At 44.9% G+C, this 1153433-nt stretch overlaps 3 protein-coding genes across 9 annotated transcripts in view; 1 reads left to right on the top strand and 2 right to left on the bottom strand.

The window, feature by feature from the left end:
* Positions 1 to 28841: 28841 nt before the first annotated feature.
* Positions 28842 to 643413, bottom strand: ATP10D (ATPase phospholipid transporting 10D (putative)). Of its 5 annotated transcripts, none has more exons than XM_069201689.1 (23): positions 643352 to 643413; positions 451654 to 451955; positions 445263 to 445457; positions 428701 to 428905; positions 357668 to 357753; positions 340663 to 340769; positions 309339 to 309470; positions 295161 to 295288; positions 294823 to 295075; positions 269814 to 270004; positions 235040 to 235228; positions 233052 to 233673; positions 215228 to 215334; positions 210842 to 210968; positions 167523 to 167707; positions 140802 to 141108; positions 96109 to 96185; positions 81131 to 81256; positions 66872 to 67072; positions 55289 to 55369; positions 50439 to 50543; positions 33184 to 33371; positions 28842 to 32210 (listed from the first exon to the last, which is right to left on the bottom strand). In XM_069201689.1, exons 2-23 carry the CDS (start codon positions 451947 to 451949, stop codon positions 31691 to 31693), a joined length of 4428 nt encoding a protein of 1475 aa, XP_069057790.1. In that variant the 5' UTR covers positions 451950 to 451955; positions 643352 to 643413; the 3' UTR covers positions 28842 to 31690. The 5 variants fall into 5 exon arrangements, with proteins under 5 accessions (XP_069057790.1, XP_069057785.1, XP_069057779.1 ...); XM_069201684.1 differs by lacking the exon at positions 643352 to 643413 and adding an exon at positions 567123 to 567155; XM_069201678.1 differs by lacking the exon at positions 643352 to 643413 and adding an exon at positions 567014 to 567124.
* A 147868-nt stretch (positions 643414 to 791281) lies between these two features.
* COMMD8 (COMM domain containing 8) lies at positions 791282 to 962677 on the top strand. The gene is made up of 5 exons (XM_069201695.1): positions 791282 to 791437; positions 888920 to 889075; positions 940008 to 940160; positions 944926 to 945081; positions 962046 to 962677. Exons 1-5 carry the CDS (start codon positions 791393 to 791395, stop codon positions 962064 to 962066), a joined length of 531 nt encoding a protein of 176 aa, XP_069057796.1. The 5' UTR covers positions 791282 to 791392; the 3' UTR covers positions 962067 to 962677.
* A 131246-nt stretch (positions 962678 to 1093923) lies between these two features.
* The window catches only part of GABRB1 (gamma-aminobutyric acid type A receptor subunit beta1), a 1685242-nt gene continuing 1625732 nt past the window's right edge, over positions 1093924 to 1153433 (bottom strand). The window contains exons 6-12 of one of the 3 annotated variants that reach the window (XM_069234646.1): positions 1108022 to 1108156; positions 1107765 to 1107917; positions 1103079 to 1103329; positions 1099636 to 1099647; positions 1096359 to 1096380; positions 1095547 to 1095557; positions 1093924 to 1094271 (exon numbers count right to left, since the gene is read on the bottom strand). In XM_069234646.1, the coding sequence (XP_069090747.1) occupies positions 1093924 to 1094271; positions 1095547 to 1095557; positions 1096359 to 1096380; positions 1099636 to 1099647; positions 1103079 to 1103329; positions 1107765 to 1107917; positions 1108022 to 1108156 (932 nt within the window). The remainder of the gene's footprint in view (positions 1094272 to 1095546; positions 1095558 to 1096358; positions 1096381 to 1099635; positions 1099648 to 1103078; positions 1103330 to 1107764; positions 1107918 to 1108021; positions 1108157 to 1153433) is intronic. The other 2 variants (XM_069234636.1, XM_069234628.1) reach the window with 2 other exon arrangements.

Here is a 1153433-nt window from a genome sequence, read left to right on the forward strand (position 1 = left end):
CAACCACTTTCCTGGAAGGGCGTGGCTAAACCAGCTTCATGACCGCTTTCAGGAGGGTGGATTGTGAGAAGCTAAACCCAAACTCCAGATTAAAAAGTGAAATGTGTAATTTATTTTTCTTTGTTGACTTTCATTTATTGGACTTCCATCTGTTGGCTGCATGTTGTTTAGAAAGACAGAGTTGCCTAAATTACTTAAAGAATACAAGACTCACTAAGACCTACCGCCGCTGCGTATTCCTGAATGAGAAATAAAAAAAAAAGGGAAGTGAACACTTTACTTAAACAGGGTTAGAAATTATTTTCTATTTTCCAAATAAAACGGCAGAGAGTTCAAAAGGCGAAAGAAACCAGGCCTCAGGGACGAAAACAGGGTTATTAAGGAGAAGGGGAAGTTTTCTGGTTAAAAGGAAGTAAAGAAGAGGGAGAGATCAAACGAAGGTATTTTACACATGAATTTGAACACTTAACCTGTGCACATTGTGTTGTTTGCCTCGAGGTGCTCCGGTCCAAAGTGGAGCAAGCCCGCAAGAAGAAAGGAAAACATCAGCCTGAGGACAGATTCAGAACCTACCACACAAATATAAAAAACCAAGACATTTTGAGATTAACGTTTTGTTTTGAACAAACCACATTATCCCCTATAAACCAAGTCAGTCTGAAATAAAAGGCTGGGTTAAATCTACTCTTATTCTGGAGAAAAAAAACGGAACTACGACCTCAAAACCTTCACAATGGTGACCCTCGCCTAACATGATGATTTAGGAATTTCACATGGAATTTAGCTCCTTACATCTTAAAGATAGGCTCATGAATGAAGGGTAGGGCTGTGCTTGCTTTACCTAAATTCTATATTTAATCACAAGTGAACGCTAGCCCTTTAAAATCTTACCACAGCATTCAAGCCCTAAATCTAAGACCAGGGAGATTTGGGGGAGCCATTCACCCAAACGGTCTGACCAGGCCCCTGCAGATTGTCCCATGGTTACAGCCACGGCCAACAATATCTGCAAATTTTACACTGGTACTTAAATTGAAGTATTATATAGAGGACAGGGAGCTCTATCAAGGCAGCGAAGCGAGGGAGTCTCGTAGCGTCACTGTAGTCCAACACTTATGTTAATGGCCTGACTGCCCACTTTAATAACGTAACAGAGGATCTGCCCGAAAATCATCCAAGTCAAAGTAGCACTATTATTGTAAGCAATCAATCAATCAAATAAATGTATAGAGCACGCTACTCACCCTTGAGGGTCTCAAGGCGCTAGGGCGGGAGTGGGGGTGGAGGCTAGGGGGGTAGGAGGGTTCACTGTTCGAATAGCCATGTCTTGATGTTTTTTCTGAAAAGCAGGAGGTTTCGGGTTTTGTGAAGGTTGGTGGGGAGGGACTTCCAGGTCTTGGGGGCGAGACAGGAGAAGGACCTGCCTCCGGTGGTGGTGCGTTGGATGCGGGGGACTGTGGCTAGTGCGAGGTCGGCGGATCAGAGGTGGCGTGTGGGAGTGTGAAAGTTCACTCTTTCGTTGAGGTAGGCTGGGCCAGTGTTGTGGAGGGATTTGTGCGCGTGGATGAGGATCTTGAACATGATCCTCTTGTCTATGGGGAGCCATTGAAGGGATTTGAGGTGAGGTGTGATGTATTCGTGGTGGGGGAGGTTCAGGATGAGGCGTGCGGCTGTGTTCTGGATTCTCTGGAGTTTGCGTTTGAGTTTGAGTGTGGTGCCAGCGCAGAGGGCGTTACCGTAGTATGGCCTGCTGCTGATGAGTGCGTGGGTGACGGTCTCTGTGGGAATCCATTTGAAGGTTTTTTTTCAGCGTGCGGAGTGTGTGGAAACAGGAGGAGGTGACTGCGTTGATTTGTTGGGTCATGGAGAGGGAGGTGTCTAGGATGATGCTGAGGTTGCGTGCGTGGTTTGCGGGGGTGGGTGCAGGGCCTAGGGTTGTGGGCCACCTTGAGTCGTCCCATATGGTTTTGTTGGGGCCGAAGATGATGATTTCTGTTTTGTTGGTGTTGAGCTTGAGGTGATTTGTTGTCATCCAGGTGGTGGTGTCGAGGAGTGCCGCATGGAGGTAGGTTTTGGCGGTGGTGGGGTTGCGGGTGAGGGAGATAATGAGTTGGGTGTTGTCTGCGTAGGAGAGGATGGTGATTCCGTGCGGTCGGAGGATGTTGGTGAGAGGGGGTCCTGTAAATGTTGAAGAGAGTGGGGCTGTGGGAGGACCCTTGGGGGACTCCGCAGATGATTTTGGTAGCAGTGGAGTGGAAGGGTGGGAGGCAGACTTTTTGGGTTCTATCGGTGAGGAATGAGGTGAGCCAGTCTAGGGCTTTGTGTCAAATTCCTGTGTTGTGGAGGCGTGTGTGGTGGCAGACAGTGTAATAGGCCGCAGAGAGGTCTAGGAGGATGAGTGCGACTGTCTCGCCCTTGTCAATTCTGGTTCTGATGTCATCGGTACATGCGATGGGGGAGGATTGAGACGGGTCGAGTGTGTTGTTTTCCTCAAGGAAGTGGGATAGGCGGGTGTTGACTAGTTTCTCTGCGACCTTGGCGGGGAAGGGAGGAGAGAGATCGTGCAGTAGTTGGAGAGGTCTTCCGGGTCGGCTTTGGGCTTTTTTGGGAGTGCAGTGATTTCTGCATGCTTCCAGAGGTTGGGGAAGGTGGCGGTGTCGAATGAGGTGTTGATTATATCACGGAGTTTGGGCCGATGGTTGGGCTGGCTTTGTTGAAAATGCGATGGGGGCAAGGGTCGGAGGGGGATCCGGAGTGGATGGAATTCATGGTTGTTTCAGTTTCTTCGTCGGTGGTTGGGGCCCAGGTGGTAAGTAGGTTTGGGGGGGTGTGAGCGGGATCTGAGTTGGGTGGGTGAGAGGCGTGTGTGGTGGGTGTAGGTGGTATGAAGCTGTTGTGTACGTCCAGGATTTTGTGGTGGAAGTGGTTGGAGAGGGAGTCGCTGAGGGCTTGTGTGTGTGTGTGTGGGGTCTATGTTGCTGGCTTTGGGTTTGGATAGCTCTTTAATGATGGTGAAGAGTTCTTTGCTGTTTTGGGAGTTGTTGTCAATGAAATCCTTGTAGTGTGCTCTTTTGGTGGTGCGTATGAGTTGGTGGTGGGTACGAATTGAGTTTTTGAGGGTGGAGAAGTTGGTTGTTGAGGGTTCTTGTCACCAGGCTTTCTCCGCCTGGCGGCATTTGCGCTTGGAGTCTTGGAGCTCAGTGGTGAACCATGGGACGTTCTTGATGTTGTGGGCGGTGATGTTTTTTCTGAGGGGGGCTAGTGTGTCTGCGCAGGTCGTGATCCAATTAGAGAGGTTGTGGGCAGCGGTGTTTGGGTCGTCGGTGTGGGGGGGGGTGGGTTATGCGTTAGTTGGGAGTTCAGGCGTTCAGCAGGGATCTTGTCCCACATGCGGTAAGGTGTGGTGTGTTGGTGGTGGTGCGTGGGGGGCTTGGCGAAGGAGAAATGGACACAGTTGTGGTCTGTCCAGTGGAGTTCAGTGGTGTGGGTGTAGGTTATGTGTTGGCTTGAGGTGAAGATTGCGTCAACTGTGTGTTCCACTGTGTGGGTGGGTGCTGTGACCAGTTGTTTGAGTACTAGATTGGCGAGGTTGTCTAGGAGGGAGGAGGAGTTGTGGTCTTGAAGGTTTTCCAGGTGAAAGTTGAAATCACTGAGGAGGATGTAGCTTGTGGAGGTGAGGTGTCACAGAAGGCGGGGCGTGGTCCTGGGGGTCTGTAGATTAGTGTACCTCTGAGGGTGGTGGTGTTGTTGATGTGGATTAAGAAGTGCATGTGTTCTGCGCCGTCGATGGTGTCTTGGGAGTTTGTGGTGACTTTAGTGGTGTCTTTGTGCAGGATGGCAATGCCACCTCCTGGCTTGTTAAGGCGGTCTTTGCGTTGAAGTTTGTATCCCATAAGGGTGGCTGTGGCTATGTCGGGTTCTGAGGAGTGGTTCGTCCAGGTTTCCGTGAGGAAGACGATGTCTGGTGAGTGTGATGTGATGAGATCCCAGAGTTCTATGGCATGCTTGTGTAGGGAGCGGGTGTTTAGGAGAAGGCAGTTGAGATGCTCTTGGTGGGTGTTGTTGTGTTGTAGGATGGTGTTGCTGTGGGTTGTGGTGGTGTTGTTGTTGTGGGGTGCATTCGGTTTGGGAGGTGTTGTGTGGAGGGGTCGATTGGTGGGCGCAGGGGCTGTGCGGGTGTTTATTACTTTGAGGTATTTGTGTTTTCCGAACTGGGGTTGGTGTGGGGTGCGTGGGGTGTATAGCAGGAGAAGTGGCAGGTGTTGCAGGTGAAGGGGCCCTGTGTGTATGGGGCTGGACTGGGTGCAGGTGGGGGGAGGTCCAGGGGTGAGGGGAATAGCATTGTCTGGGTGGTGTTCTTGATTGGGGGACCAGGGGACTGGTGCTGGGCGCGGAACAGGCGAGGACGGGCGCAGACGGGCTTGCCTCTGGTGCGCCAGCGATGCACCCGCTGCGTACGTCAGGAGGGAGGAGCAGCTGGGAGGAGGGAGGGGGCCAATGGGTGTGTGCGGGAGGCGGGGCTGCAGGGGAGGCAGCGGCAGGGGAGAAGGAGATCGCCCAGAGCCGGAGGGCAGAAAAAACGGGTGAGAGAGAAGAGAGAGTGATGCGAGAGGTGAGCACGGGGGGGCAGGGGGGCAGAAAGCACAGAGAGCGGAACGCTCAGAGGAGAGGCAAAAAACGGGCCAAAAAACAGCAGCAAAGAGTAAAAGCTGAAGAGTGAAATATGGCATCTACAGAGAGAGCGACGCGAGAAGTGAGCACGGGTGGGGCGGGGGGGCAGAAAGCGCAGAGAGCTCAGAGGAGAGGCAAAAAACTGGCAAAAAAACTGCAGCAAAGAGTAAAAGCTAAAGAGTGAAATATGGCATCTACAAACACATATGAAAAGGCAAAGACAGGGTACTATGGAGCATAAAAGGCATACAACAGAATGCAAGGAATTTCATTAAAAAAAAAAAAAAAACACACACAATGCTGACTTACACGGTCATCGGAGATCGGAGAAGCCTACCACTAGGCACCAGGGATGAGACACAGGCTGGTGCCTGTGGGTGGAGGATGGCCTCGAACTGCTGTCCAGGTGGTAGTCAGACAGAAGAGGGGGACGGGGCAGGCTGGTGGAGCCAAGTGGACTCCTGGCCAGAACCAGACACATTTGTACTAGCTGTTAAACTCCCAAAACCTTTGTTGAATTGACTTAGAAAGACTGGGGAGTGAAGAAGGAATTTAATTCAAATCAATCCTGCAAAATCAAATGATAGTGTTCAGCCACCATGCCTCGACAGCAAGAAAAAACACACTTCTTTCTTGGAAAGGGCCCTTTGGAGAATTAAACCTCATTTAAATACTTACGAAACTCGATCTCTCCCCAGACCCATGTAGAAATCCAATTTTACCATAGTGGCAAAGAGTGTACTAAGATTCTCGAAGGGCTTTCGATTTGGTCTGCTTATCTACCAGTTACTAGTAAATCGAAAATTGTTTTGAGCCTCTTGTATGTAACCGTGGTGTGAAGGAATTGGTTAGTACTGACACTTCATTCATACCTACCAAGGATTGATCTGTACACGCTACCTGATGTACCCATGTCTGTGACCTAACGACCTCCAATCACTAAACTTTAGTCTGGTGAAACTATAATTTGAGCTGGTGACTCCCTCAGGTAATGGAATATTTTTGCTCTTCTACTCCTTATCCGTAAACATTCCAAGATAGAATTTGAATTCTGTTACAGTCTACCCCCATTCCTAATTCTACCTTCCTCACTTCCTGGGCAGCCCTCAACCAGTGTTGTCCCTCCACAACTTCAGTCACCTCAGGGAGCCATATCCACCATTTCACGTGCCCCTAGCCTAAGCTAGGAAGGCACTGCCGACCCAGCGCTCGCCGCCTCATTGTCTCCCCCATTCCTAATTCTACCTGTACAGTTTGTACTAACCAGCTCACTTTTCTGGAGATTATATGATATTTGAGGACAAGTTATTATTTTATTTTGTCCCATCTATGCTCCGCACCCAGTTCTCCCATTGATGGAGAATCTGGCGGCCAGTTTGCAGCAGGTTGCGGGAGCCCCAAGATGTGAGGGGAACCGCCGCCTGACTGTGAAGATAGCTCAACTACAGGGGAGTTCTACCTGCCAGTGCTTCAGAAGCAGGACATGCTGGTGATGAGTGGAGTGCGGTTTGTCGTAAAAGGTTGTTGGGATGAGATAATGAGGAAGCAAGGGCTGGGTCAGAGCTGCCTCCCTTGCTCAGCCAAGGGGTGCAACAAGCAGGGGATATTGCCCCCTGAGGCAAGTGACATCATGGAGGGAGAACTTTGGTTGAGGGCTGCCCAGGAAGTGAGGAAGGTCCACAGGATCACTTCCAGGGTCGCACTGAGAGGGAAGACTGGAGAGACAGCACCTGCAGGTTGGCTGCAGAGGGTTCTCTTCACCCTGATGAGACGAGGAGCCTGCTCTCCAGAAAGTCTCAGAAAAGAACCACAGATACTGTAACTGCTGCGGTGGAGGAGGAAGGGTGCACAACTTTACCCTGCAAAGAGACGGAAGGTAGGAGGAGTGCTAGGCAGATTGCAGGCTGGCTGATGAAAGGGAGTTCACATAAGACAAATAGATATGCTCTGAGGAATGCATTGGGTACAAGAGGTGAAAGTGACAAAGTCTGGGACAAAGTTCCCATGGCCTAGGTAATCTGGCTATTGAGCCTCTTAAGCTGAAAGTGAAGGAATCTAGGGAGGGGAAGAAGCCCAAAGTTGTGCCTCAGGGAACACCCCTGGTATTACCTGGACAACTAGGTCCAACTCATACAGTGAGCCAAACCCCCTGCCCTAAAGCTTAAGAGGGAGACCTGTAAACATGTCATTTTGTAACCAACACCTTAAAATTACAGCCTCACTTATATACTTTTTCAAAGTGCAAAGTTAGAAGACAGGGGTGTGGAACTTAACATAATATCTACTTGTCCTGTCAGCAAATCCACTTGTCGGCAGGGTCTTTATTTAAGAGCTCTGATAATACCCTCTCAGATTATGACACAGCTAATACTATATTAGGGCTTGAACACTAGCAATTTCCGTATTTTGCCACCTTTCCTGCAGATCTACATACTGGGGCTGGAGGAAGTAGCAAGTAATAGTTTCAGGGTTGGAATGCCTTTGAGATTTTCACCAGCTCTTCACTAATCTTTTCCCATACTGAGAAAGGTTGGAAATGTACTCCTGACAAAGGCAGAAGTGGAAGTTCTTACAGGGTTAGGAAACAATATTTGGAGGGAAAGTGAACGTGTAAACACGATAGATTTTTGCATGAGCAAATCTACACATGCATATTTACTCATGCTAAAAAACAGTTCACAAATATTTTCTAGCAGTACGATTTATAAATTCTTGTGCATCATGAAATCAATTATTCTGCACAAATGCACAGACATATACCATAAGTGCACTTTTGTGACTTTATTTATGAATTAAGCCACTGATTAGGATTGTGTAAACCAAGACATTTTGTTTTTATTAAAATGTAATTTCTCTCTCTACCCACCTATCGGCTGGCTTTACTGTGAGTGATAGCATTCTGCTCTTTCACAAGAAGCATATTGGCACACAAAGTAGTATTGTTCAGTGCCAGGAACTACTGTGGCAATGTGTACTTTTTGAGGCCAAATGTGTTTTTTTTTTTTGCTTTTTGCCAATATTTGTTACAATAGTCAAGGCCTGGCAGCTCCCAAAACAATAATGTTTTATAAAAGCCATGTCAAAATAAGACACACATTGTCAGAACCAAAAGACTGACCACCAATCTTGGATTAGTTGGCTTTGCCAATGCTTGCTTATTTTCATGTTTTCCATAATCTTGTTGAAACTGCTACTGATTTTACATTAAGAATATTTTTGGGGAAATACTAGCATGCATCAATACATTTTACTAATTGATGCTTCCAAGAAATATTACCTAAAATTCCACAGTAATTTAGCAAAACGTTTTTTTCCTACTTACATTTTTATCTGACCATTTTATTTTGAAAGCAAAGAATCATCAGTCTTCTTTACAAGCTTCTGCAAATATTTGCATCTAATCAAAGAGCATTTTTGGAGCATTATATGTAGCCTCATATTATTAAACTTTTCAAACGTGTGTACACATTGATAGAAGTCGGTAGGAGCGTCTGCGCTGCGGGGGCAGATGGGTTCGGGAGGAGACCCTCTAGCTGGGGAGAGGTAAGCGCTGTACAGGTATTATGTTTAGATCAGGCGGATTTTAGACAATACGATAATAGTCCCAGGTGCCATAATAGCATCTCTCCAGTCATCGTCTTCGAGGGAAGGTGATCTAAGTTTCCCGGGGCATTGATGATCAGTGTACAATAAATTTTGAAGACCCCGCCTCTGCCTAGTGCACCCATGAGGAGTTTGGCTCCTAATGGGCTGAATTCAGGGAGCAGGCTGGTTTGAAAGATATGGAATTGAAGGGCATGCCTCCATTGGATGTATTTATAAAATTGTGTTGGAGGGGGCATAAATGGTCTGGAGGTCTTGGAAAGATCACGTGTGTCCCCGCCCTGACATCCCCCAATAGTGAAATGCCGATAAGGTCCCACTTCCCAAAATCTTGCAGTGACCCTGTCTCCTGCAGCCAGGTGCTGTGCCAGAGGGGTGTTTGTTGCTTGAGTGTCATGTTCCAGAGTGAGTGACGTCATGGAGGTATGTTCTGAGGGATCGGGGAGCTGTAGACCCTAGCTAATAATTGGTAGAATCCTAAGAGGGAGAGCTCCAGGCGGTAGGTGGGATCTGACCAGTTCCTGCTGAACCAATCATGGATAGCTAGGTGGTGGGAGGCAAGGGTAGTGGCGATGGAGATTGACCATACACAGACCTACGCCATATGGGGCACATTGACAGTGATCCCTTTGTTTCCATGGTGGCAGAAAAAAATGTAAACCAACAACTCTACATTTATTGAGGCAAGAGACCTCCTTCATAAATCGCAATTGGATTTTCGACCACAACACTGCACTGAGTTAGCACTTTTGCTTGCCTATGAGACCTTTTGTGGAAAGAGGAGACACAACAGCACTGTTGCTGCTGGACCTCAGTGCGGCCTTTGCCATGGGTTTGTGGAACTGTGGAATTGGTGACAAGACTATGCTGTGGTTTGCCACCTTTCTTCAGAACCACACCTTTTAGGTGGCTTAAAGACCTTGTTGCTCTAAGGTTTTTCCACTGCTTCAGGGGGTACCTCAGGACTCTTCTTTGAGCCCTACTGTTTTCTATCTGTATATGCACCCCTTGGCTGATATCATCAAGCATTACGGCTTTAACATCATATTGTACGCTGATGATACGTAGCTGATTATCACCCTTTCTCAGGATGCTGCCAACACAACGGCTCTTTTAAAATCTTGCCTGTCAGATGTTGCTGACTGGGTGAACCTCAGTTGCCTCAAGCTAAACTCTGGGAAAGCTGAGATTCTCATCCTTGGCAAGCAGTCCTCGATTTGGTCCTTGGCCTGGTGGCCTGATTTGCTGGTGCCTTCACATGTATCTAAGCATAAAGTTAAGAACCTAGGTCTGGCTATGTCCTAAGATTCAACAGTTTTGGTCCACAGTAGAGGGAAAACTGACTCAAGTGTGGAGCTTCTCCTTTTTCCTTTGGTGATTTTGCTGGGGATTCCGGACGGCTCAGGGGTTACGAGGGCCACCAGTAATTTTTTTGGCATGGCCCTTATGGTTGCCAAGCGCGACATTGCCACTCACTGGAAAACTTCCACTCCTCCCACTATCTCCCAAAAGTGTGTGGGGGGCGGGGTCTGGTATGCACATCAGGAGAAAACGATTTATGAAGCCCAGGGCTGCCCCCGCAAACCTGGTTGAGTTTGGGGAAAATTGCTTGTCCAGTTAGCCTAAGGTCCCACTTGGGGGTGGAGATGTTGCCACTGTTTTGTGCTATTGCAAACTGTCATTGATTGTCAGTGCTGGGCTTGAACGTTGTCTAATTGTATTCACCATGCTGCTTGTGTCTTGTTGTACTTTTTGTGCAAAAGTCAATAAAACCTGTTTATCTAAAAAAAAAGTTGCCAAATAGAAGCAAGAAAAGAAAGCATACGTCTATTGACAAGCCTAGGTAACCCTTAACAATGTCTTCACAGCCCCTCTAAGCCTCCTTTCCTCACCCAAGGGTTCCATATGTTACCAAATGTCTTTATATTACCAGACCACTCTGCAAACAACTTCTCACGTTCCTGGACCCTGTTCATTTTCTCCCATCAATCAGCAAAAGAGGATATAAGGTCAGAACTCCACCTAGGTCTATGATATTTAACAAAGACTCAGTGACCAAAGCCATCAAGGCCATAAGAGCCAATCGGGCCCCTGGTCCTAGCAGGCTCCCAAATGCCCGCTTTAAGTCTGACACAGACTTCTGGGCTGACTGCCTCACTCCCCTGTATGTGGACTATTTTCAAAATGCAAGTGATTCCCAATCTTGGAAGTGATTTATCCTTCATTCGGTTTCATAAAAAGGGGTGGAATGCCAACCCATGGAACTTCAGGCTAATCACATTGCTGGATGTAAAGACCAAAACATACACCAAAATGTTACTTCATGCACTCAAAGCATGGGTGGCCAAAAGTAACATCATACCCTTCTGCCAAACTGGTTTTAGATTGCAGTCTTCTACCACTGACAACATAGTCGCCTTATCATATCTGGCATACAGTGCTTCCATTCCTTCACTGCTGCTACTGTTTGCATGCTTTGTAGATTATTCTGCTGCTTTTGACAGCGGTGACTGCAATCATCTTTGGGCAAAGCTATCAGATAGGGGCATACCTGCCAGCCTGCTTAGAGCTATTAGTGCATTGTACTCAGACACCTGGGTCTGTGTCAAATCTGGCACAGACAACCCAGCAAATTCGGAACATATGGAGCAAGGGAGTATTCTCGCTCGAATGTTGTTTAGCCTTTAAACTGCAGACATAGGCCACACAATAGCAAGGGTAAAGTCAATTCCACCAAAGATCAGCTCTCTTGGGCTCCCGATGATTCTATACGCAGACAGCCTGCTTATACCAGAACACACATAAATTGGTCTGCAGTGTGCTCTCAACGAGCTTCCCTCTTATAACACTGACAAACTGGTGGCAAACCCAGATAAAAGAAAGGTGATGATTTCCGCCAGGTACAAAAATAGGAGGAACCTAATTTGGGGGCCTGGTAACGAGTGAATTACTCAAACATTCAAATACAACTATCTTGGCGTTTGGTTCAGGACACAGGCAAACCGATCCTACTCCTCAAACATATGAACAGGAAAGCACCCGCAGTCACATATGTGTTATACAGATCATATCAGCTACTATGCTCCCCAACAGCAAAGGCCATAGTGTTTGAGTCATTCAGACGACGTTTCTACTTAACCTCGTATGGTCTACATGCTTACACAGGGTCATTTAGTCCAACACTGGAGAAGGCACAGTGAAAATCTTTCAGGAGGCTGCTTCATCTTCCAAAATATATTCGATGTTCACTAGTTTGCGTGGAGTTTGACCGGTACAGCCAACATTTTTTAATGTAAGGCTGCCTTCCTTAGGTGTTACTATGCAATGCAACTATCCAAACTAGACTCACTAAAAAAGGTTCTCCAAGTGATCAATGTCGCCTCGTCCAATCCATGGTTTTCATACCTTGTAAAGGTGGCTTCTGCTCTAGAGGTCAATATGGAAACATTGACGACACTAAACACTCCCTACTCTAGCATAAAAGTTACTTTGAGGAATTAGGCTGCCCTCCACTCAAAGAAAGCAAACCTGAGAACCGTCCCCTCAATCACCTATGCTGCTCCTATTTTAAAATTATATGAAGAAACGAAACTGCAACCATATTCAAAGTAAGCACTAACCATGGAATCCAGAATTCTCAAAGCACGACCCATGGTTCTACCAATTATTTTAGCCTGTGCCAGCACACTAGGGCCTTGCATTTTCTGCGACTAAAAAAAATAATCCATGATACATCTATTATGTTGCTGTCTTTAATTTTTATTTGCGCCTGACTCTTTACTAAAACCGATGTTCAGGTTAAACGGGGTTTCTACCTGTAAGGGGGCGCTGGAATTTTGCATGACCTCTCTTGATCCTATGCATTTGGCTTGTTTCAGCAAACTTGTCAACAAGATCTTTATTGACCCCCGGGAGCGAAAGATTTAACTGTTCTGGTCAATGTGGAAGCATCAATATCAAAGTCATTTTATTTGGTTTATAATGTGTTCGATTTTATTGTTTGGTTTTAATTTCAGACTTGCTTGACATCTTCATTGTTTTAGTGCAGTTTTATTATCTTCTGCGATTAACTGTATCAATTTTAACTACTTAATTAATTGACACAAAATAAAGTACTATTTTCACCACAGATTAAACGTACCTTCCGAAGTTCATAAAATATCTTCTTGCACCAGGGAGAAATCGTATTTGTTTCTTTAAGGCATAACAAATGAAATTACATAATAGTAGCCTGCTGTCATCATGTACGTGCAGTTAGGGTTCGGTGCAATTACAGAAAAAAAAAAAAGAAAGATGGAAAGAAAAACATTTTCAGTCGGTTTTCAAACGAGTTCACAGCTGAGGACTACAGACCATGTGAAACAGATAAATGAAATAAGTGCACTTTCTAACAAGCCCTCTACTCATGTTACTTGTTTCTTTTTCATGACGAAGGTCTGAATCATTGAGCCTCTGCCGCGTTCAAAGCAACAGGCTGCAGCTGCAGAAAATATAAACTGATTATGGGGGGCCAATTTAGGCGAGTAGAACATTTTAAATTGGCAACAATGGTTCTTAAATTGCACACACAACTCACCTTTATGATGCATGTGGCCTGTCCGAGACTGTGAGCAACAGACTTCTACATCCAACACTGAGGGTGATGTAATGCTCACTGACATCTTAAATACAAATCGGAATTTAACAGGTGTAATAATTATCGCCTATTAAGGGTTTTGTGGCTCAAAATGGGGCATAACATGAAGATACCACATGCGCTAGTATTTTCCTGCATTGACCTGACAAATATGTAACTGAAGGGACTTGATTTTATCCGATGTATTAATTATCCGGAGCAGTAAACTTCAACAAACCTATCATTTCAACCCAGTGCAAAGAGGTGTTTGCGTAGTGGATGTGTTTTTACTGGGCTGCTTGTAATGAGGAGTTATGGGTCTAGAATCTTTTTAGTTTTTATTTATTTAGGTTATTTACAAAGTACCCGAGACTGCCGGAGCTTCTTGGCTCTGAATGCTTTCTAAGCAATATGTTCTCGGGGTGGTTAAGAAAACGTGAATCATAGTTCTGGGCACTTTTTTCAGCACATACAAATGCACGCTCGACATAAGAAACGGACCAAATTCTAGACACCGAAAGAGTTTGCCTTGAGAAGGATGACTGGTAGTGGGAACATGCACTCAACTGTTTTCTTAGCTAACGGAGTAGGGGGAACCATAATGAACAGTCCTGTGAACCATAAGCAAAGACTTAAAAATAATCTTCTGCTTTATTGGGAGCCAATGGAGTCGATTTTAAATAGGTGAAATATGGTCCCTAAAGGGAGCTTTAGTAAAACTAGAAGCTGTGTTTTGAATTAACAAAAATCTAATGGATTTTTTTTTGGTAAAGCCGAATTGCAGGAATTAGCATAACTGGATATAGCTAGTAACTACCTTCTTAGGAAGGGATGAATGGTAGAATTTTCCTCAAAATATTTAATTGCTGGACACATGCTGGTAACTTTATTGATTTTGGGTGTTAAGGTGCAGTTAGCATCTATCAAAACCTCCAGTCTAGAAAGAAAGCATCCATTTCTCTGTGTGGCTTCCTCTAACCAGCACCTCTGTTTGACCAGGATTCACCTTAAGAACGTTATGAGCCATCCAGTGTCTTACAGACAGAGGAGTATTAGGGAGGAGATGTAACCTAGAGGATAGAGCTGCTAACTTTGGAACCTAGGAACCCAGGTTTGAATCCTGGTCTTCGCACTTGAGTCTATGTAGTGCGATTCTGGGCTCTACGTAAATCACTTAATCTCACTGTGTCCAACATGTGATGTAATGTGTGAATTATAAATGTGTAACCCACACTTGATGTACGGAATCCGCTCTAGTAGATTATCTCCCATTCCCTGTTGCTTCCTAGCTAGGTTTGTACTACATAAATACCAATAGCTACCTATGTGACAAAATAAGAGTAGCTTTAAGTAAATATTGAGTATGGTTAATGTACGTATAAAAACGGACTCCATCCCCATTAATGTGAAGGGGGCTACAAAGAGATTATAAAGCAGTGGAGATAGTATGGAATCTTGTGGAACTTCCCCCAATACATAAGAGAAGTTTCACAAAAAGCTGACTGAAAGATAACTATTTCATGCCGGTTGGAAAGAAAAGATACGAGTCAGCTAATGGTTGAGTCTTAGGCTTTGAAGCTGTCTAACAGAACAGAGTGGCAGATGGTGTTGTAGTGCGTGGAGAGGTTCAGTACCGTAAGAGCACCGGTCCACTAAGGTAAAAACACCGACCTCTCCATGTTTGGCCATCATTATTAGCAAGGCAACATCACAAAACAAAATAAAATGATGGATGGCGTGTTGAAACTTTTCAAACACTCAACCCAAGTCACAGATCTGGGTTTGATCCATCGTTAATTTGCTTGCCACGTCACCCCAGTTTGGACCCAGTAACATGCAAATCAGTCTTGACCCTATTGCCCATGGGAACATTCCAGCCTGAGCTGCCAGGCCAGGTCCTCCCTGGACAGGAAACAAGCATCCTGGAACCGGTTTTAGGGTATCACCCTTCATCAGCCAGGCTAGCTTGAATTCAGTGGCGCAGCGAGCAAGGGACCCATGTCTGGACATACCTTAGCCCAACACTTTAACTAAGCTCCAAGTACAACGTTTTTTCCCAAAATCTTCGTCCACAATCATCTCCACAATATCTAGGTTTACTTAGTAGGTGTCCTGTTCCAAATATTTGGCAATTATACCTTTGACTTTCAAACCAGAAAGGTTTTCAGGCCTCATTAACTGGCTGACTTTACAACAGTATAATCTATTACACAACTCTGTAGTAAATCAAATCAGTTTCCTTTTAGTTGCAATTTTTGATGTACATTGCAAATATTTTATTTATTTTACTTGCTTTCATTGCTCGTATTTTTAGTGAGTCTAGATTCATTGCATGTACTACTGAAAGGGTTTTATTAACATCAGTCCAGTATAAAAGATATTCTTGTGGGCTTACTGTCTGAGCCTTCTGAAGCTAAACCTGTTACTGTTCTTAAAACACACCAATTACTGAGCTTTAGTCTGAAGCAGAAAGATAAATAGTCAGAATTTCACACGCAATAAAGGTAGCTAGCCAATCAAACATATCCGTTTCAGGTCTACTCTGAATTTGTAGCCTCCACTTGTACTCTTGTTCATTCAATGTGTCTGTTCCTGTTCTTGTTGTGAAGGACACACAACGCTGTATCTTTATCAAACAGATGGTTTAATAAGCTGGAAAAATGGATGTGACCTCTACCTCAGCCAGCTCATTACAACCTCTGAAGCAGAATGCCACGGCTCCCATGACAACACTCGAAGATTCTTTTAAAAGGCATATCGCATTACAGCATATCCCCTTTCTCTTGTACAATATACATACACAACATTAAAGGAAGAAAATAACTTAATATAAAACAAACAAAAATAAAAACAAGGTATAGATTATAGTTGCACACCGTTTGTAAACATACCTATCTCACAAAATCTCGTAGATATAAGGGAGGACACCTTTGTCTCTGAACCCTTGCTGAACCTAGATCACTACTTCTGTTCCCCACATCTGGAAAGCAACCATCATTTAGACTTTGAGCAGCCTCAGGCATGGGTGGAATGCCCTCAGAATTGAGCTGAACAACCTCAGAATTTTGAGTAGCTAAAACTATACTTTTGTCAGAAGTCTGAGAGGCTGAAACTAAGTCTTCATCTTCAATCATGAACCCACATCTATCTTCCTGTGTACTGGATTTAGAGCCCTGCGTTCCAAATTTTGCTGTTCTCCTATAATCCCATTTTTCGTCATTTTTTTTAATGCAATGTGCCACTTATGAACTTCCTTATCTTGAAAGGGTCCACGAAACTTGTTTAACCCTCCAGTTCTACGTCCAGACTTTATTTTTACCCAATCACCAGGCACAATTTTATTTTTGTGTCTCCCTGTCTCCATTTGACACACCTGTACCCCCCCCCATTCCCTTCTAACAAAGCTTTCAACCAAGACAGTGTCAATTTAGTACTAGGCCTTCGACCACGCATCAACCAAAAAGGTGAAGATAGCGTGTTGCTCTCTGTTGTCCGATACACCAACACCAAATCACTCGCAGCTTTTCTCACACACAGCTTATTCGCCAAAGCTAACGGAATGGCACCCTTAACCATTCTGTTAGCCCTTTCTACAACACCATTCCCTTGGGGATTGTTAAGAGCACTGAATGAATGTTTCACTCCACTTTTGCTTAAAAATTGTCATCTGAGGCGAAGTAAGTTGTGTACCATTGTCAGTCATGAGACATTCTGGAGATCCATCCTCACTTGAGACAAGATCTATATTGTGGATGTGGTCATCACTTCCGCCATAAACTTGACAATCAGCCACTTGGTATTGACATCAACCAAGACAAAAGCAAATCTCTGACTGTAATTAACTCCTGCAATCGGACCAATAAAGTCGCCACAGACCGTGTGCCATGCTTTACCTGGATTCTGTATATTCCCACACAAGGTTTGCTTGCCCACCTTCAACCTTTTCTCACTTTCAATGCAATTGAAACACCTTTCCACCCAGTTCACCACATCATCGTCCATTCTTGGCCACCAAAATTCCGCTCTAAGAGGTTTTTTAGTCATTGTCTGACCTAGATGACCTTCATGAGCAATATGGATTTTTTTTTTTCTGACACCCATCAGTGGTATCAACCTTTCGCCTCGTACCAAAACATTATCACCCAAAGTAGACAATTTATCCAACACCTTCCCAAATGTCCTCAAAGCTTTGGGTGACGTATTCTCCCTCCTTCCTCCTTTCACGATCAATTTGAATACTCCTTTCAACACTTCAGCTTGTGACATGGCATCCTCCCACTCTTCCTTACGCACGGTCCCAAATGTCCACTGTACCAAATCATAAACACTCGCAACTGCTCCTTCACTCTCACACCTTATTACAGCTTTGTCAACTGATTTCCAATCTAAAGGTAGGCGTGATAGACAGTCCACCTGAACAGTCTTCTAACCAGGTATGTATTCCAAAACATAGTTATATTCTTGTAACCAAGCTGCTAACCGAGCTAGTCTTGCTAAACCCTTGCCAGCTCCACCAGAAGATAACATTTTCATCAAAGGTTTGTAGTCAGAACGTAATGTCACCCGAGTTCCCTATATGAATATTTTAAAACATTCCATATCCCATGCTTCTGTGTTCTTCTTCTCGGTTCTTCTCTGTTCTTCTCTGTTCTTCTCTGTTCTTCTCTGTTCTTCTGCTCTTCCGATCTTCTGTGCTTCTGTCTTCTGTTCTTCTGTCTTCTGTTCTCCTGTCTTCGGCTCTTCTACCTCCTCCGTCTTCTTCCCCCGAGCCTGCCCTCCTGCTCCTTCCTCATCCCCCTCCCTCACTCGCCTCCCCCTCTCTCACCCCTAGCTAACCCGTTCGCTATCTACCTCCCTCACTCCTCCTATCTTCCTATCTCTCTAGCTCCCTATCTCACTATCTAACTCCCCCACTCTCCACCTCCTCCTACCTACCTATCTGTCTATCTATCTATTTCCCTATCTATCGACTTCTCTATCTATTTTCTCTATCTATTTCTCTATCTCTCCCCCCCTCCCGCCACCCCCTCTACTACCTATCTCCCTATCCTCTCACTCTACCTCTCTCCCTCACCCACCTCTACAACCCCCCCCCCCTATCTTCACAACCCTACTCCTATCTCTCTCCCTAACCTCCAAACCTCCTAACACTCACCCTCCTCCACCCTAAACCCCCTCCCCCAGCTCCTCTCACTCTACCTGTCCCCCCCCCTCCCTCGCGCTTTCCCGCCGCGACCTCCTGCACGCCCCCGCCCCCCAGCTCCCATTCGCCCCCAGCTGACCCCTCCCCCCCCTCCTACCTCTTATGGCGGCCGCTGCGCGACTGCGCAGCGGGCGCGCGCAGCGGGCACGCCGGAGGCGCGCCAGAGGCAAGCCCGTCTGCGCCCGTCCGCGCCTGGCCCACGCCCAGCGCCACGACCCCTGGTCCACAGCTCCCCCAAGCCCCGCTGATCCGCTACGACCCCACCACCCTCCACGCCCTCAACCCAGGGCGCTCCAAAACCTGCTTCCTAGCTCACCCCAAACGCACCCATGGACCCTTCGCCTGCAACTCCTGCAAACGCATCTTCCACCACGCAACTACCACGACCACAAGCCCACGCGCCATCAACCACCTCAAGTGCATCCTGATCAACGCTCGTTCCGTCCACAAGCACGCCGTTGAACTTTGGGACCTCCTGGACTCCACAGCCCCGGACGTCGCCTTCATCACGGAGACATGGATGAACGCCTCCTCTGCTCCAGACATCGCTACCGCCATCCCCGAAGGCTACAAGATCTCCAGAAAAGACCGCACCAACCAAGTAGGAGGAGGTGTCGCCATCATCTTCAAAGACTCCATCAGCGTCACCACCTCCACCGAAGACCCCCCCCCTCGCCGCTGAACACCTGCATTTTCAGATTCGCACCGACCCAAGGACCACCCTCAGAGGATCCCTCGTCTACCGTCCTCCCGGACCTCGCGCCTCTTTCAGCGACGCCATCGCCGACTTCATCTCCCCGCACGCCCTCGCCTCACCGGACTACATCCTCCTAGGCGACCTCAACTTCCATCTGGAACAAAACAACGACCCCAACACCACCACCCTGCTCGACAACCTCGCCAACCTCGGCCTCAAACAACTGGTGAACACCGCCACCCACATCGCCGGACACACGCTCGACCCTATCTTCTCCGCCAGCAAACACGTCTTCTTCAGCCACACCTCTGCCCTACACTGGACCGACCACAGCTGCGTCCACTTCACATTCCGACGCGAGACCTCCCACCTCCGCACTCAACCCATCCCTCATCGACAGTGGAACAAGATCCCTGAAGAGCAACTCTTCTCCGCTCTCGCCGCCAACCAACCCACCCTCACCACCGACCCCAACGACGCAGCTCTCAACCTCACAAACTGGATCTCCAACTGCGCTGACAACCTTGCTCCCCTCAAACGCACGCATCGACAGACCAACACCAAAAAACCTCTCTGGTTCTCTGACACCCTCAAAGAATCAAAGAAAACTTGTCGTGCCCTTGAGAAGGCCTGGCGCAAGGACCACACCGCTGACAACATGACCGCCCTCAAGAACGCTACACGCGAACACCACCACCTGATCCGCACTGCCAAAAGGAACTTTTTCACCGACAGACTAGACAAAAACAGCCACAACAGCAGAGAACTCTTCAGCATCGTCAAAGAGTTCTCCAACCCCAGCGCCAGCGCCAACGCCGTCACGCCCTCACAGGATTTGTGCGAATCCCTCGCCACTTTCTTCCATCGCAAGATCAGCGACCTCCACGACAGCTTCGGACACCAGACCCAACCATACACCACTGAACCCGCTTCCCCGGACATCACCCTCAACAACTGGACCCACATCAACACGGAAGAAACCAAATCCATCATGAACTCTATCCACTCCGGCGCCCCTTCGGACCCCTGCCCGCACTTCATCTTTAACAAAGCCGACGACATCATCGCCCCGCACCTCCAGACCGTCATCAACTCTTCTTTTTCTTCTGCTACCTTCCCCGAATGCTGGAAGCACGCTGAAGTCAACGCCCTACTAAAGAAACCTACGGCTGACCCAAGCGACCTGAAAAACTTCCGCCCCATCTCTCTTCTACCTTTCCCAGCCAAGGTAATAGAAAAGACCGTCAACAAACAGCTGACCACCTTCCTGGAAGACAACAACCTGCTCGACCCTTCACAAACCGGATTCCGAACCAACCACAGCACGGAAACCGCCCTCATCTCAGTCACAGACGACATCAGAACCCTGATGGACAACGGTGAAACAGTCGCCCTCATTCTCCTCGACCTCTCGGCTGCCTTTGACACCGTCTGTCACCGCACCCTAATCACCCGCCTACGCTCCACCGGGATCCAAGGCCAGGCCCTGGACTGGATCGCCTCCTTCCTCGCTAACCGCTCCCAAAGAGTTTACCTCCCTCCGTTTTGCTCAGAACCCACCAAGATCATCTGCGGCGTACCTCAAGGCTCATCGCTCAGCCCGACACTCTTCAATGTCTACATGAGCCCCCTCGCCGACATCGTACGCAAGCACGACATCATCATCACCTCCTACGCCGACGACACCCAACTTGTACTCTCCCTCACCAAGGACCCCGCCAGCGCCAAGACCAACCTACAAGAGGGTATGAAGGACGTCGCAGATTGGATGAGGCTCAGCCGCCTAAAGCTGAACTCTGAAAAAACGGAAGTCCTCATCCTCGGCAACACCCCGTCCGCCTGGGACCACTCCTGGTGGCCCACGGCCCTCGGCACCGCACCGACCCCCGCAGACCACGCCCGCAACCTCGGCTTCATCTTGGACCCTCTTCTCACCATGACCAAGCAAGTCAACGCCGTGTCCTCCGCCTGCTTCCTCACTCTCCGCATGCTCCGTAAGATCTTCTGCTGGATCCCCGCCGACACCAGAAAAACCGTGACCCACGCCCTCGTCACGAGCCGCCTGGACTACGGCAACACCCTCTACGCCGGGACCACAGCCAAACTCCAAAACCGCCTGCAACGCATCCAAAACGCCTCGGCCCGCCTCATCCTCGACGTACCCCGCAACAGCCACATCTCCGCACACCTGAGACACCTGCATTGGCTCCCAGTCAGCAAAAGGATCACCTTCCGTCTTCTCACCCACGCACACAAAGCCCTCCACAACAAGGGACCGGAATACCTCAACAGACGCCTCAGCTTCTACGTCCCCACCCGCCCCCTCCGCTCCGCTGGCCTCGCACTTGCTGCCGTCCCTCGCACCCGCCGCTCCACGGCGGGTGGGAGATCTTTCTCCTTCCTGGCGGCCAAGACCTGGAACTCCCTCCCCACCAGCCTCAGGACCACCCAGGACCACTCCGCTTTCCGGAGACTCCTAAAGACTTGGCTGTTCGAGCAGCGATAACCCCCCCCTTTCCCCCCTAGCGCCTTGAGACCCGCACGGGTGAGTAGCGCGCTTTATAAATGTTAATGATTTGATTTGATTTGATTCGATGCAGCGGCCAATGCTTCTCTCTCAATGACGGAATAGTTGTGCTCAGTATTTGTCAAGGAACGAGAAGCAAATGCACTGTTTTTTCACCAGTTGAATGAATTTACACAAGAACAGCTCCTATACCACATGCACTTGCATCCACCGTAAGCACAATTTTTTTTCCCTGTATCAAAAGCTGTTAACATGCCAGCATCACACACTTCTTTATTAATGTCCTAAAAACATCTTTGTTGTATACTGGACCACGAGAATTTTATACCTTTTCTTAACAATATCTTGAGATTCTCAGTTTTGGAGGCAAAGTTCTTCACAAATTTAGAATAATACACAATCATTCCTAAAGAGGACCTCAGCTGATCTTTGTCCTGAGGTGGTGGGGCTAACTTTATAGCATCTAACAAGTTATTTTTAGGTTTGATACCTTCCGCTGATAGAGTATGGCCAAGATATTCAATTTCTCTGACTAAAAACACAAATTTCTCTTTTCTCAATGTCAACCCAGCATTTGAAATTCTGTTGAATACTTGTTTCAATGTGAAGTTGTGATTCTCCACTGTATCACCAAAAAGTAAAATGTTGTCTTGGAAATAAATGACATTCTTTAAATCTCGGGAAACATCTGACATTACTCTTTGGAAAACACTTGCAGCTGAACATTAACCAAAAGGCATTCTGGTAAATTGAGACGTACCTTCCATGGCTGTGAGAGGTTTGGAGTCCTCATGCAATTTGATTTGGTGATACGCGTGCTTCAAATCCAACGTAGTGAAAAACTTCCCACCCTTTACCAGAGTCAAAAGCCCATTTATATTGGGGAGTGGAAAATTATCTGTGATCACACATTGATTCAGACTTCTCAAGTCAACACAAAATCTCAACTTGTTATCAGTCTTACGAGTTTTAACTACCGGAGATATCCAATCCGAACTCTCTATTGGTTCTATTACACCACCCTTCAACATCTCTTGTAACAGTTTGTTGACTTTCTCTCTAACCATAATAGGTATTCTTCTAACTCTGTGTTGAATTGGAATCACCCCTTGTTTCAACCTGATTTTCTTAGAGTATTCCTTCAGCTCTCTCATCTCATCATGAAGCATCTTATCTGCACTTCTGATAATGTCCTCCATTGTCACTTCCTGTACTACCATAACAGGATTAGCAGCACGAGGATTTATTACAATATGTAAATCATATTGATGGACCCACCCAAGAATCAATGGACCTGCCTCTGCAACATATATTTTCCCTCTTACCTTCCTTTCTCCAAATTTGATGTCAGCTAACAAATACCATGTGATATCAATTTCCTCACCCTCCCAGGGTTGATATCTTTTGGCAATAACCGGACATCTCGCCAATTAGTTGTAAACAATGTTTTTGGTATAATGGTATATAAAGACCCTGATTCAACTATAAAGTAAATCTTCTTACCCCTTATAAGAAATTCCACTGTTGGTCTTTGCCTCCTGTTCTCCTGATCCTCCACAATTAACACCCTATCTGCACTTAAACTCAACGTTTCATTCAACTCAGACAGAACTGCCACTTTCGTTCTTATCACACCACGACACATCCTTGCAAAATGTCCTTTCTGACCACACTTCCTACACTCCTTTCCACTTGCGAAACAGTTCTTTGCTTCTGTGATATGACTATAACTGCCCCACTTGTTACACATCCTATTCATCTTCATAAACTGACCCATTTTGCACCCTTTGCTCACAACTATTCCACTTTTGTTACACTTGCATTATCTGCATGCTGTTTGACAAACGTCACACCAATCAATCAATCAATCAGTAATTTGTTAAGCGTGCTACTCACCCGGTAGTTTCTCAAGGCACTGGGGGGGGGTTGCTACTGCTCGAAGAGCCAGGTCTTGAGGCGCTTCCTGAAGGTCAGGAGGTCCTGGGTCAGACGTAGGTTGACGGGTAGGGAGTTCCAGGTTTTGGCGGCAAGGTGGGACAAGGATCTGCCGCTGGCTGTGGTATGGTGGACACAGGCAATGGTGGCGAGGGCGAGGTTGGCGGAGCGGGGCTGGCGTGTCGGGATGTGGAAGTTGAGACGCTCATTGAGGTAGGCGGGTCCGGCGTCGTGGAGAGCCTTGTGAGCGTGGATCAGGAGTTTGAAGATGATGCTTTTGTTGACGGGGAGCCAGTGGAGGTCTCTGAGGTGGGCTGAGATGTGTTCCTGACAAGGGTGGTTGAGGATGAGTCGTGCTGAGGCGTCCTGAATGCGTTGAAGTTTTCTCTGGAGCTTGGCAGTTGTTCCCGCGTACAGTGCTTTGCCGTAGTCCAGTCTACTGCCGACGAGGGCGTGGGTGACCGTTCTTCTAGTTTCAATGGGGATCCATCTGAAGGTCTTGCGAAGCATGCGGAGGGTGTTGAAACATGAGGATGTGATGGCGTTGACTTGCTGGGTCATAGTGAGCGATGAGTCCAGTATGAAGCTGAGGTTTGCGTGTGTGAGTGGTGGGCGTTGGGACGGCTCCTAGAGTGGCCGGTCATCAGGAGTTGTCCCATGCTGATTTGTTGGAGCTGAAGATGATGATCTCGGTCTTCTCTGAGTTCAGTTTCAGGCAGTTTGCCTCCATCCAGTTGGCGATGGCGTGAAGTCCAGTGTGAAGGTTGGTCTTGGCGGTTGCGGGGTCCTTCGTGAGAGAGAGGATCAGCTGTGTGTCATCTGCGTAGGAGACTATGTTGAGGCCGTGGGATCGGACAATGTTGGCGAGTGGTGCCATGAAGAGGGTGGGGCTGAAAGACGATCCCTGGGGGACTCCGCAGATGGTCTTGGTGGCTTTTGACAGGAATGAGGGGAGGCGGACTCTTTGGGTTCTGCCGGTGAGGAAGTATGTGAGCCAATCCAGGGCTCTGTGGCAGATTCCAGCGTCGTAGAGGCATGTGCGAAGTGTGCGGTGACAGACGGTGTCGAAGGCTGCAGAAAGGTCAAGGAGGATGAGGGCAACGGTTTCACCTTTGTCGAGCCTGCTTCTGATGTCGTCGGTTTATTTACAAAAACAACAGTGACCCCTGGGAGCAAAAAATATAACTCCAAAGCACTCACTCCTCATACATACAAACACATAAAAGGTATGGTGGTGTTCCGATGATTTGTGATATATTATGATTGAGAAGGGCTATACTTAATGGATTAAACATGACCGAAGGGCCATTGGGCATAATGATTTTGTGTCTAGGGTGTTTTGGAGTTAATATTGATGATGGAAATGAGTTATATGGTAGCTCAGTATAAAACAGAAAGGATATGTTACTGAAGGCTTGAGGAAACATTGATGCTAACAGTGTATTGTAGTGATTGATAGAAATATGGTATTGAAATTTCGAAAACGACAAATAATTTTATTTTGTTTAAGGTTGTGAAATAGAAATAGAAGTGGCATTGATTGGAAGTCTTTGAAGGGCCTGAAATCTGCGTAGTAATGAAATGGTTTTGCTTTATATGAGTCAAGGTGAGAGTGGTTTTGTAGGTTTTTTATATGGTTGTTAGTGGATATTGTGATGTGATATTATATGGAGGTTTTCTGTGTGTTTTAGATGTATGGATTCATTAAGGGCTATGGATGAAGAAGGATATTTAATTTAGTGTGGATTTATATGGGTGAGTATGGAGAGTATGCAGAATGTGGTGTATTACCTAGGAAATTAAGTTGATGATATGTAGGTTGATTTGTTTCATGTGGTTAATTGTAGGTTCCACTGTCTGTCAGTCCTGATGAAGACCCGTGTGGAGCCGATATTTGGCTCAAGAGCGTGAGGGGGTCGAAACGTCATCGATATTGCTCTAGTCTGGATTTGGTTTATTTTTTAAGAGAACCGGAATGGGGGATAAAACTCTGTTTGAAGAAATAATATTGGGATTCTATGTGGTTTAAGGATTACCCACCAGGCTATGTTTTATATGTTCCTTAAGAGGATGTTTTCTGGAATGGTTTGATGGGAAATCTATCACTTCTCATTCTTTTCTAAAACACGAGCACTTTATTTCAATTGCACTTGTTTCTCTTCTACTTTCTCTCTTGTTGTGATATGATGGGGGATGTTATAAATTGTGTATAAAGAAATATATATTTGGTATTTGTAATAAATTATTTTTGTAATAAGTGAAAGGTAATTTTGTGTTTGTATTTATGAGGAGTAAGTGCTTTGGAGTTTTATTTTTTGCTCCCAGGGGTCTCTGTTGTTTTTGTAATTAAGCTTTACCCAGAGTGGGGCAAGGGTGTTGGTGCAGTTGTCCAGCCATTGCTTGAGGTTGAGGGTGGCGGTGTTGGGGTCGCTGGTGTTGGGTGGCGGGGCGAGGGTGGAGATCAGCTGGCCCTTGGAGATCTTGTTCCACTTGCGGTGAGGGGTCCGATGCTGGTGGGCGGTGGGTTTCTAGAAGGAGAAATGGACACAATAGTGGTCTGTCCAGTGGAGTTCGGTGGTGTGGGTGAAATGTATGTGGCTGCTGGTGGAGAAGATGGCGTAGAGAGTGTGGCCGGCTGAGTGGGTGGACGTTGTAACGAGTTGCTTGAGGCCGAGGTTGGCAGGTTGTCTAGTAGGGCTGAGGAGTTGCTGTCGCCGGTGTTCTCCAGGTGGAAATTCAGGTCACCGAGGAGTATGTAATCCGTGGAGGCGAGGACGTGGGTGCTGATTATGTCGGCGATGGCATCACCGAATTGTGGCAGGGGGCCCAGGGGTCTGTAGACAAGGATTACTCTCAGGGTGGTGTTGGCATTGATGTGGATCTGGAAGTGTAGGTGTTCTGTGGCGTCTAGGGCGTCGTGGGTGCTGGTTGAGATCCTGATGGTGCTCCTGTGGATGATGGTGAGTCCTCCTACTGGTTTGTTGGTGCGGTCTCTACGGATGATTTTGCAGCCCTCAGGGATGGCTATGGCGATGTCGGGTTCCGAGGAGGGGTTCGTCCAGGTTTCGGTGAGGAAGGCTATGTCTGGGGAAGTTGATGTGAGCAGGTCCCAGAGTTCGATGGCGTGCTTGTGGACGGAGCGGGTGCTGAGGAGGATGCGGCTTAGGTGGTTGCAGTGGGTGTTGTTGTTGTGGTGGTGCTTGGAGGCCTGAGCGCGGGTGAAGTTGCACATCCGGCACAAGAAGGGTTCATGGGTGTTCCTAGGGGAGGTCTGGACACAGGTGGTGGGGCAGCCAGGGTTGAGTGCGTGAAGTTCCTTGGCGGTGTAGCAGCGTCTGGCAGCGTGGGGGGCACCTGGGATAGGCGGACTGACGCTCGGCGCGGTCCAGGCGCAGACGGGCTTGCCACTGGCATGCCAGCGGCAAGACCGCTGCGCACGGCCATGCAGTGGCCGCCATTAAGAAGGGGAGGTGGGAGCGAGGAGCAGCTGGGAGGCAGGGAGCGGTGACAAATGGGGGTGTGAGGGGGGCGGCGCCACAGGGGACGCAGCGGCGGGAACAGGAAAGAGGGAAAATCAGAGAAGATGGTGAAAAAACAAGAAAGGCACTAAACAGAGTCAAACACAGGAAAGGCAACTAAGACAGAGTCAGAATAACAGCAAAAGGCACAGAATGTAAAACAACGGCACAAGTAACACGAAGACAAATAACAGGACACACAGACAATACTTACGGCAACCACTAGACACCAGGGATGAGGAGCAAGCGGGTGCCTGCAGGTGGAGGAGGGCCTCAAACTCGTAGCAGCAACGAGGGTGGGGTCAGGGGCACAGAGGCAGACAGGTGGAGCTGCGCAGCGTGTTGAGTGAAACCTGGCCTTAAGACAGTTTGGTCGTTTTTTCTTCCCTCTTATCCATTTCCCTCATACCGTATTCAGATTCCTCTACTACTTTGGCAATCTCAATGGCATCTTTCAAAGTGGGATTCTTCGCAGCCCACAATCTCTCTTGTATTTTACGACTTCTACACTGCCCAGTTAGCTGGTCACATATTATCTCATCAATCATAGGACCAAATTGGCATTTCACCAATAATTCTCTCAATCTAGTAACAAAATCATCTATTGTTGTGGCTGGGTATAAAATGTACGACACCTTATCACTTTATCCCGACCCTTTGCAAATCAAATTTCCATTTTTTGCCGAGCTTCCGCATAAACATCCATGTCAGGTTGTCCTTCCTGAATGGGTAATGCAGGTAGGTATTTAAAAATGTGTTGCCCTTCTTTCCCTAATGCATTCAGCAAAATTGCTTTTTTCCGCTTGGGAGAGAAACTATGACCATCTACTGCCTCCAGGTAATTCTTAAACATGTCCAACCATTCCTCCCATTCAACTGACGGCTCACCCGGTTGAGGTAAGAATGGAGGTGGTGCTGTAATAGAATGCAAATCCATCTTATGCCTGGGTCAATGCAATAAAAGCAACTTAAAAATACAAAACAAAGAAACTTCAGTTTTGTTCTTATACACTGACAACACTAGCAAGCCAAAACCACTCACACCACACACCCACACTGAATCTCTCCTCCAAAAGCCGATAGGGAATAACAAGTGTTTGTTAGTCCAAAAACCAGCTCACAGTCCTGATTGACCACTGTATCCTGTTTGCTCCTGCAGCCCACTCCAAAAGGGCCTTTCTTCAAAGCAACGATTGTGCACACGGAAGCGTTTCCTCGTCCTAGTACACAGTTACGATAGCCGATGAGCTCACAGTCCACAGATCATATTTTGTATGCTCCCCATTACACTTCTGAAGGGTCTTTCCTCTAAACGACAACCGTGCACTCGGAAGCCTTTCCTTGCTGGAACATTAAGTTCCGATACCTGAAGAGATCTTTATGTGGAGTTAGACGGTAATGTTCTGTGTTCTCCATGCTTGTATGCAATATTGTATTTGCCCTGGGTTCATTGCAGTGAAGGTACAACATACAAACAGTCCAAAACACACACGTGCTGTTGCTTGCGCTGATCCTATGTTCAAATTTCAAACATAGTGCTCGTGCTTAAGCAAATCTCACACGTGCTACTCACACCCATACTTAGACTCCAGTTTGAATTTCAATTGTAGTGCTCGCGCTGAAACCAAATATCACATGCGCTGCTTGCGCTCACACTTCGATACTAGTATGTGCTCCCAAATTGGTGATGCGATTGAAATGGTGTGTGAAAAAGATCCTGGAATTCACATGCAACGCTTGGCACGCAAAGAACAGTAAACGGCCCATAGTTAAACCACAAGTGCTCGTATACTGAAAGTCAACAATGTCACTGCGCTGGTAGCTTGTCAGTGCTTACCTTTATAAATCCCGTATGGGTTAGCAGCAAATCATCTTGTCAACTCCTCTTCCTTACTTTCTTACATTTGAAGAACCGTCGGTCTGATCTGCTCAACAGTTTCCCGACACAATTCCTCCGATTCTCAGGGTAAAGGTCACATCGCTCCTTCACAATAGAAGCTGGCTTCAACTCGTCGCCAAAGTTATGTTGTGAAGGACACACAGACGCTGTATGTTTATCAAACAGATGGTTTAATAAGCTGGAAAAATGGATGTGACCTCTACCTCAGCCAGCTCCTTACAACCGTCTGAAGTAGAATGCCCCGGCTCCCATGACAACACTTGAAGATTCTTTTAATAAAGACACAATACATTACAACAGTTCCCTTGTTCCTGTCCCGATAGAGAGGGAGATACAAAGCATAATTCAGTCAATTGGCGCACATATAACTATTTATACACTAGTAAGAGCCACTTAGCTACGCTGGTCACTGCTAAAGAAACACTTTTTAACATAGTGTACAGGTTCACGGTATCAGAATATTTAGTGTCACAGAATATTTACTGGGTTGCATTTTTTGAAAGCATCGCTTTTGTCAAATTAGAGCAGGTAGAATGACTTCGCTTCTTTCAAGGGTACAATGTGGGCACGTCAGACGTCCACAGCTTAGGGCATATGCTAGCACTGTGGCCACAGTTAAGACCAGATTCATCAAAATGGTCACATCTGAAAGAACATTATCATGATACCTTACTGGCAAACATTTTTTCTTACAAGTGTGAGGGGAACAGCACAAACAACTCTGGCACGCACACTGGTTCTAGCAAATAAATTGAGCACTAATAATCATTATTCAAATACTGTACTGTTCTTTATTCAGATTTCAAATATATAAAACGAAGCTTAAATTTACATGGCTGTAAAAAAGCCACAAAAATGTTTAAAAAACATGTTGGTTAAGTCAGACTGAGAATTCATGTTTAAAAATATACATTTCATATTTTGTCAAAACAGGGGCGGGACTTTGAATTATAATATAAAGGGCTGACCTTCCTGTAACTTCTAAGTGCTTTTTTCATAGAATGAAATGCAGCAGAAATTAGGGTAACGAGAGCATATCTGCGAAGGTGGAGAGGATAAGGAGCAATATGATGCATGTTTCATGGGAAAGTAGTCACCACTGTTGCAAGGCTTATTCACCAATGCACACTGGTGGACACAGCTCGTACAGATGATAACTTTTCAAGATTTAAGAGTATCAAGTACAAGTGTTGACAAATTGCAGAGGCATTTTTCACATGAATGAGACTTTCATGGAAATAGTTTCTGATCTGATAACACATACGTTCCAGAAAGTCTCTAGTGGTTCCATCGGTTTTGAGAAGTTTAAGAATTTTAAGAGTTTGTTTCTAATGTGGTTTTGTTTAGTAGTTTGTATTACTGCGACTACACATTGATATTTCAAACTCCACAGATAGAGCATAAAAAACATCACAAAAAACCAGGAAGAGGCAAGAACAGATGTATTGCTGTACTCCGGGCAAACACCCTTCTCAAGATCAACAGCTCAGAAATTGCTCTTTACTGAAGATACAGGAGTGTCAGTGGATATTCAGGGAAAAGCCACTCAGTGGTTAAAAAATAGAGACTGGACATGTAATTTGGTAGAGACGTTCCCTCTTCTGGGGAGTAATAGTTAAAGCATACATAGCTGACATACTACTTCAAAAAGAAGTAAGATAGTACAAAATATGGAACAAAACTTGCCCGCTACCTCCGTTTACTCTTGTGCAGCACTCAGTCTGTAGTACAAAAATAATTGCTTTAAACATGATTGGTTTTAAATAGTCTGTGTGTAACTTAATATTAATACCTCACCCTTCTCACTACAGTACTTTGTTTGACATACATGAGGAATTAAACACACTCGAAATGAAGCAACACCTGACTAGTTGCCCCATTCTACCATTTATAATCTACAGTAATACTGCTGAAGGGGGGAAGGGCATGCTTGCTTTGTGATATATTTTTTTCTATGTCAGCAAGACCTTCATTTCACATTGACTAGAGCAATACAAGAAGGGACAATCCCAGGAGAGTATGATTCTCAGTAAAACATACTGACCATTGGACTTTCATCCCAATGGATTGCTTCTTAACACTGTACAGAGTATGAACCACATTGACACCTTTGCTGTATTTCTAGCGCACAGTCCCCCCAGTAACACGTTAATATCATCAAACAGATGTAGCTGAAATTTACTTTTGGCATACTAGCACATCTAAAATCAAAACAATTGACAATATCAGACTAAATGAGATTCCACGTCAACAACATAGGAAGATAAATACAGCAGTATCAATTCAACATCCACCAAATTATTCTTTATGACTTTGGTCAATATTACACATAGACTGACCAAACTGAAGTATTTCTAACAGTGGTGCATTGGCAACAGACAGCAAAATGGAAACCAGCAGTCAAAACACTTTCTGAGCTTTTAAGGAGCATATTTGCATTGATGAGGCAAAGAAAAGAGACAAGAGGCAGAGGTGATACCTATGCAAAGAAAGTGCAGCTTCGGAAAGAAATGACAAACAATGCGACTAATGAAGATGATGACAAAGGACAATTAGCTTCCGTTACTGGCAATCTCGACCTCTTGTTGAATACTAAGCACTTCTAAATTTGTTCTGCAAAATCACCTCACTGAGAACACTGAAGAAAAAAATGTTGACTATGAAAAGAGTGATATTTACATTTTGGGGGAATACGGCAGTGGAATAAACAAGAAACAGTTGCCAATATAAGTACAGTCCTGTTGTCTCAAACAAAATTAGATTAGAAAGGATTCAATAACCACATAAAAAAGAAGTGGCTATTTAAAAATTAGCTATGTAGAGTAGATATGAGGATTCTTTCTCACAGCTGTGTTTGAGTTGTATTGTAAAATTGGAGAATATCAAGTAAACAAACACTTAACAAAACCTTTAAAATAATAAAAGGAATCCTAAAAGGAATTTAAAAGAACTTTACACAAACTCCAGTTTGTACAGAGAAATTCATTTTGTTCATAAATACTAAAAGAGTGTCCTTTGAAGTTAACATATTGGTTTTTCTGAAGGCACTGAAAAGTCCACTCCACTAGAGGCAGAACTCAAATTTTCTTTGTGCACTATAACATTTTCACAGTCTTCGTCGAAGGTAAAGTTCAGAAATGCTGAAGAGGAGGAATGTGAATCTCGACTCATCATCTCATCATGAGATTTGTTTGGTGATGTCAGAAAGGAAGGACTCAACCTTCCCACATCTTCATCTGGATCTTCCACAATTGAAAAAGAAACCTCGTGAACCATATAGTCCTGTGATTTGTGGCCGTCGGCGGCAACAGACATTGGTAAATTGAAAGGGGCACCTGAATTGTCTTCTTGAGTGGGAACCATGTTGTCATTTTCTGAACATGTCAGGTCCTTATTAAAGTGTGTTTCACAGTTCAGAAGTGTATCTTCTTTCCACTTCTTGATAGCCCCCTTCTGTTTATCGAGTGAAAGTTTGCAAAGCTGCTTGGCTTTCATTAATGGAGTTGGAAATATAGTGCTCTGAATAGCTCTTAAGAGAAACCTAGGATAGAACAAATAAGTCATGAGTAATAAAGCTGCCACTTGTAAGCAATCCGAACACACAAAACATAACTTGTAACCCTCTATGTAAGCTAACAAATGTATTATAGCTAATGGTAAAAGCTGTGCTGGTTAAAAAGTGTAAAACATTTTTTTTAAAAAAAGTGATCTGTGAATGCAATCCTCTGTAACTTCATCCAGCCTGTTATGAGCTGCATTTCTGGGGCCCGCTGTGCTTCAGTAACTATCTGCATCAAAGCAGGCAACATTAACAGCAGGTTGTGCATCAAATATGCATCAAAAATCCCCCAGTAAATTAAAAAATACATTATCACAGCAAATTAAATCCAAATATAAGATCAGTCTCATGTTACTGCCTACCATTCCACCTTGGAATGGTAGGGAAATGCTGACCTCGGTCCAGACTTGCACCCAAAAGGGTTGACCCATTTGACCCATCTTTATTCAAACAACAACTAGGATCATTAAGTTTTTTTATGTGAAGGCTCACACGCCTATTCATGTCACTTGCCCTTCTTCTTCTTGGTTCTCAGAGCACTGCCTCATGTTAGCTCAGGTCTTGAAACAGTCCCAAATTTAAGCATTTAAAGCCGAAAAATCATATATGAAAAGCATTTTGCAAACCGAACATCCCCATCCTCAAGTTTAACTGTTTTACACTGCAGATTTCTCTATGATGGACTACACCTTCAAAGGCTTAATGCACTTCAATTACATCATCAAACACAAATTCTTCTCTGAAAAAGGTGAATATTTGACTATGGAAGCTTTATGAGTAGACATGAGAGTGAGAAGGCATAACTAAAGATCACAAACACTCTTCAGAAAAGCATACTGGTATTGGGAAACAACTGCTGCTTGATAGTTCCCTATGCAATGTGCCGGGTTACCATTCCTAGAATATGGTTACAAATAAACACATTGTAAATTGGAATAAAGGGTCTGGGTATTACCTAGGTAGAAGAGCTAGAACAGTAGAAATGATAATGACAAGATAAAACATGGGATCTTGCATATGCTTCTCCATGATCCAGTATGGGTTGGCTGGTGGGTTACAGGTAAGACACGTTGCTCCAAAAGCCAAAGTGAAGACAAAGTACATGCAGACACTTCCACTCATAGTAATCAAATGGATCCAGGTCTGAAATTCAGAGAAGATATACAAAAATGAGGCAGCAAAAAAGTGATGTTGGGTTTCTAGAACATTTTATTTACACAAATAAAGTACGCTCTAATGGTAAAAAGCCAGCCTTCCTTAAAGGCATAAAAAACTGAATGCTCAAAAGCTTTTTTATCCAAATAACAGAAAAAAAGCATATAATGATGCCAAAAAAGAAAGTACATCCTCTTATAATCCTCTGTTTTTACAAATTAGTAATATATATCAACCTAAAAACATAGGTAAAGGCAGTTATAATTACAAATTAAAACGGAAAAACTACTATAGTTCACAAATTATGGTTAGGAGCACAATCCGTACCTCGCACAAAAGCCATGCAAGCCCTAATTCACACATGTACCCTACAGAAACAGATGCAATTACAAACGTTGTTAATCATCTTATGGATGATATTATAGATCACATTACTCTTTCCACTTTGACAGAGACAACTTTACTAGGTGAATTATGTCCTGTTATTCAATTGCAATTCGCTTTTTGGTGTTATTTGTTGGTTTACACATAGTGAGGTCACAAGCATTGCATATGATAGTATTAAGTGGCGTAGCTTGGCCCGAGCGGGTCATAGCAGGAACATCCCTTACAGAACAGATTTTCTTTTTTTATTGAGATGACAGAGGGATCAAAAGTGCAGAAAAATCTGATGTTTTACAGTTTCTACTGAAAAACACATACTCCCTTTGGTGGTGTTTTATCAGTTATACACAGTTTTATTATGTTCTTGTTGCAACCCGCCAGGTTCCTAGACCCCTAAGGACCTATTTCCATTTCGATTTTGGGAGCACAGCTCATATCATATAGCTTCAGCTCACTGTTAACTGCTTGTTGCGCCCGGTGACTGCTAGCTCAAAGCTGAACACAGTGGGTGATGGCCATTTGAGGGAGACTGGGCGTGCAACACTCCTGAGCCGCCACCACCCGCTGTATTGAGCCATGTGCCCCTGGGTAAGCTGCATGTCCTCTCCTCAAACCTTGGCCTGTGCCCAACCTGCCACAGGGATTCGTCACAGTGCTTGCATCCAACTCTACATGGTGGCCCAACACCCGCTGCACATGACCTTTGGCCTACTGCCTGTGGCAAGGCCCAACCCACGGTGGGTAGCCAACCCCCTGCACATGTCCACTCTGTTCCCAACTCTATGCATGCAGTCACACCCTACTGTGCTTGGTATTCAGCCGTGCACTGCCTAGGTTGGCCACAGGGCCTGTCCTTTGGCCAGGCACAGTACCCAACTCTTTGTGGGCACTGCAACACAGCATCCTGCTGCAGGCAGCCAACCCCCACTGTCCAATGCCTTCAATCATGCAGAGGGAGCTTGCCACGTCATGGCCTCCATATTGGTCCTGCAACCCACCATCCATGGGTGGCTAACCCCCAGAATGGTATTTGGCTGTGGCTGAGGTGAGCTGCATAACCTGGCCTCCCACCAAGGCACTACATCCAACCTACCCAAGGCAGCCAAGCCCCATTATACACAGCTACCAGCCATGTGTAGTGTGAATTGACTGCAGGACCTGGCCTCTTGCAATGGGGTTTGGCCACAGGACTTGGTTTCCCAAACCAGAGCTGCTGGTCAATCCTGGCAGTTCATGGCCTTCGGCTATATGCAGCGGGGGTTGGCTGCATAGTCTGTACTGTGACCAGGCCCCTGCTTCCCAACCCATCAAATACGGCTGTTGGCCAAGGGTAATAGTTGGGCACAGAAAACTTCCTCCTTGCCCCCTTTTAAAAGGGATTTGTAGGTGCTGGACTCTCCTAGTGTCCAAAGGACTGAGGGAGGGTCTTGGATCCGTGAATCTAGCGGTACACATTATTATTATTATTATTTTTTTAATTCCCAGAGGGTGAACTTTGCGGACCCCACTGAGGCCTCGGCTGAGGATATGCTAACTCTGTCCCCTTCTGCCCTTTATCCTTTGATTTTTCCCCACAATGAGTTTAATGCACTATAGGTTGGGTAATTGTGACTCAACAGAATAGTTTTTGTGATAGTTGGTCTGTTAGAACATGGCATATTTGTGAAATGGGAGCTGTATTTGTGAATCTGCAATGCATGAAACTGGAAAAAGCTCCTTTTTTTGTCCAACGGTATGCTTTTAAATGTTAACTGGATTTGCAAACCTGTGGACGATCGTCAAATTAACAGTCCAGCTTTGTCAGTTTGGAGTATCTGGTTTTGTGGGAACACATCATGTAGAGATCAAAAGAGATCTGTACTGTTGACAGAAATGAGAACTCCAGCTAATCAGTTTCCCTTGAATGTTCTGTAGGAGCCCTTAGGTACTGAGAGCTGAAACAGTGGAAGGACCCCCCTTTTCACACTGTTCTAGCACACACATATCTGGTTTCATTTACTGTGCACTTATTCCAGTTTTCCTTTAAGGCGAACACCTTTGCAGTGTGTTAATCTTCTCTTGAACATGGCTGATCCCAATGGCGCAAAACGTACCCTTCTGCATCTCACCAAAGATTTGGGCAGTAATAGGTATTGATTGTCTCTTCTGTATTTGGTCACAAAAAGAGAGGGAACTGGGAGATTATTGGTCCAGTGTACATTCTCCCAAATACAATGAATGAAATATACACAGTACACCGTTCCATAAACGAAGAAGCTAGATAAATACAGGGCTGGTGATAGTCAGTGAATTAAGGAGAGCCCTCATACACCCAATAGGATGTTAAGCTTCATCACTGGGCAATCTCCTCATCAGACCGGCGCTGTAATGCCTGACGGGCCACCACTGTTAAGGTGGTGGTACTTAGCCGGAGATCATCTACCAAAATTGGTCAGACCTAGGATGAATACTGGCTATCGGAATGTGTAGGAGAGAAGGAAAAGTAAAAAGTTAAAATTGGCTCAGAACCATAGGCATCACATTTAATAATTCAGGAATAGGTTCAGGCCAAGATTAAAAGTAAAAAGGGGGAGTGCTGATGGAAATAATGTTCCGCTGCAGTCCACTCAAGGGAAATAGGTAGTGCCCCAAATTCAAAAAATTGTCAACATTTTTCACGTCTAAGTGGTCGCTATGATCCCGTGACGCTTCTTCAGGACCGATGCTACTACTTCTCCTATACTAGAGTGAAAAAAATAAGTGCTAAATAGTCATTTACTCCATATGGACTGCCCGTCATAGTCAGTTGGTATGGACTTCATAGGTATGCGCAAGCCTCAAACCAAGGGAGAAATAATATCGTTGTCCCTGGCGTGCGGTGTCGACCTACCCTGGGCCGCGCTCCTGTTAACCTGAGTCTGACTTTAGCAAAGTGGGATACAGCGCAAGAGAAAAGGCCGCGACTCCCTCGTCCCTTGAAGTTTGGAAGAGAGGAATGGATCATTGTATGGGTTGGAAGTGGCGAGGCAAGGGGTTGTCCCCAGAAGCACCCCAAGATGTGTGTGGGCGGATTACCGGTGCACAGAGTTATAACCTGATTGTTCCAGGTATTAAATGGCTTAGGATGAAACCCAACACCCTCTCATTCCAAATGTATGGAATGAGAGGGGGTGGGTGGGTGGTGGATACTGGTTGTTACATGTGAATTTCTTTTATGTTTTACTGATGGATGTCGGGGTGGGGGATATGTGCGTGCAGGTATTTGATTTTTCATTTGAATCATTAGTTGTCATTTCCCTGTTGTGTGTTGTCCTAAAAGGTCTCGTTTTTCATTTAATCTGTAAAACAAATAAAATGTGTTTAAAAAAAAAAAATTCTTCTCTTGAAAACGTTGATGCAAAACACACATTCTTTGATTGAATTTGAGGATACTTCAAACGGCCACACACACACTTAGTGTGTGGACGATTTGCAGATACCTTCCCACTAGAAGAAGGCCCCTTCAAAAACAGTGATGGCATGTTGGTAAACACTTGCTACACAGTCCTCTCTTCGTGATTCAAGCTGTATTCCAAACTCCCGAGGATTTGGAGTGAATATAGAGAGGAAGGCAAAGAGAATGGTGATTAGAACATTCGAACGTTGGCAGCTCCATTGAAAACAATGGAGTGCTGCGGGCTTTTACTGGCCGGTAAAAGCCCCCAGCGCCAACATTCCAATGTTCGCTTTGTTCACAGCAACAGCTGTGAACAAAGCCTCACGGAGCCCGAGGGCATTTTAATCCCCTCGGGCTCCGTGAGCAATTTGTTTTTTTTAATAGAACATTCTGCCCTGAGTGGCAGAATGTTCTAATAGCCTTAGAACCCACCGTAGCGGGCTCTACCGGCTATTAAAGGCCCTTTCCCTTGTTAAATGCCCTCGCCTTCGGCTCGGGCATTTAACGCGGGAGCGGGCCTTTAATAGCCGGTAGAGCCTGCTACAGCGGGTTCTAAGGCTATAGTGAATGAATACAGCAAAAGAAAATCCTCTCTACAAAAAAGGAAGACACAAATCAAGTCAGTGTTCTTAGCTCCTTCTCCCTCGAGCAAGAAAAAAGGAAACTGATGTCTGGCTCTGTAAATTGGCAGTGGCTGGTTTTCATTCTTTTACGGATAAAGCCTACCTGGATTCCTGTCCTTAACTCCTGCAGAATTTGTTCAGTTTCCTTAAGCAGGTGGATTAGATGTTGCTGACATCTAGAGGCACTGGTGTGCAAGTGTCATATACTATCTAAACTTCGTACTATAGGGACTTTTTAAGTTAATCAAATATTTATTGTCTGCCGTCTGTGAATCCAGTAGTGTGTTCCAGCAAAACATAAATGTATCACAGGGAACAAAAGTGCAATATGAAATGGATCTTGAACTGCATGTGGAAAATGCTATGTTATGGGAACAATTTACTTAACTGAAGCTGGTAAAACATGTTTTCAATACAACTATTACTGTGAAATAATGAAATTGTAACGGACCCGCATTTTACCTTGTACGTATTTTTTTTTAATTGTTAACAAAAGTTTAAAATAGCTTTACACTTGATTGTTTTTTTTTTTTTTTAACATTGGCCTGTTAACTTAATAAAAAATAAAATAAAAAAAAACAGTTGGAAATGTTGCCTCTAGTACGCTAGGTATTTGCAGGCATTTAAAAAACGGCAGTGACAATCTCATCTCTATGGCTCGATCAGTCAAGTTCTGTTTTATTTACCATCTTTTTATACTGTCCACAAAAAGTCGAGGTGGAATTACCAGTCACCTATTGGTGCATTGAGTTCAATGCAACAAAAATGTGTGTCATCTTCTGATCATCATCTAGTGTATAGGGTCTCCCCTCATTCCTTTTTTTCTGCATGTTTATTAAGGCTGTTTGCATTCTTTACTCCTGCTAACCAGGGGCAAAGTGGTAGTGATCTCCCTTACAACCTGGTAAAATAGACATATACCTAATTGGCACATTTAATTTACTTATAAGTCCCTAAATATTACTACATGTAGCTAGGATCTGTAAGCTTAGTGCTACATGGAGACTGCAGCACTCATTATACCACCGACTGAGGTAGCACACAGGGATAATGTTTTCCTCGAACCACGTTGCCATTGTTACATTATTATGTAAACGTTTTTATCAAATTATGGTGTTAACATTGTTTTGTTTGTTTTATCGAAGCCTTTTGGAAGAAAATATTTTCTTTAAAAAATGCTATTTTTATTCCGTTTAAAACTATCCCTTTTCAAAATATTTCATACTCGTTGATGTGAGGAGGCAGTTTAGAATGCTGATCTTTTGTAAGATCAACTGTCATTCTAACTGGCAGGCATCAGAGGGCACAGCACCAAAACATTTCTGCTTGCTCCTCAATCAGACAAAAGATAAAGTTAACTATTTGCTGACACAAATCTGCTCTAAGTTTAGTGTTTCTTTTCCTAGCATTAAACGGAACCAGTGACAACAAAGCTGAAAAGAAATTAAAGTAAAATATATTACCTTTTAGCGAGGTAAACTGTTGCTACCCACAGGAAGGTACATCTACAGCACAGAGAAAAGCTACTAAGAGAAAGTTTTCTGGAAATGCACTCAATATCAACATTTAAACTGTCGGGGACATGCCTACACTGTCGGTGAAAATTTCTGTGTCAGAACAGAACCATGCGCCTGATGTAGCAGAGATTGAAGTTAAAAGTACTTTTCAGGAGCTAAAAGAAAAAGCAAGAGCAACAACAGACAGTACATCCTAGATATTGAAGGCTACCTGTTCTAAACTGAATTTCCATGCCTCAGGTGAAATTCCCAAAGAACAATTATTAAAGCATAGAATGTATAGCGTGGGCACTTTCACGTAAAGCTACCCTCAAAATCATAAAAAGTAAAGTGAACTGAATGTACAATAAGCTTTTAAATTTACATTTAAGGGTAACAGGTTTTTCAAACAACTATGAAAATATAGACTTCAGAGTTCTGTCGGACACATCAGATGAAAATCTTAAATACCTGGCACGGAGTAAACGCTGGTTAATGGAAGGCACTTTTCGCAGATTCTTCCCCCCCCCCCAAACAAATGTGTACAGTTCAAGGTGAATTTCAAGGCGACACATTCCCTTACATATAGGCGCTAGAACCCAATACATCTACGAAGCTATACAAGGAATTATTAGACAAAAGTAAAGGTCTAATTAGAGATTAGTACCAGAAACAATCTTTATTGACTTTGAACAAAATATAATAAAGGCACGAAGCAATGTTTTCCCTCAAACTCAAATACATGGCGGTTACTTTTACTTTGCACAAGCAATGTGGAGAAACATTCACCGAGTAATCATTTACAAGTAGAATATTGCAAAAACAGTGAACTTGCTTTCAATTTAACATAATCCTGAGCGTGTGCACTAGCTTTTGTACCAGAAACATTGGTGTCAATGTACTACGACGAGCTTCTCCAAACAACATACTTTAAAGAAAAAAAAATTGCTAACATAAAACCTTAATTATTTTCAAGATGTGTGAATGGGTAGATTAACAGGTCGCAGGGAACCTAAATTCGCTTAATAGATGAAGGACTGTCGCAATATAGAAAGGCCTACACTACATCTAGAAAAGCGTGCCTCTCTACCCACATAAATCCTGCTGGGTTTGATCAGTGTGAAGTATGTGCGATGTAGGTAATTAAATTGACTCAATTTAAATCTTGCAACACCTTGACTAGCCTGCACGCCGCCGTCCAGTCAGGGTCAGTAAGGGGTGTTGTCAGGTCTTCCTCCCATGCCAGTCTAGCAATCAGCTCCTTCCACACACTATCCTTCTGCAGCGTCTTATACAAATATGTCACCATGTGTCTCGCTGCTCCGGCCATTAACACTGATTGCAATGTAGTCATCACCCTCGGTGAATTAGGGAAATCTGTCCAGATTTCTCGCGCAGTATTCATCAGTTTAGCGCACTGAAGGAATTGTACCCTCTCACCCTGATTGCTGCTTGCGCCTCCTCAAACATCAAGAATACCACCCCCGGGTACAAGTCCCCCAGCACTACACAGCCTCCTTCCCTCCATCTAACCATGATCCTGTCCTGATCTATGCGGCGGAACGGGAGCAGCGTCCAGATGTCCAGTTCCCTAGCAAATGTCAGTCTTTTAAACACGCTTGTAGTTCCTCGTTCCCATAACGCTGCGATTTGTTGGATCAAGTATGGGGTATTTGGTGGAACCCGTGCCTCATGCATGAGCAACTCCATCAAGCAGTGTGTACCATGTGTACCCCATAAGAGTTGTGTCTACCCATTTTCGTCCACAAAGGCCCAGTGAGCGATATCTTGCAACTTGAGGGCATAGTAATACAATCCAGGTCTGGGAGACCTAGGCCACACCTTCTGCGATTCCCTAGAGCTGGGAGAGCACAACCCTACTTAATTTCCCAGCCCAAACCAGTAATGTCATAAGACTGTCCAACTTCTGACACAGACTACAGGTCAGGGTAGACAAACGGTCTGGAGGGTATACAGGCATCTGGGGAGAAACAATTTTAGCCACAGCTATTCTCCCCATTGTGGAGAGCGGCAGTGTATTGCAGAATCAAACCGACCTAGTAAGCCCAGTCACCAAGAGGTCTATACAGAATCTATGTTGAGCTCCAAGCTGTGTCCCACCATGATACCAAGGTATCTAAAGGACGTTTCCCAGCGCAGGCCCAGAGGTGCCAACTCCGCCTCTGACACCCTGTCCAGTGCTCCCAAGGGGAATAGGAGCGACTTTTTTCTATTGATACAGAGACATGCTATTTCCTCAAACCTATCCAGGTGCTGTAGTAGTTGCAGTACTGTTTCTGCCAGTTTTTGTGGGTAGAACAGCACATTATTGGCATAAAGGAAAATCAAGTGTGTTACCTCCCCATCCTTAGTCCTGCGTTCCCCATATCCCTTCGGAGTCTAGCTGCCAACAGTCCAATTGCCAGTGCAAATAATAGCAGTAGAGCAGGCAACCTAGCCTTGTGCCTCTCCGTACTCCCCATTCAGCAGACATGATTCCCCCACTGTGCACCCTGGCTGTAGGTGATGCATACTATATCCTAACCCAGTGACAGAACTATGGGCCAAATCACATGTGCTGTAGCACCGATTGTTAGTAGAGCCACTCAATAATGTCAATTACTTTTGTAATATCCACTGATACAAGTGACAGGTCCCTATCACTCCCCCTCTCACAGCATGCAAGATATGCGCAAGCCACTGCAGATTCAGTGCTGTTTTCCACCCAGGTATAAAACCATATTGGTCCTCGTGTATCATTGTCCTTACCACTGCTGTTAGTCGGTCCACCAGGATCTTGCACAGTACCTTCGCATCCACATTAATCATAGTTACGGGTCTGTATGATGATGGATCCATTGCATCACCCCCGAGTTTGGGCACCATAAATACTACTCCTTCCTTTAGAGTCTGGAAGTTCCTCTCACTCTTTTCTCTCTCATTATACACCTCAAGTAGTGGGCCTGCCAGCTGCGCTGCATATGCCTGATAGAACTCTACTAGGAGGCAGTCTCCCACCGGAGTTTTTCCCCTGTTCAGTTTCATTTCCACCTCTCTGACCTCCTCCAGTATAATGTTCCGATCTAATTCTTCTCAGGGAGGGTCACCCTAGGGAGTTTTGCTCCCTCCAAAGATGCTGCAATCTCTGACACCTCTGTCTCCCTGTCCCCTGCATACAATTCCTGCAAATGCTCCCTCAATGTGTTATTGATCAATCGTTGGATGGTGGTGTCCGTCCCACCTAGCCTGCATAGTATGACTATATGGGTTCTGACCATCTCCCGTTTAAGAGGCCATGCTACCATTCTTCTGGCCTTGTCCCCCTCTCTATGTAACCTCTGTCGATAGTTTTGTCATGTAAACTTTCCCAGGTATCCCATTTGTCTTCCAGTCTTCTCTTAATGTGTACCACATTGCCACCCTCCTCAAGTTCCCTCTACCCTCTCCCTTGGGCTTCTGCCAACTCACTTTCCAGATCTCCCATCTCTGTCTGCAATTGCTGTTGCATACCACACACACTCTGCCCATATATCCTCCTATTATGACTGCCTTTAATGCTTCCCTCTCCATACCCCTACTATTCGCCGTTCCCCAGTTGTCCTCCACGTATGCTATGAGTTTCTCATTCAGAGCCTGCCTAAAGGGTACATCCAGCAGCACGTCCATTTGCATGTGCCAGTACCTTCCTCTGTTCCCTACTCAGTTTCCACTCCACTCCAGCATTAAAGGGGAGTGATCTGAGAGATATCTACCCAGGTAACACCACTTGGTGTATTCTTGCCCTCACACTCGCAGTGCCCAGTAACCTACTACAGGTAAAAGTAACCGAATAACAGGAGTACTCTCTGTGCATCGGATAACGTTTTCTCCACACATCCTTGCAACCCACGTTTTGCATCATTTCAGTCAGTGATCCCACCATTATTGGTTTGTTCTTGGGCCGTGGGAGTTGCCTGTCCATACTTGATTCTAACACAGAATTTAAGCCCCCCACCAACAGCAATCTTTCCACCATGTTACCCGTTAGGAGGGATTACATTTTGGAGAAAAATTATCTATCATCCACATTCAGCGCATGTCCATCTAATGTCCCCTGCACTAAGACATACCCCTCTCTGTGTGTGCCTCCACATAAATCATTTGAAACCGGACCCCTGGTGCAACCCACAGAGGCACCCCGCAGGCATAAGAGGAGAAAGTGAAGGTGTACATCTGTGCTCTCCATTTTTTCTTTATTTTTGCTGCCTCTTACTCTCTAAGGCGGGTCTCCTGCAGGTATGCAATCCCACTGCCACAAGTCTCATATAAGAGCGTATCCTGTATCTTTTCACATAGCTGCTAAGACCCCTGACATTGCATTATATAATCTTATAATGTTGTGTCATACAGATGGTCTGTGTCTCATTCCCCCTTCGTGCTCTCTCCTTCCAGGGAGGCAATTTGTTCCCTCCTGTATTCCCATGACCCTGCACTCCTTATTCCAGTGTGATGTGTTTTGTGCTGTATCATTACCAAATACCCAACAACTATAAAGAAAAACATCCCATCCCAACCCAGACAATCATACGAGAACAAAAACTGTAACAGTCATGATCACCCACCAGCCTGGATATTTTATCCTTAAGTTAACCCACCCTTCTCCCAACTGTACTTCACATGAGTGTTTCACTCCTCAACAGTGATCCACTATCACTTCTCCCACCGTGCAGAGTTGAGTGTTGCCAGTGCTTTCCCCACCATGTAAGAGCTAAAGGTATATGCAGGGTCTGACCCCAGCTGCACTAACCAATCCTTAAGATTGTACCCCAGCAGGTGCTAGCAGGGCAGTAACTATTAGTCCTTGATCTGCGTAGCTAATAATCTGATGCATTTAATTGTCCCTAGTCTCTTTTTCTTGAATGCAGTCCCCTTCCCTCTTGGCCCTCATTAACAAATACGTAGGCAAACCATTATCCTCAAGCATTTTGTGACTTCAGTTTCTAGTCTTTAAATCTGTGGTTCAGTGGGGGCGTGTCCTCCACTCCACTGCTGTGATCTTTGTTCAGGTCATACCTCTCTATCTGAAATTCCGTTATCGTATCATCCTCCTGTACTATAGTCCTTGAACTCTCTGAAGCTTCCACCGTGGATTGTCCTGGGGATATGCTGCAAATGGCAGGTCTTTGTCTCCGCACCCTCAGGCCAGTTCTCTGAGAGCCCCATTCCCTCTGAGGCACCTTGTTTCACCTTTCCAGCCATGCTCAGACTTCTTCCAGTCTCTCAAAAAAGTTTGTTCTTCCCTGTGCCACCACTGAGTTGCACCAGAAATAGGAGCATATACAGGAGTCCCATTGTCCTGAGTTTTTGTTTTAACTCAGCAAAGGATTTCCTTTGAGTTTGCACCTGCTGGGTGTAGTCTGGAAAAATTGCTATATTTTGGTTTTCGATGTTCAGGGTCCCCGCTTCTATGGCTGCTTTAAGTATGCAGTCCCTGTCTCAATAGTTGAAGATTCAAGTGGGGGACGCATCATCAAAGCCCTGTGCGCCCTCCCTACCACAAACATAAGTGACAGACCCTCAGGTCGCAAGGTGGTGTTGAATCAGTTCTCCAGAAAGGGTTCCGCCAAGCTCCCCTCTGCCCTTTCCAGGAATCCCACTAGATGCATTTTATTTTGGCAGGACCTGCCCTCGGGTGCCCTCCACCCATTCCTCCAGTGTTTAAGTCATGGCTGTTAATTTTGCGACTTGTTCTTTTAGGGATGCTATTTCCTGGCTTATATCGCCTATCGTCTGTTACCGTTTTTAGTCACCCTGTGGAAATCTGCATGTAGCAACCCCACCTCAATGTTCACAGTGTCTTCCTTGCCCTCAACAGCACTGCGGGTGTCTTGTATCTCTGCCATCAGCTCTGCTCTCAAGAGTTCCATTCTTTGCTTTGACTCCTATACCCCTGTCTGGCTTGTCACACATTGCTGCAAATTCTGTAGTTGTGCATAATGAATGAACATGTTACTTTGTTTACTCTTAATTGCTTTATCCACCCCATTCTTGTGTACTGGGCCCACCACTGTTGTCACTTTCTGTGCCTGTACCAAGGACGTGTGTTTCTCCGATCCTCTCTCTGCAATGATGCCATCCTACTCATGTCCTGCAGACCCACCAGGTCTCTTGCAGCCTTCACCAGAAGCTTCAGTGTCCAAGAGGGTGTCACATCAGCACTTTTCATCCCACCATCATGTGCCTACAGTCCCCCGCCAGTGCCTCTCTAGCCTTATCCGTGTCTCTGTTTATTGCCACATGTCCACCTGCCCTGAGCACTGTTGTCATATGTTGGGGCACTCTGGCTCTCGTGATTCATTTGTGCTGTGTTCTCCGTCTCGTGTGGGGGCTCTACATTTTCACACGGCTCTTCGGGCACTGCTTACTCTCCTATGTTCTTATGTGTATCAAGGGCCCAAGTCAATGCTTTTTGTTTCCTGTGCTGCTCCTTCTATTCAGTTTGAAGTTTCCAGTAGGCGAGATCTTCCTCAAAGGACCCACCTCTACCCAGAGAGGGCTCTTCTTAACATCACTCCCCTTCTGCAGCGGGAGTCAGAGTTACTTCTTTTTATTTGTCCCCAGCTGAAAGGTAGCTTCCACCTCTCTTTCCCTATCAGGATTCTTGTCTCTAGTCTCCTGGCTCTTGGGCCTTTGTAGTTTCCTCCCTGCACCTCACTCCACCCGTCCACTTGTGTGCAGGGCCTCACTATCTCCTCCGGGCACCTTTCCTGCTTCCCCACTGCTTAAATCCATCTGTCCGGCTAAATGCCTCCTTTTTCAGCAAGCGTGTCTTCCGATTCCTCTTCGCTGTCACCTCATCTCTTGCCGCCAACTATTGCGCATCGCAGGAGGCTCACTGATACTATTCACATCCAGGGAAGCACCACGCTCCTTAGTGACCACAGTGGGGAAGGTGCCCTCTCATGCAGCACTCACAGGCTGAAATGCCACCGGCTGCACCTATACCGACTGTGCAGGCCTGTGATAGCACCATGCCCTTTCTACTCTGGTGCGCACACAGTCCAGTGGCTTTCTCCACTTCTGTTTGCTGCCTCCTTTCAACCCACAGTCACAATTGACCCGGGACCATCTCGCTCACCTCACAGCCTCCGTTTGCACTCTGTCATCTCGGGTCCAGCCACACCCTCCTCGGTCACAGTCCTCGAAGCCCAGATTTTTCAATGGGGAACAGCTCAGTTTGTTGTTGTGCAAATCCCGCCTAAATGGGATCATGATGCAGAACTTCCATTTCCATAGTCCAGTGTGCCCGGTCACAGCACTGGTTTGCACTCCTGCTCCTGGGGGGGGACTATTCAGAATTTTTACAAGGGGGGGAGGGGGAAAGCTCAGTTTCAGAGCGTCCGATTGGCTATGCTGCCAGGCCACACCCCTCAAGAAGGTGGTACTTAAACAATTTCTGTAAAATACAGTGAATTATTTTTTCACACTACAATTCAGCCTCTAACTGCTTTGTAAAACATTTAGGAAAAATTTAGAGAACTTCAAAATACTTTTGGTGTGTTTTTATCGTGCCAGTAAAATGGCACCTATATTTGGACTTCATATGAGATGACAATAAACATGTCAACATTTTTTCCTTTGTTGCCGACAGTTCTACTATTATGGAAGACTAATTGACAGTGATTTCACTGATGAATGAGTCTTTGTTGGCGATGAATGTGTCATCTCCAGATTTGGATATCAATGAGTGTCTGCTATATAAATGATTCACTTTGGTGACATGTTTAGTGCATTTATTCAAAATTGCACTCGTCAGTGACAGGTTTGTCAGCAGTGTTTCAGGAGACATTATTATGATAGGCTTTAAAGGATTTGATTTTGAATCTTTCTTGTATTTCTTCTTTGAAGGATAACCTCCAAAGTGGAAGCCTTGTTCTCACCTTGACCTGAAGTCTGGCCACTTAGAGAAGGAGCAAGGGGTCTGTTTTACCAGAGCACTCTGACGAAGCTGCAAAGGTCATGCATTTCAAGAAGGTGCATCCAATTTGCATTTTTATAAAGATAAAAAAATCTATCTGATGAGTCCCCTGGTGACTGTATTTAGGAGGAGTGGCAGTCTATCTTCTCTTTAAGGGTGTTAGTGTTAAAGGATGCACCGAGGTCACAGTCTTTCGGCTTATGGCCTGTATTGTGCAGATAAAAAAATACATTTTTTATGAGCGTCATCAATGTAGACCTTTTTGGCTCTACAAACCTCACACAGTATTAAGGGAGCCCATGTATCATAGGATTCAGCCATCATCCAGAATGAAAATGTCACAAACAAGTTTGTAACTGAGCTCCTGGTAAGGGAAAGCGCCAATCTCTGGAGACTTGAAGTGTAGTTCCAATCAAAGGTGCACTAGGATAGAAATGAGCAGACCTCAGAGGGATTCCCATTTGCCTGACACCAAGCAATGGAAAATCTTGCAGTTGGAACCTCTGAGAAGGGTGGAGCCCTGAACCCCTCCACTTGATTGACTGGAATTCAGGTCATATAATGAGGTGGATGGGCTCTTTAATATCTGTGAAGGTAGTTTCAATACTTTGTAATGCCCGTTGGTGTTTTATTGAAACAATGCTATGATAACATTGACTGCACATGTTTCCCAGCCTGACGTCCAGGAATAATTCACGCATGTAACTGCTGTAGAATTTCTTATATTTACTGTAGATACTGATGTGTGCCTAGTTTGCGGTGGTCTGAAAACATCAGTTTGTGCCATCTTTCATATTTACATAACCTATAAAAGTAACAGTGAGCAATCAAGAATAGAATATAAGGACCAAACCTGAGTGCTCAACAGGTGCAAGAGATGCGACTTTCACTTTCATTGTTCAAATGGCAGCAGCAGATGAAATGGACCAGGGTCTTTCAGGTGCACATACATGGATCAGTCTCAAAATCTAACAAATGTTTAAGGAAAAGGCTTAAATGTAGGGTTGTCACCTTCCGCTTAGGTAAGTTGTGGCATGAGGGTAAGTAAGGAGTGGTATTTAAACAGTTTCTATAAAGTCTACTAAATTATTTTTTCACACTACAGTTCGGTCTCTAGCTGCTTTATAAAACATTTAGAAAGAGTTTAGACAACTCCAGAATATTTTTGGTGTGTCACTGTCTTGCCAGTAAAATGCTGGACTCAGTAATTGCTAAATATCTAAACTGAATCTCAACATTTATTGGTATTGTCAGACCTATTGATTGTTATAGCCGTTAGACTATGTTGCAATACGAAAAATTGTTGTATGTACAACAAAAAGGCATCTCATGCTTAACGTAACAAAAGCAAATTTTCATTCCTAGAAAATATCATTATAAGTAGCAGTGAAGGGCTGACCCGAGAATGGTAAGATAGAAGAAAATGGATTTCAGCTAAGAAATAGACACTATTCTCTACATAGAAAGTAGAGTGGCGCCCCATGACTGTTGTGCACTTCAAGCTCCACGTTATCACCTACTGAATTGCACCAAGGCACAAGGATTTTTATCTTTGCATGACCATTCCCAGATTGAATCACATAGGGACATAGCCCACACTAAGTACTACCATTGGCTATCTTGGTTTTGCACTTCTCACATCTGATACAAGGCAGAATAACTACACTTTTATTAGTGTCCGATAGAGGATATGTTAAACAAGAGGTCTGTACTTCACCCTTACTCTAGCCCAGGTCCTAAACATATACCTTGCCTCAGAAAATGCTGCTCAAGGGCTACAATTGGGACTCCACACAATGACTCCCCGTCCACTATTGCTCATTGATTTGAATTAAGAATAAAACACATCTAGGCATCCTCTATACCAATCTACTGTCATATAAAACACCGTGCAAAAGCAATACTGCAAAGTCAATACACTGGTATGTCACAACATTTGGCTCTGATGGCAACAGGTGTGCAGTCACTTGGTCCCTGGTATCATATGCACCTGTCCGCAGTGGAAATCCGAGGCTGGGTGAAAACCTATACATTCTAAAGAGCAGTTGTGTTAAACCACAATGAAAAGAAAAATGTATATAAGTCCTTAAACAATGATGCACATATCTGAACAGAAGGAATAACATTCTCAAAAAAGCAGAGAGGATCCACTGCTCCAAGTACTGTTTAGTTCATGGAAACAATTCAGATTAGTACAAGGTGTCTGAATGGAGCACAGGTAACAAGGGTGACAGTGTCTGCCTAACAGATGTGCAATTGGTGCATATTAATACATTTAATGCAAATTGGGAATACAAGGGAAGCAGGATGCAATAATTTAACTAAGTTGCTTTCTTCTGGAATTAATCATTTTTTTTAGATTTGTGAGACAAGAGTATTGGCAACAATCAGATATATTATCCCTGTTTTAGACCCTGTTCAAGTTAGCATCAATTTGCAAGCTCTACATATAAAAGCAAGATCAAAAACGTCCTTTTCTCATGAGAGTTACAAATATCTACTGTAGCATTCACTGTACCCGGCTTAGACACACCCACAAGACATTTTGTTCATGTCATGGGTGACATTCTTGAGGCCTCCAAACCATAACCGTCTAGTGACTTACAATAGCACTGAATTAAACACAGTAGGCAAAATTGCAGTCCTTTTCAAACATTGTTAGTTTATTTTTTGTCGAGCGACTTACTTTTCACCATCTGACATTAATACAATAAATATGAGCAATAAGAAGCATGAACTCAGTTGTTTAAATCTGCTGGAAGCATTTATATAGTAATTCACTGGGATAACTAGTCTATCATTAAATCAAATCATTTTCGATGATTGTCTTTGACAATCAGAAACTGCAAATGGGGTACTAATCAAATTCTGTCCTTAATTTACTGTGAGAAGTAGCGCTGCTTATAAAATTAGGGGCTGTAATCCGAATAACAGTTTTGCAAACCAAAAAGCATACTTTGCACGATTAAGATGATGAAAGGTGTCAAAGCAATAATTTTGAAAATGTGTGTTTTGCAACCAAAAAAAAAAAGTAAACTATATGTTTGAAAAGCCCCCGCTCCCCCTCCTCCCCAACAACGAGTGCAAGATTTGGCTCTTGCTATTCATAAACAAAATGATAAAGCAATAACTGAATTTGAGGACATTTGAAATAAAGAATGGGAATAATGATATACTTACAACACTGTTACTTTCGATAACAAGGTGCGCCATCATGATGATTACCGATGCAGTCACAATTGGGTTTCCAAATGAAAAAATGTCTATGTCTGAACCACGGTAAGCCTAAAAAAAATAATGTAAATCAGAATATTTCAAGAAAATGTAGTCGGTGAAGAGTACTGGTCCAAGAAGACTATTCCTTTCTTCATCTGAACTAGGGGACTGTCTTTCAAATAGGACTAGACAGATCCTCATGATGGCACTACATCAACTCCGGTGAATATCAAATCTGCTCTCACGCCATTACAACACTGACATCATGCAGTGGTCACGGCCTTTCCATGCCTCTTCTAATTACACTATTATTAATGTTCCATTATAGAGTATTTTGATGGGATCACAGAGGGAGTTAGGGCCTCCTTACTTCCGATTCTCGGTCACCCCACAGCACTGTCTAAGATCAGAAGGGGGTGTTTCTTGTTCTTTGTAGGCCTGCCAAGAGCACTTATGCAATGTGAAGCAACCCGTACACTAGCATAACTAGAGTTAAACTGAAGGACGGCAGAGGTGCAAGGGTTCAACTCTCTCCTCTAGGCTGAGACACAGTGAGTACATGATGAGATTTAGCTAGGCTGCAGGGGCAAATTTTGTCACCTCTTCCACAGCAATGCTGCACACAGTATCTACCACTGGCAAGTGATCAAGGAAAAGGTATAAAACTAATGAAAATGACACGTTTTATAGTCAAATTTAACAGCACACACTTGTGAAAGATAATTAGAATATTCAGTTGGTATCATCAGTTGAAGTATTTACGTACAAGTCAAAAACAACTGAGCAGAATATACATGTTTGCCAATCCAGGGCACGAATGTTTACGGCTTTCATTAGCAAAGACCATACTCGCTCTCTAGCTTGTTTAAGATGCCTGCCACGTAGGCCCTTCCAATACTCTGACTATGTATCCTTGTTCTGACTGGTGAATGTACAATGCAATGGTTTTAATTAACTCAGCATGAATAGATTTTTGTACCTTTTACTGCACACTGTCCTCTAATTGTAGTATTTACACTTATACATTAGAGGTGTAATTCCTTTTATTAGATGGTAGCAGCATAAATTATACACGTGTCATGTTAAAACATTCCGTCACAATTTAAAATTTAGCAGCTGTCTGAAAGTAGATTTGCTCCCCCCCGCCCCATGTACAGGGCCCTAACATTATTCGTAGTACTCAGTTCATTATCAGCACTGCCTGAAGCGAACAAATACCCATTCGATATACTTTTCAAATAAAATGGCAACATCATACAAAAATCAGTCTTGGTAAACTAGTGCATGCTAATATGGTTTCTTTTGGAATAGAATAAACACCAGAATTTTAATAATGTCAAAATAATGTTAGAACTTCAGCAAACCTCTTCCACCTGTTAAAACCAGTCATATGTTCTATACCCGCGGGTCATCTCAACTATCAATGCATTTATGAAAGCTCCAATTTCGACAGTCACGCTCTGCCTCCCTTGATGAAGGAGGCATCAACTTATTCCTCAGACATTTTTTATGTGCCATGACAACTATATAACTTCAGCCAAGAGTCAACTTTGAGACTTAAAACACTGTCTAAGAAAATAGTGGGTTCCTAGCCATAAGAATATCTAAAGAAGGGTGTTAGTCTTAACTTCCCTTTAAGAATAATTAACTGACAACATTTAAAAAGTGCACACTACCCGATAGTGTCGCTTGGCGCTGATCTTAACTGCCAAACCGAAGCGAGACTTTAATTCCTTTCTGAAATCAAAAAGAATGAGGAAGAGCGCTTTATGTCCAGAGCTAGAGAATCCACCACTTAAGCCTGATTAAGAAAAAGTAACAACCATCTCAAGATTTGGGATTAAACTGCAAGATAATGAGCGATAACAAGTCTCTGCTTCGCAAGTCTTGTAAGGGGAAATGAAAAGAAACTTTTGAGAAGAAGTCATGTGGTGCAATGTGAAGAAGGTACAGGCAAATCGAGCAAAAACATTTAATTTTTAGGATTAGGAACTATCAACCAATAAAAAGATTTATGAGCCGTAGCAACATGATCTCTTTACAAAATTCCAAAACAGACCAGACAACAATCCCGTTGGACCTTTTGTGATTTTACCTAAAGGCAATGAGGGAATCCTGCATATGGTCATTGCAGCAGTCAAGTCAGGCATTCGCAATCACACCTGATAGAGTTCCCCCAGTGGCAAGAAAAAGGAGTGGTGTTTTAAGTTTGTTAATTTGATGAAAGCAACTTGTAACCTATGCATTGAGTTGAGGTGTCAGGGTCCCCACCTCGTCAAAGACAATTCCTAGATCTTTTTCTTTTTTAACAGTGGTATTGTGTAGATCACAAATAATGGGAATATTGTCAGTAAAACTAATCAGTTTATTTAAATTTCTTGCTGGCAAATAATATCAGTTCCATTTAGGCCTGGTTCAACCGAAGGAAGTTAGATGAAATCCAACGTAAAAAGATTTTGGGAAAGGTTTGCACCTAAAAATACATAGCTCTGCAGAACCTCAGGGACCGAATCAGAGACATTACAAAGCACATCAGCGTATTTGCTGTAGTTATCTTGGTGCAATAAGCTGTTCCAATAACAGAATAGAACACTTACCTAAATCCTTCATAACTTCACAGCCTTAGTGTCTGGAAACACCCTATATGGGGCACAGGGTGGCATTACTTTTAAGGTCTCACCTACCAGACAGTGGAAGCTGTCTGGTTGGTAATTACTTTCTGTAGGCTTACCAATAACTTACAGCCCACCCATTAATTATGACTTATTGGTTTTACTGTCACTTTAATTTGCTTGATTCTTATCCAGTGGTTTTCCTTGCCCCAGTTTGTCATCGCTGCCCTGGAGCATAGCCTCTTTACCATCTTTATGACTATCTGACTTGTATCCTTATTCGGCTCACTTTTCGGATTTTTTTTTTTAATTCAAGTAAGCATTCTATGGAAGTGCATATGTTTAGCATCTATCTCCTTCGTGTGCTCCACACATGCTCTTTGTTGCTCTCACGCGTGCTACTCTCTCTCGTGTATCTAATCCTGCTTCATCTGCACTGTACTGCTCACTCACTCACTCACGTGGTGTTCCCGCCGTGCTGCTCTCCTCCATGTTTGCTTCTCTTCCCCCACGTGTTACTATCACTTGTGCTTCTTCCCCAGCGTTTTTCTCTCTCCCCTCCCTGCACGCTGCTTTTACCCTCACCCCCCATTCACTGCCTCCAACTGGTCCTCCACTGCACCCCGCCACCTCTGCGGTCCCTCTTCCTTTTATTTTGCCCTTCTGCCGTAAAAAACGTCTTCATTTTTTAACTTACTGATCTAAGAGGTGCATGGTATCCTGGATTTGTATATAAAAAACAAAAGTAGATGTCGCTGCGTCATCTTGCTGGAGTGCCTGCGCTGTGATGCATGCGTGTGCTTACGTTATCTCACCTTTTTTCTTGCCAGTACAGCACAGCATTCAGAAGAAGTGTTTTACTTTTCCCCCGATGCTGTACAGCATCCCCAAAATGCATTAGCAAAACTAAAGGTCCCAAAGAGGAGATCTAATGGCTTTATTAATGCTTGTCTCATAATGGAATTCAGAAGTGAAAATTGGCGGAGTTTACGTCTGAAGTGTGAAACAGGCTGCCCTCCTCAGCACTCTTAATGACACAAAATAGTCCTTTAGTACTAATCTATTCCTCATTAGTTCGATGGGAATGCAGTTGAATATATTTCTGAACGGACACTAGGGAAAATAAGTCCACCTACTGCTAGGATCTTACTCTTCTCTCAGTCCAGCCAGAAAATTAAGCTATTGAATTAAAGTATTTTCCACTCCATAGCTCACTATTCCCCCAGCTAACTCTGCCCAGTGAGAAACATTATTTCCTAGGTTCTGAAAAAACTGCTCAACTCAAGACTCTGCTATATGCAGTAGAACAGAAGCTGGCCTATTGCAATAAGGAGCTGTGGAATACAATTATAGACATATATTAAGGCTCGCCTGGTGGTTTTATGTTGTAGTGTACCATGATGGACATGAATATCAGCAGGAGTAAACCTAAAGGCACATTTCAGACATGTTCATCAAACCTCATCTGCTCTTTAACCTTACGGGGAAAGAAGCTGAAGCTCTAAAATCTTCAAAGGAAAAGCTGACAAATGGCCAAACTATGCTACTCCACCGCCTCAGCTTTCTTTGTGGCTTCTAGCAGCACAGCCTCTGACGGCAAAACTGACAAGTGGACCACGTAACCTCATACTCGTAAAAAACTCCGCGTGATTCCTACTCAAATTGACATTTGAATACCAGAGATATATTTAAACTGTCGAGGATCACAAGCAGGAAATACAGAACTGAGTAGCCATTGAAAACATGCAAAATAAAGATCCACCGGGGCGAGCAAATGATTTTGGCACTGGCACCTGAGATCATAATGCGGTCCTGCTTCAAATATATAAACTTATGTCCATTACAGATTACCAAACCTGAGAGTTTGTTCATTCCCCTTACATTAAAGCGTTCAGTGCCGGGCACCAGTAAGGCATTTGTTGGAGATCCAAGCCCCTAAAGAGAACCTCATGTTGGCAACTAATGTTTAGTTTGTTATAACTGCACGGCCCTTTGGTAATTCCGTAGGCGCAGCACTCATAGCTCTGAAAAAATTGTAATTGCTTTGCCCTCAGTCGGTACCTCCCTGGGCCATAAAAGCACTTGCCCTTGAATACTTACCTAGAACACTGCATAAGGGTTGAGAACTTTCAAGGATGTATCCACTGAAAGCCAACAAATCAAATGTTACAAAATGCTAAAGAACAAAAGCAACATACTTACACAATAAGGAATTAAGAAGCAGATCAGACTTTGGTAAAAAGCATCCAGTAAGGTGATCCAGAACGTTGAGGGAAGATATGCCTTAGAAGAAGAAAAGACAGCATGAACACTCTCAAACTGCAAGTTACAACAAGCAATTCATACGGTTAACTTGAGAGCTCTCTGGAAATATGTACACACCCTGCACAATGACACAAATGAGAGTGAGCTACATGTGCTGCAACATACCACAATAATTATAAGAAGCGATTGAAGTGGGCACAGAAACTATGATAAAATGGGGAATGCTTCAGTCAGTTCCTGTGACTTGTTACTGCATCGAGGTCACTTCTGTGGTGACAGTGAAGCCAGTAACATTCACTGTATTTCTCAGCCTTCCAGACAGCATAAGTATGAAATGACATAACTAACAAGACTTGCTGATTTCGGACATTATAGAATAAAACGTTTGTCATAATTCTTGCTGACAAAGGATGGGTTATAATACTACAAAAGACAGAAGATTAACAGAGACAACTCAATAATCATGAACACTACACCAGACCATCAGTAAACTTACTAGTAATGCAAGACGTGAGTGCAGGGGCGGCTCCTCCATAAGGGTGGAGGAGCGTACCGCCCCCTCCCCCCCCCCCCCCACCAGCAGCAGAAGCTGCAAACCTGATTTGAGCAGCGTCAGGATTGGCGCAGGGCACGCTGGGAGCCTGTGCCTGCAGCGTCACTAGAAAGGAGTCAGTGGATCAGGTAAGTTTTAAATTATAAAAAAAAAATAAAAAATGTAATGTATCCCATCCCTTGTCCCCCCCATGTCACGCCGCACCCGCCCTGCCCCTTTTAAGCACTGCAAGCCACGACTGAGTGATTGCAAAAGTCATTTAGAATACTGTTGCTGAGGGCTGGCTAGACAAAAACGAATGAGAGGATCCCTGTGTAGCGTCCTTCCACAGCAGACAGACACACTATGGACTTGATGAATATGAAAGAGGATCTTGACTTTTACCTACAGTTAAAACTTCTACTTACTTTGGGCATCAATTCACCTTTCACAAATATACCTTATTTAGAAGCCCTGAATGTTATTCAGGACATCCTAGACCTTTAAGAAAGGTCTGCCCAGATAGTTATCTAGTGGAATATGTTAAAAGAGCTGTAACAAACAACTGTAAGGCTCCTATTAAGTGAAAGGTACTGCATCGGATAATTTTTCATGCCAAATTTCACTTAAAAACGGCTACATAATAGAATTGATCTACACACACTGCACTTTATAGCTCAACTCTCTTTAACCACTAAAACTCAGAGCATGTTGTTTGGTAAAAAGAAATTGGACCTTGCATGGGGTTACTGGGACTAAGCACCAGAGAGCGAATGTTCTGCAAGCACTGAAGTTTCAGGGTCTTTCAGCCAAATCAATGCTAACAGCCTATGTTAAAAACAAAAAGTAGTCTCTACAGTTACGTATGCGGCAGGAAGTTTACTACTTGAAGATTTCATTAATTTTAGATAATTTACAAGTAAACCTCATAAATAAGCACTGGCTAAGTCACTAGGTCTAGTCAGGAAAGCAGGTGTAATGGTTGCATTTTTGTATTGAAAGCGTAAGCTACAATAACAGAAAAAAGGTAGAAAAATATAGAAAATGTGCTTCAAATAAAATGTTATATATTTTTTGTTTTACAAATCACATATCATTTCAATCTAATACTCCAGATGCTTCCTAGCAGGCAGGTGTACATAGCATTGGTATATGTCTGGTTATTCTCAACCTATCAGACACGTAGATGTGTCATATCTTCACAAAGACTGGAGGCACAAGATGAGGATGATCGCTCTGGTGACTTGACAGAAGCTTGGCACAACCTGAGAAAGATCTCATGGACGAATAAAATAAATCCTATCAGCAGACAAACCATTGAACTCACTTGCGATCGCGCAACCCAGGGGATTAAATAGCATTAAAAAAAAATTAATAAAAAATTAAATTGACAGGGAGTCACCCTGAGTAGGGGCTTTTCTGTGGGGGCTTTTCTTTTTTTTTTTTTAACAGCTTTATGGTTTCAGGGAAACCATACAGCTATAAAAAAAAAAATATAGATATATATATATATATATATATATATATATATATATATATATATAGCGAGAGAGAGAGATCACTTGTCAATGCGTGTGTGGTTTCCCCCGGGGGCTGCGATCGGCCCCCAGGAAAACCACACCCACATGTAAAAGTGATCATATATATATATATATATATATATATTTATTTTCACCACCAGTTCTATTGCAGTTGCAGCTTGCGTCTTCAAAGCAATGCACATACTTCAACTGATGCGTTTCAACTGTAGCTTCTAGGCAGCAATAAAAAAGTCAAGTAACTCTTGCGATTATGTTTCTGCTACAAAAGGATCGGACTTTCGTCTAATGGCAGTTTTGATGCCATAAAGTAGCACAGAAGGTTTATATGCCTACTGCAAAGATCAAATCCATATTTTTTGTAAGTAGCTGAGTGGACTAGTAAAACCAGCCATTACCTGTGCTATAATACAAATGAAATGTATGTGCAAAGAGGGGCTATGGAGAGATGAAGGGCAGGAGTGAGGGAATCTGAGGAGGTGTTCATGGGAGTGGGAGCACCAATAATGACTGATGGACTGTGCGCCAGAGGCGCTGAAAACAGTGACGATTGGTATGTGACAAGGTGAAGTAATAGTGCGTCTCTTTTGTTTTTTTAGTGTCTTGACAGAACGTGCTGATTGAGGGAAGAAGTGAAGGTAAGGTGACTGACATTTACTGTTGCACGCATCACACACACACCCACCAGCAATTTTGTGACTGTCTACGTAGGCTAGTTTTTTAAAGGAAGAGTTTAGCCAGTAGCAGAGATGGCGCCTCAGTGGATGACTGCTGCTCAAGCCCTGACCCGAGTTACAGAGGACAGCTCTGACGTAGGATTAGAGACTGAAACAGCATCTGAGGGACAGGACAACGGTGCAGACTCTGGGAGTGATTTTTCCGACAACTCCTTTTCCAGTGATTCTGAGGGAGGTGCTGAGGACAGTCCAGCTGTAACTTCGCAACCACAGTCTGTGCAGCAGGACAATAGCGGGTTAGCCCAACCCACAGAGCAGGTGCATGTGGCGGCAAGCACAGAGAGAGTGCTATCACAAAACAACCTGGTTTTGTAAGGCACGCATCTGTGTTTTTGGTCCCGGGCTCAGCGGCCATATAGGAAAACCTACCAAACCCAGACATTTCTGGAAACTAAACACCCGGGGGAATCGACAGAGATGTGGCTTGTGTTGATTCACCAAAGTTTTCTTACCCAGAATACCCTGCAAAGGTCAAGTGTTGAATAAAAACTTTATTTTCTTTTGCATTTCTGTCACACAAACTACAGGAATATGCTGAGATCCACAAAATTCCTACCACCCAATGTTTCCCCATCTGTCCTGATAAAAACGCTACCCCCACTTGAGTGCCTGTACCTAGTGCCTGCGTCAGGAATGGATCACCCCAGGGTCATCAGTTGCCCTCATGTAAGGACTAACATTGACCGCTGTGTGATCCATTCCTGACACGGGCACTAGGCCTACCCACACAGGTGAGGTACCATTTTTAGCAGGAGACTTGGGGGAAAGCTGGGTGGAAGGAAATGTGTGGCTCCTCTCAGATTCCAGAACTTTCTATCACCTAAATGTGAGGAAAAAGTGTTTTATTTTTGTGTGCAAAATGTAGAGGTTTGCAAAGGATTCGGGGTAACAGAACCTGGTGATAGTGCCACAAGTTACCCCATCCTGTGTTCCCCCAGGTGTCTAGTTTTTAAAAATGCACAGGTTTGGACGGTTTTCCTACATACCGGCTGAGCTAGAGACCAAAATTCACAGCTAGGCACTTTGAAAACTGACCTGTTTTTTGCAATGTAAAAATTGGATGTGTCCATGTTGCGTTTTGGGGCGTCTCCTGTCGCGGGCACTAGGCCTAACAACACAAGTGAGGGACCACTTTTATAGGGAGACTTAGGGGAATGCTGGGCGGAAGGAAATTTGTGGCTCTTCTCAGATTCCAGAACTTTCTATCCCCGAAATTTGAGGAAAAAGTGTTTTTTGCCAAATTTTGAGATTTGCAAAGGATTCTGGGCAACAGAACCTGGAGAGAGCGCCACAAGTTACCCCATCCTGGGTTTCCCTAGGTGTCTAGCTTTCAAAAATGCACAGGTTTGCTAGGTTTCCCTAGGTGCCAGCTGAGCTAGAGGCCAAAATCCACAGCTAGGCACTTTACAAAAAACCCGTCAGATTTCAGTGTAAAAATGTGATGTGTCCATGTTGCATTTCCTGTCGCGAGCACTAGACCTACCCACACAAATGAGGTACCATTTTTATCGGGAGACTTGGGGGAACACAGAATAGAAGAACAAGTGTTATTGCCCTGTTGGAAAATGGGTTATTGGCAAGGGCAGGTAGGTACCTACACTTAGCAATAGGCCACTAACCTCCACTAAGCTCCAGTTAGGTCTCAGTAAATTAAACCCAGCTCAACCCTTGGTAGCTTGGCAACGAGCGTTAAGGCTTAACTTAGGAGACAGAGTGTAAAGCATTCAAATATCACAAAATAGTAATTAAATAAAACACAGGAAACAGTTTAAAAATCCAAAACCAATTTATAAAAATAGGTTATATTTTTATCTTTAAAATGACACCAAAACGAATATAATCGGATAAGGGGAACCGGAGATATGAATTTTTAAAGAATTATTGTTTTTTAGCTACACGATGCTCGAATCCTCAGTGGAGATTTTTACCTTCGGACTTAGTAGTTTTTTCGAGGTGAAAATCCTTCGACCGGTGTAAACCTGGATCTTGATCCGACGTCCATGGAGCCCTCCTCGGATACGCTGGCTGGGAGGTCCCAGTCAACTTTTTACCTTCGGACTTAGTCTCTTTTTCTGAGATTTTCTTTACCGGGACGAACCAGCAAATCAGGCCGGGTCGCGGTTGAGGCAAGCCGGCTAGAGTTGCCGCGGCGGGTCGGTCCCTCTATGGAGCTTTTTTACAAAAGTTGTCCAAACTTCTGGGGCTTCTCCCAGATGTCCTTTTAAGGTTCTTTTGGGGTCCACAGCTCACCCCAAGGGTCCAGAAGTTCTGAGATGGTCCTTGGGGGGTGCGGACTACAACTCCCAGAATGCACCTGGCGCAAACTCCTTTTTGGCCACTGGACAGTGGTCAGCTGGTCGTTTTCTTCAGGAGTTGGTGCAGGGGACTCTGGTTAGCAATTTTTCACCTGTAGCAAACAGGGAGTCCCTCCTTGAACCAGTTGAAGCCAGGCAAAGTCCTTCTTGTGGTGAAGCCCAAGTGTGCAGCTGGTGCAGTCCTTCTGAGTGCAGGCTGCAGGTGCAGGCCAGGGGTTCAGCAGGGCAGTCCTTCTTCTGTTGTTCTTCCTTGTTGGATGTGGTAGGGAACTGAGGTGTGGGTGCAGGTCTGCCAGTTTTATCCTTGCTCCTGGGTGAAAAGCAGGGGGGTCCTGGTTCTCCAATCAGGTGCAGGGTCATTCCCCCTGTGATGACCACTTCCTGGGAAGTGTGGCAAAAATCAATCCCAGGAGGCAACATTCTCTAAAAATCCATCATGGCTGAATCTGATTTTTGGAGGTTACATCTGGCTGAGCCCACCCACTGGTGTGGCTAAAAATCATAAACACAACCCTCTCCTGCCCTCTCCTAATCTAATCAAGGGGGCACCTAGTTGTCTGGGGTTGCAGGATGTGGGGGCGTTGCTGGTTGCTCCAAATGTCCTTCTCTGCCTTTGAAGACTAGTTTGGCAGCCCTCCCCCTTCCTGCCTCACCATCTGCTGAGGGGAGATTCATCAAGGCAGCTTGGCCAAGCTGCTCAGGCTGGCCAATCAGAGCACAGCAGCAAAAACAATGGGGGCTGAAATTGGCAACTTTTCAGTTAAAGTTTAAAACTCTTTACCTGAACAAGTTATATTAAATCCAACAACTGGAAGTTGTGGGATTTATTACAACAATTAATTTGATACCAAACTCTTGGTATGCATCATTTAAGGAGACTTAAAAAAATTAAATAAAGTCTCCCCATTCTAGCCTATGAAGGCCATTTACTACAGTGAGGGAAAAACGAATTTGGCTGTTTTTACCTCACCAGGGCTTATAAAACTATTTTTATAAGGTCCCTGCTTATAGTTACATGGCACCCAGCCCTAGGGGCACATAGGGCACACCTTAGGGGTGACATATGTAAAAATAAGGTAGTTTAAGACTTTGGAACTACTTTTAATTCCAAAGTCGAATTTGCATATAACTTTAATTTAAAAGCAGCCAGCAAGGCAGGCCTGCCTTTAAAATGACACTGGGCACCTCAGCAGTGCACCTATGGGTGCACCACCTATGCTGTGGTCCCTAAACCTACATGCCCTACCATATACTAGGGACTTATAGGTAGGTTAACTTAGCCAATTATAATTAGCCTAATTTTTATATCCATTTTACACAGAGCACAGGCCCTGGGACTGGTTAGCAGTACCCAGGGCACCATCAGAGCCAGGAAAACCCCAGCAAAAAGTGGAAAATGGGGGCAAAAAGTTAGGGGGCCTCTGCAATCAGCCCTGTTTTCTCACATGCCCCTTGTCTTTTGCTACATTTTTTCCTTCCAAATGTAAGAAAGTGTGTAAAAAAAGAAGACTATTTGAGAAATGCCCTGTAATTCACATGCTAGTATGGGGACCCAGGAATTCAGAGAAGTGCAAATAGCCACTTCTTCTCAATACCTTATCTTGTGCCCATTTTAGAAATGCAAAGGTTTCCTTGATACCTATTTTTCATTCTTTATAGTTCACCAAATGAATTGTTGTATACCTGGTATACATTGAATATATCCCCGCAACCAGAAGAGTCCAGCAGATGTAACGGTATATTCCTTTAAAAAATCTGCCATAGCTGGAAAAAGTTATAGAAGAAAACGTGCCCGGAAATGACTTTTTTCACCTAAGTTTCAATATATGTTTATTTTAGCAGTTACTTTTTGTAGGAAAACCTTGAAGGATCTGCCTCCCAGCATGATCCTACTGTAGTAATTAAAAATTCGTCTCTCACTTATTCTTAAGCAAGTGGTGAACCAATGGAACCTACGTCCACAACCCTTACTGACAGTCTGTCAAACAGAGTTACACGCAATACCACAATTGTTCTACATAATGGTCGGATTCCGAATTCAGACCACTATAGAAGAACAAGATGATTGGAGATTTCTTTTTATGTAGAATAAATTGGTTATTGCGCTTGGAGTTTTTTTAGATTGTTTTACATGTTATGTGGCATTATATGAATAATAATTATTTTTTGTACTGTGGTCTACACATGGTTGTATATATATTGTATCCGACTACTAAAATGCAATATTAATTGAAGGAAGAAAAATATATTGAATGTAATGAAGGTGGACAGTATAGTTTCCACTGGAACACGTCAACAAATTTTAGCATCACAATCGCTTTGCACTAATCAATTGCATATGGTAAATGTATTCACAGTTGAACAGTGACGTAATTTGGCTGATATGATATTTTTAAAACTTATGACATGGTCTGTTTTTTTTTTTAATTCGCCCTTGAATATTTGCCATCGATGCATTATAATGTTGGTCAGTATACGTATTATTTTTTTTATTTTTTTTAAACGTTATTTTGGATATATTTTATCATCAAAAAGAAAATACATTCTATATATATATATTTCTATATAAGGAAATAATATAGTCTTTGCACAGGGCTAGATAATTGATGTATGAGGTTGATGATTGACTGACTTATCTGGCACCCGACGGGCTGATGAATTTAAAAACTACCAGGGGAGCACATATGTTTTTTTTATAAGCTTAAAAACAATTGCCCAGCTCCGGCAGGATCTCTGCCAAAATGTAACTAAAATGACAGTGCACCCAACGTCAGATTGGTTGTGCCATCTTGGACACCCGTTTGAAGTATGTTCCTTCCTGTTTTTGAAGGTAAAACACATCAGGGTTGTGCTGTTCATGCATATTGTATTGCAAGACTAGGTGAATTAGAGATATCATCTCAGACCAATAAGCACTGAAAGAGTGGTGCAAGAGTGGTGCCTCGGGCCCACCTTCATCCCGCCCTACAACTACCCTGGTGCCGCTTACGCTGCCTGTCTGGCCGATTCCACTTAACTGCACGGTGACACAGGAAAGCTGAAGCTGTGGTGTGTCCCAAGGCTCAGTGTCTGCTGTGGCTTTACCCAGTGACCATGAGGAAAAAGCATGTGGTAAGACGAGGCGGGGAATTAGTCATCTGGACTTCCTTATCTGGGGTGTCTTAGCACCTGCATCGTAATAGAAGTAGCCCAATTCATTAAACCCCTTCCTGCACAGTGGCATCAGTGGCAGTGACTCAGGAAACATGGTCTTAGCAGCGCCCCTTGCTTTTTCTGGCTGCCCGGACAAATGTATCTGGGTACTAGCAGCAGGTGTGCTAACGGACCTCTGTATGTGTGGTCAGATACATGTTCCCTCCCGTTGAAGAAGGATGGGTTGCAGTGCCTTTGGGCAAGTGTCATTTTTAGACTCCATAAATATTCATAACCCATGGGGCCTCAGTGTTAAAGGGAACCTAGTGGTTGAGCAGTTCCTCTCTGCTCTTCGGCGTGGCATTGGTGCTTGTGTGGTGAGTTGCTCCTTCCTTTGCAGATTTTTTGTGAGCGTTCTAGCTTTTTTCTTTGGCCCCAAATCATGCTGAGAAGTTGACACAAGAGTAGGATCCTTCCATTCTCATTGGGCACAATATCAGGTCAGCCCTGGAACTCTGCTTTTTAGGCAAAAGGGCTGTTTCAGCTTCAACAGAGCCCTTACTTATTGACGTAAAGGGGACAGGCCCAAGTGGTAGTCCCACGGAACCATTGCTTTTCTGGTGTTTCATTTTTTGGCACAAAGATGACGGACCAATAACGCACAGACGAAAAATAAAGGTAAAACTGTATCAGTCATAGTTTCTCCTGTGGCTTAACCATTTGTTGTAGGTACATCTAATTTAAATTAATGAGGCACATTTTTCTGATAAGCAAATTAATTCGTACTGAGGTACTCAAATATTCCACAAGTCTCGCTTAGGAACTGGGTGCAAAACACCTGGGATTTTCAATTACAATATTTGTATAATTGTACTGAAAAACACGCCTTGCCTTTAACGATTTTAAAATGTTCTCCCGGGAAGTAGCATACCTCTCTAAAAGCCTTCTTGGAGAGGGTTGGCTTTGACTGTAGCATGGTGATGGCATATACGGCCATCCACTTAAAAGGTTCACCAGCCGTCAATGCAAAGTACACCACAGATGTCAGGAGGAATGGGGAATAGATGCAACAGAATCAACCAAGGTCAGTGATAACAATGTGGTTGCTCCCTGGAGACTGGAATTTAGAGTCAAAGTCAAAGAAAAGTTTCAAAGAAGAAAAAACATAGGATGAATGTATGCTAAAGGCTTAAACTGGTTCAACAAATGTAATTGCTAATGTGTTTGAATAGAACGCTTCATACTGGATGCATGCCACGCCTAGGAACTGTCATTGATAGATGTTACTGTTCTCTCTAATTTAATTGATCTAACTGCATTTTTGGACCTGGAAGGCGGGCATATTAACATGCTGGGATTCAAACTTTTGACCTTGAGATTTCTACTGATGAGACATCTTGCCGGCTTTAAGGATTTCACACACTAATATTTTAAGTCTTTGCTGTATTTTCTGGTGAGGACTGGAACACAGCGTTCAACCCACACCAACAAAAACACAGTAACAGTCTCCCCAAACCGTCAAGAATTTCAAAACTTGGATCACCTCCTGTGCAAACTCCCTGACCCCCTCAAAAAGAGCAATGAAACCAGATCCTGACCCCAGTACAGTTGGTACCCCGAGGAACTCAGACTGATGAAATGCCATTGCTCACAACAGGAGCATCAATGAAGACTGAATCAGGGTAATGCAGACAGGAGCACGTTCAAATACGACCTGACGCTACCACCAAATGATCTGGACCAGCAACCGTACCACTCTGGTAGACTGTATTGATGCCAGCACCAACAGACTCAAAGAAATGTTCACCATTGTGAAAGACTTCACCTCACCATTGGCAGCCTCCATCTCTATAGCCCCTTTCCAGGACCTCTGCTACAATCTCTCCTTTCTTTAGCAATAAACCACTGGCATGTACAGCAACTTTAGCCAGCAAAAGGACCAGGCAGACCTCGCCAACCACCTCCCTATCATATCCAAAAGAACCAACGCTAGCCACATGACCAGTCAATACCCCAGAAGAAACTGCCGCTACAAAAAAGTCCATCCAGGCAGGAGCCACATCATACCCCACCACGGTTACTCCAAAGGACTGTAACCCATCAGCGCCATGATCACACCCATTCTGAATGACTCCATCTCTTCTGTGACCTTTCCAATTGCTCAGAAACCCGCCATGTGTCCTCCCATTGCTAAATCAACCATCTGCGGATCCTTCAACACTTGCCAACTCCAAACCGATCTACCGGCTACTATTTCTGGACAAAAACTTAAAGAAACTAATTAAGCAACACCTAACTGAACACCTCAACAACCACCTTCTCCTCAACACCACCCAGTCTGGTTTCAGACCCAGCCACTCATCGCTGCCACTGATGACATCCATACGATACTAGCAACCTGTACTATATGGGAACACCCTCTATGCTGGGATCAACAAATACACTCACTAGAAGGCTACAGACTATTCATAACTCAGCAGGCAGAATCACTCTCAACCTCCCACACCACACTTGCATCATACCACATCTGAAGGAGCTACACTGGCTCCCCATTTACAAATGAGCACAATTCAAACTCTTCATCCACACTTTCAAGGCACTACATAACACTGGTTCAGCATACCTCAACAATTGCATCTGATTTCACAAACCTTACAGACACCTCTGTTCACCCACTTCTCACCACTTGATTTCTGCAATAAGCTGAAGACCTAGGTTTTCTAGTAGTTCCACTATGCCCTAGGTGTGACTCTCACCTTCCCATCGCCAAAATACACTCTCGGTTGATAGTGCGCTCTACGAATTTGTATAACATGCCATCAACAGATGGGTCCAGTGACCACCAAAAATGTAATCTGTATGATGTTTTTGTGTTTAATTTAAAGTATGCATCACAAATTGTTGTTATGAAAACGGACATTTTTTAATTAATTTAAAAATAATTTCGTGAGGAATTAGCACCAAAAATAACTTTCCAGATGTGAGATTCGGACACACAGCTCCAACATTCTTATGCAACAAAACAATGCAGTCATATTACAGAGTTTAAAGATTAAACGAATTTGATGAGTAAATACTTCTTTCATTGACTAACGACAAACAAACTGTAGTAGTTTTGTGCAATAGAGAAACACCCACTTCACCATTAGGTGGCACTAGTCCATTACTTACTTTAACACAACCGACCTTCATATATTATGAAGTATTTTCTGCGCAAGGGATACTAAACGAAGAGTAATGTGGTGATGCCATTCAAGTAACTCTACCTCTGATTTCTGGCCTGCTTTGTAAAGTTCTGGTAGCTGCTTCAGTGTCTCCGCAGAAATATCTTTGTCCAGAATGCCGTAGACAACGGGTGGAGCGGAAGTGAAAAGGAGATTGAATAATATCAACATCCAAAAGTCCATCATCGAGGTGCCCGAGAAACCACAGCAAAACAGGTACCAGAAGAGAAGATTCACAAATGACTGCAAGTTCAAAGACAAAATGTCATTGGAATGTGGTTGAAAACATAAAGCAGATACTGGCTTTGAAAAACAGGATCTGATAATACATTGAGAATTACTTCACGTGTACCTCTGTCTAAAACAAATTTTTGTCATGATAATGTTCGGAATCCACCACATAAACAGATTGGAAATCAGTGGAACAGAGCGCAGCTACCTCTTAACATTAAAACGTCCTAATACTGATCCACGGGCGTCAAAATTCTTGGTTAAAAATTCTCACTATAAAAATACTTTCATGGGTCACATGAAATTCAGTTTCTCGACAATCCTGTTTTTTTGTTACAAAAATAGGATTTTTCCTTAATCTCCGACAGTATGGTACTTATGGTTCTACAATGCCAGCGAATGAGAGATCTTACTACTATTCACACCAGTGATCAGGGTTTTCAAAACCTACAATTTATTTTTTTAGTTCTAGAGGCCTAATGCTACAGACATACTGGCCATCAACAAATGGGGCATCTGCCGGGTAGGAAAGCAGCACTAAATACTGGTGGGCTGTCACTGCACGTGGCGACTGCCGTCTCTTCCCTCTAGCAAATCAGGGGATCCCTCAGGAGACCACTACAATACCACAAGGGTGCCGAAAAAATAAGTTTTGCTAAAGTTAACCTGTGGATGACATCTGCTTTAATGCAACCCTACGTAAAACTAATGACCAACCACCCTTAATTCACCATCTGTAGGGTTAGAGAGCTGGCAGCGTGGAGAGACATATGTTGACAAAAAGGTGGACATTTCTCCTAGACGTGTTATAGGAGAACAGATAGATTCTCAAAATTAACAATTTTCATTGTTTGCATAGCTCCACATCTGAGTACCCAGCTATGTATGGGATTCCACTATGTATAATCACCACATTGTACTGCAAAAGTGGAATACACAGTGACCTCAAAATTCCCTTCTATTGGTCTGATACACACTAAAAACGGTGTTTTATTACCATTTCCAATATCATGGACCTTACATGAACGTCCATATATTTGGGCATGGACATTACCAAGGTTAGCCATAAGAAGTTTATATTTTTGAAGTTTTTCCATAACTTAAACTCGGTCCAAAGGCACTGGAGAGCTTTACATGAGCACCAGATTACATTGCAAAGGGTAAGAATATTTTTTGGACAAAGGGAGATTATACAATTTGCCCAGAATCACAGGATGTTGAGCGAACATAGGGACTCAAACCTGGTTACCCAGCTCCTAAGTCTGCAGCTGGGCCAGATATCCACCCAGGTAGGAGAAACAAGATGCGTTGGCTGACCTTTCTATGTGGAACTGGAATGCATAAGTGATTGAATCTATCCAGAACTTACTTGCCCTGGTTCTCTTTGGAGTTGTACTTATTTTATACATTTCGTTTGAAACAATTTGAACAAAAACGTGATATTTGGACATTAAGAGGGCGAATTCCTATTTTCATCTTATATATTGTTCTGCATTCCTAGCAGAAGTGTTCTTTGCAGCTGGACATTGAAGGGATTGTGCCAAAATTCAAAACAAGGAAGTTTATGGGTGTGTAGTATTTGTTAAACTAAAGACTCTTTCGGTAAATATTCAGTACACAGGGAGGTAAATCCATGCTTCACCAACCATCACTACCCAGTTTACATATTTGTTTAATAAAATTCAAATGGGTGAAGAATGGTATATGCTTTGTGTGGATGCTTGGTGGGAATTGTGAAGGACAAAACAAGGACTATTTATCCCAATTTCATAGTAAATGTCACTTTTTGTACTCTTTCTTGCTCCCTCCTACCTTTGCGTCAATTTAAGTGTAGGCGCGTTTTAATTTGCTAGAAAATAATGATAAATTTAGGTGTTTCGTTCTGTATAATTAGGCCGCATTGACAATTATTCATGAAATGCTGCAAAAAAGTGCAGGTATATTTTTGGTGTATGATCTTTCCACCTGCATGTGTCTTTCTTTCAGAAAATCAATGAAAGTGCAGCCTCAGCCATGGTCTCTGTGTGAACAAATGTATAACACTACTTTGTGCTCGCGGTGTGCTTCTGAAATAAGTTGAGGGCCACTTAGCTAACCTCTGCTGGTAGGCTACTGTATGCCTGTGTTTCGTAAATATGTACACTCTTTAACCAACAAGAAGCTTTAGCAAACAGGAGTTTCTAGTGGTGCTGTACCAATAACAGATTTACTGGTTGTCATTAATTAAACATTTTTAATCGTCTAGGTAATGCCATGCTATGAATGCGGGTGCCTTCAGTTCCAGAAATATTATAAAAGACGTGCTTTTGGGGGAATCAGCCATCTTTTGTTAATTCGATTTTAGCAATAGAGCAGCGTCCAGTGACCTTTTGGGCTTTTATTTGGAAACAGACTGATTTATTGACTAGCTACTTTGCTTTACGTAATGATGAACATGTTACTTACCTTCAGTAATGCTTTTTCTGGTAGAGACACTAACAGCTGATTCCTCCCACTGGAATATTCGCAAGGTGGCAGACTGAATCGGAACATATTATGCAGTATCTCTGCATGTAAATTGCACCGTTCAGCTTTGCATCAGTGCCGTCTGCATCAGAAGTGACATCGCACTGCCCATAAAGAGGCACTACATGCCAAAAATGCAGAACCATGTAAAAATTAATGATACTGTTTTGACCAGTGTATAGTGTCTAAAGGGATTGCTTGGGGCAAGAGGCCAGTTAACAGAGTGATAAAGATGGGAGTGTCAGTGAGGAATATGTGATTAGATAGAGTCTACCACAGATAAACAATTACCAAAGGTAACTTTTTTTTCTTCTGATGGAGATTTCTAACCGCAGATGCCTCACCTTAGAACAGACACCCAGGCAATAACCCCTTGGTGGTAGGTCTGCAAATTGGCTTAGGACAAAAAGTCCTGGCAGACCAAGCAGGAGAAATGCCCATCACAATGGACTCGGTAGTAAAAGCAGCAGTGGCTCGTGAACATATAGGGGTACATCCATGTGGCAGGCTGGCAAATGTCCAGGACATGTATCCTGTGCACTGATGCAGGAGTACGCGGCTTTGGCCCTGGTGGAGTTAGCCCAAAGGCCCTCAGGGGGTTGCTTCTTCACCAGTGCGTAGCAGGACTATCTATCTGGAAATGGATCAGTTCTGCATAGTCTTGCTCTTCTTTGCTCTGGAGAACACAATGAAAAGCAGATTGTTCACTTTATCTTTGACGCAATCAAGAGAGAATGACAGCTCACGATGGAAGCCTATCGTCCTCCTTGAACAGATGAGGCAGAGCATAGGACGTTGGCAGAGTGATGATCTGGCCAATGTGAAAGGGGGTGTCCACCTTCGGAATGAAAGAGGCACATTACCAAAGGACCAGTTTCTCAGGGAATAAGCTGGTGTATGGAGGGTGGGCCAACAGAGCCTGAAACTCACTGACCCTTCTGGCCAATGTAATAACCACCAGGAACTCTATTTTCAGAGTCTAAAGCGCAAATGGCAACAGTGCAGGGGCTCAAAGGGAGAACGCATGAGAAAAGTAAGTACCAAACTGAAGTCCCATTGGAGCATCACAAAAGGAGTAGGTGGGAACAAGAGTCGTAAACATTTCAAGAACCTAGTCACAACAGGTGACCAACGGAGAAGGTTGATCTGGCAGATGCAAGAAAGCAAAAATGCCTGATCCTGATAAATAACATTTAGGTGTCCAGAGCAAGACCTTGCAGGGCTAAAAAAACAAAAACAAAAAAAAACACCAGAACTTCTCCAAGAGGTGCAGAAAAAGGGGTCCACTTGGCATGAGGATCACCAAGCCCCAAAGGTTTTCAAACTGCAGACAGACAGCTATAGTGGGAGGATGCCTTGAAACCAAGATAACACATTTCAGGAGGGAAGTCTAAATACCTCACTGTTACTCAATCTCAATACATGAAAGTGGAGCATGCACAGGTTCAGGTGCAGGACCTTCCCCTACTACTGTGACAGGAGATCCCCCCCGAAGGGGCAGCCTGACAGGAGGGCAGATGCTCATGCTCCGGAACTCTGAATTCCATACTCTCATGGACAACCTTGAGTCACTAGGATGACTTGGGTGTAGTCAGTCCTGAGAACTTAGGGCAGGAGAGGTATCAACAAAAAGGCATGTAAGGTCCTGAGTTCCACCCTAAGCAAAATGTTTCTCCAAGCATGAGCAGCTTTGGAAACTCCAGAGTGCAAAAGCGCTGACATTGCATATTGTCAGCGGTGGTGAATAGATCGAAACATGGTTTTCCCCATTCTCAGAAGAGAACGTTCACCACCTCCAGATGTAGATGCCATTTGTGATCTGTGAGGAATCAACAGCTGAGCTTGTATGTCATGGCGTTCAGAGATCCCGCTAGGTGTTGTACGACCAAGAAAAAGTCCTGATGTTTAGCCATGTCAAGAGACACAGAGCCTCCTAGCACAGGGTCCGCAATCCCACCCTGGACGTGGATGTGGAAATATGCATTGTGCTGGTCCAGTGCTACCATCTAGTCTCCAGGATAAACAGAATCTGAGCCAACGTGAGCATCTTGAATTTTTTTTTTTTCCAAGAAGGCATTGAGACGGTGCAGATCTAATATAGGAAGGAGACTTCCACACCGTACTACTGGTGTAGGCACCCTCTCAATGACTCCTATGGCCAAAAGAGCCTGCACTTCCTGACAGAGTAAGGAGCAATGCTCCTCAGTCAGCCATTCTTGGGATGGTGTGAGAGGCTGAGGAGATTCCACAAATGGTAGGGCATATCCCTTCTACACCATATGAAGCACCCTTTTGTCCAATGTAATTGCCGAATATTGGGGCTGGAAGTGCCTGATTCTGTAGCAAACAGGGTGGCTGTGCTGGATGGAGGGTGTGCTCAAGGGGTTTGGAGGCTATGGCAGCCAGAGGGGTGGGGGACTAGGTTGCATGCTGGGACTGGCTCCTGCTTCCTTTTTTGGCTCCAGGGCCCTATCCTGGAAAAGACTGGAAAGGCTGTTGAACTTATTTGGTTGATGTCCAAAGCTGCACCTTCCATGTCCACGTAAGAAGCGAAAGGACTGCTTTTGCGGCCGGGTAAAAAGGGAAAGGCAAATGGATTTGGTAGAGACAGTGCTCTTGCAATAGCGTTCAAGCACCACATTGGCCTTGTCGCCAAATAGCTGAAAGGCACCGAAGGGCATGTCAATCAATAAAGACTGAACATCCCTCGAGAACCCAGTGAACCGTAACCAGGCATGGCAATGCAGCGCCACTGTGGAAGCCATGGCTCTGCCGAGGGAGTCTGTGATGCCCAGGCCACACTGGATGGCAAACTTTGCTGCATCCCTGCTGTCTAACAAAGCCAAGTTGAGGATGGAGCAGCTGTGCAAACGAATCCCACAATGTGTGGCATTATTGGACCAAGATGCATGCAATGTTCACTGACTGCAGGGCAAGGCTGGAGGAAGAAAAGATCCAATTCTCAAGCGTCTGGCCTCTTGGATTTCCTATCTGGTGGTATGGTAGGGAATGTGCATGGTGTCACATTAGATGTTGAGGCCTGCATCACCCAAGTATCGGGGGAGGGGTGCTGGCAGAGGAAGGCTGGGTCTCCCTGCGTGGGACAGGGCAGACTGGTAATCAGTTGGTGCACAGGACCCACTAAACTAGGTTTCTCTCAACTAGGTTTCACCCAGCCCCTAGGAGCACGTCACTGAGGGCTCATTAAAGGGGTTAGTGGGTTCCGACGAGCCTGCCCCATGGTGAAGCACCTCTGTCAAAACACTGGTCTTTACCTCAATGGCCAGGACCTAGAGAAGGAGGACCTCAGCTCCCCTGCACATAATGGTGGCAAAAGAAGCACCTTTCCTCCTGGCCAGGAGAGAAAATAATGCCAGAGTCTGGGGCAGTATCATACCAGTTATCATCAGGGAGCTCCAGGCGACCATACACCTTCTCCTTATTTCCCCCTTCAGGAGGGAAGACCTGTCAAGGGGTGGAAAATCCAGGGGTTGTTGAGGCCAGGATAGCACTGGCATCATCACTGAGTGGCGCCCAGATGGAACCATTGGGGATAATAATTAGCTCGTCATCAAGCAGCACCAGGGATGTGACTGGAAAGGAAGGAACCAGGGCGAGTGGAGGCACCATGGCGGCATTGGACTGAATCCAGTTTCTTCTGGATTCTGAGGATCCGGAGGCTGTTGAGGACAAACCTGCCGATGGTAACCCAGCAGGGGATCTGTGAGCTCCATGGGGCTCAAAGGTGCTCCAGAAGGAGTCAATGGTTCAAAGATGGCGTGCATAGTGTCAAAAGATTATTTGAGTTGGGCGGACATAGTCCAGGGCTGGAACTCAGGGTGCAGCGGAGTGGGCCATGATGCCGGCTTCGCAGGTAGAGTGCCGGAGTGGGACCTGGAAGCGCGATGCTGGGAAACAGAAGCACAAGAGTGCTTCAACAACATGTTCTTGTACTTTTAAAATTTACCTAAAAAAGGTAAATCTAAATCTAAGACGAAAAGGTCTTGGGACAGAAAGACTGTCAATCGTTGGATCAGCTCCGGCCTCAGCCCAGCGATCTTGTGCCAGAGAGAGAATGGGACCAGTGTGGAGCCTTCTTTTACCGTACCACCAGAAGCTTAATTGCCCACTCTTGAATCGTCCTCAAGTGCAATGACTTCTACTTGGCGCAGGCCTTAGGGTCGTGTTCCGACCCCAAACACCAGAGCCAAACCAAGTGGGCATCTGACACAGACATCTTCCTGTGGCAGTCCCCGCAAAGCTTGAACCCTGAAGGTTTTGCAGGGAACATGATGCCCTAGCACACTGTCAGAAAAGCTAAAGAAGGCTGACAAAAAGTTAGTCAAAAAAGGAGCGAGGTAGCTCTCAGAATTTGCTCTGTTGGCATGGAATAAAGGGAACTGATGTTAATGCGCTGTGGTAGCGGCTATATAGACATAGCAATGTCACTTCTGACACAGATGATGGCGACGCAGAGACAAACCGACGCGGAGGCAAACAATGCTACCTATTGGCATGCAGAGGTTCTGCTCAAGATTTTCCGGATTCAGTCTGTCACCTGGGGAAAATTCTAAGTTGAGGAATCTGCGGTTAGACACCTCTATCAGAAACTAAAGCTTTGAATAGTGCCATTATGGCATTATGACTCTATTTTTTAAAACATAAACAGTTATTTGTTTGAAAGGCCAGTAACCGCAAATGTTAGCTTGACGTTATTTTTGGGAGCTATCTAGATGCATGCATGCATGCATATAATGATTTTAGGTACCAGGCTGTTTAGTTCAGCAATGGATTGATGTGTGAAATATCAGCCCCTTAATAGGTGAAAAGCTATGGTAAATAAGAATCATGGGGATATTGTTCTTCAAGAGGACTAAACGCTTCAATAAGCATACCTGACAAAACTAAGACACATCTTGGAATTTAGTAGACCTAATAATAATTAATAAGGCATGGTGCCTTATCAGGTGGGCTAGAGGATATTGTCATACCCTCTAGCCCCCCTTATAAGACAGCATGCCTTTCCAACTTCATGATTTACGCATGTGTCTGAAAGAGAATATTTTTGGTTCCAGATGAACATGCTAATGAGGTTCAACCAAAATTTATCGATCTGGGTTGTACACCCAACCCTGCCTTTTCTGTGAATTATCTACCTCCCTTTTCACCTTGGGTCCTGAAACAGTGCTGAATAGTTTCACATCATCTTTGAGAAGTTTATTTTCCTGAATTTAGTTCTCTTGAGGAAGACCGTGTTTCTGCAGTTCCATTACTCTTTTCAATCATGCCATTAAAGCATTTTCCTTTTTATCTGTGTTATACTTTTTTTTTTTTAACCTTTTAGAACTCCCAGGGTATAAAGGTGATTTACCTTGTCCCGATAATCTTTGTGAAAGCCTTAAGTTTACCTCATTTCAGTTGAAAAACTACAATTACTATGATTCAAACTAAATTACATTTATGCAGTTGATTTTTGTGCAAATGTATTCCCAATTCTATTAAATTATAATTCATCTTGAAAGTATTCAGTAATAAGAAAATCATAAATCATAAAGGAGGAATACTTGCAAATAGTCTAGCCAAAGGTAATCGGTCAGGGTCATGCCAACCCATTGTTTTCAGCTGCTGGACCACTCACCCTATGGAAATCAGTACTGACTCTGCTCCTCATGGAAACAGTCTATCACAAACTGCAGGGGTAGCCCCCCTCAGAAGAGATCATAAGCAACCCCAGGCTGGCTTCGGGCTTTGTTAGGCCTTGTGAGTTTGGTATAGCTTGTATCCTATGGCACTGTGAGACCCACATTTGGCGAACTAAAAAAACAATGATTTGGAATGCAACCCGGAATGATCACCAGAGATTAGAATATTTGCAAGAATTCCTTCTATCACATTTTGAGTGTTTGATTTAATGCCCTAAGTGGCCAAAGATATGGCCACTACTCACTTTGCCACTGGATCTAAGTTGCAAATGACTGAAGAGGGTCAAGTAGGCCGAAAGCAGTATTGTTTTCCGGTTCATAGAGGACCCGGCTTGGCAGTTCAGGTTGGACTATTCTTGCTGGAGCAGCATCAAGGCTTATATCATGGTTGGGTCCATTCTGAAGTAGCATAGCAGGCAAAAATATGATAGGTTGGAATGCTACCCTGAGCAATTGCCCCTGGCTAGATTATCTGCAAGCATTCCTACCACCACTTTTTGAGTGTTTGTTGCAATGCCCTTGTGCGTGTTAAATTAGAAAGTCAGTTAGAGACTTGTTTTAATTTTTTTCTAAAGATGGCAGTGTCTGCATACTTCCTTCTACAGTATAAGTGAAACATTTTAAATAACACAGGTTCATGGTCTGATCAATCTGGGACTACAGAGTAAAAACAACATTTTGCTAACTTATTATAGAATTAAATAAGGTACTCCCTTTCATGTGTGTTGACTTGGGGGAGATTTAGTAATCAAAATCATGGCAGGAATTCCACAGTTCTGCAGCAATTGTGTTATCCTTATCACCAAAGGAGATGTCCTCCAAACATTTATGTGAGTGGGTCAGGGATCAACACAATAATGGTGTTTTCCAACAAACTAAATTAGGAATTTGTGTCCCTTAAAGTAAGGTAGCTCTTCATGTCTGAGTGGGGCTAATATTTATTTTAGGCATAAAATGATCAAAAAAGTAATGTTTTTGGAACTCGCATAGATGCACAGAGATTTGAGCTGAACGTCATGGCAAACTTCACCCTCCAGTTTGCCTACATCTTTAACCATTCTGATGATGTGAGAGTTCAGCAAGCCCTTTATCAAATTTGGGCCCTTTACGAAAACAACATCTATCCTTTCATCCACATTAGCTATTTCAATTACATTTCAAGGGCTTGTGGATAAGAAATTCATCACGGTACTCTCCGGGGCTCTGTATCTTCCCATATATGCTCACATTTGAGGTATATGACTCGAAGTTGTTACAGCAATGTTGTAATTAATGCCATCTCTTCTAGTTTCTTATCACATTTTAAAAACGGCTTGTGCAACAGAAAATTAACCTGTCAGAGAGTGAATTAAGGTTCTGCCATTCCATGTTCTCAGAGAATTAAGTAGACCACCAGTATTGTTCGTACCCCCAGATAGCTCAGTGTTGTGCTACACACTTTCCTTCTGCAGATCACACCTGAGCAATCAATTTAAAAAAAGGCCTCTTTCAATCTTGCCCTCTTTTTCTGGGCTCTACGCAAACACACCACTGTTCTTCAGTCCCATTCCCACTTTTAGCAAGTTGCTATCACGGTAACTCTCTTGTGAGACCAAACACACACACACCCCCTTGTGTTTATTTGCTATTTTAACTCCACATGCTCTTTGATAGTACGGTAGGTTATAAACCAAGGTAATTATAACTGCAATTTTAGTTTTTGGGTACACTCGCTCGAAACTACATAAACACACGCTGAGACCGATCCCCTTACCCCCCCGGCCCTAACAAGCATAGTGTTTGTCTCGGCCTGTCAGGGTTTACCCACGCTATGAGGACCAATCTGGTCCTCACAGATTGGTTTATATACACCTCCCCCATAACCCCCAGCTGAAGATAAGTAGCTGGCCAGGAGGTTCATGATCTAGAACATAGTGCAACCCCTCCCTAAGGATTTTACCTGTTGGGAATTTTATGTTCATATGTATTTTACTAGGTTGCAAACTGTTCAACTCCACTCCTTTGCACTCCCACAGCATACCATGACGAACTTATTTTCACAAAGCCAATTAAATATGCGACAAATAGTTTATTTGTAGCTGCATGAAATAGGTGTTACAAGGAACTGCCAAAAACATTCACCAAGGCCATTTCTACTACGAGAAAAGCATTCTCTTTATCCCAGAATGGACGACTGCAATGGAAAGGAGTTCTGCTCCCTGGGTGCCTCATTAGAAGTTGCCAAGTTGCTCAAGTCCACAGAGGCCAATGGTGTTGCCATCCTTTTAAATCAAGCTCCTCCAGTCAGGCACAGATATATCGCTTATTTAAATAATGGATGTAATCAAGTGGAACAGGAAAACAGACAGATCAGAAGACCTGCATCTGAATGTACAAGCACTGTTACTTTTAACAGGGCATACTACTCTTTGGGTTTATCGATCTTTCAGTATCATGTTAATGAGCTCTTTCAAAGTTATTGTGGGTGTAGAACTACAAAAGGCAAGTCCTTCTCCAGAGATTAATCTCTGTATGATTGTGAACTGTTTACCTGAACTTGTGCCAGTAGGCCCTTAGCAGTGGGGATGCAGCTGTATCATTAGCGCTTGAAATTCACCTTGTGTCACTATCACCTTACTCCCAGTCCAAGACTTGCTCTTCTGTAAATTCCGTCATTAGAAACTGAACCGCAGTAAGTCACACTGTTATGTTCCTGCTTCTCTAGAGCATTGTTCATCTGAATTACACAACAGCAAGACTGCTTTATATGTAGGAATGTTTTACATAGGCAGTGCAGTTATAAAGTACGAGTATATTAGGATTTGATAATGCATTTAATAATTATGGTATCACACCACAGACCAAGTACGAATTGCAGGTATTCAGAAAACCGAAATGCTTGGCATTTAATGAACAAACTTCAAAGTTAAACAATAAAACAAAAACTATCGATACAAAACAACAGCTGAAAACAACTTAGTGCAAGTGACATCCCAAAGCAGGTGTGAGGCCTTATCGAGTCCTGGAGCAGTTGGCGATTACAGGGTAATACTCTTGGTGGGTACTGTCATTTATCACTGGTGTCCGAAGGCCACAAGTGGTGGCACACTCCAATTCATAACCATATTCCTCCTTTGGGGCATTTGAATCTCCAGTGGCAGGAAAGTTAGGCAGTCAAGACTTACTACAGAAAGTAGTATGAGTTAGAGACTACGGTAAAGGCTATCACAGTTAACCCAAATACACTGAATATCTAGCCAGTGCCACAACTATGACTAAATACTTTTCATTCAGATTTAGGTAAAATAGTGCAGTTGACCTGAGACAGAAAGCATTCGTGTTAGGGGCTAGTTTTTCTAGGCCATTTAGACCTATAGTGAATGGTATCCTTTTGCAGGCGCATTTAATGTCTGGATGCTTCTCGGTTCAAAGGATCTTGTAAAGTTTATTGATTTGAAACAGTCAAAAATAACAATAGTGTATCTATTTGAATATCTGACCCCTCTACTGTCTTTGTGAGGCATTGCAAGTCTGGGAATTTCAAGGGTTGGAGAGTCCCTGTTAAGTTGTCCCTAAAATCTAGGAAGCTCTAAAAGCCACCGCTCAAACAAGATCACGAGTCCCACCTATGTTTTTGAAGTTTTTTATATGCTAAAGTTAGCTCAAAGACATGGTGCCCAGTTCTCACATGCTCTCACCACATTCAGTGGGGGGAAGATAATACGAGGGGGCTCATGTAGTGCTAGAAGGTGAGTGCATACATAACAAGGTTTCCTGGGGGAACCAAATGTCAAGGGCCTACATCAATACTAGCTTGTTGTGGCCAAAAGTACCTAGTGGTGGGGAGGAAACGAGGCCCTTGGAGCCTTCAGTCATGACCTTTAGGAAGTGTGAGCTCCAATTTATAGCGTTTGAATAAACTCAATCCAATTACCACTTCAACTGTGCTAATCTCTGGAACAATAGGGCAAAAGGGATGATTTAACGGGTGCAGAATCAAGGAGAGTAGCAAATTAAATACAACTTTAAGACCGGACAGGAACAAGCAAAAACTATATTCCTCTGCAATTGGTTGGAGTCATATCTGGGCTGTCTGGGATTGTGGGTGGATCGAGATGTTGTAGGTTCAGCACAGACATTGTCCTGGAAGCCTCTACTACTCTTCAACCTTTGCAAATGACTACGTATTTCTTGGTAATACTGATACCGAAGGTCGGTGGAAGAAAAAGCCACAAGGTGGAATGAAGACTAGGCAACCTTAGTATTCAGCAACCGCAGAACTGACGTGGCTCCTAAAAAACGCAGGGGCTATATATTTTTATTTTAAACGTTTATGCACTGCAGCCTCGTCACAGTAATTAGCGGACATAATCCAGGCTGCTTGTGCAGGTTTCCCTGAGTGAATTTCACTGGGGCAATAGGGTATTTTATTTGAAGCCAGGGACAGTTATCCTTGCCCACCAACCAATCAGGAGCAGGTTTAATGAGGGCTCCAGAAAAGAGGAAAAAAGGATGGGGAGGATGGCACTTCCACAGAAGATAAACACTACCTGCAATGGATCATCATCTAGTGCAGACTCGCACAGTTCATTCCAACAGGCACCACCCTGGTGCCCCACGTTAAACATGTCACATACCCCACATTATTCACTATACACACACACACACACACACACACACACACACACACACACACACACACACACCAGGGAATGCAGGGTCCAGTTGTGGGGGACTGGGAGGGTTTTTATAAGAAAGGAGCATGCAGTAGGCATTACAGTAGGGTCTGTAAAATATCTACAACCCCTTCGGTAATACATAAGTGCCCTAGATGTGGAGGTAAAAAGTCCTTTAACCTTGAATCAGAACTAGCTGCCACCAACTGCCAGTGACAGGCTAGCTTGCTAAGAGTGGCTGTCAGCATTGATGACTAAGGGCTTGAAGCCTCTTAAGTTTTCCAGGAGTGCACATAGGTAGCTCACCAAGGCCACACTTATAATGTGCATTCTAAGTTGCAACCTCCTAATTTTATACTGGGATAAAAAGGACTACTAATCCCAGACTGCAAAGAAAAAACTGGACTGTATAAGATACTCATACAGGTGAAATTTTAGAACTCTAGGTTTGGGTGTACTCCTGCACAGCACAGACTAAACTGGGCTATTTAAAGTTTTTGTTAAAATGTAGATGACCTCCAGAATCTCCGTAGTTTATAGAGGTCAATGGGAGACAAACACAAGCAAGGCTAAAAAATAAATCTAAACTGGGCAGCACATCTTCAGTCCCTGCATATAGATTTTTAGATTCTCACCAAAAGCCTTACTGGTACATTGATTATTTCTAACGCACTTTAGGTGATTAAAGAACTGGACCGAGTTGTAATGAACACAGATGGACACGTTGCATCTTAGAATGCCTATGGCCAATAAGACATGCAAAACATGCTGCCTTAAGGAGAAGAGAATGAAGAAAACAAACCACGGAATGGTACAAAGGTAAAAAAGACAACACAGAAGTGCACAAAACTATAATTTAAATAGTCCCAAATAAGCTGTATTAAAATAGACTATCATAAATCGGATTTTAAAAAGACGGTTAACCTCCTATGTTGATGAAAAGAAGATAGAAGGCTAAGCAGATACATTTAACCAAGTGTATGGCAGTCAGTACTCTCCTTATAATACGGGAGCACAGCCTGTACTGTTATCCAGTGAAGGTCACAATTCAGTATAATTTCTTCCGTCGTGTATTTTATGGTTGTTTTCCTGTCCTTGCTTATACATACCCAACATTACCCAATACTAAACACATACACATCTAAGTATCGTGAGAAGTTAGTTTCCAACACCCCCTGTGCTACCTGGTATATGTTTGCAGTACATACCACATTTTTGTAGAAAAAATAGAGGGCCATGTTGGCAAGCCTTGTATAACACCAATGGCCATGAACCAGTAGCAGCTTGCTGAGATGTCTGAATTGTGAAACAGCAAAGTCACTTGACAACACAGCCTGAAACAAATAATTAAAAAGTGTGATATAATTATGATATTGCCTTAAGAGAATACTTTTAAAACAGGAATTCTCTTTGAGACTCGTTTGGTACAAATAGGATTTCTTTCGAACTACGTCTAATTATTCTACTTCAATTTGCAGAAAAATCACACATTTTACAGGGCCTCAGTTTATACTAACAGACTTGGACTGTTATATTTTTCGAACAAGTTACTTACCGTCTCTAATGCTCTTTCTTGTGGATAATGGAACCAAAGATTGTTCACCTATAGAATATTCACCAGGTTTCAGACTGTAACTGGCAACTGTTAATAGCAGTGCTCCTAGGCGCCGCTAGGTGGGTCCATGCAGGTCTGTGCGGGCTTCATTTTGCCCCGTAACTGATGGAAGCGGAGCAATATATAAGGGCGGACGTCAGTTTCTTGCTCAACTCCTGCCTGGCCCTCGAAGGCAGAGCACAAAACAACTGTCAGTACCAGGATGCAGATCTCCAATTTGGACCTTTTTAGATGGTAAAGAGAGGCCCCTCTCCAGAACAGGGGGAGGGGGAGGGCAAGCCAGTGCTTAGAATATCCACAAGAGCATTAGCAAAGATAAGTAACTTGTCATTCTGATAGATTATTCACCTTTAGAATAGATGGCAGCTCAGGACATCCTGAAGGCGGAGGGTCTGTGGAGTGGGTTCAGACTAGAAAATCCTGTAGGGAAAAACTGGTGTCCTTTCCATCAGAACTGATGGTCAGGGTAGTAATGTTTACTGAACTTGTGCAGATACCCAGGTCATGGCCTGACAGATGTCGAGGACAGGTACTCTGCAGGCCAACTCATTGGTGGCAGCTTTAACCATGGTGGAATGGGCTCTCAGATCTTACGGAGGCAGCTTTATGGCTAGTGGACAACAGAACTTAATGTACAGGACTATCCACGTCGATAGAGAGCTTTTCTGCACAGCTTATTTGCCTCAGCAAATCCCTAAAAACACTGATCGTGCAACCAATGGTCCTTGGTTCGATCAACAGAAATATTTACTGCTTTTTTGGGCGTCCATCCAAATCAGCCTCTCCTCCTCTTTAAAGGGGTGAGGAGGGGCAGAGAACATTGGAACATAGATAGATTCCCATTATGGAAAGGAGTCACAACTTTTGGAAAGAATGCTGCCAAGTAGGCAGAACCAGTTTACCGGGAAAAAAAGGTGGCGTGCCATAGAGTGGTTATACAGATAGATGCTGAGGTTCACTCATGTGACCAGCTGAATTGTACCTAATGAGGAAGGCAGCCTTTAAGGTCAAAAGGTACAATGGGCTGTGCATCAGCTTGAAGGGAGTACACATGGGAAACATCAAGACTAAGTTAAGGCCCCACTGTGGCTGCGGTTTAGGAGGAAATGTTTTTAAACTTTCAATAAACTGCATCACAACAGGTGATTTAAACAAGGACAGGTATGCCAGTATGCATCTCCTACAGAGTTTTTTATGGGGACTCCAACACACAAGCATTTCAACACTGCACATTTGACAATGGTGAAAAGATGAAAAGATCTAGCAAAAGGTTTCCCCTATCACCTAAAAGTCTACAGATGTCCTGTGTCATCTGAGGATGCAGATGCCATTTGTGATCCACCAGACACTGCCGACCAGACTCCTCTGATTTCTACTACCAACCCAGAAGGGATGCATCAGTCACCACCATCAGCTCTGGAGGTGTAAAGAGAGGGGTCTACAGCTGTTCCAATTGTGCTCATGCAGCAACCATTGCAGATTGCGTGAAGTTACCTCCGAAACCTGATTGGCATCTGACAGGTTGGTAATTTCAGATTCCAATGCAGAGCCTGTATATGCCACCTGGAATAGTCAACAAGCAGGATGCAGGAGGCTAACATGCCAAGAAGCCTCAGAACTCATTTCACCGAGATATCAGACTGAGCTTGAAACATCCAGATCAAAGACTGAATTATGCCCTGGACTCATTGGAATGGAGGGAACGGCCTGGACTGCACTGTGACCAAGACAGCTCCTAGAAAAGGAGCTACTGAGAAGGAATTTGGTGTGACTTAGGATCGTTGATCATGGACCTCACAACGTTAGGTGGTTTTCCATCATCTAGAGGTAGTCTTCAACTGACTGTAGCAAGCCTGCCTTCAACAGCCAGTCAGCAAGGAAGGTGAAAACTGGTATCACTATTCACAGAAGATGGGAGGTGACCATCGCCAGCACTGTCATGAATACCAATGCGGCACTGGTGAGAGATGAAGGGTAGCACAGCAAACTGAAAATGCTCCTGGCTTACCTTGAACTACAGGTAATATGTATAATACTGCAGGACGGGTACATAAAAGTGTGCATCCTGCAGGTCCAATGACACCATCCAATTGACCAGAGCCAGGGCAAACAGAACCTGGGTCAGCATGAGCCTTTCAAGTTGGTCCTTTCATAGGGAAGCATTTAGATGGTGAAGATCCAACATAGGATGAAGTCCTCCATCCTTCAGCCAAGGAAATAGAAATGGGGGCATGTCAGATAGGGCTGGGGTGCGCTGGTGGGGGAGTCATACAGAATGACTCACAGATTGCGTTTTCAAAAGCCCTAAATAATAAAACTGTCTCTGCTCGGGAGGACGTTAATTTGGCCACCGAAGAATTCTCAGAATGGCTTACCATCGCACCTTTCAAGATAAGAGACTGCCCTAAAGAGTCACCCACAGCTCCGTGATTCTCTGAATGACTTAAGTTGCTGAGGCAAGTCTGTTGGAAACAAGAACAGGATTGGCACAGAGAGTATGATGACCGGCAGGAAAAAATTAACTACAGAACTCTGATCAGACAGTATAAACAAGCCATTTTTGCAGAGAAGCCTAAACTCTGCCCCGAGAAAATCAGTAACGCTACAAACCACTCTAGAGAGTTGTTCAAAATCATAAATACCCCGTCCTCTCCAATACTTCAAATCACTCAGAAGGCATGCAGACTTTCTGCGACAATGAAGTCTTGTTCATTCAGTTCAGAATTCTTATCATTCAAAATTAATTTATGAAGAATAGGGATAAAAAGGACTCTCCTGACCTTAGAAGAGCTAGCCTGCATGAGATGTCAGAGTGTACAGTGAAGGATGAGACTGGGGGGAGCTCAACCTTTTTCCTCCCGTTTCCAACCTATGAGGAGAAAACTATAAATGATCTCCTAAACTCTAAATCAAGAACCCTTTTGAGTTCTGCCTGCCAAAATCCTTTCATATGGCTGCACAAACCATTGCTGGGCCTCTAACTTCTATCATCAACCAGCCTATTGCAAATGGGTGCTTTCCAAAACTATGGAAAGAAGCAGCGGTTAGACCACTTCTAAAGAAATCAGCCCATATCCCTTCTTCCAACAGGCAAGTGATGACATTTACTGAGGACCTTGAGCTAATGGACTCTTCACAGTTTGGGTTCCGCAGTGGCCATAGTACAGAAATCAACCTTGTCTCAGGGGCTGACAATATCAGGGCGCTGGTGGACGCTGCTGTAGCACTGATCCTGTTGGATCTGTCTGCGGCTTTTAACACAGTATCTACAGTGCTACTTACATCTCACTTAGCTCAGGATAGATTTAAAGATATGGCATTAGATCTCAATGTCCTTCTTTACGAACAGGAACCACATAGTCAGGTTGTCCCTTGTGGGATCCCTCAAGGCTCTTCACGAAGGGCCACATTACTCAATTTATGCACCTCACCATTAGCCAAACACATTTGATTTTCAGGTCTTTTTCTTACGCTGGCAATACACAGCTTATTGTCTCTATGTGAGATGATGGATCGGCAAAGGAAATCAATGTTAATTGCTGTATGCGAACGATTTTCACCTGGATGAGGGAAAATTGCCGTAAGTTGAACGCTGAAATTATCTATCAAGAAATTGCAAACTGTACAGAATGCAGCAGCAAGGCTTATTTCACACATCCCCTCATGAGTCACTTGCTGCTTGACTTGATAAGCTGCACTGTTTGCCCATCAATATGCAAGTCACCTTTAAAGCCTTGTGCATTGCACACAAGCCATTACCCAGCTAAGGACCTCAGGTTATTACAGACAAATTTTAATGGCATATACCAGTAAAACCACTCTGATCTACTAAGAACAAATTGATGGTTGCACCTAAATTTCGGAATGTGAAATGGGGAGAAAGATCCTTCTTGGTAGCCACGGGCAAACTGTGGGGATAAGCTCCCACCCTATCTAAATGTTATTGATAATTATCTGGCCTTTAGGAAGGCTTTAAAAAACGGGTTCTTTTTTGTAGACTGAATCTGGCTCCTTTAAAAGATTCTAACCCTAGTTTCTAGGTGTTTACAGGGCTCAGTGTGGCTTGGCGCCAATTCGTATTTGAACACTTTACATATTTATTGTCATTTCATCCTGCTGGTGGAAGCTTAGAACACCAGAGACTCTTGGGAGTTGGATGTTGTGTAATGAAATCTGGGTCTCCAGCTCTATGGCGTCTTAATACCAGTCTATTCACTGGTAAGCACAAACACAAATTGAACATTAAGGTGTCAGTAAGTGCTTTAATGAACAGAAGCAAAGGTTCCGATAAGGCTGTCCCAGGATGCAAATTTTTTGTAAAGTCATTTGCCTTGATTTCAACTGAAGGCTGCTGTAGGTCCAGGGCCTCAACCACTTGTTAAATTACCACAGCAAAGGAAGCACTCTCTTCAGTTGGGGGCCTAACAGGCAAATTCAACCTTGAATCAAGTCTAAGTCCATGTAAAACCTGTCATCTTGAAATTGGGGTGGGAGGGTAAATCATTCCCATCATCATGTCAGTGGAGCCTCTGCAGGTGTGGAAGATTAGGATTAAATTCAGGTTTATTGAGTCTGGATGTAATGTAGCTGATTCATAGAACAACCTCTGACTGGGTCGAGCCAGCACCAGTTCAGGGGTGACAGGGTTCTCCTCTGATGTTGATGGTGTCACCACTGGCATCGATGAAGGAGGGACCAAACAGGGTTTTGGAGTCACTGTGGAAGTCTGTATTAGAGTCAGTGCTGAACCAGTGATGAGTTCAGATGGGTGGGTAGGGTAGATAAAGAATCTGCAGCTAGACAGAGTCACTACTAGATAAGGCTTTACCAAAGATAAGCAGCTTGTTCATCTGATGGAAACTTCTAGCCGCAGATTCCTTACCATAGAATAGATACCCAAACAGTACCTCCCTGAAGGTGGGTCTGCGAACTTGATTTAGACTAGAAAGCCCTGTAGGACTGAATGGGCAAAGTTCCTGTCCCGACAGACCTAACTGTCCAGGCGGTAGTACTTGGTGAACATGTGCATCAAGGCTGGCAGAGTAGAAGGTTGGCAAGGCGATGGACTGACCTACATGAAACAGCATAACTACACTTGGCAAGAAGGATGCTCAGGTCTGAAGGACCAGTTTGTCCGGGAAGAAAGACGTATAGAAGCTGAGATGACATGTGCCTGCTGTTCACTGACCCTCCGGATAGATGTAATTGCCTCAATAAAGGCTGTCTCGATGGTGAAAAGCCTAAGAGGGCAGATATGAAGCAGCTCAAAGGGAGCCACATTAGAAAGGCAAGAGGCAAGTTACTGTCCCATTGAGGCACAACAAAGAGAGCGGGAGGAAATAAGTGTTGCAAACCTTTGAGGAATCTAATTACAATAGGGAACTTGAAGAGGGAAGGCAGATCTGGCTGCCGTAGGAAAGCAAAAATGCCAGATAAATAACCCTTCAACGTGCCCAATGCAGAGCCCTACTGGACCAGAGTAAGGATAAACAAAATAATTTTGGAAATGGGTACAAATAAAGGGCCAACCTGTTTGGTTGTATACTAAGGCACAAACTTGCTCCCATGGCCAGCATATACCATCTTGGTGGTGGGATGTCGAACTACCAAGATAACATTACAGACTTCGGGTGGAAGGTCGAAAGTTGTCAACTATCACTGCTCAATCTCCATGTATAAAGGCGGAGAGCTGACAGGTTTGAGCGGGGAATCCTCCCTGCTGCTGAGACAGACGATCCTTCCAAAGGGGTAGCCTGATCGGAGGATCGATGGCCATGCTCAACAGCTCCTGATACCAGACTCTCCGAGCCCAGTCCGGAGCCACAAGGATGACTTGGGCCCAGTCCTTCCTGATGTTCCTTAGAACTCTGAGCAAGAGTGGTATGGGTGGAAAAGCATACAGGGGGCCAGAGCTATGCGCAAGATGAAAAATGTCTCTGAGTCACCTTGGAAACTCCAGCACACAGAACTGCTGACATTGCACATTCTCAGCTGTGGCAAAAAGACCTAACTGAGGTTTCCCCCCCTGCCGAGAGAGACCTTGCACCACCTCTGGTTGGAGATGCCATTTGTGATCCACTAGGCATCTTTGGCCGAGTTCATCCGCTGTGACATTCAGAGAGCCCACCAGGTGCTGAGCCACGAGGGAAATGTCCTGATGTTCCAGCCATGTCCAGAGACGTAGGGCCTCTTGACAAAGGGTCCATAAGCCCAGCCTGCACTGTTAGTTGCAGTTAAAAGGGCGCAGGTCTAGGATAAGATGAAGACTTCAGTCTTTCTTAGTCACCAGAAATCAGCGGGCATAACAACCACAACTTACTTCTGATGCCAGCACCCCCTCTATGGCTTTCTTGGCCAAGAGACCCATCATTCCTAGTGAAGTAAGGAGATGTGGTCCTTTGTCAGCCTGTTGCAAGTGGGTAGCATGGGTGAAGGAGTAGTAATGAAGGGGAAGGATCAGCCCCTTTGGATAATCTGGAGAACCCAGCGGGTGGTTATCAACCTCCAGTTGTAGAGGTGATGATGTATACTGACTCCCGCTGGATGCCCATGATGGTCAGAGGGCAAACTTAAAGAGGCTTGGAGGCTGCAGCTGCCGGGAAGGGGAGGTGGTTGCCTGGCCTGACCTCGGGCTTCATGACTCTCAATGTCTGTGCGTACCACGTCTTCAGACATGCAAGGGCTAGGAAGCCTGCAGGTCTTGGTGGCTGGGCCGGGAGAGGCAGGGCTGGAAGCCCTTTCCGTGGCCACGAGAGGAGCGAAAAGTGGACTGGAGTTGTCAATAGGCCATGGAAAGGGCCAAGGACCTGGCTGTTCTTGAAGCACTCCAGAGCCAAGACCCCCTTGTCTCCAAAGAGATCGGAACCACCAAAGGCCATGTCCATAAGCAATGCCTGGACATCCCCTCAAAAAGCCTGAAGTCCAAAACCAGGCGTGGCACCTAGAGGCCACCAACAATTAAAAAAAGAACTGCCTAGTGAGTTGGTCTTACGACTCAGGCCTCCTCCAAGACCACAGGCAGCACCTGCAAAACCGAGTCGACTAAGCTCTCTGGGATAGGGTGTTGGGTGAGGAAGTTGGTGGTCCCCTGAGAAGGAGCAATGAAGGTGGGCAATTGTCTTATTCACAGGAGGCCCCGTGAAGGGCTTGGACCAGGCACCAAGTAGGATATCTGTGAGGGCATTGTTTAACAGGAGAAGCGGTTTGGTTGGGGTCACTCCAGGTTGAAGCACCTCCATCAAAACATTTTTATTGACCGCCACAGAGGGCAGATGAAGATCAGGACCTCGGCAGCCCTCCTCACCACCAAATGAGGATCCCTCCTCCATAGCCACAGTAGGAGGAGAGACCAAGCCAGTATCTGGGGAGGTGTCCAGACCACTGGCATCCACCAGATCCTCACACCAGGTATTCTCGGTGACATAAAAGGCCTATCATTCATCAGGGTGTAAGGTCCCTCCCAATCAACTGCAATTTCTAGCCCACAGAAATAGGGCATATTGTATGGTCTGGAAGGAATGCCTCCAGTCGGCGCCAGAGTCGGTGTTGCACAATGCCCATCCAGCTCCATGTTGGAGTCAGGGATGAATATGGGGATGGTGCCGCAGGGGACATCCACAATGGAGACATTGATGAGGAAAGCTGAGGTGGTTTGACCAGTATCGGTAGAGATTTATCCATATATCCAAAGGGCCTGTCTGGTGCCAGGGACAATCCCATCAGCAGAAAACCAGTAGGGACCACACTGGACATCCCAGCAGAGATGGGGGCAAAATTGATGTGCATGGCCTCATAAAACTCAGAGTTGGCAGGGGTTGCTCCTGTTCCAGGAAACTCAAGGAAGTACGGATATGGCCCTGGCGCAGGCTCAACAGCAGAGCCATACGTCAACTTGTTGAATGACTTATTAACCGGGCGAAATCAAAGACCTCTCCGAATCCCTGGACAACTGTTTGCAAAGATGAGAAGTTGGAACAGCTTCACAAATGATCCTGGCCCCATCCTCTCGACTGCAGTATAGACTGTCGAGCATCAAAGAGCTTGAGGGACCACTCCCTGAAGGCCTTGGGGTGCATGGCACAACAATCAAAGCAGGTTTTGGTGTTGTGTCACGCACCAAAGGCAGACGAGGTGTGGATACGTCACCAACATTTGCTGGTGACAGGCACCACAGGGCTTGAAATCAGCCATTTTTGCAGACATCTCTGCTCCATCATGAGACAATATTTTAAAAAAAATCTTCCACAAAAGGTCGGAAAAAGGTCAGTCAAAGAGTGACGGGGGAATGGCTCTCCTTCGGATCTACACTGAATGGCGTGGAAAGAGAAGAACTGACATCAGCAAGTTGGGATGTTTCCTATATATGCACCCCACAAGTAATTTCTGGTGTGGACAATGCCACACGGAGTCCAACAATCCAAATACCGGTGCGTAAGGGTACTGCTCACGAAAACAAATCCCAGGTACAGTCTGACACGGGGGAAATATTCCAAGGTAAGGTGCCTGCGGCTAGACGTCTCGATCAAATATAACGTATCCAAGAAGGGACCACAGGTGCATATTTGGGCAAAGCTGGGGTCGGCATCGGGGACAGTAGTGCCAGTGATATGGTTCCAGGGGTTTTCCTTCTGGCCTGGACAACCAACCAGGGACAGCTCCAAAGTGGTTTGGCTTTATCACCTGCCCATGCAGTTCCAGGGAAATCCAAGCAGCAACAAAGGTTAAAGTGCTGGTGTTCCCCACTCAGAACTCTATGTATTGTATCAGCAACAGAAAGTTGGCTTCCTAAGCCTCTTGCATTTCCGAGGTAACCTTGAAAGTTCTACATCAGAATCAGTATGAATCACACTTGAAACAATGTGAATGTCCAGAGATGACAGTACACTGTACATTGATAAGACCCCACAATATCCTAATATGTTTACAGTATAAATTGGAAACAAATGGTAAACTGTACATATAACACAATTTAATGACTAAGGCTATTAAGATTGTTCACAATGAGGGGCAAGTGGTTGTGGCGGAACTAGGTGATGAAGTAATGTCACAAATTTACTGATCATTATAAGATTATTCCCAGGATCCATTATTGGCTTTGAAACAAAAATGGGAGGTGGGTCTGGCCCAATAGATGATGATGCAGAAATGGCAGCCTGAACGCTAGCAATTCCTGCTCATAATTGGTTGGTGCAGTTCACTTTGATTCTACTACCATCCTGAAAGGTTATGGAAGATAGGCAAAATTCCAAATCCTCAGTGCTCTAGATGTAACAATACCAGTGCCTTCTATAATCATGTTATATGGGTCTGCCCGAAAGTAAGTTCCTTTTGGCATCACATCACTCGAATTCTGGGTGAGATGATGGAAAGGGAAGTTCCTTTGGACCGCAAGGTGATACTATTGGGAATGTGGGCTGGGTGGAGTGGTGTGCACTATGAAAACCTGTTTGTGGGTCTAGGCATAATATCGGCCAAGACAGATATTGCAATGTACTAGTGAGCACCAACTGCCCCACCCCTTGTGGAATGGCTGAGAGGGATGGACTACTGAGCAGTAATGGAGGAGCTGGTCTATAGAATCGCCCAAAAAAGCATATTAAGATTTGGGGTAAATGGTGGGATTACTCACAAGCAAATGGTTTGTAACTTTGACTCACTGACATTTTCCTCGTTGTTTACAGAAATATCAAAGGATTGGATTGTACTGAGTAACTTTTGTGTATGGTGTATTTCACTTCACTCTCGTGCAATGTTATTGTTTGTTTTTGGGAAAATCACCCAAAAAAAGACTGTTCACAATCATTTCGAACATAGGCACACAAAACTAAATTAACATATTGAGCAATAATGTTTCCAAATTTACGCTGATCATGATTGCTTACTGATTGCATGGACAATAGTGCTAAATGAAGGCTTGCAATCCTCCAACCAATTTGTAGCAAGCTTGGAAAATGTTACTGAGTTGGTAAACACATAAAATATGTTGAAACAAAGCAAACACATTAGCAATTGACAACGCAGTGTTAGCTTGTAACTTGCAAATGAAGGGACAGAGTCCTGGCATGTGAGAAACTTTGATCAGTAGACAGTTTCATCTTATGTTTAAGGGTCACATGGTGTAGGTCTCATAACCTGTAGCCCCATGAAGCTCTTCTTTTTTTTTTTTTTTTTAGGGGGTAGGATGGGGGGGACAGGGGGTTGGTAAAGGCGACCCCTTGACCCTGATGTCAGGTTGCTCCGCACGCCGCGCAGCTCCACCAGGTAGTGCGCGTGTCCCTCGCTGCTCCTGCGAGTTCGAGTCTGCCTGTAAGTATTCTGTGTCTTCTGTCTTCTTCCTGTTTTTCTGTTTTTGCCTTTTCCCCTTCTTTCTCTGTGCCTCTGTCTCTCTTTCTTGCCTTTTTCCTCCTGTCTTTTGCCAAGTTCCCTCTTCCTACCACTGCATCCTCGCCCCCCCTCGTTCGCTCAATCGTCCCCGCTTCCTGCCTCCCAGCTGCTCCTCCCTCCCACCTCCCCTACCTATAGGCAGCTGCGCCTAAGGCAAGCCCGTCTGCGCTTGTCCGCGCCCAGCACCGGAACCCCTGGTTCTCGTTTCTTCCACCGCTGCAGCGCATGACACCACTACAACGCCATTGCCCTCCACCTACTCCACGCCGGCCATTCATCCATCCCGAGGCTCACCCACAGACCCTTCTTCTGCCGGAGATGCACCTTCACCAGCCTCCATGCCAGCGACCCGCCCGCCAGGGAAGGACGCAACCATCTCATATGCGTCCTACTCAACACCCGCTCTGTCCACAAATACGCCATCGAACTCTGAAACCTACCTGACTCAGCCTCCACGGACGTCGCCTTCCTGACAGAGACCTGGATGAACCCCTCCTCAGCACCCGACATAGATATAACCATCCCGGACGGCTACAAGATCACCATAGGGACCGCACCAACAGACCAGGAGGAGGCATCGCCTTCATCCACAGGAATACCCACAGAATCACGACCACCACCGAAGACACCCTCTGCACCACCGAACACCTACACTTCCAGATCCACACCAAACCAAACACCACCCTTGGAGGGACCCTCATCTACAGACCCCCCCAGACCTCAACCGCAGTTCAGCGACTCCATCACCGACGTCGTCGGCACGCACGCCCTTGCATCCACAGACTACATACTCCTTGGGGATCTGAACTTCCACCTCGAGAGCACCAACGACAACAACTCCACCACCCTGCTCGACAACCTCACCAACCTTGGACTCAAGCAGCCCGTCACAACACCCACCCACTCCGCAGGACACACGCTCGACCCCATCTTCTCCGCCAGCAAACAAGTCTCCTTCAGCCACACCACTGAACTCCACTGGACCGACCACTTCACCTTCAAGAAACCCACAACGCACCTCCACCCACAGCAGATTCCCAGCTGCAGCTGGAACAAGGTCACGAAGACCAGCTGATCACCACCCTCTCCCGGAACCCACCAATCACCACCACCGACACAGCCGCCCGCAACCTCAGGCAATGGATCAACGACACTGCCAACACTTCTCCCCGATCAAGAAACCTTATAAATAGATGCACCAACCGAAAGGCCATCTGGTTCACCGCCGATCTTGAAGAATCCAAGCAAACATGCATAAGACTCAAGAGGAAGTGTCGCCAAGAACAGACACTGGACAACCACACAGCCCTCAAGAATGATATCCGCAAACACTACCAACTCATCTGAACCACCAAAAGAACCTCCTTCAAAGAACGCATCGACAACAACGCACACAGCTGTAAGGAGCTCTTCAACATCGTAAGGGAACTCTCCAACGCTGGTTCCAACGACATCCTGCCATTGCAAGACCTCTGCGACTCCCTAGCCACCTTCTTCTAACAGAAGGTCGTAGACATACATGACAACTTCAAACCCCCCCGTCAACCACCAACACCGCAGACTCACTGTCCCCCAGCCACACCAACCTCCTGCTCTCCTGGACCCAAGTCAACGACGATGACACCATCAAAATCATGACCACCATTCTGGCTCACCATCCGACCCCTCGCCTCACCACATCTTCAACAAAGCAAGCTCCATCATCGCACCCCAACTCCGGAAGATCATAAACAGTTTCTTTAAGACCGCCACCTTCCCGGAGATCTGGAAACACGCCGAGATCAACGCCCTCCTCAAGAAACCCAAGGAGGACCCAAAGGACCTCAGGAACTTCTGGCCATTCTTCCTGCTCCCATTCACAGCAAAAGTCATTGAGAAGATTGTCAACAGACAACTGACCTGCTTCCTCGAGGAGAACAACACTCTGGGCTCGTCCCAATCCAGATTCTGCAGCAACTACAGCACCGATACCGCTCTCAATGCCACCACAGACTACATCAGGACCCTACTTGACAACAGCGAAACCGCAGCCCTCATCCTCCTGGACCTCTCAGCCACCTTCGACACCGTCTGCCACCACACCCTACACACACACACCTCATCAACACAGGGATCGGCAACAGAGCCCTGGACTGGACCACCTCCTTCCTCACCGGCAGAACCCAGAGAATCCACCTCCCTCCATTCTGCTCTGAAGCCACCAAGATCATCTGCGGCGTACCCAAAGGGTCATCCATCAACTCGACCCTCTAACGTCTACATGACACCGCTCGCAAACATCGTCCGATCACACGACCTCAACATCGTCTCATATGCTGATGACACTCAGCTGATCCTCTCCCTCACCAAGGACCCCGCCACCGCCAAAACCAACCTCCACGACGGAATGAAGGCCATTGCCGAATGGATGAAGAACAGCTGCCTGAAACAGAACTCTGACAAGACATAGGTCCTCATCCTCGGCTCCACCCCTTCCGCCTGGGATGACTCCTGGTGGCCTGCTGCACTGGGAACCACACCGACACCCACCGACCATGCACGCAACCTGGGATTCATCCTGAACTCATTGCTATCAATGACCCAGCAAATCAACGCCATCTCTTCCTCCTGCTTCAACACCCTCTGCATGCTTCAAAATATCTACAGATGGATCTCCACCGGAACCAGAAGGACGGTCACCAAAGCCCTCGTAAGCAGCAGACTGGACTACGGCAACAACCTCTACACAGGAACAACAGCCATGCTCCAGAAAAGACAGCAATGCATACAGAACGCCTCTGCATGCCTCATCCTGGACATCCCCCACCACAGCCACATCACAGCCTACCTGAGAGACCTGCACTGGCTCCCTGTCAACAAGAGAATCACGTTCAAGCTCCTCACCCACACTCACAAAGCACTGCACAACACCGGACCAGAATACCTCAACAGACGACTCACCTTCTACGCCCTGACCTGCCAGCTTCGCTCCGCTGACCTTGCCCTCGCCACCGTTCCACATATCCATAGAATGACCGCCGGTGGCTGATCGTTCTCCCACCTCGCTACCAAGATGTGGAACACCCTTCCTATCCACCTGCGACAGACACAGGACCTGCTAACCTTCAGGAGACACCTCAAGACCTGGCTGTTTGAGCAGTAGCAGCACCCCTCCACCCCGCGCCCCGACACTCACCAGTGAGTAGTGCGCTTTACAAATGCTATGACTTGTTTGAACAGTGATGATGGGGGAAAACCTCAGTCTATCCTACAGCAAAGAGTACCAGGCAAGGATCACAAACTGTAGCTACAGACCACACAGTTCTCGCTCAATCCTGCTAGCTAGCAAAGTCTAATGAAGTAAATAACAGAAGCACAGAGAGAGTGTACTAGCAGAGTAGTCACCCTCTGTTCACTGGTTTTTGCACTCTTAAGACAGCCTTCGTCTGGTCTCAGGTGAAAAGGGCTTCAAAAAGCTGTGTCTGCTCATCAGTTAAGACTGTAGGAGCATTAGGGGTGAGTGATTGGCTGATGCCTGGATGAGTCACCCCATCCCATATTTTCTGTTAAAAATTTTTCCCTAGTATTTAGTGTGCTTAGTGCCCCTCCAGGGCACAATTGTGGGGCCTTCACTGTGATAGTCCCAAACAGTATATAGTAGGGCAAATTGTACCATTACACCTACACAATGTAAAAAGATGTACTTTGCACATGTAAGATAATATTAATTGTATGAAAAACTGAAGTTTAAGAGGAGGTGTGGGAGAGACGTTGGACATTTAAGGCCACTGCCCTTCATAAGGGCTTTCTACTCCTACCAAAAAAAAATGTTTATTTAAAAAAAATAGGGTACTACAAAATACTGCACAAAAAAGTTCTGTGGTATCAGCAACACAAACACAAGCTAGTCCTTTATCGTGGCTCAATATATCCAGCAATATCATGCCAAACAAGAATTCTCACAAAAACACAGCACCAGTGGGGATCGTGCTACTTTCTTTTTTTTTGCATACCAAAATATTAATTATATGGACACAAATTATATGTTAGAATAACAAATCATGACAACGTTTCTGCCAGTACCTGACCCCAAATATCCTGGAGTATTACATTAATATGGTATTTTTTATATTTTCTAATAAAAAATTAACATTTTCAATAGTAAAACCTTTAATTGAATTCACATTCCCTCTTGCGGTCTTATAGTACCTGCATGCCTTCTTGACCAGAAATGCCCACTCCTATGTCAGCCACTTGGATCATACTGACATCATTGGCTCCATCACCTTAAAAAAAATTGAAAGTTTATCTCATTAAACATGTTAGTACATTTAATACCTTAATGTTACCCTCGGCTGCGGAGGCTAGTCCATCCTCAGTGAAAAGCACTTTTTTATGTTTAGGGCACTTCACATTTAAGCCTTCACAACTTTTGTTCCAGACATGGTGTCCAGGACAAATTTGCACACTTTTTCCCACAACACGTTTGGGACTGTAAAACCGTCTCCAACCTTTTCTGTAATATAAGCTACTTATGTTTGGTAAAAATTAACCTTAACCTACTAATAGTGTTTTAATAGTGAGTAGGTCATGCAAGATTACATTAGTGGCCACTCCACGCAAGATTACCAGCAGTGATAACCTCGGTGCATTGACAGGGTTGCCAGCAGTAATGTGGAAAGATTATTTCAATTTGGAGTGCCTCTACATATAGGTGACAGCAACAGATGCAATGACCCTGGCACCAACGTACTAATATTAGTAATATTGCATGATTTATCACAAGTGTCAGCTTTAAATGTATTTTCGAACTTCATTTTTTATACAAACATCTTTTGAGTTCTCAAAATACACACATTTTCATCTCAAAATACACACTTTTCAAACTTGGGATGCATATATTAATTCAACCAAACTAAAATTCAAATGTAATACCTTGGAGTGCACACAAAAGAACTACTTCCAGGTAGCTGGTGAGCTATCAGTAGCTCCCAAGCTACTCGTCAGAGAAACCTGCTTTGAAGGTATCCCAGAGTTTGTGAATTACCATCGAGGAACTGAGAAATATATAGCACCATTTTGTTTCCCATGGAAAAACTTGAACAAGGACTATGCAATAAATTGCATGTTTTTTCATCTAATAATGGCCTTAACAATAGCTTAGCTATGCTAAGATAACCTTTCAGCTTTTAGAACAAGCAGAGTTGTGAAGAATAAATCATTTATTTTCAACCACAATTTTTGCAGGTTTAAAGTGTTAGTTGATTTTCCCTACTTTTCTCAATTCAACCTACTCACAGCTTGATGGAAAGAGGTATGGAACGTTGGGTGAACCCAGAACGCTATAAATGTCTGAAAACTAGGCTAACTTTTGAAATCAGCCAGGAGTAATTTGTACAGATTGCTCATCGGTTTCTTCATTCTGGGTACAAAAACAAACTGGGATCCATACAAGCCACACCACCCTGGATGCGTCTGTGTCTATAGGTTTCAGAAATGACCAAGGTTCATAGTGTTCCCGGGTAGCCAGCAGACTCAGAGCCTGACTAGTGTGACCTATCACCATGGGATTTGGCCCCTCTCTGTTAAAACTATGACCAGAAAAATTCAAGTTTTCTCTTGCTTGCCATGGTCATGGATATTCTGTGTGCCCTAGAGAGCAGAAAGACTGTTGCAGCATTAAAGATGAGAGATAGGCCTGATGCCTCAAACTACCCCACCCGTGTTTTTTTGCTAAAAAAAAAAATATGTACGAGTTTGCTTCGTGCCCCTACAGTAGGGCAGTAAGATTGTGGAGTCCTATAGGGATAGGGTACCCTCCCAATGCTTGGGTGCGTCACCCACCCCAATATTTTCTTCTAAAAAAAATATAACCTCTGGTTACTAGTTGAATTCGGCCTCCCCCGTAGGGTGCGCATGTAAATTAGTGGTAAATCAGCCCAATTTGCCTTTCTTGGGGAGCAGAAATGTGTTGGGCTCCTTCCAGGATGCAGGCACACCCATGCCCGGGCTGCCACCTCACCCCTTCATGGAGAATAAGCACAGAAAGTTTTATATGTTGGACCAGTGCTTACTTTGTAAATAAAAACGTGCCGGTGCTTTAAAGCCCTCCTCTTAAACACACGGCTGCTGCAATTAAATGCAGGAACATGGAATACTGAGGCAGCGTAATCCTGAAGCCATCTCGGGCCTCTTCAATCCATATAAAGCCACTCCCTGCCCCTTCAGCTCACTCTTGCAGCTTTCTGCTTTCTCCCTTTATGGCACTTTTTCGTTTTTTTCTTCCTCCGTCTTTCCCATATGTGTCTTTTGCTCGCTGCAAATGCTTAAGGCAGAAGAATAAGCTCCGGCCCTTAAAAATAAGTGCTGGTGCTCAGCACCGGAAACAACAAGCACAAGTTAAGCACTGTGTTGGACACTATGAAGGTACTCTTTAAGGCTAATGTGCAACAAATGGAGGAATTGTGCACGGTGTCAAGCAGAAAATAGAGAGCTCAGATGCAAGATGATAAATCTGCAGATTGCTTGGAAGTGCATGAAAGAGTACAGCACAATAATAGAACATTTCAAAAGTGTGGGCCAAAGTGATGTGCCTAGAAGAAAAGGTGGGAGTGAAGGGAAAAAAGTGAGGCACTCACAGAACCCTTTGGTTCTAAGAAGGCTCGTAAAATACAGAACTAGTACAATCGATCCACCATCCAACAGGAGGAGGTGATCTTGACCAAGGTGAAAAGGCAATGAGGGTGTGATGCTATTAATTGTGTTTGACCAATGACTTTGTGTTTCACCACTGCGCATTTTAGTTGCTCAATGTTCACCAGTAGCACATTACATGTTGTGTTCAGTTTAGCTGCCTATTGGCTTTAACATGGAGTTAGCCATTACATTCTGTATTCAGGTCAGCTGCCTATTGGCTTTAACATGGCATTAGACATTACATTTGGTATTTAGGTTAGCTGCCTATTGGCTTTAACATGGCATTAACCATTCCATTCTGTATTCAGTTTAGATGCCTATTGGCTTTGACATGGCATTAGAAATTACATTTGGTATTTATGTTAGCTGCCTATTGGCTTTAACGTAGAGTCAGACATTGCAGTTGCGACATTGCAGATGAGCTGTGTTTTTCCAAGCTGTGTTTTTCACACCAGACACTAGCTGATAAGAGAGAGTACATTTGGTGTTTTCCTTTCTGCTCAGCCTTGGGAAGAGGAGGGGTCTAGGAGATCTGGCCAGTCTCCAAAGGCTTGCCTTCCTTTCTCGAGTCTGAGAGGAGGGGGCACTTTTTTGGAAGGATGGCTCTGGACAACAGCAGAGTGAGTAAGATTGAAACTATCTTGACTTCAGACAGGAACGGAGATGTCAGTTGCCTGTCCCCGCTTGGGTAGAAAATCTCTTTCTCGCAGTTGAACTGGAGTCATCAACTTGAAGCCCCAGAAAGATGAAGCTGAGTTATAGGCCCTAAAGCCTTGCCCTACAGTAATGCAATTTTGACTTTTATGCTTTGCTTTGAAGTTATGCTATAATATAATCACATGTATTTGCTGTGTACATTGCAACTGAGAAGTACTTTGATATATTTTGCTTTCATTGCTGCGACTACTTTTGAACGTCTGCTTCCAACCTACTAATTTAGTCTTTCAGGAACCTCGTGGTGAAGTAATAAGAACAATAAATGTCTTCTTTAAACTCAGAAGTGCATTCCAGAGAGGTTCTTTAAGTTCGGTCATAAGATAAGAGAAGGAAAGCAGGACAGAGGGTGAAAACAAAGAAGTGAAAGGGTGAATGGGGGAATCAAGGTGTTGTAGAAGTTACAATTATGGAGGAGGATTGTTCCCTGACATTTGCAGAGAGGCCCTTAACAGGAAAACGCAAGAGGTGCGCAGGGGCTTGCTGGCTTTGAGGGCACAGATCATTATCCACCATTCTGCACACTTGACGGCTTTTCATAAGCACAGAACCTTTCTGTTTATAAAACTAGAAGAAGCAATCAGCCATCTAGAGGGACTGAAAGCCAACAAAGAAGTAGGCAAAGACCTTGATTGAGGGGAGAGAGGCACAGCAGTGATCTTGTGAGTTAGTGGACCAATCTTATGAGACACGTAAGTTATGGTTGATGAATAACACCCCATTAGGTACTTGTCAGGTCTGGCATTAGCCAAGACCTTTTGATTTTTCTAAAACTATATGTACAACATATTCATTTAAAGGGGCTTTCAGCCAGCTCTCTTGGTCTGTTGCTGTGCCACTCATATTTTGCTTTTACTCACTACAGCATACAAAATGGGGCACTGGGTCAGCTTACTTAAGACACTGTTCAACTTTACTTTGAATGACTGCATTTTGCTCTCTCACAATTAGCACATCTACACACAAGGTGGTATCCTTCAGTGCTAGTGTTTTTGTTTTTACTCTAATACTTTAGTGTTACCTTTGTGTTTAGAGTAGGATGTGATAGCAGAACACTTTCTACTATCTCTTTATGCACGGAGCACATTTCAGCTTTCTTACTTCCGGACTCCTGCAAATGTTGTTGTAAATTCCTTTTCGAGTATCCTTTTTTTAACTGACTGCCACTTTTTCGCACCATACCATATTGTGCCCATTTGAAACTGTTCTATTGTACTACACCTAAGGAAAAGTTTGTGGAAGACATTTCAAGCAAAAGGGTTAACTAGCATAGTTGATGAGTGGAAAGTCATATTCATTATTACATGTCTGATTAACTGTATTGCAATTGATCCCAGACCATGCTTTAAACTATTATTGTGCTAGTAGTACACTGCATGCTTTTATGTCGTTCTGTAACTATTCTGGCCGTTGGGTTCAGTATCTAGGGTGAAAGGCTGTATTCTCCTGTGTTATTTTAAGTGACAGAATTACTTTTGCGCCTTAATTCACTATATCAGAAGTGATTACAGTCTGCTTATGACCTACCTTTAAGAATGCTGCTAATGTATAACCATCATTGATTGAATATGCATATATATTTCCAAAGTAGACAAAATGTCACACCCTCACTCCAACCTTCATTATCAAAGCATTTAATTTGAGGAGCATTTCAACTCATGCAAGTCCGTGATCAAGACTCGCATGAGTTGAAACACGTTGGCGTTTGTTCCTCAAATTAAATGCTTTGATAATGAAGGTTGGAGTGTAGCTGTGACATTTTGTCTACTTTGGAAAAAATATACTGGGGAGATCGGTCTTTTCCCTCTGCCTGCACTAATAGTGGTCTGCGCCGTGAAAAAAACAGCATTAAGACCGCTTTGTTTTCAATATATATATATGGACATTCAGTAAGGAGCAACACACACACGCCTGATGCAATATGACTGTAATAAAACACTTGCACAAGCAATGATAGTTAAACAGCAGACTACTTGCATGAATAACAATAGTACAAATATATATATATATATATATATATATATATATATATATATATATACACATTAGCAGTGCAACTAGCTCAGCAGAAAAGCAAGAGCAAGGCACCCTCAGTGGTGAACGTAAAGGCGTTGGTGCTCAAAGAGGCTTGGAGTCCCAGTATGTGAAATTGATCAGTTTCTGACAGTGATAAGTGGGACTGGGACAATGAAGGAGAAGTATGTGTGGCAGAATTGGGAGAGGACTTAGCTGAAAGGGGGAGGCTTTTGAAGCTCGCCCCACTGTGCAGAACACGTCAAAAGGACTGGGTGGAGAACAAGTACAAAATACCTGATTGGTGAGTGACTGCACACAAAGTGAGTTATTGGGAATAACACACATGTTTAGGGGGAAGCCTTAAGAGCCACTGTTCAAGTGGCTAGTTCTGTTATGGGACAAAGGGGCAGATGGGATATTCTTATTACCTAATGAACTTTTGAAAAATAGATCAGTTATGGTGCATGCTGTGTTGGGACCACAGTTGCGAGAACCATCTGTGCAGCAAGTATTTTCCTTGGTGGGATAACCACTTACAGCAGAGAGAGTGGGCACATGGTCCCACAAAGGAAGTACGTTTTTTTTGGGTATTATCTGGTCAGGACAGGTGAAGAGCATGCTACAGAAAGTGATTGATATGGTGCAGCAGTTGAAGGCCCCTACAATGAAGGCAGAAGTATAAAGGTTTATTGGGTTGATGGGGTTTTGAAGACAGCACATTATTCACTGAGGATTAATTCTGAGACAATGGTACCAAGTGAGGTGGTGATGCAGGAAGATATGAAAGTGTAGAGCCTGTGGCAAAGGCAGAGAAGGAAGAAGGTTCTACAGTGGTTCTTGGCCAGAAAGCTGACACTCTCTATGAGCAATTACAACCCTCTAGAGAGGGAGTTGGCGGGAGCATATTGGGCACTAGTAGAAACTGAATGCATCACAGCGGACCAGCCAGTCACCATAGGAACACAAGTTCCCTGTCGGGCTAGGTGAGAGAAGGAGGGGCATGTGCTAGAGTAAGTAGAGCACAGGAGGCTACTATTGTAAAATCAAAATGGTACCTGCAGCAAAGAGCAAAGCCCAGGCCCAGAGGTGGGTTTAACCTGCAAGAGGATACGTCGGAGGCTGTGGATTCACAGGCAGTAGCCCCTCAGTCAGAAGCGACTAAAATGGAGCTGGCTCCATTAAAAACTGCGCCACCTTTTGAACAACTCAGTGAAGATGAGCAGCAAAATGCATGGTTCGCTGATGGGACTGCTCAATACCAGCAAAGCAAAAGACAATGACAAGCAGTTGCATTCCAAGCTGCTACAGAGACAGTGCTGCTGAGAGGAGGAGACAATGGTTCGAACAAGTCTGCTGAACTGCCAGGGGTGACAGCAGTGATTGAGAACCCCCCTGTCAGAATAAAGACTTTTGTGTGGACTGACAGTTGGGCCACTCAAGGACTGGTGAGCTGGACACCGATCTGGCACACAAATGGATGGAACATCAAAGGGACCCCTATCTGAGGTGGTGAGCAGTTGTGGAAAGAGATGTGGAAAGGGAAGATGTGTCAAATCTCTGTGGCGCATGTGGATGTCCACTGTCTATCGGTTACCTCCTTTGCATCTCTGTTCAACAATGAAGTGGACTTAGCATACTTGGCTCACACAACTTCAGGGCATCTGCTAGAGAGCGGCACTTATGCATGGGCATAACAACGACAAATCTCAGCCTTCAAGAAGAAGGTGCAACAAGCAGTGCAGGAGCATCCTAAATGTAACCAGACCAGACAAATGCCTTTGCACAAGAGAGAATGCAGATATATCAAAAGGTAAACAGCATCCACCATTGTGCAACAAATGGACTGTATTGGACCCCTGCCGAAGGAAGGGGGCGAAAGCTATGCACTGTCTATGGTGGACACTCATTTTGGCATCATGCTGTGCTTGCCTTGTAAGTCGTGCAGACCACAATTCCACTTTGTGGGGGAATGGATTATCTGATTAGACACACTGGGTGCCTGAAGAAATCCAGAAAGCCAGAGGCTCACATTTTTCAGGGAAAGCTATACAGGACTGGGCTTAGGAACGAAGAGTCCGGTGGGAGTTACAGAGTAGTTATTATCCACAAGCGGCAGGAATGCTTGAGAGATAAAATGATTTGCTAAGTTGAGGAAATTTAGACCCGTAGGACAGCATACTCCATTTATTCAAATGACAGGACAATACACTGCACTTACACTCACTAGGACTATTTTGAACACAGACCCCAAATCCAGATTTCCATTACAAGCCATTCCTGGAAGTATAAGATTAGACCTACTTTCCCCAGAGGAAGGTGAAATTCAGACAGAACAAACAAAGGTGATACCTTTGGGAAGAAGAGTGAAAGTGCAAGTGGGAACATATGGCAGGATTCCCCCACAACCTAGCCTGGCAGCTAAAGGCATATCAGTGTTGGGAGGAGTTATTGATCCAGATCGCCAAGGGGAAAACAAATGATAAGGCTGAACCAGGGAGATACTGTGTCATATCAATCACTGTTTGAAGCGGCACATTCTGGTTGGCTGAGTCGAGGCCCTAGCCAGGTAGAACCCACCACTTCTGTCAGGGGTGGGCGATTACACTGACTGCATAACCTGGGCTCAACCCTTGGGTAGCTTGGCTCTGAGCAGTCAGGCTTATTACAGGGGCAAAGTGTAAAGCATTGGCACAGCACTCCTGCACAATAAATACACTAAGTGTCACAAAAGAGACTTCATAAAAGTTGTATGTAAAGAAAGTTTGTAGTCAACACACACATTAGTTAACATAACACGAACATCATGTCAATCTGGGCATAAATTACATAAAAAAATGTCACTAGCAGTACTAGGCCCAATCATGTTAAAAACAAGATTAGCAATATGTACGCTTGGGAAAAGTCCTATGTTCCCTCACAGCACCTTCATGCAGTGCAAAACATTGTCAGCACGAGACCCACCCAAGCCAGTATCCCATTTCAATATCACACAGTTCTAGGGTGCACAACTTTAGCAGCAATGTGTATGCACAGATAATTCCAGTACTTTTAAATAGCTCCATAGCCTAGGTTGCAATGCTAACATCCAATGTCAATGTGGTAGTCTTTTGGCGAGCAAACAATGTGTACAGCAACACTGCCGTGCAGTGAAGTCAATCAGAGGCAGTCACTCCCACAAACTCTGCACCCCTAAGCAGTGCCATGGATATCAGGCACTTGAACTGCAAGCACTCGCTATCAGCACCCTAATGTGGTGCACTGATATCTGGCAAGCCAGTTGTCACTGTACTCACAGACCCCATGGGCCTAAACCTCCCTCCAATCATTCCCTAATACCCCCCCTTACAAACTGGAGATGAAAGAAACCTTCTCCCGGAAACTAGGCTGGAGTGAAACTTATTCCGGGTCCTGGGGGAAAGTTTGTGGGACGGAATAGATAGCAGGCTGATTAGACAAAATTCTACAAATGGAGTTTTGGCCACCATTTGGAAAGTTCAATCAAAGGTCTCCGCACCATGCCTTCTGGCGCAGGCCCAGGTCTACAAGGCACAGGGGAGAGTCACTGTAGGGCACATGCTGATCACAAGTGTGCCCAACCAGGTGAGGCACTCCATAGACAAATAGTTACCAATTCTGCACCTCCCGGGAATAAGGCACAACATCTGGTGCGTGATGGCTTGAGTTGCACCAGACATTTCTGACTACCTACGAAAAGTGACCAAATGCGTACCTCCCTGGAATGAGGCACAACGTCTAGTGCGCGATGACTTGAGTTGCACCAGACAATTTCAAATACACATGAGGGTTACCAACTTCCATACCTCCCTGGAATGGGGCACAAAATCTGGTGCAGGATGACCTGAGTCGCACCAGACAAATCTGGCCACACACAAAAGACGCAAGTTCAGCAGTGCCACACGAGGTAGAATGCAGCACTGCTCCGGGTATGCCCCCACCTCAGAGGGTCACAACCTGTGAACTGGACACCGCATACAATGAGTGTGCAGTAAGCGTGTTGCACGACAGAAATGTGGCACGATCAACAAAGTAGGCCACAAGGGGTCCCGCAACCAGTGAATCTGCTCACAACAAACCAGATGCTTATGCGTGTCATTCCATCACGATGAAGGGCGACACTCCTTGAATACAGGCAGTAGGCTCTTAGGAGGGCATCACTTTCCAGATAACACAGGTGGAAGGTGTTAGATCCCTCGCAGGAGGTCTTTGATGTCCCTGAAACCTCCACAGAGAACAGGGGCCAAGCCAACAAGCCCTTGGAGTGCACACTTCAGAGTGCCACACAGCAGCAGGCAGTCTTGCCCAGGTCAGCCACGATGCAGGAAGGGTCTGCGCTCTTTTTCCAAGGGCAGTAAATACTCCTGTGCACAACAGATTCCTCTAGCAGTGTGCACCACACGGTCCAGGGTATCCAGTCCCACATCCCTGCAAGTGTATCTCTAATTTGCTGCAGCGGGGCACCAGTAGTTATACTATGTGTCTTTGAGGTTGGTGGTGGTTCAGAAGGTTCCCTTTGAACCACAGATGTCCTTCCCTGAATTTTAGTCCTGTCTGCCATGGGGCTGTGGAATGCAGATCTTAATCTTTAGTGGGGCCATGACTTGTCTCCTAGAGGCCAAGTGTCAAAACCCCTCCCTCCAATCTATCCAGCCAGGCCCCAAATGGCAGAGGTCTGCTGCCCCCCCGTGTGCACAAGGTTTGCTCCCCAGCCTCCAGTGTGAAAAAGAGATGAATTTAAAAAGGCACACAAAGAGTTTAAGTGCAGAGAAATGCCCACTTTCTAGAAGTGGCATTCTCATTGATTATTGACAAAAAACACCTTTTTCATAGGAAAAGAGGGTTGTCAGGGCTATTTCAATGATGGGAAATATTACAAGGCTACTCCACTGCAATCCACTTTTGCAGTTGGGAGTAATGGTAAACTTTCCCCGTGTTCACATATGGGCAAAGCATTCCTCATTGGAAGTTACAACACGCTGGGAACATGTGCCCTGGCACATATACAAGCCTGCATGGGCAGGTTGGACATGGGTTTAACAACACCCAAATGTGCAAGTGCGCCCATACAGGCCTACAGTGGTATGCTCAGTATATAGTAAGACATCATTGCGCAAGTGCACACACAATGGTTATCGACACTTCCTAACATAAGTAAGGAGGGTGCACATGCTTTCCCACTGCACTTAAATGGGGAAAGTGTGAGGGTCCTAAGGCCACTAAAAGAGAATCAGCAAAACCTAAAGGAAAAGACAATAATTTTGGGGAAACGCTACCTTAGAATGTCAGGTGTAACAAACACATAACAGAATAGCAGAACTGATCTATGAGAAAGTGCAAATCCCACACAGAGGAAAGATCTGGACAAACACTACTGCCCAAAGAGGGGAGGGGGTACATCATCCAGGAGAGGAAGCAGAAGCTGGAGATATACTAAGTAAGGGAGTAGGAAGTACATATGCTGTGCTTTTGAAGAATTCTAATGTACCTATATTTTTATCCGCAGTGAGGCTCACTTCGCGATCATGAATTGGGGGGAGGGGGGAAAGGTAAATCAATGCCAACGATGTGGTTACTGTTTGACTTGATGACTGCAGCTGTGGGAGCCATATGGGTACCACCAAATGCATATGAGACTATGGCTAGGAGACAAAAAATACATTTGTTTTTATTTGTTAGAAAACTACGAGGAGATGGCCGCGAGAGCTCCCGTCACGCTCTGCGGCTGAGCTACAGACCGGGAGAGAGCGCGTCAGGATGAGATGCGCTGTGGAGAGCTGAGAGTTCAGAGCCTGGTTGCCAGGGACGCCGAGTGGGGCGCTTCTCTCCGGGCTTCAGGCAAATTTGGTTGGAATGCGGAAGCAGCCCCTCCGAAACGGTTTCTGGTTGCCGGGGACGCTGAGCAACACGCTTTTCCCACTAAGCCTTTGAGTTGACAGAGGAACGCGGAAGCAGTCCTCAAGCCAAGGTGGTTTCTAGGGACGCTTCTTTCTCAAGGGTTGAGACGCGGATATCCAGTGAGCTGAGGCGGTGTCAGGACAGGGAGAAGACCCCACCCAAGTAGTTCTAAGCCTCAGGGCAGGAGTGCGACGATTAAGGATTCCTTTCAAGCGGGCTCTGTGGGGGAAAAGCCATATCTGAGTATTTGAAGAAGGATTCGCTCTGCACATCGGGATTGTGTGCCCCAGATGCCCCAGGTGAGGAAGGAGCCGGCGGTAAGACATTTTTTAAGACTCCTGCTGATCATCCAGCCTTCAGGGCTCGCTCCACCCGGTACATAGGGTTTCAACAGTGACATTTAAAGGGTATTCAAGGAGAAAGGACTGTATTAAGGCAGGTGAAGGACTACTATACTTTTTGAAGGAGGAACGGGGAGGGGGAGGGGGCAGAGTCCCCCCTTTTTTTATTTATTTAAAAAACAGTTAAACAACTCAGTGTATCTTAATTTAATTGCATTTGTAGGGGTTGAGGCCCCCTTTTTTATTTTTTCTCTTCTCCCCTCTACCCCCCTTTTTTCCCCTTTTTTTGGGGGGGGGGGGAAAGATGCAGCGTTCTCCACACTATGCAGGCCGCTCTGCTGCCAGAGTTCCCAGAGCAACACGCACTAGCAAACAGAAGCGACCCGCACCTTCAGATAATCACTTGCACAAGGCTCCGACTTCCGTTCCCACTCTACTTTCCGTTATGGATTTAGCCTCCAACCCTATTTCACCTCTCTCTCTCAATTTACCGCCCTCAGGAGTTATTTTGTCAAGATCCCCTCTCAGCTTGGATTGCCCACCATCCGATTCAAATCCTAGCCCGGGTCATTGAAAGGCTCTCCATTGCTCACTCAGTTGATCCCCAACTGGAACTCTGAGACTGTTTGTGATCAAACAGTGGACATTGGATCTTCATCTAGACCCCTCTATCTCTTGTTTAGGGGTGGGAAGAATGATAAGGAAGATCCCCCTGTGCCAATTGTTAGCTGCACTCCCCCTCCTCAGGTAGATAACTCAGCTTCTCTATTAGCGAAGGAGTCAGTCAGCAGGGGTGGGGCAAGCGCAGCAACTGAATCTTCTGCCCACATCACTGCTTTTACTTCTACTTCTACTGTGTCTTCCGGACCTAATGGGCAAAGTGGAGCTCCTTCTCAGGGTCCGACAGTTATGACAAGTGCTAGTACTCCTCCGGATAACTTACTTTTGCAGATACTAAGCGAGTTAAAAACGCTGAAAGTTTCCCAGCATGACGCAAATCAGAGAACAGAATCACAATTGAACCTGATTTGTAGTAATATCCAGCAACTTAACTCACGAATTACAGTCATCGAACAACGAGTCTCCAATCTCAAGGATATTCAGGCAACAGTAGAACCATCTCTGGCAAAATGCCAAGCTGATCTGCTAGATCTACAGATTCATCTAGACGATGCCGAAAATCGATCACGTAGATCTAATCTGCGATTTACGGGAGTACCTGAAGTGCGCGAAAACGGTCGGACAGTTACAGAATTGATAACAGATCTTATTAAAAGTCATGTTTTAACAGGGCTAGTGGATAAGCATCCAGATCTAACAATTATACGGGACCATCGGGTCCCTGCAGTCCAGCCGCTAAACTCTAAATATCCTCGAACTATTCTAGTGAATTTTGGTGACTTTTGTATCAAGGAACAGATCTTCCAGAAAGCAATTAAAACCAAAATGTTCCAGATTCCCGGGGACTATGCATTCAAGATTTTCTCAAACATGTCGGTGGTGGCAGCGCATCGGAGAAGAGAATTGAAAGAGATGATTCCAGCATTTCAAAAAGCAGGGGCACAGGCTGGCCTTGTGCAACAATCCAAACTTAAAGTGTTTTTTCAGGGTCATTCGAATTTTATCCATACATTTGAAGCTGCTAAATCCTTGTCGCATGCAATTCAGAACTCTGAGCAGTTGGGACGAGTAAGGGGTGGTGGGGCGGGGGCAGAGGGGAGAAGAACCCAATAAAGACTACAAGGTGATATATTGGAGAAATTAGGGTAGTAATACTGTAGGAGAATAGGACTCTCCCCCCACTTTTTTTTTTTTTTTTTCTTTTATGCCACAGCGCATGGTCAGGCTATTCTAATTTTCTCTCTCTAGTCTTTGGCCTAGGGTGCTATGACAAGGCACCACATTAGGGAAGAATTGGGTCAGCGGGTGGGGGAGGGATGTGGCCCTGGGCTGCCCGGGCGGGAGGGCTCCAGGTGTGGGCCGCTGAAGGGGAGGAAGGGGGGGGGCTGGGAGGAGAGGGGGGAGAGGTATGGATATCAGGATCTTTTTTTGTCACTGCAAAGGATTGTTAGGATTGGATAGAGTATCTAACTCCAGATCGGGGGGGGCATAGGCAGACTAACTCAAGGTATAATAAAATGACAAAATCTTTTTTACCATTAAGATTACTATTCTGGAATGTTAATGGATTAAATAATCATAGGAAAAGGTCCGCTATTGAAGAGAGGGTATCTGCTCTTAGTCCCTCAGTTATATTTCTTCAGGAAACCCATATTCCACTTAATAAAGTTTCGGGCTTTCAAATGTTCAAAAAAATAGCTGATTTTAAAGGGGTTGCAGCAGCTTCAGCGGCTCATAGAGGAGTGGCAGTTTTTCTAGCTAAAGCCCTGAATGCACAACCATTGGACTTTCTTTCTGACCCTGAGGGGCGTTGGTGCTGGGTTCAGTGTTTAGTCGCTAAGGAGAGATTTATATTTGTTTGTTTTTATGCTCCTCTGACAGACGATCCAGCCCCTTATATAGGCTTGTTTCACTCCCTTTTGCAATTGACAGGGAAAATTATTATTGGAGGGGACTTCGACTTTCTCCAGGACCCAGTTTTAGACACTACCGTAAAAGGTAAGAGACAGCACAAACCTAAAAGTAGCAAAGATCTTTCGAGATTATGTTAAGGTTTTGGCGCTATGCGATCCCTGGAGGACAAAACACCCCTGATGCGAGGGAATATACTTGCATCTCCTCGCGGTTTAAAAGCTCCTCGCGCATAGATTTTTTATTTATTTCAGAAACATTGTGCTATCGATCTCAATCGGTCCAGCATTCTGGCCTTTCAGACCACGCTCTTTGCTGCTGGAAGTCTCTCTCCATTCTACAGTCTATATACCCCGGACTAGAAGGTGGATTTTTAATTTCTGCCTTTTGTCGGAGAAGGGGTGGATACAGACCTCACAGGCCGAAATAAGGGATTTCTTTCAATGCAATCAGGGGTCCTCAACCCCAGCGATAGTCTGGGATGATTTTAAGGCCTATTTTAGGGGCTGGGTAATTGTCAAAGAGGTAGCTGATAAACGAGTTCTGAAACAACAAACTGCGGCATTTGAAGATGTAGTTCAAAAGTATTTAGTTACCTATTTGTATGCCCCTTCGAATACTAATAGGCAGGCCTTCGAAGCTGCCAAGAAAGCGTTGGCGGGATTTTTTTTTTTTTAAGAAGGTTGATATAGAATATGGGTCCTATAAACAGACGATTTACAAAAAAAGTAATTTTACAGGAAAATTCTTAGCATGGCAAGCTCGAGATCGTACTGCTGGCAATGTCATACATGCTTTAAGATGCCCGGTCACCGGGGTTAGGCATACTGACCCCGGAGACCTTGATAAAATTATGTAGGAACATTATAGACAAATCTATAGTGATGTTTCAGCTATAGATCCCAGGACTATTGAGAAGTTCCTGATGGACCTTGATTTCTCTCGCCTTTCAGATGAAGACTGTGTGGCATTGTCTCAACCATTTACAAAGCCAGAACTTCTAGATGTCGTTAAGAACCTTCACATAGGGAAAACCTGTGGACCAGACGGCTTCCCGGCTGAGTTCTATAAGACCTTTATAAATGCATTCGCTGAGGAGTTCTTGGCCCTATTAAATGGCCTGCTACGGGGCGAACAGATCCCCAAAACCTGGCATTCAGGGAACGTGGTTAGTTTCCGTAAGAAAAATAAAGATAGGGAGGATCCAAATGCATACCGTCCAATTTCATTGTTAAACTCAGACTATAAAATAATGACAAAATTACTGGCTAATAGGCTTAATGGGGTAATCAATAAATTGGTGCATTCCGATCAAAACGGTTTTGTGGCTGGCCGACAACTGGCTACAAACACACACTATTTAGCTGAGGGTCTCAATTATTTCACTACTAATAAAGTCCCTGACATTATTCTTCTGCTGGACGCGGAAAAAGCATTTGATTTGGTTGTTTGGGACACACTTTTCTTAATTTTATCTAGCTATAAGGTACCTACTCAAGTTATTACATTAATTCAAAGGTTGTACTCAAACTCTGAGGCCAATATTATTATAAACTCGAAGTGTGTCGGACAACTTCAAATACAACGTGGGACTAGACAAGGGTGCCCGTTATCCCCTATTTTATTTGCCCTTTTTATTGAACCACTCACCATTAAAATTAGGCAACATAGTCAGATTCAACCCCCATTAAAATCAATGGGAAAGATCAAACTTTATGCAGACGATATCATTTTGTTCTTAGACATAAAACATTCTTCTCAGGAAGCGGCCTTCAATCTATTTAATGAATGTCAGCAAATTGGTGGCTATAAGATTAATAGGAGCAAGACTGACATTATTCTTTGTGGTACCTCTCCTAGTTGTCTTCTTCCTGAATCAAGAGAATGTGTAAATCCCAATCCAAAAAGATATTTGAGGGTTTATTTCTCGTCCAATATAAGAGATCTCTACGAGTTGAATTTTGCTCCTTTACTTCAGAGAACTCAGGCTCTGCTGACTCGTTGGAGGCCTTTCCCTCTCTCTATATTAGGCCGCATTGCGTTAATCAAAATGTCAATTTTACCACTTTTCAATTACTTGTTTGCGGCTATTCTATGTGGTCTAACTAAACTTTTTTTTTTTTTAAATTGAATCCCCATTTCGTTCATTTATTTGGCAGAACCGAAATGCTCGAACCGCTTTAAGTATACTGTACGCCGACAAGGAGAAGGGGGGACTGGCCTTGCCAAATTTCAAAGATTATTATTATGCATTTTTTGCACATTATTATGCTAGTTTTAAATTGGATTACTCCGCGGGCTCCAAGTTTTTTTATTGATTTTCGGGTATTAATATGTAGGGAGCAAAATATCCGGAACTCAGCTCTCTTGACGAAAACGCCTAAAAAAGTTCATTATAAAATTCTTAAATGGTTTTTCAAGAAAAGATTAGATTTTCTTTAGAAAATATTCAATCCCCTCTGTACATTTTGACACTCCACTTTCACAGATTTTTCTACACTCTGGGACTCAGCTTAATGAAGACTTGGTAAAGAGGTGGGAGCTCGCTGGATTTAGTCAAATTTGAGATTTTCGTGTTGAGGACAACTGGGAAGCCCCATTGAATATCCTGATTACTGTCAACAATGATTTTTTGCTGGTCGGATCTTATAATATTTTGTTACGTGTTTTAAGGGATTTAGACGTTAATTCCATCATTAATGCCCAACCATTGGTAACAGAATTAGTTGGACCTTCGCTGATAGGGAATGCAGGGTCATGGAGAAGGCTCTTGGCGGAAAGGGTCTAAGTGGATCTTGGGATAAGAGCTCAGATGAAATGGGCTAGTCAGGAGGGCATAGAGGTCTCAGGTGACTACTGGGAGACTATTAATCGCCTGAATTTCTCCGTGCTACGAGGGGCTAACTGGCATCAAATTATATTTTTTAGTAAATGGTTATTGTATCGAACCCCGCAAGCCCTATCTCGTGTGGGGACTGGCTATCCTAATATATGTTTTTGCTGCAAGGAAGTAGGAGCGACAGGTTGGATCCATACGATTGCGACATGCTGATGTATACAGGGATATTGGGAGGGTGTTTAGCAATTTTAACAACTATTGCGTTGGTATCCATATCTCCCAGCATTCGGTTAATGAGCTTGGGCTACGACCCCGAGGCAAGACTTTCTTCAAGATGGGAGAAGCTCGTATTTATAGCCACTGCGGTTGCTAGGTCACTTTTGCTGAGAAATTGGCGTTCTGAATTGTCTCCTACTAGTCAAGAGTGGTATAATAGGATGGTGCAAGTTAGACTTCAGGAGATGAGATATGCTAGCAGAATAGGTAGTGTTAAAAAGTTCTCTCTGATCTGGGGAAATTATTTCTTAGATAAGTTTGGCAGATTTTTCTTTTTGTTTCATTTTCTGAAAGTGACAATGTAGCTTGTTGGTTATTGATGTTTCCTTTCCTGATAATAAAATAAAAAATAAAAAAAAGAGAGAGACTATGACCGCCATGTCTTTTGAGCACTGCAAGCATCCAAAATCACAGCTAACAAAGGGGTGGTTTCGCTCAGCAACATGCCAGTGCCCAGACGCAAATGGATAGCTGCCAAAATGATGATGTGTGAGGTGACAAGACTACAAATTCACCTACCTTCAGACTAACTGAGCCAAATGAAACACCCGTATGGGTGCAAGCGCTGACAGTTATCATGACCATGTCATGTAAATATTACAATTAATTCTTTACCCTTCCTGCCACCCTCAATGTATCACTGTAAGCAGTATGAGTGCTCAGAGGAGCCGATCAGTCTACCAGGTCACTGAGTAGTAGTCACCATGAAGAAGGGAGCACTGGGGACGCAAGGTTCCAAACCATAGGCCTCCATGTATTATGTAGCCGAGAAGTGCATGGCTATCAACTTAGGCATTTAACATGTAGTCAGATATTGGATAAGATGCAAACAAGCTCTGCATGTAATTATCATTTATCATGGTATATTGCAAATCAGCGTCAAAGGGTAGCAAGTGATATGTGTGAATAACATAACTATTGGAGTGTGAAGTACCATTCGCCATCAAGTTATTTAGATTATAGGGTAGTGGATAGGATATGCAGATTGCTTTTACTAAATTTGACTGAGCTGCTAAGTATACAAGACACAGCTATTCTATATGTAAGTATTAAATGACTATGTTAAAAGAGCGTAATAGAATATTAACTGAATTCCGTAGTGATCTGCCTGTGCGTGCAATCAAACGATTTGGTTTTCGCAAGCATTAACACTAATTCAAAGGGGTGGAGTGTATTTAACACAGGAAAAAGTTTGTGGAAGACATTGTGACGCGAAAGGGTTAACTAGCTTAGGCAGTCTTGATGAGTGGAAATGCATGGAGAAAACCTGTGTACTGTGCAGAGCCCATGATGCTTGCTTTGGACATGGCACAGGTGGTATTCGACATACCACACGTGTTATACCGCTGCTTGGGATACGAATTGTGGGAGAGATGTACAGTTGAGGGTGTACTGACTCTGAGAGGGCTTGGGAGAATGATTGATGGGTCCTAGCCTTAAACACGATTAACAATGCTAGAACCTGAGAGAAGCGTATAGAATGTTGCGTAAGCTTACTTTTATTTTACAAAAAGCACGGGTGCCAGAGCTTCGGGGAAGCTCATTGATGGAGTTGAGCAGAGCTGCCATCGTCCACCACCACTGCCCCTGTCCCACCGTTTCTGAGTTGTTAGAGAGTAGTCGGAGCAGTCTTCCGGTGGTAAGTTAAGTTCCAGGGGAGAAGGGCCAGATTCTCACGCTTCATCTTCATTTATAGAGATGTTACACTGCTTTTGTTTTACTGCATTGTGAATGATTCAGGCCTGTTTCTTTCTCATGCTATCACTGTGTCAGCACTGCGCTATAAATATACATGCCACTGTTCCGCTACTGTTCATCCATTATTGAATCTAGTGTTATTTATGCAACCGCTCTGTTGGTAATTATTAATTTAATGTCATATTCATTATTGCTGAGGACCTACCTCTAACCATGCTGCTAATGTAACCTGCATTAAAACTATATATATATATATATATATATATATATATATATATATTTGTACTAGTGTTGTTCATGCAACTAGTCTGCTGTTTAACTATCACTACTAATATATGTGCTTAAGTCAGCGTTTTATTAAAGTCATAATACATCGTGTGTGTTGTGGTGCTCCTTGTTGAGTGTCCTTAATGATTTGTAACTTATTGACAGCACTTGGGTTAGTTGCCAGCAGCCAGTCCACTATATCTATTTTAAGCTATCCTCTTTTTACTATGCAAGCATAACATGTTCATTCTGGGCTCACTTTCACTAGTGGTTCTTCATTAATCCTTAACCAGGAAGAAAACCGGCCTTTATTGGATGTAATTTGCACCTGCTGAAACACTTTTTTTCTTTCTCGCTTCTTTCTTTATTTCCTTTATCTTTCCTTCTTTTTATCTTTCTTTTCTTTCCTTCTATCTTTCATTTCTTCTTTCTTGCTTTCATTCTCTATTTGCCTTCTTTCTTTACTTCTGTTCATTTCTTTCTCTTAACCTTTCTTTCTTGCCTTTCTCTTTCTTCCTTGTTTGTCCTTTTCTTTCCTTCTTTCTTTGTAGATCCTGCATTCTAACTTTATTGCATCCCTTCGTGTATTCTTTCTTTCCAGCCTTCTTTGTCTTTCTTCCCTTCATTCGATCTTTATTGCCTTCTTTTTTCTTTTTATTTCGCTTTCCTTTTGTCTTCTTTTTTTGCCTTATTTCTCTCCTCTGTATTGCCTTCTTTGTCTTTCCTTTCTTCTTTTTTTCTTTCCTTCTTTCATCCCTTGCTTTTTTTACTTTCTTTTCGCCTTCTTTCTTTCCTTCTTTTTTTCTTTGCTTATTTCTTTATTTTTTTATGAAAGGCAAGAGGCTGGCAGCCAATGGCATAACTACTGGCTTATTTTAAGGTCTATGCTAGCCAAGATTTTCCTTTTTCTTAACTTCAATCTTTGTTGCCATCTTTTTTCTTACTTGCTTTCTTCCTTTCTGTCTCTCATGCCTTCTTTCTTTCTTTCCTCCCCTTTTCCTTTTTTCTATCTTTCTCAAAGACAAAAGGCTAGCAGCTAACGGCATAACAATTAGCTTTTTTAAGTGTGTGTTAGCAAAGACCTTATAATTATACCTAAAATTATGCGTATGACAGTCTGTTGTAGGGGCTTTCAGCCACACTTAATCCTTTCGTCTGTGGTTCTGTAATTTACAGTATTTCTTCCACCCACTCCAGTGTGCATCATGGGGCAACGTGTCAGCCTACTTCAGCTTTGGCTGACTTCACTATGAGTTACGACATGCTGTTCTTTCACAAGGGAAGCACACCATAGCTTATCGACACATACAGAGTAGATCCCTTCAACACCAGGCAATTGTACGTTTCTGTGTGTTTTTTGGAGACCAAAAAACGTTTTTGCCTTTAACCAATGTTTTCTTTAGATTGATGAAGGCCTGACAGCTTCCTGCACAATAATGTTTTGCAAAAAACATTTTTAAAAAACAAAACAAGAATTGCCAAGTCTGGCAGCCAACATCAGATCTATTGGCTTTGCCAATGATTGTTTTCACTCTGTAAGTGGGTGTACTCTCATGGATCTACAATAACTTTTGAAGTTTACAAGTGTTAAAGTTAGACACGCATTCCTCTTATTCCCAACAGTGAATGTTCTAAGAGGCATTAATTAGTATAGGTTTAGTAAATGGAGCTGCTTTAGTTATTTAACATAGAACTTTGAATGTTAAGGGATTCACTACTTACACTATTCTTAATAACTATTTGATGCAGACTATGATTTAAGAAAAGGTAGCAAAACGATTTAAAACACGCACCCATGAATCGTTCTAACTCCCTTTGCCTGTCCTAACTGGACTAACAGATAGGCCACCCATGAAAGTGTGCTGTTTCGCCTCATGTGGAGTCCTAATCCAAGATTACGTATGCTTTACAGTATATAAGCTAAGATATTGGTAATTATAACCCTAAGGATATTGGTTCTTTATAGGCCTGATTAAGGCATTCAACTTTATATGTCAACTATTTTGGAAGTATACATTAGGTATGAAAAAACGTTATCCTCTCTGGATTCATTTATCAGTGACAGAAAAAAATGGAAATCTGGTCTTTTGAAATTATTGTCTACATCCATTTGTGTAAGGTCACTAGCTGAATTATTGAACAATACGCATATTATGTCATGACTTTGAATACACCCAAGTCAACTCATACAAGTCAAACGGCTAAAGCAAAATTTTCTAGCATTGCTTCAGGAGAATATGTATTTACTGGCAGCAAACTCCTGTCGTGAGACCTGTTGAATAGAGTCTGATAAATAGATAAGAGCGCTCACAATGAGGTAAAATATCTGAGGGAAAGATTTTTTCCTTCTGAAGTGTGACTATTATCTATCGAAACTGGTCTCGAAACACATATCCAAACGTAACGTTTCAAACCTGCATGCCTAACGTTCACAACACAAGTTAACTGTTAAGAACGTACTCTAACATTTTGGTAAGGCTTTTACACATGACCTGCCGAAATAAAGAAAAACAGAACATTTCAAAGCAGAGTTTACATTTTGCAAATACTTCTTAAGGAAAATCAAAAATGCCAACTAGAAGAGAAAATCAATGCAGTAAGAACTAGAAAGCTTTTCAGACAACAAGGATTTTTAGAAGAGAGGTAGGCTAGAGCAGATATTTATTTTAGTGGAATAACCCTAAAAAACTAGGTTAGGTACCATCTTGTTTCCAAATTACTGGACGAACAGGTCTAACAGGTCCAAGAGACTATCATTATTTACGGCTACTTACTCTCTAAACTAATCTTGGGGGTGCGTGGTCAAGATGGCGGATAAACAGGACACATTTCCTCGTCCCGCCAACCCCGCCGCTAACAGGGCCCTGTTGTCTGCCCTTCCGGCCACACAGAGTAAGTCATGGGTGTTGTACTCCACTTTAGGACGAACTCCCTGAACACATATAGAGGGTAAGACAGCCAAGGTGAAAGCCATCCTGGGAGCAGGAATATGGCGGAGACTGCGGCAAGAGTAAGCTAGCCACAGCTAGCTCCTTACGGCCTCCAGATTCAGACTCCTGGTGCAAACAGCGGCATAAGCCCAGCATAACTGCACCCGTGATCAGAGGACCTCTGAGGTGATCTTCTTGGCGCAGGTGTTTTAATAAAAATTATTAATGAGTGTTTATGTACTTTGAATAATAAGTTTGTGTAGAAAAATAATAACAGCAAAATAATGCACACATTTGAAAATGTGATTACGAAAGATGGCCACCTATGTTAACAAAATGTACTAATCAATGATTTAGTATTATTAAATACTGAATATGTGTTAGACTAATGCAGTAATATGTCATGTTAAGAACAATGAAGATACTGACTCAAGTAGAAGCTGCAACAATAGTTACCCAACAAGCCAGTTGATGAGGACATCACAAGACGAACCAATCAACAATATGAGAACGGAGAAATATTAAAATTCATAGATTTGGGATTTTAGTTTTATTGGACAGAGTGTGAACATACGATTAACTGACCAATAGGGAATTAGGGGTAGTTTTAACAATTTTGACTTAACGACACTGCACGGTGAGAGGATGGTCACTCATTCTGAGAGAAGACAGCTTACTGCCAATATTTTTCCTGACCAAAAATTATTACTTTCTTATGCGTCTTTACTAGAGACGTGCTTAACTTTAATGCTTAATGACTTTGTCCTTTAAAAATTCTGATGCTGAAGCCTGATGCTTTGCTGATCGACTGATGTCCTGAGGACGAAGACTGATTCTGCTTTGCTGATCCACCCTGAGGCTAGATATATTCCGAATTGTGATTATCATGTATATTTGCTTTTTCTTTCTAGGTACAAACTGCGCTATTTTGATAGAACCATAGTTAGATGTTTTTTCAAATTTGTGTTACTAAATTGTTTTACATGAAGCCCAACATGCTGATGCTAATCTGATGTTAGTTAAGGATTCTCATTAATGATTACGATAACAGGGACTAATGCTTGATTCATTTCTCTGCTGAATTCCATTTATGTAATATTGTTGACACAGTTGACTTTACTATTGATTTGCACCATAACCTTAGAATGTGTTGTAGTTCAAGCTCTGATTAGATTGTGTTTCTTCCGCCGCTTCGGACAACCAGTATTGTTTCTGTATGTATTTCATCTGATTTTGAGATTAATCTACATGATCTTGACATTGCTAATAGAGGGAAATATACATTCTAAACTTTACTAAAGGTGTGGTTATTCATGACTGAAAGGTCATGGTGGGTGATAATTACTGACTCCATTGATTTTATTGATTACTAATGATTGTTGATTACTGTGTATTGATTATGTACTGGCTCTATGGTAAGATCATCTTAATTGCAAGTCAAAAGGTTCATCGACCTATTCGTATCCCCTTGTAAGTTTACTTATTAAGGTCAGGCGTGCTAACAAGTTCTGGTTTTCATTGCACTCCACGCGTTGTGGCCCTGGGGGACGGACTTGCTGCAGTGGTCGGGGCAGGAAATGGCAGCGATGAAGGAGCCATAGGCATGGCAAAGTTTGCGGCTTACACAGACCTGCAGACAGCAACAGTCACGTTTTGAGCCTGAGCGCGGGGCATTGGCGGTGAGCAGTGGGGCTCTCACAAGACTTTTGAATAATTGTAATGTCCCGGCTGCAATAGGAAAGAAGCAACCCCCCTGCCACCAGAGCCCGCACTGGGAGACACATCTACGTCCTGGATTCACCGCCTCTGAGGTCTACACGGGTGGCTGAAAGGACCACAGGGACCCTCCTCTCTGTCTTGACTACGGCCCCTAGGATGCCTGGCCAAAGAGCTCCAATACCTGGCAGTGACTGGCCTCGTGCGCACTGACTTCGACACTAAGGTGGCAGCAGCCTGGTCGGTGGGCGGCCGACTATGACCTGATACAGACGGATTACTGTGGCTGCACTGCTGGGGTGCTCGAGCTACATTAAGGGCCCCTAATCCCAAGTTTCCTGTAGAGCATTACTGGCCATGGCCAGCACCTTCAGTTTTGAAGAGACTATGTTTTTGTTTCTGTTCATTTTTGTGGTTTTTGGAGGTCTGAAGGTCTGCGGTGAACCAGGCAGCATTCTTGTTGATGCGGGTGTTGCTGGTTTTCTTGAGTGGAGAGAGGGTGTTGGTGCAGTCGTCAAGCCATTGTTTGAGGGCGGCGGTGTTGGGGTTGTTGGTTTTGGGTGGTAGGGATTGGGCGAAGCTGGAGATCAGCTGTTCCTTGGAGATCTTGTTCCACTTGCGGTGAGGGATCGGATGCGGTTGGTGGTGGGCTTCAGGAAGTAAAAATTAAGGCAGTAGTGGTCGGTCCAATGGAGTTCGGTGGTGTGAGCGAAGGTGATGTGGCTGCTGGAGGAGAAGATGGCGTTGAGCATGCGCCCAGCTGAGTGGGTGAGCGAGGTGACCAGTTGCTTGAGGCCAAGGTTGTCCAGTAGGGTAGTGGAGTTGCAGTCGCTGGTGTCTCCAGGTGGAAATTTAGGTCGCCGAGGAGCAGGTAGTCCGAGGAGGCGAGGGCGTGGGAGCGGATTGTGTCAGCGATGGCGTCACAGAATTGGGGGCGGGCCTGGTGGTCTGTAGACAAGGGTTCCTCTCAGGGTGGTGTTGGCGTTGATGTGTATCTGAAAGTGTAGGTGCTCTGCGGCATTCAGGGTGTCGGTGGAGATCCTGATGGAACTTCTGTGGATTATGGCGATTCCTCCTCCTGGTTTGTTGATGCGGTCTCTTCGGGTGACCTTGTAGCCCTACGGGATGGCTATGATGATGTCTGGTTCGGATGAGGGGTTCATCCATGTTTCAGTGAGGAAGGCGATGTCAGGGGATGCCGTCGTGAGTAGGTCCCAGAGCTCGATAGCGTGCTTGTGGACGGAGCAGGTGTTGAGGAGGATGCAGCGGAGATGGTTGGGGTGTCTGACGTTGTTGTGGTGCTTGGTGGCTTGATTGCAGGAGAAGCGGCATGAGCTGCAGACAAAGGGTCCGTGGGTGTGCCTGGGGTCAGTCTGGGCACAGGCGATGGGCCGGCCGAGGTTGAGTGTGTGGAGCTCTGCTGTGGTGTAGAGGCATCTTGAGGCGTGCGGCCAGGGGGACGGGTGCTGGGCGCGGTCCAGGCACGGACAGGCGCAGACGGGCTTGCCTCTGGTGCACCCGTGCAGCATTCGCCATTAAGGGGAGGTGGGAGAGAGGAGCAGCTGGGAGGGGGTGACGAATGGGGTACAAGGGGGGTGGGGCTGCAGTAGCGGGGACAGGGAAACCGAGCAGAAACTAGCAAGCAGAAACAGGCAGCAAAAAGGCAGAGACTGCAAGAAAAAGGCAAAAACAGAAAAACAGAACAAAATGGAAAACAGAAAACACAAGATAACAAGACTAACACACAATACTTACACCTACCACTAGACTAGACACCAGGGATGAGGCGCAGGCGGGTGCCTGTGGGTGGTGGAGGGCCTCGAACTCGCGGCAGCAGCGAGGGCGGGGTTAGGAGCACGAGGGCAGTCTGGTGGAGCTGCTCGATCTGTCAGAGTCCTCTGTTGTGGAGGTTGTCTAGGGGGGGGATGCGGTGTTGGGGTCTTGCAGATTTTCGTGGTGGATGTTGAGGTCTCCCAGCAGGGTGTAGTTGGTGGCTGAGATGGCTTGTGCGGAGACGCAGTCCGTGATGGAGTCGGCGAATAGTGTACTTGGTCCAACGGGGCGGCAGATGATGGTTCCCCTGATGGATGTTGGGCTGGTGTGTAGCTTGAAGTGGAGGTGTTCCATCAGGTTTGTGGAGTCTTCGGAGTGTGTGTTCAGGCGGAGGTTGGACCTGTGGACAATGGTGATTCCTCCCCCTCCCCGGCTGGGGCGTTTTTCCGGAGGATGTTGTATCCCTGGGGGATGGCGATGGCGATGTCCGGGCCTGAGGTGGTGCTGGTCCAGCTCTCGGTGAGGAATGCGACGTCCGGGGTGGTACTGTCAAGGAGGTCTTAGATTTCGGGGGCATGTTTGTGGAGGGAGCGGACGTTGAGGAGGATGCATTTCAGGGGTTTCGGGTTCGGAGAGTTTTTGCGGGTAGGTCATGCTGGGTCCCGGGTGTTGGTGGTGGTGCAAGTTTGGCGGCATCTGACAGGGCTGTGTGTGTTGCCTGGAGATGGGTTGGACAGATCATACACCTGATTGACAAGGCCAAAAGTTCCAGGAGGGAAATTATGCTCCTACACATTGAGCTGAGAATGTGTGTGTGTGGGAGCGACTCTCACTTACTTGGGGTTTGAAACAAAATTCTGCACATTGATTCTTAGCAATTAGGACCAAACCAGAGCGATAGTTTGAGTAAATTGTCAGACCTTAGCTCCCTTTCTTATCCACAGAGGAATGTGGCAGGGGTGCCTGCTATCACCCCTGCTGTTTGCTCTCTAAATGGAGCCTTTCGCTCAATACAGATGGGACAATCAGAATATCACTGGGGTCACCTTTGGTGGGGAGGAACACACCGTTAGCCTTTATACAGGCGATATAATATTGGCACTAGATAATCCTCTCGAGGCCCTTCCGGCTTTCCTGGATGAAATAGAGGTCTTTGGTAGAGCTTCAGGATTCCGTATAAATATAAAAAAAATCACAGGCCCTCAGCCTTTCGGTCCCTCTGGCGATGGAGGCGCTGCTCCCCCGTCAATATCTGATGCAGTGGACGACTACCTCCGTCCCCTAATTAGGGGTTTAGTTAGCCCCAAAGTCAAGGCGACTGCGGCCCTCAACAACAAACTGTAGTGGAAACACTATCGTCTATCTTGCTCAGCTGTGTAGCAGCACTAAAGATGACTACCCTCCCGAAAATCCTCTTCCTCTTTCAGACTCTCCCAACTGAACCCCCGAAGGTATGATTCAGTCCCTGCAAAGAGAGACGAGCAGCTTTGTTTTGGCAGATGGGAATCCTCATATGACTCGAGATTAGATCTCATATGAGTCGAGATTAGACCTCATATGAGTCAAGATTAGAGCTACAGGCCTTCAAAAGAAGGGGGATTGGAGATCTCAGACCTAGTACAATACTACAAAATGGTCCGCTCTAGGGAGAAATCCGAGAAATACTGGCTATTTACAGACCAGGGGGTCTTGGGGTCACATTTATGGAAGGTCCAATTTCTGAAATGCCCACAAAGAGCGTGGGATCTCTACTCCTTCCCTGTCACTAAAGCCCCTCTTGAGGTGTGGGATCGAGTGCTGCATGAAAGGGCCTATCATCTTTTCCCTCTCCGCAAACACTGATCGTAAGCAATGCTGCCTTTACCCCAGGATTGGACCAGGCTGTGTTCCAACAATGGCAACATGCAGGATCTACCGGCTTCCATGAAGAGTGCCCTCTCCCCTTTGAACAGTTGCGTGCAGATTACACGCAGCCAGAACAGAGAGAATGCATTACATTCAGGTCTGACATTGACCAACGCATCTGACTGTAGGCACTGGGGCACAAAGCCCCCTTGCCCCATTTGAGAAGTGGTTGGTAACAAAGACCTCAGATAAGCACCTTATCACAGAATTCTACAGTATCTTGCAACAAGCCTTACCACTGACTAAGAACTCACGGCAGAAACGATGGGAACTAGAACTTGGAAGGCAGTTGACACAAAAAGAATGGGAGAAGGTGTATTACAGAGCACGCCGCACAGCGCTTAATACCGCCAGCATAAAGCCTGCTACTAAACTACATACTGGTAGCTCACGCAGGTAGGCCTACACAGGGGTAACCCTGCGTGGAGCGCGGACTGTTGGAGAAACTGTGGGTTCCCCCGGGATGTTACTTCATTTGCAATGGGACTGCCCCAAACGAACACAGTACTGGGACATGGTCCTAGATGACACTGACGTCCACTTTAAAACACATCTACATCGATTCCCTGCATATACTATCTTAGGACTCCCAAATGCTCTCACCTTCCTGCTTAATTCACGTAGAAGGCAACACACTGGCCTTGCATTAAGGGCAGCCGTCGAGACCATCCTTGCACTGTATGGCACTAAGTCCCGACGCAACCGATTTGTATCCACCACTAATGGCACTACAACAGCTCAGAGCAACTCCTACAGGGAGCTTTGACGCTCATACATAGTTCTCCTGTCCATGGAATTTCGATAACCAACATGCGCTAGATATTTACGCTTGCTACGCTTGACAGATGCTGACATCACTGCACGGACTGAGACGGCTGACCAGGGTGAACCCACGAATGCTGGCCGCCACTGGCTGTGTGTATCCCGGGGGAGGAAGATGGGGTAGATTTGTTGGAATTTATGCAATATGATTTCTTTGGTTACACTAAGGAGTGAAGTCACAGCTTTTAGTTTGCTGCTCGGTTTATACTGAAATGCAATACAAAGATTTGAACAATAAAGTAATCGTGGATTCTCCGACAAGAACTACAGTATCTCAGAAGTTGTCACAACAGGCATATTGCTATTCTGATGTGATCACCTGTGTTTACTCTTAAATGTGTATTAATTGTATTTAATTTACATCTATCTATTCATTAATGCTTCATTCATAACTGCACTTGTGACTGCCTGTTTAGTACCATTCAAATCATGACCCTAGTGCCTGTAAGATAACTGCACTTCTGACTGCCTCTTTAATAGTAAAGGACTGCAATATTTCGTGCTTAGAGGAGTTATGACAACTTTTGGCTCCAGTGCCACTGCACCTGCTGCACAATTCAAATCATAACCCTATTGCTGCAAGGTAAATGCACTTGTGACTGACTGTTTAGTAGTAAAACATACCAATATTTTGTGTTTAGAGGGGTTCTTATCCCTTTTCGCCCCATGTCACTGCACCTGCTGTACCACTAATATCCTGAACCTAGTGCCTGCAAGGTAACTGCACTTGTGGCTGCCTATTTAGTAGTAAACTTTAGCAATAATCTGTGTTTAGAGGGGTTCTGACACCCTGTGGCTCCGGTGCCACTGCACCTGCTGCACCATTTAAATTATGCCTGTAAGGTAACTGCACTTGTGACTGCCTGTTTAGTAATAAAATGTAGCAATATCTGGTGTGAAGAGGAGTTCTGACAACTTTTGGTCCTCGTGCCACTGCACCATTCAAATCATGACCCTAGTGTCTGCAAGATAACTGCACTTGTGACTGTGAATAACAACACAAAATAAAATGTCGCCCAATTATGAAAATGACTTTTCTTAAAAAATGAGTGAATGGCAATTTAAGGAACAGACGTATAAATAATTGTAATATTTACAACTGTTATTCATCAGAAATGTAATTATTAAGCAATGAAAAACACCACATAATGAGCCCACTCACTGCTTGCTTTACATCTGCATTTGATACTCCATTGGAAGATGGACGATATGTTTGCACACATTTCAACCCATACTGACTTGCATTCAGTTCATCTTTTCAAGTACAATCACTAACAAGTACCCTATCACCAAAAACCGAAAGATGTATTTTGGCCTTGAGACTGCAAAAGCAGAACACAAAGCAGAACAGAAGCGCAGAAAGTGACATACTAGCCAGCAAAACGCAAGTAAATTCAAGCAACTCTGGAGCAACATTTGCATGAACAAACGGGAAGCTCAGGTAAGTAAGGGACAAAGCAGGGGCGGGTTTGGATCCTTTTAAAAAATATTTTTTAGTAACATAAGACTTTGCAAGTGGTGTGCAGGCGAAACTTAAAAAGAGCCAAAATGTAGCACAAATATCACCCAAATGTGGCCCAGGTATAGCCCAATGACAGAAGTGTGCAGAACAATTAGGGCCAGATGTATCAAGTTTTCCAATAGCGGTTACCAAATTGTGATTTTTGTGAATCGCAATTAAGTAATCGTTATTGGAATTTGTGAAACTCCAGGAGTTTCATATAACGATTCGCAAGGGCTCGCAAATGGACCTACCTCATTAATATTCATGAGGTAGGCTGCAATTTGCGACCCATTGCGAATGGCTACAATCACAGGGATGGGGATGGTAGACTGATGGGCTCAGCAGACAGCCATGTCTATGATTGCTTTTCAATAAAGCAAACTTTTTTTTTTTTAAATGCAGTTCAGGAAAGGAAAATGGGATGCGTTTAAAAAAGAACAATGAAAGGTTTTCATTTTCATTTTTTAAGAGTAGGCAGTGGTCCGTGAGACCACTGCCTGCTCATAAAAAATGGTTTTGCATGCATTCAAAAAGGGGAAGGGTCCCTTGCGGACCCCTTCCCCTTTGCGAATGAGTTACCACCAATTTGAAATTGGTGGTAACTACGATTGTTTTGCGACTGCATTCACTGTCATCAAACAATCCTACATACCTCTGTGATTCGGTATTAGGAAGGGACGCTCTTGACACGCCCTTTCCTAATACCTAATCGGTGTGCAAATACAATGTACGATTCTGTAACAAGTTACCAAACCGCAAATTGGATTTGATACATACCAAAATGCAGTTTTTGCGATTGCCAACGGCGCGTTGGGCCGTTTGTGATCGCAAAACTGTTTGATACATCTGGCCCTTCATTTTTTCTATTTTTGCAATTTTATATAGCACACACTTGACCTGAAGCTATTGGAGTGCTTTACATGAGCATCAGTTACATTACACAACACATTACTTTAGGGCTTTAGGCACGGGGAGATTAAGTGATTTGCCTATAATCACAGGATGTCGAGCTGATGGCGAAACGCAAACCTGGTTCCCCAGTTGCAAAGTCTGCAGCTCTGTTCATAATGCCACATTCTCTACCCTAAGTGCAACACATAATCAAGTGATTAACTAGTTAAAAAACATCAACATAGTAAATAACTTAAGTGATTTGCTGCTATTTGAGAACTCAGAAAATATGTCCTCATTTTAGTTTTCTAGAGCACTAACCATAATTTCTAAGGGAATAAGATCCTCTCATTTTTTATATTTTCTAAAGGAAATGCTTTAGGTATCAGTTTTGATTACATCAAGATCACATCACACATTCCACACTTTCGTAATAAATGCTAGCAAGTTAGTAGTACATTAGATTACCGTGGGGAGGCAGTTTTCAGGGGCACGGACTCAGATAATTGAGGGCATGGAGGAGGGTGCAGAGGCAACAAGTTGATCACTCTGGGCAGGCGGGACAGGCAGTGGCAGGACCACAGACCATGGAGGGCAGGAGAAAGGGGGGCAATGGGCAACAAACCAACCAAGCAAGGCAGGCATGAGAGGCTTTGGCAATAAAAAAAGATCACTGACTGCAGAAGAAAGAGGCAGTGGCAGCACAACCAGACATGACAACAGACCTGCTTCAGGCATGAGACTCCTGATGTTTTAAGCCGAAAAAAAGCATTATTTTATCTGTCCCCTTCCTAAAATCTCCTCTTTTTCAATGTAATTCAATGGGAAATCAATTCCCCAGGTTTGTTTTCAAAATCTCTCACTTACTAAGTTCAACATGTTGGCAAGTATGCTACATTGGATCAATGAGGGCAGGAGGAAAGGGGAAGGAGCATGGACTAGGATTACAGAGGGCAGGAGGGAGATGGGCAGGGGCACCAAACTGACCTTACAGGGCAGGCATCAAGGGTTTTAGCAGCACAATACACCAAAGAGGACAAGCGGGACGGCAGTGCAGGACAACAGACCATGGAAAGGAATACAGGGCCATACACATGGACAACAGAGAGCAGAGGGAAAAAAGGCAAGGCCAGACAAACAGGAGGGACAGTTGCAGCATAAAACACCATGAAAGGCAGGAGGGAGGGGGCAGGGGCAGAAGGAAGATGATGGGGGCCTGCACCTGGAAAATGGAGGAAAGGTGGCAAGGGGGCAGGGCTGGAGCAGCAAGCTGACCATGAGGGGCATGCGGGATGGGCACTGGAAGCACAACACACCACGGAGGGCATTTGTGAGACTATTATGCCATACACACAGACAATGGAGGGACGGGGGAAGGGGTCAGGGCCAGCAAGCTAACCACACAGGGCAGGTGGGAGGGTCGGTGGGGCACAGAAAGCCACGGATGGCAAGGGGAGGGTTAGTGGCAGCATAAGTAGCAGCACAACAGCCATGGGGGAAAGAGGGCAGGGGCATGCACAAAGGACCCTGGAGGACAGAAGAGACAGGCAGGGGCTGGACATAGACAAGAGAGGGCAGGGGAAGAGGCTTCACAGCAGACCAGACTGGACAGGCTGAAGGAGCAGTTGCAGCACAACACAGCATGGAGGCCAGAAGGGAGTGGCAGCAAAGTAGACCACAGAGGACACGAGGGAGGGGATAGGGGCATGGAATTCGCACAGGCAGTGTGGAGGTGGCAGGGGTCGATGGCAATCATCTGATCATGCTAGGCAGGTGGGAGGAGCAGTGGCAGTTCAACAGAACATTCAGAGTAAATAGGATGGACAGTGGCAGGTCCATGGAATGTGTTGGGCAAAAAGGAGGGAGCAGAGGCCTGTACACAGACATTGGAGGACAGGGGCAGCAAGCTAAACACAGAGGCTAAGCAGGAAGGCAGTGGTGGGGCATAAAACTGGACAACGGAAGGCAGGAGGAGTGGGCAGGGACATCAAGCTAAATGGAGGGCAGTGGCAGCAGATCGGACAGTGCAGGGCCCGAAGAAAGGTGCTGGTGCATGGACTCTGAAAACAGAGCGTATGGAGAAGATGGATGGGGCAGCAATCTAACTGTTCAGGGCAGACGGGAAGGGCAGTGGCACAACAACGGCCAAAGGGCTGCAGGGGTATGGACTTGCAATGGATGGCAAGAAGGATGGGGAGGACAGGAGCAGCAAGTTTGGGTGGGGGCAGTTCAATGCCAAACCAGGTCCCGCGTCCCAACCTCCCACCCCCACCCCCACCCCCACTGTGTATTGTGATGGGCATCTTACTTAACGTAAAAAAAAAAAAAAAACCTAGACATTCACTGGAAAAAAACAAAGGTTACAGGGATGTTATAGTTAGGTTCAAAACTTAGAAATTCGGCTTATATAGTTAAGAGTTACTTCAAGTAACTATAAATTGTGCCCTAAGGTATCATTTGCACCCTCACCAAGCACTACTAATTAACTCAGGTATTACATCACTCAAGACATATTCTACGACATCATTGATAATATCACTGTAACTTTTGCAGTAAAATGATTGATGAGAAAAATATGCATGGTGAGGGTACGAGTAATAGTTACTTGAAATAATTCTAAAAGCTGAATTTCCATAGTTTTGTGAGTGCAAAATCTGAACCCAACTATAATGATAGACGGTAGGTAGTTAGGACCAAATTTTACCATAGACTAAGCGTTTTTTGTTTTGCTAGTAACTTTGGCTCTGTTTGATAAATATTCCACAATTGTTTCACACCTGTCTACAAGTTACTTCAGCTGCTGTCTGTAAAGTTTTAAGGTGATTTATCAATCAAGGGCCAAGGGAAAGAAAAGGGGGGATGGTCCCCAAACACTTTTTCCACATGCAATGTCTATGGGGATTTTGCAGTTTTCAGACACAACTACAGCCGAAACCACTAAACAAAATTACACCACATTTTGGTCTAGAAAGAGCTCTTTTTTTAGTAATTTTTTGTAAATCTGTTCAGTAGTTTTGAAGTTATTAAAGGAAAAATATATAAATATCTAGGTACATAGATAATTTGCGGAACCTAGGTTACTCGCTGGGGATCTTGGGGTACCCGGTAATCCGGGACCCTGATTGGCTGTCCGCAAACTAAAAGGGAAGTTGCAGCCACCATTTTGTTTGTTGGTTGGGCTCCCAGGGATAAAACATAAATAAAATATCACATAAGGGGTCAGGATAGATGTTTCCTGACTCTGAGGGACCCCTCACAGGCAACACATTAACCAGTTTCCTTTTCTGGCTAATCCACTGTGGCACACAGCGGTAAACCCCCAGTGTAAATCTGCACTGGATCCAAATCCAAATGGAAAAAAAAAAAAAAACTTTATCCACTCACACACCATGTCCCTGCTGCGGGGGGAGGTGCTCAGCAGTAACATATGTTAATTATATATTACTTTGTGTTTAAAAAGAAATTCACTGAAAAAAATAAAAGGTTACAGGGACATTATAGTTAGGTTGATGTTTTACCCACACAAACCACAGAAATTAAGAAGTTGTAGTTATACACAGTTATACTTATCTGAAGAAACTAACTCATGCCATTAAATAACTTTAGGCCACGAGTTATAGCTTCTTAACATAAGTAGAGCTATAACTGCTGAAATTCAATGGTTTTGTGTCAGTAAAACGTCAATCTAACTAACGTCCCTGTAACCTTTGTTTTTTTTTCCAGTGAAAATTAAATGTCAAACTGCAACCCCTTCTGATTTTTTCTTGGTATTTTACCAACTGGCCTCTCTTAATAGCCTTTCCTCTTAAATCTAAATATAAATATGACGATTAAAAAACAGGAGTTGATTGGTGGACTTTCCAGACTGCTCCTGTAACCAAAGTTTGTCTACATCACCTTATGTTTCGGACACTTATTGTTCTTGCCTTAAACTTCTCACACCAAAATCATACTTTTGTCTATTCCTGATTACACAGTTGCAGTCTGGACTATCTCCTCTTTCTAGTGAAATTCATGTAACGCTTATAGTCAATACAGAATGCGTGTGAGAAGGTAGCCTCTTTCTAGCCTTGTTACCCCCACTTTTGGCCTGTTTGTGAGTGTATGTCAGGGTGTTTTGTCACTGTTTTCACTGTCTCACTGGGATCCTGATAGCCAGGCCTCAGTGCTCATAGTGAAAACACCATGTTTTCAGTATGGTTGTTATGTGTCACTGGGATCCTGCTGGTCAGGACCCCAGTGCTCATAGGTTTGTGGCCTATATGTATGTGTCACTGGGACCCTGTCACACAGGGCCCCAGTGCTCATAGGTGTGCATGTATATGTTCCCTGTGTGGTGCCTAACTGTCTCACTGAGGCTCTGCTAACCAGAACCTCAGTGGTTATGCTCTCTCATTACTTTCAAATTGTCACTGACAGGCTAGTGACCATTTTTACCAATTTACATTGGCTTACTGGAACACCCTTATAATTCCCTAGTATATGGTACTGAGGTACCCAGGGTATTGGGGTTCCAGGAGATCCCTATGGGCTGCAGCATTTCTTTTGCCACCCATAGGGAGCTCTGACAATTCTTACACAGGCCTGCCACTGCAGCCTGAGTGAAATAACGTCCACGTTATTTCACAGCCATTTTACACTGCACTTAAGTAACTTATAAGTCACCTATATGTCTAACCTTTACCTGGTAAAGGTTAGGTGCAAAGTTACTTAGTGTGAGGGCACCCTGGCACTAGCCAAGGTGCCCCCACATTGTTCAGAGCCAATTCACTGAACTTTGTGAGTGCGGGGACACCATTATACGCGTGCACTACATATAGGTCACTACCTATATGTAGCTTCACCATGGTAACTCCGAATATGGCCATGTAACATGTCTATGATCATGGAATTGCCCCCTCTATGCCATCCTGGCATTGTTGGTACAATTCCATGATCCCAGTGGTCTGTAGCACAGACCCTGGTACTGCCAGACTGCCCTTCCTGGGGTTTCACTGCAGCTGCTGCTGCTGCCAACCCCTCAGACAGGCAGCTGCCCTCCTGGGGTCCAGCCAGGCCTGGCCCAGGATGGCAGAACAAAGAACTTCCTCTGAGAGAGGGTGTGACACCCTCTCCCTTTGGAAAATGGTGTGAAGGCAGGGGAGGAGTAGCCTCCCCCAGCCTCTGGAAATGCTTTGTTGGGCACAGATGTGCCCAATTCTGCATAAGCCAGTCTACACCGGTTCAGGGACCCCTTAGCCCCTGCTCTGGCGCGAAACTGGACAAAGGAAAGGGGAGTGACCACTCCCCTGACCTGCACCTCCCCTGGGAGGTGTCCAGAGCTCCTCCAGTGTGCTCCAGACCTCTGCCATCTTGGAAACAGAGGTGCTGCTGGCACACTGGACTGCTCTGAGTGGCCAGTGCCACCAGGTGACGTCAGAGACTCCTGCTGATAGGCTCCTTCAGGTGTTAGTAGCCTTTCCTCTCTCCTAGGTAGCCAAACCCTCTTTTCTGGCTATTTAGGGTCTCTGTCTCTGGGGAAACTTTAGATAACGAATGCATGAGCTCAGCCGAGTTCCTCTGCATCTCCCTCTTCACCTTCTGATAAGGAATCGACCGCTGACCGCGCTGGAAGCCTGCAAACCTGCAACATAGTAGCAAAGACGACTACTGCAACTCTGTAACGCTGATCCTGCCGCCTTCTCGACTGTTTTCCTGCTTGTGCATGCTGTGGGGGTAGCCTGCCTCCTCTCTGCACCAGAAGCTCCGAAGAAATCTCCCGTGGGTCGACGGAATCTTCCCCCTGCAACCGCAGGCACCAAAAAGCTGCATCTCCGGTCCCTTGGGTCTCCTCTCAGCACGACGAGCGAGGTCCCTCGAATCCAGCGACACCGTCCAAGTGACCCCCACAGTCCAGTGACTCTTCAGCCCAAGTTTGGTGGAGGTAAGTCCTTGCCTCACCTCGCTGGGCTGCATTGCTGGGAACCGCGACTTTGCAAGCTTCTCCGGCCCCTGTGCACTTCCGGCGGAAATCCTTCGTGCACAGCCAAGCCGGGGTCCACGGCACTCTAACCTGCATTGCACGACTTTCTAAGTTGGTCTCCGGCGACGTGGGACTCCTTTGTGCAACTTCGGCGAGCACCGTTTCACGCATCCTCGTAGTGCCTGTTTCTGGCACTTCTCCGGGTGCTACCTGCTTCAGTGAGGGCTCCTTGTCTTGCTCGACGTCCCCTCTCTCTGCAGGTCCAATTTGCGACCTTCTGGTCCCTCCTGGGCCCCAGCAGCGTCCAAAAACGCCAAACGCACGATTTGCGTGTAGCAAGGCTTGTTGGCGTCCATTCGGCGGGAAAACACTTCTGCACGACTCTCCAAGGCGTGGGGGATCCATCCTCCAAAGGGGAAGTCTCTAGCCCTTGTCGTTCCTGCAGTATTCACAGTTCTTCAGCCTAGTAAGAGCTTCTTTGCACCAACCGCTGGCATTTCTTGGGCATCTGCCCATCTCCGAGCTGCTTGTGACTTTTGGACTTGGTCCCCTTGTTCCACAGGTACCCTCAGACAGGAATCCATCGTTGTTGCATTGCTGATTTGTGTTTTCCTTGCATTCTCCCTCTAACACGACTATTTTGTCCTTAGGGGAACTTTGGTGCACTTTGCACTCACTTTTCAGGGTCTTGGGGAGGGTTATTTTGCTAACTCTCACTATTTTCTAATAGTCCCAGCGACCCTCTACAAGGTCACATAGGTTTGGGGTCCATTCGTGGTTCGCATTCCGCTTCTGGAGTATATGGTTTGTGTTGCCCCTATCCCTATGTTTCCCCATTGCATCCTATTGTAACTATACATTGTTTGCACTGTTTTCTAAGACTATACTGCATATTTTTGCTATTGTGTATATATATCTTGTGTATATTTCCTATCCTCTCACTGAGGGTACACTCTAAGATACTTTGGCATATTGTCATAAAAATAAAGTACCTTTATTTTTAGTATAACTGTGTATTGTGTTTTCTTATGATATTGTGCATATGACACTAAGTGGTACTGTAGTAGCTTCACACGTCTCCTAGTTCAGCCTGAGCTGCTTTGCTAAGCTACCATTATCTATCAGCCTAAGCTGCTAGACACCCTATACACTAATAAGGGATAACTGGGCCTGGTGCAAGGTGCAAGTACCCCTTGGTACTCACTACAAGCCAGTCCAGCCTCCTACATTGGTTGTGCAGTGGTGGGATAAGTGCTTGAGACTACTTACCACTCTTGTCATTGTACTTTTCATAAGAGAAAAATATACAAAACAAGGTCAGTGTATATACACATAGCCAAAAAGTTTTGCATTTCCTCTTTTCACTCTTTTCTAAGTGCTGAAAAGTACTTCTAAACTTTCAAAAAGTTCTTAAAAGTTTAAAAAGTTTTTTCTGTCTTTCCAAAAAGTTCTGAAAACTTTTTTCTCTTTGTCTATCACTTTAACTCTCTCTAAAAATGTCTGGCACAGGCCAAAAAGTTGAACTGTCCAAACTTGCATATGATCACCTTAGCTGGAAAGGAGCAAGGAGTCTCTGCATAGAGAGAGGTTTGAGTGTAGGGAAGAATCCTTCTTTAGAACTGTTAATTAATATGCTTAGAGTACAGGATAAGGCCATAAGTGCCCAATCTGTAGAAAAAGTAGCTAATGGTTCTCAATCTGATCCAGGGACTCCCCCAGGAAAAGGTTCAGGAAAGAAACTTCTCAGCCTGCCCATTACTAGACAGTCTAGCATAGTTGGTACAGAGGTTGAATCACATCATACTGATGATGTGCTCTCACATTATACTGGTAGCCAAGCTGTTAGGGTGCCCTCTGTAAGGGACAGGTCTCCTTCTGTTCATTCCCATCATACCTCTGTATCTAGAAATGTCCCTCCCACCCACCCTGATGACAGATTGTTGGAAAGGGAGCTCAATAGATTGAGAGTGGAACAAACCAGACTGAAGCTCAAGAAGCAACAGCTGGATTTGGATAGACAGTCTTTAGAAATAGAGAGGGAAAGACAGAAGTTGGGTTTAGATACCCATGGTGGCAGCAGCAGTATTCCCCATAGTCATCCTGCAAAAGAGCATGATTCCAGGAATCTGCACAAGATAGTTCCCCCTTATAAGGAGGGGGATGACATTAACAAGTGGTTTGCTGCACTTGAGAGGGCCTGTGTTGTACAGGATGTCCCTCAAAGGCAGTGGGCTGCTATCCTATGGCTATCATTTAGTGGAAAAGGTAGGGATAGGCTCCTTACTGTGAAAGAAAATGATGCCAATAATTTCCAAGTTCTTAAGAATGCACTCCTGGATGGTTATGGCTTAACCACTGAACAGTACAGGATAAAGTTCAGAGAGACCAAAAAGGAGTCTTCACAAGACTGGGTTGATTTCATTGACCATTCAGTGAAGGCCTTGGAGGGGTGGTTACATGGCAGTAAAGTTACTGATTATGAAAGCCTGTATAACACAATCCTGAGAGAGCATATACTTAATAATTGTGTGTCTGATTTGTTGCACCAGTACCTGGTAGACTCTGATCTGACCTCTCCCCAAGAATTGGGAAAGAAGGCAGACAAATGGGTCAGAACAAGGGTGAACAGAAAAGTTCATACAGGGGGTGACAAAGATGGCAATAAGAAGAAAGATGGTGAAAAATCTCAAGATAAGCATGGGGATAAGGGTAAAACCAAAGATCCCACTTCAAATCTTAAACACTCTTCAGAGGGTGGGGATAAAACAAATTCTTCCTCTTCTTCCCAACCTGCACACATTAAAAAGCCTTGGTGCTTTGTGTGTAAAAACAGAGGCCATAGGCCAGGGGATAAGTCCTGTCCAGGTAAACCCCCTGAGCCTACCACCACTAATACATCAAGCTCTAGTGCCCCTAGCAGTAGTGGTACTAGTGGTGGGACTGCTGGCAACAGTCAAGCAAAGGGTGTAGTTGGGTTCACTTATGGGTCCATAGTGGAAACTGATGTAATCAGTCCCAAGACAGTTTCTGTCACACCTAGTGGCATTGGCCTTGCCACACTGGCTGCTTGTCCCCTTACAATGGATAAGTACAGGCAGACAGTTTCAATAAATGGTGTTGAGGCCTTGGCCTACAGGGACACAGGTGCCAGTTTCACTTTGGTGACTGAAAACCTAGTGCCTCCTGAACAACACATCATTGGACAACAGTATAAAATTATTGATGTCCATAACTCCACTAAGTTTCTTCCCTTAGCTATAATTCAGTTTAGTTGGGGTGGAGTTACTGGCCCTAAGCAGGTGGTGGTATCACCTAGCTTACCTGTAGACTGTCTCTTAGGTAATGACCTAGAGACCTCAGGTTGGGCTGATGTAGAGTTTTATGCCCATGCAGCCATGCTGGGCATCCCTGAGGAATTGTTCCCTCTCATTTCAAGTGAAATGAAAAAGCAAAGGAGAGAAGGCCTGAAAACTCAGGATCCCTCTCCATCAACAGGTAAAAAGGGTATCACAGTATCCCCTAACCACCCTACCATTCAGGATACTATTCCTGTGGTGGGAGAAACCTCTCCTGGGGTGGCACCTGTTCCAAGGGAATCATCAGCTGGCAAAGCTGGACTCCCTGAGGTGGAAGTACCTCTCTGTGGGATAACTAACATTGGTGAGAAAAACAGCACCAGTTTAGTTAACATGGAGCATCCCTCCAACCCTCCCAGAGAAACTTTAGTGCAGAAACCCTGCACTACCTCACAACACTTAGGACAGCATCCCTGCCCTAGTGTGGAGCTCATAGGACAGCATCCCTGCCCTGCTCCAACTCAAGAGAAACAGCATCCCTGTTCTCTCTTCCAGCCAGATGGACAAAGTTTTTGCCCAGCTATGGCTTTTCTGAGACAGCATCCCTGTCTGGCATTTCCATCACTACAAATAGGTTCAGTGGACAATTCCCACTGCTCTAAACTAAAACTTACTGATAGAAACTCTGAAAATACATCTTCACATTGTTGCTTAGCTAAAAAACTTCAAACAGGGTGGTTTACATCCCCACAGGGAAGTAACCATATAGTGGATGATAAAGGGAGTAACCAGTCTATTGCAGAGCTACTCTCTACTTATCACCACTTAGACAATAAAGTCTCAACTGGCCAAGGTTAGCCTTATTGTCCTTCGTTTGGGGGGGGGTTGTGTGAGAAGGTAGCCTCTTTCTAGCCTTGTTACCCCCACTTTTGGCCTGTTTGTGAGTGTATGTCAGGGTGTTTTGTCACTGTTTTCACTGTCTCACTGGGATCCTGATAGCCAGGCCTCAGTGCTCATAGTGAAAACACCATGTTTTCAGTATGGTTGTTATGTGTCACTGGGATCCTGCTGGTCAGGACCCCAGTGCTCATAGGTTTGTGGCCTATATGTATGTGTCACTGGGACCCTGTCACACAGGGCCCCAGTGCTCATAGGTGTGCATGTATATGTTCCCTGTGTGGTGCCTAACTGTCTCACTGAGGCTCTGCTAACCAGAACCTCAGTGGTTATGCTCTCTCATTACTTTCAAATTGTCACTGACAGGCTAGTGACCATTTTTACCAATTTACATTGGCTTACTGGAACACCCTTATAATTCCCTAGTATATGGTACTGAGGTACCCAGGGTATTGGGGTTCCAGGAGATCCCTATGGGCTGCAGCATTTCTTTTGCCACCCATAGGGAGCTCTGACAATTCTTACACAGGCCTGCCACTGCAGCCTGAGTGAAATAACGTCCACGTTATTTCACAGCCATTTTACACTGCACTTAAGTAACTTATAAGTCACCTATATGTCTAACCTTTACCTGGTAAAGGTTAGGTGCAAAGTTACTTAGTGTGAGGGCACCCTGGCACTAGCCAAGGTGCCCCCACATTGTTCAGAGCCAATTCACTGAACTTTGTGAGTGCGGGGACACCATTATACGCGTGCACTACATATAGGTCACTACCTATATGTAGCTTCACCATGGTAACTCCGAATATGGCCATGTAACATGTCTATGATCATGGAATTGCCCCCTCTATGCCATCCTGGCATTGTTGGTACAATTCCATGATCCCAGTGGTCTGTAGCACAGACCCTGGTACTGCCAGACTGCCCTTCCTGGGGTTTCACTGCAGCTGCTGCTGCTGCCAACCCCTCAGACAGGCAGCTGCCCTCCTGGGGTCCAGCCAGGCCTGGCCCAGGATGGCAGAACAAAGAACTTCCTCTGAGAGAGGGTGTGACACCCTCTCCCTTTGGAAAATGGTGTGAAGGCAGGGGAGGAGTAGCCTCCCCCAGCCTCTGGAAATGCTTTGTTGGGCACAGATGTGCCCAATTCTGCATAAGCCAGTCTACACCGGTTCAGGGACCCCTTAGCCCCTGCTCTGGCGCGAAACTGGACAAAGGAAAGGGGAGTGACCACTCCCCTGACCTGCACCTCCCCTGGGAGGTGTCCAGAGCTCCTCCAGTGTGCTCCAGACCTCTGCCATCTTGGAAACAGAGGTGCTGCTGGCACACTGGACTGCTCTGAGTGGCCAGTGCCACCAGGTGACGTCAGAGACTCCTGCTGATAGGCTCCTTCAGGTGTTAGTAGCCTTTCCTCTCTCCTAGGTAGCCAAACCCTCTTTTCTGGCTATTTAGGGTCTCTGTCTCTGGGGAAACTTTAGATAACGAATGCATGAGCTCAGCCGAGTTCCTCTGCATCTCCCTCTTCACCTTCTGATAAGGAATCGACCGCTGACCGCGCTGGAAGCCTGCAAACCTGCAACATAGTAGCAAAGACGACTACTGCAACTCTGTAACGCTGATCCTGCCGCCTTCTCGACTGTTTTCCTGCTTGTGCATGCTGTGGGGGTAGCCTGCCTCCTCTCTGCACCAGAAGCTCCGAAGAAATCTCCCGTGGGTCGACGGAATCTTCCCCCTGCAACCGCAGGCACCAAAAAGCTGCATCTCCGGTCCCTTGGGTCTCCTCTCAGCACGACGAGCGAGGTCCCTCGAATCCAGCGACACCGTCCAAGTGACCCCCACAGTCCAGTGACTCTTCAGCCCAAGTTTGGTGGAGGTAAGTCCTTGCCTCACCTCGCTGGGCTGCATTGCTGGGAACCGCGACTTTGCAAGCTTCTCCGGCCCCTGTGCACTTCCGGCGGAAATCCTTCGTGCACAGCCAAGCCGGGGTCCACGGCACTCTAACCTGCATTGCACGACTTTCTAAGTTGGTCTCCGGCGACGTGGGACTCCTTTGTGCAACTTCGGCGAGCACCGTTTCACGCATCCTCGTAGTGCCTGTTTCTGGCACTTCTCCGGGTGCTACCTGCTTCAGTGAGGGCTCCTTGTCTTGCTCGACGTCCCCTCTCTCTGCAGGTCCAATTTGCGACCTTCTGGTCCCTCCTGGGCCCCAGCAGCGTCCAAAAACGCCAAACGCACGATTTGCGTGTAGCAAGGCTTGTTGGCGTCCATTCGGCGGGAAAACACTTCTGCACGACTCTCCAAGGCGTGGGGGATCCATCCTCCAAAGGGGAAGTCTCTAGCCCTTGTCGTTCCTGCAGTATTCACAGTTCTTCAGCCTAGTAAGAGCTTCTTTGCACCAACCGCTGGCATTTCTTGGGCATCTGCCCATCTCCGAGCTGCTTGTGACTTTTGGACTTGGTCCCCTTGTTCCACAGGTACCCTCAGACAGGAATCCATCGTTGTTGCATTGCTGATTTGTGTTTTCCTTGCATTCTCCCTCTAACACGACTATTTTGTCCTTAGGGGAACTTTGGTGCACTTTGCACTCACTTTTCAGGGTCTTGGGGAGGGTTATTTTGCTAACTCTCACTATTTTCTAATAGTCCCAGCGACCCTCTACAAGGTCACATAGGTTTGGGGTCCATTCGTGGTTCGCATTCCGCTTCTGGAGTATATGGTTTGTGTTGCCCCTATCCCTATGTTTCCCCATTGCATCCTATTGTAACTATACATTGTTTGCACTGTTTTCTAAGACTATACTGCATATTTTTGCTATTGTGTATATATATCTTGTGTATATTTCCTATCCTCTCACTGAGGGTACACTCTAAGATACTTTGGCATATTGTCATAAAAATAAAGTACCTTTATTTTTAGTATAACTGTGTATTGTGTTTTCTTATGATATTGTGCATATGACACTAAGTGGTACTGTAGTAGCTTCACACGTCTCCTAGTTCAGCCTGAGCTGCTTTGCTAAGCTACCATTATCTATCAGCCTAAGCTGCTAGACACCCTATACACTAATAAGGGATAACTGGGCCTGGTGCAAGGTGCAAGTACCCCTTGGTACTCACTACAAGCCAGTCCAGCCTCCTACAATGCGGCAGTCAGCTTGATCTTTGGAATGAGAAACAAATCACTCTGTGTTGGACAAGCATCAGAAAAAGATGAAAGCCTCCTGCGCTCTCTAAAGAATTTAAGGTCGCATATGACTGTTCAACATGAAGAAGCAGTGTGCAGCATTCTTCTTCGAACCTCTCCTGCAATTCTAAGTTTTATTACACACGTTTTCGCTTTATAGGAGGGGCAGAAAAGCTTTCTTAGTTTTAGGCACTCAAAGCTTGACATGCTCTGCGACTGCAAGAAATCTATCTATTCATTTATCCTTATGTCACCGGCACCAAAATGTATTTTTTAAACAGCAGGAGCTGCGGGCTGCCTATTTCTCTGGGGTGATTTACTGTTCTAGGATTCCTTCATTGGCAGTAAGATGACTTCGGACGATGTATGATAGCGCTTTATAAAAATAAACGTGGAATGCTCTACTTCTGCATCTTTGAAAAGGCTCTATTCACTTACCCTTCCACCACCAGCTTAAAAGCGTCTCTGAACAACAAGCTCTCTGAGGGTTAAATGTGCAACCAAGGTCTATTATTGTTCATTTTCATTTTAATTAAGAAAAACCTAACGTTATACTTTACAACTTTCCTCCTGTAGCACACGAGAGGAACTATATAGCATTTAACAATTGTAGGAATTACATTATTTGACAATATGACTCAATTCCAAAATAGTAATGGTGATTTTTTTTAAAGTAATATTATTGGTGTTGTGCATAAGGCAATCAAACACTTGAGGATTACAGCAGGACTTACCAATGGCTAAAGTCATGACCTTTAACTTGTTTCGCACCAATTTGACCACTTCACTCTTCTGCAGTGGTGTCGCTCTACAAACGATGACAGCTCGGCAATGGTTGGTGAGCTGCAGGAATTTACTTTGCAGACTCTCGTGCAATGCAAATTCCAGTGTCTTCCCATCAATTACCAAACCAATGTGCATTTCTGGAGCTAGAGCTGAGGAAGCCTGGTACAGACTCAAAGGTTTTGGATTGAGGCCCTTGAGAGGAACATTTTTTTCGATTTCTTCCGTGATGCTATCCATCAATACTTCACAAGTATTCTATGAAAGGTGGATAGGCAAGAAAAGAGAGTACAGTTAGATAATTTATGAAGATGTGGCATTGCAATATTAACCACAGCATCTTAAATAGCAAACATACAAGAAAGATTCAAAGAACGATTGAATTAGTTCACAATTATCTGGACAGGTGTATCTTGACTATCTTTATATAATCAATAAACTATTAAAGCATAGGGCTTTTAATTAAGAGGCATAATTGCATTATCTAACATATGTATTATGTACACATTTTATTGTCATTTAAAGTGAAATGCACATTAAATAAACATGGAAAAGAATTAAACATTAATTATGCATATCCTGACTTTATTATAATGCAAGATATCTGATGGATACTTTATGAAATTTGATTATTATTTGGAGTTGGTGGTCGCCCACCTCAAGGAATTACAACACTAACTTGTCAGCGTGAGCCCAAAAGTCACTGAATTACCATGAGCTCAATCCCGATAGCGATGGCAGAGAGCAGACAGGCTTCAACTAGGGCAATGTGTAAAATATTTATGCAGTACCAAAATAGTAATAAAGTAAAAACATGAAAAAGAAAAATGTAAAACCAAGTTAGAAAAACAGAGTAAAATACATTAAACATAACAAGCACTGGCAAAGCCAATAGGTCTCGCCTAAGCAAGAGTTATTTGCGTTGCAGATGTGTTTTGTCCACGTTGTACACCAGTGTGGCTGCCGTTCGGGATGGATAGATGTTAGTGGCATAGAGAAGCGTTGTGTGGAGTGTCGAAGAGTGGAATGGTGAAAAGTAAAGCAGAAGTAAAGCAGATTGTTGTACAGTGGAGTGGCGAGAGAGTGTTGAGTATTGGAGCAGCAGTGTGGAGTCATGTAGAGTTGCATAAATTGGAGTAGCATGGAGTAGAGTGGACTGGTATAAAGTGAACTGGCGTAAAGTGTTGCAGAGTATAGTGGCATTGAGTGCAACGTTGTAAAATGCAGTGACACAAAGTGGAGTGGTGCAGAGTAGAGCTGAGTGACAAGGTGCAGTGGCATAGAGTGCAGAGAATAAACGAGCGGCATAGTGCAGTGGCGTAGAGTAGTGCAGAGTGCAGTGGCGCAGAGTGAAGTTGGTACAGTTGAGTGATGCAGTTGGCAGTGACGCAGAGTAGATTCAAGTGGAGTGCACAGAATAGACGAGAAGCAGCGTGCAGTGGTGTAGAGTGAAAGTGGAAGAGTTGAGTGATGCAGAGGGCACTGGCGCAGAGTAGATTCATGTGGCATAGAGTGTAGAGAATAGATGAGTGGCATAGAGTGCAGTGGCGTAGTGCAGAGTGCAGTGGCGCAGAGTGAGGGGGTAGAGTTGAGTGATGCAGAGGGCAGTGGTGCAGAGTAGATTCGAGCGGCAGAGTGCAGTGGCATAGAGTGTAGAGTAGAGTAACAGTGCAGTGGCAGAGAGTGATGCACAGTAGAGTGATGCAAAGCAGAGCATAGTGCGGTACAGTGCAGTGGCATAGAGTGCAGTGGTGTTGAATGCAATGGCATGGAGTAGAGTGGTGAGGACTTCAGTGGCGGAGAGTGCAGTGTTGTAGAGTGTCAGAGTGCAGTGGAGCGGCATAGAGAGCAGTTGCGTAGAGTACAGTGAGGCCGAGTAGACTGCAGTGGCAAATAGGTCACTGCCATGGCGGCATCAGGGAATGCCTGGACATGCTTGAAGTCCTTTCTTGAGGACAGGAGTCAAGAACTATGGCTACCTCCTTACTCATCTGCATGACGTAGGGTTTTAGTGGGGAGTCCTCATGGTTCAGTACTTAGCCCCACAATGTTTAACATCAATATGAACCCCCTTGCTAAGGAGGCGGAATCTTTTGGGACTAATGCTATTCCTTACGTGGATAACACCCACATTTTTTTAATCTTCAGTAAAGGGTTACTCATTGAACAGGATGCCACTCAGCCCTGTCTTTTGGCAGTTTTTAAGTGGATGACCCTTAACTAATTGAAGTGTAACACTGAAAAGACCAAGGTGCTCAATTGTGGACAAAAATGTTGCTCCTAATCTTAATGTCCACTGGCCTTATAAGGTATCTCCACAGGATATCCAAGTTGACTCCATAAAAAAACCTGGGGATTAAATTTGATAATAAAGTGCCCGATTTAGATATTGGCAGATGGGTTACTCAGTCACAACGATGACGAATATCCCATCTGCCGAAATCTAAATCCCATTATTCCTTATGGAATTTAGATTTCGGCGTACGGGATATCCATCACCATTGTTGACAGAGTGACCTGATTATCTAACTCAGGCCCAAAATGTCTTTCCATAACCAAAGTATCTCGGTAGTAGCCATGTGTTTTGGCATCTTACTCATGGCAGCACAAACTAAAAAAATATGCATTTCCTTTCCATTTCAACTGGGATTACAGGGGTACTGGTGTTGATTATGTCCAAGTTGGACTATGCCAATGCACTATATGTGGGTATGCCAAAGTACCTGCTGAGAAGACTTCAAACTGTCAAAAACACAGCAGCCAGGCTGGATCTTGGTGTTCCTAGACAAGAGCACATCACTATGCACTTGCATAAGCTGCATTGGGCCCCTGTGGAAAAACAGATTTTTTTTCTAGTCCTCTCTACTAATACACAAAGCACTCTATCATTCTGGACCTAAATATTTATCTTCCAGGATTGCCTATTACAACCCAATAAGACATTTCTCCGATACTCATATGGCCAGAATTCCAAGAGTTCACCTGCGTAAACCAGGAGGGCATTCTTCCTCTTTTCTAGGCCCGGTTGAGTGGAACAATCTCCCTTTGAACGTGTGACCGATAAATGACGAAGCACAATTTAAGAAAAAACTCAAGACTTGGCTTTTCTCGCAATAATTGTCATTGCCTTCTGTTTTCCTCTGACTACACCGTATAGCACGGGCACTCGAGTAGCCGTACGCTTTAGAAAGTTTCCTACATTGCATCATTACAGTGCAGCTGAGTAGAGTGCATTGGTGTACAGGGCAGTATTTGAGAGTAGAGGGGCACAGAGTGGAAAGGTGCAGAGTAGAGTGGCATAGAGTGCAGTAGCATAGAGTAGATTGTTTCAGAGTAAAGTGAAGTGGCATGGAGTGGTGCAGGGTAAAGTGCGGCTGCGCTGAGGGGCACAGATTGTAATGGCATAAAGTGGTGTAGGGTGCAGTGACAGTGCAATGGTGCAGAGTAGATTAGAGTGGCGTACAGTAGACTGGCACAGAGTGGAGGGGAATAGAGTTGAGTAATACAGAGGTAAGTGAATTAGCATATTGGTATTGAGTGCAGTGGTGCAAAGTGGCATAGAGTACAGTGGTGTTTATTGCGAGGAGTAGCTTGGTGTGGTCTAGAATAGAGTGCAGTGGTGAAGAGTGCAGTGTTGTAGAACAGAGTGGCGAAGAGTCATTGACATGAAGTATAGTGATACAGGGTAGAGTAGAGAGGCATAGGGTGAAATGGCATTAAGTGCAGTGGCGTAGAGAGGAGTGGTACAGAATGCACTGAGTGGTGTAAAGTGGAGTGGTGCACAGCAGAGTGCAGTGGAGTGGCATGCAATGGAGTATGAATTGTATGGTAGCGCCCAGCCATTACAGTCAACACATTTTCAATTGATATGAGCATTACAGTTGCACAGACATACAGTTTTACTAATAAACTATACAGTGCACAAACGAAAATGTGTGGAAACTGCATCACCTGGCGCAATGGTTCCCAACATTTTGACTGCTGCGGACCCCCACTTTATCATTACTGGACCCTGGGGACCCCCACTGAATCATTATTGGAAACCGTGGACCCCCCTCCGTCCTCCACAGTGAGTCATTACTAAAAGCTGGGGCCCTAACCTATTAATATTATTCGAATTTCTAAGCAGTTGCGGACCCCCTGAGGAGACGTCTCAGACCTCCAGGGTCCCTGGACCACAGGTTGGGAGCCACTGACCTAGTGTAATGATTTATTAGCATCATAATAAAGTATTTGTTTCCAACAAACTTAAGAAATAACAAAACAATGTAAATCATTTGTGTTCCTAATTCTGATATATTATGAAATACTTACACAGTTCATTCAAATGTTGTTGTGTGCTAGAAAAAAACTCTTTCCTACTCCCAATATCCAGCAAGATTGTCACATAAATCCTCTCACTTTGAAGCCAGAGAAAGAAAAGTGAACAAGCGCCCTCGGAAAACAGTGCCTGGCGAACAAGTTACTTACCTTCAGTAACGCCTTATTTGGTGAAGACAATATCTAGTTGCAGAGTCCTTACCTTCGAATTACTCCCAGGAGTCAGTCTGGATCCGGAGATTTTTCTTGAACATTACCCCTGTAGGCTGTTTGGTGGTGTCAATTGGCTTTGCGTCTGTCCTTGCCATAGTCCACATTGGAAATTATGTAACGGGTCCTATATAAGCGCCACCCTGGTGAGCGGATGCCAGTTCCTTTTCACGACTTTCCACACCAAAAGCACAGAGCCATGAAGAACACTGACCACTGGTGTGCCAAAACTAAGGCCCTAAAAGAGAGTCCCTTCCCCTAAAAATCAGTTCACAGAGCAGGAAGGATGGGTGGGTCAGTATGGAATCTGCAACTAGATACTGTATCTACCAGATAAGGCGTTTCCAAACGTAAGTAACTTGTTCATCTGATAGTGACTTCTAGGTGCAGATTCCTTACCTTAGAATAGATACCCAAGATCCAGTGGAGGGGCTGCAAACTAAGATCATACTAAAAAGGCCTGCAGGACCAAACAGGCAAAGTGCCAGTCTTTACGGACCTTACTGTCCAGGCAGTAGTGCTTATTAAATTAATGTATGCAGAGATTTCCACGTTGCGGCATCACAGATGTTAAGGACTGGAACTCCGTGTGCTAATGCAGTGGTTGCAGCTGTAGTTCTGGTAGACTGAGCACGGAAACTCTCAGGGGGTTGCATTCTGGTCAGTGCGTAGCAGATCTTGATGCAGAGAATTACCAATTTGGAGATGGTCCGCTTCTGCACTGACCAACCTTTCTTCGCACCCACATAAAGGACACAGAGTTGATCATCCACCTGGAACTCTGTTGTACGATTAAGGTAGAAAGCCAAGGCTCTTTTTGGGTCCAGGCGGTGGAGTCTCTCCCTCTGCCTTAGAAGGACGTGGCGTTATGTAAGTAGTAGGCAAGGTGATGGAATGGTCTACATGAAATGGTGTGACCACCTTTGGCAAACAAGAAGCCCTAGTGCAAAGCACAACTTTGTCAGGGTGGATGGAAGGTAGGGCAGCATAGATGACAATGCCTCGAGCTCACTCACCCTGAGGAAAGGTATAATGGTCACAATGAAGGCTGTTTTCAAAGTGAGAAGCCTGAGGGGACACTTATGGAGAGACAAAAAAAAAAAAAAAAAGAGCGCACATCAGAAACGTCAGAACCAAATTCAAATCCTATTGGGGCATAATGAATGGGGGTGGAGGAAGCATATGTGTAAGACCTTTAAGAAACCTATGTACAATGGGAGACGTAAACAAGAATGATCAGGCAGCCTTAAAAAAGCAGGAATAGCAGACTAATAACCTTTAAAAATGCCCATAGCAGAGCCCTCCTGGGCCAGAGAAAGGATAAACAATGGAACCTCAGAATAAGGGACAGAAAGGGGGTCAACAGACTTGTCTGTGCACCATGCCACAAATTTCTTCCAAAAACAGGCATGTACTGTTTTGGTGGAGGGATGCCTGTCTGCCAAGATTACGTTACAGACTTCTGTAGGAAGGTCAAAGGCTGTTAACTGTTGCAGCCAACACTCCCAGCAAAAAGGCGGAGAGTGGGCAGTTTGGGTGCAGAACCCTCCCCTGCTGCTGTGACAGAAGATCCTCCCAAAGGGACAGTCTTATCGAAGGATTAATGGCCATGCTTAGTAGCTTGGGATACCATACTCTCCGTGCCCAGTCCGGAGCCACAAGGATTACTTGGTCCTGGTCGTTCTTGATCTTATTGAGAATTCTGGCCAGAAGTGGTATGGGTGAAAAGACGTACAAGATGCATGAGTCCGACTCGAGACAAAAAGTGATTCAGAGCGATTGCCGCCTTGGAAACTCCAACATGCAAAACTGCTGATATTGAGTGTTCTCTGTGGAGGCAGACAGATCTAACCAAGGTTCTCCCTACTGCTGAAAAAGGCCTTGCGCGACCTCCAGATGGAGATGCCACTCGTGATTGGCTAAGCATTGTTGGCTGAGTTTTTCCGCTTTAGTTGTCAGAGAACCCACCAGATGTTGAACCACTATGGACATGCCCGTGTAGTTCCAGCCACGTCCAGAGGCGCAGAGCCTCCTGACAAAGGGTCCCACCCCACCCTATATGTTGCAGTACTACATGGCAGTGGTTTTGTCCATAAACACCTGCACTACCTTTCCTTTGAGAGAGGGAAGAAATGCTTTCAATGCCAGATGGATCACATGGACCTCCACAGGCTGATGTGGAGTCTGGAGTCTGCCAGAGACCAGATGCCTCTAATCGCCACCTCTCGCAGATGGCTGCCCCATCCCAGGAGTGGCACATCTGTCACTACTGTCAGATCTGGTTGGGGAAAGGAGCGGGATCTGCCTCTGACCCAATTGTGGTTCATTAACCACTACTGCATATCTTGCGTAGTTCCCTCCGAGATCTGGACCATGTTGGAGGGATTCCCAAGATGTTGCTCCCACTGGAACTTCAGATCCCACTCCATAGCCCACATATGCCATCTGGCATGTGTCACTAGCAGGATGCAGGAGGCCTTGAGGCCCAGCAGCCTCAGTCATTCTCACCAAAATAAAGGACAGAGTGCGAAACATCGGTATCAGTCTGAATATCCTGGACTCTCCGCACGGGAGGTTAAGCCAGAAACTGCACTGTGTTCATAACAGTTATAATGAAAGGGAGCATCTGAGAGGGAGTCAGGTATGTCTTTGGCACATTTATAGTGAACCTCAGCGATTGCAGAAGGCCCGTCATAGTCTGGAGATGGGAGACAATACCCTGGGGACAAGCCTGTCCTCAATAGCCAGTCGTTGAGATAGGGGAAAACTGAAACCCCTGATCTGCGCAGAGGTGATGCGTCCACCGCCATCACATTGGTGAACACCCGAGAGGCCCTGGAAAGGCCAAAGGGGAGCACGGTGAACTGAAAGTGCTCGTGGCCTACTGTGAATCGCAAGTAATGTCTATGGGCAGGCAAGAAGGGACTATGGAAATAAGCGTCCTGCAAGTTCAACACTACCATCCAGGGCAGAGGGCAGATAGAACCTGAGCCAGAGTGAGCATTTTGAATTGCTCCTTTTAGAGGAAGAGACTAAGGAACTGAATGACTAGGCTAAGGCATAGGCCCTTGTCCTTTCTGGGAACCGGAAGTAGACGGAATAGCAACCACAACCTACTTCTGGCCCAGGAACCTTCTCTATGGCTCCCTTGGTCAAAAGAGCTGTAATGTCCTCTTAGGGAAGTGCCAAGTGATCCTCCGACAACCGATCATAGGATGGTGGCATGGATGGAGGGGTAGTCTCGAAGGGGATGGAGTAGCTTCTTCGGACTATCTGCAAAACCCACCTATCTGACGTGAAGGACTGTCAGCTGGGCAGGTGATGGCAAATCTTGCCTCCGACTGGTACCTGTGAGGGGGATTCAGACTAAGAATGTTTGGAGGAAGCTGCGGGGGCTGACTGGTCAAACCACTGGCTCCCTGACGACAAGGTAAATGGATCCCACATCCCTGGCCATGCAGAGGATGGACGGCATGGTGGCTGGTCAGAAATAGACACGGTTGGGCGCTGTAGGAGGCTGGCCTGGTGTGTGGTGGGTACATATGGTACTTATATCTTATACCAGGTCCAGTTATCCCTTATTAGTCTAGTGTAGGCAGTGTCTACAAGCCAGGCTCTCTAGAGGTAGCTGTGGATGAGCAGCCAAGGCTTATCTAGGACACATGCAAAGCTCATGCAATACCACTGAAGTCACACAGTACTCACAAACATGAAAGAAAATACTCAGTGTTACAAAAATAAAGGTACTTTATTTTTTGTGACACAAATACCAAAAATACCATAGAGACTATACTCCCTTAGGAGGTAGGTAATACACAAATAATATACACTAGTATGCAGAAATAGGCATAAAAACTGTTAGAAAACAGTGCAATTAGTAAAAATCACAAAAGTTAAAAATGGGCCTGGGGGAGCACGAACTATATACTAAAAAAGTGGAATGCGAAAGTCTGTCTCCCACCTAGGCAAGTGTAGTGTGTAGAGGGGAGCTATGACTACTTGGAAAGCCTAAAGGGAAGTACCAGAACCCACCCCAGCGACCAGGAAAGCAGGAGTAAATCACAGTAACTTTCCCAGAACACACACAGAAACGAGGAGAAGAATTATGCAAAACCCAGAAGAGACTGCAAGACACCAACAGTGGATTCCTGGACAAGAAGACCTGTGGAAGAAGGGGACCAAGTCCAAGAATCACAGAAGAGTCCAGGAAGAACAGCAGCCCCTGCTAACCTTGATGAAGGTGCAAAAGGAGAATCACCGGTGATGAAGAAAAGTCAGTAATGCACCCAAGACGAAGTCGGGTTCCTGGAGGGTGCAAGTGATGACCCACGCAGGATGGGGGATTGCAGTCAGTTTTGCGTTGTCGGAGTCCTCCAACAAGCCTTGGCACATGCAAAGCTTGCAGTTAGTAGCAAATGCTCCTGTCCAGGACCAGGTGGACTCTACCCAGGAGGGGGACTCAGAGGGGGCTCTCAGCAACTCAGAGAGCCCACGGAGGCCCAGGCAGCACGCACAGGAGTCCCACAGCCCGGGGACAAGAAAGTTGCAGAAGAGGCCCACGAGCACCACGACAAAGGCTCCCACGTCGCCGGACAGCCACTCAGGAAGCTGTGCGTCGCAGGATAGAGCTATAAGATGCACAAAGGACTTGGAGGAAAGAGCCCAACAAGCCTGGAAGCTGCAAAAGACACGGTGCACGGGGTACTGTCTTGCGTGGGGAAGCAAGGTCTTACCTCCACCAAGGTGGGACAGCTGGAAGAGAGGACCATCAGGACCACTTCAGTCCACTACCCATGATGCAGAATCCATGCAGCGCAGCAGGAGAGAGGATCCACGCAGTCGGTCGTCGTTGCAGTTGGTGTCTGCAGAAGCAGGGGAGTGACTTCTTCACCCCAAGGGAGATTCCTTCGCTCTTCTGATGCAGGCTGAAGACGGCCTCTCTCCAGAGGATGCACGACCGCGAAGCAGTTGCAGTTGCTGGCATTAGCTGTAGATACAATGTTGCAGAAAATGTGTCTTGCTTCTTTGTTGCAGCTTGTAGAGTTCCTGGAGGGTCCAGATGCAGTTTCTTCAGTGAGAAGTCGAAGTGGAGGATGCAGAGGATTCCTGACGGAGTCTTGCAATCAGAATCTGAGGAACCACCCAAAGGAGAGACTCTAAATAGCCCTGAAAGAGATGTTGGTCACCTAACCAGGTAAGCACCTATCGGGGAGGGCTACAACGTCACCTGCTGGCACTGGCCACTCAGATGCTCCCAGAGTTACCTGCCAACCTTGAATCTAAGATGGCAAAACCCAGGGGCCCTCCCTGCAGGAACTCTGAGCACCACCCCTGGTGTGGTGATGGACACAGGAGTGGTCACTCCCCTTTCCTTTGTCCAGTTTCACGCCAGTGCAGGGACTGGTGGTCCCTGAACTGGTGTAGACTGGTTTACGGAAGGAGGGCATCAAATGTGCCCTTCAAAGCATTTCCAGTGGCTTGGAGAGGCTGTCCCTCCCAAGCCTGTATAACCGATTTCCAAAGGGAGAGGGTGTAACACTCCTCTCCCAAATGAAACCCTTTGTTCTGTCTTCCTGGGCTCGAGCTTTTCAAGCAACAGGAGGGCAGAAACTTGTCTGTGAGGTGGCAGCAGCTGGGGCTGCCTGGAAAACCTCAGAAAGCTGAAATGGCAATACTGGGGGTCCTCTAAGGAGCCCCCAGGTGCATGGAATCATTCAACCAATGCTTGCAAAAGCCTTGGAATATGATTCCAACATGTTTGATACCAAACATGCCTATGTTCGGAGTTACCATTATGTAGCTGGACATAGGTAGTGTGACCTATGTCCAGTACATGTGTAAAATGGCATCCCCGCACTCACAAAGTCCAAGAAAATGGTCCTGGAGGTCATGGGGGCACCTCTGCTAATGCAAGGGTGCCCTCACACACAGGTACTTTGCACCCTGCCCTCAGGGCTGGAGGGCCTGCTATAGGGGTGACTTATAAGTTACCTGGTGCAGTGAAAATGGCAGTGAAAAGGTGCTTGCACCTTTTCACGCAGGCAGCAATGGCAGTCCTGCAGAAGCCTTTGCTTGAGCTCCCTATGGGTGGTATAATATATGCTGCAGCCCATAGGGATCCCCTGGAACCCCAATGCCCTGGGTACCTAGGTACCATATACTAGGGACATATAAGGGGGCACCAGTATGATAACTGTGGGTGAAATACTTTAACAGTAACCAACAACTAAATTTAGGGGAGAGAGCATAACTACTGGTGTCCTGGTTAGCAGGATCCCAGTAGACACAGACAAACACACTGACAAACAGGCCAAAGTGGGGGTAACCAAGGTAGAAAGAGGCTACTTTCCTACACAACCCTCCCCCCACAACGAAGGACAACAAGGCTAGCCTTGGCCAGTTGAGACTTTATTGTCTAAGTGGTAATAAGTGGAGAGTAGCTCTACAGTAGAGTGGTTACTCCCTTTATCATCCACTACGCGGTTCCTTTCCTGTGGGGAGGTCAACCACCCTGTTTGGTTACTTTTACCTGAAGTAAAGTGAAACTGTGGACCCTGTGGCTCCCTATTTTTAAGAAGTGGAAAAAGTTTTAAAGTAGGGCAGGAAGATTGTCCCTTGGAGCCTATGTAAGGACAGGATTGCTGTCCTAGGGGTTGTAATGCTAGACAGGGGTGCTGTCTTAGCAAGGCTAGAGCAGGGCAAAACGTTTGTCCCAAAGTTTCTAAAGGAGAACAGGGCTGCTGTCCTTCCTGGGATGGAGTAGGACAGGGTTGCTCTGCCAAGGGCTCTACATAAGGACAGGTTTGCTGTCCTATGGTTTTAGAGGTAGTGCAGGGGTGCTGCAGTAAAGTTTCTCTGGGAGTTAAGGAGTGTTGCTCCAAATTGTCTAAAACAGGACTGCTGTTTTGTCTTGGATTTCTCACAGAGAGGCACGTTTACCTCTGGGAGTTCAGCTGTGGTAGTTTTGACTCCCTTGATACAGGCCCCACCCTAGGGGTGGTATCGCCCCCTCAGAGGAATGATGTCCTTAGTGGTAGGGTGGGCAGGCGATACTTTGATATCATGCATGCCTGTGTTTTTAGGAGTGCCATTATTTCAGGCTCCAGAGCTCCTTCCCTTTTTTGCTCTTTAATCTCTCGAGAATAAGGAAAACAATTCTTTGGGAATACCAAGCATGGATGCATGGGTAAGAAACTCTACTTAGACCCAACCTGAGGCCTCTATGTCATTTCCTAAGGGACAATCTACTGGTAAGCTAGGTGAGACTACCACCTGCTTAGGGGCAGTAACTCCACCCCAACTAAGTTATACTACAGCTAAGGGAAGGGACTGAGTGGAGTTGTTAACATCAGTGACTTGATACTTCTGACCAAGTAGGTGTTGTGCAGGTGACACTAGGTTTTCAGTGACTATGGTGATACTGGTACCTGTGTCCCTGTAGGCCTGGGCCTCAACACCATTTATCTAAATGTGCTGCTTGTACTTATTCATATTAAGGGAACAAGCAGCTAAGGTGGCAAGGCCAGTGCCACCCGGTGAGACAAACTGTCTTGGGGGTTTCTACAGCTACCCAAGTTTCTATTATGGACCTGTTAGAAATGGGGTCTTTGGTTGACAGTCAGGTTACCCCCTGTTCATGCAAGGACCCTCACTCTAGTCAGGGTAAAATAGAATCACCCTCAGCTAACCCCTGCTTACCCCCTTGGTAGCTTGGCAGAGCAGTAGGCTTAACTTCAGAATGCTAGGTGTAAAGTATTTGTACCAACACACACAGTAACTTACTAAAAACACTACAAAATGACAACACCAGTTTAGAAAAATAGGAAATATTTATCTAAACAAAACAAGACCAAAACGACAAAAATCCGACATACACAAGTCAAGTTTTGAATTTTTAAAGATTAAACTAAAAAATAGCGCTTAGAAACACAAAATTCTTTGATGAGGTGTTAACACGGTGTCATGACGAAGTCGTTCCAAACACGCCGACACCAGCGGTGCCGGACACGGAGTCACACAGACCCCCAAGTACAGTACCTTTGGTAAAGAGTGAAAACAAGTTGATGCGCGAAGTCTGGGATCACGGCGTCTGTGTGAAACATTGAATCCGCGCACTTCGAGCGGCGTCAGTCACGACATGGTGCGGCGACTTCCACGGAGTCTCGGAATTCAGCGGGGATGCAGCGGCGTTGGGCCTGCGAAGGTCCTTGCGTTCCAGCGAAGATCATGCAGTTGGTTGCAGGCGGCGTCACCGGATTCAGCAGCGGCGTCGGTCCGAAGTCGATTTCCTTGATTTCCACCTGCTTTGCTTTCAAGGGCCAAGGGACTGGATAGGGCAATGCTTGTCAGAGCAGGAGTCTCTCCAGAGACTCTAAGTGCTGGCAGAGAGAAGTCTTTGCTGTCCCTTAGACTTCAAACAGGAGGCAAGCTCTAAATCAAGCCCTTGGAGATTTCTTCACAAGATGGAAGGCACACAAAGTCCAGTCTTTGCCCACTTACTCTGGCAGAAGCAGAAACTGCAGGAAAGCTCCAAAAAGCACAGTCACAGGCAGGGCAGCACTTCAGCTCTTCTCCAGGAAGAGGTTCCTCTTGTTTCCAGAAGTGTTCTAAAGTCTGTGGTTTTGGGTATCCTTCTTATACCCAATTTCTCCTTTGAAGTAGGCCTACTTCCAAAGAAAGTCTCTTTTGAATGTGAAATCCTGCCTTGGCCAGGCCAGGCCCCAGACACTCACCAGGGGGTTGGAGACTGCATTGTATGAGGACAGACACAGCCCTTTCAGGTGTACGTGACCACTCCTCACCTTCCTCCTAGCACAGATGGCTCATCAGGAACTGCAGACTACACCCCAGCTCCTTTTGTGTCACTGTCTAGTGTGAGGTGCAACCAGCCCAACTGTCAAACTGACCCAGACAGGGAATCCACAAACAGGCAGAGTCACAGAAATGGTAAAAGCAAGAAAAAGCTCACTTTCTAAAAGTGGCATTTTCAAACGCACAATCTCAAAATCAACTTTACTAAAAGATGTATTTTTAAATTGTGACCTCAGAGACCCCAAACTCCACATGTCCATCCGCTCCCAAAGGGAATCTACACTTTAATCAGATTTAAAGGTAGCCCCCATGTTAACCTATGAGAGGGACAGGTCTTGAAACAGTGAAAAACGAATTTAGCAATATTTCACTGTCAGGACACATAAAACACATTACTATATGTCCTACCTTAACCATACACTGCACCCTGCCCTTGAGGCTACCTAGGGCCTACCTTAGGGGTGCCTTACATGTGCCTTACATGTAAGAAAAGGGACGGGTTGGGCCTGGCAAGTGGCAAGTCGAATTTACAGTTACAACAGTTACAACTGCACACACAGACACTGCAATGGCAGGTCTGAGACATGATTACAGAGCTACTTATGTGGGTGGCACAACAGTGCTGCAGGCCCACTAGTAGCATTTGATTTACAGGCCTTGGCACCTCTAGTGCACTTTACTAGGGACATACTAGTAAATCAAATATGCCAATCATGGATAAACCAATTACATACAATTTTACACAGAGAGCATATGGTTAGCAGTGGTAAAGTGCTCAGATTTCAAAAGCCAACAGCAACAGGTCAGAAAGAATAGGAGGCAGGAGGGGGATGACCCTGCATAAGCAAAAAAAGTCCAACAGGACCCAAATGTGAACCTTTGTTTTAGCTACTGCCAGAAGTCCCACACTCATAAAATACAAGTTCAATCAATCAGGATTTATTAAGCGTGGCAAATCACATTCATTTGAACAGCCATATCTTAAGTCCTTTTCTGAATTCCCAGAGCGATGCACTGTTCCTGAGGTGCAGGAGAGGGTCATTCCAGGCAGGCACACCAGGTGAGAGATGGAATGTCCTTCGCCATTGGATCAGCAGATCTGGGGGAGTGTCTGGGAGGAAAAGGGAGGCGTATCACAGATGTCTGGCAGTTGGTGGAAGGTTGTTTTTTGTTTATGTATGCTTGTACTTATTGTGCATGGCTTTGCATGCGTAGGTTAGCACTCTGACTGGCATCTCTTCTGGATCAGGAGCCAGTGTAGCTTCTTGAGGTGATGTGAGTTCATCTGGGGAGGTCAAGGATGAGTCTTGCTGTGGAGTTTTGTATTGTCTGTAGTCTCTTCAAGAGGTGTGCAGTGATTCCTATGTAAAGGCTGTTACCGTAGTCCAGCTTGCTGGTGACAAGGGCTTGGATGACAGTCCTTCTGTTGTCAATTGGGAGCCACCTGAAGCTCTAACAAAGCATGAGTAGGGTGTGGAAGCAGGACGACGAGACTGTGTTTACCTGTTGCTGCACAGATAACTTGCTGTCCGAGATGATGCTGAAGTTCCAGGTATAGTCTGTCAGTGCGGGAGAAGGGCCGAGTTCAGCAGGCCACCAAGTGTTGTTCCATGGCCTGGTGGTGTTCCCAAAGATGAGGACTTCCGTCCTGTTCGTGTTGCGCTTGAGACAGTTGTCCTTGAACCAGTTCACCATACATCAGTGGAAGTTGGTTGTGGTGTTGGAGGGGTCTCCTTACAGCGAGAGAATGAGCTGGGTGTCATTGGCATAGGAAAAAATGTTGAGCCCATGCGATCTGATGGTGTTGGCCGGGGGGGACGGGGGCATGTAAGTGTTGAAGAGGATGGATCTGAGGAACGATCCTTGTGGGACACAGCAGATAATCTACTTGGGTTCCAAGGTGAATGGGGGGGAGATTGATTTTCTGGGTACTTCCGGTGAGGTATGAGAAGAACCATTTGAGGATATCTCCCTGGATTCCAATTTGGTGGAGTCTGTTAATCAACATATGGCTGGAGATGGTATCGAAGGCGGTTGACAGGTCCAGGTGGTATGAGGACTGCTGTTTCACCACGGTATGGTGGGGCCATAGTGTCATCAGAGGCTGCGTTCAGGGCTGTCTCAGTGCTGTGGCTGGCTCGGAATCTAGACTGAGAGGGGTTCAGGAGGCTGCAGTGTTCAAAGTGTTTGGTGAGTAGGTCTTTGACTGAATTTTTGAAAACCTTCATCGGAAAGGAGAGCAGGGATATAGGCTGGTAGTTCTTTGGATCTGCTTGATCAGCAGATGGTTTCTTCAGGAGGGGCTTCACTTTAGCTTGTTTCCAGTCTTCAGGGAAGGAGGCAGTGGTGGTGGAGGCATTCAGGACTTTCTTGAGCTTGAGCCACTCGTCTTGCTACTGAGGTTGAAGATGTGGTGGGGCCATAGGTCTGTGGGTTCTTGTGAGTGTCCAGAGTTCATGATGGAGATTGTGGATTGAGTTGTGAAAGGGCTCCAACAGGTAAGCAGGTATTCAGGGCTTGTGTTCGTGGGTGTGAGGAGGCTGATGCTGTAAGCGGTGTGGGTGGTTGGGGGTTTGAGTTTGAAGTTCTTATAAATGGCTGAGATTTTGTTGTGGAGGAAGTCTGCCAGGGTGTCACACAGTTCTTGGGAGGGGGTGATGTTGTTCAGGGGGGGCCTCCTTGCTGTGGTTTGTGCTGGCTTTTATGCGATCGGCTAGAGCGTTCTTCTTTGTTTTTCTCTCAGGAGGTGGTGGTACTGGTTGAGTGCTGTTGTGAAGGAGGTAAGGTCTTCTGTCTTTTCACAAGTAAGCAACTTAATTTCTAGTTGCAAACAGTTGTATTTGGAGGATTTCAGCTTAGTGGTAAACCACCTGGCTCTCATTGCGAAAACTTTGGGATTGGCTGGCTTGGCGGTGGTGCATTCCATGATCCACTGGGAGAAGTTCTTCGCAGCCTGTTCTGGGTCAAGTGATGTGTATGGGAGTTGGGCGTTGAGAGCGTTGTTCCACTGGTCTTCTGATATATTTTTCCAGTTTCTGCATGTGGAGCTGATGGCATGGTGCCACTGTTGGTAGATCCTGAGGTGGTGAAGTGGACGCTATAGTGGTCGGTCCAGGCCAGCTGCAAGACATGGCTGTACTTGACTCAGTTGCTGGAAGTAAAAGTGGGGTCCTTTGATGTGGGTGGGGTCAGTGACAAATTGTTGGAGGTTGATGTTTCTCATGCTTTCTAGGAGGTCAGTTGTGTTGGTGTCACTAGGGTCATCGAGGTGGAAGTTGAAGTCTCCTAGGAAGATGTAGGGCTCGGATTCAATGGCAATTGGGGCGATGAGGTCAGGGTTGGCCTTGCAGAAGCTGGTACGTGGTACCGGTAGTCTGTATGCGAGGGTGACTCTAATGGTGCTTTTTCTGTCTGTGTTAAGTTGGAAATTGAGATGCTCCATTATCGGGGTCGTCTTAGGAGGTTGTGCAGCAGATGGTGTTCTTATAGTTGATGGCAATTCCACCTCTGTGTTTGTTGATTCGGTCCCGGTGTGTTATCTTGTAGACTTCAGATATGGCGATGGCGGTGTCTAGCACGGAGGCAGGTTCAGCCAGGTCTGTGAGGAGGATCGCATCCAGGGTGAGGGATGCGATTGTGTCCCAGATCTCTGTGGCTTATTGGCAAGAGAATGAGTGTTGAGTAGAATGCACTAGAGTTATGCAGTGGAGGTCTCAGCAAGCATAGTTGCACCGTTGTGTTTTGTGGTGTCTCCGGTGTTGTTGGTTGCTTCGGTGTTGCGGGTGAGGTGGCAGTGCAGGAGGGAGAACGGTCCTCTATTGGTGTGTAGAGTTGTGTGCCAGCAGTTGATTTTGTCAATGGACTTGGGGTCCAGATCTCGGAGGTCTGTGGCAGTGTAGGTGCGTAGGCTGGAAGAACCAGGGCTCCCAGTGCAGGGTCTGGTCGAGGCACAGATGGGCACAGACAGGCTTTGCCTTTGGTGGTGCACCCACTGCGCCCTCCATCAAGTAGGTCCTGAGAGGAGGGGTGCTGGGAGCAGGGATAGGTGGGAAAACAGGCAGTAGGCAGGAGCGGCAGATGAGGGGGAAAGAAAATAGAGAGAAGCAGTGAAAAATTAGAAAAAAGCAGGAGAAAACACTCCGAAAATGAAGGAAAGTAAGGAGATACATTTAAAAAATGAGGGAAAAGCAGGAGAAAGCACTCAGAAAATGGGAGGAGCATTAAAAACTAGGGAAATGTTTCCAGCCAGGAGGAAAGCCAGGGTATTGAACAGTCCCTTCTCATGTGCCCACTCGAACAGTTCTCAGGGTAGCTTCTCTCCTACTGTGTTCAGAGCCATCCTGGCTAGTCTGGGCCTTGGGGACAAAGGCTTTCCCTTCTTCCAGTCTCTCTTTACAAAGACTATGAATGGGCAAACTTCACCTCTATCCTATTCAAGTTAATCAAGTTCCTGGGTTCACCTGAACTGTCCTTCCTGGGCTGATAATGATCAAATGCCCCACAGCCAATTCCATCCTGTCACTTGGCCTAAGCCACTGTTCTGCTCTGGGAACACGTTTTACACCTCACTTGCAGGGCAGCTGCTGATAAGGTAATGCAAATTAGTCTCCAGGAACTTCAGGGATGTTTTGGGGTCTAGTCACTGGATGAACATGCTTAAATTGTGCACATTCCACTTTCAAATATCAAGTACCATACCTTGGAGGCAATAAGGTGTACTTAAGAGTCACTTATTTAATGTAAAAAAAAAAAAAGGGTTATCATGACAGATTCTACAGAGCTTTTTAGGCTGTTGTAGTCAGGCTACACATAGCAGGCCCAAAGTCGTGTTTTACAGGTCAACCATGTGGATGATACCACAGGTGCTGCAGTCTACAGGCGGCATTTAATTTCTAGACCCTTGGTACACTTTCTACTGTATATAATAAGGACTTAAGGGCCAGTTTAATATAAGGTATAAGCCAAGTTAGCCATATTTAAAAGGAGAGGAACAGGCACTCTACTCCTCGTTGACAGGGGTAAACTGCATAGAGCTAAAAAAGACTAGCAAAAAATGGTCTAGAAAAAGGTGAAAAATCTGGTGCGACGATGCAGAAAAGGTGGATTTGTTTCTGTAGGGACGAAAACATGCTCTGCATGGTAAGGGACCAGTACCCCTACCTTAGGTGCCCAACTGCACTTATATCTTAATCCCTAATGCTGCTTTTTGTTGTCATAGACAAACACAGATCATGCATGTGAGCTGTGAAAGGGGCCTGTCTTATGGATTGTGGTCTTGTTGGACTCGGAGTGGAGCCCAGAGTGTTACCCTCATGGAGGCGGAAGACTACTGCCTTCACCAGGAGTCAAGGAACATGGGCACAGTGGTGGCAGGATACCATCTACTGATCAACAGGAGTTCCTTCTAAATCTGGGTCACTGGAGTGAGGCTTACAAGCAAACTTACTTTTTAATGTTTTGTTGCTGTGTGCCTATCTTCTGCTTGGCCTACATCAGGTTGTTGTGAAGTGATGCACAACGCACACATGGTGAATCTGCGCTGAGTGTATATGCGTGCCTTGGAAGATACATACAAGAACAGTGCAGTACTGAGCATCACATGCATGGTGTATCCATGTGCTGGAGTTGTGTGCCTGTGAGTGATACAGTATCTGAAAGATTTAGTGCTGTACAGTGTGTGCAGGATAAGTAGAATTACTGGGTGTGTGTATCTGTGAGTGGTACAATAGACGAAGGGTGCAGTGTGTGCAAGATATGTGCATGTGCTGGGAGTATGTGTGCATATGAGTTGTACAATACATAAAGGATACAGTGCTGGGCAGTGTGTGCATGTTGAATGCAAGTGCTGGATATATGTGTGTGTGCGCGCACAGGACTGTACATGGAGGATATAGTACTACACAGTGCATGTATTCTGTATACATGCACTCTGTGCATGTGTGCCTGAGAATAGTACAATCCATGGAGTGCTCTGGGTTCTATTTTGAAAGACCCAGGCCTCCTTGGTGAAACATGGAGAGGAGGTAGAAAGCTTCCCCGGACAGAGTTGTAGATTGCTGCATTCCTGTAAGTTGGATGGGACGCACATTTGGAAGAGGAGAACCAGGCCTCCACTGTACACTTCAAATGGTGGTCTTTGATTAAGAGGTCACTAAGAGGTACCTGGGCACATCTCAGGAAGGAGATGGGGCTGATAAGAGAATGATAAAGAGGAGGGCTGGGAGCCCTGGGCTAACCTTCTGATCCCCATTTCACTGTGGCTGACATCCATGTGTGAAGTCTAGTCACTCCCATATCCTGTGTTGAGGGACTATTAGCTTTGGAGGCATCCCTATGACAGACTGCTTTTCATGAGGAAGAGGAAGTAGAGGAGCATGCACTTCAAAAGTAGTAGAACTCCAACGTAAAATGTCAGACTTGAAACCTAAATCACATTTGGTGTCTGGAAATGGACTAAGAAAATGGGAATCTGAGACACCAAGAATTATCATCTGCCAAGCAGCCAGACAAGCTGTGTGAGGTGGAGAATCTCTACCAGATTTCTACCTGTAACCAGGACTGAGAACCAAGGCCTGCTTGTCTCTGTGCTTGGTGAGGGGACACCAACCAGGCAATCCAAGACCACGTGCCCTGGAACCTAGAGCACCAGCCTGCCTGCTTGCTAAGACCAGTGTGCCCTGTGAGGAAGAGGACAGCAGTGGAGGGAGCATGGTCCATTCGGGAGACCTGTTGAGTGGACTCCCTGTACGAGGTGTGAGCCAGCCACTTTATCGATCAGGTTGTTGCCCATCTGCAGGACTGAGTTGGCAACCCTTGTATGCCAGGAGAGGGCAGCTATGAAGATAGTCATTGGAAAGACTGCCCTTCAGTAAGAACCAAAGTCTTGCAGGGAAGCGGTGCATAGACCCCATATGCCAGGAGGGGCCGCCAAGGTAACAGACAACTCTGAATCCTTAATTGGATTACTTTTCTATGTTGACAAGGATGGAGCCCATGTAGAGTGAGCTGTGTTGGCCCTCTGTATCGGAGTTTGTCACCAGAATCACCAAAGACTGTGACTTGTTCTACCCAGTTACATAATTTAACATGGTTTGTGAGCACTGTAAAGCAAGCATGGGACCAAGAACAGGACTGTCGTAGCCCCACCAATCGTGATCAAGTGGACACTTACCCTTCAGGAGAAGCTGCAGGAAACCTCCAACTGCAATAAAGCAAGACCGTGAGGGAAAGAGTCTTTGTCTGCTGCGTACAGCTGCTGAGTCTACATGTTGCCAACTCGCCTGGCTTTCGCTGGAGCAACTCCAGGACTCATAACACTTCTCTCCTGTCGTTGTGGGTAACACATGTTTTGCGCTTTACGGCCCTGGAGGAACTTGCTGCTAAATCGAGCGTGTGTGCACTAGAACACGATTGACTTTAAATCAGAGTTGTAGAAGATTCTCAAGACTCTGCCTACTAGTGGGGTATACATGTTGGATCTTAATAATAGTGAATTGCTAATGCGAGCATGGAGTGGGACAGGGCATCACCAAAAAGACACTACAGCCCTGACCTCAGAGGAGGACTATATAATGGTGTATGAATGTCTTATTCTTCTTTTGCAGGGCATGCAGTAGAAATAAAATAATTATCTTTTGTTATGAAAGTGAGTATTTGGCTGAACAATAATTTGTTCCTGCGCTTTTTGAGTTGTGAGCCAGTGTTCACTAATCTGCATCCTCTCCTTCCGCTCAAGAAAGCATTGGACTGCTTGGAACATGCAACCCTGAGAGTCGAGTACGAAAGGGGTACTTGGCCCAGTTACTCAGGATCCATAGTAGTTCAGGCCCCGGGACATCATAAGTAAATGGCTGGGGCCAGTAACCTATGTGTGCCCAGTGATCCCCTGAAAGGGGCTCTGGCAGCTAAAGATACTTCTAGCCGCACATTAATCACCTTAAGAATAGCCCCATTTGTTAGAACGGATTCAGAGATTTCTTAAGCAGTCCTCCTGTGCACCAGTAGGTGGTTTTGTTTGATGCAGCAGTGACTCCACACCTGCCCAGAAGTGACAGCACTGCTGCATATAAGTGCCATTCCTGCATGCTGACCAGTCAGTTCCTTTCTTTCTTCACCTTCAGATGCAGATTTGGAGCTCCGCTCTCAACTTCGTCTTTCTTAGCAACAACTACATTTCTTTGACAGCGTGCTAAGGAACGATGTCATGAGTTAAAAACTCTATGTCACTAAACATAAGTGGTTGAGGTTGAAATACAGAAGCTTGCTGATAGTTGTGCAAGACACATGCTTGGTCAAGAACGTCACTCTTTTGAAAGGTCCAGTTTCCAGTGGCAGTCTTAACATAAAGTATAAACATAGGTGTAGGAAGTCCATGAGGGACACTACTCCATCCTGGCACTCAAAGTCTAGCGAGAAGGAATAAGGGCCTCAAGCAAAAGATCGCATTCTTCCAGTGTCACCCGAATTCAGCCCGGTTCCACCATTATTCCTGGTGTGCGACAAACTTTCCAGGCCATCTTGGACTGCACAGCAGATGGTGGCTTTCTAAAAGGCCTAGTAGATCTAGCATAATTTCTGCTACCTCTGATAGGCCCCCAAGCCCCAAAAAACGGCAGAAAACCTCCAGTGAAACTTCCACCACCACATTCAACCATGACACTGTCCCTCTTAGGTCCTACTCCTGGGTCCACTGCAAATCTGGTCCAGATTCTACAATGTTGCCAACGTCTAAATTGGTTCCTTCCACTGAATACAAACCTTGTTAGCTTTAGACCTGTTCTCGCACCTTCAACTCACTTCTGGCCCATGCCATGCAGTGAGATCACAAAGACGGAACCTGTTATGCAACCAGACTAATCCAGGACCTCTACCATACCGCAAGGACTATCAGAGATTTATGATGATGACCAGTAAGGGTTCAACCTACTTTCACCTAGTTTTACTGATGATGCCAGGTACTTTGAAATCCAAAATGCAATTGGACTAGAGACATCTCATGAAACAGAGCTAGGCTTGCAACCTAGACCACCAACTGAATAAAGCACCTTGTGTACAGTGGTGGTTCACAGGGCAGCTGAAGCTTTAGATTTGCAACTGCTCACTATCAAGACAATGAAAACTATATTGACCAAGATTCTACAACCAAGGATGGTTTCATCTGAGCCACTACTGCCCTTCAGTAAAGCCCTTTCTAATACCTTGATGGCAACTTGACGTAAACCATGATCATGCCCTCGTTAGTGGGTTTATGGCTAGGTGGCACAAACCGATTTCCAGCTACCGGTACTTCCTAGCCAAACATCCTACACACTGAAAAGCTTGACAGGCATCACCTAGAAAGATTAATCCAAATTTATTTTCCGACCAGTCCTTCTGAGAATTTAAAAGAACTGATGCCTTAGCAAAGAGAATGTTTTCTTCTGCTGGTTTAGCCCTGAAATCCATAAATGCAGTTTGTCTCCTGGGAGGGTAGACCCCCGAATTAGGGGATATGGCCAGCAAGGTCTTGTTGGCTAGCAGACCACCCTCCTCTCCAAAGCCCCCGCCCCACGAAATCAGAGCATCTTTTGATAAATTGATAAATGATGACCACAATACTGTGAAGTATGCCATTTGATAGTGTCTGACTAGAAAGGTTGGAAAATACCAACTTTGCACAAGAATGCTTTAAAGACAGTTGTGCCACAGCTCATTGCTTTGTACAATTATCATCAGCCAAGCAATTCCCAATCCAATATCAGACGTTTAGGGGCTGCTCCAGGGGGGTTAGCTTACAGACAACAGCGGCTTCCCCAGCTTGTATTACAGCAACCACAGGCCACTGCTTTAATGGCAGAAGATGTGGAAACAGGTAAAACCATTTACGGGGGCAGCAAGTCTCCAATTCTTCCTCCTCTGGTGCAGTGGCTGGCAAGCCACTTTAGTTTGCACTCCACAATCCTGATGTAGAAGTGTTTGTCTATTGTACAAAGGTGTCACTGAGTGGGTGTAGGGCTCTGAGAGGGAAGAAGGGTGCTACTCACACTACTTCCTCTTTCCAGAAAAGGACAGAGGCCTCACACATCTTGGACCACTGTCAGCTAAAGGCCTTTCTGACAAAGGATGTGTTCAAAATGCTCACTCTAGCAAGGATCTCCTTGGATCTGGACCCAGGAGACTGGATAGTGTCTTTGGATTCCGAACTGTATATATGCTAAAGAGGTCAATTCACGCAACTGGGATTAGGGAATGAAGGGTCAGACGTACAAAGCTTTTTAGAGGTCACAAATGGTCTGATTTGGAGAATCTGGCCGTTTGCAAGCACTAAAAGGCATTTCTGTATTTACCAAGGCCAAACTGCGATTCAATAACCTGTTACCGAATCGGAATTTGGCTTTGCGATTTGGTATTAGCAAGGGCCGCGTTTGGGTGCCCCTTTCTAATACCGAATCCCAGTGGTATGCATGTGTTTTGCAACCGAAATGCAGTTGCAAAACGTTTGCAGTTTACCACCAGTTTCAAATAGGTGGTAACCAATTTGCAAATTGGAAGAGGTCTCCAAGGGACTTCATACCCTCTGTGAATGTTTGTAATAGCATTTTGTAACAGCATGCAGTGGGACCACAGCCTTCTCTTTAAAAATGAAAAAAAAAATAGCATTTTCTTTTTTAAACGCATCCCATTTTCCATTAAGGAAAACGGGCCGCATTTAAAAAAAAAAAAAGACTGCTTAATTGAAAGGCAACCACAGACACGTTGGTCTGCTGACACCACCAGGCCACACCATCCCTTTGATTTTTGCGATTCCCAATGGGTTGCAAAGCAAGACCTACCTCGTTGTTATTCATGAGGTATTTTTATTTGCGACCCACTGGTAATCACAAAAGAAACTCAAAAGAGTTTCATACATTTGAAATTGCGATTTTCTAATTGTGATTCACTTGAAATCGCAATTAGACACACTCAATTTCAAACTTTCGTACATGTGGCCTGAAGTATTGAATCTGTAGTTAGATAGAGCATCCACCAGAAAGAGTGTTACTAACGATAAGTAATGTATTCTTCTCAGCTTTTACTGTAAGATACTACCAGGCATCGAAGTTAGGTTTTATAGTCTAATGAGCGAGAACTGAATTAGGAAAAAAAGTGGTGCTGTATAGACAAAACCGCAGCTTGAATGAATAAGTAGAACGTGCTTATATTAAAGGAGAAATACTGGCTTTTGGGCCTATATTCATCATATGTCACTTGAGCAGCCCTGGTGACTTGAGACAGTCTTGCAGTCAAGTATAACAAACTCTTTCCTGCCACATTTTATGCCACTAATAAGCAATTCTGCATTCAACCCAGCCACAGCTGAAGACTCCTTCAAATTAGGGCCAGAACTGGTTACATGAGATTAAGAACCCTGATTGAAGTCAGATGTCAAACCGTGCAAATCGCTTATGAATGAGTTCAACCTGCCAGACACAGAGTTACTGCCCAAGTGCATCACTGGGCTCGCCACACAATGATTAAACCCCAACCCAATATACATTCCATTATAGAAAATAACAGGGTAAAATTGTTTCCATTAAGGCAAGACATCTTTTAACATTCTACTAATGAAAGCTACCGCTCAATTTCTTAAAGTCTGTGAGCGCAGAAATTTAGTACTAATAATTATTTAGCATTTGCTTTGATCATATAAGAGGTATTAACATGGAAATAACTAATAACCTAAAATATGGTTTTCTGATTGGCCACCATCAAGTATGAAAACGTGAAATTATGCTTTGAAAATAATGTACTAATGCTGTATTAAGCAGACTGTCTCTTTAAATGATTAATTAAATGGACAAAATATGAGTATTTCTTGTTTTCTGCTGGTCCTCAAGCAGATGAGGTTTCAGTGAGAAGCTGCTTATCTAACAAATGTATCCATGAAAGAAACATTTAGATGTCCTCATGGCCGTTGTATAACAAACTTCTTTTGTTTAAGTCACAAGTTTGTTCTGTGCATGTACTAATGAAATGTATTCCTCTCGAGGAAATGGGGTGATACGAGGCAGCAGCATATCTTGGAAAGGGACAAACAAAAGGGTCTACTGACAGCAGTTGGAAGGAAGTCTAAGAAGCTACAATTAGTATTGTTTGGAGTTACGTAAATGGAGAGGCATCGAATCAACTATTTTTTATTTTCTAATACATTTCCGATACCTAATGTTTTTGTGATTGGATGTTCTTTCTTCGCCTGATGCTTTTGACCAATAGAAATTATGAATATATTTATTTTAATGAACAGCTCACTAGGAGCTGGACCACTCTTTGTTCTTGAACCTTTCACTGATCGTACTTTTAGGTTCATGGTGATTTGTCACTTTGACAACCCATGCTTTACCAATCACATCTTGGTATTTTATTATTTTCTGAGTTTATTATGCCTCTTCAAATACTGAACTAATGCTCCGATGGCTTAGTGATCTTATAGTCCAAATTCTAGAACGTCACCCTTACCCTGCTCTATCCTGAAGCTTACACTGCTGTCCCCCCGGTGAAGCTCAGCCATACTGCTGACATTCCTTAGGGAAAGGTAATTATGTTTAATCTGTGCATTGTTATTTGTCTTTTGTTTTTCAGGTACTAGCTGCTACTGTTCTAATACTGCTGATTGTTTTGATAGTGCCAGAGTGCCATAGTTAGATGTTTTCCAAATTAGTGTTACTTAAACTTTTGCATGAAGACCAACATGCTAATGCTAATCTGAAGTTAGTGAGGTGTTTCTTTATGCCTATGAACTGGTGATAATTTGCTTGCTGGACAAATGCATTATATATCTCTTACTCAAATATTGCTGCTATTAATGAGTGTTTTCACTGTTGAGATTATCTTTCTTGTTGCCTTGTTCAAGTTAAGATACTTTAGGCGATATGGACAGCCTGTGATGTTTCTTTATTTTTATCATTTGATGTTGAGACTAGTATTCGTGACCTTAGTGTTATGAATATAGGCCAAATTGGCCTAACTGGTCATGGTGTGTTCTTTACGGACTCTCTATTATAATTGAATTGTTTATTCTTGATGTCACAACACTCTACAATATAAATTTAAACGAGTCAAAAGGTTCATCAACCTTAAGCTAGGCCCAATGCTTACTATTTAACACAAAACAGATAAGCCAAGGCCGTGCTAACAAGTCTCTCGCTCAACCAATCACCAACCCCTCAACGACACTTTATGGCCTATTCTCTTTCCTTAAGTCTCATAAAGCATGCCGCGAAAAAAGACACAAGTGACAGTGACTGCACTTAACAAAAAGTAAAGCAGTACAACTTTCCAACAGGGTTTGAGCAAAACGTTCTCTTTGTACTTACTTTGCATTGTGTGTTGAGCAAAAATAGCCTGCCATCTTGTTCCAATAACCTGCATGCATATGCTATATTGACTGCGGTCTCTTGTTTGTCACCAGTCAGCATCCATATTTTTATACCTGCTTTCTGCAGTGCCTCTATTGTGTGAGGCACTCCCTCCTGAAGACGATCTTCTATTCCAGTGGCACCTGCAATATGAGAGTGAAAAATCAACAGGGATCTCCATTGGTGTTTTCCAGCTAAAATATTGTCCTATTTGTGTATTCTTTACAATAATGTGTTATTTCTTCAATACAACACATTTCAAACCAATTAAATGTCAAGCTTATTTGCTCACAGGGCTGTACATCAGATTATCAGTGACATAAATAGTATAGCATAAACATCACTTATAGCAATATCACCACATTTTGTGTAGGTTTTCTAATAATGCCAATGGGAAAACAAAATGTAAACCAATATTTTTGTCAGACTATATTTATATTCTTGTGCCACACCACTCATAAAATGTGTCCCCCGCTAACAATGGACTCAGCAGACATTTTTACATCCACATCAAGTTTGTCTGACCCTGTACTATGGTGGGGGAGGAAACATGCAGCTAAGCCAATCCATTTTAGATTTTCTGAATTTTCACATAAGCTAAATTAAAGTCGAAGGAAACCTGCAATGGTGTCATAATTACTGTGTCTTCTGTGCCCTATACATTCCCCCTGCTTGAGCTACGTTTGCTAAACAACTACTTAAAATTATGGACATGCATGATTCATATGACATGTTTTAGTTTATGTTAGTATGTTCTGATATTCCAGTTTATGTGAATATATCTGCAATGTTTCATCTAAATGCGGACTCATTTTTACGTTAGCATGTTATGAATTTCTACCAGTTTCTAAAAGGTTGATAACTAAATTTCTTACCTTTGTCGATCAGGGGTGTGGAATTTAACAAAATATCTACTTGTCCCTGGGGGACAGGCTGCGTCCTAAATCTATTTGTCCTGTAAAAAAAAATCCACTTGTCCCTTTTGTGCCAATTAGTGCAGCGACAAATTATGGCAGTCATTTAATTATATAACAGCTCTGATAAGGGCTCATACAATAGTACAGTTTAAATGATACTATTTTTTTTTACCACCCTTCCACAGATCACTTACTGGGGCCAGAAGTAGCAGTGAGCAGTAGTTCCAGTGATGGAATGCCCATATGAATCTGAGCAAACCTACTAACTTGCATGTTTTAGGGATTTTTACCAGTTTTTCTTGGGTCTTTTTGCCATACTGAGAAAGGATGGAAATTTACTCCTGACTAGGGCAGAAATAAAACTTCTTCCAGGGTTGGGAACACAAATGGTTGGAGGAAAGTTAACTTGTAAACGTTCAACAGATATTCGCTTGAGCAAATCTACGCACGCATAGTTGCTAGTGCTAAAATGTAGTTCACACATTTTCTAGGAGTACGATTTCCTGGCCTTCTTCTGTAAATTATTGTGCATTCACAAAAAAGTCATAAATCAGGACTAATGCAAGGACATATACCATGGGTGCACTTTTGTAACTTGGACCCTAATTAGGTCTGGTGTAAACAAACACTTTGATTTTATTAAAATTCTCTCTCTCTATCGCTGGCTTCATTGTGAGTGACCGCATTCTGCTTTTTCACAAGGAGCATTTCTGCACACAGAGTAGTTTTGTTCAATGCCAGGGCCTGAGCAATGTGTGCTTTTTGAGACCAAAAAATATTTTTTCTTTTTGCCAATGTTTATTATAAAGGTGCAGGCCCAGCTGCTCCCACAACAATAAGGTTATACAAAAACTATGTCAAAACAAGACCCACATTGGCAAAACCGAAAGGCTGACCACCAATGTCAGACCTAATGGCTTTGTCAATGTTTGTTTACTTTTATGTTTCCCATAATCTTGTTAAATATAATTACACTGATTTTCCATTATGATTTTTTTAGTATGCATCTACACATTTTACTAAAGGATGCTTCAAAGAAATGGCACCTAACATTTCACAGTAGATTAGCAAAGCCCTTTTTCCTAGTCAAATTTTTAGTGAACATTTTATTTTGAAAGTTAAGAATCAGACTTGCTTTCAAGCTTCTTAAAATATTTGCATCTGATCAGAGGGCATTCTGGGAACATTATAGGTTGTTGTACACATTTTTATAATTTAACTTCTCATCAGTGCAGTCTGAGCTTACAACATTTCTTTAAAGCACTCACTCTAATAATAAAGGTTTTGCAAAAATAAACCATAAATACAAGTTCCAACAGCATTAAGATATGGACACAAATATTACTCTAGCTGCAAACAATACCCTTCCCTGATCCGTTATGTGGTATTGTAAAGTGGCAGCCAAATGGTTTGTGCTGCAGGGGGTTGGACTTATTTATCCTAAGGACAAAATAAACAACATGAAAACTTGTAGTCCTCGACCCCAAACAATATGGCCTGGACATCGGGCTATAGGAATTCCACAGGAGTAGAATGAGAATATGTATTGAGTCAGGGTTTAAATCCAGAGTCAGTTTGAGTCGGGACCTGCACAGGAGTAATACTGGATTCAGCTGTACAATGACCTTTATTCACCCTTTGGAAATAAACGTTCAGACTTACTTTCGTTCGTGACCACCACAGTCCAAGCAGTTCACATGCCTAGACCTCGAATCAATCATTCTTGATCAACAATGAGGAAAAATACAAGAAAGCATTTCAGTCCCTCAACAAAATATCAGCATCAGCATGAAGAGCAATGGCTTATAAATGGCTGTAATTCATGAAACCTTCCCCCGGGTATGATATATATAGGTGCCTTCTGGGCACTTGCAAATAAGAGAGCATTGGCAAAGGCAATAAGATCTGGCATTGGCCGCCATTCTTCAGCTTTGTCAGTGACTGTTTTGGCCAAAGTTTATTGTTGGGGAAGTTGCCAGGACTTCATCAATCTTTATTAAAAAAAACACAACAACATTGGATCAATGCAAATATATTTTTGTGTCTCAAAAAGAGCATACACTGGAGAGCGCAAGGCTGATCGCCAGCTAAGATACCAGCCTTAGATTGAGTTCCAATCCCACACATTACAATTCATCTTTTATTTCACATCTGTGCCACCCGCTACTTCTTTGGTCACAAATTACTACGGGCCGCAGAATTCCCTGTATCTGGTTCCAACTGCCATTACGTCTATGATAGAGTCGAAGCACAGTGCTACACCCACTGCCCCTGTAGGGCAGAACTTTGATCCACGAAGGTGCTGTATGGGATATAACTACCCCACCAGCAGTCCACCCTCGTCATTGCTGGACTTGTGAGGATACCCCTGCTTGTCGCCACTTCATCACACAAAATGGAGAGACATGACCCAAAGCAGCCCAAGCATACATTTGATGCCCAGCGAAGCACCAAACAGCATGAGGCATGTGAGCAGGATGAGAGACCATGAGGCATGTGAGCAGGATGAGAGGGCAGTCGGACGCTGTGGACAGGATGCAGGCTTTCCTGCTGCAAACGTGAGTCAACATGCAGCAGAATGACGGCAAATTAAACAATTGCATCGCACTGTCGGACCACATGAAAACACACACTGACAAGACATCAGTCAGAAAAAAGCAGAACACAACACTGTTGAGGAGCAAGCATCCAAAGCCACATCTAACCTACTGTATTTAATGCCCAAAAATGAAGACTTAGAATTGTGCTCTAGGAGCAATAATATCTGAATTGTGGGACTAGTGGAAACAACAAACATTGGCTAAATGAAGACATTTATTGAACTACCCGGGAAGCATATCAATCAAGGAAACTCCTAACAGTGCTTCATGAATAAGCGAGCCCACTGCTCTCTGGGCTCCCCCCCTCCATCCTGTGCACCTTTTTGCGCTATAATTACCCAACTCCTGAATTACTGCAGAAGAGACAGTGCTGTGCCTGACTAAGGAGAAGTGTCACCTCATGCATCAGTTTGCTGACCTGTCTATATGCCCTGACTTCACCCACATGATCCAGGATGCTAGGAGGGCATTCACAAAAGCCAAGAGGCTCCTACAGATCAATTACATACTATATGCTATGCTGTTACAAGCAAATCTACGTTGCAGCTTAGGACTGTTTTCTTCAGCTCTCCTAAGGAGTCGATGCAGCAAGTAAAATCCCAACTTAAGGACCTCAACAAACAACTACGTGAGATCCCAACTTCCTCAGCTGGCCGGATGCTGCCTCCAGGGACCTGTTTGACAACACTGAGTGAACAAGCCAGCTCTCACTGTCATCTGGTGTTCCCCTGGGCTCATTGCTAAAGTACTGTACATATCACTATGTTCTTCATGCAGCTGACTCTGGATGTAATGACATCCATCATGGAGAATTGGAGGTAGCCTGTGCCAGTTTGCAAACTCCTTAAGCGAAGCACGTCTGTTGGTTTCTTTGATGGTGGAATTCTTGGTTAATTCACTTATATTTGTCATTTTGGTGGGGTGGTATGGGACAAAATGGGTTCATTCTGGGCAACTATGGATCTGGTTGGGGACAGTAACATAACTGGTACCAACACACAAATTCTCTTGATTTGCTCCTCTTGACTCACACAATCTGATGCATTACATGGAATGTTGGGGGGTCTTGGAAACCCCAAAAAACACAGGGTGAATCTTGCCTATCTACATAGGCATGATGTGGCATTTCTCCAGGAAACCCACTAGGCCACAGGAACACGGCTGGCTTTGTGATCCAATGGGGGACTGCAACCTATTTTGCTTTTTATAGTTCTTACGCGGCGAGAGAGATTATATTGATATGCAAGTCATTTTGCTTTACTGCTAAGTATACCTACTTAGATTTCTCCGGCAGATACATCTACCTTGCAGGTTTAACTCGTATGCCCCTAACCAAAACTCACTGAAGTTTTTTTTACTTCATTGCACAACACTACCGCAGACGTCACAACACTAATATGTAGGGTGGATATTTTAATCTAGTCCTCAACCAGCGGTTAGACACTACAAACTCATGAAGGACAGACTACCCTGGGCCAACACGCATCTTTGGACAGATTCTTGACTCTAATTGTTTGGTGGACACTTTGAGCACTTGGAAAGGAGACAATTGCCTATTTCTTCCTCTCTTTGGTCCACAATTACTCCTTGAGAATCGACTACTGGTTCCAGTAACCGGAGACAATTCTTTGGGCCCAACCCCTCGCATATCTACCTCACACGTTCTCTGTCCACTCCCCGGTTCTTCTTACCATAGCGCTACTGAATTGGCTATACACTTGCAAGCTGTGGGAATTTCCTTTGGAGGGACTGCAAGACTTTTCAGGGCACCTATGGCCATGGCTATAGCTACTGAGTATTTCAACAATAACATAAGGTCAGTATCTTCCTACCAGATAGTCTAGGAAGCATTTAAGGTTTAGGTACAGGGCATGGCTATTTCTGAACATACAGGAGTACCTAAATCCATACCAACTCGATTCAGACACCCTGAGGGAGAGCCAGACGGAGCAAAACAGCAATATGAGTTGACGCCAAATCTGAATGAACTTGCTGAGCTCCTGACCCAATTCAGGAAAATGGCTGATCTGGAGAAAGCCTACCTTGGTAAACATGTCCAAGCGCAGACATATGGAGAGGGGCAAAGCCCTAGTTATCCCCTAGCCTAGATATCATGCAGCACTTGACCGCAGATGTTGGTACAATCCCTCCACTCAAATTCAGAGGAAGCCATCCTTGGCGAAGTGTTGATACTGCAGAGTTTCTAAAACGTTTACCAATCTCTCTACAGTCCTAGATTGCACCTTTTTCAGGAAGAACTGGACGCCTAGTTAGCGGAGGCAGCACTGGCATGGATGGAGTGTGGTAGACAGGCGTTTCCACCAACCCAAATTACCCTGCAGAAGATATTAATGGGTATATTTAGTTTTGCGAGCAGCAAAGTCCCAGGTCTGGATTGGCTGCCTAGGGAATTCTATAAAGAGTTTTGGCACCTAGGCTACAGGAACTTTACCAGGATGACTATGAGACAGGATCCCTGCCCTCCACAACAATATCTGCTTTAATCATTTACCCTGAAATCAGGAAAGGGCCCTATGGTTGTGGGATACTACAGACCCCTTTCACTCCTTAACTCAGACAATAAGATCCGGGCCAGAGTGCTGGCTAATAGACTGAATTAATTAATGCTAGATTTGGTCCTGCCTGACCAATTTGGCTTATTGAAACTACACTCATAGCGGAGCACACCAAGTACAGCTAGAACACTATTGGCTCTTATTAAATTAAATCTAGGCAAGAAAATATCAATAAATTTCACATTCATAGAAAAATGTATCCAAAGGCAGGATAAGGGTGTTCATTATTCTTTCTATAAACAAACAAACATATGTAATAATATAAGACAAAAAATATTTAATGTAACCATACAAAAAAAATACAATAAATTTATGAACATATAAAACAACATAATACATATACACAATAAGTACAAGACGACATCAACGTATAAATACATCAAACAAACAATTTTCAAATAATCCAAAAATTGCTTTGGACAAAGGCAGAACGATGTACACTTCAACCCCTTTGTAGCACTGCTTCATCCGACATGTGTTTCGTCCATTGACGGACTTTTTCAAGGCTTAGTCTATAAATCAAACCATTCTTTCACAAAGAGTCCACTAAGGAAAAGTAACACCATCCTCTTGATGAGATAAAAATTGTCCATCCTCTCAACCACCCGTTCAAAATATGGTACGGACTTTCGTATGTGGTAAGTTCAGTTGCACCACTCCAGCGCATCCAAGGAATAATCCTTTATGTTTTATATCTGTGTGTGAAAGTATCCGATAAGCGGCATCGCGGACATATGAAAAATCATGCAGAAAAGAAAATTTTGCTTATTCCTGGCAGAGCTACCTCTAACTATCTCAGAACATGCTCTATCCAATGCATTTGACCAGAGTTGCAGGCTGTCTCAGTGCCTCTTGATGCAGAAAAGGTCTTTGATTAACTTGAGGCCATTTATGTTTCAGGTTCTGCACAGTAAGGGCCTATGATGCTATTTTATAGGTATGATCTGATTGTTGAACGTTGGGCCCATAGCCGGAGCCTGAGTGAACAGCTATTTGTCAACAATGTATCCGCATAAACTGTTTGCCATCAGACATTTTTTCCCCAATGGAGGAGACCAAAGGTTTTAAATTAGCGTTTCCACTCCTACGGTGCAACGGAAAAGTCAGATATCGGGGTAAACTGGTGCACAGAGACAAGGAGATACTACTTCATGATAATTATGGACCAATGCTGGACAAAAATGCAGCGCTAATTAAGCAGTCGGTCACATTTCTTAGAGAGCTAAGTAGGGTTGGTCAAGATGTAGTTTCAGAAGAATCAACTTTACTTCTTTGTTAGCATACCCACACAGAGCATTTGTGCTCTCTACTCATACAAATGATCTGGGCAAGAGGGCCCCAATGTGTTTGTTGGGCTAGACTAATGTGACTGTATAGACTAGGAGGATTTAGAGGTACTGGACCCAGACTGATACTACCTAGCATCTCAGGCACATTCTGCTATCTATTTGGTCAATGAACACTTCCTAGTCCTCCTTCTCTGAGACATGCCTATGTGAGTAACCACTCATACTCATTGCACTGATATTTTTCTCAAAGCACCTGTAGATTACAATCGTTGGCAGCCCTTATTGTACCGTTTATCATTCCAACTACTTTTCTCTTTTCCTTTTTTATTATTACTATTTACCCCTGCTCTTGTATGCAGGTTTGTAACCAATTTATAAAAAGATGTAATAATAATACATAAATAAATCAATCAATCAATAAATAGCATGCATTGCCACAGTAATTCTTGGCACTGACGTTTGTGTGTGGATGTGTTCCTTGTGAAGACCGATTGACGTAATTCACAGTGATGTTAGCCAATGGCTTAAGTGAACCGACCCAATGCTCCTTGTTGCATACTTTAGGAAGAGGAAGGAAAATGTGAATGACAATAATGGACTACAAATGAAGAAAGCCTGCTGAAAGCCACCATAAGTATTTATATCAAGTAAAGTCAAAAGATGTTGGCTAACATGAGACATAAAAAGGGCCATATCTAGTAGAGCTGTAGAATGTTTCTGTGATGATATTTCCACACTTTCAAGATGAATGGGTGTCAGCTGAAATAAGATGTGTACTACTCAGAGAGTAATAAGAATCCGGTGATTTCGAAAGAATGCTAATTTTTCTCCACCCTCAGAAAAAGACTTCCTCAGCAGGAACAGCTTCCCACTTCACAGTAACAGTCCCAGTTTCCAACAATGTGGCATAATCCCTAAGCATCCTCTGAAATGGACTGGATGGCGATGCCCATCCAGAGTTTCATATATAGTGTGTTGTCTTTGATCTACCAGGGAGCATTGGTCTAGCAAACAGGCTCTGCTATGGTGTCACCTTCATAGAGAGATTGATAAGGCAATTGACACAGAAAGACTGGTCATGCAAAAGGAAAGGAAGAGTGAGGAGTGTCAAGAGCCCAAAGGATTTGGGCTTGGCCCTATAAATAACAGGAGGCCAGAAACTTAAAGACTGTATAGTTTATTTCTTTTAGCTCCACTAAAATTTGATATGTTTTCAAATACTAAATAGCAGGGGGAAAAACTCTGTACCAAAATTGTGTCTATATTACCCTGTTGTCAGCTGGGTTCATATCCACTTTTCCTAAAGATCCATGTCACCTGTCAGAAGACACAACGAATCACAGTACCCATGAGGTATTAAGCAACCATTTTTAAACTAGTACAATATGAGAAGGCAGATGCTATGTTTGGTCGCCAATGAAGTCCCTTGCCTGTGCTGACATTCACAGCTTCTAGAGGGAGCTACCAGTCTAGTCTGATCTTACCAGTGTTTGTCATTCATAATTTTTGTACTGAACATATTCCTAAAAACAAACATGGCTAAAAAAACTGTAGGTTCAAAAGGCAGATCTGAAGGAGCACTCACAAAATTCCAATTCTTCAGCAGGGCACCTCAGAGCATTGTTTAACATCATTAAGTACTACTGAAGGAGTAAGCCCTCTTGAGCGGAAATGGAAAGCAGTATCAGTACAATAACAGTGTGTGATAAGTATTTTTTGCCAATTGTTTTGCCCTATCTAAGAACCCTTTTATCGCTGGAGCTGTGAAGAGGCGTCTTACTATGTGACCTCTTGTGTATGCCATTATTGCAGCTAACTTTTAATGATGCATATTTTAGTTTTCAGTCTAGTAGGTGCGTTAGATATTTTAACACTGTTGCGTCCTTAGTGTTTTTGCCTAATAAACCATTTTTAAGAAACCAAAGAGTATTTCTTTCATTTTGCAATACAGAACTTCCTTGTGGCTGGCTTTCTTGCTTCTTTAAGAAAGAGCCATTATTGCTCTCAGGTAGTTTTAAATGACCAAATTCTAAGTCATTAGGAGTCAGGCCACCAGGCTCAAAGACTGCTTCTGGGTGCAGCACCCTTCCTTCTTCAACTGACAGCAGGTCTTGATGTGTTGGTAGTCTTAGAATGTTCCTTTCTACTAATTCAGTCAGCTCTGAAAACCATGTCTGCCTCACCCACTGAAGGGCAACTAGTATTAGAGTAATTTTGTTCCTCCTGCACTTGTTGATCACTCTGTTTAACAGTGATATTGGGGGGGAAAGCAAATGCAAATATCCCTGATCAGTATCTCAACAGTGTATTCCCTAGGGACTGGTGGTATGGTTACTGGACGCAAGGTTTTGGTATTTTGGTGTTTCCTAAATCCAGAATATCTTTAGGAGTACTCACTGATTGAGTTCCCATTCATGAGAGCATGATGCTTATCGGCCCAGTCTATCAGATATATTGTCATTTCCTGGCATTACCTCATTCCAGATGTTTTGGTCTAGCTTCAATATAGCAAAGGATTGCGCCCCCCTCCTTACTTGCTGATGTAAAACATTGTAGTTTTTTTGTCTGATTGGATCAATAGTGACTTTCCTAGTAGCTCTTTCTGAAGGGGTGTAATAATAATAATGATAAAATCACTTACAAAGCACAAGGCTTCTTTAAGCCAAAGTTTTCCAGCGCTAAGTAAAGTGACCCAGAACCTGACATAATAACCTATAGATAAAAATGTCCTATTAGGCTAGGAACACTGTCTTTAGTTCTAAAATTCTGATATGCTGTACAGCATCCTGGTCCTTCAAGATTCCTCTTACTTTGAGCTTGCCCATGTGAGCAGCATCTGTTCTAATGGTTCCTGCTGGAGTTGTGTTATATGTGATCTGTTCCAACACACTATCTCCTGTAGCTTTTGTGTGACAACCACTACATCCTCCCAACTCTCTGTGACCATTGGTCCTGTAGCCATTACTGCATTGGTCTCATGTTTAATCACACATATGAATTCAAAGGGATACATGAAGCCATCTTCTTTAACAGCTTCTCTACAGTCCTCGCTGTGAGAGCTTGCCCCTTCTAGTAAATTCTCCTTTTCCTGGTACATGCTTTCCCTTGGATTGAGTTTATCCTTGCTTCAAGAAACATTTTTTTCTTGCTCTGGTGTTGGTGATGACTTCTCTACGTTTATAGTGAAATCCACTTTGAATAGTGTAGTACCCTTTGTATATAATCTTTGCACTTATATGAGTTTGCTCTTACTAACCAGTTGTCCACGTAAGGATAGACAAGGATGCCCTGTCTTCTTAAGTGAGCTGCAACTCCTGCTAGACACTTTGTAAAGACTCTTGGTGTTGATTTTATCCTGAATGCCAGCACTGTGAATTGGTAGAGAATCTTGTTCACCACAAACCAGAAGTATTTTTGTGTTTTGCATTCAACAGGAATGTGCAAGTAGGTGCCCTTTAGATACATTGTTGCCATGTAATCCCCTTTTGGCAAATGAGGGATGAATTCCTGTAAGGTTGTCACCTTGAATCTTTATGTCCTTATTGAACTTGTTTATGAATCGGAGGTCTAGAATAGGAAATATGTTGAGCAATTTCCTTTGTTGATCTTTGTTCCTTATTCTGCATCCCACTGGTGGTGTGTGTGAGAGTCTGTGTGTTTCTAGGAAGTCACCTCCTGTGAGGCTGTGCCCTATGTCATGCTCTTCTTCGAAAGGACTGAGTCCTTGCTGCTAGTGCTGCCAGTGCTGCTGGGGCGCAGAATATAAGCTGCTTCTCTGGAGGGCCCGGTGGTAATGTGCCAGTTTGGATACTATTACCCATAGGTCTGAGCGTTGGGGCTGCCCCACTTCGTATATTCCCTCTAAACTGCCATGCCCCCCCATGGAATTAGCAGTCTCATTGTCCTCCTCAAGTCGGTTCAAGGTTTCGTCAACCATGCTCCTGAACAAATGTTCTCAGTTGAATGGGGTATTTATGATATTTGCTTGGACCTTCGGCTTAAACCCTGAAATTCTCAGCCACGAATGATGGCATGGTATGATACCTGCCATTATGTGCCTACTTGTCATGTCCGCTGCATACAATGCTAATTTCAAGCATGTATTACCAATATTCTTCCCCTCTTCTGCCAGGTGTGCAGTTCTCTTTTTGTATTGCTCTGGCAGGTGTTACTGATGCTCCGCCATTTCCTCAGTGCTGGTATGCATGTCTGTTCAGGATGGCGTGTGAATTTGTGATACACCATTGATTTACTGTGCTGCATTAAAATTTTCTGTCCATGAGCTCCATTCTTTTGCTCTCCTTGTCAGGAGGTGGCGAAGATGTTGATGGGATGTTGTCCCTCTTTCGTGCATTAGAAGTAATATTTGAAGCTGCTGATACTGTATCCTTGATGTAAGCTGGGTATTTTGAAGAATATTTAGATTTCTTCTCCACCCTTGGAGTCACCACTCTACAAGTGGCATGCTCCTTAAAAGCCTCCCTTCCTTGGTCCAGGACACTATACAGCATTGACAGGGACGCACAGCCCAATGTCATCCGCAGATGAAGGCCTTGATGGATAACAGTCGACGCCTTCCTGATGTGAGTCAGTCTCCAAGTCTGAAATTCTGAGCACTCAGACTCTTCAGAGCCCCAAAATATATCCAGTCCTTCCTGCTCCTCTTCCTCCTCATAGAAGAGACATTTTCCCTCCCCCAAAGGCACAGGTGTTAAAGGAGATCGATTTGTTTGATGTCTTTCTTGCCATGATCCTTCGGCGTCAAAGTTTTCAGAGGAATTCTATATTCCCTTAGGGATGTGTTGAAGTCTTATTTCTTTTGGTGCAACGCAGCCATTTGAGCCTCAAGGCACCTCTTGATCTCCACCGACCAATCTTCAGACTCAAATGTCATTGATTTTCTCTTCGATGTCGAGGATTTCTTCGATGATGTATTAGTCGTTGAGTTTCTAGGCTCGTCTCCAGATCCTTGTTGCTTCTAAATCTAAGTGTTTTGATGTTGTCCATCTTCCTACTAGTGTGTTTATTCTGTAGACTTTCTTTGTGCAATGTTCCTTTTGAGGGATTCAAGTGGTTCTTTGTAGCGTGGCCTGCCTTTGGTCGGCGAGTGTTTCAACATAGAGGCTCCCTTTGATGTCCGAGTCTGATTCTCAAGACTCGGACAATTTTATCGGTGTCCATGTGTCTTTTACCTGCAGTCTCTTCTCTTTCTTGGTCGTGAGGGTTTCGACTTCAACTATTCTCAGGTCAACATCAGATGTCTCTGCCTTGGTATCTTCGGTGGTGTTTTCCTCCTCGTCGCTTGAAAGACGCAGGGCTCTCAGGGATGGAGTTGGTTTCTGTCGCTACATGGTGTAGTATGCCTGTCTCTTCTTCTCCCTCTCCTTCTGTGTCTTAGGCTTAAACCCAACACAGGGTAGTTGTTGCTTTGATGATCTAACAGCAAGCAGAGGTTGCAGACCGGGTGTTGATCCTTATGCGCAAATTTGTGGTGGCGATTTGGGCAGAACTGGAATGGTGTCTTTTCCATTACACTGAACAGAGAGCACCCTGCCCCTGCATTCTCAAAATGTATCTGAAAACCTTTTCTGGTACCTCTTCTTTGATGTTATTCACTCCACTTCAACCAATTAATTGACACATTTCTTACAAACTTGTTTCTTCCTCCTGTTAGAGAGCCTTCAGCTAAGCATCCATACCAAAAGGTGGGGAAAAAAGAATCTGAAAATGGCGACCAACCTCAGCAACAACAACAAAACAGGAATAGAAGAACTAGCATACCAGAAGGAAAGTGGAGGAATTCCGGAGCCAACCACTAGATGGCGGCATAATGCACAATAAATGAATCCAGAAAAGATTCAGACTGTGAACCTTGGTGTCAGGGGTACTGCAGCAATGGCTGCTATGTATTATCCATGTAGAAACAATACACACTGACAAAGCATTTTTTCATTACTGGTAGCACCGATGCCTGACGTATTGAAGTCACCACCGCTGGTCGTCTTTGGATATGATGGCTGTTAGAAATTGGGTCTCTAGTTGGCAGAGGTATGCACATTGTCCAAGAGCGGACCACAATCCTGGTAAGGTTAAATCACAACACAACCTAAATTATCCTGTGCTCATCCTCCGGTAGCTTGAAACGGAGCAGGCAGGCTCATCTTAGAAGCCAATTCGTAAAGTATTTGTGCAATAACTCATACAGTAACACAGTGAAAACACCATAAATAGTAAGTCACATCAGTTTAGGGAAATAGATTATAGTTATCTGAATAAAATCATACCAAAACAATAAGAATCCAACATGTACAAGTCAAGATATCACTTTTTAAAGTTTTAGATGAGTCTCAATCCTTAAGAATCAGTGGTTGTATCCTTTTAACACACAGTAACTGGGATGAGTAAAAAAAATACTGACACAGAGGGCCACAGAGAAGATGCATTGGAAAGTAAAGCGATGCAGCGATTTTTCCAGCGTGGCGAAGGTGATGCGTTGTTTTTTTCCATGATGAGTCGAGTTCCAGGAGTGCAGCCTTGGTACCTCACTGCAATGCGGCGATATTTTGACGCCCAGAGAAAATGCATGGAAAATCCAGAATGTGTTGTGAAGAGGGAACAGGTGCTGCGCCAATCCAGCAGGCGATGGGATGGTTCTTCAGCTGCAAGACAGGCACTACCTCAATCCAGCAGGTGTTGTGTAGAATTCTGCAGACATTGCGTTGATTTTCCGATGCGCAGGAATTTATTCTCTTTGGTGAAATCTTTGATGTCCCTGAGACTTCAGAACAGGAGGCAGGCTCAGCCAAAGTTCTTGGAAAGCAGTTGTGGGCGGAAGGCAGAATCCTTCCAGCAGAGTCAGGGGCCAGCAGGCAGCAGGGCAACAAGCAGGACGGCAGTCCTTTGAGCAAACCAGTCCAGATGAGTCCTTTGAGCAGCACGGCAGTCCCTCTGACATAGTCTAGTTGTAGGTCCAGAAGTGTCTGATTTTGTGGGGTCACAAACCCAGTATATATACCTAAAAGTGCCTTTGACGTGGGGGAACTTCAAAGAGTCGTTTGTAAGTGCACAGGTTCCCCTTTTACCCCAGTCCTGTTTGCCAGGAGCCCTGTGGGGGGTTATCAGTCCTTTGTGTGAGGTCAGGTCACTGGCCTTTGAACTGTACGTGGCAGCCCCTCCACCCCAATCAGTATGCAGATGCAGCCGAGTGTACTGTGTTTATGACTGCCTGGGTGGAAGGCACAAGGAGAGCTGTCAACCAGCACATAGCAGACGTGAACTGGAGACAAGCTGTAAGGCACAGAGAGCAGTAAGTGTAGAGAAATGCCTACTTTCTAGAAGTGGCATTTCTAAAATAGTAATGTAAAATCCAACTTCACCAGTAAGTAGGATTTCTCACTACCATTCCAGCTATATCAACTATGACAAGACTACTCCTCTCAGATCAGAAATCACCACTTAAAAGTATATAAGGGAATTTCCAATGTTGGCCTATGAGAGGAGCAGGCTTCAAAGTAGTGAAAAACTACTTTGGGAGTTTGTCACTACCAGGACATGTAAACCTAAAAGTACGTGTCCTGCTTTTTAGTTACATAGCACCCTGTCCTATGGGTTACACAGGGCATACCTAAGTGATGACCAATATGTATAAAATGGTAATTTAAGGCTTAGCAAGTAGTTTTAAATTCTAAGTCATAGTGGCAGTGCAACTGCGTACACAGGCCTTGCAATAGCAGACCTGAGAAATGGTTAAGGGGATATTTATGTGGGTGGCACAATCAGTGCTGCAGGCCCACTAGTAGCATTTAATTTGCAGGCCCTGGGTGCACGTAGTGCACTTTACTAGGGACTTATAAGTTAGTTAAGTATGCCAATTGGGTATGAGCCAGTTACCATTTTATAGGGAGAGAGCACATGCACTTTATCACTGGTTAGTAGTGAAAGTGCCCGTCCTAAAGCCAACAAAAATGAGGTCAGAAAAAGAAGGGGAGGAAGGCAGAAAGTTTGAGGTGACCCTTCAAAAATGGCCATTTTTCAACACAACCCCCCCTTCTAGCCTAAAGCTAGGGTAGACTAATCAATAACTTGATGAACCTCCCTGCTTAGGGTGATAGAATGCGAACAATGGCCCACTACTGCAGGCACACTTGCTAATTTTATGCCTTTCTGATCCTTAGTTGGGTCCCTCAATCTATAATCTCTGAGGGCCACAGAATTGACCATGGGCAATCTATAATCTCTGAGGGCCACAGAACTGACCATGGAGAATCCTTCTCACCTGTGGACCCCATCTGTGAAGCACCTAACCTTAATTTGCTCACAGATGCATCCTAGCTGGCAGTCAGTACCACCATGGCGAACAACATGATGAGACCCATTCCACCCCTTGGGTCTGACTTCTGCACCCCCCAAACCAGAGGAAACTCGGTCCATAAGTACAGCAAACAACAGAGGTCACTGACAGCTGTCAGAGTCAAGAGCCAGGCCTCAAGCCATGCTGGGCTGTCTGACCTCCCACCAGTTCAGGGGTGGTATCCTGCAACTAGTCCTCCAGCATAGGGTCTGTACTCTTGGGCGGAACAAGGAGCAGGGGTGAGTCCTCCATCACCCTGCCCCTACATATGTGATCCCATACCCTCAACTGTGGGCACCCTTAGGGGCCATCCCTCCCATTTATCCTTTCAATGGAGGTAACTCATTGCCTAGAATGCAGTCTATGGGCATCTGGGGACAACTATGACCCTTCCATGGGTCACCTCCCTACCCCACTCCAGGAATACCAGGGCCATGCAGTGGAAAAAAATCTTTCCCTTGGACTGGAGTCACCCTACACACCTGGCTGGTGTACTGCTCTGGAGAAACTAGGCTCTCCACCATCATGGTATGACTAGCCCAGTTGTCCCTCAGAGCAGTGACTGGGATCCCATTCATTCCCACCTGGTATGACTAGCCCAGTTGTTCCCCAGAGCAGTGACTGAGACCCCATTCACTCCCACCTGGTAGAAGTGATGACTTCCACCCTCAAGGATCACCAGTTCATCCTCTGAGTCTATCTCCCAACAGAAGGAGATTATGGCACTGTCTATGAGCTGCCCTGGGGACTACTTGAAGCTAAGGCTCCAGTGGACACCCCTATAGAGGTTCCACCACTGGGTGGTCACTTGTTTCCTAGCAGGGAGCACTCAAAGTAGCGGGGTTGGAAATGGGGTACCGACCACCAGAACTACCACCCTATTTCTCAGGTGGTGTAGGAAAGTTCTCCTTTTGGCATGGTTACCCCTCCTCCCCCACACCTTTTTGCCTGATATTATTGCTGACTTGACTAAGGGTGTACTGGGATCCTGCTGATCAGGCCCCAGCACAATTATTCTTTCCCAAAACTGTGCCACTGCTTCCACAATTGTCACACCCCTAGCACACAGCAAAGTCCCTTGTAAAGGTACGAGTGGTACCAAGGGATCTGTGACCAGGGAGGGTCCCCAAGGGCTGCAGTATGTATTGTGCCACCCTAAGGGACCCCCCCATCAAACACATGCACACTGCCATTGCAGTGGGGAGAAAAAGGTAAAGTCACCATGGCATTCCTCACAGGGTGCCATGCCCACAAACCACTGCCTGTGGCATAGTTAAGTCCCCTTTCTAGCTGGCCTTACCGCCCTGAGGCAGGATGCTCTATACCACAGGTGAGGGCATAGCTGCATGACCAATATACCCCTACAGTGTATAACTTAATTCTTGGACACTGTAAGTGCAGTGTGGCCATAGTGAGTACATGGGCTGGAAGTTTGTCATAATGAACTTCGCAGCTCCATGATGACTCTAATGAAGACTGGGAAGTTTAGTATCAAACTTCTCAGCACAATAAACCCACACTGATTCCAGTGTTTGATTTATTGTAAAATGCACACAGAGGGCATCTTAGAGATGTCCCCTTTATTTTACCCAAACCTTTAGTGCAGGACTGACCAGTCTGTTCCAGCCTGTCACTAACAGACAAGTTCTTCCCCCCATGGGGTGAGAGCCGTTGCGCTCTCTGGGATCAGAAACAAAGCCTGCAATCTCTTTTTTCACCAAGTCCCCCTCAGTCCTCATAGGATTCCACTGCAAACTCAACGCCAACTTTGACCTCTGCACCCAGCCGGCCACGTGTTGCTGGTGGTGCACTTTTGGGGTCAACTTGAACTTTGACCTGTGGACATTCTAACTTCAGAAGACTGGAATCATAAGTCTTGTACTTACCTGTAAATTGCGCTAACACTTTCCTGCCCCCAGAACTCTATGGACTCCTAAAGAAAATTGCACTGTCAACTTTTGAAACTGAAAAGTGTTACGTACTTGTAAACTGCTTTATCTACAAAATGCTTGATACTTACAACTGTACTGCAATAAAATCCTTTGGTTCTAGTAATAAAGTAACAAAATATATTTTTGCTATATAAAAATAATTGGCCTGGAGTTAGTCTGAGTGCGTGTCTCATTAATTGACTCTGTGCACAACAAATGCTTTGCACTACCCTCTGATAAGCCTAACTGCTTGACCACACTACCACAAAAGAAAGCATTAGTATTATCTACTTTAGCCTCTGTTAAGCATTCTGGGGAACCCCTGGACTCTGTACACAGACCTCATTTTGCTAAAGTATTTAAGGAGCCAGCTTCCTAAAGGAGGGTCCTTGAAACACTTTCCTCCTCCCTTTCTCTGGGACTTGTCTGGGTCATCTTTAACCTCCTCCTCACTCTGCTGGGTGGGGAGGGTGGCGGGTTGGGCTATAACCTCCCTTCTTGGGGTCACTCCCAGCTACTTTTTTGTACACACTGGTGCTAGACGATAGGTCAGACTCCTCAGCAAGCTTCCTCAAATCAGTCAGCTTATTATCAACTAGTTGCTGGTGCAACTCTGTAAAACAGATACTGAGCAGGTGCTCTATCATGATTGAATTGTAAAGTCCAACATATTCATTAACTTTGCTGCCCCACACCCACCGATTCAGTGCCTTGCTGGAGTAATCAATAACATTTACGCAGGAGTGGTTGGGGAGCTTGGGACTGTCCCTGAATCTCTGGTGATACTTCTCAGGGGTCAGTTCAAATTTGGCAATCAAAATGGCTTTATTGAGAGTGTACTTGGTCTGGTCTCCAACCTCTGTTAAACATGTGTCCCTCTTAAGTGTTGGGATGTGTTTCCACAACCCGCCTGCAGTGCTCTTCTGGAACCCCGTGTACGCTCAGTGCAACTTCAGAAGCAGAAAACCATTTATTAATGTCATCTCCCACCACATAACTTGTCTCCATCAGGTACTGTATGTATGCTGCCACCATCACTGCCAGAATTCACCTGCCTAGCCCTTGAGTTCCAGCTCTTTTAGACTCAATTCGAGTCAGAAGTAATTCCTAAGGCTCTTTCAGCCTCTCGTTCAAGCTTGTTTGGCTTGCCTCTCAGCCTCTATTTTTAATTGTGCCAACTGCAGCTGCGTTAGACCGGACAGCCTTAGGGTGGTCACCCCTATGTTTTTGCCTGCCTCACCTTACTTTTTAGATACTGTTTTTGCTGGTTTTAAGACTCTGCGCACTTTACCACTGCTAACCAGTGCTAAAGTGCATATGCTCTGTCCCTTTAAACATGGTAACATTGGATCATACCCAATTGGATTATCTAATTTACTAAAGTGCACTATATGTGCCCAGGGCCTGTAGATTAAATGCTACTAGTGGGCCTGCAGCACTGATTGTACCACCCACTTAAGTAGCTCCTTAACTTTGTCTCAGGCCTGCCATTTCAAGGCCTGTGTGTGCAGTTTCACTGCCAAATTCGACATGGCATTTAAATGTATTTGCCAAGCCTAAAACTCCTCTTTTTCTACATATAAGTCACCCCTAAGGTATGCCCTAGGTAACCCATAGGGCAGGGTGCTGTGTAGGCAAAAGGCAGGGCATGTACCTGTGTAGTTCACGTGTCCTGGTAGTTAAAACTCCTAAATTCATTTTAACACTGCAGTAAGGCCTGCTCCTTTCATAGGCTAACATTGGGGCTACTCTCATATACTGTTTGAGTGGTAGCGCTGATCTGAAAGGAGTAGGAAGGTCATATTTAGTATGGCCAGAATGGTGATACAAAATCCTGCTGACTGGTGAAGCTGGTTTTAATATTACTATTTTAGAAACACCACTTTTAGAAAGTGAGCATTTCTCTACACTTAAATCCTTCTGTGCCTTACAATCCACGTCTGGTTGGGTTCAGTTGACAGCTCCCTTGTGCATTCACTCAGACACACCCCAAACACAGGATACTCAGCCTCACTTGCATACATCTGCATTTTGAATGGGTCTTTCTGGGCTGGGAGGGTGGAGGGCCTGACACTTGCATGTCAAAGGACAGTAGCCGGCCCTCACACAAAGGAGTGCCACACCCCCTACTGGGACCATGGCAGACAGGATTGAACTGAAAGGGGACCTTGTGCACTTCTAAGCCACTCTTTGAAGTCTCCCCCACTTCAAAAGCACATTTGGGTATTTAAAAAGGGCCTCTGCCCCTACCAACCCAGACACTTCTGAGATAGACACTCTACCTGACAAGACACGCCTGGAGAAGAGAACCTGAACCAGAACCTGCAACCTGACCAGCAGAACTGCCTGGCTGCCCAAAGGACTCACCTGACTGCTTTCTGTGAAGGACTGCTGCCTTCCTGTTGCCATGCTGCCTTGCTTCTCTCTGGCTGTGCTGATAGGTGCTCTCCAAGGGCTTGGCTAGAGCTTGCCTCCTGTTCCCTGAAGTCTCAGGACCAAAAAGACTATGGGCCTGATTACAACTTTGGAGGACGGTGTTAAACCGTCCCAAAAGTGGTGGATATACCACCTACCGTATTACGAGTTCCATAGGATATAATGGACTCGTAATACGGTAGGTGGTATATCCTCCACTTTTGGGACGGTTTAACACCGTCCTCCAAAGTTGTAATCAGGCCCTAACTCTCCAAGAAGGAATCCTTGTGCGGCGAAAACCAACGCACAGCCTGCCAGAATCAACGTACAGCCTGCATCGCAGTGAAAAATTCACCACACGCCGAACCAGAAGGACGCTGCTCAACTTCGCATTGAGAAGATTGACGCAGCGCCAATGTAGCGTCTGGAAATTCGATGCACAGCCCAGCCGGAACGAGGCAGCCCGACTTCCAGAGAGGAATCGACGCAGCGCCTGCTGTGCGGTAGAAATTTCCACACAAAGCCCACCGGATCAACGCAGCCCCTGTGAGTTTGTCCTGTCAGCGCCAGAAATCTACGCAGCGTCCCAGGGGCCTCTGAAAACCCCGCAACCCGGAGAGGACCCACGGCTGGCGCCGCAAATCAAGGCACAGCCGTCCCTGCGTGAATACTAAACAATGCATCGCCGTGTGCGGCCCGAGAAATCAACACACATCTCCTTGTTTTCCAAGCATCTCCTCCTCTGCGGTTCTTTGCTGAGATTTTGAATGTGAACCAGGTACTTTGTGCTGGAAAGAGACATTTATTGCTTTTAAAAGACTAAAGAAACTTTATATAACTTTTACAGTGATATCTCAACATATACTTATTGCATTTTAATTGTTGTGACCTGCATCTAATCAGTTAAATATTATATATTTTTCTAAACACTGTGTGGTGTATCTTTGTGGTGCTATACCGTGTTATTGCATGATTTATTACACAAATACTTTACACATTGCCTTGTAAGTTAAGCCTGACTGCTCAGTGCCAAGCTACCAGAGGGTGGGCACAGGATAATATGGATTGTGTGTGACTTTGAAGTGCACAGGCTCCCCTTTCAACCCAGTCCTGTCTACCAGGAGCCTTGTGGGGGTTAACACTCCTTTGTGTGAGGGCATGCCACTGGGCTTCGAAGTGTATGTGAGAGCCCCTCCACCCTTCCTGCCCAGGAAGACCCATCAGTATGCAGATGAATGCAGATGCAGCTGAGTGTCCAGTGTTTATGGCTGTCTGGGTAAAATGCACAAGGGGAGCTGTGAACCAGCACAGACCAAACGTGGATTGGAGACAGGCTATAAGGCACAGAGAACAGAAAGTGCAGAGAAAAGCCTACTTTCTAAAAGTGGCATTTCTAAAATAGTAATTTAATTCCAATTTCACCAGTAAGTAGGATTTCTCATTACCATTCCAACCATCCCAAGCATGCCAAGGCTACTCGTCTCAGATCAGAAATAACTACTTGAAAGTATATAAGGGAATTTCCAACGCTGCGAGAGGAGCAGGCTTCAAGGTAGTGAAAAAAATATGGGAGTTGTTCACTACCAGGACATGTAAAACCTATACGTACATGTCCTGCCTTGTACTTGCATAGCACCCTGCCCTATGCGTTACTTAGGGACTACCTTAGGGATGACTTGCATGTAATAAAAGGGGAATTTAAGGCTGGCAAGTAGTTTTAAATGCCAAGTCGAAGTGGCAATGAAACTGCACACGCAGGCCTTGCAATGGGAGACCAGAAACATAGTAAAGGATCTACTTATGTGGGTGGCACAATCAATGCAGCAGGCCCACTAGTAGCATTTAATTTACAGGCCCTGGGCACATGTAGCGCACTCGCACTTTACTAGGCACTTACAAGTAAATTACATATGCCAATTGGGTATAAGCCAGTGTTACCATGTTTAGGGAGAGAGCAAATGCACTTTTTCACTGGTTAGCATAGGTAAAGTGCCCAGAGTCCTAAACCCAACAAAAATGAGGTCAGAAAAAGAAGAGGAGGAAGGAAAAACATTTGGAGTGGCCCTTCAGAGAGGGCGATTTTCCAACAGTGGCCACTAAGGTAATCCTGTCTGATGCAGTTCCAACTCCATCTATCATGATATTAATAGCGCGGGAGGATTGTCACTGAATGTAAGTAGTTCTTATTACAAAAAAGGTTGAAGCCTCTTGCTTTACAGAATACTCTTTTCTTTGAAAGAACAGAAATAGCAGCTAAAGTTTCACTAATCGGAAACCCTTGTATGTCCACAAAATAAAACTACCATTCTATTTACTGACTGAGCATCACAATTCGCAAAAGCATCAAACACAACTGCAAATCAATTAACACTAAGAAATTAGTATGTGCAAACCAATCTATATTGTTTTTCAAGGTTAGGTTATGGAAAAGACTCTTCACAGTATGGCAAAGGAAATCTAACGGTATAGCTGCTGAACTCTGAGAGGAATTCTTTTTGAAGAAGCAAATACAAATGAACAGAGGAAATGCAAATATTACTGATCAATGAAATGTGACTGTTTGAGACCATTCAGACAAGTACTTACAAGCAAATGGGCCTCGCTAGTTTAAAGGAAACAACTACATCCACATTAGTACTGACTTCGGTGTAAATGTAATTTGCCACATTTACGGACTTCATTCACAAAATTAGTAAACCACATGACGCACAGCAGTCATGCTGATGGGTCAGACCTTTCCTGTTACATCCTCAGCGTACATCTGTAGCTTTTTGTCCTGAACACTGCCTCCCAAGGACACCCACAAATGCCAGAAATTAACATAACCAGCACAGGGCTGTAAGCCTTGAAGAAAAAATGTATCTGGGAAACCCACAAATTGGAGGTCAATGTTAGGCAGACAAAATAGGATGTAGTCACAAGGGCGGAGTCATGAAAAGTGAAGTCTGACAGTCAGTATATAATATTTTTTATTAGAGGTCTGCTGCAAAGAAAAATGCAAAAAAGATCAATTAAACAGAAAATCCATCTGGGCTAATTAACTGGCTACAAACAGACCGCATTTTGAAATCTCTTATGCACTAAGGAATCTGCTGCAGAGATCTTTGTGTACCTAGCAAATTTCATGGGGCCATAATAATGGTAAAATAACTCAGGTGGTTAACGCACTTGCTGGAGAGATCTGTTTCGATTAGTCACATTTTTGACTCCGAGTAGCATAGAAAGTTAGTGTGCTTGCTGCAAAGGAGAGTGTAACATACAGATTACTGATTTGTATATCACGTTAAGTAGGCGGGTTACGGTTTTTTATGCAGTTCCTTTTGTTACTTCCAGTGGATAAACTTCAAGTCGGCTATGAACCGGCATCAAGGGGTTGCATGCAAACTGTAAAGTCTTATGATTAAATTTTTTTTTTCTCTCAATTGGTTATTATTCTAACTTTGCAAAGAAGGGTTCCTTTGGTTAGTAATAAGAACTCATTAGTACAGATAACCCAAATCAATGTGTTACATTTTACATCCCGACTTTATGCTTCTTGCCAACATGCACTCTTAACACATGGCTTTAGGTATGGATATGTGACTCCTGCATCTTAAAACCCTTATTGGGATATGTGGCATTTCCTGCTCATTGATTTACACACTTGTATGATTTATTGCTTCTCTGAGTGTGATGTAAAGCACTCTAACACTATAGTGGGATGAGTAGTGCTATAAAAATAACTAATTAAAAAGTAGTGACAAATAGTTAAGAGCCATTTAAATTGTTATTTGTGCAAATACCCATACACACAGACGCATCTGGCATTTTTACACTGCATGCAATCATTTGGTGTGTGTGTGAGTTTGAACAAAGTAAAAAAAAAAACTGCCACCAACTCATAGTTTCTCTGAAGTACTTTGAAAATATAACAATCTGTGTGTCTTTGTTTCCTTCTGTTGCATTTGTGTCTAGGTGTTAGGCTCCAGTTGGCTTCCAACAACAATGAAACTTCAAAAAGAGGAGGGCTGAAAGCCCTTTAATTCAGCCCTTTGTTTTGGGCTCGGCTGGATGTGAAAACAAGAAAGCCCCCTCACAACTTGCAGGTTGATGCTCTGAACAGCAAGCTGACTAAGTGAGGGAGCTGCTGAATAATGTCCTGGTGTCTGAAATGAGTACTCCGAGTAGAATGTGGTCGCTTGGAAGTAACACTGGAGAGAAAGCCAAACCCAAAACAATGTCTTTAAATAAAGTGCTACACTTTAACAGAGCTATAATTAAAAGTAAAAAAAAAAAAAAAAAAAAACATGCACGTGTTGACTTTGGGTTGTACTTACACAGGAAAAACAGTACTGGCAAAGCTGAGATGCATGAACTCTATTGTTAGATTGTTTTCCCACAAGACAGGTGAGGATGAAGTGGAAGCACATCGTAGTGAAGTAAGATGTCCATGCTAAATGAATGTGTGATGACTTATCTAAGCAACTATCACACACACACAGGTGTTCCGGGAGGAGGGTGGGCGCTTGTGAATCTATAGCACTATATGCCACAAACAGATGCTTACTTTTTTTTCCATACAAGGAATGTTTGGCTGTAGATACACATGCTTAGCATAGAATGAAAAGCAGCCCTCCTCAACAAGCAGTGGCTAAACTGTGGGGGTTACAGCTGTGTGAAATAGTGTACGTAGAACTGCTTGGCAAACATTGGCTTGTTGACAGCCAAGCACATTTACACAGTAATGATTGCATGTTTGCTAAGTGTATGTAGCTGCCGCACATACATCAACTATATGTATGTGTCCTAGAGAGGCCATTGAAACTCTTTTTTTTTTTTTTAAACAATTGGACTGAGCTCTAGGAAGGATAGGCAAAGTTCTGTTATCTTTAACATAACATGTTTGAAAGCATTTGACAATCCATAGTGCAATGCCCGATTTAGAAATGGCCTTTCCTTTATGTGGTTTTGAAAAGGCAACAAAGACTTGTGTTTTCCTAACTGACTTGGTTCGTTCAATATAATACATAAGGGCTCATTTTACATCTAGGGCATATAAAGCTGTTTCCGCAACTAAATCAGGATGGGGAAAAAATACTGGCAAGTCTACAGATTAAGGTGGAATTGAGATACTACCTTTGGAAGAAATTTAGGATTGGTTATTTTACCCACCCTGTTGATTTGAAGTTGGAAAAAGGGTTCTTCAAAGGTTAATGACTAAAACTCACCGACACGTCTGAGTGAAGTGATAGCAACTAGAAATTATACTTTCCATTATGAAAACTGGAGGGGGGGGGAAGGGCCCACTAATAGTGTTAGACAAATATTAGGATTCCACGTAGGGGCACGTGGCACCCTAGGAGGAATAACCCTTTAAGGACCTTCTAAGAAGGCTTTAATGCCAGGAATACTGAATAAAGAAGTGTGTTGTCTGTTGCCACTGCTGTAAGGTGTAGTCTTTGGATGTAAAAGCAAGACCAGTGGTATATAAATGTAATAAATAATACCATGTCCTGAATACTGGGTTTTAAAGGATCATTTTGTTTGGAAGTACAGTAGTGTACAAATCTTTTTTCACTTTGCCACATAAACATGAGTAGATGGTCTACGTGCTTCTTTAAGATAGTCCATACAGGGTTGTGGTAGCTTTACATCAGAAAGCTTTAGGACTTCAGAAGCCAGATCGCAAGGCTGGGAAATCTGGGTATCTGATTTCTCCATGGTTCTGGGTGAGACGGTACTGCCTGTTCTGCAGTTCTTTGTGGGGAACTGCTGACAGTTCAAGAAGTGTGATGAACCATGGCTGACGTGCCCATGTGGGAGCCACATGGATGAGCGTGAAAGATGTCTGCCAAAGTTTGTGAACTACAAACAGAAGCAGTGGGAGAGGTGGAAAAGCATAAGCAAATATCTGGCAAACTCATCCATAGTGCATTGACCTTGGACTGTGGGAACCTGAAGGAAGCAGTTTGGGCATTTTGCATTTTCTACGGTGGCGAAAAGGTCTACTTCTGGCAGACCCCAACGCTGGAATTAAGGAAGGAGGACTTACGGGTGGAACCCCCATTTGTACACTTGCTGAAACCTTCTGCTGAGGAGATCTGCAAATTCACTGTCAGCTCCTGGAAGGTACTCCACTAACAGGTGAATGTTATATCAGAGAGCCCATTTCAAATGTTCTGGGCTAGATGAAAGAGCTGAGGGTATCTGATGTTCCCTGCTTTTGGAGATAGTACATGGCAGCCATGTCGCCTGTTTTGATCAGGACTAACTTGCTGATCAGGTGAGGAAGAAGGCATTTAACGCTAGATGAACAGCTAGCAGCTCCAAGTGTCCGATACAGAGATGTTATGGGCTGCGTGTCCAGCATCCCTGAACAGTGAGATCTTGTGAATGCGCTCCCCGGCCAGTGAGGGAGGTATCTGCTATGGTTCACTGCGGAACTGGGTCCAGGAAGGGCCATAATTTTAAGAGTTTGTTGGTGTTGAACCATTGCAGACAGTGGCAAGCCTGATGGCCTACCAACACCAGATCCTCCAGCTGACCCTCCAGCTTGAGACCATTGACATCCTAAGCACGCTTGCAAAGGATACCTATTGAGTCTGGCATTGCATTGGTACTATGGTTATGCATGAAGTTATCATACCAAGGAGGCGCATGGCTGCCCTTACTGTTACTTGCTGATGAGGCTGGAACTGGGGAATTGGCACCCTGAAGGACTGAATCCTGGTGACATTGGGCCAGGCTATCCCTCATTGTGAATTGAGGATGGCTCCTAAGTAGAATTGTACTTGGAGAGGCAGGAGATGGAATTTGACCGCACTGATGGTGAAGCCAAGTTGATGAAGTAAATTCATGGTGGCCTGAGTGTTTGAAGCATTGTTGACGAGCAGCACTTTTGAAGAGCCAAGCTTCTAAATATGCGAAAACATGTATGTTTGCCTGTGCTTGCCTGACCAGGTGGGCCGCTACCACTGCAAAACATTTGGTGAAGACCCTGGAGGTGGTTGTGACCCGAAGGGTAGCACCTAGACTTGGAAATGGTAGTTGTTTATCATGAACCTGAGGTATCGGAGATGCGCCGGGTGAATGGGAATGTGGAAGTAGGCATCTTACAGGCTGGGTGCTGCCATGAAGTCACCTTGTATTAGTGGGATGACATCTTGAGGAATAACAATGTGAAAGTGCTATGAGAGGATAAATTGGTTTAGGGGTCTTTGGTCAAAAATTGGTCTTTCCCGTCCTTTTTGGGAATAAAAATGCATAGTGACTAGACTCCTGTGCTCCCAGTGGTTCTATGGCTTTTTTTATTTATTTTTTTTAAAGTGCCTGAACTTTCTCCTTGAGCAACTGTTGATGTTCTAAGGAGAGTTTGCGTTTGCCAGGTGGAATGTTTGGAGGTGTGGAATAACCATGTTGGATAATTTCCAGCACCCACTGATCGTAGGTGATGTTCCTCCAGGTGGGGTGAAACCCATGTAATCATCCCCTGACAGGTGTCGTGTGATCAGAGCGAATGGTGGTCGTGGTGTTGTTGTGATGGCAGAAGGCTTACTGAAGCTTGTCTTCTTCTCTTCCCTTAGAATTATTGCCCCTATAGGAGCCTCTATAGTAGCCCCTGGTTGAGGAGGTTTGTGTCTGTGGACGTTGGTAGCACATGGCTGTATCTGTGGAGGTGCATTTAACTGCCCCACGGTAGGGAGAGCGGTGGAAGAAGCCCCTTTGGGATGATGTTTGTAGTGCCCCCAGGGTTTTGGCTGTGTCACTGTAATTTTTTTATTTTTTCAAGCAGAGTGTCCTCTTGAGGGCTGAATAAGTGTTCTCCATCAAAGTAAAGTGCCTGTATGTTTCTGTTGCACTTCAAGTTTGAAGCCTGATAACCTGAGCTAGGCATGACATCTTAGAAGCATGCTGGAGTTAATGCCCCTTGCTGTTGTGTTGGTTGCATCTAGAGTGCAGTAGATAGAGGTGTTGGTAATTAATTTGCCCTCTGAGGAAATCTTGTATGCCCTCTTTTTATACTCATCTGAGAAATGCTAGAGGAGCCCCTCCATCTAATCCAAGTGAGCTCTAGCGCAGCGAGATAGGAGACCAACGAACTTGGCAATTTTCCAGTGATTGGCAGACTGGGAAGTGGACCTCTTCCCTAGTGCATCCATCTTCCTACCCTCCTTGTCTAGTGGTGCCACCTTAACAGATGTTAGTGAGATTGCACTTTTTTTCGATATAGCGACCATCAGTGAATCAGGGGGCAGTTGACCTTTAATATATGTTGGATCAGATGGAGATGCCTTGTACTTTTTATCGACCCTTGGAGTTATGACACAGGCCTTGACTGGTTCTTTGAAGATGCTTGGTGTGTGTCTGAGCATACCCTTAAGCATTAGTAGATACTGTGCTGATCGTTGGCTAGAGGAGAGGGTTTCAAATAAACAATCCTACCCTATGGGGAGGGTGTTGAGCTCAACGTTATGGTTTGCAGCTGCTCTACCTATGACGCTGTATGTAGTGGTGTCCTCTGGGGGAGAAGACTTGGCTGGATATCAATTGGGGTGTGTAGGAAAAGGCCCTTCTGCAGGGTCACTTCCAAACTTTTTCCCTTCCTCCTTCTCTTTTTCTAACCTCATTTTTGCTGTCTTTAGGACTCTGCGCTCTTTACCACTGCTAATCAGTGCTAAAGTGCATATGCTCTCCCCTTAAAACATGGTGACAATGGCTCATACCCAATTGGCTTATTTAATTTACTTGTAAGTCCCTAGTCAAGTGCACTACATGTGCCCAGGGCCTGTAAATTAAATGCTACTAGTGGGCTGCAGGACTGGTTGTGCCACCCACATAAGTAGCCCCCTAACTATGTCTCAGGCGTGCCTCTGCAGTGCCTGTATGTGCAGTCTCACTGCCACTTCGACTTGGCATTTAAAAGTATGTGCCAAGCCTTAAACTCCCCTTTTTCTACATATAAGTCACCCCTAAGGTAGGCCCTAGGTAGCCCATAGGGCAGGGTGCTGTGTAGGTAAAAGGTAGGACATGAACATGTGTGTTTTATATGTCCTGGTAGTGTAAAACTCCTAAATTCGTTTTTACACTGCTGTGAGGTCTGCTCCTTTCATAGGATAGCATTGGGGCTACCCTCACATACTGGATGAGTGGTAGATCCTGATCTGAAAGGAGTAGCCAGGTCATATTTAGTATGGCCAGAATGGCAATACAAAATCCTGTTTAATGGTGAAGTTGGATTTTATATCACTATTTTAGAAATGCTACTTTTAGAAATTGAGCATTTCTCTACACTTAAATCCTTCTGTGCCTTCCAATCCACATCTGGCTAGGTTTAGTTGACAGCTCTCTTGTGCATTCACTCAGACACACCCCAAACACAGGATACTCTGCCTCACTTGCATACATCTGCATTTTGAATGGGTCTTCCTGGGCTGGGGGGGGGGGTGGAGGGCTTGACACTTACATGTCAAAGGACAGTAGCCTGCCCTCACACAAAGAACTTCCACACACTCTACTGGGACCCTGGTAGACAGGATGGAACTGTAAGGGGACCTTGTGCACTTCTAAGCCACTCTTTGAAGTCTCCCCCACTTCAAAAGCACATTTGGATATTTAAGCAGGGTCTCTGACCCTGCCAACTCAGACACTTCTGAGGTACACACTCTACCTGACAAGACACTTCCTGGAGAAGAGAACCTGAACCAGAACCAACAAGGGAACCACCTTCAACCTCCTCCCCCACGCTCACAAGGCACTGCATAACACCGGACCAGAATACCTCAACAGACGACTCTCCTACACCATGACCTGGCATCTCCGTGCCGACCTCACCCTCGCAACCGTCCCACGCATCCGCAGAACTACAATCAGCGGGAGATAATTCTCGCACCTCGCCCTCAAAACATGGAAAACTCTTCCCACCCACCTGCGCCAGACCAAAGACTTCCTTACCTTCAGGAAACTTTTCAAGACCTGGCTGTTCGAACAGTAGCAGCACCTCCCCCCAATTTTGTCCCCACTCCCCTCCTCAGCACCTTGAGACCCTCACGGGTGAGTAGTGCGCTTTACAAATTCCTGATTGATTGATTGAACCTGCATCCTGCCAAGAAAACCTGCCTGGCTGCCCAAAGGACTCACCTATCTGCTTTCTGTGAAGGACTGCTGCCTTGCTGCTCTCTGGCTGTAGTGAGAAGTACTCTCCAAGGGACAGAGCTTGCCTCCTGTTCCCTGAAGTCTCAAGACCAAAGACTTAATCTCTGCCAAAAGAACTCCTTGTGCAGCCAAAAAGAATCGATGCACAGCCTGCCAGAAACGACGCACAGCCTGCATCGTGGTGAAAAATTCACCTTACGCCGAACCGGAATGATGCAGCCAGACTTCGCAAGGAGAAGATCGACGCAGCGCCAGCGTAGCGACCGAAAATTCGATGCACAGCCCACTGGAACGATGCACAGCAGAGCCGCAAAAACGCAGCCTGAATTTCCAGAGAGGAATCGACGCAGTGCCTGCCGTGCGGTAGAAATTTCTACGCAACACCCACCGGATCGAAGCAGCCCCTGTGACTTCGTCCTGTCTGTGCCAGAAATCCACACATCGTCACTGGGGCGTCCGAAAGCCCCGCAACCCGAAGAGGATCCAAGACCGAGCGCTGGAAATCAATGTAAAGCCTCCCTTGCATGAAAACTAAACAACGCATCGCCGTGTGCGGCCTGAGAAATGAACACACACCTCCCTGTTTTCCACGCATCTCCTTCTCTGCAGTTCTGTGTGGAGATTTTTAACGCAAACCAGGTACTTTGTGCTTCAAATACATTTATTGCTTTTAAAAGACTAAAGACACTTTATATCACTTTTACAGTGATCTCTCAACATATACTTATTACATTGTAATTGTTTTTGACCTGCATCTTATCAGATAAATATATTTTTCTAAACACTGTGTGGTGTGTTTTTTGTGGTATTCTACTGTGTTATGGTATGATTTCTTGCACAAATACTTTACACATTGCCTTCTAAGTTAAGCCTGACTGCTCAGTGCCAAGCTACCAGACGGTGGGCACAGGATAATTTGGAATGCGTGTGACTTACCCTGGCTAGAGTGAGGGTCCTTGCTTGGACAGGGGGTAACCTGACTGCCAACCAAAGACCCCATTTCTAACAGGGTCTGTATCACATGTTGTGCAGGACACAATAAGTATGACAGACACTCTGAAGATCACTACCCTTTTCAGACCTACTATGGATCCTAAGCAACTGGACCAAGTATCCCTTCTGCACTAGACTCAGTTGTAGCTATGGACTAGCAGCCTGAGGTTACATCTTGGGGTACGAACAATAAATTAATGCCCAGTTCAATGCTTTCTTTTATAATAAGTAACTACACATTCAAAGGAATAATTACATTCATGTGCAATAACATAATCCTCTTCAAGTTGGGGCTCTAGTAGTTGTCAGAGAAATTCCTGTTTCACCCTCTTCCTTATAAAGTGGTTGGGGTTATTCCACTTTCCAGAGTTCCCCTCTGACAATTAATTGCGTCTATGGTGTCGCACCCCAGTTCCAGTCTTACCCACTCCAGCGATATGGAAGGGTCAGTGGTGCAGAGAGTGCCTTCTCTGTGGGCACTCTCAAGTCCTAATCCTGTTTAATGAAGTTGGGCTGCTCACAGTTCATGAAGCAGTGCCCTCCTTCCAAGCAGCGTTGCCAGTTCGTTCCAGCAATCGGAGTTGCTCCAACTCGACAAACACAAGGTATGGCACTCTTCCCATTTGGGGGGGGGTGGGGGGTTGTTTGGAGACCAGTCACAGCCTGAACCTTTCTGTCTAGGCAACAACCCAAACTCTTGCCCACAGAAGTCCTGGAATACTGGTTTACCCCCATTCCACCGACCCAAGTCTCAACATTCTTAACCCAGTAACTTCAACTGAGCCCCTCTCTGTCAAACAGGGTCACTGCAATGAAGCGGTGCGGGCCTGGAACTTCTCGCACGGCACTCCTTACACAGCTGAGATCATGGCGGCCCTCTAGCATATGGGCATCGTTGGACAAATCTTGCACACAGATACCAACGGATCGATGCACAGTCAATCTCCTCACACCTTGCTTAAAGTGTCCTCTCTGTAGGGCTCTCCACTGGACCTCGCTCCCACCAACAATATTCTTCCTCACAAGGAACACTGGTCTCCTCAAGCAGGCAGATCCTGGTGCTCAAGGCTCCAAAGCAGGTGGTCTTGGTTCCTGTAGTGAAGTCTCCTCACTGAGGAGGGAGACTAGCAGGCCTTTGCCCCGAAACCTAGTCAGAGACAGAAGTCTTGCAGAGCTTCCTCTTCTCACACAGCCTGTCTGGCTATTTGGCAGATGACAAACTTTGGGGTCTCAACCTCCCCTTCCTATAGTCCATTTCAGACACCAAAAAAATAATTTAGGGTCTCAGTCTTTCAAATTTTATGTTAGGGTTCGGCTTGTTTTGAACTGTACACTTCTTTTTTTCTTCTTTCCCTCTGAAAGTACGTCTGTCACAGCAGACAAGATGCCAAAGCTGATTAACCCTCAACACAAGGGAATGACCAGACTTCACACCTGGATGTCAGCCACAGTGATATGTACATCAAAAGCTTAAGCCAGGGCTCCGAGCCCTGCTCTTTTTGATTCTCTTATCAGTGCCATCGCCTTCCTGAGATGTGGTAGGCCCCTGCCTTGTGATTCTTCACTGAATCACACAGCAACCTTTTGAAGTGTAAAGAGGGAGGTTCTTCCTCCTTTTATCCAGTACATATTCCACTCAGCTCACAGGAATGATGCAATATGCAAACCCTCCACTGTTCATGCCTTTACCCGTTAGGAGGGGGCTTCCCAAAATGGAACCCAGATTCCTCCATATAATGTACCATTGCAGGTACTAGCACTCAGTGTACTTTTACACCACACATACTTTCCAGTACTGTTACCTCTATGCATTGTGCCACTACAGACACATACAATCAACACACACAATCAGTCTGTGTGCACTGTTCAGTACTGTAGCATTTCTATTTTTTAACAGGGTGTGCTATTTGCAAACATGCACATTGCCGGCACACAAACTCACCATTTTCGTGCTGCACAATCCTTCACATTTCATTTATTGTACTACACACAAGCACACATATACTCAGCACATGCTCATGTACTATATTCTTTGCAGGCATACATTTGTCCAGTACATGCACTAACTATACATATACTGCACAGTACTGCTCTATCCCTATAAGGTACCCTTCCCAGGCATAAATCCAGAGCAGAGTCCCTATTTCTGCACTACGCGACACTCCACATTTATTTCATGTAGACCAAGGGTGTGTTAATCACACAGCAGCAGACATTTTAAAAAGGTGAGTGAACCTGCAGGCATCTCTTTAGTGATACAGAGTAAAATTACCTGTTCATTACTACTGATCACTACACAGTATGCGGTCACCACTGCACCTGTGCTGCTTAAATCTAGGTGAAGGTCTGAAGCGTTTCATCACTGAGAGTAGTGCTCTGGGTGCACCTCCTAGTCCAGTAAGATCACAATCCGTCCCATGCATGATCAGTGTTTACTTATGACAAGACAAAAAAAATAAAAAATCAGCACTAGAGATCTGCACAGTTCGGCACTCGAGCCAAGGGTACACCATTTACTATGCAGAGGACTTTTCAGTCCCAACACAAGTGAAACAACCGTATGAACAAGTTTCTTACCTACGAGAGACTATCTAGCTGCAAAATCCTTACCTTAGGATATTCCCTTGGCATCTATCTGAATCAGATTACTTATCATAGGGTATTCCCCAGTCATCAGACTGGATCCGAAAAATGTTGAAGCAGTCCCCTTGTGTGCTAGTAGTTGGCAGCAGCATCTTCTGCAGCAGAAGTGCCATGCACGGTGCCTCTATAGGTGTTACCCCAGCATTCTGACCTCAGTTTGTGACTATATTCCACAACAGAACACAGAACCTTACTGATGAGTTGTGACCAGAGTGCAAAAGAGATCCTGACAAATGGCTTGTAGGTCAAATGTACAGTTCACAGAAAGGGGAAGATGGGAGGGTCAGTAAGCAATGTGCAGCTTGGTAGAGGCTCTACCTGATAAGGCGATACAGAAGGGAAGTACCTTGTTCATCTGACAGACAGTTCCAGCAGGGGATTCCTTATCTTAAAATAAGTAACAAACAATCTCTCCCCAGAAATGGGTCTGCAAATCTGTTATGACATACCTGAATGTCCAGGCAGTAATGCTTAGCAAATGTGTACAGCGATGCCCACATAGTTGCCTGTCAGATGTCCAGGACTGGGACTCCTCAAGCTAACAGTGGTCGCAGCTTTGGCTTTGTCAGGTGGGCCCACAAGCCCTATTGGTAATTGGTTAGTAGATTTATAGACAGAGGACAATTCATCTGTACGGCCTTTCCTGTCTTTGCACCCACCAATCCAATAAAGAGTTGATTGTCCACCCGAATTCTCTGGTATGACCAATGGTGAACGACAATGCTCTTTTTGGATCGAGGCAGTGGAGTTTCTCCTATTCCTTGGCAAGATGAGGGAGGATGAAGAAAGTGAGTAGCATGATGTTTTTCCAACATGAAAAGGTCTACCTTGGGTAAGAAGGGGGTACAGGCCCAAAGGAGCAGCTTGTCTGGACAAAAGGTAGTATATGGGGCTGGGGGCAGTGGGCGAGAGGGAGTCTGGCACAAACCGGCTGCGATTCGCTAACCCTCTTGGCTGATGTTATGGCCACAAGAAAGACTGTTTTGATGGTAAGCAGTCTCCGAGAGCTGCTTTGCATGGGCTCAAAGGGTGAGCACATTAAGAAAATTAGAACTAAATTAAGATCCTTTTTGGGCATTATGAAAGGTGTAGGGGGGGCGGGGAACATGCTGCAAACCGTTCAGGAAACAAGTCATAACAGGTGACAAACAGAAAGGCTTGACCCGGCAAATGCAAAAATGCCCAGATGGCTGAAAAATACCCTATACCTGTGCCCAAAGCAAGGCCTTGCCTTGCTCAGCAAGAGATTAGGAAAACAAGAGGACTTCAGACAAAGGTGCATACGGAGCATCAGTGGACTTGGCAGCACACCAATCCACAAATCTGTGCTATTTACAGGTGTTTATCATTTACATTGAGGGACGCCTGGCTGTCTATTAGGAGTAAATAGACACAGCTGATAGCTCCTACCATAACCACAGAAGGCGGAATACGACTGTTGTGGGGCCATGGTCAGCCCCAATGACCTAGCAGTGGCCCTACTGTCCTGGAAATATTGAAGCATCAAATCCATCTTGTTACCAAAAAGACAAGTGCCATTGAAGGACACGTCCATAACGGATTCTTGGACATTCTCCGAAAAATCCTCTTTCCAAGGGTATACATCCACTTGGATTTCCTATCTGTGTGTGTGGAATAAAATACACCAGGATTTATTTTTAAAGGTTGAAGCCTGGCGCACTCGGCTCTCAGGGTTAGGATGCTGGTTGAGGGAGGCTGAGTCCCCAGTGGCGGGGCAGTGGTTCTGTGACCAGGGGTGCATGTGCAGGGCTTGGCGCCAAGTAACATCTGTGGGCTGGCCGAACAGGAATATGGAAATATACGTCATGCAAGTCCAACGCAACCATCCACTTTCCCAGGTCCAGGGTAGATAGGACTTGAGGGAGTTTTAGCATTTTGAATTTCTCATTTTGAGGAAGAAATTGAGACAGGGGGGTGTCTAGGATAGGATGAAGGCCTCTGTCCTTCTTGGCACAAGAAAGTAGAAAGTAGTGGGAATAACAAGCACAACCTAGTTCTGGAATCAGCTCCCTCTCTATGGCTCATTTTTCCACGAGAGCCACCACTTCCTGGCAGAGTAAGGACAGATGTTCCTCCATCAGCCTGTCGCAAATGGATGACATGGGTGGACGGGCAGTCATGAAGGGGAGAGAGTAGCCCCTTCATACAATCTGGAAAACTCAGTGATGGTGTATCCTGCCTTCCACTAGTTCCCCAAGATGGCTGGAGGGCAAACTAAAGAGGGTTGGAGGCTGCAGCGGCCACATGAGTTGTGAAGTGGTCCAACCTCTGGCTGCCCAACCCAGGGAGTATGGGGTACTGTGTCTTTAGTCTCACAGGGGCTGGGGAGCTTGTGTGCTGTGGTGGCTGGGTGGGTAAGGATGTGGCTGGAAATTCCTTACGCAGCTAAAAAAGGAGCGAAAGGTGGACCAGGGTTGTCAGGGAGGTCCATGGAAAAGCCCAAGGACCTGGTCTGCGCTCTACTATTCTTGATACATTCCAGTGCTGAGTCCGCCTTGTCTCTGAACAGATGTGAGGCATCTTAGGGCATTTTCATAAGGGAGCCTCTGGAGCGAGATGGCCCAAGAGAAAAAACTCCCTGGGTCACTCAGAGCGCTCTAATTTTTAAAACTTGTTTTGTAGGACTCTCGTGAGAGTCCCTCAAACCCAGCAGTCCAGATATACAAATATTTTTTAACCTTAATTTCTCAAAAACTGAATTGATTTACACCAAATAACAAAAGGCACACTCTGCATACCAAGATCTAGCTTCCTGCCAAATTTGGTGTAATTCCATTCAGCAATTTTGTGGAATCGCTTCTTAAAGATGTGCATGGGATTTTGCTTTTATGGGCCCTCTTTTTTTCTTGACCCCCCACTTGATGGCCGACTTCAAAACATTCCATGCAGAAACTAGGCCAAAAAAAGAGCATTACACACACACTCTTTCCTTCTCTCTGTCTTGTCACTAGGTAGTTACAGCCAGGACCATGTTTCCACAGAAAAAGTGTTTCTTGACTTGTATAAGTCTTTGGCGAGGTTTGACGAATATTCACGAAATTATCCAAGAAAAGTGTTGCAGTGACTCAGGGAGATCCATCAAGCAGGGGCCTAGAAAGAAAAAGGGGTGTCAAAAAAGTTCTATTTCCCAAGGTAAATTTCCATAGGACATGTAGACACAACTACAGCTCAAACCGCTGGTCAGAGTTACACCAAATCTGTCAGAAAGGTAGATTTCTGTACGCAGATTGTTCCTTTGCTTATCTGGTGTATATCCATTAAGTGGATCCACAACACTTTGAAACCAAGTGGGTTGCCCCCTATGTTTGCAGTAGAATGAGCACACTATGCCTTGGTGGCGCCGCCCAGCACTGGTGCTCCGCCAAGGCCCATTATTGCCCACTGAATGAAACTGGCCTGGTGTGTGGTGGACACCTATGGTTTTGGCACCTTATACCAGGTCCACGCAACCCCTATTAGTGAATGAAATTAGTGTTTAGAAAGCCTCTCTAGAGGTAGATGCGGATGAGCAGTCTAGAACTTATCTAGGAGACAAGCAAAGCTTATGCAATACCATAACAGTCACACAATAGCTTTTCACACATGAAAGGAACCACACAGTGTTACAACAATAAAGGTACTTTATTATAGTAACACCACACTAGATTATTTGCACAAAAACAGTTAGGCCCCTACGGGAGGACCAAACCATATACTAAAATAGTGGAATGCAAAGGGAAGTCCCCCACCCACGGATATGGAGCAGTTAGAGGGGAGGGGAGAACTAGGGACCCCAAGAGGTGAGTACCTAAGTGACCCCCAGCAACCAGGAGAGCAGGGTGGGAACACAGGAGTTGAAGGAGGAAACCACAATAGAAGAGCTGGGAACCGTTATCAGGGCAATCAACAGATCTAAAGGCCCAGGGGGTTGTCTTCCTGTAGAGTTTTTCCAGACCTATTCAGCCTTACTCAGGAAGAAACTGCTAGAGGTCTTTCTGAAAGACCGCGATAGAGGGGGCTTGCCCAAGACAATGCGTGAGGGGATTGCATGTTTGATGCTTAAATCCAGGAAGGATTCAATAGACCCCCCTCCTCTTTCCGTCCCCTTACCATGCTCGATTCAGATCTGAAAATCCTGTGCAAACTCTTGGCCTCTAGGCTGCAGAAGGTGGTCTGTGATCGGGTGCATGAGTACCAGTGTGGCTTTATACCGGCACACAGTACCTCCTATAATCTGCGCAGCCTGACATTTCCTCCATGAAACTGAGTACAGCGAGGAGGAGTTCCACTGGTCTCCCTAGATCTAGAAGAAGCATTTGACACAGTAGATTGGGGATACCTACTGGCTCTATTAAAAGGTATGGGTTTGGACATAAACTCTGTGCGTGGATACAACTGTTTTATACTGAACCCATCATATGGGCTAGGGTGGGTGGGGAAACTGTCTGAGCCCTGGGTGGTTGGATGGGAACTTGTCAGGGGTGCCCCCCTCTCAACCCTTCTTTTTGCACTAGCTAATGAGCCCCTTGCTCTACTGCTGCAGAGGGACATGGGCCCCTGCGGAATCCGGATGGGCAAGATCTCACCTATAGTATCATTATATGCCGACGATGTTCTGGTGTATGCCTGATCCCGGGTAGAGGCTGTCCTTCGGCTAATGCAATAACTGACCATGTTTGGATGGTTATATAGCCTCTGTGTCAACGCACGCAAATCACTTCTGTTCCCCTTAGGGGGACTGACAAGGCAACCACAGGCACAATTTCCGCAGGTGGGGCTCCTTTGGGAGATCGAGGGGTTTCAATATCTAGGTATCAGGGCCACGCGCATGGAGGCAGAACACAAGCTCAAGGATGTGAACAGGGTTCTGAAGGGACCGGAGGGCTCCATAGAGTCTTGGAATAGGATCTTGCTGTCAATGGTGGTGTGAGTGGCAATAGCTAAGATGGTCTTTCTCCACAGTGCTTATATCTGGTTCAGAACTCCCTGTTTCCGCTTGAAGCCTGATATTTTTTGACAATTGGTTACTCTGCTGGTGTCCCTGATATGGGCGGGTAAGCACATCAGAGTGTTCTTGGACATCCTTAGAAGAGACCTGGAGGATGGAAGACTGGTCGTGCCCGATACACAATACTACTATAATGCAGCCCATCTGCAACATGCCACTAGGTGGTTTACTGAAAGACAACTGGGAGAAGAGACTTCTGGGAATCCAGCAGGGTGGTGATACTCTGCCCAGAATACTGATGCACGTGGTATATTAGTGCAACCCCTTCCTTACCTGATCAGGAACACAGCTTGTCTCTGGGAGAAGGTAGTGCAGAGGGTTATTTGGGTGGCTCCTTTCGCCAGGGAGCTACGGTTATGGGACCTAGAAGCCTTCAGGGTGATTGACGTCAACATGTCCATGGAATGGTGGCAGGCGAGGGGATGTAGGTCGGTAGGAGACTTGTACCCCAGTGAGCAGTTCATCGCCTTTCAAGGTGATCAGGAGGAGTTCGAGGTGGGCCCCGCCCAGTTTCTCCCATACACTAGGCTCAAGAGAGTGGCAATAGAACTGTGGAGAACCTTTCCTGAAGCCCCCTGGCCCTAAGCAGACCTTAATGGTCTACTGGCATGGGGGGAGGGTAGACAAGTAATTACCTTATTTTACAAGACGCACAGGGAGGACAGGAAGTACAGCCTCTTCCCAGCAAGTGGAGCCAGGGAGAGGCAGCTGGGAGACCCATTCGAGGACACTGATTGGGACCAGGTGGCACGACAGGTGCGCTCCATCTCCTGCACTAACAGATTTAAATTATTGTACTTTAATTTTCTGCACCGCAACTACATAACACCTCAGAAGTTAAATAGAATAGACCCCTCTAGAGACGTTAGATGTACGCTGTGGGGCGCTAAATGCCACATTATTACATTTAGCTTGGGAGCGTGCAGAGGTGCAATCCTAGTGGGGACAGGTGACACCACTTATTTGGGAGGCCACGGGGATAGATGTTCCCTTGTCACTCACAGCCTGTCTATTGGGAATAGTGAGGTAATACAAAGGTCATAAGATACTGCACAAGCTCTCGCTCCTAGCTCTACTCATAGCAAAATGTAGGACTGCATTTAGGTTGATGGGAACAAGGGCCCCTTAAGTAGATCACTGGCTGCGAGACCTTTTAGAATGGGGTGTGGCGGAAGAACACCACATGCGTTTGACCCGAACGGATGAAAAAGCATCAGGTGAAATAATGTTTTGTGCCCACCTACTTGACAAGTTTCACGACTTTGATGATCCATCCACGGATTAGGACGCTGGGGCGGAGGGGTGAGACCTGGTAAAACTCACCTACTGGTCAGTTGACGACCAGGTGGAGGACCACCACTGAGATGATGTACTGGTTCTAGCTATTTCAGCTCATGGACTTGGTGTAACTGCCATTGCTCTTATGTAATACCTCAAGGAACTTACCTCTGATCCATATGTTGTGTGATTATTCCCAACTAAAGCAAATGCTTCAGCATGTTATGACTGATGTGACAGGTGTGGGGTCGAAACTCAAGCACTGGTTCTTTTGACTATGGTTGTGTGTTTTACAATGAACAAAAATGAAACACAAAAAAAAGTTTTTAAAAAAATGTTGTAATTGGCTTTCACCCAATTATAACGTCGTTACTTTAACCTCGGTCTGTTCCAGTATAAGTGTGTGTGTATAAATATATATATATATATATATATATATATATATATATATATATATATATATATAGTCAATGCAGAAAACGTGTTAAAGCTTAGGTATAGTTAGGAAAACTACCCAAATTTTAAAAAGTATAAAGTTATAGGTATAATTTTAACTTACAATTTATTCACCATCATTATACGTAGGGGACCTCGTTAAACACCCTTTTCAGCTCACCAATCAGATGCCGAAATGTGTCATTCTGAGCACAAATAAATTGGTGGCTGGAATTGGCATGGCACTTTTCTGTTTTGCCACAATACCATTGCGACAAACGAAACAATTATTGACATGCACACGCACACACACACATAAAATACACACACACAGCTTATTATACTATGCTTGCATTGTAAAGGCATGCACAGTAAAGGCATTCTGTGCACTGTAAAGGCACTGGGTGGTACTGGCACTGCGTGGTACTGGCACTGCATGGTAATGGCAATACGTGGGGATGGCAATGTGTGATAAAGACATTGCGTGGCTTGGACTGCATGGTAAAGGCGTTCTCCCATGCAAATGTACAACAGTCAATGAATGAAGGTGGCTGACCCAAAGCCTACATTATACTTCTTAGCATTCTTTTTTATATTTATTGAAGAAATTATAGCAAAGGTGTTACAATGTAGTAATTACACGGCAGATGGTGAGAGATGAAACAGGATCTCTTCTTTTATTTAATGCTCCGTGAAACAAGTTAACATCAAGGAAACATCCCAGCCTCCGTCTGCACTCCTCAGCTGCCGCTCGTATCTCGCGACCCTCTCAACTCCACACGTTCAAATAGTAACATTCAATTTCTCTTATGACCTAGTGACATTCTGACTTACACAATATAACACTTCTCCCTCCCCTCCAAACACAAAGAAATTGTTTAGATCATTAAATGTACAATATCGAAAAAAAGAAAACAACAGGATGTAACAGGACATTAAAATGAAATATCACTCTAACTTATAGTCTTTAAGATGTGCAGGTATCTGGATTTTTCTGTTTGACCTCCTCAAATTGGATTTTTCCATGGAATTATTTTCTTCTTCATGCAGATTCCTTGAAGATATGCTTCTTGCAGAACTACTACTTCTTTCAGTTACACTATCCTTAGCACCTTTTACCGTTTGAGTAAATTTGACAACTCTATTTAAATTCCAAACCCTGTAATCTTGGGTCTTAACAGCATTGTTAAAGAGCCTTGTAACTTTTATTGGGGATGAATATCTTCTCTCACTTTTTCTTGTAAAGGGTTATTTAATCATAACCCAATCACCAACCTCAATGAGTGTTTTCTTTACACAGTTTTTTCTATCAAAGTTCTGCTTACTCTTTAGCAATTTTTCATGTTGTTTAATTTTCCAATCACCTTTTTTCTCTTTCCTTCTTTTCCTGTCTAGTAGGTCATTAACCCATTTAGGTTCTAGGATTGTATTTCCACGTCTTCCACAGAAAAAAGAAAAAGGTGTCTGACCAGTAGAGGAGTGAGGGGTGTGGCTTTTCTCAGTACCTCCAGCTTCCAGTCCAGTTGGTTGTCTTTTGCAATGGAGATGGTCTCTTTTATGACCCTATTAAACCTTTCTACCATTCCATTGCATTCTGTATGATATAATGCACAAAGTTTATGTTTAATGCCACACCCACTCAAAAAGTCATTCATTTCTTTGGATATCAACTGCACTCCATTATCAGTGAGAAGATTTGAGGGAATACCCTCCTTGGTTATTAAATCCTTCAGGAATTCAATGACTTTGCCCGTCTCAATGTTCTTTGTGAACCATACTTCTGGCCATCTAGAGTACATGTCCACCACTACAATTATGTAGTCACTAGAATTCTTGCTATAAATGGGTCCCACAATATATAAAGCAATGTCCGTCCGCGGACCTTTTGGGCTTTCTCTAACTACCATCGGTTGTACCCTGGGCTTCATTGCTTTTTCACTTATCGCACACTGTACACACACTCTCACTAAACGCTCTACTTGGGTATCCATACCAGGCCGAGGAGCGTAACCTTTCTTTTGTTTTAGAAATATCCATATGACTGCTATGAGCTTGGTTCATTAGTTGGTCTCTAAGATTAAGTGGAGGTACTAACCTCGTACCTCTGAATAGGTCTTGACACACCGCTAGTTCGTCTTTAATGTTCCAATAACTTTTACTTTCGAAACTTCCCTGATGTATACTTTTCCACCCTTTGCGTAATAACTCTATTATTTCAGTTAGTAACTTGTCAGATAAAGATTCTTCACGCCACCTATTCTCAGAAATTATTTCAAAATCTATCTCACACACATATTCTGAACCCTCCAAGTTGGTGCCTACCGACTCATCATTTTGAAGATGAGAATTGGGTGTAACTAATCTAGACAAAACATCAGCAGGAATGTTATCAGCACCAGGGACATATTGTACAACAAAATCATATTCCTGCAACCCAACAATCCACTTAGTGATCCTCCCCGAGACAGAATCAATACCTTTGGAACAGAAAACCTCACACAGGGGCTTATGATCTGTCCTCACTACAAATGAACCACCCCACAAGAATTTCTTCAATTTCTGACTTACACAATATAACACCAGGCTCACAAAACACACAATTAAAACTAACTGTAGTGAGACCTGAAAATGAAAGAGGTAACAGAATAATTAAAGACTAAAGGCAAGAGGCTAAAATGGGCAAGCGTCAAAGACGTTTGATTTCTACCAACCTAACAATGTCAGTCCCGTTTCCAGTCTCACTGCAGAATCCAACAGTAGCTCTTCTCTATTATCAATACTGGTTTCTGCCAGAAAATGTAACTGGAACCATTCAGCATACTCTGTGTCTGTCATCACCTAAATTAAAAGGCAAGAACAAATATGGTAAAACACACTCATCTAGTAACTTCATTAAAATAACCAACGAAGTGTTATCAGTTGCAGCAACTCTATTACATCCTCAGATTATTAAAAACTCTGTATCCGGCACAATGTAGACGAACTGCAACCTAGTCCAGAATTTTGCTGTACAGAATCCTAACATTATCCGAAATCAACTCATACGGAGGTCGGTCGCACTACTTTAATAACCCATTATATGCACTCAAAAAACATTTGGCGCTCCTTTGTCCTGTTCAACAGCTGTGTAAATAACCTTGAAAAAACAAGTGCTTTCAATTTCAAATAAAGTACTCTCTTTCATACATTAGTCAAAGCAATCTAGGAGTGTTCCCGTTTGGACTGCATCAGGGACAGGCACAATTACAAAATGTAAACTCAGTCATAATGAAAGAATGCTGGCGTGCACGGTATCCAACAAAAGCTATTTGGTTGTTATCTCATCAACAAATATGAAACCGCAAAGGACAACTTTACAAATAAGTATGTTTGAGTTTGACTCGAACTGAGAAGAGAACCGGGAGAAGAATGAAATGTTATGTTGTATGAAAAATAACACAGAATAAGGGAACCCAGAACATGCATTTCAAATAACAATAAAATAAATACAAATAGGCCTTAAAACAAACAAAAAAAAAGCAGCCTAGTGTCCCCATCTACCTAAAGTTGAAGACGGCAAAGGTGGCTCCTTCGCAATGGCGAAGAAGCTTCGCCCCCCTGGTTAAGCCAGGAGATGAAAGATAAAATATAATTTTATTATCGTTTTATCTTTCATCTGCTGGCTCAGCCAGCAGTGTGTTTGGGGCGGGTGGGGCTGAGGGAGGAAGGGAGAATGCACTAAGTGTGCACGTGTGTTTGACTGGCCGCCTGAGGTCGCGCAAACACACAGGTGCGCTTATGTTTTTCCAGCCCAGCTGTAATCACAGCCGGGCTGGAGAAACAGCAAAGATCCCAGGCTTGGGTCTGAGCGGCACTCCGAGCTGCTCAGACCAACCCTGACACTGCTTATATGCTATGTTTAGCATGTAAGCAGCGCCAGGATTGCTGGGGAGCCAGTGGTGGTGTCCCAGCAAAAGCTGGGGCACCACAAGAAGACCAGAGGAGCAATGCGGCAGCGACGACGGGAAAAAGGTACGTTTTTTTAAATAATTATATTTTTGTTATTTATATCACCCCCCGTCCATCCCCCAGATCTGCTTTGGCTGCTGATAAAAGGGGGGGAAGAAGGGGAAGAGGGTAGAGTTACACACATTTTATCTAAAAGAAGGAAGACTAATGAATCATAGGTGTACGCATAAAATGAGTACTGATTCGCTTAGACTTGTGATTTATCAGGGATTCACAGAATTCCCTAAGATTAGTCTTAAACACCTATGAGTCTCTCCAGGCCGACTATAACTTTTAGCTGAAATGTACATTAGCACATTCAACTTTTATTCACTACCAAAATTTATTTTTTCCCACATTCCCATGAATTTTGGGGGTGCTCTATGTACATTATCACCCTGGAAACTCTTACTAAACCACTTCTTGATGACTTGCAAGTGATTCTAAGGTGGAAATTAATGTGCAATATCTTTGGTGATAGCCACAGAGCTCCAATGTTGTGGATGTTAAAGGCAGGCCTGCTTCTTTATTGATTTAACTTTTTGGCCAGTTTTTCAACAGCTTCTAGTCTGGCTGCCTTGTCTCGTAACAGGTCAACTTTACTAGAAACTGCTAGGCGAAGAAAGAATTATAAAAAAAAATGACTGGTCAGCAATTTAACTGTCATGCTCAGAATTTGAGATTTCTGGGAGTTACACAAATAAGGTAATACCCTATACCATACATTAAAAGGTGCATGTTAATGCCAGTTATACCACTGCTAAAGTGCTTGTGCTCACTCCCCTAAACATAGTTTGATTGGCATACACCTGACTGGCATATTTTATTTACATGTAAGCCTAATGTAGAGTGGTATACCATATACTCAGCTAAGAGCCAGCAGGGGAGGCAGGAAACTGTTGAACTTCAAAGAACCCTTCTGGAAACTTCTCACAACTTCTAGGAGCAGGGCCTCGGATCATAAAAATAAGACTCTCAGACCCGCTCTTCAGTTCACTACTGGACCTGCAGAAGGACTCTCAGAGGACTGCCCGCTGCTGTGACCTGCTATGCATTCTACCACAGTACTGTTGTACCTGGAAGGTCTGCTTTGCAGCCTGGACCCTGCCATGAACCTTCAGAGGCCAGCCCTGGTGTGGAGCCCTGCATCTACTTCTGCACCCACAACTCCAGGGATGACTCTAAGCGCTACTTTTGCTGGCCTCTTGCTCGGAGCCACAGGGATAGAAAAGGTTCCCACCATCTTTAACCAGCTACTGGGCCCAGCCTGACTGAGTCCTAAACCCCCAGGAGGTCTCCATCCACTCCTGGACCCCTGGTTGTGGCGCTTAAGTGCCCAGATGGCCAATTTCACATAAAACTTTAAAATATCATAACTCTGGTTCTACTAATTGGATGTTTATGGTTTTGATTTCTAATAATTTATGACAATTGTCCATATTTTTCTAAATTGGTTTGGGATTTTTATTGTGTTGTGTTTTCACTGTATGTACTGCTGTTCATGTACTGCACAAATACGTAACACATTGCCTCTAAATGAAGCCTGACAGTTTTTTGTGCCAAGCTACCCAGGGTTACGCACAGATTTATTTAGTGACTTTGTGACTCACCCTGCAAGGGATTGTGGCTATTGCTAGACCAGGGCTCACAACCCAGTCAACCAGCAACCCAATTTCTCACGCTGTGTCACAAGTGATGCAGGATTAGATTTCCATATTACCTGTTGTAACATACTGGTCTCGAAATTCCACTGGTTAATATTCAGAAACTCAAAAGAAAAGGTATCACATTATTAGATGTAGCCGTAAGACTAATGCTGGGGGACAGAATATACAATACAAAATATACAAAGATGTATTGACAATGCTATTGCAACATAAGACCTTTTTATTACTGCATCTCTTATTCTAATGAATGGTCATGAAAATGATAAACGATGTGTTTCACTCAGTAACATACACCCATTTTCAAGGGACTTTCAGATATTCAAACAGCACAAAACAGCACTTTGTTTTTCGTACACGTTTTTATTTACCCACCCAATCTATACTCTGGATCATCAGTATTTGCATAGGTTTCTAGCTAAATGAGGGAGAAAACCTAATAGTTTAAAGTGTTAACGTATTCAAAAAAACGTATGAACTCCTCTGTTAAAAAAAAAAAACACTAAAAACATGCATATCGTTTGAAAATATGTACAATTGGACAGTAAGGGGGGTGAGGCAGAATCTGAATACTTTTTGTGCTCCTAACAAATACTAGTATAACTCCAAGTAAAAGCAGGTATGTTGTAGTTTAGAATACATTTTTTTCAAAATCAGTTAGAGAAGTAGTTTAAAATCACGACATAATTTGTCATTTAAATGAATGCTTTTTGCAAATGTTCAGCTTGATGCATAAGGTTTACAAGTACAAAATCTATTAGCAACCCATACATATCACTAACATTTATGTCATCCATTATTTAATACAAGTAGTTAGATGACTGGTAAACACATTATCTTAATGGCAGAAAAACTGGAAATTAGACGATCTTCTTCCAGTTACTGTGGGGTTTCAGGAAAGTTAGTGTTTTGATATTTTTTGGTAGCATGTTGACCACATGTATCCGAGATATTGCAGTATTCTCTTTTCATCACTCTGATTTAAGAGTTAGTCGAGTCATTGCAGACACACCCATGTCAATTATATACATTTTGTATTTGTGGGAATGTGATCCAATTAGAAAACCTGATAGCACATGAATGTTATTTCCATGTATTTTTATATCACACAAAATACATTATTACTACTACACCACAAATATCAAACAAGAGTATCAAATTATTTTTGCATGGAAGACAGAACATGTATTGGTTTGAATTGTCGAAGCATTTTGACTGCTTATTACTACCATTGCTGCTTATTGTGAAGAAAGCCTTTTAATCTCATGCTTTGCTCAAATATTAAAAGTAGTATTTTTCTATACGATGGAATAAAGTGAGGTGGTTGTGAAAATAAACGCCTTTGTTAGAATAATGCATTTATGCAACGCTACAACTTTTCTGTGTTCGTAGCAAGAGGCTGCCTTAACAGGAATATGTTAAAATGTTATTTTCCAAAGAGCATACCTTCATGGCTATACACAATGTACGAAGCCCTCCTTTGGCATACTCGTCTAAATGTTTCTGGGTTAGTTCTTTAATCTGCTCCTGGCGCTTTTCCAAAACATTACTATCTGAATAAAAATGATAAAGAAATGATCATGACATATCTGTGCAACTCACGCCATTAGTAACCTATGATAATGTCATGTAGTCATTTAGCAGAACCAAAAGCATTTACTTTCATTGTTCCAGTAGTTTTAGTGGAAGAAAAAGACACAAAATGCTAGAATACAAATATGTTTTGCTCACCCAGGTAAAACATTTCTTTTTTGAAAATGGTATTTAGTAAGTCACTATATTAACTAACAAGCAACAAAAAACTATTGTTTGAATGATATAAAGAAAACTGCAAATATTACTTCGATGCGTTGATATGGCTTTTACTTGCTAGAGCACTTCATACAAATATATTATAGTCTTAAGTCTCAAAAGCCTGGGCTCCAAGCAGAATCTCTGCTGCAATAGTCACCCGGGGATGCACACGTGGACAAACCTGGATCTGTTGTATACACCTACATGCGTTTGTCAAGCCCTGTACCTGGGGAACAGTGTCATGGGAAGGATCTGGGACTGGCCCTGACTGCACACTTATCAGAGGGCCAAGGACCATAAACAAAAATTCACTACTTCAAGAAAACTAGACAAGGGGATGGTCGTCCTTTTCGGGTCCTGTCATAGGACAGCAGAAAACAAGATAGGGTTACCTATTGGTGTAGCAAATACATAGGGAGAGGTGGACAAGGTCATCAAGTTTCCTAGGGTATATACAACAGGCATTGTGAGCCTTTTGACTCCATCTTATTCCTTTTCAAGCAAGGGGGGAAAAGGAAGAAAAAAGGGTCTGGTTCCTAGCGAGAGAAAATTAGATAGAGGTATTTCAGGAAGCCTTCTAACTGCACCCTTACCCTGATAGGGATAAATAAGGGCGCCAAAACCCTACAATGTGTAGAGAGGCTTGAAGTACAAGGAACCTTCCCAAAAAGAGCCTGTTATTGAGGATGTACACCTTAATAACACATACTGGGTAAAGGGAAAACCTCGACTGGAATATCAGACTGTTTATCTGAACATCACAAACAAGGTGAAAGAAAACCTGGAATGGAATGGATGAAAACTGAAGAACTGAACATCATCTTGGCCTTAAAAAAGGCAAATGAGACTCGAAGACTATTGATGAGTAAACCTGACTCTCCTATTTCCAATTATGTAAATAAAGGCATATCTACATTCACAAAAGTATACACACGATGATCACAAAATAAATCACACACAAACGTCATCGTTCCCCTCATGGTCAGTGTAGCATGCTTTCTGAAACTGTCTTCCGATTTTAGTCCGTTTACTATTTTATTATTTTCCCTATGATGGCTGTCATTTCAAATAGCTTAGAAGCATGAAGTGGTCTTGTGTGGCACTCAAGTAGGAGCCACTGTTCAAGGTATTCCAAATCAGCAAGTTCATTCAACTCAATACTTCTAGCTCAGCCAAGTTTTTACAACACCATTTAAATAAATGTCATGTCTTAGACTTCAAATCCAAAGGTATTTTCTCTCTGTGTCAGCATTAATACTAGGCTAAAAGAAAAGTACAAGCTGATTTTAACTCATTTGAGTAGTGAAATCAGGCAGATCCTGCAGGACCTTTTATGTGGTTTTATGAAGGTTTCATGTCACTTGCTCTCATTTGGCTTCACCTCATGTAATCCCAGTGGTATACTACACGTACAGTGACTGAAACACATTTAAGTAATTTTGAATTGAGGTTTTTGACACTCTCTTATGGATACATTTTCTGGATAGACATTCCAGAACACTGCCCAGGATAAACGTTTTAGATCCCCCAGTACAGAACGCTAGCTGGACTGCAACCACCCTACAACCCACTGAGTAATATTTGAGGGGAGATGAGTTTGAGGTGCTGACCAAGCCTGAGATGTAGCACAGGGATGATTAGTGGAATCCAGACCCTTTCGCATCAGGGAAAGGCACACTCAAAAACTCTAGAAACAAGGGCTATATTTTACAGATTTATTTTAAAATCAAAATCCTATCCCAGTGCATACACTACTATTTTTAGCTATCAGAAAATCAGAACAGTAGCCACATCATATACCAGGAGTGTGAACAGTAAAAAATATTATAATGTATTTTTGAATCATCGGGAAACACTTGTTATACAGGAGCAGGAACAAATGCTTCCATCAATTGTAGAACATACTGTTGAAGTCGCCTACAGATGGAGAGCCACTGTCTGAATCATTAAGTGTTTTTCTTCTGCTATTGGCAGATTGGCTACGTCAGGATATAGTGTACACTGAGCCACAACAGGCCAGGCAGCCCGGTCACTGGTCACTGGACCCATTCTGATCTTTTGGGCTACGTGGGGTAGTTGACCACCAAACAAGGCCTGATATTTTGGATAACCTAACAGGACTTCTAAGTTGCAAAGGGGTTTGTAATTAGCAGGGACCACAGCAGCTCTGTGTGTATTACAAAATCCTGTAATGGGACATGCAGCATCAAACTCCACCCATAAGTAAAATAATTCAAATGGGTATGCAGCATGTGCATTTACAACGAAAATTACCCCACACCCCTTGTTAGGGACACTTCTAGCAAGGAACTTTTGTGTGACTGGTCCCCTGAAATTTACCACTATCAGAACAGGGTGTGTCATTATAAAACAAATTTAAAATGTGAGATTCAAAACTGAACCTAAAATGCAGAAAACCCTGTTATAAGTCAAGTGCCTAACAAATACAAACACCACAGTAAGGAAGCACCTATCTGAGCTGGAGAAATGATTCAATATTTCAATGAACATTGCCACTAATTGTACTAACTGGTTTCTTGGCTGTGTTATCCACAACACTCAATGTCGAGAAGAACTTGCCACACAGCAAAAGGTTCTGTGATATATTTTTTGGCCCAACATTCCAGAGCACCACAATGGATAAGATGTCCAGGTCCCCTGGCACTAAGGAATTTGTCAATGTACCAAACTGAGAAGAAAGCCAATTGCAGTGCAAACCACTGAGCATTATTTGAGTGAGATCAGTTTCAAGTAATGCTTAATCCTGAGAGATAGCACAGGGATAATTAGTGGAATCCAAATCCTCTCATCGTAGAAAAGCACACTAAGAAACACAAGGAAACAGGAATATATTTTAAGGATTTATTTGAAAACCAAAATCATATCCTAATACAATCAATATGAATATCACGCCGCCCTAGTGCACGGCTTACGTTGTCGTTCTAGATCAGGTTCAATCACTGCATCTAAATAAAAAGGAATGGCGTCTTGATCTGAAACATAAGATAACTCACTGGTTTAAGACACACTCCGGTAGTCCATGTGATCTGGCGGGGTGAGAAGAGTTCACAAGTAGGCTATGAACCAACATTTACTCCAGATGACTGTGGAGTTGTTAATTTTAGACGACCCATTATGGTGGCAAAATTCCTAGACGTGTTAAAACATCTGGCAGGTGCTCAAGGAAGAATTAGAGCCTTACCTCTGGGTTTTTACTATAAGCCATGCCACTGGCAGGCCAAAGAGCAGGTGGTCAATGGGAATACCCATGTTAATTCATCTAGTTTGGTTCCCATTGTGAGCCCCTCCATTCTCTTAAGTAACCACTTCCCCCACTAAGTAGTCTTCAGGATATTGATAGACTTTTAAAGCTGAATGAACCCCCAATTTTTAATCCCCTCTTCAGACACCTGATATTAACAGCATTGAAGGGATCATGTCTCCATCTATGAACACAGTTGTTTATCAACCGACACTGGGAAGGAGTCCTCAAAACAGTACCCAAATTAAAGAGCACTTCATTTTCTAAACCCCTCAAATTGTTAGCAAGGAATATTGCAGGGATTAATACCAAATGTCCAACGAAAATTGGGTCACCTTTATAAAGGGTTTTGATATAATTTGTCTTCAAAAAGCTTGGGCCACAAAGGACTTTAAATGTGGACAGCATTCAAATCATTTGTAACCCAGCAAGTCCATCCCCCTTTGGAGGGGTAAGTGGTGGGCTCGGTATTTTGATTTAGGATCATTTCTCCTGTTCTAAAGTAGTTATTGTTTTCAACCTCTTGTCCCAAGTACTGTTACTGTCTGGTTTAGTTCCAGTAGGCCTAATGATTAATAACTTATCATAATTTGTTTGACCACCATTCTTCAGAAGTGGTGGACATATTTACCGATTATGTTGCAAATCGTAAGTACAATAGGAGTGCCTGCTGCATGCGATAGATGGTTGATTTTAATGGTACCCGGTGCCCTTTTAATGGGTCTCCAGTTTGCGGTCTGGTTTATCAGCTCAAACAATAAATGGCCCACTTTAAGCACACTGTTTACAGGGATGCTTTGAATAATATGATTTTTAATAATGATCTTATGAGTGTGAGTGAGTGTGGCCCAGCTCCTCGGTATGAGCTCCAGTTTTATTTAACTGTAGTAGAGAACTCTACTTAGATTATATCTAGCCAGGTTACGCATGGGCCATGTACATTTTGGTTCTTGCTTTTCCTCAACAAGGCTCCTGGTTTGAAAGTCTCATTAAGTGCCCTCCTGATAATCTTTCAGTTCAATCTACTGTCCTTTTTATGCTTTTTTGTTCCCTTTATAAAACAGTACGTCCCGGTTTTTAGTACCAGTGTTATGGCCTCTGAATTCTAAATCATACAAATTGGGCTTCCAGTCTCTACAATGGTTAGATTCGGCTGAATTGTGTTGTTCAGTCCCTAACTTTATCAGAGTTGAGTTTAGTATCAGGAATAGACACTCTTGGCTAATTTTTCTTTTATTATGTTTTATAAGTATACATTTTTTTAGTATCTGTGTTATCTTAATAATGTAAGGCCTTTTGTGATATCTTTGATATCTTAAATATGCAGTTTTTATTCTATTTTTTTAATATGATTTTTTTATGTGTCTTTTAACCTTGTTTTTAATTTATTATTGAATTGTATATATGGATATATTTATGATGTACTTTTATGGCATTACATTTGCTAAATAAAGTTTTGATTGATTGAATGGTTACTTTCAGAAAAATCAGCAGACTAATAGCCACAAGGTTTACTAGGAGTATAAACAGTAAAAACTATATTGTAACATATTGGTCAAATAATAAAGCTCTATTTATATCAATACTTAGGTTCACACCCTTATCTCTTTGGGTAATGAAACTAATCTTAACACCAAGAAAGGGCTTAAAAAATTGAGTTTCAAAGATGGATTTCATCCGCATACCTTCTCTGAACAATAATGCCACGGTGCAGTGAAATAGCACCTGGTATTCTAGTCTGCCTTAACAGGCAGGCAGACACACCCACAAAGTGAAGGCTAAATGTGCCGCCACATAGCCTTCAGCAGAGGAAGGTGGTACGATTATGCATCCCTATCTTTATTCTTTGCCACAAAGTTCTCTTGGGTCTATTTATCTTAGCTCTCAGTTTCATAACATTTGATCATTGTCGAATCTTTTAAAATAAAAACATAAGATGAAAGTCCCTTAGCACCCTTTCACTTACTGATATTCTGTAAAACTTTGCTCATTGTTTAAAAACAAACGAGAAGTGAAATTATTGCCTTCCATGAAACCATGCTCATAATTCAAAACAATTTTTGGAACAGAGAAATCTATTCAGACCAATAACAATATATTCAGCCAAATGTGTTTATCAAGTTACAATGAATAAAGACTTGAATAAATGTGCACTTTATATTTGCAAATGCATATCTAAATAACTAACACACGCAATTCAAGAAGGGGAATACCTAAAAAAGAAAAAAATTATAATAATGACATCACCTTTACACTGTTCCCATTGAATTCCCATCAATTGCTACACATGCCATTAGTCAATGATACTGAACATTTAAGGTTAAACACTGGAAACCTGGTCCTAATGGCCATATAAATCTGGTCATGCCTGAAGCACACAATCTGTTAAAGAAGCATCAGTAACCGTGAACAAGCAAGATTCATATTGTATTAGTAAATCTGGAATACCTAAAGTCTTATACACCTTTTCCATTCATATACTGTTTTGCATGTGATAATAATTGTATGCCACATAAATACCTATGAGCACTGTGGGATTCAATTAGAGAGATTTAAAGGAAGAGATGGGAAGTAGAAAGAAAATAAGGGAAGGGACAAAAGGGGGGGAATGAGCGCTGTGTATTATCTAGTGTTCCTCAAAATGTAAACATCACACATTAGAGGTGGCATGATCTACTGGGTTAATGTTAAAAGTAATCCATTCTGAACCCAGAGGCACATACATCCTAGTGGCTGTTTCATGGCTCAGGAATAATCATACTCCTTAACACACTCTGGCCTGGTGTGGACTTTCAGAGCTCCAAACCTCACCCTAGTTTGGATGGTTAGCTGCTCTGAAGAGGCTCCTGAGTTTCAAACGTTCAGTGCCACCTGCAGCTAGAAATCATGTATGGGGCATCTTCATGATAAATTAAGGGTGAAAGTCCAGAAACCTGCCCATTTTGCTTCAGCATTTCACTGGCAACAACACCTACATAAATGTACACTAGCTGGGCCTTGTGACTAGTGAGCTGATGGCATAAAGTGTGACATCCTAGCACTGGAGTAATGTTTCCTTACTATTATTATACTCTCCTGAATTTCAAATAGACTTATTATTAACATGATACCATGGTAACTATAAATGTCACATGTGGATCACGTTAATGTTTAAAGTTAGAACATCAGTGACTCTTGATCTTATTAGCACATAATTTCATATAACGAGCAGGGCTGAGTTGTTATGTTCCTGTATGCTATTTAACTATTTAGTTTTATCGTTTATGATATATATATATATATATATATATATATATATATATATTACCTACTGGTGTTTACCAGTAGGTAGTTACAGTTAGGACAACGTTTCCATAGAAAAAAGCGTTTTTGACTTGCCTATATCTTTGGTACAGTTTGATAAATCTTCACAGAGTTTTCCCTCCAAACAAATGTGCTGCGAATCTTGTTGCACATGGACAGTTTTGAGGTGATCAGTCACGTGGGGACCAAGAAGAAGGGGAAGAAAAAAAAAAAAGTCCCATGGGACCTTTAGACACGACTACAGCCTGAAACGCTGGACACAATTACACCAAATTTGGCAGAAAGATAGCTTTACGTAGACTGTGCTTTCGCTTATTTGGTGCAATTTCGTCCAGTAGTTTTGTAGCTATTAAAAGGAAAATAAACTTGTATTTCTCTGGCCATGATTAAATCGTGAATTTTTTGCAAATGCGCGCACACAAAGAAGTGCTGTAATTTTCTGGCCACCATTTTATCTTATTGGAGAGGGATCCCAGGGCTGAAAATAGTCATAAGTGATATAAGGGGTCAGGGAGGAGGTACCCTGACACAAGGGTGTGATATAGGGGTGTCAGTGTCAAATTATGGGTTTAAAATGATTTTTCTTCAACAAGCACAATACCCTTAAATATTCGAGGATTTGCAAAAAAAGAAAATCACACTCATTCACTTATACATGAATTCAGAGACTCATACGCCCACTCACACTCCCATTTTGATACTCACACACCCACTTTCAGACCCACTCAGAGACTCACGCACTCACTCACAGATCCACTGACAGACAGGCCCTGTGGCCAACCCCCACTGCACACAGCCAAAAGCTGTGCACAGCACAGGCTTATAAGGGTTGGAGGCAGGCCCTGAGGCCAACCCGCCACACACAGCTGAAGGTCGTGCATGGCGGTGGTTGGATTAACATAGTAATTAAAATTGCTTTACATTAAAAACAGAAATTCACTGAAAAAGGCAAAGGTTACAGAGACATTATAGTTAGGTTCTGAATTTACTTGTACGGACCCATGGAATATCAACAACTATAACTTGCACACTAAGGTAAACTATAACTCACGCCTTCACCATGCACAGCTAATTAATTACTCCAGATATTATGTCATCGATGACATCTTCTATGGTATTTTTGATATCATCACTGCACCATTTGCAATAAAGTTATTGGTAAGAAAACTCTGCATGGCAAGGATTTGAGTTATAGTTACTTTAGGGCGCGGGTTATAGTTACTTCAGCTGAGCCCAAAAAAAAAAAAAAATGTCGGCAGGAAATGTTTACTCTATCCCTCTAGCCTTGGTCCTGACACCCTGAGACCACCCCATCCAAGACTAAAAAGCATAAAAATAAATAAATAAAGGAGAAATCTGTGGATGGATCCACGGATTTGTCCGTGCTCAAAAAAACAAAAGTGGTCTCCTGCGTTTGAAAATGCTTTCGCCACGGGGTGGGCCAGGCCTCGGGGGAACTGCGTGAAAAAATAGGAGGTGGGCGCACGGGACTCACCTTCTAGGGCTTATACTACCTTCCTGGGACTGTGCACAATAAATATAGGGGGGTACTGCACAGCACCCCTGCACCCTGGGGACCACCATCTCCCCGGGGCTAAATTAATATTAGTATTAATGGGGGGGGGAGACATGCGGACCCCCGCGCCCCATGGACCATCACCTCCCCCTGGGCAACATATGCATTAAGTAAGAGGGGGGGGTCCTGGAACACCTCTGGCCCTGGGGACTGCCACCTCCCTGGCTATGATTTAGAGAAATGCGGGGGGCAAAGTTGCCCCCCGCAGCGCAATGACCACCACCTCCACAGGGGAACATATGAAAAACCTTCAAAGGGGGGGGGGGGGGCCCTGCGGGCCCCTGAGGACCGCCACCTACATGGGGCTACTGTAACATTAAAAAAGGGATCGGTTGTGGACTGCCGGCCCCAGGGACCACCATCTCCCCAGGGCCAAGTTGAAGAGATTGAGGGGGGCCAGCAGCCCTGCTTGTGATGCAAATATGACCCTGGGGACCGTGAGCCGCTAGGGCCGGCTCCTGCTACAACCCAATGTGCCCACCCTCGGGAGAAAGCTGATCGATTTTTCTTGGCGGCAGCTGACATCGCTCACTAAGCAAAAGCAAACATAAGTCTGCTTTCAGCAAGTGGGAGCTGTTAAACAGCTCCCGCTTATTGAAACTGGAGTTCTTAACTCTTTCCCTGTATGCACGCTATTTAGAGCACCTCCGGGCTTGCGGGAGCAATGCCGGCTCCCACAGGACATGGGCAGCAGGTAGGACAGCAGGGACCTTGAGGCTCCACCCGATGGTCCCCATAAATACAGATCGGCAAGCACCAGGCACACAGACAAAGGGGCTGAGAGGAAGGAGAAAGCAGAGAAAAGAAGGAACAGGCAGGCACACAGACAACAGAACTGAGAAGACAGAGAAGGCGGTGAGAAGGAGAGACAGGGAGGCAACAGGCATGCAGATCACGGGGGGATCCTGGAGAAAGCAGTGAAGAGGGCGAACAGGCAGGAGGCACACAGATCACAGGGCTGAAAGGCAGGAGAAAGTGGTAAGAAGCATGGACAGGTAACAACACGCAGTTCACAGGGCTGAGAAGGAAGAGAAAAAAAATCTGTAAGAATCAGGGAAAGACAGGCAGAAGGTTCGCAGACTATGGTGCTGAAAGGACATAGAAAGCTGTTAGGAGGAGGGACAGGCAGGAAGCAGACATGCAGACCATGGGGTTGAGAGCTCTGAGAAAGTTGTGAGGAGGGACACACAAGCAGCAGGCACAAAGACCATGGGACTGAGAGAGGGCAGGATGTAGTGTTAAGGAGGGACAGGCAGGTATCAGGCATGCACAAATGGGGCCTAGGAAGGAAAGACAGGCAGCAGGCAGGAAAAATACGGGACTGAGGAAGTAGAAAGAGGTAAGAAAGAGGGACAAGCAAGGCAGTAGGCACGCAGACCCCAGGGATGAGGGAAAGGAGAAAGCAATGAGAATGAAGGGACAGGCAGGCAGCATGCACAAGATCCACGTGGCTAAGAGGAAGGAGAAGGCAGTAAGGAGGGACAGGCAGCAGGCACAGAAACGATGGGCTATGGACCTGGAGAAAACGGTGAGAAGGAGGTACAGGCAGGCAGTGGTCATACAGATGACAGGGCTCAGAGGGAGAAAGAAGTGAGGGAGGGACAGGCAGGCAGGCAGCAGACCACAGAGCTGAAAGCCTGGAGTAAGCGGTGATAAAGAGGGACAGGCAGGCAAGCAGGCACACAGACCAGAGGCTGAGAGGGAGGAGAAAAGGGTGTGAAGGAGGGATAGGCAGGCACCCGGGACACAGACAACTGGGCTGAGAGGAAGGAGAAAGCAGTGAGAAGGAGGGAGAGGCAGGCAGCAGGCATGCAGACACTGGGCTAAGAGACAGAAAAAGGTGTTGAGAACAAGGGACAGGCAGGCAGCAGGTATGCATACCATGGGGTTGAGATCAAGGAGAAAGCAGTGAGAAGGAGGGACACGTAGGCAGCAGGACCACAGACAAAGGTGGTGAAACCACAGAGAAATTACTGAGAAGGAGGGACAGGCAGGCAGCGGGCACGCTGACCACAGGGCTGAGAGGACATAGAAAGCAGTGAAAAGGAGGGAGAGACAGGAAGCAGGCAAGCATAAACAACAGGGTTGAGAGGAAGGAGAAAGCGGTGATAGGGAGGGACAGGCAGCAGGCATGCAGACCACAGGGCTGAGAGGACAGACAAAGTAGTGAAAAGGAGGGACATGCAGGAGGAACGCAGAACACATGCTGAGAGGGAGGAGAAAGTGGTAAGAAGGAGGGACAGGCATGCAACAGGCATGCAGATCACGGGGCTGAGACCAGGGAGAAAGCAGTGAGAACGAGAGACAGGCAGGCAGAAGGAACGCAGATCATGGTGCTGGAAGCAGGGAGAAAGCTGTGAGAAGGAGGGACAGGCAGGCAGCAGGCATGCAGACCAGAGGGCAGACAGGAAGGCGAAAGCAGTGAGAAGGAGGGGCAGGCAGATAAGCAAGGAGAAAGTAGTGAGAACAAGCGAAAGGCAAGCAGCAGGCACACCCGTTTTTGTGTGCCTTCTCCCTGCTTTTCCCTCAAAAGCTGTGCACATCGTGTGGTTGGATGCACACACAGGGATTAGAGGCACACAGAGGGCCTGCGGTGTATTAAAAAATGTAGGAACTTCACTGAAAAAAACCCACATGTTAAAGGGCGTTATAGTTAGGAAATAGAATAAAAATCTTTAGAAATTCACTAACAAAACAAAGGTTACAGGGACGTTAAAGTTAGCAAATAGAATGCAAAACAAAACTTGAAAATTCACTGAAAAACAAAGGTTACAGGGACGTTATAGTTAGGTATTGAATTTACTTGCAGAAAACCATAGAAATTCAGCAGTTATAGTTACCAGTCCTAACTATAACGTATGCCCCTGCAATGCGCTGCTTAAGACCTCACATATTACATAACTAATGATATGGTCAATTATATCACTGATGACATCTCAAATGACATTACTGATTACATCATCCACCCAAAGAAGCCCACAGCTCAATCACACACCCATACAAACCTCTCATACACCCACTGACAACCTCACACAACAACCCACATACCCATTCACACACCGATACAACTACACACAAAAACACTCACTCGAAAAATACACTCCCACAGCCATTTGCTTTCTCATATATCCAGTCACACAACCACTCACTTTGCCATGAAATTACTCACACACCATCATATATACCCATAGACCATTCAGACAGTTATGCAGCCACCTACACAGCTAATACAATCTTCACTTATTCTCATATACAGCCCCTGACTGAGCCAATCACATACCCATACACCCACTCATATGCTCACTTACTCAGCAATACAGACCCCAGACACCCAGTCATACAGACATACAGACACCCAGACAGTCACTCAACCATACAACTACTTGTACAACCACTCACTCACCCGCACAACAAATAACACAACTAGCCACTCATGCAATTATTCACACACCCACTCACTTAGTCATATAGATACTAACACATATACTCACTTCCCTATACACTCACTGATACAAGTACACACACACATTCACTAACACTCACTCATGCAGTAAATGATACACCCACTAACTCACACTCATACAGATGCTGAAACAGCATCTAGCTCACTCAAAGAGCCACTCACTCAGCCATTTAAGCACTCACTCACTGACCACTACAACTACAGAGAAAACCACTCACACTTAGAACTACTCCCACATCCACTTGTTTACCCTTACACCTACACAGAAACCTCACTCACTCAGCAAAACAGCTACTAACAGCCAGTCACCCAACTGTACAGCCACTCATACAATCCCTCGCATGCAAGTGCAGACACATCTATATCCACTCAGTTGACATACATTACAAATACTATCACTGATCAGTAGTCCTGGAAGAGTACTAATTTAACGTATGCAATACCTTAGCATGTATCTTTAACTTATGTAAAGATATTTTTTTTTTTTTACACACTTACAAAGCCTGGATGATGTCATCACTGATGTTATGAATGATGTAATAGGTGAGGTCATAAGCAGTGCATTGTGGGGCGTAAGTTATAGTTAGGGATGGTAACTTTGTAGAATTTTATAGCACAAACATCATGCCTGATGGAAGTGGAGTGCTTTACATGAGGACAAGATTATGTTGAACAAGGTCAAGTTCATTTTTGTTTTGCAAGAGGCCATGAAGTGATTTGCCTAGAATCTCACAGGATGTTGAGCAGATGCTGGGACTCTAACATGGTGCCCCAGTTGCCCAGCTGTTGAACCCATAAGAAGGGCAAAATAAGTCCTGGGTTGCTTGTGTTTCAATTCAGGGAGGACCTGTCTTGGCAGTTCAGGCTGGACTGTTCCCTTTGGAGCAGGATCAAGACTGATTTGCATATAGCTGGGTCCAAACTGAGTTGGCATGTTGTGCAAAATAACGATGGATGGACTGGAAAACAGCCCTAAGCAATTACCAGTGGCCGAGATTATTTCAAGCATTCCACCTAGCACTTTGTGTATACTTTGTGTCTCCAGTTCCAAAGTCAACAGCCCTGGTCATGATGCCAAATGTCCTCCTCATATCCAAAGCTGGAAGATGAGTCTGTCCCAATTTGGTTTCCAAACAGCAGTTTTCTCTGAAAGTGTGCTTGCTTCTTCAAGCAGCTGTTCTGAAAATGTCCAAAAGAAGTATCCCAGCATACAAGGAGGAACATCTTGCCCACCTCTAAAGATTGTAAAGGGTGTCACAATCCATCTTATTATCAACTGCTTGGAAAGGGGGTGGTTTGGTCATGACTAGCAAAATATTACTAAACGCTCAGAGATTCTGAAGTCTAATACTTGCTATATAGAACTTCAAACATACCCGAATGTCAAGTAACTGCATTAAGGGCTCCACTGCAGTGGCAACATTTGAGAAAAATTGTCTCAAATTTATCAGTTTATTCAGGAGAAAATCCAATGGAACCTTGGGGATGAACTTTAGATTAGTTTGTAAAATCAGTGTGTTTTTATTAAACTGCAGGAAAGTTTCTTACACAGCAAAGGTTCATACCTTTCCCCGGCTGACATGGGCCCCAAAAACAAAATTACCTTCTCGGACAGATACTAGATGTCTATCAGAGGAAGAGGTTCAAACATGTTTTCCATCAGCGTTTGGCAACAGGGAGGCCATGCCTGCCTTGTAATGAATTCCTTGATGATTCTGTAAGAGAAGAGTGATGTCATCTTGAAGATCTATGGAACCTGATATCGTTGAGTGGTGGAGTCACAACTCCATCTTCTGCCCTATGTGCGGTGTAGCAAGGCTTTTTGGCATGGTTACCACAACTTTTTTCCTGCTATCAGTGTGCTTAGACTGTCTCACTGGGATCCCTAGGACCTTTGTACATTCCACAGTGGGCATACTGGTGTTCCCTTATAAGTCCCTAGTATATGGTATTTAGGGACCCAGGGCACTGGGAAACCAGGGGTCCCCTATTGGCTGCAGCATGGGAGCCCATGCAATATGTGTCTGCACGCCTGCCATTGCAGCCTGTGTTAAAAGGTGCGTGCACCCTTTCACCACAGGTCACTACATCAGGTCACTGTAGGTCACCCCTAGGAGGGCCTACATCCTAGCCCAGAGGGCAGGGTGGACGTCCCTGTGAGTGAGGGCACCCCTGCATGAGCAGAGGTGCCCCTACAAACTTCAGTTCCATTGCATTGGACTTCGTAAGTGTGGGGAAGCCATTTTACCTGTGTACGGGACTCAGGTCACCTGTGTCCAGCTACATAATGGTAATTCTGAACCTGAAACCCCAGACATGAGCAAATGAGCTGTGACCACCGCCATTGCCTTGGTGAACACCTGAAGGGTGCTGGTAAGGCCAAAGGGGAGCACTGTGAATTGAAAAATCTCATGGCCTACCTTGAGCAGCAGGCAGGATGGTGATATGAAAACATGCATCCTGCAAGTCAAACCAACCAGTCTCCTTGGTCCTGGGCAGACAAGTCCTGAGCCAAACTTCTCATGTTTGAGAAAGAGATTGACAGTTCAGAGTCTAAAAAAGGGTTGAAAACCTTGTTTTTCCTTGGCATCAGAAAGTAGCAGGAATAACAACCACTGCCTACTTCTGATATTGGAACCTTCTCTATAGCTCCCTTGGCCAAGAGAGCTTTAACTTTCTCTCAGAGCAAAGACATACGATCCTCCGTCAACCATTCTTGTTTTAGCGGCATTGGGGGAGGGAAAGATTGGAAAGAGAGGGAGTATCCCCTATGAATGATCTGCAAGACCCATTTATCCACTGTGATGGACTGCCAGAGGAGGAGATGATGCTTGATGCTCCCTCCAACTGGGCATCCATGGTCTTGCAGAACCACAATAGGAGGGTTTCGAGGCTGCAGCTGCTGGGGGGGCTGGTGGCGGAAGACCTTTGGCTATCAGACCCAGGGAGTCAGAATGCACACGTCCATGACCTTGCACAACTTGGAGAGTTGCACAGGATGGTGGCTAGCATAGGGCTGGCGCAGTTGCATGTCCCTTCCGTAGCCACAAAGGGAATGAAAGGCAGACTAGGGGAAAGGTGTCACTGAGAGGCCCAAGGACTTGGCCAAAGCCTGCGAGTCCTTGAAATTCTCCAGTGCTGAGCCTGCCTTCTTTACAAAGAGATGAGTCCCGTTGAACGGCATGTCCATTAGGTTTGCCTGGACATCCCCGAAAAAGCCAGATATTCTCAGCCTAGCGTGGCGTCTCAAGGCCACTGTCGAGGAAACTGCTCTGCCCAGCAAGTGTTGTATCCAAACCACACCTAGTGTGAACTTCACTGCATCTCTCCCACCTTTCACTGCTTGGGAGAGGATGGTCTGGGCCTCCTTTGGGACCTGAGGCAGCACTTGCGCAACCATAACCCACAAGGTATGGGAATAATACTGACCACAAAGCTAGGCTGGTGAAAGAAAACATTTTCTTGCCTAAGCTATCCAGCCTCTTGGATTACCTGTCCAGGTGAGCGCCAGGGAACGAACCATGGAAAGTTGAGGCTTGGACTACCAAGCTCTCAGAGGTACGTGTTAGGTGAGGAAACTAAAATCACCTGCGAGGAAGGCGATGGCAGCAGACAATGGCTCTGTTTACAGGAGCCCCTTTGCTGGGCTTGGACCAAGTTCCCAGCAGGACATCAGTTAGTACTTCATTAAAGGGCAATAGGAGGTCTGATGAGGAAGCCCCAGGCTGAAGCACTTCCGTTAAGAGGTTAGTCTTGACCACCACAGAGGGAAGTTAGAGGTAAAAGACCTCTGCAGCCCTCTTCACCACCACTGCGTAAGATACTCCCTCCTACGTAGCCACAGTAGTATCTGGGGATGTCTTCAGTCTACTGGCATATCCTAGTTCCTCATACCAGTAAAATGAATTTGGGGTTCAGTGACCCCCCTCACCCCCCCCCCCACCCATGGCTGGCTGCTTCAGAAAACACTCAGACAATGACTGAGGACCGACAGACCCTGCCAGCGCCTGAATCGGCGTGAATCAATGCCATTCCAACTCAGTTTTGTCGTGGATGAGAATGGGGCTGACCAGCGCTAATCCGGATCGATCCATAAGGCCCCATCAGAGCCGAGGCCAGAGCCATTGGCGCAGAACATGATGGAGCATCCTCTGATCCTGCAGGGCCCAGAGGTGCTCCAGAGGGGTCAGTCCGCTATAATACGAGACGCATGGCCTCATAAAAGTCTTTCAACTGAGCGAGGGTCGCTCCAGCTCCCGGAAAAAGATGAAGGCTCGGAGCCATAACTGGCGACGGCTCCACAGAACTGTGCCTGGAACGCTGATGTTCCTCAATCATCGCGTGTCTGCCGACCGACAAGGCAAAGTTGAAGTCTGTTTAAATTTCTTCTTCTTATGCCTCTCCCCTCAGTGTCCAGAGGACATTGAGTGCGAAGAAGAGGACTTGGGGCTGCTGGAGCGTTCCCGCAACCTTCTTGATCGGAACCAAGACCTCCTAGGAGTTGTGCTAGCTGGCATCGACTGCCAGGCTGCAAGCATCATTAGGGTTCCCTCAAAGCTTTCAGGCAATGGCCCAGCAGTCAGAGCACGACTTCGAATCGTGGTCGCGCTCGAGACACCACAAGCACAGTAAGTGCAGATCCGTTACTGACATGGTGCAGTGATAGGCGCCACACAGCTTGAAATCTGCCTTCCTGAAGGACATCCTCGACACATTATCAAAAATAGTCAACAAAAAGTCAAAAAAGCCTGTCAAAAAGAGACAGAGGGGTAGCTCTTCTCTAGCTCAGTGCTAACTGGCGTGGAGAGAAAAGAACTGACGTCTGTGCGCCTGGGTGTCACCTATAGAGGTGACCACAATGTCACTTCCAGCACCAACGAAGCGAGGAATCTAACTCAATCGTAGTACGTAAGCCACCACTGCCGCCACAAAGCCACCCGACGGCGTGCAGAGGTACTGCTCACACAAACGTTTCCTGATCCAGTCTAACTCCTGGGAAATTCAAAAGGTAAGGAATCTGCAGCTAGAAGTCTCTATCAGAGGCATTAGTTTAACACAAGACAGGAAGGCTAAGGACAAAATATACCAGCCTCGGTCAAGGTAAGCACAACAGTGTTCAAATACCTGACGAATACAATATTGAAGGAGCAGAGAATTCAAATGTTTATTCTAGAATACCGTAATCTCAATAGGGAACAGATTTTATTGTATTGTACAACAAATTGCATTATTAGGCATTTATTGTAAAAGTTTGCAACAGCAAAATTAAACAACCTCATCTAAAGACAACTAAAATAAAACCTGAGTTAAAAAATCAAAAGTGGCGTTCAAACTTCAGTGTGTAGCAGAGGATGCCATTCACTCTTGGGTAGAGCCAATAGTTGGGGCATGTTGTGGCAACCGCTTGCAGTCAGAGGCAGCAGTTTGTTTTTAATCTGTAGCGACTCCAGTGAAAGTCTACCTCTTTCTGATCTGGTTTTGCAGGATTAACACGCAACAGATGGTCTATGCAGGTGGTTCGCAAGAGGCCCCAATGGAACGGCCTCCGTTTGCCACCTCCTCCAATCACAAGCAGCAGCCAGCTTGCTCCCTACAACTACTCCAGTGATCAAAGAACACCACAGGGAGGAACGGAAATCATTTTTTTTTAAGTGGATGAGGAAACATACAGAACTTATACGCCATGCAAAACATAAAAGTTAGATCCAATTAAGAGGAGCAACAAAGGAAAAAGCTGCAAGTTGGAGACGGTATAATGAGCAGAGAGCACTACGAGAGGGATAAGGAGAATGCTAACATTTTATAGAAAAAAAAGAAATTTCGAGATTTTACTTTCGGAAGAGCACATAAAAACAGAAGACAATATACATACCTGTTGAAGTAGTGCTCAATAAATCCATAATAACAGAATCTGCACCTTTTGTGTACACCACTACTCTCTTGGACAGAGGATGCCTAACGACAATCGACATCCTCTTTCGGACAGAGTCGAACGGCAAGATGTGCAAAAGTTGAAATGTTAAAGGTCCCAAGGTGGGTAGTTCCACAGTTATCTGGTCAGGAGTCCTGGACCGTAAGATGCATTCGTATGCCACAGCAGCATGCACCAAAGCAGCTTCGTCTGGGCTCTCAGCTTCATAGCACAGGTCATGTACCGATTGTTCCGAAGGTGATGGCCCTGGATCATAAGTATGGATGTCCACAATATCCACCGGCATGTTCAAACCTAAGGAAAGTTCCTCTTGGGATTCCTGGCTACCACCACACTGGGGCTCATCAGCTGTTTGGGAAAGCCTCTCCTCACAAGGCGAAGCTAGTTTTCCTTTGCTAAAAAAGGGCAGTTTGCTCACAAAATTGCCCACACTGTCGGCTGAACAGTCTTGGGTACTTGTAAGTGATGATGAACTTACTCTTGGCACTGGAAATCTCTGGAAAAGCTGCTTGATTTCTTCCAAGGACTTAAGCGGGGCCCTGTTCCCCGATGGCTGCCTCACCTAAATAAAAAAACAGGAGAATAAAAATATGTATGCAACTGCAGTTCTAATGTGTGCTTACATGACTGCAGATTGAGTTACCAATAAAAACAGGTTTACTGTGTTCAGCAAACAAAGAAGACTTTCTTTTGAAGGAAAAAAAGCATTAGGATTTAATATATTAGCCACGGACAAAATAATATGCTATATTCACATGGTAATCATACTTCACTTCTAAAAGCTGAATGATGCATAGAACAGTTGCATAAAAGAAAAACCTGTTAGGAAACATGATTAAGGCTCTTCTCTGTAGTGTTAACTACTTGTACTATACTTCTAAGCCCTCCTTATATTTTATGTATCCTCCACGGAATATTTTTAAATAGCACACACTGCAGGCTGAATAATGTGTAGACTATAAATCCCTATTCCTAAAGCATCAGCAGGTCTATTTCTGTAGTCTTTGTGCATCTTTATCCTTCACCGACAGACTATTACTTCTAATATTCAGGACCCACAAATAGACATGTAGCAAGTAACACAATAATAAGGCCAATGACACAAGTATGATTTGCACTTCTTCGGCGCCCATCCTGTGTGATCCCTGCAAACCTTTCCCCCACATTACCTTAACTAGCATCGTTCAGTTGAGTGGTATCTCGAAGGCATAATACAGTTTTCACTCTATGTCTGCTAAAATTAGATCAAGAAATTCTCAAGAGGCACAGACCCTCTGGTCCAGCACCGACCGACACCGGGTACATCCCAGCCTCCACCCTCACCCTTCCCCTAAAACTTGCATTCGCAGCCTTCCATACTAATAGTCCGAGCTGCAATAAATAGTTAACTCTCTCTCCCTTCAAGGCTGCTGATACTGCAAGACCTGTGATTTATTCCATTTACATATGATTGCATCAATCGCTGACAAGCTTCGCATCAATGAACAGACTGCTGATCACTTTGACTACGACTATCAGCTCCCAAAATTTTAGACCCCAGGTAAATAAGAACAGAGGTGTTTCCTCCACCCACATAACACAATGCAGTGGCCTGCCTTTAACTAATGACTAATGAACGACACACACAAAGATGACCCAGCTAGCACGAATACATATTCACACAGGTCAATAAGGTGAAAGCACAAGTGACAAATGTAGTGATGTTGTTTCACCATCAGTTGATGCAAGGTCCCAACCTGCATAAGGACATTTCAAATCTCTCAGCTAGCCTAAGAGGCAATTACAGGGCACCTCACCACATTGTGCAGGCTGGCTCTACTGTTTTGCTTTACACTATTGGCATTCGAGGCTGTCTATCCACGTCTCTAACTTGGTGGATGCACTTAACTAGTTCACTCCAAACAACTGCTAAATAAGTGAAAATGTACCTTTTGTCTTGGCTGGTTTGGAGCAGAGACCACTATAGTATTGCAGATTGCCAGTGCAAGGAAGAAGTCAATAATATATGCCATCTCCAAAGACTGTTCGTTAGTCGTGTCTTCCGACTGTGCAAGCGATCGGGGGGAAATCTTTGAAAATATACGCAAGAGGGCTGCATCCGGAACTACATCTTTTTCCTAGTTAAATAAAATAATTGTACAGTAAATTGGTGGATAAAAGCACAAAGTCATTCTTCCAAACGGAATAGTCGCACAAATAATTTCACTGGTAGTTACTGAAAAGTCATTATTATTCTTTTCTGATTATCTTATGAGTGTGTCTATATAGAAGGACTTCCAAACATATGCTTAGTATGTTGAGAGAATGCATCTGCATTGATGTGTTTAATGGCCAATAAAGTCCCTAATTTTTTTAGCAAGACAACATATTATTAGGGATTTCGGTTATTTTTTTAAATTTATTACATTTTTACACTCACATACTATTCATATACAGTCAAAATATAAAAGGTTACATTCTTAATCATCTTCAAATCTAAAATGTGCTTTTCATTTTCCTGCAAAGTACCCCTATGACAGTTGGAATTTATAGAAAAGATTCAGGGAAAACATAATCAAAGTTGTATAGGAAGCGTTCATATATATACACCATTAAAGCCTTCCCATATGATACTTATGTCCAACCTGCAGCATGCCATGTATGTTAGTCTGCCCAAAGTGAACTTCTTAGACAATTCACTTACACAAACATCTATACTTGCAAAGTTATTGTGTTTCCACTGCAACTTTGGTAAGTCAGAATGGAAACTCCATTGGAAAAAATAAAGAGATGAACCTATCAGAGATAGAAATAATCGTACCTGCAATCGGGCTAATTCATTCATGACTGATTTCCAGAAGTAAGGGCCATATGTACGAAGTATTTTTGCTGCTAGAGTAAGAGACTCTGGGCTGGTTACAGATCAACAAATAGGCACACATGCTGGCTGTGCATGGAAAACTACTGCTGTCCAAGTCCTAGTAACTGTGCACCGGTAGCCAGTCGCAGAAGGGACTCTGCAAGTATTGGTACTAACTTGGGGTAGGACTTATTAAAGAAGTGTGTATTCATAGTATAGGTCTGTAGTTTTTACTGGAAAAATCTATGATGCTTCGTTTCATTACAGGAGAAATCTGCCCTAAAGTACAGTTTCCCTCCACTTAGGCCTCCATGGTTCACAAAGGTATCAAACTGCGGTAAAACGAGTACCAAGAGTGTGAATTTTCAGTACCCAATAACTAACATCCACATCTTATGGTACTTCAGGATATGTCATATTTCTAGGGCTCAGCTCATTATCAGTATCCAGGCCTCTGTTCCTCTTACTGGGCTAAGTTAATTACCCTGCTCCCCAGCAGGGGGATCAAATTTCTCCCCACACAAAAGGGAAAAAAAACAGTGCTTGTCCAACTTCCTGAGAAAGGGAATGGGTAAGGATGAAATCTTGTCACACTGCAACCCTGGAATAAAGGAGGAAAGCCAGGACTCTGGAGCCAACACGGGAGGGGCTGGACTTTGACATTTTGGTGGAAAGGCTTTAGTCAGCTGTATCATCAAGGAGCAAAACTTCTATGTCATGATAATCAATCCACGGGTTCCATATCTTATAGAATTTCTGAGGGCACCCTTGGGCTTTGTAGTTGAGCCATATAAAGGTCAATTACCATTTTCCAATCTCCCACGGTAAGTGCTTCCGGGGTGTCCCAATGTTTGGATATGTCTCTCTTGGCCACTATGACGAAGGTTGTAAAAAAGAGGTTTGGTCTGGGTTATGTCTATGTCTGTGGGGATGCCCAACAACACAAAATTAAGGATTCAATTGTGTTATTTTCCCCCATTATTTAATTGAGTTACCCTATTATGGAGGCCCTTTATGATTGTTCACACACTGTGGGAGTACCACATTTTACAAACAAACCTTTGCCAAATTTACAGCACAGACAGTTAGGGGATTCTGTTCTCCTGAATTGGTGTAAGCGCTTCCTTTCGTAGTATGTCCTATGGAGGATCTTAAACTGTATCAGCCTCAGTCTCGATTTGATGGCCACCTCTAGGGTGCATTAGTGCTGCTTCCCAGTCAGTGTCATCTAACTCTCCCACCGTGAGTTCCCACCGGGCTTTCAAGGGTTAGTAGATCAGGTATGTTATTGATTAGTGCCCTATAGGTCCAGGAGATCGCTTTGATCACTATTAAGGTTGATGCTAAGTAATAGGCCCTTACATCTGGATGGGCTATTCCTCCATTGAATTGGTTTTGTTGGAGCGTCTGTAGAGTCACTCATGGGTGTTTCCCATTCCATAGTAACGTTAGGACCTCCCTCTCAATTGTGGTAAAACCCTCTTCTGGGATAGCGTGATAAGAGTTTTGGACAGTGTAGAGAAGTCTGGGTAGTGTGCTCATTTTATACATTGCGTCTCTCTAGTAGTGTCAGGGGTGGGGACCTCCATCTTTCCACCAAATTATGAAGTTCTGTTATTAAGGGTCTAATATTGAGGTTAAGGCTATCATTAAGGTTTGTGGTCACATAAAGGCCCAAGTATTTGAACACCGCCAAGGAGATGTGTAGTTGTCTTGGGATATCGCTTGCATTTAGAAGGCCCTCCACTGGGTATAAATTTGATTTATCCAATTAATTTTATAACTGGTGTGGATCCTATATTGATCGAATGTCTAAAGTATGTTTGGGAGTGTCTTGGTTAGATGGGTTACATATAGAAGGATATCATCGGCGTAGAGCAATATTGTTTTCTCTACTGTACCCTCTGTATCAACCCCAAAACAGGCTACGTCAGCGTGGGCTCAGATTCTGCATTCTAGGGGCTATAGGGCCACGGCTAATAGGAGAGACAGAGGGGCACCTCTGTAGTGTTCCTTGCTCAATGCAGAATTTCACTGATGTTGCTTCATTTGTTCACACCATTGCTACCAGGGTCGTACAGAGCAGGTCTACCAATGCCACAAATTTGGATCCAAATCCGAATTTCTTGAGGGCCCGTAACAGGAAGCGCCAATGGATCACATCAAACTCCTTTTCAGCATCTAGGGATAGGAATATATGGGGGGACTTCCCAGCTCTTAAATGTCCGCAACCAGTTATAGAGAATACGGAGATTAAGTCTAGCGGATCTCTTGGGCCCGCTTGGTCTTTGTGAATGAGGTTGGTTATTACCGCCAGTATTCTCGTGGCCAGAACTGTGATTAGTATTTTAATTTCTTTGTTTAAAAGTGAGATCAAGCAGTACAAGCCACAATCCTCAGCAGGTTTTCTGGCTTTCATGATCACCACTATGGTGGCACTGCAGAGATCAAGAGGGAGAGAACCTTTCGCCTTAGCCTCCTCAAACATATTGAGTAGGTGGGGGTCTATTGTATAGCACTGCTGATCACCCATGGGGGTCTCAGGGTGCTGTGGTAGGGGTGCTGATCAGTCAAAGAGCCAGGTCTTGAGGTCCTTCTTGAAATGATTCAGTGAGGGGGCCGGCCTGAGGTGGATTGGTAGCGAGTTCCTGGTCTGCCCTGCAAGGTAGGAGAAGGATCTGCCTCCCAACGTGCTCTTCCTGATTCTAGGGTTGGCAGCGAGGGCAAGCTGAGAAGATCTGAATTTTCTGTGGGGTGTAGACCGACAGGCGGTGGTTGAGGTAGGCCGGTCCGATATTGTGCAGGGCTTTAAAGGTGCATGTCAGGAGCTTAAAGGTGATATGCTTTTGGATGGGGAGCCTATGCAGGTCTCTAAGATGGGCGGAGATGAGGCTGTGGTGGGGGATATCTAGGATGAGTCTTGCCACTGCATTCTGGATTCTCTGGAGTCTTGCTTAGAGCTTCTTCATGATGCTAGCATGGACAGCATTGCTGTAGTCGAGTTTGCTGCTGACAAGTGCATGGGTGACCGTCCTTACTGCCTCGGTGGGGATCCAGTTACAAAATCTTCCGTAGGAGGCAGAGTGTGTGGAAGCATGACAATGAGATGGCGTTGTTTTGCCGGGTCCTGGACAGTGTAGACTTCAAGATGATGCCCAGGTTGCGTGCATGGTCGGTGAGTAGGGGGGAGCTTCCAAGGGCAGCTGGCCACCAGGAGTCGTTCCAGGCAGATGGAGGGGGGCCCAGGAAGAGGATCTCTGTCTTGTCTAAATGTTGCTTGAGGCAGCTGTTTTTTATCCAGTCGGCGACCGCTTTCATTCTGTTGTGGAAGTTGCTCTCGGTTGTGGATGGTTCGTCAGTGCAGGAGAGAATTAGCTGTGTGTTGTCGGCATAGAAGACTATGTTGAGGCGTTGCTGTCTGACAATTATAGCGAGTGGAGCCATGTAAATATTGTAGAGTTTGGTCTCAGGGAGGAGCCCTGGGGCACTCCACAGCAGGTTTCTGTTGGTTCCAAGATGAACAGCGGGAGTCTGACCCTCTGGGTCCTTCCGGTGAGGAAGGAGCAGATTCATTCCAGGGCCTTGCCGTGGATTCCCGAATTGTGAAGTCTGGTGCATAGGGTGGTGTGCGATATGGGGTCTAAAGCAACGGAGAGGTCGAGAAGGATGAGGACAGCCATGTCACCATGGTCCAGTATGATGCGGATATCATCTGTGGCTGTGAGAAGGACAGTTTTGGTGTTGTGGTTGCTCCTAAAACCAGATTGGGAGGGTTCAATGATGTGGTTTGACTCGAGGAATTCTGTGAGCTGCGCGTTGATGACCTTTTCTGTTATCTTGGCTGGGAAGGGGAGAAGAGAGCTGGATCTGTAGTTTTTCATATCTCTAGGATCGGCAGAGGGTTTCCTTATTAGCGGGTTGATTTCTGCGCACTACATAATTCGGGAAGGTGGAGGTTTGGATGGAGCAGTTGATTGTCTGGCACAGCTCGGTGACGATGGCTCGATTGAAGATATAGTGTGGGCATGGGTCCAAGGGTGCCCCTGAGTGGATAGAGTTCATGAGCTTTCAGGTGTCTTTCGTGGAGATGGGGGTCCATTGGCTCTGAGGGTAGAGTTCGTGGTGGTGCTGGTGGGGGGGTGGAGGTGGGATTTGGCTCTCAAACTCTTCAGATGTATTCTGTATTTTACGGTGGTAAAAAGGTGGCGAGTTTGTCGCAGAGGTCTTGAGAGTGGAGGGATGTCTATGGTGTCCGCGCTGGGGTTTGTAACTTCCTTAACTATGGTAAAAAGCTCCTTGTTGTTATGCGCGCTAGTGCTGATGCATTCCTGGATGGCAGCCTTTCTAGAGGCTCTGATGCGATGGTGGTGCGGGGTGAGTGAGTTTTTGTATGCTGTGTGACCTGCCATGTTTTTTCTCCTCCTCCTTTTTCGTTTGAGTCATCTGCAGGTGCGTTTAGAATCTTGGAGATCGGTTGTAAGCCAGCTGGGTTTCTTGCGGTGCTGTTTCCGGCTGGTTTTCTTAGGGGGGGGTGGCTACAGTGTTTACATAGTCGGCGATCCAGCGGTGGAGATTGCAAGCTGAGTCATTGGCGTCTGTGGACTCCGGTAAAAGGGAGTGGCTGAGTGAGACGGTGACCTGGGCTTCAGTGACCTTGCTCCAGTTTCTGGGCGTACGGTGTTCTTGGTCAATATGAAGTGGATGCAGTGGTGGTCGGTCCAGAGTTGTTCCGAGGTGTGAGAGAGGGAGATGTTGTTTCCTACTGAGAAGACGGGGTCAAGGGTGTGTCCTGCTGGGTGAGTGGGGAGGTTGACCAGTTGCTTGAGCCCGAGGGTTGCAAGTTTGTCCAAGAGGGAGGTGGAGTTTGGGTTGTTGCAGTTTGAGGTGAAAGTTGAGGTTGCTGAAGAGGATGTAGTCAGCAGAGGCGTGGGGGGTGATAAGGGCGGCAATGGCTTTGTGGAACTGGGGGCGGGGTCCAGGAAGTCTGTAGATAAGGTTGCCACAGAGAGAGGTGTTTGGTTCAGTCTGGATTTGGAAGTGTAGCTGTTCAGTGGTTGTTGTCAGGGTCTGGGCCTCGGTGATGGTTGTAAGACCAAATATGTTCCTGTAAACGATGGCGATGCCGCCTCCTGGTTGGTTGACACAGTCTTTGTGGATGATTTTGTAGCCAACTGGGATGGCGGTGATGTCCGGGACTGAGGTGAGGGTTATCAGGTCTCTGTGAGGAAGGTGACATCAGGGGCAATTGAGTCAAGGAGGTCCCAAACGTCTACTGTATGTTTGACGAGGGAGTGGGTGTTGAGAAGTATGCATCTGAGGTCTGTGGATGGGGCAGTGTGGCGTGCAAAGGCAGGTGAAGGTGCAGTTGCAGCAGTAGAAAGGTACCTTGCGTGTCCTTTGGGGAAGCGTGGTGGCATGCAGCGGAGCCTCTAGTGTTGAGGGCGTGCAGGGTGCCGGCGTTGCAATGATGGATGGTGCAGGGACCAGGGTCTGTGGCGCTGGGCGCGGCCCAGATGCAGATGGGCTTGCGTTTGGCATGCCTTCAGCGCACAGAGGCCACTATTAAAAAAGGGGAAGGAGAGGTCAGCCAGCTGGGCGGCGGGAGGGGGAAAGTGTCGCAAGGAGAGGGGTGGGGCCGCAAGTGGCACGGAGAGAATGTGGAAAGCACAAAGGAGCCACGAAGAGGCAAAAAAGAGGAAAAAAAGAAGAAAAGGGAGAAACAAGAGTACACAGAGACAGAAAGGTGACAGAGAAAGTGAGAAGGCCACCACTAGGCCACCAGAGATGAGGAGCAGGCAGGTGCCTACGGGTGGTGGAGGGACTTGAACAAAGAGCCAGGCAGGCTCACAGCACGCAAGCCAGCTGCAGCAACAGGTGGTGTTGCTTGGGGGAGCGACCTAATCACTGGCCAGAGGTCAGCAAAGTCAACCCTTCACTGCACAGCAGCCACCACTGGGGAGGGAAGAGGGTGGGGTCGGTCAGTCAGATGGTGGGAGGACAGGAAAGCGCGTCACAGGGAGGGGACGCGGCCGCAGTAGCGGCATGGAGAGAACAAAGGAACCAGCAAGAAGACAGAAAGCGCAAAGGAGACACAAAGAGACAAAAAAAGTGGAAATAAAGGAGAAGAGTACACAAAGGCAGAAAGACACAGAGAAAGTCCGAAGGCTACCACTAGGTCACCAGAGATGAGGCACAGGCAGGTGCCTGCTGGTGGTGGAGGGTCTTAAGCACAGAGCCAGGCAGGCTCGCAGCACTCAGGGCAGCAGCAGCAACAGGTGGTGCTGCCCGGGGGAATGATGTAATCGCTGACCAGAGGTCAGTAAGATCAGAATTCCACTTAAAGAGCTATGCTGGCGGTCTGTTGGGACCAGGGGTCTTCCCAGACTTTTGTTTACCTATGGCTGTCACTATTTCTGAGAGTGTAATGTCTTTTTCCGGTGTCAGTGTGGAGGGTTGTCACTGTTTCTAGATATTTCGTGATCTGTAGTTCTTCAGCCAACGGGCACGCCAGATAGAAGGCAGCTGTAGTAAGCTGGCTCTGAATATACTGTAACAAAATGAGATATAGTGTGCACAGAGTCCAGTGGTTCCCCAGAGGCTTAACAGAGGCTAAAGTAGGTAATACTAATGCTCTTTTTTGTGGTAGTGTGGTCGAGCAGTTAGACTTATCCAAGGGTAGTACAAAGCCTTTGTTGTACACACACAGCCAATACTGGCATTAGAACTGGGTTATGATTCAGACATGTTTGATACTAAAAAGCGTAGGTTCTGTGTTACCATTACATAGCTGGACCACAGCTAGTGATCTGTGTCCAGTACACAGGTAAAATGGCTTCCCCGCACTTACAAATTCCAGTGCATTGGAACTGGAGTTCAGAGGGGCACCTCTGCTCATGCAGGGGTGCCCTCACACACAGACACCTGTACCTTGCCCTCTGGCCTGAAAGAGCCTTCCATAAGGGTGACTTACAGAGACCTGGTGCAGTGACCAGCAGAGAAAGGGTGCATGCCCTTTTCACACAGGCTGCAAATAGCAGGCCTGCAGACAGTTTGCATGGGCTCACATAGGTGGCATAATACATGTTGCAGCCCATGGTGGACCCCTGGTGTGCCAATGCCCTGGGTACCTTAGTACCCTATACTAGGGACTTACAAGGATACGCCAGTATGCCAATTGATGGGGGTAAAGGGTTCAAAAGCAAACAAATTTAGAGAAGAGAGCATGATCACTGGGGTCCTGGTTAGCAGGATTCAGTGAAAATGGTCAAAGCACACTAATAACTGGCAAAAAGTGGGGGTAACTATGTCAAAAAGAGTGACTTTCCTACATTGTCTCCCTTGTGTCATGGCATCTCTGTGGGAAACTAACCCACCTTGATCCCCCTCCCCACCACTCTTAATCTTCTGTGAGTGTGGCCCCTTAACAACATAACTTTAACTACTTGACAGAAGTATCTGAGAGGTCTGTACCATCCCCCCTCCCCTGACTCCCTTAACTAAATGGGGATTGAATTTTGTATAACCCTATCTCCTCCCTCGTTCAGTCTATACTTCTTCACTGAGTCCACCATGTGTGGTTCAGGGTAGCCAAGTCCGGTACCCCAGCATTGTTGGCATTTCCTTATGTTACAGGATGGCTGTTCCTCTGGTTGCCTGGTCCTCCGAGGGAGCAAGTCCAGAGTTCGGCAGATCGTTCTCAAGACTGGCAATAGCAACTATTAGGGGTGAGGCGTATATGAGTCAGTCTCGAGGTTTAGGACAAGCTCCGTGTCTCCCAGAGCTTCTCTGGTTGTTGTTGCTCTATGTTTTTTGGAGGTCAAGTGTTTTTCCTCTTCCAAGTCTGAAGACTTCACTGCTTACCTGGCCTGTATTGTCTGTCGCCAAGGTGTTCATACTCCCCTTTTTGCCATGGTTGTTCCTGTCTTTTAGGCTTCTGTTTCGCCGAGGGATGTGGCTCCGATTCCTTAATTGACTGGGTTCCTGCTGTCTTTGCTTCAGGCGTCTTCAGTCAGGGACTCTCTTCCAGCCACTCCCATTCCTCATCAGGGGTGTGAAGTAAGTGCGCCTTGCCTTGAAAGATTACTTTCAATTTGGCTGGGAACAGAAGCATGTATTGTAGGTTGCACAATTTTGTTCTGACTGAGTCGAACGTGCCCCGCTGACGGTGTACCTCCTGTGTATAATTCGTGTAAATTTGTATCTTAGAATTCTCGTACCGGGTTTCCCCCAGATTCCTTGCCTCTGTAAGGATCCTGGTAGTTCAAGAAGCATGCGATCACTGTCCTTGAGGGGCTCAGGGTGGCGGGTTAGCGCCCAATGCGCAGTGCACACATTCAATTATGAAGCACAAGGAGAATTTGTCGCATGGTATCCTTCGTGACCGCCAACTTCCCATCAGACTGGAAGCACAAAGAGATCAACCCGCTGCTCAAGAAACCCTCTGCCAATCCAAGGGAGCTGAAATTCTACAGACCCATCTCTCTGCTCCCTTTCCCAGAAACTGTAACTGAAAAGGCTATCAACCAGCACCTCACCAAATTCCTCGAGACACAGCAAACCCCAGACCCACTGCAATCAGGATTCAGAAGCAACCACAGCACCGAAACAGCTCTCCTAGCAGCTACCGACATACACCTCATACTAGACAATAAAGGCACAGCTGCACTCATCTCCCTCGACCTCGCCGCTGGATTTGACACCATTTCCCACTCCACCCTCTGCAGACATATACTCTGCCCTATTCCCAGAGTATACAACTGCAGTACAATCTAAAAGAGCTACTTACGTGGAAGTGAAGAAAGCACTGTGATAGGAAGGGCTCCAATATTCTCTACTATTCTCCGCCAAATTGAAGATCATGTTAGACGGAAAAACCCACTTCTGCAGAGACCCTCAATCAGCATGGACCTGGCTCAAAAACTGTGAAGCGGGAACACTCCCAGCAGAGACATGGCGTGGAAATGGAGAAACCAAGCACATCCCAAGGAAGCGGCCCGCAAGACCAGGAACAAGAGCCTCACTCAAAGACCGTCAGGAGAAGAAACAGGACCGTGCAGCAGCCTTGCGAGCAGCCGCTGACCTAGCAACACAAGTTAACTCCGATTTGGAATCAAAACATGCCTTGGATCCACACTCTGTGGCCTCAGATTCAGAAGACTAAGTCCTGGCTAGGAGAGACCTGCCAGTGGTGACCCCACAGACGGCTGATCATTTTGCCTAACAAGAAGAGCCTCCACCGGACTGCCGCATTGAGGTTTAACAGATGGCCAGGTTAAAGCTTGTGAAATTTAAAATATGCAGAACCCCAGTCTATGATAACACGCATGCCTGACAGACATCAGACGAAGATGCATAACACACTACAGAGCAAAGGGTGACAGCTGGGCCGAGACCTATGTGAATTAGACCCCCTCAAACAGAGACAAAGACGATGGAACAAGATGGTCTTTCGGCAACGCTGCTACCAGGGGCCGGAGTGGATCCTCGTCACCTGTGATATGCTCACCTACACCCCTCCACTTGACCCCCTCCAGCAGACTAGTGGAATACTGACTAGGTTACAAACTGTTGGATGTTTTAAGTTTGGGTGAACGGCCGGTCACTGAGGTGTGGCCCTGGGAATTGAGAGTTGCGTGTTGGGAAGTACACTGTTATTTGCCTCTGCAGGGTCCTTACTGTGAGGACTGGTGGGAGGTGATTCAACTGTCATACTTAAATACACGGATACCTCATATGACTGAAGTAATAGTATGGCTACTAGAGCCACAGAATGTAACTGCATGACCTGGAAAATTCGGGAGATGGAGGTCAGCAGTGAAAAGACACAACGTACACAGATATTTGGACCACAGAGGGGTGCAGATTGCCATGTTACAAGAGACACCCCTCACCGTGGTCAAGTAAAGAGACTTTGCTGTAGATGGCGCAGTCCGCTATATACCACTACCTACTCTGTCTATGCGTGGGGTGAGCTGATATGGATTAGGGCTGGCACCCCCTTTGAGCTCTCACAATCCTAGGTCGACAAAAAAGGATGATATGTTTTAATGAAAGGGAGACTGGCGGGACGGGAAATAACACTGTGTAGCATTTATGCACCTAAGGAAAACCAAGTGACCTTTCTTCAGACAATGTCAACATCCGTGGGACGCCTGGTGGGAGGTGCCCTTCTACTAGCTGGTGACTTCAATTGTGTCACAAACATGCACCTCGACCAGTGTACACCCCCTTTACCGGGGGACGCTTACTAGATGTCTGGTGCAAGCAGCATGGAATAGAACGGGACTACTCATTTTATGCCTATTTGTACTCGCTTCATTCTAGGCTGGACAGGCTTGTATGCTCTAGGAGTCTGTGCCAAAATGTTACCTTTACAGAGTATCTGGGCCAGACGATATCGGACCATAGCCCCCTGCTTCTGGGACTCTGACTCATGGGCAGTAGACCGGCAATTCCCACCTGGCACCTACAGCTGGCAGTGCTAGAGGACCCCTCCTAAAGAGAAACACTACACACAACCATCACTGACTATTTCATGGTGAATCACAACACAGTGTAATCTGTACTTACAGAATGGAAGGCCTTTAAGGTGGTGGTCCGAGGTCAATGCATGGGACAAACCATAGGTATTAGTAAGGAACTGAGGATGGAAATGACCACGTTACAAACCACACTTCATTCACTAGGGCACAGCCTGGGAGCAGACCAGGCCTCACAGACTTTATAGACACGAAAGATCAATGTTAGAAAAAACTAAGATGTCATGAATACAAGACGTCTATAGCCAAAATACATGACATGGAAGGTAAATCAGGGCAGATGCTGGCCTGACTTATATGCCCGGAACTGCGCAGCATTCCAATTGCACACCTAATAACAGCAACATGACAAATTAATGATGAGTTTTACAATTACTACACAATAATATATGACAGCCCAGAAACCTTCCCAGATAGCACACAAGATGAGTTCTTAAACCACCTCACCCTTCCAACAGTGGCGCAAGAGGCACGACGCAATATCAGAGGCCCAGTGACAGTGCAAAAAAAAAAAAATTCAGACAAGCCATTTAAGACGTGGCCACGGGTAAAGCTCCAGGGTCCGATGGACTCCTTGCAGAGTTTTCTAAGAGTTTTTCAGGCCTTCTGGCCCCACAACTGGAGATCCTATATGCTGAATCAATGGAGAAAGGATATCCCCAATATACTAAATGGAGCACTAAGACCACCACTCCAGGTGCATCTATCACAGCGTGCCGCACCAGTCTATGCTCAACACAGACTTCAAGATATTAGCAACCAGAATCCTCCCCTACATGCAGACCCTAGTACACGAAGACCAAAATGGCTCCATACCACAACGTAGCTCATCTCTCAACCTTAGGAGACTCTACCACATTGTCTACCAACCGGACGTCCAGGATGCATCAGATGCAATGCTAACGTCAGTAGACCTTAAAAAGGCTTCTGACTCGCTTAGGTGGGACTTTGTTGAAAGTAATGCATTGAATGGGTATGGAGGAGGATTGGATAAGGTGGGTGGCTCTCCTGTATGCTGAACCAACAGCATGAGTGAAGACTGGCAGTGTCATCTCCACAGCTTATGGAGTGTTTAGGGGTAAGAGACATGGGGGCCCGCTGTCGCCCCTATTGTTTACCCTGGCTATTGAGCCAACGGCTGAACTATTTCGGAGAGGGGGAAGTGAAGATGGGATAACGCTAGAGGGACACACATGTTATTTAATTATACGCAGCTGACCTCCTCCTGTATTTGGCCAAAGGCCCAACTGGGTCTAGAGAGGTGATGCACCAACTAGAAACCTTTGAGGCCCGATACAGCCTAAAGGTTAACTGGACCAAGACATGCCTGTTCCCTTGTGCCCTAGGAGTCCCCAGATCCCCTGATCTCCCTGTGGGGCTAACATGGACACCCAGACATTTTTGGCCTAATACCACATCAGGGACTACTATTGACTAGACTACTACGCCCAGACTTGGCGCTGCAGTAAAGTAAGAACATAGGGAGCGCCACTATATGCACCAAATCTACTGCTGGTGTGATTGCCCCCTGGTATACCGGTAGACTGCTTTACCCCGACTCAACTGAGAAGCTGGACAGAGGCTGGTATAGTAACAGTGGGTGATTGCTTTTCATCAGGAGTCCTTCTGCCACTAGACGAACTGACGGAGCAATATGTTCTGCCCCGTGGCCAATTTTTATGTATGAGACACTGATAAGGAAGTATACAGATCTGTGGGGAAAGTGGACAGAACAGCCCCCACAGAATGCAGTGCTCCAACTACTGCTAACACTAGGCTCAGCAAGGCGGCAGGTGACATGGCTCTAGAGATCTTTATTAGAGATGAGTCAGAAATTACTGACAACACTTAGAAACAGATGGTAAACCCTTCTAAACTGTGAAGTAACTGATGGAAACTGGGACAGGATTCTAGCCTACCCACATAGAAACTCCTGTAATAAGAGACCTAAATACATGCAATTTAACATATTACGTATGACGTATCGCACACCCCATAGGCTGCATGTAATATATGGTGGAGAACTTGGGATATGCCTCAGATGCCACCTGCTAGATGCAGACTTTGGCCACATAATTAGAATGTCCAACCCTACAGTTTTACTGGAATGCAGGGTTGGTCTTGTCTCAGTGAGAAGTGTACCCTAGATATATGCCTAGTTGAAGATTCTCTAGACCCAAGAAGCACTAAATTGGCTTTACATTCTTAGACTCGGGACTTGTCTTGGCTAGGTGTAGAATCGCACTGCACTGGAAACCTGTGACAGACCATCAATGGAAGCCTGGGCTAGAGAGGTCACTCTGTGGTCCAGAGCAAGGAGAGCGTCTTGAGACAAGGAGATGCACATGGACCCAGGAGACACCGCATAGCAGGCCTATGGACTGAGGTGCTAGAGAGCTGGGAGCGCTCAAAGGAGGACACAGGGTCCGAACACAGGAAGTCAGAAAGAGAGAATGTAGATAACTGCACCCAGCACAAGATGAGACATGAAATACTAAAGCGACTAAAACCCCACCTCCATCCTCTGTACAAAAGTAACATCAGGCACATTTACTCATGACAAGGTCAAGCACGCATGAGTAATAGGCACACCCATTCCGATAGAATTATACTTCAAGACATCCTCCAACCGACCTCCTCAAAGACTACCTGTTATATTTTCATTTTTGTTTCCATTTTCTCTTTTTTGTTATTTTCCTCTCCTTCGGGACAGTTACATACTATAGCTATATATGATGGATATCTTGGTTCGAAGAGACCCATTGTTCTGCATGTTAAGGCCTGCACCGACAGAGGCATGCCATGTACCAAACAGGATACATAACCAAGATTCCAGACCACACAACTGGCCCACATATGTAACCATTTGGAATTAACTCTGAAGAAGAAATGTTGGCGGGGGAAACCACACAATGTATACTATGTAACTATTGCCTACTGTCAATGTTCTCACCAGTGGATTGTATAATTATATACTCTAAGACATGATGCAAACAAAAACCACAAAAAAAAACATATTTAAAAGAAAAAAAGTAGCAATGTGAAAAAGGAGGAACATTAGTATGTGTTATATACATATATATATATATAAAATGTATTGGATTTAGAGATGTTGGTCACCTATCCTCCGCAGGTCCTGATGAGGCCTGTAATTCTATAAGACTGAAACGTGTCAACGAACTATCTTTTGCAGGAGCCAACAAAGAAGGAATTTCATTAATTTTCAATGTTTGGAAAGTGAACAACACAAAAAAGGTATATGTTGCTTACCCGGGCTGTCTCCAGGTTGATTAAAGATTCTTTGAAGGACAATTATAACCACCAATTACTATTTTTTTAAAGGCGTGGCTGGGATAGGCAAGCAATGACCATGGAATGTGTTCATTTGTTCGTCATTAAATGTTAATTTGTTTGCACATATTTGTCATGTGTGCTCTGGAATGTATATGTGTAATTTTTTTAAACCTTTTGTTTTCATTACTGTGATTCCCTCAAACACATTTAGAAGAAAAATAAATTGCCCCAACGTTTGCATCCAAAGCTTTATGGTTTCATTGCGCTATTGTAACACAGTTTGCCACGGTTTATTGTTGTGCTGCACAAACAGATATTTGTCATTTGGCATACATTGATCTATGGCATACTTTCTGATCCTGAGCTCCCCACTGTTCCATGGTTATGCTAGACCCAGAGCAGCAGTGGCTTACGGGCAACCTCCCTGTGTGTTTTTTCAATTGCCGGCTCCCAAGCAGCACAGGAGCTGTGCACAGGAAGCTGGCAGGCTCATGGGGGCTTCCCCTCCCCCAAAGCCCTGCAATGAGCCCCTAAATCTTATGGGAGCACCGGGCACCCAAAATTCCCAAGAAAGACCCAAACGATGCATGACACACGGCCGCAATAGAAGAAACCAGCAGAGTGGCTTTCCCATTCATAAAATATTCAGATCTCTGGCAAAGGAACAACTGATAATGCCCTGTGGAGGTCAGGAGCAGAATAGACACAGTTTGCAATTGTAGGGGTGGTGACTGCACAGGGATCAGCTGTCCTCTGAAGTGTTTTTAGTAAACTAGGGGCCTGATTTTGAGTTTGGCGGATGGGGTTACTCCATCACAAACGTGACGGATATCCCATCCACCTATTACTATCTCATTGTATCCTATTGGAATGGTAATATGGCAGATGGCATATCTGTCATGTTTGAGACGCAGTAATCCATTCGCCGAATTATAAATCAGGCCTTACGTATCCTGGGGAGTGAATCTAAGTATAGAGCAAAAAAAAATCACCTGTAGGATGGATATTCCTCAAGTACCATTCCTCAAGTACCATATCACTATAAGTATCAATAACCATATTTTTGTATGTCATAAAAAGCAACAACTCTAGGATGCACGGTTTGGGCTAAACATCAAACTAGATAGCAAGATAAGAGTTCTTTCAACAAAATATAAATTTATTAAATGCATTTACAAAATACTAAAGACATAAAACCTAATACAAAAAGGACAATAGCATTTACCTAACTCAGTCATCCCACATTCACAACAAACTAAAACATTCATGATGAAAAATACAAAAACTACAATTCAAGGACTTTAATAGTTCTAATATAATACAATTTAAACAGTTGCATAAATAAATCCAAAAAGATACATTTTATTACACAGCATAAAAGGATTTTAGTTGATACGAATCTAACAGGGTTAGTATAACAATCTTGCACTCCAATACAAAGAGAATCTATGACCGAGAAAAATGATAATACTATAATCTCAAATGAGACACAGTAGGAATTTATAGCCTACGCGCGTTTCGGTACTCCTCTATTATTGAGGCCACCTTCATCAGGGCAGTTCCCAATGTTGTAGTCCATTGCTTAACACGCACCAATATGAAATAGTCACTTAGAATGTGAGAGGACTGGGTGCACCAAGTAAAAGAGCTCGGGTATATGCACATCTCAGACGCCAGAGAGTACACATCACTATTATACAAGAAACACATCTTCTGGAGTCTGACTTACAGGAGATTCGCGGGAAATGGGGTGAGCAGATAACAGGCACAACATACTCAGCCTTCGCTAGAGGAGTATTGATATGGATAGCAGGGGGCGTCCCAAACCTCGCATAAGATAGACCAGGGGGGCAGATATGTGGTAATAGAGGGGAACTTAGACAGGAGACAATTATCGATAATAGGGATCTATGCTCGGACAACTTCAATAGCATACTGAATGTAGTGTTAGACAGATCAAACCCCCCGCCTCCGAAAGGACTAACAAATACGAATGCCAGGTGCTCCTTGTTGACCTGGGCGGGTGACATGAGGCTCTATGACATATGCCGCATGAAACATCCCCAACAGAGGGAATACTCATTTTACTCAATACCTCATAAAGTGCACACTAGAATAGATATAATATGGGGGACCCCGGACATTTGCACACTGACCAATGGGACAGAATACCTGGCCAAGACACTGTCGGATCATTCGCCGCTTAGACTGACACTAAACTGGGGCAGGAGATGCTTGGTGGTCCCCACTTGGCAACTACAAGTGGGAGCAACCACCACAAGGATCATTACCAAGTAACTTGTTCTTCTGATGGATACTTCTCACAGCAGATAACTCACCTCTGAACTGATATCAAAGCACTACATTCCCAGATGGTGGGTCTGTGCAAGAAGGGGCAGGCCAGTGATGGGACTCCAGAAATTGTGGGCACCCCACTTCTTAGAATACGTGGACAGAAAAAGGCACCCTGGTGCATCAAGTACAGCAAGGGTAGCGACCCGGTTAAAAATGAGGGTGGCATAGATGCCAATATCAACATAGATGTGGGCACCAGCGATTTCTACAGCTACACCAATATGGATAAAATAAGGGTTGGCCCCAAAAGCCCATCAGGGGCTATTTTCCTTTGTGTGGAGACTCTGCATATTTTAGACTGCCAGCCGGGTGGCGGGGTTGCGGTTATCAAGCACTTGTTTTGCAATGCATAAGAAATGTGACAATGTTTGTCCTAGGTAATGGATCAGGGACCCCCGATTATTACTATTATTATGTATTACTTCCTTCTTTAGACTGTTCGGACTTGGCCTCTCAAGTTCTCAGTCTCCGTGTACACGTAATAAACTATGTTGTCTTTACCTCGAGAGCAGGCTGGTCTTTGGCTTTTGGTTCCTGAGCTGAGAATGAGTAGGCTTCAACAGTTCAGACAAGAAAGTCCTGCAGGATCAAATGGTCAAAGTGTCCCTCCTGACAGACCTGGCTATCAAAGTAGAGGTGCTTCATGAATGTGTGTACAGACGACCACACGAAGCCTGATATATGTTAAGGACAGACACGCCATGCACCACTGCCCTGGTGGCAGCCTTAACCCTGCTGGAATAAGCCCTCAGGCACTCTGCTGCTTGCTTCTTAGCCAGTGGGCAGCAGATCTTTATGCAGAAAACTATTCTTCTGGAGATGGCTATTTTCTTTAATATTGCTTTACCATTCTATGCTCCTGCACATTACAAAAAGAGATGATTGTCCACCCAGTGCTCTCATACGATCAACACAAACTTAGGGCACTTTTGGGATACAAATGATTTAACCTCTTCTTTGAATGATGAGGCATAACATAAAAAGTCAGAAGGGTGTTAGATTGTCCAATGTGAAACAGCATCACAACTTTTGGTAGGAATGTCTCCCTGATTCTGAGCACAAGTCTGTTTGGTGAAAAAAGGTGGTAAATGGTTGATGGACAAACAGGGCTTGCAACATTATCGCCATGAGGTAAACTCTCTTCAGGGTTAGGAGAGGCAGAGAGTACCTGTACATCAGCTCAAAATAGGTGCATTTCAAGAATTCTCAGACCAAATTAAGGTGCCATTGCGGCATTACAAAGGGTGTGAACGGAAACGTGTTCGCTCCTTCAAAAAGCGCATCACAATAGTAGAACTAAATAACTATGGTCCATCAGGTAACTACAGAAAATCTGAAAAGGATGGCAAATAACCTTAAACCATAGTCTCATTTGACCTTGGTGTGCTGGAGAAATATCAAACACCACCACATAGGACGGCTGAATCTACAAAGTTCTATGAGCCAAGAAGTACACCAAGCAACACATTTTTGCCAGCATTAAGCATAAATGGTTTTCAGTAGCTGGATGTCTAGCTGCCAAAATTACATCAGTGATCACTGGAGGGAAATCAAAAGCATTCAACTGTCACCGCTCAATTTTCACACATGGAGGTTTAGGTTGCACAGGCCAGAATGCAGGACTCTACCCTGTTGTTGGGACAGACGATCAACACATAGTGGTAGTCAGATTGAAGGACAGATGCTCATGGCCAGAAATTCTAGGTACCACACTCTCCTGGCAGAGTCTGGGCCTCTAAGATGACTTGTCCCAGACCTTCCTGATTTTCTTCATAATTCTGGGAAGGAGGGGTAGAGGCAGGAAGACTTGTTCCAGTCCTGTCAGAAGGCACCTCTGAGGAAGAACTGCCATGGAAACTCCAAAGGGCAAAATCTTGGACACTGCATCTCAGCAGGGGTAAGAAGTTCGACCCCAGGTTCTCCCCACTGCAAGAACACCACCCAAGTCCTCCCGTCACATTCTCTGATCTCTGCCTCTCCCAGGTGGCCACATCAACCTGGCAACGATGCATCAGTCACGACCGTCAGCTCTGGAGGGGAAAGGGAGAGGAGTCCAAGTGCAGTTAGCAACTACCACAGTTGACTTTCTGCAGTCTCTTCTGGCACAAATGGAATCGGGTCAGATTTCCTTGGGGCTCGACCTACAATATTTCAGATCCCACTGCACATCGGGATGTGCCACCTGGCATGGTTCACTAGCAGGTTGCTGGAGCCCAAGAAGTCTCAGAGTCACTTTCACTGAGATCCATGCCAAAGGTGGAAACATCAGAATCATAGCCTGAAAGTCCTGGACTCACTCATGCGGAGGGAAAGACTCAAAACTGAAGCATATTCAGAATGGTTCAGATGAACAGAGCCTCTGAAGAAGTTGATGTGACATTGCCGAGTTGATTTAAAAAAAAAAACTAAAGATTCCATGAGGTTTGCCATCATCTGGATGTGGTCCACCACTGACTGGGGTAGCTTTCAACAGCCACTTATCATGTTATTGGGAGAATGGTTTTTCCAATCTCCAAAGATGTGCAGCAACCACTCTTATCACTTTCGTAAACACCGAGGCACAATGTGAAGCAAAGGAGGAGCACAAAGAAATGAATATGTTAGCGACCCTCCTGCAACTGCAAGTATCGTCTGTGGGGCAGCAAAACAGGGATGTGGAAATAGGGGTCCTACAAATCTAATGCCATCATCCAATCACCAGGATCAATGGCATACAGAACTTTGGCCAAGGTAGGCATCTTGAATTTGTCCTTTCGCAAAAAGGCGTTGAGAGGGCGAAGATCGAAAATAGGACAAAGTCCTCAATTTTTCAGCACTAGAAAATAATGGGAGTAGCATCCGATCCGTATTTCCTATTTCTGACACCTCTCGATGACTCTGTCTAAAAGAGCCAGGACTTCTCTTTGTTGAATGGACCTCGGAAAGTCACTGTAGTGTAGGTGGCATATGTGGATGGGTGGAAAAGAAAGGTAGGGCCAACCCATGCTAGAAAACCAGTCCAAAGCAATGCATTACATCTGGGACCCTAGACATTGTCAGTTGGCTCCCCGAACACTACCTCGAAAGTACCGGAAGGCCTGATGTTGCAGTGGCAGGCCTTGTAGTTGTGTCTTCCGGAAGCCCTTTTCAAAGCCTTGAAATGGGTGATACTGTTGGGGATACTGCTTTACAGGCGCTGAAAGGCGAAGGAAGTGGGCTGTGGCTCTACTTTCTTTGAAGAGCTCCAGGGCTGAATCCGCTCTGTTTCCTAAGAGACAGGTGCCAGCAGACAGCATGTCTGTCAGTGATGCCTGGTTGTCACTTGAGAATGCCCTGGATCAAATCCAGGGTTGGCAGCTAGGCACCACACTGGTAACAACTGCCCTACCAAAGCAATCAGTGGTGTCCAGCCCTGATCTGAATACGGTACTTTGCATCGTCTTTCCCATCTTGGATGACCTGAGCCAAATTGGCATAAAGCTCATCACGGACCAAGCTCACCATGTCTCAAAGTGTGAAGAACATCCTGAGAAGCAACTGGAAATAACTGATCTGAGGTCTAGTCTGCCAGTTGAGAATATTCCCTTTCCAGTCAGGGAGGGTGGATGCAGAATTCCAAAGTTTTGCAATGTCTCTCTTGGCTGGAATAATTCTAATCACCACCAGAGATCGGTTCCAGATGTACTCCCTCATCCTATCCTATACCCACAGGAGGGCTACCCTGGGAGATTGGTTCACAGGCCTCATCAGCACTCACAAAAGTGTGATAAACACCATCCCATAGTACGGCGCGATGCAGGGGCATTCCTAAACCACGTGATGAAAATGGAATTGAGGTTCTTGGCAGCACCAACATGTCGGTGCTACCAATTTGCCAGTGTGCAATAGTCTCAATGGTGTGAAATATTGACTATAAAGGATGTTAATCTGAATGAGCACAAGCCTTGAGGAGATCACCAACACTCTGGAAGACATACATGCACCCCTCCAATTAGAGTTGTCCAGGGGGCGCAGCCACTTCTCTCAAAGAGACTGTAGGAGGGTAAACAAGCTTGTATGTCCGTGAGATGCCTTTCTCCTCAACTGGACCCATTAGAATTTTTGGATTTTAGGGGGCTTAAATCAAAGACAGCGCTAAGATAATCACAATGTTGTTTGTGAGTGTGGTGCTGCTGTATGTATTGGGAAAAACTGGGACATGTTAGGGCACACTTGAATTGTACAGTGTGGACTGATTTAATATGGGATCCTTGCCACATACCCATAGTTGTCCCCTCTCTCAAATGCAGTTGAGGAGGATGAATGATGTAGCCATCGCTTAGCCCACAGTTCCCTCTCAAGCAAGAACTTTTTATCCCACTCAGTCAATTTCAGCACCTAGCACCAAATGAGCAAGACTACCAATATAAACTCAGGGAGTTAAGGGGAATGAGGATCCCGTACAGCATACCTCTATTATTGCTCAGTCCCACAATCACCACTTTCAGGCGACATGCCGGATCTCTCCATACTCCGCTCAGCCATTCATTAAGCATTAGTAGATGGGTTGCCCAAGTGATATAGACGGACATCTGCTATGCCAATCTCTCCATCAAAGTGATCGGTCACATTTAACAAATGCAAGATCAGTGGGGCAACTAAGCCATAGCAAGGAGCACATATTGGCAAGTAAACTGCAAAACCAGGTGTGGTACGGACAAGGGGTAGTTCTGAAGGATATTCAATATCCAGGGCAGCACTATCATTTTAAACAGGGCTATGCAGCCAAGGATATTAACAGGGAGATGTACCCACCTGCCCAGGTCTGTTGGGACGCCTCCCCCGCGACCTGCAAGAGGTTTCAGTTAAGAACTTGGGAGTTACATTTGATGACAAGTTATCTTTTAAGTCTCAAATCGGGTCAGTGGTGGGCACTTGTTTTGGGGTCTGAGAAAACTTCTGCACTTTTTATCTTTTCCAGCTAAAAAACTGTAATTCAGGCCCTAATAATCTCAAGATTAGACATGGCAATGCTTTATATTTTGGATTACCAGAACAATTGGTGGGTAAACTGCAAGTTGTTCATAATGCCCCTGCTTGTTTACATCTAAGCTTACCAATTAGAACGTGGATGTCTTCGCATCTGCAAGATCTCCATTAGTTCCCAATTAAGAAAAGGATTAACTTCAGAGCACTAGTTCTAGTGAATGGGGCTTTATATGAAAGCTAGATTTACAGCCAGGCAGATAGATATACAGCTAGATTGATAGGTAGATAGAAAGTTACAATATAGATAGAAAGACAGACATTCAAATATGTGTTTTCCCCTGCGGGACACATTATGACCCCCCCCCCCCCCCCCAGGGATTTTAAAAGAGTGAGTGTGTGTGACCCCCCCCCCCAGGGATTTTAAAAGAGTGAGTGAGTGAGTGTGTGTGTGTGTGTGTGTGTCACAACATGCCACGAACAGATATGCACTGGGTAAGTGACATTTTCAGTTTGATGGCATGTGTAGCTGCAGATACACATGCTATGCACAGACTACAAAGCAGTTAGTCCTCCTAAAACAGCGGTGGCTAGCCTGGAGGAGTTGAAGTTGTTTGAAATAATGTTCTTAGGACAACTTGTCCTACAGTGGCTGCTTGTTGTGAGAAAACATCAACACAGTAGTGTTTAGTACATGTATGAGGGGTTGACCCTGTAGCTGCTTTACATACATCAGCCTTTGGTATGTTATCTAAAAAAAAGCCATTGTTGCACCTTTCTTTCTTGTAGAATGTGTTTTAGGAGTGACTAAAAGTTGTCTTTTTGCTTCGATTTAACATGTTTGTATAAACCTAACAATCCACATTGCTAAACCTTGTTTTGATATAGGATTGCCTGTATGTGGTTGTTGGAAAGCTACAAAAAGTTGTTTTGTTTTCCTAAACTGTTTAGTTCTGTCTATGGAATGCATTAGAGCTCTTTTGAGATCTAGTGTATGAAGAGCTCTTTCTGCCACAGAATCTGGCTGTGGAAAGAAGACTGGCAATTCCACTGTGTCTGATGTGAAAAGGTGATACTACTTTTGGTAGATATTTTTGATTTGTTCTTAGTACAACCTTATGTTTGTGTACTTGGAAAAAAGGTTCTTCAAGAGTGAAAGCTTGTTTTTCACTTACTCTTCTTAAAGAAGTAATTGCCACAAGGAAGACAACCTTCCATGTGAGAAATTGAATTTGGCAAGAGTGCATGGGTTCATAAGTCCTGTAATTACTATATTTAAATTCCAAGTTGGAACTGATGGTGTTCTTGGTGGAATGATGCGTTTTAACCCTTCCATGAAGGCTTTAATAACAGGAACTCTAAATAAGAAACTATGTTCAATAGTTTGTAAATATGCAGATATTGTAGTAAGATGTATTTTTATGGAGGAAAAAGCCAAATTTGATTTTTGTAAATGAATTAACATACAATGTCTTGTATTGATGCTGTAAGAGCATCAATGGTTTTAGATCGACAATAGTAGACAAATATTTTCCACTTGTTTGCGTAGCAATGTCTAGTAGTGGGTTTTCATGCTTGTTTATTGACTTCCACACATTCGGATGGGAGTTTTAAGTATCCAAATTCTATGATTTCAGGAGCCATATCGCTAGATTGAGGACATTGGGGTCTGGATGTCTGATTTGACCTTTGTTTTGTGTTAACAAATCTGGTCTGTTTGGGAGTTTGGAGTGAGGTGCTACAGATAGAACTAATAGTGTTGTGTACCAAGGCTGACATGCCCATGTTGGTGCTATGAGTATCATGTTGAGTGAAGTTTGATGCAACTTGTTGACTAGAAATGGAAGGAGAGGGAGAAAAGCGTAAGCAAATATCCCTGACCAATTAATCCATACAGCATTGCCCCTGGATAGGGGATGTGGGTGTCTTGATGCAAACTTTTGGCATTTTGTGTTTTCGCTTGTTGCAAATAGATCTAGGTCTGGTGTTCCCCACCTCTGAAAGTACCTTTGAAGTACTTGGGGGTGAATCTCCCATTTGTGTGTTTGTTGGTGATTTCTGCTGAGGACATCTGCCAACTGATTGTCTATCCCTGGAATGTACTGTGCTATTAGGTGAATTTGATTGTGAATTACCCATTTCCAAATTGTTTGGGCTAGAAGGGACAGTTGAGATGAATGTGTCCCTCCCTGTTTGTTGAGATAATACATGGCTGTCATGTTGTCTGTCTTTATAAGAACATTCTTCTGTTTGAGAAGAGGTTGAAATGCTTTTAGGGCAAGGAACACAGCTAATACCTCTAAGTGGTTTATGTGTAGTTCTTTCTGTTTGACATTCCATTGCCCTTGAATATTGTGATTGTTTAGGTGAGCTCCCCAACCAATCATTGATGCATCTGTTGTGATAATGGTCTGAGGCACAGGGTCTTGAAACGACTGCCCATTTATTAAATTGCTGCGATTCCACCATTGAAGGGACATAGGTGTTTGGCGGTTCATCAGCACTAGATCTTGAAGCTGACCGTGTGCCTGTGACCTTTGTTGTGCAAGGCACTGATGTAAGGGCCTCATGTTTAATCTTGCATGTGGGACTATTGCTATGCAAGATACCATCATTCCTAAGATCTTCATGACAAATCTTACAGTGTATTGTTGATTTGGTTGTATAAGTGGAATTAGATTTTGAAAAGCTTGTATCATTTGCGTATTTGGATACGCTAGAGCTAGTTGAGTATTTAGGATAGCACCTAAATACGGTTGTACTTGTGCTGGTTGAAGGTGTGACTATTGGTAGTTTATAGAAAATCCTAGTGTGTGCAGAGTTTCTATCACATAACGTGTATGTTTTTGGCATTGCGTACGATTGTTTGATTTTATTAGCCAATCGTCTAGATATGTAAATACATGGATGTGTTGTCTTCTTAGGTTTGCTGCTACTACGGCTAATCACTTTGTGAACACCATTGGAGCTGTTGTTATGCTGAAAGGTAACACTTTGAACTGGTAGTGTTTTCCTTGTCTGACAAACCTGAGGTATTTTCTGTGAGGTGGGTGAATGGGTATGTGGAAATACGTATCTTTGAGGTCTAGGGCTGTCATAAAATCTTGTTTTTGTAGCAGTGGGATAACATCTTGCAGAGTTACCATGTGAAAATGTTCTGACAGGATGAAAAAATTGAGGGGCCTGAGGTCTAATATTAGCCTAAGGGTGCAATCTTTTTTGGGAATTAGAAAGTATATTGAGTATACTTCTGTTCCCTGTTGAGACTGTGGAACTAATTCTATTGCCTGTTTGAGTAGTAGAGATTGAACCCCTTGTTGTAAAAACTGTATGTTCTGGGGATAACTTGTGATATCTTGGTGGAATATTTGGAGGAGTGTTTATCAGTTCTAGGCATTAGCCATTGCGGATAATTGATAATACCCAGTTGTCTGTGGTGAGATTTTGCCAATGTGAGTGGAACTGCTGTAGTCTTCCCCCCACAGGAGATGTGTGGAGTGGGAGGGAGGAAAGGAAGCCACTGTTTTGGTTGTGTTGCTGGTTGTTTAGAGTTTTGGAATGTACCTCTATTTCTAGAGTATTGGCCTCTGAATGTTCCTCTAAACGAACCTCGCTTGCACTGGGTTGATATTGTTTTGTTTGTGAAGTTGAAGCCTCGGTGGATTGTGCTCTAAAACCTCCTAGAAACTGGGGCTTACGATATGACCCCCTATACGGAGTAGTATACAGAGCACCCATTGCCTTTGCTGTATCAGAGTCTTTTCCCAATTTCTCTGTTGTAGTGTCCACTTCTGGGCCAAAGAGGTGTTTCTTATTAAAAGGCATTTTTAACACAGTCTGTTGGATTTCTGGTTTAAAACCAGAGGAGCGCAGCCATGCGTGTCTTCTGATAGTAATGACTGTGTTCACGCTCCTTGCAGCTGTATCAGCCGTATCAAGGGCAGACCTTATCTGATTGTTACTGATAGCTTGCCCTTCCTGTACTACTTCTTGTGCCTGCTTTTGGTGTTCTTTTGGGAGATGCTGTATGATATCCTGCATCTCATCCTTATGAGCTATATCATAACAACTCTTTTCCCTGCAGCATCATATTTCCTGCTCTCTTTATCAGGAGGGGGTGCATTTCCTGAAGACTGGCTATTTGCCCTCTTTCGTGCAGCACTAACCACCTCTGAATCAAGAGGCATCTGATGGGTAATATAATCTGGGTCAGAGGGTGCAGGCTTATATTTCTTTTCTGTTCTAGGTGTGATTATTCTGGATTTCACAGGCTCATTAAAAATTTGGTCTGCGTGCTTTACCATGCCAGGTAACACTGGGAAGCATTGGTACCTGAATGTGTTGAGGATAATGTGTTAAACAAAAAATCTTCCTACAGTGGTTCAGTGTGCATTGTTACCCCATGGTAAGCTGCAGCCCTGGCTATGACCTGATTGTATACTCTGGTATATTCAGGTGGAGATGGGATCAGGATCATAAAGGTCCCATGGATCTATAATGTCTTCTTGTGAATCAAAAGAATGTGTTGGAGAAGGCATTGGTGGAGGGCTGGTGTGAGGAGAAGTAGACAGGTGTGGAGAAGGAGAAGACTGAGGAAGTACTGGCTTCTCTTTTTGCTTTGGCACTTTAGCTGGTGCTGTGCAGTGTCCAGTTCTTCTTGGAATGCCAGCTTTCGCTTTGTCTTTATAGGAGGTGCTGTAATGATTCTCCTCGTCTCTTTATGGATGTGTATCCTAGATTGTCTCTCATCCATAACTTGGAGAATAGGCTCAATGTCCCACTATTCCTTAGAGGATTTATGGCTTTCTCGTAATTTTTTGGAAAGTCCTTGCTCCTCTGTATAAGATGACTTTTTCGGTTCCGAAGTTTGTTGCTTTTTCAGTATTGAAAATGTTGTCTAAGGTTTCAGCTCCGCAACAGCCTTTAAAAATTTCGACTTCGAAACTTGGTGTTTCTTGCTGGAGTCTGAAATGGAGCTCTTTATAGTTTTTGTCGATTCCGAAGTAGTCGGAGGTGTGGCCTTTTTCGGTGCCGAACCCAGAAGTCGGTCATGGATAGTCTTTTTTCAGGTCGAACCATGGCCTTCCGGCAGTGGTGTACCCAAGGCCTCAATATGTTTCTTGTGTGGGGGTGCAGGGGCAGACGTACTCACATGCTGGCCAGTTGTGATGGGTCTTCGGATTCCTGCTTGGAGTCTGTGTCTTGGATAGAGACTGCTGTGTGCACCTGTTCCTCTTGGTGACGTTGAGATGTTCACTGCTCTTCAATGCCATTTCCAGCCTTCTTGCTCTTCTCGAAACGATAGACAGGCCTCACAGTTTTCCTTCTGATGGTCTGGAGAAAGGTACAGGTTCCAAACCAAATGCTGGTCTGGGTATGGGTACTTGGCGTGACACCGAGGGCAGAATCGGAATGGAGTCCAATCCATCAGGCTCTCCACGCGTCAGCCCGAATAGGCCAGAGTTGGGCGAGCGCCCCGAAAGGCGAGCGCCCCGAAAGGCGAACAAAGTGATTTTCCAACGGTACTCCCGGTTCGATGCTAGATGGAGAACGCGATCGAGACAATACCGACGAAAGGGAAGGTTTTCTAAAGTTTTCCGAATCGAAATCTCGGAGCGAGAGGAAACACGTCTGAGCCCGACGGCAGTAACAAAACAATCTAACAATGGAGTCGATGATCATGCGCAATAGAACCGATAGGAGGAGTCACTCAATCCTGTGTCTCTAAAAGACTTCTTCGAAAAAAAACAACTTGTAACACTCCGAGCCCAACACTGGATGTCGGAATCGATATAGCATGTGTATCTGTAGCTACACACACACACACATAATTAATTAATTATATATATATATATGTATGTATATGTATATATGTATATATGTATATATGTATATATATATATATATATATATATATATATATCTCTCAAGACAAGGCCCTTTCAGGGATAGAGGTAAGTGCCCAGCAGCTCCTCCAACAAAGTTAGAGTAAGCCACATGAAAAGTATGCTGTGATAGTAGGTATATGGCAAGGTGAAGTAATAATGTGTCTATTTTTAGTGTCTACAGAGAACCTGCACATTTAGGAAAAAAGATAAGGTGAGTTCATTTTGTCTTTATTTACTGTTGCACACACACACACACACACACACACACACACACACACCCACTGACTGTTTTAGAACTACAAATCTGCCTTCTTTGTAGGACATTGTTTTAGAAGGCCAGCTTAGCCAGTAGCAGAGATGGCATCTCAATGGATGACTCTTGTCTAGGCCTAACGCTGGTTATGGACGAGTAGCGGGATCAGAGACTAAGACAGCCGATATTGAAACAGCCATTGAGGGAGAGGAAAATGGAGCATAATCTGGAAGGAATTTCTTTAGTCAGAAGAGTTCCAGCAAAAATCATCTTCCAGCGATTCTGAGGTACAGGATAACGGCAGTCATGCTGTCCTTTTGCAAGCACAGTCTGTGCAGTGGGGTGACCGTAGCAGGTTCGACCAACCAAGAGAGCAGGCAAGTGCAGCGGCAAGCACAGACTGAGTGCTCTCTTGGCAGCACCCCAACTTAGTTCAGCCCCAAATTCTGTCTTTCGCTGGCCACACTGGATGTAAAGATGATATGGGCTTTTTTTGCCAATTGACTACATCTATCTCTTTTTTGATGTTGACTTCCTTAAGAAACCTGTGCCAAACAATTTCGGAGGGAGAATGAAGGCATTCTAGTGCACTCCAGTGGACTCCCACTTCACTTGCTGAGTTGAAGATATTTTTGGGCCATATGCTCAAAATGGGAATAGTGCAGAAACTAACTTTGCAGTCCTACTCATCTAATCACACAGTTTAGTTTTTTCTATTGCAGTGTATGCTCCACTTTGATGACAATTCCGTTGCATTGCCCCAGGACCATCCAGATCATGACAAGTTGTTTAAAATTCGTCCTGTTGAGGAACATTTGTCTGCCAGGTTTCCAGAGATTTATACTCTTGGAAAGAATATATCTATCAATATGTCCTTGATCCTTTACAATGGTGGCTGCTGTTCAGGGAGTACACTGCGGGCAAAAGAAATTGCTATGCATTAAGTTGTACGTGGTGTGTGAGAGCTCTACTGGCTATGTGTATAGCTTTAGAGTGAATACAGAGAAGGACTCCACTCTAAACTTTGTAGGTTTCCTTCCCACGTCAGGAGTCACAGAAAAGACTGTATGGGAGCTTGTCCAGCCCCTCCTTCACAAAGGTTCTAACCTTTATGCCTACAATTTCTTTACAGGAGTAGAGCTGTTCAGTGAGCTGTACAAAGCTGGCACTGTAGCACGCAGTGCAATTCAATGTCGCCACAAAGGATTCCCACAAGAGCTTGCTTGTAACAAGCTTCTGAAATATCTGAGCACTGCATTGCGTTCCAACAAACTGCTTGCAGTCAAGTTCTCTGATAAGTGTGATGTGTACGTCCTCACTGCAATACATAATAAGAGCACCTCCCCCATCATGGTTTGGGGACATATGACCAAAGTTCACAAGCTCACCTTTGCAAAAAGTACATGGGCGGAGTGGATAAGAACGGACAGGTTTTTCAGCCACAAAATGAGTCATAAAACCTGCACTTGGTACAAAAACCTGTTACTCACCTCATCCAGATGGCAACATGCAATGCGTATGCAGTTTAACATCAGACAATCACAGCAAGACATGTCTTTCCGTGATTTTCAGTTGTCCTCCATATGTTCTGGAGGATGTGGCAAGGCTGTAGGATCGACATTGCTGATCACATTTTTGAAACAGCTAAAAAGACTCAACCATGTTGTCGCAGAGTCTGCTCTAAGCCTAGAAAGAGGCAGGAGAGTAGTGTTTGCTACCCCCAGTGCCCATCTCAGCCAGTCTGTTTTCCTATTTGCTTTATGTTGTACCATACCAAAAAAGAAGTATTGGGAAATTGACTGAGGTGGAGCTGCTGTTAGGTAAACCTTACAATGGCTGTGCATGGATGCCTACATTCCATGGGCCACTACCTCACTAGGCACACAGATGTACAATTCTGGTTCCTCTACTTGAGGAAATCAAGAACGTCCTTATGGCCTGCTCAACACCTTTACCTACCGTCAGATGTGGAAGGTGTTCTGTTCGACTACTGATTTATAGCTCCCATACTGCACATATTGGTAGACAGAACATAAGCCACACTGTCACAGAGTACCATGCGTGACAAACATTTAAAGGCTTGACTAGATTTTGAAGTGCTTTTTACAGAACCTGTGTATACAACACAAGGATCACCCCGATACAATGGCACAATGCAAAGGTGTGCTTTTTCCAGAGTAATCCATTTCCCTTAAACTGGACTGTCTACGGCACTGAGCAGCCCATTTCGATTTTGGCTTTGTCTAGGAAAACTCTTGTATGTAAGTGCTACCACTTTCTCCACACAACACAAAGGTGTACTTCTCCTGAATAATTTGTTTACCTCACCAGAACTGTTTGATTAACCGAGCAGCCTGGTATACATTGTAGACTGTCTTGAAGTATTCTTGCACGCATTACTTACAGTATGCTTTTTGAAGGTCCCCAGATTCTACGGTTTCTAGGGAAGTTGAGTCAGACGATTTTTGTTTTGATGAGACACAAAGACTAACTACAAATCCATTCCTAGACATCCCCTCCCTAAGTTGCTTTCAAAACATGCTATGGTTAACCAAGAAATACCATATTTTAACAAACAGGATCTCACATTATCCAGACAATTTTTTAAGATAGGTTCTTTCATTCTTACCTATCCTATAGTGAAGAGTGTATAAATGTTAGAAATGGGGTCTTTGGTTGGCAGTCAGGTTACCCCCTGTCCAAGCAAGCACCCTCACTCTAGTCAGGGTAAAAGAGAATCACCCTCAGCTAACCCCTGCGTACCCCCTTGGTAGCTTGGTACGAGCAGTAGGCTTAACTTCAGAGTGCTAGGTTTAATGTATTTGTACCAACACACACAGTAACTTAATGAAAACACTACAAAATAACAACACCGGTTTAGAAAAATAGGAAATATTTATCTAAACAAAACAAGACCAAAATGACAAAAATCCACAATACACAAGTCAAGTTATCAATTAAAAAGCAAAAAGAGTCTTTGTGTAGTTTAACACACACACACTAACACTGTTAGCGTGAAAATGGACCTTGGGTGCGTCAAAAATAACCCAGCATGGGCGAGTGTGCGCCAAAAAGGGCTTGCATTGCGTCGATTTCACTCACGAGCGAGACCTTGCGCCATTTCTCCTTTCGTCGGGTACATCGTTTCTTCTCTCCACAGGAGGGCAATGCGTAGATCCGGTCAGCACTATCGGGTCTGGGCAGGCCTTGTGTCGTTTTTACACGCCCAGCAGTACTTATGTCGGAAATCCAGCCGCACGATCTGAAAACCACGCAGCGCGGGTTGCGATCTCCCAGCCTCCGTCAGCGGTGCTGCGTGTCGTTTCTCCAGCTTCGTGCACCGATACTTCAGTCACGTTACAGGTGAGAGTCGATTTTCGGCCACGAAGCCGGCGTCGCGTCTTTTCTTCCACTGCAGATCGGAGTTGCATCGATCTTTTCCCCGCACAGTGCTCTGTGCGTGGATTTCCTCCTCTTCGGCTGTTAGCTTCTCCTTTCAGGGTCCCAGGAACTGGATAGGCACCACAGGGCAGAGTAGGTGTCTCACCAGAGACTCCAGGTGCTGGCAGAGAGAAGTCTTTGCTGTCCCTGAGACTTCAAACAACAGGGGGCAAGCTCTAAATCAAGCCCTTGGAGATCTTCACAAGATGGAAGGCACACAAAGTCCAGTCTTTGCCCTCTTACTCTTGAAGAAGCAGCAACCTTAGGATAGCTCCACAAAGCACAGTCACAGGCAGGGCAGCTCTTCTTCCTCAGCTCTTCAGCTCTTCTCCAGGCAGAGGTTCCTCTTGTTTCCAGAAGTGCTCTAAAGTCTGTGGTTTTGGGTGCCCTTCGTATACCCAATTTCTCCTTTGAAGTAGGCCTACTTCAAAGTAAAGTCTCTTTTGAAAGTGAAATCCCCAGGCCCCAGACACTCACCAGGGGGTTGGAGACTACACTGTGTGAGGACAGGCACAACCCTTTCAGGTGTGAGTGACCACTCCACCTCTCCCTCCTAGTACAGATGGCTCATCAGGATATGCAGGCTACACCCCAGCTCCCTTTGTGTCACTGTCTAGTGTGAGGTGCAACCAGCCCAACTGTCAAACTGACCCAGACAGGGAATCCACAAACAGGCAGAGTCACAGAAATGGTATAAGCAAGAAAATGCTCACTTTCTTAAAGTGGCATTTTCAAACACACAATCTTAAAATCAACTTTACTAAAAGATGTATTTTTAAATTGTGAGCTTAGAGACCCCAAACTCCACATGTCCATCTGCTCCCAAAGGGAATCTACACTTTAATCAGATTTAAAGGTAGCCCCCATGTTAACCTATGAAAGGGACAGGCCTTGCAAAAGTGAAAAACAAATTTAGCAATATTTCATTGTCAGGACATATAAAACACATTACTATGTGTCCAACCTTAACCATACACTGCACACACTGCACCCTGCCCGTGGGGCTACCTAGGGTCTACCTTAGGGGTGTCTGACATGTAAGAAAAGGGAAGGTTTAGGCCTGGCAAGTGGGTACACACCGCCAAGTCGAATTTACAGTTAAAACTGCACACACAGACACTGCAGTGACAGGTCTGAGACATGATTACAGAGCTACACATGTGGGTGGCACAACCAGTGCTGCAGGCCCACTAGAAGCATTTGATTTACAGGCCCTGGCACCTCTAGTGCACTGTACTAGGGCCTTACTAATAAATCAAATATGCCAATCCTGGATAAGCCAATTACATACACATTTTGTAAAGGAGCACTTGCACTTTAGCACTGGTCAGCAGTGGTAAAGTGCCCAGAGTAACAAAAACAGCGAAATCAAAGTGCAGCACTCATCAACAACCTGGGAAACAGAGGCAAAAAGTTCAGGGAGACCACGCCAAGGATGAAAAGTCTAACAATAATCTTGTCCTTTCAACCTTACCATCAGCATTTAAAGTGATGGACATCAATTAACTCGGCTTTTTCCACTTTCTGGGAAAAGTGAGGTCCTTCGACATAGGTATGTAATCAAATAGGGCGTACAGAGGACAATGCTATCCTATCAGACCACTGGAAATGTGTAGAGTGGTTCTATAGGCCCATAACAAATCATGCACGTTTGAAATGTTTCACTTTACTTGAGAAAATCACACACAGATAATTACATGAACTGAACTCCATCATCAGGTAATACAGTATACATTCTGGGATGCCTTACGTGACAGAAGTCTCACGCTGAAAGGAAATCACTCAATCATTGATAGCTGTAATCAACAATCTGACCTCAACTCACCTCAATAAATGACTAGTAGAAGTGCGTACCTTACCTGGGGTGGTAACATCAGGGGGGAATGGCAGAAAATCCAAACCTACTCTTTGCCACAGCCTTAGACATGCTGACATCAGTTTCTGAAGGTGTTGTTGTTCCCAACCGTTTATCACTTGTGCAATACTGGGAACAATCGTTTACAAACCTCTATACCGGACTATCCAGTTTGGGCCATAAGTACAATTGTGTGTAACTTTCAAAATCCTTCCCCTAATACCCATAAGTGGGAATATCTTTTCACCAGACAAAAAGAATACACATATAGCTGATAATTTGTTACTCAATTTCTAGAACGGTTGAACATCTTGTGGGACAGCCATTCATTGAGCCAACCGTTCACTAAGTGATTCAGAAACTCTGTATGATAGATTCACACCCACTTTTAATTTCCATTGTTTCTCATTCTCACAAATCGCTTTGTTAAACTTGCCAGTAACAATTAAACACTGCTCAATGTCAAAGATCAACTAATAATTTTACTTTTCAATGGGCAACATTGATAAGCAGTCTGCTCGTAATTTTTTTTGAGAAATGGGAACATATTTTGAAATTGTTTTCGAGCACCTTTGTTGCAAACTTAGCAGGTCTAACTTTAGGTTGCCTTACTTTTATACCTGATAAAATATCCACCAGTGGCTTATGGTCATATTTTACATATGAATTAAACTTTTATACACTCCATACGCACAACAACATTTTCTTCTCAAAAACAAGAGAGTAGTGGGTACAGTGGAACCTAGAGTTCGAAGCAAAGCCTATTGTGTATTCTTTACAACCATCTACTTGATTCAGCACTGTAACTAGACCATAGGCACTAGCATCAACTGGGACATGATATGTCCGTTCCTCTGTAAGTTGATGAAGTCCTCAAGCAGTGGATATTTTTTTTTTTTTTTTTAAATCGATAAAAGTTAACTCACTCTCATTACTCCATTCAAATGTGATGTTTTTCTTTAGCAAAGGCCTGAAAATCTGTTGCATCTGCAAAACGTTTCAGAATGTATCGCAAAAAGTGCACATCACTAGGAAAGTTGTTCTTAATCTGAGGGATATGGAGCCTGGAGTATGGATTCTACCAGAACACGCCACCACAAAGAACCTGAATATGTCATCATAGACTCTGATGACATATTCAAGTTCTATGTGATGAATGAATGGCATATATGCATTGTGGTCATCACAGTGTTCTTTGTAAAGCTTTCAGAACACAAACACAAAATACTTTAGCAACTGAAAAAAACACATTTCAAGTACATTTAGAAACGTCCTTTTTATTAATGTATCCTTACCAAGGGACTGCTGAAAGCCACATGCATGAGATGCGGACTGTTACAGGGATCTGCTCCTTCCTCTATGCAGTCAGTTTGAGTATTTAAAGATTTTCTGCTCAGTGTCTTGTGTTTGGACAAACAGCTTACAGAGCTATAATCAGCATCTTCAAAATGTTCACCTGCTTTCCGGTACGACTTCAACCTTCTAGCTGATGAATGAGTTGTGCATGAGATTAGAGAGAAAATACATTTATTTGAAAAGGAAATGCAAAATAAGTACATTTAACATAATAAGTAACTATTTCCTATGTAACTCACAGATGAAAAAAGTATTACAAGGAACATAACTTAATAGAATATAGGAAACATCGGTTAAAGTGACATTATGGTTACTAAAAAAGCAAAGTCTACTGAAATTGTCCAGCTATGAGTGGATGAGTCAACCTTATTTGGACCCCAAATGCACTACTCAAATTCACACATCACTGTCAATTACATCACCTCACTACAGACATCAATTGTTAGTGTTTTTCAGTGATTTTTGAGATTTTCTAAACACATTATACATTTCAAAAAGTGTATAAACACTTATAAGCACAATAAGCCATAACTTACTCTTACCTTTTTCTGTGAGTTTGTTTTGATCATATATTACATGCAACTCCCATACTTTCATTGATCACTATTTTGACAGACTTCACAGCCAACTTCTGTCAGCCACACGGAGCAGGAGTTGGCCAGAGAGCATGGACTGACACCCGCTGCTAACAGCCTTCAGCAACATGCAGCAAGGATAACTGCAGGCCCTTAGCTCTCACATGGGGTAGGCAACCATGTTTAGCACAGCTGTTGACCAAAGTAGCCGACCTGCAGTGAGGCTCTACACCCAACCCATTCGGCAGGCACCCCGGTTGCACAAGGCCACTTGTTGTGCACAGCAGGGTTGGCTACTGAAGGTTAGGCACTGTGCACACATATTTGTATGACTATTCCCACCGCAAATGGTCTTATGCTATAGTTATTGTGTAAGAGTTCTCCTAGTTGTTGTTCTTGCTGCGGAATGGGTTTGATCTCCCTGCCATTGTTTCCCAGGGCTTCTACCTATTAGTTGTAAATGACACCAAGTGGGAACCTGCAGAAGGCCACTTTTGCTTTGTACTCCAAGAAGGTGCTCTGAAAAATGCTGGTTGCCTCATAACGCCTACATACAAGAAAAATACATGGGTGGAACATCTTTCCTTGTACAAGCAGCCAAACTATTGAATTGCCTACCTGCAAACATAAGATCCACAGACAACCACCTCCACTGTAGAAGATTAGTCAAAAGCTTGTTCTTCCCCAGATGACAACCATACTCAACTCAAGAATGTACCACATCAGTATACCCAGACATTACAAACTATATTTCTCACGATATGGAAAAGAGTGAGTCATACAAGTACACATCATCGTAACCTGACCTATGCCTCCTGTTATCCACAGACACATTTATACTAGGGAAAATTATGCATTACACCACAGGATACATATGTATATATGACCAGGTCTAAATTGCTGATTCTATATACATACAGGTGCATCTACAGAGGGTTTCACCTGCTACTAAAAACTACACTAAGTGACATGTGTTTATTTATGTTGATTATGTTGGTATTATGTTCATGATGATTACAGTTATTTGAAACCATAAAAAGTACCACATGATAAATGTGGACAACAAACCATATTGCTGCATCTATGTACAACGGATATTTAGCTATCCATAATCTGGGCACCAGCTGGAATGATAAAAAACAGGAAAAGTTAGGAATTCCTGGGACTCTAATTACCCCACTTCCTCTGGGCCCTAAGTGTAAGGCCTACCATGCAGGAATTTTTAAAGAGTATCCCTACTCCCACTCACAATCCTATTCCTTTTCCAACAAAATGCTCCTGTGCATCTCTCAGGTTGTAACACGCCCCGTAACAGAGCAGGAAGGAACTCTATAGTGAAGCTTGACACCAACGGCTACTCTTAGTGGGTGAGAGTTCTTTAAAGCAAAAGGATTTGTTTTCCTTAGGTCAAGGGGAGGATTCTTAGATTGATCCAATCAAGTTGGGTTCTGTAGTTTATGTAAAGTTCTGTATCAGAAGAGGGTTAACCTCTTCACTCCCCTTAATTTGTTTATGGACACCATCGCCCAGTGGCCAAACATGATCTTAAGCACTTGGGAGACCCGTAGTGCAGGACAAGCTCAAAGACTGAGCCAAGACTGCGCCTGTCAGCAGCCAGAGGAGGCTGGGCAATCCCCTGATATTTTATTTTTCTGCCTGTTGCCTCTTGCTTGTTTCTGCTGGGACCATTCTCTGACATGGCCAAAAGGAAGTCCACGACTAGCAATAAGGACAAACCATTGTCAGGCTCCACAGTATCCTATCTCACCAATGCAGTGAGGGCTATAGAGCAGGAAATTGGTTCTCTGGAAGAACGCTTGAGAACTGCTGTTAAGTCATCAGCTGGGAATTCATTCAGTTGGGAATGGGCAGTGTAACGTAGCTGGTCCCTTAATTTTGGAGACTAATCCCCCACCGCAATGGCTGGCACCAGAAGGAAAAACCTGCATGTCACAGTCACATTCAATGCATTAGTCTTCTTGGAAGATGCACCTTCATGTTCCTCATTATAAGATTCACTCTGCTCTCCACCACAGGCTAAAAAGAAGCGCTCCCAGCATGAGAAGGGTAAGCCCACATATGACACTAGATCAACTGAAGAGGTCATGGCATTAGCCGGTTGGAGAGGGACATTACAGAGCTGAGATGAGCAACAAGCTGGCCTACTCTGAAGACAGGCTGTCTTCACTAAAACCATTCTAGGCTGGCTTGACTCACTCAAGAATCTGGTAAGGGGGCTTAGTACCCCTGCACTATCAGCTACGCCTTTGAAAATACAGGGAGTGCAGAATTATTAGGCAAATTAGTATTTTGACCACATCATCCTCTTTATGCATGTTGTCTTACTCCAAGCTGTATAGGCTCGAAAGTCTACTACCAATTAAGCATATTAGGTGATGTGCATCTCTGTAATGAGAAGGGGTGTGGTCTAATGACATCAACACCCTATATCAGGTGTGCATAATTATTAGGCAACTTCCTTTCCTTTGGCAAAATGGGTCAAAAGAAGGACTTGACAGGCTCAGAAAAGTCAAAAATAGTGAGATATCTTGCAGAGGGATGCAGCACTCTTAAAATTGCAAAGCTTCTGAAGCGTGATCATCGAACAATCAAGCGTTTCATTCAAAATAGTCAACAGGGTCGCAAGAAGCGTGTGGAAAAACCAAGGCGCAAAATAACTGCCCATGAACTGAGAAAAGTCAAGCGTGCAGCTGCCACGATGCCACTTGCCACCAGTTTGGCCATATTTCAGAGCTGCAACATCACTGGAGTGCCCAAAAGCACAAGGTGTGCAATACTCAGAGACATGGCCAAGGTAAGAAAGGCTGAAAGACGACCACCACTGAACAAGACACACAAGCTGAAACGTCAAGACTGGGCCAAGAAATATCTCAAGACTGATTTTTCTAAGGTTTTATGGACTGATGAAATGAGAGTGAGTCTTGATGGGCCAGATGGATGGGCCCGTGGCTGGATTGGTAAAGGGCAGAGAGCTCCAGTCCGACTCAGACGCCAGCAAGGTGGAGGTGGAGTACTGGTTTGGGCTGGTATCATCAAAGATGAGCTTGTGGGGCCTTTTCGGGTTGAGGATGGAGTCAAGCTCAACTCCCAGTCCTACTGCCAGTTCCTGGAAGACACCTTCTTCAAGCAGTGGTACAGGAAGAAGCCTGCATCCTTCAAGAAAAACATGATTTTCATGCAGGGCAATGCTCCATCACACGCGTCCAAGTACTCCACAGCGTGGCTGGCAAGAAAGGGTATAAAAGAAGGAAATCTAATGACATGGCCTCCTTGTTCACCTGATCTGAACCCCATTGAGAACCTGTGGTCCATCATCAAATGTGAGATTTACAAGGAGGGAAAACAGTACACCTCTCTGAACAGTGTCTGGGAGGCTGTGGTTGCTGCTGCACGCAATGTTGATGGTGAACAGATCAAAACACTGACAGAATCCATGGATGGCAGGCTTTTGAGTGTCCTTGCAAAGAAAGGTGGCTATATTGGTCACTGATTTGTTTTTGTTTTGTTTTTGAATGTCAGAAATGTATATTTGTAAATGTTGAGATGTTATATTGGTTTCACTGGTAATAATAAATAATTGAAATGGGTATATATTTGTTTTTTGTTAAGTTGCCTAATAATTATGCACAGTAATAGTCACCTGCACACACAGATATCCCCCTAACATAGCTAAAACTAAAAACAAACTAAAAACTACTTCCAAAAATATTCAGCTTTGATATTAATGAGTTTTTTGGGTTCATTGAGAACATGGTTGTTGTTCAATAATAAAATTAATCCTCAAAAATACAACTTGCCTAATAATTCTGCACTCCCTGTACGTCAACCCCAATTGAACGGGGGGTCCAAAAGGCAAACATGGATACTCACATGCTGATACAATGTATCCCAGTAGAAGTCTGCTTCTCTCCTAAACGGCTTTCCTCGATCCTCTTGCAGATGCTTTGGTCCATCAGGAGTGGCTAATCTGGGGCATAATTCTGCACCTATGACTGTGGGAAACCAAAGCCAAACTCTAATGGACCCTTTAAAGGACCTGTCTTACTGCTGCCCCCAGAGGCCATTTCTTATATGATAGTTCTTAAAGGAGTTACTTCCCTAAGGTTTGTTGTATTTGATATATTGGGCAGACGCAAACATCCCTTATGTGCATTCAGCAGGACTGAGGCACTCCATTTGGGTTTATTTTTACAGACCATCTTTTTACCCACCTCCGATGTTCCCTCCAGTGGTCTGTCCCATCCCAGTCTCTAGCAGATGTCCTCCTCTTTCACACTTTGGTCAACTGGATAGACAGCTATCTGTGGTGATTCACCCACACTTTGTGGATCAGTCCACTAAGGGGTGTTACCTTGACTTTTCACCAGCAGTCTTAGTAAATCCAATTCCAACTACTTTTAGTGTTGTAAAGGAAGTAACTACCAAGAATAGTGCTATTAATCAACCACACATAGCCATCAGATTAGCTTCCTGAAATATTACCAGTTGGCCTCTAAATTGTCAAACGTAAACTGGCAAAGTATTATAACGAGCGATACAAAGTTCTGTGTTTGCAAGAAACATGGCAGCAAGGGCATTTACAGATGGTTTTGCTACCTATGATTCAACTGTGTTACCAGGGGTAAGCGGGAAGGGCTAAAGGAGGTCTGATCGCGTTAATTTCCCCACATTCCCAGGTCAGATCATCTGGACCAATCTGGACTCCACCCATTACTATCTTATTTTGATAAATTGTTTTGTGCACCAACTGCTACTAATAATCTTTTATAATAATATCTTCGACTCAAAAAAAATATTCCTATAGTCAGTTCTTTATACGCAGACTCAGAATGCAGCCTAAACATCCTTAATGGCAATTGCTTTATCCTGTGGATAATAATATATGGCACTTTAAATTGTCTGGTACAATGTCTTGCGGTCCCATGTGTACAGAAAGAGACTTAGTTACACACATTTGTCATAGTCTTTTTAGAGAGGAACTCAATTTACTCCTAACAAAATACAACCTGGAATTTGCATTTGATTCTCTCACTGTGGACCCAGTATTAAGTCCTACCTACACTGGGAGGTGTTGCGCTAGCCTAATTGATTTTATATTGTTCTCCTAAGATCTTAGGAGATGGATGGAAGAATATGTAGCCCTAGAATCTGTGCACAGTGATCATAATTTTTTTTTAGCAATCCTGATTCATAGCCCCGTTTTTTAAAAAGTTCAGGATGAAATGAATCCACTACAGCTGGTCTATCCATCAAGATGGGGGTGCTAATGAATTGGTCTAAAACTGTTGAGGATCAATTCCTTTCTGACTTAGTGGATTCTACCTATGTTGACTTTAAGTGTCTCAAGGAAAAAAGTGACAATTGGGTTATACTTGCTAATTTTGGATTAATCTGTGAAAGAGGCTGGAATCTGTATGCCATCTCAAACACTACTTCTAAAAAGAAACAAGTGAAATGGTGTGACTCCAACTGCATAAAGACTCATACCCACTTCTTGAAAGAGCTCAAAGCAACTCCCAAAGACGATGATTTGGTGTGCAATCGCAAAAAGGAGTATAAGAAAATCTTACTGTCCCAGAAAAGAGCTTAACAGACTTTAATTATGGCTAGTATTCTTAAAAATAACAATATGCTCTGGCATTATTTTGATGCTTCTCATGATACTGGCCTTGACACAGTGATTCCTTTGGAACCCTGGTTAGGACATTTTACTCACCTGTATTCCGGTTCTGGCGCAAGTGGGGGATCTCACGGTCTTCAGGTACAAGATAAACATTCTATTGCATTGAAGGTTCCTCTTTCTTCCTTATCCCTGCCAAATATAGGTATGAAAGATGTTACAGACGCTATTAGCAGATGTCCGGGTGGGAAAGCTCCTGAGCAAGATGGAATACCTGTGGATCCCTCTGAGGCAAACATGCCTTTGTGGGATCCTGCTTTTGACAAATGTTTTTAAGACCAAGCCAAGCACTGGACCACCGAAAGCTAGGTCATACGTGACCACAAGGCCTATCGTTAAGAAGAAAAGCTAAGAGAATCCTCAATGGTATTGCCCCATATCATTAAGACTACAACACAAATAATGGGCAGGACTTTACTAGAGCGACTTCAAATGTGGACTCACAAAAATATGATTTTCTCCAAATTGCAATTTGGCTTTCGCACTGGCCTCAGGACAATTGATTGATGAATGTCTCAACCTTTATCTCCTGATAAACAAATGTATTGGGGCCAAAGAAGGGAAAATATATTTAGCTTTTATGGACCTCAGTTTCACATTCTAATCTGTGAACGGATCCAAACTCTGGGGTAGTATGACCGAATTTGGGGTTGACACTAGTGTTGTTAATTACCTGAGGGAACTGCACTCTGAAAAAACTGCCAGTATCAGGTTTAGCCTAGGTGGGGAGGCAACTCAAGCCTTTAGTTTAGCTAGAGGTTATGCAGGAGCTGCGTCTTGGCTCCATTTCTTTTATACATCAACAGTATGGACAAACACCTGCTAAATAATAACATTGATTGTCTGTGGGTAGGCAAGGGCTATGTCCCAGTCTTGATTTACACAAATGAAACTGATTGTTTAGCCAGGTCCTAAACTGGCCTCCAGCACTTGTTAGATCAATTTTGTATTTTCATGCCCAACCTTGATCTCATGTTTAATCAGGACAAAATGCACATTCTGATCTATGGCTCCCAGAAAAAGAAAGTTAGCTTGTTCATTGTCAACAACAAGACAATGAGTACAATCCCTTCATATCCATATCTGGGGATTTTGTTTGACAATAGACTTCCTTGGGGCCCATTGAAATAGCCAAAGCTGTGGCCCTTGCGAGAAGGAGAGAGGCTGTCTTTAGCAGACCTCTGAGGGATTTTACAGCAATCTATAGTGTAAATTGTCTACTCCAACGTTTCCTACATAACTGGATTATGGGACTTTGGGGATTACACACGGCTCCCGGGGGTCCAAAATGGTTTCATTAGAAGACTGTCTGCTGTACTAAACTATCTCTGTGCATATTCACCACATAGGATTGTTAGATTTTATCACTGAGCTAATCAAATTACAACCCCTCTTATTGTGGCTAAAGATATGGCACGACGTGCAGACTTCCTTCAATCAGTCAGTCCAAGCTGACTGTCAAATTAGCAGCATCTTAAAAAGTCCTTAGCTGTTGTATATTTATAACACATGCAGAAGCTTGAATCTATCTGATCTGTTTGATGAACAGGAAACCTCCTCCAGTTTTTCTAAGTCTCCGAACAAAACTTTTGTGACTAAGGGCCTCATTACGAGTTTGGCAGAGAGACTAACTCCATCACAAACGTGACGGATATCCAGTCCGCCATATTACAAACTGCATTTTATCCTAGGGAACTTGTAATACGGCGGACGGGATATCTGTCACATTTACGATGGAGTAATCCCCTCCGCCAAACTCATAATGAGGCCCAAAGTGTAGCATTGAAAGATTACACAGCTTTTCTAAGAAAACTACAGTATTAACTTATACCATGATTTGCACTACCCATGGTATTGAACCTTATCTTATATGGATCTCAAACAAGAACCACAGATTTCTGCTGATCGGGATAAGGTTAAACATTGTACACTTTTTGTAGGCCTACCTGGTGAAGGGTACGTATTTTAAAAATGTGGCTGTTTGTCATTGTGACTGTTCTTCTGCACAAAGCACCTTGCCCTTTATGCTATTTTGTAAATTTTATTCTGCACTCAGGAAGTCTTTTATCTTGCCAGTTTTAAGACAGACATATGTTAGACAATACAGGTTCGCCATGGTCTTTTTAAAATCTCTCTAATCACCCAGCATGTGCTTTTCAGTTGCATGATTTATACAACATGCTATACACTAAAAGTCAGTCAGGATGTAGATGCTGATCCAGCATAAAGTACTCTTTTTAGCTCTGTATTTATTTGAAAACTTTTTATTTATTACTTTCAATATGATTGAATATGTTTGAGTTTTTTTTTATGGAATTAGAGAATGCAATCTTCTTTGTATATTTTAGAGCCACTTGTTTAGTTGGAATAAATCATTTTTTGATGATTGTGAAATACATTTACAATATACCCATGGTTAATTACGTCTAATCTTAAAATCTTCATGTTTTAATCTTGCTCTGATGTGTGTGAGTATATATGGCTGCATTGTAGAGTCTGACTGAATACTGTGATATGCTTCTTTTACTTCGGGTAAACGCGGTAACCTTTCAGATAGTTGACATAACCTGCTGGTTTGTGGTACAAAGTGGAATGCAGCTGGGGTTTTACTGTGGTGGTTATGTCCAGTAAGTGTGAACTTTCTGAAAAGGACAGGCGTTTAGGACTGATGGCTGGGTGAGATTAATCAAATCTTCTGCATAATTGTATATGGTCCTATAAGAATATTGACTGCGGAGCCATCCTTATCCTCATTGCAGTACCAATCTGTTGTATTCACGTAAATCATTTTTAATGTGAAATAGTTGTGCGTCAAGAAAAGTTATAATGCTCTTGGCTGCAGTATCAGTGAGAAGGTTATAGATCCAAATTCTCGTTTGCCAGTAATATTCTTGTTGGAAGCGGGCCAAAGGCATTCTGTTTGTTAAATATACCAATGCTGCCCCGAATGTATCTGGGGGTCTTTAATACGAATGACTTAAGGATTTATTTTTTACCTGGCCAGAGCTCCACTGGTAGACCCACTCCAGGGTTATGTTAGCATCCTGGGTGATAGTCTGTGCATCTTGAGAAGGATATAGAACAAACTAGCTACTTGTTTATCTGGTACCCACCTCTTGAGGTGTTGTAGGAGGCTGGACTGGCTTGTAGTGAGTACCCAGGGGTACTTACACCTTGCACCAGGCCCAGGTATCCCTTATTAGTGTAGAGGGGTGTCTAGCAGCTTAGGCTGATAGAAAAGGTAGCTTAGCAGTGCAGCTTAGGCTGAACTAGGAGACGAGTGAAGCTCCTACAGTACCACTAGTGTCATATGCACAATATCACAAGAAAACACAATACACAGATATACTAAAAATAAAGGTACTTTATTTTTATGACAATATGTCAAAAGTATCTCAGTGAGTACCCTCAGTATGAGGATAGCAAATATACACAAGATATATGTACACAATACCAAAATATGCAGTAATAGCAATAGAAAACAGTGCAAACAATGTATAGTCACAATAGAATGCAATGGGGGCACATAGGGATAGGGGCAACACAAACCATATACTCTAGAAGTGGAATGCGAACCACGAATGGACCCCAAACCTATGTGACCTCGTAGAGGGTCGCTGGGACTGTAAGAAAGCAGTGAGGGTTAGAAAAATAGCCCACCCCAAGACCCTGAAAAGTGGGTGCAAAGTGCACCTATGTTCCCCAAAGAGCACAGAAGTCGTGATAGGGGAATTCTGCAGGAAAGACCAACACCAGCAATGCAACAACGATGGATTTCCAGACGAGGGTACCTGTGGAACAAGGGGACCAAGTCCAAAAGTCACGATCAAGTCGGGAGTGGGCAGATGCCCAGGAAATGCCAGCTGTGGGTGCAAAGAAGCTGCCACCGGATGGTAGAAGCTGAGGATTCTGCACGAATGACAAACTTCCCCTTTGGAGGATGGATATCCCACGTCGTGAGGAGCCGCGCAGAAAGACCGCAAACAAGCCTTGCTAGCTGCAAGGGTCGCGGTTAGGGTTTTTGGATGCTGCTGTGGCCCAGGAGGGACCAGGATGTCACCAATTGCGTGAGGGGACAGAGGGGGCGTCCAGCAAGACAAAGAGCCCACTCTTCTGAGTGCAAGCAGCACCCGCAGAAGTGCCGGAACAGGCACTACGAAGTGGAGTGAATCGGTGCTCACCTGAAGTTGCACAAGAGAGTCCCACGCCGCCGGAGGACAACTCAGGAGGTCGTGCAATGCAGGTTAGAGTGCCGGGGACCCAGGCTTGGCTGTGCACGAAGGAAATCCTCGGTGAGTGCACAGGAGCCGGAGTAGCTGCAAAACACGCGGTTCTTAGCAATGCAGTCTAGCGTGGGGAGGCAAGGACTTACCTCCACCAAACTTGGACTGAAGAGTCACTGGACTGTGGGAGTCACTTGGACAGAGTTGCTGAGTTCAAGGGACCTTGCTCGTCGTGCTGAGAGGAGACCCAGAGGACCGGTGATGCAGTTCTTTGGTGCCTGCGGTTGCAGGGGGAAGATTCCGTCGACCAACAGGAGATTTCTTCGGAGCGTCTAGTGCAGAGAGGAGGCAGACTACCCCCACAGCATGCACCACCAGGAAAATAGTCGAGAAGGCGGCAGGATCAGCGTTACAAGGTCGCAGTAGTCGTCTTCGCTACTTTGTTGCAGTTTTGCAGGCTTCCAGCGCGGTCAGCAGTTGATTCTTTGGCAGAAGGTGAAGAGAGAGATGCAGAGGAACTCTGATGAGCTCTTGCATTCGTTATCTAAGGATTTCCCCAAAGCAGAGACCCTAAATAGCCAGAAAAGGAGGTTTGGCTACCTAGGAGAGAGGATAGGCTAGCAACACCTGGAGGAGCCTATCAGAAGGAGTCTGACGTCACCTGCTGGCCCTGGCCACTCAGAGCAGTCCAGTGTGCCAGCAGCCCCTCTGTTTCCAAGATGGCAGAGGTCTGGAGCACACTGGAGGAGCTCTGGGCACCTCCCAGGGGAGGTGCAGGTCAGGGGAGTGGTCACTCCCCTTTCCTTTGTCCAGTTTCACGCCAGAGCAGGGCTGGGGGATCCCTGAACCGGTGTAGACTGGCTTATGCAGAGATGGGCACCATCTGTGCCCATCAAAGCATTTCCAGAGGTTGGGGGAGGCTACTCCTCCCCAGCCCTCACACCTTATTCCAAAGGGAGAGGGTGTAACACCCTCTCTCTGGGGAAGTCCTTTGTTCTGCCTTCCTGGGCCAAGCCTGGCTGGACCCCAGGAGGGCAGAAACCTGTCTGAGGGGTTGGCAGCAGCAGCAGCTGCAGTGAAACCCCGGGAAAGGTTGTTTGGCAGTACCCGGGTCTGTGCTAGAGACCCGGGGAATCATGGGATTGTCTCCCCAATACCAGGATGGCATTGGGGGGGCAATTCCATGATCTTAGACATGTTACATGGCCATATTCGGAGTTACCATTGTGAAGCTACACATAGGTAGTGACCTATATGTAGTGCACGCATGTAATGGTGTCCCCGCACTCACAAAGTCCGGGGAATTGGCCCTGAACGATGTGGGGGCACCTTGGCTAGTGCCAGGGTGCCCACACACTAAGTAACTTAGCACCCAACCTTTACCAGGTAAAGGTTAGACATATAGGTGACTTATAATTTACTTAAGTGCAGTGTAAAATGACTGTGAAATAACGTGGACGTTATTTCACTCAGGCTGCAGTGGCAGGCCTGTGTAAGAATTGTCAGAGCTCCCTATGGGTGGCAAAAGAAATGCTGCAGCCCATAGGGATCTCCTGGAACCCCAATACCCTGGGTACCTCAGTACCATATACTAGGGAATTATAAGGGTGTTCCAGTATGCCAATGTAAATTGGTGAAATTGGTCACTAGCCTGTTAGTGACAATTTGTACAGAGAGAGCATAACCACTGAGGTTCTGGTTAGCAGAGCCTCCGTCAGACAGTTAGGCATCACACAGGGAACACATACATATAGGCCACAAACTTATGAGCACTGGGGTCCTGGCTAGCAGGGTCCCAGTGACACATAACAAACATACTGAAAACATAGGGTTTTCACTATGAGCATTGGGCCCTGGCTAGCAGGATCCCAGTGAGACAGTGGAAACACCCTGACACACACTCACAAACAGGCCAAAAGTGGGGGTAACAAGGCTAGAAAGAGGCTACTTTCTCATAGGTGTTCCTTTGTTTAATTTAGTAGTGATTTTATATTCTTGTTATAATCCCTTTGTATTGTTTGGTTGGGTATTATTGCAACATGGTGGACTTTCACATATCAGAACGTTGGCTGTGTTTTGTAGTCAGTTCATTATGACAAGTGATCCTTCATTGTCTGCTGGGTTTTTGAAATGCTGCATTTGTGTTTCAGTCACTTGATGGCTTGCCTCTACAGTGAAATTAGGTTACAGGCCTCTTTCATTTGTTTTTTCCAGTGTGTTACATGCAACTGTCTGAAATTTTGGACTGCTATATAAACATCTCCCTAACCGCCCTGGGATTCACCTTTTTTAATGCCTGTGATCTCAGAGAGGGAACCCACATTTTACCTTCAAAGCCAACACAACCACAAAACAGCTGTGCCTTGTCTGTCAAGGAAAAATCGCGGAAGCCTGTCATTTCACTGTTGCATAAAAAATACCCCTGCACCATAGTGGATAAGGCTGAGGCTAATGCAAGCATTAAAGAAGAGGTTTTTACCCCGTACAATCCTGTATCATCCCAAAATTGCAGAAGGTTTTGCCTAAGCACAAGGCCTAGTGCTGTTAGTTCTCTGTGTAGCAAACCTGAGGCAGCATCAATGCTACATGGTAGGGTTATGCTATTTAACAAGGCTACAAACTCAGTAAGCCAACTTACACACAAAGCTGCCAGCGTGTACTCTAGAACTTCTGCAGCTGTAAGTTGAAAGTTCTTCAAAAATCCTGTATTTTCTTTTGGCAATACTTATATCTACAGTAGTTATATCAAGGACCCGGAAATGAGCCCCTGCCAATAATGACCCAGGCGGTGATACTGGCTTGGGAGACAGACAGACAGCATAGGATGGAAGAGAAAGATCACCAGGGAAACACCACTGTAGTTAGGAGGTATGTTGAGAAAGCTATCTAAAGTGAAATGATTTGAACAGTGGCATGACAGGGATATCAAAGGTTGGGAACATGGTAGACGGCATTGAATTATTCACACAATTACAGGGAGAGTTTGAACTTAAGCATACTGGGACATTCAGATATCAAAATAATGCTCATACAAAAGAAAACAAAAACTGGAAGGTTAAAAGTGTCACCGCTCTAAAGTAGATTACTGATGATGGAACTGAATAAGAGAGCAATCTAGCCATATACACAACCATTTCCAACAACAAACTACCTAAAGAAACTAAGGGGCACATGGGAAAAAAGATATGTGGACAATGGATGACAAGGATTGGGAAGCCACATTTAGGCACCCAAGAGACGTCCACTGCACAGGGTGGGTAAATTGCAAACATCAACATGTACAAAATGTGAAGAGGGCACCCTTACTACACAAGTTGGCAGTGCAACATGATCCAACAATACTGGGAGGGAATATTAGAGAAAATGACTGCAATAGTTGAATGTGAGATCCCACAATCCCCTTCAATTTGTAACTCTGGAAATACCACATGCTACATACCTGTCGAGGCGCACACTTCAGCTCTGTGCACTGGGGTTGGTCTTAGCAAAAACAAAAAAATTCCAAAAGGTGGGTTGTGAATTAATATGCAAAGGCAAGCAGAATATGTAGTATACAAAAGTAGGGGGTGTCCATGTAAATGTAAAACGGCATGGGGTAGATAATTGGCCTTCGACAGCACATGTGTTCTTAGGTGAGTTGGGGTAAGAGTCCCTCTCAAATAATGAACACAATTCTTGCTGGGGTGAACTACAAAAGTCACTAAATAAACCTGTGCTTAACAGTCTGGTAGCTTGGCACAAAAGCAGTCAGGTTTATCTTCGAGGCAATGTGTAAAGTATTTATGTAGCACAAAAACAGTAAAAGTGAAAACAGCATAAGAAAAATCCCAAACTGAGTTTGGAATTTTTAAAGTTTCAGTGGAAATAGCACCATAAAGTACAAATCATCAAAGTGGTTATCTTGTCACGCTGGACCAGGTCAAAATCGCAAATTCGGGCTGACCACAATGGAGCGCAGGATGGAGGAATGAACCAAGTTTGTCCTGGTAAAGAGTATATCTTCTGACGCAGTCAAGTCCACACGAGGAGCCTTAACTTTGGGTTGGCAGAAGATGTGGCACTCATGGCTGAAGGGAGGTGCAGGGCACCATTGGACAGTACTTAATTTGTGCCAGTGGCTTCCAGTGCTCGGGACCAGCACTTAATTGTTAACACCGGCACATATGACATTCTGCCACATGGTGGCGCTGTTTGAGTAATTTTGAGATTAGCAGAACAACAGTTGTTCATTAATTCAATATAAATTAAAAACGACTAATATCTACCTCCCAAGGCATTCTTATAGCTTTGGGGGATTGGAATAATCTGAATTATTACTCTTGTAGGAGTGTGATGGTTAGTAGTTGTGTAAGTACTGTAGGTGGCAGGGGCAATAGTTGTTGCAATATGCAAAGGCTCCTGACAAGGGCTCTGGCACTTATTTTTTACAAATTAAGCACTGCCGTTGGATCTTCGCATTGGCGAGCGAATTAGGGAGTTGTTTGTGGTAACGAAGACACCAAAGCATCTGAATTTTCACCTGGAGTTCAGTTCTTGCAAATTTGATGCAGGAGTACACTCTGCCAACAGCCAAGGGCCCAAGCCCTGGAGGGCACCACTGGGGGGTCAGGACCTACCCTAGCAGAGGTCAGCAGCAGGGCTCAGACTACTCTAGTTGGTGCTGGGCAACTGGGCAGTTGCAGGGAGGCTTCTAGAAACTAGTAGTATCCCTGTAGCTCAAACAGGAGGTCACCCAACTGACCTTTTGAGTCAATAATGGTTTCCTAGGTTCAAGACAAGCAAGTCTAGTCATCCTTCTTCGGAGAGCAGGGCAGTCTGTCTGAATCTTCCCCTGGCCCAGGGGTGTTCTGGTGAGGGGTTTTAAAGTACCACGTTTATACCCAGTGCCAGCTTGTGAGTGAGGATCCTGCTCTCTGCCAACCCCTAAACCGGATTCTGATCAAATTCTGCCCCTTCTCCTGGGTTTTGTCCCAACACATCTATGGTGTCAGTTGCATTTGCCGGTGACAGGGCAGGCAGCTTCAGAAGTCAGGAAGGAGGTTGGCACAGCCCTCGTGCTACTCTTTGAAGCTCAGGAAAGGCTCAGTACAACCCACTAGGCCATCCTCCTCAGGGAAGGGGCAATGTTACCCACACTCAAAGGAGTCCCATCCCCAGAAGGAATACACATCACACCAGAGACATTATAGGTCATGTGATCTTGGACACATAACCGATGTAGGAGTGGAGAGGTAGCCTTGCTACACTGAAAAAAAAATACTTCAGGGTTTTTTCACGGCCGGACATATAAAACTTAAACCCACATGTCCTACATTTTAAATGCCATGCACCCTGCCCTTTGAGCCTTTATGGCCTACCTCAGAGTTGACTTACAATTATTAATAAGCATTGGCAAAGTCAATAGGTCTCACCTATGCAAAAGCTATTGGCAAAGCCAATGTGTTTTAACCATGTTGTTAACCAGCATGGGTAAAAGTTAGAGACACAGAGGAGAGTGGTGTGGAGTGTGGAAGAGGGGAATGGCGAAGAGTGTAGTAGAGTGTTATAGAGTGGAATGGCAAAGAGTGTGGTGTATTGGTGTGGCAATGTGTGGAGCCACGTAGTGGCATACGCTGGAGAGTAGAGTGGACTGTAGTAGAGAGCGCTGGCCTAGAGTGTTACAGAGTATAGTGGTGTAGGACACGGTGGCACTGAGTGCAGTGGCACTGAATTCAGCGGCGAACAATGTAGCATCGTAGAATGCAGTGGCGTAGATCAGAGAGATGCACAGTAGAGTGTAGTGCCGCAGAATAGAGTGCCACAGAGCACAGTGACGTAGAGTGCAGTGGCATAGAGTAGGATGGCCTAGTCTGATGCAGAGTGGAGTGGCACAGAGTTGGCGTAGAATGCAGATTTCAGTTGAGTGGCATAGAGTGCAGTGGCACAGAGTGGTGCAGTCTAGCTTATAGTGCCACAGAGTGCAGTGGCAGAGAGTTGCAGAGTAAATTGTAAGAGTACAGTGGTGGAGAGTAGAGTGGCGTAGACAGCAGTGGCATAGAATACAGTGATGGGTATTAGAGTGCAGTGATGTAAAGTGCAGCTACAGGGTGCAGTTGTGTTGAGTGGCAGAGTGCAGTGGTTAACAGTAGAGTGTAGTGGCGCAGAGAAGAGTGCTGTAGGGCAGATTGTTTCAGAGTAGAGTGAAGTGGTGTGGAGTGGCATAGAGTGCAGTGGTGCAGAGTAGATTAGAGTTGCATACAGTGGATTAGTGTAGAGTCCAGGGGCACAGAGTTAAGTGTTACAGCGTAAAGTGCTTTGGCGTAAAGTGTATTGACAGTGCAGTGGTGTAGAGTGCAGGGGGCCCCAGAGGAGCACAGTGATTGCACTATTGAGAAATTAGGGAGATCCTGGCCTTTGTGAGCTCAAGAAACCTGGGGCTGCGGTGATGAGCAGTAGCACAGTGGAGCCAGTGGATGAAGCAGGGCTCCCAGGGCGATCTGAGAGGGAGGGCCTCCCCCATCAGTCGACCAACCTAAAGGTCTAGAGGGGCCTCAGATCAGCAGAATGGTCCCCCCATGGGCAGAAGGTGCTTGGCTGGGTCCCATGAGGAGCAAGGGGTGGAGAGGCCATGGATTCCTGTGCGGGGACCCCTGGTGAGTGAGGAATGGGGCAGGGTGGTCATGCCCTGCGCTGGTGGCTGGGGCACCTCACCGGGGGTTGGTGTGTCCCACTGATGCCCTTCATATGTGGCGGTGGGTGGATAACCAGCAGCAGCCTGGCGGGGCCAGGGGCTGTTGCATGCCGGCTGCAGGACGGCCTGACCTCAGAACATCAGCAGTGGAGGGAGACCAAAACAATGTCGACAGTGTAGCAAGCGAGCTGGAGGGAATCCTAGACCCAATTTGGGGTGTGCGCAGTGGCTGACCAGAAGGGCATCCGGCAACAATTCTTGCAGACTGGAGGGCTGAAACCCTGCATGCAGGATGGGTCATACCAAGGAGGAGAATTTAGTACTATAGGGGACCCCTGCAGACCTGCCGAAGGGCATGTATGGTGTCTGGCCAGGGGGTTTGGATTTAGTTTTGGAGGCCCACATGGTGAGAATCTTTGGATACATCCAGGATACCAAGTCCTCTTTGGAGAACAACATTGAGCTGATGTCCCAGGTAGTGCGGCTATTGTGGGCATACCATGGAATGCTGAGGGAGAGGGTGAACACTGCTGAGTAGTCCCTCAAGCAGCTGAGGCTGATGTTTATGGGGACTGGGGACTGCCTTAAGATGCTAAAGGTGGAAACGAGGCTAGGATAGCGAAACTGGATGACCTGGAAGGCCGCTCCCGCACCAAAAACTTCTGAATAGTAGGGGGTTCTAGAATGGGTGGAGGGCCCGTTGCCTGAGCCGTACATGGAGAACTGGTTGAGCTCGATGGTGTTGGAAGGGAGACCCTCTAAAGAGCTTACAGTGGGGAGGGCGCACAGGGTGCTGAGAGGGCTCACAGGGTGCTGGGTGGTAGTCCACCGCTGGGGGCATATCTACAAGGAACGGTTTAGTGGCTCCTCAATTTTAAGGACCTGGACTGTATTCTTTAAGTGGGTCAGACCCATGGCCCTTGGCAGTTGGATGGGGCGGAGGGGAGAGTGGTGGGCTGGGGGTTGCAAATGTAAATATTTACCCAGCCGATACAGCTAAGGTGCAGAAACAGCAGAAATCGTTTCTGGAGGTGAAGCGGCAGTTGTGGCAGCTCACCATCAAGTACTCACTAATGTTCCCCGCAAAGTAAGCGCACCATGGGTGGGGAGAGTTCACATTTTTTTGAGTCAGCAGCAGCAGAGTGAGAATGGTTGGAGTTTAAGGGACACCCCTTGTCAAGTTGTACTGAGGCCCCCTTGGCAGAGACCTTGGGGATCCCAGCATCAAAGAAGAGGGATTAGACGGGGCCCTGGTTCTGCCCCCACTATGCTGCAAGCAGAGTCCTCTGGTGCCCGAGTGGTGGCAGAAATTCATCTTAGCCAGAGGTGGTCGGCTGGTAACAAATGGGCAGCCTTGAGCTCGGACAAGGGCTCCCCTGATGGTGAGGCCTCCTCCCTGGGTGAGGGAAGAGGAGAAACTGCCAGTGGTGACTCCCATGATGACAGTTCTGGTGGGCTAAGGTACCGATGAGACTCCTCAAGCCGCTGGCCTGCCCCTTCGCTGACTCTGTTGCATGTGTTGGGGGTGGGGGGAGAGGGGGCAATGGAACATCTCAGGCATTGTGGGCTCGATAGTTTCAGGCTCACTGCAAGATGTTTGGAGCGGGGGTGTTGTTGAGGGGCATGCTGATTGACCAGGCAGCGGCACATGTGGAAAATGCTCAAACATATGGAAACTAATCAGGCACTACAGAGCTGCATGAGGTAGGGAGGCCCCACCCCGGAGGTCTGATGGGGCGCAGACTCCAGATCCTCCCTTGAAATGTGAATGGGTTAGGAAGTAATATGAAAAGGGGGACTGTTACAAAGTTCCTGGTCAGGTATGACCCAGACACTGTGTTGCTGCAGGAGACCCACCTGGTGGGCAACAAATCTGGTTGTTTTAACAGTGGGCGGTACCGGTTGTGGTGCATGCAGGGTTCTCTCCGGGATCCAGGGGGGTTGGGATCAGGGTGCATAACCGTTTCTCCCTTCCACATCACCCGGACCTGGTCGACCCTGGATGGTTGTCAGGCAGCTCCAACTGGTTGACCCCTGACGGTGGTGATGTGGTATATTCCCTGGGTCTGCAGACTGAGGACCTAGATATGATTGGGGGACAGCGTGGTGACAGTACCAGATGCGCTCACTCTATTGCGAAGGGGCCTTAATTAAGAGGCATAAGGAGATCAAGATAGGATTACTTAGATGGGGCACTCGCCCATAATAGATACAAATTTGATGACATGCTTGGGGCCCCTGGGACTGGCAGACCTCTGGTGGGTGAAGGGCCCCCTGCTACAAGATAGAGTTCCTAAGGCAGAGAAATCATGTGAGTGTACTAAAACCTATGGCAACTCTATCAACCAGTAACAAATAATTGTACATCATATGGTACAGGTGAGGGGCAACCAACACATTATGCAAAAGATTAATACAAATTGTTTTATTACATCACATATGTATTGTTACATTTAATACAAATAATATAAAACAGCCAAATCCATACCCTACAAAATCACAGAACTTTCATACCTGCATGCAAACATCCACTCGCTCTCTACTGATATAAAAACAAAATGGAAAACACAAGAATATAAAACATAAAATCTACGCGTTTCCTCCAATTTTCTCAGATAATTCAGAGTGTCATCACATATTACAATATAAAAAGTACATCAGAATGTTGTCAGTTAATATTAAGAAATCACTACATCATCTTTTCAATGCGCAATACTATTAACTATGTGCTCGCAGAGATATGCTGATTTAGTTAATTACTGACTCTATAATTCACTGCACAATGCTGTTGAAAATAAATTTGAAGGAATATACTGCTGTTGCTAGTTGCTGGCTCTCGAACCGCATTTCGGTGCTCACGTGCCTTCTTTAGGAGAAACACCCCATGATCTTGATCAGAGACACTTCATCAGGCTTGTGTGGTTAGCACTAGCTTTGATACAGAAAAAAACGCTCCAAATAACAAGTTAGGAACTGTTATAGGTATTCACACTGATAGTATTCGGGGTTAAGAGGCTTAGAACATAGCCATTTGGCAACTGACAGACAAGCCCATAGTCTTTTGCTATTTGCATGCAGATATGAAAGGTGTGCGATTCTTGCAGGGTCTACATTTGGCTGTTTTATATTATTTGTATTAAATGTAAGAAGTTATATGTCATCTAATAAAACATTTTGTATTAATGTTTTGCATATTGTGTTGGTTGCTCCTTGTTATTGGTTATTAGAGTTGCCATACGATTTAGTACACTCATGAGGCCTCTGGAGGGTACAAAATCACGAGGAGAGGCAGATTCCCTAAGCAGCCAAAGCCATGAGATTGCTGTCCCGCCTGGACTACCTCCCTGGTTCTGCAGCATTAGCTTTGCTGTTGGGGGCCATCCATTACTTACCCGGGGCATCTTGGACCATTCCCCGATAATCACATTATGTCAGGGAAGGGGTCGGAGGCCGGGGTAGACCCTTGACCTGTGGGAGCTCACAGACTGGGATACTAGGTAGTTTTTTGCTAAAGCGACCAAGCCCTACTTTGTAGAAAACAGGGGATCAGTGAGTTCCGGGGGTGTCCTATGGGAGGCAGATCTTGCATGTGGTGGGGAAGAAGCAAGACAGAGACCAGGAGTGCAAGGACCTCAAGGCAAAATTAATTCAGAAAAAGGCAGCCCTGGTCAGTGATCCTACTTCCGATTTGGCGATCACCATTGAGCGGCTGAGGTAGGACTATAGCAGCAGCGGGAGGCCTGGCCTCAATTTCACACACAGCAGAGGAGGGTATATGAATTTGGTGATGAAGCGGGGAAACTCCTGGCATGGCTGGCTAGGCAAGATTAAGAGCAGAGATGGATCCACAGATCCCAGGGAAGAGACTCCAGAGGGTATAGCAAATGTACTGGCAGCGTTGTTTTGAGGCGCCAGAGAGGCTGGAGTGCTAATAGAAGATTTGCAGCAGGTTCTAATTGTGCCCATATACTAGGAGAGGAAGCCACGGTTGAAGTGCACTACCTACTGCCATATCTCTTTGCTCAATGTTGAGGTAAAGGTGCAGGCACATGTACTGGCGGAAAGTGTATGATGAATGTGTGGAGTATTTGGTGGATGCGGACCAGTCGGGCTTTAAGCCACACCAAGCGGCCTGCCATAAACTCAGATGACTGTTTGGCTGCTTGGCCTGCAGTGGTGAGATCTTATAACTGGCAGTCATCCCGTTGTTGGACGACGAAAAGGCGTTTGACTCTGATAAATGGCAGTACTTGTGAGCTGTCTCGTAGAAGATGGGCTTTGTCGTTCCTTTACGGAGTGTGTCCCGGCTGCTCTACAATCACACGGTGGCGCTGGGTAAACGGTGTGCTGTCAGAGGAGTTCGGAATTGGGTGTGGCACCACACAAAAGGGCCTGCTATCTCGATTGCTATTTCGGTGGCACTTGAGCAATTTGCGAATTGGTTGCAAAATTACGCACATTCGTTTGTAGAGTGGGGTGAAGTTGCCCACAAAATAGTAAAACTATCAGTTGATGCACATATCCTTCACTTAGCAGTTACACAATTTTTGTTACTACTGTTACTACATTCATAAAAAGGGTTCCCAATTTTATAAATTTATAATCAAAAGTCAATATTGAATTTCCGTTTATTGGATTATCAGTTTTTCTTTGTGATAAAAATATGTTCTGCATTTTAAAATGAGAAAGGAGAAAAAGGAAATTTGGAAATATTATAAAATATTAAACAGACGTAGGTAAAACATTAAAAAGATTATATGAAAATATGACGCAGAGGAGATAGTTAAAAGGAAAAACACAGTACAATATGGATCACATCGGTTTAGAGGTACTCTGTTTATCTCATCGAACTCACCAGGGCCTATCTGGATCTAAAGATTACCAATTACTAGGTCAGCATAGATAAATCTAGGACACTAAAACACCACCAGCAAAGGGCGGACGGTGAAGTGCTTGCCAGAAAGGGCCTTAACATCTGTAAATAACCCTGTTTACAGAGGCAAACAGGCCTACTATTCTGTTTTTGGAATACAGCTGCCACCAAGAAATACTACAGCCTGCCGAAATAAAAAATAAATGGACAAGCTTAAAATGATTCCTTATGCAATCTCTGTTACTTATCCATTTCAATTATAAAAACAAAACTGAAAACATTTGACTGACAGACACGAAGAAAATGCACTGTCTACACCTACACTGCTCCTTGTGACAGACGGATTCCCTGCATTTGCATCTCATCAATCACTGGAGTATGTTCATCTATTAATGACAAGTATAAACAAGCATTTGCAATGTAATAGGTCTCGCATTCGTTTGAGTTAGAGCTATTGGCATTGTTAATTCATAAATGGACTTGCCACATACATTGGCCAACTCTGCCTTATAATTTGGTCTTTTCCTGCCACATAATTCCAGTGGCCCTGCATATAACTAAAGCACTTCCATTTACCTCTTCCTCTATCTGCAGCCAAAAGTGAAAATGTTGCCATTTTAGCATCCCAATTTAGCTCTGCCATGCAAATTCCAATAGAATACCACTTTCACCACCCCACCATCAGAGTTGCTGGCTGGCTAACACAATTCCCAAAACAAGACAGCCACGGAGCAGTAAGGAGAAAAATAAACTAGAAGGGTCACCCAAACATATCGAGAGTGTTCAAACACATGTAAGCATTCGAACATGCGTAAATGTACATGGCGTACAATGACATGAAAAAAATTAGTAACATGGATTTTGCACATGCTAACTTTTTCCCACATGTTAAATATTAACCCCTGTGGGGGAACATTTTTTCCTACGTCTGCCCAATTCACATTTCCTGCACTGGAATGTCACTTTCCAACCTTGGAAGGAGCTTTACACAATGCTGCCTTAATATTATGTGCGAGTAATTTGATTTATGGATTCAAACTAAACTTTTATGAATTAGAAATTTAAATCTGTACAAATGTACACATTGCTTTTTCATAGTGAACTGAAACGTATTGGAAACACAACAAACCCAAATCAGCCGTTTCCTTTAAGATAAAATCTTGAAAAAGTATGCATTTGCTTGTGTGATCTAAAAGGTATTTTCCCACTGTTTAACCAAGGAAGAATTTTTCCATTAATCATGAGAACATTATGAAAATGCCAAAAAAAAAAAAAAAAAAAAAAAAGCATTTTCAATGCAACGGGTCGCGCATTTGCTCGAGTTAGGGCTATTAGCGTTGTAAACTCCTAACCGGACTTTTCTTGACACACAAATTAAAAGAAAAAAACGCAGCGCGATCGCACTATATAAACCCCAGCGCAATCGCGCTGCGTGGAAAATAAACAGATAAAGTAATCCAGAAACCATGCTAAAAACATCGAGCCCCGTATGTTTTTAGTAGTTTACCTGTGCTGTGTAGATGGGCTAAACACCGGAAAAGGCATGACGTATGCATGACTTACATAAATGAAAGCAAGTGGATTTTAAAAGGGAAGCCCTTGAACCAATGAAAGTGACTGACGTGACATGGGCCTGGTTGGAACCCCAAAGAGAGATTACTACAGGTTACAGAGCGCTTTGCGCTCTCCCCTAAAAATGACAAACACAAGCGCCGTTAAAAATGTTTTCAAGCTAAAATAAGTAAGATCTATCAGCTGCTTCACAGCTGTCTGTTGCCTCTTCACGTGCAAGGCTAGTTTAAAAGTAATTATTGAACTCGAAGAATTTTAAATTTCGCAACAGCCCGTCCTATATTTATTTAATTAATATATAATTACAGTCCTCGGTGGTATTGTAGCCATGATTCTGAAGGCTTGATTTACCTTTCCAGAAGGAAGGATGGCTTGTTCTGATTCAAAGATCCCAAGTCCTTCGTTGCTAGCAACCAATAATCTGTTACAAAAGCTGTAAGAAACGTCAGAACGCCAACACCACCGACAATTTCCACACACACAGCTGCTACCCCAACCTTCGTGATCGAACCTGGCCACACGTTGGCAAAATGATAAACAGAAACACATAAAAGTGCCTGGAGGAGAGAAGCGAGGTTTAGAGAGAGGGTGCTATCTTAAGGGGCAACCTAGCCTTTTGGGATGAATGTGGATTACACAGGCGAGTGTCTATTAGATGCAGATGACCTTCCTTAGTAAAATGCTTGCGGCACGGAAGATGCCCTGGAAATAACTATACAAATGCAGTAACAATGGGTCTCACGTTTGCTCAAGTTAGAGCTCTTAGCGTTGTAAATTCATAACTGGACTTTTCTTGCCACATAAATTAAAAATGAAAAGCAAAACAGTTGACATAAACAAGTCAATTCAAAGCGCCACGGCCACCATGAGCCAAAGCGTGAAGGAGAGACACAAAAGAAAAAAAGTTCATTCACAGTCAAACTTATCGGCAATCGTGTAATTATCCATGTAACAGGGTCGATGTCCGGGGCGGTAACTAAACCGCCCCAAGGAGGGACAAACAAAGCATTTACCAATGTCAAAGGATTTTTGAAAGGCAAGCCCACGAACGAGTTCAAGTGATGTGTTCGTGGGCATGGTTAAAAGCCCACATAGATACCAACACATCGGAAAAGCAGCGCTTGCGCGCTTCTAGGCTCGACCTAAAAAAAGTAACAAAAACCACGAAGCTCCATCACCTTGCCTATGTTGAGCCATTTTCAAAAACACACATTAATATTTATGAGCTATTAGAAGACAACTTCATTCTTTCTAAATTATCTCCCAACTATCCCTCTATAAGAATGTACTTGAAGTAACCGCAGTTCTTAAAATATCTCGGGTCGAACCCTTACCATTGTCATCATGGGAATACTCAGATCCGGCAATGCTGCATCTGCGGAAGAGCATTTTGTTTTCGGTGAGAGTTCCAGTTTTGTCTGAGAAAATGTACTGAATTTGCCCCAAGTCTTCAGTGATGTTTAAGGATCGGCACTCTATCGTGGAACCAGATTTTTCACAGTAAAAGTCAACATCTTTTTGAATAAAATAAATTTGTGCCAGTTTCACAATTTCAATTGAAACGTAGAGAGAGATTGGGATCAAAACCTGGCAAAACAAAGAAAGCATGATTAAATGCAAGAGAACAAAAAAACTACTTTAAATTAAATTGTTTGTCTTTGTTAAACGCTACCTGTAATAAAATGATATTTGTCCAGAACATGTAGAATCCTGCTAATGCCGGTGGAGTCTGTTTTCCATCTGGCTCTGGTATAATAAACAGTGGTATTTCTGAATAACGATTCAACCATATCCAATGACCTACAAATATAAAACCAGACATGTCAGTGTTGATCACTCCCTATAGTTGACGCTACTTTTGACTATTTCCTGAAGAAACATGCGACACCACCTTAGCAGCTTCTCTAGACCCTCTTATTTAAATTAGAAATGACAATGTATCCTACCCGTCTAGGCTGCAGCAGTAATGGCTCGCTTTTAAGCTGGTACTGATGGCTGAGGAATGTCAGAATGCAATCGTGATACTCTTGCATGCTATATTTGGAGGTAAGCTGTGGCCATTCCCTTAGACTTTGAAGGCGTTTAATTGAGTCAACTGTAAATACCTTTCCCGAACTTTTACAGGCAAATAATCTGTGTACCAATACTGCCTTTCGGAAGAGGGACCACTCTCCCAATTGCTCACATATTCTTGATAATCGGTAAGCTTCCATATTTTAAGATCAGGTCGGGCACTAGGAAAGGATGCACCCTTTATATTTTTTGCCCTTGCCGATGAACCTCCAGAAGGGGATTCCAGATTGATATATGTGAATTCATAGAAAATTAAAACATAGAAAGCCTACTGGAGGACAGGAAGCCATGAAAATCCTAACTTAAGGAAAGTGATTTATAACGAAACAAATCGCACATTGGTGGAAACATTTGAATGGAAATGCATTTAAATTTAAAATGTAAAGGAGCATTAAAACGCAAACAATTTAATCGAAACTCCAGTACAAACAGTATTTAGCGTCATTAGTGACTTATTGATTTTAAATAATGAAGCAACAGTTGCATAATGTTTATTTTTAAATAATGGCACTAGAAATAGAACTCCAGTACAATTTGTTAAACTGGATCAAACGTTAAAGTTCTCTTGCAGAGCCCCAAATTTTAGAACACGTGCAGACAAGTCCCTGACAATTTGTCCTTTGAAACTACGTGAGTTTCTAAAACAAAGGTTCTCTTTCTAAGCTTTCTCTCTGGCAGATGTACCCTCCAGCTGGCAGTTAATATATATTTTTTACATTTATTGTCAGAGCTGTGTGAACTGGAATAGAACACAATGGATATATAGGGTCGGTTTTGTTTCATGCAACGAAAAGAAGCACTAGATATAGAGCAGATTTGTGTCAGCAATGGTTAACTCTAGCTTTTGATCTGACGGAACAGCAACATTCTGAACTGCTGCCTCACAAGCACAAGTAGAAAATAGCTTGAAACGCATTAAAAATAGCCGTTTTTCGAGAAAAAATACACTCCTCTAAAAGGTTTCGACAAAAAATACAAACCAATGCTAAAACCAAAATTCAATAAAAACGTTTCCATTATATTGTTACGATGACACGATAATATAGTACGAGGAAATTCTTTTTCATTAATTCACCACCAACCCATCAAGACTGCAAGAATTTCACACAACTTTTCTGTTTATGCTGCTGATGCTGGTGTAATTGCTGTTAACCCTAAACTCACTAATCATATCTTTCAGGTTTTACCAGACTACTGTCCTGCATCAGGTGTTAAATCTAAAACAGACCATAATGCCCCTTTATCAAGATGGCACTTACTCCATGCAAGGGCAATGTCCATTCATCACTCAATCGTCAGGTGATGTATATATATATCTGGATGTTCAGACCCTAACTTAAAATGTGTAAATTTGAATCCCCTTACTGCATCCTTTTTTAAGATCTGCAGAGGTACTATTAAAGAAAATTAGTAATTAACTATATACTCAAACTACTGTAGTTATTTCCAGATGTTTTTAGGTGCCCTTCCTCCACTGTTTGCTAGCTTGGAACACATGTTTGACAACGGTTTCTGGAGAAATAAAAGTACAATTTACCTCAGAGTTCTAAAAAAATATCAGGTCTCTGGGTGATCTGACATTGCCTGATCCATGGCGCTTCAACTGATAAGCACAACTACCAAGAACATGAGATTTCAATTAGTGACCGACCAATTAATTACTGGACCAATGCAATAATTGACTTGTGAGTAAACTGAATCATAAAAATATATATTTTTGAGTAAACCACCATAGTGCACTGTCAGAGGACCAATGCAACATGTGAAACTGTGAAATATATCTCTAAGGTATTTTCAAAACCTTTGAGCTGGTTGCCAAGTGCGAAATTTGAGGCCATCCATATGGAAGAGAATCCACAAAAAAGCTAGGAATTTAATAATTGATTAAAATCATAACCAATCATTATTCTAGGGCTTCACAGCAATCTATAGTTTTTTTTTAAAGTTTATCTTTCTCATTACAGCTATGAACCAACCATATGCAATTCAGTTTTGAACATTCCCCCACACTACACTGTCTCGATCTCACTGCCAAGTAAGAGTCCTTACAGAAAGGAACACAAGCAATAGCAGACCGGTTTCAGCCTTGTTGGGCTTCAGAGATGTGGAGCTCGAGCAAGCTTGGTGCTCACTTCCCAGTACATCTACTCCTTTGTAGGGAGGATCATGTAGCACAAAAAATGTTTGAAGGAATGCATGAATTAATTTCATATGCTGGTAATTATGCTGGGATGCACTCTAATCCATCAGTTTGTAAGCCTGTCTATATCAATAGAGAGACCAACCACGTAGAAACTGGATGTGCCCCTGCCTCGCAAAGGGATGGTCCAGACGGGGCTGTCAGACTATACCCCATCTGAATGAGAACACCAGCAGCCCCTGAAAGCTTTCTGCTAAGAGTGCTCCGGAGGATGTAAAGAAAAGCATTTGCTTTAGTCCTATTAAATCTGCAGTGTTTCAGATGCCAATAGGTTTCTGGGAACATTTTCCAAACCGTGGGTGCATTGTACAGATTTTGCTGAGAACCCTCTCACACCCAAATATGGCTTGCTGGCATGCATGAGTTGAGGACTAGCGAACAGAGGAACTGCAAAGACGTCACGAAGGCAGACACTGAAAGAGGAATGATTCTAAATTAGAGGTGAAAGATCTTATACATTTAGGGTGGAGGGCAGCAGGAGACTACTGTCAGTGGGAGGGTTTTCCACCACTGACTGGAGGAGAGGGAAAAGACTGAGCCATAAGGAAGCTGAGTGGTTGCGACAATTTCCCCCATTTGTATAACTTCAATTTTTCAAAGAAATGGGGCAACAGCAGAAAAATAAAGGCCTCTTCTCAATTATTTTGTATCCCCAAACTGAAAACAACAAGTCTAAACATAAGAGAGTTTGTTTAGGCACCGGAACAGGGTGTGGGCACCCATAGAAGAAGGACTGTTCTGAACAAGGAGAGATGAAAACCTGATATTGGTAGAAGAGGCTCTCAAGCAGTCTGAAAAACCTAAAAAAAAAAAAAAAAAAGAACAGATGAACTGAATTCCATGATGGGCACACCATTCAAGAAGAACTGAGGCAAAGAACAGTATAATGAGTACTGAGGGAGAGTTTTTAATTAACAAAAATAATGGGTGCATGATTGAATGTGTAGAAATAACACGTAGGCCTGAAAATGAGAATGAAATACATTTAATTTTCATTTCTGTGCTTTCTTAACAGTTGATAAATGCATGTGGCAGTCCTATTTGTAGGCTTCAGTTGAAGAATGCACCATTGAACACATAATTTACTTGTTTTCACATATTTTACTAGTTTTTCAATATTGACCTAGGTCAGATATCTATTATAACTGTTTAAACTTTGTAAGAGATACAGAACAATGATTCTATGTAAAAAACATATTCTTTAGCCTTCACATTTTCATAAGGTCAATTAATAAATAAAATGTTGTTTTAAATCATAAAATCATTTTCTTTATGAGTAGGTTTGATAGAAAACACGCGTTGGAAAGGAGATATGATGTGCAAAAATGTATTACACCAACCACTAACTTTTTTTCTCTATTCTCTAAGGCTGTGAGAACCGGCATCCAATAGATAGTGTAGTTGCAATAGTAGAACATGATAAGATAAATGATTATTAGCTGCTTTGTTTAGATAGATTAGTCAGTGGAAGCTATCTTGTTCCCATGAAGACATCAAATTTGAGTGGCCAAATCAGTGGTGGTGATGAAGAAAAGAAGCTACAAGTTATGGTGTTTAATATAAAATGCGTATTCCTAGAGTAGGAGAGGAATCTTCATAATATTTTCACAGGGCACTCACTCACCCACCCTTAAGACATTCTTGAAAGACATTTCCGACTAGACTTCTCGTTGATGCTCTGAGATACCACTCAGACTCACTTTGAGATGCTTTATTTTTGACTCGTAGATTCAAAGCCAAGACTTTTTGCCTGAGCTTAATTGTTCTAAAACTCTACTGGGTTTCTAAATGCTTGCACATCTTTGATTTATGAACTCTCTTTAGGTTCCTCTAGCTAATTGATTTGTCTTTCTTTTATAGAACCATCTTCTAGGTTAGATCAGGGAATTAAATTGTATGGCACACACTTCATGCATTGATCTGTTTAATTTTGACTTATTAATCTTTCATAGAGGATTTCTAATTTTGTTAATAAAGATGATAAACTAAGAAACTGAAACAAAAATTACTGAACCTTCTTCAAATTCTCATTGACTCCTAAGTAAATGTCATTGATAAGCTGAAAAATAATAATGTTTTTGATTGCAACTCCTTCCCTTCTTACTTGCCCCAAAGGATCATTACCTTAGGGTCCAGTAATAAGCAGAGAGTTAATTTGAATCTCTGCTTCAGCATTACCAATGAAATGAAGATGAAAATGACACAAAGTGAAAGGTAAGATGCAACTCGAAAGTCAGAACAATCTTTTAAAATGTCAGCATTGTGTTGTCTGACCTATCCTTCAGAGTAAAGTTAAAAGACTTGAATATGTGTGTTGTGATTCTATCATTGAGGTAGCTGGCTAGTGAAATAAAGAGAGGTGATTGAAGGTAAACCATCAATAATGTTGTCACACGTTGAACTATGTAGAGGAAAACTAATTGACCAAACTGAGAGGGCTCCAAGCTAGATAAGGATGTCCGGGGACAATTTTTAGAACCCCACATGCTTAGCATTAGAAGGATATTAAGGGTTCCACCCCTTGAAAAAGAGTATGTAGTATCCAGGACATCAAATGCTGCCTCAACATTAACTCTAACACAATATCTAAGAGACAAGAAATGCTTGAGCTGAGGATATCTAAAAAAAGAACAGCTGTTACACAAAAGAAAAGTCAGCTTGAGCCAGCTTTAGAAATCCTTTCCAAAAGTTCATAGGCATACATATTTATGTCCTCATTGTAAGCTAATGTGCTCTGGGAGTTACAAACCCTGCCATAAACGACTACCTGCTAGGCAAAGGGTCCTCAAATGAATGGCCTTGAAAGTCAAGCAATTCACCTTGAACTCAACTTTATTCATGACTCGAGGCAAACCCTGTAAACTGCTAAGAACACAAGTGATATCGTCATGGTTTGCAGTACCATCACCATCAATGTACAACAGGAACACTGGGATTCTACACTACATCATATGTGCTTTTAATACTTGCTATGACTTACCTCAGACATTTTGTTACAATCTAATAGCTATATTAAAATTAAATATTTCCTAGTTAACAATAAGTAAATTTAATATCTTGTTGACATATGCAATGGGTATGCTGTTCTTTCTTCACGTTTACTAAATCTACCAACAAACATAAATCTTAACTTTAACCTACGTTTCTCAATATTCAGGAAATGGAAAATACACAACCAACAACGCCATGCTATCACATCAACCAATGGCAGGCCACATTATTACTCCATAAAAGTAATTGAGAGCTTCAGTAACTTCCTCTCTTCACCACTAACCAGACAATGCTGCAAATCATCCTTATTAGTATATTTACTCATACCCTAAAATGACAAAATACTATTCTAAAAAAAAAAAAAAAAAAAAAAAAGTCCTACTTTGAAAGGAATATGAATCCAGCACATAAAACTGCATAATTTTCTGCTCCTTATACTAACTTGCAACAATAAAAGCATCATCTGGGAGGGTACTGATGTAACACATTTCACATAACTGTTTTAACCTGGGTGATATAACCCTCGTATATACATTCTTACAGGAAGCGGATCGTTAGCTGGGAAATTTTTCCTTCTAGTTCAGGTCCAGTGACAAGAATTATATTTTTATGTGTAGGCATCACTAAAATCACATATACAAGTTATAAATACATAACAATGGCTCTAAAAATAAAAAGAGCAAATGAAAAACACATTTCAACTATCAGAAGGTACTGAGAATATAGAAAGTATTTTTAGTATAATGTCTAAAATCACAGTCATAAGTATGTATAGGCCAAGAAATCCATTGAGGCTGTTATTAAAATAAAGTACATAGTGGGTTCACCATACGTATATCCATATTGCTATAGGCATGTCAACATAAATATAAATTAACTATTGTTAAAAAGGAAAACAATTAAAGAGGGCGGAGCATATGAAGATCATGGCAATGTCCTCCTTTTTCTTTACTAGCCAAGCTGGATACAAATAAATGCTGAGTCAAAAAAATTATGAGAGGGCTAGTACCAGACCGTAAGATTCGATAAGCCACTTTAAAGTGTCACATGCCTAAAGCAATGCGAATTGTCTAGATCCAGTTTCGCCTTGGCGTACCATACACAGGACAGAAGAATCCTACATGTTTAACATACTCAATGACAGTTACAAACTGCACAAAGTGAAGATTTATGTCCGTTGGATTTCCAGCTACAAGTAAACTTGCTGACCATCAATATACCCAACCTGAATTTTATAAACAAAGTACGGGCCAGATGCAGGTGGAATGCATCCATATATGGTTCCAGTGCAGGTACAGGTGTAATAGAAAGGAATTCTCCCACCAACCCCCCCAGAATTTGCGTTACAATGGTAGGCATTGATCTTACTATTCAAAAAAGCAGCTTTTACTGCAACCTTTGCTTTGTTATTGAAGAGGGTTCGCTCCAGTAGGCACTTAAGCCTATATCATTAAGATGAGATTTAATAAACGAGAACCAAGTGATATGGTGTGCTTAGCCAAAGTTCAAAGCTTCTTCTGCAGGCAGCCTGTACTGCTGTAACCCAGGAGTGGACCACAACCTAACCTAATAAAGAAGGGGTTTTAAAAATGCTACTTCACCAATCCTTTGGAGCCCTATGTCAAAAAAATAATGGTGTGAGAGGTACTTTGGCATAAACTGAATAGGGATCTAAAAAAGCCGTTCTATTTTGAAGTTAAACCACAGATGTATGCGACCCCCCACCCCCCAGATTTCTGCCCCATACAGGGCTGCTGCCTGTGCCCTTGTCCTACAGACTTTAATAACTGGAGAGACAGATTTAGAGGTGGTTGCCTTGTATCTCTTAGTAAGTGCTGATGTGCTGTGAAGCATAATCAGTTTGGTTTTTTGGATATGGGATTTCAAATTGCAGGTTTTGTCAACTATGACTCCAAGGTAATCAATTTTATCGACTGTTTGCAGGATCGACCCCTTTAATTGGAACCCAGTTGATCTATGGGGATTGAGCACCATGACTTTAGTTTTTGAGGTGTTCACTTCTAGACCACCATGATCACAAAAGTCAACAAATATGTTGAGCAAGTTTTAGAGCCCAGGCGGGATCCAGGAATGCAGAATGGTGTTGTCTGCAAATAGCAGCACTGGGATGGAGCAGCCACCCAGCCTGGGAACGTCATGGGCACACGCGCTGAGATAGTCAACTACATCACTTATATACAAAGAGAATCAAGTTAGGGAGAGAACACATCTCTGGCACACCTCTCTCTTGACCGGTATGCGATCAGTTAGCTCACCACCCATCTCCCCCGACCTTACTTGTGCAAAGTTGTTCTTGTGTAATCTAATAAGTACATCTTGCAGTGCAGATTAAATCCTGTTGTTGCAAAAGTGGAACACAGCTGCTGCCTAGCAACTAGGTCAAAGGCAGCCTTAAGGTTCACAAGGTCCATATACAGGTGGTCCTTCAAAAGCTTAAGATATTTTGAGACAATAGGGTTGAGTCAAAAGATCTGGTCGATCGAGCTCACCCTGGAGAGAAAACCTGCTGTTTATGTTTTTCAAAGCTTGTTGACCACTTGGAAGCCATATAATGGTTTTGAAATGATACTTTTGAATTTGTCGACCAAACAGTTGACCTATTTTTAAACACAAACTCCTTAAAAACCTTCATGCATCTCACAGAATGCACATGTAAGACAGTTGTCTTCTAGATAACCAGCCTAACAAAACTAGCCATAGTGGACAATGAAACCGGTGTAAATTGCAAATGTTAAGAAATCAGCAATTACTTATTTCCTTTTGGTCTCATTTCCCTAGTCACGTCCTGCAGGCATCAAATTAAATATAGCATGGGATACGAAATCAACTCGGTATTGGACCTCTGCAAATCATACCTACGCTTGGAAATTTGCATGACCTACCACAATTTACCTGCCAACGGAAGCACCATTTATTGGTAAGTAGGAAACTAAAATACCATGCTGGAACACATTAATGGTCCAGCAGGGTCATCAAGGTCCCCAGGCTCATTGGCTGGTAACCAACTTCTTCGCCTACCCTTGTTCAATTGTTGAATGGAGTTAATGTCCTTGCCTAACAACTTCTTCAAATCTTGTTTAATTCTCAGCATCTTTCTTCAGAGGAATTAAGTGCTGCTTTTACCACATGTAAAGTGAAGTCCATGGTCGGTCTAGTGAAGAGATCTGACTCATCCACATTGCACCCAAAATTCAGGTCATGCACAAGGTCCAATGATGAGGACAGAGGGCATGATGATACTGTGTCACAAGAAGGATGTGATTAGTGACATGAGGCTATGCTTTACCCTTACAAATAAGATTCCAATGTTTTTGTACAGCTCTTTGTATCTGAAAGCTTTATCGACTTTAATGGATGATACTTTTTAAGATCTTAATTTATAATTTTGTAACATTCAGAGTGAAGCACAGCAACACAATGCATCAGTGTTCTTGTAAGAGAAAAGTAATCAATGTATTATATTACTGTTTGTTCCAGACAGAGCACTAAGTTATTAACTTTGCCATACTTATTAGGACGTATGTTTCTATTCTCGCAAAAGATACACTTTCTCATCTCATTCTAATCAATATAGTTTGTTATCTCAGTTCCATGGATCCCAGTCAGTCTAGTATTTGGCATACCTATCAATGTCAGCCAAGTATCTGGTGAACCAGCCACAGTAAGAGGTTTCCTTCCAAAATGGTCTTTAAAAGAAGAAGCAAAACAATAGCATTTCATTTCCCAACATCCATCTGCACATCAAGGGACATCACTTCCTACTTTGCCCTTAAATCAATTAACTCTTAAGGCGTCCCATACGCAGGTGCCTCCATCAAAGGGCAGACACACATAAGGGTGTTGCTTGTTTGGGCCCTGTTCCACTGAAACTTGCAAGTAAAAATAGAACCATGTGCCTCATCAATCACAGCATATTGGCAATCCCCAAAACCCCACCCAAATCTAGAAGACACTCCTGAAGAAATCGCACAGACCCAACCCCTTTGTACACATCCCACTAACTACTGCACACCCTCACATTCCAACTCATGCTCATTAACACTTGCTCACTTCATTCAACAAACACAGCAGACCTCATCACCTATTACAAAGATGGATGCCCTCTTCATCACAGAAACACGTTTACCTCGCTCATCTTAGACATCCCTCTTCCCACAAGCTACAGCATCCATCATGTGAAATGAGCAAATAAGAAGGGAGGAGGCCATGCTATAATCTGTAAGTCCTCCTGGTCCTGCACCCTATACAAGCAAGACAGACAACTCCATCGAGCTGCTGACAGGTTATTTCCCACTCTCTGCAACTTGGATCACGCCATTTCATCAGTACCACAAGCCTCTCAGACAAAACAAGGTTTTAATTGATGAATTCTCAAATCTCCTCAACATCTAATCCACCCTACATGCCTCAATGACCCTCCTAGGAGACTTCAACCTCCCGTACACCACAAGCTTACACACAAGAGATACCCTCTTCAACTTCATTGAAACACTCAATGTGGTATAGCATGTCACAGAACCAGCACACTCCATAGGAGACATCTTCAACATTGTCTTCTCAACATCACTAACACTCTAATGAAAACAATATAAATACACTGCTGGACTGGACAAACTGCTTGCTATTTCCATCTCCCGGCTCAGCATTCTACAAAAAACCAAACTAACGCCAACCCAAAAGAGAAGACAAAATATTCAGTTCCTTCAAAATGTTCACCACAGATAACCTAATGCTTGATCTACTCACTCATTCTATCAGCTCCCCATCCTACACCAACATCCTTCTAATCAACTTCAATACGTTGTTTTTTTTTTATTTTTAAAGATGTTGCGAACATCATCCATGCCTCAATTAAAATTCTGGTACCGTGGTACTCTGAAGAACTGCAGACCATAAATGATCCATCTGTAGACAAGAAGGAAAATAAAATAGGGGAAGAAGAGGGGGCAACCTGATGCCAACTTGATAAAGAAGTCCCTCTGGGCAAAACACCAACATCTCATCATTTCAGCTGAAGTAAAGTTCTAAGTCGACACCATCAATTAAACCCACAGCTGGGCCGATCTCCTCCTCACTCCACAGAAAAGTGCACTGAATCAACCTCTCCTTCAGTTAAAAAATACAGAAGATCCATGAACACATGAAAAAAACCTTGTCTGCTTCATCACAGACTTCGGGCGAAGGAAGAAAGCTGTCAACTTCCGCAGCTCAATCTCCACGCAAGAAGACGGAGTCTGGATAGGTTCAAGTGGAGTACCCTCCCCTGCTGCTGCAACAGAAGATCCGCCTGAAGAGACAGAAGGGTTATGGTGGAAAGGCGTACAGGAGGCTTGAGTTCCACTTGAGATGAAAAGCGTCGGCAAGCGAGTGCCGCCTTGGCAACTCCAATGCACAAACCAGCTGACATTGCGCTCTCTATGTGGAGGCGAACAGATCTAACCAAGGCTCTCCCCATTGCTGAAAGAGAGCTTGCGCAACATCCGGATGGAGAGGACATACGTGATCGACCATGCATTGATGACTGAGTTTGTCTGCTCTCAGGGAGCCCACCAGATGTTCAACCACTAGGGGTATGCCCGGACGTTCCAGCCATGTCCAGAGACGCAGGGTCTCTTGACAAAGGGTCCACAATCCCACCCCGCCTGCTTTTTGCAGTACCACATGGTGGTGGTGTTGTCTGTGAACACCTGCTCCACGTTCCCTTTGAGAGAGGAAAGAAATGCCTTCAATGCATGCCAGATCGCTCTGAGCTCTAGAAGGCTGATATGGATTCCGGACTCCACTGGAGACCAGACGCCTTTGATCTGCGCCTCTCTCTTGTGGCCACACCACCCCAGCAATGACGCATCTGTCACTACTGTCAGCTCTGGTTGGGGAAGGGAGAGGGATCTGCCCCAGACCCATTCTTGGTTTGTTAGCCACCACTGCAGGTCTGCACAATTCCCTCCAAGATCTGAACCATGTCGGAGAGATTCCCCTGATGCTGTACCCACTAGAACTTCAGGTACCACTGCAGAGCATGCATATACCATCTGGCATGTATGACCAGCAGGGTGCAGGAGCCATGAGGCCCAGCACCCTCAGAGTCAGTCTGACCGAAATCCAGAATAGAGGCTGAAACATCTATATCATAGCCTGAAAATCCTTCAGCACGAAACTGCACAGCGCCGGAGAAAGGGAGTGTCTAAGAGAGTGTCAAGTGTGACTTCGGCATGTTTATAGTAAACCCCAACAAATGCAGGAAGTCTGCCGTAGTGTGGAGGTGGGAGACGACAGACTGGGGCGAGCCAGCCTTCAGCAGCTAGTCATCGAGGTAGGGGAAGACTGAGCCAATGCAGATGAGCTGGGACCACCCCATCACTTGTGGGGTGGGGTGGACTAGGCTAACAACTGGCTCCATGATCTACGGGGATGTTGGATCCAACGTCCTCAGCCACACAGAGGCAGGGTAGCATGCACGGCACAGTGGCTGGAGGGAAATGGGCGTGGTTCGGCTCCCCTTCCGTAGCCACGAGAGGGGGCAAAAAGTGGACTGAGAAAGGGTGAGGAGTAGCTGCAAGGCCAAGGGACCGTGCCATAACCCGTGACTCCTTAAAGTAAGTGCTCCAGTGCAGAGTCCGCTTGGTCTCTGAAGAGACAGGTGCCATCAAAGGGCATGTCCATAAGCGATTGCTGAACATCCCCCGAAAAGCCAGACGTTCCCAATTAAGCGTGGCGTCGACGAAACCGATCTGCCCAGTGAGTCGGTGGTGTCCAGTACATATCGAATCGTGAACTTGGCTGTGACTCTCACGTCTGCAACAGCTTGGGAGAGAATGGCCCGGGCCTCCTCCAAGACCTGTGGAAGCGCATGTGTGTCGGTATCCCATAAAGTATGAGTGTAATGGCCCAAAAGGCATAGGGTGTTCATGGACCGCAATTCCAGACTGGAGAAGACAGCATTTTCTTTCCAAGCTGGTCCAGTCTTTTTGATTCCCTGTCCAAGGGTGCAGAAGGGAATGCACCAGAAGAGGAAGAAGCCTGAATGACCAAGCTCTCAGACGTAGGCCTGGAACCCGAGGGGGCTCTGCCAACCCTACTCAGTCCGAGGGACTCACAGAAGGGTCAGTCCGCCCAAATATGAGGTGCATGGCCTCATAATACTCCGTGAGTTGGGCAGGATGACTCCGGCTCCTGGAAAATCGGGGAGGCACGGAATTGACCCAGAAGCAGGCTCCGAGTATGGAGGCCTAGAAGGATGACGCTCATCCCATGTCGCATCGACCGAGCGGTGGGGTGAAGTCGAAGAACGCTTGCTCTTCTACGATTTCTTCTTCTCATGACCTGAATGTCCCGAGGACGAGTGGTGATGCCTCCGTGAATGGACTCGTGACCTTCCTCTCAAGCGAGACCAGGAACGACGGGGAGCCAACCACCGGCCTGCTGAGAGCTTTAGGGACCACTTCCTCAAAGCCTTCAGGTTCATGGCCCGCAGTCGGAGCATAACTTCGGGTCGTGGTCACACTCCAGGCACCACAAACACACAAGGTGCAGATCCGTTAACTACATCATTCAGTAACTGGAGTCACACAGCTTGAACCCGGTCTTATGGGAAGACATCTTGATACATCAAGAATCTCAAAAAGGTTTGACAAAAAGGTCGGGAAGTCAATCAAAAAGCAACTGAGGGTAGGTCTTCTCTGTATCTGTGCATAGACTGGGGCGGAAAGAAAAGAACGGACGTCAGCACATCGGGGTGGCACCTATATACAACTGCAATGTCATCACGGTGACCACGACGCCAATGACGGATGTGGAGTCGATCGACCACCACTGACGGTGCGCAAGAGTACTGCTTGAAGAAAAAACTCAGGATCCAGTCTGTCACCTTGGGCAATTCTAAGGTAAGGAATCTGCATCTAGAAGTCTCTATCAGATAGCGCATCTCACAAACTGAAGCTGTCTAACAAGCTAAAACTAACAAAACTTTCACACATGGAGCTGAAATACCTAACAGCTAAGAATACTGTTATTAGGCTAATTTGGAATGTGGAAAGTTTATCATCAGTCGTTCACTCTCCTTTGCACACTCTGCCACCAACTGTAACACGACTTTGCACTGAATGACTAAAGCATGAGGTGTAAAGCTGCCTAAAGATGTTGATTTATGAAGCAGTTATAGAAACAAACAGTGACAAATTCGGTACTGCCAAAAGATCCAATACAATTTTAATTTTTGCAAATTATCCATAATCAAACCTTGTAAAACCTGCATCTCTACACTAAAATAAGATTTACGAAGGAAAGATACATTTTTATAACACTCTTAACATCATAATGCAAGTACACTAATCGTTGACCAGTTTTCCGTGCTGCTTTCTTCTGTCATTTATAAAGAATCTACATTATGTTGGTCTCTCTAGTTTAAAAAAAAAAGACACTTTTTGGCTAATTTGCTTTGATGCCATTTTAGTATGTGGAGTGCAGGCAAAATTGTGTGTAGCAGTTTTTCTCTGCTTTTGATGACGAGGGCTGTTGCCCTAAAGCAAGAAATCAGACTGATAACATAACATTCACAAGTATTACCTATGGCTCCGAACAAACACATTGTCAGCAGAAGCAGAACACACCAAAGAATATCAATGTTCATCCGCCTCTCTAATTTGCTGCGCTTATAACGTGGCCCGCTATTATTCAGCATTGCTTTGGTTTCATGACCTGAAATGCAAAAGGTGATTGATAACTTTTGTTATTTATCAAATGTTTAGAAAGAGGCACGCACATACATCTTTTACAAACAAGCAACAAAACCAGACTTTTTTACCTCATGAACATTCACATGGCATTCATTATCTATATGTTCCATAAATATTGAATTATTTTTCTTTTTGAAAACCTGGAGTGATATAGTTTGCCCATACCTTGAGACTCTGGCCACGTCTTGACCCATGACAAGGAGTGGTCTTGATTGGCAAACAAAGGATGGGCATAGTAAGAAGGATGGGGAAAGCGGTGGGGAAGCAAAAATGATTATGCAGTTATAAAACAGTGTACATTGTCAGGTTCCTAAACTTTATCTTCACTCAGCACGGAATGTGCGGAAAAATCGGTGCAACTTTCTTTGTTTTACCCAAAAAAACAAGATGCCGTTAGAAATTCCCTGTAATGGCTGCATGCACACGATAAATGCTCTGCCATCCCAGCCCACTCTCCCACTCTGTATAGTAGTTATTTCAAAGAGGAATCGGTAATGAGGATGTAATAAATAATTCAGGCTTTACCATTCTTAACATGCTTGTTCTTGGGACTCACTTAACCAAAGCCCACTATAAAGGTGACATCGAAAGCATTTCAAAGTACAAACCTGGATCAGCAGACCAACAGAACTAGTAACAAAGTAACACAACATAGCCAGCTAGGCCGGAGGACGTCAAGAATACCTTACTTAGCTTTCTGAGAGGGCCTGTAAAGTCCACAAGTTCCCTCAAAAGCATTGGGCAGCTATCCTGTGGCTCTCCTTTGCAGACAAAGGAAGAGACACTTTTGGCAGTTATAGAAGAGGATGCAGACAACTACCAAGCCTTGAATGCGGCCCTGATTGATGGGTCTGGGCTCACAACTAAGGAGTATAGGATTAAGTTCAGAGAAACTCATGAGGAGCCCTCTCAGGATTGGGCAGATATTGTAGACTGTTCAGTTAAGGCTCTGGAAGGCTGGTTACATGGTAGTAATGTGCATGGCTATGAAGGGCTGTACAATCTTATGACAGAGCACATCCTTTACAATTGTGTGTCTGACACACTGGACCAGTACCTGGTGGACTCTGATTTGACCTCTCCCCCAGAATTGAAAAAGAAGGCCTCCAAATGGGTTCGCACCATGGTGAGTGTTAGAAATGGGGTCTTTGGTTGACAGTCAGGTTACCCCCTGTTCAAGCAAGGACCCTCACTCTAGTCAGGGTAAGAGATAATCACCCTCAGCTAACCCCTGCTTACCCCCCTTGATAGCTTGGCAGAGCAGTAGTTTTAACTTCAGAGTGCTAGGTGTAAAGTATTTGTACCAAAACACACACAGTAACTTAATGAAAACACTACAAAATGACAACACAGGTTTAGAGAAATAGGAAATATTTATCGAAACAAAACAAGACCAAAATGACAAAAATCCACAATACACAAGTCACCACTTAAAAATCAAAAAGAGTCTTTAAGTAGTTTTAAACACATGCTAGCGCTGCTAGCGTGAAAATTTACCTGGTGCACATCAAAAATAACCCTGCACGGGCGGGTGCGCGTCAAAAAGGGCTTACGATTCGTCATTATCACTCACTCACTAGACCTTGTGTCGTTTCCCCCTTCTGTCGAGTCCGCGTGCGTCGGTTCTTCTCTCTGCAAGAGATCGATGCGTCGGTTCGGTCCGCACACGGGTCCAGGCAGGCCTTGCATTATTTTTGCACGCACACTGATGGTTTGCATCAAAAATCCAGCCGGACGATGATTAAAAAAAACAAACAGCACGGAGTGCGATCTCCCAACCTCCATCAGCGATGCTGCACGTCATTTCTCTTGCTCCGTGCGTCGATTCTTCGATCGCGTTTCCAGCGAGCGGCGATTTTCAGCCGCGGAGCCGGCGGCGTGTTGTTTCTTCAACTGCAGATCGGAGTTGCGTCTATCTTTTCCCCTCACAGCACTCTGTGCGTGGATTTCTTCCTCTTAGGCTGCCAGCTTCTCCTTCGAGGGTCCCAGGAACTGGATAGGCATCACAGGGCAGAGTAGGAGTCTCTCCAGAGACTCCAGGTGCTGGCAGAGAGAAGTCTTTGCTGTCCCTGAGACTTCAAACAACAGGAGGCAAGCCCTTGGAGATTTCTTTTCAAGATGGAAGGCACACAAAGTCCAGTCTTTGCCCTCTTACTCTAGCAGAAGCAGCAACAGCAGGATAGCTCCACAAAGTACAGTCACAGACAGGGCAGCTCTTCTTCCTCAGCTCTTCAGCTCTCCTCCAGGCAGAGGTTCCTCTTGTTTCTAGAAGTGTTTCTAAAGTCTGTGGTTTTGAGTGCACTTCTTATACCCAATTTCTCCTTTAAAGTAGGTCTACTTCAAAGTAAAGTCTCTTTTGAATGTGAAATCCTGCCTTGCCCAGGCCAGGCCCCAGACACTCACCAGGGGGTTGGAGACTGCATTGTGTGAGGACAGGCATAGCCCTTTAAGGTGTGAGAGACCATTCCCCCCCTCCCTCCTAGCCCAGATGGCTCATCAGGAAATGCAGACTACACCCCAGATCCCTTTGTGTCACTGTCTAGTGTGAGGTGCAACCAGCCCAACTGTCAAACTGGCCCAGACAGGGAATCCACAAACAGGCAGTCACAGAAATGGTATAAGCAAGAACATGCTCACTTTCTAAAAGTGGAATTTTCAAACACACAATCTTAAAATCAACTTTACTAAAAGATGTATTTTTAAATTGTGAGTTCAGAGACCCCACACTTCACATGTCCATCCGCTCCCTAAGGGATTCTACACTTGAATCAAATTTAAAGGTAGCCCCCATGTTAACCTAAAAAATCTCACAGTAGGAGTGACCAAAAGAAGAAGGGTTCTTCTAAAACCCAGGGAAAAGCCTAAACAAAAGAAGAAAGAGTTTTCATCAGACCCACAAAAATTCTTCTGGGGGTAGGTCCAAATCCTCTTCCAAAAAGACAAAAAGAAGCAAGCATTGGTGCTTCCTGTATAAGGAAAAAGGCCCTAGGGCAGGTGATAGCAACTGTCCTAAGAAAAGCAGCAAGAGTACTACTACCACTCCTGCTAGCAGTAGCAATGGTAGTAGTACTTCAATCAAGGGTGAATCTGGGTTCACCCTGGGTACTGCAGTGGATTCTGACCTACTCAGAGAAACCACTGTGGCGGTCCTAATATCAGAGGGTGGCATGGCCCTTACCATTCTGGCTGCCCGGCCTCCTAATGAGGAAATACAGGCAGTACCCCTTCATAAATGTTACTGAGGCAGAAGCTTACAGGGACACAGGTGCCAGTGTCACCATGGTGACTGAACAAATGATGTCTCCGGAGCAAACCTTAGTTGGTAGCAATTACCAAGTCACCGATGCAGATAACATCACTAAGGGCGACCCTATTGCAGTTGTTAACTTTAGCTGGGAGGGAGGAGTTATTGGCCGTAATAAAGTTGTAGAGTTCTCTTCTATTCCTGTAGACTGCCTAATGGCCAATGATTTGGAGATCTCAGCCTGAGCAGAAGTGGAGTTACGGACCAATGCAACAATGCTGGCTATCCCTGCTAATGTATTTGTGACAACTAGGGCATAGGCCAGAAAACAGGGATAATTGGGATGGAGCCTTGAAGCATGGACCAGTCAGCCCCCAAGAAGAAAGGTAGGAAGGGTAAGAAATAACCCTCTGCCCAAAATTCATCTGAGGATCAGTTTCCTCATGGAGATGATCTTGCCTCTTGTGAGGAACCTGCACCAGAGGAGAATTGGGTCTGATACAGCAGAGCTCTTAGGTGCAGGAAGGTCGTCCACGGAGGAATTGAGTTTGGAGCAGAAATTCTGCTTCTCTCTTGAAGGCATCAGGGAGCAAGCTGCTGCAGAGGAGGAAGGAGATGTCAGTGGACCTCACAGGGTCTATTGGGAAAATGGGCTTCTATACTCTGAGGATAGAGAACCCACACCTGGTCCCACCAGGAAGTTAGTCATACCTCAAAGGTTTAGGCAGTTCCTATTGGCCTTAGCTCATGACATTCCCCTGGCAGGACATTTTGGGCAAAGCAAGACTTGGGACACACTTGTCCCACATTTTCACTGGCCCCATATGTCTGAAGACACCAAGGAGTTTTGTTGCTCCTGTGTCTCCTGCAAAGCCAGTGGCAAGTCAGGTGGCACTACAAAGTCCCCCTGAATCCTACTACCTGTGGTTGGGGGTTCCCTTTGAAAGAGTTGGAATTGATATTGTTGGCCCCATTGACTCTCCTACAGCATCTGGGAACATATTTATTCTGGTGGTGGTGGACCATGACACCAGGTACTCAGAGGACATTCCCCTTAGGACCACTACAGCCCCTGCAGTGGTCAAGACCCTCCTGTGAATCTTTTGCATGGTGGGCTTCGCTAAGGAGGTTGTATTCGACAGAGATGCAAACTTCATGTTTGGATACCTCAAAGCAATGTGGAAAGAATGTTGTGTAACATACAAATTCACCACTCCATATCACCCACAAGGAATTGGTTTAGTTGAGAGATTCAACAAAACCCTAAAAGGTATGATTATGGGACTCCCAGACAAACTGAGAAGAAAGGACGTCCTATTACCTTGCCTTCTTTTTTGCCTTCAGAGAGTTTCCACAGAAGGGAATGGGTTACAGTCCATTTGAACTTCTGTTTGGACATCCAGTTTGGGGTCCTCTTACTCTTGTGAAGGATGGTTGGGAACAACGTCAAACCCCCTAAATAGGACATAGTTGACTATGTACTAGGCCTATGCTCTCACATGGCAGAGTATATGAAGGAGGTTTCCAAAAAACCTTGAGGCCAGCCAAGAGTTTCAAAAGCAGTGCCATGACCAAAATGCTGTACTGACTTTTCACTAGCCAGAACAGAAGGTGTGGGTCTTAGAGCCTGTGGCCCCAGGAGCACTCTAAAACATGCGGAGTGGCCTCCACACAATAGTAGAGCAGTTCAGTAGATGGGGTAGCCTTTGCAGATTGTCCTCTCTGAACAGCAACAAATTGAAGGCAAGTCCTCAGCCAGTTCTCTGAACTCTTTTCCCTGACACCCAGTCAGACAACCTGGTGTGCACATGATGTGGACACAGATGATTGTCTGCCTGTCAAGAGTAAAACCTACAGGCAGCCTGACCATGTCAGAGGCTGCACCAGGGCAGAAGTCCAAAATATGCTGGATTTGGGGGTGACTGAGCTTCCAGAAAGCCCTTGGACTTCCCAGTAGTCCTTGTTTTAAAGTCTTATTCCCAGGGTGGAAAGAAAGAAATGAGGTTTTGTGTAGACTACGGAGGCCTCAATACAGTCATTAAGACTGATGCCCATTCAATCTGTAGGGCAGATTAGCTGATTGATTCTCTGGCTTCAGCCAAGTACCTCAGGACTTTTGACCTGACAGCATGTTATTGGCAGATCAAGCTAACTGTCTCTGCCAAGCCTAAAACAGCATTTCCAACTCCCGGTGGGCATTATCACTTTACAGTGATGCCCTTTGGTTTGAAAAATGCACATGCCACATTCCAGAGGTTGGTGAATCAAGTTCTGGCAGGCCTGGAAGACTTTAGTGCAGCATTTCTTTTCTTTTTTTAACAACTTTGTTTTTGTATTTTACAATGCAAAATAAACAGGACATATCGATCAGGACAGCCAGCATACGTTAATAGAAAGCAGTGAGACAGAGTAGGTAGAAAGACAGGTAGAATTGCCAACATCATTGTACATTGTATCGCAGCAGTAAAGTCAAGACAAAATGCCAGGACAGAACAAAAATCTCAAGTCCTCCAGCCATCACCTAGCCAGTCAAATTAGCAAGCATGAACCCAAAGAGGACAGCCTGGCAGATGTATATAAATTTGATCTTAAAACATATTACATGGACCACCAAGAGGACAGCCTGGCAGGTGTATATAAATTTGGTCTTAAAACATATTACAGTTCCTAATTCCCTCTCCCATTGTGTCATATAAAAGTGTTTCTTAGCAAGCCGGAGAGCATGACTATAATGCTAAAGTAGGGAAATACCTTTGCGTTGAACACTGGAATGGAAAAGGGATTCTTAGTAAGATTCGTCCCGGTCCATTGCTATGTGGGCCTTTGGGAGACCTACCCAATGCAAAACCTGAACTATGCAACATGTCGCAGATCGAGGGAGGTCATACATTTCTCGCAGGGAGTTATTTGATTGTAAGATGTCTTAGTCATAAAAAGCTCGCAACCAAAGGGGCTCTGTTTCCTTGCGTATGAGGTAGGGTGTGTAACACCTGGTGGAAAATCCCAGTTTGGCGCCAAAGGTGTGAGAGGGAAGGGATAGGAGGGAAAAGTATGTCCGTTACAGATAGCCTGCCAAGTGTTTCGCAGAAGAGACGTCATTGGAAGAAGTGGGGGGACCAGTCAACTCTGTTGAACGCTTTCTCAGCATCTAAAGAAAGGAGAAGCAGGGGCTGACCGGTACGTTCTGCCACCTCCATCAGGGACACCGCTAGGCGCGTGTTGTCATTAGCTTGCCGGTTGCAAATAAAGCCCAATTGTTGAGGCGCTACGATAGTGGGTATTACGCACTGGAGGGGTCTGAGCAAGATAGATGTAAAAATGTTAACATCACCATTAAGGAGGGCTATGGGGCGATAAGAGGTACAACTGGTAGGAGTTTTTTTCTGTTTGAGAAGTAGCATAATATGAGATTCCATCATAGTATCTGTAACCGAACCAGTGGTTAAAACTTAATTAAAAACACGTGCCAGCAGGCCAGACAAAATATGGACAAATGCTTTATAAAACGTAGCTGGAAACCCATCTGGGCAGTGAGCCTTATGTGTGTGCAAAGCGGAGATAGCAGATCTAAACTCATCTGGACTGATATCCGAGTCAAGTAGGAGTAAATCCTCACTACAATCTGGGGGATTATAACTATCCACATAAGTGTCCTGATGACTGTCTAACAGGGGTTGAGACTTATACAGGGCTGAATAGTAATCGTGGAAATTTGTATTATGTCCGGAGTAGTGTAAAAAGGAATGACCGGCCTCATCCCGGATCTCATGAATATGATTACGTTTGGAACGGAGTTGTATTTTGTGCATTAGCAATCTATCCACCTTTGACTCCCTTTTCTTAATAGGTCTGACCAATATAGAGTTATTTCTTGGTTGCCTTCTTGATTAAGAGGTGTTCTAATTCCCCATTAAGATGACGGAGTTCTTGCAGTTTGTACCTTGCTGTTTAAGGTGTGTTTTCGCCGCAGCTAGTTGAGCTTCCAATTCCTGTCTACGCTGCTTAGCCGCCTGTTCGTATGTGACCGTGTGAGATATTAATTCGCCCTTAAGCACTGCTTTCGCCGCGCCCATAGGGTTGCAGGCGATATGTTGCCAGTGTCATTGTCAATAAGATAGTGTTCAAGAGCATCCTTTATCCTATCACGGAGAGAAGGGTCACAAAAAGCTACTTCATTTAGTGTTCAGTGGCCTGGGAACTGAGCAAAGCGGACTCTGGCTCTTTATCTAGCCGAACAGGTGTGTGGTCTGATAAAACTTTACCTCCGATTACAGAGTCTAACAGCCAGGTATCAATGTGTTAGTGACTAGAAAATAATCGATTCGGGAATATGTTTTATGAACGTTGGAATAGAACATTTAGGGCCATATGTACCAACAAATTTTTCCATAGACACAGAATGGGTAAATCTCTTTGCTACATCTGGCCCTTAATCTCTTAATAGGGCGTGCAGCAGCTCTTCTACCCAGTCCACCCGTGTCCACATGACACTCGCGGTCTGTCGTGTCGCCCAACCCTCCAACGATCCCAGCCCTACTGATCCTTGCCGTGGAAGCAGCCCACGGCACTCAAGATGACCACCGTGCTTCCAGCTATGGTGGGCTTGCAGAACGGGTCCGGCACGACTTCACAGCAGGATGACCAGCCAGTTGCTCAGCTCAATGGCGAGCCCCCCTTCAGTGATTTTATGAAGGGGAAAGGGGAAAATTGAGCAGCAGCTCAAGGGAGACACGTCTTGTAGGGTCTCTTTCCTGGCCACACCCCTTAGTGGAGCGTATTCTGATGACATTGCTGTCTTTAACTCCACCTGGAAGGATCAACTAGTCCACCTCAGGAGTGTACTTGAGGCCCTGAAAAAGGCAGGCCTCACTATCAAGGCTACAAAATGTCAGATAGGGCAGAGCAAAGTGGTTTACTTGGGCCATCTGGTAAGTGGAGACAAAGTTCAATTCCTCCAGAGCAAAATGTAAACCATTGTGGATTGAGTTGCTTCAACTACACAGACAAGTCAGAGCCTTTTTACGCCTGACTGGGTACTATATGAGATTTGTAAAATGGTATGACTCCATAGTGACCCCCTTGAAAGATCTCACTTCCAAAAGACTCCTAAAAAGGTACACTGCACAGTTAGCTGTCAAGAGCCCTTTGATGCTCTGAAAAAGGCCATGTGCTCTGCTCCAATTCTTAAAAGCTCAGACTATACAAAACCATAAATTGTCAAGACTGATGCTTCAGAAATAGGAATAGGAGCAGTGCTATCTCAATTAAGTGAAGAGGACCAGGATTAACCTGTGTCTTATCAGCAGAAGGTTGACCCCCAGAGAAAAGGAAAGCATTGGTCAAATATTGAGAGGGAAGCCTCTCCTGTGGTCTGGGCTTTGAAGAAGTTGAGGCCATATCTGTTTGGCACTCACTTCGTTGTTCAGACATATCAAAAGCCCCTCTTATGGTTTCATTCCCCTAGAAGGGATGGACTTTTCAGTGGAACATAGACCTGGGAGTAACCATGCCAGTGCAGATGGACTTTCAAGATATTTCCACTCAGAAAATGAAGACTCACCTGGGTAAGACTAGGCTTTTATCGTCTTTCATTTTGGAAGGGGTTACATGTAGGAGGCTGGCTCAGTTTATGATGTACACCAATGGTGTGGCACCCTATACTGAGTCCAGTCAGCTCTTAGTGATAGTGTTTAGGTATACAGATAACAAAAGCTCTCTAGGGGTTGCTGAGGTGAGCAGCTGAACCTTATCCAGGAGGAATGTAAAGCACTTGCAATGCCACAGTAGTCAGACAGTAACTCTCACACAAGAAGAAGGACACAAGTGTAGCACAAATAAAGGATTCTTTATTACAGCACTAACTACTAGACTAGCGCTGGTGTATTTCCCTTTGGAGATATCTACACAATATATATACAAAAAATAACAAGCAAAATTATCATAAAATGTACTAAGCCCCGGGGAGGAAATCATACACTAAGTAACTGGAATGCAATACATTGAACCCAACCAAGGCAAGTGTGGTAGTTAGCTAGGAGCTGGGGAAAGATGAAAACACGAGTCCCCAGCGACCAGGTGCAGAGTTGTTACCTGCCTAGTCATCCCATAGGTTAACACAGGGAAGTAGTGGTTGGAATTTGTGTGTTTCAGGACCCTTCCCAGTGGACCCCAAGGAAATCAGCAGGCAAGAGGAAGGTTGGAGAGAGTATCCACCCAGGGATACCCAAAAGACAGGAGTACCTACATCAGGGGACCTGGATACATAGGGTTGAAAGGACGTCAGAAACCCTCACTGAAGTCATGGAAGCGTCAGATTACCCAGCTGCTTTCGCAACCCGTGGACCTGACTGGTGGAACCCAGGGACGGATTCTGGATGTAGAAGACCTGAAAAGGAAGGGGACAGAGAGCGTGAAGTTCTTGCAGGTTGCTGAAAGAAGAAGTCCAGCTGCGGGGCCCAGGAGCTGCAGAAGATCCTATGAGTTGCCTACAAGCTGTCCCTCGACGGCCACCAGATCACAGGAGGCTCAGTGACTAACCAGGTCACCAACAAGCACTGGCAAATGCAAGCAGATGCTGAAGCTGTTTTTGCAAAGTTTTAGGGACCAGCAAGGTCCAGGAGACTCCATCCCTGAGGGGGAGCCAGGACTGGCCTCAGCAAGCAAGAAGGCCAGCAGAAGTAATTGGAACCCCCACAAGTGATCCACAGGCATGGGCACAGTGAGTCACAAAGAGGCCTCAGCAGCATAACAAAACAATAGTCCCACATCGCAGGCGTTGCAGAGCGGAGGTTGATCTTCAGACTGCAGAGTGCTGGAGGCTGAGCCATCTCAGTGCTTGAAGATCCCTTGGAGAAACAGCCAACAAGCCTTGGCAAGAGCAACAGTCACCGTACACAGGGCTGCGGTTGCAGTAGCTACAGTAGGTTCCCACAGTCTAAAGAGGACCACAGAACCATCACCTGTGCGCAGAGCCTTCATGTTGTCCATGGGACAGCAGGCTCCATCCACCGGTCGTCATTGTCTTAAGGTGTCTGCAGATGCAAGGGAGTAACTCCTTCACTCCAAGGGAGATTCCTTCGTGCTTCCAGGTGCAGAGTCCTGGTGACCATGTAGGATGCACAGCCTTGGACGCTGCAGAATTCTTGCAGGATCCAGAGATACAATGTTGCAATTGCAGCCTTCCCACCAAGAGCAGACTTGTTTCAGTTCCAAAGCAGACCAGAGGTTCCAGAGGTCAGGAGCAGAAGATTTCTTGCACAGAGTTCCCTGTAGAGCCTTGCTCAACCAATCTTAGGACCCACTCTCGTGGGAGCCCTTAAGTAACCCTAAAAGGGGTTGGTCACTCTCTGAAGTGACCCACCTGAGAGGGTCAGGGACACCATCTATCCGGCCTGACTAGTCAGATCCCCCCAGGGGCCTCTGCCCACCTTGTTTCCAAGATTGCAGAATCAACCAGCCACCTTGCAGAGCTCTGTGCACCTCCCTAGGGGAGGAGCTGGACAGGGGGGTGGTCACTCCCATGTCCGTTGTGCGGTTTCACACCAGAGTGGGAACTGAGGGTTCCTGAACTGGTGCAAACCGGATTATGCAATGAAGGCACCAGATGTGTCCTTCAAAGCAGTCTGGTGGTGCTCAGAGGCCACCTCACCCCAGCCCTTAGACACCTAACACACAGGGGCAGGTGGTCAAACGTCTTCCTTGCAGAAAATGCTTTGGTCTGCCTTCTTCTGCTTGAGCCAGGCTCACCAGCAGGGGGCAGAACTGTGTATGGGGTCAGGAGCAGAGTTGGCTGGCAGCCAGATCCCGTAAAGCTGCACAGGCAGAACTGGGGACCCACTAAGGAACCCCCAGAGTACAGGGGATCATGCAACTACCACTGGAATCAGTGTATTTGCATGATTCCAACATGTTTGATACCAATAATGCCTAGGTTCAGAGAAGCCATTATGTAGTTGGACCACTCATGTTGACCAGGGTCCACTACATATCTTAAGATGGCTTCCCTGCACTCCAAAGCCCAGGGAATGCAGTCTGGGGTTTGTAGGGGTACCCTCCGCATGCAAGGGTATGCTGACACTTCGGGACATGCACCCTGCCCTTGGACGGAAGGGCATACCGGAGGGGTGACTTATAGTGTCTAAGTGCAGTGACCAGGATACAAGGTAAGCCTTAGATCGGTGGTGAAAGGGTGCATGCGCTTTTTCACGCAGGATCAATGGCAGGCCTGCAGACAGTTTGCATGAGATCCCATGGGTGGCACAATACACGCTGCAGCCCATGGGAGATCCCTGGTGTGCCAATGCCCTGGGTACCCAAGTCCCATATATTAGGGGCTTACATGGGTGCACCAGTATGCTAATTGTGGAGTGTAAAGTTTACCAGCAACCAAATTTAGAGAAGAGAGCACAGGCACTGGGGTCCTGGTTAGCAGGATCCCAGTGCCCTACAGTCTAAACATACTGATACCAGGCAAAAAGTGGGGGGTAACTATGTCAGAAATATGCTAGTTTCTTACAGAATCCACATATTCACGTGTACTGTCGGACATGGGGAAAGACAAGGGGGCAAAACCTGCAGAGGCCAATCAAATAGACCAAAATACAGTGACTCTCCAAGAGGCACTGGCGGTGGCGTCTCAGACTGATGACCGGCTTGAGAACACATTGATCCAGGGGCCCATGGTGGCAGAGCTGATGGCGGCAAACCAAGGCTCACGGGTTGCGCTTGAAAGGAAGATGGACGCCAGGGCCATGGCCATTAATCGTTTGCAAATGGACCTTCAGAAACTTACAGACCACACCACTGCGGAAGAAGACAACGTGGCTGTCCTCAAGACAGAGGTTAAAAAGGCTGAGAGCTGAGGTGGATAGATTAAAACGCAGTGCTACGCTGACTGAGGACTGCCTGGAGGACACAGAGGGACATATGAGGCAAAATAACCTCTGCTTCGTGGGGTTCCTGGAGCGTGAGGAGGGCTCCCCGATCAAGCTCTTTCTGGAACAATGGATCACCTGAAACCTCAGGCCCCCCCCAAGACTGTTTAACGTCTGGAGCCGTGCGTGGACCCCTACCCCCACCATCACCACCTGAGGGCTTTCAATAGTCGTCTTTCTAATTACCCTGACCAGGCTGCTATTCTGAAGATTGTGCGCACACGCAGTCCTCCGCAATACGAGGACAAACAGATCTTCATCCATCCAGACTATACTCGAAAAGTGCAGGTGTTGCACAATAACTTTCTGGTGGCTTAAAAGCGGTTGAGGGGGTCACAAAATTAAATACAGTTTACTGTACCCAGCAAATTATGAGTGCAACATGAAGTTTGAGTTTATTTTTATGAGTCCCCACAGGCACTTATGGAATGGCTCTATACACCGGAGCAGAAACATGGTAATGGCGCACTGGGAAGGCCAGAGTTACAGTCGGCAGGGGTTCGCTGAACTGGCAGGCATAGGAAAACATCATCAAACAGCAAAGCTGAGACAGGACCCCCAGATGCAGAGCACATCCTTGTTTTTCTGGATGGAACCCTGAGATCAGAGATGCCGGGATCGCTGGATCGTAGTGCCTTTTCGCAGATAAGTGTAGAAAGCTGGTCTGCTGTGTGGTGAGCACCTATGGTATTGCCACCTTATACCAGGTTCAGGTATCCCCTATTAGTGAAATGTAGGCATTGCCTAGAAGCCAGGCTCCCTGGAGGTAGCTGTGGATAAGCAGCTGAGACTTATCTAGGAGACATGCAAAGCTTATGCAATACCACTGTAGTCACCCAGCTCTCACACACATGAAAGAACCACACAGTGTTACAATAATAAAGGTACTTTATCTTAGTGGCACAAGTACTGAAATACTAGATAGGCAACTCTCCAATAGAAGGTACGTAAACACAATACAAGTGTACAACAACAATCAGGAATAGGCATAAAAAGTAATAGAAAACAGTGAAAAGCTATAGGCAAATCTGAAGGCCTCGGGGGACCAGAACATATACTAAGAAAGTGAAATGCGAAGGTCAGGTCCCCACCCAAGGAAGTGGAATCGTTAGAGGGGAGCAGGAGGTACTAGGAAACCCCAAAGGTAAGTACCAGGTTGCCCCCCAGCGACCAGGAGGAAAGAGATAAGGTTCTGGTTCTACACAAACCAACCAACAGGGCTTCAGAGAAGCAACTGTGAGACCCAGGCAAGACTGCAAGAAACCAAAAGGTGGATCCTGGAAGAGGAAGACCTGGAAAAGAAGGAGACCAAGTCCAGTTTCAGTTGAAGTGTCTGTGGTGGCAGGAGCCACTACCCACCCGTCTGTGGGATGCAGGAGTTGGTTGATGGGGACACAAAGACAGTCAGCAGTGCAGCACTGGAGTAGATGAAGAGTTACTGGGTGATGCAGTCGATGTCTCACAATTGATGAAGGATTGCAGTCAGTCTGAAGTGTGGAAAAATCACCAATAAGCCATGGCAATTCAAATGTCACGGCTGGAGGAACAGTGGAGCTCCCGGGGACCAGCAAGGTTCAAGGGGGACTCAACACACAGGTGGAGTCCTAGGAGACCCTCAGCAGTGTGGAGAGTCCAAACAAGAAGAGGCAGCCCCCACAGAAGACCCACAGGCAAGGAGTCACAGAGAGGCCCATGCAGCACACCTGAGGAGAGGTCCCACATTCCAGGAGAAGCACGCAGAGGGTTGTGCTTCGCAGGAAAGAGTGCTGGGGCTACACAAAGCCTGAAGATCCATTGGAGGAGATGCAAACAAGCCTTGGTAGCTGCAAGACACAGTGCACAGGGGTACTGTACTGCGTGGGAAGGCAAGGGCTTACCTTCACCAAAGGTGGACAGCTGGCAGACAGGACCAAGGTGACCACTCCAGACTACCAGCACCCGTGATGCAAGATCCACACAGGTCAGGATGAGAGGAAATCCATGCAGCCGGTTGGCACTGCAGCTGGTGCATGCAGATGCAAGGAAGGGACTCCTTCACTCCAAGGGAGATTGCTTCTTGCTTCTTGTGCAGGCTGAAGACTTGCCACCCTCAGAGGATGCAAAGCCAGGGAAATGTTGCAGTTGCTGGAAAGAGCCGGAGAAACAATGCTGCAGAGCAGAGTCGTCTCTGTAGCTGCAGATTGTAGGTTCCTGTGAAGTCCAGTTGCGGTTCCAGTGGCCATATGTCGAAGTAAACGCTGCAGAGGATTCCTGCTGGAGTCCTTCAAGTCGAATCTGAGGACCCACCCAAGAGGGAGACCCTAAATAGCCCTGGTAGGGGCACTGGTCACCTAACCAGGTGATCACCTGACAGGAGGAGGCTCTGATGTCACCTGCCTGATCTGGCCACTCAGATGCTCCAAGAGGTCTCTGCATATCTTGGACTCAAGATGACAAAATCCATGGCCATCTGGAGGAGCTCTGGGCACCACCCCTGGGGAGGGTATGGAGGGGGAGTGGTCACTTCTATTTCCATTGTCCAGTTTCACGCCGGAGCAGGGACTGGAGGTCCCTGAACTCCTGCAGACTGGTTTATGCAAGGAGGGCACTGAATGTACCCATCAAAGCATACCACTGGCTTGGGGAGGCTACCCCTCCCAAGCCATGTAACACCTATTTCCAAAGGGAGAGGGTATTGCCTCCCTCTCCCAAAGAAAATCCTTTATTCTGCCTTCCTGGGCGTGAGCTGTTCAAGCATCAGGAGGGCAGAAATTCGTCCGAGGGGTGGCAGCAGCTTGGGCTGCCTGGAAAACCTCAGAAAGCTGGTAGGAGCAAGCTGGGGGTCCCCTAAGGAGCCCCCAGAGTGCATGGAATCATACTTATAATACTGGCAACAGTATTGGGATATGATTCCGACTTGTTTGATACCAAACATACCCAGGTTCGAAGTTACCATTATGTAGCTGGACATAGGTAGTGACCTATGTCCAGTACACACGTAAAATGGCATCCCCACACTCACAAAGTCCACTGGAGTTCATGGGGGCACTTCTGCTCATGCAGGGGTGCCCTCACACACAGGAACCTGCACCCTGCCCTCTGGGGTAGGAGGGCCTACCATAGGAGTGACTTACAGTGAGCTGGTGCAGTGACCTTTAGTGAAAAAGGGTGCATGCACCCTTTTACCCAAGCTGCAATGGCAGGCCTGCAGATGCACTTTGCATGGGATTCCCATGGGTGGCATAATACATGCTGCAGCCCATGGGGGACCCCTGGTGCCCCTATGCCCTGGGTACCATATACTAGGGACTTTTAAGGGGCACCAGTATGTCAAATGTGGGGTGTATGTGGTCCAAGCAACCAATTTCAAAGGGAGAGAGTACAGTCACTGGGATCCTGGTTAGCAGGATCCCAGGGAACACAGTCAAAACATACTGACAAAAGGCAAAAAGTGGGGGTAACTATGCCAGACGGAGAGTACTTTCCTACAATAAGACTGGTGCCAAACACACAGAGTGACCGTACCGATGCTGGTTAACTGATTTTTTCCCTTCCTAATACTGGCTTTCTCCTACAGGTCACGCATTGCAAACTCAATAATACAATACTATACGATCCTGAGGTGAGAAGGGGCCGAGGCATGTCCCACAAGTTGATAACAGAGTACAAGTGAGTGAATGTATGTGATTATTCAATGGTGGGAGGTGGGGCAGAGCCTGTCACCTTCTAGTCTGCTGAGCACAGGCAAGTAGGGGGTGACAGTGACTCACCTGTCTAAACACCTCTTTATCACCTGAGATCACAGTTTGAGGGGTAGGAATGGGGCATGTGTGTGGGATGGGTACTGGTAACCGTATGGCCTTTATTACAGCAGGAAGGAACGCAAAATATTTTACCCAAGGGAGGAGGTACCCAGGAGGGGGTTGCTGATCATTATACTGGTAATGTTTTCTGTTTATGTTTATGGGGACTGTGCACATGATGCTCATGTTTTTTGGGATTTCCGTATGTGATGCTGTGGCTGGTGGGAGGGTGCTACAAACTGCCTCATACAAGCATGCATGGTCGTCGGACTAATTACAAGTACCTTACACAGAACATTCGGGGATTAAAGAGACCTGAGAAGTGTAAAAGGGTCCTTGCCTATCTCAAACACTACCACATGTCCCTTTCATTTTTTGCAAGAAACCCAAGTGTGAGGGGACAGTATCAGTGCGCTTTGCCAAGATGGTGAGGGGAAATCTATACAACCTCATACTCATGGTTTGAAAGTGGGGTCCTTATATGGGTGGTTCCAGTCATCCCGTTCTGAAGACTGGTAGTGTACCTAGACCCGGATAAGCAATACATGATTTAGCATGGTTCCTTAAATACCCACAACATTGATCTTATTAATGTATACGTACCTAATGTGGATAATGCCTCTTTTTCCTGGGAGGGGGAAGGGTGGGTGGGGTTGAAGATGGTAAAAGTGCAGGTGTTTCTACCAGAGGAGATTCCACTGACTGGGGACTGCGACTGGGTCTTCGATGGCGAGCTAGACCAGTTTCCGGCACGTCACGGCACCAAACCTCACATGATTGGCGGCCTCAGACAGATGATTTGGACATTTGGAGGGCTCAACATCAGCTATCACTTGCATACTCCTGCTGTACACCGGCGGCAGACACACACAGTCGATTGGACTATTTCCTCATACACGGGGGGGCCACACAACACGTGTTAAACACAAAATATTTGGCCTGGTACATGTCGGACTATTCACCCCTACTTTTGACTCAATCTCTGGCCGAAGAGGTACATAGAGTCTCTTACTGATCTGATCTATATAGGTACAATTGTGGATGCCCAGAAAGATAATTTCTCCCTCAACTGGAAAAGTACCCAAAGCAGAGCGACAGAATGGGGGACCATGAAGGTGGTGCTAAGGGGTGGGCCTGGCAACCACCACAGCTATCAGATGCATCCTAGAGAGGGACCTAACAAAACAGGAGGAGCGGTTAGCATTCCTGGAAAATGCCCTGCTAGGCGAACCAACTGTGCGCCTAATCTGGGGGGGAGGCTAATAAACAAGTACTGTCACTGTGGAAAAGATTGGAGAAACATGTACGAGGCCCATAGGCGGATATTACACATGGAAGGGGACAAGGTGGGCAGACTGCTGGCCAGGCTAATACACCAGGCAAGGGGACAGTTCAGGCTGGACTGTTCCCAAGGGGAGCAGGGTCAAGACTGATTTACACATGGCTAGTTCTGAACTGGGGTGGCATGGTAAGCAAAAGAACAATGGGTTAAACCCACATCTGTGACGGGGGTGAGGGTTTGAAAAGCTTCACCCATCAACCTTTTGTGTTGCTAATACAGCAGGAATGCTGGACTGACCCGATCCTACAGATAAATGGTCCAACTGGTTGTACACAGCAAGCAGTTAATGAAACCACGGCCTGCCGTCTTCAAGAAGTATCTGACTCACCTGCTGCAGTTTTGCCGGCTGTGGTGTGAGGCTATATGGATTTGACAGTGCTGCTGTGACTCGAAGAATCTGAGTGGACTGAATTAGAGGCCCCTCTCACTAAGCAGGAAATCTTTCAGACCGCAGATTCCCTTAAAACAGCCAAGATGAACTACCTGCTGAGCGATATAAGGCACTACCAGAGACCATAGCAGACAAATTGCTCCTAGTCTATGCTGAAGCCCTAGACCAAAGAGTACTGGCCACCTCTATGCAAGAGGCACATATTGTTCTGACACTCAACCCAGGGAAGGACCCGTTAGACGCAGTCTCCTACCAAACCCTTTCGCTATGGAATGTAGATCAAAAGATACTATAGCAAATTCTGGCGAAAGGCCTACTTCACCACCTGCCCAGACTGGTCCACCCCAACCAGTTGGAGATTCATACCCCGCAGAAACACTCTTTGCAACTTACAACGGCTGGAGCATGTGATGCATTTCCTGCCTAGACCAAGATCAATACGCTCTTGCATTTCTAGTTATAGAAACGTTGTTTGATTCAGTATGCTAGGAATACGTCTGGCAGGTGCTCAACATGGTGGGACTAGACCCCAAATATATCACTTGGGTAAGGTTGTTTTTACACACAACCACTGGCAAGGGTCGCACCGGGGGCATGGTATCGGAGGTGATCTGTTTACAGAGGGTTTTGGACCTGACTTTTGTTTTTAACAGGGTCATCCCCAAACCTTTTGCCTTCCTCCTCCTATTTTTTCTGACCCTTTTTTGGTTTAAGTTAGGACTCTGAGCACTTTACCCCTGCTGATCAGTGCTAAAGTGCGTGTGCTTTCCCTTCTAAACCTGGTATGACTGGCGTACACCTGATTGGCCTATTTAATTTACCTGTAAGTCCCTTGTATAGTGGTATCCCTTATTCCAGGGGGCTGTAAATTAAATGCTATTAGTGGGCCTACAGCACAGCTTGTACCACCCACAGAAGTAACCTTTCAAACCTGTCTCATGCGCAGTTTACTGCCACAGGGACCTGGCATCTAAATTTATTTGCCAGGCCTGGAACTCCTCTTTTACTACGTATAAGTCACCTCTAAGGTAGGTCCTAGCTAGTCCTATGGGCAGTTTGCTGTGTATGTAAAAGGTAGGGCATATGTCTTTATGTAATACATGTCCTGGTAGTGACAAACAGCTTATCTAGTTTCTCACTACTGTAAGTGGTGCCTCTCATACAATTGTACTGGAAATGTCCTAACATATGTGTAAGTGGTATTGTCTGATCTATGAGCTGTGCCGTAGGCATCTTTGGTATGGTTGTAATGGTAATGAGAAATGCTGCTTACTGGTGTAGGTGGAAATTTTATTACCATTACAGAAATGCCACTTTTCTAAAGTGAGCATTTCTCTGTGCTTATGACTCTGATGTTTTGTAGCTTACCTCCAATCCATGCCTGGGGCAGAGTGATGGCTCGGCTTTGTGCATACTTCTCAAACAGACTGTGCACAGGGAGGGTGGTGGTGTCACAAGAGTGCATCTGCATACAGAATGATCTTCCTGGGCGGGGAGAACTAGAGGCGGAGCACACCTGCATCTGTTAAGGCTGTGCCCTGGCCTCACACAAAGGGCTAATTTACCCTCCGCTGATGACTGAAGCCAGTGCTGGAGGAGAAAGAGGACATTCCTGGAACCGATTAGTGCTGGTTGGAACCCCCTCCCATTCTGTGGAAGCTGCACAAACTGAGTATAACTACAGGGGGTTTTTCCACCACATTTTGTGGACATGGATGGACTTGGAGCCAGATGCTGATGGAAGGGGACTGAGACACTGCAAGGAACTGCCACTGGACTGGCTTGTGATGCGCTGACTTGGGGTCTGCTAAGCCCCAGATGGACTGTCACTTATTCTACAAGGCCCCTGGTGAGCTGGCCTGCTGCTTACCCTCTTTCTTGGGTTCCCGCCGTGATCCCCAGGGGCTGGATGGAGTGCCCCCAGTAACCCTTGCATTTGTGCTGCGTCCTGCAGCTGGGCACATGGAGATTGCCCCTGGCTCTAGTGGACTGAATAGGGTATGCTCTAGGGGCCTCGGCGCATGAAGAGCACTTAATTCTGGCCCCAGGAGCGTGAAGAGTGCTCCACTCTCGTTTTTCGTCTCAGTGCATGAAGAGCACTTGTTTGTGGCCCCAGGAGCATGAAGAGTGCTGCTTTCCCTTTTGCCCCTTGTGGGGGGGGGGGGGGCAGGAGGGAGGGTATGTTGGCTGGTGTAGGACCCCCTCTGACCTCGGAGAGGGAAAGAGGAGCCTCCGGCCATGAATAATTGGGCACGGCCTAGGGGTGCTCTCTGAGGTGCGCCCGATGGCACAGGCAGGCACACACTGCCCCAATTGGACCTGCGGACGGTCACGCTCCCCTTAGCTGTTCTTCGCTCCACTGTGTGGCTTCTCACTGCCAGGGCCCGGGGGAGTGGGTCCTGGGCTCTGCAGGAGTTGTGCAGGTGACCGACAATCAAAGCATACAGATGGAGGTGCAAGAAGCTTCCCCGTACCCTGTGCCCCATACATGCCAGTCCACCTGGCTCGGAGCCTGCAGTTATTGCCTTGGGGCTGCACCAATTCCTCATACGCGTCAGACCCAGGGAAGTGTTTGTTGCGCTATCCCTCTCCCCTATGGAGATGGGTCGCGGAGGCACGATGGACCAACTGTCCTAGTCAGTTGGTCCTCTGGAGAGGCTCCTGGAGAAGGCGCAAGGCCGTAAAAAGCATCCCAGTATATATTGGGAGCCGCACACTACTGACGGACCCATGATAGGCGCGCTGGAGCACCGTGTTTCATGGAGAGGCGGTGAATGGACTCGTGTACATGGAGATGTGATTATGGGACAGTGATGGTCTGCATCTTCCTATTATGCCTATGTCCTCGTTTATTCCTATGCGGTATTTTCATGACCTGGGATGACTGGTTATACCATTTGGCCTTCCTGTGATAACTAGCACTTCAGGATCTACTGTACACACTTTGGGAGGGAATATTTACTGATGACCTGTGCATCTGTGGTGCCTGACGTGGGCAAGATGGGAATGTTTTATTATATGTGCATTCATGATGATGTCTGGCATTTCTGCTAATAGGTTTATTCTGGCATGTACCTTCTTGGTGGTAATGACAACCTGACTACTGCTTGTGTTGCAGAATACCGGTACCCTATATGATTACCTGACCAATGCTAGCTTTCACAGAGTACTAGTTACCTGTGTGATGTTCTGACAACTGCTTCTGTTACAGGGTGTCACTGTTACATGTCGTGTTTGGTCTTATGATGTTTTATGTAATACAGTATAATTTTATATAATTTCTTGTTGTGTTTCCTTTGTGGTGTATTTATTGTGTCACGTGTGTTGTGTGTGTTGTACAAACGCTTTACACATTGCCTGTGGAATAAGCCTGAATGCTCACGTCGAGCTAACAAACAGGTGTGTAGCTCCCTCGTCCTGACTAGAGTGGTGGGTTCTGCCTGGCTTAAGTGCATACCCTAGCCAACCAGAAACCCCATTTCTAACAGAGGGGTACTAGAAAAGCGGCCCCCCTGTCCCCTTAATTGTTTGCACTGGCGATGGAGTTGGTGGCGTGCAGGTTGCACCGGGTGCTGCATGGCTGGGGAATACTAGTGGGACATACGTCCCTCTATGCCAACGACGCCATGGTATATTTGAAGCGACCGCACTTCTCAACCCCGGTCCTATTAAATGTTATGGAGGAATTTGGTGATATCTCTGGACTCCATGGAAATGGAGTCAAAATCTGCCTTGTTCGCATTGAGACAACAGAGAAATCTGGAGGCAGCCCAGCCCCCCTGATTCAGGAATACACTGGAGCAGCAATAGTGTTTGATAGTTGGGTATGTACACTGCACATGGAACATAACAGAGCCATTCACTGATATGTGGCAGCTACTCACAAACCTTAGGTCATCCATTATGTTATGGAACCCTTTATTTTAAAGTCCCTGAGTGGGGAAGATTGCATTAATCAAATAGCTGTCCTGCCAAATAGCCTTTACATATTTCAGGGGGTCCAAGCATGATATCCCTCAACGGGTGTTTCGTGAATTAGATAAGCTCCTAAGTGGAACTCTGGGGGCAGGGGAATGCTGCAGAATTGGACTTGTCACATTGAGACTAGAATGAGACAAGGGGGAAAATAGATGCCCCTGAACTGGAATTGTATTACTTCGCATCCCATCTGCAGCATGTAGTGCACTGGTTTGATGCCGACTTCCCCTTGGAAAGATCTCTCCTGGCTGGCACTACTGGTACAGAGGACCTAGGATCCCTCCTGCTGTACGGTGCAAGAGCGTCCAGGGGTTTCCCACATGAGGTGAACTTTGTATGCAGGATCTCGGGACGTGCAGTTAAAGGGGTGCTAAGTAACTAGAGATCTGGCACATTAGACCCTTTGCACAAATTGCCAGAAACATGTCCGTAGCTGGGTGGTGAGAGGGGGTCTGTATAACCTTGGGAGATCTATCTCCGCCTGGCCGGTTCATCACTTTCCCAGAGGCAATCAACGCATTTGGAGTGGGTAGTGGCCATTTTTTTCAATATGCTAAAATAGCAGCCAAGGCTAGGGAGATGTGGCCTTGATTTCGGGAGGTCCCATTCCCCACCCATAGTATGGTGGCACTGTTGTCACTGGTGGGTGACAGGAGGCTTGCAATTAACATTTACCACGCATTACAGGCGGACAAACCCAGGACTCCTCTTATGGTGGAAAACACATGGCTGCGGCTAAGCGACCACCCTGCAACAGCCACAGAGTGGGCTAGAATACACAGAGGGGTATGAGAGGTCTTGACAGAAGCACGCTTCAAACTGGCTCAATACAATGTGATACATCTAACATACCTTACACCCAAGCGTTGACAATGAAGTGAAGAATGCCCGCGATGCCAGTATACACCAGCAGACTTCCTCAATATGATATGGAATTTGTCCTCCAAATATAGAATACTGTGACACTATCTTAGACCACTTACACAGGGCAACTGGACGGCCACAACAGTGGGAACTTAAACAATGTTAGCTGGGACTGGTCCTGGACCTGAGAAAAAGGAAGTTGAGCAGAAAATTCACATTGCTGGGCTTGAATTTGGCCAAAAGATGGTTAGCCGTTAGATGGCTCAGCCCAACACCTCCACCGACAAATGACTGGTTGCGGGATGGGACTGAATGGGCTGGTGCGGAAGAGGCTAATATAAATAGTCAGATGGGACAATAAATTGACAAGATAATTGGCTTGCATGGGGAGCCAAGATACATGATCTTACAAATGAAATGCATACTGCCCCTATAGATGTATTGGGTGCCCAGAATGGGGTCTCAACAGAGACAGAGAATGGTGGACATCTGGAGGGAACAGGGTGCCCCCGCTGAATGAAGATGTAGGGGAGCTAGTCCACTGACTTGTATGCCCTGAAACTTTAGAACGGATAGAGTGAACCAAGTATGAGGACGGAGGAGGATTGTTCACAATTGTTGCGTTGGTTGCCATTATCTGCACTGGTAACAGTGGGTAGTGTAATGTTTTGAATTTCACAAATAATACCTATGGCAGGAGTGTGTATTGATGAAACCTACGTGGTGATACTGTACATAAGTGCCAAGACCTAAATGTTTCCAAAAAGCCCACCAGCATCAGTGCTAAATGTCGGCATTGCTGAATACTAGAGCTGGCTAGACCAAATTTCACCTCGCACCTCTTTGAATCACCAATATACTCTACCTGTTTCCAGATTGCAATCTAGAGCTATTGTAAGTTTCCTTTAATCCCAGCTTTCTCCATTTGACACTTGTTCCAGTGTTTCACATCCACCTCCTTTCCCCTTTTCCTGCTTTTCTCTCATGTTCTGGGTAAAAGTCTGATATTTGAAAATAAGTTCTTGCTATCTAAAAAGAGTGCTGCTGGGCGCACCGTGCACCCTCTGGCTCCAATTAATCACTGGGTGAAAGGGAGACTTATACCCCTGAATAGTACAGAGTGGTAAAACTGCTAGAATGCCCACGAGAGGTGGAGAGTATGTGAAAATAATGCATAAGTTAAAACGGCAGACAATGCTATGATGGTCAAGACTATTGAGAATTTCTGTAGTACATGTGAAATGGGGTGCAAAACCTCTGTTGTTGGGAATTACAGTCGGATGGAATGCAACCCAAATAATGCAAATTGTTAGGCAATATTGCACTGATAAGAGGCCTGCAGAGACACTGCTGGGTCACAGGTTAGTGCAAAAGCACCACCATTAGATAAATGACATTAAAACATGGATTGGTATGTAGTGGCAGAGAAAAATGGTAAAGAAGATAGAGGCTGCCCAAAAACATGTAATAACATGGGCAACTGGATGGAATTTTATGGTAGCGGAAGGACACTAGATAGTACTAGGAAGCACACTGATTCAATATTATAGTTGGTACATACAATATGATCATGTCTGAAGTCAGCAAAACGATATGCAAAAGTGGTGGTCTACCTCATGTCTTTTCAGGTAATATTTCAAATTTGACGCTACCATTAGACAACTCTTAATCTGGAGATGACATAAAAAACTAAAGAAGATTAAGTTGGAAGGCAATTGCTTCCTGCAAGGATATTTTAGAGGTTCAGCTAATATTGGGTAAACACAACTTGATTGTTTGATCTAACATCTCAAACAAATGGGTTATAGTAACAAAAATGTTAATAAAAAAACTAGAAAAATCCCGAACATAAATGGAGTGCCACTTGCCGGAATTAATACTTGAAGCAGCTGGTTCTTCAAGTCTCTTTGGACTGAAAAAGAAAGTACTAAATAGAGAGAAAAGAGTCATTAACAAATCTGCCTCTTACACCCAATGTTGAGGACTCCAAGAGAAGCATATAAAAAGCCATCTAGCAAGCAAAGAGATACCACAAAGACAAAATCTGGGAAATACTATTTACAATATTTATTACTATTTATTTGCTAATAAAAACCAGAAGTACGTTTGGTCCTTTATAAACAAGTTGGATTGAGACAATACTCAAACTAGGTAGCAATTTTTCTGTGGATGCTTGGAACAGTTACATCAGGGCTCAGTGTCGGAACCCACAGCTAACCTGATGCAATGGATACTGGAGGCTGAAGATGCTCAAATATGCTGATGATACTGTGCAGTTGATGAGGGTCTTCTTGAGGTTACTCTTCAGTTCACAGTCCTGGTGAGGTAATTCTGGCCACAGGGGTTGACGTCCCACAAAGTCGACTGGGTCAGCAGAAGTCAAATCGCCAACAGGGTACCAGTCACGGCACAGCAGTTCCAGCAGTTTCCTTCTTTTGAAAGTAACTCTTCTTCTGGGAGACCAAGCTGGACTACAGGAGACTCTGTGCAATTTGAGCATCAGATCCTGGTCCCTTCGGGTGTACAGTAGCGGGGAGCGGTGATCCGGTGGACTGGGCTACCAACTCACCCCAGCAGTCTTCTTCAGCTTTTGTGGCCCTGCCCTGAGAACAGGAATTCAGCCAGCTGACTATTGGAGTCTCTCTTTATGGCTGGGAGCGGTAATCAACTTCTCTGCAAGCAGGACACAGCAGGAACGGTCCTTTCCTTCTCTAGCCCAAGAAACAGCAGGTGCTGTCCAAATTCGATGCAGCCTCTTCTTTATAAGTTCCAGGGTCAGCAGGGCAGTCCTTCAGTCCTTTTCTTCCAGTCAAATGAGATCTGATCTCAGGATGCCTCTTTTATGCCCAGAAAGTGCCATCAAGGAGATCACCGTCACTAGCCAATGGGCTACTAGCCCCCCCCCGCCTGTTGCTAATGTCCTGTGAAGTGTGGCATCTAGCTATCCCAGAATACTTTATTCTACCCACTCTTAATAAGGCAAGACTATTCTCTTGATGTATGGAGCTCTGTAGCCCGCCCTAGAGATGCCAGGCCCTACGCTACCTGTAGGCTACAGGACAATGGGAAAAACGGTTTGCCCAGTGTGTTCCCCTCTGTTCCCGACACCAACTGGTCTACCAGAACAGAGCAGACCCTCTCGAGTGTGATCACGATTTGCCCTTCAGAGACTGCATCCTCTATGAAGCTCTTTTTTGGGCTAATACCCCTTGTGGCTTCCTTCTAGGAGAAGGTAACACTTTCTCTTCTGGCAAGCTTCTACTGTTATCTGTGCTGAGAGCCATTTACATGTCTCCCCAGATGGGCAGAAGGTCGTCTCGTGCCCAGCCTCAGTAAATGGCCACTGGAAAACTTGGACAATAGAGAAGCAACTTTCTAAAAGTTGCATGTAGCAATAAGTTAAGTTAATTTCAACTTGGGCATCAAGGTAGGCTTAAATGTAACAAGTTGTTTGATACCTTGAAGTACCAACTTTAGTAGTCCCATTCAGAAGTTAGCACAGCTGAGATTTCAGTGTGTAACTCCGTACTCTCCAATAGGCCTACTGATTTATTTTCAGATTTTTGTTGACAGAGCATGTTAAACACATGTTCTACTTCTTAATATGTTGCACACTGCTAGGTCTGCAGTAGGGCACCCATTAAATGGGAGTTTGGGCTTGCCATTGCTTAAAATGGCAAAGCTGAATTAGCATTTTTAAGCTGCCCTACCAGTCTATTGTAGCAGATTGGGAGCTATGATTTACCTTGTCTCCCTCAGGGTGGCACAAGTGCTGCAGTCTTTGGGGGGAGTGGCACTAAATCGCAGGCCCAGGTTACTTCTGGTACCATATACTAAAAGTAAGTTAACCTCTGACAATTGGGTGTAGGCTAATCGAACAAGTTACTTACATTCAGTAATGCCTTATCTGGTAGAGACATATTCAAGTTGCAGATTCCAGCATCAGTCTGGATCCAGAGATTTTTCTCGAGCAGTCCCCAGCGTGCCAATAGGTGGCGTCTGTCGTGGCATTGTGTGCGCTGGATAGGACATCACGGGACCGACATAGGCGCCACCCCGGCACGCTGACGTCAGTTTCTTTTCACAATTTTCCACACCAGAAGCACAGATCCATGAAGAACACTGTCCACTGGTGCATCAAAACTAGGGCCCTGAAAGGGATGTCTGTCGCTAAAAATCATTTCACAGAGCAGGGAGCATGGGTGGGTCGGTAAGGAATCTGCAACTACACTATGGCCCTCATTACAACCCTGGCGGTCCAAGACCAGCAGGGCTGTTTCGGAGGAAGCACCGCCAACAGGCTGGCGGTGCTTCCCATGGCATTACGACCGTGGCGGAAGCGCCGCGGTCGCACCGCCAGTTTCCCGCCACAATTGCCCCTGGGATTACGATTCCCCTACCGCCAACCTATTCCTGGCGGTGTGAACCGCCACGAAAAGGTTGGCGGTATGGGGAGTCGCGGAGCCCCAGGGGGCCCCATGCAGCTTTTCACTGTCTGCTATGCAGACAGTGGAAAGCACTACGGGTGCACCTGCACCCGTCGCACGGCCGCACCACCGCCGGCTCCATTTGGAGCCGGCTCCTGTGTTGCAGCCGAGAACCCCGCTGGGCCGGCGGGCAGAAACTAGGTTTCTGCCCGCCGGCCCAGCGGGGATCGCCAAATGGCCACAGCGGGGGTGAGGCCGCATTGGCGGTGCCAAGGTCGTAATGAGGGCCTATGTCTCTACCAGATAAGGCGTTACCGAGGATTGGTCAGGTAATCTCAGAAATGCAGAGATCACAGACAAATAACCTTTGAGGGTGCCAAAAGCAGAACCTTGCTAGGCCAAAGAAAGTATAAACAAGAGGACCTTGGGAAGGGAGGAAAAGTGGGGGGTCAACAGACTTGTCTGTGCACCATGCCACAAATTTGTTCTATCGACAAGCATATACCATTTTGGTGGCGGGCTGTCTGGCTGCCAAAATAATGTTACAGACTTCAGGTGGAAGGTCAAAATCTGTCAACTGCCACCACTCAATCTCCACGCAAGAAGGCAGAGACTGGAAAGGTTCGGGTGGAGAACCCTTCACTTCCGTAACAGCAAATCCGCCCGAAGGGGCAGTCTGATCATAGGATTGATGGCCATGCTCAATAGCTCAGGATACCAGACACTTTGTGCCCAGTCAGGAGACACAAGGATTACTTGGGCCCGGTCGTTCTTTATTTTCTTGAAAACTCTGGGCAGAAGTGGTATAGGAAGAAAGGTGTACAGGTGGCCTGAGTTCCACCCGATACAAAAAGCAGCATCGCGCGACTGCCGCCTCGGAAACTCCAAAGCACAAAAATTCTGACATTGTGCGTTCTCTGCAGAGGCAAACACATATAACCAAAGCTCTCCCCACTGCTGAAAGAGACCTTGCGACACCTCAGAATGGAGGCACCGTTGGTGATCAACCATGAATCGTCAGCTGAGTTAGTTCACTCTGGTGTTCAGAGAGCCTGCCAGGTGTTGAACCACCAGGGAAATGCTGTGATGTTCCAGCTATGTCCAGAGGTGCACAGCCTCCTAACAAAGGAGCCACAACCCCACCCTTCCCTGCTTGTTGCAGTACCACATGGCAGTGGTATTGTCTGTGAACACCTGCACTATTTTCCCTTTGAGAGGTAAGGAATGCTTTCAATGCCAGTCTGATCGCCGGGAGCTCCAAAAGACCGATGTGGAGCTCGGACTCCACCAGAGACCAGGCGCCTCTGACCTCCGCCTCTCCCATGTAGCCAACCCATCCCAAAAGGGACACATGTGTCATTACTTCAGATCTGGTTGGAGAAGGAGAAGGATCTGCCTGTTCAACAGCCACCACTGCAGATCTTGCACAGCTCCCTCTGAGATCTTGACCATGTTGGATAGATTCCCCTGCCCACAGAAACTTCAGGTCCCACTGCAGAGCCCGCACCACAAAACTGCACCGTGTCCAGAACAGCTCCAATGAAAGGGAGTATCTGAGAGGGAGTCAGGTCTGGCACGTTTATAGTGAACCCCAGCGAATGCAGAAGGTTCAGTGTAGTCTGGAGGTGGGAGATGACAGCCTGGGGCGAGCCCACTTTCATCAACCAGTCATCAAGGTAGGGGAAGACTGAAATCTCTGACCTGCGCAGATGAGCTGCAACCACTGCCATCACCTTGGCGAACACTCGAGGGGCACTGGTAACGCCAAAGGGGAGCACAGTGAAATGAAAATGTTCACTGAGCTGCAAGTACCATCTGTGGGCAGGCAGGATAGGACTATGGAAATAAGTGTCCTGCAAGTTCAAAACTACCATCCAGTCTCCTGGGCCCAGTGAAGAGAGAACCTGAACCAGAATAAGCATTTTGAACTTCTCCGCTCCTTCTCGGATTGGGCAGGGGCCTTGTCCTTTTTGGGCTCCAGAAAGTAGCAGGAATAATAACCACGACCTACTTCTGGCACGGGCATACTTTATATGGCTCTCTTTGCCAAGAGAGCCGTAATCTTCTTGCGGCGAGGTGCCAGGTGATCCTCCATCATCAGATCATAGGATGGTGGCATGGATAAAGGGATAGTTTTGAAGGGGAGGGAGTAGCCCCTTCGGACTACTTGCAAAACCTACCTGTCTGACATGGACTGCCAGTGGGGCAGGCGATTGCAAATCCTGCCTCCGACTGAACCTGGTGGGGAAGCGTCAGACTCAGAAGGTTTGGAGGTTGCTGCAGGCTGTAGACTGACTACTGCTGGCTCCCTGATCCACAAGGGCGTTGGTTCCCACATCCCGGGCCACACAAGGCTGGACAGCATGGAAGCTGGAAGAAAACGACCGATGCCGGTTCAGATCCAGGAACGGATCAATGGGTGCCCCACCAGAGTAGAGGCCAAAGCCACCAGAGCAGAACCCAAGGGGGCTCCGGCTGGCCCCAGAGGGCCCGAAGGCACTCCAGAAGAGTTGCACTGCCCAAATATGAGACGCATGGCCTGATAAAACTTACGGAGTAAGGCAGGGGTTGCTCTAGCTTCCGAAAACTTGGGGAGGCACGGCTCTGGGGATGGAGGCCTGGAATGACCATGCTCCTTTTCTCTCATCTCGTCGACCGATGGACATGGTGAAGTCAAAGAACTTCTTTGACTTCATCTTGTCCCTATACGTACCTGACCGTCCCAAGGACTTGGAGTGGGATGATGAAGAATGGTGGCTTTGCGGACGTTCTCGGGATCTTCCTCTCAACCGAGAGGGGGAGCGACATGGGGCTGAGCTCAGGCCCGCAATGAGCTTTAGGGACCGCTCCCTCACAGATTTGGGATTCATGGCCCAACCCTCTGAGCACGACTTCAGGTCATGACCTGAAGTCGCGCTCCAAACACCACAAGCACACGAGGTGTGGATCCATCAAGGACATCGCCCAATGACAGGATCCACAGGGCTTGAACTCGGTCTTATGTGACGACATCCTCAATGCACCAGGAGGGTAGATCCTCAAAAGTCTTTGACAAAAAGTTGAAGAAGACCAGTCAAAAAGTGACTGAGGGGTAGCTCTGCTTCGGATCTGCGCTGGCTGGCGTGGAAAGAAAAAAACTGATGTCCCACGATGTCATATCTGGTGCGCCAACTACGTATGTGGAGCCGACCGACGCCACCTGACAGCTTACAAGGCTACTGCTTGAAAAAAATCTAGGGATCCGAACTGACGCCTGGAGAAATGCTGAGGTAAAGAATCTGTAACTAGAAGTCCATCAGATAAGCCTACATGTTTAAATTTCAGGGCAAGAGTGCGGAGGTCTGGTTAGTAGGCCTTAGTGCACTGAGTCAAAATAACAGCATCTGTCCAAAACTTTGGGGGTGACCATACAAAAAGAGGCATTTCCTTACACATATCATCCAAATATCTAAGGTTTTCACTGTAAAGGTATACAGTAAGAACAGTGGGTGGACAGTGAGAGTGAAGTAAAAGGTGCATGTTGCACATAAGGGGTAATCATGCATGATCAATTTTATCAGACACGGAATGAAAGTGGTTCAGATGTGCATAGCATATGCAGTACTCTAGCCCACGAATTAAGCAGAGGTTAATGGCCAATTTCTCAACTGAGTGACACTTTAAATTATTAAACAATATCAATAATGCATACAGTAAGTGTTACTAGATGAGTGCTGGTATGACAGGCCTGAAGGCGAATTCCAATACTGTATAAGGTAGTATGCCTTCTCCATGAAATATCACACCCATATTTAACTAATTACTTATGCCATATTTCTCACTTAACTCTGACAACAAATTAAGAATGTATTAATCACCCAATAAGCTTGCTAAAGGGAAACATTCACTTTAAACCCTTACTTATATGTACAATGCTAACATCAGGACCAAAAGCTTTAACCCCATTAGGTTATCATGGCATTTCACTCTTCCAAAGTCAAAAAAGTTTGAGTAACATCTGTCATGCTGTAAATTGTGTATATCATCCGTGAATTTTGCGCTTCATAAGTACATCCATTATTCATGTTTTGATGTCATGGTCTTGCCTTTATGAAGAATTGTAAAACAGTGAAAAACAGAAGATGCTTATATCCTATTGGCTAGACTTTTCCTGGGGTCGAAACTGTGAAAAACCAACTAATTTAGGAACAAACCTGCATAAACCACAATGCCGACAACAGCTTCGGTGTTTCTTACAACACATCCACGAAGCAACAAGTTTTCTTTACTGAGACCCACACGTTCCTTGTTCGGATGTTCCCTGTAATGAAAACGTGAAATATTTTATTGCCTCGGCTTCTCAGCCATAGTGCAAACAATGGTCAAATAGCAAGATTTAAACACAGGTATGCATTTCTTTAGCTTGTTGAAAATAGCAATAATAAGCTTTGTCATAACTATTAATCCTCTTCAGCTGATGTATTTAAGGATGTTCTGCTTTTAAGTATATAATAATGGATTTTGATATGAAAATGTATGCATGTTATTTCTCTTAACGTCTTTAATAAAACAAAGATATAAAAGCAAAATGGTTGGCATGAGAGCCCTGTCCTCAGGATAGCAAAGATCATAAAACTAAGGAGAGCTACTAAATAGCCTAATATTGTAGAGATTTTCAGATATGAGGGAAAAGACACTTGCTGAGATGGACTTGTGAACTGGCACCACTCCAGATCCTATTTCTGACATTTAAAATGGGAGTTGTGAGAGTGAGCTACTTGTGGAAAAATCAGGATCTGCAACAGAGTGATGGAGAAGCCACCCTCTCCTTATTTTCCAGAAGTGCCCCAATAATGGTCTATGTTAAACATGGAACCAGTGGAGGCCAGAATCAAATTCAAACTTGCCTGCATGTAAGTATTCATACGCAAACACTAGCCTACTTGTCTTCTTCCTTAAAAATCTCAGGTATCTAAAATCATAAGGAGCAAAAGGGTCTTTGGACGTGAAACAAAAGTTCCAATCCCACTCAGCTGCCACTCACCCCTTCTCTGGGCATGTCTATTTTTCCTGCAACAAGGTTTCTCAAGCAAGGTTAATAGGCTCAGCAATCAGAATATAGTTATCAGCTAAATCATACAGCACGCTGGAGAAAACGTAATCTAACATATAAACTAACAATAAAATAGCAATTGGAAAGTATGCTTCCAAATTGTGTCACGGAACATCAATGGTCTTAACAAGATAAAACTACAGGGAGTGCAGAATTATTAGGCAAGTTGTATTTTTGAGGATTAATTTTATTATTGAACAACAACCATGTTCTCAATGAACCCAAAAAACTCATTAATATCAAAGCTGAATATTTTTGGAAGTAGTTTTTAGTTTGTTTTTAGTTTTAGCTATGTTAGGGGGATATCTGTGTGTGCAGGTGACTATTACTGTGCATAATTATTAGGCAACTCAACAAAAAAAAATATATACCCATTTCAATTATTTATTATTACCAGTGAAACCAATATAACATCTCAACATTCACAAATATACATTTCTGACATTCAAAAACAAAACAACAAAAAAATCAGTGACCAATATAGCCACCTTTCTTTGCAAGGACACTCAAAAGCCTGCCATCCATGGATTCTGTCAGTGTTTTGATCTGTTCACCATCAACATTGCGTGCAGCAGCAACCACAGCCTCCCAGACACTGTTCAGAGAGGTGTACTGTTTTCCCTCCTTGTAAATCTCACATTTGATGATGGACCACAGGTTCTCAATGGGGTTCAGATCAGGTGAACAAGGAGGCCATGTCATTAGATTTCCTTCTTTTATACCCTTTCTTGCCAGCCACGCTGTGGAGTACTTGGACGCGTGTGATGGAGCATTGTCCTGCATGAAAATCATGTTTTTCTTGAAGGATGCAGACTTCTTCCTGTACCACTGCTTGAAGAAGGTGTCTTCCAGGAACTGGCAGTAGGACTGGGAGTTGAGCTTGACTCCATCCTCAACCCGAAAAGGCCCCACAAGCTCATCTTTGATGATACCAGCCCAAACCAGTACTCCACCTCCACCTTGCTGGCGTCTGAGTCGGACTGGAGCTCTCTGCCCTTTACCAATCCAGCCACGGGCCCATCCATCTGGCCCATCAAGACTCACTCTCATTTCATCAGTCCATAAAACCTTAGAAAAATCAGTCTTGAGATATTTCTTGGCCCAGTCTTGACGTTTCAGCTTGTGTGTCTTGTTCAGTGGTGGTCGTCTTTCAGCCTTTCTTACCTTGGCCATGTCTCTGAGTATTGCACACCTTGTGCTTTTGGGCACTCCAGTGATGTTGCAGCTCTGAAATATGGCCAAACTGGTGGCAAGTGGCATCGTGGCAGCTGCACGCTTGACGTTTCTCAGTTCATGGGCAGTTATTTTGCGCCTTGGTTTTTCCACACGCTTCTTGCGACCCTGTTGACTATTTTGAATGAAACGCTTGATTGTTCGATGATCACGCTTCAGAAGCTTTGCAATTTTAAGAGTGCTGCATCCCTCTGCAAGATATCTCACTATTTTTGACTTTTCTGAGCCTGTCAAGTCCTTCTTTTGACCCATTTTGCCAAAGGAAAGGAAGTTGCCTAATAATTATGCACACCTGATATAGGGTGTTGATGTCATTAGACCACACCCCTTCTCATTACAGAGATGCACATCACCTAATATGCTTAATTGGTAGTAGGCTTTCGAGCCTATACAGCTTGGAGTAAGACAACATGCATAAAGAGGATGATGTGGTCAAAATACTCATTTGCCTAATAATTCTGCACTCCCTGTAGAAGCAGTAATGCAATATGCTAGATGGTATAACCCCAGAGTGCTCATGCCACGAGAGAGACCTTCTGAGCAGATGTGGTTTGATTAAGTAAAGCAAGAGCGATTCTCCAAAGGGTATAGTGATGTAGCTGTCCTTCTGCATACAACCTTTCCTTTGATGGACTCTGGGGTACCAGGAGATTAACTAGTTTTTTTTTTAGTTGTTTTTTTTACTGCGGGATAAGGATAAATGGTAAGACAAATGTGGTCCTTAACCAGTGCAAATGCCCCACCTCCCTCAGAGGAGGCACTACGTGCTCTTAGTGGCATGTTAACAAACATCACTCAGCAAAACTGATGGGGTGTTGTTTTAACAGTTTTATTGATAGTGACTTTGATATTTACTTCCCAAGTCCCTCCTACATTCACAAACGTTCTGGGTTCTCAAACTGGATTATGTGATATTTGGAAAAAAGGAGCACCATTTGGACAATAAGTACACGTTTTTCTCCAGAGCACATTGTTCCTTTTCACAAATTGATTATTTCCTACTCCCAATGTTAGACCTAGGTATGGTTGGATGGGGGGGGGGGGTGTTAGGGGAAGTCGTTTGGAAACCAAACCAATCAAACACCAACCAACCAACCACATACCGGCCAACACCCTTCAACAAGGCTGCCCACAGTGGTACTCTGTCTTATGACCATAGAGGGGCCACAATCTCAGTCGCCTCAAAGCCAGGTAAAGCCCCCAGACCAGTGTGCCTTCTAAAAGCCCATCGCCTTGAGCAATACCGAAGCTAAAATATGTGTTCATTGGTGGGAGAATAACATAATTAACATATAAAAATTAAAATGCCTTCATGCTGTGTAGTGGTATCAGACACTGTATAAAAAGAGTTCACATTCAATGCACTCATGAATTTCACATGCTCCAGTGCCTTAATGCTTACAAAATTTCAAAATACCTTTGATTCACCAAGATGAGATTTTCTGTAGTGACCACTGGGAAAATAAAATGTGAATCTTTCTTCCAGGGCTTCATCTTTGCCCTGCATCAGAGGGCTTGAGCAAGAGTTAAGAGCAACAACACTCTGTAAGAGTCCTTTCCAAAACATTGGGGGGCAAGACAGGGTTGCCCCTTTCTCTGCTAATCTTTGCATTAGCATTTGAGTCCCTCGCGGTCTGGATAAGAGGAGATGGACTGGTGCAGGAACTGCAGTGGAGCGGGTGATCTGGAAGACCAAGTTCATTATAGGCAGATGACCTGCTACTCTTTCTCATTTACACCTGGTAGACTAATGCATATTCCAGATCTCTATGGAAAACCATCACACCTGGTGAGCAGACTCAATGAAAGAGTGGGCCCCTCAACTGAAGATACTCTCCCAGAGATTTAAGTAACTATGGATACACACCGCTTTAGATCCAACATTGTGCTGAAATCTCAACTTGGCCTCCCTTACTGCTGACTTACAGAGAAACTTCAATCCTAGGATGCTCTCCCCATTAATACTCTAGGCAGAGCAGCTCTTTTAGAGATGGTGGTCCTGCCCAGACTCTTACAAACAATTCAAGACTACTCAATGTTATACAAGGCTGATTTGTCAATAACATTAAGGCCATGACTGGCAGTTTCATATGGGATGGGAAAATGCCTTACATTTTCTGGGATATATGGCTCTTTAGAGTCAGCAATCATACAACAATTAAAGAGGAATTGGAGTTACTTAAAGGTGTGCCACTTTTACACTACTGATATGGTGCTCTCTCTCCCTTCCAACTGGCTAACTCCAATTCCCACCAAGGTGGCCTTGAGTTATTGCAGTGAGGACTAAGTTAGACAGAGCGGCTCAAAGCCAACATGAGTGACTATTATATGGTAGGTCACACTACTGAGACAGGTGACAGAACTGGAGGAAGTTATACAGTGGAACCTCACTGAAATCTTCAAACTTGAGATATACGGGGGCTAGATCACCTCATGTCATTCAAAAGTCTTGCTGTTCTTTTGACAGTTACAGATGTGTCCTGCATTAGATCAGAGCCCCCTTACAATGTAATCCTCATGAATCTAATCATCTCAAGACAAAAATAACATTACAACCACTGGCTAGACATGGGACTTCACCCATTTACCTATCTTTAATTGCACCGGATTGATCCACCACATAGCAGGCTGTGTGGGAGACCAGCATTAGCCAAATAGAAAACAGGGAGTGGATGAGTTCAGAGTGCCCCCATACCTCGACCATCGCAGGTTGTCACTCCAGTAGGATTATGTCCCATTCAATTGAAATATTTTTACAGGACTTGCAACTCTCTTAAAGGCAGGATAAGTTTCCCAAGCCTGTGCACAATGTGGCAATGGCAACGGTGACTGGTTCTTTTGCCTGCTCACTGCACAACATTTGAATAATAATGGAAATATAACAGACTGGTACGGACAAAGGAGTGAGGGAATCCCAGTGATCTCACGCCTAAATTATCCGTCTTGGGTGATGTGGGGTAAAGTAACAATTCTCGATATTCTAGCTAGGTAGGCATGTGATGTCTCTTGGCAAAGAAACATTGTGCAGCACTAGAAGGGTGACAGGACCCCTGCAGAGGTTGAGTGGCTGAGAGGAATGGATTTTAGTGTAGGTACGGTGAAGCAAATTTATCAAGCAAGGGGCTGCCCTGGTAATGCAATCTAATATCTGGGGTCCATGGTTGGATTATTTTGGCCTAGGTATGGTCTGCACTACAGCCAATTGATTGCCCGCTCAATCTTCTTTATACTTTGTTGATCAGTCTTTCCTGCCTGGACTGTCTATTGTTGCTGGCATATAATTACAAAAATACTGGTATGAAGAGCTGCTGCTCTTTTCTGCTGCTGAAATTTAAAGAAAAATTAATTTATAAAACAAACAACAACAAAAATTATCACAAAAACGTTTTTGTTTGTTATAGGATTATTGAATATAGGTAGTGCCCGAAAGGAGATTGTTCCTTAACGAATCGAGACCACTAAAGTTATCTCAAATACGTTTGGGGAACTGAAAAAGGCTCACTTGGCAAAATACAATATTTTTGAGGTAACAACTGAGGGAACTGGGAAACCATGGCACATGGTGCAATAACGCCTCTCAGTGTACCACTAGTAGAAAGGAAAGCTATATAAGGATGAACTAGAACGTTCAAATTAACCTTGCTTCATGTTGGAAAGCTAAACACCCCAAACAAGAGACCTTTTTCCCCAAACAAGGTCTCTTGTTTGGAACACGTAAAATCTGGAATGGGATCTGCAGCTAGACAGGATTATGATGGGATGTGAAAGTACTTGTGAGGCTTCACGAAACAATAAGAGACTGTTTGGTACACAGGACCTAGAAAACACCTATACCCAGATACTCTTTCTCTTGTGCATACAGAAACTATTCTCCCTTTGATTACATATTTATGTCAGAAGGCTTGATGAGTAGACCTGTCCCGCCAGATACATCCATATCTAGCTATGCACATGCAGAAGTAAAAAGATATATGAATTGAAGGGTTGTGCAAGGACTCCATGGCGAATCTCCGAGGAGCTCTGCAGAGAAATCGTGTGAAAAGAGGAATTAGTCCAGTCTGTAAACTCAGAACACAGCTTGAAGGGAAACACACGGTTCAGGAGTCGATGGGATGCATTTAAGTAAAGGTGTAGCAATGGGGATTTTAGCAGGCATCAATAGAGAAAGGAAATTAGTAAGAGATGACCTATCAAAAAAAATTGAATGAACAAATAAGATATATAAGCTGAGGACTTCTCTGAATATTAGCCAAAACAGGCAATAAGTAGAGGACAATTAAATGTCCTCAGAACTAACTGAGCTGAAAATATTCATGGGAAATATAATAACATAGGGACAATGCTGGCCAGATGACAGGATACTGAGGGAGAGGCAAGAAATAATGAAAGTGAAAACGAAGAGGGCACTCTGGTGACCAAAGAATCAGAGAAGTAAGATTTATTTCAGGGCTTATACATACAAGTACTAGAGGAGAATGGGGAAATACGAATACATGTCTTTGTGAAAGATGGTGGCTTTCCACACTTACCACCATAATATGTGGAAGAGTTGTCAGACTAAAGAAACTGCAAAAGCGTGCAAGGCAGGCAGCTAAAGTAATTAATACCAGTAAATCCCCAGTACCAGATGATTTTACAACTCAGTTTTAGGAGATGATTCCAGCTCACTGGGAAAGCACGCTAGCAATCCTATTAAACTCTCTAACAGAGAAGAAAGGGCTAACACAGAAAATAGAGAAGCACATTTTATGTGGGCCCATAAACAGGGAAGACCCCTGAGGAATGAGCCTCTTATCACCCAATAGCTCAATGTAGATGCTAACATTTTCAATAAACATTTGGCCAACAGAATGGCATAGCTGATGCCAAACATCACAGATGCTGACCAAGTGAGTGTCAATTAAGACAGACAACGACGCGGTCATCTTGGAAGGGTAGCACACTTTACTGGAAAACGTCCACTGAAAATAGATGCCAGTCCTTCGGATTAGTTTAGATGCTAAAAAGGCATTTGATTGGGTGAGCTAGAAAGTACATGAAGTGGTGCTGAGGGTGATCGGACTAGGGCCCAAGATGAAGAGAGAAATAATGGCAGTCTACAAAGCCAAGACTCGGGTAAATGCCCTGAGGACACGTTTAATGAGCAGACTAGACGTTTGGTATGGAGCTAACAGGCCAGAACTTCATAAACAGATAAAAAGGCATCTAAGCAGATGGAAACTAATATATATCCTCTGTGTATGGTGTATTATGTCATTTAAAAACAACAAAATTTTTTGCACCCTCTGTACCTCTTTCAGTCTGTTCCTGTTAAAAAGGCAGAGTGGAATTGAAAGCACTACAAGGAGAGCTTAGTGCATTCATCAAGGAGCGAATGCAAACATATTAAAAGGGTCAAGAGAATGTAGAGCAGCCCTCTTCCAAACAGTGGAATGGATACGAGAGAAACAAAAAAATGTATCCCAATGAATCAAGTGGTCGTGGGAAGCTTAATATCAGACTTGGCATGGCAGGAAATATAAAAAGTTCCCCAAATTCTAAAACACAGTGTTGGAAATGTCGGTTAGAGCGACATAGGGAGGAAGAAGGACCAACTACCCCTCCCAAACACACTGGAACCTTAAAAGACACTTCCAACTCTCCATGGAGATGCTTCAAACAATGGAGGGAGGGAGACTGCAGGGGAACATCTGATCTATTCAGCCATGTGGATGTAAAACGTTTGATGCTTAAAAGAAAAACTTTGGAGTGAAAGAAACAAACAGATGAAAGCACACATAATAAAAACATTGGGTCTTACAATCCAAGAACAGAGCAACAGTGACAAAAGAGTTGAGTCCTATGCAAAGAAGATTTTCTAGAATGGATTTGGGATCCAGGGGAATGATTTCAGGCACAAATTTAAGCAACAGAACATAAAGAGCACAGTTAAATGATATAAAGAAGTGGGATCCGAATCTTCATAGAGATATCTCAGGAAACAAAACTGAGAATATTTGTGGTGAGATATACCAAAAACATAAAAGTATGTTTTATAGTGGATGAGCATGAATATACTCTACCAGTAGCATATTATCCCTGAAAGGTTGCACCACATTTACAAGTCAAGGCCAAATAGATAATGGAGGCATATTAAAGATTGTAAGTGTTTTTCATACATGTGTTTATACAGGTGTAGTGGGACCATGCAATTCTTAAGACATTCTGGAAACATATCTTAAGCCACATCAAGGGAGTCATTGGTTAATTTACACTGGTTGATCTTGGGAGGGATGATGTTACAGGACTACCCCAACAGAAACTGCAATGCATGTGTATGTCCAAAAAGTTAGGTAAGTACCTGGTAGGCCAAGTGTTACGGACAATAGAAAAGAAGGGAACCTGCATATATCTTGCTCAGTGATTTCACAAACTATAGCAAGTTCTGGTGAATGAAAAGCTGACTCATGACCACACACACCAAGAGACGTTTTCCAAAAAGCGGTCATCCTTGGATAACACATGTCTCAAAGAATTTAGCTGTTTCACAGCTGCAATTGCTCATATTCACCTGATCTATTGGTTAAAGGACATAGTGGAACCATCAAAGACATTAGTGGAGCAAGCTCCATGATGTTAGTTCTGTAAAATGAAGAATACACTTGAGACATAGGGAAGAAGAAAGCGGGGTGTACACAATGGAGGCTGAGTGCTGATGTGTTTGAAAATGTTTTACATGATAATTTGTTAACGTGATTTACAAAAACAAAATAAGAAGGATCCAAATAGGTGCATATGTACAAATATCTGAGATCAGCAGCATTTCACCCTACATCCTATCTACAAACCCTTGTTAGATTCTGATGATGCTGAATGGCTGTTATTATTTGTTAAACGATGGGACTTTAATAGAGCGCCTCTGGCCACCACATAAAAAGTGGTGACCTTACTTTTGTTGTTGTGGCATATAATTGGCATATCTTCTCGATAGTATTTAACTCTTTGAGCATGGAATAATGAGAAATTATTAAGCGCATTGTGTATAGTTCCCACAATGAGAAATTGTGTTTTCGTTTTTAAGTGGGACACATGCCCTGTACAGTCAGCCAGGTCCGCCCCTGCCCTCCAGCAAGGCAGTGATGTACTTTGTGCACTTCACACCCACATCAATAAGTGTTGCTGTTATACTGGTGTCACTCCACTTCGGTGTATCACCAGTATTAAATGAGTTCAGGGGTGAACAAAATCCTATTGCATGTGCTGGCTCTGCCTTCTCACAGAACTCACACCACACGTGGAAAGCTGGAAAAGCAGAAACGGATTTAATGGGTGTGCGTTTATGAGATTGCAAAAATAAAAAATAAAGTGCACATATGTAATGTCGTAATAAAATCCCAGCTTAAGCCACCCAACACCATGGAAACCACTGACCTTTTTAACAGCAAGCATTGCTACAGTTACAAACTAGACACGTCTGAAGTCTATCACACATGAATTACAGTCAACATCAGAAAATTTACTATCAAGGACTGCTTCTATGTCAGGACCACAGGCGAGGACTATGCTTTAGCCTTCCTTCTCTTTAATACCCAGCAGCCTTCACAACATTGTGCAGCACTGGAAGTGTGACAGGACCCCAATACGGGCTGAGCGGCTGAGAGGAATCGAAAAACCTCCTTTCCCATAAACCTTAGGGAAGGAGTAGCATAGTACAACCAATTAATAACAAGAGTGCCCCAATAAAGTCCATACTCAGTGTTTATGTCCCCTCTTTCTTCATGGATGACATGGGACTCCTACACCTTATAGCACTCATTACCTTATATAGAAACCTTATGTCCACCGATTTACACACTTGTATGTTTTATTGTCTACGTATATGTTTGTTGTAGTAAAGCAGTTTGACACTATACATTAGGATTAAAAGAATTTGAATACAAAATAAATTAGTGAATGGTGTTTACATCATTGGTGTAATTACTTTTACTGACATACATTTGCCATTCTTATATTGCATGCATGTAAAGAGGTGCTGAACAGTCAAAAATCTGCCTCCAAATCACAGTGTTGCTTAAGCACTTGTGAACTGAGTGTCTTTGTTTCCATCAATTGCATAGATATCTAGGTGTTCGGCTCTAGAATGCTCTGACCCAAGATGGGATTCCGACAAAAGGAGGGCTGACTGCTCTTTAACTGAGGCCTTTCTTTTGGGTCCAAATGGAAGTGAGAATAAGAGTCCAGATAAACTGCAGCTGAGTCCATCACAGTACCAAAGAAGGCCCCATAATCTGTATTAGGTGCATATAAAAATGTGTCTCCTCCATCTATGTCTTAAGTATGTGATGCAGTCCCTCCTGCAGGAATGCCACTGCCATCCCATATCGCAGCAAGTAGGAGTACACCCGCCTCCTCGGTTTAGGCCAACCTAAGCCTTGTATGTTCTAGGTCAAAAACTTTCATTTAGAGGCCATAAATCACAGTCATTACACATTCTCTAATCTTTTCGTAGACCCTGCAAATCACACTGATAGTCACTCTGCAAGAACCATAATGGAAAATCAGAAGCACAAACATCATAAAGCAAATACCTACACAGCATTTGAACAGCAACACCCACCAAAAATAGGAAACAGTAACTTCTCCTCCCAAAGGCAGTGGGTCTAAACAATCTGGTTCCCTAAACATTAGGCCAACTACACCGTCCCACCACCCCAAGCCCTCCCCTGAGGGCAGAGCCTCAACTTTGTCTGTTGCTTTTTGCATTGAGCCTTGCATCCCACCCAATTGGTGAGGCCAAAAGGACTCCAACTACCTGCCCCCCACCAAGAGCCTCCTGACAACTATTGTTTAATCAGTCCGCATTTCAACATTAATATGTAGAAACATATAAACGAGTCTCCATTGGAAACCACCACCCATTAAGAAATTCACATATACATCTCACCCAACAGTTTCTGACATTAAACACATTTCAATCAACTGCATGCAAATATTTTAAGTCAGTCTCCCCACAGTAAATTACAAAACTGAATTTGCATTGGTAATCAAGGGCAGCCATACCACCCTCCTCCTGTACGTCTCCAGCTCTCAGTGCTGGCCATCACAACAGTAATCGGTACCTTCCTTGTGAGTCAGGAAGGATTCACAAGTGTCCGGACAATGTTCGGGCCCTTTAAGGTTCAATCTGAACACACAAGCATTTTCTCGGTCTGTCGGAGATCCATGCTTTGACCAGAATCCGCAGAGGGTTTCAGAGACCTTTTACTCCTCCTAGTGGTCCTAGTATCACCCTTCTAATGGGTAGTTTTTTGCGTGGCCCATGGCCCAGGGAGTCAAGTCAATCAACAGCTTCTTCATGGGGTGACAAAGAAAGGTCTTCCTTTGTACTGCACTCTCAGCTTCGCTGGGAGCATGAGGCTGTAGCGGATGCCATGTTCCCGCAGTCACTTTTTGGTCAGCATGTAGTCTCTGCAGAAGTCCTGTACCTTCCAGGTGTAGTCTGGGAAGATCATGATGTTCCTATTCTCAAACTGGGGGCTCAAGGACCCTAAGTGTTGTAGGATTGCATCCCGATCATGGAAATTAGATAGGCAATTATGGCATGAGGTTGTGCCCCAGGCCTGTGCATCAGAGCCAATTCATGATGGGCACGCTCAATAGTAAAGAACTTTGAGAGGTGCCTGGGCTTTAAAACCAGTCTTCCAAAAACAGTTCAATAGGCTTCCCCCTCTCCCTTCTCAGGAAAGCCCACAAATCAGAGGTTGTTCCCCTGGGAACGACCCTCTTCGCCTTTCAACCCATCTTCCAGATGAGCTGGAAGTGTCTGAAGCTCCAAAACTGTTTTTTTGAAGGAGGCCACTTTGCTGGAGTTCCGTGACCTGCCCCTCCATCTGTGACTCGCTTTGAAATTTTCTTAAAGTCGGCACAGAGTAGGTCCACCTCATGTGCCACTGTGTCACTTTTTGGCAGCATAATCTCTCTGGACCCCTTGATTCCCATCATTAGGTCCACACGTGTAGGATGAAATGGTTCTCCATGCTAGTGGCAGCCTAGGCAGTTCTACCACTGCTCATCTTGTGGCAGGGGGGTGTGTAGGTATCTATTTTGTTGGCCTACATGGTTTTTGAAGGCTTTTACCACAATGGTGGCCCAGTGTGTAGAAAGTCAGGTCGCAATAGTTGTGGTCCCCTTGAGGAAACCGTCGAATAAGCATTGTGGACCCACTTAAGGACCAGCCTTCCACAGGCCCAGGGTTGAAATGCCGGGGATGCATCAGTAATACCACCTGTATGAACGTGGACCCCATCTCAGTTATAGGATTCTCAACCTGCTGCCTCTCAAGACACCAGTCACTGTAATGTGACAGGAAGGCCTCCCTTTGAGTAAACGTCAAAATTCAGAGGAATCTGTGACCCCCACCAAATGAGAGCCCTTTTACTGTGGGATGTACCACCTATCCCAAGGTCTATATGGGGCCGGTTTTAATTTCAGGTCTAGTAGCAGCGGTTCCACAATTCCCCCCTCCCCCCCCTGGATTATCAATCCCTTGATCCATAAGTAAGGTGTAGGGGGCTTTAGATGCTCACAAATTTCCCCAAATTCCAATATATTGCATGGCCCCTCAAAAAGGTTCACATACTCACAGTAGTTATTCTCGATTTGGGGGGTGGGGGGGCAGGGGGCTGTACTGCTGTTAAATCTCTGCGCATCACCAATCACTTCCTCCCCCATACACTGACCAGACCACGAGGGGGCCTCAGCAAGCCTCAGGGCTCCCTGACAGTCTGCAGATTCTCTTATCAGGCCAGGCCCCAGCAGTGTCAGCGGTCGCAGCTATTCAACCGCGCGACGGAGGCTTAGCAGCCACTCGCTATTCCCAGGTGGGGCTGTGGTGCCCAACAGCACTCTGCGCCCACTCACAGCAGCAGTGTTGGGCACCAGTGGCTCTAGCAGCGCTCGCTGCAGGCTCACCTACACTCTGTCAGCTGAGGGCAATCTCCAACCACGGAGAGCCCGTACTCAAAGGCGGGTCGCCATCTGATAAACAACTCGGACGGCCATTGTTTCTTAAATGCAGTAGGGGAGAAGTCGTCTGGGGGGGCAGAATCCTTTATATGCCTTCACCTTGGACGATTTTCTGCACCTTAATAATTGCTTATTATGAAGCTGGCGGGGAGCTCAGAGGAAACGCTAACAGGTGGCCATCTTGCCAGGCTAGGCCCACTGAAGGCTGTTTTGTCAGGCTTCTAGGGGCTTGGGAGAACTGGAATTAGAATAAATCTCACACACCGACAGTGGGACAGTTAGAGTGTCTTGGATCACCATCTACTGGAAATAAATACACATACGAATCATTCTGAGTTTCAAGAAACTTTGACAACTGTATGGACCAATACCAGAAAGTAAGAGACAAAATCTTTGGAGAAAGGTGTAATTGACATTTCTAAGTGCATAGCAAAGCTGCAGATGGAAGCAGACTTGATTCTCGTTCCGGAACTTCGAGAAAACAGAGAACTTAGAGGGACAGATGCAACCTTGGGCCATTATGTGCAATATACATTTTTGGTATACATACGTAGTAACATTTCCTGCATTGAATGTGACTAGTGAGTGAGTGCAATATTGCATACCTGAGCCATGACAATTTATTATTAATGTGCAGGTGTCTAGCAAAAACTGTGGCAGTGATTTCTCTATCTCATCAGTTTTGAGACCTAAAAATGTTTGTAGGAAAGTGCCCCTTTGTGCATGGTTATTTCCCCCAAACCTCACACTCCCCACCTCTGTTTGTGGCCTGATCACCAATGCCAACTTGCCTAAGTGTGTGGTGGGACCCTGTTAACCAGGATCCAGCACCTGTGTACTTTCCCTAAACTGTACCATTGCTTTCACATTTGGCACACCTCTGGCACACAGCCTTGTAAAAGGTACCAGTGGTACCAAGGGCCCCATGGTCAGAGAGGGTGTTCAAGGGCTGCAGTATGTATTATGCCACCCTAAGGACCCCCCTCACCAAACACATGCACAGTGCCATTGCAGATTGGGTGTGCTGGTGGGGGTAAAAAGGGTAAAGTCGACTAGGCATCCCTCCATGGGTGCCAAGCCCACAGTCCACTGCATGTGGTATAGTTAAGTCACCCATTTAGCAGGCATTACAGCCTTAAGGCATGGTGCACTACACCAAAGGTGAGGGCACATCTGCATGAGCAATATGCCCCTAGAGTGTTGAAGAACATTCTTAGAACCTGCAAGTGCAGTGTAGCCATACTGAGTACATGGGTTGGGAGTTTGTCATTACAGACTCCACAGCTCCATGATGGCTTCACTGAAAACTGGAAAGTTTGGTATCAAAAGTCTCAGCTAAATAAACCCACTCTGATGTCAGTGTTGGATTGATTGTAAAATGCACGCAGAGGGCATCTTATAGATATAATCCACTGCCTGTGGCATAGGTAAGTCACCCATTTAGCAGGCATTACAGCCTTAAGGCAGGGTGCACTACACCACAGGTGAGGGAACAGCTACATGAGCAATATGCCCCTAGAGTGTTGAAGTCCATTGTTAGACCCTGGAAGTGCAGTGTAGCCATACTGAGTACATAGGTTGGGAGTTTGTCATTACAAACTCCACAGCTCCATGATGGCTTCACTGAAGACTGGAAAGTTTGGTATCAACCTTCTCAGCTAAATAAACCCACAGACGCCAGTGTTGGATTGATTGTAAAATGCTGATTGTAAAATGCACACAGAGCGCGTCTTAAAGATGCCCCCTAAAATGCACCCAACTTTCTAGTGTGTGGCTGACCGGTCTATGCCAGCCTGCTACTACCAGACAAGTTTCTGGCCCCATGGGCTGAGAGCCTTTGTGCTCTGAGGAGTCAGGGGCGAAGCCTGCAGGAATAGCAACACTTGGCAGTGAGCCCCAAAGTCTGCACGTCAGGGCACTTCAGCTAGTGGAGATGGTCCCCCCACAGATCAGCATGCTGGTGGGAAATTTAGTAAGCACCTGGTGTGTCCATATATCAGGTGGGAGTCCCTCTAGGGTGCCCAAAGCTGAGATGATCCTCTCCTGGCAAATTCCCCCATCTTGTTTTGGCCTGTGATAGCCAATAGGCTTAGGTATGTGCCCCCCTCTGCAAAGGGAGCGGGCAAAGGAAGGGTCTAGCCACCCTCAGGGTCAGTAGCCAGTGGCTACTGCCCTTTGAACCCTGTAACCTCTGTAAATCTAGTATTTAGGGACACCCATGAACCTTGCTCTTCAGATTCCTGGCAACCTAAAGAAGCAGGAGGACTAAAGAGCTGCACCAGCACTGAAGACTCCAGATGACAACAGACTTGTCTACTGGCCTGTCTGCAGCTTCCAGACTCCTGCTAGAAGAAGACAACTCGCCCTGCAGGACCAGTGACCTCTACAAACCCTCAGAGGACTGTCTGCCTTCCCTAAAGACCAAGATCTCCAGAGGACAGCGGCCCTGTCTGCAAAGAAACCTCCAAGACTCCAGAGCCCTCTGGATCCAGGAGTCCTGTCCACTCTGCACCTGATGCCCAAAGCCCAAGTCCACAAGACCCATCTGACCAGAGGGAGTCCCCAGGTGATTCAGACCTCGAGTCCCCCAACCACCCTCTTCCTCCGGGTTGACCCGTCCTGGCCACCACGACGATGCCTGTAACCTGAATCCAGAGGGCCCCATCTGACAGCACCCAGATCTGGTGAACATACCCAAAGCCTAAAGGTACCCCTGCACCCTGCACCCACAGCCCCCTGCCCTTGGACAACCCAGCAGATGGTCTATGGACGTCCAGAGGAGCCTCAACTTACCTGAACAGTCGTTAGTCTTCGCCAGCCCTCGAGACCAATCCTCTTTGTGAACCCAGACTTTTCCATTGAAAAGCATTGGGCGCTTGACGCTGTGTTTGCACCCTGCTGCCCCTGTGCCGAAGAAGTTGTGTGTTTGGTGCTGACCCATGGCCCTCCAACCCAGTGCTGATTTAAACCCCTCAGGGTCCGTGCCCAGAGACCGCAGGTACTTATTGGTAACCTATTCCCTTCCGCGTGCCCCCAGTCGCCATAGGATTCCATTGGGCGCTCAACACCAACTCTGCACCCGGCCGGTCCTGTGTTACTCGTGGTACACCCTTGGTGTCTTCCTAAAGTCTGCCCTGTGGAAACCCTAACCTCCGAAGACTGGGGGCGTAAGTCTAGTACTTAACTGTAAACTGTGTATGTACTTTTCCCCCCAGGACTGATTTGCCATCAATAAAAATTGCACTGTCTACTTTTTATACCTGCAAACTGTTTTATCTGTGAATTTCAAGCAAAGTTAATTTGATACTTGAAAGTGATACATTCTTGAAACTGTACTTTCCTGCAACCTTTGGTTCTAGAAACAAATTAACATAGTATATTTTTGATACATAAAACACTGAACTGGAGTTAGTCATTGAGTGTGTGCCTCCTTTCTTGATGTGTGTGTACAACAAATGCTTTGCACTACCCTCTGATAAGCCTAACTTCTTGACCACACTACCACAAAAGAAAGCATTAGTATTATCTACTTTAGCCTCTGCAAAGCCTCTGGGGATCCAATGGACTCTGTGCACATTATATCTTACTTTGCTATAGTATATACAGAGCCAGCTTCCTACAGTGTTAATAAAACAGTTAAGACATATATAATGTAAGGTCTTGTAAAATATTTATATACCATTTGTACATTTGTTTTGCTATTACGTTTCAAGACAAAATTTTGGTAGGGAAATACAGAGGAGTTTACAACCAGAAATACATAGGCTAAATTGAATTGCATAGGTAAAGCTGCACGTTTGTGTTTTTATTGTTTATTACTCTATTGAATCAATTGCATTTAAACCTGAACTGTACCGCAATATACTTACAAAAAGCCTTTGAACCGGTTCAGTTCATTGTTTGGACTTTCACATTCTATTCTGCTACCAAATTTTTCAGGGTCCACTTGAGACTCCTACATAAAGAAAAGAACAGACGTTTTACAAATCATATTGCTTTTCACAGATATTCTCTAAGTAAGAAATCCACAACACAACATGCACTAATTTGATGGATAGGATCATAGCTATCAAAAAACTAATTTAATTACATTCATGATATGACTTAACTCCTAAACTGCATCCTATAATCGTCAATGTCATGTCTCATATGAAACCATATCAAAAGTGGCATGTCAATCAAAAAAGCTGTATTTGCCCAGCATCACATTGGTAACTTGCATTAAATGCATAATCAGATACAGTTGTAACACAAGCCTATGCTTCTGTTGAGAAACCTCTTCAAGCAAAAATTGCACCTCCCTCCTTCCCTATTAGCCATGGTCATGTTTCCATCTGAAAGGAGTCAGAAAGGTAATGTTTCTGCAGGGTGAGACAGCAGATTATTTGGCTTCAAAATGTTCTTCATTTAAGTAGCTTAGGCTTTTTAGGTCCAGCTCCAAATGGCTCTAGCTGGTGGTCAAGATTGCATGTTGCCACATCACATGAAAGGAAAAAAAGAATGTTCTCTTTACGTCTAGACGCTTCAGTCATTAGCTTGTTTGGGTGGACTTTTTTTAGGCACATACTCTATGAGATGTCCATTGCGCTTTTGACCAGCCCACAGCAATCTGTAGATGCTTACATTTTTAAAGCATTGTGTTATCATGGGTAGAAAGAAAAGTACTCCACACACAGTGAGGCAAAGATGTTTCATTGTGTGAGCATTATTTTATCTGCCCTTATGCTTAGAGGCAGAAAGGCAGCCACTAGTCTTCAGCACCCCATCCTGACAAACAAGTATCTTAGCTTTGCTAACACCTTAACTGGTAGAAACAATCTAGTCGTAGATTTCTTACCTTAGAATATCCCTCAGGCGCCAAACTGGACCCACAAATCTTGAGCAGTACACCTATGAACCAGAAGGTGGCGTTGAATGGCGGAGGATCAGGGTCATAAGCCCCGCTTGTGACATGTGCAGTGCCTATATGGGCACCACCCCCGCGCACTGGCATCAGTTTCTTTTTGGGACTATTTCTGCACCAGAAGCACAAAGCCATGTCAGACAGCTGATCAACCAGTGTGCAGATTCCAAGGGCTTACCAGGGCATTTACGGCCATTCTATGTCTCTACCAGATAAGGCATTACCGAAAGTAAGTAACTTGTCCATCTGATTGAGACAACCAGCCACAGATTTCCTACCTTAAAATTAGATGCCAAAGCAAAACTAATCCAGGAGGTGGGTCTGCAAACATTTCCTACCCAGTTCTCCCATAGAAGCAACCAGTCTAACTGAAGGCTGAGTAGACAAGTCACGAGAGACAAAAGTGATAAAGAAAATTTGCCTCACCAGAAGAATAGTGGAAAGATCCACAGAACATGTTAAGAAGACATGGAATGCCATGGGGAGCCGAGCACACGGCAATGAAAAATGAATTCGTTGTAGTCAACAAACAGAAAAAAAACATGTGTAGCCCAATGGTAAGAGCTTTACCGATAAGAGCTGAGGACTAAGGTGCTGACCACCGCAAAAGTCACTGAGGTTATTGGACGGAATACCTAATAAGGGGGGGTCCACAGCAGACATGTAAAGAGAAGGAGCGATGCATGCATGCTGCCTCAACCAGGATGCTTAGGCGAAACCAGCAACAAGCAGAAAACCCAATGCTGTTACGGAGTGCAACTCTGAAGAGAGTGCATTCCTACAGAAACACCAAAGGTGGAGCTGTAGAGATTTGTAACAGAATTGTAATACATATAGAAAGGGTCAACAGGGGACACAAAAGGCGTGCCATATATGCATGACATATGATGGAGAAATGAAGAGATCTGAATAGAGACAAGCTGAAACACCAACCTGCACACATATAGACGTAATGATATAAATTAGTGCATACATAGGTATCTATAGATATTTAAGGAGCTAGCTAGACAAAGATATAGATATAAATAAGAAGGCGTAGACCTATGAACCATATATATGTAGACATACATATATTGATGTATAGCATACTAAAATATAGAAATAAAAGAACTGAGTGAACAGCAACACAGCAGCAAAATAAAAGAGAGGAGAGAGAGAAAAAGCACACCCCTCAAGGAAGAAAAAAGGCGGCCAAGCAGGCGTAGTGAATCCTAGTTCGTTTTAATGGGATAACAGGAGTTCGCTTAGCCTCTGGCTTGCAGACTCGTGACCCCGTCACCTAGTGACTTTTAACCTACTTAGCTTGCTCTGTCTTAGCCCATTTAATTATTTAATTCTTCTAAGATGGCTGCCTTGTTTATAGTTAGGCCATTTGTTATGCTTTGCATTATCAGTGTCACCGTGCTAAGGCGTCAAGATCAAGCAACAAAGACAAACAAACAGTAGGTGTTCACACTTAGGGGTTTTCCCTCTCTATACTTTCGAGGGATTGTTTATCTTAATTGCCGTCCCAAGCATGTCTGTTATCTATTGTTTGGGAACACACCTACGTCAGGGGTCCTTGTAGATCTGTATAAATACATTGCACTTTAGACAGATAATCAGAGGGATTCCGACAAGAGGGCATCGCCACCATCGCTGGTATCGATGCTGCACGTTGTCTTGATGCTGATCCAGTCTTCTTGTCCCTGCAGAGTCTGAGTTAGAGACCTCATTCCAAGGTAACGAGGGTTGGGGACTCCTGACATGGCATTGGCAGATTAGGTTTAGCAAACCCAGCTCTCCTTTAGGTAGGTTAGGCCTCTCGCATTAGGGTATTAGGGCATATTACATTTCGTATGTCTCTCTTATGCATTGCAAGATGGTGGGGGTCTTCGTAATAATGACTCGTTTTCACAATTCTGTTTCTTGCATTATTCATTATCCTAATCCTTGCAGCCCATGCAACTTATCGCAAATTGCAGTTATGTTTAATATGTTTACTGCATCTTTGTCATTGCCTGTGTTTGTATGCAACATGATATATCTGTGAGAAAGGGGTAAGCTCCATTTAACCATAACACTCCCTGAGATGTCTTATTCTCGAGTCCATGCGTAAAGGCTGCCACAAATCACCTTTTACTATTGTGTTTCTGGTGAGGTGCTACTAGTGAGCCGGTAAGGTTGGGAGAACAGTTGCGATTTGTTGTAGGATAGGCATAGTCGCCTACAGACAAAAGTACTGTCATCCTTTAACCAGCAGTCTTGCCCAGAGCAAGAGTCCAAACTACGACATGGACCACCAACCATGGTGTTTAGGCACTAATTTACGGATACCCCGACTATCACTGTCTCACAGACAACAGGTACCCTAAGTAACATTATACGGAGACGTCCGTGGTCTTTGGGAAAATCCTCCTCAGCTGAAAAGTTAACACTTGTTTAAGCTGTAGGTTGTTCGAGCTCGAACTCATAAAAGGACTTATAATCCCCATTGTGGTGTTCCGTTTCTCTAAACAAAAATGGCTGCTGCCATAGACATTCCTGAAAATGCTAGACAAGCACTAGCACAACATTTATTAATTCATGGCCTTAGAGATGAGGGCGTGGATGTTACTCTTATAGTAGAAGCAAATGAAGCATACCAAACAGACACATTTTACTGTTGGGTCACCATTCCGGAGGTAGACCAAAGATCGCATACATTCCACACATATGAAGTTGCAAACTTACCTTTACAGTACCGAGCATACCAGTATCATGAGATATCGCTCACATACCAAGAGCATCAGAACTGGTTTGAATGTGCCCTACCACACGTACTACAAAGAGTGAGGTTAGGTCCCTTAAGTAATGACGGACCTACATGGCCTTTGTTTGCGACATACACACCTCGCCCAGACATACAGAATATGCAAATAGCAGATCTGCGAGATTTATATAATGAATTGGTGACATTATATAGACTATTAGTTCAGTTCGTAATGCGTACATTGAACACAACACCAGCACGTCCAGCACCTGGTGGTTCTCAATTGGCTACTGGGATTAATCCACAAACAGTGCATACTATTATGGGTAAAGTGCCAGCGGAACAGGAAAAAATACCATTTTGGATTGCCCAGAAAACGAATCAGCTGGAAGCTGTGTTTCCCCATACGGGACCACAGGAAAAACAGACAGCTTGCCTTTTGGAATGGTTTCTTCGGTGGATGACTGTGCCACATGGGGTACAGTCTTCGCTGCCATACATAATACCATACATGGTACCCCGACACTAGCCAATTTACCGGAAGTGTTAAAGCAAATACAAAATGAGCATGGGGCAGCACCAGCCTTGGATTTGGGGATTAAATTAATGTGTAATTTTGACGCGGTTTCCTCAATAATACTCAGTAACATTAAAGGGGAAGCGGTAGCACTGGCAATACGCCAGCGTCTCCGGGAAACTCCACACCAGGAACAAGAGAGACAGCTATCGAAAATTATTTCCGATACCTATACTAGTATAGGGCGGGATAGTTTGGGAGCCAAACCAAAGAAATTGGAGTTACAAGGTACCACCCATAAGGAAGGTACAAAGCAGGCACAAGAGGGCCCTAAGAAGCGCTGGGACAAACAAAAAGATTTCAAAGAAAGAAGGAATAAGAGAGCTGATTCTCCACACCCGGAGAACTCCGAAAGGAGATACAATCTCAGAAATAGGGAGAACATTAAAACTCCAGGCAGATATACTGATTCACGTCCCTCTCGTTCCTTTCAGAACGCACCAGATAGACGCATCGAGAGAGGGGGCTGTCCAGATCAACGTCCTGAATACGTGAAAGAAAAGAAAGACTCGCAGCAGTCTACCATTAAAAAAGAAGAAAAGACTCCTGAACAAAAGCCACAGTTTAAAAAGAAGGAGGTGGCAGCACTGACAGCTAAAAATGCCAGTATACCTGAGAACACTGTTGAGGAACAAGACGTGGGCAGTGACTCTGTTAGACAGCGCAGCAGAGGTCACGATATGTCGCCAGAGTCTGAAAAATCATCTGGATGCGACAGCAACTAGCGATTACATCGCAGTTGAAACAGCAGATGGCTGCGTTCTCCCCCCGATAGGGTTTGTGATTTAAAAATTCAAATAGAGGGAGACGTGGAGCGCACTATTAGTGTGATATTTTGGGATGAACTTATCCTATTGGCCAAAAGAGACTGGCCACCTGAACACGTCCGCAAGCTCCTGCATGGGGAAGATGTCATTTTGCCTTCTTTCTCCGATCTTGTTCGTGAAGCAAACAAAGAAGCCTATGCTTCTGAATGGGCTTTAGCGCAGGCACCTGCGTTATATCGCAATCATGCAGGATGGGACAAGGAGTCTCCTTGTCATATTATTCCCGTTAGGTCTACACCCCAACCACAGCCACAATATCCTGTCAAACATGAAGCGAAAGCTCCGGTGAGGGAGATCTTCATCCAGCTTGAGTACCAGGGAGTGATTTAGCCTTGTACATCTGCAATGAATAATCCGTTATTCCCCGTTGCAAAGCTGGGTCATTCATATAGAATAGTCATTGATTATAGACATTTAAATAGTCATACACGCACATATGCTATACAAAATTCACACTGCACAGCACTAATAAACAATATAGTGCGCAAAAAATATAAAACAACATTAGACATATCTAATGGCTTTTTCTGCCAGAATTTAGCACATGAAAGTCAGGACCTGAGTGCATTCTCATTTGGCTCTCGCGCTCTCGCAAACGCTTTTGTCGTTTACCTCAAGGCTATAAAAATAGCCCGGGGCTATTTTCAGCCCGTGTAACATCAATATTACATGATATTGATTCTGAGACGTTATCCTACGTGGATGACATATCTCACAGACGACGTCCTCGACATTCATCTTGCAAGGGTGGATCGGATCATTTTGGGATTTGCAGACCTCGGTTACAAATTCAACTTTAAGAAAAGCAAGATCGCCTTATTCCTGGGATATGAGCTATCAAACGAGGGAAAGAGCCTGGCCCCGCACTTTCTGGAAAAATGTGCTCAACTGCACCCTCCTAACACACTTAAGAAACTACCGTCATTACTAGGTTTCTTTAACTTTGGCAAAACATACATTCCAGATTATGCACAGCGTATCAAGCCACTTTATGATTTGGTTCAGCCCAATTTTTCTTGCAGACATTGGACGGTTGAACACACCCGCATCCTTAGGAAAATGCAACAGGACCTGCTAGAAGCTAAACACTTGCACACATGTAACAATAAAACAAATTTGGTCATCAGAATAATTGCTGGTGTGGTCCTTCAACGAGGGTGACACAGTACCCATAACATATAAATCACATTTATACTCAAATACAGAACAGCGTTTGCGCCTACAGAAAAGATTCTGATGGCAGTTCAGATGGCCGTCATAAAAGAGAGGCCACTTGCCCATGGAAAGCGTATTATTGTGGTCTCCCTGGTGCCGGCCTTAGAGGCTGTCACCAAAGCTAGCATTCCCAACGCTAAAGCATTACATCCACGTTGGATTCAAAGGGCAATGTCTCTGACCGCCACTGATGTCGATTACATTTTTGATCCAAAACTTCAGACACAAGAGTTTCTCTAATACGAACAGGAGTACCCCGCTTCTCTAAATATCTTGCCCCTGGACAGCTACCATACTGTCATATATACTGATGGTTCAGCACAACTGGCTGTAGATATTAAACATCAATACTCCGCAGCTTGCGCAGCCGTGAGCGGACTGATGGAAGATGGAGTCTTCCACCAACACAATACCTACACGCAGACCCTAGGGGACTGCACGGCCCAGTTGGTTGAACTTAAGGCTCTTATTCTAGCGCTCAAACATACTGAGCCAGAATGCTGTACTTTAAGAGTCTGTGACTCTTATTACTGCATTCAGTCCTACAATGACTATCTCAATCATTGAAAACTGAAGGGGTTTAGAGATTCTAAAGGGAACACCATTAAACACAATATTGTGGGGGAGGGTGGCTGATCTTAAGGATAAGCTGCTGTGTGTCCATTTAGGACATACATTGGGACACCAACGTGTAGGAATACAAGTTACTGGTAATACATTGGCTGATGAAGCAGCCAAAGCAGCAGTAGCTATGGCTTCTGTGGCTGCAGTGACTCATTCAGAGACGAGATTGGATAATGAAATATTGACTGCCGTTAAAGCTTCGGCTGCAGGCAAGCCCCTTCCGAAAGGATACCATACAAACTACACTTACCATATCAGTGCGCAGAATGTTGCTTACACAACAATTCCTGGGGTTGGAGATCGAGTGATCCCCAATGAAGATCAGCGATTAGACCTAATTAAAGCAGTGCATGAGGGTGTCGCTTCTGTACATGCTGGTATATCGGCCACAATAACACTCCTACAGAAACGCTTCTGGTGGCCTGGTCTATGAGGATGAAGAAAACCGTTATGTCCTTTGCTGTGACATATGCCAGCAGATAAAGGGCTCTAATATCAAACGCCCCCGCAGACATCCCTCTTAGTGTCCAACAGGCCACTACAGTGTGTGTACCTGGACCACTGTGGTCCCTTACGGCCTGATGGTGCATACAAATACATTTTAGTCGCTGTAGATTCTTGTTCTAGATTCCTGTGGGTATGGCCACAGCGGTCGGCTGACACCCGGACTGTTTTTAAAGACTTGCTGATCTTTATCGGTACATATGCGGTTGCAGCATTCCATTCGGACCAGGGCCCTGCATTTGCCTCTAAGACATTTAGGGACACCATGGGGACGATGGGTGTTGAACTCCATTACTTCTCACCATACCATCCCGAGGAAAATTTGGTCGTGGAGAGGCGGAATCATGATCTAAAGCAGTCCTTAACAGCTCGAGTATTAGGTTCAGGCCGCAACTGGTTACATCACCTATATGGGGTCCAGAGAGCACTGAACAATCTGCCAAGACGGTCCTTGGGGGGACGCACTCCATATGAGGTTCTCTTTGGGATACCTATGTATGTCCCAGATCTTGATGCCCCTGGTATGGTGGCAGCAGAAACACCATTTGACATAAATGAACGTCTCACTGTTTTACAGGCGCTTCAGCAATTTCGTGATAAATCATCTGCAAGTGCTACCACCTTAAGAATAAGGGATTTAGCAAAAACTTTGGCTGGCTGGATTCCTAAAGTTGGGGATCTGGTTTGTGAGAAGATTGCAGTGAAGAAGGAGTTCGGTCCATCATACAGAGCACCTGTATCGGTCTTGGGAATTCAAGGCACCAGGACTGTCATCTTACCACCGCTGTCTGGCTCTAAAACGAACAGATTCATCTCCATTGATGACATCAAACTATACCATATGGCCGATCCTTCACAGTAGACCAATAGGTCCCTTCGGTGGTTTCCGATCCCCTCTCACTACCCAACAGGACATACATCTACACAGCAGGATGCACAACATTACTGCGGACTATGCAACAATGTCCAACACTGTTCCTGATACCTCCTCGACCATGGGGAGGGCAGAAAATGAACTCTTATTAGTTCCTGTCACCACTTCAGTAACAACTCCTGTCCAAGATTTGGCTGTTTTTTACACAAACACATCATAGACTAATGACACCGTCTACCAAGAGCCTCCACGTTAAGTGGACCAAAGTACGGATAGTGCACCGGCTCCCGTGTTTGCAGAGATTGCCTCTGGCTATTTCATCGGTATTGATGACTTTTCTTCCGACTCATCCACTACTGTGATTGACAATGTTTCAAAATGGAGTAAGCTGTATCAATGGCTTTAAAAGAACTATTTGATGTACCCATGGAACCATTTATTGTTCTGTTTGACATTTTCTGCATTATTTTTATGGATTGTTTTTGTGACTGTTTTCTTTTTGCTTATAAATGGTCACTATATTCCTGATCGCTCCTCTGTGGAGCCTGTTGATGAAGTTTTAACTCCATATCATTCCTCACATAAGGGCCGAAGAGACTTGTCCCCTGTAAATGTTACAGCAATACCAATTTCTGATGGGATTGTGTGGGACAAAGTTCCATTTGATATATACGGGCCTACAGAAATTATTCAAATACCATACATGTCCAAAATTTCTATGACAGATGTAATTACACCTGATGTTGTCTCTGATGATTGGGATGTTCAAACAGTTGATTCCATGCTAACTGAAATGACGGACTATTCTGCTTTTGAAAGTGATGATGTATATGAACATACAATGAATTATGGGGAAATGTGCTGCTATAACAATTGGGGACATTACTACCTACACCGTGCCACTAGATACAGGCCTGTATTAAACTACATACAGTGGGAACACTGTTCTACACCACTGGTGGGGAGCCCAAAGTACTATAGTGATAAATTTACATACTTTTCTGGGCATGACACAAAAAAGCAGAGTCATATTATTTTAAAATACCTCTGGCACAAATTAGGAAAATTGTGCTAACTGATACAAAACTGATTTATTTAGATCCCTTTGTTTCCCGGCTCGCAGTTGAAGGTTACGAATACTGGAAGATCACTACTGATTTGAAAAGTGTATGGGAAACACAAGATTGGCCCGTACAGGGTAGGGAAGCTTTATTTCGAGCATGCCTGATCCCTGTGCAAATTATTTTCTTAAATTATACTATTCAGCAGACATCCTGTCTGGGGTTAGCAAAAATTAAAGACTTGAACACGCCCAATATCCCTACTCCGGCAAGGTTTAAAGATTGGCAATACTTCCTTAATATCACCGAGGATAGGCTAGATGCAATGGTTAAGGCTGGTACCTATAATTCTTCTCTTTCCAGTCCTGGCGGGTGGTCAATATGGCCCACTGACACCAATGAGTGTCAAGCGTGTTTTTTGAACTCTTCAGGGGTTTTTTCAATTAACAGGCCAGACCATCGCTTTATATTGGGTCAACATACAGGTAAAGTTACAACATGCAGTGTGGGTAATCTGTGCCAGCAATAGGCACAGACCAACACATTAACCGCAGTTAAGCAACACCTGAACACCCTTTCCGAAGATATAGATTTGCAGGATTTTCTGCTGGGTCCTAGAAAAAAGCGTTTAAAAAGGTTTTTATATGCTATGTATAACGAAATTTGGAAACTTTCACAGATTGAGGCTGTTGCGCATTTAAGGCAATTAGAAAAGGGTTTAGCGGTTTTCGACAACGGCATGAACACTCTGTCCAACAGGATTTATTCACTATCAAATATAGTGTCGTCTGCTATTGATATCACTCAGACAGACTTGTCCCGGTTATATCATGGGCAAACACAGCTATGTTCCATCATGCAGCTGGGTTGGACTTTACAGACACTGAAAAATGGCCGCATTCCATGGAAGTATATTAACTGGAGTAAATTCTTCACTGCTTTTCATTTTTCCAGAGAACAACAGACAATGGCTAAAAGGGAGGCTAGTTTCACCATGCTTCATGTAGAAAAGCTAGATAAGTGGCCCTTCACGGTAGCAGAGAGTCCTTCAACTATCTGCCTCTTACACAGCATAATTCATTTACCCATTTTGACCTTTCGTTTCTCAAACTGCCTGAAACATCTTGCAGTGGGAAGGTACAAGCAACTAGGAGATAGCTATATTAAGGAAGAATAGGAGTTGCCCTTTGATTACAAATGTCTGAACGCTAAAACAGAGGACTTTCTTAGCGGAAGCGAAAGTGAGACTGCTGTTATTCATTCTATGTTATGCAAGAAGGTGTCTCTTCACGGTCTTTGCAAAGCGGGGTCGCAAATTTGGCCTGTTTGCTGAAGGGTACTCCCGTCCCTTTGATTCGCCCGGTATTTCATGTACTTTCCAATGGAAGTTATGTGGTACTGAACGATCAAAGTTGTTGCGGCATGCGACCAGGAATGCCTACGCAATCTCGGTCTCAAAGGTTGTTATGTGTTGTGGACATGTTTTGTTTCCCCCCACACGAGAGATAAAAGTATCTGACATGTGGCCCCACATAGATACTATTAATGTGAATTATGACAAGCTGAGCAGGCTAAAGGCGCGATTGTTTCAAAAACAGGTCACCTTGACATCCGCAAAGGAGACATATGCTCTTCCGATTGCGAGATCATCAGCCGAGATACAATCCATTTTAAATACCAACTTCCCCAAGCACTTTGGAGAACTGGTATCCAGAATATTCAATGCTTCAAGCACCACTGGGATTGTTCATTTCTTTAAGGCTGTCGGGTCTGGTTTTATGTCCATCTTCCCGACTGTCTATGGAGTCATCCCGTCAGCCATCCACTCGCTCTTCTCAAGCGTGTTTGGTGGCTTTCCAATTATTTTGGCTTTGATTGGCGGACTACTACTGCTATTTCTTCTGATTCGCAGTGGTTGTTTCTTTCCAGCTACCCATAGCAATGGAGCTGCTCCCACCAACTCCACTGTGCCGTGAACGCATGGTTTGGATCTTTGGTGCACCCTTGCTGGTGGAACTGGAGCACGATTGGTCGTTGTCATTTCGGCCCCTTCTCTGGTGCGTACAACCAGTCTTCCGCTGCATATGGTGCCTCTTTGAACATCTGCCTATGGTCTGTTTTGCTGTTGCAGCGGCCATCTCCTGTGAACCACGAACTGCTGATGTCCCCGATGGAGGTTCATACACAGTCTTGCCCCTTGAGACTGAGGTTGCTCCGCGAGGCCACCTATGAGCCTTACGTTTTGAGATCTACCATGGACGAGGGCACTGCAACGAATGACATTACACCAGAAAATACTGCTCACTACTGCTCTGTGGATCTGTTTGTCTGCCCTGCACTCGATTTAACATCAGATGATGCTGACTCATTTTTTAGGTCATTGGTTGGTGACTTCGGTGACACTCTTTAAGATCATGCGTACAGCAAATAATTTGATGAATTGACTTGCCATTCCCGATTCAAAATTATGCATTTAAATTAACTTGCTTTGGCACGCTAAGCTTGTTATGGTTGACATTAACATCTCTGTATGCGTTTTAGCTGAATTGTTTTTATTACCTTTTTAACACATTTTAAAGATTTTTTTGCTGGTTTTTATGCTTTTAGCTTTTAGTTCAGAGCAATTTTAGCGTTTGGGTTCCTGTACCTTCGTCATACCTGTTACGGCAATGGGGAGGATGTAGTGAATCCTAGTTCGTTTTAATGGGATAACAGGAGTTAGCTTAGCCTCGGGCTTGCAGACTTGTGACCCCGTCACGTAGTGACTTTTAACCTACTTAGCTTGCTCTGTCTTAGCCCATTTAATTATTTAATTGTTCTAAGATGGCTGCCTTGTTTATAGTTAGGCCATTTGTTATGCTTTGCATTATCAGTGTCACCGCACTAAGGCGTCAAGATCAAGCAACAAAGACAAACAAACAGTAGGTGTTCACACTTAGGGATTTTCCCTCTTTATACTTTCGAGGGATTGGTTATATTAATTGCCGTCGCAAGCATGTCTGTTATCTATTGTTTGAAAACACACCTACGCCAGGGGTCCTTGTAGATCTGTATAAATACATCGCACTTTAGACAGATAATCAGAGGGATTCTGACTAGAGGGCATCACCACCATCGCTGATATCAATGCTGTACGTCGTCTTGACACTGACCCAGTCTTTGTGTCCCTGCGGAGTCTGAGATAGAGACCTCATTCCAAGGTAACAAGGGTTGGGGGCTCCTCTCATGGACATGGCATTGGCAGATTAGGTTTAGCAAACCCAGCTCTCCTTTAGGTAGGTTAGGCCTCTCACATTAGGGTATTAGGGCATATTACATCTCGTATGTCTCTCTTATGCATTGCAAGATGGTGGGGGTCTTCGTAATAATGACTCGTTTTCACAATTCTGTTTCTTGCATTATTCATTATCCTAATCATTGCAGCCCATTCAACTTATAGAAAATTGCAGTTATGTTAAATAAAAACTATTGAAACTTTACTGCATCTTTGTCATTGCCTGTGTTTGTATGAGACATGAGATATCTGAGAGAAAGGGGTAATCTCCGTTTAACCACGACACTCCCTGAGATGTCTTATTCTCGAGTCCATGCGTAAAGTCTGCCACAAATCACATTTTAATATTGTGTTTCTGGTGAGGTGCTGCTAGTGAGCCGGTAAGGTTGGGACAACAGTTGCGATTTGTTGTAGGGTAGGCGTAGTCACCTACAGACAAAAGTACTGTCATCCTTTAACCAGCAGTCTTGCCCAGAGGAAGAGTCCAAACTACGACACAGGAAAATCAATGCTAGCGGAATCAAAGCTAAAAGAGGCAGGCAGAACAATTGAAACCTTGCGGCATATGAAACAAGGTCAACACCAGACAGAAAAATCACTGCAGGAGAAGATGCCAACCACAGAAAGGCCAAGCTAAGGGCAATGATAATCCAGCAGATGGGGAAAAAAAGTCCCTGAAAGAAAGGGCCCAAGGAAAAATGGGGGGGGGGGGAGGGGGGGGGGCGAGTCCCAGAGGGGCAAAACCTACGTAAAGAAAGAAGTCCAGTATGTGGAACGAACAATAAAATATCCTGAAGGGTAGGGTAAACTTGGCGCCGACTCCCAGAATGGTATTCAAACACTGGACCTGCAGGGGTCTGCAAGGTCAAATCCAAGTGTCGTAACTAGAGGAGACAGCTCAAAGCAACAAAACAAAATGTTGCTAGAGAGTAATAATGCCCGGCAAAAGGAGAAGACATTAGTACCTTTGTGTAGCCGTTATAGAAAGGATAAGCAAGTGCTAGGACTCGAATCCCACACATTAAATGCCAGAACGTAGCGGTGAAAAGATGACCAAGGTGACAAAGAAGGGGAAAGAATCTCAAGGAGGGAAAACACCCCAAAGGGATAGGGACGGAAACAGCCTGAGAGGGCAAGGCTAACATTCTTGAATAAAGACAGGGACCCATATGTAGATGTATGAAGCCCCAAACCTACACACAGCAGGGCAGGGGGCCGAAAATATAAGCATGCTGACATTGTGGTAAAACTGAAGCAGCAAGGAAAATATATATCTCTCTACGAGGGATAAGTGAACTGCATCCAGGATTAGACAGAAAGGTCAAAATGAGGACTACGACATCCATGAAGAAGAAAATGACTATGGCACATGGCCAGGCAAAAAGGGCATGGGCCATTGCACATAGAGGATATAGCAGTTAACTTAAAAAGTAGAATATGGAATAGAAACCAATGCCTGAGATGGGTGACTGAACGTGCCCTCTATATGTAAGAAAACATGTAAGGTTGTAATAGTAAGAAGAACAAGCATTTGCAATAGTTAGAGGTATTGGTGCTGTAAACAACAATGTCTTTTACCCATGTGTTTTGGTTTGGAGTAGAGTGGATGTATGTGGTTTGGAGTGGAATTCTGTGTGTTAAATTGGAATTGTTAGTTGTGGAATTGTGTGGTGTGGAATTGTGTAGTGTATTTGTGTAGTGAATTATGTGGCATGGTGAATAGACAGGGGTGAGAGCAGCACAGAATATATAGAAAAAAAGATAGAGGGTAATAAGGCAGTTTGTGCATGAAGTGGTGAATGAACCCAGACAGAGGAGCAGAAAGAGTGTGTGAGAAACAGAGAGAGAGCAGGCCACAGATGGATAAAGAGGGTTCGTTTGTGTATGCAGAAGAACACCAAGAAGAGGAGGAAAGCTCGAGATTGAGGGATGGCAATCTTGAAAATGCATAGGAAAGAAACTGTGCTCAAAGATGTGAAGTGAACCAATATGAGAGAGGCAGGAAGAGTGTGTGAGATCGAGAGAGAAGGACGAGTAGGTGGGGCACCCAGAGGTTGCGGGAGGCGAGAGGTGGATTAGTGCACAGTGCAAGGAGGTGCAGGAAGGTAGCATGTGTGAGCAGGCAGTACAGGGAGTGCAGAATTATTAGGCAAGTTGTATTTTTGAGGATTAATTTTATTATTGAACAACAACCATGTTCTCAATGAACCCAAAAAACTCATTAATATCAAAGCTGAATATTTTTGGAAGTAGTTTTCAGTTTGTTTTTAGTTTTAGCTATGTTAGGGGGATATCTGTGTGTGCAGGTGACTATTACTGTGCATAATTATTAGGCAACTTAACAAAAAAAAATATATACCCATTTCAATTATTTATTATTACCAGTGAAACCAATATAACATCTCAACATTCACAAATATACATTTCTGACATTCAAAAACAAAACAAAAACAAATCAGTGACCAATATAGCCACCTTTCTTTGCAAGGACACTCAAAAGCCTGCCATCCATGGATTCTGTCAGTGTTTTGATCTGTTCACCATCAACATTGCGTGCAGCAGCAACCACAGCCTCCCAGACACTGTTCAGAGAGGTGTACTGTTTTCCCTCCTTGTAAATCTCACATTTGATGATGGACCACAGGTTCTCAATGGGGTTCAGATCAGGTGAACAAGGAGGCCATGTCATTAGATTTCCTTCTTTTATACCCTTTCTTGCCAGCCACGCTGTGGAGTACTTGGACGCGTGTGATGGAGCATTGTCCTGCATGAAAATCATGTTTTTCTTGAAGGATGCAGACTTCTTCCTGTACCACTGCTTGAAGAAGGTGTCTTCCAGGAACTGGCAGTAGGACTGGGAGTTGAGCTTGACTCCATCCTCAACCCGAAAAGGCCCCACAAGCTCATCTTTGATGATACCAGCCCAAACCAGTACTCCACCTCCACCTTGCTGGCGTCTGAGTCGGACTGGAGCTCTCTGCCCTTTACCAATCCAGCCACGGGCCCATCCATCTGGCCCATCAAGACTCACTCTCATTTCATTAGTCCATAAAACCTTAGAAAAATCAGTCTTGAGATATTTCTTGGCCCAGTCTTGACGTTTCAGCTTGTGTGTCTTGTTCAGTGGTGGTCGTCTTTCAGCCTTTCTTACCTTGGCCATGTCTCTGAGTATTGCACACCTTGTGCTTTTGGGCACTCCAGTGATGTTGCAGCTCTGAAATAGGGCCAAACTGGTGGCAAGTGGCATGGTGGCAGCTGCACGCTTGACTTTTCTCAGTTCATGGGCAGTTATTTTGCGCCTTGGTTTTTCCACACGCTTCTTGCGACCCTGTTGACTATTTTGAATGAAATGCTTGATTGTTCGATGATCACGCTTCAGAAGCTTTGCAAGTTTAAGAGTGCTGCATCCCTCTGCAAGATATCTCACTATTTTTGACTTTTCTGAGCCTGTCAAGTCCTTCTTTTGACCCATTTTGCCAAAGGAAAGGAAGTTGCCTAATAATTATGCACACCTGATATAGGGTGTTGATGTCATTAGACCACACCCCTTCTCATTACAGAGATGCACATCACCTAATATGCTTAATTGGTAGTAGGCTTTCGAGCCTATACAGCTTGGAGTAAGACAACATGCATAAAGAGGATGATGTGGTCAAAATACTCATTTGCCTAATAATTCTGCACTCCCTGTATAGCGACGAGATAGGGAGTGTTGAACAAAAGTAGAAAACAAACACCGATGAAGTGCTGGAAGGAAAGAAAAAAAAAGAAGTTAGCTAAATGTTGGCTGCGAAAGGATAAAAGGATAGTATAGAGGCTATGCCTTAGAGAAAGGATAAGCACAAGAAGAGGCTAATAACAGAAAGGCTAGGTCCGACAGTGATTTGAGTGATAGAAATCAATGTCATTTTTTCTGATTGCATGGTTTGCGAGTCTTAAAAGAAAAGTGCAAAATGTGAATCTGAATATTTCTCAAATAAGAGCAGGATGCATTACTGTAGGTAAGTACCCTCTTTCTTCGCAAGGTTACCCCCATGTTCTGCCTGGTGTCAGTATGTTTGACTGTGTCTACTGGGATCCTGCTAGCCAGTTTTGCTCTCTCCTCTAAAGTGTACCCTTTTCTTCCTACAATGGGCATACTGGTCCCCTCATGTAAGTCCCTAGTATATGGTACCTAGGTATCCAGGGCATTGGGGTTCCAGGGGACCCTATGGGCTGCAGCACTTATTCTGCCACCCATGGGGGGCCCATGCAAGGGGTTCTGCGGGCCTGCCATTGCAGCCTGTGTGAAACGGGTGCATGTACCCGTTTTCATTGCAGGTCACTACACCAGGTCACTATAAGTCAGCCCTATGGTAGGCCCTCTCAGCCCAAAGGGCAAGGTGCAGGTACCTGTGTGTGAGGACACCCATGCACTAGCAGAGGTGCCCCCACAAACTCAAGATCCACTACCCTGGACTTTGTGAGTGCAGGATGCCATTTTACTTGTGTACTGGACATAGGTCACTACCTATATCCAGCTACATAATGATAACTCCGAACTTGGGCATATTTGGTATCAAACATGTCAGAATCATACCCCAATACTGAAGTATGATTCCATGCACTCTGGGGGCTCCTTAGAGGACCCCCAGCATTGCTGCCAACAGTCTTACAGGGTTTTCCAGGCAGCCCAGCTGCTGCCACCCCACAGACCGATTTCTGTCCTCCTGCTGCTTGGTATGATCAAGCCCAGGAAGGCAGAACAAAAGATTTCCTTTGGGAGAGGAAGGTAACACCCTCTCCCTTTGGAAATAGGTGTGACTGGCTTGGGAGGGATAGTCTCCCTGAGCCACTGGTTTGCTTTGAAGGGCACATTTTGTGCCCTCCATGCATAAACCAGTCCACACCTGTTCAGGGACCCCCCCAGTCCCTGCTCTGGCACCAAACTGGACAATGGAAAGGGGAGTGACCACTCCCCTGTTCGTCACCGCCCCAGGGGTAGTGCCTAGTGCTCCTCCAGAGGGTCCCTGGGTTCTGCCATCTTGTTTCAAATGTTGGCAGTGAACTCTGGGAGTGGCCAGGACAGTCAAATGATGTTGGAGCCCCCTCCTGATAGGTGCTTACCTGGTTAGGTGACCAATCCCCCCCTTTCAGGGCTATGTAGGGACTCTCTCTCTTGGGTGGGTCCTCAGATTTGGCTGTCAACATTCCAACAGGACTCCTCTGCAAACTCTGCTTCGACGTCTCGTCACTGGAACAGCACACTGGACCCTTCAGGAACCAACAAACACTGCTACAACAAAGAAGACTTTCTGCAACTTTGTTTCTAAGTCTCCTGCCAGCTTTGCAATATTTCCCTGGCCGTGCATCCTCAGAAGACCGCAACTCATCAGCCTGCACAAGAAGAAGGAATCTCCCTTGGAGTGAAGGAGTCACTTTCCTGCAACCATAGGCACCTACAGCAAGCGAACACCGGCTATGTGGATCTCCCCTCATCTTGAGCTGCGTGGATCCTGCATCACAGGTGGTGGTCCAGAGTAGTTCTCTTGGTCCTCTCTGCCAGCTGTCCAACTTTGGCGGAGGTAAGCCTTTGCCTCCCATGCAAGACAGTAACACCGTGTACCAGGTCCTTTGCAGTTGCCAAGGTTTGTCTGCATCTCCTCCAAGGTATCTTCAGGCAACGTGTAGCTCCAGCCCCCAGCACTCCATCCTGCAAAGCACAGCCTCCTGCATGGTTCTCCTGCTGCGTGGGATCGTGTTTTGTAGTGCTGCATGGGCTTCTTCTGCAACTCCTGTGTCCTGTCCTGTAGGACTCCTGGGAGTGCAGTCTCTGCTCCTGTGGACTCTCTGCGATGCTGAGGGTCCCCTGTGACTCCCCCTCCTGGGTTGAGTCCTACTGCACCTTGCTGGTCCCCAGCAGCACCCCTTTTCCACTAACCACAAGTTTGCCTTTGCCAAGGCTTGTTGGTGGAATACCTGCACCAACAGCCGTTTGCAATCTTCCATCCAGCATGGGACACCATCTGCATCCCCCTGGACCTCTTCTCCGGCTCCAGGGCTGCAGTGTTGACCTGTTCTTCTTTACCAATGACCAACTCCTGCTACTACAGCTCAGTGGGTAGAAGCTCCTACTCCTCCTGGACTTCACTGTGACTCTTGGACTTGGACCCCTCTCTCCACAGGTCTTATTTCTTCAGGGATCCACTGCTGGTTTTCTTGCAGTCTTGTCCGAGTGTCTTCTTTTTTTTCTTGTCCTCCTTCTGTGTGGTTTGGGGAAAATCCAGTGTTTTACTCCTGCATTCGTGGTAGCTGGGGGGGTACTGTGTGTAGGAAAGTACCATCTTGCCTGGCATGTTACCCCCATTTTTCACTGTATATATGTTGTTTTAGTTGTATGTGTCACTGGGACCCTGGTATCCAGGGCCCCAGTGCTCATAAGTGTGCCTGAATGTGTTACCTGTGTAGTGACTAACGGTCTCACTGAGGCTCTGATAAACAGAACCTCAGTGGTTATGCTCTCTCATTTCTTTCAAATTGTCACTAACAGGCTAGTGACCAATTTTACCAATTTGCATTGGCTTACTGGAACACCCTTATAATTCCCTAGTATATGGTACTGAGGTACCCAGGGTATTGGGGTTCCAGGAGATCCCTATGGGCTGCAGCATTTCTTTTGCCACCCATAGGGAGCTCTGACAATTCTTACACAGGCCTGCCACTGCAGCCTGTGTGAAATAACGTCCGTTATTTCACAGCCATTTTACACTGCACTTAAGTAACTTATAAGTCACCTATATGTCTAACCTTTACCTAGTAAAGGTTAGGTGCAAAGTTACTTAGTGTGAGGGCACCCTGGCACTAGCCAAGGTGCCCCCACATTGCTCAGGGCCAATTCCCCGGACTTTGTGAGTGCGGAGACACCATTACACGCGTGCACTACATATAGGTCACTACCTATATGTAGCTTCACAATGGTAACTCCGAATATGGCCATGTAACATGTCTATGATCATGGAATTGCCCCCTCTATGCCATCCTGGCATAGTTGGCACAATCCCATGATCCCAGTGGTCTGTAGCACAGACCCTGGTACTGCCAAACTGCCTTTCCTGGGGTTTCACTGCAGCTGCTGCTGCTGCCAACCCCTCAGACAGGTTTCTGCCCTCCTGGGGTCAAGCCAGGCTTGTCCCAGGATGGCAGAACAAAGGACTTCCTCTGAGAGAGGGTGTTACACCCTCTCCCTTTGGAAAATGGTGTGAAGGCAGGGGAGGAGTAGCCTCCCCCAGCCTCTGGAAATGCTTTCATGGGCACATTTGGTGCCCATTTCTGCATAAGCTAGTCTACACCGGTTCAGGGACCCCTTAGCCCTGCTCTGGTGCGAAACTGGACAAAGAAAAAGGGGAGTGACCACTCCCCTGACCTGCACTTCCCCTGGGAGGTGTCCAGAGCTCCTCCAGTGTGCTCCAGACCTCTGCCATCTTGGAAACAGAGGTGCTGCTGGCACACTGGACTGCTCTGAGTGGCCAGTGCCACCAGGTGACGTCAGAGACTCCTTCTGATAGGCTCCTTCAGGTGTTGCTAGCCTATCCTCTCTCCTAGGTAGCCAAACCCTCTTTTCTGGCTATTTAGGGTCTCTGTCTCTGGGGAAACTTTAGATAACGAATGCAAGAGCTCACCAGAGTTCCTCTGCATCTCTCTCTTCACCTTCTGCCAAGGAATCGACTGCTGACCGCGCTGGAAGCCTGCAAAACTGCAACATAGTAGCAAAGACGACTACTACAACTCTGTAACGCTGATCCTGCCGCCTTCTCGACTGTTTTCCTGGTGGTGCATGCTGTGGGGGTAGTCTGCCTCCTCTCTGCACTAGAAGCTCCGAAGAAATCTCCTGTGGGTCGACGGAATCTTCCCCCTGCAACCGCAGGCACCAAAAAGCTGCATTACCGGTCCCTTGGGTCTCCTCTCAGCACGACGAGCGAGGTCCCTCGAATCCAGCAACTGTGTCCAAGTGACCCCCACAGTCCAGTGACTCTTCAGTCCAAGTTTGGTGGAGGTAAGTCCTTGCCTCCCCACGCCAGACTGCATTGCTGGGAACCGCAACTTTTGCAGCTACTCTGGCCCCTGTGCACTTCCGGTGGAAATCCTTTGTGCACAGCCAAGCCTGGGTCCACGGCACTAACCTGCATTGCACGACTTTCTAAGTTGGTCTCCAGCGACGTGGGACTCCTTTGTGTAACTTCAGGTGAGCACCGTTTAACGCATCCTCGTAGTGCCTGTTTCTGGCACTTCTCCGGGTGCTACCTGCTGCTGAGAGGGCTCCTTGTCTTGCTCGACGTCCCCTCTGTCTCCTGACGCAATTTGCGACATCCTGGTCCCTCCTGGGCCACAGAGGCATCCAAAAACGCTTACCGCACGATTTGCAGCTAGCAAGGCTTGTTGGCGGTCTTTCGGCGGGAAAACACTTCTGCACGACTCTCCACGGCGTGAGGGATCCGTCCTCCAAAGGGGAAGTCTCTAGCCCTTGTCGTTCCTGCAGAAACCTAAGCTTCTTCTATCCAGTAGAAGCTTCTTTGCACCCACAGCTGGCATTTCCTGGGCATCTGCCCATCTCCGACTTGCTTGTGACTTTTGGACTTGGTCCCCTTGTTCCACAGGTACCCTCAACTGGAAATCCATCGTTGTTGCATTGCTGGTTTCTGTCTTTCCTGCAGAATTCCCCTATCACGACTTCTATGTCCTTTGGGGAACTTTAGTGCACTTTGCACTCACTTTTCAGGGTCTTGGGGTGGGCTATTTTTCTAACCCTCACTATTTTCTAATAGTCCCAGCGACCCTCTACAAGGTCACATAGGTTTGGGGTCCATTCGTGGTTCGCATTCCACTTTTGGAGTATATGGTTTGTGTTGCCCCTATCCCTATGTGTCCCCATTGCATCCTATTGTAACTATACATTGATTGCACTGTTTTCTAAGACTATACTGCATATTTTTGGTATTGTGTACATATATCTTGTGTATATTTCCTATCCTCTCACTGAGGGTACACTCTGACATACTTTGGCATATTGTCATAAAAATAAAGTACCTTTATTTTTAGTATAACTGTGTATTGTGTTTTCTTATGATATTGTGCAAGTGACACTTGTGGTACTGTAGGAGCTTCACTCGTCTCCTAGTTCAGCCTAAGCTGCTCTGCTAAGCTACCATTATCTATCAGCCTATGCTGCTAGACACCCTATACACTAATAAGGGATAACTGGGCCTGGTGCAAGGTGCAAGTACCCCTTGGTACTCACTACAAGCCAGTCCAGCCTCCTACATTGGTTGTGCAGCGGTGGGATAAGTGCTTTGAGACTACTTACCACTCTTGTCATTGTACTTTTCATAAAGAGAAAAATATACAAAACAAGGTCAGTGTGTGTACACATAACTAAAAAGTTTTGCATTTCCTCTTTTCACTCTTTTCTAAGTGCTGAAAAGTACTTTTAAACTTGCTAAAAAGTTCTAAAAAGTTTAAAAAGTTTTTTTCTCTGTCTTTCTAAAAGCTCTGACAAACTTTTTTCTCTTTTTCTATCACTTTAACTCTCTCTAAAAATGTCTGGCACAGGCCAAAATGTTGATCTGTCCAAAATTGCATTTGATCACCTTAGCTGGAAAGGAGCAAGGAGTCTCTGCAGAGAGAGAGGTTTGAGTGTAGGGAAGAATCCTTCCTTGGAATTGTTACTTAACATGCTTAGAGAACAAGATAAGGCTAAAAGTGCCCCATCTGTTGAAAAAGTAGCTAATGGTTCCCAATCTGATCCAGGGACTCCCCCAGGAAAAGATTCAGGAAAGAAACTTCTAAGCCTGCCCATTACTAGACAGTCTAGCATAGTTGGTACTGAGGTGGAGGCACATCATACAGATGATGTGCTCTCACATTACACTGTCAGCCAAGCTGTTAGGGTGCCCTCTGTAAGGGACAGGTCTCCTTCTGTTCATTCTCATCATACTTCTGTGTCTAAGAATGTCCCTCCCACCAACCCTGAGGACAGATTGTTAGAAAGGGAACTCAATAAGTTGAGGGTGGAACAAACCAGACTGAAGCTTAAAAAGCAACAGCTGGATTTGGATAGACAGTCTTTAGAACTAGAGAAGGAAAGACAGAAGTTGGGTTTTGAAACCCATGGTGGCAGCAGCAGTATTCCCCATAGTCATCCTGCAAAAGAGCATGATTCCAGGAATCTGCATAAGATAGTTCCCCTTATAAGGAGGGGGATGACATTAACAAGTGGTTTGCTGCACTTGAGAGGGCCTGTGTTGTACAGGATGTCCCTCAAAGGCAGTGGGCTGCTATCCTATGGCTATCATTTAGTGGAAAAGGTAGGGATAGGCTCCTTACTGTGAAAGAAAGTGATGCCAATAATTTTACAGTTCTTAAGAATGCACTCCTGGATGGTTATGGCTTAACCACTGAACAATACAGGATAAAGTTCAGAGAGACCAAAAAGGAGTCTTCACAAGACTGGGTTGATTTCATTGACCATTCAGTGAAGGCCTTGGAGGGGTGGTTACATTGGAGTAAAGTTACTGATTATGACAGCCTGTATAACTTGATCCTGAGAGAGCATATTCTTAATAATTGTGTGTCTGATTTGTTGCACCAGTACTTGGTGGACTCTGATCTGACCTCTCCCCAAGAATTGGGAAAGAAGGCAGACAAATGGGTCAGAACAAGGGTGAACAGAAAAGTTCATACAGGGGGTGACAAAGATGGCAACAAAAAGAAGGATGGTAAGTCTTCTGACAAGGGTGGGGACAAATCTAAAAATGAGTCTTCATCAGGCCCACAAAAACACTCTGGTGGGGGTGGCGGGCCCAAATCCTCTTTTAATCAAAACAAAGAAAATAAACCATGGTGCTATTTATGTAAAGTAAAAGGCCATTGGACAACAGATCCCAGTTGTCCAAAGAAAAGCACCAAGCCTCCTACCACTACAACCCCTACTGCTACCCCTAGTGTCCCTACTAATAGCAGTGGTGGTGGGAGCAAACCTACTAATAGCCAATCCAAGGGGGTAGGTGGGCTCACTTTTGGTAACTTAGTTGGGGTTGGTCTTGTTAGGGAGACCACAGAGGCTGTGTTAGTCTCTGAGGGGGCTATTGATTTAGCCACCTTAGTTGCTTGTCCCCTTAATATGGATAAGTACAAGCAGCTACTCCTAATAAATGGTGTTGAGGTTCAGGCCTACAGGGACACTGGTGCCAGTGTGACTATGGTCATAGAGAAACTGGTCCACCCTGAACAACACCTACTTGGTCACCAGTACCAAGTAACTGATGCTCACAACAACACACTTAGCCACCCCATGGCTGTTGTAAATCTCAACTGGGGGGGGGGGGGGTTACTGGTCCAAAGAAAGTTGTGGTAGCCTCAGATTTACCTCTATACTGTCTACTAGGAAATTATTTGGAGACATCAGCTTGGTCAGATGTGGAGTTGGAGGCCCATGCAGCAATGCTGGCCATCCCAGGGCATATTTTTGCTTTAACTAGGGCTCAGGCCAAAAAGCAAAAAAGACAGGGAAGCTTGGATCCTGGAACAATGGACCAAGTGCTCCCTAAAGCTAGGGCTAGTAGAAGTAAAGCACTTCCTACTATCCCTCCCTCTACAGTGGATTCTACTTCTGAGGAAGAGGAATTTCCACCCTGTGCAGAACCTACACCAGAGGAGCTTGAAGCAGACACTGCTGAGCTTTTGGGTGAAGGGGGGCCTGCCAGGGAGGAGCTGAGTGTGGCACAGCAAACCTGTCCCACACTAGAGGGTCTAAGACAGCAAGCTGTCAAACAGGCTAATGGGGATGTCAGTGACTCTCACAGAGTTTACTGGGAGGACAACCTCTTGTACACTGAGGCAAGGGATCCTAAACCTAGAGCTGCCAGGAGATTAGTGATTCCTCAGGAGTACAGAAAGTTCCTCCTAACTCTTGCCCACGACATTCCCCTAGCAGGACATCTGGGACAAATGAAAACTTGGGACAGGCTTGTTCCCTTGTTTCATTGGCCTAGAATGTCTGAGGACACAAAAGAGTTTTGTAAGTCCTGTGAAACCTGTCAAGCCAGTGGCAAGACAGGTGGCACCCCAAAGGCACCCCTTATTCCACTGCCTGTGGTTGGGGTTCCCTTTGAGAGGGTAGGGGTTGACATAGTTGGCCCCCTTGACCCTCCTACTGCTTCAGGCAATAGGTTTATCTTGGTGGTAGTGGACCATGCCACAAGATATCCTGAAGCAATTCCTTTAAGGACCACTACAGCACCTGCAGTGGCAAAGGCCCGCCTGGGAATATTTTCCAGGGTGGGCTTCCCAAAGGAAGTAGTATCAGACAGGGGAAGCAATTTCATGTCTGCATACTTAAAGGCCATGTGGAAAGAGTGTGGTGTGACTTACAAGTTCACTACACCCTATCATCCACAAACAAATGGACTGGTGGAGAGATTTAACAAAACTCTCAAAGGCATGATTATGGGTCTCCCTGAAAAACTCTGCAGGAGATGGGATATCCTTTTACCATGCCTCCTTTTTGCCTACAGGGAGGTACCCCAGAAAGGAGTGGGCTTCAGCCCCTTTGAACTCCTCTTTGGACACCCTGTTAGGGGTCCACTAACACTTGTCAAGGAGGGTTGGGAACAACCTTTAAAAGCTCCAAAACAAGATATTGTGGATTATGTACTTGGCCTCAGATCAAGGATGGCTGAGTATATGAAAAAGGCAAGTATAAACCTTCAGGCCAGCCAAGAGCTCCAAAAGCAATGGCATGACCAGAAGGCTGTTTTGGTTCAGTACAAACCAGGGCAGAAAGTGTGGGTCTTGGAGCCTGTGGCCCCAAGAGCACTCCAAAATAAATGGAGTGGTCCCCACACAATTGTTGAGAAAAAGGGTGAAGTCACCTATTTAGTTGACTTAGGCACTGCCAGGAGTCCCCTTAGGGTGCTCCATGTCAACCGCCTGAAACCCTACTATGACAGGGCTGATCTCACCCTGTTCATGGCAACTGATGAGGGACAGGAAGAAGACAGTGATCCTCTACCTGATCTCTTCTCTTCCACAGAACAAGATGCTCTTGTGGAAGGTGTAGTTTTGGCTGATTGTCTTACTGCTGAGCAGAAAGACCATTGCATAAATCTCCTGGGTCAGTTTTCTGAACTCTTCTCTACTGTGCCAGGTACCACTTCTTGGTGTGAGCACACTATAGATACTGGAGACAGCTTGCCTGTCAAAAGTAAGATCTATAGGCAGCCTGACCATGTCAGGGACTGCATAAAGCAAGAGGTGCAGAAAATCTTAGAACTAGGAGTGGTTGAGCACTCTGAAAGTCCATGGGCTTCTCCTGTGGTACTTGTACCAAAACCCCATTCAAAGGATGGAAAGAAAGAAATGCGGTTTTGTGTAGACTACAGAGGTCTCAACCAGGTAACCAAAACTGATGCTCACCCTATACCCAGGGCAGATGAGCTCATAGATACACTGGCATCTGCCAAGTATCTAAGCACTTTTGATTTGACTGCAGGGTATTGGCAGATCAAATTATCAGAAGATGCTAAACCTAAAACTGCATTTTCAACCATTGGAGGACATTACCAGTTCACAGTAATGCCTTTTGGATTGAAGAATGCACCTGCCACTTTTCAGAGGTTGGTGAACACAGTCCTGCAAGGGCTGGAAGCTTTCAGTGCAGCATATTTGGACGATATAGCTGTCTTTAGCTCCAGCTGGGATGATCACCTGGTCCACCTATGGAAAGTTTTAGAGGCCCTGCAAAAGGCAGGCCTCACTATCAAGGCTTCAAAGTGCTAGATAGGGCAGGGTAAGGTGGTTTATCTGGGACACCTTGTTGGTGGGGAACAGATTGCACCACTACAGGGGAAAATCCAAACAATTATTAATTGGGTTCCCCCTACTACTCAGACTCAGGTAAGAGCCATCCTAGGCCTCACTGGGTATTACAGGAGGTTCATTAAGAACTATGGCTCCATGGCAGCCCCTCTTAATGACCTCACATCCAAGAAAATGCCTAAAAAGGTATTATGGACAGCAAACTGTCAGAAAGCTTTTGAGGAGCTGAAGCAGGCCATGTGCTCTGCACCGGTCCTGAAAAGCCCTTGTTACTCTAAAAAATTCTATGTCCAGACTGATGCATCTGAATTAGGAGTAGGGGCAGTCATATCACAACTTAATTCTGAGGGCCAGGATCAACCTGTTGCTTTTATTAGTAGGAGGTTGACCCCTAGAGAAAAGCGTTGGTCTGCCATTGAGAGGGAGGCCTTTGCTGTGGTCTGGGCACTGAAGAAGTTGAGGCCATACCTGTTTGGCACTCACTTCATTGTTCAGACAGACCACAAACCTCTACTTTGGCTAAAACAAATGAAAGGTGAAAATCCTAAATTGTTGAGGTGGTCCATATCCCTACAGGGAATGGACTATACAGTGGAACATAGACCTGGGAGTAGCCACTCCAATGCATATGGACTCTCCAGATATTTCCACTTAGACAATGAAGACCCATAAGGGAATGACTAGTCTTATTGTCCTTCGTTTGAGGGGGGAGTTGTGTAGGAAAGTACCATCTTGCCTGGCATGTTACCCCCATTTTTCACTGTATATATGTTGTTTTAGTTGTATGTGTCACTGGGACCCTGGTATCCAGGGCCCCAGTGCTCATAAGTGTGCCTGAATGTGTTACCTGTGTAGTGACTAACTGTCTCACTGAGGCTCTGCTAAACAGAACCTCAGTGGTTATGCTCTCTCATTTCTTTCAAATTGTCACTAACAGGCTAGTGACCAATTTTACCAATTTACATTGGCTTACTGGAACACCCTTATAATTCCCTAGTATATGGTACTGAGGTACCCATCTTTTGCCACCCATAGGGAGCTCTGACAATTCTTACACAGGCCTGCCACTGCAGCCTGAGTGAAATAACGTCCACGTTATTTCACAGCCATTTTACACTGCACTTAAGTAACTTATAAGTCACCTATATGTCTAACCTTTACCTGGTAAAGGTTAGGTGCAAAGTTACTTAGTGTGAGGGGACCCTGGCACTAGCCAAGGTGCCCCCACATTGTTCAGAGCCAATTCCCCGGACTTTGTGAGTGCGGGGACACCATTACACGCGTGCACTACATATAGGTCACTACCTATATGTAGCTTCACAATGGTAACTCCGAATATGGCCATGTAACATGTCTATGATCATGGAATTGCCCCCTCTATGCCATCCTGGCATAGTTGGCACAATCCCATGATCCCAGTGGTTTGTAGCACAGACCCTGGTACTGCCAAACTGCCTTTCCTGGGGTTTCACTGCAGCTGCTGCCAACCCCTCAGACAGGTTTCTGCCCTCCTGGGGTCAAGCCAGGCTTGTCCCAGGATGGCAGAACAAAGGACTTCCTCTGAGAGAGGGTGTTACACCCTCTCCCTTTGGAAAATGGTGTGAAGGCAGGGGAGGAGTAGCCTCCCCCAGCCTCTGGAAATGCTTTCATGGGCACATTTGGTGCCCATTTCTGCATAAGCCAGCCTACACCGGTTCAGGGACCCCTTAGCCCTGCTCTAGCGCGAAACTGGACAAAGGAAAGGGGAGTGACCACTCCCCTGACCTGCACCTCCCCTGGGAGGTGTCCAGAGCTCCTCCAGTGTGCTCCAGACCTCTGCCATCTTGGAAACAGAGGTGCTGCTGGCACACTGGACTGCTCTGAGTGGCCAGTGCCACCAGGTGACGTCAGAGACTCCTTCTGATAGGCTCCTTCAGGTGTTGCTAGCCTATCCTCTCTCCTAGGTAGCCAACCCCTCTTTTCTGGCTATTTAGGGTCTCTGTCTCTGGGGAAACTTTAGATAACGAATGCAAGAGCTCACCAGAGTTCCTCTGCATCTCTCTCTTCACCTTCTGCCAAGGAATCGACTGCTGACCGCGCTGGAAGCCTGCAAAACTGCAACATAGTAGCAAAGACGACTACTGCAACTCTGTAACGCTGATCCTGCCGCCTTCTCGACTGTTTTCCTGGTGGTGCATGCTGTGGGGGTAGTCTGCCTCCTCTCTGCACTAGAAGCTCCGAAGAAATCTCCCGTGGGTCGACGGAATCTTCCCCCTTCAACCGCAGGCACCAAAAAGCTGCATTACCGGTCCCTTGGGTCTCCTCTCAGCACGACGAGCGAGGTCCCTCGAATCCAGCAACTGTGTCCAAGTGACCCCCACAGTCCAGTGACTCTTCAGTCCAAGTTTGGTGGAGGTAAGTCCTTGCCTCCCCACGCCAGACTGCATTGCTGGGAACCGCGACTTTTGCAGCTACTCCGGCCCCTGTGCACTTCCGGCGGAAATCCTTTGTGCACAGCCAAGCCTGGGTCCACGGCACTCTAACCTGCATTGCACGACTTTCTAAGTTGGTCTCCGGCGACGTGGGACTCCTTTGTGTAACTTCGGGTGAGCACCGTTTCACGCATCCTCGTAGTGCCTGTTTCTGGCACTTCTCCGGGTGCTACCTGCTGCTGAGAGGGCTCCTTGTCTTGCTCGACGTCCCCTCTGTCTCCTGACGCAATTTGCGACATCCTGGTCCCTCCTGGGCCACAGAGGCATCCAAAAACGTTTACCGCACGATTTGCAGCTAGCAAGGCTTGTTGGCGGTCTTTCGGCGGGAAAACACTTCTGCACGACTCTCCACGGCGTGAGGGATCCGTCCTCCAAAGGGGAAGTCTCTAGCCCTTGTCGTTCCTGCAGAAACCTAAGCTTCTTCTGTCCAGTAGAAGCTTCTTTGCACCCACAGCTGGCATTTCCTGGGCATCTGCCCATCTCCGACTTGCTTGTGACTTTTGGACTTGGTTCCCTTGTTCCACAGGTACCCTCGACTGGAAATCCATAGTTGTTGCATTGCTGGTTTGTGTCTTACTTGCAGAATTCCCCTATCACTACTTCTATGTCCTTTGGGGAACTTTAGTGCACTTTGCACTCACTTTTCAGGGTCTTGGGGTGGGCTATTTTTCTAACCCTCACTATTTTCTAATAGTCCCAGCGACCCTCTACAAGGTCACATAGGTTTGGGGTCCATTCGTGGTTCGCATTCCACTTTTGGAGTATATGGTTTGTGTTGCCCCTATCCCTATGTGTCCCCATTGCATCCTATTGTAACTATACATTGTTTGCACTGTTTTCTAAGACTATACTGCATATTTGTGGTATTGTGTACATATATCTTGTGTATATTTCCTATCCTCTCACTGAGGGTACACTCTGACATACTTTGGCATATTGTCATAAAAATAAAGTACCTTTATTTTTAGTATAACTGTGTATTGTGTTTTCTTATGATATTGTGCAAGTGACACTTGTGGTACTGTAGGAGCTTCACTCGTCTCCTAGTTCAGCCTAAGCTGCTCTGCTAAGCTACCATTATCTATCAGCCTATGCTGCTAGACACCCTATACACTAATAAGGGATAACTGGGCCTGGTGCAAGGTGCAAGTACCCCTTGGTACTCACTACAAGCCAGTCCAGCCTCCTACACTGTGTTACTTACCTCTCTGGTTTTCTAGTACTCCCAGCTCCCCTCTAACATTTTACTTACCTAGATGGGGGCACTCATTTGCATTCCATTGTTTTAGTATATGGTTTGTGCTCCACCTAGGGACACTATTGATTATTGCTGTTTATACTGTTTCCTAACCTTTTGTATGCCTGTTTCTGATTACTAGTGTATATAATTAGTGTAGTACTTAACTCCTAAGGGTGGGTTACCTTTCTAGTATTTTGTGGTGATTTGTTTAAAAAATAATGTACCTTTATTTTTGGACAACTGAGTGTTTTCTTTCATGTGTGTAAGTGCTGTGAGACCACAGTGGTAATGAATTAGCTTTGCATGCCTCCTAGATAAGCCTTGGCTGTTTGATAAGCTTAGGCAGATTACAATGCACTGCTGGGGCAATGCAGGCTCTGCAGACAAAGAGCAGGAATGGACAGAAAGGGACACCAAGGGTAGGGTGACCAGACGTCCCGGATTTCCCCGGACAGTCCCAGTTTTTACAGAACTGTCCCGGTGTCCTGACGCTTCTCTTAATTTTAAATAAATGTCCCGGTTTTTGGGACAAAGGTCAGATCACCTAGTGAAGTATAAGTTAAAAACGCCTACAAAGTATGAAAAAATTAAAGTAATGTATCTGTTACTGTCAGGCAGCACAGTCCACTGTCTGCTCTCAGCAGACAGAGGGAGTGGGGAGCAGAGAGGCAAGTGGGTTGGGGGTGCAGGATGGGATTTCAAGCCATAGCTAATTTTATATATGTAGTCTTTTAAATGTGTTTGTGTGTGTGTATATGTATATGTATATATATATATGGGACAGGCCAGATCTAAAAGTGAGAGTAAAATCTTTCTTTCATGACTGACCTGTCTCGGTTTTTGCTCCTCAAGATCTGGTCACCCTAACCAAGGGGCCGGCAAGGACGGGGAAGTAAGAGACCAGGGCAGGCTAGAACGGAAACAGCATGGTCATCAGAAAGCTGTCCGCAAATGTGTTAGGGGCAGGGTTAGCAAAGTAGACGGCCAGAGGGGGATGTGGGAGAGTGCACAATGGTTAGTGGGAGGTAGACAACAGGCAGAAGTGGCAGGCTGAATGCACGACGGGAGCAGGCATGGAACAAAACACGAAGGAACAGACATGGACAGAAAGGGCAGTCTAGGGGTACGAAGGAAGCAAGCATGCAGAGAACGAGGAATCAATGGGAACTTAGGCATGGGCGGAAGGGTCAGTTGAAGGCATAAAGGGAGGAGACATGAGCTGAAGGGGGAGTCTGAGGATACAAAGGGAACAGGCAAGATCCAAAAAGGCACTTTTAGCACAGGGCCAGTCACAAAACAGACTAGAGACTCTGTTAGAGGCAGCTCAGGCTGCAGCGTGGCACAGGCAGCCACGGGTACAGGTCCCAGGAGGAAGAAGTGAACAATGGTCGTGCAATGCTAAAGACAACTGCCAGAACACTGTTTAGCAATTATGGTAATCCTGGAGCCACCTGTCAATGCTGGCCAAGGCCTTGCTCTCTGCAGCTGTTAGGCTGGGGCAGTCCTCTTCCTCCTCGGACTAGCTGGCTTTTTCTCACTCATGCTCAGGGCCGCATTTGTCACCGCCTACCGGGGGCTGCTACATACCACCATGCTGAGCCGAAGCACCTGCACGCAGGGCTCCTCTGCCACCTCTACTAGTCCCCTTTATAGATGTTTATGGCACTTTCTTTACCAACACTCCATCCACACCCCATTCCTGCTGAACTACAGAAAGCCAAGCACCTCTTCCAACAAATGTTATCACCCAGATGGACGAACAAAGGGGAGGAGAGTGCACCAGAGAATGTGCTGCATTCTGGGAGTGCACAGCGCCCTTTTAGTGCAATTGTTTACGCTGCGGGAGACCACAATAGGCAAAGTGATAGCGAAGTAAGTGGAAGATGCTAGGACCGGGATGATAAAGTTTAACAGACATTATTACTTAAACTCATCCCAGATCACCAGGAGCAAAAAGAATGGAAAACATGGACGCCAACAAAATCCGTACTCAGTGCAAATGGTTTAATGTACTGTCGTAATACTAACAGAAATACATCCCAGTTCCAGCTCACTTCCTGGTAGGAGAGGGAAGTGTGGCGCAACGACTAGAGCTGCAGACTTTGAAACCGAGGACCCGGATTTGAATCATGGCATCAGCTCAACATCTCTTAATCTCCTGTGCCTCCAAAAAATTAATATGTCCTTGTGTAAAGTACCTGGTGTTTATGTACGGCCTCCAATATCTCAAGTAATTAAATAAACAAGCGGGCCTCTGCCCTCCCTCTTACCACCAGGACCGGAGGCAGGCACACTCGGCAAAAAAAATACAAGCCAAGGAAGTGCAGGAGACAGGCAGCTGAGAGGGTGCAGAGAGCCCACAAAGACCAAATGTGACCAAGATAACACCCTAATTCATAGGCTTGCTTATGGCTAAGCTAAACTGATGGCAAGACTGCTCTAAGAAGCTTGCCCGAATATGAACAGGAAATGGAGAAGAAAATAAAATGTCAGCTAAAGACCAGATAAACAGGACAAGGTGTAATTATACAGTAGTAGGTCCCTGCTCCAAAAGAGAAAAAAGGAGGGACAAAGAGGCAAGACGGACCATTAGCAAGCAAGGATTTTCAAATGACACACTAACAAGCCCACAGAAGAAGTATACAGGAGGTCGTACGCTTATGCTTGACCTAGTAAGGGACACTTACAATTGATGATGCACCAAAAACTCTGAGAGGATCTAAAACATGGATTTGAAGTAGGAAAGGACATCCCTAAATACATAGGTGGGTCCCCTGAAAGAATGGGGGGAAACCAAATGTACTGGCAGAATCCTTACGTACACAAGGAACTAAATAGTAACTACTCCAAAAAGAAGCACCTAACAAGGTCCTTGTAGGGAATATTTAAACATAAAAGTATGGCTAAAAGCCTACACCAACTGCTCCGAAGAGCAAGGAACTGAGAACAACTCTAACACAAGGAAGAACCCCATAGAGAGCAAATCTCCTAGGCAAAACGCCCTAAAGAGAGAATAGCAAACCCCACTCTAAGAGGTGTCAGACCCAAACAGGGTCACAAAGAAATAATAGAACCTGTCCATGACAGGTGGAAAAAGAACGCAACCTGCAGTCGCAGGAACACCAGCTTGGGTGTTAGCAAGTTTGAACGGAATACAAGAAAAAGCAGCGAGCAGGAACACCACACTGGGTGTCATACAGGAAGCAAAGAAGCACTCTGCCCCTAAAGGCGGGGAAAAATGCAACAGGGGAATAAAAACTGCTCCTGAACAAAGGAAGGAAACCAATACAGTTTGAAACTCTGTACCACCAGGAGGCATTAAGACTGTGTGCCACCATGAGCATCTCTAAATTGGCACACCAAAAAGTGAGGCGCAATCAAAAGGCATGTTAAGTAATGTTGCCTGCACAGCCTACAGAAAATTGGAGGGACACAGCCATGCCCACCGATACAGAGCCACTGAGAGGCCATAGCTCTTACAACAGAATTGGTGATATCCATAGCACATTGGAAACTAAGTTTGGCAGCTTGCTGACCATCCCGTATTGAGGGAACCAGAATATTCCGAGCCTTCTCAGGGAGAGAAGGCAAAATGTGCTCTACCAAGTCCAACAAGACGTGGAATAAGCGAGCAAGGACACAAAAAGTGTTTATCGAGTGCAGGGCAGAGCTATATAAAGTGAAAATACGCCTGCCAGTAGCGTCATGCTGCCTGGCCTCTCGCTCTGGAAGGACATGAATAAGACTGTGTGTTGCCAAAGCAGTTTGCACCACAAAGCATTGAGTAGTCGGATGCAGATGGAGACAAGATGGATCCTCGGGGGCTGGTCTGTGTCTATGTGAAATAGAGCCTTTCACAGGGAGGCCAGATACGGGCTCGGCCCCAACCCCCAAGAGGATATTGTAAACAGACTCACAATAATGAAGGACAGACTCTACAGAAGACTGGTCAGGATGTAGGACTTCAAGTAAAGGGTACGCTGACAACTGAACAGTAGAACATTGTAAGCTCAACACCTCCGAAACAAGCTTTAACATATTTTCTAGAGCAGAACTTGCCTCTGTAGCCAGCCTGGGGGTGACAGGAGGCTGGAAGCCAGGGAGGAGTCCAGGCCACTAGCGTTGCCCTATTCAAATAACCAATCCGAGTATGTATTTGGAATGGTGTCGGAAAGGGGAGAACGATAATCCAACCATGCCCCTCTGACTGGGCCACTGCAAGGTGGGCCCCAGAAGATATAGGGCAAGAACAGAAGATAGCCAACTCCATCTGCGCAGCTCCCGGTGTTGGGATCAACATCGTGGGGGTGAGACCTCGATGTCGGAAGGTGCGTCAGTCGACTTCAGTGAGACAACAATCTGAGTGTCGAACAAAGTTGACGGCAGCACTGGAGTTGGCAAAATAGAACTCAACGCCAGCAATGGGACCGGCAGAGAAGAGTGAGGTGCAGGAGGTGGAAGCTGTAGAAGGCTGTGCACCAGTGCCAAATGGACTGCGGAGACAGAGTCATTGGGCCCAAAGGCCACCAAGGACGAACCTGCCAGTGAAGGTCACATCAGGGCACCCTCCACCTCCCTGGGGCCCAAAGGCGCTCCAGGGGAAGGGGTAGGTCCAAAAATGGTGTGCTGTGAAGTCTAATCATCCCGCATCTGGGCTAGATTCAGGTGCTACAATTCTCAGTCTCGTGGTGGGTGCCGAAGCACCACATACATACAGAATGGGGGTCCATGACTGACATCTGTTGAGCACAGGACCCACAAGGCTTGGAGCCAAAAGCCATACACACTGTTCCAACCGACGGAAAAACGCCCTAAAAAAAAAAGGATGGCAAAAACGGCTGAAGGAATTACTTCTCCGGATCCGTGTTGCAGCACGGAAAAGAAGAAACTGACGTCAGTGTGTCATAGGAGGGATAATATGGACTCTGTCAACATCATATCCAGTGGATGATGTTGATACAGAGTTGCACTGCACCCTCTACTGACAAGCAGAGGTACTTCTCAACTTGTATGGATCCAGTCTGGTGCCTGGGGAGAATGCTAAGGTAAGGAATCTGCAGCTATGTCTCTCTATCAGATAACTTTGTTATAAGGTAAGCAGATTTTAAAAGATAAATAATTAGCAGTTTCAAAAATCACCATGAAGTGCATTTTTTCAGTTCAGCAACGTTAACCTATAGGAGGAAAACAAGAATGCAGTTTTGGAAACCTATGGTAGAAAACAAGAATGCAGTTTTGCAGGTAAGTACACAACTTAAAAATCCAGTCTTTGGTATTTTAGGTCAACACCAGGCAAAGCTCAAGAGTACAACCCACAACAGCACAGAAGCAGCCACATGCACAGACCGAAATAGGAGTCGGGTGCCCAATGTTAACCAATAGAGACTGGGGGGTGAACGAAGATGTGCTGCTCACAGGTGAGTAAAGTGGTGTCAGGGGTCAAACTTCTGGGGTTGAGGTAAGCACAAGGGGGGCCCCAAGGCAGCACCAAACCTACACCCTCAGCAGCACAGGGATGGCCAAGTACAGAGTGCCAACACAGCATCAGTCACCCAATGTTAACCACTAGAGACTGGAGGTAACCAAAGATGCGCTGCTCACAGGTGAGTGAAGTGGTGTCAGGGGTCAATCTCCTGGGTTGAGGTAAGCAGAGGGGGGCCACAAGGAAGCACCAAACTTACACCCTCAGTGGCACAGCAACGGCTGAGAGTGGAGTGCCAACACGGCATGGGGTGCCCAATGCAAGTCAATGGAGGGGTGTTCGAAATGGGGTCTCTAGTTGGCAGAGGTATACACCATTGTCCAAGTAGGGATCACAATCCTAGTCAGGGTAAGTCACACACAATCCAAATTATACTGTGCCCACCCTCTGGTAGCTTTGCACTGAGCAGTCAGGCTTAACTTAGAATGCAATGTGTAAAGTATTTGTGCAATAAATCATGCAATAACAGTGAAAACACCACAAAAATACACCTCACAGGTTAAAAAAGATATAAGATATTTATCTGAATGAATTGAGGTCCAAACGATCAAGATTTGGCAAGTACAAGTTGAACTATAACTTTTGGAATGATAAGAAGAGTTCTTAAGTCTTTAAAAAACAACAACAATTGTCTCTTGTGTGCACAAAGTACCTGGTATGCGTCAAAATTACACACACGGAGACCGCAGAGGAGAAGATGTGTGGAAAATGAAGGATGTGCGTTGGATATCCGGGCGCACACAGACAATGCGTCTATTTTTTTCCACGGGGCAAGGACTTTGTGTTGAATTCCAGCGCGCAGATTTGAATCCTCTTTGCGATGCAAGGTCTTTTGACGCCTAGGGACGATGCATGGAAATCCTGGGCGTGCTGGACGAAGTCACAGGTGCCGCGTCAATCCGGTGGGCAATGCGGCCAGTTTGCCGCACCGCAGGCGCTGCATCGATTCTTCGTGCAGGAAGTCAGGGTGAGTTATTCCAGCTCGGCGATGCGTCAATCCGGTGAGCTGTGCGTTGAAGTTCCAGTCACAATGCTGGCACTGCGTCGATCTCCACTCACGGAGCCAGGCTGAGTCATTCTGGAGCGGCGATGCGATGATTTCTCCACTTCTAGGCAGGCTGTGCGTCGATTTTCACCGCACACGGAGTTCCTTGAAGAGAAGAAGTCTTTTTGGCCCTGAGACTTCAGGAGGCAAGCTCAATCCAAGCCCTTGCAGAGCACTTCTCAGAAGAGCCAGAGGCCAGCAAGGCAGCAGGGCAACAGCAAGGAAGCAATCCTTCACAGCAAAGCAGTCCAGGTGAATCCTTTGGGCAGCCAGGCAGCTCCCCTTGGCAGGTTGCAGGATCTGGTTCAGAGTGTTTGTCTCAAGAAGTGCTTTAGTTGGGAGGGTCAGGCACCCAGTTTATATACCCAAAAGTGCCTTTGAAGTGGGGGAGACTTCAAAGAGTGGTTTTGAAGTGCACAAGGTCCCCTTTCAGTACAGATCTGTTTGCCAGGTTCCCAGTAGGGGGTGTGCAAGTCCATTGTGTGAGGGCAGGCCACTAGCCTTTGAAACGTAAGTGTCAAGCCCCTCCATTGTTCCAGGCCAGGAAGACACATTTGGTATGCAGATGTGTGCAAGTGTGACTGAGCATCCTGTGTTTGTGGTTGTCTGGGTAAAATGCACAAGGGAGCTATCAACCAGCCCAGCCCAGGAAGGTATATGTCCTGCCTTTTACCTACAGAGCCCTAAGCCCTATGGGTTACCCAAGGCCTACCTTAGGGGTGACATATGTAGGAAAAGGGGAGTTTAAGGCTTGGCAAGTACTTTTAAATGCCAAGTCGAAGTGGCAGTGAAACTGCACACACAAGCCTTGCAATGGCAGGCCTGAGATATAGTTAAGTGGCTACTTATGTGGGTGGCACAACCAGTGCTGCAGGCCCACTAATAGCATTCAATCTAAAGGCCCTGGGCACATGTAGTGCACTTTACTAAGGACTTACAAGTAGATGCCAATGGGTATGAACTAATGTTACCATGTTTTAAGGGAGACAGCATATGCACTTTCAACTGGTTAGCAGTGGCAAAGTGTGCAGAGTCCTAAAACCAGCAACAACAGTGTCAAAAAAGTGGAGAGAGGCAGGCAAAAAGTAGGAGGTGACCACCTTAAGGCTGTCAGGTCTAACACGGGGAGTTCAGTTTTGGAAAAACGCTGCAGGCTCGGGCCAGGAGGCTGAACGAGGAAACCCCACAGCTGTCCGGGTATGTTCTGATGCTAGGGAACGTAGGAACAAAGACGGTCCAGCTCCCCAAGACACGAGCCGGGGTGTCCTTTGGCATCAGCAACAGCGTACTGGGCGGGTTGCGGCCAGGAAGAGTCTTCGGTTTGAGTCTGCAGGCTTTGAGGCAGAGTCAGTCAGGGGTCAGCCCATGGTGGACTCTGAGTCCGAATCACTGGGGAACCTTCACAGGACCAGTGGGCCACTTGGACTCAGGCATTGGGCGTCAGGTGCAGAGATGAGTCTGGAGGTTGTTTTTCAGATCCTCAGGGCAGAGTTCTTTTCTTTTAAAGTTGGTTTCTTCTTGAACAGGTCTGCTGTTCTCGGGAGATCTTGATCTTTGTCAAAGGCAAGCAGTCCTACCAAAGCTTTGGAAGTCGCTGGGCTGCAGGACGGGTCATGATTTGGCACAGAATCATCAAGGGCTGCAGACAGGCCAGTAGGGCTGGGAGCAAGTCAGTTGGTGTCTTCTCTGCTGATGCGACTCTGTAGCGTCCAGTTATTTTTAGGTCATCAGGAATCCGAGTTCTAGGATTCAGGGATGCCACCTAAATACTGAAAATGGGAGTGTTACAAGGAGTGGCAGGTGGTAGCAAATGGCCTACTCACCTTTAGGGTGACTACACCCTTTTTATGACCACTTTCGCTGGTAAGTGGGCATAATCTTAACTCTAGTGGCCTAATTCCTTCCAAACAAGATGGAGGAATTTAAAAAGACGTGTCCACTTCAGCTCGTCCACCTAAGGAGTGGGACTGGCGTGAAGTGGGCACTCCTCTAAATTCAACTAATTTATCCATCTGTGCTTCCGCTAAAATTGGGGTCAGGGCAGGGGAGTTGATCATCTCCACCATCTGGAGAGACCTGGGTCACATTACAAAGGCAGCAAGGCCTTTGAAGCTCCCCACCCTGGAATGTCCATCCTTCCTGGGAGAGGAGGTAACACCTCTGCGCAGTGCAGGCTTTTGTCTCAGGCCCTCGAGAGTGCTGGCTCTCACCGTGGGGGCCAGAAATGTGTCTGTGGACACTGGACTGGTCATGACCAGTCAGTCAGTCAGCACACTAGTAGTTGGTAAGTTTTCAGGGGGCACCTCTAAAGTGCCCTGAGTGCGCATTTTGTAACAAATCCATCACTGAGGTCAGTGAGGGTTTATTATTCTGAGATGTTTGATATCAAACATCGTCGGATTCAAAGAAGCTATCATTTAGCTGGTGAACTCGTAGTGATGAGTGTCCAGCACATGCATTTAAAATGGCTTACCTGTACACTTCTGTTGGAAATGGCCCTTTTTGCAGGGTTATACCCAAACTTTTTGCCTTCTTCCTCCTATTTTTTCAGGTCTGTTTTTGCTGGTTTATTGACTCTGAGCACTTTACCACTGCTAATCAGTACTAAAGTGCAAGTGCTCCCTATAGAGATTGTACTGCTGATTGATTTATCCATGATTGGCATATTTTATTTACTGGTAAGTCCCTAGTAAAGTGCACTAGAGGTGCCCAGGGCCTGTAAATCAAATGCTACTAGTAGGCTGCAGCACTGGTTGAGCCACCCACATTAATAGCCCTGTAACCATGGCTCAGACCTGACACTGCAGTGTCTGTGCGTGCAGTTTTAAACTGCCAATTCAACTTGGCGAGTCTACCCACTTGCCAGGCCTAAATCTTCCTTGTTACTACATTTCAGGCACCCCTAAGGTAGGCCCTAGGTAGCCCCAGGGGCAGGGTGCAGTGTATGTTTAAGGTAGGACAAATACTAGTGTGTTTTATATGTCCTAACAGTGAAATACTGCCAAATTCGGTTTTCATTGTGCAAGGCCTATCTCTCTCATAGGATAACATGGTGGCTGCCTTTAAATAGCCTAGAAGCACAGATTCCCTTTGAGAGTAAATACAATGTGGAGTTTAGGGTCTCTGAACTCACAATTTAAAAATTCATCTTTTAGTGAAGTTGGTTTTTAAATTGTCTGTTTGAAAATACCACTTTTAGAAAGTAGGCATTTTCTTGCTTATACCATTCTGTGACTCTGCCAGTTTGTGGATTGTCTGCCTGGGTCAGTTTGACAGCTGGGCTGTTTTGCACCTCTCTAGTCAGTGACACAAAAGGGGGCGTGGGTGAAGCCTGCATATCCTGATGAGCCATCTGAACTAGAGAGGAGAGAGGAGTGGTCGTTCACACCTGAAAGGACTGTGCCTGCAGTTACACAATCAAGTCTCCGACCCCCTGGTGTGCGTCTGGGGCCTGGCCTGGCCAAGGAAGGATCTTGCAAACACTTGAGACTTTGCTTTGAACTTTGCCAACTTCAAAGGCAGAACTGGGTATAAGAAGAAGACCCCAAACCCGAGAATTTTAGAATCTTTCTGGAACCAAGAGGAACCTCTGCCCAGGAGAAGAGCTAAAGAACTGAAGGAGGAGTACTGTCCCTTTGCTGTGTTGCTTTGCTGGACTGGCCTGCAGTTGCTGCTTCTGCCTGAAAAGAGTACAAAGGAAGAAATTTGCTGTGTGTCCTGCTTGAGAAAATTCTTGGAGTAGAGCTTGCCTCCCGTTGGAAGTCTCAGGGACACCAAAGACTTCAGTTTCCTCGACCTGTAGCACAGGGAACATGTGTGTTTTGTGCTGTTCAAGAGGAGGAACCACTGCGACGCCGCCAACGACGCCACTGGCCTGCATCATGACCTGCAGATGCCACACGGAGTCGCATTGCCCCGCTTCGCACTGCAACCCTGGTCTCCCCGACGCCATCATAGGACGACTTCACCGAGCCGCTGCTCGAACCGCAACCTGTGGGCCCGCACTCCTGTGGACGCCGCTCGTGAGGGTCACGAAGTACCATCCCGCACCGCTGGCTTGGGTCTACCAACGACAGCACTTCAGCAACAACAACGCTGCTGCCTGCACCGTGACCTGTGGACACCGCGCGTCACACCGCCCCGTTTCACACAGCAGCCCTGGTCTCACAGACGCTGCTGGATGCCATCAGCGAGCCGCTGCCTGAACTGTGACCTGCAGCCTAGACGCCATCCACGCCGGCACACCTGACTTCATCAGCCTGGAGTTCGATCTGCAATGTGTGTGACGTCAAGGGCCCGACAACTCCTGCACAGACTCCAGAACAACACAGCGATGTCGGAGACGCCATTCTCTGGAGCTCACCCAGAGGATCACGACACCCTGCAAAGCCAAGTTACTGTTTGCGGGTCTTCCCAAAACCGTAGCTGGCCCGCCACGCAGTGGCCAGCATGAACTGTTGGTTTTGCTGATCACGACGCTGTGATAGTCCCATGTGGAGCTATCCACTTCAAGGAACTGCATTTTTGAGAAAATCTTGCAGAATTTATATTTTTATTACTGTATGTTGGATTTTTATCGTAGTTGGTCTTGTTTTATATAAATAAATATTGGCTATTTTTCTAAAACTGGTGTGGTGTCCTTTTGTAGTGTTTTCACTTATCACAGTGTGTTATGTGCAAATGCTTTACACATTGCTTCTGAGATGAGCCTGACTGCTCGTGCCAAGCTACCAAGGGGGTGAGCAGGGGTTATCTGAGCAGGTATCTCCCTTATCCTGACTAGAGTGAGGGTCCCTACTTGGACAGGGTGCAAACCGACTGCCAACTAGAGACCCCATTTCTAACAACTTCTATGTCTGAAAATCGACAATGTATAGCAGGGACATACATGCCCATGCAGATATGCCCTCACATGTAATATTATGCACCCTACCTTAGGGCTTTAAGACCTGCTAGAAGGGTGACTTACATATATTGCATGCAGATATGCCCTCACATGTAATATTATGCATCCTACCTTAGGGCTGTAAGACATGCTAGAAGGGTGACTTACATATATTGCATGCAGATATGCCCTCACATGTCATTATGCACCCTACCTTAGGGCTTTAAGACCTGCTAGAAGAGTGACTTAAATTTATTGCATGCAGTGTTTAGGGGACATGGCACACAGGCTGGGGGCCATATTGCGTTTCAGATTTGGAAGTACCTTGTCACGCAGCCAGCAATGGCAGTCTAAATAAGATTGGTGCTGGGTCCCTCAGAGTGGAAACGTGCCACTCTGAGGGACCCTCTAAAGTACCCAGGCCCCAGGTACCAGGGGGGATGAAGGGTCTGGCCACCCATGCCCTAGGTACCAGGGGGCTGAAGGGCCTGGTCACTTGGGGATCAAGTGTCCAGGTGTCTTGTTTCAGTGAAGGAACACTGGCACTGGGGACCTGGTTAGCAGGGCCCAGTGCACTTCAGTCGGTCGAAGTTGCATCTACAAAACCAGGCAAAAAGTGGGGAGGTACTGCAACCAGAACCCCGCAAGGACCCTTATCCACTGCTGCAACAGTAGCTCCTTCCGAACGGGCAGCCTCTTCACAGGACAGAAGCTTAGGATATCTGGATACCATGCTCTTCTTACCCAATCCAGAGCCACCGGGAGGACCTGGGCCTGCTTCGTTCTGAACTGAGAGGTATCGGCAGAAAAGCATATATAACTCTTATTTCAGTCTAGTGGGAATGAGTGTACTAGTGAGAGCCACTCTGAAAACTCTAGATCTCTCTGAACATATGTTGTTTATTTCATAAAATGGATGCAGCCAAAGAACACTACCCATATGCTGGATGCCTGACCCTCAACACCTCTCAAACCCCACCTTTTGCCTGATATTTGATGCCAACTTCATTGAGTGGATCTTGCTAACCAGGCCCCAACACCTTTGTTCTTTCCCGAAACTGTACCAGTGATTCCAAAATTGGCACACCCCTGGCACACAGCTAAGTCCCTTGTAAAAGGTACCAGTGATACCAAGGGCCCTGTGGCTAGGTAGAGTCCCTAAGGGCTACAACATGTATTATGCCACCCTAAAGGACCCCTCACCAAACACATGCACACTGCCATTGCAGCTTGTGTATGCTGGTGGGGAGAAAAAGGTAAAGTCGACATGGCATCCCTCTCTGGGTGCCATGCCTACAAACCACTACCTGCGGCATAGGTAATTCACCTCTCTAGCAGGCTTTAAAGCCCTAAGGCAGAGTGCACTATACAACAGGTGAGGGCATAGCTACATGAGCAATATGCCCCTACAGTGTCTAGGTCCATTCTTAGACATTGTAAGTGTAGTGTGGCCATACTGAGTACAAGGGCTACATGTTAGCTGTAGAACCTCCACAGCTAACATGATGGCTTAACTGAAGACTGGGAAGTTTGGTATCAAAATTCTAAGCTAAACCCACACTGATGTCAGTGCTGGATTTACTGACAAATGCACACTGAAGGCATCTTAGAGATGACCCCTGCATTTTACCCAACCCCCTAGTGTAAGTAGGACCAGTCTGTGCCAGCCTGCCACTAACAATTTTCTGACCCCTCCCCCTTGGGGCAAGAGCCTTTGTACTCTATGGGGTAAGGAACAAAGACTGCCCTGGGAGAAGGTGCTTCACATCTCCCCCCTGCAGGAACTGCAACACTTGGCAGTGAGCCTCAAAGGCTCAGGCCTCCTGTTACACAGCCCTAGGGCACTCCAACTAGTGGAGATTCCCACCCCCCGGACTAAGCCCCACTTTTTCCAGCTGGAAAATTAGGAAAAAGGAGGAGTGACCAATTCAGCTGAGGCCACCCCTAGGGTGTCCAGAGGTGAAGTGTCACCCCTCCTTACAGAATCCTCCATCTAGCTTTGGAGGAGAGTAGCCAATAAGGATAGGAATGTGCCCCCTCCCCATAGGGAGTGGGCACAGTAAGGGTGTAGCCACCCTCAAAGACAGTAGCCATTGTCTACTGCCCTGACCCCTGTAGCAGCCCTAAATCTAGTATTTAGGGGCACCCCTGAAACTTGCCCTTCAGAGCAAGAACAAGAAGGAATGAAGAACCAACCCCACAGTGAAGACTCCAGATGACAATTGACTTGGCCCCAGCCTTACAGGCCTGTCTGTAGCTTCAAGACTCCTGCTACAAAAAGGCGGTGCATCCTGCAGGACCAGCTACTAACCCCCAGAGGACTGCCTGTCCACCAGAGGACAGCGGCACTGACCACAAGAAACCTTCCAAAAGGACTCCAGAGCCTCCCCAGATCCTGGCTACTCTGCACTCAATGCCCATGGTCAGAGTCCAGGTGGCCCACCAGTCCAGAGAAGGTCCCCAGGTGATTCAAGCCACGAGTCCACCCTGGATTGACCCCCCACTGGGCCAACATGACGACCCCTTCAGCCTACATCCGGAGGACCCCTCTGACCACGACCAGATACGACGAAGATTCCCGACACCTAAAAGATACCCCTGCATCTGCTGCCCCGAGGTCTTGGAGAATCCGACCAATGGTCCAGCAATGCCCGGCGGGCTCCTCTCTTGACTATCCAGTCTTTGGTTTTCCAAATCTGACTCCCTGGACCCAGCCTGCAGCATCTTTGTGACCCCTGGGTTCCCAAGTGAAAAACACTGGGCAGCCAACACTGTGTTTGCACCCTGCACCCAGCCACCTCTGTGCAACTGAGGGGGTGTGTGTGTGTGTGTTTGGTGCTGATCTGTGCCCCCTTGCTCATCTAAACCCCCAACACCCCCGCCTCCCAGGTCTGTGCCCTAAAGTCGCAGGTACTTACCTGCAACCTGTTTCTTTCCCAGTGCCCCCAGTCTCCATAGGGTTCCATTAAAAACCCGACACCAACTTTGACCTCTGCACCCAGCTGGCCCAGTGTCGCACTTTTGGGTTAAACTTGAACCTTGACCTGTGGGCAGCCTAACCCCCGAAGACTGGGATTGTCATTAGATTACTTACCTTTAACTGAGTAACACTTTTCCACCCCTAGGACTGCATTGTTTCCTATGAGAAACTGCACTACTTCTGAATTTGAAAAGGGTTACTTACTTGTAAACTACTTTATCTGCACAACCTAAACAAAATACATTTGATATAGGTTTGATACAAACTTGCAACTGTACTTTCCTGCAACAAAGGTCCTTTTGGTTCTACAAATAAACTAACAAAGAATATTTTTACTATATAAAAACATTGGCCTGGAGGGAATCATTGAGTGTGTGCCTAATTTCTTAACTGTGTGTGTACAACAAATGCTTTGCACTAACCTCTGATACGCCTAACTGCTCAACCACACTACCACAAAATAGAGCATTAGTGTTATCTACTTTAGCCTCTGTTAAGCCTCTGGGGACCCACAGGACTTTGCACACTATACCTCGTTTTGGTATAGTATATGGAGAGCCAACTTCCGACAAGTGGTACATGCTGCCTTTGAGATACCCGCCGAATATACTTGCTGACTGCGGTTATTATACGCTGAACCTACGGCGAGAGCATGGACAGAACAATATATGTTGTCCACCTACTGCGTATCACAGGGGATTAGAAAGGGATGCCTGCTGTCTCTACTTGTGTTTGTTCTGGCATTGGAACCATTAGCACAACATACTCGTCGAGAGGCCGACTGTCGGGGCATCATGATAGATTGAACGGTCCATTCGATATAACTCTATGCAGACAATATAGTCCTGTGTTACAGAGATCTGTGGGGCAACTTACATAGTGCTGATCTGCTATCCAGATTTGGCGATCTCTCTGGTCTCCGGATCAATGCCGATAAGTCTTAAGCATTTACCTTTAATGGCACCTACACAGAGCCTACGGTCCAATTTGGGACTTTAAACATCAAGGTAGCACCATCCTCATTTCGATATCTTGGTATCCAAATATATCACAAACAGTCAGATATACTGGAGGGTAATCTAATGTGGGCAATTGCAGCGATCTTGTCATAAGTGAGCTTTTGGTTCATGCTACCCCTCTCGGTGACCAGCAAAAATGTTAGTACTAACCCCCCCACTATACTACTTTGCAAACCTACTGATACTAGTACCGGCTCCAGTATGCCAGGCTCTCAACTCACTGTTAACAGACCTGACCTGGGGCAACAGGAGCCACAGAGTTAGTCTAAAAAACTGCAATTGCCATCAGATGGAGAGGGCATGAGCGCCTGAGACTTTAAGGCCTATTGTAAAGGTTGGACAACTGCAGTGGCTCTCATACTGGTTGGCCGTTCATAACTTGTGGGAAAATCTGCTACACCGCTAAAATGCTCCGCAGAACCCCCCGTGCTCACCACTAGGTCTAATGTGTTACTGCTCACGGCTCTAGCCTACTGGAAAATGGCCTTGCGCTATACAGACTCCCCAGCCCACTGCTCCCCAAACGTGTCTCTGCGTAGACTCGCTACATCCTTGGGCACTCCGACGGCCAAAATACTCCACCCATGGGAGCAGAAAGGGGTACAATCCATAGTAGATTTATTTGGAGATGCCACATTAATGCCTCACTATGACTTTGTGCAGACTCATGGACTGCCAGAAACACTGTTCTTAACACATGCCAGTATACTAGGCTATGTCTGTAAGCATAGGGCACCTGATAGGATAGAGCCAGCATCGTATGAACTCCTACAGGCACTTCACATCATGGGCCACGGTAGGCATTTTATCCACTGGTTGTATCGAGGACTACGAGCACATCTCAAGATCTCACTGGATCCACTCAAACTGAAATGGGAAACAGACCTTAATAGGGAGCATATGCATAAAGAAATTCGGTTTTGTTTCTAACAATGCTCCAAAAAGATTTCCAGTAACACCGATTTGACTTCATGCAATTTTCCATATTCCATAGCACATACCTAATACTACATAGACTCAATGTGATGTTCCCCACAGCTTTGCTGTGCTACCCCCGATTCCACACTATAGATGCTGACCTTGTACATGTCATTGCCATGCTCACTGCTTACCAATTACTGGACGAGCACTGGGGCAACGCTATATGACTTAACAGGCACAGACCATTGGCGTACATTAAAACAATGCATATTGGGCTTGATCCACCGATCTTATAGCTCCAAAGTAACTTCACAGTTCGTAAGACCTGGCCCTACTTTTGGCAAAATGTTTATTGACCAGGCATTGGAAATCCCCACGAGCTCCCTCAGTTGTCCGATGGCATTGAGATGAAGAGGACCGATCTCGATGCAATGGGATGCTCTCCTGGATTCAAGTGAGAAATGGGGAGGATGATAGTGAGCGTTAATGGCTCATAAAGGTCATGACCCCAACATGCACAATAGCACCATCTAGAGTATGCTCATAAACCCTCACTATGTGTCGCTAGCCCTTTCCCCCGCCCAGGCATATTAGACCCTTAGACTCAACACTGGCATACAAGTGTATCCCAACGAGGATGGAGGCCCACTCACCAGCTCACCACACTACTTCAGCCAAGAACTAAACACCACCCAACCCATATACAAATACAATCTAAGAATGACAGGCAGATGACAAGAAGGAGGAAGTGGGGACATTTACAATTGCAAGAACTCAAATGTAATACGTTACCACACTGTTCATTTGTCAATTTTATCCTCTTACTCACTCTTCTTTAGAAACTGGTCATGCCATATATAATCGCTACACATTTTCTACGATGTAACATGATGGTAGTGCGTAATAAAGCAGGCACCAATTGCAACGATGACCAGCTGCGTGGATCCTGCATCACAGGTGGTGGTCTGGAGTGGTCCCCTTGGTACTCTCTACTAGTTGTCCAACTTGGGATACGGTAAGCCCTTGCCTCTCCTTGCAGGACAGTAATCCTGTCCACCACAACTTTTGCAGATACCAAGGCTTGTTGGCCCTTCTTCCAAGGGATCTTCAGGTTCCGTGTAGCCCCGACCTCTAGCACTCTTCCCTGCAAAGCACAGTCTCCTGCCTGCTGCTCCAGAGACATGGGAATCCTCCCAGGTGTGCTGAGCGGGCATCACTGCAACTACTGTGCCTGCGAGTTGCCTGTGAGGGCTGCATCCTCGACTTCTGACTCTCCTCACTGCTAATGGATGCCTGGTCCCCTCCTTGGGTTGAGTCCCCCCCCAGACAATACTGGTCCTCAGCAGCCCTGAAACTCTTTTTCTGCAATTCTTGCCTTTGCCCAGGCTTGTTTTGTTTTTTTTCCACACCACTGACTAAAACTCTTCTTCTGATGTGGGATATTGACTGCATCATTTTGGGAACTTTTCTCCTGTGCTGCGTAGCCGACTTCTGGCCTTCACCGTTGACCTGGTCCTGCATCTCCAGAAGGGTGGGTAGTAGCTCCGGCCCCAACCGGACACTCCAACTGGAGCTGGACTTGGTCCCCTTCTTTTGCAGGTCCTCTTCTGTCAGGATCCATCTTCCAGTCTAGCTTGGGTCTTGCACGGTCCTTTTACAAAGTTTACCTGTGGGTTTGGGGAAAAACCAGGTACTTACCTCTTCTCTTCTGTTCGCTGGGGGGGGGGGGGCACTCTGGTACTTACCTTTTGGGGTTCCTAGTTCCTTAAGCTCCCCTCTACAGATTCCACTTCCTTGGGTGGAGGTCTGCCTTTCGCATTCTATTAACTTAGTATATGGTTTGGTCTCCCCCCTAGAGTCTCCATTATTTTCTGTTGCTTCACTGTTTTCTATTGCTTTCTATGCCCTTCTTGATTATTGTGTACATAACAGTGTTATTCACCTGCTAGTAGAGTATTGCCTATACAGCTTTTTAATATTTGTGTTACTATAATAGAGTAACTTTATTTTTGTAACACTGTGTGGTTCTTTCATGCGTGGAAGTGCAGTGTGACTATAGTGGTAATGCATAAGCTTTGCATATCTCATAGAAAAGTCTTGGCTGTTCATCCACAGCTATCTCTAGAGAGCCCTGGTTTCCTAGACACTGTTTACACCTCACTAATAGGGGATATCTGGACGTGGTATAAGGTGATAACACCATAGGTGCGCACCACACACCAGGCCTGCTTCCTACACATAGCCTCACACAAATCTTTGAGTTGACCGTAGATCGCTCCGGTGTTGTTCCAGTGCCTTGTTCGATGGCTTGGACCGGTGCAACAAAGTCAAAGAGCGCTATCCATCCACTCTCTAGAACCATTCTCTACCAGAAGACCTATACAATGAAAGTAAACAGGAGCGTTCTTGGCGCAAGAGCTGTATGCAGAGTGTATTTTCTGTGCAGCACACCATTCCAGCTTTACTGCATCACTGAGCAGAAACCTTATTGATAAGACCCTTCAAGGAGACGCAGACAGAGACCAGTACGGCTAAACAGACAGCTAGTGCATTTGGAAGGCATGTTTTGATCTTAAATGTAAAGTGTTGGGCACATTTAAGATAGTGATTTAGAGTGACATAATACATTTTAACTTTCACTAGTCAAAAAGTGTAATTCTGAACCGTGTGCTTGTTGGTACATGTGTGACTGCAGTGTCAGTGTACACATCGTGTGTGTATAACCCTGTTGGAGGGTCCAGCGGCAGACACGGAGTCCTAACCTCCCACTTACTGCAGTGCACCCAACTGGGAACCAAGAACCGTTTTTCACTAATGAACTCTCAGGGTAGCAACAAAAACCTGTCCAAAGCTTAATCAGGAGAGGTGCTGTGGGCTACAGACTCATATCTAAGCAATGTAAGGAATACTTAACAAATCAATGTCTAGGCAGTGCTTTTCTTATAGAAAGGATTAGTACTTTATTAGACATTCTGCACAAAATAAAAAATATACATATGCTGGTGGCCGGAAATGTTGTGCGAGCCCTCTAAAGTTCCTCACAGGCAAAAGCGCATTAGTGAGCAGTCTTACAGATGAGGTAACCCTCCCCTATATTTAGTATGGAGCTCCTGGTCTAGCACCTCTAACAGTCTGCGCATCTTCAAGCTCTGAACCCTAAAAGCACAATGCCACTTGTATTATTCCTACCATGACATATAGGTCACACCACCACCGGGCCGGGCATTCTGGGACTAATAACCCCTGATCAGTACTAGGGAAAACCATACGGTGAAGTTATGACTGAAATAGCCAGGTTTTCATTTTTTTCCTGAAGCTCAGTTCCTCCCGAAAAGGATGCCGATCATGTGCCTGAAAATCCAAGAACACAGCACTCTGGCATTGGATGATTAGTTGGATAAAGAAGGCAGATAGGGTTTGAAGAGAATTTTTAATTTAGTCTGGGCCAGAGTTGTTCGGGGATCAAAACACAAGCCAGCTTAAAAAAAAGCATCTTTTTTTTAACCGAAGAGGAAACTAGTGAACATTTTTAAAGGTAAGTTCAAGACAAGCTGAAATGCAGAGTTTTGCCAACTTTGCCCTCTGTATTTAGGTAGGCCTAGACCTAATGAGTTTCCATGCATATTCTTAGGGTGATATTTTCCAACAGACAGCGCAGCCTGGCCTACTGGCTTTGTCAGGATATTAACACAATAATTAAAGGCAAAAAGTTAAACCGTGCGATCAAAATTTCTGGACGATTTCACCTTCCATTGGCATTCAAAAATATATGCAATGATTTACTGTCAACCATATGCCTATCAAAGTTTTCATTGTTCAACATGATGCAGAGTATGAGTATTTTTTCTAACTATAACCACGCTGCTAGTAACAAAGGTCCACGCCTCCCAGGACCCTTTGCATAAAGTCCCAGAAGCAGAGTTCTTGACAAAATAGAGGAAAGCCTCATGGGTTCACTCTAAACTACCTAAGAGATTTGGAGTGAATAAGGTTCAAGAAAGTGTGGGCCAGCAACTCTCCAGGCAGCCCCTTGTGCAGGAGCTAGGCCAAGTTGGCTTCGCTCTCCCAACCCAGCACACCTGTCTGCCAGTAGAGGAGCCTATATTGTCCACACCTTCCCACCCGATCACTCGTCCACTTGTCTATGAGGTGGCACAGGTGGGAGATGCAAGGGTGTGCTCTTACCTCCCACACCCCTCAGTCACAAATGTAGAGAGCAGAAGTGCACGGAAGCACCTCAAGGCTCTGGTCCTACCCAGAAACAATGCATGTTGAGAACAATGGTGCTCATTACTGGTTCGTACCAGGATACTAGCCCTCCCCGGGGTATGAATGAAGGAAGGACAGGCACATCCCTTCACTTGTTGGATGCAGTAAGTGAAAACTCGGACACGGCAATAGGGACACAACAAGATCATAAACGAACAGGAGAAACAATATAGCAGGCCCCTGTGGACTGTATGACACAGGTTTTTTTTATGGTTTATTCCTTGTAGCACGCACCAGTTACCATGTATTCCTGGCCACGAAATCTTGAATCTTGAGGATTTTTTCAGAGCTTTTACAACTACAGGTTGCAACTGCTCTCCCTCAGTTGAAGGAGAGCTTTTGGCTGCTCTGCCCGATAGCTACTCATCCCAATTTTAAGGCTTCTTGGCAGCTATACCACCAGGCTGTTTCCTTCTGGATGCAGGGGAGCTACAAATAGTCCTGCTTTTCTATTTTAGTTCCTGGTAATCTCGTTGGCCCAGTGTCTTCCCTCAGAAGCATCCCATGACCCTCAACGCAAGTTACCTTACCTGCCTGCACTCCCAAGACCAATGGCTTCCTGGCCACCTGGAGGATGCTCATTTGTCCTGCAGGAGCTGGGAGTCTCCGTCCCAAGGTATCCTCTACAGGACCAGTCTAAGGTTCCAGGGGCACCCTCTCGAGTTGGATCCCCCAGGGTCCATCCCCTGGAGGGAGTGGGGAGGCCAGTGCCTCGGACTCCAGAGGCAACTTCCAGTAGCTGGGTCCCAGCTGAAATCTGAAGTGCCGGAGTCCCTTCTAGCAGTACTTGAGTCCTTCTTTTCAGCAGTAGCCAGGAGTATTATTTTGCAGCAGGGCATGCTTTAGGTGTGATCGTCCCAGGCCCAGAATGTTCAAGTTCTTCCATAACACAGGGGTTTAAAAGTGAAGGCGGAGAGCTGTAAAAGGTGGGCTTCTCTTCCCATCCTAAGATGCTATTTCAATCCCTCCAACCAAACCACCCCCTATTTTTTGGGGGGGGACGTTTTGGCGACATCAAACTTTAATCAGCCACGGCTTCATCCCAACTGATTCCTTTGAGGGCTAGCAGAGGTCTGGCTGCCTTCCTTTCTTTCAGCGAGAAAGGACATGACCAGGCTGGTCTGCAAGTGTGGGTTAATTTCCCCACTGACTATGATGGATACATAAATACACCTGGAAACAGTGGAAACTTGAGAATATTAAACGGGCATATTTTGAATATAGTGGTAAACCATGTCAATGCATTTCAATTTCTGCAGATGAAACCAGTACACATGTATTAAAAACACTCTTCACACTGTGCTCTTTCTTACCTTTTTATTTAGTTCTTCAAATACTGAAAAGCAGATACTAAGAACATTTATACCAAGGAGAGCGCACACCTTAATCAACAGAGATCTGCACCTGTTGCATATATGTGGTCAGCCTTTGTAGTAGATACTAGTGAACACTGTGAAAATATAGGCATAGGAGAATGATAATTCTTTTAATGACCAGATGGCTTAGCTCTGGCTAAGAGTGATGCTTCTTACAAAGCTCTTAGCGCAAGAATGATCTGCCTCATCTGCAGACACACCCTCCTTTCGATCACAGAAACCCTGTTATCTGCAAAGGTCAGACCTCTATCTTGTGCAGTCCTTTCTACTGCTGAAGTCACAAACATTTACTTATGTCTTTCCAAGTTCTACTTCAACATCCACTAACTTATGCATCACTGCACTATCAAACCAGAGATGTTTTAATAGGAAATATCCAGTCATACACACAAATCTTTAGCTATAAATATTGAAATCTCATTACAGTTTTATTGACAACAGAAACACTGAGAAATTGTTAGACCTGTTTGCCTTAGGGTGGTCATCCCCCAACTTTTTGCCTGCCCCCCCTCCACTTTTCTGACACTGGTTTTGCTGGTTTTAGGACTCTGTGCACTTTACCACTGCTAACCAATGCTAAAGTGCATACCTCCCCCTTATACATGGTAACATTGGTTCATACCCAATTGGCATATTTGATTTAATTGCAAGTCCCTAGTAAAGTACACTACATGTACCCAGGGCCTGTAAATTGAATGTTACTGGTGGGCCTGCAGCACTGGTTGTGCCACCCACATAAGTAGCCCCTTAACTATGTCTCAGGCCTGCCATTGCAAGACCTGTATCTGCAGTTTCTGCCACTTCGACTTGGCATTTAAAAGTACTTGCCAAGCCTTAAACTCTCCATTTCTACACATAAGTCACCCCTAAGGTGGGCCCTAGGTAACCCATAGGGCAAGGTGCTATGTAGGTAAAAGGCAGGACAGGTACAGGTCTGTTTTATCTATCCTGTTAGTGGAAAATCCCTGAATTCATTTTCTACTGCTGTGAGGCCGGTTCCTTTCATAGGATAGCATTACTGCTACACTCCTCTAATGTTTGAGTGGTAGATTCTGATCAGAAAGGGGTAATCAGGTCATATTTAGTATGGCCAGAATGGTAATAGAAAATCCTGCTTATTGGTGAGGCTGGATTTTATATTACTATTTTAGAAATGCCACTTTTAGAAAGAGAGTATTTCTTTGCACTTAAAATCTATCTGTGCCTTACAGCCTGTCTCCAATCCACGTCTTGGCTCGGCTGGTTGACAGCTCCCTTGTGCATTTCACCCAGACAAACACAGGATACTCAAGTCACACCTGCACTTATCTGCATACTGAATGGGTCTTTCTGGGATGGGAGGGTGAAGGGCCTGGCACTTACATTTCAAAGGCTAGTGGCCTGCCCTCACAATGGACTGCCAATCCCCCTACTAGGGCACTGGCAAACAGACCTGTACTAAAAGGGGACCGTGTTGCACTTCAAAACTACTCTTTGAAGTCTTCCCCCAATTCAAAGGCATTTTTGGGTATATAACCTGGGTCTCTGACCCCACCAAACCAGACATTTCTGGACCTGAACCTGCAACCTGTCAAGAGGAACTGCCTGGCTGCCCAAAGGACTCATCTGGGCTGCTTTGCTGAGAAGGACTACTGCCCTGCTGTTGCCCTGCTGCCACCTGACTTTGCTGAGAAGTACTCTCAAGGGCTTGGATTGAGCTTGCCCCCTCTTTTCTGAAGACTCAGGGCCAAAAAGACCTCACCTCTTGAGGAGACTCCTTGTACAGCAACAATCGACGCACAGCCTTAAGGAAATGACTCACAGCCTAACGGGAATGATGCAGCCTGACTTACCGAGTGAAGAATCGACGCAGAGCCTGCCGTGTGACAGACAATTTGACGCATCGTCTGCCGGATCAACGCAACGCCTGTAACTTCTTACCCCATACCCAGGATTTTCCCCGCATTGTCCCTGTGCTTCAAAAAGATCCCCGCATCGCAGTGAGGAACCAAGACTGCACGCAGGAAATTGATGCAAAGCCCCTTGCAGCGTGGAAGGAAATGACGCATTGTCTGTGCCACGCCGCAAATTCCGACACAGCACATTTTTCCTCCTCTGCAGTCTCCGTGCGTGTTTTTTTATGCAAACCAGGTACTTTGTAGAAACAAGAGACAACTGTTGATTTCTAAGATTTAAGACGTTTTAATCTTGCAAAAGTGATATCTCAACTTGTGCTTATTGAATCTTTATCATTTTGACCTTAATTTAACCGGATAAATATCTTATGTTTTTCTAAACCTGTGTGGTGTAATTCTATGGTATTTTCACTGTGTTACTGTATGATTTATTGCACAAATACTTTACATATTGACTTCTAAATTAAGCCTGACTGCTCAGTGCCAAGCTTCCAGAGGCCAGGCACAGGATAATTTGGATTGTGTGCGACTTACCCTCACTAGGATTGTGGTCCCTATTTGGACAAGGGTGTATAGGTCTGACAACTAGAGATCCCATTTCCAACCGAAATGTATTGGAAATTACAAAGTTTAAATTACACGGAACTCATTGTTTACTGTTCAGGATCACACTAGGCCTATAACAGTAGAAGACAGTGCTAGAAAAATACCTGTTGACACTGGAGCAGTCAGACTGCTTACCTTGGCCAGGTCTTATAGACAGTAAGCGCTATTGAAACATTCTCTAACACACACTGTGTGGGTTCAAGATGTTTTAGCACTTCACAAGGCCATGGGTTGCAAGAACGTACAGCAAAATGAACAGGTAAAAACACACTACACAAGCAGACCACAAGGACCGTTGCAGCTTAAAACATCAATTGTGGGATGTTTCCTACTAAAGAAGACTGGAAAAGAACATACTAATCTTGCTTCAACAAATCATAAATGATGAATTAAGTGATACACTGCCAAAAATACAAACCTGCCTAAACTCGAATATTGGACACAGCACAGTGATACGCTCTATAAAATTTGTAGATTTTATAGGAAGTGTGCAGTAGAGACACTGACAAAAACTGTAGCAGACTATCCCACAAAGAGGTCTTGAGAGGTGACTGCGAATCAATTAGGCCAACAATAATCTAAAAGTATGTAAAGTTTTTAATTGAGTAATGGGTTTTAGTTGGAAAAAATAATCCCTCAATATATTACCCAGTAAAGGATTTATAGTTCACTTCTAATTGTCGTCATAAAAAGAACATTACAGACTCTACTCCTCCTTACACTGCCTTTTTAATTAACCAGATTTGTGTATGCAGCTTTACTTCAGTTTAACTACATACCTTGCCATAAGGACACAATGAATGGAAATTTGGGCCTATTTTACAAAAATATACAAAATGTTTTAAGGGCCACAACCCCTTAGATTCTGTAAAACTGAGGAACTGTGACCGTTATAACTCTTTTTGTAATTTACTAAACCCAAATAATGATTCGGAAAAGGTTTTCCAAATAATTAAATTGGTTAGGTAAACATCAAGAAATCGCTATTTGGAAGGGGCATGTTGGGAGAGTCCCTTCCAAATACAGATATCTCAAGAGATGTATTATTATTTTGTGACAAAAATCCGGTTGCAAAACAGTAATATTTTACCACAAATTAAAAAGTAATGGTACGCCATTTGCAAATAGGTGTTCCCTGGGGACCCTTCTCCATCAGGAATGTTGACAATTTTTTTTTTTTTGGAGCAGGCTATGGGACCACTGCCTACTCCTAAATAAGGTTTAACTTATTTTTCAGATTTTTTTTTTTTTACTGAGCCCTGTTTTCCTTATAAGAAATGGGCTGCATAAAAAGTTGCTTTATTTTAAAGCAATCACAGACTTAGTAGTCTGCTGACCCACCCCGAGCCATCATGCATGTGATTCTAGCCAATTTGAGACCTGCTTTATGCAAATTAATGAGGTAGGTCTAACTGTTATACACTACAATTCAGAATTTTGTGAACCAACCTATATGTACACATAGGTCAGTTCACGAAATACCTTTCTAGTTGCAAAAAGTCCCTGAACAATTTGCAGCCACTTTTTGAGAACGGAAAATTCATAAACCAGTCCCTTTATTTACATCAATTCGTCCGCTGTTTCACTGGTGACTATGCCTCTATGGGTTAGGAATATTGTTCACAATGTTGTTCCGAATATCAATAAGTGCAGACCAATTACAAGCATTTGTAACAATGATTCAAAACAATTCACCACTGTTACTCGTGAGTAAACTGATCCCAAATCCTAGTTATCATTTAAACAGGTAATATAAACATTCTTATCAGTAGCTTCCCTACTGTACTGCTCTTTTGTATAGGAAGAAATCTCCAAAATGAAACATCTTCCTAATCTGGAAATAGTGTTGATCAAAACCAAAGTCAGTAGCCATGCTATTGACCTCCATTCAGCAGCGTTCTTCCGAAATGTATTTCAAGGTTATCTCAGCCACAGTGGCACAGAGTTTTTTCACTACCTGGTGAGTCTTTGCACGGGTTGAAGTCGCACTTGTTTCACGGAAAATATTTTTTTGTTGAACAATATTTTGTTGTTTAACTTGAAAGACATGTTGTTCCCACTGTGCTATGCATTTACTTTGTTTCAATATAGTTACCCCTGATGAAGGGTTGTTTGGTCCGAAATGCATCAGGTGAATAAAACCATTGGATTACATAAATGTATTCTATATGTGGAAATGGTCAGCTTGAGAATTTAAGAGATGGCCTTTTGATGCTAATGGAGATGCATATCACTAGATGCATCTGTCATTAAAAGAACAACCAACAGCAACGAGGTCGTTCACATAACATTTTGAATTCATTGTCACAAGTTTAGGTGAAACTACAGGTCACACTTAAAGTGCATCTTGGGACTGGGAAACGGGCTCACTGCCAACGATAGTTTAAGTTTCTAAGGGGCGCAAATTGGGGCAGTGCACACACCAAGACAGCACAATTTAAGAATACAGAATATAGATTTCAGTGCACATACAGAACAGCGTTTCAATAATAAAGTCCTACCATACATATCCTGCCATACTACACTTCACACTATCTGGCTTCACAAGCACAGTGGTTAGCTCAGTGGACGGAAGGAAGACGGAGGAAAATCGGCGCCAACGGGAAGCAGTGAGAAGGTTACCGCACTGATAGCCTGTGCCACACGCAAGAGAGCAGGACCTAGCAGCTACCCAAATTGGGGACAGTGGCTTTTAAATGTTGTTCTAGATGTGCAGACCACCCGCAGCGCTGGGAGGGTGCTCAAACTCTCACCAAAGGGAACAGTTAAGAAGAAGGGAAAGTCTTACCGTTGAAGGAGATGAAGATTGAACTGCAATTTGTTGACATATGGTGCACTTCGAAGGGCCGTCAGATTCATGGGGCATGTAAGACACTGGACCGGTGACCAACGAAATCTTACAATGCCCGTGTTCACCCCAATGCCTCAGGTGCAGTTCCCATTTATGACAGGTTTCTTGTAGTCTGAGCCGTGTAATGTGTATCAAGGATTCATGAAACCAGGCGATCAGTCTAGGAGTGCTTCCCATCAGAAACTGGCATCGTAAGATTTTGTAGATCGTTCGTTTAAAAAGAGAACTGGGGCTGTGAGGCAAACTGAGAGAAAAGTTCATGCTGAAAAAGTGAAACTGCGGGCTTCGTACAGGCAACAGTGCATGGTTTGCGCAGTCTCCGCACTTCTGACCGGACAGGCACCTTTCCTTAGTTGTTCTCTTTCTCCGAGTGATGGCATAGTTATTTTCTAAACACGAAAAAAACAGTACAAGCTAGCCGGTCTCGCTAACCCTGGTTTCTTGTAGTGTGGGCCGCGTAAGGTGCGCTGTTAGATTTCGTAGGTCTTTGGTTCAAAAAGAGCTGGGGCTGTGAGGCAAACGGACAGCAATTTGAACAGCAATAAGTAAAGTGTGGTAACTGAAAATGATCATAACAACATCGACAACTAGAGAGAAGAGGGTTGTTTATGACTTCAGTGAGGATTGCTAGGATGCAGAACTAGATTTCCAAGTAAGGCATATGTTACCTTACCAGTTCGTACCGTGTAGTGCCTAGATTCACATGCGAACATATACCTGCCGTCTAGTGTTGGGCTCCGGCGTTGCAAGTTGTTTTTGTTCAAAAAGTCTTCAGTTTTGCAAGGTATAGGGACTCCTCCTATAGCCCGTATTGTGCATCCTTTGCTACATTGTTTTGGCCCATCGGCTAAGTTTAGGATCGGAGCAGTAAAGAGAAAGTAAGATGAACATCCAAGTTATATTGAAGAAAGAGAAATGTCCAGCTGAAGAGTGCATTCGTCAGGCATTAACTTCCAGGAAGAAGGGTGAGTGCACATGAACCTACAGCACTACATGCTATCAGGAAATGCTTATAGGTCAAGTAACATATTCCATTCTTAGCATGTGTTGGCCGTAGATACATATGCTTAGAATATAATGTAAAGCAGTGCTCCCCAAATGCGGTGGCTAGGCAACTACTGATATTGGCACTCAAAAAAGTGTTTGTAATACAGCTTAACCCTCTTTAGCTTGATTAGTAGCTAAAACATCACCACAATAATGCTTGAGGAATATTTGTGGATTGTGCCATGTGGCTGCTTTACAGATATCCAGTAATGGAATGTTGCCTAAGAATGCCATGGAGGCTCCCTTTTTACATCTGGAATGAGCAATTGGAGTTATAGGTAGCACTTGTTTGGCTTTGTGGTAAAAAGTTTGTAAGCATTTACTATCTAGTTTGCAATCCCTGCTTTTGAGCACGGAAAGCCTCTCCGAGGACTTGAAAAGGCTACGAAGAGCTGCTGAGGTTTATGAGATGGCTTTGTTCTCTCGATGTAATATATTACCACCCTTTTAACATTGAGTGTGTGTAGAGCTCTTTCTGCAACAGAGTCTGGTTTTGGAAAGAAAACTGGGAGCTCACTGGTTGGATATACACGAAAAGAGGAAACAACTTTAGGAAGAAATTTAGAGCTTGTTCTTAGTTGCAATTTATCAGGACGGACTTGGAAAAAAAGATTCTTGTAAGGTGAATGCTTGAAGTTCACTGATCCGTTTAAGAGATGTTATAGCTACTACAAAGGCTACCTTCCATGCGAAGAACTGTGGATCACATGAATGTAATGGTTCAAGAGAACAACCTATAAGTCTGGTGAGAACTATATTGAGATTCCAAGGTGGTGCTGGTAGAATAAAACTTTGAAGTCAAGAATTTTAGATCAGGACATGTGTTGCCTATTTTGCTTATAAGCAGCAAGCACTGCTAAGTGTAATCGAATGGAGGTGTAGACCTGGCCTGCCTGTTGTAGATGGAGTAGGTAGCAAATAGGATCCTGCACCATAGGGGACAGCATTGGATCAGGTTTGTTAAATAATACTGCACATTTTTTCCCCATTTTTCTGTGTATCATGCCCCAGTGGTAGGCCTATAGGCTTGTTTTAGAATTGTCATACACTCTTGTGGAAGATTTAGGCATCCGAATCGTAGGATTCTAGGACTTCAGGAGTCAAATCGCCAGTTTGAGTTGTTTGGGGTTGGGATGTCTGACTCTGCCCCTAAGTTAGGTGAGGCCAGATCAGCAATTTCTCCTGTGGCACAACTGACAGCTATATTACAGTTGAGAACCACGCTTGCTGAGCCCATGTTGGCACTCTAAGGATTAGTGTGAGGGATGTTTGCCAGAGCTTCTTAACCCGGTAAGTAATTAGTGGGAGAGGAGGAAAAGCATATGCAAGTATCCTTGACCAGTTGATCCATAGGACATTGCCCTTGGACTGAGGGTGAGGAAACCTCGAAGCGAAGATTTGCCATTTCACATTGTGTTGTGCGGCAAACAGATCTATTTCTGGAGTAGTGTGCTGTGTCGATTTCCCACTGATGTACCTGCTGTTGCATTCTGCTGATCATAGCTGTGATGTAATTGTCCACCCCTGTTAGGTATTCTGCTCAGAGGTGGATGTTGTGCTGTATGGCTCAATGCCAAATGCGGGGCACTACACGAGACAGCTGTATGGAGTGTGTGCCTCCTTGTTTTCATATGTAATACATTACGGTCATGTTATCAGTGCAGACTAGAACCACTTTGTTGTTGAAAAGTTTTCAGAGCTAATTGAATTGCATTAAGCCCTAGGTGATTGATGTGTAGATAATTTTCTATTGGAGACCATTGGCACCTAACTGCGAGATCTTGCATGTGCACTCCCCAACTGTGTAACAACGTGTCTGCTGTAATGGTCACTTGCAGAACAGGGGCTCTGAAGGGCCAACCTGCAACAGATTGGTGCTGTTACACCACTGCAGAATGCGATGGGTCACTGGCCACATCAACACTATGGGGGTTATTCTAACTTTGGAGGAGGTGTTAATCCGTCCCAAAAGTGACGGAAAAGTGACGGATTTACCACCAGCCGTATTACGAGTCCATTATATCCTATGGAACTCGTAATACGGCTGGTGGTATATCCGTCACTTTACCGTCACTTTTGGGACGGATTAACACTCCTCCAAAGTTAGAATAACCCCCTATATCCTGTATGTGCCTCTTTGCTTGAGACTACTGTAACTACAGACACTGTTGCAGGGGGCACATGTGCAGTGGTGCGTGTGGTACTATGAAGATATATAAGGCTCATCACTATTTTTACTGTGAAATGACGATGTAGTTGAAAAAAGTGGTAATGCAAGTTGGATCTTTTGTACTTTGGCAGGACTGGGATAAGCCTTTGCTAAAATAGAACAGCTGAAACTGTAAGAGTTGTAGGTGAGATTTTGTAACACTGAGTGTGATGTCCAGATTGTGCAGAGAGTAGATTATCTTCAGAGTGTCCTACAGACGTTGTCTTTAGCTTGCACTTGTGATTAGATCAACCAATCATCTAGATATGGCTACCACTGCAAGACATTTTGTGAATACTCTTGGTGCAGTAGGGACTTCAAATGGCAACACTTTAAAGTGGTAATGTTGACCACTTACTTGAAATCATAGGTAGCACCAATGGGCTGGATGTATTAGTATGTGAAAGTAGGTATCCTTAAGGTCTATGGCCGTCATCACGTCTCCTTGCTGCAGCAGTGGTATGACTTTCTAAAGTGTAACCATGTGGCAGTATTCTGACAAGATGTACTTGTTGCGTGCCCTGAGGTCTACTATAGGCCTTAAGGAAATATAGTGAGTACACCCTGTAGGAAAGTACCATCTTGCCTGGAATGTTACCCCCATTTTCACTGTATTTATGTGTGTTTTAGCCCTTGTGTCACTGGGATCCTGCTAGGCAGGACCCCAGTGCTCATAGTATGTGTCCTGTATGTGTTCCCTGTGTGGTGCCTAACTATATCACTGAGGCTCTGCTAACCAGAACCTCAGTGTTTATGCTCTCTCTGCTTTCTAAATTTGTCACTGCAGGCTAGTGACTAAATTTACCAATTCTCATTGGCACACTGGTACACCAATATAGTTCCCTTGTATATGGTACGTAGGTACCCAGGGTATTGGGGTTCCAGGAGATCCCTATGGGCTGCAGCATTTCTTTTGCCATCCATAGGGAGCTCAGGCAATTCTTACACAGGCCTGCCACTGCAGCCTGAGTGAAATAATGTCCACGTTATTTCACAGCCATTTTTCACTACGCAAAAGTAACTGATAAGTCACCTATATGTCTAACCCTCACTTGGTGAAAGTTGGGTGCCAAGTTACTTAGTGTGTAGGCACCCTGGCACTAGCCAAGGTGTCCCCACATCGTTCAGGGCAAATTCCCCGAACTTTGTGAGTGCGGGGACACCATTACACGTGTGCACTATACATAGGTCACCTATGTATAGCCTCACAATGGTAATTCTGAACATGGCCATGTAACATGTCTAAGGTCATGTAACATGTCTAAGGTCATGGAATTGTCACCCCAATACCACTGTGGTATGGGGGGGGGGGGAGAAAATTCCATGATCCCCCGGGTCTCTAGCACAGAACCCAGGTACTGCCAAACTGCCTTTCCGTGGTTTCCACTGCAGCTGCTGCCAACCCCTCAGACAAGATTCTGCCCTCCTGGGGTCTGGGCAGCCCCGGCCCAGGAAGGCAGAACAAAGGATTTCCTCTAAGAGAGGGTGTTAGACCCTCTCCCTTTGGAAATAAGTGTGAAGGGCTGGGGAGGACTAGCCTCCCCCAGCCTCTGGAAATGTTTTGATGGGCACAGATGGTGCCCATCTCTGCATAAGCCAGTCTACACCGGTTCAGGGATCCTCCAGCCCTGCTCTGGCGCGAAACTGGACAAAGGAAAGGGGAGTGACCACTCCCCTGACCAGTACCTCCCAGGGGAGGTGCCCAGAGCTCCTCCAGTGTGTCCCAGACCTCTGCCATCTTGGATTCAGAGGTGTTGGGGCACACTGGACTACTCCGAGTGGCCAGTGCCAGCAGGTTATGTCAGAGATCCCTCTGATAGGCTCTTACCTCTCTTGGTAGCCGAACCTCCTTTTCTGGCTATTTAGGGTCTCTCCTCTAGGGTATTCTTTAGATAACGAATGCAAGAGCTCACCAGAGTTCCTCTGCACTTCCCTCTTCGACTTCTGCCAAGGATCGACCGCTGACTGCTCCAGGACGCCTGCAAAACCGGAACAAAGTAGCAAGACGACTACCAGCAACATTGTAGCACCTAACCCTGCCGGCTTTCTCGACTGCTTCCTGGTGGTGCATGCTCTGAGGGCTGTCTGCCTTCACCCTGCACTGGAAATCCTGAAGAAATCTACAGTGGAAGTCTTCCCCCTGCTGACGCAGGCACCAAACTTCTGCATCACCAGTCCTCTGGGTCTCCTCTCATCTCGACGAGCGCGGTCCCTGGAACACAGGAGCTAGATCCAAGTGACCCCGACAGTCCAGTGATCCTTCAGTCCAAGTTTGGTGGAGGTAAGTCCTTGCCTCCCCATGCCAGACAGCAAACCTGTGTACTGCGTGATTTGCAGCTGCTCCGGCTTCTGTGCACTTCTCCAAGGATTCTTTTGTGCAAAGCCTAGCCTGGGTCCCCAGCACTCAGTCCTGCAGTGCTCAACCCTCGGAGTTGGACTCCGACGTCGTGGGACCCTCCTTTGTGACTCTGAGTCGACCGCTGTCCTCGGATCTTCCAAGTGCCTGCTCTGGTACTTCTGCGGGTGCTGCCTGCTGCTGTGGGGGCTCTCCGAGTTGCTGAGCGCCCCCTCTGTCTCCTCCTCCAAGGGGCGACATCCCGGTCCTTCCTGGTCCCCAGCAGCACCCAAAAACCTCTACCGTGACCCTTGCAGCTAGCAAGGCTTGTTTGCAGTATTTCTGCGTGGAAACACTTCTGCAACATCCAGCACGCAGTGGGACATCTTCCATCCAAAGGAGAAGTTCCTAGCCCTTTTCATTGTTGCAGAATCTTCGGCTTCTTCCACCCGGAGGCATCCTCTTTGCACCTACATCCGGGGTTTCCTGGGCTCCTGCCACCCCTGGACACTATCACGACTCTTGGACTTGGTCCCCTTGCCTTTCAGGTCCTCAGGTCAAGGAATCCGTCTTCAGTGCTTTGCTGGTGTTTGTGGTCCTTGCAGAATCCCCCTATCACGACTATTGTGTCCTTTTGGGGTAATAGGGGAACTTTACTCCTACTTTTCAGGGTCTTGGGGTGGGGCATCTTGGACACCCTGACTGTTTTCTTACAGTCCCAGCGACCCTCTACAAGCTCCCATAGGTCTGGGGTCCAATCGTGATTCGCATTCCACTTTTGGAGTATATGGTTTATGTTGCCCTTAGACCTATGTTCACCTATTGCATCCTATTGTAATTCTACACTGTTTGCATTGCTTTTCTTACTATTACTTACCTGTTTTGGGTCTGTGTACATATAACTTGTGTATATTACTCACCTTCTAACTGAGGGTACTCACTGAGATACCTGTGTGGTATATTGTCATAAAAATAAAGTACCTTTATTTTTAGTAACTCTGTGTATTGTGTTTTCTTATGATATTGTGCTATATGATATGAGTGGTATAGTAGGAGCTTTGCATGCCTCCTAGCTGAGCCTAAGCTGCTTTGCCATAGCTACCTTCTATCAGCTTAAGCTGCTAGAAACACCTATATTCTACTAATAAGGGATAACTGGACCTGGCACAGGGTGCAAGTACCACAAGGTACCCACTATAAGCCAGGCCAGCCTCCTACACACCCCATGTACCTGGTATTGATTTGGAACTGGCTCTATGGTTCCCTTGTGAAGGAGAGCTTGGATGTCCTCTTATAGGTGTGTTAAGTGTTCTTTTGACATTGTATGTGTCTGAGGTGGGATATTAGGTGAAGATAATTTTAGTTCTAGACAATATCATGCTTTTATTATAGAAAGACAGGTGATTCACTCCCAATATGACTGAATGTCCTATAGCCTACCTTCCCACCTCCCACAAGTGTTAAGTGCTGGGGGTTTGGGGGGGGGAGGAGAAGAGGCAGACAGAGTCACTGCTTAGTGGACATGGTTCCTTTGGTAGTGGATCTATGACCCCGACGTCCGATGGTACCGCCTCTGTAGTGTATTCTATGGTACGACCCTCTTGTAAACTGAGATTGATTTTGAAAGGTACCTTTGTCTCTAGAGGTCATTTTGTTTGGATGCATCTCTGTACTGACTCCTACAAAAGGATCCTCTGTGTTGGTATGTTTATAAGGCACCCACAGTGCCTGTGTCCTCCTTTTATCTTCTCTAACATTTCATTCACTTGTATTCTGAAGAGGTGTTCTCCATCAAAGGGTAAAATGAGGCGATATTGTTGGACATCAGGTTTAAATCGTGAGACCCTTAACCACACGTGGTGCCAGATTATGACGCTAGTGTTGACTTCTTTAAAACTGGTGTCAGCAGCATCTAAAGCACACTGGATTGTTACGTTAGAGATGTTTCCCCTCCTCCACTAGTTCGGTTCCCCTTTGTTTATATTGTTCAGGGAGGTGCTGTAATAACTCCTGCATTTCATTCCATTGTGCTCTATTGTACCTTGAGAGAAGGTCTACAGAGTTTGCAATTCTAAAGTGCTTTTATGCCTGCACTGCAACCCGTAATTGATGCAGCATCAAATTTCTTACTTTTTGTTTCTGTAGGAGGAGCATTGGTGAGCTTTCTCGCAATGTATACGAAGGAGAATCAGGGGGGCATGCCCATTAATATATTAAGGATTAGTTGGAGAGGGTTTTTTTCCCCCTCAATCAATCCTGGGTATTGGGGCCCTAGATTTATTGGGATGTTTAGATATCTCTGTTGTGGGATTTCAGCATGCCTTTTAACATAGCATTTCTACGAATAAATCATCTTCATCCTCCGCTGTGTGCATATGAACATTATGAAATTCAGCAGCCCTGGGTAATACCTCTTAGTATGTGGTGGTGTCATCAGGCGGCGAAGGTTTGGAGGAGTATAAATCAGGGTGCGTAGCCCCTTAAGGGGCGATATTAAAGCCCTCCTATGGTTCATCAAGTGTATCAGGATCATCCTGTGGGTCTGGTAGGTATGGGCTGTAGTAGAGGTCTATGTGTTCCCCTATGCCCCTAGTGAAGAGGTGGTGAGCAACCCCTGTGGTTCAATACAAGGGGAGTGTTGTGGTGAGGCTGGTAAAGGTGGAGGGGTGGTTGGGATCGGCACAAGAGAAAGAGCAGGAGGAGGTGTAGGTGGTAGCAGGGTGAAGTGTAAACTGAGAAATGCATGGGACTGGGGCCCCTGTCCTTGTGATTTTTGCGTGGTGGCTTCTGTGGTTGAGGTCACATAATATCCTCCTCAAACGTTTTGAGTTTCTGCAATGATCCTAAAGGTGGGAGAGATGGTTTGGTTACCACCCAGCCTGTGTCTGGGTTTATGACCAGAATCCTTTGCCGGGCATCAAGCTGTTCTTGAACTTTGGTTAAAATTGGTTGAACAGGCGGTTCTTTTGGGTGGGTACGGGCTTCTGGTATTTTCAGCACAGACATTGTTTTAGGCATGGACACAATCTTTGATGCCAAGGATGTTTTAGGTGCAGATGGGGTTTTTGGCGCCGAAAGCAATCTGATATCTGATGGGGTTTTAAACACTGATTGTGGTTTTGGAGCTGAGTGTGTTTTCGGCACAGACAGCGGCAACAAGTCTTAGGATGATCTGGGTTTCTGAGGCCCAGTCTACAGCAAACACAAGCATTGAATCTAACATTCCTTTCTGCATGGTAGAATAGTAAGCATATCCCCAATCCATGGTTGTCAATACAAAAAACTACAAGCAGTAATCAATCACTTTGTTTGGCACAAAATACCATCTCACAGCAGTGTTAGTCAAACAAATTTCTTACTGCTGCCTGACCTATTGAAGTGTCAACTCTGGAATCCTCAACTAAACAATAATGCTCAGAAAATGTGTGCACTGACCTAAAAGTGGCTGCATTAAAAATTTCAGCCAAGAGTACATCACCTACTAAGGCAGCAGGTGCTGCTTTATCTCATGTAGAGTGACCTCCAGATCTTTCAGAAAGAGGCTGGTAAGTTAACTGATAACAAGCAGTAAACAACTATATACCTGGCCATAGACTGCTTTGAAGAAGCCATACAGTGCTGTAATTGACAAACAAATTATTTGTGATACAAATATCATTTGGTCTGTACAATTAAAATGTAAGGACTTGACATTTAAGGAATGAGGTGTCCTCTCTGCTCCAGAAGGGGGATTGCTATATAAATAAAAGTAGTGATACTGTTTGGTTTACATGAAAGACAAACAGCTTTAGGTTCAAACAAAGAGGAGGGATGTGTTTGTAACAAAAGCCTATTAAGGATAAGTACTGTGCATTGCTCTAGTGAGGAAAGAGCTTGCACCTCACTACCTCTCCTCACTGAAATAATTACCACCAAAAAAGCTATCTTCCAGGAAAGCTGTTGCAATGAGGCCTTACATATGGGCTCAAGTGGGGAGCCATCAATTTGGATAAAGCCTGATGAAACTCTCATGGAAGTGGGGTGGAGGGGACATCTAAATCGGCAGAACAGTCGTCTTTAATCCTTCAAGAATTCTTTTAGAACAGGAATCATAAAGAAAAATGTTTGTCCCCGTCACTCCTGCACACTGTAATAGCACCCAGATGAACTTAGATGGAAGCAGATTTGATTCAGACAAATGAAGCAAATAAGTAATGATCACATTCCCCTGACAGTTTATATGGTCATTGTTGTTCGAGCACCATATGACAACCATCTTCCACGTAGACACCTATATTGAAGGAAGTTTAGCCTCTTTAAGAACGGTCACAGAATCTGGTGGAAAGTTTAAGCGACTGAATGGCATTCTGAGTCACGCTTCTAAATTCACTGTATGCTGGGATGAAGAATTTTGCCTCGTATATACAATATAAGCTTCTGTTTGCATTGCAACTTCCCACTGGGTCTAGTATCCTGGAGTGGCGATTTAGCTCGGTATACCATCACTGTTTTGCCATTCTGATGTTAATAGAATGATCATGGAATCAGATAATTTGAATACGAGTAGCACTAATGAACTGGTGGAATCAGAGGGACGGAAAGCAAAAAAAAAAACCCTTTGACAAACTGATCATAAGTGCATTGACCAGCTACCCTGGCTCCCATGTTCTTGATGCAAAGCTTTGGTATTTTTTGTTTGGTCTAGTGGCGATTAGGTCTGCGTTACATAGTTCTGGTTACGTATTTTTGTTCCATATGGTGTATATGTCTCTGTAGGTTTTTCTTTAAAAAATGTATTTTCATATATAATCGACCTTTAGTGGGCTCCTAGCCCAATCATACAGGTAGTAAACTGTTTTTTTGTTTGCAGTTTTTTTTTTAAACAAGTAGCAGTGTCTTTTTCTGACCACTGAGACTAGAACTGATCCAGCTAAGGCTTCTGAATCAAATAAACCGGGCCTTGCTCAGAAGGTTTATATTTTTTAAGGAACCGTGAAGTTGCTGCCTTAACTGTAGCTGGATTAAGGAACCTATCTTCAGCCAATTCAGAAAAGCCAGGAACAAGCAGTAATATGTGCCTTGGAGAAGCTCTAGGCTGCAATGTCTCTATTATAAGTCTGTCTGTGGAGTCTCCAGCTGAATATTTATCTTCAAGGATCCTCTTATAAAGACACCCTGGAACGTTAAAACATCATACAATGGTGATGAGCTCAAGGGTGATGCCACTAGTGATATTGGAGTATACGATGTGGTGAGATGGAAGGCAATCGTCTCCATTTAGTTCTCTTCAATGTAGTCTTTGGAGAAGTCTGTTGAGGAGTCACTTATGGTATGGGTGACATCAAAGTGCCCTTTGGCATCATCATGGGACCTTGAGGCTGGACTGGTATGGGTGGGAAAGGCCGACAGGGAACATTTGCAGCTCTTGGCAATAGATCTAAAGGCTCAAGAGATTCCAGTACATGGTCCTCTGCTGGAATAACTTACTTTGGCACATGAAGTGGAGCTGGTCTATCATCAGACAGGACGCTGATCAAGACTGGCCCCGAGGAATGGTACTTGCAAGCTCAAGGATCTTTAATGCTGAAGTAAACACTGAAGGAGTAATATAACCTAGAAAGTGTTCTGAGATCCACGCAACACAAGCCAGAAAAAGAACTGAGGCTGTGAGGCTAACTGTGTTTTGAAGCACATTCCTTTCAGTTAAGTACTGCAATGTGGTCCTTGCTGCAATAATAAAATATTTACACAAAGTGAAAGAGAAAGTCTTACTAATTATTGATTTTAACCCCTTTCTAATTCTTCTTGATCTTACAGAATCCAGAGGCCAGAAAACAGAAAAACACCCTTTTTTATTTTTATAAAAGGACTTTCATGCACATTTTACTATGTGGCATTCTTCATCATTGAGTCCTCACCCAGTATATTTCGAAATACTAGATGGGCTCGACATCACTTTTGGAAGAAAGACTTTGATGTTGTGAAAAATCACAATACTGGGACGAGGGAAAGTAAGTGTTTAAAATGTGTTAGGGTGTCACCTAATATTTTCAAGGGCAATTTTTATTCTATGGGCACCCCTTGGACAGATTAAAAACATAACGGGACGTCCATAGAAGATCTATACCTCCAAACACCCACAAGTCAATATGTTTCATCATGCGGAAGAGTCGCTCAGATTCCATCAGGACCAACCTGTTCCCTGTATTTTTATCCAGAGTTTCAGTACTTAGATTATTACAGTCATACCATGCACCAAGTCACAAATACTACCTAATTTTGGTAGCCTGAAGTCTCTCGGGCTAGTCTGTGTTTATAAAAGGGCTCCTAATTAGCCCCATGGGGTTGCATAGGCAAGTAGATCCCTATGTTACACAAATGGAAGCATCCAGCCAGCGTGCCTACATCAGTTCACAGTTTCAGTAACATTTTAACATGGATCCAGATTCCATGAGACAAACAGATATCTGGGACCACTTGGCCAATGTGTAGATTTGCTAATGCAAAGGGACTTTATGAACATTTTGGTTAATTTCACTGAGAGTGGATTACATCCAGGCTAGAAGTTGATAAGGGCCTCTTTGCTTCAGTACCTCAACTAATCAGTGAATAAGGGTAGAACTACATCTACTGAGGAAGGAGACATAGCATTCATAAAATAAGTGAATACAGCTGCATTGACAAACAACATGTCAAGCTTTTAGTGATAATGCTGACCCTTAACTACAAAAATAGCCAACTTTGACACCATCAATCCTCGTACAAAAATGGATTCAAGAACAGCTTCTTCCTGCAGCAACTTGTAAAGTGGCTTCTCTTCTGTTGAAACATGCTGTATTAAGCTGTTCATGGAAGCCTTTCAACTCTCTTAAAATGACTATAGATGTTGTCTCTTATAGTTTATCATTGACTGATTAACAGATTGTACAAACCAGAGATCCCGTACCCTTTAGGAACGTGTCCTCTAACAGAGACGCATCTAACTTGCACATAGTGAACTTCCAAATTCAGCCTATATCTGTCTGGGAGGGATAAGATGATCCTGGATAATGCATTGTCACTATCTGGTTGAGGACTTATCCTTCTCCATGTGTTATTGTGGAAATTCTTCAAGAGTCCAGGACAAATCGGTTTTGGGCTCAAATGTCCAGCAATTGGAGTTTTACTACTCACCTAGGGGGCTTTACCTCACTATTGAGCCCTAAACAGAGCACCAGATACTTCCCTTTAGTACGTAACCCTAATTTTAGTGCAGTTGAGCTATCCAAGGCTTAATTGTCGAGGTGGTATGCAGCAGAAACTCAGAACCCAACTAGACATGCAATAACAGTCAATAAATCATTATCCACTGTTTCTAATTAAAAGAAAAAGTATGTTACTTTCAGATAATCATTGCAGTAAGAACTATAGAAAATGTGGTATTTATGGTAATAAACATGCAGTGGTCTTGCTATGTAAGGCATAAAGTGTCTATTGTGGGATAGAATGAAGAACACGTGGCAATTTCTGAAGTGTTGTGAATTATAATGCCACGTGAAGTTCCTGCAAAAAGATGCCAGCATTTATATTTGAGTGTAATTTGTTAAATCGGTTGTATTGGTACTGCTAAGGTTGAAGCACACATGTAGGCCGCTTCCTGTACAACATCTCAGTTTATTCAGGATATTAAAAGTTTGGGGTTTCTGTTTTTCGACACTCACTATAAATCAGGTATCACAAATTGTAAAAGGTCCTTTGGACTGAGGAAATGGGATGAATTTATTCAGAAACGTGGGATGCCTCTGAACCTTAAGAAAATTAGGATCTAAAATGAATTAAACTAAATCAAAGTAAGCACACAGTACACAATACCTGCTCTGAAAATCCTTTAGCCACCTGCCTCTGTTTCAGATTGGTCTCCCCGTCAAGACTAGAGGTTTCAATATGACAGATTCCATCTGGATCAGTGGAGTACAGCAACACCATGTCAGCAGGAATAATCTCATCACAATGCAGCCGAATGAAATCCCCAACATTAACATTTTTCCAGGGCTTCGCTACATACTTTTTATCTCTCCTAATATAAAATAAAAAAGGCAATTCCAATAAATGCAATAACAGCTTTTCATAACACATTTTTCAGGTTGATGCTTTTGCATGTATTTTGAATCATTTCCTTTAAAACACCAACATGTACAAATAGACTGAAACAAGCATTGGCAAAGCCAATGGGTCGGGAGTTGGCTGCAGTCTTTTTGGCTTTACCAACACTTATTTTGTTTGTGAATTTTTTTTGTATAAAGGCACAAATTGTATGAAAACCAACATTGTCTAAAAGTCTATATATTCTATGTAAAAGCCCACATTGCAGCAATAGCCCCAGGGACTCACACGGATTACTTACTGTGAGGAGGCGCACAGTGTCCAAGAGCAGAAGGTCATCACTACCAGTCAGGTAAGCCAATGGCTGTGGTGTGATGATTCTGTCCTCCCAGCTGTATGCTGCGGTGAGCAGAATTAAGCTATAAATGGCACTACAGCAGGCCAGTGAGTGACGTGGGCTTACTCAAAGACCCGCTCCTGTAAGTATGCTTGTACATACATTCTTATGAAAAATAAAACATTTATGGCTAATGTCAGTCCTAAAAATTGAGAGGGGGGCTCGCAGAGCTTCAAAAGCAGTTAATTCAATCAATCAATCAATCAATCCAGGATTTGTGTAGCGCGGCTAATCACCCATAGGGTCTCAAGACGCTGTATGTGGGTGTTCTGCTCAGTCGAAGAGCCATGTCTTGAGGTCCTTCCTGAACTGCTTCAGTGATGCGGTCTGCCTGAGCTTGAGAGGTAGTGCGTCCCACGTCCAGGCAGCTAGGTAGGAGAAGGATCTTCCTCCTGCTGGACTTTTCCGGGTCTTGGGAAAGGCTACAAGGGCAAGCTGGGAGGGACAGAGACGTCTGCTGGGTACCTAGAAGGTGAGGTGATGATTGAGGTAAGCGCTAGGTTGTGCAGTGCCTTGTAGGTGTGGATCAAGAGTTTGTATGTGATGCACCTCTTGACTGGGAGCCAGTGTAGGTCTCTGAGATGGGAGGAGATGCAGCTGTGTCAGGGGATGTCCAGGATGAGTCTGGCAGCTGCATTCTGGTCTCTTTGAAGTTTCTTGTTATGCCAGCATAGTGTGTGTTGCAGTAGTCCAGTTTTCTGGTGATGAGTGTGTGTGGTTGACTGCCTTCCTCGTGTGGGGGGGGGGGGAATCCATTTGAAAATCTTCCTCAGGAGTCAGAGGGTGTGGAAGCATGACGAAGAGACTGCGTTGACTTGGTGGGTCATCGATAGAGAGGAGTCCAGGATGATGCCCAGGATGCGGGCATGGCCAGTTACCCAGAGCTGTGGGCCACCAGGAGTCGCTCCAGGCAGAAAGGGTGGAGCCGAGCACGAGGATCTCTGTCTTGTCCGAGCTGAGCTTGAGGCAGCTGGCCTCCATCCAGACAGCGACTGCTCTCATCCCGTAATTCCTCTTAGCTTGAGCAGAGTCCTTGGATAGGGAGAGGATCAGTTGGGTGGCGTCAGTGTGGGAGACTATGTTTAGCTTGTGTTGTTTGGTGATCTTGGCAAGCAGGGCCATGTAGACATTCAATTCGTCAGGCTGAGTGAAGATCCTTGGGACACTCCGCAGCAAGTGTCTTTAGGTTCGGACGTGAACGGCGGAAGTCTGTCCCTCTGTGTTCTTTAGGTGAGTAAGGACCTGATCCAATCCAGGGCTTTGTCTCAGATGCAGGTGTTGTGCAGTCTGTCGCAGAGGGTGGAGTGGAGACGGTGTCAAATGCAGCAGAGAGGTCGAGGAGGATGAGTGCGGCAGTGCCTCCACGGTCCAGTATGATGAGTATGTCGCCGGTGACTGCTAAGAGTGAGGTTTTGGTGCTGTGGTTGCTTTAGAATGTGGACTGGGATGGGTCTAGGAAGTGGTGTGTCTCGAGGAATTTGGTGAGTTGCTGGTTGATGGCTTTCTCTGTTACCTTGGCTGGGGAAGAGAGCAGAGAGATGGATCTCTAGCTCTTCAGCTCCCTAGGGTGGGCTGTGGGTTTGAGTAGTGGGCTTATTTCGGCGGGTTTCCAGTCTGAGGGGAAAGTGGAGGTTACGAAGCATAGGTTGATGGTTTGGCAGAGCTCTGGTGCTATGGCGGCACTGGCCAGGTTGAGGATGTGATGAGGGCATGGATCTGACGGTGCTCTCGAGTGTATGGAGTTCAGTCTTTGGGTGTCCTCTATGGTGATGGGCGTCCAGTTCAGTATCTGGTGGGGTGCTATGTCCGTGGTCGTGAGCGGTGCTGGTGGGATTTGGTTCCTGAAGCCTTCGTAGAGGTCTTGGAACTTACGGTGAAAGAAGGTGGTGAGGTTGTTGCAGAGGTTTTGGGAGGGAAGGATGGTGGATGTGTCTGCTCGTGAGCTCTTTGACAATGGCGAAGAGCTCTTTGCTGTTGCGAGTGCTAGTGTTGAGGCGTACTTGAAAGGCAGCTTTTTTGGTGGCTCTGATGTTCTGGGGGTGAGTGATGACTGCATTTTTGTAGGCTGTGCGGACTTCCGTTGATTTGCTGTTTCTCCATTTACGTTCCAGTCGTATGCAGGAGTGCTTCGATTCCTTTATCTATCGTAAACCACTTGGGTGTTTTGCTTTGTCAGGTCCCGGCTGTTTTCCTTAGGGGGGGGCTACGTTGTCAGCACAGTTTGAAAGCCAGCGGTGTAGGTTGCTTGTGGCTTCATTTGCGTCCACTGGGATGGAGTGGTTGAGAGCATTGGTGTGCTGTCCTTCCGTGATTTTCCCCCACCATCTGCCGGGGGTCAGGGGGTGCAATGGCGTGCGGTGTTCCTTGTGTAGGTAAAGTGGATGCACTTGTGGTTTGTCAAATGGTGTACGGAGGTGTGGGAGACGGTGACTTTGTCCCCTGATAAGAAAATGGGGTCAAAAATGTGTCCGGCTGTGTGGGTGGGGGCATTGACGAGGTGTTTGAGCAGAGAGTTGTAAGGTTGTCCAGGAGGTTTGAGGTGCTGGGGTCATCATGGGTATCAAGATGGAAGTTGAGATTGCAGAGTAGGATGTAGTCGGAGGAGGTGAGCGCTTGGGGGGGGGGGCAACGAGGTCAGCGATGTCTTTGCAGAACTGGGGTCGGGGTCCAGGTGGCCTGTAGATGAGGGTGCCATGTAGGGAGGTGTTAAGGTTGGTCTGGATCTGGAACTGTAAGTGCTTGTGAGTTGACTGAGACTGCGACACAATGGTAGTAGTCAGGCGGAGGTTGTTCTTGTGGATTATGGCAATGCCTCTTCCAGGCTGGTTGGCCCTGTCCTTGTGAATGATTTTGTAGTTGTCCGGTATGGCTGTGGCAATGTCTCAGGCCGCGGTGGGGGTGATCCAAGTCTCCGTGAAGAAGGTGACATTCGGGGTTGTTGAGTCGAGAAGGTCCCAGACTTCAGCAGCACGCTTGAAGACGGAGCTTGTGTTGATGAGGTGGCGTCCGAGCTTGGTGCGGGATCATAGGATGGTCCTTGCAGGGTGCTGGAGCAGGTGTCTGTGTTCCTGGGGTCGGCTTAGTGGCAGGCTGATGATCTTCCCGGGTTGAGGGCCTGTAGAGATGGGGGGTTGGACTGGCGGATGAGGCAAGAACCAGGGTCCGTGGTGCTGAGGCCCCCATTAAGAAGGGGAGGGAGGTGGGGGGTCCGGTCAGCTGGGACGCCAGAGGGCAAAAAAAGCGCTTAGTGGGGGTGGGTCTGCAGGAGCAGCAGCAGCACGGGGAAAAACACGGTGGGAGAAGAGACAAGCGGGAGAAAAATGAAATCGAGGCAGAAAAAGAAACAGAGCTGAATAAAGAAGTAAGGGCAGAAGGCAGGAGTAAAGAGACATCAGAGAAACACAGAAGATACTTACTTGCAGATGGTGAACTGAGAGTCAGACAGGCTCTCAGTTCGTCCCAGGCAGAAGCAGCAGCAGGAGGAGGAGGAGGAGTTGCACTGGGGAGGGCAACAGAATCTGACCAGGTGGTCAGAGGAGTTGCCCTCTCACAGCGCTGCGGCTGCCATTAAGAAGGCGAGGGAGGCGGGAGTCCGGTCAGTTGGGAGGCACGAAGGCCAGAAAAACGCTTTACTGGGGGGGCAGTCACAGCAGCGGTACGGGGAAAAACCCTGGAGGGAGAAGAGACAAGAGGGAGAAAAATGAAAGAGTGGCAGAAAAAGAAACAGAAGTAAATAAAGAAGTAAAGGCAGAAGTAAAATGCAGGCTTAAAGAGACAGTAGAGAGAGATACAGAAGATATTTACTTGCAGATGGTGAACTAAGAGTCAGGCTCTCGGTTTGTCCCAAGCAGAGGCAGCAGCAGCAGGAACAGGAGCTGCTGCACTGGAGAGGGCAACAGATACTGACCACAAGGTCAGAGTCCCCGCCCTCTCAATGCGCTGCAGCCACCATTAGGAAGTAAACACACTGGGTGTGTGATGTATTGACATATTTTGAATGTTTGACTGAGCATTCTATCTTCTGTTTTTTTATTAATCTGTTTAGACTCTGACTTGTTGGACGGAACCTCCCTTTCTGCAGATTTTAATTAGCTTTGGACAATATATTCGAGCCCTGAGGAAGGTGTGTGACCTTCTTGGCCACATTACACCGAAACATACATCGGCACGTTAGGCGATTATGAAGAGTCTAGAAATGTCTGGACAGTGAATTTTAAGTACTGGATGTCTACAACCTATACAACAAAAGACTATCTAAGGAAGAAATAATACAAAAATTATTTGAAGAACTGTTCGAATTAGAGGTGCATTTTGACCATTACAGGATATTGAACTATAAGTACTTGATTTCATGTAATAATGATACGTTGAACAGAATATTTACAAGAATGAGAATATGGTTTGACACATGTACTGTTTCAGCTGTTTGCCTGTTATTTATTATTTACTATTTATGATTGTGTGAGGTATATCGGAGTATGAATGATGACAGAGAGAGTTTCCAAGTTTGTCCTGAGAGCGCTCGTTTATATACATTATGTGTGTCAGATATCTGTGAGTTGTTACAATAAAGAGATATTATTTCTATACTATATGTACATTGATATATTTTTTTTGTCTCAACGTCAACTAAATAATTTATTGGATTCTTGTTGGAACCTATATAGGAGGTGGGTTTTGTTTCCCTTTGTTTGCTTGTCCCTGTCCCGCTCATCATTTTCTGGGGTACCCGTTGTTTCTTTTGCCAAACTGAAAGCTTCCCACTAATCAAGGCCACATAGCTGAGGACTTGGCCCTTCATCTAGCCGATTTGTGGCTCACTGGAAATACAAGTGCACCTCTGTGCTAACCTTTGTCAATTGCCCTCTGATATTTGCTGTGAGATAAGGATGGGGGATGGTGTTCATTACTTTGAGTGGTTTCCCTGTCAGCATGTGTTGCAGGCAAGAGTGTATGTTTCGAAAAATAAAACAGAGCTAAAACATAAATATCCAGCATGTATGTAATTTATACATTTTGCTAGCCTGCCTCGCAGTCATATCAAAACAGCCCCTGTGATTGCATAAATCTCAACCTTCTTGACTGCTGCCAAAGCGAATAGAGTCAGGCATTGTCAAAAGGTATTCAAAGATACAGAAAAGTCTGAACTTTGTGTAATATAGGATTTTAATGCATTAAGTTCCGTATCTTGTGTTCTTATGGCACATGGTAAAAAAGTAGGTCCTAGGGAGATTGGGAATCAAATAATGACTGTCCAGGAAGGGCAGGTTACTATCAATTAGTTTCTCAACTCCTTTTGCTGTATAAGCCATAAACACTGCATCACCGGAATAAAGTAACACATATATTGTGCTGCCTAAATAGGGGTGGCCTAGTTCGCTCTCATCGTGGAGTCCTCCAGACCATTTGCACAGAAGTGAAAGGCAGGGGTGATAGATACACACCTCATCTGGATCCACTAAAATCAATCAATCAAAATTTTTTATAGAGCGCACTACTCACCTGTGAGGGTCTCAAGGTGCTAGGAGGGAGAGGGTAATGGGGGGGGGTTCAGGGAGGGTGACTGTTCAAAAAACCATGTCTTGAGATTCTTTCTGAAGAGCAGGAGATTGTCGTAGTTTAGACTCTTGATCTGAGTAAGACTGCTGGTTTAGGGATGACAGTAGTATTGTTTGTAAGCGACTACGTCTTTCCTACAACAAATCGCAACTGTTGTCCCAACCTTACCGGCTCACTAGCAGCACCTCACCAGAAACACAATAGTAAAAGGTGATTTATGGCAGCCGTTACGCATGGACTCGAGAATAAGATATCTCAGTGAGTGTCATGGTTAAACGGAGATTACCCTTTTCTCACAGATATATCATGTCTCATACAAACACAGGCAATGACAGAGATGCAGTAGAGTTACAATAGTTTTTATTTAACATAACTGTAATTTGCGATAAATTGCAAGGGCTGCAATGATTAGGATAATGAATAATGCAAGTAACAGAATTGTGAAGACGAGAGTCATTATTACAAAGACCCCCACCATCTTGCAATATGTAGAAAAGCTATATGAGATGTAATATGCCCTAATACCCTAATAGGAAAGGCCTAACCTCCTACCTAAAGTAGAGCTGGGTTTGTTAAACCTAATCTGCCAATGCCATGTCCATGAGTGGAGCCCCCAACCCTCGTTACCTTGGAATGAGGTCTCTATCTCAGACTCCACAGGGACACAAAGACTGGGTCAGCGTCAAGAAGACTGCAGCACTGATATCAGCAATGGTGGCGATGCCCTCTGGTCGGAATCCCTCTGATTATCTGTCTAAAGTGTGATGTATTTATACAGATCTACAAGGTCCCCTGACGTAGGTGTGTTCCTAAACAATAGATAACAGACATGCTTGGGACGGCAATTAATATAAACAATCCCTCGAAAGTATAGAGAGGGAAAATCCCTAAGTGTGAACACCTACTGTTTGTTTGTCTTTGGTGCTTGTTCTTGACGCCTTGGCGCAGTGACACTGATAATGTTGCCCATAACAAGTGACCTAACTATAAACAAGGCAGCCATTTTAGAAGAAATAAATAATTAAATGGGCTAAGACAGAGCAAGCTAAGTAGGTTAAAAGTCACTCGGTGACAGGGGCACGAGTCTACAAGCCAGAGGCTAAGCTAACTCCTGTTATCCCGTTAAAACGAACTAGGATTCACTACAAGGTCTTTGGTTTTGCGGAGGTTGGTGGGGAGGGTGTTCCAGGTTTTGGGGGCGAGGTAGGAGAAGGTTATGCCTCCTGTGGTGGTGCGTTCTATGCGGGGGACTGTGGCTAGGGCGAGGTCGGCTGACCGGATGTTACGGGTGGGAGTGTGGAAGTTCACTCTGATGTTGAGGTAGGTTGGGCCGGTGTTGTGGAGGAATTTGTGTGCGTGGATGAGGATCTTGAATGCGATTCTCTTGTCTATGGGGAGCCAGCGAAGGGATTTGAGGTGTGGTGAGATTCGTTCGTTGGGTGGGGGGGGGAGAGAGGGGGGAGGCCAAGGACAAGGCGTGCGGCTGTGTTCTGGATTCTCTGGAGTTGGCGTTTGAGTTTGACTGTGGTGCCGGCGTAGAGGGCGTTACTGTAGTCTAGTCTGCTGCTGATGAGTGCATGGGTAACTGTCTTCATGGTCTCTGGGGGAATCCATTTGAAGGATTTTTTTTTTTTTTTAGAGTGCGGAGTGTGTGAAAGCAGGAGGTGGCTAGAGCATTGATTTGCTGTGTCATGGAGAGGGAGGGGTCCAGGATGATGCCTAGGTTGCGTGCGTGGTTTGCGGGGGTGGTGGTGCGGTGCCTAGGGCGGTGGGCCACCAGGAGTCGTCCCATATGGTTTTGTTGGGGCCAAAGATGATGATCACAGTTTTGTTGGAGTTAAGCTTGAGGTGGTTATTTGACATCCAGTTGGTGGTGTCGAGGAGAGCAGCGTGTAGGTTGCTTTTGGCGGTGGTGGGGTTGCGGGTGAGGGAGAGGGTGAGTTGGGTGTCATCTGCGTAGGAGAGGATAGTGATTCCGTGTGATCGGAGGATGTTGGCTAGGGGGATCATGTAAATGTTGAAGAGTGTGGGGCTGAGGGATGACCCTTGGGGGACTCCGCAGATGATCTTGGTAGCGGTGGAGTGGAAAGGAGGAAGGCGGACTCTCTGGGTCCGGTCGGTGAGGAAAGAGGCGAGCCAGTCTAAGGCTTTGTGGCGAATTCCTATGTTGTGGAGGTGTGTGCGGAGTGTGTGGTGGCAGACCGTGTCAAAGGCTGTGGAGAGGTCTAGGAGGATGAGTGCGACGGTCTCGCCTTTGTCGATTTTGGTCCTAATGTCGTCCTGATGTCGTCAGTGCATGCGATGAGGGCGGTTTCCGTGCTGGTTCTTGCGGAACCCGGACTGTGAGGGGTCAAGAGTGTTGTTTTCTTCTAAAAATGAAGGAACATTTCAAAATGCCCCTAAAGCCCCCACCACCGCCAAGCCTAAATCTTACTTTAGCTGCATGGCTCGAATACAATCAGCCAAGGCAACCTAGAAAACTGGTCTCGACATCCACTTACATGTTCAAAAGCTGAAGTATGGTCTATGCAGGCCAGACGTAAAGAACCTTCTAAGACAACAGTATATTTCCACACCAAGAGATGTACATTGTGAAACTGCTCTATGGTGCCCAGCCCGGCTATAAAGCAGCACTAGTTGCAGTGGGGACACAGCTTTCCTGGGAAATGCATGGAGTATATTTATGGTAACTTCTTTAACACAATTAGCGATCCACCTACACACAACATGCCAAAACTCAGAACAACAGAGCTTCTTATCCAGGTATCCAGATACCCAATGCAGGGGCAATTAATTGTTAAGTTGCCTAAGGAAATTTGCATGCCCACTATCACCACATGTGGTGAATAAATGCATGAAATTGTACAAGGCACTGTTACTCATTGCAAGCTTCCTATGCGGGCAAGTACTTTAGTGCCCTACACACAGGAGTAGTAAGAGCTATATGACTATTACACTACAATGGCTACCGTCATCTATACGCCCTACTCTCCCCTATGCTTCTCCAACTCCAGCTCACATGCTCTTTGGCATTACTTTCAATTCACTTAATTTCACTGATCACAAACTCTCCTTTCCTTGAATCCAATAATACCCAAATTATTTTTAGCCGTCTATTAATCCTACCTATGACTTGTATGATGTTGGCAACCATCTTTAAATGTGAAAATATGGCACTGGATATTAAGTGAGCCAGTAAAGTAGGCCTTGATGCTACACCATAAAACAGTCCACCCACACAATCAAACCTCCTTTCACCCTCCATGCCAAAGAAGGTATAGCAGGAATTCTTAAAGTTGCATATCCAAGTAAATACTCTGAAGTTGCCCACGAGTCAGCTGAAAGAGAATGATATAACATTCAATAAATTGATTTGGGTCATCATTATGCGTTTTCAAAAGATTCTTTCAAGAAATGATTCTGATACTAGTAGGGGCAACAACATGACAGATGTGTGTATGTGCATCTGACGGGGATTCTAAGGGAAGACACAACATATGCCAAACAATCATTAGAGCGAATCAGGTTCAAAGGGATAAGTCCCAGATGTACTATCATAATAGTTGCAAACAGTGGTCACTAAAACTGTGCACCGACCTTGTGCAACCAAATTTGATTTTGCAAAACGACTCATGTACTTTAAGATTACTTCTTAATTCCGGTTTTTTTTTGTTTGTTTTTTGAAGGCGGTGGAGGAGGAAGGCTGCAGAAAGACTTTCCTAATGAAAGGTAGTTAGGCATGTCACTATTTGTGAGACCCTATAATTGGCTGCAAACACTGGAATTCTGACCTGCAAGGAAAAACAGACCACAACCCTTGTGTTTGCACTCCCAAATGAAAAACATTTTTAAAGCAGCCTGAGTTCTTACAAGGGCATGTGTTTAAAAAAAACGAAAAGTTTTCGGTTTGGGAAAACATGAGAGGGAGCAGGTAGTGATGCCGGTGGACAACAACCTACACCCTCTGAAGCTGCCAGTACAGTTCACACAAGAGAACCTTCTCCTTTGTGAATCAGTTACCACCACCTTTGAGAAGTTGGTAACTGTTCAATGGATTATGACTGGAAATTGAGGTTATAAACCACTGACATATTCAATATTGAGATAACATTTTGAAGGAAGGCCCATTTCACGCCCCTTCCAAATTCAGTATGGGTTGCAAAACTTATTTTACAAGTCAGAAGTTTTCAGTCTTGGAAGATGGGCTTTGTTAAACTGCAATTTCACAGTCGCAAACCTTGTGATTCTGCAAACAGCAAGGTTTGCAATGACAAAGTTGCTTTGTACATCTGGTCATAAATTAATCTGAAATAGGGAACAGTGCTGTTTCACCTTCGATCTTGTTGTCCTTCAAGGAATGGCAAATTGTTTTTAGGAATAAAATTAATGCTCGGAATTCTGGTGTGATGTGGAAGCAAATAATTGTACTAGAAGTTTGAAATTCATATTCAAAACAAAATAGTCTGCCCTTCAAAGATTTTTACCTCCTGTTGTATTCAGAGTCGTCTCTAAAATTAACAAGCTGCAACAGGATAGGTGTTTACTTACAAGGTTTATATGTGGACTAGGAAGATGGAGGGAGTTTGTTATATGAAAATCAATCATGTTGTGATTTCTAATAGTGTGAAGTCTTTAACAACAAATTCTCCCAGTAAGGTGAGCTGAAGCCAAACCCATGCATGTGCAATGCTTTCTTGTGATTAGAATGTGAATAGTTGTCCTATAAATGAAAGGCACCCAGTCATGTTGCGGATGTCAAGAGATAACATGATACAGAGTCAATATATTGCATTTATCTTTTCATGATTATATGACTGCCATTCCAAAAATCAAGGATGGATCTGAAATTCTACCTTTGGTCTTTTATTATCAGAAAGTTTAGTACTATAAAGCACTCAGTGTATCTTGGCATTTTAACAAAGCCTTTCTCCGTGGAATAGCAAGAGGAAACATCTTGAAACTAAAGATAAAGTCCTTCTGCGCAATATTCAGCACCATCTTCCTTTGGTAACCTTCGGTACTCTGGCATACTCTACAAGATGGTAAGAAACACCTTCCACCCCATGTCGGAGGTTAATGGAAGAGGAGAAATTATGGCGATATCGTTATATGTTCAGAGGAGATTCCCAACAGCAACTAAGGACTGCTGACCTTCAGCTCTAGGCTGCCTTTTTTACAACCATATTCCTGATAAGATGCTGTTACTGATTTATGAGAGGAGGATCACTGTTAACCAGTCTAGTTTGTTCCGGTCGCACTTAATTTATAGGTTAAGGCTCCACCTAAATTTTATGACAATTCTAGCTTGCACTAGCCACAAAAATGAAAGTTCAGGAGTTTAGTGTAAGCATCTACTTAAAGGCCAATCAGACTGGTCCTTGAAGTATTCCTAGAAGATCTTGAAGGCTGAGGCTGCAACGAAGATATTGTCCAAGAAAGATGTCAATCACTAACGATAAAAGGAACATGCAAAAACAGACCAAGGCATAAATATGATGGCTTGTCTTTGTAGTATCACACACAGGTGAAGGCAATAAATGAGTAAGTACCTTCGGCACAGAACAGTCGTCTTCCTTCAGATTTTTACTATGGGGAGGGGAAAATGTCCAAAGAATAAATAGGTTCAGAGAAGAACTTATGCCTCAAATTCAATGAACTTGCTAGCGCGGAATTTCTAGACACAGAACATGACTTGAGTATTAAAGATGTTTTTGGTATTATGATGTTCAGTGTTTAAAAGGACTCCAAAATCAATGAAGTAACAAGTGGATAAAAGTGTAAAGGGAGATATACCGTTGTATCATGCGGATTCCAATATTTCTGCCATTTTTGGGTCCCCTTTTTGCCTTTTAATGAAGAATCATCCTTGACATGGAGGGCAACTTTTCTTTAAGTGATTCTTACACATCTTTTGACTATGTGCTCCATTAGCTTTCACAACGTACTACCTACTACTCGGAGGTGTATCAAACATTGGTTCTTCAGTATTATGTTCAAAATTTTGTAGTAATAAACAAAGTACGTAGACAGTATGGGGGGTCCTTAACTGATTGACTTCTTCCTGTTGTAGGGAAAGCGCAACTCCCATAGCGTCTGGAGTTCAGAAAAAAAAAAACCATAGATACATGTATAAAAATGTGTTCTAACAATTATTATAAGACGCATAAAGATCAGTATGCCAGCATGTAACCTGAACATCGCCTCATACACAGAAAACAGAGGTGCCTATAGACAGTCAATGTAATTGTTTCAGTTTTAGAATAAAATAATCAATAAAAAAAACAATAACTATCTGGACAATGTGTAAAAATAAATGCATCAATCAAAAGTAAACAAATTACACAGAAATGTCGTTTCAGATGGATAACATTTGAATGGTAGTGATAAGTGCTTTAAGATTAAACACACAGAAGCCACAAATAAGACCTAAGAAACGAACTGCCAGTGCAAATTAAAAAAATGGGTCACACATGGTGTTGCATGCCATAAAGCATCAGTGCACTTTCAGCATGCAAAGGCTTAAGACTTTATGGTCCCATTCCATTATCTTTTGATTTCACCAATAATTATTTCTTATAGAATTACCATTGTGATTCTACACTGGAATCACCTTGCCAACTGGCAACCTTTGACCAAAATTCTAGTAAATGAATAAAGAATGTAAAAAAAAAAAAAAAAAAGTGTCGGCAAGAGTTGCAGTGAAGCCGCAGAAAATTATTAAAAAAACAAGTGTGGGCTCCCGCGCTTGTTTAAATGAAGAACCTGGGTGGGCCAGGTCCCAGGGGCATTGACATTTTTAAAGCTGGGGGGAGTAGGGGATGAGGGGGCGGGGAGGTCTCCCAGCCCCCCAACAGCCCGAGGACTGCCTGCTCCCCGGATCTAATATCTAATTAAATGGAGGGGTGGGCACAACCCGGGAGGACCGCCAGCTCTCTGTGGCTATCATAAAATTAAATGTGGGGGGGCTGCCTGCCACCACAGCCCCGAGGATCCCTCCTGGGGCCCAAGAAGGAATCAAATGAGTGGGGGTGAGAGTTATAGTTACCTTAGGGCATACGTTATAGTTACTTGAGATAACTAACTATAACACGTTTAAAATGTGAGCCTAACTATAACGTCACTGTAACCTTTGTTTTTTTAAGAGTATATATATATATATATATATATATATATATATATATATATATATATATATATATATATATAGTTATATAATTTTTTGTTTTGTCAATAACTTTGGCCCCGCTTGACATATCTTCATGAAATTTACAAGACGTCTACTTCAGTGGGTTCAGATGCTGCCTTGAAAGATTTGAGGTGATCAGTCAAGCTGAGGAAAAAGGAGGGGTCCCAAAACATGTTTTTCCCCACAGGGGTTTTGAACACGATAACAGTCCAAATCACTGGATAGAATTACCCCAAATTTGGCAGAAAGCTAGCTCTTGGTCCTGAAAGTGTGCTTTTTGTAATTTGGTGTAAATCCGTTCATTAGTTTCATCTGTTCATAGCCCCAGGGACCACCACCTTCCAGGGCTATAACGTGGATATGTGCGGGGCTGCGGGCCCCCGTGCCCTGGAAACCACCACCTCCCCGGGGCCTAAGATGGAATGAAAGGAGGGTGAGGGGGCGCTCTCTCCCTCTGCCCCCAGAGCCATGGGGACTGCCACCTCCCTGAGGCAAAATATATCATGAAATGCTGGGGGCTGCCTGACCAGCCCTGGGGATCACTGCCTTCCCGGGGATAAATCTGAAATGCATGAAGGGGGGGGGGGGGGGGGGGTTGGTCCCCTAGGCAGCCCCAGGGATCATCATCTACCCAGAGCTGATATATTATAATAATAGACAAAGGGGGGTCAGTTAAGGAACCGAGGACCCGCACCCCTAGGACGACCCACCTCCCCAGGGATCAATGAAAGGTTGGACCACCACCCCCCCCGGGCCAGCTCGTGCTATGTCCTTGTGTGCCCACCCCTGGGACACAGATGTTTGGTCTGACTTGGTGGGAGAGTCAGAGCAAACACAAGCCAAGTCCACTCCCAGCAAGCAAGAGCTGTCAAACAAGTCTTGCTTGCTGGAAGCTAAGGTTTCTTCGTTTTCTCTATCCACAGAGATGCACGCAGGGGAAGAGAGGAAACAATTGCTCTCAGAGACAAGGAGCTGCATGTTTAGCAGCTTCCTGTCTGTGATAGCAATGCTGACTCCCGCAGGAGGCTGGGAGCTGCCTGGGACTGTGGGGGCCTTGAGGCTCACCCGGCAGTCCCATTGCCCACTGGGTAGCCTGGAGGCACCCAGGTGAGATGCCAGGCCCCTGGAGATGGAGTCCCAGTGCCAAAATCGGCCTGGGGAGGGGAGGCCACTGCCTCCATTTAATTAGGGCTGGGGCCATGAGGATGGGATCCCCGTGCTGAGATAAGCCCGGATAAGGGGCCACACGGCACCCCCTAGAGTCCGTATCTCCCTTTAAAGTGGCCCTGCTCTGTCCACCTTAGTAGTATGCATGCCGCCCCCCCCCCCTTTTGTCAGGATGACGGACAGCTTCCCAAAGGGCCCCCAGTGCATTTCCCGCTGATTTTGATGACACGTTCTTGATGCCAAGAGATATGAGAACATCTCCACAAAACAAAGAAGCACTTAATTCATATAGATAAGAGGAAGGCCCTGATTTGGGTGAGAGTTATGTCTTTGTAATCTCATTGGCCTCTCTATAGGAGGACTCATCTTATCACAGAACTCTAGAGAAAGAGGCAACAGGAACAATCATGCCAAAATGCACACAAGGTCACTGGTGACATTTCCCTGTGCTCCATTACATACTGGATATTTACCCAAGGAGGCAGAAAGAACTCAACTTGGGTAGATATTTCAAGTAAAACCTGACTCACGCCCCCACTCACAGACCCACTCGAAGGCTCACGTACCAACTCACAGACCCACTCAGACTTTCCCGTGCCCACTCAAAGGCTTACTCAGACATTTGCGCACCCACTTACAGACCCACTCAGATTTTCCCACATACACTCACAGACCCACACAGACGGGGACACACCCACAGACACACACACACTCACAGACACACACAGTCACATCCTGAGAAGCCCTCTTGCACCTACTCTCACATCCAGACAGACCCTCTTACATCTACATAGACCCGTTCACACCCACTCGCACACCCAGACAGAAACTCTGACACCCAGAGACACCCTCTCGTACCTATTCTCACACCCAGAGAGACAGGCCCTGCGGGCAACTCCCACAGCACACAGCCAAAGGCCATATGCAGCGCGGGGTTGAGTGGTTATAGGTGGTTGGCTACAGGGCCCTGCGGCCAACCTCCGCAGCCCACGGTCAAATGATTGTGCTGCAGTGGTTGGATTAACGTAAAGTAACAAAAATTACTTTATGTTAAAAAAAAAAACACAGAAATCCACTGAAAAAAACAAAGATTACAGGGACATTATAGTTAGGAAATAGAATTAAATTAGATTAAAAACATAGAAATTTGTTTAAAAACAAATAAATAAACAGGGACGTTATAGTTAGGTTCTGAATACTCGCACAAAACCACAGAAATTCAGCAGTTAGAGTTGGAGTTATTTCAAGCAACTATAACTTGTGCCCTGAGGTAACAAGAACTCGTGCCCTTGTATGCACTGCTAATTACCCCAGATATTACAGCACTTGTGACAACTTTTATAACGTAATAAAAATAATATTAGTCAAACATTAGAAGTTAAGTTATTGAAGAAAAAACTGTGCATGGCGGGGGAGCGAGTTATAGTTACCTTAGGCCGTGAGTTATAGTTACTTTAGATAGCTAACTATAACTGCTGAATTTCTCTGGTTTTGGGCAAGTAAATTCAAAACTAAAACATCCCTGTAACCTTTTTTTTTTTAAGTGAATTTATACCAAAAGATAAATCCCTTTTAATCAAAAGACATTAAACACCCCACACGTGGGCCAGAATTAACAGTGTCCATGATTGAGAACTAGCAGGTTTTCTCAAACTGCTTCAATTGCCAATACAATTCAATCACTATCTGTTTCCTTTAAGAGCAACAGCAGTTAAAAGTTGCAATTAATATTCAGTGGATAGTCACCTTAAGTTACAGAAAGCAAGTCTTCCTAATCTCGAAATAATTATTCTATAAACGTTTGACTCAATGTCTTGTTGGAAGAAAAAAACGCGTCAACCTACGAAATACAATTCCATTTTTATACTACCAATACACAAACAAGGTGCTTAGGAAATTACCTTTAGTAGCAAAATCTTCTGCCTTGTATACTTCACTCAGACATCCACTTTTTTGATTTAATGACTAGCATGTATTAAATCACAAGAAATATTTGGCCAAACATTCAAGAATATTACTTACCTACTGTAGACTTTAGTTAGCATGTTATTTATCTGCTTATCAACCATGTATTTTCTATAATCTTCAAGACCATCTTTAATTGCAATAATTGTAAGTACCACCAACAGTGGTATCATTGTGATTTCTTTCTGGAATGCCTCAACAACTGGAACCCAGTTCAAAACGACTAAGAACAGGAAATATAAATTGGCAACTCTAAAGAAAAAGGAAAACATTGAAGATGTTACAAGAGGATGGATTTTACAAAAGGATGTAAACAATAATCTTTTAAGGACCAAGAGTTGCTTTGTTTCATACAGTGCAAAACTACCTGTATTTCAAACTTTCCCCTAGAGACACACTCAACCATATTCCCATGACCTCTTATTGACTCTGGTAATCAGACAAAATGTATGACATTCTCTGTGGATGCATCAAATGTGACCGTCACTTACAGAAACAACTAAAGTAAGGTGTGTGTATGACATAGGTCAATTATTCTTCATTACGAAACACAAACGTATTGACTTTGTCATAGAAACATGTTGTTTTCCGAAGAGGCATGTCACTACCAGATTAAAGTAGAGCTTTGGCTAGAGTCATAGCACAGTTCAAACATACACACTGGTACTCTCATCTTCTTAAAGTTCAAAGACGTAGAATAAGGTCTGGTCTTAGAAGAATGCATGGAGAATCTGGCAATGGGTACGGTCTAGAGATCATATATTGAGTTACAGGCCAATGTGTTCCACCCATTTACTAAACTCTGTCAGTCTTGGCAATGTCTCTTCTTTCTATCTTTGAAGATGTTTTAAATTTACATATTTGTTTCCTTTCTATAAAGTGCACCATGCCATATGAAGGGTAGGTCATCACCCTTGAGATCCAAATCATAGTTTTAACCCCACGGGTGCCCTGGACGAAGTGGTTACATCCTGTGCTGGGGCGCTCAGGTGCCAGGGACATGACATAACCTCGTCCAGGAATGGGCCCTCGGGGGGGGGGAAGCGCTAGTGCTCCCCTCCTACCTCCCCCGAGGGCCTCACAACCCCCTCCCATGGGCAGGGATGGAAGAGGAATCGCTTCCCCTTCCACTCCACCCCCCAGACCCACCCACTGACATTTGAAGGCGGACCTCATCAGAGGCCGCCTCCACCGCCCTGGAAGCTCAGCTCTCAGCTTTCTTCCAATCAAGGGCTGGGGGCGGGAGAGGCATCAAAGGAAAGGAAAGGCCTTGAGGCATCAAAGGAAAGGAAAGGACTTTCCTTTCCTTTGGTGTCTCTCTGAGCATTTCTGTAGTCCGATCGTGAAGCGATCGGGCTGCAGAAATGCCCACTAGACACCAGGGATGTTTGTTATTGACATGAGGGGAGCGACCTCTTGGGCAAGGGTCACTCCTCAGGGGCCAATTATTTGAAGGCTATTTCTGCCCACCCTTCCCATCCCCCCCCACCACCCCCTGGGGACACCAGGGATATATATATATATATATATATATATATATATTTTTTTTTTTTTAACTTTTTCTTTTTCAATTTACATATTTACAAGTGGGGAGCGACCTCTTAGGCAAGGGTTGCTCCTGTGGGGGGCAAATTATCTTTAGGCCACTTCCGCCTCCCTTGGAGCAAATCAGTCTTTTTATTAGGCCAAAATGCCCCCAAGGGGGGCAGAAACCACTAGAAACAAAGGATTTTTTCTTTGGGTCAGTTTCATGAAGGGGAGCGACTCCTTAGGCAAGGGTCGCTTCCCTGTGAGACAATCTTATTTTAGGCCATTTTTGTCCCCTGGAGGGCAGAAACCACTTAGGCACAAGGGGTGGGGGAGTTGTTTAGGCTAGCCCCTTGGGCAAGGGTCGATTCCCCATGGGGGCTAATTACTGTTGGCCATTTCTGCAGACAGCCCACCAGTGACCAAGGAAGATTTTTTTTTTTTTTTTTTTTTTTTTTTAAAAGAGGGTGGATAACCCCACCCTAAATGAATGGGGACAAAGCTGTTCTGCTCACCGGTGGGCAGATGGGGAAATTACCCCTGATCCACTCTCGGGAGGGGGGCAGAAAGCCTACTAGATGCCAGGAAATTAAAAACAAACAAAAAAATTGTGGGGTGGTGGCTACCAACCAACCGAAGGGGGTAACAGTTTTTCAGCTCTCCCCTCGCACACTAAAACATCTTATCCCACAGCAAGCAAGAGGACATTTGATTATTTTGGGTTCTGGTTTTACATTTGGGCCATGACAGCTTATCTAACTCTCAAAATCGTTCCACTTGGAATGGTGAGGGCTGCACTTTTTGGATTTTGGGACACTGCCATGTAGTAAAATCTACGAGACCTAGACACATCTGAAAACTGAAAATCTGGGTGATTGCAGGGTGGTGTGCTTCACATGCACCCTGCACCATTTTCTTACCCACAATGCCCTGAAAACCTCCAACTTTGCTGTAAATCACACATTTTTCCCACATTTTTGTGATGGAACCTTAGGAAATCTACAGGAATCGACAAAATTCCTACCACCCAGCATTGTCGCAGCTATACCAATAAAAAGTCTGCCCCACTTGTCAGCACTAAAAACGTTTTTTTAGTTTTTCAAACTGCCCTTTTGGACCCGCTTTGAAATTTTCGACATATTTTTGAGTCTTCCCTGTCACAGGCACCTGGCCCACCTACACAAATGAGGTATCATTTTTACCAGGAGACTTAGCTAAATTGAAGGTTTGCTGAGGATTCTGGGTAAGAAAACGCTGGGGGATCCACGCAAGTCACACCTCCCTGGACTCCCTCGGGTGTCTAGTTTTCAGAAATGTTTGGGTTTGCTAGGTTTCCCTAGATTGCTGCCGAGTCCAGGACCAAAAACGCTGGTGCCCCCACAAAAACAGCTAGTTTTGTATTTGATAATTTTGATGTATCCACATAGTGTTTTGGGGCATTTCCTGTCACGGGCACTGGGCCCACCCACACAAGTGAGGTACCATTTTTATCGGGAGACCTCTGGGAATGCTAGGTAGACAGAGGTTTGTGGCTCCCTTCATATTACGGAACTTTGCAGCACCGAAATGTGAGGAAAAAGTGTTTTGTTTTGCCAAATGTTGAGGGTTGCTAAGGATTCTTGGTAACAGAACCTGGTAAGAGCCCCACAAGTCACCCCATCTTGGATTCCCGTAGGTGTCAAGTTTTAAAAAATGCCCAGGTTTGGTAGGTTTCCTTAGGTGCCGGCTGAGCTAGAGGCCAAAATCCACAGCTAGGCACTTTTCTTTGGGAAAATGTGATGTGTCCACGTTGTGTTTTGGGGCATTTCCTGTTGCGGGCATTAAGCCTACCCACACAAGTGAGGTACCATTTTTATCGGGAGACTTGGGGGAACACAGAATAGCAGAACAAGTTTTATTGCCCCTTGTCTTTCCCTACAATTAGGATGTTGGAAAAAGGGACGCAGATTTTGCATGGGTAGCTTATGTGGACTAAAGGTTATGCGGGCCTAAGCGTGAACTGTCCCAAATAGCCAAAAAAAGGTCTGGCACCTAAGGGGGGGAAAGGCCTGGCAGCGAAGGAGTTAAATAGGTGCATTATGGTATCAAATAATAAACTAAACTAAAAAACTAAAAAAACAAAAACAGAAGCATACAGTCACAGCTAGCGGAAGCTTATAGGTTTGCAGACTCTTATGTGTGTACACACTTACTGTTTCATTGAACTCAGAGAACAGGTCATCATCATTTATTTTAGAATATCTAAATTTTATTTAATTTTCAATAATTCTTCAAGATGCAAACGTCACTTTGTAAACAGATTTTATTGGTTTTCAAATAATAGCCAGAGCAAAAATAGCATAGCAGAGGGAGCACGTCAGTTTGCACTGAAGCATACCTTCAAAAATTCAAGGTGGCATTAGGTCAGAAGGAAGCGACTTAGTCAAGACTTTCCCAATTAGAGGCAATTGTCAATCCTAAATAAATGGCTTGTTATTTAACACTCTTATGCTGACATGATAGTCTCCTCCTAGCATTGGCAGATGGGGAGGGACACAGTTCTATCATAATTTTGCCCAGACCCACTGGTGAAGAGGTGGTAGCACAGCAGAGTATGCCCTGTGCTGCATCTTTGCGAATTATTTTTGCTATTTTGGAGAAGCAGCCATGCAGAAACTATCTAATCTCACCTCCTATATTATGGTGCCTTCACCGAAGCAATATTATTGCTTGAAAGATTTTACCAGGAAATAACGACAAAACTTTTACATTCAAGTTAGTCCTAATATATAATAATACTGACAGTTCGAGGCAGGTGATCATCTAATAAGCCCTGTATATTCCTCACTACTTCCTTGACAGTAGTTGGTGTGGGAAACTTTTACATTTTATGTACATTTATAAACAATGAGCTGGTCACACATTTTTTTTCTGCAGAACTTGGAAGAAGTTATTTCTAGACCACCACTACTGACCTTGTGAGGCAAGAGTTGTTACCGGCTGGAGTTTAGTGCTAGGAATGTGCCTATCATGGAGATGTACTAGTTTGCCATTTTGTCGAAAACATATGTTGCTCTCAAATACAACCTTTTTATTTTGAGCAAATGTTCATGTTATTTGACGTCCTTCTTTCATATTTCTGAAGTGTCTCAATTATCATGGATGTGGCTATCGCATCCGGTGCGATGTAAATTGCAGTTGGAAAAACAAAGGGCAAACCCGGATTCTGGAGTTTGTTGCTGGGGTAGGTGGTTTTGTTTCAAATAAATTTTTGAAAGAAAATTGAGGCAGGTGGTGAATTTTATAGCATCATTTCAAAATAAAAGGCTTAAAAACCACAGAATATACAAATATACTGGGTAACTTTGAAACTGTATATTTCTGTGGCAACAACAAGAGCAAGTCTCTAAATTGGATTTGGTAATCCATCAGCTTAATTTACTACTCTCCATCAAGAAAGGCTTTTAGAAGATGGTGATGAAAATATTTTTTCAGCAGTTTACAAAAAAAAGTAGTAAAAAAAAAAAATCTTACAACTTTTCCCCAAACAAAAGCATGCTCTTCTGTATACGTAATAATATTCACAAGTATCAAGTTGTCATTGTCATCTGGTCCTAGCACATACGGCTGCTTTGCACATTTTCTATTTGTTAGATGCAGGTATCACCATCCCATGCCAGAATGCCCACAGTTAGTCACTGTTCACCATGAAATGATAAGTTGCATATAGTAATTTAAGGATACCCATACAATGTCAATGATGATGACCATATGCAAGGGGTGTTCACCATTAAGGCAAGGATAGTCATAACTCTGTCTGAAATGGCCACTAAACCAAGCATGCACACAAAAGCCAAGGAAGGCCATATTATGTCAAAGCTGCACCCAATATACAAAGACGGATAATATTCCAGAATAACTACTACTACTAAACCTGGGCTGGGCATCATTGCATGAATGGGCACTGTAATGCCATGGATGACAACAATATGTGAAGCATGCATTCGATATGATACAGTCACCATTATGCAAGCGATTTCCTCCCATGCAACAGAGGGCCATAATACACCAATTATGCCACCCATCATTATCCCAGGAATGGTCACCAATATGGCAGGACCACAATAATGCACAGGATAGTCATAACTATGGATTTCCCTGCGTATACTATCGATATAAAGTACTGCGCACAATACAAACGCATTTTGAGCATAATCTACCTGGACTATTAGTAGGACTGAAATAGCGACCAACATGGCAGGGACTACTATTCATCTAGGTTATTTTGTTCTACCACAAAGGTAAATAACTTTAAATGTAGTTTATTTCGATCCTACAGTAGCACCTACCAGTTAACATGCAATACACATGAGGAGATAACAAAATTAATATCAAAAGTACCTAACAACAAGACCGGAATAACTACGAAATGAATTACATTTTTATCTTTGTCAACAGAGAAGGCATGTGAACTGTAGGACCCCAAGACTGACAATAAGCAGTTAGTTATTATACCTTTTGGGCGGAGGCAAGTCCAAGTGTGTATCCCACTATAAGTATGTTGACCTTTGTATCATTTTGGAAGGCTTAACTGGGCAGAAACGTTATTGTTAGAATCTGAAATAGTTGCCTGGGAATGTAGGCAATATCATGCGTCAATTTGAGAATAGCTGGAGTTGCTATGAGTGAGATTGTGTCTTCAGCAGCTCTGGGCCGGAGCAGAACAAACAGTATTCCAGTGAAAACTGAGAGCAGTCTTTCTGGTGTATAGGTGCCTTTGTCCTGGTACCTGCCATGCAACAATTACTTTTTTGAAACCTAGTTCAAATGTTGTTGACATGTAATAATTAAAGAAGCCAGCTTAATTTTCCTCAAACACAAACAGCACAAATAGATCAATGCATCTGTTAAGTCTGCCTTATCTTAATTGAAAATGATTTACCTGTGAAACTGTTCAAATAAATTCCTTGGTATAAAATTCAGCAGCGTGTACTTAGTAGTTCGAATTCGGTTGTTCTTGTATGCTTTTGACACCTTATCATATTCCTCTTTGAAGTGTGCAAGGCAAGGAATTACTATTCGGTGCTTGCTAGCTGGTGGAGAAGATTGATTGGTATAACCAAGCACATGTGGCGAGGAACACCCTTCTGAGGTAGCATTATTTCCACTTTCATGGGATACTAGACACTGCCAGCGATATCGTACCCATTCGATAGGATGTGCCATACTGATTAACATAACATTCTGTTAGGGATGAACAAAAACAAAAATTATGTAAATGTAAAACAACTGAAAAGCTGTACCTTTGGTTAAATGTTGAATTCCTCTATTATTTCTTCATTCAGCAAACATTGGCATTTCTGTGCTTCCTGATCAGCGTATCAATAACAAAAATGCACATGTTCTCCAATTGTATCTTACCAAAAACAATGTAAGTGTTGTATGAATTATTTACTGGCCTAGTCCATTTCCAGCGAGAAAAAAACATGGAAAGGCTGCATTATGATTTATAAAGGAACAAGACCAAAATAATTATTTGAGAGACATAAAACCAACATTGCAGAAAAACAATTTCTCACACTAAAGCTAAGCAAATCCTTTAGAAATTAATTACAAACATACATTTCTCTAGTACTGACATATAATATGAAAAAATACGTTTGGACCACACCCTTGAGTAGAGCCAGTCCACATCAACATAATTTGATACTTTAGAACAACGTTTTTGAATACTATCTTAAACTGATTGTGAATTTTTAGAACTTTGGTGAAGATGAGTTCATAAGTGGAATTAAGGAAGTTGACGCTAGGAAGTTGAAGAAATACTAAAATTTCAGTCAGTGTTATTTAATTGAATAAAATATAAAAAGAAATACAAAAAAACGAACAAAATATACTAGCAACAATTCTTAACTTATCAAATACACAAACAGATTACCTTTTTTTCTTCAAAGATAAAGGTAAAAAAAATAAAACAAAAAACAATAACAAACCAATCAGACCTGACTCTTTTCAGTCCTTAAATGACAAAGGTAAAAGACTTTTGCTATCTAGGTCTGTATTTAAGTTCCACTCTGTCTTGGAAATTCCATTTGAATTTTAAGCTTCAACAATTGATAAGAAATGTTGAGGCAATCTTTCGCTTTGCCCGCAGATTAGGGCATAGACCGGTCCATCAGATCCTTACGCTCTACAATTCTAAATGTGTTTCGGCGGCGATCTATGGGGGTGGCCTTTGGGGGTATATTAGTCCAAATACTTTGCAGCTTGCAGAGAATAAATTCCTTCATCGGCTACTTATGGTACCTAAGAACATAGCGAACATTTTATGCCATGAGGAACTAGGAATCCGCTATATTACAGATTTGATAGGTATTGCCCCACTTTTGCTATGGATAAAAGTATGGTCAAATCCGGTGGCTACTTTAACACATGATTGTGTAAAAGACTGTCTCTCATTATCAAACTGTAACAAAATTCCATGGCTAAACTTTGTTCACAAAGGCTTCCGAAACTTGGATTTGGAGTTCATGTATTTTAAACCAGAGCTTATGCCAGCTAATGCGAAAGAAATTGTTAAACTTCGACATAAAGAGTATGTCATGAATCTTAGATACCAAATGGCAGAGAAATTGAGCTCTTTTAATTCATATACACAAATTTTATCATCAGACTTGTTAGAACCTTATTTTGTTTGGTTCCGACCCCTTCTCCCCTTCTTTATATTCTTTACTTGTATCTTTTAGACTTAATCTGATCCATTTTAGAGTGGCGTTTCCGATAAAATGTGTGTGGGAAAAAACACTACCTCCATGCCCTTGTGATAACTTTTCAAAACAAAGTACTTGCCACTTTATCTTATTTTGTAAACTTTACTCGGCTCCCAGGAAATCTTTTTTATTACCCATTTTGCGTAATTTGCACACTTCTTCCTACAAAGAAGGACTGATTGGCATCCAAAGCCTCTCAACCAAACAAATTTATATTTCTATTCTTAGTTTTATTAAATCCGCTATCACTATTAGAAATCGATATGAATTGGTAATGTGATCATTTATTAAGAGAAATTAGGCATTGTCCTTTTTACTATATTGTCTCATTGTTATATATGTTTTTATAAGCACTTATAGTTTTTACTGTTTTAGTAAGCTTGGGTGGCAAATTTAGATTTTATAGACTTATTTTAATGAATGTTATAAGTACTGTATTTTATGATGATCTTTATGTATGCATGTTTACTTTTGTGGCTAACCGCCGAATAAAGTTATTTTGACTGACTGACAGTCGTTAAATGTGGCAGATAGCATCCTATGACAAGTATTACACTTCTTGAGTTCAACATCATTGTTTCTAGAGATAAACTCCTTTCAATGAGAACTAGTGGGGCTCTCCAAAACCGTTTTCACCTCTGCAGCCATCTTCACTCACATGACCTTTACTTTCCACAAAGTCAAGACCCATACTCAACAAAACTGTTTTAGATATATTCCACAAACAACCACCAGTATTCCTCACAAAACTGCTTTTGATCATCTGAACACACTACAGCAATTCTTGATTCTCACTCAATATCCAACCCTCAAAAAATGACTTAAGCGTATCCTTTCACAACCTCAGTTGGGTCCTGGAATCAGAGCTTTCTTTTGCTTCCTTCCACACAGATTTGGCAATTTCTAATCTTCAAGAGCTTTCATCAGCCATAACGGACTTAACTCTGAAGTAGTGCTTCTTCCCTGCATCATTTCAAAGCAAGCGTTAGTTACCTGTTGTTGCATGCAGAGTGGTTCTATGTGATCAAAGCAATTTCATTCCTTCGCTATGTCCACCTTGCTTTTGCCAGCACTAGGAATGCTCTCAACAAAACCCCTGATAAAGCGTTCAACCCTACCATTACGTTGAGGATGGCTTATTGCTATCCTAATGTGTTTGACATTACAGCTACCTAAAAACCAAATCAATCTGAATACCGTGCCTTCCAAACACTGTCCTAAAAGAAACTGATCATGATTCTGGTGGTAGGCTTCAATACAAATTTAACTTTCACCGTCCCTTACAAATGATTAACACAATTAAATATTCCATTTGCAAGGGTAGTACTTGAAACAGATCTAAGAAATCCACACATTCTCTGCCATAGCTTCCCTTTTCACACAACAGACTACTTCCCCAGAACCTCTCGGACTGAAAGTTTGTCACTTTTATAGCTTCACGCGTATTCATTTACTCACCATTCTATTTCATCATTGAGACCTGGTCACCATAAAGCTATTTCTAACTTCTCTCTTTGAGGTATTTAATCCAAGATAGGCTTGGCATGGGACATCTAAAATTTAAATTAATATCGTAGAAGATGAGTGTGGAATTAATTTGTCACCATTATGCATTCACCAAAGACAAATTATTAGCTACCTTTTAGTACTGCTTTTGTATCTTTACAGCAGTTTCTTCTCATTAAGTCAACTTTCTGTAGGATGTTTGCCTACAGCCATACCTTCTTTTCCCGCCGACCACAAAGCCATCTATACTAGCAATGACACTCAACTTCGCTCTCACAACTGGAACACTCATTTTTGCTAGTGGCATTCTCAACATCCAGTCAGCCGTGATATGTTTACCTACAAGTTTGTAATTAACTTTCAAATTAAACTCCAACTACTAATTGACAATCTAGCTAGTCAAGCAGTTCACCTCTTGATTTTGACCCCGATCAGTATATAAAAAAAGAGGGCAATGGTCCATTTTTAGAATATAAGGTGTACCTCATAAATAAAATTTAAAACCCCAAACACCACCAAGCCATTCTTTTTCAATAATGGAGGACCTATGCGTCAAAAAGTGTAGCATCTCAAAACAAATGACCAAACAGTTCAACAACGGAGTTCAGACTTCTCCTAAACCATAAGAACTTGTATCCACTCAGTTACAATGCTTATGTGTCCCTTTACAAAACGGTGGATAACTAATACACTCAAAGTACCTTTTCAGGTTTGTTCTTAACAAGGCTGACACTGCCATGCCTTTTGTTTTTTGAAGAAAGGCCTAAAACATTCTGTAACAGAAAATGTTTTTAAAAAATTGCATAGGGGTTCGTGGCCAAGTTGGCGGCTGTGTAAGGCCTAAACCATGTTTCTCCGAATATCTACAGCAGATAGAAGTAATGTGGAGCCCAAACTAGGAATAGGAACAGTGAGAGCGCCTCGGGATTAGACTAGTATCACCTCAGGCACCGGTGTCTCAAGCTGGACACTACATCGGACCTCAGCATGGCTCCATCCGGGCTGCAAACAAAATTGCAGCAGAGTAAAGGAGCTGATGGGGCCACAATGATCAACAGGCTATCCCATCCCAGGCGCACGGAGTATAGTGCTGATCCTTCAATGAGTAGGCTCCCTCTGTAGCCCTCTTGCTCCCTGAAGCGTGCCTTACACAGCAAGTTTGGCAGTGCGCCAGTAACCACTGAGGACGGGAAGCTCAGGTCCACCTTGAGGTCAGCAGGGTGGGGCTGAGGCACCCAAGACACATGCAGCCCAATTTCCATCTATTGGGTGGCCTCCCTGACAAAGATCAGAAGAGGAGCACCAGAGCCCTAATGACTCATATGGGTTGTGAGGCTACCACATCCTTGAAGGCTGTACAAAGTTAGGATTGCATCCTCCAAAAACTTCCATGCAAGAAGCACCTGAACTGTGCCAATGAGGCAGAAGCGCCATTGATTTGCCCTAGCATTATAATTGCGTGGCATACCAGGCCCCCTCTAATTCCCATGCTGACAAGATTTGTATTGAGAAACCAGCTTCTTGCACATATACCAAACCCAAGTGAACGGACTTCTTGAGGTAGGTGCCCATGCACCAGTCTTCCTCTGCTCTACTGCTGTGGTGGGTCAAATCAGAGAAGTAAAGAAAGGCACTTAAGACTCCGCTCCACTGTGTCTGGTGTGGAAGAAGAAAGAGGCATGGTAAAATGATGAGCCATCACAACAGCCCAGACTCTGCCAACCCCTCAGCGAACGACGGCAAAGGACCATAGCAGAAAGGATCACAGAAAAAGGTCGACCAAACTATTAAGAGCCACAGCGATTGCAGACACAGCCAGATCCAAAAGCAAAAAAGACCACAATGTGCAAGCCTTTCGCATGAGATCTACTGTTGCTTCCTCCAAGGAGGGCCCAGCAGCACTGTGAGGTCAAACCTCAGAGGACCATGCAGATGAATATGCTCCAATCACTAGAAAATTGGCCTGGAGCCAACCATGTTATGGGTATCACTTGGGGGATGGGTTCCTAATATGACTGGCAAGGTATAGATGCCTAGAGATGGGAAATATGTGATAGCAAGTCATAACTCTGTCTTTTGTGAGTTACCACTCCACTCTCAAGATACCTTGATGTAAATGGAATATTGTTTCATAATTTTAATTATTGTGAATTTTATCAAGAATTACAATTACAGTAAATGTGATTATATAAATTGATAATTGCTATTATAATTAAGTACACCAAGTAAAATTTATACGTTTTTTATTTTGTACATTTTTAAATTAATGTCTTTTTACAGAGCTGGTGATGAATGACCGTGCATCATCATAAAGAAGACTGAAAAAAGCACATTCTCTCCCTCTGATCTACAGTGTATAATCAATGTCAAATGTCCAACATGGAAAACTTTGATAGAGGCAGCTCAAGTAAGGAATCACATTTCAATGTTAGACACAGCAAGAAATGTGGAAAGCAACACTGTTCCCCATGTATTTTACTACAGGAAGTGCAGAATCCTGTTTAATATGAAAAGAGATTTACAGATTATTAACTAAAAAGCTGAAGCAAGTGTCAGTGATGATGCTGGAGTGAGTGCACGAGTAAATGCTTAAACAGAAGAACATTATTAAAGTCAGACGTGTATGCTGAAGAATGTATATTTTGTTGCGAGACAAAATGCTACAGGAGAACATCAATGCATGAGAAATTAATCAAGGCCACAGAGCTTAGAGTTGACAAAGGGCTTCAAGAGCATGCAACCATTAATTGTGGTTCAAAGATCTTAGCAGTTTGTAGTAGGGGCAAAGTGGCTGCAGAAGCCCACTATCATGCATCTTGTTATAAGAACTATACAAGGGTTAAAGAAAAGGAGGAAGATCATGCATCTAGCATTCAAACCAATGATCACTACAAAAATATGAGAGCTGAAGCATATGATGAACTTTTTCAATACTGCGATTATTGCTAACACAGAGGTGATACGTGTGGTGGAACTCACTGAAAGGCTTGAAAGCCTCATGACACAGAGGAATTCAGGGAATAGACTAATCAATCAACCAAGAAGCATATTAGAAAAAAATTTGGTCTCCCAAGTTCGGTGACAGCCTCCACATATTCCCAGAAAACCGAGGAAAATTATTGGCCCAACCTGATAGTACCATGCTACAGGATGTTGTAAGCGAATACTGCAGTTTGAAAAGAGAATTATCAGTTTTTAAGGTTAAGGCAACAGGCATGAACAAGATCATTGATCAAACATCATCCCAAAGAAGAACAATGGTTAAAACAAACTTGACATCAACACCAAGGCCGTATCTTCCATCAGAAGTTGATAAAGATTGATTTATAGTGCCCGATTAACTTTAACCAGTGGTCTCCAAACTTTCCAATGCCACGCCCCCCCAGTTGCAAAAATAGAAATCATTGGGCCCCCCTCAGGACTTTTTACAATTATTTTATAAAGATGGCAATGTTTAAATATGTCTAGACCTATTTAAACATTGCAGTTCAGTACTGTTACCTTTTAAAAAATGCAATAACATGCTTCTGCTTAAAACAACGGCCTGTTATCTGTGTAATGTAGCTTTTGGCCAGAGTCTGGCGCCCCCACCTAGGATCACTTGAGCTCCCCCAGGGGGGCCCGCCCCCCAGTTTGAAGACCTCTGCCTTAAACTGTTCCTATTAGGATTTCTGACTGGAGATCCAGAAAACACAAAGCCGTCCAAAACGGTTGCCTTTCTCATGCAATCATTCATGCAGGACATTATATATGCAGTCACAAATGGCCAGCAGAACCCCCCCCGACCAATTGTTGCTCCTATACGCCGTAGAAACACTGAAAGCCAATGTTGAAATCATTTGCACTCTAAACAGAATTGGTCATGGGATTTCATACTCGCAACTGGAAGAAAATGATACCACAAATACTGAAGAATTGTTAATGTATGTTTCTGGTGAACGAGTTGGGACTCAGCCATTGATGACAAGTACTGAAGTCATGATGGAATGTGTTGCCCAACTGAAGCGTGCACAAAATAAGAACATAATCTGGGTTGTTACAAGACAAGAAAGGAGCCTCACACAGATAATTGCAAGTTGGTCAGGATTTAACATCAGTACTAGAGACCTAGTTAGTGTATCACAGGATTCCATTGGCTACTTGTCCACCATTAATTTCCCTGCAACTGAGTTGACAACTGTTAAGAGTTTTTGAAAGAGTCAGAGCTGATAAGTGAATCACTTGGTGAACATTTTAGTGGTCATGGATCAAGCTCTCTATGCAACAGCAACTGAGATTGTGCGGAAGCATAAAACAATGTACAACAGACTCATTCTTCGATTGGTCACCTTTCACACCATTTGCAAAGTCCTGTTCATTCAAGGAAAATGCTTTCAAGAGACTGGCCTTCGCCACCTTTGCATTGAAGCAGACATGATAGAAGAAGGATCAATATCATCAGCACTAGAAGGTCGTATGTACAATTGGGCAGTTCAAGTACACAAGTGCATGTATGAAGCTATGTTGAGACTGGCTTGGTTGGAATTTATCCCCTGGGTGGAGAAGAATTACATGGAGAACATTCAGGTAGTCTACTCCTTCATTGAGGATGTTGATGACTTTGCAAAAGACCTATGGCAACATAGATTAGATGACCTCTTGCAGAATGCTGCCTTTTGCCAAAGTAAAACAGCTTTGGGATGTAATCCTGGAACATCTTTATCATGACAATGGAGATCTCTCTGCATTTTGGATGTTTTAAGTGGATATTGTTGAAAATGTCTTGCTGGCTCTGCTACGTGCTGTTTGAGAAGGAAATTGGCATTTCCATCTTTCCGCCATACGGTCTATGATCTCATGGTGTTTTGAGTATGACTGAATGATCTACGCTAGATATCTTCCTGTATACTATGCCGAAATGACATTACTTGCAGTGAAACATCCAGAGATACACCACAACTTCATTAACGGATGATTTTCAGTTCAACTGTCAGATGTCAATCTGTTCGGACTAATTTTGGTCGATCAATTGATAAGAGGTAACAGCCAACAAAGACACAGACATGAGTGGTACGACAAGGTTCAACAATAAGGTGGGTGCTGTGGGAAGATATTTTATGACGGCTGAACACAGAAGCACCTGTTTAAGTCAGATAAGTGAAACGGTTCATAACAACAGATCAGATCTTACTCAAGCATACCTACATAAGTCAAAAATTGAAAAAGACAAAGATGCTGTCAGTCTGGTTCAAAGCTGGATAAACCCATTTGTTGGGCCACATGATCTCATTAGTCTTGCCATAGTTATAAAAAAAAAAGAAAACATAGTATCCAATAGGTGAACAGTACTATATAGACTTCAAACTTGAGAATAATCCACCAAGTTTCATGACCCAATGAAAATGAACAAACTAAAAACCTTCACTAACGCATCCAAGAAGAAGGCAGTGAACAGCGATGGCAGGACAATCATTATGAAAGCAGACAAAGCACTATTTGGTCAAATCATTGTGACAGCACAGAATCAGAACCTTTAAAACAGCAGATATACTCTCTCATCCATTAGGACCTTTACCATGGGCTTTAGCAACCCCAGAACGTCTGTTGCGAAAGAAACAAAGCTGTTTTAGCAACATACTTGCAGAAAAACATTACCCCTACTGAGGAAATGCCTGGAAATTCTGCCACGCTAATTGATGGTATGGTTCTTGTTCAGAGAGTAAAAAATGAGGAATCAAAAGTTGGTGAAGTGGCAATGTCTGTCTTGTCCATGGCTTTGCGGGAAGGGAATAGGAGTCAAAGTACTCAGGCACCAGTTACAGAGCATCTCACCTTCACAGATTGTCAAACAGTGGAGGAAATTCCTAAGTCACGTAAGGAATAAAAAAAAAAAAAAATCTCATTGCATTTCTTGTGAACGAAGGGAGGAAATCAGAGTATTTTGTAAAACTTGAGAATAAAACCCTGTACGCAAACGGTGAAGATAAATGCTACAAAAGCACATGTGAAGATAGCCACGAAGTGCCCAATCTCAACAGTACACACAAAGAAGCAGATGGTTGTTTGTTGCTGCATGCTGCACACGCTCCTGATGAGGGTTATGAGGCAGTAACAATAAGTTCAGATGACACCGATGTGTTCATACTGTGTTTGTGATTCCATGATAGAATCATGGTTGAATTGTCTCTGAAATGTGGTACTAAAATAGGCATGCAAGTCCTTGACATAGGGAAAATAGCTTCAACTCTTGGTGAAAAATTTTGTCGAGCCATGATAGGTCTCCGTACATTTACTGCTTGGGACACAGCGCATTTGCGGGAAAAGGAAAGTAAGTTCATTCAAAATCCTGTCTGCCAACAGACATACACAGGAAACATTTTCACAGCTCAGAGACAAATGGGATCTCTCTGAAGAACTAATGGCCAAATTGGAGCAATTCCCATGCTTGCTGTGTGCACCAACATACTCAGTTGATCACATGAATGACTTGAGATATCACCTATTCTGTGCAAAGAAGGGTGACATAGACAGTCATCAATTTCCACCTTGCAGGGACTGTCTGAAGAAACATGCCGAACATGCGAATGATCAAGCCGCTATAAACAAGAGTTGTCTTCTGAATGATCCACGGACACCTAGTCCAACTGGGAGAGGGTGGAAGTTGGAAAAACACAAGGGAGCAGAGCAACTGGTAGTGGACTGGATGGAGGGGAAGGCTGCGCCTCAGGCTGTGTTAGGTCTACTAGCTTGCAACTGCAAACAGCCAACATGTGTCTACTGTCTAAACGAGCTCAAGTGCACTGACCTGCAGACTTCCTGCATGTGAAAACCAAACAGACGCAGTGAATAATGACATCTATTCAGAAGAAGATGATGACATGTACTTGCTTTCAGCACAGCCTCTCCCACAAGAGAAAAGAGCAGGCCAAAAACCTTGAGAAACTGAATTGTGGCGGACACGTACATACAAGGACTATAAGGATATCTTATCATGCATGAGGCAGCTTCCAACACCTTCATGAAAGAAAGATACAAAGATCACAACATATTGGTAGCGAACCCCAGCCAGGGTTAAAAATGGTGCCAAGAACGTCTCAAAGAATGGTGGCTTTACTGTGGCAACACTGGCTCGCGATTACATCTGATGTGGAACTGCTGCAAACCCACTTTATATTGGGAGACAGTTCCAGACAGCATAGATACCTTATTGGACACAAAAATTCCAAGCTACCCTGCCTACGTAATATCAGATGTGCCATATCACCTAGGTTACCTACTTAAGTCTATGAAAAGAGCGCAAATTGCCATAGCATTATGGTGCAACAAGCCATTCTCTCCTTTTGGGGCTCTGACCGAACACTGGACTATACTAATGGGCTCTACAAACTATAGCACTTATTAGGTATGGAAAAGCAAATGCTCTCTGCTGAGCATAAATCGGAAACATATCAAGAGATATCGGTTAATGAGATCAGCATGCTCTCATCAGAATTCAAAGACTTAACTTGCCTGCCCAAAACACCTTGAACTGCTGCATCTAATATCCCCTGCGCAGGGAGCTACAGATAACGCACATTGGTAGAATGCCCAGGTGCAGCTGTGGTGGGGAGCAGACAGCAGACAGCCTTTAATCCATGGTACAGGGAGCTACAATAACAATTTACAATATACCATTTCTTGCAGTGTGTGTGAGGGTGGAATAAAGGGAGGTGAAAGTTAGCGTCCTGTATTTGTAGCTTTTTTGTTTTTTTGCTTTCCTTTCCATCTTCTGACATACCATTTGACGCTGGCTTCTGGGTTGTAGGAGGTAGTTCTGTATTATGGTTTGTTGTTTTTAACTGTATTTCTGAAATTAATAAACAGAACTAATCCATAAAAAATTTGCACCAAATTCACACATGCGAAGGAAGAAACTGTTCCTTACTGTTCTGTGCTGGAGCCAAGGTTATACTCTCTACCAAACACTGTTTAGGTGTAACACTGTCACTTGACAATGCATGTTGTAAGTACTCAATTTCCTTTACCTTGACTACATTACTTGTCTCTTCAGATCATACCTTTTTCCTCTACCACAGGTAGGATGCCCATAATAACCTTGTTTGTGGTCGGCTTCAGTGAAAATTACCATTATTCTAGCACAGGTCGACTACTGAATTTGTCTTAAATTAATTTGACATGCAGTTAGGATGTGAGGCTCTGCATCCAACTCCATCTTATGGTATGCTTCCATAGATCCAGTTAGGAAAAACCTTTGGCTTAACCCCACCTTTATTAAATACTCTAGGGATGTTTAAGCATTAGAGGAGCCTGTCTGTTTAGTCTGTGGCTCTGGCTCGGTCACCATCACCAACCCGAAGATTGCCTTCCCCAGGAGCAGTTAAATGGGGTTAGGGACAATAGAAGAAGCTGGGAGCTCGGTTCTGGGCCAGGTCCCAGCTGTGGAGTAAAGAAGCACAGAGCAGAAACAGAAGGAAGAAAGCAGGGTCAGCACTATTCAGCCACAGACTTACTACACTCATCGTGGCATACCAACGAGAGGACACAGAGAAACAACCACTCCACTGGGCAACTTAGGCATGTTGAGTCCAGCCACCTCGCCCACATCAGCCTATCCGCAGCCAAGACAGACTTCATGATACATTTCATAAATGATGGTGCCTTGACACCAACAAGCTGCAGTTCAAGTTCTTGTACATAGGTCCTTGAGCAATCCGAAGAGGCCCAAGAACTATTAAGGGCCCAAATGTGTCACATTGTTTCAATAAGCCTACCCACCGCAAAGCCACAACATTGGGAAAGCTTGCTGCAGGGGAATTTGGAAATGTGACTAGTGGAATAGGTTCTCCAGGCACACTGGTTAGGCCTCATTACCTGAATTTTAGCTTCAATCAGGAACTTGTGGTATTGCAAATTGAGTATTTATACTGTGTGTAAAAACATGACTTGTAATATGAAATGAATTTGTAATTGCTAAAGACTGATTGGTAAAACATCATTACATTTCAACACAGACAAAAATAAAAGGTTACAGAGTTTTTTATTGAAAATTATTTAAGACATTTGCAGTGGAGGAGTAACAATTAACCCCTCGGGTGCCCTGGACATTTCTCCTCCGATTTCGTGGAGGGGGCGAGAGAGGCATGAAAGGAGTGGAAAGGCCTTTCCTCTCCTTTCATATCTCTCTCTCTGCATTTCTGCTTCCCGATCGTGATGCGGGTAACAGAAATGCCACTAGACACCAGAGAATTTTTTGTTTGTTTATGTGATAAGGGTAGCGGCCCCTTGAGCAAGGGCCACTCCTCACGAGGGCATTTTATTTTTAGGCCAATTCTGCCCCCCCCCCTACTATTATAAATAGGCCGATCTGCCCAGGGGGGTCAGACACCACTAGACACCAGGGATAATTTTTTTTGTTTGTTTATTTTTGTTTCATGTATGCAGAGAGCAACCCCTTAGGCAAGGGTTGCTCCCTTGGGGGCAGATAGGCCTATTTTTATTAGCCCAATCTTCCCCCAAGGGGAGCAGAAACCACTAGACACCGCGGAGTTTTGTTTTTTATTCATGTTTATCCATAAGGGGAGTGCACCCTTGGGCAAGGGCCGTTTCCCAGGCGGGCAAAAGATTTTTAGGCCTTTCCTGCCCCCCCCCCAGGGGCAGATCGGCCTATTATAATTAGGCCGATCTGCCCCCAGGAGGGGGGCAGAAACCCCTAGACACTAGGGATATATATTTTTTTATGTATATATTTCTTTTATATATATGGGAAGCGACCCCTTAGACGAGGGTTGCTCCCCTGGTGGGCAAATTGTATTTAGGCCATTTCTGCCTCCCTTGGGGGGCAGATCGGCCTATTGTAATTAGGCCGATCTGCCCCCAAAGGGGGCAGAAATCACTAGGCACCAGGATTTTTTTTTTGCGCCAATTTCGCACAAGGGTAGCGACCCCTTAGGCAAGGGTCGCTCCCCTTGGGGGCAAATTTATTTTAGGACATTTCAGCTCCCCTTGGGGGCAGATCGGCTTATTTCTATTAGGCCAATCTGCCCCCACGGGGGCAGAAACCACTTAGGCACCAGGGATTGGTGTATGTGTGTGTTTTGTTTGGAGGGGGCAGCCCCATGGGCAAGGGTCACTCCCATGGGGGGCACATTACTGTTGGCCATCTCTGATCGGCCTAATTTTGGAAGGTCCATTTGCCCCCAAGGGGGGAGGGGGCAGAAAGCCCGCCAGGAAGATTTTTTCCCCAAATAAGAGTGTGGGGGTATGGCCATACCCTCACCCCAAATAAATGGGGCCAAAGTTGTTCTGCCCACCGGTGGGCAGAGGGGGCAATTACCCCAGATCCACTCCCCAGGGGGGCAGAAAGTATAAAGCATAAGCAAAAAAAAATAGTGGGGTGGTGGCTACCAACCAGCATGGGCCTGGTTATGCCCCCACCCCAACTAAAGGGGGTAACAGTCTTTCACACCCCCCCCCCCCTGCATGGTAAAACATCTTATCCCAAGGCAAGCAAAAGGACATTTGATTATTTTGAGTTTTGGTTTTACATTTGGGCCATGAGAGCTTGGGTAACTCTCAAAATCGTCCCATTTGGAATGGTGAGGGCTGCACTTTTTGGACTTTGGGACGCTGCCATGTAGAAAAATCCACAAGACCTAGAAACATCTGAAAACTAAACATCTGGGTGATTCCAGGGTGGTATGCGTAAAATGTATCCTGCACCATTTTCTTACCCACAATGCCCTGCAAACCTCCAACTTTGCTGGAAATCACACATTTTTCCCACATTTTTGTGATGGAACCTTCAAGAATCTGCAGGAATCCACAAAATTCCTACCACTGTGCCTTGTCTCATGTATACCGATAAAAAGTCTGCTGCACTAAAAATGTTTTGTTTCCAAACTGCCCTTGTGGACCCGCTTTGGTTCCCCCTCAATTTCGACATGTATTGTGGCTCTTCCTTGTCACAGGCACTTGGCCCAAGTACACAAGTGAGGTATAATTTTTACCCGGAGACTGAGGGGAACGTTGGGTGGTAGGAAATTTGCCCCGGTGCGGTGATCTTTTTGGGCTAGACTTGAGGTTTGCTGAGGATTCTGGGTAAGAAAACATTGGGGGATCCACGTAAGTCACACTTCCCTAGACTCCCTCGGGTGTCTAGTGTTCAGATACTTCTGGGTTTGGTAGGTTTCCCTAGATGGCTGCTGAGCTCAGGACTAAAAACGCAGGTAGTTTTGTATTTGATCATTTTGATGTGTCCAGATAGTGTTATGGGGCATTTCCTTTCAAGGGCACTATGCCTACCCACACAAGTGAGGTACCACTTTTATCGGGAACTTTGGGAAACACTGGGTGGAAGGAAATTTGTGTCTCCTCTCAGATTCCAGAACTTTCTGTCACCGAAATGTGAGGATGAAGTGTTTTTTGGGCCACATTTTGAGGTTTGCAAAGGATTCTGGGTAACAGAACCCAGTGAGAGCCCCACGAGTCACCCCATCTTGGATTCCCCTAGGTGTCTGGTTTTCAAAAATGTGCAGGTTTGGTAGGTTTCCCTGAGCTAGAGGCCAAAATCCACAGCTAGGCACTTTCCAAAAACACAGCTCTGTTTTCTTTGGGAAAATGTGATGTGTCCAAGTTGTGTTTTGGGGCACTTCCTGTCGCGGGCGCTAGGCCTACCTACACAAGTGAGGTACCATTTGTATCGGGAGACTTGGGGGAACGCTGGGTGGAAGGAAATTTGTGGATCCTCTTAGATTGCAGAACTTTCTGTCACCAAAATGTGAGGAATAAGTGATTTTTGGGGCAAATTTTGAGGTTTTACAAATTATTCTGGGTAACAGAACCTGGTGAGAGCCCCACAAGTCACCCCATCTTGGATTCCCCTAGGTGTCTAGTTTTCAAAAAAGCGCAGGTTTGGTAGGTTTCCCTAGGTGCCGGCTAAGCTAGAGGCCAAAATCTACAGCTAGGCACTTTGCAAAAAACACATCCGATATCAGTGTAAAAATGTCATGTGTCCATGTTGTGTTTCCTGTTGCGAGCATTAGGCCTACCCACGCAAGTGAGGTACCATTTGTATCGGGAGACTTGGGGGAACACAGAATAGCAAAACAAGTGTTATTGCCCCTTGTCTTTCTCTAAATTTTTTCCTTTCAAATGTAAGACAGTGTGTAAAAAAGATGTCTATTTGAGAAATGCCCTGTAACTCACGTGCTAGTATGGGCACCCCAGAATTCAGAGATGTGCAAGTAACCACTGCTTCTCAACACCTTATCTTGTGCCCATTTTGGAAATACAAAGGTTTTCTTGATACCTATTTTTCACTCTTTATATTTCAGCAAATGAATTGCTGTATACCCGGTATAAAAAGAAAAGCCACTGCAAGGAGCAGCTCATTTATTGGCTCTGGGTACGTAGGGTTCTTGATGAATCTACAAGCCCTATATATCACTGCAACCAGAAGAGTCCAGCAGACGTAACGGTATATTGCTTTAAAAAAAATCGGACATTGCAGGAAAAAGTTACAGAGTAAAACGTTGAGAAATATGGCTGTTTTTTTATCTCAATTTCAATATTTTATTTCATTGCTGAATTCAGAATGATGTCTACTTTTCAGAAATGTTAAGCTTTCTGGGATCCAGCATTGGTTTCACACCCATTTCTGTCACTAACTGGAAGGAGGCTGAAAGCACAAAAAAAGTAAAAATGGGGTATGCCCCCAGTAAAATGCCAAAATTGTGTTGAAAAATTGGGTTTTCTGATTCAAGTCTGCCTGTTCCTGAAAGCTGAGAAACTAGTGATTTTAGCACCGCAAACCCTTTGTTGATGCCATTTTCAGGGAAAAACACCACAAGCCTTCTTCTGCAGCCCTTTTTCCCATTTTTTTTTTAAACGAAATTGTCACTGAATTTTGGCTAATTTTTTGGTCTCTTTCAGGGGAACCCACAAAGTCTGGGTACCTCTAGAATCCCTAGAATGTTGGAAAAAAAAGGACGCAAATTTGACGTGGGTAGCTTATGTGGACAAAACGTTATGAGGGCCGAAGCACGAACTGCCCCAAATAGCCAAAAAAAGGCCTGGCACCTGAGGGGAAAAGGCCTGGCAGCGAAGGGGTTAATTGAGGGAACTAGTAATTCCTTTATAAATCACCCAACCTTTCCCTAATCGGAAAAAAACCAAAAACTGCCCTGAAGAATTACTTTAATTCTGTATATTAGATGGAGAACTTAAACTCTAAGACGGTGATGTGGCTCCACTGACAGCCGACAGCAAAGGCAGCCCTGGGTCCTACAGGAAGCAATCTTGTCCCTTCAGTTTGGGAGGATGGGGTGGCTTGGCGGGATTGGTGGTAAACCAAAGGAAGATAAGTACCGGAGCCACACAGACATGAGTGGTTACTGGGAACCCACATATGAGAGGGATTCAGCACAACCCAGAGAGAGGCATAATCTAGGCTTGAGGACAATGTAGAATTGGGCTCACAGATGACAACAGCGGAAAGCCGAAGAGGTGTGGCCAGCAAGGACTGGCAAACCAGCCAGGCCCCACTAAAGAAGACAAACAGATGCTGAAGCCAATGTTGAAGGTGCATGTGGCAATACTAGGAGAAACTCTGAGGTGACTGCAGACCAAGCACATGCATGAGTGTGACAACACAGCAGAGAGGGAGCTCAGGCCGGGAACAATGCAGGCACCCTGCCAGTAACGATAAAAAAAATGGGGATGGTAAAAAGGGGTGGGTCTCCCATATTAGGTAGCCGCCCAGCACCTCCCATGAGCTGAGAGGGGACAACCCAAAAAAGCAAAAAAGTGAAATATAAAATAACCATAACAGATTGACTGGTCAGAGAAGAACCAAACTACGGGCTCTCAAAGTCCACACCTATTTAACTGCCTTTGAGGTTCAATGCTTCAGACCGTATAAAAGGCAAGAGGTGCGGGTTACCCAGGAACTTTGACTCTTACAGAAGATAAACTAACACAATGACCCACGTTAGTAGCAACAGTAAGAGTGGGCTTTTTCACAAAATCTCACTTTAGAGGAGACTACAAATGAAGAGATATGCTGCTTATTTGCCTGCCAGACTAAAGTGGAAGTGAAACCCTGAACATACAACAGCTCTATTCCACTCTACTAACAAGCTAGCAGATGGCGGGTGATTCAATTTTGCCTTGACAGCTAAAGAAGAGAGCTGGGGAATAGTTTTCTCGGTTTGCTTCCCTCAGCACTACTTGTATTATTAGCAGCTATCTAATCTATTAAGAGGACCTCCATGACTGGTGTGGCTGGAGGTGTGTGGGGGTTTGAAACAAGAGAGATGCCAACATCCAGGATTTACTAGAATCATCCATTAAACAAAGTACAAGGGTGGCGCAGAGGAGCTGACCAACTGGTAGTCAATCAATCAAGAGGACTAGAAGCAAGCAGCGACCAGATGTTTTGTGCTACAAGCCTTGAAAGAAGTAATAGAGCCATCGAGACTGAGCTTTTTGAATAAACCTGTGTGACAGAGAGGTGTGTCACATTTAAGAGACAGGGTCCACTCCCTGTAAGAGAACGTGGACGAGCAGGTTGATGGCCTTGAATAATTACAAGCTTGAATGATGCAACCTGAAGAACAGTGCATCCTCCTACATGCCTAATGAGAAGACTAGAACAGTCACTAGAAGAGGAACAATATCTGTATCCAGAGCCTATCGTCAGGAGTAGAGTGTAAAGGCATATTGTAGGTTTTAGACCTCTTCAGTCATCTACTAGAAAACTTAAGTGACAATTTGATACATATTGACAAATCCCACAGCATAACCCTGCTGTCATTTAACAGGTCACTTGTCTTGAATAAGGAGCACATTGTGACTAAAGCATGACAAGAGAACCCCATCTCATAGTGGAGTGCAGATTCCGCTGTTCCAGTGAATTTAGCTAAGTGTAAGGCAATCAAACCAGTTAAAGACCACTTGTTCTCCAGAGCGGTCGGTTATCTATAGTGCAATCCTTTCTGCATAATCTTCCAATGGGAGGACCGTCAGCATGCTTATACTTCTGTTAGAGAAACTTGGCCGTTCCTTGAAGCTGGACAGAGAGGTTGACAACACTACAAACCATCCATAAGAAAAAAAGAGATGGGCTCCCTCTGGGAGAGACCATCCAGACGGCGAGGAAGACCAAGTCCAAATTTAACTGAGATTTCTGAAGAAACAAAAAGTGATCCAACATCTGTGGAGGGTCAATGGTGATGCGGAATGCGAATCTCAAGACAACCAGAATTGCAGAACAGCCCTGTAAAGCATCATAGTATTTTATGGAAAATAGCAGGTTTAGGGGCTACTAAATGCTGTCTACAGAAGACCCCCTCCTCCGCAAGGACCAGGCAAAAATGAAATCATAACTTTTCCTCCTACAACATTTCGCCTCTAGTTACAAGAAAGCAGCGGAGGTAGAGATATTAATAGGAGCACAACACTCTTTTAGTGAAATGGAATCAGGAGAGACAAAGATAAACAATGGCTGGTAATCAATGGGTTATCACCCAATTCATCATGCATCAATAAACCATGGGCAAGAAAAAATCCTTACATAGGCAATATCAGAGATTGTGGATTTTGTCTCAGACCACGTAATAATAGGTGCTGCTGCATCACATGTGCAATGTGTGCACCTACAAATTATTTTTATTTACCTATCTGATTTGGATCTGCTAGTTAAAAAAAAAAAAAAAAGTGTGTGAGGAAAAGCAACATCACGGTGCAGGTAGAAGGGAAGCAACATGGAGGATTGAGATGCTCTGAGAAAAATGGAGGGCAGAAGCAATATGGAAGGTGCGAGAGAGCAACATGGAATTTCGTAGGAGCTAGTAAAAGCACATTGGGAGAACGCAATTTGGAGAAGCACGCAAGGACAAACACAATATGGGAGAGAGGAAAAGCACACAGGCAAGACAGCAAGATGGAGCCCAGTGGAGAGGGTAGGAAGAAAAGTACACAAGGAAGACAGTGGTAAAACACATGCACTCTCGTGGAATGTTTAACCAAAAGAAAAAGAAGTAGTGCCTGAAGATTCAGTAGTACAAGCAAACATATACTAAGGCCATGCTCCACGAGAGGTACAAATACAAGAAGAGGAAGGAAAGTCCATTCAAGCTAAAAATAAAGAGTAAGCAATTGAGAGTGACAAGGTCAACCAATAGTAACCAAGGGCAGACTCTAGGCCTACTGAATGACAGAAACAAGTCTACTGGCAAACGAGACCCACTTTTTTTTTTTTTTTTAAAGCTACTGAAATCTAAATCCTCAGCAAAGGGAAATTTTCAACCCAAATAGCTTTGTTTAGATTTTGGATATGTGCAAGCAGACACAACTCAGTCTTCTTGCATGCCAAAACAATAAGCGAAAGCCACAAAGTTGCCTGAACTGGTTCATGTCATGCAAAAACCTTTAGATAGGTCATCTGTCACATTATATGGAACACGGCATAACTTTTTTTAACGGAACATAGTTTTGTTTAACCTTGATTGTTAGAATAAAACCCATTCTACAGGAAACGGTTCAATATTTTAAGTGTCAAAACACAATCTACTTTGTCAATTTTCCTACCCTTAAGTGCTGTAATAATTACATATGGCATAATTAACTTTTTTTAATGTCAAAATTCTTTATACTTGTCTGTAATGACTATTATGATCCTAACTCCTGAATGAATCAACAAGTAACCTAATATCCACTGTATCTGCAGGAGGTAGCTTCGTCAGTGAGATTGGAGGGGACAGGGGGAGGAGGGGTGTATCTCCAATTTTTTTAATAAAGCAGTGGGCTGTAGGGTGAATGGGCGGTATAGCCAAGATCAAAGATAGACTGTTGCAATAAGGTACAGGGTCAGTCCTGATTTGTATTAGGTGGTTCTCTAAAGCTGATTTAGATATTGGGCGATAGGTACAGTCGCACTGTAAACGATTACCATGTACGCCAAACTCAAGTTCTGACCTCTGACTTGGAGTGGACCACAGGTTTTGTACCGAAAGAGTGAAAATTGACTCAACTGGTGTGAAACTACCTCCTACAATTTAAGTAGGGCCTGTCAAACATAAGTCATTGACTGTCCACCCTATTTAGAGTGAACAGTTCAATGGCTATTTTTTTCTTTTCTTAAGCTGTGTGAAACTGCCAGATATATCTCATGGTGTTGGGGGTATGTTTTTTTTTTTTTCTTCAAAAACAAACTCCCACGTTAGGAGTTTGTTTTATAAAAATGAAAAAAACATTTGAAAAGTCCGATGGTCAGCCGTCATGTTTCCCTACACTTCTGCCACGAAGGTCGTTCCCACAAAGATAGAACGATGTTCACGAGAACAGCAGGTATCTCTAAATTTGGCAAGCAAAGTAAAGGCTGACGTAAAGTCCCCTGTCCACCAAAAACTAAATCAGGCCCTCTACCTTGAGTGGCACAGTGGTTAAAAAACAACAGGTTGGAATTCTATGCCGAGGGATTGCCAGTGGTTAGATCATTGCAAGCATTGGGTGTTTGATTGCTAGTAGTATGCCTGGAAACCAAAGACGTACGCAGCTTTGCAAGCTTACTACTGCCAATGTTTGTGAATTCCAAAAAGCAGTAAATCTGCATCCACTCAAGGAGTACATCTATGTTAAAACCTCTTAGTGAAATCAGGACAACTTAAAAGACCTACACAGACAACAGAACCGACTCAGGCCCGACCCAAATGCCAAGCAAAGAATGTATTGATTTGGATGGTCTCACATCCCCAACACCGCCACCCCGAAGCTAAAGCCCTGTGTATCTACTCCAACAATGGCAGGGTCTACAATTTTCCTTTTAACTTCTCCTTACATGTAACCACATGGGCCAGCTCTTCAAGTTTGTCCAATGGCTCCTCAGTCACATCATTAGTACCACTGTCATCAAAACACATACCAAAATGCTTCTCCTACCCTACATAAAAATGTCTAATTTTATCAGATTCCTTAGATTGCTAGCCACTGGCCTGGCAATTTTTTGCACTGAATGCATATGCTCCACATGGCTAACAAGCAACTTTCAATGGCTGTTAAGAAAATTATTCTTGTCTAATCACTTGTACACATCTTTTCTTCAAAGAGTTGGATGTGACCCTCAACACAAACATTTTGACTGTGGAGGCATTTAATTGTTTCCCACCATCCTGTGAATTCGCTGCACTTATTGCAAAGACTACAGTTTTTTCCAGAGTTCTATGTTTGCAGGTGATTAAATGTACCTTAATTTTCCCTTAGTAACAACTAGATACCACTGGATGTAAAATAAATTGTGACATGAAAGTCGTAAATTCACAATTATAGCTAGAACCTAATAGTAGTTATTTAGTTTCTGAACTCAATAAGCAAATTTGTGCCTACAAACTACTAAATTCTTGGAACCTTCATAATATTTTCCAACTGTTTGATAGCTATGTGGGATTCATTTGTATTCTGTTCTTCTGGTGGTGTATACTCAGGCAGGTGACCAAAAAGGGTTTGACCTTCGACCCACAAGTATTAATAAATGCGGGTTCATTTTTTCTAACAAGATTGAACCTTTGAGAATCAATAGATATTACATATATGTTAAAAGATCGCAATCCTTGGAAGGATAGCACAGTTCATGTAAATATGGTGGTTGTGATGGTGATATTTTGCATGGAATCCTGCTAAAAAATAATTGTGTGGAAGATGAAGAACTATATATTAGACACTTGAGCAATGGATAAAGTCTATAGACAGACTAAGAATGCTAACTATTACAACAATTCTCATCACCAACAATATAAATGATTCGCTGTCAAAACATGGCTCCAGCTGTGATAGTTATGGATCGATTTCTTGTATGTATGCTGTTTTGCTTTCCTTATCTTATGACCAAGCTGACAAAACTTCTCTGGAATGCACTTCTCAGTTTGAAGAAGACATTTTTTATTATTATTACTTCACCACGAGGTTCCTGAAAGACGAGATTAGTTGGTTGCAAGCACACGTTTAAAAGTAGTTGCTGCAATGAAAGCAAAATATATCAAAGTACTTCTCAATTGCAATTTACACAGCAAATACATGTGATTATATTATAGCATAACTTCAAAACAAAGAATAAAAGTCAAAATTGCATCACCGTAGGGCCTATCACTGCTTGTCATCCTCCCCATGCCTGCAAGTTGATGACTCCTGTTCAACTGCGAGAAGGAGATTTTCCACCCAAACCGGAGGCCAGGCAGCGGACGTCCGCTCTTGACTGAAGTCCTGGAGAATCTCCTCTCGCTGCTGCCCAGCGACACCGTTAAAAAAGCCTGCCCCTTCCTCTCAGACTCGGGAAATAAAACAAGCCATTGGAGATTGGCCAGATCTCCTAAACCTCTCCTCTTCCCAATGCTGCGCAGAAAGGAAAACACCAAATATACGCTCTCTTATCACGTTAGGGTTCGTGTGAATTCAATTTGAAAAGCACAGCTTGGTCTACCATGGGAAAAAACACAGCTCATCTGCAATGTCTAACTCCATGTTAAAGCCAATAGGCAGCTAACCTAAATACCAAATGTAATGTCTAATGCCATGTTAAAGCCAATCGGCAGCTAAACTGAATACAGAATGTAATGTGCTCCTGATGAACATTGAACAACTAATATGCGCAGTGGTGAAACACAAAGTCATTGGTCAAACACAATTAATGGCATAACATATGCTGAACCTATATGCTCATTCACAAAGTGCGCATCGCTAAAAGAAAATGAACATCTTTTGGGATCGGACATCAAAACTACATCTGATCAGTCCACCGTCTATATTCAGTTGTTATAAGCTTCTGCCCATGCGATGTCACTGCTCCGTGAACCATCCAAGTCATTAATGGGCGATTGCATATTTGCACAACGCTGCTTAATAGAGAGACCTCGCTGTTGACGCTTGTGATAAAATTATGGCATTTAAACGAGCTACAAAGAAGAAAGTTCTTTTTAAAATCAGAGAACACATTTCCGGGCCATCAACAGCAGACAGGCACCTTCTGAGTGGCTGATCGCAGAGGGTATTGACAAAGCACATTTTAAGGTGGTGGTGTGTATGCAATGAAGAGTCTGGGGCCAGAATTTATTAGGATGAATGAGGTAGCGCCTGTTTGCTTTCTGACGGATTTAATTTGACACGTTTTTTATACTGGGTAAAAGTGAGTTTTCTAATATATATATATATATATATATATATATATATATATATATATATATATATATATATATATAAAAATTAGGCCATATTTCGGTGCAAAACGCCACCCTCACTGCCCCCATACTCGCCCCAGAAGCTCTGCTGCATAGTCAAGCTGAAACGTATTAGGATATTTCCACTGGTTTTCTCATTCTGTTCACGGTTCATTTATTTAGTTTGAATGTAATTTGCAACATGTTCACATGTTTTCCGTTCCTTCACCAAGACCTATTCATTCATATAACGTGCGTTGTCAATGCAACTTGTTCTGTTTGAACATCTCCGGATGACATTAGCACAGAGGGTGTTTAATTATTCATGCAGTAGCATAGGTGTGAAAGTAATTTTTAGGTCCCAGCCTATCAGAGAGCCCAGGGGACTTTCAGAAAGTTGAGCAAGCAATGCATTCCACTGGTTGACTACCATTGTCTTTGTGGTTTGTAACTCACATTTTCTGACTTTCCATTTGCTTGCTTTATTTGTTTTAAACTCTCCAGGTTCAGTTCATCCCTACCACTGCCTAAACTGTTTAGTGTATCCTTCCACAAACACCCTTGCTGTAAACAGGCCTTTAAAAAAAACTTCTCATCTTGTCACATTTGCTGTGTATTCAAAGGCTGAGGTGGTGCTTGATTACTTTTCTTTCTGACGTCAAAGTGAGAGGATTTATGTGACACTTGCTGGATACTGGGGGTAGGAAAGAGGCTTTTTCTAGCACGACAACATTTAAATGAACTGTTTAAGTATTTCTAAATATACAGCAGAATTAGTAACACAAATAAAGCAAATTTTTTGTTATTTCTTGTTGGAAACAAATACTTTGATATGATCAAAACAAATCATTACACTAGGTGATGCAATTTCCACACATTTCCATTTCCACTGTATAATCTTATTAGTTAAACTGCATGTCTGTGGAAATGTAATGGTAATTTCAATTGTAAATGTGATGTCTGTAATGCCAGTGCGCTACCATACCATGCATACTCCACACTACACCACATCACTGCACTCTGCACCACTCTACTTTAGACAACTGCACTCTATGCCACTTCACGCTATGCCTCTCTACCCTGAACCACTCTACTCTATGCCAATGCACTCTGACACTCTGCATCACTGCTCTCTTCACCAGTGCACTCTACACCACTCCACTCCACTCCACTCTGGGCCATACCAATCTACTCTGCACAATTCCACTCTACGCCACTGTACCCTATGCCACTCTGCAACACTGCACTCAACACCACGGCACTCTATGCCAATACAACCTACGTCAATTCACGTTATTCTGTAAAACTGAACGCTATGCACCTGCACTTCAGGCTAAGCCACTGTACGCCACTCAAATCTACCATTGCACTCTACACTTTTCTCTACGCTATTACACTGTATGCCACTTTATGCAACTGCACTATACCCCACAAAACTCTACACCACTTCACTCTACTGTCCCATTACTCCACTCTGCGCCACTCCACTTTATGCCATTTATCTCTACGCCACTTTAGGCTTAACCACTGCACTCTGGCACTCTACTCTGGCACTCTACTCTGCAACACTGCACTCTCTGCCACTGAGCTCTATGCCACTATACTCTTCACTCCTGCACTCTATTCCAACTGCACTCTACAGCACTATACTCTTCACCACTCTATGCTACTCTACTCTACTCTGCACCACTCCACTCTATTATAAGACACTGCATTCTACTATGCTGGGTTGTATGCCGCTGAATTCAGTGCCACTGTTCTCAATCCCACTTCACTCTATGCCACTATGCTCTGCAACTCTCTAAGCCAATGCACTCTACACCACTCTACTCTATGCCACTCCAGTGTATTCCACTCTATGCGACTCCACAGTATGCCACTCCAATACACAACACACTCTGCCACTCCACAACACTACTCCACTCTTCACCTGTCCACTCTACGTCACTCCATGCAACTCTCCTCTATGCCACTAACTGAACAGCAGCCACGTGCTGTATATAAAACAGCTAAACCACACTGGCAAAGCCAATAGGTCTTGCATAAGCAAGACCTATTGGCTTTGCCAATGCTGATTTTTTCTTTTTACATGCTCTGAGTTGCTGAAAAAATGATACATTTGCTCATGACAATTCTGAAAAAAAGGTTCTCATTATCTACACAAGAACAGTGTATAAAAACCCTTAATTTTTGGGGTGCGTCAGAAGACTTTCCTATTCTACTAGTAATGCTGCCAGATTCTTTTGTGGTTTTGCTGTTCATTGATTTAGAATATTTTCAGATTTTACATTCTCTGTATAATTCTGCATTTGAAAGCCTTCATGGCACTGACTTTGTACTTCTTATTTTAGATTCTCTAATAAAACCCTTTACATTTTCATTGATCTAGAACTCAAATACTGATATACCCTATTCAATCTCCAATTAAAGAATCACATTTAACAGTTTTTTTTTTTTTCTTTTTTTTTCAAAGGTGCCGTAACATGTGGCCACAATACCTCATTAAACCGATGTTCACCACAGTCTCCTATCCAGTAAATGCGGCAAATTTGTGTGAGGGGAATTTTGGTGTGGCTCAATTTTGGAGTACGCTGTTGCCCCAAAACATTTTGGTAGCAGAGGAAGGACTGTGTTTTAAAGAGCACCTTATAATGCAATAGGGGCTTCCTATTCCAGTCCTTAGAAATAGTGGATCTTTGCAGTGTGGATTATCCAGAAAGATTTTGCTGAAAAACCAGACTTGCAGTGGTCTTCCAGATAGATCTGGATTGTAAGTATGAACAGGATGGAATGGCTGTAGTTCCTAGTGATTTATGGTCCGATTCTAGGGTTGCTGTTGCTTGGTTGACTGAAGAACTAGCTAAGGTTCTGCCTAACAATGCTTCTTCTCAAGAGGTAGCTAACAAATATAATCAGATAAGAGAGCATTTAAAAAAGAAGATTCATGCGAGAGATATTAATTGGACAAAAATGTAATGGCCTTTTAAAGGGCCGAAAAAGTCAGTGCATGCATATTATGCAGATTTTAAAAAAGCACAGTAAAGACTAAGATTGAGAGAAATATGGTGCTACTGGCTTCATCTCTGTTTTATGTGGATGCGTTCAGAGCATAGTAATTATATACAATAAAAATACCCTGGTAGAATCAGGATTTTGAAACTTGCCAAATACAGCAGTGAGCAGAAGAAAATAAAAAAGTAACTGATGATTGGCCAGACAAAGCTAACTTCTCTAAGTGAATTGAAAGACCTTCAGGAAGAAGCTAAAGAGATGAGAAAAGGAAATGGGAAAAATTAGGTTTCAAGAAAAATCATTTGGAATTATACGTCAACCCAAACCTTAAGTCATATTGCCAGTTTCGGCCCCTCATTACTTGTCTGGTCGTCCTAGGACCACTAGACTTGTGGTGGCGGTCAGGCCAATGCGCCAGTCCAGCCTCCACATTATGACCGTGGCGAAAGTGCTATGGTCGGCCTGCCGCACCACATTTTCACAGGCTGACGGCCTCACGGTCTGGGCGGTCTGCCTTGGGGATTACGAGTCCCCTCTCCACCAGCTTTTACATGGTGGCTGCACTCCCATGCAAAGCTGGCAGAGATAGGGCGCCAGGGGCTCCACGGCCAGCCCCGTCACCCTTTTAACGGTCTGCTTGACAGACCGTGAAACGCGTGATGGGTGCTGCTGCACCCGATGCACTGCAACATTGCCATCGGCTCTATGATGAGCCAGCGTGAACGTTGTGGGCTGTTTTCCACTGGGCCGGTGGGCGGAAGTTCTGAGTCCGCTCTGCGACCCAGCAGGAAACTCTTAATAGCCCTCACGGTCAGATCACTGTACTGGCGGTTTTCGGACCGCATGGCTTCGGCGGACAGACATTTCCATCCGCCAAGGTCATAATGAGGGCCTCAATGTAGTATTCCATGGCATGTTATTTTCATGGATAGTTTCACTCAAGGAGGAATGCAATACTCAGAACTTTGAGTAAGTATAAAGAATACACACATTTTAGAACATTGCTGAATATTTATACTCACATTATTTGACCTATCAAAAGAATACATTTAGGGGAAAAAAACATGACTGTAGTAAACCACACTGGCAAATCAGAGGGCCCATTTGCATTATTCCAAAGAGTCTTGATTGAAATTGGAGTTTACAAGGTCTTATATTCTTGTGACTATCTGTAAATGGGATGGGGCTTATTCCACCCAGGGAAGTGTTTTTGAGGGACTTGGCAACGAGATTTAGCATTCTATCTTCTACTGAGATAGATCGTGGCTCTCATTTTAGTAATGAAATTTTACAATTAATTTGTACTGCTCTATAAACTGACCAGAGGTCCAACTGCAGCCATTGTCCTCAATTTTCCTGAGTGGTTGAAAGGGTTATTGTAAGAATCACGTATTCCAGCGTTGAGACCCCTTTTTCATTACGGTTTTAAGACATGTGTTATAGAACATGTAACAAGAGATGAATTGCTATCTCAACAAATATATGTGCTTTTATTTCGTAAATGTATAATGAATATGTCTAATAAGAAAGATCAAACAAAAATACATTAGTGAATTTATTGACTATTTAGCTTAGAAGTTATTTCATGAACGTTCTGATCTTATAACTGGTATCCTCCATAATTCCATTAATTTAGCTATTTAAATCACTTGCTTTTAAGCTTCTTTCTTTAGTTTTAGGTTCTTAAACATATACAGGACAGGTTCCAGTTTAGCTGTAGCCTCCATTTTAATTAGCCTGTCCAACTTGTTTACCTTTGGCCCCAAAACCATCCTAGGTAATGAAGGGTGCCACCATGGAGGTGCCATCTTAGACCTTGGAGGCGGACATCTTAGACCGTGGAGGATGTAATTTTAACTCAAATTATGCAGAATAATCAACATGTCTGCCTTTGACACAGATGTTGTCTCTGCCTATCCACTGAGGTATACGATTGTGTCAAAACATTTCTAAGATGACATTGCAAATTCCATCCTAGATAAGATACAATATACAAGGGCTACCACTCAGTCACTTGATGAGGGGAGAAACGTCATCCATATCAAAGGCGCAGATTCAGATGAGCATATCACCAGATTCCATCTTGACCGAAAAAGCCTCCAGCCAGACTCCCTGAGGCTCTGCAAAGCATTCAATTCTCTCTTCATGAACTGATGCCAGGATTTCGGTCTTTTATTGACACAATCTCCTAGCACTTGTTCTTGTGCTCGAAAAGCAGACAAGCTATGCCAAACAGTAAAAAAAAAAAAAAAAAAACTGTTGTCCATCTATGCACTCCGTAACTCAGGCTTATTTATTCATCTGCTTAGAGATGACACAGTGAGGGTGTAAGGCTATAATTTGTGATGTTACAACTTTCCACTGTTATTGAGAAGCTTAGCTGTTTTTTTATTATCTTATGTGATGTTACCAATATGTGCATCATTAGATCCTGGCATTTTAACCTAACTATTTTAACACAAATATGTTGAAATACATATACTGTTTCTTGTAATCTTGAGTGTGTACATCATTAATTAATGATCATTTTGATTAACACTTCTCCCGGTTAGTAATCCAAAGCATATATACCAGCTCATATACAAAGGGGGGGGGGGGAGGGTTTACAATAACCTGTTTTTCGCAATCAGCACTGGTGCTTTGGACTAAGTTCCATCCTGTCACCTGTGGGTGTGAATACGCATGTTGTACAGCTGAGCCAGAGACTCGGTTGACGCAACAGAATGAATGAGACCCTCAATAACAAACAGCCCAAAGTCTATGCTTCTGTTGGTTTGAAATAGCAAGATATTTCCCCCCTTGTATTTGATAAGCATTAGATATATTCCTGATAAAAAGACTGATTTGTCACCTCACAAAGTGACCATGGATAAAACAATGAGATTTGGTTAGGCTCCTTCAGCTGCATGTCTTCCTATCACTAATGGCACTGGTTTAGATTACTGCAAAGGTCTAGCTGATTTGGTGATCTGATTAATGTTCGACAAACAGGACTGGTACAATACTGTCCCCCTTTCTCTCTGCGATCCCGGTAATTTGCAGGTTAGAGTGCCTGGAGTGGCTCTCCAATTGTTCCTGTTTGTTGCAAAGACAAACACTCTCTTTCTTGAGCTTAGCTGTTTGCTCTTCAGTGAGGACCATTTTAACCACACAATTGGACAACCTCTGCTCTTTTTCTTGCATTCTGTCTGTTACATGAGATATTTGTAGCAAGACTATCTTTGATTTCACTTGCCATTTCCCCGTTGCCGTTTCAAGTATTTGATTTCTGCCAAGATCGCTTTCAGTAGTGACACCGAAGGTCACAGTGTCACAGTCTAAGGTCGGACCCTCACAGCTGCTTATCTGAATGCATGCCAATGTCCGGGACAGTGGCTATGGTTCTGTTTCTGGGGTAGCTTCTACTAGCACTTGCGGTGATGGCTTGACCTCAATAGAGGCCTCCACTGACACTGTCCAGGCAGGGAAAGCATCTCCCTGGAACATAAAGGGCTTAAAGGGAACTTTCTGCTATGATATGGGAAATATCCAAAGGGCTTTCTTGCTAAGCTTTTTTTTCGGGGGCTGGGTATGGTTTGAGGCAAAGCAGCCCATCTCTGCTTGCTTCTCATAGATCACCGCCACCCTTACATCCTTAGAAATCACAGGACTGTCCCAATGATGGAAAACGGGAGAGGTGTTTAGGGAGTGTAGGAAGTTGGCTCTGTATGTGCTATTTCAAAGTAAGGAATAGCATGCACAGATTCCAAGGGTTCCCCTTAGAGGTAAGATAGTGGCAAAAAGAGATAATACTAATGCTCTATTTTGTGGTAGTGTGGTCGAGCAATAGGCTTATCAAAGGAGTAGTGTTAAGCATTTGTTGTATATACACACAGGCAATAAATGAGAAAACACACACTCAGAGACAATTCCAGCCAATAGGTTTTTGTATAGAAAAATATATTTTCTTAGTTTATTTTAAGAACCACAGGAACTTTGAATAATTACAGTAGCATATATACTTTTCACATAAAACACAAATAGCTGTTTTAAAAGTGGACACAGTGCAATTTTCACAGTTCCTGGGGGAGGTAAAGTATTGTTAGTTTTTGCAGGTAAGTAACCACCTACAGGGTTCAGATTTGGGTCCAAGGTAGCCCACCGTTGGGGGTTCAGAGCAACCCCAAAGTTACCACACCAGCAGCTCAGGGCCGGTCAGGTGCAGAGGTCAAAGAGGTGCCCAAAACACATAGGCTTCAATGGAGGTAAGGGGGTGCCCCGGTTCCAGTCTGCCAGCAGGTAAGTACCCGCGTCTTCGGAGGGCAGACCAGGGGGGTTTTGTAGGGCACCGGGGGGGACACAAGTCAGCACAAAAAGTACACCCTCAGCAGCACGGGGGCGGCCGGGTGCAGTGTGCAAACACGTGTTGGGTTTGTAGTGATTTCCAATGGGAGACCAAGGGGTCTCTTCAGCGGTGCAGGCAGGCAAGGGGGGGCTCCTCGGGGTAGCCACCACCTGGGCAAGGGAGAGGGCCTCCTGGGGGTCACTCCTGCACTGGAGTTCCGATCCTTCAGGTCCTGGGGGCTGTGGGTGCAGGGTCTCCTCCAGGCGTCGGGATTTTAAAGTCAGGCAGTCGCGGTCAGGGGGAGCCTCGGGATTCCCTCTGCAGGCGTCGCTGTGGGGGCTCAGGGGGGACACCTTTGGTTACTCACAGTCTTGGAGTCGCCGGAGGGTCCTCCCTGTAGCGTTGTTTCTCCACCAGTCGAGTCGGGGTCGCCGGGTGCAGTGTTGCAAGTCTCACGCTTCTTGCGGGGAGTTGCAGGGGTCTTTAAATCTGCTCCTCTGAAACAAAGTTGCAGTCTTTGTTGAACAGGACCGCTGTTCTCGGGAGTTTCTTGTTTCTTTTGAAGCAGGGCAGTCCTCTGAGGATTCAGAGGTCGCTGGTCCTGGGGAAAGCGTCGCTGGAGCAGGTTTCTTTAGAAGGCAGGAGACAGGCCGGTAGGACTGGGGCCAAAGCAGTTGGTGTCTTCTTTTCTTCTTCTGCAGGGGTCTTTCAGCTCAGCAGTCCTCTTCTTCTGGTAAGTTGCAGGAATCTAAATTCTTAGGTTCAGGGGAGCCCTTAAATACTAAATGTAAGGGCGTGTTTAGGTCTGGGGGGTTAGTAGCCAATGGCTACTAGCCCTGAGGGTGGGTACACCCTCTTTGTGCCTCCTCCCAAGGGGAGTGGGGCACATTCCTATCCCTATTGGGGGAATCCTCCATCTGCAAGATGGAGGATTTCTAAAAGTTAGAGTCACTTCAGCTCAGGACGCCTTATGGGCTGTCCTGACTGGCCAGTGACTCCTCCTTGTTATTCTCATTATTTCCTCCGGCCTTGCCGCCAAAAGTGGGGGCCGTGGCCAGAGGGGGCGGGCAACTCCACTAGCTGGAGTGCCCTGTGGTGCTGGAACAAAGGGGGTGAGCCTTTGAGGCTCACCGCCAGGTGTTACAGCTCCTGCCTGGGGGAGGTGTTAGCATCTCCACCCAGTGCAGGCTTTGTTACTGGCCTCAGAGTGACAAAGGCACTCTCCCCATGGGGCCAGCAACATGTCTCGAGGGTGGCAGGCTACTGGAACCAGTCAGCCTACACAGGTAGTCGGATACAGTTTCAGGGGGCACCTCTAAGGTGCCCTCTGGGGTGTATTTTACAATAAAATGTACACTGGCATCAGTGTGCATTTATTGTGCTGAGAAGTTTGATACCAAACTTCCCAGTTTTCAGTGTAGCCATTATGGTGCTGTAGAGTTCGTGTTTGACAAACTACCAGACCATATACTCTTATGGCTACCCTGCACTTACAATGTCTAAGGTTTGGCTTAGACACTGTAGGGGCACAGTGCTCATGCACTGGTGCCCTCACCTATGGTATAGTGCACCCTGCCTTAGGGCTGTAAGGCCTGCTAGAGGGGTGACTTATCTATACTTGCATAGGCAGTGAGAGGCTGGCATGGCACCCTGAGGGGAGTGCCATGTCGACTTACTCATTTTGTTCTCACCAGCACACACAAGCTGGCAAGCAGTGTGTCTGTGCTGAGTGAGGGGTCTCCAGGGTGGCATAAGACATGCTGCAGCCCTTAGAGACCTTCCCTGGCATCAGGGCCCTTGGTACCAGGGGTACCAGTTACAAGGGACTTATCTGGATGCCAGGGTGTGCCAATTGTGGATACAAAAGTACAGGTTAGGGAAAGAACACTGGTGCTGGGGCCTGGTTAGCAGGCCTCAGCACACTTTCAATTCAAAACATAGCATCAGCAAAGGCAAAAAGTCAGGGGGTAACCATGCCAAGGAGGCATTTCCTTACAGGGAGGAAAAGGAAAAATTAACAACTGAGAGTGGTAGAGAGACACTTCAATTAAGGGTCAGTACAACTGAAGCAGAGTTGCCAGAGGCAGCAAGTGTCCAGTGACTTTAAAGTAATTTTTAGTCCATGTAGTGACTATGGAGGGAGTTGTAGTGGGGAATTATATGGGAGGAGGGAGATTGGGGGGTGGGGGCATACCCAGATTTAAGGTATGTTCAACGAGTACTAGACGCCACCCATTCTACTCTGATAAAGTCCTCCAATCCTGTGGGGCAATCAAGTCTGCATGTGGCTTATATGAGCTGCTTTGCGTCACACTTCCATCTGTTGTCCCACTTTCCCCTACTCCCCACTCTCCCTGCAGTGCAAGCCATCAATCACCTTATCACAGCGTTGAGAGAACCCAGAGGAGTTCTAGATAAGTTAAACAAACATAACTGTGTCTGCAGTGCAGCTGAATAGACTTTGCGTGCTTCGCAGGTGCTGAAATTGGTCATTTTGGAGCTGCAACTGAACCTGCATTGTACCGGTCCGCGCCTCAGAGCCACCGGGTGGAAACTGTAGCAGGAACCAGAACTCGCAGTGAGGCTACTCTGGCGGCCTCATCCCACCCTCACCTCCCAAGTAAGGAGAGAGTTTCTGATATTAGAGCTGAAAGAGGAAGCAGGTGCAAAGAGTTTAGGAACAGGATTTCTCACTTGTGGGTCTTAGGAGTGCAAGGCTTCGTAGTTCAGACCTCTAAGCTTAAGGTATTATATAAGGCTCATTTTCAGGTGTTCTCTCAATTTATGGAGGTTCAAGAATTTGAGAGATCTTAAGGTAAACAGTTACAAAGAATAAGGCCCAGACCAAGCGATAGAAAGGCACAGGGTGGCATAGCTTAATGTGTCCGCGCATACATTCTTAGACATTCACATATACAAGTCATATGAACTAGGCTGCATGATCGCAAGCTATTGTGATCCGCTCTGCTGTTGCTCATATTTGCCTAGACTTAACTAAAATACTGATAAGATAAACATCAGAAATAGGCTTAGGAGATCATGAGGGATGAGGGCTGGGAGAAAGAGCAACAGTAAAAAGACTTTGAATTCTGGGAACAGTTAGGACTTCTGAGATTCTAGACTCAATTAAGATGTGAAAATATCCAAGATAGAAAATGGTATCAGGGACAGGGCGGTAACTATACCCTCCTCAAGGACAAGAATTCTGGACACCTATAATGGTGCCAGAAGCTGATAAGTTTTGTATTGTGGTAAAGGGTGGGTGCTTGAGCAGGGCACCTGCTATAATATCCCAGGCCGTCACTTACTGTTGAGTTAAAGAAATTCATAAACAAGGAAGTACGATGGAAAAGAGCAGTCAATTTCTATGGCTTAGTTGATTCATTTGTATAGGCACTTGACTTGGCACTTTACTAAAGTAAGCACTTTAATTAAAATGCACTTTACCTCGTGCATTTTCTCATTTAAATTCAAGATTTGTTAGTAGGTGCAGCTAATTTTGCAATTTAAGAAAGATTATAGCAAGGCCTCAAAGGCAGCTACATATCTAATAAGTCAAGCAAAAGGCTCTCCAATGAAAGGGCTGACTTCTTTGATTATAGATGGTGGATAAATTAAAGATACTGACCTTTAATGTTAAAGGATTATGTAAATAAACAAAATGCTTGGGCGATTGAGACTGGATTTTGATTCCTAATTGATTTTTCAAAAAGAGACCTCTATTGCATCTGTAAAGTTAATTAAGTTTAAGATGTTCACATCTTGGGCAAGTTTCAAATGTTTTTCCTCCTACTCTGAGGCTGCTCATGGTGGAATCACTATTTTCACTGCTAAACATTTATCATCACAAATTCCTAACTGGCAAAATGATAAAGGGGGCTTTTGGTTCTGGGTCACTGCACCATCGCTTCCACCCTTGTCACATTGGTCAGCTACTATGTCCCAAATAGAGGATAACCCGCAGCCACTAGTTTTACTTTCTCAATCCCTTACTGACGCACCAGAGGAGGTAATAATGAGTGGGGACTTCAACTGATTACAAAGCCCTGCAATAGACACTACTACTCTCCATAACAAAACAAGTTAAACCAAAGACAATAAAAGCCTTGGACCAATGCAAGAAAGATTTATTGTCTACAGATCCTTGGAGAGGGCCGTTTCCTCTTAAAAGAGTATAAATGCTTCTCTGCTAGATTCAGGTCAGCTATCAGTAGTATCTTCTTTTTAATGACTAAAACAATTAAATATGATTCTATGATCTTTTTACCTAATGGTTTCTAGGACCATGCAGCTCTCAAATTGCTAATACGAGGTTTTAATATAACTTGGATGCAGTAGATGGATGCTTACTAAGATATTTTTAGAATCTCAAATCTGGCTGGATGAGACAAAGGAGGACATTTTAAATTTGTTTAAAGAAACCAGCCCCTCATGATAGGATCTGGGATGCTTTTAGTCTGAGCAGTATTAATCTTGAAGGATCTCTCAATGAGCAAAAGCTGTAGGACATAAAACTTTAAAAATAAAATAAGTTTAGCCTCTGACTCCGTGCTCTTACGTGATACTACACAATACTAAGAAAAACAGGGAACTTTTTGAGAATGCTAAACCTGCACTTCGGTTATTTTATTATTTCGGAGATTACAGGAATCACTCATCATATTTACAGAAAATCTATGAAGAGCATAACTATGTGGGTAGATTTAGGGCTTGGCAGCTACATGAGAAAACAGCAAAAAGCACTTCGCACCGTGGGATGCACTAGTTCAGGGGCACACATTTCTTCATCTGATTAAATGAATAGCTGATTTGTAGAAAACTGTAAATCAATCTATAGTCACTCTTAAAAGATAGATTACAAGGAATTGCATTGACTAATTAAAGTGCTACTCATTCTGCACCCCTTCTGCATCTTTCACATGAAGACATCACTCTGATTTTAATACCTTTCACACACCAAGAACTGTTGGATATTATCAGGAACCCAGAAAATGAAAGGCTTGTGGCCCGCAGAGGTTTTTTTTCAATAGTTAATTAACTGAGCTCTTATTTTTCATCATTATTCAACTCTATTCTCATAAGGGAGCAAACCCATCCTATTTTGAGTAGGCGGTTGGAGTGGCATTTTGAAAGGAGAAAAATCCAATGGAGATTAATTCATACGCCCTATCACTCTTTCAAATTCTGATTCACAAAGTTAATGGCAATCCGGTTCAACAGTGATATCACCAAGCTCATGCACAAAGATCAAAATGGTTTCATTCAGAGTCGTCAATTCCACATCAATACTAATTACTTAATGGAAGCCCTAGATATGTTTGACACACACTAAAAGAAGTCTGGTGTTGGTATTTATTATTCCAAACCGAAAAAGCCTTTGATTTGGTGGCCTGGAGAACACTTTTCCCCATTTTAGGCAAATTTGGGATACCTTTACAAATCATGGAGAAACTCCATAGGCTAAATAAGGGTGTGACCGCTAAACTGGTTTTTACTTCATCATGCAGTTTTACTGTATGCAGAGGAACCACAGAACACTGCTCGCTCCCCAGTTTTATTTGCCTTGTTTATAGAGCCTATAGCCATTTCAATTTGAGTAGACCCTAGAAATCATCCTTCACTACTCCAAAAAGGCACAAATTAAACTATGTGCAGATGATATGCTGTTTTAAAACCAGATAAAGTAAACCAAGCCATGGGATTTGAACTTTTTACATTGTTTCAGACCTTAAGGAGATTTAACATTAATTAATACAAAACTGTAATGTTACAGTACAGTAGCACACTAGACGGCCTCCAGCCAGACGATCAAAGCTGTACTGAATCAAAATGCTGACATTCTACACAATACGTGGGAATGTAATTCACAAATAACACTGCTGATTTGTTTAAATTAAAGTAAACAAGATCAAGTCTGTGTTAGTTAGATGGAAGCCGCTCCCATCTACAATACCTAGGAGAGTAACCTTGATAAAAATGACAACTAAGCCAATGCTCAATATGGAATCAATGATCTCCTCCTTTTTATGGCAAGATTCAAGCTCAAGATTACCACTTAGCAGTAGCACTTTATGATCTCCCATGGAGGATGAGGTGGTTGCGTACCTAATTTAAAAATGTAATACACTGCCTATTTTGCCTACTTCTGAACAAGATTTAGGAAAGCATACTAACTCACATCCTACTATGATAATGATTTAATGGAAATAATGTTGAACAATAATAATATTAAAGATATGTTATGCTTAAATAAATCCCCAAAAAGTGTGTTATAAGGTGTTAAATTGGGTCTCAACAGGAAGAGCTCAATTAAAAAAAATATATATTTTGGGATGCCACAGTTCAATGTCTCAAACTGTGTGAGGACTTGGTTGCTCAAAACCTAGTAGAGTTAGACCATGCAATACTAACAAGATGGAGAATGAATGGGTATTATAAGAGTTTAGTTTTTTTGTCCCACAATGTATGGAAAACATGGAATGAGACAACAAGGTCAATTAGGATTGATAAAAAGTGGATGGTCATACAACAGGATTTATTCGCTCCTTAAAACAATCCACCCTCTATCGATGTAAGAGCAGGAGGAATCGGTCTATAATTTCTGAGAAAAACACTTTCAGAAGAGCAGGGAGCTGGATGTGAGGATGAAGGTAAAACTGTCCAATATACTTTCAAAAAATTCTAATAGATGGATAAAGGAAGAAAATATACATATTTCAGTAGCTGTCTGGAAAAAAAGTAAATGAGTTACATTCTTCCCATGCTCAGAGGTGCACACATGCCAAAATGCAATTACATTCTAAAAGGGTAATATATTATACTTCCTGCCTCCTGAAAAAATATCTCGAGCTAATTCAGTTAACTTCTTCATATGCAGCAGCGTGATTAATGGCTAACTAGTTGAACTGTATATGTTACTGTGATAGATTAAATAACTTTTGGAATGCAATCTATGACTATCTCGAGAATTTATACTCAATACGAATCTCCTGTAATACTTACGTTCCTTCAATAGGATGTTTTCCAATGCAAGTGACTGCACCAAGCTTACAAAGACTGATTTACATTACAATGCTGGCAGCAGGTTCACTAATATTACAATGCTTCAGAACCACTGTGATTCCTATATTTACAGAATGGCTTGATAAAAAGATTAGAGTAGAACAGCGCAAAGAACTCTGCGAAATGAGCTGGATCAACATTAAGACTCTTGAAAATGTGGGGCTCAATGTTTATTTCATAGCCATTTGTTGCACCATGTACTCTAGCACTTTATGTTCTACACACACACACACACTATCTAGCTCAGCACTTTCATAGTTTTCAGCATTGTTCGATAAAAAAAAAAAGCATAATCTTGTGTTTCAATGAAATATATTATGTAATTAAAGTTTGATTTGTTGACTCTCTTGATGAATTTTTAAATCCCATTTCAGTATCTCTGCTTCCAAAAAAAAAAAAAAAAAAAAACACTAAATAAAACAAGCATTTGCAATGCAACGGGTCTTGCGTTTGCTCATGTTCGAGCTGATAGTGTTGTAAACTTCTAACCCAAGTTTTCACCTATCGGCAAAAGTGCATTTATGTACGTAACCCAAAAAAGAGCAATTAATTATGTAAAGCGCTCGACTTCTGCCAAGCGAAATCGCGCTAGTAAATTATAGAAAAAGTAGTCCACGAGCCGGACAGAAAACAGTGAGCCTCGCATGTTTTCTGTACTTGGTCGATGCGCTCGAGGAGGGCTAGCCACCGGAAAAGGCATGACGTATGCATGCCTTCGACTAATGAAAGCAAGCAGATTTTAATAGGCAAGCCCACGAACCAATCAAAAACACTGATGTGACATCGACAGGGCTCCGAGACCTTTTCTAAACACTAAAGCGTCTCGCTGCGATACGCATGCGCGAGCGCATGTGATGCAGGCTCGACCCTAAAAACGAAAAAAGACATTTGAAGTTTTTGTTGTAATTATTGTTTTTAAAGAAATAAGAATATTATCTTTGTTTTAAAGAACATTTTTTGTTACCTTTTGGAGCTTCACTGTACTTTTCTTGTTTTTTAGTCTTAATAGAAGATTGAATACAGCAAGTTCTGTAAAAATATTAGTTTAGTTGCCTTAATATTATCAGCAGTTGTAGTCGGTTTGCTATTGTGCCTACTTTCTCTGGATGGATACGTCTCCACAAAGGATGAATTAACTACAGTATATGGTGAAGAGAAACATAACACACTGACCTATACGGAAAGTTTAGTCTGTGGATTTCAAGGTGGTATTTACGCTAATATGTTGAATGGATTTTATAGAAATAATGAATGTTAAAAACTGCTACATAGGCACATTTCTTCCTTTGTCTGCAGGTGAAGGTATAACTTATTTACAGTTTCCTATAGCTTTTCCTGTACTGTTTGTTAGCACATTTAACAAGAATGAGTACGGTCTCGTTTGTTGGATTGCTCATTGGAGGATCTGCACATCTCTGAAGATGAAGGAATTAATAAGGGTTTTATTTAAGGTAAATTCCTCAACACAAATGCACAAATTGAGCATGGAAGTGAAACTACTAATCAGGCGTATGTTTGTAGCATAAGCAAAGAAGAGCATGAGTTTGTTAAAGAATACAATCAGAGGAGAGTACAGATTGTGAGAGATGAGAGAAAGATAACAGAACAGATGAAAGAAGAATTTAGATTGTCAAATCTACATCCTAGATTGAGAATAGAACATGAAAGTAAGGTTGAGATGTGTATGGTGCGTCATGTAACTTCGAAAACTAAGAAAGTTGAATATGTGGGAAAAATTTGGTGTGAAAGTTATGTCATAGATGGCGATTTTCTGATTGGTGAACAGTTGATTTTGAGCCTAATTTATTATGTGTGATAAGACTGCTTATTTAAATTTGCCAAGTAATTTGGTTGGATTATGTTATCTTGCTTTGGTGTGTCCCAGGGCTCATCATAGGAGTGGAACGGATGATGAAGTTGGTTTGAGAAGAAAGAAACATGGTTTTGGACAGATATTATTGTACATATTTTGTGCTATTACACCTTTAGTTGGGGCTATACATGATGTGAATATTAGATGCTTGTCTACACTTGTGGACCACCTTGCTTCAAGCCCGGTTGAAGCACTAACCCAAATTCATTCTGAATTAATTGCTAAGAGAGCAATGGTAATGCAAAACAGTTTAGTGCTAGATATGAAGGAAGGTGGTGTATGAAAGGTTCTGAATCTTAAGGAATTAGGCACCTACATACCAGTAGAGTTAATAAACCATATAGAAACTATTACTAATGTTTCCTGTGATCTTCAAGCTTTGGAAGAGCATGGCTTGTGGGAGACTGTAGGTTCTTGAGTTAGTGGGAAAGGTTTTAGCAATGTGGGCGAATGGATTGATGATACGGGAGGGGAACTTTGTGACTAATCCCAACCTCTCTTATTATATTAATTGTGTGCAATTGTTCGGTTTAATATGTTCAAATTGTCTGAGTGCCTGTTTGAAAACTGTGGCGGTAAGCGTGAAAGTAAACAAATGAAAAAGGAAAGGAAAGGTAAGAAGAAATTGAAATGGAGAATGTTAACAATGATGTCTACAATCAGCTGAAGATGGTGGAGAATACCAGAAAGAAACAGAGTAATGCAGACGGTTTCGAATATTATTGTCTTAGTGATTATAGAATAACCAAAGGGGAATTTGTAAAAGATTTTTTTTTATAAATATGTATTTTTCTTCATTAACACGGAGAAAAATGCAATTTCACACTTGATTTCACACATAGACTGATTTGTTATGACGGCCTTTAAAACAAGTTTATTTTATGTGTAGAAATGTGTTTTCTAATGTATAGTAGGCTACATGTTCTTAGTCAAACTCCCTAGTTTCCATTCCTTCACGGAGACCTATACATACACATAGCTTGTCATTATCAATGTAACTTGTTCTGTTTGAACATCTCCATATGTCATTAGCATACAGGGTGCAGAGTAATTATTCATGCAGTGGGTTAGTGCTTATGTAATGTGATTTTTTTGTGTGTTCTGATTTGCTGAAGAATTTATACATATGCTTACACTACAGTGGTTCTGCAAAAGTTCTCATCTATGTAAGAAAGGTGTATAAAAACCCTTGATTTTGGAGGTGAGCCGGAAGAATTTCCTACTCTTCTAGGGATGCTGACAGATTATTTCCTAATTTTGCTGCCCTTTGAGACTTGATATTTTCTTATTTTACATACTCTGTATAACTCTGCATTTGAGAGGCTTTATAGCCTTGACTCTATCACTAAATTTCAATTTTGTAAAAAAAAAAAAAAAATCTCTAACTTTTCATTGATCTAGAACTCATTTAAATTGTTGATTGAGCCTATTCGATCTCCAGTTAAGTAATGACTTGCATTATTTACCTTTTTTGATGTAATCAGGTGTTGCCTTAACGTGGGGGCACACTGCCTCACAACGTTAAGGTTCAACACCATCTCTGATCCAGAAAATGTGGAAAACTGGTTTGAGAAAAAATTTGGGGTGTCTCAACTTTGGGGAAGTCTCCTGTTCCCCCCATAAGAATCCAAAAATACTGTGTCCAAGATTCCTCCTGCCAGCTGTGAACTGTGGGGACAATACACAACTGCCACATCAATGCCATAAATTCTGTATAATGCTGTATCCCCCAGGCACAAAATTCATGAGATAAGCCAATGTTTATAAAGATTGCCAGGAGAAAGCCACACACATAGCAATCAAAAGGCTTTTTTGCTTACTAAAGAGAGAATTGTAAATGCATGGCCATGAGCCAAAGATGGCAAACGAATAGGTGAGGAGCTCCTGTCCCGGTTGCTGTATTCCCCTGGCATACTCAATAGCAGAATCATCTGTGAGTTACCAGGCTAAAGGCCAACCCGAAAGGGACCCGAGGGGGGACTGGACTTTTGCTGCCACAAAGTTGGGGCCCAATGAGCAGTTTGCAGGCTCTCCATTAAAAAACAAAATGGTGTCATCCCCGGGGAGGTTTGAGAAGCCAAGAGGTAGCCCCACGCATCCAAAGAGTATCGGAAAGTGACTGATGGGCAGCTCTTGAGCCTGAGAAGGACTGCTGTCTTTTATTCTGCAGAGGAGCTGTGGAGAGGTGGGCCAGGCCACGGAGACTCATTCTTGCCTCCTCAAACGGGACGAGCGTGGGGACCAGCCTGGAGGCACACTGGTCAGTGGCGGCTGCCCACGCCGGGCCACAGCAATGCACAGACTCAGGACCAGACACAGCCAAAGTCCCTGCAGGACAGTGCAGGCCACACACAACTGGCGGACCGGGGGACAGCCACCCTCTCGCAGGGCCCAGACCACATTGTGAGCCACAAAGGGGCTTTCCTGCACTAAAAGCTCTGGTGTTTCATTAATCTTGGGGTCCTCTGGCAAGAAGTTGAGGAGACCCTGAATCAGGAGGTCCAGTGAGCAAATGAGCCTCCATCATTCACGACTACTCTTTGACAAACTAAAACTGCAAGGAGGTCGCAGGGGCCATGGCAGCTTGGACCTGGTGTGCCCCTGTGAAACACAAAGCCTGTATGCCAGGATTGACCCAGTATTGCTGAGCAAAAGACTCAAAATTCTTTAGCGGATTCGGATCTCCCTTAAACCTCTCTGGTCTTGTAACAATCACCTTGCATTGGGAGGATGTGGTGGGATAAGTGGGATTGTGAATATCACCAGGGATCATGGCATGTGAATAACTCTGGTGGTTCCGTCCAAAACCATGGAATGTCCAGCCCTTAATGACACAGATGGGATGGATAAAAGGATGGTCTTGGACACTTCTAAAGCGGCCATTCGGAGAACCTTTATCCAAAAGGCCACCCAGCTCAAATGTATGGGTGAACTGACTAGGGCCCACCTACTTGCAGATTTTTAACAGAACTCGAACAGCAACACTAAAGTACATCCTTCAATAAGATCTGGCGAAAGGCCCTTGCAATCAGAGCTAGACAGAGCCAACTATATACTTACTAGAATGGAGTCTCCTATTCATTATGGAGGGGACACACCGGGCACCATACTACCACATAAAAATACAAGCATATCATGCGAGCATACCAGGCACATCAGTGAAGTATGAGGTAGCACCAGTTTTGATGTCATGACAAAAATTCAGCTTTGGCACTAGGGTCCTCAGCAGAATCACTGCACTTAACTGCAATCCCCAGACAAGAGTCATGGTTAACAGCCAATCATCAGCTCACATAAACAGAGGTACCTAACAGGATCGTCCCCTTTTCAATCTAGTGTCAAGCTTGCACTGATGACCAATTCTCTTAACCTGGTTATAAAATCAACTGCAGTTTTGTGTGGTTTGGTGTGAAATTTGAGGGGAGTCATGGTAATATTAAAAGACTAAGGGCCTGATTACAACTTTGGAGGATGGTGTTAATCCGTCCCAAAAGTGACGGATATACCACCTACAGTATTACGAGTCCATTATATCCTATGGAACTCGTAATACGGTAGGTGGTATATCCGTCACATTTGGGACGGATTAACACCATCCTCCAAAGTTGTAATCAGGCCCTTACTATGCTTGCAGCCTAATCTCATTTTGGTCTCTTTATATACATCAGGTAAGATTACCCCTTCAGTGTCAATAGCAGGTAAAAAAATATTTTAAAACATGTTGTCCTTCCTCACTTTAAGCACTAAGAAGTAATACCCTTTTTCCAGTAAGAGGAAGGTTTGCTCCTTCTAGTTCTTCATTATAATTTTATAAAATATCTATCCACTCCTCCCATTCAAAGTAAATTAGACCTGATTGCAGCTTGCCGAGCATCCATAGCCAAAAAGATAAATAAATATATAAAATTTAAAAAAACGGGGAAAAAAAAAAAAAAAAAACAGTGAATAGATCTAGTCACCTGTCAAGAGTCTGTTCGCAGGAGGTATGGGTGGTGGGGTATGGGGGGTGGTAAGAGAACAAACAGGGTCTACAGAAATGGGGTTTGGAGTTGTTTGCTGCTGACGTCCAGGATTGTGTCCCACTATGGTGCTGCAGAACTGGGCCAAGTACAAACCCTTCTGCACTTGCCTCCCAGTGGTATCGACGGCGATCAGTCACCAGCTTCTCAGGGGATCCTGTCCCTTCTTTCAGTAATTCTGGGAAGACCCATCTCCAACCGATTTTTGAATTTCAGCACTCATGGGCAGGTATCAAGGCTCAGGTGCATAGGTCATAGTGGCCAGTTACTTTAAAAGTCCCAGGATTATCACAGTCGCCATGGAGGTGTTGTCCAAATTCTTTGTGGCTGACCAACAGGGTATACAGAACACAGATCCCTCAATTATTGGTCAACATCAACTGAAGGTACTACCTACAATTAGGCAGAGGAAACTGCAAGCAGCAGCAGAGACCACTGCCCAGTGCCTTTGCACACTTGCATAGGGCCCAGTGAAAATGTAGCCCTCTAGCTGACAACGGACTAACTCCTGGGTCTTGGATGAGGTATGGTGATAGTGCCACAAGGGTCTACAGTCACAGCAGCACAGCAGATTATTTCGACACACCTCTTGAGTCCAGCAGCACAGCCCACCTTGGGCACAGCCACTGGTAATGCCCAATACGCCTTGGGTACAATTTCTTCAGTCCAGCAGCACAGTGCACTTACAGCACAACTTCTGTGATGCAGTGGCACCGTATGCTTTAAGCACAATTTGTTGTTGCAGTTCACATCTGGAGCATTTATAAGGAGATACTGCACCCACACATCTCGGGGCATGCAGATCATTCTCCTCAGTCTTTCTTTTCTAGTGGGACCACATACCACCAGCTGCCAAGATGCTCCTGGCTCTCACTAGGGTCATAACTCATGTAAGGTTGCCAGGCTCCTTGCTTCTCTCAGCAGGTGGGCTCTTAGCCACTTCCGGTCAGAGAAACAGTTTCTTCCATCCAGGCAAGACTTCAGGTGATGTCCCTTCACCTCTGGGATGGTGGTTGTCAGGAAAACAACAGCACTGGTTGCACTACAATCCTGTAAGTACTCTGAGCAGTGCATCCCTTCTTGTTCAGAAAGAACTTGGAACTGGAACAACAAGTAGCTTAGAGGCTCTCACTTTTGTACACTGAAAGCCGAGAGGGATTCCCAATCTTTAATTTCAGGACCAGTTGGGGGTATTTTTTTCTTTCAAGTGTCCTTTCCAGGCTGGTATGCAGAGAGAATTTGTGCAGCGTGATGCTCCTCACAGCAAGGTAGTCTTCTGTATGAAGCACCCATAACAGAGGCAGAACGAGGTATGAACTTTTTCCCTCTGGCTATTTTCAGCCACACTCACCAGTGATTAGGCACTAGAAGAGGCTTCCCTCCCCCAAAGAGATCCTTTTCACTTTGAACAATAAGCCTATCCTTGACTACTACCACTACCTACCAAATGGCAGTTACAACCCCTGATCCCCCATATAATACACTCCCAAATCTTCATGCACTTTTTCTTGGTATGATGAAAGCAACATATATGGATATGTTTATTCGTGTCAGGAAGCAACACGATCTGCCCAGCACCTTCTAATTCCCGAGGTCACAGGAGCAGAGAACTGAACTTGCCACAAGCACGCTGAATTGAGCTGCACAAAGTTCTCAGCAGTCTAGTGTAGTGGGGGCTACCATTACATTTGTCAATTATATTGCTACGCCTTGTGATGAGTGAGTGCATGTGGTTATGATGCATAATGAGTATTCTTCCATTTTGTTACTTCACAGGCCTCCAATTGACTTTTCCTGTCCTTTCTCCTTTTAGGGAGTGAATGTGACTACATGTCCAATGATTACAAGCATGCAGCAAAATGTGCTGCCATCTTGGGGAGGTGCATGCAGAAACAGAGCCCCACCCAAGTGCAGATGCTCGTTTATTTTAGGAAGTCCCAAGTAGAAGAAGATTGGCCAAAGTTCTCAACATCGGCCTGCAATCCTTTATTTGGAGGAACCTGGACTGGGTCTGCAGGTAAGGGGAGCCTCTTCTGCTCCCTAAGTTGTTATTTTGAGAACCCTGGCAAAATGGTACGCGCAGCTTCACTCAAGGTAAATCCATATTTTACTTTACGATATAGTGTTATAAATAGGGGAAAGGTGAAACACACCAGGTTAACCCCCACTCACTCCCTTGGTAGCTTGGCACGAGCAGGCAGGCTTAACTCCGAAGCAATGTGTAAAGTATTTGTACCAACACACACAGTAATACAGCGAAACACTACAAAATGGACACCACACCAAAAAATAGGCAATATTTATCTAAAGCACACAAGATCAAAACGACAAAAATCCAACATACATAAGTTAAAATATGAATTTTCAAAAGAATAAGAGTCTTACTCCATAGAAACCAATGGAAACAATGGTTTTGCATAAAGTACCTAGTAGGCATAAAAAATAAAACCATACGGGCGAGTGTGCGTCAGAAAAGGCAGGGATGCGTAGATTCCTTCCTCGCAAGAGAGGCCGTGCGTCATTTCTTCTCTGGTCAGGTTGCCGATGCCTCGTTTTTCTCCGTCGCATGAGAACATTGCATCGATTTCTGGACAGGGTATCTCGGATCCGTGCAGTCAGGTTGACTTGGCTGCCTAGGGACGATACTTGGAAAATCCGGTTGCACAGTGTTAGGAAACGGCCCTGTGTGGGGTTTGCGTTGTCATCGGTAGCCGCAAGTGGATATTGCGCGTCGTTTCTTCAGCTGCGATGCGTCGATCTCCCAGCCACAATGCAAGTGGAGCGTCCATTTTAGCCGCAAGGCCGGCGGCACGTCGTTTATCAGCCGAGTTGCAGATGGTGTGTCGAAAATTTCCCCACACGGCTTTCCATGCGTGGATTTTCAGCTCTTGTTCTGCCAACTTCACCTTTCAAGGACCCAGGGACTGGATAGGGCACCACTTGGCAGGGCAGGTGTCTCAGCAGAGAGTCTAGGAGTTAGCAGAGGAAGTCTTTGATGGGCCTGAGACTTCAAAACAGGAAGCAAGCTCAGTTCAAGCCCTTGGAGATTCTTCAAAAGCAGGAATATACCACAAAGTCCAGTCTTTGCCCCCTTTCACAGACAGAAGCAGCAACTGCAGGATGGCCCAACAAAGCACAGCCACAGTCAGGGTCAGCACCTCTCCTCAGCTGTTCTCCTTGGCAGAGGTTCCTCTTGAATCCAGAAGCGATCTAATTTGCAGGGGGTTTGGGTCCAAATACATATACCCCTTTCTGCCTTTGAAGTAAGCATATTTCAAAGGAAAGTCTCTGTTGTTCACAAGATCCTGCCCTGCCCAGGCCAGGCCCCAGACACACACCAGGGGGTTGGAGACTGCTTTGTTAGAGGGCAGGCACCGCCCATTCAGGTGTAAGTAACCACTCCTCCCTCCACTCCTCCCTCCACTTTAGTACAGATGGCTCATCGGGATATGCCGGCTACACCCCAGCTCCCTTTGTCTCACTGTCTAGAGGGGAATCACAAACAGCCCAACTCTCAAACTGACCCACACAGGGAATACACAAACAGGTAGAGTCACAGAATGGTTTAAGGAAGAAAATGCCTACTTTCTAAAAGTGGCATTTTCAAACTACCAATCAAAATGCCAACTTTACTAAAAGATGTATTTTTAAATTGTGAGTTCAGAGACCCGAAACTCCATATTTCTATCTGCTCTCAAAGAGAATCTGCACTTTAAAGTTATTTAAAGGCAGCCCCATGTTAACCTATGAGAGAGATAGGCCTTGCAACAGTGTAGACTGAATTTAGCAGTATTTCAATGGTAGGACATAAAACACACATCACTACATATCCCACCTTTAACATACACGGCACCCTGCCCACGGGGCTACCTAGGACCTACCTTAGGGGTGTCTTACATGTATGAAAAGGGAAGGTTTAGGCCTGGCAAGTGGGTACACTTGCCAAGTCGAATTGGCAATTTGAAAGTGCACACACAGACACTGCAGTGGCAGGTCTGTGCCATGTTTACTGGGGCTACTCATGTGGGTGGCACAATCAATGCTGCAGGCCCACTAGTAGCATTTGATTTACAGGCCCTGGGCACCTCTATTGCACTTTACTAGGGACTTAATAGTAAATCAAATATGCCAGTCATGGATAAGTCAATTACACATACATTTTACCTAGGAACACTTGCACTTTAGCACTGGTTAGCAGTGGTAAAGTGCCCAGAGTATCAAAAAGACAAAAACTGAGTCCAGCTCACATCTACAACATGGGAAGCAGAGGCAAAAAAGTTAGGGGAGTCGATGCCAAGTCTAACACATAGCAAACATTGGAAGAGACATTTGGGCAAACCCTTTAATGAAGCAAGCATGATATTATTGAATCATTATTAAGTCCTAGAGTTGCAGTATTGTGAAATATGAAACAACATACACTGTTGGTGCTGTAAATAGAACAAGTGAACTGTTGGGACAATCTACTGATTATGTGCATGTATGCACCACAAGTTTATTGTGCTATAAACAATTCTTTGATGCGCAAATCCTTTAATGGAAATAACTCAAACTATCAGAAAACTCATGATCTGCAAGACTTTATTCTTATTAAAAAAACATCTGAGACACTAGATAGACTATGCTTGTGATATTTAAGTGGTTCCTGACTGTCTGAAGTTACATTTTTATGACTAGGTGTGCTTGAATGTGATAATCCACAACTACTACTTTATTTCCAGACAGCACAGTATAGTTCCATGGTTTCAGTTGGGGAAAGACTTTGGGGGTTATTACAACTTTGGAGGAGGTGTTAATCCGTCCCAAAAGTGACAGTAAAGTGACGGATATACCACCAGACGTATTACGAGTTCAATACGATATAATGACTCGTAATACGGCTGGTGGTATATCTGTCACTTTTGGGACAGATTAACACCTCCTCCAAAGTTGTAATAACCCCCTTTATGTCTTAAACAAATATGGACAGCATCAGAAGAGGGGATCCCTTTTGCATTCTAGGTATAGAATCTTTGAGTGTTACCTTGCAAAATAACCAGTGTAGGCTTGTGATATGAGGAGAAGACGTTATGGTAAGTAATTGGATAGTACTCTGTTTTACTGGTCTTCTTCCCTGCTGTTCCCAACCCCCTAACTTCCCTCATTCGACTCCCTCAATATTCTGTGCCTTTATGGTATTCAGAATAGAGGGTGTCCAGAGATGGATCTTTTTGTGCATCCCACTGATCTTGAGGAGCATCATTTGCATCAAGACATGACAATTCGGCCTTAAAGCATGGGTGGTTTACTTAAAAAAAAGACAGTTCAATCATCTAACTGCTGAAAACACTAAATAAATAATAACATAAAGGTACCTATATATTCCAGGTCCAAGTGAGAGTTTCTACAACCTACAATCATTCAGACTAGTGCCCAGATCACAGAACACTACTGGCTTGTACAACCCATTAAGAAAGTTTTTAATGCCAAGCTTAATCTGCGAGAAGAATGATTTAAGATTCTCCATCATCATTTTTGGAAAGTGGATTATTGGTAAGGGCAAGTAAGTACCTACACTTAGCAATAGGCTACTAACCCCATTAGGTTCAGTTAGGTCTCAATAAATTAACCCCAGCTCAACCATTGGTAGCTTGGCAACGAGCGACAAGGCTTAATTTAGGAGACTAAAGTGTAAAGCATTCAAGTATCACAAAAAATTTATTAAATAAAACAAATGAAACAGTTTAAAAATCCAAAACCAATTTAACAAAATAGGAAATATTTTTAGCGTTAAAATGACACCAAAACGAATAAAATCAGATAAGGGGAAACGGAGATATAAGGGACTTATAGGATTTTTAAAAGAATTTGTGTTTTTTAGCACATAGAAATTAATAGTGCCAATCTGGTCATTTGGTCGCACCTCAACCGGGGCAAAGTCAAAGTTTAACGCCGACCTCAATGGAACCCTGCTCGGCTATAATGAGTGGGAGGCCTTGGTCGAAAGTTTACATTCGGACTTAGTCATTTTGAAGATTTTCTTCAGCAGGATTAAGTCTCCAGTCCGATCAGACTTCTCTGGAGCCCTTACTCGGATACGCATCGTGGGAGCCCTCGGTGAAGATTTCTACGTTCGGACTTACAGGATTTCTCGAGATGAAAATCCTTCGACCAGGCCGAACCTGAATCTTGATCAGACGTCCCTGGAGCCCTCCTCCGATACACTATAAGGGAGGTCCCGGTCAACTTTCTACATTCTGACTGATTCACTTTTCCAGAGATTTTCTTCAGCAGGACGAACCTTCAAGTCAGGCCGGGTCATGGTTGAGGTAAGCCAGCTAGAGTTGCCGTGGATGGTCAGTTCATTTATGGAGCTTTTTCAAAAATTTCTCCAAACTTCTGGATCTTCTTCCAGAAGGTATTTTAGGAGTCCACAGCTCATCCCAAGGTTCCAGAAGCTCTGGGTTGCTCCATGAGGGTGTGAACTACAACTCCGAGAATGCACTTGGCTCAAACTCCAAATTGGCCACTTGACAGTGGTCACCTGGTCAGTTTCTTCAGGATTTGATGCAGGGGACTTTGGTTAGCAATGTTTCACCTGTAGCAAACAGGGAGTCCCTCCTTGAACCAGTTGAAGCCAGGCAAAGTCCTTCTAGTGGTGAAGCCCATGTGTGCAGCTGGTGAAGTCCTTCAGAGTACAGTGTCCAGGTGCAGGTCAGGGGTCCAGCAAAGCACTCCTTCTCATGTTCTTCCTTGGTGGGATCAGAGGTGTGGGTGCAGCTCTGCCATATTTATCCTTGCTCCTGGGTGAAAAACAGAGGTCCTGGTTCTCCAATCAGATGCAGGATCCTTCCCCCTTTGATGACCACTTCCTGGGAAGTGTGGCAAAAATCAATCCCAGGGAGCAACATTCTTCACAAATCCACCATGGCTGACCCCACCACTGGTATGGCAAAAGATCCTACAACACACCCCTCCCCTGCCCTCTCCTAATCCAATCAAGAGGGCACCTAATTGTCTTGGGTTGCAAGATGTGAGGGAGGTGCTGGGGTGCTCCAAATGTGCTTCCCTGCCTTTGAAACCAGTTTGGCAGCCCCCCCCCCTTCCAGATACCCCATCTGCTGAGGTAGTTCTCCTCCCCAAGGCACATCCTTTGTGTTCAGCCCAGGCCACTTCACACCTCATCAAGGCAGCCTGGTCAACCAGAGAAGGACACTACAGAGCTGAAGTTTGCAACTTTTCAGGTAGAGTTTAAAACTTTTTACCTGAACTAGTTATACTAAATCCCACAACTGTAAGTTGTGGGATTTATTATAACAATTAATTTGATACCAAACTTGAGGTATCTGACATATAGGGGGACTTTGTTAATTAAAATACAGTCTCCCCATTTTAGCCTACGGAGGCGATGCACTACAGTGAGGGAAAAACGAATTTGGCTATTTTACCTCACCAGGGATTATAAAATAATTTGTGTAAGGTCCCTGCTTATAGTTACATGGCACCGACCCTAGGGGCACATAGGTAAAAATAAGGTAGTTTAAGACTTTGGAAGTACTTTTAATTCCAAAGTCGAATTTGCATATAACTTTAGTTTAAAAGCGGCCAGCAAGGCAGGCCTGTCTTTAAAATGACACTAGGCACCTCTGCAGGGCACAGCAGCACTACCTATATGTTGAGGTTCCTAAACCTACATGCCCTACCATATACTAGGGAAGTATAGGTAGTATCATACTGCCAATTTTAATTAGCCTAATTTGCATATCCACTTTACAAGAGCACTGTCCCTGGGACTGGTAAAGCAGTACCCAGGGCAGAGCCAAGAGTCAGTAACCACCAGTATCTGTCCAAAACATTTAGGGGTGACCAGGGCAAAAAGGAGGACTTTCCTACAATCATCATTATCATCAGGTCACACACAATTAATTTTCAGAACTACCTCAGCTCTTTTTCATGCATTGACAAAGTCAACAGGTCTGGACATGACAAGCTGGTTGTTTCATTTATTTTCATTTAATTTATTATTGCACGCATTTTGCACTAAGTAAAAAGAATACATGTCACAGACTAAGCATAGTAGATCTATGCTTGCGCTCAAAATTTTTAATTTAAACACAAATTTATCTATTGAATATAATCGAATAGAACAGTACAGATGCTTCCTAGAAGGTGTACCTAGAACAGGTAGAGAAACCAGTTTTTACTTTTAATGCATATCACAGGAAGATATGATTAATTGTTTCATAAAGAAAATGTCGATTGGAGTTGAATCACTGTAACATGAAGTCAAGATTAAACCTACAATGATGACTTAAAAAGGCATTAAAAAACTGAAATTAAAAAGCATTGGCAAAGTAAACATGGATCCATCAATCAGGCACGCAAGAGTTTGATATTTTAGGTGAATGTGCACCTGTCATCAGACAAAATGCTTCCACTGTGCAAGAGAGAAAATGGCTGAAACGTGCTGACCCACTGCACCATGCTGTACAATGCGTATTTTTCTGATTTGGCTCTTGAGCCCCGATCCCAAAGGTCTTCACATCAATGTGATCAAGAATCACTAATGTGCAGTACTTCTAAAAATTGTCCACCATCGCTTTCCAGGGCACAACCACTCCAATAGTATGCCTGGTAGCTTGCCAGGGAATACAAGACTTTACTGCTGAGCTCATCTGGACATTCATCTGGAGTCACTCGGTCCATAAAGCAAACCTGAGTTATTAAAATGCAAGAACATTGGATCCACCCATAGGAACAGTAAAGTTTTTGAGAAGACACAGAAATCCCCTTTTTGTTATTTTATCTTAGGAAAGTGGGTTCCCTAGTCAAACAAGATTACGTTAGAAGCCATCCCAGAGTCATTGGATGATCATCCAACTACACTAGAAGTCATTTTCACATCATCAGACATCATCAAGCTCTTTAAGTCATCAGCAAGTTTGTTTGATGATTTGAGGATGACCTGAAAATGATCACCTGATTACTTCAGAATCTGGGATTGTTTCTGATGATTTGAGGATAACTTGAAAATGAGTATCTGATTACTTTACTTAATTAGATTATTTCTGCTGATTTGAAAACGAGTACCTGATTACTTCTCAAGCACTAACAAAGTGAAATTGTTGCTGATGATTTACAGACAATTTGCTGTTTATTTCATGACAACAGCAACTATTTTGGTTCACTTTTTTTGTTAGAAAGGTTCAACCAGTCACATTATTCCTGATTATTGTTTTCCTACTACTGCACAACCAAAGCCATTTGGATAGTGGATGAATTTTACATTAGATACAGGATTAAGTATCCACATAAGTACATTTTAAGCACATTAATAGGACTATAGAGAAGAACAAACTGCCTTCCTGCTTACATTGTAATTTGTATTGAAATTTGTAGAGCAGGTCCCGATAACGAGTAACAAAATTGTTAAGGGATTAACAACTCTAATGATCCGTCAGAAGTACTTTAAATTTGTTCCTAGTAGAAAAGTGTCATCAAGAAAAGCATAGTTTGCAGCGGATTTGAAACTTAAGTGGCACTTAAACGACCCTGTATCGTATAGAAAACAGCATTCTAGTATTTACTAGAAAATAGCAGACTGCTGAGCACCTGACCAGCATTCAAATATCTCTAAGGTGTTGGCCTCATTTTTTGTTCCAAGGTAGCTCAGTGGACTGAATGTCTGCTGCAGAGAACTGTGAGTAATTGCAAGTTACTCGTTTAATTCTAGCCTGTTGACTAATCCCTTCAGTAGAAGGTGAACAAAAATCAGAACATTTGGACTGAGTAACAGAGATAGGTATTACTTCAAATGGTGAGCAACAATTAAGGTTGTGATGTGTGGTATAGAAATGTGTTACTAATATTATTCATATTCAAGTCATAGCCATTGTCCTACATAGGCGGGAGGACACAGCAAACTCCTTCAAGGGGTGCAGTACTTTAGGTTTGAAGTCTTGAACCATGCCCCAGGAGCCATGAGAGGTGACTGAATGTAAAGAGTAGTAACCATTGAACGTGTAGCAACAAGAATTTGAGCTCTGCGCCAACAGCCAGGCCACCATTGAAGAATAGCTAAAAGGTGCAAATAACCATCAAAGAATCTCCCAGAAGCACTGTAATAACCAATGCCTGAGCAAGTACATTCCATTTTGATTCTTTGAACTATCAGGCCAGCAACTACAGGTGGTGTGAGAGCATCTAAGACAGATCATGCGAGTGAGAGACTATGGCGTTATGTCCAAAACTGCCTACTTTGGAACTGGTGAATGGGTTTGAGTCTTGGCTCAACATCCTTGGATTCTGGATTAACCAATTAATTGCTTTGCCTAAAAAATACAAAAACCTGACTGTAACCTTGTTTAATGTAAATGGTGCTCATGTAAAGCGTCCAAATGCCTTTGGGTTAAGTTTGCTGTATGTAAAACTGCAAAAATTAAATGAAGATCAGGTACCTGGGAGGAAAGGTGACAGCAGCATACCTGTGTACTCGTTAAGTTGCATTTTGAATCATGCACTGGAACCAAGGCTTGACATTATATAAGTGTATTTTTACTATGTGAACTATCAAGGGTCTGGTAAACTCCTTGTACATCTACCTTATGGCATAAAACCTTACCTAATAGGTATATAAGGGGTCATTGGCAGAGTTATGTACCACATAAATAAAGCAAGAGGCACCAGGTAGGTTCATACTGGCTCCAGGGTGACATTCTTTTGATGGTGGTGCATTATTCCATCAAGTACCAATTGCTATTTTGTTCTCTGACTTGCCTATGAACTTAAATTAAGAAACATATTGCAGTGCTTAAAAAACGTCAGATTTTGGTCTTTTGTAAATACAGCTATCTCGTTTTAGGCGCCATTTAAATTTTTTGCTCAAACACTTATTGCATTCTGGGGTTTTGGGTGCCTAACAGAAGAACTGCAAGTCACAGTAAGTAATGTGTGGTAGGTATACAGTCAGACGTGAACAGTTTTCTCCTCAGATTTCTGAATCACTCTCGAATGCCTGAGGTTTCTTGATTTGAACAACTTCCCCCCATTCCTCTGGAACCAACACTATGGAAATAGAGATAAGATTAAAACAATCGAGAGGAATAAACTGTCCGATTAACTTTAAGCAAAACATTTTAAGTTTAACAAAATGAATTGAGGGTGTGTTGCTGCAAAACAAAATTAATTTTCTGGCTATAATTGGAGCGCTGTATTTTATACAGCTGTTCAGTCTTGACATGCGTTCAGCTACACCTGCAACAACTGGACCAAGAGACTCAAGTGGTCTCAGTCAAACGCAATGCATTTCAGCACGCGTTCTAAAGCACTTTTGTACGCACATCCGACGGCGCCGGAAGTATGTCATCTGCTTCATCATACATTTCTGGAAACGCGCTTAGGTATGGGGAATCAATGAGGTCCATAAAAAGGAGACAAGCAGCGTGATTTACACTTTGTTACAGCAGCTTCTTCAAGATCCAGTCTACTCAGTCATTTTTGCGAAAACTTTCTGCGAGGTAGAATCATCCGCAAAGAAGCCAAACTTATAAGCATGTGATTGTGTCTGGTAAATTATTTCGGGACAGGGTGGTTTTCTTTGTTCTTTGATTGAGTCGGTAAGAACACTGTTTAATTCGGCAGCAATCTGCTTCTGGGTTTATACTTGTTACGAAGTGATTGGAGCTTAATTTGGAAGTATACTTTTAGAGTGCAGTTCAATAAAGGCTTTATTTTCTGAAAACTCATCTGTTGCATTTGGTCATTTAAAATCAAAAAACGTACTCGACCGTACCTGATTCATATTCCCCTGATTTTGTTCAAAGTCTCACACTGTTCTGCTCTAAAATATTAGTCTGTATGGTTTTTCGAGCTTTATCTGCTGTAAGCTATGTTATTGTCCAAAGGAAAACGTAGAGTACTATTCAACAGTTCCTGCTTTCAGCTATCACTCAAAAGCGCACAGTGCTACCAACCTAATAGGCAAGGCCAACATTTTTTGCCAATCTCTTCACAACGGAGACCGTTGCGCTTTTATACAACGTTTATAGCTGCCGCGATTTGCCACACATCATTCTAGGAGCACGCCCGTGTCACACGTGACAAAAACTATGCGCTTGGCAAACCTGCTGCTCCTGGTTATTGCTGGGTCGGTCCTCGGTTCGAAACACCCTCGGCATTATGGACCACAAGTTTGTAATGGTGACAAGACAGAGCATGATTGTACATTAATTCTGTCTACCACTGGTATCTCCGTTTTTAATAAGCCATGCAACACCCTCTCATTACACTGATGTTATGACAAATTACACAAGGGGATTCGGACCCTGCTCCACACTGGAGGCCATTGTCTTGAAGACCTGCTGTTTTCTTTAATAATGCTGCCCAGGGAAAGTCGGATTTATGTTACAGGCACCGGAACCTGGGAATTCCTGCAGACCCTGCTTCCCTTTTGACAAAGTTAGCCAGATAGATGTTTCTATCTACCCAAGTCTGCCATGAAATATTTGAAATTTCAACATGTGCCAAATACATTCCGTGAAACCATTTGTGAATGTTGAAGTGGTTGTTAAAAAAAAAAAAAAAAAAAAGACAGTTGGAATATTTTTATACTTGTACACGGTTTTTGTGAATCCTTTTGACCTGTGTTCTCTCAACTTGGTGTTGCTTATCTTCATATTTTTTTACTGCGCTTTCTGTTGTTGCTGTCTTTTTAACTCATTTTGCATAGCGGAATAGTCGGGCCACAAGCATAATGGTTTTTTTTTCCAGTCGCACTGTTTACTGCATTATTATGGCTTTGCCACATGACCCACCATCTGCTGTACATTTTCCAGACTGTCAGATAAAACATTGCTTCAACCTCAACTGGCTCAAAGGTTACTAAACCCTGTCAACGTATTTTGCTGCACATTGGAAAGCTCTTCACAAAGGTTGAAGGTCACATTTCTGCTGTTTATTGCTGCATTCCAATAACACTGGTACTACTGATGTGAACCCTTTGCCCAGATAGTGCTAACGTGCAAAACGACGAGGTAATATTATCCCAAAATGTATGAGGTGCTCATTTTATCAAAATGAACACTGCATAAGCAAAGTTATACATTTTTATGTCAAAGCAAACATTGCACCAGGTAGTCTTTGGCTCTGAGGGGACTGCTTGTTGTGCAGGTGTACAAGAGAAGAATGCTATCACATGGGCATATAAAACAATGGTTGGAGTAGGATGACTCTGCACCATACTGTAGGCCCTGGTGGAAGAAAGTATTATTCTATATAGCAGTCCAATGGGTGGAAAGGGCTGATTGAAAGCCCCTGTGAAAATGTACTTATTGCCTATATATTTTCATTAAAAATAAAAGGCCTTGGCTATCACAGACCCTACTAGGTTATTTGTTTTATTACAGTATTTTGTGAATATTTTTTAATTGTTTTGTAAAACTCTATCATGTGACAAATTCCATCTTCAAAGCATGGGTGATACAAAGCTATAACAATTTTACAAACCTGCCTACTCTAAGTGCCGCACAGACAGCCCACAGGGTCTTTCTAGTCATAATGTGATGGTTGGAAAAGGGTGTTTTTTGGGTGGTTTTGTCTCTACCCTGCACCGTTCCACAATACACCACTTCACTGCACTCTGAAACAATCTACTCTGTGCCACCCTATTCTACACCACTGCATTCTATGCTGCACCACCCAACTCTGCTCCGTACCACTCTATGCAAAATGCATTCTACACTACTTTACTCAAAAAGATTGCACTTTATGCCACTGTGCTCTAGAACTAATTTACTCTGCACCCCTGCACTCCACACCATTATACTCTATTCTGCAACTCTCTATGCCACTGTACTCTACACCACTATCCTACTCTCTACTCCATTCCACTGCACCATGCGCCAATCCACTATACATCACTGCACTCTACAACAGTCTATTCTGCACTCTGCCACTAAACTGTTTCATTCTACTCTATGCCACTGATCTCCACCCTACTCCGTATCACTCCACTCTATACCACTGCACTTTATCCTGCACCACTTCACTCAATGCCATCACATACTATGCCAATTCACTCTAAGCCACTCTAATCTGCTATGCACTCTACGATACTGCACACTGTGGCACTCTATGCCACTGCACTCTACACAAAAACATTCTACTCTATGCCACTGAACCCTACACCACTGTATTCCACTCTTCACTATTCCACTCCTCTCTATGCAACTGCACTGTACAAAACTGAACACTATGCCAATACATTCTACACCACTTTACCCAAAACCAGTACACTGTTTGCCACTGTGCAGCACTACTACTCAGCAACACTCTACTACTCTGTACTCTACACTACTACACTGTATGCCACTGAACTCTACGCCACTGCAATTTATGCCACTCTACCCTACACCACTGCATTCTAAGAAACTGTAGTCGGTAACACTCCACTCTCCGCCACTCTACTCTGCACCACCATACTCTGGGACACTGCACTCTATACCACTCTAATCTACTGTGCACAACTGCACTGTATGCCATTCCACTGTATGTCACTCCACTCAACACCATTGTATTCAACTCCTCTACGCCAATGTATTCAGCTTTACTATGCAACTCTGCATTCTTCACTGCTGCACTCTATACCACCCCATACTCCATGCCAGTCCACTGTCAGCCACCCTACTGTATCTTGCAATACTCCACCCTGCGTCCCTTCAATCTACTCTGAAACAATCTACTCCACACTTGCGCGCTCTGTGCCACTCTACTCTGTATACTGCAGCATGTCACTGCACTCTATCCCAACTCTACTCTAAACCACTTCACTCCAAATTACTTTACCACAACACTATGCCACTCCAGTCTACGATACTCCACCCTACACCACCCCACAACCCTTGAGGCCACTTCATAACGCCCCACTCTACTTCACTCCACACCACTAACATTTAGACTTGCCGAGCAGCTGCCAAGCTGATGTACAGCATGGCTAAAACCTACTGGCAAAGCCAATAGCTCTCACATAGGCCAGACCTATTGGTTTGCCAACGGTTGTTTTTTTTAGCACTCCAGTAGAATGTAAGTTTTTTTGCTCTGTTTCCTCACTTACTGCTCTTCATCTGATTTACAGCCGTTTTTCAGGTTCTGCATGTTTCCCCTCTTCCACTACCCACAGCTTATTTATTCCTTGCTTCTCATCCTGATTTGTTTTTGCTTTTTATTTATTCCCCTGGCTCAAGCTCCTCCGTTGCAACTCTTCACACTACCCACTGACCATATGCATTTACGACTCCTATAATCCGCTCTTCCATTGCTCTCCTCCTGTCACAGTTGTTAAAAAATATTTTCCCTTTTTTTTTTGTAAATGGCGTAGTAGCTCCTATTTGCTGGCTGGCCTGCTCTGTTTTCAACAGCTTTTTACTACATATTTTGATTTTTACCTTCCCTCCAAGGGGAGTTCTCATCTTGCAATACTAAACAAAACAATCAATAAAACACTGGCCGTTTCATGCAGTATCGGCATGCATGCACGTTGATGCAAGCATGCATATGTCATCCTTCTTGGTCACCGTATTATTATGATTTGCACACATTACATTGGCATGCTCATCATTTCATTTAATTTCAGATTTTTCTACAGTACTGCAAACCATTGGCAAAAAAACATTGGCAAGCCCATTTGGTTGCAAATGCGAGACCTATTGGCTTTGCCAATGTTTGTTTTTATATCAGTAATCTGCTCTTCCAACAAACTAATAAAACTATGAATTTCTTAACTTCCTGGATACATCCAACAAGATTTATCCATTACTACTCAAGATCATCCTATAATAAAACATACCCCTACTGAAATCGCCATGCAGTAATACAGTCAGAACTAATTGTAGGGTAATACATCCTCAAATCCTCATCAATTAGTACAGTCCCATACTAAAGGTATCATGGGGTTATCCTTGAGTAGTACAGCCTCATTCTGCACTCATCTCAAAATCATTCTGTGATAATACAGGCCCATCATGAAATACTCATAAGATCATCCTGGTGTAATACAACCTAATCCTGAAATCATCATGGGATCATCCCACAGTAGTAAAGGATCATCACTGGTTTTCCACTGATGTAATCAGGAATCCATCCTAGAGTAATACAGCTTTATCCCCAAATCATTCTGGGATCATCCTGTAGTAGTAAAAGATCATTGCATGTTTTCCACTGAAGTAATCAGGAACTAATCATGGAGTAGTTTCTCTGATGATTTTATAGTCATCTCATTTAAATATTTCGCCCTATATACATACTTCAGGATGGCCTGTGATGACTTCCCCAGATAATTACAGGAACAGCCCAGCTGAAGTCATCGGATGGCTCCAGAATGACTCCAGGATGAACTTCCTTTTTGACCTAGGTTAATAAATATGACAGCTGTAGGAACCTCATTACTTGGGAAAATACATTTTCAAGTGTATCTAATAAGTGTCCACTAAACCTCCATACCACCCATAGGTCAATCTATCAATGAAATCATGACCAACGTACTTCTGAATCCTACACCGTATATTCTTTTAAGTTAGCCCTTTGGCACGAGTGCCATGCATGAGAGAAATGTTTCAAAATATACACAGGAAGTGCACGCCCCAATTCTCCAATCGGTTATTGCAAGTTGTATGACTTTGGAATGTAATACTTACATAGTTCAGTATACAAAGCAACGAAAGGAACTGTGGGTCGTTTCCAACTGGAGCGTGTTCTCAATAAAACACTTATTTCACAAGCAGCATGTGCCTACTTAATACATTTTATTTAGCATGGCCTAAGCATATGGATTAGTGAGTCATTGTCCTACGAAGCCAGAAAGTACAAACACCAGCACGAAGCGTATTCTACAGTTTGCTAGAGGTTTCCTAGGCTACTCATAACGTCGCAATAATCGTTCACTGTCTGATGCGACTTTTTAGTGCGAATGACACTGAATGTTTTATTTTTATTTCGTTTTGGTAAATAGCTGAATTGTGTTTCAATATTAAAGACAGGGCGTAGCTCCTTGAAGATTCCCACGTCCACAACGCTAGTTGGATAAAAAATATCTACATGGAGAATGCAGGCTTATGCATGTTTTGGATATAAACTGTTGGCATTGTAACAGTTTGCAAAAGTGTTCCTAGCAGCCTCGTGGCTCTGGTATTAGATGCAATAATCTTCTTAGAACTTCACTACTGTCATTTTAATTTATATCAATAAACTGCGATGGGAAGCAACATGGCAGTTTGGCTGTAGTTTCTAGCAGTCTCTCTTGGAAGTGCGTTTTGGGTGGCTGGGCCTATTTGCATGTGGTACGGTTGGGGAAAGTGCACTGTATTAATGCAGCCGTCTGCAATGATGTACTGCTTGCTGCACAAAACGGTCACTACATGCATCAAGGTTAAAGTCGTTCTGACGTCTCTGCTCTAGAAGCAGCCACGTGAACTCGAATTTAGAAGGCTTCGTTACAGGGTTGCGAATATCTACTTGCTGGATTGTAATTCACATTCATTAACAGAAATTCACCCTGCAACAGAAAGCCATTAACACAAATTTGACTGCCTGATTTGCCCATGAACAGCTCTACCCTACTAGGGACGGCTGGCCTAGGAATTTCCAATATACTCCTCTTTGGCTATTTGCTACCTACGTTGAAGGCAGACCGGGAAATGCCTCCATAGATGCTACTTGTCAGGTAGTTTGGGACATGGAAATCTGAAGGTGGTTTGTCTTCTCAGTGGTCAATGGCCCACCGCCAGCACTCCCTAGTTTAAATAACCACTAGCTCTCTGGAGTCAGTAACTTCTATTTGACTATACTTCATCCCGAACAACAACATTTTTGAGGAACCAGGATGTGGGAAAAGTGAAACATATCCTACAGACTTACAGTTGAGAAGACACTTTGTGGATTAAGACCCCAAAAACGTGTTCTGCCTAAGAGAAGATGTTACCAGACTTTATGGAGAGGAGTTGCTGGGCTTTCAAAGGCAAGCAGAAATCATACCCAACAGACCTCTGTGGAGGATCTACAAGGATCTGCAGCTGAGATGACCTGGGCCACATCAAAAAAGCAAGACTGGCAACTATCACAAAACTGCAAGGTATGTGATGGCGAGTCTATACATCATATATACCTCCCGCCCTGGACCCCAGTCCTACAGCCTGGTAATTGTGAGTATATTGTCCGGGGAACGAGTGTATACAGAGTGTAAACCATACAGAGAGTAACCTGAATAAAATGACAGCTCCCACTCCCTTTAACTTTTTTGAGAGATGGCTTTATCAACTTCTCATCCCTTGAAAACTACTTTTGCGTTTTCCCCTTTCACTCTATACACTTGTGCGGTTTCTTTAGTTGGAGCCAAATATGCTCAGCTCTGAACCATTCGATTTATCCTCCTACGCCTTATAGTTCTAGTTAGATTTTGGTTTAAAGATCAGGCTACACCACCTTCACCTTCAGGGACACCTATTTCATACCAGAAGTCCACAGGAATGAGCAGACTCCTGGTGTCCCATCCAATGGGAACTACTGTTGCGATAGGTTGACTCACCTACCCTCTTCTACTGTTATGAAGTCTTAGGCTGTATGAACTTCGGCCAAGTTTCTCTCACGTAAATGGGCCCAGATTTGGGTTTGACCGAGAGGACTGGGTATCCATTGCAGAGACAACCACCCTTCCTTGTGCTTGCCACAAAGTGATCTTCTCCCATTGATTTGCTTGTGGGTACCACTTGGCAACAAATGGACAGACGCTACTGGGGGCTTGACGAAACAGCTGGGGGAAGACCTTAGGACTGCACACCTGGTGCCTGTCGTGTATCAAGTTTTAGGAGATCCTTCTTGGCCAATCTGGGGCTATCAAAATAACCTGAGCCTGATCTTGGCGAACCCGAGTAATCAAGGGTATGTGGGGGAAGGTTGCACCAAGAGATCTGAAACGCATCCCCCAAACCTCCTCGCACAGGATACTGGAAGCTGCAGAATGACGGGCAGTGCGCGTTCTCCCAAGTGGCAAACAGATCTATCCTTGGAGAACCCCACATCTGAAAGATGTGAAGGGCCAGATCCGGATGGAGACGCCACTCGTGATCGGCCGAGAAATGTCGACAGAGTGTCCGCACGTACACTGAGCACTCCGGACAGATGATTCACTACCAAGCAAATCCGATGGTCCTGAAGCCAGGACCAGAGCCGCAGAGCCTCTCTGCAGAGAAGGTACGACCCCACTTATCCCTGCTTGTTTATATACCACATTGCAGGACCTGAACTGACTGACCGCAAGGGGACAGGAGAAAGGCCTTGAGAGCCAGACGTATCGCCCGCAATTCTAACAGATTGATATGAAAAGTCTGTTCCACTGGAGACCAACGACCCTTGATCTCCAGGTCCCCCAGATGAGCTCCCCAACCTAGAGTGGAAGCATCCGTCATGAACGAGGACACCGGAGGCGGCATTGAAAACGGCCTTCCTTGAGAAAGGTTGCCGTCCACACCCCACCATTGCAGTTCTACTGCAGCGTCTCTGAAGATCGATATCGACTCCTCGAGATCCCCTCTGTGCTGAAACCACTGCTTGCGGAAGCACCATTGGAGAGCCCTCATGTGCCAACGTGCATGAGTGACCACAGAATGCAAGAAGTGAACAGACCGAGCAGGTTTAGGACCTTGAGGACTGGAACAACCGCTCCAATTTGAAACATTGGAATCAACGCCTGGATGTCCTGAATCCACTGAGGTGGAGGATAGGCACGATTCAATGTTGTATCCAGTACTACCCCTATGAACAGGAGGCGCTGAGAGGGCTCCAGGTGAGACTTGGGCACGTTTACCGAAAAGCCCAGACTGAACAACAACTGAGTTGTCCTCTGCAAGTGATGCAGCACAAGCTCTGGAGACTTGGCTTTAATCAACCAATCGTCCAAGTAAGGGAATACAGATATTCCCTTCCTTCTGAGACTTGCTGCAACCACCTTTGTGAAGACTCGAGGTGCTGAAGTAAGACCAAACGGAAGGAGCGCAAACTGGTAGTGTTGCGACCCCACCATGAACCGGAGATACTTCCTGTGCGACTTGAGTATAGGAATATGAAAGTAAGCATCCTGCAAGTTGACAGACACCATCCAATCCTCTTTGTTAAACACCAGAAGCACCTGCACCAGTATCAGCATCTTGAATTTCTCCTGTTTGAGGAACCAATTCAAAATCCTCAGGTCCGGGATTGGTCTCAATCGACCATCCTTCTTGGGAATCAATAACAACCCTGACCCCTTTCCTGCTCTGGAACCAACTCCACCGCACCATTTGATAGCAGGATTTGAACCTCCTGCTGCAACAACAGGAGATGGTCTTCTGAACAAAACGAGGAACAGGGAGGGATGGGAGTGGGAAACTCCTGAAAAGGAAGAGCATATCCTTTCCTCACAATGTTCAGAACCCCAGAGTCTGATGTGATTAACTCTTACTTGCAGAGATAAAGACGTAATCTTTCCCCTACAGGAGAAGTATGGCTGAAAATGAGCAGAAAACTAGGGCTGCTTCCCTTGTTGTTGTCCTCCAGAGAAAAAGGATGATGCAGGGTGCTGCTGGGTGGCCCCTCTTGTCCGAACCCTCCCTGTCCTCTAAAGGACCTATAAGGGAGGCTGGCAGGCTGTTGGACTGTGGACTGAGGTCTCCAACGGTAAACGGCTCCACACCCAAACCCCCTGAATCTCCGAAAGGACCTGAAAGGGGTAGTAGTGGAAGCCTGCAGACCCAAAGACTTTGCTGTGGCCCTACTGCCCTTAAAGCGCTCTAAGGCAGAGTCAGCTTTAGCACCAAAAAGCTTTTCCCAATCAAAAGGCAAGTCCAAGAGATCAGACTGGACATCCGAGGAAAAGCCAGAGAACCTCAACCATGCATGCCTCCTGGTAGCAATAGAGGTACCCATCGCCCTGGCCACCGAATCCGTAGAATCCAGACCAGACTGGATTATCTGCTTAGCCGCTGCCTGAGCATCCGACAGGAGTTCCCCAAATTGTCCTTCCACCTCCTGCGGCAGGTCTGGAACCATAGCCCTTGCTGAATCCATCAGGGCGTGCACATATCTACCTAATACACAGGTAGAGTTTGCTGCTTTGAGGGCCATACTACAAGAAGAAAAAGTCTTCTTCGCTGACTGCTCCATCCTCTTGGGCTCCCTGTGTGACGGAATCACAGGGCAGAGGCCTGATGCAGACCGTGTGGAAGAAGAGGCTTGAACAACTAGACTCTCCGGGGTAGGATGTTTTGACAAAAATCCCGGATCTCCAGGAGCCCCCCTATACCTTCTTGCCACAGACCTGTTGACAGCTGGGGACGACACAGGCTTCTTCCATACCTCTAAGATAGGCTCCGTAAGAACATCATTAAACAGAAGCAATGGATCCGCTGAAGCCGATGAAGGATGCAGGACCTCAGTTAGAATATTCATATTGACCTCTGCAGCAGGCAACAGAAGATCCCCAAAATTTGCCGCCTTTCTGACCACAGTATGGAAAGAGGCCGCCTCCTCTGTAAACTCCCCTGGAGAACAAAGGTCCCATTCCGGGGAAGTGTCTAGCCCACTGGCTGTGTCAAGTCCTTGATATTCCCCCAAGGGCTCCACAATCTCTCCTTCCTCCAGCAACTGCCTTTGGTACTCCCGTTCCTCCAAAAGTCAAAGCTTTTCTGCGTGACCTCAGCCTGGCCTCTAACCTTGGCGTCGACATAGAATTAGCGGACGTCGATGATACCGGCTTCAGGACTGAAAGGCGCGGACCAGGAGAAGAAGGCTGACTACAGTCTAATCCAGAGCCATCCGGCGCTGGAGTGGATCCCATCAGTGCCATGGTCACCTGTGGCTCCGCCATCGGCGTCAACCGATAAGGTGATGACATTGGCGCTGCAGCTGTCATCGGCGCCGTAAGTCTTTGAGGCTACGTCATCGGCACTGAACCGGCATCCCCAGCCGGATAAAAGGGCATAAACGGCGCCACCTTGTAAAGAGCTGCGGGGCCCAATGTAAATGCCAAAGGACCCGTGGGACCAGCCGGTGCATCAGCAGGGGCCATAGCATTAAACATAGAAAACATGGCATTTAAAAATGACGCCAAATCCACTCCCGGAGCCGGGAAGGTAGGATACCGCTTGTCTCCATGTGGCACTTGCGCCGGTTGACCATCCGAATCGTGTGCCACAGGTGAAAAGCGAGGACTCTCTGGAGGAGGGACCACCTCAAAGACCAACAGCGCCCGAGAAGCCTGAAGGCTTTGAGGTTGTGGAGTCACAGTAGGACTAACGTCCCACGTCGCCGTCTAGACATTCGTAAGGTGAGGAATCCACAGGTAGTTGTATCCATCAGACGTTTGTTTTACTATCATGCCTCACAATAGTGTGCTGCCAAGTAGTTGAAATGAGATTTCATCTGGTCTCGTCCCTTTCCACCCAGCCTATCACTCCTCAGGACCCAGCTATGAAATTAGACATAACAGGTGGCTCCAAAAGTCACAGTCCACTATGGACAGGACCACTGGAGTTGTGGATCAGGGGAATGCCAAATTACGCAGCAGGATTGACTAAATTATGCAGCAAGAAAAGGGAAATTATGCTGCATAACGAGGCACATTTTGTTCTAGTATTTCACTATTTTTATATTTTTACATTTGTTAACACCAAGAGTACATAAGCTGCACCTTATTGAGACCGGTTTAACATCTAAATATACCAATAAGCAACAGAAAGTTGACCATTCAACCTTTGCAACATAATCTGCTTTTGTTGGGACTCCGTTACAGTAGCCTACTGGCCCAAGTCCCAATGTGCTATCTCCACATAGCTGTTCTCTGTGAAGGTGCCTAGAGTAGTCCTATTGGTTGTCCCATATAGAACTACTTTTACAAGACTAAAAGCTCCATAGGTAACATCAGGTCTGAATGGGAAGTGTTCAAGGTACCAGTGTGGGACACATGTATTAAAAGTCTATTGCGCTTAGTTTCGGGAACCATGACCATGGAATCTAATTTGTAATCTTGAGGTTAACTGTGTGGAGAACCCCACATTGAACAGAGATCTCCGGACGATGAAGACCAAATACATGGACACATGAAAAGCCTGTGGGTAAATAGATTGTTTTTAAAACCCAGCTAGGGAAGCCAGGAGGGAGAGTGCTGGAAGGTAGGTTATTAGTAGGGGTAATTACACACCTATCACTAGCAATAAGGTCCAGCCAAGATCTCAATAATTTAGCCCTTGGCTCAACCCCTGGTAGCTGGCAACAAACATGCAGGCTTAACTTAGGGGACAGGAATGTAGAACATTTAAAAACACCAATAAAGTAAATAAGCAAGACAACACACAATAAAAAATCCCACACCAATTAATACAAATAGTAAATATTGTCACCTTTAAAATGACACCAAAACAAATAACATCCAATGTAGGGAACTGGAAATATTATTGTTTAAAGATTAAATTAAAAAATGTGCTTCCTAGTACTTGAGAGCCTATAGTGCCAAATGGGGACATCTGGTCATGCTTGACCAGGACCAAGTCACAATTTGAGGCCAACCGCGATGGAGCCCTGCTCAGATACACTGAGCGCAAGAACTTGCTGAAAATGTTATCTTCGGACTTAGTCATTTTTTCTGGAGCTTTTTCTCTTATCAGGCGATGCTCCTCTTCTGGCCCGGATCCGATGCAACGTCATAGGCTTGATTTTCAACGAGGCTACGGTCAAATCCTGGAAGTCTTGTGGACAGGGAAAAGCCCTGGAGCTTCAGGTGGATGAACTTGAAATTCAGGCCAGCTATCAGTTCGTCAGCGCCCACTTGGCGCTCGTTGACAGGTCGTCACCTTATGGAGATTATTCATAAAAGTTCTTCAATCTTCTGGATATCCTTCCAGAAGTTCTCCTTTGGGTCACAGTGTCCAAAACACACAACCAAAGGTTTAGAAGCTCTGAGATGGTCCTTGGAAGTTTGGAACTACAATTCGCAAAATGCCCCTGGCCAAATCCTTAAAAGTCCAGCGGACACACTTCAGGCTGGGGGCTTCTTGAGGAAAGGAAGTTCTGTTAACCTGCTGCTTTCAGGGAGTCCACTCCTTAATTCTCTTTGGAAGCAAGGTAAAGTCCTAGGGGCTGATTTCCCAATGTGCAGCAGAAGCAGTCCTTCAGAAAGCGGTCCTTTGGGATGTAGACCAGGGTTCCAGCAGGACAGTACTTCTCCTTGTAGTTTCCGGCAGCAGACAAGCAGGGGGCACCCCTGTCCAATGAAATGCAGGGTGCCACCCAAAGCATGACTGCTTTCTCCAAAGTGTGGTATATTCTTGACCCACAAAGCACAGCACTTTAAAAATGCCAGGTGGTGGATTTATCTCCAACAGATTAAGACCTGGCTGAACCAACTTACTTGTGTGGCTCAGTTCCATTAACAACCCCCTCCAGACCATTTGCAAATTGCATTCCTTGGCCTGCCATCTATCTGGTGGCTACCTGGTGAGGTGGTCAGCCTGGCTGGCATTTCTTTCGGTCCTGTTCTCTTTAAGGCCCAGTTTGATTTACCCTGCCCCCTTTCTGGCTTGTGCTCTGCAGCTGCAGAGCTCCCCCACCCACAGCAGATAACATCTGCTCTAAGCAGGTCACTTATCACCACATCAAAGCAACCTGGCTAATCCGGGTAAGGCTGACAAATCAGAAGAGGCTGCTAGTAGGTGCACTCATTTTCCTAGGAAGTGTGAGGCTAGGCTCTTGCCCTCATCTGTTAATTCGTATTCTAAAAGAGAAACCAAGAAAAGCAACTTTTGTTTTCTTGGAATTGAATTTATAGCCTGGGAGGCAAATCCCAAAACAAAGTGATCCACACTGGCTAAATGTGTGTTGAGGGCGTCATCTGTGAGATGGGTATCATCCACAATAAGACAATGCCTCGGAATTATTATCAAGTAATATTGATGTCACACGGGCAGAGAACAATCCTGGACTGTTTCTATACCCCTGGGGCAAATGGCAAAATTTCCTCTGAAAGCTAAGCACTGTGAAGGCGCTTAGGTCTCTGCTTTCAGGCCCAAGATTTTGACAGAAAAAAACCAATGGAAATATCCAAGGTTTTTTATTTTTAGCGCACTGCGTTGTTAAGTGCTGTGCTACGCACATTTTGTATTGAAAATGTGTGTGCATGATTGGTTAAGTGTATGTAATCTAACACTATTCTATATGAATGGTCAGCTTTTGCTACGGGAAACAAAGGGCTATTCATTTAAGAGACACAGGTTTCAATTATTCGCTGGTATTCGAGTTGTGAGAGTATTTCTCTGACTGGTGCTTTAGCCTCATGTTTAATGGGTATTGAGGCTGGATCTCTGGTGTGGATCTTATTAGAATAAAGTAGTAGGGGGAATCTCTATCCCACCCTACATGGTTGCGGTACAGTGCTGACGCTTGAGCCAATGTCCAATCTGAAGTGTAAGCTTCTTTTACTGTGTCTTGAACTAGGACTGAGAAAGAAGACAAAATGACATCTTCCCCTTGTGGGAGCATGTGGACAAATCTAATTCAGGAGGCTAATCCTTTTCTGCCAATATTATATCATAATTTCGTGTTCGTCCTCTCCAGAAGATTACTTTAATGATGCGTTCTATGTATCCTCAATCTGTCTGTTTCGTTTGCAAACCCAGTTGAGTGGGGAGATGTGCCCGACTGCTGTTTCAACTTCAAGGAAATTGTTAGTGGGTGTCACATCCGGAAGATCTATATGATTCTGGCAACACGTCGTAACTTATGCTGCGCTGTCTAGCAGAGTCATTGCCCAAGTCCTTTTTTTCAGTAATGTTCTCAATATTTTTGGTATGTTCAGCCGAAATAGCTGCAACCTTTTTCTTTTTGAATTGGGGTTTTTGTTGTGAAAGTTTCTCTTCCTTTTTTTGTAAATGTTTCTGAAGAACGTTGCGAGTCCTTTTCCAGCTTTATGTAGTCGCTTTGGTGTTCTGACCATCCTCCTCTCACTCCGTTTATCCGGTTTGTCCTGGAAGGAACGAAATGGGTGACTTTCAGTATATTTGTATCTGTTAGGAGTTTTTAAAGTTTCCCCACTTCTGAGGTTAAATCTATTTTCAAAGGTCTCGGATTGCAGAGATTCTCCTCTTTGGCTTTTTCTATCTTTATTAGACTTTAGTTTATCCCGTTGTTTTTTTAGAGCTCTCTTGTACCTGCTTAGTATTTTCCTTACCAGAAGTAATCAGCAATTGTGGTTTAGTTGGTGTGGGCACCAGACTATCCAGCCCTACACTAGTATAAGCTTCGGAAATCATTTTGGCAGTTCGTGTTCCTGATCCAATTGAGGTACATTCCAGAGACGCTGGGGTATTGCCAATGCTGCTGCTTCCCCTTTAATAATGCTTAAAATAATTGAGGAGACTGTGTCGAAATTGTCTATCAGTTACATCCCCAAGTCCAGGGCCAGGGCTGCCCACTGTTCATTTTGAATTAACACTTCCAGAAGATTCAAAAGTGTAGGTGTATCAGGTGTGGGGGTATACATTACAGCAAAGACTGTGCTCCAAGTGGCACAATCCTCTATAAAGGGAACCATTCTAAAAGGCAACCACGTTGTGAGAATTTTAAGTTCACCTTGGGGTCCCATATGGGGAAACGTTCTTCCAGCCGATTTGTTTTTTGTGCAATCCAGGACGGAATCTTCTCCTGCTCAGTAGGTGCTTTTCCCATTACTGAATGGACAGTTATTTGATATATTCCTGTAATGGGCAGTTGATTCATAGCTGGGGCAGTATTTAAGGTCCGCATTACGAATTGTATTAAACGTCTATATATAGTTATGTACGTACTTCAGCTACTTGCATAGCTTGTACATTGGGATGTGGTGTAGATGTGGCCAATGTTGGCCATCTAGGTCCATCACTGCTTAAGGGCACCAACTTAACTGGTTGTATTACATGTGGGAGGGAGCCATTAAACCAATCATGGTATTCTCTATAAGTTAGAGGTATCTCTAAGTATTGGTATGCTCTGTATTGCTGTGGTACATTTTCTACTTTGTATGTGGGAAATGTGTTCTTCATTGACTGCAGAAAAGGTGACCCCATGAGTAGAATATTTCTGTTCTGTATGTGTTGTGTTCCTCAACCACTAACGTAACATCCCCACCCTCACTGGTTAATCTATTGGCTAAGAGAAAGTGTGTGACTGGTTGTCTACACTTTTCTGGAATTATTTACTGGTTGTGCGTTAGCCATATCGAACAGATAGTCATCAGAGGTGGGAACATCAATGGGGCAACCCTATTAAGGTTCCAGCTTTAACAACCTACAGTCTAAAATAGGTACTCCCTGTTTTAGCTGAGGAGGATTTTCCTGAATACCACAGGAATTCCGTATAAAGCAGTTAGGGTACCGTAAGCATGTACGAGAGTGTTACTCAGGAGACCTGTAAAATTAGTGTCTTACCAACGTTGGTGGCACCACTTACAATGGAGCTAAGACTGCTGCTGTCGGGCATCAGCAACACCGCGTCTAGGGAACAGAGTAAATCGCACACCATCTGGTAGCTGTTGTCCTAACCCTTCTGGCTAGCTGGCAGCACCACACCCAAAAGGGGAAATTAAAGGCGATTTGTTGCAGTCTAACGCATGACACTGACTCCTCAGGAAAGTCGTGGTTGGCAGATTCTGCCCTTTCCTCTCATTAGTACAAGTCTTACACAAGCACAGAAAGACAAAAGGGACACAGGACAGTTTCAAATGCATTTATTGAAAAGACTGCAATCTATGATAAAATACATGAGCTCAGATTATTAGGAAGAGAAAACAGCACAGTTAGAATTTACCATAAGTGAAAGGCAGATAAATAATCCCAGCATATTGGAAATAACAAATGCCTAAGGATTCCTACCAACGCTTTTCTAGTGTCTACACAAGAGCACAGCAGTGATAGCCCTTTTCTACCCGTACTAGTTTCTGAAAGGAACATCCATCCCCATACCTGAAAAACAGGGGTTGCCCGTCGACTCCTCAGTTGGCTGTGGACATGGCTGAGGTCACCAAAGTTGCAATGAAGTGGCACACAGCATAGGATGGCTCCCCTGGGTGGAATGACCTCTCTAACCTTCTTTTGGCCTGAGTGATGTTTTTATAACAAAACATGTTGGGGTCTGAGAAACAGGCCTGACGTGTTAATGTGTCTAAGTATTGAGGTTGGCTGCGCACTCTTGTGGTAGCAATACTAGATAGACTGTCATATACAGCCTTGGGCAGAGGTACAGAGTGAAATGTCATGCAAGGAAAGTAATAACACTAATAATAGCAAATTACCCTCGCTTCATGTTCGGTTCCGGGAGTGGGGTGGATTTATATTTGAACACACCGACAGAGAAACACCTATTCTGGGCTATTTATGAAATCGGCGCTGGGAGCAGACCTACTACAGCAGTGAGGCTACTCTAATCTTTATTTATTCTGGATTTGCAACAAGCGACTCTTGTTTCTTCATGTGCAAAGCCTCCTTGCCCAGCAACGCACTGCTGTTTATGCTTGATTAAGCGTATGAAAGATTCCATGCCTCGCAGGAAGCTTCATAGCAACGCTTCCTAGCAACAAGTGACGCACAGCTTTCACGCTTGACTGAGTCTTCCTGAGCGCTTGTGTGAATTTGATTTACAACGCTTTGAGGCAACACTGTTTCCTGGCAACGAATGCGTTGCTAATAACATTGTTAACTTTACGCAGAATAGCAGCTGATTAGAAAAATAAAACATCCCCACTAAAAGCAAGCTATGCTGAAATGAATTAAAATTAATAAATGAAATTTATCATGTAACTAGGTGAAAGGGCACCGGCCGCAGCCCTAAGCTAAAATAAGTGTGCCCAAGCAAGGTGCTTAAATGCACCCACAACAGTTGTGTGGGTCTAGGAGGAGGAGGAATCATGGTCTCTGTGGAGTGCTACTTAACTACTACTATGCCATGGTACTGATGTCAGTGGCTCTCTTGCCATCGTCTTTCCTTCTCTATGGACAATGCCTGCAGATCAAAGTGCAGTGCAAGTCATCTTCAGTTGTAGTATGTATAAAAATATTAAAAATGGTGCAAAAAAAGTGCTGATAACCTAAGCCAGGGGGCACCAACAACTGGTGGTTTTCAAATTATTCAAGTTTAAATGTATTAAGGTACCAGTGAAAATTTAAAGATGTAAAACATAAAATTACATACTCTGAAGAAATCTAGGCAGTACCAGCTGTCGAGCATTCCTCCTTTGCTTCCTTCTTCCGAAACATAATAAATAAATAAGTAAATAGCCAGTAACACAGCATTGGGGCATTAGGTTTCTCTTGCTTCCCCGTCTCAGCTACCAAGTACACCAGGAAGTCCTGATGTTCCTTTGCACATTTTCAACATCTTGGGCAGCTCACAGGATTTTGAAGGATCCTGTCACTGAGTGAGAAGGGACAAGGCTTTGAAATATGGTATCATAAACCATTACACACACAGCTGCAATAGTTCCTTCAAAACGTGCCAAAATACAGTGAAAATTTCGTTTTTTTTCAAAAAAATGGGAAAAAGTGGCTGCAGAAGAAGGCTTGTGTTTTTTTCCCTGAAAATGGCATCAACAAAAGGTTTGCAGTGCTAAAATCACCAGCTTCCCAGCTTCAGGAAAAGGCAGACTTGAATCAGAAAACCCAATTTTTCAACACACATTTGGCATTTTACTGGGACATACCCCATTTTTACAATTTATTGTGCTTTCAGCCTCCTTCCAGTCAGTGACAGAAATGGGCGTGAAACCAATGCTGGATCTCAGAAACCTAAACATTTCTGAAAACTAGACACAATTCTGAATTCAGCAAGGGGTCATTTGCGTAGATCCTACAAGGGTTTCCTACAGAAAATAACAACTGAAAAAGAAAAAAATATTGAAATTGAGGTAAAAAAAACAGCAAATTGTCTCTACGTTTTACTCTGTAACTTTTTCCTGCAATGTCAGATTTTCGAAAGCAATATACCGTTACGTCTGCTGGACTCCTCTGGTTGCGGGGATATATAGGGCTTGTAGGTTCATCAAGAACCCGAGGTACCCAGAGCCAATAAATGAGCTGCACCCTGCAGTGCATTTTCATTCCATAATGGGTATACAGCAATTAATTTGCTGAAATATAAAGAGTGAAAAGTAGCTATCAAGAAAACATTTGTATTTCCACAATGGGCACAAGATAAGGTTTTGAGGAGCAGTGGTTATTTGCACATCTCCGAATTCCGGGGTGACCATACTAGCATGTGAATTACAGGGCATTTCTCAAATAGATGTCTTTTTTACACACTCTCTTTTATTTGGAGGGAAAAAATGTAGAGAAAGACAAGGGGCAATAACACTTGTTTTGCTATTCCATGTTCCCCCAAGTCTCCCGATAAAAATGATACCTCACTTGTGTGTGTAGGCCTAGCGCCCGCGACAGGAAACGCCCCAAAACGCAACGTGGACATATCACTTTTTTTTTTTACAGAAAACAGAGGTGTTTTTTGCAAAGTGCCTACCTGTAGATTTTGGCCTCTAGCTCAGCCGGCACCTAGGGAAACCTACCAAACCTGTGCCTTTTTAAAAACTAGAGACCTAGGGGAATTCAAGATGGGGTGACTTGTGGGGCTCTGACCAGGTTCTGTTACCCAGAATCCTTTACAAACCTCAAGATTTGGTTAACAAAACACGTTTTCCACTCATTTCCGTGACAGAAAGTTGTGGAATCTGAGAGGAGCCACAAATTTCCTTCCACCCAGCGTTCCCCCAAGACTCCCGATATAAATGATACCTCACTTGTGTGGGTAGGCCTAGCGCCTGCGACAGGAAACGCCCCAAAACACATCACATTTTTTCATAGAAAACAGTGTCTACCTGTGAATTTTTCCGTCTAGCTCAGCCAGCACCTGGGGAAACCTAGCAAACCATCGCATTTTTGAAAACTAGAAACCCAGGGGAATCCAAGATGGGGTGACTTGTGGGGCTCTGACCAGGTTCTGTTACCCAGAATCCTTTGCTAACATCAAAATTTGGCCAAAAAAAAACACTTTATCCTCTCATTTCGGTGACAGAAAGTTCTGGAATCTGAGAGGAGCCACAAGTTTCCTTCCACCCAGCGTTCCCCCAAGTCTCTCGATGAAAATGGTACCTCACTTGTGTGGGTAGGCCTAGCGCCCACGAAAGGAAATGCCCCAAAACACAACGTGGACACATCACATTTTTTCACAGAACAGTGTTTTTTTGCAAAGTGCCTACCTGTGGATTTTGGCCTGTAGCTCAGCTGGCCCCAGGGGGGGGCAGAAATGGCCTAAAATAAATTTGCTCCCCTGCCCCCAAACACCCCCCCCTCCCGGGAGCGACCCTTGCCTACGGGGTCGCTCCCCCTGCGTGACATTGGCGCCAAAAAAAATATCCCTGGTGCCTAGTGGTTTCTGCCCCCCTTGGGGGCAGATTGACCTAAAAATCGGCCAATCTGAAATGGTCTAAATACAATGTGCCCCCCAGGGAAACGACCCTTGCCTAATGGGTCGCTCCCCATCTCTAAAAAAACACACAAAAAAAAAAAATTGCCCTGGCGCCTAAAGGTTTCAGCCACCCCTTGGGGCAGATCGGCCTAATAAATGGCCTAAAATAAATTTGCTCCCCTGAAGGAGCCCCCCCCCCCCCCACCCAGGAGCGACCCTTGCCTACGGGGTCGATCCCCCTGCGTGACATTGGCGGCAAAAAAAAAAATCCTCGGTGCCTAGTGGTTTCTGACCCCTTGGGGGCAGATTGACCTAAAATTGGCCAATCTGCCCCTAAGGGGGGCAGAAATGGTCTAAATACAATTTGTCCCCCAGGGGAGCGACCCTTGCATAATGGGTCGCTGCCCATCTCTAAAAAAACAAACAAAAAAACAAAAAACAAAAAATTTGCCCTGGCGCCTAGAGGTTTCTGCCCCGATCTGCCCCCGGGGGGGAAGAAATGGCCTAAAATAAATTTGCCCCTCCAACCTCCCCCCGGGAACAACCCTTGCCTACGGGGTCGCTCCGGTGCCTAGTGGTTTCTGCCCCCCTTGGGTGCAGATTGGCGTAGCAAAAATCGGCCGATCTGCCCCCAAAGGAGGCAGAAATGGCCTAACTACAATCTTCCCCTCCAGGGGAGCGACCCTTGTCCAAGGGGTCGCTCCCCATCTGTAAAACAAAAAAAACAAAAAATCCCCGGTGCCTAGTGCTTTCTGCCCCCCTTGGGGGCAGATCGGCCTAATCAGAATAGGCTGATCTACCCCCCAGGAGGGCAGAAATGGCCTAAAATAATTTACCCCCTAGGGGAGCGACCCTTGCCTAAGGGGTCGCTCCCAACTTAAAAATAAAAATAAAAGAAAAAAAAATAAAAAAAAATGATCCCTGGTGCCTAGAGGTTTCTGCCCCCCCCGGGGGCAGATCGGCCTAATAGGTCGATCTGCCCCCAGGGGTGGCAGAAAAGACCTTTCTAAAAAATGCCCCCCATTGGGAGCGACCCTTGCCCAAGGGGTTGCTCCCTTATGCCAGTTTCAAACAAAAAAAAAATCTCTGGTGTCTAGTGGGCATTTCAAAAGCCGGATTGCAAGCAATCCGGCTTTTGAAATGCTGGGAGGGACTTCAAAGGGAAGGAAATACATTTCCTTCCCTTTGAAGCCTCTCCGGGCCTCCCCCATGTGATCGAAAGAGAAATGCTGAGCATTTCTTTTTCGATCGTGCTGGAAGCTCAGCTTCCAGCACGATATGGAAGCCCTGCGACAAATCAGCGTGCGCGCGGACGTCACAGGGTGGTTGGTTGGGGGGGGGGGGGAGGGAGGGAAGGTCGGGGGTGGAAGGGGAAGGGCTTCAAGACTACTGGTGGCTGAGCGGTCTGCTGGATGCTTCATGGTCGTTTTCAAGAATTAAAAGATAAACCAGTCTGCACTGTGACTGTTCACTTTGAAGTCTTAAATTACCCTCGCTACACATGCTCCATTAGCAGCACTCCATCAGATTACAGAACATCTTATAGAAGGGAACTATAAATTCAAATGCTCCAGTGGCCTTCCCACGTATGTCAACAGTATCTCTAACTTCTTCTGGGGAGATTGGTGCTTCCTGCTCTTTGTTAGGCACTCGAAAGAAGGATCCCCAAGAATCATTGATTCCTAGATCTGTTGTTCTACCATTCTTTCAGAATCGCTGAACTCTGAGGAATGGAATTCCTCAAAGTTGATTTTAAATCCATCCTATTTCTCGACAGTTTACCACAATTTGATTAACCCTAATCAGGAGTCTGCCTGCTGCTCTTTCCCATTTTCAATTCTTCACTCAGCCTGTCTGCCTAGTTGCCTTTCTCATAACATTTTTGTTGGTTTACCTTTGTCATTCATTAATGTTCTACATTACTTATCATCCCTTGAACAAATTAATGAGGGACAATCTTTGCTCAGATAGTGCTCTGGGCAGAAAGGAATTTGACACACTCTCTGCTGCTGGTGAAGAAAATGAGGCAGAAGGGAATCCCTTTTTGTTTTTAGTGTCTGGTCTCTGAACTCAATGTAAGTTCATCCAGTCGCGTCCTTATCTTTGCATTTTGGTGCCCTTAATTGATCTTTAGAAGTCCCCCATTTTTACATGACGTCATCACTATATTTTTTAAAATGTGCATCAATTTGCGAAGTTTAGCAGCACCCCAAGACAAACACATTGTTTACGCCTCCTCTCCCCCTAAACACACGGACATTTTTCTATGTTGGGTTGCTGAGTCAAACATTGGCAAGGGAGTTGTGCTACACCCACAGCAGACACACTACCATCCTGGCATATTATTGCTATCCAGTCCAGCTAAAGATATGCAGGGCCACAGTAGTAGAGAGCGGTGGCCATTAAAATAGCTAAACTGATAAACAGATGGCGTCTTGCAAGGTTTTTGAGAAAAAAAAACAGCTCTGGCTCCAAACGGGGCCAACTACGCCGATCATCATTCAAGGTCAATCAAAATTAGCACAATGAGACTTTCTAATACGAATACCTATATTTCCTATATCTTTATGAGCCCCCCATTTGTGGGAGGATACAGCATGTAAAGAGCAAGTTGGTACAGTACAAAACATCAGTGGTTACGTATGGTTTTGGATACAAGGTTTACTTTACAAAACCTCAGTGCTTAATTTGAGCTGGTGGTTGCCGGTGCGGGCCGGCACTTATTTTTGTGCCTCAAGCATTTACTGCGAGCAAAAGACACATATGGGAAAGACAAAGGAAGAGAAAAAACGAAAACGCTACACTGAACTGAAGGGGCAGGAAGTGGCTGTAAATGGATTAAAGAGGACCAAGGTGGCTTCAGGATTACACTGCCTCAGTATTCCGTGCTCGCACATTTAACCCATTCTCTGCCGAGGACGTAATGGTTACGTCCTGTGGCACAGTGCTGCTGTGCCGAGGACGTAACCATTACGTCCTGGGCACCCAGCCCAGAGGGAGCGCTAGCTTCCCCCCCACCCCCCAAGTCAGGGATGGAAGGGGAAGCCCTTCCCCTTCCACCTCCGACCCCCCCCCACCCCCCCTGTGACGACAATCACAATGCCTCCTCCTTCGTGCTGGAAGCTCAGCTTCCAGCACGATGATCGGAAGAGAAATGCAAAGCATTTCTCTTCCGATCACGGGGAGGAGGCAGAGAGGCTTCAAAGGGAAGGAAATGTATTTCCTTCCCTTTGAAGTCTCTCTCTGAGTTTTGGCAGCCAGATTGTAAAGTAATCCGGCTGTCAAAACGCCCACTAGGCACCAGGGAGGTCTTTTTTTTTTTTTATGAAAGTGAAACAAGGGAGCGACCCCTTGGGCAAGGGTCTCTACGGGGGGGGGGATTTTTTTTTTAAGGCCTTTTCTGCCCGTCCTGGGGGCAGATCGGCATATTATTAGGCCGATCTACCCCCAGGGGGGGCAGAAACCTATAGGCGCCAGGGATACATTTTTTTTTTTTTGTTTTTTTTTTTAATGAGGTGGGGAGCGACCCCTTAGGCAAGGGTCGCTCCCCTAGGGGGCAAATTATATATAGGCCATTTCTGCCCCCCTTGGGGGCAGATTGGTCTATTTTTATGAGGACAATCTGCCCCCAAGGGGGGCAGAAACCACTAGACACCAGGGAGTTTTTTTTGTTTGTTTGTTTTTCACGTAAGGGGAGCGACCCCTTAGGCAAAGGTCGTTCCCCTGGGGGGCAAATTTATTTTAGGCCATTTCTGCCCCCCATGGGGGCAAATCAGCCGATTTTTATTAGGCCGATCTGCCCCCACGGGGGGCAGAAACCACTAGGCACCAGGGATTTTTTGTTGTTGTTGTGTTTTACAGATGGGGAGCGTCCCCTTAGGCAAGGGTCGCTCCCCTGGAGGGGCAAATTGTATTTAGGCCATTTCTGCCCGCTTTGGGAGCAGATCGGCCGATTTTAGGTCAATCTGCCCCCAAGGGGGGCAGAATCCACTAGGCACCAGGGATCTTTTTTTTTGCGCCGTCACGCAAGTGTAGCAACCTTGTAGGCAAGGGTCGCTCCCCGGGGGCGGAAGGGGAATTTATTTTAGGCCATTTCTGCCCCCCCTGGGTGCAGATCGGCCTATTGGTATTAGGCCGATCTGCCCCTCTAGGTGCCAGGGCAAATTGTTTTTTGTGTTTTTTTTTTTTTTTTTTTTTTTTTTTTTTTAGAGATTGGGAGCAACCCATTAGGCAAGGGTCGCTCCTCTGAGGGGCAAATTGTATTTAGACCATTTCTGCACCCCTTCGGGGCAGATTGCCTGATTTTAGGTCAATCTGCCCCCAAGGAGGCAGAAACCACTAGGCACCGGGGATTTTTTTTTTGCCGCCAATGTCATGCAGGGGGAGCGACCCCATAGGCAAGGGTCGCTCCAGGGGGGGGGGACAAATTTATTTTAGCCCATTTCTGCCCCCCCTCTGGGGCCGGCTGAGCTAGAGGCCAAAATCCACAGGTAGGCACTGTTTTCTATGAAAAAATGTGATGTGTCCATGTTGTGTTTTGGGCCATTTCCTGTCGCGGGCGCTAGGCCTACCCACACAAGTGAGGTATCATTTGTATCGGGAGACTTGGGGGAACGCTGGGTGGAAGGAAATTTGTGGCTCCTCTCAGATTCCAGAACTTTCTGTCACCGAAATGTGAGGAAAATTTGTTTTTTTAGCCAAATTTTGAGGTTTACAAAGGATTCTGGGTAACAGAACCTGGTCAGAGTCCCACAAGTCACCCCATCTTGGATTCCCCTAGGTCTCTAGTTTTAAAAAATGCACAGGTTTGGTAGGTTTCCCTAGGTGCCGGCTGAGCTAGAGGCCAAAATCTACAGGTAGGCACTTTGAAAAAATCATTTTTATCGGGAGACTTGGGGGAACATAGATTAGCAAAACAAGTGTTATTGCCCCTTGTCTTTCTCTACATTTTTTCCTTCCAAATATAAGAGAGTGTGTAAAAAAGACATCTATTTGAGAAATGCCCTGTAATTCACATGCTAGTATGGTCACCCCGGAATTCAGAGATGTGCAAATAACCACTGCTCCTCAACACCTTATCTTGTGCCTTCTTGGAAACACAAAGGTTTTCTTGATAGCTATTTCTCACTCTTTATATTTCAGCAAATGAATTGCTGTATAACCGGTATAGAATGAAAACGCACTGCAGGGTGCAGCTCATTTATTGGCTCTGGGTACCTAGGGTTCTTGATGAACCTACAAGCCCTATATATCCCCGCAACCAGAGGAGTCCAGCAGACGTAACAGTATATTGCTTTCGAAAATCTGACATTGCAGGAAAAAGTTACAGAGTAAAACGTAGAGAAAAATTGATATTTTTTTCACCTCAATTTCAATATTTTTCTTTTTCAGTTGTTATTTTCTGTAGGAAACCCTTGTAGGATCTACACGAATTACCCTTTGCTGAATTCAGAATTATGTCTACTTTTCAGAAATGTTGCGGTTTCTGGGATCCAGCATTGGTTTCATGCCCATTTCTGTCACTGACTGGAAGGAGGCTGAAAGCACAAAAAAATCATAAAAATGGGGTATGTCCCAGTAAAATGCCAATATTGTGTTGAAAAATGTTTTTTTCTGATTCAAGTCTGCCTGTTCCTGAAAGCTGGGAAGCTGGTGATTTTAGCACCGCAAACCCTTTGTTGATGCCATTTTCAGGGAAAAAAAACACAAGCCTTCTTCTGCAGCCCCCTTTTCCCATTTTTTTGAAAAAAACGAAATTTTCACTGTATTTTGGCTAATTTCTTGGCCTCCTTCTGGGGAACCCACAAAGTCTGGGTACCTCTAGAATCCCTGGAATGTTGGAAAAAAAGGACGCAAATTTGGCGTGGGTAGCTTATGTGAACAAAAAGTTATGAGGGCCTAAGCGCGAACTGCACCAAATAGCCAAAAAAAGGCTCTGCACAGGAGGGGGAAAAGGCCTGGCAGGTGCCAAGCCATTTTTGGCTATTTGGGGCAGTTCGCGCTTAGGCCCTCATAACTTTTTGTCCACGTAAGCTACCCACGCCAAATATGCATCCTTTTTTTCCACCATCCCAGGGATTCTAGAGGTACCCAGACTTTGTGGGTTCCCCTGAAGGAGACCAAGAAATTAGCCAAAATAAAGCGAAAATTTAATTTGTTTTTTTTTTTATATGGGGGAAAGGGCTGCAGAGGAAGGCTTGTGGTTTTTCTCCCTGAAAATTGCATCAAAGGGTTTGCAGTGCTAAAATCACCAGCTTCCCGGCTTTCAGGAACAGGCAGAATTGAATCCGGAAACCCCATTTTTCAACACAATTTTGGCATTTTACTGGGACATACCCCATTTTTACTATTTTTTGTGCTTTCAGCCTCCTTCCAGTTAGTGACAGAAATGGGTGAGAAACCAATGCTGGATCCCAGACAGCTAAACATTTCTGAACAGTAGACAAAATTCTGAATTCAGAAAGGGGTAATTTGTATAGAGCCTACAAGGTTTTCCTACTGAAAGTAACAGGTGAAATAAAAACATATTGAAATTGAGGTGAAAAGAAACAGCAATTTTTCTCAATGTTTTACTCTGTAACTTTTTCCTGCAATGTCAGATTTTTTAAAGCAATATACCGTTACGTCTGCTGGACTCTTCTAGTTGCGAGGATATATAGGCCTTGTAGGTTCATCAAGAACCCTGGGTACCCAGAGCCAAAAAATGAGCAGCACCTTGCAATGGGTTTTCATTCTATACCAGGTATACCGCAATTCATTTGCTGAAATATAAAGAGTGAAAAATAGGTATCAAGAAAACTTTTGTATTTCCAAAATGGGCACAAGATAAGATGTTGAGAAGCAGTGGTTATTTGCACATCTCTGAAATACGGGGTGCCCATACTAGCATGTGAATTACAGGGCATTTCTCAAATAGACGTCTTTTTTACACACTGTCTTACATTTTGAAGGAAAAAATGTAGAGAAAGACATGGGGCAAAAACACTTGTTTTGCTATTCTGTATTCCCCCAAGTCTCCCAATAAAATTGGTACTTCACTTGTGTGAGGAAGCCTAATGCTCGTGATAGGAAACGCAACATGGACGCATAACATTTTTACACTGAAATCGGACGTGTTTTTTGCAAAGTGCCTAGCTGTAGATTTTGGCCTCTAACAAAGCCGGCACCTAGGGAAACCAACCAAACCTGTGCATTTTTTAAAACTAGACACCTAGGAGAATCCAGGATGGGGTGACTTGTGGGGCTCCCACCAGGTTCTGTTACCCAGAATCCTTTGCAAACCTCAAACTGTGGCAAAATAAAAAAATAATAAAAAAAAAAGGCCTCACATTTAAGTGACAGCCACAAATTTCATTCCACCCAGCGTTCCCAAGTCTCCCGATACAAATGGTACCTCACTTGTGTGGTTAGGCCTAATGCCTGCAAAAGGAAATGCCCCAAAACACTATGAGGACACATCCAAAATATCAAATACAAAACTACCTGTTTTTTGCAGGGGGCCTGTGTTTTTGGTCCTGGGCTCAGCAGCCATATAGGGAAACCTATCAAACCCAAACATTTCAGAAAATTAGACACCCGGGGGAATCCAGGGAGGTGTGACTTGCGTGGATCCCCCAATGTTTTCATAGCCAGAATCCTCTGCAAACCTCAAATTTAGCTAAAAAAAAAAAAAAACATTTTTCCCAAATTTCTGTGTGGGATCACAGCACTGGGACAAATTTCCTACCACCCAACGTTCCCCTCAATCTCCCGATAAAAATGATACCTCACTTGTTTAGGTGGGCCAAGTCCCTGTGACAGGAAAGAGACAAAAACATGTCACAATCGAAGGGGGAGCCAAAGCAGGTCCAAAAGGGCAGTTTGAAAAAAAAACATTTTTAGGCTGACAAATGGGGCAGAATTTTTATCGGTATAGATGCGACAATGCTGGGTGGTAGGAATTTTGTGGATTCCTGCAGATTCCGGAAGGTTCCATCACAAAAATGTGGAAAAAATGTGTGATTTCCAGCAAAGTTGGAGGTTTGCAGGGCATTGTGGGTAAGAAAATGGTGCAGGGTGCATGTGAAGCACACCACACTGGACCCACCCAGATGTTTAGTTTTCAGATGTGTCTAGGTCTTGTGGATTTTTCTAAATGGCAGTGTCCCAAAGTCCAAAAAGTGCAGCCCTCACTATTCCAAGTGGGACGATTTTGAGAGTTAGCCAAGCTGTCATGGCCCAAATGTAAAACCAAAATCCAAAATAATCAAATGTTCTCTTGCGTGCCGTAGGATAATATGTTTTAGTGTGTGGGGGAAGAGCTGAAAGACTGTTACCCACTTCAGTTGGACTGGGGACATAACCATGCCCATACTGGTTGGTAGCCACCACCACACTATTTGTTTTTTTTAATTTTTTTTATTCCCTGGCATCTAGTAGACTTTCTGCCCCTCCCAATCCCTCGGGTGTGGAGCAGGGGTAACTGCCCCATCTGCCCACTAGTGGGCAGAACAACGTTGTCCCCATTTATTTGGGGTGGGGGTATGGTCATACCCCCACCCTCTTATTTTGAAGATAAAAAAAATCTTCCCTGGTGGGCTGTAAGGGGGGCAGATGGGCCTCCCAAAAATAGGCCGATCTGCCCCAAGGGGGGCAGATTTGGCCAACAGTAATATGCCCCCATGGGAAGCGACCCTTGCCCAAGGTGTAGCACCCCAAACAAAACACACACATACACACACCAATCCCTGGTGCCTAAGGGGTTTCTGCGCCCCCCACCCCCTGGGGCAGATCGGCCTAATAGCAATAGACCATTCTGCCCCCAAGGGGGGCAGAAAATTGCCTAAAAACAATTTTCCTAAGTCGTCGCTCCCCTTATCAATATAAATAAATAAATTTAAAAAATCCTGGGTGTCTAGTGGCTCCTGCCCCCCCGCCGACCCCGGGGGAATATCGGCCCAATTAATATAGGGGACGTCAGAAAAGGCCTAATAAAAAAATTCCCCCCCCCGGGGAGGGATCATTGCCTAAGGGGTCGCTCCCCTTAACAATATAAATACATTTTTTTAAAAATCCCTGGTGTCTAGTGGCTTCTGCCCCCCGCGGAGGCAGATCGGCCTAATTAATACAGGCCAATCTGCCCTCGGGGGAGCAGAAAGGGCGACCATTGTCTAAGGGGTCGCTCCCCTTATCAATATAGGGAAAAAAAAACATCCCTGGTTTCTAAAGGCTTCTATTAATATAGGCTCCTTTCCTTCCCTTTTCATGCCGCTCTGCCTCCCGTGCCCGCATACTGAGGAGAAACTAATCAGTTTCTTCTCGGGTCTCGCTGGAAGCATTGCTTCCAGCGCTACGGGAGTTGACCTCTGATGAGGTCAGCGCCCGTTGGCCCACTGGCGTCATCAGATGTCACTGGGTGGGCGGGGGGGTGGGGGAGGGCAGGGTGTAAGGGGAAGCGATTCCCCTTGGGCAGCCCTCAGGGGGAGCACCAGCGCTTCCCCTGAGGGCCTGTACGGAGACATAATGGTTACATCCGTGGCACTTCAGCGTTGCGCCACCGGACGTAACCATTACGTCCATTGGGGGAGGGGAGGGGGGAGGGGTTAAAGAAAACGATAATAAACTATGTTTATTATTGTTTTCTTTGAAAGGGACGAGGCCACGGGGGTGACATGCACTAAGCGGGATTGCCCAGCACAGTGCATGTGTGTTTGGCCAGCCGTCTCAGGCTGGCCAAACACACATGCAGAGAGAGCCTGCGCGCCCAGCCAATCCTGTTGCTGGTCTGAACAGCGTCTGGATTGGCGCAGGGCAGGCTGGGAGCCTGTGCCTGCAGTGGGGAGCGTCGAGGGACGGAGGAGCGGCAGAGGAGGTGTTGTTTTTTATTTTTAAATAAAAATCAAATAAAATGTTTATTCCCTCCCCCACCCCCCGCATCGAGTCGCTAATGACTGCCACCTGTAAAGTACAGGAAGATCTTTTCGGCAGAAGCATAAACTTGCTTGTTACTAACATTCGAAACAGGGCCTTCATACGCACATAGATATCTGCTGCCCTTATGAACCTACTAGGCTATATCAGTTCTAATCGAAAATGGGGGCTGCAAATTTCTGTGCAGCAGCCTACTGAAATAATTTAAAAAGGACTTTAACCTGCAAGTGGCACAAAGATGTCTGTGCACAGATCAGCTGACTTATCTTACAGAGATGCACACTTAAAACAAGCAGGTGGCATTCATTAGAGAAAGTATCCCATCAACAGTAAAATCTTCGTACTGTGCGAACAGGTGGCCTACACTTACACACAAATAACAGTATCAGGAGATAAACCAATTACTCCCCCTTGTTATGATTTGAAACTATTGCCTGCCAATCATACACAGGTTTCTTTAACAGATGCATAGGCTACGCTTGGCATGCAAATCGAACTTGCAACCTCCTGGATGCACAGATGTGAGGACTTGCCATCCTACCCACTGTACTATGTAAGTACTTTTGAAACATGTTACCTGCATTAGAAACACCGATTAGTGCAGAAATCACTGCTGAACCCACGAAGCTACCTTTCAGTGAACTGAAGCTGTGGCCTGTGGATCGCACACAATACCAGTGAAGAAAAACACTAAGCAATGGTAACTAATTCAAGCCTATGACCTTCATGAGACAGATTTCAAGCCGTCATTGTTCTCGCTGCATTTCGTTGTGCCATTTGAATCCATAGCCTGCCAGTTACTCGTATAACTCTAAAGCATGTGCATAATCCCATGGTGCTATTGTGCTGAAATATATGTAGATGTCTGCAGGTCACACAGCGCTCATTAGCTAACGCATAAAATAACAAACCTATCTCCCTGGGACTTATCACGGTAGCTTACAGGTAACACAAGTTCCCTGGAGTGGGGCCACTGCACTTTGCCCTCTCTGGGCTGCACCTACACAAACTGTCTGACACCAAGAGTCAGGCCCTGCTCAGATAGTAGCCTGCTACTGGTAAATGAAATAAGGCAGCAGGCGGCCCTTTTCACAGGTCAATCCCTGGTAGTCTACATAAAAGCAGTGACTTGCCTCTAAACAAATCTCTGCACGCCGGTTCAAAGTTGTTTGTCGAGGTGAGAAGGTGGTGTTAGAACCGTTGGTGGCAGAAGAAGAGAGGGAGATGGGAGGGAAAATAAGGCAGCTTGATAGGGTGTTAAAGGCAGGGACAATATCCCCCTGTGAAGACCGGCTCCCTGGGCCTGTGCCCAGCTCACCCATGCCAATCTGTCCCCTTTTACATTAATTCTAATTTAAAATTTAGATTACAGTTTTGAAAATGCCACTTTTAGAAAGTTGGCATATTCCTTTTTGAAGCATTCTAGCAATTTCTAGTTGTCTGGGCCTGCTACCAGCTGCCCAAACAGCAATGCGTAATGAGCACAGACAGTGAACAACATTACCTGAGTGTAGCTGGAATAAGGCTATCTTGCCAACATGGAAGGGGCGAACTGTTTCTTGCCTCACTTAGATTTCAAAGCTCTGCCTCGAGGACACTAACTAAGGACCTTGACACCAGCCTTTTTTCACCCTAGACCACTTGTAGCCTGGGCAGGGGAATAAAAGAGAAGGAACTTTCCAGAGACAATTTTGGGGTGTGGACTAGAAGATTCCCATACTTCAAAGGGTGGCACCAGGAATAAATATTGGACCTCCTGAGCCACTCATCAGTACACTATTGGATCTGCAGACATTACAGAAGGCCTGACTTGTTCCCCCAGAAGGCTGCTCTGCTTCTTGAGGCCTGCCCTGCTTCTTGAGGCCTGCCATCCTCTCTGAGAAGGAAGTCTGGACCTGCTCCTTCCATCCCATCTAACATGAATGAGTCAAAGAGTCAGCTTGATGATCTTCTGTTGTGAGCTACAGGGGCACAATACATTCCAGAAACCTCCCTGCAACTGCCCAGCTGACTTGCTGCAACTGAGCCTGAAACTGGACCTACCTCCTCCCTGCTGACCTCCGCTGGAATGAGTTCCTGATCCTCAAGAGGTGCCTCCCCTGGCCCGTTCCAGCACTGTACTTTGAAATTTACCTTTCAGCGGGGATAACATGGTCCCTGTAAATAGTCCACACTCCATTGCGGTCAGCCTGAACTTGTGAATTTGTCCCAGTCTAGCACCTTTAAATTGCATATACCCGGTTCTAATGATTGGATTTTTGTTGATTTGGTCTCAGTTTATTTCATGTATTTTGTGGGAGATCTTGTTTAGTCTTTTTAATTAAATAATGATTGTTTACTGCTTTAATACTTAACACAGTGCTTCTAAGTTAAGCCTGACTGCTTTTGTCAAAGGATTAAGCACAGGTTAGTGTAGTGACTGTTGGGGTTCTCCCCAAAAAGGATTGTGGTTGTGGCCTGAGAAGGGTTTTTACCACCCTCTCAATCAAAAATCCAATGTCTTATAGCTATCATATTATTACTGAATACATATTTATATAAAAGAGAAAGAGCTTGGCCAACAGAGTTCTCTGCCACAAACTTTGTCAGCCACCCCTGATCAGTCAGCCGGACTGTCATCATACCAATGAAGCACCGCCACTCCCGCGGCTCCATGGATTCAAACCTTACTCCAACAAGCTGATGAAGTAGGGTTTGTTTGAGTGAGACCATCAGATCACTTGCCTTATTTAGACAACATGTTTTGATGGGTTTCTGTTTCTAGTGGTACTGGGGGGGGAGAAACAAATCAAAAAATTACCCTGCATGCCATAGGAGAAAGCTCTGAGGGTGGTATGGGTCATTAGTTTTTACGTTTTTAAAAAACAAACCCTGTTTTGTGATGTTTTTCAAAAACAAAAAAAATGGTGTGCAGGTGTCTGAAAGACGGCAGCTAAGCAGCAAACCTGCACTGCCTTTAAAGGAACTTCTGTCGCTGCAGTTGCTCTGAAGGCAAAGAGATCATTGCTGGGTTGGCAAGGATAACCAAACACGGCAGGCAGGTGGAGGATGTAGTGTCCTCCGCCACCCTAATGAGCAGTCAAAATTTATATCAGGCCTAAAGTCATTTAGAAAAATAAATAATAGTAATAGTAACAGGATATTACGTTTATTCTGCATTAAGTGTTAACCAGTTTCAGAGTTTTTATTCCTGCATTAGTACAGAAATCGCATGATTTCCATTTGGTTTGTTTTGGTCAGCGAAGGTGCACAGAGAAGAATGGCCCACAGGTATTGCCCTATATAGATATGTTACTTTACTGTCTACAGAATAAGAGGTTTCAGGGGCAAGGCAAAAGCAGTCACAGAAGCATTCACAGAAATATGAATAGGTATTATCCAAGTCCTGTGCTTTGCCTCAGAACATAAGTAATGTGTGGGATGTCTAGAAGCCATGCCATCAAACACCGACCAGATCACTGCAAGTAAACGACTAGCCTACTGAAGAAAAACAGATTTGCTCATAAAACATGTTTAAAACATTAAGGTCTGCAAGCAAACTGCGAATGAAAATGTTTCATATTCAGATATCCTAAAAAGAAGGGGGGGGGGGGGGGAGTACACATAAGAAAATATAACCCCCTATATATGAAAGCACGGACAATGTGAGCAATTAAATTGCAGCCCACATTTAAGCAGAGAATGTAAGTGGAAGGGAGGGCGGGAACAGAACCGGGAAATACAGTGCATTTGCCACCATATGCCACACAGTCTGCAAATTAACCAAAAAAATGCTTCTAGCTCAAACGTTACTAAAAACACAGCAGCATGTGCTAATGCCCAGTGGAAGGCCCTTTCCAAAGGTTGACTAGTCCATTTTTTGTTACTTATTGCTACATTTGAGTGTGAAACCGCTAGTAATGAGGTGCAACATTTGCCCAGACAGTGTAACCAAGATGTCTGAAGCATTGGCAAAGCCAACAAGTCTCACCTATGCAGGAGTTACTGGCTTTGCAATGTGTTCTAGCCATGTTGTACACCAGCGTGGCTGCTGTTTAGCATGGCTAAAAGTTAGTGGCATGGAATGTTATTGAGTGGAATGGCAAAGAATTGAGTAGAATGTTATTGAGTGGAGTGGCAGAGAGTGTTTTATATTGGTGTGGAATAGTGTGGAGTCATGTCCAGTGGCATGCACTGGAGTGGCATAGAATAGAGTGGACTGGTGTAGCGTACACTGGTGCAGAGTGTTGCAGAGCATTATGACACTTAGTGCAGTGCCATCAAATGCAGTTGGTGAATGCAGTGGCATAGAGTAGAGCGGCACAGAGTAGAGTTGAGTGCCAAAGAGTGCAGTCGCGTAGAGTGCAAAGTACAGTTGAGTGATATACAGTGCAGGGGTTTTGAGTGGTGCAGAGTAGATTAGCCTAGAGTGGTGTAGAGTACAGTGTCATAGATTGCAGTGGCACAGAGTGGAGTAGTGTTGAATGAAGGAGCATAGAGTGGAGTATTGCAGAGTAGAGTAGTGCAAAGTTCAGTGGCAGAGTATGCAGTGGTGTAGAGAGGAGTAAAGGGGCATAGCCAGCAGTGGTGCAGAGTGGAGTGCAGTGGTGTAGAGTGCGCAGACAGGGTGCAGTTGTGTAGAGAGCCTTAGCATGGAGCCCAGTGGTTAAGAGAAAAGAGTGGCATAGAGTACAGTGGTAGTGTTGCAGAGTGGAGTGGCATAAAGTGCAGTGGCACAGAGTAGATTGTTTGAGAGTACAGTGGAGGGTAGAGTGCATTTGCGTAGAGTGGCATAGAGTGAAATAGCATAGAGTAAAGTGGTATAGAGTGCAGTCGTGCAGAGCAGATTAAAGTGGCATACAGTGGACTGGCATAAAGTGCAGGGGCATAGAGTTGAGTGTTACAGAGTAAAGTGCATTGGTGTAGTGTACTGGCATAGCGTCCAGTGGTGTAGAGTGCAATGTTGCAGAGTGGCATAGAGTGCAGTGGACAAACAGTGGAGTTATGCAGAGTAGACTGGTATGGCCAAGACTGGAGTGGTGTAGGGTGAAGTGGCGAAGAGTGCTCAGGCACAGAGTAGAGTGGTACAGGGTAGAGTAGGGAGACAGTATAAAGTTACGTAGAGGGCATTGGCATAGAGTGGAGTGGTGCAGAGCATAATGGCATGGAGTAGTGTAAAATGGAATAGTGCAAAGTAGAATGCAGTGGTGTAGGGTGGAATATTCATGGTGTGGAAGCACAGTGTGATTACAGACAACACATTTTAATTAAAATGACCATTACATTTGCACAGCCGTACAGTTTTATCAATAAAACTATACAGTGCGCAGACGAAAATTTGTGGAAATTACATCACCTAGCTTAGTGATTTGTTCTGATCACGTTACAGAATTTCTTTTCCAACACACTTCAGAAATAATAAAAAAATCTGATATATTCTGAAATACCTATATAGTTCATTCTAATATTGTATGCTAGAAAAAAAACCTCTTCCCGCCCTCCTCCCCCCCAGTATCTAGCAAGATTGTCATATAAATCTTCTCACTTTGAAGTCAGAGAAGATTTACAGGCCTGTTTACAGAAAGGGAGAACTCAGAAGGGTACCGTAAATAAGGTTTGGGCAACAGAAGGTACCAGCTCAAACTGGACAGTCTAAAACAAATAAAGCCAGCAAATGGAAATCAAGAAAATGTGAATTACAAACCACAATGCATTCCTATGTCAGCTTTCTGAATACCCCCAAGATGTATTTAGCAAACCAGACAGATGTGCTGTCTAGTAGGCTGCAACCTAAAAATGACAAAATAGTGAAGCTAAACCATCACAAAGCGTGCTGCATTATGCTTCATAATTTCCATTTTGGTCCCACATAGTTTAATCAGCCCTGCAGCATAATTTGCTCCCCCTCCCCACTGCATAACTCCAGTGACTGGGAATAATGAACTGGTACTTTGGGACAGGGCAGAAGGACATGAAAAACATGGAGAGGCAAGTGAGTAGAATAGCATAGGGTAGCACATCCTTGGTTAGACTAGTGGAATCGCAGGTGCAAAAGAAGATTGAAAGGAGCAACACTGCCTTTTAAATAAGCAGAAAAGTTGTTTGTGATTGGACTTCGGATTCTGGAACCCAAATACATACTTATCATGGCTCAGCTGTATGAAGCGCAATCTTATGAACAACGTGTTGCTTTACGTACAGAGGTTGTGTACTGAGATAGAGAAAATAAGAGCCAATGGCTCTGGATAACAGTTTCTATTGGTTAAGAAGTATAAATACCCCAAACCACTCTTAACAATCCTTTTCTCCTTCTGTCAATTCAGTGTTTTCATGCACAGGACAAGGCCACTGAAAACAAGGCAAACTACAATCCTTTCTATTGCCTGTCCACTGAAAAGTATGAAAGGTCATTAAAGCAGATGCGCCACCTATTCAAGCAACTCCCGCACCACCGGACAGCTGCATGTGCCAAGTTAGCATAACAGAACGGCTTCAAAAACCATGGATATTAAAAAGTGTGTTGTGTAGCATATTGCTTCTGAAATAGAGCCTTCCACAGTTTGATGGTTTGTCACATTTTGCTTTAACAGGTGGCGTTTTTACCACTCATCTAAACTGCATTTCTGTGATCATGATCAGAAAGACCATAAAAATAAGGGCAGCTCGCAGGAATTAAAATGTATGACATATAGACTCAGATCTTTGCAGTAAATGCATTAACCTCTGAGTAAAAGGATGTGGTTCAGATGTGTTGTATAACACTTGCCATTAACATATAATCGAAACAAGCATTCCCAACTAGGAGTGCAGGTCGTGCTGGAGCAGCCATGATTTGGGAAGCAGAGCCTAACCCACAAGACGGCACAGGCATCAACCCTCAGAGGAATTTAGACCAGTAAAAAATGGCAGGCAATCCGCTCTCACTTCCCTAGGCATGGTGATAGACAGAAAAGCACAAGTGGGGTAGGCCTGGCAGCTATGGTAAGCCTATGCCCTTTAAACTGGCCAATAGCGCCTGAGGGCTGGGCGACTCTTGTGGCCAAGAGGCCCACAATTTGAATCCATTGGCACTGTGCGGGAAATAAGCTGGCCCACCCACACCCAATAAGTAATTCTGATGAACGTCGCAGTTACAATGCTGCACTACCACAGAAACTGAAAGAGGTCAGTAACAGAGGAAAAACAATAATTGATAACAAGACCACCCACAGGTCGGCTGGAAGCAACAGGGAGGAGTGAATGTTGCAATACCGGTGGGCCTTGGGATGCCTACCGGCGCAGCAGGGCCTCCAGGTGGGCAACAGAGGAGCCAAAGACTGGCCAGAAAGCAGACATGGCACTTGCGGCCTAGATAGCCTTATGAAGTCAGACAAATAGCAGCAGAGAAGCCTAGGATCTGTAATTTTCCAACCTCTAGGATATTCCATATCCAGGCAGGTGTGCAAAGCCATTTGAGCTCAAGGGGCTTTAGCCCACCCCATTATCCACCCCTCCACTTCTCTGCCCGTCGTGTGCCCTAGCCCAGCCTAGAACTCTTTATGGGCGCTTATCTCATGGAAATCCTGGGCAGAGCACTGCTTGGAAAGACATGTCCAGCTTCTGGTGTTGCTGGAAAGTGTCTTCAAGGGAGGGGTCAATGTCACCAGTGATTTATAATCTGCTAGTTCGCAGACCCCATGGTGGAGAGAATGGCTGTGCAGGGCCCTGTACTTTACCATACCTCATTCTTTGAAAGGAGAAACAATGATTAATCATTAATACAATACTGCAATTACTGAGGCATCATCTGCACTTGAAACGATCTCTGTCCTGTTCCTAACCTGGCTGTTCACCTCTGACCTTCTAAGTAAAGAAAGTACCAATGACCAACTACATTCAGGGCCACTGGAATTATGCGGTAGGAGAGGGCACAATTACGTGGCAGGGTTACAAATTATGTGGCAAGAAAATTAAAATTATGCAGTACAATGCAGCACCTTTTCTGATAGTATTACTTCTGTATTTTCTCATTTTTAGGTTTCGCCTGCACACGCACTAGCGAAATCTCACAAGAAAAAAAAAAAAAATCCCTAGAACAAGCCCCTTACTTACCTAAACTTACCACTGGCTTACTCCAACGTCGCTCTGAGTTACGTGCTTCTGATTGGCCACCACATTGTCTGTACGTCACTTCATTTTGTCTTCTTCATCAATCTTGCCGTCAAGTTGCCTCTGGACCAAGTACTCCTTACGGTCACTTCTCATTGGACGCTGTCCTTCCTCTGGCTACGAAGCACTTCTTTTTTCCTTACTGCATGACGTCTTCTCTGTCTTCATTCTTTACTGCGGTCCTTCTTTTCTTCTTCACCACATGCCGTCTTCTGACTTCTTTCATTGCCGTCTTCTGTCTTGTTTCTTTGCTGTCTTCTTTACCGCATGTGTTCTTTCTTCGTTGTCTTCTTTCTTCTTTACTGCATGCGCTTACTACCTATGGCAAGCGGTAGCAAGGGCTATTTAAGAGCAACAAAAAAAAAAAAGAACAAAAAAAAAAAAACCACATAGGAGAACATTTTTCACTTTTTTCCCCCTTTATAAAGTGTGTTGCAATGATTCTGTGTCTGTTAGGCAGTCCAGGTTTTTTTTTCCAACAGCATCCTGCATTCTCTAGGGAAGCGCTTGTAGTTTTGCTAAAACTAAGAACATGCACAGTAATATTGACAAATGAAAATTGCATATAAAAATTTGTCATACATCTTTCATAGATTTACATAGGTCTTCCCTTGAAGTATATTACACAACATCAATATTTTACTCCATACGTTTTAATGCATTGCCTCATATTTAGGGACTACTCAAATTCCCTTGTGGCCACAAATTGTTATATGCAATTTTTATGTTGATGGGCATGGTATGAATGAGGTTTGACTAACAGTGTATAGTAGAGAGGTTTTGTCCTGGTGTAAGTATTATGGACTTTTAACTACGCCCACTCACGCCCATGACTTTCACTTGTTCGCTGGCATGCCTTTCAAAAATCCTTTGTCATCCTTGGTAAATGCTTTACGTTTGTTCCCCCTTAGGGAGGTTTTGATACTGCCTTGCAGAATGACCCTGTTACATGGATAACTGCACAATTGGCAATATGTTTTACTGTGAACAAACTTTTTTCTTTTTGTGTCTCTCCTTCGCGCTCATGCTCATGGCGGCTATGGCACTTTTTAATAGGCTCACTTATGTCAACAAGTGTTTTACTTTTCATTTTCAATTTATGTGGCAAGAAAAGTCCAGTTAGGAGTTTACAACGCCAGTAGCTCTAACTGGAGCAAATGTGAGACCCTTGTTAATTTTTAACATTTTCAAGAATTGTACATAATGTTGTTTCAAAGATGTAATGAATGTATTTGCCGACATTATGGTGAATTTTACTATTGATTTATAACAATAAAAAGATCATAAGAAATTAAATATTCCTCTTCTGGCCATACACTTGAATGCAATAATAGAAATATGTTTTTTTGGTTATGACTAAACAGTTGCCTGGTTGGGGAGGAGAGTGGAGTTCTTCACAGCAGCGCATAGCCATTTCAAGAAAGGGTTGCAGGGCTAAAAACTGAAAAAAGATTAATCAACCCTTTGTATGTTATTTTAAATTATAGAAAATACCACAACAAAAATAGGCACTCGCCATCATCTCAGTTCCAGCCTGATATGTACAATGGAGATGCATCATTAATAATAAAACATTACATTGTTGCTACATACGTAAATATTAATTTTATATATCAAGTTACACTTTAACCCAGAGGTTCCCAAACATTTTCGACCCGCAAATCCTTTGACCTATTGGCCGCGGCTCCCAATTATGTCACTTTTTTTTTTTTTAAACGGGTGGGGGGATGTAAGCCAGGCCTCGGGAGCACTTAAATTTTTCTCTCTGAAAATAACTGGGATGAAGCCGATAAAGGGCTTCTCCGACTTGTCTTGCGTGACTTGGAGTACGCACTGCCAGTAAACTGCTGCTGCAGGCCAGTGCACAGCATTTTTGTCACTCTCTTTCTGCCTGCTGTAGGAAGCTGGCGTTGTATATACTATATCAAAATGAGATATAGTGTGCACAGAGTCTAGGGGTTCCCCAAGAGAACTAACAGAGGCAATAATAGATAATACTAATGCTCTATTTGTGGTAGTGTGGTCGATCAGTTAGGCTTATCAGAGGGTAGTTCCTGCAGGGGGGAGGTGTGAAGCACCTCCACCCACTGCAGGCTTTGTTTCTGGCCCCACAGAGCACAAAGGCTCTTACCACAGGGGGTCAGAAACATGTCTCTCAGTGGCAGACTGGCACAGACCAGTTAGTCCTGCACGGATGGATTGGGTAAAAATACAGGTGGCATCTCTAAGATGCCCTCTGTCTGAATTTTTGTAAATAAATCCAACATTGGCATCAGTGTGGGTTTATTATTCTGAGAAGTTTAATCCTAAACTTCCCAATATTCAGTGTAGCTGTTATGGAACTGTGGAATTTGTTTTGACCAACTCCCAGACCATATACTTAATATGGCCACACTGTACTTACTATGTCTAAGAATGGACTTAGACACTGTAGGGGCATATTGCTCATGCAGCTATGCCCTCACCTGTGGTATAGTGCACCCTGCCTTGGGGCTTTAAGGCCTGCTAGAGGGGTGACTTACCTATGCCACAGGCAGTGTTTTGTGTGCATGGCACCCTGAGGGGGATGCCATGTTGACGTTGCCTTTTTCTCTCTACCAACACACACAATCTGCAATGGCAGTGTGCATGTGTTAGGTGAGGGGTCCCTTAGGGTGGCACAACACATGCTGCAGCCCTTAGGGACCTTCCCTGGTCACAGGGCCCTTGGTACCACTGGTACCTTTTACAAGGGACTTATCTGTGTGCCAGGGGTGGGCCAACTGTGGAAACAACGGTACATTTTTAGTGAAAGAACAGTGGAGTTGGGGCCTGGTTAGCTGGGTCCCAGCACACTCTCAGTCAAGTCAGCATCAATATCAGGCAAAAATTGTTGGGTAACTGCAACAAGGAGCCATGTTCCTACACCTGCCATAGAGTTTTCTCCTGGCAGGTAAAAAAAAAAGAAAAGCATATTAGCATCTTTGATATTGGATCCTGCAGCACCACCCATTCTTTCAAGTCCCACACATGACAATAGACCCGATTCTGGCCTCAATGGGAGAAATACATTCTCCCAATTCAATTTTTAAAACCTCTCACTTTCCTCTTAAATGTTGGCATGTTTGTGATTTCATAATTACCTGCTTTTCCTGAGTAGCTGAAGAACATGGACAGCAATACCACTTCATCACTGTCCTGATTGTGCCTGACCCTGCCTAAGCGGACACACTCTATTTATTAGACAGGACATCAAGCGCTGGGCCAAACCATTCCAGATGCTGACAGGTGTGGCTTCCCTAACTCCCCCACATGGCATTCCCACATGGGTTACCAGCAGCCACAAATGTGAATAACAAAAACCTAACACGTTTGATTTATTTGCACTGAGATTCTTGATTTTTCATACTACCGTACCGCTCCGTTCTAAACGTAACGTCTTTACAATGGTGCCGTACAGTAGTATGACAGAGAAAGAATCGCAGTGCAAATAAATCAAACATGTTAGGTTTTTGCAGTGTTAACAATGTAAAATGCAAAACCCATATTGTTTGATTTGCTTCCACTGCAAGTCTTTCTCTTTCATACTACTATGCGGCTTCGTTAGCTGTATGGTAGTATGAAAGAGAAATACTCACAGTGGAACCAGTGCTTAATTTGAGAAAGTGGTTTCCAGTGGGGGGGGGGGGGCACAGGCACTTATTTGTGAGGGCCAGCACTTGGTTTTCCGTATCAAGCATTTACTGCGATCAACAGACACATATGGGAAAGACAAAGGAAGAGAAGGACGGAAACGCTCCACATAGGGAGAAATCAGAAAGCTGCCAGAAAGAGCTGAAGGGGCAGGGAGAGACTGTAAATGGATTAAGGAGGTCCAACATGGCTTTAGGATTACGCTGCGTCAGTATTCTGTGCTTTCACATTGAATTGCAGCTGCCGCTTGTTTCAGAGGAGAGCTTTCAGCACTGGCACGTTTTTATTTTCAAATTGAGCACTGAGTGGAAACAAACTTAATGGGTTTTACAATTTACAACATAACATGGCAAAAACCTAACAAGTTTAATTTATTTGCACTGTGATTCTTTCTTTTTCATACTAATTACTGCACGGCTCCGTTCTAAACATAATTAGAATGGAGCCGTGCAGCAGTGTGAAAGAGAAAGAATAGCAGTGAAAATAAATGAAACTGGTTCGGTTTTTGCAGTGTTACAATGTAAATTGTAAAACCCATCAAGTTTTATCTGTTTACACTGCAAGTCTTTCTCTTTCATACTACCGTGTAGCTTTGTTAGCTGTATGGTAGTATGAAAGAGAAAGACTCGCAGTGTAAACAGATAAAACTTGATGGGTTTTACAACGTAACACTGCAAACATTTAACCAGTTTGATTTATTTGCACAGTGATGCTTTCTTTTTCTTACTATTGCATGGCTCTGTTTTAGAATGGAGCTGTGCGGTAGTAGGAAAGAGAAAGAATCGCAATGCAAATAAATCAAACATGTTAGGTTTTTGCAGTGTTACGATGTAAATTGTAAAACTCATCATGTTTGATTTGTTGCCACTTAAAGTCTTTTGCTTTCATACTACCGTGAAAGCATTTCCAATGTTCCCAAGAAGTGCGCGGCGCCCCTGGTGAGTTCCGACAGTGCACCGAGGTGCCATGGCGCACGCTTTGGGAAACACTGCTTTAACACATAGTGCATATGCACAAAGACAAACTTGAGCCCTAAACGCGAGATAGAGTAAATACGGTGCAACCCCTGTTTAATAACTAGATACCGCAATAATTTCCATTTGGTCTACTCACTAAACAGCCTGGGGAACAGTATAATGCCTATGGGAAAACAGCCAAAAAGACTGATCACATCAACTAAGGATGACGGTGTTGCGTCGGTCAACGCGGGGACCTAGTTTTTAATACACAGTGGGACTTACTGGAAACTGTGCAGCTCTCTTAACCTGTAATAGTGGTGTAATTGTAGGTAACTGTATCATTCAAAGATTTAAACCTTCACTTGATGTATGTACTCTCACTCCCCAGAATGTACAACGCTCTGGTACTCCCCAGCTAAGTCTGTGCTATATAAATATAAACACATACATGTTTTACAGTGTTTAGTTATCCCACTTATTTCACTCTGTAAATGGCCCTTCCTTTTGTGCTCTTCGTGAACCCACTCATTTTATGACATTCTAATAGAAGCCCTATTTAATTCTCCATGTCTGTGGGAGCACTTCGTGTTTATTACGAGATCCGCCGTACACATCTTTTACAAAAGGAAAGTTTTGTTTGTTATGTGTCTTATGTTGCTTTTAGTATGAAAAGACACTTTTTCAATAAGGTTTTGGTGCCTTCTTTTCTGTGAGATAGATATGCACTCAGGCACAAGACTCTGTGTACCAAACTTTTTAAAGACTTACGATCCTTGCAGGTCTAGTGGAACTCTTGAAACACTGCTTAGTCTCGGAGTGGAAATTTTTGGCAAATCCAATAGATATGGCATCGATGTGCTGAAGCATGAAAGTACAGGCATGCATAAATGCTGTTTGCATACGTTAGTACATTAAAGACAGACATATTGGCAATGTGTGCTCGCATACTGGCTCAGAGGATATCTCTGCCCTCATTGCATAAAGTGGTAGCCCCACCACTGTGCCTTGAAGTACTAGACCCCTCCCAATTTTGGGTCTAGTTGCGCCCTGTATCCAGGGTGTAGCATGAGTTTGTGTTGATGTGGGTGAGCCACTGAAAGCTCAAGCCAGGTTCGAGCCTGAAGCCTGATTATGCTCGAGATCCGGTTGGAACCTCAGACCCATAAGGAGCAAGCTTTCATGAGATTTCAGCCTGCCACCCTCCCTGGACTCTGGATTGGCATTACAGCAGAACTGTCAACTTTGGAACTGGAGAGCCAGGTTTGAATCTCCGTGTTGGCTCAACATCCTGTGATTTATGGTAAATCACTGTTTCTCCTCCTTCACTATAAACAATGCATGGTGACCTTCTGTATTGTAACTGGTATTCAAGTAAAGCGTTGCAATACTTTTGGGTCGAGTTTGCACTATATAAAAACTGCAGGAAAAAAAGCCACAAAGAAGTAAAAAAAAAAAAAAAAGCCTAAGCATAAGGAAAGCCTAACAGATACTCATTTACTGGCCGATTTGTACAAAATGAAACCAGTAAACGCACAGAAATATATTTCCTAGCTTAAATTGTGTAATCATAGGCAAATATTCTATTTCACAAAAGCTCTTTTTCTCATTATCGCATATGAAAGCACTTTGAAGCATGGGAGTTCAGAATACCAGTTATATTAAAACCTATTGTGTTTAATTTCATGGACTATAATGTTGCTCTATAGTAATCTGTGCCATGTACAGGGTTTACGTGACAATTGTCTTGCCTTAGTGCACTAATGATCCATGTTCAAAAACGATCACTTTTATTAAATACTTTTCAATTCAGTGTTATAATGTGACCTAGTAATGCCAAAGCTTCCATGTTAAAAAAAAGTGCCCTTTTTTTTTTTTTTGAGGAGACAATCACATTTTAAGTGTTTGTTGTACGATTTAGCAAATGTTTTCAGTGCTCAGCTCGGCCTCTAGGATCTGAGCCAGACTCTTGGCTCGGAGCTCCCCGTTGATTTGTTGGCTTGTCCACCTCTAAGTTTGTGAAAGTGAGAGAGCGTAGCTTATATAATCTATATTAACATGAAATGTCTATGAATTAATGTGTGATAATGCTGCAAAGAAACTATAATAATAATAATTTTGCTTAAACGTACACTTGAAATGTGACCACGGGGAGTGGCCGCCAATGTAAACGTGGACTAATACTGATGGCTAAAATTTTTATGTATTACTATTATATCAAATAAGTTTATACTAATTATTAATGATTGCATTATTGAATTTGTGCTGAAATCCTTATAGGCCTTAAGTTAGCATGAGCCGAAGTTTAGCTGCTTGGCCCTCATATTAAATGTATTTTTCTATCTTGCAGTGTGCTGACTCACAAAAGGACACAACCTTATTAATTTTCTCTGAACAAGAAGACGAATGTAACTATGCTAGATCCGTTCCCATGCAATTTTCCATTGCTTGTAGAATAATGTTAAAACAAAATCAAACAGTGTAGATTAATGAAATGTATAAGGTCATTCAAACCGGTGAAGACAATGGAGCTACTGGCCAAAAGATGTGCAAAGAATTACAGAAAGATTAAATCATACCGGATGTGCCACCTCTGAAGATATCGAACAGGACAACCAATCAGAGACTTGTAAATCAATATGGGGTGAAAGAGTAGGGGACCTAATGTGTTTTCTGATAGGTTAAAGATAGTGGGGTATAACAAATGTTCAATAGAATTGGGGGAATGTACAACGGAAAAAAGGGATAAAAACCCATGTCACGGGGAGTCATTTAGGTGGGTTAGGGAATGCTATCGATTTTATCCAGAAACTCTGTCACACTGTTTGGTGACTTGTTGGTTTACTTAAAACCATCCTCGCCCTAAGATTTGTCCATTTTACACTTTACCTCCTTATGAGGGAAGTGCCCTTTTTGCCCCGGAGTTGAGTTCTGACTGATGGCGATTTGACTGATGTCCTGAAGACGAAGACTGAACCTGTGCGCTGACCTAAACTTTGGAGGGTAATTATGACAATGCAATTGTGATTTGTCTGTTTGCTTTTCCTTTCTAGGTACCAACTGCTTACTTTTGACAGAGACCATAGTTAGATGTTTTCCAAATTCGTGTTCTAAATTGTTTTGCATGAAGCCCAACATGCTAATGCTAATCAGTGGTTAGGACAGGTGTTCACTAAACTGACGCAAATAGACAAACGACCGAATGGATGCTTTGTTGAACTGACGCGTTATTGACACTCTGCTAAATTGATCTATGTTCACGCCTTGCTATGTTTTGATGTTTGTGATTCTCGCATTAACGAAATCTTACCAAAGTTGCCATATCGTGACTATGCTATTATGTTTCTTGGTGTTGAGATTAACGTATCTGCTTTTAGATCTGTAATCAATAGGGAATAAAACTCATACAAATTCTACTAAAGTGGTGTGGTTATTCATGGCTGCAAGGTCATGGTAGAATCTTGAATTGATTAATGACTGACTAAAGTGAAATATATTGATGACATTGACGTATTGATTGACATATTGATTAGCTATCTCGTCCTAAGGCGTCTCTCAACTGGGTCAAAAGATTCATTGGCCTAAACGGGTCCTGATGTGTAATAGATGATCATAAAGGGACGCGTTAGCAGTTCTGGTAGCAGAGGATGGTTTGGCCCTTTGGGGCCCTAGAACGGAGAATTATTGTTTAGACTGTTTTTCTGAGATAATGCAAATTGGAGGTGTGATGTGTTTCTAAATTCACCATGACTTTCCCGGGATCTCGGAGCCTGCCTAAGTGAGTTGGGGATGTTCTCGGCGTTCTAGTATGTGTGGTGTAGGATTTGCGCTTGCTCAGCTTATGCATTTTGCAGGTGATTTGTGAAGTTTGTGTGTATTTAGGCCAGGTAAATGTTGTTTTAGTAGGAGTGGGTGTACTCCGCAGTATGAGAGTAGGGAACTTGGCGTACTTCATATGAGTGTGGCGCTTTGTGCTCAAAATTATCCACGTGGTTGGTTGTTCATGTACGGACCCGTCGTGGTCTAAGACTCCGGAGTATACTGACAAGCATAGGAGACACTTGGGTTTATGTTGTAATTTGTGCGGTTTAATTAGGTCAATCTGGCGTGGTTGACAAGTCGAGTTTGAGTCAAAATTGTATGTATGAAACCTTCGATGGAGATTTGGCGAGTTCTAAAGTACACTAGAGCAAACCATTGACAAGTCGAGAGTAGGATTTGCAGGTCGAATCCCGCTTGAGTATGCGGGAACTGAGAAGGAGAGAGTAGCGGCGGAGGCTTCAAGAGAAATCTCTGTAAAGTTCTGAAGCGAATGGGTACCCTTCCTGTAGTAAACCAGCAAATTTGTGTTGTTGTTGTTGTTGTTAAGGTGCTCGCAGTAATTTTTTGCAATTAGTTTGGTGTGAATCCAGTGAGGGGCGGACGAGCCGCAAGACTTTGTCAGCTGCATTGTGTGAGTGAGACGTCAGTGGTGCCGCGCTGAGATAGGTCAGTTGTCGAGAGGGGTCGCGCACGGATTGGTTGCCGTCCGTGAGAGGCAATAGGTTGAGAAAGGTTGGTGAAGAGTGTCCTGGGAACTAAAGTCACTTCTTGATTAAACACAAACAAAAGAAAGACATAAAGATGAACTTTGTCAAAGCTTTTAAGAGTGCTCTGAAAGGAGACACATACATTATGGCGAGTGAAGGGGAGCCTACACCGCCTGAGGGAACTCCAGCTTACATTGTCATGGAGGAAAAAGGTGTTGCGCCTTGTTTACGGATGAAACAGTGGCGCAAACTGACAGAAAAAGAGGGATGTTCGGCGTTCCCAGAACACGGGACGTTCAATACGAGAGTTCTAGAGAATTTAAGGTGGATGTTAAGTGTACAGAAACCACCTCCGAGGCCAGCTCAGTATGAGGCTTTAGCAACTTGGGATTTAATGGCTCTAAAACAGAGACAAGAGAAGCTCCAAAGAAGAATGAAAAGGGCAGAAAAGACTCTAGCGGAAGCTAGGTGGGATAATGAGAGCAAAATGTGGAGATGGGGAATAGCTGACAGATTAAAATTGTTCCCAGCAATAACACAGGGAGATGAGACGCAGGGAAAGAAAGCCACATGTAAAACAGACAAAGACTCTAGTAAGCCTAAAGAAACTAAGAGATATTGGGAAGAAGAAGAAGATGATTCAGATAACAAGGAATTTCTAAATCAGCTATTGCATGATCGCACGCCACCTTAAGCGGTAAGCGACAATGTCCCGAGCACTAGTGCAGATCCTGGGAACCAGACGCAGGAGAAGGGAGTTACCGATACAGTACAGACTAGTGATACGGGTTCGATACAGAATGGTGTCAGTGCACCCACTGCACCAGACATGCAGATACAGTTACAACCTCCACCGCAGATACAGAGAATCTATCCAGACGTCCCAGTACTAGAGACTACTACATATCTGATAGTGCTGCCAGACCCGATATATACAAAATCGAGGTTAGAGCAGATTGTGCCGACTCCACAATTGCTGCCCCAACCGCAGTCACAACTGATACCAGGATATAACCCAGCAGCAGGACCTCCATTAATACCTGCCCCGGCTTCAGTGGATCGGACCTTTGGAGTCGCTGCTCCACGAGGTTTGGGACCAGGTCAGACACCAGCTGCAATATCGTTATCAATTACTGTTAGTCCACCGGTGTCATTGTATGCGCAAGGTAAGCCTGGTATATGTGATCAAGGAGTAATGACCCAAGATGTAATAAGAGGAGGGTCCATAGGAACTCCCCAGTTAATGGCCCCAGGAGAGCAAGCGGTCAAAAGACCAAGGTCCTTGTTAGACCTTAACCAGGTTGAAGCACCGTTGGAGGCAATGAGACAGGCAAGGCTAGGTGTGCTAACCCCACAAACAATAAGTACAAATGCTTCACAGTCGCCAATGATGCATGCAGGGAATATTTCACTGCAAGGTTTTTCAGTACAACAGTTAAATGAGTGGCTAGAGAGGACCTGTGCTTCACAGAAGACTACAGTAACTGCAGTGGAACCGGAAAGGATGCAAAGAGATGATTACCTGAACTTTGTGAGACTGGGTGTGGAAGCTGCTGAATTAGTAGAAGGAACAATGGGGGTAAACCGATTAGAGTCATACACAGAAGCAGAATTGTGATAACTGTGCCCTAAAATCACTAAAGAAGTAGGTAAGGTACATCAGAAATTAGCGAACTTAGCAGACAAATACAATATTGATATTGAGAATACTAAACATTTGAAAAGAAGTTACCGGTTAGACTTTGATTCAAAAGACTTCGAGCATATGAGGTCTGCCGGAATGAAAATGCATTCAAAAGAAATATTTCAAAGTGCGCAAATCTGGGGAGCTTTAGAAAAGTGGGAAGGCAGATGGGCAAAGAAAAGAGACAAGGAAAAAGGTGACAGTCCAGGATCAAGTAAAGCAAAAACTTCACCAGATACAGAATCAGTAAAGATGTTACCCATGAGAGAAACAGCTGGTGGGGTTCTAATTCTTGTACCGTGGTCCAGGGGAGACATCCTATCTTTCACAAATAATTATCCCACGTTGAGGGAGAAGCTGATAGAGTGGTATCAGCAAACAGATAGGTTTGTGAAGCTTGCGAAGTGTCTTTGGGAAGATTTGAATACCTTGTTTGAGATCACTGTTCCCCTCGACTTATGGCTTGAGTGCAAAAGAGGGGTAGACTGGCCAACACAGGAGCCGTCAAGGGATAAGGTGGCTGGAGCACCCTCTGAGGAAGTGATGAAGTATTATCACAAGGTAATTGGGTTTTTGAAGCAGAAAGTATCGCCGAAAGTGACTGGCAGAAAATCGACCGGACCTCACAGGAAGTTAAAGAATCGATCCATGCTTACTATGAGAGGTTGTTAAAAGCGTTCAAACATTATAGTGGTACTGAAACTATTGAGCCGAAAGATATGAACCATCTCGTGTTCAGATTTGTTGAAGGGCTGAGACCAGAGGTTAGCCAGATGATTAAGAATAATTTGATCTGTTGGCAAGCGAAGCCGATTGATGAGGTGTTGCAGTACGCAAAGTACTGTAGTGACGAGATTGAGTAAAAGCAGAGAAAACTGAAGGAAAAAGTGATGGTGATGCAGATAAGGGCTGCACAGGCAGGTATGCAGGGAAATGGAATCCAGCAGATGATACAGCAGCAACCGCAAGGGAATGGTCTGTTTCAGGCACAACCGAGAGGTCGAGGTTTTGTGAATCGCGGTCCAGACTTGAACACTGTGGTGATTCAAAATGATGCGCAAGGAATGAAAAAGATGTCTCCATGTCACGCGTGCGGGGGCGTGGGGCATTAAAAGCGGGAATGCCCAAATGTGGTGCAGGATGGTGTCGTTCAGCAAAGCACTAATGTCGGTACGTTACAAAATATGAGAGGTCCAAAATTGAGAAGTCAAAATTCGAACTCCCAAAATAACATGGTTCAGATGCAAGGGCTACAGCCCATGCAGCAAATGCAAATGCCACGTGTTCAACCAGTGCAAATGCAGCAAGTAGAACAGCAGGTTCCCATGGTACCTAGACAACAAATGCAACTACCATTAGCTCCAATGGGACAGCAGCAGGTGATGCTTCCTCAGCAAGTCACAGGTCAAGTGATGAGCCAAAACAATACAGTACAGCAATTCCCATTGCGTGGTGAAGATGGAATGAATGAGGAATGGTCAGATGACAGTTCAGACAGTGAAGAGTGCAGACTTGCAGCGTCCCTAGAAGTAGATCAGAGGGGACCCTTTGTAGAGGGAAAGGTAATGGGTCACAAGGTTTCATTCTTGGTTGATACTGGAGCTACACGCTCCATAGTCAGAAGTGCAGAGGTTCCGAAATTGCCACTTTCAGGACATACCATAAGAGTGGTAGGAGTAGCAAACCAGTACTTGAGAAATCCAATTACAGATCCGGTGCAAGTTGAGATTGGCAACTTCCAGGGACTGCATAAGTTTGTAGTCTGCGATTCAAGTCCTGTGTCCCTACTGGGAAGAGACTTATTGTGCAAAACGAAATGCTCGATTACCTGTTCCAATGATGGAATTGAGGTACAGACAAACAGTGATGATGAAGGGGAAGATGGTCAGTTCTCAGAGTTAGAAACAGAAACCGCGAATGAAGATTACCCCTTGATAACCTTATTCCCGATGCTTTCAGTAACTGACTTACCAGCCGAGTTACAGGGAACAGTGAAAGAGAAAGTGTGGGATTTGACAGGAAAGGAAGTGGGACTGATAAAAGGAGTGGAACCAGTCAAAGTACAAGTAAAGCCAAATGCAGTGTTTCCCCAGGTGCTGCAATACCATATGGCACAAGATGTCCTTATTCAGGTGTCACAAATAATTGCGGACTTTGTAAAACAAGAAGTTCTGAAGGAAGTATTGAGCAGCCCAGGTAATTCACCAATAATGGGTCTGAAAAAGCCTTGTGGGAAGGTTCGAATTGTGCAGAACTTGAGAAAAATAAACGAGATTGTGGTAAAATGTTGCCCCATAGTGCCAAATCCAGCAGTGATCATGTTTCAGGTTCCATGTGATGCTGAATGGTTCACCGTTGTAGACTTGTCACAAGCTTTCTTTTCGGTGCCTCTTCATGAGGACAGCCAGTTTTTATTCAGTTTCAAATTCCTGGACAAGGTGTACAGTTGGTGCAGAATTCCTCAAGGGTTTTCTGAGTCACCGTCCATCTTCAATCAAATATTGAAAAAGGACTTAGAATCCTTAGTACTGCCTTTCAATTCGACTCTAGTACAGTACATTGACGACTTACTGATTGTGTCCAGGACAAAAGATGACTGTAAGTATGACACAATTGCCTTACTGAACCATTTGGGAAAGAACAGACAAAGTATCGCCAAAGAAACTGCAGTACTGTCAGAAAGAGGTGAAGTACTTAGGACACTTGATTGAGAAAGCGTCCAGGAGAATATCAAAGGAAGGGTGACAGCTATTTTGCAGATGAACCCACCGACAACAAAAAGAGACGTCAGGATGTTTTTAGGAATGGTGAGCTACTGTTGCCAGTGGATACCCAACTTTTCGATTATCTCAAAACCCTTGATAAAGTTGACAGGTAAAGAGATTAAGGATCAGCCGTATGCCATAGCTTTATCCAAAGAAGAGCTTGAATCATTCATGGAACTGAGAGAGTGCATGTGCAGGGCACCAGCTTTGGGTATGCCTGATTACACGAAACCTTTTCTACTGTTTTGTCATGAACGTGATGTTTGTTCTTTGTCTGTCTTGACACAGATCCATGGAGGTGCAAACCGCCCTGTAGCATATTTTTCATCTACCTTGGACCCCGTTGCAGCAGCCTTACCGAGTTGTTTGCGCGCAGTTGCAGCAGTTGGTCAAAGCCTCACGCAGTGTGAAGGCATAGTGATGGGACATCCCCTAACAGTAGTGGTTCCGCATTCAGTTGAAATTCTGTTGACACGAACTAAAACTCAGCACATGACAAATGCCTGACCTACCCGATATGAGACAATTATTTTGGGGTCGCCTAATGTCTCACTGAAGCGATGTACTGTATTAAACCCGGCAACCCTACTTCCTGTTGAAAGTACCAAGATTAATAATGAAGAGGAAGTGGAGCATGATTGTCTTGAGGTAACAGAATTATGTACCAAGCCCCGACCTGATATTCAAGATACGCAGTTAAAAGAAAATGACTGCATTATGTTTGTTGATGGATCCTGTTTGAGACTCAGTTGGAATGCTGAGAGCTGGTTATGCTGTGTGTACCATAGCTGGTATCATTGAAGCTTCCTGGCTCGAGAGAGTGTATTCCGCACAAGTAGCAGAGCTAATTGCCCTTACTAAGGCATGCCACGCAGCTGAAAAACTAAAAGTCACTATCTATACTGACAGCAGATACGGATTTGGAATTGTACATGATTAAGGATTTGTTACATGTGATTCAGTTGCCTCTTGAAATTGCCGTGGTGAAATGCAATGCTCATGTTAAGTCACAAGACTTTATATCCAAAGGTTTTGCGCATTGAACTGTATATCGTTCAAGGATCAGTGGGAATTGTTACCACAAACTGAAAATGACACATGCTTGACTTTTGCATTAAGGGTGGTTGACACACTAGATGAGCTAAAAACACTACAGGGTCGTGCTAGCAGAGAGGAGAAACGCTCCTGGCAGAGAACGCAGTGTGTACAAAGAGCTGACAACTTATGGGTCTCAGAGGAGGGGAAATTGGTTTTGCCAAACAGTCTTATCGCAATTTGCAAGGCTTTATCATGGACAGGCACATCTTGGGAGAGATGCAATGATCAAGTCATTCAAAACTGACTGGTTTAACCCAAAATTCAGACATGCCGCAGAGGTTACTTGTCACAGGTGCATCATCTGTCAACAGATGAATACCGGAAAGGGACTGTGGTAACTTTGAGCCACATAGGGAGAGCTGGCGGTCCATTTTGGCAAGATGCAAATGGATTTCATTGAGATGCCTGTTTGTGGAGGATTGAGATACGTGTTGGTGATTGTGTGTGTTTTCAGCCACTGGATTGAAGCTTACCCCACACGTAGAAATGACAGTCTCACAGTTGCAAAGCTGCTGCTTAGGGAACTAATACCCAGGTTTAGGTTTCCAGTCTCTATAGAATCAGATAGGGGCAGACACTTCGACAATGAGGTGATCAAGCTCTTCTGTGCTGCATTAGACATTGAACAGAAACTGCATCATTGTAGCTACCGCCCTGAAGCATCAGGACTAGTAGAACAAATGAATGGTACCTTGAAGTCGAGAATGGCAAAAATGTGCGCAGCTACCAATATGAAATGGCCAGATGCATTGCCCTTAGTGCTGATGTCGATGAGGGATACCCCTGATAAGAAGACAGGACTATCACCCCATGAGATCCTTATGGGTAGAGCTATGAGGCTGCCCGCAGTGCCTGCAAATGCTCTTGTGAATATCACGGATGATATGGTGTTGGACTACTGCAAAGGTTTGGCTGATATGGTTCGCTCTTTTTCCCACCAGGTGGAGGCCAACACATTACCACCGATCAGTGATCCAGGTCACAACCTGCAAGCCGGTGACTGGGTGGTTGTCAAGAAGCATGTAAGAAAGTTGTGTTTGGAACCGCGCTGGAAGGGGCCTTATCATGTAATACTGACAACAACCACTGCTGTGAAATGTGCAGGCGTTCCAAACTGGATACATGCCAGTCACACAAAGAAGGTAACGTCTCCAACTGATGAGGAACTTGAAGTTTCCGACTCAACAGTTACAGAGAAGGAAGTCTCAGGGCCTGAAAATAGCCAAAGAGGAACTGAGACTGTAGGAGAGCCCACTGAGAACAGCCTAGTCCCTCAAACAGTGAACGAGTTCGAGAGAGGTGACAGTGTGCCTATCTCACTAGAGGCAGCAGAACTAAATCAAGGAGAGGTTCTCCCAGAAGCAGACAGATACGGGTTAGAGCTTGAACCCGTTACAGATCCAGAAGAAGAAGAAGGGAAAATAGTAGAGAGAGATCAAAGTACACCGCCATCCCCTGAGCCAGCTGCAGGTCCATCAAGAGAAAACACCATAGCACAAGAGAACGGTGCTGTTCAGCGTCCTGAAAGGACAAGCAGGAAAAAGATGCATAAGGGAGATAACTGGCCAGAGAAGCAGGCTGCAAAAGAAAGGGTCGTACCATACATCCCGAATAAAGGATCTAAGTGAAGGAGAATTGCAAGGTAAACGCAGATTGAAAAGAAAAAGAACCGCAAACAGAAGGTACGCAGGTCCTGAATGGGCGTATGCAACAACATCTGAATGGCAACAAGAATGCTTAGCGTTCCGTTTTGATCGAGAAGTACCAGGTCAATACTACGGTACCTGAATTCAATCAGAGAAAGAGACTGTGTTAAAACTGAAATTTAAAAAAGAAAATAGAAAGCTGAAAAACTGAGAAAGAGACTTATAAATTACCGGATGTGACACTGATAACCTGAATTGACTTAAAAAACCCGATTATGACAAGCTGCTAACCTGATTGACAAAAGAGGTCCTGGAGTGAGTAAAACGCTGTAAATACACGCAGAGAGAGAGAGACTTTGGCATCAAGAAAAAAAATAAAAAAATAAAAGAGAGTTTTATATCGTCCTCAAGTTGATTATTGTTCTGCTATCTGATTCTTTACAGACATGGCCTATAATAGAGGTAGTAACAAAAAGGGGAAGGTATGTGGTTGGTTGAGTCTTATATTAGGTATTGTGTGTGCAATAATAATTGTAGGTTTGATTGTGGGAATGCCTTGGTTGGATAAGAAAGCAACTAACAATGCTTCAAAACCTGAAACTACAACACTAACACCGTGGGAAAAGTTTGAGCAGGATGCAAGACACCTGCATGAGGGAACTAACTCAAAAGGGGAACTTTCCACTAATGTCTTCTATCGCTTGCTGAACAAGTATGTTGAAACCATGGATGCGAAAAACTGTTGTGTGCACAAAGATTCCTTCATCAGTACAGGAAGGAGTCACATATCATAGCCTGCCACTAACATACGGGATAAGCTGTAGTTTGCTACTCTCAAGATTCTATAATCAAGAGCATGTGCAATATTTGTATTCAAATTTGGATGTAGTGTTTTCTTTTGTGCCTGTGATTGAGTTTCTGAACAAGCTAGCTAAAGAGCATAGTATAAAATTAGTTAGAGGTTTCTTTGAACCAGCGCTTACATTTGGGACAGCTTATGCACACCGCAACAATCTTACTTGCTTATTGACACCTGTAGAGAAAAGCACTTAGATCACACTGATGATAGACGCAAAGCTTTAAAAGAGCGACTAGAAAAGGGGTTAGAGAAACGCACATATGCAAATGATTATGCTTACACTGCAATAAAGACACAAGGCAAACTAGCTATAGATGCATTACATGTAGGAAGACTTTGTATATATAGGCCGAAATCTGAACATGATACTTTATTTGTGGGAATGAGTCAATGCAGGTTTTTGTTTCAGAGTAAATGGACATTCATGTTAAATGGACAGGACCCAGCAATACCTGGAATCTATTATATTTGTGGACTTAATGCTTATTACTGTCTCCCTAAGGGATGGTATGGGACATGTTATTTGGGAATAGTTTCCCCAAAGATTGACCAGATTGAGGACTTAAAGCAAATACCTAAAACGTCTGAATTACAACATGCTAGACAAAAACGAGAGACAGCGGCTGCTGTTATTGGTGACGTATTTGGAGCCATAATTCCTTCAGTAGGAGTTATCAAACTCTATAAAGATTCGAAAGTTGTCTACTATTGTGGATAACATGCTGACAAATTTTACAGGGGCTATAGTCCTGATGGATACTGAACTTGCTGCGGAAAGAGCTATGACTCTTCAAAATCGGCTTGCTTTAGACATTCTTTTAGCAAAGAGCGGCGGTGTTTGCAAAATGCTCAACGAGCTTCATTGTTGCTCATATATACCTGACAATAGTAAGAAGATTAGAGGTATGCTTACTAACCTAACTAAAGATAGTGCAGATTTGAAGGAACCTGGAGTGTGGGAGAAAGGGGGAAAAGGAATTGCCAGAGTAGGGAGCTGGTTTAGCAACATTTGGAATGGGGTACTTGCAAAAAATCATACCGGATGTGCCACCTCTGAAGATATCGAACAGGACAACCAAACAGAGACTTGTAAATCAATATGGGGTGAAAGAGTGGGTGACCTAATGTGTTTTCTGATAGGTTAAAGATAGTGGGGTATAACAAATGTCCAATAGAATTTGGGGGAATGTACAACGAAAAAGGGATAAAAACCCATGTCACGGGGAGTCATTTAGGTGGGTTAGGGAATGCTATTGATTTTATCCAGAAACTCTGTCACACTGTTTGGTGACTTGTTGGTTTACTAAAAACCATCCTCGCCCTAAGATTTGTCCATTTTACACTTTACCTCCTTATGAGGGAAGTGCCCTTTTTGCCCCGGAGTTGAGTTCTGATTGATGGCGATTTGACTGATGTCCTGAAGACGAAGACTGAACCTGTGCACTGACCTAAACTTTAGAGGGTAATTATGACAATGCAATTGTGATTTGTCTGTTTGTTTTTCCTTTCTAGGTACCAACTGCTTACTTTTGACAGAGACCATAATTGGATGTTTTCCAAATTTGTGTTCTAAATTGTTTTGCATGAAGCCCAACATGCTAATGCTAATCAGTGGTTAGGACAGGTGTTCACTAAACTGACGCAAATAGACAAACGACCGAATGTATGCTTTGTTGAACTGACGCGTTATTGACACTCTGCTAAATTGATCTATGTTCACGCCTTGCTATGTTCTGATGTTTGTGATTCTCGCATTAATGAAATCTTACCAAAGTTGCCATATCGTGACTATGCTATTATGTTTCTTAGTGTTGAGATTAACGTATCTGCTTTTAGATCTGTAATCAATAGGGAATAAAACTCATAAAAATTCTACTAAAGTGGTGTGGTTATTCATGGCTGCAAGGTCATGGTAGAATCTTGAATTGATTAATAACTTTGACTAAAGTGAAATGTATTGTTGTGATAAATATTGATGACATTATTGACGTATTGATTGACATATTGATTAGCTATCTCGTCCTAAGGTGTCTCTCAACTGGGTCAAAAGATTCATTGGCCTAAACGAGTCCTGATGTGTAATAAATTATCATAAAGGGACGCGTTAGCAAAAGTAATGCTGATTTTTCCCCTGGGAGCAAAGACTGGACTTATGAGCAGTAAACTGTGGCCTGTTATCTTCCACCAAACGACTCCATGTATGGCGTAGGTTGTGTAGGTTTGGGCACAGTGGTATGATATAGCAGGTTAATGAATGAATTAAATACCTTCCCTTTACACTCAGAGACATGATGATGAAAAAAAGCATCTTACAATAAATTTTACATAAGACAATGAGGGTTAAAAGGTGCAGGTGTTACATATCGTGCATACGTGTAGGAGTTAGCTATGTTAAGAATGAATGGTCGGGAGAAACAAAAATAGTCACGATATAAAAAGTAACGCAGGCACATTAACCCTCCATACTACTTTAGGAGTCAAAACTGTGACCTAGCAAAAAAAACTGAACTCTCACGGTACTGTGTTAACCCCCAGAGTTATTTCACCGCTATTATATTCCCCTTAAAATTGCTGGGCACACAATGAACTCTGCAGCCATGCATCAACCCTGTAAAATATTTTAAAACGCAGCCTCTTTGTGACAATTACGTAATCGAGAGGAGATTTATTGTCACGTGTCCCGTGTTGCAGACTTCTTTGCAGCAGATTTTTTAGTAACAAATAAACGTATAAATGGACTGTTTGATCTTTCCTATCAAGCTCACCCCTAATAACTCCATTCCCTTTTCCTCTGCCACACTTTGACCGCCAAGGTATGTGTATCCTGACTATTTTTTTCAGATTCCAAAACTGTTTGAAAGTAAAAACACATGTTAACATCAAATATGTGCTGAATGTAAGACTATAAGACGACAAACTGCACGGCGTGGTTTCTATAAACGGGCATTATTACTATTAAGACAATTCGTAAAGAAGGAGTAGTTCAATTCTTGTTGCAGAAGGCGTGGAAGAAGCAGATTAGATGGACCTCTGCTATATCAGATGTGTGTATACAAACAATTAGGCGCTAATCAGAAGCAACAATCAGTCATTAAAGTGTTAGGCTAAAACTCTGGGCTTTAGTTTAAGGGTTTTTACTGGTAGTGCCACTTCACTGCAGCACGCTCACTAAGGCACTTCTGACCCAACATTCCGCTTTCTGTTGTTATTCAGTTTATGGTAAGTAAGGGTTCAAAAGAACACCTCTCAGTCACATGCTCTTAACACAACAACTAATAAATTGGGCTCCTCGCGGAGCAATCTCGAGAGCAAGCCTTAAGGGAACCTGCACTTTAAAATGAATGTAAGACCACGCAATAGATGGGAAAAGTATCTCTTTGGTACAGATGTAAATGAATACGGAAGACAGATCATATACAGAAAAAGAGTTGAAGACAGGACATCAGCGTTATAATACTTGCGTCTTTGTATATGCTTATCAAATAAACAATGTGTAACTTGTCGCCTAACCAACTGTGCGTTAACAACAAACATCAAGCATATACCTGTCCTGTCACCGTCCTCTGCCAGAGGTATTTAACATCAACTGGCATTACAAGATCTCGTCCCGTGAATCTGTTACAACTTGTACTAATCTACCACAGCGAGCTCCTCTGTCTAGGTTGACTTTTCTGTAGCGTCACAGTCCTTTTGCTACACTTCACAAACCTCTTTGTAAACATGTCCGTGGTAAATGGCGAGGTCTTATATACAATCCAACATACACGGTGTATTTAAACACAAAAGGGAAGTTAGTTTAGAAGCGCTATTTTCATACCCAAAACATCAGTTATGAAAAGACAGTCAAGAAATTAACGTTTACATCGATCGTGAATACAACTGATAATGTTTGGGGGGTGGGGCGGTTTAATGCATGTTTAGATTAATTCGCCAATTGTTTTCCTCAACAATTCAACACATAGCGGATACGCGCTACATTTGTCTCACAAACTTAAATTACTTACCAAGATCTGTAAAACCGAAAAATAAGACAAAAGTCGTCAGCCAAATGTTGGCACAGCAACTTGAATGACAGTCCTTTATGGGGAACTGCCATGGACATTAAAAGTGCATTATGCTGACCTCGAAGATTAGTATAGGTTTGAATACACCCGTTTAAATTGGTGCCTGAAGCAAATGCTGTTATATAAAATATATTAACTGTATTTACTGGAAACAGACGGCTGAAACTTGAGTGCTGATTGTTGCTACCTCTACATTTAGGATAGAGAGACTGCAGCAACTTTTTTTTTTTTTATCTCACATCAGGTTCTCTGCGGAGGAACAGAGCGTGTTCTCTTTACACACCAGGTGGGGAGATGCAGTTCGTATAAATGACGTTTGAGACATCACATTTCCATCACAGTTCTGACAGGAGGCACGAACAGCGGCCAGTGTCCCGCGCCGCAATTTCCACGCATTAAAGATTTACGACAAACATTCCCTTACCGTGAAGGCGTATGTACACACACACACATATCGGGCCACAACAGCAGAGTACAGGTGCTCTAGTTAGTGTGCGGGGCAATCCCGCGTCCACAATCCGGCCCCTCCGCGACGTTCACACATAACTCCGCCCTCCTCTTCCTATTGCTGCTGTGCCCCATCCCACACTCACCACTGCCATTCAGAGCTCTGTCTCCTTGTACCGCCTACCTCTTCCCTCAATGGAACTGTCATACCCTGGGCAGCACACCCGCACTCTAAATGCGGCTTGCTTTCAAGCTCGCCTTCACATGCGTGTCTCTTACCCATTCCCTCACCTTCCTACTGTAGCCCAACCTACTCACTTTCTTACAGCTTTCACCTTATTGTGGCAATGCAGCTTACTTTCTACTTGTGGCTACTTTTTGTTTACGTATAGACTATTCAACTCTCCCCTCATATTGTCTGCCCCACCTATTTCTTCTCAGCTGCTCTCACATATATTTGCCCCGCCCTGTGTTCTGCCCCCTTCTCTCCCGACCCTTTTTCACCGTTACATGTGACCCCCTCCCCACGGCGGTGGCCTACAGTGCGCTTGCGCATCGCAAAGATTGTGAATACAGCTGTACCGCGAGCCCTGTCACCGAGAGGCGAATTTTGGTTAGACCGGGCAGCATTACCGTTAACCTACTATGCTGTTTCCGCTTTAAATAATTCAACTGACCCGAAATTGTAATAGTTATCAGCCTTAACAAAATCGAAGGCGACCCAATGCATTTTAGTTGGAAATTACCAGATTGCTGCCTGTTACTTTAGTTTAGTCGGGGTCAGCCGAGAATAAGTATTCGTAGAAGAAATTCACGACAAAACCGATCCAGCATAAAATGGCTGCTGTGAGATGAAGCCTCCCGTGGAAGTGTTGTACTATTTGTCTCTTTTCTATGTCTCCTAAGGTGAGGCTGTAGAAACCAAATCGATTAATGTACTTATGTGAAGCTTAAAATGGGAGAAACCATTCATTAGGACACCAGCGTCTCACACTTGTATTGTCCGGCATTTTGGCGGCACTTTTTTTATTTTTTTTTTAGCAATATTGTAATTGCGGGACACTGAAAAGTACTCTAGAAAACTACAGCGTTTTTGAGTTCCTCACACTTGGTAAACATGTTAATGAGGAGTGAACCCACATGTTTGCAGAAACAATGCATCAGGAAGTTGTTTAGTGGTTGCACCACCAGCACATAATTTTGGTTTTCAAAGTGCAGAACGAGACACTGCATACATCCAGACAGCACACCAGGATTAAGTCACATTACAACAAGCAACATTTTGAGGATATGAAGTGCTCAGACGGAATATTTGCAGCCACTGATGAGCTTCAGATCAAAAGCACTATAATAGAAATCTAGTCCACATATAAGGTGTACATGACAATGGACTCTCCTCTTAGTTCACTAATAAAATTATCATCCGTGTAGGGGCGGTAATATTTCTCAGTTCATGTTTAAAAACTCTTAAGTTTTATTAAATAATTCTCAATGCTATTATATATTCTGAGGTACTAAAGATGAAACTCTTCCACATTTTAAAGAAATACACCTTTTTGGATTTTAAAGACGCTATCTTATTTTAACATGATGTTTGTGGCTTAATTTACATGGCAAATATCTTCATGGCTCAGCTCGTAAATGGGTCATTAGAGCCAAAGATGAACCTTGGCTTGGCTCTGGCTAGGCTTGCACCTTTTAATTGGTTGGCTCGCCCACCTCTAGTAAATGACTACTAACAATGTTAATCAACAACGCCTCACTGGCCTGGCCCTGCGGTCTCATGTGTTTTTAGGATGCTCGCTTGGGGTCATAGGGTGTATGGTCCCAGCTGTAGTGGTTGACTAGCCAGCCTTTGCCCTGTAGACAGTCTTGAGGATGAGAGACACACAGAGAGCAGAACCTGATTATTAGCACAACAACGCCACCAGCAGCTAACTGCCAAGCAGAGAGTGCTGGTCTTACAGCAAAGCAGTCTTGTGACAAAGCTCTGGAGCCAGACCAGAAGTTAGATCTAAGAGCAGGATTCTTCCCTGCAAACACCAGACTCAGCCTGCCTGCAATCAGCAGAGTATGATGCACCACATACTGCAACCCTGTAAGTACCTAACGGGGTGAGAAACTGCAGAGGAAAAGGGTTTAAAGGGGAAAACAGGAGTGACTTGAGACATACCAAATACCACTACACTGTCCCCAGACTTAGGATTTATCAATTCCCAGTTTAAAACTTTCAGAATTGAAAGCTTTTCAATTCTTATTACAAACAAAACCATTGTTAATGATGCAGCAGAGATATGACTGCTACTTTGGCATCACAGTGTTGATCAGCATGGGTTCATTTACATTATAATGTGTAAAACTCTAATATGTTAGTTGCAAAATGGTGCACTAAAAGTCTATATCGATGTTCATTCACTGTAGACTAGCCATCTAACATGATGCTTAGAGCAAGTTTAATCTTAGTCAAGTAAATGTTATTATGATACGGAACTCCTACGGAGCTCCACATAACGTAATGTGACAATAAACAAAATGCACACTACATATTAAAATCCAACAAAATGAAAAAATAAAAATAACCTCCAAAGATTCACAAACAACATTAAAAAGCTGCTACAAAAATCCTGTTTAAAATAGCAACAGACATAACACAACAGAAGAATAAAATAAATGCCTACAGCTATGAATATGCATTCACAGATATTTAGCATCAAACAACACTATGCAATACAAGATGAAAATGACAAATTACAAACCACACAATGCTAAAAAACAGTATACATACGCCTATTCCCGACCACACAAAGGAAGGGAAGGGACTACATACTACTAAAAGGCGAAACAATATTTTTTCCTGCCTCTGTAAAGTGCAACATGCATTATGCAATAGGTAAAGTGCAAATAGTGCCTGATACATTCTTGCATGTGTAACGACAATAAACCAACTTAATATAGCATGCACAGAACTGAAGGATGAACATAAACTACATGCTTCAAGTTTACTGTATCCTTTAGCAAGATAGCTGCCCCCCACACCACTTACGTGCCCCTTTTAGAATTCTTTGCCTTAATAGCCGCTGCAATCAAACTTTATACATAACCAAGTTTCTTGTAGGGACATAATCAAGGGATTATACGGTTTAAGAAAATTCAGTTTAACCTCCTCTTGCCCCAGCCCGGTCACTTTCTAGGAGAAAAGTAGCCTGCCCACTCCTCCTCAATGGCTCATTACTCCTAGATGAGGGACAGGCATTATTCAGAACACCTGCCACCCAACTCCAGTGGGACGGGCCATCCTTTAGGTCAGTAATCCACATGACCTGTGACATTCGGAGCCCTCCACCACATTGATTACTCGACCTCCTTGACCTAGGGAATAAATATATCTTTGGGATTCCCATATCTGAGTCCGAAATTGGACCCTGCTGAATCAGTCACTGATAGCTTGGACACCCTTGGGCCATTCATATGTTGGACTAGGGGTTCCTTGCACTTGGCAACCAAAACAACATCAATCCCTCACTTTAGAAACTACTCACAGTTCTGAAGTACCAAACGAGCAATAGCCAAAGAGCTAAAGGTGACTCCGGAAAAAGGAGATGGATCAGTCGAATAAATGGTAATGAGAGAGCGTAGCTTATATAATTAATAGTAACATGAAATGTTTATGAACTAATGTATCATAATGCTGCATAGAAACTGTATTAATATGTTTTGCTAAAACGTGCACTTGAAATGTGCCCACGGGGGGCCACCAATGTATACGGGGACTAATGAAAATGACTAATGTTGATGAATTATTGCGTTTAAATGGTTTTACACTAATTATTAATGGTTAAGTTTCTAAAGTTTTGCTAATAAATCTTTCTTAGGCCTTAGTTAGCATGAGTCGAGGCCTAGCTGCCTGACTATCCTATTAAATGTATTTTTCCAACTGCAGTGTGCTGACTTACTAAAGGACATGAACTCTTGTTTTTTTCCAAACTAGGAGCTCAATGTAACTATAGTAGATCCACTCTCATGAAGTTCATCTTGCTTGTAGAAATGTTTCAGCTAAATGCAACAGTGTAGATTAATGTTAGGCACAAGTTCGCCTAAACCGGTACAGACTATGGAGCTACTGGCCGAAGATGCGCAAAGAATTACAAAAGGATGAAATCACACCGGACATTCTACCTCGAAAGACGTCAATCATATGGACCAATAAAATGCCTGAGAACTGTTGTGAGGTGACAAATTCGATGAGCTAATGTAAAGTTAATTGGAGGGAGATAGTGCGGTGCAAACCCTTGTCCAATCAAATTTTAGGGGAATGTACAACAAAAAGGGGATAAAACCCTTGACACCAGGAAGTAAATCAGAACTAGAGAGACCAGAAACGAGGGTGATTTTGGTTAGGGAAATGCTATTGATTTGATCCAGAAACTTTGTCACTCTGTTTGGTGACTTACTAGATTGGTTCTTGAAACCATTCTTCTCCTTAGATTGCCAATTTACACTTTACCTCCTTATGAGGGAAGTGCCCTTTTTACCTGAGCTGAGTTCCTGACTGATGGCGAGAGCCACATAACACCATCACCTATAGACCATCCGCGCACCTTACGTCACACACCCCAACACATCATCCCACACACCCTCACACACACCCTCACCCACATCACTCATAGAACACCCACTACAACAACACCCCAGGTTCCTCAGAGGAGGAGCTAAGAGTCATGGTGGAGGAAATCATCCGGATAGAGCAGTGGTCTCCAATCTTTTAATGCCGCGCGCCCCAGTTGGAAAATAAAAATCCTTGGGCCCCCCTCTCAGAATTTTTCACAATTATTTTATAAGGATGGCAATGTTTAAATATGTCTAGGCCTATTTAAACATTGCAGTTAAGTACTGTTACCTTTTTTTTAAATGCAATAACATGCTTCTGCTTAAAGCAAAGGCCTGTTATCTGTATAATGCTTCTTTTGGCCAGAGTCTCGCGCCCCCCTATGATTACATGGGGCCACCCTATGGGGCCTGCCTCCCAGTTTGAAGACCTCTGGGGTAGAACCACAGCTATTTGGATCATAAGTGCAGCAGACATCCATTGCTAGGAAGATGGAGCTGTGTTGGAGAATCGTGGACAGGGTCAACGCCGTGGGACAGCACCCCAGAACAAGGGAAGACATCAGGAAGATGTGGAATGACCTACGAGTAAGGTGGGTTCTGTGGCAGAAAGACACCAACTCACTGTACAGAGGACTGGCGGTGGACCCCCACCTCCTCCCCCACAACTAACAACATGGGAGGAGCAAGTCTTGGCAATCATGCATCCTGAGGGCCTGGCAGGAGTAGGAGGAGGAGTGGACTCTAGTAAGTCAAATCTCTATTACTATCACCCCCCTACCCCATCACAAACCCTCACCCTTACCCTCACTCCCTTCACATCACCACCTCCCATATACCCCACCATCACAACCCACTCATCCGAATACCAAGCCCTGCATGCAACACCAATGCATGGAGCAACCCTTGACCCTGCTTCTGCAGGCAGGTTGCTCCGCTGCCCGCGCCACCTCCTCAGTGTTCTTTTCTGGTTTCCACTGTCTTTTCTGGTTTCCAAATCCACCCCGCTGCGTCCCCTGCGGTCCCTCCCACCCCCTTCCTCCTCACCGTCTTTTCCAGTTTCCAAATCCCCACGCTGCGTCCCCTGCGGCCCCTCCCATGTCCCCCCTCCTCCTCCTCACCGTCTTTTCCAGTTTCCAAATCCCCGCCGCTGCGTCCCCTGCGGCCCCTCCCACATCCCCCTCACCGTCTTTTCCAGTTTCTAAATCCCCGCCGCTGCCTTCCCCTGCAGCCCCACCCCCCCCAGCCTTCTCATTCGACCAGCCCTCCCTCCTCCCTGCTGGCACTCCCACCCTCCGCTGCTCTTAAGGCTGCCGGGCGCGGTCGCGCCACTGGCGTGCCAAAGGCACGACAAAGTCAAGCCCGTCTGCGCCCGTCCATGCCAAGACGCGTCCAGCGCCAGTCTCCCTGGCTCTCTCAGACAAACCTACTCCCCCCTCACCCTCCACTCACTCAATCCAGGCCCCCGCCCCACGTGCACCCCTTCCAGCCCCACACACACTCACAGCCTTTTCACCTGCCACATCTGTCATTTCTCCTGCTCCACACCCCTCACATCACACACCAACCATGGCGACCCCCTTTGAACAAACACAACATCCCCAACGTAATACTCACCTGCCCTGCCCCCACCCCCACCAACCAACCCCGCTGCACACCAGCCCACAACCAGAACACACCCCGCAACAACACCCTCATGCACCACACCAATACCGCCCACCACAACCACCTCAACTGCCTGCTCCTCAACACCCGCTCCCTTCACAAACATGCCATAGAACTCTGGGACCTCATCACATCTCACTCACCTGACATCGCCTTCCTCACGGAAACCTGGACCAACCCCTCCTCCGAACCCGACATAGCCATCGCCACCCCCAAGGGATACAAACTCCAACGCAAAGACCGCCCCAACAGGCCAGGGGGGTGGCATCACCATCCTACACAGGGACACCATCAAAGTCACCACTAGCTCCCAAGACACTATCAACAACACAGAACACATGCACTTCCTGATCCATATTAACAACAACTCCACCCTCAGAGGTACGTTAATCTACAGACCACCAGGATCACGCCCGCCTTCTGCGACACCATCGCCAACACCATCAGCTCGCACGCCCTCACCTCCACAGACTACATCCTCCTCGGTGATTTCAACTTTCACTTGGAAAACCTACAAGACCACAACTCTACCTCCCTCATAGACAACCTCGGACTCAAACAACTGGTCACCGCACCCACCCACTCAGCAGGACACACGCTCAACGCGATTTTCACATCAAGCCAACACATAGACTACACCCACAACACCACCGAACTCCTCTGGACTGACCACCACTGCGTCCACTTCTCCTTCACCAAACCCCCCACACACCACCATCAACACACCACACCCTACCGCATGTGGTACAAGATCCCCACAGAACGACTAAACTTCCAACTGGCTCACAACCCTCCCCCACGCCAACAACCCCAACACAGGAGCACTCACCCTCTCCAAATGGATCACCACCTGCGCAGACACACTAGCCCCCCTCAGAAACCACATCGCCACCCGCAACATCAAGAACACCCCATGGTTCACCCCGAACTCCAAGACTCAAAGCGCAAAGGCCACCAACCGGAGAAAATATGGCGGCTAGAACCCTCCACAACCAACTTCTCCACCCTCAAAACCACCATTCGCACCCATCACCAACTCATACGCACTATCACTACAAGACACGCCTTGACAACAACTCTCAAAACAGCAAAGAACTCTTCACCATCATTAACGACCTTGCCAAACCCAAAGCCAGCATCATAGACCCCTCACACACACAGACCCTATGTGATGACCCTCTCCAACCACTTCCACCACAAAATCTTGGCCATCCACAACAGCTTCATACCACACGCACCCACCGCACACACCCCTCACTCACCCAACCCAACGCCCACTCATGACCCACCACACTCACCACCTGGACCCCCACCACACACAAAGAAACCGAAAAAACCATGAACTGCATCCACTCAGGATCCCCCTCCGACCCCTGTCCACATCGCATATACAACAAAGTCAGCCCAACCATCGCCCCCATACTCCCTGACATAATCAATTCCTCTTTCGACTACCTACCCAGACCCCTGGAAGCACGCGGAAATCACTGCTCTCCTAAAAAAAAACAAAGCTGACCCGGAGATCCTCTCCAACTATCGCCCCATCTCCCTCCTCCCTTTCCCCGCCAAGGTTGCCGAGAAACTAGTCAATGCCCGCCTATCCCACTTCCTATAAGCAAACATCACTCTTGACCCCTCACAATCCGGGTTCCGCAAGAACCACAGCACGGAAACCGCCCTCATCGCATGCACTGATGACATGGGGACCAAAGTCGACAAAGGCGAGACCATCGCACTCATCCTCCTAGACCTCTCCGCAGCCTTTGACACCGTCTGCCACCACACACTCCACACATGCCTCCACAACATAGGAATTCACCACAAAGCCTTAGACTGGCTCACCTCCTTCTTCACCGACCGGACCCAGAGAGTCCACCTCCCACCTTTCTACTCCACCATTTCCAAGATCATCTGCGGAGTCCCTCAAGGGTCCTCCCTCAGCCCCACATTCTTCAACATCTACATGATCCCTCCTGCCAACTTCCTCCGAGCACACGGAATCACTATCCTCTTCTACGCAGATGACACCCAACTCATCCTCTCCCTCACCCGCAACCCCACCACCGCCAAAACCAACCTACACGCTGCTCTCCTCAACACCGCCAACTGGATGACTACTAACCACCTCAAGCTTAACTCCAACAAAACCGAGATCATCTTCGTCCCCAACAAAACCACATGGGACGATTCCTGGTGGCCCACCGCCCTAGGCCCTGCACCTACCCCCGCAAACCACGCACGCAACCTCAGCATCATCCTAGACCCCTCCCTCTCCATGACACAGCAAATCAATGCCCTAACCGCCTCCAGCTTCCACACATTCCGCACTCTAAAAAAATCCTTCAAATGGATTCCCCCAGAGACCAGGAAGACAGTCGCCTATGCACTCATCAGCAGCAGACTAGACTACGGTAACGCCCTCTACGCCGGCACCACACTCAAACTCAAACGCAAACTCCAGAGAATCCAGAACACAGCTGCACGCCTCGTCCTTGGCCTCCCCCGCCACAAACATATCTCACCACACCTGAAATCCCTTCACTGCCTCCCCATAGACAAGAGAATCACATTCAAGATCCTCATCCACGCTCACAAATCCCTCCACATTACCGGCCCAACCTACCTCAACAGAAGAGTGAACTTCCACACTCCCACACGCAACCTCCGATCAGCCGACCTCACCCTAGCCACAGTCCCCCGCACCCAATGCACCACCACAGGAGGCAGGTCCTTCTCCTACCTCGCCCCCAAAACCTGGAACTGCCTCCCCACCAACCTTCGCAAAACCAAAGACCTCCTGCTCTTCAGAAAGAGCCTCAAGACATGGCTGCTCGAACAGTGACTCTCCCTGTCCCCCCCCTTCCTTCTTTGATCCCTCCCCCCCAGCGCCTTGAGACCCTCACGGGTGAGTAGCGCACTCTATACATTTTTTTGATTGATTGATTGACTGATTGAAGGACACCCGTCACAGACCTGCATGGACACCTATCACCACTGCATGCACATTGGAGAGAATCACCTAGCCCAAAAATAGCAACTCACACAAAGGCAAATCTGCCAGGGCAACAACAACCATACAGAGCAACACACCCATGCACAATATGTCACATGCAGAAACAATAACACTGCATTTACCTCCCCACAGGTCCCCCAGCCAATGTCACAGGAGAAGAAGTGCCAGCAACATCTAGTCCCCCCCCAGAGGAGGCCCACAGTGATGACAGCAGCCCTGCTCTTCTAGATCTAGATGACCAACCTGGCCCATCAGGGATCTCCGAACCCAGGCACAGTCCCACACCACCACAGAGCCTCCCCATCAGGAAACACCACCACAGCACCCATCCAGCTGGCACATACCTCTGTCCCCAGGACACATCAATCAGCAGGGTGTGTCTACCACTACAGGGACTCCAGGCCACCCCACAAACACAGGATGATCAGGGACCTGGGGTCAGTGGGCACACTATTCAGGGGACAGCGGCACAGGACAACAGGGAAGCTGGGAGGACTGCTGTGTGACAGGGGGAGGACAGGCCCAGGGAACCGACTCTCCAGGAGGCACTCACCGTGATCCTGGGAGCATACCAACATTCCCAGGATATGCTGGGCCAGATACTGGACAAGTTGCAGGAGAACATGCGGCTGCAGGAGGGACAGTGCCAGGGGGTCAGGGAGGACTTGAAGGACATCAACACCACCCTGGTCACCATTGCAGGGGTGCAGGCAGACGTGGTGAACACTATGAGGGAGGCAGTGGCACACCACCGTGACCCTGACACTAGCCAAACCGGTGAACTGCCCTCCACTTTCGCTGCCGCTAGTGAACAGGAGGTTCCGCCACAGGACCAACAGGCCACCAGCACCGCTCCCCCTGCAGAAGGAGAACCACCCCACAAACGTTCCCTGCAATCCAGGCAGAAGCCAGAGACTATTGCCAAGACCCCGCCAGGAAATGAGACTCTCCTGATTGTTACCCTTGTGTCCCACTCTGTCACCCTGTTCACCTTGAACTGCCATTGCTCCCCTTCTATACCCCCTTGGACAATGCACCTGTGATACAAATAGACTGGACTTTATCCTGGACTTTGCTCCACCATCACCCAAGCCCATTGCACATCCCCCTCTACTTCGTAGCACTTACATAAACACCCTTTGAAAAAATAAAAGTATGGAGTATGTCAAATGATTTAAGTATGTATTCATTTAACAAGGTGTAAACATTGCAATTCAACTGTACAGTAATGTATACATAGGAATGACCTGTAGTTGGCTGCAGTGCACACACCAGGAGCGATAGTGGGGTACGAATATCTGCAAATAGAGATGCCAAAGGGTACAGTGAGTGGCCATAGAAGTGGGAAAATCAGCCTGCCAGTGACAATGTCAAACACAAAACTGTCAATTAAATGTGAAGTAACACTGTCTTACCTGTGTGTCATTGGAAGTATTGACAAATGATTGCACTTCTGTTGTTGTCCTTCTCATCCTCCTGCAGAAAAGGCACCTGGCAATGTTGTGCAACATACAGCATGCCACGAAAATCTGGCAGACCTTCTTGGGTGACGAGTAAAGGGATCCACCAGTTAGTTGGAGGCAACAAAACCTGGCCTTCAGGAGGACAAAGGTCCTCTCTATAATTCTTCTTGTTCGCCCATGTGTCTCATTGTAACGTTCCTCTGCCCTTGTCCTGGGATTCTTCACAGGGGTCAGTAGCCAAGACAGGTTGGGGGTAACCAGAGTCACCTGCAAATATCGAGGCACAACATTTAGCCACACACTAACCTTAGCGCCCACACCATACCCATACACCAACATATATTGGGTGGGAACCAGGACTCACCTACTAGCCACACCCTGTGCCTCTGGAGTTGAGCCATCACATATGGGATGCTGCTGTTCCTCAAGATAAATGCCTCATGCACAGACCCAGGATATTGTGCACTGACGTGGGAGATGTACTGGTCCGCCAAGCACACCACCTGTGCATTCATGGAGTAAAACGTCTTTCGATTTCTGAACACCTGTTAATTTTGCCGGGGGGAAAGGGACAAATGCAATATGTGTACCATCAATTGCCCCAATAATGTTGGGGATAAGTCCCATTGCATAGAAATCAGCTTTTTTTGTGGCCAAATCCTCCACCTGGTGGAAAACGATGTAGATGCGCATGTGTTTTATCAGGGCAGACAACACTCTGATCAGCACAATTCCTGCTGCCAAGCCCACTGTCACGTGGAAGGAGCCAGTTGCCAGGAAATGGAGCACTGATAGCACTTGCCCAAGAGGGGGATCCCAGTGGGATGATGGATAGCAGATATTAGGTCAGGCTCCAATTGGACACACAGCTCTGTGACTGTGGCCCTGTCCAGTCTATAGGTGAGGATAATGTGCCTGTCCTCCATTGTTGCCAAGTCCACCAGGGGTCTGTACACGGGGGCATGTCTCCATCTCCCATTCCTATGCAGCAGTTGCAATCTATGGGGCAAACTGGCGAGCAGCTGGTCAGTATCTCTTATTTCCAACCACCACACTTCAAAGCATGTTGTGATTGTAACAGTATTTTGTTGGAATAGTCCAAAAGGTGCATATGTGTACTGTGACGCAGTTAGGAGCCATGGCCTGCACCCCCCCTGAAATGGCGCCCGCCTGTCCTGTATGGAGGGACATTTGGAAATGAGGTAATTCCGCTGACGTTGTGCGCCTTTGCGGGAGGCTGTCGAGAACCGCCGTGCAACTCCTCATTGGTTTATATTGGGCCCTATAGGGTACAGTGGCCAATGGTGATGTACGCTGGCGGTGACCGTACGCATTGCCACGCACATGACCGCCATTTTCTATCTGTTCACTCACTTGCTACCTGACCTTCCACAGTGTAGGACCTACACTGCATGTGCTGCTGTGACCTGTGTCTGGAACTGGCCATGACTCGTGTGACTTGGGAAAGGGCCCCTGCCTTCACCTCGGCGGAGTTGGAGAGACTGGTGGATGGGGTCCTACCCCAGTACCGACTGCTGTATGGGCCTCCAGACCAACAGGTGAGTACACTGTGAGTACGATGCATGGGGCGTGAATGCATGGAGTGCTATGTGTGAAGGCCTCATGTAGGGGGTGTGTGGTGGATGGGCCCTGGGCAGCGTGCAGCATGTACGGTGGGCCATGTCTGTGCTAATGGGGATGGGAAGGGGCATGGTGGGCCATGAGTGTAAAAGGCAGGACGGTCGGACTAATACCTTTACCTGTGTCCATTTCCCTGCAGGTCAGCGCCCATCAGAAAAAAGGATATATGGCGTGCCATTGCCAAGGACGTGCGGACGCTGGGTGTCTACGGCAGGTGGAGCACCCACTGTCGGAAACGGTGGGAGGACCTGAGACACTGGGCACGGAAGACGGTGGAGGCCCGGCTAGGGATGGCCTCCCAACGAGGAAGGGGTGCCCATCGAACCCTGACCCCCCTGATGGCCCTTATATTGGCAGTATCCGGAGCTGGAGGAGAGCTTGTGGACAGTGTCCCAATATACAACTTGCGCGTGGAGGAGGGTATCCAGGTGGGGGATGTGGGCCTGTGGTGCCCCTAGGCCAGGCCTGACATTGCAGAGTAGGTCCCATGTTGGATAGGGTTCTGATGTGAAAGTCCTCCAACCAAGCTAGTAGGCATCCACTACTGAGCTGGGGTCTGTGGGTCTCAGGTATACTGCAATTGGCATTAGGTGACCCTATCCATGGCCTGGTGACTAGCATTGTGACTGGTAGTGCATTGCCTAGTGCATAGGGCTGTTCCCTGTGTGTGTGTGTTGTGTACGCCAACAGTGGTGTTGGTGCCACCATTGACCAAGTGTATCCTTTGTCTCTTCCCCCCTCTTTTTGTTTTGTCACCCTGTCCTTCTGTGCATTAGCATCATCTGGCGGAGGAGCAGAGGCACCGGCGGCAGAGGGAGCTGCATCCCACAAGACCCAGGATGCCGAATCCACAGACGGTGAGGGCACCAGTGGGACAGAGGGTGAGGGGAGCACCACGGCAGAGACTGGAGGGGACAGTTCTTACACGGATATCTCCTCCGATGGAAGCTCCCTGGTGGTGGCAGATACCTCTGTGCCCACCCCAACTACAGGTACAGCCACCACCCCCGTACAAGCACCGCCCTCCCAGCAGCCCCTCAGTGAGTTTCCCGTGCCCGCTCACCCAGGAGGGTGGGCATCTCCATCGCCCCAGGCACCTCAGGCCCTGCCCCAGTTAGCCCTGCTGCCCTGAGTGAGGAGGCTATTGACCTCCTGCGAACCATCTCTGTTGGGCAGTCAACCATCGTAAATGCCATCCAGGGGCTGGCAGCCGAAATGCAACAGACAAATGCATTTCTGAAGGGCATTCACACTGGCATGGCATGCGTCCATAGATCAATCTAGGCTCTGGCCTCCTCTCTATTTTCAGCCATTGTCCCTGTTTCTAGCCTCCCCCTCCAACTTCCTCTACCCAATTCTATTCCCCTCAACCCCAACCTATCCCAAGCACACAGTCAGACGAGCATGCACCCAGGACAACACACTAGAGTGGACATGGCAAACACAAGCACTACACTTCATCCCACAGGCACTCACACAAACACCATCCAGAATCAGACATACCAACATCTGCTGCCTCCTCTGTGGCCCCCTCTTCCACCTCGTCCACCTTCCTCCCAGTTTTGTCTCCACTCACACCTGCATGCACTACATCCTCATCCACTACCCCCATCACCAGCACACCTAACAGCACACGCCGCTCACTGGCAGTCACCACCCCCACTTCCATGCACACATCCCGTGTCCTCTCCCACTGTGTCTGTGCGCCCTCCTCCCAAAGTACACAAACGCAAGCACTCAGACACCCAACAGCCATCCCCCTGACAACAGCATCCAGCCCATGCACCTGCACCCAAACACAGCAGGCTGACACCTCCTATAACCACTCCCTCTTCCTCAACTCCCAAACCATCTCCCTCTTTCCGCCCCAATGTCCCTAAGAAGCTTTTCTTCTCCCCCTTTGACCTCTTCCCTACCCCTCCTCCCCGTCCTTCATGTCATGCCAGGGTGGTCAAAACCCAGGTGAGCACCTCAGCCACCCAGTCCACAGGCACAGTAGTGTCCACGGCTACTCCAGGTGGGAGAGGATCCCGGGCACAAGGCAGCCACACTGAAAGAGTGCCTGCACCAAGTGCTGCAAGGAAGGGCAAGGAGGCACCCCCAGCTGCTAAAAGGAAGGGCAAGGAGCAATCCCTGGCTGCTGACAGGAAGGGGAAGGAGCAGTCCCCAGTTGCTGCCAAAAGGAGCAAGGAGCCATCCCCAGCTGCTGGCAGTAAGGGTAAGAGGCCTGACCCAACCATGGTGGTTCAGCAGTCCGAGGCTGCAGGGGAAGGGCTGGAGCCTCCCCCCACCACTGCTAACACTGCCACCAGCTCTGCCACCAGCGCCCCCACATGCACCGCCACCAGCAGCAGCCCCAGTGGGCAGCCATCTGAGGCTGCAGGGGATGTGCTGGAGCCTCCACCACCACTGCGAGCACCTCTACCAGCAGCAGCAGCCACCCAAGGCTGCAGGGTATGGGCTGGAGCCTCCCCCACCACTGCTAGCACCGCTAACAACTCTGTCACCAGCACCACCACCAGCACTGCCACCAGCAGCAGCAGCCCCAGTGAGAAGCCATCTGAGGCTGCAGGAGAAGGGCTGGAGCCTCACCCCACCACTGCCAGCACCTCCACTAGCACCACTGCCAGCAGCAGCAGCCCCAGTGGGCAGTCATCCGAGGCTGCAGGGGAAGGGCTGGAGCCTCCCCCCACCACTGTCAGCACCTCCACCAGCAACACCACCACTGCCACCACTGAAGAGCCATCACTACTGGCGGACAGTGTGTAGTCCTGCGTCCATGGGCTGTTGTGCAGCGTGGCACAAGCAAATCCTGTGGGTCTGACACCCAGGTGAGAGACTGTAACCTTGCACTCCCCAAGATCTGCATCACTGGGCACAATGCCCCCTCCAGAACCAGTGGAGAAGCCATCCACTCACCTCATCCTTCCCAGGATGAAGCTCACTGGGCACAATAACCCCTCCAGAACCAGTGGAGAAGCCATCCACTTACCCCATCCTTCCCAGGATGAAGCTCAATGGGCACAATGCCCCCTCCAGAACCAGTGGAGAAGCCATCCACTCACCCCTTCCTTCCCAGTATAAAGCTCACTGGACACAATGCCCCCTCCTGAACCAGTGAAGAAGCCATCCACTCACCCCATCCTTCCCAGGATGTAGCTCACTGGGCACAATGCCACCCCCAGAACCATTGGAAGTAGTCACCCACTTGAGAGACCGTGGCCTTGCACTCCCCAGGACCAAGCAGTGGGCAAATCTCCCACTTGAGAGGCTGTGGCCTTGCACTCCCCAGGACCAAGCAGTGGGCAAATCACCCACTTGAGAGGCTGCAACCTATCACTCCCCAGGACCAAGCAGTGGGCAAATCACCCACTTGCGAGACTGTGGCCTTGCAGTCCCCAGGACCAAGCAGTGGGCAAGTCACCCACTTGAGAGACTGTGGCTTTGCACGCCCCAGTACCGAGCAATGGGCGTGTTGCCCCCTCCAGAGCATGTGGGCAAGTCACCCACTTGGGAGACTGTGGCCTTGCACTCCCCAGGATCGAGCACAAGGCATTTTGCCCCCTCCAGGACCAGTGGCGTTGTACCATCTTCCGGCTGAGGTGCCCCCCCATTCCCTGTCCCCCTGAAGTGCCTGGCTATTTTTGACCTGATGACCCTGTAGTGTTTTCTCTGTGTTGTTGCAGGAGTAAAGTGGGGCCTTGGACTATGTGATGTGGCCCTGTAGCCCACGAACGTTGAGGACTGGGCAGTGTCCCTACATTTATAAATATGTATATACTTTTTGATTTGGATGCACATATTTATACTATATGTTCTTATTACACTCACTTTAATCTATTGGTGTTGTCCTTGCATTATTCCTGAGGGGTACGGGGTACATATGTTATGTTTCTTGTGTGTATGGGGGTGGGGGTGTGTGTGTCACTCTCTTTTCCTCCCCGCCTCCCCTGTGTGCTAGGCGGAAGTACTCACTGTGGTTGTCTTCGCCGGCGTTGGTGTTCGTAATGGAGCAGAAGGTAGACGAGCATGGGGAAGACATGCAACTCCGGCTCCATGGCGGCGTGGTTCTTCCCTGAGTCTCCAGAGGTGAGTCGTTTCCCTTCTGTGTTCTGTTTCCACCAGACTTTTGATGTCGTTGGTACCACCCTGGAAAAGGTGGCAGATTGGTGTGTCATAATACAGTGGCCGGAACATTGTCTGCCGCCTGGCTGTAGGTGGTTACCGCCACGGTGCTTGTTGATTCTGCCCTGGCAGTCGGTGTGTTAAAGTGGCTGTCTGTCATTTTCTGCCGTGGTCATAATTTCATATTCATTACCGCCGGCCTGTTGGCGGTATTACAGCCTCTTTATCACCGTCCGCCAGAGTTGTAATGAGGGCCTTTGTTTGGTCCTCAGGATACACAATGCAGCAGTAATTCTTGTGGATCGTCCCAGCATGCATTACATGTCTGGTTGCCAAAACATTCCCCAATAGACCAGAAGAGGTAGCTGTAGGAGGTTGGTCTGGTTTGTAGTGGGTACCAAAGGTACTTACACCTTATACCAGGGCCGGTTATCCCTTATTAATGAAATGTGGGAAGTGTCTAGAAGCATGGCTGTCTAGGGGTAGCTGTAGTTGAGCAGCCAAGGCTTATGCAATACCACTATAGTCAAGATTTTGCAAGAACCAAAAGAGACTGCAAGACACCAACGATGGATTTCTGGATCTGAAGACCTGTGGAAGAAGGGGACCAAGTTCAAAAAGCACTGAAGAGTCCAGGGAGAATAGGAGCCCCTGCTAACCCGGATGAAGGTGCACAAGAAGAACCACCAGTGAAGAAGAACAGTCAATACTGCACCCAAGAAGACGGTTGTGGGTTCCTGGTTGGTGCAGATAATGTTCCACGCCAGATGGAAGATTGCAGTCTGGCTTGCATTGCAGGATTCCGCCAACAAGCCTTGGCACATGCAAAGCTCGCGGTTAGTGGAAAATGGCACTGCCTGGGACCAGGAGGGACCTTATGGCCTCTACCCAGGAGGAGGAGGCAGAGGGGGCTCTCAGCAACTCAGAGAGCCCTCAGAAGACCAGGCAGCATGCACAGGAGTCCCACAGCACAGGGACAAAGAAGGCCCAAAAGGAGGCCTATGCAGCACTACACAAAGGGATCCCACACCGCCTGAGAATCACTCAGGAAGCTGTGCGTCGCAGGATAGAGTGCTTGGGGTTGGAGCTGTGCTGTGCACCAAGAACGTCTTGGAAGGTCGCACACAAGCCTTGGCAACTGCAAAAATGTGGTACACGGGGTACTGTTTTGCCTGGGGAGGCAAGCTCTTACCTCCACCAAAGTTGGAAAGCTGGACCTTAGGACCGTCAGGACCACTTCAGTCCACCACCCATGTTGCTGGATCAACGCACTTTGTCAGGAGAGGGGACCCACGTCACTGATCGTCACTGCAGAGGGGTGTCTCCTGAAGCAGGGAAGTGACTCCTTCACTTCAAGGGAGATTACTTTGTTCTTCTGATGCAGGATGAAGACAGGCAGTCCTCGGAGGATGCACGACCTGGAAACAGCTGCAGTTGCTGACAGGAGCTGAAGATACAATGTTGCAGAAGTCATCTTTGCTTCTTTATTGCAGTTTGTAGAGTTCCTGGAAAGTCAAGATGCAGTTTTGTCGGTAGAAAGTGAAGTAAAGTATGCAGAGGATTCCTGCTGGAGTCTTGCAATCCAAATCTGAGGAAACACCCAGAGGAGAGGCCCTAAATAGCCCTGAAAAAGGGATTGGTCAGCTACACAAGTAAGCATCTATCAGGGGAGGGCACTGATGTCACCTGCCGGCACTGGTCACTCAGACGCTTCCAGAGTGCCCGACACCTTGGAATCCAAGATGGCAAAACCCAGGGACACTCTGGAGGATCTCTGGGCACCATCCCTGGGGTGGTGATGGACAGGGGAGTGGTCACTCCCATTACCTTTGTCCAGTCTTGTGGCAGAGCAGGGGCTGGTGGTCCCTGAACCGGTGTAGACTGGATTATGCAAGGAGGGAACCATCTATGCCCTTCAAAGCATTTCCAGAGGCTCTGGGAGGCTACCCCTCCCATGGCTGTAACACCTATTTCCAAAGGGAGAGGGTTTAACACTCCTCTCCCAAAGGAAATCCTTTGTTCTGCATTCCTGGGCTTGAGCCGCTTGAGCAACAGGAGGGAAGAAACCTGTCTGTGAGGTGGCATCAGCTGGGGATGCCTGGAAAACCTCAGAAGGCTGGTATAGAGGTACTGGGGGTCCACTGTGGATCTCCCAGAGTGCATGGAATTGTACAACCAATACTAGAATCAGTATTGGGGTACAATTCCAAGATGTTAGACACTATACATGGCCATATTCGGAGTTACCATTGTGCAGCTGGGCATAGGTATTGACCTATGTCCAGTGCATGGGAGAATGGTCCTGGATGATGTGGGACGATGGACGATGTGGGGGTACCTCTGCTAGTGCAGGGGTGCCCTCACAGACAGGTACTCTGCACCCAGCCTTCAGGGTAGGAAAGCCTGGTAAATGGGTGACATATAAGTGACCTGGTGCATTGTAAATGGCTGTGAAAGGGTCTATGCACCATTTCACACAGGCTGCAATGGCAGTCCTGGAGAAGCCTTTGCAAGGGCTCCCTTTGAGTGGCAAATGCTGCAGCCCACAGGGATCTCCTCGAACCCCAATGCACTAGGTACCTAAGTACCATATACTAGGGACTTATAAGGGGTAACCAGTATGCCAATTTAGGATGAAGTACTGGGTTACCGGTATGCAGTGACAAAAGTTAGAGGAGAGAGAGCATAAGCACTGGGTCCTGGTTAGAAGGAAGCCAGTGACACAATCAAACACACTGACGTCAGGCAGAAATTGGGGGTAAGCTGCCAAAAGAGGGTACTTTCCTACACAACCCCCCCAAACGAGGGACAATTAGGCTAACCTTGTCCAGATGAATCTTCATTGTCTAAGTGGAAATATCTGGAGAGTCCATCTGCATTGGAGTGGTTACACCCAGGTCTATGTTCCACTGTAAAGTCTATCCCCTGTAGGGAAATGGACCACCTCAACAATTTAGGGTTTTCACCTTTCATTTGTTTTAACCATAAGAGAAGTTTGTGGTTTGTCTGAACTATGAAGTGAGTACCAAAGAGGTATGGTCTCAGCTTCTTCAGGGCCCAGACCACAGCAAAGGCCTCCTTCTCTATGGAAGACCAACACTTTTCTCTAGGGGTCAACCCTCTACTAATAAAAGCAACAGGTTGATCCTGGCCCTCTGAATTGAGTTGTGATAGTACTGCCCCAACCCCTACCTCCAAAGCATCTGTCTGGACAATAAACTTCTTTGAAAAGTTTGGGCTTTTTAGGACAGGTGCAGTACACATAGCCTGCTTAAGCTCCTCAAAAGCTTTCTGACAGCTAACTGTCCATAATACCTTCTTAGGCATCTTTTTAGAAGTGAGGTCATTAAAAGGGGCAACGATGGAGCCATAATTCTTAATAAACCCCCTTAAGTACCCAGTGAGACCACAAAAGGCTCTGACCTGGTTCTGTGTAGTAGGGGGAGACCAGTCTAAAATAGTCTGAATCTTTTCAGAAGTATTTTACAAGGCAAAGAATGTCTCAAAAAGCTTCTGGTGCATGGCATTCGGTATTTAAACACATAACATGTATAACATACATATACAAATTAAACTACACATGGTATAGTCTATTTCGAGGGCAACTATATATGTTGCAACCTCAGAGACAAGCAGACTGTCACTAGGGGGTTGTCCCCTAATTTAAAGTTTTTAGAAGTCAGTAGTGGTTACATATATTCTTTGTGGTTATAATCCACTAGGATGCGATGGTAGGGAGTCTGTGTAAGAGCCTCTCTAAAATATAGGTGTATTTTAAAAAAAAGGTATCTAGCAATATGAAGCATATTTGTGTCGACGCGTTTTGGCCTTCAAGTCTGGGCCTCATCAGGACAATCAAGGGACAACTTTAATAATTTAAGTGAGCCGAGCCCATTTAGTATTAGAGGAGGATGGCATCAGTGAAGATCTTTGCTTTATCTCCATAGAGAGTTAAATGCCGGAGTGAGGCGTCGGCTAAATGGGCTTGGCTCACTTAAATTATTAAAGTTGTCCCTTGATTGTCCTGATGAGGCCCAGACTTGAAGGCCGAAACGCGTCGACACACTTTCTGGTGAGATAGAGGTCTTGAGCTGTATTCAATCCTTAAAACAAATATGCTTCATATTGCTAGATACCTTTTAAAAAATACACAGGTATTCTAGAGAGGCTCTTACATGGACCCCCTATCATCGCATCCTAGTGGATTATAACCACAAAGAATATATGTAACCACTACTGTGACAACCCCCTAGTGACAGTCTGCTAGTCTCTGAGGTTGCAACATATATAGTTACCCTTGAAATAGACTATATCATGTGTAGTTTACTTTGTATATGTATGTTATATATGGTATGTGTTTAAATACTGAATGCCATGCAACAGAAGCTTTTTGAGCCATTCTCTGCCTTGTAAAAATACTTCTTGAAATAAAATTGGGAAAGGAATTAAACCACAAAGAAAGAATTAATCACGTTTCTTTGTTATTGTATAAATAATTGATCCTGTTTTACTGACCACTGCCCTTTGTGTTTATGTTACTGGACCCAGGTCAAGTACGGGTTATTGGGTTTCCCTCTTTTGTCTACAACTCCAATGGTGAGAAAACAGTTTTTGGTTTTTCATCTTCTGATAGCTTGATCGGCCAATACCCTGCAGTCAAGTCAAAAGTGCTGAGATCCTTGGCAGATGCCAGTGTATCTATAAGCTCACCTGCCCTGTGTATAGGGTGACATTCGGTCTGTGTGACTGCATTGAAACCTCTATAATCCTCATCTCCTTTTTAGTATTCTGAGAATGAGGCTTGGGTACCAGCACCACTGGGCTGGCCCAGGGACTATCTGAGTGCTCAATCACTCCTAAGTCCAACATTTTCTGAACCTCAGACTTAATGCAATCCCTGACATGGTCAGGCTGTCTATAAACCTTACTTTTGACAGGTAAACTGCCTCCAGTAACTATGGTGTACTCACACCAAGTGGTATGACCAGGTGTCAGGGAGAAAAGTTCAGAAAACTGGCCTAGTAGGTTCTTGCAATCATCCCTTTGTTCTTCTGAAAGGCAATCTGCAAGAACAACTTTTTCCACTGAGCCATCAGCTGCAGTGTTGGAGAAGAGGTCAGGGAGAGGGTCACTCTCTTTTTCCTGTCCCTCATCAGTGACCATGAGTAGGGTTAAGTCAGCCCTATCATAGTAGGGTTTCAGGCGGTTCACATGAAGTACTGTTAGAAGACTTCTAGGAGTGCCTAGGTCTACTAAATAAGTGACCTCACCCTTTTCTCCACTATCAGATGTGGGCCACTCCATTTGTCATAGAGAGCTCTTGGTGCCACAGGCTCCAGTACCCACACTTTCTGTCCTAGGGGGTCCTCAGTCAGGACAACCTTCTAGTCATGCCATTGTTTTTGTAACTCTTGGCTTGCCTGATGGTTCTTAGTGGCCTTTTTCATGTACCTAGTCATTCTGGATCTTAGGCTAAGTACATAATCCACAATATATTGTTGGGGAGCTACAAGGGTTGCTCCCATCCTTCCTTTACAAGAGCTAGTGGACCCCTAACAGGGTGACCAAAGAAGTGTTCAATTGGGGTGCAGCCCACTCCCTTCTGGGGTACCTCCCTGAATGCAAAAAGGAGGCATGGCAATAGGACATCCCATCTCCTTCTGAGCCTTTCAGATAGCCTCATATCTTTGAGAGTTTTGTTAAACCTCTCAACCAACCCATTTGTCTTGGGATGGTAAGGTGTGGTGAACTTGTAGGTTACCCCACATTCTTTTCACATTGCTTTTAAGTATTCAGACATGAAGTTGCTACCACTGCCTGACACCACCTATTTTAGAAGGTCGACCCTGGAAATATTCCCAGGAGGGCCTTTGCCACTGCAGGAGCTGTAGTGATCCTCAGAGGAATTGCATCTGGATATCTAGTGACATGGTCCACTACCACTAACATAAACCTATTGCAAGAAGCAGTAGGATGGTCAAGGGTACCAACTATATCAACCCCTACCCTTTCAAAGGGCACCCCAACCACTGGCAGTGGGATCAAGGGAGCCTTTGGAGTGCCACCAGTCTTACCACTGGCTTGGCAAGTGACACAGGAGAGACAGAATTCTTGTGTGTCTTCTGACATATGAGGCCAGTGAAAGTGAGGGCTTAGCCTGTCCCAGGTCTTGCTTTGCCCCAAATGTCCAGCAAGGGGAATGTCATGAGCAAGTGTCAGAAGAAACTCCTTATACTGCAAGGGAATGACCAATCTTCTGGTAGCAAAAGGTTTTAGGTTCCTTGCCTTTGTATAAAGGAGATTATTTTCCCAGTGCACTTTGTGAGAGTCACTGACATTCCCTGCTTCTTGTTTGACAGCTTGCTGTCTTAAACCCTCTAGTGTGGGACAGGTTTGCTGTGCCACACTCAAATCCTCTCTGGCAGGATCCCCTTCACCCAAAGACTCACCCATGTCAGCTTGGCACTCCTCTGGTGTAGGTTCTGCACAGGGAGTAGACTCCTTCTCATCAAAAGGGGAATCTTCAGTGGAGGAAGGGATAGTCTAGGGATACCCTTCCTATCCCTAGTTTTTGGGAGCACTTGGTCCATTGTTCCAGGATCCAAGTTTCCCTGTCCTCTTTGCTTCTTGGCCTGAGCCCTTATCAAAGCAAAGATGTGCCCAGGAGTGCCCAGCATTGCTGCATGAGCCTCCAATTCCACTTCAGCCCAAGCTGAAATCTCAAAATTATTGCCCAATAGACACTCTACAGGTAGATCAGTAGTTAGCACAACTTTCTTTGGACCAGTAAACCCCGCCACCAGTTGAGATTCACAACAGCCATGGGGTGGCTAACAGTGTTATTGTCGGCATCAGTCACTTCGTACTGATGACCAAGTAGGTATTGCTCAGGGACTACCAGTTTTTCCATCATCATTATGACACTGGTACCTGTGACCCTGTACGCCTCAACCTGAACACCATTTATTAGGAGTTGTTGCTTATACTTATCCATGTTAAGGGGACAAGCAACAAGGGTGTCAAGGTCATTGCCACCATCTGAGACTAAATCAGCCTCAGTGGTTTCCCCAACTAAACCAACCCCACACTACATTACCCAAAGTGAGCCCTGCTACACCCTTGGACTGGTTATTTGTAGTGTTTTCCCACCACCACTGCTATTACTAGGGGCACTAGTGGAAACAGCGGGGTTGTGATGGTAGGAGCTTTGGTGTTTTTCTTGGGACACGTAGGATCACTAGCCCAATACCTTTTTTCTTACACATGTAATACCAATGCTTTTTATTCTTTTGGCTGGAAGAGGATTTAGGCCCACCCCCAGAGGATGTTTGTGGGCCTGATGAAGACTCTTGCTTTTTATCTTTGTCCCCACCTTTGGCATGTGACTTAACATCCTTCTTCTTGTCCTTGTCACCTCCTGTAAGAGCTTTTTTGCTCACCCTTGTTCTGACCCATTTGTCTGCCTTCTTTCCCAATTCTTGGGGAGAGGTCAGATCTGAGTCTACCAAGTACTGGTGCAACAAATCCGACACACAATTATTTAGAATATGCTCTCTCAGAATCAGATTATAAAGACCCTCATAGTCAGACACTTTACTGCCATGGAACCAACCTTCCAAAGCCTTCACAGAACAGTCCACAAAATCTATCCAATCTTGTGAAGACTCTTTTCTGGTCTCTCTGAACTTTATTCTATATTGTTCAGTGGTTCAGCCAAATCCATCCAAGAGTGCTGTCTTCAAAACATTGTAATTATCTGAATCTTCCTCCCTGACAGTGAGAAGTCTATCTTTCCTCTTGTCAGAAAAGGACAACCACAGAATAGCAGCCCACTGCTGCTGAGGGACTCTCTGTACTTTACAGGCCCTCTCAAGTGCAGCAAACCACTTGTAGATGTCATCCCCCTCCTTGTAAGGGGGAACAATTTTGTGCAGATTTCTGGAATCAAAAGTATTCTCCCTAACACCATAATTCCTAAAACTGCTGTTGCCACCATGGGGAACTAACCCCAACCCCTGCCTCTCTGTCTCTCCACAGCTAAGGCCTCCCTATCTAGGGCTAGCTGCTGCAGCCCCAGCCTGGCCTCCTCCGGTCTCAGTTTCCTGAGCTCCCTATCTATGGAGCCATCACCTGGATTGGAAGTGTAGGACCCCTCAGAAACCGAAGTGACATGAAAGTGGGCAGAGGTAGATCTTTCCCTAACCTTAGTAATCCTAGTAACCTGACCTCTAGGTGTGAAGGGAGCCCTCCTAGATTGACTACCCCTCCCACTGCCAGCTACACTAGATGGTTTGCTAGGGGGAAGATCTTTATGAAGAGCCCTCCCCTGAATCTTCAGGCTGATCCCTTGAATCTGAAGGGTTAGAATCTCCCTCCTCCTTCTCCTGGTTACCAGACTGCTCCTGGTCATCCTAGAGAAGAAGACTCAAAAGGAATTTTTTTATTAGGGTTCTTCACTACATCTAAGCTCCTTTCTGAGCAAAGCCCCTTGAGTTCTTTGAAGATCATGCCTTCATAGGGAATACCCATTACCTCAGAACTAGGCCCATTAGTAGACATAGTGTAGTGAGTGTTAGAGTAGTGTAAGTAAAAAAGAAACACCTACTCTACCTAACTCCTAGTCTCTTAGAAAAGAAAGTAAGAGACTAGATCCTGTACTAGGTATAAGTATGTATAGCTCTAGGTATAGAGTACACTTTTCTGTGGAAAGCACCAGTGACAGAGTGATAGGCAATTGCAAGTACCTTTTTTAAACTTTTATTTATGCTTTGAATAGTTCCACTTACAGATTTCAAATTGCAGTTATGTACAGTACATATTAACAAACAATGCACAATCATGAAACACGGACACTGGTCAGCATGATCCAGCCCAGAGCCCTCCACCTACATGCGACCCCAAGAGACCTGGTCATACTCACACAACTCCCAGCTCTTTAGCCTCTTATCACATAGGGTCACTCACCCCCGGCTCACCCATTTAGTGTGCCAATCAAATACTGTTTAGAGACAGCCCAATGTTTCGCAGGCTTGTTTGTTGGGAGAGCAGTTCACTATAATTATCTGTTTTTGTATTACAGTATACCACGTCTCAATGCCAGTCCACCACTGTTGGTACTGGACCACGGTCCCATTGCATAGCAAAGCGTCTCTTGGCCAGCAGCAACCCAATCGCTAACAGCTTTCTGAATGTCTTCGGTAACTGTCTATCTCATCCCTGAAGTGCTATTATTGGTTCGAGGTCCAGTCACTGTCCGACTATCGTTCCCAGCTCGCTGAACACTTCTCTCCAGAAGCGCTGCACCTCTTTGCATGCCCAGTATATATGCAAGAAGCCAGCCCGTTCCTCACTGCACCTAGGACAGCTCGCATCCGCCTGTAATCCATATCTATGGAGTCTAAGGGGGATGTAGTATACTCTATTAAAACATTTGAAATGAATGAGGTGAATCAGAGAGATCGTGCCTGTTACAGAGCAGCAGTAGTGCCATTGATCATCTGTTATCTGTACCTCTAGTTCTCTTTGCCACTCCAGCAGCACCGCTGGCAGTTTATGAGCGCACACCTTCTGTATTTGCATATATAAACAGGAGACCAATCGCCGAGGTTGGTCATTCAGTACCACCACAGAGACAGCCTGTACATCGGGGGGTTCGCGCATATCATACCCAGCAGTTCAGCCATAGCATGTTTCACCCTATGGTACTGATATCTAAGCAGCGCAGTAGGCCTGGTTGTTTGATTCCCTATTGAATCCCATTTTTTCATAATGCCCTCCACAAACAGTTCTCCCATAGTACCAAAACCTAAGGCGTTCATGGCCTGTATCAATTTCTGATCGCACCACAAGTCGAACCAAGCACACCACTCCAACTGTACATGTAGGGAGTACAATAAGGCCAATCCCTGTCTGCGCAGGATTTCATGCCAGGCTTGTGTAACCGAGTTTAGTGACGCAAACTCTCCATAGTGTCTGCTCAGAGTATGGAACGTTTTGCTTTGTAGGAGGACCGGGGAAGCCAGTTCATGGTCTATTTTTAAATATGGGGTCTCCCCATCTCCATGGGCAACCACTCCTTAGGTCTCCAGGTCCGGAACCTCTAGGCCCCACAGCTCGTACTTGAGAGTCAGAGTGCGCCAGCTCACCCAGGGCTGCTTACCCACCCAGGCCAATCTAGTGAGCAACACCCTCAGTAACTTAAAATAGGTTTTCGGTAACAACATCAGGATGTTCTGGAAAAGGAATAGAAACCGAGGAAGCACCACCATTTTCATTAGTGCAATGCGGCCCACTAATGACAACGGAAGTCTGATCCATCTCTCCACATCCCCTGCCAACTTCTGGAGTGCGGCATCAAATTTATCAACCACTACTGTCTTCGGGTCTGTGTTGATTTTGATGCCCAAATATCTTACTGACTCTACTTCCCATTTGAGAGGAAATCCCACATCTAGCTGTGTTGTCTCCTCTGTCAGGGGAAACATAACAGATTTGCTCCAGTTGATCTGATTGGCACAACATTGCGCTGCGGATCTTTAACATATAAAAGTGTGTCATCCGCAGAGGTCGAAAGCACAAGGGTATAATCCCAAAAGCGTAAGCCGCAGTGTCCATGGTATTCCGGAAGCGTGCACGCCAAAGGCTCTGCTACCAATGCATACAGCAGGGGGGAAAGCGGGCACTCCTGTCTGGTGCCCCTAGTGATCCGAAAAGCCTCCATCACCACTCCATTGATGCGGAGCTTAGCTGACGGCTCCCCATATAATGTGGACACCAGACGTAAAAAAATGTCCCCCACACCAACTGCTGCAGGACAGCCCTCATGAAATGCCACTCCACTGAATCGAACGCCTTCTCGGCGTCCAAAAAAACCTGCCACTGCTTTCAACTTTGGATTAATATTCTGCATTGTACCAAACAGCGTATGAAGATTCATAGTCAGGCTGCGCCCCGGAATGAATCCCACCTGTTCTGGCTGGATCATTCGTGGTAGCACCCTGGCCAGGTGATCCACCAAAATATTTGCATAGATCTTGACATCTACATTAAGTAGTGACAGCGGGTGGTAGGATGAGCATTGTTCCAATGGCTTCCCTGGCTTGAGCAAAGTAATCAACATTGCTTCCCGCATTGAGGGGGCATAAGCCCCCCCTTCCACCATTTCCTCATCAAAATGTTTTAATTGCGGTAGCAGCAGGTTGTTGTAAGCTTTGTAAAAACGCACAGTTAGCCCATCAGGGCCTGGAGCCTTACCCTCCGCCATTCCCCTCAGTGCTCCATCCATCTCCTCCAGTGTCAATGGGGGCCATAAGGATATCCCTATCCTCATCTGTCAAACGCAACATCTTAATGTGTGTGTGCGATAATCCAACAGCTCCTTATGATCTGGAGTGACTCTAGAGGTATACAGAGATTGATAATATTCACAAAATCTAGCTATTATAAGTTCCGGGTCTCTAATCTTACTGTCATCTGCTGCCTGCATGGCTATGATCATGTTTTGCTCTCGATTGGGATGTATTAGATTTGCCAGTACCAAGCTATTTCCCCAAATGATGTCCTTCCGCAAGGGCCGTATCCTGAAATTCCAGTAACTTAGCATGTATCTGTCCTAGTCTCTGGCTGGTTGCCGCATTCTGATGGTCCTGCTCGAGTTGTGCCAGGTCCCGCTCCAACAGCTGCAAACGACTCCTAATCGATTTCAGAACTCCAGCATGCTTAGCTATAGTAATCCCACTGATATAGACTTTAAATATCTCCCATAGTACGCCTACACTCACCACCGAACCTTTATTGATCTGAAAAAAGTCTTTAATCGCTGTGGCCAATTCATCCCGGAAGACAGAGTCTAACAGAGAGTATGGGGGGAACCTCCACAAAAATGGTAGTATAGATGCTGCATCCAGGGTCATCCTCAATGGGACCGGGGAATGGTCAGAATAGGTCCTTGGCCAGGGAGCTTCCGGATGCAAGCTGCCCAGAAGGCTTCCGGCAACCAGCCACAGATCTATGCGTGTGTACAAATTGTGTGCAGCTGAATAATACGTATATCCACCTCTCTCTGGGTGCCTATCTCGCCAAATGTCCACCAACCCCACGTCAGAAGCCAATTCCATCACCGCTCTAGCGGTGGCTGCTGGTCTGTGGTTCCCACCTCCTGATCTATCTAGCGCAGGGTTCAGTGTGCAGTTAAAGTCTCCACACCAGAGTTGTGAAAGACCCCCCAAGTGCTCGCCTTACCAGCCAGGTCACGATAGAATTGGGGATCGTCGTAATACGGACCGTATATGCCCACCAGTAAAAAGGGCGCAGTACTCCCTCCACATTGAGCTACAATATATCTTCCTCCTACATCAACTGCCACCCTCTCAAGGCTAATGCCGGAACCCTTTGAGGCCCATACCAGCACACCCCAGGCATGTGAGGTGACACCTGCCGCCAGGAACCGCCCCTGCAACTTCCTAGGGGTGAGCACAGGGCTGCCCGGTGCCAAGTGTGTCTCCTGTAATATGGCAATATCTACTTAGTGTCTGTGCAGGTATGCTACTATCTTGCGTACCTTCCGTGCATTATTTAGACCCCACACATTCCACGTGACCCATCGTATCTCACGAGAGCCTCTATGTCCCACCAAGTTTGGGTGGTTATGTGTCATCCATCATAGTAGGACCCCCATATCGTGCCTGCCGCACCTCAGTGATGAATCTGCAATCGCACTGCATCAAGCATAAAACACAATACAAGTAATAAACCCACAACATCCCCCCAATCCTCTCCCCCACCCACAGGAGGCAATACCCCAACACACCCATCTAGCTACTACTTCTCGAAACATCCTCTTATCCCCTTCCAACTTAATCTTGATCCACTTGCGTGCCAGCCAGCCAATTGCTGCTAACAAACTATTCCGATCACTTGTATTGCATATACTGTCAAGAAAGACAACACCGATCTCCTACTGCTTCCTTACGAGCTGTCTTATAAAATAGATTAATCTACAGCTTCAGCTGCCACCTATAACGTACTAAATCTGAGACCCGGTAATAGTGTAGAGTCCCCCAGGGAGACCAGAACCGCTGAATCTCAGCCATGCTGGCAGGCCAAATAGACCTCCAATAGTGCTTATACATAGAGTCCACCCCCACCTGACTAGGGGTCTGTATCATCTGCATCACTACCTCTTTTACCTGCCACCCTGCGTTTTACAAATTGATCTAGTATCTTGTGAGCTCTAAAAAAAAGCGAGCTCCCATCCACTTCAACTCTCAATTTAGCAGGGTATAGCATTCTATATTCTAAGTGCAGGTCTCTCAGCTGTTTCTTCCCAGTTATGAACTGTCTTCTCGCCTCTGGCACCTGCAACGCGAAGTCCGGATACAGCGAGATTATCATACCTTCATACTGTAAAGTTTTCAGTTCCCTGGCGCGGCGCAAGGCTGCATTGCGGTCCCTATAGTTCAATAGTTTTGCTATGATAGGGCGAGGAGGAGCACCCAGAGGCGGGCGGGTCGCCAAGGGTCGATGGGCTCTTTCCACAACAAAAAGATCTGAGAAGGTAGTGAGCCCCAGCAACTGTACCAGTAAACGTTCTATGAAACCCTCCATATTGTCGATCGCGGTAGATTCTGCGACTTCCACTATACGTAGGTTGTTTGTCCGGGACCTGGCCTCCAAATCGGCCACCTTCAGGCGTAAACAGTGTTCCTCTTTGTTCAGTTTAACATGGCTAGTGGTGAGCTGCGTCTGTCCAACCTCCTCTTCTGATACTCGCCTCTCCGATTGATCAAGACGCTCTGCATGCTTATCCAAACGAGAGGGAGTCTATTTTGCCTTCAATCTGTGCTGCTTTGCCAACAAAATTTTACGCAGATCTCATTCCTCACCGGTGGACATATCAGGCTCCCTCTCTGACCCAGGCTCCATTCTGTCGCCCGCAGGGCTGTGTGACTTGCAGCGGTCAAACTTTAACTTGGTTCTTGTCTGTCTTACCCATTTTGCGCACCCTGGAGGACATAGGTCACACACACCAATCCAGGGGTGCTGGGGCGCAAGACACCCACCCCGTCACCACCACTATAGCGATCGCCGGCCATGAACAATGTCACCCCCGATGGACAAGCGCGCCTCTAGGCACCCCACGTCCAGCCGATCGGGCAGCCCCCACCAAAACACCCTAGTTTTCCAGCCGGGTACACAATATAGTCCAAATCCTTGAGGGGTGCAGTTGGGCTCACGCATCCAATCCCAGGGCGTAATTGAAGCTCGGACCCGGGTCTGCCCAGCACAAACAACCAGAGTGCAAGGAAGGCCAGCTTTCACCAGCAAGCAGTTCAATCTCAAGGCTCCCATTCGCGTACCAGCCGCGTGCACTCCAGAGCCACTTGCTTTGCATGAATGGAGCAAATTTTGTCCCGGTCTCGCAGTCCTGTTCCCACATCTGCCGCCCGCACCTCACCATCAAGACGGTTGCGGGGGGCTCACAGGGGCACCGCCACTCCAAGCCCCGCTTCGCGCCGCCGTCTTTCTCCAGGGCCAAGTCAACCACTGGTTGCCTTTCTGATCCTCCGCCAGGCAACTCAAGTGTCAGCGGGCTGCCTCAGGGTACTCTCGCCGTGTAGTCTCACTGGGTCCCCAGTGCGCTCATCTCACGACCTCTGGCACTCCAGGCCTCTCCAGCACCCAGGCTCCACCACGGCAGAGCCTCCTCGCCGCCAGTGTCAATGCATCCCCTAAAGCGCGCAGCAGTTAGGCCGCGCCACCAGGCTCCGCCCCCGGCTTCCTCCTCTACACGAGCTCACGGGCCACGGCGCTCCCCACCTCGCTCCACGGATTCAAAGGTGGCCAGAGTCAACCCCGCATCACAGGGCGTTGTCAGCAGCAGCTGCGTTTTGATGAGCTCGGAAAACGCTCATCAGTGAAGGATTGTGTTCGGATTGCTAGGTGGCCGGCGGAGCTCCCCTACAGCGTGGCCATCTTGCGACCGGGCAAGCTCTGCCCCCGCAATTGCAAGCACTTATCCCACTGCTGCACCACCAATGTAGGAGGCTGGCCTGATTTGTAGTGGGTACCAAAGGTACTTACACCTTAAACCAGGTCCAGTTATCCCTTATTAGTGAAATGTATGCAGTGTCTAGAAGCCAGGCTGTCTAGGGGTAGCTGTAGGTGAGCAGCAAAGGCTTATCTAGGAGACATGCAAAGCTCATGCAATACCACTTTAGTCACACAGTACTTACACACATGAAATAAAATACTCAGTGTTACATAAATAAAGGTACTTTATATTGGTGACACAAATGGCAAAAATATCGTAGAGATTATACTCCCTTGGGAGATAAGTAATATACACAGCATATATACTAGAATGCAGTAATAGCTGTAAAACAGCGAGGAAACAGTGCAAATAGTGAGAATCACAATAGTTAAAAAATAGGCCTGGGGGAACACAAACCAAATACTTAAATAGTGGAATGCGAAAGTCGGCTTCCCACCTAGGCAAGTGTAGTGTGTAGAGGGGTGCTGGGAGTGTTAGAAAACACCAAAGGTAAGTAATAAAACCCATCCCAGCACCCAGGAAAGCAGGAGTAAATCACAGTAAGTTTCATAGACCACACAAGAACACGTGATAGAGGATTTTGCAAGAACCTGAAGAGACTGCAAGACACCAACTATGGATTCTTGGACCTGAAGATCTGTGGAAGAAATGGACCAAGTCCAGGAAGCACTGAAGAGTCCAGGGAGAACAGGAGCCCCTGCTAATCCAGATGAAGTAGCAAAAGAAGAACCACCGGTGAAGAAGAACAGTCAGTACTGCACCCAAGAAGATGAATGTGGGTTCCTGGTTGGTGCAGATGATGTCCCACGCCAGATGGAAGATTGCAGTCTGGCTTGCGCCGCTGGATTCCGCCAACAAGCCTTGGCACATGCAAAGCTCACAGTTAGCGGAAAATGGCGCTGCCCGGGACCAGGAGGGACCTGGTGGCCTCTACCCAGAACGAAGAGGCACAGGGAGCTCTCAGCAACTCAGAGAGCCATCAGAAGACCAGGCAGCATGCACAGGAGTCGCACAGCACAGGGACAAAGAAGGCGCAAAAGGAGGCCCATGCAGCAGTACACAAAGGGATCCCACACCACTGGAGAACCACTCAGAAAGATGTGCATCACAGGATAGAGTGCTGGGGGCCGGAGCTGTGCTGTGCACGAACAACTTCTTTGAAGGCCGCACACAAGCCTTGGCAACTGCAAAACATGTGGTGCACGGGGTTCTTTCTTGCGTGGGGAGGCAAGCTCTTACCTTCACCAAAGTTGGACAGCTGGACTTTAGGACTGTCGGGACCACTTCTGTCCACCACTGTGTTGCTGGATCAACGCACTTCGGAGAGGGAACCCACGCTACCGATCGTCGCTGCAGAGGGGTGCCTGCTGAAGCAGGGAAGTGACTCCTTCTCTTCAAGGGAGATTCCTATGCTCTTCTGATGCCTGCTGAAGACAGGCAGTCCTCAGAGGATGCACGACCTTGAAACAGTTGCAGTTGCTGGCAGGAGCTCAAAATACAATGTTGCAGAAGTCATCTTTGCTTCTTTGTTGCAGTTTGTAGAGTTCCTGGAGGGTCAAGATGCAGTTCTTTCGGTAAGAAGGTGAAGTAAAGGATGTAGAGGATTCCCCTGGAGTCTTGCAATCCGAATCTTAGGAAACACCCAGAGGAGAGACCCTATAGAGCCTTGAAATGGGGATTAGTCAGCTACACAGGTAAGCATCTATCAGGGGAGGGCTCTGACGTCACTTGCTGGCACTGGCCACTCAGATGCTCCCAGAGTGCCCTGGCAACTTGGAATCCAAGATGGCAAAACCCAGGGACACTCTGGAGGAGCTCTGAGCACCACCCCTGGGGTGGTGATGGACAGGGTGGTGGTCACTCCCCTTTCCTTTGTCCAATTTCACGCCAGAGCAGGGACTGGAGATCCCTGAACTGGTGTAGAGTGGATTATGCAAGGAGGGCACCATCTGTGCCCTTCAAATTATTTCCAGTGGCTCTGAGAGGCTATGCCTCGCATGCCTGGAAAACCTATTTCCAAAGGGAGAGTGTGTGACACCCCTCTACCAAAGGAAATTCTTTGTTATGCCTTCCTGGGTTTGAGCTGCTTGAGCAACAGGAGGGCAGAAACCTGTCTGTGAGGCAGCAGCAGCTGGGGCTGCCTGGAAAACCTCAGAAGGCTGGTATGGCAGTACTGGGGGTCCACTGTGGAGTCCTCAGAGTGCACAGAATTATAAAACCAATGCTAGACTCAGCATTGGAGTATAATTCCAAGATGTTAGACACCTTACATGGCCATATTCGGAGTTGCCATTGTGCAGCTGGACATAGGTATTGACCTATGTCCAGTGCACAAGTAAAATGGCGTCCCCGCACTCACGAGGTCCGGGGAAATGGTCCTGAACGACGTGGGTGCACCTCTGCTAGTGCAGGGGCGCCCTTAGACACAGGTACTCTGCACCCAGCCTTCAGGGTTGGGAGGCCTGACATATAGGTGACTTACAAGTGACCTGGTGCAGTGTAAATGGCAGTGAAAGGGTGCATGCACCATTTCACACAGGCTGCAATGGCTGTCCTGTAGAAGCCTTTGCATGGGCTCCCTACCGGAGGCAAAAGAAATGCTGCAGCCCATAGGGATCCCCTGGAACACCAAAGCCCTGGGTACCTAGGCACCATATACTAGGGACTTATAAGGGTGACCATTATGCTAATTTGGGATGAAATACTGGGTTACCAGTATGCAGTGACAACATTTAGATGAGAGAGAGCATAAGCACTGGAGTCCTGGTTAGCAGGATCCCAGTGACACAGTCAAACACACTGACAAACAGGCCACAAATGGGGGTAACATGCCAAAAAGAGGGTACTTTCCTACAGAGTGAGCCTCTGTCAGACCTCCTCTCCATCAATGCACAAGATGGGTCAGTGGAGGGAGTAGCACTCTCTCCCAAGTTGACAGATCAGCAGCAGAAAGAATGCAGACGTGTGTTGGAACAGTTTACTGGCTGTTCTCCCTGACTCCTAGACTGACCACTTAGGCCCTCATTTCAACCTTGGCGGTCAGACAAGGCCGACTACCAAGGCTGAACGGTGAGTCGGCCGCATGGAAAGTTGCCAGCCGCATTTGGACCTCCACGCTGGGCCGGTGGGCGGAAACAGAGTTTCCACCCGCCGGCCCAGCGGGGATGTCGGCCGTAACATTGCAGCCAGCTCCTAATGGAGCCGGCGGCAATGTGGCGGTGCGGCGGGTGCAGCAGCACCTGTCGCGCTTTTCACTGTGTGCCAGGCAGACAGTAAAAATCGTGACAGGGCTATGCCTGGGGGCCCCTGCACTGCCCAAGTGCATGAGCAGTGCAGGGGCCCCTATGGACCCTGCGACTCCCCTTACTGCCAGCCTTTCCATGGTAGTGTCTACTGCCATGGACAGGCTGGCGGTAAGGGGAGTCAAATTCCCCAGGATTCTGACCGCCGGGACATCCATGGCGGTAAACCGCCAGTCCCAGCGGTGTGACCGCCGCGCTACGGCCGCGGTCATAATATGGTGATTCGTACTGCCAGCCTGTTGGCGGTACGAACGCCACTTTAACCCTGGTGGTCGGTGACCGCCAGGGTTGTAATGAGGCCCTTAGTGTCTCCAAGACATTGACACTGGTGGCAGCCTGCCTGTCAAAAACAAGTTGTACAGGTTGTCTGACCAGGTTAAAGCCAGCATTAAGGCTGAAGTAGCCAAGATGTGGCGTTGAGGGTAACTGATACTCAGGCCTAATCTACAAGGGGGAAAGAGAGAATTGAGGTTTTGTGTGGACCTCAGAGGTTTGAATGCAGTCACCAAGACTGACACTCATCCCATACTTAGATATGATAAGCTTATTGACATGTTGGGGGCTGCAAAGAACCTGAGTATTTTTTAATTTGACCTCAGGTACTGGCAGGTTGCCCCAAGTCCAAGAGCACAGGAGAGGTCAGCATTTTCCACCTAATAGAGCCACTTTCAGTTCAAAGTGATGCCTTTTGGCTTGAGAAATGTCCCTGCCACCTTCCAAAGTTTGGTGTACAGAGTCCGGTCTAGATTGGAAACTTTCAATGCAGCTTATCTAGATGATTTAGCTGTATTCAGGTCCACCTGGGAGGAGCAGCTGATCTGCCTGCAGGCAGGTTTAACTATCAAGGCTAGCAAATTCCAAATAGGGCAATGTCCAGTAGTGTACCTGGGTCACCTTGTAGGTGGATGCCACGTACAACCTCTTTGGATTGCTTTGAAATATATTGACGAAAGAATTAATGTATTGATTATTGGTGCACAACTAATTGGATGATTTAAATTTGTAACTTTTTCAGTCCTCTAACAAACCTTAATGATTTTGAAACTTAACCACTCTTTGTCATTCTTGTGGAGTAAATATGTTTCTCGCTATTGAAATGTATTGAATTTGGAAGTCATCCTCAGTTGGAACTAAAGATTTATCAGAGTGCACTTTCGAAACCAGGATTTGCAACAGACTTTGCATGAAGCAAAGGGCCCTATAAATTTGGTAGCAGAGGATGATTTCTAAAAGGCTCTGGAGATTCAAATTTTACACCAGAGTTAGTTAAAATCTGCCCCAACCCAGACTACATTGCTAAGCTTCCAAGGCCCCATTTGGAGTACTGATGGCACTCTGGTGTTCCTGAACCAATTGTAGTATTCAAGGAGTGTGAGTATAACTATGGGTATGCATTTTTGATTGTGATTTGTCGAGATTTGCGGTGTTTGCAGTTTTTGATGACTTGTAGTGTTTTGAGGTGTGATGCCAAATTCGGGGCCAAGAGAGCTACACATTGAAGTTGAGAATTGAAGTACTTTTTCACAAATATTGCTTATGCTTATGAAAACGAATGTGCTTGATACAAAGAGTTGAAGTTCGTTTATTAGATTCATTGTATTGCAAAATCCCAGGATAGATACAGAGTTGACTTGTCTGTTAAGACTGAGGTGTCGGACCTTGAAGTGCTATCTGTCACACCAAGATAGGGACTTATTAAACTACTATTGTAAGATTGTACAAAGGTTGGTGCTTGCTTGATCCTTTGTGCACAGGAGCAGACCGCTCTAGTCAGGGTGAGTTCCCACTAGTTGAGAATTTGCTTCATATGATTAATAGCACCAGAAGGGTGCTATTCCCTATTCCCCTAGAGTGATTGTTGATCCTACATTTGTTTTAGAGGAGCATACGCCAGTTATTGTTTTATTTTTTATATTTTGCTTATGCAAAGCCAATCAGATTGGAGTGAGAGGCGCTGTGAGTTGATGAGAGTAATGTCATTAGGTGTTGCCCTGGTAGTGTGTATGCTGCACTGGGATTGGTCATTACATCATTGGCTCCAGCACTGACAGTGGTCAGTTCAGAGGTGTTGTGCTAGGATTGGATGCTTGTGTTGCTATGTATTGCATTCTGATTCTCTTGAAACTGCCAGTTATTACAAATTAGAGTTTACAATTTCTATATTGCATTGTGTACAAAACAAACATGAAATTCTTTAAGAAAATGTGTCTGCTAGTGTGAGGGGGCCCTATCAGAGGGTACCTCTGCACATCACATAATGACCAAAGTTGGGTTACACATCTGTATTTGGGTCAAACAATGAAATAAGATTACAGCATATAAAGGGTGCTTACAATTTCATTTAGACAGTACATTTAATGTGAGTGCTGTATAACTAGAAGCCCCCACCAAGAACTACTCAGTATGAGTCTTTGAATGCATGAGAGCATGCCACACATGCGTAAGAGAGGCTCAAAGGGTAAATACGGTCCATAGTTAGATGGAGCCAAAGTAGAATGCAGAGCAGCAGGGATGGAGAGAAAATTTAATTGAAGGCATAGGGATATGTCCTATTGTAGAAGAGGGAAGAACAGAGAGAAATAGATCCAGGGAGGGGGTGGGAATGAGGAAAAAAGGGCAGAGTGGAACAGTGACTCAGATGATGACTTTTTGGATGGTTTGCTAACAACCCGACCACCTCCATACAATTTTGTTCATCAAGCTGCAGAAACCTAATAGCACCCAGTAGGAGTCTTAGGAGGAAGACCCAACCCAAACACTGATACAAATGTGAGAGAACCTACTGACCAGAATTTCCAGAGGGAGGTCTGCCTTCTTCCATTCCAGATCCATTGTTAAGAACCACTAGTACTACGGTTATCATTCCAACACCAGACACCTATTGTTACAGCAGCCCCTAGTACACCTGATGCTGGGACCACCCTAGATCTGGGAGCACAACCACATACAGGATGCACTCTCTTCATAAACATTTCTGTTATTGGTGCTCAGGCAGATTAAGAGCCCCACGTTTCAGAAAGGGAGACGGGTCCTAGAGAACTGAATGTCTTAAGACTAACTGCAGAGTTTGAGGAGCTTGCAAAGAGAAACCTTGATTTAGATTTCATAGATGGGTATAACGGCAAAGAGGTTCTGTGGAGAGGCTACAAGATATGCTAGTGAAACTCATGAAAGATTGGAGTTAGCTACAGGGTATGGGTTGACTTGCATAAAAGTTGGAAGCTGAGGATACATTTCTGAATGTTCATGAATGAGGACACTATAAAGAGTATAAGAGCATTGAGTCTGAAATTTCATGTTAGGGAGCTAGTCATATGCATCCGGAAAAGGAGTAATATCCTGAAATAAAAGGACTGATGGTCTAAAAGGAAGAAGAAACAGAAAAAGAAAAACAATATAGTTAGGCTAGAGGGGGAGAATAGTCTGAGTGATATAGAGAGTAAAGCACAACCAGTGAGAGATGTGTATGGTGGTGGATATGTGCATGTACCTTCGGGGAGTGCGGATCTATCCATGTTTACAAATCAGTTCCCACATTTGTGAGAGAATCCTGATATGTGGTACACTCAAGTGAAGAGTTTTGTGAAGAATTCGACAGTGCTATGGGAAAATATAAACATTTTCTTTGACACTGTGGTCCCTAATGATTTGAGGGCAAAATGCAAGGTGGCTGTAGCCTGGCGAGCTGCTGAACCGATGAGAATTGCTCAAACGCATGTGCCTTCTCCTATTGTGATGGACAATCATAATCAGGCAATTATCATTTTGAAAATGAAAGCACTGCAGAAGAAGCTTGATTGGCTTAAGATAACCAGAACTACACAAGAGTCTAAAGAGTCTGTGCATGCCTATTATGAGAGGCTCATACAAATTGTCTGCCACAATAGTGGTGTCACTAATCCAGAAAAAGAAAATCTCAGTGGTTACTTGTCACAGTTTTTAACTACTGTTACGTCTGGGTTTGTGGCAATGGTTTTGCAGAATAGGCTTGATTTAGATATCTCACTCACGAAAAAGGGTGGAGTCTGCTGCATGCTACATGTTCAGCAGTGCTGCATGTATATTCCTAATACAAGTAACAAAATTAATACATTTGTTCCTAACAAGTCAGATGTTGCTAGAGAGGTCAAGAATTTGGAGGTGCCAAGTGCCTGGGAAGCAATTAGGGAAAGGATTTTCTGAAGTTGGTAAATGGCTTAGTAATTTTGGTAGTGGATTACTAGGCAAGGTTTTAACTCCTATAATAATCATTGCAATTTTTATAAGGAGAGTAAAAATGATTACTTAAAAGGGTGGGTGTTCTAATGAAGGAGGAAAGCAACTGCCTGAACTGACTGGGAGAAAAAGTAAAGTCAGATATGGAGTTAAAAGAGCTTCAGGGCCATATTTATGATGAGCTGAGAGACCTGAAGAAGTCTAGTCGCAAGCTGTAAAAGCCAACTGTTGTATAAGAAGAGTTTATAGCAAGAGGCATTGGTGTAATGTTTGGTGACTCCCACAGACACCAGAGAAGGGAGTTGATGACCATGTTATTCAAATTTAAATGTTTTACATTCATATCAACTTTGACATTTAACACACAGATGCATTTAGTGCCTATTTATTTCACATTTAGATTGACCATAGCTAATATAGGTCACACTTTAAAATGGTTAAAATCTGGCTGCCATTTTGTTCATGTTGTGTATCTTTCTTTATTCTAGGAAAAGCTGACCCAGCAGTCTCCAATGATGTATCTTTGTTTTCTGTTCCCATATGAAATGTTTTCTTCTACACAATTCTTGTAGAATATACTAACAAGTTGTTGTGATTCACCTGCTGAGCACAACTTGACCTAAATCTTCTCTCATTATGTTGCTGATAATTGTTAGTTTGAAGGACGTTTACAGTAAACTCACTGTTTAGTTTCTTGAGAAAGATAATGAGTTACCTGCTTGAGCCGTAACCTGATTGGTCTTTTATCTGTGAATCATGTGTAGGTGTAACAAGTGTTAGAATTTAAGCTAATACAAAGTAGAAGTTTCTGCAAAAGCTTCCTTGCCTGACCCTTAGGCAGATACATTTACACTTATCTTTAGTCCTGTCCGTTCCAGTGTCCATGATATGATAGCCTCTCATTGTTATAAATGCTGACATTGATGCTTACATTGTATGTTAGTTCATCATCAAATTATCTGTTCCTGTATCTGAATCAGCTGATCCCTCTAGCCACTGCATAGGCAATTGTAGCTGCGGATCCATGTAGTATAACTCAAAATTGGGAGCAGTGAAACCTGGCTCATCTTGGGAGAGGTGAAGCATGGCCAGCTGCACTTTGTGCCTCCCTTTGGTCCATATTAGTTCTGACAGTAAGGATCAAAGGTAATTGAAAAAGGGCTATTTTAATACTTTTGGAAGCATCGAAAAAAGGTATAGCCACCTAGGGGGCAACAATATTTTAGAGATAGCTATATAGTCCATTGTGGATAATGGCAAAGCATTCCAGAAAAGGTGAGACTTCTGAATCAAAGTCAGGGCCCTGTCCAAGTTACCGTCGATCAGGTCTTAAACCGCATAGTAAATGTACAATCCCAAACATTTAAATGTGTCTGTCGATAAATGTGGCACCATATTTGAGCCAAGCCAGGTCCGTTCAGTATCTCTGGTGGTGATTAGGAGCAGGCATGACTTGTCCCAATTCACCCTCAAACATACCTTTACCAAAGTCCTCTAATACTGACATTGCTGGGGTGAGGTTACGTCCATATCGTTATAGACATTATAGTTAGGTTCAAATTATAAATGCACAAAACCACAGAAATTCAACATTCATAGTTATACTTATCTCAGGAAACTATACTTTGTGCCCTAAGCTAACTATAACTAGCACCACTGCCATGCACAGTTTTGTCATCACTAATTATATTGGAAATGTTGCAGTTTTATTATGAATGATGTCATAAAAAATGTGATTATTGATGTAATATGTGGGGTAAGTAGCAGTGCATGGCGAGGGCGCAAGTAATAGTTATCTCAGTGGCACGAGTTATAGTTTCCTTAGATAAGTATAACTATAACTGTTGAAGTTCTATGGTTTTGTGCTTTTATAATTTCAACGTAACTATAATGTCCCTGTAACCTTTGTTTTTTTCAGTGAATTTCTAAGGTTATTTTAATTCTGTTTCCTAACCATAAGGTCCCTGTAGCCTTTGTTTTTTTTCAGTGAATTTCTCTGTTTTTTTTAATGTTAAGTAAGATTTAATCACTTTACATGAACCCAATCCCGGCCACGCACCGTCGTCTGCGGCCAGGCTCTGCAGTTAACCCCCTGTAGGCACCCAACCCTGCACCACGCATGCCCTTCAGCCATGTGGGGTAGGGGTTGGCTGCAGGGCCTGGCCTGCGGCCACGCCGCTGCATATACCCAACCCCGTGCCACGCACAGTCTTTGGCCATGCGCAGCGGGGTTGCTCACAGTGCTTGGCCTTGGGCTAGACCCTGCGGTCAACACCCCATAGGTACCCAACCCCACTCCATGCATGGCCTTTGGCCGAGCATGGAGATAGGTCAGCTGTAGGGCCGGTCCCTGTGGCCATGCACTGCAGCCAATCCCCTGCAGACACTCACACCTTGCACTGCCTTCGGCTTTGCTCAGCCTGGGGATGGTCACATGGCAGGCAACCTGGGAGGGGGTACTCAGCCTGCCACACCTAGCCTGTGGCTCCTATTCCTGGGCTGATTTTGGTCCTGAGGACCCCCAGGCTCCTGCCAATTAGTTAAAGGGGAAGTGGCCATGCAGGTCCCCTGGTCCAATTTTTCCATCCCCAGAGCCCCAGCACTTGTTGTAAGTGCGAGGTGGGGCCACATGGCCCTCCTCCCTGGACTGACTTTGGCCCTGGGGCCCCATCCCCTAGGGCAGGGATAATTATTTTAAGAGGAGGGGGCTATGACTTTGTCCCCGGGAACACCATTCCCCGAGGCCCTGCCAATTATTGTAACGGACAGGAGAGCCATGTGGCTCCCTCTGTGGGCTGATTTTGGCCCCAGGGACTCCATCACCTGGAGCCCGGCCAATTATTAAGCGGAGAGAGGCCATATATTCTGCCTCCCTGGGCCGATTATAGCCCCGGGACCCCACCCCCTGGCCACTTGCTCCTGGGTGCCCTGGCCCCAACTAGAGCACCCAGTATGCACTGTTGGTGATTGCAAGGGGAGCCTTAATCCCCCACGGTCTCTGCAGGCTACCCACCTCCAGCAGGAGCCTGCATTGTTCCCGCATGCATGGAGGAGCAAAAAATGCTGCTTACTGTGTGCGGGAGCAATCCCTTTATCTCTTTTCCTAAGAAAACAGATGAAAAGTCTGCTCCCAGCAGACGGGAACAGTTTTCCTGCTCCTGCTTGCTGGGAGCAGACTTACTGTTTGCTCTCGCTTGGCGGGAGCTGTCATAGCTTCCGCAGAGCGACACCAAACAACTATGTCCAGAGGGTGGGCACCTCAGAACAAAGGGAGCCTGCCCTGGGGAGTGGTGGATTCAATGGCCATTAATGGCTTCAGGATCACAGCCCTCTCCATTCTTATTGCAGGGCCTGCCCTGGGGAGGAGGTGTTCCCAAGGGCCAAAAACAGCCTACGAGGATGGTCTGCTGCCCTCCTCTCCATTAACAATATGGCCATGCCACGGGGAGGTGGTGCTCCACAGGGCCAAATATTGTCTGGGAGGGGGGCCGTCCAGGCCCATGCCACTTTTCATAATTGGGGAGGGCCCCAGAGAGGTGGTGGTCCCCCAGCCCATAATGAGCCTAGGAGAGGGGTCCACATGTCTCCCTCCCCTATATTTTTATGGTCTTGCTCTGGGTATGTGGTGGTCCCGGGGCCATAAATGGCCTACGGAGGGGGTTCATGTGGCCCCTACTGCTGTTGATTTCCTGTTGGCCTGACGTTAAAGAGGTGACGGTCCCTGGGGCCTATTTTGGGCATGGGGAAGGTGGCTGCAAGTGCCCCCCCTCCAAATAAACAATTAGCTAGGCCCCCAGGACCTGGGCCACCCAGGGGCTCAAGTAGAAACATGCGCAGGAGAATGCATTTGTTTTTTTAAAACACAATTTCCAGAGATCCATGGATGCTGTGCAATTTTCAAGGGAAAATTTAAAAAATGCTTTTTGGCCCTGGCAGGGTCCCTGGGCATACTCCACTACCAGCCCTAGGGCTTCAGGGTAATCCTACCCTGCCCCCTTTCCTTTTTTTTGAACTTTTATTTTGGGTATGGGCTGATTCCAGGTCTCAAAATGGCTGCTAACACTTACTGGTTGAAGTGATGGCAGTCAATCAGATATCAGCCTGGGACTGTCGGATGCGCAGAGGATTTGCGTCCCTAGATATCTTTTTTCTGTAAATAGCCTAAGTAGTACTGAATGGATCTACACCAAATATTAAAAGGAGATTTTGAACATTTGGTGAAGATTCGTCAAACAGCGCTACGTTTATTAGCAAAACAAACGCACGGTTGCCCCTGGTAGTTATAGTTAAGTCCTAGTTTCTATAGAAAAAGCTTTGTTGGTTTGCTAATAACTCTGGCACCGTTTGATGAATCTTCATGAAATTTTCCAAAAACATATGACGCTCACTTCAGTTGCTGTCTGGGAAGTTTTGAGGTGATCAGTCAAGTGTGGGTTGGGCTTTTTCCCCATGCATTTTCCCATAGGGATTTTGAACAGGAATAGTGCCAGAACCACTGGATGGAATTACACCAAATATGGCAGAAACATAGCTCTTGTTCCAGAAAGCAGCCTTTTTGTTGTTTTGTGTAATTCCGTTCAGTAGTTTTTGAGAAATTAAAGAAAAAACAAATTTGTATTTACAAGGACGCAAAAGCTCTGTGAACCCTCCCAACCTCGAGCTGAAATCTGATTGGGATTTTTCCCAGAAAAAAAGATTAAGGGCCAGGACCCTGACCCCTTAGCTCTGGTGCTGGGTTCCTAGAGGGCCTCCCTCCACCGCCCCCCAGCAATAAAGCATTTTTTGTAAATTTTCACAGAAAGTTGTGGAAGATACATGGATCAGGCAATTCTTTTTTTTAAAAACAAGCGCTTGTTTTAATGAAGCTTCTGGGTGAGTCAGGTCCCAGGGGGCATTACAAAAATAAGGAGGGGGTGCATGGAGCCCTACTTCTGGGTTTACTGAAGCCCCGTGGACAACCAGCTCCCCAAGGCAATTATGAAATCAAATGCAGGGGGGTGCGCCCTCGACACCATCTCCCTGGGGTATAAAACCCTGGGGATCCCCCATGCCCTGGGGACCACAACTGTCAAACTTGAATAATATGCAGGGGGCCGTGTGCCCCTCTCCGCAGCCCCAGGGACCACCACCTCCCCGGAAGCTTACACATAATGAAATGTGGGGGTCTGCCTGCCCCCCCGCAGCCCTTGGGACCACCACCTCCCTTGGGCCAAACATACAATGAAATGCGGGGCCCTCTCCCCCGCAGCCCCAGGATCACCACCTCCCCAGGACCAAACATACAATGAAATACAGGGGGTCCGTCGAGCACACCGCAGCCCCGGGCACCACCTCCCCGGGGCAAATTCTAATGTTGGAGGGGGCCACATGGCCCCCATCATGAAGCCAATAATGGCCCTGGGGACTGCCACCCCCCAAGGACAGCACCAGCTATGCCCCGGGGTACCCACACAGACATTGCAGCCATTAAACAAAAAAAAAGTCACCATAAATTCGCACTGGCTCACGAAAACCAAGCGTGGTCACCTGTGCTTGTTTTAATGAAGCCCCTAGGTGGGCCAGATCCTGGAGGTATGTTAAAAAAAGGAGGGGACACACAGGGCCCCCCTTCTGGGGCTTACTGAAGCCCTGGGGACCACCACCTCCCACATTAGAGCTAATACTGAATTAGATGTGAGGGGGCGTGTGCTCCCCGACGCAGCCCAGGGGACCGCCACCTACCCGGGGCAAACATAACATCTAATGTTGGGGGCTGGGCGGTCTCCCCACCTCCCTGCGGCAAATATTCAATGAGATGCAGGGGGCGTGCAGCCGCCTGCAGCCCTTGGTACCGCCACTTCCCCGGGGCTGACTTTAAAGAAGATAGGGGGTCTGTTGCGGACCCCTGGCCCCGAGGACCACCACCTACCCTGGGCAAATTTTTATGTTGGAGGAGGGCCGCGTAGCCTTGGGGACCGCCATCCATATGAACTATTCTCATCAACTAGGTTCAACGGGGGCCCATATGGATTGAACTGTACTACAAACCAACAACATTTTAAACCAAACTAGGGTCCTTCCAGGGGGTCCAATATTATCATAATCGTGTATGTTCAGAAAACCTTTGCCTGAGGGCTGGATCTGATTCTCACTTTTCTGCGCCAGTCTGGAGGGGCCTGTGTGTGGAGAAGGTCTGGCCAGTGGGAGCTCCCCACCTTGCCTTCAGCTGGCAACAACCGCCCTCTATGCGGTCTCTAAGAACTTCGGGACTGCAGACATATGTCCCGGAGCTCACCGGTCACAAAGAGCCATGACTCTTACGATCTTAAGTGAAAGAGGCAACTGAATTTGTTTCTCTCCCAGTATCTTCACCCTGGTGTTTCCAGGTTCCCAAGATGTCCGACCAAGGCCCTGCCAGCGGCTGTCTCTTTGTCCCCTGTTTTCCATCTTGAACAAGTACCCGTTCTTCAGCTCTAGCCCACTTTATTACTTCTTGATTCCAGCTTCACACCTTCGGACCCATTCCTGATTTCCACTGTTTTGCTATGCTTCGTTTGGCTATTATCATGGCCATGCACAAACCTATTGCACACTTTTTTCCATCCAGTCCTAGGATATGGTCCCAACAAGCAGTTCTCCGGGATACATGTAAGACTGTGACCTAATACCTCATTCAACATGTCAATAACAGTTTCCCAGGATTCATGGATTACAGGACAGTTCCATGTCATATGCCCAAAGTCAGCCTCCAGAAATGAACATCTCGGACATTGTTTTAGGTCTTCCCCTTAGATGGCCTGCAACCTGTGCGGTGTTAAGTATGTCATGTGTAAATAATTGAATTGGGTATACTTTAATATTGTATTCCTGGAAACCTTACATGTACAGACCAACATTTTCCTCCATTCAGTGTTCAATATCTCTCACCCCAGCAGTGTCTGCCACCTCTGCCTGGTCCTAATTAGGGGCTTTTGGGTTGTGTGCACGAGTGCCTGATATAACGAAGCGTCCAGTCCCCCCCCCACGTCAATAGGCTCTCTAGAACTGGGTGCTTTTACAGATCCTGGTTAGTGCTCTGCCACATGTCTCTGAAGGAGTGCAATAGGGCATGTTATGTTAAAAACTGTCCTGGGGGTAGACCTTAGATCTGCGAAGGGCAAAAGAGTCCCTTGTTAAAAGTAGTCTCCCACTGTCGTTAATCCCACCCCTGTCCAGGTTAGCGGGTCCCCGTGCTGTAGTCCCACTAAAGGCAGTGCCCGCGCATACAGTCTTGATTGATCTACTAAGGCATCTCCTCCAGCACCACAAGGCCACTTCCAACAGTATCAGCGGTTGGGGAGCCACTGGTACTGTTGCCCCTTGATGTCCCCCAGCTCCCCAAGGTTAGCACCCGCCAGCCAACCCCCCACCCACTGCAGCAGCACCGCCACATATTATAGCTCAAAGTCTGGCACTCCAATCTCCCCTCATCTAGGGGGTTGCCGATGACCTCTATCGCAACTCTATTTCCCTATCACTATATTCCCTAGCAATATCATTTGGCTTAGGCGATCCGAGCCATTATCTGCAACTTCAGGGACCTCCAGCAGGGCACACAAGATCTAAGTGACCCAAGGGCGGCGCCCAGGTTAGCATTCTGTAGGTCTGTCAGGGAGTGGAATAACTGAATATCCATGTATTCAAAGGAGACAGTGGCCTAGACCAACCTCTGGTGGCTGGGGAGAGTCCGCCCCTAAGGAGAATAAATATGTTTTGGTGGTGGCCACAGTATCTAGCAAAGTCCTCCAATATAGCCATTGCATTCGCCACCCCGCGACAGCCATCGTTCAAATAGAGGAGCAAGTCATCAACATTGAGGGATATAATATGCTCTTCACTATTAAGTGAGAGCCCCTGTTCCGTCCCTCATTGGCAAAATATCACCACCAGTAGCTCAATTACTAGTGCAAACACAAGGGGCAACAACTTGCACCCCTGCCTGGTGCCTCTGTGAATTGCATGTTGGGCGGAGACCACTCTGCCTGTCCGCACCCTGGCCATGGGAGAGGCATAAAGTAGCCCTACCTACTTCACCCATGCTCCGCCCAACCCCATTTGATGCATAACAGCAAATAAGAAATCCCATCTAAGAGAATCAAATGCCTTTTCAAGGTCGATAGACATTAGCATTGCATTCGGGTGGAGCTCTATTCCTGGGTAGTAAATGACATGGTTTAACCTGGGTAAACTGAGGGACGTGTTTCTCGATGGAATAAACCCATTGTGGTCTGGGTGAATCAGAGTCTGTATATGTGGAGCTAGTCTCATGGCCAAGACCTTACTCAATATTTTGAAGTCCAGGTTCGGCATGGAGAGGGGGCGGAATGCCAAGGCCGGAGCCCTTGTCCTGGTATCACCCGTGCGTCGTTAGTAGACATCGGAAATTGCCCCAGTATAAATGATTCGGCATATAGTATTTCCAGTTTGGGAGCGAGCGCTGCAGAGAAGGCGGTAAAAAATTCCACAGCAGCCAGTCAGGACCGGGGTTTTTTCCCATGAGCCATCTCCTTGATGGCCACCCGAATCTCCTACACTGGCCCACCTAATATGCCCTGTGTGATATCATCTAATGTTTTTAGATGAATGAGGTTCAAGTAGTCAGTCACTTCCATCTCAGCAATGTCTGCAGGGCGGCAGTATAAGTGTTCATAGTGTCTCGTAGGCTCTCATTATTCTTAGGAGACTACTGGATTTTGAGTTGCAGAATTGCCCGCGACGTGTGGAGACTATGGGGGTCATTACAACATTGGCGGTATAAGGCGCTTACCGCCGTGCAGAAGACTGCCAACACACCGCTGCGGCGGCGGGAGCCCGCCACAGCTATTATGACACACATCACGGAATCCGCCGAAATTCAGACACCCACACAATCCCGCCACACCAAAGGTCAGCGATAAACATGCGGAAACAAATCCTCCACCTCCACGCCAACAGAAACACGCCCATGCTATTACGACCCACGAATCCACGCAGCGGTCTTTCAACCGCAGTATTCCATTGGCGGTACACACCGCTGCGCTCAAAATACACACACAGCTCCAAAACACCGCCACATTGGACAATTCCAAATACACACACCTGATACACATACAAACAACACTCCCACACACCCAAGACAATATAAAACACAAACCCCTATGACCCAAAATTAGAGAGAAGGCCAGAGAGAGACAGCACAGAATAGAGAACCCCATCACACAGAGGCACACTACACCATCACCCACACAACATCCACGCACAAAACACCACATACCACTACACTCACCACACTCATCACCACATACACCACCTCACACATCACACACACCACCCCATGGCACGCCAAAGACACCCCCGCTTTTCCGAAGAGGAGCTCAGGGTCATGGTGGAGAAAATCCTACTGGTAGAGCCACAGCTATTTGGCTCACAGGTACAGCACACATCCATAGCCAGGAAGATGGAGCTATGGCAAAGAATAGTCGACAGGGTCAACGCTGTGGGACAGCATCCAAGAAATAGGGACGACATCAGGAAGAGGTGGAACGACCTACGGGGGAAGGTGCGTTCCATGGTATCCAGGCACCACATCGCGATACAGCGGACTGGCAGCGGACCCCCACCTCCTCCCCCACAACTAACAACGTGGGAGGAGCAAGTCTTGTCCATCTTGCATCCTGAGGGCCTCGCAGGAGTCGTTGGAGGAACGGACACTGGTAAGTCAAATCTTAACTATCATATCCCCCACCTTACCTGCATTCTATCACACACCCCCACCCTCACACCCTCCCCTATCACCCTAACTCCTCACTAATGTACCCGTAACACCAACCACCCATCCCAACCCCAAGACCTGCATGACACAACTAAGCATGGATACCCATCACTAAAGCATGCCCACTGCAGATACCCAGAACACCCCCCAACCATCAGCACACAAGCCCCCACACAGGAATGCCTGCACTGGTGTACACGCACACCCAACCATTGCACACCATGAAACACACACATGCAATAATCATGTACTTATACCCCCGCAGGAACCCGAAGGAACATCACCACACCAGAGGGTCCAGACAACACCACTCCACCCCCAGAAGAGGCCCACAGTGACGACAGCAGCTCTGCCCTACTGGATCTTGATGACCAGCCCGGACCATCGTGGGCCTCAGGACAGTCGGTTCCCCTTGCCCAGCCACAGCCCAACACCGAACTTCCACCCTCTGGTAACACCAGCACAGCACCCACCCAGCAGGCCCATACCTCCCTACCCAGGACAGGTCAATCAGCGGTGTGTCCACCACTACAGGGCACCCAGGCTAACCCAACACCCCAACAGGGACCTGGGGTCAGTGGTAGTGGGCACACGGTCCAGGGGACGGAGGCACAGGAACACAGGGGAACTGGGAGGGCTGCTGTGCGACAGAGGTAGGACAGGCCAAGGGAACCTACTCTCAACGAGGCCATCCCCTCCATCATGGGAGCATACCACCACTCCCAGGAGATGATGGCAACGGTCCTGGACAAGTTGCAGGAGACCCTGCGTCTGCAGGAGGAGCAGTATTTGGGGTTCAGGGAGGAGCTCAGGACCATCGGCTCCGCCCTGGGCACCATTGTAGGGGTGCTGACGGACATTCAAAAGACCTTGAGGGACACTGTGGCACTCCAAGGGGCCCCTGACACTAGGCAGGATGATGAAATGCCCACCACCTCCGCCGGCGCTAGTGGACAGGACGCCCCGCCACAGAACCAACACACCAGCACCCCACCCCCTGCAGACGGACAACCACCACGAAAGCGGTCCCTGAGATCCAGGAACAGGACAGAGCAAGATGGCAAGACACCCGCCAGGAAATAAGACCACCCTGATTGTCCCCCCACTGTACAACTTTGTTACCCTGTCCAAATCGGAACTGCCCCAGCTCCACTTCCAATGGCCAGATGTGCAATGTACCTGTGAGACTAATAGACTGGACTCTGCCATGGACATTCTTCCACCATAACCCATCCCCATTTCACAACCCCCCTTCATTGTTATGCACTTAAATAAACACCCTTGAAACACTAATAAAACTGGAGTCAGTCAATGATTTTGAACTTTGTATTGTCAATTACAGTGTCAAAAATGGTTACCCATTGGAAGGCCAACATACCAATGTCACACATCACAAGCCTTTCAAGGGTGCAAGCTGTTGACACGTAGGTTACCACATTTGTGAAACTGAAATGGAAGAGGACAACTCAGTTAACAAATAGTGAGTGAAATGTAGGTACAGGATAGAGGTAGACATGTGAAAGTTAATGTTATGTTAAACCTGAAAATTTACTCACCTGTGTCTCACTGGAAATATTGCTGTATGACTGACTGCCTGTTGTAGTTTTCTTCTTCATCAGCTTCATCCTCATCACTGTCCACAGGCTCCACCGCTGCTACAACACCGTCATCTGGATCATCCTCCTGCAGAAAAGGCACCTGGCGTCGCAATGCCAAATTATGGAGCATGGAGCAGGCGATGATGATGTTGCACACCTTCTTCGTGAGTAGAATAGGGACCCACCTGTCATATGGAGGCACCTGAACCTGGCCTTCAGGAGGCCGAAGGTGTGTTCGATCACCCTCCTAGTCCGCCCATGGGCCTCATTGTACCGTTCCTCTGCCCTGGTCCTGGGATTCCTCACTGGGGTCAATAGCCAGGACAGGTTGGGGTAACCAGAGTCCCCCAATAGCCATACACGGTGCCTCTGGAGTTGACCCATCATATCAGGGATGCTGATATTCCGCAGTATGTAGGCATCATGCACTGAGCCAGGGAACATAGCATTTACCTTCGAGATGTACTGGTCTGCCAAACAGACCATCTGGACATTCATGGAATGATAACTCTTCCTGTTCCTGTACACCTGTTCACTCCTGCGGGGGGGGACCAGAGCTACATGGGTCCCATCAATGGCACCTATGACGTTCGGGATATGTCCAAGGGCATAGAAGTCACCTTTCACTGTAGGCAAATCCTCCACCTCAGGGAATATGATGTATCTCCTTACGTGTTTCAGCAGGGCAGACAACACTCTGGACAACACGTTGGAAAACATAGCCTGGGACATCCCTGATGCCATGGCCACAGTAGTCTGAAATGACCCACTTGCAAGAAAGTGGAGCACTGACAGCACCTGAACGTCAGGGGGGATTCCAGTTGGATGGCGGATTGGTGACATCAGGTCTGGCTCCAACTGTGTACATAGTTCCTGAATTGTGGCACGGTCGAACCGGTAGGTCACGATCAAATGTCTCTCTTCCATTGTCAACAGGTCCACCAGCGGTCGGTACACCGGCGGATTCCGCCATTTTCCAATATGTCCCAACTGACGGTGCCTAAGAAGGACAACAGCGAAGAAACTGTCACCATTCCTCCAGGTATGTACCCACAGTCACACACAAGACTACAACAGACAATTAACCCATCCGGGAAATGTTTTGAGTGTAGGCCTCGGTATGTGTGACGCAGTAGTAAATGAAGCCATGTGGGCCCCTGAAATGGCGGCTGCTTGACCTCTAAACTGGGACAATGGAATTGTGGGGTAACTGCGCTGGCGTTGGACACCGTCGCGGTAGGCGGTCGTAGAGCGTGGCACAATGCTGCATTGGTTAACATTGGACCCTATGGGTCCCAGGATCCAATGAACAGGTGCGCTGGCGGTGATGATGCGCCCCGCTGCGGACGTCACCGCTGCGGACGTCACCACCATTTTCTATCTCTTCAATCACTAGATACCTGGCCTTCGACAGGAGAGGACCTACACTGCTAGTGCTGCTGTGACCTCGGTCTGGAAGCGACGATGGATGCTGCGTCTGGGGAAAAGGCCCCTGCCTTCACTGCACAGGAGTTGGAGAAACTTGTGGATGGGGTCCTCCCCCAGTACATGCTACTCTACGGTCCTCCAGACCAACAGGTTACTACACAGGGAGCACGTTGGATGGGCTAGGCCTGGGTGGACAGGGCTGGGTGGGAGGGGAACGGGGCAGAGTTCTTACAACAGAAATGCATGGGGATGAAGGGCCACATGGACAGAGTTGGGAGGGGGCCACTCACATTGACGGTGCAGTAGGTAATGGCTGTTCCTCTTTCCTTGTGCATGTCATGTAGGTCAGCGCCCACCAGAAGAGGGACATTTGGCGTGCCATCGCCAAGGAAGTCCGGACCCTGGGGGCCCACCAGAGATGGGGCACCCACTACCGGAAGAGATGGGAGGACATTCGCTGCTGCAGCAAGAAGACAGCGGAGGCTCAGCTGGGGATGGCCTCCCAACGTGGGAGGGGTGCCCGTCGCACCATGACCCCCCTGATGTTCCGGATCCTGGCGGTGGCCTACCCGGAGTTGGATGGGTGCTTAAGGACATCACAGCAGACACAAGGGGGTGAGTACAACCTCATTCTGTGGACTTTGCGTGCAGTGGAGGTGTCTGGGTGGGGGAGGTGGGCTGTGGGTGTCCCTAGGCCAGGGCGAGTTAGGTAGGCAAGGACCCTCCATAATGTAGGCCATGTGGGACTCTACCCCAGCTCAGAACAGAGGCAAGTTGATGTATAGTTGCCCCTTTGCCATCCATGTGCGCAGATTTCTACCATTGCCATGTAGGCCATATCCCAGAAATTGCATGTGCAGAGGGCAGGAGCACAGCGTAATGCATGGGGCTGCTGCGTCTGTCTTGTCCGCCAACGGTAGCGGTATGCCATGCACTAAAACTCTCTTTCTTCTGTCTCCCCCCCTTTTCCTGCTCTCCCTGTCCTTTTGTACATCAGCATCATCAGGCGGAGGTACAGTGGCACCGGAACCCGAGGGAGCTGCATCCCACATGGCCATGGAGGGCCACAACTCAGACTCTGAATGCACCAGTGGGACGGAGGGCGAGGGGAGCTTCACGTCGGCCACAGGATCACCAACCAGCGACACAGACTCGTCCGCCGATGTGAGCTCCCCTGTGGTGGCGGCACCATCTGTGTGCCCCACTTCTACAGGTACAGCCGCCACCTCCCCTACCAGCACCGCCCTCCCAGCAGCCCCTCAGCGTTCGCCCCGTGCCCGCTCATCCAGGAGGGTGGGCATCACCTTCGCCCCAGGCACCTCAGGCCCTGCCCCAGTCACACCTGCTGCCCTCAGTGAGGAGGCCATTGACCTCCTCAGGTCACTCACTGTTGGGCAGTGTACCAATGTGAATGCCATCCAGGGTGTAGAACGATAGTTGCAACACGATAATGCATTCCTGGAAGGCATTCATTCTGGTCAGGCTGTCCTTCAGCGAACCCTGCAATCTCTGGCCTCAGCACTGATGGCAGCCATTGTCCCTGTGTCCAGCCTCCCCCCTCCAACTTCCTCCACCCAGACCCAATCCCCTGTATCCCAGCCCATCCCAAGCACACCTACAGACCAGCATGCACACAAGTCAACACCCAAAAGTAGCTCAAGCAAACATAGGCACCACACACACCACAGGCACTCACACAAGCATCACACCCATACAGACACAGCAACATCCACTGTCTCCACTGTGTCCCCCTCCTCCTCTTCTCCCTCCTCCCTCCCAGTGTTGTCTACACACACACCTGCATGCACCACATCTACAGGCACTAGGACTCGCACCAGGACACCCAGCACCACAAGCCGCTCACCTGCACTCACCACCTCCACTGCCATTTACACATCCCCTGTGTCCTCTCCCTGTGTCTGTGACGCCCCCTCCCAAAGTACCCAAACGCCGGCAATCACTCACCCAACATCCATCCACCTCACAACAGCCTCCAGTACCTGCACCTGCACCCAAAACACCTCCTACAACCACCTCATCTACCTCCACTCCCAGACCCGCCTCCAGCTACCCATCCCAGTGTCCGTCAGAAACTGTCCCTATGTCAAATTGACCTGTTTGCCCCCACCCCCCCTCCAGTTCATCAGTCCCGTTGTAGCGCCTCAGCCACGCCTCCAGTGCCAGTGGTGCGTGTTCCAGGTTTTTGGAGTGCACCGTCCACCAGGGCAGGCAGTAGGACCCGGAGCCAAGGCACTGGCAGCCCACCCCCTGTAAAGGCTCTGAAATTGGAGAGTGGACGACAGGACCGTGTCAAGACTCCTGGTGGGACAACAACTGAAATGGGATCGAAGGCGATTGGTGAGTCAGCTATAACTCCAAAAGAAGGTGGGGAAGGTCGTGAGGAAGTCTGCCCAGCCTGTTGTGAGTGTCACGGCGGAGAAGTGCACCATCATTTCCGGCGGTCCAGACACAACCGCCAGCACCGTCGTTACTGGTCAGGAGACCACCGCCGGAGTCACAGCCCAAGAGGGCCCAAGTATCGTTACTGGTCAGGAGACCACCGCCGGAGTCACAGCCCAGGATGGCCCAAGTATCGTTACTGGTCAGGAGACCACCGCCGGAGTCACAGCCCAGGAGGGCCCAAGTCTCGTTACTGGTCAGGAGACCACCGCCGGAGTCACAGCCCAGGAGGGCCCAAGTATCGTTACTGGTCAGGAGACCACCGCCGGAGTCACAGCCCAGGAGGGACCAGGATCCCACAGCCCCGCTGGGCAATGATGGAACGTCAAGCCACACACCAATGTCCAGTGTGGAGATCGTCATGCCACACACCAATGTCCAGTGTGGAGATCGTCATGCCACACACCAATGTCCAGTGTAGAGATCGTCATGCCACACACCAATGTCCAGTGTGGAAATCGTCATGCCACACACCAATGTCCAGTGTGGAGATCGTCATGCCACACACCAATGTCAGTATCCGAACCGCCATGTCAGAGCACCGCTGAACAGTCCATAGATCGGCATGGCTAAGCACCGCTGAACAGGGCAAAGACCGCCATGGTGAAGACCGCTGAACAGGGCAAAGACTGCCATGGCTAAGCACCGCTGAACAGGGCAAAGACCGCCATGTCAAAGCACCGCTGAACTGGGCAAAGACCACCATGGTGAAGACCGCTGAACAGGGCAAAGACTGCCATGGCTAAGCACCGCTGAACAAGGCAAAGACTGCCATGGTGAAGACCGCTGAACAGCGCAAAGACCGCCATGGCTAAGCACCGCTGAACAGGGCAAAGACCGCCATATCAATGCACCGCTGAACAGGGCAAAGACCGACATGGTGAAGACCGCTGAACAAGGGAAAGACTGCCATGGCTAAGCACCGCTGAACAGGGCAAAGACCGCCATGTCAAAGCACCGCTGAACAGGGCAAACACCGCCATGGTGAAGACCGCTGAACAGGGCAAAGACTGCCATGGCTAAGCAGCGCTGAACAGGGCAAAGACCGCCAGGGTGAAGACCGCTGAACAGGGCAAAGACTGCCATGGCTAAGCACCGCTGAACAGGGCAAAGACCGCCATGTCAAAGCACCGCTGAACAGGGCAAAGACCGCCATGGTGAAGACCGCTGAACAGGGCAAAGACTGCCATGGCTAAGTACCGCTGAACAGGGCAAAGACCGCCATGGTGAAGACCGCTGAACAGGGCAAAGACTGCCATGGCTAAGCACCTCTGAACAGGGCAAAGACCGCCATGTCAAAGCACCGCTGAACAGGGCAAAGACCGCCATGGTGATGACCGCTGAACAGGGCAAAGAGCACCATGGTGAAGACCGCTGAACAGGGCAAAGACTGCCATGGCTAAGCACCGCTGAACAGGGCAAAGACTGCCATGTCAAAGCACCGCTGAACAGGGCAAAGACCGCCATGGTGATGACCGCTGAACAGGGCAAAGACTGCCATGGCTAAGCACCGCTGAACAGGGCAAAGACCGCCATGTCAAAGCACCGCTGAACAGGGCAAACACCGCCATGGTGAAGACCGCTGAACAGGGCAAAGACTGCCATGGCTAAGCAGCGCTGAACAGGGCAAAGACCGCCAGAGTGAAGACCGCTGAACAGGGCAAAGACTGCCATGGCTAAGCACCGCTGAACAGGGCAAAGACCGCCATGTCAAAGCACCGCTGAACAGGGCAAAGACCGCCATGGCTAAGCACCGCTGAACAGGGCAAAGACCGCCATGTCAAAGCACCGCTGAACAGGGCAAAGACCGCCATGGTGAAGACCGCTGAACAGGGCAAAGACTGCCATGGTGAAGACCGCTGAACAAGGCAAACACTGTGTGGGTATGAATAGGCCGCCACATCAGGCATCCTTATCCCATGTGCAGCTGGGACAGTGACAGGACATGAACTTTCACGGGGAGACTCATCCTGTCTGGGCACCAGTCCCACCCAGTACCAGTAGAGAACTGCAGATACTTGCGAAAATGTGGCTTTGCATTCCCCAGGATGGTCTAGTGGGCAACCCACCCAATGTAAAGACTTGTGAGACTGTGGCTTTGCACTCCCCAGGATGTAACAGTGGGCAACCCACCCACTGTAGAGACTTGTGAGACTGTGGCTTTGCACTCCCCAGGATGTAACAGTGGGCAACCTACCCACTGTAGAGACTTGTGAGACTGTGGCTTTGCACTCCCCAGGATGTAACAGTGGGCAACCTACCCACTGTAGAGACTTGTGAGACTGTGGCTTTGCACTCCCCAGGATGTAACAATGGGCAAACCACCCACTGTAAAGACTTGTGAGACTGTGGCTTTGCACTCCCCAGGATGTAATAGTGGGCAAACCACCCACTGTAAAGACTTGAGAGACTGTGGCTTTGCACTCCCCAGGATACATCAATGGGCATGGAGCCCCGTCGTGGATCGGGCTTCGCATTCATCTGGCTGAGGTGCCCCCCCTTCCCTTCCCCCTGAGGTGCCTGTAGTGTTTCTATCTGATGCCCCGGCAGTGTTCTCTCCGATTTTGGTAAGGTATCTATTGTGGGCCTCGCCCATGCATTTTTGGACTGTTGGTGCACGGACATTGTTGTGTACATATCTGCACTACTTCTTGTATTCTATATATAATTATGACAGATTTCGAGATATATATCAGTATTTTTTTGTATGACATGTATATTTGCACATTACAATGTTTGACCGAAATTCGCTTTGGCTTTGCATTCTTCCGGGGGGATTGTGGGTTGTTCATGTGATATTTTTGACTGCATTGGTGTGTATGTTGTGATATGCGAGGGTGAGGGTGGGGGTGTTTGGTGGGTGTCCCCCTAACTTTTGCCTCCCCCCTCCCCGTGTCGTAGATGCAGTACTCACCGGTATCTTCTGTGCCTACGTCGCTGTTGGTCGTAGAGGAGCAGAAAGAGAAAGGCAGGTAGGATTTGGAGTTCTGGCTCCATGGAGTCGTCATTCCTCGTGGAGTGTGTTAAGGTGAGCGTTTTCCCATAGCAAAAGCTGTTTCCGCCGTGTTTTTATCCACGGAGAATCCGCCCCGGAAAAGGTGGCGGATTGGCCTGTCATAATAGTGTGGGCGGTACATTGTCTCCCGCCTGTCTGTTTGTCTGTACCGCTGTGGCGGGCGATGTGTTAAAGTGGCTGTCTTTGTTGGCGGTTTCCGCCAGGGTCGTAATTCGGCCTGTTTGCGGTATTTCCGCAGATTTAACACTGTCCGCCAGGGTTGTAATGACCACCTAAGTCTGACCCACTGCGGGTGACTAGCAGTACCTCATCTCTACCCAAGGGCAGGGATGACTGGGCAGCCGAGTGCATGACATAATTGGGTTCTCAGGGAAGCTTTGGTCACTCAGGTCTCATCCGTTTCTCTCAGTTACCTTAGTCTCACGTATAAATGACAAACAGAGGCAGTATATGTTTCAATATTGATTTTAATAAAATAACTGCATCTTAGATAGCAAAGTGTGAGCTGCAGTAACCAGGACGACACAACATGACAGTATTAAAATTGTGACGAGGAGCGTGAAGCATAGAAATAACGCTATCATATTGTCACTATAGTCAATAGACTAACTCTTACCTAGGCTATAATAAAGCACAGTATGTTAAGCTCTAATTTTGCCCTTCAGGTTCCCCTGTGAAGACATCATCCCCCATACCTAAAAAAAAAAGGCCTGCGGTCTGCGTCAGCATCAGTAGCGAAGCATTCAGCAATCAGCATACAGTCGTGGTTCTCTGACTGGTATCTCCCTCTAACGCGTAAGGGACAAGGAAGTGTTTTTATAACAACACAGCTGATGTTCTGAGAAAAGGTCCCTACGTAAAGATGTGTGTTTTCTACGAATGTTGGAGATTAAACTTCTACCACATTCACCGGCAATGTACCATGCTGTAGCCTTGGAAGAAGCAAAGAGTGAGCAAGAATGTCTTGTTTGAGAACAGAGTGCTGGCCTAGGCAAAAACTGTTAGATAAACAGAAAATAAAACAAGACCGTAAAAGTGGCTATTGTAACAATAATAAAGTAAAGCCAAATAAAATATATCTAGGTTAGAGTGCACAGCGGCTTGGCCTAGTGTGTAAAAATAACGTGCATGGAGCTATAGCTAAAATAGCTACATAAAAATAGTATATTCGGAAGGTCACACTTATATCCCTCAGTGAATATACAAGGAGTTCATCATCCCTCAACAGTTGTATGATGGGTTCCCCCTAGTTGGGGATGCAACTAACCAGGCAAGCAGTCTCCCTGCTTTGCCCTCTTCATTGTGCACTTTCACCAAGTAATCACTGTAATCTAAACAACGGAGGCGGTCTAGTGCCTTAAAGTAATCCTCTCTAGTGTCCTCATGTACGTCACCTACCCCCTCTTCGAGCCCTAGCCAGTTATCTAGCTTCTGAAGTCGATCCTCCAGCCCCTTAAGCTCTTCCTCCAGCCCTTTCCTTGCTCCCACCCTCTGGCCCTCGGCTCACCACCTTCAGAGCCTCCCATTCGGTTAGCCTGGTAGTGGCCTTTCCTTGATTGTGATCGAAAAATTCTGTCATGGCCTTTTGTAATGACTCCTTAAAGGGAATATCTTCAAGCACCAGGGGGTTAAGACACCAGAGGAGTATTGCTGGCCTCTCCGGCAGGGGTCAGTATTTCAGTAACAACGGGCTGTGGTCTGACAAAGTGTGCCCCAGATACTCCGTGTATAGTGCAGAATGATGAAGAAGTGTATAGTGCAGTGATGAAGAACATAAAAACATATCTAACCTAGTGTGTAATTTGTACACCAGTGAGTAATAAGAGTAGTCTTGAATTTGGGCATGGTGTGCTCTCCATATTTCTAGTAAGTCCCAATGGGTCAACCACTGTTGCAGACCCTCAGATAATTTCTGCGCTGGGGCTCCCAATAGTGGAGAAGAAGATTTATTGAGTTCTACATTTATTACACAATTAAATTCACCACTCAGTAGTAGACCTCCAGCCCCCAGGGTAGCCAAGGGGTGCGACAACTCGTCAAAAACAGCACCTGGTCCTTCTTTGGGGCGTAAATAGATCCTAAGATTGTTTCTTTACCCAAAAGCCTGCCTTTGACCGACGTAAGTCCCCTCTTTATCAATCAGTGCGTGCATGTGTTCAAACAGGACCCCTGCCCTTACCCATATGAGCACTCCCCTTTGTTGTAGTATAGCAGCGATTAGATTAAGCATTAGCAGAAGACATCTTGTATTTAGTAACTATTGTGAACATTTCACGGAATCCATTTTGCATTCATGGCAGCCATTTTCTTTGCCACATGCTGCCACATGCTGCCACGTACTCTGTCCTACCTTTCTGTTAACTACTCTTGAAAATCTGCCTAGTGACAAGTTATATTTAGCATCTCCCACTTTCGCACATGCTCAGTAAGGTCTGCAGCTGTTAGTCCTTGAAAACTGTCAGCTCCTCCTACCTGTCGACTGTGCATTTCCACATGACCTTACATGTATGCAAGTCTTGCTTCTATAATTGTACCACCTCCTTTTAGCCCCTGTGTGGGTATAAAAGGACCATGCTCTCTAAGTTCAATGTGCTACTTCAAACATTACCGAAGGGTGCTGTTTGAACTGTAGTACCACCTCATGAGGTTAATAAACTTTGGTGGTCAGTACAACCTCGGCGGTCTTTTAACAAGACCGCCGAGGGACCGCCGTGCGGAAGACCGCCAGTAGTGGCGGTTTGCTGCTCGGCGTATTATGACTGTTGGCTGCTCTCCATCCTTTTTTTACGACGGAGAGCCGCCAAAAGCCATACTGGCGGGCAGCGGGGAAGTGGAGGTTGCTCCACTTCCACTGCCACGCCAACAGAACACTGCCCACCGAATCACGTCCTGTGATTCGGCGCGGCGGTGTTCTGTTGGCGGTGTGGTGTCGGCGGAGCAGCTCCCATGGCCCCCGTCCCCTCCCGGAGGATCGAAGGACAAGGTAAGTCGATCGTCCGTTAGGAGGGGGTGGGGGGTGTTGTGTGGGTGCATGGGGATGTGTGCGTCTGTGTATGTAGAGGGGGGTGTGAGTGCGTGTATGCTTGCGGGTGTGTTGCGTGTGTTGGGAATGAGTGTGTGTATGTCTGTATGTATGTCTGTATGGATGTGTGCGTGTATGTCTGTATATGGGTGTGCGTGTCTGACTGAGTGTGTGGATGTAGACATGTATGTTGGTGTGTGTGCGTGTATGTGTGCTGGTGGTGCCTGCGTGCGTGTCGTGTGTGTGAGTTATGTGATGTTGGGGGTCGGGGTGGGGAGGGGGGCCCTGCCACCTTTGGGGGGTGGCAGGGATGGTGGGGGGTGTAGGGGAGGGAGTCGGGGTGGGGGAGACCCCTATCAGTGCCAGGGAAGGAATTCCCTGGCACTGATGGGGCTTACCGCCATGGATTCCATGGCGGTTCCTACCGCTGGAAATCCACAGCGGTAAGCCGGGTCGAAATACCGGCGGCGGTATTGTGACGGCCGCCGGGCTGGAGACCCAGGTCTCCAGCCCAGCGGGCGGAACGGTGAAGCGGCGGATGATCATGGTGGAAACCGCCATGGTCATGATACTAAAAAAAAGACCGCCAGCCTGTTGGCGGTCTTACCGCGGCTTTAACACCGCCCACCAGCGTTGTAATGACCCCCTTTGTCTTTTATTTCAGTTTCTGTGCCAACTTCTTCCTACATGGTCTGAGGACTTCGTGCAGAGAAATGTGAACCCCTTGCACTAGTAGGCCTTGCTGAGGCTTACTTCAACAAATTGGCGCCCGAACAGGGACTCATCGGCGACTCGGATGCCCAAAGGATTGGTCGCGACAAAGGATTGGGATCTCGCTGCGGACGATCAATGCCTGAGGAGACCCGAGTCTTGGCAACCACGGCATTTTTCCCTTCTTTCTGATTTGACCATCCAGGTGGCGCCGGTCCTCGACTGAGATCCTTTTTGTTCATTCGTCATGCAGTGACCATTTGGTCGATTTTAGAACTTGGCAGTTGGAACCTGGACACCCTGTGATTGGTAAGAGCCGTTTTACGGCACTTGCTGTGGGTTTTGATGCCTTTGTTGGGTAATGTAGTTTAGCACTACTTACTGTGGCTCTCGTGTTTTGGGTGACTAGTCAATTTGTGTCCTTTGAATTGATATATAAATTGCAATTTTTATAGGCAGGTAATGAGGAGAATTTTCTCCAATTTAATTTTGATTTGACCGGCACCTTATGTGCTACTTTGATTATAATATTGCATATTCTGCACTATTTTTTGGCATGCCTGTTTTTAGCGCACTTCGTAGGATGTGTTGCTTTTGTAATGGTACCAATTTGAGACTGGAAGAATCACAACCGGCACCCCCAGAGGGGACGCCAAATAGAGATATGTATGTTAAACATGGTCTTTCTTCTATAATGTACAGCACATTATGGAATAAATACACTTGTGCGGATCCTGAGTTACGTTGGCCTATGCATGGGTCATTTGATTTGCGAAAGATTGAGTATGTGGAACAATGTATGTGTAAGCGAAAGTCTAGGCAAGATATGTTTGACTGTGTACGAATGTGGGAGAAAGAAGTGCGTGGATGAGTGAAGCGTGAGCAAGCCTTGCTTGAGAAAGAACAGCGGAAGAATGTATATGTGAAAGCATTGGAAATGAGAAAGAAAGAAACAAATGACTTAAAGGAGCTAAAAGAGAAAGAACGTAAATTACAGGTAACTGGCCAATACACCGTTAGGCAACCTCTCTATCCTATCCTTAATAAACCACATGATGATTTAATGTTATTAGATCGCCCACCACCTCCGTATGTCGTTCCTTCTGCCCCTCATGAGTTAGTTAAGGCCTCCAGTTTGGAGCAACAGAAGATGCGAGACAGTCGCTCTATGTTGCCTGCTGACCATGCGTCTGAGCTTAGATCTATTGCTCGTAAAACAATTTGTAGCATTGTCTCTGCTTCTGAACTTTTAGACAACATGAAAGGGTGGACGGAAAAGGAAAAGCTATATTTTACTGAGGCATTTGGCTCAGAAGTTATTGAACTATATCGGAAATATTCTGATGAGTTAGAGCCCGATGATGTAGCAGCTGATCATTAGCAAATGCGTGATGGTCTTTTCGTTTTCTCCCAGGTGGCTGATGCAATCAGGCGATGGGTGAAATTATGTGTTACGGCAGTCCGCTTGCAAGAGGAGAAAAGGGCTGTGGACGTAGTTGCACGGACATCTCAGACCGATGGGGTGCAAGCTTCCATCTTCGGAACAGATAAGACTATGATAGTTCACGTGAAACCAATGCGGGAGGCCGCGCCTTTGTATGTTCCTCCTAAAGGATTGGGTACAAGTGATGATAAAACTTCTGTTGATGCTAAGGGTTATTTTATTTATAATTGGGTGTATACTCCTTGGAATAGGGCAGATGTAATGGCACTTAAAACAGCATTACCTGACCCGCGGAAAAATCTAGCCACGTTTTATGAGGAAGTTGAGGGAGGAATTAGTTCTTGTACTATGACTTTGGCTGACATTGATTTTTTTTCGGATTGATACTACCACCAGATATGTGGAGAACTGTTCGTAAAATTGATGATCGTGCAGTTTTTGGGGCATCATGGAAAGAATTAGAACAGATGGACGGGGACAGGGAACCTGCGAAAAAGCCATATCAGTTGATTCTAGATCTTCCTGCAGCCATATTGGTTAAGTTAAAAATGATTATTCCCCCTAAAAAGATAGATTGGACTGTTTTAGCGTCTTGTAAGCAAAAGGCAGATGAATTGGTCTCTGATTTCTTTACACGCTTTGAAGAAGCATTTCATGATTTTAGCGGCCAGTTATTGTCAGATGATACGGGCAGACATTTGTTTGTCGATAAATATGTCACACATCTGTTACCAGGAATAGCTAGTTGTCTAAAAGCTAGTGAAAGTTCATGGATTACCTCTACTCCGGTTTCTCTTTTGACTATGGCTCAGTATTATGAACGTCAGGAATTAGAAGCAAAGGGTAGCGAGGAGAAAAAGATTAAAGAATTAAAGACGAAGGTTATGTTGGCTCAAGCTTATGGTCCGCCTTTTAGAGGGAGTGATAGAGGTGGACGTGGATCTTATGGTTCTTCTTACACTCGTTCAAATGTGTCTGTTGATCAGTGTGCGTATTGTAAGAAATTTGGGCATTGGGCTGCCGATTGTCCAGCACTACGTGTTCAGCAGTGTTCATGTGGTTGGGGACAAATGAGAAATCGCTCAGGATATTCAGGACCTAGAAGAAGCACGAATGATCATGCTAGGGTTGATGCTAATGTACGAGGGCAGGATGGGTTTAACACTTTTGATAGACAGAACCAATACCAGATGTCTAACCATGTGCAGCCTGATTTCCAAGATTCTGCTTATGCATAGGATTGCCTAGGATGGGGTAAGGAATCAGTTGAAGTTCAAGTAGATCAGAGGGGTCCCTATGTTACAGCACATGTTTTGGGTTCTACTGATCAGTTACTGGTTGATACAGGAGCTACTCGTAGCGCCTTGTCTAAACAATTGATTCCAAGGGCTCCCCTGTCTGGCTTAACCATTACATCGATAGGTTTCGATGGAACACCTTCCCCTAGCCCATTGTCACAACCACTTGCATTCCATGTTGATAAATTTACTGCTCCATGTCCATTTTTGCTTTCTCCAAATACACCAGACAATATTGTGGGTCTTGATATGCTCAAGTATTTCAGGGCTACAATACGATGCTCTCCTGAAGGGGTGCGTGTTATTTTAAATGATAATCATCCTGTGATGGAAAGAGTTTGTCTTGTTAAAGAGGATATTGCATTAGCTTCACTCCCTAGTACTTTGTGGGCTACTTCAGATACTGATGTGGGACAAATGATTATTCCACCGGTACATATTAGTGTCAAGGAGGGAGCTGTATTGCCACGTTTGCCTCAATACATAATTTCACAGGAGGGCGAAGAAGCACTCACACGAATTGTGCATGATCTTATTGCAGTTGGAGTTGTTGAGGAAGTTCTGTATAATGTTTGTAACAGTCCGATTCTTCCTATTCTGAAAAAGGATACTGATACCAGGATTTACCGATTCATTATTCATTTACGAGAAGTCAATAAGATTGTGATACCACAATATCCTGTGGTATCTGACATCACAACACTTCTTACTTTGGTTCCCCCGACAGCAACTACGTTCTCTGTGATAGACTTGGAGAATGCTTTCTTTTCGATCCCTATTCATCCTGACAGCCGATATTTGTTTGGTTTTACTTTGAATAAACGATCATATAGATTTTGCAGAGTTCCTCAAGGCTATACGGAGAGTCCAAGTACTTATAGTCAAGCGTTAAAACGGCAACTTGATTCTTTTGTTTTGTCTGAAGGTGTGGCTCTCATACAATATGTCAAGGATATTTTGTTGGCGCCTGATACCCCTGAGCAATGTGAAAAGTGCACTTTGTCCTTACTTTTTTTCTTGCTTCACACTATCATAAAGTGTCACGAAAGAAATTGCAATATTGTAGACCAAAGGTAACCTATTTAGGTCACCTTTTGTCTAAGGAGGGCCGTGCACTTACATCAGATCGTATTCAAGCAATTTTAGACACACCAGTACCCTCTACTCAGAAAGATGTTTGTGCATTCCTTGGTCTTACTTCTTTTTGTAGGCAATGGATATTAGGGTTTTCACACATTGCCAAACCTTTGCTAGCACTTTTGACTAAAGATACTGCAATGCCCCTCCCATGGACAGATGAATGTGAGACTGCTTTCAGGCAGCTGCGACAAGCCCTTTGTTCAGCACCAGTGTTAGGTACTCCAGATTACATGAAGCCTTTTGCACTTTACGTACTTGAAAAAGATGGATGTGCATTGTCAGTTTTAGTACAGACACATGGCGATAAGCAGCGTCCCTGTGCATATTTTTCAGCAGTACTTGATCCTGTCGCTCGAGCGTTGCCTGGGTGTTTTCGTTCAGTTGCTGCAACAGCTGTGTCAATACGTCAGAGTGAAGGGATAGTTTTGTCACATAAGCTGTTGGTGTTAGTACCCCATGCGGTTGATGCTCTTTTAAATCAAACAAAGACACAACATTTAACTAGCGCTCGTATAACAGGATATGAGTTGACATTGCTGGCTCCTCACATTACACTGAAGAGATGTGCAACACTAAATCCAGCCACTTTGTTGCCATATCCGGTGACTCAGCCTCAGTCACAAGAAACACATGATTGTATATTCCTTACCGAAGAACAGACAAAGGGTCGTATTGAATTACAAGATACGCCCCTTCCAGATGTAGATGGGGAATTGTGGGTTGATGGGTCTTGTTTGAAGTTGCCAGATGGTACGACCTCAGCTGCATATGCAATCACCACAATACACACGGTAGTGGAGACAGCTCGTATACCACAGAAGTCAGCTCAAGCAGCTGAACTAATAGCTTTGACACGAGCATGTGAGCTTAGTACTGACTTATGTGTGAACATTTATACAGACAGCCACTATGCTTTTGGAGTGGCTCATGATTTTGGTTTGCTTTGGAAGGAGAGAGGCTTTCTCACATCCCACGGGATACAGATAATGCACGGAGAATTAGTGCATAACCTCTTGACTGCATTGACATATCCAAAGAAACTAGCTATTGTGAAATGTAGTGCACACAAGAAAGTGACCGATAAGATAGGGCAAGGTAATGCTCTTGCAGACCGCGTAGCACGTGAGACTGCGATGCAGCGAAGTACTACTTCTATGTATGTAGTGAAGTCACAAGCTGAACGTTGGCATAATGTTAGACAAGACGTATTAGATATACAGAAATCTGCTTCTGTGAAAGAACGTGAGCAATGGTCTGAAGATGGAGAATTGGATGATGAGGGCTGTTGGCGGAATAAGCAGATGGATAAATGGAAATTGGCTATAGCTTTTGTACAACCTATGGTTCAGATGGCACATGGGCTGGCACATGTTGGAGCTTCAACAATAACGAAGTTGCTTTCGCAAGTTTGGGAGCATTCAGAAATTTCCAGTACAGCTAAGAGAGTAAGACAGTCTTGTTTGATCTGTTTACAATACAATCCTGGAAAAGGGACACGTACTCCTGCGTGAGGGTTTGCTACACCAACTGCACCTTTTGAAGTTCTACAAATGGATTATATTCAGCTTGAACGCTGCAACAATTTAAAGTATGTCTTGGTGGTGGTATGTGCCTTCAGTAAATGGATAGAGGTGTACCCCACAAAGGATAATACTGCCATTACCACAGTGAAGGTGCTTTTGAAAGAATTTTTCCCTAGGTTTGGTGTTTGCAGACTTTTATGGAGTGATAACGGACTTCATTTTGTTGGGGAAGTTATTAAGTATGTCCTGAAAGGCTTAGGGATCAGAAGTTCCATGCGGTTTTCCACCCACAATCAGCAGGGTTGGTGGAAAGGTATAATGCTACTTTGAAGCTGAAGTTAGCGAAGATACAGGCTTCCACATCCTTAACTTGGCCGGATGCATTACCGTTGGCATTATTGTCTATTAAGTCAGTGCCACACTCTCGACTTGGCCTTAGCCCATATGAAGTGGTTTTCGGGAGGCCAATGAACATTTGGGGAGTTCCTAAACCAAAATCTGTATATGATGTACCTTGTGTCCTGATGAATGATTATTTGGCACAGTTAACCGACAATTTGGTTTCTATTCATCAACAGGTTCGAGAAGCACTTCCTGACAGATCTACAGGTGAAGGCCATGAACTCTGACCTGGTGACCAGGTGATGATTAAGTCCTTTGAAAGATCAAGCAGCTTGGAACCAAGGTGGCGAGGCCAAGAACAGGTGCTCCTTGCGACAAGGACAGCAGTTCGAGTGACGAACCGAAAGAATTGGGTCCATAGTACTCACTGCAAGACAGTGCTACCTACCTTGGTGGAACCTGCTGAGCTGACCGATCATCAAGAGATTTTGACTACGGAGAAAGGCCGTGCTATATCACCTGACGAATCTGCAGAGGGCTTCCCGGACCATATGACTTCTGGAGTGTTGCAATATAATTTGAGACTGAGGAAAGAATCTGAAAATGTTTTGAAAAAAACTGGTTGAGCTACCGCCCTGGGTTAGTGAAACAGAGAGCCAATGTGGCAAGGGGGGGGGATCAGCCATGCATTAGAGTAGTGACACCCGTCTTGGCCCGTGGTGAAGAAATCAGCGGCTGCCCAGGGATAAGAGCTCCAACGATTGTTTTTAATTCATTTCTGAAAGGGTCGATTATCACTGTTGCTAAAATGAATAACAAACTGATCATTAGTACTATGGGGTTTGTTGTTGTTTTGGTGATTATAGCAATAATCACTTGGTTTGTTGAAAAGAAGGCTCCTGCTCGTGAGTTTTTTGTTGCTACTACTCCAGTACCAGAGGATCACTATTACTTTACGCTTCCCTATCAGGAGCAGAAGCACCGTCAATCGTACTTCAATAATACTTTCATTCAGATGTTGCATCATACTCATAATGCTACAAATACTACTAACTGTTGGGTATGTGGAATGATACCTGCGTATCAAAAGAAAGGAAGAACACCTTTCATTCCTCTTCCTTTTTCACACAATGGTTCTTGTCAAGCTTGGTACACGCTTTTGTTTGCATCTGGAAAACGCACAGAGGGCGGACTTCTTTTTCGTCTTAATAAAGTATGCTACCAAGACAAAGATGGGTATCCCCAAGCCAAAGGAACTAAATGGGAATGGGAAGAGTATCAACCGGACAATGTTTCAATAACATACGTCTTCACAAATATACGAGACGCTGATAAGAAAGAACAATTTGTGATTTCCATTACAAAAACTAAAGCAGATTTATGTATACGTAGCATTGGGCGAATTCCAGTAGGGATAAGCTATTGTACCTTGATTTTAACTATTGAGGGTGTAAATAATAGTAGTTTTACAGCTTCACATAATACATATTTTGTTTGTGGTAACTATGGATACTACCAACTACCTGTTGGGTGGTCAGGTGTGTGTTATGTATCTTTTCTATTACCCCCTGTGTTTTTGGCCCCTGCATCATATCACCGAGATTTTAAACTGTTCAATGACATCGTTAAAAAGAGATATAAAAGGGCAATAAGTACAAATGAGGTAGACCAAACGGATACTAGCCTGCAACAATATGTTGATTTTAATTTAGGGTTGTTCCCCTTTGTGGGTGCTGTGTTAAACAGTAGGAAAGTGAGACGATTGACTAGGGCTGTGGAAGCTGTTACCAATCAGGCAGCTCTGGCACTTGGGAATATTACTGAGGAGCTCCAAATTGCGAGGATTGTAGCGCTCCAAAATCGTATGCTACTAGATGTGATATTAGCTGACCGAGGTGGTGCATGTCGCATCATCGTTAGTAGTTGCTGTGTTTTCATTCCCGATCACTCACCTTCAGTATATGATGCGATATCTAAATTGCATAAAATTGCTGCAGAAATCCACACAGAGACTGGTACTTGGACTTCTTCTGGATGGTTTTGGGCTCTTGTTTCCGCCTGGGGCTGGAAACTACTGACTATCCTGTGTGTAATGACTGCAATATTTTTCACATGCTGTATCTGTATTCAGTGTGGTCAAATGTTCTGTTCCATGTGTATTACTGCTTGTATGCCTACCAAAAGAAATATTACAGAAATGAAAGCACAACATATGTTAGATAAGGAAATAGCTGAAATGATGAGCATAAATATACAAGATGAATATTTAGATTATCCTAGAAAGACGAATGTCTTCAGCTAATGCTGAAAGGGTCGTCTGTTGTAGTTTAGCAGCAATTAGATTAAGCATTAGCAGAAGACATCTTGTATTTAGTAACTATTGTGAACATTTCGCGGAATCCATTTTGTATTCATGGCAGCCATTTTCTTTGCCACATGCTGCCATGTGCTCACCATGTGCTCTGTCCTACCTTTCTGTTAACTACTCTTGAAAATCTGCCTAGTGACAAGTTATATTTAGCATCTCCCACTTTCGCACATGCTTAGTAAGGTCTGCAGCTGTTAGTCCTTGAAAACTGTCAGCTCCTCCTACCGGTCGACTGTGCATTTCCACATGACCTTACATGTATGCAAGTCTTGCTTCTATAATTGTACCACCTTCTTTTAGCCCCTGCGTGGGTATAAAATGACCATGCTCTCTCAGTTCAGTGTGCTACTTCAAACATTACCGAAGGGTACTGTTTGAACTGCAGTACCACCTCATGAGGTTAATAAACTTTGCCTTTTATTTCAGTTTCTGTGCCAACTTCTTCCTACATGGTCTGAGGACTTCGTGCAGAGAAAGGTGAACCCCTTGCACTAGTAGGCCTTGCTGAGGTTTACTTCAACACCTTGAGTAGGCCGAATGTGCATGGTGTAGTTGTTCTACCTCACCCTGTACTAAGTGGGTCTCTTGCAACATAACTATTTGCACCCCTCTGCGTTATAAATATCTGTGGATTTTATATCTCATAGCAGCCAATCCCATTCATCTCACATTCCAGGTTACAAATGACACTGTAGGCCTTGATTCATCCATTCACGCCATAGACATGCATGTGTGTGGTATTCTCCAATGGGTTCTCCACTCTGCCCTATGCATCCCTCTGACCCCCAAGATCCGCAACAACAGTTCCCACAAATAACTCCCTTGCCCCCGGGCAAACCTAGAAAACAAAAGCTTTAGTAGAAGACCACCATTTCCTTTTCCCTGGGATGGAAGTCTTCCTATGAGGGAGGAGCAAGGAAGGTCTCAAACCAGCATTCCACTCCAACCTCATATAACACAAAGTAAGACTTCATCTGGTTTCTCAGGATCCAGGCTACCATTGACACCCCCCTGTACTACCAACACAGCTTCAGGGACAGACCTTTTTGTCCATGGGCACAGCAGCACTGGCCACCCAGGTCCTCTGGGGGAAGCAGTCCAGTATCTCCGCCCTCACATAAGGTCTTTAGCAGTCTGTGGGGTCACAACCGGCAAACCTTCCTCCAATAAACGTGAGGACCCAGAGCCAGACACTCTCGAGCCCGGGTCCGATACGTCATCTGATTTGTCATCAACTCAGAGCGTGATCGCCATTTCTGCCACAGCCTGTAGCGCCGCCACTCTCTCCCATTCCGTCTGCGAGGGAGAAGGTCTGGTCCGGAAGGATCCCCTCATTTGCCTTTAGGTTTCGTCCTTGGTCGTCTGTCGGGTAACTCAGGTTTACTTTTGGGTGTTGGGCGTGGTGCTCTGCCTTATATGCGTCAAACCAAGCCCAGGCTTCTTCGGGCAAGGTGCAGAAGTGTGTAGTTCCATCCTGAATGAGCCATAATTTCGCCGGGAACATCAGTGAATATTGCAATCCTTCCTCCCTGAGGGCCTCCTTCACTGTTTGATAAGAAACCCTTTGTGTCTGCACTCTGGCAGTGTAGTCCGGGAACACCAACACCTTTCTGTTCCCCAGTAGGTAGTGTCCCTTGTTGCATGCTTTACGGAGTATGACATCCCGATCTTTGAAATTTAGTCAAGTCTGTGGGCCCTTTCTAATGCAAAGAAGGGAGTGAGGCAGTCCGGCGCTACCTCTCTCTGTAACCACTGTTCCAGAAATATCACCATGTCGGTGCCCTCAGACCCCTTTTGCAGTCCCACTAGTCATATGTTCTTGCGACGATTGCGGCCTTCCGCATCCTCTGCCCTTTGTTCCAGGACTTTCACCTTCTCAGCAGGCCCACACCGGTGCAAGTCAGTTCAGCGTGTTCCACCAAGGCATATAAAATTTTAACTCAAATGTATGTCGGAACAATGCATGCTGGAACCACGCATGCCTGAACAACGCGGTCGGAACAAAGACTGCGTTGTTACCACTAATGCCTTTACCACAAATACCTTAACGATTTTTCGTTGTAAAGGCATTCCTGGTAAAGGCATGCGTAGAATGGCATGCATTGTTCCAGCATGCGACCCCCCTAACCCCTGTCCCTAAAACCTAAAACTACCCTGACCACCCACCCCACCCCTAAAACCTAAACTACCCCAAACCCCTACCATGCCCCTAAAACTACTGCGACCCCCTACGCCACCCCTAAATCCTAACTCTAAACCAACCCCCCACCCCGCCCCTAAAACTACAGCGACCTCCCACCCCTGCCCCAAAAACCTAAAAGTACCTGACCCCCATCCTCGCATCTAAAACCTAAAACTACCCGACCCTCAACCCCTCCCCTAAAACCTGAACTACCCCAACCCCCCACCCCTGCCCCAAAAACCTAAAGGTACCCGACCCCTACCCCTAAAACCTAAACTACCCCAACCCCACCCCGCCCCTAAAACTACTGCGACCCCCCCACCCCACCCCTTAAACCAAAAACTACTGCGACCCCCTACCCTGCCCCTAAAACTACCCTGACCCCTGCCCGTAAAAAACCTAAAACTACTCCAACCCCCACCCCGCCCCTAAAGGTACCTCAACCCCCCACCCATATAACCTGAACTATCCCAATCCCCTACCCTACCCCTAAAACTATTGCAACCCCACCCCTAAAATCTAAAACTACCCCAACACCCCGTCCCGCCCCTAAAACTACTGCAATCTTCCACCCTGCCCCTAAAACCTAAACTACCCCAACCCCCAGCTCCTCACCTAAAACTACTGTGACCCCCCCACCCCGCCCCTAAAAACTAAAACTACCACTACCCACGCCCCTAAATCTACCCCCACCCCTACCCCAGCCCCACTTACCTGACCGCGTCCTCTCTCCGATCCTGAGTCTGTTTTCCTCTGCTTTAACCACGCAAGTTCGTTGTTCAGACATGTGTGGTTAAGGCTGAGGAAAACAGGGTCGTTGTTCAGGAAAGCATTGTTCCACTTTCGTGGACAACGACCTTTGTTGTTCCCGTGTCGTTCTTCAGGCTGCTTCCGTTTTGACTCTCTCTGCCAATTTGTGGTGTTCTGCCCTTAACTGACCCAGTCCTACTGACACTGCACTGATGTCTTGTTGCAGTGCTTGTTTAGTGTCTGCGATGGTGGCCAGCACTTTATCTAGGTGCATATGGATGGAGGCCCTATTGATGTCCTGGGTATCTCCCCCAGCGCCTGTTGCACCAGGGAAGCCTCACCGGCTCCTGGGCAATCATGTTCTTTTAATTCTGTGGCTTGCCCATGGTGGTCTCTGCAATGTGGCGGCTCCCCCAAGGCGGGCCTGTTCTCCCCGGTGTCGGCATCAAGGCTTATCAGAGGACCAGGGGGAAGAAAGGAACTACCAGCCACTGTCCTGTACCTGTGTTCTCTGCTGAAGTGCCTCTTTACCCCTTCAGCTGTTTCATAGGAGCGTCCTCCCGAATTCAGCCACCTCTCCCAAGCCAGCTAGCTATCCCCATAGTTCATGAGGTGTACAGCAGGGTCGCGGACGCTCACGAGGCTCCCAGACCACTCACGTGCTGTTTTCTCCAAGCGTGGCCCCTTGAGTTACGAATTCAGTTCGGGCTGCCCTTTTTCTCCAGACATTTTTGCCAACTATGGCTTGGCCCTCCAGCTTACCGGCTGTCCGTAGCTCCCTCTGCTGTGACCAGGAGTCTCTCAGGAGTGTGGGGACAGCCCCGGCTGCTCGTGCAGGACACACAGTTGCACAGTTGCTGCTCTTCATTGCCCCACCCCTGGCCCAATCCTCTCCCAGGCAGCCGACTCTCAGTAACTCCTCTTGACTGGCCACAGGGCTCCTCAGCTCCGGGGCCCGTGATGTCACTGCACCTCCTTCTCTCCTGCTGCACCGCCCCTACCGTCACGTAGGCTGGGGTGTCACTTCTTCGTCACCGTCTGTGTCTCCCGCCGTCTGCAGCCCAGGAACCACAGCTCTCAAGTGCCGCAGGTTCCTATCAGGGGATCAGGCTGTGCAAGGGTGCCTCCCACACCAGCCTTAGTCACTTTTTTTTTTTTTTTAATATATTTTTATTCTTAACAATTACTGCCATACAAATATATATCATGTTATGACATAATCAAGTTCTCATTCTATTCACAGATATCGTTGTTATTAGCCCAGATTAATTTTTGTTGTTCTGGAAATATTACATCACGTTACTCATATTAACTGTGACTCTCGGTAGAGCTCCTTCAGATTCGGTACGCTGGTCCCACTTGTCTACATTTCCCCACAAATGTGTGTGTCTTAGAGTGATTTACATTTTGTGTCCACAGTGTAGGCTAACCTTGTGTTAGATCAAAATTAAACATTAAACTCAAACTTAAACTTGTTGGCACTGTGTAGATCAAGTAGCTACATTTGTTGGAGTTTGTCATGCTTGGGTTTCACTTGTGAGTGGGAAATTGTTCTACGTTTACTCCCTACATGCCCTGCTGGCCGGGCTACCTTCAATACCCTGTGTATGTCTGCCTTCCAGGGCTCCCAGTTAGGTTCGGCTGTCATTACAGTACTGGTTCTACCGCTGGACTTGCTATTCCATCATTAGGACGCTCTCTAGTGGCCCGAGGTCTGCCCCCGTGTCTTCCTGACTACTTGGGCCTCTATTTGCTGGCTCCTCCATGGGTGCTCCCGTCTCCCTCATTGTGTCTTCCCAACTTGTCACCATGTCCTCCCATTCGGGCGCTATTGGATTCTGACGCCATCCTCTTGCTTCCTCCCTCCTCAGAGCTTGCATTTCAGCCCTGGACCATTTCGACACGTCTCGTTTCCACTCAGACAGAGGGGGTCATCCCGGGGCCTTCCACCCTTTTGTGATCAGCCTCCTATAAAGGACTAGAGCTAAGTCCAGAAATTGCCCTCCCACCTTCCCTCGTGGGCGTCCCCTCCCAAGACCCAGCAGGCACCTAGCGGGAGTCGGGGATAGGGAAATCTCGAGTACTCTTGATAGATCAGCCATTACTGCCCCCCAGCCCAGCTGAATCTCCGGGCAGTCCCATACCATATGGTCATAGTCAGCATCTGCGACCTTGCATCTCAGGTATACCCTAGGGGTTCTGCCATATATTAGCGTCAGTCGTGGTGGTGTGAGGTACATCCTATGGAGGTAATTATATTGGATATATCTCAACCGTGTATTGCAGGCGACCCCCCGAGGGTAGGCCAATGCCCTGTTCCATTCTGCATCTGAGAGTTCTCCGCCCATCGTTCTTCCCCATCTCTCCCTCAATGGGCATAGCGGGTCCAACCCTTCCTCAACCTGGACCCGATACAATTTAGTAATTAGGTGGGCCTCCTCACCCGCAGTCAGCAGGAGATGTAACACCTTATGAGTAGTAGGCTCAGCATTAATCGTGCCCCAGTGCTTTTTCAGGGTGTGTTCCAGCTTACGAAACAGCAAGAACTGTCCCCGGGGGACCCCTCCGTCTATAAGATCATTGAAGGACTTAAGGACCCCTTCACGGAACAGTCCCACAGTTGTCTCCACTCCCGCCCTCTTCCATGGCCCCAGTCCCGAGCTCCCCGGAGTGTCCCCACCTGGTTCAAGCACAATAACTGATAATGGTAGCGCCTGTGAGTACGGTGGGCCAACACCAACCCTTTTTGCGCATCTCTTCCAACACGATATTGCTATTCTTGTCATCAGGCTTTCCGTCTGGGGGGATATCTTACTATTTATCATGCGTGCAGTAATCTGATTTGTGTCAATTACTTCATGGGTGGTGCACCTGTCTAACTGACCTTTCCCGGCGAACCACCCGGCTACCCATTGTAATTGGGACACCAGGTAGTAAGCTTCAAAGTCTGGGGCGCCCAGTCCACCCAGGTGGGCTGGTCTGCAGAGAGTCGATAGCGAGGTACGTTTGCGGCCGTTGTCCCATTTCAGCTCTCTCAGCAGGGTATTCAACTCACGGAACCATGCCGGGGGATCTGCAGGGGTAAATTAGCGAAGAAGTAAAGGAGACGGGAGCCTCAGTCACCTTTATGCAGGATTAAAGAATAGGCTGAAGCGGATCTCTCTGCTCATGCGTCCGCCATTTATGGACTCCAAGCCAAGCCCCCTTACTTGCCTCTCCTCAATGACATTTTAATAACAGTCTCTCTTTCTTTATGATCTTTGGATTGCTTTAATATATACTGACTAATGCATTCATATATTTATTATTGATTTACATCTAATTTGATGATTTGAGTTTGTAACTTTGCTAATCCTCTAATAAACCTTTATGGTTTTGAAACGGAACCACTTTCTGTCTTCATTGTGAAGCCTAATTTTCTTCAAGTTATTGTAATGTATTTCAATATTATGTCTGCCTCAGTTGGGACTGAAGATTCATTGAAAAGTGCCTTCTGAACCAGAATATACACAAGGCAAAGTGCTCTGTCACCATAACGAGAAAGTAATTAACTAGCTTTAAAACAGACATATTAGGAACACTTTGGAAATGGGCACGGCACTGAAATCTTGTACTTACAAACTTTTACCACAGGGAGAAAGCAAAGTCTATTTTCACAGCTGAAGCACGCCCATTCCGATCTATTGCTCTGACCTCCAAAATGGTGAACTCCCGTAAAATTGAGGTAGGAATCTCGATGGCAGAAAACTCCACTTCTATGCACCTTCAGATTAAAATTTCTTCAAGGTGTATAGGTGAAGTTAAGAACAGTAAATCTATACTTCCTCTATATGCATGTACCAGGGATTCCGATATCAGGGAGCCTCATTCACAACAGGGGCCGAAGGAGAACTACCCCTGGGGCACTTCCAAGAGCGTAGTGTCCATACAATGTGATGCTCTTCAAATGCAGGAGCAGGTAGTGCGGGAAACGAGAGAGGAGGAAGACGATGGAGAAGACACGAGGAGAGAGAGAGAGCTGGCGAACAGAAGCAAGAAGACGAGGAAGACCACTTCTATTTCGCAGTGGCCGCCAGAGATAATACACCTGGGATGAGAGTCGAGGAGACAGAAGACAGTGCCTCGACTGAAGATAGGAAGAAAAACGGCAACAGACTCCCGACGTGGAACCCAGTACCCAGCCAAGTCCCCGGAGGGACGTGGCTAGATCAGGTACGAACCCACATACGGGGCTCGTTCAATTTCTGTAGAGGAAAGAACAGTGGGAAAAGGGTGACAGTCAGGAAATATAGCATAAACCTTGGTAAAATACAAGGGGAAAACATATAAGTAAATGGTCGGAATATTAACTATTCCTAATACTGGATTGTTTTTTTTTGTTTTTTTCTGCTCTTCGTCACTTGCACTCATTCATGGGGAATAAAAGGGTAGAAAAGACATTTGGAAAAGAATCCACAATCAATCACTCATCCTCACTTGCCCTAACCCAATAAGAACGAGTAAAGAAATATATTGAAAACGTACCTCCTGTTCCTATATCCTTTTTTTTGTTCTCTTCTCATGTCCCGGAGCAAAAGTCACTGAATCCTGAGATGTGCCTGAAAAGGAAAATCCAACAAGAGAACATTATAAGAGGAAAAAGGGGAAGATAAGAGATACCATTACAAAAAGAAGAATAAACATTGACAGGGAAAGGGAAGGAAATGGGAAAAGACTACTAAAGAGAAGAGAAAAGAGGTTATCTGGAACAAAACGACAATATACTTTCAGGAGAGTAAAGAATAAGATGGAATAAAGAAAAGTCCCAATACATATATACAGACCAATAGTCATTTACATTGGAGGGGAGGGAGACATTGAAGGGTTCCTTATTATAGCCCACCACATCTTGGTGTCAGAAGTGGGATAACTCCTTACCAGGAAAAGGAGCGATGGAGGGGAAACCTTGCCTAGAGGACATGATCAATCAATTAGTGGAAGGACAGAGACATTTGCAGATTGTATGGGAAGAACAGTTGCAAGAAGCCAGAAACGATAGGGAAACCTTGCAAAATGCCCTTAAATGTCAAGAATAATCAGTTGGTCCATGAGACTGCTATTCAAAAGTTGACAGACACAATAGTCTCTACACGGCTCCATCCAAACGTACCTAGTTCGGTATTGCAGAAATTCCAGGACTGAGAAGACCCTGATGCCTTCTTTAAAAATTTTGAGAGGGTGGCAGCATCAGCGAACTGGCCACAAGAAGGAAGGGGACAATATGTCGCTCCCCTGTTAATGGGGACGTTACAAGCCGCCTACCAGGCCGTAGACCCAGGGGAACCACTTCATATGGGGAAATCAAGAAACCGATTTTAGAGCGAGTGAGGTTTGATACTGAATATGATTGCATTAAGTTTAGAAAAACCAAATGGATGCCAAGGGAGAATCCTAGAGCACTATATTATAGAATACGAGATTTGGGACTAAAGTGGTTGAGCCCTATTAGCACATAAGTTATCTTATTAGAACAGTTCTTAGAAGCCTTACCTACTCAGACACACAACTGGATTAAGCAACATTAAAATGTCACAACGGCAACAGTGATCGAACTGGCTTGTGCTTTCCACCGTGCCCCGGATTTCAAAATATATAACCACTAAGGACAAGCAATAGCAGGCAAACCTGTTAGTCCCATTCCCAGACCCAGAGTATTGAAAAGTCCTGAAGTGGTTTACGCTATTCAGATAAAGAACCAAATTAAACTCCCCAATGTTATCATTGTGCAGAATGGTGGCATATTGCACGTAACTGTCCACAACGACTTCCAAAACCTGAACCAATGGAAATAGGGATAACCCGGGGCAGGGGGGTATGCACAGCCCGAAACTCGACTCGGTACACCAAAGGTATGTTAGTCAATCATAAACCCCTTGATGTATTGGTTGACTCCAGGTGCAGTCAATCAATTATGAAGGTGGAACTACTAACCAAGGAACAGTGGCGACAGGAAAAATCTGTGGCCATTTGTTGTATACATGGGGATACGAAACGTTATCCCATAGCTGAGATTAAAATAAATTGGAGAGAATGGGAAGAACCCCTGATTGTAGAATAATTCCTCACTTAGTTGAGGATATGATTATAGGTACGGACTACTGCACCTTCCCTAAACTCTTGGAAAGCATAAATGGAGACAATATAACTGACCACTGGCTAAAAGACGCGCTCTTCTCACAGAACACCATTTAGTCGGGTAAGGTAAAAGTGTGGTTAAGCAGACGAAAGAAAAGAGAACAGAAGAAAGCGTTTCCAGGAGCCATTCAAAATATTTCTCTTCCTCTCTTCCCTACAGAAAAATCAGTGTTCACGAGTCCACCCCTTTTTCGAGTCAGTCAAAGGGAAGATCCCGCACTGAAAAACATGCCTCGGCTCATGCGGTCACAGAATCCACAGGACAGGTGGGTCCCTATTTTCTTGTCCAGAATGGCCTCTTGTATAGAGTTGTTCAGCAGGGAACTGTACTAAAGAGCCAAATAGTTGTACCCACTCCTTATCGGATACAGGTACTTCATTTAGCCCATAGTCAGGTGGGGGGAGGACACTATGGATGGGAAAAAAACAAAGAGTACCTTCAGCGATGTTTTTATTGGCCGGGGGTGTTTTCCGATATCCAAAATTCTGTGCTCAGTGTCCCCGATGTCAACTGATTAACCCAGGAATGATTCGGAAAGCTCTGCTCTACCCTTTACCCATCATTGATGTTCCTCTTTCCTAGGTAGGAATGGATCTAGTGGGACCTCTGACCCCCTCCTCTTGAGGATATATGTACCTTTTAGTCCTAGTGGACTACGCCACTCGTTATCCTGAAGCTGTCCCTTTGACAAGCATGACTCCGAAAAGTATTGCCTATGCTATTGTGTTTTTTTTTTCCCGGGTGGGATTCCCAATTTTCTTTTTAACATATCAGGGTATACCTTTTATGTCTTGCCTTATGTCCCAAATATGTCAGATCCTTGGTGTGAAACATATTCGCACCTCCGTCTACCCTCCTCAAACAGACGGACTAGTGGAGAGATATAACCGTACCATTAAGACCCTACTAAAGAAAACAGTATCAGATTCAGGGAGGGATTGGGATAAGAAGATACCATTAGTCGTATTCCCCATCCGAACTCATGTACAGGCGTCAACCGGACACAGTCCGTTCGAATTAGTATTCGGTAGACAAATCAGAACCCTTTTGGATATGGTGGTAGAGAAATGGGAGGAAACAGAATCAGAAAGCAAAGACCTACTCGAATATACCCAACAATTGAAGGAACAGATACAAACAGTATGGGAAGATTTTAGATCACATCTCAAAGAGACACAAAAAAAAAAGAAACATTATGATACAGGCAAAGTTTGGAGGGAATTACATGAGGGTGAGAAAGTGTTGGTCCTTTTGCCCATTTCTGAGAACAAATTGTTGGCAAAATGGCAAGGTTCGTATGAGATACTAGAGAGGGTAAGCCCTGTTACTTACCGTTTGAAGTTGTCGCAATACCCCCCAAAAAAAAAAACTATATCACATCAATCTTTTGAAGAAGTGGGAAGAGGAGGACATACCAAACCTGACTGTTGACTCTGTCTTGTTAGTGAACAACATAAAACCTCTTGAGATAAACTTATGCCCTCAGCAAGGAGATTTACAAGAGTGGGTGCCTCATATTAATCCAGACTTGCCCAGTTAGAACAAGTCCCAACTCTTAAGTATTTTACAACAACATAGGAAGCTCTTTCTCATAATTTCCGGAAGGACCCCTTTTATCCAACACAATATAGTCACCAAGGAAGTAAAAATAGTCAGTTTACAACCTTTTCAGATACCAGAGGCCCGTAGAAACTTGGTTGAACAAGAAGTATTAAGTATGCTAGATACCTATATAATCGAGCCTTCTACTAGTCCTTGGTGTTCTCCGGTTGTTTTAGTTCCAAAACCTAATGGAAAGATTTGATTTTGCATTGACTTTTGACACCTGAATGCCATCTCAGATTTTGATAACTATCCAATACCTATAGTGGATGAATTAATTGAACAACTAGGGAAAGCACGATACCTGTCTACATTAGACCTCACAAAAGGGTATTGGCAGATACCACTAAATCCACAAGATAAAGAAATATGGCCTTTTGCACCCCGTCAGGACTTTATGAATTTACTGTACTGCCTTTTGGCCTACACGGAGCCCCAGCCACATTTCAGCATTTAATGGATAGGATATTAAGACCCCATACAGGTTATGTTGCTACGTATCTGGACGATATAGTTATATATAGTGAGCCATGGGATCAGCATATACTTCATTTAACCGAGATATTTCAAACTCTACTCGAAGCAGGGCTAACAGGTAACCCAGAGAAGTGCAAATTAGCAAGAGACTCTATTGCCTACCTCGGGTATAACATAGAAAGAGGACATATACCACCCCAAATTGACAAAGCCATTACTAATCTTACGTACAATTGTTTTTGGGGATGGTTGGATATTATCGTCGCTTTATTCCGAATTATTCTACCCTGGCGGCCCCTTGACCAATCTTCTCAAGAAAGGACAACCAAATAAATTTGGTGACTTAACCCATTCCCAAAGAGAGAGTTATCAGGTTCTTAAAAACTTCCTCACACAGAAGCCCGTTCTACACTGTCCTGACTTTAAGGAACCTTTCTGTTTACAAACTGATGCTTCAGATATTGGTCTTGAGGCTGTACTTTCCCAAGCAGACGATGAGGGGATGACACATCCGATAGTGTACATCAGTAGAAAACTGCTACAGAGGGAAATAAACTATCCTACCATAGAAAAAGAATGCTTAGCTATCAAATGGGCTATAGAGAGTTTGTAATACTACTTATTGGGACACCCTTTTACGTTAATTACAGATCATGCCCCTCTAATCTGGTTAGCCTGCCATAAGGACACCATTTCCATGGTTTTACGTTGGTTCATGGCCCTCCAACCTTTTGTATTCCAGATACAACATTTACCAGGCTCCCGAATAGTAACTGTGGACTACCTCTCGAGACGTCCCTTGGACATAGGACTCCAACAGCCCTATTCATGGGGGCGAACGTAACAGGGCTCCCGATATCCGGGAGCCTCATACACAACAGTGGCTGAAGGAGAAGTACCCCGGGAGCACTTCCAAGAGCGTTGTGTCCATATGACGTGACGCTCTTCAAACGCAGTAGCAGGAAGTGCGGGAAAGGAGAGAGGATGAAGATGACGGAGAAGACGCGAGGAGAGAGAGAGATGGCAAAAGGAAGCGAGAAGATGAGGAAGACCATGTCTATTTCGCAGCAGCTGCCAGAGATAATACACCCGGGATGAGAGTCGAGGAGACTGCAGACAGCGCCTCGACCGAAGAGAGGAAGAAAAACGACAACAGACTCCTGATGTGGAACCCGGTACCCAGCCACATCCAAGTACATCCCGGATACGGGGCTCGTTCACGCAAGGCGAAAACATATAAATAAATGCTCTGAATATTAACTATTCCTAATACAGGATTGTATTTTTTTTTCTTTTTTTTTCTTTTCTGCTCTTCGTCACTTGCACTCATTCACGGGGAATACAAGGGTAGAAAAGACATTAGAAAAATAATCCACAATCAGTCACTCATTCTCACTTACCCTAACCCAATAAGAACGAGTAAAAAAATATATTGAAAACTTACCTCTTGTTCCTATATCCTTTTTTAGGGTCGAGCCTGCGTTGCATGTGCTCGCGCATGCGTATCGCAGCGAGACGCTATTGTATTTAGAAAAGGGCTCGGAGCCCTGTCAACTTCACGTCAGTGTTTTTTATTGGTTCGTGGGCTTCCCTAATAAAATCTGCTTGCTTTCATTAGTCGAAGGCACGCATATGTCATGCCTTTTCCGGTGGCTAGCCCTCCTCCAGCGCAGCGACCAAGTACAGAAAACATGCGAGGCTCGCTGTTTTCCATCGGGCTCGTGGACTTCTTTTTCTCTAATTTAGGAGCGCGATCTCGCTTGGCAGAAGTCTAGTGTTTTACATAGTTAATTTCACTTTCTCGGGTTATGTACATAAATGCACTTTTGCCCGAAAGGTGAAAAGTCGGGTTAGGAGTTTACAACACGATCAGCTCTAACATGAGCAAACGCGAGACCCGTTGGCCTACAAAACGAACCGGCTTTTTAGAGCGTCGGGGACTACGCTTGTAACCTGCACTTGAATGTAACTTTCTTATGGTGGTTTGTCTCTATGAGCTGTGAAGCCTCCTTTATACTTCTCTGCTTCATTGACTTATTTACTGTGATCTTTTCATCTCTCGTGTCTTGATGTGCGATCCTGTTTTTGAGAGTAAAGTGCATGATCACAAGCATGGCGTCATGGATATTCACACTAGAACGTGCAAGTCTGTCTCGACAAGTGTGGTCGTCTCTTACATTGTTTGCAGGGTGATTGGTTTGGAACCATTTTGCGTTTCATTGCAGTTTCCCATTGAATGGCATTATTGTTTGTTGACCGCGTCCGCCGTGAAGGGCACCACCTGGCAGTTACCTGTGTACCAGTGGCGACATAAGGCACCCTGGCATCTCTGGTAAATGCTGCTCCCTCTTAAGCGGAACCCGCACTACGTGGAAGACCTCTGCCCGGAGGGCAAAGCAATATTTTGTTTCTTTATGTGCTCATTAGACCCGGTGACAAACGAAAGGTGTTCTGGGGAAAATACACTGAAATTAAGCCAGGGAGCGCCAAAAGGAAAATATCGCCTCTCTCTCAGTACACACAATCAGTTGCTATGCCGTTCTCTGCAAGCGGGGCTTTGTGCTTTTAATGCTCCCGCAGATGGCTTTTCAAATGCACATACTTTAGTTACCCATGACTTTATAGTGTCTGCAACGGTTTGCGCTCTATCCACAGATATGGCATGTGTATCGTTTTACTGCCACCGCCAGTGCAGTAACATGAAAGGTGCGGTCCCCTTGCAGAACGTGAAGAGGGGCCCCTCAGCCCCCGACTTCTGACACACATTCATTGACCTTGGTCTGAATGGGGGCCCCGGCAAAAGGTGTTGGGGGGGGGGGGGGCACTGAATGCAATTAGTTCCTTTTCTGCTAGCGGGGCTACGCCTGTCTGATACTAAGAATGAATACACAGTTTTTATTTAGATTTGCGAGTACAGCGCCATTTGATGAGAATATTAGGGCACATCGGCCAGTTTGCACTTAGTAGGTCTTGCAATTTACAGTTCTGTAGGCACATCGAGATAGTGAATATATTTTTAATAGAAAGCGCACTGCATCGAGAAAAGCCATTTGCATAAATGTTTGTCTGTTTTTCAGTTGTAAAATGTAACAGTTAAGAAGTTACAACACCAATAGCTGTAACTGAAGCAAATGCGAGACCCATTGCATTGCAAATGCTTGCTTTGTTCTCTTCTCATGCTCCAGAGCGAGAGTCACTGAATCCTGAGCTGTACCTAAAAAAGGAAAATCCAACAAGAGACCATTATAAGAGGAAAAAGGGGAAGATAAGAGAGACCATTACAAAAAGAATAATAAACATTGACAGGGAAAAAGAGAAGGAAAAAGAAGAAGAAGAAGGAGAAAAAGAAATGGGAACAGGCTACTAAAGAGAAGAGAAAATAGGTTATCTGGATCAAATCGAAAATATACCTTCAGAAGAGTAAAGAATAAGACGGAATAAAGAACAGTGCCAATACATATATACAGACCGATCATCATTTATTATTTCCATACATTGGAGGGGAGGGATACATTGTAGGGTTCCTTAGTATAGCCCACCACAATGCACTTACCTTTTGAGAATTTGTCCCTCACTATTCTACCCATAATATTAGTCACCATATTCAGCAGTTCAATCCTCCAACATCGTTCTGTCTTGTTTGTGTTAAACTTCTTTTTTAGAGGTTTGATTAAACGATACACACACAAATACATGAAACTCAGTCCACGTTGAGTTTTTACATTTGTGTGTTCCTTCTAGAAGACAGCACAGCAATTAGGCCTACTTACCTTAATAGTTTTCTATTTCTATTTCTATTACTCATTATTTTAAATTCAACCAGGTTCTGTCGACTCCAGCCACACGATTACTGTACGCAGACAGTGAACTAGGGATTAATGTATGTTTCTCAATGCTGGAGTGCACGCAGGTGGTATGGGAGACCATACTTTCAGGTGATATCTTGAGCAGACTAACATGCTTCTTGAACAGTTGCAAAAACGGCACCGAGCCCTAGGTGCCACAAAATCGGACTGAGTGATTGCCCTTACCTGTGAAGGTACATTTAGGGGGTCATTCCGACCCTGGCGGTTATAGACCGCCAGGGCCGGGGACCGCGGATGCACCGCCAACAGGCTGGCGGTGCATCCAGGCCAATTCTGACCGCGGCGGTAAAGCCGCGGTCAGAAAAGGGAAACCGGCGGTTTCCCGCCGGTTTTCCCCTTGCCTGAAGAATCATCCATGGCGGCGCTGCAGGCAGCGCCGCCATGGGGTTTTCGACCCCCTTCCCGCCAGCCTGGTTCTGGCGGTTTTGACCGCCAGAACCTGGCTGGCGGGAACGGGTGTCGTGGGGCCCCTGGGGGCCCCTGCAGTGCCCTTGCCAATGGCATGGGCACTGCAGGGGCCCCCTAACAGGGCCCCACAAAGATTTTCAGTGTCTGCATAGCAGACACTGAAAATCGCGACGGGTGCAACTGCACCCGTCGCACCCTTTCCACTCCGCTGGCTCCATTCGGAGCCGGCATCCTTGTGGAAGGGGGTTTCCCGCTGGGCGGGCGGGCGGCCTTCTGGCGGTCGCCCGCCCGCCCAGCGGGAAACTCAGAATTACCGCGGCGGTCTTTTGACCGCGCTGCGGTATTCTGGCGGGGGAACTTTGGTGGGCGGCCTCCGCCGCCCGCCGAAGTCAGAATCACCCCCTTAGCCCTATAGGATCAACAGCACTCTGAAAACTATAGGTCCAGGTCCTGCCATTGTGTTTAGATTGTATGTGATTAAAGGGGTCCCGAGTAGTGGGACCAGATACAGTTCTCTATATTGCACCTTACCTCGACTCTTATTGAGGAAGAGAAGGTGAGGGAGCTTACATGAAAGCTGTAGAGCAGTCAGGCATCCCAAGTGATGCCTTAAAGTGAATCTTTATTGGCCTACATGAATTGCGCCCACCCCATTTCTTTGGCAACAATTTTGATGGTGCAGTGGGTTCGTAGGTGGCAGCGGCGAGCTGATCTGTCCCTCTGGCAGAAAGCAGAAGGTCCCACTGTAAGGGCACCAGTGCAATCACCATTAGAGCCATTGTCCCTAAAGTCCAATGCCCATCCCTCCCCAATCAAGAGGGTAGAGCAGAATCTTAACCTGATCCAACAAGCAGTTCTCTGTGGTATGCTTGTTCTATGGTAATCAGATGATGACAATAGCAGCTGGTGTCTGCTCACAATGCAGCCTCCCAGATCCTGGTTTGCGATTTTGAGTGGATCTTGAGTGGCGCTCATGAGCATCCTTTGACTTATATGAAGGCTTTTGTGTGCTTCTAGCGACACTAAAGTTCACTTAGGATGTTAGTGGTATTGTTAATTTAAATTTAAATCTGGAGGCAAACAGAATCCATTTTGAGCCCTGTCCCATAACGATTCATGACTCACAAATGCAACCGTTTTATTCAACAACATTACTTTCTGATGGGGTTCATTTACATTAGCATCCATCAGAAGAAAATCCCTGTCTCAACATTGGCCTACGAGGTTACCACTGTTAGAATGGAATTGTTTTAACCCAACATCCATATACGTTCAGCAATAGGCAAAACAGAATATAAATCATACATTCTCTGTAAAAAGACATTTTATCAGTTCTTTTTTAGGTGGGATGGTTTAATATTGTTGATTCTTACATGCCTTTCTTTTCCTTTTACTATGTCACCTCCGCCATCTGGTCCTTCCTCCATGTTGCGTCCCGTCAACCAACACTTGATCAAATACCTCTTGGTTCCTTCAGGCCAGGCTGGCATTTGCATTTTTAAGTGAGCGAGGGGAGCCCTGCCAGTCTAGAAAATCCTAGGGTTATAGTATCAAACTTGAATTTGTGACATTTGAATGTACCGCGTCTGCCCTTTTATTGTTCCATATTTTACTTAAAATTATTTCATTTATAAAGGAAAAGAAGATTCGCACTGCAATTTAGTTGCTGCAGTAATGAACTGGTATGGTTCATCTTCGCATACACTGAGCTCAATTCACAAAGATTTCTTTCAGAGTTGTTGAATCTTAATTGTTTTAGGATGAACCAGAATTCAGTATTGAGGCTCACTCACATTTTCTTACTCCTACCTTAAATATAACTTATGAATTTCCAGGAGGAAGACATACTTTTTCCCAGAAGAAACGTTTTGTAAACCAAGAGTGAATGTGCTTACAGGAAAATGTTCTGTGAATTACTAAAATACGTTTCTGTACGTAAGCATGGCTTACTCCCAAAAAAATAATATGTAAGTCACACATAAGGTCAAAGTAAGCCACACGAAAATCGGACCTATTTATTATGATGTAATTCAAATCTAAGACACAAAAAGTCATACAAAACGATTTGGGTCCTCAATTGTTTAGTGATCTTAGAGAGTGCAAGTCTTGACAGAACGTGTGTCATCCCCTCTTAGTCTGCCAAATTCTGCTTTTATATGATAGGGTACAAAAAATAATCCTCCTGCGATCCGAGCCCCAGAGGAATACAGCCGTCTTCTAGTAATTATAAATGCCTCCAAAAGGTGTGCCCCCTTAATATCGAAATCACAATATCGATGAGACACAATATCCTTTCTTCTTGGTGTCTTGTAAATTACCAAGTGCGCCACGTTGCCTCCAAATCTGAGAAGATCAAAATCTTATTTAACAAGCACTGGCAAAGCCAATAGGTTTAGCCTTTGTTTTTCTTTTTATCTAACTGGATTCCATAATATTAGAGAAATGTTATATGAATGTTTGTTTTAAATCTGATAAACCATTAATAGTTGTTTATGTTGTGATGTATGTTGAATTATTAAACAACATCAACAACTATTAAAGGTTTATCAAATTGAAAACAAACATTATTATAACATTTTCTAATATTTTGGAATCCAGTTAGATAGAAAGAAGAAACATAGTCAGCAGTGAAGACAGAAGACGACATGAGGTGATGAAGAAAGAAGACAACAGTGAAGAAATATGACGGTGTAGTAGTAAGAAGTACTCTTTAATACTTGTTTATATTAGTATTTTATTATTTTATTCTTTTATACTCATTCATTAATCTTTATTTATAGTAGTATTTACTTTTAATTGTAGTAGGTTCCATACTGTTAGAATAGAACCTACTGTTGGGTTCTAGATCCTTGTGGTGGCATTCCTGTTTTGATGTTCAGGCTTTACGGTCGTTTCTGGTGACTGTCGTGGACCCTCATTAAACCTGACAACTTCGTTATCAGAATTTGTTGTAAGAGGATTTATTTCAAGATAACCAACTTACCATCCCTACATTTGGTACATGGAGTGGGGTGTTAAGGAAATTCTTAAGGTTTGTGAGACATCGATCTGGAAGGGCCCACCGACCAGCGCTCAGCAACCAGATCACCGGAGAAGTCTTGCAGTTTGTCGGAGAAAGACAGTTGGAGATCGACAATCCTGTGAACACGTAATTTTATGGATGATAAAGTTTTTTTTTTTTGTCGAGCGTTACACTCCACAAGTCGGTTTCATTGCGCGTGAGCTGTTTGTTTTCCTTTTAAACGGTGACCAATTCTGTGACGTCGCATTGTGGATGCGCGAGTTCAGCTAATCGCATGAACAGCTCTTCAGTGACGTTTCAGGGTGGATACACGGAACCCTTCTTCTCTTTCCGGTATCCAGGAAGCTTGTGTACAAACGATGCCTAGTTACCTGTTGTATGCGGAGTGCGTCTGTCACGAGTCTTTAGTTGCTTGGATACGTGACTCATTACGAACAGCATTATTTTGGTTCCGGCATTGGGTTTTTTTCAGTTTATTTAAGCTGAATGTAAATCGAGTGTTTTAATTTGCGATCGCTCGTCGCTTCCGGATAAAACTACAGTCTATTTGAACTGTTGGGATAGATATCAAAGGAACTCCTGAGTCTCGTTTATTTTTCATCTCAGCCACAATTATTTTTTTTAAGACTGTGAACAAGGTTTCAGTTATAACTTCTCTCACCTTATTTGAAATTCAATTTATAATAACTTTGTACTATGATATAAAAATAGAGTATAAGTAAGTTACTGGTAAGTAGGGTACTGGTGGTTACGTAATATGGCTTCCAATCATATAGTGGTTCAACCACCACCATTTTCACCCAGGAGTGGTAAACCTGACATTAAGTGGAGTGAGTGGATAAGAATTTTTGAAAATTATTTAGTTGCCATTGATGCTAATGATTTTTCTCCTACTAGGAAATTAGCCTTACTTTTCAATCACCTTGGTGTAGCCGGGCAACGTGTGTTTGATAATCTACCTGCTGTTCCTTTACCTAGTGAAAGTAGTGGCGATAATGCTGCGTGGAATGTGTACATGGAAGGGAAAGAAAGGATTAGGAAACAATTTTCAGATGAGTCCAATGTATTACTTGAGAGATTTAACTTTGTAATGTGTAAACAAGCTATGGATGAGTCTGTAGATGAATATGTGGTAAACTTACATGTGCTCGCTGCAAGGTGTGACTTTGGTAGCAATGTGGATGTGCATATTAGAGATCAATTTGTATTCCATTGCTATTCTAAGAAAATTCAGGAACGTTTATTAGCCTGTCGCAATCCCTCTCTAGATGAAACAGTTGACATAGCCAAGGCTGTAGAGAGGTCTATTGTTACATCCAAAGTGATTGGTGGACAGTCCGAACACATAAATGTAAATCAGATGACTGAGGATTCTGAAATCTGTTACATTAAGGATAGAAACGTGAAACAAAATAGAAATTTTGCTTTATGTTTCCGTTGTGGTTCACGCGGTCATTTTGGCAATAGTCAAATCTGTCCAGCATTGGGCAAAAAGTGCTTGAAATGTCATACAGTTGGCCACTTTCAAGTGGTTTGCAAACAAACCAATCGTACATATAAACCTTCTACCAATGGTATGCGGATGAAAGTGAACAATGTATATACTCCCGAGGAACAGCCAGATAAAAAATGTATGATGAAGGATTGCATGAATAAGTTATCCAATGTGGTGTTAACAGTAGACATTCCTTCTTCTAAGAAGGTCAAAGGACCTATTTGTCAGGCAAGAATTGATTCGATAGAGATATTTGTCATGGCAGACTCTGGTTCACCTATCACTATACTTGCAGATGTGACGTACCGCAAGTTTTGGCAGTCTACAAAAATTTTACAAGATGCCGACATCAGTCCTAAAGCTTTTGCGGATCATGACATTGATCTCTTAGGTTATTTCTTGGCCACTCTAACTATTTTAGATAGAAGCACGGTAACGAAAATTTATGTGGCAGTGAATGGTAGAGACATTGTGGGGTGGAAAGATTTGGCGAAATTGGGAATTGTACTTTGTCCCGGATGTGACAACCCTATATCATTAGGAGATTTACCTGTAGAAGTGTCAGAGCTTACATTACCTAATTCTAACAATGACATTTTAAAGGACTCATGTAACATTCTCCCTGAATCTTTTGCGACTAAGTTTCCTCAGGTATTTGCTAATCAAGTTGGCATGGTCAGAGGTTTTGAACATTGCATTAAGTTGAAAGATGGTGCTATTCCTATTGCACACAAAGTAAGGCCAGTTCCTATTTCGGTGAGGGGATAACTTAAAAGTCTTTTAGAGAAACTTGTTAAAGAGGGCATAATAACTCCCACAGATTCGTCGGAATGGGTTTCGCCAGTTGTACTCACGAAAAAAAAGAATGGGGATTTGAGGTTATGTGTAGACTTAAGGTCTCTTAACAAGAACATACTTGTAGACTGTCATCCCCTTCCTCGCATTCAAGAAATGATCTCTAGTTTGGGTACTTCAAAAGTTTTTTCCACAATAGATTTACATTCTGCGTATCATCAGATTGCTCTCAGTGAATGTTCTCAAGATCTCACGACATTTGTAACCCCATTTGGTGCTTTCAAATACCTTAGATTACCTTTTGGCCTAGCGTCTGCGGCCAGTGTCTTCCAGAAAATGATGGGCTCTTTATTTGGCAATGTTGCTAATGTGTGTGCCTTCCAGGATGACATTCTAATACACACTGAGAACATGGCAGAACATAGAATTCTTTTAGATAAAGTGTTCACTATTCTCAGTGGTTGTGGCATGACCATTAAAAGCGAAAAATGTAAGTTCTTGGTGAAGACTGTGGAATATTTAGGCCACACTATTTCTGCAGAAGGAATCAAACCCAAACAAGGGAACTTGGAAGCAATTACTAATGCGCCTTGCCCCACCAACAAAGATGAGCTCCGCTCATTCTTGGGCTTGTGTGAATACTATTCTAGATTTATTGAAGGCTATGCCATGATTGTTCAACCGCTCAGGTCTTTGTTGAAGAAAGGTAGTAAATTTGATTGGGGTGAGCAAGCACTTGATGCATTTGCTGCCATCAAAAGAATTGTTGTGTCGGCTCCAGCCTTAAAATCTTTCATACCTTCTGCTAGGTCTTTTATTACTGTTGACGCTAGTCTTAAAGGTCTTGGGGCAGTGTTTGGACAATGGGTCAAGGATCAAGAACATACTATTGCTTTTGCATCCAGATCTCTCTCTGAAGCTGAAAGCAATTATAGTACTATTGAGAGAGAAGCGTTAGCTTGTGTCTGGGCAGTTCATAAATTTAAAACCTATATCTGGGGCACGAGTTGTATTTTATACACAGATCATAAACCTCTTGTATATCTTATGGATGGAAATGGTTTAGGAAAAGCATCTGCTAGATTAGTTAGGTTACTTTCCAGATTACAAGAATACAATCTGGATGTCAAGTATCTTCCTGGAGGTAAAAATGTCAGGGCGGACTGTCTTTCTCGTTTGCCTCTGCCCTTGTCTCAGTCTAATACTGAGGATGATGACATAGAATGTGTAGTTGGAGCTTTAGACATAGTTTCCGCTTCGGAAGGCCTTTTCTCCGAGCAGGATTGGAATTGGAGTATGTCCAAAGATACTTTATTTTCTGAAGTGATGTTCCACATTAAACATGGTTGGCCTAACAACAGGAAGTTTAGTGGGGAGCTCAACACATTTTGTCAGCTGGCTTCAGAGCTGTCATGTGAAAATGGAGTCTGCGTGAGGGGCTCAGTTTGCATTCCGCCGTATGAATTAAAACCTCTTTTGATAAAAGCTGCACATGAAGGTCATCTGGGTATATCAGCCACCTGCAGGAGGCTTAAGGAAAAGTACTGGTGGCCGGGTCTTGACAAATAAGTATCGGATTTTGTAAGTCAGTGCCCTTCTTGCGGGGTGTCTGATAAACATTGGAAATGTCACACTAAACCCTTACATACCATTCCTTTTCCTAGTGCTGCTTGGGAAAATGCTGCCATCGACTTCTCAGGTCCCTTTCACATGCTACCTAAGAACATGAGTCATATGATAGTTGCCATAGACTATTTTTCAAAGTGGATTTACTATACTTTTGTTGAGCATGCTGACACAGAATCAGTCATATCGTTCCTATCGTACCTATTCTCTTTAGAAGGTCCACCGTCTGTTATTATCACCGATAATGGGGTACAATTTACTTCTTCCAAGATTGAAAATTTCATGACTAGTTTTGACATTAAACATTCACGCGTATCCTTGTATAGTCCAGCTTCAAATGGCCTAGTGGAAAGGGCCAACCGCATTCTGAAAGAAGGTATTCAGACAGCCATAGCGACTAATTGCAATGTAGTTGAGTTTTTGAATGAAAAAATATGGGCATATTTGAATACACCGCATTCTACTACTGGCCTTTCTCCTTTTGTGCTACTTAGAGGTAGGGAATCTAGATCCCGCTTATGTCCAAGATGGATGTCTTCCTTTTGTAATAAAGCTACAAATGTGGATTTGAATGAGTTGAGACAAAGAGTTTACGAAAAACAGATGGTGCAGAAACATGACTATGACTCAAGAAGATGTGTGAATGATGTTCAAATTAATGTGAATGACTGGGTTTTAATTAAGAAACCGTACAAAGTGTCACATTGAGATTTTCTCTACCTGTTAAAGTGATTAAAGTTACAAAGTATTCTGTTCTCCTGGAAGGTAAAGGATGGTGGAACAGAAATTGTGTTGTTCCCATATCCTCGCCACAAGCAGAAATTTTCAAATGCGTATATGCTGGGCGAGAAGATGATGCCAGCTCTGGCAGCACTTTTATCGAGGCTCCTACACGGAAAACTCATGAAAATAGAAGCAATCATTGCCAGATGGAGAACTCTTGTGACGAACATGAACCCATTACTTCTCCGTGTCCTGCAGCTGATCCTGTGTATACGCGTAGTCACAGACTTGTCAGAGTTCCGTCAAAGTTTGATGATTACATATTAGGCTAAGTTTGTATAATGTCACTATTTTTATTTTGTTGTAAAGGAGGAAGATGATGTAGTAGTAAGAAGTAATCTTTAATACTTATTTATATTAGTATTTTATTCTTTTATTCTTTTATACTCATTCATTAATCTTTATTTATAGTAGTATTTACTTTTAATTGTAGTAGGTTCCATACTGTTAGAATAGAACCTACTGTTGGGTTCTAGATCCTTTTGGGGGCATTCCTGTTTTGATGTTCAGGCTGTACGGTCGTTTCTGGTGACTGTCGTGGACCCTCATTAAACCTGACAACTTCGTTATCAGAATTTGTTGTCAGAAGATTTATTTCAAGATAACCAACTTACCATCCCTACAGACGGCATGTGGTAAAGAAGAAAGAAGATAACAGTGATAAAAAATACAGAAGATGGCATGCGGTAACAAAGAAAGAAGATAGCACTGAAGAAAGAAGACAGAGAAGAGTGCATGCAGCGAAGAAGAAAGAACACAGCAACGAAGAAAGAAGACAGAAGATGGCATGCAGTGAAGAAGAAAGACGATGGCAGTGAAGAAAGAAGACAGAGAAGATGGCATGCAGTGAACACAAAAGAAGATGGCAATGAAGAAAGAAGATAAAAGATGGCATACAGTGTAGAAGAAAGAAGGCATGCAGTGAAGAATAAAGAATAAGGCAGGGAAGAAAGAAGGCAGAAGGTGGCATGAGGTGGAGAAGAAAGAAGAAGGCAGTGAAGAAAGAAGATGGCATGCAGTGAAGAAGAGAGAAGACAGTAAGGAAAGAAGACAGAAGACAGAATGTGGTGAAAAAGAAAGAAGATGACATGCGGTGAAGAAGAACAAAGACGACAATGAAGAAATAAGACGGCAGCAGAGAAAGATGTCAGCAAAGAAAAAAGTTGGCATGCAGAAAGCAAAAAGAAGTACCTTCAGCGTCGTAACCAGAGGGAGGACACTTTCCAGTGGCAAGTGACCGGAAGGCATACGTGGTCTAGAGGCAACCTGATGGCATGAACGGCAAAGAAGACAGGAGGAAGTGAAGTAGACGATGTGCAGACAACGTGCTGGCCAATCAGAAGCACGTAAATTAAAGCGACATTGGACCAAACCAAAGGTAAGATCAGGTAAGTAAGAGAAGGTTTCCAAGCCCCTTTAAAAGTTTTTTTTATCAACAAAAGATTTTGCAGGCATGCAAGCGCACATGTGTAGGTGAAACCTAATACTGAATTGAAAGTGTACCAAAAAAGGGATTTTAAAATCCTCTTTGTAAAGTCGGATTTTCATCAACCCCATGTACACCACTGTTACTAAAATGGGTACGGACATCGACCCAGATACAACTTGAAGCCCCTAGAAATAAAACACTAATGACCGAAAGCATACAAGAGAAAAAAAATAGAGATCACTCACCTTATGTCTAGTCTCTTATATGTAAGGTGGTACAAAGTCCCTGTGAGGTTGCAGTAATCCTCCTACCAGGCATTTAGAAACAATTTGGGATGCTGCCAAGTAATGCAGCTCCTACGAGTATGACTTGAAGTACTCAACTGCATACACACAGCCCAAATCCTGACCCTTGCTCCCATCACTCTGTTCTCTTGGCCAAGTAGAAACTCGACACTTGACAAGCATATATATTTTGTTTACACTGATTACCTACTGATTGTGTGAATGTCTGAATGTGCAGTTGGGCTGAAGTCTATTGACGATATTTAAGGAATGTAGTTTACAAGAGGGCTGGGGCCCCTCTCTATATATCCTTCTGCAAATATGTGTTCTGCCGAAAGCAGAAAGCATTGCCATCCATGTGGCAACAGGAGCTTGGTTTAGCAAGCACATATCGCCTCTATGCCTGCCTGACGATGGCTTTTGAACACCCAGAGTAGGAGAGGTTACTGTTTGAAGATCATTGCTTTGTCATGCTTTAATTGAGTTGTTTATCATTATTTTACCACTTGGGTATATTCGTTACATGGAATCATAGTTTCCATGTACAATTGATGTGGCGCTTTACTTTAGCCTATAGTAGAATGGTAGAAATGTTTGTATTGGAGGTGTTCTATAGCTTCTAGACCAGTAGTGCATGATGGGTCCTTAATGGTGCAGTCAAATGTTTCCACCAGGTTCCTGCAATAAACAACTCCTCACTTTAATTGGTGGGGAGCATTGGTCTTAATTTCTCCAGTTCAAGTAATCTCTCCCTCATTCTCCTTCCTGCCCTATCTGTTCTTCTCCCTCTCTTTTTCACCCTCTCTATCTTGAAATCCTTCATCCCCCAACAGTTTCCTGTTCTTCTCCCTTTCTGCCTTTCTCAAGTACTCTGGCTTATCATCATGTTGCTGATCTACACTGGCATTAAAATACAAGCATTGGAAAAGCTACAATGTCTGCCCTTTATTGGGGGAAGTGTTTGGTGGCAGTTAGATGACTTTGTATGTGTTTTCCCCAGCTGCCCACTTAATCTTGTAATTAGGTACCATCTTAGGCTACATCAACATGGAAGCTGGGAGAAGAACACCTTTAATGAAAAGGCTGCATTAACAAAGTTAAGCTTCAAAGTAGTTTTTTGAAAGGAGTCAAAAGACAAAGTTTATGTTGTAAGCTAACTCAAACAGCATTGACACCACACTGTTGCATAGTGTTGGACCTGGCCATTTCCGCAGGTCACCCCAGATTTTTTCCTTCCTTTGCTGAACCTGTTTTTGTTGGCTTTTAGAACTCTGTGTACTTTACTCCTCCGAACCAGTGGTAAAATATTGTGCTCTCCCTTGATAACATGGTAAAATTGGTAAATACCTGATTGGTACATTTCATTCGCTTTTCCATCCATAGAATATTGTACTGCATGACTCAGGGACGGTAAATCACATGTTACAAGTGGGCTGCATCACTCATTGTGACACCCACTAAAGTAGCCCTGTAAAATATGTCTTAGGCCAGCCACTACAGCCAATAATGCAGCTTTGAACTGTCATTTCAACCTGGCAAAATAAACCTTTTGGAAACAATGTGGATTACCTGTAATTAAACAAGAGCCTTGAACCTCCAATACAGTCTATAACTACCCCCACTGTGATCCCAGATTAGTCCCTCATCACTTCAGTTAAGCCTACCTAGATGCTCTTTGTCATTCCGTGAATATCTTGCATGTTTCACCTTGATGAGATTTCCCAAGATGCTGACTCACTCGAGTCATAGACATTTACATAGGCAACAATAATAAGAACAAACTCTCAGAGAATCAGATTCTCCAGATATTCATGGGTTAATCATTGTACTGTGCTACTATTGCGAGGAACGCAATTAGGTGTTTAAATCACACTGAAAGGTAGGGTTAATATCAAGGATTACGGTTCATGTTGTATTACTATGAAAACATAGGGTTAATCTGGCTTGTCACTGTTGCATCACAGTGTAATTTTGAGGGTGGCAAAGATAAGCTTCACCTTCGTTTAAGTGCCAAACACAGAATGTTCCACATCACCAGCAACAATTTGAAATAATGCCAATGCCACTTTGAACTCAGCGATAATAACTGTATTCGCAGTTCATTGTATCGCTAACAACAATAGTAATGCCACATTAAACTCAACGATAATAAACACATTCACAGTGTATCGTTTTCATAATAATTGTTCAATAGAAACTCCTTTCTGTGGTATAACGCAAGCAACTACAATAAGCATTATACCAAGACAAGTGGCGAACATCCCAATGACCTTAAAACTCAAAGATGTGCCCTTTCAGGCACATCACATTTTGGAACATTCGTTGATCAAGTTTCAAGTCAACAAGTATCAAGTTCCAGCAATAAATGTTCTTAAATAACGCGCAGCGCATTACTGCCTTTTTAAGGGTTAATTCCCTCGGTCTCTTCTTCTCCCAGAAGCGGTCTCCGAGTTTCTGGGCAGAACACACCGTGAAGACCAAAAGCGGAGGAACAGAGATTCCTTCTCTGCAGCCAGTGACCTTTACAGCAAGCAATTCACTCAGGCGAGTGTGGTTTAAATACCTGCTGCATCAAGCCACACCCAGTCTGAGTCATAGGGATGCTGGAGGCTTGTGCAACACCTGTTCCCAAACAAGCATTGGTATCTAACAAGCATTAGTTCCAACAAGCATTGGTCTCTGCAAACAAGCGTTGGTCCCTGCGAAGGCAAATGATCAACTCACATTTTTTTTTTCCTGGGGCATATATCCGGGTTTGCAGGCCAGACATAAAGAAATACTTATTCCCCTCATTTGAATTGTAATTTAAAATCCACCTTAACTGCTTCTATGTCATGGACGTAATGGTTCTGTCCTTGGCAGCGGTTGCGATGTGGTGAGGACGTAACCATTACGTCCTGGCATTGACCCACAGGGGAAGCGCTAGTGCTCTCCTATAGGCTGCCCCCCACACCTACCCTGCAGGGATGGCAGGGGAAACGCTTCTGCTGCTACCCATGACCCCACACAGCATCTAATGATGTCAGCATGCATGCGCGCTGATATCTTTAGAGGTCGCCCCAAAAGTGCTGGAAGCAATTTGCTTCCAGCGCGCCATTGGAGAAACCAGTGAGATTCTCCTTGGGGAGAGGGATCAAGGAGAACAAAGAGGCACTGAGGGAAAAGAAAGGGTTTTCCTTTCCACCAATGTCTCTTTGAGCATTCCTACAGAACGATTGCATAGCGATCATGCAGCAGGATTGCCCACTAGACAGCAGGGATTGTTTTTTTTATTTTTATTTTGTCTGGGGGAATGGCCTCTTGGGGAAGGGTTGCTCCCCGTTTGGGGCACATTACTTTTGGCCATTTCTGTCCCCTTTGAAGGCAGATTGGCCTCTTTTGGTTAGGCCCATCAGTCCCCAAGGGGGGCAGAAACCACTAGGCACCAGGGATTATGTTGTGTGTGTATGTTTTTTGTTGGGGGGGTGGCACTTTGAGCAAGGGTCACTCTCCTTCGGGGCACATTCATTTTGGCCATTTTTGCTCCCCTTGGGGGCAGATCGGCCTCTTAATGTTAGGCCCATTGCCCCCGAGGGGGACAGAAACCACTAGGCACCAGGGGTTATGTTGTGTGTATTTTGTATTTGTTTGGGGGGCAGCCTACTGGGCAAAGGTCGCTCCCCTTAGGGGGGCTTAATTTTGGCCATTTCTGTCCCCTTTTGGGGCAGATTGGCCTATTTATGTTAGGCTCATCTGCCCCCAAGAGTGCAGAAACCACTAGGCACCAGGGATTATTTTGTGTGTGTATGTTTTTGTTTGGGAGCCGGCCACTTGGGCAAGGGTCACTCCCCTTTGGGGGGGAATCATTTTGACAGTTTCTGCCTCCCTTGGGGGCAGATCGACCTCTTTGTGTCAGGCGTATCTGCCCCCAATGGGGGCAGAAACCACTAGGCACCAGGGATGATTTTGTGTGTGTATGTTTTTAGTTAGGGGGCTGCACTTTAGACAAGGGTCACTCTTCTTCTGGGTGCATTCATTTTGACAATGTTTGCTTCCTTTGGGGGCAGATCAGCCTCTTAATGTTAGACCCATCTGCCCGCAAGGGGGGCAGAAACATTTGTTGGGGGCGGTCTATCGGGCAATGTTTGCTCCCTGTCACCCCATCCTGTATTTTTCTACTCCAGCCTCTTTAAAAAAAATCCAATTTCTGTCACTAACTGGAAGGAGGCTGAAAGCACACAAAATAGTTAAATTGGGGTATGTCCCAGTAAAATGCCAAAACTGTATTGAAAAATGTGGTTTTCTGATTCAAGTCTGCATGCTCCTGAAAGCTGGAAAGATGGTGATTGTAGCACTGCAAACCCTTTGTTAATGCCATTTATAGGGAAAAACAGATGCTTTCTTCTACAGCATTTTTTTCCCCAAAAAACACATTTTAGCTGTATTTTGGTGAATTTCTTGGTCTCCTCTAGGGGAATCCACAAACTCTGGGTACCTAAAGAATCCCCAAGATGTTGGAAAAAAGGATTTGGCATGGATAACTTATGTGGACAAAAAGTAATGGGGGCCTAAGTGCAACCTACCTCAAATAGCCAAAAAAAGGCTCGGCACACGAAGGGGAAAAGGCCTGGCAGGGAAGTGGTTAATGGTAAGGTCGGATTTTTGGTCACTATTGTGAAAATGCCAGTTTTAGAAAGTTGCTGAGATTAATTCAAGCATTCCATCCATCACCTTGTTGTTTTTGCAGATGACTCCGTAAGTGCAGTGGGTATGCCTAGGTATGGGTCCTGGGCTCACTGTGCCACTGGAACCAAGCTAATTATGGCTGAAGAGCACATAACAAGGGTGAAAACGGTCATGGGTTGCTTGTGTTCTGGTTGGGGAGGCCATGGCCTAGCAGCTCGGGCTGGCCTGTCCCTTGAGGCACAGAGTCAAGACTGATTTGCAAATGGCTGGGACCAAATTTAGGTGGGATGGTGGCATTTTGGGCAAAAACCAATGGATTGGTATATGACCCCAAGCAATTGCCAGTGGTTGAGATTAATTCAAGCATTCCATCCATCACCTTGTTGTTTTTGCACTTTCAGAAAGTTAGCATTTTTCTGCCTAAGCCAAATTAGCCTTTGTGCCACCGTCCACAGTCACATGACTGTGAATAGCTCTCCTGTGGTGCGTTGTTTATTCCTTCCAGACATGGGTACAAAAGGACCTGTCAGCTTTAGGGTGGTCTTCATCCAGACTTTTTTCCTGCTTGTCTCCATTTTGTCTGGATTTTTGCTCTGTTGTCCTTGGACTCTGTACACTTTACCACTACTAACCAGTGCTAAAGTGCATGTGCTCACTCCTCTAACCATGGTTTGATTGACATATACCTGATTGGCATATTTAATTTACATGTAAGTCCCTTGTGAAATGGTAAACCATATAACCAAGGCCTTTAAATTAAATGCTACCAGTGGGCCTGCAGCACGTATTGTGCCACCCATTTAAGTGGCACCTTAAAGCTTGTCCCAGGCCTGCCATTGCAGCCTGAAGACAGCGTCCCACTGCCATGTTGACTTGGCATTTAAAACCACTTTCCAAGCCTTACACTCTCCTTTTATTACATGTAAACCACCCTGTGACCGGATGGTAGGGAAGGAATCACTCCGACAGACTTCCAAGTGTAAAAACAAAGAGGTTTTATTGTAACAATATGGATGAAGCAAGCGCAGGTACGTGTTTTCTGATCATTAATTGCTGGGTAGGAGGTGGTGAGGGTTGGTCTGTAGTCAGGTTTTCACTCTCCTCTTCTCTATTCCACTTCCGTAGGCTTCCCCGGGAGGTACATGCAGAAAGAAGAGAACAGGAGTGGTAAGTGGACTAGGTATTCCTGTCATATGGTAAGCATTGAGTTCCTTATCCTTTTATCCTTATTTTCTATTCCTGTTACTAGTCATTACAGTGTTTCATTTATATTTAACTTTCTTTCTTTCTATGGTTTTGTTCTCTATAGAGCTCGTGACCCTGTGCGTGATGGCCTCGGTGATTTAGACTCCTATTATTCTACTGTGTTAGTGGTAAGTGAAGTTTCCGGCCTTTGCCCACTCCTTTTGTACCCCCCCTCCCCTATTATAGTGCTCGTTTGGGCCCTCGTTCGACTCTCTCTCTCTCTCTCTCTCCTGTTACTCAGGTTCAGGCTCGTGATCCCACGCACCTGTATTGCCACACTTCTCCGGAAGCGTGGAGGGCTGCAGCAGTTCGTCCTCCCGGTCTTTGGGTTTCAGGATGTCCGATGTTCGTCCCCAGCCGTCACCGCCAAGATACGAGTGTTCCAACTGCCTCCGTGTAGTTCTTTGGCTCCGTCCTCTGCTCCCGACGTCTGTATGGTTGTCGTCCGTCTCCTTGCCTTGATATGATTCCACTGGTCCTTGATCGCCTCCAACTCCTTCCTTACAAACCCCGGACAACGAGAACTCCGGTAGCGGCGATTTTAACTTCCTGACGTCCCGCCGCTTGCAAACGTCCAGCCAATCACGGGACGGTAAACTGGGCTGCCTGGGCCCACCAGTGGCAGTGTCAGCACAAGTGAAGTCCGAGTACGGGCGAACAGGGTTCGGCCCGTCAAATACACTCCCCCTAGAGAGCGGCCTGTCGAGCCGCACAGAGATCGGATAGCGGGAGAGAAAATCCACAGTCACCATTTGTTTTCCGGGCAGATGCTGAATCTGAAATGAGAAGGGCTGTAGGGAAAGAAACCATCGGAGAACGCGGGAATTAGTGTCCTTATTATGGGCGAGCCATGTAAGAGGAGCTTGATCAGTAATGAGGGTAAAGGGTCTGCCAGATAGATAATACCGGAGAGATTCCACAGCCCACTTTATCGCCAGGCATTCTTTCTCAATAATCGGATAATGTGTTTCACGGGGCAGTAATTTCCGGCTGATGTAGAGAATGGGGTGGGTTGTCCCATCCTCTTGGGGTTGTGACAATACAGCCCCAAGGCCCACGTCGGAGGCATCAGTGAGTAGCACAAAGGTTTTTTTAAAATCAGGACAACATAATACCGGTTCAGAAGTAAGAGCAGCTTTAAGACGGTTGAAGCTTTGCAACGCAGTCACTGAAGGGGTCCCCAGGGTGTTAGGATATGATTTCTTTAATAATTCTGTAAGGGGTTCTGCTACTGTGGAGAAGGGAGGAATGAAACGTCTATAGTAACCCACCAATCCCAAAAACGCCCTAACATCTTTCTTTTTCTTAGGGTACGTCATATTGGAGATAGCTTCTACCTTTTCGATTTGGGGAAAGATCTTACCACCCCCTACAATGTAACCCAGGTATCTGATGCTTGTTTGACCTAGTCGGCATTTCTCAGGATTGGCAGTTAACTGTGCATTTCGTAAAGCCTGTAAAATGGTATTGAGATGGGCCATGTGTTCTTCCCAGGAATTGCTATAGATAACAATGTCATCCAGAAAGGCTGCGGCATATTGTCTAAAAGGTCGTAAGATTTCATCCATGAGTCTTTGGAAGGTGGCAGGAGCTCCATGGAGCCCGAAAGGGAGGACTGTAAAGTGGTACAATCCCGAAGGGGTAGCAAACGCGGTTTTCTCTTTATCTTCTTTCCTTAAGGGTATCTGCAAGTACCCCTTTGTAAGATCTAAGGTAGATAAGTATTTGGCCTGACCCAGTCTCTCAATGAGTTCATCAATTCTTGGCATAGGATATGCATCAAAATAGGTTACATTATTGACCCCCCTATAGTCTACGCAAAATCTGGTACTGCCATCTGGCTTAGGTACCAGTACTACAGGTGAACACCACGGACAAGTTGACGGTTCTATAATTCCTGCTGCTAACATGGCTTGGACTTCTTTTTCGATAATCATCTGTTTGGCTTCAGGGATGCGGTATGGTCTCTGGCGGTGAACCGTATTTGTTTTAAGGCGGATGGGATGCTGGACTAGGGGGGTTCTTCCTGGATATTTGGAGAAGACATCATGATTGTGTCGTACTAGATGAGTTAGTTGGTTGTGATACGACCCAGTAAGGTCAGGATTGATCCAGGGTAAGGACAGGTTAGGGAATTCAGGTTTGGTTAGGGCGGGATATGGAATGTCTTCATTAATATCAGTATTGATGTACCGAATGTTGTGGTCCTCTGTAGATTCTAACCATTTTTTAAGCAGGTTAATGTGATAAATCTGTTCCCTGCCACTTCCTTGGGGTATGGCCAATTTGTATGTGGTGGGGTTAATCTGAGCTGTCACTTCAAACGGCCCTTGCCATCGGGCCAACAACTTATTATCTGTGCTAGGAAGTAACGCCAGTGCTTTTTCTCCTACTGTCAAGGTTCGTACTGTACTTCGGTTATCATATAGTCTTTTCTGTTTCTCCTGGGCCTCTCTCAAAGCAGTATGGGCTTCTTCCCATACTGTATGTAAATTCTCTCTTAACTCCCTGGTATAAGTTAACAAATCTTTCACTTCTTCCTCCGTATCCTCCCATTGTTCGGCTAACATATCTAACAATGTACGAGGTTGGCGGCCGAACAGTAATTCGAACGGGCTATGACCTAGGGACGCCTGTACATGTGTACGGATGGCATACAAGACTAATGGTAACTTTTTCTCCCAATCTTTGCCCGCGTCTGATATACTTTTTCGGAGAAGGGATTTAATGGTTTTATTGTATCTTTCTACCAGTCCATCGGTTTGCGGATGGTAGACTGAGGTACGAATTTGTTTGACCCCTAATAAGTGGCATACTTCCGCCATCAGTCGGGACATAAATGGGGTCCCTTGGTCTGTCAATATCTCTTTCGGGAAACCCACCCTCGAAAAAAATTCAATCATTGCTTGGGCAATGGTTTTAGTGTGTGTACTGGGAAGAGCTATGGCCTCCGGATACCGTATAGCATAGTCTACCAACACAAGTACGTATTGCCTACCCCGAGTGGAGGGTGTGAGAGGGCCAATTAGATCCATCCCGACTCGGGAAAAAGGGATATCAATAATCGGAAGGGGTTGGAGTGGAGCAGGGATTTGAGAAGAAGGGTTGTATAACTGGCATTTGGGACATTCCGCACAATGTCTACGTATTTCACCATAAACCCCGGGCCAATAAAACCGTCTAAGTACTGCCTCTTCAGTTTTTTCCCTTTCCAAGTGTCCTTCCCCATTATCCCCATGTGCTAGTTGTAATACTTGTTGTCGATGACTTTTGCGTACCACTAACTGAAGGTCATTTCCTCGGGTGGGTGTGGGATTGCGATACAGTAATTGGTTATGAACAATGAACCTGGGACCTACCCCTTGTATTTCCCCAGACTACGCCTGTTGCCATGCGTGTTTGAAGGAGGGATCCTCATTCTGATTCTGCCAGAAATCTCCTGTAATTTAACAAATTCTCCCAGATGGCGTAGAATCTTCACCGGACAGGAGGGTTTGCCAATATGAGTGTCTTTGCTCTCGTTTTTGTTTTTTACTGAGGGTAGCTCGAATCCTTCCTGGTCCTTCCGGCATGTCTCCTTCGGGTGCTTCCGTCCACCAGGACGTCAGCATGTGTTCTTGCCCTGCTCGCTCTAATAAGGAGGAAAAATCCACATAGTCCGTACCATTGATTATGTCCTCCTCTAGTTTGGAGAGTACCCCAACTCTGAGGTCCTCTGACCACTCTCTCCATTGCAATTGTATCGTAGCTAATGGATAGTACCGCTGATCTCCATGTACACATGTGATTAGGACTTGTTGCCCTTTTTCTACTTGTCCTGGCATTACTAGATTTCCTCTTTTCACGCTGTGACTACAACCGGAGTCAATGAGGGCTGTTCTTTTCTCATTATTGACGACAAAGGGAAGGATATATTTGGGTTTGTCTCCTCCTGACCAGAACACCCTTCCCTTAGTCAATCCTATTTCCATGGGTTCTTCGGTTTCCTTCTTATGCGGACAATTACGGGCAATATGTCCCCACTCTGAACAACTGTAACATTGGGGTCCAGGGCCCGCAGTTCCGGGTATCCCTGGGCCTGTGGCGGATAATCTATCGGTACCATGTGTCATTACAGGTCGCTGGAGAGTATTTCTCGATGTAGTTGTGCGCATGGGGGGGAGGGAAACCCGACTAGTGGTAGCACGGAAATCTGAACTTCTATGATAAGCGCAGGCAAGGTCTACCGCAGTTTCGTTTGTTAGCCTGGGATGTTGTCTTACCCAGTTCCTGGTGGTGGGTGGTAAAGCATCTAAATACTGTTCTAACACTATGACATTGAACATATCCTCTTTTGTGTTTTCCGTGGGTTGTAACCACCTCCCGGCAGCATGTTGAACTCGGTAATATAAGGTGCGGGGTTCTCCTGATGCTGCCATTTCGTCTGTCTAAACTTAGTACGATAACTTTCTGTATCTAAGCCCACTCGTTCCAGGATTGTATTTTTACTGTCTTTATATGGCAAGGTTCTACTTGGATTAATGGCTTGGTATGTGGTTTGTAAGTGTCCAGTGAGCAGGGGGGCGATATATTGACCCCATTTGTTCTCAGGCCAGTTAGCGGTGCTGGCCACTCTTTCAAAGTTTGTGAAAAAAAAGTCCGGATCATCCTGCTCCTGATACTTTTGTAACACACTACTGGGCACCGTAGGATGTACTTTAGTATGGGCAATGGTATCAGTGAGCTTGCCTAATGCAGTTTCATGTACCAGCTGATTATTGGCCATAATTGTTGCCTGGCTTTTAAGTGCGGTCTGCAACGCCTCTCTTTCTTCTTTGGCCTCTTTCATTTGCTGCTCCCATATCATTTGGAGATGTCGTTGCCCTTCAGCCAATTGGGCGATAACATCAGCTATGGTCGTTTTCTCCTCCATGGTGGCGGTTTCCTTCAAATCCCACTTCTGACACCACTTGTGACCGGATGGTAGGGAAGGAATCACTCCGACAGACTTCCAAGTGTAAAAACAAAGAGGTTTTATTGTAACAATATGGATGAAGCAAGCGCAGGTACGTGTTTTCTGATCATTAATTGCTGGGTAGGAGGTGGTGAGGGTTGGTCTGTAGTCAGGTTTTCACTCTCCTCTTCTCTATTCCACTTCCGTAGGCTTCCCCGGGAGGTACATGCAGAAAGAAGAGAACAGGAGTGGTAAGTGGACTAGGTATTCCTGTCATATGGTAAGCATTGAGTTCCTTATCCTTTTATCCTTATTTTCTATTCCTGTTACTAGTCATTACAGTGTTTCATTTATATTTAACATTCTTTCTTTCTATGGTTTTGTTCTCTATAGAGCTCGTGACCCTGTGCGTGATGGCCTCGGTGATTTAGACTCCTATTATTTCACGGTGTTAGTGGTAAGTGAAGTTTCCGGCCTTTCCCCACCCCCTTCCTTCTACTCCTTTTCTTCCCCCCTCCCCTCTTATAGTGCTCGTTTGTGCCCTCGTTCGACTCTCTCTCTCTCTCCTGTTACTCAGGTTCAGGCTCGTGATCCCACGCACCTGTATTGCCACGCTTCTCTGGAAGCGTGGCGGGCTGCAGCAGTTCGTCCTCCCGGTCTTTGGGTTTCAGGATGTCCGATGTTCGTCCCCAGCCGTCACCGCCAAGATACGAGTGTTCCAACTGCCTCTGTGTAGTTCTTTGGCTCCGTCCTCTGCTCCCGACGTCTGTATGGTTGTCGTCCGTCTCCTTGCCTTAATATGATTCCACTGGTCCTTGATCGCCTCCAACTCCTTCCTTACAAACCCCAGACACCGAGAACTCCGGTAGTGGCGATTTTAACTTCCTGATGTCCCGCCGCTTGCAAACGTCCAGCCAATCACGGGACGGTAAACTGGGCTGCCTGGGCCCACCAGTGGCAGTGTCAGCACAAGTGAAGTCCGAGTACGGGCGAACAGGGTTCGGCCCGTCACACACCCCTAAGACAGGCCCTAAGTAGCCCATAGGGCAGGGTGCTGTGTAATTAAAAGGTAGGACATATGCCTTTTAGTTTTACATGTCCCAGTAGTGAAAAACTCCCACATTTTCTCACTACTGAGAGGCCTACCTCTCTCATAGCATAACTTTGGGGATTCCTTATCTTATTATTAAGTTGTAATTCATAAACCTGAGGTTGTAGATATGTCATGTTTGGTACCTATGAACTTGTAATGATAAACCCTCTTTAATGGTAAAGTCGGACTTATCATCACAAGCTTGAAAATGGCACATTTAAAAAATTGACATTTTCCTGCCCTTATACCTCTGTGTCTGTAATCTGCCTTAGGTCACAGGACTGGGTGTAACTGACAGTTGGGATTTTTTGAATTCCCCTAGACAGTCACACGATAGGGGGCTTAGCAGAGCCTGAATGGGCCATTAACTGACTTGATGGGCGGTGGAGCTAAGCACAGCCCCACTTGCAACTGAATAGACTGGGCTCTGCCACCACACAATAGGCTTAATGACCTTGTATTTTCTGTGCAGCCAGCTAGGAGCCAGTGGAGGCAGGAAATTCCTGGAACTTTAGAGAGCCATTCTGGAAACTTCTCCCAACGTCTTGGAGCAGGGCACCAGGGTATAAAAAGGGCGCTCTCAGACCTTCTCCTCAATTCACTGCTGGACTCTCAGAGGACTTCCTGCTGTTGTGACCTGCTGTGCACTCTGCCAGACTGCTGCTGTACCTGGAAGGACTGCTTTGATGCCTGGAGCCCACTTAGGACCTTCAGAGACCAGCCCTGCTGCAGAGTCCTGCACCACCACTTACACCCAGGAGTCCAGAAATGACTCCAAGGGCTAGTTCACCTGGTCTCCTGTTTTGAGCCACAGGAACATAGCACGCTCCCATCATCTTAAATCTGCACCTGGACTTAGCCTGAGTGAGTCTTGCACCCCCAGGAGGTCTCCGTCACTGTTGGGCCCTTGGTTGTTGTGCTAAGGGTGCTCAGGTGGCAATTTTCTAAAACAGAGGACTTGCTTTTTTGAATCATAAACTTTAAAAGTTCAGAACTCTGGTTCTACTAATTGGATTTTCATGGTTTTGGAGTCAAATAATTTATTAAAATTTTCTCTATTATTCAGGAATTGTATTGTGTTGTGTTTTCACTGTGCTGCTGTTTGTGTACTGCATTAAATACTTAACACAGTCCCTCTAAGTTTAGCCTGACAGCTTTTTTTGAGCCTCGCTAACCAGGGTCAAGCACAGGTTAATTTGGTGACTGTTTTTGGTTCACCCTGCAAGGGATTGTGGCTGATGCTTGACCAGGGTTCACACCCCAGTCAACCAACATCCCAATTTTTCACAAGGACCTTAAGTGTTCCTCCCCTAAACAGGATGGACAGGGGGATTGTACTCATCCCTTCCTGAGCTTCCAAGGGTAGTCTGAGGGCTGTGCCCACCCCTTTGATGACTGCTAAGGCTGCCGGCTCTGCCACTGACAAATGCAGCTCACAGCTAGACGTGCTTACGTGCCTTTTCCCCTCTATACAGATTGGAGCCAAACCCAGGAAAAGGACAAGGTTAGACAAAGGCAGCATCGCCCATCCACAGGCTGGCATTAGGTATAGGAATAGCACCCGCTGAGCCTCTCATCAGAACACTCCTGGACCTGTGGAAGATTCAGAATAAGGACTGCTATGCTGACTGAAGAGAGAAGATTGGACCTGTTTGCCTTGATCCAGGTTCCCCAGATGTGACTCCAAGGGCTGTTGACTAACTACTACAGGGACACAACAAGCTTCTAGAGGCCTTCCTTGCACCTATCCAGCTGACCAGCATCACCTAGGTCTTTTTGCTGACTTTAGGATTCAGGGTAATTTACCACTGCTGACCTGTGCTAATGTGCATGTGCTCTTTCCCTAAACCATAGTAACGTTGGCTTATCCACAATTGGCATCTTTCATTTAGTTATAAGTCCCTAGTAAAGTGCACTACATGTGTCCAGGGCATGTACATTAAATGCTACTAGTGAGCCTGCAGCACTGATTGTGCCACCCACTTCAGTAGCTCTTCAACATGGCTCAGGTCTGCCATCACAGAGCCTGTGGGTGAAGTTTTAAACTGCCATGTCAACCTGGCAAGTGAACTGTCTTGTAAGCCCCACCGTCCTTTTTAATACATATAAGTCATCCCTAAGGTAGGCCATGGACAGTCGCAAGGGCAGGTGCAGTGTATTTAAAAAGTTGGACATGCACTTTTAAGTTTTACATGTCCAAGTGGTGAAAAACTCTTAAATTCATTTTTCACTACTGCAAGGCCTATCTCTCTCATATGTTAACATTGAGATTGACGTATTACATTTTATAAGTCTAATTTCCTATTGTGACCAGATAGATATTTTGAGTTTGGTGTCCCTGTACTCACAATTTAAAATCACAACTTATGGTAAAGTTGGATTTCAAGTTGCAAGTCTAGAAATGTGACTTTTAGAAAGTTGGCATTTTCTTACTTGAACCAATCTGTGCCTCTGCCTGTCTCTGAATACACATCTGGATAGATGATAGCTGGACTCTTGTGCATTCCCTCTAGATAGCCCACACGCAAATGGAGCAAAGGTGTGCCTGATGGGCCATCCACATCCTGATGGGCCACTATCATCTTGATGGGTCATCCTGGGCAGGATGGGAGGGAGGAGCTGACACACCTGAATGGGATGGGCTCTGAGCCCTCACAGAGGGCTGCATAACCTCTTGTTGTGTGTCTGGAGCCAGGTGAAGAAAGGCATGGACTTTGTGCACTTCAAAGGCCTCTCTTTGAAGAGTCCTCCGCTTCAAAACTACAACTGGGTATAAGTACTGGAACCCAAACCCCACCAAATCAGTACACTTCTGAACCTGATGCCATTCTGCCAGGAAGAAGGACAGCTGTGCTGTCACTCTGCTGGCCTCCTGCTTTGCTGTCCTGGCCCTGCTGCCTGCTGCCCTCCTAGCCTGGGAGAATGACTGGTCCTGAATCTCTACATCCCCAGATCTGAAGTGACTCCAAGGGCTTGCTGTCTTGCCTCCTGTTCTGAAGTCTCAGTTTTATTAAAGACTTCACTCACCTCTGCTACAGCTTCTGGACTATGCCAACTGTAATTCTTACCATGCCAAGTGGTGCAAATCTAGTCCTGGGGCCTCGGAAGTGTGTTCTACGAAAGTGCATGCATTGCCAACACTGTGCCAGTCGGAACCACAGGATCTCTCCTCAACACCAACGCATCGCCATTGCCACTGAGGACTGCTGTGCTGTTTGACAGTGACTCATTGGCTTCATCACAAAGGGGTTCGCTTCGGCATGACTGCTCGAGAATTGATGAATGCTTGGCTCAAAGATGAAACATCCCCTGACTGCATGAATTGGAATCGACTCATTGCCTCTGCATCGTCTCCTCTGCTCCTCGCATCAAATCCTCGATAGTTACACAACCCTCTACACAAGGTACTGTTTCAGCGGTACAAGGTTGGTCCCTGTAGCTGTCCCACGCTCCATCACGGTCAGCCTGAACTATGAATTAACCCTGTTCTAGCGTGACCAGATAACACCGTTTTGGCACTTTAGGATTTTGTTGCACTACAATTGCAGATATTCTTTATATCATTATACATATCTCAACTTCTACATATTAGATTTTTGTCATTTTGGCCTTGTTTTGTTCATTAAAATAAGATCTATTTTGCTAAGCTGGTGTGTATTATTTTTCTGTGGTGTTTTCACTGTTTTTAAGTGTTGCACATATAATTTACACATTGCCTCCTACGTTAAGCCTGCCTGCTCTGTGCCAACCTAACAGAGGGTGAGCACAGGTTAATTTTAGGTGTGTGTCTGGCTTACCCTGATTAGGATTGTGGTTTCTGCTTGGACAGGGTGCATACCTCTGCCAACCAGAAACACAATTTCTAACACTAAGTCCTGCTGTGGACTTCTGCTGGATTGAGTCCTGATTCCCAAAAGGTGCCTCGCCAGGTCCTGGGCCCTTAGCTATCATCAGAGTCTACGCCACCCTTCCTGCTTCAAAACTGCCAAAGCTAAACTGCAGATGAAAATTATGAAGATCTGGGCTCTTGGAGAGTGGACTCTTCGCGCTAGCAAAGTCTGCCCACATCTCCCACCAATGTGAAGCTCTGACGACGACCTGCTCTCCTCATCAACAGCGATTGCATACGTCTCCTGCTAAAATAAAACTTCAGCAACAGCCTTCTCTGGCCACTGACAATGATCTCCTTGAGGCACTTGTCAGCCCTCCTGCTTCAAAATTGCCAAAGCTGAACTACAGATGAAAATTCTGAAGTTTTGGACTCTTTGAGACTGGCCTCTTTGCACTAGCAAAGTCTGCCCACATCTCCCGCCAATGTGAAGTTCTGACAATGACCTGCTCTTCTCATCAACAGCGATCGCATGCGTCTCCTGCTAACATTAAACTTTAGCAACTCTTGCCACTGACAATGATCTCCTTGAGGCACCTACCAATGGAAGCTCCAGCTGAGACTCCTCACGTGGACTTGGACTGTGTGAGAAAGTAAACCAGGATGAACCTGGTTCCTTGTTCTGACCCAAGCTCCATCATAGTTGGTCTGAATGTATGACTTTGACCCGGTCCAGCGAGACCAGATAAACAAGAGTGTTACTTTGTGCTTTTTGGCACTTCTTTCACCTGAAAAATTTAAAAATTCATAACTCCAGTTCAACATATTGGATTTTTTTTTCATTTTGGTGTAATATATTTATTTCAATGTACTCTAATTTTCTAAAAGTGTTTGGGATTTGTCTTGTATCGTGTTTGTCCTATATTGTGTTTTACTGTATTAATGTTTGAGTGCTGCATAAATACTTTACACAGTGACCCTATGGTAAGCCTGACTATTTTTGTGCCAAGGTACCTGAAGGTTAAGTATAGGTTTATTTAATGATTTTTTTGGTTCACTCTGACAACGATTGTGTTTATTACTTGAGTGGTGCTCCACCCCATCAATTAATAACCAGATTCTGTACAAATAGTATGTAATTACGACTACGACCCGGTATTTTGTTGTACTTTTAAGATGTATGTGCACGCATGTAATTTTGAACAAAAAAGCTGTAAATCCAATTGCATGTTATCATTACAGCCAAGTAAAGCAAATAAGTGTACAAAGGCAATGAATAGCGTGGTGGATTATTGACAGGCTAAGGCATAGAAACATCAAGCACTCCTAAAAAGCCATAAATCAGTACATAAAATGCCATTATGTCAGCAAAGTAATTATATAAAACAAAAACACACTAACTCTTAATTAGAAGCTATGTTCCATGCTACATGTGTATTCTAAAAAAGAGGAATACTGTTCTCCAGCTCTAAAAAAGTAATAGGAGCAGAAATTGAGCGATCTAACCATCCTCGAAATGCCAACGGGTTGATGCAGAGCCTACCTACGCACTGACAAAGCATGATGAAAAACTCATGAAAGCCAATGGCTAATGGCCTCATTCCACTCTTTGCAAATTCCACTCTTTCGCTGTACTCCCTGTTATTGTATTTGAATAAAGAAATGACAACATGATGTTTTGAGATATCTAAACCTGCCAGCAGCCAGACTTAAAAAGCATAATGTTGCTGCATATCGTTGGCACTTCTTGATATAATATGGGCCTACATGGCATGGTGGTGGCCATTCCTAGCACAATGTTGCCCTGACATCTTGGTGTTAATTCTTGACATTCATGGCCTGATGGTATGGGATGGTGTGGGACGATGGTGGTAGTTATCTGTGTTATTTCAGCATCCACTGCATCACGATACCCAGCTGTATAGCACTGCTGCTTTTGGCATACAGGCGGTAATTTTAGGTATACTGTGAACAGCCTTTGTAATGATGGTGAGTTGTAAAAATATTAAGGGACATATTTCTATGTAATCTTCCTCTAAGCGATGACCCCATCTATCTGAAGATTTCTGAGAAGTCACATTGAACCATGCATCAGTACACTTTAATCGTGCTCTCACCCATCCAACCATTCATTCTTATTTTTACTCAATTACCCGTCAGCATATACAAAGCCATAAATCAATAAGAAAAACGTAGGTTTCCTAAAGACTAGATTATTGACTTTATCACTGCTTGTTACAAGAATGACTAATCACCGGTACTTTATTAACCCAGAAACCTGAGGCTGAAAACTGATCCTGTATCACACATAGGTGTGCACACACTCTGTTACTTACAAAACAATGACCTCCGAAAAATGAACGTACTCAAAGAGCTGATGATGGTAAAAACGTTAACACAAAGCATTTCAATTGCACTGCGGGTTAAAGGTTGTGTACACAAAGGCGTTGTTTATGGCTATGGCGGGAGATTACACAATAGTTCAGAATTTACACTTTTGCTTACAGTTGCTCCCCTTTCTAGAAATATCGAATCGCGATCTCGCACTATTTTCGCGACACTTTCACATCACGAGAAGTCACGAGAAGTCCCAGTTCTCAGTCCCAGTTAGTTGAGGCTGCCTCAATAGAAAACAACGAAACAACGTGGACTCAAAAAGAGAGGTAACACTGACTAATTCTTTCCAGCCGGAAAATATGTGCCACGGGAACAACAAACATTCATGGAATTCCATGGCGAAGGGTGAAGTGTTCTGCGTTTCAGATAGAACAGCATGTCAATTAGGAAATGTTTAAACATTACCATCTTTCTTGGGTTTAATACCATATCCATTTAAAAGTGTGAGGCTTTTACTTCCCCTCTAAGCACTTGAGGGTCGGGAGGAAAAGCAAGTCTCCTCAGATCAGATCGCAGAATAAATGTAGCAACTGTTCAGGGACTTCTCTAAGGGATCAAGATGGAAAGCTATTTATGCACCTAGGTGCAATTTAAAATGAACAAATAATTACACTTAGATGTGCAAAATTCCATCCCAGATTCACAGGACTGACGAACGGTGAGCTTTTGTCCCCTTAAATGACATTTGCTCTCATGCGCCCTCACAGTGAAATTTCCACGTGGGCAAACCTGCTGTTGGGAATAGTCTTTTGGGCGCTCTAGGGAACGTTCAGTTCTGCAAGTTCGCTGACACCGGAGTGTTTGTAAGTCCAACGTCCGTGACTTACCACACTCCGGCCCTGTGACGTCATCGCTACCTTGTGAGGTTGCCCCGAAGCATCGTGACTCCGCCAGACTTCGCATCTGCCTGAACCAAGGGAAGGACTTCAAAACTGACGCTGTTTCACCTTCACCACCCTGTAGTGAAGACCTGATGCCGCTGCGCAACACCACTGTCATTGTGCCACGTGGCACAACTGCCGCATTGGACCCAGCAAAGTCGCTCTCCCCTACTCCATGCACTGGCCTGGTTTCTACTTGTTTCTTAAAATACTGTGCCTAGGGGTCAAACGACACCATAGACAGCAACATTGGCGTCGCATTGTAGGAAACGACTCCTTCACAATGCCGCATAATACCAACTTGCAGTATTTGTGCCTCAAGGCACTGTTTTCATGCTTTTAGGTGCCAAATTCGTATTTTTAACTGTATATTTTGGATCTTAATCGTATTTGGTCTTGTTTATTTAGATAAAATAAATAATATTTTTCTAAACCTGTGTTGTGTCATTTTGTAGTAGTTACTGTGTGTGTTTGTACAAATACTTAATACATTGTCTCTGAGTTAAGCCTGCCTGTTCATGCCAAGCTACCAAGTGGGTGAGCGGGGTTAACTGAGTGTGATTCTCCTTTACCCTGACTAGAGTGAGGGTCCTTGCTTGGACAGGGGGTAACCTGACTTCCAACCAAAGACCCCATTTCTAACAAATAGTCATTCAAAAAGTGAGAAGCATCGGAAACATCTCCAGCCAAACCACACTCCTCACAAGAAAGTCCATAGATGACCTTACCTTCCCCTGCATTTTGACAGATTTCTAGCAGATATTCTGAATCGGCATGCAGCTGCCACCATGTGGTGCTCAAGTTCTCTGTCATGGCTGCGATCTGTGGCATTTTGTTCCAACCCCTGCCTATGGCTAAAATGTGTCAGTGTTTCTATAAGAGCATCACACACACAAGCCACTTCCCATATGCTCAAATTAAAAATACATTTATCCTCATTCACGCACTCTGGATTGTAGGAGTCACTGCGATGGGCTATGACCTTTCTCTTTTTCAAGTATTATTTATTTTATTGTTAAAAGGAAAGTTTCTACAGAAATATTTTAAACAGTATACACTCAAGAAGTATCATTTAATTTCAAATCAATAAGATATTTTAACAATGTGTACAGGTGATAGTAAACATCAACTGACAAGTTAATATAAAAAATTGACGGTGCCTCAGAAAATTTATTAACATTATACTTTACAAAAACTGGGTATTAACATTATACTTTACAAAACTGGGGTTGGATGAAAATAAAAACGACACAAACACTTCAGTTACGCTTGCCGTAACAGAGAGCGTACTGCACAGAACACAGTACAAGAAGAGTAAAGGGAAAGTCAGGATGTCTAATTATAGTGAAATCTAGTCTCTCTTCTCTAACAGTTGCAAACCACTTAGTGCTTCAGAGGGCTTAGTACACTCCTAAAAGGAGCATTTAAAATGTTCTTTAACCTCTTTGCATCTTCACCTCTTCACCAGGGCTCCTCCAGAGAACTGACCAGCACTCAAGAAGCAAATCAAGGAAGTAACCAGTTCTAACAAGCCATAAACATTAGAGGATGCCACAAGGCTGCAAACCATGCCAGACAATGCCTGGTCAAACCTAACTTGGCAAAACCAAAAGGGATAGCAAAAGCCATGCTACATGCTCAACCACCACCCCATAGTATGAAATTATTCTGCATTACCACTCCCGCTTACCACCGCGCCTCCTTGAGCCTCCTTGGCAGGCACAGGCGCAATGCTAATGTTGGACTGATGAGTGGAGAGACCTGATGTTGGCTACCCAGCAGCCCAATCAGCATAAAGTTCACAAGGTTCAGATTTACTAAGTACTTCCATTGTCCTTGTGTGACGCAGGTCATCGCAAGGCAATGCAAGTCCTTAACTGGGATTTACTAAGCCACGCAAAAGCCACTTTGAGTGGTTTAGTAAATACAACATAGCATTGTGTCCAGTAGGTGTTACATGGGTGTGTCATAAGGACTCTCGTATTACAATGAGACTGCTGGATTTGGGGCGGTGCCACCTCTGCTTGCAGGCGACTGAGTCACTCCCACACCAGTTGGCAGCTGTTGGCCCAACCCTCCCAGGTCTCTAGCAGCACCTCACTAAAACCAAACCAGTAAAGGTGATTTGTGGCAGCCTTGTGCATAGAACTCTGAAAACCCCTCGGGGAAATCATGGTGAACAAGCCTTACCCTTTTCTCTCCCCATACTAGTCTCTTATACACATGTAGGCAAGAAAAGAGATGCAGGACAGTTTTCAATATGTTTATTGAAAAGACTGCAATCTCCAATAAAATGCATGCACTGCAGTGATTAGGATAGTGAGGAGTAACAAAATCAGTATTGTGAAAATCAGAGATGTAAATATGAACAACCCTAACATATTGCAATAATATGATATACAATTCCTACCTAAAAGCTTAATCTCTAGCCACTTAGCGAGAGCATGGGGATGTAAGCCAAATCTGTGTGTACAATGTCCATGAGAAGCACACCCACACAGTTACATTGGTACAAGGTCAGGTCTTCAGTCTCCAGGTCAGGCTTCGCAGAAACACAAAGGCTGAGGTTGGCCCAAAACCGGCATGCACCATGGATAGAAATTCTGTCTGGAACCCCCTCTGACGCCCTTTGTACTACAACTTGTTTTTACAAGGGACAAGTTTATGTTCTTGCACGCACGCAAGCCTGGCACAGGTACGTACCTAAGCGCTAGACTGTTTATGCATTCTTGTGGCCGACAATATGAAATATTATCCAGTGTACCTCGCATTCAATTCTTATGAACCAGAGGAAAGAAACATGATTCAAAGTATGTCTTCCATAAAACTGATACTGACGCTGTCACAGAATAGCGACTGTTGGATAGTGAATTATTGGTAAGGGCAGGTAAGTACCTACCAATTCATAAAAATATAAAATACTTTTAGCTTTAAAATGACACCAAAACAAATAAAATCAGATAATGGGAACCGGAGATTTGAATTTTTAAAGAATGTTTTTTATCGCATTGAAACGAACAGCGCCAATTTGTTCATCTCGTCACACCTCGACTGGGGTAAAGTCAAAGTTTAAGGCCGACTACGCTGGAGCTCTGCTCGGCTACAGCAAGTGGAAGGCCTCAGTCAAAAGTTTACCTTCGGACTTAGTCATTTTCTTGAAGATTTTCTTCAGCTGGAGGAAGTCGCCAGAGCGATTCGTCCTCCCTGGAATCTTTACACAGATAAGCGTCACAGGAGACTTTGGTGAAGATTTCTATGTTCGGGCTTAGACGATTTTTCAAGATCAAAATCCTTCGACCAGTCCGAACCTGAATCTTGAGCCAACATCCCTGGAGCCCTCTTCAGATACACTTGGCTATTTTACCTCACCAGGGCTTATAAAACTATTTTTATAAGGTCCCTGCTTATAGTTACATGGCACTCAACCCAAGGGGCACATTGGGCACACCTTAGGGGTGACCTATATGTAAAAAATAAGGTAGTTTAAGACTCTGGAAGTACTGTTAATTCCAAAGTCAAATTTGCATACAACTTTAGTTTGAAAGCAGCCAGCAAGGCAGGCCTGCCTTTAAAATGACACTGGGTCCCTCAGCAGTGCACCTATGAGTGCACTATCTATGCTGGGGTCCCTAAACCTACATGCTGTACCATATACTAGGGACTTATAGGTAGGTTGATACTGTCAATTTTAATTAGCCTAATTTGCGTATCGACTTTACACAGAGCACTGGCCCTGGGACTGGTAAGCAGTACCCAGGGCAGAGCCACGATCAGTAACTACCAGTATCTGTCCAAAACGTTTGGGGATGACCAGGGCAAAAAGGAGGACTTTCCTACACTGCCCCCCAGATTAAAGGTGATGGGTATTAACCTATACCCTGGTAGTCCTCATCGGCTAAGTGGAAAAATCTGAAAAGGCCATCTGTGTTGGCATGGGTACTCCCTGGTCTATGTTCCACTGCGAGATCCATCCCCTGTAGGGAAATGGACCACCTTAACAGTCTTGGGTTCTCCCCCCTCATTTGCATCAACCATCTGAGAGGTCTGTGGTCAGTTGGTACATGGAAGTGAGTGCCAAACAGGTATGGCCTCAACTTCTTCAGGGACCAGATCACAGCAAAGCCCTCCCTCTCAATGGCATTCCATCTTTTCTCTCTGGGGAGTAGTCACCTGCTGATGAAGGCAACTGGCTGATCCTGGCCCTCTTCATTAACTTGTGCTAACACTGCCCCAATCCCTTCATCTGAAGCATCTGTTTGCACTATAAACCCTTTGGTATAGTCAGGGGCCAGTAACACTGGTGCTGAACATATAGCCTGTTTCAGAGTGTCAAAGGCTTTTTGACACATTGGGGTCCAAATTACTTTCTGGGCTGTTTCTTTGAGGTGGGTTCTGGCTGAGGAGCCACTATGGTCCCAAAGCTTTGAACAAACCTCCTGCAATACCCAATCAGGCCAAGAAAGGCCCTGACCTAAGTCAGGGTTTTAGTAGCCTCCCAATCCAGGGTAGTCTGGATCTTGGGCTGGAGAGGCTGTACATGGCCCACACCAACAAGGTGGCCCAGCATACCACTGAACTTTGTCCTATCTGGCACTTGCTTGCCTTGATAGTCAGGTCTCCTTGAAGCAGGGCCTGAAGCACTTCCTTCAGGTGGATCCCGTGGCCCTCCCAGGTGGAACTGAATACAGCTATTTCATCCAAATAAGCTGCACTGAAAGATTCCAACCCGGACAGGACTCTGTTTACCAACCGTTAGAAGGTGGCAGGAGCATTTTTCAGGCCAAAGGGCATCACTTTAAACTGAAAGTGGCCCTCTGGTGTGGAAAATGCTGACCTCTCCGTAGCTCCTGGACTTAGGGCAATCTGTGAGTATCCTGAGGTCAGGTCAGATGTACTCCGGAACTTGGCAGCCCTCAACCTATCAATGCCCTCATCAGCTCTAGGTATGGGATGAGCATCAGACTTGGTGACTACATTTAGACCTTTGTAGTCTACACAGAATCTTAGTACCTTTTCCCACCTTGGGGATTGGGTTTGGGTACCAGTACCACTGGACTGACCCAAGGACTATCAGAGGGCTCATTTACCTTGAGATCCAACAGCTTAGCCTCCTCAGCTTTGATGTTGGCCTTGACCTGGTCAGTAGCCTGTACAGCTTGTTCTTGACAGGTAATCTGTCACCGGTGTGAATATCATGGACACGCCAATTGTTGAGTCCAGGGGTCAAAGAAAACAGATCAGCAAACTGCTCCAAAACTTGTTTGCAGTCTTTTTGCTATTGAGTAGTCATCTTGAGAGAGATTACCACTCCCTCCACTGACCCATCTTGTGCATTTGTGGACAGGATGTCTAACAGAGGTTTACTCTCCTCCCCACCTTCATCAGTGACCATAAGCATGGTCATATCTGCCCTGTCTTGGGGTTTCAGTCTTGGGTTTCAGTCTGTTGACATGCAGGATCCTATGAGGATTCCTGGGAGTGCCAAGGTCTACCAGGTAGGTGACCTCACCCTTTTTTTCCAAAATTGGATAGGGCCCAGTCCATTTGGCCTGCAGTGCGCTAGGAGCCAAAGGCTCCGAAACCCACACCAGCTGACCTGGGTGATACTCCGGCATGGTAGCCTTCTGGTCATGCCAGAACCTCATGAGCACTTGGCTGGCCTCCAGGTTGCTGCTTAGTTTCTTCATGTATTCAGGCATGCGTGACCACAGGCCCAGCAAATAGTGTAGCACATTCTCCTTGGATTCTTTGAGAGGCTTCACTCAAGACTCTCCCACCAAGCACAATGGGCCTCCTACAGGGTGCCCAAACAATAACTCAGAGGGGCTAAACCAACCCCTTTCTGTGGCAACTCTCTGTATGCAAACAGCAGGTGTGGGAGGACAACATCCCATCTTCTCCTGAGTTTGTCAGACAAACCCATGGTCATGCCCTTCCGGGTCTTGTTAAATCTTTCCACCAGACCATTGGCTTAGGGATGATAGGGGGTGGTAAACTTATATGTAACACCACACTCATCCCACATTGCTTTCAGATAGGCTCATATAAAATGTGTGCCCCTATCTGAGACCACCTCCTTGGGAATTCCACTCTGGTAAACACACAAAGTAGGGCCTTAGCCACTGTGGAAGCAGTGACTGTTCTGAGGGGTATTGCCTCAGGGTACCTATTGGCAAGGTCCACAACCACCAAAATGTACCTGTTGCCTGAGGCTGTTAGTGGGTCAAGGTGGACCAACAGTGTCAATCCCCACCCTCTCAAAGGGAGTCCCAACCACTGGTAGTGGTATCAAGGGAGCCTTTGGCTTGTCCCCTGCCTTGCCACTGGCCTGGCAGGTGACACAGGAACTGCAAAACTCCTTGACTTTCTCTGGCATGTGGGGCCAAAAGAAATGACTGACCAGCATGTTCCAGGTCTTGGTCTTCCCCAAATATCCATCTAAGGGAATATCATGGTTCAATGTAAGGAGGAATTCTCTATACTTCTGGGGGACCACTACTCTCCTGGTTGCCCCTGGTTTGGGGCCCCTGGCCTCTGTGTAGGGAACTCCTTCCTCCCAATAAACCTTCTGGGTCCCACTGGTATCGCCTTGTTCTTGCCTGGAGGCAGTTTGCCTTAGGCCCTCAAGAGTGGGACACTCTCTTAGTCCCTGGCACAATTCTTCTCTGGTGTGCCCACCTGCCCCTTTTAGTTCTGCCAAGTGAGGCAGAGCTTGCAGGGGCAGGGGCCCTCCCTCAGAGGTCAGGTCCTCCACTTCAGGTTTGGATTCCGCCTGACTCTCTGTATTTGTTGCGGCTTGCAAGCCAGATCCAGTGTCCTCCCTCTTCTTCCTGGAGGCTTGGCACATTGTTCCAGGGTCCAAGTTTCCAGCACTTCCCTGTTGTGCTGCCTGTGACCTGGCCCGAGCGAACACCCATTCAGGGAGGTCCAGCATCTGTGTATGGACCCTTCTTTCCACCTCTGGCCACTCAGATGCTTCCAGATAATTTCCCAGCAGACATTCTACTGGGCAGGCAGGAGCTACAGCTACCTTCTTAGGGGCAGTCACACCTCCCCATTCCAGGCTCACCATGGTCATGGGATGGAGTTTGGTTCTGCTATCTGTGTATGTTACTTGGTGGAAGACACCAGGTAAGACCTTCTCTGGAGAAACCAGATTCTAAGTGGCCATTGTCACGCTATCTACTGTATCTCTCAGAGCTTCCACCTCAGTCCCATTGACTTTAGGCCTCTGCCTATACCTCTCCATGCTGGGCGGTAAGGATGGCCATAGTTGCAATGTCTACCCCTCCCATAAACATTAAGGTGACCTCTGTATACCCTGATCCTAGCCCTGGGCCAACTTCCACTCCCATACCTACACTAACAATCCCATGGGACTGCTCACCAGTAGGGGGCTTCTTGGAGCAGACTGCATCTCCTCTTTTGTGTCCAGGTTGATGACACTCAAAACACTTGCCGGCCTTAGCAAGTTCCTGAAACTTTCCTACCTCAGCAGGATCATAATGCTTCCCCTGATACTTCTTCCCCTTAGAAGTGGCATGGCTCGGGTCTCCCCCACCCTGAGACATTTTTGGGGCCTCTTGTGAGGACTCTTTAGACTTTTTGACATCTTTCCTTCGGTTCTTCCCCTGAGAAGAACCATGTCCTCCCTTTTTCTGGCCACCCCAAAGGGGTTTCTGGTTAACCATAGTTCTTAACCAGTCATTTGCTGCCCCCCCAGGTCTCTGGGGTTGGTCAACTTAGGGTCAACTAGATACTGGCGAGCTTCTCTTGGGCACAATTAGTTAGAAGGTGCTCCTTCATAATCAAATCGTAAAGTCCGTCAAAGGTACTTACCTTGTTGCCCTTTATCAAGCCCTCTCGTGCTTTAACTGAGATGTCCACAAAATCAACCCAGGACTGGGACTGGGACTGGGTCTTTTGGGCGTCCCTACACTTGAGCCTATACTGCTCTGGGGTCAGACCAAACGTTAAACACCTCTTCATACTAGGGTATGAATCTGCTTCCTCCCCACTAAAGGTCAGAAGCCTATCCCTCCCAGAGTTGGGGACCAACTCCCCTAGAAGTGAGCCCCAGTACTGAGGCTTAACTCTCCTCATCTCGAGGGCCCTCGCAAAGGCCCCCAGCCACTTGTCTATATCATCCCCCTCTACACAGGCAGGAACCACCCCATTGGGTAATCTGGGGTAAGACCCCACCACCCATGGACATCTCAGCTTCTCTGTCGCTGCCAACATCTCTTTTTTCTTCCCTTGCCCACTTTTTCTTTTCAAGGGCCATCTTCTCTGCTTCCAAAGCTATATATGCTAGCTGGGCCTCCAGCTCTTTTTCGCTAAAGGACAGGTTCTCTCCTTCTGAATGGACCACCTCCCCCCAACCAGCTTTGGGTATGGCCCTAGTGACTGTGTATCGAGGACAGGTCTTCCTCTCACAGGTCCAGATGCCCGCCCTCCCCTGAGTGGTTGGAGCTGGCATCCTCCCCTGCTTCTTCCCCCTCTGGAGCTTCCTCTGGGCCTACTTCTTGGGCCTCAGCCCAGACTGTCAGGGATTTAATCAGAACATTCTTCCTGAGGTTAGTGGCTGTAGGCAACCCCCTCTCAATACACAACTCCCTAAGCTAGACTACTGTCATTGTGGGTAGTCTAGCCAGATCAAGCTCCATGGTTCCCTAGTTTTGTGTCAACCAAAACAATTGGAAACAAGAATTTGGAAAAAATCACAAAAACTCAATAATTGAAATTAATCCAAATTAAAAATTAAAAACAATGTTTGCACTAGGACTATTTAAAGGATTTTTAATTAGCTTTACTTAAAACTGTAGTGTGATACTGAACACAAGTACTGGATCCCACCACTGCACACCAAAAATGTTGGAAAGTGGATTATTGGTAATGGCAGGTAAGTACCTCAACTTAGCAATAGGCCACTAACCCCCACTAGGTTCAGTTAGGTCTCAGTAAATTAAACCTAGCTCAACCCTTGGTAGCTTGGCAACGAGTGACAAAGCTTACCTTAGGAGACAAAGGCCCTCATTACGACCCTGGCGGTGGGTGATAGAGTGGCGGTAATACCGCCAACAGGTTGGCGGTAATTGACGCCACATTATGACCTTGGCGGTGATATCTCTGATAGACAGCCAATGTACCACACCGACTGCCAGGGCGGAAACAATAGTCACCACAGCAATAGTTGCCTACTGCCAGGTGAAAGTCAAAGTACCGCCTACCATATTTTGACACCTTTTCCAGGGCAGTACCAACGCCATCAAAAGCCTGGCAGAAACAGAGCACAAAAGTCAAAGGACTCACCATTGGAGACACAGGGTTATGCTCCACCTGGAACACCAACGCTGGCGAAGACGACAACAGTGAGTACAGCTGCCTGGCACACAAGGTATGGTGGGAGGAAAAAGAGAGTGACACACACGCACCACACACACCCGACATATACACGCCATACACACAACCATATGCATTACAAAAACAATATGACCTCGAAAATCAGCAGAATAATGCAATGACAACAGGAGTTGACAAAAGTTATTGTAATCAGTACTACAATAAAAGCAGCAATCCAAATTGGCCATGAAACAGATATGTACACTTGTACAAAAAATGGACACTGCTCAGTTCATAGTTCAAAGGGCCCACATGGCCACAGGGCACAGTCCAAGGCCCCACTCGAATCCTGTACCAATCCGGACAGAACACTGCAGGGGCATCAGTTGTCAAATAGGCAGGCACCTCAGGGGGAGGTGGGGCACCTCAGCCGGATGTGGGAACAAGCCCACTGGTTCCGGAGGGGGCAACATGCCCATTGCTGTTTGTCCTGGGGAGTGCAAGGCCACAGTCTCTGGATTGGGTGTCTTGCCCACTGGTTCTGGAGGGGGCAACATGCCCATTGCTCTTTGTCCTGGGGAGTGCAAGGCCACAGTCTCTCGAGTGGCCTGACCCCACTGGTTCTGGTGGGGGCAGGCCGCACAGCAGCCCTTGGAGGCTGGACTATATGGCGTCCGCCGGCGGTGATGGCTGCACTATGGTGTTGGTTGTGGGCGGCTCCTGCTCAGCCCCTGCACCCACTGATGGCTGCACTGTGGTGGTGGTTGTGGGAGACTCCTGCTCAGCCCCTGCTCCCTCTGATGGCTGCACTGTGGTGGTGGTTGGGGGAGGCTCCTGCTCAGCCCCTGCACTCTCTGATGGCTGCACAACCACGGCTGGCGGTGGGGGCCCTGTGACAGCTGGTGGTGGTGGAAGTGTTTGGCTGGCAGCTTCCGCTCCTCATGGATTGAGGATCTCTTACCCTTCCTGGCAGGGGTAGATGGGTTCTTCCCCACTCCTTCCCCTTCTTTCCAGCTGGTGCAGGCTTGTTCCCCTTCTTTCCAGCTGGTGCAGGCTCCGTCCCCTTCTTACCAGCTGGTACAGGCTCCTTCCCCTTCTTTCCAGCTGGTGCAGGTTCCTTCCCCTTCTTACCAGCTGGTGCAGGCGCCTTCCCCTTTTTTTGCAGCTGGTGCAGGCTCCTTCCCCTTCAGTATTGTTGGTCTGGAATCTCTACCACCACAAGAAGGTGGTGCTACCACTGGGCCCGTGGACTGTTTGGCTGAGGTGCTGGGCTGTGTCCTTGCTACCCTGCCCATACCTGCAGGAAGGGGGGGAGGGGTAGGGAAGAGTTCAACTGTGGAAAGGAAAAGCTTTTTAGGAATGTTGAGGCGGGAAGAGGGAGGAGTAATGGGAGTGGAGGATGAGGGAGTGGTTGTTAGAGGTGTTTGTCTGCTGGATTTGGGTGCAGGTGCTTGGGCAGTATGCCGTTGTGAGGTGGATGGCTTTTGGGTGTCTGAGTGCTTGCGTTTGTGTCCTTTAGGAGAGGGGACAGACATGGTGGCAGAGGACGCAGGGGACGCGTGCATAGATGTTGTGGAGGTGTCTGCCAGTGAGGTGTGTGTTCTGCTTGGTGTGGTGATGATGCTGGTAGTAGATATTGATGTAGTGCATGCAGGTGTGAGTATAGACGTAACTGGGTGGGAGGTGGAGGAGGAGGAGGGGGAGACAGTGGAGATAGGGGATGTTGTCGTGTCTGCAACTGAATGGTGTTTGTGTGAGTGCCTGTGTGATGAAGTGTGGTGCTTGTGTTTGTGTGCATGCTCGTCTGGCTGTGTGCTTGGGATGGGTTGGGGTTGAGGACAATGGGACTGGGAAGTGGAAGTTGGAGGTGAGATGGTTGAAACAGGGACAATGGCTGCGATCAGAGAGGAGGCCAGAGCCTGAATCGATCTCTGTTGGGCAGCCAATCCACTGTGAATGCCTTCTAGGAATGCATTTGATTGTTGCATCTGGGCTGCCAGCCCCTGGATGGCATTCACAATGGTTGTTTGCCCTACAGAGATGGATCTCAGGAGGTCAATTGCCTCCTCGCTCAGGGCAGCAGGGCTCACTGGGGTAGGGCCTGAGGTGCCTGGGGTAAAGGAGATGCCCACCCTCCTGGGTGAGCGTGCACGGGCAACTCGCTGAGGGGCTACTGGGAGGGCGGTGCTGGTATGGGGGTTGGCGGCTGTACCTGCAGCAGGGGTGGTCACAGAGGTGTCTGCCACCACCAGGGAGCTCCCATCAGAGGAGGTATCAGAGTCTGTGTTGTCCCCTCCAGTCTCTGCCGTGGTGCTCCCCTCGCCCTCCATCCCACTGGTGCCCTCCGCATCGGTGGACTCTGCCTCCAAGGTCCTGTGGGATGCAGCTCCCTCTGTCGCCGGTGCCTCTGCTCCTCCGCCAGATGATGCTAATGCACATAAGGACAGGATGACAAAACAAGAAAGGGGGGGGGAGAGACAAAGGATACCCAGGTTCAATGACTGCACCAACATAATCGTACACAGCACCCTCACACACAGGGAACAGGCCTACGCACTATGCATGGCACTACCAGTGAAATGGCTAGTCACAAAGGAATGAGGAGGGGACACACTGCCAACTGCAGCACACCTGGAACCACACTCAGCCCTGCCCAGGAGTGAATACTAACAAGCTAGGTGTGGGAGGCTGGCCTGGTTTGTAGTGGGTACCTTGGGTACTTACACCTTACACCAGGTCCACTTATCCTTTATCAGTGAAATGTAGTAGTGTTCTAGCAGCTTAGGCTGATAGAGGAACCTATAGCAGAGCAGCTTAGACTGAACTAGGAGACATGCAAAGCTCCTGCAATACCACTTATGGTTACACAGTACTTATACACAAGTAGAGACCTCAGTGTTACCAAAAATAAAGGTATTTTTTTGGGTGACACAGTACCAAAAATATCTTAGAAGCAATACTCTTTCTGGTATTATACACAATATATACACTAGACACTGAAATAAGGCAAGTAATAAGACATAGGATAGTGAAAAAAATAGGAAATGCTATAGAATGCAATGGGAGAAAACAGATCTAGGGGCAACACAAACCATACACTAAGAAAGTGGAATGCAAATCACGAATTCCCCCCTAGACAAGTGTAGTGTGTGCAGAATCGCTGGGAGAGTAAGAATACAGTAAAGGTAAGTAAATTACCCCACCCCAGAGCCCAGAAAAGCAGGAGTAAAGTAATGAAAGTTTCCTTAGGACACACTACACCTCGTGAGTGGAATTATTGCAAGAACCAACCAAGTCTGCAAACAACAAACAGTGGATTCCTGGATCCGAAGACCTGCAAAACAAGGAGAGCAAGTCCAGAGGTCAAAAGAAGTTCCAGGAAGGACAGGAGCCCCTGCCAACCCAGAAGAGGGTGCAAAAGAAGAGCCCCCGGTTGGACAAAGACTGCAGAAATGCACCCTAGGAATATGCCATCGGGTTCCTGCATGATGCAAAGGATGTCCCATGTTGTGAAGTTGGATGCAGGTGAGTTTTGGCACTGGATTCCTCCAACAAGCCTTGGTTCCGGCAAAGTCACGTTTTGCGTCAACTAAGTGCTATCTGGACCCAGGAAGGATCTGGGGGCCTCCACTCTGTGTGAGGAGGAAGAGGGGGCTCTCAGCACTTCAGAGAGCCCTCAGACCATCAGATAGCATCCACGGATGTCCCAGAACATGGGGACAAAGGAGGTGCAAAATGCATTGGTGCAGTACTACAAAGGAAAGTCCCACGCCGCCGGAGATCAACTCAGCGACTTGAGTGTCGCAGGATAGAGTGCTGGGGACCTGTGCCAGGCTGTGCACAAAGGAATCTTGCAAATAGTGCACAGAGGCCTCAGGAGGTACTTTCGTTCTGGGTGAAGGCAAGGTCTTACCTCCTACGAATTGGGACAGCAGGACCACAGCACAGTCCTTGTCGATGGGATCCACCCTTTGTATCCCAAGGAGCACGCTCGTTGCCAGGAGAGGAGTCCAAGAGAATGGGTCATCAACTTAGAAGGTGCCTGCGTGAACAGGGGAGTGACTCCGTCACCCAGCAGGAGATTTCTTCGTCCTTCTGGTGCAGGGTGAAGACAGGGAGTCCTCAGAGCGAGCACATCGTGGAAACTGCTGGAGTTGCTGGCTGGAGCTGAGGTTGCAGAGGAAAGTATCCCTTGGGAATACTTTGCTGCTGTTAGAACGGTTCCTGGAACAGACTGCAGTTGATCCGAGGTCAGAGGATGAAGTAGTAATTGTAGAGGATTCCTGCTGGAAACTTGCAAATAGAATCTGAAGAGAACCAATAGGAGATACCCTAAATAGCCCGGAGGGGGGGATTGGCTACCCTATCAGGTAAGGACCTATCAGGAGGGGTCTCTGACGTCACCTGCTGGCACTGGCCACTCAGAGTCCTCCTGAGTGCCCCCACACCTTGCAAAGCAAGATGGCTGGAGTCTGTGACACACTGGGGGAGCTCTGGGCACCACCCCTAGGGTGGTGATGGACAGAGGAGTGGTCACTTCCTTTCCCTTGTCCACTTTCGCACCAGAGCAGGGGACAAAGGGTCCCTGAACCAGTGTAGACTGGCCTATGCAAGGAGGGCACCATCTGTGCCCTTCAAAGCATTTCCAGATGCTGGGGAGGCAACTCCTCCCCAGCCTATAACACCTATTTCCAAAGGGAGAGGGTGTAACACCCTGCACCCAAAGGCAATGCTTTGTTATGCCTTCATGGGACTGAGCTGCTCAGACCCCAGGTGGGTAGAACCCTGTCTGTGAGGTGGCAGCAGTTGTAGCTGCAGTGCAAGCCTCAGAGAGCTGGTTTGGCAGTACTGGAGGTCCATGGTGGAGCCCCCAGGATGCATGGAATTGGCTCCCCAATACCAGATTTGGAACGGGGGGACAATTCCATGATCTTAGACACCTTACATGGCCATATTCGGGGTTACCATTGTGAAGCTACATATAGGTATTCACATATATGTAGTGCACACGTGTAAAGGCATCCCTGCACTCACAAAGATCCGGGAATTGGCCCTGAACTATGTGGAGACACCTTTGCTAGTGCAATGGTGCCCTTACACTTAGTAACTTTGCACCTAGCCTTCATTAAATGAAGGTTAGCCATATAGGTGACTTATAAGTTACTTAAGTGCAGTGAAAATGGCTGTGCAATAATGTGTGCACTATTTCATGCAGGCTGCAGTGGCAGTCCTGTGAAAGGGTTTGTCTGAGCTCCTTATGGGTGGCAAAAGAAATGCTGCAGCCCATAAGGATCTCCTGGAACCCCAATGCCCTGGGTACCTAGGTACCATATACTAGGGACTTATGAGGGGGTGGGGGCCCAGTGTGCCAACTGAAATGGGTAAATGAAGTCACCAGCCTATAGTAACAAATTTGAAAACAGAGAGAGCATAAGCAACAAATTTGAAAGCAGAGAGAGCATAAACACTGAGGTTCTGATTAGCAGAGACTCAGTGACAAAGTTAAGCACTATACAGACACACACATTAAGCCATAAACTATAAGGACTGGGGTCCTGACCAGCAGGATCCCAGTGAGACAGGCAAAACACACTGACATATAGGTTTTTATCTATGAGCACTGGGGTCCTGGCTAGCAGTGGAGAGTAGATCTGCAATAGAGTGGTTACTCCCTTTATCATCCACTATATGATTCCTTTCCTGTGGGGATGTAAACCTCCCTGTTTGGAGATTTGTACCTGACCAACAGTGTGAGTGTAAATTCTCAGAGCTCCTATTAGTATATTTTAAAGTTGGGAATTGGGATTGGTCCACTGGGCGTATGTCAAATGCAGTAAATGCTAGACAGGGATGCTGTCTCAATAAAGCCTAGCTGGGCAAAATGTTTGTCCATATGGCTGTAAGAGAGAACAGGGTTGCTGTTTCTCTTGAGTTGGAACAGGGCAGGGCTGCTGTCCTATAAGCTCCACACTAGGACAGGGCTGCTGTCCTAAGTGTTCAGAGGGAGTGTAGGGCTGCTGAACGAAAGTTTATCTGGGAGGGCTGGAGGGATGCTCCACATTTACTAAAATTGTGCAGTTTTGCACATCTGGATTAGTAGTTCCACAGAGAGGTACATTTACCTCTGTGAGTCCTGCTGTGGTAGCTGGGGCTCATTTGGTACAGATTCCACCCCAGGAGAGGTTTCTCCCACCACAGGAATGGTATCTTCAGTGGCAGGGTGGGGAAGGGATACTTTAATACCCTTCTTACCTGTTGGTGAAGAAGGATCCTGAGATTTCAGGCCTTTTTCTCTCCTTTGCTTTTTCATTTCTCCTTAAATGAGAGGAAGCAATTCCTCGGGAATACCCAGCATGGATGCATGGGTCTTAAACTCTACCTCAGCCCAACCTGAGGCCTCTAGGTCATTCCCTAAGAGACAATCTACAGGTAAGCTAGGTGATACCACCACTTGTTTGGGCCAGTAACTCCACCCCAACTAAGTTGAACTACAGCTAAGGGGAGAGACTGAGTGGAGTTATTGACATCAGTAACATGGTACTTCTGTCCAAGGAAGTGTTGTGCAGGTGACACCAAGTTTTCAGGCACCAAAGTGATACTGGCACCTGTGTCCCTGTAGGCCTGGGCCTCAACACCATTTATTAAGATTGACTGCTTGTACTTATCCATGTTAAGGGGACAAGCAGCCAACGTGGCCAGGCCAATGCCACCAGGTGTGACAGAAACTGTCTTGGGACTGTCTACCCCCGTTTCTATTATGGCCCGAAAAGTGAACCCAACTACACCTTTATTTTGACTATTGCCAGTAGTCCGACCACTATTACCACTACTGCTAGGAGCACTAGAGTTTGATGTCTTAGTGGTGGTAGGCTCAAGGGCTTTACCTGAGCAGGACTTATACCCTGGCCAAGGGCTTTTACCTCTGCACACATAGCACCAAGGCTTTTTCTTATTGTGTGAAGAGTTTGAAGAAGATGAAGACGTTCTATCCCCATCCCCAGATGAGTGTTTTGGACCTGAATAAGGATCTTTGTTTTTACTTTTATCCCCATGCTTGTCCTGGGATTTTTCACCATCTTTCTTTTTGCTGTCCTTGTCACCCCCTGTATGAACTTTTCCGTTCACCGTTGTCCTGACCCATTTGTCTGCTTTCTTTCCCGATTCTTGGGGAGAGGTCAGATCTGAGTCCACAAGATAGTTATGCAACAAGTCAGACACACACTTATTCAATATACGCTCTCTCAGAATTAAGTTATACAGGCTTTCATAGTCAGTCACCTTACTGCCATTTAACCAACCTTCTAGGGCCTTCACTGAACAGTCTACAAAGTCTGGCCAATCCTGTGATGACTCCTTTCTGGTCTCTCTGAACTTTATCCTGTATTGTTCAGTGGTTAAGCCCAAGCCATCTAACAGTGCACTTCTAGCAATTTGGTAATTATCTGCATCATCCTCTCTGACAAAGAGGAGTCTGTCTCTCCCCTTGCCAGAGAAGGATAGCCACAGGATAGCATCCCACTGTACATGAGGGACCCTCTGAACTTTACAGGCCCTCTCAAGTGCAACAAACCAATTATATATGTCATCACCATCCTTGTAAAGAGGGACAACTTCATGCAGATTCCTAGAGTCAAATGAAGGTTCCCTAAAATTTGAATTTCGGAAACTGCTGCTGCCATTATGGGGAACTAACCCCAAACTCTACCTTTCCTTTTCACAGCCAGGGATTCCCTGCCTAAGTCTGGCCTCCTCTAACCTCAGCCTTCTGAGTTCCCTATCTAGGGACTGGCCCTCAGGCTTAGATGTGTGGGATGCCTCTGAAACATAGGTAACATTGGAATGAGCAGAGGCTGATCTATCTCTAACAGGAGCCACCCTAGTGACCTGGCCTCTAGGTGTGAAGGGAGCCCTACTAGTGTGTGAACCCTTCCTACTCCCAGGCGTACTAAGGGGTTTGTTAACAGATAAATCAATGGAAGGACCCTCCCAATGATTGCCAGTTTGCTCCTCTGAGCCTTCCTGGATGGAATCATCCCTTACCTCTTCCCCTGTCTGATCTGGACCAGGGCTGAGTCCCTGGTCATCTTGGAGGAGAAGATTTAAGAGGAACTCCTTATTGGGGTTCTTCACAATCCCTAAACTTCTTTCAGTACAGAGACCCCTCAAACTTTTAAAGTTTAGATTCTCATAGGTAGTTTTGACATCTCTAGGGGTAGCTTTTACAGAAGACATATTGAAAGAAAAAGTTTAGGAAAGTGAGTAGAAAGTTAGTAGAATAACAGAGCTAAAGTTTTAGAGAAAAGAAGAAATGTTTTCAGAACTTTGTAAAAACTTTTGCAAAGTTTAAAGAACTTTTGAGAAAGTTAGAAAATAAATTACTTCTAGGTATGTACTATGTATGCTCTAAGTATTGGAGCAAGCCTTTCTTGTGAAAGGCACTAGTAACAAAGTGGTAAAGCAATTGCAAGTACTCATCCCACCGCTGCCACCAATGTAGGAGGCTGGCCTGGTTTGTAGTGGGTACCTTGGGTACTTACTCCTTATACCAGATCCAGTTATCCTTTATCAGTGAAATGTAGTAGTGTTCTAGCAGCTTAGCCTGATAGAGGTAGCTATAGAAGAGCAGCTTAGGCTGAACTAGGAGACATGCAAAGCTCCTGCAATACCACTTATAGTTACACAGTACTTATACACAAGTAAAAACAATACTCAGTGTTACCAAAAATAAAGGTAGTTTATTTGGGTGAGACATACCAAAAATATCTTAGAGGCAATACTCCTTCTGGAGGTAAGTATTATAAACAATATATATATACTAGACACCAAAATAAGGCAAGTAATGAGACATAGGATAGGGCAAACCATAGGAAATGCTATAGAATGCAATCGGGGAAAATAGGTCTAGGGGCAACACAAACCATATACTAAGAAAGTGGAATGCAAATCACAAATTCCCCCCTAGACAAGTGTAGTGTGTGCAGAATCACTGGGAGAGTAAGAATACAGCAAATGTAAGTACATTACCCCACCCCAGAGCCCAGAAAAGCAGGAGTAAAGTACTGCAAGTTTCCTTACAAAACCCTACACCTCGTGATTGGAATTATTGCAAGAACCAACCAAGTCTGCAAACAACAAACAGTAGATTCCTGGACCTGAAGACCTGCAGAATAAGGAGACCAAGTCCAGAAGTTCAAAGACGTTCCAGGAAGGACAGGAGCCCCTGCCAACCCAGAAGAGTGTGCAAAAGAAGAGTCCCCGGTTGGACGAAGACTGCAGAAATGCACCTTAGGAAGATGCCAGCAGGTTCCTGGGTGATGCAAAGGATGTCCCACGTCGTGAAGTTGGATGCAGGTGAGTTTTGGCACTGGATTCCTCCAACAAGCCTTGGTTCCGTCAAAGTCGCGTTTTGTGTCAACTAGGCGCTATCTGGACCCAGGAAGGACCTGGGGGCCTCACATCTGTGTGAGGAGTAATAGGGGGCTCTCAGCATTTCAGAGAGCCCTCAGAGCACCAGATAGCACCCACGGGTGTCCCAGGACACGGGGACAAAGGAGGTGCTAAATGCGGTTGGTCCAGCACTACAAAGGAAGGTCCCACGTCGCCGGAGATCAACTCAGCGAGTTGAGCATCGCAGGATAGAGTGCTGGGGACCTGGGCCAGGCTGTGCATGAAGGAATTTTGCAAATAGTGCACAGAGGCTTCAGGAGGTGAAGAAGATGTGGTGCATAGAGGTAATGTCATTCTGGGGGAAGGCAAGGTCTTACCTCCTCCAAGTTGGGACAGCAGGACCACAGAACAGTCCTTGTCGATGAGGTCCACCCTCTGTGTTCCAAGAAGCACTCTCATTGCCAGGAGATGAGTCCAAGAGAACCGGCCACCGACTTAGAAGGTACGTGCATGAGCAGGGGAGTGACTCCGTCACCCCACGGGAGATTTCTTCGGTCCTTCTGGTGCAAAGTGAAGACAGGAAGTCCTTGGAGCGTGCACACCGTGGAAACTGTTGGAGTTGCTGGCTGGATTTGAAGTTGCAGAGGAAAAGTATCCCTTGTGGATACTTTGTTGCTGTTACAGCGGTTCCTGGAGCAAGCTGCGGTTGATCCGAGGTCATCAAGATGGCTGAAGTATGTGACACACTGGAGGAGCTCTGGGCACCAGGGTGGTGATGGACAAGGGAGTGGTCATTCCCCTTTCCTTTGTCTAGTTTCGCACCAGAGCAGGGGACAAGGGGTCCCTGAACCGGTGTAGACTGGCTTATGGAAGGAGGGAACCATCTGTGCCCTTCAAAGCATTTCCAGAGGCTGGGAGGCTACCCCTCCCCAGCCTGTAACACCTATTTCCAAAGGGAGAGGGTGTAACACCCTGCTCCCAAAGGAAATGCATTGTTCTGCCTTCCTGGGACTGAGCTGCTCAGACCCCAGGAGGGCAGAACCCTGTCGGTGAGGTAGCAGCAGCTGTAGCAGCAGTGTAAGTCTCAGAGAGCTGGTTTGGCAATGCTGAGGGTCCATGGTGAAGCCCCCAGGATGCATGGATTGGATCCCCAATACCAGATTTGGAATGGGGGGATGATTCAATGATCTTAGACATCTTACATGGCCGGGGTTACCATTGTGAAGCTACATATAGGTATTGACCTATATGTAGTGCACATGTGTAATGGCATCCCCACACTCACAAAGTTCCGGGAATTGGCCCTGAACTATGTGGGGGCACCTTTGCTATTACAAGGGTGCCCTCACACTTAATAACTTTGCACCTAGCCTTCATTAAATGAAGGTTAGAGATATAGGTGACTTATAAGTTACTTAAGTGCAGTGAAAATGGCTGTGAAATAATGTGTGCACTATTTCACACAGGCTGCAGTGGCAGTCCTGTGAAAGGGTTTGTCTGAGCTCCTTATGGGTGGCAAAAGATATGCTGCAGCCCATAATGATTTCCCGGCACCCCAGTGCCCTGGGTACCTAGATACCATATACTAAGGACTTATAGGGGGGGTCCAGTGTGCTAATTGAAATTGGTAAGTGAAGTCACTATCCTATAGTGACAATTTTGAAAGCAGAGAGAGCATAAGCACTGAGGTTCTGATCAGCAGAGCCTCAGTGACACAGTTAAGCACTATACAGACACACACATTAGGCCATAAACTATGCGCACTGGGGCCCTGACCAGCAGGATCCCAGTGAGACAGGCAAAACACACTGACATATAGGTTTTTATCTATGGGCACTTGGGTCCTGGCTAGCAGGATCCCAGTGACACAGTAAAAACACACCTAGACACACTAACAAAGAGGCCAAAAGTGGGGGTAACCATGCTAGAAAGAAGCTACTTTCCCACATTAGGTAAGCTGTATTTCACATTCAAACCCTTAGCCACCAGAGGACCTATGCTGCTGGCCTTGGCTAGGGTAACCCGAGGACACACAACCACCACCCGGATACCACCCCACCAGCTGTAAGTTGTAATGATAGCCTGTACTCACCCCCTTGTGGCTTCTGTGATGCCCTCAAGCACCCATCCAGCTCAGGGTAGGTCAGTGCCAGTATGCAGGCCATCAGCGGGGTCAGGGTCCGAAGGGCACTCCTTTCTCGTTGGGAGGCCATCCCCAGCTGGGCCTCCGCGGTCTTCCTTGCCCAGCGTCTCAGGCCCTCCCACCGTTTGCAACAGTGGGTGCTCCGCCTGACACAGACCCCCAGGGTCTGCACCTCTTTGGCGATAGCATGCCATATTCCCTTCTTTTGATGGGCGCTGACCTGCAGAGGCAATACAGACAGGAGCACACCATTAGACAAACAGCCAAGCCTGTCATACAAATGGCCCACCATACCCATTTGCATCACCATTGGCACACACATAGTACAGCCCACAACATGTACACCACCAAGAGGACATCCACACCCCCCTCTTACACAAGGCCTTCACACACAACTCCATGCCTTCATGCCACATGCATCGTGCCCACAGTTTACTCACCTGTTGGTCTGGAGGCCCATACAGAAGTCCGTACTGGGGTAGGACCCCATCCACCAGTCGCTCCAACTCCTCAGAAGTTAAGGTTGGGGCCCTTTCACCTGTCACACGTGCCATGGTAGGTTCCAGACACAGGTCACAGCGGCACATGCAGTGTAGGTCCTCTCCTATGGAAGGTCAGGAAACAAGTGAGGAATCAGATAGAAATCGCGGTCACGTCCGCGGCAGTGCATACCGTCACCGCCGGCGTAGATCACCATTGGCCACTGTACCTCATAGGGCCCAATATTAACCAATGAGGACGTGCATGGCGGTTCACAACCACCTACCGCCATGACGCACAATGTCAGCGGCATAACCTCACCTCCACCTGTCCCTACACACAGGACAGGCGGTCACCATTTCAGGGAGGGTGAACAAGTCTATCGATTATTGCTGCATCACTGGATAAATAGGCACATACTTCAATAATTACACAGTCCCACATTGCATATTGCGGATTGCTGTTGTGACTCCATTGTTCAGTTTGTGACAGCCTACTCACTCTGTGTCCCTTAGATACCTACCGCTGCAGATGAACAGGAGATGGAGACATGCTCCCTTGTACAGACCCCTGGTGTACTTGGCTACACTGGAGGACATGCACATAATACTCACTTATAAACAGGGCCACAATGACAGAGCTTTGTGCCCAACTAGAGTCTGACCTGATATCTGCTATCCGTCACCCCACTGGGATCCCCCATCTTGTGCAAGTGCTATCAGTGCTCCATTTCCTGGCAACTGGTTCTTTCCAAGTGACAGCTGGCTTGGCAGCAGGAATGTCACAGCCAATGTTCTCAAACATGCTAACAAGAGTGTTGTCTGCCCTGATAAAACACATGTGCAGCTACATTGCTTTCCCCCAGGTTGAGGATTTGGCCACTGTGAAGGCCGGATTCTATGCAATGGGACATATCTCCAATATAATTGGTGCGATTAACGGGACACATATTGCATTTGTACCCCCCGCCAGAATGAACAGGTGTTCAGGAATCATAAGATTTCCACTTCATGAATGTGCAAATGGTGTGCTTGGTGGACCAGTACATCTCCCACGTCAAAGTATCCTGGGTCGGTGCAAGATGCCTTTGTCCTGAGGAATAGCAGCATCCCAAATGTGATGTCCCAACTACAGAGGGTCGGGTGTGGCTAATAGGTGAGCCATGGGTCCTACCCAGTATATGTTGGTGTATGCCTATGGTGTTGGCCATATAGGATAGTATGTGGCTAAATGTTGTCCATCAATATTTGCAGGTGACTCTGGTTATCCAAACCTATCATGGCTGCTGACCCCTGTGAGGAATGCCAGGACAAGGGCAGAAGAACGTTATAATGAGGCACATGGGCAAACCAGAAGGATCATTGAAAGGACCTTTGGCCTCCTGAAGGCAAGGTTCAGGTGCCTCCATCTGACAGGTGGATTCCTGTGCTACTCACCAGAGAAGGTCTGCAAGATAGTAGTGGCATGCTGCATGTTGCACAACCTGGCCATGTACCTTTTCTGCAGGAGGAGGAGACTGGAGATGCCCCTGTGGCAGCAGTGGACTCTGAGGACAGTGAGGATGAAGATGTGGACAACAGAACATCTGTGATACATCAGTACTTCCAATGGCACACAGGTGAGACAGTGCAACTTCACATTTCTATGACTATTGGTGTATTCATGCTGGCATTACCCACTTCTTTGCCCTACTTACTGTTACCGCTGGATATTCATTTTGCAGATATTGGTGATATGACACATTCACCTGGTGTGATCACAGCAGCCAGCTACAGGTCATTAATTCTATGCTCATTCTATGTACAGTTCATTTGCAATGTTTCAATCAATAAAAATTTCCAATACACAAGAAATACTAGTAGTCGAGTTTTATCCAAGGGTGTTTATTGTAGTGCTACAATATGTAATGGAATGGGGTGATGATGGAGGAAAGTCCAGGGTATTGTTCCAGTCTGTTTGTAGCACAGGTGCAGTGTACATGGGGACATAGGAAGGGGAGCAATGGCACTTCAAGGTGGACAAGGTGACTGAGTGGGATGCAAGGGGGACAATCAGGAGAGTCTCATTTCCTGGCAGTGGTCTTGGGAAGTGCCTCTGGCTTCTGTCTGGTTTGCAGGGAACGTTTGTGGGGTGTTTCACCTTCTACAGGGGGAGGGGTGCTGGTGGCCTGTTGGTCCTGTGGTGGGGCCTCCTGTCCACTAGCGGCAGCGGAAGAGTAGGGATGTTCAGATGACTGGCTACTGGTAAGGGCCCGCTGGTGTGACACTGCCTCCCTCATGATGTTGGCCATGTCTGCCAACACGCCTGCTATGGAGATCAGGGTGTTATTAATGGACTGCAAGTCTTCCCTGATCCCCTGATACTGAAGCTCCTGCAGCCACCTGTTCTCCGGCATGCTGTTTAGGATCTGGCCCATTGTGTCCTGGGAATGTTGGTAGGCTCCCAGGATCTCGGAGAGTGCCTTCTGGAGAGTCGGTTCCCTGGTCCTGTCCTTCACCTGGCACACAGCAGTCCTCCCAGTTTGCCTGTTGGCCTGTGCCTCTGTCCCCTGAACAGTGTGCTCACTGCCACTGATCCCAGGTCCCTGATTGTCTTGGGGCGAGGTGTGGCCTGAGGTCCCTGTACAGGTGGGCACACTGCTGATTGACGTGTCCTGAGGACAGAGGTTTGGGTACGCTGGGCAGGTGCTGTGGTGTTGGATCCTGATGGGAGAGGCTCTGTGGTAGTCTATGACTGGGCTTGGGTGACTGACTGTCCAGTAGTCCCTGATGGGCCAGGTAGATTGTCCAGATCCTGAAGTCCAGAGTTTCTGTCATCACTGTGGGCCTCTTCTGTTGGGGGACTGGATAGTGGTGGCATCTCCTCTCCAGTGACATTGGCTGGGGTACCTGTGGGGATGTAAATGATGCATTATGCTTTAGGTGTACTTCTGTGTCTTCCCCTCTATGGTTGTTGTTCCCCTGCCAGCTTTTGCTTGTGTATGTTGGTGTATAGTGGTTATGATAGTTTCCCTATGCTGTGCATGCTTTGGTGATGAGTGCCCATGCAGGGCTGGGAGGGGTGTCCATGCATTGGTACAGCATGCAGCGCTTGGCATTGGGATTAGTGTGATGTGATGGTGGAGTGTGAGGGTTGGAGTGGAGTGATGGGAGTGAGGGTGAGAGTGTGTGATGGCATGCAGGTATGGGGGTGATAATTGTTAAAAGTTGACTTACCAGTGTCCAGTCCTCCTCCAACTCCGACCAGACCCTCAGGGTGCAGTATTGCCAGTACCTGCTCCTCTGTTGCTGTGAGTTGTGGGGGAGGAGGTGAGGGTTCACCGTCAGTCCTCTGTATAGGAAGCTGGTGTCTTGCTGCTATGGAACGTACGTTCCACCTCTTCCTGATGTCATCCCTTGTTCTTGGGTGCTGTCCCACGGCGTTGACTCTGTCCATGATTCTCCGCCATAGCTGCATCTTCCTTGCTATTGATATCTGCTGCACCTGTGCTCCAAAGAGATGTGGCTCTATCCTGAGGATATCCTCCACCATGACCCTTAACTCCTTCTCAGTGAAACGGGGGTGCCTTTGTGGTGGCATGGGTGTTATGTGATGTGTGTTGGTGAGGGTGTTTTGGGTAACGTGTTGGGGTGTGTGATGTGGAGTGCGTGAGGCGTGTGTGGGTGTGAGTGGTGTGTGTGCCTAGTTGTCTCTGTGCTGTTTGTGTCAATCTCCTGGCAATATTTGCTGGTAAAGGGTTGTGGGTAATTTGGGTGTGTGTTTTATAGTGGTGTGGGTGTGGTGTGTGTATGAGTGTCAGGTGTGTGTTGTTTGAATTGTCCAATGTGGTGTTGTTTTGTCTATGGGTGTCCATTGTGAGCACGGCGGTATGTACCGCCAATGATTTACCGCTGTTGAATGTCCGCTGTGGTGATTCGTGCGTCATAATGTGATTGCCGCTGTTCTCTTGGCGTAACCGTGTGGGTTTTGGGATCGGCAGTTTATCACTGACCATTGGTCTTGTGGATTTGTGTATGTGGTTGTATTCTGTCAGATTGGTGTGTGTGTCATAATATGGTGAATGGATATTTGCCAACGCAGTGGTAAGTTGGTGGCCGTCAGCAGGACGGTAAGTGGCATTTACCACCAATATCATAATGAGAGCCAAAGTCTAAAGCATTCAAGTATCACAAAACAGTAATTAAATAAAACACAGGAAACAGTTTACAAATTCAAAACCATTTTATCAAAATAGGAAATGTTTTTAGCTTTAACATGACACCAAAACAAATAAAATCAGATAAGGGGAACCGGAGATAGTATTTTTTAAAGAATTAGGCCCTCATTATAACATTGGTGGTAAAAACTGCCTACCGATGCGGCGATGGCCGCCAAAAGACCATCGCCGCAGCTACCAGCCGTCTGCCAATTATGACCATAGCTGGGATTCTGCCACAAGGATGGCAGAATTCCAGCTGCGGCCATGGCGGCGGATGGCGGTAAGGTGGTGCTGCTTCCAGCAGCAGCGCCATGCCAGTAGACCGCCGCAGACTGTATCATGATACATGATTCGGCCTGGCGGTGCTGGCGAATGCTGCTGCACCCACAGAGAAAATACTGACTGCTATGCAGATGGCTGTCATAAAAGAGAGGTCACTTGCCCAAGGAAACACATCATTGTCATTACACCATTGCCTGCCTTTGAGGCAGTTACCAATGCTAGCCTCCCAAAAGCAAAAGCATTACATCCATGTTTGATTCAGTGGGCAACTTCCCTGACTGCCACTGATGTTGATTACATCTTTGACACAAAGCTTCAGACCCAAGAATTTCTCCAATACGAACAGGAGTACCCAGCACATACTAATATATTATCACTTCATCAATACTAAGCTATCTTTTACACAACCAGCATAACCAGCTGTAGGCACTAAACACCAATATTCAGCCTCTTACACAGCTGTAAGCGGAGTGATGAGGGGTGGCACCTTCCACCCTCAAAATACCTACACGCAGACCCTAGGGGACTGCAATGCACAATTGACAGGCTTGAGGCCCTTGTCCTGACACTGGAACATACGGATCCGGATTTACCAGCCCAAATTGTGTGTAATTCATATTATTGTGTCCAGCTCTACAATGATTACCTTAATCACTGGTGCCTGATTGCCTTCAGAGATTCCAAAGGGAACACCATCAAACACAGAAACTTGTGGGGGAGGGTAGCTGACCTTCGGGACAGACTATCAAGAGCTCATGTAGTACATACATTGGGCCATCAATGTGTAGGAGTACACACTGTAGGAAACACTTTGGTTGATGGAGCTGCCAAATATGCAGTAACTACGGCTTCTGTTGCTGCAATAACTCGTTTTCATACGAGGTTGGATAATGAGATGCTGGATGCTGTGAAAGCTTCGGCTGATGGCAAGCTTTTACCAAAAGCATACCCTGCAAAACATTCATACCGTCTCAGTGCCCAGGACATGGAATTTGCAATCATTCCAGGAATGGGAGATCTTGTTATCCTCAACCAGGACCAGAAAGTAGATCTCATCAAAGCAGCTCATGAGGGTGCAGCTTCTGCTCACGCAGGTGTGGCGGATACAATATCTCTATTGCAAAAATGCTTTTGGTGTCCAGGACTTTCTAAACAGACCAAGTACTACGTCCTTTGTTGTGAGATTTGACAACAAATTAAAGGGTCCACGATCAAACACCCACTGCAGACATCCATCCTAATTTCCAATAAACCACTACTGTGTGTGTACCTGGACCATTGTGGTCCCTTACAACCTAGTGGTGCATACAAAAACATCTCAGTTGCTGTTGATTCTTGTTCTGGATACCTGTGGGTCTGGCCACAACTGTCGATTGACGCTTGGACTGTTATTAAAGATATGCCAGTGTTTATCAGTACATATGCGGTTGCAACATTCCACTAAGACTAGGGCCCTGCCTTTGCCTCTAGGGCATTCAGGGACACAATGGAAACAATGGATGTTCAACTCTATTATTCATCACTGTATCATCCCAAGGGAAATAGTGTTGTGGAGAGGAAGACCAGAGACTTAAAGCATTCCTTAAGAGGGAGAGTTATAGGTTCTGGCCGTAGTAGGCTTCATCACCGAAATGGGGTCGAGATAGCACTTAATAATTACCCAGACGGTCCTTAAGCCCATATGAAGTCCTCTTCGACATACCTATGTATGTCCCTGATCTTGATGGGTCTGGCGCGGTTGAGGCAGGCACACTGTTTAACATAAATGAACGTGTCACTGTTTTACACAAGCTACAACAATTTTGTGATGAAAATTCATGTCTGTGCTGCCACCTTGGGAATAAGGGATCCTGGGAATAACGTTTCCCTTTGGATTGGTTTGTTATTTTCTTTTTTCTTTTGATAAATGGTCATTATCTTCCTGAATGCTCTGCCGTCGAGCCGGTGAATAAGATTTTGATACCTTACTATGTCTTCACATAAAGTCCAAAGAGACTTGTCCCTTGTGAACATTTGCCAGCTACATCTACAGCCTGGATTCCTTAAGTCGGGGTTCTAGCATGTGAAAAGATTGCTGTAAAAAAGGAATTTGGCGCATGTTACAGAGCACCGGTTTTAGTCCTGGGAATATACGGTACCAGAACTGTCATCATACCACAGCTGCCTGGTTCCAAAGAAAACAGATTTGTCTCAATGGGTAATGTCACATTGTATCACATGGACGATCCTGCACAGTAGAAGAGGTCCTTGAGGTAGACCTGTTCCCCTCTCACTACCTGACAGATATACCTTTACAAGCAGTAAAGGGAGGGTAGAGAATGAGCTTTTGCGGATTCATGTTACTACCTCACTGACAAGTACTGTCCGAGATGTGTAATTTTACTATTCAAATTTGATGCAGATGGATTACATTGTCTACTATGAACCACCACAAATGGGGCCATCCACCAACTCTGCACCGGCTTCTGAGCTTTCAAGGACTGCTTCTGGTTATTTCATCAACATTGATGACTTTTTCTTCTGAATCTGCTTCTGCGATTGAGATTGTATCAAAGACACGTAAGCTGTACATGTTGCTTAAGAACAATAACTTAAATTATCCATGGTATTATCTGTGGATATATTTGACATTGCTTGCCTTTCTGCTTTGGATTGGTTTGTTATTTTCTTCTTTCTTTTGATAAATGGTCATTATCTTCCTGAATGCTCTGCCGTCGAGCCGGTGGATAAGATTTTGATACCTTACCTGTCTTCCAATAAGGTCCGAAGAGACTTGTCCCTTGTGAACATTTCAGCAGTTCAGTTTCCAGATGGGATTGTGTGGGATCAAGTACCATTTGACATGTATGGTCCTACTGAGGTCATTCAAATGCCAAATGTGTTTAAAATTTCCATGAGTGATGTTATTACACCTGGTATTGTTTCGAATGACTGAGATATTAAAACAGTTGATTCATTGCTTTCTGATCTTGAATATTATACTGAATTTAAAGATTTGAAAGTGAAGACGTGTATATGAACACAGCAAATTATGGGGAAATTATTTATTATAACCATTATGTAATTCCTTTCTACACCGAGATTAGTTTAGAATTACACACAGTGGGAACATTGTTCGACACCACATGTGGTGAGTCCCACAAATATGTAGATAGGTTTGCATATTTTACTGGTCATGACACTAGAAATGCTACGTCATACTATTTCAAATTGCTGTCTTCCAGAATGAGGAAAATATTGCTAACCAACACGAAATTGATCTATTCAGATTCCTTTGTTTCCTGGCTTGCTATTGAAGGCTATGAGTACTGGAAAAACACTATTGACTTGACAAATGTATGGGGAACAAAAGACTGCAAATACAGGGTAGGGAATCTTTGTTTAGAGGGTGCCTTATTCCTCTACAAATTATATTTTTAAATGACAATGTCCAGCAAACATCCTTCTTGGGGTTAGCAAAGGTAAAATAATTAAATGTTGTCAGTATCCCCTCATCAGCTAAATTTCACAATTGGCAAACATGTCTAAATGTCACTGAATAACAACTCACTGCTTGGGTTCAGAATGTTACCTTTAATTTCTCACTTTCGAGCCACGGTTGGTGGGTATTGTGGCTAATGGGCACAAATGAGTGCCAGGCACATTTGGTTAATTCCTCAGAGGGTTTCAGATCAAACCGGTCAGCTCCTCGTTTTGTCTTGGCTCAACATTCAGGTATTGGCACTACATACAGTGTGAGTAAACTGTGCCAACAATGGCTACATTCCTACACTTTAACTGCTGTCAAAGAACACCTTGGACAATTTTCTCAAGCAGGACACATAGCAAAGTTCACCTTTTCCACTCTTTTCAGGCAGAAGCAGCAACTGCAGGCCAGTCCAGCAAAGAAGCACAGCAAAGGGACAGTACTCCTCCTTCAGCTCTTCAGCTCTTCTCCTTGCAGAGGTTCCGCTTAATTCCAGAAAGGTTCTAAAAGTCTTGGGTTTTCTTATACCCAGTTCTGCCTTTGAAGTTGGCAAACTTCAAAGCAAAGTCTCAAGTGTTTGCAAGGTCCTTCCTTGTCCAGGCCAGGTCCCAGACACTCACGAGGGGGTCGGAGACGGCATTGTGTGAGGGCAGGCACAGTCCTTTCAGGTGTGAGTGACCACTCCTCCCTTCCAGCACAGATGGCTAATCAAGATATGTAGGCAACACCCCAGCCCCCTTTGTGTCACTGTCTAGAGGAGAGGTGTGAACAGCCCAACTGTCAAACTGACCCAGACGGGGAATCCACAAACAGGCAGAGTCACAGAATGGATTAAGCAAGAAAATGCCTACTTTCTAAAAGTGGCATTTTTAAACTAACAATCTAAAAACCAACTTCACCAAAAGATGTATTTTTCAATTGTGAGCTCAGAGACCCTAACCTCCACATTTTTATCTGCTCTCAAAGAGAATCTGCGCTTTAAGGATTTTTAAAGGCAGCCACCATGTTAACCTATGAGAGAGATGGGCCTTGCACAGTGAAAACCGATTTTGGCAGTATTTAACTGTTCAGACATATAAAACACACTAGTATATGTCCTACCTTAAACATACACTGCACCCTGCCCATGGGGCTAGCTAGGGCCTAACTTAGGGGTGCCTTACATGTAGTAAAAGGGAAGGTTGAGGCCTGGCAAGTGGGTACACTTGCCAAGTCGAATTGGCAGTTTAAAACTGCACTCACAGACACTGCAGTGGCAGATCTGAGCCATGTTTACAGGGCGACTAATGTGGGTGGCACAACCAGTGCTGCAGGCCCACTAGTAGCATTTGATTTACAGGCCCTGGGCACCTCTAGTGCACTTTACTAGGGACTTACCAGTAAATCAAATATGCCAATCATGAATAAACCAGTCAACAGTACACTTTACACAGAGAGCATATGCACTTTAGCACTGATTAGCAGTGGTAAAGTGCCCAGAGTCCTAATGCCAACAAATACAGGTTAGAAAAAATAGGAGGGAGGAGGCAGAAAGACTGTGGATGACTCTGCAAAAACATGGACAAAGCCAGATGGGTTCCATTATGCACTTAAGTTGGACACTGCAGGTTCTCAAAAGTGGCCCCATGCCTTGAAAACAAGTTAACGGCACTCAATTGTTTGCCACTTTTAATTTGTCAAGACAACAACAGATAATGTCAAACTAGTTACATCATGCTTAACATTGAGAAACTAGAAAACTTACGAAAGTTACCTTTTACAGTAGCAGAAATCCCCTTGCCCGTATGGTTAGTACAAGGAGTAATAAATTTGCCCATTTCCACCTTTTGTTTAAAGAACTGTCTAAAGAATTTTGCAATAGACAGCTGTGAGCAGCTAGAAAACAGTCACATACTCGAGGTGTGGGAGCTGACTTTCATTTAAAAGTGTATGAACAGCGAAATAGAGGTCTTTCTTAGCAGAAGCGAATGTGAGACTACTATTAGTCATTCTATGATTTGTAAGCAGGTATCCTTGCACAGCCTTTGCAACGTGGAGATCTTGAATTTGGCATGCAATCTGAAGGTTACTCCCATCTCTTTGATTAGTCTAGTATTTCAGATACTTTCTAATGGAAGTTATGTGGTTCTGAACAATCAAAGCTGCTGCGTAATGAAGCCAGGAATAGCTTACATGATTTCAGTTGCTCAAATAGTAACTTGTTGCACCCATTTTTATTCACCCCCACACAAGGGATAAAAGTGGCAGACTTGTGGCCCCACGTTCCTACTTCTAACGTAAACTTTGACAATTTCACCAGACTAAAGGTGCCAGTGTTTCAAAAACATGTGGCCCTGACATCAGCCAAAAAGTTCTGTATTTGAATACAAATGAGATTTGTATGCCATAGGTACTGTGTCACCTTCATTAAAAGTGACATAGATGAATCCTATACTGCCAGCAATTATTCTGATGACCAAGTTTGTTTTGTTGTCATGTGTGTGTAAGTGTTTTGCTTCTAGCATGCCCTGCTGCAGTTCTCGAGAATGTGTGTGTGTGTTCTGCTGTCCAGAGTTTACTTGAGAAATCTGGATGAATTAGTTCATAAAGTGGTTTTATGCGTTATGCATAATCAGGTATGTGAGAAAACAGGGCTGATTGCAGAGGACCTCTAACTTTTTGCCCACATTTCTCACTTTTTGCTGGTTTTGTCCTGACTCTAATGGTGCCCTGGATACTGCTAACCAGTTACTTCAAAAAAAGAGGGGATGGGAGGATTTATGGTCCAGTGTATATCCTCCAAAGAACTTGATAATAAAATATGATACACTGTTCCAAAAGAATAGGGAGAGGAAGTAAAGGAGTCCTGATCATCAGGAGCAAGAGTCCTCACACACCGTACTTGGTGTCATGCTTCATCATCGGACAGCTCCTCGTCAGACCGGCGCTGCAATGTCTGACGGGCTCCCCCCTAAAAAGGGGGGGCTCTTTGCCGGAGATCTTTTGTTTTTGCCGATGATGCCGCGGAGCCAAGTATGGGTCCGTGGGGAAGGAAAGTACAGGAATAAAGGATAAGATTGGCTCAGGACCCTCACTAAGTGATTTATTCTTTGATGTTGGGAAATGGCCAAGATTAAAAGAATGGCAAGGGAGTGAAAATTGAGATAATGCTCAGACACTCACACAAGAAAATTCAAAGCAGGAAGTCGGTAATTATCCGAAATTCCTTAATATGTGGTCGACATGTTTCGCGTCTTGATATGGTCTCAGCAGGATCCTACGACGCTTCTTCAGGACCTATTAAATAATTGGACTTCTTCAATCGAAACCCAAGTGAAAAAAAGAAAAAAAATTATATATAGACTCCTGCAATCTATCGTTTACAGTCAAAACGTAGTCAGTCACTTACTAGGATAGAACAAGACTGGCTTTTTCCTATCAGTCACCCTAAATACAAAAAGGAACAGAGGTTCAAAATATATAATCTCTTCATTGAACATGAAAGAATAATCCAATCAAGTCAGTGGAAAAATAGTGACAAACTGTGCAACACATCGTGATGGGGTGGGAGGTAGCAACCCATGCTGGTAGTATATTGGTTGGGCTTACCATCTCCACTAGAGAAAGGGCTTCATGGGATCACGTAGGCCTGATGCCCAATACACAAACAATCTGGTCAAGGTAAAACAGAGACATGTAACAGGGAGAGCATTCAAAATGAGTAACAAAATAAACAGCAAGGAGTCTGATCCTCAACAGTCAATCAAACGCCTTCAACGGTACCACAATGTATGTCAGAAAGACTTAATAATGCAGTCAGATCAAAAAAGAGAACCTAATAGTACATACTAATATGTGCAATGAAACACCATTCATTTCATAATAGAACACATCAGTGGTAGAGACAAACGCACTAGATTCGCGATGTCTGTACATATAATTCGATTCATAGTGGCATTTAAGCACGTGCTCATAAATAGTGAAATAGACATGTGCAGGGATTGGAGTTTGAACAGATAATCGGTCTCTCCCCCTTATACATTAAAATGCTCAATGAAACATCAGTCATTCCCACATGGAAAAGCATCAACGGTAGAGACAACAGCACCGGATTCTCGGTGTCTGTGCATGTGGTCCGTTTAATGGTCACAAGTAAGCAAGTGCTCATAAGTATTGAAATGGTCACGTGCGGGGCTTGGAATATTCAACAGGTTATGAATACCTTTCCTTTGTTATCGAAGAAGGCCGGGTAATTAGTTAAAAAGATCGAGATTAACAGTCTCTGAACAGATCATTTTCTTTAGTGACAGAGACACAAACACACAGGTAACTAGTGGAGGAGACACTCGACCTCCCCTAAAGGAACCGGTATCTAAATTCAATAGAGTGGCATTATGGTCAAACATATCCATAAGGACGTGCAGGTACTCACTTGTGTGCGTATCGGTGTCAGGCGCAGCACCTACCCTCAGGCTCCGTTCCCGAATGAGGCGGAAGCCGAGTGCTCCAAGGGTATAAATAACACGCGAGAAGTGCGCGCAAGCGTCAATTACTCAATTGGTTGCTTGGCAACTTCTCCCTCCGAACGAGGCGCGATAGGGACAAGAAACAGGTAAAAATAAAAAAGGGACTATCAAAACACGTCACCAGAGAGGGAATAACATGGCGGCCATCTTAGGCTAGTGTGCATTGTAAGAGAAATGAGTGTATAGACCACTCAGGGACAGCATAAACGACTCACAGATGGGGGCATTGTGACGTGTTTTGATAGTCCCTTTTTTATTTTTACCTGTTTCTTGTCCCTATCGCGCCTCGTTCGGAGGGAGAAGTTGCCAAGCAACCAATTGAGTAATTGACGCTTGCACGCACTTCTCGCGTGTTATTTATACCCTTGGAGCACTCGGCTTCCGCCTCATTCGGGAACGGAGCCTGAGGGTAGGTGCTGCGCCTGACACCGATACGCACACAAGTGAGTACCTGCACGTCCTTATGGATATGTTTGACCATAATGCCACTCTATTGAATTTAGATACCGGTTCCTTTAGGGGAGGTCGAGTGTCTCCTCCACTAGTTACCTGTGTGTTTGTGTCTCTGTCACTAAAGAAAATGATCTGTTCAGAGACTGTTAATCTCGATCTTTTTAACTAATTACCCGGCCTTCTTCGATAACAAAGGAAAGGTATTCATAACCTGTTGAATATTCCAAGCCCCGCACGTGACCATTTCAATACTTATGAGCACTTGCTTACTTGTGACCATTAAACGGACCACATGCACAGACACCGAGAATCCGGTGCTGTTGTCTCTACCGTTGATGCTTTTCCATGTGGGAATGACTGATGTTTCATTGAGCATTTTAATGTATAAGGGGGAGAGACCGATTATCTGTTCAAACTCCAATCCCTGCACATGTCTATTTCACTATTTATGAGCACGTGCTTAAATGCCACTATGAATCGAATTATATGTACAGACATCGCGAATCTAGTGCGTTTGTCTCTACCACTGATGTGTTCTATTATGAAATGAATGGTGTTTCATTGCACATATTAGTATGTACTATTAGGTTCTCTTTTTTGATCTGACTGCATTATTAAGTCTTTCTGACATACATTGTGGTACCGTTGAAGGCGTTTGATTGACTGTTGAGGATCAGACTCCTTGCTGTTTATTTTGTTACTCATTTTGAATGCTCTCCCTGTTACATGTCTCTGTTTTACCTTGACCAGATTGTTTGTGTATTGGGCATCAGGCCTACGTGATCCCATGAAGCCCTTTCTCTAGTGGAGATGGTAAGCCCAACCAATATACTACCAGCATGGGTTGCTACCTCCCACCCCATCACGATGTGTTGCACAGTTTGTCACTATTTTTCCACTGACTTGATTGGATTATTCTTTCATGTTCAATGAAGAGATTATATATTTTTAACCTCTGTTCCTTTTTGTATTTAGGGTGACTGATAGGAAAAAGCCAGTCTTGTTCTATCCTAGTAAGTGACTGACTACGTTTTGACTGTAAACGATAGATTGCAGGAGTCTATATATAATTTTTTTTCTTTTTTTCACTTGGGTTTCGATTGAAGAAGTCCAATTATTTAATAGGTCCTGAAGAAGCGTCGTAGGATCCTGCTGAGACCATATCAAGACGCGAAACATGTCGACCACATATTAAGGAATTTCGGATAATTACCGACTTCCTGCTTTGAATTTTCTTGTGTGAGTGTCTGAGCATTATCTCAATTTTCACTCCCTTGCCATTCTTTTAATCTTGGCCATTTCCCAACATCAAAGAATAAATCACTTAGTGAGGGTCCTGAGCCAATCTTATCCTTTATTCCTGTACTTTCCTTCCCCACGGACCCATACTTGGCTCCGCGGCATCATCGGCAAAAACAAAAGATCTCCGGCAAAGAGCCCCCCCTTTTTAGGGGGGAGCCCGTCAGACATTGCAGCGCCGGTCTGACGAGGAGCTGTCCGATGATGAAGCATGACACCAAGTACGGTGTGTGAGGACTCTTGCTCCTGATGATCAGGACTCCTTTACTTCCTCTCCCTATTCTTTTGGAACAGTGTATCATACTGCTAACCAGTCCCAGGGCCTGTGCTCTGTGTAAAATGAGTATGCAAATTAGGATACTTATAATTGGCTATGTCAACCTACCTATACGTCCAAAGTATATGGTAGGACATGTATGTTTAGGGACCCCAGTGTAATTTTAAAGGCAGGCCTGCCTTGCTGGCTGCTTTTAAACTAAAGGTATATGCAAATTCGACTTTGGAATTAAAAGTACTTCCAAAGTCTACTTTATTTTTACATATAAGTCACCCCTAAGGTGTGCCCTATGTGCCCCTAGGGTTGGGTGCCATGTAACAGCAGGGACCTTATAAGATTGTTTTATAAGCCATGGTGAGGTGAAAGAGCCACCTTTGTTTTCCCCCCACTATAGTGAATGTCCTCCATAGGCTAAAGTGGGGAGACTTTATTTTAATTAACAAAGTCCCCTTAAGTGTCAGATACCTCAAGTTTGGTATCAAATTAATTGCTATAATAAATCCCACAACTTTTAATTTAATATAACTAGTTCAGGTAAAGGGTTTTAAACTCTACCTGAAAAGTTGCCAACTTCAGCTCTGTAGTGCCCTTCTCTGATTGGCCAGCCTCTGGCAGCCTGGCCAGGTTGCCTTGATGCGGTGTGAAGTGGCCTGGGCTGAACACAAAGGATATGCCTGGGTGAAGAGAACTGCCTCAGCAGATGGGGAAGCAGAAAGGGCTGCCAAACTGGTCTTCAAAGGCAGGGAAAGACGTTTGGAGCAACCCAGCATCTCCCTCACATCCGGCAACCCCAGACAATTAGGTGCTCTCTTGATTAGATTAGGAGAGGGCAGGGGATGGGTGTGTTTAGGATTTTTAGCCACACCAGTGGATGTGCTCAGCCAGATATAACCTCCAAAAATTAGTATCAGCCATGATGGATTTTTGAAGAATGTTGCTCCCTGGGACTGATTTTTGCCACCCTTCCCAGGAAGTGGTCTTCACAGGGGGAAGGACCTGCAACTGATTACAGAACCAGGACCCCTCTGTTTTTCACCCAGGAGTAAGGATAAATATGGCAGAGCTGCACCCACACCTCAGATCCCTACCAAATCCCTACTAGATCCCTACAAGGAAGAACATCAGGAGAAGAAGGACTGCCCTGCTGGACACTGCACTCTGAAGAACTGCGCCAGCTGCACACTTGGGCTTCACCTCAAGAACGACTTTGCCTGGCTTCAACTGGCTCAAAGAGGGACTCCCTGTTTGCTACAGGTGAAAAATAGCTAACCAGAGTCCCCTGCAACAAATCCTGAAGAAACTGACCAGCTGACCACTGCCCAGTGGCCGTTTTGGAGTTTGAGCCAGATGCATTCTGGGAGCTGTAGTCCGCAACCTCAAGGAGCAACGCAGAGCTTCTGGAACCTCGGGGTGAACTGTGGACTCCACAAGAACCTTAAAAGACCTTCTGGAAGAAGATCCAGAAGTTTGGAGAAGATTGGAGAACATTTTGGAAAAAGCTCCATAAAGTGACCGACCCGCCACGGCAACCTTAGCTGGCTTGCCTCAACCGTGACCCAGCCTGACTTGCAGGTTTGTCCCGCTGAAGAAAATCTCTGAAAAAGTGACTGAATCCGAACTTAGAAAGAGCAGTGTATCTGAAGAGGGCTCCAGGGAGAATCGTCTAAGTCCAAACGTAGAAATCTTCACAGAGGGCACCCGCAATTCAAATCTGAGGAAGGGCTCCAGGGAGGTTGGATCAGACTGATGAATTCGTCCCGCTGAAGAAAATCTTCAAGAAAACGACTAAGTCTGAAGGCAAACCTTTCACAGAGGCCTCCCACTTGCTGTAGCCGAGCAGGGTTCCATCTCGGTCAGCTTTAAACTTTGACTTTGTACCGGTCAAGGTGCGACCAGATGACCGGATTGGTGCTTTTTGTTTCTAGGTGCTAGAAAACACTAAGGCCCTCATTACAAACCTGGCGGTAAATGCCACCTACCGCCGTGCTGACAGCCACCAACATACTGTGACCGCAGCGGTATACCGCTACGGGTATTATGACTCATACAGAGAAATCAGCCACTATACAGACACCCACACAAGTCCGCCAGACCAAAGGTCAGTGATAAATTGGCTGTACCAAAACCCACACTGTTACGTCAACAGGAATACGCCCACAGTATCAGGATCCACGAATTACTGAGGCGGTCTTTCAACCACGGTGAACCACTGCCGCGCTCAAAATACACACACACTAACAAAACTACACCACATTGGACAATTCAAACTATACACACCTGACACACATACACAACCACACACTTAGACCACTATAAAACACACACCCACATTACCCACAACCCTTTCAATGAAAAAAAAGATTGCCAACGGAGAGAGAGACAAGACAGGAGCACTGACCCAACCTGAGCCACAGAACACCATCACCCATACACCATCCATGCACCTCACAGCACACACCACAACACATCACCCCACACATCCTCACACTTATCACTCACACCACATCCATGGCACCCCAAAGACAACCCAGGTTTTCAGAGGAGGGGCTAAGGGTCATGGTGGAGGAAATCATCCGGGTAGAGCCACAGCTATTTGGATCACAGGTGCAGCAGAAGTCCATTGCAAGGAAGACAGAGCTATGGCGGAGAATCATAGACAGGGTCAACGCCGTGGGACAGCACCCCAGAACAAGGGATGACATCAGGAAGAGGTGGAATGACCTACGGGGGAAGGTGCGTTCCGTGGTTGCAAGACACCAGGTAGCTGTACAGAGGACTGGCGGTGGATTCCCAACTCCTTCCCCTCAACTAACAACATGGGAGGAGCAAGTCTTCGGGATCATGCATCCTGAGGGCCTCGCAGGAGTAACAGGAGGACTGGACTCTTGGAAGTCAATTTTTTACTATTATATCCCCCACCCTACCTGCATGCAATCACAAACTCCTACCCCTACCCTCACCCTCATCACTCCACCACCTCAAATATACCCCACCATCACAACCCACCCATCCCAATACCAAGCCCTACATGCCACACCAATCCATGGACCCCCATCACAGACCTGCATGGACGCCCATCACCAGAGCATGCCCATTAGAGAGAATCACCTAGCCCACAAAATCACCACTCGCACAAGGCAAAGCTGACAGGGCAATCACAACCATACAGGAAACACACCCATTAACAAGATGACACAATAACACTGCATTTGCATCCCCACAGGACCCCTACTCAACCTCACCGGAGAGGAGTTGCCAGCAACATCCAGTCCCCCCCAAAAGAGGCTCACATTGATGACAGCAGCTCTGCACGCCTGGATCACGATGACCAACCTGGCCCATCAGGGACCTCTTGACAGTCGGTTACCCTGCCACAGTCACTTACCACCACAGAGCCTCCCCCCTCAGGAAACACCAGACCAGCACCCACCAAGCGGGCCCATGCCACTGTCCCAAGGACACGTCAATCAGCAGTGTGTCCACCACTATAGGGACCCCAGGCAATCCTACAAACCCAAGAAAATCAGGAACCTGGGGTCAGTGGCAGTGGGCACACGGTTCAGGGGACACAGTCACAGGACAACAGGGAAGCTGGGAGGACTGCTGTGCGACAGGGGGAGGACAGGCCCGGGGAACCCACTCTCCAGGAGGTATTCACAAACATCTTGGGAGCATAAACCATTCCCAGGAGACGATGGGCCAAATACTGGATAAGTTGCAGGAGACCCAGGGGCTGCAGGAGGGACAGTACCTGGGGATCAGGGAGGACCTCAAACACATCTATACCATCCTGGTCACCATTGCAAGGGTGCTGGCTGACATGGCCAACATCATGAGGGAGGCAGTGGCACACCAACGGGCCCCTGACACTAGCCCCACGATGAACAGCCCTCCACCTCCGTCAGCGCTAGTGGACAGGAGGCCCTGCCACAGGAACAACAGGCCACCAGCACCCCACCCCCGCAAGAAGGAGAACTACCCCGCAAACCGTCCCTGCGATCCAGGCAGAAGCCAGAGAACATTGCCAAGACCCCTGCTAGGAAATAAGACTCTCCTGATTGTCACCCTTCCGTCCCACTCTGTCACCCTGTCCACCTTGAACTGCCATTACTCCCCTTCCTATACACCATTGGACAATGCATCTGTGATACCAAGAGACTGGACTCTAACTGGACATTCCTCCACCATCACCCCAGCCCATTGCACACACCCCTCTACTTATTAGCACTTAAATAAACACCCTTGAAACAAATACAAATTTGGAGTCTGTCAATTGATTGAAATATGTATTAGTACAACATTCTAAAAACATTGCAGTTCATATGTACAGTAATTAATTAATTGGTATGACCTTTAGTGGGCAGCAGTAAACATACCAGGAGCCAGAGTGGGCCACAGAGATCTTAAAATAGAGATGCCAAAGGGTACAGTAAGTGGCCATAGACATAGGGAAATCAGACTGCCATGTACAATGTCCAACAGAAAACTGAAAAGTAAAGTGAAGTTACAGTGTCTTACCTGTGTGTCACTGGAAGTACTGCTGTATGATATTACTTCTGTTGTCCACATCTTCTTCCTCTGACTCCTCTTCCTCACTGTCCACAGGCTCCACCGCTGCCACAAGACCATCTCCAGGCTCGCCTCCTGCAGAAAAGGCACCTGGCGTTTCAAGGCCAGGTTGTGCAACATTGAACGTGCAACGATGATCTGGCACACCTTCTTGGGTGAATAGTACAGGGATCCACCTGTCAGATGGAGGCATCGGAACCTGGCCTTCAGGAGGCCGAAGGTTCGCTCAATAATCCTCCTTTTTCACCCATGTGCCTCATTGGAACGTTCCTCTGCCCTTGTCCTGACATTCCTCACCGAGGTCAGTAGCCATGAGAGGTTGGGGTAACCAAAGTCACCTGTAAACATTGAGGGACAACTGTTAGACACACACTAACCCTTAGGGACAACCCCATACCCAGACACCAACATATACTGGGTGGGGACCTTGGGCTCACCTATTAGCTACACCCAGTGCCTCTGGAGTTGAGCCATCACATACGGGTTGCTGCTATTCCTCAAGATAAATGCGTCATGCACAGAGCCAGGATACTTGGCATTCACATGGGAGATGTACTGGTCAGCCAAACAGACCATCTGCACATTCATAGAGTGATAGCTTTTTCTATTCCTGAACACCTGTTCATTTCTCCGGGGGGAGGGGGAGGGGCAAATGCTACATGTGTACCATCAATGGCACCAATGATGTTGGGGATATGTCCCAGGGCATAAAAGTCAGCTTTCACTGTGGACAAATCCTCCACCTGTGGGAATACGATGTAGCTACGCATGTGTTTCAGCAGGGCAGACAATACTCTGGTCAACACGTTGGAGAACATTGGCTGAGACATCCCTGATGCCATGGCCACTGTTGTTTGGAAGGAACCAATTGCCAGGAAATGGAGCACTGACAGGACCTGCACTAGAGGGAGGATACCTGTGGGCTGGCAGATAGCTGACATTAGGTCTGGCTCCAATTGGGCACACAGTTCTTGGATTGTGGCCCGATCAAGTCTGTAGGTTAGGATAATGTGTCTGTCCTCCATTGTCGCAAGGTCCACCAGGGAGGTGTACCCTGGAGGATACACTGGAGGATGTCTCCATCTCATATTCATCCTCAGCGGTCGAAGCCTAGGGAGGGAAACGATGAGCAGAGGGCCATATTCACACATCTATTGCAGTAATGATGCATCTCTTCATTTACAGAACCAGTATGTTAATCCAAGAGTCAGTTGATGTGCCAATGTCTGCTGTGACGCAGTTAGGTGCCATTGCCTGTGCCCCCCTGAAATGGCGGCTGCCTGACCTGTGTGAAGGGACAAGTTGAAATGAGGTAAGTCCGCTCGGGTTGTGCGCCGTTGCTGTATGCGGTCGAAGACCGCCACACAAGTTCGCATTGGTTATCATTGGGCCCTATGGTTTCCAGGAGCCAATGGTGATGTACGCCGGCGGTAACGGTACGCACCGCCACGGACGTGACCGACATTTTCTATCTGTTCACTCACTTGCTACCTGACCTTCAACAGGAGAGGACCTACACTGCAAGTGCTGCTGTGACCTGTGTCTGGAAGCGACAATGGCTCATGTGTCTAGGGAAAGGGCCCCGGCCTTTACTGCAGAGGAGTTGGAGAGGCTTGTGGATGGGGTCCTACCCCAGTACACTTTACTCTATGGTCCTCCAGACAAACAGGTGAGTACACTGTGAGCATGATGCGTGGCCCATGAATGTATGGATTGCTGTGTGTGTAAGACCCGTGTAGGGATAGGTCTGAGGGGTCCTGGCCAGAGAGCTGCATGTATGGTGGTCAATGTATGTGCGATAGTGGATGAGAGGGATATGGTGGGCCATGAGTGTGACAGTCCAGACGGTATTACTAATCCCTTTTCTGCTTTATTTTTCCTGCAGGTCAGCGCCCATCAGAAAAAGGGTACTTGGCGTGCCATCCACAAGGAGGTGCGGACCCTGGGGGTCTTTGACAGACAGAGCACCCACTGCTGCAAACTGTGGGAGGACATGCGCTGCTGGGCAAGGCAGACAGCGGATGCCGAGCTGGGGCTGGCCTCCCAACGAGGAAGGGGTGCTCGGTCGTACCTTGACCCCCCTGATGTTCCACATCCTGGCGGTGGCCTATCCGGAGTTGGATGGGCACTTGAGGGCATCATAACAGCCACATGGGGGTGAGTACAAATTCAGATTCATGATTTGGTGCGCGTTAAGGTTTTACCTGGGTGGGGGATGTGGACTGTAGGTGCCCCTAGGCCAGGGCGAACATGGCAGGGTAGGTCCCTTGTTGGGCAGGCTCTGAAGCACTCCAGACCCAATGGTGTTAGTGGGCATCTACTACTGGGCAGGGTCCTGTGAGTTTCAGGTGTGCAGCTGATGGCGTTATGCGTTGTCCCCCATGGGCTGATGACTAGCATTGTAACTGGTAGTGCATGGAGTAGTGCATAGGGCAGCTCCCTGTGTGTTGTGTACGCCAACGGTAGTGGTTTTGCTGGCATTGACCAAGTGTATCCTCTGTCTCTCCCCCCTTTTTGTTTTGTTACCCTATCCTTGTGTGCATTAGCACTATCTGGCAGAGGGGCAGAGGCACCGGTGACGGAGGGAGCTGCATCCCACATGGGCCTGGAGGCCGAATCCACCGAGGGTGAGGGCACCAGTGGGATGGAGGGCGAGGGGAGCACCATGACGGAGACAGGAGGGGACACTACAGACAGCGACTCCTCCTCCGATGGAAGCTCCCTGGCGGTGGCGGACACCTCTGTGCCCACCCCAACAACAGGTACAGCCGCCACCCCCCCTACCAGCACCGCCCTCCCAGCAGCCCTTCAGCACGTTTCCTGTGCCCGCTCACCCAGGAGGGTGGACATCTCCTTTGCCCCAGGCACCTCAGGCTCTGCCCCAGTCAGCCCTGCTGCCCTCAGTGAGGAGGCTATTGACCTCCTGAGATCCCTCACTGTTGGGCAGTCAACCATTCTGCATGCCATCCAGGGTGTCGAGAGGCATTTGCGACAAACAAATGCATACCGGGAAGGCATTCACTCTGGCGTGGCGACCCAACAGAGAGCATTTCTGGCTCTGGCCTCCCCAATGATGGCAGCCATTGTCCCTGTCTCTAGCCTCCCCCCTCCAACTTCCTCTACTCAGTCCCAATCCCCTCAAGCCCAACCTATCCCAAGCACACCTTCAGACCAGCATTCACCCAAATCAACACACAAAAGTGGCTCAGGCAAACACAAGCACCACACTTCATCTCACAGGCACTCACACAAGCACCATCCCCATGCAGACACACCAACATCCACTACCTCCACTGTGTCCCCCTCCTCCTCCTCGTCCACCTCCCTCCCAGTAGCGTCTCCACTCACACCTGCATGCACTACATCCTCATCCACTCCCTCCATCACCAGCACGCCCATCACTACACACCCCTTACTGGCAGTCACTACCCCCACATCCATGCACACTTCCCCTGTGTCCTCTCCCACTGTGTCTGTGACCCCTTCTCCCATAGTACACAAACGCAAGCCCACACCCACCCAACAGCCATCCACCTCGCAACAGCATCCAGCTCATGCACCTGCACCCAAACACAGCAGACAGACACCTCCTACAACCACTCCCTCTCCCTCCACTCCCAAACCTTTACCCTCTTCCCACCCCAATGTCCCTAAGAAGTTTTTCCTAGCCAACATTGACCTATTCCCTTCCCCCCATCCTTCCCCTCGGGCCAGGGTGGCTAAAACCCAGCCCAGCACCTCAGCCACCAAGTCCACGTTCGCTGTGGTTCCTGCACCTGTCATATTCTCAAAGGGGGCACCTGTCAGGCGAGCCAGTGTGCCACCAACCCCTGCCAAGGCAAAGAACATTCCGCCACCTGGCAAGGTGAAGAAGGGGACAGCATCCAGTAAGTGGAAGGAGCCACAACCACCCAGCAAGACCACGTCAAAGACTCCAGGGCTGGAGCCTCCCCCCACCACTGGCAGCACTGGCACCTCCACTGCGGGCATCACTGCTACCTGCACCGCCACAAGTACCGCTACCTGCACCACTGACAGTAGCACCACTGGCAGCAGCAGCAGCCCCAGTGGGCAGCCATCCGAGGCTGCAGGAGAAGGGCTGGAGCCTTCCCCCACCACCGGCAGCCCCCCCACCACCACCAGCACTACCACCACTGTGCAGCCGTAGCCGCCGGCGGATGGAATGTAGCCTTGCCTCTATGGACTATCATGCATCCTGACCACTGCAAAGCTCGTGGCTCTGATACCCAGTTGAGTGACTGTGATCTGGCACCCCCCAATTGCTGCATCACTGGGCACACAGCCTCCTCCAGAACCAGTGTAGAAAGGCATCCACTCACCCTATCTTTGGCAGGATGAAGCACACTGAACACAAAGCCCCCTACAGAACCAGTGTAGAAAGGCATCCACTCACCCTATCCTTGGCAGGATGAAGCATACTGGGCACACAGCCCCCTCTAGAACCAGTGGAGAAAGGCATCCACTCATCCTATCCTTGGCAGGATGAAGCACACTGGGCACACAGCCCCATCCAGAACCAGTGGAAAAAGCCATCTACTTGAGAGACTGTGGCCTTGCACTCCCCAGGGCCAAGCAGTGGGCAACCCACCCACTTGAGAGACTGTGGCTTTGCACTCCGTTGGTGAATGGTAAATTCTGCTGCTTTCCCTTTAATGTTACTTAAATTAATTGAGGACACTGGGTCAAAATTGCGCATCAGTTTCCTCCCCAAGTCGAGGGAGGAGGCTGCCCTATGTTCATTTTGTAAAACTTCCGGTAAATTGGCTAAGAGAATCTGCGACAGTGGTTGTCTGCAGGTCTCCCAAATGTTTATCATGTTTGCCATACTAAAGAATAGGTGTTAGGGTCAGGAACACCAGTGGGGGGGAAATCCTTTTATGGTTCAAGCTTCAACACTTTACAGCCGATATAGATGCTCCTTATTTAGGTGAGGAGGATTGCCCCTCACACCATGGACGTCTCTGTGGAGGAGACTCACAACATTAGTGCCTACACCATCGTTGGTGGTGCCATGTCATAAGGACTCTTGTATTACAACAAGACTGCTGGATTTGGGGTAGCAGCACCTCTGTTTGCAGGTGACTGAGTCAATCCCACACCACTTGATAGCTGTCGGCCAATCCCTCCCGACTCTCTAGCAGCACCTCAATTAACCAAACCGGTAAAGGTGATTTGTGGCATCCTTGTGCATGGAACTCTGAAAACCCCTCAGGGAAATCATGGTGAACAACCTTACCCTTTTGTCTTATCCAGATGACTGATTGACAATGTATGCATTTGGCACATCAATGAAGTAAAATGAAAACCAGCAATAAAGAGCATCTCTTTATATATGAGCAAAGAGTTAATTGACAGATATAAGCTTTGTTAACTGTATACGGAACGCATATCTCAATTACTGCAGAATGCTCACATTAAGACGTTCAGGAAACAAAATATAAATGAGCAGAATACTTCAGATTATAAACATAGTGCAAGCATAATAATCAATCATAATAGAGCAGAGAAACAAAGGCCTTTCCTCCCTGGGTGGAACTTAACTTTATCCAAAAATGCTGGGAAGCCCTCCACTGCCTGCTTGGACCTCTCTCCCCCTCGAGCGAATGGTCTCTGAACAGAAAAACCAGGTAGGCAGTTATGTGGGCTGGGCGATGGCAGCTTACACAACCCCATCTGCGAGTTTCAATCCCCTCACCCGCGCTTCAGTGCTTAAATAACCTGAAGCTTGGATTCTATCCCTTTCTCGCATCTTCTAGCTATGTTATCAGCACTGGTCCCTTGGCTGCTCTGCCGTTCCCCAGCCATTGTTTATCCGTCCTTTTCCTGTACTCCCTTTCTCAGGGTTAGAACGACCTTCGTGTCTCTCTCCTACACATCCTGCTTCTTACCCATGCAGCTGCGGATAATTTTATTTATGGAATGTTGGAAAACAAGCTTGAAAACGTGGACGTTGTTTCAGGTTTTAGCAGGCTAATTAACCCTTCGCGTCACAATGTCTTCTGCACCTTTCCCTATACTGATCACTCCACCCCTTAGATGAGAACGATGCATGCAAAACAAAATCATTTATTTTGATGTTTCGCTAGCTAGCATTATTCTAAGCGCTTGCATTTTAGTATAAAGCTGTTTTGTGCGTACATATAGAGCCTCATTACAACCCTGGCGGTAAAAGACCGCCAGGGCTGTTTCGACGATTGTACCGCCAACAGGCTGGCGGTACAATTTTGCTGATTACAACTGCGGCGGAAGCGCCGGGGTCGCACTGCCGGGACCGGCGGTTTCCCCCCACGGTCGTCCCGGCGGTTTCCATCGGGGATTACGAGTCCCCTTCCCGCCAGCCTGTCCATGGCGGTAGGAGCCGCCATGGAAATGCTGGTGGGAAGGATAGTCGCGGGCCCCTGGGGGCCCCTGCACTGCCCCTGCACTTGGCATGGGCAGTGCAGGGGCCCCCTGGCACAGCCCCACACTGCTTTTCACTGTCTGCACAGCAGACAGTGAAAAGTGCGACGGGTGCAGCTGCACCCTTCGCACTGCCGCAACACCGCCATTAGGAGCCGGCTCCCATGTTGCAGCCGACATCCCCAGCGGGGATGTCAAAATGGGCACGGCGGGAGTGCGGCCGCAACGGCGGTTACCGCCGCCCGCCAAGGTTGTAATGAGGCCCATAGTCTACATCAGTGGTTCCCAACCTATGGGCCGGGGACCCCTGGGGGTCCGCGAAGCCTCGTCAGGGGGTCCGCGGCAGCTTAAAAAATGTAATAATATTAGGTCCCAGCTATCAGTATTGACTCAGTGGGGGTCCCCCGGTTCCAATAGTGATTCAGTGGGGGTCCCCGGGCTCCAGTATTGATAAAATGGGGGTCCACAGAAGTGAAAAGGTTGGGAACCACTGGCAAGAGAATATATAGCTCAAATATGGGATTAGTCTGGTGAACATGCAGAGGAGGAAAAGGCCCGAGTCTTTCGGGACTTTTACACCCAACTATACACGTCAAAACAACCTGATGTCCTTGCCTAAGACACCTACCTACAGCATTCAACTCTCCTGCAGATTCCCCAAGAAACCAGTGACACCTTAATAGCTCCTTTTACACGGGAGGAGGTACAGGCAGCTATTGACTCCCTTCCTCTACACAAATCACCGGGTTTAGATGGGTTTAACGCCCAATTCTACAGACCATTTGGCACAGAGCTGATTCCACACCTCACTGAGCTATTTAACCAGGTCAGGACGGGACATGCCATGTCCCCCACCATGGGTGGAGTTCTAATCACACTTATTCCTAAAACTGGAAAGGACCCTCAGTCTTGTGCATACTACCGACCTATTGCCCTCCTAAATTTTGACACGAAACTGTACTCTCAAATTCTGGCCAAAAGATTAGAAGATGTGATGCCTGATCTGATACACCCCGACCAGTCGGGATTCATTAAAGGTCGCCAAACGCACGATAACCTGCGATGGGTAGTCCAGCTAACGGAAAAAGTAACTAAGGAAAAGATACCTGCTATATTGTTGGCACTTGATGCCGATAAGGCTTTTGACCAAGTAGAGTGTTTTTTCTTGGTGACTACTTTAAGGCGATTTGGATTTGGTGACCAATTGATAGCTATGATAATGAGCAATTATACTTGCACCGCTTACGAATTATGGTGAATGGGGTGGCATCAGCATTCTTTGACCTGACAAGGAGAGCGAGGCAGGGCTGCACCATCTCCCCTGTTATTCACACTCAGTGTTGAGCCCTTAGTGGCCAGAATCCGGGCGCATTCGAATATTCAGTTCGGTTATGACCAGCACAAAATCTCACTGTTTGCGGATGGCATTCTCTTCTTTGTCACTGACAGAACAACTCTGCCTGCAATCTAGGAGGAAATCGCTGTGTATGAGTAATTAGCGGGATTGAAGGTTAATATGGGGAAATAATATATGCTCAATGTGATGGTACCCCCAATGGGAGTGATAGCCTCCGATACACCCTTTGTAGGGGCTAAGAAGGAAATCACTCACTTAGGCATTACAATTATCCCTAAAATTACCAATCTATTTAAATCAAGCCCCCCCCCTTCTCAGAAGCCTAGAGAAGAGAAGCAGGGCCAGGCTATCGAATAAACTAATCACAAGGCCGAAGGAGGCTTGGCTCTCCAGGACCTTCAGCTCTACTACAAAGTGACCCAACTTTGCATCATTGCTGAATAGTCCCTTCAGGCATCGGATAAACTATGGTTCCATATGGACTGTGCAGTGGCGGGACGGACGGATATACTCTTGAAACCTGGTAACAATTGGCTAAGAAATGCCTATCTGAGTACTCCCATGGCCACCACACTCAAAGTCTGGTACACTGTAACGAAGACCTATGGAGTAACAACTTTCCCCTCTCCATACATCTCCCATTCACTAGAATGCGGCCTTCCCCCCAGCGTTGACACCAGGACCATTTGACATGTGGCGGGAGCGAGGGCGCCTGCGGATTTCAGACTTGTATCACGGGGATGACATTCTCACATTTGAGAACTGCTGCAGGGACTTTCAACTGCCCCCGTCAGAACACCTCCATTACATGCAATTAAAGCACTGGGTAACACAATCTCATATATGTTTGGCGACCACCAGTGAACTGCTCCCGATTGAACAATTTGTACGACTTGGAGGGGTAGCAATAGGAAGTGTCTCCACTCTGTGTAAATTACTGATGTCTGTGCATTGCATTTACACTCCCCATTATATCACATTCTGGGAGCAGGTCCTGGACTCAACAATAGAGGAGAAACAGTGGAATGTACTCTTCTGAGATATCACCAAATATAACCACTCCATGGAGGTAAGAGAAGCATATTATAAATTACTTTAAGACTGGTACCTGTACCCAGAAAAACATGTCAAAAATTCCTCTATACGTCCGATCGGTGTTGGAGAGGCTGTGGCCTTTTGGGGGACTTTCGGTATACAGTACATGGTAGTATCCGTCCCCACTGGAAGGAAATTTTGTCACAAATCAAGGAGATTTTGGGTTACCCTATCCCCCATACTCCAGCACACGTCCTAATAGGTATGCAGGACTCAGCCCTGAAGCACCAAACATGGGAGATTGCTCCTTTATGTGGCTGGCACTGGGAGCTGCCAAGATGGCCTTCGCATCATATTGGAAGAAGCCAGAACCCTCCCTCCCCCCATAGCACTGTGGCATGCTAGACTGCGGCAGTTCCTCTCCATGGAGGAGTTGGTGGACAAATTGACAGACTCAAGAAGGGGCTTTGAGCATTTATGGGACCCCCTAGTGCAGTTTCTCTCTAGGGGTCTTCCACTCGTGTCCTGCCACCTACACCTTAGAACATTACATCTATTCCATGTATATAGAGGCTCCCCCTCCAGGAGGGGGAGTGCCATGTGACTATGAGATCCCTTGAAGTGAAGCAGTAAGACTTATCTGTCTATGTTTCAACTGTCTCACTTGTTATGCTAGCCTAGTTTGGTTATACTTTGTTGATGTTATGTTCTCATAAATCAATAACTTGGGACCCATGTCAGCACAATACAGTATGCACTGGGTAAGGGACGCCTACCTACCAACTTTGTCTCCCCTCCAGTGTAAGCCATGTACTGAACCGATTTGTAGCCTATGGCTGGCAATGACAATCCATGAAGCTTTCAAATGTCGTTTTTATCTGTACCACCAAAACTTTAATAAAGAAAGTTTAACAAAAAAAATCCTCTACCAAGTTCCCACACAATTTTCTCACTAACTCCAAAAGTGGGTGGGCAACCAGTGGTTTCAATACTGGAATCCCTACCAGTGTAAACCCTGAAATTATAGACATATCTAGTCCTACTCTCAGACAGCATATACATCTTAATTCTATAACATGCCCTCTTGCTACGGATGTGCTGCCTAAAAAGAAAACAGCCCTTGAACAAGACCAGAGACTCATCCACAGCTATTTCTTTACCTGGAAAACAGATCTCGGAAAATTGATCTACAAAGTGATCAAGGATAGGCCTTTTTTTAAAAAGACGGTTACAATCAGGGTGATCTTGTGGCTATGCTGAAGCACTACCAACAAAATGCAGCAGCCGAAGAAGAAGCAACTACCAATGACCACTCATGATTGCAGGAAATATAGCTGTTGCCATCAAGGGATCAGTAGACCAATATGAAGACAGCAACAGCTTCCTTATCAAGCCCATCAAAAAAGTGAAACCCAAGTACTTCTTCAACTTGTATTGTGGAGAAGTGTGGCACAATGGTTAGAGCGGCAGACCCTGATGCAGAGATCTGGTCGGTGGGTCTTGGCCTCAATTCCCTTAGTCTGGATTATTCTTGCCTCGGTGCCTAATCTAATTAAGGGGTCCCACTCTGTAGCTCTGGGCAATAGCTTGCTTAATCTCCCCAATGGCCCTCACAGTGCTTGGATGCTTGGCTTCACCCTGAGGCTGTCCAGGAGTGGGCGGGTCACAGGGAAAAGCCAGGAGGGGTTCCACAGCGGTATCCATACAACGCCTAACGGGTGAGTAGTGCACTATATAAGTGCAAAGTTTACAGTTTTTACAACTCATCCAGATTTGTGGGAGTAAACCGGCTAGCTCTAGAGTGGGGGTTGAGCCTAGCACTGTTGTCTCTCAAATACTGTTCAGCATACAAACTAGTCTTATCTAAAAATACATTCTCCATAAACAACTGAAAGAAATTTATAGGCAAAAAGGTTTCAGTATTCACTCTACACCCTGGGACACTAGTAAAGGCAGGCAAACCAGCTGCACCATGTTTTGGGCAACCCAGAGATCAGCACTTCCGGTGGGAAGCCTTTCAGCCCCAGGCTGCAATTGAGATGTATCTTGCTGCACCTTCGGCATATCAGTGTCCTCCTCTAAAACAGGCACTTCTTCTGCACTGAGAGTGGCTTCATCATCAGATGACTCCTCTGGGACAGAAAATTCACTGCCAGAATCTTGCACTGCCTCCTCTACCTCAGATACAGAGTCAGTTTCACAATCATGGTCAGAGGAGGATTCAAAAACCATACCAACAACCTGCTGAACGGTAATCCTGCGGCTAGCCATAATCCTTACTAATAAAAGTAACTTTAGTAATAAACAAAAGTGTGGCTTTATCACAAAGACCTATGTACTCAAAAACAATATCACTCACTTGCCAGAGACAGATAGACTCACCAGCATCTACTCTGCACAGACACAGCAAGCACCAATGATATAAAACAAAAGAAAAATACACACAAGACAACACAATAGACATCATGCACAAACCCAAGGAGAATTTTGCACACAATAAAACGGAAGCTAATATTGCTTCTATTATTAAACCATTCACCAAAAACACATTCATGCAGGGAAATTATACTCATTTAGAGAAAACAGTACAAAAAACCTTTTCTTACCAAACATGCAACTCCACGACATGCAGATCTACTCGTGCCCACATGCAGGAGTCGCAGCATGCCAACATCAGGGCAGTGCGCGCTCTACAGGCGATTAAAATGCAAAAACCCAGTCTTTATGCAAGAGCATATTTCATGCATTGTGTTTATGTGCAGTTTGTTAACCTTTTGCATTGCACAGTTTTACCTTGAAACCACTATTAATGATGTTTGCAAATAATGTTCATTTTGCAAGGTATTGCTGCAGGCTTACAGAGTGTATCAGGGTGTGGTCCCTTTCTAGGACCTGCTAGAAGCTTTCACTGCAGCATGACTGGGTGTGGTTTGTGGGCTGGGCCAGACTCTATATAAGGAAGCCAGCCCAGCTCCATGTGCTCACTATTCAGAGGTCCCGGTGCAGAGCAGCAGCAACTCCCTGAGCTCCTGTTCCGGAGGCCTACTTTGACCTTCCAGGCCTTTGCCTTTCATTGTATTGGTGATCCTTGATCAGGGCGGTAAGATGGAGGTCGGACTGGGCCCCCGATCCTGTTTTTGGGCCTAGTTTTCAAGTTGAAAGATTTTTCCTTGTGCGTGTGAATGTGCTCGTGGTTTCTGGCATTTACATGTTGATATTTTATTCGGCAAGATGCGCAATTCATTCTTGGCATTTGACTTTTGAGATTCGGGGCGGCAACAGTGTGCGTGACCATTTCTAGACATTTGCATATTGATATTCGAATCGGCAAGACGCACGATTCATTTCTTGCATTTAACTCTTGATACTCATTGTGCACTACCATTTCTTGGCATTTGCATGGTGGCATTCAAATTGGCAAGACGCGCGATTCGTTCCTTGCATTTAACTCTTGATATTCATTGTGTGCAACCATTTCTTGGCATTTGCATTGTGGCATTGTATCGGCAAGATGCGCGATTTGTTCCTTGCATTTAACTCTTGATATTCATTGTGCGCAACCATTTCTTGGCATTTGCATGGTGGCATTTGAATCGGCAAGACGCGCAATTCATTCCTTGCATTTAACTCTTGATATTCATTGTGCGCAACCATTTCTTGACATTTGCATTGTGGCATTCGAATCGGCAAGTCGCGCAATTCATTTCCGGCATTTAAATCTTGATGTTCAGATCGCTTACAGTGTCCACGATCATTTTATGGCCTTTGCATGTACTTGTTGGAGTCGGCAGTGTGCGCGATTCATTTCCCGCATTTAAATCTTGATGTTCAGATCGCTTACAGTGTGCGCGATCATTTCATGGCATTTGCATGTACTTGTTGGAATCGGCAGTGTGCGCGATTCATTTCCCGTATTTAAATCTTGATGTTCAGATCGCTTACAATGTGCGTGATCATTTCATGGCAATCAAAACTTTGATGTGTAGTGTTTCCTGAAGTGCACACAATTATCCAGGACCCTTGAATTTTCTGCAGAGGTGTTAAATTCAAGATGTTGCATTCTATGTGCATGTTAAGTCCTTAGTACTGTTAACGCGTCCCTTTATGTTAATTTATCACACATCAGGACTCGTTTTAGGCCAATGAATCTTTTGACCCAGTTGAGAGACACCATAGGACGAGATAGCTGATCAGTATATCAATCAATATATCAATAATGTCATCAATATTTATCACAATAATACATTTCACTTGGATCAAAGTCATTAATCAATTCAAACGACGCTAACATGACTTTTCAGCCACGAATAACCACACCAGTTTAATAGAATTTTATGAATTTTATTCCCTATTGATTACAATCTACGAGCAAAAGAGTTAAAAAAATACCAAGAATAATAATAGCATAGTCACAATGTGGCAACTGTGATAAGATTTCATTAACGCGCGAATCACAAACATCAGAACATAGCACGGCGTAAACATAGATCAAGAATAGCAGAGTGTCAAATACGCGTTGGTTCAACACAGCATAATGTCAGCCGTTTGTCTATTTGCGTCAGTTCTGGTAAACCCCTGTCATAACCACTAATTAGCATTTGCATGTTGGGCTTCATGCAAAATAATTTAGAACACCAATTTGGAAAACATCTAGCTACGGTCTCTGTCAAAAGCAAGCAGTTGGTACCTAGAAAGGAAAAGAAAACAGACAAATTACAAATGCATTGTCATAATTACCCTCCAAAGATTAGGTCAGCCAACAGGTTCAGTCTTCGTCTTCAGGACATCAGTCACATCGCCATCAGTCAGGGCTCAACTAAAGGGCATAAGGGGGCACTTCCCTCATAAGGAGGAAAAGTGTAAATGGGCAGCCTAAGGGCAACGATGGTTTTAATAAAATCTCAAGTCACCAAACAGAGTGACAGAGTTTCTGGATAAAATCAATAGCATTCCCTACCGAATTCTCTCGACCTTTCTGTGACATGGGTTTTTATACCTTTCTCGTAGTACATTCCCCGAAAAGTCTATTGGACATTTGTTAGACCCCACTATCTTTAACCTATTAAATTTGACATTAGGTAATCCCAATCTTCACCCCATATTGATTTACAAGTTTTTGATTGGTCTTCGTAATTGACGTCTTCAGAGGTGGCACATCCAGTGTTACTTCATCTCTTGGTAATTCTTTGTACATCTTTTGGTCAGCAGTTTCCTTGTCGTCCCGGTTTGAATGACCTTGTACATTACATTAATCTACACTTGTTTCAATATATTATAACATTTATTCCAGAGCACAGAAGATGCGCCTGGGAACGGTTTTAACATGGTTGCATTCATCTCCCAAGCTTGAAGAAAAAGAACATTGCGAGGTCATGGCCCCTTGTGAGTCAGCACACTGAAAAATAGAAAAATGCATTTAATATGAGAGCCAGGCAGCCAAGCTGCAGCTCACGCTAACTTAAGGCCTATGAATATTTCAGCTCGGTTACAATAACGCAAATGCTAGTATAAGCTTAATTAAAACGTAACATAAAAATTTTTTAATCATCATTATTAGTTCGCGTATACATTGGTGGCCACTCATCGTAGTCACAATTCAAGTGCACGTTTAAGCAAAATTGCTATTATTACAGTTTCTATGCGGCAGTATCACACATTAATATATAAAACCTTTCATGTTAATATAGATTATATAAACTACGTTCTCTCAGTCCCTCCTCTGATGACGCTCGTCATCACACAAACCTTTCCCCTTTTTGACCTTTCAGTTTAATTTTTCACCTTACGCATAATGCGCATTTCAACATCTTGTGTGAACTTTCCCAAATCTCGTTGAACATTTTCTCCCTTTCATTTTCTTCGTTCTTTCTGGTTCTTTTTGTCTAATTTCTTTTAATTTTATCATTAATTTTGCATGCTTCCCATAATCCTAATAGACAGGCCAGAACAATTAATAGACCCATTAGTATTTTCGCAAGTACCCCATTCCAAATGTTACTAAACCAGCTCCCTACTCTGGCAATCCCTTTTCCAAATTTCTCCCACACTCCAGGTTCCTTTCAAATCTGCACTATCTTTGGTTAGGTTAGTAAGCATACCTCTAATCTTTTTACTATTATCTGGAATGAATGAGCAACAATGACGCTCGTTGAGCATCTTGCAGCCCCCTTCACTCTTTGCCAAAAGAATGTCTAAAGCAAGCCGATTTTGAAGAGTCATAGCTCTTTCCACAGCAAGTTCAGTATCCATCAGGCGTATTGCCCCTGTAAAATTTGTCAGCATGTTTTCCACAATAGTAGACAACCTTTGAATCTTCATGGAGTTCAAGATAACCCCTACTGAAGGGATTATGGCTCCAAATATATCACCAATGACAGCAGCCACTGATTCTCGTTTTTGTTTAGCATGTTGTAATTCAGACGTTTTAGGTATTTGCTTTGAGTCATCAATCTGGTAAATCTTTGGGAAAACTATTCCGAAATAACATGTCCCATACCATCCCTTAGGGAGACGGTAGTAAGCATTAAGTCCACAGATGTAATAGATCCCAGGGATCGCTGGATCCTGTCCATCTAACATAAATGTCCATTTACTCTGAAACAAAAACACATGCCTGCATTCACTCGTTCCCACAAATAAAGTGTCTTGATCAGAATTTGGCCTATATATACAAAGCCTCCCTACATGAAATGCATCTATAGCTAGTTTGCCTTACGTCTTTATTGCAGTGTAAGCATAATCATTTGCATATGTGCGTTTTTCTAACCCCTTTTCTAATCTTTCTTTTAATGCTTTGCGTCTATCATCAGTGTGATCTAAGAAGCTTTTCTCTACAGGTGTTAATAAACAGTTCAGATTGTTGCGGTGTGCATAAGCTGTGCCAAATGTAAGCGTTGGTTCAAAGAAGCCTCTAACTATTTTTATACTATGCTCCTTAGCTAACTTGTTCAGAAACTCAATCACAGGCACAAAAGAAAACACAACATCCAGATTTGAATAAAAGTATTGCACATGCTCTTGATTATAAATCGCGTTAATAGCAACCTACAGCTTATTCCGTAGGTCAACAGAAGGCTGTGATAAGTGACCCCTTTTTGCACTGATGAAGGAATCTTTGTACACACATAACAGTTTTCGCATCCATGGTTTCAACATATTCATTCAGCAAGTGATAGAAGACATTAGTAGAAAGCTCCCCCTTTGAATTAGTCCCCTCATGCAAGTGTCTTGCATCTTGCTCAAATCTTTCCCATGGTGTTAATGTTGTAGTCTCAGGTTTCGAAACAGCGTTTGTTGTTTTCTGATCTAACCACGGCATTCCCACAATCACTCCCACAATTATTACTGCGCACAAAATACCTGTTATAAGGCTTAACCAACCACACACTTTACCCTTCTTGTTACTACCTCTATTATAAGCCATGTCTATATAGAATCAAATAGCAGAATAACAATCGACTGAGGACGATATAAAACTCTTTCTCCCTGCGTGTATTTACAGGGTTTTCATTCACGTCAGGACCCTTTTGTCAAATCATGTTAGCAGCTTGTCATAATCAGGTTTCTCAAAGTCAAATCTGGTAATTTATAATTCTCTTTCTTTCGTTTTTCAGTTTTCGATTTTAACAAAGTCTTTTCTTTAAGTTATCTCAGGTACGATAGTATTGGCCTGCTACTTCTCGATCAAAACAGAAAGCTAGGAATTCTTGTTGCCATTCAGATGTTGTTGCATACGCCCACTCAGGACCTGTGTACCTTCTATTTGCGTTTCTCTTTCTTTTCAATCTGCGTTCACCTTGCAATTCTCCTTCACTTAGATCTTCTATTCGGGACGTATCAGTCTCTTCTGTTATTGTTTCACCTGATATGCTTCTTACCCTTGCGACTGGTTTCTCTGGCCAGTTATCACCCTTGTGCGTCTTCTTCCGATTTGTCTTTTCAGGACGCTGGACAGCACCCTCCTCTTGTAATATGGTGTTTTCGCTTGATGGACCTGCAACTGGTTCAGGGGATGCCGGTACACTTTGGTCTCTTTCTATTATTTCTCCTTCTTCTTCTTCTTGATCTGTAACGGGTTCAAGTTCTAACCTGTATCCGTCTACTTCTGGGAGAACTTCTCCTTGATTTAGTTCTCCTGCTACCTCTACTGAGATAGGCACACTGTCACCTCTCTCGAACTCATTCACTGCTTCAGGGACTAGGCTGTTCTCAGTGGGCTCTCCTGTAGTTTCAGTTCCCTCTTGGCTGTTTTCTAGCCCTGAGACTTCCCTTTCTGGAACTGTTGTGCCGGAAACTTCAAGTTCCTCATCAGTTGGGCACGTTACCTTCTTTGTGTGACTAGCATGTATCCAGTTTGGAACGCCTGCACATTTCACAGCAGTGGTTGTTGTCAAGATTCCTTGATATGGCCCCTTCCAGCGCGCTCCAAACACGACTTTCTCACGTGCTTCTTGACAACCACCAAGTCACCGGCTTGCAGGGTGTGACCTGGATCCACGATCGGTGGCAATGTGTTAGCTTCTACCTGGTGAGAGAAAGAGCGAATCACATCAGCCAAACCTTTGCAGTAGTCCAACACCATATCATTCATGATATTCACTAGAGCATTTGCAGGTACTGCGGGTAACCTCATAGCTCTACCCATGAGTATCTTTTAGGGTGATAGTCCTGTCTTCTTATCAGGGGTGTTCCTCATTGACATCAGCACTAAGGGTAATGCATCTGGCCATTTCATATTGGTAGCTGCGCACATCTTTGCCATTCTCGATTTCAAGGTACCATTAATTTGCTCTACTAGTCCTGATGCTTCAGGGCGGTAGCTACAATGCAGCTTTTGTTCAATGTCAAATGCGGCACACAGAAGTTTAAACACCTCATTGTCGAAGTGTCTGCCCCTATCTGATTCTATAGAGACCGGAAACCCGAACCTGGGTATTAGTTCCCCTAAGCAGCAGTTTTGCAACTGTGAGACTGTAATTTCTACGTGTGGGGTACGCTTCAATCCAGTGACTAAAAACAGACACAATCACCAACACATACTTCAATCCTCCGCAAACAGGCATCTCAATTAAATCCATTTGCATCTTGCTAAATGGACCACCAGCTCTCCCAATGTGGCTCAAAGTTACCACAGTCCCTTTTACCGCATTCATCTGCTGACAGATGATGCACCTATGACAGGTAACTTCTGCGGCATGTCTGAACTTCGGGTTGAACCAATCGATTTTGAATGACCTGATCATTGCATCCCTTCCAAGATGAGCCTGTCCATGATATAACCTAGCGAACTGTGACAGAAGACTGTTTGGCAGTACTCATTTCACTTCTTCTGAGACCCACAAGTCGTCAGCCCTTTGTGCACATTGCATTCTTTGCCAGGAGCGTTTTTCCTCTGTGCTAGCACGACCCTGTAGTGTCTTTAACTCATCTAGGGTATCAACCACCCTTAATGCAAGGTTCAAGCATGTGTCATTTTCAGTTTGCGGTAAGAATTCCCACTGATCCTTGAATGATATGCAGTTCAATGCACAAAACCTTGCGACTTGATCTGCATATCCGTTTCCCATGGGCACAAAGTCTTGTGACTTAACATGAGCATTGCATTTCACCACGGCAATTTCAGGAGGTAACTGAATTGCATGTAACAAATCCTTTATTTGTTAACCGTTTTTCACAGGAGAACCAGAAAAGGTCATGAAACCTCTCTGTGACCACAATTGGCCAAAGTCATGTACGAGTCCAAATCCATATCTGCTGTCAGTATAGATAGTGACTCTCAGATTTACAGCTGAGTGGCATGCCTTGGTAAGGGCAATCAATTCTGCCACTTGTGCGGAATACACTCTCTCGAGCCAGGAGGCTTCGATGATGCCAGCTATGGTACATACAGCGTAACCGGCTCTCAGTGTTCCGATGGAATCTCTCAAACAGGACCCATCAACAAACATAATGCAATCATTTTCTTTCAACTGTGTATCTTGAATATCAGGTTGTGGTTTGGTACATAGTTCTGTTACCTCAAGACTGTCATGCTCAACCTCTTCCTCATTATTAACTTCAGCATTCTCAGCAGGAAGTAAAGTTGCCGGGTTCAACACAGTACATCGTTTCAGTGAAACATTAGGTGACAATGTACCAACATTAGTGCTTTGTTGAATGACACCATCCTGCACCACATTGGGCACTCCCGTTTCCAATGCCCCACGCCCCCGCACGCGTGACATGGTGGCATCTTTTTCATTCCTTGCACATCATTTTGGACTACAACAGTATTTAAGTCTGGACTGCGATTCACAAAACCTCGACCTCTCGGTTGTGCCTGAAACACACCATTCATTTGTGGTTGCTGTTGTATCATCTGTTGAACTCCATTTCCCTGTATTCCTGCCTGTGCAGCCCTTATTTGCATCACCATCACCTTTTCTTTTAACTTTTTCTGCTTCAGCTCAATTTCGTCACTACAGTACTTCGCATACTGCAAGACCTCATCAATCGGCTTCGCTTGCCAACAAATCAAATGATTCTTAATCATCTGGCCAACCTCTGCTCTCAGCCCTTCAACAAATCTGAACACAAGATGGTTCATGTCGTTCGGCTCAATGGTCTCAGTACCACTGTAATGTTTGAATGCCTTTAACAACCTCTCATAATAAGCATGTATTGATTCCTTAACCTACTGTGAGGTCCGGTCGATTTTCTGCCAATCAGTCACTTTCGGCGACACTTTCTGCTTCAAAAACTCAATCACTTTATGATAATACTTCATCACCTCCTCAGAGGGAGCTCCGGTCACCTTATCTCTTGCCGGCTCCTTTGTCGGCCAGTCGACCCCTCTCTTGCACTCAAGCCACAAATCAGGCGGAACAATGATCTCAAACAAAGCATTCAAGTCTTCCCAGAGACACTTTGCAAGTTTCACACACCTATCTGTTTGTTGGTACCACTCGATTGGTTTCTCTCTCAGTCTGGGATAATCATTTGTAAAAGATAGGATGTCGCCTCTGGACCACGGCACATGAATTAAAACTCCACCAGCTGTTTTTCTCATGGGTAATATTTTTACCGATTCCGTATCGGGTGAAGCTTTAGTCTGACCCAACCCTGGGCTGTCTCCTTTCTCCTTATCTCTTTTATTTGCCCATCTGCCTTCCCATTTTTCTAACGCACCCCAGATTTGTGCACTTTGCAGTATTTCTTTTAAATGCGCTTTCATTCCGGCAGACCTCATGTGCTCAAAGTCTTTTACGTCAAAGTCTAGCCTGTAGCTTCTTTTCAAATGTTTAGTGTTCTCAATATCAATGTTGTATTTGTCTGCCAGGTTCGCTAATCTCTGATGCACCTTGCCTACCTCTTTAATAATCTTAGGACACAGGTATCTCAATTCTGCTTCTGTGTATGACTCTAATCTGTTCACCCCCATTGTTCCTTCTACTAGTTCAGCAGCTTCCACCCCCAGTCTCACAAGGTTCAGGTACTCATCTTGCCCTATCTTTTCCGGTTCTACCGCAGTCACTGTAGTCTTTTGTGAAGCATAGGTCTTTTCCAGCCACTCATTCAACTGTTGTACTGTAAAACCTTGCAGTGAAATGTTCCCTGCATGCATCATTGGTGTCTGTGAAGCATTCGTACTTATTGTCTGTGGGGTTAATACCCCTAGCCCTGCCTGACGCTTTGCCTCTAATGGTGCTTCCACTGGGCTAAGATCTATTAAAGACCTCGGCTTTTCAACTGCTTGCTCTCCTGGAGCCATTAACTGGGGAGATCCTATGGACCCTCCTCTTATTGCATCTCGGGTCATTACTCCCTGATCACATACGCCAGATTTACCTTGTGCATACAATGGCACCGGTGGACCAACAGTAATTGGTAACGATATTGCAGCAGGTGTCTGACCTGGTTCCAAACTTCGTGGAGCAGTAACTCCATAGGTCTGTTCTAAAGTACCCGGGACAGGTACTAATGGAGGACCGGCTACTGGGTTATATCCTGTTATCAGTTGTGGCTGCGGCTGGGACAGTAATTTCGGAGTCGACTCAATCTGCACTGATCTTGATTTTGCATATATCGGGTCTGGCAGCACTACCGGATTTGTAGTAGTCTCAAGTACTGGGACGTCTGGATAGATTCTCTGTATCTGCGATGGAGGTTGCAACTGTATCTGCATGTCTGGCGCAGTGGGTACACTGACACCATTCTGTATCGAAGCCGTATCACTAGTCTGAACCGTATTAGTAACTCCCTTCTCCTGCGTTTGGTTCCCAGAACCCATGCTAGTGCACGGGACATTGTCGCTCACCGCATAAGGTGGCAGCCGATCCTGTAATATCCGGTCCATGAATTCCTCGTCGTCTGAATCATCTTCCTCTTCCCAAGGTCTCTTAGTTTCCTTAGGCTTAATAGAATCTTTGTCTGTTTTACAGGAGGCTTTCTTTTCCTGCGTCTCTTCTCCCTGTGTTATTGCTGGGAAAATTTTTAATCCATCAACTATTCCCCGTCTCCACATTTTGTTCTCATTATCCCATCTAGCTTCTGCATAAGACTTTTCGGCTCTTTTTAATCTCCTTTGGAATCTTTCTTGTCTATGTTTAAGGGCCATTAAATCCCAAATCGCTAAAGCCTCATACTGAGCTGGCCTCGGAGGTGGTTTTTGTGTACTTAATATCCACCTTAAATTCTCTAGCACGTTTGGATTGAATGTCCCATGTTCTGGGAATGCTAAACTTCCCTCTTTCTCTGTTAATTTGCGCCACTGTTTCATCCATACACAAGGCGCGACACCATTTTCCTCCATAACTATGTAAGCTGGAGTACCCTCAGGCATTTTAGGCTCCTCATCAGTCGCCATAATGTATGCGTCTCCTTTCAGAGTGCTCTTAAATGCCTTGACAAAATTCATTTTGCGTTTTCTCTTATTTGTATTTAATCAGAAAGTGACTTTAATTCCTAGGACGCTCTTCACCCGCCTTTCTCAACCTATTGCCTCTCACGGACGGCAGCCAATCCATGCGCGACTCCTCTCAATAACTGACCTATCTCAGCACGGCACCACTGATGTCACACTCACACACTGCAGCTAACAAAGTCTTGCGGCTCGTCTGCCCCTCACTGAATTCACACAAAACTAATGCAAAATTACTGCGAGCACCTTTAACAACAACACAAATCTGTCGGTTTACTACAGCAAGGGTAACACATTCGCTTCAGAACTTTACAGAGATTTCACTTGAAGCCTCGGCCGCTACTCTCTCCTTCTCAGTTCCCGCATACGCAAGCAGAATTCGACCCGCAAATCCTACTCTCGACTTGTCAATGGTTCGTCCTAGTGCACTTTAGAACTTGCCAAATCTCCATCAAAGGTTTCACACATACATTTCGACTCAAACTCGACTTGTCAACCATGCCCGATTGACCTATTAAACCGCACAGATTACAACATAAACCCAAGTGTCTCATACACTTGTCAATATACTCCGGAGTCTTAGACCACGACGAGTCCGTACAAAACAACCAACCACGTGGATAATTTTGAGCACAAAGCACCACACTCATATGAAGTACGCCGACTTCCCTACTCTCATACTGCGGAGTACACCCACTCCTACTAAAACAACATTTACCTGACCTAAATACACACAGATTTCACAAATCACCTGCGAAATGCATAAGCTGAGCAAGCGCAAAACCCTATACCACACACGCTATGATGCCGAGAACATTGCCAACTCACTTAGGCAGGCTCCGAGATCCCGGGAAAGTCATGGTGAATTTAGAAACACATCATACCTCCAATTTGCATTATCACAGAAAAACAATTTAAACAATGATTCTCTGTCCTAGGGCCCCAAAGGGCCAAACCGTTGCAATGCTACCAGAACTGTTAACGTGTCCCTTTATGTTAATTTATCACACATCAGGACTCGTTTTAGGCCAATGAATCTTTTGACCCAGTTGAGAGACACCGTAGGATGAGATAGCTGATCAGTATATCAATCAATATATCAATAATGTCATCAATATTTATTACAATAATACATTTCACTTTGGTCAAAGTCATTAATCAATTCAAACGACGCTAACATGACTTTTCAGCCACGAATAACCACACCAGTTTAATAGAATTTTATTAATTTTATTCCCTATTGATTACAATCTACGAGCAAAAGAGTTAATCTCAATACCAAGAAGCATAATAGCATAGTAACAATGTGGCAACTGTGATAAGATTTCATTAACGCAAGAATCACAAACATCAGAACATAGCACGGCGTAAACATAGATCAAGAATAGCAGAGTGTCAAATACGCGTCGGTTCAACACAGCATAATGTCAGCTGTTTGTCTATTTGCGTCAGTTTCTGTAAACCCCTGTCCTAACCGCTAATTAGCATTCGCATGTTGGGCTTCATGCTAAATAATTTAGAACACCAATTTGGAAAGCATCTTGCTACGGTCTCTGTCAAAAGCAAGCAGTTGGTACCTAGAAAGGAAAAGCAAACAGACAAATTACTAATGCATTGTCATAATTACCCTCCAAAGATTAGGTTAGCGCATAGGTTCAGTCTTCGTCTTCAGGACATCAGTCACATCACCATCAGTCAGGACTCAACTAAAGGGCATAAGGGGACACTTCCCTCATATGGAGGTAAAGTGTAAATGGGCAGCCTAAGGGCAAGGATGGTTTTAATAAAATCTCAAGTCACCAAACAGAGTGACAGAGGTTCTGGATAAAATCAATAGCATTCTCTACCTAATTCTCTCGACCTTTCTGTGACATGGGTTTTTATCCCTTTCTCGTAGTACATTCCCCCAAAATTCTATTGGACATTTGTTAGACCCCACTATCTTTAACCTATTAAATTTGACATTAGGTAATCCCAATCTTCACCCCATATTGATTTACAAGTTTTTGATTGGTCTTCGTAATTGACGTCTTCAGAGGTGGCACATCCGGTGTTACTTCATCTCTTGGTAATTCTTTGTACATCTTTTGGTCAGCAGTTTCCTTGCCGTCCCGGTTTGAATGACCTCGTACATTACATTAATCTACACTTGTTTCAATATATTATAACATTTATTCCAGAGCACAGAAGATGCGCCTGGGAACGGTTTTAACATGGTTACATTCATCTTCCAAGCTTGAAGAAAAATAACATTGCAGGGTCATGGCCCCTTGTGAGTCAGCACACTGAAAAATAGAAAAATGCATTTAATATGAGAGCCAGGCAGCCAAGCTGCAGCTCACGCTAACTTAAGGCCTATGAATATTTCAGCTCGGTTTCAATAACACAAATGCTAGTATAAGCTTAATTAAAACGTAACATAAACATTTTTTAATCATCATTATTGGTTCGTGTAGACATTGGTGGCCACTCATCGTAGTCACAATTCAAGTGCACGTTTAAGCAAAATTGCTATTATTATAGTTTCTATGCGGCAGTATCACACATTAATATATAAAACCTTTCATGTTAATATAGATTATATAAGCTACGCTCTCTCAGTACAATTCCTGTTGTTTTCCAGGGAATGTTTGGATTGCCTTTTGTCCTCATGTAATGAGGCAATGTTTGTTCTGAGACATTGTTCCAGAAGGTTCTTGTATTCCTAGACAGTATGTATCAACTCATGAAAAGTCCATATGAAACATTGTATTAACCATTCTTGATTCTTTTCCGGGTACCTAGATTTCTTGAGGCCTAGTTAGAGTCTAGTTTTAGGTCATTCATGTTTCTACATTCTAAGTGTTATTTCATATTCCGAGTATCATTGAACTCTAGATTCAACAGAGTGTTATTTCATGTTCTGAGTATCATTGAACTCTAGATTCAACAGAGTGTTATTTCATGTCCCGAGTGTCATTGAACTCTAGATTCAACAGTGTTATGTCATGTTCCGAGTATCATTGAACCCTAGATTCAACAGAGTGTTATTTCATGTTCCAAGTATCACTGACCTCTAGATTCAACAGAGTGTTATTTCATGTCCCAAGTATCATTGAACTCTAGATTCAACAGTGTTATTTCATGTTCTGAGTATCATTGAACCCTAGATTTCAACAGAGAGTTTTTTGAACCTCAATGTGATTATATCTTGATATTGTGTTGTTTAACCTTTGTTTCCTACAGGTCTCCTTCCGAGCTGTTCCCTTCCTAACCCCCTTTTCCCCACTTGGACTCTCTTAGGCTCTGTTATACTTCTATCAGAGTTTTGGAGCTGTCTTGTGATGGACATGTTGGGAACGTGCGCAGACCCCGAGGATCTGGTCTCCCTGACACAGCAAAGGAAATCAAAACCTTTGCATCCAAATAAAAAGGAGAAATGAAAATGACAATTGCCTATGCAAATGATAACTAGATAAAATACTACCCATCACCACCTAAATGTCACTGCAAACACAGACAGCTAACTGCCAGTACACGCAGACCCCCAGCCGAACTCGAGTTCACACACAAACAAACTTTTCCCGATGTTTAGTGGCTTTCTGCCCACCTTGGGGACAGATTGGCCTAAAAATATTGCCAATCTGCCCTTGGGGGGGAGGAGAGGGGCAGAAAACGGGCAAAAGTATACCAATGCTCCACGAACGGGCCCCATGGAGCCAACCCCGGCAAATCAAAAAGAATATCCCTGGTGTCTAGTGAGCTTGTCCCAGGGGTCGCTCCACACAAATGTATCAAATAAAATCAATAGGTTTTGAACCCCCCACCCCCAGGGTGCAGATCAGCTGAAAAAACAGCCTATCTAGCTGGCGGGGAGGCCAAAACACACCAAAAAATCATTTGCTCTCCCCCCCCCCTGGATAATGCCCCTTGCCGAAGGGGTCACTCCCTTTGTCTGCACACATACAAAATCCCTTGTGCCTAGTGGGTTTTGACTCCCCTGCAGGAAAGATCAGCTAATCTACCCCCTGGGGGACCGAAACATGGATAAATTATTCCCCACAAGGGAGCAACCCTTGCCTAAGGGGTCTCTCCACTATATTAACGCACAAAACAATCTCTGGTGGTCTAGTGGGTTTCGCCCCTCCCAGGTGACAGATCAGCTGAAAAAATGGCAGATCTACCGCTAGGGGGTGGGGTGAAACATGGATAAATTATTTCCCCCAAGGGAGTGACCCTTGTCGAAGAGGTTGTTCCCCTAAAAACAATAATGCACGTAACAGTCCCTGGTGCTCTAGTGGGTTTCGACCCCCCCCCCGGGGGCATATAGGCAAAAAAAAACAACCGGTCTACCCATGGGGGGGAGGTATGGAGGGATGATGGCCAAACATGGATACATTTTAGGCCCCCAGGGAGCGGCCATTGCCTAAAGGGTTGCTCCCCTAAAATACAGTAGAAAACTCCCTGGTGGTCTAGTGGGTTGATTCCTGCTCCCCAATCTCAGGCTTCACTTGCGATCATGGAGCAGGAATCAATTCAAAACAGGCACAGAGGGAAAGGAAAAGCTCCTTCCTTTCCTCCGTGTCTATTTTCCTGGAACTCCCACCTTCCCTCAGGAGAACTCACCGTGCCGTCGCTCATCTACGTGTTGGAAGTAAATGGCTTCCAGTGTGGTCGGCTGCATTTGATGACGTTGGGGTACCCATATCATCAGATTGCCGATGGGGTGGGGGTTGGGGTGTGGCAGCAGAAGCACTTCCACTGCCATCCCTTTTGGGGTGGTTGTAATGGGTGGCCCACGGGGAGCGCAAGCACTTCCCCAATGGGTGGGTGAGAGGACAGAACGGTTTCATCCTCAGCGCACACCCACCGTGACTGAGGAAGGAACTGTTATGTCCTCAGCACCGAAGGGATTGAGGCAGTTGCAGCGGTTGGTGTCAGTAGTGAAAGAAGTTAGAGCATAGTTATGGGACATCCTCTTACGGTGATTGCCCCTCACTCTCTTGAGATTTTCTTCACTCACATTATGACCCAATATTTGAAAAACAGCAGAGTTACAAAATAAGGAAAATGTATTCCTGCTGCTGAGAATATTGTGCGTAAAAGATGACAAACTTTCAATCCAGCTACATTGTTACCGTTGCCTGAAAATGAAATTGATGAGGAAGAGGTCTCGTTATTATGGATTTATTGACCAAGCCAAGACCTGACATTAATGATGAATCCTTGAGGAGCTTGACTATACCATTTTTGTAGCCAGATCATGGTTAAGAGATAATGAGTGGAGAATATGGGAGCAGCTTACACTATTTGTACAATTCAGGAAGTGGTGGAAATCTCTTGGCTTAGAGGTGTTACCTCTGCACAAATTGGGAATTAATCGCCCTTACATGAGAATGCTTTCTTTCAGCACAATTGCAATGACGATATTTACAGACAGACAGTATGGCTTTAGTGTGGTCCATGGTTTTGAACAGCTGTGGTCACAAAGGGGATTCATACCTTCATTCAGATCACCAATCCGGAATGGGAAATATGTGATTAGATTGTTGGAAGCATTACAATTGCCACAAGAACTTGTGGTAATTAAATGTGCAGCCCACAGGAGTGGAAATTATTATGTAACTCTTGGAAACAGATATGTTGTTGAAGTTGCTCGGTATTGTGTGACTGTGGCATGCACATTTAATGGAGAATACACAAATGAATCTGATGAGGGCACTACCTTTTCAATGCTGTTGTCAGTAGCGAATACATGGGAGGAAATCAAGAGATTGGAGGAAGACGTTTCTGAGGCAGAACAGCACGGATGGACCAGAGTAGGGTGTGTTAAAAATGCAAATGACATACGGGTTTCAGCTGATGGAAGATCTGTGTTACCATATAGCCTGTTATCTCCAATGAGGAGCCATTTTCATGGCCCTGCACACTTCAAAAGGGATGCAATGGTAAGATTATTTCGGCAGAGCTGGTTTAATCCCTAATTCAGGGTTTTATCTGAAGGACTGGCCATAGCAGTGTGTCATGTCTGCAGATGAATTTAGGGAGAAGAACCCCTGAAACACTGAGCCACATAGCAAGTTCGGAGGACCCTTCAACAGGAGGCAGTCGGATATTATCCAAATGTCTATTTGTAATGGGCTGAGATGTATCCGAGTTATAGTGCGCATCATCTTGATGAGTGGAAGTCTTTCCAACACAGAGCAATGACAGCCTCACTGTAGCGAAAAGGCTGTTACGTGAACTCATATCAAGGTGCAGATTTCTGTTTTCAGACTGAGGGGCACACTTTAATAATGAGGTCCTCAGAATGCTGGGTGTAGCAGTACAATTGGCACAGAGACTGCATTGCATTCCAGAAGCTTCCAGTTTGGTTGAGCAGCTTAATGGGACGCTGAAATCACATTGAATCAATCAATTATTGGTATAGCGCAACTTCTCACCCATGGAGTCTCAGGGTGCTGGTGAAAGGGTGCTGATCAGTCGAAGAGTCAGGTCTTGAGGTCCTTCCTGAACTGATTTAGCGACAGGGACTGCCTGAAGTGGAGTGGCAGCATGTTCCAGGTCTGCGCTGCGAGGTAGGAGAAAGATCTACCTCTTGCTGTGTTCTTCCTGATTCTAGGGTTGGTGGCGATGGGCAGTCGAAAAGAGTGGAGATGTCTGGAGAGGGCGTAGAAGAATAGGCGGTGGTTGAGGTAGGCTGGTCCGATGATGTGCAGGGCCTTGTAAACGCGTGTCAGGAGTTTGAAGGTGATGTGTTTGTTGATGGGTAGCCAGCAGAGGTTTCTTAGATGGGCAGAGATGGGGCGGGGATGTCCAATATGAGTCTGCCAGCTCCAGTCTGTATTCTCTGGAGTCTGGTTGAAGTTTCTTTGTGATGCCAGCATAGAGTACGTTGCAATAGGTTGAGTTTGCTGCTGATGAGTGCGTAGTTAACCGTCCTTCCAGTTTTAATGGGGATCCACTTGAAGATTTTTCAGAGCAGGCGAAGTGTGTGGAAGCATGACAATGAAATAGCGTTGACTTGGTGGACCATGAACAGCGAGGAGTCGAGAATGATGCCAAGGTTGCATGTGTGGTCGGTGGGGGCAGGGGCGGTTCCAATGGCTGTTGGCCACCAGGAGTCGTCCCAAGTGGTGATGTGGGGTCCAGGATGAGGATCTCTGTCTTGTCCGAGTTGAGCTTGAGGCAGCTGTCTTTCATCCAGTCAGCGACTGCTCTCTGTCAGTTGTGGAAATTGCTCTTGGTTGTTGATGGTTCATCAGTAAAGGATAGAATTAGCTGAGTGTCATCGGCGCAGGAGACGATGTTGAGGCCGTGGTGTCTGATGATCATGGTGAGCGGGCCATGTAGATATTAAAGAGGGTGGGGGTCAGGGAGGAGCCCTGAGAGACTCCACAGCTGGTTTCTGTTGGTTCCGGGACAAATGGTGTGAGTCTGACTCTCGAGTTTCTTCTGGCGAGGAAGTAGCGGATCCAGCCTAAGGCCTTGCCGCGGATGCCTGTGTCATGTAGTCTGGTGCATAAAATGGTGTGGGAGACAGTGTTGAAGATGGCGGAGTGTTTGAAGAGGATGAGGGCTGCTCTTTCTCCGTGGTCCAGTAGGGTGCGGATGTCAATAATGAATGTCATTGGTGGCTGCATAAGGTCAAAGTCTGTGCATGTACTGTGCATGTCTGTGGTGCATTTGCCCAAAGTCTGTGCATGTACCTCTGTGAAATGGCCAGATACTTTGCCATTAGTATTAATGAGTCTCTGAAGCACCCCTGACAGAAGGACAGGATTATCACCACATTAGATACTCATGGGATGTGCGATGTGACTGCCTGCTGTGCCTGACAATGCATAGCAAATATCAAATATAACATAATTCTCAACTACTGCAAAGGGTTAGATGATGTGGTGTGTTCTATCTCTCACCAGTATGGAGTTCTCACTGTCATTCCGCGCCAGGAGCAGTGCCATGACTTTAACTCCAGCAACTGGGTCCTTGTTAAAAAACACACTTGAAACTCCAGTCTGGAGACAAAGTGGAAGGGACCCTATGAGGTGATTCTAATCACCAACTGTCAGGCAGAGCGTGACTTGCACCTGTGTGGTGGACGGGTCATAGACATGTGGACATGCTAGGGAGAGGCTCCGTGCTCCATGAGTCCCTCACCTCCCACCGCTCTTGCGTGAGGATCTTCACCTCGCTCCCTCTGTCTCTACGATTGCCCTCTGGTAGCAAGGATCATGTATGAGACGATGTACTAGCACACAATTTGGCCTCCATGATGGAATTTGCCCCTTTAAGAGCTGCGTCCTGCAATGAAGCCGCGCTTGGCTTTAAACACATATGGGAGATTATGTGCTTGTAGGAGGCTGGACTGGTTTGTAGTGAGTACCAAGGGGTACTTGCACCTTGCACCAGGCCCAGTTATCCCTTATTAGTGTATAGGGTGTCTAGCAGCTTAGGCTGATAGATAATGGTAGCTTAGCAGAGCAGCTTAGGCTGAACTAGGAGACGTGTGAAGCTACTACAGTACCACTTAGTGTCATATGCACAATATCATAAGAAAACACAATACACAGTTATACTAAAAATAAAGGTACTTTATTTTTATGACAATATGCCAAAGTATCTTAGAGTGTACCCTCAGTGAGAGGATAGGAAATATACACAAGATATATATACACAATAGCAAAAATATGCAGTATAGTCTTAGAAAACAGTGCAAACAATGTATAGTTACAATAGGATGCAATTGGGAAACATAGAGATAGGGGCAACACAAACCATATACTCCAAAAGTGGAATGCGAACCACGAATGGACCCCAAACCTATGTGACCTTGTAGAGGGTCGCTGGGACTATTAGAAAATAGTGAGAGTTAGAAAAATAACCCTCCCCAAGACCCTGAAAAGTGAGTGCAAAGTGCACCAAAGTTCCCCTAAGGACAAAATAGTCGTGTTAGAGGGAAAATGCAAAGAAAACACAAATCAGCAATGCAACAACGATGGATTCCTGACTGAGGGTACCTGTGGAACAAGGGGACCAAGTCCAAAAGTCACAAGCAACTCGGAGATGGGCAGATGCCCAAGAATTGCCAGCGGTTGGTGCAAAGAAGCTCTTACTAGGCTGAAGAACTGTGAATACTGCAGGAACGACAAGGGTTAGAGACTTCCCCTTTGGAGGACGGATCCCCCACGCCTTGGAGAGTCGTGCAGAAGTGTTTTCCCGCCGGATGGACGCCAACAAGCCTTGCTATACGCAAATCGTGCGTTTGGCGTTTTTGGACGCTGCTGGGGCCCAGGAGGGACCAGGAGGTCGCAAATTGGACCTGCAGAGAGAGGGGACGTCGAGCAAGACAAGGAGCCCTCACTGAAGCAGGTAGCACCCGGAGAAGTGCCAGAAACAGGCACTACGAGGATGCGTGAAACGGTGCTCGCCGAAGTTGCACAAAGGAGTCCCACGTCGCCGGAGACCAACTTAGAAAGTCGTGCAATGCAGGTTAGAGTGCCGTGGACCCAGGCTTGGCTGTGCACGAAGGATTTCCGCCGGAAGTGCACAGGGGCCGGAGAAGCTTGCAAAGTCGCGGTTCCCAGCAATGCAGCCCAGCGAGGTGAGGCAAGGACTTACCTCCACCAAACTTGGGCTGAAGAGTCACTGGACCGTGGGGGTCACTTGGACGGTGTCGCTGGATTCGAGGGACCTCGCTCGTCGTGCTGAGAGGAGACCCAAGGGACCGGAGATGCAGCTTTTTGGTGCCTGCGGTTGCAGGGGGAAGATTCCGTCGACCCACGGGAGATTTCTTCGGAGCTTCTGGTGCAGAGAGGAGGCAGACTACCCCCACAGCATGCACAAGCAGGAAAACAGTCGAGAAGGCGGCAGGATCAGCGTTACAGAGTTGCAGTAGTCGTCTTTGCTACTATGTTGCAGGTTTGCAGGCTTCCAGCGCGGTCAGCGGTCGATTCCTTATCAGAAGGTGAAGAGGGAGATGCAGAGGAACTCGGCTGAGCTCATGCATTCGTTATCTAAAGTTTCCCCAGAGACAGAGACCCTAAATAGCCAGAAAAGAGGGTTTGGCTACTTAGGAGAGAGGATAGGCTACTAACACCTGAAGGAGCCTATCAGCAGGAGTCTCTGACGTCACCTGGTGGCACTGGCCACTCAGAGCAGTCCAGTGTGCCAGCAGCACCTCTGTTTCCAAGATGGCAGAGGTCTGGAGCACACTGGAGGAGCTCTGGACACCTCCCAGGGGAGGTGCAGGTCAGGGGAGTGGTCACTCCCCTTTCCTTTGTCCAGTTTCGCGCCAGAGCAGGGGCTAAGGGGTCCCTGAACCGGTGTAGACTGGCTTATGCAGAATTGGGCACCTCTGTGCCCAACAAAGCATTTCCAGAGGCTGGGGGAGGCTACTCCTCCCCTGCCTTCACACCATTTTCCAAAGGGAGAGGGTGTCACACCCTCTCTCAGAGGAAGTTCTTTGTTCTGCCATCCTGGGCCAGGCCTGGCTGGACCCCAGGAGGGCAGATGCCTGTCTGAGGGGTTGGCAGCAGCAGCAGCTGCAGTGAAACCCCAGGAAGGGCAGTTTGGCAGTACCAGGGTCTGTGCTACAGACCACTGGGATCATGGGATTGTGCCAACTATGCTAGGATGGCATAGAGGGGGCAATTCCATGATCATAGACATGTTACATGGCCATATTCGGAGTTACCATTGTGAAGCTACATATAGGTAGTGACCTATATGTAGTGCACGCGTGTAATGGTGTCCCCGCACTCACAAAGTTCAGTGAATTGGCTCTGAACAATGTGGGGGCACCTTGGCTAGTGCCAGGGTGCCCTCACACTAAGTAACTTTGCACCTAACCTTTACCAGGTAAAGGTTAGACATATAGGTGACTTATAAGTTACTTAAGTGCAGTGTAAAATGGCTGTGAAATAACGTGGACGTTATTTCACTCAGGCTGCAGTGGCAGGCCTGTGTAAGAATTGTCAGAGCTCCCTATGGGTGGCAAAAGAAATGCTGCAGCCCATAGGGATCTCCTGGAACCCCAATACCCTGGGTACCTCAGTACCATATACTAGGGAATTATAAGGGTGTTCCAGTAAGCCAATGTAAATTGGTAAAAATGGTCACTAGCCTGTTAGTGACAATTTGAAAGTAATGAGAGAGCATCACCACTGAGGTTCTGGTTAGCAGAGCCTCAGTGAGACAGTTAGGCACCACACAGGGAACATATACATGCACACCTATGAGCACTGGGGCCCTGTGTGACAGGGTCCCAGTGACACATACATATAGGCCACAAACCTATGAGCACTGGGGTCCTGACTAGCAGGATCCCAGTGACACATAACAACCATACTGAAAACATGGTGTTTTCACTATGAGCACTGAGGCCTGGCTATCAGGTTCCCAGTGAGACAGTGAAAACAGTGACAAAACACCCTGACATACACTCACAAACAGGCCAAAAGTGGGGGTAACAAGGCTAGAAAGAGGCTACCTTCTCACACAACCCCCCCCCAAACGAAGGACAATAAGGCTAACCTTGGCCAGTTGAGACTTTATTGTCTAAGTGGTGATAAGTAGAGAGTAGCTCTGCAATAGACTGGTTACTCCCTTTATCATCCACTATATGGTTACTTCCCTGTGGGGATGTAAACCACCCTGTTTGAAGTTTTTTAGCTAAGCAACAATGTGAAGATATATTTTCAGAGTTTCTATCAGTAAGTTTTAGTTTAGAGCAGTGGGAATTGTCCACTGAACCTATTTGTAGTGATGGAAATGCCAGACAGGGATGCTGTCTCAGAAAAGCCATAGCTGGGCAAAAACTTTGTCCATCTGGCTGGAAGAGAGAACAGGGATGCTGTTTCTCTTGAGTTGGAGCAGGGCAGGGATGCTGTCCTATGAGCTCCACACTAGGGCAGGGATGCTGTCCTAAGTGTTGTGAGGTAGTGCAGGGTTTCTGCACTAAAGTTTCTCTGGGAGGGTTGGAGGGATGCTCCATGTTAACTAAAATGGTGCTGTTTTTCTCACCAATGTTAGTTATCCCACAGAGAGGTACTTCCACCTCAGGGAGTCCAGCTTTGCCAGCTGATGATTCCCTTGGAACAGGTGCCACCCCAGGAGAGGTTTCTCCCACCACAGGAATGGTATCCTGAATGGTAGGGTGGTTAGGGGATACTGTGATACCCTCTTTACCTGTTGATGGAGAGGGATCCTGAGTTTTCAGGCCTTCTCTCCTTTGCTTTTTCATTTCACTTGAAATGAGAGGGAACAATTCTTCAGGGATGCCCAGCATGGCTGCATGGGCATAAAACTCTACATCAGCCCAACCTGAGGCCTCTAGGTCATTACCTAAGAGACAGTCTACAGGTAAGCTAGGTGATACCACCACCTGCTTAGGGCCAGTAACTCCACCCCAACTAAACTGAATTATAGCTAAGGGAAGAAACTTAGTGGAGTTATGGACATCAATAATCTTATACTGTTGTCCAATGATGTGTTGTTCAGGAGGCACTAGGTTTTCAGTCACCAAAGTGAAACTGGCACCTGTGTCCCTGTAGGCCAAGGCCTCAACACCATTTATTGAAACTGTCTGCCTGTACTTATCCATTGTAAGGGGACAAGCAGCCAGTGTGGCAAGGCCAATGCCACTAGGTGTGACAGAAACTGTCTTGGGACTGATTACATCAGTTTCCACTATGGACCCATAAGTGAACCCAACTACACCCTTTGCTTGACTGTTGCCAGCAGTCCCACCACTAGTACCACTACTGCTAGGGGCACTAGAGCTTGATGTATTAGTGGTGGTAGGCTCAGGGGGTTTACCTGGACAGGACTTATCCCCTGGCCTATGGCCTCTGTTTTTACACACAAAGCACCAAGGCTTTTTAATGTGTGCAGGTTGGGAAGAAGAGGAAGAATTTGTTTTATCCCCACCCTCTGAAGAGTGTTTAAGATTTGAAGTGGGATCTTTGGTTTTACCCTTATCCCCATGCTTATCTTGAGATTTTTCACCATCTTTCTTCTTATTGCCATCTTTGTCACCCCCTGTATGAACTTTTCTGTTCACCCTTGTTCTGACCCATTTGTCTGCCTTCTTTCCCAATTCTTGGGGAGAGGTCAGATCAGAGTCTACCAGGTACTGGTGCAACAAATCAGACACACAATTATTAAGTATATGCTCTCTCAGGATTGTGTTATACAGGCTTTCATAATCAGTAACTTTACTGCCATGTAACCACCCCTCCAAGGCCTTCACTGAATGGTCAATGAAATCAACCCAGTCTTGTGAAGACTCCTTTTTGGTCTCTCTGAACTTTATCCTGTACTGTTCAGTGGTTAAGCCATAACCATCCAGGAGTGCATTCTTAAGAACTTGGAAATTATTGGCATCATTTTCTTTCACAGTAAGGAGCCTATCCCTACCTTTTCCACTAAATGATAGCCATAGGATAGCAGCCCACTGCCTTTGAGGGACATCCTGTACAACACAGGCCCTCTCAAGTGCAGCAAACCACTTGTTAATGTCATCCCCCTCCTTATAAGGGGGAACTATCTTGTGCAGATTCCTGGAATCATGCTCTTTTGCAGGATGACTATGGGGAATACTGCTGCTGCCACCATGGGTATCTAAACCCAACTTCTGTCTTTCCCTCTCTATTTCTAAAGACTGTCTATCCAAATCCAGCTGTTGCTTCTTGAGCTTCAGTCTGGTTTGTTCCACTCTCAATCTATTGAGCTCCCTTTCTAACAATCTGTCATCAGGGTGGGTGGGAGGGACATTTCTAGATACAGAGGTATGATGGGAATGAACAGAAGGAGACCTGTCCCTTACCAAGGGCACCCTAACAGCTTGGCTACCAGCATAATGTGAGAGCACATCATCAGTATGATGTGATTCAACCTCTGTACCAACTATGCTAGACTGTCTAGTAATGGGCAGGCTGAGAAGTTTCTTTCCTGAACCTTTTCCTGGGGGAGTCCCTGGATCAGATTGAGAACCATTAGCTACTTTTTCTACAGATTGGGCACTTATGGCCTTATCCTGTACTCTAAGCATATTAATTAACAGTTCTAAAGAAGGATTCTTCCCTACACTCAAACCTCTCTCTATGCAGAGACTCCTTGCTCCTTTCCAGCTAAGGTGATCATATGCAAGTTTGGACAGTTCAACTTTTTTGCCTGTGCCAGACATTTTTTAGAGAGAGTTAAAGTGATAGAAAAAGAGAAAAAAGTTTTCAGAACTTTTTGGAAAGACAGAAAAAAACTTTTTAAACTTTTAAGGACTTTTTGAAAGTTTAGGAGTACTTTTCAGCACTTAGAAAAGAGTGAAAAGAGGAAATGCAAAACTTTTTGGCTATGTGTATATACACTGACCTTGTTTTGTATATTTTTCTCTCATGAAAAGTACCATGACAAGAGTGGTAAGTAGTCTCAAAGCACTTATCCCACCACTGCACAACCAATGTAGGAGGCTGGACTGGTTTGTAGTGAGTACCAAGGGGTACTTGCACCTTGCACCAGGCCCAGTTATCCCTTATTAGTGTATAGGGTGTCTAGCAGCTTAGGCTGATAGATAATGGTAGCTTAGCAGAGCAGCTTAGGCTGAACTAGGAGACGTGTGAAGCTACTACAGTACCACTTAGTGTCATATGCACAATATCATAAGAAAACACAATACACAGTTATACTAAAAATAAAGGTACTTTATTTTTATGACAATATGCCAAAGTATCTTAGAGTGTACCCTCAGTGAGAGGATAGGAAATATACACAAGATATATATACACAATAGCAAAAATATGCAGTATAGTCTTAGAAAACAGTGCAAACAATGTATAGTTACAATAGGATGCAATTGGGAAACATAGAGATAGGGGCAACACAAACCATATACTCCAAAAGTGGAATGCGAACCACGAATGGACCCCAAACCTATGTGACCTTGTAGAGGGTCGCTGGGACTATTAGAAAATAGTGAGAGTTAGAAAAATAACCCTCCCCAAGACCCTGAAAAGTGAGTGCAAAGTGCACCAAAGTTCCCCTAAGGACAAAATAGTCGTGTTAGAGGGAAAATGCAAAGAAAACACAAATCAGCAATGCAACAACGATGGATTCCTGACTGAGGGTACCTGTGGAACAAGGGGACCAAGTCCAAAAGTCACAAGCAACTCGGAGATGGGCAGATGCCCAAGAATTGCCAGCGGTTGGTGCAAAGAAGCTCTTACTAGGCTGAAGAACTGTGAATACTGCAGGAACGACAAGGGTTAGAGACTTCCCCTTTGGAGGACGGATCCCCCACGCCTTGGAAAGTCGTGCAGAAGTGTTTTCCCGCCGGATGGACGCCAACAAGCCTTGCTATACGCAAATCGTGCATTTGGCGTTTTTGGACGCTGCTGGGGCCCAGGAGGGACCAGGAGGTCGCAAATTGGACCTGCAGAGAGAGGGGACGTCGAGCAAGACAAGGAGCCCTCACTGAAGCAGGTAGCACCCGGAGAAGTGCCAGAAACAGGCACTACGAGGATGCGTGAAACGGTGCTCACCGAAGTTGCACAAAGGAGTCCCACGTCGCCGGAGACCAACTTAGAAAGTCGTGCAATGCAGGTTAGAGTGCCGTGGACCCAGGCTTGGCTGTGCACGAAGGATTTCCGCCGGAAGTGCACAGGGGCCGGAGAAGCTTGCAAAGTCGCGGTTCCCAGCAATGCAGCCCAGCGAGGTGAGGCAAGGACTTACCTCCACCAAACTTGGGCTGAAGAGTCACTGGACCGTGGGGGTCACTTGGACGGTGTCGCTGGATTCGAGGGACCTCGCTCGTCGTGCTGAGAGGAGACCCAAGGGACCGGAGATGCAGCTTTTTGGTGCCTGCGGTTGCAGGGGGAAGATTCCGTCGACCCACGGGAGATTTCTTCGGAGCTTCTGGTGCAGAGAGGAGGCAGACTACCCCCACAGCATGCACAAGCAGGAAAACAGTCGAGAAGGCGGCAGGATCAGCGTTACAGAGTTGCAGTAGTCGTCTTTGCTACTATGTTGCAGGTTTGCAGGCTTCCAGCGCGGTCAGCGGTCGATTCCTTATCAGAAGGTGAAGAGGGAGATGCAGAGGAACTCGGCTGAGCTCATGCATTCGTTATCTAAAGTTTCCCCAGAGACAGAGACCCTAAATAGCCAGAAAAGAGGGTTTGGCTACTTAGGAGAGAGGATAGGCTACTAACACCTGAAGGAGCCTATCAGCAGGAGTCTCTGACGTCACCTGGTGGCACTGGCCACTCAGAGCAGTCCAGTGTGCCAGCAGCACCTCTGTTTCCAAGATGGCAGAGGTCTGGAGCACACTGGAGGAGCTCTGGACACCTCCCAGGGGAGGTGCAGGTCAGGGGAGTGGTCACTCCCCTTTCCTTTGTCCAGTTTCGCGCCAGAGCAGGGGCTAAGGGGTCCCTGAACCGGTGTAGACTGGCTTATGCAGAATTGGGCACCTCTGTGCCCAACAAAGCATTTCCAGAGGCTGGGGGAGGCTACTCCTCCCCTGCCTTCACACCATTTTCCAAAGGGAGAGGGTGTCACACCCTCTCTCAGAGGAAGTTCTTTGTTCTGCCATCCTGGGCCAGGCCTGGCTGGACCCCAGGAGGGCAGATGCCTGTCTGAGGGGTTGGCAGCAGCAGCAGCTGCAGTGAAACCCCAGGAAGGGCAGTTTGGCAGTACCAGGGTCTGTGCTACAGACCACTGGGATCATGGGATTGTGCCAACTATGCTAGGATGGCATAGAGGGGGCAATTCCATGATCATAGACATGTTACATGGCCATATTCGGAGTTACCATTGTGAAGCTACATATAGGTAGTGACCTATATGTAGTGCACGCGTGTAATGGTGTCCCCGCACTCACAAAGTTCAGTGAATTGGCTCTGAACAATGTGGGGGCACCTTGGCTAGTGCCAGGGTGCCCTCACACTAAGTAACTTTGCACCTAACCTTTACCAGGTAAAGGTTAGACATATAGGTGACTTATAAGTTACTTAAGTGCAGTGTAAAATGGCTGTGAAATAACGTGGACGTTATTTCACTCAGGCTGCAGTGGCAGGCCTGTGTAAGAATTGTCAGAGCTCCCTATGGGTGGCAAAAGAAATGCTGCAGCCCATAGGGATCTCCTGGAACCCCAATACCCTGGGTACCTCAGTACCATATACTAGGGAATTATAAGGGTGTTCCAGTAAGCCAATGTAAATTGGTAAAAATGGTCACTAGCCTGTTAGTGACAATTTGAAAGTAATGAGAGAGCATCACCACTGAGGTTCTGGTTAGCAGAGCCTCAGTGAGACAGTTAGGCACCACACAGGGAACATATACATGCACACCTATGAGCACTGGGGCCCTGTGTGACAGGGTCCCAGTGACACATACATATAGGCCACAAACCTATGAGCACTGGGGTCCTGACTAGCAGGATCCCAGTGACACATAACAACCATACTGAAAACATGGTGTTTTCACTATGAGCACTGAGGCCTGGCTATCAGGTTCCCAGTGAGACAGTGAAAACAGTGACAAAACACCCTGACATACACTCACAAACAGGCCAAAAGTGGGGGTAACAAGGCTAGAAAGAGGCTACCTTCTCACAGTGCTCCTGATTGTTTGACAGCCTTTTGGGGAATTTGAGACCCCGGCTTCTCGTTCCCAATGTCCTGCTGGGACAGCCTGTCAGTTGAACCCTCCTTTCTATTACCCGCACCCTATCTTTAGTTTCCAGCTCCTTGTTTTTCATCTCCCCCCTCCATTACCATCCTGGACCTTTATTCCCTACAATGTATTTACCTACCTATACTTCGCATAACTCCAGCCATCGCCACCTGGATACCCTTGAATTCAGCAATACGACCTCAGAATCCTTAAACCAACTAAAAGAGACAGAAATAGATCTCATTCTTCAGGTCCATGCACTGGGCCTGTGGCTCCAACCTTTTATGCCTAGGGAAAAGAAAGACATTTTTGAAGGACATTGGGTGTTATGAATGTAATAATGTACCCCAAAAAAGGATCTAGGACTGTTTGCAGACCATGAACTATCACCCCAGGAGGGGGAACTAATGAATATAGTTACTATATGTAGGAAACTGGCCCTTGTTGCAGTTATCCCCCCCAACTTTTTGCCCGATATTGATGCTGACTTGACTGAGAGTGTGCAGGGATCCTGAAAACAGGCACCAGCACCAGTGCTCTTTCCCTAAAAATTTACCATTGCCTCCACAATTGGCACACCTCTGCAACACAGATAAGTCCATTGTAAATGGTACCAGTGGTACCAAGGGCCCTGTGACCAAGGAGGGTCCCTAGGGGCTGCAGCTCGTGTTGTGCCACCCTAAGGGACCCCTCACCAAACCCATGCACACTGCCATTGCAGATTGTGTGTATTGGTGGGGAGAAAGAGGCAAAGGTGACATGGCATCCCTCTCAGGGTGCCATGCCCACAAAACACTGCCTGTGGCATAGGTAAGTCACCCCTCTAGCAGGCCTTACAGCCCTAAGGCAGGGTGCACTATACCACAGGTTAGGGAATAGCTGCATGAGGAATATGCCCGTACAGTGCCCAAGTCCATTCTTAGACATTGTAAGTGTAGTGTATATGGTCTGGGAGTTTGTCATTACGAACTCCCCAGTTCCCGAATGGGTTCCCTGAATACTGGGAAGTTTGATATCAAACTTCGCAGCACAATAAATCCACACTGATGCCAGTGTTGGATTTATTCTAAAAAGCACACAGAGGGCATCTTAGAGATCCCCCTGTATTTTACCCATCCTCTAGTATAGGACTGACTGGTCTGTGCCATCCTGCCACTAGCAGAAATGTTTCTGACCCCATGGGGTGAGAGCTTTTGGCTCTCTAAGGCCAGAAACAAAGCCTGCTCTGGGTGGAGATGCTTCACACCTCCCCACTGCAGGAGCTGTAACACCTGGCGGTGAGCCTCAAAGGCTCAGGCCTTGTGTTATAGTGCCCCAGGGTACTCCACCTAGTGGAGATGCCTACCCCTCACACAAAGCCCCACTTTTGGCTGCAAGTTTGGCGGGAAACTTAAGAAAAACAAGGAGTGACCACTTCAGCTGGGACCATGCATAAGGTGTCCAGAGCTGAAGTGACCCCCTTCCTGCAGAATCCTCCATCTTGGTTTGGGGGACAGGGACCAATAGGGTTAGGCTGTGCCCCCCTTCCCAAGGGAGTGGACACAAGAAGGGCGTAGCCACCCACAGGGATAGTAACCATTGTATTTAAGGGCTTCCCTAAACCCAGCTCACCAGATTCCTGTAACCTAACAAGAAAGAAGGACTGCTAAGCTGAAACCCCAGCAGAGAAGAAGGAAGATGACAACTGACTTGGCCCCAGCCCTACCGGCCTGTCTCCTGCTTCAAAGAACCTGCACAAGAACAGCGACGCGTCCTGGGGGGTAGCGACCTCTGCCAAGCTCCAGTGGACTGCCCTGCACCCAAAAGGACCAAGAACTTAAGTGGACAGCGTCACTGTCCAACAAGAAACAACCAAGGACTCCATCCTCACTGTGTATGCAGGAGTCCACACCACTCTGCACCTGACGCCCACAGCCCGTGTCCAGGTGGCTCAACCAGCTAGAGAGAATCCCCAGGTGATTCCGAGCAAGTGCCCACCCTGGGTTGCCCTCTCCAACCCTTCATGACAACACCTGCAGAGGGAATCCCAAGGACCCCCTGACCGCAAAAGCTTCGGACGGAGATATCAGACGCCTAAAAGACCACTGCACCCACAGCCCTCAGGCCTTGGTGAACTTGGCCTCCGGTGCAGCAACGTTCAGCAGGCGGCTCTCCTCTCTGTCCAGCCTGTGGTTTGTCCAAGATGACCTCCTGGACCTCGCCTGCAGCCTCTGAGTGACACCCGGGGTCCCCTTATAGAGAATCATTGGAGACCCGACATCTTGTTTGCACCCTGCACCCGGCCGCCCCAGTGACGCTGAGAGTGTATATTTGGTGGCCCCTCCAGTGATCCTCTAACTGTTTCTGAAAATTGCACTGTCAAGTTTCAAAACAGTATATTGCCAATATTTCAAAAACTGTATAACTTATCGATTTCAAAGTATTGTTGCTACATGTGTGAAAGATGAATCCATTGAAGTACTTACCTGCAGCTTGAATCTTACGGTTCTAAAATAAATTAAGAAAACACACTTTTGCTATATAAAAACCATTGGTCTGAAGTTGTCATTGAGTGTGTGCTTCTTCTATTGTCTGTGTGTACAACAAATGCATTGCACTACCCTCTGATAAGCCTAACTGACCGACCACACTACCACAAAAGAGAGCATTAGTATTATCTACTTTAGCCTATGTTAAGCCTCTGCGGAACCCCTGGACTCTGTACATGCTATGGTGATCATTATGACATTGGCGGTAAATCCCACTTACCGCTGCAGTGACGGCCGCCAACATACCAGTAGTGAACATCCGTTCGCCATATTATGACACACACACACTAAACAGAAAGAGTACTGCCACAAACACAAATCCGCCAGATCAAAGATAAGTGTTAAACTGTGGGTACGAACATCCACACCATCACGCCAACAAAACAATGCCCTCCACATTATGACCCATGAATCACCACAGCGGATATTAAACAGCAGTAAACCATAGGAGGTACACACCGGCGCAGTCAGAATGGCCACCTAAATACAAAACAACACAACATTGGCCAATACCAAAAACACACACCTGACACTGATACACACACCACACCCACCCACATCACTATAAATCACACACCCACATTACCCACAACTCTTTACGAACACACAAAATAGCCACGAGACAGACACACAAATCACAGAAACAACTACACACACCACTAAAACCCAGCCATTCGTCACGCAACCTACCACATTATTCAACACGCACTGCACAACACATACCACACAACACCCATGTCCCCACAAAGGCACCCCCGTTTGACAGATGAGGACTTGCAGGTCATGGTGGAGGAAATGGTCAGGGTAGAGCCACAGCTGTTTGAATCACAGGTACAGTAAATATCCATTGCAAGGAAGATGGAGCTATGGCAGAGAACTGTGGACCGGGTGAACGCCGTGGAACAGCATCCAAGCAACAAGGGACGACATCAGGAAGAGGTGGAACGACCCACAGGGGAAGGTACGTTCCATGGCAGCAAGGCACCAGCTCTTCACCCAGAGAACTGGCGGTGGACCCCCACCGCCTCCTCCACAGCGGACCGCATGGAAGGAACAAGTCTTGGCAATACTGCATCCTGAGGGACTCACTGGAGTAGCCGGAGGACTGGACACTAGTGAGTCAAAATTTACTACCTATCACCTACCCTATCGCCATCTCACCCCCCTCACCCTGACTCCCATCACTCCACTCCATCCCACACAGTGCACCTATACATATGACAAACCCCAATGCCAAGCCCTGCAGGCCATACCACCTGCATGTACAGTCCTCCCAGCCCTGCATGTACACCCACCACCTATGCATGCACAGCATGGAGAACTAACAATCACACAATACATCGCCATACACAAACAAAGGTAGCAGGACAACAGCAACGATATGAGAAAGCTAGGGATGTACAATATGTCACAGACATGAAGTATAATACATCACTGACATCCTTGCAGGTGCCCGAGCCAATCCCAGTGGAGAGGAGGTGCCATGGCTATCAAGTCCCCCAACAGAAGATGCCCGCAGTGATGACAGTAACTCTGGACATCTGGATGAACTTCCTGGCCCATTGGGGACCACTGGTCAGTCGGCCACCCTAGCCCACTCCCAGCCCGCCACAGAGCCTTCCCCCACAGCACCCACCCAACATCCCCACACCTCTGTCCCCAGAACACGTCAATCAGCAGTGTGCCCACCTATACAGGGACCCCAGTCCACACCGCACAGGCAAGACAATCAAGGTCCTGGTGTCAGTGGCGGTGGGCACACCATTCTGGGGACACAGGCACAAGGGGATAGAGACACTGGGAGGACAGCTTTGCACCAGGGGAGGATAGGTTCAGGGAACCGACTGTCCTGGAGGCACTCACTAATGTCCTGGGGGCTTACCAACAATCCCAGGACAAGATGGGCCACATTCTTGACATCATGCAGGAGGACCAGTGGCTGCAGAAGGTACACCATCAGGAGATCAGGAAAGATTTGCAGGCCATCAACACCACCATGGTCTACATAGCAGGGGTGCTGGCTGACATGGCCAACATAATGGGGGAATATACAGCAATCCAGCGGGCCTCTTCTACTAGCCAGTCAACTGAACAGCCCACCACATCTGCTGCAGCTAGTGGACAGGAGGCCCTGCCATAGGACCCACATGCCACCAGCACCCACAAGCCACCAGCACCCCTCCTCCTGCAGAAGGTGAACCACCCTGCAAACGGTCCTGTAACTTAGACAGAGGCCAGAGACACTTGCCAAGACCACGACCACTGCCAGGAAATGAGACCCTCCTGAATGTCCCCCTTGTGTCCCACTCTGTCACCTTGTCCACTATGAACTGCCTATGCTCCCCTTCCTATGGCCCCTTGGACACTGGACCTGTGCTACAAACAGACTGGACCAATGCCCTGGACTTACCTCTACCATCACCCCATTCCATTGCAATATTCCGTCTATGAATTTCACTACAATAAACACCCTTGAACATAACTTGAGTGATAGTGCTTTATGTGAAGAAAATGTGCAATTATAGTAACAGTTACATCTTGTGCAAATGACCTGAACTCTGTGATAGCATATTTAAAATGACCTGTAGCTGTCTGTAATCATCACATCAGTACACAGTAGATATAACACCAACATCTGCAAAATGAGAAGGCATAGGTGACAGTCAGTTGAGATGCAAAGGAATTGACTGCCATCATGCTACAGCCACACTGAAAGGATAAATAATCAGAGGAATGGTTAGTTCCACTGTCTCACCCGTGTGCCATTGGAAGTACTGCCACACAACTGATGTTCTGTTGTCCACATCCTCATCCTCTGCCTCCTCGTCCTCATAGTCCTCAGGGTCCACTGCTGCCACAGGGCCATTTCCAATATCCTCCTCCTGCAAATAAGGTACATGTCATCTGAGGGCCAGGTTGTGCAACATGCAGCATGCTACAACTATCTGGCAAACCATCTCAGAGGAGTAGCACAGGGATCCCCCTATCAGATGGAGGCATCTGAACCTGGCCTTCAGGAGTCCGAAGGTACATTCTATGATCCGGCTGGCTCGCCCATAAGCATCATTATACCGATGTTCAGCCCCTGTCCTGGCATTCCTCACAAGGGTCAGGAGCCACAATAGGTTTGGGTAGCCAGAGTCACCTGCAAGTATTGAGGGAATCACCTATTAGCCACACTCTGTGCCTCTGTAGTTGTGCCATCACATTTGGGATGCTGCTATTCCTCAGGACGAAGGCATCATGCACCGATCCAGGATAATTGGCAGTGATGTTGAAGATTTAAAGGTCAGCCAGGCACACCTTTTACACATTGAGTGAGTGGAAACTCTTCCAATTCCTGAATACCTGTTCATTGTGCCAGGGGGTGGGGGACAAATGCAATATGTGTTCCGTAAATCGCCCCAATAACATTTGGTATATGTCCCATTGCATAGAATCCAGCCTTCACAGTGGCCAAATCTTCCACTTGGGAGAAAGCGATGTAGCTGCACATGTGTTTGACCAAAGAAGACAAAACCCTTGCCAGCACTACTGAGAACTTTGGCTGTGACGTTCCTGCTGCCAAGCTCACTGTCACCTGGAAAGAACCAGTTGCCAGGAAATGGAGCACTGATAGAACTTGCACAAGAGGGGGGGATCCCAGTGGGATGACGGAGAGCTGATAGCTGATATCAGATCAGGCTCCAATTGAGTACACAACTTTGTTATTGTGGCCCTGTCCAGTCTATACGTAAGTATTATGTGCCTGTCCTCCAGTGCAGCCAAGTCCACAAGGGGTCTGGACCAGGTCGTGTCTCCTCCTCCTATTCCTCCGCAGTGGTAGGTATCTGTGGGACACAAGAGTGAGTAGGGTATCACAATCTGAACAATGGAACCACCACTTCAGTATACATACAGCATGTATGTAATCGGAGAATGTGAATGGCAATGTATGTGCATTTTATAGCAATGACGCAGTTTACTATTTCTGAATGTTGTCCACCACAATAACATGGCAACCACCTGTCCTGTAAGTTTGGATAGGTGGAAGGGATTTAACTCCGCCGGCATTGGGCGTCATGGTGGAAGGTGGTCTTGCACCATGCTATTCCTTATTGTCTAAAATGGGAGTCTATGGAGTACAGTGTACAATGGGGATCACCGGCGGAGGTGACGGTGTACACTGCCGCGGACGTGACCAGCATTTTCTCTCTAAAACCTCACTTGATTCCTGACTTTCCAAAGTTTCCACAGGACAACACCTACACTGCATGTGCTGCTGTGAACTGTGTCTGGATCCTGCCATGCCCGTGTGACAGGGGAAAGGGCCCCTGTCTCCACTTGGGAGGAGTTAGAGCACCTGGTGTAAGGGGTCCTATCCCTGTATGGACAGCTGTATGGGCCTCTAGACCAACAGGTGAGTACACCCTTGGCATGATGCATGTGACAAGGTTGCATGGAGATGGGTGAGCTAGCAGTGTGTAATTTGGGTGGGGGGTATGATTGGTGGTAGTGTACATGCAGTGCTCCGGGTGATGTGTGTGCAAATGGAGAAGGAAATTTTATTTTTGGGCCATATGTGTGACAGGCTGGATTGTATGGTTAATGGCGAACTCCTGTCTGTATTATCTCTGCAGGTCAGGGCCCATCAGAAGAAGGGATTGTGGCGTGCCATCGCCAAGGACGTGTAGACCCTGGGGGTCTATAGCAGGTGGAGCATCCACTGTAGGAAAAGGTGGGAGGACCTGAGACGCTGGGCCCAGAAGACCGCGGAGGCCCAGCTGGAGATGGCCTTCCAGCAACTGCGGGTTGCCTGTTGGAACATGACCCCCCTGATGGCCTGCATACTGGTGGTGGCCTACCCAGAGCTGGATGGGTGCTTAAGAGCAGCACAGCAGCCACAAGAGGGTGAGTACAGTGGGCGTGACAACAATTATTTTTGGGTGGCATGGGATCCTGGTGGTGGGTTTCAGTTAGTGGGTGCCCCTTAATGCCATCTTAGCCATTGCTGTGTGATCCAGCTCAAGGCTCAAGGTAAATGGGTGTATAGCAAAATCTGGTAACCTAGATAGGTAGCATTCCATGTAAACAGGGCTTAGTGGGTCCCAGGAGGGGTGCAGTTGACGGTGGTTGGCTCTCATCTTGCTGTGGCACTTAGCCAATGTAATGCCAGTGCGATGTATAGGGCTCAATCCTGATTCCTGTGTGTGATGGTAATGTGTATGCCAACTGTGGTGTTGTTGCTGTAATTGACCCAGTGCTCCTTCCTCCCCCCATTATCTTCTGTCATCCTGTCCATGTGTGCATTAGCATCATCTGGCGGAGGAGCAGGGGCACCGGCGACTGAGGTAGCTGCATCCTACAGGACCCAGGAGGCAGAGTCCACCGACCCTGAATGGACCAGTGGGACGGAAGGCGAGGGGAGCACCATGGCAGAGACAGGAGGTGACATCTCTGACTCTGATTCCTTCCCTGATGGAAGCTCCTTAGTGCTGGCGGACACCTCTGGAACCACCCCAGCTACAGGTACAGCCGCCACCCCTGTACCCGCACCACCCTCCCAGTAGCCCCCCACTGAGTTGCCCGTGCCCGCTCACCCAGGACGGTGTGCATCTCCTTCGCCCCAGGCACCTCAGGCCCTGCCACAGTGAGCCCTGCTGCTCTCAATGAGAAGGCTATTGACCTCCTGAGATCCATCTCTGTAGGGCAGTCAACCATAGTGAATGCCATCAAGGGGCTGGCATCACAGATGCAGCAATGCAATGCATACCTGGAGGGCATCCACAGAGGGTTGGCGGCCCTACAGAGATTGTTTCAGGCTCTGGCTCCTCCCTGATGGCAGCCAGTGTCCCTGTTCCTACCATCTCCCCTCCAACTACCACTTCCCAGTCCCAGTCTCCTCAATCCCAACCCATCTAAGGCACAGATACAGACAAGCATGCACACAAAACATCACACAAGAGAACTAAAAGTAGGAGAGCCGTTGGGTTGCCACCAGAACAAATAAAGGACCTTGGTGAGGGAATAAATGTGAGGAAGGAAAACCTACAGTTGAGATCAGAATGGCCAAGTAGTAGGAGACAAATACATTCTAGTGTGTCAGTTGAACACATAATACAAATCATCATCAAATAAACTGAATCTAGTGGTGTAAGTGACACAGAAAAAGGTCAACTGGCACCAAGGTGATCCAAGAGAGTGAGGGTACCTTGCCATAGTAATTCAGCACCTGAGTAGACCTATTACACAAAGAATGTGCCTAATGAAACAGATCAAGATCCCAATGAACTGATATCAGAATCACTTGAACCTTTATGACATACCATACTAAGACAGCACTTGGCTTAAACTCTTGAGACAATACTACAATATAAGACTTGATCACTGATATCTAGTTGATTCAATTCAGTGAGATCTATGTCTAAATCGAACTATAAAGACTGTGAAGAACATGAGAATGAACATGAGAATAATTTTCTAACAAAGACAAAAACAATTATTAGGAAGAATTCCCTAGGGCCAATGTTACAATGGAAGAGTAAGGTTAGCCCACTTAGAAGAAGGTGGAGTTGGGCTAGGGATGCCTCAAGAACACTATTGCATAGAAGTTGAATGAAATAACAGAAAGTTAACCATCAAACATGTTGCTCAATTTGCACAAGTAGAAGTCAATGCATAATATTAAATCTGCCTGCTGCGAAATTCAACTAAAGGTCTGACTGCAGACAAACCTGTGTTTCCTTACCACAGCTATGTGTAGAATACTAATGAATGCTACATTAACAGTTGCTATGTTAGTATTTGTAGTTATTTTACTTGGTATGAGTTTCACCCAAGAGGTGGAAACTCTTAGATCTACACTTGCACCTTCATCACTCAACATACACTAGATGAGAAAAAATGAAAAGCTTCATTCATAGATGCTTCAAATGGAGATTTCACATCCAATGTTTATTCTAGATTAGTTCAGAAATACACCCAGGTTTAGATACTAAAGACTGTTATGTTTGTGCAAAATTACCTTCTTCAGCTGCTGAAGGATGTGATCTACCATGATATTCCACTTCCATATGCAGTTACATGTAATATATTGCTTAGTTTGTTTTATAGACAGGAACAATTTGAATAAATTATTTTTCTAATTATGATATAATCCTTTCTAAAGTTTAGAAAAGGATGAAAGAGAAGGAAGATGATTATAATAAGAAAATGATACAGCCCAAATTAAAATTAGATTGATGACAGAAAGTAAAATTATGTGTCTGTAAGAGGAGAAATCAGTTTAGGAAAAGACAAATTGGGATAAGTAGCTGTGCACATACATTTTAACTGGTGAAGCGCCAGTCATTCCTGATGACTATTTCGTTTGGGGTTAAGATGCATGTTTCCAGTTACCTGCTAATTGGGAGGGCATTTGATATTTAGCTCTAATGTTCCCAAAAATGTATCATGTAAATAGCATAGATTTTCTAACAATGAATACATCTCACATACATAAACGTAGTACAATTCATGGAACACAACTAATATATGTGGGGAAATAATTTCCCCAGTTGTAGTTCTAAATTATGAGAAAATCAGAAAGCTATCTGTAGTAGTAGATATGTTAGCTGCTAGTACATCTGGCACTTCATTAGCAGTTAACACAGAATTAGTAGCTATTAACTCAATGGTTTTACAAGATGGACTAGTTTTAGATATATTGTTGCCCTAGAAAGGCACAGTCTGTAAGATGTTGAAGACTCAACACTGTTGTTCATACAAACCTGTCAAGAGTAAGAAGGATTTGTAAAAAAATGACCTAAAACTGAATTAAAAACTTTACACACAACTAGTGTGTTAAGACCTTCAGACAAATGAGACTCTGCTCTAAGTAACTGGCTTGGAACTATAGTGAGAGAATTCGTATGGGTCATTTTAAAACCTATATTAATTATTGGCATTTCTTTTAATAGGGGATGAGAGTTATCTAACAAGGAAAAAAACACAGAAAGGGAAATAGAAACAGAAAAAAGAAAAAATAAGGCATACAAGAAGCTGAGGAAAGTGGAGATGTCAAAATGTAAGACAGATGACAAGGCAAGATAGGAAAGTGCACCTGAGGTATTCATTTGTGATAGAAGCGTGATGGCTTTTCTGGTCATCAGAGGGTGGAGGTTGTTGGAGCAAATATCTTCATTTTGAAAATAAAAGTGCATTCAAATAGAAAGTGAAAAAGTCTATGTAAAATAACATGTGTATTGTACATGACAATTCTGTAGCAGGTAAGCATACTTAGGTATTGCAAGCATGTAAAAGAAATAATAATGTATTGATTTCAGTTAGCCTCACTACGGATGCCTTATTAACATTTGTAATAATGTTGACTAAAGACTAATATTTACTGAATAAAACAATTGAAACTTACTATAACTGTTAATTAAACCCTTTAATTTACACCTGCTCTCTTTATTAATTATTGCGAAGCCCCGAATGGACTTCACTGTTCATGGTGTTTGATGTAAATGATTGCTTCTTTTAAATTCTCCAGGGTTTATTTAATCATTACACCCAAAGAATGAGATTCCAGAATCCCCGTGCTCGCACACACATGGTGTTCCCTATTGATACTGATGCTGTTGACTTCGAGGTTACCAAGTAAGCCACCTCATCTCCCCTCAGTCTCCGGGAGTCAGGATCAGGCTGTGGGCTGGGTCAATTTGGCTGAACCATAAAGGTGCAGTTTGTCAGGTCCAATCAATTTCTGACGGATCCAGTTGGAACCATCAGCTTTGCTACAAGATCTGTCAGCTCGCTAACCCACTTCTGATTTAACTTCCCAAGCATGCTGGCAGTTTGGACTGGGAGCAGAATAGTCCCTATTGTACTTTGGTGCTCCCCGCTGGACCGTTTCTCTGGTACTTTGACCTCAAATCATGGAACAATGAGAGGAAAAAATTCTGCTCAACAAATGGCAGACAAGGGGTATATGTTTCAAGATTTACACAAAACAGTATAGTTACAGCAGTGCATAGGCTGGGCCATCAACTAGTAATATTAAAGTATATAAGGTCATCAAACTTGGGAAGTAAAAGAAATCATGGGTCTTGCAATAGTAAGTCCGGCATAGATTCGCCTTAACAGAATGGGAAACTATCCCTCTTGTTATAGCAAAGCCTGAAAGTTCTTTATTATAGCAAAGAATAAACATCAGATAGGGTAAAGTGGTGTACGGCAATGTCACATCAAAGATGGACAACACAAGTTGCGTTGTCCTAAGTTAGCTAAAGCGAGTTTTCGCTTTCTACACATCAGAATTTTGACAATCTACTTTCACACACTTCCAGAATCAGTCCTGCCAAGAGTCACGCGTCGGGTGTTTGACTAACGCAAATGTAGGACTTTTCCAGTGTCCCTGCACTTTCCTGAATTGTCACGCATGTGTAAGTCTTTCTTACGAGGACCAGCTGATTGATCAAGACACTTAAGAGTAGCTGGCTCCTCAAGGGTTAACTGAATCCTGTGGTGAACTTGTCTAGCATTTAGCTGCAGCCTGGAAGGCACAGATAGTTGCAATCTGGGGCTGTGGCTTGCACATGGAAAGCTCCAAAAAGCGAAAGCAAGACGAAAGGGGAGTATCTTGCTGGCTAGGAAATGCATGTGGGAAAGAACTTTTAATTTTTGTGCTTGTTGAATGGATTAGGTCCTTGCTGCCGGGTATGTCTGTGCAACTACAGAGTCCACCCTCTAACCGAACAATCACTGTCAGTTCTGCTTAATGATTTATAACACTGAATCACTCTAAAGCTCTGTTGACAAAGTATTACCTAGAGGCAGCCCATATACTTTTTGTTTTGTTCCTTGTATTTTCATCACTTTACCTGTTCCCAGCACTCATGAAAACACATATGGCTACCTTGATAATACTTTGTCAACAGACAATAGAGCTTTAGAATGCTCCATTGTTATATACCATTCTCTTTATAACTCCTCTAATGTGAGCATGTAATTAATCCAAAACCACATGTAATCATGTGTTTTTGTCTTTTGAGCAGACATTAGAATGATGTTGGTAATTTATTTAGATTATTATAAATAGACAGCATAGCATTTCTCCATTCTTAGCTTAAGGCTGCTTTCACTTTTTGTTTCTCTCAGGGCTTCCCAGTGGGCCCTGAGCTATATGGTGATCTCAGAAGAGACCATAACCTGGCATGCTTTGTGACACAGCTGTGCAAATGTGCTTCTGCCCTTCAAGGTGTACTGATAAGGGACTGTGTTGACGCAAAACCTTTTGCAGGTCCTGAATATTTTTAGTAGCCCTGCACGCATGGTGTCAGCAACATGTACAGATGGGGTCTCTGGTGAGTGCACAATGTACGGAGCATCCTGTTCCGATAACAGAGTACATTCTTGTAGGAAAGTACCAGCCTGGCATGTTACCCCCATTTTTACTGAATGTATGTTTGTTTTTGCCTGTGTCACTGGGATCCTGCTAGCCAGGACCCCAGTGCTCATAAAGTATGCCCTGTATGTGTTCACTGTGTGGTGCCTAACTGTATCACTGAGCCTCTGCTAACCAGAACCTCAGTGTTTATGCTCTCTCTGCTTTTAAAATTGTCACTGCAGGCTAGTGACTAATTTTACCAATTCTCATTGTCACACTGGAACACCCTTATAATTCCATAGTATATGGTACCTAGGTACCCAGGGTATTGAGGTTCCAGGAGATCCCTATGGGCTGCAGCATTTCTTTTGCCACCCATAGGGAGCTCAGACAATTCTTACACAGGACTGCCCCAGTGTGTCCCAGACCTATGCCATCTTGGATGCAGAGGTGTGAGGGCACAATGGACAGCTCTGAGTGGCCAGTGCCAGCAGGTGATGTCAGAGACCCCTCCTGATAGGTGCTTACCTTTCTCTGTAGCCAATCCTCCTCTGAGGGCTATTTAGGGTCTCTCCTGTGGGTATCTCATCAGATAACGAATGTCAGAGCTCACCAGAGTTCCTCTGCACTTCCCTTTTTGACTTCTGCCAAGTATCGACCGCTGACTGCTCCAGGACACCTGCATAACCGCAACAAAGTAGCAAGAAGACTACCAGCAACATTGTAGCGCCTCATCCTGACGGCTTTCTCAACTATTTCCTGGTGGTGCATGCTCTGAGGGCTGTCTGCCTTCACCCTGCACTGGAAGCCAAGAAGAGATCTCCAGTGGGTCAACTGAATCTTACCCCTGCCAACGCAGGCACCAAACTTCTCCATCACCGGTCCTCTGGGTCCCCTCCCATCCTGATGAGCGTGGTCCCTGGAACACAGGAGCTGGGTCCAAGAGTCTTCGACAGTCCAGTGGTCCTTCTGTCCAAATTTGGTGGAGGATAAGTCCTTGCCTCTTCACGCCAGACAGTAATCCTGTGTACTGAGTGAACTGCAGCTGCTAGGACTTCTGTGCAGTCTTGCAAGACTTCCTTCGTGCACAGCCTAACTCAGGTCCCCAGCACTCCGTCCTGCATTGCCCAACTCACTAAGTTGGACTCCGACTTCGTGGGACTCCCTTTTGTTGTGCTGAGTCGACCGCAGTCCTCAGATCTTCTAAGAGCCTGTTCAGGTGTTTCTGCGGGTGCTGCCTGCTTCTGCGTGGGCTCTCCGTGTTGCTGAGCGCCCCCTCTGTCTCCTCCTCCAAGGGGCGACCTTCTGGTCCTTCCTCGGCCCTGGCAGCACCCAAAATCCTCAACCGCAACTCTTGCAGCTAGGAAGGCTTGCTTGCGGTCTTTCTGGGTGGAAACAACTCTGCATCCTCTAGCACGCCGTGGGACATCTTCTGACCAAAGGAGAAGTTACTGGCAACTTCCGATGTTGCAGAATCTTCGGCTTCTTCCACCGGAGGCAGCCCTTTTGCACCTTCATCTGGGGTTTAGTGGGCTCCTGCCCCCCCTGGACACTTGTGTGACTCTTGGACTTGGTCCTCTTCCTTTACAGGTCAGTTCCAGGAATCCATCTTCAGTGCTTTGCAGTCAGTTGTTGTCCTTGCAGAATCCCCTATCTCGACTTTACTGTCTTTCTGGGGTAGTAGGGTAACTTTACTCTTACTTTTCAGGGTCTTGGGGTGGGGTATCTTGGACACCCTTAGTGTTTTCTTATACTCCCAGCGACCCTCCACACACTACACTAGGCCTGGGGTCCATTTGTGGTTTGCATTCCACTTTTGGAGTATATGGTTTGTGTTGCCCCTAGGCCTATTTCCCCCTATTGCTTTCTATTGTGCTCTACACGGTTTGCACTACTTTTTTAACTGTTTACTTACCTGATTTGGTTTGTGTGTGTATATTTTGTGTATATTACTTACCTCCTAAGGGAGTACATCCTCTGAGATACTTTTGGCATATTGTCACTAAAATAAAGTATCTTTATTTTTAGTAACTCTGAGTAGTGTGTTTTCTTATGATATAGTACTAAGTGATATAAGTGGTATAGTAGGAGCTTTGCATGTCTCCTAGTTCAGCCTAAGCTGCTCTGCTATAGCTACCTCTATCAGCCTAAGCTTCTAGAACACCTCTAATCTACTAATAAGGGATAACTGGACCTGGCACAAGGTGTAAGTACCCCAAGGTACCCACTGTAAGCCAGGCCAGCCTCCTACAATTCCTTGTCTTATCTGTTGTGTCAGACTTCTTCAGTGAGTTCTGACTTTTTAGTCAACTGTACACAGAACAGTTCAGGTAAACTACAAGCCTAAGAATGCAACTTTATATTGGATACCAAATGTCATAAGTGGCTGAAATCTCATACAATATAGGGCTAATTTTGGAAAGCCATTCATCTGTTTTGCCATGACTTGATGTTGCTCTTAGCAACTGAAGTGAATCCTGCATGTCCAATTTGTGGGTTCAACCATGCTAACAGTAGAAAACACCTTTGAAACAAGGAGTGCATTATGTCTGCAGCTCCAAGTGCTGGTTAATATATTTTAATTGACAATAACAAATGTGTATGTTACATTATTTTAAGCTAAGGCCTGGGCACATCTTTGTAAATACTTGTTTGTTAGAGAAGGGACTTGGGTAAGTGACCCTGTGTATCTAGTTCCAGAGCCTAGTGCCATCTTAGGGCTATATTTAAAGCACAAGATTTCATTCTAAGTAGCAATAGCTGAAATTGACCTAATTGCTTGGACGTCACTACCTGGGGTAAGGCGTTGCTAACACGTCCTTCTATGTTAATTTATACACATTAGGACTCGTTTTAGGCCGATGAATCTTTTGACCCAGTGGTGAGACACCGTAAGACGAGGTAACTGATCAATATGTCAAGCAATATGTCAATAATGTCATCAACATATATCACCACAATATATTTCAGTTTAGACATTTGTTAAAACTGTCGGCGCAACCATGACCTTTCAGTCATGAATAACCACACCTTGTTAGAAGTTTTGTGAATTTTATTCCCTATTGATTACAATCTAATAGCAAATGTATTAATCTCAGAACCAAGAAGCAAAAGAGCATAGTCACGATATGGCAACTGTGGTAAGATTTTGACAATGCGAAGATAACAATCATTAAACACTAACATATGATATACACAAATCAGAGTACATAAAGCAGCGTATACATCTCAGTTCAGCATGGCACAACGTCAGTCATGTCAGTTTGTCAGTCAAAGAGAATATCTTATCTAACCGCTAATTAGCATTAGCATGTTGGGCTTCATGCAAAACAATTACGAACATCAATTTGGAAAACATCTAACTAAGGCCACTAATCAAAAATACACAGCAGTTGGTACCTAGAAAGAAAAGGCAAATAGACGAATTTCAATAGCATCAATTATATTTACCCTCCTCGGAATAGGTCAGCATACAGGATCAGTCTTCGTCTTCAGGACATCAGTTGAATCACCGTCAGCCTATCTAGTCTAAGGGCAGGGGCACTTCCCTCATAAGGAAGAAAGTGAAAATAGGGCCACTAAGGGTGAGGATGGTTTATTAAGTCTCAAGTCACCAAACAGAGTGACAGAGTTTCTGGATGCAATCAATATCATTTCCTACCTAGTTCTTTCGAGTCTCCTGTGTCATGAGTTTTTATCCCCTTTTGGCAATACCTTCCCCCAAAATTCTATTGGATAGTCACTTCACCCCATTATCTGTAGCCTATCAAATTATACATTAAGTAATGCATGTGTCATTTTACGATAACTTATAACATTTTGATTGGTCTTCATAATTGACGTTTTTCGTAGGTGGCACATCCGGGGTTACTTCATTCTTTGGCACACTCTTCAGGTCAAAAGTTCTCTTTTCCATGGTCGAATGTCCTTGAAAGTGTCCATATTTTGTTGCAAAGCATATAGCTCTATACTAAAGCAGCTAGCATGCGAATGGGAAAAACTATTAATGTTGCAAAACGCAGAAAAGAACAAATGCTGGGTCATGGCCTTTTGCAAGTCAGCACACTGGAGAAACAGAAAAATATGCTTTAATATGAGAGTTGAACAGCTAATTCTTCAGCTCAGGCTAACTTAAGACTTAAGGATTCTAATAAAATGTGATCTTCGTACATGTTAATGTATTCGATCAATTCATAATGCAAACAATTATTTCTTATAAATTACATTAGTATATGCGTACAATAATTCTTCTATGTTTAAAATACGTTTCAATGAATAATATTATTAATGCAGCATTGTTAAATATAAGCATTTCACATCTAAAATAGGTAATATTTAAACTACACTCTCTCAGTCCCTCCTCTGATGACGCTCGTCATCACTAATCTTTTCTTTGATCTAATTGTTCACCTTGCGCATAATGCGCATTTCAACATCTTGCCCTTTATGAGAACTTTCCCATATTTCATTGAACATTTTCTCTCTTTCACTTTCTTCATTTCTTCTTGTTCTTTTGGTCCAGTTTCTTTTTACCTTGTCATTTATTTTACATGCTCCCCATAATCCTAATAGACAAATCAAAACAATTAATAGACCCATCATAATTTTTGCAAGTACCCCATTCCAAATATGCTTCCAACTCGGGCAATTCCCTTTCCAAATTTCTCCCAAACACCAAGTTCTTTTAAATCCTTCAAATCTGTACTATCTCTAGTAAGGTTAGTAATCATGCTTCTAATTTTCTTACTGTTATCTGGAATAAATGAGCAACAATGACGCTCGTTAAGCATTTTGCAGACCCCTCCACTCTTTGCTAAAAGAATGTCTAAAGCAAGCCGATTTTGAAGAGTCATAGCTCTTTCTGCAGCAAGTTCAGTATCCATCAGGAGGATGGCTCCTGTGAAGTTCGTCAGCATGTTATCCACTATAGTAGACAACTTTTGAATTTTCATAGAATTCAAGATAACCCCTACTGATGGGATTATAGCTCCAAATATATCACCAATGACAGCCGCCACTGATTCTCGTTTTTGCCTAGAATGTTGTAATTCAGACGTCTTAGGTATTTGTTTTAGGTCATCGATCTGGTATATCTTTAGGAACACTATTCCCAAATAACATGTCTCATACCATCCCTTAGGGAGACGGTAATAAGCATTTAGCCCACAAATGTAATAGATTCCAGGAGTCGCTGGATCTTGTCCATTCAACATAAAGGTCCATTTACTCTGAAACAAAAACACATGCCTACATTCACTCGTACCCACAAACAAATTGTCTTGATCAGATTTTGGTCTATATACACAGAGCCTACCTACGTGTAATGCATTTATAGCTAATTTACCTTGTGTTTTGATTGCAGTATAAGCATAATCATTTGCATAGGTGTGTTTTTCTAATCCTTTTTCTAACCTTTCTTTTAGTACTTTGCGTCTATCATCTGTGTGATCTAGGAAGCTCTTTTCTACAGGCGACAATAAGCAAGTCAAATTATTGAATGTGCATAAGCAGTTCCAAATGTAAGTGTGGGCTCAAAGAATCCTCTAACTATCTTTATATCATGCTCTTTAGCTAATTTATTCAAGAATTCAATCACAGGCACAAAAGAAAACACAACATCCAAATTTGAATAAAAATATTGCACATGTTCTTGATTATAGAATCTTGTTAGTAGCAGGCTGCAACTAATTCCATAGGTAAGAGGGAGGCTATGATAGGTAACTCCCTCCTGTACAGATGAAGGAATTTTAGTACATACATAACAATCTTTTGCATCCATTGTTTCCACATATTCGTTTAGTAAGCGATAGAAAACATTAGTAGAAAGTTCCCCTTTTGCATTAGTTCCCTCATGCATATGTCTTGCGTCCTGCTCAAATCTCTCCCACGGTGTTAGTTTAGTGGTAGTCTCAGGTTTTGAAGTTTCGTTAATCGCTTCTTTCTCTTTCCATGGCATTCCCACAATCACCCCTACAATCATTATTGCACACACAACACCCATTATAAGACCTAGCCAACCACACACCTTACTTCCCTTGCTACTACTCCTATTATAAGCCATGTTTGTATAGAATCAGAATAGCAGATCAACAATCAACTTGAGGCAAAATCTTTTTCTTCTTCTTTTTTATTTTTTTTCTGCGTATATTACAGCGTCTTCACTCACTCCAGGACCCTTTTCGTCAATTCAGGTTAGCAGCTTGTCATAATCAGGTTTCCTTTCAAGTCAAGTCCGGTTTAGTGTCACTTCCAGTAATTTCCTAGAGTTTCTTTCTTTAGTTTACAAAATTTCCAAACTTAGCCAAGTCTTTCTTGAGTTTTTGTTCAGGTACCGTAATACTGGCCTGGTACTTCTCGATCAAAACAGAATGCTAGGAATTCTTGTTGCCATTCAGATGTTGTAGCATATGCCCATTCAGGACCTGTATATCTTCTGTTCGCAATTCTTTTCCTCTTTACTCGTCGTTCTCCTTGTTGTTCTCCTTCGCTTAGATCATCAGCTTGTGTGGTATTGTCATGACCACACAAACTTGCCAAGTCAAATCAAAGAAGTGCATGAGAAAAGCAAAGAGATATCCTCAGTGGAGACAGCAAAGCCCAAACTGGAAGAAGGTTTGTAGAGTAATCTTGCGCTTATTTCAAAGGAAGAATCAAGAAGAGAAGATCCAAGATGGCCGCTGTGAGTCCTGAAGGTTAGTTACAGTTCTAGTCTTGCAATCGGTTGGTTGCTAGGTTACGAGCTCTCCAGCTGGAAGCCTTGCACTTCAACTGAGGTCTGACAGGAATCAGCTGTGTGGAGAGAGAGCGCGCTTCAGAACAGAAACTCCTGTGAGGTAAAATTACATTTGAAGATTATATTACAGAAAACGGATAAATATTGTCAAGGTTTATTCGAAGAGTTTGATAGTAGACCATTCCCGTGGAAGTTGGCAAGACTACAGAGTTAATGTTTGAATTAACCTTATGTTTACAAGGTTCTTGTTTAAGATATTAAAGTCAAAGAAAAAACCAACTTTAAAAGAGCAAGTATCTACAAATGTCAAGGTTATAAACGACGGCCAAGTTTAAAGGAGAAACGAACTGTTAACAAATAAGCATTTACAAATTCAATGGCAATAAACCAAAATAGAGTTTAAAAGAGAAACTAACTTAAATAAACAAGCATTTACAACTACAAGTTATCGACAGATGTCGAAGTAAGGAAGGAGAAACTAACTGTAATAAACAAGCATTTACAAATACAAGTTATCAACAAATGTCGAAGTAAGAAAGGAGAAACGAACTTTAATAAACAAGCATTTACAAATACAAGTATTGACAGAAGTCACAATAAGACAGGAGAAATTAAATAACATCAGCTGATTTGAAGAACGCATTATCACCAACTATATATATATATATATATATATATATAGCAACATAAAACCAATCTCTAACAAAGGTTGAGAAGTTCTTCCAGAATCAGTAATAAGCATTTTTTTAAGAAGAGCTATCTTTTATAGAGAGAAGCAAGGCTACAGAGAACTCAGGGTGAGTGAAGAAATAATAGAATTAAAGAGAATTAAGTGTTGAGAGCAGAAAGTGAAAAACTGATGTTGTATGTCCCTAGTAATTGCGACTGTGACTCTTGCAGGTGCTGTATCCAATCTTAGATGTGAAGAGGCAGACTGAGTACTGGCGTTCATCATCTCTGTGGCAGTCTCTCTACCATCCCATTCCCCTTTCCCCCTCCGGGGTACTCAGCACGAAGGATTAATATTCGTTGTGAGTAGCTCGGGTCGGGACTGAGGAGTTATCTTCTGCTTCTGAGGAAATCGAATTGAAGTATCCTGACAGATATCACTTTCTTCTATTATGGTGACATTTGATACCTCTTTTATTTTAAGATGCGATTTGTCTGGCCAATTATCGCCTCTATGTGTCTTTTCTCGACGCTTTCCTTCAGGACGTTGGACAGCACCCTCTTCTTGTGATATGGTGTTTTCTCTTGACGGACCTGCAACTGGTTCGGGAGATTTTGACACGTTCTGATTCGTATCTATAGTTTCTCCTTCTCTTTCTTCTTCTGGTTCAGTGATGGGTTCAGATTCTAACCCGTATTCATCTACTTCTGGGAGAACCTCTCCTTGACTTAGTTCTCCTGCTGTCTCTGATGAGATAGGCACTCTGTCACCTCTCTCGAACTCATTGACTGTTTGAGGGACAAGGCTATTCTCAGTGGGCTCTTCAGTAGTCTCAGTTCCTTCTTGACTGATCTCTGACTCTGAGACTTCTCTTCCTGAGGTTGCTGTACCGGAAACTTCAGGTTCCTCTTCAACAGGACACGTTACCCTTTTCGTGTGACTGGCATGTATCCAGTTGGGAACCCCGGCACATTTCACAGCAGTGGTGGTCGTCAATATTACTTGATACGGCCCTTTCCAGCGTGGCTCTAGACACGACTTTCTCACATGCTTCTTGACAACCACCCAATCTCCAGCTTGCAGAGAGTGGCCTGGATCGCCAATTGGTGGCAACGCGTTAGCTTCCACCTGGTGAGAAAAAGAGCGAATCACGTCAGCCAAACCTTTGCAGTAATCCAACACCATATCATCCGTAATATTCACTAGTGCATTTGCAGGTACTGCTGGTAGTCTCATTGCTCTGCCCATGAGGATTTCATGGGGGGACAGTCCTGTTTTCTTGTCTGGGGTATTTCTCATAGACATCAGTACTAGAGGTAAGGCATCTGGCCACTTCATGTTTGTCGCTGCACACATTTTTGCCATTCTTGATTTCAGAGTACCATTCATCTGCTCAACTAATCCTGATGCTTCAGGGCGATAGCTACAATGCAGCTTTTGTTCAATGTTGAGTGGGGCACACAGAAGTTTGATCACCTCATTGTCAAAGTGTCTTCCCCTATCTGATTCTATAGAAACCGGGAACCCGAACCTTGGTATCAGGTCCCTAAGTAGTAGTTTTGCAACTGTAAGACTGTCATTCCTACGTGTGGGATATGCCTCAATCCAATGACTGAAAACACACACAATTACCAACACGTACTTCAATCCTCCACAAACAGGCATTTCAATAAAATCCATTTGCATTTTGTTGAATGGGCCTCCAGCTCTCCCAATGTGGCTCAAAGTTACCACAGTTCCTTTTCCAGCATTCATCTGTTGACAGATGACGCACCTGTGGCAAGTGATTTCTGCGGCATGTCTGAATTTTGGATTGAACCAATCAATTTTAAAGGACCTGATCATGGCATCCCTTCCCAGGTGTGCCTGTCCATGGTATAATTGGGCAAACTGTGACAAAAGGCTATTTGGCAAGACCAATTTCCCTTCTTCTGAAACCCATAAGTCATCAGCTCTTTGTACACATTGCATTCTTTGCCAAGAGCGTTTCTCCTCTTTGCTCGCACGACCTTGTAATGTCTTCAGTTCATCTAAGGTGTCAACTACTCGTAATGCCATATTTAAATGTGTGTCGTTTTCAGTTTGTGGCAATAATTCACATTGTTCCTTAAACGATATACAGTTCAATGCACAAAATCTTGCAACTTGATCTGCATAGCCGTTTCCCATAGACACAAAATCTTGTGATCTGATGTGAGCACTGCACTTCACCACGGCAATTTCTTGAGGTAACTGAATCGCATGCAACAAATTTCTTGTTTGTTCACCGTTTTTCACTGGAGAACCAGAGGAGGTCATAAAACCTCTCTGTGACCAAAGTTGGCCAAAATCGTGCACGATTCCAAATCCATATCTGCTGTCAGTATAGATAGTGACTTTCAAATTTACAGCTGCATGGCATGCTTTAGTAAGGGCAATTAATTCTGCCACTTGTGCAGAAAACACTCTCTCGAGCCAGGAGGCTTCGACAATGCCAGTTATGGTACATACTGCGTAACCAGCTCTCAATGTCCCTGTTGAATCTCTTAGACAGGACCCATCAACAAACATAATGCAGTCATTTTCTTTCAGTTGAATGTCCTGAATATCGGGACGAGGCTTGGTGCATAACACAGTCACCTCAAGACAATCATGTTCAAATTCTTCCCTGTCTTTGATTTCAGTGTTTTCATTAGGAAGCAAAGTTGCCGGGTTCAGCACAGTGCATCTTTTGAGAGTGACATTTGGTGACTCCAATATAATCGTCTCATACCTAGTGAGACGTGCATTTGTCATGTGTTGAGTCTTAGTCCGTGTCAAAAGAATTTCAACTGAATGTGGAACCATTACTGTTAGAGGGTATCCCATGACTATGCCTTCACATTGTAAAAGGCTTTGACCAACTGCTGCGACTGCACGCAAACAACCCGGTAAGGCTGCTGCGACAGGGTCCAAAGTAGCTGAAAAATATGCTACAGGGCGATTTGCATCTCCGTGGACCTGTGTTAAGACAGACAAAGAACAAGCATCACGTTCATGTCAAAACAACAGAAAAGGCTTTTCGTGGTCTGGCATTCCTAATGCTGGTGCCCTGCACATGCATTCTTTTAATTCTACGAATGACTCAAGCTCCTCTTTTGACAAAGTTATTGTGTATGGCTCATCTTTGACTTCCTTTCCTGTCAATTTTATCAACGGCTTTGAGATGATTGAGAAGTTGGGTATCCACTGGCGACAGTAGCCCACCATTCCCAAAAACATCCTGACATCTCTTTTTGTCGTTGGAGGATTCATTTGCAAAACTGCTGTTATCCTTTCCTTTGATATTCTTCTGGACCCTTTTTCAATCAAATGTCCCAAGTATTTCACTTCTTTCTGACAATATTGTAACTTTCTGGGCGACACCTTGTGTCCATTCTTTCCCAGATGATTCAGTAATGCAATGGTATTGTATTTACAACTGTCTCTGGTTTTGGACGCAATTAACAAATCATCGATGTACTGCACAAGAGTTGAATTAAAAGGCAGCATAAGAGGTTCCAAATCCTTTTTCAATATCTGATTGAAAATGGATGGTGACTCTGAGAACCCTTGAGGAATTCTGCACCAACTGTATAACTTATCCAGGAATTTGAAACTAAACAAAAATTGGCTATCTTCATGGAGAGGTATCGAAAAGAAGGCTTGTGATAGGTCTACTACGGTAAACCATTCAGCATCACAAGGAACCTGGAACATTATTACCGCTGGGTTAGGTACCACAGGGCAGCATTTTATCACAATTTCATTTATTTTTCGCACGTCTTGCACAATTCGAACTTTTCCACAGGGCTTCTTTAGGCCCATAATGGGTGAGTTACATGGACTGCTCAAGACTTCCTTCAAGACTCCCTGTCTGAGAAAATCTCCAATTATTTGTGACACCTCAATGAGGACATCTTGGGTCATGTGATACTGTGACACTTGTGGGAACACTGCATTTGGTTTAACCTGCACTTTGACTGGTTCTACCCCTTTTATTAATCCAACCTCCTTCCCAGTCAAATCCCACACTTTCTCCGTCACTGTCCCTTGTAATTCGACAGGTAAATCAATCAATGCATGCATTGGAAACAAAGTAATCAGAGGGTAATCTACATTTGTCCCTGTTTCTTCCTCTATGAAATGACTCTCCTCTCCTTCATCGTCACTGTTTGTCTGTACCTCAATTCCATCATTGGAACAGGTAATTGAACATTTTGTCTTACACAGTAAGTCCCTTCCTAGTAAGGATACTGGGCTTGATTCGCATACAACAAATCTATGCAGCCCTTGGAAGTTGCCAATTTCGACTTGCACCGGATCAGTAATCGGGTTAGTCAGATACTGATTTGCTACTCCAACCACCTGTATGGTTCGCCCTGAAAGAGGTAATCTCTGGACTTCTGCACTTCGAACTGTAGAGCGTGTAGCTCCTGTGTCAACCAAAAACGAAACCCTATAACCCATTACTTTTCCCTCTACATATGGGCCTCTCTGATCTACCTCTAGGGATGCTGCAAGTCTACACTCTTCACTGTCTGAGCTATCATCTGACCAATCCTCATTCATGCCATTTTCACCTCGTAATGGGAACTGTTGTACAGTGTTATTTTGATTTGTTACCTGACCTGTGACCTGCTGAGGAAGCATCACCTGTTGCTGTCCCATTGGAGCCATTGGTAATTGCATTTGCTGTCTAGGTACCATGGGAATCTGCTGCTGTACTGGTTGCATTGGTATTGACTGAAAACGTGGCATTTGTATCTGCTGCATGGGCTGTGTCCCTTGCATTTGTACCAAGTTATTCTGGAAATTTGGGTTTTGATGTCTCATCTTTGGACCTCGTACATTTTGCAATGTACCAACATTAGTGCTCTGCTGAACTGCACCATCCTGCACCACATTCGGACGCTCCCGTTTCCAATGCCCCACGCCGGCGCACGCGTGGCATGGTGACATCTTTTTCGCTCCTTGAACGTCATTTTGAATAACAACATTATTCATGTCAGAACTGCAGTTCACGAACCCTCGACCTCGGCCTCTCGACTGTGCCTGAAACACACCATTCATTTGCGGTTGCTGTTGTATCATCTGTTGAACTCCATTTCCCTGTATTCCTGCCTGTGCCGCCCTTATCTGCATCACCATCACTTTCACTTTCAGCTTTTTCTGTTTCAACTCAATTTCGTCACTACAGTATTTCACATACTGCAACACCTCATCAATCGGCTTTGCTTGCCAACAAATCAAATGATTCTTAATCATTTGGCTAACCTCTGGTCTTAACCCTTCGACGAATCTGAACACAAGGTGATTCATGTCCTTCGGTTCAAATGTCTCAGTACCACTGTAATGCTTGAACGCTTTCAGCAATCTTTCATAATAAGCATGTATTGACTCTTTAACCTCTTGAGAGGTCCGGTCTATTTTCTGCCAATCCGTCACCTTCGGCGACACCTTTTGTTTCAAAAACTCAATCACTTTATGATAATATTTCATCACCTCTTCTGATGGTGCTCCGGTCACCTTATCTCTCGCCGGCTCCTTTGTCGGCCAATCTACCCCTCTCTTGCACTCGAGCCACAAATCCGGCGGAACAATGATCTCAAACAAAGTATTCAAATCTTCCCAGAGACACTTTGCAAGCTTCACAAACCTATCCGTTTGTTGATACCACTCGATCGGCTTCTCCCTTAGCCTAGGATAATCATTTGTAAAAGATAGAATGTCTCCTCTAGTCCATGGCACATGTACTAAAACACCACCAGCTGTCTCTCTCATAGGCAGTATTTTTACTGAGTCCAAATCAGGTGAGGTTCTGGCTTGATTAGACCCTGGACTATCACTCTTTCCCTTATCTCTTTTCTTTGCCCATCTGCCTTCCCACTTTTCCAATGCACCCCAAATTTGTGCACTCTGCAACAATTCTCTCAAATGTGCTTTCATGCCTGCAGATCTCATGTGTTCAAAGTCTTTTGAATCAAAATCTAATCTCTAACTTCTTTTCAAATGTTTAGTGTTCCCGATATCGATATTGTATTTGTCTGCTAGGTTTGCCAATCTCTGATGTACTTTGCCTACCTCCTTGGTAATTTTGGGACACAAATATCTCAATTCTGCCTCTGTATATGATTCCAATCTATTTACTCCCATTGTCTTTTCTACTAACTCTGCAGCTTCTGCCCCTAGTCGTACAAAGTTCAGGTATTCATCTTGTCTCTCTTTCTCGGGTTCAACTGTGGTGGTCACTGCAGTCTTTTGCGAAGTATAGGTTTTCTCTAACCATTCGTTTAACTGTTGTACTGTAAATCCCTGCAGTGAAATGTTCCCTGCATGTATCATTGGAGAATGCGAGGTATTTGTGCTCATGGTCTGGGGAGTTAAAACCCCTAATCCTGCTTGACGCATTGCCTCGAGAGGTGCCCCCACTGGACTAAGGTCAATTAAAGGCCTCAGTGGCTCATTTGCTTGCTCTCCAGGGGCCATTATCTGTGGAGTCCCCATAGGCCCTCCTCTTATCGCTTCCTGTGTCATCACTCCCTGTTCACACACCCCTGTTTTACCTTGTGCATATAACGGCACTGGGGGACCAACAGTAATAGGTAACGATATAGCAGCAGGTGTCTGACCTGGACCCAGACCTCTTGGAGCTTCAACACCATAAGTCTGTTCCAACGTTCCCGGAACAGGTACTAATGGCGGTCCTGCTACAGGATTGTACCCTGGTATCAACTGTGGTGGTTGGGACACTAACTTTGGAGTTGATTCAATCTGTATCAACTTTGGCTTTGTGTATATCGGGTCTGGCGGCACTATCAAGTTCGTGGTAGTTTCAAGCACTGGAACATCAGGATGGATTCTCTTTATCTGTGGTGGCGGTTGCAACTGTATCGGCATGTCGGGTGCAGTGGGTACACTGACACCATTCTGTGTCAAAACCGTATCGCTAGTCTGTACTGTATCAGTAACTCCCTTCTCCTGCGTCTGGTTCCCAGGATCCAAACTAGTGCTTGGAGCGCTGTCGCTCACCGCATACGGTGGCGGACGATCATGTAACAATCTATCCATAAATTCCTCATCGTCTGAATCATCGTCTTCTTCCCAAGATCTTTTATTTTCTTTAGATTTGCCTGAGTCTTTGTCAGTTTTACAAGAGGCTTTCTTTCCCTGTGTTTCTTCTCCCTGAGTTATTGCTGGGAATAACTTCAACCCATCTACAATTACCCTTCTCCACATTTTACTTTTGTTGTCCCACCTAGCCTCTGCATAAGATTTTTCTGCCTTTTTCAGCCTTCTCTGAAACCTTTCTTGTCTATGTTTAAGAGCCATTAAGTCCCAAATCGCTAACGCCTCATATTGTGCCGGTCTTGGAGGTGGCTGTTGTGTACTTAACATCCACCTCAGATTTTCTAGTACCTTTGGATTAAACGTCCCATGTTCTGGAAACGCTAAACACCCTTCTTTCTCTGTTAATTTGCGCCACTGTTTCATCCACAAACAAGGTGCGACACCTTTCTCTTCCATAACCGTATAAGCTGGAGTACCCCCAGGTGGTGTAGGTTCCCCATCAGTTGCTACAATATATACATCTCCCTTTAGAGCGCTCTTGAATGCTTTAATAAAATTCATTTTTGCGATTCTCTTATTTGTATTCAATCAGAAATGGCTTAGTTCCCAGGATACTCTTCACCCACCCTTTCTCAACCTATTGCCTCTCACGGACGGCAGCCAATCCGTGCGCGACCCCTCTCGACATCTGACCTATCTCAGCGCGGCACCACTGACGTCACACTCACACACACAGCAGCTGACAAAGTCTTGTGGCTTGTCCGCTCCTTACTGACCCTTACAACTCATACAAACAAATGCAAAATTATTGCAAGCACCTTAAAAGACAATACAAATCTGTCGGTTTACTACAGGAAGGGTAACACATTCGCTTCAGAACTTTACAGAGATTTCACTTGAAGCCTCAGCTGCTACTCTCTCCTTATCAGTTCCCGCATACGCAAGCAGAATTCGACCCGCAAATTCTACTCTCGACTTGTCAATGACTCCTTCTAGTGCACTTTAGAATTTGTCAAATCTCCATCGAAGGTTTCATACATGCATTATAACTCAAACTCGACTTGTCAACCACGCCCGATTGACCTATTAAACCGCACAGATTACGACATAAACCACATTTATCTTCATACTCTGGAGTCTTAGACCTCAACAGGTCCGTACACAACAACCAACCACGTGGATAATTTTGAGCAACAAGCGCTACATTCACATGAAGTACGCCGACTTCCCTACTTTCATACTGTGGAGTACGCCTACTCCTGCTACATAACACTTAATTTGGCCTAAATACATACAAATTTTCCACAACCACTTGGAAGATGCATTAGCTTTAGGCAAGCACAAAGACCCTAACCATTCATACTATGGGGCCGAGAACATTCCCAACTCATTTAGGCAGGCTCCGAGATCCCAGGGAAGCCATGGCGAGCTTAGCAACCCATCATACCTCCAAATTGCATTATCACAGAAAAACAAATTAAACAATGAATCTTCGTCTTAGGGCCCCCAAGGGCCAAACTGTCGCTCTGCTACCAGAACTGATAACGCGTCCTACTATGTTAATTTATACACATTAGGACTCGTTTTAGGCCGATGAATCTTTTGACCCAGTGGTGAGACACTGTAAGACGAGGTAACTGATCAATATGTCAAGCAATATGTCAATAATGTCATCAACATATATCACCACAATATATTTCAGTTTAGACATTTGTTAAAACTGTCGGCGCAACCATGACCTTTCAGTCATGAATAACCACACCTTGTTAGAAGTTTTGTGAATTTTATTTCCTATTGATTACAATCTAATAGCAAATGTATTAATCTCAGAACCAAGAAGCAAAAGAGCATAGTCACGATATGGCAACTGTGGTAAGATTTTGACAATGCGAAGATAACAATCATTAAACACTAACATATGATATACACAAATGAGAGTACATAAAGCAGCGTATACATCTCAGTTCAGCATGGCACAACTTCAGTCATGTCAGTTTGTCAGTCAAAGAGAATATCTTATCTAACCGCTAATTAGCATTAGCATGTTGGGCTTCATGCAAAACAATTTAGAACATCAATTTGGAAAACATCTAACTAAGGCCACTAATCAAAAATACACAGCAGTTGGTACCTAGAGAGAAAAGGCAAATAGACTAATTTCAATAGTATCAATTATATTTACCCTCCTCGGAATAGGTCAGCATACAGGATCAGTCTTCGTCTTCAGGACATCAGTTGAATCACCGTCAGCCTATCTAGTCTAAGGGCAGGGGCACTTCCCTCATAAGGAAGAAAGTGAAAATGGGGCCGCTAAGGGTGAGGATGGTTTATTAAGTCTCAGGTCACCAAACAGAGTGACAGAGTTTCTGGATGCAATCGATATCATTCCCTACCTAGTTCTCTCGAGTCTCCTGTGTCATGAGTTTTTATCCCCTTTTGGCAATACCTTCCCCCAAAATTCTTTTGGATAGTCACTTCACCCCATTATCTGTAGCCTATCAAATTATACATTAAGTAATGCATTTGTCCTTTTACGATAACTTATAACATTTTGATTGGTCTTCATAATTGACGTTTTTCGTAGGTGGCACATCCGTGGTTACTTCATTCTTTGGCACACTCTTCAGGTCAAAAGTTCTCTTTTCCATGGTCGAATGTCCTTGAAAGTGTCCATATTTTGTTGCAAAGCATATAACTCTATACTAAAGCAGCTAGCATGCGAATGGGAAAAACTATTAATGTTGCAAAACGCAGAAAAGAACAAATGCTGGGTCATGGCCTTTTGCAAGTCAGCACACTGGAGAAACAGAAAAATATGCTTTAATATGAGAGTTGCACAGCTAATTCTTCAGCTCACGCTAACTTAAGACTTATGGATTCTAATAAAATGCGATCTTCGTACATGTTAATGTATTCGATCAATTCATAATGCAAACAATTATTTCTTATAAATGACATTAGTATATGCGTACAATAATTCTTCTATGTTTAAAATACGTTTCAATGAATAATATTATTAATGCAGCATCGATAAATATAAGCATTTCACATCTAAAATAGGTAATATTTAAGCTACACTCTCTCAGCGTCACACATAAGGTATGGAAATGTCACACATCAGCACCCTAAAACATGGCAATGGCACACATAATGAAACCTAAAACCTGGCTGCTATGTGATATTTATCTGCTCCATGGCCTTCATTGCTTGATTTTGCTTGCGAAAAAGTGTCACTCTGTCACACATTTGGTCGTTGAATGCCACTCATAAGTACACTGAACGATGAAAATGTCACACATAAGCAACCTGAAACCTTGGCAGCGATGCAGAATTGATATAAAAACAGAACCTACTGAAGATATCACGCAGAGCCTTGAACCACTGTTGTGTTGTTATTTCATTTTGACACATGTGGGTTACTGTTGCTTCTTCACTATGCTGGGTGAAAGAAGGTATGGGCAAGTGCAGTTGAGGCGTGGCTTTGAATCTTCCTCATCCTGCACCGTACCATTCTCTTGTCGTGACTACTCTGCGCCTGTAATGTGCTATCCTCAGCCTGCCCGTTTCCTAGGTTCATGCGTGGTATGCTGCTCCAATCCAGTTGTTTTCTTTGAGTTCTGGGGTTTGTAGTCCTGTTTATTCCAGGCTAAAACTGGCCTACAAGTCCCAGAATTCAAAGAAAAAAAAAACCTGGACTGGAGCAGCACTACACGCGTGGATCAGGTAATTTGGCAGCTGCGTACCGTGTACTGAATACACTCTGTATAATATGAATGTTGACTCGCGGTTGTACAGATCTATTTGCAGACTCGTGCCACGTGAGGCATACTTTCAGACAGTTCACCTCTGGTAACTAAAAGCACTCTGCACGCTGGCATTCTTTAGCATTTTCCTATAAAATTCAAATCACTCTTATGAAATTAGCTGACTCAATTATCCCTCTAATCCCATTCCAGTCGAGTGTGGATTTACAGCTAATGCAGGAAAGTGGCGGCCAGTGAGTTCATGATTCTTCAAACGACATTTCTCACAATTAACTGCGTCTAATATTTTTGCTTCACTTTCTGAAAGGTTGTTTCCGCTGCATCACTGTTACTTTGATATATCTATTTTAGGTCGTTGCATTATCAGCAAGTATAAATTACTACATCTAGTTGTAGACATTCACTGGTTTTCTTACTGTCAGTTAATTACATAGAGCTATAAGGGTCTGGTAGGTGTCTGAGGTTCCCAGAAGGTACTGCAAACCTTCGAGAAGGGCTTCTGTTCCCTTTGAACATGGCCGCCTCTCTCGCCGTGCTTCTAAGCTTCTCTGCTTGAGCGAGAGTGGCAAAGCGTGGCGCCCGTTTGCACTATCAATCGCGGACTGTACGAGTAGTCACGTGAGTGGTCAGGTGATGCGAATGAAGCAGGAAGCTGGGCAGGGAATTTAGGCAGCTGTTACTCGGGTACCGCAGGTATGCTGGAGCTATTGGAAAAGCTACCGGTCAGCCAGAGCCCACAGGTAAGGTTGCCTTGGTAGGGAGGAAGGGAAAGGACAACTAAAGCGTCTGTATAATGTTCTGTTTGTCACACACGACAACCAACTGTGTTCTATTACACTGCATAACAGTGAAGGCAATTTTTAGCGTGAAAAAGATAACGTAATGCCATTTTTATGTGTTAAAAAATAATGTCGTGAGAATCCCATGGCAGTTATTAGTTTTGGATGAATGTGCCATCTCTTGCTCTTGGCATGATAGACTAGGACGCTAGCAATTTCAATTAACAATAACATCTTGATCCCAGAGAATTGGCTACCACTTTTACATTACATTAAAGCCCAGATGTATCAGGGTTTTACCCATTCTGAGTCAATGGGAAAATGCTTTGGTACATATGGCCCAAAATTCTTTAAAGTGTATTTATATAACACTTACTACCACCGACGAAGCGTGGAAGCACTCTATGTAGAGTAGCACGCTACTCATGACCCCAAAATAATTAATAGTCAGTCCATTGGAGTTACTTTTACCTGCTCATTCCATACATTTACTCTAGTTTATTTGTGGTACTTTATTGACATAGATGTGATCTTTAGAGGGAGCTATGTGAGAAGCAGTCGGTTGCCTGAGTTGATAGTTATGGTTTCCAAAAAGAGCTTAAGACTAATAGACATGATATTTAGAGTAGTTTAGATACAGGAGGGCCGCATAGCTGCCAAGTTTTCAGTTTGCTTATGTGTGACATTTGAAGGCCATAGGAATGACACTTTGAGTGGCACTTTATTGTGAACGGAATAAAGCAGTTATAACTGTGAAGTAAGATAAATTGGAAAACCTCTCGCTTTGTGCATGATAATTGCCTTAAAAAAAGTCCAGAAAGCAATGTGGTATGCGAAAAGCAAGAACAGACTGAAGATTTCAGTAATCCAAGGACAGGATGACTTGCCAGCCATATCATGTGTCATTGTTTGCCACTTTCCCATCATGCCTCTTATGCATGAGAACTCAGAGGTTTGTATTGCATTGTGGGTAAGAAAATGGTGTTTGGCGCACGAGAAGCACACTACCCTAGACTCCCCCCGGATATTTAGTTTTCAGAAATGTCTAGGTCTGGTAGGTTTTTCCAGGTGGCAGCGTACCCAAGTCCAAAAAGGGCAGCTGCTCACCATTGCAAGTGGGACAGTATTGGGAGTTATCCAAGGTCTCTGGCCCATATGTAAAATCAAAACCAAAATGAGTCAAATGTCCTCTTGCTTGCCATGGGGATGAGATGCTTAAGTCTGCTTGATAGGCAGAAAGACTGTTGTCCCTTTCAGTTGGGCTTGGGGCATAACCATGCCTATTGTGGTGGGCAGCCCCACCCCTCTATGTTTGAAAAAATGCTTTTAATGGGCTTTCTGTGCAACCTCAGGGCAGATCAGGGGTATTAATCCCCATGTGCCTCCCAGGAGGGGCAGGAAGACTGTGCTAATTTATTTTTGTGTGGGGGGAGGGTGTTGGGGCATTGCCATGCAATTTCTGGGCAGCCCATACCCTTACACTACCAAAAAAAAAAAATCTCTTGTGTCTAGTAGGCTTTCTGCCTGCACGGGGGCCTGATGGTGGCCTATTTCCCCAATCAGCCCCACCCTCAGAGGTAGGAGACCAAAAAGACGGCTGATTTACTTTTTTGGGGGGAGGGGGGATCGTGGCTTCGCATTGCCTATTCAGGGCAACCCCCACCCCTAGATGAATGAAAAAATAATAAAATCCCTGGTGCCTAGTGGGTTTTCTCTGCCCTCCCCCTCCGGGAGGAGCAGATCGGGGGGTACTGTCCCCATCTTCCCCACCCCCGCCCTAAAAACAAAACAAAAAACGTTGCCTATTTCTGGGAGGGGGCATTACAATGCCCATTCAGGACAGACCCTAACCCTAAATTTATATTTAAAAAAATCCTTGGTTCCTAGTGAGCTTTCTGCCTCCAGGTGGGGCAGAAAGACTGTGCCTATTTCTGGGAGGGGGCATTACAATGCCAATTCAGGGCAGCCCCCATCCCTAAATGTAATTAAAAAAAAATAGTCCCTGGTTTATAGTGGGCTTTCTGTCCCCCCCCCACCCCACGGGGTTTGTGAGTGCAGAAAGACTTGCCTATTTATGGGTGAAGTGGGGCATTACAGTGCCCCATTCAGGGCCCCCCGCCCCTAAATTTACCTATAAAGTTAATCCCTGGCTCCTAGTGGGCTTTCTGCCCCCTTTGGGGGGGGGGGGGGTGAGACAGAAAGACTGAATTTGTGCGCAACCTTAAGGAAGGAGCAGAAGCCCTTGCCCAAGGAGCCTTTCCCTCCCCACCCCCCCTCCAGTGCCTAGTGGGTGAATCCATGCTTGGGGATCGCCCTCCTGCGGCGATCCCCAAGCAGGAATCCACTAGGAATATTCCTCCCTTTCCAGTGCTACCCCTTTCATCTGCCTCAGTGCTCGGGGGCTGACACCAAAGTCAGACCTCTGGCCTTTGCCAATATTTCATGTTTTCCATGTTCTTTTTGAAACTGGTTACACTGGTTTTCCATTATGAATATTTAGCATTGTATCAGCACATATTATTAAATGATGCTTTCAAAGAAATGGTAACTAAAATTCCACAGTAATTTTGCAAAACATTTTTTTCCTAGTTCCATTTGTTTGTGAACAGTATATTTTGAAAGCAACGAATCATCAATCTTGCCTTCCAACTTCTGCAAATATTTGCATTCAATCAGAGAACATTCTAGAAACATTATATGGTGCCTCATTGTTAAACACTGGAAACGTGTACACATTTTTATACTGGAACCACTATCAGTAGGGCAGTTCAAGCTTACCACATTTCCTTAGAGCGCTCACCTTAATAACAAGGGCTTTGCATTAATGAACAATAAATACAAGTTCGAACAGCATTAACATATGGACATAAGTATTAGCTTAACAGCAGACAAGGTCCTTCCCTCCATAATGTGGTAATGTAAACTGGCAGACAAAGGGTTTATGCTGCAGGGGTCGGGCCTACTTGTCCCAAGGACAAAATAAACATAAAGACCTGTTGTCCTTGACACAAACAATATGTCCTGGTTGTCGGGCTGTAGGAATTCCACACCCGGGAACCCTTTAATATACCTACTACAGCTGTATATTCAGCTCTACAAAGTATTGTTACAATTTATGCAAATCATATGCACCATACATAAACTACACATATAATATAAAATGTTCTGTAAATACCCACTGGCCTAAAACATATCACAAGGCACTTGGTAAACACATAGCAGCAATCATTGGTAACTTCAGTGCATGTTTGTGACCCAGTGACTACCTGGTTCAGAAGGTGCTGTCCCCTTTGTCCAGAACAGACAGCATGTCCAGCAGAATGTATGGGTCAGAGGTAACATTCTCCCTCCTGTTTCCACTTGGCCCTGTATCAATTCAATAATTGTTTATTGTTTTACATCATTAAAACCATAACAATATTTTTATTACAAATGCAGTCTTAAATACGATAAAAGTGAAAGTGCAACTGTGCATAATAATGTGCAGGCTCACGCTTCTTTTATAAGTAATGGTTAAAACGAGAAAAGGTAAAACTGAGTACACTTTGAATTAAAAGAAACTACCCTCGGGTCGATCTTCTGAATTACTGACATTAATCTCTTCACCCTCCAGGACTGTGCATGGGATTACTTAAAAATGTTGTTTTAGAGCCATTTTACTGATGTCTGTGGGAATGTTAATTTAGCAATTAGGCCTGCTGCTTGTGCCCTTTTGCCAAGTCATGTTTCCTTTTATTCTTTTAGAATCAACCACATTCGTAGTGGTGTTTTATTTTCCTTTATCTTGTTGTCCTTTTGCCTAGGAAAACATTACATTTCTTAGCACAACATTCTTTCACTCTGTGCTTTCTTCAAGACTGCAGCGAGGTAGGATTGTCTGCACAAGTGGTCCACTTTGTCTCTAACATTCACAGAAACACACACATTTTTACATGGGGACACTTTCTCAGAACATTGGATGTTTTATTATAAAAAAAAGTCCCTTTCCCATGCATATTAGAGAGAGGTTCTAGCCAGATGACCATAACCACATGCTGCCTGACTTAGTTACAGCTACTCGCTGAGACCACTGGTTCACTGGCCCACATGGGGATGGTATCTCTGTAGATAACAGACTTTTCCACTACTGTCATATTCTAGTATGTGTGATGATGTCTTCCCGAGGGTGAATCCTGAAGGGCGGTATAGGGCTTGTCCTGTTGTGCTCTAACATAGCTTAGGTAGTGACAGTATGGTGGGACTTTTCCTGTGTTTCAATTTCCTTGTCACCATTTTGCTTCTAGTATGTTTCATCATTCTAATTATTGCGTTTCATGTTATTCTATCTAAGACACAGCTGATTAAATAAATCTTATTGAGGCATTTCCTGCCTCTGTTTGTCTTTGTATGTGTGAGACTATTGTAACTGAGAGAAAAGGATGAGATCTGATCCACCACGATTTCCCCGACAAGTTACAATTTATGCACCCAGTTGCCACAAATCATCCCTGCTCTAGGGCAGAGATGAGTCGCTGCTAGCTGGCCGGAAACAAATTAGGCTGACAGTTGTCACATGGTGTGGGATTGGTCTCAGTTCCCCACAATTCAGGTGATGCTGCCACCCAAACCCAGCAGCCTCATTGGTACAATGAGAGCCAATGCGACAATGTATCAGATGGAAGCCATTGTCAGGAATGTCACCAGTTTAATTGTGGATCCTCACTCTTAAGGCTTGCTGTTATAGCTTCTCTGCATGATCGAATACCTTGGTCATTAAAAATCTTTTGTAATAACAGTGATCGAAGAATATGCAAAAGAAGACAGATGTAGACTAGATGGATAAAGCCCTCATTTTTAACTTTACAAAGTCTGCATTCTGTGGATCCACTGTAGTCCCAAGTTGACTGAATCTCCAATTCAGGCATTCTACCAAAGCAAGGGCCTTTAGTCTGTGTTTTATGTGTGCTGAAAAGAGGATGTCTAGATACATCAGTGATTTCAGGGCACCATAGCTTTTAATCACCATCCAGGCATGAGATAGAGTGCCAAGTTTATTTTGTCTGCCAGCCTCGCTTGCAGTTTTACAGCTTTGTTTGTTGCCCTTTTAAAAATATTGTATGATGTGTTTGTGGCTCACAATTCAGTCACATCCAACTGATGGAATTTCCTAAGCATTTGCGACAGGCAGACTGTGGGTCACTTTGCAGGGCTGCCCATAGGGTCCTGTTTAGTGGGGCACCTTGTGTTTGCTGTATTTTGAACCAGCAGTTTATTGTGGTTGATCATCTATCCAGGTCTTGATTCTTGAGTCCAAACTCAAGGCTTATTTGTGCCGGGGATCATGTTTGAGGCAGGGAGAATCCTTGTCTGCTGTTTATCCAGTATAACTGCATCTTGCCTTCTCATGGCTGCGCTTGCATATGTGATTGTTGGCCACAGCTTGGCAGAGACTACTGCTAACAGCGGCTGGAAGGAGGGGCCATCCAGCTTTCTCACTAACATACTAAAGGCGTGGGTTAGGGGGTCCCTTTTCTTTGCCATACACGGTTTGTGGTGGCAAAAGTTGCCCTTTGTGTCCAGATACACACTGTTAGAAATTGGGTCTCTAGTTGGCAGAGGTATGCACCCTGTTCAAGTAGGGACCACAATCCTAATCAGGGTAAGTCAGACACACACTTTAAATGAACCTATGCTCACCCTCTGGACTCTTGACACAGAGCAGGCAGGCTTAACGTAAGAGGCAATGTGTAAATCAATCAATCAATTAATTTGTAAAATGCGCTACATACCTGTGAGGATTTCAAGGCGCTGGGTGGGGGGGGCGGCTGCTACTGCTCGAAGAGCCAAGTCTTGAGTAGTTTTCTGAAGGAAAGAAGTACCTGGGTCTGTTCCAGGTCTTGGCGGTGAGGTACGAGAATGATCTGCCGCTGGAAGATTTGCGTCGGATGCGAGGGACAGAGGCAAGGGCAAAGTTAGCGAAGCGGAGATGCCGGGTGGGGGTGTAGAAGCTGAGTCTGTTATTCAGGTATGATGCTCTGGTGTTGTGGAGTGCATTGTGTGCGTGGGTGAGGAGCTTTAAGGTGATCCTCTTGTTGACGGGGAGCCAGTGAAGGTCTCTTAGGTGGGGGGTGATGTGGCAGTGGCGAGGGATGTTGAGGATGAGTCGGGCGGAGGGGTTTTGGAGGCGTTGGGGGAGTTTGGATTAGATACCGGTGTAGAGGGCGTTGCCGTAGTCGAGTCTGTTGCTGACGAGGGCCTGGGTTACTGTTTTTCTTGTTTCTGTTGGGATCCATTTGTAAATTCTGCAAAGCATGCGGAGGGTGTTGTAGCAGGAGGAGGAGATGGCGCTGATCTGCTTTGACATGGAAAGTGAGGAGTCGAGGGTGAAGCCGAGGTTTTGTGCGCTGTTGGTGGGCGTCGGTGGGGGACCCAGTGTGGACGGCCACCATGAGTTTACTCCCAGGCGGAGGGGGTGCGCCCAAGGATGAGGACATCTGTTTTGTCCGAGTTCAGTTTTAGCCGACTGTCTCTCATCCAGTCGGCGATGGCTTTTAGTCCCTCGCGGAGGTTAGTTGTGGCGGTGTGCGGGTGCTTGGTGAGGGAGAGGATGAGTTGGGTGTCGATGGTGTAGGAGATGATGTTGAGGTTGTGCTGACGGGCCACTTGTGTGAGGGGGCTTTGTAGATGTTGAACAGCGTTGGGCTGAGGGATGAGCCCTGGGGTACGCCGCAGATGATGTTGAAGGCTTTGGATTGGTACGGGGGAGGCGGACTCTTTGGGTTCTGCCGGCGAGGAAGGATGCGGTCCATTCAAGGGCCTGGTCCTGGATTCCTGCTGCGTGGAGGCGGGATTTTAGGGTGTGGTGACATACGGTGTCAAAGGCGGCTGATAGGTCTAGGAGGATGAGGGCTGATGTTTTTCCATTGTCGGGTTGGCTTCTGATGTCTGTGGCGGCAAGGAGGGCGGTTTCAGTGCTGTGCTTGCGTCTGAAGCCAGACTGGGAGGAGTCGAGGATGTTGTTGTCTTCGAGGGACCGAGTGAGCTGAGTGTTGAACATTTTTCTCGATGACCTTCGCCGGGAACGGGAGCAGAGAAATGGGCCGGAAGTTTTTCAGGTCCTTGGGGTTCACCTTTGGTTTCTTGAGAAGGGTGTTGATTTTGGCATGTTTCCAGCTGTCCGGGAATCTTGCAGTTTCAAAGGAGATGTTGATGGCTTTCCGTAGGTGTGGTGCAATGGCCGTGTCTGCTTTGTTGAAGATGTGGTGTGGGCAGGGGTCTGATGGTGATCCGGAGTGGATGGAGTTCATGGTCTTGCGGGTTTCGTCATCACTGATGTTGGTCCAGGAGGTCAGTCGGCTGGAGCGGGTGGAGTTCGTGGTGGGTGGGGTAGGAGCGTCTGGAGTGTGAGGGGAGTTGAAGCTGTCGTGGATGTCCGTGATTTTGAGGTGGAAGGCGGTTGCTAGGGCGTCGCATAGTTCTTGGGAGGGGGTGATGTCGTTGACGGTGGCGTTTGGGTTGGAGAGTTCTTTTATGATGCTGAAAATTTCTTTGCACTCGTGGGCGTTGTTTTGGTGGTGTTTGCGTGTGGCATCCTTGAGGGCCGTGTGGTTGTCTGGAGTGCGTTCGAGTAGCCATATTTGCTTGAGTTTTCGGCAGTGGCGTTTGGAGGCCGTCGGTGAACCAGGTGGCTTTTTTGTTGATGTGGTTGTTGGAGGGTTTTCTGAGTGGAGCAAGGCGGTTGGCGCAGTCGGTGATCCATAGCTTGAGGTTGTGTGCTGTGATGTCAGGGTTGATGGGCGGTTTCTGGGCTAGGGCGTTGATTAGTTGAAGTTCGGTGACTTTGCCCCATCGGCGGCGTGGTGGTAGTTCGGTGAGGTGGTGTTTCTTGAAGGTGAAGTGGATTCAGTGGTGGTCGGTCCAGTAGAGTTCGGTGGTATGGTTGAAGGTGACGTGGTTGCTTGTGGAGAAGATAGGGTCAAGGCTGTGACCGGCTGTGTGGGTGGGTGTGTTGACGAGCTGTGTGAAGCCGAGGTTGGCAAGCTTTTCGATCAGGGTGGTTGAGTTGGTGTCATTGTTGTTTTCGAGGTGAAAGTTCAGGTCCCCGAGGAGGATGTAGTCCGTGGAGTGTGTGGGTGCTGGCCAGGTCGGCGATGGCGTTGCTGAAGGGTGCCCTGGGTCCTGGGGGTCTATAGATGAGTGTTCCTCTGAGTGTGGTGTTGGGATCGGTGCAGATTTGGAAGTGGAGGAGTTTGGCAGCGCTGAAGAAGTCGTCCGGGGTGGTTTTGACTATGGGTGGCTTTGTGGACGATGGCTATGCGTCCTCCGGTTCTGTTGGTGCGGTCTCGGCAAGCGACTTTGTATCCGTTTGGGATGGTTATGGCGATGTCGGGTGCTGAGGAGTCGTTCCACCAGGTTTCGGTTAGGAAGGCCACGTCCGGGGAGGTGGAGTCGAGCAGGTCCCAGACTTCGATGGCGTGCTTGCATGCTGAGCGGGTGTTGAGGAGTATGCAATGGAGGTGGTTGGTCTGTCGCGTGGGCTCTCATTATTCTAAACGAGACTACTGGATTTCTAGGTAGCAGGATCTATAACGGTGTGGGGGACTGAGTCTGACCCACGTGTAAAGAACTCTGTCACCCTAAATCCGGTTTTTGCTCCGGCTAACTAGCAGTGCCTCATTTCTCCCATGTGGAAGGAATGATTCGGCAGCCGAGCGCATGACATCTTTGGAACTTCTCAGGGAAGTCGTGGTTACTCAGATCCAAACCAACTCTCTTATTTCCAATATGATCTCATATACAAATGACAAAGACAGTATAAGTTTTATATAATGTTTTTTAATAAAATGACTGTATTTTAGATATTAAGGCGTGAGCCGCAATAACCAGAACGATACAACACAGTAGGATTGTAATAGTCACCAGGAGAGTAAAACATAAGAACAAAGCTATCATATTGTCAAACAGTTTCTACTCTCCCTCTGCTTGTTCTATTTAGAGCACAGCATGTTAAGCTTCTAGCTTGCCTGTTCGAATCACTGTGGAGACATCAGCCCTCATACCTGAGCAAAGACCTGTGATCTTGGTTCAGCATCTGCAACGAGGCAGTCAGCGTCTAGTTTTGGTTCCCTGGTCGGAATCTCCCTCTTACGTGTTTTGGGACAAGGAAGTGATTTTATAACTAACATGTCATCGTGATCACAAAATCTCCCTACGCAGGAATGCCAAGTCTAAACTCTTACCACGTCTATCGGCAATGTACCAGACTGTATCTTTGACTGAAGCACAGAGTAAATATGTTATGGAGAACTCCAGTGCTGAAGTAAAACAGTGTGATATGAATAAAAAAACAACACCGTAGAACTGGCTATTTGAAAAATAACAGTACGAAGCCTAATAAAAAGCATGTAGAGCAAAGTGCACAGAGGCTCTAAGCTGTCAGCAAATGAATAAAATATATTCAGGGCAAAGTGCACAAAGGCCTAAAGCCTGAAGCTAAAGCGCAATGAATACGTAAAACTAACCACACTACAGGTCTTGATCCTTGGAGGTATGTGGGCTCTGTTGCAGGTGAAGCTGCAGTTGTGGCAGGAGAAGGGTCCTTGCGTGCTCTTTGGAGAGGCCTGGAAGCAGGTGGTGTCTCGGCTGGTGTTGAGGGTGTCGGCGTTGTAGCAAATGCTGGCGGGGTGGCTGTTGCCGGGACAAGGGGTTCTGGTGCTGGGCACGGTCTGGGCGCGGACGGGCGCAGACGGGCTTGCCTTTGAGTGGAGGGTGGGAGTGGCAGGCGGGAGGGCCTGGCGAATGAGAGGGCTGGGGGGAGGGGCTGCAGGGGACGAGAGTGGCGGGAAAAAGAAAGGCAACAAGGAAAACGGTGAGAAGGAGGCGGGAGGGGCCACAGGGGACGCAGCGGCAGGAAAACGAAGGCAACAAGGAAAGGGGAAGGAGGTGGCGCAGAAGGCGGAGCAGGGAGCGACCTGCCTGCAGAATCGGGGTCAAAGGTTGCTCCATGTAAAGTATTTGTGCAAAACGCACAGACAGTAACAAAATGAAAACACCACTAAAAGGCTCCAATTAGGCTTAGGAAAATAGAGAATATTTATCTGACTAAAACAGGACCAAAACAACGACCATCTAATCAGAAGTTGAGATATTAATTTTTAAAGAATAAACTCAAAATGGTGCTTAGAAGTCACTAGCAGCCTAAAGATTACTTGAGGTTGCGAAGGATCAGTGGAAATCCAAAGTTCAGGCCAACCGCGATGAAGGGAAGGCCTGCTACAGAACTCACGCAGGGCCTGCTGAAGAAGTACCTTGTATGGAGCAAGCGTCGACATCCGGGGGCAAATGCAATGGCAATGCAGTGATATTATCCACACATTCGGGTCCGGCGTCGAACTTCGTAGAGATGAATGCAGTGCGTTTTGTTCAGTCGTGCAGTGTCTCATCAGGCTGTGAATCCGCTGTCGTCGAACAGCCTTTGCATCAGCCTTTAAGGGATGATGTGTCGATTTCGACCAGTGTAGCGGTGACAATGCATCCGTTTTTAATAGAAAGCAGCTGCAAATGTCTGAGGCCCAGGACAGGAGGGGACTCAGATGGCAGAATCTAGGAGCACCAGTAGAGTTGCAGGTAACCTTTGATTTCCTTGAGACTACAGAAGAACAGAGAGCAAGCCCTTGGAGTCACTCTGGGTTCAAGTGAGATGGGTCCAGTCATTTTCTACAGCAGGGCAGAGATCAGTAGGGCAGCTCAGCCAAGCAGTGAAGCAGTTCCTTGGAACGATGAGTCCAGGCAAAATGGGAATCCTTACAGCACAGCAGTCTTTACTCCAGCAGAGTTCTTCCCAGGTCCAGTAGTGCACTGATTTGGTAGGGTCCGAGCCCCAGTACTTCTACCTAAATGTGCTTTTGAAGTTGGGGTGACTTTAAAGCAGCTCCTTGAAGTGCACAGATCCCTCTTTCATCCCAGCCCTGGCTGCAGACTATCAGTAGGGGGTAAAGCAAAATACAAACGCTGTGGGATAGCGTAACTGGATGGACGGAATGCGGAACCAATCAAACATTCACCCCCAGTCACAGATCTGGGTTTAATCCATCCATTATTTTGCTCACCATGCCACCCCAGTAGGGGGTAATCAGCCCTTTGGGTGGGTAAAGCCTCTTCCCTATTGAAATGTAAGTGTAAGCTCCCCTCTACCCTTTTTTCTAGGGATGCCTATCAGAATGCAGACGAATGCAGCTGAGTCCTTTGTCACACCCACCCATCCTGTGTTAGTGGCTGTCTAGAGGGAATGCACAAAGTGTTGCTGGCACCTAACCCAGACGTGTATAAGAGACAGGCTGCAAGGCACACAGAGCAGTAAGAGCAGAGAAATGTCCACTTTCTAAAAGTGGCATTTCTAAAGTAGTGATGTTAAATCCGACTTTACCAGTAACGAGGATTTATATTTACCATTCCAGTGATATGAAACATGATGTAACTACTCCTTTCTGATCAGGAATTGCATGTTAAAAGTACAGTAAGGAATTTCCAATGCTGGCCTTTGAGAGGAGTAGGCCTCACAGTAGTGAAAACATCCTTGGGAGTTTTTTACTACCACAACATGTAAAACTTAAATATACATGCCCTGCCTTTTACCTAAATGGCACCGTGGCTATGGGCTAACGAGGGCCTACCTTAGTGGTAACCTAAATGTAATAAAAGGGGAGTTTAAGGCTTGGCAAGAGATTTTAAATGCCAAGTCAAAGTGGCAGTGACGCTGCATACACAGGCTCTGCAATGGCAGGCATGAGACATTTTTAAAGGGCTACTTAAGTGGGTGGCACAATCAGTACTACAGGGCTACCTGTAGCATTTAATTTACAGGCCCTGGGTATATGGTATACCACTTTATAAGGGACTTGCAAGTAAATCAAATATGCCAATTGTGTATACACCAATGTTACTATGTTTAGGGGAGAAGCACATGTACTTTAGTGCTGGTCAGCAGTGGTAAAGTGCTAAGAGTCCTAAAGCCAACAAAAACATACAGCAACAGTGGAGGGCAAAAATCAAAACATTTGGGGTGACCCTTTAGAGAGGGCCATTTTCAACTCAAACCCAAATACCTGCCGCTTCCAGGAGAGAGATATTTAGGAAGATTGTGGCAACCCACCCTGATTGGTTAGGGGTAAACTTTTTTTGTATGTTTACCCCTAAGTGGTTGATATCGACATAAGTGGCCAATGCGTTTACTAATCTTTGCAGTCCCACTTTTGTTATGCTGAACAGCGTGATGTCACCTGCGTACGACAAATGAGAGAGGCAGAGCAGACCTAGCCAGGGTGGATGGGAATTTACCTGATCCAGGGTTGGTGAAAGATCTGCCAATAATAGATTTAAGAGATGAGATGCCAACACGCATCCCTGCTTGAGTCCTTGGTTAGTTGGTATTTTCCTAGATATTATGGTGTCACCTTCCATTTTTCACTTGAAGCTAAGTTTCTGAATAGACCTAAGTTTCTGAATAGAGCTGTTCTATTGCCAGAAACAGCTTTTGTGGAATTCCCCATTTCCTTAATTTATTCCAGAGTGACCTGATTGGCTTAACAGGATTAGTTGGATAATGGATAAGTGGCAATAGCATGGCAAGAATAATGATATGAACAGTGGACTTTAAAAATATGGGATAAACAATGAAGAATAAACACTGCGCAAGTAAAGTTAATTACGTGCACTCAATTTTAATGCATGATTGATGATAAGTGACGCTATGTCTTTAAGGCCACAGGATAAAATGGGTGGTTGGTTTTACCACGTGATTATTTTTAAACTTGAGAACTATAAGTTTTGCTAACAGCCGAAACACGTCAGGAAAGAACACTGGTTTTCTGAATTTTGAGTGGCGAATTAAGTGCCTCTTTCAGCTGTGAACTAAGGCGTACGGCGCATTTCTCTGTGAGGGGAATTTTGTTGGATGTTTAAGCGAGGGTCTCCGGCCTCGCAGCGCTGAGTCCGCCCTATGTGTGATTAGGCTGCAACGGAGGAAACATGGTGGATATTATATACTGCAAGTCTCCCTTTAGGCTACCATAGTGTTGCAATTTGCTAGTTTGTGTAGCCTGCCATTGGCCATCTCTCTTGTAGGGCAAGAGACATGGGTGGCTACCATTGGCAATGTCTCTTGTAAGGCAATGATGTCAACATTTTTCCAGGTTTCTGGCAGGGAGCCATCTTGTAGTAAGGTTTTGGCCCCGGCCATATTTTATGACATTAGGTGCAGGGCTGTGCGCCCTTACCTAGATTCTATCTGGGTGTTGATTCATGCACTTTTTGTAGCATTTAGCACTGTGAGGAGCCAGTCCCACTGTGCTGTAGTTGTGTGTCCTGGTGGCCCCTTTTGACTCTGCCCCTCTGTTCTGTGGATCGAGTTACTTGTTACACCCCGCAAGACTGAGTGAGCAGGGGTGATTTCTACCGTGGCCTGTGTTTTCTCTGTGACAAAGGGAATGTGTACCTGGGGGCTCTATGTCTCTTTACTGCTATTCCCCATTCTTAAAAGGTGTTGATCCTCAAATCCTTTATCCATTTTTTGTGGAGTTAGGGAGTGTGGCAGGCCTCGTGTTTCCTCAGGTGTTTGGTATATTGCTGGGATGGGGTTTGTAAGAAACTAAAATCTGTGGTTTGGCTTTCCTGAAGAGCCATTATTGGCGATATTAGGCGAATGTGCTTTATGGAAACTCCTACTACAGGAGATTTGGTTGTTTTATTCTTTGAGGTTTTGTTACCTTGCGTTGAATCCATCTGATTTAGGCATTTTACAGTTTTATTAGGCAGGTGTTGCTGTGTTTTTTTTTTTTCTTTTTTTTTTCCTCCTGTTTTCATTCTACTCCTTTGGACCTCTTCTTCCTGAACTACGTTAGGATTTGAGGTGTGCCCTGGTACTATGCTACTTAATGTAGCATTTGGCGCTGCCTTCTCTCAGCCTATGGATGTGCACCAAGATGTACTCCAGGTGGCCCTGGATGGTCTAGGTGGAGGTTCACCTGATCGGGGTTGAGGAGGCACGAGCACAGCTAGCTACCACTGTTTTCCCGGCTTTCCAGCCTTCCTTGATCCTAGACCCTTCCTTGATCTTTGTTCTCATTGCCCTTTGCCCTCTGAGAGGGATAGCGGGTGATGGCAGGGGTTTCAGGGACTTTGGGCTTCACATACTTTGGGGCACTTGTGAAAAAATGGGCCAGAGCAGGGTGTGGGGGAACCAATTGGGGCGCAAGCCGCACCGACCACTAGGCTGCACACTTCTGCACTGCCAATGTCCTTCTGCGTGGCATCTCACATATAGCAGTTGTCACGATCCTTTAGCCCGACTGGCCAATTGCCCGATTGCCTCCAAACTGCCTTCTCTCCTGTGGGTTGGGCTGCTCCACTCTTCTTGACTCTTCCTAACAATTTTCTCTACTCTGCACACTTGCTCTCTTCATGCATGTTGTGGGCTAGTGAGCCAGGGGCTGCAGATGCGAGCTGTCATAAGTTGTCATGAGTGGGTTGAAGGCGCAGGCTCAACAGACTGCCATGCCCGGAGTCCTGGTAGCTGCTGACTGCTGAACTGCCACCCTCCTTCTTCCCCCTTTTTTTTTTTTATTTTATTTTTTTAAATTACTAATATTCTTTTATTTCGGCTCTAAACAGCCATACAAAGTGCAGAGAAAAAACACATTACATAACAAAAAATCACATTCATGTATAAAACACAGCAATAAATTGATACAGTACAAGATGTATAAAAAAACATTAAAAGGAAAAACCTACAATGAGAAGCTGTGGAACAATAAAAACTGCTGAGCAAAAGAATGGTCTAAACGTGCACGGCATACTCTAAAAATTAATCATTTTATCCATGATTAAGAGACGATCGCATATATATAAATTTTACACTATAAAGATTAAAATATTGGTATTGCAAAAATTTCAGAAGCCAAGTCCTTATCATCCTTATGCAATCAACTGCTGTTGTCTCTTAGTGCACTGATTGGGCTGGGATGTGGTCACTCCTCCCACTTGCTTTCCTCTTCCCTGCTGTGTGGATGCAGGGGATGCAGCAGCTTGGCAGATGAATAGGCTTCTCTCACCGATCCACTTGCACCTTTGACCCCTGCCTGCCACCTGGCACAACTTCACCAAACAGGCAGGCAGGAGAGGAGGGAGACACATGGGGGGTCATTCTGACCCTGGCGGTCGGTGATAAAGCGGCGGCCAACCCGCCAACAGGCCGGCGGTCCAAAAAGTGCAATTCTGACCCTGGCGGGAACCGCCAACACAGCCCGCCGCATTAACACTCCGACCGCCACGGCGGAACAAACAAACAGCGCGGCGGTCACCGCCAACAGCCCGGCGGGAGACAATGTACCGCCTACCCGATAACGACCCACCAATCCGCCACCTTTTCCGGGGCGGGAGCCCCGCCGATAAAAACACGGCGGAAACAGACTACGAACGGGAAAATGCTCACCTCCACATACTCCACGCGAGATTCCGGCAGTATGGAACCCGAGTTACAGGTCATCCCCGCACTCCTATACCTGCTCCTGTACCAGGAGCACGCCCGGCGGCGCGGAAGACATCGGTGAGTACTGCACCTACGACACAGGGGAGGGAAAAGATTACCGGCACACACCCACCCACCCACACCCACTACAACACACACATCAATGCATTCCCACAGATCACTGTCACAACCCACAAACCCCCCCCTCCGAAATAATGCAAAGACCAAAAGAAGAGATCTTAAACGGGCAGATATATTGAAAAATGGACAGCAGTAATCCAAATAAATAATTAAACTATGTACAAAATATATACATCTACTATATGTAGTCCAACCACTGTCCGTGGACCGCAGGGGTCCTGAGCAAAGGGGCAAGGCCCAGTCCCACGACAAGAACTCCACGGAGAGAGCACTGCAGGGGCATCAGAAAGAAAAAAGGACAGGCACCTCAGGGGGAAGGGAAGGGGGGGCACCTCAGCCACTTGAGTACACGACGCCAGATCCACGAGGGGACTCCATGACCACTGGCCCATCCTGGGGAGAGCAAAGCCACAGTCCATACAGTCCATACAGTGGGTGGCCTGCCCACTGGGCCATCCTGGGGAGTGCAAAGCCACAGTCCATACAATCCATACAGTGGGTGGCCTGCCCACTGGGCCATCCTGGGGAGAGCAAAGCCACAGTCCATACAGTCCATACAGTGGGTGGCCTGCCCACTGGGCCATCCTGGGGAGTGCAAAGCCACAGTCCATACAGTCCATACAGTGGGTGGCCTGCCCACTGGGCCATCCTGGGGAGAGCAAAGCCACAGTCCATACAGTCCATACAGTGGGTGGCCTGCCCACTGGGCCATCCTGGGGAGTGCAAAGCCACAGTCCATACAGTGGGTGGCCTGCCCACTGGGCCATCCTGGGGAGTGCAAAGCCACAGTCCATACAGTCCATACAGTGGGTGGCCTGCCCACTGGGCCATCCTGGGGAGAGCAAAGCCACAGTCCATACAGTCCATACAGTGGGTGGCCTGCCCACTGGGCCATCCTGGGGAGTGCAAAGCCACAGTCCATACAGTCCATACCGTGGGTGGCCTGCCCACTGGGCCATCCTGGGGAGTGCAAAGCCACAGTCCAAACAGCCATTAACAGACTCCACTGCCACTGGAGGAGGCATGTTGGCCAGAGGACATCCTGCAGCCCTGCCCGAGACAGATCCTGCCCTGCCACGTCTGCCAAAGGGCCAGCGGTTCTTGCCTGGAAGGGCCCAGTTCAGCGGTTCTTGCCTTGAAGGGCCCAGTTCAGTGGTTCTTGAGACGGCGGTCCCCAGCGGAGCGGTTCTTGAGACGGCGGTCCCCAGCGGAGCGGTGCTGGAGACGGCGGGGCCCAGTTCAGCGGTTCTTGCCTTGAAGGGCCCAGTTCAGCGGTTCTTGAGACGGCGGTCCCCAGCGGAGCGGTTCTTGAGACGGCGGTCCCCAGCGGAGCGGTGCTGGAGACGGCGGGGCCCAGTTCAGCAGTTCTTGCCTTGAAGGGCCCAGTTCAGCGGTTCTTGCCTTGAAGGGCCCAGTTCAGCGGTTCTTGCCTTGAAGGGCCCAGTTCAGCGGTTCTTGAGACGGCGGTCCCCAGCGGAGCGGTGCTGGAGACGGCGGGGCCCAGTTCAGCGGTTCTTGCCTTGAAGGGCCCAGTTCAGCGGTTCTTGCCTTGAAGGGCCCAGTTCAGCGGTTCTTGAGACGGCGGTCCCCAGCGGAGCGGTGCTGGAGACGGCGGGGCCCAGTTCAGCGGTTCTTGCCTTGAAGGGCCCAGTACAGCGGTTCTTGCCTTGAAGGGCCCAGTTCAGCGGTTCTTGAGACGGCGGTCCCCAGCGGAGCGGTGCAGGAGACGGCGGCCATTCTATGGCCAACTGCTCATTGCCTGGTGGTGCCCTCCTGGGCAGCGGGGATGGTGCTCCTTCAATGCCCACCTGGGCTGTGGGTGGTGGGGCCCTCCTGGCCAGCTGGGCTGGGTCCTCCCTGGGCAGCGGCTATGGGGGTGGTGGGCTCTCCCTGGGCAGCTGTGACGGTTCCTCCCTGGGCAGCGGCTATGGGGGTGGTGGGCTCTCCCTGGGCAGCTGTGACGGTTCCTCCCTGGGCAGCGGCTATGGGGGTGGTGGGCTCTCCCTGGGCAGCTGTGACGGTTCCTCCCTGGGCAGCGGCTATGGGGGTTGTGGGCTCCTCCTGGGCAGCTGTGACGGGTCCTCCATGGGCAGCAGGCCTGCTGCCTGACTTCTCCGCCTTGCTGCCCTTGCCCTCCTTAGTCGGGAGTCTGTGGCCCTTTCCTCCCTTTGGAGCTGTGGCTGTTGACGGTGGCTGGCTAGTGTCCTGGGGGGATATAGAACCCGGGCTCCTCCGGCCGCCCTTCCGCCTTCTGCTCCTCTTCCCAGGGGGTGGGCTGCCTGTCCCCTTGCTGCTGGGCGAAGATCCAGACATGCGGGCTGGTGGGCTCCAATACCCCTGCACCCTTGCCAAGGGGGCTGCAGGGCTGGTGGTGGCTGAGGTGCTCTTCTTACCCCGACGAGAAGGAGGGGGGGGCTCAGGGTCAGGAAAGAAGTTAGCAGTAGCGAGAAAGATTTTCTTGGGACAATGGAGAGTGGTAGGTACAGTGGGAATGGGAGTGGAGGGAGAGGATGTGGTTGTAGGTGAGTCACGTTTGCTGTCTTTGGGTGCAGGTGCAGGAGGGATAGGCTGTCGTGAGGTGGATGGCTGTTGGGTGGGTGGGTGGCTGCGTTTGTGTGGTGTGGAAGAGGGGGTGACAGACACAGTGGGAGAGGACACAGGGGACGTGTAAATGGCAGTGGGGGTGGTGACTGCACGTGTGCGGACTGTACTGGAGGGTGTGCTGGTGATGGAAACACTGGCTGATGGTGAGGTGAATGAAGGTGTGAGTGTAGATGTCACAGGGAGGGAGGAGGGAGACGAGGAGGTGGGGGTCACAGAGGTGGTAGTGACTGTTGGCATGTCTGCATCGGAATGTTGCTTGTGTGAATGTCTGCGTGATCTGTGGTGCTTATGTTTGGATGAGCTGCTCTTGGGTGTTGAGGTGTGTGCAGGCTGGTCTGATGGTGTGGGTGGGACAGGCAGAGGAACAGGAGACTGGGAGGAGGGAGTTAGTAGAGGGAGGCAGGAGACAGGGACAATGGCTGCCGTCAGTGCTGAGGCCAGAGCCTGGAACGATCGCTGATGGGCAGCCTGACCCGAATGAATGCCCTCCAGGTACGCATTGCTGCGATGAACCTCCCTCTCCACCCCCTGGATGGCATTCAAAAGGGTAGACTGCCCAACAATGAGCGTTCGGAGGAGGTCAATGACCTCCTCACTGAGGGCAGCGGGGGTAACAGGGGCAGGGCCTGAGGTGCCTGGGGCGAAGGAGATGCCCGGCTTCCTGGCAGAGCGGGCACGGGGCGAACGCTGAGGGGCTGCTGGGAGGGCGGAGATGGTGCGCTGGGTGGAGGCTGTACCTGTAATGGCGGGGGGCACGGATGTTGCCACCCCCGCAAGGGAGCTCCCTTCCGAGGACGTGTCCGTGTCGCTGCAGGCTCCAGTCGTCCACGTTGTGGAGCTCCCCTCGCCCTCCGTCTCACTGGTCCAGTCAGACTCTGTGGCATGGCCCTCCTGGGCCATGTGAGATGCAGCTCCCTCCTGCCCCGATGCCACTTCTCCTCCGCCTGATGATGCTGATCACGTAAGAGGATATGGTTGTAGGTGAGTCACGTTTGCACAGAAAGACAAACAAAAAGGGGGGGGGAGAGAGAAATAAAGAGATTTTGAGTACATGGATCACCGGTACAGTTAGCGGACATGACAGACACAGATGCCCCCTGCACTAAGTTGCGCACTTGGGGTCCGCTACGCATTCCGTGGAACATGCCCTACACGCCTAGAGTTGACAACTGCACCCATGGATGACACGGCCCAGGGATGGCTGTACTGGCACACTACTGAGGGTGGTGGCTGGGGACACAGGGGCTTACGGGGGTGCCCAGCCTACAGATATCGCCCTGGCCTAGGGGGACCCACAGCCCTCCTCCCCCACCCAGACACCTCCACTGCGCGACAACTGAGTAGATTATGCTTGTACTCACCCCCTTGTGTCTGCTGTGCTGCCCTCACGCGCCCATCCAAATCAGGGTAGGCCACCGCCAGGATCCGGAACATCAGGGGGGTCAGTTGACGGCAGGCACCCCGCCTACGTTGGGAGGCCATCCCCAGCAGAGACTCGGCGGTCTTCTTGGTCCCGCGGCGGATGTCCTCCCACCTCTTGCGGCAGTGGGTGCCCCGTCGATGGTGGACCCCCAGGGTCCGGACTTCCTTGGCGATGGCACGCCAAATCCCGATCTTCTCATGGGCGCGGACCTATGTGACACGTACAGGGAGGGAGAAATACCACGTTCAAGTTTGTCTGCATTTTCGTGCCAGTGGCCCAACGCCCAACATGCCCCCCATCCCCGCCAGGCCCCCCGCCAGGCCCAACATGCCCCCCATCCCCGCCAGGCCCCCCGACATGCCCCCCATCCCCGCCATGCCCCCCGCCAGGCCCAACATGCCCGCCATGCCCCCCGCCAGGCCCAACATGCCCCCCATCCCCGCCATGCCCCCCGCCAGGCCCAACATGCCCCCCATCCCCGCCAGGCCCCCCGCCAGGCCCCCCGCCAGGCCCAACATGCCCCCCATCCCCGCCAGGCCTAACATGCCCCCCGCCAGGCCCAACATGCCCCCCATCCCCACCAGGCCCCCCGCCAGGCCCAACATGCCCCCGCCAGGCCCCCAAGCCAGCCAGTGGCCCCAAATCCATATTGAATTAAACTTACTTGTTGGTCTGGAGGACCGTAGAGTAGCGCATACTGGGGGAGGACCCCATCCACAAGTTTCTCCAACTCTTCTCCAGTGAAGGCAGGGGCCCTTTCCCCAGTCGCAGCAGCCATTGTCCCTTCCAGACCGAGGTCACAGCAACACTTGCAGTATAGGTCCTCTCCTGTGAAAGTTCAAGTCGCGAGTGAATAAGTAGATAGAAAATGGCGGTCACGCCCGCGGCGGTGCGTACCGCGGCGGGGCGTACCGCCACCGCCCGCGCACTTCGCCATTGGCTCCTGATACCCATAGGCTTCAATGTTATCCAATGCGGCTTCGCGCCGCGGTCTTCGACCGCCTACCGCCACGGTGTGCCACGCCAGCGCATTGACCTCACATCCCATTGTCACACTTCACAGGTCAGGCAGCCGCCATTTCGAGGGTCCACATGGCTCAATTTCAACTGCGTCACACAGGCCTAGGCCTTGCATAGCCACTCATACACGCCATTCACTGCATAGAGAATCGTTTACTGTGCAAGCTGTGAGTACGTACCTGTGGGTTGCTTGACTGTGTGCTCCATGTTGTCCTTCCTAGGCACCGTCCGCTGGGTTTGGCGAGGAGAAGGAGGAATCCTCCCGTGTACAGACCGCTGGTGGACCTGTCGACAATGGAAGCACGCCACATTATCCTGACCTACCGGCTTGACCGTGCCACTATACATGAACTGTGTGCCCAGCTGGAGCCCGACCTGATGTCCCCCATCCGCCAACCCACAGGGATTCCCCCTCTGGTGCAGGTCCTGTCAGTACTCCATTTCTTGGCAAGTGGGTCATTTCAGACAACAGTGGGAATTGCTTCTGGGATGTCTCAGCCCATGTTTTCGAAGGTGTTATCCAGAGTGTTGTCTGCCCTGATGAAATACATGAGGAGCTACATCCTTTTCCCTGAGGTGGGCGAATTGGCTACAGTGAAGGGTGATTTCTATGCCCTTGGACATATTCCCAACGTCATTGGTGCCATTGATGGGACCCATGTGGCTTTGGTTCCCCCCCAAGAAAGTGAGCAGGTGTACAGGAACAGGAAAAGTTACCATTCTATGAACATCCAGGTGGTGTGTTTGGCTGACCAGTACATCTCCCATGTCAATGCCAAATTCCCTGGGTCAGTGCATGACGCCTACATCCTAAGGAATAGCAGCATCCCTTACGTGATGGAACAGCTAGAGAGACACCGTGTATGGCTATTGGGGGACTCTGGGTACCCCAACCTGTCGTGGCTACTGACCCCAGTAAGGAATCCCCGGACCAGGGCAGAGGAACGGTACAATGAGGCCCATGGGCGTACTAGGAGGGTGATCGAACGCACCTTCGGCCTCCTAAAGGCCAGGTTTCGGTGCCTGCATATGACAGGTGGATCCCTAATGTACTCACCTAAGAAGGTGTGTCACATCATCGTGGCCTGCTGCATGCTTCACAACCTGGCTTTGCGCCGCCAGGTGCCTTTCCTGCAGGAGGATGGTCGAGACAGTGGTGTTGTGGCAGCTGTGGAACCTGTGGAGAGTGACGAGGAGGAAGACGACGGGGCTGAAACAGACAACAGGGACAGAATCATTGCACAGTACTTCCAATAGGACACAGGTAACAATTCAAACATAATTTAGTAAATGTAAACTACTCTCCTGCATCTCTGCTGCCTGTCTATTTGCCCCAGTGTATGATGACTGAGTTGTGGCTTTTCCCTCCCTATTTCAGATCTGGGGTCCCCACTACGAGTCCTGTGCTTCGTTTCCCCATGGACTACAGCTTTGTGGCAGCGGTTTGTTGACTTCACTATGTACAAGGACATATTTGCACTGTCATGTCAATTACAATATTTTGAAATCACAGCCAGACTCCAGATAGTTTTGTGCAAAATAGGTGTTTATTTCAGTGCTCAAAATGGGATGGGTGGTTTCAAGTGGGTGGGGGCTATGGTGAAGGAATGTCCATGGCAGAGTCCAGAGTAACAGTCACACAGGTGCATTGTCCACAGGCCTGTGGAGAGATGGAGCATGGGCAGTTCAAGGATGGACAGGGTGACAATGTGGGACAGTGGGATGACATCAGGTGGTATCCTTTGCTGGCGGGGGTCTTGACATCCTACTCTGTCTTCTTGCGAGATCTCAGGGCCCTCTTGCGGGGTGGTTCTTCTCCTGCAGGAGGTGGGGGTCTGGTGGGCTGCTGTTGTGCGGGGGCCTCCTGTCCACTAGCGCCGGCGGAGGTGGTTGGCTGTTCTTGGTCCAGGCTAGTGGCAGGGGCCCTTTGTTGTTGTTGAGTGTCCGTCCTGGTGTTGATGAGTTCCTGCAGCAGCCCTACCATGGTAACCAGGGTGGAGGTGAGGGCTCTGATGTCCTCCCTGTACCCCCGATAGTGTTCCTCCTGCAGTACCTGGATCTCCTGGAACCTGGCCAGTACCGTCGCCGTCGTCTCCTGGGAGCGGTTGTATGCTCCCATGATGGTGGTGAGGGCCTCGTGGAGAGTGGGTTCCCTGGGCCCGTCCCCCCCCTGTCGCACAGCTGCCCTCTCAGTTCCCCTGTTTCCCTGGGCCTCTGCCCCCTGGCCGGTGTGCCCACTACCACTGCCCCCAGGTCCCTGTTGTTGTTGGGGTGGTGGGTTATCCTGGGTGCCCTGTAGTGGTAGACACACCGCTGATTGACGCGCCCTGGAGACAGAGGCATGGGCCCGCTGGGTGGGAGCTGTGCTGGTGTTCCCAGAGGGGTTTGGGTCTGTAGTGGCCTGTGGCTGTCTGAGGGGAACCGACTGTCCAGAGGTCCCCGATGGTCCGGGCTGGTCATCAGTGTCCAGGTCGACAGAGCTGCTGTCATCGCTGACGGCCTCTTGGGTGGGGGGTGTGGAGAATTCTGGGCCCTCCGTGGCGGTGTGTTGGCGGTCGGGTCCTGCAGGGGTATAGAGGTATGGTTATAGTTTCAATGTGTGCCATATGGGTGTATCTGTGGGTTCCCGTGTCCCCAAGTGCTGGCATTCGTGTGTGGGGGCTTTGGTGAGGGTGGCTTGTGGGGGGGATGTGTATATGCATTGGGCATGCTTTGGTGATGGGTGTCCATGCTTAGTGGACGCATGCAGGCCTAGGTTTTGGGATGTGTGGGTTGTGATGGTGAGACATTGGCAGGGAATAGGTGTGCTGGGGGTGGGGTGAGGATGGTGGTGGGGGTGAGGGTGGGGGTGAGGATGGGGGTGGGGGTGAGGGTGGGGTTCGAGGATGGGGGTGAGGGTTGGGGTATGATTTGGCATGCAGGTGGGGGGGAAGCAGTATTGAAGCTTCAACTTACCAGAATCCATTCCTCCGCCGACTCCTGCGAGGCCGTCAGGATGCAGGATGTTCAAGACTTCCTCCTCCCATGTTGTAAATTGTGGGGGTTGAGGTGGGGGTCCTCCGCCAGTCTTCTGCACGGCGATGTTGTGCCTGGATACCATGGAACGCACCTTCCCCCGTAGGTCGTTCCATCGCTTCCTGATGTCTTCCCGATTTCTGGGGTGCTGTCCCACAGCGTTGACCCTGTCGACAATCCTCTGCCATAGCTCCGTCCTCCGGGCAATGCTGGTGTATTGGACCTGTGTGCCGAAGAGCTGGGGCTCTACCCGAACGATTTCCTCCACCATGACCCTGAGTTCTTCGTCTGAGAAGCGGGGGTGTCTTTGGGGTGCCATGGAGTGGTGTGTATGATGTGTGGGGTGGAGTATGTGTAGTTAAGTGTGTTGAGTGTGGTGGTGTGTGTTGTTTTGTGTGTGGATATTGTGTGGGTGATGGTGTAGTGTGCCTCTGTGTGATGGTGTTCTATGATCGCTGCTGTGTCTCTCAGTGCTTCTTTTTGGATTTTGGTCGAAGGGGTTTGTGGGTGATGTGGGTGTGTGTTTTATATTGTATTGTGTGTGTGGGAGTGGTGTGTGTATGTGTATCAGGTGTGTGGAATTCAAATCGTCCAATGTTGCTGAGTTTTGTTCGTTTGTGTGTATTCTGACCGCGGCGGTGTGTACCGCCAATGGAAAACCGCGTTTGAAAGACCTCCGCGTGGATTCGTGGGTCAGAATGGCATGGGCGTATTTCTGTTAGCGTGACGGTGGAGGTTTGGTCACCTCCACTTTTCCGCCGACCGCTGGTCTGGCAGTCTGTTGTGGCTGTCGGATTTTCGGCGGTTTGGCTGCTGCGGGTCAGAATGACCGTGGCGGATTACCGCGACCGCGGCGGAATTATGGAGGATTTCTGACCGGCGGTAAGCGCCTTTTACCGCCGAGGTCAGAATGACCACCATGGTGTACTCCGGGGGAGCTGAGAACGGAGTGGAGAATGGAGCAGAGAATGGATCAGAGAACAGTGAACATAGAACACTGCTCACCTCACGTGGAGCCCTGGCCTGACTCTCCTGTTGGCTCTGCTGGACCTGCTTCGGCTTCTGCCCCTGCCCCCTTTCTCACCGTCAACTCACAAGACCCCTCTCAGCCTTGAGGTAGGTAGGTGGCAGGCAGCGGAGCAGCTTGGGATGTGGCACAGCTTCTGCAGAACGCTGCAGCACAGGATGATGCGTCACTGACTCGTCACTCACTGCCGACTGGGAACGTGAATGTTAGTCTTCTTTGCGTTTCGGGTGGTAACTGCCTCCCTTCACATGTGCAGGACACAATTACAACTCTCAAATTTCTAAGTTGCGTGCGTGAGTTGCTCATCCAGGCTTGATTTTTTCCTTGCATGATATTACTTTAAGTTCTGACTTTGTAAAGACAAACAGCGCTACAAATCACTTAATGTAATACAAAAACCTCAACTGATTTATGCACTCTCACATCTACCAACGAAACTGAGGTCTCTATAACAGCTTTCTAGTCTACAAAATTGGTTTGACTATCTAATGCAGTGGTTCCCAACCTGTGGTCCGGGGACCCCTGGGGGGTCCGCGAAGCCTCCTCAGGGGGTCCGCGACTGCTTAGAAAATTAATTTATATTAATAGATTTGCTGCCCAGCTTTTAATAATGACTCCGTGAGGGGTCCCCGGATTCCAGTGATGATAAAGTGGGGGTCCACAGAAGTCAAAAGGTTGGGAACCACTGATCTAATGCGTTCTGAAAGTTGTATTATTGCTTTGCTTTTATGCACCAAATAAACAGTGCACATGATGATAATGAATTGTAGCAAAAACTCTTAGGGCAGGGCACATGATATACAGTGCACGTCGAGCATACTGACACTTTTTTTTTTTTTAACCATATATGTGTAGGGATTTACCACATGCATTACAGACTAAGGAAGGAAGCAGACAGGCTTATATTATGATTAGCTTGTTTATTTACCAGTAATCTTTATTACTCTGAGTTCAAGGCTTCTTCGTCACAGTTGTAACTAATTGAGCAATAGCTCATGCGGACAGAACCTTTCAAGCAGAAATAAACACTATAGTTGTGCCCATCCCTCCCTAAGATGACTGACTTCCTCTTTCCTTCCATAACCCTACAAAAGGAATTCCCACCCCTTCCTCCTCTTGACCTTTAACACACCTCAAAACAAAATGAAACTGAAATCAAATGGGAAGGGAGAGATGGGAAAGCTTGTCTGTGGCAAGGAATACTTGGACTTGATGTAATGAAGATTAATGGTAAGTAACCAAGTGTTAGAAAGTGGGTCTCTAATTGGCAGAGGTATGCACCCTGCCCAAGTAGAGACTACAGTCTTAGTTAGAATAAGTCAGATACACAACCTAATTAACCCGTGCTCACCCTCTGGTAGCTTGGTACATAGCAGGCAGGCTTAACTTAGAAGGCAATGTGTAAAGTATTTGTGCAACACTTAATTACAGTAACACAGTGAAAGGCACCACATAAAGGACTTAACACCAGGTTAGACAAAGAGAGAATATTTAGTTGATTAAAACAAAAACAAAACGACAAAAATGCAGTTAGTAGATTCTGAGATATGGAGTTTAAAAAGAAAATTGGGTGAAAACAGTGCATAGATGTGCAAAGCACCAACTGGGAGTACTAAGCTCTGCCCCCAGATTAAGCTAGTCAATGGGCCATTAAGGCCCATTAAGTCACACCTAAGCTCCCATGATATCCCTGTCTAGAGGGAATGGACAAAGCCCAGCTGTCGGGCGTGTATTCAGAGATGGGCAGAGGCACGGAATGGTTAAAGTAAGAAAATGCCAACTTTCTAAAGGTGGCATTTTTAGGCTTGCAATTTAAAATCTGATTTCACAATAAGTTGTGTTTTTAAATTTTGAGTCTAGGTACACCAAGCTCCATATTTCTATATTTTACATTTGGGAATTACACTTAAAAGATGTTTAAGGTAATCTCAATGTTAGTCTAAATAGGAGATAGACCCTGCAATAGTGAAAAACAAATTTAAGAGTTTTCCACTATCTGGACATATTGAACTTAAAAGTTTACGTCCAACCTTTCAAATGCACTGCACCCTGCCCTTGGGGCTAACTAAGCCCTACCTTATGGTTGACTTAAAAGTAATACAAAAACAAAACGTTTAGCCTGACAAGTGGGTATGCTTGGCAGGTCGAAATGGCAGTTTAAAACTGCACACACAGGCTCATCAGAGGCAGGCCATAGGCATGTTTGAAGGGCTACTGTATCGGGTTGCACAATCAATGCTGCAGGCCCACTAGTCGCTTTTAATGTACAGGCCCTGGGCACATGTGGTGCACTTTACTAGGGACTTGCAAGTGAATTAAATATGCCAATTGTGGAGTAGCTGATGTTACCATGTTTACAGTACAGAGCACCTGCACTTTAGCACTGGTCAGCAGTGGTAAAGTGCCCAGAATCCTAAAAGTTGGAAAAAATGAGTCAGAAAAAAAGGCGAAAGAAGGAAAAACGTTTGGGGGTGATCCTGCAGAAAGGGCCGTTTCCAACACCAAGCCATTACCGTCTTGCTGGTCTTCCTCGCCTCAACTAATTGAGCTGATACCAAAGTGGAAATTGGCTCCTTGGCCATACACATATTTTACGCAACCTTGTGAGTTGGAAGTTCCTGCAAATAAAGCCTTAAATCATTAGCAGTCTGTGTTATTAAACCATTTCATATGTTAAATTCACGTATTACAGGTTAATATTTGCATTCAACACAGTAGAAGCGAATTCATAAGAGGTATTGCCCCCCAAACACCAGTCTGCTGTGGTTCATAAATGTATGAGGTTATGACTGTGTAGCTGCATTACAGTTTTTGTCTTTTTAAGCCCCTTTAAAAGCTGTCCACAAAGTTTAAACATTTCTTGTTGGCCTTCCTTTAACATGGCCACCCAGCTCCACATCCCTGAGGTTTATAAGCTACAAGAATAGTTTTCTGATCCATCTGTTCATTTAGGAAGAATTGGATGTTTGTAGACCATTAGATGTAAAGAGAACCAAACGTGACAAATATGTTATCAATCTTCCTGAAATCCTTCATTCTTTCTAGATAGGTCAAAACAGCCCTTTTTACATCCAACAAGTGTAAGGGCAATTCCTCCTTAGACTGGGGATTAGCAAAAAAGCTGGAAGAATTTCCTCCCTCAGACCACAAGAAGTACAAGGGATCTTAGTTAAGATTTTCAGGTTCACTTTTAACACAATTTCATAAGGAAAGACTTTAAAAAAAGGCTACGACTTTAAAAATGACCCAAATTCCTCCATTGTTTTACCTGAGGAAGTGGTCACCAAGATCCCAACCTTGAGCATCAAAAACCTGATAGCCACTTCCCTCAAAGGTGCAGGTTGGAGAGTTCTCAATACTAAAGGTAGATCCCAAGATGGAAAACGATATAACAGCTTTGGCCTCATAGAAACAAAATAAAATAACTTTTTGTAAGTCTAGATACCAGCAGATTCAGATGGTATAACTGAGGAATTCTGAAAGCCCTTACTGCTGCCAATTGGAATGAAGAGTTAACAATGGCAAAACCAAACATGAAACTGTTTGACTAAAAATCTAGTATCTTGACAAGCATTAGAGATACCCATAACCTCTATCCTTGCACCATTTTACAAAGTAATTCCATTGGCTGGAATAAGCCTTAAATGTAGATGGGCATCTGGCCGTCTGGATTTATTCTACCACCTCAGCTGAACATCCCATAGGTAATAGATTTACCTGCTCAAGAGTCAAGCTTGACGTTGTTACTTCTGTACTATCGAGGGGAAGGGAAGTCCCAACTAGAGGGTACAGCTTAACCAGAATAACCCATTGGTATTGAACCCCCATCTCCAACAACTGGGGATACCAAGACGTCTCTCCCACCATGGGACTATTACAAGGACTAGAGCGCTCTCCTCCCTGACCTTCTGTAGTACCCTGGGAATCATCGGAAAGGGAGCGAATGCATAGACCAAATCGCATGGCCAATTGAATGACATGTAGTCCAAATTCTACTCTTTTGCACATGGGTGATTGTGCAGATGCATGGGAGAAGTGCATTGTTTTTGGTGGCAAAGAGGTCTACTGTCAAACATCCAAATCTCTTCTGCAACTGAACAAACACATTACTCACCAAAATAATGCACTCATTGAAAAGAAGACCCAGCTCAGGTTGTCTACTGCCCCATTCTCCCTCCCAGAAGGATACACTGCATTCATGGAATTTAAATTAGACTTGGGCCATGTACAAATTTCCTATGTCAATAGCCAAAGGGTTTGAGCTTTGCAACCTCCTTATCCTTCAAGTACCCCAACACCATTCTGTTGTCTGTTCTTATCTGGACATAATGAACTAGTAAATGGAAAGCAAATTCCTTCCTGCCGGGCTAGGTGAACTGCCTAAGGTTCCCTGAATTTGGAAAAATAGGAGGTGTGGAGTGGACTTGACTTCCCTTGAACTGACCAAACCTCCATGGTGCCATTCTACCCAGTTTGCTGATATCTATGGTCACAGCTCTTGAAACTACCTGAAAGGAAAGATTGCTGGCCAGGTTGTGATCAATTAGCAACCAGTTCAATTATCTCTTGACCTGCTGTGAGACTTTACCCCTTTGAGCATGGCAAACAGTGGGCTAGGAGATCATGGACTAAGAGGCACACATGGAGATGGTCCCATGGCAGAACATTTATTGATGGAGCCATCAAAACCTGCAGTTTCAACTATTGTGTTACTGGAGGAGATTGACTAAGAAAGTCAGAAATTTCCCATTCCTTCTTCTCTCTCCTTTTCACCAGTAAAAACACCTCCTCGACCTCTGTTTTGAAATGACCTCCTGTAAAAAATGAGGTTTTGTGTTGGTGTCAGACATGACTTCCTGGTGTTTATCAGTAACTCATGATCTTGGAGAATCTTGCACACCTCTTAGACCTTAGGAAAAGAGGAGGTAGAAATGAGCCAGAAATCCACAAAGGGAAATACTTAAATTCTTGTCTTATAAATGACCACCACCAAAGATACTATCACCTTACCTCAAATGATGACGAAGAAAGCTCAAATGGAAGTACCTGGAACTGGTAATGCTGATTGTCCACGCAGAACCCAATGTACCTCTGGGAGCTGGGATGGCCTGGAACGTGTAGGTATGCATCCAACAGATTCAGGGGCACCAGAACATCCCCCTGGTTCAAGAGCAGTAGAATCTCCTCTAGTGTCACCATTTTGAATCTCACGTGCTATCTTTGAGATCTGACACAGTCCTGAACTCCTCTGAGGCTTTTTTTTTTTTTTACCAAAAACAATATTAAATGTGCTCCTTCTCCCTTTTGGAGATGGAGTACTGGCAGTACCATATGTCCTGTCTTTTAATCTAATTTGCTGGTAATAAGTATGTCAAATACTGGTATCAGGGAGTCAGAAACAACCCTGTAGACCTCCTCTACTAGCCACAGGACCCAGTGGCCCGAAATTTATTTTCTCCAAGTCTCCAGAAAATTTGATATCTGACCTCCCACGATAATGTCTTTGGCTGTATAGTCAGGATTTTGCCTCTGGCCACTGGCCTGCTGGGGTTGGGATTTGTTTGAAGAAGACACCGACCGACCGACCATGTCCCCTTATTCATAGGGCTGGTTAGATTTGCCCTGGAAATCCAGTCTGAAAACTCTCCTATTACCAAAGAATCTCCCCATTGGAACTTTCATTGGAGCCAGAACCCTTTGTCGTTAGGGGACCTCTTAATCATTTCTTCCAGGGAAACACCGAATAACGTTGTTCCTGATAAGGGAATTTTCGTAAGGAGAGATTTTTATGAGGGGTCTGCTTTTCTGTTTCTTAACCATAATTGCCCTGTAGCCTATATAGAAGATCTGTTGTTAAAGCAGTCACATTAAATGTATAATATGTATAATATGAAATATCTGATAACATTCTTGCTTGCAGTTTTTGTTATAGCAAGAGCGGGGGTGATGGACACTCCCTGCTCTATCAACTCTGCTGAGCTTTGAAAATCCTTTAACAGGGAATGAATAACATAAGAAGAAAAGATGGATACCCTTATGACAACTTTTGCAGCCACGTACATGTGTTTCACTGCTGCGTCTTCTGTTTTTGTCCACCGGATCTGAAGAGGAAGCATCTTCATATCATATGATTGTTTGTAGTGATGCCAAATCCGCCATCAAGGAATCCACCTTCAATGACAAGGAATATTCATTAAAATGGATACCATTTTGCTAAATGCCTGGGAAAGAGAGTCTTATCAATCTCCTTCTACTCATTATCCACTACCTTCTTAATAGATGCATGTAGAGGTAGGGATTCTGACTCCTTTTTCTAATATTGTAAAAATAAATTATAATTTTCTTCTATCTCAAAGCTTTTAGGGAATGCCATGTGTTCCTCTATGCCCGCAAGACCTCCATCAATTCTCCTCCCCCCTCAGGATCCTCACTAGTAGAGGGTTCCAAATGTGGCTTCTTGGGAGGAGGGGACTCCTTCTTTAAAGGCAGCAGCCACCACAGCCTGAGCCATCTGCTGAAAAACTGCTAGAGATGGTGCACCAGCAGTCTCTGCTTGACCCTCCTCACCATTGTGGGTCTTGCCTTTTGCCTTGCCCGGGCACTCCATGGTGTCTAGGCAAACACCAATCCAGGAAGAAGGGAGCTTCAGTGCTTCCTATAGTTGCCAAGCAACAAGGATGATGTGAAAAAAATGTGCTTGACTTGTAGCCTGTAAGCAACTGACAGCCTGCACATCCTCACAGCCCGCGTCAGAGCTGTGCTGTTATCAGATCATGGGGCTCTTAAATAGGTAGCAAAAGCCAAACTTTCCTCTTAATCCCCTATAGTCGGATCTTTATTTTATATCACTGCAAGCCCACTATAGGTGGGCCTTTTGATAGTGATCTTTTAGAAATCAGTTGGGACATTGATGCAGTTACTGTCTGACCAATAGAATCTTCTAAAGCAGGACTCTGAATAGGTATGTGAGTCTACTATAGCGAGATCTTATACAGCAATTTAGATATGTAAATTATCACTTAGCCTGAATCTTACTTTAAACCCTGGTTTTACAGAAATTTAAAATACAGGAGGGGAAAGAGTGGGACTTCCTTTTCCGTGGTTATAGCGGGGAACAGGACGTTGCCCATCTTGGAAAGGGATGGGAACACCTCGAGCAGTGTTTCCCAAACTCCTGGTTTTTTTTGTGGGTTACAAAAGTCCAAGCAATAAGTGAAGATGCCTTTACATTTTGTATTTATCTTGTCACATTTGCTGTGCTTCAAAGGTGGAGGTCAAATGCAAACCATGTCATCTGACAAATTGCTGCATATTTTGTTTACCATGATAATTGTTGTTTACAAACTCTGTTGCAGTCAGAAATAGAAAAGCAAAGTGAATTATGGAACAATCTTGCTGGAGACGGAGTGTGAAAGGAAAGGCTGTAAGAGAAATCTTTTGTGTAGCACATAAACTGTAAATGCCTGTAAATAAACCATACACATTCAGCAGTTAAGAATTCCAAAAGAAATGTGCTTACATTTTACCTTTCTTAAGTGTGGTGGAAACTAACATTTTAATAGGATCAAAACTAATCAAGACACTTTACTTGGTGAAGCACAAATGATAAACATTCCCTGAAGCCCGATTTCCGCACATGATCATTTGTGTACAGTATAGCTTTTTCAGTAAAACTGTGATTCTATGCAGATTTAGTGGCCATTTTAAAGGAAAAGGGTCTGTCTGTAAATGACAGTGTGCTACCACACAATGCATTAGTTGCGTACAAAATCGTCTGCCTTGTGTTCATATAACCTAGGTAAATCATGAAAGTTTGTTGTTCTAAAATTGTGTTGTGGTTATAAAAATCTGGCGTGCACTGACCTGAACTGTGTGTTTCTGCCTGAAAGGTTTCGTCCATAGGATGTATTACTCTTAGTTATCAGTGTGACGAGAAAGACGAACGAGGAGGATGTTTAGTATTTATATAGTGCAAACATAGCTCGAAGGAAGCACAGTGTTATACATGCCTCAATGCAGCTGGCCACTGGTTGGGAATCATTCAATCGATCCAATCATCTCTTCATTTTGTGCTCTTATAGTCATCCTCGTTTAGTACAGCTATGCCCTGTTGTTGTTATCAGCACATTTTTATGGTATCCTAGTTGTTCCGGAGTCTGGGCGCCATTTACATATGGTTCAGGAATTTCCTCTGACCATTTGGAATACTGTAGATAATTCTGTTTAAGGAATTTCTCGTTAATGATTCAAACGATTAATGTGAAAATGAAAATGGATCAGTTGATGCCAGGAATCTTTTGTAGCATGCAATGTGTATGAGCCCATATAAAGGAGGACTTGGTGCTTCATTTGTTTTATTGGAATGAATGATGTCTATTGTCCGGCATGAACAGACCATTCATAAGGTTGGCATCACTTACATAACTCTGATATAAAGGTATGCATTTGGTGTATAGTATGTTTAAGTTAAATTGCACATAATGGTTCTAAAATGTATGTTGGTGTGCCAGCTATGTAACTTTGATGTATCATGTCTGTTTAACAAAGTATTTTGAATTTCAGTGAATTGTAACAGTAACTGGAGATGAATGGGTCATGTCTAAACTCTGTGAGATGGTGTGTGTTAGAAATGGGGTCTTTGGTTTGAAGTCAGGTTAACCCTGTCAAAGCAAGGACCCTCACTCTATTCAGGGTAGGTCCCACACAATCCAAATTATCCACCCTCTGGTATCTTGGCACTGAGCAGTCAGGCTTAACTTAGAAGGCAAAGTGTAAAGTATTTGTGCAATAAATCATGCAATAACACAGTGGGGACCACTACAAAAAGACACAACACAAGTTTAGAAAAATATAAGATACTTATCTGATAAAAGGCAGGTCAAAACGATCAAGGTTTGATAAGTATATGTCGAAATATCACTGTTAAAATATCACTGTTAAAAAGCAATAAGTGTCTCTTGCAAGCAGGAAGTACCTGCGCATAATTTATCCTCACAGGACTGCAGAGAAGGAGATACGTGGAAAACCCCAGGAACGATGCAGAGAAATTCTGGTCATGCAGGATGAAGTCACAGGAGCTGCGTCAATCCGGTGGGGGAGGCGGGAAATTTCTGTTGAATGGCACCTCTGCGTCGCTTCTCTCACAGGAAGTCGGGCTGCTTCGTTTTGGCACAGCAATGCATCGATCCGGTGGGCCATGCGTCGAAGTTCCGGTTGCAGCGCTGGCGCTGTGTCGATCTCCACTTGGGGAGTCGGGCTGTGTCATTCTGGTTTGGCGATGCAGTGATTTTCTCACCACAGGGCAGGCTGTGCGTCGATTTTCGCCGCACAAGGAGTCCTTTGCAAAGATGAAGTCTTTTTGGCCCTGAGACCTCAGGAAACGGGAGCCAAGCTCAATCCAAGCCCTAGGAGAGCACTTCTCAGCAGAGCCAGAGGGCAGCAAGTAAGCAGTCCTTTACAGCAAAGCAGTCCGGTGAGTCCTCTGGGCAGCCAGGCAGCTTCTCTTAGCAGGTTGCAGGTTCTGGTTAAGAGTTTCTTTCCCATGAGGTCTCTTGTCAAGAAGTATCTGTGTTGGTAGGGTCAGGGACCCAGTTTATATACACAAATGTACCTTTGAAGTGGGGGAGATTTCATAGAGTGGGTTAGAAGTGCACAAGTTCCATCCTGTCTGCCAGGGTCCCAGTAAGGGGTTTGGCAGTCCATTGTGTGAGGGCAGGCCTCTGTCCTTTGACATGTAAGTGTCAGGCTGTCCACCCTCCCAGCCCAGGAAGACCCATTCAGTATGCAGATGTGTGCAGGTGTGACTGATCATCCTGTGTTTGGGGTTGCCTGAGTGAAATGCACAAGGGAGCTGTCAACGTAACCAAGCCAGACATGGACTGTAAGGCACAGAAGGATTTAAGTGCAGAGGAATGCTCGCTTCCTAAAAGTGGCATTTCTAAAACAGTAATATTAAATCCAACTTCACCAGTCAGCAAAATTTTGTATTATCATTCTGGCCATACTAAATATGACCTTGGTACTCCTTTCAAATCAGAATCTACCACTCAAACTGTAAATGAGGGTAGCCCTAAGGCTAGCCTATGAAAGGAGCAGGCCTCACAGCAGTGTAAGATGAATTTTAGGAGTTTTACACTACCAGGACATATACTCTACACTGGTACCTGTGGGTTACCTGGGCACACGTTAGGGGTGACCTATATGTAGAAAAAGGGGAGTTTAAGGCTTGGCAAGTACTTTTGAATGCCAAATCGAAGTGGCAGTGAAACTGCACACACAGGCTTTGCAATGGCAATCCTGAGGTATGGTTAAGGGGCTACTTATGTGGATGGCACAATCAGTGCCGCAGGCCCACTAGTAGCATTTAATCTACAGGCCCTGGGCACATGTAGTGTACTTTACTGGGGACTCACAAGTAAATTAAATAAGCCTATTGGGTATGAGCTAATGTCACCATGTTTAAGGGAGAGAGCATATGCACTTTAGCACTGGTTAGCAGTGGTAAAGTGCGCAGAGTCCTAAAACCAGCAAAAACAGTGTCAAAAAGTAGAAGGAGGCAGGCAGAAAGTTAGGGGTGACAACCCTAAGGCTGCCAGGTATAACAGTTTGGCCATCAGGAAATGACAATAGTTGTAGATTTTGAAATTCCGGTGTGATAGACACCTGTAGGATAATGGACCTCGACCCTTTTAACCCTCTGGTTTTTTTTTCCTATTAGACTACATGATTTTTGGACTTTTACTGTGAGTGAATCATAGTTGCTGAGTCTCACTGTAAACTCTTTTCAAAAAGACTTCGAGTGCTAGCACCAGTCTCTGCCTTTTAAAACTGGTCTTGCAGCAGTGCAGATTGAGTAAGAGGTACTGGATTGGGTGCACATGCATGCACGCATGTGTAGGCTGAGCAAGTTGGGCTACTGTCCAGCTCAACCAGGCATCAGTGCACTGGTAGCCTGCCACACAAGGTCCCCTTCACAGATTGGTGCTGACCTGGGTTAGGCATTATAAGCACGTGTGCATTCATGGTGAGATCTGAAGTGCTAAACTGAAAAGGCTGTGTGCTTGCTTTAATGTACATTATGGGCGAAATATGGACCAGCATACAGTTTCACCTGAGAAAGGCTTAGAGATTAGTGCAACAGATCCTAAAACCAATCTTAATGTAAGCAAGCATCAGAAATGCAAATATAATATTGGTTCCCTCATACTTGCATTCGTTATGGTGCATCACGTTTTTCGTAATTCTCCATGATTAGATTTCTGGTTTTGAATTCCCTACTCTGTCAAGTTAACGATTCTGCTGACCAGTCAGAGGATCAAAATTCCCCACAGGAGGGACATTATTCTGTTTTAGGCATGGACATTGTAGAGGCAGGGGTGAGGCTAAATTGGAATGTCCTGATGACCCTTTTACAATGCATGAGGCTTTGGAGGCTCATCTGAAGTAGTGCAATAGAAGGCAGCCAGATCACTGAAGCAAACCATAGGAGGGGCTGTCCTTTGGAATTTTAGAGGGAATGGACCAGGCAGCTGTGGCAACGGAGAGGTTTCAAGCTGTCAGAGAGGTCTTTCAAGTGACTAAGTTGCCATTTTTTAATGTCCCAAGATGCTGTGCAGGACGCTTGGAGGCAGGGGTGGACTTATGATTAGTCATCCTAGAGTTAAACAGAGGTGCCTAGCTTCTGTCACTTTATACCACCACGTAAACCTCTGCACTGTTTAGAAAAGATGGATTTAATGGTCCCTGAAGAATACCTGACCCCTGTCTGGGGTGGTGAAGCACCTTGGGCTTAGCCTTGATGTTGCTGTGTGGGCTCACTTCTCCAGGCCCTTCAGGAGAAAGGTTCCCCTGAAACCTTTTAGGACTGGAGTCTGCAGAGGGTTAACTCTCATCAGAGCCTCTCTCCCTTCCCCAACCTCCATCATAAGGATACCTTTTCAAGGGCCGTGGAGGCTATGAGACTTCGCAAGTAAAAGCGTGGAAGGTACTCTGCTATGAGAACTGCAGGGTGCTGCTAGAGACTACTCCAAGCTGAAGAGAACCCCAGGCACTAGGCAGAGGACAGGTCCTGAGAGGGAAGAGCAAAGAAATCCAGCTCTCTAAAGTATACCAAATGTTAAAGGCCATGAGGCCTAAAGGTACTCCTCCGAGTGGCTAGAGCTGGCCACCAGGAGCAAAAGGACACCAACATTTTCTGAATGGACCTAACTGGGCAGGACAAAGGGTGAGAGACATTTTCTGTCCCAGAGGGACTGGCAGGACCGGGCACACATACTGTTCCACTTGTGAAGCTTCCAAATTACCCTTGATGAGGCCAAGGACCCCAGTGGCGCACAGAATAAAAAGCTTGGTGGCGAGGAGGGTGTGTTCATGAAGCCCCCTATTACAGATAATTCCACTGCCATCTCCGAGGTAGTGAAAGTGTTGGAAAAGAAAACCTGAGTGCCCGCCAGGTGCCTCGATGCATCAGGGCCCTGGGGGCCTCAGTTCCCGGTAACCAAAGAAGGATCCACGCCTAGCGCTCCTCTAAACCTGTGCCCGTGTCTGAGCGGGATGTGGGCCACGGGCATTAAGTCTACTGCCCATGGTGATAGCGAGTGAGAAAACACCTGGTATGACTCTCATAGGGAGCAGAAATGGAAGCCGGCTCCTGCATAGCGCTCCAGGTGAGAAAAGTGCGTGCAGGTAGCTGGCAGGGTCTGGATGAATTTGGGGCTCCTCCTTCCCTCGGGCCCTTTCACAAAAACAAAAGTATGGTGCCCAGTTTAGGACCAGGGCGGTCATCAGAAAAAGTTAAAACCAAGGCATAAAGAGCATAAAGGCTCTCATAAAATATTCATGCCTCCGGCAATGGAGCTCCCAAGTAGTCTCTGGGGCACTCTAGGAATCTCCATATTGATGATTTGTGGTGCCCCAAGGAAGGACAGGGGCATCACCAGCATGACATCAAGTTTTGGCAGGGCTGCAGATGTGCAGTAGCTCCCACAAATGTTCCCTAGATGTTTCCCTAGTTATCCCAGGGGTTTATGGATGACTGTGGGAAAGGTTGATAAGCATTGCTGGAGCTTATTTTCATAGGATTACAAGTACGGGGACTCCTCTTGGTGCATCCTCAGACTGTGCTTGCCGTCAGTCAGTCAATCAATCAGAGTATTTGTAAATCGCACTACTCACCCGTGAGGGTCTCAAGACGCTAAGGGGAGGGGTGGGGCTGCTACTTCTCTAACAGCCATGTATTGAGATGTCCCCTGAAGGTAAGTATGTCCTGTGCCTGTTGCAGGTAGATAGGAAGAGTGCTCCACGTCTTGGCGGCGAGGTGGGAGAACAATCTGTCACTGGCAGTCGTTATGTGGATGAGTGGGACGGTAGCGAGGGCAAGGTCAGCAGAGCGAAGCTGTCGGGTCGTGGTGTAGAAGGAGAGCTATCTGTTGAGATATTCTGGTCCGGTGTTGTGCAGTGCCTTGTGAGCGTGGGTGAGGAGTATTTACAAAAGTAGTTGCACCCGGTTTTTAGAACTTAAACCGCTTTACTGATAAGGTCAAAGTTGACAGTGAATCATTACATGTATAAGTGAAAGCCACTGAAATGTTTACTGACAGGTCATTGCAAGTCTTTTTGGATGATGAGAGAAGTAACTGAATCAATATGTGTCTCAATGAAAATCATGGAAATACTTTGATCATGACAAGTTAACAATGAAATATTGTAAGTATTATTAAAGGTCACTGAAATGTTTTATTGACCATTACAATGTTAACACCTAATCAGTATGTGGACTCATTGACTTGTGGTGCATCCTTAGTAATTTTAATGGTGTGGCTTGGGGTCTGGGGTGTTATTATGGCATGTGTCTACTTCATTTAATTTGTTGACACCTTGACGAAGCCGGTAGGCCTGTCTTTTGATACATACTTTCTCTTTTATGGTGTATACTGTGGTTACAGGGTTCTGAGCATGCTCTGGGTGTAAACTTTTAGGAGGGTGTACACTTTTAGGAAGGTATAACTATAGGTATTTTTCACCTTCCTCATATGTATAATTGTAAGTTAATTTCTAGTATTAAGTACTGTTTGTCTAATAAAGTCATTTTCCTTTTTCTAAGTGAAAGCACTGACTGGACAATGTTTTATTTGGTGTTATTTGTTGCATGCATGTGGACTTAGGTACAGACTAACACCATCTAGCTGTGCACTGCTGTGCCTTGCTACACTGAGAGAGTAGACCGAAGGTGGCAGATGTGTTACTTGTGAAGGACCCAAAACCTTCACAGCTAATTACCAACTTTCTTACAACACCCAGTTGCAAATAACATAAGTGTTTTTAGAAAATTACATGAAGATATATTTAATACGGATTATGTTGGCCCAGTGGCAAATATTTTTAATTATGTAGTAGCCACTCTGTCACTGGAGTTTATCATAGTTATACAAACATTTTGAGAGAATTGTTATCTTTTAGGTAATAGTTAAGTCAGAGCAGGGATTCTTGGATCTTAATCTATGGCTATAATTCCCATACATACCCCGCCACTGGTCGAAGAGGTGATTAAGAGCTAGCATTTACATGCATTACCATAAACAGTGAAACCATTAGGCCCCACAGGAAACAAAAGAGTTGAAGTGATTATAAAAGGAATTTATTTTCAGTTTTAGCCAAATAAAAGTCATTTTCCAACGTTTTTTGGTCTTAAGTATAATTGTTACAAATTAAAATTGTCTAAAAGCTGATATTTTAGTGTAAGGAAAAACATCACAGGAAACAAAATTATAAAAAGAAAACAGAGTGCCCAGAAAGTGTGTTCCATAAAGAAAAACCCCTAATCTAATTTACGGAAGGATTGGTAAAAAAATGACATTTGGTTGGGCAAATAGTTAAGATGTCAGCTTCAGAAAACCAAATAAAGATTTCAGATGAGCGAACAAGAATGTTCAGGCATAAATCCTTTACACTCAAATTGTGGAGATTTGCAGAGGGGATAAAGATTTTCTCAGTTAAAAGTCAGCGAGCATCTCTCTAGAGCACAAAGTGTGTTAGAGAGACAGCAAGCAAAGGAAAACTCTCTAGTCCAAGGAACACACGCCAATATAACTCAACTAAACTCTAGTTGCAACTTTTCAGCTCATTCCCACTCCCGGGAACCAATCGTTCTCCTTCAAAATCCGGGAGCAGGTAAACTCCCCAATTTTCCCATGTTTTTCAATAGTTCATACATGGCTATATCCCTGAGTTTTTACACTGGGCTGAATATCTGGTACATACAGCTCTTCACACAAGTCACACTTCCTGGCATCTTCTTTCGGTGAGAGCCTGACTATCCGTCTTCTAATACAGAACAAATGCCTATTCACGAGCTAATAGAAGGTTTGTGGAAAAATACTGTATCTGCAGTGGGAAGAAAAAAACAAAACATCTCTTGTGAAACAACTTTGAAAATATGTGAGCAGGCCTCTTAGCATTAAACATGTAAAGTCGACATTCAAAATGGTATTAATATTAGGGAAGCCTAATTCATTACAGCTTGTTAACTCAAGTGTCTGCTTCTAATAGCCAACTGTGGTTACCTGCTACAAATTATAAGATAAATAGGCACGTTATTTAACATTATAAATCACACTTTAATGTGTTTAATTTTTCAAAGGAAAAGTACACTCCAGTTAGTGATTTGGATTGTTTACATACATTCATGTAAATTAAATTATTGAAGAATATAAATGAAATTTAATGTATAATTTTATAGTTAATTAAAACCATAACAAATGAATGCACAATAAAATAGTTGCAAAAAGAAAACAAATCCTTTAATGGAGTGGAAGTACTAAAACGCAAGGATACTCTGATGACCACAGGCCTCTAGAGGAAAACCTAAAAGCAATAACTATTACAATTTGCAGCAGTGGGACAGCACAACCAACACTAAAACCCCTCACATACTGTGGTCATTTTATCAGTATAACGTGCCTCAACATACATCACTTCCGCTTCAAAAAAGTGCAGTTATGGTAGCTGCTAAAAAAGCAGTGCCAAACAAATCATTACATACTTTAAAAAAATGTTTTGTGATCCAAGCAAGTATTTGTTTCTGTAACCATTCATTTGTTTAAAATGTTTTAAAAAACTAAAAGCAAGTTAGTCACATCTTCAGGTCTGAATAAACTACAAATATTGGGCTTTGAACTACTAACGAAGGCAGATATACAATAAAAACATTTTTGAAATAAAGGTAGCCTTTTGATGGAGAACAAAAACATAAAGGGGAATCATGCAGAAGTACTAAAAATAAGTGCTCTGCCTCAGAAGTAAACTAAACCGAGACTTAACGACTTTGGATAGCAATGTACTTTCACAGTGAACTTTAGACTGTTGTTAATAAAGTTAGCCTAACTTTATGTTGTGCTTCTTTATGCATTTCACAAAACCTACCAGACATTTAAAAAAATAATTGGTGGCTTCTAAGAGAAATTGAACCATTTCTAGAATTTGTATTGCATTTGTCAAGAACAGCCTTTGTTTTTCCAGGTGTGGCCTCACTTAAGTTGAACAAGGTGTTACAATATAATTGCTTCATAACTGAAAGCAGTAGAGATGGAATCCACTCCATACCCCGAACGATCATGCTTGCTTCAAAGTAATTTTCTGTTTATTCTGTCAGAAGCAGTTTGAAAAGATGTGCGAAAAAGCCTTACCCACTAAGTGAGTTCTGCAAACGTAACTTATAGTAAGCATGTCAGCTGATTTGGAGCTAAGCACATTCTAGGGACAATATCTTAGAAACATATCTGACATATAAGAGCCATGAATTGCTGGGTAAAGAGCATGATGAGCCATGGAGAGGACTTTAAACTGACATTTTATCTTAATAAGCAGTCTTACCACACACATAATAGACTCCTATCAGAATCTGCTCATTACCAATCAGAAAATCACCATTAATAACATAACTCCTTTCACACTCAATTTCTCCCACATACTCAATCATTCCAACTTTGAAAGATCACTGTACACCATACTCATCTCACCCCTTCTGTCATGTTCCATTCTCAACCTTGGATGCAAATTTGATAATCTACATTTTCCCTCAGCTTTAATCTGCTCTCTCATCTTCATTTCATCTCTCCAGTCCCTCACAATTTTAATTTTCCTGTCACTGTATTCTTTAACAAACTCAAGCTCCTCATTGCTTAAACTATGCACATAGTTCTGGTTTGTACTTTCATTTTTCTGATTAGTATGTGCAGCTGTATCCAGAAAGCTACCATATTTGAGACTCATATTAGTATTTTTATTTTCAGAAATGGGTAGATCCAGTGAAATGTTGTAATCCGACAAGTAAGGAGACAAAAATTAATGTTAGTTTAAAATAGTAACAAAAACATTAAGTGATAAACTGTAAGATAGTACTTGTAAGGAATTAGCTCGTTCACCAGCATAAGGCGGAAGAAAAGTGCACATATAACAGTATACGACATTCTTAATCTAACAATACTCATTCAACATTTTAGTGTAAATATTATCATGAAACACCACTAGCTAAACTTTCCCTACGTGTCAGTGAATTATATCTGATACCATGATATACTGTAGTTCATTCAACATGTGTTCAGTCCTATCCCACTCTGGAAAGAATGCACAGCAACAAGCCAACTGAGATCATAAATATTATTAATAAGATGATCGGTCTAATAATTTAGTAAAAAACAAAATTATTGTGAAACTTCAAAAGTCAGCAAAACTTTACTTTAACCCCTTGGGTGCCTTGGACGTAACGGTTCCGTCCTGGGCAGCACCGCTCGGGTGCCCAGGACGGAACTGTTACGTCCAAGTAGAGGCCCACGGGGGAAGCTCTAGCGCTCCCCCCGGGGGCCTCACCCCTCCCTCCCCTGGGCAGGGATAGAAGGGGAATCGCTTCACCTTCCAGAGCCCAACCCCTGACCCACCCCGTGTCGTCTGATGATATCAGCATGCGATCTTGTGCTGACCTCATCAGAGGCCTACCCCTCCAGCGCGGCTCGGAGGAGAAATGCTAAAGCATTTCACCTCTGATCACGTGGAGGGGCTGAGAGAGGCTTCAAAGGAAGGGATAGGCCTTTCCTTTCCTTTTATGTCTTTCTCAGTATTTCTGGTGCTCGATCGTGATGGAATCGGGCAGCAGAAATGCCACTAGACAACAGGGAAATTGTTCGTTTTTTAAAAATTATTGAATAAGGAGAGCGGCCCCTTGGGCAAGGGCCGCTCCCCAGGCGGGCAAAATATTTTTAGGCTATTTCTGCCTCCCCGGGGGGCAGACCGGCCTATTATAATTAGGCCGATCTGCCCCCTGGGGGGCAGAAACCCCTAGACACCAGAGATATATATATATATATATATATATATATATATATATATATTTTTGTTTACTTTATTTTTTTTTATATATGGGGAGCCACTCCTTAGGCAAGGGTCGTTCCCCTGGGGACAAAATTATTTTTGGGCCATTTCTGTCTCCCTTTGGGGGCTGATCAGCCTATTTTTATTAGGCTTCGGGACAGAAACCACTAGACACCAGGGATTCTTATTTTTTTGCGTCAATTTCACGCAAGGGGAGCGACCCCCGTGGGCAAGGGTCGATCCCCTGGGGGGCAATTTTATTTTGGGCCATTTTTGCCCCCTTGGGGGCAGATTGGCCTATTTTTATTAGGCCGAGGGGCAGAAACCACTAGGCCCCGGGGATAAAATTTTTTGCACCAATTTCACGCAAGGGGAGCGACCCCTTAGGCAAGAGTCGCTCCCCTGGGGGTGGGGAATTTATTTTTGGGCCATTTCTGTTCCCCTTGGGAGCAGATCGGCCTATTTCTATTAGGCCAGTCTGCCCCCGGGGGGCGGTCAGAAACCACTTAAGCACCAGGGATTGGTGTGTGTGTGTTTTGTTGGGGGGGGGGCAGCCCCTTGGAAAAGGGTCGCTCCCCATGGGGGCACATTACTGTTTGCCATATCTGCCCCCCTTAGGGGCAGATCGGCCTATTTTTGGAAGGCCCATCTGCCCCCAAGGGGGCAGAAAGGCCACCAGAGACCAGGAAAGTTTTTTTTTTTTATTTTTTTTATTTTCTTTCTTCATAAGAAGAGGTTGGTTGTATGGCCATACCCCCACCCCAAATAAATGGAGCCCAAGTTGTTCTGCGCACCAGTGGGCGGATGGGGCAATTACCCCTGATCCACCTTCCCGGGTGGGGGGGTGCAGAAAGTCTACTAGATGCCAGGGAATAAAAAAAAAAAAAATAGTGGGGTGGTGGCTACCAACCAGTATGGTTCTGGTTATGCCCTTACCCCCAACTGAAGGGGGTAACAGTCTTTCAGGCCTCTCCTCCGCTCACTAAAACATCTTATCCCAAGGCAAGCAAGAGAACATTTGATTATTTGGGATTTGGTTTTACATTTGGGCAATGAGAGCTTGGCTAACACTCAAAATCGTCATACTTGGAATGGTGAGGGCTGCACTTTTGGGATTTTGGGCTGCCGCCATGTAGAAAAATCTACAAGACCTAGACACATTTGAAAACTATACATCTGGGTGAGTCCAGGGTGGTGTGCTTCACATGCATCCCGTACCACTTTCTTACCCACAATGCCCTTCAAACCTCCAACTTTGCTGGAAATCACACATTTTTGTGATGGAATCTTCCGGACTCTGCATGAATCCAAACAATTCCTACCACCCAGCATCCTCATCTATACCAATAAAAATTCTGCCCCACTTGTCAGCCTAAAATGTTTTTTTTTTTTTTTTTTCTTCTTTTTCTTTTTTTGTTTTCTTCAACCTACCCTTTTGGCCCGCTTTGGTTCCCCTTCAATTTCGACATGTTTTTGGCTCTTCCCTGTCACAGGCACTTGGCCCACCTACACAAGTGAGGTATCATTTTTACCAGGAGTCTGAGGGGAACATTGGGTGGTAGGAAATTTGGGAAAAATGTGTTTTGTTGCTTGTTTTGTTTAAGCTACATTTGAGGTTTGCTGAGGATTCTGGGTAATAAAACATTGGGGGATCCACGCAAGTCACACCTCCCTGGATTCCCTCGGGTGTCTAGATTTCAGAAATGTTTGGGTTTGGTAGGTTTCCCTATATGGCTTCTGAGTCCAGGCCCAAAAATGCACCCCCGCAAAAACAGGTAGTTAAGTATTTGATCTTTTTGATGTGTCCACATAGTGTTTTGAGGCATTTCCTTTCACGGGCACTAGGCCTACACACACAAGTGAGGTACCATTTTTATCGGGAGACTTGGGGGAACGCTGGGTGGAAGGAAATTAGTGGCCCCTCTCAGATTCCGGAACTTTCTGTCACCGAAATGTGAGGAATTTTTTTTTTTTGGGGGGCCAAATTTTGAGGTTTTCAAAGGATTCTGGGTAACCGAACCTGGTGAGAGCCCCACAAGTCACCACCATCTTGGATTCCCCTAGGTGTCTAGTTTTCAAAAATGCACAGGTGTGGTAGGTTTTCCTAGGTGCCGGCTGAGCTAGAGGCCAAAATCCACCGCTAGGCACTTTCCAAAAACACGTTAGTTTTCTTTGGGAAAATGTGATGTGTCCATGTTGCGTTTCCTGTCGCGGGCATTAGGCCTATCCATGCAAGTGAGGTACCATTTTTATCGGGAGAGTTGGGGGAACACAGAATAGCAGAATAAGTGTTATTGCTCCTGTGTTTCTCTACAGTTTTTCCTTCCAAATGTATGACAGTGTGTAAAAAAAGATGTCTATTTGAGAAATGCCCTGGAATTCACACGCTAGTATGGGGACCCCAGAATTCAGAGATGTGCAAATAAACACTGCTTCTCAACACTGTATCTTGTGCCCATTTTGGAAATACAAAGGTTTTCATGATACCTATTTTTCACTCTTTATATTTCAGCAAATGAATTGCTGTATACCCGGTATTGAATGAAAACCCATTGCATGGTGCAGCTCATTTTTTGGCTCTGGGTACCTAGGGTTCTTGATGAACCTACAAGCCCTATATAGCCCCACAACCAGTCCAGAAAACCTTGTAGGATCTACACAAGTAACACCTTGCTGAATTCAAAATTTTGTCTACTTTTCAGAAATGTTTAGCTTTCCGGGATCCAGCATTGGTTTCACACCCATTTCTGTCACTAACAGGAAGGAAGCCAAAAGCACAAAAAAAGTAAAAATGGGATATGTCCCAGTAAATTACCAAAATTGTGTTGTAAAATGTGGTTTTCTGATTCAAGTCTGCCTGTTCCTGACAGCTGGGAAGCTGGTGATTTTAGCACCGCAAACCCTTTGATGCCATTTTCAGGGGAAAAAAACACAAGCCGCCTTCTGCAGCCATTTGTTCCCATTTCTTTTTTTTTTTTTTAAACGAAATTGTATTTTGGCTAATTTCTCGGTCTCCTTCAGGGGAACCCACAAACTCTGGGTACCTCTAGAATCCCTAGGATGTTGGGAAAAAAGGACGCAAATTTGGCATGGGTAGCTTATGTGGACAAAAAGTTATGAGGGCCTAAAGGCGAACTGCCCCAAATAGCCACAAAAGGCCTGGCACCTGTGGGAGAAAAGGCCTGGCAGCGAAGGGGTTAAAACCAAATGTTCTTCAGTTCCTCTTATTTCTTTGAAAATAATCAAAAGTCTATTTCTTTCTTTTTTTTTTTTTTCATTTTTTAGTTCATTTGGTTTATACTCGCAAGGTTTTTTTTTTTTTTTTTTTTTTCTCATTTTCTAAACTGTGTTTGGAGACTTTTACATTTTGATTTAGTCTCGGACAGTGTCAGGTTCACTTTCAAAAGTGTATGGCACCAGTTAATTGGACTACAGATCTCTAATTCAGGCTCTTCTTCAGATTCCAATGCTAGATAAATCCACTCAGGTGATGCATACTTTCCTTTTTGATTTCTTTGTTGCTGGTCTTTTTGAAGCTGGTGATTTCTATTCACTATTTTCTAACTCAACTTCAATTTTTTTTTTTTACTTCAGCCCTTATTTCTTCACTTGTGACTACTGCTGAATCTTCCTCTCACTGATGGACTTGGACGATCAGCATCAGTAGCACAATTCACTGTGAACTGCTTTTTTCATCTGAGTGTTTTGTGACTCCAATTTTCAACTAGAGTTTCTCACTGTTTGGATCAGAGATTACTTGCTGCCACTCGTACCTTTGACTTTGTAACACTGTCACCGTCTCTTTGAAACTGGACTCTGTTGCCAGTTTCTTCACCATGATCTTCACTCACATCAACAGGAACATGTACAACTTCTTTGTCTTCACCAGTTTCAAGTTGTTTTTCGTCTCCCTCTGTTTCCATGCTGCAAACTTGAGCTTGTTATTTTCACCTCTTCTTCATCCACTGCCTTCACAGCAATGTTGGTTTAAAGTATAACTTGATAAGGGCCACTCCACCTTTCCTCAAGACAACTCTTGGGAACATGTTTCTTTGGTAACCCTTTTGCAGGTGTCAGTATGTGGCATGGAGTTTTTTTTGTCATTTGTTGAAATCTGAAGAAGTATGAGCTAATCTCATTGATCTGACCAGAAATACCTTGTGGGAAAAGATTAGCCATTTTGTCAGGGTTAACATTTTGTCAGGCGTGCTTCTGATCCTCATGTAAACAAGAGTCAGTCAATCAAGGGAATTTACATAGAGTGACTAATCACCTGAGGGTCATGATGGTTCAGGTGACTTAGTTGAAGAGACAGGTCTTAAGTGTTATTTGGAATTCCAGTAGAGAGGTGGACGTCTGTAGCTGCAGAGGGAGGGTGTTCCAGGATTTTGCCACAATGTAGGAGAACAAGTGTCCTCTGCAGTTGCTTTGGTGAATGAGGGTGAGTGAGAAGGAGGTGGAATGTAGTTGTCTGGTAGGATGGTGGAAGTTCGGGCAACAGTTGATACAGGCTGGTCCTTTGTTGTGCAGTGCTTTGTAGTCGTGGATCATCAGCTTGAATTGGTATCTCTTCTGCATGGGGAGACAGTGGTGTTTTCTGAGGTGGAGGGTGATGTGGGTCCATCTGGGGAGGTTGAGGATGAGTCTGGCAGCAGAGTCTGGAGTCTTTGCAGAAGGTGTGTGGGGATCCCAGCGTTGAGTGTTGCAGTGTAGGTGTGTCTGACGATTTCAAACCAGTGGAACCACATATGTTAACCGTTTTTTTTTCTTTATGGCTCCATTCATTCTCTCACCTACTCCAGAAGATTGAGGATGATAACTACAGTGGAACTTCTTGTCAATTTAGAGAGCTGTACAAATCAACTCTAAAATCTCATCTAAAATGTGAGCCATGATCTGTCGCAGTAGAGGTAGGCAGGCCAAATCATGTAATTAATTTCCTCAACAGTAGTTTGGCAACAGTCAGAATGTCTAATCTCCAGTTAGAAAAGGCCTTGCCTCATTTAGAAAACAGGTAGACAATCCGAAGAATGCATTTAAGACCATTGTAGACTGCCATTTTAACCAAATCTGTTGGGAGTCTTGTAAATGGGGCTGCTGGTTTGCCAGTATGACTGATAAGAACACTAGTCATAAATCCCTGATTAATCTTTTGACATAACAGGTGACGGCTACACACAACTTCAGCAATACTTGTATATTTTGTATTCACACAATACTTAGTAAAGGTCCTCACCATGTAATCTTTCCCTGCATGTGACTATGCAAATAACTGGCCAACAGGTGCAACATTGTGTCAGGCAATTCATTTACCATTTTCATTTCTCACCATCTGAAGCTTCCTCCTGGAGTTCTTTTAATTCTTTTAAAGATGTTTGAACTGAATTTAATTGAAAAACCTTTCACATCTTCTATGTTTAATACAGAATTGTATTTGGTTTAATTTGTTTCTTTTCCTTGAATTATCTCATTCTCAAGTGCACAGTATCTGGTCACCTAATCAGCACATTTATTTCCTAGAGTGAACATATCCTTTCCAGACTAATAGGCAGCACACTTGACAACAGCAATCTCTTTTGATTCTTGCTGTATTGCTTTAAAAAATCAATTGTATAAAGACTATTCCTGATAGGAGCTCCAGAAGATGTTGTGATCACAGTTGTCCAAGATCTTAGACCACTGCAAAACCACGCTGGAGTTATCATTTTTATCGGGAGACTGAAGGGAATGCTGCTTGCTAGGAAATTTGTGCCGGCACGGTTATACTACACACAGATGTGAGGAAAATATGATTTTGTTTGGCTAAATTTGAGGTTTGCAGGGGATTCTGGGTAAGAAAATGTTGGGGGATCCATACAGCCAGAACTCTCTGGACTCCCCAGGGTGTCTAGGTTTCACAAAAAACGCAGGTGCCCTCCTTGCAAAAACAGGTTGTTTTGTGATACATAATTTTGATGTGTTCATGTTGTTTTTTGGGCCCTCCTCTGTTGCGGGCACTTGGCCGACCCACACAAGTGAGGTAGCATTTGTATCAGGAGACCGAGTGGAATACCGGATGGTAGAACATTTCTGGTTTATTTCTGTTTCTGGAAGAAATATGGCACAGAAATGCAAGGTAAATGTGTGAGTGTGATTTTAGTCACATTTTGAAGTTTGCAGGCATTGTCGGTAACAAACTTGTTTGGATCCATGAGAGGAATCAGGCTGTACTCCCCTGGCTGTCTAGTTTTTGAACATATCTATAGTTGGTAGATTTTCCCTAGATCAGACTCGAGTATGCTACCAAGTCTCTTACTTCTGTGCTGTCCCAAACACTTGAATTGTGAAAAAACACACCCTTAGGTTTTGTTAAACAAAAAACCTCTCACCCGCCAACCTAGTTGGTGGCATGCTTCATCTTGGGGGTCCCACCCAAGACACTTAGCGTGCCATGGGTGTGCTTTGACACCGGATTACAGCAAAGCGATTGTTTTGTGATTAAATGTACATACTTGTTGAATTTGGCACGAGGGTGACTGATGGTTCTAAAATTTTCTTAACAAGAGATTTCAGAAACATTAAATGCTCTGTTACTAATTGATAAATAAAAAAACCGAACCAGCTTGTGAGCTGTGAATCCGTGTCAAGGCACCAAATGCTTTACAGTCCATTCACACACGTTTCGTACACGACGCACACAATACAATTTCAGCCGCAGGCCCAGCACATTACAACACTCACATCAGCAGACAGTGCCATTTAAGGGTCCATCACTTTCATACACCCTCACGCCTGACACAGCAGTCACACCAGCTGATGGAGTGTGGAGTGCCCATCTGCAAGTCACTACTTGCACACTGCCAGCTCACACACACCGCCAGCCAATTGCCAGCTCTCACACACACTACCAGCCAAGCGCCAGCTTGCTCACACTGTCGGCCAAGTGCCAACCCATTCACACCTCCAGCCAGCCCATGTACACTGCCAGCCAAGCGCCAGTCCACACACACACACCGCCATCCAAGCGCCAGTCCAAACACCTTTGTTTTTTTAACAAAGAAGAAAACACAAACCAACTAAGTAAATGCAAAACTACAAACCCAACAGATGTAACTAAATACATCACACTAATGCCAACATGAAACTGAATAAAAATATAAAACATACAGACTAGGCAACGCTCATGAGTGCTCCCCGAAAGTTTTTTTGCGTGATACATCCTGAAACCGGCAGGCTCACACAGCCCAGGTTTAGAAGAACAGTCCTTCTGCATTCCTCTTCACATTCAGACTCTACATCGTTTGCATTTTCGGGGCATGGGAGGAATGTGATCAGCAAAGTGGCAATCTTTCAATCTAGTCACATCCTCCTTAACTCCAACTCTCGATACACTTGCATGTTCCACTACAGCAAGGCTAATTAATCTTTGATTCTGGAGAACCATACTTAAATACAACAAAAGCGTTAAAGGTTGCTAAATGGAATAAATGGATCGCCAACTTCTTATACCAAATGTCGGCCTTATGAACAGCAATGTAAGGTTCCAACCTCTGATCTACTCTATCTACACCATCCATGTGCTTATTGCAGTCTAAAATGCACACAGGTTTTGCGCACTTCAGCAACCTGATCCCAAACAGTCACAGGTGAATTACTTTCCTCATGGGTGGTCATCAATATGTGGACATCCCTCCTGTCTGCAAATTTCACTGCCAGAAGTTCATCACTATGCAAGGCACTGCACTGTCGCCTAAAGTTTTTTATTTTTTTTATTTTTTTAACCAACAAGCTCTTTTGAGTAACCTTTACGGTTGGAGCGGATTCTGACACAAGCTATAGGCTCCACTTTGACCAATTTCCTGAACAGTTGCACACCAGTGTAGAAGTTATCTTTTTATAAATGGGGACCATTGTTAAAAAGTCCTCTACTAAGTGTCCACACAATTTTTTCACTAACTCCAAAAGTGGACGGACACCCAGGGGGATCAATAGTGGAATCCCTACCAGTGTAGACCCGTTAATTATAGACATATCCTATACTGCTCTCAGACAGCATATTGCATCTTAATTCCATAATGTACCCTCTTGCTAGGAATCTACTGCCTAACAACAAACGGTCCTTGAACAGGACCAAAGACTCATCCACAGCTATTTCTTTCCTGGCACATAGATCTCATAAAATCGATCTACAAAGTGATCAAGAACAGGCAAATGTTAAAAAGACTGTCACAATCAGGGTGATCTTGTGGCAATGCTAAAGCATTATCAATAAAATGCAGCATCCAAAGAAGAAGCAAATAATGCTTACGACTCAATATTGCAGGAAATATTGCTGTTGCCGTTAAGGGACTGGTATACCAATATAAAGACAATGACTACTTCCTCATCAAGACCATCAAAAAAGTTGAACCCAAGAACTTCAGCTCTTCCAGATTTGTAGGAGTTCCCTGGGCAGCTCTAGAGCGGGGCCTAAGTCTGGCCCTGTTCCTCAAATACTGTTCAGCTTACAAATTAGTCTGCTCAACAGTCTCACCCAAAAATATATTGTCCATAAACAACTCAAAGAAATGTATAGGAAAAAGTTTTCAGTATTCACTCTACACCCTGCAACACCAGTAAAGGCAGGAAACGCTGGCTACACCATATTTGGGACAAACCAGAGTTCAGATCTTCCTATGGGAAGCCATTCAACCCCAGGCTGCTGCACTATCTGCACATCAGTGTCCTCCTCTAAAACAGGCACAGAGACTGGCTTCGTCATCAGATGAATTCTCTTGGACAGCAAATTCACTGCCAGAATCTTGCATTTCCTCCTCTGCCTCAGATGCAGAGTCAGTCTCATAATCGTCATCAGAGGAAGATTCAAAAAGCCTACCATCTACCTTCTGAGCGGCGGTCATCCTGAGGCTACCCATGATCCTTCGTAATAAAAGTAACTTGACAAATATGTCAACAACAACCAACACTATGTAAATTAAGTAATTAATAAAGTGTGGCTTTATCACAAACACGTATGTAATCAAAAACAATACCACTCACTTGCCAGAGACGGCGAGACTCACCACAACCTACTCTGAACAGACACAGCAAGCACAAACGATATCCCACTAAAAAGGAAAAACTAAATAAAATTACACATGACAACACACACCACATACTGTACAAATCCAAGGAGAATTTCACACATAATGAAATATAAGCTAAATATGCTGTTATTATTACACCATTGACAGAAAAACTCATCCATGCAAGGCAATGACACTCATTGAAGTAAACAGTACAAAGAACTTTTTTTTAAAAACAAACACAAGCAACTACCAAACTGCAGATCTACCGCTGCTGAAACCGCAAGCAGTAGTCAAAGCAAAGGAATCAGAAGCTTTTCACTAGGAAAAAAGGAGAAATAAACATTACAATCACAAATGCAAATAATGCACCAGTCCACACACACCAAGTTGGGGGACAAATGGGCCTAAAAATATGGCTAAAACATTCACCCCCTAAAGGGAAGCGACCCTTGCCCACAACATCACTACCAGCATGGTAAATAAAATATCCCTGGTGTCTACTGGTTTCTGCCCCTCTTGTGGGCAGATGTGCCTTAAAAAAAAAAAAAAAAAACGATCTGCCCACACAGGGGTCAGAAATAGCCACAATAATTGCCTCATAAAGGGAATGTCCATTGCCCAAGGGGTCTATCTCCAAAATGACAAAAATTTTAAATAGCTGGTGGCCTAGTGGTTTATCGGCTTAAAAAAAAAAAAAAAGGCCGGGCAGAAATGGGCAAAATATATGCCCCCTAAAGGGAGCGACCCTTGCCCATGGAATTGCACCCCAACAATCACCAACATTTTAAACTGCCTGGTGGCCTAGTGGTTTCCGCCCCCCCCCCCCCCTCGGGGGAATGTCGTCCCAAATAAATAGGCGATCTGCCCGCCAAGTGGGGCACAAATGGCCAAAATGTGTGCCCTCTAAAGGGGAGTGACCCTTACCCAAGGGGCCGCTCCCCACACATCAAAACACACATAGATATACATTCCTGCTGCACAATTGCAATGCCATGGATGATTGTGCAGCAGGAATACATTTCAAAGAGACACCAAGGGTTAGGAGGATGTCCCATGGGGGGAGCACCAGCGCTTCCCCTGTGGGTGGGTGCTAAGGGGACAGTCAAACGCACACGCCCACCGTGCCTTCAGACGGTCCCGGCCATCCGACGCAAGTAAGGGGTTAAACAGGAACCATCAACAAACAGGAACAAATCCGCGTTTTCAAGAGGAATTTATTTAATATCTGGTCTTGGTTTGGTACATAATTCTGTAACACTGTTGCAGTCATGCTCTGATAAATATCATCATTATCATTCTTATCATTATCACAATCATTATCATAATCATTAGTATCAATATCATAATTATCAATAATATTGACATCAATATTGTCAATATATTCGTCAGTAATATCGTCAATAATATCCTCAATAATATCCTCAATATGATCATCACCAATGTCACCATCATCCATAATATCATCAGTATCGTCATAAATAATGTAATCGGCATCAATAATATAATCATTAAAAATATATCCGTATCATCGTCAATATCATCATTGTCAACAGTATTGTCAATAATATCAATATTATCATCATCATTATTAACATCACCATTATCACCACCACCTTCAATCCACTTACCACTACTTCTGGTTCTGTCTTCACAACTTTTGTTTATAATCAGCAGCAACATTCCAGGGTTTAAGAAGTACATCTTCTAAATGGCATGCTTTCATATGTCAGTGTAACTTGTTCATATCTGGTTAGTCAACTATATGTTGTGTAGTAAGTTAGTGTACAATTCAGCACAATCTCAACAGATTGTGGAACAAATAAAATAAATGTATGTCTCATTACAATCCTTTCACTTTGTTCAGTTGCAATGCATACATCTGCTACCTCTTTCAAACAACCAGGAGTCACAGGCCTCAAAATTTCTCAATGTTTTTGTGTTAAGTTTGCAAGTACACATCCACCTCTTTCATGACATAAAAGGTAAAATTCCAAATTGTAAGCAGGCATTCAAATGGCGTGTTCATTATGTAAGCTTTTTCTCAATATCCAGAACGCCTTTAAGCATTCTTCATCAAATGGTACCGGAACTTCGATGTGACTATGGGTCAGCCTGCAAAAGGCTTTGCATTGAAGGAAATTTTTTGAAGAACTTTCATTATACCCTTGTTGAATCCTACACCAAACAAGAACTTTAGTTTGAAATTTAAATGCAAATAAGTATTGGCTGTCCTCATGGAGGGGGACTGAGAAAAACTCTTGGCGTAAGTCAATGACTTTACATCATTCTGCAGCTGATGGAATCTGCAATAGGCTCACTGCTAGATTTGGTACCACTGGACAACATGGAATCACAATTTATTTTTGTCATAACTTGCGCTATTCTCCATTCAACACTTGGGGCCTGATTTAGATCTTGACGGTGTTACTGTAAGCTGCATCGGCGGTGGACCCGAGAACACAGTCAAGTCAACGGTGTGCCACCAGCCATATTTAGATGTTACAACTCTGCAAGTGGTGAACTGATGACGGATTGCTGACTGAGGGAGACGGCAGAGGGACCCAATGGACTTCATAGAATGACAGTGGCTATGGAATAGAGGTAAGTGACACACACACACACACACACACACACACACTGTACAATTGCCAGATGTGTCCCATGCACTACACACCACACCACATACACACCATCATCGAATACAATGCCAAAAAAACACAACTGGTACATGCCGAAAACACACATTGATATGCATTATTGACATTGCACCCACCCATGACACAGCTACAACAACTGACACAACTACACACTCAGCTACACAAACAAACTTTAAACACAACTACACACATCACAACAACGTCCGCCACACAACACTAACCTGAATGTGTCACATGGCAACACAACATGCACATCGAACTCACATGCAAGTGACACAATACAGACACAACCACACAACCCACTCCAGCTCCTGCCACTTCAAACTGCCAACACACACGCACACACTGACGCACATACACAAAAGATATCACAAACCCACTAGTATAGGTCCCCTTGCAATGTGCACACATTGACAGGTGTGATTGTACCGTCGTTGTAGTGCCAGTATCCATTTGGCAATGAATGATGATACCACAATGACATGTGTATGTATGTGCGATATGCGCGTTGTGCCATTGTGTCCCCAGCCATGTGTGACACAATTGCTTCCCCAACATATGCATGTTGCAGTGATTTAAGAAAGTACTGTTACATGAGTATGCCTGGAGTCGTCCTGGCATCCCGTACAGTGCCCACCCAATGTATTTTGGCAGTGCAGCATCCCTACCTTTGAGTCTGGCGATGGAGGTCGTTGTGTTTCTCCATGGATCGATGACAGCAGCGACAGCAGGTGTTGTCCAGTCGAACACTGTTGTGGATTCGGGGAAAAAAGGTTAGTTTTCACCCCTTCCCCGCCCCGATCTGGCAGCCACTTTTCCCGATCGTACCTTTCACACTTGAGCTGTTTCTTGGCGGAAATGGCGGTTCATATGCGGGCTTTTTCCTATGAGACTGCCAACATCTAAGTAAGGCGGGTGGACAGTCACAGCGGCAGACAGGTTTTCAGTCAAAAACCTGAAGGCGGGACCATTACCGCCAACATCTAAATGAGGCCCTTGGCTCCTTAATTCCTGTGAGGAAAGCGTTTTTTTATGTGGTGTGGTTGTGCTACTTTACTATGTAAATAACTCACAAACCTGTCTTGGGTCCAGTCAGGCTTGTTTGCAAAGCCTTAGCTTAACCTTGGGGAGCTGTGGCTTCAAGCAAACCGGTTTTGTCAAAAGAAGTACAAAGCATTTCGAAGTACCAAAAACAGTTGAACAAGAAAGAAACATGACCCAAACAAAATCTGGATCCAATTTATAAAAATATGTTGTGGCATCACACGAAGAAAGGTGTATCACGCAGAGGTAGGATTATTCACTACCTTTCTTTTTCTTGTAAATACGAATCTACGTGTCCCTCAGCGACCGGCATCCGAGGACCACCAACCGCTCACCCTGGAATCCCGCTCCCCAAACAAACCCTAACATTCCACACAGCGTGCAGCGCCATAGCTTGTGAGCACTCACGAGAACTCAATGAATTCGAACATAACACATCTTCCCCCTTAAATAACAAACAACAAATTTGAACCCCAAAAACCTAAATACTAATCCAAAATGTAATCCTCAAGATGTCTTGGTCTGTTGATCACCCGTTTGGATTTTTGGAACTCACCCTGAACCTTTTCCCCCATTTCCTTACAACTGCGAATAGAACTTTCATTAACCACCATGTTGTTTGCTTCTTCTGTCACCTTCTCATCATCACACACCTGATCCAAAACCAAACTCTCCTCAAGCTCCTCAGCAACCGTCTTACTCGCCAACCATGTCTCTCCTAGATCTACACCACAAGTTCCAACATTCCGTTCTTTCATCCTAAACGTTCCATCCCCAATGCAAACTTCACTCATCAGTCCTCCTGAGACTTCACCAGAGACCTTCTCCCCCAACTGGATTCTTTGAGCATCAGCTACGTTATCAACCTTGGCTACTTTCCTCTTACTCCACCACTTGCCCCCTTCAACCTTAACAGAGTACCTCGAAACCTTAACCACTTTAGTAGCTGTGAAGTATTTAGAACCTTTAGCCTTATAAAGTCTTCCTACTTTTACTCGATCCTCAATTTTAAAATCAATCTCCCTTACTTTCTTAAGATCATCATACCTGCATCTAGCCTTAGCCTGGGACTCCACCACCTAGTCCCTGATTGAGTCCACATTGAGAAATCTGACCCAGATAAGAGTATTCTTAATCACCCACTGAGGAGATAACTCATTAAACAAGTGTCTGCCGCTCAACAACTTGAAGGGAGTCACACCAGTCGTAGAATGTGGAGTGTTATGATAGCACCAAATTCTATCTCCATTTGCTTCCTGAATGGATTCTCCAGCTTCCATGGCCCTCTGTATAGTCTCTTTGAGCATACAGTTAACCCTTTCCACCATGCCATTGTCCTGGGGACTATATAACGCTGTTGTTAGATGCTTAATCCCCAGCTTATCCAGAAATTCCCTCATGCTATGTGACACAAATTGCACACCATTGTCTGTAACTACAAATGATGGAACCCCTTCTGATTCAAAAAGTTTCCTCAGGAATTTGATCACACCTGCTGTGTTAGGTTCTCTCAAAAATTTATACGACACCCATTTAGAAGGATAATCTATGACAACCAAAACAAATCTCCTCCCCTCATTCATTCCCCTCCCCCCCCCCCCCAATAGGACCAATGAAATCCATACCAATCTTCTCCCACGGCCACTCAGGGAACCTCACAGGACACAAAGGATTGTTCCGTACACATATGGACTTCCCAGCTTGCGAACACAGACTACTATTGTCCACCAAAACCTCCACATTTGAATCAGTTTCTTCCTAGTACCTGTAATACCCACATGACCCTTGTGAGCCAACTTGACCAAACTACTTCTCAGCTTAACAGAAGGGATTAATTTGGTACCTCTCATTACCAAATTACCCTCCATACTCAATCAATCAATCAAAAAAATGTATAGAGCGCGCTACTCACCCGTGAGGGTCTCAAGGCGCTGGGAGGGGGGCGGGATCAAGGGAGGGCACGGAGGGTCACTGTACGAACAACCATGTCTTGAGGTTCTTTTTGAAGAGCAGGAGGTCTTTGGTTTTGTGAAGGTTGGTGGGGAGGGAGTTCCAGGTTATGGGGGCGAGGTAGGAGAAGGACCCGCCTCCTGTGGTGGTGGGTTGGATGCTGGGGACTGTGGCTAGGGTGAGGTCGGCTGATCGGAGGTTGTGTGTGGGAGTTCACTCTTTTGTTGAGGTAGGTTGGGCCGGTGTTGTGGAGGGATTTGTGAGCGTGGATGAGGATCTTGAATGTGATTCTTTTGTCTATGGGGAGCCAGTGAAGGGATTTGATGTGTGGTGAGATTCGTTTGTGGCAGGGGAGGCCAAGGACGAGGGGTGCGGCTGTGTTCTGGATTCTCTGGAGTTTGCGTTTGAGTGTGGTGCCGGCGTAAAGGGCATTACCGTAGTCTAGTCTGCTGCTGATGAGTGCATGGGTGACTGTCTTCCTGGTCTCTGGGGGAATCCATTTGAAGGATTTTTTTAGAGTGCAGAGTGTGTGGAAGCAGGAGGAGGTTAGGGCATTGATTTGCTGTGTCATGGAGAGGGAGGGGTCCAGGATGAGGCCGAGGTTGCGTGTGTGGTTTGCGGGGGTGGGTGCGGGCATAGGGCGGTGGGCCACCAGGAGTCGTCCCATGTGGTTTTGTTGGGGCCGAAGATGATGATCTCGGTTTTGTTGGAGTTAAGCTTGAGGTGGTTAGTAGTCATCCAGTTGGCGGTGTCGAGGAGAGCAGCGTGTAGGTTGGTTTTGGCAGTGGTGGGGTTGCGGGTGAGGGAGAGAAGGAGTTGGGTGTCATCTGAGTAGGAGAGGATAGTGATTCCGTGTGCTCTGAGGATGTTGGCTAGGGGGATCAGGTAGATATTGAAGAGTGTGGGGCTGAGGGATGACCCTTGGGGGACTCTGCAGATGATCTTGGTAGTGGTGGAGTGGAAAGGTGGAAGGCGGACTCTCTGGGTCCGGTCGGTGAGGAAGGAGGTGAGCCAGTCTAAGGCTTTGTGGCGAATTTCTATGTTGTGGAGGCGTGTGCGGAGTGTGTGGTGTTAGACGGTGTGAAAGGCTGCGGAGAGATCTAGGAGGATGAGTGCGACGGTCTCACCTTTGTCGATTTTGGTCCTGATGTCGTCAGTGCATGCGATGAGGGCAGTTTCCGTGCTGTGGTTCTTGCAGAACCCGGATTGTGAGGGGTCAAGAGTGTTGTTTGCTTCGAGGAAGTGGGATAGGCGGGCGTTGACTAGTTTCTCAGCAACCTTGGCGGGGAAAGGGAGGAGGGAGATGGGGCGATAGTTGGAGAGGATCTCCGGGTCGGCTTTTTTTTTTTTTTTTTAGCAGAGCGATGATTTCAGCGTGCTTCCAGGGGTCTGGGTAGGTGCCGGAGTCAAAAGAGGAATTGATTATGCTGCGGAGTATGGGGGGCAATGGTTGGGCTGGCTTTGTTATAGATGAGATGTGGACAGGGGTCGGAGGGGGATCCGGAGTGGATGGAGTTCATGGTTTTTTCGGTTTCTTCGTGTGTGGTGGGGGCCCAGGTGGTGAGTGTGGTGGGGGGGGGTCATGAGTGGGGGTTGGGTTGCGTGAGTGAGGGGTGTGTGTGGCATGAAGCTGTTGTGGATGTCCAGGATTTTGTGGTGGAAGTGGTTGGAGAGGGCGTCACATAGGGGCTGTGTGTGTGAGGGGTCTATGTTGCTGGCTTTGGGTTTGGCAAGTTCATTAATGATGGTGAAGAGTTCTTTGCTGTTTTGAGAGTTGTTGTCAAGGCGTGCCTTGTAGTGATCTCTTTTGGCGGTGCGTATGCGATGGGTGCGAATGGTGGTTTTGAGGGTGGAGACGTTGGTTGTGGAGGGTTCTAGTCGCCATATTTTCTCGGCTTGGCGGCATTTTTGCTTGGAGTCTTGGAGTTCGGGGGTGAACCATGGGGCGTTCTTGATGTTGCGGGTGGCGATGTGTTTTCTGAGGGGGGCTAGTGTGTCTGCGCAGGTGGTGATCCATTTGGAGAGGTTGTGTGCTCCTGTGTTGGGGTTGTTGGCGTGGGGGAGGGTTGTGAGCCAGTTGGGAGTTTAGTCGTTTTGTGGGGATCTTGTCCCACATACGGTAGGGTGTGGTGTGTTGGTGGTGTGTGGGGGGTTTGGTGAAGAAGTGGACGCAGTGGTGGTCAGTCCAGAGGAGTTCAGTGGTATGGGTGTAGTCTATGTGTTGGCTTGAGGTGAAAATTGCGTCAAGCGTGTGTCCTGGTGAGTGGGTGGGTGCGTTGACCAGTTGTTTGAGTCTGAGGTTGGTGAGGTTGTCTATGAGGGAGGTAGAGTTGTGGTCTTGTAGGTTTTCTAAGGGAATGTAGTCTGTGGAGGTGAGGGCCTGCAAGCTGATGGTGTCGGCGATGGTGTCGCAGAAGGCGGGCGTGGTGCTGGTGGTCTGTAGATTAATGTACCTCTGAGGGTGGAGTTGTTGTTAATGTGGATCAGTAAGTGCATGTGTTCTGTGTTGTCCATAGTGTCTTGGGAGCTGGTGGTGACTTTTATGGTGTCCCTGTGTAGGATGGCGATGCCACCACCTGGCCTGTTGAGGCGGTATTTGCTTTGGAGTTTGTTTCCCTTGGGGGTGGCGATGGCTATGTCTGGTTCTGAGGAGGGGTTGGTCCAGGTTTCCGTGAGGAAGGTGATGTCAGGTGAGTGTGATGTGATGAGGTCTATGGCATGTTTGTGCAGGGAGCGGGTGTTGAGGAGCAGGCAGTTGAAGTGGTTGTGGTGGGTGGTATTGGTGTGGTGCATGAGGGTGTTGTTGCGGGGTGTGTTCTGGTTGTGGGCTGGTGTGCAGCGGGGTTGGTTGGTGGGGGGTGGGGGCATATCAGGTGAGTATTGCGTTGGTGGTGTTGTGTTTGTTGAAGAGGGGGTCGCTGTGTGTGGTGTGAGGGATGTGGAGCAGGAGAAATGACAGGTGTGGCAGGTGAAGGGGCAATGAGTGTGTGTGGGGCTGGAAGGGGTGCACGTGGTTCGGGGGCCTGGGTTGAGTGAGTGGAGGGTGAGGGGGGAGTAGGTTTGTCTGAGAGGGCCAGGGGGTCTGGCGCTGGGCGCGGTCTTGGCACAGACGGGCTTGCCTTTGGCGTGCAAGCGGCGCGGCCGCGGCTGCCATAAGAGGAGGAGAGGATGGGAGTGGCAGCTGGGAGGAGGGAGGGCTGGTCGAATGGGAAGGCTGGGGGGGGTGGGGCTGCAGGGGAAGGCAGCGGCGGGAAAAGAGGCTAAGGAAAAGACGGTGAGGAGGCGGAGGGGGGAGGCGGGAGTGGCCGCAGGGGAAGGCAGCGGCGGGAAAAGAGGTTAACGAAAAGATGGTGAGGAGGAGGGGGGAGGTGGGAGGGGGATGCAGGGGAAGGCAGCGGCGGAAAAAAGGCTAAGGAAAAGACGGTGAGGAAGAGGAGGGGGGAGGCGGGAGCGGCCGCAGGGGAAGGCAGCGGCAGGAAAAGAGGCTAAGGAAAAAGACGGTGAGGAGGTGGCGCGGGCGGCAGAGTGGGGAGCGACCTGCCTGCAGAAGCAAGGTCAAGGGTTGCTCCTTGTTACCGCGCCGTGGCTGCCATAAGAGGAGGGGAGGGTGGGAGTGGCAGCTGGGAGGAGGGAGGGCTGGTCGAATGGGAAGGCTCGGGGGGGGGCCGCAGGGGAAGGCAGCGGTTGGGGAAAAGAGGCTAAGGAAAAGATGGTGAGGAGGTGGGGGAGGCGGGAGGGGCCGCAGGGGAAGGCAGCGGCAGGAAAAGAGGTTAAGGAAAAGACGGTGAGGGGGAGGTGGGAGGGGCTGCAGGGTAAGGCAGCGGTGGGAAAAGAGGCTAAGGAAAAGACGGTGAGGAGGAGGAGGAGAAGGAGGGGGAGGCGGGAGGGGCCGCAGGGGAAGGCAGCGGTGGGAAAAGAGGCTAAGGAAAAAGACAGTGAGGAGGTGGCGTGGGCGGCGGAGCGGGGAGTGACCTGCCTGCAGAAGCATACTCAACCTGTCCTTGACTTTGAAGAATGGTCTCACTTCATCCATTACTTGACTGTCCCTAGGCCAACCATTCTTTATGTAGCTTTTGAGAATTTCTAACGTATGATCATTTTCCACCTTGTTCTCCTAGCTCTCCTTCAGAATAACACTCTCCGAAACCACCATACCAATCACAGCCTCTTAGTCTTCTTCCCCCATGCTTGCTGAATCAACATTTTCAGTTATGGGGCACCTTGATAGGAAGTCAGCCCTGCAATTCTGTCCTCTTGAATGTGTTTCATCCTAAAATTAAAAACATGCATTTTTGATAATTTAATCAACCGGGGAGTCGCATTACCCATCCCTTTTTCATTCCACATGTACATCAAAGGTTTATGATCGGTAACCACCACAAATTCTCTGCCCCACAAATAAGTGGAAAAGTGATGAACACCCCATACACAAGCCAAAGCTTCTTTTTCAGTTGTACTGCAGTTAGTCTACTCAAAGCAAAAGTCACTGTAGATTCACATCCTTGATGCAGTTGTGTAAGCACAGCTCCAACTCCAGAATTACTTGCATTCGCAGTCACTACTGACACGGCTTCCTCATTAAAAGGTTGTATAGCTGGTGCATCCACAATGAGCTTCTTCAAAACATTGAATGCCTCCAACTGTTCCTGTTCCCATTCAAATCTCAAATCTTTCCTCAACAATTTCCATAAAGGTTCACACTGCAGAGCAAAATTCTGCACAAACCTGAAATAATATTCACACAAACCCAAAAAGGACCTTAATTGATCCTTATCCTTTGGTGGCCCATATTTTTCAATTGCCATCAAAAGATCATTTTTGGGTTTGATGACGTGCTCACTTACCTTGTGACCTAAATACTCCACTTCTTTCAACATAAATTTACATTTGTGTTTGGAAACTGTCATCTTATGGTCCTCAAGAATACTCAGAATTCTGTACACAAGTGTGACTGGATAGATTCTGAGTTTATCAATATATCATCCTGGGTACATCAACACTCCTTTCTCTTCTCCAAATAATTGATACATAATCTTTTGACACATGGAAGCCGCCGATGCCAGTCCAAACGGCTAAGTTCAGCCTGATGATATGCAGCCCTCAGATCCAATATCGAAAAAATCTTCGAACTACCAATTTGGGCCAACATGTCCTGGATCTTGGGCAAGGGGAAACAGTCAACTTGGATGTTCTTATTTAATGAGCTGAGGTCAACACAGAGTCTCAAATCCCCTGATTTCTTAACTGCCACCACTATGGGAGAAATCCATTGTGAAGATTCAATTGGCTCAATCACCCTATCCCCACAAAACTGTGACAAATGATCCTTAAGTCTCTGTCTAATGCATAATGGGACATTACAAACACGATGTATAACTGGGACAGCATTCGGCTTAAGAATAATTTTGTATTCAAACTCTTTAACCATTCCCAACACACTCCGGTGTTTAGACAAAACATCTTCCAATGAATTACAGTCTTCTTCAAGTTCATTAATCAAAGAGATCGGATGTACAGTTCCTGGGTTGAGCACCATGCCACATTTACCCTGATCTTTCCACCCCAAGATGTTATATCCATGTTTCGTTACATAGACCTTGGTGTGAATGGACCTGTTCTTGTAATGTAAATTCTCCTTGAAATACCCACACAACTCAGTCTCTTGGCCCCCAAAAGCTATTGTGTGGATATCAGGAGGAAACAATTTCAAGCTTTGCCACCTCTCAACAAATAGCTTATCCGAAATAATGGTAGTAGGTGACCCAGAGTCCACAGTGACCTTAATACAATTGTCTCCCATCATTACCTCACAAACTGGGTCTCCACCCTTCCCACTTGCATCCACACTGGTCTCAACCATTTTAATCGAAAGTACCACTTTTTTATAGCCACCCTCCCCACTCAAACCCTGGGAAAATTCCTGCGCGTCAGTGTTGTCCACAAGCATTATTCTAGAGGAATTCCTGCACACCCGCGCCAAATGTCCTTTTTTACACCAGGGATGTGGAATTCCTATCGCCCGACGCCCGGGACATCTTGTTTGGGGTCAAGGGCAACAAGTTTTTATGTTCACTTTGTCCTTGGGACAAGTAGGCCCAACCCTCTGCAGCACAAACCCTTTGGCTGCCTGTTTACAGAGAGTGGAACTCTCTGCAGTTGAGGTAATGTGTTTCCAAAAGATAATGCTGTTCGAACTTGTATTTATGGTTCATTATTTGAAAACCTTAATTATTAGGGTGAGTGCTGTAAATAAATGTTTTAAGGTCACACTTCACTACTGACGTTGGTTCCAGTACAAAAAAAAAAAACGTGTATACACATGTTTGAAAAGTTTAGGCTATGAGGCTAAGTATAATGCTCCCAGAATGCTCTCTGATTAGATGAAAATGAAGTGTCAATTAGTAAAATGTTTTGATGCATGCTAGTATTTCCCAAAAATATTTCGAATGGAAAATCAGTGTAACCATTTTCAACACGATTATGGGAAGCATGAAAATAAACAAACACTGACAAAGCCAACTGATCTGACATATTTTTTATAAGTCTTTTAGTTTCATCAATGCGTGTCTTGTTTTGACATGGCTTTTGTAACACTTTATTGTTGTGGGAGCTACCAGGCCCTCAACATTGTAACAAACACTGGCAAAAAAAAAAAAAATACTTTTTTGAACTCTAAAAGCACACGTTGCCACCAGTGGCATAACAAAGGCCCCGCAGCCACTCTCCAGGGGGCCCCTTCAGCACAGCACCTGCCCTGAGTGAGTCTGGAGAGGGGGCTCCTCCATGTTCTTTGCAAAGGGGCACCCTCCAGTTTCGTTACGTCGCTGATTGCCACTGTTGTTCCTGACACTGAACAAAACTACTTTGTGTGCCAATATGCTTCTTGTGGAAGAGAAAAGAGAAGAATGCGATCACTCACAGTAAAGCCAGCCAAAAGAGAGAGAAATAGAAGTTTAATAAAAACAAAATGTCTTTGTTAACACCAGTCCTAATTAGGGACCAAGACCCACATGTAGGTAGCTTTTTGCATGTCGCAAACAGCGACTTTCGCTGTTTGCGACGTGCAAAAAGCACATTGCGATGCACAAACCCAGTTTTGCGATTCGGTAACCTGGTTACCGAATCGCAAAACGGGTTTGCGACTCGCAATTAGGAAGGGGTGTTCCCTTCCTAATTGCGACTCGCAGTGCAATATAGGATTGTTTTGCGAACGCGGGCGCAAACCAATCGCAGTTTGCACCCATTTCAAATGGGTGCTAACACTTTCACAAAAGGGAAGGGGTCCCCCTGGGACCCCTTCCCCATTGTGTTTTCGTTTTTGTAATGCATCTCGTTTTCCTTTAAGGAAAACGGGCTGCATTACAAAAAAAAAAAAAAAAAAACGGCTTTATTGAAAAGCAGTCACAGACATGGTGGTCTGCTGTCTCCAGCAGGCCACCATTCGCAAGGGGGTCGCAAATTGCGACCCACCTCATGACTATTCATGAGGTGTGCATTTGCGAAGCCCTTGCGAATCACAGATGGTGTCAGGGACACCATCCTACATTCGGATTTGCGACTCGCAATTTGCGGGTCGCAAATCTGAACCTACCTACATGTGGCCCCAAATTCTTAAAGAAAGTCACAAAAGTGCACCCATGGTATATGTCGTACCCTTATAAAATATTTGTGAACTGTATTTTAGCATGGGTAAATACGCATGTGTAGATTTTCTCATGTGAAAATCTATTGAGCATTTGCAAGTTCATTTTCCCTCCAGCCACTTTCTTCCCAACCCTGGAAGAAGTTCTAATTCTGCCATTGTCAGGAGTAAATGTCCAACCTTTCTTATTATGGGAAAATATTAGAGAGAAGCTGGTGAAAATCTTTAAAACATGCAGGTTAGTAGGTTTGCAGACTCAAAGGCATTCCAGCCCTGGAACTATTGCTTACTGCTTCCTCCAGCCCCAGTATGCAGATCTGCAGAAAGGTGGAAAAATAAGGAAATTGCTACAGTAGGGATTGAAACTGCAAGTATTCAAGCCCTACTATGGTAGTAGCCCTGGCATAATCAGAGAGGCTATTATCAGAGCTCTTACATAATGAGATTGCTGCCATAATTTGGCGCCACACTACATGGCACCAAAGGGACAAGTAGATCTTTTTACAGGACAAGTAGATTTGAGAAGCAGCCTGTCCCGTGGACAAGTAGATATTTTAATAAATTCCACACCCCTGTACACTTAGAACAAGATTTGCCTACAGCAGAGCAATTAACATAATTCGGCAAATGATTCTTAGACCCACACCAAAAACAAACACTACTTTTCTCTTTTTTTTTTCCATCCACTTTGTTCTGCGAAGTGGGTTTTGTTTTGCATTCAATTGCATTGACACTGTCACACGAGATCTTGTTTTTGTTCAACACCTTCAAAGCTAAATGAGATCTTTCGATTCCCTCTAGCAATCTCTAACCTTTCAGCTAACGTGGGGTTCCTACTACATAATAATCTCTCCTGAACCTTGTGATCAAAATAATTCACCACCAATTGATTCCTTTAAATACTGCTCAATAGGGCCCACAAACTCACATTAGGAAGCTAAAATTGTCAATTAAGTGATGAAATCATCAAATGTTCCATGTTCATATTGCGTCTGTGTGAAAAATGTATGTCTCTCGACAATCGTGCTGGTTTCTTTCTCAAAATGCCTCTCCAACCTCATAATGGCCTCTGTGTACTCATCCAAATCTGTATTAGGTGGTGTGCCAACCTCAGGCAGATGATCAATGATTCTCTGGCCTTCCATCCCCAAATAATTGCATAACATGACTTTGTCCCTTGCCACTGGAAAGCCTACCCCATCGATGGCAATTAAATAGCTAGTGAATGACCTGACCATTGACTCCATCTAACCTTTGGCACGCCTGGCTCACTCAAAAATACGCTGGGTAAATTTGCCATCTGCATACTTACCATCTCTAAAGTTAATTATAAAAATTGCCACAGAAGAGACAGTAAAAATTTGTAACACATCAACTTAGCAATGCAAACAATGATTGATTACAAAAAGGAAAAAAAACAAAAACTTAACAACATAACATAACAGTGAACAACCCAAAAATAAAAGTTAAATGCTACAAAGTATTCAAAATGTTGAGTGCACGCGGATAGATTCAGGTGTGCGTGTCACCGTGTAGCATCCAATTTTAGTCATATGCCAATCAAATCTCCTTCTTTGATCAACGGCACCAAAAAGCAGGAAATGTGGCACACACAGAAATCCAGGTGTGCGTTTCACTGTATAGAGTGTACAAACAGCAATATATTAAAACTGAAATTGACGAAGCTCCTTCCACCTTCTGCAGTCCACAAAGTCTTAAAGGTAATGTTGATCCTACGTCAAAACCTTTTAATTAAACGTACCAATGTGAGGAGCCTGCCCCTTTAAGACTTCTCACAGCAGAAGAGAATGTCCTCGACGAAGATCGATCTTAAAGGTATTGAGGATCCTTCGTCAAAACCCTTTTAAATTTGAAAGACGAACCAAAGTGAGGGGCAGGCCAAACCAACGTGAGAAGCCAGCACCTTCAGAGCTCCTCACTGCAGAAAGTGCAAGCCTCCGACCACAGCAGGGGGCACGCCTGCACCCCCTCTTGAGTTGCTGAGCGATGGCGTGGTAGAAGTAGGCACATCAACCGGTCCGGCAGCCGAAATTCAATCTTAAACGTAATTGCGAAGATGAGGGACACGTGATGAATGCAGGTTCTTGCCTCAACTTGTCACCAATTTATGTTGTGGCATCACATGAAAGAAAGGCATATCACGCAGAGGTAGGATTATTCACTACCTTTATTTTTCTTGTAAATACGTATCTACGTGTCCCTCAGCGACTGGCATCCCAGGACCACCAACCGCTCACCCTGGAATCCCGCTCCCCAAACAAGCCCTAACATTCCACCTAGAGTCCTCGTACAGCGCCATAGCTCGTCAGCGCTCACGGAAACTCAATGAATTAGTTCAAAGCATTTTGAAGTACCAAAAACAGTTAAACAAGAAAGAAACGTGACCCAAACAAAATCTGGATTCAATTTAGAAAAATAGCTGTTATTTTTATGCATTTTAGACACAAAAATCCACTGGTGGGTTCTGAAGATATAGAATATTAAGCAAATAATAAATCACTGTTTTTCTGTCAAATCGCAAACGAGCATTGGCAACTTGGAAAACCTTTGTAAATTTGTGTCCGACAACTTCAGCCCACTTTGGGTGACCAACTCGGGCAGGGAGTGAGTCACAGGGGCCAGTGAGGCATGGCAAGACAGTTACCTTGCAGTCAAAGCAGCCTCTAGTCCAGTTCCAGGCTCCATGGATGAACAGCCATTAACATCAAGGAAGAGTCTTGATGCAAGGGATCTAGAATGCTGATCCAGTAACAGGGGTCTTCCTGGAGCCACTCCTCTGCCCACAAACATGGTGTGGTGACATGGGCCACAGAGGTCGATGTCCCTAGAAGTTTGGTTGAAGACCAGCCAAAAAACACCTTCCACTGGACTCCGGTTACAGCAAAACCAGAAAGGTGGGGAAAGTGTTCATCTTGGGCAACCAAACTGCATTCCGACAACTCTTCCAGGTCAGGCAGACTCTGATACAGCTTTTAAGTGTTGAGACTGAGTTCCCCAGGCAATGTTGGTGGTCAAGCACAGTCAGGCAATCTTGGCTACCAACTCGTCAAGTCAGGCTCCTTCAGCTTTTGTTCCCCCTATAGCTGTAACAGGAAGTCAGCCGACCGACTCTTGGAGTCACTTCTTCTGTCTGGATTTCAGGGATGACTTGCCCTCAAGCAGGACACGACTGGCACATTAATGTCTTTTGTAGCCCAAGGATCAGCAGATGCAGTCCAGTCTTTGGTGCAGCCTCTCTTTGCCAGGTCCAGGGTACATCAGGGCAGTCTTTCTTCGGTCCTCTCGCTAATTCAGTGGTGATCTGAGGTTTGGGTGCCAGGGGTGCCATTTTCATGCTCAGTACTTGCCGTCGGGGGATGGGGTGGCTACTAGCCAATGGACTAGCAGGTCACCTCCTGCCTGATGACGACTTCCTGTCAAGTGTGGCATCTAGCTGGGCCAGAATGCAATATTCTGCCTAATCATAAGATAGCAGAGCTGCTCTCTTGGTGTGTGGAGCTCAGTGGCCCACCCTAGATGTGTGGCTATCTAACGATCTGAAAAATTGGTTTTGCAGCTGTTTCCCATTCTCTATCCCAACTTGTCTACCAGAAAAAAATAATAATAATCTTGTGTGTGTATACAATATTTGCCATTCAAAGGCGGCTTCTCCTTTGTAGGGCCACTTTTGTGTTCACACCTCTTTTTGCCTTCCTGCCAGGAAGAAATTACACCTCTTCCAATGGCAAGCCCTTTGTTTTTCTTCCTGAGAATTGTTCACACCTCCCCTCAGGAGGGCAGAAGTCTGTCTCGTGACCAGCAACCAAAAGTTGTCACTGGAAAACTTGAGCAATAAAGTGGCAATGTTGTCATTTACTAAAGGGTTACATTAAATTTGACTTGGGCATCACAACGGGTTTAATGTAATGATTATATTGATAACTTGAATTACCAACTTTAATAGTTCCATTTAGAAGTTAGCACAGCCAAGTTGTTGTAAGTGTGTAACCCTGACTCACCAATGGGACTACTAGTGTTTTGACAGCAAAAACTTCAATTTTGGGTTTTTACTGTTCGGACATATAAAAACAATGCCCCACTCTTCTAAGATACAGCACTCTACATACGAGCTGGACAGGTGTGCCTTTGGGTGACTCGTAAATATTTAAATGGATGGTCCTAGACTTTGTCATGACTTTGGCAAAGTTGAGTTAGCAGTTTGAAAACTGCTGTGCCAGTCGCAGTGGTAGACTGGGAGTCTTGCTTGGCTTTCTCACACTCCGGATGTCACAATTAGTGCAACAATCCACAAGGGACTCTTAAACTTACAGGCCCTGGGCACCCCTTGTGCCATGTACCTCGGACTTATTAGTAAGTTAACCTAGATCAATTGTGGTTAAGCCACCCAGACATAAATTTTTAAGGATCAGAGCACTGGCACTGTAGCCTATTTTGCAGGGTCAGTGCACAGTGAGTTGACGAAAAACCAGCAGCATCAAGCCAAAACTTTGGGGGTGATCATGCAAAAAGAGACATTTCCCTGTAAAGTTCATCAGAGGAAAGTTGCAAGGCCTACCAAGCACCTTCTGTAGAATCTCCTGTTCAACCATTTCTCAATGAGAGGTTTCATTCCTTCCTATGCTTCTCTTGAAAGTTTGTATTGTTTAATGCTGTGCAAAACAGCATTGGATTTTACATTAGTCTTAGCAGACTTTGCACTTTCTATTAATCGTATCTCTTTACCAAAGAAATCCCACTCCTTTTTTTGACATCCAGAGGTAACTCCTCTTTAGTCAAAACTGGGAACAGCTGAGCTCTTGAAATATGTAGTTTAATTGTAAACACAGAATCTTCTTGAGTTTCAGTTGCAGCACAATCCGGTGTACAATAAATCATACATTTCATCTTGCACAGCAAGTCTCTGCCCATCAAGGTTACAGAACTTGAATCAAACAAAATAAACTGACAATTATTTTCCACTGACCCTATTTTTATAGTGACATCTACTGTGATCTTGTTAACATATTACTGATTCCTACAACTTGGACTTCTCTTCCTGAGAGCGGTAAGTTTGCAACCTTCACAGAATCCATTCTAGACCAGTGAGTCCCCATATCTATCAAGAAACAGAGTGGCCATTGACTTCTTTATCAGTATATGGTCTACTTTGCTCTACCACCAGGACTGCTTCAAGTAAGCAATCTTCCTCCCCCCTCAGGCACAGACATTGGGAATTATTTTCTGGAGAAAACCAAGAAAAATCACTACTCAAAAAATCAATGGATTATGTTGATATGGATAATATAGCATTACGTTTTACATAGTTTGCTGCAACAATGCGGCTGTTGGCATATTGATACAAAACTGTTTCTCATCATGCATACCTTGCACAGAAGTTGAATGGGCTACGCGCAAGCAACTATGTTTCATTCACCTTTCTGTGCATTTGGGGCACACAATCTTTCTGGATTCTATCTGAATGTTGTCGACATTTCTGCTTCCAATGCCAGATTCTACCACAGAATTGTCAGTGCTCTTTTTTAAGTATTTTAGTATTCGCCGTCCCTCTTTTATGACTTTGCATTTGCATCACTCCAGTTTGCACTGAGGACTGCACATTAATTCACTCTAGCATTGTTAGATAACATAAAACTAGAACTCCTACTTGTATGGTAATTATTTTTGTGACATTTCTGTCTGTGTTTATTTATATTTTTTTTGATCTTAGTGTAAGAAAATGAACCAGTAGTATCTATATTTCCGATGAATGTTTACTCATTTTTGAACATTCTGTGGATTTTAGCCATTTACAGTACATTATTTTGTTATGTTGTGTTATCTGTGTTTGTATAGCGTGTTATTATGTGTGAGGATATCCAGGCACTCTTTAGTAGGTGTGTGAGACCAGCCCTAGGAGCTCATTCAAAAAGCCAGGTCTTCAGTTTCTTGTGAAAGTCAAAAAGAGAGGAGGAGGCTCTGATATGTTGTGGTAGGCTGTTCCAGGCTTTATAGGCCAGGTACAAGAAGGCAAAGCCCCTGCTCTGCTTTTGTCCATGTTCTGTATGTATGTCCTATGGAGAGACCTGCAGAGGTATCTGGAAGGTGTGGAAGTGAATGCAGCTGTTCTGGTAGGCAGGGCCTGTGTTGTAGATAGCTTTGTTGGGGTGGTTGAGTTTAAACTGTGTGCGCTTGTGTATTGGGAACCAATGGAGTTCCCCCAATATGTGGTGTGATGTGGCCTTGGGGTGGCAGGTTTGGACTAGTCTGTCTGCTACATTTTGGACGGTCTGTAGTGTCCATATGAGCTGGTTGGTAGTCCCTGTGTACAGGTTGTCTCCATAGTGTAATCTGATGGTGATGAGGGCTTCGATGATTGTTTTCCTAGTAAATTTGACTTGGGCATCTAGTCAGGTTTAGTGTAATGATTCTTTTAATACCTTGAAGTACCAACTTTAGTAGTCCCATTCAGAAGTTACCACAGCTGAGTTGTCGGCAGGCCTAGAAAAATCTACTTGCCCACTCACTATGGCGAGTCATATTTTATCAGGTCAAGCTTTATTTAGGACCTACTCGCCCTGGCAAGTTGACAAAGAGCAGGTGTTCTTTTCAGTCAGAAAGTGAAGGAGCAATTAAGATGCCTTTAAATCTTGTTCCTATCTTGTCACATTTGCTTTGTGTTCAGAGACCGAGGTCAAAAGTCAGTTTGTCTTCTTGCACGTTACTTTTTCTTCTGACTGCAGGGTTCCAGGACTTTGTAAGGTGAACTGTCTGACCTGCTGTACACAGTGTGTGACAATAAAAGCTGAGGGTGTCGTGCTTCCTAACACACACCAATTAAATAACAAAGTCAACTGTACAAACATTTCAAAATATATTTCAGTGGTTGTGAAACCCACTTTTTCTACTTCTTTGTGATGGGAAAAACGTGTTAATAGGATGAAAACAAATCAGAAGACTTTACTAGGTGATGTGCAAATGAAAAATATGTTTTCTGAAATCCACTTTTCATAGATTATTGTTAATGCACTATATAGTTTTATCCGTAATACTGCAAGTTAGTAGGAATTTTACTGTCTGTAAATAACAGTGCCAAACTACATCATGCTTTAGTAATATATTTATTAAAAGTAAGTGTTTAGACATAAACCGAGAAACTCCTGCCCTGATGGCAATGCTATTAATAAATTAAGAGGCAAGTCCTGTGCACCCTATGTGTGGGCTAGATTCTTATTATACATAGAACAAACTTTTAGTCTATTTAACTAATCAAAAGAGGTTTTTTTAATGTAACAGAAATGCTGAGCTCACATATTTGAAGGTGCACTTGAATGTGAGAATGAAGAAAAAGGCAACTCTGTCAACTAAAATATTTGCCTAGGATCACACAGTTTGAGACCAGTTTATAGGTCATGTAAGTTATAGTTGGGTCGAGTAGATTATTCAGTTTACTAGACCTGCAGGTCTAGTTACATTGTTATGATTTTTCGAGGCCTTTAGTGTGTAACCCCGTAGTCGCCATAGGGTTACTAGCCTTTCAACAGCAAAAATGATAATTTGAAGATTTTACTGTTAGGACATATAAAAACATATGCCCCATGTTTTAATAAACAGCACCCTGCCTTATGGCGTGATAGACCTGATTAAGGGGTGACTTACATATTAAAAAAAGATGGCCTAGACTTTGTCATTAGTTGAAAGACAAAGCCAGGTTAGCAGATCGAAAATTGTTCTGCCAGCCAAGCAGATATGCAATGCAATAGCAGGCTTGGAGTCTTGTTATGCTTTGTCTCACTTGTGGTAGCCCAGTAATTGCTTCAGTCCACGAAGGACACTTTAACTTAGAGCAGGACCCAGCAGCATCAGCCTAAACCTTTTTGAGGGGTGATCATGCAAAAAGAGGCATTTCTCTACAATTCCCATCATGAGAGGTTTGCAAGGGTTACCAAACACTTCCTGAAGAAGTCCCTCTATTCAATCATTTTTTTCATTTCACTTATGCTTCAATAGGAAATCTTTACATTTTGTTTCAACTCCCCTACCTGCCAATCTGCACAGTTATTGACCTAGCACTCCTGATTCTCAGTAGTGAGAATCGCCCAAAAGAAAAACCATTTTCTGTATGAATCAATTAAAACAAAAACAAAAAAAATACATACCAGAAAATAGATGGTTTCAGTCTGTATTTATCTGTTAGAATCAGTAAATTGGAAAACTGGGAGCCTTGCTTTTAGTCCAACTCAGAACCTCTCATTTGATTACTGGAATTCCTTTCAGATTGCTTTGTCTGAGCAACGATCAGTTTTTCTTTAATCGTTTGCTGCTTTGAATCATACCAGTCCCTTCTGTATTTGGCAAATTTCAAGACTTCAAGGCTGAATATGAGAACTAAGTTCAAGAGTCAAACCCATACCAAAGGCAGAAAGAAACCCACTGGCACCATCTTTCTTAAAATCTTCTACCTAAAAATCTGCATCAGTCTCCCATAGTAGGCATACAATGACACCTTTTGCTCTTGTGAAGATCTCAAAATATTTGCCCAATTAATGTCTTTCTCTGGCATCTTCTTTTTAAAATGCACTGTCACTTCCTTGTATTTATTAGCAACCATATTAGAAGGAGCATGATTGGAGCATTATAAGGCAAAGACCTAGGTGGTTCCTCAAGCAGCCGAGCAACCATATCCTTACACTCGGACGACAAGCCTCATGGAACTACAATCTCAAACAAGAAATTCAAATCAGTCCAAAGCATTTTTAAAATGGTAGTCAACCTATATGAATACCCTTGTTCTACTTGTCAGGTTCCTCTTGCAATTTTGGAACATTTGTAGTAAAAACATACAGAGCAGTTCTCACCCGAAGGCACATGCATTTAATTCCCTTCGTGCACGTCTCTTAATGGAAACTGATCAGCATGTTACTGGTATTATTGTTGGCCTTTTAAAACTAGAATTTGGGGACATTTTACAAGGGACGTGAATGGCGGATAGTCATACAGTGTTGATGCAATGAGGGATTTAATCGAAAAAGTGAGATGTGCAAATGAAGCATATGACAAACTTGAAGGATTAGTGTAAGAATTTGTTGAGCATGTGGCAGAGAAAGATGTAGTTGAACATACATGAGAATTGAGTGACTTAAAGAAATACCGAGAAAGATCAGAGGGGAGTTACTAGTAAGAAGAAAGCTTTAGAGTCCGGGAAGAATTCAAGATGGTCAGTTAGTCAATTAGTGATTTAGATATAGGGACAGTTTCCGAATTTCTGTTGAGAAGTACATGAAGGGAATTCTGAGCATTTGTCTTGGAGGAGAGCTGACTTAAAGCTTGGTTGTAAAAGATATAACGACTCTACCAGGTCCAGCAGATTCGGATGAAACTTTGAGTGTCAGTTTTTGGTCCTTTTGTGCTGCTAAGCAACAAAGACATGTTTAGAAGATCTGAGCTGCCAACTTGTCCCAGCAAGCTTCATTAGCTGTTGCAGCCCTGTGCTTTAACAAGAGGTAGTCCAACTGACGATTGGAGTCTCTTGCTTCAGCAGGACTCAAGAACAACTTCTCCATGAGCAGCACACTATATACAAATCCCTTCTCCTTTGCTAGCCACCATGTTCATCAGGTGCTGGCCAAACTTGTGCGGCCTCTCTTTGCCAGGCCCTTCTATGGTACTCTTCTGCAGTCCATCAAGATCTGAGTTCTGGGGGTCAGAGGTGCCCTTTTAAAGCTCAGAAAAATGTCCTTCGGTTAGTCAATGGACTAACAGGTTCCCCACTTCTGCATCTGGCTGTCACAAAATCTGCCATTCTGCCAACTCACACAATACAGAACCCCTCTTTTGGCTTGTAGTACTAACTAGCCCAACCCAGAGGTGTGGCTACGAAGGGAGCTAAATGCCCCTGAAAATCTGGTTTGTTGCTGTTTTTCCTGTTGGAACATGTAAAACATGTGTTCTGCTTTGTAATATACAGAACCCTGCCTTCGGGTTCGCTACTCTTACCTTAGTGATGACCTACACATATAAAAAAAGTAGGACTTGACTTTGCCATTATCTTAAATAGCAATGTTGAGTTAGCAGATTAAAAATTGCCCTTCCAGTTTGCAGTGGAAGACTATTCAACTTTTTTTGTTTTAAATCTGTTTATTGTTTTTAAACATTTTCAAGTACAATCGCATCAGGGGTACAGTGCACAATAATGATATGACTTATCAAATGCGTTCTGCACAAGTATAAATGTGTGTAGCCAACATATCGCACCAGTCCATATTGGACTTAGTTAGAGAGAAGAGCATATTATGGTTAGTACACAGTTCACACACTTCATGTCATCGTGTAGAGTTGGTAAAAACATTATAAGGAAGTTGGAGCATATTCACAGCAGTGTCCACCACGGAGGCCACCATCAATGACATAGATTGCATACATTTGGCATCAGCTTGTAATATTCGGTACCAATAGCTTAAAGGTCCCAAGTGGGACAACCAATAGTGGAAAAAAGGGTAGTGACATTCTTAACTGACATGCTAGCTCTTGCTTCGCACTATGTTGCCCGTGTTAGTCATTGCAGGAATGTGTGCATAGTAGCACAGCCCCCGTCATAATGGCCAAGCTGGGTTCCACTGGAAGCTGGACACATTTATTCCAGGTGGAGGGCCAGACGTTTTAGATCTCCTTGTTAGTTGTCCTGTCACCGATCGACGGAGCGTCTCGTAGCTGGGGGGTGTCAGGAATGTCTGTGTGCAAACAGTCATTATGGCATCCAAGTTTTGGGTAATTGGATGTTTGTGTAATCTCACAGCATCTTCCCCATGTAGGGCCACACTTTCTGCTTGTGCCCAGGTTGTAAGTGACTGTACCCAAGCAGTAAGGTGAGGGGGTTCAGGCGTTTTCCACCTGCGGGTTTTTAGGCGTTTAACCACAATTAGCACCAGGTCAATAAAACAATATGTGACCTTATTTTTCTTGCTTCTGCAATGGAGACCCAGCAAACCCACCTCCATTATATTCAAAATTTCCCTGTCAGTACAATGCACAAAGTGGCGTGTAACACCAGACCGGTAGGCCGCCAGGTTGGGGCACGCCCAGAGCATGTGTGTTATGTCTGCGTCTATTAGTGTACAGCAGGGGCAAGCAGCTGTGGTGCATTGTAAAAATATCTTTGTTCGAAGGGCTAAGGTAGGCTCGGAACACAATGTTTAACTGAATCAAGCGAAACCGTGCATTCCCTGGTATGCATATAGGACTTTCCAGTATGTACAGCCAATCCTTGTCAGAGCAGGGGTGATGGTGGTTGTCCTCTCAGTGCCCACGTAGGGATGCGAGTGATGACGCTGTATGGGATCGCAAAAAAACAGCCAGCGTACCAAGTGTCACCCAGGACACAAAGGTATTGAATGGTCAGATGCATAGAGGGGTTCATCTGATATGTCCCCCCATTTTTGCTGTAGTGTACCAATCTGCAAGGTGTGTATGAGGAATTGTCTGGGAGTAAGTCCCACATCCATTACCAGTGTTTCATAAGGCAGAAGTGCACCATCTCTGTACAGCTCTCCAACGGACTGGATCCCTCTTCAGCAGACCATGTAAATAGTTCCCCTGTGGTGGTATGATGTCCTCCACGTGGTGTGCCCGGGAACACTAAGGCTGGGCATACGGTATTGTCAACTTTGTAAGGGAGAGAGACTAGTAGACATGTTTTTCTGTTTGCGACACCCAGGGTGGCACAGCCGGTGGTCCAGTCCCTGGGGTGACCCTCTAGCTTACAGACCCTGGTAACCCTGGGTGCCAAATACTAGGAACATGTAAGTAAGTACTCTTATGCCAATTGGGTATAAATAGTGCGTAATTTGAGACAGTGGTTCTGGTGGGGGCCACCAGCATTTATTTTTGGGGACCAGCACTTATTTACCACATTAGATGTTTACTGAGTGCAAGAGTGGGATCAACACACACAGATCGGAAAGACAGACGAAGAGAAACATAGCAAAACCTTCCCAAAAGGAGAAGGCCGGAAACAGCAAGAGTGCGAAAAAGGGGCAATGAGTGTCTAGGTGTAAATTAAAGACTACCTGCCTTGGTATCCGTTGCTCCAACTTTTAATTGCAGGCTTCTGAGCAGAGCTTCGGGCACCGGCTTTCTTTCTTTCATAAACTAAGCACTGGGTATAAGTCGATCAACCATACATACCTTAAGGTCGGGGCACAAAGGTCTTGTTAGCAGGCCTCTGTGCACTCTGAGTTCAATCTGTGTGATAACACTCCTTCTTTAATAACAAAATTAGAGCCCTACGAGGCTGAACCTTCGCCACCTCGCTGCAACCCGAAAAGGCAATTGAATGTGTTCACCTAAGAGCAGACCCTGCACCCAATCCCAGTATTGATATAACCCATTGTGAAATGCCTTTGCTCTGTGCATACTAGGAATAGAGCTATCTTTTTCTCTGAGCCACCATATGCACATAACCAAGAGCACATGACTTTTAGCTAGGCGCAATGAGATTTAGTACAGGGCCTGGCATTTGGCCAGTCCTTGGCCTCAACCCCAGTGCAGACCGATTTACAGCACCTGGCCTTCTACTATTCATTGCATAGATTTAGGGAGCAGGATCATTACTCTGTACAGGCCCTACACTCATCCCCCATATGAACCTAGAACCTGTTCTTATAGCCAATAAAAATGTAGCCTCTTACATTTGCAACAATTTGCCTGAGTGCAGCAAAAAGATGTCCATAGTGAGGTGATATGTGATGTCACTAGTAACATCTTCAACAGTGTCATTTGTGTTCTGTGATGTTTGTGAGGTCCCTAGCAGTACATTGGAGAGAGTCTGCTCAGCTAGCCACATCTGGTTAGTGTCAGTGTTTTTTTTTTTTTTGTGTTTTATAACCACAATATGACTAACAGTCTTTTCAGTGAGTTTATGCATTTGCTAAACATACATTGATGTATTTTTAGAAAAAGAATCCATAACTTAGTCTTAAAGTTTTCCAGTTTGTTAGGGTTTAATTGATATCCATCTACCATATCTTTATATTTCACTATTGGAATCAACCTTGCAGCCAAGACCTACGATGCACAGCCTTTGGCCATGCACAGCGAGGATTGGCTGCAGAGCCAGATTTGTGGCCAGACTGTTTTCCCAACCCACTGTGTTATGAACCCCTGCTGTGCACTTTGCATGCCGGTCGGGTCCAACCCTGCTTATGTAGTGGCAATCTTTAGTGCGGTCAGCCTTCACTGTTCACAGACTCTGCCATGGAAAGCAGAGGTTGCCTGCATGGCCTCTCCTGAGGCTGTGCTTTGCACCAAACCACCATGCATCCAATCCACACTGCATACCAGTCCCGCTACAATGAAGGGTGGCTGCCCTACCCACCTCATACCAACATCTACTGCATGTCAGACCTACTTCACACAGCTGGCGGTGGGTGGGAGGGTGGCTGCAGGGCCAGACTTGTGGGTAGGCCCTTGTCCCTATAGTCATTCTAAACATTTCTTTTTTCCCGTTCTTTTAGACATTTGCCCAAAAAATATATATATAATAATTGGACCTGATTTTGGGCCTCCATACCTGGATCAGAGCCTTGAAACCTATGACAAAAACAGTTCTTGCCATCTCTAAAGTCTAACCCACCTGCACCCCCCCACCCTCCCTCTAGATAGTCCTGGGATCCGTGGGGGGGAGTCACCCATACTTCCTTATACCCTTTATGACACTTTTGTTCAGGGAACAGACAGTGCCTGGCATCCTGTAACGGACCCCTCAAGAAATAAAATTTGCTAGCATGCAAACCGCTTGCTCGGGCCTGCAAACCCTATTGAATCATTGAATTGGATTTCAGTATACGTTTGTTATTCAACATCAAAATGACTGTGAGCAGTGCTGCACTTTGCATAGAAACACAGTAATTTTATGTTATTGGACATTGGGATTAAATGGCCTCTTGTCGTATGAGATTTGTTTATTTTTTAAACCCTGGGCTGTTGACTATTGGAGAGCGTATGGAACCGATTTACAAAAGTCCCTGGCTGATTAACCCTTCAAACCCCACTCAACATCTTATTGTAATCAAATACCTCAAAATGTAGTCAACAGATTAATATAAAAACCCAGGAAAAAACACTAGTCTAAGTAAAGGTCTAGTGTCGTGCCATGTTTGGTGTAAATCCATTTAGTGTTTTTTTTGTAGTGGAGAATAAAAATGTCAATGAGAATTAAAATTGAGACTGCGGCCTTTTAACCCCCTACTACCCCAATACCTTAAAGCCTGCTAGCTAGATCTGCACGTACAGAAAATCGGCCACTTAAAGTTATTCCACCAGGAAGTTTCATGCAGATCCGTCAAACAATGCCACAGTTATTGATAAACCAAAAACACCTTTTCAAAGGAAGTGAGGCTTATTTATATCTACATAATTGCTATCACCGACTGCTTAATATAGTTATTTTGGAGCTGTTATCTTGTGCTCAGCATGTAGAGAATGCATTGTCTGTTAATGAGTATGTGGAGAAAAATCTACCTATTGTTCGATACGTAGTTAATGGCATTCAGTGTTGCTGGGCATAGGATGAATGCATTTGCTTGTTGGCCAGGTGAACAATAAACTTAACTCTTGTTAGGCATGCTTGGAGCAGTCAGACATTTTGTTGAGTTTGTGGAGGATGGAGAAGCATGCTGCGTGGCATGTGGAGACGGGAGCAACCCATTTTTAGGAATCTGGAGGCTGGCTTTAAATGTTGCTTTGGATGAGGTGACTGAGACTACCTGTTGATGGGCATTTATAGGCTGATATTTATGACTTAGCATTTAAAGACTGCCAATGCCTACCTAATTTAGAGCACGTTCACACTGGCCAGACATATTGCTGTACTTTTGGATGCTACCCATACGTAATGTTGGCAATACCTCATCTATAGACCCAGACCATAACTGTTACAAAGCACGTAGAAATATGATCATGTGTTACTGGCCCATTTTTCCAAAAAACAGAATTTTACAGTTCCGTTCTAAATCTACCTTTGTGAAGAACTCCCAAGTGCTTTTTAAATGGGTTAAGTAAATACCATCAGGTAAATAAGTGGTTTAAGGTGTACGGTTTTATACTCTGTTCCTAAAGAAGAATGTTCTTGTAGTTTTTAAATCTTTTCCTTGTTTTCCACTGCTGCTAACCCAAGTTGCTTCAGTATGCAACATTTGGCATCATTTTCTACCACAAACTAGTTTAGTGGAAAACCGTTGTAAGTGGTCGCCCTTTACCATCTCACCACGACAGTGTGCATTAAAATGGACTGTTTGTTTTTGCATATCATGGGGAGGACATCTCCCCCCCTATTTTGTTACATATGTATGTTTACCTATATTACTGTACACAGTCTGGCATTATGCTTCCCCGTGGTCTATAAATTATTCCCTGTTGTACGATGCATGTTTCAAATGATGTAATTTTTCACTGTGTCTCACAAAGATTCATTGGAGTAGAGCATCCAGCTCCACATCCTCCATGAAGCTGTGTTCATATAATTTCGGATCATCCCATGTCTTTCTAGTGCCACCAAAGGACGTTTTCTTAAAATGAACTTCCAACTATCCTTGATCAAGAGTCCCCCAAGCTTTCATATGTTGTATTCACAACCAGGCCGCTTCTGAAATAGTTTAAATTTTTAGTAGCTGTCTGACTGAGGTTCTGAAACGAATATAAAGTTATAATAAATCATACTACATAAATGGTCTTTGTACCCGCCATCTTCAGCCATTGCTTTGTTGAAATGCAATTACAATTCTGGTTCATGCCATTAGTTCCTTATGTATAGTGGGACAATAGTTCAGCCTCTTCGAGTCAGTGCCTTGTTTTTAGTGCCATCATGCTTATAATTAGAATTAATGCGAGAAAATAGTGTTTTGGGAAACTTGCCCCTTTTTCTAGGCAACAGCTTAATGGATCACCCCAAAACTTTGCATGAAGGAGCGGAGATGGATGATTTTTTGGGGGGAAGAAGAAAAGGGGCCCCAAAACACAAAATCCCCATCATTTTCCATAGACTTCTTAAAGACAGGTTACAGCAAAAAACTGCTGAACAGAATTTTACCAAATTCGACCGAATGCTAGATCTTGGTCCACAGATTGTTCTTTTTGTGATTTGGTGTACATTTGTTCAGTAGTTTTTGAAAAATTAAGGGTCAAATATAATTGTATATTTTGGCAGTTGGGCTTGTGAGAATACCTGAAACTCTTGCAGCAGCACCACTTTAAAAATAGAGTGTTCTGATTGGCCCTGGGAGCTTTATTTATCTTTTTATCACCTTCATCCCGCAGCAGTCAGACTCCCGCAACACTGGGTGCTGTGGTTGGCTGCCTGCAACATGAGAAGAATGTTGCTGGCAGCCATTACAGGACTTGGGAGGACTTGGTCACTTATCCTGAAGTTGTAAAAATAAAATAAGATATATGGGGACAGGGTAGATTATATTAACCCCCTAGACCCCATGGGGTAAACCTGAGGCCAAAAAAAATGGAAATTGCAAAAAATGCGATCCCTCAAGACTCCTGGCCCTCCTCCCCTAGCCTATAAAGGCCCCACCTTCAGGGATGAAAATTTACAAAACGCGTAGGGGGAGGAGATGGGGAGGGGGGTGAGTCTGAAAAGGCCCCTGGGAGCTCACCACTTGGGTCGATTCCTTGAGGGAATAGGACCCCATGCCCCCCCACCTCGCTAAGCCATTAATTGTACTGGAAATCCCACCCCTTGGGGCTGGCTCAGCAGCTATCTCCACTGCCGGAGGCCATGTACAGTGTGGAGTTGGCTTTATGGGGTGTCTGTTGGCTGCAGGTCCTGGCCGTGTTGTAATTATTACTTTACGTTAAGTAAAACCCTAGAAATTCACTGAAAAAAACTAAGGTTAAAGTAACTTTATAGTTAGGTGAATATGTCGGTGACAACATTAACGTTTTGAACTAAAAAGAAACACAGAAATTCAACAGTTATAGTTAGCTGCGCTGACTATAAGTTGCACCCCTGCCTTGCACTACCTACGACTTCACATATGGCATCACTCATGACATGTTCTATGACATCATTGATGAAATAGCTGGTGATATCATCCAACCTTCATTTTCCAGCAGATTGCTGTATAAATCAGTATGGCATTAGAGGCTGACGGTAAGTATAAATTGCTCAGGAGTAGATCAGGCATCATTATTACCAACACAGAAACAAATCCCTTAGGTGTTGAAAACAAGCATAATGTGCAATGTTGACCCTATAGTATATACTTTAGACGGAGCATAGTTCACATTAACAATCCACAACGGATGTATGGGAAACTTTCATTGAGTGCGGTATTTAATCTGTATACAACTGTTCAGAGAACGTCAAAATAGTGAATGCCTATCCCAAAATAAATGCCCTACTCCGGACAGTTTTTATATGTATCAAACTCCGGACACACTGAACGTACATTAAGAAATGAAGCTGACATCAGTAGAGAGCTGAGTACTGTAAACTTTTTACAGGAGATAGTTCATTCTATGCCACACGGTGGCACTAAATATCATACTAGCTTCACCTTTTTTCATACAGTGGATGAAAAGCTTTACAGATAGCCCATCTTCTGAAACAAACAAAGCACACCTACATAGGTTAATAACGGTTACACACTCTTCTATGTTAAGTATAAATTATCATGCTGGCACAGTTCTGTCTAATAACTCAAGGCTGCTTACAAAAGTTAGTATCTACTATATAGAATCATTGTCCTGTTGGAACCTTTTTCTGCAGAACCAAAACGTTTTGTGGAGCATAATGAATACAAGTCAACTGTTGCTTGCCCACAGGGTTACTCTTGAATGCAAACATTTACGATGTATTCAATACCTCTACACAGCTAGGGTGTTTTAGGAGCACATGCGTTTTATAAACACTAGCATCAATTAGCTGGACCCAGGATGTACAGAATTAGGTAGAAACGTATTATGGTAGTTAACTGCCACTATATATGCTGTAAAACAAACTAGCATACTTGTTGGATGATGTCATCACTGAAGTAATTTGAGATACCTCCTCAAATGTGCCTTTTACTTACTGTGTGATTTTTCTATCCCACTACCTTTTTTGAGTTATTGGGTGGGTGGGTGTACCTATTTTCTGAATATATGTGCTTTACCCATATGTTTGTTTATTTTTCCCATTTGTTTTATTTATTTTAATTTCATTTTTTAACGTGTTAGTAACCATTGCTGTAATATCTAAACCTTTTCCCTATTTTACTTTTCATTTGTTATATAGAGCGAAGGTTTACTGCATATATACTTTTAAAGTAATATTACATTCCTAAACTTACCTATGATTTAGTGACTCCAGCTGTAAAGGTTGGAAAAGTTACTCTTTGATGCTGTGACTCCTGAAATAGTGCCTGTGTTGTAGTGACTTCCAATGTACAGCCTTTGATGCAGTGGAGTGTACTGTTACATCTTCAGTCATTACTCAGTTAATTCAGCCATTACTCAGTTAATTCAGTCATTTACTCATTCATTGTCTTGAGTGGTGCTCTATATGTATATGTGTGAAAGAAACTCACTTGGCAGCTAAATGAAATGGTAAAAACATGCTAAAGTGTCTTGAGGCTTTTGTGCTTATAGAATTCCTTTACACAGGCTATCCAGTCATATAGACGTACATACATTGGCCATAATTGAGTGACCAAAGAGGCTTTTGTCATATGTACCAGAGAAGTGAATGATAAACTTAAATATAGAGAATAGATCTTGAACACTCTGAAAGCACAATTTATGCAGCACTTACTACACCTGACGAGGCGTCGAATCGCTTTTCAGCGAGCAGCAAACAACTCTGGAACCTGGAAATGATTACTTGTGGATTTGTATAGGGAAATATAAATTAATTTGAGTGGTGGGCATGTAAGTTTGTTAGTTGGTTTGAATGGGATAATGGAGGGATATAGGAGGGAAGAGCCTAGAAAGTGTTATTTGGGAGATCATAGTAGTAAGATGGCATTTGGGAGGAGTAAAAGGAGAGATGGAGGAGGAAAGAGTCTCTAGAAAGAGATTAGGGAGATCATAGTAGTGAAATGACATTTGGGGTGAGCCAAGGAGGGCTAGACGAGGGAAGAGTCGTGAAAGGAGTATTTAGGCGATCATAGTAGAAGAATGAGGTTTGGGATGAGTCAGAGACTGTATTGAGAGAGGTAAAGGATGTGCATTGGAGAGGGTCAACTTTTGTTTTTCTTCTACAGTAAGAGTAAAGTATAGATACATATCTACATAGAAATGGTGCACGTGTAAGGAAGATGATGAATCAAGATATAAAGTTGTATTGTTAAAACTCAGGCTTTCAAGGGTTGCGCTACTTTAAGCTGATTTGTTTTTTTTGTGTGTATTTTTATAACCATTTTTTTTTTTTTATTGATATTTTCCGTCAATATATCAGTAGTGAAGCACTTGTAGAGAGGCTAAGGATTGGATGAGCATGTAGTCTGAACACCTTTATGAGCCACTGACACCCACAGTGAGAAAATCTCACCTCTTTCAGCCTTTAATCGTGCACAGTCATGAACACTCACCCACCTGAACTTACCCAGACATCTAGAGGCGACTCACTTCATAGAGTGGACTAAAGCATATGTCCTAAGAAAAAATAAAACTACAGAAACACTGTTGTGAAAATATTACTCAAGGTGAAATGTAAACGGGGACTGCTTCGCTGAAATTGATAACCCTAGCGTTTTTTACCATCATTGTTGAGAAATAGATAAGTGCCTTTGCCTGCAAAGTTAAGGAGATGAATAAAAGTCTCACTAGAGACCCATTTAAAAGTCATTTTTTAATCACTGCTTGGTCTGAGCACTGGCAGCACCCACCCAACTTAAACCCTTGCCTGCATGCCACATTCTTACATTTTGGTCATTGAAAGACACCAACCATTTTAAACGATTGCTAAGAAAAACTCGGGCCAGACAGTTCATCCATTACTGGAGCGTCTGATGTAAATTTTGCAGACCTTGAGAACATGTTTCAGTGAAGTCTCCTGACACTCTGGACTGAAGTGATAATTAAAAAATAGCAAATCCTAAGTATAGAAAAGGCAATGCGAATAACGTACTGTACCAGAGAGGGGATGTGATTTACAGACAGATCAAAAAAAGCTTTTGCATAAGAAGGGACACTCAGTTGGGCAGTGGGGACGTGTAGCACCTAAATATTGTGCCATGGTCACACACACTCTACAAGGCCCAGCAACTACGACCAACAGACCAAGGTTTCTCCAGGCAATTCCAGAACTTGAGATTTCCCCAACAATCCAAGGTCACTACACTTCCCCATCACCAACAGGCTATATTTAGGCAAACCTGATTGGCAACGTGCACCTGCTTTCCACAAACTCTGGCTCTGTTTCCGAAATGACAGGAAGCAAGACACCCATTAGAGTAACTAGAGATACCATATTTCAACCTCATAATAGAATACTCGAGACAATTCTAAAAGACATTCAACTAAAGGCCATGGGACTATCAAGGTTTCATTTCCTTCACCGAAATGGATACCACCCAGCATCCAGATAAGGCTGGATTTCCTTGTACAATAACTGGTTTACTTGGTTTTAGCAATAGGTAATGGAAAGCACTTCTTCAGCAAAATAACAATATGGAATGCATTAGTTATTTCCTGCCATATAGTCTTAAAAGTGCCACCCAAACAGATTTCCCTCATCACTGCTACATCAAAAAATACAAACTGAGCACTTGTCCAGTCAGCTGTGCCTGGCATTCAGTAATCAATAGGAAAAAAGCCTCAAGAGAAGAATGTGGCATATGTGTTACCCCATGGATACTCAAAATGCACTCTGGGCCATTTGACATCCTCCTGACCTTTACATGCATCCCCCTGGTGAACAGCAGCACTTAGCTGATATTTACGTGACTGGGCATTAAACAAAGAGCAAGCATGTACATGATAACCCAAGTAATGGAAAGGAAGGTGTCCTGCTCCACTTGTCTTTAGGTTAACCTTCATTTTTTAAGATATCTTGCAACTAACATGTAAAAATATGATGCACTTTTTTGAATCTGAAGAAACTGTATTTCAATACCATGCAGAAGAGTTTCAGCTTGATACATTAGATAATGTCACTGCATTGAAAAGTATTTATTCACTAATAGTTTTCAAACATGAACTTGAACATTCATGCTTCCCTCGCACTTACAGCAATGCCATTAGTAAATCAAGAAGCACGTCATTTGTGTGTACCCTCTGGATGGCTTAGTTTGTAATGATACATGGAACGCCATTATAGAGAAGGTTTTGTTCAGTGCAGACCTGAACTCCTGTACTTCAGGGTCTTCTCGAATGTGATAATGAATACAAAGGAGTCAAAGTAAAATAAAACTATTGTCTAGGGTCCCACAGTTTGGTCAAGTGGGGAAGTCGGGATGTATCCAAGGTTTTATGGTTTCACATTTTGCAATTCATCTAGATGGCTATTTCTTTCCTTGTCTTGTTTTACATCAAAAGTTAATGCTTGTTCTTTAATTCTTGGCACAAGAGATGAGACCGTGGGTGGCAGATAGAAGTCACATTAAGGCTCAGTTCTTTTTGTCTCAAGGCTCCAAAAGAACCTGGCACCTGGCTCGAGCTTGGCTTAAGTCTTCAGTGTCTCTATCACATAAGAGGATGAAGGCATAAGAAGCATATGATATGACTAACCTCAAATAATTTGGTGAAGAACGAGTAAAAACACCATCATGCAGGGACTCCTTATTTCAAAGTCCCAAACTTTCTTACCCACAATATTCTAGTGAGACTGCACTATGAGACGGGGTGCTCTCTACCCATAGGTACAATTAAATGGTTGCTGGGTTACAGTCTTGTTTTCTTTTAAAATGCATAATGCTAGTGTTTAATTTGATTTACGTTTTTCTCTGTTTAAATGAATAGGGAGATAGAAAAATGTGTTCAGAAAGCACTTGACCAAGAGTGCACTATTTATCACAGTGGAAGACAGATTAATTAAAAAAGCAAGCCTTGTGTTTCCATAGTTTCTGTCTTGCTCATTACCCAACAACTGAGGTGTGAGTGGTTCTGATGGTGAGACAGAGATAGTACTGTCACCAAAGAAACACCGCTGTGGTTTGGATTCTGCTCAGATTTTAGATATACATTTCACAACCAACATATTTTGGCAAAATAGTAAAATCAGGATTAAACGTCAAGTCTCCTAGTGCCACGGTTAAAACTTTCTCACTGTCCCATGTCTCGTGGTGGAGGTTGGGTATTAGTGTCTGCCCACTTCAGTGAAGTGCACATCTTGTTCGGGGTCTTTGGCAAGGATTTTTTTATAGCACTTGCTACTGTAACTGAACCTGTTTCTAAGCACTCCCCTAAGGGACTAAAGGTGTAAGGGGATTGTGAGCGCCAAGATTCCTTTGGTTCCAATTAAAAAATCAAGTTACTTCCTTTGTACCCTTGACTCGCCAAAGGCATAAATACCAAGCACAGAAGGGTTATACCAGGGCACAGTGGAGGAGCACCGACTCAGATACAGCATAACACAGAATTGTCAAATGTAGGACTCTTCTAAAGTCTGGGTGCCTCATTTAGAGGACAGTGTGGAATAAAACCCTAAAAATAACTCCACCACTCACTGTCCACAAAATGTACATGCTTTGCTTCCCTTATGTCTTCCTTACACCCACCAACCGCTCTATTCAGCGCTTCTTCATGCTCCTGGGAGAATGTTTGCGAGTACTCATGTGTTACACAGTCAACTTAAGTGCTGCGAGAGGCTGTTAAACATTTCGCACCTTTCTAAGTAGAGCTGGCTACAGCATGCTCGCTTTAAGGTTTAGCATTATGCAGTGCACAGCTGTGTTCAAAATGCAAGGCGTTATTAACTCTTTCCTTTCTAGCGGAGAGCTTAGTAAAATCTAATTTAACAGCCGTAGAGATTTTCACCGGCTCCCAGGCTTCGCATTGTACTGTTAAATCTGGCTACCACTTGCACAGATATAACATTGGAAAGTACAGATCTGTTTGAAGATGGAGTGGAAAGGAGCTACCTAATTATCCACAATCAGAGATGTGAACATTCCCCCTACATTTCATCTCTTTAAAATGTGCCTAGTCCTTCTTGTTACAGAACTTCTGACATACTCCTATTGGCCAAAACTTTAGTTAATCTATAGTCTGCTGTTTTGACAGTCTTTCTCATGTCTTTTTAGGAGAGAGATTATTTGCCAGGCACCTTTTAATACCTTAAAGTCTGATTAAGCAATAAAATAAATACAGGTTCACGATGTTGTATGCATCTAAATAAATTACTCAAATAATGTTGCATTTGTCCAAAAATGACTGATCGTCTCTGCGGTACTTACAACGAAGTTCCTCACTCATCCGTGTGAGAAAAGCCAGAAGTACCCTCAAATTTCCAGATAGAAAGAAATTATTTTGCAGCATGGAAAACAACTGATAACAAGCTGAAAAACATAGACCGCAATGGGCTGTTGCACAAAGTATAAACCTGCAGATAATCAAAAGGCTTGATACAAGTGTCTATAACAGTACACATGGAAATGATATTTTAATTTTTTTAATGCACTCTCTGGAATTATGTGAATCCAAAACAACTAGTTACCCATAGGAGTAAACTTATTAAACGTAGATTTACATCATATAGCAGGGTTTAATAAAAAAGGATTTTCACTGTGTAAAGAAATGTCTGAGGATATTTCAGAAGTCGTTTTTGTACCATTACACGTGCATCAAACAAATAGGTTTTTGGGGGTCTCTCAAAAGTTATTGGTTGTTTCTTTATAGTGCTGAATGCGCCCAAGGGAGCAGGTCGTCAGTGTGCTGTTTCACAAGTCATGTACGTGTTTGCCAAGTGCTGGACCCGCCAGCAGCAGGCAAGTTTCAGTGCACTTTGCAGGCTGGAATCTATGAAAGGCAAGAGCAGATGTGACCGAGTTGGGCCACAATTGACAGGCGCGGCTCCTCCGCTAGGACGGGGGAGTGTCGCCTGCCTGCCAGCAGCAACAGCTGCAAACCTTTTACCACAAAACAATAGTAAACTATGTTTATTATCGTTTTGTAGTAAAAGGGACGGGGCCACGGACTGTGATGAGCCAAACACACATGTGCACTGTGCTCTCTCCAGCTCAGCACTGTGTTGCCGAGCTGGAGAGAGCAGGCACGGGCTCCCAGTGTGCCTGGGAGTGCCTTGGCTGGGCGCTCCCAGCCAATCCTAACGCTGCTCTGAGCAGCATCAGGATTGGTCCCAGGGCAGACTTGGAGCCTGTTACTGCAGTCTAGGACGGAGAAGCTGCACAGAATTGTGGTAAGTTGTGTTTTAAAAAAAAATTATTTTATTATCTTTCTCCCCTCTTCCCCCGCCACGCTGCCCTGTCCCTTTTCCCTCCTACAAGCCACCACTGAGAACTGAAACTCTGCAACCTCCTCTGTGGGAATGGGAAATTTAAGCTGAAGTAGCTGTGACCCATACAACGAGACAGGAAGTAGTAAAGCAGTGCCATGTTGTTTACTGGAGATACAGACAAAGTTTGGATGCAACTGCCAGTTTAGGGAGATTGAAGATATCCAGGCAGAGTTTTGTATGGTTGCCAAAAAGCTCCTAGGAAGTTCTGTAAAAGGAGATATTAATTCGCCTTTTCTTTTTGAGCTGTGGTAGCACGCAGGGTGAGGATTGGATGAAGGGCTATTCTCAGGGCTACTGGACGTATGCGTCAAGGGAGGACCAAATTATGTGTCCGGGTTTACTAACATATGCAGAAAGAAAATGCAAATTATGCTGCAGTTTGATCATAGTATTAAATCTATTTTGTCATTTTTAGGTCGAGCGCGCAAGAGCTCTGACGTTTTTGTAATCTATTTGTGGGCTTTTAACCATGCCCACCGCACACCCATCACCATCACTCGTTCAAGGGCTTGCCTTTCAAGAATCCTTTATTGTCATTGGTAAATGCTTTACATTTATCCCTCCTTGTTACACATGTTAACACTATCTGGGCAAGGTTTTAATCTCATTAGTACCAGACTGACACCCAAGTATAGCAATAATCAAAAGAAAGGTGGCCAGTCAACTTTTAAGAACGGCTTTCCACTGCACAGGTACTGTGTTTTTAGTAACTTTTGGTCAATCTGAGCTAGAAACAGAATTTTTTGTTAATTTTCAGATTATGCAGCAGATGACTGATCATGTGGTAAATTCATAATTATGCAAAAAATGTTGCTGCCGCAAAATCAGCTAAGTCCAGTGGCCCTGACCATTCTCCGTCAGGGCCGGCTTTAGCACTGGGGCGCCCAGTGCAGCAATCATTTTTGGCACCCCCCATGATCTTCTCCTTGGATTCCGTCACTACCATTGGTCAAACACACCCCTCATTTCTCCATAACACCTCTTTCACATACATTTCGTTTGTTTTAAAGCACTGGTAAAGTCTGGCTTTACTAATAAGAAATTATATCCACCCAAGCAAACATTAGGAATAGATAATGTAAGACTGAGGGGGAAAAACATAAGGTCCTAACCTATTTTATGCTTTTTACATGCAGCGCTTTGATGGCTGTTCGTAACAGTCACTGTGCTGTATTAGCTTTGTATCTTATGAACTGCGGTAACAAAAGAATCTCTGTGACAAAAGCAGTAATCCACTCAGCTATCCACATGCTATACAGATCTGTGGTCTGCACAGTATGTGTTCTTTGCAGCAGACATATTAACCCTCTGTGCTTCCACTAGACAAAACTCTATCCCTCTCTTTCTCTCTCTAGCTGGAAAATTAACTATAAGAGTTATCTTGAAATCTTCATTGCTGCCTGAAGGCTGGATGCACAAGGAACTCTGCAACAGGTTTTTTTTTAATTTGAGAATTATGGCTAAAAACATAGCCCTCCCTGCCCAGGTCCAGCACCCCCTCTTCAGGTTGGCGCCCAGTGCAGTCGAAGCAGTTGCACTGCCATAAAGCCAGCCCTGTTCTCTGTCTTCCTATCAAGACACACCGAGATGGCTCCTGGGTTCTTCCACTTGTGGATGTTGTACCCACAGCAGTTTGAAAGGAAATGGGTGAAAGAAGGACTAACTCCTCATTTCTCAGTTCCGGAACAAAGAACTATAGCTGCTAATTCACCACATTGTATTATGAGTTGTAGGTCCACCCCCACCATATACCCAAAGCTAAATGTTTTTTTGACTGGACCAATTTACAGGAACCAAAACTAGGCATTGAATGGATAAAAACCCAGTTGCTTCTGACTTTTGCCCAACACCATACCCAACTTCAGTGTGTTCTTGTTCACCGCAAAGGTATAATTCTCAGGTTTGAAACCTGGTTTGCATAGTATTACCTCGCCATGCCCTAGTCCAATCTGCAGTAGGAGGCAGAGTTTGTGCGGCTGCAGTACTCGGTCCTTATACATGTTGGAACAGGCTAATGAAAATATTTGAAAACGTATCTGTTCCCTAACCCTTGGTATTCCTTCAGTTGAGCCGTAGTGCTGAGAGGCAGAGGACCAGAGGTGGGGTGCATTCTTAAGGATTCCCCATCCTCTGCTAGATTACACGTTTTTTTACCACGGCAATATTACTTCTCATACAGCGATCCTACCACTATCAATAGTGGTCTGAAGATGAGTGGAAGACTGCTGGTGTCTTAGTACACCGGGGTACCCAATTCGGAATGAAACCACTATTAGAGCCGATATATCTGGCTTTAATGTGCTAATGGATGCAAACAGCCATGCACAGCTGTTGTTTACATGAGTTAGCATGTTAAAGGAAGTCTTGCTGGCTTTGCCAAAGCTTGTTCCGAGTGTTAGTTACACAAATGCTGCCAATGGCACAGTTTGTCACTGTTGTCTCTATTGTCTAAAAACGTGTATTAAAGAAAATACACAACACCCCTGTTTTTTTTTAATCCTCCTTGTTTTCTAATCTAACTGACCATCCTGCTTCAAAAAACACAAGTTATCCCCAAAGCATGTTTTGCTAAATTTCCTGTCGTATTGTGCGGTAAAATGTACCGTTCAACTAGATTTGTCCTAGAGATCCCATTGGAAGTGAGAAGTGGTTTTTGGCAGTTACCTTCACAGTGTACTTAGTTTTTTTTTTTTTAAACCAGCCACTTTTAGTTAAAAACAAAAAATATAATTGCTACTGGCGATTAAATTCGTGCAGTGGCAAGACGGTGTTAGAAGGTGACCAGCTAGAAACATGCCCTCAGTCAAACACCAAATTATACATTTTGGCTTCTATAAAACGTTTGGGAGCACCTGTCCAATATAATAGTCTTTGTATATGAGGTAATTGCATCATGTCTGCAATCCAGCAGTTATTCTTTCTCTAAGTGGTTGCTTGCTGCTCTCTCAGGGATATTGTTGTGACTGCTGTGAGACCCGAAGGCCAATAGTTTTTTATTTTATTTTTTTACATTTTGCAGTTACCTCTTTTAGAAGCATCACTAAACAGTGTTACTGACTTGGTTAAATGTATTGACATGGTTAGATGCATCCGTTCAACAAATTCAATTGAGCTGGAAAATAAATGAAAATAATAAACCTGTGAATCAGATTTGCTTGTGAATTGCAATCCTTCCTATTTTGCTGAGTGTAAAGTACATATGCCAACATTGGACTGAGCTCTCATATTCTAGGTCCATTCCACAGCCTGGTCTGAATTTATCCAGTCTCTGTCAGTTGACACTAGTTTGAGATTACACATGCCAGTCAAGGTCATGGGTGGGTTTCAACACTTGGCAACGCCACTCCATTCTGTCTGGTCTGTGTTATGTTAAGGTCATTTGTGTAGTTTGTATCCATTATTTGTATGAGCTTTCCGAATCTGACGCTTTTGCAGTTCATTGATTTTGGTTGACCAAGTGTCAAAAGAATACCCTCACTGCATTTGGTGCACAACATTGAGAGACACTATGTCGTAGGCACTACTTTGGGAGTTACTACATTGCATGTACGTTCTTCGTATAATTACATCACACCACTTGTCACTGTATTGGATGAGTCATTCCATCCAAGGTATGTATATGAATGTATCAAAAAGAAAGTATATTTTTATGTAGTATATTTTTATATCCCTTTGTATGCGCATGTATAATGTTTTATATGTCTTCCCGTTACACTATTGGGGATAGCGAGTATAGTTATGGGTAGATGGACTAAAAAGGCAATTGTTGTTCTACTTATAATTTTTCCAAACTTCTAATTTCAACCTCTACATCTGGGTTGTGCAGATATCTCAAGGGTGGTAAAAAATAAAACAGTTGAGGGGTTAAAAAATTATAACTCTCATATTAAACAATGCTCTCTTATGCAGCAAAAAAAACTGCTGAATGAATTTGCAGCAACCTTAATGTGGAAGCAGACCTTAGTCGGATGAGTGCCTTTGCTTCAAATCTGTTCAGTAGATTTTAAGACATAAAGCGCTTGAAAAAGTTGGCAGGTGGGCTTCAGCGTCTTAAATTATAGAGGTTTCTGGCCTCTATTGTTTGAGTTGCCTGTAATTTTAGCACCGTTTGTCAAATTTGCACAGAATTTGTCAAATGTTCAGCATATGCAATTTGGCAAGCATTTAACAAATTTAGACCCATGGTGGAACCTCCGGTATCTTTCAGACCCAAAAAAGGGGATGGGAGGGGGCAGAGATAGAACATAAATTAAAAAAAAAAAAAAAAGTTTTCATAGGCTGTTACATAGGTACTCCATAGCAAATCTATATGAAATTCTGCAAGATGTTACCAAGTAAGCTCAGTGCAGAAATCTTTTTGTTTCCTGAGATCTGAGTGCCGGGGGAGGGATGCCAAGTTTAAAAGTAAGGGGCCAGAACAAGCTTTCGTTGGCTTATAACGTTGGTGCCGTTTCAGAGATCTCCATGAAAATTGACAGACTTTGACATGTTTAATTTCTTATAATTTGAGTTTCATGCAGATTCAACAAGGAGTCCGTGGTTGGGGAGACAAAGTGTTTATTTGAGTAACTTTGGCAACCTTTGCTAAAACCACAAACTTCATTAGGAGTTTACAGATTCAAAAAAACATTCACTGCTTAACGCACCTTAATTTGGGCCAGTGCCATGTGCCTTGCCATCATTTTTGTCATCCCCACGTGCTGAACCAATCACCTGTTCTAATAGGCTAATTCCTTGTAATTTAATTTTTGGATTTACTTAGGTTGTTTAGAAATAATAGGAGTGTTTGAACGTATGATTTCCAGCAGCCGCTTTGCATAGCACGCTGTGCTCACGAGGTGGAGAAACAATGATCCAACAAATATGCAAGTTCAAACAGTTTAAAGTTTACATTTCTTTAAAGCCGGGTATCTTTAGCTTTCCTGGTTTGCCGTTGTTCTTTTTAACCTGGCTGGTTTGGAAGCATTTACATTCTCAGCACTACCTTTATAGTGCAGAGGACATCAGTGGGGCATCCTTTGTACCTAAATAGAAAATGCCTCTGCAGAAAACACTTGAAGCATTATCTTTTCAGAAATCAAAGTCTGGACACAAGAGAACTTCCACCGTGTCCTTATTTTTTTTTTTTTTCTGTAACACCAGCATGCTCACTGTGCTGACGTCACAGCAAAATAAAAGGGAAAACTAATGGCGCAGTCTCGTTTCACTTTTGATCGGTATGGGGGAGGAGCATAACTCTGCCCCCTGAGCACTGATCTCTGCGAGAGGGTGAGTGTTGGAAAGGGGACAATATCCCTTTTTACATCGCTATCTTTTCCTAGTGGATCCTTGCTTGTGATTTGCATTGAAATTGCAATCCCCAAGCAGGGATCCACTCCATTAGACCACCAGGGATGATGGTTGTGGGGAGGTTTTTAGTGGGATATGTGTAAGAATGCTGGTAGCAGGAAATAAGCGGATCCCTGAGATTCCTAAACTTTCTCTTACAGAAATGTGAGGAAAATGTGTGTTGTTTTTCTTTGTCTACATTTGAGGTGTTTTTTGCATAAGAAAAAAGTAGGGGATCCATGGATGGCAGACCATCATGGAATTCTTTGCGTGTCTAATTTTGAAATAAGTCTGAGTTTGGTAGGTTTCCCTGGATAGGAGTAGAGCCCAGGCCCAAAACCTACAGCTACCCACATTACAAAAAAAGGGTTTCTTTTAAGTGCAAAAAATGTGATATGGCCATATTGTATTTTGGGGTTTCTTTTGTTATGGGCACTGGGCCTGCCCACACAAGTGGGATACTGTTGTTATCTGGACAAGTGTGAGAACGCTGGGTGGTAGTAATGCCTTGTTTTTTTTAGGTTTAAAGGTCATTGCGGGTAGGAAAAGGTAGAGGGATCCACTCAAGGAACACCATCTTGAACTTCCCAAGGTGTCTAGTTTTCAGAAATTTCAGAGTTTGCAGGTTTTCTTGTGTAGCGGTTGTGCTAGGGCCTGAATTCCGCCGCTACCCACAAAGTAAAAAAAAAAAAAAAAAAACAACGCATTGATTGTGCCCAGTGACATGTGATGTCTCCAACTGGCATTTTGACTTAGTTTGTATAACGGGCACTAGGCCAAGCCATATACGTGAGGTATTGTTTTTATCAGGAGACCTATGCAAACACAGAAGAAGTAGAACATTTGTTATTATTGATTGGATTTCTCTGCATTTTTGGCTTCCAAATTTAAGCCAGCATGCGGGAAAGATGATGTTTGGAAAATTCCCTCTGAATCACAAGATGGTATGGGTAACCCCAAATTTAGAGGTGTACATATTACCACTGTGCCTAAACCCAGTATCTTGTGTACTTTTCAAAAATGCATATGTTTCCTTCATACCAATTTTTCATTCATTATACTTTACTATTTGAATTGCTGTGTGCAATGGAAAGAAAACATTACAAGCAGTAGCTCAGTTGCTGGATCTGGTATTCCATTCTTGCATGTTTTTAGAGAACCTATAAACCCTTTACCTGCAACCAGAAGAGTCTATCAGACGTACTGTTTTCTTGTTTTTGAAAATCGTCAATATTGACTGATTTCTTTTGCAGATGAAAACGTCACCAATGACTATTTTTAGGTTGAGCGTAAGCGTTTGACCTCATGTATACTTTTACTATACTTCTTATGGCTTATAGTGATTTCATTTGTTGGTTGCAGTGTCCTTTAAAAATTCTTGCTCGCTTGTGGTCAGTTCTGACTTTTTCTCCCTCCTTTTTCTGTTTCAGAACAGTGACCAATTACTGTATTATTCCACTTTGGTTTATTTTTCTGTTGCTATGACAGGCTGTTTTTGTTATTTCTTTGGTCCCCTTTCACTGTGGGTGTTTAAGGCTGGTAGCTGCCTGCATTTTATTGCAGCATTCTGTTCCTCCCATCTCCTCCTATGTCGCTTACATTTGTTGTGGCTTTATTCCAGTGCTGTCCTTGTTTACTTTTGGCTCCTAAAATAAGCTTATTTTACAAAACAAACACTTGGTCATTTAGCTCACTGCTCATGAAAGCAACAATATGCCCTTTATGGTAGAATGTAGCAAAACCTAGAGGTAATGATGTGAAACTTTCTTAGCCTCGCATTGCATCTCCAGTCTCTCTCACGACATCGCACACAGGGCATTGCTTATCTCCTTTATTGGGACCATAAATCTTTTCAGGCTGCTTTCCTTATTTTGAAATCTCTGTTGAGATGGTTACACAACGCTCAAACTCAAACTGTGGCTACCTTTAGTTTCCCCACAATGTTTTGAAAAAAAGGTTGCAAATTTGACCTGGATACCGTTTGTGGAACAAATTTATGAAGGTAAAGACCAAAAAGGGCACCGCACTGGAGTGCTAAAGTTTCAGAAACCAAGGGGTTAATTCTATGTGGGTATAGTGGCTAAACATCATGGCTGTATAAATATGTGATGCTATGGATATCTGCTACAAAGAGTAGGTTTGCTTTTTGTGTTTGCACATTTATTGTGTTTCTTTCACCAAATCTAAATTGGATGATAGTAAGTTTTACTACAATATTTGTAAATTTAAATTTGTTTTCAGTTTTTTCACAAAATCGTTGATGGTATATGTGGTCATGCACATCCCAGATTCCAGGACTATGGCACTGTTTGGACATTGGCTGAATGGCTTGGAGTTTTAGATGAAACAACCCATTTCCTGGAGGCCGTTGTTGGTAAAAATGTTTCAGAAGAAGAGGTAAGCCTTTGTACATTTATTTACCATGCGTAAAGTGGACTTCTGGACCTGATTAGAAATGATGAGCTGCCCCACCCGCCAGAGAAATAAGATCTGCATTACATAACTGAATGATGTTAGACAAATATAGTGCACTTTTAAGATATGCATTTTATACACACAGATTTGTTTTGCATGTATTCCACTTAAAATAAATGTGACACAAATATATATTGTTTTTAACAAGTGAACTAATGTAGCATGAATTTCGTTTTTTATTACTAAAGTGCAAACCTCAGATACTACTGTATTGCCACAGCATAGCTTTACTGACTGCTGCCACGCAAATTGCCTATTTCAGTGAGTTTACAAAAGAAATCCACTCCACTGAGCCTCACATGGCCTAGGCAATGTGGGTTTTATCTTTGTGCATGAATTTAACCTTGGGCAAGTCAAAGAATGGTCCAAACGAAGCCTTGAGACCCGCACGGGTGAGTAGCGCGCTTTATAAATGTTAATGATTTGATTTGATTACACTTTGTATCTGCAAAATTTGGTGGCCTTTCATTCAACCTTTAAGTCACGAGAACATGCCCATTGGGTAAAAATCATAGTATTTGAACTCCTCCTTACAACTTTTTTTCTTCAAATATCTTTATTGTTTTTTTGGGCTTAACGGCATTTCACAGGCAATGCATTAGTTTAGGTGCCAAACATGCACCAAATATCAGCAATAAATCAAATAACAAAGGGAAGCTCTCATACACACCTATGCCCCCCACAAGGAGTCACAGAAGGACAAGTGCAGAGCATCTACTTACAACTGAAAAAACACACTTGTGGTTACCATGTCACCATCAAATCCTGGATATAGCCACAGTCCGTTCTATGAAGTTATAGCCCCTTGCGAAAGGAGGATATTGTAGTGTCTCAACCAACCACCCCATACGTTATGAAATTTGCGTGGGCTCCCCAGATCCTGTATTTGACCTTCTCAGCCACCAGGTACATGCCCATCCCCTTCTTCCATTCCAACAATGTTGAGCTCTGACGCCCCCCCAGTGTCTAGCCATGTTTGGCCGCCATCAGTCTTAAGTTGCAGAACAACAGTAGACCCCTAGCAACATCAACATCTCCCGGTATTCCCAGCAGGACATATCTGGGGTCAATAGGGGGATGATATTGCCCACCACCCGAGTAAATTCCCCCACCACTCGCTTCCAGTAGTCCTGGACGACTACAACTCCAGAGTGTATGGCAGTAAAAACCCCTCACCTCTCCACATCCGAGGCAGCTAGAGGAGGATGTCCGACCCATGCAGTGTAGCCTTTCCCTATCATAACACACCTGATTGAGGATTTTCAGTTGTATTATGCATAGGCAGGATTTTATTGCCACTTACTGTAAGTACATCAGTGCCGCCTCCCAGTCGACATCTTCAAGGACTCCCACCTCCAGTCCCCAGCTCTCCATTAGTTTGATGAACCGATCTGGCACATGGTTAAGAGTTTTATACGTAGCAGATATGGCTTTAGTGGACAACTCCTCTTGTAGGAGTCTCGACTCAAGTGGAGAAAACTCCAGTAGGTCCTGTAGCTCCATATTCTCCACTATCCACGCATGGCGCAACTGAGCGTATTTCAGGAATTGGATGGAGCGCATAGAGTAGGTTCTCCGGAGAGGTGTGAATGGTATCTACTTATCCTCTTCCAGGAGGTCACCCACCTTGGAGATCCCTAACAGGTCCCAGGTACCAAACCCTCGAAGTTTACAAAACTCCTTTAACCACTCCCCCTCCCCTAGTGGCGTCTCTCTCGTCAATTTGCCCGCCCAGCCCATGTGCCCAGTGGCCCTCTGCCAATACTCTACTGCCAACCTCATTGCCGGCAGCAGTTGGCGCACTCCCTTGCCCCTGTAGAGGTAGTTGAGACAACAGTGGTCAGTAAATTGTCTGCACCCTAACCTTTAGGTGGATTGGTCCTGGGGCGCAAAGAGTCATTTGTTTACCACCACTAAGTGTGCTGCCCTATAATAGGACCATACATCTGGAAGTGCAATACCCCTGTTGTAGGGTTTGTGCTGAAGAGTGGTTAGGCTATCCTTGGGTGTTTGCCTCACCCCACCAGAGAGCAGATGACGCTGTCTAACTCAGTGAATACTGTCTCGGGGAGAGGGTAGTAGATGTTTTGCAGAGGGAAGAGGATCTTTGGGAGCCTTATCATTTTAAAAATAGCTGCTCTACCCATCACAGCTCGAAAGGCTGTAATCACTCTTCCCAAATTCCTAGGAAAACATGTCACTCTGTACGACGTCACTTAGATCCCCAGGTATTGAAAGCCATCAGTTACTACCTGCAGCTCTCGTGGGAGACCTGTCCGATTCAGTGGGGCAAAGGGAGTACTGATTTATTCCAACTGATAAAGTAACCTGCATGGTCCACGTAGGACTCAAAGACAGAGAGGATCAGGGGTATGGTAGTCGGTGGTTCGGTGACATACTCATCAGTGGATTTTCTCCACTGTACTGTCCATCTTCAAGAGTTTAAATCCTTGGATGCCCTGATGGAGCGTATCATTGCAGCAAGTGGCTTGATTGTAAGGGACACCCCTGACTCGTACCACACCGTGTGCGAAAGACTGAGGAAACAATCTCATTTATCTGAACTGCCGCTGTGGGGACTTGGTACAGCAAGGAGATCCACTGCTGAAAACAGGGACCGAAACCAAATCGACTGCGTGCCTGATGGAGAAAGGGCCAGTGTATGGCATCAAAAGCCTTTTCCACATCCAGTGCCAAAAAGGCATTGGGAAGTTGTTCTCTGGGGACAGCCGACCATCCAGTTGTGTAGGTGCCAGAGGTTGAGACGTGTGGACCGAGCCGGTATAAATCCAGATTGCTCTTGGTGTATTAGCGGGGACAATGACTATCAGGAGTTGTGTGGCAAGGACTGTAGCCAACACCTTCACTTTGATATTGGGTTTACCCTGTTTGTGGAACACAACAATCATTGCACATTGCAGGTCAGGTAGTAGTGCACCGCGGTCACTCGATTCCTTGAAGAGATTGAGCCTGTGGGGGGCCCAGGAGGCCCGAATACCGTTTAAAGACTCTGCCGTTAGGTCCCTGTATTTTCCCTGACTTCAATTTAGCAATTGCTGCTGCTACTTCCTACAATGTAATGTCGGCGTCAAGTTCTGCCGTACCCTCAGGGGTCAGCACTGGCAGATGCACTCTGGCCAGATAGTCAGCTGTCTGGGCAGTGTCTGCCAATGGACAGGCCCTATCGAACGAGGCATTATAGGCAGCAAAGGCAGCCGCTATGTCCACGTCGGTCGAATAGGGGGCACCAGTCTTGTCCATTATATCTTGTATCTAGCGTGATGCCACATCTCTCCTACTAAGCCAGGCCAGCAACTTGCCTTCCTTGTCGCCAGCATTATAAAGGCAGTGTTATGTTGCCAACAATTGCCTGTGTGCTTCACCGGTGGCCAGGTCTCGATATGCATGTCGGAGCACCGGGAGGGAGCGCAAAGCCTCTTGGTCAGTGCATGCCCCAGGGAAATTCTCAAGGGTTACAATCTGGTGTTCCAGGCTTTTACTCTCTGCCACTTCTCTTTTGCTTTCAAGACAGTGTATTCTGCGCCCTTTCTCATAATACAGCCTTGCAGGCCTCCCACAGGATCACCGCAGAGTCCACCGAGCCCTATTTCTCCCAGAAATAAAGCTCTGAATCTACTCTGCCAAATGTAATTTCTGCATCTCTCAAGTCCCACGCATTCAGTCTCCAGCCAGTATCTCGAGGGCGGCCCATACCCTCCATTGGGTCCCACAGTGGGGAGTGATCTGACAGGCCCCTCACTAGGTATTCCACCCGGATTACCTTGGCTGCTTCCCCCGCCGGGTCAAAGAGATAATCAAGCCAGTAAAACACTTTATGTACTCTGGGGAAGTAGGAGTAGTCCCTACGCAATGCGTATTGGGAACACCACAAATCGCTGATGCCTAGGGGGCATGCAAACCTTTCCAGAGGGGTGGGTCCCGACGAGACCGCTGCCAGCTGTGATCGATCCATAGCTGGGAGAATGACATTGAAATCGTCCCCCACAACATGAGTGGTCGAGGTGGTTTCTAAAGGGATCGCAGTCACCTGATCATAGACCGGCTGTTGCAGGCGAGGTGGCGCCTAAACACTTATCAGTGTAATGGACGCTTTGCCCCAAGTACCCTGGACACCCACGTATCTGTCCTGCTGATCAACCCAGGTCCTGGAGATCACAAACGGGGGTAGCTGTCTGACAAGTATTGACTCACCCTGTGAGCCGGAGGTGTACCACACATGTACTAGTACTGTATAGGCAACCCTGGACAGAAAACGACATTGGGTCTCCCTCAGATGAGTCTCCTGAAGTAGGACAATGTCAGGTTGCTGGTGTTGTATGTACCTTGTGGCTAAACCCCATTTCACTTTACTACCCAACCCGCTGACATTCCAGGGCATAATATTAAGGCGTTTGGTACCGTGTAACCTATCCTGCATCATGAAGTAATATCCTTGTTGCCAGTTCTGGTGTTTTCAGCCTTCTGGCGGGTGTTATGTAGTGCCTCAGAGTCTTCCTCTAACTAAACTGAACCTAATAAACGTGTCCTCAACTGGACACCAAGGTGGTATCCCTTCCAACCCCCACCCTATTCCTCGCCTCCCTTCACGAATATCCAAAACCATGTCAACTAGACAACCGTTTGTGTAGAAGGCAAGAGAGGTCTGTTGCCGCCCGCCCACAGGGTAGGGTTGAACCAAAGAGCGGTGGGCCTTTTCTGTGACAAACACAGAGGCAAGGGCAGTCATGGGGATCTTATCTCTAACCCATCTTTCCTAGAAAAGCTTGGTTGTAGAACCCTCTGCCACCTCAGGAAACTCAATAAATCTTAAGTTGCATCTCCTGGAGTGACTATTGGCGTTCTCCACATGTGCCTCCAGCCTCTGCACCTGTGTCAGGGTCATTATGGCAGACCTAAGTGATGTAAGTTCCTCTTACATCTGGTCGACTCGCTGCTCTGTGGACCTGAATCTTTCTGCCACCCTACGAATGTCTGTCCTCAGGAGGTTGACATCTATTGCAACGGAGTCAATCTTGGTCTGGACATTGGCACTGGATGTTTCGATGGTCGGCAGTATTTGAGCGCCAGTGGGGTCTTGGGGCATCTAAGCATCACTTCTTGACTTGTCAGCCCGCCTCTCATATGGGGCGTCAGCCGCGAATTGGTCAATTTTGCTTTGCTGGGGGCCCCGGAGCACCCTGTCCCTACCCATGTTGGCATCCCAGTGGAAGGCAGATGGGGCCACACTGGGCAATTCAAATTGAGCTATCGCCTGCTTCAATCCACAGCCTCAGGCCATAAGGCGGAAGGTGAAATCATACAGTACCTGATGGCGGCTGCCTCTTCTTACCCAGGAGGGGACTCGATCAGCGAGGCGGGAGGAAGGGTAAGGCCCTCCTCCAGAGAGAAGACCATGAAACAGGGAAGGGGCCTGCTGTGAATCAGGTAGTAGTGGGCCCCAGCTGACTCAGCATATGTAGGGAGGCTTTACACCTGGTCTTGGGAGAGGCAGGCCAGTACTTGGTCTGTGGCCCCAGAGTGAAATGAAGGGCGGAGGGTCTCCCCCAGTCCGGGCCACGAAAGGCTGTCCGTGCATGACAGCATAACCAAGAGTGCCCCCATGCTGAAACAGGTGATGCAGGGTGGGTGGGGCTACAACCTTGCTCCCCCGGCGCAAAGCAGGCACTTTCTTAATGGGGCACTCTCAGTGCACCAATGTATCTCACCAGGCCACTGGCTTTGTTAATGTGCTCTGCTCTGTATCGAGGAGCAAGCCCCCTGGCAGGCGCACAGAGCAGCAGGCCCAGCAGAGGCCCCAGTGACGGCGCGGCTGCCTGCTTTCTCAGCTGCCTGAGCCCGCAGGGCCTAGGGGCAGCCTTCAGGGAGGTCATAGGGCAGCCTCCAAGTATGGGAGTTCGTCATCCGGCCCAGCAGGTAGCTTTGAGCATGACGCGCCCCCTTCAGCCTCGTCAGTGCCACAAACAGGGGGTGGGGAGGCCATTCGAGTCAGGCCAACTCCCCAACTCGACCTCCAGGTGCAGGCCGAACGCACTGCTGACTCATGACCACGACTCCTTCCCGGCCACAACTCTACCTCAGCAGCCCGGCCGACTCCGACCCTCGCCTCTTCTCTTCAGTGGCCAGCCCAGACCAACCAGGATCCACTGCCCACGGGTCCACCAGCTCACACACACCTCGCTGCATGGCAGCAGTACTGCCCCAGTGCCCCAGATCGCATCTCCATATCTGGGTAGAGCTTTCCCCCTTCACCGCTGCCCCCACTCACGGCTCTAAAGCAGGGTATAAAGGATGATATGGGCATTGGTTGGGGAAAGGATGCCGCAGGATTTCCCCAGTGGGCCGGGAGCTTGTGTCTAACACACCCGGTCGGCCGTCTTGCCAGGCCACACCCTCCCTTTACAACTTTTGATCACTTGGACCAATGTTCACCTCATTTGCCGCAGTTTTAGGCAGACCTTTGTAAGCCATTGCCCCAAAGTGTGGTTCAGATTGATCCTGAGGGGCAACAGTTCTCAAAAGTGCAAGAAGTGTCAACATTTAATACAGAGTCCCGATAGTGCCTTTAAAATGTGCGTTCATGTTATTTATTTAGCCTTATAGTGGTTTTACCTAGCGTGATCAGACCTTAATTTGAGTTAGAGCTGTTTACTGAGTGAAAGAAGCCTATGTAGTGTCCCTCTCGGAACATGGTTAAATAGAGAATATATGGTTACCAGTTTCTGCTTGAGTAAAATACAGTTCCCCAGTGAAAAGGAAATATTGTCCTCAAAAGGGAATTAGTAAGATATCTCCATCTTTGAGTGTTTGTTCGGGTTCCGGTCTGCATCTTCAGCCCGTGAAAATGATTTCGCAGGATGTCAAAGTTTGAAGTGTCATTGATAGAGCAGGCATTTAAGTTTTTTTATAAAACAAAAAAGAGGGATTAGTCTTGAAGGCAGGAAGAATAAAGTCCAAACTTGAGGTGTGATGTCTGAGAATGACTACTTTAAAGTTTTACATTTTCTAAATAACTGTGTTTCCAGTTAGAGTGTAAGCACTCCTCAGTGAGCAGACTTCTAGTAGAGAGGGGTGACCTAACAAATTAAAAGGGAGACCCGAGCCAAGAGTTGGCTCTCACTCTGAGAGCTCATGCGATGCCGAGCCTTTTAAATATTTGGCATGTAAATCATGTAAAAAGTGTTGATATTAGAATATGATAACTTGTCTTCAAAATTCATGAATGTGTATTTAACAAGCTAAAGCATTTCATTTTAATACAGATTATATCTCTGTCCTGAGAAGTATTTGTTAAAAGTGACCATTTCTAAACAAGAATTTAGAAACATTCCTGTTCCTGCCCTGATGACAATATATTAGACCTGCCATCTTTGGTGTGGTGTTCCCTCAAACTTGTTACTGTCTCCCCTCCTGTTTTCTGAAATTTGCTTTTTGTTGGCATTCAGACTCTGTGCACTTTACCACTGCTGACCAGTGCTAAAGTTCTTGTGCGCACACCCATTTAAACATGGTAAAATTGGTGTACACCTGATTGGCACATTCACTTTACTTAGAAGTCCCTAATATGTGACACTACATGTACCTCTGCTACTAGTGGGCCTGCAGCACTCTTTGAGCCGCCCACTAAAGTAGATCTTTAAAACATGTCTCAAATCTGCCATTGCAGTCTGTAATGCACCTTAAAACTGCCATTTCGACTTGCCAAAATTAACTTTTTGCCTGGCATAAACTCTCCTTTTCAATACATATGCCACCCATAAGGTAGGTGTTAAACAGCCCATAGGGCATGGTGCCTTGTATTTAAAAAGTAGGACATGTGGATTTAAGTTTTACATGTCCTGTCAGTGAGAAACTCCTAAATTCATGATTCACTACTTTAAGGTCTATCTCTCCCATTGGATTTCATTATAACATGTAATAAGTTATACCTTTTGGTTAGGAGCTTGTAGCATTATCATGTTTGGACTTAAATGAACTGCAATTCTTTAACCCCTTCGCTGCCAGGCCTTTTCCCCCTCCTGTGCCAGGCCCTTTTTTGCCTATTTGGGGCAGTTCGCGCTTAGGCCCTCATAACTTTTTGTCCACATAAGCTAACCAAGCCAAATTTGCGTCCTTTTTTTCCAACATCCTAGGGATTCTAAAGGTACCCAGACTTTGTGGGTTCCCCTGAAGGAGGCCAAGCAATTGGCCAAAATACAGTGAAAATTTCGTTTTTTTCAAAAAAATTGGAAAAAGGGGCTGCAGAAGAAGGCTTGTGGTTTTTCCCCTGAAAATGGCATCAACAAAGGGTCTGCGGTGCTAAACTCAGCAGCTTCCCAGCTTTCAGGAACAGGCAGACTTGAATCCGAAAACCCAATTTTTCAACACAATTTTGGCATTTTACTGGGGCATACCCCATTTGTGCAATTTTTTGTGCTTTCAGCCTCCTTCCAGTCAGTGACAGGAATGGTCATGAAACCAATGATGGATCCCAGAAACCTAAACATTTCTGAAAAGTAGACAAAATTCTGAATTCAGCAAGGGGTCATTTGTGTAGATCCTACAAGGGTTTCCTACAGAAAATAACAGCTGAAAAAGAAAAATATTGAAATTGAGGTGAAAAAACCATCAATTTTTCTCTACGTTTTACTCTGTAACTTTTCCCTGCAATGTCAGATTATCGAAAGCAATATACCGTTACGTCTGCTGGACTCCTCTGGTTGCAGGGATATATAGGGTTTGTAGGTTCATCAAGAACCCGAGGAACCCAGAGCCAATAAATGAGCTGCACCCTGCAGTGCGTTTTCATTCTATACCGGGTATACAGCAATTCATTTGCTGAAATATAAGGAGTAAAAAATTGCTATCAAGAAAACCTTTGCATTTCAAAAAAGGGCACAAGATAAGGTGTTGAGGAGCAGTGGTTATTAGCACATCTCTGAATTCCGGGGTGACCATAGTAGCACGTGAATTACAGGGAATTTCTCAAATAGATGTCTTTTTTACACACACTCCTATATTTGGAAGGAAAAAATGTAGAGAAAGACAAGGGGCAATAGTACTTGTTTTGCTAATCTATGTTCCCCCAAGTCTCCCGATAAAAATGGTACCTCACTTGTGTGGGTAGGCCTAGCACCCGCGACAGGATATGCCCCAAAACACAACGTGGACACATCACAGAAAACAGAGCTGTTTTTAGCAAAGTGACTACCTGTAGATTTTGGCCTCTAGCTCAGCCGCCACCTAGGGAAACCTACCAAACCTGTGCATTTCTGAAAACTAGAGACCTAGGGGAATCCAAGGAGGGGTGACTTGTGTGGCTCGGACCAGGTTCTGTTACCCAGAATCCTTTGCAAACCTCAAAATTTGGCTAAAAAAACACATGTTCCTCACATTTCTGTGGCAGAAAGTTCTGGAATCTGAGAGGAGCCACAAATTTCCTTCCACCCAGCGTTCCCCCACGTCTCCCGATAAAAATGATACCTCACTTGTGTGGGTAGGCCTAGCGCCCGCGACAGGATATGCCCCAAAACACAACGTGGACATATCACAGAAAACAGAGCTGTTTTTAGCAAAGTGACTACCTGTAGATTTTGGCCTCTAGCTCAGCCGCCACCTAGGGAAACCTACCAAACCTGTGCATTTCTGAAAACTAGAGACCTAGGGGAATCCAAGGAGGGGTGACTTGCGGGGCTCGGACCAGGTTCTGTTACCCAGAATCCTTTGCAAACCTCAAAATTTGGCTAAAAAAACACATGTTCCTCACATTTCTGTGGCAGAAAGTTCTGGAATCTGAGAGGAGCCACAAATTTCCTTCCACCCAGCGTTCCCCCACGTCTCCCGATAAAAATGATACCTCACTTGTGTGGGTAGGCCTAGCGCCCGCGACAGGATATGCCCCAAAACACAACGTGGACATATCACAGAAAACAGAGCTGTTTTTAGCAAAGTGACTACCTGTAGATTTTGGCCTCTAGCTCAGCCGCCACCTAGGGAAACCTACCAAACCTGTGCATTTCTGAAAACTAGAGACCTAGGGGAATCCAAGGAGGGGTGACTTGTGTGGCTCGGACCAGGTTCTGTTACCCAGAATCCTTTGCAAACCTCAAAATTTGGCTAAAAAAACACATGTTCCTCACATTTCTGTGGCAGAAAGTTCTGGAATCTGAGAGGAGCCACAAATTTCCTTCCACCCAGCGTTCCCCCACGTCTCCCGATAAAAATGATACCTCACTTGTGTGGGTAGGCCTAGCGCCCGCGACAGGATATGCCCCAAAACACAACGTGGACACATCACAGAAAACAGAGCTGTTTTTTGCGAAGTGCCTACCTGTAGATTTTGGCCTCTAGCTCAGTCGCCACCTAGGGAAACCTACCAAACCTGTGCATTTCTGAAAACTAGAGACCTAGGGGAATCCAAGGAGGGGTGACTTGCGGGGCTCGGACCAGGTTCTGTTACCCAGAATCCTTTGCAAACCTCAAAATTTGGCTAAAAATACACATGTTACTCACATTTCTGTGGCAGAAAGTTCTGGAATCTGAGAGGAGCTACAAATTTCCTTCCACCCAGCGTTCCCCCAAGTCTCCCGATAAAAATGATACCTCACTTGCGTGGGTAGGCCTAGCGCCGGCGACAGGAAACACCCCAAAGCGCAACGTGGACACATCCTAAATTTTGGAAAAAAACAGAGGTGTTTTTTGCGAAGTGCCTACCTGTAGATTTTGGCCTCTAGCTCAGCCGGCACCTAGGGAAACCTACCAAACCTGTGCATTTCTGAAAACTAGAGACCTAGGGGAATCCAAGGAGGGGTGACTTGCGGGGCTTGGACCAGGTTCTGTTACCCAGAATCCTTTGCAAACCTCAAAATTTGGCTAAAAATACACATGTTACTCACATTTCTGTGGCAGAAAGTTCTGGAATCTGAGAGGAGCCACAAATTTCCTTCTACCCAGCGTTCCCCCAAGTCTCCCGATAAAAATGATACATCACTTGTGTGGGTAGGACTAGCGCCCACGAAAGGAAAGGGCCCAAAACACAACGTGGACACATCACATTTTTTTATAAAAAGCAGTGCCTACCTGTGGATTTTGGCCTGTAGCTCAGCCGACACCTGAGGAAACCTAGCAAACCAGTGCATTTTTGAAAACTAGAAACCCAGGGGAATCCAAGATGGGGTGACTTGCGGGGCTCTGACCAGGTTATGTTACCCAGAATCCTTTGCAAACATCAAAATTTGGCCCAAAAAACACTTTTTCCTCTCATTTCGGTGACAGAAAGTTCTGGAATCTGAGAGGAGCCACAAATTTCCTTCCACCCAGCGTTCCCCTAAGTCTCTCGATAAAAATGGTACATCACTTCTGTGGGTAGGCCTAGCGCCCACAAAAGGAAATGGCCCAAAACACAACGTGGACACAACATATTTTTTCACAGAAAACAGAGGTGTTTTTTGCAAGGTGCCTACCTGTGGTGTTTGGCCTGTAGCTCAGCCGGCCCCAGGGGGGGGGGGCAGAAATGCCCTAAAATAAATTTGCCCCCCCCACCCTCCCCCGCCGGGAGCGACCCTTGCCTACGGGGTCGCTCCCCCTGCGTGACATTGGCACCAAAAAACAAATCCCCGGTGCCTAGTGGTTTCTGCCCCCTTGGGGGCAGGTTGACCTAAACTCAGCCAATCTGCCCCCAAGGGGGGCAGAAATGGCCTAAATACAATTTGTCCCCCAGGGGAGCGACTTTTGCCTGATGGGTCGCTCCCCATCTCTAAAAAAAAAAAAAAAAAAAAACAAAGAAAAAAAAGAAAAATTCCCCTGGCGCCTAGAGGTTTCTGCCCCCCCTCGGGGGCAAATCGGCCTAATAATAGGCCGATCTGCCCCCCGGGGGGGCAGAAATGGCCTAAAATAAATTTGCCCCCCCAACACCCACCCCCCCCCCGGGAGCGACCCTTGCCTACGGGGTCGCTCCCCCTGCGTGACATTGGCGGCAAAAAACAAATCCCCGGTGCCTAGTGGTTTCTGCCCCCTTGGGGGCAGATTGACCTAAAATTGGCCAATCTGCCCCCAGGGGGGCAGAAATGGTCTAAATACAATTTGCCCCCCCAGGGGAGCGACCCTTGCCTGATGGGTCGCTCCCCATCTCTAAAAAAAGAAACAACAAAAAAAAAAAACACACAAAAAAAATTGCCCTGGCGCCTAGAGTGTTCTGCCCCCCCCCCCCCGGGGGCAGTTCGGCCTAATAATAGGCCGATCTGTCCCCCGGGGGGGCAGAAATGGCCTAAAATAAATTTGCCCCCCCAACCCCCACCCCCCCCCGGGAGCGACCCTTGCCTACGGGGTCGCTCCCCCTGCGTGACATTGGCGCCAAAAAACAAATCCCCGGTGCCTAGTGGTTTCTGCCCCCTTGGGGGCAGATTGACCTAAAATTGGCCAATCTGCCCCCAGGGGGGCAGAAATGGTCTAAATACAATTTGCCCCCCCAGGGGAGCGACCCTTGCCTGATGGGTCGCTCCCCATCTCTAAAAAAAGAAACAACAAAAAAAAAAAACACACAAAAAAAATTGCCCTGGCGCCTAGAGTGTTCTGACCCCCCCCCCCCCCCGGGGGCAGTTCGGCCTAATAATAGGCCGATCTGTCCCCCGGGGGGGCAGAAATGGCCTAAAATAAATTTGCCCCCCCAACCCCCCCTCCCCCCGGGAGCGACCCTTGCCTACGGGGTCGCTCCCCCTGCGTGACATTGGCGCCAAAAAACAAATCCCCTGTGCCTAGTGGTTTCTGCCCCCTTGGGGGCAGATTGACCTAAAATCGGCCAATCTGCCCCCAGGGGGGCAGAAATGGTCTAAATACAATTTGCCCCCCAGGGGAGCGACCCTTGCCTGATGGGTCGCTCCCCATCTCTAAAAAAAAAAAAAAAAAAAAAATTTGCCCTGGCGCCTAGAGGTTTCTTCCCCCCCTGGGGGCAGATCGGCCTAATAATAGGCCGATCTGCCCCCAGGGGGGGCAGAAATGGCCTAAAATAAATTCCCCTCCCCCCCAGGGAGCGACCCTTGCCTAAGTGGTCGCTCCCTTTGCGTGAAATTCACGCAAAGAAAAAACTCCCTGGTGTCTAGTGGTTTCTACCCCCCTTGGGGGCAGATTGGCCTCATCAAAATAGGCCAATCTGCCCCCAAGGGGGACAGAAATGGGCAAAATATAATTTTCCCCCAAGGGGAGCGACCCTTGCCTAAGGGGTCGCTCCCCACCAAAAAAAAAAAAATGAAAAAAAAAAAAAAAAAATGGTCCCTGGTGCCTAGAGGTTTCTGCCCCCCCTGGGGGCAGATCGGCCTAGTAGTAGGCCGATCTGCCCCCAGGGGGGGCAGAAAAGGCCTTCCCGAAAATATGCCCCCCTGGGAGCGACCCTTGCCCAAGGGGTCGCTCCCTTTTGTCAATAACAATAAAAAAAAAAAAAAATCCCTGGTGTCTAGTGGTTTCTACCCCCCTTGGGGGCAGATTGGCCTCATCAAAATAGGCCAATCTGCCCCCAAGGGGGGCAGAAATGGCCAAAATATAATTTTCCCCCAAGGGGAACGACCCTTGCCTAAGGGGTCGCTCCCCACCTCAATAAAAAAAAAATGAAACAAAAAAAAAAATGAAACAAAAAATGGTCCCTGGTGCCTAGAGGTTTCTGCCCCCCCTGGGGGCAGATCGTCCTAATAAGGCCGATCTGCCCCCAGGGGGGGCAGAAAAGGCCTTTTCAAAAAATGTCCCCCCTGGGAGCGACCCTTGCCCAAGGGGTCGCTCCCTTTTGTCAATTTCTAAGAAAAAAAAAAAAATCCCTGGTGTCTAGTGGGGTTTCAAAAACCGGATTGCAAGCAATCCGGCTTTTGAAACCCTCGGAGGGACTTCAAAGGGAAGGAAATACTTTTCCTTCCCTTTGAAGCCCCTCCGGGCCTCCCAAGTGATTGAAAAAGAAATGCTTTTGCATTTCTTTTTCAATCGCGCTGGAAGCAGAGCTTCCAGCGCGACGAGGGAGGCCCCTGTGACACATCAGCGCGCGCGCGCTGACGTCACAGGGGGGGGGTGGGGGGGGTCGGGGGTGGAAGGGGAAGGTCTTCCCCTTCCATCCCCGACTTGGGGGGGGAAGGGGGGTGCACGGGGGGCGCGCTAGCGCGCCCCCAAGTTCCCCTGTGCCATGGACGAGATGATCTCGTCCAAGGCACAGGGGAACTGTAGCCTTGGACGAGATCATCTCGTCCAAGGCACAGAAGAGGTTAATGGTAAAGTTGGATTTTTTACATGAGAGTTTTGCGAAAGTTGGCAATGTCTTGGTAAAAAGGTTCTAATGCCTTCTAGGAGTTTTCCAGCTTCCTGGCCTCTTAATGGGTGCACCATCAAGAATGGGTATTGAACACCACTACACACAAATAAACCTAACCACTAGTCTTTTTTGACAATAGACGTCTTTTTACCTGGCAAGGGAAGGAAAGAACTTTCCAGGACCAGACGTTGAGGTAGCCTAGAAAATCCTCCCACTTCTAAGGATGGCACCATGTGTAAATATTGGACCTCCTGAGACACTCTTCATTGCACTCCTGGACCTATGGGCATTACAGAAGAAGGACTGCCATGTTTTCCAGAGGACTGCCCTGCTGCTTGAGGCCTGCCTTGTTCACCAGATGACTTCCCTGGTGCTTAAATCCTGCTCTACTCAATGTGAAGGAAGACTGGAGCTTCTCTCTTCGTCCCAGGCTACATGAGTGACTCCAAGGTTTGTTGGCTGACCTGCTCCGAGCTATAGGGGCACAGCAACCTCCTGAAGCCTCCTTGCAACTGTCCAGCTGACTTGCCACAACTGAACCTGCCTGGATCTGCAACTGGACCTGCCTCAGCCATGCTGGCCTCTGCTAAAGGGAGTCCCTTATCCCCTACAGGAGCTTCCCCAGGTCCTGGACCCTTGACTAGCATCAGAGTGCATTCCTCTACAAGAGAAGGAGACCTGTAGCTCTGGACTATTTGTGACGGACTTTGAGGCAGTAACTTTTTCAGCAGCACTAACCTGGCCCCCTGTACCCGGCCTGTACTCCATCGCAGTCAGTCTGAACTTGTGACTTTCCCCAGGTCTAGCATGACCAGATTACTGAGTGGTGCTCTGTACGTTTATACACTATACCTACCTAAAAGCTTAAAACTGCATATCTTAGATTTTTGTTGGTTTGGGCTTATTTTATTTATTACCATTTTCTCAGTTGTTTCAAATTGGTTTGGAATTTATTTGTCTTGTGTTGTGTTCTCACTTTATTACTGTTTCTGTGCTACGTGGCCTAGAGTCTTATTCTAAATGGAACATCATTAGACCCTATAAAATAAAACACATACCCCCTGCTCTTACATATTTGAAGGTGCTCTCAAATGTGATAATGACAAACAGCAAGGTTAGTGAAATAAAGTATTTCCCTAGGATCACACAGTTTAGTCCAGTAGGGAACACAGCATTGATCTTGGGTTTTCTGATTTCACTCTGTGCAATTCACCCACTAAATGGGTATCTGTTTCTCACATCAAAGGTTAATACTTTGTTTTCAATTCTTGGAAGATAAGATTATATCTTGGGTGACCAGCAGAATCCATAGATAGTTTTTGTCTGTTTTACATAGCACAAACGTTGCCTAAGGATATAAACATCACACCAGACAGACTACGTCCTAAGTTTTTTTGGCACATAGAGATTTGCCTGGATTCGTAGGATGCTGAGCTGAGGCCAGATTCCAACCTGGCTTCCCATGGTGTGTGGTTGGCAGCTGTAGCCGCAAGTCCACATCACTTCCTGTGAAAGCTTGACTCGCTTTTGGCTCTAGGCTCCAAGAGAAACAAGATGACCTAGAGCCAGGCTTTCAGTGGCTTGGCCACCTCTACCACTTAGTTTGGGTCACCAATGCAGATAATTGTATTCAATACATAGGCTGTTTTGATGAAAAGCCTAGCCCCAATAGGAATCAAACTGAAAGTGAACAAGGCTGCTGTAATGTGTTCTGAACTTTGTGTTCCTGATGGTAGCCGAGCAGGGACATCATGGAGTGCTACATTTAGAAGGGTAGGTTCAGTTTAAGCTGAGCCATTAACTATGGAGCTCCCCCGATTAAGACTCACTAGCACTGGAGGTTGAACCACTCCATTGTCCTCTATTAAAATAAGATATTTTACTCCAATCTGTCTAATTTCTCTGGCTAAAATGTGTGTTTAAATATTTGTGATGTGACACTCACCTATTTTATTACAAAGGTATATATACATCTTATCCCACGACAGTTTACTAACAAGTACAGAAAATAGTCTTTTTTTGCAAATATTGGTCTTCATGTATCTAACTAGACTTGTCACCCTGAAAACTGTTTTGAGAAACAAATACCAGACAAGCTGCAGATAAATAGATTAATGGAATGTTTTCAGGGCATTCTTCGCTTGTGTGGCACGATGGAACAACGGAAGTGACAAGAAGGTTCTGCAGTGTGTATATAACTTCTTTTTGCATGGAGTTCACAGCTCCCCAGAGTGAAAATGGCAAGGCATTTACAAAAAAAAAAGTTTCTGACAAAGACTCAGCCTTACCGGAAGAAAACTACTTTCAGTTTACTAGCGAAGTACACATTCTGGTAACATCAGGATAGGTGAATCTAGACCTTGTACTTATTCCTTTGATAAGATAAAAAATTCATGAGAGTAGATGAACGAATCTGAAAATAGCAAATATTCAAGAAAGCCAGTTTAAACAGTTTCAATAACAAGGTTACTCCATGCAAAACCAAAATGACAACTTGAAAATAGGCACTCAAAGGCGAAGAGTCAATTAGCCATTTACAAGTAGGACTTTTTTAAGGACTGAAAATGCGAAATTACAAGGACAAGCATATAAACTACATCTAGAAATGCCCCCGACCAAAATCTATTAACATTGTGTTCGCAGAGGTTTTTTTATTGAAGCGCATGGCTCAACATTTTTAGCACAGTCCAGGCAAGGTTAGACAAGCTTTTCAGATTGTCCTCAATTATTCATGTGAGTTGTTAAACTTGATCGGGATCGCAAGAAGTATCGAATTAGCGCGAAATGTAACTTGTTTGCCATTCACTGTTCTCATTTATTGCAGCTGTTATGTTGCATGTATTCAAAAACAAAATCAAATATTTGCACACGTTTGATGTTAGATTAGGATTATACTGAAAATATTTATATATATCATCAAATTAGGATTGCTTGTATTTTCCAATAACACAGGTAAATCCAGGCATGTTGTAAAATGTTCAGTGAGTAAGCTTACAGGGTGGGTAAAAAGTTCAGAATATATTGATACTAAATTCATAATTGACTATGGAAGAATTTCAAATGCTAGTTTTGTTTAAACTGAACACGACATTTGGTAATCTAAACTGTCTACACACCGGTGTAACCTATAAAGATTATTATTTAACACTTGAGTGATGTTCAACAAGCACTTTCATTGCCCAAAACAAAACATTGTGATGTGTGTAATCGAGATTCTATTTAACCCCTTCGGCGCCAAGGGCGTAATGGTTACGTCCGGTGGCGTGGTGCTGAAGCGCCACGGACTTAACAATTACGTCCTTTTACCGGCCCTCAGGAGAAGCGCTAGCCTCCCCCCGAGTGCCGCACTACCCCTCTCCCCATGGCTGGGCTGGAAGGGGAATCTCTTCCCCTTCCACCACGACCCCCGTAACATCTGATGATGTCAGCGCAAGATTGCGTGCTGACCTCATCAGAGTCCGCCCCCTTTGGGGAAGATCGACCTATTTTAATTACGCAGATCTGCCCCCAAGGGGGCAGAAACCACTAGACACTAGGGAGTTTTTTTTCAGGTCAATTTCACATAAGGGAAGTGACCACTTAGGCAGAGGTTGCTCTCCTGGGGGGCAATTTTATTTTAGGCCATTTCTGCCCCCCTTGGTGGCCGATCGCCCAATTTTTCTTAGACAAACCACTAGGCACCAGGGATCTTTATTTTCTTAATTTCTTTACAGATGGGACGCGACCCCTTAGGCAAGGATCGCTCCCCTGGGAGGCAAATTTATTGTAGGCCATTTCTGCCTCCGTAGGGGCAGATCGGCCTATTTCTAAGAGGCCCATCTGCCCCCAGGGGGAGCAGAAACCCCTTGGGCACCAGATATTGGTGTGTGTGTTTTGTTTGGGGTGGCAGCCCCTTCGGATATGGCCATACCCCCACCCCAAATAAATGGGGACAATGTTGTTCTACCCACCAGTTGGCAGATGGGGCAATTACCCCCGATTCACTCCAGGGGGGGAGGAGGAGCACAAAGTCTACCAGATGCCAGGGAATAAAAAAATAAAAAAAAGTGTGGTGGTGGCTGCCAACCAGTATGGGCATGGTTATGCCCCCACACCAACTGAACGGGAAACAGTCTTTCACCTCTCTCCCCACACACTAAAACATCTTATCCCATGGCAAGCAAGAGGTCTTATGATTATTATGGATTTTGGTTTTACATTTGGGCGATGAGAGCTTGGCTAACTCTCAAAATCGTCTCACTTGGAATCGCGAGGGCTGCACTTTTTGGACTTTGGGACGCTGCCATGTAGAAAAATCCACAAGACCTAGACACATCTCAAAACTAAACATCTGGGTGAGTCCAGGGTGGTGTGCTTCACATGCACCCCGCACCATTTTCTTACCCACAATGCCCTGCAAACCTCCAACTTTGCTGGAAATCACACATTTTTTCCACATTTTTGTGATGGAACATTCCGGAATCTGCAGGAATCCACAAAATTCCTACCACTGTGCATTGTTGTATCTGTATCGATAAACATTCTGCCCCACTTGTCAGCCTAAAAATGTTTTTACTCAAACTGCCCCTTTGGACCCGCTTTGGTTCCCCCTCATTTTTGACATGTTTTTGGCTCTTCCCTGTCACAGGCACTTGGCCCACCTACACAAGTGAGGTATAATTTTTACCAGGAGACTGAGGGGAACGGTGGGCAGTAGAGAATTTGTGCCAGTGCTGTGATCCCGCACAGAAATGTGGTAAATTTGTGATTTATTTTTTAGCTAAATTTGAGGTTTGCTGAGGATTCTGGGTAAGAAAACACTGGGAGATCCATGCAAGTCACACCTCCCTGGACTCCCTCGGGTGTCTAGTTTTCAGAAATGTTTGGGTTTGGTAGGTTTCCCTAGATGGCTGCTGAGCCCAGGACCAAAAACGCAGGTGCCCCCGCAACACACCCCATTGTTCCCCCCTCCCCTGCAAAAACAGGTCGTTTTGTATTTGATAATTTTGATGTGTCCACACAGTGTTTTGGGGCATTTACTGTCATGGACACTAGGCCTACCCACACAAGTAAAGTACCATTTTTATCGGGGGACCTGGGGGAACGCTGGGTAGGCAGAAGTTTGTGGCTCCCCTCAGATTCCAGAACTTTGCAGCACCGAAATGTGAGGAAAAAGTGTTTTATTTGTTAAATTTGTAGGTTTGCAAAGGATTCTGGGTAACAGAACTTGGTGAGAACACCACAAGTTACCCCATCCTGTGTTCCTCTAGGTGTCTAGTTTTCAGAAATCTCCAGGTTTGCTAGGTTTTTCTAGGTGGTGGCTGAGCTAGAGGCCAAAATCCACATCTAGGCACTTTGCAAAAAACAGGTCAGTTTTTTGGGGGAAAATGTGATGTGTCCATGTTGTGTTTTGGGGCATTTCCTGTCGCGAGCACAAGGCCTACCTATACAAGTGAAGTACCATTTTTATCAAGAGACTTGGGAGAATGCTGGGTGGAAGGAAGTTTGTGGCTACTCTCAGATTCCAGAACTTTCTGTAACTGAAATGTGAGGAAAAAGTGTTTTTTTTAATACATTTTGAGGTTTGTAAACGATTCTGGATAACGGAACCTGGGGAGAGCCCCACAAGTCACCCCATCCTGGATTCCCCTAGGTATCTAGTTTTAAAAAAATGCACTGTTTTGGTAGGTTTCCCTAGGTGTTGGCTGAGCTAGAGGCCAAAATCCACAGCTAGGCACTTTGCAAAAAACCCGTCCGATTTCAATGTAAAAATGTGATGTGTCCGTGTTGCGTTTCGTGTTGCAGGCATTAGGCATACCCACGCAAGTAAGGTACCATTTTTATCGGGAGACTTAGGGAAACACAGAATAGCAGAACAAGTGTTATTGCCCCTTGTCTTTCTCTCCATTTTTTTCTTCCAAATGTAAGACAGTTTGTAAAAAAGACACCTATTTGAGAAATGCCATGTAATTGACATGCTAGTATGGGGATCCCAGAATTCAGAGATGTGCAAATAACCACTGCTTCTCAACACCTTATCTTGTGCCCATTTTGGAAATACAATGATTTTCTTGATACCTATTTTTTACTCTTTATATTTCACCAAATGAATTGCTGTATACCCGGTCTACAATGAAAGCCCATTTCAAGGTGCAGCTCCTTTATTGGCTCTGGGTGCCTAGTATATTGCTTTTGAAAATCTGACATTACTGGAAAAAGCTACAGAGGAAAAAAATGGCTGTTTTTCTCACCTCATTTTCCAGTTTGTTTTATTTCAGCTATTTTCTGTAGGAAAACCTTGTTGGATCTACACAATGACCCCTTTCTGAATTCAGAATTTTGTCTACTTTTCAGAAATGTTTAGCTGTCCAGGATACAGCATTGGTTTCACACCCATTTCTTTCACTAACTGGAAGGAGGCTAAAAGCACAATAAATAGTAAAAATGGGGTATGTCCCAGTAAAATGCCAAAATTGTGTCGTAAAATGTGGTTTTCTGATTGAAGTCTGCTTGTTCCTGAAAGCTGGGAAGATGGTGATTTTAGCCCCGCAAATCCTTTGTTGATGCCATTTTCAGGGAAAAAAACCACAAGCCGCCTTCCGCAACCCTTTTTTCCCATTTAAAAAAAAAAACTTTTTAAACTACAATTTTGCTGTATTTTGGCTAATTTCGTGTCTCCTTCAGGGGAACCCTCAAATTCTGGGTACCTCTAGAATCCCTAGGATGCTGGGGAAAAAAAGGACGCAAATTTGGCATGGGTAGCTTATGTGGACAAAAAGTGATGAGGTCCTAAACGTGAACTGCCCCAAATAGCCAAAAAAGTGACATGACACCTGAGGGGGAAAAGGCCTGGCAGCGAAGCGGTTAATTGACAATGTAGAAACACACCCATTTGGAGATGACAGAGAGCTCTTTGATGAGAATCTGAATATATACTTGAACTCAATGTTAATTGTATGAATGAGCTGTTGATTTCTGTGATGGTTCCAGACCCCATTTCATTAATTTGACGGAAGACAGAAACCTGCCCTGGTCATAAGACCTCTACTCACCCTACTAAGATTTTATCTACATACTAATTTAGGTGCCACCATCTTTTAGTTCCACTCTCTGCTTTCTTATGGCATACGTCTGACTTCTCTTTATCCACTACTTATTTTGCCTTCAAATTAATTAAGAGCATGACTCGCTCCTCAAGCCTTAGAAAGTCTCAGGGCTACGCACCTAGAGGGGGGCGAAACTTTTGGCTGTGAGATGTAGTCCTCTTCTATTATGAGTCAAACATAACTAATTATCTCAAAATTGGACACAGAAGACAACAACATTTGACATCAAATACAGCTATTGTTTCAAGTTGCTTTTCTAACTGTATACGATTTTTTTGTGACCCATCATGGACATTGTCAACATTTATGGTTCTCTTCTTTTCTACTAGTTACAACCCACGATACCCCAAATATATAATATATACTTATTTTAAAATTGTGCTAGATGTCTTTTGTTCAGTTACAAAGTAATGAAAGCATCAATGTACTTGTGCATCATGCTCATTTTATTTGTGTCTGAACTATGTTTTGACTATGAATAAGTGAAGGGTAATGTCGGAGTGATTGGCCTAATCATAAATATCATGATTATTTTTTATTGGAACTCAAATTAATAAATCCTGAATAGCATTACACAATGAAGGAATTGTTTGCACTCTTTGCAAGATTACAAAAATAGGTCAAGATTGAAGATGTACTTTTTATGTTGGATCAAAATGTAAAGATGAGACAAAATATATCTTTCATCCCAATCTACCCAGTAGATATCCACCCAAAGCACAGCATTTGGAAACTTTGGGGTCATTGACCTTTAACTGAGTAAGCTCATGGTATGAACACCTGCAAAATTGATAAACCTGTTTCAGCTAAAATCCTGGGCTCAGTCCTGCTAGGTATGCCCCAAAGCAACATGTTTCCTCAAAGAGATGTGCATATAAACATAAGGGCACCAAACAGCTTAAACTCAAACAATCAGTATAATTCTCAAACGAATACAGCAAAAAGAAGAACAATGTAATAAACAAACTGTCTAGTTTTAAGTTGTATTTGTTTGATAATTTTGATATTTTGACAAATAATTATCACATAATCATAAAATTTCCATACATTTATACAAAGTATACAACTTCGAAATCATATTTCATATAACAAGTAAACATTAAAAACAACATCACTAAGTCAAATTCTAAAAATTCTGAATCCATTCTGATTTACAGTTTCACTTAAAAGCAGCTAAAAGGCACCACACATAAAACACATTTAAGATTCTATATTTTAGGACGCAGTATGAGAATACTGCAATCACTGATTCAGATTTCCTCTTATTATTGCACAATGAGAGCAGACCCTGTATTTAAGTCTAGTAGCTAAAAACAACATATGATCCTATATACTGAGATGCAGATGTGAAAATATTGCCAACACCTCTGATCCTACTTTTCCCCAACTATTGCAAATTGAGAGCAGATCCGATGTATAAACCTGGGACAGCATCCTACAAAAGTGCAAAGGGAGCTTACAGGCTAAACTATATTACAGATCCATTAGCTTAACACAAGCTGGAGACACTTTAAACAGCATGTATAATGCAAAGAGTTGTGCAAATTCTGTTGCAATGAGAAATACAATATAACATGTTATTATACAATTAACATGGTATAAGATCAATCCCTCATAACCAAAAATTGGGAAAATAGCTCAGGCAATAAAACAACAGTTAATATATAATGAGCAGTATGCTAGCATTTTATAACAGCTGATTTGTTTTGACATTAATCCAGAAATTTCAGAAACTTTAAAACGATAATCCTTATATTGTCTAATTTCATTACTCCTTATAGCAGTTAATCAACATTTGTGATTTTCAGTTGTCTAAAGTAAAGAAGTAAGTCTCCTCCTTTCTACTAAGAAATATGTACAAAAGAAAATTAAGTCTTAAAGTCACTAAATCAGTTTTCCAAAGAGGCAAATTGATGATTTCACCAAGCTCATTTCAACCTTTTTAGCAAGTTCCCCGTAAATTTATAAATACACTTGCCCCATTTGCAGCTTCAACATCCACCTCCTAACAGTTCTATCACTTATGACTTTTAGGTAGGGTTGTGCCATAAATACTAACAGCTGAATCGGGGGACCTGGGTACATGGATGAGTGTAAATGCCAAAAAATCACCAAGAAATAGCAAAGTGCCAATTTCGGGAGGTGGTGGCAGGGTTCCAGGCACCTTTGTAGAGCACAGGTTGGGTACAGCCCACTGGTTTTCTATGCATTTTTTTTTTTACCTTATTCAGTTTTAATTTTGATGATTTGCAAAGTTTGCATTTGCCCTACGTGTGTAGTCTTCTTGAGAACAATGTCACCATTTATGAGTCATATGCGTATTTATGTGGAGCAAAAAGAAAAGGGGGAAGACGAGGATGAAAACCTCTTGGGTCTGAATGTGTCTAAACCTCAGGGTTCCTACTCACTCTGCTCACAACTCTTTAGGGAGATGCTAGTCTCAGTGCAGTAACTCCTATGTCTCATTCTGTGCCCTAAACGTTTCCACCAGTGTGTCCCACTCTAGGCATATTGGTTTTCTTCTCATTCTTCTGTATTCTTCTCTCCTGAGAGCCAAACTTTCAGCTTGGCTCCAGCGCAGTACTTCTTTCCTCCATGAGAGAATAGATGGTGCATGGGGAGACTTCCAGCGCCTCGTCAGTTGCCGTTTCACCAAGAGCATAGCCATGTCCATGAAGCGTGAAGTTACCTTAGAGCCTCAAGTTTTAGGGTGTAGCCCCAGGAGGAAATAAGCGGGCGTCCGTTCCACTGTCACCCCTGTGATCTCTTACAAAGTGGCTCCTATTGTGGCCCAGTACTGTGAAAGGGACGGACACGTCCATATCTCATGGAGAAGGTCGGCGTCAATAGTATGACATGAGGACATTGCACCATTGTCATGCAATATCATATTGAGAGTGTGTGGAGTAAGGTACGCTTGATGAAAAAGGTAAAATTGGATCAGTTTGAATATAGTGTTGCAGGACACTTTTTTAGCATATTGTAATAGGAAAGTCCACTCCTTAGCAGTAATGTCTCTTCATCTCTTTCTATATCAGTTGCCCACTTAGTTTTAAGCAGATCCAGAGACGTGTGGAGATGTGCTCAGATCCCTCAGTATAGCCATCTAATAAGATGCCTACTGTGTCCCATTGTGTGCAGAGCCTGAAGGGATTAGTGTGTTACTGGTTCAGTGCCCTGTGGTGCCCAATGATTGCGTACAGTGGTCGGTATTTTAGCATGGGTTAAAAAGAGAGTTTCAGACAGACCATGTACTTGCACAAAGTCCGAGTGCGGGTGGCATTAACATGCCATCCTCAAACAAGTCTTAGTGTAAGGGGTCCTTGCTGTTCTCAAACTCGCATCATAGCCGTCGTGATAGTTCCTGAGGGGTAGGGAGTCCGCACAGTGGTATATTGGGCGCCAAGGGAGTCGATGAGGCTGTGTGACCTGTAGCTAGTTTACAGTAAGCCAACACCGTATGCAGTTGCAAGGTAGCCCTGGGGGTAATTTTGGGGACCCAGGACAGAGCAAACAATGAATGAAGACTTTCCTCTACATCGCAGCTCTACAATTGATCTCTTCCAGATTATGGCAAGCTAGCTAGTAGGACAACCATTGGAGTTGGCCCGCTATACAGTAGGCCTTGACGTCTGGGGCTCCCAGGCCACCCATGCCTGGGGTAACTGTAGTTTCATCAGGCCAACGCAACGGCGACCCCTCCCCCATATTAAATCAATCAGTAAGGAGTTCAATGCTCAAAATATACGAGGTGGTACTATGAGCGGCAGGTTCACAAAATGATACAAGACACTGAGTAGCAGCACCCTTTTTGCAAGTGCCTCCCTTCCTGCCACGAGAGGGGCAGAGTGATCCAGAAATCGACTTGGGACCGGAGGAATGTAATTGTCCGGCTTAAATTGTCCTCTAACAAATTTGTTTGGTCCCGGTATGTTCAAATACCAAGATAATGGAAGGATACAGGTGCTGTTGCAATGGTCATGGGTCCAAATCAGATAGAAGGTTCCGAATAAGTGCCCTAGAAGGAGTATGCATAGCATTTATCGGGATTAATTTGAAGCCCAGAAAGAAGTGCGAATTGAGAAAAGATCTGCGCTGCCCTCCTCGACGCAGATCCCTATAATAGAGTATCAAATCATCTGCATATAATGAGCAAGCGTGTGTAGTGGGAATGAGCGCAATTCTCCAATTACCTGCACTATGGTGAAGGTGTTATGCGAGGGGTTCCAATGCAAATACAAATAAAACGGGGGGAATAGAGCACAGCCCTGCCTAGTTCCACGGTATATGGGGTAAGAGGTAGAGATATGTGCACCCGTGTTGGCCCTAGCAGTCAGAGCCGTGTATAAAAGCTTCACCCACCGTATAAAACATGGGGGTATGCCATATGCTGCCAGAGAGGCCAACATATAGTTCCAACTGAGAGTATCAAATGCTTGCCCCATATCCAAGGAAATGCAGACGGCATGTGGATAGTGGTGTTTTGTCTCATCTATCAACTGAAATAGTCGGCAGATATTCATCGATGTACGATGGAAGAAGTGGACGGGGTCGGCACACTAATACCTTACTGAGGAGCTTATATTCTGTGTTTAAAATAAACAGGGGTCTATAAGAGGACAGCTGTGTAGAAGGCCTATCTGGTTTAAGAAGCGAAGTCACCACTGCTTCTTCAGTTGTGGCTGGAAGCATTCCTTCTTTGAGAGACCTATTGTATAACTTCTCAAGGTGTGGGTGTAGGTGGTTGGGGTATGTGGCATAAAATTCCACTGGTAATCCATCAGACCCGGGGGTCTTATTACAGGCCATCTCCTTCAGTGCTTCGTGATTCTCAGTGATCACGATTAGAGCTTGCAGTGCCTCTCTCTACTGCTGTCACCTGCGGAAGTGGATGTTGGTGCAGAAACATGTGTATGGTGTTGGGATCCACAGCCGGAGGTGCGGCATAGAGGTCACTATAGTATTGACGAAAGGCATCATTAATGCTAGATTGATTATTTACTATTCCCAACTGTGGCGATTGTATCGTTAATATAGGCATAGGAGATTTTTGTGGACTGATTAGTTTGGCAAGGAGGGTGCCAGGTTTGTCTGCCTCTGCATGTGCCCTTCGAGTGTAAGATCTGTAATCTACGACCCGCAGGTGCTCTAGGAGGTCCGCATGTTGGATCCATGCTGTTTGTAATTTCGCTGCCTTGGTGCTGTCTAGTGTTGCCTCCTGTTCCAGGGCACCTAGATTGTTTTCTCGCTATGTGAGTTCTGTCAGTATTTCCGCCTGTGCTCCCACGCGCATAGAAACGGAGGACTCCCGTATTGCCACCTTAAAGGCCTCCCACTCAATCAGTGGGGAGGAGGCAGTGTCTGTTTTCTGAAAAGAATGTGTCTATAGTAGTAGTTAGTGTTTCTTGATAGACCGTGTCTTCTGAGAGCGTGGTCTGTAGGGGCCTTGTTGCTATTGGAGTGGTTACCCGTCCCCAAGCTAGCTGGATTTCGAGCGGGGTATTGTCAGATAACGTTTTGCCTAAATATGTAGCATGGGCTATGTGGGATTGCAGTCTGGAAGTGCACAGGAATCGGTCTAAGCGGGAATGGAGCATATGCGAGTAGGAGTAAAAGGAATATTCTTTCGCCTCCCCATTACGGCTCCCACCGGGTCCCAACCCTCAACCCATTGTTTCAATTCTCTGGCTTGGTGAACCGGTGCGGCGCTTGTAAGGGTTGGGTGTGAGCGGTCAAGGAGAACATCAAGTACCGCATTAGAGTCCCCACCCAGAACCCATAGAAGGTAAGCCCAGTCCAATAGCACAGTGGATACTTGTGCATAGAAAACATCTTGTTCCTGTTTTGGTGCATAAAAAGATCCTAGTACTAGCTACTCCCCATCTAGGAGTCACCTGAGTAGTACATATCAGCCCTGTGTCAATTTTTGTATCTTGGACTGAGAACTGAATCCCCGCCCGTATCCATATGGCTGCTCCCCGGGCATACACCGAGAAGGAGGTATGGAACAATTGTCCCCTCTATCTGCGTTGCAGTTTTAGGGCATCTGGTGTAGTAAGGTGAGTTTCCTGTAGGAAGGCTAGGTGAGCGTGGCGTCTGTACAATTGTGCTAGTACCCTGTGCCGTTTATAGAGTGACCCCCAATCTCCTAATTTTCCAAGTAATTATATTGTATGATTTAGTGATTGTGGCCGTTGCGATTAGTGTAGTGAATGTCGAGCAATTTCGTCCCCGTGGCACTAATGCGCTCCACCAGTGTTCTAGTGATGATAGAGGCGTAACAATAACAAACAATACCCCTGCCCAGTACATGGTCCAGCGTGGAAAACTGTGCTCGACCAAATTAACCAAACACAACAGAACTGTATAAATATAGAGATAGCAAGGCTTACGCTAGTAGGGTACTGTGGTTAATGTGCCAAACTATATATCTGCACGGCAAACATCTCTTGTAATAAAGGTCCGTACCCAGGTCTCATCTGTAATAAGTTGCCCACATAGTCTGGAATAAAGCTACGCTGCCCTCAGTTTCGGCGTCTGAGTCCCTAGTCAGGGATGACTCAGTGCTGGACTTACAGCTGCGATCCCATAGAGTAGTAGCAGGTTGAATGCCTTCCACTTGACTTTCACCTACCTGTTGTGGGAACAGACCTCCTCCCCTGCCGATCGTGGTGTCCGGTTTATGGCGAGTCCGCCGAGCCCACCAGCTCGATTTCTGTGATGCAAACTAATGTTGTTGGTCCCTTTGTGTTCCCTGGAAATTTTGATCTAGCTATTCTCTGACTGCTGTTGGAGAATCAAAGAAATTAGAACTTTGTTCATGTATAACTTTCATCTTCGCTGGGAAGATGAACTCGTATACAAGGCTGTGTTCTGAGGTGTCTTTCCACTTCTTGGAAGAAAAGCCGGCGGCATTGTACTAACATTGAGTAATCTGGATAGAGAGATACTTTGGAGTCGGCAACAGTGAGCGGTGTGCGTTCTCGCGCCAACCGGAGTAGTATGTCTCTGTCTCTATAGTTCAGTATTTTCGCCACTATTGGCTGCAGCAGGGCCCCTGGGACGGGTCTCTTGGCAGGCACGTGGTGCGCCTGTTCTACAGTGAAGACGGCGGAGAGGCTCTCCGGTGCCACTTTCAACTGCAGCCAGGTCTCGATGAACTGATTGGGGCAATCTCTCTCGGTGGCCTCCAGAAGGCCCACTGTATGAATCTTATTTCTATGTGCTCTGCCTTCAGCATCCTCAGCTCGGTCCTGGAGTTGTTCCACTTGTTTGCACAGTTGTGTCAACATAGAGTTGTGCTCTGCTTGTGCCGGTATTAAGGTAGCTAGTTCTGTCAATTCGACTCTGTCTGCCAATTTGTGATGATCAGCTTTCAGCAGATTAAGGTCTGTTTTAATAGCTCCAAGTTGCTGTCCAATGATTACTCTGGAGTTGCGGATTTCCTGTAGGATAAGATCTAGCTTGCCCCCTGATGGCTCTGCTCTCGTTGGGGGGGGGGGGGGGGGGGAACACAGTCAGATGGTGTGGAGGCAATCGAGTCTTCAGAGGGTGTGGAGCGTGTCTGCACATATTCCTCCAGCCTAGGAGGCTTGGTTTTGTTGCACCTCATCTCCTCAATGAATTGTCACTGTAACGTTGGGGGCCGCACTCGCTGATTCAGATGTTCTCTCCATGGGGATTCGTGGGAGACGGATTGCCACCGCCAGGCTCCCAGTATCATAATGCGGTTTCCCATTGCATCCTTAGTTCCTTCAGGGGGTGGTTGGTCCAATTCCACCAGTGCTTGGCATGTTCGGGGTCCCCCCAGCACAGGCCGAATAGGGTAGATACCCTGATATTGCTTCCCGCCACAGTCCACCGCCTTGACTCTGTGGCCGATCGTGGACCAGCCTCTAATCCGCCCAGTCTCACCTGCCTCCAGTCGTGACTGCTGGTCTCTGCTGACGGGCCCTACCGTAGGACAGCACCTCATGATGCTCCACAGGCCACCACACCGCGGGGCTACCCTGCGTGCCCTACCATAGCAGTGCCGCCCCTCGGCCCACACGCGCGGGTTCCCGCGATCGTCCCCGCTGCTTCCCGGTGGGATTTTCCGTCTCTTGTCCAGTTCGCCGCTTAGTCCACCTACCCACTGCCAGTTTGAATTCAGGCCCCCCGCAGCCCCTGCTGTGCCAGGCGGCAGGCCCTCTACTAGGCAGCGGTTCGTACCTCTTGCAGTCAGTCGATGCCAATGCCAGGCCCCCTTCCAGGCTACCTCACAGGACAGGCCGTCATCTGGAATCCTCAGGGGACTATAATATATATATATCCATCCATCCATCCCACGCCACTCCGCGGGTCTCCTGCGCATCGGGGCCTGAGGCGCACGTCCGCCGTCCTCTCCTGCCGACAGTGGGCGCCCGGCCCCCACAAGGCCGGTCCACTTACCGCTGGTCCCCGGCCATCGTCGTCCACCCGCGGGGCCACCCAGCGGCAGGAGGGAACAGGCGGGTATCGAGCGGGAGGCCCAGCAGTAGGCCGCAGTCACACGGGTGTTGCCACACCTCAATCAGGGTGTTGCGTCAGGTCCAGCACTCCTCTAGTCATTGCTTGCCCTCGGTGTGTGGTTTGGCACTCCACAATGCTGGGCACGGAGCCTTGACAGTTTTTACAACCTGGGTCTGGAGCGGGGGAATTAGGCGTCCGCCATGTTGAACGATTGGCCACACTATCCATCTATATATATATATATCTCTATATATATATATATATATATATATATATATATATCTCTCTCTCTCTCTCTCTCTCTCTCTATATATATATATATATATATATATATATATATATATATATATATATATATATATATATATTATAATTTTCCACAGAGAAACAAAAATGGCAGGCCACTTTGTTGACAGCAGTACTGAAGGATAAGACCCTCATCCATATATAAGTAGAAGAACATATTGACCACCCATCTTTCCTTATCCCCCCATCCCCCCACAGAGACATTAATTTCCACCTGTTTTGGATGAGACAGAATACCAAAGTATGCCCCTATCATGTCATAAGAATACACCCACTTACTCATTAGTGTCCTCCTTGTTCCTGTGTCTCATTGAGTGACAACAGTTTTAGTGAGTAATGCTCCATTTGCTCTATACTTTTTGGAAATTAAGGACAACCTCTACCAGCATACATGACTTTTTCAGCCGCCATGTACATGTCCATGCCCCTTTTCCATTCTTGTAACCTGGGGCACTCTCCGGACCCCCTTTGATGGGCTTTGTCCCTCTTGGCGACTGCCAGGCTGAGATTGCACCATAAGAGTTGGGCATTGGCGAGATCCACGTTATTTGGTATCTGCAGAAGGAGGAACTTACGATCTGGAGGGATGGGCGTGGACAGTGCTTAGCTGCGTTCCCCCATATTTACCGTCCAGTAGTCCTGTATGCTGTGGCAGTTCCAGAGCGTAGAAAGAAAGGAACCCTCGGCGTTCTGACACCACAGACAGTATGGGTCTTGGGCCCTCCCCAAGGCATGGAGGCGACACCTGTCATAGTATACCCTATGGAATATCTTGAATTGGACCAGTCGCGGTCTGGATTTTATGGCCACCTCCCTTGGATGCATTAGAGCTGCTTCCTAGTCGACATCCTCCAGTTCTCCCATTGCCTGTGTCCACTTCTCCGTAAGTTCTCCTAGGTTGTCTGGCATGTTATTGTTGAGGGTTTGTATGTGAATGAGATCGCCCCCCGCCTCTCCAGTTCGTCCATTAACAATTGCCCCTCCAGTGGTGCGTATTCAGGGATGCCTTCCCTGGGGAGCCCCGGTGTTCTCCGTGCGTGTCGTATTTGAGCATACTTAAGGAACTGAGTGTCATGCATGGCGTAGTCTACCTTAAGGGAAGCAAATGTCATGATACCCCTACTCTCAAGCAGGTCTCCCAGCTTGGAGATACCCATTTGGTCCCATGCCCTTAAGCACTGTAGTTTATGTACTTCAGAAAAATCAGCAACCCTCTCACAATGGTGTTTCTTTTGTGCACCTACCATACAACTCAATGGCTTTCATGTCTCTCTCCCAGGCTTTAATTGCCACCTGGCTGGCTGGGAGAAGGCGTGGCACTTCCCAGCCCCATAAAGATAGTGTAAATAGGACAAAGTAGTCCATTGCAACAGTTCCAAATTGGACTTTGGGTGGTGGAGAGGGGCAAAGAACCAGTCATTAATGTATATGTTGGGGAGAGCAATGCCGCCGTTTTATTGATTACGTGACAGAGTTTAAAGAGGAACCTGAGGGTGCTTGTCATTTCGGAAAAGGGTCCACAGATCACCATCAATCATTGCAAAGATGTATGGCGGCATGGGGTGATGTGTGTTGTAGGGCGTAAAGAAGTTTAGGCAGGTAGATCATCTTGAACATAGTGGCTCTCCCCACAAGTGTCAGGGGCAGTCCTCGCCATCTCTTTGTGTCCTCCCGACAGGCCCGCACCACTCTTCTGAGATTGCACTCAAGGCACATATCTTTGTGCAGTGTCAGGAAGATGCCAAGCTATCTGAACCCCAGGGTGGTGAATGCAGTTGTTGGGAAAGAGGGGGGGGGGGGGTTCCATCTCCGATTTTGGGGGATAGAATATTGATTTCTCCCAGTTAATACTGTATCCAGAGTAGCTCCGGTATTCTTAAAATGTACAGAGGAGCTGGGGTAGGGACCAGGAGGGTACAGTTACATACAACAAATATCCACATTAAATAAGATTTTCTCTTCCTGGGTATCCAATGGTTAGGGCAAACAGCAGTGTCGACAAGGGCCAACCCTGTCTCTGACTTCCGCCAATAAAAAAAACTCTGTCGAGTCCTCGCCATTCACCCTTACAGTGGCTACAGGAGCCTGATACAGCAGTTTAACCCTGCTCCTAAATTTAGGGCCAAATCCAAATTTTACCAGTCTTTGTTCGAGGAAAGGTCAATGTACATCATCAAATTCTCAAATGCCAAAAGTGCGTGAGGTTCCGATTGGTCCTTTGTCTTGCTTAGCCAGTTGTGAGCCATCTAAAGTTGTACCTTGTGGACCTGCCTGGCATGAAGCCTGATTAGTCAAGTTGAATTAAGGGTGTAATGGTCTGAAGCAATCTGGTGGCTAAGAATGTAGCCAGTATTTTAATCTGGGTATTGATGATGAGATTGGGCAGTACGAGCTGCATTGTTTTCTGGGTTTGCCCTCCTTGGGCAACAGTATGACCGCCTGTCGAAAATCAAATGGGAGACTCCCTCCTGTTTGGCTTCATTGAACAAATTGAGAAGATGGGGGCATAGCATGTCTATATATTGTTTGTAAAACTCCACTGGGATCCCATTAGGGCAAATGTTCTTATTGGAGTTGACCTTCACTGTAGCCATACATTCTCTGTGTCAAGGTCAGGGGTTGTGACTGATGCCAAGTAGTCTGTCATCTGAGGTAAAGTCTGTAGTGATCTCGCTTTATAAAGTTCCTCATAAAAGTCAGCAAAGGCTCGAACTATGCCCTCATCTCTTCAAGAGCGTTTATTGCCAAAAGCTGAGGGTTCTTGATGTCAGATTATTTAGTCTCGCCCCCATCCGCCTGGGCAAGTTCTGTTTTCTGTTCCGCAAGTTTGCTCTTTTTGTGGCCTGTGGAGTGGTCCTGTTTGGAGTCCGAGTTGGCCGCTGGGTGTCACGACATCTGGCACCACAGTGTGTCTTAGTCCCTCTGCAAGGGTCGCATGCCCCTCCGCCCGGCAGCGTTGTTTTTTTAGGTCGGGCGCCGTCCACCGTGAGGGGCTGAGAGCCATGTTTTTTTACTCTTGCCTCCGCAGCTGGAGGGGCCACCTCTCCAGCCAGATCCATGCCTCTTTTGGGGATTGAAAGACGGATTTTCCCTTGGAGAAGACTTTTAGCTTTGTCAAACAGAAGCATATATTTCATTTAGAGGCCCTGGAGTCTGGCCTTAATGTCGTCAAACGTGTGCCCCTTTTTTTGGATTTGCCTGGTATAATCAGGAAAAATTAGGATTTTGGAGTTATGGTGCCTCTCACCCAGTTTGCGTCCCTCTGCTAGGATCATATTTCTGTCATTACAGTTCAGAAAGCGTGCTGCGACCATTCGGGGGAGGGTGGAGGCCCTGCAGAGGGTCTACTCCGAAGTGCTCGATGGGCTCTTTCTATCACAAAGCAGGAGGATAAGGGAACTTGAGGGAGCATTGTACACAACCAGTCAATCAGGAATTGTACCATGTTGGAGCCCTCCACCTCCCCTGAAACCTCACAGAATGTAAATTATTTTACTGGGCTCTGTTTTCAGCATCTTCTAGCTGCCATTGCACAATCTTGTTGGTATCTCTGGTCTCCATTACCTCCCTGTGGAGCGTATTGACTATGTCCTCCAACTCCGATATACGGGATTCTGCAGCAGAGACCCTCCCGTCATGTTATGGAGATCTTGTAAGGATACCTCTGATACCTCCCCTATGTGTCCTTCCAGCACCTCACAGGAGCATTTTATTGCCAAGAGCAGGGCAGCAATATCTGGCACAGGCTGCAGTGTCTGTCTTGGGGTGGGGTTGTGTGACCACTTTTGCATAGTACACAGTTTCCCCTGGCGGATGGGTCTAGGGTCTTTATCTTTATCTTTTGGAATGACGTCTGTGCATGCACTACTTTTTAGCATATCACAGTGGCCCAGATCAGACTTCTAAGCATCTCAGCGGCCAAGCCAGCCAGTTCAACCCACACGGAGACTCCGGATCTGCAGGAAGGATGATGTATCTGGAAGGGACAAACACTCAATGGGGTCAGACGCTCTGGAGGTACCCATTGGTAGGGCATTCATGTGGTTGCGGTTGCCTGTCCCTTAGGAAGATCGCTGGAGGTTCTGGGCCACTGCGTAGGTTGATGCTGAGGGGAGGGCAGGGCAGAGGGTGAGGGGTTGGTGCATTCTTCTCAGTATGTGTTTTAGTGCTTCTGCTTCCTTCCCCCCGGTGCGGTTTCTCCAGTGACCCAACCACCCCACCATCCTCCCCAGGACCAGGGGGTCCTGAATGTTTCAGCCCACCGGCAAAAGGAAGAGCCCAGGAGTTGTTTGTTAGAAAGGAGGCCCCCGGCTCTGCGCAGTGCGCAATTGCAGTCCCTGGTTGCTGGAGACCTGCTACTCTGCCCCCAGGCCTCACCACTTCAGCCCGCCACACAAGCCAACACGAGCACAGAGTCACCCCACAGCAGCAACCAGTTACTCAGTGGAAGGCGCGTCTAACTCGGGCAATCTTGTCTGCATCAGACAGGAGAATGGGGAGGAAGCGTGCAGCAGCGCTGGCGGACTGAGGCTGGGCCAGGATGAGTGCTGGTTGTTACTATCAGGTATGGTGTTTCAGGCCTGTCTTGTATCTGCAGCTTTGTCGTACCCACAAGCGGTGGAGATGAGTTCATCTGGCCACCTCTTTGCCTTCCTCCCAGCATGTTGCAGGGGGTGGAAAACAGTCTCTCCCTCACCACCTCAGAGCCATGATCGGCTGAGGACAGTGGGGGTTACCTCCCATATTGCGGCTGCTAGTCATCTCGGGGCTGGGTTCCAGCCTGCCTCTTCAATTGCAGCAGGCCCTCCTGGCTATGGTCTGGCCCACTGCACCAGGACGCTGTCAGGCCTAAAGAATTCTACTGCGGCCCCGGTGGCACCACAAAGCCACGCCCAGTCTCACGGCAACCACTGCAGGTCTTGGGCCTGCTCCTTGCTCTCGGCTGACAACTCTGCATCTCTCTTGTTGGGCTGCGGTTCCTGCGAGCGGACGAGCAGAGGCCTCCGCAGTTGGCGGGTGGTCTGTGCACGAGACAGCAGTGCGTTTAAGCCAGCGATGACCAGGATGAAAGGAGGATTCACACTGGGCTGGCGAGGAACTCCTCTACAGAGCTTGCGGCTCCGCTGCCATTTTGCCCACTCTTCAGTAGTAACTTTGTTGATCTGTGAGACACAAGTAAGGAAGCTGTCAAAGAGAAATGCCACATTGTGGACGGTATGGACAGGTTGGAGTGGGACCAACCAATGTTCACCGGCAACCAGTAGTTTAACCATAGGAAGGCCAAACTGCCTAAAATTTTAACGCCTGTCATATCCGAGTTAAGTTTTAATACATTCTCAATAATCCATACCACTGCTGCTGATAAATGGTGGAAGTTCTTCTGGGCCATGCTGGTATCTCCATCAAGGCAGATGATTCTGGATTTTATGCCTGTAGCCTTCAAATGCGACAAATCAAAAATGAAGAACACCAGGGCAAATCTAAGTTGGTGCCATCTGACCATTCTGACTTGAAAGAAATTATGGAAGTCCAAATGTTTCAGCAGGGCAAAGCAGGAAGCTTTAGCCGGTGATTGTCCCATGAGTTTGTATACAGAGGCTCTGAGTTTCCGTTGAGGCATTCCTGTTTGGCTCCAGAAGATCAGCTCGGGCAGGCTTACAAACCATAGGCCAAGGGGTCACTTCGCCTATCAGATTTTTCTGCTGCCTTTCGCTGCTCTAAAGCTTTACCTTCGGATTTAGAATAAATTATTGAGCTCAAAATATTTTAGCCTAATGAGGTAAGGAGCTGTAGCTATACAAGTCCTTCTGCTGAAGCGTCCTTTGTCATGGCAAAAAGCTCTGATTTGGAAGAACTATTAAATGTGCCCGCCAGGCTTGCACCTTTCTCAAATAGAAACATTACGACTTGCAGAGGACGAAAATGGATACAAGGACTGAGTCCCACCTTTCTTAGATGCTGAGGTTATTTTTCCGGGTCACTCCCCAAGCTAATAAATGGCAGCTTCCAGGTCACTAGAACAGAGTCCATAGTGACAGGCCAGTTTAATCACTGTTTAGCAGAGCTACAGCACAGATCTCTGTACCCTCTGGCCTGATTGTTTTTCAGTCTACCTAAACGGAAGCAACCAAATTCTTAAAATCAAGCATTTGGTAATCAGTTGATGTTAGTAGTGAAATCTGAACATGGAAGAGGTGATGTGTGCTCTGTAAATGTACGTTTTTGTTCTACATTTTTAATGGTTCGGCAAACTAACAATCTTCATCATATACCGTTAAAAGATGATAACCATTGTAAAAACACGACTTCCTCTAACCTACTTAATTAATCTTTTCCTGTCCGGTTGGTATATCACAATCAGTAAAGAAAGTTGAAGTAATGGCGGGTGTCTAACATAGTCATTTGCCTTGTCCAGTGCTCCATAATAATAAGAGTTATCACAGATAGAAAATTGCTTTGGTTTTAGATGTTCTTGACTTATTTACAATTATCATGGTTAGAGTACTAAATGAAAGATTTTAATATTACTTTTGTTCCTAGATAGATAGATCGATGATGTATTTTTGAAGAATAAATGTTTAAATCCTGAAACACGTTGAGGTGTTTGTTGAAGCAAATATGAAATGAAAAGTAAAGCACTGAAATTTCATTAAATAGGTTAATGCAGAAAGGGTTATTAAATCAAGACACACTGGGTGTGGCAAATTATTTGTTTACTAAACCAGCCCATATCTGGATTGTCATAGGGGCTGCAGTGATTTACTGCTATACATAGAAAGTACCTGGAAATCTACAAAAAAACTTTTTAAGTCAGTGTACGGAGACATTTTCAAAATCTTTGCAGTACAGGGGAATTCCCATAGGATTTTTGTCTGCATTCGTATCTCCAAAACTAATGACCACCAGTCAGTCCTAAATTGCATGGAGATTTTTTGATCAGTCACTGCCTTTTCTTGTTTTGGTAAAAAAAATCTTTTTGGGCGACATCCAGCCAAACACAAGGTTCTAGTACTCATGTAAAATGTGTTCATTTTTCAAAACGTTTGTGAGCATCTGACTGTGCATGCAAAGTCTGACAAGTTCCAGTGTAGGTTTGCATACAGGACATAAATATGAACATTAAAGGAAACACCCAACTTGTGGCTGGCGTGCCCCAGTGTCAGCATGGATGATGTCCCACTCCTTGAATGGCTATATTAACACATCCCTTGACAAATACAACGCCTCACTCAGACATATGAAGTTTCACTTTGCACCAAATCAATTTGAGCTATTGTTGGTGTTCGTCAATAATAGAAAGGCAACACGCATAAGAGACACAATGCACACTCCGAGTTGGGTATTGGTGAAGCCCTCAGAAAAATGAACTGCAATCATAAATCCCTGTAGATGCACAAACACGTTAGGCATATGGAGCCTTAAACTTTCATCAAACACTGTGCACATTGTCACATGCCTTAGTGGACCATAATCGTCCACCCACTGGGAACGCACACACAAAGCGCACACAACATATATCCCTGGGGCGTATCACACCAAAAGAAAGTCATGTTCACTAACATTGAAACACAATGAAAGCATACACACAAATATGAAAGATAAATCTTTATTCAACCGCAAGGGCCTTCTTCTACAAATGGCGTTGTCGCAGGCACAGGAATGTTGTGAGGAAGTGATGTGGAGGTGCTATATTTAAATTGTTCATAAGGCAGTGATTGGAGAAGATATACTATCCAGCCCTAACAAGTTTTTCACAGTCCCCATTTCCTTTTGCAACACTTCCTTTTTGCCTTACTATAAAATTTCCCAAAAGCCCTATTGTCAAAATGGTGCGACCCAACTGCTATTGGGTAGTCCTGTCTTCAGTTTTGTGGTCACTCCACTACCTTGCATGATCTGAAGTAGTTTTTCCTATGAGTGGGGTTGGAGCCTGCCTCTCTGTGATGGTCCTAGGGATAACTAGTGGCAACCCTCCTTGTCATCTCCAAGGAAAGCACCCTTGATTTAGCAACAAATTTTGGGAAGTCTCATATCCTGTTGTGTGGTCCATGGAGTAGAAGAATGGCATCCATGTCACTTTGAGGTAAGTCCCTGAGCTGTGTTTAAAATGGTTGGTATTTAGGGGGTTACTTTTATTCGGGAGGGTTGTGGCCATCCCTAGATTAACATTTTACGAAACTCAGCAGGGCTGCGGGCCCTCCTGAATATTTTACCACCTGTTGTGGAGCCCCCCCCCCTTTAAAATAAATGTATAATCAGCAGTTTGTCCCTGCCGCTCTGCATGGATTTGGCATTTGGAGGTATCTTAACCCTTCTGTGCTGCTGCCTGAGGAAAATCGGATCTAAAGGTGTCTTTTGAATCTCCCAACGAACAGTTCCCTTTATATCCTCCATTCGAAGCGGAATCTAACTTATGTTTCTGATGGAATTAAGTTGGCCCCAATGTGTGGGCGACCACTGAAGCCGGTTTTAACAGAGAGATAATTTTAGACTGCTTTAAGCTTGACAGGGGCCTCTCTATCCCTTGGTTGCATTATGTATATAGGGCTCTTTATGAGCTAGGTGTGTCTGTCCTATTTTCTGCACCACATACTGTAGTTGGTACAGACAGGGCATATGTTTTATCACATTTGCTTGAATCAACGCTTGGACCAATAATTAAATAAAGGTTTCATGAGGGATTATATAGTAAGTTTAGAAACACCCACACTAGCATTTTACCTTGCCCTGAGTATAAATAGGTGGGAATGATCCATTCTAATCTGATTGAGGACTAGTACTGTGTGGAGGCTGCTGTGTTTCCAGTATGAAGCTAATAAATGAGGAACCTGCATTTCTGCCTGCTCCTGTGATGGGACCTCTGCACAATCACTGATGCATTTTCTCCTTTTCTGTAAATTTTATAGGTACTATTTCATGATGTTTCTTAAACCGATTCTAAAAGACTTGAGTTTTATGAAGTGTACAGCAGCTGGAAAGCTATGTAAGGTTTATAAGTAGTTTTTTTGATGAGGTGCATCACCTTAGCCAATGACACAAATTTTAACTGCTTATTGTCTTAACACTGTCGATTTTCTAACTTTTGTATTTGTGATAAGTTGTTGAGGGTTTTATCTTTTATGGTTGACTCAACTTATTAAAGATTGCTTACCTACCTGAAACGAGTGAGTGTTAAAACTGCCTTCTATTCTGCCAACTGCTCCTGTCCACAACCATATAGCTGCTGCCTGCTACGTGGTCAACATCTAAAAACCATTGGCCTTTCCTGGGCCAAGAGGCAAGCCATAGCCTTCTGAGCCAGAGTTGTTAACTCTCCCAGTTAAGGATGTACATTCTAACTCTGCATGTGTGGCAGAACTTGTTTTAAGCTTCAAGCCAGCTCTGGCTCAGGAAGTCTAAAGTACAATTTAACAAAGTTGCTTTTCTTCTTGTTATCAAAAGTCTTATTTCACCACTAAGTCAGATTTTAACAAATAAATAGGAAATAACTTTGAAGCATTTTTCTAGCCCTCCTGGGTAAGGTAGGTGGAAAATAAGAATTTTAATCCTACCCAGTCCCATTAGGTAAAACTATAGCTTTGTGAACATAGTGAAATAGATGTTTGGTTTTATTTTGCTGTGAGGGCACACCAACCCCCATTTGTAATGTGTCATTTTTTTTTATTTATTAGCACACTGCCTTGTGGACTTATAAGGCGTGATGTTTGAATATACGAAAAGTAGGCTTTTTTCCATGGCAAAGGCATTTTCCCTGCATGTGTCACTGCAGAGCATTTAAACTGCAGCTTGGCCATAACATAGCTGCATAAGTATATTTGTGCCTTATATATATATATATATGCAGTGTAATAAACACTGAAGCCCACATAGGACATTTAGGGGGTTATTACAACTTTGGAGGAGGTGTTAATCCGTCCCAAAAGTGACGGTAAAGTGACGGATATACCACCAGCCGTATTACGAGTTCCATAGGATATAATGGACTCGTAATACGGCTGGTGGTATATCCGTCACTTTGCCGTCACTTTTGGGACGGATTAACACCTCCTCCAAAGTTGTAATAACCCCCTTAATGTTTCATGCCATAAGTGCACTAAAGGCACCATTTACGATGGATGTTAAGCATGACAATAAAGGGAGTTCTAATGTACATGTTTTAGAGGCGAAGCACAGGCACTTTACTACTGTTTAGCAGTGGTAAAGTGCACAGAGTTCTAAAGACAGCAAATCCAGACATTAAAAAATTGGGCCACCACAACAACGTGGTATTTCACGTTTTCTCAACTAATGAGTGAAAGTTAAAATTGGCTTAGTATTGTGGGGTTGGAACACAACGGGAAAGCAGCGCATTAACTTGGGAATTTCTTTACGTTACTCTTTAGATATTTATATTGTTACACACTGTCAGTCGCTTGTGGCTCTGTGGTTAAAGCTGAGACAGAGTTTTCAAAGGAAGAGCATTTTATTTACTAATATCTTTTTCACTGGTTGACGAATTCTTCACGGACCTTAATAATAATAAATGTATCCATTTCAGGTCCATCCTAGTGATCTGTCAGTTGGGATCCACAAAAAGGGACTGGGTTCAAAACATTGCTTCCCGTAGGAAAGTTTGGAAAACAATATAGAGAAAACAGCTGAATTAAATTACACCAAATTTTGCAGAAAGTTAGAAAATGACTCAGTGTGGTTTTCATGATTTGCTGTAAATCCGCCTAATTGTTTTTGAGAACTTTGCATTTAAAGATGTCCACGGGATGTGCTTGGAAGGGTTGAAAAAATAGGTATATCTGGACAGTTGGTCTCAAGGGACTCCCACGTGCCATACATTAAAAAAAGAAAAAAGAAAAATATATATAGAGCAAGCTGATTGGCCGAGGAAGTTCTGTCGGTCATCTTGGTCCCATGTTAAAAATAAAAAAAAATAAAAAAAAAATCCAACCTTGCATTAAAAAAGAAAACCCCCCAAAAAACCAAACCTCAAATTCACTGTAAAATCCAAAGGTTAAATTCATGTTGTAGTTAGATTTAGATGTTGAAAAAAATAAAAAAAATGAATCTTTAAAAACTGTAGAAACACTGAAATTCACAAGTTATAGTTTACTTAGCTCACTATGACTTACACACCACCATACAATTCTTATGACCTCCCATATTACATTACTCATCACATGCTACATTACATCATTTATAACATCTCAAATTACATCATCCAGTGGATACGACAGTTTGCTATAAGCTTTCCATGCTGAAGTTATTCTGTAAGGTACACATAGACCTATTATTTTGTGGCCTCTGTAATATTATTGGGTATCACGTTTTCACAAGATGCAGAATATGAAGCATATCTGTGAAATAAATCACCCACATTAAGTCGATTTTATGTTTTTGTTTTACTGGTCATGAGGTGTGCAAGAAACGTAATGGCTTACTTGACATTAAAGAGCTCACAAACTTATTAAACCCTTGAATATTGTTCAATTTTTTTTTGTATACTATTTACCTTAAGGTGTGACTCTTTAATGGTTGTATGACGGAACAACGCATGCCTTTACCACACGTGTTACAACGCAAATGCAATTACTTCACATAACTTTCACAACGCATATCTAACAACAAATATGCATTTATCACCCATGCTTTTACAATGCATTTCGTTGTAAAAGCATGTATGGTAAACGCGTATACGTGGTTAAGGTTTTCCCTGGTCCCTGCCCATAACACTAAAAACGGACCTCTGCGCCCCTTGCTGCCCACAGCCCTTTTAAAAAAGATAGCTACCCCTGTCCTGAACCCTAAAACTGCCCCAAAGTCTTAAAGCCGACAGCCCCCCTGGGAGACCTAAAACCTGACCCCAGTATGACCCCTCCCTGACCTCAACCCTAACCCATCAAATTAAACTTAAAAAAAAAAAAAAAATACCCTCCCTGAGTCCTAACACTTCCCCTTGCCCCAACACTAAACCTATACCCCTCCGCCCCAATCCCTAAAACAGGACCCCAGCAAGACTCCCCCCCCCCCCCAGCCCCAACCCTTTAAAAAAAAAACAAATATCCGCCCTGAGCCCTAACTCTGTTCGTTAGCCAATGATAAGGAATGCGTAACCCAGCCCTATGGCCAACCCTCTCTAGTGTGCAAATGTATGCTATACATCTTTCTGAATTGAGCAGAATGGTTCACACTGTTACCAAAGCTTACAATCATATCCGACTTGAGCAATCTGTGAATCACCCATAGAGTATACATTCTACAACAATGTATACTTTCTCAGAGTTTTTGCTGCACTATGTAAATAATTATTTTCACTCAGTAAATATCCAGTTTAAATAGAAATTGTTGACCGCGCTGCATGAGAATGTATTGTAGGAGATTTTCTGGCACATTTTGGCAACAGGCCTTTAAATAAACCCACAACCTATTTGAAAAGTACTTTTAGACGCACATTAGCTGTGCTCAGTCTTGACTGGTTTAAATGAAGTACTCCTTGCACTTAAAACTTTACTGGCAGCTAAAGAATGCACCATTTAACTTTTACCATACTGAATCAGACTTGTTTCCAGTACTACAAGGTTTCTATTTCTTAGAAGTACACATGTACATAAAATAAGTCTATGCTGTATATGTTTATAGGCCTTTTATTGCCTGCTGTGTTTTCTTTTTAAATGATGGCAGTCGATAGTAGGTAGTTATGGTTAGCACATAGTTTCTATAGGAAAAGCGTTAAACTAGTGCATCATTCACTTCAGCTTATATATGTAAAGCTTAGGGGTGATTCGTCAAGAGGTAGCTGCGAAAAAAGGGTGGGGTCTAAAAACGTGTTTTCCCCCATGCGATTTCCCACAGGGATTTTAGGCACGACTACAGTCCAAACCACTGAGCAGATATTACACCAAATATGTCAGAGAGCTAGTTCTTGGTCCAGAAAGAGTGCTTTATGTAACTCTGTTAAGTAGTTTTGGAGTAATTAAAAAAATCTGTATGCATAGGGTCTGCTGATCGGACAGAGCTGACAGGGCTCATGCTGAGATCTGATTGGCTGCCACCACTTCAACCAGGAATACCCCGACCCCCTAGGCCTGGTAGTGAGGGTCCCACAGGGACCCCACCTGGGGCCAAAAATGTATTTTTAAAAGTTTTGCTTCAAATTCACGGGGATCTAAAGCAAAATTAAAAAAGAAGAAAAAATTTAAGTGCTCCTCTTGCGCTTATTTATTTATTTACGTCCCTGAGTGGACTAGGTCCATGTGGGGGGACAATATATATATGCCCCGCCTGTCCAAGGTGGCCCGTCTGTCCAGACCAATGTGGCCCCAGGGCCTGGCTTTAAAAAAAAAAAAAAAAATTTTTAAAGTGGGAGGGGGTGCACATGGTTCCACTCTCCTGGCCCGATTTCGGCCTGCTGCTCCCATCCTGGGCCCGGCTGTAGTGAAAAGGTCGGAAGGGGAATGTTGCCCCCTCTCCCTGGCTGATTTCGGCACCAGGGACCCCATTTCCCGAGGCCAACCGGGAGTATATACAGTGGGTAGGGGGCAGCGGGAACATAGTCAGCTGCATGAGGGGGATTGGCCGCAGGCCATAGCGGCGGTTGGATTAACGTAAGCAAGACATCTATTAGAAAGTACACTTTCTGTATTCTTGCCTTTCATGACCTGGGCAACACCCCTTAGCTGTCATAGTAGTATGGGCAAGGGGAGGCCTTTAAAAGCTCAATGCAGGAAGAACCTGTTTACCCTCTACCTCTCGCTTTCCTCGATCCCACTCTCTCCCTCACATCATCTCTCTCCTCTGTTTCTTCTCTTTTCCTGTCTCTTCATTTATGATCATTTCCATCAAAGGCTTTTGACATTGTAGGATTGCCATCATTGTTGAGTAGACCACTTTGACATATTAAAGGCCAGGCCTATTGCCTGAGGCAAAGTGATTATTAACTCAGTTGATGTTTGCTCATCACAGTGTTGTCAAATACATTTCTCTCTGCAGCTGTAGTTGCTCTGTGTCACCCAGGGACTTCACAATAAGTGGCTATTGGCTGCAGTGCCTACTGTGGTTGCTTTTAAAGGATAGACCCATTTTTTTTTACAAGGTAACCTAAAATGTAATGGCTAAATTCCAACTATGAAAGCGTGCAGGATGAGTTGCATCTCTACTTTTGGTGCACAGTAATCTCAAGCTTCAGGATAATGTGTAGTGTGTAAGTATAATTATGCAAATGATAATAGCAGAGTATCTCTTTCCCCGTAAAAACAAACAAAAAGATTGTAATTTACTTTAGAGCGTGTGTTCATGTTTTATATTAAAGAACAATAAGCTTAATACTTTTGATGCCCGGTACACCAATAAATGCTATTAAGAAAGAATCCAACTCCAAACCAAATTCTCCTTTGCTACCATTTGCAAAACCCTCCTCCAAACCTCTCTCCCTTGTTGAATATGAGATGACAACTTCTCAACAGTCATCATCAAGAGTCTTTCTCCAAAGCTCTCACTACAAACACCTTTTCCACCCCAATGAACACCACCGTTTGCTAGTCTCTGAAAATGGACATGATCTCCCTTGCCTCAGAAACGCACATTTTAATCCATCAGACATCAAAAACTACAGCCCCTCCAGGCCAAGACAAAAAATGATATTATAAATCTGCTAGAAGCACGCCCAGATACTCACAAGATTTTCAGTCAGCTTTCTTTTACCATACAAGTGGTTAGTGGCCTTTTCCATAACAGTGGGTCACTTCCCTGCCACACTTGCTCACTGCATGCAGCTTCATGGTATCTACCCTTGAGTTTGCCTGCTCTTTCCTTTTGCAATGCTTCAAAATTGTTCAAATAAAAGCATCCCAATTTGCTGTCCATTCCCTTTGTTCATGCCACTTGTGTTACTCCCCAGTGCTCAGTCTTGACCTGTCTAACCTTTGATGTTTGTCAATCGCACAGGGATACAAGGAGATGAATCTATTACATATCCTTCAAAGAAGATCGTATATCATAACATGATACAATGGTCTTTGAAAGGGGCGGAATGCCTAACTTTGGCTGCTCCCTATTTTATATATAATGACCTTATTTTCCGTTTTTGGGCTCACCAACATAGGCTGATATGTATGGACATCCCAGCTTTATTGGATGAGGAAGCCTTACCCACGTCTTATGGCATGCTTCATCCTTAGCAACCTCATCCCACTCTGGTATGAGCTACTAGGGCAGAGTCAACACCAATAAGAGGGAGTTCTTGATATTTGAGGGGACTCAGGTAAGATGAGAAATGTTCGAAATACCTTGAAGTAAGCCCAAAATATATCCTTTGTATTAGTGGGTACCTCAGGTACTTTAGAAATCCAAACAGGTTGGTGGCAGATGCTTCTTGTTTGGGTTAATGGCCCAAGCATCCATGTTGCTACCATCCAGACAGACCAGACATTTGATGTGAGGAGATTCAAAGTTTTGGTGGTGTTTTAGGGTGCTCCATATAAAGGAGCTGCTTTTCCCTAAACTTGGGATATATATATCAGTATATATATTCACTGAAAAAACCAAAGGTTACATGGACGTTACAGTTAGGTTGACGTTTTACCATACAAAACCATAGAAATTCAGCTATTATAATTATACTTATAGTTATACTTATGTTAAGAAACTTTAACTTGTTGCCCAAAGTTACTTTGCGGCATGATTCTCTGCAAATTCCATAGAGCCCACCTGATGCTCTTAAGCCACTGGAGCATGTCACAAATCAGGCTGCACAACGGGTAGGTTCCAGCACTCAAAACAGGGGAGACCATCCCCCGGGTTGTAGCTGATAGTGGGGGAGTCCCACAAGGGGAGACCACCCTCTAGCAGACTCGGGGCTGTAACCTCAATGACAATGCGTGACCTTTTATTGTCCACTCTATGCCCCAATAGTGCAGGCATAGGGGAAGCAGGGGGCCATCCAGTTCACTCACCCCCATGTGGCAGACGGCACAGTCAGGTGGTCTCACAGCACATACGTCCTCTGTTGGGGGCTGAATCACAGGCGACTCCGCCGTGATCAGCACGCTCCACTGGGGCCCTCAGACTTGGCCTGTCCATTGCGATCTCCTGTGGGCGTGTTCTCCCCAAAACCCTGCCAACAGTAGAGTGGAAACTCCTGGCAACCCCCCTGGTGGCCACACAGCCAGAGTCCAAAGCATCGGTCTCTTACACGAGCCCAGAGTCACTCCACACTGTGATATGCCAAGTAAAGCCGGCGGGCATAACTCACTGTCAGCTGCGACAGTACTCATGGAGGCCACATTGCTTTTCACTGTATGTCAGCTGGTCCAGGTCAGGCAGCCTCGCCAGGCCACAGAGGCTATCAAATCAATCAATCAATCAATCAGTGAGTTCAATCAGTGAGTTGTAAAGCGCAGCTAATCACCCATAGGGTCTCAAGGCGCTGTTTGTGGGCGTGCTGCTCATTTGTAGAGCCAGTTCGTGAGGTCCTTCCTGAACTGCTTCAGTCATGCAGTCTGCCTGAGCTTGAGAAGTCGCATGTTCCATGTCAAGGCTGCTAGGTAGTAAAAAGATCTTCCTCCTGCTGTGTTTTTCCGGATCTTGGCAACGGCTGCAAGGGCGAGCTAGGAAGAACGGCAATGTCTGTTGGGTACGTACAAGGCGAGGCGGTGGTTGAGGTATGCCGGTCCTATGTTGTGCAGTGCCTTGTTGGTGTTGATCTAGAGTTTGTATGTGATGCGCTTGTTGAATGGGAGCCAGTGTAGGTCTCTGAGGTGGGAGGAGATGTGGCTGTGTCAGGGGATGTCCAGGATAAATCTGGCTGCTGCTTTCTGGATTCTTTGTAATCTTGATTGTAGTTTCTTGGTGATGCGGGCATAGAGTACGTTGCCGTAGTCCAGTTTGATAGTGACGAGTGCCTGGGTGACTGTCTTCCTCGTGTCGGAGGGTATCCACTTGAACATATTTCACAGGAGTCCGAGGGTACAGAAGCATGATCATGAGACGGCGTTGACTTGGCAGGTCATGGATATAGAGTAGTCTAGGATGATGCCCAGATTGCATGCGTGGCCCGTGGGGGCTATCTTCACTGGCTGGAGCCTCCAGTACGTCTTTGCCAATTTGGGCAGTACCATGCCAGCAAAGTAATCCACCAATGCCTGACAGTCCCCAGCCAATCCTCTATTGTGCTATAGTTGAGTCTTAACGCCGTGCCCTGACATAGGCCCTGATGTACACTGGCACAGAAAGGATTACCCACGAGTCTGGGCACTGCACCCAGCTTTCCGGTGTCTGAGTCCTGCGTCAGAGCTCTGTAGGAGACAATATAGACCCCCTGGTCACAGGTCTGCTCTGACCTTCTAATGCCAGCCTGCCGGCTTGCAGGCATATCTCCTCCAAACCTGGGACGCCTTCTTGGGAGCCGGGGCAGTTATTGTTGCCACAAAATGGGTGCACACTCTGCCTCCGAAAAAAGCCCCTTGTGCTGCCACCACCAATTTCATGTCAGTGCGGGCAGATTCAAAGCTGACCCTGGGCCACGGATGGTGAAGAATAATGAACGGGCCAGTGCGGAGCAAGAAGCTCATTTGTCTGCCGTTATTGACTCACAAGCCACGCTCCATGTATGTGTGTGTGTGTGTGTGTGTGTGTGTGTGTGTGTGTGTGTGTGTGTGTGTGTGTGTGTGTGTGTGTGTGTGTGTGTGTGTGTGTGTGTGTGTGTGTGTGTGTGTGTGTGTGTGTGTGTGTGTGTGTGTGTGTGTGTGTGTGTGTGTGTGTGTATATATATATGTATATATGTGTGTGTGTGTATATTCATTGGAAAAAAAAGAACAAAGGTTACAGAGACCTTATAGTAACGTTGACGTTTTACCGTAGAAAGCCATAGAAATTCAGCAGTTACAGTTATACTTATAGTTCGACTTATGTTAATAATCTATTGTTCATTGCCTGAAGTTATTTTCCCACACGAGCTATAGTTTCTGCAGATAAGTATAACTAGAAGTATAACTACTGAATTTCTATGGTTTTGTACTGGTAAAATGTCAACTTAACTACAACGTCCCTGTAACCTTTGTTTTATTTTTTTTAAATGCACGTTAATATTACCAGCGCCGATCACTGCCGTTGACTGTACCTCATGGGGATTGCCCGCAAAGGCTGCAGCCAACCTTCTTGCATGACACAAACCCAGCCTGTGCATGGTCTTTGGCATGGTGTTGGTGAGTGTTTTTTTTTCCAGTTTTTCGCTGGATCCACTCCGGATTTGCACAGTGGGTCTGCACTGAGCCTAGCGGAGGATCCACTGATCAGACGGAGAAAAAAAATGGGCAATTTGTGGCCCATGAGGGGTCCTTAAGGGACCACTCTGTGTGTCCTATGGGGTCTGGATACCTGTATCCTGACCCCTTATGTGTTTTTGCACTGTTTTCCCACCCCACAGCCAATGTGACAAAGTGGCGACCACAACTTTTCTGTCAGGTTGCGGCCAACCAATCAGGGCCTTGCTTTTCCCGCTGATCCACCACAGAGGATCTGAGTCCCTATAAATCTATATTTTTAAACTTAAATAACTCTGAATCTACTCAACCGTTTTACACCAAATTGTAAAAAGCACAATTTGCTGACCAAGATCTAGCTTCCTGGCAAATTTGGTGTAATTCTGTTTAGCAGTTTGAGCTGTAGCTAGGTCTAAATAATGAAAAATCCCCATAGTCACAGAACAGGAAAAAAGTTTTTGGGACCCCCCCCCCCCCTTTTTTTTTTTTTTGCCCCCGCTAGTTGGATCACCAAGAAACTTACAAACACCAGAGAAAGAGAGTGTTGTATTAGTTTTGAAAATTTTGTGAAGATTCGTCAAACGGCACCAAAGTCATTGCCAAAACAAAAAAACGCTCCATCTATGGAAAAACTAAATGCGCTTAACTATAACTACCTACTGGCTATCGCCAATTTTATAATATATATTTCTATTTGTATATAGTTATATTAATTCTCCCAGTGATGGTTGGCACTGGGTAGTTATAATTAGGTCAAGTCATGTGTTGCAAATAACTGGCTGGAAAACGTTCCAAAAAGATACAACGTTTTGACTAGTTTGTGCTTTGATAGTTTTGGGGTGATGGGGGGGTGGCAAGAAACAAGGGGGGTCTCAACACACAAAATCCCTATGTGTTTTCCATAGACTGCAAAACCTGCTGAACAGAATTACACCGTATTTTACAGGAAGCTAGATCTTGATCCCCAAATTCTGCGTTTTGTTGTAAATCAGTTCAGTAGTTTTTGGGAAATTAAGTTTTAAACAAAATTGTATATCTGGACATTTGGGTCTGCAAGAGGCTCAAGAGAGTCTTCTGGAAGCCGCAATTTAAAATTATAGCGCACTAATTGGCCGATGAAGATTTTTACTTCTGGCCATCTCACTCCTGCGAGAGTCAGCCTCCTGTGGGAGCGAGCACTCTGATTGGCTGCCAGCCACATAGAAAAAAAGTAGCTGGCACCCATTATAGGACTCAGGGACTTAGTCCACTATCTTGAAGTTACAAAAAAAATAACATAAGGGGCAGGGTAGGCATACCCTGGGCCGCCTGCTGGGGGGAAAGGAGTCAGAGGGAACTCCTCGCTGGCCCTCCCCCACCCCCAGGGGGACTCCCATGGGAATGCAGCAAAAAAATGGTGGCCCAGGGCCACATTATTTAAGAGGAGAGGGGCCTGCGCCCCCTTTGAAACATTAAAGGCCATAAAAGGAGTGGGCACGTGTCCCCAAAACCTTCCCCCCGCCCCACCCAAGCCTTTATAGACCTCAGGGTGCCCACCCTTGAGGACAAAATGTCCCAAAAAGGGGAGGGGGTCCCTCTTCTGCTCTTCAAAGGCCTGGGGGACCCCATCCATTGGGGCTAACTCAAATACTGTGTCCTGTAGAGCCCTTCCCTGGAACACAATAGTTATCCTACCTGCAAGGGCAGAGAAGCTTTTGTTTGTTCATGCCTGCCGAGAGCATTTTTGAATCTCCCACCAAACAGGAGCAAACACAAAGTCTACTCCCAGTGGGCATGAGCTTTAGAAATGCTCCCACCAGCTGGGAGCAGGCTTGTGATCGGTTTCCCTGCCTGCACTGATGCGGGCAGGGAAACATATCAGTAGATTGCTGCTACCCGAAGGGAGCAGCATAGAGAGCTGCTTCCTCCGGGCGGGAGCAGTGCCGGCTCCCGCAGTCGGTGCAAACACTTACACCCATTAGTTGGACACAGGCTGTACAAAATACGGTAGAAAAGTAATATAGCAGTTACCCACTACTATGTAAGCTATAAACAACCTAACACACCCTTTGGATGATGGCATCCGTGACATCATCAATAATGTAATCAGTAATGTAATAAATTATGTCATAGAACATGTCATGAGTGATATAATATGTGAGGTCATAAGCAGTACAGGGGGGCACAAGGTATAGTAAGCTCTGCTAACTAACTGGTGAATTTCTGTGTCACTGACAATACTAAGACTCCTCTTTCCTTCAACTGTTATCATTCTATTTTTTGGGAGCTTTGTAATTGTTTGTGTGGTTTCTACTATTTTCTTTACCCAGGCAGGTTCAAGCTTGTAATATTAGGTGCAGGTCAGCAATAATGTTTACATGTAGCAAAATCCAAAAACTGTCTATTCATCAAAGCAATTTGGGTAAATAATTGTGTATTTCATGCTTATTGTTATTGTCTTGTAGATAGTTCAGCAGTTGGAGAAAGTGAGCAAAAAGCATCAAGATACAATCATAAAATGTGTAAAAAGTCGCAAAGAAGAAATCAGACATGCACTGCTGGAAAGAGTAACTGCAATGTCCTCTGCACAGTTGCAAGATTTTGACTGGCAGTTAAAGGTTAGTGTGTCTGTAGAACATTGGAAATGGTTTTCATTGTAATACAGCAAATATGTGTTCTATATTTTTGATTTATGAAGGCAATCTTGAAAATGTCACTCACTGTTCCATAACTTAACCCCAGCAATTGAGGAGTAAAGGTTTCAGTGTGGTATCTCGCAGATTAAAAAACTACATGCCTAATATAGACCTTGGATCCACCCCCACACACTGATTGGAAGTGAGATGCCTCAGAATCATCACAGACAACAAATTGGACATGACCGCCCAAGTCAACCCTGTAGTTTCGTTCTTCAACACTCTAAGGATGCTGAAGAAAATCTTCAAGTGACTACCAGATAACGACAGGAAAAAGATCACCCAAGCACTCATCACCAACAGACTAGACTATGGAATCACCTTGTACACAAGGTTACCAACCACCTCACATAAAGACTCTAGACTGTCCAAAAGGCAACAGCCAGACTAGTCCTCAACCCCCCACGCTGGGACCCCATCACACCACACCTTAGAGAGCTCCACACCTAAAAAAGCTATCCACAACACTGGCCCTGCCTACTTGAAGAGCCACATTCACTTCCACCTACCTTCCAGACACCTCTGCTATGACGATCTCTGACTAGCACACACCCTGTATGTACACAAAAGCAGAGCAAAGGACTGCACCTTCTCACACCTGGCTCCTAAACTGTCACACAACCTCCCACAACACACCAGAGTCACCTCTTCTCTTCTTGTCTTGCGCAATAAGCTGACGACCTGGCTTTTCAAGTTAGCCCCAAGGGCTCGCCTCACACACCTGCTACAGAGAGCCTGGGTACACTCACGGGTCATTGGGGTTCTATAAAAACACACATAACATTATACTTCACAATCTGCTGTCCAAGACACATTTATTAGCACGTTTATGCTAACCTGCAATTAGGTATTTGTCTTTCTTCTCGGAAATGAAAAAATCTTAGTTATACTCTGTTAGAAGTAGAGCTTTTTATGTTTCTGAATGGAGCACTTAAGAGGGATACCAATTGGTCTTCATGAACTTTCAGGTACTGATATTTGTATCATCCACACTCTTCAACCCCACAAGTAGTTGCGGCACATTTTCAAAGGTCTTGCATTACTGGCAAAGTGTTTGAGTTTACCAACAATTCACTTTGCAAAACACCCATAAAGTGTCATTACTTAAATTGTAGTTCCAAATTTGATTATCTTAATATGAGTTCTCAAAAGGCAAAGGCACGCCTCAGGCAAACCTTTAGTACAGCATATCTCCTCAGCAACATGCAGGTTTCAAACCATGCCCTACCCCTTCATCAAGTAATTGCAGCAGTCATGTTAGTCATTAATATCTGTAGTGTCATTTACTTCCTTCCTTACTATTTTAAAAAGCAAGAGCATTATAATTGTAAATCCTTGAATGTGTCGAGGCCATTGTGATGCCTCTGGGGTCACTCTCCTATAATTTGTAGTAGTTCTTTGCCATTACAATCAAGAACCTGTCATATGCAAAGGGGCAGTTCAGTCTAAAAGGGGCAGTCCAGCTTGCACCAGTCGATAACATTTATTCAAGAATTCTCACCTATCACTTTTTACTGCTTACGTGTGTTTCCTTAACTGGCTGGAGTATGCCCAAGTTAGTCAGCAAGCTTGCTGTGCCATAGGAACTCAAGTAGTCTTCTCGCATCAGAGAGGTATTTGAGATCTCCTGGTAGTTTTGTTTTGCTACAGCTCCACACCTCAGTATGTGATTTCTATGTTAGCCATAAGTGTGATGTTCAACAGTTAGAGCAATAAATGATATAACATGTGCAGTGCTTAGACACATATTTTAGAATCGGCTGGAATAAACTGAACAGACTATGATGAATATTGCTTCTTGGATTCTTAATGAAACCTTTTGTATACCATTACCTATAGCCAATCCAGTCTTGGTTCACTCTCCAATAGTTTATAGCCATCAATTGTAACAGTGCTTTAAAATTACGTGTGATATGTAAACATGATTATTTTACATATTTTTACCCACTTATACAGGGCAAAATTGAGTATATTTCCACCTTGGATTTAATAAAACGATCTGAAATGCTGAAAAATCTGTCTGCTCCTCAGATTTCAAACAAGCAATATGTTAATCACCAGTGGATATCTAGGCACTAATAATGTTGAATAGTTGTAAAACAGTGGTACAGAAAGATTCTATACTCTGTGCATATTTAATTTCAGACCTTCACTAAAGATTTTGAGGCATTGTAGTTTATTGAATAATGTAGAATCTTGTAGGGTGGTAATACTTTGGGTTGTCTTATGTCGTACCGGTGTTGTAAGCAGCGTTCAAAGGTTGTATGCCCATCTCAGGAATGTGTGTAGTGTATTTTATTAAACTACAGATTATTGTTCATAGGGCCTGACAGAAGATGTCTTTGCATTAGCAAATTTATACCCCTCCCTCCCTCTTGACTTAAAATTGCCAGTCATGTGAAGACTTTTGGAGGGTAATCGCATTAAGGTGAATAGAAAGTTGTCCACAGGTGTAGCATGTGCAATTACTTCAAGTCCACAAATCTTGTAGGACGATGTCACAATGCTTGTATGATTTGATCAGTGACGTCTTCAGTTATGTAATTTAACGTGTCATAAGAGAGGTCAAAAGCAGTGCATAGCGGTGGCGCAAGTCATAGATAGCTCAGTGAGCTGTAACTGATAAATCTCAGCAGTTTTTTGGCTTTAAAACATTAGTTTTTATCTTGTTGCAACACTCACATATAACATCACTCTAACCTTAGTTCATTTTCGTTGAATATGTAACAAAAGATGCGACTTTCTGGCTAGGGCCTAAGTGAGGCATTTGTGGGCATACGACTGAAACCGCTCGGCATGTACGTCCCTCCTTCCAAGTCAGAAATAAGGTGTCTGCAGTCCAAAGAGGTTACTTAGCTGTGAATATTTTTTTTTGTGTTGACCCGACCAAAACAACACATTTTGGCTGCTCATATATACACTTATATAAACAGACGACTGATTCAGGAGCAACAAAAATGCTTAAAGTGATAATACCTTTTAAGTTGAACCTAGGAAATGTTTAGATGGGATATCATTTTTCAAGTGTTGTGTTTTGTGCCACTTTCACTGGCATGTTTTTCCGGTCCATGTGAAAATTAGCACAATGGGAGGCAGTCTTGCCTTCTTGGTTCTTCTTCCCTTCCCACTAGTAGAAAAGCACATTTGTACCAAAGTTAGCATTCCCAGGAAAGCACCAAATTTCAGTGTACAATCAGTTTTTTTCTGTTTCCCTTGTCAGAGGCCGTCCTTCTAGTGATTAACCTCCAATAAGGGGAGTGGCTGACTGTAGAGCAGAGCTTCCTTGCAGTTTTTACAAGCATAGAGACATCTTGACGGCCCAATGTGGTCCTCATCCCCTGCATTTGCCTGAAAAAATACCTTTTGGTTTAACCAGGATCGTGGACATTTGAAAGTGATGGACTGTTGGAAATATGTATAGATTAATGAAAGGTATTTGTGTTTATATTAATACGATAGGAACTTATTCAATGTAGAGGACTTTGTATTTAGATAGAGCCATTAAATGAAATACAAGCTGTGATGTGATTACCGTAGGCTGCTACCTTGCATTCATTGTGCATTTATGTTGAGATGAGGTGCAATTTGGTTTCCTCTTTAGCAGGGGAAGACATTGTAGTAATAGCAGAAAGTAAGAAATAGAAAAGCTGTCACGTGGAGCAGCTTCTGTCCAGAGATCCCTTTAATTGTGCAACTTTGTCAGGCTAGCAGTGATACTTCTGTAGTGCTATTTTCCTCTCCATATAGAGTACAAGTTAACCCAGCATGTGGGAAGCTGATATTGCCTCTCCAGAGCCGGGGGACATTCTTTGGGGCTTTAGTTTGTGTGATTCCTTCTACAGTCATACTTTACGTTTACGTGTAATGTTGATGGTTATATAATCAATTAAAGCATTTGTACATTATGTTTCTTTGATTGTCCTTCCTGTCTCTGGATGCTCCCCGTTTGTTACTAAAAAGCACAAGGTTTGAATTTTTCATGTGGAAGATACTGGTATCAACTTTAAATTCTCTGCTGGTGTCCAGTGTTGGTGTCACTTTTGTGTCCACTTGAAATTGCTTTGAGGTCCACCTAAGACAACCTTTGCCACAATTTGAAAGTTTGTGAGACCATATTTTGTGGCTCAAATCAGGTTTAATTATGGGGTCTAAATGACTTGAATTCTGAGCGAATGTTTATGAAAGACAAGATAGTCATTTTTTTAATCTTCGTTCCCAAAGAACTGTGCAGTGACCGGAAGCAGTCATCCATAATCTATACATATATTTTATATAACAGAAAAATGAATTTCCTGTAGAGTTTAAGTTTAAAACCATTCTACGTTGGTGTAATAACAAAATAGCTATCTATCTCCATTTGTCTGCCTATTGCCCTGTAAAGTTAGTTCTTCTGGCTCTGCTTTTAGCCTATAGGTTCTTTCTTTATGCCCCAGAGAAATACACAAATAGCACAGGAACCTTGGTAATTACACTAGATATCTGTCTGCCTCATATTGTGCAATTAACAATAATTTAACTGTTTTGAAAATGTTTGCATTTTTAAGAGGGTTTTGTGACTTGCTGTTGAACATAATGCGAGTAAGAACAAAGTCTGACAGTATTTTGTGTTCTTAGTAACCTAGACATTTGTTTCATCAGAATTGATAAAAATTGTAATCTAAATTGTCTCATTGCCTCTTTAACACAGCTTGCACTTTCCAGCGATAAAATCTCTGCTCTGCAGATGCCATTAGTGAACCTTGATTTGGATGTGCGAGAAAACAATGAAATTAAGTCTGTCTCAATTGAAATGAATAAAGAAGAGCTGCAGAGTCTAATAAGCTCACTAGAAGCAGCAAATAAGGTAGTTGCTTTTTTTTGTTTTGTTTTAGCCTGTAACTTTTATTCTTTTGTATAACTAAAATGTACAGCATCTTCATTTAGCAGTCAGCAATTTAAAGGTATATGTAGTACGCATGCTGCTGTCACTGAGTATGTATCGACTCTGCTTGATGCCAGAAGATGGTGGTTGCCACTATTTCTGACTTGGTGGGTTGCAAAGGTTGGGACAACACAGTGCTGTTTACAAGAAAGTTACAGATTAAAAGGAAGTGGAAAATCAACAGTTTTACAGGTATGGTAAATTGTAATATGCATTTTTGTTGCTAAAACACAACTCTTTCTTGTGTAGTTTACTCATTTTATCTGTTCACTCCAAGCCCAATAGATTGTTACTTAAGTTCTTTCTCTAGGTGTATGACACCACCTCCCTGGTTCCTTTGCTTGCTTCTCCCTCTGTTTCATCTTTGCTATTGATCCTTTTTTGGGTTCGAAACTTGAAGACCAAGGATTCTGAAAGCTCTAACCCTACAGCTGGGCCTCTTTAGGCTTGGCACCTTCAGCAGGTGGAGGATGTTTGTTCTGTGTCGACAGTAGTTAAAACCTCATTATGTTCATTACAAGATTTGTTCATTACAAGATTTCCATCTTGCATCACAGAGCCTTCTACCTTACATAGGTCTTCAAGTACCAATGAAAAATGACAGCCTAGTACCAGAGTACTTCTGAATGCGGGTAAGGAGACTACTGAAATCCCCAACCACCTGCTAAAATGTCCCACAAGTGTTTTAAAAAAAATCTGCCTTACTTTCTAAAGAAGACAGTGGCTGAGAGAGAAAAAAAAGGAAGAGGAAGAAATAACAGCCAGCCTTGAGCCTCATGGGTCCATTTTATAAATTCTGGACGCTGCTCATGCAGAATTCCTCAGGCCTTTGTGGTAAAGCAAGACTTCATGTTACTAACTTACCAATCTCTATACCGCAACCCCGACAAATTTGGGTTTTAGGACATTCCATGACTTAAATACCATCATGTTCATTGATATCAAGCATCTATAGACTCTTTTTTGTACTTTAATGTTGACAGTGGAACTGGTGTTTAAAAATGTTTCTCAGAGCTCTTCTAAACAAAGCAGTGCCTACCACTCAAAAAAATATGTTTATATCTTGTGATGGAGCTGTGTTCTTCAGTTATGTTAAAGATACCAAGTACTGTTGGGTAGTATTGTGGAGGAAAATGTAAATCCAGTGTTTTTACCATAGTTGGATAATAGAATGTGTGGGCATCTTGAGTCTGGTGGTGTTGAAGTTGCATTCCCACCTTACTACTTCATAGATACTGAAAGCCTGTTGTTTTTCACAGGTATGTGCTTTATTAGTAGTTTGGTAGTCAATAACACTGACATTGCTTTGGTGTATTTTTTTTAGTAACCAAATGTTATTATTTTTATAGAGAAACACACAGTGAACAGTTCCACATGTCACAGATCACACGACCAGCCCATTGTGTTCCCACCACCTGCCCCAGATTTTGTCTTTTTTCTGTGTGCACCTACGTGCCTCATAGATAGGTCATTCCTGGCAAGCACACCAGTCCACATCCTTTCTCCACTCCCTCAGTGAGGGGGGAACTGAGGACTTCTAGTGGCGTACAGTGTCTTGCTTGACCACCATCGTGGCGACTGCAATAAAGGTCCGCTCCATCCTCTCTCCCCCAACCTCCTCCAGGAGCCCCAGTGCAACTCTGGTGGTCAGGGAAATTGAACGCTCCATGACCAGAAAAATGTTCCCCTTCAATCCCTGCCCAGAACTGTGTCAGTTCCAGACAGGTTCAGACCAAGTGAAAGAAATCAGCTTGCACTAGGAAGCATCAAGTATGGCAAGCCTAAGGATCCTTGCCTCCTTGAAATAGTTGCTGGGAGGGGAGCGGGGGATTGGGGGGGTCTGGTACACGAGATGTAAACAGTTGAGTTGGATCATGTGTAGTTGAGCAGGGATGACCAGCTCCCAGGGGCCAGATGGGCTTCACGCCTATGGTCGTCGTTCAGGTCTCCCACCCAGGCCTCCCACCTCCCTTGTAGATCAGTAAATCTGTCGGGAGTGTTAGCAGTGAGGCAATGGTATGTTAGGGAGATGGCATCCTTACCTAGGTTCCCCATGGGGATCCTGGCTTCAGGAGGGTTAAATTCCGGGATGGGCATGCCAGTAGATAGGTGTTCCAACAGGGTGTGTTGTAGTTGCAAGTAACAATAAAATTGGTTGCGGAAAAGCCAATATTGTTACTGCGTTTCCCAAAATGACATCATACCATATCCTTGCCATACATGTTCCAGAATGATAATCCCTATTTTATCCCAGTGCGTAAAGCCATGTAGGCCTGCTGTATGGTTCAGTCACGTCTCTTGCCAAAACAGGGTCATTCCGGTGAGTTTATGATCTTACTTGACAGAGTGGAGTGCTGCTTTCCAGCACAGTAGGGTCACTCGGGGCAGTTGGGGAGAGACCGAGGGAGCGAGCCCCCATAGAGCAGGCCTGTAATACCATTGAGAGCTAAGAGATGTAGTTCCATCTGAAAGGCAGGGTCATCCCATTCTCTGTTAAGCCAGTCATTGATGGTCACAATTTGGGCAGCTAGATATTAGTTGTAAAAGTCTGGCATCCTCATCCCCTCGTCATAGGAAGAGTGTCTGGCCTGAACAAAGGCACCCAGTGTAGACCTCCCGCCCAGATAAAGGTGGTGATCCTGGACGTCAGTGAATGGAACAATCGCCTGCGAATTAGATGTGGGGAATTCACAAGGACATAGAGGAAATGTGAAAGACATATCATTTTGAACAGTGCTACTTGTTCCAGGGGACTCTAGGGCAGTTTACACCACCGCTGCAGGTCTCTGGGCAACCCTGCCAAGAGTGGCCACAGATTAAGATTCCATGCTAGTTCCAGGAGAATGGAAATATGGATGCCGAGGTACTTAAAGGAGAGGGATACTAGCTCACCAAGAATTCCCCTCAGCAGCACTCCGCATCGCCACCAGCAGAGATTTGGATTCATTTATCCGAAGTCCGAAGGCTTCATCATAGAGGCAGAGAATCCCTAAATATCGGGGGCAGACGATATTGGGTTTTCCAGGAACAATAACAAGTCTTCTGCGTATAAGACTATATGCTCCTCCTCCCCAGGACCAGGTCCACATCAGTGCATCGCATCTAATGAGATGTGCCAGTAGTTTATTCACTAGTGCGAGTAAGAGGGGGGAAAGGAGGCAACCCTGATTGGTACTTCTATGGGTTGGAAAGGAGGGCAAGAGGATGCTGTTAACCCGGACCTTGCAGTGGGCCATGCGTAAAGAAGGGTGACCAGTTTACAGAAATAGAGCCCAAAGCCTGTCCACTGCAAGAGAGCCCCAAAAGGGCCAGTCAACTGTATCAAAAGCCTTCTCAAAATCAGTTAAGCTGCGGGAGTGATAAGGCAATGCACCTGGGAATGAGCCATCTGGACCCTGTTTATACTGTGAAGTGTGCTTCTATGGGGCATGAATCCACATTGGTTAGGGTGGATCAGATGTGGGAGGGCCGACTCAAGCGGACAGTAAAGATTTTGGCAATACCTTAATGTCCGTATTGATAAGCCAGATAGGTCTGTATGAGGAGCACAGGTCAGAGGGGTGCCCCACCTTGGGTATCACAACAATGATAGCTGTGTCCAAGTCGGGGGAGGGGGGAAGGACCCTTGGTCCGCCTCTTACGAGATGAGGAAGCAGGAGGGATTGGTAGCACTTAAGTAACTCGATCGGGAACCCGTCCAGGACCCTTTGTCTTATCTGAGGCCAATTCCAACATGGCTTCATCAAACTCTTTGGCTGTATTTGACTGATAGAGGGTGTGAGCTAAGGACAATATCAGTGATTTGAGTTCCTGCACAGCGGTGGGTGTTGCCGCATAAAGCATACTTTAATAGTCTGCAAAGACCTGCACCACCTCCATGACATGCGCACGGTGGTGGCCTGTAATGTCTTGAATGGAGGATAAATCCTGGGTGCCGCCTCTCTGGTTGCTAGCCAGTAGAGGAGCTTGCCAGATTTATCACTGTGTTCAAACTGAGTGGAGGCCCTCAAACTTTGTCTGGCCTCCTCCAAGGATAGTTGTTTCAGCTGGGACCTGGCCAGGGTCAGTTGACAGGCTAAATCAGCTGATGGCCTGGGGTGTGCCCACCGCTCCAGGGAGAGGATCTGAGCTTCTAGTTCTGTCACCTGCACCATCTTTTGATTTTCTTTATCACAGATATAAATAACTCCTGATCAGGCCCCAGAGAGCGGGTTTGCTAGACACCCATATGGTTCCAGCGAAAGTCACCACACCAGAATTCAGTGTGAAGAAGGCCTTGACCCCCTCCTCCATGTAATCTGCGCATTCCTGGTCCCCCAGTTAGCAGGCGTTAAAACACCAAATGGGTTGCAGGTGCCCCGGGAGAGGCCCATCTCTAAGAGTAAGGAGACATGATCAAAGTGCCATGAGGAAAGATATGGACACGCTTCAGGTGAAGTACATAGGCATCTGGGAAGCCAGCTTTGGTCAGTACGCAACAGCGTTTTATGCTCTGCAGAGGCATGAGTGAACATGCACATGGAGACATGCCACATTCCCCATGCATTGCAAAGACCCATTGATTTGGCTAGAGAGAGAGAGTTGGGAGGAACGAGCTCAATGTCCTGGCTGGGGGAGGGCTGGCGGGGGGTAAGTCTGAAGTGTCCAACGCAGGATTGGGGACAATGTTAAAGTCGACTTCAATCAGAGTAGTGCCTAGGCAAAGGGCTATTAGGGGGTCATAAAGTGACTGCAGCGTTGATTGAAGCTACTAAAGATATGGTTGGCCTTCAAGGCGGCCCTCAATCACTGCATAGCTTCCTTATGGGTCAACGAGGGGGTAGATACCACCAGAGGAAATCCCCTGTGCAGCTGACTAGCTATTCCACTGGAGCCTTTCGAAAAGCTGGAATGAAACACCCAGTCATAGCCGAAGCGTCCAAGAAAGGAGCATTGCGTGTCCAGCAAGTTGGTCTCTTGAAGCAAAACCACCTCGAGGTGGATGCGCTTCACATATCGTAGGACAATGTATCACTTAATACGGTCTAGTAGACCATTGACATTCCATGATAGGACCTTAACCATCAGAGATGGCTAGTGGGTAGCTCAGGGCAGTTGCCCCAGGAGAGAGCGATCCGGATACCAGGTGTATGGTGGCCACCATGGGGCCGAAAGAAGCAGCAGAGTACAGTGAACTTGCCATGTGTTAAGACTGTGGTGACTGTGTGCATAAACCTAAGAAAATAAAACACGAAACAATAACTAACCCTCCAAAATCCTAGCACCCCAAACTTCCAACCCTCAAATATCTTTCACTCCCACCCAAAACACATCAACAAACAACTAGGACCTGAGGACTTCTAAGATCCTGTATTGGCCCACAGAAGAATTTTGCCGCCCAACAGCAATTTCAAGATAACATGTTCACATGGAGACAAAGGAATGTTTTTCTCTCCCCCCCCCCCCCCCCCCCCCACCCCACCCTTCCCATCAACAGACAGCCCCAAATATTATACTTTTCAAAGCAGCACCACATAAAAAACACAGTTCAGAGGGTACTGCCTGATCGTTCAGCGTCACACAATGCTGCAGTCATCACGGAGGTGGATCATGTTCATTGTTACGGGTATTGAAAATGTCCGGAGTGGCAGATATCCAGGCATCAGGATCAGAAGTTTCCATCCCACCAGCTTCCCATGAAGGACTGGCGGATTCATGGCCACTCCGTAGCCTTTCGGGAATGGGGTTTCTTCCTCTGAGGGGGATACAGGGCTGGGGTGGGGCCTCCTTGACTCAGGTAGCTACGTTTTCCAGGGATCAGGAGATGGCCACATGTTGTATGTTGTAGTGGTTGAAAGAAAATGAGAATGGAACAATAATAGAGAAATGGAAAAAGAGTGCTGGATGAAAGCTCCTACAAGTATCAGTATATTAACGGGGGTCCCTTCCTCTGAGGGGGTCTAGACACAGAGCTGGGGTGAGTCCTCCCCAACTCAGGTAGTCACATCCCATGACACAAATGGGTGTCCCAGGTCCGGATGTTCCATTACCCACTCCCAAGCCTGGTCTGGGGTATCAAAGAAATAGGTTGCAGAGTTAAAAATTACTTTAGTCTAGCCGGGAAGAGGAGCATATAGCGGAGGTTAAGGGCCCAGAGCTTCTGTTTGACGTCTTCAAAGGACCATCTACATTGCTGGACTGTGCCTGTATAATCCGAAAACATCATGATCTTGGCATTCTGAAAGCTTAGGTCCTGTTGTTGATGGGCTTCACAGAGAATGGTGTTGCTGCCTTGGTGGTTGAGGATGCCTAGGGAAGGCTCCTTGGCCAAGGAAGGAACGGTGCACCCTCTCCACCACAAAGCATCAAGAGAGTGTTTCAGCTGGGTCCCAACCGGAGCCAATTCTCCAACAGATCGTCCTCAATAGATGTTTCAGTACCCTCGGAGAAGCCAATAAATTGCAATGTATTCCTCCATGAGCGATTCTTGTTACCTTCAATCCACTCCTCCAGGGGTTGCCACAGAGTAGCTTAGAGACTTGAAGCTTAAGGGTTGCCACCTTGTCTTCCACTGAGGAGACGCTGGTTTCTGCTTCTGTAACCCATCTGGCTACATTGCAGAGATCTTGAGGCAACAGGGAGACATCCACCTAGACTTTACCAGGACTTTGCAAAGTAGCTGGCCTCGGCCTGGTTCAAGAGAATGACTCTGGAGCAGCTTTATGGCGGGTTTAGGCACCCCTCAGTACCCAGGCCTCCTGCACTCTGGAAAGGTTGCCATTGCTGCAGCGCCAAGAAATCCTAGCTATTACTTCAAACTAAATAGGGGATTTTGCACTTTAGGCTAATGGATCGACGCAACATAGATTTGAGGGGATGTCGATGATGAATGTCATAATAAACATCAACAACCAAGTAATCAATAATCTGATCACTATGCAATAACCACACCAGTTTATTAAGAAGGATTATACATTTATTTCCCTATATTAACAACGCTAAAGTCACAAAACTAACTCTTAAACATAAATGATAAGTATATAGAATCAATAATGGCTGATTAGAACGTCTTCTATATCTGAGTTTAATCAAAGTAAGTAAGCAAATTACCTCAAGTATCGTAACACTAATTAACAACATCAATATTTGCAATAATGAAATTGTATATATTTGAGCAGAAGATCAAAGATTGTCAATATAAATCATGATCATGTAAAGTCCTATTCCCTCACTAACCACCAATATAGTCTTAAAACCCTCTGTAGCGAGCTCTACCAGCCATTAAAGGCCCGGGCCTTTAACAATGGAGAGGGCCTTTAATGTCCGGTAGAGCCCGCTATGGCGGGTTCTAAGGCTATTAGAACATTCTACCACTCCAGAGCAGAATGTTCTGTCAAATAAAACAAATTCCTCACGACGCTCGACGGGATTAAAATCACCTCGGGCTCCGTGAGGCTTTGTTCACAGCTTTTGCTGTGAACAAAGAGAACATTGGAATGTTGGCTCCGGGCTTTTACCAGCCTGTAAAAGCCCGGAGCACTCCAATGTCTGCAGTGGAGCTCGCAACATTTCATTGTTCTAATTAGCATTAACGTGTTGTGCTTCATGTAAAAATAATTTAGAAAACACAAATTTAGAAAACCATACTAGCTCGGGTTATAGTAAAAATTACTATTATTATGCAGCAATTAATTGATAAGTTGCAGCTGGTACCTGTAAAACAAGAGACACATAAAACATTGCAATTTCATACATTACCCATAGAACAACAACATGCAGTCTACTTCAGCAAGGAGACACCATCAGGAAAGTTTCATAGGGTCTGGTCTACATCGACAGCTAAACTCACATCACTAATATGACATGAACCTCCACTAAGAACTCCCTCAATCCGAAACTCCAACAGAGGTACCCAGAATAGGAACAAGGGAACATTGCTAATAACCAAGAATAGGTGACAGAACATTTTATTAATTCTTGAAAACCTCGCGATTGGTCAGTACATGGGGCGTTATACGATTCAGCCAATAAAACTACTGTTAGATAACTTAAAGTTCACTGACGACATTAACTAAACACAATGATAACAACTTCTTCTTCGCTCCCGTCTCGTCTGTGGATCCATTCTTCCATCTCATCAAAACTTCACTTGTCAGGAAGAAACATCTCACTAAGTAACTTCTACTTCCATCCTCGAGGAAGAAACCACACGTTAGTGACAATTTTATACAATAGAACAGTCAAACTCAAGCAATGACCTAATAAATCTGACCTTGTAAGACATAACACAAAGACCCACTAGGGGTAGCTGTCTACTCATCTATAAGATATTAATCACACTCTTTTAAGGTAAGCATTGAGCTGAAGTTTGACTAAATAGAGAACAAAAATTAATTATGGTGACCATTTACAAAAGTCACCCGTTTTTCACATATTAGTTCATAAACGGTCAGTACATTACTGATTAATAAAAATCATTGTTAAAAATTTCCAATCCTGCACCATCAAGGGTCACTGTCGAGCGAGGATGGCCTGAGATCAGTGTGGGGCCTGGAAGAGCCTCGTTAAAGTGGTGCTGCCATCTTTCCTGGGAAGCCACAATCACCCCAGCCCGCCCCCCTCCCCCTGCTTTGGTGGATTTAGGCATATAGTTTTGAATTTTCATGCCTATATTTTCACTAGGGAAATGCCAAGGGCTTGTAATCTTGTTACTATGGTACAGTCTTTCCTCAAGCTGTTTTTTGTGTTTTGTAGTATGATCATAATGTATCTTTGAATGACAACTGCCATTGCAAATGTCTTATACATTTTATTGATGTTGCATCAAAGCTTTTAACTTCAGGTCCCTTTTCAAACTTAGTGACACTCCCCATTTTTTTTATTGTAACACTAGACTCTACCTTTGTTGTTTTAACCATGACCTCCGCCCCCAACTGTCTACTAAGCAACATCTAGTAGTTTGCTTCCACTTTAGTTTAAATGTTTTCAATGGAGTAGCCTTGAAGCTGTACTGGGTGTTGTCTTGGTTTAGAGAGATCCTTGGGGGAAACCTTTGAAGGTCTACTGTTTCTGTAAATCACAGAAGGGTGCCCAATATTTGTCAAGGTTTTTAAACGTTGGAACTCTTTTCCTGCATCCATTATGACATGTGCCTAAGACAAGCGTGTTCAACAAAAGGTAAAATCTCTGTGCTGGGATGATGGTGCATTCTTGAGAATTCACAAACCTTGGCCATTTCATAGGCATAGATCTGTGCAAACCCCCAAACTAAACTCTGGAAAGCCAAATTATATCAGAAGATAATACACAAAGGCTCCTTCTTCAGGGTGTGGAATGGAAAGGAGATGACCCTCTTTGCTCTCTATTTCTAGATCGTAAGTACACATTATATATATATTTTTTTTATTTTTATTTATTATTCATTTATTTTACTAGTCCATTAAAATAAATGGGTTAAAATAAATTGCAGCTTGGTAGTAATGCACTCAGTGCACTATATTCTCAAACTGTCATCACCGAATACTTCATAAGTGCCTATATCAAGTCATAATGTTACACATTTTATGAAGCAAAAATGTTCAATCTTGACCACAGACCAAAATATTATTGCACTGCAATTTGAAATAACATCTCTCATTCATAGATCCTGTGCATCTATTATAGTTCTTCTGTTGCACGTTATAAAATAATTCTTAGAGTACCAAACTGCAACTAACTTACTTTTTCAATGCTAACTTAAGATTTGTATGCACTTCTTCGAACAGTAAAAAAACCAAGATACCTTCGTGCTCAAAGAAGATAACCTAAATTAAAAAATTTGTCATAAAGAAGAGTGGGTCGGCACAAAGCAAAATTACGACAATTTCGTATTTCATATACCATTAATTATGTATACTTATGAGAGTACTTTTGAGAATTCCTAACCAAATTCCCTGCCACATCTATTTTAATGCTTTCTTTGGGGCCATATTTAATTCCCAGGCTCCCAACCATTTCAAACTGATCCCCGCAGTGGCTAATGAGTTATTTAGTTACTAAGTACCTAAGAAGTTACTTAGTGAGATGCTTCTTCCTGACAAGTAAATATGCCAGGAAATCCTTATTGGGTATGTTTATTGCTAACCAAAATTGCCTGAACTAAATTATCTTTCCTTAATAAGATTTCTTCTCTAGTGTAAGGGAAATTGGAATGCTAGGCTCTGGAGCATAGGTCACAGTCTGGATGAAACCTGTGACTGAGATCCTAGCTGACTTGTACAGTCTAATACAGTCAAACCTGATCTCTTTAAGGAATCCACGGCTCCGTCTTGGTGTCATGGTTGATGGGGCAAGGCGTTCCTCAGAGAAAATGTATGCAGGTTTGCTCAAAAAGGCAGATAACAATGCTGTTGAAATATACAGAAATGAAAGGTCCTTAATAAAACACATCTAATCATACACTTGAAAAATGGCTAATAATTATTTAAATGAATACTGTAAATACAAACAAAACGTCCAGAGCAAGAATTGTCCCAAAACGGTGCTAATTAAGGTGGAGTTTGAATTCCGATAAATCGGTCAAATCACAGTGTCTCAGTTGGTGGCACCAGTGTCAAGTTCACCGTGACCTGGCTAAAAGATAATGGGTGTAGAAGTAGGACTCCAGTTTAAAGAAATGGAATAGCTGGTTCAAAAAAAATAGTGAGTCACTTGTCAGTAATTGTGAAGACACTTGAACTCCTTGACTGTGTAGTAGGTTTTATGAGGCAATGTTGCATGCATTTTATGAGTGTCTCCTCATGCCCAGATTAATACTGAATACAGGCTTCTCAAAATTTCAGGGTTCTATGCACAGTATGAGACCATGTGCAAGGTGCCTCTTGCACTTGTACCACGGTGATGGCTCGACATGAAGCGATCTTGGATGCATATTCAAACTCAGTGGATCTTGGTGGTACAATGGTGCAGATATTCCCACAACAGGCATTCCTTTTTCCAGGTCTCCAGGGTTAATTAAACTGTATCCTGCCCTTATTAAAAGTATCTCTGAGGAGCTGGCTCAGAACTCAAGATCCCCAGTGCAGGTTTCCTCCCATTCTGGATAGCAGACTCCAGCAGGCAGGTTTTCATCATCTCTTCGACTTTGAGTTTTCTTGGAGCAAGTTCCTCCAGTAGACAGGCTTTTCATAGGAATTGGAACCTATTTGCCTGTCGGTCTTAAAGCAGAAAAATGGTGCTTCCAGTTTGGGAAAGAGGGCAGGGTGCAGAAGGTAAAGACAGAGTTGGAGTCTACTATCTGTACAGTGACGCCTTATTTTGTTCTTTAGTTGTAGACAGGGTCTCTCTTTGGATTGAGGCCGGGTAGGTTATTTAAAAGGTTAAGCCAGTCATTCAGTGGTGATGAGGTTATAGCCAATCCTAATACATTTCCCAAGTTTCCCACTTCCTGTAATGTAGCAAAGTGAAACCGCATCCTTTTGGGACAAGCTTTGTGGTAAGAAACTATCCCAGAGCTCCATGCAATCAAAAATGGCAATTCACTGTCTTTGATTGGCACAGCGTACTAAGGAATGGACTATAAGAACTATGGTGGTGTGCCTTGGTATTTAATCATTGAATGTCTACGTGTTGTTTGAACTTTCAATCAACACAATTGCACGCGAAGTGGTTGGGTGCTATACCAGCTTGGCACCCCTGGCAGCATGATCTGCGGCAGATGGACATTATTTTCTTCCAATTTACTATGTTTACCTTTAGGAGGTGCGAACCAGTAGCATAGCCACTTTGTTTTGTATCGCACTGTCTCAAGAGTGTTGACCACTGTTACCCAGCTGCAACCCTGGTCCTGCCATTTCACTGCACTACAAAGGAAAACTCAATGGAACCAACTCTGCCCTTCTATAGTGCCTGATCCTCTCAGAAAGCACTCTCTTTATAGATGTTATTCAAGCTGCCTGGCTCTAAGATGATGTTGTCTGTATATGAAGGGTCAGGCAGTCGTTCTCTTCTACTCCACCTGTTCTATGCTGGTGTCTTGACCCACCTTGGTGTGAAAGTCTTGCCCTTCCATGATCATGCCTTTCCTCAGCACTCACCTACACTGATCTCTTTTCCTGTGATGTAGGGCACCCGCGCCTCTGAAACTTCTCACCGACATTGCTATCAGCATTGGTTGCTGTATACTCTTGCTGCAGCAAAATGTCTTCTCCAGTGATCCACAGCACAACCCTGCATCACCGGTCACTGCTGTCTCAGGATAGAGCTAGTTGCTTTCTCTGTGCCTGCTAGATCCTGAAGGGTACACTGTAACAGTTTCCCTAAAAAGTGGTCCGGTCTGAACAATTTCTGAACATATGAAAAAAACTCAGCCCCTACCTCCTCACATCAGGGGCATTTTGTGTCTGTCAAGGCATAATACTGATTGATCATCCCAGGCGTGAGGTATGCCCTATGTAAAACGGAGAAATTGATGAGTTTGAATCTGGCATTCCTAGACATCTTCGCTGTGCATTCCAGAATGGTATCCCAATCCTGCTCCCACCTGTCCACGTCCTTGTTTGCTTCCCATCAGGCTCTCAACGTAGGCAATGGCAAATATATGTCCCCTCACAGTCATCTATATAAACAGGTGACCGCCTTGAAAGTCCTGGCTCTGTCAGCACATGCTGGCACCATGCCACCTGTGGCGGCTCTGCCATGTCCGACTTCCAATGTTTTCGAATGGCTGCAGTGACTGCTCCATGTAAGAGGAAGTGACCATGAGGTAAGTTGTACCTCGAGCGAAATTCCTCAAAGGGAAGGAACACTTTGGCCTCAAACAGGGTGCTAATCGGAGTTGCCCCGCCTCTTTCCAGTCATGCACCAGTCACCGCCATGTGGGAGCTCCTGAAGAAACTGCATCGGAATATCAGGGGAGTACGGGATGGGCCTTCGCACCTTTTGTAGGCTCCTTGTCCAGCATTGTTGCAGAACTTGGAACTTGACAGTGTTGTCAGTTCTAGGGCTTGGAAGCCTAAGAATTGCTCTAGCCAGTCTGGAAGTGCTTGGGACAAAGGGAGGCACCTCTCTCCCTGGAGTAAGCCTGCACACCATCCATCTCATAAGCCATTGCAGCTGTGCCACCAAATAGTAGGATTCAAAATCAGGTACCACTAGGCCTCCTTCAGTCGCCGGTCACTGGAGTGTGGACAGTGCCACTCTCCTGCAGCCCAAGCCCCAGAGGAAGCTTGTTACAATCTTGTCAATATCCCGAAAAGATGACCTGGGGATCTAGACCGTTAGGTTTACAAAGAGATGCAATAAGCGGGGTGGGCAATCATCTTCAGCAGTGCCACCTGACCCACTGCAGACAGTGGAAATGTCCCCCAAAAGGCACCACTGGTCTTAAGGGCCCATATGGCCCAACTTACATTACCCTCTAGAAAGTACATGGAGTGAAGATAAATATGGACCCCCAAATAAGGCAGGCATTGAGGTTCCCACTGCAACACCCCCAGCTCCACCGGGAGTGCCCCCGAAGTCTGCATAGTAGACATGCAAGATTTCCGCTAATTAACACGGAGACCCGACAGGGATCCGAAGTGCTCCACCAGTTTCCTTGCATTCCTCAGATCCATCTCCGTGTCATGTAAAAAGACCGACAGGCTATCTGCATACAATGCAATATGGTAAGTCTGAGCTTCCATCATGATGCCCCGGTACATGTCTCCCATCCTGGCATAGCATGCCAGCTGCTCCATGGCAAGGGTGAATAACAGGGGTGACAGTGGACAACCCTGCCGGTGCCTCTCTCCCCCCTGTAGCTCTCTGAGATCGTCTGCTCTGTGCGATCCCTGGCCGAGGGATACGTGTAGAGCAACTGTGTCTAGGCAAGGAATCTCCGGCCCAGGCCAAAATGCACAATGACTCTATAGAAGAATGGCCATTCCAAGCTATTGAAGGCTTTCTTGATATCTACGGTGAAGACTACAGCAACTACTCTGTTATACGTGTTGGCCTCCAGTATCGTACAGAGCCTACAAATATTATTAGCTGTGTTGCAGCCTGTGATACATCCCACCTGGTCCTGATGTATAATGGTGGACATATACGGCAAGAGGCGGGCAGCCAAAATCCTACTCAGTATCTTGTAATCAGTAACGGCCTATAGACTTGTTTGTCATGTGTCTCCTTTCCCGGTTTTAACAAGGGCACAACAAGGGTCGTCTAGGTGGACCTGGTAGCAGTCCTGTTTCCATGGGTGTTTTATATAGGTCTACTACCTTGGGGGCCAAGTCCTCCACATAAGTAGCGTAGAACTCCACAAGGAACCAGTCTGTCCCATGAGTCTTGTTCCGGGCCCTGGATTTAATAGCAGCTCTGATCTCTTGTAGGGTAATATCCCCCGCCCCCCCAGGGCTTCAGCTTTCTCCGGCAAAATCCTGGGGAGATTCAGAGGTGCCAGAAAGGCCTAAATGTGTTCGAGAAAATTTTCCAACCTGCTGCCGTAAAGATGGGCATAAGATTCATTAAATTCGAGATTAATGTCCTCCTGATGATATACCCTAGGCCCTTCATCAGTGGCAATCTGTGTGATCACTGACCCATGTTTGGCCGGGTTCCCCAGCCACGCAAGTAGTAGCCCGGTCCCTCTCTGCATGAGCCTGTACCATATAATTGTGGAAATCAAAGCAGCGCAGTATCTCAACGTTTCCTGCCACTTTCTCTTTAGCCTCAAGAAGGTTAGTTTGTAATTCCGGGCGTCCCGGCCAGCATTGTTCATGTGCTCTAAACTCTGACTCAGAAGTAAAGACCTCCTGCAGCAGGATCTTTCGGATTCCTATCGACTCCAAGAGACACTGACCCCTGAGCACCACCTTAAATGTGTCCCATTCCATCTGGGTGGTGAGGGAATGCAGCGGTCCCAGCATTTTCCTCAAAATATTCAGTAATAGCTGTCCCAGTGGGGTCACATAAAATGGGATCCTCCAGGGCTCCCGGATGCAATCTCCATATCTGAGTGCAGGAGCGCACTCTCTCCCATCTCAGTCCCAGTAAAAGGGGATTATGATTCAGGGATAGAGATAGTACGAGAGAGGAATTTGGTGGTATGGACGTGTGCGAGTACATCAGGTGTACACAGAAGGGTATCCAACCACACGTGTAGTTTTTGCAGGTTGGAGAAGAAAGAATAGTCTGTCATCCAGGTGGTGGAGACACCAGTAATCCAGCAACCCCCATTGTGTCTGCCAGGTGTAGAACGTTCTAGCTGCTTGTGACGTCGGAGAGTCCCGCTGGGGCAGGTGCGATCGGTCAAGGGCCGGCTCTGCTACACGGTTAAGGCATCCCCTAAAATAACGGACCCTGCTAAGTGGGGGGCAAAAACCTTGGGATAAGTCTGCACAAAACGTTGCCTGATCCACATTGGGACCGTAGCTACTACCTATAGCAACGTCCCTGCCATCTAAGCACCCCCAACCATTACAAATCCACCCTCTAGGTCTATCAAGTGGCCGGTGTGTTGGAAGGGGACTCCAGGGTGAATCCACACCAATACACCCCTCGCATAGGCTGAGTATGTAGTATAATAGGCTTGCCCCCTCCATCTGTGTTGTAACGCTATGCCTTCCTTAGCTATAAGATGAGCTTCCTGAAGAAGCCCTATATGTACTGCACGTCTGTGGGGGTAGAAAACGACTGTCTCTTGACCATAGTATTCATCCCCCAAATGTTCCAAGTTAAAACTTTATGTGCCATGGGGGTTGCCATTGCACGACATGAAGGTAAGGACAAGAACCCCTGATGACTGCAGTAGGAGGTACATCTAGGAACGACTGCCTCAAGCTCAACCAGGAGCAGTTACGCAGGACACACATTGGACCTCAACATTCAACCAAACTGTAATCTCCCAAACTCCCCCACCCCAGGACAAGCAGGATTGCTTCCCTCGTGCAAACAAACAGTCATGCATTTGTGGGCGCACCCAGAAAAAATAATAATCAAGGGAGGCGCAGTGACCAACGGGGTGCGCCTGGCCCGGTTCTCCCCCACCCACTGCTAATAGTCGGAGATGATTATAAGACACCAAGGTCACAGACAGGCATTCTTTCACGTAACTTAAATCCGAGTTAATCATGTAATGTGGGGAGACGCCCGAACCCCATATTGCGAAATAGACCAGTTCTTACAGTATACCCTCCGGTGTAAAACTGTTTGTCTTGTGTGAGCAGCTTAACCTCAGGCAGTTCCTCGTCCAGGGGAACTGGCATTGCAGGATAGGGCCAAATCTTGGGCATCGCCTGCCCACCGCAAAGAGGGTGAGCCAGGTCTCCCACCACTCATTGCCACCACTACCACATTGCTCACATCGCTGCCTTTCTTGTGTCGGTCATCTCGGTGCACTGGAGGCTCCCCGGCACCCTGGGTGTCCACTAGGCTCTCCTTCTGTCACAGTCTGAGCAGTTTGCTCCTCGGGTGGCAGGACACCAGCTCCGTCTTGTGCCCGATAGCTTCTCTCACCGTCATTTAGTTCTCTGTTTCAGCACCGGTGGGTATACCCTAAGGGCTCCATGCAGGCTCTGCTATTGTGCGCCACCACCTTAGGCTTTCCATGGTGGTCTGCCGGGAGGGTCGGTATCTGCCTCTTCTTTGCGGCCGCAACTGCACAAAAATGCCAAGTAGCGAGGTCCTCGGACCGGGAGGTTTCAACAGGGCTGGGGGCTTGGGTTCCTACTGCATCAGCAGCTAGCCACGCCCGCACTTCTTTGTGCAAAAACAAAATCAAAAAAGTAACCTTTTTAATATTTGCAGTTGCCAGTTTTGCTTTAAATTTAATAATGAAAAACCCTTATGTAATGCTACTTGTAATTGTGTTCATTTGTAATTTTGATTTTCAATTTGAGTATGCCACTTTATTCAAGTTTTTGTTTCATTTTCTCTGAATAATGCAGGTTGTCTTGCAGTTGAAGTAACTCAAGTTCGCAGTTTTCATCTTTACATGTCACGGTTCACAAGACACAGCGAAAGAGATGAAGATGTGCAAAGAAGGAAGGATCTAAATCCAATACATAGTTGAGGCAGCTAATGGCAAACATTGCCAATGAGATGGAGCCATTTCTTAGCGAGTGGCTGCTAGTGGCTGAACAGAAAGTGTTAACTTTCCACTGGTGAAAGTTCTGTATTGTAAGAACTAAACATTTTTTTCAAACTTTTTGTACTCTGTTTTTCTGTGGCTGTCAAATTAAATTATTTTTATTACAAACACTAGTTACCGCCATAAATGCATTATTTCTGAATTTTAACATGTTGATTTGTTAAATGCATTTTATATCCACTAGACTGTCTAAGACGTCTACCGCCATTGTACTTTGTCAACAAAAAAAAAAAGCTTTGTAATTTATTTTTTGCTGATTATCTCTAGTCGATTTGTTTACCCATCTTCATTATATTGTTTTATCTTTAAGCAGGAGGTGGGGTTGAATGAATATTTGTCTCTTCAGGGTTGTGTTCTAAATGAACTGATTCAGAAACTAACTGTAGTTATGATTCTATAATTCGCTTGATTAAAAGACACACATTTGTAGAGCAGTACTCATTTATTATTTGGTTTACATAATCTGATAATTGAGTTTTTCGTAGAAGATTCAACAAGAAATCAAAGACAAAAAGCATCATACGTTCACTTGATACATCACTGTTTATGTTGTTGTGTCCCCTATTACTCATTTCAGAGCAATCTTCAGCATTAGCCATTTATACACTTCTCTCCTGGTATCATTGCCAGACACCCCAAACCCTCAACGCTTTTGAGGACAACCCGAGCCTCCTACATCAGTTTGTCCCATATGCAACATAAGTCTGTTTCGGCACACCACATCCCAATACTGGGATGAGATGCTTGCTGCCACTGGCAGGCTATGCCTCTTTTCCCTATCACGAAGCCTTGCCTCTGTGATGTCTGCTCAACGTGAATCCCTCATCCTTTAGATTATTGAAGAGAGCCACCTTTGGTGTGAGAGTGAATGTGCGACCGAGGACTGCTTCAAACGTTACGATAGAGTTCCAATAAGGATGGAGGACCCCATAGCCCCACAGAGTGTGAAAAAAATCTCCTATTTCCTCCTCACAACGTAGACATGCAAGGTCATCTGTCCTGTTCTGTTCATTTGCCACAGCCATTGCAGAGTCAAATATGTGCAATGTAGATATTTAAACTGCATGAGGTGAAACCTTGCAGTTATTGCTGTCTCACTAGGGCTCCCAAGAGCAGTCATACGCTCGCCCTCATCAAACTCACCCAGGTGGCTTTTCCATTTTTCCCTCTGTGTTAGGAAAGAGTCTGGAGTATTGATTACTAAGGACTTACAGATAAAAGAAACTTGCCCTTTGTAACGGAGGTACCCGTTTTTAGTTTTGTCTCAAGGGGACTGAACTCTGGGAGGTCATCCACACCCGCAGGTAGGATTCCAAGGCATGGCACATATGCAGATATTGTACAATTAAGAGTTCCAGCCAAAACTCTTCATGGGCTTGGTAAATGACTTTATATCTGAACCAATCGGAACATGACCCAAGGTAGGGATCTCAAGGGAGTCCCATCTATAGAAATACTCCAGCTGTGAAACATCTGGCATTGGGGGTTCTGCACCGCAGGGCCTGCCCTCCCAGCGAAGGATCCCAAGTGAGGATGTCCAGATTTTTAGCATTGCCTGTGTTCAAAAGTGGTATATGGAGGTAGGTTGCCTCTGTATATGTAATGAAGTGGGGAGTGACTCCATGAACCACCTCTCCACTGGTAGGTCGTGTTGTCCACGGGTCCTTGGATCCAATCATTGAGGGCTAATAGATAAGAAGCTGTGGAATAGGATAGCAGATTAATCATTGCTAATCCTTCACCAAATGTTGACTTGCTACACTTGGTGAAGGCCACTCTTTACCAACTGTGTTGACAGAGCTCCCCCTACTCTAACCCAAGCATGTAGTTTGCCATACATCAATCGAACATATGACAGGTAGTGGTGGCTGAAATGTCGATAGTCGAGCAGTGTGAACATGTAGGCCTATGACACTGTTAAAGGACTTTTCAAATTCTGTCAGCAGCACAGCGAGTAGCTGTTGCAGCTGGCCAGTAGCCGCCATTGCGTTGTGTAGCTTAGTGTTGTAATTCATCATAAGTAATGTTTTGTATATAATGCACATTCTCTATTTCCCCCCTTCCTTTCATTGTGTACCCACCTGCCCATAGGGATCCAAGTGTAACATTCCATTCCTCCCCATTTTCCCCTTGTCTTCCCAGTTGGTTCCTACCAGCATTCTATAACCGTTGCTGTGACAGTTGACAGCTGTGAGGAGAAATGCTCGCTACCGGTTGTGGCTGGAGGCTGTTGTTAATTCATCTTGCCAATAAATTATTTCTTAAAGATCATCATCGGAGTTAAGGAATATTCATAATACTGGTGACGAATTGCTGGTGGGGGACAGCACTGATGAGGAGAAGTGGAGATGAGAATAAAGCGTGATTCTAAAGAACCATTGATCTCTTTTCATTATAACACTGGCGAAGAGGATGGGGTGTTAGGTTCTCCAGTTTCATGTAAAAATGGAATTGGCTGGGACATGCCTGCTGCAGCCATTTCTAAAGGATAGTGTGATTTAAATAGTTATGTATGTATAAAATATAGCAATTACTATGTACTATCAAGTGTATTCTCCAAGTGCAACTATAAACATTAAAAAGTTAGAAAATAAATATAGCAATCATCACGTTATTAAATCTAAATAGTAACAGTTGCATGCATATGTATGAAGACATTAAAGAAAATGCAGTCTAGTGTTGCGGCCGATTTTGAGGAAAAGCCCTGAGAACAGTAAATTTTCCACAATGCCACAAGCAGGAAAGAGCTGTGCCTGTCAGCGTTACCACCAACAGGCTAATATCATTACAAATGCTTCTTAAACGTTCATGCTGTGCCTGTCAGCGTCACAACAATATGCAGGTCCAATTGCAGGAGTAAGACAATTCAGTGAAACTGCGTTTGAAACCGAAGTACAGATGATCCTCAACCGTTTCAAAAAACTCCACTAAAGCTAAGGTAATTATCAAAGTACAAACTCTTGTGGATTAAAAGTTAATGCAATATGCTCCTCATGTAATTGTGCGCGCTTCCACACAGTTATATATAGTACGAACGTTCTGTTTCAGAGCTGCCTTTCATAAAATGTCATCAGAAAAAGACGCATTTATTTTCATGTGGATTCAGCACCTATTAATTTTGCAGTATTGTCAGTATAGACGATTAACCAGTGTTATTTAAAGATACGATCCTCATAGATGAAATACTTGTGTGTGATAGATTGATTTTCTTGACCTTCCCTCTCAGAAAAGGTCGCTGTTCATAACGTGTGCTTGCCTCTCATGAAATAATGCTGGGAGTAGTTATCCCACTTGTGACGTAGTGTTGGATGGAGTATTGGTCAAAATGTATGCTGACTCATGCTCTCCCTACACTTTGATCAATTACAACAATTTTCAAGAAAAATTTAAGGGCAAAACGTATGTTATCCTACAACCTGATGTAGAACCTGGGGGGTACAACAAGGATCCCATACCATTAGTAGGAATGGTGAATATGAATATAACCTTCAAGGACCGTTCCACTGCGGGAAAGATCTATCTAACAAAAAAAGGATCTAATTTATTAGGTTGGGCTCACCAAAAAGCTTTAGGAATCAAACTTGATCCTAACAGCCAAGAACCTGTGTTATCAATTTTGGAAGGAAGAGAGAACTCAAGACGGTATGAGAAACTATGTGAAGAGTTCTCTGAAGTATTTAATGATGATTTAGGCCATCTCAAAAATTTCCAACATCAAATCTAACTAAAAAACAACGCAGTACCAGTAATACATAAGGTAAGACCAATTCCCCATTTAATGCGTGACCGTTCCCACGAGGAATTGGATAAACTGGTCAAGCAGAAAATAATAGAACCTATAGAAAGTTCTTTATGGCTTGCTCCAACTGTAGTCACCCAAAAGTCTGGAGGGAGGGGTCTTCGTCTCTGTGTCGACTTAAGAGATCTCAATGCAAATATTTGGGTGGATAGATTTCCTCTGCCCAGATTAAATGAAATGATCAGCGTAATTGGAGAGGCAAACCATTTTAGCGTAATTGATCTCTCCTCAGCATACCACCAAATAGAATTACACGAAGATTCCAAATCCTTAACCTCATTTATAACTCCATTCGGAGCGTACAGGTACTGCAGAATGCCATTCGGTCTTGCTTCAGCAGCTGCAGTGTTCCAGAGAGTGATGCAAAAAGTTTTGGAGGGGATAAAGAATGTTTTATGCTTCCAAGATGACATACTTATATATGGCAATTCTACAACTAATCATGACAACTCATTAATGGAAGTTCTGTCAGCACTCAAAAAGCATGTCTAACCATAAGAAAAGACAAATGCCAGTTGGGAGTCCAATCAGTAGATTACCTAGACATACGATTTCCAAACATGGAATTAAACCTAAAATTGATTTAGTCAACGCTGTAAAAGATGCTCCTCCTCCAACAAATAAGGAGGAATTAAAATCATTTTTAGGGTTAGTTGAATACATGACTAAATTCATCAAGAATTTTGCAGATATTGCTGCACCATTAAGAGCCCTCTTTAAAAAAGGTACTCATTTCAAATGGGATGGGGAATGCCATGAAGCCTTTGAGTCTATCAAAAAAGCCATTGTTAGTGCCCCTTCCTTCGGAAATTTTGACACCAGACGTAAAACCATCCTAACTACTGACGCCAGTGGGAAAGGAATTGGAGCATCCCTAACTCAAATGGTGGAAGGCGAGGAAAAAATCATAGCGTTTGCTTCCAGAGCATTAAAAGATACGGAATGTAATTACTCCACAGTAGAGCGTGAAGCACTTGCATGTACTTGGGCTATTTCACACTTTAAATACTTCCACTGGGGATTACCATTTACTGTACACACTGACCATAAGCCTCTGATTTATATATTTTCAACGAAGGGGAGGGAGACCACCACTCCTCGAATAGCTAAATGGCTCATAGGTATGGAAGGTTACAATTTCAAAATCGAATTTGTTACTGGTATAAAAAAACTCTGTAGCGGATTGTCTATCCAGGCTACCATGTGTACAGGAGGAGGAAAATGCAAATAAATATGAAGAGCCTGTATTAATGATTGATATCCCTAGTATTACAAGGGAGGAATGGAACAATTGCATGGAAAACGACCCTACTCTATTAAATGTCAAGGTAAGGATAGTCCAAGGATGGCCCCCAAAGTCTTATGGCCTAGATCAGGATCTAAAACATTTTTGGGCTGTGAGACAAGAATTAAGTATTGTTGACGACAAAGTCATGAGAGGGGAAAGGATAGTACCACCTAAGGGCTTGTGGGATAGGATTACGGATTTGGCCCATGAAGGTCACTTAGGTAGAAGTTTAACCAAGGCTAAAGTCAGGGCCACGTACTGGTTCCCGAGCATGGACCGCATTGTGGAAAATAAAGTCAGGGATTGTTTAACTTGGGCCATGAGCGACAAAAGCAAGAATACCAGGTGCGCACCACTATCCCCTGTGAGTGTGCCATCCAAACCTTACTGGGTCTCGACATTATTGGTCCATTAAAACTTTCCATGTGGGCTGGTAAATTTATGTTAGTACTGGTGGACTATCACTCTCATTGGATCACCATCAGAGTAGTTAGCAGCATCACAACCCAATCTCTAGTGAATTTCTTAACCGATACATTCATGACAGAAGGTGTGCCTAGCACTGTAGTAACAGACAACGGTGCCCAATTCACTTCTGAGGAAATGCGTGAGTTCTTACAAAGGTTGTCTATCATACATCACAAAACAGCATTGTATTGCCCTAGAGCAAACGGTTTGGTGGATTGCGTTACCATATGATCAAAGAGTGTATACAAACCGCACACATATCAAGGAGTCCTCCTGATAAAACACTTCAAAAAATTATTTGGTCCTATCACACAACCCCTAATTCAGTTACCAGGGTTTCACCCTTCTTAGTGCTCAAAGGGAGGTTACCAGGCACCAAATTGACCCCCCCCCCCCCCCCCCCCCCCCAACTGGCTGGGTGGAGGAGAGCCTAAATGGGTTCATAGAGATAAAATGAAGAATCAAGTCAAAACACATCAGGAAGGGTACAAGAAAATATATGACCGAAAGCATGGTTCCAAGTTAGCAAGATGGAATGTTGGTGATCGGGTAATGGTTAAACTACCAGACAATCGCCAAGTGTGTGAATCTAAATTCTCCAAACCTATTAAAATAACAGACGTGAAGAAAAATGTAGTAACATTAGAGGATGGCAGAACGTGGAGCATGGATAGATTAACACCCCATTGTCCATCTCAGAAGTATTCAGGTATGGATGGAAAGCCAAAGGATGTATTGAAATATGATGGGAATAATCGCAGAGCTAGGGCTCGTGCAGTTCCTGTCTGGCACAAAGATTACATGCTCACTTGATTTCCCAACAGGGTATTACTTCCAAACATTCTATGAAAGTCTTTTATGGGAAGGAGAAGTGTTGTAATTTATCATAAGTAATGTTTTGTATAAAATGTACATTCACTATTTCCCCCTTCCTTTCATTGTGTACCCACCTGCCCATAGGGATCCAAGTGTAACATTCCATTCCTCCCCATTTTTACCCTTGTCTTCCCAGTTGGTTCCTACCAGCATTCTATAACTGTTGCTGTGACAGTTGACAGATGTGAGGAGAAATGCTCGCTACCGGTTGTGGCTGGAGGCTGTTGTTAATTCATCTTGCCAATAAATTATTTCTTAAAGAACATCATCGGAGTTAAGGAATATTCATAATACTGATGAATTTTGTGTCACGTTGATCTGTGTGGCAAGAAGCTGCTTTGATCTTTACAAATTAAGTTGGTAATAACAGTACTGATCTGTGCTGCAAGAACCTTGGGGTTGATTTTATTTTCACAATTAATAAAAAATGGGACTATTGGACGAACAGTGTTATGGGGGGCTGTCTGGTTTGAGAATGGCAGCAATGTGGGACTCCTCCAGGTCTCCCGGGAGCTGCTCTTGGCCGCATACCTCTGTGTAGAGATCCAGTATAGGCTGTGTGAGGATGTTGTCCTGGCAACAGTACTCAAAAGGGAGTATGTTAGAACCCAGGATCCCCCCAACCCCTGACAAATGAGGAGTAGCATCTGCAATCTCCGTCACTGTGAGCAGTTCCTCTGATAATTGCCACTGAGCTGCTGCAGAGCGGTTCTGTGTTACAGCATAGAGAAAGGCGTAGCAGGCGATAAATGCATTCATCATATCCTCTGGGGTAGTATGGGGGCTCCCTGATTCACCCTCAGTCAGTCGAGAATCAGTTTCTATTTGTATGTTGGCTCAACCAATGCAGTAGTTTGCCTGTCTTATTTCCATGTTCGTAGAGGTGAGTCTGAGATGCCTGCCAAAGGCTCCTAACTTCATCTTTTTTTAACTGCTGAAGCACCAGCGTGGTCTGCGCCAAAATATGCTCCATCTTCTTTAATATTGCCCTTGTGTACACGCACTCCGCTTCTTCTGCCGCCCGGTCGAGACTCAGTCTCATGCTTTTGATTCCACTTTACATGGGCGAACTTTAATATAATTTTTCCCCTTGTTACTGCACTGTATGTGCCCCATAGTAGTGCAGAAGAGTCTACAGATCCTGTATTCTCATGGAAGAATTATGTTTATCCTTCTAGCAGAGACATCTGGAAAGGCTGTTGGGTCAGCCACCAGGGACTAAGCATTTATGGGGTCAAAGAGAGTGGACAGCCACAGTGGATATGTAGCTCCAAAGAGGCATGGCAGGACAAGCTCTGAGCATGAAAAAGTATTGTGGGTATTGATAAATAGTGTGCAGTGGGGACCAGAAAGTAAGTGTACCCTGAACCCCTGAAAGGAAGATGTAGCTCCCAGGGTAGTTGTGTTGCTGGCGCTATATGTCACTGAGACTCAGAAAGCCAGAAAAGGACCCCAGCAGATTGGTGGAAGGCAGGCTGCGCAGCATGGGTTCAACACGATCAAGGACAACATAGATTAAATGGTTAAAGTCCCCACAAATAATCATGATTCCCTTCATCGTGAAGAGCACTGCCTCACTAGAACATATAAGGAATGACTTTGTAAGAGGGGTTGGGGAACAGAGCAAAATATGCTAGGGGAGCCCCAGAGTTACCCCACCACCCAAAGAAACCACCCATTTGTCATAATACAACCAATCTACCCTAAAGGGATTTGGGGTGTGGATCAGTAGAGTCACCCTCCTAGACTTTATCTGGAATCCTTCATGATAAATGGCATTGAACCCGTATTTGTGTAGGAAACCACATTGGGTCCTTATGTGGTAAGTCTCCTAGAGGAGGAACAAATCAAGTCCGATTGTCTGGCCCGACTGAGGTGAGGGTCTCACTTGACCTTGTTAAGGAGGCCATTTACATGAGGCAGTGAAGTGGAATATTGGTGCTAGAGGGAGTCGTTTTCAGAAGTGTAGGTATGGGATCAAACATGATTTGGGCACGATCTCACACAAGGAACCAGGAGTATATGTGATCAAAATCAAACATAAAACTGTCCTCATCCTCCTTCCCATATTTCTAAATATGAAATATCTTTCGTAGACACCCAGGGACGATATCCTTGTCCCAGACGGGAACACCCCAGCAAAATGAAACAGCAGGTGGGTAAACCCCTTGAAGTTTCAACCATTGTGCGGTTCATAAGTGTTTCAAGTCACGTACCGCAGGGGGGCGCTTGAGGACCAGAAAAATCCTTGGCTTGGCAGTCTGACACACAAGGTAAAGGTGCAGTTCAGCACAAGGGGTGTCAATCTGTTCAGGGCCAAGCTTTGTCGAGAAGACAGATGTGGCTGATAGCTTCTTGTCTTTTGCTCACTTGAGAAGAGCATCTATATCTGAGTCAGAACGGGATGCTGCCTAGGGAGTGAGTCGAATGTCTTCCTGGGGAGCCTCGCCAGACCCCTGGTGGCCGACATCCAGGTCAGCTCCTGGTGCAATGGAAAGTCAGAGTGCCTGGCTGTCTGCCTCCCATGATGGCGGGATCTCCTGTGCTAATGAATATCATGGTTATTGGGCCCCACTGATGAGTAGTCAGTCTCTGAGGCTGCCACTGGTCTTATCAACAGGGGCCTCTTCCCCACCCACTGCTAGGCAAGTTCCTGTGTGTTAAAGAACGATTCAGATTGGAAGATTACCTTAACTTTATTAGGAAAACGTAGTGACATGTCTGTCATCGTTTGCTTCACTGAGTTGTAGGGTGCCCATTGCTTCTAGAATTCTTTGGTGTAATCTGGAAAAATTATGATAGTTGGGAGTCCTATTGAATAGCCCCTTTCAGTCTGATCTTTTGGAGAACAAGGCCTCGATCTTGATAATTTGGGTCCAGGCAGAGCCACGGTGGGAGACTGTGGCCCCAGGGCTCGATGAGCTCGCTCAAGCAAAGGACATGGGGACCTTTCTTCTGCAGGGATGAAGGTTTTCAAGCTGGGTGAACAGAAAGGGACTCATCCACCACCTCCGGGAATCTCACAAGCCTCAAGTTGTTTCAGCGGGGACTGACTCTCCGCGTTTTCCACTCGTAGATGAAGTGCACAGGACACTACTGACAATCAAATCACTGTGCCCTAGAGTTCCTAAATTGCATTTTCAAGTTTGGTTATTCGCCCTTTCACCCCTGTGACCCTCTCAAATGCATTATAAAGATCATGTCTGAGCAGAGAAACAGCAGCCCCAACTTTTGCCTCCAGCTTGGATTTGGAGACATTGATGGGCCTGTAGGATGATGGCAGTAGAGGTCTAGTAGTCTTGGGTGCAGCCAATGTCACTTCCCCAGTGTCCGTATTTGCCACGGGTGAATCCACATAGGTCTGGGTTGTGTTTTTGTCCATCATTCGCAGGGTTGAGACAACTGTGTCCAGTCTGCCTGGTATTATGGCTAAGTATAGGAGGTTGGGGGTTAGACTGAAGGTCCACCAATGGGGCTATATGCTAGTCCACATCCAGTCACCGGATGTGTAGAGCCTCAGCCACTAAAGTACAGTTTCCAAGTTGATTCTCCATGGTCGGCAATGTCATGTGTTGCCGGATGCAGCTGAAGTGAGAAGGGGAGTAGGCTTGTAGGAGGTTGCAGATGGCTATGAGCAACCGTAATGCACAGCACCTTCTAGAGCAGCCGTTTAGTTGTCGAAAGAGCCGCCAGGGCCAGACAGGTCTTCAGGTGGATTCGAGACATGAACCCCAAAATGTCACAAGAGCATGTCTAACTGTCCCCTGAGGCTGGGCCTGATTTGTCCAGGGGCCCAGATTTTAACTGCCTACAGGGTCTGTGCCCTGTCAGATGCATTGTGGGTCTCATCACACCCAGGAGTCAATGCTGTTTCTAGGCCTGCTTACTGCTATGATGGAAAAAGGCTGCCTAGTGGGAGCATGAGCGGCGCGGGATGCAGGCCAGACACCACAGTCCAAGAGGGCCGCAGAGCCCTACAGCAGCACATCCATGTCTTGGTTGCAGTTGCCAGTTCTGTTGTATTAGATGTCTCAAGGCACCAGAACTATCTTCACTGGGAGGGAGGGGATACTGGGACTACAGCCAGCCAGTGGGTAATGCCGACCCCTCTGTCAGGCCCAAAGGGTGCACACCGCACCTTATCACAGAGGCCTTCCATCATTCAAAGTTCTATGTTCATCCCTGGCCCGATTACCACTAAATGACACTGAGCGGAAGCACCAATGGCCGGCGACCGATCTAATGCTGCATAGGCCAAGTACCACCAGGTCTCTGGAGAGGTGGCAGAGGCCATTGTGGAGCATGCCCAAGTCTCTGAGCCTGTCTCTCCCCCTACCATTCTTGGTAGAATAATACACTAGAGTTCTCCATCGCATTACCAGTTGGGCACCACCATTTCGGATCTCGCAGCCCCACTGCGCTCCACTACTGTGGCAGTCAACATACCTGACTGGCGCTCAAGCACAGGAGTGGGGGCACACCAGGAAGTCTTGTCTGGGCACAGGCGGGGTGGCCTAACTGAGAGCCACATACAGTGCATCATGTGTAGGAGGCCACAGGTGGTGTTTGGAACATTATTAGAATTTTTTTCCATTCCTTTATTATTATTGCTGTCTGAAGTTTAATGGGTTAGTGAACAACTGGTTTGATTTCCCCCTACACTTCCAAAAGCACGAGTGCACGTTTCATCAGTGTTATAATGCTGTCAATTAATTGAATAATGGCAGATCAGGAATCCCTGCCATGCCTCAATCAGCTTGAAGATCCATCTCCTTATTGGTTGTAATCTTTAAGGGCCCTCACCTGTTCTGTACTTTTCAGAACTTATTAAATGCATCACTTTATTTGGTCCACAGTGTAGGTAGAGGTAATTGGCGGAGGGTAGCTTGCCTCCCCGTCACTGAAGTCAAGGACATTTGACCAGTTGAGGTTGGGATCTTTGAGGTGTTTAAGGACCCCCTAAAGTGGTGTCAAATGACCTATTGCAGGTACCTGAAGGCTGAATGACACTCTGGAGACCAGCTGGTTGCATCAGGACATGAACTCTAAGACCCAGTTTGGGGGTCTCTGAAGATCAGTTCCCGGCCAGGGCCCAATGTCAAGGCCTGGCTGGCTGGGGGACTGTAAGGACAAGGTGGGCATGACTAATAACAGGAGATGCCCTCCTGAGGGCAAACTGTAATCTGAGGGGATGACCAGGGCCTCTGGCGCCAGTGGGAAGTGTTTGAATGAATGAACATTTACTTTGTCCAGCAGCTGCAGAAAATGCTGACGTTTTGAAGGAATGGTAGATGGACCTGGAGAAAAAGAATAGTTAGGCTTGTTACGAAAAATGAAACAATTTGTGATTTAAAGTGGAAACTTGTATCCTTGGTAGGCACCAAGGAAGAAAAAGAGCCACGTACTATGGGCAAACTGATCTCGGGAACTGATGGGATCGCTAGAGATGAGGACCATGAAGTGAGTATAGGGGCAGAATAATTAAGCCAATTTCTAAAATAGCCAAGCCCAGTGTCAAATATAGCCCTAAGAACAATGCAAAGTCTTCAAAAGAATGCATGTGACAATGGAAAGCCAATGGAGTTTGTCCAAGTATGATATCACAAAAATGCACAAAAGAGGATAAAGCAGGTGGCATGCAGCAGCAGTTTAGACAATTTGGAAATGCCTAATACGGTATTTAGGGAGACCAAAAAGAGGCATTACCAGAATCTAAATAACAAATTACTATGTTATCATAGCATACCTTTGGGGATCATTAGTGGTTTAGTTACTTTCTAGTTACATTAATGAGTTAATCAATGACTTGCCACGATTCTAGTCCCCCCTCCCCTTTTAGAATCTTCATTTGGTATTCATAATTCATCATTCTAACCTCATACTCCTCACCTTTAGAATATTCCCCAGGTGCCAGGCTGGGTCCAGGTGCTTTTCATAGCAGTGTGCCCATGCAGAACTACATATCAATCAATAGTTTATTCGGTCCAGGTTTGGACCATTTGAGAAGTTAAAAATAATCATACATACAGAGAGATAGAAGTCATAAACCATTACATAATAATTAAAAAAAATATATATATTAAAAGGACATTGGCAATTAAAACAGGAAAAAAGTTCATAAAACTACATAAAAGGTTTCATAAATAATTAAGACAAGACTCTCAAAAATAGTCTCTGATCTTACCCTATGCAAGACGCTAAATGCTAGGATGATACTGGTCAGTTGTTAAAAGCATAAAAACCATTATAAAGCGGGTTTATACAAAAAGTGAAACATAAAAAACTACATACAATAGCTCCTGTTAGCAAAAGTTAGAAATCAACCAGTGGAAAATGATGCCCTAAGTTAATCAGTTCTATTGGATAAGTTGATCAAATAAATTGCATCTTATCATTTGTAAAATTATATGTGCTGGGGAGCTATAGATCACTTCTATTGGGGTAACCCGCTAGACAGCATACTCGGGGATACAGTCTTTGAACTACATATGAGAGCCACCTCTACGTGCCAGCATCAGTTCCTTCTTTTCCCGCCTTTGAACGCGGATCTTGAGCTCCTTTCCCTCTTGCGTTGGTCTATCAAACTCCAAAAATGATATCCAGGGTGCAAAACTACAAGCTGTAGACCGTGCTGTGACTACAGAAAACAAATTTCGGTCATGGAGCTGCACAAGGTGTTTCTTTTGGTGCTTGGGTTCAGGGCAGAATTCCAAGCCATGTAGTGTGCCCTCACGCACCCGAAGGCAATTTGGGACCGCAAAGCTAAGCTGTATGTCGCAGAACAAAGGAAGACCTAAGCCTCACTCAATTTCCAAGTCGAGGGTGCAGGCCCGCTCCCGCATGATGTCGTCTTGGTGATTCACCACTCTGTCAAAAGAGAAGTTGCAAGGGCATAAAGGTGCCAGTCAATCTTGTTTCCGATATCAGTTTGAGGAACCGATACCACAGTTGATGTTGAGTTTCCCTGGCCATTGGTAGTATCACAGGAGTTTAAGGCCTTTAAGGAGCCCATGCTGTATATTTTTAGCACTCTTACAGCTTCCTCTGGCGCTGGAACTGCAAGGGCTCCTAGTCTGATTACCAACAGTTGATCCATTCTCAGCACCAACTGAACCCCTTGGACCTATCACTGGTTCAGCACCAATTCTGGTGCAGACTTCCAAAGTGAGTCTGAAGGACATGTGGGGACTCTCAGTCTTCACTGATGCTGGTGCCAGCGCCGAAGGAGAATCTGGTATTGACTGAGATATCTGATCCCACCCGAGATTGCGTTCCGAATCGTCTACAGTGCACTTACACCCCATGCAACCTGGGTATGAGTATCGGTTCAGGAAATTCTAAGGCTACTTCAGGGAAATGGTGTATTAGCACATCAGTCTCCTCGGCAACCTCTGCAGTGACCCCAGTCCTTTCGTGGGTGTGGGCATGGATGTGGGTGGCAGTGCAAAGGTCATCTTGAGCATGAGTCCTCCCAGTACCCCACCCCTGTGGCAACTGCCTCCCCTGTGGCAACTGCCTCCTAGTAGCTTTGGCTTGCCTTTCATGGCATACAAAAGCTCACTAAAGGGAAGAATCCAAGACTTTCACCCAGGATGGCGATCCTTCATGTCCAGCATATAGGCCCTCCGGATCAATCAGCATGGCTATGCTGTACAGTTTCTTTCTGTCCCACTGCTCCTTTCCCCCACACTAGACTAGCGTTTGGACAAGCATCTGTCTATTCTAATAATGCAGGAGGTATGAGCTTTACACTCCAAAGGCACCATTGAATGGATTCCAGATTCTGAAGTAGGGACAGGTTATTTCTCTTGCTATTTCCTCATGCCAAAGAAGAATGGAGGGCTACGGCCTCTTAGATCGTTGCTCTCTGAATGCCTTCCTGCAGAAGGACAAATTCAAAATGCTCACGCTTGCCCAGGATCTGTTTGTATTGGATCTGGGTGACTGGATAAGTGTGACCTTGCATCCGCAGGATGCATACTTTCATATACCTATCTTGCAGTCCTGCAGATGTTACCTGCAGTTCAAGATCATCCAGGAGCATTTTCAATTTGCTGTACTCCCCTGTGGTCTCACCAGTACCTCTCAGGTGTTCACAAGTGAAGGGGGTGGTCGCCACACATCTTCAGAGGTCAGGGATACGAGTTTTCCCTTACTTCTTTGACTGGCTGTTGAAGGCAGGCTTGCCATAGTCAGTTATAGACCAACTTCAGTTGACGGCAAACCTTCTGACATTGTTGGGGTACATGATCAATGAACCAAAGTCAAACCTCACTCCATTGCTGAGGCTTCTTTTTTTTATAGAAGCTGTCTTAGACAGTGTGCAGTTCAAGGCCTTCTCTCCCTGTAACGAGTCCACAACAGTTGAGCTATTATCCCACAGTTTTTGCCTTGGTCCTTGATTTCGGTTAAAGCAGCTATGGGGCTTCTTGGCCTGCTTGTTGACTACTCCAGGTAGTATATACAGGCTCTGCATGGTATCTATAGTTCCCGTATTCCCAGCACCAAGGGAACCTGTCAGATGACATCTGCAGTGGTGGCTGCTCAACCTCAATTAGACGAGTGGCATACTTCTTATGAGTATAAGTAGTGGTGGTGCCAAATGCATCACTGCTGGATTGGGGATGTCATCTGTGGGACATAGAGATCAGAAGACTCTGGAAGAAACCTAGCTCCATAGAACCTTTTGGAGTTGCGGGCCCCATTCGTTCGCCACAGAAGTTCTTCCTACCATCCATCAAGGGGATTTTGGTGCAGGTTCTCTCGGGCAACACCACCGTAATCTGATACTGCAGGGTAGAGTGGAGTCCTGGCTATTGTCCCAAGAGGCTCTGCACCTCTGTAGTTGGCTGGAGCATTGAAGCTGATCGCCTGATCGTGAACCACATAGTGGGATCCTTGAATGGCAGGGCATGTGAGCTGAGCTGGCGACACTGAGCAGATCACAAGTGGCATCTGTATCCTGAATTTGAACATGGTGTCTTCCAGCTGGTTAGGGGTGGGGGTGCAAGGGAGGGGGCTAGCTAGATACTTTAAATACCATCAGGAATGCAGTGTCAAAACATTTGCGCAACGGAGTTCCTAGAGAATCTCTTGCTGGGAGAAACATTGTGGCTGGAGTAGAGCAAGGGGTCTCCTGTACACCTTCCTTCCTATGACTTTTGTACTCTGAGTTCTGAAGATGGTAATGGGTGACCATTTTCAAGTCATCCTAGTGGTTCTGGGTTGTGTCCTCAATTATCTTGCCAATCTAGGAGGATCTTCTGTCACAGCAGAAGGGCAGGGTTCTGCTCCCAAACCTGCACAATCTACTCCTTCATGCATGGAGATTAAGCAGGGACAGTTAATTGCATTTGATCACCATCTGAGGTTGTGGATGTTCTATGATACAGTGTTGAAGGTCGTGAAGAGGTTGAGCAGGATGAGGGCTAATGTTTTTCCTCGGTCTAGGGTGATTCAAATGTTGCCAGTGGCAGTGATAAGTGCTGTGGCTCTTTCTCAATCTTGACTGAGTGTTGTCTAGAAGATGGTGAAGTTTGAGGTGGGTTTTGAGATGCATGTTGATGGCTGAAATACTTTGGTTCGTCATCCTTGCTCCCATGTATCTGTCTACGAAGTTCATTTACACTAGACACTGGGACAAAGTTAGGGCCTGGTGTGGAATCCATAAAACATGTCCTTTACAAGCCAATCTGCTGGATGTTTTATTATTTGTTTTGTCTTTGTCCAAGCAAAGCCTTGCACTAGGTACTATTAAAGGTTATTTGCTGGCCCTTTTGGCCTTTTTGCGTTTGCTGGACCAACCATACTTGTTTAAATTACCTGATGTAATGCAGTTTATTAAATGTTTAACGTGTATTCCCTCCCAAACTATTTATGATGTCACAGTGGGACCTTAACTTTGTTTTGATGTTTCTCATGTGTAAATTCTTTGAGAAGACGTACAGCTGCTCGTCTTTTGACCTTTAAAGACTGTCTTCATCATTCTGATCACTTCAGCTTACTGAATAAGTCAAGCCCAAGCTCTGTCGGCACCTTTTTTCAAGGCACAATGGTGCTGAGGAGTTGGGCGGCCTTGTTGCCGAAAGTCATGAATCCTTTCCATGATGGGCAATCCATCACTGTCCCTGAACTCTTTTGCCTGCTACATCCTTGAAATAGGAGAGGCTCCATCGGTTGGACCTCAAGAGATATGAGCTTTTACATTGGTCGTACCAAGGACCATCTGGTGAGCGATCAGCTATTTGTGGGGTTCTCTTGGGCAAAGAAATGATAGGCTGTGCAAAAAAGACTCTGTAGATGTGGATGGCCCTCTGCAATAACATTTGCTCTGCATTGGCCTAAAAGCAGACTACGGAAGGTTTAAGAGCCCTTTGTACCATGGCTGAGACAGTGTGTCTGTCCTTGATTATGTCAAGGTAGGACGTGGGTGTCTGTGCACATATTCCCAAATCATTGCTGCCTTGACAGCCTGGTCTGGTGGGAAGGGTGTTTCAACCTTTGTGTCCTGCAAGATTTTCTGATCTGACCCCACTCTACTGACACTTAAATGGTCATTCTGAGTTTGGCGGTCTTTACCGAAGACTGCCGTGCAAATGGCCGCCGAAACACCACCAGCAATTGCGGAGTGAAGATACAGCCAAAAAACGACACCTTCAGCCCAAACGACGGTGTGGACGCGGCTGCACCACTGCCATGCCGAGAATTTACCGCCCGCCAAATTACGAGTCACAAATCAGCATCGCGGATCCCAACACAGCAGCAATCCGTTGGCGGCCCAAACCGCTGCGGGAAAAAAAAGGCACCGCCACATCAACACTGCACCAGAGTGGACAACACCAATACCCAACACCTGAGACACATACACACACCTGTCCACAGCACTACAAAACACACCCCCCACACACATACCCAGAACCCATTGCAACTAGAAACTGTGACAGAGCGAGAGAAGAGCACACTGAAAGGAGGCACTGCACCTAGGTACAACAGGCACCATCATACTGAGCACGCATCACACAGCACACCACTGCACACAAACACCACAGAGTACACACATACCACCATATAAATTCACAACTACAAACCGCACACCCAGAATCCCTGCACACTATACACCCACAACACAACCACCATGGCACCACAAGAAAAATGCAGATTCACAGAAGAGGAGCTCAGGGCAATGGTGGAAGAAATCATCAAAGTGGAGCCGCGAGTGTTTGGAGCACAGGTCCAGCAGACATCCATAGCCCGGAAGAACGACTTATGGCAGAGGATAGTCAACAGGGTGAATGTAGTGGGGAACCATCCATGCACAAGGGAGGACATAAGGAAGAGGTGGAATGACCTTAGGAATAAGGTACGGACATGACTTCCAGGCATCAAGTAGCCATCATGAGGACTGGTGGAGGACCCCCACCACCTCTCCCAGAAATGTCACCATGGGAGGAGATGGTCCTGGCCATGCCACACCCGGAAGAGCTGACGGGAATAGCTACTGGACTGGAGACTGGTAAGTCCACTGTACTCAACGGCCGGCATGTCCCCTTGCACAGCATGTACTCCCACCACCCTCTCACCCCCCACACCACCCTAACGTGCACCAACCCACCATGGACCCCATACCCACCCCTGCATGCCACAGCTTCCCACTGACACCATTCACTCACAACCCCACCTAGTGCATGTATGCCTCACACAGCAGCAAATACCACAACTACCACAATGCAACACTCCCTACCCATTCCTGATTACTACATCCAGATCACTTCTCTGCAATTGCACGTCAAACCATGTCACTTCCCATCACTAAGAAGTAGTAGGAATGCACATCAGTACATGGCAATTACAGTAGCAAGACAAATAATAAATGTACTCCAAAATAGGCCCATTGCAACATTCCACTGATGGTAACACAAGCAGTGGACTGGTAACTGTCAATGCCATTACTGATCTGCAAATACAGTTAATGACTGCATAAAACCATGTGTGTTACTGCAACAGTACCATCATCTGACACAATATCTCTCATTACACAGGACTCCCAAGAACGGACACACAGCAGAGGAGCTCAGAGTGACAGAAAGCACAGGCCTGGAAGCAGGTGCAATAGGGGAGGACTCCCAAGGAAATCTGGATTCGGACGACAAACCTGTCCCATCAGGCATGAGTGATCAGTCCACCACCACAAGCCTCACCCTGCCCACAACTCAAACTACCTCCCCCTTTGCAGCCAGTGCACAGCAAAGCCCACCTTCCCATACCTGTGTCCCAGGGTCACATCAATCATCAGTGTGCCCCACAGGACATAGGCAAGAGTCAGCATTGCAAACACAAGACAATTACAGTCCTCGTGTCAGTCGGAGGGGGCACACTGCACCAGGGTAACAGGGGGCAAGGGCTAGTGGGAGGGCAGTTGTGGGCCAAGGGACGAGGCAGGTACAAGACACAACTGGCCAGGAGGCCGTCTCCAGAGTCCAGGGAGCCTACCATCAAACCCATGACAAAATGTGCCAGATACACACAACCTTGCAGGACACCCAAAGGCTGCAGAGGGAATACCACAGGGAAGCCAGGCACTCAATTCCACCATGGTCTCCATATTAGCGGAGTTCAAGGAACTCAATAACATCCTGCAGACATTCTCCACCCAACAGCAGGCCCCATCCAGTAGTCAGTCAAAACCACTGCCTTCAACATCAACACCTGCTGGCCCACAGGCCACAAGCACCCCTACCCCTGCAGATGAGGAACCGCCCCCTGCAAAAGAGGTCGTCCATCGTGACATCCTGCAGAACCTCAGCCCAAGACCAGTCTCCCCACCAGGATGTGATCCCCCTTCTGAATTGTCACCCTTGTGTGCCACTGTTAAACCCTGTTGGCTGTCCAATACCAAGGTCACATCTTTCCGAGGCAAATGGATAAAGGAACTGTGAACCAAACAGCTGTACCACCCACTCTGATCATCACGTAGAGCCTTACCCCACTCCTCAGGACTGTGATAGTTAACACTTAATAAACACCAATTATCACAAGTCATAATGCATGTCTCTTCATTGTTTGTATTGGCAATTTTGTCACGGGACAACAAAAGACTATACATGTCTACACAACAATAATGTCCAAGTCACAGATGTAGTGGGATACTCCAGCACGTGTGTAAGTACATCTATATTGATTTAACATCCACTGTCAACTATGCCAACTGGCAACTCAGCAAGCAGATTGCAAACAGATGTCACTGAAAGAGAGGAAAATAAATGGAATGAGATACAATATTGTATGAAAGGTAATCCACAGTCCTACATCAATAGCAGTTGCACACAAACACAGGATGAGTGTCCCAGCAGCTATGATACACCATATGTAAGGGCCTGCATGGGCTTTCACACATGTGTGGGACAGGAAAGATGTAACATAGGTAACATCCTCTATTGTACACCTCCCTGAGTAGTCAGGAACATGCACTTGGCACACAGCAGCTGACAATGCAGCATGACATGCCTACGCAGCAGGACAAGACTGATAAGTCCCCTTAACATATCCCCAGTCAGGCAGACTGAGGACCTTACACCTTTGGTTCAACTATAAGGCTGTACCTCAATGGCACCAGCATTCCACATATGTACTTAGCAGCTGTGCATTTCCACTACCTCTCATGGTAAGTCACCTACGCTTCAAGGTTGTTAACATGTAAGGCTCTAGTCCCCACACACACCTTGATGCATGCAAATACTGGCTACAGATTGGCTTCAGCAATACATCTCCCATGTGCAGATGAAATGCAATGCAGACATACCTGTACATCAATGAAAGTAGTGACTAATCATGTCAGTCCTGTTGTCATGTGCCTCATCCTCCCACTCAGCATCAGAGTCACTGGCCACAAACGCCACTCCAGCATTAATGTCCCCCTCCTCCAACAGTGTGATGTGCCTTCTGAGGGCCAGATTATGGAGCATGCAGCATACAACAATGATCTTGCAGATTTTCCCTGGTCGGTACTGTAGGGCACCACCAGACACATGAAAACAACGAAATCTAGCTTTCAAGAGACCGAAGGTCTGCTCAATCACACGCCTCGTCTGGCCATGTGCCTCATTGTACCTGTTCTCACCTAATGTAGTTGGATGTCTCACAGGTGTCTGGAGCCAGGGCAGGTTGGGGTATCCGGAGTCACCTGTGTGGAAAAGGGAACATGACCATAGGTAACAATGCTAGGCAGAGAGCTGACTGTGTTGTGAGGGGCAAAAACGTCTGACATGGAGAGCAGTACACATACCTATGACCCAGGCCCTTTCTCCCTGTATCTGTGACATCATTGCAGGGACACTGCTGTTCCTCAGGATGTAGGAATCACGTACTGATACAGGGAATTTAGCGTTCACATGTGTAATGTATTCGTCTGCAAGACACATCACTTGTACATTGAGCAAATATGTACTCTTCTGGTTTCTGTAGACCTGTTCATTGATCCTCTGAGATACCAACGCAATGTGAGTCCCATCAATGGCCCCAATTCCATGTGGGACATTTGATATGTTGTAGAAGGCTGCTTTTATAGTGGGAAATTCTGGTGGTAGTGGGAACCTAATTGTTGGAAATGGCCTTTCTGCAGGGTCACCACCAAACCTTTTGCCTTCCTCCTTCTCTTTTTCTGACCTCATTTTTGCTTGCTTTAGGACTCTGCACACTTTACCACTGCTAATCAGTGCTAAAGTGCATATGCTCTCTCTTTAAAACATGTTGACATTGGCTCATACCCAAGTCCCTAGTCACGTGCACTACATGTGCACAGGGCCTGTAAATTAAATGCTACTAATGGGCTGCAGCACTAGTTGTGCCACCCACATAAGTAGCCCCTCAACCATGTCTCAGGCCTGCCTCTGCAGTGCCTTTGTGTGCAGTTTCACTGCCACTTCGACTTGACATTTAGAAGTACTTGACAAGCCTTAAACTCCCCTTTATCTACATATGTCACCCCTAACGTAGGCCCTAGGTAGCCCGTAGTGGATGGTGCTATGTAGGTAAAAGGCAGGACATGAACATGTGTGTTCTATATGTCCTGGTAGTGTAAAACTCCTAAATTCATTTAACACTGCTGTGAGGCCTGCTCCTTTCATAGGGTTGCATTAGGGCTACCCTCATATACTGTTTGGTAGATCCTGATCTGAAAGGAGTAGCCAGGTCATATTTAGTATGGCCAGAATGGTGATACAAAATCTTGCTTAATTTTGAAGTTGGATTTTATATTACTGTTTTAGAAATGCTACTTTTAGAAAGTGAGCATTTCTCTACACTCAAATCCTTCTGTGCCTTCCAATCCACGTCTGACTAGGTTCAGTTGACAGTCACTCAGACAACCCCAAACACAGGATGCTCAGTCACACTTGCACACATCTGCATATTGAATAGGTCTTCCTTGGCTGGGAGGGTGGAGGGCCTGACAGTTACATGTCAAAGGACAGTAGCCTGCCCCCACACAAAGGACTGACACACCCCCTACTGCGACCCTGGCAGACAGGATGGAACTGCAAGGGGATCTTGTGCACTTGTAAGCCCCTCTGTGACGTCTCCCCCACTTCAAAGGCACATTTGGGTATTTAAACAGGGTCTCTGACCCTACCAACTTAGACACTTCTGGACAAGACACTCTTGTCACAGACACTTCCTGGAGAAGAGAACTGAACCTGAACCAGAACCTGCAACCTGCCCAGAAGAACTGCCTGGCTGCCCAAAGGACTCACCTGACTGCTTTCTGAGAAGGACTGCTGCCTTGCTGTTGCCCTTTTGCCCTGCTGCCTTGCTGCTCTCTGGCTGTGCTGAGAAGTGCTCTCCAAGGGCTTGTATAGAGCCTCAGGACCAAAAAGACTTAATTCCTGCAAGAAGAAATCCCTGTGCGTCGAAAATCGACGCACAGACTGCCAGAAACGACACACAGCCTGCATTGCGGTGAGAAAATCACTGCATGCCAAACCGAAACGATGCAGCCTGACTTTGCAAGGAGAAGATCGACGCCGTGCAAGCGTAGCGACCGGAAATTCGATGCACAGCCCACTGGATCGAAGCACTGCTGAGCCGGAACAACGCAGCACAACTTCCTGAGAGGAATCGACGCAGCGCCTGCCATGCGGTAGAATTTTCCATGCAACACACATTACCTTCTAAGTTAAGCCTGACTGCTCAGTGCGAAGCTACCAGAGGGTAGGGAACAAGATAATTTGGATTGTGTGTGACTTACCCTGACTAGAGTGAGGGTCTATGCTTGGACAGGGGGTAACCTGACTGCCAAAGACCCCATTTCTAACACTAATGTGCCTTTGCACATGCGTGGGTAGGACATCCAGCACATCCTGCAACACTTTACAGCACTGGGGCTGTAAAAAACCCTGCAGCAAGTCCCACTGTGACCTGAGAAAAGCCACTCACCAGGAAATCCAGGACTGACAACACCTGGACTGGTAAAGGAATGGCATGGGGATTCCTCAAACCCGGCAGGGGATCTGGCTTCAACTGGGTGACCAGTTCCTTGATGCACAAACGGTTTAGTCGATAGCTCATGATAATGTGGCACTCTTCCATGGTTTCAAGATCTGAGTGGCTGGTAAATTGGTGCATCCTCATCACTCCATAGTGGCAATATCTGTGCGGGGACACAAACAACACTCTGAACCTCCCATAATGTAGTCTACCCAGTATGACACACAAGTCATGAGATTTTAGTCGTGCAAGTTGCCTGTCATGTTGTATGAATACACATTACGCCACCCTCCATTCCTAACCAGACGATGTCACATGATTTCTGTGGGACATGTACATGTACATCTTCCATGTGTTCGTATGTGCTGACAAATGTTGTGCCAAGTGTGTTAATGCAACAGACACGCACTCTATGTGTCAATATCCACAATGTGTGACCTAAAGTATGTGTTTGTGAGGACATGCAGGTAGTTGCACTGTGTGAACTCAGGACAGTAATGTCACAGACTAATATGGCATCCGCGTGTCCGGCATGCATTGGAGAGCTGGAAGTGACTTCGCCATGACGACTTCCTCTGGTGGAACGGAGGGCAGTCTGAACCGCCGTGCAACTCCTCATTGGTTAACATTGATGTTGATGGAAGACTGGGACCAAAGACGATCACCGCCGGCGCAGTGACTGTCATGACCGCTGCGGTCGTAACTGCCATTTTGTGTAGGCAAGCTCGCATGTCTCCTGGCATTCATGCGGAACAGACCTCCACTTTGTGTGCTGCTGTGTCCTGTCTCTTGGAGCAACGATGGCACTCACTTCTGGGGAAAGGGCCCCAGCCTTCTCAATGGAGGAACTAGAGAAACTGGTGGAAGGGGTCCTACCCCAGTATGGGTGGTTGTACGGTGCTCCAGGGCAAAAGGTCAGCACGACGTCCTTTGTCAGACATGTTGGGTGTTGTATAACGATGTATGTGTGTACACATTGACATGTCAAGACAGATCAGGCATGTAGCATGCACATGATACGTGTGGGATATTGGCAGTGTGCATGGTCTGTGTTTGTTGTGTGTCGCCAAAGCTTACTGCTGTAGTGGTATTATTTACATGATGTCCCCCCTCTTCTCACGGCTTCCCATTCAGGTCAGCACCCACCAGAAGAAAGGGTTATGGCGAGCCATCGCCAAGGATGTGCGGACCCTTGGGGTCCATTGCCGGTGGAGCACCCACTGCAGGAAGCGGTGGGAGGACCTGCGAGGCTGGGCCCGTAAGACTGCAGAGGCCCAGCTGGGGACGGCCTCCCAACGTGGGAGGGGTGCACGTCAGACCCTGACCCGCCCTTATGGCCTGAATACTGGTGGTGGCATACCCTGAGTTGGATGGGCACTTGAAGGCAGCACAACAGCCACAAGGGGGTAAGTGCTGCCTGGCAGGTGACTACTGCATGATTGTGCACTGTCACCCTCCTTGGAGTTGGAAATAATGCACTCAGATGAGATTTAGGGAATGTACAGTCCTGGTTGTCACACCCATCAAGTAGGAGTGTGTGACAGTCGCTATGTTGAGCACGTAGGATAAGAAGTGGTGGTACTGTGACTCACGTTCACCTGTAGGTATGGATCTCTCAAGTATGCTATCATGTCATTGGCTGCATCCTCCATCTCTGCGTGTACTGTAGTAGTACAAGGTGGTCATATTGACACTGTATATGGGTAATGACAGGCATGTTACGTGAAGATAAAAATTGCTTTATTTCCTACAGAAATGGACCTCTATACCACGTGTACTCTACACGTTCCTGTCAGTCACTCAGTGTCCTCAGTCCCTCTCTGCTAAGATTTGTATCATCCTGTAATGGATGACTTGTGTTTGGGTTTGTTCCTGGGCTGGATTTTAGGATTAGTCATTTTGGCAGTTGAGAGGCATGTAGGTGTCTTCATTCAGGTGCTTAGGCTGCAGGGTTGAGATGATTTTGGACATCGCTTGCATGACTTTATTTTGGAATGAATGCTAAATGGTCTATTGTTTCACAAGCAGGGACTGTTATCTGCATTGTTTGTATGTGAAGTGGATGTGTGGGTTCTCATCATTTCCTCCCTTTCTGTTTCTCCCACCTTTCTTTTCTCTCTCCTCCTCTGTCCATGTGTGCATTAGCATCATCTGGCAAAGGAGGAAGGGCACCGGCGAGTGGGGATGCAGCAGCCCACGGGTCCCAGGAGGCTGGCACCAGCGAAGCAGAGGTTGGCGAGGGGAGCACCACGGGGAGACTGGAGCTACTGACACATCTGATTCAGATTCCTCCTCCGATGGTGGCTCCCTAGCAGTGGCGGACCCTTCTGGGACCACACCAACACCATTGTTGTCCGCCACCCCCCTTACCAGCACTGCCCTCCCTGTAGCACACCACCCAGTTGCCGTGCCCGCTCCCCCAGGAGGGTGAGTGTCTCCTTTGCCGCAGGCACCTCTGCCCCTGCCCCAGTCAACCCTGCTGCCCTCAGTGAGGAGGCTATTGACCTCCTGAGGTCCATCTTTGTGGGGCAGACAATGATCGTGAATGCCACCCAGGGACTGGCATCCCAGATGCAGCAGACAAATGCGCTACTGGAAGGCATTCACGGTGCTTTGTCTGGCCTCCAGAAATCGTTTTAGGCTCTGGCCTCCTCGTTGACGGCAGCCAGTGTCCCTTCTTCTTCCGTCCCCCTCCAGCTACCTGTTCCCAATCCACAACCCCCCTCCCTACACCTGTTAAAAGCACACCTACAGCCCCGCATACACCCACTACAACACACAAGGTTCACAAAGACAGTCCTAGGCATCACAAACGTTCACACAGGCATGCACACATACAACACACATCTGCAGACACAACAGACAATTCCCACTTCACCTCCTCCCTTGCAGTCACACCTCCACTCACACCTGCCAGCACTGCATCATCACAGACTGGTCCTACTACCATTCCTGTCACACCCTCAATCACCACAGCAGCAGACTCACAGACATACACCCCACACACCATATCCACACTCACCACGACTACCATCCCTGCTACCTGCAGCACATCCACTTCACTTGCACACACCACCACAACATTCACTCACACATCCCCCATTCCCTCTCCCTGCATCCTCTGCCCCCTTACTCCCAAGAAATGTATACGTTCCCACTCACCCACCCAACATTCAGCCACCACACACATACAGACATTGCACACACCAGCATCCACGTACAGCACATAGACACGTGAGACAAGCACTCCCTCTACCACCACTCCTAACCCTCAACCATGTGACCGCCCTGTGTATTGAAGAAAGTTTTCCTTGCCGCACTTGACCTCTTCCCTACTCCTATCCCACCCAGTCTTCTCCGTTAAAGGCATGTCCCCCCTGCCCCTTTCAGGCCCTACCACCTCCCATTCCTTGGGTGACTCCTCTGGTGTTTCCCCTGCTCCTCCAACCAGCAAAGATTCCAGCCCTCCCAAGCCCAAACCTAAATGTGCCCCTGCACATCCAAGCCTTCCCCACCACCCCTACGCCCCTGAGGTGCCTGCCTGTCCCATTGCTGGCCCTGTGAGGTGGAAGCCTATTTGCAGTGAGGAGTCAAGTTGAGCCCATGTTTGACAGGCAATGTGTCCTGCAGTTGTGGACATTGGACTTGCCATTGCCACATTTTGTATATAGTTTCTTTCTTTTGTATATTAATGCATCTGCCCACATTGCTGTGGTTTGCAAGATGAGATGCTTGTCCTGGTTTCCTTCTAAATGGTGGTGTGACATCTGTGTGCATAGGTGTGTGGGGTCTGTGTGTGAATTGTGTCTGTGTTTTTGCATGCGCTGGATCGATGGTTTAGGCCATGGGGATATTGTGATGTGCGTGACTGCTTGCTTGTGTGATTGTATGGGGTGTTGTGTGCGTCTGTGTGTATAGTGTTGCATGTTTGGATCTCCTTGTATGTTGGTTGTACGTCTTGTCACCTGTCTGATTGTTTGGATGTGTGTTCACAGCTATTGATTGTGTGTCAATGCTACCTGGAGTTCATGGTGTGTGTGTATATGTGTGGTGCCGCACATCTTTGCCTGACAATGCTAACATTGAGGTGTTTGGTCTAGTTGTTGTGTGGTTATGGGGTGTGTTGGTGGTGTTGGTGTGCGTTGTGCTGTGTGTTTGGCACAAATCTGCTTGGCTTTGTGTGTGCCTATGTGTGGCCTTCGCTGTCTGTGTGAGGTATGTGTGTTCTGTGTGGGAGTGTATCACTGCCATTTCCTCCCATCTGTGCTAGGTATACTTACGGTTGTCATTGTCGTCGGTGGCCCTGGAGGTGAATGGCGAGATACAACGCTGGGAAGACAAGCAGTTCGTTTGTCATGGTGCCGCGGAAGCATCTCTTTGCCTGAAGGTGGGTGTTTCCTTTTATGCTTTCTGTTTCTACCAGGTTTTTCATGGTGGCAATGCCGCACAGGATATCCTGGCGGAGTGGTTACTTGGAATATGGAGGGCAGGACATAGGTTTCCGTCTGTATGGAGTCTGCTTCCGCTGTCAGATGCTGCTCGTCGACTGTGGCGTTGCTTGCGTGGGTTGTCTGTGTTGGGTTCACCGCCTTACTCGTTATATGGCGTTCTGCACTGCCACCCTGGCGGCAGTCAAAAGACCGCTACCGGAGTGACAGTTCAGTTACCACCAAACTCTGAATGACCACCTTAGTCTTCAGGAGAACTGCTTTGGTATCTGTTCTAAAGGTAAGGAATCTATGGTTAGAAGTATCCATCAGAAGAACAAGTTATTTATCTTTGGTATGGTAATGCTCTTTCTGGAAGGTACACTGACAGTGTGACCTTTCACCTCCCCATTCTGTGGAGTGGTCTTGTTTTAACATCTAAAAACTAGAGATCTGCGCACTGATACGGACATTTGTTTTGTGCTTTGTATCTGGTGGTGCAGAAAGAGTCAAGTAAACTGATGTCGGCTCGCAGGGGTAGTGCTTATATGCGGCTCCACTCCATCTGTTCCAGGGCAACACAAAGCTTACATGCATCACAGGAGCACTGCTATGAAAAGTTTCCATATCCAGTATTGTGCCTTGGGAATATTCTAAAGATGACGAATCTGAGGTTAGATAGAATGATCACTAGAAAGAGTTTACTGAAGGACATTAACTTGTTCTTTTGAATCAAAAGTGTCTATCAGTATTTATGTCAACGGGACAAAATGCAGTTATTGCACTCCTTGAGTGCAGAGATTTGTAGTAGCCATCAACTTACCTCCAATGTGCCTCTCTTGGATGGTTAGGATTGGAATTAGCCTGCTTTCCAGTCTCGATGATGAGCCCATTGTGAGGAAGACATGAGGTTTAAACACTGACTTCTACCAGACAGTATACATTTGCTATGAGTGACAATACTTTTACAACAATCTGAAAATATTTGGAAACATTGGGCTTATTAACCATTGTGTATGTGTTCCCTTTTGACCTCACCTTACTGCACCGAGCACAATGCTGCCTTTTTACGCAGCCCTACAGTGTAAATAGGAATGCCACCATCCCCTTCCTTCAAAAGAAAATACCAACTGAGCTGTATGACTGAATGAATAATTGCCAAACCTGACCTATTTTTGCATAAAGTCTTTTTATGATCTTTCGCTTGAATAATTTGCTGATGCCATCAAAGTAACTATACCAGGGCTTAAGTCAGGGGTGGACAGGCTACATGGTGTATGCCCACTTATTTTTGCAGAATGGCTACGGCCGCTGGTGCAGAGAAGTTGGGTTGCTGGGAGGAGGGTATGCAGGGCACATTGTTCATTATGGGCATTAGTGCACCCTGGGATTATTGGTAAACATAGGGCAGTCACAGGCCTTGCAAACCCTTTTCTGCCTACCAGAACCCAGGAGGAAACCGCAGGAAGAACATTGAGAAGCATCTGTGTGCAATTCTCCCCCGGAGGCTGCGCGCCCGGAACTCACACATTTTCATCTTGTTGCTCACCTTTAAAAGGGAGAACAGCTGAAATGTTTTTCTCTTTGTTACTGAGCCCTTGCACTTGCCTTAGCTCTCTTGCAACCCGAGGGGACCTGAAGCTGATGAACGATCAGTGATAGAAACAAAGGGCTGATAGAGCTTGCAGAGGGAGAACAGCTGGTTGCATCCAAATCTTCATTCCAGTAGATAATACCAGTACCCTGTCTCCTCGCACCCTTCCACTGCCTGTGCATATACATTAGTAATTCACTGGTTTTAGCCAGAGTGCTCGTGAGACAGAGGAGCTCTGATTAAAACAAAATAAACACACACATATACATAGATAGTGATATGGTGTGGTCAGGGCTGGGGTTACTAGACCCACACACCCTATACCCGCTGTCTGTGGGTGCCTTCACAGAAAATTCATTAAATATTTCCCAGAGCCTAGATTGCATTATGTGAGTCACCACAGACAGCCACCCGAACTTGAATTCCTAATCAGACCTTCACAAGACAAAGATTGAAAGTGAACCCTTAAATGTTTTTTTACAATTCAGAATCATTACAAGTCAAAAAGATGGTTAATCAGACAAATTGATAACTCATAATAAGCTATAAATGTGAACATAAGGTTAGCCTTCAGAATAAATCAATAGCTAGAATGAAAAATATTTTAAGTATAGAATCTGATAACAGACCGACATAAGGACTATTTGGTATAAAAGAAAGAACAGTTTGGGCACACATCCCTATAAGAAACAAGACATTGTGTGAAATGAGGTAATAGTGATGATAACCAATAGATTGTCATAAAAACATTTTTCATTAACTGCAACACTGGTAGAGATGCCTTCGGAGTCCTTAATTAATGCCAATCTTTAACCTAAAAACAAAAAAAATGACAGCACACCTTTACATATATAAAATACAGTGGACCCTTCAATCATCCAGAGGAACAGAAAACGTCCTTGATTTGTTGCAAATGAATACAGTTTGAACACAGCTTCCTCCAAAGCTACATTTAAGCATAACACCGCAAAATAGGTCTGCATTTTCTGTTAATGAAAAAGGCCTATAGCAGGCATTTTACACTTTAAATTTCTTTCATAGTTGTAAAAAAATGTGAATGCCATTCCAAGTAGTCTAAGGCCCTAGTTTATTCCGTTTCAGGTGTTTCCAAAAGCCAGCATGTGTATGACAACTTTGCTTGTATGCTGAAGGTCTGAAAAGTGTTAATCATGTTTTAACCAATTTATTTTATTTTATTTTCATTTTAACATTATTAGGTAGTTTTATAAACTATTATGTGTCGACTTTTGGTTTCTTCAATGTGTTAATAGTTGACACCACAGCTTGGTGAGAGGAGGAGAGGTTCCCAGTTGTGCAGCCATCCAGAATTGTGCCACATGTGGTTGGGTTCAGATCTCCAATACGGGCATTTTGAGGGTCTTTTGCACCCAGTGAGCTGCAACTGGTGATCATCCTTTTAACTCGCCAGTAATTACTCAAATACATGGATCTTGAGCTTCGGGCTCTGGTTGGTGCCAGTTTCTGCAGATATGTCAGGCCTTAGCAGTAGGGCTTATATTTAATGGTGGCATCTACGTTTAGCAAGAGAAGTGGCTTAAGGCCAGGTTTGATTTAGTTGGGCTTACCGAGCTTAAGCCATGTTCAAGCTGCCTAGTTCTGAAGTCTTTGGAGCCATTCATTGAGTTTTATTGCGGGGGCCAATGCCAATGCTGCTGTTGTGTTGAGGCAAGCCAGGACAAGGACTTCAGCTGAATTGTGGTTAGTGTGTAGAAGAGGAAGGTTTTTACTGTGGCAGGAGAGAGCAATTTCACACCCTTTGCCACTCCTTTGAATAGTCAGCTAAAGAGATTTCCAGCAACAGAAACATAGGTTAATACATTTCACTATATCCATCAAAAAGCTAGGCATCAGCAGGCAAGGAGGCTGTGATTGTAAGGATAACAGGTTGCAGCTGCTGCTATGTTCCCGAGTGATTGTGATTCAACAGATTTAAGTTATGTGGCGGATACAGAAGACTTCCAAGTGGATCAACTCATGGCTCCAAATATAATTTCCTCGACGGTAGACATTATTTTATCACTGGCACTACGCAGCCCTCGGGTGCGGGGCTACAAGCTTTTGATATGCTTTAGTTGTCTTAACATGCACCCATTTTCCTTAGAGGATTAAATTAATACAGCAATATAACCAAGTGGAGAGGCCAAGTAGGGTGCTGCATTGAATCCACCCATCCCACCAGAGGGAGTGTGTGTGAGGGTTTTTACTTCAAAGTCACATTTAGGGTTTGGAGAGATGGCTGATGGTGGATGTTGGGGGTGGGTCCCACTGCCATATGTGGAATTGACTGTGGGGAATATTAGGTGAACCAGACTGTCAGAGTCCCACCAAACACAACTGGTTAGGGTCTGGAGCACGTGCCTCACTATCACGTATTTGACACCGTCAACTCAATACACCTTAACGTCATGGAACGGGTGTGCATAGCTCAGCTAAAGGGTGTGTAAAGTAGAGCTATGCACCACCAACCCCATGCATGTTTGAGAAGGAGAGCTGTGTGCTTCCCCATTCTCCAGAAAAAAAACTTTTTTTTTTAAAGATTAAGGGACCTAAACTATGGAAATAATGGGTAGTGAGTTATACCATTTTACAGATGGTATAATTCACGTGCCAGTTTAGGTATACAAATTAAGTAACATAGGGATCTATTGGATGCACCAACCACAGTGTCCAACATCAGGGCTGCCATTGGAAACTGGGGGAGCGATAAGGCCCCAAGTACTGATTGTTGGGCAACAATATTCACTGCCACTTTCTAATACCCTCTGGGATTCCACTTGTTAGGCCTTTTTCTATCTGCCAGGGCAGAGGGCTCTCTACCAGTTCACCTACTTGGGACCGTATCACCCTTTTTCAGTGCTGCATTTACGTTGTAAAATTCTTGGCAATTCCGTAGTTAATATACTTACAAGTGTGACCTGCTCTGGTACAGCCAGACCACAATGGTTTTATACAGGGAGGGGGTATCTCCTCGGACATATAAGGCGGTTGCAGAAGTTTCACCCTGCTTATGTTAAGACGAGAAGCTTCACAGATGCCGTAGTAAATAGTTGGTGTTTCACAGGATGGTTAATCCAACATTGATTATAGGGATGCATGATAAAGACAAGAAATTAAGGAATCCTATCTGTCGGATGGTGTTATGACTCCCCTGGTTCTCTGCATGCAATTAATCACTGTAGATAATCTTAAAACGTGTACCCTAGCTGATTTTTCACTGATGCACATTCTGAGATCTACAGAAACATTGATGTGGATATGGAAAACCTACGTTATTGACATTTTTGAATCCTGTTTTCTGTTTTTTTTGGTATGTATGTACGAAATGTGGCTTTGTTTGATACTGAAAACGTGTTTTGTGTTCCACAAATTTATACTCGCATCTTATGTACAATTAATTAATCATTACATGTACAGCTTAATTAAAAATCAAACTGAAATAATGGATGTGGGGGTGAAGGGGTGTGACCAAGACAACCTGGTGTGAGGTCCCACTCTGTTATTTCCCCCGGGCTGATTTGGGGTCTGTGCAGTTCAATCCTGCCTGCAAGATACATCACTGTACTCAAAATATCGTAACTGAAGTGAGAGATGACTATCTGCATGCGGTACATTTTTCAATCTCAAAGGGCTGGAGTTTATTCCTCGGTGGATTCTGGAGTAGGCACTAGTTCCTGCCTGGTGGTGGTGAGCAGCCATCTTATGCGCCGTGGGCGTGGCTGTGTGCTCTGGAATATGTATGTATAGGCACTGGTTTCACTGGTAAAAGTGAGGCGAAAGTTGCAGTGGGAGTTCCCTGCATGCATAGTGGCAGCACCTCCCACCTGGTCGCCCACCCGGATTCCACAAACTCAGACCACACCAATTTTGCTTTTATGGAAGAATTGAGGCAATTTATAATTTACAAGCGATCCTTCAACCACCATTTTTAATTTTTCAAAGAGCTATAGCCTTTCTTTTCATGGGCCTCTGAAGCACTGTGCCCTACATTCAATGCCGGCCAGTCTGCCCCAGGTGCCATTTCACCTTGGGGTGTGTAACCATTCAATTGTATTGAGGGCAAGCGTCTGCTTCCCGCCCCAACTGGAACGAGCCTCGGCCCACCTTGTTACGCCTCCAAGTACTGTGCCCCCTACATTCAGTGCTGGCCAGTCTGACCCAGGTGCCCTATCACCTTGGGTGTAACCATTCCTTCGCATTCCGGTCAAGCGTCTGCTTCCAGCCCCGACCGGGTGACCTTTCACTTCCGGTGCATCCACTCAGTTCCTTCCAGGTAAGCGTCTGCTTCCAACCCAGCCGGGTGCCCTTTCACTTCCGGCACCACCACACCTTCTTTTCGGGCAAGCGTCTGCTTCCAGCCCACCGGGTGACCATTCACTTCCGGTATCACTATTCATTTCATTCAGGGCAAGCGTCAGCTTCCAGCCCAAGAATGAATTGATATCCTGGGTGAACGTTTCCACTCTTCTTTGCCAGTTGACCTAGTCACCTCTACACCAACTTCTTCGGGCCACAGGCTCTACCCTTGATTGTTTCCTTCCGGTTCAACACTCAAGGCCATAGTGGTAGCCTGCCAGTACCACCCTGGGTCCTGACTGTCACCTGTTTGTGGCCTGTTTCCCTCCAGCAACTTGCCAGGTCTATACACCAAAAGGACCTCCTGTAAGTCTCCCATGCCTCTGCAACAGTTATCCCCTAGAGTACTCAATCTTTTCTCCTTATCCTCTCTGCGGGTGGGTGGATGGGTGTCCTCTGAAGAATCCCCAGGAGAAAGAGGTCTCCGTGCCAGGCGCCTGCAGTTAAATACCTTCCATGCCCCATCCACATTCCTATCGCTAAATTTATGACTGGGCTAGACCCAATGTCCCACTTCTTAACCACTTCTTAACCAGTAACCTCCCTGCCCGCCTTATCTCCCTCCCTTACACCCACCCAGTCCGGGTTCTGCTCCTTGGGGGCAGCCTCCACTAAGGACCATGGTCCTGAACCAAGGGGCAGAAGAGAGATAAACCGCGGTTGAATGAATAATGCATCCTACGAACAGATGGAGACTCTAAAAGGCTTTGTGTTTGCATGGCAAACATCCCATTGAACTGTGTTATGTTATTGTGCATATAACAGAGGAGCGATAAGGAAAGCATGATTGTGTGGGTAAAGAGGTGTGAGCTCTGATACACAGTACATCATTTGCTGACTAACTGGGCCCTGCTACAGAGTGATTATAAAAGGCACGGTGAAAGGCTGCAAGCTCCCACGTGCACCTACAGTGATGAACTGGGAAGTGCTCGGGCGAGGGGAGATAAGTTCTTTATAAAGAAGTCGACATTTCACTTCCAGGACTGGTGTCATGGGGAGGGGGCGGGCAGACATAATGAGTTCTACAGATAGGATGCACAGATGTGTGCCGTCTCCTTCTACTGCAAGAAAATAGAGAACAAATGAGTAGCACAACTAGTGGTTACGGGTAAGAGACTGGGATGTGGAGAGGAACTAGACTAGCATTGAGAAAGACCAAGCAGCTGACTTGCAGAGAAAAGGGCTGTGTCTATGTTGGAGCTAGAAGCTGCCACATAATGTTGAAAGAGAAGGCACCCAAGTTGACACAGATCAACAAGATGGACAACTACACCAAACGAGCCCCTGAAATAGTGTCTTCCCAGTGGTGGAGTCTCTTGCTGGGGTGTTGCATGGAGGGACAGACATGAGGATGCGTCTGCTCGCGAATGTTGCAAAGAGAGCCAGCAATTTCAGAAGATCACTGGAACAGCGCATCGAATGCACCAGCAATAGATTTTACTCTGGTGAGAACAGACCTGAAAAAGATGACTGAGAAAATAAAACTTGTAGAGGCTACAGCATACAACAGAGGAAACATCAAGTGTGGTTGTCTAATTGAATAAAGATGTTAAGGAGATACAGGAACAGACCTGAAAACTAAACATCAAAGTGGCGTCACAGAAGAAGTTCGCGACACAACATTTGTATGATAGGCCTTGCACGAGTGCAGAGGTACATCATGTGGTACTCCTAATTGAAGCCAGGATACCAACACTGAGACAAAGAGCACTGTTACATGCTCTTCTCCGTCCCAGTGCATGGAGTGGTCCAATTCAGCATCTTAATATACTTAGACAGAAGTGTGATATAGACTGATGTTATATACTTCCCAGATTATATGCAACCAGAACAGAAGCAAAGACCATGAAGAGAATGTATTGTGAAATGAACTTGAAATACATGATGCTATTCACTGCTGATATTGCTTTCATTAGGGCGAAGCCTATCAGACAGCAGAGCTGTCTGGTTTGCTAAAGATATCTTGGGGACATTCAGAAAGCTTCATTGGGTATGCATTTTGCCCACTGCTAACCATTTGCTTCGTGGTTTGTAACTCACATTTTCTAGCTTTCATTTTGCTAGCTTTATTTTAGGTTGCCCAGTGTGAGTTTGTCCTTCCCAAAGAGGAAAGACTTTTCACACTACCGCTCCTTGTATTCTTTCACAAGTGCTTCTTTCTGTAAACAGGCCTGTAAGTGTTGTTCTTATCTTATCACAGTTTTAATACATTGAAAGACCGAGGTGAAATGTTAGGCTTTGTCTTCCAAGGGAGCTTGGTGTTTACTTTTCTTTCTCTGACTTCAGAGTGAAAGGCTTTAACTGACAATCTTGCTGGATACCAGGGACAGAAAAGGTTTTGTTTTTTTTCTAGCACACAACAACATTTGAATAACCTGCAAGCATGTTGGTATATATCAGAATTAGGAAAGCAAAAATGAGGCATGTTTTTGTTAATTCTGAAGTGTATTGGAAACAAATAGCAAGATCAAAACAAATCAATACATTACTTCATGCCATTTTCACAAATATCGTTTGTGAGCTGTACATTTTGTTAGTAAAACTGTATGTCTGTGCAAATGTAATGGTCATTTCAATTAAAAACATGTTGTCTGTAATGGCAGTGAGCTACCGCAGCATGAGTACTCCACTTTACTCAGCACCACTCCATGTCCCTACACTCTACTCTCCACCACTCCATTTTACAATACTCCATGCCACTGCACTCTGTGCTTTTGCACCCTACTCCACTCTGCTTCACTCTATGCCCCTCTCCTCTCCACCACTCTAATCTACACCAATGCACTCTCTGCCACTCAACACCACTGCACTCTTGGCAACACTACTGTAGTCTGGTCCACTCCACTCTGCACAAGTCTACTCTACCCCACTTTGCAACACTGCACTTTACACCAATACCCTCTAGGCTAATTCACTCTACTCTGTACCTCTCTGCCCCTCCACTCTATGCCAGTCCACCGTATACCACTCTAATCTACACTACTGCAAAAAACGCCACTGCACTCTACACCACTTTAGTCTATGCCACTTTACTCTGCCACTGCACTCTGACCACCCTTCACCACTTCACTCTACTCCGAAATAATGTACACTACACCACTGCACTCTACTCCACTCTGCTACTCAACTCTGCACCCCTCCACTCTGCACCCCTCCACTCTTTACCACTCCACTCTTCTCCCTGCTACTCTGCACCACTCCACTCTATGCCACTGAGCTCCATGCCACTCTACTCTGCATTACTGCACTCTGTGCCACTCTACATCACTGAACTCTACGTCACTGCTCTCTCCATCACTCCACTCCATGCCTCTGCACCACTCTTGCCACTGCATTCTGCTACTCTACACCACTGAACTCTACACCTCTGTACGCTATGCCACAGTATTCTATGCCTCTGCACTCTGCCACTCTACTCTGCACCTCTACACTCTATGCCACTGCACTGTAATCTGTGCCACTGCAATCTACGCTGCTGTACTCCATGCCACTGCACTCTAAGTTATCTCACTGGATGCCGCTATCCTCTGCAACACCCCACTTTACCCTACTCCGTGCCACTCTACTCTGCACAACTCTGAGCCACTGCACTCTACTCTGCACCACTGTACTCAACGCCACTGCACCCTATGCCACTTTACTCAGTGCCACTCTACTCAATATCAGTCTACTCACACCACTCTACTTTATGCCACTGCATTCCATGCCAATGCACTCTACATGCTCTACAGCACTGGATGACACTCTACTCTTCAATACTGCACTCTACGACACTCTACTTTGCACTACTGAATGCTGCGGCAATGCATTCTACGCTACATTTCACTCTATGCCATTGCACTCAACAGCACTCTAAGCTCTACTCTGCACCACTCTGCCACCCTACTCTGCACCACTCTACATCACTGCACTCTATACCACTTTGCTCTGCAAAACTCCAATCTGCACCACTGCGTTTTACGCCACTCTACACCTCGCCACTATGCACCACTGCACTCTGTTATGCTACACTCTAATCCATGCCACTGCATTCTACAATGCTGAATTCTATGCCACTGCACTCTATGCCCCCCATACTCCACGCCAATGCAATCTACACCAGTCCATGTTGCTTTACGCCACTCAACGGTATGTCCCTCTATTCGATTCCATTCTATGCCATTACATGACCCTCCACTCTTAGCCATTCTACTCTACAAAACTCCATGCCACACTTTTCTATGCCACTAACGTTTGGCCATACTGAACAGCAGCCAAACTAAGCACATGGCTAAACCATATTGGCAAACCAATAGCTCTTGCAAAGGCAGGACCTATTGGCTTTGCCACTGCTTGTTTTTTGTAGCTACTGTGTAGGCAACAGGGTGGCTGGGTAAGATAACTGTAGAAGACGGGAGAATAAGGGGCCGCTTACAGGCAGATGGGATTGCCATGGGTGGGTTGCAGTGTCCCAGGATGAAAGAGGACGGCACTCCTGCAACGACTGCAATAGGAGCCAAGAGCGAAGATCACCCCTTAATGGCCTGAGAGATGAAAGTGTGAGTATGTGATTCGACCTGCTGAGGAATGGTTTGACAAACGAAAAATGAGCGTGCGGAGCCAGTGAGCAACACGATGCAAAGTTCGCAGCATTCATAGCTAGACTATATAATGATCCAATTCATGGTGACCTTGAATCTGAGTGGTTTCTTTCCAGGTGCAATGTGCAATGATTGGCTCGAGGAAAGCAGACTAAGGTTTTTTTTTTAGTTCCCAATACACCCTCAGGTATTAGAGCACTTTATAGATTGTATTTTCATTTCATTTCATTTATAAATACGTTTGAATAGTTCCTGCTTAGATGATGCCAAAGTTAATGGACCATGAATACCTGCTGTCCTGTCTAGGGCTGGTTGGAGGCCTCTTTCACCCGTGGCTGGTAACTCCTGGAGGGTTGCGCAGAGTTTAGCACAGTTTTTTTTAATTCATTTTTTTAGTTTAGTTGTACCGGGCTGTCTTTTCTTGGCTGAATGCAAGATTGTAAGTAGTTGGGACTCTGCGAGAAGTGCATGACTACAGCAGGAGTAGCATTCTGCAACCAACCACCCAGTTCCTGTAGGATCACCGCTGAGCTAAGCAGTTTAACAATATGGCTGAATAAATAATTAAATGTATCTGATTGATGAATATTGTATTATATAATTAAGCTGCATTCTTACTTTCCTGTATACCCTCACCCTAACGTAATATTTAATTCTGCTGCCATTACCGTGTACTCCCCGATTACATACTGTACCAGATCGTGTTTTTTTTGCCCATTGTTAGATTTGTTTTCTTGTTATTTTGGAAGATTCTTAAAGCTAGGTTTCCTTCTGAAGTTTGTTATACAATGTAAATAAAATAGCCACAAATGAGGGGGCTGGCGAGAGGATTTGCTGCTCTCTCCCTGTGCTCTGATGGTTGGATCCGAAGGCGACAGAACGTTTTTGGGTTGGCCATAGCAGAGATGGGAGCATTCCTTTGGAAGTAGTTATGATTATAAAATGGTGGAACTCGCTCTGCGAATCATCCACTGGGATGATTAGACTAGTGCCTCGAAGCTCCCTGCGGTGCAGTTGGGTGAGGTAGTGTTTTGGTTTGAGTAGCAGCTCCTTGAGGGATTTGGAGATTAGCACCTTAATCCAGGCTGCTACTGGCACAGTGACCGCAAGGGCTATCTTGATGGCTGATAAGGGGTTGTATGTCTTTATAACAAACGCTGTTACTACACATGCCTTTACCACACAGGTAATACAGCCTGTTGACCTTCACAGATCGTTATATTACATCTTGAAATTTTACCACACGTTTCTGTGGAAGTTTTTATTATATATATATATATATATTTTGAAAACAAAGTGGTCAAAAGGTTGCTGGGCGGCGCACTCCACTGCCGGTGCACAGTGACGGAGAAGACCAATCTCGGAAATGTATTGTAAACGAAGAATTTCACCGCACTCCACGAGGTATAATTAAACGTGTATTTTATTGCAGTCAACAACCACCTACGCGTTTCGACTCTCCAAGGAGTCTTGATCACGGCTCCTTGGAGATTCGAAACGCGTAGGTGGTTGTTGACTGCAATATATAGATTTATATATATATATGTATATATATATATATAAACACACACACACATATATGTATATATAAATGTGTATATGTGTACGTGCGCACACACATCAATTAAACATTTTGTTTTGCGGTAAACCCCTGAACCCCGTTTATCTCTCCCAACCTCCCTTTACCGCTACCCACACTAAACCAGAAAATCGCCCTTACCTCCCTTTATCTCTAAACCAACCGTAAAATAATCTTTATCTCCCTTTACCTGTACCCACTCCATAACTCTAAAATTAGCCTTCCTAAAATTTTCCTCTACCCACCCCTAAACCCTAAATCTTACCTTACCTGTCGTTAGTTCTATCCTTACCTAAACTCTAAGATTACCTTTACCTCTATTCATCCCTAAACCCTAATTTCAGCTTTACCTCACTTTACCTCTAGCTGCTTCTTCGCCCTTACTGCCCTTTATCTTTACCAGCAACTTTACCCCCTTTTTTTAATTACCATTAGAAATTCTTTTATAAAAAATACTTACCTGCAGGTAGAGTACTGCATGGTAAAGGTAAAGTACTAAGTTCTTTACCATGCATTCTTTACCACACAGTTAAGGTCATGCATGGAAAAGATTGCGTTGTAAAGGCTGTTTTTCCTGATGAGTCTTCTAGTGTAGAGGCATCCCTGGGAAATGTGGTGTGACTCATTGACGGCTTTCTAACCTTGTCTGCTGCATGAGAGAAAAACATCACTTTAACCTTCCATGAGAAATAGAAATAAAGTGGCTCAGAAGGATGCGGAAGAGCATGGCTACCTGGTCAAAAGCCAATCAGATAATATGGCTGTGCTGGATACTATTCTAAAGAAATTAGAAACACTGGGTATAAATGTAGTCCAACCTCTTCTAGACCTCCTACAGCATGGCAAAGTACTGAATGTCTATAGCCCTCCTACCTAAGTTCTCCCCTTGCCAAGAATGCCTTTCCTAGCCCCTGCTTCAGGTCTGCAGCTGCTCAAAACAAGTGGTAAGTGGTAAAGGAAAAAAAAACATCATTAAGCCACAATAGGAATCCACTAGTACAACTTTAACATGTTATCCCCCTTTCCAAGAAGAGTACCGCCCACTAGCTGAATTTAGGTGTGAGGGACTCAATCTAGAAAGTTTAACTATGCCCAGTGTTAGAAATGGGGTCTCTGGTAGGCAGTCAGTTGCACTCTGTCCAGGCAGGGACCCTTACTTTAGTCAGGGTAAGGGAGATACACAGCTCAGATAACCCCTGCTCACCCCTTGGTGGCTTGGCCCAAGCACTCAGGCTTATCTCAGAGGTAATGTGTAAAATATTTGTACCAACACACAAAGTAACACAGTGAAAACATCACAAAAGCACCCAACACCAGTTTAGAAAGATAGCCTCTATTTATCTGGGTAAAACAAGATCACAATGACAAAAATTCAACATACGCAAGCAAAGTTATGAATTTTCAAAGATTAAACTTGAATATAGAGCAGCGAAGAGTCGATGTGACGCGTCGGGTCCTTGCTGTGGAGCAGTGGAGATGAGGTGGTGTCGGTGTAAAACGTCAATTCCTTACGCTCCAGTGGGGTTGATGTCCGGCAAGTCAAGATGCGATGGGGCGACCTCACTGGGTCTTGGTCAGGCTATGGGGTTGCAGGCACCCCTGGACTCTGACACGACACTCTGGACTTCACGGAGTCATGGGACATCAGCAGAGCTGCGGCGGCGTCAGGCCTGTGATGTCAGGTGGGGTTGTCGCACTCCAGCGGAGACCACGGCTTCGGTTGTAGGCAGCATCGCTGGGTGAGGCAGTGACATCCGGCGTTAGTGCACTTGGTTTTCCTTCGTTTCCAACCAGCTTTCACTCCTAAGGGTCCAGAAACTGGAATAGGCACCATCTGGTGAGTTAGGGTCCACAGAAAGTGAACCCAGAGGCTGGTAGGTAAAGTCTTTGCTGTCCCTGAAACTTCTTAACAGGAGGCAAGCTCAGTCCAAGCCCTTGGAGAAACATCACAAACAGGATACACAGCAAAGTCCAGTCTTTGGCCTCTCTAAGGCAGAAGCAGCATCTGCAGGCGAACCCATCAAAGCACACAAAGCAAAAGGGCAGTAATCCTCCTCCAGCTCTTCAGCTCTTCTCCTTGTCAGAGGTTTCTCTTGATCCAGAAGTATTCTAAGAGTCTGGGGTTTTGGGTCCACTACTTATTCCCAGTTCTGCCTTTGAATTAGGCAAACTTCAAAGAAAGTCTCTTTTGTTGACAAGATCCTACCTTGCCCAGGCCTGGCCCCAGACACACAGCAGAGGGTTGGAGACTGCATTGTGTGAGGACAGGCACAGCCCTTTCAGTTGTGTCCGCTCCTCCCTCCCCACTATAGCCCAGGAAACTCATGAGAATATGCAGGACACTCCTCAGCTCCCTTTGTGTCACTGTCTAGAGGGAATTCACAAACAGCCCAGCTGTCAGTCTGACTTAGATGTGGATTCCACAGGCAGGCAGGGGCACAGAATAATTAAGCAAGAAAATGCCCACTTTCTAAAAGTGGCATTTTCAAACTGACAATCTAAAAACCAACTCTACCAAAAGATGCATTTTTAAATTGTGAGTTCAGAGACCCCAAACTCCTTATCTCTATCTGCTCCCAATGGGAAAATGCACTTAAAAGGTATTTAAAGGCAGTCCCCATGTTAACCTATGAGAGAGATAGGCCTTGCAATAGTGAAACCCGGATTTGGTAGTATTTCACTATCAGGACATGTAAAACACATCAGTACATGTCCTACCTTTTACATACACCACTGCACCCTGTCCATGGGGCTACCTAGGGCTTACCTTAGGGGTGCCTTACATGTACAAAAAGGGAAGGTTTGGGCCTGGCAAGTGGGTAAACTTGCCAAGTGGAATTGGCAGCTTAAAACTGCACACACAGACACTGCAGTGGCAGGTCTGAACAATGTTTATAGGGCTACCCATGTGGGTGGAACAATTAGTGCTGCAGGCCCACAAGTAGCATTTGATTTACAGGCCCTGGGCACCTCTAGTGCACTGTATTAGGGACTTACTCATAAATCAAATATGCCAGTCATGGAAAAGCCAATTACAAACACAGTTTACACAGAGAGCACTTGCACTTTAGCACTGGTCAGCAGTGGTAAAGTGCCCAGAGTACCAAAACCAGCAATAATGAAGTCGAGCACACAGTCAAAAAAGCAGGAAGCAGAGGCAAAAAGACAGTGGAAACCATGCCAAGGATGCCAGATCTAACACGTGTCCCCAAGTTGAAAGTGGGGAGAACTACCCAACCTCATGGGAGTTCTCATCACTAAGGCAAAAGAATCTGGACAGATCATCAGCATTGGTGTGTTCTGTCCTAGGGCAGTGTTCCAACATAAAGTCCATTCCCTGTAGGGAGATGGATCACCTCATCAGATTTGGGTTCTCACCTCATCTACATTAACCATCTGAGGGGCTTGTGGTCAGTCTGAACCCGGAAGTGAGTCCCAAACAAGTATGGCATCAGCTTCTTCGGTGTGAACCATCTGAGGGGCCTGTGGTCAATTTTGAACCCAGAATTGAGTCCCAAACAAGCTGGGCCTCAGCTCCTTCAATGGCCAGACCACAGCAAAAGCTTCTCTCTCAATTGCACTCCACCTCAGTTTCCGAGGAAGTAACCTCCTACTAATGAAGGCTACAGGTTTGCCTAGGCCCTCTTCGTTTAGCTGTGCTAGAACTGTCCCCACACCATGCTCTGAAGTGTCAGTCTGCACAACAAATTCCTTGGAGAAGTCTGGTGCCTTCAGCACAGGTGCCGTGCACATGGCTGCCTTCAGGGCATCAAAAGCAGCCTGGCAAGCATCAGTTCAGATCTCTTTCTTGGGCTGCTTTTAGGGGGTCAGCTCTGTCCAGGGGACAACAATGGTGCCATACCCCTTGACAAACCTCCTGTAGTAACCGGTGAGACCTTGAAAGGCTCTCAGCTCTCTCCGGGTCTTGGGTGGCTCCCTAGCCAAAATAGTGTAAATGTTTGGTTGCAGGGGTGCCACCTGGTGTCCCAGGTAAATCGCATATCCCTGCCATATTTGGCACTTTATGGCCTTAATAGTGAGCCTGCCTTCTGCAGGGCCTTCAACACTTCACAGAGGTGTTGCAGGTGTTCCTCACAGCTGGAGCTGAACACTGCAATATCATCCAGGTAGGCTGCAGTGAAATCCTCCAGCCTAGCCAACACCTGATTGACCAATCTCTGAAAGATAGCAGGGGCATTTTTTGTCAACACCAGAGCAATACGCGCTCTATTGGCGACAAAAATGCAAAAACCCAGCACTCTCAAAACAAAGTAATTTATGCATTGTGCTGATATGTTGTGGTTTAACCTTTTGCATTGCAGAGTTCAATCCTGAAAACTTATTTTTAATATGCTTACAAATACTGTTCCTTTGCAATGTATTGTTGCAGGTTTTCAGAGTGTGTTAGGGTGTGGCCCCTTTCCAGGGCCTTCCAGAGACTTTCCCTGCAACATGCCTGGGCGTGGTTCTGGGCTGGGCCAAGACTCTATAAAAGAGAGCCAGCCCTACTCCCAGTGCTCACTATTCAGAGGTCCCGGTGCAGAGCAGCAGCTTCTTCCTGAGCTCCTGTCCCGGCGGCCTATTTGGATCTTCCAGTCTTCTGCCCTAATCCTTTATTGGTGATCATTGTTCCAGGCGGTAAGAAAGTGGTTGGACTGTCCCGACACCGTTATTTAGAATTTTCATATTCTTGGTTTAAATTCTTAAATGAGTAACAGATTATTTGCGCGCTACCATTTCTTGACATTTATATGGTAGTTTACAAATAGGCAAGACGTGCGATTTATTTCATAAAGGTTTGACTTTGTTATTCATTGCGCGCTACCATTTCTTGACATTTACCTGGTGGCTTAAGAATCGGCAAGATGCACAACTCGTTTCATGAGCATTTAACTTTGTTGTTCATTGCGCGCTACCATTTCTTGACATTTTACATGGTGGCTTAAGAATCGGCAAAAGAAGCGCGATTCGTTTCATTGTACTTTGATCTTGTTATTTATTGTGAGCTGTTATTCCTTGACATTTACATCGTGTTTTACGAATCGGCAAGACGCGTGATTCGATTAATGATGATTTTACTTTGATATTCATTGCGGCGTGCTACCATTTCTTGGTATTTTACATGGTAACACTCGAATTGGCAAGACGCACGATTCTCTCCTCAAGTTTAATTCATGTTGTTTATTGTATGCTACTATTCTAAGATATTTATTATGTAATATTCGAGTTTACAAGTTATGTGATTTGTTTCCTGAATCCATATTGTGTTATTCATGGTGCACAATCCTTTTATGGTGTTTACTATATATATATATATATCTGCAATATGCGCAATTTGTGTTGAAACATTTTAAGAGTACACAGAAGGCCAGAGTTTCTAGATGCAATATTGTATGGTCTTAGTATACATTCTCAAAACAGGATTTATATGACTGGTTTAAAATTTAGTCAGAATGTTTTTTCTGATTCTCATGTAAAGGAAAGTACTTGAAAAAGAAATTTTTCATTTAATTCATCTTGATTCCCCTACAGGTATCCGGCCATCTTGAAACTTAGTCATTTTAAACTTAACTCTTAGATTGTTCATATTTTCAGAGTGGCTAGGCTTAGAATCATAGTCTAGTATTGATTTCAGGAGATATAATTTTCATATTGTGTGTTCTAACCTTTTTCTTACTACAGGTCTCCTTCCCAGCTGTTCCCTTCCTAATCCCCTCTTCCCCTCTTGGACTCTCTCAGTCTCTGTGATTTATCTATCAGAGTCTTGGAGCTGTTCAGTGGTGGATGTGTTGGGAACGTGCATAGACCCCGAGGATCTGGTGACTCTGACATTTTTCATCCCAAAGGGCACAGACTGGTAGTGCCCCTCTGGAGTGGAAAATGCTGACCTCTCCTTTGCCCCCTTGGTTAAGGTAATCTGCCAGTACCCAGACGTTAAGTCAAACGTGCTGAGGAACTTGGCAGCTGCTAGCCAATCTATGAGTTAGTCAGCTCTGGGGATGGGGTGCGCACCAGTCTTAGTGACAGTGTTGAGTCCACTGTAGTCCACACAGAACCTAGGTACGGGGTGGCACTGGGGTAGCAGCCTTTGGGACCAAGACCACTGGGCTAGCCCAAGGACTGCTGGAGAACTCAGTTTCCCCTAATGTTAGCATCTTGGAAACCTCATCCTTGATGCTGGCTGTGACCTTGTCAGTCACCCTGTAAATCTTGTGTTTCACAGGTGGACTGTCCCCAGTGTCCACATAATGGGTACACAGATGAGTGACCACTGGGGTCAAGTAAAACAGGGACGCAAACTGTCCCAGCAACTGGCGACAATCCCTCTGTTGCTCTGGGCTCAGTGTTGGGGAGAGGTTCACACTTTCCACAGACCCATCGTTCTCCTGAGCAGATAGGAAGTCAGGAAGAGGCCCACTCTCCTCCCTCACCCCATCATCTGTTGCCAGGAGCATAGTTAGTTCAGACCTCTCAAAGTGAGGTTCGAGGCGGTTCACATATAAGACCCTCAAAGGGTTCCTGGGAGTCTGCAAGTTCACCAGATAGGTGACATCACTCTTGTGCTCCACCACCTCAAAAGGCCCAGTCCACTTGTCCTGGAGAGCACAAGGCTCCACTGGAGCCATGACCCATACTCTCTGGCCAGGCTTAAAATCTACCAGAGTGGCATTCTGGTAGTACCACCATTTCATGTCCTCCTGGCTGGCTTTTAGGTTCGCCTGAGTTAGTTTTCTGATGCATGCAGTCTGGTTTCTAAAGGCCAGTACATAGCTAAACACGTCCTGCAGGGGTCTACTGGATGTTTGCTCCAAGCCCTCCTTTACCAAACTCAAAGTTCCCCTCACAGGGTGGCCATACAGCAGCTCAAAGGGGCTAAAACCAAGTCCCTTATGTGGTACCTCCCTGTAAGCAAAGAGAAGGCATGGCAAGAGGACATCCCACTTATGCCTCAGGGGTTCTGACAGACTCTAATAATGCCTTTCAGAGTGCTGTTGAAGCTTTCAACCAACCTGTTTCCTTGGGAGTGGTAAGGAGAGGTGAACTTATAGGTTACCACACATTCATTCCACAGAGACTTCATATAGGTTTATATGAAGTTGGTACCCCTTTCAGATACCACCTCCTTGGGGAAACCCATGTGGGTAAAAATCCCCATCAAGGCCTGGCCCACCACAGGAGCTGTCATCCACCTCAGAGGGATGGCTTCTGGGTACTGGGTGGCATGGTCCAACAAGACCAGGATAAACCTGTTGCCCAGGGCTGTCTTGGGATCCAGAGGCCCCACAATGTCAATGCCCACCCGCTCTAAAGGGGTGCTCATGACAGGAACAGGTTGGAGGGGGGGCCTTGCACTCCCCCCCCCTCTCTTGCCACTTACCTGACAAGTTTGGCAAGACCTGCAATGTGCGTCAGAGTGCCTGCGCATTTGGGGCCAGTAAAATTGGGTGACAAGCCTCTCAAAGGCCTTGCCCTGCCACAAATGTCCTTCTAAAGGCACACCATGAGCCAGACCCAGTAGGAAGGCTCTGAAGCACTGTGGTACCACCAGCATGTGCTGCCCCAGACTCAATAACCTTAGGTTCACTATACAGTAGGCCATTCTCCCAAGATCCAGTGTGGTCCAGGCTCCTTTCCAGGTGCCTGGTCTGCAGCCTGTCACCACAGACTCTCATGATTAGGGCATGCCTTCTGTACCTCACAGAATTCTTCCCTGGTGGGCCCTCCTTCCTGCTGCCAATAGGTCAGCTCAGGCACCTCACCCAGTTCAGCCACTTGTTGCCCTGTCAGCTCTGGTGCATCCCCCTCAGGTTCAGCCTCCTCCCGGACCATAGGAACTTCCAGGTGGGTTTCCCGTGCCCCTTCTCCTTCCTGGCAGTCACCTGGGCCACTCTTTCAGGCTCCAGGGCCTCCTGACCACCCTGACGGTCTGCCATAGACCGGGTGGTCACACCCACCCACCCAGGCAGACACAACATCTCCAAGTGTGACCACCGTTCCATCTCACTCCAAGGAGAATCCTCCAGGGCATTGCCTAGCAGACAATCAACAAGCATGGTTGACTCACAGCTATCCTCAAGGAACCTGAGACCCCCCAACACTCAAAAGGAGCCTGCACCACCTTACACAGGTGCCCTAAGTTATCTACTGCAACTACTTGGTGAAGTACATGGGGAACTACTTGCTCTTCAGACACCAGGTGACACCTTACAGTAGTCACACTGGCTCCTGTGTCTCTCAGAGCCTCCACTCTCTGTCCATTGATGGTCACCCACTACCTGTACTTCTTATTCTCAGGCACAAGGGTCCTCTGGACCATCTCATTGTCCCCTAGCGTGACAAGGGTCATCTCAGCTGGCTCCCACCCTTCTCCTGGAACCATCTCCTCCCCTAGTGCTACACTGGCCAAACCCTGTGACTGAGCATCAGTGGGTGCCAGTGTCCACTTGGGGCATATGGGGTCCCCTCTCATGAGACCCATCTGATCACATACAAAACACTTGCGGGGATCCTTCTCTGCAGGTTTCTGTGTAGGAACCCATGGTTTCTTCTCACCTGGGGGCTGCATTTCCTTACCCTGGAACTAGGTTGTTGCCCTTAGAGAACCCCCCCACCCCTGTTTACCATTACCCCCCTCACTTCTGGTACCCTGCCCACCCTTGTTGGAGCCTCCCCCATACCTCTTATATAGATATATATTTCAATTGCTGAATATGGGAGTCCATAACTCACAAGAAGAAAAGCACAGTGTGGTACATGATGCTCCTCTAATGCCATTAACAATGGTAATAAATTGAAGTATTGAAGAAAATAATACAGTGATGGGTAGAATGGCTGTATTAACCTCAGACACTCATAATTACACAGGTCAAAATTCAGTCCATGGGTTTTTTGACGACCATTCCTCATGCAGGAACCAATCCTATGCAAATCAGTCTCTGTCATGCTCCAGTAGGAACAGGCCACCCTGCAATTCCAGGGTAGGTCCCCTCTGAACTGGAACACAAGCAACCCCAGACCATTTTCGGCCTATGTGGGCCTCATTAACAAGGTGCACCTTGAGTCCTATGGAATAGTGAACATGGGGCACACATTTGAGCATACCAATTTTTGGACCTGGCCCTTTCAGCAGGGTCACCCCAGATTTTTGCCTTCCTTTGCTGAACCTGTTTTTAAAATATATATGTATGCTTTTAGGATTGTATTACTCCTTACCCCCTGCTAATGATGCTAAAGTGCTTGTAACATTTACCTACATTTAATTGGCATATTTAATTTACTTATAAGTCCCTAGTAAATGTTACTTCATGTACCCAGTGCCTGTAACTTAATGCTTCAAGTGGGCAGGAGCACTCATGTGTACTGTAAAACATCTCTCATGCCTGCCACTGCAGCCTGTAATGCAGTTTTAAATTGCCGATTCAACCTGGCATAATAAACTTTTCACTAGACATAAAGCTTCACTTTTAATACCTATAATTCAACTCTAAAGTAGGCCCTAACCACCCCCCAGGGCAGGGTGCATGTATCTAAAAAGAAGGACATGTGTGCTTAAGTTTGACATTTTCTGACAGTGAAAAACTCCTAAAGTTGTTTTTCACTATTATAAGGCCTACCTCTCCCCAGACTAACACTGAGTTGCCTTATTGCATTTGCTATGTGCTAATTTTAGATTGGGCCCAGATAGAGATATTCTGCTTACCCTCAAATTAATTGTAATTTAAAATCCTCTTCAATGGCATAGTTTGATGTTAGGTTACAGTTTTAAAAATGCCACTTTTAGGAAAGCTGTATTTTGTTGTTCCAACAAATTGCGCCTTTCTGCTAGTGTCCTGGTAAATGGTTCTTCTGCTGGACTTTGTGCATTGCTTCCAGATAATGAGACAAAGGCAGAGTAGATGTGAGGGGAGAAGGTTATCATGGCAGGATGGCTGGGGGGGGGTCAAATCCCCTGCCCTGATTACATTTCAAAGGCCCTTGCCTGCAGCACACACAAAGAAACAGGACACCGGGCATGCAGTTTTTTGTCACCCTAGACAGTTTGGAGCCAGAACAAGAGGATGGGGAAGAATAAAAAAAAAACACACAAAAAACCAGATGATGGATGGAATGCTGAACAATGTAAATATTAATTCCCAGTCACAAAGATCTGGATTTAATCCATTGTTTTTTGCTCACCACGCTACCCCAGGAAACAAACATCCTGTTCTTTTTGCCTTTGTCGCCCTAAGTGAGAGAGGTGTGCCCAGTCGTGGATCCGTTGCTTGCTGCGCCTCTGGATTCAAGCTAGCCTGGCTGATGAGGGGTGATACCCTAAAACTGGCCCCAGGATGCTTGTTTCCGTTTCCGGTCCAGGGAGGACCTGGCCTGGCAGTTCAGGCTGGGCTGTTCCCATGAGGGGAAGGGTCAAGACTGATTTGCATATGGCTGGGTCCAAACTGGGGTGACGTGGCACATAAAATAAAAATGGATTAAATCCACATCTGTGATGGGGGTGAGTATTTGAAAAGTTTCAGCACTCCATTGGCTAGGGTATGCCTAGACGTGGGCCCCTTGCTAACTGCTCCACTGGATTCAAGCTACCCTGCCTGATGAGGGGTGATACCTCAAAACCGGTCCCGGGATGCATGTTTCCAGTCCAGGGAGGACCTTGCTTGGCTGTTCAGGCTGGACTGTCTCCATGAGAAGCAAGATCACAACTAATTTGGATATGGCTGGGTCCCAACTCGGTTGACATGGCAAGCAAAATAACGATGGATTAAACCCAGGTCTGTCACTGCGGATGAGTGTTTTAAAAGTCTCCACACTTCATCAATCATTTTATTTTGTGGTGTTGAGATGGGGAAGAATTGACCAGAACCAGTTTTGGGGATAGGTCAGAGAATTCCCCCCATGAAAAAGCTGGCACTAGGCATAAACATGGTACCTTCGGAATAACTCATCGGAACACTCCTAGAGCTGTGGAGCATTCAGAAGAACTGACCTGCTGCCAGAGAGACAGTGCTGTTGCCAGAAGATCTATCTTGCTGTCTGAAGTAGAAAGGATAGACCTGTTTGCCTTGATCCCAGGCTACCCATAGTAACTCCAAGGGTCAGTTGACTGACCTCCTGTGTGAGCAACAGGGACACAAGAAGCTTCCAGAAGCCTTGTAGGAAAGTACCATCTTGCCTGGCATTTTACCCCCATTTTTCACTGTATATATGTTGTTTTAGTTGTATGTGTCACTGGGACCCTGGTAACCCAGGGCCCCAGTGCTCATAAGTGTGCCTGAATGTGTTACCTGTGTAGTGACTAACTGTCTCACTGAGGCTCTGCTAATCAGAACCTCAGTGGTTATGCTCTCTCATTTCTTTCCAAATTGTCACTAACAGGCTAGTGACCATTTTTACCAATTTACATTGGCTTACTGGAACACCCTTATAATTCCCTAGTATATGGTACTGAGGTACCCAGGGTATTGGGGTTCCAGGAGATCCCTATGGGCTGCAGCATTTCTTTTGCCACCCATAGGGAGCTCTGACAATTCTTACACAGGCCTGCCACTGCAGCCTGAGTGAAATAACGTCCACGTTATTTCACAGCCATTTTACACTGCACTTAAGTAACTTATAAGTCACCTATATGTCTAACCTTTACCTGGTAAAGGTTAGGTGCAAAGTTACTTAGTGTGAGGGCACCCTGGCACTAGCCAAGGTGCCCCCACATTGTTCAGAGCCAATTCCCTGAACTTTGTGAGTGCGGGGACACCATTACACGCGTGCACTACATATAGGTCACTACCTATATGTAGCTTCACAATGGTAACTCCGAATATGGCCATGTAACATGTCTATGATCATGGAATTGCCCCCTCTATGCCATCCTGGCATAGTTGGCACAATCCCATGATCCCAGTGGTCTGTAGCACAGACCCTGGTGCTGCCAAACTGCCCTTCCTGGGGTTTCACTGCAGCTGCTGCTGCTGCCAACCCCTCAGACAGGCATCTGCCCTCCTGGGGTCCAGCCAGGCCTGGCCCAGGATGGCAGAACAAAGAACTTCCTCTGAGAGAGGGTGTGAGACCCTCTCCCTTTGGAAAATGGTGTGAAGGCAGGGGAGGAGTAGCCTCCCCCAGCCTCTGGAAATGCTTTCTTGGGCACAGATGTGCCCAATTCTGCATAAGCCAGTCTACACCGGTTCAGGGGACCCATTAGCCCTGCTCTGGCGCGAAACTGGACAAAGGAAAGGGGAGTGACCACTCCCCTGACCTGCACCTCCCCTGGGAGGTGTCCAGAGCTCCTCCAGTGTGCTCCAGACCTCTGCCATCTTGGAAACAGAGGTGCTGCTGGCACACTGGACTGCTCTGAGTGGCCAGTGCCACCAGGTGACGTCAGAGACTCCTTGTGATAGGCTCCTTCAGGTGTTGCTAGCCTATCCTCTCTCCTAGGTAGCCAAACCCTCTTTTCTGGCTATTTAGGGTCTCTGTCTCTGGGGAAACTTTAGATAACGAATGCAAGAGCTCATCCGAGTTCCTCTGCATCTCTCTCTTCACCTTCTGCCAAGGAATCGACTGCTGACCGCGCTGGAAGCCTGCAAACCTGCAACATAGTAGCAAAGACGACTACTGCAACTCTGTAACGCTGATCCTGCCGCCTTCTCGACTGTTTTCCTGCTTGTGCATGCTGTGGGGGTAGTCTGCCTCCTCTCTGCACCAGAAGCTCCGAAGAAATCTCCTGTGGGTCGACGGAATCTTCCCCCTGCAACCGCAGGCACCAAAAAGCTGCATTACTGGTCCCTTGGGTCTCCTCTCAGCACGACGAGCGAGGTCCCTCGAATCCAGCGACTCTATCCAAGTGACCCCCACAGTCCAGTGACTCTTCAGTCCAAGTTTGGTGGAGGTAAGTCCTTGCCTCACCTCGCTGGGCTGCATTGCTGGGAACCGCGACTTTTGCAGCTACTCCGGCCCCTGTGCACTTCCGGCGGAAATCCTTTGTGCACAGCCAAGCCTGGGTCCACGGCACTCTAACCTGCATTGCACGACTTTCTAAGTTGGTCTCCGGCGACGTGGGACTCCTTTGTGCAACTTCGGCGAGCACTGTTTCACGCATCCTTGTCGTGCCTGTTTCTGGCACTTCTCTGGGTGCTACCGGCTTTAGAGAGAGCTCCTTGTCTTGCACGACGTCCCCTCTCTCTGCTGGTCCAATTTGCGACCTCCTGGTCCCTTCTGGGCCTCAGCAACGTCCAAAAACGTTAACCGCACGATTTGCAGCTAGCAAGGCTTGTTGGCGTTCTTTCGGCGGGAAAACACTTCTGCACGACTCTCCACGGCGAGAGGGATCTGTCCACCAAAGGGGAAGTCTCTAGCCCTTTTCGTTCCTGCAGAAACCTCAGTTTCTTCTGTCCAGTAGAAGCTTCTTTGCACCCGCAGCTGGCATTTCCTGGGCATTTGCCCATCTCCGACTTGCTTGTGACTTTTGGACTTGGTCCCCTTGTTCCACAGGTACCCTAGATTGGAAATCCACAGTTGTTGCATTGTTGGTTTGTGTCTTTCCTGCATTATTCCTCTAACACGACTTCTTTGTCCTTAGGGGAACTTTAGTGCACTTTGCACTCACTTTTCAGGGTCTTGGGGAGGGTTATTTTTCTAACTCTCACTATTTTCTAATAGTCCCAGCGACCCTCTACAAGGTCACATAGGTTTGGGGTCCATTCGTGGTTCGCATTCCACTTTTGGAGTATATGGTTTGTGTTGCCCCTATCCCTATGTTTCCCCATTGCATCCTATTGTAACTATACATTGTTTGCACTGTTTTCTAAGACTATACTGCATATTTTTGCTATTGTGTATATATATCTTGTGTATATTTCCTATCCTCTCACTGAGGGTACACTCTAAGATACTTTGGCATATTGTCATAAAAATAAAGTACCTTTATTTTTAGTATAACTGTGTATTGTGTTTTCTTGTGATGTTGTGCATATGACACTAAGTGGTACTGTAGTAGCTTCACACGTCTCCTAGTTCAGCCTAAGCTGCTCTGCTAAGCTACCGTTATCTATCAGCCTAAGCTGCTAGACACCCTATACACTAATAAGGGATAACTGGGCCTGGTGCAAGGTGCAAGTACCCCTTGGTACTCACTACAAGCCAGTCCAGCCTCCTACATTGGTTGTGCAGCGGTGGGATAAGTGCTTTGAGACTACTTACCACTCTTGTCATTGTACTTTTCATAAGAGAAAAATATACAAAACAAGGTCAGTGTATATACACATAGCCAAAAAGTTTTGCATTTCCTCTTTTCACTCTTTTCTAAGTGCTGAAAAGTACTTCTAAACTTTCAAAAAGTTCTTAAAAGTTTAAAAAGTTTTTTTTCTGTCTTTCTAAAAAGTTCTGAAAACTTTTTTCTCTTTTTCTATCACTTTAACTCTCTCTAAAAATGTCTGGCACAGGCCAAAATGTTGATCTGTCCAAACTTGCATATGACCACCTTAGCTGGAAAGGAGCAAGGAGTCTCTGCATAGAGAGAGGTTTGAGTGTAGGGAAGAATCCTTCCTTAGAACTGTTAATTAACATGCTTAGAGTACAGGATAAGGCAATAAGTGCCCAATCTGTTGAAAAAGTAGCTAATGGTTCTCAATCTGATCCAGGGACTCCCCCAGGAAAAGATTCAGGAAAGAAAGTTCCTAGCCTGCCCATTACTAGACAGTCTAGCATAGTTGGTAATGATGATGAGCCACACCATATAAATAGTGTTGTCTCACATCATAGCAAAAGCATTTATTCTCACCATACTGGTAGTGACGTTTCTGTTAGCCAAGCTGTTAGGGTGGCTTCTGTAAGGGACAGGTCTCCTTCTGTCCATTCTCACCATACTTCTGTTTCAAGGCATGTCCCTCCCACCCACCCTGATGACAGATTGTTAGAAAGGGAGCTCAATAGATTGAGAGTGGAACAAACCAGACTGAAGCTCAAGAAGCAACGGCTGGATTTGGATAGACAGACTTTAGAAGTAGAGAAGGAGACAGAAACTGGGTTTAGAAACGCATGGTGGCAGCAGCAGTATTCCCCATAGTCATCCTGCAAAAGAGCATGATTCCAGGAATCTGCATAAGATAGTTCCCCCTTATAAGGAGGGGGATGACATTAACAAGTGGTTTGCTGCACTTGAGAGGGCCTGTGTTGTACAGGATGTCCCTCAAATGCAGTGGGCTGCTATCCTATGGCTATCATTTAGTGGAAAAGGTAGGGATAGGCTCCTTACTGTGAAAGAAAATGATGCTAATAATTTCCAAGTTCTTAAGAATGCACTCCTGGATGGTTATGGCTTAACCACTGAACAGTACAGGATAAAGTTCAGAGAGACCAAAAAGGAGTCTTCACAAGACTGGGTTGATTTCATTGACCATTCAGTGAAGGCCTTGGAGGGGTGGTTACATGGCAGTAAAGTTACTGATTATGACAGCCTGTATAACTTGATCCTGAGAGAGCATATTCTTAATAATTGTGTGTCTGATTTGTTGCACCAGTACTTGGTGGACTCTGATCTGACCTCTCACCAAGAATTGGGAAAGAAGGCAGACAAATGGGTCAGAACAAGGGTGAACAGAAAAGTTCATACAGGGGGTGACAAAGATGGCAACAAAAAGAAGGATGGTAAGTCTTCTAACAAGGGTGGGGACAAATCTAAAAATGAGTCTTCATCAGGCCCACAAAAACACTCTGGTGGGGGTGGTGGGCCCAAATCCTCTTTTAATCAGAACAAGGAAAAGAAACCATGGTGCTATTTATGTAAAATAAAAGGCCATTGGACAACAGATCCCAGTTGTCCAAAGAAAGGCACCAAGCCTCCTACCACTACAACCCCTACTGCTACACCTAGTGTCCCTACTAATAGCAGTGGTGGTGGGAGCAAACCTACTAATAGCCAATCCAAGGGAGTAGCTGGGCTCACTATTGGTAACTTAGTTGGGGTTGGCCTTGTTAGGGAGGCCACAGAGGCTGTGTTAGTCTCTGAGGGGGCTATTGATTTAGCCACCTTAGTTGCTTGTCCCCTTAATATGGATAAGTACAAGCAGCTACCCCTAATAAATGGTGTTGAGGTTCAGGCCTACAGGGACACTGGTGCCAGTGTGACTATGGTCATAGAGAAACTGGTCCACCCTGAACAACACCTACTTGGTCACCAGTACCAAGTAACCGATGCTCACAACAACACACTTAGCCACCCCATGGCTGTTGTTAATCTCAACTGGGGGGGGGGGTTACTGGTCCAAAGAAAGTTGTGGTAGCTTCAGATTTACCTGTAGACTGTCTATTAGGGAATGATTTGGAGACATCAGCTTGGTCAGATGTGGAGTTGGAGGCCCATGCAGCAATGCTGGGCATCCCAGGGCATATTTTGGCTTTGACAAGGGCTCAGGCCAAAAAGCAAAAAGGACAGGGAAGCTTGGATCCTGGAACAATGGACCAAGTGCTCCCTAAAGCTAGGGCTAGTAGAAGCAAACCACTTCCTACTATCCCTCCCTCTACAGTGGATTCTACTTCTGAGGAAGAAGAATTCCCTCCCTGCGCAGAACCTACACCAGAGGAGCTGGAAGCAGACACTGCTGAGCTTTTGGGTGAAGGGGGGCCTGCCAGAGAGGAGCTGAGTGTGGCACAGCAAACCTGTCCCACATTAGAGGGTCTCAGACAGCAAGCTGTCAAACAGGCTAAAGGGGATGTCAGTGACTCTCACAGAGTTTACTGGGAGGACAACCTCTTGTACACTGAGCATAGGGATCCTAAACCTGGAGCTGCCAGGAGATTAGTGATTCCTCAGCAGTACAGAAAGTTCCTCCTAACCCTGGCACACGACATTCCCCTAGCTGGACACCTGGGTCAAATGAAAACTTGGGACAGATTGGTTCCATTGTTTCATTGGCCTAGGATGTCTGAGGACACAAAGGAATTTTGTAAGTCCTGTGAAACCTGTCAAGCCAGTGGCAAGACAGGTGGCACCCCAAAGGCACCCCTTATTCCACTGCCTGTGGTTGGGGTTCCCTTTGAAAGGGTAGGGGTTGACATAGTTGGCCCCCTTGACCCTCCTACTGCTTCAGGCAATAGATTTATCTTGGTGGTAGTGGACCATGCCACAAGATACCCTGAAGCTATTCCTTTAAGGACCACTACAGCACCTGCAGTGGCAAAGGCCCTCCTGGGAATATTTTCCAGGGTGGGCTTCGCAAAGGAAGTGGTATCAGACAGGGGAAGCAATTTCATGTCTGCATACTTAAAGGCCATGTGGAAGGAGTGTGGTGTAACTTACAAGTTCACAACACCCTATCATCCACAAACAAATGGACTGGTGGAGAGATTTAATAAAACTCTCAAAGGCATGATTATGGGTCTCCCTGAAAAACTCCGCAGGAGATGGGATATCCTTCTACCATGCCTCCTTTTTGCCTACAGGGAGGTACCCCAGAAAGGAGTGGGCTTCAGCCCCTTTGAACTTCTTTTTGGACACCCTGTTAGGGGTCCACTCACACTTGTAAAGGAGGGTTGGGAACAACCTTTAAAAGCTCCTAAGCAGGATATTGTGGATTATGTACTTGGCCTCAGATCAAGGATGGCTGAGTACATGAAAAAGGCCAGTAGAAACCTTCAGGCCAGCCAAGAGCTCCAGAAGCAATGGCATGATCAGAAGGCTGTTTTGGTTCAGTACCAACCAGGGCAGAAAGTGTGGGTCTTGGAGCCTGTGGCCCCAAGAGCACTCCAAGATAAATGGAGTGGTCCCCACACAATTGTTGAAAAGAAGGGAGAAGTCACCTATTTAGTTGACTTAGGCACTGCCAGGAGTCCCCTTAGGGTGCTCCATGTCAACCGCCTGAAACCCTACTATGACAGGGCTGATCTCACCCTGCTCATGGCAACAGATGAGGGACAGGAAGAAGACAGTGATCCTCTACCTGATCTCTTCTCTTCCACAGATCAAGATGCTCTTGTGGAAGGTGTAGTTTTGGCTGATTGTCTTACTGCTGAGCAGAAAGACAATTGCATAAATCTCCTAGATCAATTCTCTGAACTCTTCTCTACTGTGCCAGGTACCACTTCTTGGTGTGAGCACACTATAGATACTGGAGACAGTTTACCTGTCAAAAGTAAGATCTATAGGCAGCCTGACCATGTCAGGGACTGCATAAAGCAAGAGGTCCAGAAAATGTTAGAACTAGGAGTGGTTGAGCACTCTGACAGTCCATGGGCTTCTCCTGTGGTACTGGTACCAAAACCCCATTCCAAAGATGGAAAGAAGGAAATGCGGTTTTGTGTAGACTATAGAGGTCTCAACTTAGTAACCAAAACTGATGCTCACCCTATACCCAGGGCAGATGAGCTCATAGATACACTGGCATCTGCCAAGTATCTAAGCACTTTTGATTTGACTGCAGGGTATTGGCAGATCAAATTGTCAGAAGATGCTAAACCTAAGACTGCATTTTCTACCATTGGAGGACATTACCAGTTTACTGTAGTGCCTTTTGGTTTGAAAAATGCACCTGCCACTTTTCAGAGGTTGGTGAACACAGTCCTGCAAGGGCTGGAAGCTTTCAGTGCAGCATATTTGGACGATATAGCTGTCTTTAGCTCCAGCTGGGATGATCACCTGGTCCACCTATGGAAAGTTTTGGAGGCCCTGCAAAAGGCAGGCCTCACTATCAACGCTTCAAAGTGCCAGATAGGGCAGGGTAAGGTGGTTTATCTGGGACACCTTGTTGGTGGGGAACAGATTGCACCACTTCAGGGGAAAATCCAAACAATTATTGATTGGGTTCCCCCTACCACTCAGACTCAGGTGAGAGCCTTCCTAGGCCTCACTGGGTATTACAGGAGGTTCATTAAGAACTATGGCTCCATTGCAGCCCCTCTTAATGACCTCACATCCAAGAAAATGCCTAAAAAGGTATTATGGACAGCAAACTGTCAGAAAGCTTTTGAGGAGCTGAAGCAGGCCATGTGCTCTACACCTGTCCTGAAAAGCCCTTGTTACTCTAAAAAATTCTATGTCCAAACTGATGCATCTGAATTAGGAGTAGGGGCAGTCCTATCACAACTTAATTCTGAGGGCCAGGATCAACCTGTTGCTTTTATTAGTAGAAGGTTGACCCCTAGAGAAAAGCGTTGGTCTGCCATTGAGAGGGAGGCCTTTGCTGTGGTCTGGGCTCTGAAGAAGTTGAGGCCATACCTGTTTGGCACTCACTTCATTGTTCAGACAGACCACAAACCTCTACTTTGGCTAATACAAATGAAAGGTGAAAATCCTAAATTGTTGAGGTGGTCCATATCCCTACAGGGAATGGACTATACAGTGGAACATAGACCTGGGAGTAGCCACTCCAATGCAGATGGACTCTCCAGATATTTCCACTTAGACAATGAAGACTCATCAGGTCATGGCTAGTCTTATTGTCCTTCGTTTGGGGGGGGGGTTGTGTAGGAAAGTACCATCTTGCCTGGCATGTTACCCCCATTTTTCACTGTATATATGTTGTTTTAGTTGTATGTGTCACTGGGACCCTGGTAACCCAGGGCCCCAGTGCTCATAAGTGTGCCTGAATGTGTTACCTGTGTAGTGACTAACTGTCTCACTGAGGCTCTGCTAATCAGAACCTCAGTGGTTATGCTCTCTCATTTCTTTCCAAATTGTCACTAACAGGCTAGTGACCATTTTTACCAATTTACATTGGCTTACTGGAACACCCTTATAATTCCCTAGTATATGGTACTGAGGTACCCAGGGTATTGTGGTTCCAGGAGATCCCTATGGGCTGCAGCATTTCTTTTGCCACCCATAGGGAGCTCTGACAATTCTTACACAGGCCTGCCACTGCAGCCTGAGTGAAATAACGTCCACGTTATTTCACAGCCATTTTACACTGCACTTAAGTAACTTATAAGTCACCTATATGTCTAACCTTTACCTGGTAAAGGTTAGGTGCAAAGTTACTTAGTGTGAGGGCACCCTGGCACTAGCCAAGGTGCCCCCACATTGTTCAGAGCCAATTCCCTGAACTTTGTGAGTGCGGGGACACCATTACACGCGTGCACTACATATAGGTCACTACCTATATGTAGCTTCACAATGGTAACTCCGAATATGGCCATGTAACATGTCTATGATCATGGAATTGCCCCCTCTATGCCATCCTGGCATAGTTGGCACAATCCCATGATCCCAGTGGTCTGTAGCACAGACCCTGGTGCTGCCAAACTGCCCTTCCTGGGGTTTCACTGCAGCTGCTGCTGCTGCCAACCCCTCAGACAGGCATCTGCCCTCCTGGGGTCCAGCCAGGCCTGGCCCAGGATGGCAGAACAAAGAACTTCCTCTGAGAGAGGGTGTGAGACCCTCTCCCTTTGGAAAATGGTGTGAAGGCAGGGGAGGAGTAGCCTCCCCCAGCCTCTGGAAATGCTTTCTTGGGCACAGATGTGCCCAATTCTGCATAAGCCAGTCTACACCGGTTCAGGGGACCCATTAGCCCTGCTCTGGCGCGAAACTGGACAAAGGAAAGGGGAGTGACCACTCCCCTGACCTGCACCTCCCCTGGGAGGTGTCCAGAGCTCCTCCAGTGTGCTCCAGACCTCTGCCATCTTGGAAACAGAGGTGCTGCTGGCACACTGGACTGCTCTGAGTGGCCAGTGCCACCAGGTGACGTCAGAGACTCCTTGTGATAGGCTCCTTCAGGTGTTGCTAGCCTATCCTCTCTCCTAGGTAGCCAAACCCTCTTTTCTGGCTATTTAGGGTCTCTGTCTCTGGGGAAACTTTAGATAACGAATGCAAGAGCTCATCCGAGTTCCTCTGCATCTCTCTCTTCACCTTCTGCCAAGGAATCGACTGCTGACCGCGCTGGAAGCCTGCAAACCTGCAACATAGTAGCAAAGACGACTACTGCAACTCTGTAACGCTGATCCTGCCGCCTTCTCGACTGTTTTCCTGCTTGTGCATGCTGTGGGGGTAGTCTGCCTCCTCTCTGCACCAGAAGCTCCGAAGAAATCTCCTGTGGGTCGACGGAATCTTCCCCCTGCAACCGCAGGCACCAAAAAGCTGCATTACTGGTCCCTTGGGTCTCCTCTCAGCACGACGAGCGAGGTCCCTCGAATCCAGCGACTCTGTCCAAGTGACCCCCACAGTCCAGTGACTCTTCAGTCCAAGTTTGGTGGAGGTAAGTCCTTGCCTCACCTCGCTGGGCTGCATTGCTGGGAACCGCGACTTTTGCAGCTACTCCGGCCCCTGTGCACTTCCGGCGGAAATCCTTTGTGCACAGCCAAGCCTGGGTCCACGGCACTCTAACCTGCATTGCACGACTTTCTAAGTTGGTCTCCGGCGACGTGGGACTCCTTTGTGCAACTTCGGCGAGCACTGTTTCACGCATCCTTGTCGTGCCTGTTTCTGGCACTTCTCTGGGTGCTACCGGCTTTAGAGAGAGCTCCTTGTCTTGCACGACGTCCCCTCTCTCTGCTGGTCCAATTTGCGACCTCCTGGTCCCTTCTGGGCCTCAGCAACGTCCAAAAACGTTAACCGCACGATTTGCAGCTAGCAAGGCTTGTTGGCATTCTTTCGGCGGGAAAACACTTCTGCACGACTCTCCACGGCGAGAGGGATCTGTCCACCAAAGGGGAAGTCTCTAGCCCTTTTCGTTCCTGCAGAAACCTCAGTTTCTTCTGTCCAGTAGAAGCTTCTTTGCACCCGCAGCTGGCATTTCCTGGGCATTTGCCCATCTCCGACTTGCTTGTGACTTTTGGACTTGGTCCCCTTGTTCCACAGGTACCCTAGATTGGAAATCCACAGTTGTTGCATTGTTGGTTTGTGTCTTTCCTGCATTATTCCTCTAACACGACTTCTTTGTCCTTAGGGGAACTTTAGTGCACTTTGCACTCACTTTTCAGGGTCTTGGGGAGGGTTATTTTTCTAACTCTCACTATTTTCTAATAGTCCCAGCGACCCTCTACAAGGTCACATAGGTTTGGGGTCCATTCGTGGTTCGCATTCCACTTTTGGAGTATATGGTTTGTGTTGCCCCTATCCCTATGTTTCCCCATTGCATCCTATTGTAACTATACATTGTTTGCACTGTTTTCTAAGACTATACTGCATATTTTTGCTATTGTGTATATATATCTTGTGTATATTTCCTATCCTCTCACTGAGGGTACACTCTAAGATACTTTGGCATATTGTCATAAAAATAAAGCACCTTTATTTTTAGTATAACTGTGTATTGTGTTTTCTTGTGATATTGTGCATATGACACTAAGTGGTACTGTAGTAGCTTCACACGTCTCCTAGTTCAGCCTAAGCTGCTCTGCTAAGCTACCATTATCTATCAGCCTAAGCTGCTAGACACCCTATACACTAATAAGGGATAACTGGGCCTGGTGCAAGGTGCAAGTACCCCTTGGTACTCACTACAAGCCAGTCCAGCCTCCTACAAGCCTCCCTGCATTTGCCAAGCACCAACTGGGCCTGCCTGGACCTGCTACTGGCCTCTGCTGGGTGATTCTTGATCCACAAGCGGTGCCCCCAGTCCTGGACCCTTAGCTGGCATTAGTGAGAGCTCCTCCTGAAGAAAAAAGTAAAAACTCCTAAGGTTGAGCTGCTTGTGACAGTGCAAATTCGTGCCAAAACTTGTCCACTTGTGATGGCTACCAATGTGAAGCTTCAGAGGAACCTGCTTTTCACATCATTGGTGACTGTCACTGATGACAGGGAACACGAGACCTGCACTTTGTGCTGACAGCGACTGTCTATGCCAATCAACCACTACGAAGCTCCAGTGATGACTGCCTCCTTGCGATATAGCAGTGACCATCCATGAAGCTCGACCTGCTCTTCACACCAAAAGCCTATTCCTCACAGCCCTCTCTATAGTGAACAAAACTCTTCCTACCAGACTTGAAAAGGTCATTTTTTAGCAGGATTTACTTGGTTCTAGTATCTGACCAGTGCTCCATCACGGTCGTCCTTAAAATATGACTTTCCCTGGTCCAGCGCAACTAGATGACCTCGAGTGGATCTTTCTGCTTCTTGGTGCTATTTTCACAAAAAACTTTTTAAAAATCAGTATCTCTGTTACTACACATTTGTTTGTTCTTTTGCCATTTTATTTATTACCATTTACTCCATTTTTCTAAATTAGTTTGGGATTTTTCCTATGTTGTGTTTTTACTTTCCTACTGTTTGTTTGCTGCAGAAATACTGTACGAATTGCCTCTAAGTTAAGCCTAACTGGTTTGTCTCAAGCTATCAGAGGGTTCAGCACAGGTTAATTTTGTGACTTGTGGTTCACACTGACAAAGATTGAAGTGGTTTCCTGAGTGGGGTTTCCACCTCTCTCAACAACCCAATTTCTTTCACCTGTGACACTGAACAAAACAAAAATGTGATGGATGCTCTGCTTGAATTAATCTCTCAGTAATTATTCCTGAAGTATAGCCTCTGAAATCTGTGCCGCAGCAGAATGTGTTTTTCTCCTATATTCTTTGCTGTGCTCCTGGAGTGTCCTTCCCCTGTGATTCAGCAGTCTCTGCTGTAATTCTTCGGTCTCTGTTTCTACCATTTTCCAAAACAGGTACACATGAAAAAAAATGCCATGACATACACCATTTATGCAGACATGCAGAGTATAATATGCTATTCATTGTCCTCTTCGAGGGAGGGGGACACTCAATAAGTAAACAAGTAGCACTGCATATATATATATGTGTATATATATATAGTTTTTTTCTTCTTCTTCTTAAAAACACCAAAGGTTACAGGGACGTTATATTTAGGCTCACATTTTAAACGTACAAAACCAAAGAAATTCACCTGTCATAGTTATTTCAAGTAACTATAACTCATGCCGTAAGGTAACTATAACTTGCACTCCCACCATGCACAGTTTTCTCATCATTAATTTTACAGCAAATGTTGCAGTGATATTATCAATTTTGTTATAAAATGTCATGAGTGCAAAAATATCTGGCGTAGTTAGCAGTGAATGGAAAGGGTGCGAGTTATAGTTACCTTAGGGCATGAGTTATAGTTACTGTATTACAGTTGAGCTACTACCTCATTTCTTTGTTACAGGTGACTTTGGACTTCAAGTGAAGGGCAGGACTGGGGAACCAAAAGCAGCCCTGGCAAAAATGCTCAAAGCAGCTTCCGCCCTAAGATTGCATGTGCTGTCTTTCCCTTTCCATTTATCCATTTTATATCTCCTTCTCTCATTGCTTTCTCTACCTTCCTCCTCCCTCTCTCTCTTTTTTGTTCTATCAAAGCCTTCCTGTGCCTTCTGCAGATAACCTCGGGGAGCTGGGAAAAGTGACAGAGGCACTAGGAGTGGCCCTGAGCTTTCAAAACCAGCAGGTCGCCAGTAATGAGGAAATTAGAGACTGACTTCCATACAAGAATTACAGGCTCACAAGTATTATAACATTAACTACTGGAATTTATAAACATGTGCCTGTCTATCACTAAATATAACTTCGCAAATATGAAACTATATAAACATACAGATGATTTTGGACCACTTTGATTGGATACCTGAAAAACAATGCCATGCTCCCATCCAAACCGTATTTGTGCCTGCCCACAGCAGTGGCGTAACAAAGGCCACTGCAGCGAGGGGGGTGGCGAGCTTAAGGGCCCCCCCTCAGCACAGAACACTGTGCATGGGCGGCAGGCCCCTTACAGGGTCAAGGGAGGTGGGGGCCCCCTTCAGGTACTTTGCAGGGGGGGGGGTGCTCATCAACTTTCGTTATGCCACAGGCCCACAGCTGTTTCCTGTTGGAGCTCCTGCTTTCAGTTTGGGCGTTTATTGGAGTATATGTAGAGTTGTTAGTCTACAGTTCTTTCACCGGCACCTCTACCATGGAACAGCTAGCGCATTAGCGCTTGAGGAGAGATGCGGCAAGAGGCAGGTGGATAATAAATAAATAAGAGCGAGCTTTGTGATTCAGACTGTGTACACAAGTCTGGAAAACTGAAAATCAATCAGTGGTCCCAGTGAAGTTAAGCGAGAGTAAGGGTGTTTAATGCAAAGTGAGACTGGGGATTAAGGCACAAAGGGGAGCTATAGATGCGGGGCAGGCGGTTCGAGATGCACACCACTCTGTCCTGCCATCCTGGGGAGTTAGAGAGGAAAGATGATTGGAGGGAGGAGGTGCAGGGGGGCGGTGCTGGGTAGCTTGCGAAACACATCATGGAGTGGTTGGAAGCTGCGGTTCATCTGGGATTGTGTATTCTTCAGTGCTGGAATTTACCATATACGTAAGTAGACTCTTATCTTAACATCAGAAAATTTGAGTCTAGAACTGTCTAGAGAGCCTTAACATGTTAGTCGATAGAAGCAATTGAGGAGTCTTGGAGTTCTGAAACAAGTTCTAGTAACAAACATCAATCAATCAGTATTTGTAAAGCGTGGCTACTCCCCTGTGAGGGTCTCAAGGTGCTGGGGGTGAGGGGGGAGGGGAGAGGACTCATCTGAAGAGTCACGTCTTGAGGCTCTTCCTAAAGATGGTGAGTGACGGGCTTTGTCTGCTGTGCAGGGGGGAGGTTGTTTCAGCTTTTCGCTGCAGTGTGACGAGGAGTTGCAAATGTAAGTACAAAAAGCAATTATTAAAGTAAGGATGAATGCAACATAATGTAAGATTTTGAAGGGCTGGGTGTTGGCAGAACAACACAAGAAAAAGATGAGATGGTGTGGGAGGAGCATCCAAACCCTCAGTAAAAATGATGGGAGGGAGAACAAAGCAATTAAAGCAAATTTTTTGGACTAGTATGGTACACAATTTTAGATTTGGTAGACTGCTTAAAAGTAAGTTTAAGAACTTCATGCTGCTGCTCAACACCAAAGTAAGAAAGGGCTGACCGCAGGTGAACTTAATAAACATCACAATGAGACTTTATATGGGCAATTACAAAGCTACATCTATAATACAAACGGACACTGGGAGGCGGGTGTTCGTTTTTGGTAGCAAGACAGAATGGAACGGAGCATGACCTCTGAAGCCAACAACCACCCATGCTGTCCTCTCCTCTAGCAACGTGCATACAACACTTTGTAGAAAAGCACTTTAAAGCGAAGCGATTGAGGCAATAATAGTTACAGGACCTATTTTAGATAAAACAATGAGTAGCGTCCGAGGGACACAGGGTTTAAGTTTTGACAGTCAATAGTAGATCTAGTACAGGGCCCCTTAAAGCCTCGTCTGTCGTTTTTACCACGCTTGGTTAACCCTTTGCTAAGGAGTGAATTTCGAATGGAGCGATGAATTGGTGATAATAGAAACCATTCAAACCCCGAAGTGATCAGTGATGAGGAGTCAACAGGCCACCAATGGCCTTGGGGTGTACTCTGTCAATTTTAAATCTGGAGACATCAGCAAGTTCTTCCTCGTCTGTTAGATGTAATGTTATCACAACAAAATACACCATAAAGAATACCTGAAACAATGGTGTTTAATAATGACGTTCTAAAAACACATTCAGTTTACTTAGCTACTATACAAACAGAGTTAAATCAGCTAAACTATCGTATGCCCCAATTACAACCAATAGCAGACATCAATAATTCCGCTGGAGGCCTTAAATACTCAAAGACCAGTTACATCGCTGATTCTGAAGGAGGTCGCCTATTTTATAAAAGCTATATGACGTAAAGTAAAATATTTTATTTAAAAAAAGTAAAAAATGGTAGTAAAAGACCCAAGAATAATTTAATACAGAAACGACTCCGAGGATCAGGCTTACTAATATTAACAATCTCAATCCACATCAAACAACAGAAAAGGCATGTACTTTAGATAAAAACTCAAAATCAACAAGAGTTTATACACCAAGGTAATTACAAAAAAACAGATCTGCAGGGTAAGCAAATAATCTCAACTGACTTGACTAAGGAACAATCTAATTGTAATAACTCTGCTCTGACATCCTGCTCCCAACGGGATTCGTATGCATGGTTGTATGGCTGTGAGAGGCTACAGAGGGTCGTGCACAGGTGAGCGATGCCCTTCTTCGGGTAACCCTGGGTAAAAAATTGCTCAAGACGTGTCTTTGCTCTTCTTCCCTTTTCCTTGACCATATGTGTGTGCCTAGTTAAGGAGTTGATTGAGGCTGAACTAGTCTGCCACCAAGTGTGGTCCCGTCCTGATAATAATCACCCAATAGTGGGGGCTTTCACCCTCTCAAGTCTTCAAAACTGGTATCCATCATGCCTGGTGGGAATTTCGGATTCTGCATAATTAGGGAAAGCGGGGAGGGATATGTGGTAAATGTCTGATGGTAAATTTTGTTTGAATGAGGATGGCTGTGATAGAGAGGGGTGTTTGCATGGTCGGGAGGTGTTTGCGGGGTCTCAGTCACATGATACATTTTGAGGGCGTGGTGGAGCATCCTTGTGTGAGAAGCACCCAAGGTTAAGTGTAGTTAAGATAGTGCGTTGGAGTTGAGCAGCATGGACATACTGTTTTATTTTGCGAAACCCTAGTCCCCCATCTGCTGTACTTGTACATAGTCAGTCTGGGTACTTGTGTTGTGCAATTGTGCTATACGAATCGAATCAGCTGTTTTTTTAGTGTGGTGAATGGTCTCTTTTGGTACCATAGAGGAAGAGTGTGAGCAGTTGGAGAAGGTAGTTCATTTTTAAATTATTGATGTGGCCGAGCTATGAGATCATGAGCCCACCCCAACAGTACAGATCTTTGTGGATGGCTTCTAGTATTGTTGGAATGTTACTGGCATATAGTGTGCGGACTGAATTTGTGACGGTGATTCCCAGATAGTATAAGGTAGAGGTGTTCCATGGTAACCCGAATGCAGCAAGCAGGCGTCAAGGCATTCTGGTAGGGGCCGCCACTTCTCTGCCTGTGGACTTTGCATAGTTGATGTGAAAGCCAGAAGCAGCTTCAAACTGCTGCAGCTCACCTAATAGGAGCGGGAGAGATGTGGCAGGGCATTTGAGGAAGCACAGGATGTCATTGGCGCAGAGCGCTAGTTTATACTTTTTGCCATGTAACTCCAACCCTCTAATCGCTGGGTTGGATTCTAGGTGGTGTATTAGGTGCTCCATGGTGAATGCGAAAATAACCTTGTCTGGTGCCTCTGTATAACAATATTAGGGAAGAAAGGGCACCATTGATCTTAAGGTGGGATTTCAGGGCTGTGTAATTGCCAACATGCAGCCCTTCATATGTGGGCCCAACCCAGGCTTCAAAAAGACCACTCAAAAATACTGCCAGTCCACCAGAACTAAGGCCTTCTCCACGTCTTCTTTGTAATAACTTTGAAGAAAAGTCGTCAATGTATATAGAAACGTTGCGAAGGGGAAAATGTGAAAAAAATTAAACCTTTAAATCGTTCTAGAATATTTCAGGCTCTATTCTATGGTCCAACTTTGAAACCTTAACATCTATTGATTTAAATGAGTTATAATTTGTAAACAACAAACGCAGGAAGAGAGATAACAAAAGTACTTTTTTACCCTAGATTACCAAAAGAGTCCTTAATTAAGGCAGAGAATGAACATTATGCAACTAGCACCATTACTTACCGGTAATCCTCATTACTCCAAATACCCTGTTTCTGGTCCCAATACTTAAACATATGAGGTGCTCACCTCTGCTCAGACCCACGTCTCCTAGCCCAACCCAATCAAAAGATTTTTCGCAAGCTACCCAGCACCGCCCCCTTGCACCTCCTCCTTCCAATCACCCTTTCCCATATCTGGGTATAAAAGGGCCATGGAGCCCAAAAGACATCCTGTATATCCCCAAGCTCAAGTAACCAAGGGAACAGGTTGTGATCTGGGAAGGAAGGGAAAGGTAGGGATGTAAGTATTGGTATGAGAAACAGAGTATTTGGAGTAATGAGGATTACCGGTAAATAATGAAATCATTACCTCCTCAACCCTATTTCTCTTCCCAATACTTACACATATGAGGCTATACCAAAGCCAACTCCTAACAACCTGGTCCCCACAAAACAGACCCAACAGACTTCAGATATTGCAAAAACAAACTTTATTGTACCAGAAGGCATCATATAGGAGATCAGGTTGGTCAATGACACACTAAAGCCAAAACTGCAGACCGAAAGGATAAGGACTCTCAAACATCCAGCCTGTAATGGGACACAAAGGCAGAGAAAGTAGCCTGAAGTACCCCAAGTAGCAGCAAGACAAATGTCCAACAAAGACACCCCCTGAGCCTCCACCCAGAAAGCTGCCATACCTGTGTAGAACGACCCTGTACACCATCTGGCAAACAGACATTCTGAGAGGCATAAGCCAAGAAAATCAAAGAACGAATCCAGCGACTCAAAGTGAGCGTGAAGCTTTCAGGCCATGTCAAAGTATGCCAAAGTTCAGAAAAAGGGCCTCACATTGCTGAAAGCCCCTGGTGCGAGAGAGATAGATTGATACATCCCACAACACATCCAAGTTGTGCAAGGCAACCTCCTGAGGAACAAAAGAAGGCAACATTATCTCCTAGTTACGGTGAAAAGAGGAGGCAGCTTTTGGAAGAAAGGATGGACCCAAGCGAAGAACCCGTTGGTCGGAAAACACCTGTAAATAGGGAGGCCGGATGGACAAAGACCCCAGCTCACCCAATCTCCGGGCTGAAGTGATGACCACTAGGAAAAAAAGTTTTTCAAGGCTAGAAACTTCAAATCCACTGTGTCCAAGGGTTCAAATGGAGGAGACTGAAGAGCCCTGAGAACCAGAGGCAGGTCCTAAGGATGAACAATAGGATGAACCTGAGGCTTCATCAAAGAAAAACTCTTAAGGAGAAGGGAACCCAATGGAAGGAGCTCAGGCAAACCAAAAGGCAAACGAATAGCCCAAATGGCAGCCCAATGGACCCTTAAGGTGGAAACAGCCAAACCCTTCTGGGAACCATCCTGAAAGAAATGAAGGACCAAAGATGCAGGACAAGAAGCTGGATCTAAAGAGTAACCCCTACACCACTGGACAAAGGAAGACCAGTGATGAGCGTAAGCCTTTCTGGTGGAATAATTCTGGGAGTTCTGAATGGAAAGAGCTACAGTAGCAGAAAGACCCTGGGACATCAAACCCCTCATTTCAAGAGCCAAACCGGCAGACACATCTGGCGGCAAGTGGATGGGGGAAGAAGAGGAGTCCGAAGAGGACAAGGATGGGTAGGGAGAACCCATTCTAGTGCAACCGCCATAAGACACAACTGAAGAAACCAACTAATTAGATGCCAAAACGGTGCCACTAGAATGAAGGAAACCGCCTCCTTTTGAATCCTGGCCAGGAGGCGGGGAAGAAGAGGGAAGGGAGGAAAGGCAAGGGCCAAGGATGGCACAAAGCATTGATCCTCCAACAATCCTGTTCTTGGAACCTGGAAAAAAACTTGGGAAGGAGTGAATTGGCCTTGGATGCAAAAAGGTCGACCTGAGGAGTGCCAAATTGTTGACAAATCTGGGTGAAAATACCAGGGGCCAAACAAAATTTGAGGGAAGAAAGAAATTTGTGACGGAGGCTGTCTGCCAGAACATTGTCCTTCTCCCAAATATAGGTGGCAGAAAGAGAGAGAAGGTGAGACTCTGCCCAACACCCTACTTGAAATGCAAGAGAAGTGAGAGTCCAAGACCTCGTCCTGGACTGCCTGTTGACATAGGACTTGGCTACTGTGTTGTCTGTACTAACACCAGCTGATCCTGTAGGAAAGGAGAAAAATGCATCTGAGCCAGCAGGATTGCCTTCAGTTCCTTCCAATTGGATGAGCGCCTGCTCTCCTGAGGAGGCCACTGACCCTCCACCGAAAGGGAGGCCAGAGTCGCCCCCCCCCAACCAAGCAGACTGGCATCTGTGGTAATCACCTTGGGAGGAGGCAGTGCCAGAGGAAAACCTCTGGCCAAATGAAGGGGATCCAACCAGCACTGCAGTAATTGCCAGATGTGCCAGGAGACAGGAACCGAATAGTCCAGCAAATGCAGACAAGCCACCCAATGCCACAGCAGATGACAGACCACCGGACACAAGTGCAGACGGGTCCACCGGAAGACAAAGACACAGGAGACCTGAAAGAAAAGAGAAACAGTAAAAAGAAGAATAGAAACCAGAAAGAGCCAATCAGGGAACAGTGAAGGCAATCTACCATGTGACTCTGAAGATGTAGCCAATCTCAAGCAGGCACCAGATCTTTCATGCCCAGAGCCAGGATGAAATCTTGCAAACGCTGCGCATGATCCAGAGGAAGGCTGATGAAACCCACTGCTGTCTGGAAATGGGCCCCGATGAACTGGAGATTCTGTGAAGGGGATAGATGTGATTTCTCCCAGTTGATAAGCAGACAAAGGGTCTCCAGAGTCTTGCACACGAGCACAATCTGAGACAGAAGGATGGACAGCACAGGGTGATGGAGAAGCCAACTGTCCTGGTAGGGATGAATCATCATGCCTTGTCCATGAAGATAAGCAACCAGAGGAGCCAGCACCTAGGTGAAAACTCTGGGAGAGGTAGCCAGACCGAAGGGGAGGACCTGGAACTGCCAATGCAGACCCTCCCACACAAAAGCGGAACAACCTTTCATCGGCCGAAGCAATAGGAATGTGAAGGTAGGCATCCTTCAAGGCCAAGGAGGCCAGCAATTGGCCTGTGTGAATAAGGGGAATAATGCGCTGAAGAGTGTCCATCTTGAAACAAGGTGTCCTCAAAAACATGTTTAAATCTTTGAAAATAAACAAAACAAAAAATATATATACATAGGCAGCAAATATAATTGAACAGTGAAAAATTACCAAACCCAAGGTCAGCTTCACGGAAACTGAAAAGACATCATTTAAAAATGCCAAAAAACTCCTGAGGTGCAGTGATGGCATCCTGCCACCTGTGGGAGCCAAACATCAACTGCAGAGGGAAGACAACAATGGGCGATTTAAAAAAAAAAAAAAAACATTGTGAAACGCGCAATCGCGCTGGCAGATGTAACAGGATGGCGGTATCCCCCTACACAGCCTGGGGTCCCGCCACCACAAATCCTTTGCCTGGGGGACTGATAGGGTGGGTGCTCGGTCATCGCTGGTGGCCAGCTGCCTCCCACAGCCAGTAGACGGCATTACGAGGTACCGCAAGGGCAAGAATAAACCTGCCAGATGTTCGTAGCCTCCGGAAGAAAATGAGAGAGGCCCCAGCAGAGCACTGCCCATGCCGCAGGATGAGCGCAGTGAAGACCATAAACAACTGCAGCCCCCAAGTCCCTGACAGTGATGATCAGCGATGGTCACGCAAAGGCAGGAAGCACTGCAGATACAACCCAGGAGGGTCCAGCCAACTTGGAACTGGTGAAAAAATACCCCAAATGTAAGTACAGTACCCAGCACAGTACTGTGAAGCAAAGAAAGTAAATAAAACAGTCAACCCCAGGAGACCCAGCCTCCCAGGGCTTACCTTTTGACTGGATAGCTAGGTAGAGTTTGTTAGCGGAAAAAAAAAAAAAAAAAGGATATTTCTAGGCTACCTGATCCTTTTCTACTCAGATATGGGAAAGGGTGATTGGAGGTGGCAGGTGGGCCGGTGAGGGGGTCCGGGGTGGGGGGGGGGGGCAGGGGGAAGGGTGGGGGGGGGGGGGGTTGGATGAGGGTGTGGCTTGTGAAAAATCTTTTTATTTGAACACGTGGGTCTGAGCAGAGGTAGAACACCTCATATGTGTATGTATTGGGACAAGAAATAGGCTTGAGGAGGTAATAATCCCTTTTCTGTAAAATCGTTCTGGACTGGGGCTTAATAATGTTTATATCCGACTGCCAAATGAAGTATCTGCATTTAGTTCCCGAAAGGTTTAATCATAAAGATCAAGATTTAAGGATAACTTTCCGTGTTCTGCGTATATTCGAAGGAGTTCAAGTTAATTTTAGCAAGCCTTAAAGAAGTGTAGTATTAGTGACTTAAGTTAGGAATTAAACCCCTTGCAAAACCTAAAAGTATTGTCATGGAATATACATGGTCAAGGAAGAATGTCTGACACTGAGATGTCAAAGGAGATATAAGCCGCGCATACAATATTTTGTTTCCAAGAGGTTGGTTGTGCGAAGGTACATTATCAATAGAGGGCTTCCTTCAATCACGTAGATATGCTGGTCAAAGTGCCTCGGGTCGTGCTTCAGGGAGTATATTGACTTTAGTTACCACAAATATGACCTCAGATGTAATAGTGATATGCACAAAATGTAAGTCGACACTGGTGACATTAGGAAAATTGTATAAGAAGCCTTCAAATATAAGGTGTATATTGTGATAAATGTTTACATTAATCTATTAGATGTATTTAAAGAGACCTAGCCCTGATTTCGTCAAATTTTGTATGTTGCAAAATTGTGTTGTGCAGAGATTTTACTCCATGCTGAAATCCAAAGAAAATCGACATGCTATGTCAGGAAGTACTAAGATCTCATTGCATACCATCTGCAACATTCTCAGATTGCCTTCTCCTTAGATATGCCAGCGATATGTTTCAGCAACGGGGGGTGTGTCCTGTTTAAAAGGAAGGCGTCCTTCTGATTCGCCAGACACAACATGCCTTCAAGCTAGGCTGTCACTGTCGGACAGTAAACTGTTTTTTAATGCCTTGGTTGTTAAAATGTTAATATTAAATTCTAAAGTATTGCAGATATAAGACAGTGATCACTCTCCCTTGCTTCTTTCAACAAAACGAAACTAGCCTCCTAGTCGTCGAAAGATTCTCTCGATGAAGATTGATTACTCAAAAAGACTAACAACAAGGATTAATGACAAACATCTATCACTACTGACTAACTTCCAACAGAAAGAGAGAATGTATTTAGAAAAATAACTGTCAACAACTTTTGGACTAGTATGGTACAATAATTTATGATTTGGTAGAATGCTTAAAAGTAAGTTTAAGACATTCATGTTATACAGGAATAATTTCAGTAGCAAGTGAACGTAAATACACTGGAGGATTTGATGATGGTTGTAATGGGATGAAAAATCAAATGAGGAAACTACAAAAGATGAAATGGGGCACAGTAGAGGAGAAAAACTGCATTTCTTTACTAAAAAAAGAAGTTTATGGTAACATATAAAAAGGGCAAAAGTACTATTGGGATTGTATATTAGAGACAATTTCTTCAAAAGATACAGAGACATTGTTGCAGCTACTACAACACGGAATGTGAAACAAATCAGCTAGAGTGTCCTGTATCATTTCTGAGAACAGTAGGGTAAATTATTTGGAGGAACTCTGAACAGGTTATATGAACACAACCGGAGAAAGAGATGTGGCTAGTGAAAAAATAATGTCCTTCTTTTCAACTATCACTTTAAAAGCCTCTATCGGATCCTTAAAATTCAGAGCTGCAGGACCTAATAACCTGCGAGCAGTGATAACACAATCCAACACAGATTGGTGGGCGGGGATCTTTTTCATGTGTATCATAGAATGCGGAAAATGGCAACCATAAAGCCTGTCCTTAAGTAAAGTGACCCGACATACCCAAGTAACCAGTGGCGGCCGGCAGCTTTGGGAGGGGGCGGGCGGGGCACACACACAAACACACACACACAGGCTCATTCTTTCACACACAGACACGCACGCACGCTCATCCATTAACACTCATTCCATTCAAACATACACGCACGCACCAAACATTCATTTTCCAAGATCACACACATGCAATCTTTCACACACACACGCAGGCACGCACTCACATCCATTAACAACACTCATAACACTCAAACATGCACGTGCGCACCAAACATTCAATGTAAAACATAACATACATACATACATACATACATACATACATACACACACACACACTTACCTTCAGCCTCGGAGGTCCCAGGAGGGTTGGGACTGCTGCCTTCCCTCATTGGCTGACCTGAGGTCAGCCAATGAGGGAAGGCAGCAGTCCCAGCCTCGTCACAGAGTGGGATGGGGTCAGTGAGACTGCTGACCCTACCCCACTCTGTGACGAAGTGTCACTGATTGACACTCGCCCTGGGCACTTCAGGGCTTAAACTGAAGCGCCCAGGGAGAGTGTCAATGGGTGACGCTTTCCTCGTCACCCAGGGGAGGGCCTCGAGGCACCTTTGCTGGGTCGAGCAAAGTTCAGCTCAGGCAGCCAGGAGTCTGCGCAAATCGCGCATGTCTGCTCCTGGCTGCCTGACCTGAACATGAAGAGTGTCTGTCAGGCTGACCTTTGTTCAGCCTGACAGACACTCTTCATGGGGTGGGGGGGCGTGGCCCCTCCGCCCTAAAGGACGGGCCGCCACTGCAAGTAACTATAGGCTGATACGTCTAATGGGTATGGCAACACAATTGTTTACAAAAATAATTCTAGGATGCCTGAAGGATTGGGCCGATGCTAACAATTTAATACCAATGGAGCAAGGCGGATTTAAAGGACACTCAACTCTAGACCACTGCTTTAGTGTGCCAGGGCACAGAACGTTGTAGAGGAAATTAAAGGGGCAGTTTGCTCTGTTCTTTATGTTCGGTCTGGTAACTAGAACGATACTTTAGGAAGTACTGAAAGACCTACTGATACTGATGCGTCTTCTCGAATTTCTAAAAGAGTTACAATTCCAAAACTGAGCTAGAGTTGAAATCTATTTGTAGGGTGCACTCTCACTTAAAATCCAAATACAAAATGGCCTTGGATAGGCCCTCTATTATTAGCCCTGTACTTAGCAGACTTGCTCTCAGTCCTGGAGAACACAAAATATTTTAGTCCAAACATTGGAAGGGGACACATCTCATGTCTCCTAAATGCTGCGTATTTCGTTGTAGTGGATATCTCCCAAATAGGCCTTCAAAGACAACTATCAGAACTCAACAATTATTGAATAAAAATGAATTATCATTATGACAAAACAAAAATATTAGTATTTGGACAAAAATCAAGCTAATTTTCCTGGAATTTAGCGGATTCAAAGGTGGGAGAGGTGTCTTCCCATAAATATTGTGATATAATGTTTAATAAGAAATTAAAGTGAAGTGAACATGCTGAGGTGTTAAAAGCTAAATCATCCTCCACAGCAGGACCAAAAGAAATTCAATAGGGAATTTGGGTGCATTTCCCTAAAGCTAGTCTTGGTCGCCGATAATGCTCTGATAAAACTGCTTCAGTTGATCCGTTCTTATTGCGTGGATTTCCTTCCTGCAGCTGGTTGCAATCGTGATAGGTCACAACCTCCTATTAATTGAGACAGTATCCCTGCAGTCTAACAGTATCTAATCTCCTCAAGCCTATCTATTTATCCACTCCGCCATTTGCATTAACTCGCATAGACCCCTCCAAGGAGCAAGCTACCTCCTATTAGTATAACATACTACTGGGGTAAAAAACTGGAGTAAATGCATGGGCAGTAGCCGCTAGACTAAACACTAACTCTATGTTCCGGAGTATAAAGGAGTAAATGCAAGGACATTAACCACTAGACTAACCACTAACTATATGTTCTGGAGTAGCGTGCTTCTCGCTGTAAAGCTCATAAACGCAATTTCAAGGTTCGTAAGTGCTACACGAATGTAATTACAATACAATGCAAACACCAGTTATTAGCCTTTGTCAACGTGAGCACTGATTCTCCTGATTTGAACAGTAGTGAGAGATTCCAAGGTTAGCCATTTTGATTAATAATCTTTTTCTGCCATCTAGTGGCTGCAAGCAGCAAGGACGCCAATTGTTCAGTTTTTTTGTTATTGTTTCTTGCAGATGATTGGAAATTAATTAAGCATTTTCTACATCTGCGCAAAAAATACCTTCAGTCTAAATGCCGCAGGCGATTGTGGGGAAGGAACTCACAGAATCGCGTCAATATATAGCGCTTGATTGCTTGTTCTGCTCTATCCTGCGCGGCTTTCCTCTTCACCAAGTTTGTTTGGCTGTTTCGAGATGGTCATATGTTAGGATACGTCAGAAAATCTGGAAGGTCTATTGCAAAGTCAGGCATCTGCCAGTTGCACCCCTGTAGGTTTGGGGAAGAGTCAGGCGCCGTAGCAATGTCTTTCACATCGCAGGCCAAGACAGTCAATGAGATGCCAGCATAGCTCTGGCAGCAGGTGGTGACCGGGACATTCCTCTCTGTAAACTTTATGCTGTATACTACTCTCTGGTCCTCTGCCCCAAACCTATATGGCTGAGCCACAGTGAGAGTGGAGTAGAGCAGCAGACCCTGATGCAGAAATCTGGCCCGGGACCAGGGTTCAATTCCCGCCTCAGCGGTCTTGGGCTCAATTTCCTCGGACCGCATGGGTGCCTAATCTAATTCATGGGTCCCACTCTGTAACTCTGGTCAATAGCTTGCTTAATCTCCACAACGCGCTGGGATGCCTGGCTTCACCTTGGAGGTTGTCCAGGAGTGGGCACCTCACAGGAAAAAGCCAGGAGGGGTTCCACAGCTGTATGCGTACAGTACCTTGAGACCCTAACGGTGAGTAGTGTGCTATACAAGTACGAAGTTTACAGTTTAGACAAGTGCCTCCCTATATAGGCTCATGTTAAGCATGCATCTGATAGGGCATTAAGGTTAGAGCCAGGGGCGGCTCCTTCGCAATGGCGGAGTGTCGCCCCCCTGGCTAAGCCAGGACATGAAAGATGAAACGGTATTTAATTATCATTTTATCTTTCATCTGCTGGCTCAGCCAGCAGTGTGTTCAGGGTGGGGCAGGGCTGGGCTGTGGGAGGTGAGAGGGGGGAGGAAGGGAAAGTGCACATGTGTGTTTGGCCGGCCGTCTGAAGAATGGAGGGCTGGAGAAACAACACAGACCCCAGGCTTGTGTCTGAGTGGCACTCTGAGCTACTCAGACCAATCCTGACACTGCTTCCATCCTATGTTTAGCATGTAAGCAGCGCCAGGATTGCTGGGGGAGCCTGGGCTTGTGGCCCAGTGAATGGTGGGACACTACAAGAGGACCACAAGAGCAACACAGCAGGTGGCGGGAAAAAGGTACGTTTTTTAAAATTATTATATATTTTTTAATTTGTCCCCCCCGTCCCAGCCATCCCTCTCCTCCTGCCCCTCCCCTTGAGATTTGCGGCAGCTTCCGCTGGTTAGAGCACGGCTAGTCACATTCAAATGCTATTCTGATTGTACATTAAATAAAGTTGAAATTAACCCTTATCATAATCATTGCATTTCGCCATTACAGCAAATCAAAAGTATACCTAAAAGAACACTGCATGGGAAGTGTAAAGCACTGGTGTGCAGCAGGCAAATATATTTGTGGCATAGGAGAAGCATCGCTTTTCTGATGCATTGTGACCCACTGGAAAAAATTTAACCAAAAACTGTCATGCCAAGAAAAATAAGGTCACTTATGAATGTTCAACGAAGCTTAATGTTCACCACTGTTACCATGCCAATTATTAACCCTGAAATCTTATGTGCTAGAACATTGAATACCATCAAGATTGATGCCATGATAGGCCAGGAGCTGTCACCGTATGTCTGAGAACAATCAAAATAACAATGGTTGTTGCATGGGTAGATGCCAGTTACCTTTTAAGGTCCTCGTAATGTTTTCAGGTTGCTGCTAACATTATGTTGCTCAATGTGACAGTGGTACACAGTACGCCAAGGGTGCTGGTCTTCTAAACAGGACCTTCTATGTGCCAGTGCGATACCCTGGAAGCGAAAGTGAATTCTAGAGTGACAGAATTAGTTCAGGTTACTATCGCCCTTACAGACTTGGGTGTCAGACTGTAGAGCTATCCATGATGGTAAAAACTCTCCTAATTCTAGTTTGCACATTTGCTTTGTATGTACCGTTACTCTTGCCATTCCAGTTTCTCATAGCCCCCAGGACCAGCATAGCACACAGTGCCATGCCAATTCTTACATTTGCCCAAGTCCTTAGACCACATCCTACCATGCTGATCTGCATATTGCCCTGCATTTCTTCAATGTGAGCAGTATTGTCATTTCTGCATTTCCCTGCAACCCTATTAGAATCCCCAGTGTAACCACATTGATAACATACATGTCCGAATGCTGAACAATTTTTCGAACTGTGAAAAGGGAAAGTCTACCTACATTTAAAGCACTCACTTTTGGTTCAAGACTGCAACAGCATGTGCGCTGAATGCACTCTCGCTTGCAAGAGATTATTGGAATGTATGTCTGAACAACGCATGCTGGAACAATGCATGCCTCAACAACGAGGTCGGAACAACAACTGCGTTGTTACCACTAATGCCTTTACCACGAATGCCTTAACAACGATTTTTCGTTGTAAAGGCATTCCTGGTAAAGGCATTAGTGATAGGCATATATGGTTCCAGCATGCGTCCCCCCTGGCCCCCCCCCCTAAAAATTACAGCGACCCCCCCCACCCCTCCCCTAAAACCACGCCAACCCCCCACCCTTGCCCCTAAAACTACCCCAACCCCCACCTCGCACCTAAAATTACCACGACCCCCACCCTGCCCCTAAAACCTAAAACAACCCCAACCCCCACCCCATCCCTGAAACCTAAAGTACCCCAACCCCACCCCTAAAACCTAAAACCACCCGCCCCTAAAACTACTCTGAGCACCCCACCCCGCCCGTAAAACCTAAACCCCCCACCCCACCCCTAAAATTACCCGACCCCCCAACCCACCCCTAAAACCACCCCAACACCCCATCCCTAAAACTACCCGAGCCCCCACCCGCCCCTAAAACCTAAACCCCCAACCCCTCAACCCCCCACCCCGCCCGCCCCTAAAATTACCCAACCCCCAACCCACCCCTAAAACCTAAAACCACCCAGCACCCCGCCCCTAAAACTACCCGAGCCCCCCAACCCCCCCAAAACCTAAACCCCCCAACCCGCCCCTAAAATTACCCGACCCCCAACCCACCCCTAAAACCTAAAACCACCCCAACCCCCACCCCTAAAACTACCCCGAGCCCCCCACCCTGCCCCTAAAACCCCCCTAATCCCCCACCACGCCCCTAAAACTACCCCAACCCACCTTCCCCCACCCCTAAACCTAAACCGCCCCTAAAACAACAAAAAAACGACCCCCCACTCCTAAACCACCCTAAACCGCCCCGACGCCCCCTCCCCTAAAACTAAAAATACCCCAACCCCCCACCCCCAAAACTAAAAATACCCCGACCCCCCAGCCCCTAAAACAGCCCCACTTACCTGACTCATCGCGTCGTCCTCCTCAGCCGACTCCCTTGTTCTGTGCCTTAACCACGCATGTGCGTGTTTCAGCACATACGTGGTTAAGGCACAAAACGAAGAAGTTGTGGTTAACGAAAGCGTTGTTCCGCTTTCGTTGTCCACGACTTCGTTGTTACGGAGTCGTGGTTCAGGGCGTTTCCCGATTATTGTTCACAAGAAAGGAGTTGCAGCTTGTCCATTACTTACCATTTGTTGGCTTCAGTGTCATTCAACTTTGCAGCCTCTTAACTGGCTAGCACAGGCTGTGTCACTTCTATTCCTTTCTGTGGAGCACTGACCAAGTGCAGATTGATTCAACCACTGCTTGCTCTGTGATTGAGACACTATTTCTTCTTTCCCCTCCTTCTGCCGCTTCCCCTGTCTGGTACTCCTTGCCTTCTCCTCTGCACCACTCTTGTTTTTTTCCCCATAAGCCCTCCTTCTGCTGTCCATTATTGCTGCTCCTTCCCCCTCATGTTGCTTCCCCACTCCCGCTTTAAAAAAAAAATATATATATTGTAAAGTAGCCCAGGTTACTCTGCAACATGGCTTAAAAAAAAGCACTATGACGCTGTCAATGTTGGCTGCGTCATAGTGATTTTTAGATCGAGTGTAAGCGTATGTCTTCTTGTATACTTTTAAGTATACTTCTGTGGGCTTAAAGGCATTTAATTTGCTTGTTTCAGTGTCATTTAAAAGTTCTTGCTTGCTAGTGGTCAGTCATGCCTCTTAGTCCCTCCTTTTTCTCTTTGGGAGCAGGGACCAACTACTGTATAATTATGCTTTGTCGTGTTCATCTATTCTTTGGAGGACTTTTTTTTTCTTCGCTTCCTGCTTGTGTTAGGCAAAGCCTCCCTTTTCATTTGTGGAGCATTCTTGCTCTCAGCTTAGTTTCGTCACATCTTCTTGGCCATCTCTGGCTATTTGTTGCCTACTCACTCGCACCCCCTGACTCCTGTTATTGCTGTCGTGCTTCCAGCACCACTGCTTGTTTCCCCCAACTATTACCATTGCACTTCACTTCTGATAAATACTCCTCCGTCCAAAAGAGTGGCAGAATCATTACGAACTATGCTGCCAACCCATTGACGTCATCAAATATGTGCCTGCAGCCAGCTGCAACATGGCCTTTTCTGTATTCTCAGCATCCTTTGTGCTTGGGTTTCTCTTTCTGAGCCGATGTTTACAGAATCAGAGCATCCGGAGCTAAGGAGGAGCGGACTGATATAAGCTCTTGTGTTGGGCTAAGCTGAGCCATGTTTAAGCTTTGGGATTCAAGAATGTATGGGAGGGTGAAGGGGTTAAGATTTGTTTTAAAAAATCTGCTGGTAAGTTGGTGCATCTAGATTGCGGGGGGCGTTCAGTTGTGGGGTACAGTGGCAAAGAAGCATTTAAGTAGTAGTTCCGTTTTTATTGTGAGACAGTGTTTGAAAGATACCAGCCTTTATGCAAGCAGCAATGAGGTGGTAAACTAATGACTCTCTTGGTTTGACAGAAATGTGTTGTGTGTTTGTGTTTTAGCAATGTCAGGACTAGCTTTTCGTTGTGCAGTTGTGTTGAACTGCTAGGGGACAGCTTGACAGCAGGTATCCTATACCACCTTATGAAGAACAGGTTTATGGCTAAGCTTTCATTGACAATTTGTTTGTTTAGGGATAAACCTGGGAGCAATATTTTTGGGGATGAGACCGTCCTAAGGACAGATTGGTTTTGTGGGTTAGTCTTTGTGGGACAGATAGTTTTGTGACCAGCTTTAAGTATTGGATTGGAGTGGTGTTAATACCTTTGTATTGACTGTGTAGCTACTATTAGGAAATGTGATAACTTTACAATAGCGGTCAGTGCTCTTTGGTGCTGGTATCTGCACAGTGTGGTATTGAAGCTTGTTAGTGTTTTGTTCGAGTAATGAGTAGCATTGCATTTAGTATCTGCATGGAATATAATTTGGTGACCGGATCGATTCATGGCACCTCGATACTGTTTCCAAAGGCTTTTTCTTTTGTTTTACACATTGTAATGGGGTTATATCAAGGGAATTAGTTAAGTTAAGAGTCAAGCACACAACCCTGATGCATTAACTTGGTAAATTCTACCCCACTACTAGAAACACGGTGTTACAGCAACGATCACCCTGGACCTGTCATAATAGTAGAACATTCATAGCAACATTGTTATTCCATAATATTGATTGTCAGCACCAAATTTGTTTTGAATGCTTTGAGCTTGAAAACATGAGCACCAGGCATACTTTACCACGTGCCTTAGGTTCATTTATTGTGAGGTGAAGTACAAAAGCGTGAAACAGTTGCTATTGTTTAATAGAGGTAGACCAGTTGTTGCACCGCATATCCTACGTCTAAGCTTTTTTCCCTACTATCAGTGCTCGTGTAGTATCAACAAGAGAAAATTGAGCTCAGCCTTGTGGTCACTAATGTAAAAACGGATGCAACTGTTCTTATTCAATTTTCCGGGTTTAGAAATACTCGTCACTTTTTGATGGTGCTTGTCTGGTGTATAATTTTTCAATGTATAATTATGAAAAGGGGTGCCTAGCAAAGTATACAGATGTCTGACTGCCATCTGGAATTGATCCCAAAATTATTTTTTTGACTGTCCATTCTGTAGCAGTTTACCATGATGCTGGACACGTCATGTGTTTGTGTTATGGCACAGTGATGTCAACATTTACATGTATACACACCCACACAGACACCCACTAAGAATAGGAGTGCACCACTTTCATGTAAGCCTCTTCCATATGTTTGCCTCAACCATACACTTTAAGGGCTGGATCTCTTAGTGCTTACACATATGCTGCACAGAAACTCATGTTCGTTTCCAAGTTTCCTCATATTGGTATTTTACCTTTTCGTCTCCACAGTCCGAGGCAGCATAACTCCTCAGCAATCCACACCCCAGGTTACAAAAGGAATGCCCATGGCTGTTTCAGTAGAAGGTCACTGTTTGGTTAAATTTCCAGAGATTGATGAATTTAACTGAGTTTGTCCTTTTCTTACCACGAGACAAGGACCACCACCCAAAGGAAGCTTGCTTTAACCTTTCTACATTGCTAAAAGGTAATTAATTCCGGCCAGTGAAACTTATGAATGCCCTTGGGATGAACTGCTTTTATTATATGCAGACCTAGAATGAACTCATAAATTAATGAATGTATGAAAACTCTGTCAGCAGAATCTGGCTTCAAAATTAGATGTGAATAAAAAGAAAACATATTGTTAAAAAACATATTATAGTGCCTAATTGAATATTTTTCATCAAAACGATCAGAACCTTCCATTCAATAAAGCAAAAGAAACTGTGTACCAAATAGAATACTTATTAAGGGCATGGTCAATGATTTCTTTGGTGAGTTGGAAACAATTGCTTTTTGAAGTGGGTGTTGACAAAATCTATGTCAAGAGAAGCTAAGAGAGTGAATATATCTTTACTGCAGCGGTTCCCAAACTGTGGTCCGCGGCACCCAAGTGCACCGTTGGAAGTAGCCAGAGGCGCTGGGTGCATTTTGGTAACAGTAAAGAAAGGCCAGCGAGATTACCTTCATGAAAAGTGAGCCTCTACTTAGGTGGGGCCAAGTGCATGACAATCAGCACACAGCGATGCCGGAATGTTATTGCTGCCCGTGTGATTATTAGGCAGGGCAGGCTATTGTCATTACAAGTACGTATGTATGTACGCCTTATCAAGGCATACGTACATACTTGTAATGACAATGGCCTGCCCTGCCTAATGATCACAAGTGCAGCAAGGTCCTTGTTTAAATGTACACCTTGACAAGGCGTACGTACGGGCAGCAAGGCCCTTGTTCAACACTAAACAAGGGCCTCGCTGCCCGTGTGATCATTAGGCAGAGCAGGCCATCGTCATTACAAGTATGTACGTGTGCCTTGACAAGACGTACATATGTATGTACTTGGAATGACAATGGCCTACTTTGCCTAATGATCACACAGGCAGCAAGGCCCTTGTTTACTGTTTTTTGAGTGAGGAGTCAGCCGAGAGACGGAGAAGGTAGGTGGCGTGGCCAACACCATGCGTGTGTCAGTCTCCTGCCCTTTGGTGCATGCTACATAGCTGCCAACGTTTCAGATTGCTGTGTGTGACATTTTCATAATTTCAGTGTATTTAAAAGTGACATTGTAATGGCTATGAGTGACACTTTCTCGAGAGCGAAATTGAGCAATGAAGACGGTGTAAAAATATAGATTCAAAATATTGAGGGCATGCAAGTGTGAATGCGATACTTGGTTGAGGATGTTCGTGAATTTACAAGTTTCCTGTTTATTTAAATCCAGGGGCGTAGCTTTGGGGTGTGTTTGAGGTGTTACATCCCCCTAATAAATGTATTTTCTGATTGTTGGGTACAGGTGCTTTCAGTCTAGTATGGTGAGATGTCTGTCAGATTTCACAAGGACATTTTGCATACACACAGACAAAAACGCACACACACTATCCCTCCCTGTTTTGAAAGTTCTCAAAAATATTGGTTACTTTTCAAAATATTGTGTTTTCTCTTCCACCAATCTGCATTTGTATCCCCTTCCACTGCCCCATAGGCCCCTCTCATGCACCCTGTTTCCTATAATGTATTTAAGCATTACGTGGCAGCCTGGTTGTCAGAAAATCTGAAGCTCACCCAACGTCCCCCAACCTCTAACTGACCAAGCTACGCCCCTGTTTAAATCTTGTGTTATTGGCAGGTGCAGAATATGAAATTGATAATTGGCGTACAATTTAAAAAAGCATTGCCAAAGTCAATGTTTGGCTTATATTTTCATTTACAGGCCACACCTATTGACTTTGGAATGCTTGAGTAAAGAAAGCAAGGCCTATTGGCTTTGCTTGTTTTTAATTCTTAGCAGCCCTTCCTACAGAGATTCTGTAAACATTGGATTGACTAGTGCACTTCCCAGAGTAGTGCATTGTAAGGTGTTTGTGAATACTAAAACAAAATACAATTTCTCAGCAATAACTAGATTTTCCCTACAGAGATTCTGAAAATATTGGATTGACTAGTGACAATGGCAAGCCCAGCCTAATGATCACACGGGCACCAAGGCCCTTAGTTAAACATACGCCTTTTCAAGGTGTACGTACATACTTGTAATGACGGTGGCCCACCCTGCCTAATGGTCACACGAGCAGCAAGGCCGTTGTTTACTGTTTTCGAGTGAGGAGTCAGCCGAGAGATGGAGAAGGTAGGTGGTGTGGCCAGCAACATGAGTGACTGGCTTCTGCCCTATGGTGCATGCTACATAGCTACCAAGATTTCAGATTGCTATCTGTGACATTTTCATCATTTCAGTGTATTTATGAGTGACATTTTAACGGTTATGAGTGACACTTTCTCAGGAGCAACATTGAGCAATGACGACGATGCAAGTAATAGATATCAGAATGACACCCATTTGAGCAATAAGACACCTTTCAAGGAGAAAAATGGAAGTGCTCCCAAGGCCGGGCTTACATCGCCCCTCCCGGAAAAAGGTGACATAATGGGGAGCCGCGGGCAATGGCCAATATAGGTCGAAGGAGCAGCGGGTCTAAAAAGTTTGGGATGCACTGCTTTAATGACAAAAAATCTGTGGCTTTCAAACAAGCCACTTTAGGCAGTGAAATTATCAGTAAAGTTGAAGAAATGTGCTTGTTCAGAATAACTATGGAGTATGTTCATGAAAAATGGTTCAGTAGCTAAAGACGTAATAGAGGCCCAAGCAGGTTCCTTAAACATCACCCAGGTGTTCGCCTATAGATCTGTCCCCTTATTATGATACATTTTTGAGTTGCAGTGTTCATTTCATCACATTTCAATGGCACACATAGTTCGAGCTAAAATATTTTGGCATGATTCACTGATTCAAACACCCACATGTAGTTAACTTACTGATTTTATTAGTAACACATCGTATTAGGAGGGGGGAAAGGAAGTGACAAACAGGACACCATCTGATATCTATATTTATAGTGCACAATGTAGGAAACAGGTGGCGCAGAATATTACATACAAATGTACACTGGCAACTCTGTTTTTTTACATCATTTCAGTGTAAAAGACAAATTTATTTTTGTATATGCGTTTATTTATTCTATAAAGGCATAACAGATGTCTTTAGGAAGGAATGTAAAATGCTTAGAAGGTCTGTATTTCAAAAATACAATCACGCAACACTATTTACAGAGGTGCAAGACCAGGCGTCTGTAAAGAGGAAGGCCTATGTGCTGGTTTTCATTACCGGGTGGAATGTATAATGCAGTTGCAAATAAATCCTTGAAAAGACTCTGTTAGTATTTCTCAGCAGAAGACTGTGTATTGGATATTCAGGGTTCTACACCCCATCTATAAAATATACATATATATTTATATCATAAATTGTACATTTTTTAAAATTGTACAAATAAGTTCTCTTAAAATGTAGGCATTTGAAAAAATCAAATACTCATATTTGGTTTTAGAAAGATACAAGCCGATAAAAACTTAACATAGAGTACATTGTATATTACATGTCAGAAGATCTCCACGTGAGTTCGTAGTTACAGTCACATTTGATGATGCTAACATGTCAAATTTAGTTATTTAAAATATACCTATTTAGTGCATTGTTTGCCAGGGAATGTTCCCATTCTCTTGTGGTTATACAGATTTTACATTTAGTGTCAAACGCACAGTACAGACAATATTTTATGTTTAGCTAGTTTTGGAAGTGAGCCCAAACAATATCAAACCAGCAATATCCTTGTGTGGTCCATTGTCTAAGTTGTTGACTATGGACCCATGAGACGGGCCTGCCTACTTACCCTACTGTGTGATTCTGGGTGCGTCTCAAGCCTCCTTGTTGGTACAAAATCACCCACCTTGCAAAACGGGTAATACTTGCAAATGCTCTGAGTTATAAAACTTAGCATCTAACAGATCTGTGATTAGACTTTGTGCCACATGAGGAACTAAACCGTGAATGCTTCTTCAGTGATTTGAGTACTTTTCCTAAAGCTGGAGACCAAAAACTTGCAATGTGTCTTAGCTCTGTTTGGACTTCTAATGATTGAAAATTAGCTGTCCCTTTATTTACAACAGATGCATCACTAGCATTTTTATGATGTTAATGTGAGACAGGCAGTGCTCACTCAATATATTATTCCAAGTGGCTGGGTTGTCCCCTACTCTCTTCTGGGGGCCGAGGAGGGTCTCCTCCACTTTTCCCCTAGATTTTGGCCACTCAGTGACGTTAGTGAAGCCAACCTAAGTTCAGTAGGCAAACTCCATGGTGGAGATTCTAGTGGACTTGTAACAAATGCTTTCTACTAATTCCATTCGGTAGTATATATCTTTTTGGACATTTGAAAAATTGAAAGAGGGCATTCTACTGTTAAGAAAACACCACCTGCAAGCATTGGAGAGCAGTTCTGATATCAAATTTTGAATCAACAGGAGGTTTTCCTGCAGCAGTCCAGTAGATGTTGAAAAAACAAAGCCTGTAGTAGGACAGACCAGAAATTGTTTGTGAATGGTCATCTGGTTTGTACGCCAAGAGAAGACTACCTTGTAACCTTCAAATGCATGCCCTGTAGTCCAAAAATGCCGAGGGCATTATAATGCTTCCATTCTTAGATCAACTCTCAGATATTAAAAAAAGAAGTCACAAGATTAGTGAGTCTAGCAAATTAAAAAGAGTGGACAAGATCACCTTGATGTTTTTGATGTTAGTATGCTATACATTGTTGCAATTTTATGTCAGAATATTGCATGCAGACAAATCGTCTCAAATATTTTGTAACCAAAATATTGTTTCTAAAACTATCACCCCCACTGGGTGTGGATTTAATATTAATTTCAGTGTGGTGATATTTCTGGGAATTCTAAATATATACGGCACAATATTTGAGTCAGCTGATATTCTGGCAGCGATATTCTGGTACATATTTATTGTCGCTGATAAGCCATGGAAAGGAATCAGCAAAATGTTAAGTAGTTAGATTCTGTTCAAAATCATATTTTGTCTATCAAATCTCTTCCCAATATTACACCGTGAAACACTTTGCGGACCAGAATTTCAATGACTTGTGAATGCTGGAATGAGGTAAATTATTATACCTGAAGAAAAGAACAACAGCAGCAGCATCAGCTGATGAAGCTTATCCATGTGGCACATACAGACCTTTTAAGCAGTCATGGAAAGAGAGGAAATACATAGAACTTCATACAGATAGCTTAAAATACATTGTAACAAAATATACACAATACACACATGGAAAATTGCCTCAGAACATGTGAAAAGCATCAACAGATCTGCATAACTCACAGACAGATCAGCAAATTGAATCAGAAAATGCAGCATATTTGATAAAAGTATAAAAGTTAAATATAAAAATTGCAGCCCATTGCACATACCGTGTCTGGTATCGTAAAAGGCTAACCAGTACCCACCGCTTTCAGAGATCAGATTGGATTATCTGTAGGGCATTATTTTTTACTTTTATATCAAAGATGAAAGGAAGAAGGAGCATTGGCAGGTTTGACGCTTTATTCAAACAAGCTTTAAACACTGCTATCTGTACTGTCCACATAAACAGAAAATGGTGTGTGTCACTTTGGTGTGGGAATATACTCCCCGTTCAGAGTAGATAGCATACTTTGTCTTTCAGTTAGTAATTATGAAATGTGTTAGTCCCCCTTAAAACCAATCAGAACGTCTTGCTGTGTTTGCTAAACATTGTTCTGTGTAGTGGCAACAAGGAACCATCAAAACGTTTTCTATGCTTTTGTGGCAAAATTAATGTATATGTTTCATGTGATGTGTTGAAATATGACCATACCACTTCCACTACAAAATGGCCTTGAATAATCACTCTAATTGTTGAGCACTTTGTGATGAAAATGAGTGTTAGTTTTTTGAGACTTCCGAATTCGACCTTGCATACAGGGGCATGCTGCTGGCCTAGTTAACTGCAGATAGATATCACTTATTCCTTGCATGGTGCGTTGAGACTGGAATTGTTTCATCAACTGAAACACTGTGGACTACAGTCCAAAATGCTTTGTTTATCCCCGGTTGCAGGACTCTTACTCTGGGTCTGTATTGGGGCTTTTCAACTTTCAGTTTTGCTCAAACAGAAACAGATTATGCTCCCCTGTTTCCATGGCAGCACCCACCAACCGCAGGCCATTAGAGTACCTAGGTGATCCTGTCAGAAGTATATGCTTATTTCAAAGATTGAAGCAGGCCTGTTTAAGTACACATTTTTCCACCAGGGGAGCAAAGAAACTTATTTAATTTCCTGTATTGAACAATATTTAGAGTTCTTGATCTGAATGTTGAGAGCACATGCTTGAAAAACACCAGGCAGAAAGGGCGATCCCAGATAAAATAATGTAGCACATAAAACCTACGTGCTGATTTTCTGAAAACGTGCAGGCCATTCCAGAAAGCCAGTTGTCTGAAGACATGTTCTTGCATCGAATCATGAAAGTGAATGCACTGGTCTTATTTCATATTTATAGCTATTTTTTTTATCTAACTATATCAGAGAGTATAGATGGTCTGTTCACTAGATGGCTGAGTTTGGAAACTGAACACCAGGATTTTATTTATTTAATTTTTTCTCCTGTTGTAGCCTCTTTTTCAACCTACAACCACTTTACAGGAATACAGCAGCATCCTGTAGAATGAGTTAATCATCTCAGGTGGACCTTAACAATGGGGAATGAATACTAAAGTGACTTGAATAACATGCTTATTCCTTTTACATTTTTCAATAATCTCTAACATGCTTATTTTATTATACTGTCTAGAAACCCAAATCTGTCAGCATTTGATCATATACATCTAGAAATATATAAAAAACTAAGTGTAACTGCCAGTGGAGAAAAAGATGCCGGAGGAAGTCGTTGTAAAAGAATCCTAGCAAATGATACACAACAGATAGCAATTTCACATAAAGCAGGTTGCTGCTGTTTCTCAGGCTGAGGGGCAAGGATTGATGGGGGGGAAGTAACCTCAAAAAGGAAAAAGCAGATGAGTCTGCTCTACGTTCACAGAGGAAAGAGGGCATTCCTAAAAGCCTTAAATGTAAAGGCAATGTGTCACAGCATATGCTTGATGAAAAATATTAAAAAACAAGGTGATAGATGGAATGCTCAAAGTAATCTCTGCCATGGGCAATCACTTGGGCTGCATCCCAGTCCATTGTTTTTTCGTCCACCATGCCACTTCAGTTTCAACTGGCCGTATGCAAATCAGTCGTGACCCTGCGCATCATGGGAACAGTCCAGCTCGAACTGCCAGGCTGGGTCCTCCCTCAACTGGAATACAAGCTACCTAGGACTAATTCTGCCCTGGTTAGGGCCCCTCAGCCAGGTATAGCTTGGCTCCAGTGGCACAGTGAGCCTGGGACCCATGTCTGGGCTCACACACCACAATTAGGGCATCAACTACAAAATCAATAAGGTGATGGATGGAATGCTCTAATCAATTTCAGGCGGTCCTATGTTGCTTGTGTTCAGGTTCGAGGAGGGCCTGGCAGTTCAGACTGGACTGTTCCCATTGGAGCAGGGTCAAGACTGATTTACATATGACTGGGTACAAACTGAGGTGGCAACAGGTTTGTTTCCTGAGGTGCCGGCTGAGCTAGCACCCAATATCCACAGCACATTGAAAAAAGGGTAGGTTTTCAGTGGAAAAATGTGGTGTGTCCTTGTTGGGTTTTGGGCCCTGTCTTATCGCAGGCACTAGGCCTACCTGCACAAGTATGGTACCATTTTTATCAGGAGACGTAGGGGAACACAGAATAGTAAAACAAGTGTTTTTACCAGTTGTATTTCTCTGCATTTGTGCCTTCCAAATGTAAGACAGTGTGTAAGAAAGAAGACATTTTGAGAAATGCCCTCTAATTCACATGCTAGTGCGGGTACCCTCAAATTCCGATATGTGCAAGTAACCTACTGCTTCTAAACTCCACATCATGTGCCCATTTTGGAAATATTAGGTTTCCTAGATACTTATTTTTCACTATTTATATTATACCATATGGATTGCTCTATACCCGGCACACAATGAAAAACCATAGCAAGGTGCAGTTCAGGTATTGGCTCTGGGTACCTCACGTTCTTGGAAAACCCTCAAACCCTATATATGTATGCTGAGCAGACAGTGTGCATCCAAACAGTGCTGGGGAGGGGGGTCCTGTACTGCCTATTACAATGTCCCCAGCACTTGTTCTCCGCCAGCCTTTTCATGGTGGTTGAACCACCATAAAAAGGCTGGCTGAGAACACGATTATAATCAGCAGGGCGGTGCCGATTTCAGCACCGCCCTGGCTGATCACACCCAAGACCGCCGTCAGCCCATCAGGATATGAGTCTGGTGGTCTTGAGAATCGCACCCTTTGTTTCTTTGGGAAAACCTTGAAGAGTCTGCCCAATTGATCTCTTGCTGAATTTGTCTAGTTTTCAGAAATATATAGCTTTCCTGTGTTGAAAAATGTGGTTATCTGAATCAAGTATGCCTGTTCCTGAAATTTGGGAAGATGGTGATTTTAGCACTGCAAACCTTTCGTTGATGCCATTTGCAGAAAAAAACAGGCACTTCCTTCTGCAGCACCGTTTCCCCATTAAAAAAACCCCCAAAAACACAACATTTAGCTATATTTTTGTTAATTTCTCAGTCCCCTCCAGGGGAATCCACAAACCCTGTGTAACTTTAGAATCACCAGGATGTTGGAAAAAAAAGGGTGCAATTCTGGTGTGGACAGCTTTTGTGGACAAAACGTTATAGAGGCCTAAGCGCAAACTATCCCAAATATCCAAAAAAAGGCTTAGCACTGTGTGTGTGTTGAAGGGAGGGACAGGTGGAAGGGCTAGCAGCAAAAGGGCTAAACTCCCATGATAGATTATATTTACTAACAGCAAGTGGGATTACACAATGAGTTCAAGTTTGTACTTATGGTATCCACCCAGAATACTAACATCAACACAAATCTCAGATTTAACCTGCCCACAATAAGCAAGGAAGAGAGCTAGAATAGTAAATTAAATTGGGTCAATACTTTTGGCGTTAAAATTTACTGTAAGCTAACAACATTGCACTTTGATAGTTTGTTATTGGGATTTATTTCTAGATTTACGAATTGGTATAACACACAATCATCACTGCCATGTCCTCAGTTTTGGTCCTCAGAGCATGAACTGCTGATTTTTACTTCGAGTAGATCTCTGCCCATTCCCAAGGTGGAGCATAATTGAAAGGAGTTTGAAAAACAAAACTTTCTGTTGAAACCAAGCCCTGAAAAACAATACAGATTTACTTCTGCACCATATTATGAGATTGCTGACTGATAGTGTGCATTAAAAAAAACCATGAGGCTTATTTATGAGCCCCTACGCACTTTACGTGACGCTCCAGTGACGCTATGCCCCGCGCCATATTTACAAGGTGGCTTTAAGCCACTTTTTATGGCTTAAAGCCATCTTGTAAATACCACCCCTTCACACGTAGCCCTTTACATGGAAGGGGTGTGCAATGGATGTTGCTGTGGGCATGCCACAGCAACACCCATTGCATTTTGACGTTGCCTCAGATTTACAAGTTTTTGTAAACCTGAGGTAGCGCCAAAATCTAATCCCACCCCAGGGGTGGCGCTAGCAAGGTGCAACAATGAGGAATACTTTTATTCCTCCTCGTTTTATGCTTTTCCTATGTGTGCTGCATTCTGCAGCATGCAGAGAAAGAGCTAAATGCCAGACATGATGGTTTATGTGCGGGAAGGTGTCCCTCCCTGCACATAAACAATAATTTTAAAATTACGCTTTGGCACTTCTGTGTGTGCTGCATTCTGCAGCACACATTAGTGATTGTTTATGTGCAGGAAGGGACACCTCAACGCAGACATCCTTGCACAATGGTGCAAGGATTACTGTGTTGGCAGCTAAATTTAGCTCCAGCGCAGGAGACAACACAAGGGTGTGCCATATTCAATAAAATACTGTGCATCCCTGCGTTGTGAATATGACGGAGCGTGGCGCTGCCAATTTTGGCGCAGTGTCACGCTCCGTCATTTTCCTATAAATATGGGCCTATGTCTACAAGGTCACCTTCTATGAATCCCTTCCCATTGTTTGTTCAGCTTTCTGCAAGTGTAAGTCCGATGTATACAGGCATATGGCTTTGAGAGTTAGGCTCACAGGTTGGAACCCTCAAAGGCAGATGTGCATGAGCCACTGGCAGTTTAGAAAGTTGTTTTTTCTTCAGTGTTTCGTTAACAACTTGCCTATGTTACAAATTTGTCTTTTTAACAATCTGGCAATGTAAAGTTATTTGGCCATACTATAAATTTAATAAAATGAGGGTAAACTGTATACACAGAATTACATTATTTAAGTACTAAAACCTAAAAAAAAATTACTCAAGAAGATGCACAGGAATAAAATATTCTTTTGAAAGTCAACAAACTCATGAAAAAATAGGAGCCAAAGGATATGATTAAATATTGTTCAATGCCAAATGCCAATAAGAGACTAATATGCTACATTATGAAAATGCACCTCATATGGGAAGATAAAACATTAAAAAACGTGACGCATAAGCGTGTATTAGGAACATCCTGAATCTCAATGATCTGTGACTTTTAACAAATGCCACAAGAAACATAAAATTTGGGTGGTCCCCAGCCCTTGACCGGAAGTTACCTTACAGAAGCCCAAAGGAAATGGATCCCATACAAATTCTGAACTGGAATAAGGGGGAAATGCAATATTGCCTGATGTAACATGAACAAGATAAACCAAAGTCTGTCTTTGTGAAACATGAGGAAGTGTTCTCTGACTGTACTGGTTGAGATCAGTGCAGCAGAAGTGCTATCATGCTGGAGAAATCCTTGAGATCTGCTCAGTTGTTGGGTATAAGTGGGCTCTTCATGAGTTGGGATAGCATATGTGTTGAGTTCACATTTCACTGGCCCTTCATAAACTCATTAACCAGACTATAAAATTAAAATGGAATGTTTCTTTGAAGGACCGCATTGGCCACATGCAGAGGCAGCCATAGAGAATGTGTGGGATACAGGTTGGCATCATCCCCAGGAGTGATACAAAGAATTCTACTGATGTGAATAAGTCTCTTCGCACACTATTGACTGAATTATCTGCATAATTTCTTTGGAGGGGAAGGTTTATGTGCTCTTGTGCCTAAACTGGCTCACATAAATTGGATGCGACTGGGACTGAACACATTTTCTTTATTTTGAAGACTCGTGTGTAAAATGACCTAAATGAGGCTCCGAATTGAGAATGATGGTAGAGCAGTTGAAAATAAATTTCCTGAAGATGATTTTGTTGAAACTTACAGTGCTAAAATTCTCTGTAGTAGGCATAATGACAATGGCCCAGTGCTTTTGACATTGATGTCGTAGTACATCTGGGGATCTGACTGGCTCTGTGTCTGATTTTATATTATGTGTTGCATCACCCACATGATTACTGAAGGGGCTTGATTACTGAAGGACATGTCCAAGTTCAGGGCTTCCTGCCTGAAGGAAGTGCACATGACCAACCATGGGTGAAAGAGGACCACAACCCATGCTAGTGCTTGCAACATCCAATGCTTCATCCATTACAGCAAGTGATATACATCCTCCCTCCCGCAGGATGACTCGCTTCTTCAGGTGGGTCCTTCAGGATCCTATCCAGGTAAGTGGCATTGCAGGTCCATGTTTGATGGTCATATCTCCTAAGGCTGTCCTAGGAATTAGCTGCCTTGGACATGGCTACCATGTTGGACACAAGCTTCCTAAATATGTCCGTCTTTTTGCCCTTCTGTCTGGGGGGAAGCAGAATCTGGTTATGTGGTATACTGGGATCACTGCTGTGCTGCTAAGATGACCTCCGAGTTTGCCTTTGGATGCCCATTCAGACAGATGGCAATGTCATATGGAACCCTATACTTTTTATCCTTGTGGGGTATGGCCACTTCCTCCCTCACAATTTATGATTGATGAAAGGTATCGTCCTCATCATCTTCTTAGGTGGATTACACAAGTCACAAGGAAAAACAGTTAGTTTCCTTTGCCAGGACCAGTAATTCAACTCTTTGGGATGTCCTATCAATTAATGATTTGAATTTGGTTATTTCAACAAGTTTTGAGTTTGCTGAGAAGTGAGGAGGCCAGATGCCCATATGATGTAGTCATTCTATCCTCCCTTTACACCCACTGGCGCATCCTGTGGTACATCTTCTTCCTGTTCTTCTTCCTCACCTTCATCAGCCTACCCAGTATTGACTTCCACCTGCCGGGTTGCACGTGGTGGAATATGGGGTGCCATTGTTTTGGGAGGTAATGATGGCGGTTTTTGAGCCAGTGGCTTTTGTGATTGTGGTAGAGAAGTAGGGGGTACAGATGCTCGGGTGCTACAAAATCCTGCATCTGTTGTAAGTCTCTAATAAGGTTGCATGCACTTGAAGCATTGGTGGAGGGGCTCCATATTACAAATATCTTCACAGTATGGATGATAGTGTCAGTCGTAGTTGAGCTGCACCAGCTTTTCCCCTACATGTACTGGAGGAATATGTGGTGGCTTCTGTCAGCTGACCCTTGTAGGCATAGGGATCATAGTGAAGAGGCCTTCTCATCGCCTTTTTTATTACCTTTTTCTTTATCAACCTTTGTCAACTATAAAATAACAAAAATACACTAAACATTAGCCTTAATGACCTGCCTTCTACCAAACGCCAGATGCAGCCCTCAAAATAGGCCACACTCTCAGGCAAGTTGGTATTTGCAAAACACAAGCCCACCAGCCCGTACTTGACCAATGAGGGGGCTTGTGTGCCCCATGCTGTGGCCTCCAAAAGCTAAATACTTCACTTTAAAGTATTGATAGAAAGTGGAATTTGATGTGGAAGAGAGTACCATAAAAAAAGAGCTTGAAATGGGACTTCCAAATAGGAGGAGGATAGGACAAGCAGTGGGCGGGCATCCGCTGTTCAGATCTTCAGTGTCTTACTAATGCCCTTGAGTTACCAAAATTAGTTCCTCAGTGGTGCCACCTCAACATAATATCCTTCATGGCAAAGATCTTTGGAAACAAGCCAGTTCTTTTGGTGGTTCTACTCTTTTGTGGGGACAGCATTCACTTGGTCGCTTACTGTCTCACTTCAGTGCATTACTATACCCCCAAATCTACAAAGAAAATGAGCACTCATCATGACTGAATGTCCCAAAGTTCACACCCACTAGTGTTTCACCTCTTATGTCACACCGTTGTGTGCTCCTTGAGTATTCTACTGCACTGCCTTTTTCCTCTGTTGCTCAAAGTCTGGCAACAGTGTTTTTTCCATCTTCATCTTGTGCATGGCCACTTGGACCTCTGTTTTATGTTCCTTACATGATCCTCTGCATTTCGCTACCATCTAGGGAACATTCTGATTTTTTTCTGCACAATACGCACAAAGGTTCCAAGCCTCAGGTCTCTAAATCTTTCCTTTAAACTGTGTTGGACTCTAAGCAGGGTATTAAGAACTCTCATCTTAGCACCTTAGAGTCAAGAGGTTGGTGGTTCTGGTGGAACTTTAATTGGTGAGGTGTACTGTAGGAAAAGGATTGCAGGGGTGCCCCTCTTTGGGATCAGCGTGATCTGTTGAACAGACAACTGATGTTGGCCTGCCATTGACGTTTCTGTTGTTGATGGGTTTTTTTGTGGAAGAGGGAGTATGAGCAACAGGAATGTCAACAAGGAGGTGAAGATTGAGTACTGTGACAATGGTGAAGGCTGAGCTATTGGCAGAGATGCAGATGAGTTGAGCTGCATTGACAATGATGAAGTCGCTGATGATTGAACGGCCTCAGATGGGGAGGTTGCCAACTAGTTCTTTGCTGATGATGACGTGCCATGTACTGATGGTACAGAGGAGGAAGAAACCTCTGCCATCAGTGGGGCGCTACTGGTGCATTTATGGGCCTGGCTGAAGTATTTCCCACTGACAGCATAGATGTCAATGAACAGGTCATCCATGGAAGTTTGGTGGGATTTTACCAGATCAGTGATTGGATTCAGAAGATGATGTGGCTGATTTTTCAACCTTTTAATGGGGACATGTGCAGAAGATTCGAGGTAACTAAGGGAGCTTGTTCCTCAGAGTTCTCAAATATGCATGGCAAGACTGCATAGAGTATTACGCCCTTACAAGTTCAAATTCTCTAAGTCCTAAAAGCCTGTTAAATGTTTGTCACATATATTTTGGCTAAAATAGCATTGAACTCAGAATTAACACTTTCAAATTTAAGAAAAGAGCTTCACAAATGCAGTTTGAACATCAAATGTTAATCTCAATGAAATAAACACAACATTGAGCATACAGAATTCCCGTTTGTCCAAGCAGAAAGTGAGTGAGCATTCTGTGATAAAGTGTTGAGACACAAACACAATAGTTCTTTACTGTAGGTATCCTCTTACCTGGGAGTGGTCTGTGTGAAACGTTTAAAATGCTTTGAATGCCTATTGTGCTGGGGGCGATGCATTGGGAAAGTACAGAGCTATTCAACAAAACCAGAAACATGGGGATTGCAAGTACTTTTCTTCAGAGGGAATGTAGTTTAGTTGGTATCGCTGGACTACCGCTTTTGGAGGGGGCATTCGCGATCTGCAAATGGCAGGTAACTTTCTGTAATGAAAGACAAGCTACAAAAACTATGGAATGATATTTTAGCCAAAGGAATTCTTGAACCCATATTACAGATGGGACGCTTTTCTCTGTTATGCTGTGGCACACCTTTAATTGGGTGCACCCAGTGCAGACAGGCACCCTATTTCAGTAAATCTGCAACTGCAAACTTGTGCCTGCACTGAAGTCAGTGCATTATTGAAAACTGTCCTTATTTCACTACAGTGAACCCAAGCTTGCATCTGAAGGAGGGGACAGCGACCACCTGCCCATAAGGCTCCCTAGAGCCCCTGTCTGTCCTTCTGAGGACGCACTCAGTGAACTGACTATGCTCTACCTCTATGTGCTGCACAGTTAGTGACACACCTAACTTCAACTTTGCCTACACACCCGCATCCGCGATATGGCCTGAGCATGGAGGCAAAGTGTGTTCTCATTTACAGGGACCCACAACCTATGTAAATGAGTAAGGACTACTTTATCTTTGCGGCGGTGCAATATATGCACCTACATGATCCGTATTATTGAATGGGCCACATCTATGGCTACTTCTATAATATTAAAATATCTTGGTTGCAGGAAGTGGGCGCAAATGCTTGTGGTAATAGTACTCCTGGTGGTTAAAATCAATGCAAGTATTTCCATTGATTGTTTTTGTGTATACATTGATGTCACCATGTCGCAGAGCCAAACCTAGGCACCCTTGAGTGGGATAAAGAGGAGAATGTGGTTGCATCAATATTTCTTAAGGAAAAACAGCATAGGTACTTTAATTCAGGATCACTGGGATATCCCAAGCAGCCACAATGGATGTGATGGAAAGGCATGGGTTACGATCAAAGTAAACATGCACCAACTGTGGATGTCCCAGCTCCGGACTGGCTTTGTCACGGGTCTGATTATAGGCACAGAAAGAGATAGTGTGCTTGTGATGGAGCCTTAATGAAGCTTAATGAGACAGAAACACTTGTGGGGCTACTTGGGCTGGTAATCAGAGGCAGCATGGCCTGGTGGTTTGGCTGAGGCTCTACTCTTAGGATACTGTTATGGTCGATCCATTTTTTTGCAACGGTACAAACAAGCTCAAAACACAGGATTAGAATGTTACCCCGAAAAACAATATCCGTGGTCAGTCTTGATCTCAACGTTTTCATTCATTGTCTTTTGCTGTCTAGAGTAAATCAATTGACAGCAAAGATGAATGCCTTTGCTATCGTTTTTTGGTGTAAAAACAGTGTGCTACGGGGGTGTTATGTGAAAAGAGGACTAGACTGATTTATAGTATGCATATAGTCCGCTACCATTCCAGACAATAATAATACAATGCCTCTCTTGCCATTCACACTTCAAAGGTGAATCCATGGCAATTTACTGGCAAACTTTGTACCCATGGTCAGTTGAAGACTATTTAATGTAAATATTTGTTTGACCTTTCCGGTATTTGAACACGTCAATATCCGATTTACTTATGCTCAACACGGTTAGAACAAATACAAAAAAAAGAATGCCCTACGAACGTACATATATTAGCATTTTAATAGCGGGAAAACCTGAAGGCACAGAGGAAGCTCGATGGAGAGAATTCGACGTCCGAAACGAGAAGTAATGAAATAAGTGAATTAATTGTTTGGAAGCGACCAGGCCTCGTAACAAATATTTCCATAATTGCTTTCCAACGGATTTATTTTCATGGTGCTAAACTTATTTGAAAACAGTTTTAGACAAACTGTCTGATGCCACCATTTCTCCCAGAGAGAACGGTCCTTTTGGCATTCGCTAGACTGGAGGTTATGTTCACAGATTGTGAGTTGTAAGATGCTTCCAGGTCACTACGTTTTTTATCTGTTTCACAGCTCATTGCACTTTTGGGATTTTTAATTTAGCTTGATAGAAGAAATCATCCCTGCAAAAACCATAATAGCGCATGGGATGAACAGACGGGTTCCATAAGATAATATGATGATCTGGTCTCTCAGTGCTGCCGTTTGGATACCACAAAGTTGTATTGAAACGTCTAGATTAGATGCAAATGGCCAACCCTGTACTGAATTTCTTCATTAAAACGATCATTTATTTATAATTCTAATGCTGAATGTTTGGTGCCACAAAATATTTTCAAATTAACTAAAAGATATTTGCTACGTATCCTAAGTTGCGAATAAAAGACACTTATTTTTACCCAGTCCTGCATCACTAACAATAACCAACAGCAGACCTTCCAGAATTTTCCATTGTTTGATGATGTCTGCTTACCGACCCTAACATCCTTCAACAGATGGCTCCTTTAAGGCTCCAAGCTTATGATCCTGTCATCAAAATTGATTGGCTAAAGGCCAACTGTATTTATAGGTGGACAGTTAGTAAAGTGAAAGCAGCCTTCTATTCAAATAAATCTTCAACACTCTCAATATGAAGTCAGGGAAGTTAGATGTCTGCCAACGCAATATGATTCTTCAGAGGAAAAGTATATTTGCATAGCTGACTATTTTAAAATTAAAATTTTGTTCATTACACCTTCCTTGTAGATTTGCCGGTCTTGTCTGTCCGCCTCACCACCTCTTCGGCTCCCAGTTTATGCCAATGCATTGATAAGATTTACACCTCAATGAATAGGAATTAATTCCCTTAGTTCACAAAAGAAAGAGACTGCGATTTCCATTTGGCTCTCCGACCGATATACTTTTTACCCAGGGTCTGCCTAAATGCTTTACTGTGCACAGGGTCTGTCCCAGAAATGCTGATTTCATCCTGCCTTTTTCCCTTATTGAAGAATTGACACTTGAGCCACAAAACTTGGCCAAATACGAGTCTATTATACTACTATCATGCTTGGTCTAACTGCTGGAAAGGACACTTTTTCTGCAGTTGTTGGACTTTGTCAAATCAAATCATGTTCTGCATCCGGCACAGCTGCGGTCCTGACCTTGACATAGTACTGACCTGGCCGTTATGACCGCCTTGGATGATTTGCAACATTGATATGTCTGGTGCTTTATTCTTATGAGGTCTTCATATGGCATTCAATATAGTGAGGGAAGGCTTAACCTTTCTCTCATATTTTTTAATACAGAGAATGTAACAAATATGCATTTTACTTGGTCAGTCAGAACATCACCATGTTACATTCCTCAGGGTTCTGTGCTGTCTCCTCTTCTGTTTAATCTTTATTTGATCCCTTTGGCATACTTGCTTTGGTCCCCCGGTTCCAGCCTTTACCTATATGCAGATGGTGCTCAAATTATCTTAAAGGTCTTCAGTGATGCACAGAGCCAAGCCTCTCGGTGTTTTTGAGTGTCTCTCCCAGGTTGAAGACTGGATGAGTTGAAGCTATCTTAATATCAATGAGGATACATCTGACGTTCTATGCCTGATTAATCCTTTGCAGTTTGGGATCTACCTTTTTGGTTTTCAATGTTAGGTACCAGGCCTCTCCCACTGATTTGTGTCAGGAATCTGGACATTAAGGCCCGTATTTATACTTTTTTTGCGCCGCATTTGCGTCGTTTTTTGACGCAAAAACGGCGCAAACTTACAAAATGCCATTGTATTTTGTAGGTTTGCGCCGTTTTGCGTAAAAAAGCGGCGCAAATGCGGCGCTAAAAAAAGTATAAATACGGGCCTAAATGTGATCCAGTTGTGGCAAATTAAATTTCAGCTGTGGTAAAATCTTGCATCTTCCAGATGTTCACATTGAAATGCACTTTGAGCTTGTTTTGCCTTTCACTGAAGGTATTAATTCTAAAACCTTATTTCTGTTCACTTGGATTATTGCAGTTCTTTATCTTGATCTCCCTAAGTATTTTATTCAGAAGTTGCAAAATATCCAGAATACTGTTGCCAGGCTGGCATTGGTTTAAGGCAAAGGGAACATTTCTTAGTCGCTATCTCCGAAGCCCTGGCCTCTTTACATTGGCTTCCAGTGAATTAATTACTACTTCCATGTCTTTGACTTGTGTACACAACAATTTTCTCTCTAATTCATCTCTGCTAATCTACCGTTTTACTTGGCATAAACCAACTTGATTAATGAGACATAGAGACAAATTTCTTCTCGTAGTCCTGAGGTTTTATCGGAAAACCCTGGGTGGTTAAGCTGGATGGTCTTTGTAGCAGCTGTGTCCAAATGAAATTCGTTGCCTTTGCACTTTCAGAAGGAAGTCAATCTAAGTAAATTTAAAAGGCCTTGAGGACATGACTCTACCCATCTATGTAGGAATTTGAACGATTTTGACTATTTGATTTGACGTAAAAGGACACTTGTGATTCTTGGGGGCATATTTATACTCTGTTTGCGCCGGATTTGCGTCGGTTTTTTTTTGCAAATCTGACGCAAAGCTAACTCCATATTTATACTTTGGCGTTAGACCCGTCTAGCGCCAAAGATCTTGGAGTTTGCGTAATTTTTTAGCGTGGACACCTACCTTGCGTTAATGATATGCAAGGTAGGCGTTCCCTTCTAAAAAATGACTCTAAGGCATGTGCGCCTTATTTAAACTCCCGTGCAAAAATGACGCATGGGAGTGGGCGGGCCTTAAAAAATGACGTCCAGCCGCTTTTGCGTCATTTTTTAACGCCTGGTCAGGGCAGGCGTTAAGGGACCTTTGGGCTCGGAAGGAGCCCAGAGGTGCCCTCCCATGCCCCCAGGGACACCCCCTGCCACCCTTGCCCACCCCAGGAGGACGCCCAAGGATGGAGGGACCCATCCCAGGGAACTTAAGGTAAGTTCAGGTAAGTATTTTTTTTTGTGGCATTGGGGGAGGCCTGATTTGTGCCCTCCTACATGCCACTTTGCCCAATGACCATGCCCAGGGGACATAAGTCCCCTGGGCATGGCCATTGGGCAAGGGGGCATGACTCCTGTCTGTGCTAAGACAGGAGTCATTTCAATGGGGGTTGGGCGTCAAAAAAAATGGCGCAAATCGGGTTGAGGCCAAAATTTTGCCTCAGACCTGACTTGCCCCATTTTTTGACGCCCAAGCTCCATTTTCCCCTATGCCGGCGCTGCCTGGTGTGAGTCATTTTTTTTTACGCACACCAGTCAGCTGCGCCGGCTAACGTCATTCAATAAATAAGGCGCCCGCATGGCGCTTTGGAATGGCGTTAGCCGGCGTTAAAAATTTTTTGCGTTGGCGCAGTTGTGCGTCAAAAAGTATAAATATGGCCCTTGGTTTTTAATCCAGTGCAAAGATTATTGTAAGTAGGAAGCCTAAACCTATTGGGATGCAAAAAAGATTGACTCAGAATTGCTGTAACTGTGCTCTTTTGCACTTCTCCTGTAACATTTTACTTTGCTCTTTGTGGAAAAATGTTTCCTTTCCGTGGCTTACATGGGTGCTGGATCTAAGCATTTTGTTTAATTTGGTGACCCAGAAGAAGACAGATTTCATTACAAGTGACCATTAAATTCTGATAGGGTAATAATAGCAGCTACCAAATCCATTGAAATCATAAAATTTGAGGGAACACTGGTAGGAGAAAGTATGGGGTAAAATGAAAAATTACTGGGAAAAGGGAGCCTGGAAAGACCCCCCTGGTAATTCCTCATTTCTTAGTCGCCTCTCAGGATCCAACTTGTCATGGGCTGGACTTTCCACTTCCCGATAGTTAAGGGGACTCATAGTTCCAGTGACTCCAGAATGGGAGAATACCATCTCATTTCTCTGCCATTGATAGAAAGTTACTGGCCAAATTGGAATTATGAAATTCAAGATAGCACCATGTGTAGGGTCTTGTGTGAAGTATATGGAGAAATGAGGAATGACCAGGGAAACCAGAATTACTGGCTACCCCACTGGTTGCTTATTTCAAAGGAGACCCTCAGGATCCGCATGTTTCACTCCCCTGAAATTACTCCATTACAGGTATCTCTGTGGATGAAATTACAGTGACATTGCTATGTCCTCTTTCTATACATGTTGCGTTCTGCATCACGCATAGAAAGAGGAAATTGCCTCTTAGGGTTATATTAGTGCAGAAAGCACAAAAAATCTGCCTCTAACACAGGCACACATGCAGCAAAGGTGCCTGCTTTGGCACTAGGCAGCTGCAAGTGCAGCAGTGCACGCAGAGAGCAGAAGAGCGCCATACCTTAATAGATATGGTGCTGTTCATCACTCTCCCATTCAAGCAACACAGTTCAACAACTTTGCTTGCTGCCCTGCGTTGCTTGAACTTCTAGTAAATGAGCCCCTATATTTTTGCCGCACAGCTTTCCAACACGAAGCACAGCTGTTTAACCCAGTCAGACTAACTCACTTATCCCCAAATTGGGCATTGAGGTCCTCAAGGGCAAAGGTAATGATTTTTCGCTGGAACTCATTGCCGTACTACGTAAGGACATAACAGAACTTTCAGATCTTTTGAAAAACCTTTTCATCTAGTCACTAATACGTGACCTTGGTATAGCCGGACCTTGCTGTATTTTTCAGCGCTGGTGAACCCTCTGGACAACTGTTGTGCTTAATACATAAATGAATTCTTTCACACGAAGGAAAGCCTTCGGGTTAATGGAGACAGAGACACAAGAATTCACACACCCAATTAAATGCGAGATGTAGTGATTGCATGCGGACTCCTACTTGCATACCTGCATGCCTTGTTCACAGAGCATCTTGATATAAGAAATCACACGTGTTTTAAGAACAGAACCAGTCTCTTATTTTTCCACTACTATTATTGTCTTAATAGGGAGAGTAAATCATTAAAAAGGTTCTCATGGGGAATTTGACCTAGATCATGGCTGGTTACCAAAATACTGTAAAGAAAGTCGTGGAGAATGGGTCTCTATGTCGCACCGTTTTAAAAGCACGATCACAGATGAAAGACTGGATATTGTGGGCAAACCAAGAGTCCAGTTGGGGGGTTGTTAGTTGTAACTCTGTTGTCTTTTCCCTAAACTTCTTTTGGAAGATTTAATTGTTGCGTTCACCAAAATAAACAAGCTAATACATAATACTAGTCCTCTCTTTTCCAAAAAAGGGCCATGCTTTGTTTTGCGGATGGGATACTCTGCCTATGGCACTTGTAATATGGTGGACGGAGTATATTGTCCAACAAACCAACAAATTCTAAATAGGGCCCAAAGTCCTTCTTATAGGTTGGTGTTGGACATGTGTATTAACAATGCTATTATTTTGTTGGAATATGGATTTCCTACATAAAATGTTCCTGGATGTCAATATTAAACCAACTGCCTTGCATTTGTTTTCCTGTTAAAATATATAAAATATGTGCATATTTCTTACTTTTAGGGTCATTTTGAAAATTGTTTTTTGTATTTGTTGTCTTTATTTAGCTTTCTACAACAGGCGTTTTACAATGTGTATATTTATAATAGTTTTTGTGAACTATTTCAGAGAATTAGGTGAAAATGTCGTTTTTAAACCTCCAGGAATTCTCATTTCTTAGGAACAAACTGTCACTGTAATTAAAGTGCTGAAGCCTTTGTTCTGATTGTAAATAACATGACAGCTTGCAGAGGATGAATAACAGCTGCGATAGTGTCCAAAGTCCTTCCACAATCTGTAGAATCCCCATTATTGTAAAATAAGCATGGGCCAACAGCGTTCATTCGTATTAGTCTGTCCGTCTTTCAGCTATGAGCTGATCGGTAACTGTGGCGATAGTGAAGACAAACATATTGGTGCAGCCGATAAGTAAAGCCACAAAACATTTTGGGACCTATTTAGAAAACGTCACACAGTACAGTGCAGGAAGTCACCCTACTGTGCTGTACTGTGTGACAGAGAAATTGCAGGAATGAGCCGCATTTAAGACAATACAGGCAGCCTAGCACCAACGCAGGCACGCTTGCACAATGGTGAAAGGGTGCCTCTGTTGCATGCAGGATTGTTTTTTCGCAGGAAGGGACACCTTCATGCACAAAAACAATCCTGAGAGGCATAGCCCTCTTTTTATGTCTACTGCAGAATGCAGCACAAATAGAAAGTAGAAGTAACGAGGAAAGATAAGGCTTTTTTTCCTCGTTACGCCTCTCCTAGAAAGGCTTATCTTTCTGGCACATTCCCAGGTTCACTCTCAGCTCAACAGGAGGCTTCTGGTTTACCATTGTAGCATGACTGACTGAAGCTGAAACATTGATAGAGCAGGTGCCAAAAAATTGTTTTGGCATGTAGGAAACACACACATTTATAAACCAAGTCACCGCTTAGTGTGCCTTACAGCCCAAAATGCTAGGTGCTTAATGTATAACAGTGAGACATACATAGTGACTAGATGCAAAATGCTATTTTCACTCTATAGGTAAATATAGCCTTTTCCTGTGGAAATGTCTACTTATGGTTAAAGTAATTTTCCAGTAAATATAGTCAGAAAAGTGCTGGAAAAGTAATCTCACATTTATTTTCAATATGTACCTGTTAGATAAAAAAGCAAGCAACCGCCAGCTCATTAGGACACTTCTCAACATAGTGAAACTCAGAAGAAATCAGATTCTCTCAAGACCTGCTTGTGATGAGGACAGAGGGATATCCTAGGCATTGGTGCTCTCCAATGGGTCCCTTGCCTGAATGCCTGTTGCCTCAGTTGTATAAAAATCTGGAGAAGAGCTCTGTGGTGTGTAGAAGAACCAATTGCCCTGTTGGGAGTAGACTGCACATCATCATGTGGGAGCCCTGGCTCTGGACAGACCTGGATCCCAACAGCCTTCTTGTAAAGCCTGCAAGCTGTATGAGAGACCAAGACTAACATTTGCAGCATCATTAAAAAAGTGGCACATTACAATATTTTTGGCATCTGGAGGATCAGTGTAAGGAAGCTCTTGCGTGTACCAACGCTTCTGTGCTCTTGCTGTTGTGCTCCAGGTCCTTCTCCTGTCCTCCAGATCCTCCACCAGTGCTAGGTTTTGCTCTCTGGCTTGCTTCTTCTCTTGTCTAGTCTCTAGCTAGTAATTTCAAGTCCACAGTTTACTGTACCTCTTACCTCTCTCCTGCCTTGCCATCTTGTGTCCTACCATTCAGCCGTATGTCTTCAATTCTACCTCATGGCCCTTTCGAAGCAGCTCAACAGACATTCCACCAAGTTGCCCCTCAGTCCTACTTCTTTATTTTGTCTCTCATCAAGCCAGATCTGTTAACTGAAATATCAAACTTCAGTCATCTAGGAGCCTGGTGTGGTTTCCAGTGCTATCTTTCAAGACACTTCTTTTTTCTGCGTGAAGGCTGCTAGTGCTCATCCGTCTATCATTGACAGTCCATTTTTGGTTACTGACTCAGAGAATACTGCTCAGAGAATAGGAATCTATTGATTGTTAGGTGGCAGGCCGTCTTTAGGGCAAGGAGTTGGAAAACCTAGCTGTCTGCTTTCAGTGTATAAGCGGTTGGAAGGTGTTAGTTGTTTGAGTAGTATCTGATGACATCAGCTCGGCCCATGGTGTTTACACCTCACTATCAATGGTCAGTTGCTTATTTTATTCATGTTTGTCGGCAGGGGTGTTTTTAGGTAGAGCATAGCAGCGAGCAAGTGCTGCTCTTCTCAACATGTTGTAATCTATTCTGAGGGCTTTAACTACGACCATCTCACCCCATCACTTTCATTCGTTCCTGGGCCTGCCTTTAAAAAAATTCCTTGATGTCGTTGGTAAATGCTTTACGATTGTCCCGCCTTGAGACTGTTTTGTTACTGCCTTGGAGACTGACCCTGTTCCATGGATTATTGCACTATCGGGGACGTACCTCAGTGTGGCATACTATTTTTTCTTTTGCATCTCTGCTTTTCTTCGTCTTACTTGGTTTCAGGCATCTTGCTGTTTCTTTGCGATGTCTGGGGGGGAGCTTTTTTATTTATTTATTTTTTTGCAGTTTTATGTAGCGTGAACTTGACATGAAGGTATTGAAGTGCTTTATTTATTTATTTTTTTGCAGTTTTATATAGCGTGAACGCGATACAAAGGTATTACAGTGCTTTACATGAGCACTGGTTACATTACACAAGGACACATTCCTTTTTGGTAGCCAGGGGAGATTAAGTGATTTGCCCAGAATCACAGGATGTTGAGCTGGCGCCGAGATTCAAACCATGTTCCCCAGCTCCAAAGTTGACAGCTCTGGCCCTTACACGTGTTGGGGCAGTCTGGGAATAACTCAGGTTTTTTTTATATAGCGCTTGGTAATACAGGGTCTGCCATTTCATAGTGCTGCAAAGCAGGTGCCATTCTTAACAAAATCGCAATAATTAATTTGCATTGAACCTTGCAGAGATGAAGAGGTGATGAAAAGCTAAGTCAGTACTGTAATCTGTGACATTCTCATTCTGTCAAGACCTCAGCAGTGGGGGCATTACCCAACTGACTTGAGTAGAGCTTAACACAAGGTGATAGCATGTGCTCTTGATAACCTCTAGAAGGTCACCAACCAAGCACATAAGTTAGTTCTAGGAAAGAAGATAGTGAAAGGTGTTGTCTCAAAAATGGTGGAAAAGGAGTCATGACTCCAGACCAAAGCACTTCATGGCCTCAAGCTTGATAGCAAAAAACATCTAGCCTTTGGATGTAAATTGGGCCTCTTCAATAGAGTTCAGTTAGCGGACACTCGATACAAAGGTATTAGAGTGCTTTACATGGGCACCAGCTATGTTACACAAGAACACGTTTATTTTTGGTAGTAAGAGGAGATTAAGTGATTTGCCAAGAATCACGGGATGTTGAGCCAGTACCGAGACTTGAGCCGTGTTCCTAAGCTCCAAGGTTGGCAGCTCTGGCCCTTACGCCACATCCTCTCCCCTAGGGTTCATTGTCTGGTGCATGTTGGGGCAGTCTGCGATTAGCTCTTTTTTTTAATATAGCGCTTGGTAATAGAGACTCTGCCATTTCCTAGCGCTGAAAAGCAGGCGCTATTCTTAACAAAATCGCTATAATTCATTTGTAATTAAGCAACCTCTTCTGTTACAGTCAATGTTTTTAAAAGTTAGACTGGTTTTGCCAATGTAGAGGAATAATTCCTTTAAAAGTTTAACACACAGAAATATGTGGCTGCCCCCTTTTCTTTGCTCCTACTCTTTTGACCCCCTCATTCGTCAGGTTAAATGCCATGAACGTGCCTCTTTGTTGCTTATTTGGAACTATGAAAGTTTAGGCAAACACACTAGAAAGGGTTGCATCTATAAGGGTATCCCAGCCAGTCTGTAGGAATGAGGCAAAACACTCCCAAGTTGGCAGCCTTGTTTTGGCCTTTATCCTGCAGCAGCAGGCCTGGGAGGGTTGCTGTGGCACCTGGCATACATCCACTACACTCCAAACCAAAACACATAGTAAAAGACATTGTCATTTACAACGCTAATAGCTCTAACTCTCACAGATGCAAGACCTATTGCATTGCAAATGCTGGTTTCCCTCTTGAAGGGACTGAAACCTTCTGCAGAATTAGTCTGATATGCTTGTTACAGCCACATAGAGTAAGGACTGTAATTTAGAAGACAATGTACTAGATGGTAATGGCTAGAGTTAATTTCCAAGGACCATCATTACCTGGAGTGTACGTCTTACGCTTCATGGTGCTGCTTCTCGTCCTGCAGCGGGCCATTCAATTAGGTCTCCTACCATATATGTGGAGCTTGGTGCATGATTACAGGGTTAGATAAGAAGCTAACTCATGAAGAAGGACAAAGCCTGGCCGTGTTTGTAAAAGGAAAAAGGGTTTCCTGAGAACTCCAAAGGAAGCAATCTCTTTTATTTAGCGGCAAGGCGGGTGGTCTGCCTCAGAGGTGCAACTCACACTCATGGAAAAAGGATTGCAAGGATATGGTGACCAGAATTTTGAAGCCAAAAACCAGGACATTTCACAAAAATAGAAGGACAACATATTTTCTTCAATTGAGCGCACAGAAAGAGAGCATTCATCGCCAAGAGGCACTAAGACCATAGATCAAATGCCATTTTTAAAGCCAGTATATTGCCTGTCAATTAAATTGCGTTTTAAAAACACCTGCTTAATATCTCTGCTTTGGGAAACAAAAAAATCACTTCCTACTGGTTTCGGTCCGTAAAAACCGGGACATGAGCGAAATTTCCCAAAAGCTGCCGGGGCAGGTAGCGGAAAAAACTGGACTGTCCCCGCAAACCCGGGACGCTATGTGAGGAGGAAGGCTTGGACTCGGTGTAAAATCTCATACGCACCACGTGTCAACATTTCTACAGCTTAACATTTACATACCGAGAATCAATAGCCCACAAAATGCCAAAATACAACAATTGTGTTGGTTCTTTTTCTCTTGCTCTGACAACCATGCTTGTTCTTTGTTCAGAATGTAGGTGCGGTTTCTCTAGTTAGCAATTAATACTCTTATAATCCTGTGAGTGACAGCAAATGTATTGTTATGGAAATAATGGCGGCAGACTGACTGCAGCTTGTGGCTTCATGGAAAAGGTCAGATCACAGGAGAAGATTGCACATTTAATGAGCGGCTCTGGCTGAATGCTAAATATGCTGGACATTGATGGAAAGGCCACTCCAGAAAGGAGGCACATGAGGCTTCTAATAAAACTAAGGTAAAATGCAAACAAGTAATCTTTTTAAAACTGGGCCAACTGGGAGTCAATCTCCATAGGGCTCATTCTAAATTAATCAGGGCAGAATTTAAATGACAGATGAGAAGTAATTTAGATTTTTTTGCGTTTCAATCTCGAAAGGCAAAAAGCAAGAACCACTGAACTGTTGGACAGAAAATGCAGTTGCTTAATGTTTCTTGTGAAAAATGAACACGCATGAGGATAATCTATTTTTAGTTCTATAAAAAGGCATACTTTTCAATTTGCCTCTGTTTCATTGATCACCCAGTGGTCAGATGTTAAAGATGTTTTCAGTAAAAAGGCTGTTTTTACACAAACACGAAATTTTAAAATTGCCACACCACATTGTGGTATCTTACGTGAATTATATATAGTTATATTCGTGCCAGCGTGCATTCTTAGAAAGTGATGCATGGCACGCATGTATATGTAAAAATAGAGGAAAGACTACTCTAACATTCTTAGTTTCCCGACTAAACGACCCTTTCTAATACTTAGAATTAGCTGATTACTCCTGCCGGGTTGGACTACATTTTTATTATTATTGAAGGAAAAGGACAGTGATTAAGGTACAAATCAACTCGCTCCATCGCAAAATGCAAAAGATGACTTCGGTGAAATTAAAGTTGCATGCTGTTTGTGTTCATTCATGTAGACATCTTTATTTCAGGGTTTTGAACAGATTTCACTTTGCTAAATATTTTATTTTATTATATCCCCTGTCAAACGACGCTTATATAACAGTTTCTATTTCTTTATGGGTAGCAGAGAATACATTGAAAGGTATGGTGGTTTTCTGAGAAGCCCATAGCCTAGATAAGAGTGACTTTTTGCTGAAGGAGATGATGGTGGGGCTATTCTTTACAAAAATAAAGCCTCAAGTTTGTACACAGCGCGTACAAAGTAAACGTAATCAACATATTTAACACCCTGTCACACTTAGGCCCGTATTTATACTTTTTTAGCGCAACATTTGCGCCACTTTTTAAAGCAAAAGCGGCGCAAACTTACAAAATACAATTGTGTTTTGTAAGTTTGTGCTGCTTTTGCGTCAAAAATGACGCAAATGAGGCGCTAAAAAAGTATAAATACGGGCCTTAATCTTCTTAATAACTTTAAGTAGTCTTTAGTAAGTTTCACTGGGCTACTTGGTCAGTCAGTTATCACGATACTGATTTCAGTCCCTGTTGCCTTCTTACATTAATATAATGCATAATATAGTTACTACAGTGTGAATATTGAGTATTATTTGTCAAGACTAATAATTTGATGTACCATGAATAATTAAGTCATGATGACTATTGCTGTATCTATGCATTTTATGTAATATATTTATGCCAATTTTAACAAAATGTTTGACTTGTGTTTTAAAAGGTGTATCATTATGAGATGTTGTTATGAATTGATATTACGTAGTAACTATAAAATAACATTCATATTGTTTTGTGTTCAATTTATTACAGCCCCGAAGAGCTTCTGAATGTTGGGAATAAAATGTCCTAATTGAATTTTGGCTATTCCGTCCATGTGATTTGCAAATGAATCTAATTAAGTCTATCTTGATACTTTCCAGCATTAGATGGTTACAGATTTGGAGCAATAGCGGATCAAAGGACACTGTTTATGTCAATGATATTATGTACAATGAATACACAATGAGGTGACCTCAGCATATTATCTAATTAATTTTGCGCCAGATGTTATCCTAAAACAACATGAAGTAAAGGAACCTTTTTGCAGCTGGGTCTGTATGGGCATGCTCCTGCTGCTCTAGTAAAGCAAGGGGAATCGATTTGCGAGTGCAGTAACAGTTGCTGTATCTGCTAATTGTATTGATCAATGCCCTGTGGGTTCAAGATAGGGATATCCATAATGAACTTCTTTACTTTTAAAACTGTATTAATTTTAATTAATTTACATAGACTCGCTCTAGGAAAATCAAATCTTGTTCCCTTTCTTCGGGGTACGATTTCAACTACGCCTGTAAATACAAAGAAACTATGAAAATTCACTCCATCTGCATCTCTTAATTACTTAATCGATAAAGTTTTACATCTTGCAATGCTCTATGGCACATGTTTGCAAGTTACAATAAATTTGAGGCATTCACAATAGAGGTCGGCTGGTAGGTAAACATATAAAAATGTCTTTATCTCACATGTATGCGGGATATGAGTATTACTGAAGAAAATCCCTGAATATCAGTTAAACTTGTCTTTCTTTTATGTCAACAATTACATCATCTACTCAAGCTTCCTGTTGTCTTGTTAGTTCAGGAACTTGTAAGACTTCTTTATCATAAACCTCTGTCAGTCTGTAACAGGGCCTTGGTTGTTTTTTATTAAAGAGAAACATTTTTCTGCCTAGAGAATGCGGCAAATCTGGCCAAGTCATGAAGATTACTAAGTGAAAGATATCAACTGTGACCATGCCCTTTGCATTGTAATGTAAAAATACTGGGTGGCAACACTGGACATTTCCTGAGCATTACTAAGTAAATGCTGGCAAATCTGAGGATGTCCTAAGCGCATTACTGTGCTATTCTTGGCAAATTATAGCCTGGCCTGAGGATTGCTGATGAAAAGGTGACTAAGCTACAGTCACTGAAGGTTTCTCTGTGATGGGTCACGCATTTCGGTTCGAAATTCCAGTAGAAGCATACATACCAATAGGCCCAATTCAGGCGAGAGACTCCGGATTTTTTAAGCAAAAAGCTGCTTTATTACTTCTCTCCTGCTTTAGATTGGTTCTCCACTTCAATGAAAGTCAATGGAGAAAATACATTCCCACAATTATTTTTTTTAAATCTACCACTTCCTGTTCTAAAATGTTGGTATGGATTGTTCCCATGGGGAACAGGGACAAGACTGATTTGCATATGGCTGGGTCCAAACTGGGGTGACGTGGCGAGCAAAATAACGATGGATTAAACCCAAATCTGTGACCGGGGGTGATGTTTGAAAAGTTTCAACACTACGTCCATAATTTTATTTTGTTTTGTGATGTTGGTATGTATGCAGAAGCAGTAGAAAAAGGGAACGTGAAACCATTATAAAACTGTACCTTCTCTTTTTTTTAAAAAAAGACATGGGACACAAAGTCCGAAAGAAGCAAAGGTAAATCCTGAGACCTTATAGAATTTTTATCATAAACTTGCATTAAATGGACAGGCAAATTGTGTCTTGCAATCCTTAGATTAAAATATTTCAAATGTATCTTTTAAACCACACAAGAACAGAAGCTCTAACAAAGTAAAAGTAAAACTCAAGTGGTGTTATGGCCCTCGTGTCATAAATATTTCTAATTGGGTTGACTCGTTGCCCCTGTCCAGTATATGCACTAATCTGCTCTACAATAAATGCCTTGGATGAAAATAGTGTCTAAGTACTTATTTTCCATCAGCAGCGCCAATGAAAACAGCAGACCCGACATTAATAAGGCACACAGGCTAAACTCCTTCCAGAAGCATGACTTTAATACGTCGCTCAATGAAGCAACAACCTCAAAGGCAACAAATACCCATGGCGCATCACAGTCCTTTTCAAGGTTCATCTCCATAAAACGTGCGCAAGAATGAATGCCTCGAACGTCATTCTTTAAACCTAAAGATAAAAAATGGAATAAAGCGAGTCCTTTGACACAGGGGGTGGGGGGTTGCATGGCAGCGCCAAGGGCCCTACATTAGTGAAAGATGCAAGGAATGGCAGCGCGGCGGCGTCGCAGGCTGTGCCAGCTTTCATGCTGCAACTCTTGAATGTAGCCGGGCTGTATCCGGGAGCTTAATCACATTAAATATGCATGCTTTACTGATTGCCTTTTCGCCTAAGATTCAGAAACAAAAGAAAGCACAAGAGGGCTGCAAATAGATCTTTTCAATGGTTTTAAGACCTCTAGCACGCGCAGCTTGACCCACATGCCCAGAGTCTCGTGGCTTTTCTGAGACCTCGCGATGCGCGCAATCTTTGGAAATCGGCCCCAAATCATAATTGCTCTTCCTTTTTTACCCAGACGGCATCTGAACTGTTGATAAATTGTCGCTTTTTTATAATTATCATGCTGGAATGTTCTGTGCCATATGGGTCCTTTCTATTTTCACGAGCCCGCTGTGGAATACTGACGTTGCCTGTCTCCACTGGGTGGAGATGGACCTCATTACTGATTTACCAGTTCATTAGGGCAGAAACCCATTGGGCCACAATCTGTGAAGAAGGTGCTTGCAGGAGGCTGCAATGAAAGGAGGGCTGTTCGGCCCTCAGTGCGTCAGTCTTGCATCCTCTGATCCCTGTTATTCGCTTTAAAAACTGGCTCTCCAATTGGTAACATGTTTATACGTAACTAATATGTTTTACCATAGTTTGTAATCCTATGTAGGTAATAAGGAAACTAAATACCAATAATGTGTTAAACATTCCTCGTCATTTAATATTTATGTGCCTTTAACTACTCCCATGGACATCAAAACACTCACAGATTAGGGAAGGACTACCAGCACAACACAAATGTCTTCATAGAATAACATAACTTTAAAGGGGACATCAAGTGTCGAGGAAAATGTTTATTTTTAGCCAGACGCGCATTGCACACAATCAACAAGATTAGTGCACTCTTGAATGTTCCTTTGATGTTGCATGCTTTGGTTTTGAGAAATTCTCTGACTCAATTCACCGGATGGTCCCTTTAATAGCTCTTGTGCTCCCACATGATGTTGTATCTTATTCAAAAATGTGCTGCACAGTAGGAAACATATGTTCCTTCTGCTCTTGTTCTGTAGGCAGTGCTCAATTTGTAAATAAATAAATATGTTCAGGGATCTATGTTTTCTCTTAGGACCCTGCTGCCAGGGTTACGGAATACCAATGACACCCGGTCTTGATTCGTTCCTCCTTTTGCCACCACCCTAAACTCCCTATCTCTCTTCTTAAATCTTGCAAGTTCTTTTCATCCTTGCTTCCTCCCTCGGACATGGTTTCCCTATTCCTTCCCCATCCTTCTCCTTTTTGCAATCCTTTCTTTTACTTATGGTGGATTAAAGTCTGATGATGAAAATTAAGTTCAGTCCCTTTAAAATGAGTGCCGGTGCTGGCCATGGATACAAATCAAGCACTGCCCGGGGGTTTGTGGTATAGTCTAAGAGTTGCTGTCTACTTGACCATATTTGTCTGCACACTGTGCACGATCTCAGTTTACTTTTCATGCAGCCCTTTACTGTAGCAGTTAACGTTTTAGGCACTCTTTAAAGTTTAAAAATGTAGTTTTAACAAACTTACAAACGTGGCAATTATACGAACATGATGGTGAACTGAACATCCTCACTGTTTTCACCTGAAAATCTGCCTTATGTGCAGGTGCCTCATGTGTGGAATAACTCTACTGTTTGCTATCTGTTGTCTCTAAATATTTTACAACTATTATTGCAGTCTTATTGGTGTTATTACGTTGTGTGATTGATTATTACTATTCAGATCAGAGCTTTTTTTTAAGTTCCTTACTTCTGATTGTGAAGCAATGAAGAGAAGAGGAAACATCTCTACCTTTGTTCTGGCAAAATATTCAGTATATTGCACCTCGCTAGGGACGAGGTTTGGATTAATTAATTAATTAATTGATTAATCTAGTAGCTCAAGTAGCTTATGTCACAGTGAAGACATAATGGTCTTTCAATACTGTGACAATATCAGGCAAAATGTCTTTACTCGAAGAGCACTTGAATTAGTGCATTCATGGTAGTGTTCCTATGATTGTCAATCCAAACTGGTGACATTTATGAATGCACTGTATGTGTCCAGGCTAGAGGGTGGGAAGTTGGATATTATGCAATCTAGCATTACCACAGAAAGCCATGTTTTCTATCTTAGACTCCTACGTTTAACAGCATAATGTATGAAGTTCTGCTGTATATTGTGTTGCCCTGCTTGCACAAGGCTTCGTATACCAGCCTTGTCACCTTCTAAGTTACACCCTTTTGCTTAAACACACAGATGAACACCTTACATGCCAATTTGATGTGAATTTGGTGTGACCCACCCAGGAGTAGCTGCTTCTCGGCATTCTATGCTTACTCTAGCAATGTAGGAATTTGACTATAAAATGGGTGTTAATCTAGGCCCTACCTGGAGAGAATTATATTCACGGTAACTCAGCTGTCCCACATCTGTTTCTCCACATTAAATCCGCAAAGCTAGAGGAGGGTTGGAGAGGATGTGACATCAATATTCTAGTAGTATCGTCTTTTACTGGAGCAGCTATCAAAAGTTATTTCCAACCACTCATAGACGTCTGCAAGATAAATATCTTTGTTGAAACCCCAAGTGTTTCTAAGCACTCATTGTCAGAGTAAATCTGCTCAAAAACTTCCAAAAAATCTAAGATGTTAGTAAGCAGATTCAAAACTTGTTAAAGAGAAGTACGAGAGAGCTTTGAGAAGTCCAACAGCCAACCACTGTGCTAACTTAAGAATGCGTTCTACAGCATCATGCTTTGTCCCTTTGCATAAGAAAGGACTTCTTTAGCAGCCATGTGCCACATTTTGACTACATTAGCAACACTGGCATAATTTCTAAATTTTGTGTGACACAAAATTCGAGATATTTCCCTGAATTTTGTTGTTTTACAATTTTGTGTATTATTTACATGTGGGGCTCTTCTGCTAGAACCAGTCTCCTGCTAGAATCCTGGGAGACTTGTTTACTCAAAAAGTACACTCACATGAAGAAAGTCAAATGCGATACCTGCACATCAGATTTCACTCTTAAAGCATAGTTTTGTGAAATTGCAATGGATTTTTTCAACATTTTGAGAAAAAAGTATAACATTTTACATGTCTGTCTTTTGGCAACAGACCTATTTACACAGACTTATAGTGGGCTTTAAGTGTACCCCTTCCTTATGATTTGATAACTTTCTTGTTTATTTCAGTTTCCTGCTTCTTATTCAGCAGCGTTTTTTGTGGTAGATTGTAGAATAGAAAGAATTCTATGACTTGGCTGAGGTCTCTTTGACATCACATTACAGTGTTTAGGAGTAGAAGTTCTGGGTTGGATTCTTTAGGAGGGCGGTTAGACTGGAAGAGAGTTGATAGAGTGAAGGTGTTTTCCTGCATCTGTGGATGGGATACTCCTAATAAAGAACCTACTACCAGTACATTTATCCCACAGAAGGAGCAATTTGGTGACTATGTCTTTTGATTCCATAAGCAGTGTCCTTCCACTGCTATCAATTCTGTGTTGTAGTGCAGGAGTAAATATCTTCTTTCCATCTGTCTCTCCTCTTGCCCTTCCTCTGTCTCCCCTAACACTTGTAACACAGTGGTGGATGGCCATTGCTGAATGTTTTATTAAACCATTATATGGTGTCCAACAGAGTGTGTGTGTGTGTGTGTGTGTGTGTACGTACCCCTGGTGGCTATCTTGTAATGCCTTTTTTGAAGCTTCATTGAAAAGCATTCCAAGGTGACTGCCAAGTGTGAGCATACATAGGCATCCATCTTGCAATGATTTTCTTAAGTTTGCTGAAAAACTATTTCAAGATTACAGTCATGAGTGCACATAGATGCATGTGCATGCATGGCAGACATCTTGGAATACTATTTCCTTAGTTTTCTGAAAAATGATTCCAAGATGTCATCTCGTATGTGCATGGCTGACATCTTGAAAGGCTTTTTTATAAAGCATAACAAAAGTATTTCAAGATGGCTGCTGTGTGTGTGCACGCTGTACGTTTATAGGCATAGTCCTGGAAACATTTAAGAATTCCTAAAATGGAGAAATATGCACCCAGTCAAGCTAGTAAAACTGTGGGTGCATAATTCTATTTCTTCTAATAAGGCGCCTATATGTTCAATATTATCAAAGACTAATGGAATATCTAGAATGTCCATTCTCGAGGAAGTCTGGATCACAAAAATATTGTGAGTGTTACCTTGGTCATTGTTTTCTCACATTCTGTTTCGATAATAGCATATTAGCTATTGACGTGCAACTGGGCAAGACAGCTAGAGTTTATCCATGATGGCCCTGCCAGCATCGTGGTGCATATTAGTGCATTCCCTGTCTCTCTACTGGGTATAAGAATATTTTACAACTAAACTAGTCATAGCAGTTAAATTGCTATTTCACCATCATCCTGGAACAAATATTCAAACATGGAGATGTAGTATTTTTGAAGTAATACAGGTTTTACAACACACTCTCTCATTTATGGGGTGAAGAATGAACAAAGTATAACTGGTGGATGCATGTAAAGGATCTAGAAAGAGTAGCAGATATTTGGATACTAATGATTATTCTGAAAGGATACTTATTATTATTTTTTTTTAAAGGAGGCAATTGCAATAAGCGTAGGGCTAATCAACACCTGTCTATGTGGTTTGTGACCTGTCAATTTTTAGAATCCATTATTTTTTTTTTAAAAGGGTACTACACTATTTCATTTTACTGTTATAACTGAATGCAGTGGCGTAACAAAATCCCCCGCAGCCCCCACTGTGTGGTGGGGCTCCTGAGCTCCAGGGGCCCCCTCTGGCGCTGTGTATGGGGGGCCCCTGGCTGAGTGCTCCTCAGTCAGGAGTGTGGAAGGGCCACTCCATGTATTTTGCAGGGGGGTGCCTTCAAGTTTCGTTATGCCATTGGTTGAATGATAAAGTGTACACATAGCCTAGATACCAGACTTCCATAGAAGGTACGCATGAAGGGCCAGCATCTCTAATTTAACTTCAAGAGGGTTTCATTACATCTTCATAAACTACTTTTCTCAACTTTGGAAGCTGGTAAAATGTGTTATTTTAGAATGGGCTGGTCGAATGTGCTAAGCAAGGTCAAACGCAACTTATAATTCCCTTCAAATTTACATTTCTATTACTTTATATTCTACCAAATGCTGGGTCGAAAACATATAAAAGCATTAGATGCCAAAAACATCAGTAGTGAAATAATGATGATGCATCTGACTCTACTTTTTGGCACAAAAATGTCTTTTGACCCGTGACCAGAGATCCGCGCTATGCCATAGGTGCAAAGACTGAATATAAAGGGGTCAACGTATAGAAAAGCAATAACATCAATATAAAACAAACATTGGCAAAGTCAACTTGTCTGATATCTGCTTCTAGCATGTTTTCATTGTCAGTGGTTGTTTCGTTTGTTATGTGTTTTTTTTTTTTACAAAACTTTGTTGTTGGGGATTCTGCAGTACCCTTGTCAATTTAATAAAAAATAAATCTACACCCTGGTCAATTTAATAAAAAATAAATCTAAAAGCAAAAATATTGTTTTGCTCTCAAAAAACACACACTGGTATAGTAGTCCCTGGCACTGTGTGGATGTACTCCTTGAGCAAGAGCAGAATGTCACCATTCACAGTGGAGTCAGTCAGTGCAGAAATGAGTTGATCCACTACCCCAACCTGTGTGTTGTAGTGACTGGAAAAAATGTGAATGACACAATTACAGGCCAATAGATGAAGAGGACTGACTGAAAGCCTTGTACATGTATAATATCTATTTGTGTTATACACATAATGGACAATCTAAAAACAGATGATGAAGAGAGAGAGAAGGGTGGAGCAAGAGGTAAAGCAAATTTACCCAGCCAAAAGAAAGATCTCATTAATATCCATAAGTAAACTTGGAGGTCATGTAACATCTATGGTTGGTGCATCAATATTGTAATCAAGGATCCAGCTTCAAATCACGGAGAAGGATTCTACTATATATCAGTATCTTGGCAGTGTGTACATTAAGCAATTAACATTAACCCTGAAAGCAATTTTAAAATGGTTACCCTTTAACAAAGGTTATTGTGCACTGGATCATGGACCTGTGGCCATGTCACCTACTGCTAGAATCCTGAACTATCATGTTTTCCTGAAGGTGCTTGCCTTGTAGGTCTCCCTTTATAAGGAGCGACAGCTTTCCCACAAGACAGCATGTGGAAAGGATTTAGCAAACACTACCTCTTACAACAGGGTACATGGACCGGTGGTACATAAATCCCACTATTATAGTGGCACATACTGATATTTTTATTTTGGCAACACATGATTAAAATGATACACAAACAGTATGTTGCCCAGAACAGATATTGTACAAAACCTCTAAATGCTGTTGATACCACTAATCACCACTTTCTGCTCCTATCTTACTTAGTAGGTTGTTAGGTTGAGGAGACTTAGCCATTAATAATAAAAAAGTGGGAATGACCTAGTCCAATCGCTGGTATTTTTTGTCAGGCAAATTAGCATACTCCTTCACATGAGAACAGCTTGTTAAGGTTCGGAAAAAACTAAAATTCTGAATAGTCCATCAATAATTCATAATGGGGTTTTGGGGGGCATCCAAACCTGGGAGGTCTCCCCCCGTGGATTATTGGGGAATTGGAGCAGTCCACGAATGCCTGGGCTCCATTTGGGCTACTTGTGCTGCAAAGGAGTCCACCAGATATAAAGTCAGGCATTTGGAATTTCCAGCCACCATTTTATCTAAGTGACACAGTGGCTAACGTAGCATGGGCTTTAGCTTTTTCATTGTCTTAAATAGTGTGGTTTCAGCTGGCTCATAGTATGGTTAGTGTTTTCTGTTAGTCACGTGCCTTGGTGAGTGCAATATACATTAAAATTACCTGTTCAAATGTCTGATGCTAGCGTGTTCACGCTGTGCCCTGGGACACTGACAGAAGGGCAGGTAAGTAAGCAGGGCAGCTCCCGCGTTCCGCGAGCAGTCCCGAGGGGTCATGGTAAGTGGAGTGACAAGGGGTGCATGGCTAGAAAGATGCGCCGCATAGAGGCGGTATGTGAAAATGAGAGTGAGGCCGCATACAGAAGGGAGGGGGCGGGTCTTACTTGAATGTTCACACATCAGCAATGAAAGGGAGGGAGAAAGGTGGTGTGCTGGGTGGGAGGGAAGCTGCTGCAGCACACGGTGTTGGGGAAGCGAGTCTGAGGGGTGAGGAGAGAGCAGCAAACATGTGCTCAGGCGACAGCAGTATCAGGACGGCAACCAGGGGCGGCTCCTCCTTTAGGGACGGAGGATCGTTGCCCCCCCGCCAGCAGCGGCAAACCTTTGAAAGAAAAGGATAATCAACTTTGTTTATTATCCTTTTCTTTTGAAGGGGCGGGGCCACAGGGGTGATGTACACCGAGGGGAAGTACTCAGCACTCCCCCTTCCAGCGCATGTGTGTTTGGCTGGCCTTCTGGGGCCGGCCAAACATACATGCGCAGAAGACTGTCTCGAGCCAGGTGAAAGGTATTAGGGAACACCCAAGGTTGAGGGAAGTTATGGGAGTGGGGGCTCCCAGCAGGGACTCGGGTCTGGGGCGCAGGTAAGTAGGGTTTTGTCCAGCACACCGGGCTTCTGTTCCATATTGCAGTTGTCAGCGACAGGTGGTGCAGTGAAATCGGGAGAGCTATATATGGCTTGGTAGCCCAAGAAGAAGTGAATGTAGGGCCCTGGGCAGCCAGCTGGACCACGGCAGAGGAGGCAAGTATGGCAACGGCGGTGAGGACCAGCGCGGGATCGGGGCTGCCACAAGACAGAAGGTTTGGGGCAACATCACAGTACACAGGAAGGACCCTCGTCCAGTGGCACAGTGGGAGAGAGGGCACTTTCCATCCCCTCGGAGACCACTGGCGGTTGCCACCAGCATGATCACAAAGGTAAACGGGTACCAAAAAGAGCAGGTGTGGCCATCATGGTCCATGGGGTACAAATGTGGGGTGTAAACAGTGCTTGATTAGGAAGACAAGAGTTTGGAAGAAGGACAGCTGCAGGATTAGGGTGAGGCACAGGAGAAAGGGGCCAAGGGTAGGGAATAGAGGGGCAAAGTGGGGGGTCAAACTTATGGAGATGTTCCTCATATTTTGCAGGCACCGAGCCCTGCAGGGAGGCCTGGCAGTCACTGGGGCGCATTGAAGCAGGTTCAACTGGCAAGGCTGCTGGTTCAGGAGCGGACACCGACCTTGATGGCTGGTAAGACTACGCATGGAAGTCGCGCTGGTATGATGGTTTCAGTGGCAGTAGAGGTGATCAGCCTTTCGGAGGCTGGGAGAGCCGCCTTATAAAAGGGGCTTACGTATCAGACACCGGTGTGGGGACTGATGATGGGGATCAGAAGGGGCCAACAACCCATATGCAGAGTCAGAAGGGGACTGGCAACTATATGAATGGGGGGACACAGAGGATGTTAAAATGCAGTCGGATGGCAAGGTGGTGGATGAGAAAGGGAAGGACTGGGTTCAGACACACGTGGGAACAGCAGTGAAGACAGAGGTGTTGGAAAGTAAACAGCTGACAATAAAAAAAAGCTCCCCTACATGGGGACATCTATGTCTCTTGGGGCTCACCTTATGTTAGCGACAGAGGAAAGAATTTGGAAGAGGGAATATATTGAAGTGTTAAAGCTAAGGAGCTAAGATCAGGAGCTAAGGGCGAAAGAAGGCTCCAAAGAAGAGGAGTATGAGCTGGTGAAAAGGCCTAAAGTGCTGGTCACAATTGAAAATTGGATGATGGCCTTCCTTATATTTGACAGTGTTCACTACAAGAAGTATCCAGAGAGGTTGTTGGCCCTCTTTAAATACATGGAAGTGATCAGGAAGGCCCAAATAAATTAAGGGGGGTAAGTTTGGTACAGTACGACAAGGAGTTTTGGTCATGGATGACAGGGGACCCAGAGGTACAATGGGACGAAATTGATATGGATTTATGGTAACACACTATGTAACCCATGGAATTTGGCAAGACAATCTTTACTGCCAATGGGCTACCAATTATGTACTTCCCTTTCCAGGGTTGGATGGGGTGAGTGCAACAGTTAGGGGTCCGAGTAGCAGACAGGGAAGCAGGAACGCTCAGGTTGAGGCATGCTGAGACTTCAACAAGGGCCTCCGCATGAGAGAATATTTTAAGTGTTGGCATGAATGCTCAAAATGTGCAGGCAGACATTCACTGGTCAATTGCTATGGAGGTGGGAATGCCTCAGGGAGAATGGGGGGACAGTAGCAACAATGGCAGGGTGGTGTGGGGGGACACCAGTTTAACACCAACAATAATGCCCAGAGTGGCAGGGGTTCCCATAGTCATGGAGGGACGGCTCCTACTAAAATGGACTGGCTGTTTTTCTCGCTTGACCTAGATGACACGACAGGGGAGGTGGCACTCTTGCTGGACAGTTTCACTTGTGAATTTTGGATGGGGAATATGGGCCCCAGGGGGCGACGATGGATGGACAACCTAAAATCAGCGGGAGCACACAAGCAGGTGGTGCAGGACAAGCTAAATAAGGAGATATGGGAAGGATGCATGGCAGGCCCTTTTTGGGAGTGGCCCACGCTGAACATGATAGTGTCCCTATAGGCGTGTTGCCGGAAGGAAAGAGGGCAATCCAGATTGATTCAGCATTTGTCCTGGCCAGAAAGAAATTCAGTGAATTATCACAGGTATTAGTGTCTTATGCATCTGTGGATGTAGCATTGGTTTTGGTGGAGGAGGTTGGACAGAGGTTCTCATGGCTAAGAGCTTTCTGTTTGTTTTTGGTACACCCTGACTACTTTGAGCTCCTCGGAATGCAGTTTGACAGCTGCTGGTATGTAGACAAGGCTTTGCCTATGGGCTGTTCCATCTCCTGTGTGCTTTTTTAATGCTTTAGTACCTTCTGTCAATGGGCGTTTTCGTAGCAGATGAGGCACAAACACATCACAGATTACTTTGAGGGTTTCTTCATTGTCAGCAAAGCTGGTTCACAACAGTGTCAGACGTTGTTGGGTAGTTTTCAGTACATTATGAGAGACTTGAGGGGGCCCTTGGCTCAGGAAAAGACAGCCAGTCCCAGTACTATCCTGACGTTTCTGGGAACTGAACATGACTTGGAGGTGACGAAGGCTTGCCTACCCGAGGAGAAGAAAGTAGCGATGACAATGCTTTTGGACGATATGCTGGAAAGAGACAAAGTCAAAGTAAGGGAAATACAAGTCCTCTTGGGTCACTTCACGTGCAGAGTAGTGAGAGCTGAGAGGACGTTTTGCAGGCGCCTGGGGTTGTCTTGGGCAGGCAGGCGAATACCACATCATCATGTGAGACTGTCAGCGGGGATGAAGGGTGACCTACAGTACCTTTGAGGACATGGCAGGAGTTTGAATCGGATGCCCAAATCTTCTCAGATGCAGCAGGAGGGCTAGCTTTGGCATATACTTGCAGAGAAAATGGTGCATGGAGGAGTGACCTCTGGGTTGGAAGTGGGGTGGGCAAAGCATTGCCTTCTTGGAGTTTTTCCCCCTGGTTGTAGTGGTAACAGGGGGGTGGAGTTGGCACACAAGAGAGTCCTTTTTACACAACATGGTGATAGTGCATGTGGTCAACAGATAATCAGTCAGGGATATTCAGGTAGCTGAGCTGTTTAGAGTTTTTGTGCTGCTTTGCCTGCATCATGACATAGCTTTTAGAGCACGGCCTGTTCCGAGTGTGGACAGTGTCTCGTTTGCAGTAGGAGAGGTTGCATGGGCTGGTCATGGACACGGAGCCAGGGAAGACCCCAATGCCACAAGAATTATGGACATTAGGAGATAGAGGATGTTTCAACTGGTGTTAGACTCACTAGCAGTTTCCATGTGACAAGCGTACATGCAAGCCTGTGGGAATTTTTGAATAATGGGGCTCATAACTGGCGGGAATGTGGGGTAAGAGTGGAGGATGTGGTGCAGTACATCTTGATGCTTATCGATCGGGGGCAATCCAGAGTGATGATCTCAGGAAAACTAGTGGGGATCGCTTTGTTGTTAAGATTGGTCTGGGGGGATGCCCCTTCTGCGGGGCAGTTGGGTTAGCAAATGTTAAAAAGGGTGGGCTAGGGAGGTGGGTAGAGAAGGGGCATCTAGGAGACAGGTAACCTTAAGCCTGCTTAGTGACATTTTACCACTCTTGCCCTCTGTATGCTCCAATCATGAGGAAGTATTACTATTCAGCTGGAAACGTCCTTAACAACACTTTGTAAACAATGCAGACGTTTACCATACAAGTATAACCACGCTTGCCGGAACAAACGCCTGCCTTTTTCTGTGCCTTAGCCTTGCATGTGCCAAACTACACATATGTGTGGTTAAGGCATAGAAAAAGGCAGACAGCAGGAGAGGACGCGGTGAGGTAAGTGGGGCTAGGGCACGTTTGGAGGTAGTTTTTAGGGGTGGGGTGGATTAAGGGTTAGGGGTGGATGGATTGGAGTTTCGAGCTATTTTTGTATATGGGTGGGAGTGGGGGATTTGGGGAAGTTTAGTTTTTAGAGCTTACAATGGGCGGGGGGACTAAGTAGTTTATTTTTTAGGGGCAGGGGTGGGGAGGAACAGGTTCTTTCTTTTAGGGCTTAGGGTTGGGGGGCGGATTAGATTATCCTTTAGGGGTGGGTTGGGGGTGGTGGTAGTTTTATTGTTTAAGGCTTTGGTAGTTTAGGGGTGAGGGTCGTTTTTAGGGCTCAGGGCAGGTGGAGGTATCGGGTAGTTTAGTTTTTAGGGGAGGGGGTCAGGGTAGTTTTTTTTTAGGGTTTACGGTGGGTGGGGGAGTCGAGGTAGTTTAGCTATTAGTATTGGTGGTAGTTTTAGACCTCAGGGCAGAAGTGGGGTGTCAGGGTAGTTTAGTTTTTAGGGGCATGGGTGAGGGTAGTTTTGTTTTAGGGCTTAGGGTGGGTGAGGGGTTCTGGGTAGATTAGCTATTAGGGTCGGGGAAGTTTTGGGCCTCAGGGTGGGTGGGGGGTTGTATGACAGAACCACAATACCGTTTCTACATATGCCTTTTCTAGGCATGCTTTTACAACTAAATTCATGGTAAAGGCATGCATGGTAAAGGCATGCATAGAAATGACAAGGTCGTTGTTTCGACTGCGTTGTTAAGGCATGTGTTGTTCCAGCATGCGTGGTTCTGTCATACAGCCCTATTCAGTGTGCTGATGGCTTGGATATTCTTCAGGGCATTTAGAGTGTCAGAGCTATTAGGGGGTAGAAACGGGCAGGGCTCTATTGTGGGAGGACTCACAGTTTATGGAGGAAGGAATACTGATATAGCTTTGCAGGTCCAGGACTGATCAGAGAGGGCAGGACAAGAACGTGCGCTTTGGGGCTTACCCAGTAGAGGATGTGTGCCCTGTGCCTTGGGGCAGGGCCTTAAGTGCCCAAGAGGGAGTGGCATCCGAGAGGGTCTTTACACATAGAGGCAGGAAGCCAGTTACAGCCTTGCACCTAATGGCAGTATTGAGAAAAGCAGCCAGAATGCTGGGCTTGGAGGCTTCGATGTTTGTGACCCATTCATTTAGAATATGTATGGCTCTCCAGAAGCAGGTAGTAGAGGTTGGAGTAGAGTGTATTATGAGGGCAGGTAGGTGTCTCTATGTCTGTTTTCAGAGATATGTGCATCGGGTGGAAGAAAACTGTTGAGTTTACGCGGGTGGTTATTTTCTCTGTTTATATTTTGCAGGTTCAGTGCCTGGCCCATGTAGCGAGGGTTTGTCGATTTGGCTAGTGGGCCATTCCAAGTGGGCGCAGAGACAAGCACATCAAAGCAGCCAGGGAGGCAAACTTGTCCTCAACGCCTCCATGTACCGAGTGCAGTGGCACAGAAAAGGGGGGAAGTGCTGGCAGGAAATGTTATAGTACTCAACCAAGATAATAGTGAGGGGCCAGTACCCTGATATTCTGATAGCTCATCTAGGGGAAAATGACATGGTGAGTGAGAAAGGCTTGAACATACTTAAAGGAATGAAAAAGGAGAGAGATCCAGCAGCAGTGGGCAGGATGCCAGATAGTGTCGATGGCCTTTGTTCTGCAGAGGACTTGGAGTAGGGTGAAGAAACCAAGTGCCATTGAGCATACAAGGCATAAGATAAATAAAGAGCTGTGGGGGTTTTGTAGTGAAAGAGGTATTACTCTGTTGGAGCATGCTAATTTGAAGTTTGAGGATGCAGAGTTCTTTAGAGGGGACGGGGTCCGGTTATACTTTATGGGAATGGAATTGTACCTGTTGCAAATCAGGGACCACCCCGCAGGTTACTAAATGTGCATAAGATTGTGCCTAGACGGGGAGGGCAGAAAAGGTCTAATGGGTGGCGGGGGCATGTCAAGTTGACATGGTTTTCAGAAGTTTAGGGTTGTTGAAAACAGCAGTCCAGGTGGGAAAGGAACTGGATGACAGGATCATGCCTGGACGAGCCAGAATGTTAAACGTTCGGTAGGAAATTATATTAGTTAGAGGTTCAGAGTTACAGTAAACTGGAAGGGAGTTTAAAGCCAGCAATAATTTAAATCTACATGGGGGAAAATACGGATTGCAATAGTAGAATTGGGGGACAGGGGAGGGTATGGCGGGGTGGTTAACATAGGTCAAATGTTTGTAAGTGTGGCTGGTAGTTTTGTGAGGCAAAGGCCCAGGTTGATTATGGGTATGTGAACTTGATTTCAATGAAGAAGGGTTCTTCACACAGTCAGTTGTTGGTCTTGGTAATGTACCCCAGTTCCCAAATGGTGTTTTGGGCTGCAAAGTAGCCTGCAATATATAAAGTCAAGCATTTTGAATTTCCAGCCACCACTTAGTTGAGCTGACATGGTAGCTGGCTTTAGCGTGGGTTTTAGCTTTTACCCTCCCTCCCGTCCCGAAGATTAGGCTCTACAGGGGGGGCATGTTTTACTGGTGTTCATTAGGGCTAGCCTGGATGAGGACAGGTGTGCAAGGTTAAGGTATAGGCAGGTTGTTGCTTGGAAACAGGTGCTCAGCTGGGTAATGTCAATTTGACATGGTCTTTAGAAGTATAGGATTTTCAGAATGCGGCAGTCCAGGTGGGAAAGGAACGGGTAGACAGGTTCACGCCTGGACGAACCAGGATATTAAACGCTGAGTATAAAATTATGTTAGGCAGAGGTTCAGAGTTATAGTAAACTGGAAGGGAGTTTAAAGCCAGCCAATAATCACATCTACATGGGTGAAATGACAGGATTGCAATAGTAGAATTGGGGGAGAGGGGAGGGTAGTGTAAAGTAGGGGTGGTGGATGATTAACATAAATAAAATATTTGTATAATGAGGCTGGTAGTTTTGTGAGGCAAAAACCCAGGTTTGTTATGGTTATGTGCACCTGTTTTCAATAAAGTGGCCTGTTTTAACACAGCCTGTGGTCGGTCTTGTTAATGCTCCCATTTTCCCCAGTTTCTGACCTTTCTTTCTACAGTCCCAAGAAACTCTTTCACAGTATATCTTAAAATATCATAAATAAATGCAATATGATATATTACTTATCCATCCCCCTGTCAATGTACTGTGGATGTTTGTTTTTGCAAATTTTTTATTGGTATTTACTCTAAAATGCAAGTCAGAGCCTACCTTTTTTGATCCTATAGTTTCTTTGCCAATGGAGAAATTCCTTTTCTTCACAAAGGTTATCCATCTGTATCTGTCCGCTAAGGAGATAACCTTTGAACGATACAGTACAGATGATACTTGAACTGTATCAAATATCAATCGTCTTTGAAAATCATCAGCAATTAAAGAAATTATGACTAAACTGCAAAATTAGTTTCAGCTGAATTTGCTCTTTATGCAAATATATATGGCTTATGAAAAAACATCACTCAGCCATAACTTACATACTGGACCATGGTTAGGGTTCTCTTGGTACCGGATATTTCACCATGACTTTCTTGAAACTGACTATTTAACCAATTTGGTTGCTTTCTCGTGACTCTTGAGTAAGCTGCAGATGCCCCGAAAAGTGGTTATTGTGCTTATCTGCTGCTTTTATACATATAAATAAAAATAAGACCTGTATGCTTGCAGACTTTTTTATGTGGAATTGGCCTGGCTGATGGATCATGACTACCTATTACTGAATTCAGTGTGTCTGACTGACTATTGTTTGTGAATGATTGCAAAATAAAATGGGGTCCATCTTTCCCATCCATCTTGTGTTCAAAATCAAATGATAATTGCGGCAAAACACCTTTATCTGCCCTCTCTAATTTGTTCCTCATATTCCTTTGCACCCGATAAACCTGAATAACTGGTTTGTTAGATAGAAACTGACTAAAAAAGGCATGCAGTGACTGTGATATGCCTACTGATTTGGGTCAGATATTTGCTGCCACAAGGAATAAGAAACTCTTTTGCGACCACTGAAATACAACATCAAAGAGTTCATTAGAGTATATTTTATATGTCCTGAGAAAATAGGCATCACTGGTTCAAAGAGTTAAAAGCTATGAACTAGAGGAAGGTGCATTTGGCCCATCTGCCAACATGCATCAAAGGCTTGGTGCACTTTAACCAAATCTTCTTGAACATTTTCCGAGAAGAACATCCACGAATGTCAAGTTGAATACAGTTTTCTGGACCAAGGGGGAATATTTCCAAGGATACAAGGAAGAAAGATAATGGTCTCAAGCCTGACCATAGTCACATTCCTTTGGATGTTCAAAATATTTCACCGAGATTTCATTGATTGGTTGGCCGTTTCTTGAAACTAGTTTGGGACAGTATTTGTTCTCGGTTGTTGTAGTAGGTCGAAGTGATGGTCTCTCAATGCTATGGTATATAAAGTTGGTCCTAGTTTACACCTATCTCTTGAGTCAGATTGTTTATTAATCCAGATGTCCGAGTCTTCAACTTGAAACAAAACTGTTGCTGTGTCTGTAGTTTTGTCATTCATCCCGATAGTGGAAAACAGTGGCAATGATACAAACACTTATACTTTAAGATGAACAAGGCCTGCCTATGTCACAAATGTCTCGATGTAACATGTATTGAGTTCTGCATATTAAAAATCTAATATATTTCACAAATTCTACAGTCTACAAGGGCAGGCACCTTTACTTAACAAATATAATAAAGTTGATGCATGTATTTGTGCAGTATAATCAGTAACCTAAAAAATAAAGATACTGAGTGAGGTCACAGTACTGAAATAAAGATTAGCATAGATTTAGAGCGATGACCCGCAGTGCCGCATACACAGTGTTTCGTACAGATTTACAATAACTATTGATACTGCTTGAAAAGGCAAGTATTGTGCATATTGTTATGCTAAAATGAAACCTCCCCTATTTACTGCTATATTCTTTCTCCCAAGGCCTTCGTTAAAGTGTTCTGGCAAAAATGTATGACAATTCTAGGTACGGTATTACCGGAACACTGTGGTATTGGATCATTTTTGCTTGGCAAATGCAGCTTTTGCAGTTGCAATAAGGAATAACATGCAGAAAACTGGTGTTACCGGTCCCATCGGGATTAACGGGCCACTCGTAAGGAGGGTTTTCATGTATTGACCTTCCCAGACTCAGAGCACCGAATGGCTCAGCTCCTGTTTCCCACTCTATGTCTCCATCATCGTGTTCATTTGTAACACATGGCTCTTCTCTTTTTCCATCCCTTTTGGTTGAATTGCTGCTGTTCCCCTTGCTGCAGCCTTCTTCTTCATTTTTCTGACATGTTACTATAAGAAACCTCATTCTTTAACACAGTAAAAATGAAGTTAATCTTTTATGAATCCCGGAAAACCTGCAGCACTCATCAAGAAGAATTTGCTAGAAGGGAGCTCAACAAGTCAACACCCGAAACAGTTTAGAGAGCGAGAGGATGGTGCGAAGAGGAAGGAGTTACAAGTTGATGGCACATTCGTATTGGCGGACCTGTACTGCTTGGATACAACAGAGGGGTCGCACACATACCGGATGACCTTTGTTAAGGGGGATACATTGATAAGGAAATGTGAAGTCCAGGATCAGTGAAGTCATGCAGACTTCCTCATCTCATGCCTTCGGAATAATGTCATTGAGCTTGTGAGGTATGAAATTGAGAATGGCACAAAAGTGGCTCAGGGACCAAGTAGACATTCACATATCACTTGCCCGACAACAGCACTCTACAAACTGCAAATTCATATTACATCAGTTGTATTTCTTTGTGCTATGAGTTGTGCACCCCTGCTTTGCAATATCTGTGTCACATGCTGTGGGAGCACTTTTGACGTGAACTGGACTCAAAACAGCCACAAAGCTTAGAATATGGTCCCTATTAAGTATCATTATTAGTCTCACCTGGGTTTATAGTGTATATATCTTAACATATAAATTGCCTGAAAAGACCGTAGGGAGTAGAAAAATAATGCACATAGTTACTCTAGTAGCCAACACTTTCAGACAGAAATCAGCCACATTCTCTACTCATTCACCACCAGAGTGTATTATTCTTACGAAATGATGTGGATGGATGCATTAGTTTGACTTTGGACTCTGTTGGAAGAGCTCTATTGAAAACTCTGTAGAAATCCAGTTAAATCTGAATTGATGTTTCTTGAGGTGCCTTACAGAAGTATGGGTCACGAGTGTAACATTTGTTGCTGATGCCAGAGAGGTCCTCAAATACAAACATGTCTATTCTAGTCCAAATGTATTTGTTCGGGTGGTGTGTGTGCACAAGAGTGTATGTGTGTACGTGTGCTCCTGCAGTCATGTGAGAGTAGAGTCTATGGCACATTAAAACAGATGTGCATACATAAATATGTATACACATGCTCCTCTTTATATATGTATATATACATGTATTAATATGTGTGCATGTTTATATTAACACAGTTCAAAAACAAGCTGATTATTGAGTAGAAAAATGTTAACATGATTGGCACATTTTACGAGAAGCTGTTTTCCTTCTCGTTCATTTCAAGAGGTCTCAAGATCCAATGTGTATTGGAATTGATACTGTATTGGATTCACGTTGACAAACTGATTTTCTAAACTCTGAGATGTAAAAAGGCGCATGGATTAGAGGGTTGAGTATCTTACCTTCAGAGTGCAGCATCTTAATCACTGCAGTCGTTCCAGAGTTAAAGATTAAGCAACTAAACAAGTCTAAGAGTGGAAGGTTCTTTGCATAACCTAGTGCACATAGTAAAGCCAATAGACAACATTAAAAAAAGCAAATGCGATGGGGAAGATCAGCCTTGACCACCGGTCAATTCCATTCACATCAGTCAAATCGGGAATCTTGATTTTGAGCTGCGATGCTCTCCTTCGTAAGCGCCCCTTTTTGTGCACTATATGTCTGTCCAATGTGCTTCGGCTGTACGCATCCCTGTTAGACGAAGGTTTCCTGTACTGGATACTCGCGCTGTCGTATGAAAACATGGTCGCGCGGGGATCGCTGATACTTGTCAAGACCTCTGACCCGGTAACTTCATTCCTTATTTCCAGAGTTGTGAGAAGAATGTTTCCATGTGCATCCACCTAGAGCGAGACAGGAAATGACATCATACAGTTAATACAAAGATAAGTTGATATATGTTAATCTAGTTTTAATAACATGTTTATTAGAATTTTCCTACTTAGCTCATTCTTACCCAAAACATTTAATGACAGGCATTATTTTCTACTGTTGAACTCCTTTTATGTAGCTCTTTCAGTTAAAGGATCATCAGATCTCATGGATATAACCGATTTTATAGCTTATTGTGTTCTTTAATAAATGTGTGCCTTACACTGAACTTTCAAAACTTTTCTTCCATGTGACCGTGTTATCCCCTTTTTATACTAATTCAAAGATTGTGGAAATCAGCTACCTCCATTTTCAAGATTGTTAAGGTGGTGTGTCTTACGATGTATAATCCTGGCCCTCAAGATGCACCTCATAATAAAGACAACAATAGAGTTCTGACCCACAAGTTTGAAAAATCTTGTCATAGACCAAATGTTAGTAATGCCTATGAAATTCAAGGCTTTGAAGTCAATACTAACGTTCAACAAGTATGGAGAAAAAAATACTTCCCATCAAACTCAAAATACAGAGCACTAAAATGTAAACCTAAGTTTAAATTTACTTTGAACCTGAAGATCTTTGCTAAAAGAGTTCTGTGACGAAATTATTTCTGTACTTCCTAAAAGTACATTATATGACTTTGTAAATGACAATATCAGCCTGCAAAAGTTGTTGACATACATGGCTGGCATGGGGACCCCAATTTTATCCAAATCTGTCACACTATGGAATCATAATATCTATATATATATATACACACACACATATATAGATATATATTTTTAAATTTTCTCAGATAGCTGTGCTTTCACACCCAGGCAGTTCCCTCAGTCCACCATGCTATGAATCCTGAGCTCTGACATTTTGCAGCGACATTCGTTCTACACTTAGAGTGAATGCCAATAGGCTTCTACTGCTCAGAAACATTAGCCACTAGGAAATTATCAAGAAGTGACAATCCATGACATGGCAAATGAGACTAAGGGCATTTTGGTTGTAGGTTCCCCTGTAACATGGAGAGATGAGTTCCATTTCTAGCCTCCTCGAGTAGACAAATTGTTTAATACAGCTGAAATGTCTTTTGTCTAGCTGTATTTCAATTCTTTGCCAGCATTATTAGATACAATATATAAAACTTAACAGGAAATGTTTTTTGGTCTGTTGGGTACATTGTACTAATTCCAAATTCAGACAACCATGCAATATTACCAGGGGCTGTTCCTGGTTATCCCTCACATGAGTTACACTTTTGTGGTGTCTGCTGTGGTTGAGGAACTTCCACTGTTTATATGAATTTGCCAAACCGCTATTCAATGTAAGAACCTGTATTCTATGGAAGTTCCAAAAATATTTTCCAACATATCTTCTCTGCTTTAAAAACACGCCCCTGCAAGTTCCTAAAATATATAGAGTAAAAGGCCATAGAAAAACTATGGACCAATTTAAATTTCGGCAGACGGGTTACACCGTCACAAAGGCTAGTGGAAATTCCATCCGCCGAAATATAAACCCCTTAGGACATAATGGGATTTAGATTTCAGCAGCCAGGATAAATGATGAAGTAACCCGTCCGTCAAGTTCTAAATCAGGCGCTGTGTCTTATTGTAAAGCTGAGGCAAAGATTCAGTTGCCACTGTAAGTCACTGTAAGGGTGCTCCGGGAAATGCTTAAAATGTGGCTTTCTATTTATTAATCAGATTGGGAGCTATAATCTTTTCTAATGTTCTGGTTATTTGCTACCTTCAGCAGGTCATCCCCCTTGAAATGCTTTCAGTCAGGGATACCTCACAGTTTTGCTGTGCACTCTACAAATATTTTAATAAATGCTTTCATGAATATTGCATTTTACAATCCAAATAAACACCCTCATTCTTTCAGCAGATAATTAAAATGTGCTCTAAATTATTCTATGCTAACATACTACCCCAATGGGGAAGTAATTTTGTAATAACAATACTCAGTTAACCAATACCATTGAGGCAGGTGAGAATAGGGCAAGTGCAGGCAGATGAAGCAAAATGTTTACTGCAGCTACATTTTGCTTCTGTTTCTAGTAGACAGATTTGCACACAGTGGTGAGGCTGCAATGCAAGGACCTACATTGTTGTTAAAGATCCCATTGACATGTGCTTGTGATGCGAAGTCCGGAGTCGAGAATGCGTTGCGCAGTCGAGGCGATGGGTCGGTTCCGAGGAGCTGCGATGCCGAGTCTGGCTTCATCAGCGAGGGGCTGCCCCGTGGATGCATCATGCAGCAATTGTTTCAAGATGTGCAGCCAGGCTGCATTGTCATGTCTTTGTGGCAGTTCTGATCCACACAGTTGCAGCAATGTATCTGTTCTGTTTGGGGTTGAGCAGTGCAGCAAAGGAGATTCATTGATTTCCGTTAGATTCACAGAGGTTGGCAGAGCACCGTAGTGCTACTTCCAAGAGTCCAGGACTGGGGAGGCACCACTTGATAGGAAGTCCAGGCGGTTATTAGAAGCCTGTTGTGTACCTGAAGCTTCTGGAGGCCAGCCAACAAGCCCTTGGAGTCACTCTGGGGTTCTGGGTTCGGAGATGCAGGTCCAGTCCTTCTCACCCAGGCAAGAGGGCAGCAGGTCAGCACAGCAAGGCAGCAGCCCAACAGGGCAGCAGTCTAGCAGAGCAGCAGTCCTTCAGAAGCACAGTTGTCCAGCTTCTTGCTAGAGTATCCACAGGTCCAGAAGTGTTCTGAAGTGGTGGTGTCTGAAGTCCACTATTTATACCCAGTTGTGCGTCTGAAGCTTTCAGAGGTTTTCTTTTGAAGTCCTCAGGCATCCTTCCCTCCTGGCCTGGGCTCCAAACTAACTACTGGGTGTATGCAGCTCTTTGTGTGGAGGCAGGACATAGCCTATTCAAATGTCCAGCTCCTCCCTCCCATCCAGCCAGGCACAGATAAGCTCCCTATTGTGTGTGATTGTCTAGGAGGAAAACAGAAAGCTCAACTGTCAGCTACACCCAGTGATGTGACCCAGGTACAGGCTACAGGCACCTAATGGCTAAGGCATAAAAATACCAACATTCTAAAAGTGGCATTTTCAAAATTGTAATTTAAAATCAAACTTCACCAAAAGCTAGGATTTTTCATTGCAATTTCAGAGATACCAAACATGAACTAGTTACCTGCTCCCATTTGGAAATTATAGCTTATTAAATGTACTAAGGTAACACCAATGTTAGCCTATGAGAGAGGTAGGCTTTGCAGTAGTGAAAAACACATTTTAGACTTTTTCACTACTAGGACAGGTAAAACTCAAAATTACATGTCCCACTTTTTCAATACATTGCGACTTGTCCTCTGGGCTGTCCAAGGCCTACCTGAGGGATGACATATGTGTATTAAAATGAAGGTTTGGCCAGTCATGAGTTTTATATTGACAGGTTGAAATGGCAGTTAGAAACTGCATTCACAGGCTGCAATGGCAGACCTGAAGCATGTTTAAAGGGCTACCTAAGTGGGTGGCACAATCTGTGCTGCAGGCCCACAAGTAGTTTTTATTTTACAGGTCCTAGGCACATGGAAAGCCACCTTACTAGGGACTAAATATAATAGTCCAACTGGGAATACGCCAGTGTTCCCAATCAATTAATTAATCACTCATTTATAGAGCTCAGCAAATTACCTATGAGGGTCTTGAGGCACTGGAGCTGTATGCTGCTGCGTAAAGTTATGATTATCTGAACATCTAGGTCTTTAGTTCTCTACTGAATTGCTGAAGTGACGGTGCAGTCCCGAGGTGCAGGGGGAAGTTGTTCCAAACTGTGGCTCGATGGATCCTGGGGTGTATGCTAGGGAGAGGGAAGCTGATCGGAGGTGTCTGGTCAGTTGGTGGAAGGTCAGGCGTTTGTTTATGTATGCTGGTCCCATGTTTTGATGAGTGAGCACATGTACTTTAAAGATGGTTAGCAGTGGTAACGTGCACACAGTCCTGAGGCCAGCAAAAACTAGATCAACAAAAATGGAGGAGGAAGACAAAAAGTTTGGGGGAAGACCACTCTAAGGTTGACACATCTAACAGTACCTCTGCACTAAACTTCATCCTGTAGAAGTTTTCACAGTCTTCACAAGGTAAAACCCATTCCTATTGTATTTGTCGTATAGCTCAAAAGAAATAGCTCATTTCAACGGTGTTTGTCATGACATCCACAAAGTAAAATGGCTTCTTATTGTATTTGGCATACAATTCACAGTATAAACACCCTACTTTTACATTTGTCTAAGTTCAAAATGCAAAACCACTTCGTATTGCATTTGTCAGGAGGGTCACAATGTAAAGCCCCTGCCTACTGTGTTTGGCAAAGAGTTCACAATTTAAAACTGCTTCTTATTGAATGTTAAAACCCTTCCTACTGTATTGGTCAATAGGTTACACCATGCACAGGCCCTCCAAGTGTATACGACATCCAGTCTGTGTTAACAATGTACCAATACACTATGAGCTACAGGACTAATTCTTAGGTAACAGCTTACTAACACATCATTTTATCAATCAAATGCTTGAGGAGAAAAAGATCAACATGTTGGTGAAGCCACGACCCTTAGTACTACTTATTGCAGCTCTTTTTTTAGGTCATCACATATGTCCTCCTACACAGCTGCATGGTCAAACAATGCCTAAAACCAATTACATTAAAAAGAACAGGATTTGTTTGAGTAAGTACCCAGAACCCTTACCCACCAAGGTAATCACTCGGAATCCATGTTAGAAAATACTTGTCTCCTAGCCATCATACAGTGTAACACAGTGTACTAACAATCCACCAGTAAAAGCCTATTGGCTATAACATATGCTTTCCAAAACACATAGGCCCTCATTACAAGGCTGGCGGTCATGAGACTGCCAGCCTCGACGTGGCGGTCCTTTTGACGCAGAGCTGGTGGTAAGGACTGCCACATTAAGAGTTGTGAGGCTTGGCAGACGCCAAGCCTCCACAACCCCACCTGGCCCGCCGGTGTGGTCCCACAGCCGCGGCCGGTGGTGAGCACCTCTAACCTGGCGGCAGGCCTCAGCCACCTTGCCACGAAAACCCTGGCACTCATGTACCCGGCGACAGGAATCTTCATTCCTGTCGCCGGCACACACGTACACACACGTCCCCACACATTCCCCCACCCATCCACACACTCAAACCCCCCACCTCTTCAAGCTTGCATACATTGTATTCAGAACCCACCTCCCCAAACACGCACACACGCACCCAAACATACAAACCCCCCCTTTGGATGCCCACTTACCTTCTCAGTCGAGGGGGGACGTCCGGGAGGGGATGGGTCTAGGTGGTCTTCCCTCACCGCCACCACCACACCAGCAGGACTCCCCCAAGCCGCTGCCTGCTTTCCAACACCAGCACTGGTGGGTTGGGCTTTGGCGGTCAGTGAAATTGACCGTCAAAGTCCAAATGAGAGCCATAATTTGGGCCTACTGCATATGACATGCCTTTTTATGATAAACAGGTAAGACCTGTGGCATCTGCAATATCTATTCCTAAAGAACTAGTCAGGCCTGCTGCCTTGATCATTGGCTTCTCACCATACTTAACCCAGGCCTAGCATAATGAGCTTAATCTGTGCAATACAAGTGCTCATTTTCAGTGCAAGCACACATCTGTGAAATTAAATCATGTACTTAAGTACATAATTGATACCAAAGGATGTTTCATTTTTTCAGAGCAGGCAGTGGTCCATAGGACAACTGCCTGCTCTAAAGAATGTTTTCAGGGCCATTCACAAAGGAGAAGGGGTCCCATGGGGACCCTTTCCCTTTTGCGAATGGGTTACCACCAGTGTGACACTGGTGGTAATTACGAATTACTTTGCGACCGCGTTCGTGGTCACAAAGCAATTCTGCATCGTGATACGAATCGCAAATAGGAAGGGGAACACCCCTTCCTATTTGCGACTCGCATTCCCATTTTGCGAGTTGGTAACCAGGTTACCGACTCGCAAAATGGGAATGAGCATCGTGATGTGCTTTTTGCATGTCGCAAACTGCGAAATTCGCTGTTTGCGTCATGCAAAAAGCTTCGTACATCTGGCCCATAATTCTTTCCCTGCAGCCGAGCCACAGGGCATACTCCTAATGAATTGGACACAACAGCCAGTGCTGTCCCATCCATAGATTCACTCTTTCCAAATGATAATACTCCTAGGAACTGAGGATGCCAGACCCTCTACAGAGGGATCAGAGGACCAAAGCTGAGTATTAAATAAATGAGGCATTAGGGAAGTATTGTCACCAGACAGACTTCCAATTAATTAGGCAAAGGCTACGGCCCAATGAAAATAAAACATTTTCACTGAGCGCTTCTTATTCCTGGCGACAGAAGTAACTCATACCTAACTCAGGCCTTTGTCACAACTCTGCATATGGTCAATCCGAGTACATCACTACTGGTCAATCAGTGGCCATGGTGCAGATCACAGCAGTGGCATGACTGTGCTGGGGCATTTTGCACTGGGAGCGTGCAATTTTGCAATGGCAGTTGCCACATTTTTTGTTTCAATCGCCTGGTCGACAATCTCTTCCATAGTGTGTGTACCTGCCCATTTCTATTAGTAAATTAGAATAGTAGTTAAAACATTGTTTGTCCAGCTCTGAATCTGCAACTGTAAAGAAGCAGCATGATACACTCTGAGGTCAGTGTTCCAGAATACTAATCCACTTTGGAAAGTTAAAGGGTGAAGTATTAGCATACTTGGAGAAGTAAAATCCAAATATGGTAGTCAATATGCTTTTGTAGTAATTTATTAAATTTGAATAATTTATCTGGACCAATTCAACTAAAAGTCAAATGGAGGCACGTGAAAGAGATAGCCTGTGAGACCAAACAATGTAATTTTGTAAAGCTTTGACAAGCTCATACCTAGATGGTGGTATTAAGATATTGGTATTAACATATTTTTAGATTCTGAACTTGAATTCCAACATGGTAATGAATGGTGATGCGTTTTATAGAAGCAGTTTTCAAAGTTTACTATAGAACCTCAAAGTGATGATACCAGATGCATATTTTGTAATGATTGTAATTCATTTTCAAACATATTACTTGGTTTGACTAATACAAAATATGTTTTTACTGGTGTACTGTTGAATTGGTGTAAATTATGTTTATGAACGTCAATGCAAATAGTAATCCATAATTCTTTTGGCATCAGTGCAATTTGCATGATTTGGTCGCAGCACCTTAGTTTTTAGCCAATACAGGTCTATTCATCAATTCTTTACTTCTAAAAGACCAAGCATGGAATGATCTGCCATGCCACCCTATTCCAGAAAAAGAAGGGATTTGGGCAATTTCGTCATAACTGCAAAATGTTAAGAACAATGCTTTGAAGTGTGAAGATCAGAGGGGGGAAGATAAGTGTAAGAGAGAGAGAAGGGATGAGGCATAGGAATCTTCTAGATCACAAGGAGGACAAATTAAGGCAAACATATGAACTTTCCTTAGGAAGGCATTTGGCCTATTCTGAGACAGTCCCATCTATTGCACCATTTTTTAGATAGTTTTGGTGAAACACGTGGTCAGAGTTGTTAAAGAGCAGAGAACCAGGCAACGGAACCAAAGCCTGGTATAGTTACCATCCATAAGCTACTGAATGCCATTTAGGACTGAAGTAATGACCACCTTGGTGCTTCCTAGGCCCTCAATAGAAGTGGCCCAATAATTCCTATGGGAACCACTAGCAGGAGTTACTAGCTCCATCCCAACAGATAGCAGTTTAATCCTATTTTACTTCTACTATACAGAAGAGTGACTTTCTTTTTATCTGTATTTCTAGCTGTAGGGAGGTGGTTTTGCGGATTTTTAGCAAAACGACATAACTTTTGAAGGAATTTTGTGTTTTCTTCACACGCAGGTGTCAAGTTTAAATCTTTTACACATATTGTATTATGATATTGATGCTAAAATATGTGCCATGACTAGAGAGATAACTCTTGCAGTTGTAGACGTATCTGGTTTAATTGAGATGTTGGCAACAATCAACTGTACAAATGTCTAATAAATACATTGTTAAAACGACTCCTTGTCACCCCAGGGCTCCTATAACTGTGGCAACACGGAAAAAGCTTAAACTACTCAATAAATGAAGTGAATTTACTGCTGTTAGTGAACTCGCCTAGATATCGACTTAATATTTAAACCCTTAAAAAACCCTCGAATTACATTTCAAGCCGGGGCACATGTTGAGATAGTTTAGTAACAGTTAAAGAGATGTATTTGCATATGTTCTGTACAGTATTGTACCTCTCAGACTACAAGAAGGCCTGTTATATAAAACCTTTGTTCTTACAGCATGGGGTGCGAATTCCCTCCTATAACACTGAATAACACTGAATAAGCCAGTGGAGTTTTTTTTATATTTGTACATTCAAGTAGAATCATTTCCTCATTTGAATGGGAGCATTCCTTATGCAATTTACGGAACCTTCATTTCCCACAGCACATACCTCAGTAATGAACATGCATCCTTCATCAACATAGCGCTGCATGTTAATATGAAGTCATAGTTTAAACAGCAACGCTAGCAGAGAGCCAATAAGTAAAAGGTTGGTGGACATCGAAGCATTCTTTCTGTAAGTCACTTGATGCTTAGTTATGACACACTATAGGAAAGCCCATCTAAATATCTTTTCCATGGTACACTGCTTTCAAATTCCATGGATGATGTTCTTTTCCAAGGCAGATCATCTTTTTATAGTTCCCAAATCCTTCATGTTCTAGTAAACAAGGATGGAAAGAGAATGTATATATTTTACCTGGACTTTGTTCATCTCTACTTTGGTCTTCTCGTTGTTGGCATGATCTGCTTTTTCTGCCGCCTTTTTTTGAAGCTGTGGACCTTTTCCAAAGAAAATGTAATTTACGAAGGCATATTCTAGCAAAGCCAGGAAAACAAACACGAAGCATCCCATCAGGTAAATATCAATTGCCTTTACATATGGAATCTTAGGTAGCGTCTCCCTGAGGTGAGTGCTGATGGTGGTCATCGTTAGCACAGTGGTGATTCCTATGATGAAAAGATAATAGGAAAGGTTACTACCATCATGACGTCCCATTTCATCATTTATCTATGGTTTGAGCAATGTGTCCTATTAGCAATACTGTTGAGAACACTTTCCTCTGTCTTCCAGAGTGAGATGACATAACAACAGCAGGTTAATATAGACCTATTAGATGTCAAAATGCATTGATCTGATTGAGTAATTGTATACTAACGAGTACACATATTTACGTAACCAAAAGCAGAAAATACCATAGATTCAGTGATACATCGACTGCTCCGAGTGCAATATTGCACTAACATTTTAAGATTAGAGTTATTGCACTTTGTCCGGTGCTGGTGTGCACCTAATTCTAAACTTATAATTGGGTAGACAGTCTATGACAAAATGGTGCTTTTGCATTGGTACGTTGGTAAGTTTTTTTCCTTCCTTTTGCCATTGACAGGGAGTGCAAACATTTGTGATACTGCACCAACACCAGTGGAACACATGTAATTTGGCCTTCCTGTTACATTCCTATTCATAGCCTAGTTTTACATTTGGAGAGTTTAAATGGAAAATCCCGAGAATATTAAAATGAAATGTGATGTTCTAACTTCGCCTCACCATTTTGTGTTTGTATTGCCTGAAGCATATTTGAGGGTCCTGGAGTACTATGATCCCTTGTTAGAAAGTTCCTAAGTGAGGACTCTTAGCTGTTCCTCTTTGTGTGACCCTTAGATTGTTGAACGCATTGATTTGCCACTAGTTTATAGAATGAGAATTAGTGCAGGAACGTATTCATTTGGTTGCTGAAGACCCGAGTTTTGAATAGAAAATCTAAGCTCAGGGGTTTATGAGGAAATAATCGGGTTCATGCAAGTTGAGCTCATTTTTCAAAAATTAATATTCTCTGAAACAAAATGTCAATTTAGTTGGCTAGATTAACTTTACATCAGTGCAAATACCCGGAAGTGAAGAAACACTCAACGGCTTGCATGATACTACGAGGGTGAATAACATTTTGGAGACGTGGTAACCCTGCCATGAACTGCTGCATTTCCACCTGTGAAGCCTCAGTCGGCTGGGCCAGTGGCCTGTCTACCACAAGATTGCCAAGTGACAGTCATGGTAGCCCTGACGCATTTCGGGTGGGCCACCCGCCACTGATTTTCCATGCTCAAATGGGCCACGCTTAAGTGTTGTATATGCCCATTCTACAAATCAGTGTGGCTCTTTTTTTAAAGAACCAGTGGAGTGGAGTTGCTTTTTCGTTGCGGCCAGAGGATCTTCTATCACTTTGGAAGTGACATCTGGCCATTGGTCTGAGTAAAATGTTTGAAGTCTTCCCATTTCTATAAAGCTTAGTAGGTCTTTCATTTTTGGTATAATCATTCATATTAAATTATGGCCACATCCACAAGAGCATGAATCACCTGCAACAACTACATAATTGTATTGGTTAATGAGGCAAGCTGACTTATATGATTGCAATAAATTACTCTGATGGGAATCACTGCTTTAGTGAGAGGAACAAGTGGTGGCCTTGCCAGAGTAATTGGTTTAAATCATTGACAGACACCACCAATACCATTCACAGAGGAGCTGCAGCGTCACCGAGACACCAGTATTGGTGAAAGCTATCTCTCCATGTGTTGATTACATTAAACAACTCTCACTGATTCATTGGCAATATGTAGTTCCCTCCTCCCTCCATTAAGATGGTAGGAGACATGAAAATAATTTCCTGCTTCTAGGTTCCATGCTAAATACATCCTTTATATTTAGAACACCCCTTAGGGTAGATGATTGATTAATAATAACCTTTAGTTTGCATTCAGCTCAAGGCTCAACATTGAGCCTAAAGCCAGAATGGCAATACAGCATACGCAAATTTGAACTTGCCATGTTTAGAACACCATGGCAGCATGTAGTCAGAATGTAAAATCATATGGCCTTAAAATCAACGAAGAATAGCTTCCACAGATAAAGCCTGAGCCCTCATACCACTGCACTTATTTATTGTGTTTTAAATTGTTGAGAACATGGTGCTCCTCAATCATCTGACCTCCTCTGCTGTGATCATTGGTATAGCAATGACTATAGGACCTATGAACCCCTACTCTTAAAGTAGCCAGCCTCCCTGGGGCTCCCTTCCCAACCCGTGCAGAAACTGCAGAACCTAGGGTTCATATGTAACTCTGAGCTCAACCAGGTCATCAAGGGCATTTTTTACATTGTACTCAGTATATAGAATCCTCCACATGTCCTCCCTTTCCCACTGCATCATACTGCTTTTCACGATGGACTAATCTACATTAGACTATTGTAATACAGTCTACACTTACCACAAGCTAAATGTTAGCAAACTGCAAAGTTATCGGTATCACACTGCACCCATTATCCTCATACTATACTGCTAAGTCACACTACCCCATAGTGAAGGATCAACTCACTAGCACTAAAAATAGATAAATAATTTCAAAGCGCTTGACATTGCATACAAGGCCAGGAGCAGAAGGGCAATAGTTCATCTACTAAAGGTCTTCTGGAAATACCAGCCAAACAGAAGCCTAAGGTCTCTCATCTCGCTTGCCATTCAACATGACACATTGAAGTGTGGTTAAGTGAAAGATCCTTCCACACTCCTTGTATTAACCTTTCAGATTCCCTTACCTGCCATCTAGAACTTGAAAACAATATCCCAAGATTCAAGGAAGGCTTGAAGAAAAACTTGTTCCCAATTACCTGTGGCTTGTGCACACTGTGAGGTGCTGCTTAGACATACTACTGAGCCTGTGCCCTCAAAACCAGCACTGACAGCTTTGAACACCCCTCCCATTTCGTTTTCTCCACCTACCACATGACTTCGTTTTACAGATATAATATGATTAGCATATATTTGTCTTCATGCTTTCTTGACTGACCTATGGCATTGCTAATGGGTATCCATGATTCAAAAGGCATCCAAGAGAGTAACATCATGACAAGTAAGATGACTACATAGATTAAGGGTTGCATCTTAGTGCGTTTTCAAGTTAGGCAGATAGCACTGGTGGTTGCAGACGTTCTGTACAGCCTGCCTATGCAGGTGATGGAAGAGTGAGCCAAAAGTAGTATGACATCTGAAACTGTGACTGAAATATGAGTGAGTTAAAGACAGTCTTTGTTTTCCTATCTGTCAGCTGAATAACTAGCGTGATTGATAGGTAAGTGACCTTTTATTCAGGATTTCAAACATTTGGGTACAGTCCATTTGGTTCCTTGCAATGAGTACATGCCTTTCAGAGCTGAGAAAATGCTAATTCCTGCATGGACATTCAAACTGAAACATTCTTTGTTCATACAAGTATTTGGGATATTCATTTTGAAAATAACTGGATATCTTCCGTTCTTTCCTCTCAGAGAAACCTGTTTTACTCTGTTTCCCACAGCAAGGCAGACGTAACTTATTTGGTTTCACCTGGAATATCGTCTGTCAGGGATGTCACTCCATATTCATAGGAAACACCAACCCAAAATAGCTCAGAGGCGTTTTCAACTCCGAGGAAGACACATATGTACCTTCTCATATTTTGTGGGTACCGTCTTTCCACCACCAGAGGAACAAGTGGGGGAAATCTTTAGCATGAATATCTTGCTTACGCAATTGCACTTTCTTAGCTCCTGAAGCTTTCAAGAAATGAATGAAAACGTGGCTACTACTGGTTAAGTTTTAGGGACAGTATAGATAACCGTACATACAGTTGTTATTCACACATTATTCCTACATAGCAATGAGAGTGTATTTTGCTGGGTGCATCGTGGCAGATCTAACCAGGACCAACATCATTGTGAAAACATTTAAATCAGAGTGCCACTGTTGGTTGATGAACAGCCCACAGTTATGTGGGGTGAGTAAAGCACATTGGAAGCTTGAACATTCTAGGGAAACTGAGTTCTATTTAGACACAGGCAGAAACTATTGAAAAGGAATATGTAACATTTAAAATCTATGCATCAAGCTAACATTTGGGTTTATTATTTTTCCAGATCTGAATTTTGTATACCTGTGTGAGTAACTTCCTTAGGTGTATTCGTGTTCTACTTTACTGTAAAAGTCATATATTGTCTAAGTAACATGTGAACTAATAACTATATTAAACAACCCACATCCAAACTCATCTTGTCAGGGGATTTTGGTGGCCACCAAGTGAGCCAAAACTTTTCAAAAATTGCCCAATGTCGGTGCTATATTGCAAACTGAATCTAATGGTCTTCATTGTTTTGAATTTCAAATTAAGGTATCATATCGGAACTTGATTGTATAGTATATCCGTAGAACATGTACATCTTCCTGTTAATTTTCAATTATTCATAAGAAGTGCTCCCTTAATTTATGATAAACAGTTCTTTTTTTGTGCATATCTCATGCATTGTAATAGCCAGCCCAAGAAAGAAATGCATCCTCAATAAAATTACCTAGAGCAACTCGTGCTGCAGAGGCATCGTAGTTAATCCAGAAGGATACCCAGGACAAGATTGTAATCAGCGTGGAAGGCATGTAGGTTTGTAAAATGAAGTAACCAATATTCCTCTTTAGTTTGAAACTTAAAGACAATCTAGGATACGCACCTACAATAAACAAAAACAGGAAAACAGACATGACAGGCGCATATTTTTAGTGTACAATTCCTTAAGGATGGACAAACCATTTTATAGCTCATCGAATTGCCTACCGGTTGAAAATACCACGTTCCTCGACACCATTTTGTAGTCGACAATAGAAAACTGTGGAAGCTCAATATTTTCCACTCCTGTAATTGCATTCGTTCCTTTCCAGTAGAACTCGATGTCATCAGTTGTGTATCCATCTAAAACATAGGATTTATTAACAAATTTACTAATTTGCTTTTTCAAGTACATGCTTGACAAATTATATATAGACATCTGCCCTTTGCTGTTCTTAATATTGTTAGGTACATTCGAGTACATCTTACATATTATTTTTTTATTATTACATAAGTACCATGATTGTTGTTGCCACAGGCTACAACACAGTTTGGCCTGTATCCTTCTTCTGCCAGCAAAAGGCTGAAACTGCGTTCCCAAGCTACCTTACAGTGATCTGTACTGTCCCCTGTCCATGGACTATAAGACTTGTTGATATATATTTCCTATACCGCACTATTAAACCTGATTCTCAAAATATATGTCACACAATGGATGGCCTACAAAAAAGGTTATGAATGTCAAAAACTATCTCAGCCAAGTGTGCTGAAGCTTCACTTTTGGACGACCAATGTCCACTTGGTTGGGAAAATAAAACTCTCTTATTAGATGAATAAGGATAACATCGTGGTAGGTTGACACTTCTCTTGGCACATTCTTTGTGATAGCCTGTGATTCGTAACTCGCATCAATACCATGGCTGAAATTCAGCAACAACTTGTCAATTAAATTGAGAATACTTCTTTTTTGTCCATGAAAAAAGTATTTTACCAATGGGCAGATCACATACCCGACACCTTCGTTAAATATTAGGAGATTCCCTCTTTTTTACTCTCTGAAAATATACACAAACTTACTTTTGGTAGGATGTAAGAAATTGGGTTATTAGGAGGTGGAACCCTTCACAAGCAACAACCACAATTCTTGTAAGAGTGAACCACAAAAGTCACTAAATTAACCTGTGTTTAATACTGGGTAGCTTGGCACAAAAACAGTCAGGCTTAACTTATAGGTAATGTGTAAGGTATTTATGCAGCAAACAAACAGTAATAAAGTGAAAATACAACACAAGAAAAATGACGAAACAATTTGAAAAAATAAATTAAATATTAATAGATAAAATGATACCAGAATGGCGATTTTAAGTGAAAATAGCACCTAACGCAGGAACTGTCAAATGTGGTTATCTGGCGTTGCCAGACTGGGACAGGGTCACAAGTTCAGGCCAACCGTGTTGGAGCAAGGGCTTGGTACAGGACTGAGCTTGACCCATTCAGAGTTGTACCTTAATGTCCTTGGTGTGGAGATGAGAGGTCTTGCATTGTGCGGCATTGGTTCTGATAAAGCCGCCGGACAGGTGCTGTGATGGGAGGTGATGCAATGTGAGTTCCTGCATTGGGTTTCATTGCGTTGCGTCGGTTCTGATGAAGCCACCAACCAAGAGCTCTGAGGTGCTGCGTTGCGAGGTTCTATGGTGGGCTGTGTCATTCTGTACCAGTTCTGATGAATCTACAGACCAGGAGCTGTGATGTGATGTCCTGCATGCAAATCAGTGAACCTACCCTTGAAGTCAATCTGTGTAGCTTAAGATGATGGCAAGCAGGCCAGTCTTCCTTGTCAGACAGCAAGGCAGTCCATCATGCAGCAGGGCAGCCCCCTGACAGCAGGGCAGTCCTTCTTTTGTAATTTCCACAGGTCCAGAAGAGTTCTGATGAGTGGCTCTGGAGGTCCAGTATTCATATTTGGTGCCAGTCTTTGTGTGGAGGTAATCCATATCCTACTTCACATCTGGCTCTGGAAAATTCTTCCCCTTTCGCTGTTAAGACTCCAAACTTTCTAAGGGTGACAAACGGCAGGGCAGGACTGGTGCCATGTTGCTTTGTGTGTGCAGGAGGAAAAGCCCTTTGAAGTGTAAGTGGGGCTGAATACAGCCCCACCCATTCATCCTGCTCGGATGGCCCATCTTGTCCACACCCAAGCCCAATTTGTGTTAGTGTCTCAGAGCAATAAATAAACCCTAACAGCAGAGCGATTCGCAGTCATGCAACCCAGGACTCTGGCAGAAGGCACAAATGGCTGGGACAAGAAAATGCTGTCTTTCTAAAAGGTTTCCCTTTCACAATTCGAACCTACAATCCAACCTTACCATTAAAAAAATCTAAAGTTGCACTTATTAAATGTAAAAAGGTAATCCAGGGGGTAATTTATGGAAGAGATAGACCTTACAACAGTGAAAAACAACTTTATTCATTTTCACTGCAGGGACATGTAAAACTTGAATAGACATGTCCTACATTTGAAATACAATGCACCCTGCTCTAAGAGCTTTTAGGGTCTACCTTAGGGGTGACCTAGAAATATTAAAAAGGAAGGTTTTAGGCATGACAAACATTTTGTTTGGCCAGGTTGAAATGGCAGTTTAAAATGGAACTTCTGGCTGCACTGGTAGCCCTGAGAGTTGTTTTAAAAGTGCTGCTTTCATGGGAGGCACAATGAGTGCTGCAGGCCCACTAGTGTCATTTAATTTACAGGCCCTGGGTACATGTAGTACCATTTACAAGGGAACTACAAGTATATTAAATGTGCCAATTAGGTGTAGGTCAAATGTATCACGTTTAAAGCAGCGAGCACAGGCTCTTTGGCACTTGTTAGCAGTGGTAAAGGTGCACAGAGGGCTAAAGCCAACAAAAAACAAATTTAGCAAACAGGAGGGATCAAGGCAAAAACAAAAGGGAAAACCACGCCAAGGATGTCAAGTCTAATGCAGGAAAACATGTACATTACCTTTTGGCTCATGCACATTTATGTCTGACTTAAGTGTGCAAAAATATCAGTGATTTGGGTCCTCGGAATTAAAAGCTATACCCATATTCATCTTCGCTTGCACATTACTTTTCTATAAAAATATAAATAACTAAAACATCTGACACTTTGTTAGCTCAACATCATGCCTTTAGCAAAAACTCCTAAACAGGGACAAAAGGTTTCCTGTTCAAAAATATATCTGCTGTCACATTCTACAGCAAAGTTTCTATGTTATTTGTAAGTAAATGTAAACCACACAGAATTAAATAGCCTACTGTATTCTATGAATGAATTGAATAGGTAGCTATTGATATTAGAAATATTCCCTTTCTATACATGCCCTGTAGGTCGGGGAGTTACAGAAGAATTTTTACTAAAAGCAATTTCAACCCATTTGAACCATGGCTCTCTGAGAAGAAGTTGTTTTAAACAAACAGTGACCAGACCTGATTGACACAGACAGTTATACATTTTTATACATGATGTGCACACCTAGATATTACAGAGCCTTATGAATGCTAATCTGACTCTCAAAACTCCCATGTGTACATGTTATTTCCCACTGAGTTTTGTAATTTGTGCATGGAAACGCTACTGCATGTGTATTATTCATGTGCCCGTGGAGTCCCACACTATGGAAAATATGCTAAAGCAGGAACATGCAGTTCAAGAAGTGTGTTACATTATCTTCTTTGCTCATTTTTCCTATTATGGGAAATGTTTTTCATGAAAGATCTTCTATGAAAGGTCCTCCCTTCATCTTCAACTAGGACCATGGCACTCTTTTCCCTGTAGACTACACAGATCACTGACACAATATTGTTGTAAGGAATATCCTCGTCAAAAATATTGGAAAAAATATTGTTTACCATAATGTCATGATCCTATGCTTATAAAGATAAGTACAAAAATATCGGAAAAAATATCGTTGACACTAATATCATCAATAAATAGACAAAAAATATATATATATGTTTTATATAAATAGAGTTTAAAGTAGTAAATATTAAATATTGTATTACATAATTTTAATATCATGTAAATTAAATATATTCCACTAATATTTAACAATATATATATATATGTACATATATATATATATATATATACGTATATATATATATATACACAAACACACACAGCGCAACGCAATTACAAAATATTGATTTTACATCATTAATTCTTTACAATACAAATATTTAAATACATTTTAAAATAAAAACAAATACAAATAAATGTAAAAAATAAAACAAGTAATGCTATGAACTATATTTAACCAACATTATTAATACTATTGCAGTATAAGAATATTAAATCTACTATTCCCACTCTAGCTCATGTTAGGGTAGGGAACTTGTTGTACTTTGAAGGGGTAAAATTTACTAATCCCACTCATCAGTGCAACAGTAGAGAAAGTGTTGGACTTTGAAGGGTTGAAATTTATTATTCCCACTCCAGTCTGTGCTACAGAGGGAAAGATTTGGATTTCAGTGGGGCGACATTTACTACTCCCCCTCCAGTCAGCAAAACAGTACAGAAAGTGTCAAATTGCAAAGAGTTTAATTTTACTATTCCTACTGCAGTCTAAACAAGAGTAGGGAAGTTCTTTACTTCAAACACATTATTACATATATTAGTAACACCACGAATGTAGAAAAAATATTAAACACAGTATAAAAATGATTATGCTAAATATATATGTAATAAAAAAAATAATTTTACATCATTAATTAGCATAAAAATATTTAGTTGTCAATTAATAAATAATTGTCTTTTCATTATTAATTAATTAACTTCCCAACCTCTACCCCTACAAATCTAGCAGCCGACACCTAAAACGTAACTTTAAAAATAAGTATTCCATAATTTTTATATTTAAAATCAATTAAATAATGAATTTACAATTACATACATAGCAGCCCCCAACTAAAACAGAAATAAATTAAATAGTCAATAATTTAAATATTTAAAGTTAAATTATGAAATTACAAATATTATTGGATAACAAATTAATTATTAATTAAATACCTTCATGCCTTATACCCCTGTAAACATAGCATCCTGCAAATAAAGTATTAGTACAATAATTCAGCATTCCATATCTTACAATACATTATTAAATCATTCATTAGTGATTTGTTTCCCTCCATAGACCCCTGTAAACCTAGCAGCCCACAACTAAAATATAAGTAGTATTCCATAAATTACATAATTGAAATCAATAATGAACAAATAATTGTAAATTACTACTTAAGTTTCTTCCCACACTATCCCTATCCAAACCCAACAACCTGCTACAACACTATAAATTGCTATCATTTAAAAAAAAAAAAAAACACTTAAAATTACAAACTGAATTAAACAAATAACCTTTATATAAGCAATAGTACCACTTAAAATTAATATAGCAACTAAAACACATTAAAATAATTACAAAATTATATTTTACCACTTTATTATTGAAAACGATATAATTTTTTTCGATATTATCAATCACTATAATACGTACCTAAAAAACAATATTCTTGTGAACAATATCTGTGCAGCACGATATTTGTGTATCACAATATTTATTCACCAATATTTCTACCTCACAATATTTTTAATCAGATAATTTGTCAAAATACTCTTCAAATACCAACAAACTTAGAACTTTATGTATTCACGACACCTTCCTGGGAGAGAGCACACAACAAAAAACTACTCATCTAGGGGGCACTTAGTAAAGTCTAAATCCCGCAGTTTGTACTTTCTATGCAAAGCAGAGTTTGTGAGCCAGTTGTCAGAGTTGCATGACCCCGTCTAGAATTTGGTTAGGAGTTCGGTTGTAGACTACAGCACTCGGTACCACATCACTGAATTCTAATTCCATAGAATAAAAATCACATGATTATGAGAATCTGATGCACCCGGTGAAATTGATATTTAGGCCCATATTTATACTTTTTATAGCGCCGCATTTGTGCCGCTTTTTGACGCAAAAGCGGCACAAACTTGCAAAATACAATTGTATTTTGTAAGTTTGCGCCGCTTTTGCATTAAAAAGCGGCGCAAATGCAGCGCTAAAAAAGTATAAATATGGGCTTTAGTACGTTCATGATAAAAAATACAAGTGATAATAATCACATGTATGAGAGCTGACAGGAGTGTTGACGGTATTTCAGGCACAATGTACAGCACAGTGTGCAGCTACTTTTGTCCTGCACACCACCAGTTGGCATTTGTCTCCTCTCTGGAAAAAGGTTCTGCGAGAAGACATAGAACATGAGGGCAATGAGCAATTTGCAATTCAGCATTCATTAGGTTGAGCCCTGAAAAATGACAGTGTGAAAGATGCTACTGTAAATATCCCTGAGAGTGAGTTGGAAGGAGATGGATGGTGCAGACAGCACACTGCTGGGTTGCATGAAATATTGGCTAGTGAAACACACAAGGGCATAAAAGTGTAACTTCAGAAGAAAGGTGTGAGACCTGACAGCCTTAGGGTGGTCACCACTAACTTTTTGCCTGCCTCCCTCCACTTTTGAGATACTGTTTTTGCTGGTTTTTAGACTCTGCGCACTTTACCACTGCTAACCAGTGCTAAAGTGCATATGTTCTCTCCCTTTAAACATGGTAACATTGAATCACACCCAAGTGGGCTATTTAATTTACTCATAAGTCCCTAGTAGAGTGCACTATATTTGCCCAGGGCCTGTAGATTAAAAGCTAGTAGTGGGCCTGCAGCACTGATAATGCCACCCACTTCAGTAGCCCCTTAACCTTGTCTCAGGCCTGCCATTGCAAGGCCTGTGTGTGCAGTTCACTGCCAATTCGACATGGCATTTAAAAGTACTAGCCAAGCCTAAAACTCCTCTTTTTCTACATATAAGTCACCCCTAAGGTGTGCCCTAGGTAACCCCTAGGGCAGGGTGCTGTGTAGGTAAAAGGCAGGACATGTACCTGTGTAGTTTATATGTCCTGGTATTGTAAAATTCCTACATTTGTTTTTACACTACTGTGAGGCCTGCTCCCTTCATAGGCTAGCATTGGGGCTGCCCTCATACATTGTTTGAGTGGTAGCTGCTGATCTGAAAGGAGTAGGAAGGTCATATTTAGTATGACCAGAATGGTAATACAAAATCCTGCTGGCTGGTGAAGATGGATTTAATATGACTATTTTAGAAATGCCACTTTAAGAAAGTGAGCATTTCTCTGCACTTAAATCTTTCTGTGCCTTACAATCCACGTCTGGCTGGGTTTAGTTGACAGCTCCTTGTGCATTCACTCAGACACACCCCAAACACAGGATACTCAAACTCACTTGCATACATCTGCATTTTGAATGGGTCTTCCTGGGCTGGGAGGGTGGAGGGCCTGGTCTCACACAAAGGACTGCCACACACCCTACCGGGACCCCGGCAGACAGGATTGAACTGAAAAGGGACCTGGTGCACTTCTAAGCCACTCTTTGAAGTCTTCCCCACTTCAAAGGCACATTTGGGTATAAAAACAGGGCCTCAGCCCTACCACCACAGACACTTCCTGGAGAAGAAACCTGAACCAGAACCTGCACCCTGACAAGAAGAACTGCCTGGCTGCCTAAAGGACTCACCTGACTGCTTTCTGAAGAGGACTGCTGCCTTGCTGTTGCTCTGCTGTCTTGCTGCTCTCTTGCTTTGCTGCAGAAGTACTCTCCAAGGGCTTAGATAGAGCTTGCCTCCTGTTCCCTGAAGTCTCAGGACCAAAAAGACTTCTCTCCTGCAGCTGAAATCCCGGTGCGGTGAAAATTCGATGCACCGCCTGCCAAGAACGACACACAGCCTGCTTGCGGTGAAAAATTCACTGCACGCCGAGTCCAGAAAGACGCAACCCGACTTCACAACAGAAGATCGACGCAGCGCCAGCGACGCGACTGGAACTTCAACGCACAGCCCTACTGGATCGGCGCAAGCTGACTCAGAACGACGACACCCGACTTCCTGAGAGGAATCGACGCAGCACCTGCCATGCAGAAGAAAATTCCACGCATCGCCTTTCGGAATTGACGCAGCTGCTGTGACTTCGCTTCGCAAGCCCAGGATTCCACGCATCGTCCCCAGGGCATCTGAAAACCCTGCAACCCGAAGAGGTTTCAAGTCTGCACGCCGGAAATCGAGGCAACGTCTTCTCCGCATGGAATATAACAACGCAAGTCCGTGTGCGGAGGGGCGAAACCGACACACACTCACGTTTTCCATGCATCTCCTCCTCTGCGGTCTCTTGCGAGGAATTTTCAACACAAACCAGGTGCTTTGCCCTGCAAGAGACACTTGTTGTTTCTAGGAGAACTTAAGACACTTTTTATTGCTTTTACAGTAATCTTTTTAACTCTAAAGACACTGATATCACTTTCAGTGATATCCCTACATTTGCTTATTTCATCTTTAATCGTTTTGACTTGCATTTATCCAGATAAATATTATAATTTTTTCTAAACACTGTGTGGTGTATTTTTGTGGTGTTATATTGTGGTATTGTATGGTTTATTGCACTAATACTTTACACATTGCCTTCTAAGTTAAGACTGACTGCTCAGTGCCAAGCTACCAGAGGGTGGGCACAGGATAATTTGGATTGTGCGTGACTTACCCTGACTAGGGTGAGGGTCCTTCCTTGGATGGGGGTAACCTGACTGCCAACAAAGACTCCATTTCTAACACTGGTGATCAGCAGTGAGGATAGGACTTGTATTTGTGAAGTGACATACAGTAGCTAAGTATTTCACTACCTACTCATAGTTGAAGGTCAACTTGATTTTTATCTCTTTTTGCAAATTCATTTTTCCTGACAATTTTCTAAACTTAAATCCTCACTCAACATGTCTCAGGCTGGGTCCCAAGCAGGAGATTCTGACCTAGCCCTTTTGGAGACATACACTGTCAAACAGCTAAAAGGGTTCTGCAAGGAGATGAGTGTACCCACGCAGGGGCCTCCAGGAAGGAGGACTTTCAAGTGGCGCTGAGGGCCTGAGCAGAAGCCCACTTAGAGGAGGATGCTGAGGATGAGGAGCCAGAAGATGGCCCCTCAGAGGATTTTTTGCCATCGGTGTGTGATGTTACCACTGCAATTGTGCCCCCTTCCAGACCGAGGAGCACTGTCTCTGACCAATGCCTGACCACAGAGGAAAGGAGAGAGGAGAGGGAGTTCCAATTGCAAATGGCAAGACTGAAAATTGAGGCTCAACAGGAGGAAAGGAGGGCAGAGAGAGAAGCGCAAGCCGCCGAGAGAGCCGTGGCTGAAAATAAACTTTTGTTGGCTCATGAACGGAATCTCAAGGAGCTGGATCTTAAGGCAAAGCAGTCTGAATCCAGCAGTAATGGTGGCAGCATACAGGCAGGACCTGCTGGAGAAAAGAAGGTTTGTATGCCCAAAAATGTGGTGCCCAGTTTTGTGATGGGAGATGACATAGATAAATGGCTGGCTGCTTATGAAGTTGCACTAAGGTCTAATGAGGTTCCTGAAGGGCAATGGGGTACAGCTATGTGGAGTTATGTGCCAGCCCTGGGGAGGTACACACTTCTCACATTGAACCCAAAGGATCAAAACACATCTCCACTTCAGAAAGCCATTTTACTTGCCAAGTTTGGGCTGACCCCTAAGAAATACCGTCAGAGGTTCAGGAACAGCACCAAACAATCCACTCAAACATGGGTAGATTTCTTTGACTTTTCCAGTAAGGCACTGAATGGATGGGTGTGGGGCTGCAAAGTAGATGATTACACAGGATTGTATAATTTGATTATGAAAGAGCATATGCTCAGTATTTGTTTTACAGAGTTGCACCAGCACCTAATAGACAGTAAGCTGACTGATCCCAGGAAGCTTGCTGAGGAGGCGGACCTCTGGACTAGCACCAGAGTGTCCAGAAAGGTATCTGGGGGGGGGACACCCACAAAGGTGGTCAAGGTTCCCATCAGAGGAAAGAGCGGGGAGAAAAACCTAAAAACAAGGAGTTCTCAAAAGTCCCCCAAAATAGTTCCCAAGGGAGTAGTGGTAACCAGTCCCAGTCTGATTCCAAAAGGAGAGGTTTTACTGACCATAAGACAGGGAGGTTTGTACCCCAATGTGCAGAGTGCAATAAGTATGGGCACTCTGAGGGTGACTCCAAGTGTCCCAAGAGGGCACAGCCCCCGAAAGGAGGGTAGACATCTGGGTTGGCTAACGTAGCGCTCGGGGAGGAGATGGTCCCAGACAGTTTTGGGGAACAGACAGAGGTAACCCAAGTGTCCCTGGGGGATGCAGAGATGGTGCAAAAAACCCACATGCCTGCCAATACTTCCAAGTATAAGCAGTGGGTCACCATCAATGGGCAAAGGGTGGAGGCTCTGCGTGACACAGGAGCCAGCATGACTACTGTCAAGGGTCAGATGGTGTCAGCAGAGCAGCTCCTCCCAAATACATTCCATCAAGTCATAGTCGCCGACAATCGTGAGAGCCACCTACTGGTAGCTCTGGTTCCCTTTGAGTGGGGGGGTCTCTGGTACTCTAAAAGTAGCTGTGAGTCCTGCCATGCCTGTAGATTGTCTGTGAGGCAACGACCTTGAGCACACTACCTGGAAGGAGGAAGAGCTAAGGTCTCACTTGGAGATGTTAGGATTGTCTGAGTGGGTCTGCATGACCACATGGTCCCTGGCTGCCCGGGAGGGAAGTCAAGGGCGTCTGGGGCCTGGAACAATGGCCCAGGCAACTGCCAAGAGGAGGGGCAAGGGGTGCGGGAAACTGGTCCCAGAAGTTCCAGCAGTGGTTGATTGGGTTCCTGAGGAGGAGGACCCCGAGCCAACTGGGGAAGACATTGATGCCCTAGGTGACCTACCTGAGCTTCCTGGCTGGCAAGTTGAGGGTGGGCCCACCAGGGAGGAATTCTGCAAGGCACAGAAAGAATGTCCCACTCTAGAGGGCATGAGGAAGCAAGGCTCAGCCCAGGCAGCAGATGAAGCCTCTGGCGATCACCACATATGTTGGGAGAATGATCTCTACAGTGAGCCTAAGGTTCCGGCCACTGGGGCAGCGCATGCGCAGGTGGTGTCCCAGTGTTACCGGACCTTCCTAATGGGACTGGCTCACGACATTCCCCTGGCAGGCCATTTGGGGCAAGACAAGACCTTTGCCAGGCTTGTCACCCACTTCTATTGGCCCCGAATGAGGACAAACTCAGATACGTTCTGTAGGTCCTGTCCTACCTGCCAGGCCAGTGGTAAAAAGGGTTAAGGCCCCCCTGATTCCAATTCCTGTCGTTGGTACCCCCTTTGAACGGATGGGCATCGACATTGTTGGTCCATTGTACCCGAAAACTGCCCTAGGCAACAGGTTAATCCTGGTTTTGGTGGACCATGCCGCCCGTTACCCAGAGGCAATCCCTCTGAGGACCGTAACTGCACCAGTGGTGACCAGAACTCTAATGGGGATATTTTCCAATGTGGGATTCCCAAAGGAGATAGTGTCTGACAGAGGCACTAACTTCATGTCGTCTGCAAACATGAAGTCTATATGGGATGCGTGTGGTGTAACCTACAAGTTCACCACCCCCTATCACTCCCAATCTAATGATCTTGTGGAGAGATTCAACAAGACCTTGAAAGGCATGATCACAAGCCTCCCTGAGGCCCTGAGGTGTAAGTGGGACGTCCTCTTACCATGCCTTCTCTTTGCTTACAGAGAGGTACCCCAGAAGGGGGTAGGGTTCAGTCCCTTTGAGCTTCTCTATGGGTATCCTGTCATGGGACCCTTAAGCATTGTCAAGGAGGGGTTGGAGAAAGCTCCAAAGGCACCCCCTCAGGATGTGGTCAGCTACATGCTGGCCCTCCGAAACCAGATGCACCGCTTCTGGAAAACGGCCAAAAGTAACCTTGAGGCCAGCCAAGAGGTAATGAAACACTGGTATTACCAGAAGGCCACCCTGGTAGAGTTTCAACCTGGAGACAAAGTGTGGGTAATGGAGCCAGTACAGCCTGGAGCTCTCCAGGACCGCTGGTCTGGCCCATTTGAAGTGAAGGAGCGGAAAGGGGAGGTCACTTACCTAGTGGACCTCCAATCCCCTAGGACCACCCTAAGGGTGCTCTATGTCAACCGACTGAAGCCTCACTTTGAGAGGTCTGAAGTCAACATGCTTCTGGTGACAGATGAGGGTATGGAAGAGGAGAGTGAACCTCTCCCCGACCTCCTCGCTGCCAAGGAAGGTGATGGGTCAGTGGAGAATGTCATTCTCTCTGACTCCCTGACCCTAGACCAGAGAGGGGGCTGCTACCAGTTACTGGAACAGTACTCCTCCCTGTTTCCTCTCACCCCTGGACTCACACACTTGTGTGTCCATGACATTGACACGGGAGACAATCCCCCTGTAAAGAACAAAAATTACAGGTTGTCAGACAAGGTGAAGGCCAGCATCAAAGAGGAAGTCTCCAAGATGTTGGCTCTTGGGGTTATGGAGAAGTCTAGTAGTCCCTGGGACAGCCCTGTGGTGCTGGCACCCAAGGCTGCTACTCCCGGGGCCAAGCCAGAACTTCCATTCTCCGTGGACTACCGGGGTCTCAATTCAGTCACACGGACTGATGCTTACCCCATCCCCCGAGCTGATGAGCTCGTAGACAGACTAGGCACTGCCAAATTCCTTGACTGAGGGAGCTAAAGAGAGATCGGCATTTTCCACACCTGAGGGCCATTACCAATTTCGGGTGATGCCCTTTGGGTTGAAAAATGCCCCGCTACCTTCCAACGGTTGGTTAACGGGGTCCTAGCTGGCAAGGATGCCTTCTGCACAGCCTACCTGGACGACATTGCTGTTTACAGTGACAGCTGGGAGGAACACCTGCTCCACCTCAAGGAGGTGCTTCAGGCTCTGCAACAGGCAGGCCTGACCATCAAGGCCAGTAAGTGCCAGATTGGGCAGGGTTCAGTGGTGTACTTGGGACACCTAGTAGGTGGTGGCAAGGTGCAGCCCCTCCAGGCCAAGATTGAAACTATCAAGGCCTGGCAGCCACCTAGAAACCAAACAGAGGTGAGAGCCTTCTTAGGCCTCACTGGATAGTACCTCAGATTTGTCAATGGCTATGGAACCATGGTATCACCCTTGACAGAACTCACATCCAAAAAGCAACCTAGGTTGGTGAATTGGACAGAGGCTTGTCAGAAAGCCTTTGACTCCCTGAAGGAAGCCATGTGCACGGCCCCCGTGCTCAAGGCTCCTGACTACTCCAAGAAATTTATCGTGCAGACAGACGCTTCAGAGCATGGCATAGGGCGGTCCTAGCACAGCTAAATGAGGAGGGCCTAGACCAATTAGTAGTCTTTTTTTAGCAGAAGACTATTACCACGGGAACAGAGGTGGAGTGCTATTGAAAGAGGAGCATTTTCTGTGGTCTGGGTGCTGAAGAAGCTGAGACCATACCTGTTTGGGACTCACTTTCAGGTTCAGACAGACCACATGCCCCTCAGATGGCTCATGCAGATGAGGGGTGAGAATCCTAAACTCTTGAAGTGGTCCATTTCTCTACAGGGGATGGACTTTACGGTGGAGCATCGCCCAGGGATTGACAACGCCAACGCTGATGGTCTCTCCAGATACTTCCGCCTTAGCGATGAGAGCTCCCAGGAGGTTGGGTAGCTCTCCCTACTTTCAGCTGGGGGACACACATGTGAGACCCGCTAGCCTTAGGGTGGTCACCCCTAACTTTTTGCCTGCCTCCCTCCACTTTTGAGATACTGTTTTTGCTGGTTTTTAGACTCTGCACACTTTACCACTGCTAACCAGTGCTAAAGTGCATATGTTCTCTCCCTTTAAACATGGTAACATTGGATCACACTGAATTGTGCTATTTAATTTACTTATAAGTCGCTAGTAGAGTGCACTATACGGGCCCAGGGCCTGTAGATTAAAAGATACTAGTGGGCCTGCAGCACTGATTATGCCACCCACTTCAGTAGCCCCTTAACCTTGTCTCGGCATGCCATTGCAAGGCCTGTGTGTGCAGTTCACTGCCAATTCCACTTAGCATTTAAAAGTATTTGCCAAGCCTAAAACTCCCCTTTTTCTACATATAAGTCACCCCTAAGGTGTGCCCTAGGTAACCCCTAGGGCAGGGTGCTGTGTAGGTAAAAGGCAGGACATGTACCTGTGTAGTTTACATGTCCTGGTAGTGTAAAACTCCTAAATTCGTTTTTACACTACTGTGAGGCCTGCTCCCTTCATAGGCTAACATTGAGGCTGCTCTCATACATTGTTTGAGTGGTAGCTGCTGATCTGAAAGGAGTAGGAAGGTCATATTTAGTATGGCCAGAATGGTAATACAAAATCCTGCTGACTGGTGGAGTTGGATTTAATATTACTATTTTAGAAATGCCACTTTTAGAAAGTGAGCATTTCTCTGCTCTTAAATCTTTCTGTGCCATACAATCCACATCTGGCTGGGTTTAGTTGACATCTCCTTGTGCATTCACTCAGACACACCCCAAACACAGGATACTCAGCCTCACTTGCATACATCTGCATTTTGAATGGGTCTTCCTGGGCTGGGAGGGTGGAGGGCCTGCTCTCACACAAAGGACTGCCACACCCCCTACTGAGACGACTCTGGCAGACAGGATTGAACTGAAAAGGGACCTGGTGCACTTCTATGCCACTCTTTGAAGACTCTCCCACTTAAAAAGCACAATTGGGTATAAAAACAGGGCATCTGCCCTACCACCTCAGACACTTCCTGGAGAAGAAACCTGAACAAGAACCTGCACCCTGACAAGAAGAACTGCCTGGCTGCCTAAAGGACTCACCTGACTGCTTTCTGAAGAGGACTGCTGCCTTGCTGTTGCTCTGCTGTCTTGCTGCTCTCTTGCTTTGCTGTAGAGGTGCTTTCCAAGGGCTTGGATAGAGCTTGCATCCTGTTCCCTGAAGTCTCAGGACCAAAAAGACTTCTCTCCTGCAGCTGAAATCCCCGTGCAGCAAAAATTTGACACACTGCCTGCCAAGAACGACGCACAGCCTGCTCGCGGTGAAAAATTCACCGCACGCCGGGTCCGGAACGACGCAGCCTGACTTCGCAACAGAAGATCGACGCACCACCAGCGACGCGACCGGAACTTCAACGCACAGCCCTACTGGATTGACACAAGCCAACTCAGAACGACGCTGCCCGACTTCCTGATAGGAATCGACGCAGCGCCTGCTGTGCGGAAGAAAATTCCACTCATCGCCTACCGGAATCGACATAGCCGCTTGGATTTCGCTCCGCAAGCCCAGGATTCCACGCATCATCCCGAGGCATCTGAAAACCCCGCAACCCAAAGAAGATCCAAGTCCGCCCGCTGGAAATTGATGCAACGTCTTCTCTGCGTGGAAAATAACAATGCAAGTCCGTGTACGAAGGGGCGAAACCGACGCACACTCACCGTTTTCCATGCATCTCCTCCTCTGCGGTCCCTTGCGAGGATTTTTCAACGCAAACCAGGTACTTTGCCCTGCAAGAGACACTTGTTGTTTCTAGGAGAACTTTAGACAGTTTTTATTGCTTTTACAGTAATCTTTTTAACGCTAATGACACTGATATCACTTTCAGTGATATCCCTACATTTGCTTATTTCATCTTTAATCGTTTTGATCTGCATTTATCCAGATAAATATTATATATTTTTCTAAACACTGGGTGGTGTATTTTTGTGGTGTTATATTGTGGTATTGTATGGTTTATTGCACAAATACTTTACACATTGCCTTCTATGTTAAGCCTGACTGCTCAGTGCCAAGCTACCAGAGGGTGGGCACAGGATAATTTAGATTGTGTGTGAATTACCCTTACTAGAGTGAGGGTCCTTGCATGGACCCGGGGTAACCTGACTGCAAACCAAAGACCCCATTTCTAACAAAAGGTAAGAATGGCAACTGGTTTTCAGTGCATCCATGTAGGACTTATATGTATGATGACTGTATGAGGAGATGCCAGTAGTATCATGGAAGATTGACATTTCCACAGTTTCCTTCACTGACAAGTAATGTGCATTTAATCATATTTCTACTGCTTAGCTGATGATATCGCTATGTCCCTACTCAGGAAGGGCACATCCCATTTAAGTATGCAGTATAAGATTTAAAATTTAATTGCATTAGAATTAAATGTCTTTCTATTAGATATACATTTACATCTCCACTTGCAGGTGTCTTCCGCATGAATCATCAGATACAGATATGCAGATGAGGGTGCCTCCATCCAAAGCATGTCTGGTTCTGCCACAGCTGTAATGTAATGCTTCACCACTGAGGCCAGGTCCAATACAGCAAAAGCTGTAAGCTGTGCAATCAACATGGTTCTTACAGAGACACTTAAGTGTTGAACAATATACAGCATTGCAGTTACCTAGGCTGCCAAGCATCTGCAGCCCAGCCAGTTTCCATATCAGCAGCCAAATCATTTGCAACCTAGGCAGCAGCCATTACCACGGAAGCAATTCCAGACACACCTGTAGCAGACACTACTGCAGCCCCTACAGTAAAAATGTTAGCCACGCCTCCAGTAGAAACTTCAGCCACAGCTGCAGCCCCTCCCTTGCAGCCGCACAAGAAGGTAAGTGACGAGATGCTATCACAGCTGGCATCTTAGAAGATCATTACCCTAGAGATGGAGGGTGTGGAAGGGCACACCATTGAGCCCGTGGACTCTCTATTACACATGGATATCTGTAGTCCACCTCACCCCTCTGCAAGGAGAAGACAACTGGCCCATCACAAGAGGCTTTTAGTCACCTGTAGAGGTGTTAAGGCACATAATCAGTGCCAATGTCATGAAAACAGGGCAGAATTATCTCCTGGGAAAATATATTCCGACTGCTTGTCCTACAATGGGGACATCATGAGAGAACAGCTCGACTTCCTCTAACATGAAGTCCAGGCAAAAGAACACAGAAGAAACTGGAGGAATGGTAGCAACAGGCAAGGTCCCACATCCGTGACATCAACCAACTTATCGCCTCCTTTAAACTTGACAATCAGCCACCAGATGGAGAAAGCCAGATGGAACTCCGGTCAGCCAAGTATAGTAAAGTCAACTTCTGGAGCATCAGGAGATACTATCATTCCAAAGGAGCCACTTTGCTGCCAGACGAGCTCCAATCTCTCCTTCATTACATTCACTTTATCCCCCTGCCACACCTCTCAGGTGTCTTCTCCAGGTCCAAGTTGAAGGTCAGCAAGGCTGCACTACTGTCTGGTGCTGATGTGGACCCTCTGACACCTCAAATAAATTATTGTATATTCTCATATTTTTCATATATCTGTTTGGGCTCATGGATTTTGAAATTACGTTAGCTATTAAAAAGTAAATGAAACAACCCAGAATATTGTGCCATGTGCTCTTTATCATAGATGTGTGCCTTAATTGGGGCATGTGTGAATTCAACAGTGAATCGTCCTGATGCCACCCCAGTTGGCATTGACACTTTATCTTGCTGTGAAATGTCCCACTTCTGCCTCTTCATCGTCCATACTATTTCCCCTCTCCTCCACCTTCTTAACCGCAGGCCCACATTGCTGTGTTGTGGAGCAAGATCTTAAAGTGCACAGCACGCCAATCACTATCTGACTTGCACCAGAGCACCACTGCTACGGTGGTTATATCGATCCCTCACTTCAACGGTGTTACCTGTCTCGATGTGTGGCCTGGAGTTAAATTGCTCCTGCACCATGCCTGGGGGTAATAAGCCACCACAATACGGCTTTACTTGTAATTAGGACCCTAAACATTTTCTTAAGCAGACGTCTCTATAAAAAATGAAATAGGGTTTTGAGCCAATGTGTATTCTAAAGATGTGGTTCAACTCATTATGTAAACCATTCGATTTACTGAGCCAGTTAAAGTTTGCAATGTAATTTCCCCCCTAATTTAATATGAACTTTTTGTACATACCATAGTGTGCTAACTTTAATAACCTTGGTAAAAGATAGACTGTTTGCCTCCATCTATCTCACGAATTACAGTTGAATTGATACTTTAAAATTAGTATGAAACTGATGTATTCAATTCATTGTAAAAAGAATGTAACAAAACTACCCTGTCAATGGTTACAAAAAACATGAAAATGAAGTGTACACGTTGTACCTTCATAAATGCGTGGCGCTAACATAGAACATGCTCGGGTATACCCTGAAAAGATGTTCGTATGTCAATGTAATACACTATGGGATCACATCCGGGACCGCGAACCCCAGGGTAGGTGCTACGGAGGACTTCGGCTACTTGAAAAATTTTCGGTAAGCCAGGCAAGAGGCCAACGTGATCCCATGGAACCTGTTCTTTCAGTAAAGAGGGGTGACTAGTAGGAAAGAGAAGCCAGTCCGGCTTGACCTCAATTTTCGGTAAGCCAGGCAAGAGGCCAACGTGATCCCATGGAACCTGTTCTTTCAGTAAAGAGGGGTGACTAGTAGGAAAGAGAAGCCAGTCCGGCTTGACCTCAGTAAGTGACTGATGACGCCTTGACTGTGTACGATAGTCAGCAGGAGTATAGGTATATTGATATTTTGAGAGTGATTTCTTGATTTAGTAGGTCCTGAAGAAGCGTCACTGGGTCCTGTTGGACCATCACAGACGCGAAACATGTCGACCGCATACTAATGAGGAGTGGATTATTTCCACCATCCTCGTTTCTTAAATGTTTTGTGTGAGTGTCCGAGCATTACCTCTGTTTCCACTCCCTACATTTTTTTATTTTTGACCATCTCCCAATAGCAAACAATAAATCATTGAGTGAGGGATTTGAGCCAATTTTATCCTTATCTTTCTCTCTCTTGTGGATTTGTTCTTTTCTCAGATCCATATTAGGTCCCACGGCATCATCGAATATATAAAAAGATCTCCGGCAAAGAGCCCCCCCTCGGGGGGTGCCCGTCAGACATTGCAGCGCCGGTCTGACGAGGAGCTGTCCGATGATGAAGCATGACACCAACCAAGGTGTGTGAGGACCATTGCTCCTGAATTTCAGGACTCCTTTTCTTTCCTCTTATTCGGAACAGTGTACCACTTTATATTTGCATACACTAACCTTCAGGCTCGTATGAAAATGAAGTAAAGTTTAAAAATAAGTAAACAAATCTGGAAAGAACGTTTTTCATCACAAATGTAGCAGGCATGTATCCGAACATCCTAAACGGTTGATATTTCGGCTTCCCAAATTCCCAAGACGGTCAGCCACAACAAAGATGTTTAGCCCCAAAAGATAATTAAGCATGGTACTATCAGAGTTACAATTTCAGAAAGACTATCTTCTAAAACTAAAAGCTAGCTATGCACCACCTTTACATAGTTTAATTAAAAAAATTGTATTTATCTCTTGAGGATGATTTTTTCACGCATTGATTTGAACTGCAGTTAATATTACTGTTGTTAATGTTACTGAATTTAAGAGCCATCAATTTATTCCTCCATAAAAAAGATTAAAGGTTACATTGGATCAAACCAGAAATCAGCATCAAGTGCTCAACTTGGTGTGTCATCAAAGAGATATTATCACCCAGAAATGATGTTCAATGGTTAAAAATGCTGAAGAAAGAATTGTGCAGACATTGACAACACAAATTAGGTTAGCTGGGATGCAGGGAATAGGTAGAGGCAAATGAGATGATTTACCTCACTCGTCTATGTATGTCATTCCACAGGGGTCTCATGATCCAACAAGTGCTGCCGAAAGTGTTGGGCTAAGCCGCCACTGAGTGATTTGTGAGGACTATTTTGAAGGTGCGCAAGGAGTTAATTGCCTTCAGGTCACTAGGATAGCACTTATGTGAGGAGAACTGGTAAGTTACTAATTGGCAAATGACAGATAGTCCGTGGTGTTGGGTTTGCAGGTAAAGGTAGAGTGGAAGGCTAGAATTGCCAAAGGAGATTTTGTGAGGTATGTAAGTGTGATGATACTACTACAGAAGGAAGGAATAGTGTTTGTTATCAACAAGGAGGATATTAAAGGGGCTCAGTTTGTAAAGGACTAAAGTATTCCTAAAAGTAGTTTCCATGTGAAAATTGAGGTGGGAACAGAAACTGCAGGTTTTAAAAGTTGGTAGTAAGCAGAGGAGACATGTGAGATCATGAGGATAGAAAAAACAAGAGATTGGCAAACTCCAAAATGTGGTTGAGATAAGTGATTACTTACTGTTTTAGATGGGCCGACTGATTTAGATGGGAGATACTTGAAAATTGACCTTTTATGAATGGCAAAGCACATATTTCTACAAATGAGGCACAAGTGAGCCCATTTAGCGACTGTTGGGTGCCTTTTAACCCATCGGGTCACTAGAAGTCCTTACCTCAAAATCCTCCATCAGAAGATCGGATGGATACCCATTAAAGAAATACTCATCTGCCCGGTAGGGGATCCCTTGGCTGAAAACAGCAGCAGTTTTGGCAGATGCATTTATGGCAAAGTGGAATGCCAAGCAGTGTTGTGGTGACCCGCTAGGCATTCTATTTTCTTTTTCAGAAACAAACACCATTATTCTATGTAATATATTATTTATTGGTATATAAAGGCCAATCACCTAAAAACTGATGTAAGTCTGCATATACGCTTGTTATGGTGAAGATTTGCAACCTTTGTGAATTCACAAAACTTTCTAGAAGTGCACTAGGCATATTTCTAGGTAACAATTGTGATTCTCTTGTTACATCTGTGCTTGGAGGTTTCGGTGGTGTAAATTTCCATTGAGTAAATTTACACCTGCTGAAATGTCATTGCTTTTCTGCAACAACACCATTTTATTCCATTTTTTGTTCTCCACATTAAAAATATTTCCTTCCCCATCCCCCTCCAACCTCCCAACTAATTTGGGTCTTTTCCTTTACCCTTTGTTTTTTCCTACTATTTACTGCTGGCATTTCTAGGATGGGATTGGATCAGGTATGAGTTTAGCATACCCACAAGCCCACTGGTTTGTCAGTGTTCCCAAACTTGCCAAAGGCCTTGCTACATACAGCTTAAGCTATTTGGCAAGGGCAAATATCGTAACTGAACACACCACACAAATGACGCACAATGACCATACACACAACACACACCATGCTACATACAACACTCAGAAAGGGGCTCTGTGACATCCCTTTGTACTCATTGACTTGTTCAGATGGCCCTATTGGGGCATTGGATCAATGGCCTGTCCGTTATATTCTGGATAAGTCCATAGCATATCACGGATGCATACTGTTTTAAATGTTTTGATTTTCAATTGGTGACATTAAAATTGAAATGTAGTCCCTATTGGGAAGAGAACTGGTATCATGGCTCATCACATCTTCAATATCTATACAGCACCCCCTTGACCAAAGTTCCATGTCTCTGTTCCTGTTGCTGTACTGGGTCTGTTCCTCTAAATCACCATTTAGTTTACAAAAGAGGAACAACCTTTGGCAACCTGCTGAGTTGCAGACGTCGGAAGTCAGAAAAGCAAAGATATTATACATTGGAAGCATCACATCCAGTGTGTGACCTTCTAATGATTTTTTCTATTCCATTTGCTGCATGCAATGGTGTTTTACATGAGAACTCACTTGATACATATTGCTTGTTCTGTGTGCTATATCTTTTTTTTTACTCCAAAGGTCCACCACGACTCTACATATCCTGCGAAATATATCGGGACTGGTTTACAGGCAATTTGCTTCTACTTTTTTAGGTCTCCCCCCGAGACAGAATTAGCTGTCTTGCCAAAAATGCATGCATATAAATACAGGGCCTATTGTTGAGCCCTAGTCATCTATTGTTCTGTTCAAGTGTCAGTCACTATTTACTTCTGCCCACTAGGACATGCAGCATAAGGCAATGGGTCAGCCTACTTCATCACTGGCTGTCTTGCACTGTGACTTAGGGAATTGTTGCTGTACACATATGCAAAGCCGCCTGCAAAGGAGTACACTTCAATACCAGGGTTGGTGTGCCTAGGTTGCTAGGCCACTCATTTATCGTTATCATTTAAAGTTTGCTATTTTTTGTATTTGTTAACAAAATAAAAAAGAATTACATGCCAAACCTATTGGTTTTTCAAATGCGAGTTTTCTCGTTGACACCGGACTCCATCTCCTTTGCTACAGGCCTGGAGATAAAATGAAAAGCAAAATATAAACGCTGTGGGAGAGCGTAACTGGATGGACGGAATGCGGAACCAATCAAACATTCACCCCCAGTCACAGATCTGGGTTTAATCCATCCATTATTTTGCTCACCATGCCACCCCAGTTTGAACCCAGCCATATGCAAATCAGTCTTGACCCTGTTCCTCATGGGAACAGTCCAGCCCGAACTGCCAGGCCAGGTTCTCCCTGGACCGGAAACAAGCATCCTGGGACCGGTTTCGGGGTTTCACCCCTCATCAGCCAGGCTAGCTTGAATCCAGTGGCACAGTGAGCCCGGGACCCACGTCTGGGCATACCCGGCGCACTTAGGGCGGCAAAAGCAAAGCAAAATATAAACGCTGTGGGAGAGCGTAACTGGAGATAAAATGAGACAGAGCCGGCCACCACGATCCTGAAGTGACATTGTGTTTCAATACCCTTCCCTTCTCACTCTATTTGGTAATAAAATCCAATGTGCACAATAAAAGCACACATTTAATTTGTGGAATCTAGTCCTTTTTGGTGACAGTGCGTTGTTTACCTTTCATGAAGTCTTTATGCTTCGGCAGTAACTGCATTGGAAGTTTGGAAAGGTGAACTGATGCAGGTTTAACTTTACAAATGTGTGGGAAATTGGGGAGGCATGCAATCAGCCACTATGGGGATTTATGTGTCCCGATGACACAATCCTCGAGGGTATTTGGTAAGACTCGGTGAAAAGGACAGGAAGCCCATGGTTTCCGGCTGAGTGACAACAGCTGCACTCTACACCCAGCCTATCACAGGAAGTTCTCAGCTCAGTGCATCCAGTGGTAAAAAAACAGTCATGTGACTAGCTGATGGGCTCTTGGCATTGTCCTACAGTACTGTTGCAGTTGTGAGCCCTGTTTCTCTACACATGGGGATGGACATTGCCAGGCATCTATTTGTCAGGCAGGCTGCAGAGTGCCTGAGCACCTGGGCTGACATCAAAGACACATGGACGTCCGGGTGAGAGATGGAGTATTTGATACGGAATTTTCAATTACTAATAATAGTGTCTAGACTTTTAATGTATGTGCCGTAGATACGGGAGCTCTCAAATTTTGAAGGTTCTTGCGTAAGCCACTAGTTTAGTCCAGATTTTTTCTTAACATCCAGGAGCTTTTAGTCTTTATTGTATAATGTGATTGGCAGAACTCCAAGCACCAGAAATACCTGACCTGTCAGAAAAATAGGTCCTCTGAAATATTTGCTGTATATGCAATCATAGATGTGAAGTTTCAATATATTTGCTCATGGCAGGCAGTTGCACAGTGGAATGCTCACAATGGGTGGAGGATCCTTCCGTTCTGTATACAGTTTTAGTTTACCTTTGGAATTACGGCTGCCATTCAAACATGAACTGACTTCAATCTGACCAACTACAGAATGGTTTGCACCCTTAGTGTGACATTATTATTATTATTATTACTTTTATATAATAAAAATCATTGCATACAAAGAACATTACAACTCACACAAGTACTATTGGTCAAAGTGCATGTTTTGCCAATAGTTCATAAAATCACGTCAATAAGATTGAACGTTTTTGGATAAACGTTTGACAGGGAGCTGAAAAAGTACGAGCTGTAGGTCGTGGGGATTGGCGAGTTTGCTGTCGTCTTTATGTGAAAGTTCTAAGGAGATGCTGGCAATTGAGCATTACGTTTTGTGGTATTGTGTCAGAACGTAGAATGTAGAAAACGTAGAATGTAGGGGCTAGCGAGGAGGGAAGAGAGAACGTGGGAGGCGGCAGTTGGGAGAGAACGGGAAACGGATGGCATGAGTGGTCGGCGCTGCTCCTTTTGTGGATTCAGGAATAAATAATATCACTGAAGACTTTACTGCGTCACCTGCTTATCATAACATTGGCGACGAGGATGGGAGCGGTACGTGCAAGTGTCATCCACGGAGTGATGCCACCACAGTCAGGACGCTTTGACATACAGGAGCTTCAAGGCCGGTGAGGCAAGGCCGGTGTGGCGTGTGCAGTCCATCGTGTTGTGCAGGACTTCAGCTCCAGGTTTTATCGCGGTTGTAATATCGAGATTACTTTAAAAAAAATATATATTTTTATATATATATATATATATATATATATACATATACGCCCGTAAGCAGCGGTGTTTCAACGCTTCGTTTTCCGTGCATCATTGTTGTCTTGGTAACGTGGCCTAGCGTTACCTATGTACTGTGGCGGCCATCTTCGAAGGAATAGCAGGATCAGTATCAGTGTTGTCCTGGTAACATTCCAGGGCGTCTTCGTGAAAGTGCTGTATAGCCATTGTTAAAGCAGTTACAGGATCAGCATCAGTGTTGTTTTGCAACCATTCAGGACATCTTTGTACACGTTTGGCAGCCATCTTGAAGCAGTTACAATTCTACAAATGTCTATTAATTAATAGCGGATCTAGATGATTTGCACACCTTATAAGTATCTATAATGATTTTCTTTTTTTTTCATGCAGTTAGAAATAGAGTTTAGTTGATTCTCACTTCTACTTAACAACCAAATTTAAACTGCATAACTTTTACCTTGTTGTGTAATTTTGGAGTCACGTTTTTGATCTAATTGCTATCCAGCATAGTTCAGACTATTACTATGTAGAACATTCAGCCACCGCTTTTTTCCTGGCAGGAAAATTCATGTGGTATGAGAGCGCTATAAATTCTATTTGAGGACACAGCATGATGACGAATCTAAAGACCAATTTGTAGCGGCTCTTAAAGGATTGGTGGTTATTTGTAACTTTGAACAGATATTTTATGGCCAGGTTTTAAGGGATCAAAAATGAATGAAAACAAAATCACGCAAGATACAGGAGAAATTGTGGTCATGCGGAAGTGATTTAACGTCGAAGATTGCAATTGAGGTTGCGAGAACGATTGAAGTGTCTGAGATATGTATTCAAACTGTGAGGAAAAATGTTATTGATTCTGAACTTGGTGCGGTTTGTGTTAGTTCTGTGACAAAGGACGCTAAAGGATTCGAGAAAAAGACAGAATGGAAGAAAGGTGGTACAAAAAATTGTTATAGATGTGGAGCTGGGGATCATTTAGCCAATTTTAAGAAATGCCCGGCACTAAATAAGATTTGTAATTTGTGTAAAAAAATTGGCCACTTCAGTAAGGTAGGTAAGAGTGGTATGAAAAGTATAAGTTATGTCTCTAGGCATGATGACACTGATGGCAATAGATTCCAAGATATAGTTTTGAGTGTGTTACAGGAGGATGATGGTATTGTGGGTAGGTCATCGGGTTTACCTACTTGCAAGCTACCTATAGATGGAATTGAGGTTACTGCTATGATTGACTCGTGTGCATGGTTCACTATTATGTGTGTGGAAATGTTTAATAAGTTATGGCCTAGTAGAAAGTTAATTCCTACCGATGTGAATCCGGGAAGCTATACGGGCCACAGAATTCCTATAGTGGGGTATACTAATGTACAGATTTAGTTTGGAAGTAGCCAGTGTAAGGGCAAGTTGTACATAGCTGAGAAGGGACAGTTAACTTTAGGATGGTCTCATATTAAGGAATTAGGCATTAAGACTGACTCTACGAAAGTTTCTCCAATGTATGTGGTATTTGAGCGTGATTTTCTCGGTGGATTGTATTATGATGAGTTGGACAAATGTTTTCCTACTGTGTTTTCTAAATCTTTGGGTAAACTTAAAGAATTCAAACACAAAATTGTATTACGAGAAAATGTAAGTTATGTAAGACATAAAATGCGGAATGTATCTGTGAATTACAGACCTAAACTTAAGCAAATGTTAAAGGATTTGTGTGAAAAAAATATAATTGAACCAATTGAAAGTTCGGATTGGATATCCCCGGTGGTGATATCTCTAAAGGAGAATAGGGATCTCAGATTTTGTGTCGATTTGAGGTCCTTGAATGAAGCGATTTGGATTGATACATTTCTGTTACCGAATATACAAGAATTGGTGTCATCTGTCTGCCAAGCCTCAATTTTTTCCACCATAGACTTATCTAGCACTTATCATCACATTGAGTTGGATGAAAGCTCCAAACATTATACTGCGTTCATAACAACAGAGGCTGCATTTTAGTACAGAAGGATGCCTTTTGGCCTTGCTAGTACATCTGCTGTTTTCCACAGAGAAATGAATAGGATTTTCAGTGGTGTGAAGAATGCAAAGGTGTTTCAGGATGATATCCTAATATATGCTAAGGACAGATCAGAACATGACAAAGTTTTAAAGCATCCACTAGTCATAATTCATACAAATGGGTTGACAGTAAGGAAAGAGAAGTGTAGGTTTGGCCAAACGCAAGTGGAATATTTGGGTCATCTAATTTCTCGTGAAGGAATTCATCCCAAGGTAAGCCATGTGAAGGCTATTGTTGATGCTCCTGAGCCGAGTTGTAAGGAGCAATTGATGTAATTCTTAGGCCTAACTGAATTTTATTCACGTTTGATAGAGAACTAAGCAACCAAAGTGGAGCATTTAAGAAAAATCTTACAGAAAAATATTCCGTTTGTATGGGGGAAGGAACGGTCTGAATGTTTTGATTGTATCAAACGTGAAATAGTATAAGCTCCATGCTTAAAAACATTTGAAATGAATACGGATTGTGTAATTGCAGTTGATGCAAGTAACTATGGAATTGGGGCTGTCTTATCACACAGGAAAGGTCATGAAAAATGGATTGTAGCGTATGCTTCGTGCACGCTATTGCAATTCGAAATAAATGATTCAGTGATTGAGAAGGAATTGTTAGCAGCTTCATAGGCTGTACAAAGATTTCAAATGTATGTATGGGGAAGTAAGTTCAAGTTATGTACAGACCACAATCTCTTGGGTAATATTTTGCATCCTGCAAGTGGGAAGAATTCATCACCAAGACTTGCAAGACTTGCAAGACTTGCTTCTAAGCTGCAAATGTATTTTTTCGGAGTGGAATATATACCTGGAGGGAGCAATTATATTGCTAATGGTTTGTCCCAATTACGTATTGAAGATGGTAGTACTGATACAGAGTGTGATGTGGTGTTTATGGATGAGTATGTTTTGTCGGGATTGGAATTGCATGAGGAATCAGAACAAACAACTTTAACTGAACAGGAAGGGGATCAAGAAATGATAAAAGATAATGATATACAAATGGTGAAGGGATACATACTTAACGGTTGGCCTAGTGAACGTGCTTTGAGAGGTGAAAGTGCTGCTTTTTGGAAATTAAAGGATGAACTTAGTTTAGGTGGTGACAGAATAATTTCCCTGAAGGGGATGCGTTATATCATTGTAAGAAAAAGTCATATTGGTCATAGTGGCATGTCTAGGAAGACGAGGCAAGTGAAAAAAAGTTTCTGGTGGCCTGGTGTGGATGCAATGATTTACAGATTTGTAAGAAATTGTGCTACTTGTGCCCAGAGTGATGAGTGCAAAAACTTTTACTGCGCCGTTAATACCGGTTGAGTTACTGGATAGGCCTTGGAGGAAGTTGGCAATTGATTTTATGGGTCCATTTTCTACTTTTCCAGTGAGGGAAGCATTTGATACAGTACTGATTGATTATTTTTCTAAATGTCCTGAAGTGGAATTTGTGAGCAAAATTTCCACAGAGACAGTGATAGAATTTTGGAAAATATATTTTCCAGGGAGGGGGTACCAGAAATTCTTGTATCGGACAACAGTGTACAATTCACTTCTACGAAAATGTCTGAATTCTTAAAAAAGAATAGTATCAAACATGCGAACATGGCTTTATATAACCCTTCTTCAAATGGTTAGGTCAAGAGATTCAATAGAGTTGTTAAAGAAACAATACAATTGGCCCTTAAATCTGGTATCCTGTGAAAACAGCCCTTAGGAATATGCTTTCATCGTACAGAGTTACTTCTCATTCTGTGACGGGGAAAATGCCTTTTGAATTGTTAAGAGGAAGAAGACCGTCTACTGGCTTGGTTCCCTGGTAGTTAATGAAGAGAAATCAAGTGAAATTTTGGGTTGAGTGTGATAAGGAAATGAGGAATAAGGTACAGGATTATCAATTGCGCACCAAATCGTGTCACAATGTCAAATCTAGTATGAGTGGATTGAAGGTGGGGCAAAGTGTTCGTGTTAAAATACCTGGAATTGTTGGTAAGGGAACACTATGGTCTGAACCAAGAAAAACTGTTAAAATTTTGAGAAATGCAGTGAAATTGGATGATGGTAGAGTTTGGAATATAAGGCGTTTGTCAATATATAGGAGGGAGGACTCTAGGGTGGAGAGTAAGAAAGATAAGGAATGTTCGGAGGGGTGTATTGGGTACTTATTTGAGAGTGTCTTTGATGCAGTGGATGAGGCGTTTTTATGATGAGAGTTGTGTAAGTGTGGATAGAGTGTTGTGACATAGTGAGAGTGAGAGAGAGGAAAACTCCTACCTGTTTAAAAGACTATGGGGGTCATTACGATCTCGGTGGGGAAACCTGCCGAGATCGGCTCTGACAGTCAACAGAAGACCGTCAGCGTGCAGAACCCCCCACCGGTCGTGTTACGAGCATTACGAACATCCAGCTGGGCCTGAACATTGATGCCGGCTCCAAATGGAGCCGGCGGCAATATAGCAGTGCGGCGGGTGCAGCAGCACCCGTCGCGCATTTCACTGCCCGTAAATCAGGCACTGAAATGCGCGACAGGGGCACCATGGGACCGCCAAACCTGCAGGGAGGACTCCACCACCACCCGAGCTTGTTACAATGTACCCGCCAGGCTAACCGGCGGCAACATACACGGTTCCTGCCGGGGTGCCCAGCAGAACAGTGCTACGATACTGGCCTTGGCTCCCTGAAGGGGAGCAAACCAGACAGTGCACATTTCAAAGGCACAGGGCAAGGGTCCCACTGTGGCCTCCTGCACTGACTTTCTGCAAGCCTTTTCATGGCAGGGTCCTGCTGTGGAAAGGCTGGTGGGAAGTGGGGATGTAATCAGCCAGATGGCGCTGCCGTCGACCTGTCAGGAAACACGTTCCCAGTGGAGACATTGGTCCCCTGGCAGGTCTGTCTGCCAGGGTTGTAATGTGGCCACTGGACCGTCGCAGTTGCAGCGGTCTGACCGTCAATGCGAGGGTGGCGGTCCTTGGACAGCCAGCCTCATAATCAGGCCCTAAATTCCTCTTTTCCTTAGTGTTATATGTCATCCTGTAAGGCCTAACATGCCTCTCCTTTATCCTTGATAGGCTTTACACCTCTGTGTAAGTACCCAGTTGTTGGTGTGCATCACAGTTCCATGAGTGTTCACTGTTTTTCCACTTGGTGTTTTTGATCCTTTTTTCTCCTAGGAATCGGTACCTGTTGCCCGTTCTCTAAGTAACAGTGTTCCCCCTTCGAACAAGCTCAGATTGACTCATGTAATTGTACGTTTTATATTCTTTCCTCTTTTTTCCCGTTTTCTTCTGAGGCAGAGACGGGTTGAGAGCATTTCTTAGCAAGTTTAGTTTATAAGCTTCCTCGAGTATGGCAAACGTCTCAGGTCATGTCTAAGTGGGCTTCAGAGTCTGTTCTCTGCCATTGTGTTTTACAAAGATTTGACGTATTGCTAAAAGTTTGTTATCTGTGGTAGATGACTTATTTGAGTTAAGTTGTAGTCACCTTCCTTTAAAAACTGTTTTGTTTTTATTATTTTTTTATTTTATTTTTTAGCAATCATTGGCCTATTGTTTTCTTTTTCAGTTTCAGGAAGGTTAAGTTCTTTAGCACTGCACTCTGGACTTTTGTCATTGTCTTCTCTATATATTTGTTTATTAGAACACCTGCTTGGATCCATATGATCTAGGGAAGATGTGTGTTTGTTTTGAATTTGTGATTAAACCAGAGGTTATATTTTTTTGCTGTCAACAATTATTGCCAGTGCAGTAAGCGTATTGCAGTCATTCATGATGTGAACATAGTTACTGGAAAGGGTTCAGCGAGGAGGGCTTTCAGCTCAATAAACAAGTCATAACACTTTTATGGAGTTTCAGTAACTTATATTGCACAACTGCTCACCAAGCTAAAACTTTCACCAAAAAGATAACATTAATCACATAGGCCAAAACTAATAAATTTACCAATGCTTGTTTTTCTCTCGCTCTTTCCCAGACACACAGATGATTTCACCCTCCTGGGAGGAGACATTGAGGAAGGTCACATAACGTTTCCAGCTACTACTACAGATAAATAAATCTATTTTTCAACTACTAGGAGAGGTTTCTTTCTGCACACTGGCCCTTGAGCGTCTCTCTACTGTTGACAGGTGCTGTAGATTGAGAGAAAAGTTTGGAAGCTATAAACGATGGACATTTCTCTCCAGTCCATTTTTAAAGTAATGCACCGCTGTGCAGGTGCTGTAAATTGACATGCATCAGACACATGAATATGTGAACCTTTAAGGAATCAGAAGTCTGCAGGTTCCTGCCCAGTAGGGCTTGCCCGGAGCCTACTACACTTGTTATGTACACACAAGGGAAGTGCTATTCATTTTTGGTGAATGAGGGCCTCTGCAGGTATCAGTCCAAATCAGTGCACTGCAAATGTAAACTGTTTGGGGTCTTGCAGTAGGGCAGATGTAATTCCCTACAGAGGGGTACTTCAGCATTTAGAAGAGACAGAGAATGCTCTTTATGCACACTCTTGACATGAACCATTGTCAGTGATACAGACTTTGACATTCGGAAGCAACCAATGTGACTAGAGCTGCTGGGGAGCTGGGCATTAGCAGCTCATCATTCTTCCTAGTCCCAGTCCTTACTACATGAGAGTGAGTCCCACCCCAGAGACAGGGACCCACTGCTTCTTCCATCTCTTGCTTTGTCTTTCTCCATTTAGAGACAGGGTCAAGCGTTCACCAGCCACTTGTGGCATATAAGTATTTGTGTGCTTCCTGCTGCCACTTTACTGCAGTAGGTGGGTGGGTGATGGTCTAGGATTCCTTTGGGCTTCCATTATGTGGTCTTGTCAGCGTGGGACTGATCTAATACATTGAGGGTCTTCAGGCCTGAGAATGGTAACGCATCTGCTCTGTCTGTCCTCAGCCTACCCTTTGAGGTCTGTGCAGGAACTTGTTTCAGCATGCTAGGAGGATTTTTGCCATGTGCATCCTGGATCCTAGGACACTTACTGTCCTTCCCTGGTGCTAGTTGGTATCAGTGGTTGTAATCCCCTAGGGCCCTCGTTCTTGGATGATGTAGCTCTGCATTTCTGGTCTGATCAACTGTGCTTCAGCTCTTTAGTTGCAGATGTGAGCACTGCCTCAGGAATGCTGTAGTGGCTTCTGCGCTTTCCCTGAGCCCCTCCTTTCTGATGATCTTTACATTCCTGCCCCCTTCCTCATGACTGTTATTGCTTCTTCCAGGGGCCTGGACTTATGGTTCTGTCCCAGGAAAAGGAATGGTCTGAAGTTGGATATTTGAACCAAATTACCTGACTGTGCTATGATTTGCCAGGGAGATGTTAGGCCTCTATGGTGATCTTTGAGAGTCTATGGGCTTCACACTAAGCTCTTGTCTGAGCAGGTTCTTTTTCTTTGCCTCTGTTCCTTTTTTTGTACCTGACCAGCAAGAGACATTTGAAGCCAGGGGTCAACTGCCTGTCTGGCTGTTTTGGCGCTTTCCCCCTCCTGTCCCTTGTTTGGGATTTTGGTCCATGATGGCTGTGTACAACCTTGCTAATTTTCCCAGATACATGCATAATGTGTCTCTCCAGTCAGACTTTTTCTTTGAATTCTGGGATTTGTAGTCTTGTTTATTGCATTATAAACCGGACTACAAGTTCCACAATTCAAAGACAAAAAACTGAACTGGAGGAGTACATCAGCATGGACCTAGAAAACTTGGTAGCTATGTGTGCCCTACCATGGTTGTTTGCCATTTCAATCTTCCCTGGTATTTTCTCAGTGTGTCAACAGAGGGAAGTGTCTGTTCCTACTGGTGGCTTCTTTCTTGGCATGGGCTTTTGCACCCAGATGGCTACCTTTCCACATCCTCACTGGGCTGCAGTGGTTTGCTCTAGGTGTCTCTGTGGTCTTCATTCCTAGTCTCAGTCATTGATAGTGACCCATCCCAAGTTTATGTGCTGTGGTCCCAACCATTACGTCAGGAGCAAGCTAACAAAGTATGCGAGACTTCCCACCAGAAAGTTAGTTGACGGCAACTATGTGTCTGACATCTTCATTGCTGCAGCGTATCCCACATTAGCCATTACAGGCTGAGGCCTGTTAAGCATTGGGGACCAAGTGTATGGTAGCCTGCACGCAACAACTGGCTACAAGGCGGCCTGCCCACATCCACTCTCCAGCACCTGTCTGTCAGATCTGCCCTCTGCCACCAGTGAGGCGCGCCTCGCCACTAGTCGATCTGATGCCGGCATTCATTCCTGTCGGCAGGCTGGCAGCCGGCCTCACGCTGGGTGGACCATCACCCTCCTGCGGCCCCTAAAACATGGCGGGAACATGTTTGCACCTTCCAAAACCAATCTGCTTGGGCTGTGCTTCATTCCGCACCAAAGCATGTTCCTCACACTCCAGTAGCAAGAGGTGAGAAGAATGCTGTCGGTGGTTTGGCCCCACCCCAAGACTCCACCAGGCACCAGGTCGTTCATTGCCCAGGGGCTTGGAGCATGATGCCTGGAAATGACCAAGTCCTCCTGCCCGATTCCTCAGGACTGCTGCTCCTTCACAGCTGGGCACATCTATAATGAACTGTGTGTGAGTACAGCTTTTACACATCCTGGAATCCCCAGTCTATCTTCACACCTTGGGGTGTCCCTTCGGGAGCAAGATGCAAAAGTACATCTACAGAAGGAAGAAGGAAAGGACTTGTGACTGTGGGCTTGTGACCCTGACCATCATAAGCATATTGGCACACTATCATAGGCGTATTGGCACACCTACCCTCTGCAGTACCCATGTGACCCGATCACTGCTGGCATCCTGGTCCTCTCTTAACAGTGTGAAGGGTGAGGAGCATGTCAACCGAGGAAGGGGAACCCACACGTGGCACACAGCTCAGCTTCACCACAACGTGTTAATTCAGTTTCTCCACACCATTTAACACTACACCAAGATGGTGTCAATCCCCAATCTTGAAACTTTTGTGTGCAATGAGCCCCCAACCTCTCAGGAAGCAAGATGGAAAGACTGGCTATACCGTCTAGACATGTACTTTGCCACAGATGCGATTAAGAATGGCAGGAAACGCCCCATGCTCCTCCATCTAGGGGTGCTGCAATACACAAGATTGCAAAATCAGTGGCAGAAACAGGTCTACCTCACACATATAATACCTTAAAGCAGACACTCACAGCTCACTTTGAACCACTCAGCAATCCCGTCTATGAGCGATTTCTACTACAAAGGCCAGACAACAACCTGAGGAGTCAGTCAACACATTGTTTGCCCACCTCAGAGAGTTAGCAAGCATGTGCACTCTGCCAGAGGCAGATAATGCAATCAGGGTAAAATTCATACAGGGATGCTCATCTGTCAAGCTACGGGAGAACCTCTTCCAAGTACTGAAGATGTTGATGGCCAATTTACTGACACTGGGCCTTTGCAAGGAGCTCTGTAAAGCACGGGCGGCACACATGGAACTTGCCCTCTAACAGCATTAAAAACAGAGCCCATCAACGCGGTCACGAGCACCCATCTGGATAAACAAAAGACTCAGCCCAAGTCATCCACAACGCCAAAAACCTGCCACTGGTTTGGTGGTCCCCATCCACACCAAGGCACCTGCCCAGCACATGGCAAAAGGTGTTTGGCATGCAATAAGCTAAACCACTTCATCAAAGTTTGAAAGTCCACAGCCCGCAAACCATTGCAGAAGGCCAAATCCATGCATGCCGTAGAATTATCCGATGTCCATGGCGATGAAGAGGACATGGATGATGATCACTTCGAAGGCACAGTGCATGTCATTCATGCCATGCAATTAGAAGAACAGAGGGGACGCAGCATTCCAAAGTGCACATTTACAGTAAGTGGACACCCAATACCGGTGCTGATCGACACAGGCACCTTCATCAACATCATGGCTCAACCAGTTTTCCAGACTCTCCCATGTCAACTGACACTACGCCCACAGCAACTCAGGTCTACGCGTTCAGCTCCTTCATGCTGCTGTCGCTGGCAGGGGTATTCCCAACAACCATTACACATGACAACCACATGACCAAAACGGGGAGGGTCAGAGATGCTCCTGAGTGCAAGACGGTTGAATGCCTTCAGTTAGTCACTTTCATTTTCAGAGTGCTCCTGTCAGCTATCAACACCCTGGTGAAGAATCGAATGGTACATCTTCACATCGATGAGTCGATACAACCAGTTGCCCTATTCCATCATTGTGTGGCTTTTCACCCCCACCTGAAAGTTGAAGCTGAACTAAAAAAATAGAAGAAGCAGACATTATCGAGAGAGTAGATGGTCCTACCCCGTGGGTATCCCCAATAGTGGTGTCTCGCAAGTCCAGGCAGCCGGGAGAAGTCTGAATCTGCATGGATATGTGACTCCCCAACATGGTGATTCCGTGAGAATGGCATCTAACACCCACGGTGGACAGCATCATAGCCAAAGTGAGTGGCTCCAAGTGGTTCTCCAAGGTAGACCACAGGGCAGGATACCACCAATTGATGTTGGCACCTGAGTTGAGAACAATCACCACTGTTTTCACTCATGTGAGGCCTGAGATGATACAAGCGCCTCAGCTTCGGAGTATCAAGTGCTACTGAGGTGTTCCAAGACACGATGAGAGGGATTCTGGCAGGACTTCATGGCATCCTCAATGTCAGCGATGACATTTTGATACATGCCCGACTCTGGAGTAGCACCTCGAGAGACTACGAGCAACCTTCCAGCGCCTCTTTGACAAGGGCTTATCAATACCGAGAAAAGTGTGTGTTCCTCTAAAAGGCAGTCAGCTTCTTTGGGTACAAGTTCTCAGAGCATGGAGTCATGCCTGACCCAACCAAGGTTCAAGATATTCGCTCCGCACCTGCCCCAAACAGTGTCACTGGAGTACGGAGTTTTCTAGGGATGGTGACATACTGTGGCCATTTCATCTCCAATCTCACCTCTGTAACAGCCCCTCTCTGTGAGCTGCCCAAATCCAACGTCATCTGGGAATGGGGTCCCTCACAGGAAAAGACTTTCCAAGCAACCAGAGACTCGCTGTCAGAAAACAAAATGCTGGTGTATTTTTTTCATCCATGTTTTGAATCAAAACTGTCCGTGGGTGCTAGCCCCACCAGGGGTGGCTCCTCCGCAATGGCTAAAGAGCATCGCCCCACTGGCTAATAGCCAGCAGCTGAAAAATAAAACAATATTTCATTCTTTTTTTATTTTTCATCTGCTGGCTGAGCCAGCAAGTGCAGGGAAGGGTGGGGCTGGGCCATGGTAAGGAAGAGGAGGAGTGGAGTGCACTAGGTGTGCATGTCATTTTGGCGGGACGTCTTAGACCTGCCAAACAGACATCCTCACTTAGGTTTCTCCAACCCGGCTGTGTTGCACAGCTGGGTTAGAGAAATTGCACAGACCCCTGAGTGGCAGACCAAGCAGCCCAGACCAATCCTGACACTGCTCTCATGTTACCCATAGCATGCGAGCAGCACCAAGATTGTGTGGGGAGCCTGTGCTGGTGTCCCAGGGACTGCTGGAACACCATCAGGCAAGAGGAGCGAGGTAGCAGGCGGTGGCAGGCGGTGGCAGGCGGTGGCGGCGACGTTGGAACGGTAAGTTTTACAAAATTATTATTTGCGTTTCCTTCATCCCCATTGCTGGCCCCTACCCCTTAATATGTGTGGCGGCAACCATTAAGCCCCACAAGTCTTGGGGCTGTGGTCCCACAAAAGCAAAGCAATGATGAATGGGCCCCAGTAGCATATGCAGGCCTGGCTTTGACAGAAACAGAACAACACTACTCCCATATCGAGAAGGAGGCCATCACAATCCACTGGGGATGTCGGCATTTCCACCTCTACCTTTATGGATATCTGTTCACAGTGCATACCAACTACGAGCCCCTTATTCCTCTTTTCTCTGGGTCTTCCCCTGAGCCATCGTTGAGTATTGAAAAGTTGATCCTCCAACTCCAAGATTACTGCTTCTCAGTGGTCTACAGGCCAGGGACTCAGAAACCAGAAGATTATCTCTTCTGGCATGACAGATACACCACTGTGGGTGAAGAGTCAGAAGCAGAGGAAGTCAAAGAGAACATGAAGCTGGTGGTTGAAAGGTTGAGACCACTGCCCATCTCCCTATCAGACATCATCGAAAAAACCAAAGGTGATGAGTGCCTCCAGCTGGCAATGGCAACTGTGTCATCTGGCAACTGGGACAAAATGACCCGCAACCTATCCTACAGAACACCGGAGGCAGGACACCTCAGCACATCCCTATGGCATGTCCGAGACAAGTTAGTTCTCTCCCTGGAAGGGTGCCTGCTACAAGGACCTCACCTTGTGATCCCGAGGACACTTCAAGAACGCGTAGTGGATCTGGCCCACTCCGCACATCAAGGCATTGTAAAAACGAAATCCAGACTGTGGTGTAAAGGTGTAAAATATGGTTTCCCGGCCTTGACAGCCCGCGGAAGGGACCGTCAGCCAATGCTCCATGTACCAAGTGGCCAGTCCCACAGAGCCACCCATGCCCATCATCACAGTGCCCATTCCTCCTTTTCCCTGGCACCAAGCTAGCGCAGACTTTGGCAGTCTCCCAGATGGCCGGCACATGCTAGTTGTAGTTAATGATGTCTCTAAATAAGTGGAGATTGTTGGGGCAGTGACAGCAAGACACACAGGCGGTCATTCCGACCCTGGCGGTCATGGACCGCCAGGGCCGGGGACCGCGGGAGCACCGCCAACAGGCTGGCGGTGCTCCCAAGGGCATTCTGACCGCGGCGGTACAGCCGCGGTCAGAAACGGAAAACCGGCGGTGTACCGCCGGTTTTCCGCTGCCCTGGGGAATCCTGCGCCGCCATGGGGATTCCGACCCACATACCGCCATCCTGTTCCTGGCGGCTTTGGCCGCCAGGAACAGGATGGCGGTATGGGGTGTCGTGGGGCCACTGGGGGCCCCTGCAGTGCCCATGCCAATGGCATGGGCACTGCAGGGGCCCCCGTAACAGGGCCCCACTGAGAATTTCAGTGTCTGCACCCGTCGCACCCTTTCCACTCCGCCGGCTCCATTCGGAGCCGGCATCCTCGTGGAAAGGGGTTTCCCGCTGGGCGGGCGGGCGGCCTTCTGGCAGTCGCCCGCCCGCCCAGCGGGAAACACAGAATAACCGCGGCGGTCTTCTGACCGCGCAGCGGTATTCTGCCGGCTCCCGCGGCCGGCGGGAGTCAGAATGACCCCCACAATTCCTCATCTCCAAAAAGTCATGGCCACACATGACCTCTTAAGAGAGCTCCGCACAGACAATGGGCTCCCATTCTCCGACCAGGAGCTGGCTGAATACATGAAGTCTGGAAATATTTAGCATCAGAAAATCACACCCAAGTGACCCCAAGCAAATGGAAAAGTGGAGCATTTGATGAGGACTCTAAACAAGAAGCTGTGCATGACATTAGCAGAAGGACAGAACTTGGACTGTGCCTTGCAAGCATTCCTCAGAGAGAATCGGCTCACTCCCCACTCCACCACAGGGGTCAGCCCCAGGGCATTATGCCTCAACCGAACCATGAACAACACTATCACTCATGTGGAACCCCCATCCCTCATCAGGGACAAAGTGTTGAGTGCCCTACAACTGTGGAAAATCTGAAATGACAAAATATCTTCAAAGAGAAGAGCATGACATCGACACCTGCGAGTGGGGAACATGGTCCACGTCAAGGATCGACACCAGGGGAGCAAGTTCAGTCTCCTATTTGAACCTACCCCATGGAAAATAACCAGAGTGCAGGGAACGATGGTCACCATCATGAGAGACACAGAGACAGTCACTAGAAATGTTGCTTTCTTCAAATGCTACAAGCATGAAAGTGTTTTGGTTGAGAAGAACTCTCCATTGCTAAATGATGAGGATGATGTGGCTCCTGATGTAGAATCTCGTCAAGGAGCCGCCCAAAGCACCACTTATCTGGCAGAGAACCTGATGGCAAGTGCTGGTACACTAGAACTCAGACATGACTCTCTGACACCTGCTGAGCATGAATTAGACCCTGCTGGAACAGGGTTCCATCCTGATCGCAGCCATGGGGACGGAGCACCAGAACCCTAGATACCACCTCCAACCCAACTCGGTGGTGTCCTCCAGACTGAAGGACTTCATCTGAGGCTAATAATTTGATTGATGATGTGAACAATGCTTGTGTTCCAGTATCTCTGACCTGTTTGGAGCTTTTCTTTTGACGTGCATCTTTAATGTGCTGATGTTTTTTACTGTGACTTCACTAATGTTTTGTTTATTTTGGTATGGGAGGAATGTTATGTTGTGCGATATGGGGCGCACCAAGTTAGACTACACTGAAGGGGTTTTAGGGACGGGACCCCTCCTGAGCTTATGCGCTGTGGTCCCATCCATTATGTCAGGACAAAGCTATTAAAGTATGTAAGACTTCCTGCCAGGAAGTTAGTTGACGACAACTATGTGTCTGGTGTCTTCATTGCTGCAGCGCATCCCACATTGCCATTACAGGCCAAAGCCTGTTAAGCTATGGGGACCAAGCGTGTGGTAGCCCGCATGCAACAGGCCCCATGCATCAGTCTTCGATTTCACCTGTTCCAACCTGCTGTGAAGCCTTAATGATGCATGGCGCTTCTGCTTCTGAGGGACCAACCAGCCCAGGCATAAAGTCCAGAAAGCAAAGACAATAAGCCGAAGAAGCAGCCCAGGAAGAAGCAGGCTGTTGTTCCTAAGAGTTTCCTGTTTTGTTCAGGGGTCCTGGTTGTACCTCTTAGCATTCCTGGTCCTTTTCTGTCCCTGCCAGGTTTGTATTCTGATCCTCACCTAAACCGATTTCGTCCTACAGAACAGGGTGTTGCTGTTTGCTTGCATTCTCTGGACTCAACATAGATAAAAAATAACTCACAGTAATATTGCTGCACATCGAAACTGACATTTGAGAGTATACTTTTTGGTTGGCAACTAAAAAAAAGTTGTACTAAGATTATGAATTTTTGTATTCCCCAACAAAGCGGTAAAGAGAATATTCATCGCCATGGCGGATACCATTTTAATGTCTAGAAACAGTTTACAGGCTTCACAGAGTACATCAACAAGCTGTTCCAAAACCCATAAGAAGCTTTTTATATTTGAGTGGAAATTGTTGTTCTGAGAGACATAAACCAGTTTTACACAGATGACTCGAAAGCTATTACCATTGATTTTTAGCAGACACTTAGCGTGGAGCCAGCTGACAGATGGATAAAGAGGTTTGATAATTTACTGTAGCGTTCATGTTCCGTGTTGATTACAGACAATGACCGCACACTGACAATCAATGTGCAACATACATATCACCATTTATTTTTAAGCATATCCCTCACTTCAGACTTTACTGTTCTTGGCTTTGATTGTTACTGTAGCCTCATGTGTGGCTCAGCAGGGTCTTGGTATCTACGTGGGTTTACATACCGTTACCAGGCTTATAGCTTTCAGATTTCAGGCGCTGATGTTCGTCAAAAGCACTGCTATGCTGACTAATTCAGAGCACTTAGCACTCTGCATTGTCCAGCTGTGGTACTGAGGCAGGGGAACAGATTAAGGATTTTGGGGGCCCTGGCCCAAACATATTTTGAAGACCTGTTCAGAACATTTTATAACTTACTATCCAATTTCAGCTCTTTCATACCCTCTTAGGACTGTTCACTGGCAGGCCACAGACAGGGGCACTAGACCTGACCAAAAATGACCTATGTTTTGACAATTTAGACTTATCAAGTGATACAAATTTCATATCTCCAAGATGCACTTCCCTAAATGGATTCCTGGCCAAGAAAAGAGGACTACAAATGACAAGGCAAGGACACATTGAAATACAAGAACTACAGCCAGAGTTTGTCAAACATAAGCAACAGATTTAAACATCAGTAAACGTAAAAAGAAAGACATGTTTAAAAGTAATTAGTATCAGAAACATATAGGATGTATTGCTGCCTTTTCAGGATAATGGTATGCTAATTGTAAGCCTTTTATAAACATTTGAATGCTGTACAATTTTCTAGCTATAGATATTTGGCATCAGCATCGATACTTAACTTTTGCAAACTGAGTTTTGTTCCTTTAACACAAATCAGATGTTTTCCATAAGAAAGCATATATCTTAACATATGCTCTGGAATTACACAGGAAAGCTGTCACACCCAAGGTTATAAATGCTTTATAGGCTCAGCTATCAACTACACAAGTTTGTAGAGATCTTTCAAAGTTTTTGAGTTATCTCTCTTTTACATAGTACAAGGTCAGACTTCAGACAGGTCTAATACACATATTACACAGATCTCACATACTCGAGTTTCAGACTGCAGTTCTGTTACTTAGACATCTGACAGCAACACCATCCCTCTAATTACACAGATCTTACAGACTCAGGTGGTCATTCCAAGTTCATCCTCCCGCCTGACCGCATGTGCGGCCAGGACACCGCTGGCCCTATTCCAAGTTCACTGCAGGGCCGACGGGTGGAAATAATGTTTGCAATGTGGAGGTGCAGCGGGTACAGCAGCACCCATCGCGCATTTCACTGCCTGTAATTCGGGCAGTGAAATGCGCAAAGGGGCTGTGCCTGGGGCCCCCTGCACTGCTCATGCCAAGTGCATGGACAGTGCAGGAGCCCCCAGGGGGCCCTGGGCACCCCCATTCTGCCGGCTTACACTGCCATGAAAAGGCTGGAGGATGGGGACTTGAAATCCGGTCTTACATTCGGATTACAACTGCCGAGACCGTCAGGCTGCAGGCTGACTGCAGCCTGGCGGTGTCGGTGGTTGGACTGCGGCGGCTCCACCACGGTCAGAATGGGGGGGATCGGACCGCCACTACAGCGGCGGTCCAACTGCCACTCCGAGTCTGGCGGTCTCAAGACCGTCAGACTCCGAATGACCATCTCAGTCCTCTAACAGCTTTACTACTCTTAGGTTACTTCAACTTTACATGCGCATGCATCTAAAAGCAACACTTTTCCATAACGTACAGGCTCAGGACTCTGATAGTAAAGCTAGCTCCCATGTTAAAGAAATCATTCTTACTCAGACATCAGACACATAAACTGAAACATAGGTTACATAAACCCTACCAGGTAAGCGATCAAACAGGGTTACAGCCTACGCACATCTCAAACGCTCAGGCTTCTTACAGCTAAGGTTTACATCAGGATACAAATGTCTTAAATGTTACAGACTCAAGGTGTGAGAACTATTCTGCACAGATATTGCATGCTTACTTAGACAGAACATCTAAACAACTATAAAGCTATCCTCTAAGTACCAGGGTGAAGATAAATGTCCTCACTTGTATGAAGCACTCTGAAGACTGGAATATAGCAACCTATTATGGATGTCAAACTTGAAAGCCAAAAACAAATCATTGCACTGCAACAATGTAATCCATTTAATTATGTTTCCAATAGCATTAAGGAGTACACACATCTGGCACGTTTAAGCATTGGAGAAATGCTGAACACTAAACCTTTGCAAAAGGTACAAACAGAACAGTCACAGTAGAGACAACAGCAGAGCTAACATCCTTTGGACAGCTCAGGTGGCAGTAGTACAAAAGACACTCACAAAAGGAATGGGTAGTAACAATGCAAGCTTCCTTCAGGCACCAAACTTGTATCACCAGTAAAAGCTTATCTCAGAGACAGAACTAGCCAAGCCAATGAAGGACTACATTTGCAAGGTCCCTCCACACAGACAACAGACCAATGTGGGCAGCAGCACATGCAGATGTCCCTGAAACAAGGATGATGCACCAAGAGTTTAAGCACCCTTCACATAGAACAGACAGAAGCAGGCACAGGCCTCACTCTCACAGGTACAGTATGAGCTGTGGCACTGCAAACCGTCTTCACACACATCTGGTTCCGAACATTGGCAGACAGCAATCAAGCTTTCCTCACAAAAGGATCACAGTTTCAGAAAATAGAGTAGAACAGCTGTGCACTGCGCTTGAAAGTGGATTGTGAACCCTACACAGGACTGAATGTATTTGTCCTTCATTGAAGGAATATGTGATTGGAAAAGTGACTTTGTAAAGAAAGCTGCTTTTAGAAATTACTCTAGATTAGGCACCTTTTGTGACAGTAGAGACCAACGCCCAGATTTAGGAAAAAGTGGTGCAGCAGCTCTGATGCACCACTTTTTCTGCACCCCCCCTACTGGTACTTATCGACACCATAGTTGCACCGTATTGAACATACGGCGCACCATGGCGGTAGTTAGAACAATAGTGTCCAAACTTTTGACACTATTGTGGCGCTTTGCTAAACTAGCATCAAACATTTTGACGCTGGTGTAACAAAAAGCAAAGAGGCTTATTGTTTAAATTAGTGTGTCAATTTAACGCCTGCTTTGAGCAAAGAAAAAATGGCACAGTGAAATCATGTGGCATAATGTGGCGCAAGGAGTTACAAAGTGGCACAATGCATGATTTGCTCCACTTTGTAAATATGGTGCTGGGGAAATGTCACCTTAATGCCATATTTGCATTTTTTTTAAATACGCAAATATGGTAGAAGGTGGCTCTAGGGGCTTCTTAAATCTTGCCCCATATATCTATTTTTATTATGTTAAATTTTGCTGAAACATAAAGTAAGTGAGATGTATTACGCACAAAAAAAAAGAAATATGTGCTACACATTAGATGTAACTGCAAGTTCTGCAAGCTTTTACATCTAACATTCAGAATATGTGCACCCAAAGGTAGTCTAGTACTGTGTGTTTTCAAAATTGTCACCCAGCAGCTGCTCTCTAATTTTCTTGAAATTGATCTGTGTGAGCTCCTTCTATTTCTCATAAGTGAGGTACTGTTTCAATCTAAACAAATCTAAAGAAAACATTTTATGGATGTTGCATGGCTTAAAAAAACATAAACACACCATTGCTCTGCAAAATTTCTGTTATGAACTTCCACACAGTACCATTACTAAAAAATAAATGAAACGAACATGGTATGTAAGCAATCGATCTTTAAGAGTCATTCAAGATCATCAGGGCATGTTTTTCTGCAGAACACAGCTGGCTCAGGCAGAGAGTTGAGGAGGCTATCGGGATCCACCCTAAAAAAAACTGGAGTCTTGAGCCAGAGCCCACTTCGCCCTGAAAACGTCTCTGCTGAAGCAGCATCCCAGCCAAAACAGGCAGGCAAAAAGTTCGGGGATTACCACCCTAAGGCTGTCAGGTCTTACAGTATTGTTTCATTTTTTGCCATTTATACATATGCTAACATTGCCTGGGCAAAGTTTTCACCCCATTATTACCAGTGCAACACCCAATTGCAGCAATTAGCAACTGAAAGTTGACAGTCAACATTTGCAAAGGGCTCTGCACTGCGCCGCAACATGTGGTGCTACATTTTTAGAAACTTTTGATTCATTAGAGCTAACAACAAAGAGTTTTTTTGATAAAATCTGCAAATTATGCTGGGCATGATGAATTGTGTGGCAAGTGCAGCAAATGCATAATTTTGAAGAAAACACCATGGTCACAGAATCGCATAATTCCATTACCCTGGCCTTGGTATAATATAAATATTGAGGTTTATCCGTGTAATCGCCTAGCCAGATTAGTAACCTTTTCAAAATATTGTGTGACTGTGTCTAATGAAGCTTTGTGGACCATGGTTAAAGCACTTTTAAACAGAGTGCATAAAAGAATGCCTTTATACAAAGCCTCATGACTTCATAAATATCTGAGAGAGCATGAAGAAGAAAAACATTCAATGAAACGTGTATCATCGAACTGACTATGAAATGTCAAAGATAAGTAAAACCATTTTCCGGACATAAACTTAAAAACTGATTTTGAGAATTGCGGTATCCTTTGACTCCTCTGCTTCCTACCTCTAACAAACAGCAGCGTGGCTTCAGTGGCCTGGTCTCGTCCTCCTGCCAAGCCCCGGCTGTATTTTTAGACTATTTATTGCGCATCTTACACCCATAGGTAGCTTAGGGCTGAACACATCAACACTAATCTCCTTCAGATACAAGACATTCACAGATATGAGCTAAGGCATAAAGCCTAACATTCTGGAAATAGCTGGGTTTTTAACTGTTTGTTTCCTGAACTTTAACAACACAGGTTATTTTATCAATTCAAGCAACAGACTACGCCACAGCTTTGCTGCATCTATCAAGAAGGCCCTGCCATCTAAAGCTTGGTCAGCAGAACGTTCTGCTATTCACTGGAAAGGCCTTTTCTAATCTTAAGGAGTGCCTGAAACATGAAGTGAATATTTTTAAGATCACAGACTGCGGGCCAGATGTACTAAGGCAGGATTCACCAAAAGTGGTTGCAATTTGCACACCAACTTTTTGTGAATCCTATAGTATTTTGATATTCGACCTATGTAATAATAGGTCAGTTGACAAAATACCAAATCGCAGTGGGTCGCAATTTAGCCTACTGCATGTTAATGTCAAAATAATAATAATGAGGTCGGTAGCAAATTGAGACCCACTAGGATTCACTTCCATCACAGGATGGTAGCCTGTTGGGATCAGCAGGTCACCAAGTCTGTGATTGCTTTTAAATAAAGCAATTTATTTTAAATGCAGCCCTTTTTTAAAGGAAATAACTGTACATATAAGATGCATGTTTAATCAATGGCATCTTGGAACTATCAGTGTGAAATCCAGAAAAATCCAGAAAAGAGGAAGAGAGAGAGCATCCTGACTAAAACCTAAAGTGAAGCTTGAACTAAAAAGGCAGTTTATTTGGCTTTTCCTAAATAGCTTGTGATCCTCAATAGATTTGATATAAAAGGGCAATGAGTTCCAAGGTTTATCTGTAGCCATCCCTAGGAATCTACCATACCATCTAGCCCATGCTACTCTATGAACCACAACAGTCTTGTAATTCCATGGAGCACTGCCTACTCCCCAAAACATGTTTTTTTTCACATTCGCAAAGAGTCCTTTAGTAACCCCTTCCCATTTGCAAATAGGTTACCACTACTTGTCAGTAGTCAGTATAATATTAATATTGTTAAAATGTTAAAATGCAGATTTAAGTTGCAAAACATTAACATAAACCATAATACATTGCTATTTGTAAGAGACATGCCCCTTCCAAATAGTGATTCCTAACAATTTTGTAAAACCATTTAGCAATTTGGTAATGTGTTACAATAGGAAATTAGGTTACTGGTTGAGTGAGATTGAAACTCTACTCAAGAAGCAACCACAATCTCTGTCAGGGTGAAACACAAGCAAACCCCAAATTAACCTGTGCTTAACCCTCTGTAAAGTGTAAAGTATTTATGCAGACTTCAAACAGTAATAAAGAGAAATTACAACACAAGAAAAATCCCACACCAATTTAGAAAAATAGAAAAATAAAAATCTTGCATACCCAA

This window comes from Pleurodeles waltl, chromosome 1_2 (assembly GCF_031143425.1).
Source record: "Pleurodeles waltl isolate 20211129_DDA chromosome 1_2, aPleWal1.hap1.20221129, whole genome shotgun sequence".
NCBI lineage: Eukaryota > Metazoa > Chordata > Amphibia > Caudata > Salamandridae > Pleurodeles > Pleurodeles waltl.

Bases quoted from the DNA above. Each gene is read 5' to 3' on its own strand.
- COMMD8 (XM_069201695.1), top strand. From the start codon at position 791,393: ATGCTGGAGCTATTGGAAAAGCTACCGGTCAGCCAGAGCCCACAG. The intron at 940,161-944,925 runs GTTAGTGTGTCT...TCTTTAACACAG, and splicing joins ATTTTGACTGGCAGTTAAAG to CTTGCACTTTCCAGCGATAA. The intron at 945,082-962,045 runs GTAGTTGCTTTT...TGAATAATGCAG, and splicing joins CACTAGAAGCAGCAAATAAG to GTTGTCTTGCAGTTGAAGTA.
- ATP10D (XM_069201666.1), bottom strand. The intron at 96,186-140,801 runs GTAAGTCCTGCT...ATTTTTTTTAAG, and splicing joins GGTCATGACTTTAGCCATTG to GTGATGGAGCCAATGATGTC. The intron at 32,211-33,183 runs GTAATACCCAGA...GTTCTATCCTAG, and splicing joins GTTCTAGCTCTTCTACCTAG to GTTTCTCTTAAGAGCTATTC.